The sequence below is a fragment of the Schistocerca americana genome, chromosome 7 (assembly GCF_021461395.2).
Source record: "Schistocerca americana isolate TAMUIC-IGC-003095 chromosome 7, iqSchAmer2.1, whole genome shotgun sequence".
Taxonomy (NCBI): Eukaryota; Metazoa; Arthropoda; class Insecta; order Orthoptera; family Acrididae; genus Schistocerca; species Schistocerca americana.
Window position 1 is genome coordinate 568,327,230 of NC_060125.1, and position 1,153,433 is coordinate 569,480,662.

Here is a 1,153,433-nt window from a genome sequence, read left to right on the forward strand (position 1 = left end):
CAACAGGGGACTGGGGCAGACAACGGCTACCTGACATATTGCCGCCAGCAGTAAACAAGTGACTGCTAGCCGAACTCTTCCGATTTCTACCGATTCAGGAGTAAGGAGCTGATCGGCCCACTTACAGTTAACACACTGAAGAACGACCTCGCCTTCAGTAACAAAGAGACCCGGTGTTGTCCGTGCAAGTATAGTGTGCGTCGTTGACGTCTGAGGTGGAGGCAGAGTTCCCACCCACCCACCCACACACACACACACACACACACACACACACACACACACACACAGTTACTGCAGCTGACACGTGGAGTGGCGCGTCCTTGCCGAACGTCTCTCCGGCCCGTGGCGCTAACCGCCGGCGGATACTGGGCTGCGCGTGGTGAGGTGTTCGTCTGGCGCCGGCGCCTGTTTGGCACGTCTGGTCGGCCGCGGAGGACCAAGGGCGGCGCGGCGGCGGCGGTGGGAATGTGCAGCTGCAGCCGGTCGCGTGCTCCACGCTCCACGGCCCAGGCAGCCTCTCGCTAACTGGTCGCGCCCGGCGGAGAAGAGAGTGACGCGGCCGTCCCCGCACCGGTTCTCCGGCGCCGCACACCTGGCCGATGGAGCAGCCACGCCCGCTCCCGGTGGCGCTCCAGAAGCGCCTACTGCCAAAGAGAGAGAGCAGCTGCGAGCAAAAAAAAAAAAAAAAAAAAAAAAAAAAAAAAAAAAAAAAAAAAAAAAAAAAATGCCGCAGTCGTAACGAAGACATAAATTACTGGCCATTAAAATTGCTACACCACGAAGATGAGGTGCTACAGACGCTAAATTTAACCGACAGGAAGAAGATGCTGTGATAACCAAACGATTAGCTTTTCAGAGCATTCACACAAGGTTGGCGCCGGTGGCGACACCTACAACATGCTGACATGAGGAAAGTTTCCAACAGATTTCTCAAACAGCAGTTGACCGGCGTTGCCTGGTGAAACGTTGTTGTGATGCCTCGTGTAAGGGGGAGGAATGCGTACCATCACGTTTCCGACTTTAATAAGGGTCGGATTGCAGCCTATCTCGATTGCAGTTATCGTATCGCGACATTGCTGCTCGCGTTGGTCGAGATCCAATGATTGTTAGCAGAATATGAAATCGGTCGGTTCAGGAGGGTAATACGGAACGCCGTGCTGGATCCCAACGGCCTCGTATCACTAGCAGTCGACATGACAGGCATCTCATCCGCAGGGCTGTAACGGATCGTGCAGCCGCGTCTCGATCCCTGAGTCAACAGATGGGGACATTTGCAAGACAACAACCATCTCCACGAACAGTTCGACGACGTTTGCAGTAGAATGGACTCTCAGCTCGCAGACCACGGCTGCGATTACCCTCGACGCTGCATCACAGGCAGGAGCGCCTGCGATGGTGTACTCAACGACGAACCTGGGTGCACGAATGGCAAAACGTCATTTTTTCGGATGAATCCAGGTTCTGTTTACAGCATCATGATGGTCGCATCCGTGTTTGGCGACATCGCGGTGAACGCTCATTGGAAGCATGTATTCCTCATCGCCATACTGGCGTATCACCCGGCGTGATAGTATGGGTTGCCATTGCTTACACGTCTCGCTCACCTCTTGTTCGCATTGACGGCACATTGAACAGTGGACGTTACATTTCAATTGTATTACGACCCCTCCGAAACCCTACATTTCAGCAGGATAATGCACGACCGCATGTTGAAGGTCCTGTACGGGCCTTTCTGGATACGGAAAATGTTCGACTGCTGCCCTGGCCAGCACATTCTCCAGATCTCTCACCAATCGAAAACGTCTGGTCAATGGTGGCCGATCAACTGGCTCATCTCAATACGCCAGTCATTACTCTTGATGAACTGTGGTATCGTGTTGAAGCTGCATGGGCAGCTGTACCTGTACACGCCATCCAAGCTCTGTTTGACTCAATACCCAGGCTTATCAAGGCCGTTATTACTGCCAGAGGTGGATGTTCTGGGTACTGATTTCTCAGGATCTATGCACCCAAACTACATGAAAATGTCAGTTCTAGTGTAATATATTTGTCCAATGAAACCAGTTTATCATCTGCATTTCTTCTTGGTGTAGTAATTTTAATGACCATTAGTGTATGTGTTGAGTGATGGTGACGGACGGTCATTGATGAAGATTGTCATGAAATGTACCAGGACCAGTGGAGAACCGAACCTCACATTCGCGAACTCTACCAGCACCAAAGCAACATGAAGGGAGCTGCAGAACCAGAGAAACGCAGGGCAGTCGTAAGACTTGGCTTATGAAGCGATGGGAGAAACTCATTTGGTCGTATGACTCTTGTTTTAAACTGTTTCTTAAGTTCTGGCCGAGTTTACGCCCCAAGAATGAAACATATCGGGGGTTCGGTGATGAGTGGGGTAGCCGCATCGTGGTGGTCCGTGAACCAGATGGTTTCTCTGCAGAGTCACTTCACTCCCAAGGATTATTTGACCTTTTGGAGCTGATCAGGTCCATCCCAAAATACAATGTTTCTTCCCCAGAGGTGATACTGCGTTTCAAGTCGGCAGGCCCATTTTTCACACATATCTCATCGTCGTGGACTGGTTTTGTGAGCACGAGGATGAACTACCGCATCTCCCCTGCCCATTACAGTCACCAGATCTCAACATTATTGAGATTTCGTGATCTACTGTGGAGGGAAGGGTTCATGAGTGCTATTCGGCTCCAACGCCGTTCGCTGAACTGCCACATTTTGCAGGAACGATAGTATAAGATTCTCTTCGAAATATACACGGCCTATCTGGCATTCATTTGGCATATATATGTATCCATTTGGAGACAACTGGAAACTGTTTTGGATGCCAACAATATTCGTAGTATTAGGCATGGGACTGTGTTCTGTTTGTGGTGTTTCCGTGTCTTTGCCCACCACATGTGAGTACACGATCGCTAAGAGATGCGCCTAACGTTGTTGGAAAGTTTCAAATGGATATCACAACATAGTATGCACAAAAGACATGTTCGTCTTGTGGACTTTGGGAAAGATCGAATCATTGGCGCCTATATATACATACGGTGCATGGTGAAGGTATTGCTGCTAGTTAGTCCCCTTTCTGTACCATTCGTAAATGTAGCGAAGGAAGAACGACAATTTTGATCCGTACGAGCCCTTATTTCTTTTATCTTGTCATCGCAGTCCTTAAACTACACTTGTTTCTACTCGTTCAATCGTGTATTTACCGCGGGAATAATGACGGGTTAAGGGGACGGTGTGTACTGGAATGGCGAATATTTATTTATTGCATTCCATTGTAGCCCGGAGTAGGCTAAACCGTTTCAGATGTGGTGTAGGAAGAAGTGCTTCGATTCTTCATAAATGGGGTTGGACGGTCACCCCATATTGTGACCGTGCTGACGTTCCACAAACAGTGAAGCATATAGCAGTGGATTGCCCCCTCTGTGCCTTCCCTGTAAATCTAATGGATTCGAACCTGGTTACTTCCGAAGTGGTGGATTGGATCAATGGCTTAGGTATAAAGATCTAAACTGTATTTTAATGTGTCTGCGGTACTGTATTTTATGCACTATTGTGATCATAGCCTGTTACCTATTATTTAAACATAGGCTTATTTATTCTTACACAAGTTACGCAATGTACACTGGTGTACAAAATTAAAGCAACATACCTCTATGAAAGGGAAGCAGTGGTTGGGAAAGGAGTGAGACAGGGTTGTAGCCTCTCCCCGATGTTATTCAATCTGTATATTGAGCAAGCAGTAAAGGAAACAAAAGAAAAATTCGGAGTAGGTATTAAAATTCATGGAGAAGAAGTAAAAACTTTGAGGTTCGCCGATGACATTGTAGTTCTGTCAGAGACAGCAAAGGACTTGGAAGAGCAGTTGAACGGAATGGACAGTGTCTTGAAAGGATGATATAAGATGAACATCAACAAAAGCCAAACGAGGATAATGGAATGTAGTCGAATTAAATCAGGTGGTGCTGCGGGAATTCGATTAGGAAATGAGAGGCTTAAAGTAGTAAAGGAGTTTTGCTATTTAGGGAGTAAAATAACTGATGATGGTCGATGTAGAGAGGATATAAAATGTAGACTGGCAATGGCAAGGAAATCGTTTCTGAAGAAGAGAAATTTGTTAACATCGAGTATAGATTTAAGTGTCAGGAAGTCGTTTTTGAAAGTATTTGTATGGAGTGCAGCCATGTATGGAAGTGAAACATGGACGATAACCAGTTTGGACAAGAAGAGAATAGAAGCTTTCGAAATGTGGTGCTACAGAAAAATGCTGAAGATAAGGTGGGTAGATCACGTAACTAATGAGGAGGTATTGAATAGGATTGGGGAGAAGAGAAGTTTGTGGCACAACTTGACTATAAGAAGGGATCGGTGGGTAGGACACGTTTTGAGGCATCAAGGGATCACAAATCTAGCATTGGAGGGCAGCGTGGAGGGTAAAAATCGTAGAGGGAGACCAGGAGATGAATACACTAAGCAGATTCAGAAGGATGTAGGTTGCAGTAGGTACTGGGAGATGAAGAAGCTTGCACAGGATAGAGTAGCATGGAGAGCTGCATCAAACCAGTCTCAGAACTGAAGACCACAACAACAACAACAACCTCTATTTCCCCGTCCTGTGTCTAATTCACGATGTTATCATACAAACTGTTAACCAGATGTCAGTACGATGGTGTTTCGCACAGTAGACGGCATTCCGGTCAACGGACAGCCATCGCAATGATGACTTCGGGTCACCTATGAAACGAGTTAGTTTTTGTTAGGCAGCCCCACATCTACAATCGCTGTGTACACAGTCATAGACAGTGCAGTACGTCACAAGAAGATGCCTGACAGTCTCTCTGCGGTGGAAGGCCATAGAAAGAAAGAAAGCAGGGCAGCGGCAAACTGATTTGCCTCGATGGCTTAATGTGAATCGTTCTGTTGTTTGTTGGATGTGGCGACAGTTTATATGGACCGAAACTGTATCCCGAAGACCAGGGCAGGGCCGAAACGTGGCACTTCAGAAGAGAGGATCGTTATTTGGCTGTAAGGGCCTAACAGTACCGCCTTAATACTGCACGGCAACTGACATGTGAGCTCGCAGCATCCACTGGACGTGTTGTATCGAGGCAAACGGTGTGCAGAAGGCTTCGGCAGAGTGTCCTTTATTGTTGGAGTCATGCTTTATGCCTACCTCTAACGCGTCTTCACAGAAGGGAACGTCTAGACTGGAGTCATCAACGTGCCACTTCGACGGTCCAATGTTGTTTTCACAGATGAGGCTCGATTTAGTCTGGAGAGTGATTCTCGATGGATTCGCATGTGGAGGGAACGTGGAACACGGTTCAGGGGCCCAACCATTGTGGAAAGAGACCGAGATCGAGGAGGATCCCTATTGGTGTGGGCAGGAATTATGTTTACCATTCGAACCTCTCTTTATGAAATTGTACAGGTGAATCAAAAAGGTTTAACTGCTGTCAGGTACCACAACGAGATCCTGGGACCTCAACTGCGGTTGCTGGGAGGTGCTGTCGGCACAGACGTCGTACTGATGGACGATAATGCTCGATCTCATGGAGCACGGGTGGTTGATGTTTTCATGGAAACGGAAGATATTGCATGCATGGCGTGGCGTGCTCGCTCTCCCGATTTGAATCCCGTAGAGACTTGTCTGGCATGCACTGGGCAGACGGCTTGCATCATGTCAGCATCCACCGACAACTCTCCAAGACTGCGAGCAGCTCTACGGGTAGAATGGGCGTTATTGCCTCAACATGAGACTGATGACATCATTCACAGCATGCTCCGCCTTTGTCAGGCCTGTGTTGCTGCCATACTGAGCACGTTAACCAGTTGTCGGAATGTGGGTGCAAAACCGTGAAGTTGTAAAAGACGAAGAATATATACACTCCTGGAAATTGAAATAAGAACACCGTGAATTCATTGTCCCAGGAAGGGGAAACTTTATTGACACATTCCTGGGGTCAGTTACATCACATGATCACACTGACAGAACCACAGGCACATAGACACAGGCAACAGAGCATGCACAATGTCGGCACTAGTACAGTGTATATCCACCTTTCGCAGCAATGCAGGCTGCTATTCTCCCATGGAGACGATCGTAGAGATGCTGGATGTAGTCCTGTGGAACGGCTTGCCATGCCATTTCCACCTGGCGCCTCAGTTGGACCAGCGTTCGTGCTGGACGTGCAGACCGCGTGAGACGACGCTTCATCCAGTCCCAAACATGCTCAATGGGGGACAGATCCGAGAGATCTTGCTGGCCAGGGTAGTTGACTTACACCTTCTAGAGCACGTTGGGTGGCACGGGATACATGCGGACGTGCATTGTCCTGTTGGAACAGCAAGTTCCCTTGCCGGTCTAGGAATGGTAGAACGATGGGTTCGATGACGGTTTGGATGTACCGTGCACTATTCAGTGTCCCCTCGACGATCACCAGTGGTGTACGGCCAGTGTAGGAGATCGCTCCCCACACCATGATGCCGGGTGTTGGCCCTGTGTGCCTCGGTCGTATGCAGTCATGATTGTGGCGCTCACCTGCACGGCGCCAAACACGCATACGACCATCATTGGCACCAAGGCAGAAGCGACTCTCATCGCTGAAGACGACACGTCTCCATTCGTCCCTCCATTCACGCCTGTCGCGACACCACTGGAGGCGGGCTGCACGATGTTGGGGCGTGAGCGGAAGACGGCCTAACGGTGTGCGGGACCGTAGCCCAGCTTCATGGAGACGGTTGCGAATGGTCCTCGCCGATACCCCAGGAGCAACAGTGTCCCTAGTTTGCTGGGAAGTGGCGGTGCAGTCCCCTACGGCACTGCTTAGGATCCTACGGTCTTGGCGTGCATCCGTGCGTCGTTGCGGTCCGGTCCCAGGTCGACGGGCACGTGCACCTTCCGCCGACCACTGGCGACAACATCGATGTACTGTGGAGACCTCACGCCCCACGTGTTGAGCAATTCGGCGGTACGTCCACCCGGCCTCCCGCATGCCCACTATACGCCCTCGCTCAAAGTCCGTCAACTGCACATACGGTTCACGTCCACGCTGTCGCGGCATGCTACCAGTGTTAAAGACTGGGATGGAGCTCCGTATGCCACGGCAAACTGGCTGACACTGACGGCGGCGGTGCACAAATGCTGCGCAGATAGCGCCATTCGACGGCCAACACCGCGGTTCCTGGTGTGTCCGCTGTGCCGTGCGTGTGATCATTGCTTGTACAGCCCTCTCGCAGTGTCCGGAGCAAGTATGGTGGGTCTGACACGCCGGTGTCAATGTGTTCTTTTTTCCATTTCCAGGAGTGTATTTTTTGTCTTCCGTTATGCACGTTGCAGTCGTTTGCATTCTGTATTCTTTACATTGTTTCTGCTTTACTATCACGTGTTTATTCTGTTTCATTGCGAAATAAACGCAACCTTGCAAAAGTCTTTTTGTTGCTTTAATTTTGGACACCAGTGTACATTAGTCTTTAATTTTATCCTACACATAGTATCTCCCATCACCGTAACTATTTCTGCTGTTATTATTAATAAGAATAATAACTATCTCTGCTATGAATAAAAACTACACCTCCTAACAAGAGTATATCTATTACTGTCATAATAACTTCAGGTCTTGTCTGTCACACCCCACAGCGCACTCCATCACTCCCCGATACATAGACACGCACTGCCGGCTCCTTGAGCCTTGGAGGGCGTTGTGGTCGCATATGCCTCTTCTATTCCTTGTTGCTTCCCAGGCTGCAGGGAAGGATTTCCCTTTTCCAAGGGAGCTTCGTTGTTGCTGGTAATGAGTGCAACCATACCCCGACCCACGTCACCCCAGTTCTGGTTGCTTGGCTGGCGAGACACGGCCCACAATTGTATTTCCTCTCTGGTGTTGTTACGATGGCTGCGCATACGGTGTTGGCAGTTCTTCTGCTGGAACTGTTGACCTCAGCTGCCTTCGCTGCGTTGCTTTTCGATCTTCGCTCACAACCTCTCCCGCAATAAACTGGGATTGGTTGAAAAGATCACGCGTCACCCAAGCCTTGCTTGAAATAGCATCGGCAGTGTTGTCCAAGCTCTGCCATTCTGTTTCGCAACGCAGTATCTCCTTGCCACCGAGTATTTTATTCTGATTCACTTGCTGCCGATCAGTATCAGCAACATCGGCATACAGTAGACATCCCAAGATGGTATCTTCTGAAGTACCTTCGTCACCACAGGCACACTCGGAGGTCTGTCTTCTGCAGTTCGAGGCGAAGAGGTGGTGTAGGGCCTTTGACCAGTCAAGAAGTGGGTCGGGCCTCTTGTGGAATTCAGGTGCTTCATTCTCAGTCTCTATTTTATATTTGGCAGAAAGCAATAGGTGCGTCTCGCTTTTTCAGTACCGTTCCGTCGTTTCTGATTTTGAATTTGCTGGGAATGGGGCACATGTCAATAATATACCAAGATCCTTCGTGCCATCGTTACTGTTACAGGTGGAGGATCTGATTTTAAATTTGCTGGGGAATGTGGAAAACGCCGATAACATATCAAGATTCTTCACTTATTACTGGTTCTTGAATTTCTGAAAGTAGGCTTTCTCTGGATAACTGGCGTCCAGTTTTGAGCGTCTGCCAACTGAAATTTTTTAAACCTTTTCGTGACGCTCTCCCGTGAGTGAAACAAACCTGTGACCATTTGTGGCGCCCTTCTTTGTGTAAATTTCCCCCTTTGTCCTATTTGGTACAGGTCCCAGATGCTTCGGCAATAATATCAGAGAGTCGAACAACTGATTTGTTAGCAGGCTCCGTTGGAGACAGACTGTTTTTACCCATCTGTCCCCGTAGCTCAGTGGACAGCATGGCTGGCTATGCGGAGGACGCGAGTTTTTTCCCAGTACTTCCAGCGATCTTTCCGTAGTTAGAGCACGGGAACCGGGTGTGCCTTTAGATGACAGCTGAGGAGCTGCTTGAGTGCAGAGTAGCGACTCCAACGTACAGAAAGCGGAGAACGGCCGGGAGAGCGATGTACTGATCCTAGGCCACTCCATACCGCATCCAATGACGTCATTGGCACAAGGTGACACGGCGGTCGGTCGGTCCCGATTGGCCCATCAGTGCCAGAACGCGGTGCTCTGCTTGCTGGTTTTGACATTTTTCCGGCATCCTGCCAATGAACCGGCATTAGCCATCTGCCTTACTTACCATTTCCGCGTGGCTTCCCCCGTCGGAGGTTCGAGTCCTCCCTCGGGTCCTTAGCGTAAATTAGTTTAAGTTAGATTAATTAGTTTGGAAGCTTAGGAACCGAGGACCTCTGCACTTTTGGTCAAATAAGACCCTACCATGAATTTCCAAAAAAATTACTTACGGGTGAACCTATGTAAACAGTCCTGTTCATTCGCTGCACCCAGGCAGCTGAACGAGCCGATTACAGTTCGTCCGCCTCGGTGGCTGTGGGTTCAGCGTCCCGGATTGCTAATCGAAGGGATAGATTGTTAATCGAATGGGTACGGTTTCGAGTCCTGGCCAGATCGGAGATTGGGCGTTGTGTTGTCCTTACGTTCCTATCGTCATCACTGACAAGGAAGTAGCCTCAAACACACTGTCGTTTCGACGTTCCACTATTCAGACGGCTGCATGGGCCTAAACCGAAATCCAATAAATTTAAAAAAAATTTACAATTGTGACTGATGATTTGGGGTCAGGATACTGCCTTCCTGCGTTCTATGAAATGCTCAGTTTTACATATCAGCGCATTTCAAACAAGTTGTCAATCCTTGTGTTACTTTCAAATCGTATCAAGGTCTGCTTAAATATTTTTGCAGTTTTGTCTTTCCAAATAGCACTAGATTAGAGGTAACTGCATCATCTGTAGTTTGCCAGCAACTTTGACAGCAGGACAAGGTTTGATTCACAAGACGCCACAGTTGACAGACTGCATTATAATGCCTTGCTTGGAGACCGGTGGAAGGAAGATGATCTTGAAAGGTATAGGGTGTGCAGTCCAGAAAGTCGCAGGAGCAGAAGTTGCCAGGAAAAAAAACCGTGGTTGTAGGAAGTATGTCTTAGAGAATCTTCTAGGCAGGATATTGGCAGAAGAAGCAACTGCAGGGTTCGAGATACAGGAAATGATACGATCTCTAGGACCCTCACCTACGGAAAGACAGAAAAAAAATCACTTATCAAAGAAAAATCGCGAAACAATCGTATTTTTTCGGAAGTTATTTCATTTAGACGCCCAGTTTCGGCGCCTCATTAATACACTTCTGGAAATGGAAAAAAGAACACATTGACACCGGTGTGTCAGACCCACCATACTTGCTCCGGACACTGCGAGAGGGCTGTACAAGCAATGATCACACGCACGGCACAGCGGACACACCAGGAACCGCGGTGTTGGCCGTCGAATGGCGCTAGCTGCGCAGCATTTGTGCACCGCCGCCGTCAGTGTCAGCCAGTTTGCCGTGGCATACGGAGCTCCATCGCAGTCTTTAACACTGGTAGCATGCCGCGACAGCGTGGACATGAACCGTATGTGCAGTTGACGGACTTTGAGCGAGGGCGTATAGTGGGCATGCGGGAGGCCGGGTGGACGTACCGCCAAATTGCTCAACACGTTGGGCGTGAGGTCTCCACAGTACATCGATGTTGTCGCCAGTGGTCGGCGGAAGGTGCACGTGCCCGTCGACCTGGGACCGGACCGCAGCGACGCACGGATGCACGCCAAGACCGTAGGTTCCTACGCAGTGCCGTAGGGGACCACACCGCCACTTCCCAGCAAATTAGGGACACTGTTGCTCCTGGGGTATCGGCGAGGACCATTCGCAACCGTCTCCATGAAGCTGGGCTACGGTCCCGCACACCGTTAGGCCGTCTTCCGCTCACGCCCCAACATCGTGCAGCCCGCCTCCAGTGGTGTCGCGACAGGCGTGAATGGAGGGACGAATGGAGTCGTGTCGTCTTCAGCGATGAGAGTCGCTTCTGCCTTGGTGCCAATGATGGTCGTATGCGTGTTTGGCGCCGTGCAGGTGAGCGCCACAATCAGGACTGCATACGACCGAGGCACACAGGGCTAACACCCGGCATCATGGTGTGGGGAGCGATCTCCTACACTGGCCGTACACCACTGGTCATCGTCGAGGGGACACTGAATAGTGCACGGTACATCCAAACCGTCATCGAACCCATCGTTCTACCATTCCTAGACCGGCAAGGGAACTTGCTGTTCCAACAGGACAATGCACGTCCGCATGTATCCCGTGCCACCCAACGTGCTCTAGAAGGTGTAAGTCAACTACCCTGGCCAGCAAGATCTCCGGATCTGTCCCCCATTGAGCATGTTTGGGACTGGATGAAGCGTCGTCTCACGCGGTCTGCACGTCCAGCACGAACGCTGGTCCAACTGAGGCGCCAGGTGGAAATGGCATGGCAAGCCGTTCCACAGGACTACATCCAGCATCTCTACGATCGTCTCCATGGGAGAATAGCAGCCTGCATTGCTGCGAAAGGTGGATATACACTGTACTAGTGCCGACATTGTGCATGCTCTGTTGCCTGTGTCTATGTGCCTGTGGTTCTGTCAGTGTGATCATGTGATGTATCTGACCCCAGGAATGTGTCAATAAAGTTTCCCCTTCCTGGGACAATGAATTCACGGTGTTCTTATTTCAATTTCCAGGAGTGTACCATCTTCTGACGCATGTGCACTACTTGTATAGACAGTCAGATATATCGTTACATGCATAACTGGAGCCATCAGTATCTCGTTTCCGCGAACTCGTTTGTGGAGTGTTTACTTCGAGATTGATCAAAACGCAGCCTCAGTTACAGACTGCTGATGTTTTTATTAATGGCGTTAGAATGCAGAGCTTCCACAAATAGGTCTTCGCCGTTTCCCAAATGCTACAACTGACAGCCTTCAAGAGCACCTGCGTCATGGAAATTTCCACATGCGTGGCAGACGGGGCCATCGCTGTGTACCTAACCAACTACCCTCATTTTCGCGTTTGAGCTTTTTCAAGGTAGTCCATTTCCCGGGATCATTACCGCATACAAGACGAGAATGAACCGAAACATGTGCATAAATTTAAACCCCCAAGGTCTCGTCGGCACCCGGCGTTAGCGTCTTTCAAGCTAACGAGAAAAGGTTCACGTCTAAGAGGACGCTAATGCACGGTCGGGAACAGACTTTCATTTGCCAACGCAAATGAGCAGACGTCAGCGCCTGTTGAACAAGCTGTCGAGAAAATTACGGAAGAACGAGAGAGAGCGCCACCATTTACAAACAAGTGAAACGATTTTTTAATTTTATTTTATTTATTTATCCTGATCGCATAAGGTCCTTCAGTTCCCTGATATCGGAGCAGAGGTTTATACATGCAATACTTTTACATCACAGGTACTTAAGAAATGGCAAGTTTAACATATAGTAATGAAACGTTATTATTAGAACTAAAAATAATTTAAACGTTACTAGTGCGAATAACAATACAGACTAAGCACTAATAGAGTTAATGCTTCAAATGGCTCTAAGTACTATGGGACTCAACATCGGAGGTCATCAGTCCCCTAGACTTAGAACTACGTAAACCTAACTAGCCCGTGGTCTAGGGGTGCCGGCATGGTAGCTCAGCGTGTTTGGAGAGAGGGTTACGTACCCTCTGTAATAAAAAAAACTGAGTTAATCGATCATCAACGAATTTAATCGGATGTCTTACGACGTCCGCCCCGAGTAGATACAACGAACAAACGCGGACAAAATGAGAATTAAAAAAAAAAAAAGGGGGTAGCGTCTTTGATTCATAATCAAAACGTCTTCGGTCCCGGGTTCGATCCCCGCCACTGCCTAAATTTTGATAAATAATCAGCATTGGCGGCCGAAGACTTCCGGCATAAGAAGTCAGCCTCATTCTGCCAACGGCCTTATCAAAGAGGACGGAGGAGCGGATAGAGGTTCAGGGCACTCCCTTGTCCTAGGGGCGGGAAATTGCCCCTAAAGGCGGAAGAATCAGCAATGATCAACGACATGAGGATGCAGAAGGCAATGGAAACCACTGCATTGAAGACACGTAACGTGTATCCACAGGACATGTGGCCTGTAATTGAAGAAGTGTCATGATGATCTCTCCATTGGCAAGAGATTCCGGAATAGTCCCCCATTCGGATCTCCGGGAGGGGACTGCCAAGGGGGAGGTTACCATGAGAAAAAGATTGAATTACCAACGAAAGGATAACGTTCTACGAGTCGGGGCGTGGAATGTCAGAAGCTTGAAGGTGGTAGGGAAACTAGAAAATCTGAAAAGGGAAATGCAAAGGCTCAATCTAGATATAGTAGGGGTCTGTGAAGTGAAGTGGAAGGAAGACAAGGATTTCTGGTCAGATGAGTATCGGGTAATATCAACAGCAGCAGAAAATGGTATAACAGGTGTAGGATTCGTTATGAATAGGAAGGTAGGGCAGAGGGTGTGTTACTGTGAACAGTTCAGTGACCGGGTTGTACTAATCAGAATCGACAGCAGACCAACACCGACAACGAAAGTTCCGGTATATATGCCGACGTCGCAAGCTGAAGATGAACAGATAGAGAAAGTGTATGAGGATATTGAAAGGGTAATGCAGTATGTAAAGGCGGACTAAAATCTAATAGTCATGGGCGACTGGAATGCAGTTGTAGGGGAAGGAATAGAAGAAAAGGTTACAGGAGAATATGGGCTTGGGACAAGGAATGAAAGAGGAGAAAGACTAATTGAGTTCTGTAACAAGTTTCAGCTAGTAATAGCGAATACCCTGTTCAAGAATCACAAGAGGAAGAGGTATACTTGGAAAAGGCCGGGAGATACAGGAAGATTTCAATTAGATTACATCATGGTCAGACAGAGATTCCGAAATCAGATACTGGACTGTAAGGCGTACCCAGGAGCAGATATAGACTCAGATCACAATATAGTAGTGATGTAGAGTAGGCTGAAGTTCAAGACATTAGTCAGGAAGAATCAATACGCAAAGACGTGGGATACGGAAGTACTAAGGAATGACGAGATACGTTTGAAGTTCTCTAACGCTATAGATACAACAATAAGGAATAGCGCAGTAGGCAGTACAGTTGAAGAGGAATGGACATCTCTAAAAAGGGCCATCACAGAGGTTGGGAAGGAAAACATATGTACAAAGACGGTAGCTGCGAAGAAACCATGGGTAACAGAAGAAATACTTCACAACTGAAGTATGATGAAAGGAGGAAGTACAAACATGTTCCGGGAAAATCAGGAATACAGAAGTACAAATCGCTGCGGAATGAAATAAATAGGAAGTACAGGGAAGCTGAGACGAAATGGCTGCAGGAAATTGTGAAGACATCGAAAAAGATATGATTGTCGGAAGGACAGACTCAGCATACAGGAAAGTCAAAACAACCTTTGTTGACATTAAAAGCAACGGTAGTAACATTAAGAGCGCTACGGGAATTCCACTGGTAAATGCAGAGGAGAGAGCAGATAGGTGGAAAGAATACATTGAAAGCCTCTATGAGGGTGAAGATTTGTCTGATGTGATAGAAGAAGCAACAGGAGTCGATTTAGAAGAGATAGGGGATCCAGTATTAGAATCGCAATTTAAAAGAGCTTTGGAGGACTTACGGTCAAATAAGGCAGAAGGAATAGATAACATTCCATCAGAATTTCTAAAATCATTGGGGGAGGTGGCAACAAAACGACTATACACGTTGGTGTGTAGAATATATGAGTCTGGCGACATACCATCTGACTTTCGGAAAAGCATCATCCACACAATTCAGAAGACGGCAAGAGCTGACAAGTGCGAGAATCATCGCACAATCAGCTTAACAGCTCATGCATCAAAGTTGCTTACAAGAATAATACACAGAAGAATGGAAAAGAAACTTGAGAATGCGCTAGGTGACGATCAGTTTGGCTTTAGGAAAAGTAAAGGGACGAGAGAGGCAATTCTGACGTTACGGCTAATAATGGAAGCAAGGCTAAAGAAAAATCAAGACACTTTCATAGGATTTGTCGACCTGGAAACAGCGTTCGACAATATAAAGTGGTGCAAGCTGTTCGAGATTCTGAAAAAAGTAGGGGTAAGCTATAGGGAGAGACGGGTCATATACAATATGTACAACAACCAAGAGGGAATAATAAGAGTGGACGATCAAGAACGAAGTGCTCGTATTAAGAAGGGTGTAAGACAAGGCTGTAGCCTTTCGCCCCTACTCTTCAATCTGTACATCGAGGAAGCAATGATGGAAATAAAAGAAAAGTTCAGGAGTGGAATTAAAATACAAGGTGAAAGGATATCAATGATACGATTCGCTGATGACATTGCTATTCTGAGTGAAAGTGAAGAAGAATTAAATGATCTGCTGAACGGAATGAACAGTCTAATGAGTACACAGTATGGTTTGAGAGTAAATCGGAGAAAGACGAAGGTAATGAGAAGTAGTAGAAATGAGAACAGCAAGAAACTTAACATCAGGATTGATGGTCACGAAGTCAATGAAGTTAAGGAATTCTGCTACCTAGGCAGTAAAATAACCAGTGACGGACGGAGCAAGGAGGACATCAAAAGCAGACTCGATATGGTAAAAAAGGCATTTCTGGCCAAGAGAAGTCTACTATTATCAAATATCGGCCTTAATTTGAGGAAGAAATTTCTGAGGATGTACGTCTGGAGTACAACATGGTATGATAGTGAAACATGGACTGTGGGAGAACCGGAACAGAAGAGAATCGAAGCATTTGAGATGTGGTGCTATAGACGAATGTTGAAAATTAGGTGGACTGATAAGGTAAGGAATGAGGAGGTTCTACGCAGAATCGGAGAGGAAAGGAATATGTGGAAAACACTGATAAGGAGAAGGGACCGGATGATGATGATAATAATAACAATAATAATAATTGTAAGTGTAAATGCACCTACCTGCGAGAAATCAGAAGTGAGATGCAAGAGATGAAGATCAAAGAATGTGAAACCCTTAACAGAGGTACGTTCCGAAAGAGGTTTCAGATCCTCATCTCCGGAGAAGATGAAAACAAAACTAGAGAAAAGTGATCAGAAGTACTGAAACAACAGCGCTGTGATCAAATGGAAAAACCGGAAGTTAAATCAGAATTAGTTATTTACGTGGTCCATAGGAGGCCCAGACTGGTTTAAAAAATAGTGATCTTACCGGACACGAAATGTATTTCTAGGTGTACAAAAGTGTTACTTCATAACATAGGGAGCACTAGATGAGACAAATTTTAGTGTACTGCACTAGCTAAGAGCTTAGGGAATCGAGGATGGTCCGTCGACATAAAGGGTGCACAATTATATGAGGAGTGTCCGGTTGGAAAGAAATTCCAACTAACTATATTGAAGTAAGGGGTGCATACATTTTAAAGGCAGACATTTTTTTTCACAAGACTTGTCATTAATTATCTGTTGAAACTGGAGATGTCTTGTTGTCCTCGGATATAGTGAGGCAGATCATTTCCTGTTTTTGTTCCTACTACTGAAAAGGACTTAACATTGGCTGAGTGATGGAATGGGACAGAATGGATTCTGCTCTGATGGAAATGAGTGTTTCTTTTGTGTTGTTCAGAAAACATCCTTAAGATAGGGGAGAGATGTGAGGGAGTATATACGTTGGTACGATTAAGTCGGAAGAGAAGACAGAGTGTGGGGCAGTCTCTGCACTTGTCTGAATGTAGCCAGGACAGCTGTGCGTAAGATGGTGAAATGTAATTTAAGAAGTCGAACGTCACAAACATCTCGTACAGAGCCATTCATCACAAGTTCCGAGCACCGTGATCATTCCTGAGAAAGACCTTGCTGAATAACATAGCAGTAATCGATAATTGGAAATAGAGCCATCTGTATAACTTATCTATTTCAGTCTACTACTAGCAGTAGTAGTGGTTTATTCATCTGTATGTCGCTTTTGCAAGGGTATTGGACATGTCTTGGTATTACAGTTTGAGAACAACACAAGTTTCATAATTCATATACACCGGCACTCGTTCAACAGCCCTAAAAATTAGTTCATAAATGGCCACAGCAGAAAGCCAAGTCAATCTTTTCCGTGAGTCAGAAGCAGTCATTACCGGAAGCACTCAGGGACAGCCTGGTCGTCTAGAGCAGTGCCACCGCCGAGCCTACAGAATTAACATTGACGCTGCTGCAGTAAGTTGCCGAAGAGACTGTACAAATTCGAGGGAGGACGATAGAGTTTCCGAGAAGTATCCGGCAACAGTTGTTATCTAGCGTTTTCTATCTATTGAAGAAGAACAAGCAATGCAGAGTTTGTCTCTAATAGCAACGAGAAGTAATTGATCTTTTCTGCATGTCGGAATATAAAGAGAAAAAAGTGCTTTCTCGTACTTGTCCCTGGCGTGGAAAAGATATCTAATAGCATAAGTCACAATGAATGATAGCTGATATTTTCTCTGAGTCAGAATATAGGAAGGAACGAGCGCTGCCTCATAACTGACTCCTAGTGTGAACAAGGTTGCGTTGCGTAGATCACGAGTAATAGTCAACATTTTCTGCCCCATAATAAACGTAGGAACAAATGCTTCTCACACTTGTCTCCAGTTGTGTTTAAGGTGTCTGATTGTGTACTGTTGGAACGAGTCGCAAGCAAAGTTCCTGGCTCAGATAGAGCAAGGGGGAACTCAGAAACTGTGAGTTACTGGAAATACCTACATACAGTGTGGTCAGAAAATGTCTAAAACCTTTGTACGGATGTTGCAGGGCAGGTTGTACTGAGATATGAATGTCACAAAAAAAAAAAAAAAAAAAAAAAAAAAAAAAAAAAAAAAAAAATCGATACGTTGCTCCGTTTCCGAGTTATTTAGCATTGAAGTAAGCCAATCAGATCGTCGCGCGCGTAAATTCAAGTTTCAGCTAACGAGACAAAGCACTCGTTGGGCAACACCGCCCCTGGCAGGCCGGTTGAATTTGAGCGCGCGACGCCCCGATTGGCTAAATTCTATGCTAAATAACTCAGAAACGGAGCAACGTATCGAATTTCTTTCTTAACATTTATGTCTCACTACAACCTGCCCTGTAACATCCCTACAAGCATTTCACACATTTTCTGACCACCCTGTATAAATTAGCAGGATGTACTCATTTGCGTAGATATACAGCCACTTAAGACTCCGCTTCGAATAGGGTTGAACTAATGAGAAAATAAATCGTTCTTTGATTGAATCCTTAAGTTTTTGGGTTCTTGCCGGCCGCTGTGGCCGAGGGGTTCTAGGCGCTACAGTCTGAAACCGCGCGACCGCTACGGTCGCAGGTTCGAATCCTGCCTCGGGCATGGATGTGTTGTTGTACTCAGGTTAGTCAGGTTTAAGTGGATCGGTTGGTAGGACATGTTCTGAGGCATCAAGGGATCACCAATTTAGTATTGGGGGGGCAGCGTGGAGGGTAAAAATCGTAGAGGGAGACCAAGAGATGAATACACTAAGCAGATTCAGAAGGATGTAGGTTGCAGTAGGTACTTGGAGATGAGGAAGCTTGCACAGGAAAGAGTAGCATGGAGAACTACATCAAACCAGTCTCAGGACTGAAGACAACAACAACAACAAGTCTAGGGGACTGCAGACCTCAGATGTTAAGTCCCATAGTGCCTAGAGCCATATGTTTTGTTTGCGTTGTCTTTCTCTTCCCACAAATTACAACTCTTCTCTCCGTTCCAGACTCACTTGCGCTAAGCATGCGAAGCAACTTTCTCCGTGTCACTTCGTTATAGGTGACTTGCTAGACCTCGCCCGACATTGTTATCAACGTCTTGATTGCGCTGTGTAGGCCACACCTTCGAACAGGCTGGTGATGGGACTTGTGCTGGGAGGCGACGGTACTACACGGTCCAGTCACATTTGTAAGACCACCGCCTATGTTCGGCGTCGACGTCCAGTAACCACTCACAGATGGCAGGTGGCAACAGTGGCAGTGTCAGAGCACATTAAGTGTGTCGGGGGTGGGGAGGGAGGGGTGCTTAAAACAATGCAGTCGATGTCTTAATGTGAAAACTGGGCGATTTATCTGACGTCCAAAAGAGTGTGATCACTGACTTTTGGGAAAACAGAGAAGCATTTCCGAAACGGCAAAGTTTCTAAACCTGACGTGACGCCGTGGTTAAAGCATACAGTGCATGGCTATTCAAAACCAGTGCCGTGGCAACTTTGGTCCACCGCGGGCTATTGATCACAGGGGTAAATGAAGGCTGCAAAGATGTGAGATGTGTTCAGAGGAATAGGCGTGCAACTGTTGAGTAAATGACCGCCCAGATGAACTAAGGGGCTACCAACAGTGTCTATTCATCGACCCGCCGGCCGGAGTGACCGAGCGGTTCTAGGCGCTTCAGCCTGGAGCCGCGCGACCGCTACGGTCGCAGGTTCGAATCCTGCCTCGGGCCTTGATGTGTGTGATGTCCTTAGGTTAGTTAGGTTTAAGTAGTTCTAAGTTCTAGGGGACTGTTGACCTCAGATGTTGAGTCATATAGTGCTCAGAGCCATTTGAACCATTCGACAGTTCAAGGAACGTTGCTACGATGGGCCTCCGAAGCAGGCGCCTTGTTCATGCGCCCATGCTGAATGCTTTCATCGACGACGAAAACTGGAATTTGAACCCGAGTACCGGAACTGGACGTCCACTGAGAGACGACAGGTTGCTTTTCAGATGAATGACATTTTATGCTCAACCCGAAACATGGTCGTTGGCGTGTACGGCGTGAAATATCGGAAGCAAACAGCCTGCAACAACTGTGGGAACGGTGCAGGCTGGAGGGCATTCCCCGGGTTATTTCGTCATCCTTAAAGGTACAGTGGATCAACACAGATTTGTAACTATCCTCTGGTACCTAGTACACCGCTACATGCGGTTTGTTTTTGCTCATCATGAAGGTACCAGTGGTTCAAATGGCTCTGAGCACTATAGGACTTAACATCTTAGGTCATCAGTCCCCTAGAACTATGTAAACCTAACTAACCTAAGGACATCACACACATCCATACCCGAGGCAGGATTCGAACCTACGACCGTAGCAGCCGCGTGGTTCTGGACTGAAGCACCTAGAACCGATCTGTCACAGCGGTCGGCATGAAGGCATCTACCAGTAGGACAATGAAACGTGTCACACAGTTCACAGTGTACGTGCATGGTTCGAAGAGCACCTGTATGAGTTTATGGTACTTCTCTGGCCACGAATTTCACGCGATTTAAACCCAGTGGAGAATCTGTGGGACCAGCTCGATTGGACTGTTTGCACCACGGATTCTCAACTGAGAAACGTAGCACATGATCTGGAGTCGACATGGCTCCACATCCTGTCGGTACCTTCCAGAACATCAGTGACTGTCTTCCTGCACGTGTCGCAGCAATCAGCGCTGCAGAAGGTGATTATTCAGGCTTTCGACAGACGGCCAGTTAATGTGACTGGACGGTATGTTTCGGTGTAGAAATCGAGAGCCCTGTATGAAGGAGGTGGTGTTTTTGTAGAGTATTCCAGAAGTCCAGAGCATGTGGTCCTCCTTCATAAACCTAATTGTGTCCTGTAGCACTGAAGATCAAGATATTCCGAAAGTGCGTTCCCGTTCTCGGGCGTTGGTTTCTGGTTGAGCCGTTTCCAGTTGTCTATGTGAGTGTTGGCGCGGGAGCCATTGAGACATCTCGGGAAACAAGGAAATTCTAAGGAAGCGAAGAAGGGGAGGTATCGCCACTACCTGTGGATCTAGCGCCTCAGCATGGGCGTCCATTTCGGTCGCGAAGTACAGTGATTGGCCCAGTACGATTTCCTGGCGTATAAAGAGTGCAAGCAGCACAGTCCTATTCCAGGATATGTTCAACGACAGCACTGTCGAGTGCGACACGCGCACGGGTGCGTGCCGGAACGCGCGTGACTTGGCCACGCGTGGCTCGTACTGTGGCTCGAAGCGTATGGCCTGCTGGCTAGCCTGCTCCTGACGCGACAGACGGCGCGCGCACGCTGATAAACGGCACCGTACTTATTCTCCGTTTGTGTGCCGCAGCCGTAATGAGATGCCTGCGCGCATAACAGACGAGGTGTCGCAACGAAGCCGGTCGCGGCCGAGCAGACGGGGGTCGCCCAGTGACTAACCGTGCCGCCGTATCTGCCGCATATCAAACGCGGACTGCGGGCGGCCGTTTGTCCGGCGTGGACACTCCCAGCGCACGGCGAGAGACGCGGGTGATCGATGAGAGATAGGAACAGGTTTACAAGCGTGTCAAGGAAACGCGCGGCCCCGGCTGCGTGGCTGTGTGTCTCTCTCTCTCTGTACATCCGCCTTCCACCAGCCTCATTTGTCTGCGTTGTGCGCTCGGTAAAGGCAGCAGCGCCAGCAGGTAGCGAGGTGGGGACCCTCCAGTGTGTGGGAAGTGCTACAGTAGGGAATCTGAGTTGCAATAGACGTCGAGGCCTGATGCATTTTTCTTACAATGATGAGAGTACTTCCGCATACATATCCTGTGAAGAGACTCGTTCCACATGATTCCGGTAAAAGAATCGTTCACATAGTCTACGGAACATGTAACTAACTAGCTGATGGTCTTATCCTCGACACGTATTATGTTCGAGTATAATGACTTTCCTGGAGACTAGAATTCTACACTGTAGGAATCAGCATGGGTTTCGAAAAAGACGGTCGTGTGAAACCCAGCTCGCGCTATTCGTCCAGGAGACTCAGAGGGCCATAGCCACGGGTTCACAGGTAGATGCCGTGTTTCTTGACTTCCGCAAGGCGTTCGATACAGTTCCCCACAGTCGTTTAATGAACAAAGTAAGAGCATGTGGACCATCAGACCAATTGTGTGATTGCACTGAAGAGTTCCTAGATAACAGAACGCAGCATGTCATTCTCAATGGAGATAAGTCTTCCAAAGTAAGAGTGATTTCAGGTGTGCCGCAGGGGAGTGTCATAGGACCGTTGCTATTCACAATATACATAAATGACCTTGTGGATGACATCGGAAGTTCACTGAGGCTTTTTGCAGATGATGCTGTGGTGTATCGAGAGGTTGTAACAATGGAAAATTGTACTGAAATGCAGGAGGATCTGCAGCGAATTGACGCATGGTGCAGGGAATGGCAATTGAATCTCAATGTAGACAAGTGAAATGTGCTGCGAATACATAGAAAGATAGATCCCTTATCATTTAGCTACAATATAGCAGGTCAGCAACTGGAAGCAGTTAATTCCATAAATTATCTGGGAGTGTGCATTAGGAGTGATTTAAAATGGAATGATCATATAAAGTTGATCGTCGGTAAAGCAGATGCCAGACTGAGATTCATTGGAAGAATCCTAAGGAAATACAATCCGAAAACAAAGGAAGTAGGTTACAGTACTCTTGTTCGCCCACTGCTTGAATACTGCTCAGCTGTGTGGGATCCGCACCAGATAGGGTTGATAGAGGAGATAGAGAAGATCCAACGGAGAGCATCGCGCTTCGTTACAGGATCATTTAGTAATCGTGAAAGCGTTACGGAGATGCTAGATAAACTCCAGTGGAAGACTCTGCAGGAGAGACGCTCAGTAGCTCGGTACGGGCTTTTGTTAAAGTTTCTAGAACATACCTTCACCGAAGAGTCAAGCAGTATATTTCTCCCTCCATGAGGATAAAGTCAGAGAGATTAGAGCCCACACAGAAGCATACCGACAATCCCATCCACGAACAATACGAGACTGGAATAGAAGGGAGAACCGATAGAGGTACTCGAGGTACCCTCCGCCACACACCGTCAGGTGGCTTGCGGAGTATGGATGTAGATGTAGAATTTTGGACATGCCATATTGACTATGCTGTTATTGCAGTATGCTATTTCAAAGGCCCGACGTTGTAGTGCCTCGAGAATTTCGACGCAAGTTCTAGAGACCCTCGGCTTTCCACCGTCTCAAACACCCGGTATTTTACGTACGAGCGTGAGAAACGGGAGAGTGTCTACCTCGCGCCGGTTTTCTGTGTGCGCAGGGTGGACGTGTGTCAAGAGAATACGGCAATAGTGACGGTCGATCGGCGTGGGCAAGTGGTTGCCTCGCTCGTAACAGACGTTACATAACCAGTACTAGGAGTAAGCGCGCCTTACTCCGTGACGGTGCTACGTCAGTCATTATTGTGAACAGTTGATTTGTGTAAAAGAAATACTCTTACTTACTTACTTACTGACTTTCTAGAGCTGCGGCTGGTGGACTTGAGAGAACCTTGAGATATTTTTGGAACTGTATTTATTGTAAAAGTAATTAATAGTTTCTGACGAACTGCGAGTCATTGGACTTACGAAATATGATTCATTTATGTGAAAACTGTTACGTGGTGTTCTGTTTGCGAAAGTGAAATATAGTAGGATTGATTTAAAAGTATGTGGAGTGTACGCAATAATTTTAAGAGTAGAGAAAATTTCTCCAAACAATATCATATCTTCGGAGAATAAGTTGGGCAGATCGTCGCAGCCGACTATCCTGAAAAGAAGATCGGCAAAGCACCTCCAAGTAAGTCCAATGACGAAGGGGACGTGTGAGTCATGCACACCAGCACAACATTGCTTCCTCTAGTCGCCGGGAACCACCAGAACGTCTAGTAGTATCCTGTCTGAAGGGAATGGTGCATTACAGATTTGTCACTAACGCGTCACCCGAGTAAATAAATGCCACTTAATGAGGCATCAACGATATAAGACTTCAAGCAGTGCCATGACAGGCGACGCAAAAGACGAAAAATAGGTGTCTTCAGCGTACGCTAGTGGATAAAGACGTTGATTACGGAGTCGAAGCAGGTAGGATCTCGTCCGGCTACGTGCTTTTTATTCGTCTTATCGTTCTAAACACATTCTTGGAGTTTGTTACGAATGTAACAGAAGTATGTTTTGCAGTATTCGATGTCATTTACATTTCCGCCTGATCAGAAAACTAAGGATGAAATAAATATTTGGCTGTTTATTTCAGAATATTTGCCGATTCCCGATTGTGGTGGTACGCAGCAACATAAGGGGACAGCTTAAATTTCTGTAAGTGAAACGAGCAGCAATAAAATTCACATTCTTTCTTGTCATGGCGTCTCCGAAGATGTCGAAGACACAAGTACAACAGATATCGTTAGTGGAATTATACGCCTCTTTGTGAGAGGAGTGCGTGAGGCTCTAACGTCCAGCGTAAGTTTCCCGGTCGTTCCAATGATTTTTGGCGTGAAAACATCAATTCCCCAACAGAACTTTCTCGTGTGACAAAACACGGTGTCACATCTGAATCGCTAATAAGTACGACAGTAGTAACGCGTTAAGTAATGGTTGAGCCCACAACGGATGGGTCGTGACTACATGTGTTCAAATGGCTCTGAGCACTATGCGACTTAATTTCTGAGGTCATCAGTCGCCTAGAACTTACAACTAATTAAACCTAACTAACCTAAGTACATCACACACATCCATGCCCGAGGCAGAATTTGAACCTGCGACCGTAGCGGTCGCTCGGTTCCAGACTGTAGCACCTAGAACCGCACGGCCACTCCCGCCGGCACCATATGTGTTTGTCGTACAGTATTTATTTTATCTGTGACGTCGTTAGTATAGGCGCAGGCGCCTAATATTTTAGAATACACGTTAAGTAGAGTTATAAAATAATGTGGCGTGAAAACGCCTTTAGGTAGGACACTGATTCCGGTCTCACTGCGAAGAGCTTGCGGAGCACTATTAGGATCCAAAGTGAGACAAATTTTAAACCTTTTATTTTTGTGGGGGTTCACAGCTTCAACGTGTTTTGAGAATGAAGACATGGTCCAAGTATGCTGTATTCTTTCTATTATCTTTGTCATTGCTAGCCTTGAATCATTTTCAAATGCGTATCTTAAGCTTCCAGCTTCATTTTGCATTGTAATTTATCGCTAGTACATGTGGACAGGTTAAGACTATTAGCTGATACAATCGAAAAGATCTTTCTGTTTGTGTCGACTAATGGATTTAACCATGTACAATATTGTCTTTTTTCTGTGCGACATACAAAAGTAAGACGTGTTCCTATCCACATGCACCAGCAGAAAATAAAGTTGGAAGCTTAATATACGTGCTTGAAAACGACCCAGGGTTGATAATGGTACAACGTTATGACTAATATCTATGTTAGAGCAGCAACTATGTTCATTAGTAGTTGGAAAGGTAGTTAAATGTTGTAAATGTAATTGTAGCATGAAGGGCGCCAAAAAATCCATTCCTTTCCCTGAACTTGGCTGGCAACCATAGGCGTTCTAACTCTTCTCTACGACCATTGTGGAGTTGCCTCCCCATTGAGCGTCATCGTGCCCGTTTGGGGCACAGCGCGACAGGAATTTTTGTTCTCGTTTACAGGTTGGAACCATTAGGGACTGTTCAAAAATCCATTCCTTTCCCTGAACTTGGCTGGCAACCATAGGCGTTCTAACTCTTCTCTACGACCATTGTGGAGTTGCCTCCCCATTGAGCGTCATCGTGCCCGTTTGGGGCACAGCGCGACAGGAATTTTTGTTCTCGTTTACAGGTTGGAACCATTAGGGACTGTTCAAAACCATTAGACGAAATTTCAACGTGATCTGAAGCAGCGGTAGGCGTTTATCCTTTTCCAACGCTCTTAGTTTGTGTCCTCCTGTGGCTTGATCACGCGAGTGATGCGCCATGGACGCATGCGTGATTAAAACGGCAGGGAGTGTCTCTGGCAACGTTGCGACAATGGACTCTACTGATTATTCTTCATTTTTCGCTTATTCTGAATTTTCCTTCTTCTTTCTCGCAGTTTCTCAGCTCTATTAACTCCAGCTCTATATTTGGCTCTTCCCGTTCCATTTCAATGACTTCTGTTACAATTTCGTAGTTCTCAGTTGACGTTCACTGAAGTTTTATACTGTGGCTGTAAAAGCAACTATTTAATTCTGTATTGCATGACATCCGTGACGTTGAGACATATAACATTTACAAAGTATTCGTTACTCCAGAATAAACTGTACTGTTCTGTAACTTCCTGGCAGATAAAAGGGAGGCTTTGAGGCTGGTTATCAGGTTCCACTCTCCGACACACACTTTTAATTCGCTACGAAGTTTTTAGTCGTTGCCTGTTACTTTCGTTTCTGAATGTCATTGGGAATAGAAGTTTTTTCCTCTCCTGCGTATCATTGCATGACTGAGTATGGTAGACCACACTAATAACATTTTCCTTTACATAAGTGCTCTTAAAATGTCATTTACTTCGTTTACGCTACATGGTTACTGTTCTGCACACTGAGAAAACATTCCAAGTTATTTCTGATATGAACTCATATGAACAGCATGAGTCGTTTGTAGCTGAACGAATCTTTCTATTCAGCTCTCATCACAAGTCAGTCTTACAACAGAGCAGAGCACTTTGTAAGTAACGGAGACAGATGTAATTAGGTGATATCAGAGACATACGGTTCTCGCACTATGTAGTCAAGCTGGTCATTGCTTCCACACGGCCTTTGAATTGACAGGCACAGAATGTGAAACATCTGGGAGTGTGGAAATCGAGACATACAGATACTACCGGCTCGACTCTAGCCGATCACTAAAAGCACGCGTGAAAGAAAACGTGCCGAATGACAAAGAGTGTTCAGTAACCCGTGCCACAACAGTCTTCGCCCGCTGAAAATAGAAAATTTGAGTAAATCGAAAATTACTGAGACGAACGAACTGCATGGGTTGAAGAAGACACTTGAGAAACGAAACGTGTCAGGCAGTACGTAAACGGTAAAACATTTGCTACTCAGTAATGAATACAGTACCTCTAATGTACTGTCCGGTGGAGCACTGAAGTGGAACACACGGTCAGCCATCTAGCTGTAGATTTTCCTTATCTTTTCTTTATACATTAAGAGAAAGCTAGAATGGATGCTCTGATACAACATAACTGCTAAGTTCCTGTCCCATATTTTTCGAATCCGAGTTTCTTCTCCAACTGTAAAATACGTTCACAATTACACTCCGCAAGGTCTAGCCTACTGTACGACGGAGAATACTCCAGATACCGATCGTAAATGGGGCGCGAGATGTTAAGTATGTCGAAGATAAAACAACCTCGCTCCGTTAGCAACACTTTGTGGTCATTCTGCTTTCCGCTCGCTCGATCTTCCGATCACGTGGCGGGCGTGATTGATTGTCACAGCTCTAGTTCTTGCTTGACACTGCTGTGGGTATCTTCTCGTTATTGCCTGAGCTGCTCAGGTAAAGTAGGCCGTATCTGCGAATGAAATTAACTGAGCCGCATATCATTACTCTTTCCTCAAGGGAGTTTTGTGAAATTATTCGTGACCAGTTCACGACATCCGATACTCCTACGGTGTTCAGAAGTTGATAGCAAAATAACGGTCTCTAATTCTAAGCGTAACCGTAAGCCTTCATTTCGAACTACGGAAGTGGGTGTAAGCATTTTGTAGAACTGTCCGAAACAAAATCTGAGTGGTGGTAATTGCAACAGGCAGGTTCAAATGGTTCAAATGACTCTGAGCACTATGGGACAGAACATCTGAGGTCATCAGTCCCCTAGAACTTAGAACTACTTAAACCTAACTAACCTAAGGACATCACACACATCCATGCCCGAGGCAGGATTCGAACCTGCGACCGTAGCGGTCGCTCGATTCCAACACTGAAGTGCCTAGAACCGCTCGGCCACACCGGCCGGCGCAACAGGCAGGTGTTAAAGTAGACAGGTACTAAATCCTTTGTACATTATAGCTGACTGCATTTCATGCGATCAAGCGTTGCTTCCAGCTGATAAAGAGAACTGGATTAAGTGTCACGAGTAATTGCTCAAAAAAGTTGTGGCTGGCGAATTTGATCTGACACTGTATTTTAATTATGACGCTTCGTTTCACCTTTCTGGACATGTGAATAGCGGAGTAATCACGTTCGGACTATCGAAATCACACATCGTCCATGAAATTCATCTTCATAATTAAAACGAAGTTATCTAGCTATTTCACGTAGCTGAGTGGTCAGCGCAAGAGAATGTCAATCCAAAGGGCCCGGGTTCGATTCCCGGCTAGGTCGGAGATTTTCTCCGCTCAGGGACTGGGTGTTGTGTTGTCCTAATCATCATTATTTCATCCCCATCGACACGTAAGTCGCCGCAGTGGCGTCAAATTGAAAGACTTGCACCAGTCGAACGGTCTACCCGACGGGAGGCCCTCGTCACACAACATATATACGTCGTATAATTATGGATCCTATGTTATTTGAACGCAGACGTTTATTTTCGAAATTTCAAGAACGTCTATTTCAGTTAAAGTAACGTGAAACGCTGTAATGCTTTTTCCATCGAAATGGAGCTACGTGCTACGCGTATAGCCAGTCATTGTCTCGCATTCATGAATCCTTTACAGATCAACGCACAATAAGCACAGGTCTGTTCGGTCGCCGGACATATCTGGTTAAGGTACGTCTTTGCAGGGACTTTATTAAGGACAAGTGTCCAAGAAAAATCCCAAAAGCCGTACACCTGCTGAAGGAAAGTATCTGCCGTAGGACGAAACGATCGCCGGCCGGTGTGGCCGAGAAGTTCTAGGCGCTTCAGTCTGGAACCGCGCGACCGCTACGGTAGCAGGTTCGAATCCCGCCTCGGGCATGGATGTGTGTGATGTCCTTAGGTTAGTTAGGTTTAAGTAGTTGTACGTTTTAGGGGACTGATGACCTCAGATGTTAAGTCCCATAGTGCTCAGAGCCATTTGAACCATTAGAATTTTTGATGAAACGATCGGTGTTACAATTTGCGCCTTGCTTGGTCGATTTGGCGGAAGGGATCAAACAGCGAGGTCACCGGTCCCATCGAATTGGAGAGGGATGGGGAAAGAAGTCGGCTTTGCCCTGTCAAAGGAACCATCCCGGCATTTGACTGAAGTGATTTAGGGAAATCACGGAAAACGTAAATCATGATGGCCGGTTTGTACCGTCGTCCTGTCGAATGAGAGTCAAGTGTGCTAACCACTGCGCCACCTCTGTCGCTCACACTTTGCTCGCATAAAACAACTAGTAGGAAAGTCATACGCCACATTAAGTTTTACTGAGAGAACCAAGGAAATGTAATTCATCCATGAAAGAAATGAGTTACAAAACACGTATTCGACCGGCTATTGAGAACCTTCACCGTATGGGAACGACAGAAGAGATAGAGAGGATCGAACGAGAGTGGCGCGTTTCCTCACAGGATCGTTTAATCGGCACGAGATCACTACACAGATGTTCATAAAACACCAATGGCAGACGCTACAAGAGAGGCTTTATGCATCACAGAGACACCGTTCCTCACAAGCGACTTCTAATCAAGCTGCGGGCCTATGGGGTATCGTCTCAGTTGTGCGACTGGATTCGTGATTTCCTGTCAGGAAGGTCGCAGTTCGTAGTAATAGACGGCAAATCATCGAGTAAAACTGAAGTGATGTCAGGTGTTCCCCAGGGAAGCGTCCTGGGACCTCTGCTGTTCCTGATCTATATAAATGACCTGGGTGACAATCTGAGCAGTTCTCTTAGGTTGTTCGCAGATGATGCTGTAATTTACCGTCTAGTAAGGTCATCCAAAGACCACTATCAGTTCAAAAGCGATTTAGAAAAGATTGCTGTATGGTGTGGCAGATGGCAGTTGACGCTAAATAACGAAAAGTGTGAGGTGATGCACATGAGTTCCACAAGAAATCCGTCAATTCAACTAAGTACCTGGGTGTTAAAATTACGAACAACTTCAGTTCACACAGATAATATTGTGGGGAAGGCGAGCCAAAGGTTGCGTTTCATTAGCGGGACACTTAGAAGAAGAAGTCCACTAAAGAGACAGCTTACAATATAGTCGTTCGTCCTCTGTTAGAATATTGCTGCGCGGTGTGGGATCCTTACCAGGTGGGATTGACGGAGGACATCGAAAGGGTGCAAAAAAGCGCAGCTCGCTTTGTATTATCACGTAATAGGGGAGAGAGTGTGGCAGATATGATACGCGAGTTGGGATGGAAGTCATTAAAACAAAGACGTTTTTCGTCGCGGCGTGATCTATTCACGAAATTTCAGTCACCAACTTTCTCTTCCGAATGCGAAAATATTTTGTTGAGCCCAACCTACATAGGTAGGAATGATCATCAAACTAAAATAAGAGAAATCAGAGCTCGAACAGAAAGGTTTAAGTGTTCGTTTTTCCCGCGCGCTGTTCGGGAGTGGAATGGTAGAGAGATAGTATGATTGTGGTTCAATGAACCCTCTGCCAAGCACTTAAATGTGAATTGCAGAGTAATCATGTAGATGTAGATGTAGAGAGTTTTACTGCTGAAATCCCGAACTTCCATTCCAAGAAGAATCGTACACGATGAGGAAATGGGTGCAATTAGATGTGACACGGAGCTATAGCGACTATCATTTATCCACCCGCCTTTCGTCAATTGAACAGGTTCTGAATAAAATAATGTTTTGCTATTACTGAATCCCGCTCTTATTGGCGTGCGGCGGCTTTTAACTTCCAACTGGAGGAACAGTATATATATATATATATATATATATATATATATATATATATATATATATATATATATATATATATATCAAAAGATTTTGCTTCAGTGCATGTCAGACTTGAAAATTCTCCGACATGTATACACGTTACAGTCAAAAATAGGCCTTTTCACTGTGGATATACAGCAACCGTGAAATGATGTAATTTACGTGAAATGTCACCAGTGTTACCATCGTTCACATAAATCGCTACACATCTATTTTCTAACACACTGTGAAGGATGTTAACATTAGTGACATGTCACGTAATTTACATCATTCCACGACGTACAGAGTTTCGCACTCGTCTTATGTTACCTTCGCTTCTACTACAAAAATGCATATTTTTAACAATGACATTTATAAATATTGGAGAATATTAAACGTAAATCTTTTGCATTACCACTGGAAAATGGCCCAAAGGCTGAAACTGCTATTGTGAAATAAATAACTTTTACAGACAACGGCGAATATCTACATCTACATCCACATCTACATGGATGCTCTGAAATCACATTTAAGTGCCTGGCAGAGGTTTCATCGAACCACCTTCATAATTCTCTATTATTCCAATCTCGTATAGCGCGCAGAAAGAATGAACACCTATATCTTTCCGTACGAGCTCTGATTTCCCTTATTTTATCTTGGTGATCGTTCCTCCCTATGTAGGTCGGTGTCAACAAAATATTTTCGCATTCGGAGAAGAAATTTGGTGATTGGAATTTCGTGAGAAGATTCCGTCGCAACGAAAATGGCCTTTCTTTTAATGATGTCCAGCCCAATTCCTGTATAATTCCTGTGACACTCTCTCGATAATATTTCGCGATAATACAAAACGTGCTGCCTTTCTTTGAACTTTTTGGATGTACTCCGTCAGTCCTACCTGGTAAGGATCCCACACCGCGCAGCAGTATTCTAAAAAGAGGACGGACAAGCGTCTTTGGTTAGCCTTCCCCACAACATTTTCTATGTGTTCCTTCCAATTTAAGTTGTTCGTAATTGTAATAACTAGGTATTTAGTTGAATTTACGGCTTTGAGATTAGACTGATTTATCGTGTAACCGAAATTTACCGAGTTCTTTTTAGCACTCATGTGGATGACCTCACACTTTTCGTTATTTAGGGTCAACTGCCACTTTTCGCACCATTCGGATATATTGTCTACATCGTTTTGCAGTTTGTTTTGGTCTTCCGATGACTTTATTAGTCGATAAACGACAGCGTCATCTGCAAGTAACCGAAGACGACTGCTGAGATTGTCTCCAAAATCGTTAATATAGATAAAGAATAGTGAAAGGCCTATAACACTACCTTGGGGAACGCCAGAAATCACTTCTGATTTACTCAATGACTTTCCGTCAGTTACTACGAACTGTGACCTCTCTGACAGGAAGTATTATTTCCTTTAAAAAATGCTGCACGACTGTGAATGCCGACCATGACAAATCAAAAGATCGTTGACGAGACGACACGTAAAACCCCGATCTTCCGTCCTTCATCTGACGTTGTATAGTATTAGGGGTCTAATCAAAATGACAAAAATTGATTCCTATACGAGTACTTCTGAGGTTTTAGATGCATACTTCTGTTAATAATGGTAGCATAACATACGATATGAAATTAACAATTTGCACGCTAGACTATCATGAAAAGAGAGGGCTCCACAGAAATGAATATTATTATGTGACGTGAATCTCAGTGGTTCAATGGTTATGTACGACACGACAAATTGAAAAGATACGAATTCGAACCTCCGTTACTCGTCAGATTTTAAGCTGTCATTTAATACTTCTTCCACCTCTGGAAATGTCTGTTGATGCGTAAAATTACGAACTGCACCGCCAGAGTCCACATCAAAATGTAGGTCCCCCTATAACTGGCTGGGTAAGTCAGTTCATAAGCTCGGGGGAATATAATGCCATAGCTGCTCCAAGCGGACCATGCTTAATAAAATATTGGGGTAGATCACAGCTTTACTCAATACACTGTCTGAGTTCTGAGGCGATGTATAGATTCCAAGTGTCACCTCCAGTACATGCTATTGTTCTACAGCAGCTGAGGTCAGTTCTGTGATAAATGTCATTCTGCACTTGAGCCCTTCTGTTTCTTGGTCCATATGAACAGAAAAAGATATGAGGCTTCTACATAGGACCTGATGTTAACACTTCGCGCCAAGGCGGACTCAAAAGGGTAATCGATTGAAGATATTCTCAAGAGATATGCTTCAGTATCTCCGTCGAGTCCCACTCAAACCTTTAATTTCTCCTTTATTAGTGAGGAACTCCACCTTCTAGCCTACGTTCTTGGGGAATCACACTCGTACATGTTTCTTAAATCAAAAGAAAGGGATAGAATTAAGAGAGACAGCTACATCGTTCGCTAGAGAAGCTACAAGACTCTTACATACAGAGAGCACCGTCACCTAGCAACAATCGCTTGTCGTGTTGGAAAGAACACCCAGTCGTTAGACGCGGCATTCGTGCTGTTTTGGACATTACGATGCCATGAACATTGGGCAGGGAACGGCGCTAAAGTCACACAGCAGCTGATGCAGCAATGTGGACAGAAGAGAAGACGAATGTGATCTAGAAAAGTACTTTTCACAAATACCTATACATACCAAAATACATACGTAACAGGAATAACGAGCTATTATTGATCATTAACTGTTGAGATTGCACGAGATAGTTTTCCAAACGTAAATGTTGCTTTTTACAGTATTATTATCGCCGAAATGTAATCGCCGGATCCTCATACATAAATAACGAGCGATTGTAGTGAAAATATTAACTGTTTAAATATGTGTTAAGCTGATAGGATACCAATATTTATCGTATAAGCGAATTCACACAAATTATTCCTATCAGACTGTTTTTTTTTTTTTAAAAAAAATCTTGCCACAGTACTGGAAACATCTGAAACAATTCTGTTCATTTATTTTATCTGTTTGCAGGCTTGATGCAACTTCCGGATGCTTGGTCCCTGACTCGGCAACTGTATTACGGTACCAGTTACCCGGATATTGCATATTTTCGTTCCCGAAAGGCGGAGTATGCTTCACGATCCTGATGCTAGCCCATTAAACCAGAAGCAAGCGTCAGACATAAAACTTCCCGGCAGGCTAAGCCGTACGACACGGGTCCTTGAGAGACTTTCATCTGAACTTGGTGGCCCTTAAGCTGACGTCATGCTCACGAGCACACAGACGCCATCCTTTCTCTTCAGTGACGACATCAATAAATATGCTTGCCTGCTGCAGAACGTATACGGCAATCAGGTACGAAAGTGCTAAAATTTAACACCTTGATCAAACTCTCTTTACGACACTACGAGTTATCAGTTTTAAGAGGGATGTACGCAAAACTGGTCAAAAATGTTGTTTTCGGCCAGCATTTAGCTCTACGGCAAGTTAGAAATTATGTCTCCAGTTTTCAGAGTTTAATTCGTATTGAATATGATGTAAAAGCCATCTTTTTCAACGAATGTGTAGTGCCACGCTCCCTTTTTCTACACAGTTCCGCACTTACAGTATTTGTCATGTTTTATTATTTCCTGCGGTCAGAGAAGCGTCTGAAGGGTATAGAAGGCGGTGAAGCAATTTACGATGAGTTATCTTTGTATGCCGTTAGCTCTCTTTGCCTGTTGTTACTGTCTCTGATGTGCAAATATAAACACTTATTGTTCTGTTATTACTGCAAGAAGCAAATGTGTCTGCAAACTTTTCTACTGAATTACCGTTTAAAATGCCAAGATATAGCAGTAAGGTTTTTAAGAAAGAGAAAAAAAAGCCGTCATTTACGTTAAAAAACTGTTTCAGCAGGCTACTGAAGGGGACTGATAATATCCGAATTGCTACTTATGTCAGTGAAGGATATTGCCAAAAGGGCACGCCAAAAGAATCGGACTAGAAGAAAAGAAGACCAAATGTATGGTTGTGGCAAACATTAAGGCACTTGTTTATGACTTCAATCCTAATAAAATCGCACCAGTTTGCTTTTGTTCAACAATATGACTTTCATTATCTTAACCGGTTTCCGGCTTACAAGGCCATCTTCAGACATTTACTGAGTATTGTAACAATGGCCTTGTAAGTATTGTAACAATACTCAGTAAATGTCTGAAGAAGGCCTTGTAAGCCGGAAACCGGTTAAGACAATAAACGTAATATTGTAGAACAAAATGAGGCTGGTGCTTTTCACTTACTATAATGTTGTTCTACCAACAATCGACGCAAGACTCTGTAAACATAATTAAAGTGTCTTTCTGCATTTCCCGCAACTTACGTTTTTCAGCGTATAGGAAATGTTTTTCCGCTAAATCATAGCAGATAAAGAGGTGAAATTTGCTACATAGTGTAACACAACTTTCTATGGTACAAAATTTTTCATAGCACGTTACTGTAAGATTTACTTAAAATTTTGTGAAACAAAAATTGCTATGTATCGTACACATAAATTTAAAAATTGATTGTGGGAGTTCTAAGAATAATACTGAAAAACTGGTGCACAGATTTGTTAATCTAATCACTAAGAATAACAACATGCGTAAAGTTTGGTTCAATTATCTCTCGAACAGCAAAAGTTACGTTAGGCTATACCTACCTTTGAATTTTCTCATTCGTCCCCTTTAGGACCGCATACTATTTCGACGTCTGCATTATCTGTGTTCTTCAGGTGTTAGTCTCAATGATCTCCGATGTCCTTGCAGTCTAGACTCCAGTCTTCGGTGAAACTGAGGAAACCTCAAAAATCATTATTGTACGTGTCCTTACTCTCCAAGCCAACGGCTTTGCCGCAGTGGTCACACCGGTTCCTGTCAAATCAACGAAATTAAGCGCTGTCGGGCTGGGCTAGCACTTGGATGGGTGACCATCCGGTCTGCCGAGCGCTGTTGGCAAGCGGGGTGCGCCCAGCCCTTGTGAGGCAAACTGAGGAGCTACTTGACTGATAACTGCTCTGATGATGTTCATCTTTTTCTAGCTCGTGCTGCTTTTTCGTCTTTAGTAACGTCCTCTATAATCTGATTTGCCCTTGCTAGTCTTCATCTTAGCTCAGATTATCTTAAGTCATAGTGCGCGCTGAGGGCCGTTCGGAGACTGACCAAACGGGCTGTTCCGTCTGCGAGCCTTAGCACTGGTATTTGTCCCGCTCGAGCATCTGGCTGTCAGTGACTCCCTGAACCTATTTGTTGTACAGATTCTTCGGTGGAACTGTCTCCACCCAGTTTCTAGAGGGCACTCGTCACCGGTTTTACTACTGCTGGCCGGTGTTCCACTTCGTAGATTCCGATCTTTCAATTGGGCGACCTTTCTGTGCTAGTTTTCGAGCCAATAAATGCAGGTTTCAATAGGTAGCTCCTTATGGATTACCAACAGACTGTTCGACACCCTACTGAAAAAAGTCTCTTTGCCACCACGAACTCTTTAGCTTCGAGGTACAGATAGGAACGGAAAAAAACCCTGTGCAAGTTGAAGATGAATCTATGCCTGCAAAAAAAGACGAAGAGTGTTCTTTTAAATTTCATTATAAATGTATAGAAACTATATAAAAATACTGGCTAACAAACCTGGCATTGCCTGAGTATCTATTTTGGCAGTTTTATATTAGAAATGTACGGTTTATGACCACTGGGCGCAGCAGCTTCGCCTATCTTTAACGCAATTTTGTAGAACTCTCTGTGGCAAAGGCACTTCATAGCTGTATAGAAGACTATTGTTTTCGCCTACAGTGTTTGAACTTCGAAGTTGAAGATGTCAAAAGCGCTGCCAGATGTCACGGATTTCCTTACGTTGACTCGACTGTAGACGTGTCTTAGTAGCAAAACAGTAGATGTATATAAACTTCATGCATATGCGGCGTTTTTCATATATGTCAGTTTTTATAGCGTTATATCTCCTGAACTATGGGTCGTACTATGATACGAGGGCTATTCGTAAAGTAAATTCCGATCGGCCACTAAATGGAAATCACTGTGAGACTCAAAGATGTTATATTTGCAAGAGTAAGTTACACCTTACAGCTACTTCTATACACAGTCTCGCTCCGACTTTAGACATTTGTTGTAGCGTTGTACCAACTTTCCAATACCCTCGTCATAGAAGGCAGCTGCCTGCGCTTTTCCGCCAATTGTATACGCTCGCATACAGCTCGTTTCTGTACCAAAATGTTGTCTTCATAGCCAGCGGTTCATGTGAGCAGAGACGAAACTAAGGACGAGCCAACTACAGGCTGTGTTGTGGGTGATCAAACACGCTGGAGGAGCAACTTCATTGCCCCTGCAGAGTACGGCCGAGCATTGTCGTAAAGAACTAAACACATGACAGTTGTGTTACGCGGGCTGCATATCGGGCGAAATCTCTCATACGGCTCTCATACTTGGCGGGATACACTATTTTCTATGCATCTGTGCTCAAAATTGGAAAGAGCGGCGTGCTGCAATCGACGGGCATTCTATACACACTACCCAACACATTAGTGCAAAACTTTATCGGATTTTCACAGTGTTTTACATTTCGAGACCGATCGGAACTTACTTTCCGAATAGCCCTCGTCTATTTGTGTAGGTGCATTAAGCGGTTTGTGTGGGTACTATCTGAGAAATATGTTGAGAATACAGTTATTAGCAAAGACGTAATAAGTTTAAGCGTCCTGCACGATACGGCGGTTTTTCACGCATCTCAATGTTATGATGTCACATCTCTTGAACTATGACAGCTATTTAGTTCTTAATCTCCACAGCGATTTTTGCCTTACAATGAGGGATATGTGCATCAAGTTTGGTTGAAATCGGTCCAGTAGTATAAGAGTAAATGTGGAAAATATCTACATACCCACGTACATGCAAACATCCATTTTTATAATACGTACGGATGTAGTTGACACATGGACATGATAAATGCAGGTCATAACAGTATACTGACTGTCAAAAACGGAATTCAGCTCTTAATGCTTATTCGCTGTGGACAATGTCGACCATATTATGTATCTTTGATATGAACCCGAATCCTGTAATAAGACGACTGGTTCAAGATACCAGGTATAAGTTATTTTGACGATGGCGTGTCATTTAGGCAGGTTGAACATTTTGTGATATTTCAGCTTACACTTGTGAAGGCCTATAAGGGCTAAATCATTACTGTGTGAAGTAAAGGAGAAGTAACTTACAGTCAAATGGCGGAAATTTCTCCCAAAAAAGAAATATAAGAGCAGTCGTAATGATACACGACAGTCGTCAATGCGTGTCATACATCCCGCTTCTGCCCTCATTAGGTGGTAGAAAACGGATGAATGATGCAGAAGCCGTTCATAGGGGGCAATGCGTGGGACAAACATACATCCGCATCTGTATTCCGGAAGCCACCTTACGGTGTGTGACAGAACTTACTTCAGATACCACTGTCATTTGCTCCCTCCTCCTTTCCCGGTTCCATTCGCTAGTGGTGGACGATTCAGATTTTCTCGTCGTTCTGATTGCTCGAGATATACGTCTAAGAAAGTATTATGTAGACTGAACCTGTTTCGAACGCGCTCTCTCGGATTTCCTATTCACTTAACGACCCCTGTAGAACACGACGATTGCTGCACTTGTAAACGCTATGAATGAGTTTTTTAATACGTGCTTCAAGTGGATTAAAATATTCAGTGGTTTGTGTTTCAATATTTATGACAACTGAAATGCAGTGGTTTGTGTTTCAATATTTATGACAACTGAAATGTTTTAAGTAATTTCTCTAACACATGATTGCTTACGGCCGAAACCGGTAGTACTAATAAAATCCAGTTCAGTGCCATGAGTTTTTTGTAACTAGAATTTGTACAGTTGTCATTGACTCTTCGAATGGTAATGGATCTCTCCATCTATTTATGCGCAAAATTTTGCGTTTGTTTACGTTCAGACGCAGCTCCCAATCCATACACCAATTGATCCTCACACAAATCTACCTGCATTTCGAAACAGTCTTGTTCTGTGGACATCATGATCTTCAGACAGCCTCACGGGCTTACAACATTATCCCTAAGTAATTACTCGCCTCCTTAGGAGAAATCACTGACTCAAGCTTGCACGATAGCACTCGACTCGGAGGTAAGCCTCTTAGAATTCTGGTAGTGGGTGAAATTTTAACTGCCAGTATTTGACCAACATGGGAGGGAGAGGTGCTGGCGTAAAGTTCCTGATGGCCAGTTCTTGCGCCAGTGTCCTGGATTAAATGTCAGTCCTCTCCACAGCATCTCATGAATTGAGGGCATGTGACACCATCGATAGTGGTCCGTCCGTTGGATGGGAACGTTAAACTCTACGGCCCCCTTCGTACTACTCGAGAGAAGTTGGCTGTGTGCTGGCTCCGGATTTTACTCTCTCCCTTCTCTCATCGTCATCATCACACAACGCAAACATAACAATACACAAAACTATACATGGATCCATTACACTCACCACCACTAACTAAATAGACTTAAGACACGCCTCTCATCTACCCTCCTGGAAAGAGGCCAACGCGCGCGGAGGAAAAGCATTCTTTCCGACAGGCAGCTGAACACACGCCGTGACTTATGACGTTTGCATTCTTACCTAAATAATTTCTATGTATTGTAAAAAGCAACGGGCCGTAACACTCTCTTGGGATGCTCCTGAAATTACCCTAATGTTTGTCGACTTCGTTCCACTGAATCCTGTCTGCTAGAAAGCCTCGAATCCAGTTACAAATCTGATCCGATACTCGTCACGGTCCGGATTACGTGGAATTCATTCAAGATTCAGGACACAAAAAAATCACTAGATGTGCAAAGCCAAGTAGGTGCCAATAAGTGACACAAAAGTATGGCGGAATACAGTGTTAGAGAGTAGTTGCTGATCTGTCTTTCGTGTTGTATTGCTGTGGGCAAGACTCAGTATCGCCAAGAGCACCTCCGAAGATGTCCAACGTAGCTCTGGACGAAACGTCAGGAACCGAATACTTTCTTCCTCCACGGAAATACAGCCCGGAAGACTCGTCAGCAACTACAACATCCGTTCGTGATAGTCTTCATTGTTTGAATGCTAGGGAAGTCAAAACTGCTTCAGAGAACGTTATTGTTTGCGTAATGTTGAAAATAGACTTGCCGTTAGTGACTTGTACGTGTGTCGTTGTGATATTGACGAGAAGGCTGACATTCCGTCGACGTCAAGGTCTCTAGCGACTGAGCGCTAGATCGCTTTTGGGAAGTTTATGAAAGGAAAGCGGCCATGTCATTTTCAAAGTATCGATTCAGGCATTTGCTTTCAGCTGTTTAGGGAAACCACTACAGAAGTTAATTCGATGGCCGGACGTAGAACTGAGGTTCTCTCCTCTCCAATGTGAGTCCAGCTGAAAGCTGTCGGTTTTTCATGTAGAAAGGCTACATGACAAGTATATTGTACAAAGGGCACTGACCACGTGTCTTGATTGATGTGTCGCCACTGACGTCTGTGGGTGCTTGCGACAACAGGTACTTACGTGGAGTTTATACCACTGTCCAGAAACCTAAAAAAATAAACGATAAATATACCGGAAATGTAGTGAGGTGGAATCGAAAGAAAGATTATTACCGTTACACATGTTGGGCAAATTAAACCCAGCCTGGAAGATATCTATGCGACTAACGTGGAACTGGTCGTTGCTGATGAACAGGAGAACTGTCCATCACAGAAAATGCTTCAGGCCGTAATTTCGATGTACCAGTCGGTTGATGTTACATATCTACGCATGCCCATCTTCCACAAGCTCTGTTCCGAATACTTCGCTATGTCATTATGTTTGAGTAAGTGAGAGGAGCAGACGCGTTTAGAGACATGTTGAATGGAACACAAAAATGGTGCTCACGATAGTGCAGAACGTTTTCGTTGCCGAATGTTATGCGAAACGCAGTTCGTGGAAAACATGTGCGGAGCTGTTTGCGCAAGAGTTGAAGACTGAAAATATTTCGCAAAATCTCCAACAAAACCTGCAGTCCGATACTTAGCGGTAAAATGGCGCATAACAGTCTGTGTAGCAAACAAAAATTGTAAGTATCCGAGAATATGAAGAGCAGATAAATGAAACCTGAATACCCGCCACAACGGGACGATGGAATGGTTCAATTGAAAAGCAATCACCACACGCGTTAAGGAATTTATTCCACTGAGAGACAAGGTGATAAATTCCTGTTTTGAGAACACAAGAAAATCTCTAGATGTTCAAGGCCAAGTAGGTACCAATAAGTGACACTAAGTATGGCGGAATAGAGTGCTAGGTAATAGTTGCTGATGAGTCTGCCGATCGCTTCCCACGCCCGGGTTCCCGGGTTCGATTCCCGGCGGGGTCAGGGATTTTCTCTGCCTCGTGATGACTGGGTGTTGTGTGCTGTCCTTAGGTTAGTTAGGTTTAAGTAGCTCTAAGTTCTAGGGGACTGATGACCATAGATGTTAAGTCCCATGGTGCTCAGAGCCATTTGAACCACTTTTGAGTCTGCCGAGCTGTACTGCCGTGGCCGAAAAACGCGGTCGGCGGCCGCCGTATCCACAACCGCTCCCACCTTAGCGCTTCCTCCTAGTACTGAAATCTACGTCCACGCATGTATTTCTTCAGATTGCCAAATATGTGAAAATCACACTGTGAAACACCGGCACTGAACGGGGGATGCTGCAGTGTTTCCCAACCAAATCTCTGAAGCGTAGCCTTAGTCCGATTGCAGTGTGTGGAGGCGGTCGTTATGCGTCCAACAGAATGATTCCGTCCTACAGCCCGAATGCAAACGGCAAAGCCAACAGCAGAAACTCCCCTCGTCTCCCCCTAAAAAGAAATCCAAAGCTTTTCGCAAAAGTTCCGGTTAGGTTATGATGACCTTCTTTCACTATAAGGGAGCCTCTGTTCCTCGAGCGTGAACCAAAATCAGTACGCAGCGCTGTGAAGGCACACTTTGCGGAAACTGCGACGCGCCATAAAGTCAAAACGCCCAGGAATGCTATCGGACAGAATCACCTTATTGCAAGGTAACGCCCGTCCCGACACTGCCAATCGGACGAAGCCTCGCTTCAGCGATTTGGTTACAAAACACTGCAGCATCCTCCGTACGTCTCGTATCTTCCACCGGGTGATTTCCTCGTCTTTGGCGGCCTGAAGAAAGGCATACGTGAAGGTCGGTTTCAGTCGGACGAGGAAGTGAAAGATTGAGTGCGATTGTGGGTTGTGGAAACGTCAGCGACAGACTGCTCTCCGCAAAACAAGAACTGATTGTCTCGTCTCCCAGTGGAATAAAGGTCTTTGCGTGTGTGGCAGTTATGTTTTAATGGAATCATTCGATCTTCCTGTTGTGGCGGGTGTTTGGTTTTCATTTGACTGCCCCTTACAGTTCGAATGCAAGAACGTGTTGCTCCAATGAGTGGCTCGGCCAGTTTCCTTGTTCCCATTGGGTGTGTAGTGCGTTTAGTCAAGGACATACCTAATAAATTACGTGTGCCAAGCGGCAACAGATTCGAAGAGAATACTGCGTCAAGCAAACAATGAAATTACGACAAGGGATATTCACACAGCTGTTTTATAGGTTCAGCCTATCTCTGACGAAGCATCTGAAACATGAACCTGTAAATGAAAAAAGCCGAATCTACTTTGTCTAGCCTGCGAGCCAGCCAAAGAGTGCCTTGACCTTTGTGCATTTCCGGGATCTTTCTCATGCTCCCCAAAGAGCTTCGGTTTGAAGATACTTGCCAGAGACATTAGCGCCAGCGTTCGTGTCGAAAATTCTCTTTGATGCTACCGAGTTATCTGCTTCTGTGATCAGGCTATGGAAAGAGACACTATTACAATGCATAAACGTAAACATCTCAAAGTACGACGACCTGCGTTTTCTCACTCCGTCGTACAGACTACGCCGTCTGACCGGGAACGGTGTGACTGGTATAGCCGGCCGGAGTGGCCGTGCGGTTCTGGGCGTTACAGTCTGGAACCGAGTGACCGCTACGGTCGCAGGTTCGAATCCTGCCTCGGGCATGGGTGTGTGTGATGTCGTTAGGTTTAATTAATTCTAAGTTCTAGGCGACTGATGACCTCAGAAATTAAGTCACTCAGAGCCATTTTTTGACTGGTATAATTATTGAAGCAAGGTGCTTATGTTTAAGTTGCTTCGTTTCTACCTGACAAGTCTTTACTAGAGGTCATGGTACTATTTAACTCTCTTTGCTGATATGACAAATGAAGCGAACTGACCCTCTGCAAATTCACTCTGTACGTCAAGGACAGCAGAAAGCATACTACTTAGCAACAGATACGCGCTACACTCGAGAGTTTGGTTGCGTAATCTGGCGCTGCCGTCTGAAGATAAAGACTGGACACCACTGTTCAAGGAGTCAGTTTTATTTGCTTGTCGTAGGAAAGAATAGCTGTATTGTTTTCACGCATTTGCAGATTCGCGACGAGATAAGTATATACTGTAGGCAGTAACAGGTGTTACTTTCACGTGCTCACTTCAAAGAATTGTAAAATCAGTGCGAATAATACACAACGCTTGAAACAACCGTAAGTCAACTCTATATTTTCTGAAGCCCACATGTACTGTAATGTCTTTTATTATACTTGTTGTTGCTATTTCGTAATATTTCCTTTCTTCTTGTCATACTTGGATTAAGGAAGTGACTATAATAGAGCCAAAAAAATCTTTTTCATATTCCACTCAAGAATAAAATAAAACTTTCAGTTTAGCCGAGAAATTAGGTCTGTTCGTAAATGTTAAACCCCCTTACGTTTTAATGGCTTGTTGGCCCCTTTGCAGAATCTTTTTTTCCATGACAACTGTTAAGCCCTTTATCTGAATGCGAAAAGATTTGTCCATCACGCCTATTAATATCGGTCGTCTAATCCAGTAGCAATACACGAAATCCTGGGAAATTGTCGCTCACATTTTATAACGTGTCTGCAGAATTTGTAGGACTCAGTATTAAGTTGTGATGGGAAAAGCCCTATACAGTGAAACGCAGTGAATTCGACACAGCCCGAAGTACTGGCTTGTTCCTGTCTTTTCAACAGCAGATTGTCAGCTAACGTTACTTGTTACTTCCTCCTGGAAGGAAGGAATATTACGGTTTAATGTCTCGTAGAACTTTCCTCCTGATATTCTAGTTTCTGCGTGATTGTAATTTTCAGCGCTGATGCGAAGTGGCGATATATTTGACTGTTAGGACTAATAAGTATTTAGCTAACATTGAAAGAAAAAAACTATCTATAGTTCTTTCAGTGAAAGCTGAATTTCGGACTTTCCTGTCACATTTTTAACGAGGAGCGCAAGTTTATAGATTACCAGCAGTAGCAGGCTGCCCTGTTCCTCACGCGATGGAAATCCTTTGATGAAGTTTCGCTGCTGTGCAGTGTACCAAAAGCCTCTTAAGCGATATCGAGATAGCTGATACGAAGGTCAAAATCAGGACAAATTCTAGTAGGTCTACAGTGTGTGTATCCGTGTATGGGGTTAAATTGCGGGATGGCTGTCGGTTGCATTCTGCGAAATATGATTGTTCGTATAAGGTTCGTCAGTTCGAAGAAACTACCTGCAGATTACAATTCGGATTAACAAGGTAGCTGCTGCTCGTAAATAATAAGAATTCCCATACGATTTGTCTTCTATGTTTTTTCATAGTAAGCGAGCAAACTGTTTCACAATGATGAACCAGCTTTCACAGAAATACAACTTTCTGCTGCTGCTCTAACATGTCTCTGTCTTACAACAGTCCATACATCTCTCTCTCTTACCACCGTCTCCACAAGAGTCACCAATATAACAAAAGAAAATGGTTCAAATGGCTCTGAGCACTACGGGACTTAACATCTGAGGTAATCAGTCCCATAGAACTTAGAACTACTTAAACCTAACTAACCTAAGGACATCACGCACACCCATGCTCGAGGCAGGATTCGAACCTGCGACCGCAGTGGTCACGTGGTTCCAGACGGAAGCGCCTAGAAACGCTCGGTCACAAAGGTCGGCTATAACATAACGTCTCTTTCCTCCAAGCTCGAAGCGGCAGAACAGAATTACTAAAATTGTAAGTAAAGAGTCTATGCATTTACATACCTGTTGACGAAAGTATTTAAATTTACTTTAGTTTTTTCATGTACATAGCACAAAACTTATTAAAAACACTATTGCAAATAATTTATAAAATTAACATATTTCTGTTCTTTTATTAATCCACTAAAATTTTTCACGTTATATCAAATGAAAGCAATAGTTCACAAAGTATATCGCTCGCAAAAAACTGATTTGCACAAAGTTATTATTTTTTTTTTATAAACGAAGTGATCTATACCTACCAGTATAGATGGGTTACTATTATAGAAATGTCGATTTGGATTTAACGTTTCTTCAATGACGAGATCAGTAGAGACTGACCATATATGGACAGGGGAAGCAAATTGGCAGTGAATTTTTCAAAAGAATCATCCCGTCTCTTTCCTTAAGAGACGTACAGACGCCGCTGAAACTCCACATCTGAACTGTAGGCCGTGGTTTTGAACCATCCGCCTGCCGAATGCGCGTATGTTTTCTTATCACAGCGCCATATCGTTCGGCATGCCATGACGAACCAATCAGATGTGTGCAGATTACATATTATCCTACGACTGTTGATACGAGACTCTTAAATACTGTATTTCCCAAATTCATTAAAAATTCGTCCTAGAATTTTGATGTTTCGCTTATAGGTGACAAAGACGACCATCTATTAGTTTGGTGAGCTTTATTGTGGAGGTGATTCAACCGAATCCGCCAAAAGAAACTTGCTTTGTCTACCTTGGGGTTGCTACCTCCTGCATCGCAAGCGCACTTCGATCAGATGTGCTGCAGCGCGACCAGAAAAGAAATATTTAGCGTCACATGGACAGTGTTAAACTTGTACCTAGAGGATGGTCAATATGGGTGGAACGACCAATGTAAAACAAAATCAGTGAATAAACAGAAATTTAAACTTAATTAGTGTATGGGAGAGGGCGAAAATGTGTGAGGTTATGTTATCAACATAGTGGCCATTTTCGGACACGCCATCTTGGATGCAAATGGTAATTTTCGAATGGAAAGGGAGTTATGTGAAATATCACACAGACACAAAATTATACACCAGAAACCATGGCATTTTTCATTTGAGCATAGCTTCATTCACCGTAGTATTTTCTACAAAACAGGGATGTCAGCACATTCCGTCTTCGCACAAGCGCCACTCCGCACAACTGTCAGAAACGCACTGACGAGGAGAACACGGCAAGTGCCAACAGCCGATTCCCCAGAAACTTCGCTCAGAGGAAGAGAAGTCAAAGTAAGGGAACACGTCTCCCGACATATCCGTGGATACCCGACCGTTTCTGATAAGACGACGGTCAAAGTTTTCGAGGTACCTTATCTGTTTTTTACACACCGATATCCTCTAACGAAATGTGGCTCAGTTGTTAGCATCGCGGAATATTAATTTTGCATCCCATGTTGGAAGCCCGATTATTGTTCTCACCTATTTTATTTTATTGCTTTTTTTTACCTACTCATGTATGTAGAGAGTTACTACATAAGTGTTCTTATCAAATTAGGGGATACAAGGGCGTTATACTAATTGTAAAAGTACAACTGGATACCACAATAAGTGTCGCAAATTTACTGTATAATATTATGTGTGTGTGGTATGTTGAGGGTTTACAATTTTTTTTTAAATTGTCATATTTTGTTATTTCATTCTCATATCAACTCTTCCATTAATTCTTATATATATTTTCATGTATTTGTTCTTCTGGAAGATGTGATGCTTTCCCTTGGATGATATCGATCATAGAAATATTCCAAACAGATATTCCGCACACCATGAGAATTGTGCAGTGGTAGATTTGCCACAGTGACATTTCTTCGTATGAATCTCATTGAGAAAGAAACGGCATTAATACTGCAGAAAATTTCGCACGTTGGCAATAATTCTGCGGCAAAGCATGCGCAACGGATCACTTTCCCGAAAACTGACTCAATCAAGATACAAGGCAAATCTAGATACACTTCAGGAAATTAACCGAAAACAATTTCAAATAATATTCTGATTTTTTAAAAAAAATGATCATCTGACATACACCCAGTAGACGAGTAAGGGCAACGTTGTGTCAGTGTACACCGGAAAACAACCATGTAGTAATAATAATAATGAGCGCACGGCATTGGTGGCCGGGAGACCCCTCGCGGGGCGGGTCGGCCGCCGCTACACAAGTTCTTTAACGCCACTACGGCGACTTGCGAATGAATGAGGATAAAATGATGATGAAAGACACACAACACCCAGTCATCTCGCGGCACTGAAAATCCCTGACCCCGCCGGGAATCGAACCCGGGACCTCGTGCGCGGGAAGCGGGAACCCTATCGCAAGACCACTTTTTTTTACCACTTTTTCCATCATTTTTGTTTTTTTTCTCTATCCACTTTTTTATCCATCCTTTTTTCCCAGCAATCCAATTTTTATTAACCACTTTTATTTTATTTTTATTTTTTATTTATTTATTTATTTATTTTTTTGTATTTTTAGGATGGTCAGGGCGTGGTACACGCCCCACTAGCAGTGGGGTCTGTTCACGGCACTGCCAGTGCGCCGAGGCCCAAACCCCTCCCACCCCTTTTTCATGTTCCCTGTTGGGTCATAGCACTAAGTGTGCAGAAATCTTAACACAATATTTCCATTCTCCGATGTAAGAAAGACAAAGAAACCTCTTCTCTGAGTAGAAACTGAACACTGATAAAAAAAACTTAACAATTCTTCTCGAATCACACAAATACTTTGGAAATCGAACACGAGTAAGTTTGAACAAAATGTTTTGAAAAAAAAATTTTTTTTTTCAAGGTAATAGTAAATAATAATAAGAAACCAAGTGACTTTTAATTTTCTTCTTGTTCGTTCTCGTTCAAGGTGTTGTAGTGGTTCCACATATTTAACCAACACCCATTCTTCCAATTATGATCTTCAGCATGTTGCCGTAGTGCTTCTTGTGGTTGCGATACGTGCTGATTTTTGCATATTCACACTTCATTTGAACGCGGAATTCTATCTCGTTGTCCGACCCAGGTGTGTGGACGACACGAGCTGCGGACCGTGTATTAAACTCATACGGACATAGGTAAAATCGAAAATAAAGGTAATAATCAAGGCTCGAACACCGGGTGTAAAGTTAGGCAGCCGCGACGCTAACCACTGCGCCAGCATTGGACATGAGGACATCACACGGCAAAAGACACTTAAAGCACCTGGAACATACCTCGAAAGCTTTGACCGTCGTTTTTTCAGAAACGGTCGAGTGTCTAGGATAAGCTGAGACACGTTCAGAAATGGTTCAAATGTCTCTGATCACTATGGGACTTACTTTCTGCCGGCTGTGGTGGTCTAGCGGTTCTAGGCGCTCAGTCCGGAGCCACGCGACTGCTACGGTCGCAGGTTCAAATCCTGCCTCGGGCATGGATGTGAGTGATATCCTTAGGTTGGTTAGGTTTAAGTAGTTCTAAGTTCTAGGGGACTGATGACCACAGATGTTAAGTCCCATAGTGCTCAGAGCCATTTGATTTGAACTTAATTTCTGAGGTCATCTGTCCCCTAGATCTTGTTGTTGTTGTTGTTGTTGTGGTCTTCAGTCCTGAGACTGGTTTGATGCAGCTCTCCATGCAGTAAAGCTGCATGCCCTCGGGAAAAAATAGGGCTGTACTTTCCCCTTGCTTTCAGCCGGTCGCAGTACCAGAACAGCAAGGCCATTTTGGTTAGTGCTACAAGGCCAGATCAGTCAATCATCCAGACTGTTGCCCCCGCAACTACTGAAAAGGCTGCTGCCCCTCTTCAGGAACCACACGTTTGTCTGTGGGCGCTGATGACCACGCTGTTTAGCGCCCGTAAACCTCAAACACACACACACACACACACACACGTTTGTCTGGCCTCTCAACAGATACCCCTCCGTTGTGGTTGCACCTGCGGTACGGCTATCTGTATCGCTGAGGCACGCAAGCCTCCCCACCAACGACAAGGTCCGTGGTTCATGGGAGGGCCCCTAGATCTTAGAACTACTTAAACCTAACTAACCTAAGTACATCACACACATCCATGTCCGAGGCAGGATTCGAACCTGCTACCGTAGCGGTGTCGCGCTTCCCGACTGAAGCGCCTAGAACCGCTCGGCCATAGCGGCTGAGACACGTGTTTTCTTGATTTGACCCCTCTTACCTTGAGCAAAGTTTCTGGGAAATCGAATTACGGCACTTGCCGTGATCTCCTCGTGAAGTGACTCCACGGGCTGGCCAGCAGGTGTGAGCGAGCCTCCGCCACCAATGTGAGGCCAAGGGCGGCGGTGTGTTTTGTTGCAGTGGGCGTCGGTCGCCTCGTGGTTTTTGCGCTCAGACGCGTGCACCACCGCCGCCGCCACCACCACCACCGGCGCCTTCCCGGCCCCCATCACCACCAGCACCACCACCACCACCACCACCGCCAGCAGCACCAGTGGCGGACCGGTCGCGCCCAGCGTTTGCACGGTAAACCACGCCAGCAGCCTTCTGTTTTCCTAATGCGGCTGCCTAGAGTACCACTTCTGCGTCCGTCACTGAAAAGCTCCAGAATTGTATACAGCCGGACGTTCCTCTACCCCACAACCCCTTTCTATCGCCAATGGCGTACTGTTCCCACCAGTGCTCCAAGTCCATTGAGTGCTCTACGAAGAGAAAGCTTTTGACAATGTTGACTAGAATAATCTCTTTCAAATTCTGAAGGTGGCAGGGGTAAAATTAAAATACAGGGAGCGAAAGGCTATTTACAATTTGTACAGAAACCAGATGGCAGTTATGAGAGTCGAGGGACATGAAAGGGAAGCAGTGGTTGGGAAGGGAATGAGACGAGGTTGGAGCCTCTCCCAGATGCTATTCAATCTGTATATTGAGCAAGCAGTAAAGGAAACAAACGAAAAGTTCGGAGTAGGTATTAAAATCCATGGAGAAGAAATAAAAACTTTGAGGTTTTCCGATGACATTGTTATTCTGTCAGAGACAGCAAAGGACTTGGAAGAGCAGTTAAACGGAATGGACAGTGTCTTGAAAGGAGGGTATAAGATGAACATCAACAAAAGCAAAACGAGGAGAATGGAATGTAGTCGAATTAGATCGGGTGATGCTGAGGGAATTAGATTAGGAAATGAGACACTTAAAGTAGTAAAGGAGTTTTGCTATTTGGGGAGCAAAATAACTGATGATGGTCGAAGTAGAGAGGATATAAAATGTAGACTGGCAATGACAAGGAAAGCGTTTCTGAACAAGAGAAATTTGTTAACATCGAGTATTGATATCTCAGGAAGACGTTTCTGAAAGTATTTGTATGGAGTGTAGCCATGTATGGAGGTGAAACATGGACGATAAATAGTTTAGACAAGAAGAGAATAGAAGCTTTCGGAATGTGGTGCTACAGAAGAATGCTGAAGATTAGATTGGTAGATCACGTAACTAATGAGGAGGTATTGAATAGAATTGGGGAGAAGAGGAGTTTGTGGCACAACTTGACTAGAAGAAGGGATCGGTTGGTAGGACATGTTCACAGGCATCAAGGGATCACAAATTTAGCACCGGAGGGCAGGGTGGAGGGTAAAAATCGTGGAGGGAGACCAAGAGACGAATACACCAGGCAGTTTCAGAAGGATGTAGGCTGCAGTAGGTACTGGGAGATGAAGAAGCTTGCACAGGATAGGGTAGCATGGAGAGCTGCATCAGACCAGTCTCAGGACTGAAGACCACAACAACAACAATAACGAAGAAGAGCAGTGGAGAAGTTACGGAGCTCTACAAATATTAATCCAGTCTTCCGCTATTTCTGAAGAATTACAGTAACGCGGCAGAGTGCGAAAGATACAGTACTTGATTGGTTCAAATGGCTCTGAGCACTATGGGACTTAACTTCTATGGTCATCAGTCCCCTAGAACTTAGAACTACTTAAACCTAACTAACCTAAGGACATCACACAACACCCAGCCATCACGAGGCAGAGAAAATCCCTAACCCCGCCGGGAATCGAACCCGGGAACCCGGGTGTGGGAAGCGAGAACGCTACCGCGCGACCACGAGATGCGGGCAGTACTTGATTCCCGCTATAAAAAGAAATGTGAATTTAGTTATGAGTGAAGGACGGACAGTTTGTATTGACGATGTTTGAGGGCATCGGAGATGAAGCATTAGCTTAGTTTAAGAACGTTTGGGAAAGAGACGGTCTCGACCATTAGAGGAAACAATCGTGGCGTTCGTCTTAACTCACTTAGGGAAACCGAGGGAAACATACTGGGAACGACCGGCATTGCATTTCAACAAAGCTACCATTGAAAGTCCGGGCCGGCTGCTGTGGTCAAGCGGTTCTAGGCGCTTCAGTCCGCATGGATGTGCGTGATGTCCTTAAAGGTTAGTTAGGTTTAAATAGTTCAAAGTTCTAGGGGACTGATTGCCTCAGATGTTAAGTCCCATAGCGCTTAGAGCCATTTGAACCATTTGAACCATTGAAAGTCCAGGAGAAACTTGAGGGCTACCAAGTACTGGATGGCACAGCCTCCCTTTAGGGGTAAGACGTAGACTAAGAGCAGAGAAACGCGCATCAGATGATCATAAATCTTTCGTCTACTTTTCGCGGCGGAAGTCATATCTTTGTTTACGGTGCTCATCAATAACAAATATGTTGTTTATTATATTACTTCACATTTGCCTGGGGCATTGGCATCCTTTACTTACACACTTATTCTGCGGCTACGCGGAAGTGGTTGTTTCGATCATCTATTCGATGATTCTGGAAAAACTTCCAATATCTAAGGTCGAATAAATTAGTCTTTATTGTTGACAACCGGTTTCGACAATTGTAACTAACGTCTTCTGGTCTTAAAAAAGTTACAAAACGTGTTCTATTGTGAGTTGGTACCCCACGCCCTGTTGTCATTATGACGGACAAAATACTGCACATTATATATAGGTCTGTCGACAGTAAAACCATTTACAGTTAAAAATCACCTTGTTCTCATGGCCATGTTCGCGTACGTAGCACACACGGGGGCTTGTTAGTTCTTAAAACGCACATTATTACATCTATTTATGTTTGAGCGAATTGTAACATACATCGTGGTTCCACCCTTAGGCAAAATATGCGGTGCATCTTACTGTATATCGTGCGTTGTAAGAATTAACAAGCCTCTGTAAGCGTGAGTATGCCGATGTACACGAGGCGCTTTTAGTTCTAACTGGTTTTATTGTCGACAAACATACTTATAATGCACAATATTTTATCCACCGTAATGACAACGTGACATGTTGTACTAACTCACAATGGAACTTGTTCTTATAAAAAGCTCTTTTTTAAGAGCGGAAGATGACAGTTCAACTGTCGAAACCGCTTGTCAACAATAAAGATTAAAGTATGCGATCTTGGCCATTTAAAGTTTTTTCCGAGTCAAATACAGATCGCTCCTTCTCAGCAGAAGACAATTCAATAATATCCTAAGATTTGTTTGATGCAGATTCTCTTCTCTGGCCCTTGCCAGCTATCTCCATAACTCTGTATGACACATTAAACTATGGTCTGCGTTGTACACTCATATTATTGTCTGACCTTGCGATTCTCTACTTCCACCATCCGCTCAACTACGGTTTTCAGCACTGAATCGTATCTAATATCTGCTCATCCATTCCAAATCTTCCAACATTATGTTCACTATTACGCAGCTTTCCCCGTAGACTTTCTGCAGGACATCAACATTCCTTACTCCATCAGTCCAACTGCTATTCAACAAGTTTCTGTATCACTGCATTTAACAGGCTTCTGCTCGCTTCATATCTGTGTTCCCACCGTCCACGTTTCGCAGCAATACGGAGCAAAGCTCGAAACCTTGCCTTCGGAGAACCTTTTTCTGACCTCAAGGCTTATAAACGTTTTCGGATGTTACTCGCCAGTTTTCTGAACTGTTTCATGAATCTTCTTTCTTCATCTGTTCTACTTCGAAGATAGCGCAATTTATGCACCAGTTTAACAGCCACTTGATCATGTTTCAAATTTATTCGTGTAACAGGAAACAATCACATCTCGATAAAGTATTAACTTAAGAAGGATCTTACGTGTAAATTTAAGCCGAGTTAAGAATATTAAACCGTCTAAACGTAGGTATCTCAACAGTTTCTTTACCCTTGTTTGTAATGCTAATGGTAACCTTTCTTCCTTTAAGGTTTTTTGTAGCTAATTATATTCTTGCTTTGCTCAATCTCATCCTCTCCTTCCGCTCTATCTTTCTTCTTTCTCTTATTAATATTTTATTAATTTTATTTTGAAATACTTGCTTAGTTTAATGTGGTGGTGGGCTCTAGGGCTGTACAAAACTGAAAATAAGGTAACAATTTTGTTAATTCAGTATGTACTTTATTATTATTACACACTTTTGCCCTTAAGATAGTGTTTGAGCTTGACTGTTGCACAATTAGTCAATTTTTTTCTTCTTTTCTCTTCTTTTCTTCTCCAAGTCTCTTCATTCTTTGACTTTGTTCCTGTTTCATCTGTCCGTATTTTTCCTGTTTTCTTCCTTTCTTTTACTTCAGATTTCGTGTTCATAATATTTTTTGTGAACTTACCTCTTTCATTTATCAATTAGCTATTGATTGCTATTAGTTTTAGATCTTCTTCTATTTCTTGAAACCACCTGTTTTTTTTATTGAGTTACTTGCGACATGAAAAATGCTCTTCGTGAGTCTCCTGTTGTTGTTAGTTCTACGTACATGTCCACTGAATGTTAGTCGGCGTTTTCTGATCGTATCTGTGTCTGTGTGTCCGCGTAATTCTTTTGTCTCTTTATCCATTTATCAACTCTACATACTGCTCCAAAATTGTTTCTGACGATTTTGCGTTCTCTTTCTTCTGTGTCTGTAATAGGGTACCTGAGGCCCCAACTGTGGTCGTTTCTGAAGCGTAGAGTCCTTCTGATAGTACAATTATATTGTAGTGCCTGACGTTTGGTTGTCTTGGTGGTTTCTTTTGTTGTAGTGCATCCATGTGAGTTGGCTCTGAAGTATTTCTGTTCTTTCTATGCTGCCTGCCTTGTTTTATCCTCTTATCTGTATATACTCTCCTAGATACTTACACTTTTTCGCTCTTTTGATCTTTCTGTATTTTGGTGCATGGCTTATGTGTTAACGTTCTTCCAATCCGTGTATTGCGTTATTTCACGTGACTTACGTAGACCTGATTTGGTGGAGACTGCTTCTTGTATCTAATAATAATAATCGTCAAGAGACAAAGGCGTTCATGACATTAGCTGCTAGTGGTCAGTGATCTAAATCAATGGGAAACGTGGAAGAATTGTGCCAGTTCGGGATTCGAACCCGGATCTCCTGCATATCAGACGGATCCACTGACCACTACGCAATCCGAACACAGTGGTAATCGCAACCACACGGAATACCCTAGTACGCCTGCCGTTGGACCTAAATTCTCAAGTTATCCGTACTCTAGTGATGTAGTGCCCCATGCCCGTGGTCTCCATTACTCGCGGCATTTTGCCGATTCCCGTAAGAGGTCGATCTTGGTGTGCATCTGCACTGAAGTGATCAGTTGGTGGTCCTCCCCTTAGTTGTATATGAGGTGTCTCTTCTTTCGGACATGTCCGCAGCCACTATGAGTCAGGACACAATGGAATTAGCTGGTAGTAGGCATTGATTTGTATCAATAGGGAAAGTTGAAAATCTGCTCCGGACTGGGATTCGAAGCCAGGTCCCCTGCTTGCTAGGCAGAGGCGCTGACCACTACGCCATCGAGACATAGTGGTCATCTCAACTGTATGGACTAGCGTAGCACAGCTCCCGTCAGACCAGATTCTCAATAGTGGTCAAGGGGCATTACATTAGTGGCGTGTGGATAAGTTGAGAATTTGTGTCTGACGAGAGGCGTGCTGGGGTAGACTGTTCAGTTTCGATGACCACTGTGTGTGGATGGCGCAGTGATCAGCGGATCTGCTTAGTAAGCAGGGGACCTGGCTTCGAATTCCAGTCCGGAGCAAATTTTCAACTTTCCCCGTTGACTTATATGAATGCCCATTAGCAGCTAACGCTATTAATTTGCTTGTATCCTGATTCATAGAGGCTACGAGGCCAAAATGTGTCTGTTGTTTCAAGAACCGCGTCAAGACTGCTCTCTGCCGGCAGCATTGTATAGCGGTGCGCAGCAAAGAAATGGCATTGTGCTGGTAGGAGGGCTCTCACCATTGGTTGAACGGTTTTTAACCCCCACGGTGAGAGATGAGGAAAGGGGAAGCAGTAACCACAGTTTAAGAAAGCTCGGACGAAAATTAAGACACAACGGCCCCGATTGCCGAACACGACCACTGCGTTAAAAGCACCAAACAGGTTTCCCTAGAACGGGGGAAGCGGTGCCGGGGCGAGACGGCCGGTAGCTCCATGTAGCACGACTCCAACATCCAAATATATTCTCAGAGCTGACGGGCGGAGCATTCCCCATACCGTGTTAGAGAGGCCAGAAGGGAGAACAAAGGCCAGGAAGGAAGGACAGGAAGCGGCACCGCCGGCGGACAGGGTGACACCTCGCACCGGCACCCATTTCGCGAACATACGAGAGGGGGGGAAGGGGGGAGAGGAAAAAGAAAAACACCGAAAATCTCCGCCCGCGGAGATTACGGCGCAGCGACGCGCCGCGCGCGCGGCCATAAAATCGATAATGTAATACAAAATCCCGACGGAGCGGTCGGTGCAGCAGCGAGTGGAGGGTAGAGGGAGAGAGAAAGAGAGAGAGAGAGAAAGAGAGAGGAGGAGAGAGCGCATATTTCAGCGGGCTGGCCATCAATTACGCGCGTGGAAGACGCGTCAGCGGGTGTATATTTAGCGCTGTTTTATCACTGGCCGGCGAGCCGGGTTTTACGGCGCGGACCTGTTTACATACACATTCCGTGCCATAACTCGGCAGGAACGCCGACTCGCCACTTCTCTCCCCGTGCCCCGCGTCTCGCCCCGTCTTTCCTCCTCCTTCCTTTTTGCCGCTCCTCCGCCTTTTCTCTCGCGCCTGGCGACGCACGCGTAACGACCCGCTCGGGCGGCGCCTGCGGAAGAGACCGGTGCGCGGCCGACAGATTTGCGTCTTCGGCGATTTTTCGCACATGTTGCCGCGGACGGACAAAACATTCGTTCCGCCGCCGGCTCGCGCGCGGCTCGCGTTTACTGCTGAGCGCGACTAACTCTGCCCTCGACGCCCGCACACTCTCCAAATGTTTTTCTAAGACGTGACGCGGCCGCGACATTCGGAACGAGTCACCGATTTCATACAATGGGGGCTTTCACGACCGGTTATCTTAGCCGCTGGCGGTTCTTCCAGGCTGTACGGTAGTGGCCCGTGAAACTTTTTTTGTTCCTGAAATTTCGTCCCGAGCTGCGTTCGGCATCTTCAGAAGTGATCCTGATTCCGCTGAGTCCTGCTGACTGACATATTGGATGTCAGAGAGCGACACAAATACCGTGAAAAAGGAAGGTGATTTGCAGAGATAATTCTTGCCAAAGATAATTGTCAAAGGTAAAACTTAACCACCTGACTATCATCTGTCGAAGACAAAACTCATCAACCGATTCTATAGAGCGTCTGTCCATACATCACCAACGAGGCGAACACGGCAAGTGCCATAAGCCGATATCCGACGGTCAAAGTTTTCGAGGTACTTTATGTGCCTTTTAGCGGGTAAATCGTTCAGCAGGAGTGGTGGTGCAGTGGCTTCACACTTTTGTGCCCCGTGTTCGAAACCCGAACATAACTTTTTTTGTTTGTCTTTTATTTACCTATGTCCGTCGTAGGTAACTACACGGATGTCTTCCAAAGCACACGGGAATAACGTTGACCATATTTGTCTATTAGTTGCATATCCGATGGATGATTGTAAACAAAAATGAAAGAATGAGAAAATTATTTTAAATTGTTTCCGGTGAATTTGCTGTAGTCTATCTCGATTCGTAGTCAGCTGCGAACACCCGTTTTGGGAAATGGTCTATTATGCGTGGCTTGCCATCAAATTATTGTTAGCGCGTGAAATCCCCGCGAATGTTAACAACATTACTTTTCCGAGTGAGACGCATACGAAGAAATGTCACTGTGGCAAACCTGTGATCGCGCGATGCCCGGGGCGTTCAAATTTTTGCGTTCTGTTCTGAATGTTCATGTGACTTATATCATCCAAGAGAATGCACTGAATCTTCTTGAAGAATAAGCGTAAGAAAAAATATAGGAGTTAATATAAGAATTGATATAAGACTGGAATATAAGAATAAGAGAGTTTAAACAGCTTCTAACTCCTGAAAGCACCATACACACGTATATTATATAGTAAATGTATGATACTTACTATGAAACCCATTTGTACTATTACTATTAATACAGGGTGGTTATTACTAAAATTTCCCTACTTAACACGTTATAATACGGAAATTAATTACTGTACGAATGCCAAACTTAGTGGCAGTAACGTCGAGAGTATGGGGTGCATGATTTCCATGCGTCACAGCGCTACCGTCCATTTCCAACTATGGCCATCAGGTGCCGTGATCAGTCATCGTGATGCACGGTCTCACACACCTGACCAGTCGCAGTGCACTTGTTGACGTGTCAACATGAGCTTCGATATAAGGAGCTGGGCATTATTGGTGAAGCCCTATTATCAAAACCACAGTAATGTTGCAATTGCACTTAAAAAATGGTTCAAATGGCTCTGAGCACTATGGGACTTAACATCTGAGGTCACCAGTCCCCTAGAACTTAGAACTACTTAAATCTAACTAACCTAAGGACTTCACACACATCCATGCCCGAAGTGGGATTCGAACCTGCGACCGTAGCTGTCTCGCGGTTTCAGACTGTAGATCGTAGAAACGCTCGGTCACACCGGCCGGCGGCTGCACTTCAAGAATATCGGAGGCTGAACGGATTACGGAAGGGTCGTCTTTCTCCACCTGCTGTGCGGAACTTTATGAAGAAGATCGAATCAACAGAAGTCTGCGTCGCTCCGGGAAGAGGCCAATGACCTGTTGGTAAAATCGCTGTTGCTATGCCAGACAACGCTGCGCGCAGTTCCCGATCGTCATGCAGTGCGTGTCTCGTGGCACGACTGTTGAACATCCCGTGATCCACTGTACAGAATATGCTTCGAACCATTCTCAAATGGTATCTGTACAAGATCCATATCGTTGAGTAGACTGCACCACAGGATGCACAACAAAGTGTTGACTTCGCTCTCCACTTTCTCGCAAGGATTGCAGTTGACGAGCTCTGGCACTCGACCATCCTATGGACACGCGGGTGAGGTGAACACACAGAATCGCCGAGTGCGAGGATCTTCACCTCCAGTCACTGTGCGTGAAGTTCCTCTGTACGGTGAACGTGCCATCGTACGGTGTGGCTTCACGTCTACGTTCATCATTGGCCCATTCCTTTTTGAACAGGTTGGCGCTCGAGGACCAAAGACGTGCAGTATGATTGGCCAGCGTTACTGTGAGATGCTTCCCCAGCATGTCATACCCGCCCTACAGGAGAGAAAAGCACTGAACTCAACACTTTTCATGCAAGATGGGGCCCCACCGCACATCGCTCGTGAAGCCGATCGTTTCCAAACTCTTGGGCGAAACGATCACCTGATCTCACGCCCTGTGATTTCTGGTTGTGGGTCTACCTGAAGGACAGGGTTTACCAGAGGAACATCCACACATTCGCTCTTTGAAGCGCAACATATCAAGAGAGGTAGCCAGGACACCTACGGACGTGCTTCATACTGCTGTGCAGAATGCAATCCTGCGCTTTCAGTCTCTTCTGGACACTGATGGGCGCCATATTGAGTCCTTTTTGTAGCAGTAACGGTAACGGTATCTAAAGGTATGATGTACTGTAGCAGCACATTGAAAGTGTTTCAGTTGAACTGATTGTGCACTATTTCTCTTTCCCATGTTCTTGACATTAATGCTACCAAGTTAATAGGGGAACATTCATTGTAACCACCCGACATTACGCCTTTGGATCCTGTAACTTGGTAAGAAACATTCGTGTAGTAGCCTTCTGCGGACAGGGTAGAGCAATGAAATAAATAAATAAAACAAATAAGAACAGTAATTGGGTTTCCAACACAGGGCGCAAAAATGAGAAACCGCGTCTCGTGCTATTGCGCCACCTTTTCGGCTGAGACTATTGCTCGCCAAGAGGCATCTAAATTACATCGAAAACTCAGAAACGTTGGAGTATCTGCGGATAAACCGAGACAGGTGTTCGTTCATTTTGAGTCCTCCTCCACTGAAGTTTCTGGGGCATCGGGTAATGGCAATTGACATATTTCCCTCGTAATCTTCAGAGCTTCTTCTTTTCTGTTAAAATTATGTCTGTGTTTATGTATTTCGATGGGTTATCCATACAGGGTGGTCAGAAACTGTCTGAAAAGATTGTAAGGGTGCTGCAGGGGAGGTTGTGCTGAGAAATAATTCTTAAGAAAAAAAAATTCTGTACGTTGCACCGTTTCCGAGTTCTTTAGCACTGAAGTTAGCCAATCAGGTCGTCGCGCGATCGAGTCCAAGCAGCCTGACAGAGACAGTGTCGCCAAACTTGTTCTTCATTTGGTTTCCTCAAACCGAATAAACGTAGCTTTTGCTTACCAAGGTTCAATTTATCACTTCCGAAAAAGGTATATTTTTACTGGCATTTGAGCAAGAGGTACCTTACGGACTCACAGATGTCTCTGCAGTACCGCATTTTGGCGCATGCAAGTGCTTGACTTTGCTCGCGCAACGACCTGATTGGCTAACTTCAGTGCTAAATAACAACGTATCGAATTTTTTTCTTAACAATTATTTCTCAGCACAACCTCCCCCGAAACACCTTTACATGGTTTTCGGACTGTTTCTGATCACACCATATTGCCACAGATAAAGTTCGTCACTGTAGATTAAATTCTCGTTTTAGAAAACTTCACTTCATGATTAGTCAGGCCTGGTGGTCCAGCGATAAACCCCGTTCCAGGTAACTGAGATGCTCCGGGATTGAATGGCGGTCGGTCTTTGGATTTTTCCCGCTGCGTTTTAACCTAGCCTTCACCTCTCAAAGATGTGAGGAACGACATGTGGCTCGGATTCCACGTTACACTACAAGTCCGCTTTCCCTGGTTTGTTAACCGGGCTAGGTTAGGGACACGCAAGTCGCCGATGTGGTGTCCATAGAAAGACTTGAACCAGGCCACCACATGAAATTACTGCTATTATTATTATTCTTATTATATTATGTCATGATTTCCTGAGCAAAGAGCTTGTTCTGCTACACCTGATTTTATCTATTTTCTCTATTTCGAAAATACATTCGTGTTCCTTCAGACGTGTGTTCACGCTTCTCTTTGCGGTTCCAGCGCAGACCTCACCATACGTACACGGAATTTTATATGCCCTGCACGCTAACAGTGGAGGGCGTCTAGGTTTCCAGGTCCTGCAAACAAACAAAAAAAAAAAAATGTCAAGCACTCAGATCTCCACTTTCACTTCAGATGTTTATCTTTGAAGATTTTCATTGCTTTTTCCATGAAGAGGTTAAGGAAATATGGTAATATTGAGTATCGTTGTCTTATCCAGTTCGTGATTTTAGCTTTACATTTTTCTCCACTAATCTGTTTTCCCACACATAGGGTTTTCCATCTGTTAGCATACAATTCCTCCTTCATCCCTTCATAAATTGGTATCTTTCAAGATCATAAAGAGTTTCTGACCACCACAACATAAAAATTATTGCGAGACCAATTACAGGTATCACAGTCCCCATCGTCTCCATCAAACTCGGTGTTTGCAGAGACGTGACTTGCAACGCTCGTGGAAGAGCATAACGTTTTAGAACTAGTGAGAGAAACGCAGTTTTGGCACATGCTGTTCGCACAAGAGATAAATACTAGATAACAGGTAAAGGTGAGTGAACCACCTCAACAAATACTGCTGTGCATGGCGTGTCTGCTGACCCTTAGCTGATGTTCACAGTTTGGTTTCAAGGTAACAACAGTCTTCGTAATAGCTTTACGGTGTAGGGCTACTGTTATAGACCAGAGTACAAGATCTACCCATACGATGCGAAAACATATACTGAGAATAGGAGTAAGTCGACGGCTCACATTACTGCAAACGTTGCACAATAAATTTCACTACTTCAAAATGAACTCTTGGTTTGATTTGGCTAGAACTAGCCAGTCACAATGGAATAAAGTATAGTTTGTTTCAAGGGTAAACAGACATGCAACTACGTGTTTATCCTTCGCTAAGTACATAACGAACCCAATAAAAATAATGTTGTTCGCTTTAGCTATTATCGTACGGTTTCTGGTACCGATTGTACAAGTAAATGAATAACGACAATGCCTCCGAAACGGGTCGAGTTTGGCTAAATACATACGATAACCTTGTTGGGAGAGAATGAACTCGCAAATTGTGATTATGGTTCCGCATCAGCTGTAGAATATTTCAGAACAAATGAACATTTCTGTCGGACCGGAACTCGAACCCGGATTCTCCGCTTGTCGCGAGCGGCCGCCTTAGTGTGCTGCGAAACGTGAGTAAACAATAAGCCATTCTGAATTAATTAGTAGTGTGAAGGATCGTGTTAGCGTTTCTCGGAGACGGTTTCGTCATAGTAAGAAATTTACGCTACTGGCCATTAAAATTGCTACACCAAGAAGAAATGCAAATGATAAACGGGTATTCATTGGACAAATATATTATACTAGAACTGATGTGTGATTACATTTGCACGCAATTTGGGTGCATAGATCCTGAGAAATCAGTACCCAGGATAACCACCTCTGGCCGTAATAACGGCCTTGAGACGCCTGCGAATGGAGCCAAACTGAGCTTGGATGGGGTGTGCAGGTAAAGCTCCCCATGCAGCTTCAACACGATACCGCAGTTCACGAAGAGTAGTGACTGGCGTATTGTGACGAGCCAGTTGCTCGGCCACCATTGACCAGACGTTTTCAGTTGGTGAGAGATTTGGAGAATGTGCTGGCTAAAGCAGCAGTCGAACATTTCTGTATCCAGAAGGGCCCGTACAGGACCTGCAACATGCGGTCGTGCATTATCCTGCTGAAATGTAGGGTTTCGCAGGGATCGAATGAAGGGTAGAGCCACGGGTCGTAACACATCTGAAATGTAACGTCCACTGTTCAGAATGCCGTCAATGCGAACAAGAGGTGACCGAGACGTGTAACCAATGGCACCCCATACCATCACGCCGGGTGATACGCCAATATGGCGATGGCGAATACACGCTCCCAATGTGCGTTCACCACGATGTCGCGAAACACGGATGCGACCATCATGATGCTGTAAACAGAACCTGGATTCAACCAAAATGGTGACGTTTTGCCATTCGTGCACCCAGGTTCGGCGTTGAGGACACCATCGCAGGCGCTCCTATCTTTGATGCAGCGTCAAGGGTAACCGCAGCCACGGTCTCCGAGCTGATAGTCCATGCTGCTGCAAACGTCGTCGAACTGTTCGTGCAGATTATTGTTGTCTTCCAAACGTACCCATCTGTTGACTCAGAGATCGAGACGTTACAGCCATGCGGATCAGATGCCTGTCATCTCGACTGCTAGTGATACGAGGCTGTTGGGATCCAGCAAGGCGTTCCGTATTATCTTCCTGAACCCATTCCATATTCTACTAACAGTCATTGGATCTCGACCAACGCGAGCAGTAGTGTCGCGATACGATAAACCGCAATCGCGATAGGCTACAATCCGTCCTTTATCAAAGTCGGAAACGTGATGGTACGCATTTCTCCTCCTTACACGAGGCATCACAACAACGTTTCACCAGGCAACGCCAGTCAACTGCTGTTTGTTTATGAGAAATCGGTTGGAAACTTTACTCATGTCAGCACGTTGTAGGTGTCGCCACCGGTGCTAACCCTGTGCGAATGCTCTGAAAAGCTAATCATTTGCATAGCACAGCATCTTCTTCCTGTCGGTTAAATTTCGCGTCTGTAGCACGTCATCTTCGTGGTGTAGCAATTTTAATGGCCAGTAGTCTATTATTGTCATAATAACACTTTGCGAATATTTTTACCTGATATAATCTACAATCATATTAAAGACAGGACTGTGAAAAGTCACGTCCTTACGTGTTATCCATTACTGCTACTTTATAAAGAACAAAAGCCATCACCCAGACGACCGTGACATTCAAGTACCGTTGTTCGTTCGTCATTGTTCTAGAATGTGTACACGCGGTGATGGACTCTCCTCTGGAAAGTTGTTACAGCAATTACGACGTTCGCTAGAGCGACCGGCGGTGCCGCGAGCTTCGGACGCGTTACACAATGTACACACGGCGGCGCAGCCTTAAAACAAACAGCGCCCTCCCCGGATGAAGCAGCTCCTTATGAGAGGGTAGCCGCGGCAATGACAAAGGCAAACACCGCCACAGGTCCTCCTCTGTGTCGCCGCGGCTGTTACGAGGACGCTGTCTTCAGGCGACGCCACCAGGATAAAGAAAAGGCCCCTCGCATGACTTGGAACCGCACCCCCTCTCCCAGGACCTCAGCTGACGAGTCACAGCTCGAGAAGTGCCCATCTCTTGTGACGTGACGACCGTGAACATCGTGGGAATGTACTGTCGTCATACTGGATCATAAGGTACAAACCATTCTCCCAGCCCCTTTAAAAAACAACAACCCTGAAATAGAACTCGCCTCTCACCTCGCCAGGCAGACAGACGGATCAATTCGCTATCAGTCTGGAGGAAGCCAGCATATGCAGTGGGTACTGACTAGACAAAAGTGACCCAGAATCATGTATTACCAAATTTTCTCCACGCTACTAACATGGGTTGCCTTCCACTAGCTCAGATCAACATCTACACTCCTGGAAATTGAAATAAGAACACCGTGAATTCATTGTCCCAGGAAGGGGAAACTTTATTGACACATTCCTGGGGTCAGATACATCACATGATCACACTGACAGTACCACAGCCACATAGACACAGGCAACAGAGCATGCACAATGTCGGCACTAGTACAGTGTATATCCACCTTTCGCAGCAATGCAGGCTGCTATTCTCCCATGGAGACGATCGTAGAGATGCTGGATGTAGTCCTGTGGAACGGCTTGCCATGCCATTTCCACCTGGCGCCTCAGTTGGACCAGCGTTCGTGCTGGACGTGCAGACCGCGTGAGACGACGCTTCATCCAGTCCCAAACATGCTCAATGGGGGACAGATCCGGAGATCTTGCTGGCCAGGATAGTTGACTTACACCTTCTAGAGCACGTTGGGTGGCACGGGATACATGCGGACGTGCATTGTCCTGTTGGAACAGCAAGTTCCCTTGCCGGTCTAGGAATGGTAGAACGATGGGTTCGATGACGGTTTGGATGTACCGTGCACTATTCAGTGTCCCCTCGACGATCCCCAGTGGTGTACGGCCAGTGTAGGAGATCGCTCCCCACACCATGATGCCGGGTGTTGGCCCTGTGTGCCTCGGTCGTATGCAGTCCTGATTGTGGCGCTCACCTGCACGGCGCCAAACACGCATACGACCATCATTGGCACCAAGGCAGAAGCGACTCTCATCGCTGAAGACGACACGTCTCCATTCGTCCCTCCATTCACGCCTGTCGCGACACCACTGGAGGCGGGCTGCACGATGTTGGGGCGTGAGCGGAAGACGGCCTAACGGTGTGCGGGACCGTAGCCCAGCTTCATGGAGGCAGTTGCGAATGGTCCTCGCCGATACCCCAGGAGCAACAGTGTCCCTAATTTGCTGGGAAGTGGCGGTGCGGTCCCCTACGGCACTGCGTAGGATCCTACGGTCTTGGCGTGCATCCGTGCGTCGCTGCGGTCCGGTCCCAGGTCGACGGGCACGTGCACCTTCCGCCGACCACTGGCGACAACATCGATGTACTGTGGAGACCTCACGCCCCACGTGTTGAGCAATTCGGCGGTACGTCCACCCGGCCTCCCGCATGCCCACTATACGCCCTCGCTCGAAGTCCGTCAACTGCACATACGGTTCACATCCACGCTGTCGCGGCATGCTACCAGTGTTAAAGACTGCGATGGAGCTCCGTATGCCACGGCAAACTGGCTGACACTGACGGCGGCGGTGCACAAATGCTGCGCAGCTAGCGCCATTCGACGGCCAACACCGCGGTTCCTGGTGTGTCCGCTGTGCCGTGCGTGTGATCATTGCTTTTACAGCCCTCTCGCAGTGTCCGGAGCAAGTATGGTGGGTCTGACACACCGGTGTCAATGTGTTCTTTTTTCCATTTCCAGGAGTGTATATAAATACTCCACAAGTCACTATACGATGCGTGGCCGAGGGTATCTTATACTGCTACTACCCATTACGTTTCCTGTTCCACTCGCAAGTAACAGCGGGGAGAACACGACTGTTAATGTGCCTCCGTAGGATCCCTAATTTACTTATATTATCTTTGAGGTAATTACGAGAAATGTACTTTGGCAGAAGTAGAATCATTCTGGAGTCATAACAATTCAGTTTTGTTAGTTATTAGAAGTTAGTAACGAACATATACTTCGTTAGATGGGCAACAAATAGGTAAACGTACCAAAGAAGGTGAAACACGTAATGGAGGCACAATATTTACGCTGTGAGAAGAAGTTACGACCAAATAGTTGTATCGAGTGACAAAAGAATAAAAGCCCACCACAAAAAGGAGTGAGTAACATGGTGAACAGTGTAAGGAAGGCGAGAACACAAAGATGTGATTATATGGCAGTGATAAAAGTGGTAGTGCGACCTCCAGACCAGATGTAAGGAAACGTAGATCAGCAAATCGTAAGTAATTACTTTTTTTTTTACAAAAAATCGCGAAGTCAACTGTTTGATAATCTATGACTAACAAAACTGTATCGTTATAGATCCCACTTATGATGCCTTAGATCAGGAGAAGGCGAACCGTGTATGGAATAAATAAAATAACTAGCAGCAGGAAATGACAGTTTGATTTGCAAAACAAGTATTTATATGCTTGCTGCGGAGGATGGGCACACAAACAAACTTGTTATTCTGGAGTCAGCTTCAAATGCCGGTTCCCAAAATTTTCTCAGTAGCTTTTGCTCCCTCCAGGGATGCCCATTGAAGTTCACGAAGCATCCCTGTAATACTGACGCGCTGATAGAACCCACCAGTAGCTCATCCACCGGCTCGCCACTGATTTGCTTCGATGCCGTCCTGTAATCCGACTCGATCGGTAACCCAAACACTCGAGCAGCACTTAAGAATGGGTCTATAAGCTGCCTCTTTTGTAAATTAACCACACTTTACTAGAATTCTCCCAATAACCCGAAGACGACAATTCACCCGCCCTACTACGGCCCTTACGTCGTGGTTCCACTTCATATCACTTTGCAACGTTACACCCAGATATTTAATGACTTCACTGTGTCAAGCGGCACGCTACCAATGCTTTATTCGGACACAGTGGGGTTTGTTTGTCCTACTCTTGTGTATAAATTTACATTTTCTCTACATTTGGAGCAAGCTGCCATTCACCACACCAGCTAGAAATTTATGAAATTGTGAATATGAACAACCATCAACTGTAGCTGTACGACAATGACGTCAATGAAAAATTGTGCCCGGACCGGGAGTCGAACCCGAATTTCCCGCTTATCGCGGCGGATAAATAAGATATTGCAGTGCCTTTATTATTTCGAACTACGATGCAAAGTTCCTTCCGACATGCATGCATGTTACTGAGAATAACGTAGGTACTGCAGTATCGTAACTATAAATTTTGTCTAAGTCATTTTGTATTCTCCTACAGTCACTCAACAATGACATCTTCCCGCACACCACAGCGGCATCAGATAAGAGCTGTCTGTCAGATCATTTATGTGTATAGAGAACAATAGCCGTCCTACCGCACTTCCCTGGGACACTTTTGACGATACCCAGGTCTCTGATGAACACTCGCCGTCTAGGACAATGTACTTGTATCTATTACTTAAGAAGTACTTAAGCCACTGCCATATCTGGGAACCTATTCCGCTTTCTCCTACCTTCGGTAACAGTCTGCAGTAGGGCACCGTGTCAGATGCTTTTCGGAAATCTAGGAAAACGAAACCTGCCTCTTGTCCTTCATCCACAGTTCGCAGGATATCACACAAAAAGAAGGGCAAGCTCAGTTTCGCTAAAACTGTGCTGATTCGTGGACAGAAGCTTTCCCATTTCAAGGAGATTTGTTATAGTGGAAGTGCGCATACATTCAAGAACTCTGCGGCAAACCGATGTTGAGTATATTGGTCTGTAATCAAGCGGGTCTGCTCTTTTGCCCGTATTACATACGGGGGTCCCCTGCAATTTTTTCCAGTTGGTTGGGACTTGGCGATGAATGCGGGCTAAGCAAGGCACCAATGCCGTAGACTACTCTCTATAAAACCGAATTGGGAACCTACGAGCATCTGCCGACTCACTTGTTTTCAACTCTTTCAGCTGCTTGTGTACGCCAGGGATGTCTATTACTATGTCCCCCGTACGGGAGCCTGTGTGACGGTCAGACGATGGATATGTTTCTACGATCCACCAAAGTGAACGATTTTTTAAACGCGAAATTCAAAACTTCGGTTTCGTTTTGCTGTCTTCTATCGCCACAGCAAACTGGTCAGCCGGCTTAGCAATTTTACGTAGGACCAGAGCTTTCTCGGGTTCTAACAAGATCTTTAGCCAAGTTATGACAGTGAACATTGTTGTATACTACGCGCCTTTTTTGAAAGGACCAAACTTCAAATTCAGGAGTAATTTTTGCGTATGCGTGAAATCGCGAAAGCTCGAGAATACTTCGCCCTAAATGAGTTCGTGAACTCGTCCGTAGAACGTACCTTGGTATACTTCGGAAAACTTCGTTTGTAAGCATTTACTCTGCTCAAAACCAAAGGCTCTCTGAATATCTGCGAACGTATATGAACTTAAAATCAAGGGGAACGAGAAATGGAAGAATGAGATCTAAGAAACGGCAACAATCTGATTTCTCTTATTTTATTACGACGGTTTTCTCTCTCTAGGAATTGTGTTTTCACATTCGGAACTGCTTTACGTGGAATAGCGTTATATGTCGCAGATAAGTGGGAATTGTATGAAGTCAGTTTGAAATTTTTCAGGTAACAGAGCAAATGTTTTTCACAGTTCTGCCTCTTGTGATTGTGTTGGTGGTATTGTATGGAACTAGAGGCCTAGAAACGACGGAGAGGCTTCACCCCCGCCGTAGCCCTCAGTGGTACACAACCCCACGACAGGCTACAGCAGTCCACTCACCCCACTGCCTCCTCACACCGAACCCAGGGTTATTGTGCAGTTTGGCCCCCAGGGGACCCCCCCCACCCCAGGAACAACTCTTATCAGACGAGTGTAACCCCAATGTTTGCTTGGTAGAGTAATTATGGTGTACACGTACGTGAAGAAAGTGTTTGGACAGCAGTAGCCGACATAGTGCAACTGAGGAACCAGTCCGCATTCGCCGAGGCAGATAGAAAACCGCCTTAAAAACAATCCTCTGACTGGCCGGCACACCGGACATCGACACTAATCCGCCAGGCAGATTCGTGCCGGAGACCGGTACGCCTTCCTGCTCGGGAAGCAGCGCGTTAGACGGCACTGCTAAACGGGCGGGCTCGCCTGTTGTGATTAGTTTAACCTGTGCAAACTGCCAAAAATCACAGGTGCAAGTTTTTTTCCGAATGCATGTTCGAAGGTTTGTGAAGGTTTACACTATGTGATCAAAAGTATCCGGTCACCTGGCTGAAAATTACTTACTAGTTCGTAGAGCCCTCCACCGGAAACGCTAGAATTGAGTATGGTGTTGGCCTACCCTTAGCCTTGACGACAGCTTCTTCTCTCGCAGGAATACATTTCGTCAGGTGCTGGATGGTTTCTTGGGGAGTGGTAGCCCTCTCTTCATGGAGTGCTGCACTCAGGAGAGGTGTCAATGTCGGTCAGTGAGGCCTGGCACGAAGTCGGCGTTCCAAAACATCCCAAAGGTATTGTATAGGATACAGGATAGGACTCCATGCAGGCCAGTCCATTACAGGGATGTTATTGTCGTGTAAGCACTCCGCCACAGGTCGTGCATTACGAACAGGTGCTCGATCGTGTTGAAAGATGCAATACCGAATTGCTCTTCAACAGTAGGAAGCAAGAAGGTTCTTAAATCATCAATGTAGGCCTTAGTCCAGGCAAAAAAACGAGGGGTGAAAGCCCCCTCCAAAAACACGAAGGGGTGAAAGGCCCCTCCATGGAAAACACGACCACACCGTAATATCACCGCCTCCGAATTGTTCTGTTGGCACTACACACGCTAGCAGATGATGTTCACTGGGCATTCGCCATACCCACACCCTGCCATTGGATCGCCACATTGTGTACCGTGATTTGTCACTCCACACAACGTTTTTCCGTTGTTCAATCGTCGAATGCTTACGCTTCTTACACCAAGCGAGGCCTGGTTTGGCATTTACCGGCGAGATGTGTGGCTAATGAGCAGCCGCTCGACCATGAAATCCAAGTTTTCTCACCTCCTGCCTAACTGTCGTATTACTTGCAGTGGATCCTGATGCATTTTGGAATTCCTGTGCGATGGTCTGGATAAATGTCTGCCTATTACACATTACGACCCTCTTCGACTGTCGGCGGTCTCTGTCAGTCCACAGATGAAGTCGGCCTTTACGATTTTGTGTTGTACGTGTCCCTTCACTTATGCACTTCACTGTCACATCGGAAACAGTGGACCCAGGGATGTTAAGGAGTGTGGGTATCTCGAGTACAGACGTATTACGCAAGTGACACCCGATCACCTGACCACGTTCGAAGTCCATGAGTTCCGCGGAGCGCCCCATTCTGCTCTCTCACGGTGTCGAATAACTACTGAGGTCGCTGATATGCAGTACCTGGCAGTAGGTGGCAGAACAATGCACCTAATATGAAAAAACCTATGTTTTTGGTGGTGTTCGGATACTTTTGATCACATAGTGTATGTTGGTGTATGGAACTATTCGGTAGCATGAGTTTAGTTATTTAATTGTAACTTACGTTTCTTTTGTGGGAACTAACATGTGTCTCAAGGTGTGACTGTCGACTTGCGTCTGTTTAACTGTTTTAATGTCTCATTTCTTTGTTGCAAGGGTTTCAGAGCATTTGGAAGTGGGCTGTTAAGAAGTTACGGGGGATTTTCTGAGAGCAGAAACCTCTTAAGCCAGTCTGGCAGATTCAAGCGGCGTTCACGAAACGTATTTAAACAGTTGAGCACATGTAATAGTTTTACATGTGTATCTAGGTAATTATTTACTATGTTGCACAGTGGATTTGCTTGCATCGCTTAAACGTCTGGAACACTTTAAGGGAGACCACACGAGTGACAGAAGTATTTCAGTTTTTATTTGCAGTTTAGTCGGGACTGCTAAAACATTTATAGTATTACGGTCGGTTTCTGCCAGCTTAGCGAGCCATTATCACACAATTTCTCGTATTCATTACGACTTGCATCAGTGCCAATTCATTTAATATATATTGCCGTGTAGGTCGGGTCCGACCGAAACAAATATTTTATATTACCTCGGCTGAGCTGCAAATAAAGTTGTTCCGAACGTGATCCTCGCTGCCTACCCACCACACATATTGCGTCTGAAACTGCTGGATGCGACAGAAGCGACGTCAGCACGAACGAGGTGTGACCGGTTGTTCAGAGGGCGACCGGTTCCTTTCTCCCGCTGGAAGACGTTTACGGTCCTAAAGGAATGTAAAAGTAATGTCGACTGCACTGGATGACACTCCAGAGTGCCTCAGTTTCTGTTATTGCTCTCGTTATAAAGAGCTTTCGGGCTTTTATGACGCTGTAAACGGGGAAGCGGTTCCAATATCTGTGTTGAGTACATCACAACTCATGCACGATGCAGGCACAAAGAGCTAGGTGTTCGAGAAAAACTACGCAACAGCAGCAATTTGGGGCACACTTTTAATTCAACAAGGGCTTTTCGTTGCACCTTATACAGCGCCGCATTGTAAAAAGTCATTTTTGGAAACAGTTAGCAGGCTTTGACAAAGATATTATACGTTATATCCTTTCTCACATGACTCCTTATCTACGTTGGAGGACGTTTCAAAAACTGTGATGTGTGCATACTGATAAAGGACCTAAACACATCCATATAATAAACAGTTATAGCGCAGCTCCAAATTTTACAAGAACTCATGTTACGCAATTCTAAACAAATAACAATGATTTATTGGCACCAAAGGCCGAGGTGAAGGGCACAGACTACATTTATGAGTAATTCGTAGTTCTCTGGACGAATGAAACGTGAGGTGGCACCAGCACGTGGATAAGTTATGCAGACATCTCAGTTATGCTTCCTTTGCACTTAGAGATTCCCTCACGCTTCTGACCTGCAGGTGAGCAGGACAGTGTATTTTGCACACTATTACTCGATGCTGTCCTGTGGCGAAATCTTCTGGGGAAATACAGCTAAGGTAAAAAAAGTATTTTTTTTCAGAAATATGCGGTAACAATATTACGTAAAATCGGTAATCGCACTTCTCACAGGAACTTCTGGCATTTGTGGTTGGTACCAAGAACAAATTTAGGATAAACTGAGAAAATCACAACAGTCCTACGCAAAGTAAAAGTAATTTTCTTATAGACCTTGCGTCTCACGCTAGGATTCAGGATAGATCATTAGTTTCTGGTTGTAAAGATTTTATTAGACGGCCGAATGTGTCAGCCACAGAACTGGATATGACCAGACATTCAAAAATAAACAAGTTAAGCCAGTCTTTCCATAATCTGTCATATTACTGTGATTCAAGTTTTTCAATTAATTTTTAGCCTCGAGTGCTCCTTTTTCGTTATTCTAAATAATTCTGAAGTTTCATTGGCATCCCTTGGAGTTGCAACATCACGAAACGTGGTACAAAGTAACGTATTCACTCACGTAATCATGCTAGCGCAATCACTCAAGAATTATTACGTGCTACTAAGTATTCCACATTGAAGTTCATGTAACGATAACCCCGTTACAGTTATTCTGCACAGACGGACGACTAGTCTATCAGGAAATAATGATACACACCAACACAAGACTTTTAATTGACGTAGAAGATTTCTGAGTATCGTAACGTGTCATAATACGAAAAAACTGTACTGGAGAAACCAACTTTTCGGCCACAGTTACACTGGCCTTCTTCTGAGTCTAATGATGTTACGTTACGTCATGCTCAGTGACCAGCAGTGAAAAATATGGAAGGTGCTCTACGCAGCTAAGGCACATGAGCAGACCCAGAAGAATGAGACTGTAACCGTGGCCGAAACGTTGGTTTCTCCAGTATAGGTCTTTTTTCTCTGTGTGACGCGTTACGATACACACAAAACCATTATGTCAACTAACTCTGGCCGCTGACGCCCAGGCAATTATACAGAACTTTTCTTTGGAGAGAGTTTAATTAGTGGTTAAGTTCACAAACTGGTCGGTTCCTGGCCGAACATAACCCTGACTTGTTACCACTGCAGGCGTGATACTGTAGCTGCTGTCGGCGTCTGAAATCTTTTCAACGATCATTTATACGCTCACTTAAATTGTAGTGGAGTGGTTTTTTGCTGATCCCTACAACCTTCGTACATCGCTGAGCTCCTTCAGCACGCTCGTTGCGTATTACAACCAGTACCACTCTGTGTATTATTTTCGATAGAAACTGAGTCTTGGACTAATTCACAGCTCTACGCACTTCGGCCGCTACCAGTTCAAAATTTCAGACACACTTGCCCACTAGCGAGACAATCGCAAGTAAGGGCGTTTCCACACAAGCAGAACATATTGTGTTAAATATTCTCATTTTAAACCACTAACGTAGTCTTAGCTTTCAAATGAATTAACATTTCCTTAGACGAGGACATGTTAAATGTTGCCCCTTTATGGGCGATCGTCTGTACATTCCGTTTGTTACTGGATGCGGTATTCTTTTTTCCACTTGTATAATCTTGATCATTTTTGGGTCCTCATAAAATGGATCCGTGTGTAGGAACATTAAACAAGCCAGTGAAACCAAATCTTGTACGAAAACACACTCCCATCTGCCTATACAAAACCTTAACAAGCTCTTCAATATTTTGCTCTTGTCTCCTGTGTGAAGTCAACGACGGTGATTTTTCAGCACAGTTCTTATCAGACATCTTTTTTATATTAATCTGGTCACAAAGTGACTTCGTTACAAGTAAGAAAATTCGCAAATCGGTTGTAATTGGAATGAAAATTGAGTTTTTCAATTTGAACAAAGGTCTTATTGAAGGATAATAATAAAAACTTCTCTATTACTTCTCATTTGCTTGAATTTCGATTCATTCCCTCCATCTCTCTCTCTCTCTCCTATTTAATGTATCTAAAACTGCTTTTTCTCAGTTGAAAGCAGGCGTTGACAGATGTGAAAATTAGCGAACTATCAGTTTAATAAGTCACGGCTGCAAAATACTAACGCGAATTCTGTACAGACGAATGGAAAAACTGGTAGAAGCCGACCTTGGGGAAGATCAGTTTGGATTCCGTAGCAATATGAGAACACGTGAGGCAATACTGACACTACGACTTATCTTAGAAGCTAGATTAAGAAAAGGCAAACCTACGTTTCTAGTATTTGTAGACTTGGAGAAAGCTTGTGACAATGTTGACTGGAATAATCTCTGTCAAATTCTAAAGGTGGCAGGGGTAAAATACAGGGAGCGAAAGGCTATTTACAATTTGTACAGAAACCAGATGACAGTTATAAGAGTCGAGGGACATGAAAGCGAAGCAGTGGTTGGGAAGGGAGTGAGACAGGGTTGTAGCCTCTCCCCGATGTTATTCAATCTGTATATTGAGCAAGCAGTAAAGGAAACAAAAGAAAAATTCGGAGTAGGTATTAAAATCCATGGAGAAGAAATAAAAACTTTCAGGTTCGACGATGACATTGTAATTCTGTCAGAGACAGCAAAGGACTTGGAAGAGCAGTTGAACGGAATGGACAGTGTCTTGAAGGGAGGATATAAAATGAACATGAACAAAAGCAAAACGATGATAGTGGAATGTAGTCGAATTAAGTCGGGCGATGTTGAGGGAATTAGAGTAGGAAATGAGACACTTAAAATAGTAAAGGAGTTTTCGATTTCCTGACATTTAGATCTATACTGGATGTTAACAAATTTCTCTTCTTCAGAAACGCTTTCCTTGCTATTGCCAGTCTACATTTTATATCCTCTGTACTTCGACCATCATCAGTTACTTTGCTCCCCAGAAGATTAGATGGGTAGATCACGTAACTAATGAGGAAGTATTGAATAGGATTGGGGAGAAGAGGAGTTTGTGGCACAACTTGACGAGAAGAAGGGATCGGTTGGTAGGACATTTTCTGAGGCATCAAGGGATCACCAATTTAGTATTGGAGGGCAGCGTGGAGGGTAAAAATCGTAGAGGGAGACCAAGAGATGAATACATTAAACAGATTCAGAAGGATGTAGGCTGCAGTAGGTACTGGGAGATGAAGAAGCTTGCACAGGATAGAGTAGCATGGAGAGCTGCATCAAACCAGTCTCAGGACTGAAGACCACAACAACAACAGTTGAACTGCCTGTTGTAAGTGTCGGTGAAGGGACCAACCGTAGTCTCCATCGTATCCGCATTTCTGCGGTACTAATATCATATTTCAATCAGTTTGATGTCTTGACGAATGCCCTTGCCTTGGAACTCACTGACAAAAACTAAATTTCCAAACAAAAGATCAGTGTGACTATTTTAAATGCAAATTTTGGGCCTCATCCAACAGCGTAACTTCTTTAGCTTTCCCAACATTGTAACTACAACCGAAATATAGTGTGACTCGTTTTAGTTATCTTGGAATTTCGTAAAATGTTTTCTCTCAGTCTTAATTTTTGATTCAAAGTCGGAATTCAACATAATCTTTTGTACCTCAGGTGCAACAATCACGTATTCTTTCAATTTAGCTTCTGATGGATGACGAACCTTCTCGCAAACGTTCCTGAAAGATTCTCCGTGTAAGGCTTCCACAATCTGTTTTATCAGGGCCGTTTTGATGTGTAGCAGCGGTACTAGAATTATTGTCGGATACACGAGAAAGTGTTCGTGGCTAAAGTTCCTCTCTCCTGGCTTCAAAGTTTTTTCTGTAGCCAAGTTTATTCTTAAGACCACTTGCATTTCCCTTGCGTTACTAACGCATACATTAATTGTATTATCAATTGAGATAGCGAATGCAAGATACACAGCATAAATGAAATCGCTAAAAGTAATATATTTTCGTTTTGACTGCTGATAGTAAAAAGTCGCTGGTGATACAACTTCTTTGCTATCATATTTATTAGTTTTCAGCACACTAAAACCTACAATAATAAGCAACACTCATTAAACAAAAATTTTGTCGTTGGCCTGTGTAATCTCCCGAAATCTGTATGCTTAAAGCTGCCCAATAGAAATTACTTTTATTTATTTATTTAATGCCGAAGTGAATGATTATCTGAACGTAAATACTTTGTCATTGAGAACGACACAAGATCTAAAAATAATATTCTGCTTAAAACTGTCACATAATTAGACAACTCGCGATACTAATCAGCCAATAAATAAATTTTAACTAATCTCTATTGGACAATATATACATCCACTGCACAATGTGTACAAGACATTCATTTGGCTTTGATAGAGGAAAGTATGTGATTGTGGAATTTCTGTTTAGTGGAGTTAAAATCTTCCACGTCGTGTTATGAATTGATAACCACTCGGACGAATCCAATGTGGCCAAATTTAATAAAACAATAAAAAACAGAGGCTAACAGAACAAGATTATTTAGCAAAAATGTTGTTTACAAATGATGAATTATAGCGCTGTATTGGCACTGAAGATTCAATTTCAGCTGTAGCTGCACCATGACGATATGTCAGATGTTCTGAATGGCAATTCAATAGGTGAGCAACTTAAATTGAAGCACAGTGCGTATGCCCTGCAGTATTCGCTTGTTGACTTCTCACTATGGTTTTTTTTTTTTTTTTTTTTTTTTTTTTTTTGCCGAAGGTATCTACTTCGAAAAAGTTCTGTCTCTTAAAACAAGAGTAACAAAAACGAATTGCTAAGAGGAATTGCCTCGAGTGTACTCTTGTGCCGTATACCAGGTGACCGCCTCTCGACCTTAGTTAGTTATATGTTCCATGTGTCATTTGAACGGTTCTTTCATTAAACTGATGTGTAACGAACCCTTTTACAGGATGTATACATGATCAGTGTTAACAATAATGAACACATTAATTCTTCTGTCCGGCTCATGTCTCTATAATTAAAAACTATATTTTAAAACAAGGGCTAACAGTTTTTAAATAGAAATTCGTCCAAGGAAAACAAGTTGTCGTCTAGGACTAATGATTAAGGTTAGAGTTAAAGCTTGCTTTGACACCTGTCAGGTATTTTACGGTATTGGACAAATGACCAAAAATTTTGCTGTTGCATATTGAACGCCTTTCTGAACCACAGACAGCTTTAATAATGGGAGTAAAGATCATTGTTTTTCTAGAGTTCTTCTCAGACAGTGATGGCTTATTTGTGACGAATTACTGAACCCCACATATTGTTCTTACTGCTCACTTTTGTGCAATCAATACTTTTCTTTTTCTAATCGGTGGGTTACCTCAGAAAATTATTTCGTAAGATCTTACTGAGTGGAAACATATAGAATATGTCAGGAGATGATTCGTTTGTTCCCAAGAGTAGTAATCGTACGAAGAGCAAACATAGCTTAACTTGTTTGAGACACTCAGTAATATACTTGTTCCACATTAAATTTTCATTAGTGTGGAGACCTAAAAATCTGGAGCATTCTGTCCTACTTACCGACTACAGCTTATGTACTACAGAACTGAATGTACCGTGTTTTCTCAAAACTGAATGGTAGTCCATTTAAGAGATATCACTTGCTAATTCTATATAAAAAATCATTAACAATCTGTTCTGTTGCTCTCCCTCTAATACTATTTATTATAACACTACTATCGTCTGCAAAAATACCAATTCATCTTGAACGTTGACTGGAAGATCATTCGCATATACAGGGTGTCCCAGGAGGAATGGTCAGTGTTCATGGATAAGTCAGGAACGATCATTCGAAGCAAAACTGTCCAGTAAATATGACCTCCAGAAAGCATACCTTAAGAGCTACGAGCGCTTGTTCATTAGAAGGGATGTGTTTCACCGTAGCGAAGATGAAGAAGTGCTCTAGGTATGCATTTTAGAGCCTATGATTACTGGACTTTTTTGCTTAGAATGATCGTTGCTGTCATATACCTGAATAGTGATCGGTCCTCCAGGGATACGCTGTGAAAGAAATAAGAATGGAACTAAAACTGAACACTGTGGGGCTCCCTTTATAGTTTCCCCGCAGATACTGTAATTTTCTTCGTATCCAACGTTGTCTGAAATATTCAGAACAACTTGCTACATTCTGTTTGCTACGTACACACATCAAAAAATGTTTTGCATCACCTCGTTTCCGAGACTTCTGGAACCTGTTCAGAAAATTGGAATGGAGATCAACATAAACATCATTTCCGTCCTTTTTATTGCTCATGAAAACTACACATTGCATGTTGTACCACCATACAGCGAGACCTTCAGAGGTGGTGCTACCTTCAATACCCAGTAGCACGTACTCTTGCGTTGATACATGCCTGTATTCGTCGTGGCATACTATCCACAAGTTCATTAAGGCACTGATGGTCCAGATTGACTCACTCCTCAAAGGCGATTCGGCGTAGATCCGTCAGAGTGGTTAGTGGGTCACGTCGGCCATAAACAGCCCTTTTCAACCTATCCCAGGTATGTTCAATAGGGTTCATGTCTGGAGAACATGCAGGCCACTCTAATCGAGCGAAGTCGTTATCCTGAAGGAAGTCATTCACGTGCACGGTGGGGGCGTGAATTGTCGTCCATGAAGACGAATGCCTCGCCAATATGCTGCCGATATGGTTGTACTATCGGTCGGAGGATGGCATTCACGTACCGTACAGCCGTTAAGGCGCCTTTTATGACCACCAGCGGCGTACTTCAGCCCCACATAATGCTACTCCAAAACATCATGGAAACTGCACCTTGCTGCACTCGCTGGGCAGTGTGCCTAAGGCGTTCAGCCTGACCGGGTTGCCTCCAAACACGTCTCCGGCGATTGTTTGGTTGAAGGTATATGCGACACTCATCGGTGAAGAGAACGTGATGCCAATCGTGAGCAGTCCATTCGGCATGTTGTTGGACCCACCTGTGCCGCCCTGCATGGTGTCGTGCTTGAAAAGATGGACCTCGCCATCGACGTCGCGAGTGAGGTTGCACATCATGCAGCCTATTGCGCACAGTTTGAGTCGTAACACGACGTCCTGTGGCTGCACGAAAAGCTTTATTGAACATGGTGGCGTTGCTATCAGGGTTCCTCCGAGCCATAATCCGTAGGTAGTAGTCATCCACTGCAGTAGCAGCCCTTGGCCACCCTGAGCGAGGCATGTCATCGATAGTTCCTGTCTCTCTGTATCTCCTCCATGTCCGAACAACATCGCTTTGGTTCACCCCGAAACGCCTGGACACTTCCCTTTTTTAGAGTCCTTCCTGGCACAAAGTGACAATGCGGACGCGATCGAACCACGGTACTGACCGTCTAGGCATGTTTGAAGTACAGACAACAGGAGCCGTGTACCTTCTTCGTGGTGGAATGACTGGAACTGATCGGGTGTCGGACCCTTTCCTTCTAATAGGTGCTGCTCATGCATGGTTGTTTACATCTTTGGGCGGAATTAGCGACATCTCTGAACAGTCAAAGGGTCTGTGTCTGTGATACAATATCCACAGTCAACGTCTATCTTCAGGAGTTCTGGGGAACTGGGTGATGCACAACCTTTTTTGATGTTTGTACGATTCAAACCAGTTATATAAAAAGCCATCAGTCCTATAAAAGTTTCTATAAAAAGGGAAACTGGCTCAGTGGGTAACCCGTCGAAACCTGAACACAGATCAAGAATGAAAACGGGATGAAGGTGTGCTGAAATGTGAAAAAAGAAGCAATATTGAAACAGTGAACAATGCAACCTGAAGATGTGTAACACGAGCGAATTGTAAAAATTAAGGTGTCGTGGTTGTCTGGTTACAGTGATGCACTACAAAGCAGGATATCCGTGTTCAAATCTTCCACGTGCCCCACTTTTATTTTTTTTGACAAAATAAGATTTTGCCGTCCGGTCATTGACAAGTCTGTTCTCCTCTGGTAGACTTGACAAATGTCACACTATACTTCGGTTATACAATACGAGTCATGTGGTAAGAATACATTACCGCCGCAAATAAATTTGCTGACTAGTGAGAGGAGGCGAGATACCGCAGAGACCTCTCACAGAAATGAAAACAACAAATAAACGTGTGTGACAACGTTACAATAAAGGAATTCAAGAGTCAAAACTTCCAAAACAGAATGCAATATTCATAAAATATGGGACGTGTGCAGGACACATACGAGGTCTCTACGTTACACCTCGCTGTTGCAAATGGACGTTACACCACGACACAGACACAGATCTGAATACAGCGAACAGACGCGTCAATGACCAGACGTACAGTTGATAATTTTCTGAGAAAAAATATCGCTATTACACCTGCCTAATTTCGTGTAGGCCCGCCGCGAGCACGCGAAAGTGGCGCAACACGACGTGTCATGGACTTGACTAATGTCTGAAGTAGTGCCGGAGGAAACTGACACCGTGAACCCTGCAGTGTTGTCCATAAATCCGTAGAGTACGATGGGGTGGAGATCTCTTCTGGAGAGCACGTTCAAGGCATCCCAGATATGCTCAATAATGTTCATATCTGGGGAGTTTGGGGGCCAGCGGAAGAGTTTAATCACAGAAGAATGTACCTGAAGCCACACTGTAGCAGTTCTGGACGTGTGGGGTGTCGCATTGTCCTGCTAGAATTGCAAAAATCCGTCGGAATGCACAACTGACATTGACGTATGCAGGTGATGAGACAGGATATTAATGTACGTGTCACCTGTCAGAGCCGTATTTAGACGTTTCAGGGGTCCCAAATCACTCCGACTGCGCACGCCACACACCATTACAGAGCCTCCACCAGCTTTAGCAGTCCCCTGCTGACATGGAGGCTCCATGGATTCATGAGGTTGTCTCCACACCCGTACGCAGCCACCCGCTTCGTACAACATGAAATGAGACACGTCCGACTACGCAACATGTTTCCAGTGATCAACAGTCCGAAGTCGGTTTCGGCTGGCTTTCTGTCGTGCAGTCATCAAGGGCACACGAGTGGGCCTCCGGCTCCGAAAGCCCTTATCGATGACGTTTCGTTGAATGGTTCGCACGCTGACACTTGTTGATGGTCCAGCACTGAAATCTGCAGCAGTTTGCGGAGCGGTTGCACTTTTGTCACGTTGAATATTTCTTTTCAGCCGTCGTTGATCTCGTTCTTGTAGGATCGTTTTCCGACCGCAGTGATGTCGGAGATTTGATGTTTCAGCGGATTCCTGATATTCATGGTACACTCGTGAATTGGTCGTACGGGAAAATTCCCATTTCATCGCTACCTCTGAGATGCTGTGTTATATCGCTCGTGAGCCAAGTATAACACCACGTTCAAACTCACTTAAATCTTGATAATCTGACATTGTAACAGTAGTAACCGGTCTAACAACTCCGTCAGACACTTATTGTCTTATATAAGCGTTGCCGACAGCTGTCTTGTATTCTGCCTGTTTACATATCTCTGTATTTGAATATTCATGCGTATATCAGTTTCTTTGGTATTTCAGTTTATGACGCCGTGGCTAACAAAAATTCACTCGATGTTGCACATCTTAAGCTTGGATCGTTCACTGTTTCGATTTTTCTTATTTTTTCACAGTTCAGTACACCTTCCTGTTCCATGATCTGTGTTCAATTGTTGTCGTACTATCGACTGGGCCGTGTTACCACTAAATCTGAGGGAGGTGCGTTGGGGAGTTTCTCTTGAAAGAGTGTTAACGTGCTCTCCAGCAACTGAACGCCGTGCAAATATCACAAAAAATACCAAATAGTCATGCCTTATTATTCAAGGCTATTAATATTTGGTGGGTGAATGTATAAACAACGGCCTGAGTTGATGGGTTTGTCTGACAGTACGCCCAGTGAGGGACATAGTGAAAGGGACACGCCATTGTCGTCGCACTCGGCGGACTGGCAGCTCCAACGGCAATTCATTTCGCCGGTAATTTCTGCGTCGTGTGGTTGTTTCCCCGTTGGTGGCGTCACGCGATGACACAGCTGATGTGACAGTCGCTGGCGGGAGAGAGACGCCGTGCGTTGAGCGGTCAGCCGTTCGCAGCCGCAGGGACCGGCGGGGAACAAGGTATTCCTTGAGCGACTTGGATGTGTGGGGAAAATGTTGCTGTATTTTCACTCACCACCTGTGTTTAGGAGCTGAAGAGCAGACAGTCGGTCACTGGCCACTGAAGTTGGCACCTTCAACTGTTTTCAGATGGCTCATTTCTGACAGTGTATAATCTGATATTTCATTGTCGTACATTTTAGTCTATGTTTTGGTCCGTTTTGCAAACTGTAATGTGGATAAAATACGACACACACACACACAAGAAACTGAACTTGTTGTTCATTTCATTAACAGCTGCACAGCATTCACTGACGATGGCAACAATAATGCCCATAACAACTTAAAACGCCGTTTCTGAACCTAACTTCAGGAGCTGTATCAACTGTAGCGTTTTTAAGTAAATGGAGACAGTGTAAGGTGTCAGGCAAATCCAACACCTTCCATGAAAACCCTGACATGATAAGCAAATCCAGTAGTATGTCACATAGCTCCGAATAAATCGTGACATTAAATTAACCAAAGTAATACGAGTAACGAGTGAGCAAATAGAATACCACAGACTAACACAAGAATGCTTAAATGCATGTCATACCTTCCCACCGTGAAACAGACGCAGTTCCGAGGGGAGAAACGAGAACAGAAGCCGAGAGCAGAACCGTGTTAAGCTAGAAGGCCCTACGATAAGGGACGGACACCCACGTCGCCAGCTAACCGCTAGGACCACACCCCAGCCCATGTTAAAAGCTAGAGCCCTCCAGAAGAACAGTATAGATCTTACGATAACACTAAAAGGACCACACCAGCTGCAAGTTTTAGCGTGAGACTTTTTCGCGTCTCTGTTACATTACAAACTTTAAAAACATTGCCCCACCACGAAAAGTATAACATTTCTCATTGGATAGACAGAATTTTTGTAGGCGGAGCTTAAGGTTAACATTGAGACCCTGATTGGTCAGATTAAAGCACAGCCAGATAGTTTTTTTACACCAACTTCGGCAAATTGTAGTAAGGAGAAGTTAGGGGAGAGTTGCTTCCAAGACGGCGAGGTGAACACGCTCAGAGCGTCGTTGCGCGAAAGTGGTAGGGAGACACGATATAGAACAAACAGACACCACGCAGAATGTTAGAACAGGTGCCAGAAAGGCAGACTGCATCTCCTCCAGTTTATTTAACTTAGTATTAGGAAAGGTTCTAGACAGAAAATCATCCTTTGAATAGGTTTAAATTTAAGTAGTTAATTAAGAGCGTTTGCCGATGAATTTTGCCATTATAAGGGAGGAGGTAGATGAAGCAAGAAGAACAGTTAGACATTTTTTGTAGCCAACAATCAACAGCATGTATACAGGGTGAAAATTGCGAAAACGGACAAACTGCAGGGATGGGTGCCTGGCTGGAAATGGAGGGAAAAAGGTCCTATGTGTGTCCTGCATAACAAACGCTACTATCCCTACCACATGTAACGAGTACAAGTATTATCAGCAGCAGATTTTCCTCTATGAGCAGGACTTCATTAATGGTTTTTGGACCAGACCATCACAATTATAGCATTTCTTTCAGCAGTCCTCTTTACCGACGAAGCAACATTTACCATAATTGGCATTATCAATCTGCATAATCGTCATATGTGAGCTACAGACACGACATATGGTGAGAGGAACTTTCATTCGCCAGCGTCATGTACCATGGCAACGATGCATTTCCGGATACATGTTCATAGAGCCTTTTTCCTCCATTTCCAGTGAGTAATCCGTCTATGCAGTTTGTCAGTTTTACTAACGTTCACCCCGTATATTTAAAAAAAATGCATGACTGTTTAGCTGTATTGAGTTTCATACATTTGTACCGAACAGTTTTGATTCTGAACTACCGCCAAGAGAAACAGAAAAACGAAGGACTTCTACATGTTGTACAACATGCTACAGGTGAATGCCATACTACATTTTAAGTTAGAATACATATCAAACGCTCGCAGTGTGGCTGACGTAATTGAGAGGGACATACTCTGTCTCAGTTGAATGAGCGCCACTGTGAGCGTTTGGTATGTGTCCTACCTTAAACTATAGTGTGGCATCCGCTTGTCGTCGTATGACATATAGAAGTCATATTGTTTTTATATTTTCCGGGACTATAGTTTAGAACCGAAACCGATAGGAATAAATGTATGAAATTCAGTACAGCAGAACTGTTATGCATTTCTTCAAAAAGAGCAATGAAAGTGCTAATAGAGGAAGCACAGGATGTAAGTGTGAGGATAACTGAAACTCAGACAGAGTGCACGATTGTAACAAGAAACAGTGAAGAGGAAACGGAGGGACCAGTGACAATAGAAGATATGGAATTTAAGGAGAATTAGGACCTTCAAATACCTACGAAGCCCTTTTCGTTCCAGCAAGAGCACGAAGAAGGAGTGAGAGTAAAATATTCGAAAAGGAGTCGATTCTCAGTGGACATACTATACAGCAGGAAACTGCCAACGGGAACAACAAATCTCAGTATGAACGAGTACAAGACAATTTTACAACCGGTCCTGAGAAATAAGATGGGAAAAAATTATGACCTTCGGGAAAAAAGATCTTAAAAAAAACCCTTGTGAGTCGATTCTCAGTGGACAACATATACAGCAGGAAACTGCCAACGGGAACAACAAAACTCAGTGTCTACGAGTACAAGACAATTTTACAACCGGTCCTGTGAAATAAGATGGGAAAAAATTATGACCTCCGGGAAAAAATATGTTAAGAAAAATCCTTGTATCTGTGTCAGAACTTTTAAAAGAAGGAAAAACATAGAAATCGACACTCTGTTAAATGAACCAGATGTGATAGATGTAATAAAGAGCAGAAGAACTGTATGACTCGTATGTGTACTGAGAGGAGAAGAAGGGATAGTGAAGGCAATATTAAAAGGGAAGCCGGAAGGTACAAAATCTCTTGGTTGTCCAAAACTGAGGTGGATGTAGAGAGTGGAGGACAATATGGAGACTCTTGGACGCCCCACGGCAGCCTAGTGAAGCAGTGAGGACTTGATTCGTGTGGCTGATTCAGCAGTAGTAGTAGCAGTCGCAGTAGCAATGGTAATAGTAGTTTTTTCGGGGTGTATGGAAACTGTGCTCAGATTGCTCCTCGCATATTTTTATTCTTGAAAAATCCCTATCCTTGTCTTGGCACGCCTTTAAATCTACCGAGGCAGGTGGCGGAGTCATAAGACACTAGACCCGTGTTCGCGGGAACAGCAGTTAAAGTCGCAGGATAGTTCTCCAGATTTAGGTCGTCAGTGGTTTGCCTGGTTCGCTTAAGGCAAATGACGGAACGGTTTCTTTAAAAAGGAGACAACCGATTTTTCTTCCCAAATCAGAGCTTCTGTTACGAATCCAGTGACTTCGTAAAGAAAGTATTTTTCTGTTTAGGCTTTTCTTTTATTCCGAAACAAACTCTTTATTTCATCATTTAGCGAGTAGCTAATTTCTTCCCCTTCTTCGCAATAAAAAGTTTTATGTTCACAGCATTTTACATTCACACATAATGTATGCTGGCACAGTGACGAAAACCACTTAATCGTTGCAGTATTTCGATTCTACATACAGACTTTATACCTATCATAGTAGAGCCTACACATACCATGACTGTGCGAAACTTTTAATTTGGTCCCCATCACGTACGTTTTTCTTCCCCACAACTGCTGTGTGGAACATAACGTGCCCAAATCATGACTAAAAAGTACAAAATTATCCTGATCCCATATAGATTCCTGACCCAGTACATATATTGTTGAAAATGTGTGCTTGTGAATTTTTAATAGTTGTGACAATAGCAGTAACATTTGTAACGAAAAACGTGGGGCACATGCAATATGTAACTGATGCATGAGTAGCTCACCTCCCTGTGTCTATTGCATGCGCCCCACGATTTTCATTATAAATCTTATATGTATTGTCATAGCCATTAATAATTGACAACCACAAATTTTCGAGACTATATGTTAGGGGTTAGAAACCTATATGGGACTAGGAGAAATTATTGTACACTTTTAGTCCGATTTATAAAACGTCTTATTATACAAATTTATTTTTATGTAGTTAATTGTTTTCTACTTTTTAGTTTTGTGTGTGAATTGCTCAATAATTGTAAATATTTTGATGAGATCTTAGCTTTCTACCTGCAGCTTCACCTGTACATAAATATGTGACATATATTGCATACATCTTCTCCTCTTTCCCTCTGTCTGCTCTTGTATCGCTTGGAATGGATTCTGCTAGTACCTGCTCAATACGCCAGCCTTGGAGGAGTTGAGATATCAGGCTTCACCAAACATTTTCAGTCTCATGCCCACCTCTGCCTAACATACCTACAAGAAGGTCAGTTCTCATCCACTTCTGAGATGTGTTTAAAATTTCAATGCTCTAGCTCATTGCGAAGTTAGTTTGGGATCATATGCAAAATTGATACTGAACAGTTAGACAAGAAAGCGACCTAACAAAACCGTGTTATAATCGCTAATAGTGCTACAAGATATATTGCGGCATGTGGTGTACAGTGGCTTTTTGTATCTTTATATCTAGCTGAAATCTCGAAGTAAACTGCTGAAGAACAAGTACATTGCAGGTTGGTGGTTCAGGAAGGCGTAATTCTGACGAGTCAGCAGCGAGTAGGTCGTATGTGGTAGGTGCACCCCCCCCCCTCCCCCCCCCCCCCCTCCACTCACAGCCCGGTAAAGTTTCCGGTGGCTATCGGCGCAGTGGTTAACCAGTGGGATGCCCACAGTCCCCTGTGGTGGTCGGTGGTGGAATTGGAGGGGGAAGAGGGGCATGGAGAATAGGGAGGCAGATCAGGATACGCCAACAGACGGGAAACTGGAGAGAAGCACGAGACGGCTGACTGGACACGCACCGCCGATTTCTCCGCGGTTTTAATCAACTTGCAGACAAACAGCGAACGGCTGAAACAGAGCTGGATGCAGCCGCTCGAGCGCCGAGGCCAGCAAGCGGAACGGAAACGGAAAAAAAAAAGAGCGACTAAGCCGCGCGGGTCTCCGGTCGCGTTATTCACCGTCATACTCCCGCGGCGCCGGCGGCCGCTCCATAATACATGGGGCGTGCGCACGACAGCCAAATCACACTGGCTGCCTTCTTGCGGCCCCGCTGGAAAGAGCACCGCGCCGCACCACAACCCCCCTCTTCATTTCGCCGGCCGGCACTGTTCGCCCCTGCCGCGTAGGCAACCGTGCGCTACCGCTCCCCCGTCGCACTCTAATTAACACGTATAACATTTTCATCGCCGGCGCATACGACCTGGCTCTCCCTCACTTCCTCGCCCACCGCCATCTCTCGCTCTCACACACTCCTCCTCCTTTTTTTAACGAGAGAAAAATAACGAATGCCCTGCGCCCCCGTCTCGGCGAGACCGCTGCGTGGTTTTTAAAACAAACACACGGTCTCCCGTGGCAGCCGCCGTGGAGTAATGCCATCTCTATGGCACCGTACAGGCTTGCCGTCCCCTTCTCTCTTTTCTCCGCCCCCGCGCTCTCTCTTTTTAATTAAAAACCCATTGCCAATTGCAGATCATTAGCAGTTCTTTGCCGGCGGAGTGAGTGACCCTTCAACCGCAAGTCAAAGCGGGCCGAAGTCCCCCCCCCCCCCCAACTCTCTCTCTCGCTTTTCGTCTGTTTCTTTTTTCTCAGTTTTTTTTCATCCTGTGGGGGAGAGAATAAAAAGCAGTCCTGGATTAACCGCAGGCCTGGCCGCACACGGCCGCCTGCAGGAAGTCAGAATTTCCGACTGCCTTCCTGGAATTCAATCTCCCGCGCTAATGTGGCGTGATACTTCAGCGTCGGCGAGCAGAATTCTTACCATAGGCTGTTGTCTCTTGTCGAAGTGTGTGCAAGTTCAAGAAATCTCCTCACTCCTCACTACAAACTACAAAACCTGAATGACCAAACGTTGCGGGAAGGGTTGTCCAGTGTGAAGTGAGTGTGGCAACATCCTAGCAGTATCACAGCCATTACATTCCCATGACTCTTCGTCACACAGCGTATTTGCCTACCATCTCACGACTGGTTAAATTTGACGTAGTGGTAAATAGCAATAGCAGCTGGTCAGATTATAGTACCTAGCACACAATTTAATTTGCACGTTGGAATTTACTTACAACTTGTTTCGGATGTCAAGCATCAATTTTCAAGTTTCAAATAGTGTTGAAGCAACCACTTCATCACAATGACCTCCAATTAACTGCACATACGATCCAGACCTATTCTGATGCGCTAGTGTCCCCACTGAGAAGCAATTGACGATAAAGAACGCCCTGCTGCATCATAAGTAAGTTGGGAGACGTGAAATGTCCAAATTATTCCATCGATTGCACTTAGTACAATGTTTTCATTACTTAGAATGTAATAGCAAAATACGAGTACGATACACAGTGTAATGTCTACAATTGGTATTCTTGGAGGTATGTATCGTCTATGCAACTAAATGAAGGAACGTTTCGCCTCTTTTGTTTGGGAAGCATCATCAGTGGCAAAACGTGTATGGCAAGAAACAAACTGCCTTCATTTAGTTGGATAAACGTTACATACCTCCACGAATTAAGAGCAACTAAAGGTAAAGACGGAAAACAAATAAAAATGACGATACAATTGGAAATTTGGCGATATTTTATAAAGCATAATGGGGTAAAGGGGAGGGGGTGGGGGACTGACGTTGAGCTGATAGATGACGAAGTGGTAACTTCATCACTATTTGAAACTTGAAAATGGGTGTTTTACGCGAAAAATCCAGCGCTAATAAAGTTTACGTTGCAAGTGAGGGACTGCATTGGAATCACATCCATAGCAGAAGCTTAGAAATAAAATTAATAGTATGGAGAATATTCCGATTCTGTCTTTCCGCAATCTTCTTCATACGTAAAATATTGTCAAGAGAAAGGTTGTAGAACGTAATAAAACACATAGGATACATTTAACACATTTTATTGTCAGTTAAAGTTGTTTATGAAAATATGGCATTGTGTTCGATATTGATGAAAACTTAACAATTCCAATATGCAGTTTACTTGCACATGCTGAGAAGTGTTATCGCATTCTTTTTATGAACCGTTAAGTGTAGCGAAAGTCTCGCTGTATCCTGAGTCCACCAAGTGCAATGTCTTGAGGATAAGGCCCCTCAAAATATTTAAAGCGTACAAGGGAAATTTATATCATGATTTCAACACGAAGGTCCATGGAATGAATTATATCAAACATTCAGTAATCATTTTTCATGTAGGGAGTCCTACTGTCAGTGATATCACAGTGGATGTAGGATGATGGTCAGGTGCACATGGAGGGAAAAACGAGAATCGAATTATGTTCCACGAAATAAAGATTTATCAGCTTGTAAGCTCTCTTTTCTTAACTTTACCATCACTTACCAAAACAAAACGGATTTACTGTTATGGATCCTTGAAGCGAGGTGGTTTTCCCAAAAAATATCATCATCAATAGGGAATCTTTACCCAAAGGAAATAATTCATGGATGCACTTTGGAACGAAATGAGCTGTAAGATTCGTAGCATCCAAGCATTTACACTGACTAACAAGAAGCTACAGGAAGAGGGTACACACGATTTTTACACCAATAAAATCATTACAGGTGGAACAAAAGGAGGGGGGGGGGGGGGGGGGGGAGGGGCGGCAGAAACCAAGTTGCTCTGCTGGATAAAATTTCGATAATTTTTGGGAAATCCCAAACTACCAACATCTCCCTGGCCTGCAAGTGTTCATAACGATGAGGAAAGTGCGTTGAAGACAACTGGATGGTACTATTTTGGATGGTCCACCACTTCAAATTCGATTCATCAAAACATAGAAAAATTGATAAAAATTGGCTCTCAAAAATTTGGATGTCGATCCATGTATTCATTCTACCCAACTACGAACACTCTGATTAACTGTTAGAATGAGGATTTCATACGTGATATCGAACTCGTATAGCGCATGCAGACAGCAAAGCAACGAAGCTTAGAAAATCATGACTGGACCCCGGGCCTAAGATCATTTATTCTCTTTGTCATAGAATTTAAATAACGCAGTGATTACCTGTATTGAACGGTGAACTCATTAACGGATCCTAACGGAAAAAGAACTTATTCTAGATGAGCTAGTATAAGCATGTCTTGTGCACCAAGCTTACACAGTCACATTGCTGCCCCTCAACATTTTAGAACTCCACCTTAGCTGGCATGTGAACAGCGCATCATGACAGAGTGGGGGTATTTGCGGCAAAATGTTCAGGAGTTGCCAACCGCCTAACCATTCTGGTGAAAGCTAGTAAAAAGCCAAAAAGATCGTTACATTCTTCCTTCTTAAGTTTACAGGCAAAGTTTGGACAGAGAAAGCAGTGGAAATTTCAGCAGCTTCCCAATTTGGTTTCTGCTCGATGAGTTGCAAGCCCTGGTTAAAAAAAATAATAAAAAATAAAAAAGACACAAGTTGTCACGTTGTCCATGGCCATCTAAGGCTACAAACCAGGTGTGAAAACAAAGTTCAGTAGAAAGTTACCCATCCTCTGCAAAGAAAGGATAAGATGGAACTACCCTGTTTCTCTACTTACAAGTGCACATCTAACTACTCACACACCTACACATTACAGATCTTATTCATGGTGGGTATTATGGTAAGAGGCTGATAGTGGCTGCTGATGTGAAATATAGAAAAATAAAGTCAATAAACTAAGGTTCCCAACACAGTCTTTCTCACAGCACGGCAGAAAGTAATCTCCTAGACTAATTGAAACTGCATCAAGTATTCCAGATGACATTTATATGAGAGGGGAAGAGACAGTACCTTTTCAATAATTCAAATTTCACATTCATGATGATATACAAAGGTTCAGCTGAATAGGTCGCTACAGCCGAATTCATTTCCATTTGTTGATGACCTCTCTATCATGTTGCGGCACGGCAGAAAGTAATCTCCTAGACTAATTGAAACTGCATCAAGTATTCCAGATGACATTTATATGAGAGGGGAAGAGACAGTACCTTTTCAATAATTCAAATTTCACATTCATGATGATATACAAAGGTTCAGCTGAATAGGTCGCTACAGCCGAATTCATTTCCATTTGTTGATGACCTCTCTATCATGTTGCGAAACAATGATAACCTACTAACAGCTGCCCTTGTGGCTAAGAAAACATGTTTTGAATTTAACATGAAAATATCAAATTGTAAAGCTACGGTCTTAGAAAAACTCATTTCCAAAACAGAATTGTTGTAACTACCAAAAAAGAAAAAAAACATGTAAAGCACTTTAATTTTTTTTAGTTATGAAATAGATTATGGGTATTATAACCATGGGCCAAATAAAAGGAACTATGTATGTGAAACAATCGATAAGTACCTAAAACCTAAACACAAAAAGAAACACGCGCAATATTTTGTACGTTGGATGTTATCCTCTAGGTTCCCTCATAGAAGTGAGTCATTGTAATTCAACAAGAAACAACGAAGATATTCCAAACTCAGAAAGGAATTTTCTAAGAACTCGAGACGATATAAAACCTAACAGAATCAGAAATAAAGAAATTTAGGCCCAACTTCGGGTGCACAAGGAAAAAAATAGAAGACAAAAGGACTGAAAAAGCGGAAAAGGAGACTCCATTAAAAGGATTAAGGTGAGAAGTGAAAGAGTATAAGTATATGAAGAAATGATCTTATCCAAACTATATTAATAGGTCCCACAGCGAAGAATACACTATGTGACCAGAAGTATATGGACACCTGGCTGAACTTACAAGTTCGTGGCGCCCTCCATCGGTATTGCTGGAATTCAATATGGTGTTGGCCCACCCTTAGCCTTGAAGACAGCTTCAACTCTCGAAGGCATACGTTCAATCAGGTGCCGGAAGGTTTGTTGGGGAATGGTAGCCCATTCTTCTCGGAGGGCTGCACTGAGGAGTGGTATCGATGTCGGTACGTGAGGCCTCGCAAGAAGTCGGCGTTCCAAAACACCCCAAAGCTATTCTATGAAACGTCCCCTTTGAACAATTATACAAGACTGTCCTTAAACTGACACACAATATTTTGTTAGCGCAACGCAATCTGACTTTCAAAATTCCCTACAAAAGAATGGCCCTGACTAACATTAAACTATACCTTTCACAAATCACTTACCTCACAAAAATCTTCGCTGCTCAAGCTACTGCAATACAGCGAGCGCCACTACTGCCAGCTAAATAAAAGATTCAAACTATGGAAGGCACTAACTACTGATAGGGATGGTTAGCAAATGAAAGATATTAATAGAGAACAAACAATGTATTTACCTTGATATCATCATATATAAATATAGCAGTTCATGACAAATTTCAAATCTCCGCCATCTCTCTCCCCACATCCACCACTGCTGGCGGCTCACCTCCAACTGCGCAACGCTACGCGCTGTTCACAGCCAGCTGCCTAACACTACAATGGCAGACAACAATGTAAACTAGCCACAGACTGCACACAGCACAGCCAGTGATTTTCATACAGAGGTGGCGTTACCAATAAAAAAACCTAAACAGCCTACTTACATCTATAGGATTCAGGCTAGGACTCTGTGCAGGCCAGTCCATTACACGGATGTCGTGTAGCCACTCCGCTACAGACCGTGCATTATGAACATGTGCTCGATCGTGTTGAAAGATGCAGTCGCCATCCCCGCATTGCTCTTCAACAGTGGGAAGCAACAAGGTGCTAGAAACATCATTGTAGGCCTGTGCTGTGGTAGTGCCACGCAAAATAACAAGGAGTGCAAGCCCCCTCCATGAGAAACACGACCACACCATAACACCACCGCCTCCGAATTTTACTGTTGGCACTACACACGCTGGCAGAAGTTCATCGGGCACTCGCCATACCCACACCCTGCCATCGGATCGCCACACTGTATACCGTGAATCGTCACTGCACACAACGTTTTTCCATTGTTCAGTTGTCCAATGTTTACGCTCCTTACACCAACCGAGGCGTCGTTTGGCATTTACCGTCGTGATGTGTGGCTTATGAACAGCAGCTCGGCTATGAAATCCAAGTTTTCTCACCTCCCTGCTAACTGCCATAGTACTTGCAGTGGATCCTGATGCAGTTTGGAATTCCTGTGTGATGGTCTGGATAGATGTCTGACATTACGGCCCTCTTCTACTGTCGGAGGTCTCTGTCAGTCCACAGACGAGGTCGGCCTGTACGGTTTTGTGCTGTACGTGTCCCTTCACTTTTCCACTTCACTATCACATCGGAAACAGTGGACCTAGGGATGTTTAGGAGTGTAGAAATCCCGCGTACGGACGTATGACGTAAGTGACACCCAATCATCTGACCACGTTCGAAGTCCGTGAGTTCCGCTGAGCGCCCCATTCTGCTCTCTCACTACGTCTATTGACTACACAGGCCGCTGATATGGAGTACCTGGCAGTAGGTGACAGCACAATGCATCTAATATGAAAAACGTGTGTTTTTGGCGGTGTCGGGATATCTTGATCACATAGTGTATTACCACCAGTTCCCCCAACAGTCATGTTTCTCTTTCTACGTTACAACTTACAGTCCTGAAAATCTTCAATTCTGAGAAATGTGTTTCTAATTTTCGAATATCTTTTAACCTGAAATTTACGTCTGTTATTTCATTTCGCAGTAGCAGACAACAGGAAGTAATCACTCCTGGCTGACTCCTACACATATTTCACAGAACTTTGAGGTTGCTTAGTCGACCTGCCACTGACACATGGAAGAAGACTGACGCTAATTAGTTTTAAGTTTCTTAATTTGTTGTTAATAATTTTTGTCACTTGAGATACCATTTTCATATATAGACCGTAAGTTATAATTAGATAACTCATATTTCTTAACAATTTTTGTTGCCCTTTGCCTACAAGATAGCATTAGTTGTAGGTGGCCGTTCCCGACAGGTGTCAATGTTACCAGCTATCAGTTTAATAAGTAATGTGTCCAAAACTACAAAGAATCACTGACCGAAGAATCGAAAGACTGGTGTAAGCCGAACTCGAAGGCTACGTAAAGCGAGAAGTAATGGACAAGGGAGTGAGACAGGGTTTTAGCCTACTCCGTCTATTGTTCAAAAAGTACGCAGAGCAAGCAGGACAGGCAGCCGAATGAAATTTAGAAACGGAATGATAATCTAGGGAGAGCAAAAGAATCTTTAACGTTTGCCGATTGCATTGTTATTCAGAGACGGCTAATATCTGAGAATATCAAATGAACAGAATCGATTGATAATGTAAGATGGACATCACAAGAGCAATGTAGCGTAATATGATTATATTCGGTGATGCTGAAGGAATTACGTTAGGAAATGATATGCCTATGTACTAGACGAATTTTACTGTTTGGGCAACAAAACAACTGAGGATGCGCGAAACAAATTGGATATAAAAAATGTAGACTCGTAGTAGCTAAAAAGCATGTCAGAATAGAGAAATATTCATCATCAAACAGCAATAGGAGTCTTATGAAGCCTTTTCTGAATGTATTTATCAAGAGTATAGCTTTATACGGATGTGAATCGAGGCCGATAAGGGGTATAGACAAGAAGGGAATAGAAGCCTTTGAAATATGGTGCTTCAAAACAATGCTGAAGATTAGATGAATATATCTCTGTTGCAAATTGACTAAAAGAAAGAATCGATAAATATAGCCTACCCTGGGGCATCAGCGTCAGTTTGGTATTGGTGGAGAAAGGTTTGGGATAATACTTGTAGGAGAGACCAAAGGTTCAGTTCAGTAAGTAATATCAAGAATATGTAGATTACAACAGAAATGCAGAAACGAACAGGCTTGCAAAGGACGGAGTAGCACTGAGAGCTGCATCAAAACAGTCTTCAGACTGAAGACGACGACAACAGCTCAGTTTGTAACGGTTTTTGAATAGAAGCAGCTCGAGTGGTGAGCAGTTTAGCTTTTACAAAGTCATCTCAGATCAGATAAAGTGTCTGTTCAGTTTTAGGATCCGAAGACTTTTATCGTGCGATCAACGAAGAGGTTCAGAAGAGGGCATAAGATCTTGTTGGACAGCGATGGGAAAAGACATCAGTCATTTCCTTTCGAAAGGACAATCCGAGTCTTGGCCTTAAGAGATTCAGGGATAAGCGCGGAAAATCGATCAGGACAGGATGCAAGTGTCTTCGTCACTATGCCACTTCACTCGATTAGACAATTCAGGCAACAAGTTTGGCTTATTCTGCCCTATTTGTCGTTGCACCAGTATTAAACATGTGGGACAACCGCTTAATGAAGTATTACAGGAGAAAAAGTACGTACTTTTTCCGTTTATATTTATAATCTCACGAGACAGGCAGTTAGGAAACAGTTGTTAGCGTTGACTGACTTACCTTGCACGTGGCCAGGGCCTTAACGATCATATTCCTGCTGGTCAAGCGTCGTCCATCCCTTTCTGTAGAGTGCATTGGTTGTCCTTCCTGAGTTGATTTTCGTCCCGGCTACGCCATCTCGGATGTTGAGTTGCCTCCTAGTACTGGGTTATCGTCTTCCTCTCATTCCAGCTGTTGTCCTAGAGAGTGCTGTTGTAGGTAGTCTTTTCTCGGACATTCCTGCCATGTAGGCAACCTAGCTCAATCCTCTCTTCCTCCGCACTTTGACGATATTATGGCGTTTGTGAAACTCCTGTAGGTCTTCATTTCTTACATTATTCTCCATTTTATGTTATTTCCATCGATTACGGGTGCTAAAAATGTATGTTAATATATTTATTTCGAATGTTAATGTTTTCTATATCTTTCTTTTTATATGAGAGCGGTGTGCTGACCACACGCCCCTCCTGTCCGCATCCTCAACTGAGGATGACACGGCGGTCGGATGGTCTCGATGGGCCACTTGTGGCCTGAAGACGGAGTGCTTTTTCTTTTTACATAATAAAGCTTCACGTCTGTCTGATATTATTGGTTAATTGGCTGACTGATATTGGCCAATTTTTGAAGTTCGTGATAAGCGGTATTTTACTTAAAATAGTGACACAGCTGTAAAGTATTCTGTCAGCTGTTGCTAGACGGGCATATGTTTCTGTAGCCGTTCTGCTGTGTTTATTAAAAACGTTCCCTAAGTGCCTGAAGAAATCAAGTCTTTTGCAAATCATATATGACCGTAAGTGGATCCATTACTTTTTAGCAGATACTGCCTTCTCTTCATTAACACGCAGCCCTCTTTTATTAACCATTTTATTTATAGCCTTCCATCGTTTTGATTAACTCAGTTTTGTAACTAATTATTAATTCTACATCGTCCGCATAGGCATCTCAAATAATGTCCACGGACTGACACTTCAGGGGGAAAAAAATACCGTAGCAGAGTAAGACAGAGAATTCTGGTAGGCGGCAAAGGCTGCGAGCGTGCAAGGGCAACTTTAACGCTCCGTAAATCATGGGCCTTCAGCGCAAACGACTAACAGATCCTCCAGTTCTTCAGTTAGACTGCTTATTTGTTTCACAACGTAGATTTTCTTAAGAACGACGCATTTCGCTCGCAACACATATTTCCACGCACAACTGCATCTGAAATTCTCCAGGCTGACACTGACAAAGAGGCATGGGTCAGGAGATTGTCTCGCGCCTATTTGCCCAGTCAGATTAATGTAGCGCGACTTGAAAGAGGCTCCAGATCTCGGTAATTCGTTTCTAGAGACTATTCCTGAACTCGCGGTCAGTGTTGCCATTCTGTACGGTAACAAACCAGGCCGGCCGAAATGCCAAGTCGCTTATTTGCACTTCACTACTGGAATTTCGTGGACAGCAAGGCGCTCGTGAAAGTTCTATCCACTGGACAGAAAGTTATCATCGAGTGAGAAGACCACAGTGGAATCTAAATTTAACTGCAGCCAATTTATTCATATTGGCCCAGATACTGTAAACAGTCTACTGCAGCCATAGTATATCAATATGTTTCATAATAAATACTGTTGCATTATCTATGTCATTTCATATCTGTTCAGACAGTCCCATGTTTCATCAGTTTAGCGAAAGACTTTCTTTACCTTTGCACACGGGTGGCTGGTAGAACGGTACAACCATAAAGTGGTATGCAACGTACACCAGAATGATCTGAAGTGAACCAAATGCTTGGATATGCAAGAGAGTAGTATTTCAGCGCAAGCGCACTATATAGGGTGGATTAAAGCTATCTACATTATTTTTTATAAGAGTAAAGCGCTGTTTGACTGTGTATTACTATCTTTATATTTTGTATTATCCAGATTTCGGCTTTTATGTCATTATCAAGTACAATGCTAATGGATAATTAAATCACTGGAGACAGAACTCTCGTGGATATGATGGAGTGCGTAGCAGAATATTAAAGTAGTTTGCTGCGCATGTTAGACCTCTATTTAGCCATATTTGTAATTTTCCCTTTAGGAATGGTCGGTTTCCTGAGCGATTAAAGCACTCAGTAGTAAAACCGCTTCATAAAAAGGGAGAAAGGGATAATGTAGACAATTTTAGATCAATATCTACGCCATCAATGTTTGCTGAAGTTTTGAAAAGGCTATGTACGTAAGGATACTTGATCATTTTATATCAACGATTTGCTATCAAATGCACAGTTCGGCCTTAGAAGTCATTTAACAACTGAAAATGATATATTCACTTTTCTCTGTCAGGTACATGATGGGTTGAACAAAAGGTTTCGAACACGAGGCATTTTTTTTATTTAACTAAGGCGTTTGATTGTGTTGATCACAAAATATTTCTCCATAAGTTGGACCATTACGGAATACGGGGAGTAGCTCACAATTGGTTCACCTCTTACTTTAGCAACAGACAGCAAAAGGTCATTATTCACAGTGTTGAGAATGGCTGTGATGTGGGGTCTGAGTGGGGTATGGTCAAGTGGGGGGTGCCCCAGGGATCAGTGTTGGGTCCACTCCTGTTTATTATTTACATAAATGATTTGCCCTCTAGTATTAGGGTAACTCTAAACTGTTTCTGGTTGCTGATGGCACTAGCTTGGTAATAAAGGATGTTGTGTGCAACATTGGCTCGGTTTCAAATAGTGCAGTTCATGACATAAGTTCATGACTTGTAGAAAATAAACTAACGCTAAATCACAGAAAGACTCAGTTTTTACAGTTTCTAACACAAAGTTCTACAAAATCTAACATTTTAATTTCACGGAATGGGCATATGATTAGTGAACCTGAACAGTTCAAATTTCTAGGTATTCAGATAGACAGTGAACTGTCGTGGAAATCCCACGTTCAAGGTCTTGTTCAAACACTTTATGCTGCCATCTTTACGATTCGAACGGTATCTGAAGTGAGTGATTGTTCAACACGAAAATTAGTCTACTTTATTTTCATTCGCTTATTCGTATGGTACTATATTATTGTATTATATTTTATATATTATAAATCCGATGGATTTATATACCTGAAGTATTTATTCCAATGCACGTGTTCGACACCTCAAAACAAACATCTCCAAATCCTTTAAAATTTATTCTGTAATAATGTTGTTACTATGTATATTCATTGTACTTTGTGACAATGTTTTCTCTTCTGCTATACGATCCCTGCACCCAATAGTATCCAGTTGCCGTATTTGTTTACAAAATATGACAGTATATTTTGTGATCTGTTACGACAGTGAAAGGAATCTGTGACCGCTGGAGGTATCCCATTTTCTTATTTTATGTTTGCCGTTAGATAGACTTTCAATTTTTTGTCAAAAGAAACTCAAATCTATGTTCTGATGTAATGTATTGTTTCTCCACTAGACAGTGCCACAAGTTTCTCCAAGAAATTGTAACACAACACACACACAAATGTCATACTAATATATGTAAATCCACCTGATGATGGAGGTTTAAACCTTTGAAACACGTCGTGGAGGTAAATAAACAGTGACTGGTAACACTAAACTTGTTTCACTTAATGACATTTTTATTGCTATGTCTTAAAATTCCGTAGAATGTATTTATGACAGTGACAAATGAATAAAAACTAAAAATAACACTACATTACGAAACTGTAAGTATTGACTTAGGATAGAATGTGTGAGATCCCACTACGAGTGCATTTCAAATGCAAAGACCTCGCTGATACACATGCATCCATTCGTCTTTGCTTGGCTTACTGATTACTAAACCAAGTGGTTGACTGACTGTACGGAAGCATCTCGGGATTAAATTTAAGTCACTGCCTTTAGCCTTTCTGCTATATTATTCATTTCTGATTACTGATCTGTTCTAGTGTAATATAAATCCGTTTATTGTTCTGTGTGTGTGGTTAGTGTATTTAAGTTCTACCTGTATCCGGTTTAACATGACTGTTGTTCGCATAGTGCAGCACAGGTACGATTTCTGCACCTATAACATACATTACATACTATCTAGTGGTACTAATACAGCTATTACAAGTTTAACGTGTCCATTTAGGACACAGACTGGCACGGCTATAGCTATTTGTCTTAATGTCTTCTGTGTACAGGCAGTTAGCCGTCATTCCGACAGCTTTTAATGTGATGTTGAGTGCTCCAGTTTTTCTGCATTGCGTTGCTGATTAATTATCAGTTATTACTGTTGGAATCTGAGTTTTGGCTCCTTTCTGTATCGGATACTTCCTGTGGGTCAGGTTCATCGGTCTGGTTTGCCTATACAGTCTAGTTACTCTTTATTCGTCGGGTCTGACCTTGCCTTATATTCACTAGGCCACATTGCGCGTCCCGGCTAGGTTATTATTTGTTACGCTTTTAATACATGACTTGAGCATATACTAGCCTCGACTATTTTTCTTGAACATGGCGAGGACAATTTATTTTTGCAGATGTTTTGTCATCATGTTTTATCTACAGTTAACGCTCAATCGGAAGATGCCTTGAATTAGGTGAAACGCACGTCATTCATGAATAAATGAACAGTAGTTTCAACGTCGTAAGCAAGACTCTTTTCTTCTTCTCAATTTTATTGAGGCTTTGTGGTCTACTTTGGAGTAAAAGGTGCGTGACAGCCATCCACCTCCATCATCATTACCTGAATTTGTCACTATTTTGCAGGAAGAACGGTAAAGGGTCCCCTTGAAAACCATATAGAACCTGTGTTTACCAATTCTGAGACGACGGGAAGTTTTGAGCGCCAACGGTTTTCCTACACCGTATTAGGCATCCTAATGCTTTATGTTTTCGGTGTTTCATATTTTTCCCCACACCTGTATAAGCTGGAGAGTGCATGACCACCGACAGTATTACTTTGTTCCTTGACACATGTGCACTCGACGAAAGTGCTTCGGGTGAGTGTACCGTGCCTTGGCCGGGATCAGCATGGCGCATTTTCACCGCTTCCAGATTTCGGGGAAAAGGAGTAAACTCTACGGCCTATGACACTGTGTTCCCATATACGCTGCGACGCATTCACTTTCCACTGTTGTACTTGGCGTCTGTTGATTAAGTCTTCCCCCTGATTTCCATTAGTTTGTCTGGTCTGCCGATCTTCAATCAGTACAACTCAGCATGTTGATGTCGATCGGGTATATTCTGAGCACCACACACTGTACTTACACTGATGGGGTGACACACGGTCAGTGCAACTTCTTGATCGCCACGGACTGTCAGTACGGCAGCCTTTATTGCGGCTTCCCTGTTGCAGCAGCGGAAAGAAGGGCGCCGACTGTGGTCCGCCCATCGACAACACGTGACAAAATGGTTCAAATGGTTCCGAGCACTATGGGACTTAACTTCTGAGGTCATCAGTCGCCTAGAACTCAGAACTAATTAAACCTAACTAACCTAAGGACATCACACACATCCATGTCCGAGGCAGGATTCGAACCTGCGACCGTAGCGGTCACGCGGTTCCAGACTGAAGCGCCTTTAACCGCACGGCCACACCGGCCGGCAACACGTGACACAAGAGTGGTACCACATCATCGTATGAGACCGGTCCCATTTCTATGGACATCATCAAGAAGAACATCGTGAAGAAGTAGTTCGTTTGCATATCTGTGATGACGAACTCGCTGAAGTTGTTTGTTCAGTTTCCCAAGGGCAGTACAATACAGTTTAGAGTTCCTCGTTGCACCAAGAGGGAGGACATCAAAACAGTTCACAGTCCAAAAGACCGTCGCCGTGATTTTACAGGCTGAGGTTGCGGCTTTTCTTTTTCTGTGGAGGAAAGGTAGCACGGCACGGGTTCGAAATGATGAACACAAGTTTCATTCCCTGCGACAATGTGAGACAAAAAATTGATACGATCAGCCTCGTAACGCGCAAGCAGTTCCGACAGACGGTCCTTCGTTGATCTTCATGGTCTTCTGTTAGGCGTGACGATCCCAGCGGCCACACACCTCCGAGTATCCCAGCCGGTGGACGAGTGTGTCAGCATTTCGAATAGATGGGTCCAGTTGTGCAGAGGCGTGTTTAATTGGGATCCATCGATCACTTTGAATGAGAGTGTCCGCACGTTCCAACAACGCAAGTGTCACACCTGTGTGAAGCTGGCCGTCACGCGGGCATCGGACTGGTCTGCGTGACGTTGTTGTATGTGTGACATACGCCTCGCACAAGGACTCACCGAGCTTTTGTTCACTATCGTGCTTCCGTAGACATTCTGCAAGCGGTTATGAATATCTGTGATGGTCTGGTTTTCAGTCAAAAGAAAGGCAATGACAACTCTCCGCTTGGGTCGCACCTTTTGCCCAGACACCACTTTGAAGGTTACATATAGCGCCGAAACCGATCGGAACTTCATGAAACTACAGGGTCTGAATCGGGGATATTCTCCGATGTCCCACAACAAATTCCGCATTTTTGCAACTGAAATTGGCTGGGAAAAAATGTCTTTCATTACTCATTATACGCCCGTCGTGTGTACATATTTATGATTATACTATTTTGCTTTACATATTGTACATACTGAAGTTGTAGACATATATGACGCTTTCTTCTTTCTAAGAAGTAATAATAATTAAAATTTCTAGTTACACTTTAATAATTATCAGCTTAAGAATTTTATTGAGGCTTTTATGTAAATGCTCTGCATTCACTTACGTCAAAAACTTCCCAGCTTCAGTTTCGAAAATTCAGAGTAGATATATTTATCAGTCCGCAATTCGGAGAAATTATTAAAGTCAGTCCGGTTCAGTCAACATTAAAAAGCAATACTCTAAAAAGTTACGACTGGTTTCGAGGGAAAATTCAAAGCACAAGATTTCAACGAACTTGCAGATGATGTGTTACACACGTACGAGTATGTGAAACGTAGCACGTCACTAAAATGTAATTTTGGAATCGACTCTTGGATTTCTTCCTAGAAAATCGTAGTGGTGTGTGGATGAGAGCGGTATTGGGTATTTCAGAAATGGAGCGTAGGTGCAAGGGATAACGGAATGCTCCCATGATAAGCAGTAACTGACGGAAAATGAAGAGGGTCGCTCTTTGATAACAATGCCTATGGAACGAAAAAAGAGGTGCATAAGGTATTTGAGATTATTTCTTCTTTTTTCACTGCTTTTCGTAACTTCCTCTAATGTACATACAATAAATATCACCAGTTCGAAACGTAGTCCAAACAATAAAGTTAAACTTATTTTCCGGTTTCCAGGTTCTGTGAGCTACAAACATTAGGAAAACAAATTTTACTCACATTAACGTTTTCAAGATCTGTAGACGAGTATGATCTGATGATTGACACAGTAACTGGCATTTCCACGTAACGTAAATAAATGTAAGGAGTTTCACATAAGAGGTCGAATAGATCCACTACTGTTCGATTTTTATTATTGGCGACACAACACTGAAATCAGTAATAATTGTAAAATATCTAGAAATAATCGTTCAGAGCAACGTAAAGAGGAAGACCACATAACCAACTGTAGGAAAAGCAGATGGTAGGGTGAGATTTATTGGAAGAACCTTGAGGAAATGTAAACCATCGACAACATAATGCCTTAAGAAACCGGTATGACCAATATTCCGGTATTATTCATCACTCTGCGACTTTAACACAGATGCTACAGGAGAGACGTTGGGCATCACAGGGAGGTTTCTTATAGATATTCTAGAAAGATACATTCCAAGAAGAATTGAGTACCATATTAGTGCCACCCACAAGCGTATCGCGATATTACCACGGAGATAAAATGCGAGAAATTCAGAGCTCACAAGTAGGTTTATCGACAAGCATTCTTCGCATACACAATTTTAGAATGGAACACGGCCGGTGACTCACGTGCAAAGATTTCCGACGTGATTAGGGCCGCACGACGGGAACTAACAAACTTTGAACGCGGAATGGTAGCTGGAGCTAGACGCATGGGACGCTCCATTTCGGAAATTGCTAGCGAATTCAAAATTCCGAGACCCACAGTTTCAATAATTTTCTGAGGATAGCAAATTTCAGGCATTACCTCTCACCATGGACAACGCAGTGACGACAGCCTTCATTTAACGACCGAGAGAAGCGACGTTTTCGTAGGAGTGTCAGTGTTAACAGACAAGCACACAACGTGAAATAACCGCAGAAATCAATGTGGCGCGTACGACGGACGTATTCGTTACGATAGTGGGGCGAAATTTCAGATTAATGGACTATGGCAGCAGACGATCGACAAGAGTGGCTTTGCTAACAACACGACATCGTCTCCTGGGCTTGTGACCATGTCGGTTGGACCCCAGACGACTGGAAAACCGCGGCTGTATCAGATGAGTCCCGATTTCAGTTGGTAAGAGCTGATGGTAGGGTTAGAGTGTGGCGCAGACCCGACGAAGCCGCCGGCCGAAGTGGCCGTGCGGTTAAAGGCGCTGCAGTCTGGAACCGCAAGACCGCTACGGTCGCAGGTTCGAATCCTGCCTCGGGCATGGATGTTTGTGATGTCCTTAGGTTAGTTAGGTTTAACTAGTTTTAAGTTCTAGGGGTCTAATGACCTCAGCAGTTGAGTCCCATAGTGCTCAGAGCCATTTGAACCATTTGAACCCACGAAGCCACGGATCCAAGTTGTCAGCAAGACACTGTGCAAGCTGGTGGTGACTCTGTAGCGGTGTGGTCTGTGTACATGGAATGGACTGGATCCTCTGGTCCAACTCAACCGGTCATTGACTGGAAATGGTTAAGTTCGGCTACTTGGAGACCATTTGCTGCCATTCACGGACTTCATGCTCACAAAAAACGACAGAATTTTTATGGATGACAATGCGCCATGTCGCGAAGCGACAATTGTTGACGTTTGGTTTGAAGAACATTCTGGAGACTTCGAGCGAATCCTTTGGCTACCCATTGGATGTATATGGGACATAATCGAGAGGCTAGTTCGTGCACCAAATGCTGCACTGGTAGCACTTTCGCAATTGTGGACGGCTGCAGAGGCAACGTGGCTCAGTACTTCTGCAGGCACTTCCAGAGACTTGTTGAGTCCATGCCACATCGAGCTGCTGGTCTACGCCGGGAAAAAGGAGGTACGACACGATATTAGGAGGTGACACAAGACTTTGTCACCTCATTGTACATTGTAAGGTGTAAATGTATACTGATGATGTTGTTTTGCTCTGTAAGTAAGAAGAAAAAAGGCAGGACTTTTAGTGACCGCTGGAGCAGCTCTGGAGAGCTTGTTGCGTGGGTGGCTTTTTTGACAGAACGAGGCTGCGTCCCACTCGTTCTGAAGCAGAAAGTCAGTGGTGATGATCTGTCGGCGGCCACGAGGCAGTTTGTTGATTCTGCGGGCGCGCGCCACCTCGGTTCGAGCGGAGCGGCTGCTGCGGAACACGACTCGCCGTGCCGCCCCCAGGTCGCCGACCTCACGTGCTCTGCCGCTGCGAAAACAAAACAAAGCCCCGCGGACATTAGTTGCCACTGACAGGGCATCCGGCGTCTCGGCCGGACACGGCGGATTTAAACGACCTGCTGCGACCTGCAGAGCCACAGACCGCACTGGCGAACGCCTCGAACGGACGCTACCAAACGAATATCCCAGTATTTCCATGCCTGTAGGATGCGTTTGGAAAAAAAAGTTGTATTTCCAGAATTAACAGAAACATTATTTATTTATTAGTTGGTACTCATTTTTGACCCGCTACTTATGTACTACAAGAGGTGTTACGCCAATTATTATTATGATATTACAATGAAGTGAACACCCTTAGCTGCTTACAGGCGTTGACATACGTCAACGGGGACAGATGAAAATGTTTGCCCCGACCGGGACCTCCTGTTTATATGGCAGACGCTGTATCCATCTGAGCCACCGAGGACACAGATGATAGTGCGACTGCAGGGATTTATCTCTGCCACGCCTCCCGCGAAACCCACATTCTCAACGTATTGTCCCGCACTACATTCGTAGTGCCCCCGCCCATTATACTCATTACTCGCGGCGCGTTGCCGATTCCCGTAAGAGTTCGGGCACTGTTTGTGCATTCGCACAGAAGAAGAAGATGATGGTCAAGTGGCCGGTGAGCCTTAACTATATATATACTAAGATGGTATCTGTTCTTTCGGACATGTCCGAAAGAACACATACCATCTTAGAATATATATAATTATTATTATATCTGTTATTATTTTAACTTAATACACATGTATTCTGCTCTGCAAAATAGTATCTCCCTATGTTACGTTTATATCTTAGTACCAGCGTCGTTCCGATAGTCATTGTTTTTGAAAGAGAATATGGTACACCAGATGACACAGACAAACACCATGTGAATCCACACCCGTTGCTAGTTCAACGGCGGAAGCGAAGTCAGCGCGGGAACGATGACGCGTGTACAGAGCGTTGAAGAAGAGAGACTAGCTGCAAACCGGCGTGCCGGACATTATTCGAGTATACGTCACGATGTCAGATGGACGTGGCCGCCAATAGAAGCGCGTGTTGGTGTCAGGTATGAATGGACACATGATACTAGTGTGTCGGTCAGTCATGAACGCCTACAGACAGCGTACGGTAAACAGGTCATGTCCCATCAAAAGGTAGGTCGCTGGTGTTGCATGTTCAGAGAAATATTTTCACGTGTTTCCTGCCTTGAAAGCCGCACTGCCGTGATATGACTTCCAAACCAATGCTAAGGGGAAGCAGGCTGTGCGACAGTTCCTTGTATCGCAGGGCAGTGAGTCTTACTAAAATGGTTTCTTCAAAGCCAGCCGCTATGGTCGACCGGTTCTAAGCGCTTCAGTTCGGAACAACGCGGCTGCTACGGTCACAGGTTCGAATCCTGCTTCGTGCATGGATGTTTGTGTAGTCCTTAGGTTAGTTAGGTTTAAGTAGATCTAAGTCTAGGGGACTGATGACCTCAGATGTTAAGTCCCATAGCGCTTAGAGCCATTTGAACCATTTGTTTCTTCAAACTGATTGCAGTCTTCCACAAATGTCTCAATGTTGGTGGCGACTACGTCAGAAAATAGTGCAAACTGTATAGTTTAAACAAAATTTCAGAACAACTGGATCAGTTATTCAAGAGAAAGAAACAGCTTCACAAATTGACCAAGCCAGCAACGCGCTGGTCTACTTCTGGCCATTATGCAACAAAAAATTCGGTTTGGCAGTAATTGATAGAATTGCTTGATCGCTTCCTGAAGGATATCGTGCCAAATTCTGTCCAATTGGTGCCTTAGATCGTCAAAATCTCGAGCTGGTTGAAGAACCCCGCCCATAATTCCCGGAACGGTCTCAGCTGGGGACAGATTCGGTGACCTTGCAAGCCAAGTTAGTGTTTGGCAAGCACGAAGGAACGGTATAAAATGTCACCGTGTGCGGGCGGCCATTATCTTGCTGAAATGTAAGACCAAAATGGTTTGCCATAAAGAGAAACGAAACAGAGCACAGAATATCGTTGACGTGTCGCTGTATCGCTTTGCTGTAGTGATATCGCGGACGACCAGACCTTCACTCCTGGTTGTCGGGAGATTTGGCGGGCGACAGTCAGGTTGGTATCCCAGCTACCCAGACACGTCTTCACTTGTCATCATGGCTCTATTCGAAGCGGGACTCGTCTTTGAAGACAACTCCACTGCAATCAATGAGGTTACATGCCGAAGACATGTCTGGAGAACCCTCTGACAGCGATTGACACCATCGCCTGCCATATGGGTCGACAGCCGGCCGCGGTGGCCGAGCGGTTCTAGGCACTTTAGTCTGGAACCGCGCGACTGCTACGGTCGCAGGTTCGAGTCCTGCCTCGGGCATAGATGTGTGTGATGTCCTTAGGTTAGTTAGGTTTAAGTAGTTCTAAGTTCTCGGGGACTGATGACCTCAGATGTTAAGTCCCATAGTGCTCAAAGCCATTTGAACCATATGGGTCGACAACTAGGAGTGATGGTGTGGGATGCCATTTCTTTTCATAGGAAGACCCCTTTGGTTGTCATCCGTGACAATCTTACAGCGCAGCGGTACGTTCAAGATATTCTACACCCCGTTTTGTTTCCCTTCCTGGAAAACCATCACGGGCTTACATTTCATCGAGATAGTGAGCGCCCGAACATGGCGAGAGTTTGCACCGCTTGTCTTCGTGCTTGCCAAAACCTGCCCTGGCCAGCAAGGTCGCCGGATCAGTCCCCGGTTGAGGACCTTTGGAGCATTATGGTCAGGGTCCCCCAAGCACAGCAGGATTTTGACCATCTAACGGGGCAGTTGAACATAATTTGGGAGAACATCCAAAAACTCTGTCAATCAATGCCAACCTCCGTAACTGCTTGCACAAGGGCCAAAGGTTGACCAACACGCTAGTGATGCGCTCGATTTGTACTTTCTCTTGAATAAGTCAGTTAACATTTGTGAAATTGTAATCATCTGTTTGTCTGCACATCTACATCGCTTCTACCAATCTCCGTCCAGTTCGGATGATTCCTTCATTGTGCGTCGTTTTTCTTCCTTAGAGTGTATGTTACGTTTTTAGTATATTATTACTGAGATAGAAATACACTCTACGCTAAACCTGTGTTGATGTAATTAAATTTTCTATACTCGAATGTTATGAATATGACATTAGTAAAATTCTTTGCCATTTATTTTCTAGTATTATTATAACCAATTACTACATTTCTGTGACAATGTCTCCCTTACGCAAGGCGCATGTAAAGCTGTGCGTGTGTTAACCATTTCGTGGCTGACGAGTTACGTATTTCCCACTAATGTAATCCGCATATTTGATCATTAGGATGTCTATATCTCATACCTGTTTACTGCTAGCATGTAGTGCGATGCTTTTATAAATTGCAAAAATTCTACGGACAGTGAGGTGGAAATGCACAAGGCTATGAGCAATCAGATGTGTTAGAGTGTGTTTATAGTGAGTCCGTTTCACGAAAATCAGATGAAATCACCATCTTCTCCATTTAAAGAATGCCTGAAGCAGCTAATCGCGTGTTCTTACACGCTATAGACGATTCATGTGATTTGTACATAATTTATATGTAGTTGGACGTATATTTCCCAGAAAACTTTACTGATTGTACAAAACTTTGCTGTGTGGTATGGCAAAGCATTCTTCAAATGTTATATTGATAACTTTTGTGCGATATTTCATATTTTTCAGTCAGTCGAAAAAATTTGGTGTCGCACTGATTGGTTAATTTTTCCCGTAATTGTCATCCCTATAAAAACATTCTAGAGTTATAAATTTAGCTCTATAGATCCTAGGTTCACATGAAAACATGGACCTAGTTACGTTCGTGTCCCACTTGACTAATTTTCAAAATCAATCAGCTTAAAAGTTTTTTGATATTGAAAATGTACTATCGCAAAGGAAGACTGTTTTTGACCATTTAATTTTCAAATATATGCTAAATGAATTCGAATTATAAAATAGTTAATACACCTGTCACACTAGTTTCATTCTCTAACCACTGTAGTCAGCCCATGTTGTACTATTGCAGTGAAAAGTGAGGCAAGCAGATGACGTTTTGTACCTCTGGCATACACCCAGGAATTTCCATCCACAGCTTCTCTCCTCGCAGTGCTTCGCTTCGTTGTCAGTTCACCCCAAACTACATCCTCTTGTGGCCAGGTCCCCTCCTCCTGAGGCTTCGGAGAAAGAATCTTCGGATCTAATCCTCAATAGATCACCAAGAGCATCACGGATTGGTGCCCGATATGACCAAGAGAGAGAAGATTACGCGTTAGGTAAAATATGACGCCAATGATGATGGTACAAATATGCGGAATCGTTTTCGAATTTGTCGAGCTGGAGAAACCGTTCGACTGTATCAAATGGTGCAAGATGTTCGAAATTCTGAGGAAAACAGAGATAAACTATAGGCAGGGACGGATAATATCTGACTTGTAGAAGAGTTAAGTGGAAGACCAAGAACGTAGTGCTCGAATTAAAAAGGGCGTAAGAGACTGACGCAGTCTTTCGCTCCTACTGTTCAATCTATACATGGAAGAAGCGATGCTGGAAATAAAAGAAAGGTTCAAGAGTATAATTAAAAATTAAAAGTGATAGGATATCAATGATAAGTTTCGTTGACGACATTGCTATCCTCAATGAAAGTGAAGAAGATTTACAGGATCTGTTGAATGGAATGGTCTAATCAGTAGAGAATATGGATTGAGAGTAAATCGAAGAAAAAGGAAAGTAATGAGTAGTAGCAGACACGAGAATAGCGATAGACTTGACGCCAGGATTGATGGGCACGAATTAGATGAAGTTAAGGAGTTCTTCTACCTAAGCAGCAAAATAACCCGTGTCGCACGCAGCAAGGAGGACATCAAAAGCAGGCCAGACCTGGCAAAGAGGGTATTCCTGGCCAAGGGAATTCTGTTAGTATCAGACACAGGGCTCAATTTGAGGAAGAAAGTTCAGAAATTGTCCCTTTGGAGTATAGCACTAAATGGTAGTGATACATGGATGTGAAGAAATCTGTACGGAAGAGAATCGAAGCATTTGAGATGTGGTGCAACAAACAAATGTTTAAAATTAGGTGGTCTGCTAAGATAAGGAATGAGGAGGTTCTGCGCAGACCCGGAGGGGAAAGGAGTACGTGGAAAACACTGACAAGAAGAAGGGACAGGATTACAGGACATCTGTTACGACGTCAGGGAATAGCTTCGATGGTACTAGAGGGAGGTGGAGAGGGTATAAACTAAAAACTGTAGAGGAAGACAGAGATTGGAACACAGCCAGCAAATAACTGAGGACGCAGGTTGCCATGGGTACCGTGAGATGAAGAGGCTGGCATAGGAGAGCAATTGGTGGTGGGCGCACCAAACCAGTCAGGAAATTGATGAGTAAAAAAAAAATCCGTATAAAGCTTAGAATAAACTGATAGATCCTCGTACACTGAATAATCTGTACTAGTGATTCCGTCGCTCATCAGAAAGTGAAGCAGTTTTTTTTTTTTCCAGCTCGCTCTAACAATAAGGGCACGGCAGTTTGTCGCTGGCTGAATATTACCGCCAGTGCCATAAGACCTACATTGAATGAAAGAAGTTTTCTTTCTCGCGTTAACAAATATCATAGAAATAGCTATGTAAAACTGTCATGGACTTAAAGGTCCCTTTGACAATCACAGTCCTTACTACATATCACCTGTTGTTAAATGGTAGGCCTCTGCCTTCCTGCGGCCCTTGCACTGAGCCAAGCAATCAGTAACAGGAGGAACATTTTGTTTACCATGGGCTCCCAACCACTATGCAGCTAGGCATTTTTTACATTACAGACATCGCTAGAATTGAAAGAACTGATAATTGAAAGACAGAAATCCTAGAACGGTCAAGGGATCCAACCCAGACCTCTGAATCCGTATTCTGCCAGCAAACCAGCTTTTACTTTTTCGAAAATCTCGTAACTACTGTTCACAGTTATGGCTGAGAGGACGTTTAATGACAAATTGTCTACTTTATAGGCTAAAATACCTGAAAAAACTGTAAAATACACAAACTCTCGAAAATTCAGCTCATTATTCTTTTTTCCTCTGCAACACCAGTATTAATGATTGGGACACTGAATCAATAGCTAACGAAAAAAAATGCGTAAGGTCGTTTCCACACCGGCTTTCTTTATGTAGCACAAAATAAATCAGTAACTACAGAGGCATGCTCGGTGCAGGAGTGTATTTTTAGAGACCATAAAACGGTTCCCCTTAACGTGGTGAAAAGTCGGTATACAAGATGAAGCAGAACTCCACCAGAAAACTTTCACAGATTGTTCAATAATAGCTTCTAAACATTTTTGTAAAAGGGACCCATGGCTTCCGGCGACTCGCTACAGAGTAAAAACTGAGTTATGATTTATTCGTTTTGTTACCGCAGTCGCCTTTTTTTCTGTGAAAATGCCTTCATAGCTATGAAAAGTCTGCAACATGCAATGATAAATCTGTACAACACAAAATAATACAACAGAATAATACAACAACCCTCAGGAATATGCAGAAATACTGCGATGTGATTGGCGTCGCTGTGGGTACAGTTCGGTAGAGGGTCACTGTACTGGTCTTCCGTGAACCTGCTGACGACGTGGACATCGGCCAGTTCTTGGTCAGTAGGCCTATTCATACTGCTTTGTCTCAGTGTTAATGTTATTTGCTAATGCTGCCGGAAAAGCAGACCCGAGCAGCGGTGAATGCGTGCGGGGCAAAAAGTGAAGTTACACAGTTCTACGACTAATGTTGCCCATTTAAGAATCGGTGGTAGCGATCGTCAAGCTAATCGTTATAAATATTTCGGCATACAACCACTAATATTGGTAACATAATCCACAGCAACGCGTTTCAGGAGTCAAACTCCCATCATCTGGCTGTATACGTTAGGCGTACACAAAATGCACTTCAGAAGGACTGAAGGTTAAAATACAAAAATAAATAAAATTACTTGGACATGAAATCCAAATCTTACTTTAAAAATGGCAACTCCAGGTTTCGTTATCCGCTTATCCATGTTACCACACATCCTCCAAACCGTTGCTTCCCTAAGGCCGTAAACGCCGGTCAAGTCATCTGCCTCGTAAGCATTTGCACGGCAATGGCAGGTTCCACTGATCCATCAGCCGTTCCATAACACTCCAAAAGTGTTACAAAGGACATGGAAAGACAACATCTTAATGGTTGGCTGTGTCAAATCGATCACATTTGCCGTACTAATGCCAACCTCAAAAAAGATCTAAGGAAACCATTGAAGATGGCATTACCATTCTCACCAGCTTGTATACTAAGTACATCATTGATCTTAACCCGCTGAATTGCTAATTCAAGTTCCTCAACCAGGTCGAGTTCCTTTCCTTCCTTATCCACATATCACACCCCTTAAGTCCTTTTCTATTCCTTTCAGGTATTATATATATATATATGTTTGGTAACTACGGATTTGCAGTAGTTGCCTGTCTAAAAACATCTGCGTGCCCTCTGATCTTGTTGAAAATTTACTGCGTGTTTGTCCTATGTATTTCACTTCACACGATGCACACACTATTTTGAACACGCCTGTCTGTTCAAATTTACTTGTGCTGTTGAAGAGGACTTAGAGGTGATGCATTCGGGAAAGAAAAGAAAGAAACTTGACTCGCTTGAGGAACTAGAAACCTGGTTAAGCTTGATAATGTACTTAAATACACAAATTGGCTGAACTGGTAATGCCTTCCTCAATGTTTTTTTAGATCTTTTTTAAGGTTGGTGATAGTACCATAAATGTGACCGATTTGACACAATTAACCATTAGCACGGTGTCTCTCCATACTCTTTGTAACATCTCTGGGATGTTATGGAACGGCTGGTGGATCAGTATAGTCTCTCAGAGTCGTACTCATGTTTACGAACTAGCGGTGCAGGGAGAGGCAGCTGATGTGACCGCTGTTTACCGCCTTACTGAACCAACGCTTGGGAGGATAAGCGGAACAGGGAATCTGGTGTTGCCATTTTTAAAGTAAGCCTTGGACTACCTGTCAGAATAGTTTTATTTGTTTTTATATTTTGACCTAGAGTGCTTTAGAAGCGCATTTTGTGTAGGATGAACTTAGACAGCCAAGTGATGAGAGCTCGACTCCCGAAATTCATTGTTGCGGATTGTGTTCCTAATACCAGTGGTTGGATGCACAAATAATCACGAAAGTAGCCTTCACTTTCGTCAACGGCAAGTATCGTGAATAAATGGAACAACCTCATTTCCAAACATTACAAACAGCACATACTAGTGACGTTTGCGCTGTTGTGCAGTACAGATGCTCTGCTTATATGGCGGCAAGAAACCAAACGAAATGCAATGACTCTGTAACGAGCGGCCGGATGCTGTGAGTCCTTTACATCAAAATTATGAGAAGGTATTCCAGAGCAGTCTCTGAAAGCTTGTCAGTGGAGTTCTGGTTCACTCTGTATCTGGCACTTTCCGTGAGTCCAGAAACACCGAGACAGGTGAAATACGAATGTCCACAAAACAGCCCTTGAAAGACGATCTGTGTATTCTGCACTCGTATTCGGGAGGATGGCGTTTGAAACTCGCGTCTGGCCATCCTGATTTAGGTTTTCCATGATTCCCCTAAATCGCTTAAGGCAAATGCCGGGATGGTTCCTCTGAAACGGCGGGGCCGACTTCCTTCCCCATTCTTCTCTAATCCGATGAGATCGATGAGTTCGCTGTCTGTTCCCCCCCCCCCCCCCCCCCCCCCCAGCAAGCAATCAACCAACTTCACGAGCTGCAGATGAGTGGCACCATGATAAACGAAATCGCAGTCGTCTGTTTCATATGCCGTCTGAGCAACTGCCTGAAGTAATTTAAAAAAGCAGTGGAGCCTCAGGACGGAATTAGAACCGCATTCCAAATCGGTTTGAGTGCAGTTGTTAACCACTCAGCCACCTCGCCCGGTAAACGTCAAAATTGCAAACACTAATTCAACAGCCCAGTGGTTATATACAAGGTGGGGAGCGTACACTTTTTCTTACCGACCAATAGCAACTGAGTGGTAGTTTTAGCTTAGACTGAGAGCGGTAAAAATACTTGGTTTTACAGCCACTGTGATGATTCAATAAAGACTGTGTACGCTAGATCCAATCACATGCAGAACGGCTGCGGTTGTCGTAAGGTAGTTAGCCGGGCCAGTAGTAATCGTTTGGAAGCTAATGAACTGTTTTTATGCCAAAACGATGTAAAACTCAGGAAGCACTAATTGAGGATCACCTGCCACGGACCGGCAGCGGCAAAATAACTCCCCTGCCAGACGTCAGCAGACCCCGGGACCTCACTGTGTGCCACGAAGCGACTACCGCGCACTGAATTCGGTCTCACGGATGTCGACTCTGGCTACCAACTGCACTCACTCTGAACTTCGAAGAATGCATCGATTCTCTCTTAATCGCTTTTAGGTCACCCGTTTCTCTTCTACTATATCTGCGTACTTGTCGCACCCAAACACCTTCTTGTTGTTGTTGCTGTGGTCTTCAGTCCAGAGACTGGTTTGGTGCAGCTCTCCATGCTACTCTATCCTGTGCAAGCTGCTTCATCTCTCAGTACGTACTGCAGCCTACATCCTTCTGAATATGCTTAGTGTATTCATCTCTTGGTCTCCCTCTACGATTTTTACCCTCCACGCTGCCCTCCAATACTAAATTGCAGATTCCTTGATTCCTCAGAACATGTCCTACCAACCGATTCCTTCTTCTAGTCAAGTTGTGCCACAAACTCATCTTCTCCCGAATTCTATTCAGTACCTCCTCATTAGTTATGTGATCTGCCCATCTAATATTCAGCATTCTTCTGTAGCACCACATTTCAAAAGCTTCTATTCGCTTCTTGTCTAAATTATTTATCGTCCATGTTTCACTTCCATACATGGCTACACTCCATACAAATACTTTCAGAATCGACTTCCTGACACTTAAATCAATTCTCGATGTTAACAAATTTCAAATTTCTCTTCTTCAGAAACGCCTTCCTTGCCATTGCCAGTCTACATTTTATATCCTCTCTACTTCGACCATCATCAGTTATTTTGCTCCCCAAAATGCAAAACTCCTTTACTACTTAAGTGTCTCATTTCCTAATCTAATACCCTCAGCATCACCCGACTTAATTCGACTACATTCGATTATCCTTGATTTGCTTTTGTTGATCTTCATTTTATATCCTCCCTTCAAGACCCTGTCCATTCCGTTCAACTGCTCTTGCAAGTCCTTTGCTGTTTGTGACAGAATTACAATGTCATCGGCGAACCTTAAAGTTTTTATTTCTTCTCCATGGATTTTAGTACCTACTCCGAATTTTTCTTTTATTTCCTTACTAATTATGTAAGTCTGCAGGGTTTCTGGCCGTTGCCACTGAAGGTGAAATCTGCTATGTTGGTAAGGTGCGTCATGTTCCTCTTTAGTCTTTTCTACACGATCGACGTTTCGACTCCTCTGCCGGGATATCTGCAGTGTTCAGCAACCGTAAATATCAAAAGATCCTGAAGTGGTCGAAAGGTCGATCTTGTAGAAGAAACTGAAGAGGAACATCACGAGACCTAACACTCTGGAAGATGTAGAGGGGAATCTGTCTGAGCTAGAACTACGCACCACCTAATCACACCTCCTGCGTGGGCGGGATCAACTTTGTATCTTCATATAGGAACTCCCCATTATCATGGCATATTCCATTTCTACACCAAAAACTAAGTACGGTTTACTCAAACCTTTGTTTCCCAATCGTGGCAGATGTCGTTGTAATCCACAAATATTGACTGTACCTGTTTCTGCAATTAAGAAACGAGGCATTTGATTCTACATTTCATTTGCGATGTGAACGCAAACATTTCTGTTCCAACAGTTGATGCTTATGTCGCAAATTTACTTTAGTGATGGAAATTTGATTGTACAGTAGAGTATGGTTAGCCGTTTCAGTGTCTGGTTCGAAAGTAAGTTTAGCGAGTAGCAACGACGTGGATGTAACAGTTTTCTTTCTGTTGCCTCTCAGCACTACGGTGCTTGATTTCGGTTGAGTTCCCTTCCCCCGCACCACTAGCTTGCTTGATTTCGATGAGTCCCCTTGCCTCTCACCTTTGGTGTGCTTGAGTTCGGTGAGTATCCGTGGTAGGCTCCCCTGTCACTATCACTTCTCGGCTATTTTACCTCATTACAATGGTTGCGGTTCTTATTCCGCCGGTAGCAGCGTAGCGAACAGCGGCATAGTAACGGCGGGTGGATGCAAACACATACCGAAATCAGTCACCCTGATGGCAGGGTTCGTCGGCCTTCACCGACATCACGCATTCCGACTAGAGGTGGGTAGTTCACGAACGAACGGGTGCAAACGGACGGTTCACCAAGATGAACGAAAGGACCGAGGAACGAATTCCAAGGAACGATCGGTTCATGGTTCACTTCGGTCGCAGTGGTCTACTCATAGTTCCCGGAACGAGGAACGATCGGTTCATAGTTCAATTCGGTCACGGCGGTCTACTTATAGTTCCCGGGAACGAGGAACGATCGGTTCATAGTTCACTAGTTCACTTCGGTCGCGGCGGTCACTTCGGCAGTTCTCGTTCCAGCCTCGGTCGCGTGCTCGTCTCAGTCTCGGTCTCCCTCGGCTGCACTCGTCGTTCTTCGCATGACCAGTTCCACTGCCGACTGCTCGTAGTTGGTTCAGTATCCAGTTGTTCGTTTCGTTCACTGCGCTCGCCCATTTTACATGTGTTCCAAACTGTTCTTGCACTTGGGTCTGGTTATTCAGCGTCCACGACCGGTAATCAAAAAGTATTTTATAGTTACGTAAATTACATAAAAATCACGTTGTATGTAGTAGGTACGTCTTTTCAGGTAACAAAAGGGTATATCAGCTCACTTCATTATATTGATGAACCGCAGAAGACATACTTATAACAAGGCAAGTTTTTTTTGTTACTCATATATTTTTTGGTTTCATCGACTTGATTTAGCAACTAACTTTCAATAATATGCTTAATTTTTAGTGTAAGAAAATTCATATAAAACGATTGTCGTGTATCTTTCATATACAAAACATTACATTTAGGAAGACTCTAATTATTTTTAAGTTTGGTAGTTTCCAATTTGCATTATCTGCTAGTTTGGTTTCTTTGGGAAAAAAGAAGTGGGTTGTGGGTCATTTTGGCTCAGTAGCAAAAGCGGTGCCTCTCCATTTGAAAAGACATAGATTGCCATAAAATCGTATTTACTTATTATCTCAAAAAAATTTGTTCAGAAGGAGATTTCAAACCAAAAACTTTATTACTGCGAACTTAATTATTATTGTTATTATTGATGCATAAACTTTAATAATGCAACATAAAAACCTCATTTTTACTAAGTGTGTGACGCAAGTATGATGGGAAAACCACATTTTATTTTATGCTTCCGTAAAGTCTACTTCGCCTACGAACTCAGAGACAACGTGAAGTATATATAGGGTGTAAACGATTATTGTTTACAACGTAGCATATCTATGCAGTGGAAGTCGAAACGAAGAATTTTATACAAGACATTTGTGGTCTATTAAGTTGGGAAACAGCCACCAACAGGTTTACAAGACTACATGTGCTATAGCCCATGCGCGTCGCGTGAGATTTTCATGTTCTATTCTCCAGCTCTCTACACATCGTCATCGATTGTTTCGCCATTATTGCTTGCATTAGCTTGTTACTTCTTCACTGCCTAATTATTACATAATTGTCTGTTTGTTGTATCTGTATCTGTTATGAGTAAAAGCTCTGTACTCCAGGGGGGAGGCAAGTGCCCCCTCTTGGTGCCCTCCATCCTTCAGTCATCTACACTACTACTTTCCAGTTTTTCATAAGAACCATATACTAAGCACAAATGAACAGTGAACGAGTAAAAATGAACAGTTGCCAAAAAAGAACGATCAGCAGTGAACTAGTAGTTCCCAAAGATGAACGAGTTTGCCCATCTCTAATCCCGACGGTTTGGGGGCTCAGGGAACAGAAAACTTCGTCAGAAGCACAAACAGCTTATTTGCCAGAAATGTCAATGTCTAGCCACATTATTTGTACTGTACAATCACATTTGCAATATTAAAGTTAATTTCTGATATAAATATCAACCGTTAGAAGTCAAAGGTTTACGTTTGCATCGTAAATGAAAGGTAGAATCAAATGGGCTGGTTCTTAATTGCAAAAACAGACGCGCCTGATAGTTGTCGTTTAAAGCGGCATCTACTACGAATGGAGAACATTTGTTCCAGTTGACCGTACGTCTTTTCTGGCGTATAATCCGATCATGAAATAAAAACGTGGGGGGGGGGGGGGGGGGATATCCCGTTTGAAAATAGAAAGTTGACCCCGTCCACGCAGGACGGGTGGCTAGGAGGCGGCCAGTTCTACCTCTTTACTAATATTTTCACCGAGAACATTTTTTTTTTCGTTACAATGCGTCGTTTTAGAGACATTTAGTTGTCTCAAGTTAAATCAAAAGTCACTGTATGTAGAAATAGGGGGGGGGGGGGGGAGGAGGAAGGGAGGGAGGAGAGTATTAGCCTGATACTCAAGCATCTTTCATATCACAGATGTACGTAAGGACTCCTGGTCATCCTCCAGCAGTCAGCGCTCGAAGCCTTGGGATCTGACCACCACTGAGGCGGCCGCACCGGCCGCAGAGGCAGTGTGGAAGCCAGGAGTGGTGGTAACTGGAGGCGCGCGCTCCCACGTGTAACGCCGCGTCCACTTCCGCACAGTGTTACAGCTTTCCGCGACTGCGCGCTAACTTTCTGTACACAAAACGCAGCTGGCAATCAACGCCGCACTGCCGTGTCTGGGGGTGGGACCGCAGGCACTGATGACAGCCTCGGCGACGTAACAGCACAGCAGACAGGCCGTGTTTCTGGTGGCAGACGCGGAAGCTCCGTGTTTACTGAGGGCCTGGCAGCGAGTCGTTAAGTCGCTGTACGGCCACTTTCGGTTTCCTCATTGCAGCTTCCAGAATGACCATCTACTTAAACGATTACTTGTAGCACTGCAGACTTTGTAGCAAACATACGGACAAGCCACGTGCATAAAGAGAACCACGGTTACTACTTCCTCGTGAGCGGTCTTATGGTCTCGGTTATATGCAATTGGCATATCCACTACCCTACTTTTAGCCCCCCCCCCCCTGGCTAGCCGCGCGGGCTAACTCGCTGCTCCCCGAGCGGGAAGGCGTACCGGTCCCCAGCACGAATCCGTCAGGCGGATTAGTGTCGAGGTCCGGTGTGCCTGCCAGCCTGTCGATGGTTTTTAAGGAGGTTTTCCATCTGCCTCGGTGAATGCAGGCTGGTTCCCCTCATTCCGCCTTAGTTACACTACGTCGGCGATTGCTGCGCAAACACTGTCTCCACGTACGCGTACACCATAATTACTCTACCACACAAAATTTGGGGTTACACTTTTCTGGTATGAGACGTTCCCGAGGGAGGGAAGGGAAGTGGGGGGGGGGGGGGGGGGGTTCGGGGGACCACCGGGGGCCGAACCGCACAATAACCCTGGGTTCGGTGCCGGGCAGCAGTGGGGTGAGTGGACTGCTGTAGCCTGTTGTGAACCATTGAGGGCTACGGCGGGGACGAAGCCACTCCGTAGTTTCCAGGTCGCCGGTTCAATACACACACCCACACACACCCTACTTATTGTATTTTAGGGGGGTAGGACGTCAAACGGGCTGACTTGGAACAGGAGAGGCACCACAGGACATTTTAATTTCTGCTGCTATACTTTTACAAATACATTCATAAAACTTTGTCAGCACGACCAGGAATCATTCAGGGTTCACACTCATAGCAGTGGAAGTTCAGATACATGACAAAATAATTTTTTTTTGTATGTGAAATTTCATCATTTTTCACTTACTATTGGCTGCATTTGTTGCTATAGGCACACTTTTCTTCATAAGTGAAAGAGATTCTTCGACGAATTTTCCACAGCATGCAAAACATACTTACAGGTGTATGAAACTCTAGAATTTTCCGAATCTATTAAAAAGTGTCATAAATATTGAGATAATTGACTATAAAATTTGAGGTTTTTTTTTAAACATGAAGTTTAAAATGTAACAGCTCAATCATTTTTTCATAAAGTAAATAAATTCTAGAGTTTCATACACCTGTAAGTATGGTTTGTATGCTGTGCAAAATTTATCGCAGAATCTCTTTTATTTATGAAGAAAAGTGTACGTATAGGAACAAATGCAGCCAGTAATAAGTGAAAAATGATGAAATTTCACATGTAAAAAAAAATTATTTTGTTGTCTTTTTGAACTTCCACTGGAATGAGTGTGAATTCTGAATCCTTCCTCGTCATGCTGACCTAGTTTTATGAATTTATTTGTAAAAGTATAGGCAGTGGAAATTACAAAGTCCTGTGGTGTCTCTCCTGCTCCAGACGGACCGTCTGACGTCCTACTCCCCTTAAGAAAGTTGAGCGCAGTTCGGAAAAATGTTATTTATACATTTATTCTCTTGACAATGAAAGTTAGTGTGCTTATTGTCGGAGTTATTTTCAAGCGCACCAGACAAAATATTTGTAACCCCCCTTAAAACACCATTCTGGACGCTTCCGAGCGCTCTAGATGATACCACGCGGAGATGTGAGCCTCCGCCGCTGGGGTACGGTATGGAAGTGAAGTTGTGTGTACACGCCATCGAGTGTACGGAATCAGTACTGCAAGATGGACCGATGTAGAGACGAGGCAGAATGGTCGAAAGGAGATACCTCGTTAGGACGTGCCCATGTCCACGCCGTGTATGAAGTTGCTCTATCTGGTAGTGCGAGGGAGTATATTGTCGTCAACAAGTGATGGCACACCACTCGTCGCCGTGTACACTCTAAGTAACGAGTGGGACGGAAATCGGTACATGTACAGGCAAACAAATGATTACAATTTCACAAAAGAATGGGTAATTTATTCATGAGAAAGAGTTCAAGGATGGATTCGAACCACTATGGGGGGTTGGGTTGTTTGGGGAAAGAGATCAAACAGCGCGGTCATCGGTCTCATTAGATTAGGGAACGATGGGGAAGGAAGTTTGCCTTGTCGTTTCAAAGGTACCATCCCGCCATTTGCCTGAAGCGATTTAGGGAAATCACGGAAAACCTAAATCAGGACGGCCGGACGCGGGATTGAACCGTCGTCCTCCCGAATGCGAGTCCAGTGTGCTAACCGCTGCGCCACCTCGCTCGGCCGAGAAAGAGTTTCACAAATTGAGTCAGTTTATAATGTGTTTGTCTACCTATCGCACTCATGCAAGCAGGTATTCGAGTTGGCATTGATTGGCAGAGTGGTTGGATGTCCTCCTGATGGATATCGTGGCAAATTCTGTCCAGTTGGCTCGATAGGTTATCAAAATCTAGAGCTGGCTGTAGGGCGCTGCCCACAATGCCCGAAACGTTCTCAATTGGCGAGAGATCGGGCAACCTTTCTAGCGAAGGTAGTGTTGGGCAAGCACAAACACAAGCTGTAGAAACTGTCTGCGTGTGTGGGCGAATGTTATGTTGCTGAAACGTAAGTCTCAGTTTGCTTGCCATGAAGGGCAACAAAACGGGGCGTAGAATATCGTCGACGTCCCATTGTGCCGTATGGGTGCCGTAGATAAGAATCAAACGGAAATGACACCCCAGATCACCTTTTCTGGTTCTCTGACTGTAATTTGGAGATATTCAGACTCGTATTCCAACGCTGCCCGGAGCGTCGCCAGACCCGTCTTCGGTTTGGAATATCATTGACTGGAGTAGAATTGTCTTCAGTAATGAGTCCCGCTTCGAAGTGAGCCTTGGTGACGGCCGAAGACGCGTCTGAACCGCAGTGGGATACCAACCTACTGTCGCCCGCCATACGGCTCGACAGCTGGGAGCCATGGTCCGGGGTTCCAATTCATTTCACAGCAGGACCCCTTTGGTTGTCATCCGCGACAACCTTACAGCACAGCGGTACATCGACGACATTCTACGCCCCTTTTGTTGCCCCTCATGGAAAGCAGTCCTAGGCTTACATTTACGCGGCGAGCTTTTCTACCGCTTTGCTTTCTGTTTGTCATACCATACCTTGGCCAAGAAGGTCTCCAGGTCTCTTCTGTGAGTACCTGTGGAGCGTTAAGGGCAGGGTTTTCCAACCAGCTCGAGACGACCTAACGTGGCAATTGGACAGAATTTGTCACTATATCCCTGAAGAGGGCATCCAACCACTCTGTCATTCAGTGCCAAATCGAATAAATGCATGCGTAAGGGCCAGAGGTGGACCAGCGCGTTTCTGACTTGCTCAATTTATGAAGCTGTTTGTTTTGAATAAATGATACAATTTTTCTGGAAATTTAATTATTTGTTTGTGTGCACTTGTACATCACATCTACCGACTTCCTTTCCATTCGGAAATTTCCTTCGTAGTGCGTCGTTGTTTTTGCCTTAGAATTAACACAGCTTAAGATCAGTGATCTTAAAAAGATCCCAACCGAAAGAGAGTGGAGACGAGTGTCACATATTGTCAATAACAATCGGTTTGTAACCCTACAGGTATTGCTGTTGTCATTGAATGCCGGTCCATCTCAACCTGTGTCTGAACTATGTGGGTGGAACTGCTTCGAGTGGACCTTTGTAGTCTGAAACCTTGCAAAAGTACGTACGTCAAACATAAAGCTGCACGTCTTGAGTGGAAGAAAGAACACGGAAACTAGGGAGCAGCTGACTGGAACTTCTAATGTGGCTGGCGAGTAGAGAGTTTCCCCGTTTCAAATGAAGCAAGACATCGAGTGCACCGACGGTCCAGTGAAGTGTTCAGACTATTGTGGTGGGTGTGGTTAAAGCCAGAGCTGATTCTGTTAAATTCTGGGTGTGTTTGTCATACCATGACTTGCACCCAATCATTCAGGATGCCCTGAAGGTTAGCCATGATGTTTATTTCAGCATTCTCGGTCACCAAGAGCTGTCCTTTCTTCTACATTCTTATACGTGCTGTGAACGCTTCCGTCCTCCCAGATGACAACAGCCGTGTTGACAAAGCTGCATACATACGTGTTTTCTTTGACGAGTACTCTGACGTCTTATCGTGTCTCGACTGGGCCGCTAAATCATCCAATATTATTCTGATGGAAAATGTTGGGGAGTATTTCGGACAGCAGGTGAAATGTAGCATTCTACATCACGCAGTGATCTTGTCATCAATACTGTCCTTCAGCTGGATATAGAGTACCTGAAGAAAATTGTGAATTCTTTTGCTCGCCGATCTGAGGCCACTGCTAAAAATAGAGTAATGTCACCAGAGGGCCGAGCTCCTTTTTGCGTGGTGTGCCTGTCATTGATATCAACCCTATCTCTGCACCGGATGTACATTATCTGTCCAAAAGTATCCAGACACCTATTAATCGAATTTAACATGAGGTTTGCCCATTCTTTGCCGTTATTACAGCTTTAACTCTGCTGTGGGCACTTTCAGTTAAAACTCAGAATGTCTGCGGAGGACTGGCAGCTCATTCAAACTCAAGAGCCTAAACTAGAGAAATTTTTTATGTCCATCCTTGGGAGTGGTGGTTTGAGGGATTTCGGCCGTCCATTTATGTAATAACATTGAACACCTACAGCCGTCCTTAGGGTGTTATTTGTTATGTGGCTGACAGTTTCGGTGCTTCAGTACACGACTCCATCAGTGGCCGATATCTAAAACTGGTTTTGGAAGAAACGACATATTGTCTATGGAGTGCGTGATTGACTATTTTGTAAAATTTTGTTTTGTTTATTTACAGACGCAGTTACGTGTTTATGACACAGTCGTAACCCGTTTCGGCCACACAATGACCGTCTTCAGATTCTAAAACAATACAAAAGAAAATTTATATTAAAACCTAAAAAAAAGTGCAATATTTAGTCAGGCTTATTAGTAATATAACTGAATTTATGCGAAATACATATAGTTCATACCTATAGGCGGCATACGCTGAACACAGGTTCATGCATTGTCACTCTAGCTATAAAATGTAAAACACCAGTCTTATATAGATGTAAAATTGTTTTAGATTTTGTTCACCCTCTTTGCGCTAGATGCGTGCGTCCTCCATAAGATAGTCTTAATTTTTCAAAAGCCTAAAATATACAAATTTACTATTAATATTTACATTAAATGTACATAAAATTTAAGATTGCAGAACAGATCGTTAAATAAGTAAAATAACATTTCAGAACAAGGAGAAAACATTGCTATGGATGAAAATAGTAGTAGCACTCGTCGAGTGTATTTCTGACGCCCGATGGCGCTGTATTTCCGGCTATTGCCTGTTTATGCTGTCGTCCATTAGTACGACAGGGACCACACGGGCAGGACGACGGGTGTAGTGCTCTGCTGCAGGTGGATGGCACGCTCCTCCGCCTTAAAGGTTGTTGACATCTGCTGCGGCCCGCACAACACAGTGCAATACTCGACCGCCGGAAGATTCCATCCTCACTTGAAGCACGTATGTAATAAAAACGACTCGCTCAGATGAACAGATCGTCGTAAATGTTGAAATATGCGTCTGTTGCAAATTCATTCTGTTCATTGAGGAGTGTGTCAGGTTCTCTGCGTCTCGTAACATACATCTCCAGTTGTTCTAAAATGTCTAATCGTTTACTTTTTGTAACTTCATGTAGAATTTGAAGCTGTTCGTCGATGTTACCAATATTATGACCGTCCTCTTGCATGTGTAAGCCAAGCGCTGTCCTATTACTGGGATACGTGTGTTCTTTAAACCTTACATCAAAGGACCTGCCTGTCTGTCCGATATAGGTTTTTTCGCATTCATGACATGATATTTTGTAGATCCCCGATTTTCTATATTTATTACTTTTCCGTGGCAAGTTATGACGCAGTAGTCTTTTTAAATTATCAGAAGTTTTAAATGCAATTTTTGTTTTAGAATCTGAAGATGGTCATTGTATGGCCGAAACCGGTTGTGACTGTGTCATAAACGTGTGATTGCGTCTATTAGTAAACAAAAAAAATTACAATCTAAAACTGGTTATCGTAGGCTACCTGTAACAACGATGTCGTGTCTCTACTAGTTGACAGTTTGAGACAAAACATCTTTGTTACAGACAGTCTGCGAAAATCAGTCCATATACTGATGGAATCGTGCATACGACTGCACTGAATGCCCTCGGCACCAGTGAAGATGGTGTACTGAAGCACCGAAACTGGTAGCCATATAATAAAAAGCGACGTAAGAACCGCTGTAGATTGTCCATTTTACTACGTAAACTAGAGAATGTTGTGACGTTGAACACTGGCGTGTGGAGCGAAATCAACTCTCTAACTCATCCCGAAGGTGTTTCACTGCCGCGCGGGATTGGCCGAGCAGTCCGAGGCGCTGCAGTCATGGACTGTGCGGCTGGTCCCGGCGAAGGTTCGAGTCCTCCATCGGGCGTGGGTGTGTGTGATTATTCTTAGGATAATTTAGGTTAAGTAGTGTGTAAGCTTAAGGACTGATGACCTTAGCAGTTAAGTCCCATAATATTTCACACGCTTTTTTTTATGTTCCATTGGGTTCACGTCGAGACTCTAGCTAGGACAGTCTGTTTCAGGAACGTTGTTGCCCACAGACAACTGCCTCACAGATGTCCTCTATGACAGGGCTGATACAATAGATCATCGTCCCCTAACAGTTTCTCTACCGTACGCAGTCCAGAATGACATACAACGCAATCATATCCTCCCGCATTTAGCGTTTTCCTAAACGCACTAAGGGGACCACATCCTAACTACGAAAGACACACCCATGCCGTGTAACCAATCTCCTTCATACTTCAATGTTGGCGTTACACATGACATCAGGTAAAGTTCATCAGGCGTTCGTCCAACCAAATTCGAACAACCCAAACACTTCCATCCGATTTCCAGACGGTACAGCGTAATTTATCACTTCAGATAACTCCTATACTTTCACCCACTGTTCAGTGGCATCCCTGTTTAAACCACCTTGGGAATGGATGACGGTCCCTACCAGACAATACATGGCGTCGGTATACCTGCGGTTCTTCCTTCGAGTTGACGCTCACAATGAGACCGCCAACAGTCGACTTGTTCAGCATTAGAAGGCTTGAAATGACCCTGATAGACTTGTTACTCATGTTGAAACCTTCTCCTCCCGTCTATATCTCTTTTGTTATGCAACCTTCCCTTCCACAATAACCTATGAAACCTTCCCGTAGGATTTCTATCTCTTGCTTAACAATAACAAATGAAATCTTCCCTTTGAAATTAATTCTCTTTCTCAATCTTCAAATACAAATTTAAATGCTGCTTATTAAAAGTGATTTTCTGATTATTTCGACGAAACTTAGAATGTGTCGTCGGCGTGGCCCTCAGTCGTTACCTGCAATAACCCAAAACTGTTCCTTACCTTTTTTACTGTTACTGGATCGCCATGTGACTGCTACATCGAACTGCGACATGAATATACTTAATCTGTTTTACTACACTCTATTAGCTGCTGGTGGGCTGTCATAATAAGTGGCTGTATTTATTACCAAAGCTGACGTTATTCTTTAATAGCAAAGCTGACGTTAATCTTTAATTAATTTGACCGAAGTTACGTAATTCATAGTTAAACTTTTTCTTGACAACAATAAAATTTTGTCAAATTTTACGTTGATGGTTTTTGGGATGGATTATAATCAGTAATGCAATATTGCTGGCAAAAATTAATTATAGTCTCAATGAAATGATTTTACAAACGTTCAAATGGGACTTTCTTTTTACAATAATCTTACAACTAGCATTGAACAAGCATACCTTCAGTAGTCTTGAGTTTCTCAAAAAAATAATTCAATAATATTAGTTCCTCTTATGATAATAGTTAGCTGATGTCTCTGTACATCCGTTTATAATCTCTTGTAAATCATAGCTGGTAGCCGGCAGGCACACCGCTCCTCTCAGCCTCTCGCTTCAGACCTGCTATCGACTCGCTTCACTTCTCGCTTACTACTGACTTCCTACGAACGCTAAAGTGCGGTCTCTCCCGCCAACAATGCTTTCTGGTGCAAACAATCCCTGCTACCGTTACAAAATGTATCAATGCGCGGTCTTTCCCGCTCTTTACTTAAAATGTATCCATACGCGATCTCTTCCGCCCTTTTTAAAATTACATCAATGTGCGGTCTCTCCTGCCAACAATACTTTGGTGCAGCCATTCCCTGCGACCACAGTTATTTCCAGCATGACAAATATTAATTATTCCTACTTAATCCTATTAATAAAATATAAACATCTTCTATAAATTGTGGTCTGACAATATACAGTAGAAATATACACCTCTTACAGTGTGACTGTCAATAACTAGGCCACGTCCGAAGTCACTCAGCTGCCCTGACGGATCCATTCCGCTGATACTGCTCCTCTACTGTTAGCACAATACTTCCCGCCCCCTTTTGTACTGTCAGGTCCGCTTCTCGTTACAGTCAGTGGTGAATTTCGCATTACATAGTCGAGAGGTGGCATGAGCCCCCTCTCATATTTCTATCTTACTCTGATTAATTCGATTTTCCTCTCAAATTGCATGCGGTGAAAAGTTGCTATTCCTTCACACGCGGACTTCCCACGCAACGTCTCTCGTCACCCGGGTGGTCCGGTGACAGGCGAGTTCTGCTGAGCTTGAAAGGGTTAAGCCGACGGGTGTGAGGGAGTCGAGTGGATGCTTTCCAAACGCCGACATTGTCATAAGACCGGGAGCGACACGCCCAGAGGGGCCAGAAGGGGCGGCTGGGTTAGAGATTCCGTTACTTCGCAAAAACTTAGTGAAAACACTTTCTGGCGAGCTACCAGTGAGGCGTGGGAATGACTTGTGTTCCCAGGCAGTCTAGACCGACAAATTCCCGCGTTTTCTGAAAAATCGTAACTGTGATTGGATTGCTCAGGGCATAGCTGCGAGACGTAGCAAAATCGGCGCAGAAATTGGCGCCAAGAATATCCATTGGTGGAATGGTAGTGCTTTGGCAATAAAGTGGAATTTTCCGCCGGTTTTCGAGTTGCTGATTGGAACGTTGAACCACGGCCACTGTCGTGGGGGCGGGAATGTTCTGTGTTCCGTTTGTACGGGTGCTCTTGAGAGAGCCGGCTCTCGCCTTTCGGTCGGAGTAGGTTACAAGACTGACCTCTCGCAGCTTTGGACAGCCTGCCTTCCGTTGGCTGTCTAATATACTTTTTTTTTAATTGTAACTCGTTGACGAAGTTGCTGAAGTTTCGACTTCAACGTAACTTTCCGAGTACAGTTGGCAGTTGAGCGTTCTGCGTACAAGCGGCCTATGTTGTCTGTCTTGAGCAGTTGTGGCTAAAATTGACTGTATCGGAGTTACTATGTGACTTCGCTTGTTAAAATCAATCACTGTACCGTCAGTGATTGTGTGGCGGGCCTTCTTCGTCTCCCTCAGAGGTGCATTTGTATTGCTAGCAAGTCTTTAGTCTGGAACAACCAGACCAGGATAATTTGTTTCGGGCTATACTCGCTACATTATCATCACCACGACGGGACGTCGAAGCAACCAGCCATCGCCTCCGGTACGCCAGATCGTGTTCTTGCAGTTAAGAAGATAGCTTGGTAATGTATGTCTGCAGCACAGGCAGATTAGGGATTTTGCTAGGTGATAGTCAGAGCTCAACAGAGCGCGCCTGTTCGTCTTTTCTAACTTTGTTCTGTCTTGGGTGTTCATTGTCTGAGTTCTCACTACTGTAGCAGCAATTAATATTGGGTTGGCTGTGTGTTTCTCTTAAGATTTGAGATGCAAGGAATCTGCTCCACATACCACTTCGTCATAAATGTCAGAATCTAGTTTATGGACAACTTCATCTTCACAGCATTTATTTGAGTATCCAATTTGATCCAATTTGATGTATTGTAAATGTTTCATGTGTTTTGTTTATTATTTTGAGTTTAGTCATAATAAATCAAATTGTTATTTTGGACGGAACTTGCATTCTGTTAATCGGTAGAGCAACCCTTTCATTTCTCACTACCTTAATGAAACTTTCCTTTATTTAATCAATTTCTATCAAATGAAATTATTGCAGGTGTCAAACTCTTTTCTACTCCACTTGCAGGGTCGATTACAGTCAGTTCGCGTTTCTTCTTAATCCATGTGCAACAGCAAAAGTCGGAGTTAGAATAGGGGGGGGGGGGGGTCTTAGAGCATCATTTACATATGAAGATTCTAGAAGAATTTAGTGGTAAATACACTGCTAGCCCCGGCACCTCGAATAGTAGTCTCGGTATACTTTTGATCAGACAGTGTACAGCTTTCTGCACACTGCACCGAGTGAGACATCAGTGCTGAGAACTACGTGCGACTCGCAGCGGCGCATACTGGGACGGTCGCTACAAAGTCCGCAGCGGAAGCTCTGTCGCAGCGCGGACAGCTAATTACGCTGAGCGCCGCTGCGCTGGCGTGACGGAGCGTGCGTGACACGGCACGAGTGTGACCGCGGAGTCACCGCTGACAGGCCAGCAGGAGCGGCGAGTCGAGCCGACAGCGGCGTGGGTGGCCGTCGGCATATCATGACAAATGGCCGGCGCGCCCGTCATCCCAGTTACAGAGACACCGTGGGACCACTTGCTGCATGAGTCGTCTCAAATTACACGGACGTCTTTGTGGCTCGCTGAGGGAGCCTTCCTCCACTCAGCTCCTACAGACGTTCTCACTTCTGCATGACGTCTCTAAAACTCTACGGATGACCACTTCTGTTCGCTCGAAAGTCGCCTTTTATAGGATGTCTCTACTACACAGGCGTGACAAAACTCATGAGTTAGCGATAAGCACATACACAGATGGCGGTATTATCGCCTACGTAATGTATAAAACGGCAGCGCACTGGCGGAGTTGTCATTTGTACTCAGGTGATTCGTGTTGAATGGTTTCCAACGTGATTGTGGCCCTACGATGGGAGTTAACAGACTTTGAACGCGGAATGGTAGTTGGAGCCAGATGCATGGGTCATCATTAGGGAATTCAGCATTCAGAGATCCATAGTTTCGAGAGTGTGCTGAGAATACCAAATGTCAGACATTACCTCTCATCACGGGGAACGCACTGGCCGACGGCCTTCACTTAACGACCGAGGGCATTGGCGTATGAGCTGATGATGCTGTGGTATATCGAGAGGTTGTAACACTGGAAAATTGTACTGAATTGTAGGAGGATCTGCAACGAACTGACGCATGCTGCAGCGAATGGCAATCGAATCTCAATGTAGACAAGTGTAATCTGCTGCGAGTACATACAAAGAAGGACCCCATATCATTTAGCTACAATATAGCAGGTCAGCAACTGGAAGCAGTTGATTCCATAAATTATCTGGGAGTAAGTATTAGGAGTGATCTAAAATGGAATGATCATATGAAGTTGATCGTCGGTAAAGCAGATGCCAGACTGAGATTCATTGGAAGAATCCTAAGGAAATGCAATCCGAAAACAAAGGAAGTAGGTTACAGCACATTTGTTCGCCCACTGCTTGAATATTGCTCACCAGTGTCGGATCCGTACCAGATAGGGTTGATAGAGGAGATAGCGAAGATCCAACGGAGAGCATCGCGCTTCGTTACAGGATCATTTAGTAATCGTGAAAGCGTTACGGAGATGACAGATAAACTCCAGTGGAAGACTTTGCAGTAGAGACGCTCACTAGCTCGGTACGGGCTTTTGTTGAAGTTTCGAGAACATACCTTCACCGAGGAGTCAAGCAGTATATTGCTCCCTCCTACGTACCGGGTGATCAAAAAGTCAGTATAAATTTGAAAACTTAATAAACCACGGAATAATGTAGATAGAGAAGTAACAATTGACACACATGCTTAGAATGACATGGGGTTTTATTAGAACCAAAAAAACAAAGTTTACCAAATTACGCGTGAAAGATCTCTTGCGCGCGTCGTTCGGTGATGATCGTGTGCTCAGCGGTCACTTTCCTCAAGCTTGGCCTCCCAGGTCCCCAGACCTCAGTCCATGCAATTATTGGCTTTGGGGTTTCCTGAAGTCGCAAGTGTATCGTGATCGACCGACATCTTTAAGGGTGCTGAAACACAATATTCGACGCCAGTGCCTCACCATAACTCCGGACATGCTTTACAGTGCTGTTCACAACATTATTCCTCGACTACAGCTATTGTTGAGGAATGATGGTGGACATATTGAGCATTTCCTGTAAAGAACATCGTCTTCGCTTTGTCTTACTTTGTTATGCTAATTATTGCTATTCTGATCAAATAAAGCCCCATCGGTCGGACATTTTTTGAACATTTTATTTTTTTGGTTCTGATAAAACCCCATGTCATTCCAAGCATGTGTGTCAATTTGTACCTCTCTATCTACATTATTCCGTGATGTATTCAGTTTTCAAATTTATACTGACTTTTTGATCACCCGGTATATCTCGCGAAGAGACCATGAGGATAAAAACAGAGAGATTAGAGCCCACACAGAGGCATACCGACAATGTTTCTTTCCACTAACAATACGAGACTGGAATAGAAGGGGGAACCGATAGAGGTACTCAAAGTACCCTCCGCTACACGCCCTCAGGTGGCTTGCGGAGTATGGACGTAGATGTCAGTGCCAACAGACAACCACCACTGCAGAAAAAATGTGGGACGTACGACGAAGGTATCCGTTAGGACAGTGCGGCGAAATTTGGCCTTCATGGACTGCGTCAGCACACGACCGAAGCGAGTGCCATTGTTAACAGCACTACATAGCCTGCAGTGCCTCTCCTGCATTCGTGACCATATCTGTTGGACCCTAGACGACTGCAAAACCGTGGCCAGTCAGATGAGTCCCGATTTCAGTTGGTACGCGCTGATGATAGGGTTCGATATGGCGCAGATCCCACGAAGCCAAGGACCCAAGTTGTCATCAAGGAACTGTGCAAGTTCGTGGTGGGACCGTAGTAGTCTGGACCGTGTTTACATGGAATGGACTGCATCCTCTGGTCCAACTGTACCGATCATAGACTAAAAGTGAATTTGTTCTGTTACCTGGAGACCATTTGCATCCATTTGCGACAGAATTTGTGTAGATGACAGCGCGCCATATTACTGGGCCACAAATGTTCGCGATTGGTTTGAGGAACATTCTGGACAATTCGAGCGAATGGTTTGGCCATCTAGATCAACCGTCATGAATCCCATGGAACACTTACCGGACATAATCGAGAAGGCAGTTCGTGCACAAAATCCTGCACCGGCAACACTTTCGCAATCGTGAACGGCTACAAATGGAGCAACGCTCGGCATTTCCGCGTGGGACGTCCAGGGACGTGTTGAGTCCATGCTACGTCGAACAGCTGCATTAAGCTGGGCAAAAGGTTGTTCGACTCGATATTAGGAGAGATCCCACGACTTTAAAATGTGTGTGTGAAATCTTATGGGACTTAACTGCTAAGGTCATCAGTCCCTAAGCTTACACACTACATAACCTAAATTATCCTAAGGACAAACAGACACACACCCATGGCCGAGGGAGGACTCGAACCTCCGCCGGGACCAGCCGCTCAGCCCATGACTGCTGCGCCTTAGATCGCTCGGCTAATCCCTCGCGGCGCCCCACGACTTTTGTCACCTCAGTATAAGTCGCCAGGCGCAATTTGTCACTTGTAACGGCAGACACAAGCGATTTCATTTGTGAAATCGTGTAAATGGAGCTAATCCGAACAAAGTCTGATCATCTCAGGTTTCATACGACGTCTAATGTAGTCACAGAGCGCCTGTTTGTGTAACTTTACGACCAATTGTTTATTTTGTAGTGCCGTTCTTTGTGCCACACATGGTACTCCAGCGCAGCATTTACCGACAAATTTTTTAATGACTGTTGCTAACCGTGGCTGATGAGTACTTTCTCCCCACAGCGCCTGCCATAAATGTGACCACCTTCAAGCATCATGGCTGTAACTGGTGTGACAGTTCCCCGACCCTCGCTGAGATACGCGTAATCACTTACTGGGTCATATCAGTTGTTCGTTTGCCTGATCGAAAGGGGACTACACCTCTTAAGAAGTCTGTCATAGTTCGGTCCACTCTCTCCATATACGACAAACAACTTATCACGAATCATCTTGGCGTTTCTTTGTTTCAAAAACAGCAGACGAATGACCGCTTTAACTAACGTCTTCTCGCGGCGTTCCATCGTCATCACCACCACCATCATCATCATCATCATAATTAACCAGTGGAGATTTACTGCTCTACAAAAGCATCCTCTAGACGCATTACAGTCTACAACTACACGCATCTACATGACCCCTGCATGTTTTCTGATGCCACACACCCATCTTCCCCTAGGCAGTCGTCCCGGTATTTTCTTACCTTTTGGAATCCGCTGAAGAACTTCCTTGATCGTTTTCCTGGCTACATGTCCCACCCAACTCCTTTCCATTTCCATCACTGTCATAATTACGTATTTCACTTGACTGTTCCCTGAACTGTTTCTTTGATTTCGTGTCCCCCCTAGGACATTCCAACACGCATTTTCCCACTGCTATCTCAGCAGCTTTTTTCGCATTGTACGGCGCTTATCAATAAATTAAACTACCCGGAAGATATGATCGAACGTCAGTTCAACGTCGTACACATCATCGGCGGGTACGTAAATGATTAGAGGTTCAATTCGCTATAACAGGTAGAACTGTCACCAGAGTGCATTTGTGTTGTTCGCGTTCAATGTTTTATCGGGACTGGTAGGTTACATACGGGCCACGGACAGCGTCGGATGTTGAGTGAACACTTTGAAGCACTCCGAGACGGCGCGTACTAATGTGAGGCAGCGTCTTCAAAACCTGACAGAGTTTCAGAAGGGCCTCATTGCGAGTTTTCATTTGGCTGGCAGTTCACTTCGTCCAATATCCTGATTTGAGGGCTTTCGGATGTGACAGTGGCTTGATGTTGGACTGCATAGGAAAGTGAGGGGAGACACACTCGTCGCCAAGTTCCCTATCACCCACGTCTGGCTGTCAGAGGGTTGATCACTGCTCCGTCTGGAGTGGTAGCGTGAGCAGGAAGCACGGACTGCTGATGAATGGCGTCTCATTGTGTTCCGCGACGCACCACGATTCTGTACTACCGCGGGTGACCATCGTAAGTAAGTGTGGCGGCAACGTGGGAACAGGTCCTGTTTTTACAATACTTTGGAAAGGCACAGCGGTTTTACTTCTGGTGTCACAGTGTGGGTAACCATCTTTTATGACTTCAGGTCATGGCTGGAAGTGATTGAGGGAACTTTGACGGTACAGCGGTACGTCACTGATATCGTACATTCTCGTGTGCTACCTCCCATGAGACACTAAACTGATGCCATTTTTAAGAGGGCGGTGCTCGTCCACACATGGCACGTGTCTCCATGAACTGTCTGCGTGATGTTGAGGAACTCCCATGGCCAGCAAGACCCCAGAGTACGACACCGATGGAACACGTGTGAGAACAGCTCTGACGTCAATTCCATTCCAGTGACAGTGATACCAAGCAGCGGTTACAACGATTACGGGCCAGCTTGCCCCAAGAGAGGATACTCTCTCCTGTGAGGCTCCTACAGCTGTCGCCGCATCCCACATATTTGTCGCTTCGGTTTCCCCCTTCCCATTCTTCTTCTGGTTTTTTTTTTTTTTTTCTCACAGCCTTCTTAATCCCAACCAACTCTCTTTCTTCTCTGATGATCGTATATCAAGTTCTTTATTTGCCATGTGTCATCTGTAATTCACACCGTATGTTCATACCAGGCGAAGCGCCGTCCTTCCATCTGTGATGCTTTCTTGAGTCCGGTGATTTTCATAATCGTTGTATTTCTTACGTGATCTTACCGAGATATTCTACACGATCTTCTGAGATAGTCCATTTCTACAAATGTCAATTTTTTATATGTTTTTTTTTTTCCAGTGAGCTTCCAACGCTCGCATACAAAGGTCGCTATAGGTTCCACAATGCTTATCTTAGATGACCATAAGAGAGCGTTCAACTTCTAGATCGCTGACTTCCAATGGAATATCCGTTACTGTATTTCCCAATTACTGGCTCCATCTTCCGATACGATGCTACCCTAATATTTAAATTTTTTACGCGCCTTGTTGTGCTGGACCTGCACTAAGTTTCCTACACTTTCTCCGCTGCACAGACATTCAGTTTTCTTTTTTAATTTACTTCCAGTCCAACCTTATCATATTCTTTTAACCATTTCCTTACAATAAAGTAGATATCAACTCATTCACTGGCCATCGCTAGCCGATCACATGAGTAGAACAATGCAACAAATATTGATCCCTTGTTGTCTGAATTCCCTTTCCTGCACATTTTCTACTACGCAAGCCTAATGACTTCTGGATGTCTATTTTAAAAAATGCAGAAGATAAGCAGCACCCCTATTTAATACTTCTGTAACTACAAAAGGCTGCGAGAAATTTTATTCTCCACTTTCATTACAAACATTGCAGACTTGTATAGGTTGCACATACTTTACCACATGTTTTCAATCTCACCTCCCTCCTCAAGACCACTTTCTTCAGCGACACTGTGTCATACGCCTTCTCGAGGTCTATGTACAGTAAAAGGTTATTTAGACTCCTTTTCAGTCTCTTTGCCATAAGCTGGCATAAAATAAAAATATTATCATTACGAGATCTTCCCTTCTGGACTCCACTTTGCTCTTCTACGTCCATCAACAAGCCCTTTAGTCTGCCTTTCAGGAACCCATCATGCAACATACCAACAGAGACTGTAACACTGAGTCCTAGGTAACCTTCTTACTACCTTTCTTATAAATGGAACTTAGATGTGCCAAATTCCATTCCTTGTGTACTACTTCTCTCTCTATAATGAATGTATTAAACAGATTCTTTAAATGTACGTAGAACAGATTCGGTCGACATTTCACTAACTCTACTGGTATGTTACAACGTCCAGGAAGTTTTCCATTTTCCATTATTTTCTTAGATCTTCCAACTTCTGCTGTATTTCCCACAAATAGTTCATTTCCTAGATCCTTCTACGTCTTTATACCCGGTTCTCTGTCGCATTAACAGTCTCTTGAAATGATGTTCCCATTTTCTGATGCCAGCAGCTGTTATATTTGTCCCGTATTTCACATTTCTTAACTTCTTCACTGTTTTCCAGACTTCTGCCACTTTTGCATCCCCCATATTTTACCTTCCCACATCTCTTTTCCGACATCTCATTTTTCCTATTGGTAGTTCCTTTTTTGGCATCCCTGTTTATAACCATACACTTTTTTTCTGTCATCCGGGTCTCTCGTTCTCAGGCATCCTTTACATATTTTCTTGTTCACTTTTATGTTTTCCCCAGTGTTCTTCATACACCGATCTGGGCTTTGTTTTCCTTCTTCACCTTTTTGATTCAGCGACACACATGCATTCTCGTGAATACATCTCTGAATTTGTTAATGTTTCTCTTCAGTGTTTCCACCTTCATCAAAACTTTGAAACTTGCTAACTACTCTCAGTTTATAAAGATATTTCCCACTTTCATCCTTGAGACTATTTACATTATATTTAACAACACCCAAAATTTTAATAGCGTTCCTCGTGAAACTCACCTTTGGTTTCGCTATCAGTGACATTAGCTAGGACATACACATCCACTAATGTGCACTCATGTCCAGACCGAAAAAGTCCACAGTCACACTGCTTTCACTTATTTTTTACCACCCCTTAACGCTATTCTTACGATTTTTGTGGGTCACGAATGACACATCTCTCTTGGCTCTCTCATCCTTCCCGATACCTCTGTACAAATGAATATCATCTCCGATCATTTCATTTCCCTTCCCCTTTTTCCCACTTCTGCTAATACCTAACATCCATCTTTAACGTTTCCAACTCCTGGAAAAACTCCATTTCCCTTGTATTCGAACCTGTACGCTGCATGTTGACGTAAACAAAGTTCCTTTCCGTATCCATATTCGTCTCAGCAATATTCCATTTTTCATCCGAGGATTCTGACAGATGTTTTGACCATTGTATCTGTGTATCACGAATGATGGGAAATTGGCCCAACGATTCTACCCCTTCCCTGGAAGACTAGACAATATTTTGGGTTGCCATGGCCTAGACAGGCTGTCTTTCCCGGCTTTTGAGCTGTGGCTGCCAAATTAGATAGGGCAGTACATGATGGAGGAAAGATGAGTCGTTGTGAGATGCACTTAGACTGGTACCTCCGCAGAAGCCTGGACGGAATGGGTGGTCCAGCCAGCACATACGGCGCCGTTAACATAGCCCTCCGCTTCAACAGAACACACAAACTCTCGCGCTTACTTGCACGGACAATGTTTCGGTAAGGTGGTGTCTCCTGAGAGGTTACGACGGCTTTAAAACACCCTTCCTAATCGAATACGTGGATGCATCCAAGCCTGCGGGGGAAGGATGGGGGACGCAGCGTCAACGTCATACTGCTACGTAGACTCATTCTGCTTAGTTCTTCGTAAATTCGACTCGATTTTTTATCAGGCAATTTAATTCCATATTCCGGTGCCATAATTTGAAACCGAATCACTCAGTACAGATTTACTCGTTTGTTTACTTACGTTGCTCACAATCTCTTCGTTTTATTCAACTGGCTCAAATAAAAAGGCTTGTCAAATATTTTATGACTTCACTGCAAACTTGTACCATTTATTTTCCCAGCTAGGGGCTACAAATGGCAGCGAATACTACTCCCCTTCCTCTCTTGGGAAAAAATTATCTTTGCACATGCAACGCACAGTCCGCAGCTCGTGGTCGTGCGGTAGCGTTCTCGCTTCCCGCGCCCGGGTACCCGGGTTCGATTCCCGGCGGGGTCAGGGATTTTCTCTGCCTCGTGATGACTGGGTGTTGTGTGATGTCCTTAGGTTAGTTAGGTTTAAGTAGTTCTAAGTTCTAAGGGACTGATGACCATAGATGTTAAGTCCCATAGTGCTCAAAGCCATTTTGCAACGCACATCTTCTTCCTCCACACAGATACCAGTTTGAAGAAAATCAGAACGTGCCAGCAGTTATTATTGGTTAGCAGCGAGTGTGTAGTCATGAAATCTCAAAACTATTTCGCCATTCGCACCAATTCTCCTTGCAACTGAAAAAGATTGGTGACTCTGGATTTTAAAATCAGACATCAGCGCCGAATCTTCAATTAGCGTTCTTTGTCGTGTTACTAGGCAATGACAAAACATGTTCAGTGTGAATACAGAGAAAGAATTCGTATATAACTGGACATTTTATGCCTGACAGCAAATTAACATGTACAGGTCTCATGCAAACTATACTGCGGCACAATCAGTTAATGACATTATATGCAGTAGGTACTTATTGTAAAGTGGTAGCGTTAGCAGTCTACTTTAGGTGACTAAAGAACTCAGTTTTTCAGTAGCTTTGAATTTTAGTTTTTGGGAAATTCTGCCGAGTTTCGACTTCCCCTCCCCCATACGCAAGATTAGTACGAGGTTCCCCCCCCCCCCCACCCCCTCGCCACCCCCACCTCTTCCTGATCAAATCCTGAATACGCACTTGGTTGCTTATGCATAATTTTTGCTTTGTAACAGATTTTTATGTCTTACTGCTTTGTTTCGTTGTCATTTTGTTACTGGCGTTCTACTGCTTTAGAGGCAGTCAGTACTACGTAACGAGAGAAACTATGATCATTCACACATAATCCATTAACACGTATTACTTCTTCGTCTCATTATAATAGTTTAAACGTAAAGCGTGGCGAAATTTAACTGTCAACCCTAAATACCCAAGTGACTGCTCTAGAAGGCTAAGTTTAAGGGTTTCTGTATGTAAGGGAAGTATCAGACAAGGTGCTAGAGTCAACAGTTCTAGAATATTGTTCCAGCGTTTTGAATCTCTAGGAAGTACGCGAGAAGTGTTTTTACCGCTCAGTAGTCAAAAACCATAAGACAGATAGTTTCCTGATTTTTCTCTTTCACTTACCACTTCCTTCACTTCTGGTCAGAGGATTGCAATGGTGTACCACCTCCAGCAGGAGCACACCTAGTAAAGCAATGTGGTACTGATATCAATCGTCTCGTTGAGAACTGCGTTAACTATAGACATCCAAAGCGCTACTACACTCTTGCTCATAAATTAATGATACTTGCAGAATGTGGTGCCACACAACGTGTCAGTACACAATACTGGCGCTAATAGCGTAGGCACATACGGAACACACACGACACAGATCTGTAAGTCCACAATGTTGGTGATAAGTTGAGAAAACCGTCCCGAAACACATGTGCTACAACACGCCACTGTTTCCTGCGCATGTACCCCAACATCAATATGGGATAAGATCACCATGCAAACGTGCACAGGCCGCTCAACGGGTTGGCACGCGCTGGATCAGGTGGTCGAGCAGCTGCTGGGGTGTATGACCTTCAATTCTTGCACCAGTGCCTGTCAGAGCTCCTGAAGTATCCTAGGGATACGAAGACGTGCAGCGGTACGTCGACCAAGACAATCCCAGACGTAATCGATGGGGTTTAGGTCTGGAGAACAGGTAGGCCACTCCATTTGCCTGATATCTTTTGTTTCAAGGTATTCGTCCGCGATGGCAGCTCGGTGGGGCCGTGGGTTATCAGCCATCAGGAGGCAGGTGGGACCCACTGCACCCCTGAAAAGGCGGACTTGCTGGTGCAAAATGACGTCCCGATACACCTGACCTGTTACAGTTCCTCTGTCAAAGACATGCAGGGATGTACGTGCACCAATCATAATCCCATCCCACACCATCAAACCATGACCTCCATACAAGTCCCTTTCAAGGACAGTTAGGTGTTGGTATTTGGTTCCTGGTTTACGCCAGACGAAAACCCGGCAAGAATCACTGTTCAGACTATACCTGGACTCGTCCGTGGGCATAACCTGGGACCACTGTTCCAATGACCATGTCCTGTGTTCTTGACACCAGGCTTTACGGGCTCTCCTGTGACCAGGGATCAGTGGAATGCACCTTCCAGGTCTCTGGGCGAATAAACCATGTCTGTTCAGTCGTCTGTAGATTGTGTGTCTGGAGACAACTGTTCCAGTGGCTGCGGTAAGGTCCTGGACAAGGCTACCTGCAGCACTCCGTGGCCTTCTGCGAGCACTGATGGTGAGATACCAGTCTTCTTGTGGTGTTGTACACTATGGACGTCCCGTACTGTAGCGCCTGGACACATTTCCTGTCTGCTGGAATCTTTGCCATAGTCTTGAGATCACACTTTGTGGTACAGGGAGGACCCGTGCTACGACCTGCTGTGTTTGACCAGCCTCCAGTCTCCCTAGTATACTACCCCTCGTAACCTCGTCGTTATGTGTTCTTTCCATTTTCAACACACAGTCACCATTAGCACGTCTGAAAACGTCTGCACACTCTTCGCTGCACCGTACTCTGACATGCACCAACATACCTCTGAGTGTGTGGACTGCTGCCAGCGCCACCGTGCGACGACCGCAGGTCAAATGCACTGCATGGTCATACCCCGAGGTGATTTAAACCCGCAAACCACCCACCAGAGCCCTGTTTCAGAATGTCTCAGCAGTATCCTCAATTTATGAGCGTGAGTGTAGTATCGTACTAGGATGGTACAGCCAATACGTAAGTGTAATAGAAATGCTCTGAAACTTATAAGAATCGTAGGAAGAAAGACGCAGTTCTCCAGAAATCCTCTTCGGGAAATTTAACAACTGGTATTCAAGAACGATAGGGCGATCATTTTGCTGTGGCCATCGTATATGATGCAGCCATTGTATATCTTACATAAAATTTCACTTGCTCAGTGCACAAATAGAACAGGACAGAAAACCGATAATTTTGGTATGAAGAGCCCTCTGCTATGGACTGAACAGTGGCTGGGGGAGTACAGTCAGGGTGATTCAACTGGCCCTCCCTACGGGTTTTATGCAACACACGGCGCCTTCAAAATCCACGCACAAGATTCTCATATTCTCTCATTCACTATGCACAAATAATTAGTTCTGCAGGAAAAAATGAAAATGACGTTTTTGCTGTAAATTTAATGCAGTTCAATTATGTAATGGGACGCGTTTTTGCTAAGAGCTGTAGTCCTTGAGTTATTTCAGAAGAACGTACAAAAGTGACCAGTAACATGTTTTTCTTGAGTAATCGTGACCTGCAGTGAAAACGTATCCCAGCACAAAATTTAACTTCATTAAATTTCCTACAAAAAGGTCTTGTTCATACACTACTGGCCATTAAAATTGCTACACCAAGAAGAAATGGTGATGATAAACGGGTATTCATTAAACAAATATATTATACTAGAACTGACATGTGATTACATTTTCACGCAATTTGGTTGCATAGAGCCTGAGAAATCAGTACCCAGAACAACCACATCTGGCCGTAATAACGGCCTTGAAACGCCTGGGCATTGAGTCAAACAGAGCTTGGATGGCGTGTACAGGTACAGCTGCCTATGCAGCTTCAACACGTTACCACAGTTCATCAAGAGTAGTGACTGGCGTATTGTGACGAGCCAGTTGCTCGACCACCAAAGACGTTTTCAGTTGGTGAAAGATCTGGAGAATATGCTGGCCAGGGCAGCAGTCGAACATTGTCTGTATCCAGAAAGGCCCGTACAGGACCTGCAACATGCGGTCGTGCATTATCCTGCTGAAATGTAGGGTTTCGCAGGGATCAAATGAAGGGTAGAGCCACGGGTCACAACACATCTGAAATGTAACGTCCACTGTTCAAAGTGCCGTCAATGCGAAGAAGACGTGAGCGAGAGATGTAACCAATGGCACCCCATACCATCACGCCGGGTGATACGCCAGTATGGCGATGACGAATACATGCTTCCAATGTGCGTTCACCGCGATGTCGCCAAACACGGATGCGACCATCATGATGCTGTAAACAGAACCTGGATTCATCCGAAAAAATGACATTTTGCCATTCGTGCACCCAGGTTCGTCGCCGAGTACACCATCACAGGCGGTCCTGTCTGTGATGCAGCGTCAAGGCTAACCGCAGCCACGGTCTCCAAGCTGATAGTCCATGCTGCTGCAAACGTCGTCGAACTGTTCGTGTAGATGGTTGTTGTCTTGCAAACGTCCTCATCTGTTGACTCAGGGATCGAGACGTGACTGCACAATCAGTTACAGCCATGCGGGTAAGATGCCTGTCATCCCGACTGCTAGTGATACGAGGCCGTTGGGATCCAGAACGGTGTTCCGTATTATCCTCCTGAACCCACCGATTCCATATTCTGCTAAGTCATTGGATATCGACCAAAGCGAGCAGCAATGTCGCGATACGGTAAACCGCAATCGCGATAGGCTACAATCCGACCTTTATCAAAGTCGGAAACGTGATGGTACTCATTCTCCTCCTTACACGAGGCATCACAACAACGTTTCACCAGGCAACGCCGGTCAACTGCTGTTTGTGTGTGAGAAATCGGTTGGAAACTTTCCTCATGTCAGCACGTTGTAGGTGTCACCACCGGCGCCAACCTTTTGTGAATGCTCTGGAAAGCTTATCATTTGCATATCACAGCATCTCCTTCTTGTCGGTTAAATTTCGCGTCAGTAGCTTGTCATCTTCGTGGTGTATCAATTTTAATGGCCAGTAGAGTATATCCAGTGGCACGAATAGTTTTTGTGTAGTGATCCAGAGGATATGAAAATCTCGTGCGTGGTTTTTGAAGGCATTGCGGGTAGTATAATACCCATACGTGAGTGCAGCTGAATCACCCTATAAGTAGACACAGATTTTTCATCAGTGATCTTTCTCACCACTCCTCATGCACTATGATAGTCATAGAGCTAGGTGATCCACCTACAGTATGGCAAAGGTGATAGATGAAAAAAGGAGTTTCCAGGATTCCGTACAGCAGTAAGGATCAGGACGACTCCCAGGCCAAGCCAGCCATGTCGGCCACGCGTCCGGGCAGAGAGAGAGAGAGAGAGAGAGAGAGAGAGAGACGGGCGTCGTTAGGAGGACGCAAAGTGGCGCGTGTTTATTAAACACGGGGGCTCAGCAGTTTACACGCTGCGTGCCGCGCACTTCATTAGTGCGGCCGGAACGCTCCGTGTATTTCTGTTGCGCGCAGAAGTCGCGACTTGACGAAGGTCGCCCCTACACGTGGGCCAAGCCGACGTCTGCTCCGCGTAGGTGTGCGAGAGCCGAGCTCCGCACGGAAGTAGTACCACTCTTGGCACAACGAGAGACTGTCTCTTCGTTGCTCTCTTAAATCAGCGGTTATACCCATTGGCGTTACTGTAGTCCGATTACAATTAGTTGTTAGTGGATGTCTGTCACTTGCTGCTACAGTGTTGCCGTATCAGCTGCGGGATTTCGCTCGTTTACAGGCGAAATTGGCGGTGACTTAATTTACCCACGATATGTTGGCCAAAATACATGCTTAATTCCGGAGATACGCATAAAACATCATCCGAAATCGTGATAAACGCATTCTCTGAAAATTATTTCGAGCATTTAGTTCATGAGCCCACGCGAATAGTAAACGGGTGTGAAAACACACTTGACCTTTTAGCAACAAATAATCCTGAGTTAATAACGAGCATAAAAACCGATTCAGGGATTAGTGAACACAGGGTTGTCGTAGAGAGACTGAATATTGTACCCCCTAAATCCCCCAAAAATAAACGAAAAATACACCTATCCAAAAAGCAGATAAAAATTCACTTGATGCCTTCCTGAGAGACAATCTCCACTCCTTCCAAATTAACAATGTAAGTGCAGACCAGATGTGGCTTCAATTCAAAGAAATAGTATCAGTGGCAGTTGAGAGATTTAAAGCAAATAAATTAACAAACGACGGAGCTGAACCTCCTTGGTACACAAAACGGGTTAGAACACTGTTGCAGAAACAACGAAACAAACATGCCAAATTTAAACAGACGCAAAATCCCCAAGATTGGCGATCCTTTACAGAAGCTCGAAATTTAGGGCGGACTTCAATCCGAGATGCTTATATAAGTTTGCATGACGAAACTTTGTCTCGAAACCTGGCAGAAAATCCAAAGGGATTCTGGTCGTATATGAAGTATGCTAGCGGTAAGACACAATCAATGCCTTCTCTGCGCGATAGCAGTGGAGATACCATCGAAGACATTGCTGCCAACGCAAAGTTATTAAACACATCCTTTCGAAATCCCTTCACCAAAGAAGACGAAGTAAATATTATAGAATTAGAGTGAAGAACAGCTGCCAACGTGAGTAACGCAGAAATAGATACCCTCGGAGTAGTGAAGCAACTTAAATAACTTAACAAAAGCAAGTCTTCCGGTATAGATTTATACCAGTCAGGTTCCTTTCAGAATATCCTGATACAATAGCTCCATAGGTAACAATAATATACAACCATTCGCTCGAAGAAAGATCCGTACCCAAAGACTGCGAAGTTGCACAGGTCACACCAATATTCAAGAAAGGTAGTAGGAATAATCCACTAAATTACAGGCCCATATCATTAACGTCGATATGCAGCAGGATTCTGGAATATGTACTGTGCTCGAACTTTATGAAATACCTCAAAGGAAACCTCTATTGACACACAGTCAACACGGATTTAGAAAACATAGTTATTGCGAAACACAACTAGCTCCTTACTCGCACGAAGTGTTAAGTGTTACTGACAAGGGACTTCAAATTGTTCCGTGTTTCTGGATTTCCGGACGGCATTTGACACTGTACTACACAAGCGGCTTGCGGTGAAATTGCGTGCTTATGGAATATCATCTCAGTTATGTGATTGGATTTGTGATTTCCTGTCAGAGAGGTACACAGTTCGTAGTAACTGACGGAAAATCATCGAGTAAAACAGAAGTGATTTCTGGCGTTCTCCAAGATAGTGTTATAAGGCCTTTGCTGTTCTTTGGCTATATGAACGATTTGGGAGACAATCTGAGCAGCGGTCTTAGGTTGTTTGCAGATGACGCTATCGTTTATCGACTAGTAAAGTCATTAGAAGATCAAAACAAATTGCAAAATGGTTTAGAAAAGATATCTGTATGGTGAGAAAATTGGCAAATGACCCTAAATAATGAAAAGTGTGAGGTTATCCTCATGAGTGCTAAAAGGAATCCGTTAACTTAGGTTACACGATAAATCAGTCAAATCTAAAGGCCGTAAATTCCACTAAATACCTAGAAACTACCATTATGAAGAACTTAAATTGGAAGGAACACATAGAAAATGTTGTGAGGAACCCTAACCAAAGACTGCGTTTTATTGGCAGAACACTTACAGAATGTAACAGACCTACTAAAGAGACTGCCTAAACTACGCTTGTCAGTCCTCTTTCAGAATACCACTGCGCGGTGTGTGGTCTCACCAGATAGGACTGACGGAGTACATCGAAAAAATTCAAAGGAGGGCAGTACGTTCTGTATTATCGCGAAACAGGGAGGGAGTGTCATTGAAATGATACAGGATTTGGGGTGGACATCGTTCAAACAAAGGCGTTTTTCGTTGCGGCGGAATCTTCTCAAGAAATTTCAGTCACCAACTTTCTCCTCCGAATGCGAAAATATTTTGTTTTCACCGACCTAAATAGGCAGAAACGATCACCGTGATGAAATAAGGGAAATCAGGGCTCGCACGGAGAGATATAGATTTTCGTTTTTTCCGCGCGCTATACGGTTGTGAAAACACGCTTGACCGTTAACATAGGTTACACGATAAATTGATCAAATCTAAATGCCGTAAATTCAACTAAATACCTAGGAATTGTGAAGGTGGTTCAATGAAATCGAGAAATTAAGATGCCGACCCAGAAAATAAGCGGAAAAACTGCCAGGAAAACGAAAAGGAAGGTATGCGAGGGGCGTCAGAAGCAAAGGGATACAAGTGACATTCCCCGGAAAAAATTAGGGAAGTGCAGCTAGAGGACGGTAAGGCATGTAAAATTATTGTGGCAAAAGGATAAAAAGTGAAGCCCCGCTGTGTGCTGCTCCCTCATAAACGACAAGAAAGCTGGTTACAAGACATCAAAAAACAGTTGGTACCAAAGAGACACATGTGCTCTTGTGTCTAACAAAACCTGACAGAAAAGGCAAAAGTCCTACGACCGTCATCTTGTCACCTCTGTACAACCAGTCACCAAAGCTCAAGCTTCATAAATATAAAAATCATCTGACTCGCTTCCATTTGTCCTGCCTATCCATCCGTTCGCTTCCAAATGAAGAATGACAGTCTAGAAGAGCAACTAGGAACGACCCGCATCAGGTGATGATAAAGACTTTCTGGAATCAGATTATGAACAGACTGTTTCTTATTTTGTATTATTTAAATACTGTATCAAGAAAGGTATTATATTCATTTAGGATTTACCGATTTTTAATTATTCATTTTTTTTTTCATTAACAGTACAGTGTAACCCACCGCCTTGAAATGTATGGTGGGACGGATGCTTCTAAATCCAACAGCAAACACTTCTCATTGTTACAATCTGATTGGTATACAGCTGTCAATGATTTTTTTAAATAATATAAAGAACATAAGTTATCAGTGAAAGCCGTTCTGGTACCTCTGACAGTGGAATACATGTCCCGATACTGTTGTTACTAAGGTTTTAGGTCAGACAACTTTCAGAGATGGTTGTATGGACTAAAACAAGGAAAAAATGTCCTGTAAACATGGACTCTAAAATGCATACCCGAGGAGCTATGAGTACTTGTTCATCTTTGTTACTGTGAAACGCATCTGCTCTGCGCTGTTGAAAAAGTGCTCGTAGCTCTTAACGTATGCGTTTTAGAGCCCTTGTTTATTGGACATTTTTTCTTGTTTTGAACCACACTACCACCTCCCAAAGGTGCCTACCCTACAATCGTAGCGACAACAGTTCCAGTGCACGTATCCACTGTTAGAGGTATGAGAACGGTTTTCGCTTGTAACTTTCGACTCGTTCGTTTCAGGTGCAGGAACCTTTACCTCAAATTGATTTAGTTACCCTTCTTCATCAACCTAGAATGTCTGTAACATCATCACGGAGTAACCCTATATATACAAAGGTTGGAGAAAAATTGTCTCACGAAATTTTAATCCTGGATAGCTGATGCCAGTAGGAACCAAAATTACTAATGTGATTCTTGAGTTTCTCCCGGCGTATTTGATAATAAAAATATCCACGGGTGTACTGCCGGTCTACAGTGTCCAATGGGCACAATATTTCGGCGATCATACATGTCGCCATCATCAGGTGAACTGACGGACTGAGCTCCTGTGAACGTGCCGGTACGGAGATCCGTACGCTATGGCTGCTCAGGGGGAAGAAACACCGGGTCGGAACTGTGTTTTGTCCTTCGAATAAAACTCGTGCACTGATGGGGAGCGCCAAAGATGACCTCGGTTTGAGGAAGGCCGGAGTGTACCAGATTCCGTGTCAATGTGGCAAGTCGTATATTGGTCAGACAATGCGTACCGTCGAGGATCGAAGCCGTGAACACCAGAGGCACACTCGACTGATGTATCCGAGCAAGTCGGCGGTCGCTGAACATTGTTTGTCGGAAAATCACGCTATGTAATATGAACGCACGAGGATTCTGGTACAGACGTTGAGATACTGGGACAGCGTTGTTAGAGAGGCCATCGAAATTCGCACCAATGACGACCTCATAAACCGTGACTGTGGCTGTAATCTTAGCAAGGCTTGGGAACCAACTATTGGGTTAATCATCAGTAAATCGAGCAAACGTATAGTTGTGACGACCACGGCGGACACAGCCATCACACCGACATCATCTCAGACGCCGTTGCAATCTGTTCCACCGCGCGACCGTGGCGCGGGGCGCGGACGGCGGAGGGAGTGCACCGCGGGCGAAGGGTATTAAAATCGGCCGCCGCCGCGACCGAACCCAGTTCCCCCTGAGCAGCCACAGCGTACGGATCTCCGTACCGGCATGTTCACAGGAGCTTAGTCCGTCAGTTCACCTGATGATGGCGACATGTATGATCGCCGAAATATTGTGCCCGTTGGACACTGTAGACCGGCAATACACCCGTGTATATTTTGATAAATATTACTAATGTTATGTAGATCGACAACGCACCATTTTGAAACTACGGGAACTTGGTGCCATACGCTGCGATTGGCCGTGGGATTGCCCTGTTGCCGTTCGTCGTTTGACGTACAGCGGTATGGTTGTCGGTCACTGCCCCGTCACTGCCCCAACGTGACACGCACATATGTCGAATAGGTCTTAAGGCAATCCCACAGCCAATCGGAGCGCGTGGCGCCAAGCTTGGTTCAAAAAATGGTTCAAATGGCTCTGAGCACTATGGGACTTAACATCTGTGGTCATCAGTCCCCTAGAACTTAGAACTACTTAAACCTAACTAACCTAAGCACATCACACACATCCATTCCCGAGGCAGGATACGAACCTGCGACCGTAGCGGTCACGCGGTTCCAGACTGAAGCGCCTAGAACCGCACGGCCACACCGGCCGGCGGCGCCAAGTTTCCGTAGCTTAAAAATGGTGCGTTGTAGACCTATACAACATTAGTAATTCTCGTTCCTACTGGCATCAGCTATCCAGGGTTACAATTTCGTGACATAATTTTCGTCTACCCTGTATAAATTTACATGCGCCAGCCCCTGTAACTTTGATGCTTTGTAGCGTCGTTGGACGACGTTTCTGGACACGGGTTCCCGTTCAAAACATTATGTACTCACTCCCCTTAACAAGTCCTGAAAGTTTGTAATGGGAATTTCCGAACACCCTGTCTGCCAGGACTGCGTTTCACCTAATCCCTTCTCGTATCATCAATATGCCATACAAATATAACACTACACTAAAAATGAATCCATTACACTCATCTACATTCTAGAGATATACATCTGACACACCTCCCACACATCCGCATGGAAAGGGGGCCAATGGGCGGAGAGGCAGAACACACTTCCCGCTAGACGGTTGAACTAGCCCTCTAAGATTTCCCAGCCAATACTGCCATACGACGTTTACGGTTTTCAAATAAACTGCAAACTGAAAAAAATCTGTAACCTTCCAATCAACAGTAAAGATCGTTTGTTAAATTGTCTTCTTGGTCGTTTTTTGAACTCAGCTGTTTGCAAGGAAGTGAAAGGTACACATGTCAATAATGTTTTTTGTATGGTACTATTCAAAACACGGAACCACTACAAGGTGTCTATTGGTTATGAAAAACTAGTGAAAGTCAACAAGTGGTTGTGAAAGTGATTAAAAAGTAATGAAATTGTGTGAGTGGTCACGAATTTTGTAAGTTAGATGCGGTTCTAGGAGGGAGTAGCAATTTTTGCTACCCCAGAAATGTCATATCGAGCAGTCCATTTAATGAAAAATATTGTATGTCCATCTGCACAAGCCATGTTGCACACCGTCTGCTACTGCGATTGGGAATCTAGATGGTAGACATCCGGTTTCGCAGGAACGGTCGCGGTTTTCACATAAACATCCCGGTTTTTAGTCGAGAAACAAAATTTGTTCTATAATATTTTTCATTTAATTAAATAATAGTGAAAAACAAATTTAAACAAATTTCTTAGCAGTAGATCGTATATATGTATATATATATATTGGCCGCATTTGGTTTAACTCGTATTATGTCTACAGAAAGAGTAAGAGATATATTGAAAAGAAAAGCAGGCATTACCTATCGTCGGCTCTAACTTGTCCACCTTTCCCTCTGTGGCTCTCGGGGCAAGTAAAAACAAAACCACAGGAGGTATGAAGGAGCATCAAGTAATTTAACTATTTGTCCCAACGGGACTACACCCATATGAAAGTTAATTTTCTGAAGGATGTGAGCGATGCGACGCGTGTTAGCAGTGCTTATTGAATTTTGTTTGTCATGTATGCATGCTTGCCCTAACAGTCTGAAAACTTAAATTTTAGTACGAAATGCATAATTTGTATTTCATTATTGAGTAGTGATATTACATAGTTGTAGGATTAACCCATAATGCCTAAGTACCTAGTAAGTGACTAAACATTGCTAAAAATATATCAGGTCTATTATAATAAAAAGTATACATCAGTCATCTTTTATTTCTAAGGAAAATAATTTTATTTATGGGTATTGTATCTATATTTTCCTTTCCTATTCACTAAATGAAGATACGTTCTGCCTGTGGGTTTTCAGCTGCTGTATCGTCTGCGAAGGACGGTGTCAGCTATTTGCACGTAAATATAAATTCGTATGGGTCGGTTTTCGATACACTGCATGTCCCAAAATACCATCCTCTTTGCACCGTACCAGTGTACTCAGAACTCTGGTACACAAAGCACACGTTACTGCTGACAAGAGCAGTCTGGAGGACGAGCTTCTACACCTGGTAACAGTTTTTGAAGTCAACGGGTACTCTCCACAGCAGATACGTAAGGCACTGCAAATGAAATCAACATTGGGCACAAGGAAAACAGAAGAAGACACGGAAAGTTTTAACTCCATGGCTTCCCTACCATACATGGGAAGCCTTTCGTCAAAAATAGGACGGATCATCAGTAAACACAAAGTTAAACTGATTTTTCGCCCTCCACCAAAGACTGCAGCACTCCTCGGTTCCGTTAAAGATGACCTGGTGCTTCGGAAGCCTGGGGTTTATAAGACCCTCTGCGAGTGCGGCCGTTCATACATCGGACAGACGACACGTACAGTTCAGTAGAGATGCACAGAGCACCGCTGGTGCACCCGTCTGTTACAACCTAATGAATCTGAGGTAGCGGAGCACTGCATTGTCACTGGGCACTCTATGGTGAACGATAATGCCGAAATTTTAGCCTCTGGGACTCGGTAGTGAAAGAAGCAATTGGAATTCGGTTGTCGACGAATTTAATTAATAGACATACAGGCTTCAGCTCGGACAAGTCATGGAATCCGGCAATTTCTGTAATCAAATCACAAACACGTCGCGACGGTACGGCTCTTCGTGACGCATCGATCACCGTGTGGATCGACTGCGCAGCCATAGATTTAATTCCATTGCATGTGTAACACCTCTTTGTCGCCTATCAACGTCTCTGGCGCCTTGTATATCTTTGCTAGCGTATGCAGTGGTTCGGTCCTCGAGTTTAAAAGGACGGAGCAAGTTTGGTTCAAATGGCTCTGAGCACTATGGGACTTAACTTCTGAGGTCATCAGTCCCCTAGAACTTAGAACTACTTAAACCTAACTAACCTACGGTCATCACACACATCCATGCCCGAGGCAGGATTCGAACCTGCGACCGTAGCGGTCGCGCGTTTCCAGACTGAAGCGCCTAGAACCATTCGGCCACTCCGGAGTGTTAGTCACCTCGGCCCACTCCGAAGATGGGTGGACGGTATTCAGCCGAAATGTTAGAAGAATAAGCTGAATACATGCGGCTGCACCCCCGAAATTTTATGAAACAATCTTTTCGCCGTGAAAACATGAAGATGCACAGTTGACATAAATTTTGTACTTTCATAGTAGTTACTGTCTTCAGAAAAATTGTAAGTTTTTCACTACATTACTATATTAAAACAATTTGTATTTTAACTGGTGTAACTATAAATACATCCGAAAACAGTCAAGTTGATTGCTTTAACAGGATTTGATGCACAGTATATCGCAAGTCGGGCTTAGTTAAATTAGTCGTTTTGCATACAGTTTATGTAATATGAGAATTATTACATACAGCTTTCATTTCAACCAGCATTCAGTTTCATTACAAAAAGTTTTCGTCGTTCAGTCACTCACATTTTCGAGAGGTCATGAATTTAACCAAAGAGGTAATGGAAAAGTTATGAAAAAGCTTGAGTTTGATTCTCCTAAAATCAGTAGACAACCTGAGCAAACTGTCGGAAGTGATACTGCTTGCAAAAGTAATGGGATTCCTTTTCTAATTTTTTCATTGCCAGTCAATGCAAAGTCTTAACAGACACGTACTGTTTACGCTTTCCTTCCATTTTCACACTTTTCATAGTGAGAGTGGCCTGTCAAACACCCAAAAACTAGAAACAAGCATATCTGCACCAGGGGGAGCACCGTCATAGGAAACTGTTCTTCAGCACAGTCCATGTCATTAGTAGACACAAACTTCCTTCTGACACGCCTGAAGTTGCTCAAACATCTGTTGATGATTCTCCATCCAAAATAAGACGCTACGTTCATCCTACCGAAAAATGATCAAAGTAATGAATTTCTGTTGACACCATGTGTAAACCTACTATCATTAGTAAGAGTTGGTGTGCTACTGGGTAAAATGCTTTTCAGAAGTCAAGCAATACTGCATCTACCCATCTGCTTTGACTCATGGCTTTGTACGTAGCACGTGAGAAAAGGGGTTTCGCATCGGTCGATGTTTGTGGAGAACACGCTGGTTGGCACGAATTAGGTCATTCTGTTCAATCAGGCGTGCTGTATAATTAACTCGATAACTTAAACTTCTGCTTACATTAATGTGTGCTCTGCGTCTGCGACAGAAACAGGAATCCAGTTATTTCGTACAGCGGAAGGCAGTGTTATTTAGAGAGACAGGAACCGATGAAATTAGACTTGATCTGTGTAGTTCCACGAAGGAACGAGCGTCTTGCTCGCTAGAGGCACCGAGGTGGGCCTCGTCTCATCCTTGTGGGACGAGTTTAGGTAGTTGCTCGCTCGGAGCATGCCGTGAAACTTTTACAAGTTCCGCAAAACGTGTTTTAAAAATTCCGCCGGGACTGCAGGCCTCATCAGCATAATGGCGAAGCATGTTGCGCTCCCTCCACCGCCGATTCCCTAATTAATTAAAAACATCGGGCGCCGTATAAATTTGCATGCATTATAAAGCGATGCAGTAGCGCAAATTTATTCCCTTCTTAGGTCGCACACTTCGCGCTGGAAGCACAATGCGAAGTATAGTGCGCAAAGCACGACTTTAATTGGACAAATCCCGGTCCGAATGATGTTTTCTAGACGGGGCATTCTTCAAGATACAGTGAACCACTTACATGTTACCTGTGAAAATATTCAGAGGTAGCACAGTATGTCTAATGAAATCAAATAACAAAAAGGGCGTAATGTTAGGATAGGCGAGTACATCCACTGCCCACACACGCGTAGCAAATCAGAGCGATGCGGTATTAATACAACTGGATGAGCCTCAAAATTTATTTCGTAAATTTCGCGGTCTTTTCCGCATTGCAAAGCAAATGAGAGGTTTCCTTCTTCCAAGCTGTATTTTTAGAAGAGAAACTGGAGTTATCGTTTTGGTTTTTATCTCGGAAAGATTATCCCCTTTCGCAGCAAATATAGAGTTTAAACAACGAGCCAGACGTATTCGCGAGATCTTTTCCTCTTCAGCATTTTTTTTTTTTTTGCAAAATAAACGGAAGTCGCCCGCCGGGCTGTCTACTTGAGCCGCGGAAGGTGAACTCTTCCAAGAACTGGGATTTCAAAATAAATATCGCCAGAGACACATTATTTTTAAAGTTAAGCGTATTTCCTTTCCCGTGCGATAAAGTCAAATATTTAAGTCTCCGCCTCTGTAGAATTAAATCTCTTAGGTAAACGCCCGATTACCGTTTGACCTCAAATAAAACTTATATCGAAAGCAGACAAGCGCAGAGGAGAGATATTATTTCCCGTGAGTTGATGTAATCTGGAGGAATTTCTCTTTGTCGATACAAATCTTCTTGTGGACCTTGAGCTGCTACGCAGTTCTTACAGCATCGGTCTCCGAGCCGTTCATCTCGCCAGTGGACAAGGGTAGTACATTATTGTTTGCAAAATTATTCGCCGTATACATACACTCTAATTTTGTAATTTCAAAATCGATTTCGGAGAAGCTTGTGTAAACAGAGAGTTATATGTCAGCGAAATAGCTCGTTGTGTATGTTTCACCTACCTATACTAAACAATGACTGTATACCAACAACAGTTGGTGATGCAGAGGCTCGAATGGGTTTATTAATTGACCGTGGAATGCGTTGGCAGTCTTTGACTCTCCGAATATAAACATCACACTACATATGCACATGCGGCTCTGTCCCAGCTGATCGTAAAGAACAGACAGGACATATCTAAATTACAGGTACTGTAAAATTAGAATATACAAAGGGGAGACGCATGTAAACGTCGTAAAACGGTAATACGGTCGCCAGACTAATTAGGCAATGAAATGATCGTAGCGGAGTAACACAAAACTAGTATTTAATTTGCACGCAGTATTTGATTTTACGATAAACCTTCGCTATACTGGAAAAAAAGAGACATAGTAATTGAAGCACTGAAAAATCATTCTGTAAGGCACAGACAAGATTCAATTTGGCCATCAAACAGATGTCATTGATGTGGTTGTAGTGGTGCATATCTTCAATTCGGAGACTGGTTTGATGCACCTCTCAACTTTACTCCATACAAGCCCCTTCATCTTAGAATAATTGCAACCTGCATCCGTTTGAATCTGCTTACTGTGTTCATCTGTACAGTTTTTATCACCCACACTTCCCTCCAATACTCCTTGATGTCTCAGAATGTGTCCTATCAGTCGAGCTCTTCCTTTAATCAAGTTGTGCCGCAAATTTCTTTCCTCCCCAGCTCCGTTCAGTGCTATTTCTAAATTGTCGTTAACACTTAATGCATTGTGCAGTATAGTGATACTGTATGCAGCGTGGTAGCAAAGGCGTAGCCGAACGACAACGTAAATTATAGATAGTCAGCGACCCGACCCGGCTTCGGACGGGTAGCACTAAGTATTTACGGCCAGACGACTGGGTTATATAATATGTAGTGAAGCTTATGAATCCTTCTCGTAAATCAGTCTGTGTGTTAGTGAAAACCGTGTGAAAATTCATGTAGTAACTAGTGATATTATCAATCACATACAGACAGAAGAACTCAGGTGGAGACACTAATTTAACAGTATGTATAGCTGCTAATCAAGTTTCGCTGATCTCTGAATTTGTGGCGCTTTTGCGACTAGATACGGAATCCTCTGTAACTGAGTAACTCGTAGCTCCCATCATTGCCACGAGATGTCACTTCAAAGGCCAGTTAAAAAAAAAATACATATACACCGCTGGAGAAAAATTAGTACACTTGGAAAACGATGTCTATTTTGATCCGATGATGGCATATGTCACCGGCGTCTGGGAGATAGTATATGTACTGATAATGATGTCAACGTCGTCCACCTACAGACAGCATAGTGGGATAGTTGCCATAGTGCCAACTGCGTTTACCCTTTAGTAAGGAATGCTCACAGCCAGAAGACGGTGTGGTGCAAACGTTTGAAGCAAGCAGCCACCAGTCCACGGAGACGCACTCGTGCTTCCGACAGCCAACTGAGCGAGTTTGAAAGAGGCCTTCAGAACGTAAGTTGGACTTGGTGTGTCAGTTGTGCAACGGTGTTGGTATCAGTGGTCACGCGAACATTCTCACACCCGCAGTCGAGGTTCTGGACGTCAATGGAGCACTGGCGCCCGCCATTATCGTCGTACTGTGAGGGCAGCCGTGGCAGAGAGTACAGCTACCACAACGGAGGTAAGAGAGCTTGTGAGCCCAGACGTGTCAACAGAAACTGTTGCGAACAGGTTATTAGCAATGGGACTACTGGCACGCACACCTCTATCCTGTATTGCTCTCACGCCACACCTTTAGCCGGCCTCTGTGGCTGAGTGGTTCTAGGCGCTTCAGTCGGGAACCACGCTGCTTCTACTGTTGCAGGTTCGAATCCTGCCTCGGGTATGGCTGTGTCTGATGTCCTTAGGTTAGTTAGGTTTAAGTAGTTCTTAGTTCTAGGGGACTGATGTTAAGTCCCACAGTGGTCAGAGCCATTTGAACCATTTTTAGCCGCACCATCGAGGTGCATGGCTCGACTGGTGTATCAGAGGATTACTTGCAAGACGGAATGGCACGCCGTGGTCTCCAGCAGTGAAAGCAGACTCTGCCTCGACTCAAGTGACGGTCCTTTGCACGTACGAAACAGACCTGGAGAGCACTATCTCGTACTTGTGAAAACTGTACCAGAATCCGTACAATACGCCCTGAGATTAGCCTGAACATACAGACAGAAACCGTGGTGTGGAACTTTAATTTATAATATGTGTAAATCCAGAAGACAGGGCGACTGAAAAAGGAATAAAATACATGACAATTACTGTAGGTAAACTAAGAAAAAAAGAAAAAAAACAAAAAATTATAAAAAGAATTTAAAAAATAAATAAATAAAAAAGTTGTTATATTAACTTAATTATGTTGTTAAATTAACTAAATTATGTCATGTATTGGAAAATTTGACTCGTTCCACATCATTACGAAATATCGTATTCATGATCCATGGAACTAGTATTAATCTAATCTAATCTGATCTAATCTAATTTAATCTAACGAAAACATTACTTATTTTCGTTATAGTTTAAACGCCAGAAGGCTCGTGTTGCAAATATCAGATGTTATTCTTAAGGGATTCTTTTAAAAACCAGTTCGAAAACTGCAAGAGTCTAACTCAGAATTTAATTGTAACTGTGACCAGGGAGAGGTCATCAACCATTACGAATGAAGAAGTTGATTGTAAATAAGACGGTAAATTTTTAAATAAACGTCAGTGTAAGTGTTAGCTGAACATTGACCCACAGAAACACACGCCTAGTTTTGGTACTCACTTTGCACTGATGACGAGAGGCTGCAGTCAGCTCTCTTGGCGGAGAATGTTCTCACACGAGTGACACGGGTGCCAGAATTTTCCTCTAAAGCGTGCGACAGGAGATTAGGCACCGTAATGGGACAGGATCATGAGAGCTGTCTCAGCCGTACCTTCACGAACTTACACCACGCTCCCTGACCACCTGCGTCAAGAATCATTTACGAGGTGCGATCAGTAAGTAGTGCAATACGTTTTTTCTCGGCCAGTAACGGCTGAAAAAAATGCGGAATTTGCTGAGGGATATCTAGAGATATTCCCACTACAGCTCCTATAGTACCATGAACTTCCGGTAGATGGCGGCACTATACGAAATCCTCAAAATGTCGCCTGTAAAGGAGGTGCGTTCGAGGCTGAGAGATGAAATTGAGTTGCTTTTTTTGACGGAAAACCAGAGCATCGCAGATATTCATATGCGCTCGCGGTATGTATACGGAGACATACCAGTGAACAAGAGCACGGTGAGTCGTTGGGCTAGGCGTCGTTATCATTGCAAAAATTTCGTGCAAACGTCTCCGGTCTCTCGCCTGCAGGTCGGCCGCATACAGCTGCGACTCCTGCAATGTTGTAACGTGCAGAGGTCATCGACGGATCACAATCAAACACCTTACAGCACAGTTTGACACCTCCGTTGGCAACGGTGACACACTCGATCACCAGTTGAAACATTCGAAGGCGTGTGCCTGCTCGGATTCTCGCCGCTCACAGAAGACTATAAAGAACAAAGAACGACCATGTGTGGGAAATTTCTTGCTAGCTCAGCGGCTGTTAGCAATTTTTTTTTGTCGAACGTCGTAACAGACGATGAAACATGGGTTCATATCTTAGAATCGCAAACAAAACGGAAATCCATAAAGTGGCGCCATCTCCTGCGGAGAGAAAGTTCAAAGTCGCACACTTAGCCAGTAAGGCTATGGCGTCAGTCTCCTGGGACTCTGAAGGGATTATTCTGTTTGGCCGTCCTCGCTCCTGGTGCAGCGATCGACTACGAAGTGCATTGTGCTAGCCTCCGGATATAGAAGAAACGACTTCAGCGTGTTTGTCGCTAGAAAAATGCCAACGAACTACTCCTTTCCTGTGAGAACGCAAGGCCTCACAGAAATCTGCACACACAAGAGGAGCTCCCAAAACTTCATAGGACTGTTCTTCCACATCCGCCCCACCACCCGGACCAATTGTGTGATTGGATTGAAGCGTTCCTAGATTACAGAACGCAGCGTATCATTATCAATGGAGAGAAGTCTTCCGAAGTAAGAGTGGATTCAGGTGTGCCGCAGGGGAGTGTCGTAGGACCGTTGCTATTCACAATATGTATAAATGACCTTGTGGATAACATCGGAAGTTCAATCAGGCTTTTTTCGGATGATGCTGTAGTATATCGAGAGGTTGTAAGAATGGAAAATTGTACCGAAATGCAGGAGGATCTGCAACGAACTGTCGCATGGTGCACGGAACGACAATTGAATCTCAATGTAGACAAGTGTAATGTGCTGCGAATACATAGAAAGAAAGATCCTTTATCATTTAGCTACAATATAGCAGGTCAGCAACTTGAAGCAGTTAATTCCATAAATTATCTGGGAGTAGGCATTAGGGGTGATTTAAAATGGAACGACCATATAAAATTAATTGATGGTAAAGCAGATGCAAAACTGAGGTACGCTGGAAGAATCCTAAGGAAATGCAGTCCGAAAACAAAGGAAGTAGGTTACAGTGCACTTGTTCGCCCACTGCTTGAATACTGGTCACCGGTGTGGGATCCATACCACATAGGGTTGACAGAAGAGATAGAGAAAATCCAACGGAGAGCAGCGCGCTTCGTTACAGGATCATTTAGTAATCGCGAAAGCGTTAAGGAGATGATAAATATACTCCAGTGGAAGACCCTGTAAGAGAGACGCCCATTAGTTCGGTACGGGATTTTGTTGAAGTTTCGAGAACATACCTTCACCGACGAGTTAAGCAGTATGTTGCTCCCTCCTACGAATATCTCGCGTAGTGACCATGAGGATAAAATCAGAGAGATCAGAGCCCACACAGAGGCATACCGACAATCTTTCTTTCCACGAACAATACGAGACTGGAATAGAAGGGAGAACCGATAGAGGTACTCAAGGTACCCTCCGCCACACACCGTTAGGTGGCTTGCGGAGTATGGATGTAGATGTAGATCCTGCATCTTCCGACTTCCGTCTCTTTCGCATAATGCTGGATGCACTCCTCAGAAGCAGTACGTGGACAGTGATTTTGTTGTCGCCAAAAGAGGGGGTAATATGATGTATTGGAATCCTGAATAAAACCAATCTGCTTCCAGAAAAAAAATGTGTTGCGTTACTTACTAACGCCCCTCATACAGTGAGGGCTAAGATACAAGAATTTAGCCGAGCGGTCTAAGGCGCTGCAGTCGTGGACTTTGCGGCTCGTCCCGGCGGAGGTTCGATTCCTCCCTCGTTCATGAGTGTGTGTGTTTGTCCTTAGGATAATTTAGGTTAAGTATGTGTAAGCTTAGGGACTGATGACCTCAGGAGTTAAGTCCCATAAGATTTCACACACATTGATTGTTTTTTTTTTTTACAAGAATTTCAGAGCACATCGTATAGAGTACGTTCAGTATGGGTCTGTAGCAGACAACTGCTCCGCGTTCCTATGTTGACACAAAGACAACCTCGATGACAACTGAAGAGAGCACGGGATCATCGAGAATGGACCGTGGATGAATTTAAAGTTGTCGTCTGGTCGGATAACTCGCGTTTCTTGCTACATTAGTTCCATGGTCGTGTTCAGATAGGCCCTTATCCAGGCGAACTGCTCCTCGAAACGTGCACCTCACCACGGGGTCAGCGCTGTGCTATGCAGACGTTCACCTGCGCTTCCACAGGACCTGTGGCAGTACTCTAAGGTACTGTGACAGTTGCTGACTACGTGAACATTATTGCCAAACACCTGCGTCCCTTCGTGGTCGACGTTTTCCCCGACAGCATGGCAGTGAACTGACGTTGATGTACTGGCCACCAAATAGCACCCTATGGAACACACCTGGGATGCTATCAGTCACGAGTTCCGCGCCCATAAAAAAAACCGGCCCATAATTTACTGGAACTGCGTGGTCTATGCGCAGATATCTGGCGCGACCATACGTCCGGACACATAACAAGGTATAGTCGAATTCATGCTACGCAGAATCGCTTCTGTATTCCGTTCTAAAGGTGGACAAACATGTTATTAAGTGGGCGGTCCTAACATTTATGCTCACCAATATGTACAGGTGTTAGGAGTATAAGTGCCGATCTTTTTATTGGTGAATGAGAACAGTATATTGAACGACACTGCGTCAGTATTAACTTCATTTTCAGACTAATAACTATAGCTATCATGAGTAGTATGCTTTACTTTGGCTTGTATCTCTAAGTCCATGTGACAAGAGCAAGCCATTAATCCTTATTTTCCCCTGGTCAACAGCTTAGGTGTTGAAGTGTGGATACTTGGAAGCAAAACAGGTAGTCTACACTGACAGTCATAGTCCGATTAGTCGTGCAGTTATGACTGTGCAGAACACATCAGGTAGTAAAAAATGTGATGTGTTTGCAAGAAGACCGTAAGACACAGAGACAATGCAACTAAGGCACTGATGTGGGTAGATGTTAAAGTACCAATAATGATAAAATCTACATATATTCCCCAACACCCAGTATATACTGTATAGGGTGGTTCTGCTGCCCCCTTGGTTCAGTGTTATGCAGCCCACAAAGCTTTCAAAACTGCACACAAGATTATCATATCCTCTCACTTGCTATGCCCAAACTATGAGTCCTACATAAGAAATGAGCAGGACATTTTTGAGGGAAATTTAATGTAGTTAAATTTTGTGCTGTGATACATTTTCGCTGGAGGCAACGACTTTCGAGTTATTCAGGAAATAAGCGTATGAAGCTCACTTTTGCACGTTTATCGTGAATAATTCGAGCCGGCCGCTGTGACCGAGCCGTTCTAGGCGAGTCAGTCCGGAACCGCGCTGCTGCTACGGTCGCAGGTTCGAATCCTGCCTCGGGCATGGGTGTGTGTTAGTTAGGTTTAAGTAGTTCTAAGTCTAGGGGACTGATGACCTCAGATGTTAAGTCACATAGTGGTTAGAGCCATTTGAACCATTCTTGAACAATTCGAAAGCTATTGTCTCTGGCGAAAACGTATCCCGGCATAAAATTTAACTACATCAATTTCCTACAAAAAAGTCTTGTCCTTTCCTCCGTAGGACTAAAAGTTAGGGCACAGCAAGAGAGCGAATGTGAAAATCTTGTGCGTGCCATTTGAAGACATTGTGGGTTGCATAGAACCCAGTGGCAGGGGCAGTTGATCCTATATGTATGTTAGCGGACGAATGCTGGGCTGGCAGAGTGTAGGTGTACTAATAGGGACTAGTTCCAACTGTGGTTGGTGCTTTACGGAAGGTGCAGATGTAAGTCTCTTCCGATTTACGTCTATCTTTAATACTGTTGTGATGTTGAAAGCTTTCCCAGCGTACTGATTGTTCCATAAAAACACGGGAGAACTGTCGGATGCCAGTAACGTCCTGCCACGAAATTCGGCGCAGTAGTAGTACAGTGATACTCACCTGAAGATGGCCAGAAGACTCTGCACCGAAATATCATGGCAGGACGTTACTGACATCCGGCAGTTCTCCCGTGTTTTTATTTTAATACTGTTCATTGATGGGGCGCCACCGCGACAGTAGCAAGTAACGTTGACAAGAAACCACAGGGACATCTTTATTGGATTTCACAACGTTAGCATAGCTAGATGGCAGGACCTCGGGTGATCTGAGTGGGCTGCCAGAGCGACTACGGAGCCATCGTCCGGTGCCGGTGGAGCTGACGTCCAGGCTGGGGGCACGATGCCTCCGGAGCTGCTGACCCTTGCCAGCCGCCGATTGGCATTTAATTAGCCGTCCGTCAGCCGGCAGCGCGGCGCGCCGTGCGGATGATCCGCCCCCACCCCCTCTACCTCCCCCTGCCCCTGCCCCTGCCCCCAGCCGACGGATCGCCCCAGATCGATGTTTTCCAGAGAGCGGCGCTGGCTCTGGACGAGCCACAGGTGACGCCGCGACGCGGAGCTAATGCAACGTCCAGTCTGTACTCTCTCACTCGACGCGCTTAAAATGGATCCCCTTTACTGTTCTTAATTATCTTAGACTATCGCCGTCAAATATGGAACATACATTATTTGAGAAACACTTTCAGAACACCTACTAGTGGAACTTTCGATCGCTTGGAAATGGAAATGAAGTCCCATGCTTATTTACAGAGCGTAGGGGAACGATGCGGGAGACCCGCACCGCCTTACTAGGCAAGGTCCTAATGGAGGTGGTTTGCCGTTGCCTTCCTCCGACCGTAATGGGGATGAATGATGATGATGAAGACGACACAACAACACCCAGTCATCTCGAGGCAGGAAAAATACCGATCACTTAGCATGCTGTTAATCAGTCGAGCCATTGTTCTGCAGGGTATGATGCGGAGAAATTTGTAGGGCAGGCCTTATCTAAAAATTTCTCCGCATCATACCCTGCAGAACAATGGCTCGACTGATAAGTAATGGCGTGTGACGAGGGCCACCCGTCGGGTAGACCGCTCGCCTGGTGCAAGTCTTTCAACTTGACGCCACGTCGGCGACTTGCGCGTCGATGGGGATGAAATGATGATGATTAAGACAACACAACACCCAGTCCCTGAGCGGGGAAAATCTCCGACCCAGCCGGGAATCAAACCCGGGCCCTTAGGATTGACAGTCTGTCACGCTGACCGCTTAGCTACCGGGGGCGGACGCTCGACTGATTAAAAGCATGCTAAGTGGTCGGAAGTTCCAGGTAATCACCGGAAGCAACATAAGTAAGGAGAGGAATCTGAACAATGGATTGCCTCAAGGATGAGTTCTCTCACCATTACTGTTCAACCTATATCTATCTGATCTACCTGACACTTCGTCCAGAAAATACTGCTCTGCCGATGACCTGGCTCTAGCCGTAAAACACTAAGAAATGAAGACAACAGAAGACATTCTAGCCAATGACCTGTCTGCATTAGATAATTACTTCAAAATCTGGAGACTCCAACCCAGTGTGAGTAAAACAGAAGTGTGTTGCTTCCATCTAAATAACCGGTTGGCGAACGTAAAACTGGAAGTAAGTTTCAGAGGCAGAATTCTTCGTCATAATTGGAACCCAAACTATCTTGGTGTCATCCTAGATGGTACACTATGCTTCAAACAACACCTTCTTAACTTAGCTCAAAAGTTGAGGACTCGAAACAACATCCTCCATAAGCTATGCGAAACTACCTGGGGATCTTCAGCAACCACCCTGCGATCTTCAGTTCTGGGCTTGGTATACCCAAGTGCTGAGTATTGTGCACCTGTTTGGACGAACAGTCATCATACAAGGCTTGTTGATACCCAGCTGAATACGACAATGCGCATAATATCTGGCGCAATCAGATCTACTCCAGTTTATTGGCTTCCTGATCTACGCAGAAGTACTGCCCTTTTGAGAGAATTCCACAAGATCTCCAGGAATTCTAACCTACCCGTGCACAGCGACCTGCCACTTTTAAATCGCAGGAGACTCAAAACACGCCATCCAACTCTGTGCGATGCTGCTGACATGGTTGCTAAGGCTGGCTCTGAGCACTATGGGACCCAACATCTATGGTCATCATTCCCCTAGAACTTAGAACTACTTAAACCTAACTAACCTAAGGACAACACATACATCCATGCCCGAGGCAGGATTCGAACCTGCGACCGTAGCGGTCACGCGGTTCCAGACTGAAGCGCCTAGAACCGCACGGCCACATCGGCCGGCGGTTGCTAAGGTTTTCAACCTCTTGAAGAATGGAAAGGTCGGTGGGAAACAGTGACAAATGTGCACCTGCATAACATCTTCTCAGGTGCTAAACTTGCAAGTGGATTCGACCTACCACGCAAGACCTGGACTACTCTCAACAGAATCCGTACCGGCAATGGCCGATGCAGGGATGCTCTCTTTAAGTGGAAGAAGCTTCCTGATCCAGTCTGTGACTGCGGGGCTCCATACCAGACTGTTCACCACATTGTCAGTGAATGCAGAATTCCAGCCTATCACGGCGCCAAAGAGGACTTCCTGCTAGCAACTCCAGATGCAGTGCGCTGGATTGAAGGACTGGCTATTCAGTTGTAAAGACAAACTTAAGTTTCTTGTGTGTTAATATGTACATATGTATATGTAATTTAATTTCATGATATGTGTGTATTAGCTATACGCTAAATAAAGTGGACATTAATTTAGAGCGCTTCCACCTTTCGCCGTTGCGACGGCTTGAATTCTTCTGGGAACACTTTCGGTGAGCAGTTGTCTGAATGTCTATGGATGAATGGCAGCCTACTCATCCTCAAGAGCCGAAACCAGAAAAGGTTGACAATGGGATCTGGAGCGAAGTCGACATTCTGACTCATTACAGAGGTGTTCCATTGGTTTCAGGTCGGGACCCTGGACAGGCTAGTCCATTTCAGAAATGTTATTGTCCAGAAATCGTTGCCTCAAAGATACGGCTTTATGAGAGGTTGCACTATCATGATGAAACAAACGGTCATCATCTCCGGACTGTCCCTCTACTGTACACATACACAGTGGCGTAAAAGGTGTTCATAGCCCTCGTAATGACCGTGTTCTTAAGCACAGTAAAGAGACCACGCCCTAACCAAGAAAAACACCTCCACATTCTGACACCACCTACTCTGTATTTCACTACAATGATAGCAAGTAACTTTCTCCAGGCATTCGCCAAACCCAGACCCTTTCATTGGAATCCTACACGGATTCATCACTCAAAATCACCAGTTTCCGGTCATCCATTATCCAGGCACCCTCTCTAACTACAACTTTCTCTCAGAATTTTTGTAATCCTTGCTAGAACATACGATTACACAACAGTTCCACACTTACAGCAAACTGCATAAATTTTACTTCCAAAGACGTCAGACAGATTTGAACGTTTCAGAACCATCAGTCTGATTAGTCATGAATTCAGAATACTAAGAAGAATTACAGAAGAATAGAAAAACTTAATGAAGCTAAAATCGGGGAAGATCAATTTGGGTTCCGGAGAAATGAAAGATCACGAGAAGCAGTAGACTGACTGACCCTCGGACTTATTTTAGAATATACGTTTAAGAACGGCAAATCTACTTTTATGGAACTCGTTAATTTAAAGAAAGCGTTTGACATTACTGACTGAAACCCATCCGTAGAAATTCTGAAGGTAACGAGGATAAAATGAAGTATGCGCTGAAGGTAACGAGGATAAAATGAAGTAAGCGAAAAGTTATTTACAACTTGTACAAAAACCACATTGCAGTGATGAGAATCGTGGGATATGAAAAGGAAGGAGTAGTGGAGAAAGGGTCAAGACAGAATTGTAGTCAATTTTCCACGTGAGAGAAGGTTGTAGCCTATCCCGATGTTATTCAGTTTTTAAACTGAGCAAGCAGTGACGAGAAAAGAAGGAGAAACTTAAAAATTAAACTTAAGTTCAGAGAAAAGATAAAAAACACTTAAATTTTGCCGATGGGATTGTAACGCAGGAAAGGACGGCAAAGGACATGGAAGATAAAATAAATGTCGTATGACTAGGGCCTCCCGTCAGATAGGCCGTTCGCCGGGTGCAAGTCTTTCGATTTGACGCCACTTCGGCGACTTGCGCGTCGATGGCGATGAAATGATGATGATTAGGACAACACAACACCCAGCCCTGGGCGGAGAAACTCTACGACCCAGCCGGGAATGGATTGACATTCTATAGCGCTGACCACTCAGCTGCCGGGGGCGGACATACGGAAGATTATTTCGACGGACTGAATTTTAACTTGAAAGGAGGATGAAGTTAGATGAATACAGAGTAAGTAAAGTAAATGTAATGATATATATTCAAATCAACTCAGATGCAGGTTAGTAATACCAATGAAGTCCTTTCTAGAAAAGATTTTTTTTTTTTTTTTTTTTTTACATCCAATACAAGTTTGGTAGGAAGGCTTTACGGAACGTATTTGTCTTACTTTGGCCTTGTACTGAAAGGAAAGGTGGAAGATAAATGGTTCAAACAAGAAAAGAATCGAAGCTTCCGAAATGTGTTACAAGAGTATGCTGAAGATTTGATGAGTAGAACGACTCATTAATGAAGAGGTACGAAGTCGAAATGGGGTGAAAGGAAATTTATGCCACAGCTTTTATTCGCGTATACATTTCCGCAGCACTGTTCGTGTGAAATCCAGCTTGCTGTGTCCGTTCATGATATCCTGAAGGTGGGAGATGGCGGTACAAGGTTGATGGCGCATTTTCATGACTTCCAAACAGTTACAGAAGAACTTGAGTGTAACGTTGTCTCTGAACCTCGCTGCAATTTTTTCACGTAGACAAACCGTATGTGACAGAAAATATCCTAGTGGTGACTGGAGATGAAACCCTGAACTCTTAGAGTTGTAGTTTTTGACAGTTACTCCGCTTTTTATTTTTTCCTAAATACTTTTCATTATCAGTGTTCACCCGAAAAGTAGACCAAGCTATTTGCGATGTGATCCATAGTACAACGCAGATTTCATAGTTCATTTTAGGCAAATATCACGCGAGCTGGTAAAGGGACAGAGCGGATTGCTAATGGTAATATTCCAGTTTCGTCCCTTGCCTCACGACCAAATGAAACATCCCAGAACCCCTGATGTTAAAACCATAATTTAACTATTTTCACTTTATTCACGGTATAGCGTGTCCGAGAGTCAAAATTGAAGCTCTAATGCATGTTTGAGTATTTTCATCTACATCTACATACATACTCCGCAATCCACCGTACGGTGCGTGGCGGAGGGTACCTCGTACCACAACTAGCATCTTCTCTCCCTGTTCCACTCCCAAACAGAACGAGGGAAAAATGACTGCCTATATGCCTCTGTACGAGCTCTAATTTTTCTTATCTTATCTTTGCGGTCTTTCCGCGAAATGTAAGTTGGCAGCAGGAAAATTGTACTGCAGTCAGCCTCAAATGTTAGTTCTCTAAATTTCCTCAGCAACGATTCACGAAAAGAACGCCTCCTTTCCTCTAGAGACTCCCACCCGATTTCCTGAATCATTTCCGTAACACTCGCGTGATGATCAAACCTACCAGTAACAAATCTAGCAGCCCGCCTCTGAATTGCTTCTATGCCCTCCCCCAATCCGACCTGATAGGGATCCCAAACGCTCGAGCAGTACTCAAGAATAGGTCGTATTAGTGTTTTATAAGCGGTCTCCTTTACAGATGAACCACATCTTCCCAAAATTCTACCAATGAACCGAAGACGATTATCCGCCTTCCCCACAACTGCCATTACATGCTTGTCCCACTTCATATCGCTCTGCAATGTTACGCCCAAATATTTAATCGACGCGACTGAGTGAAGCGCTACACTACTAATGGAGTATTCAAACATTACAGGATTCTTTTTCCTATTCATCTGCATTAATGGCATTTATCTATATTTAGAGTTAGCTGCAATTCTTTACGCCAATCACAAATCCTATCCAAGTCATCTTGTATCCTCCTACAGTCACTCAGCGACGACACCTTCCTGTATACCACAGCATCATCAGCAAACAGCCGCACATTACTATCCACCCTATCCATAAGATCATTTATGTAGATTGAAAACAACAGCGGACCTACCACACTTCCCTGGGGCACTCCAGCTGATACCATCACCTCCGATGTACACTCACCATCGAGGACAACGTTCCGAGCCACTCGCATATGCTCGTACCTGAGTTAAGAGTCTGCAGTGGGGCACCGAGTCAAACGCTTTCCCGAAGTCAAGGAATATGGCATCCGTCTGTTATCGTTCATCCATGGTTCGCAAGATATCATGTGAAAAAGGGCGAGTTGCGTTTCGCAGGAGATGCTTTCTAAAGCCGTGCTGATGAATGGACAGCAACTTCTCTGTCTCAAGGAAATTCATTATATTCGAACTGAGAAGCTTTTGTCCTCGTTGAAATCAAGTAAAAGCTGTTTTTATTTTGTACTTTTTTTCCTTTTTTGTCTCCAGGCATTGCTTAGTAAAGAAAACGGAGGTCACTTACTGGTAACGACGCAATTCCGATCGCTTGCTAAAGAGATGCACATCAACTTTCCGCTATCATATGCCCTTGCAGCTACCCAGTGAACCAGAAAGCCATACTATATGTAGTTGTAATAACACTCTGGAAATGAAAATACTGGTTTCTAGCGGAGAGTTCGTTACTGAGCAGATTTGTCTTGGCCCCAGACACAAACAACGGCCCACATATTGCCTTTGGGCTAGCAGCAAAAGAGACATGGTTTGTCTTTACACTGAATACTGGTGCGCTAACAGTACTGCTAGTCCTTTTTTATCCCCCTTCCTTAAAAGTAGCACCAATTTTTCGCCAGCCTTGTGGCCCCTCAGCGCACGAACACTGTGACAAACACGTCGGAGCAGTAAATCACAACGCTTAATTAAAACTTCGAGACAAATGTATTTACCGTGGGAGTGGCCGGCCGCGAACGATGACGTCACGGTACGTATTGCAATCGCGGTACAGGGGCCGCTGAGGACGTAAATCACGCCTACGGCTCCTGCGCGAGGCACTCTTTTCACCCGACGCAGCCGCGTAAACACGCGAATGCCAAACGTAACGCGACAGCACTAGGGACGAGGCGGGAAGCAAAGTGCCACGACACGGCGGGACGCGAGACTCGAGCAGTTTAATTATTATTAACGTCAGACTGCGGCGTGGGCGTAGGCTTTGCCGGCTATTACTGCGGCGGCGCCGCAACCCGTCGGCGGTGGCCGTGTAAACTCCCCTCCTCCCCGCGAATTAACAATGCTAATTTGGAGAAGTCTCTCCCTTGGCGCTGTTGACACACAAGATGGCGCGCCGCACGCCATTACCGCTTAATTGGGGCCGCAGTCGTTAAAAGACTGCAGCGGGCCGCGGACACCCTGTCTCCCATGGCTGCTGACGTCACACGCAGCGAGCGGAACTCGCGGTTCGGGATACACTCTCTTTGTTGAGGACAGTCATCGTATTAGACAGGTCGTGCAGCTCCCGTGATTACTCTTCTCAGTAGGGACAGATTACTTCCGATGTTCCACAGGCTTCAGTTCCGAGACCCATTTTTCGATACTTTCCATTCTCTAGGTAGAGCAGACTGTTCTAGTAATGACCCATTAAGAGTCCAGAACGTTTCAGCCAAATACTATAATAGCTGGTAGCGGGACAGAGATAGCCCCAATGAAGAATATACAGTGTGACTTTTATTAAATTGTTCAAATGCCTCTCAGCACCATGGGACTCAACTGCTGTGGTCATTAGTCCCCTAGAACTTAGAACTACTTAAACCTAACGAACCTAAGGACATCACACATACCCATGCCCGAGGCAGGATTCGAACCTGCGACCGTAGCAGCAGCGCGGCTCTGGACTGGAGCGCCTAGAACCGCACGGCCACCGCGGCCGGCGATTTTTATTAACGTTTAAAAAAAAACAAAAGAGACTTAGATGACACCGAGACACGTAATCTAAGACACATAGGTCGCAAATGTCCGGTAACACCCCAAAAATGGATGAGAAATGTTGAAAATGTGACGTCATCAGATGACGTACCACTTCTTACATGCAGCGGTTGGGCTCGGGCGTGAAGGAGTTATAGACCGATGCAATTGCATTCGAGCAAACACTTCTGATTTGAAACACCTTTTGTAAATTGGTCTGTTCTGAAAGTAGAAGTTACAAAGCTTTTGTCCTCGTTGTAATCAAGTAAAAGCTGTTCTTATTTTGCATTTTTTTCCTTTTTTGTCTGAAGGGATTGTTTAGTAAAGAAAACGGAGGTCATTTACTGGTGACGACGCAATTCGGAAACTTATACTCATTAACCTATGACGAAATACGGCAGCGGAGGCCAACAATAAATATTACCTCAATGTTAATACACAACTGTCTAACGCAATGAAGAAAATACTGCCTGCCAGATGCAAGACTCGAACCGTGAACCCCAAACAAGTCGCGCATGAAGGCCCTGATAAACACTGATGTGACTGCTTCACTGGGGTTATGGCGATTAGGCGGTGCGACAGACCAATAGGCTCAAGTGCTTCAAGCGTGGCGAGGTGCCTCATCTGGTGATGTCACATGTTCAATATTTGTCATCCACATTTCTCTACATCTGCGACGCCAAGGGGCTTATACTATACCAATCTTCTCAGCGGCATCCACGTCGCTTCGGAGGTTTTTAAACGTTAGTAAAAATCACCCTCTACATGGCAGAGTGTTTCCAGTTCTGGCGTCTGCCATTCGACTAAGGACATCCTCTCAAAAACCTCTGTCAGAACTATTTTGAGTTTTAATTCCGGGGCAGTATATCCAAGGGATGTGTGTGCAGAGTAATCTTTGATGTCTATCTGAATGCACAGGGATTTTACGATGATTTGGCCATTGCCCTTTTACTCTACTTCTACATCTACATCTTTATCTACATCTATATCTATACTCTGCAAACTATCGTGAGGTGCATGGCAGAGGGTACATCCCAGTGTCCCAGTTACAAGGGTTTCTTCCCGTTTCATTCGCGTATGGAGCGCGGGAAGATGATTGTTTGAATGCCTCTTTGCGTGCAGTAATTATTTTAGTCTTATCCTTACGGTTCCTTTGTGAGCGATACGTAGGTGATCTTAGTATATTGCTAGAGCCATCATTTAACACCGGTTCTTGAAACTTTGTTAACAGATTTTCTCTGTATAGTTTACGTCCATTTTCAAGAGCCTTCCAGTTCAGTTCTTTCAGTATCTGTGTAATACTCTCCCACGGATCAAGCAAACCTGTGATCATTCGTGCTGCCCTTCTCTACATATGTTCAATATCCCGTTTTAGTCCTATTTGGTATGGGTCTCACACACTTAAGCAATATTCTAGAGTCGGTCGCACGAGAGATTTATAATCAATCTCCTTTGTAGACAGACTGCACTTCCCCAGTGTTCTACCAATAAACCGACGCCTACCACCTGCTTTACCCACGACAGAATCTGTGTGGTCATTCCATTTCATATCCCTACAATATGCTACACCCACGTATTTGTATGATTGGCTAATTTCAACAGCGACTCATTGGTGTTATAGTCACAGCATACTACGTTTTTTCGTTTTGTGAAGTGTACAGTTTTACATCTCTGGGCATTTAAAGCAAGTTACTAATTTTTGCACCACTTTGAAATCTTATCCATCTATGACTGAATATTTATGCAACTTCTTTCAGACAGCATTTCATTATAGATAAATGCATCATCTGCCAAAAATTTGAGGTTAATATTTGTATTGTCTGCATGGTCATTAATATACAACATGAACATAAGCGTCCCAACACACTTCCCTGAGGCACACCTAAAGTTTCTTCTACATCTGACTATGACCCTCCATCCGAGATAACAAGCTGCGTCCGCCCTACCAAAAAGTCCTCAAAGTTCGCAGGAGAGCTTCTGTAAAGTTTGGAAGGTAGGAGACGAGATACTGGCAGAAGTAAATCTGTGAGTACCGGGCGTGAGTCGTGCTTCGGTAGCTCAGTTGGTAGAGCACTTGCCCGCGAAAGGCAAAGGTCCCGAGTTCGAGTCTCGATCGGGCACACACTTTTAATCTGCCAGGAAGTTTCATATCAGCGCACACTCCGCTGCAGAGTGAAAATCTCATTCTGGAAACATCCCCCAGGCTGTGGCTAAGCCATGTCTCTGCTATATCCTTTCTTTCAGGAGTGCTAGTTCTGCTTGGTTCGCAGGAGAGCTTCTGTAAAGTTTGGAAGGTAGGAGACGAGATACTGGCAGAAGTAAAGCTGTGAGTACCGGGCGTGAGTCGTGCTTCGGTAGCTCAGTTGGTAGAGCACTTACCCGCGAAAGGCAAAGGTCCCGAGTTCGAGTCTCGGTCGGGCACACAGTTTTAATCTGCCAGGAAGTTTCATATCAGCGCACACTCCGCTGCAGAGTGAAAATCTCATTCTGGAGTCCTCAAACCAGTCACAAATTTCATTTGATACCCCATGTGATCGTACTTTTAACAATAAGCGCAGGTGAGGTACAGAGCCAAATGCTTTTCAGAAATCAAGAAAACTGCACCTATCTGATTGAGTTCTGATAACAGTAAGTCATTTTTATTAATCTGTAATCGCTTATTATGAGGAATTGTAAGGCAAAGCGATGATGAGTTAAACTATTCAACTATTCTCCTGGTTGTGTCTCATACGGACGCATTTAGGTCCTCTATCAGCATATTTATAGCGATAGCAAACATCTCAAAATTTTCAAGAATCTCAAAATTTTCAAAATTTTCAGCATTCCAAGGGGTAAGGATATGATGAAAAATGTCTTAAGACATTCAGATTATTTCCAAAAATGGAAAGATAAATTTTCTACTTCTTGAGGTGCAATGAGTAATTGTTTCACTTTGTATTTGGATGATGGGAAGCAAAGGGTCATATTATCTAGATCGTACAGCTGCACTCATGAATCTATTTCCACTTGGGCACAGATTACTACTGACGTTCCACAAGAGTCAGTTCTGCGACCAATCATTTTCATGCTATACATAAATGAATTTCTGTCTAACACTGATGAAGCAAAATTAGCATCTTCGCTAATGATGGAAGAATCATAATTCAGCTGATCAGAGATACACCAACAGGTGGAACAAAAGTCATATATGCAGAAGTATTAGTGGTTACTTCTAGGAATGAGGTCTGTCACGTAAGTGATTCTTCCGTCGCTTCTTTGTATCACAACTTCACAATTATACATGAAAAGGGAAACTAACAGTTCAAACTTTCTGGGTTTGTATACTGATCAGAACTTGAATTGGACATGACGTATTATATATGCTCTCAATCGTTTGAGGTCAGTAATATTTGCTCTATGTGTAAATGCTGATATATCCGAATGAAACGTCACGAAATTAACTTATATGGAATATTTACATATATTTTTTATTGTATAGAACTATTTTCTGGGGTAATTCTACTCATACACACGAGGTATTCATTGCAAAGAAATTTGTTGTAATGATAATACCTGGTTCCCGTATTTGCACTTCATGGAACAGTTCTTTAAAAATTAGGCACAGAAACAGGAGAATCAAAATACATTTAATCTCTTGTGAAGTTGGTTGTGAAGGAACAGTCACAATTTGAAAATAATAGTGGCGTTCATAAATATATCACCAGGAAGAAATATAGCTGGACTACTCACAGTTTAACTTTACTGTTGTACAGACAGCAGCAAAGTATGCAGACATAACAAAAAAAAAAATGGTCCCTTCTCTCCATTATGAATTAACGGTGCCCGCAGATAATGAAAGTTATGTAAACAAATTGAAATCATTTCCATTCGACAACTCCTTTTACCCCATAATGCATTTCCAAATAGCTAGTGTATATGTGGCTGAGCTGCACTTATCAAATGTAGTTGTAGATTAAGATTTAAAAAAAGAATAGATTCAACTACGTCAATTTTGTTGTTGATTAAAACTTTAAAAAAAAACCAAGAATAGATTCAATTATGTGTAAAAAGTTGTTGCGAATATAAGCCATAGAACAAACAAAGAGCTAAGCTATACTAAAGTAAACGAAATGGTCGTGTTGTTACCTCTTTACACGAACACATTCTGCTGTTTAGGACTGGTCATCATTTTTTTTTCCTTTCTGTGACCTGTATGATCTACGGGGCGGCTCAGCATGTTCTTTATAACTTTACTAGTTCGTTACCGTCGGAGACCGCTTATTTACTTTAGGTGACCTCATTGCCCATTCCTACTCCTACAGCAAGGGTGAAAATTCATCAGAACTGTCAAAAAGCAGGAAACGACACCTAATGGCCTTCGAATAGCACACTAACACCAGTCGTCTTTGGCTAATGTGAATCACAAATTCAAACTGTTTTGTGTATGTGTGCGCGCGATGTGATTTCAAAAATATAGCCCAGTATTAGAGTGTGTATAAATCTCACAGTCATATGCAAACACGTTCCAGATGTGTTATGGGAAGAAACCCCCTCCCGGTCGTCGTAAACAAGCAGTGTGGGTGTGAAGCATCGTTCTGACTGCCCAAGGACAGGAGAGCCTCGCAGGAGCTTTGAATGCCTAAAGCGAACGCTCACCGAGTCCTTCATAATTATTTAGAGTTGTTCTGTAGGTTGCATTGAAACGTAATGATAAGTCATAAGTTGTGCAAATAGAATGTCCACTTTATTATAAAACAAGTCGCCAATCTTCCATCTGAGGATCACGACGATAATAATTAAGGCAACCATCCTTATAAGATCAGACGCTCAATATTTATTGCTAAATATGAGTACTGCCCAATAATATAGAAAGTGTGCGGCCGGTACTGACGTTCTGCGCATTATATTGAAGCAGACTGTAAGCTTTAAAAATATTGGCACTAACTCAGTATAGTGAGCAATATATTGTTCTGTCAAGGCTAGTATTGCGCAATAAACAGCAGTTCCTGCCGAGATCAAAAGAATCTCTATACGCTCCGAAAGAATTTCTGCAAAGGAATGAAAATAGTAAATGACAAATAAGGGAGTGTGTTGGAGGATGTAAAGGCTGTCCATGAATTACCTTCACACATTAAGACTTCAGCGACTTTAGAACTATACTAGATATTAACAAATGTTTCTTTTCCCCTCCAGGTGAGCAACTTTGATACAAAATTGAGCTTAAAAATCTGATCCAACGTAGACGCCACGGTAGAAAGCTCAATGCGTGGGCTGGTTCATACGGACCACGACACCCCGACCTCACACAACAGAAATCTTCCTGTGAATTTCTGTAACGGACCTGATGTACCGAACCAAGGCTAGAGACCTATAGGACTTAAAGTCACGCATTCGCAGTGCTTTTGAACATGTCACCATGAAATCTTGAATCGTACGTGGAGAGAAATGTAATTCCGACTAGGCATTACCCGTGCCTCTAAGGGTGCACAGATTGATGTGAGTGAATGAGGAAACAAAACTTTATGAGTTATCTTATGACATTTTGAAAACCATTTGATAATTTCTAGCATAGTTTAAAAGGTATTAAAGTGTTAACTTGTAATTTACGAACACCCTATATATAAAAGCACGATGTTGTTTATGAGAAATGAAATTCAGAATGAGATTTTCACTCTGCAGCGGAGTGTGCGCTGATATGAAACTTCCTGGCAGATTAAAACTGTGTGCCCGACCGAGACTCGAACTCGGGACCTTTGCCTTTCTCGGGCAAGTTCTCTACCATCTGAGCTACCGAAGCACGACTCACGCCCGGTCCTCACAGCTTTACTTCTGCCAGTAGAGCACTTGCCCACGAAAGGCAAAGGTCCCGAGTTCGAGTCTCGGTCGGGCACACAGTTTTAATCTGCCAGGAAGTTTCAGAAATGAAATTCTTAATTGTTTAGAAAATCTCGTTTCCTACAATAGCAAAAGAAACTTAAGATTATGGTGTCATGACAGTAAGCAGAATTTTTTTAATTTTTAGCGTTTTCTGAATTGGCCAATAAGATAAGGTCAGAAGTTCAGTGAGCATACATGATCTTTATTTCCTGCAACAGTTGTCACACCTCGGACATAATATCATGCGATCTTTTCATCAATAATTAATAAATAACTGTTTTATTTGTATGCTGCAGTAGTTGTAATAGTGAAATACACAGAAAACTACGCAAGTACACGACTTAATCACGCAGTTTACTTGTCTAATGCAATTAGTTGGTGCTGTAATTTACAAGTGTATGCTCCAATGAATGAGCCCCTGGTCTGTTGAAATGTTTACTGGAAGCTTTTCGGACGTTTCGGAGATTCTGCACAATTTCTGCTTGCGTTCTGCAAGATAAGGAACCCAATGGCAATACGTACGTGTTTCACATCCTCGAGCGCCGACATGTTCGTTATTACGAAGGCAGAGCCCAAAGTGACGCATCCTGGGCACAAATATTGCGCAGTAATATTGTGACGTTCTCGGCCGCCCAATTCCGCGCCATGTGTTGGCACAGTTTTATTGTGCAGTAAATACTGAATAGGATGTGAAGGCCCCTTAACTGACATCAGTGTCCGGGGAATGTTAAGCTATATTTCTCTACCATCACTCCAGAAATTTTAGTTGCAACTGAAACTGGAATTGTCAATCAAAACAAAACGCCGCGCTTTATTTCCTTGTAGTTACATAGGGAGATTATAATAAAAGTTCCAGTTTCAAGACGCTGTTAAAAAAGAATCACTGCCCAAAGTGACGTCAAATTTGAACGTAACATTATTAAAGAAAGGGGAAACATGGAAATAACTTCGAAGTGCATGGAGAAAATAATTACGAAATTCGAAAGGACAGATTATTTTTAAGTGTACTGTGGAAGAGGGAGGAAAACAATTGATCCGACGTCACTAGAAAATATGGCCACAGCGCTACAGGAACACTCGAGCGGTAATGAACAAGCGTACAGCGCACGGAGAGTTGCCAAAACTTTGAACATCCCTGTGAACACGATGCATAAAATACTACGAAATGTCATGCATTGCTATCCATAAGAAACTACACATGTCCCAGAGTTGCTCCATACTGATCTGCCATTGAGGCAAACGTTCGCTCTAGAATTCCTCGCTCGCATGAAAATGGACAGTGTATGGCCATAGAACATTTTGTGGACAGACAAATCCCTTTTCCATCTCCAAAGACATGTCAAAAGACAGAATTGCAGAATAAAGGTTACGGAAAAGCCCCTCGCATATCAGTCCGTACCTCTTCATTCTGCAGAGAGAACTGTGTGGCGTGGCTTGAGGGCATCGTTTACGTGAGGGCGTGGTTTTTCGAGGAGATGAGTTCTGTCGGTGCTGTTACCTGCACCCTCACTGGTATATGCTATGAGAGTAAGTTGCCCACCAATGTCATTCCAACACTTCCACAGCGTGGGTGTGTACTTAGGATCATTTTTAAGCAGTGAAGCAGCTGCTGCAGAGGAATTTCGGAAATGCTAGAATAATCAGCCGTCAATTCCTTACAGCCTGGCCGTCCAAATCACCTGTCCTTAATCCGTGTTACTTCTGGCTGTGTGTCTACCTGAAAGACATTGTGTTCAGTGCTCCGATTACAAACGTAGCTGAATTGAAGGCACGCATCGTGCAACACGTTCTGAACGTGACCCTTTGGACACTCCGATCTGTTGTGGAACATGTTGTTCCTCGATGTCAACTAGTGGTAGAATACGGAGGGCAACATATTGAACATGTCTTGTACCAATCTCATGAGAGGTAAAAACCAATTTCATTGGCGCTTTTTATGCGTTTTTTCGTCTCAGACAGTTAAAAACCGGTTTCATTGTTGGTTTTTATGAGTTTTTTTGGCCTCAGGACAATTAAAAATCGATGTAGTTGTTGCTTTATGTTCTACTTATGGCCTCGGGACTCTTAAAATCCGATTTTTTCCATCCAGTGTGGTACGACGTTGCTGTGTGGATGGGCCTACCTAAGTAACAGTGCCACAGCTGTTGAATGCCATACTCCTGCAGTCATGCACATTGCACTGTACGGCTGGTTTGTAGTCCGACTCACAACACAGCTGTCGTATTGCGATTCATCTGTCATTTGTAGGAGGGTACAAGATGACTTGGACAGGATTTGTGATTGGTGTAAAGAATTGCAGCTAACTCTAAATATAGATAAATGTCAATTAATGCAGATGAATAGGAAAAAGAATCCCGTAAGTTTGAATACTCCATTAGTAGTGTAGCGCTTCACACAGTCACGTAGATCAAATATTTGGGCGTAACATTGCAGAGCGATATGAAGTGGAACAAGCACGCAATGGCAGTTGTGGGGAAGGCGGATAGTCGTCTTCGGTTCATTGGTAGAATTTTGGGAAGATGTGGTTCATCTGTAAAGGAGACCGCTTATAAAACACTAATACGACCTATTCTTGAGTACTGCTCGAGCGTTTGGGATCCCTATCAGATCGGATTGGGGGAGGGCATAGAAGCAATTCAGAGGCGGGCTGCTAGATTTGTTACTGGTAGGTTTGATCATCACGCGAGTGTTACGGAAATGATTCAGGAACTCGGGTGGGAGTCTCTAGAGGAAAGGAGGCGTTCTTTTCGTGAATCGCTACTGAGGAATTTTAGAGAACCAGCATTTGAGGCTGACTGCAGTACAATTTTCCTGCCGCCAACTTACATTTCGCGGAAAGACCACAAAGATAAGATAAGAAAGATTAGAGCTCGTACAGAGGAATATAGGCAGTCATTTTTCCCTCGTTCTGTTTGGGAGTGGAACAGGCAGAGAAGATGCTAGTTGTGGTACGAGGTACCCTCCGCCACGCACCGTATGGTGGATTGCGGAGTATGTATGTAGATTTAGATGTAGATTTGTAGCTGAACCCATTTACGGTGTAACGCTTACAGTACGATCTAGCGGAAAATTTTTTTCCTTAACGCTCTCCCCTTCTGAGATAACATTTCGTTCAAACTTGACGTCATCCTGAGCAACGGTTCTTTTTTTACAGCGTTTTAAAACTGAAACTTTCATTATGATGACCCTGTATATTACATCTAGGTTACAGCGCATCTTGCAAAATCATACACAACCTCTGCTCAAATAACTGAGCAGATACACAACCCCGGCAGCTTTGCTGACCTATGAGTAACAGCTGAAATTAACAGTTTTGCAATAAGACCTGAGCACAGACAAGTAAGTGGCTCAAGGTTTTGACAATAACAGCTGTACGCACAAGTCTCTTTCGCCGCCTGCCGCTGCATCACGTTTGCTACTGAAATTGGCCATGTGGATTGCTACCTGCAGTGTCTGCGTGACGTGACGTGGGTGAAACGACTGCCTCTTTCTGGCTATAATCCCAAAGCGCCGACTCTGTAGGTTACCACTAGTTTTCTGAGCGATAGAGCGGTACGTATTCAGTTTCCTCCGACTTTCATTTTACATTATGTCTTCAAAAATTGAAATAACTGTCTTTTACTTCAGTTTAGACGTATTTATGCCGTAAGCACACTAAAGAGAAACGACAAGACCGCTGACTTTTTGCACACCTGTCTGTATCTTAGACACAAGGTTACACTTCAGATGAGTTTCGCTAACAAGAGACGCCGAAATGAAAAGAGCAAATAGGTAACTCAGATTTGTTATGGCCTAAGCTTTAACAGCACTTGAGTGGCCAGTTCTGCTTCTAGGTACATAAGACTTTACACATCATCTAACGATTCTCCATTTGCAGCATATCTGCCATTTTCTTTTCTTGGTGCAAATGAAAATTCATGTCCTGCCTGGATTCCAACAAGTATGTCATGTTCATCGCTGCCACTCGTCTTAACCTTTAGGCTATATGAACATGCTCCCCGTTCTTAGAAGTAATATAGGAACTGTCAGTGACATTGAAAAGTTTTGGCCATGCCTGGATACGTGCTCTTGTAGCCCAATAGCTGACGCGAATGTTCACAGTAAACTGAAGATCCAGGTTCGAGTACGATGAGGAAAAATTTTTTCATTACATCCGGGGCATTCATTACATTGGAGCTGATCATTTTTTGAGTTTGCCACACAGATATCCTTTCATACAACTGCGTTCCATTCAATAGATACTCATCGATTCTTCCTACTCTTTGTCAGTGAAAGTAATGAAGATAAACACAGTGTATGTAAGACATACCACGCGATAAAAATGGTTCAAATGGCTCTGAGCACTATGGGACTTAACATCTGAGGTCATCAGTCCCCTAGAACTTAGAACTACTTAAACCTACTAACCTAGGGCACCATGTATACGAAAAATGACGTATCTTACAGTTGATAAACCAGGACAATAAATATGTTAAGTGGGGTTCCACAGTAATAGGTACTACGTGAAACTCTTAATGTATACACACACTGACAGCTACTGGATGAACTACTTTTGTTGGACAACCAGTTTCGGTTTTCCAGATCCTCTTCAAATACAAAAATATCACCAAAGTGTGCAAAGACTGTAAATTTACGTTAAATGTAGAGAAAAGTAACAGTGTGGACTTCAGGCAAAGTACAACCTTCTATCCTTGACTGCAGTATCAGTGAAACACAATTGAAATGAGACAGTTCTATCACATTTGTAGGGGAAAGGTTTCGTGGGTGCATGAAGCAGAATAATCACATCCGCCCAGTTTTGGTTTGACAGGTGGCAGACTTGGGCTCGTTTTCAATACAGAGGGCCGAGAGTTGACACCTCTGCAAGAGGTCAAGATAGCTGTTGTACACCTGCGAAGCGTCTTCGACGCAGGTGAAACATTATTAAGAGTTCAGTCATTTATTCACAGTGTTTACAAGTCGTCGTCATTCCGCATCAGCCTCGACTGTTGCTCATTGGACTGTATTTTGGATTCTAGCTGACGTTTGTTGGGTCAGCTCAATGTCTGCACGCCCAGGAGAAGATGTCAACAGCGCCGGCACCGGCGCCACTGCTGTTGCCGGCAGACAGGTGCGATCATTGCCCGTCATGAACTGATTCTCCTACTGGCAACTGGATTGTCCTCGGCACCATTCCGAATTCTGTGATGATCCTTGCTGACCCGTCTGCGATGTACCTTGAGTGATTATCATGTGGTCAGTTGATCTCCTCCCTACCCCTGGTACGGTTCAACACCTGGAGCTACCTGAGTGCTGAATATGAACGTGGACCCCAGGAGCTCCTGTTGATGGCTTACACACTAAGGTTCCTCGATGGCAACACTCTGTAATGTGGTGTTGTCAGAAGACAATCTGTTTCTCCGTCAACAGACGGTGGGTGGCAAGCAGCATGAAGTTCATCAGGTGAAGGCCATCAGCTTGAGTACATCTTTGGCTAGCTCATATCCCATGTTGGAGCATGTGGGACGTAGGTTTACGGCAGTATCGTAATACACTACTGGCTGTTATAATTGATACACCACAAATATGACATGCTACAGAAGCGAAATTTAACCGACAGGAAGAAGATGCTCTGATATGCAAATGATTAGCTTTTCAGAGCCTTCACACAAGGCTGGCGACGGTGGCGACACCTACAACGTGCTGACATGAGCAAAGTTTCCAACCGATTTCTCATACACAAACAGCAGTTGACCGGCGTTGCCTGGTGAAACGTTGTGTGATGCCTCGTGTAAGGAGGAGAAATGCGTACCATCACGTTTTAGACTTTGATAAAGGTCGGATTGTAGCCTATCACGATTGCGGTTTATCGTATCGCGACACTGCTGCTCGCGTTGGTCGAGATCCAATGACTGATAGCAGAATATGGAATGGGTTCAGGAGGTTAATACGGAACGCTGTGATGGATCCCAACGGCCTCGTATCGCTAGTAGTGGAGATGACAGGCATCTTATCTGCATGGCTGTAACGTTTCGTGCAGCCACGTCTCGATCCCTGAGTCAACAGATGGGGACGTTTGGAAGACGACAACCATCTGCACGAACAGTTCGACGACGTTTGCAGCAGCATGGACTATCAGCTCGGAGACCACGGCTGCGGTTACCCTTGAAGCTGCATCAGAGTCAGGAGCGCCTGCGATGCTGTCGTCAACGACGAACCTGGGTGCACGAATGGAAAAACGTCATTTTTTCGGATGAATCCAGGTTCTGTTTACAGCATCATGATGGTCGCATCCGTGTTTGGCGACATTGCGGTGATCGCACATTGGAAGCGTGTATTCGTCATCGCCATACTGGCGTATCACCCGGCATGATGGTATGGGGTGGCAGTGGTTACACGCCTTGGTCACCTCTTGTTCACACATTGACGGCATTTTGAACAGTGGACGTTACATTTCAGATGTATTACGACCCGTGGCTCTACCCTTCATTCGATCCATGCGAAACCCTACATTTGAGCAGGATAATGCATGACCGCTTGTTGCAGGTCCTATACGGGCCTTTCTGGATACAGAAAATGTTCGACTGCTGCCCTGGCCAGCACTTTCTCCAGATCTCTCACCAACTGAAAACGTCTGGTCAATGGTGGCCGAGCAACTGGCTCGTCACAATACGCCAGTCACTACTCTTGATGAACTGTGGTACCGTATTGAAGCTGCATGGGCAGCTGTACCTGCACGCGCCATCCAAGCTCTGTTTGACTCAATGCCGAGGCATATCAAGGCCGTTATTACGGCAAGAGGTGGTTGTTTTGGGTACTGATTTCTTAGGATCTATGCACCCAAATTTCTTGAAATTGTAATCATATGTCAGTTCTAGTATAATATATTTGTCCAATGAATACCCGTTTATCATCTGCATTTCTTGTTGTTGTAGCAATTGTAATGACCATTAGTGTATTACTATGTATATCATCTACCCCAATGATTACTCATGATGAAAGTTGGATACCTGGGATATTTAAAGGGAGTTAGTGTGAGACTATGACGTAAGGCTCAGTTCATGTGTTCTTCTTATTCTGCTGTATTCACTTACCGACCAGTAAAAAGCTGTGTCAGTTCTTCGCTATATGCCCTTGTGAAAGGAAAGAGTTTCTTGCAAACATCTCTTACAAGATAATGAATACGTCTGTCCCACTTCCTTAGGTTTTCTGTCAGAATCTCCTTTCTGCCGAGTGCTTATCGTCACTCGCCACTTGTGGCGTTCTGGCTCACTTCCTGCTTCCACCTTTGTCTCTGGCATTACTTTAGTTTGCCTGTGGCAACGTGACTGAGTTTCAATAACATTTTTTGGTTATAGCAATTACTATTCTTTGCCATAACAGCAGAAGACTGGAAAAGTACGGTCAGTCTGCCAATGAGAATATCTACAAGAAACTTGTGCCTCACATTCAGAAATACCGCCAGAGCGTGTGGAGCGCGTATCAAATACGACCACAGGCGATACTGAACATATACTACCGTAAGAGGAGCAGCACGACTGGTCACAGGACGGTCTGAATGAAGAAGATTTAGCTGTCGTATGCGCTGGAATGTGGCTACAAGCCATAACGGATGCAATTGGAATGTCGGCTACTTAACAAACAAACAAAAAAAAAGTCACCAGTCTTCAGACTGAAGAAAACAACAACGATGACGACGACAGCAATCAACATGACTCTACCGATACCCACATGTGACTGAACTCAAAGATGCGGGAAGTTATATTATAACTGAACACGGTGTTTGTTTTATCTTGGGACAATTAAATGTCTCGAAAACAATGCATTGTAGGAGAAAAATATTGTAGCCGTCTGTGCTACAACAGCCACTGCCTTAACCCCAGCCCCCAGCAAGGGCGAGGTTAACTCTTTTCAAATGGGAACCCTCATTTTTATTGCATATTCGGACACCTCGCCAAAATGTACGTACGTATTACTCAAACCATTCTTTTCAATTCGTGGTAGATAGCGCTGTAATCGACAAATATCAAGTGTGTGTTTTTGCAATTAAGAACCTCAGCCTTTGATTCCACATTTCATTTACGATGTAAATATCAACCTTTGTGTTCCAACGGTTGATATTTACTTTAGAAAATGTATTTAGTGTTGTAAATTTGACCGTACACTACGATATTGCTAGCAGTTTCAATGTCTGTTTAGAAACTATGTTTAGCGTGACCCACGAACAACGACATGCCTGTAATAGAACCATAAAGAGCTTTTTATTGATGATTTAATCTCGATGGGTCCTTTTTCCCATAGTGCCTCATCCCCTGTACTATTCGCCCCAATGCTCTGCCAGTTATTATTGGTTGACCCGTTCCCCTCTTCATGGGGATGGATTTTGGATTTTGTGAGAAGGAACGTTGGGGGCGTCTCCAAGTATTCACCTGCGTGACAATGATGAAAGTACTTTTTATTTGGGTTTATTTTTATTAGCTCTCCGTGATTATTTTTTAAATGTATAGATTACAGGCATGCTTTCCTTTCTATGTAGAAGCACCTTAAGATGGCGCATTAACGCAGTGAAACTGGTCATGATTATATCATCAATTAACAGCTGTCTGCTGTTTTACTCACGTTCAGTTTACCATCACTTCCAACGGCTGTATCTTCCCATATTATAAAGCCGTATGTGGGTATAATAATTTTTTGCTCCCATCGGGGTGCTTTGACATTGGTGAGTCCCCTTGCCTCTCATCACAGGAGTGATTGATTTCGATGAGTCCGCCTGTCTCTCACCATTGGAGTGCATGATTTCGGTGAGTATTCATGGCAGGTGCCACCTGACATTCAACCATATTAAAACTGTTGTTCGTATTCTGCCGCGGGAATCACGGCGTTTGGATGGATATACACACCGAAATCAGGCACCGTGATGGCGGGGTCCAAGGACGCCCACCGATATCGAACATTCCGATGATTTCTGAATTCACCACAATCAACCCCGTGGGGAAGAAAAAGACACGTTTTACAAGTAGGTTATTAGCCAAAAATGTCACTGTCTAGACTTATTATTTGTGCTACACATTTACATTTGCACACTGAAGTAACACAAAAATCGACCGATAGAATACAAACGTTTACCTTTATGTCGTAAATTAAACGTGTAATTAATTGCGTCGGTTCTTAATTTAAAAAAAAAACATGCACGCATGATATTTGTCAATTACAGTGCCATCTACCACGAAAGGGAAACAATGGTTTAAGTAAATCACAGGTATTTTCTTGGCGTAGAATCCGAACCCTACCCATGCAGGAGGGAGTGGTTAAGAGGTTGTCAGTTATATCACTCACAGATGTTCCCTTTTATCTTAATCTGTCGTTTTCGAGATATTTAATTGTCTCAAGTTAAAACAAACGCTCTGTATTTCTATTCCATCTCAGCCCGTGCTCAAATCCAATTTTACGCTGGTTTTTTCTCTTTATTTTTTGTTGTTGTGGAAGTATGTGACAGCAATAGTTTTGTGAATCATGAAATACATTGGAATTACTGACAAAGTAAATATGGTAACTATTGTAATCTTATTAAAATAGATTCTATCTTCAGTTATTAATGGTAACAGATAATGGAAAACATATAAATTCTAGTAATTCAAATCCTTTATACGATGGACTGCTCGTCGATGAAATCAGAATACTGACGTGGTGACTAAAAGTAATTCCACTAAAGTGTTCGCCATTCTGCCAACCCTGCGGCGCATATTTTTACCGACGGGTGAAGAATTATATTCGCTCATTGGAGATGTTCCCTATTTCCATCTCACAGCAGAGGAAAATCATAGCAGAAGCTAGGCAATTAAAATACACGCCTTGATCATCATCTCGTTCAAACTTTCGAGATAATGTCTCGATAGGCATTTTGGTTTTCCGCATCGCGAGTTCTTTAGCGACATTAATGAGGTTTCTTTCCGTAATGATATTCACACTAAAAAACGTGACTGTAGCATGTCTGTCTTTCCCCATTGCTCGTAGTGCTCCGAATTTTTATGCTTTGAATTTTTTTAAGAGATTTCGCAATGGGGAAAGTAGCGTTACTCTTGAATTTTGTATAAAGTTAAAAATCAAAGCAAAAATTGAAATAATAGAATTTACATATTTTTCATTTCAATTTACTGTTGATGATATAAGACGGTGTAAGTTTTCTGACCAAAAAATCTCTTTTTATAAGATTTCAAATAATTATTACCTTAGTTGATAATTCCATTGCATTTCACGGTGTCACAAAAGTATTGATGTCGTCTACTGCTGAAACAACTAAATATCTTAAAAAATACAAAGTTGAGTTTGAACAAGAGGTGCAAAAATTCGAAATTGTACTCTTAACCATTATGCTTCCACTCCACATATTCTAGCATTGCACAAAGAGACTGATAAATTTCCGTCGAAACCTTAACTCTCTTTTTTCCGAGATTGTTCAGTGCTTGTGACAAAGCTAAAATAAATGTCCCTTTATTTTTACCCCACGTTCACCCTGTTAAGTTTCTTGTGTGTCGCAGGGCGACCTAGGGACGGTTGAACCTTGTAAAACAAGGAAAGCGGAAGTAAGGTCATCTACCTCAAAGATAGGCTGATGTAGTGTTTCTTTATGATACATATTTATAACTTTTTTCCAAACTTCCACATTTTCATGAGTTTTGTTTTATTAATACACATAAAAATATCTCGCACAAAGTTTGCTAATTTGATGAGGTTTATTTTTCAAATTTTCTTAGAAACCAAAATGTTATAGGCTTGTTCTCGCATAAACAAAATGAGAATGGAAAACACCAAACTGCGTTAAGCAAGGTAATCAAACAAAACTGTTAAATATTTATGAGAAAACTACAGGTCACAACGTTAACATTTAACGCAATGTCCTCTAAGCAAGGTAAACCATTCGCAAATGTTCCGACATTCAATTATGAGACCTGCTTCCACAACTTCAGTAGTAACAGATGTTTCTGCAGGTACATGTGTCGACACAAACTTACCCTTGTTATCAACTGTTTCTTTGCTTTGCAATGGCTGTCGAAATTATCGACATCAGCAGAAAGTTTCCCCTAATCCACTTATTTGCTTTCCTGTATCTGCTAATAGTTTGCAACATGCGTACCTCCAATAGTCGGGGAGCCACCCTCAAACAATGGTCTTAGTGTGTGAAAATCACTTCTCACTGTCATCAGTCAGATGTATTAACACGAACTGTTTGTCGACGGTCAGATTGATACACATTAAAATCTTAATCTGAAAATGTATTTATTTTACAAATAGCACTGAATATTTACTCATCTATTCATTGTTTTTACTGTCCATCGACTGATAGTAATCGCTTGCCATCAGTAATAAATCCTAATACTTACTATTTTTCAGAATTGTAACATTGGCCCATTGCAGACAGTGAAATTTGAGTGAAAGTAGCGTTTCTTGAATCTTGCAAAGGCAACACATTCTAAACAGATTTTTCGTACAACACAACAGGTGTGGTTTCAGTGAACAGCCTGTCGTTAGTAGCTACTATTATTGGACGAACACTTAGGAATACCTATTCCATTCACCACGTCTTACAGGTGTGAAAGTAGTCTTTCAACTACGATAGTAATGAAAACAAAAATGAATTAATGAATGAGCTTGGTACATGTACAGCAATGTGAACATCAATATAAATATAAAAAAGATGGTTGGAAATAAGCAGAACCGATTACTGCATTGATTCATTTTTTAAAAATTAAACTCTATGTGTCCAGAAACGATTGCAAGTCTCAGACATGTATGATGTATTTGTGCAGACTGAAGCGACGAATGAAAATTTGTACCAAGGCCGGGATTCGAACAAGGGTCTCCTGCTCACTTCTTTTTTTTAAATTAGTTTGTCACATAAACTGAAAATAAAAAATTATACTTTTCACTGGGGGGAAAACATTTTTTTTTAATCTTTTTTTTCTCCAATGTCAGGCTTACCACCTTTGCTGACATACATTTTGTTGTACTACCGCATAAATAGTGTCTACAGTGTCCATATGTTGACAAATAGTGGCTAATAAGAAAATTAATTAATTAAGGAAATGAATAAAACTGAAAATGCCCAAATGAAAGACATGAAGACATTGCGGATAGTACAAATACAAGGGAAACATGCTCCTGTAGCAATGAAATGAAATTCGTGTCGGGGGCGACACCTGCTCACGACCCGACGTTCGATAGAGCAAGAGAGCCATCTATCGGCTCGTTCTCCAGACGTTGGTGTAGGACTGGGTCGTCTTCTCGAAATTAACTAAGAGTCTGTAAGTGTGATCGATGTCTATCTCGGCTTCTTCGTCTACCTCATCTCTCAAACGTCACACCTCATCTGGCCGGCGGGTCGGTAAATGTAAGTCGCAAGTAATTAGCGAAGTCTTGCCCATATTTCTTATGCTGTTGCAGCTTCGTGTGTCCATCCAGGAGAAAATGCCAAAAATCAAGTTTGTCCTTTTCCGATTCGTTATACACGTAGCCCATCACCATTCCCCGTACCCATGTCACTGCATTTTTTGTTTTTTGGACCGGAAAATAAGATTCTTGGGGGAAAAAGCGTGTCTGACGAAATTGTGTGAGGGGCGGAGCGTAACAGGAACGCCAATATCTGTTGTGCTAAGTGCCACACTGGAGCCGTCCCACAACATGCTAAACGATGTTCATCAGTGTCCACTGTTGCGCAGCCTAAACATAGTGGAGTGTCTGCCAAATGAATCGCGTGCCGCCGTTGATTCGTTGCGAACTTCCTATTTACCACCACATACCACGTTGAGCGCACCGACGTTGGGAGGTAAACGTTCCGTATAACGCACCATATCTGTCGCCAGTTCTTGTCTGGGTACTTCTTTTCCAGGGTATTCCTGGGGCACCTGCGCAGGAAGAGTTGGTATACATCTCGCGTCGTCGGTAGTCGTATTGTTGGGAAGCAATCTCTGACATAGCTAAGCTTTAAAAAAAAAAAAAAAAAAAAAAAAAAAAAAAAAAAAAAAAAAAAAAAAAAAAAAAAAATTGAAATGTGACAGCTTCGGTGAAATATGGCCCACATTGACTGGGGGCAGCATTGAAGTGGGCGCTAGTACATCGGCCAACGCACCCGAGATATTGCGTAATTGACCGCGCCACTGTCGGAAAATCGTACTGACGAATAACGCCCGTGCCTTTGCATATACGTTCACTAGACCAAGTCCACCCTCTCCAGGTGGTAGCGTAAGCGTTGTGTACTGGATCTTAAACAGGTGTCCCACACTCACGTAGGTTCCGAAAGTTGCTTGTATCCGTGATGCGCCGGCCGTTGTGGCCGAGCGGTTCTAGGCGCTGCAGTCTGGAACCGCGTGACCGCTACGGTCGCAGGTTCGAATCCTGCCTTGGGCGTGGATGTGTGTGATGTCCGTAGGTTAGTTAGGTTTAAGTAGTTCTAAGTCTAGGGGACTGATGACCTAAGATGTTAAGTACCATAGTGCTCAGAGCCATTTGAACCATTTTTATCCGTGATGCCAATGTGCGCGTTAAAGGCAGGACATGCGCTACATGAGTGAGTCTCGGTGCTAGGTATACGTTAACATAAGTCACCCTCTGAATCATATCCAACGCTCTTAATTTCTGTAATAGCACCATTGTCCGCATTAGCTTCAATATGCGTCGGTAGTTATCCGCTGCTGTCCGCTGCACATCCGTGTGGAACGTAATACCTAGACATTTTATGGTCTTAACTAACATGAGCGGGCCTTCCTCCCCCGGTTGTAATCCTCGACCGACATTCATGCAGCGTGATTTCTGTAGATTAATCATGCTTCTTGCCGCCATCCCGTATTGCTGTATCCATGCAAACGCCGTACGTACTTCTTCGCCTGTCCTTGCCACCAGCATCACATCGTCAGCAAAAGCGCGGCAGTGAAAGGTCAGCTGTGGCAACGGCACTCCCTCCAACCGCCTTCGGAGACCATATAGACAGGGTTCCAAAGCCATTGCATACAAAAATATGGAAAGGGGGCAACCTTGACGAACTGACCTTGAAATAACAATGTAGTCAGTGCCCCGCCCTTTCACCGAGACTGTTGATCGCACGCCGTGTAACAGTCGCATGATCACTAGAATGAAGGCCTGTGGGATTCCCAATCTGCCCATAACCGCATGCAAAAAGGTATGATCCACTCTGTCGAACGCATGATCGAAGTCAATAGCGACGAGTGCCCCACGCACTCGGCATGCCGCTGCTAATGCGATGATATCTCGGTAGTCACTGAGCGCCGTATGTACGTTACTCTTACCGCCGAGGCAAGTTTGATCTATGAGGAGTCTATCAGAAATTGAAGACCGCAGGCGAGCCCCAAGGATGCGCGCGAAAATCTTATAGTCGCAGTTCAAGAGAGTGAGTGGTCTATAATCTTCTGGCCTTCTGTCACCGCGTGGTTTGGGTATTGGGATGATGACACCCTCCGTGAATTCGGCAGGTATCTCAGTCTGCGGTAACAGGAGTTCGTTGTACATCTGAATCCAGGTCCGTCCCATGAGGTATGCAAAGGCGCGGTAAAATTCAATTGGGAAGCCGTCCTGTCCTGGGGACTTGTTCGGAGCCCCCCTGGCAATTGCATCTGTCAGCTCGTCCTCTGTTATCACTGTGATGAAAGCCTCTGAATCCAGTGGTGGTCCTCTATCTGGCATTTCCGAGATGACATCATGTAGTGTCTCGTGGTTCACTTGTACAGGTCCATATAACTGGCGGAAATAGTCAGTAAACACACGCGCAATATCACGCTGGTTCACAACTTGCTGACCAGTTTCAGAGATTAGTTCCCTGATCAATGTCCTTCGTCGTCGTTGGTGTTCACGTACTACGTGGTGCACGGAGGGGGTTTCGGCAGCAACTGTGTCCGCCAATCTCGCCCGGACCATTATACCTTCCATTCTTAGTCTCGTCAGCTGTAATAACTTGGCTTTTATCCTGCGCATGGCCGTGTGCCTTTCCGGCGATGGTTGTTGGGTCATCAGCTCCCTCAGGGCTGTAAAATAAAAATCAGCCGTCGTGCGGTTCCACTGCGATTTGTCCTGCCCGTATCGTATCAACGTTCTCCGTAACGTTGGTTTTGCGCATTTGATCCACCACTGGAGAACCGAGGTGTATGCTCGTTGGCGGCGAACGCAGGTCTCCCAGGCCGCCTCTATCGACCGGCGACATGCAGTGTCACGTAAAAGTGCACAATTCATTTTCCAGTGACCCATACTCCGCCATATCTTCTGACGCGTTAGTGAAATCGTACAGACGTACGCCATATGATCCGTAAAAGCCACTGGCCAGATTTCGGCATCCAGTATAGCCGTTTGTAGAGCTCGAGTCACATACACTCTATCAAGTCTACTCGCCGAGTGTCCCGTTACACACGTATAACCCGGTCTGTCGCCATGCTGCAGTTCCCAGGTATCCAAGAGCGCCATTTCGGTAATCAACGCACGCAGTTCCATGCATGGCACATAATTAGGTACTTGGTCCTTTTTGTCGACGACACAATTAAAGTCGCCGCCCACTATATAGTTATCATAGCGTCCAGCGAACAACGGTGCTATCTCTTCGGTGTAAAAGGTCGCCCTTTCTCTTCGTTTTGTGGAGCCAGATGGCGCGTATAAATTGATGAAACGAACGCCGTCGACAGTGATCGCTATGCCACGTGCCGAAGGGAGAGACATGACGTCCTCCAGTCCTATTCCTTCCCTGGTGAGAATCGCCACACCGCATCCACTTTCATCGCGCACTGAATAATGTGCCTCGTAGCCATAGAACACTGGCAGCGATGTGAAACGCACTTCTTGTAGGAGCACAATATCCACGTCCGCAGCGCGTAACATATCTTTCAGCATTTGAATTTTAATCGGTGTCCGAATGCCATTAATGTTTATCGTTAAAATGCGGTACGCCTGGCGTGTGTTCATCAGTTGTAGGGCGGTGTCATCAAGCGTCCATCTGCACCCCCGGCGCTCCTCAACACACTAAGTTGTTCAACATTTCCCGACCCCTCCCGGCCTCTGGCCAGGAATATCCTCAATCGTCGCGTTCGTGTTTTCATTCTGTTCCTGTTGGTCCATTTCTTGCGCCCAGTCCCCCAGAATATTTCCGGAACTGGTCGAAGGATGGGAGGCAACGTTGTCACCGCTCTGATGTTGGACAATTGTCATCTCCACTTCTGCCTTCCGGTCACCAGAAGGAGAGTTCAAGTTATCGTCGCTGTGCAATTCCTGCATCGTGATCTTCGTATCTGTTGAACCCACTAGTCGCAGGTCAATACTGTCGTTGTCGCCCACTGTCCCCTCGGGACTATGGCTATCGTCAGCAGAAGTCAGTCGACGCTTCTTTCTTCTTTTCGGCGAACGCAGTTTCCGTTGCCATGCTTTCGCATCGGCTGTTTGGGTTGCGTATCCTCCGACTTGGGCCTGGCCTATCACGCTCTCGGTGGAAGCACTGGCAGCCACCACGGATGAGCCTGGAGCGGCCGTCAGCTGCATCTCTTGTGTGGTGTCCTGTGTCTGCTGTGGTGGAACCGGTGGTCGGAGTTCCAGTCCGTTGGTGTCCATGTTCTCTATAGGGGGCAGCTGCTGCTGCCCATCGGAAATCTCCCTCACGTCGCCTCTCAGGGCTTCCACAAAGGTCAACGGTAAGACAGTCATCTGTTGTGGTGCCTCAACGTCATCCCGTGGGGTTTGCACTAAACGTCGCTGGAGGCATTCCGAGCGGACGTGACCTTCTTTCCCGCACCCCGAGCAAGTGCGAGGTTGCCCATCATAGATTTTAATCGATCGACAACCTCCTATGTACAAATAAAGAGGGGACGTGCTTTCGCAGTTCTATCCGTATTTGTCGCACCCCATTTAAAACGGGGTACGTGGTAAAACTCGTTCATTTTTCGGCCACATGGGACAGAACTGTACCGTATGGTCGAAAGGCGTCGGTAACAAGTTCAGACGGGACCTCAAACGGAAGTTCGAAGACTCGTATAGTGCGGATCCCCATTCCCACGTGATCGACCGTAACCGCACCAACATTCCCGTCGGTATGACAGAAACGATACCCGTTCGGTGATCGTTGTAGAAGTCTTTCGCAAGCAGCCTCGTCAACAAGCTTGACATAGACGACGCTTGAAACGATCGATAAATTGATTCCCACGATTTCCTGTGAATCGATTTTTACCTCTTCTCTTAAGAAACGTTCAATCTCGTGTGCCTTTGGACATGTATAGTCGTTCGCAAAACTGAACTTCAAAGTCGTTTTTCTGTACGAGTGTGCCATCTCGTTCTAGCCTCACAACCCCGCACACGCGAAGCTGCTCCGGCGTAAACAAACAGGCGCGCGCACCACAGCGCGGCCGGCAGGCAACACGGTCGGCACTGTGTCACTGCCGAAGGCAGACTGCTCACTAGACGGACGCGCTGACCACTACACCACCCTGACGCAGTGGCTTTGCACTACTGCACGTACTACCCTAGCACGCCTCCCTCCTCCATTCACGCCTCAGTTCGTCTCGTATTTCGCCTAATCTGGAGCGTTGTTTTTTGATTTGGTGAGAAACGTAGAAAAAGCGTGAGTTTTAGTTGCTTGAAAATTAACACAGTATTATAAATAATCAATAACTCTAAAGATAGAAGATCTAATTTATTACTGTCTGATACTTCATTAGGTCCCAAACTATTATTAAAACATTGGATCACTTATGTTGCTCGAGTACCGACACCACGAAGCGTCTCAAGTTTTTGTATATATACGTATATATATCCACTAGATGACCCATGCAAGCCGTCATCTGCAGCTTTATGTTTTCTGCATACGTTAGTGCAAGAAGGGTTCCCTTGTCACTGCTGTCGAAAAAGGAAAGTGTGTGTACAAGTGAACCTCCACCAAGCTGTACCGCCATCTCCGTGCGCTTTCCTCCTGGTTCCCGTCTGATAACGTCGCGTGGCCGATTTTAGTTCAGGTCAGGTCTCACAGAGAAACAGGTGACAACTGCAGTGTACTCCAGAGAAGGCTACAACGATATGATACGGACCTGTGTGGAGACGCACCGCAATCCAGCTGAGGCCCGAAGGCTGTATTCACAACGCTTTCCAACGCGACGTCTGTCTTCTACGCATGTCTTTAGACGTAGAGAGATGGGTTTAAGAACCGAGGGAGGTTTCCAGGTACAGTGTGTCTTGGAAAGACCAATCCGCGAAGCACCTGTTGTTGACCGTAACGTTGTAGAGTATTATGGAGGTCTTCGGTGCAAAGGCTTCTGCAGGAACGAAAATGGCATACCTTTAAGTTGCACCTGCACGAAGAGGTATATGGAAACAATCTCCAAAATCGGTTATCGTTCTGCAGAGGTCTCGTAAATAAATTAGCCCTAAATCCGGATTTCATCGGGCACATTTTATGGTAAGATGAATGATATTACGCCAATGGCACCTCGGTCGATATACACAATCGACATTACTGGGCCCCTGCAAATCCTCACTGGTAAAGGCCACGTCACATATGTAACTGTAAAATGTTTGTTTTCAAGCGTTGGTCGTACGTTTAGCAGGGTCTCCTCTCTGTTAGTGTGGAGACTGTTCTGATTAGGCAAATCTTTCGGAGTCTGTGGTACACAGGATTATTCAAGAAAATCTATGTTCTCAGTTTTGCGTGGAAAATGGTTACGGATAAGTAAAAAATATTTACTTATTTCATAAAATTTTATTCGCTAAAACTAAAACTCTCCCTCTCTTCCCATAGCGTGGGGATTGACAGAGAGGAATTAGAGTTTTACAAATATTGACCCAAATAATAATGGGTCAACATTTGTAAATCTCTACTCTCTCTCTCTCTCAAACCCCACCCTATGGGGAGAGTTTTAGTTTTAGCGAATTAAAATTTACGAAGTAAATAGGCATTTTCCACGCGAAACAGAACACGTGGATTTTCTTGAATTACAGCGCCAACTACCGAGAATCAAAACAAATGTTTAAGACAAAATGTACGTAGTTTTTTATGTAGAATCTGATTCTGCAATAAAAATGGGGGTTCCCATTTGAAATTTTAAAGTTGCCTCCCACCCCACCCCCAGGGGGCTGGGGTGGTGGGCTGATTTTAACACCAACATATGTCTCCCTCGAATTTGGATTCTACACATTTTTTCGTGTGAAGCTTATTTTTAGAGTTATTCTGGTTTGTCAACTTAAAATTTACACCCTATATGTATACTACAAGAACACACTGTAACAGAGCTGTATGCTGAATGCTGACATGAGTTACCGTACTTGAGAATAAAAAGCTGGAAAGCACTGTCGTCACAAAGTAATTCCTCAGTCACGAAGTTGTCCAGTTTTACGGTACTGGTATTGACAGGATGTGCAGATGTCGGAGAGGAACGTGGGGGACGAACGCGGATGAGCAGCGAGAGAGCGTCGCCGGCAGATTGGAATACGAGAACTGGAGTGGGAAGCGGGGAGAGGAGTGATCGACAGGAGGACGCGGAAGGGCAGAAAGAGCAGCGGCGGCGCCCGGGCGGGCATTAATCTGGGCCGGCCCTGTGCTGTCACTGCGCCGCCATCCATCTCGCGAGCGGGCGGCCGGGCCGGGTGTTTGCATCTGTCGGGAGGCACGCAATAAATCAGGCCGAGGAGACAGACGCCCCGATGCCTAATGGAGACTGCGGGCCCGCCGCGAGCCGCCCACTCGACCAGAGTGGCCGCCCGCCTCCGTCCGGAATTAAACGCCGGCAAGCCGGACCACTCGCGCCGAGCCCCGGCCGGCTGTGTACGGCGCGCGACGCCTCCGACCGTCACCTTTCCACTCTTTTGTCTTCTGACTAGTTTGATCCCGTCCACCACGAATTCCTCCCCTGTCCCAACCTCTTCATCCCAAAGCGGCACTTTGCGCTAAAATCCTCAGTTACTCGTCAGATATACAGTGTCCACAATGTTCCACCATCATTTAAAACAAATGATCGTAACTTGGAAACCACACTGCCGGAAAAAAAATTAGTACACCCTTTTAGAGGTTTTCCGGGCAACGGCCTTGCCGCAGTGGATACACCGGTTCCCGTGAGATCACCGCGTGTCGCGCGTGGTCGGCACTTGGATGGGTGACCATCCAGGCCGCCATGCGCTGTTGCCATTTTTCGGGGTGCACTCAGCCTCGTTGTGCCAATACAGTGGGAGTTAGTAAATTTCGGTGGCAGGAGGAGCAAGACTTCTGGTCAGGTGACTACAGTGTTATAAACACAAATTCAAATTGTGGTAATGCAGGAGTAGGTTTAATAATGAATAGGAAAATAGGAATGCAGGTAAGCTACTACAAACAGCAAAGTGAAAGCATTATTGCCAAGATAGATACGAAGCCCACGCCTACCACAGTAGTACAAGTTTATATACCAACTAGCTCCACAGATGACGAAGAGATTGAAAGAATGTATGATGAGATAAAAGAAATTTTTCAGGTAGTGTAGGGAGACGAAAATTTAGTAGTCATGGGGGACTGGAATTCGGCAATAGGAAAATGGAGAGAAGGAAACGCAGTAGGCGAATATGGATTGGGGCTAAGAAATGAAAGAGGAAGACGCCTGGTAGAATTTTGCACAGAGCACAACTTAATCATAGCTAACACTTGGTTCAAGAATCATAAAAGAAGGTTGTACACATGGAAGAAGCCTGGAGATACTGACAGGTTTCAGATAGATTATATAATGGCAAGACAGAGATTTAGGAACCAGGTTTTAAATTGTAAGACATTTCCAGGGGCAGATGTGGACTCTGACCACAATCTATTGGTTATGAACTGTAGATTAACACTGAAGAAACTGATAAAAGATGGGAAATTAAGGAGATAAGACCTGGATAAACTGACTAAACCAGAGGTTGTACAGAGTTTCAGGGAGAGCATAAGGGAACAATTGGCAGGAGTGGGGGTAAGAAATACAGTAGAAGAACAATGGGTATCTTTGAGGGACGAAGTAGTGAAGGCAGCAGAGGATCAAGTAGGTAAAAAGACGAGAGGTAGTAGAAATCCTTGGGACACAAACGTCTCAAAAATGAAATCGACAGGAAGTGCAAAATGGCTTAGCAGGGATGGCTAGAGGACAAATGTAAGGATGTAGACGCTTATCCCACTAGGGGCATGAGAGATACTGCCTACAGGAAAATTAAAGGGACGTTTGGAGAAAAGAGAAGCACTTGTATGAATATCAAGAGCTCAGACGGAAACCCAGTTCTAAGCAAAGAAGGGAAAGCAGAAAGGTGGAAGGAGTATATAGAGGGTCTATACAAGGACGATGTACTTGAGGACGATATTATTGAAATGGAAGAGATTGTAGATGAAAATGAAATGGGAGATATGATACTGCGTGAAGAGTTTGAGAGAGCACTGAAAGACCTAAGTCAAAACAAGGCCCCGGGGGTAGACAACATTCCATTAGAACTACTAACAGCCTTGGGAGAGCCAGTACTGACAAAAAACTACCATCTGGTGAGCAAGCTGTATGAGACAGGCGAAATACCCTCAGACTTCAAGAAGAATATAATAATTCCAATCCCAAACAGACCAGGTGTTGACAGATGTGAAAATTACCGAACTGTCAGTTTAATAAGCCACGGCTGCAAAATACTAACACTAATTCTTTACAGACGAATGGAAAAGCTAGTAGAAGCTGACCTCGGGGAAGATCAGTCTGGATTCCGTAGAAATATTGGAACACGTGAGGCAATACTGACCCTACGACTAATCTTAGAAGCTAGATTAAGAAAAGACAAACCAACGTTTCTAGCATTTCTAGACCTAGAGAAAGCTTTTGACAATGTTGACTGGAATACACCCTTTCAAATTCTGAAGGTGGCAGGGGTAAAATACAGGGAGCGAAAGGCTATTTACAATTTGTACAGAAACCAGATGGCAGTTATAAGAGTCGAGGGACATGAAGGGAAAGCAGTGGTTGGGAAGGGAGTGAGACATAGTTTTAGCCTCTCCCCGATGTTGTTCAATCTGTGTATTGAGCAAGCAATGAAGGAAACAAAAGAAAAATTCGGAGTAGGTATTAAAATCCACGGAGAAGAAATAAAAACTTTGAGGTTCGCCGATGATATTGTAATTCTGTCAGAGACAGCAAAGGACTAGGAAGAGCAGTTGAATGGAATGGATAATGTCTTGAAAGGAGGATATAAGATGAACATCAACAAAAGCGAAACGAGGATAATGGAATGTAGTCGAATTAAGTGGGATGATGCTGAGGAAATAGATTAGGAAATGATACACTTAAAGTAGTAAAGGAGTTTTGCTATTTGGGGAGCAAAATAACTGATGATGGTCGAAGTAGAGAAGATATAAAATGTAGACCGGCAATGGCAAGGAAAGAGTTTCTGGAGAAGAGAAATTTGTTACCATCGAGTATAGATTTAAGTGTCAGAAGTCGTTTCTGAAAGTATTTGTATGGAGTGTATCCATGTATGCAAGTGAAACATGGACAATAAATAGTTTGGACAAGAAGAGAACAGAAGCTTTCGAAATGTGGTGCTACAGAAGAATGCTGAAGATTAGATGGGTAGATCACACAACTAGTGAGGTGGTATTGAATAGGATTGGGGAGAAGAGAAGTTTGTGGCAAACTTGACTAGAAGAAGGGATCGATTGGTAGGACATGTTCTGAGGCATCAAGGGATCACCAATTTAGTATTGGAGGGCATCGTGGAGGGTATAAATCGTAGAGGGACACCAAGAGATGAATACACTAAGCAGAATCAGAAGGATGAAGGTTGCATAGGGTACTGGGAGATGAAGAAGCTTGCAGAGGATAGAGTAGCATGGAGAGCTGCATCAAACCAGTCTCAGGCTGGCTCTGAGCACTATGGGACTTAACATCTATGGTCATCAGTCCCCTAGAACTTAGAACTACTTAAACCTAACTAACCTAAGGACATCACACAACACCCAGTCATCACGAGGCAGAGAAAATCCCTGACCCCTCCGGGCCAGTCTGAGGACTGAAGACCACAACAACAACAATACAGTGTCCAAAATGTCCCACTATCATTTAAAAAAAATCGTGACTTCAAAACAACACTACAGGAAAAAAAAATTGTACACCCTTTTAGAGGTTTCCATTTCACTCATGATTTGTTGTTGCGGTAGTGCATATGGAATACATGAAATGATTACATTTACTGCTCAGTAGTACAAGCGGTTTTGAGGTACCAAGTATCGACCAGTGTTTTGAGGTGCCAAGTATCGACCATTGCTTGAACACCCATATTGTTACATGGTTTAGCCTCCAGACTTGTATGAATGCCCTCTATGTGACAGCGCTCACCAGATCTACGTTGTACACGCGTACGACCATGATTTGAGTGCAGTCAGAGTCTTCTTCCATTGCTGAAAACTACAGTGCGCCATTCCAACTTTAAGTGATCCTCTAACGGAACCAGTCGGGCCGTGCATGTTTATGCTGTGGCGTGAGAGGAAGACAGAATAAAGGTGTGTGTGCCAGTAGTCCCACTGGTAGTAACCTGTTGGCAACAGTTTGTGTTGAGAGGTCTGGGTTCACAAACCCTCTTATCTGTTCTTTCGTATCTGTACGATCTGCCACTGCTGCCCTTACATTATGAAGATCCTGGCGAGCATCTGTGCTGTGTGGACGTCCAGAACCTCGTCTACAAGTGTGAATATGTTCACATGACCACTGATACCAGCGTCGTTGCACAACTGACGCAACACTTCCAATCTGTGTGGTGACTCTTCGAAAGGAACATCACGCCACTCGGACGACCACAATTTGAACCCCTGTAAACTTGCTCAGTTTGCTGTAGGAAGCACAAGTGCATCTCTGTGGCATAGTTGCCTGCTTGCTTCACGTGTTCACACCACACTGAGCCTTCTGGCTGTGAGCATTCCCTATTTAACAATCGTTATAGATGGTCCTCTGGAGGCTTTGCCACTAAACTATCTGTTGGTGGACGACGTCGAAATTATTACCAGTACATCTACTATCCCCCAGATGGCATATGCCGTCATCGGATCTTTCCAGACGTACTACTTTTTTCTCAGCAGTGTATTAGATACAGATTATGGTATTTTATTGTAAAACGTTTGATAGCTCTCAAAGTTTCTCTTTTCGTTATGCCAGATTTTCAATGAGTGCTCCACTCGTAGCTCGTAGTACATTATGGCGACTTTCGAGTTCTGCCCATGTATGGGTCGTGTTTTCGAAGAGCACTCTCCCGGGATGTACAGAGACGCTGCTTTAGTTCATCGGCTGACCACAACCTCTTGGATACCGTTTTCTAACTTATTTGGGTACCGCCGTCGACATATTCAGAAACTCATTTCTGGCTACCACCCTCTCGACCATTTCCATAGTGGAGACTCATTATATTTCGAACTGCTAGCAGTCCCCAAATGTCGGGACATTTGACATCACGTGTAGCCTTACGTAGAACAGGTCATGGCGCCAGTAAAAATCAGAACATGTCACGAAAATTGGACTTCTGCCATCAATAGTCTTCCCTTACTGCCGTAACATTGTACATTCCTCTCGAGCGCCGTGAAAGTTACTCCGCGGTGCTTCAACACATTACACAAATAAAATTTTCGAAGGGAAAGTAACTTCCAAGTAAAAGGAAAGGAACAATAGAGTAAGGTTTGATGTAAATAATAAAATACTGTACAGGTTACGTTTTTTCACGCATAGCACGACGATTGTCACGAGTTGGTTCCCATCTTCAGGTCACCCCCTTATATTTAGTATCGTATGTGATTTTTGCTTGCATGCAGTTCTGCTTCTCTTGCCATGCAGTCGTCTTTTCATGGTTTTAGTGCAATAGGAAAATCGAAAGATATAGTTCTTGAATTTTTTTACTTGCTAATGTTACAAAATAGTATTGACTTGTTAAGAACATTCAACAGGCAAGACCGCATAGATATTTCTCTGTTTAAGACAACTGGCATCGGCAGACTTTCCTACCATCTTCATGTCTTATAAAATCTCTTTCTTACGAAACGCGTTCATTTTAAGATGAACCTCACGCCAAGTTGTCATGTGGATAAAAAACAGTACATTATAAAACGCTACTCATAACTAAAAATTTAAAAACATAAAGCACCTTGTGCAAATAACTATGTACATATATATACCACTCACAGATGATTGTTAGGTCACAAAAACATAGTACACAGTAGCACATCTGTTTACATAAGCTTGACATATTCTAAACATTGAAAATCCACCTTCAATGTTTGGAATGGATCGAGATTATGTAAGCAGATGTGCTACTGTGTACTGTGTCTTTATGACGTAAAAATCATGTGTGCAGTGTATATATGGCATAGCCATTCACTCAAGGTGCTTCATGTTTTTGAATTTTTTAGTTATGGCAAACCTTTTATAACGTACTGTTCTTTTATCCATACGACAACTTGGCCTGGTGTCCAACTTAAAATCAACACTATACAACAACAAAAAATTTTAAGATCAGAATATCACAGCAAAGTCCGTCGAAGACAGTTGCCTTAAGTAAGGAAATATTTATGCGCTTTTGGCTTTTCAAGGTTTTTAGGAAGTAAAACAGATCGCAACTTCTGTGTTCTCAAAATGAGAGAATTCAGGCATAGTAATAACTACTTTGTTAAGGTTTAACTGCAGTCGGAAAATGTAGATTTATGGGTTGCTTGTAAGTAAATATCCGAAAATACTATCTATGTATCCCGACTGTTCGATTACAGTAAAACCATGGAAATACTACTACAGGACAAGACAAGGAGAACAACACATACGCTAACATTAGATACAATACTAACTCGCACAGTATTGTAACATGGGATTAAATTTCAGAAACATGTCTTGCTATGCGTTGAAAAACGGTCCTAGTGAAACGTTTTGTTACTTCAACACCTACTGAAACACTTGAAGACGATAGAAAAACTTCATTTTTGAACAATGAAAATAAAATGAGGATATTACACTACTGACCATTAAAATTGCTACACCACGAAGATGACGTGCTACAGACGCGAAATTTAACCGACAAGAAGGAGATGCTGTGATATGCAAATGATTAGCTTTTCAGAGCATTCACACAAGGTTGGCACCGGTGGCGACACCTACAACGTGCTGACACGAGGAAAGTTTCCAACTGATTTCTCATACACAAACAGCAATTGACCGGCGTTGCCTGGTGAAACGTTCATGTGATTCCTCGTGTAATGAGGATAAATGCGTACCATCACGTTTCCGACTTCGATAAAGGTCGGATTGTAGCCTATCGCGATTGCGGTTTATCGTATAGCGACATTACTGCTCGCGTTGGTCGAGGTCCAATGACTGTTAGCAGAATATGGAATCGGTGTGTTCAGGAGGGTAATACGGAACGCCGTGCTGGATCTCAACGGCCTCGTATCACTAGCAGCCGAGATGACAGGCATCTTATCTGCATGGCTGTAACGGATGGTGCAGCCACGTCTCGATCCCTGAGTCAACAGATGGGGACGTCTGCAAGACAACAACCATCTACACGAACAGTTCGACGACGTTTGCAACAGCATGGACTATCAGCTCGGAGACCATGGCAGCGGTTACCTTTGACGCTGCATCACAGACAGGCGTGCCTGCGATGGTGTACTCAACGACGAAAGTGGGTGCACGAATGGCAAAACGTCATTTTTTCGGATGTATGCAGGTTTTGTTTACAACATCATGATGGTCACATCCGTGTTTGGCGACATCGCCGTGAACGCAAATTGGAAGCGTGTATTCGTGATCGCCATACGGGCGTATCACCCGGCGTGATGGTATGTGGTGCCATTGGTTACACATCTCGGTCACCTATTGTTCTCACTGACGGCATTTCAGATGTGTTACGACATGTGGCTCTACCCTTCATTCGATACATGCGAAACCCTACATTTCAGCAGGATAATGCACGAACGCATGTTGCAGGTCCTGTACGGGCCTTTCTGGATACAGAAAAGTTCGACTGCTGCCCTGGCCAGCACATTCTCCAGATCTCTCACCAACTGAAAACGTCTGGTAAATGGTGGCCAAGCAACTGGCTCGTCACAATACGCGTCACTACTCTTGATGAACTGTGGTATCGTGTTGAAGCTACATGGGCAGCTGTACCTGTACACGCCATCGAAGCTCTGTGTGACTCAATGCCCAGGCGTTTCAAGGCCGTTATTACGGCCAGAGGTGGTTGTTCTGGGTACTGATTTCTCAGGTTCTATGCACTCAAATTGTGTGGAAATGTAATCACATGTCAGTTCTAGTATAATATTTTTGTCCAATGAATACCCGTTTTTCATCTGCATTTTTTCTTGGTTTAGCAATTTTAATGGCCAGTAGTGTATCTTCTGCTGAAGACGAGGTCCTGCGTTCGATTCTCCGCCCTGTACACCGTTTTAATCTGCCAGAAACTTTCGAAACAGCACTCAGTCCACTGCAGAGTGGAGAGGAGACTGGATATTTAATGTCTGCACACAGTGTACACGGACGTAGCTACAGCGTTTGATCGATCGTTCACCCTTTCCTGCATCGTGTAAAACACGCGTAAACAAGTTTCGGATTGCAGCCGGCGGGGGGCATGAGCGTTCCATTTGCTTACACGCGCTGCCGCCAGTCTGGCAGCGGGTCGCGAAGGCAGGCGCTCGCCGAGATGTGTTTTTAATGAAGCTGCTCTCCACTCCTCTTGTGACGTGCGGGTCCTCGTGGCAGTGTCTGCCAGCCCAGCACGCGGGTAGACTCCGTCACAGGGCCGACGCGGGAGCTCGGCCAAGGTACACCTCACGTAGCCACGGCAGCATCATTAAGTTGCCTCGTCGCCAGTGACACCGAGCGCGGTGCCTCGATGTAGAAGGGACTACACTCCTCTTCTGAATAAACGTCTACTCACACTCCACGTCATGGAACGGAACAGTACGCCGAAAACACTCCACATGTAATGGGAATGGTGGCTGGCATCAGCAGAGACTGTCAACGCAACGGAACGAAATGGAATGGAGCGGATGGCCAATGTCAAAAAGTCTTGGAAAGGAAGTTTTAGCGCTGTGATTGGTGCACTGAGAGTAGCGTCAACTTCTCACATGGGAAGTTTAGGGCATTTGTGTCTTCTTGATATTGATTTTATTTAAAAATTGAAAAACCCACTATTAATGTTCCTCAACATTTATTTTCTACTTCGTTGTAAGCTAGATTTCAGCTTTTAGACCATCATCAGACAACTCAAGATTGAACGGACAGTACTCACAATATCAGACACATCTGCACCGAAGAGCCAGAGAAACTGCCTGATATCGTGTAGCGCCCTCGAGAGCACGCAGAAGTGCCACAAAACGACGTGCAATGGACTCGACTAATGTCTGAAGTTAGTACTGGAGGGAACTGACACCCTGAATCGTGCAGGGCTGTCCATAAATCCGTAAGAGTACAAGGGCGTGGAGATTTCATCTCAACAGCACGTTGCAAGGCAACCAGATATGTTCAATAATGCTCATATCTGGGGAATCTTGTGGCCAGCGGAAGTGTTTAAACTCAGAAGAGTGTTCCTGGAGCCACTCTGCAGCAGTTTAGGACATGTGGAGTATCGCATTGTCCTGCTGGAATTGCCCAAGTCCGTCGGGATGCATAAGGGACATGAATGGATGCAGGTGATCAGGCAGGATTCTTACGCACGAGTCACATGTCAGAGTCGTATCTAGGCGTATCAGGGATCCCATATCACTCCAACTGCACACGCCTCACACCATTACAGAGCTTCCACAGGTTTAAACAGTCCCCTGCTAACATGCAGGGGCCATGGATTCATGAGGTTGTCTCCAGATCCGTACACGTCCACCCGCTTGATATAATTTGAGAAGAAACTCGTCCGACCAGGTAACACGTTTCGAGTCATCAACAGTCCAATGTCGGTGCTGACGGGCCCAGGCTAAGCGTAAAGCATTGTGTCGTGCAGGCATCAATGGTATACGAGTGGGCCTTCCCCTCCGAAAGACCATGTCGATGATGTTTCGTTGAAGTGTTCTCGCGCTGACACTTTGTTGATGGCCCAGCATTTATATCTGCAGAAATTTGCGGACGGGTTCCACTTCTGACACGTTGAAAGATTCTCTTCAGTCGTCGTTGGTGCCGTTCTTGCAGGACCTCTTTCCGGCATCAGCGATGTCGGAGATTTAATGTTTTACCCGATTCCTGATATTCACGGTGCACTCGTGAAAATCTCCACTTCATCGCTACCTCGAAGATGCTGTGTGCCATCGCTCGTGCGCCGGCTAAAACACCACGCTCAAACTCACTTAAATATTGATAACCTGCGATTGTAGCGGCAGTTACCGATCTAATAACTGGGACAGACACGTGTTGTCTTATAAAGGCGTTGTTGACCTCAACACCGTATTCTGCCCGTTTACATGCATCTGTATTTGAATACGCATGCTTATAGCAGTTTCTTTGGAGCTTCAGTGTATTTGTATAAAGATGGATATTTCGAAAGATATATGACCATTTTACGACTGTATGTATGGAAAACACGTATTCCTATGCTTCAGTTTTATATGTATAAAAACAAATAAACTTTCTCTAATGATGTACTAAATGTTTTAAACTGTGACAGTATAAGTATAAATCCCTCAACTCACAGACTGACTGATGTAATCCTTTGATACTGAACGTGTTGTTACAGATTTTGGTTAACGTGTCTCAACTATAAACCAACTAATAAACTGTCGTTAAGCATATTGATAAGGACCATTGTTGAAGTAGACGCAAAGTAAGTATGAACAAATAATCTGGGTCGTGGTCGGCTGGAATCTATGTCTTTAATTCCTGAGGGTATTTTCGTTCTGTTATTACAACTACAAGAAAATGAGTTTTTTTTCAGACGTGTTTCGCTCTGTTGAGGTAAAGCATCATCAGTGGTCTGTAGTTAAAGATATTTACAATTTGCTTTGACACTGAAGATCTTTGGTTTTGACCTGGTGCAGTGTTCCTCGCTGACCGCACGAGGGCAGTAGTGTGTTAGGGAGAAACTAAAGCAAGAGAAAGTGCACGATCGTCCAGCATTGTGCTCTGAGAGTCACGACAGTAGTGGATCGACACGGCAATGCATGGTCTACCAGTAATCACTTACTGTAGGTCAGTTCTTTGACTGTGCAGTCCTACAAAAGAATTTTCTGGTGAAGAGGTCCCTTAGGGCCTTGGATTCCTTCCTTTAACTTGTATAAGGGTTCTGTGAAATGAGAGGCTTGGAACAGCAATGGTGGTACTGCACCACTGCCATTGCTTCTGTGAGGATTTCTGTCTGAAGCTCCTAACAGCGTTGGCCGATGATTCCTACTCCCGCATTATCGTGATATAACTACTGGTACAGTGTTAGCATCTGCTGATCTGCTCCGTGCGTCTGTGAGCCTTTCGGATTACTTGTTAACTAGAAACGAACTTAAGCTGCGTGAACGGACGCTAAACTCACAGATCCGTAGAAGAACGATTAAATTTTTTTTTGGGGTTTGACAGAGTTCTGCTTGATTATACTTACTAGTTGTGAAGGTTCTAGTTGAAATGTTGTTCGAGATTTCTTATTGTATTAAGTTGCTGTTTTAGAGAGACCTGTTCAATGTGTGTGTGTGTGTGTGTGTGTGTGTGTGTGTGTGTGTGTGTGTGTAATTGAAATTTTAGTGTGTTGTAGTACCTAGAACTTTTCCCGTCATTATTTATCTCTGTGAAGCTGCTGTTCCCTTTACCTGTGACAAAGAGACTGATGTGGCAGCGGCGAGCAGCATCTTGAATTCTGTTCTGTAGAGGCTGATCCTGCCTTCGATTATTTCTTTTCCTTTTTACGCTATTCAAATTAAAGAATTTCCGTGTAGTAAATCATGCATCTAACCTTGTCAGATTTTAAGTCATTTGGAGTTAAGTTTGTTCCTTTCTTGTACTGACTGAAATTAACGTGGAAATTAGGATTTGTTTTGGAGGTTTATAATATGAGCGCTGTTTTTTGAAAATTGCCACTCAGAATTGTTGTAACAAAATTTCTCTTAAAATTAAATCCTCACGCTGCGTCAGGTCATCCTGGACTTCAAATTCAGTGCACATAAATTTGAGTCAGTTAGTTTCAGATAAATAGTATGGATTTGAAGCTGTTTCTCTTTAAGCATTATTTTACTAGCATCGCATCTGATTTAAAAGAAAAAAAGATAACGTTTATGATATACTTTTACGTAATTCGATTTTAGTAGTGCTAAAGTGCAAAATTTCGTTGTAACACGTCTCTGGGTTAAAATAAATGTTTTGTAAAAGACTGTATTCTGGGGAAACACAACACGCTACTTCAAGGCAACCTTAGATTTTGCTTTGCTTACCCTAGATAAATTTCTCATTAACTTTTTACTACATTCAAAGACTAAAAGTAGGTCTATAATAATATGACGCTAAAACAGTACAACAAATGAATACTGCGACAGACTACTGTGTTATAAGGGGAGAATTACTGGTGACTGTTACGAGCAGGCTATCGGGGAAGGGGCAGAATGGAGGAAAGAATCAGTGCATTGTGGGGAATGGAGGCTAGTTGTACTACTTTAATCGAGAATATAGTTTTTATCCATGTAAAATAGAAGCACTACAATTAGTGTTTTTCGTATGTATAGATGTAAAATGGTCACTGTGCAGATAACAATGTCTCTCGTGCTGTGTAGAGTGTCTAATCAGCCTTTAGTTGTCTCATGATGGCGAAGAAAGCTAAAAGCCGCTTCAAAACGAAATATAAAATTGATATTGTGAAACATTAATGCTGGGCATTTAAATTTTTGATACGGCTATGTTCCTGCACGTACCGACGGAAAATTTCACAAACTTTATTGTATTGTTTTATTTGTTTCAGTGGGGCTTTTTAGAGGTTCCATGCAGAAGATTTCTCTTGTCAATTTTTTCCACATATGGTGACAGTATCTGAGGGCGAAAAGTGATTTCGGTTTTAAAACACCTGGATAAGGAAAAAGCCTTCACAGTGCATACATAACAACGAAAATACATGAAATAACTGTCTTTACTATCCTTTTTTTACACTGAAAACATCAGCTCCACTGAAGGGAAAACATGTAGTTGTTTTTGACGTTATTTGCCTTTTAGAAAGAAAACAAAACACAACGAGTAAGTTGATGCGTTTTAAACAATGAATTGCCACAACTCTATCGAAGGAGAAAAATGTCTCAAGTGAATAAACAGCGAGGTTTTGAAGTGTTTGGGCGACACGTTCCTTTTTCCTTAAAAAATTACCGTAATGTTGGAAATTTTACCACAGGACATAAGTCAAGAACAACGGTTACTTTTTTTGTTTTGGCCTTTAATAAACTGTATTATCATATCTAGTTCCTTATTTTGATACAATACTCCGACTTTTTGTATCGTAGATTGTGCCTTATCGCCATGCATTCAGAGTTCGATACTAGGCTAAACGAAGGGACATAGCGCTAAAAATTCCGGCTACAATTTGGCCACATTAAGTTGAGCATTTGCACCGATTGTACCAGTAGCGGAGGCAGTCGGTGCCGCTTGCAAGAGACGAGGAGCGTTCCATTCTGATTTACACTTTATTTTATGTATATGCCACCTACGTCGTAGCTTCGGGAGGCTCACCTCGAACCACTTTTCTTGGAGTCCGTCGTACTCACCGCAGGACAGCTGCTCGCAGTTCCTGGACGCACGTGAACTGGTTACCGCACACATGTTTCTACAGAGGCCCGAATACGTGGTATCCACAAGGGGCAAACTTAGAATGCTGTGGGCGCGGCAGTACCTGGAACCCCATGTCAGCGAGGCAGTCGTGGTTGTCCGACTAGCATGGAGACAAGCGTTGTCGTGTTGCTAGCGCACTCCTTTCGCCCATTTTCCTAGCCATGTCGTTCGAAACGAGCCGCGCAACCTCCGAAGAGTCTCGACAAACGTCGTGCTCTTAATGGTGGTCCAGAAAGTCAATGAGTTTTATTCCACCTTTGTCCCAAGAGGTTGTCTCCATGTGTTTTTGCTCACTGAAGGCGCTGTAGAGAGCTTCCTATGCTGGTGTCTGTCTGTCTTCTTCTACTACAGTGATTGGGATTTGGTGTCCGGCTCACGGTAGTGGAGCCAAGTCTCTTCGGCAGTCATGAGTTTGGCCATGAGGCCTTCTGGATGCTGACTGGGGCGATGAAGGGATCAGTGCGCACGTCCTTGCACTGTTGTGTTTGTGCTGCATTCAGGAATTCGGTGACCTATCTGGTGGACATCTTCCAGAGTTCAATATGCGGTGCAGACTGCTTCTGACCTGTGGGCGCCTCCAGTACCGCGAATGTGGTGCACCTGTTCTCCTGAACATGCTTTCCGACTCTTGAAATGTTGACTGATCACCACAGCCACTTTCCTTTCAGAACAATTTCCTTGCTCCGTCGATGTGCGGTCACCTGTTCAGCCATCCACCCATTTATACATGGCTCCTCCTGACAGAGCGCTATCACCACACACTGCCACCAATCGCCTGTGAGTATTCGCAGAAACCACGTCATCCAGCGCTGTCTTTGATGGTCACACTCCATCTCGTCCGCTGACGTAATGACAGCAGCGGGGAAAACTGTGTTGCACTGTGCAAGGACTACACTTCTACTGATTGTCCTGCCATCTATGGATGGACCAAAGTACAACATACTTGCAGCTGTAATGTTGCGTCACATGGTACATACTGAATGATGGGAAGCAATAAAGTGTAAATAAGTACTGAATCGTCTACTATTCATTTGTCTTGGAACACTGCCAACATTCCCGCGTGTGTCACGTCTCCTTTCGTTTAAGCACAGTACACGAGCAATACGTGTGCCAGCACTGTGACAAGAAGACAGTGGAAACTTTCCCTCGCGGCTCATGTGCCCTCGGCAGTCGTGATGCGGGGGTTAAACACAACCCGTACCGATTCAGACAGCCACTGCGCGAATCGTCGACTTATCGCGGCGAAACAGTAGTGTGATCATACTTGTTTTGATGCTGACCTTGCTTTACGTTCCGAACTGACGTCCAAAATAAATCGAATGACCTTTGGGGATTCTGAATAAGGCTTTCAACGATTTTCCCACCTCACTCCGATTACTGAAATGATTCCTGGAACCAGGCAGGAAAGATATTCCTCTCTCTCTTTCTCTCTATCCTTCATTCTGTTCATCTTACTGAAAGTTGGTGCACCATCCGTAATCACCTTATTCTGTTCATCTAACCTATCTTCCCGCCTTCGTTATCGACCTCTGTGCAAATTACTCGGCTTGTGCTGCTGTACCCCGCGACTATGACCGCCGAAGGTCAAGGCAAGTAACCGCAGTTGTAGTGTTGTCTTTTAGTTCTCTATTAATTCCCAATACTATCGCTACGGGCTGTTTACTACGTGTCAGAAATGTACTACACTTGACGAAGGTGACATTAGCCGTTAAACGGAATGGCACATCCTCTCGAAAAAGACTACCGGCACGGAGTGGGAAAAATGATACAAAAGTTGCCAACGCAGCGCAATTTCAGCGATGTTAAGTAATGTTTACGTGTCAGTCGAGATGAAAGTGTGATGAGTCGGCTGTCTTTTCGCACGACGCAATACTGTTTTTGAAAGAAACTTTCTGTTCGGACTAATAACTGTTATAATACTCTCGTTACCTTCTCAATCCTTCTTGAATGCTTTAAGATAGTATATCATTCCGTAACGTAGTAACAGCTGCATCCATATCATGGTGGATCAGTTGAGAGCTTCCTAGTAATTTTCGCGGAAGTTTCGCCTGTTAGTAGAGACGTGTTTTCTCCGGCAGCCTGGATCGTTTGTGACATATCACAGTACCTATGACGACGCGAGTACTATTACAGTTCCAACTTTAGGCAGGGCAGGGGAGGTGGTGGTGGACTGATATATTTTAATTGTGAGCGATACTTTGACTAAGAGATACTTAAAAATGTTTATCCTCTGTTCCCCGTTCATTGAGACACTTTTATTTAGTGAAAAACCTATACTGTCGTAATTCACTTAATATAAATCAAGCCAATGGGGAAAACAGTATTTGTTTTGTCTCTGTCAATAAGAATTCCACTCACATCTACGCCGGCCAGAGTGGCCGAGCGGTTCCAGGCGCTTTAGTCTGGAACCGCGCGACCGCTACGGTCGCAGGTTCGAATCCTGCCTCGGGCATGGATGTGTGAGACGTCCTTAGGTTAGTTATGTTTAAGTAGTTCTAAGTTCTAGGGGACTGATCACCTCAGATATGAAGTCCCATAGTGCTCAGAGCCACTTTTGAACTCCCCCAGTCTCCGCCTCATTTTATACTGGCAGATGCGCCTCTCGTGCCATCTGGTAGTCGATTCCGCATTACACGGCGGTTTCCGGGTACTTTTGACCTGATAGTGTACTGTCCCTTGTAATTGGTAATTGTAACACGGACTGGAACTGGAGAGATTAGCGCTGGACATATTAATGGCGAATGCGAGACAGCGGTTAGACATCGCGGACGTGTTGTTTGCCGCCGCAGGCTTTACAACAGGAGAAGCTGCGGCGGCGGCCGCACACGCCCGCGACACGCACGGCTACGTGTCCTAATAGACGCCTCGGAAACACCGCGGCAGCAGTCGGCATTCCTACACACCGGCGGCGAGCGCTACGCCCCACTGTTTACGGGCCGCAGATCGGAGAGCCGGTAATAGTCCGGGCCGTCCCTTTTCGCCGTCGCCTTTGCACTTGACAATCTCCCGGGCGCTCCACCCCCGCGAGTAATGACGGTCGTTACCGGTGGCCGCAATCTGCGGGCCCCGCTTGTCCCACCTGCGCCCCCGCCGCCGCCGCCTCCGCCTCCGCCGCCGACGCTCGCCCGGCTAACTCTCTAATTGGCGCTTCACGGCGCTGCCCGCCGCGGTAATTGCGTGCCGGCCGGTGTGTTCTCGGATGGCCTCGGTGCACGCACACGCTAATCGCCGTGCCGCACTGCTCTTCCTCCTCGCCTTTCTCCCTCTCCTCCTCCTCCTCCTCCTGCCTTTTCTTTCCGCCGTCTTTCCCTTCTGCGCGCTGCTGCGACGGCCGCCCCGCCGGCTCGCGGTAAAAGGTTTCAATAACCGAAATTAAAAGCGGGCGAGGCCGGACGCCTCCTGCGCTTCCGTACGGGCGATCGCTTCGGTATTGCTACCTTAGTCCGGGACCGAAATGCGGCACTTTGCGATGACCTAATGTGGGAGGGTCACGTCGCCCTTCCTGAAATTGTCTTTTGCAGGGAATGCAATGAGCCATTGTTCCACTTTCGCAACGGAGTCACGACTGCTGGCTGACGAACAACGTCTGACCGGCGCACTGGCTCGGAAATTAGAGATACCTGAAGGAATTCGTGTCAGTTTCTACGCTGAATACGGCGCGGAATTAACGCAATTCCTAGTGCATATCTGTGGAGAATCGCTTGCGCAGCGAGTAGTCCCGTGTCACTGGAAAAGAGCAGAAATCACCCTTTTTTACGACAAGGATACAAGTTCGGATTGCACAGAATTATCATGCAGGTGCCGCTGACGTTCGTCAGTTGCTGCAGCCCCGAGTATAGTCTACGCCCGATCAACCAGTACGGATTCTGCTAAAATCGTAGCATATTTTATTCACACAAGACAACTTGCAAACAACAGAAGCAGCTGAATAGTTAGATTCTCTTTCCCTGGACGTTCCAAACTCTATCACATCGTCCACTCAAATGGCTGAAATGTCTCTAAGCACTATGAGACTTAACATCTGAGGTCATCAGTCCCCTAGAGTTAGAACTACTTAAACCTAACTAACCTAAGGACTTCGCACACTTCCATGCCCGAATAGGATTCGAACCTGCGACCGCAGCAGCCGCATGGTTCTGGACTGAAGGGCCTACAACCGGTCGACCACAGCGGCCGGCCCATCGTCCACTACTAACCAAGATTCGATCACATGGAGTATCTTCATGTTTACACGGTATCTCTCCTAAGAGATGGCCGGCCGTAGTGGCCAAGCGGTTCCAGGCGCTGCAGTCTGGAACCGCGCGACCCTTACGGTCGCAGGTTCGAATCCTGCCTCGGGCATGGATGTGTGTGATGTCCATAGGTTAGTTATGTTTAAGTAGTTATAAGTTCTAGGGGACTGATGACCACAGCAGTTAAGTCCCATAGTGCTCAGAGCCATTTGAACCATCCTAAGAGATGTGAGGCTCATTTTCTCTGATTTTTCGGCAGATATTTGCAAACTTCTTTTGCAACGTGTGGCTGTAGGCCTTGTCAAGCCAAACACCTGGTCATCAAATCATGCAATTCCCAATGTCGATGGAGATCTCCGGTGCGTTTCCCATAGCAAGCAAAATGATTTTTAAAGTGGAATTTTACATGCCCATTCAATAGAGTGGTTCCACATTATTCTAGGACGATATTAGTTTGATCGATATGTAGTAACATGGACTGCCATACCCTTTTAAATACTCCCTGACGGGTCCGAACAATTCTGCAGGCTTCCACGACACGTCGATGGAGAGCACCGCCCTAGCCCTCGCTGACTGCTACTGTTATACAGTAGCGCTGCTAGGTGGCTGCTGGAGTACTGGCTGTTCTTCACGTTTTACTGTTCCTGTTAACAGATACTGATGCAAAGAATTAGGCATCAGACTACTTTGAGACCACTCTACTGAATGAGTACGTAAAATATCACTTTGAAAATTATCTTGTTTGCAACGAGAAACGAAACACACCTTCCGTCGACGCTGGTCTTCATATGAAAAAGTGATGAGTACTATTTGTCCGGCCTGACTGCACCTGCGCGTTGCAAAAACAAAGCTGCAAATATCTGCCGAAACATCAGAGAAAGTGCGCCTGACGACCCGTAGGACAAACACACGGTATACGTTATGGGCTCGAGGATGATTCTACGAGGTGTTTCTAAAATACTCGAACAAACTTTGGGGTCAGGTTCGTTTCATCAAAAGAAAAACGTTCGTATAAACTCATGTCCGAAAATCCTTCGTTTTCCGAGTTATTAATGAAAGTTTACAATGTAAGTGATTGGAGCTGATCAACATATAAACTCATAATGAATGCTCGAAATGTTTTCCACTTTTTACTTTTAAACAAGAATCCACGCAACGAATCAAGGTCTGTCACACCCCTTTAAATACTCCCTGACGGGTTCGAGCGGTTTTGCAGGTTTCCATGAGAAAGAGTTTCTACGCTGGTCAAAACAATTAGGGGATCCGTTGAGATATCTAGGTTCCGAAGTATTGTCATCGGCAGAATGAACTAAAAGGGTTCGAGGTTTTTCTGTCGGTTCTACGGAGTGGGGACAACAACATTACGGTCACCGAGATAGTGGTAATAACGGTAAGCTGCTGAAGAGGAGGTTGGTGTTGACCTGTGTCTACTCTACCAAACGAACTACACAAGCAATTGTGTTCGGATAGTGTAGCGAGCAGGTAGTGCAAGGCAACAACAACGTGACTTACCCGAAGCTATTTTATGGTGAGCCACAGGACGGTTGGAAGCGGGACAGACACACAGGGAGGTGGCAGCTGCTATTTGAGTGCCGCAAAGTGTAATTTCCAGTACCTGGACGCGATTTCAGACAACAGGAACGGTTAAAAGAAGGCAAGGCCAAGGTCACCCACGAGTAACATGAGCAAGAGATGACCGTTGTCTCCGGTTAACAGCCAGTCGAGACAGGAGGCTGAAGGCAACTCAGCTGAAACGCACCCTCCAGGCACCAACAGAACGCGCAGTATCAACACGAACAGTCCGAAATCACCTTCGGGAATGTGGCCACGACGCACGAAGGCTTATGGTGTGTGTCAAATTAAAACCACGACACCATTTAGCCTGCAGAAACTGGGCGGAAGAACATTAGGATTTGAGTCGTAACGAGTGGTGCCGGGTGCTGTTCACAGATGAGTCAAGATTTTGTGTTCAGCCGGACAATCGTCTTTCCCCCATATAGAGAGAACGTGGAACTCGGAACAATCATGATAATGTGCAGGAAACATCACCATATCATGCTGGTAGACGAATGGTGTGGGCAGGAGTCAGTATTGGCAGATGTACGGACCGCTGTGCCGTTCAGAATGGCGCTTTGACTGCTCAGAGATATAGAGACGAGATCCTTCGACCTTTTGTTGTGCCCTACGCTGGTGCCACAGGAGATGGGTTCCTTCTGGTGGGCGATAATGCTCGTCCCCACAGAGCTGCACTGGTGGACAATGTGATTGAAGCCGATGATATTGAACGAATGGAGTGGCCACCGTATTTAAACCCCTATTTAGCATGTCAGGGAAGCACTTGGCAGACGCACTGCAGCCAGACCAGCACCTCCCACAACGCTTGCAGAGCTGGATATTGCACTCATAGAAGAATGGCCAAATATCCCTCAAGAGCTGATTGATAACCTCATACTGTCCATGCCACGCAGGTGTGCAACTGTACTGGCCGTCCGAGGTGATCACACGCCATGTTAGAGGGCAACGAGAATGTTTTTTTCACTATTATGGTAGCCCCATGGTGCCTCGCTCTACGTAAACGCCATGTAAATCTCACGTAAAGAGTTGAGACAGCAAAATATCGTACTGCATCACACACAGATTACAATTGTAATCGATATCTGAGTAAAATACATTACCATATATCCACTGTGTATACCTCACCTGATCCCCTAATTGTTTTGAGCAGTGTACATCCGGGTTGTCCTTTGCACAGACAAATCATTTTAAGTGCCACCAGCACTGAGGTGGCGTGAACGTGCAGGCCATGGAACCGGTCTGCTCTACCTATCCACCTGTCATGGTCGATACCAGCCAGTGCATCCACAACACTGAAAGTGAAATGTGCTACAGCTCCATCAAGCATAAACATGTTTGTTCTTATCTGCAGGGGCACATCCTCTGGTAGGTCTTGGAGGATATTCTGTAAAAAAGCCCTGTACAGAGAATCAGGAAGACTTCTCGGAGAACGTATGGCCCTACAGACAGTCGGACAATGTATGGCCCTACAGACAGTCACCTGCAATTGCAGTCCAGCCATTAATCTTGAACTGGTGCTGACGTCTAGCCTGTACTGAAGCATGAGAAGCCGGCTGCTGTGGTCGAGCGGTTCTAGGCGCTTCAGTCGGGAACCGATCTGGTGCTACGGTCGCAGGTTCGGATCCTGCCTCGGGAATGGATGTGTGTGATGTCCTTGGATTAGTTAGGCTTAAGTAGTACTAAATCTAGGGGACTGATGACTTCATATGTTAACTCCCATAGTGCTTAGAACCATTTGAAGCGTGAGGACTGCAATCGGTCCATATCTGGCGGTTTTGGAAATTTCTTATTCCATCTCTTACAAACGTTGCCTCGTCTGTAAACAAAACTGAAGAGACAAACAACGGACTGGCAGTTTATGCAACAACCAATCGGCTAATGTTCTCCCGTGGTGGGTGTTTGGGAGGCGTAAGGCTCTGCTCGCGTTGAAGATGATACGGATACATGAATGGCTCGTGAAATATCCTCCATGGTCTACTTGGAGATGTGCCACATGCCAGAGTCAACTGTCTTGCGCTGATACCTTCGATAGCGCGTACGACGTGCTCATCCTGGTGAGGCGTACGAGCAACATGTGGTCTTCCTCGATCAATACGTCTGTGGTGCTATGGATCCTCTCTCGGCAGTGCGACGATACGCAGCACCTGAGCTTCGATGACTGTATTGTCTTCGGTCTGGAAGCGCCGTCTGATACAGAAATGCCTCTTGTCCGCTACAATTCGCGTGGCCGTACATAAAACACGTCTCCTGCTCGCAAACTTTCAGTTAACTCAGTGCCTGTATGGAATGGTGGGGAGGGGGCGGGGCGGGGGGGGGGGGGGGGAATGAGGTGAGAAATGGAGTGGAAACTACCAGGGATGAATTTATTTGCCAGTAGTACGCAGCTACAAAAAAATTTTATTCAAATGGACAAGAGATATTCCTTTTCAAAATTACAAACTCCAAACTGACAAAGAGAAACGTGGAAGGCTTTATAATACAATTAATTTTCCTCAAAAGATCATGAGATAATCTTGTTCAAGTTACTGAGAGAAATTTCAAAATGGTAACCGGAAACACAGAAGGCCTTTTAACATTAAATAAATAGAATTTTTTTGATCAAATGAGCATTAGATAACCTTTTTAAAAGTATTGAAGAAAATTCTAAAACAGGATAACAAAATTCGCAGAAGGCAGTGCGATTTACGTACAATCGCTATTTGGCAAGACTGCGCAGAAGGCGTCTTATTGCATTAGAGAACAATACACTCATACAATTCTTAGTCGAATTGTATCCGCAATAACAAAACAATGTGGCAAAAGCGCCAGCAGATTAAAAGAAAACGCAAGGTCTGACAGCTAGAGGCTCTCGATTAAGTGGAAGGCACTGTTTTTCAATTACAACTGTGAAAAGGATACTATTTTAAAATAAATATACATGCAAGACAATTTCGCTGAAATGCGAGACTACCCGAATTGCGCAGAAGCCAACTTATAGCGTTAACTAATTCTGTTATGAACACAACGAATAAAACAGAAATACCTAAGCTGGCGAAACGCGAAGTTTCAGCGAGCTTACGATTACACTCCTTACAGAATCAAGAGCAAACAGTGAAATTAATTTTATTTGAACTGCAAAGACGTTCAAAATCCAGTCATCATAGATTGCTTCCGCTTACTGGTGACAATTCAGAAATAACAGTGAACTACTTGACTCCAAGCCAATAGCCTTTCACGAGTTTATCGGCTGTTGTAACATCAGATTAATTGCGATTGAATGGCGAAGCAGCCAACCCCTCAAAACAGCAGTAATTGCCGGCCGCGGTGGTCTCGCGGTTCTAGGCGCGCAGTCCGGAACCGTGTGACCGCTACGGTCGCAGGTTCGAATCCTGCCTCTGGCATGGATATGTGTGATGTCCTTAGGTTAGTTAGGTTTAAGTAGTTCTAAGTTCTAAGGGACTGATGACCACAGCTGTTAAGTCCCATAGTGCTCAGAGCCATTTGAACCATTTTTGAACCAGCAGTAATTACGGGCGCGGCAACAGTGACCAGTATCACAATAAACAACGCACAGCGCAAGTCTATAGTGCAGTCTCTCTTCTTTTTTTATCTCCATGCGATGAACTAAACTTTTGTTATACACAAGAGAACGTTCCGATAACAATTCTTTTTTACTCTTTCTCGTAAATTTTGTGGACACCGCAAGCGCTTCTCAGAGGTGCGACGACCTTCGGCACGCAGACGTTGGTGGCCAGATACACACGGCTGTGCTCGCTCCGGAGGAACGCCATGCGTTGCCCGCGTTGTTCAGCCACATGAAACAAAAGTACACACGCTCCTGCTCCAACAACAAACACAATATACATACAGCACACTTCTTTGATCATTAAACAGAAAAAGGGATCATGCATACAGTCGGCTACAATAAGCTGTTGTCTGTAAAATTTTGGGACACAACACGGTTTATTAGCTCTAAGTTTTTTATGTGACGATTCTGTCATGAAATGTGTAGCTTCTGGAATGGAAAAAGTAGCAAGCCCTGGCAAAAAACAAAGCACACTTGTTCATGGGAGTTTATGGTACTGGCTACCACGCAATGTGGATGAAGCGGCCTGCAGCGTAGCAGCCATGCATTTTCGAACATACATAGTTTGGACGAAATATGCGAACACTGCTAGAAATGAATGCTTGAACATCAATACATACGCTAGTCAGGCCTGGAGGCTGTGCTGTTGTTTTCGATTACGAACGGAATTTGTTCAGGGTCCTCAATATGTTGCAAGCGGTAGTCGTGGTTAGAACAGCGTTCCGTGTAGTTCTGAGTGCATTATGTGGTAGTTAAGTGAATTCGAGCGTGTTCAATTTGATGGTGTTCGTATGTTGGGTGCATCCGCGACCAAAGCAATCGAAGCATTTGATGTTTCAAGAGGCATCATATTTAAGATTTATGACTCATTCGCGGAAAGCGGCAAATATGATCAGGTAAGCTACAACGAGTGTGTGTTGAGTCATCGTGACAGGCGGTCATTGAAGGGGACTGTGATGAAAAATAAGAGGACGACAGCTGCAAAAGTCACTGCAGAACTGAATATCGCATTCGCGAACACTGTCAGCGTTAAAACAACACTAAGGGAGTTCAAGGAGCTGGGAATTGCGAAGGGGAGGTGGAATTAAAGAACTACGCATCAATGGCACAAATGTTCGTAACGGGAAAACATGGTGCCGAAGCCATACAACCTGAACAGTGGAGCAATGGAAGAATGCCCCCCGTCTTGCACCGGTGTACCGTAGGTGCCTATAAGAGCGTAGCGTTCCAAAGGATTGGAAAAGGGCACAGGTCATCTCCGATTTCAAGAAGGGACGTCGAACAGATGTGCAGAACTATAGACCTAATGTCTATCAGTTGTAGAATTTTGGAACATGTATTATGTTCGAGTATAATGACTTTTCTGGAGACTAGAAATCTACTCTGTAGGAATCAGCATGGGTTTCGAAAAAGACGATCGTGTGAAACCCAGCTCGCGCTATTCGTCCACGAGACTCAGAGGGCCATAGACACGAGTTCCCAGGTAGATGCCGTGTTTCTTGACTTTCGCAAGGCGTTCGATACAGTTTCCCACAGTCGTTTAATGAACAATGTTAGAGCATATGTGCTATCAGAGCAATTGTGTGATTGGTTTGACGAGTTCGTAGATAACAGAACGCAGCATGTCATTCTCAATGGAGAGAAGTCTTCCAAAGTAAGAGTGATTTCAGGTGTGCCGCAGGGGAGTGTCATAGGACCGTTGCTATTCACAATATACATAAATGACCTTGTGTGTGACATCGGAAGTTCACTGAGGCATTTTGCGGATGAAGCTGTGGTATATCATGAGGTTGTAACAATGAAAAATTGCACTGAAATGCAGGAGCATCTGCAGCGAATTAACGCATGGTGCAGGGAATGGCAGTTGAGTCTCAATGTAGACAAGTGTAATGTGCTGCGAATACATAGAAAGAAAGATCCCATATCATTTAGCTACAATATAGCAAGTCAGCAACTGGAAGCAGTTAATTCCATAAATTATCTGGGAGTAGGCATTAGGAGTGATTTAAAATGGAATGATGATATCAAGTTGATCGTCGGTAAAGCAGATTCCAGACTGAGATTCATTGGAAGAATCCTAAGGAAATGCAATCCGAAAACAAAGGATGTAGGTTACAGTACGCTTGTTCACCCACTGCTTGAATACTGCTCAGCAGTGTGGGATCCGTACCAGATAGGGTTGATAGAAGAGATAGAGAAGATCCAACGGACAGCAGCGCGTTTCGTTACAGGATCATTTAGTAATCGCAAAAGCGTTACGGAGATGATAGATATACTCCAGTGGAAGACTCTGCAGGAGAGACGCTCAGTAGCTCGGTACGGGCTTTTGTTGAAGTTTCTAGAACATACCTTCGCCGAGGAGTCAGGCAGTACATTGCTCCCTCCTGCGTATATCTCGCGAAGAGACCATGAGGATAGAATCAGAGAGATTAGAGCCCACACAGAGGCATACCGACAATCCTTCTTTCCACGAGCAATACGAGACTGGAATAGAAGGGAGAACCGATAGAGGTAGTCAAGGTACACTCCGCCACACACCGTCAGGTGGCTTGCGGAGTATGGATGTAGATGTAGATGTCATTTTGTCAGATCAATCTTGTTTCACATTGTTTCCAGCTTCTGGCAGAGTTTACTTCCCAAGAGTAAAACTTGGCGGGGTTAGGTGATGATCTGAACAGCGATTCTACGGGCCCCATGGTTACTGTAAAAATCGCGTTACTGTCAAGGATTATGTGACTAGTTTCGCGGATCAGGTCTACCACACGGTACAATGCTTGTTCCCCAATGCTGATGCTATGTTCCAGAACGATAGGACCTCTATTCACACATCTCGTGTCGTCGAGGACTAGTTTTGTCAGCACCAGGACCAGTTTTGACATCTTCCCTGTTCACCAGTCACCAGATAACAATGTTGTTCAACCTCTGTGATTTGCTTTGGAATGAAGGGTGCATGATCGCTATTCAACTCCATCATTGTTAACTGAATCTGTCCACGTCTGTAGCGTAGCGAATACGTTACCCACTACCACGCAGCGGGCCAAGGTTAGATTACCGGCAGGGGACTGGGTGTTGTGTGTCCTTCATCATGATTCACTCGCAAGTCGCCGATGTGGCGTCGCCTATGAAGGACTTCTAATACGGCGGCCGAACTCCCCCGCATGAGGCCTCGTGGCCAACAATGCCATACGATCATTTCCATTTTTCTTTCACTTCTTGCCACTATTTTGCAAGAAGAATGGTATAAGATTCCCTCGAAAACTATACAGGATCTGTATTTAGGCATTCTAAGACGAGTGGAAGCTGGTATGATGGCCAATAGGTTTTCTACGCCGTATTAAGCATTGTTTGTTGTGAGATTTTTGTCCACCCTCTTTATGTCTTTGTTTCCTGTTCTCTTTGGTAAGCGTCTGACCTATTTTGTTCCCATTGTTGAAACTCGACCTGTCAGTTGCCTAGAAACGTTCGCTCGATAGAAGTCATGCTAGAAACTATCTGCTTTAACTGCCTTCAGTTATTTGAGTTAATTCGACAAATATTCGAGCGCGCGTAATTCCCGAACCTGTCCGGTGGCTAGATAGCGCCGACTCGCGACACGTATGTGGTCTTTATTCTATGTGTGGCACTGCCTTACTCAGTCTTAAATTTTAGTGATGCTACGTGTCCTCCTGCCACGTCAACAACCGATTGCGGTATTCTAGTCTACGAAAGCGCTGACAATACAGAAGAAATGGACGGAGCTCACGAGGTTATGCAGCGGAAAAATTACTGTTACAACAGGACATCAAGGAGACAGCCATGACTGATCCAAGTGAAGGAAATCACTCCGAAAACGGTAGATCGAAGATGCTGTCGCTTAACGGAGTGTAAAATCAAGGAACTCGTAGGTAAGAGAGGATTCAATAATCGTTTCCAAAAATTCCTTATCCAACAACCAGGACGTAATGGAGACCAGGCGCCTAGTACCGTACAAAACGCTAGTCGTGCTAAAGTATTTTATGTGTACCGGATGATCAAAAAGTCAGTATAAATTTGAAAACTGAATAAATCACGGAATAATGTAGATAGAGAGGTACAAATTGACACACATGTTTGGAATGACATGGGGTTTTATTAGAACAAAAAAATACAAACGTTCAAAAAATGTCCGACAGATGGCGCTTCATCTGGTCAGAACAGCAATAATTAGAATAACAAAGTAAGACAAAGCAAAGATGATGTTCTTTACAGGAAATGCTCAATATGTCCACCATCATTCCTCAACAATAGCTGTAGTCGAGGAATAATGTTGTGACCAGCACTGTAAAGCATGTCCGGAGTTATGGTGTGGCATTGGCGTCGGATGTTGTCTTTCAGCATCCCTAGAGATGTCGTTCGATCACTATACACTTGCGACTTCAGGTAACCCCAAAGCCAATAATAGCACGGACTGAGGTCTGGGGACCTGGGAGGCCACGCATGACGAAAGTGGCGGCTGAGCACACGATCGTCACCAAACGACGTGCGCAAGAGATCTTTCACGCGTCTAGCAAGATGGGGTGGAGCGCCATCCTACATAAACATTGTACGTTCCAGCAGGTGTTTATCAGACAGGCTGGGGATGATGCGATTCTGTAACATACTGGCGTACCGCTCACCCGTCACGGTAGCAGTTTTGCTGTCCAGTGCCATCTGTCGGACATTTTGTGAACTTTGTTTCTTTTTTTTGTGCTAATAAAACCCGATGACATTCCAAGCATGTGTCAATTTTTACCCCTCTATCTACATTATTCCGTGGTTTATTAAGTTTTCAAATTTATACTGACTTTTTGATCACCCTGTACATTTACAGTGTCAGAGGTAAGGTCCATATGGAAGAAAAATAATGTTGTTCTGCTTTGAGTGTGAGTCTGATGATATGGCCAATCTCCTGAAAATGGCTTCGTAGACAAAATTGTACAGCAATGGAAAAAAGGAAGTTTTATTTTGTACAATAACAGGTAGAATGGTAAAATGTGATCAACCTTACTACAGTAGTACACAGAAATTTGTCCAATAACAGGGCCCGAAAATTAAGTTTGAGGGGAATTACACAAAAAGTATTGTATTTCAAAGCATTTATAGGTATCTACACAATATTTTTAACTTAGATTGCTCTGATGCAGAAATAGCAAGTATATTTCACAAGCTTCCGCTAAGTACATGGTTACTGATTTGCTTATTAATGCTACAGTCTTCAGTCAACTATTTGAAATTAAACTCTTCTTATGACAAAATACAATGTTTTCAAGGAGTTATTTACAAGAAAAAATTATGTCATATAGCAAGAATGTTGAGTTTTCACTGCAAATTAAAATTTGAAGCAGAAAAGCGTCAGACCTTCTATACAACAACAAAAACAGTAATACTCCTCAAGTGGGGAAAAGAAACAAACATCATGAAACCCCGGCATATAGGATCACGTTTATGATTTTGTGATACTGCAGATCAGTGCTGGGTATGACGGAGTATTTTGCAGTAGATACAAAGTAGGCACCGCCAGATTTCATGAGAGGGCAAGCGCCCATTCTTCCGTCCCCCCCCCCCCCCCTCTTCCCTCTCGTTCCTTGCGGATCTATGAATCAGACCATTTGTAATGGCCATGGAGCAGGTTGCAATCAATATGTCATGGATAACACTCTTTGAACCTAGGTCCGTAGTTGATAAGCATTTTTAAAAGATTCTGTTCCACCAGTAACAGTCTTTTTGGTTTATTTTATCTACTATCGTACAATTTAATGGGCCAGTTCGGAATTGCTGAGTGTAGAAAGCATCAGAATCTGCCATGGCACGTGTTGCCATGTTGATCTCTTGCAGTATCTCACCCAATGAGCAGTATATGAATGCGACCAGGGTACGTATAGCATCGAAACCGCGTGGTAGATTGTAATTACAAAGGGCTCCAAATAGGCCGCTTCCTGAAGTTTTGGCCGGCCGTTGTGGATGAGCGGTTCTAGGCGCTTCAGTCTGGAACCGCGCGACCGCTACGGTCGCAGGTTCGAATCCTGCCTCGGGCATGGATGTGTGTGATGTCTTTAGGTAAGTTAGGTTTAAGTAGTTCTAAGTTCTAGGGGACTGATGACCTCAGATGTTAAGTCCCATAGTGCTCAGAGCCATTTGAACCTGAAGTTTTGCATACACGAAATAAGGCCACGGAAATGACGCAAAGATTGCTATTCGCACTGGGGTCGGGGGTCTAGAACAGTGGTTTATGACCTTTCTGAGACCATTATCCCTGAGTACAATGATATATTGCTTAGAAACCCTCCAGCCCCCCTCCACCTCCGCCCCCCTCCACTCTCTCTCCACCATTATCAACAGTAGCGCCTAACTGAAATTTAAAATGACAAATAATTTTAGAACACTTTTATTTTTTAAATGACGAAAGGTATATGATATTTAGTATTTGTAAGTGATCCGTTAAACCACTAATTAATCGGTCAGTGAGACAATTGGTACATCTTGTTTCTAGTAACACTTTTTTTTTCTTTTGGAATTATGAGGCAGTTCCCAGTGAATGCTACCTACAAATCCTCAGAAAAGAATGCTAACAACTCACATTGACGATAGTTAGGTGGTACAATAAATGCTTCCTCAACACAACTCTCCCTCGCGAGAACTGCTTCATTCACACCCTTCATCCCCATTCAAAAAAAATTAAAATCTGTACTCTGTATTTACTGCTTATAAACCACTTGGTTGCTGGACTCCTTACTTCTGAACCGGCAGAAACTGGAAGACTCCAGGATACCAATGTTTTGTGTGTGAACACTGCCACTGATAATAATAATAATAATAATGTGTAGGCCCTACAGCAGTACTGTAGCCATTATGCAGGTACTATCGTGTTGTGCTGTCAATTAGTTCGTTTATTGTTGTGTTGTTAGTAATGAAGCAATTTCTGCTCTGTTACGAAAGCTGTTGCGATTCGAAGAATGCATTTTCGTGAGATATTTGAATATATTGTGACGCACATGTCCAACTTTACTATCTTAGGCCCATGGTGCAGAGTATAAAGTAAGTGCAGAGTACAAGTGTGGGTGTGTAGTGGATGGACTGTGCGACGATGTTGATACATTGCTTTCAGAATATGTAACCACCACCACATTGTGTCACACATTATTGCTAGTATTTGAAAAAAAGTAATTATTGGTGACTTATGTAATCGGTATCAAATTTTTTACAAAATAATCGTATTAGTAGTGATCTTTAAAAAGTAATTTAGTTTAGTGTCTGCAACACTATTAAACTCTTATGCTTATACTTTTTCTTTTTTCCTTTAGTACGTACTGTGTATCGCGGTATCCGTTACAGGTATAGCGCCTTCCTACGACACCAGTACCCAATTTATATACTTTCCGATAACGATTTCTGTTTATAATCTGCGACTGAACATCAGAGCTGTAACGCAATATTTCTTTTGCCGCAGCAAGAAAGTTTCGTAAAAAAACCTGTTTTATTTTTGTTTCAAAACGTGGCCAAGATTATGACGCCATACTGTTTATCTCGGGTGACGCGTATTGCGCTGATGCAGTCTCCTGAATCCGATGAATAAAGCTTGCGTATTCACTTCATCTCAATTGATATGTCGGACCTTGTTTGGATTTCCTGTAACAAGGGCGTAACACGCAGCTAAAATTTTAATTATGTTCAGCTAAATCTACTTTAAATAATTTTTCTGTAATAAAATTGGTAGATACTGGCGACAAACCAAAGATTATGTTTATCTCGGTGGCTTTTTGTTGCAGGTCATAAATTCCGTCAGGTCTAACGATTACGCTTCCGTAAAATTCAGACTTAGAGTCTTACTTTAATCCGATAAATTCAGTTAAACATCCAGTAAAATTGACTCTACGGGTTCGTTCATCAATTTATAAATTCATTAATACTTCACGACTGTGTAGCCAGAGAAAAAATTACTGCACTTCTTCATGTTTTATTGCAGTCGTAACATGTACAGTTGACATATCGCAGACGTTAGCAGTTTGACATCAAAGTACAGACCGCTCCATCTAGTTTCATTTTCCAGTTAATTACACTGTTGTAATTAATTCGTAACGAATACCAAAGGGTTGCAACACTAGGCGGTGAGATACTCTTCACGTCGCTGGCCTTTTCTGTAACTACAATAGTGCTCGGCCTGTTGCCCCTTTTGGCAGCGACAATGACCGTGCCTACGTTACATTGCAGCTATTGTCTCTTAGGGCAGCGACAACCACGGAGCCTATGCCATGTTCCAGCATTCGCGTTGTCATCATGCAACATAAGAAATACTTATGTACCAACAATAATAACAAATAACATCGTCTCAAACAAAGTTTGACTTGTTTGCATTATGATTCAGTAACTATGAGTAGTGGCAAAAAAGTTATGAGACTGCCAACAGGACGAGCAACTGGTCACGCTGTGTTTTTCTACTTGTGTACAGCTGTGTTTATCCCTTCCAGATGCTTAGTTCGTGTTTCAGCTGCGTATAACCATCACGTGAACTATTTTAGAGCGCCATCAGTGAAGGTGTGTTTCTGTTGTGTTACGAAAATGGCACAGTGGAATTTAGAGCAAGTTTATACCATCTAGTTTTGTATTAAACTTGGAGAATACGCGAGTGTGACCTCTGAAAAGTTAGACCAGGTCTATGGGGAACATTCCTTATGAAGAGCACAAATTTTTAAATGGTTCAAATGGCTCTAAGCACTATAGGACTTAACATCTGAGGTCATCAATCCCACAGACTTAGAACTACTTAAACCTAATTAACCAAAGGACATCACACACGCCAATGCTCGAGGCAAGATTCGAACCTGCGAGCGTAGCAGCAGCGCGGTTCCGGACTGAAGCGCCTAGAGTCGCTCGGCCACAGCGGCCGGCACACAAATTTTTAGGCTGGCACAAATCATATTTGGAAGGCTGAGAATACATTGGAGATGAACTTCGTTTAGAGAGGCCTTCAGCTTCAAAAAGCGACGAAAACGTCGAACGTGTTCGTGCTCTTGTGAAACCAGACCGACGTTTAACTGCAAGTATGAAAAGTGATCTGTTAACCTTGAGCGTTTTCACCGTACGTCAAATTTTTACCGAAGTTTTGCAGATGCGAGAGGTTTGTGCCTAGTTGACCTTCTTGAGAGGATCGCCAATGGCCACGAATGGTTCAGTCGTGAGATCACAGGTGATGAATCCTAGATTTCCGAATACGATGCCTGAAAGAAAGCGGCGAAGTGAGAGTGGCATACTGAGACATCTCCTCGACCGAAACAATGTCGATGAGCAAATCAAAGTTCGAAACAATGCTGATTTGCTTGTTTGACTGTAAGCGAATCGTACATAAGACATTTGCTCCTCCAAGATCGACAGTTAACCAAGTGTTTTACAAAGATGTGTCTGAAAGGCTAATGAAGAATGTGAATAGAGTGGATGCTGCTTCATGACCACGTCCCATTTCACAAGGCCACTTCCATCACGGAGTGGTTGGCCTCACAAGGCATTCGTATCGTTCCCTGTTCACCTGATCTCAGACCTTGTGACTTTTTACTTTACCCAAAATTGAAAAATGTTTTAAAAGGGCGACATTTCGCAATTCAGGAGAACATTCAAAAGAATGTAAACTATATGTTATAGCCTCAACCAGCTGAAGCCTTTCAGAGCTCCTACCAAGACTGGGAACGACTCCACCGGTGCATGGTTGCCGAATTGAACTATATTGATAGGAACGATATTGTTGTTTGGAAAATAAATAAAATACTTAGTAGACAGTACAATCTCAATACCCTTCTCCCACATCTCGTATACTATCATGTCTCCAAACCTGTACACGTTGGTCGTTGAAATTACTGTTGAGGCTGCGGTTAAATTTAGAATTTAGTTTCGCCGTATCGTTCACTATCGTTTTCAGCGGTAAGCTGAAGTGCTCGATGTAGATAAACCAAAAATCGTCGCTATTGAACAGCGACGATTTTTGGTTTATCTACATCGAGCACTTCAGCTTACCACTGAAAACGAGTTTAATTATGATTTACTGCTTGTTGCGTAGGTAACAAATGTATTCCTCCGGAAAACGGAAGTTCCATCAGCTCAAGCACCGCCCACCCCCCCCCCCCCCCCCCCCCCGCCCTCTGCACCGATGCAAGATGCTTTTCGCCACGCGATCGTTTCAGCCGCGCTCTCTGAAGTCGGCACGACCGGTTCTCCCCTTTGGCCAGTATTCGTTATTTCCGGCAATAACCTCTGCTGTGTCGCTGCCTGCAGCTGGACAGTTCGGCCAGTGCCTCCCCCCGCTGTCGTTGTTTTTCCTCACCCCTAATACGAGGCTTTAATGCGCTGGGGGGATTCACTGTTTCCTCTCCTTCCCGGTGTTTATTTATTTATTCGGGGGTGATGGATCGCCGTCTCCACTCACAGCCGGTCCTCCACGTTTCCGTAACTCTTTTTTTTTTTTTTTAATTTTTGCTGCTCGCCTTTTTTCCGAATTTCCGGGTCACCCCCTGAGCTGATGGCCGAAGAGTGCCTTTTAGCGATAAGCCGAGCCTAATTGCGAGCGAGGCGACAGCAGGGTCCGCGGATTTGCAGAGCGCATCGATTCGCCCGGCGCAAAATCGCCGGCTGTTTGCTGGCGGGAATAAAAAACACGGGGCAGGAGTGCGCGGACAAAAGCCGAGCGCGTCGCCTCTGCCGTCTGCGTTGCAACTGGGGATTCCCCGCGCGGCACCCGATCACAACAGTCGGCGATTAATCCGGAAACAACAGCGACGCGTATCGATAGTCTGTCGCTGGTGAGCTGCGCCTCGCCTCTCGAATATTGTAAAAAAAAAAAGAAAAATGTTACACTGTTTGAGGAGTTAGGCGGGCATTTGTCAAGAGACCGCTTTGGGTCAACTGCTCTGCACAGCTTGCGAAATGCCTCATTTTTGCCCGTTTATTTTTTACCGTGCTCTAGCGCTAACCTGCCAGTCTGCATCGTTGTTTGTCCACTTTCCCGCTTTCTGCCAGTGTTTAGATTTCAGAGTAGGATCTGTACGCTCAAAAGTGTTGTTGTGACAGGCACGGACGTGTTCTACGGTTTCGAAAGTCCTAACTTCTGTAAATCCTATTGCAAGGTCTTCTACTAACGCTCAGTCACAATACTACCTCACATCTGGTATCGAAGGGGAATAATTGATGCCTACACTGACCTCATAACTTAGATGTTCTATTGCGTTGCTGGACGACGATTCTGGAGGGATCTACGTTTCTCCAAGGCCTGTCGGTATCGTTTCCTTGCACCCTGCGTATGAAAGACTTACCACTGCATGTAGGCTGTTCCAACTTCGGATAGTAAACTCATCAATAAAAGCTTAACATCACCTCAGTTCCGAGAGTTCCGGAACATGTACAGAAAATTAGAAGAGAGATCAACATAAATATTATTTCCGTCCCTTTTTACTGCTCTTGAAAACCACATATTGCATGTTGTACCACCATACAGCGATACCTTCAGTGGTGCTGGTCCAGACTGCTGTACACACCACTACCTCTAATACCCGGTAGCACATCCTCTTGCATTGATGCATGCCAGTATTCGTCGTGTTATACTATATACAAGTTCTTCAAGGCACTGTTGGTCCAGTTTGTCCCAGTATCTCGTCCATGTCCGAACAACATCGCTTTGGTCCACTCCGAGACGCCTGGACACTTCCCTTGTTGAGAGCTCTTCCTGGAACAAATTAATAATGCGGACGCGATTGAACCGCGGTATTGACCGTCTAGGCATAGTTGAACTAAAGACAACACGAGCCGTGTACCTCCTTCCTGTTGAACGACTGGAACTGATCGGCTGTCGGACCCCCTCCGTCTAATACGCGCTGCTCATGCATGGTTCTTTACATCTTTGGGCGTGTTTAGTGACATCCCTCACCAGTCAAAGGTACTGTGTCTGTGGTACGACATCCACAGTCAACGTCTATCTTCAGGAGTTGTGGGAATCGAGCGATGCAAAACTTTTCTTGATGTGCGTATAACTACAAATGTCATTGATTCAAGTATATAGCCGAATAATAATAACAATAATAATAATAATAATAATAATAATTTACGAGGATGTAAAGAGCAACTGATAATAGATGTAGAGGTGACATATCAAGCTAAAACTAAACAAAGGTCGCTACACTACGCATACATTGATTACCAAAAAGCTTTTGATAGTGTACCCCACTCATGGTTACTACAGATATTGGAAATATACAAAGTAGATCCTAAATTGATACAGTTCCTAAACATAGTAATGAAAAATTGGAAAACTACACTTAATATCCAAACAAATTCAAATAATATCACATCACAGCCAATACAGATTAAGCGTGGAATATACCAAGGAGACTCATTAAGTCCTTTCTGGTTCTGCCTTGCTCTGAACCCACTATCCAACATGCTAAATAATACGAATTATGGATACAATATTACTGGAATATACCTACACAAAATCACACATTTGCTATACATGGATGATCTAAAACTACTGGCAGCAACAAATCAACAACTCAACCAATTACTAAAGATAACAGAAGTATTCAGCAATGATATAAATATGGCTTTTGGAACAGACAAATGTAAGAAAAATAGCATAGTCAAGGGAAAACACACTAAACAAGAAGATTACATATTGGATAGAGCGACTGCATAGAAGCGATGGAAAAAACAGATGCCTATAAATATCTAGGATACAGACAAAAAATAGGAATAGATAATACAAATATTAAAGAAGAACTAAAAGAAAAATATAGACAAAGACTGACAAAAATACTGAAAACAGAATTGACAGCAACAAACAAGACAAAAGCTATAAATACTTATGCTATACCAATATTGACCTACTCATTTGGAGTAGTGAAATGGACTAACACAGACCTAGAAGCACTCAGTACACTTACACGATCACAATGCCACAAATATAGAATACATCACATACATTCAGCAACTGAAAGATTCACATTAAGCAGAAAGGAAGGAGGAAGGGGATTCGTTGACATAAAAAACCTACATTATGGACAGGTAGACAATTTCAGAAAATTCTTTCTAGAACGAGCAGAAACTAGCAAAATACACAAAGCAATCACTCATATAAATACATCGGCTACACCACTGCAATTTCATAACCACTTCTACAACCCTTTAGATCACATAACATTAACAGATACGAAGAAAGTAAATTGGAAAAAGAAAACACTACATGGCAAGCACTCGTATCATCTAACACAGCCACACATCGATCAAGAAGCATCCAACACATGGCTAAGAAAAGGCAATATATACAGTGAGACGGAAGGATTCATGATTGCAATACAGGATCAAACAATAAACACCAGATATTACAGCAAGCATATTATTAAAGATCCCAATACCACAACGGATAAATGCAGACTTTGCAAACAACAAATAGAAACAGTAGATCACATCACAAGCGGATGTACAATACTAGCAAATACAGAATACCCCAGAAGACATGCCAATGTAGCAAAAATAAAACATCAACAGCTTGCCTTACAACATAAACTTATAAAACAACACGTTCCCACATACAAGTATGCACCACAAAATGTACTGGAGAATGATGAATGCAAATTATACTGGAACAGAAACATTGTAACAGATAAAACAACACCACATAACAAACCTGACATCATACTCACCTATAAAAAGAAGAAATTAACACAACTAATCGAAATATCCATACCCAATACAACAAATATACAAAAGAAAACAGGAGAAAAAATTGAAAAATACATCCAACTGGCTGAGGAAGTCAAGGACATGTGGCATCAGGATAAAGTTGACATTATACCAATTATACTATCAACTACAGGAGTCATACCACACAATATCCACCAGTACATCAATGCAATACAGCTACATCCAAACTTATACATACAACTACAGAAATCCGTAATTATTGATACATGTTCAATTACCCGAAAGTTCCTAAATACGATATAACAAATACCGTACAGTTAAAAGGAAGTCACGCTTGATCAAGGTCCGCATCACTTTCCATTTTTGACCAGACATAACGTCTGAGACAGGAAAGAGAAATAATAATAATAAATGTATTGAAAGGAAACTGTTTCTTAACAGGGACTGATAAACCGACTCTCAGCGGAAATAAAACAAAACACACCCGGTCATTCTCATGATCAAAAGTATTCGGACACCTAATAGTGGACTTCAGTTTGTGGTGTATCCATCCTTCTGTTTTATGACAGCTTGACCTCTTCTGGGGACATTTTCAGTTAAGTTCCTGTATGTCTGTGGAGGAATGGCTGTCATTTCTTCGTCAAGAGCCGAAACCACAGTAGGCAGTGATTTATCTTCATTTTATTTTATTTGCTATAATTTACAGATGACCTGCCACCTAGTTACTAAGACTGTTCGTGTTTTCGCAATATGAAATTGTACATATACGGACTCCTAAGCTTGCTTTGTTTCTTTTTATTGTAACAATGTTTGATAATCTTGCATCTTGTAATATACTTAGGAAAACGGCGATCCATGAACGAGTTATGCGAAGGGTAGGAAAATAAGTAGATCTGATGAAAATGTACGCACAAACAATTCATAGCAGTTTCAGAAAAACTGGATGATTTATTGAAGAGAAAGAGCTTCAGAAATTGAGCAAGTCAATAAAGAGTTGGCCTACTTCTGGCCCTTACGCAAGTAGTAATTCGGCTTGGAGGTCATTGACAGAGTTTTTGGACGTTCTCCTGAAGGATATCGTGCTGAATTCTATCAATCGGCACATTACAGCTTTAAAATATCTAACTGGTGGGAGGGCCCCGTGGCCCCTTACAGTACAGCAGTACTTCAACGATATTCTACTCCTCCTTTTGTTGTCCTCCATGGCAAGCCATTTTGGGCTTACATTTCAGCGAGATAGTGCCCGCCCGCACACGGCGAGAGTTTCTACTGCTTGTCTTTGAGCTTGCCAAACTCTACTTTAGTCAGCAAGATTGCCGGATCTCTCCCGAAAATGTGGGGGGATTATAATGAGCAGGGCAGTCCTACCAGCTCGAGATGTTGACGACCTAAGGAGCCAGTTTGACAGAATTTGGGACGTTATCCCTCAGGATGTTATCCAACAACTCTGTCAATCAATCCCAACCCCAATAACTCTTTGAATAACTGCCGGAGGTGGACCAACGCGTTATTGACTTACTAAACAAGTAAACATCTTTCTCTTGAATAAATCATCAATTTTTTTTTTTTTTGAGATAGTAATCACACCTATCAATTTCCGATCCCCTAGGATAATTTCATCGTGATGTGTCGTTCTTTTCTTCCCTTAGGATGTACTTGTAATCTGTACTGCTGCTACTGTCACCTGCCTCGCTAGTATGGTCTGTGGAATCATGAGTTGTCTCTGCATGTTGCTGCCTGCACTGTCGTCGGTACAAGTTTTCTTAATGCGGTGCTCTAGATGTCCTGTCTGTAAAGTCGATGACAGCGGTCGACAAGGTCTCAACTCTAAGTGATTGCGTTACGAGTGCGTCGTGTGAGTGTGCTATTCATCTTTCCTGCGACCAACAGCCACAGTAGAGAACTGTGTGTTCTCGGGTCCCTCTGTCTCCACAGGCACAATCAGTATCCTGACCGAGATTTACACGCAGCAGATGAATGTGATATGGATCATGGCCTGTCAAGAAATGAAACATGCTGGGATTAATATGTTTCATCCTCCGTCGTTCCGTGATATTGGAGAAGAATGCATAGACCCTACGGATCGTTCCACATTTGTCCCGTTCCCTTTGACATCAGTTCACTCTTCAGGTTTTGAACTCTCTCAAGGTCCGTATTTCTTCCCCTAAAATGTCTCTGACTGTGTCTGATCTGGCCGTTTTCAACCAACATCTTGCCATGCGATACGTAATAGTTACGTGTATCGGTGTATCTCGAGTACCAGACGTAGTGCCTCCACCGACGTCGTGGCGAAAGCCTCCCATAGCCCCATGGGCCTCAGACGCTGGAGCGATGTCGATGTTCTTACCATCCCAAATGTCTTCCGTTGGGTTCAGGTAGGGGTTCTGGATAGGCCAGCCCATTTCAGCAACATTACTGTCCACAAAACGTGGCCTCACAACTCCTGCTTTATGAAAGGGTGCATCGTCATGACGATACTAACAATCACTGTCTCCGATTTGCTACATGCTTGTACCCAGCGCATAGTGCCGTAAAATGTATTCATATCATTCAGCGTTTATCATTTTCGTAAGTGGCGACAAGGTGGACCAGAGTAGGACTGTTGATATTTTCGACAATATGAGGAATCCGATACATCAGTATTTAAAAAAAAATCATTATCGGCCCTCGATACATCGAAAAATAATCAACTTATCTATAAATAGAAGAAAAATATATGGACCTATTGGTCTATAAGAGTATCGGCTGCCGGCAGCGGTGGTCGTGCGGTTCTAGGCGCTTCAGTCCGGAACCGCGGGACTGCTACGGTCGCAGGTTCGAATCCTGCCTCGGGCATGGATGTGTGTGATGTCCTTAGGTTAGTTAGGTTTAAATAGTTCTAAGTTCTAGGGGACTGATGACCTAAGATGTTAAGTCCCATAGTGCTCAGAGCCATTTGAACCATTTTGAGTATCGGCTGCACATTGTAAACATAACGAAGGGTTTAGAGCTGTATATTTATGTGTTGATTTATTACTATTATGTTCCCTTAGAGCACGAACTGAGAGGAAAGCAGTGTACATTCACGCTTGGCGATAACCACTTTGCTAACAATGGTAACTGCATGTAAGCGGCGCAAAAACGGTGTCCGTCGTTCGGTTTCGTCACATAGCGCATCTGTGCGGAACACCTTACGACCACTTCCCTGTTTTTTTTATTCTGACAGTGCTAGCGACCTAGCAGTTGTAGAGCGAAAATTGTGTGATGAAGTTAAACGCAGCAGTTTCTCTCGATAGCGCCGAGTGATGATTACGTCAACACTTCCGCCCAGACGTCTCCGCCCACCGCAAAGACCGCTGTTGTCATTTAGATCTTTGTTATCATTTTCAGCAACTATTTTTGATGAATGCTGATGTGAAGAACTAGCACCCTAGCTGCGATAAAAAACTTTTTATTTTACTTTTTAAATTTATTTATTTATTTTTACCGGAACGGATGTACTATTTCTTTTCATCGGGAATCTTGTTATTCCATTCACACAATCATATCCAAGTGCAACCGGACCTCTTTCTGTCACCTCTACTTTCCTCACACAGTCAAAGAGAAAGACTCGACGTGATGATAGCTCAAAAAGCAGTAAGATTCCTTCACACAGTGAAAGTAAAATTATGTTCTACTGCAATTTCAAACGAATAATTTCAAATATTTACTGAAAATAGCGAAAAAAGTACAGTATAAAATGAATATACCGGCGCTCATAATTGCCATTTCGATATCGATATATCGTAGGAAAAAATATCGCCTATACACATCGAAGAATGTTTGGAAGATCATCGGTATATCGATATTTTATCAACAGCCCTAGAACAGAGCCAAATCGCGAAAACAGTTCCATACCGGAATACCACCTCTTCGGTACTTCAAATGGTTCAAATGGCTCTGAGCACCATGGGACTTAACAGCCATGGTCATCAGTCCCCCTTCGGTACTTCACTGTAGGCACTACACAAGATGGCAGGTAAAATTATTCTGGAATTCGCCGAACCCATACCCTCCGATCGAAGTGCAACAAGTACAGCGCGATTCATCCCACCAAATCGCTCGTTTCCAGTCTCTGTTTTCCAGCTGCGTCAGTCTGTGCACCACCTCAGGCGTCGCTTAGCATTCGTTATACGAATGTGGGGCTTATGGGGAGCAGCTCCACCATAAAACCCCATTCTTTTAACTCACTCCAGTCAGTGAATGAAAATTAGGGGGAAAAATCGTGTACTCACAAATTCTTGTGCAGTCTTACGTGGGAGAGCCATCAACAACACACTAAATATCTTGACAGATGTAGTATGAGCGTGGGGGTGTGGTGGACTTGAAGGGTCACTATTTTATCTGTTTCTCGAATAACTCGAAAACTGCGGCTTCTGGTGAAAATGTTTCCCAGTACTAAACAAAACCACATTACGTTTCCTGGAAAAAAGTTTAATTATTTTTTTCTAGGGCTAATAGCTTTCGCGTTGCAGGGGACAAAAAATCGCATATGATTATGAATAGTATCTTAATAGTGTAAAATTAATGTTTATTGTTAAATGAAGTGGATTAAGAACAAATATTAAATATGTGCACCACATCCAAGTGCAACGTACGCTCGATCTGCTCCTCGTGACCTGTGCCTTTTCGGCCTTTGACCTTCATGCTCCTCACGCTTCCAGTGAGGACACGGTATTCCGGCAGTACATGGAGGTTTCTCGTGTGTTGCAGGCCATCCGCTGCACGGTCGCTAACTGCTCCTGCGAGTGCTTCACGCCCGGCAAGATGAACATCCGTTACTGCGACACCTGTGGACACAGCTGGGTGCCCCACGGTAAGTACCGCACATACCACTGCTCTCACAGCCTCCAAACAGGCAGCCAGCCCTGGGTAAACTCTTCTATATGAGCGCTGGGGGCCGAAACGTAATAACAACTTCGTTTCTGCTCCAGAGCATTATTAATATTTGGATAGTTTCCAGTGCCAAGGCTTAGCTCCTTACGTGTATCGTGATAACAAAAGACATTATGTCAGAAGTGAAACGTTTGACTGTTACTGTCCTCAGACAAGTGATGTACTTTTGTGGCCGTGATTATTTGTTCAAAATAATGTTAAGTGTAAGCAACACTCTGATGACTGCGGGATAACTGAGAACCTTTGTTGAACATTAACGCCAATATCGTTGCAGCGGAAGCATTACGCCTTCCAGATGTCATAAGCAGGATGTTTGTTCTCAGACTGCCCGAATATTGGAAAATTTGTGATTAGCTTGTTGACAAATGCCTAAACATAAAAACAGAAACGTCACAGCACTTGCATTTTATATTCTTTGCAAAAATCACTTGAAACTCCGCTGTAACTGCACAACTTAACCCTTTCTAAAGAAATAGCCTATGTTAGTCATTAAATTTGTGAATCTTAGGGGATATCTTAATTTTGATCTTCTGCTATTGGAGTAGATACTTCGTTACTTGAAACGAAACGCTGACCCTATATTACTGCTCCCTCTTTCGCCAAAATGAAGAACTCTTACGTCCAAACACTTCTCTTGCTATTACGACTGTCGTCTCTGACTTTTTTCTTCTCAGTCTGTGGTCGCAACAAGGCGACAGCACATTAGCTTCAGCGTTATTGACAATGGAGTTCCTGGATAATATTACTCCGAGAAACAAAGCTGTCGCCAATGGACACGAAAATTGACACTTGTATTCACTAAATTTCCTCATAGGGCGGGTTTCGTACTTCCATGGTTGCAAAGCAAAACTCATTTCTGTTACTTTGCAGTAAGATTTCCCCAGCAAGTCAGTCATCAATATTTAGTTTGATCCATTTATTCTGCCACTCGTAACTATGTTACATTTGTGACAAAGTATTCCATCTATAAAGAACGGAAACCAACATCCGACTCACACCAAACTAAATGTGGGGTCCGAATCAGATTACATAAATTCAGTAGACTATGTTCAGTTCTCGCTTAAATTTAAAATTTACACGTCTTCTGAAAACCAATAGGGAACAGGAAGAGGGTGAAACTAAACGTCAATTTCAAATGAAAAATTACCTTTTATTGGAAGAACTAAAACCTATTACTATATAGAATGGAAGAGGAAGAAAAGGCTCTGGAGGAGAAAATCAATAACACCCCCTGAAAGTCGAAATTTTGTCACTCGAACAGGCCTCATGTTCGGACCTAGCTTGTGTTCTCCCTGGCTCTTGAGCCTTCTCTGAGAATATCTTTCACCTACTAGAAGTAGAGAGTGTCCATAAATTATCTTTACAACTTAAAACTTTAATACCGTTAAAACTACACAAGACATTAACAAACGGTTTTCGACATGTGATGAGACAAATCATGAAGTTTTGTCTCCTCATTCATACACATCAATGGGTTCGCCCTTAGTGGCACGAATAATGAATGTCTAGTCAGGATTCCATTTCTCTCCACGTACCATTCAGGATCTGTACGGTGACATCTTCAAATCCATTGCAAATGCGTGCCTTCAAGTCTTGCAGGTCTTTATCCTTGGTTCGGTACACCAGATCCTTTATGAGACGCCACAGGAAGAAGACACGGGATCGTGGCGGCCATCGAACTGCACCATCTCGCCCAATCCTCTTATCCGCAACATTTTCATCCAGAAATTGACAGACATTTAGGGACCAGTGGAGTGGTGCCCCATACTGCTGGAATATGAAATCAGGTTGCAAGTATTCCAACGGTGGCTCAGCAACTCTTGTAACTTGTCTGGGTAAACACCACCGTTGACGGCAGACTCGATGAAAGAGAACCGACCAATGATACAATTGTGCATCAGTCAGTACCAAATACTGACATTGAGACTGTCTCTTTCCACTTCATGTGCAACATGAGGTTGCTGTGAATCCCGTATACGAACGTTATGACTGTTCAGTTGGCGAACAGATGAAACACAGCCTAGTCCGAAAAACAAATCTTTTCCAAAACGTCATTGTTTGCCTCAATTTTGCCTAGAATACCCACTGCAAACTGTTCGCTCTGAGGTTTGTCCGTAGGCTTCAATGTCTGAAGCAGCTGTACATTGTAGGAACATAGCCGTAACTTATTAAGAAAGACATTGTGCAGTGTTGAACGCCTCACTTGCAACTTCTGGCCGCCGTAAGCACCGATTTTGTCGGACTACTTGCAAACTCCTGCCGTACCTTGTGCACGTTGGCGTCTGAAACAGGTGGGCCACCCACCCCATTTTTATAGAGAACACTATTGTTTCCATAAATAACGTATGCCAAGCCCGAATGGTTGCTCGGGACGGAGGTTGCCTTCCATACCGTATTCGAAAAGTTTCGTTGCACTTGAGTATCGGTCATCGTCTGCATGAACGAAATTACACATTGAGCTTTCTCCTGTGGCGTCCACATTTTATCAGGTTTTCAGTTTCATTTTAGCGTCAAAAGGTAAAAGAAAACTTTCAGCTATCTTATCACATGTTGAAAACTACTTGCGGTATTAGTACACTTTTGAAGTCTTTAAAATCTTAAGTTGTAAAGATAGTTTATGAACACCCTGTACTCTATCTTTCCTACTTTGTTACAAATGACAGACGACCAGACATAGGCCTTGTCGCTTTCACTGTATTGTGTATTACATTACAGTATACTAGACAATAATGAAAAATAAAATGTTTCCTTTGTGTGATTTACAACCATGCTGCCTTCTAGCAACCGCTTGAGCGAATTGCGACAGATCTTCAAGCTACGCGCTCATGGAAAAGTTTATATCGCCCAGTCTCTCTGTATTTGGTTTACTTGGAAATATTGGTGATTGTAGCAAGTGTCATATGTATACGTAAGTCTGCAGACTGTCGCGGCCGTTGACACTGAAAGTAAAATCTTCTACGCCCTTATGTCGGATCATGTTCCCCTTCAGCTGCTTCTACACGACCGAAGTTTCGATCCGCCCGCTGGGATTTTCTTCAGGTTTTTCTGTTGCCCTGTCTGTGTTCAGCTAAGTGAGTACACTGTAAGATCGTGAAGATGATCCCAGCAGAGAAGAAACGGAAGCGGAACATAGTGCGACGTAACTACCTAGAAGATTATATCGTACTTATGTCAGGTTCGCCAGGTGATAGCTGCAGTAACGGTAGTGCTGTGTAGCTACCTTTATGTCGCCAGATTATATTATCCAGAAGAACGGTATCCAGGCGGTTACGTTAAAATTAGGAACATATTGGCGGCACTGGCAGATTTTATCTCAAATATATAAAAAATTCTACGATGGATTTTAGAGATGTTTACTCACCAAGAGAGAGTGTACATATTGTATTTTGCTTTAGAAAAATCAACAGATTACAATCTCCGACATAGATTACAGTCAAAACTTATTCATCGAACTTCAGTGTTCGCTCCAGCATACTGACATGTTTGTACTATTTCAGAGTGCACTATCGTCTGCACCAGCATCTATAGTGGTGCTTTATTGATCGCTGTACTATGTTTAGTGTATGATACTAGGTATCATTTCCATTTGTGTCCTACCTGTTGCGTTCACGAGCGATGCGTGAACAAGCTCCTGCACTATTTCAATGTTGAAGTACTTGTGCTTTATGTAACCAAGAGCTCGTGACGCATTATTCGACTAATCTCTGAGTCAAATTACGCTTCCATGACTAATCACACATTGAATTTTCTCTGTAACCCTCGCATGCAGAAGAAACACATGTACTGCACAGGGGCAACTCTTCTCCACTTAGGCGTCCTGGGGTAGTACGAGTTACATACTGATAAATAAGTAGAGCTCCAAAACTGGTAGAAAGAGTATATTATACGACACGTCACACACAAATGAGATTATGTTCACCAAAAGAATTATAACTTTATGATGAATCTAACACCGGAACCGTCGTAAATACGGAGCTTAGCGTTCTTTGAAAGAAATCTATCAAGGAACGAAGGAAGAATGCCTTTACTTGAATGACTATAAGGCTATTCAACCACCTCATCAACTTCGATGTGTTGTAGCGCAAAATCTCCTAAAGTAAGTTAAAAACTATAAAACTTTATTCAGGAGCTTCAACCAAAAATGACATTTACTTCCACTTAGCGTAACGAAAGTGCGACCGTGTTAATGTCCCGCTAAACCGTCTTAACCAGGTAAGTCACGAGCTGTTGCCACTCTTTGTGTGTTGAAAACCTCCTACAGTGCCGCGATATGCTTTTGATTCTACTCTCCCTCTGATAATCTGACTAGTGTTCACAATTAACTGTTAATAAGGCTGGTTGTGGCCTGGATCATCTCCGTTACGCATCACACAGTAACTATACAAATTTACTGCCTCAAAGATATGCCCACAAAATATGTAAACAAAAAAAGGAAAAAGTCAAAAAAATAAAAGACAAATTTACTGAAGTACCCTCACAAACAATATTTAGTGGGCATGTGTATTTGCAACGCTGTTTCACAACGTCGATTCACACACAAAGCGCTAATATCCCAGTGGTAGAAACATAGTAATCTTCATTCGTATCAGCAAAAATACACGTCATTCACATGCTCGCATTCGTACAGAACTGAACACGCATCATAGTAATCAGAATGAATGATGTCAATTACACAATTGCAATATAGTGGCCTAAAACAAGTGTTATATTCGAACTACAAACTGCCAGGTACAACATAGTGTGATTCTGATTAAAAATTTTAGCCATCAAACAAGCGATCAAGTATCTGATAGCTGTTTCATTAGATATGCAATTTAACTATGCGTTCCATAATGGTTCACGCTTTTTACTGTTATCCAGGCCATACGAACAGATGAAAGGCATCGAAAATCAATTCAAACAGAAGCACAAGGTAAATGTTCACTGCACTCGCTATATTCTGAGATCAAGCGTGTATGAAGTTACGAAGTGCCCAATTTAAAAACTGAGCAGACTCTAACAGAACTAAAGCTGTTTACTGACGTACTATCATTGCTTTGTTGTCATAGGAAATGCTTCCGGCGGCTCCAGTTTCGTCAGTAAGCGAATCTTCACTTGCTCAGTCATCTCGGGCGTTGTCCAGTTCTCCTGTTACCATTTTGCACGTACAGATTATTCTCTTGATATTGGTAAGGGAGAGAAAGATATGGACAGAGAGAGAGAGAGAGAGAGAGAGGAAAGAAGGAGATGTTCACACAAAGACAGAGTGAAGAGAGGAAGAGACGAACACAGATAAAGAAGAAAAAAGGAGATGAACAGCGACAGGGAAGGCTTAAAGGAAATGGACAGAGAGAAGGGGGAGGAAAAGATGCGTGGAATCTACGTACGTTACATACGCTTGTGTGGGCAAAGATGCGTGTAATAGGCTAGTGTGTATATTGGGGCTAACCAATATTCGCACCCTCGGACGCCACAGCTCGATGCCTTGTATATTAACAGCACAAAAAGTCTAACAAATGTTTGTCCCGTGCATATTTTCGGTAGAAAATGGAGTGGAAGGAAGGCAATTAGGCAAAACTGCAACCGCAGTGGATACAGTTTTGGGTTCGAAAATTTTAATTCGAGAGCTCAATTCCGGGCCTAGGCGTAACCGTGTTATTAAATAATTTTTATCTGCCCAATTATGGTTTAGTACACTGTTCCTTAAACGATACAAATCCTACAAGTACCTTTTTTTTTAAAAAAAAACATTGAAAGTAACAAGTGTTGGTCATACATGCTGAAACATTCACAATCAGTCCATTTAATGTAAACATAGTCCACATAATTATGAAGCCGTCACCGGCTTGCAGAATGCCTTGTTGATAATCTGGGTCCCATGACTTCGTGGGGTCTGCGCCACATCCGAAACCTACCACCAGTTCTCACAAGGGAACCTCCTCATCGCACCCCACTCAGATTTAGTTATAAGTTGGCACAGTGGATAGGCCTTGAAAAACTGAATACAGATCAATCGAGAAAACAGGAAGAAGTTGTGTAGAGCTATGAAAAAAATAAGCAAAATATACAAACTGAGTAGTCAATGCCGAACATATACAACATCAAGGATAATGAGAGCCTAAGAGCCCCGTGGTACCGTGGCTAGCATGAGCGGCTGCGGAACGAGGGATCCTTCGTTCAAATCCACCCTCGAGCGAAAAGTTCAGTCTGCTTTCGGCTGCGGTGGGGCGAGGACGTCCGCTGCGCCCCGCCGTGCGCGACCGTGAGCGATTGCTTGTGTTTACCTTCTCGCGGCGTGAGTTGTATTTGTTCCAAGTTCAGTGCGACTATGGCACACACATGGCGCCACGATACGATCAAAATTACTTTCCAACCAGATCACGCGAGTCCTCGAACCTATGAAATAGAACAGTTCATACGCGACGACCTACGTTTAGATCCGGCGACTGTCGTCGGAATACATTTTTCTATAACGGCGAGCGTGGTTTATGTGAAAATGAGCAGTGCAGAGGTCTGCGCGACAGTGGTGTCTAAATACTCGAACTCTCTCAGATTGAAACATTCTGACGGGCATATCGGTGCAGTGACGGTAGATCATGCAGGCATGGGCCTAAGGACTGTACGGGTTTTTGAGCTCCCCTTCGAGGTCACTGAGGAAGTTGTCAAGGACGCCTTCCGACCATATGGCAGTGTTATCAGCCACGTTGCAGAAAAGTGGCAAACTTTCTCGACGTATAAGGTCTACAATGGTGTGCGCCAAATTAAACTTGAGCTCAAGAAACATGTGCCGTCCTATTTGAACATCGGTGGCTGTCGTGCAATCATCATGTACGACGGTCAACCGCGTACCTGTTCCGGATGTGGGCAGGAAGGCCATGTTCGATCGAGCTGCTTACAACTTAGAATTACGCAGATACCAGTGGGAGACTCCGTTTCCCCGACGGAGACGACAATCCTGCCCCTCACGTACGCTCAGACGACGATGCGCACCATAGTTGAGGACGAAACGGGCGATCAGACACATCCATCGACGCCAGAAGTACCACGGGAGGAAGAGGAAGGACCTTCGGTGCCAACCCATAGGTCGCCCCCTCCACAGCAACAACAGCAGCAACAGTCCCACGGACTCCAGACGCAACATAACATTCAGAACGCAATGGACGTGGACGCGAACATTGTCCCGACCGCGGCTTTCCTAGCGGAAGGTGATACGACGCTGGATTGCCTCCCACATTCGGATACGGATGTCCACGTTCGAAAGCAACGTTCGCCCCGACGACGCAAGCGACGTCGGCGGACCCCTTCTGACGATTGCCTCCTACACACGGCCGGTCAAGAAGGTGACATCTCATCAGACAGCATGGATGCTGCGCCTGCTGAGGATATAAGTGGTGTAGACGGTTCACTTGCCCATACTACGAGTGCCCAGTTACTTCTTGCACCACAAACGCGGCAGGTCGCGTCGATGGATGGCGATCCGTCTACCTCTACCAAAGACGACGTACGTGAGAGAGATTTAGGTGTCGATCAGCCACACAGCATCGTGTTGCACCCACTGTGGTCGGACGATGTTGAGGAACTTCCTAAAGAGGGCACGGGTGACAGGGGAGGGGGCGGCATTGGGGATGCCACTACTAGCGTGAACTACTCATAATTTGTAACGGGTTTGGTGGGTCCGGCATCTCTTGCGTTTAGCTTTTATTGCCATGGCGTCTACCCTAGGTGAAGAGGCTAGGCAGCACACCTTTCGCCTTGCCACAATCAATATCAACGCGATAAGGGCACCACACAAACTGACAATGCCACAACGCATGTTTGATGCGGCGGACATCGACGTGGCCCTCTTACAGGAAGTATGTGTCGCTAGTTTCCCTGACTTCTACGGATATACCACCCACATCTCCTACGCCTCTTCTACCGATTGTGGCGTGGCTGTTCTGCTACGGGACGGTTTGGTGGCTACGGACGTACTGTACTTACCGAGTGCAAGAGCCGTGGCAGTAACTGTCAACGGTGTACGACGCATCAATGTATATGCCCCTTCAGGAACAGGGAGACGGAGAGATCGGGCCCGCTTTTTTTCGGAAGATATTACGCGTCTATTTATGGGCCGCGTAGACGATATGGTGATCGGAGGAGATTTTAACTGTACATTATCTCCGTCTGATCAGCAGCCACATCACGTCCCGTGTGCGGAATTGGAAATGCTAGTGCGTGACCTCCACCTGATCGACACGTGGCGCCACATCCATGGCCCAGCTCCTGGTTACACCCATTATACAAGTCGGTTAGACAGGATTTACGTCACACGCACCCTTTCGACGGCGACGAGAGGAGCAGGGCTCTGGCCCACTGCATTCACCGACCACACAGCCTATTTTGCACCATTGCCCTCCAACCTGCACGTGTGTGGCGCAGCAGGCCCCCTTGGAAACTGAACGTCGCCCATCTGGACGAGCCGGCATGTAAAGGTGCTATCGAAGAGTCGTGGAACGCGTCCTTACAGCGTCGTGGTCGTTACCGATCGACCCTCAGTTGGTGGATTGAATGTGCGAAACCTGCTCTTAGGCGCACCTTCATGGCTTACGGCCGGGAAGCGGCGGCATGGAGGAGGAACACGGAAAACTTTTATTACACCGTCCTACGGGAATGTCTTGCTATGGAGCCCTCACCTGACAGGCAGATCATAGTCAATCGCGCGAAAGCGCAGCTCGTTTCCTTAGCACGCCATCACTTACAAGGCGCTGTTATACGGTCGCGTGCTCCAGACATGATACAGTCAGAAAGGCCATCTATGCACCACGTGCTCCTAGAACGCAGGAGGCGCCGTAGGGCACTGGTAACCGACATGATAACGGACGACGGACGACACGTGGCAGAACAAGCAGATATAGCAGAAGCCTTCTATGGCATTACGCTCAACTTTATTCAGCAGTGCTCCCTGATATGGCGACGGTAGACACCGTTTCAGCACATGTCCACGGTACAGTTCCACCAGACATGGTACCGACTTTACTGGGAGAAGTGACAGAAGAGGAAGTGCTCGACGCCATTGGTAAAGGTGCTCCCCATAAATCACCAGGAATTGATGGATTACCATTAGAGTTCTATCGAGCATTTAAACAACTGTTGGTACCGTGTTGGGTTGAAATTTGTCAGGAATTGATGTCCCCGGATATACCGTTGCCTGCACCGTTCTTGGAAGGACTGATTGTCCCCATCCATAAGCCGAAGGGACGGAATCATGTCCGCGATTATCGCCCCTTAACGTTACTGAACAGCGACTTCAAGATCTTTTCGAGGCTGCTATCAGAACGTCTTCACGGCACACTATTGCACGTCCTGTCCAGCGATCAGATGTCCTTGGGGGGACCCAACAACATCGGAACTGCGTTATGTCGTTACAGAGATCTCATCTCCCTTTCACGGGTGAGACGTTTGCCGGCAGCCCTGGCGTCTATCGACTTTAGCCAGGCTTTTGACCGTGTGGGCCACACTTTCCTCACGGCCGTTCTACGGCGCGTGGAATACTCCGACCCCTTTATCACAGTGCTCACACGCCTTCTGCATGGGGCTAATTCTCGAGTTCTTGTTAATGGAAGACTGACGGCACCCATGCCGATCCGCCGATCAGTACGACACGGACGTCCATTATCAACTTTGTTATTTGCATTGGCCTTAGAACCCTTGTTGTGTGGTCTCCGAGACAGGCTCACTGGGATACAGTTTGGCGGCTCCATCTATCGCTGAACCGCATATGCGGATGATTTGATGATCGTCATACGAGGAGCTGACGATATGGCCGCGGCGTTGGACTGGATTGCAACCTACGGTACAGCTTCTGGTAGCCAAATCAACGTTGACAAGTCCATCGCCTTGAGCATCGGGATTGGGCTACCGCAGGAACACATTGCCCCCTTACGCTTCAGTGATACTGTACGCTGCTTGGGCTTAGATTTCATGAACGACATGCGACGCGCGACGACGCTCAATTATCGACGCCTTCTTAACCAAATTAGGGCCGGAATTGGAAATCAGCGCTTGCGATCCCTCAACATCGTTCAGCGGGCGTATTATGCCAATGTATACCTTGCGTCCCGCATACCGCATGTCGCCCAAACGCTACCCATTCCGAAACCTTTGGCTCGTAGCATTATGGCAGCGCTGGGGTACTTCGTCACCTCTGGTATGTTACTGAAGATCAGATACGTATCTCTTACCCTCCCCAAGGAAAAAGGTGGTCTCGGCCTAGTTAACGTCCATGATAGGGCCATTGCCCTCTATGTTAGCTCACATTTATGTCTGCTGCGCCGTTATCCTACTAGCCTCACGAGTCTGCTTCTGACGGCGCTACGACCTGCTTCACTAAGAGCGCCGGTGCCACTACAGGACATCCCAGCGCCCCTCTTTTATATAGGACGTTTCTATTTAGAACAAAGTTATTGCAGTGTAGCGCTCACGACACCACAAATGGCCACAACTCGACGCCTATATCATGACATGCTGCAACGTCGCCCCCTAAATGTGGTCGAACTAAAATATCCTGACGTACGGTGGCGCGTGGTGTGGAAGACTGTACACGATACCATGCTTGATTCCGATGTTGTTTCCCAATGGCACGTAGTCGTTAATGGGAAGCTGGTGACGCAAGAACGTCTCTACAGTATCCACATGGCAGAATCTCCCAATTGTGTGGGTTCTAATACTGTAGATTCTGACGAGCACCACCTCAGCTGTGGACAGGCGGAACCGGTTTGGCACCTAGTGCGGCAGATGCTGGCTTATCTCTTGCAAGTTAGGCCGGAGCATATATCTGCACGCACGTTATTGTTTCCGGATGAGACATTTTACCCCAAGACTCGAACCAACTCCGTCACCTGGATACGTGGACATGCGGTCCATTACCTCTGTCGTGGCGGACACAAGAATTTCCTTGACTTCTGGTTCTATTTGCAAGAAAGACATCATGCTATTTCCGGGCATACCAGATATCGACAGTGCTTCGCAAACTACCTATGGAGTGCCTTTCACAGCCCGCCGTGCAGCTGGAATGTTCCAGGCAGTGGCAGATGAGATCAGAACGAACTGCAAACGAGCATATATTGAACAATCTTTATCAGTGGGCGCAGTCGCTGGGAAGCCTAACTACGACGTGGTAGCTTTCTTTTCATGTTATTTATGTTTCATATCTTCGATGGTGTCTTCATTCTCTTTTAGTTTTCCAGGCTTGATTAACTATGACTGTTCGCACATTGATATCTATATACATAAAAAAGATTTAAAAAAGTGGGCAGGAGACCTGCGTTCGAATCCAAATAAATACACAAGAACAAAATGACCAACAAATAAAATAAAATAAAGTATTATACCCTTTCCTTTCTCCTTTTATTTTTTTATAAAATGTTCAGAGGCATATTTAATTTTTGTTCGTTGGCGGAACCTGAAGTGGTGGCGAATGGACGTCCTAGTTAGCTTTAGGATGAAAGTGGCGGTGGCACTAACTTTGTTTTTGTTTTTAGGCTAGATAGGTTTTTGGGGGTAGTATGGGTGATAGGGGCCAACGCCTGAAGTGGAAGAGGTAATTTTCTTTCTTTATTAAAAAAAAAGTTTACTTTCTTTATTTTAGCATAGTTATAATCTGTCCGTTCCGTTCGTTCATTGACGTCTCTGTTCACTGTATTAAGTTTAGTGTCTGTGTTTTGCGACTGCACCGCAAAACCTTGCCATTAGTAGACGAAAGGACGTGCCTCTCCAATGGGAACCGAAAACATTTGATCGCAAGGTCATAGGTCAACCGATTCCTCCACTGGAAAACACGTCTGATATAATCGATACGACACTGGTGACGACATGTGCGTCACATGACAGGAATGTGTTGTCTACCCACATAACTTGTACACTTGGCGAAAGGGTAAAACGTTCTTCTACCTTGCCCGATTTAGGTTTTCTTGTGGATGTGATAATCACTCCCAAAAAAGTGATGAAAACGTAAGAGTTTGTCACATAAACTGCAACAAATTATTGCAACAGTTTCACAGTCGCACAGTTCTCCCTGTGCTCTGTCAAAACATATGTTTTTAACGATTTCAAATTTTTCCGTGTGTAGACCGTCAAATCCTGCATATGTCCAAGCACATCTGAACATGTCCTGGAATTTTGGAGATCGAAGTTCATTATGTGTGAGTGCCTGAACTTTGATAACTGTCTGAAAATAAAAAATTAAACTTTTTACTCGAGGGAAGACTTGAACCAAGGACCTCTCATTCCGTAGCTGCTCACGCTAACCACGGGACCACGGCGCTCCTGAGCTCGTATTATCCTTGATGTTGCCTATGTTGCTCATGGACTACTCAGTTTGTATATTTTGCTTATTTTTTTCATAGATCCACACAAATTCTTCCTGTTTTCTCGATTGATCTGTGTTCAGATTTTCAAGGCCTATCCACTGTGCCAACTTATACCTAAATCTGAGGGGGGGTGCGATGGGGAGGTTCCCTCGTCAGCAACTGAAATGGGGACATACGTCGCCCGGCCACGGTCTTCCAGTCGTCTAGTGTCCAGCTGATGTGGTCACAATGTCGTGCGGTTAACAAAGCTACTCGCGTCGGTCGTCTGCTACCGTGAACGCCAAATTTCGCCGCAGTGTCGTAACGGGTACGTTCGTCGTACGTCCTACATTGATTTGTGGGCTATTTCACGCAGTGTTGCTTGTCTTTTAGCACTGACAACTCTACGCAAACGCCGCCGGTGTCAGAAGTTAAGTGAAGGCCGTTGGCCCCTGCCTTGTCCGTGGTGAGAGTTGCCTGAAATTCGGTATTCTCGGCACACTATTGATGTCGGCCGGCCGCGGTGGTCTAGCGGTTCTAGGCGCGCAGTCCGGAGCCGCGCGACTGCTACGGTCGCAGGTTCGAATCCTACCTCGGGCATGGATGTGTGTGATGACCTTAGGTTAGTTAAGTTCTAGGGGACTGATGACCACAGTAGTTTAGTCCCATAGTGCTCAGAGCCATTTGAACCATTTTGTTGATGTCGGAATATTGAATTCCCTAACGATTTCTGCCTCGTGATGGCTGGGTGTTGTGTGCTGTCCTTAGGTTAGTTAGGTTTAAGTAGTTCTAAGTTCTAGGGGACTGATGACCATAGATGTTAAGTCCCATAGTGCTCAGAGCCAGCCTAACGATTTCCGAAATGGAATGTCCCATGCATCTTGCTCGAACTACCGTTCCACGTTCGAAGTCTGTTAATTCCCGTCGAACCGCCATAACCACGTCTGCAACCGTTCCGCAAGAATCATCTGAGTACCAATGACAGCTTACCCAATCCACTGCCCTTTTATACCTTGAGTACGCGATTCTGTTTGTAGGTGTGTACATCGCGATTCCATGACTTGTCATCCCAGTATATAGCAAAATTTATAGTGAAATATAAAAAATATAAATACGGAAATTTACACTGCATAATTCCACTTATTTTACATAATTACGCAAGCGGTTTGTTAGTCGTTCTGTACGTGGGTCCACACACGAGGAAAACATAGAATTTCGTTGGCCAATGTTGTTTAGCACACCAGCTGGCGCGGGCTAGTAGATCAGCATTACTGGTGTACACTCGTGGTGGGCGGTTGCTGCGGCCGTAGCAGACCTCTTGTCGCCAGCAGGGACGCGGCGCCGCCCAAGCATGGCCGCCTGCCACGCCGTAATCGGATGAGGCCTCATTAACAACACGTCCGACCCAGCGGCGCGGGCTCTGATGCGCCGACAAGCCGATTCCGACCCCGTCAATACTGGCATTCCGAATTCGATATCACACACGGACGCACACACACACACACACACACACACACACACACACACACACACGGGCGCGCACGCTGAATACGCCTGCTGGTCCCTGCGACAGCACAGCATCAACACTGCCCTTTCGCATTGACAAGGACGCCTCAAATGTCCACACTGCCGTCAGTGAGATCGTAACACTTTACAGTTGCCGAAAACTTTGCATTACCACAGGACGATCACGTCGCACTGGCGAAGTGATAAAACTTACGACACGTGTAGACAACTAGATCAGCTTGACAGCTGTAATGCCTGTGTTGAGCTTGCGTCACTTTTCCTTTTCCGGGCTGCCTCTAATTAAACATTGAGTAGCCGCTTGAAGGCGACACCTTCGGAAGTTTACTTTTTTGCAGAACACCACCTGTCGCATTCAGTTTCTCTTATTGGCCGGTTTCGCTCTTTCATTTAAAACGAGCATCATCAGATTCTCTGGAATTTACAGTTTCAAGTACACTGAAATGTAATCAGTGAACTTATGTACCTCATGCTACACTACTGGCCATTAAAACTGCTACATCAAGAAGAAATGCAGATGATAAACGGGCATGCATTGGACAAATAGATTATACTAGAACTGATATGTGATTACATTTCCACGCAATTTGGGTGCATAGATCCTGAGAAATCAGTACCCAGAACAGCCACCTCTGGCCGTAATAACGGCCTTGATAGGCCTGGACACTGAGTCAAACAGAGCTTGGATGGCGTGTACAGGTACAATAGCCCATGCAGCTTCAACACGATACCACAGGTCATCAAGAGTAGTGACTGGCGTATTGTGACGACCCAGTTGCTCGGTCACCATTGAGCAGACGTTTTCAATTGGTGAGAGATCTGGAGAATGTGCCGGCCAGGGTAGTAGTCGAACATTTTCTGTATCCAGAAAGGCCCGTACAGGACCTGCAACATGCCATCGTGCATCATCCTGCTGAAACGTAGGGTTTCGCAGGGATCGAATGAAGGGTAGAGCCACAGGTCGTAACACATCTGAAATGTAACGTCCACTGTTCACAGTGCCTCAATGCGAACGAGAGGTGACCTAGACGTGTAACCAATCCACCCCATACCATCACGCCGGGTGATACGCAAGTATGGCGATGACGAATACACGCTTCCAATGTGCGTTCACCGCTGTGTCGCCAAACACGGATGCGACCATAATGATGCTGTAAAGAGAACCTGGATTTATCCGAAAAAATGACGTTTTGGCATTCGTGCACCCAGGATCGTCGTTGAGTACACCATCGCAGGCGCTCCTCTCTGTGATGCAGCGTCAAGGGTAACCGCAGCCGTAGTCTCCGAGCTGATAGTCCGTGCTGCTGCAAACGTCGTCGAACTGTTTGTGCAGATGGTTGTTGTCTTGCAAACTTCCCCATCAGTTGCCTTAGGGATCGGGACGTGTATGCACGATCCGTTACAGCCGTGCGGATAAGATGCCTATCATCACGACTGCTAGTGATACGAGGCCGTTGGGATCTAGCACGGCTTCCGTATTACCCGCCGGAACCCAACGATTTCATATTATGCTAACGGTCATTGGATCTCGACCAACGCGAGCAGCAATGCCGCGATACGGTAAGCCGCAATCGCGATAGGCTACAATTCGACCTTTATCAAAGTCAGAAACGAGATGGTACGCATTTCTCCTCCTTACACGAGGCATCACAACAACGTTTCACCAGGCAACGCCGGTCAACTGCTGTTTGTGTATGATAAGTCGCAGCACGTTGTAGGTGTCGCCACGGGCGCCAACCTTGTGTGAATGCTCTGAAAAGCTATTCATTTCCGTATCACAGCATCTTCTTCCAGTCGGTTAAATTTCGCGTCTGTAGCAGGTCATCTTCGTGGTGTAGCAAATGTAATGGCCAGTGGTGTATAAATGCAAGAGACTCTAATATTTCTCTTGTTAAATTAAAGAGCGAGACCGGTCAGGGACGCCTCAAACGTCCACACTGCACTAATGTACTTCATACTGTAAATTCCAGAGACTCTGATGAGGCCCTTGTTAAATTAAAGAGCGAAACTGATCAATAACACACAGGTGAGTGCGACATGTGGCTGTCCTGAAAAACTTAATTTCGGTAGTCGCTGCTTTCCTAGGTAACTTCGGCAGTGCGTTACAAACAGTCAAGCAGTGCATCATAATGTCAAAACGCGGAGGTAATGCTTAGTGTTGCCAGATTATGATACACATGTTTTGTGTCACATATGTCACCACTCCAACACTTTTTACGAACTTCGTAAGATATTAATGCTTTCTTAATTTTGTATTCTTTAATATCTGTGTAAATAATTTGCTGATTGTTGTTACGAGATATACTTCCTTCTAGTGTTAAATTCTGAAAAACGTTTTATGTTAAATTACCGGTTCTTGAAGAGGGAACCGTAGAATTGCATTCGACAGGAAAAAGAGGAAGGTAGTCCCCCACTGGCTGAGAGGTGAAAACGCTCGAAACGAAAAGATGGATGTGAGCGAGCACGCCGATAGCAGGACGATACTACTATAGACTGTTGCCAGATATTCTGGTAGGCATAACCGGAGTGGAGAGCGAGGTTAAGTTATCTCCAAGTTATCTTAAAGAAACCTCGCGTGGAATCGTTTTCTGAAGATAGCAACCTGGCATATAGTGGATTCCACTGAATTATTTTTACTTCGCCAAGAGGAAACTTTATAAAGCATATTGTTTGCAGATCACGGTAGCGTAATACTGTACAGCATCGCCGCCGTTGTACCTCATCTCTTCAACACTTCTAGGCAGCGTAAGGGTTTAGAAAGTACGAGATCAATTTTTTTTTCCAAGGTACGATCGGTCGCGAAATTAAAACCACTGTGAAAGTCCGATGAAGCCTGGTGCAAATGTGTTGCGCAGAGTCTTTAATAAGCTGGTCGAACGCGTCACGTGGCACTTGTCAGTTCTGAGCCTACAGTGAACGCGTAAACATTCCTAGAACAACAGAGTCTCCCGCCTAGTGGGGAGTATGCTGATGGGTCCAATGCAGCCGAAATTAATTCGCGGACCAGTGATGTGCACGGTGAAGTTTTTGTGAGCGGCAACAAAGTGTCGCAATGGTGCTGGAACTTTGAAGCAGGATGTACAGAAGTCCATGATGTCAGTGCCAGCGGCCAGGAAAAGATGCGATTCTCAGTCGATAATCTTGTCCAGTGAGTGGATCAAGCGAAAAGAGTCGATTCAAAATTTCTCTCTGAGTTATTCGTTTCCTGAAATTCCAAGGTCAGCTCTTTATGCATTCGTCAGGGAGAGATGTCACTAGCGCAAACTATGTTCGAGATTGGTTGCCAAGGTATTGTCCGACCATCACAAAACACAGCGAATAGGCGCCGTCTTAACGTTTCTCCAGGTCCACCATGATGAAGAAGATTTTTCTTTAACAAAACTGTCACATGAAACGAGACATAGGTCCATTTCGAAAGTGAATAAACAGAAGAGCAATCCGAACAGTGGGTACATTCTCATTCCCCGAGTAAACCAAAGAAGTGCAAGTGACCCTTCTCCATCAGAAAGTGTATGGCTACTGCGTTCAGGGACTGAAAACGAGTTTTGTTTGAGGGATTCATGGAAAGTGGCTCGATCATCGATGCGGCGTCACACAACGTGACTATTCAACGTCTACGACGGGAGACAAGCGAAGCGGAATGTTGGCATCTTTCATGACAATGCGCGGCCGCGAACTGCAGCTTCAACAAAACCGCTGCTGAAACGTTTTCGATGGGAAGTGTTTGATGACCCACCACACAGCCCGATTTGTCATCCTGTGATTTTGGTCTCTCTGTTCACGTATACCGCTGGCTATGAGGACAGCGTTTTCGCACAGACAACAAGCTGCAGATCACCGTAGAGAATTGTTTGGAAGCATAGACGGCTGCTTCTATGACGAGCGTGTTGGAAAGTTGGTACCGCGCTTTTTTTTTTAAGTCAGAGCGTCGAACACAAAGAGAATTAGCTGGAAGGTGCAGCTAAAGTAGCAAATAAAACAGTTTCGATTTTCACTGTGGTTTCCATTGCGCGACCCATCGGACCTTGAACAAAAAATCCTCGGACGATTGCATGAATGGGTGGTTTCATAGCATTTGTTTCATAGAAGTGTGAATTTAAACCTACGTCACGTTACCTACGTTACGATCCTGTTCCTAGTCCATTAATATTTTCGTGTGATCACATAAGCAAAGATAATTACTCGAATAGTTAATAACATTAATTGCTAAAGTATTTAAAGTTCTGAGTGAAATTAGTTTTTTGGCCTGACAGAGAATGCAATCTTCATCTGCTTCACTTGCTTTGAATGTTAAACAACTGCATAAAATACTGATTAAAGTGGCTTGCTTCTGATTGAATAAGTGTTAAAAATTTATTCTATGTCTCATACAGGTTTGGATTTTATAAGGGGTTTAACAAGTGTCTTGCATGCCATAACAGTTTAAGGACAGCCAGTTCCCAATTTTCTAGATCCTGTGTAGACCAGTAATTAAGCTTTCATCAAAGAGTATTGTGTTCATATTCTGTATGTTTGTTCATGGAGAGAGTGATTCTTTTAAGTGTTGTTATTGACCATAACAATTTTAGGATGCCTGTGTGCTAGACACTGTTTTTCTCAGCAGCCAATTGGCTCCTATTAAAGAGCACGATGTTTATCAAACTGGTCGGCTGGTAAACGTTAGCGCGACATGATATGTTGCTTTAATGATATATAACGATAGGCAACTTCCTGATGGAAGTAGCGATTGATGTTGCTAGTATGTTCTAATCAGTTTTCATTTTCATTTTACACTGTGAACGTAAAGGAATCTTAAAGCTTAAATTTGGTTTCTAAAGTTTGAAACTTATTAATAGTTATACTGAAATTATTTGCCCGATTTGGATTGGCGGCAGTTTTCATTCATTTTCCTATTTACTACTACAGCCTGAACAAACTGTTATTCGTTCGTTATCCCTTTTTACGAGTAATGCAAGGCTCTGTGAGGAAACGAAGTTCACAGTTCGATTGTTTTTAACGCCTTAGACACATGGACACACGGTCGCGGTTAATTAATCCTGCAAACAGTAACATTTACTTATTTTGCAATTAGCAACTTAATCCGCAGAGCTATACGTGCTGTTACAATGGCGGAAACTGTGCAATGGTTACATATAGGTAGTGTTACAAGATGTTCCGAGTTTTAGGGGTATCATGCCCGTACCGCATAGACCTTAAGCGGAACGTTAAATGTTCCCACATTTTGGGACTACTAAAATTTCGAAATGTAATGCGTAATCACTTCAAATAGGATAGGAGGTACATGAAAGTTTTGAAATGGGTTTCTTAACGCGTCGAAGGCGGTAACTAAGAACGTAGAAAGTTATATACCACCGCTCGCTCACAGAAAGTTCCGCACCTAAAGACTGGAAAGTTGCTCAAGTCACACCAATATCCAAAACGGGAAATAGGAGTAATCCGCTGAATTACAGGCCCATATCACTAAAGTCGATTTGCAGTAGGGTTCTGCAACATACACTGTGTTCGAACATTATGAATTACCTGGAAGAAAACGTTTTATTAACACATAGTTGGCATGGATTCAGAAAATATCGTTGTTTCGAAACACAACTAGCTCTTTATACTCGAGAAGTAATGAGTGCTATCGACAGGGGATGTCAAATTGATTCCATGTTTTTAGATTCCAGAAGGCTTCTAACCGCACTGCGTGCCTATCGAATATCGCCTCAGTTGTGCGACTGGATTCGTGATTTCCATTCAGAAAGGTCACAGTTCGTAGTGCCGGCCGGTGTGGCCGAGCGGTTTTACGCGCTTCAGTGTGAAACCACGCGACCGCTACGGTCGCAGGTTCGAATCCTGCCTCGGGCATGGATGTGTGTGATATCCTTAGGTTAGTTAGGTTTAAGTAGTTCTAAGTTCTAGGGGACTGATGACCACAGATGTTAAGTCCCATAGTGCTCGGAGCCATTTGAACAGTTCGTAGTAATAGGCGGAAAGTCATCGAGTAAAACAAAAGTAATATCCGACGTTCCCGAAGGCAGTGTTATAGGCCCTCTATTGTTCCTGATCAATATTAATGAGATAGGAGAGAATCTGAGTAGCCCTCTTATATTGTTTGCAGATGATACTGGCATTTACCGTCTGGTAAAGTCATTAGATGACCAAACCGAATTGCAAAATGATTTAGATAAGATATCTGTATGGCGCGAAAAGTGGCAATTGACCCTGAATAAAGAAAAGTGTGAAATTATTCACGTGAATCCTAAAAGAAATCCGCTAAATTTCGATTACGCGATAAGTCACACAAATCTGAAGGTTGTAAATTCAGCTAAATAATTAGGGATTACAATTACAAATACCCTAAATTGGAACGATAACATAGATAATGTTGTGGGTAGAGCCAACCAAAGATTGCGGTTCATTGGCAGCACACACAGAGGGTGCAACAGATCAACTAAAGGGACTGCTTACACCACGCTTGTCGACCCTATTCTGGAGTATTGCTGTGCAGTGTGGGATCAGCATCACATGGGACTGACGGATGACATCGAAAAAGTACAAAGAAGGGCAGCTCGTTTTGTATTATCGCGAAGTAGGGAAGATAGTGCCACAGACATGATACGTGAATTGGAGTGGCTATCATTAAAACAAATGCGTTTATCGTTGCGACGGGATCTTCTCATGATTTCTCAATCACCAATTTTCTTCTCTTATTGCGAAAACGTTCTACTGGCACCGACTTACATAGGGAGAAATGATCATCACGATAAAATAAGAGAAATCAGGCCTCCCATAGAAAAACTTAAGTGCTTGTTTTTCCCGTGCGTCGTTCGAGAGTGGAACAGTAGAGAGACAGCTTGAAAGTAGTTCATTGAACCCTCTGCCAGACACTTTATTGTGGATAGCAGAGTAACCACGTAGATGTAAACGGTGCGTCAGGCAGTCGCGATGGACTAACGGCACGCCTCAACGCATTCCGCCACTGTACGTTTCTAAAACATTCAGTCGCTTGGCTTCGTTGTTGTACTATTCCCGCCACACGGTTGTTTTCTGAAGAGTGTGTCGACGACTGCCCCCTCTCGTCCGCTGGCAGTCTACGATATCTCTTGTCGCACCAGTTAGTAATTCCATCGCATGACAGTGACCGCCCATCGCGCCTGTCCACTTGTTCGTTTCGTGCTTAAGTTTGCAGTCAGAAACGAAGAGCTGAAAGCAGGCGACTTTTAGGTGTGTGCACAACGCCCATTGACGTTCTCTAACCACTCAGTCAGTCGAAATACGGCTGGTAAGCAAATTGTAGGAATTGTATCTATTTCGAAGCACTGTAAATACGAAGAATTTGAATGAAGCTACATGCTACATACGTGTATGTTATAACTACACTAACAGTTTTAACATCATCCCATCTAACGTTTCAAAGTTTCATTAGTACTCTTAAGAAACGCAAAACATGCAGTTCTTATTGTGCATGTGTTTAACACTTTACTGGACATTTTTGTGTTGAGAGATTTTTGAAGACAAGCTCATGAGTCAAACATGTCAGAAAGACTAAAGAAAAACCCGATTTTATTATTTTCAAAAAATTTTCGATGAACATAACAATACTTTGGCCGGCCGCTGTGGCCGAGAGGTTCTAGGCGCTTCAGTCCGGAACCGCGTTGCTGCTACGGTCGCAGGTTCGAAACCTGCCTCGGGCATGGATGTGTGTTATGTCCTTAGGTCAGTTAGGTTTAAGTAGTTCTATGTCTAGATGACCTCAGATGTTAAGTCCCATAGTGCTTGGAGCCATTTGAACCATAACAATACTTTGAATACAATTTTACCGAAGTAACAACCTTGTTCACAATATATATTTAGGTAATGATTGGAAATTCAAACCTATTTTTAATATCCAGACTTTTACGTCCTCATCTGCCCAATGTTTCACACCACCAGGCCATACGTCCCGATTTTTACATTTTGAATTTGGCAACACTTGGCTTTCCGTCGTGTAACTATGAAGAATAGTCACCTAATTTCCTATATCACCCCTAAAAACTTTAGTTATGTAATTGGTTTTCGTTTCTTTATCGGTACATGTCAGTAGTCCCGGTGCACCTTGTAATCCCCGCATCACACTACCGCAGCATGCCGCTTTAGGACCAAAACAAAATAGCGAATCCTATTGACAAAGCGGAGTATCGTGCGGTAACTTCTACATCTGCATCGACATACATACTCTGCAAGCCAGTGTATGGTGCATGGCTAGTCATTTCCTTTTCTGCTCCACTCGCCAACAGAGAGAGGGAAAAACGATTGCCTACATGGCCCCGTATTAGCCGTAATTTCTCTTACCTTATCTTCGTGGTTCTTACGCGAAATAGACGTTGGCAGCAATAGAATCGTTCTGCAGCCAGCTGTTCTCTAAATTTTCTCACTAGTGTTTCGCGAAAAGAACGTCGCCTTTCCTCCAGGAATTCGCATCTGCGTTCGCGAAACACCTCCATAATGCTTGAGCGTTGAAAGAATCTACCGATATCAAATCTAGCAGTCCGCGTCTCAATTGCTTGGTATCTTCCTTTAATCCGACCTGATCAGTATTCCAGATACTCCAACAGTATACAAGAAAGGGTTGGATTAGAGTTCAGTACGTGGCCTCCTTTACACTTTTATAAAATTCTCCGAATCAACACAAGTCGACCATACGCCTTCCCTACTATCGCCCTTATCTGCTTGTTCCATTTCTTATCGCTTACCAACGTTACGCCTGAGTATTTAACCGACATGACTGTGTCAAGCGGCACATCACTAATGCTGTATCCGAACATAACGGGACTGTTTCTGCTACTCATATGTTTTAACTTACATTTTTCTACGTTTAGAACAAGGAGCCATCCACCTCACCAACTAGAAATTCCGTCCAGGTCACCTTGTATCCTCCAACAGTCGTTCAACGAGGACACCGTACTGTCCACCACAGCATCATCAGTAAACAGCCGCAGATTTCTGCTAGCCCTCTCCGTCTGACCATTTAGGTACAAAGAGAATAGACAATTTGTTTAAATGGTGCATCCGTGTCAGATAAATTCAAATGTGTTGAATCGTAATCTTTTAGAGTTAGATCCCCGCAATCAACAAAATTTCAACACACATTCTGCAAGACTATGCTACACAGTGAAATGTGGTGGAAAGGTAGGGGAAATCTGTGTTAGACATTAAAGCACAAAAGGAAACATTCAAATATGATAAATAAACATATTGTGTGAAAACATGCTCTGCCTCGGTTGAAAGTTAGTGGAACGAACGTGAAACTGAACAGAAAAAGAAAAAAAAACAGGTTTTGAGCTTAAGTATCACGAACCTCAATTCAAACGAACAGTTGACACAATACAAGAGCTGTTTGGTTATCACATTGCTCCGTTCTTCAGCGTAAATCGTATGTCAACAGATCATTTATAGGTTGGATTAGTTAAGAATGCAAAGAACAGTATCTAAGTCGGCTGCACAGTGGCACGAGTTCGTAGTAATGCACAGTAGATAAGAATGGAACAGAACATGTAAACAAAATTCTTGCACTAGTTTGTAACACGCAAAATCTGATTCAAAGAGAGTCTGGACGACAGTTTTCTTCAAACATCGGACTTACACACAATTTTATGTTAACGATGTGTAATTTCCAGTACTTTAAAAATACCGACAATCAGGCGCACATAATACTAAACTGAATTATTATTTTGAAATAAAAACGCCAAAAGCTCACTTTCCTCCGAAGGACTGGGCAGTGCAGCAGTGCAGCTGCGGATACAATATCGAACGAGAAGTAAGATACTTTATGTATGATTAGCATCGTGAGAAGTACCGAAACCCAATTATAGATACCTTCAGTTGTCAATAATTACCTTACATAAAAAGATTAAATTAGGTCTTCCACCTGAATCCAGGCTCTCCATCTCTGTTTTTAAAGTCTGTTTACATATATATATATATGAGAGAGAGAGAGAGAGAGAGAGAGAGAGAGAGAGAGAGAGAGAGAGAGAGAGAGGGGGTCGATTTTCACAAGTTTTGAATAGAGTAATCGGAACAAAATTCATGCATTGGTTATATTTTCATTACAATTTTTAAAATTTATTACTTCAAATAACAGTTTACCAACAGCTGAGTAGTTCCCAAAATTAAAGAAATTAAATCTTCTAAGTTCTCCATGTGTCCTACGTTCAGTGATTCAAAATAGTATTGCATCCAGCTGTTTCGCTGATAATCTGTTACGAGACTTTGAAAATAAACGTTCGGAGGGAACTGATATCGCTGTAACTCCCACGTACTTGTTGAGTAGCTTCTGCGTCTGCGGGAATAAAATGCTGAAACTACCAAGTCGAATCCTGGAAACAGGAGCATTCCAATTAAACCAAGTCCGAACGAAACGTTGCGAAGGTTAACGAAGCGTGGCAGCAAATGTTTCCGTACATTCACTCTGTCCCTCGCGAACACGACGCACACCGCTCGAGCAATCGTTGACCTGTTGGTGCCAGCGCGTTCAGTTGTGTACAACGTTGGAACGGAGTCATATAGCCAAAATTTTGGGTAAATAACCAAAATTTAACAAATCGTTACTGCGATCATTCGATACGATATCTGATAACAAGTGATACTTGATCCTGTCCGCTCCCGGTAGCTGAATGGTCAGCGCGACAGACTGTCAATCCTCAGGTCCTGGGTTCGATTCCCGGCTGAGTCGGAGATTTTCTCCGTTCAGGGACTGGGTGTTGTGTTGTCCTAAGCATCATCATTTCATCCCCATCGACGCGCAAGTCGCCGAAGTGGCGTCAAATCGAAAGACTTGCACCAGGCGAGCGGTCTACCCGACGGGAGGCCCTCGTCACACGACATTTCATTTCATACTTGATCCTAGGTTTCAGGAAAAAAGAGTCGAGTAAATGAGCACCAATATCGGTACTGAGAAGTATCGACATTTCTCGATTTCCCTCGCTACGCATGTTATATCGCTTAACCGTCTCCGGAAACGGTAGCGGCTACTTAAAAACATCTGACCAACTGGACGCTGCAGGGGAGTTGCGAGTCGGCGATGTGACCCCGTCGGTGCAGAGTGGAGGGAAGCGACGGGCCGCGCCCTGTGAGACTGATGTACGACGTGACAGGCCTCCATTACTCGGCTGTAACTCACGTGCGAGCCAGCCGATACGGTTGCAGGCAAATTCCCACTGGGGTAGGCAGCGCACACTACATCGTAACTCGCGGGCCCCTGTCATAACCAGCGCAGCCGTAAATCGAAGTGGATACTTTTCCAACACAAAGTAGTGTGACGCGTGCTGCCAAAAGGCGACTTTTTTAATAAGACACTATAGGGAATCTCCTAACGAAATTAAGAACGAATTTCCCAGCGACCGTGTTGCGACCCGTTCTCGTAGTGTTTGCTGCGAAGACTAACAAGCTACTACATGAAACTTCCTGGCAGATTCAAACTGTGTGCCGGACGGAGACTCGAACTCGGGACCTATACCTTTTGCGGGCAAGTGCTCTACCAACTGAGCTACTCAAGCACGACTCACGCTCTGTCCTCACAGCCTTACTTCTACCAGTGCCTCGTCTCCTACTTTCCAAACTTTACAGAAGCTTGGGTATCTCAGATGGTAGAGCACTTGCCCGCGAGAGGTAAAGGTCCCGAGTTCTAGTCTCGGTCCGGCACACAGTTTTAATCTACCAGGAAGATTCATATCAGCGCACACTCCGCTGCGGAGTGAAAATCTCACTGAAGCTACTACATCTTTACATGCATAGGAGAACAAGTAGTGGACTCCCAGGAACATTATGCGTCGTCCTCCACCTTTGGTCGGAAACTCGGAACAGTCAGTCTAGAGAATTACCTCCCCATCCGTAGGCTGCGTACAACGCAAACGGCTTCGTTGGGAGTGGAACCGTGAAAGGGAAGCATGAACTGCTGACGAATGCGTTGCATTGTTTTCAGCGGCGAATCGCGGTTCTGCACCATCCATCGTTGGTCAGTATGGAGGCGACCTGGCGATAAGTCGATTTTCTACATCTATATCCATACTCCGCAAGTCACCTTATGGTGTGTGGCGGAGGCTACGTTGAGTACCTCTATCGGTTCTCCCTTCTATTCCAGTCTCGTATTGTTCGTGGAAAGAAAGATTGTCGGTATGCCTATGTGTGGGCCCTAATCTCTCTGATTTTATCCTCATAGTCGCTTCGCGACGTATACGTAGGAGGCAGCAATATATTGCTTGGCTCCTGGGTGAAGGTATGTTCTCGAAACTTCAACAAAAGCCCGTACTGAGCTACTGAGCGTCTCTCTTGCAGAGTCTTCCGCTGGAGTTTATCTATCATCTCCGTAACGCTTTGGCGATTACTAAATGATCCTGTGACGAAGCGTGCTGCTCTCCGTTGGATCTTCTCCATCTCTTCTACCAACCCTGTCTGGTACGGATCCCACACCAGTGAGTAGTATTAAGCAGTGGGCGAACAAATGTACTGTAACCTACTTCCTTTGTTATCGGACTGCATTTCCTTAGGATTCTTCCGATGAATGTCAGACTGGCATCTGCTTTACCGACGATTAATTTTATATGGTCATTCCATTTTAGATCACTCCTAATGCCTACTCCCAGATAATTTATGGAATTAACTGCTTCCAGTTGCTGACCTACTATATTGTAGCTAAAAGATAAAAGATCTTTCTTTCTATGTATTCGCAGCAGATTACACATGTCTACACTGAGATTCAATTGCCATTCCATGCACCATACGTCAATTCGTTGCAGATCCTCCTGCATTTCAGTATAATTTTCCACTGTTACTACAGCATCGTCCACAAAAAGCCTCAGTGAACTTCCGATGTTATCCACAAGGTCATATATATATATATATATATATATATATATATATATATATATATATATATAATGTATATTGTGAATAGCAACGGTCCTACGACACTCCCCTGCGGCACACCTGAAATCATTTTTATGAATGTTTTGAAGAGGTACATCAGTGTTTCTCCTGAAGTCAATGTGTGGGAAGCCCTCGGGTTGTGATCGAGGGAATTCTGATGACAACGGTACGTTACGGACCTCCTGCCTCCTCCAGGGTTACATCTCATGGAAAATGTGGTGACATTTTCCAAGAGGACAATTCCCGTCCACACAGGGCACGTGTCTATATGAATCGTGTGTGTGACGTTGAGATAGTCCCATGCCCAGCAAGGCCCCCAGATCTGTGTGTGAAACATCATGTGTGGGACTAGCTCGGATAACTAGTTCGCCCCCCGGCGTCATTATCCAGGATACTAAGGAAGCCAATGCCCAGGATTTCAAGGAGAGTCTAAAGCAATTGTGGGCCAGGTAGCCTCAGGATAGGATGCAACAACATTACGAGACCCTTTCCATCCGAATCAGTGCATGCATTCAAGCAATGCCGTATTGTTAAGTGTGCTCATACTGCCAAGTACTCTGCAAATTTGACGTGAGTTTATGATCGCTGAAACAACTTCACATAACCTCTCAACCTGTGGACTTTCATTTCATTCCCTCCTCGTCTTCGGAGTGCTTCCCTTTTTTTTCAGTTTTTGTATATTAATGTCTTTTATATGTTCCGAAAAGAGATGAAAAGTCACTGAGACAAGTCCTTGCACACCAGGTTGTATGTGATATGTTATCTCTAGAATAGTTTACGGAGTAAGGGCATGTGACACTGCCTAATGGTTGTTTTCTCATTGGTTGCGACTTACAAGCTTAGTGCTCACCTTGGAGTCACAGAAGGATCTGTATGCTGGCATCGACGTTTTGACTCTTCCTTCTGCCTTGGCCTGATTAACTTACAAAAATATTACACACATCCATTTACGAATTTCTGAGTGATAGCAATAGGAAACAAACCGAGTTACAGTGGTGACCATTAAAATCGCAGTACGATGAAGGTGGCATCCAACAAAAGGTCAAATTGCCATGAGGTGTAGGCCCTACTAAAGCTTCGATGTGCAAATGATTAGAACTGCACCACGACAGCACAGAGCCCGTAGGAATAACGCCATTTGCTTTCCTCTTCCTAACGTTTATATCATCTACTGATGATGTTTGCTTTTTTCAGGATTTAGCAGACTTTCTTTTGTTATTTGACATTATGCCAGGAAGGCATTCCTGGTGTCATAGTTGTCAAGATAACCTAAGGAATTGAAGTTTACGCCGTCTGTCTGTGAACCATTTCAATTTTGTTCTTGTGAGTCAGCTTATGTTATTTGTAGGTGTCTCGTATTCTCTGAGGCGGAATGCGGGGACTAGCTTAGTATTTGCCTAAACGATCTTGGGAAACAGCCTAACAACGACACTGTGCAAGCCCATAGGGTTTAACCTGCGTCACGGATTCGATCAGGTGGTTATACACAACCACATACATAGAATTCTCCATCTCTTCGCAGTCTGTGCCTAACCGAACTGTCGGCCGCTAAACTGGTGCGTGTGAAGGGCCCGTAAGCACAACACGGAGCAGGTTATTCAGTTAGTTTCATCATCACGCCATTTGTTCTTTTGAACATGCGGCAGACTGCAGTTGTCCGTGAGTAACAAAATCTGCACTCTGTGTACAGAATACTTAGAAACGGTCTGACAAGCTTGTAAGGGTGTTGCAGGGTAGTTTGTGCTGAGAACTAGTCGTTCACACAAAAACTCGATAGTCACACCGTTCGCGAGTTAATTAACATTGAAATTAGACAATCAGGCCATTGCGCGTTCAAATTCAAGCGGCATATATGCAACATACATAGTATTCAGAATATGCACATAAAAGTTGATTTAAATATATTTTAACATTGAAATAAATTAGCGAAAACAATTTGAAAAACATGTCTTCAGTAATACTTTATTTCACGAAGTGTTAAGACTATTTACGAAATATAGACACTTAGAGCTTGTGAATACCCCTGAAGACATGCATGGTGATGTTTGTATACTAAGTTCATATTCAGTGCATTTTGTAAAGTTACGCCTCGTGTTGCATGTGTGCAACATTGGGAAGAAATAGGTGAAGAAGTATAATTTTATGTTAAAGGTGCAACACAGTAAGACAGGCAGTATAGTTATAAACTGTGTATATATCTAGAGGCAGTGCTCACAAGTTACTCGGACTGTATTTATCCAGTATTTGATAATTAGAACACATGGCAGTTATGAACGATCTTTACGCATAGTTTCAAACCTTTTTGAAACTCTCTTCCTGGCTGACGCCCCCCTCCCCCCCACCCCCCATCCCATAGCTGCCTAGTAAGCATGAGACCCTGGTTCAGGTCCTGGCCTTGGCACAAATTTTAATTAATTGCTTCAGCTTCTATCCTTATAGAATAAGTGAAATAATATCATCATTTGTTACATTTTCGCTGTGCACGCTGTAGGACTTAAGTATCAGGCACCATGTTCTAATGTCTTGCTATTTCATTACTAACTCTTAACACACCTTGCAGACAGTGTCCACGTATGCCTTTCAGTGTACGTACGAAATTATAACACTGTGGGTCTCATAGTTCGGGATATTACACGTCATAAACATGCAGGTGACTGAAAAATTAGCTTTCCGTTAAACGTAGATGTTTTATACACAGGTACTCGATTCTTTATAGAATCTGGATGGGTGAGAGGTTATTGGTTTAAAGCTAAACATGCATTCCCGAAGTGGGGCTGGAACCGAAGAAGAAGCGGTGATGATTCGAGTCCACGTTGACCGGCTTCTTGTCTGTCGACATAAATGTTAAGTCAGAAACACCTTCATTCGTATGTATTTCCATTTTTTTCTTACGACTTTCGTCTTTACATTACGCCATCTCCGGACCCCTGTGTAAGACAACAACAATAACAGTTGTGGAGCGGCACGTTACTTTTTACCGCCCTGCCAGTGTCCAGCAATGTTCATTTGTCTAGCTAAAAGCTGTAGTAGAAAATACTAGACCACTAGTGTCTATTGCAGGTCGCAACATACATAGAATTGTCCAGTAAACGGGTTGTGGCTAGCTACTGAAATAAAAGTTTTAACTTGGCAATGTAAATTTTCAGGTGTATTTTTACGACAAAGATCACAGTTAATACTGCCAAGTCCGTACTAAGTGGCCACACTATGTAAAGTTCACACGCACACCACAATCACACACGTAGCCAGTTTATGGTATTTACACCCATTACCGAGGTTAATAGAGTTCACCGGATCGTTTAGTTATGAAAATGCTCGCTCAAATGTTGTGCGCTCTGCTCTACACGTAATACCTGTTCCTGTCTTAGATCGCACAACACGCAATGCAGTTTTAACTAACAGTCAAAAGCAATAATTCTGATATTTCGTCCGAAATTCCACACGACTTGCACTATACCGTTCACTTAAATACACTTTGTACTACTTCGCGAACTCATAATTAGCATTTTTCCGCGATTTTACAGTACTGTCGTCGGAGCTGCTTTCAATGAGATGTTACTAGTTCGAACCCTCAGCCCCGACCCCCCTAGATCACACCAAAGGCTTTGTTCCCAGCATAGATTGGCGCGAGGCTGCATTTTTTTGATTGGCTGATATCACAAACAGCAAATCAGGTTGCAGTATTATCCCACGCTAACCCGCGCTTTACTTCAATGACGAATCATAGTAAAACATTTCTTTCTATGGCAATTGCTAAATAAATAAATTTAGAAAAGTATCAAATATAAAATTACTCCTTCTGAAATTACCGATTAATTTGTGTTCTACTCACGATTTATTAGTACCATAAACTGACTGCACATTTAATTATATTAAATCCCCTGTATAGTTTAACTGGTACTTCGTGAAAAAACAAAACAATTTTCATTTACTTCTGTTCTTCTTCACTCATACAACACTCACACTGCTAATTACTACACATATAAAACAATTATAATTACGCAAATACATTGAATATTAGTCAAACGTAACTTTACATCATTGTTTTGACTACGACTGCTAGCACTGTCGGTCAACTGCTGACCTCTGCCGCCTACTAGTACAACTACGTGCAGCTCTGTAACTCACGTCCATGTCAGTTGGTGACATCTGTCGATCACTCATCTCTATAACGATATCGTCCTAACAAGTGACAGGAGCGATGCGAAGGCGCTACGCCTCACAGTATAAACCATATAAGAGAACGGGCGGTGTAAAATTTAAGAAATCGAAATCAAAATATACGCAATGTTGTATGTCTGTTATGTAGTTTACACTGTTATTATTTTTGTCTTCGCATAGGGGCCTGAAGATGGCGCAGTATAACGCCGAAACTACTGGAAAAAGAATTGGAAGTATAGACGGCTGAAAGTTATACAGGGTGTTACAAAAAGGTACGGCCAAACTTTCAGGAAACATTCCTCACACACAAATAAAGAAAAGATGTTATGTGGACATGTGTCCGGAAACGCTTAAATTCCATGTTAGAGCTCATTTTAGTTGCGTCAGTATGTACTGTACTCCCTCGATTCACCGCCAGTTTGCCCAATTGAAGGAAGGTAATGTTGACTTCGGTGCTTGTGTTGACGTGCGACTCATTGCTCTACAGTACAGGCATTGTTGGTGATGTCTTGATTGGGCCCCACGTTCTTCCACCTACGCTCAATGGAGCACGTTATCATGATTTCATACGGGATACCCTACCTGTGCTGCTAGAACATGTGCCTTTACAAGTACGACACAAGATGTGGTTCATGCACGATGGAGCTCCTGCACATTTCAGTCGAAGTGTTCGTACGCTTCTCAACAACAGATTCGGTGACCGATGGATTGGTAGAGGCGGACCAATTGCATGGCCTCCACGCTCTCCTGACCTCAACCCTCTTGACTTTCATTTATGGGGGAATTTGAAAGCTCTTGTCTACGCTACCCCGGTGCCAAATGTAGAGACTCTTCATGCTCGTATTGTGGACGGCTGTGATACAATACGCCATTCTCCTGGGCTGCATAAACGCATCAGGGATTCCATGCGACGGAGGGTGGATGCACGTATCCTCGCTAACGGAGGACATTTTGAACATTTCCTGTAACAAAGTGTTTGAAGTCACGCTGGTACGTTCTGTTGCTGTGTGTTTCCATTCCATGATTAATGTGATTTGAAGAGAAGTAATAAAATGAGCTCTAACATGGAAAGTAAGCGTTTCCGGACACATGTCCACATAACATATTTTCTGTCTTTGTGTGTGAGGAATGTTTCCTGAAAGTTTGGCCGTACCTTTTTGTAACACCCTGTATTGAACAAGCTGAGGTCCAGCAACCATTCTGCATAAAAATGGGCGTTCCTTTGGTGTCGACATTGTGTTTACGGGAACTCGGGGGTGGAGGAAGACATCGTCCACGTTGCATCTCGAAACATGAATTCCAGCATTCGCCAATAGTGACTTATGGAAATCACAGAAATCGTGAATATCGTTGACTGTATGGAGACACTCTCCAGCTACTTCCGAATCTGAGGCCGGTGTCTTGCCACTACACTACTTTGCTTCCTTTGGTGAGAGAAGGTCGTTCGCTCAGGTGTTGACCCGTGCGCATATACAGGAAACCAGGCGCGAACCTCAGAGGTGTAAACAGACGAGCGCGGTCTCGCGCCCGCAGAGGGGTGCAGATAACTCACTCCGGGGTGACGGCGCTTTTACGTCCGGACTTTACGGCCGCGGCTGACGACCTGGCAGGCCGGCGACAAGGCGGACCGCCGCGCGGTGTAAACAGTTTCTGGGAGGCGGCGGCGGCGGCGCGGCGGTCGTGTTTAGCGCGCGAGTCCCGGAGCGAGCTGTTATTGTCACTCGGGCCCTCCCGCGCCGTCATTTACGCCCCGTCCAAAATACTGTGGAGTAAACGCCGCCCTTGTCCAATTTGCTGTGTTAAGACAGCGCGCCGTCTCCTTTTAGCCCGGCGCGTCCCAGTGCAGCGCGCTCGCCGGCCCGACGTGTAAACAAGGCGAGGCGCCGGCCGCAGCTGACGAGGGCAGAGCGTCGGCTGGCCGAGCGCCAGGGCGCCGCCGCGGCGGCGGAGCGGCTGACGGCTGACCGCCGGCGCTCGCTCGACACCGGCCACAGTGCGCCTTCAGGGCAGATGTAGGGCAAAATTGGAAAAAAACACTGGAATTGTGGCTGCAAATATGTTCCGAAAACGTTTGTTTTGGATTCTGCGCCTGCCACGCCCCCTCTCTCTATCCTATAATCCACACCTTTTCTATGCTAGAAATCTTTTGTGCGTTAATTTTTCGTTCACTCTATCGAAACGAAGAGCAGATAAGTCTAGATCGCTGTGAGAAATAATATCTTTGCTTGTTCCATTGTTTATAACGTAGTTTTTTGAATAGTATGTGTTTTTGAATAGTATGTGCTAGAAACTTATTTCAGTTTTTTGTTTTGTCTGTATCAACCTGTTTTGATCGAAATGGGTAGTAACACTGGCTACATATTTAAAAAAGTGTGGATATGTCTGATTTCACGTGTAAAAGATACAAGAAACTTAAATAACAGTGCTACAGCTGCTGCTCCTAAATGTGAAGAACAATTTTCGGAAAAGTCACTGAGTTCATCGAAGAAAAATATTAGTAAATGAACTGATGATGCTGTGTTCAGTGCCAAAGACGAATTTTCCAGTTGATATGGAAAATATCGAGTGGATATGGACGTCATGGCACATGACGTCGATATGGTTTTATAAATGTTAATCCACGTTTCAGATCCGATGATGGCACCTTCAGAGTGCTGAAACCGGTCATCTAGTAAACGATATTGAAGCGATCGTGGCTTTTCAATTATTTTAAAAAACAGAGAGATCGCCCCACGACACACCATGTGTTCACTGCAAAATATATTATATGTTCCTACCTCCACCTTTCTAGCTGCGGAATTCACCCACGGTCACAATATTGCTGTCTAAATCTGCAAATTGGATCGAACCAATGCCCTTTGGAACAGAGCAGTTTTATTTCGATTAATGTGTGCGTTTTCTCTTACTGAGGAATCATACAGTAGTATTAATGTGGTGACCGTATTCTATACAATGATTCCAGCTAGTCATAGAGGCGCAGTCCGTACCATGAGTAATTAACTGACGTCAGGTATAGAGCGAACAGAGGTACTACCACAGGTAGAAGATATAATAGCTAGAGTTTGTACAGACGCAAGAGACATGAAAACCTTGTTCTCCATATAAGTCAGCAGTCATAAACAGGCAGGCAGAAGTTAAATTTCTTACCCGATGAGAGCGATAGATTAAAAATGAAGTATATAGCGCCGGCTAGAGGGCCTGTACTCTTTCTCACCTGACATGCCCCATATCCGGCATATTTGGACTACTAGTAGTTATGGAACCGTATGTGGCTGTGGAGTCCAAGAGAAGACACACAACAAACTGTACTCTCGTGCCCCAATGACGCGCGAGTCGTTTGATACGTAACGGATATACTCCATCCAGAAAAAATAAACATCTTCATAACAATGTTACATACCATTCATTTCTAACAAAGCACAGTAAATCTAAGTGCAAAAATAGGTGAAAAAACCCCATGTGGTACTGAAGGCCAGTAACACGGAGGCGTCGATCAATACATAATAGCCGACATAATAGCCGATAATGACGATTACATACAGATCAGCAAATAAGACTGGTCCGACCTTCGGCCTGTCCGGTTCACTGAATTGGCGCATAGTATCTGGAGCGATACAGTAGCTCTACGGGGGGAGGGAGGGAGGGAGGAGAAATATGAGATGCTGACACCCCCAATATCAAAAGATACCGTAGGAATCGAATAAAGCAGTAAGTATAAGACTCCGTCCTCATCTTTATAAACTTGAACCTAATTCGATGAGAATAGCATAGACCTACTTACTACGCGAAATTTAATTTCATTTGAATAACTAGGGCTGTAATTTGTTCCAGCTGTAAATTACTCTAAGTTAGGTCACTGATTATATATGTCTAAGTAGTTTCGTAGGCAGTAGACCGTCCAAAACCCCGTGGTAAGGACGTTCCATTGGCGCGCTAAGGGGTGGAATGAACCTAACGATTGTGAGAGTACATTATAATAACTCTGACAGTAGAAGGCACCAGTGTAACGTAAGAGAAGTAGCTACTGTTTCATGAAGGACCCCTCGCAGATCCTAAACGAGGAGTTTCAACGTTCGTCATACATGTAAATAAATTTGGCAAATCCTTAGTGGACTATTAGCCAACAGCAATTAGCGCGGTCACTAGAGCCGTGCAAAGCTCGTGAAGAATTAATAACATAATTATCTCGGGTTTCCAACGGCGTCAAGTGTTAAGTACCCACGAGTTTCGGACGATGCTCCTCGGGCACTGTAAACTTGTAACTGACTGTCGCGTCCTTGCTGCTTCCGTGCATGTGTGGATGTCCTGTAGCCTGTGACGCTACTGGTGCGCAGTCGAGCGCCATACAAGAAGCGACAGCAAGATTTCGAATAAACGATAACGCGAAAATAATACGAAATTAGCGGGTCTTAGCAAAATCACGCAATATCGTTGATTTTTACGAAATGTCGCGAAATTCGACATTTCCCAATGAAAAATTCGCAAATCTGTGGAAGGCAGTTTACTAATAATCGTAACTAATAGTTACTGAATTTTGAAATTGGATTTCGACATCTGTTTCCACAAGGCTAAGGTTTGCTTACAATCTTAACATGTTTGTTCATTTCTTGAGTAATGAACTACAGCTCTACATGTGACGTCAAACTAAATTTTGTTTGTTCAAGAGGGGACTAATTATCAGATAGAAACGTGCCTCCTTAAAAAAAGTTCGTATAACGTTTATTACGTCAAGACTGCTCCGTCATTAAAAATGGTTCAAATGGCTCTGAGCACTATGGGACTTAACATCTGTGGTCATCAGTCCCCTAGAACTTAGAACTACTTAAACCTAACTAACCTAAGGACATCACACACATCCATGCCCGAGGCAGGATTCGAACCTGCGACCGTAGCAGTCGCGCGGTTCCGGACTGAGCGCCTTAACCGCGAGACCACCGCGGCCGGCGCTCCGTCATTACAACATTCACATAAACGGTTTCGGCAACTTATTGTCATCTTCAGTTGTTATAATTAATCTACAAACAGTTTCGTTATAACATATAAACTTAAGCTGTATGCATTTCCGAATATCATGAAGTGGCATAAAATACGTAAACGAAATATGCGTCGCCTCAAGATGAGAGAGACAGTCTGTTGTAAAACACTTCAAATTGCAAGATTAACTGCGTTGCCAGTCTCACAAGTTATGAAGTAAACAGAACCACAGCATAACTGCTCGATGAATAGCGTAACACAATACACATTTTCATCGCGAATCCAATAATTTAAGCAAATAAATTAAAAGCTGTGGCTTTTGTAGAGCTTTCAAAGAGGGTTGCTTGTGAGAATCACAGAATATTCAACCTATAAACTGCCTTAGGTTCTATGTGAGAAACATAGAACATTCAACCTGTAAACTGTGTTTGGATCTATGTTTCTTCCTTCTTTTAAAATTTATTTTGCGATACCAGGAAATGAGAGAGACTGAAGAAATTGAAGGTTGCTGCAGTTATCGATGATTTCGATTATGAGATACGTAGAGAATATTCGCGATGACTGTAGGGACGTCATGACAATACATTGCCAGAAAATTTTACAGTTGTACATTGGAATTACGCTGCTAAAATAAACGGTACCCTCATTTCCCCAGTATTCGTGCAGATTAAGAATTGTACTGCAAGATAAATAAGAATAAGTTTTAAAAATATATATAACTAACGTTAATCATGTTATTATGAAGATGAGATAGGAAACAGCATTGCATGGACCTCAAAATGTGGATCAAAAATTTAACATCGTGAGGTGAAATTACAGAAACTAAGGAACTGAAAGTTCTTAATGCGACAGTTCTTTGGCTCCGAGCTAGGAAACGCCCCAATATTATCCGTAATGAAATTAGGTGCGGAGTCAGAAATACGATGAATAAAAATATGCCCTACCCGCCATTATTAACGACTATAAACGTAGTTTCTTACGCTGAGGGTTAAAACATTCATGCTCCGTTGATGTTCAGCAGTCGGAGAGAGACACTGTTTACGGAACAGAGAATTTCGTTTAATCAAGAGCCAGTTATCTTGCAGTATATAAACAAGATCTAATGGATCTCGAGAGGATTACCCGAAGAACGAAAGGGGGCAGAGACTGGCATAGGCTTGCCTGTGTACCTCGCTCCCTCCGGGCTAAGACAAGGGGAGCGACTTTGTCTTCCGGGGTAAATAAAGGATAAACTTTCTAAATGAGAGAAACCTGGCGTAAGAAATAAACATTTGCATGCCCTCAGTGCAGCTCCTGTATGCAGGTTTGAACGTGTAGCTCGTTTTTTAGTTTTTACTTGATTACCTGGCTATAAAACTAAACAGTCAAACATATCGGGAGTGGAAGCTAGGGAATGGTGGCTAGAGAACCACATTCATTCCAGTCTTATAGCTAGAAGAGTTCATTGTCAACTGGTAAGTTATGCGATTACAGTGTGCAGAATAAACATAGGTAACGTAAACATCTGGTTTGGAAAATCGCTGTTGAAGTCTCATAACAGTAAAACTAATCTAGTGCTATTGTAGCAAATACGAATCACGTGATCACCTTGCAGGAGCAGCCGTGTTTCGTCTACTGTCGACGGATTTCACCAGATACTTCCTTCAAATTCATTTCTGTCGGTACCACAGCCGCTATGAATCTGGAAAACATCGAAACCGTGGTTCAACCGGGGCTGCAAGCTTTTCTAAAAATAATAAAAGAAATATATTTTAGGTGCTTCACGACTAGCCTGTTTCGACCTAGGGCTGTTTTCAAATTATGCCTAAAACGTAACGAATATAAATAGAATCTAAAGAAACACAAATCAACATATAACTTGTTACGTCAGATATATATTATACGTCGAAACAAAATTTTGTTGATAAGCAACTTTGAATACGCTATGGTCATATGTATAAACGAGAAGGTCAACGATAATAGGCCTATAAGACCGATACATGTCCGTAAATGCACTTCTAAGGATCTGTAATGACAATTCATATAATTCACTTTCACTTCCTGATTTATTGTATATTTCTGACATAATAACTTGTACCTTAATTTACTCCTGTATATATTAGCCACGTTTTTAAATAGCATATCACATGAAAATGGTCTCGTATGTCGTGATTTACCAAAAAGGTCTTGATTTTTTACTAACTTTACGTCCTCTCATAGCCATTGTTTTAATTTCTAGTGTTTATTACTTATGTACGCTCTTACTTTTTGTCGTCGTGTACTCGAATCCCGTACGGTTTTGGCCCACATTGCTTTTACCTATGAGAGTCCAGTGACGAACATTTCTTTCTAGCCTGCTTTCGGCACTTTGTTTAGGTGTATGCGTCTCGTAAGTCAGGGCACTTGGAATCACCTCCGTTCTTTTCCTTATTCATTTATATGCTCTCATATCTCTTCCACTTACCGTAAAATATGTATATCTTTTGCCGCGTATATCCTTTCCCTGCGTTTGCAATTGTATCTGGGTTTTTAAATACCTCCTTCTGCATAAGGCAGTTATTTCTGTTTTCTATTTACTCAAACATCTTTGGGCGATTGTGTGTCAACTTCTGAGGATCTGTACATTTGTTTTGATTGTTCTCCTGAAATTACACTAATTTTCAAAGTGTCTTTCTACAGGACAGCTTGCATTTATGGGCTTTTGTTTATTTGTTTGTTTGACAGCTCGTCATCTGCATAGTAGTCAGAGGAATTTGCTTAGAGAGTTATTAATTCTTATACACGTTTCCGAGAGTAATAGTGGAGACATGTGCTTACGTTTTTGGTCCTTTTGGGTAACTTTCTTGTGTTTTGTTGTTTTGACTGTAACGGCATATACTTTGCACACCTTTTACACTTTGTCCTCATCTGGTATCACATGTTTTCATACACTGAACGAGATTTGGAAGTACACTTCTGCCAACATACTCCCAAATTTCGTCCATTCTATGAAAACGCGTGACACAACATACGGGAAAAGTGTAAACAATGTGAAAAGACAGTGTATGTAATTCGATTTCGACAAATCTGCTGTTGCCGAACACAGCCTCAGGAACAAACGTAGGATTACTATCCCATGCACCTACGTATTCGGATTCTGTCATCAAAGATGCCATTAGATGAGATTGTGTAACAGCTAGTTTAACCGAGAAGTGGCTACAGCCTCAGTGGTTCAAGGAAGCGGCTGCTTGGCGTTGAAAGGCAAGAGAGAAATAAGTTGTGTCATCCACCATCTAACGAATTCATCACCATCACCAATATCCTTCAGTCATAGACACCGACACAGTCCGCGGTAGCATTTAGAGTTTTCGTGACCTAGTGACGTCTCCACGACCACAACGAGAAAATTCGAGAAATTAGAGCTAATACAGCGGCTCGCCGACAATCATTCTTCCCACGCGCCACTCTAAGAGTGCAACGCGGCCGGTGGAGGAGGGGGGGGGGATTCATTTAGTGGAACCAGAAGTATCCTCCACCACACATCATCACGTGGCTTGAGGAGTACATAATTGTAACAATAATATTAGTATAATTACCAGTGCAACGGGTAAGTCGGGTATATTAACATACAAGCACAGTGGTAAGTGAGAATCCCAGGATCGGCCCGGATGGATGTACAAACCACGTTGTTGGAGTGGGGTAAACTCATGGAAATTGATGAAGTTTGGAATCGTTTCAGATGTCTACAAAAGATGGGGTTGATAATCACAAAGAATGGCTGTTTATTTAGGTTTGTGAAACACGCCAATGCCGTAGATATTCACATGGCATAACGTAAAGGTACTAAGATACGCACACGATGCACAAAAAAGGTAATTTAGTCTTAACAATGCATCATAATATTTAATTATTGAAAGGTCCTTTAACAGAGACAGCAGAACAAGGAATGAAGGACACAAAGGTGCTGTCATGAGCATGTCTAGCCTCGTGTTCCAGACGGATGTGAAACGTATATGTTAGGTTAAAGACAATATGTATTACTCGCACATAGCCAAGCGTACTAGGCTGCTGCAGGTGATATTAAATGTCATAAACAGTGACAATTAAACCTATTGGTGCGCAAATGGGGAGAACACTGGAAAATTACTAATGTGGTACATTGGTAGCCAAACCGGTTTAAAATCTGTGAATGGGAAACGAAAAAGAATTTTTTACGCATATTTGTTGTCATCCTTCACATAATTTCAATTATTACAAAAAGGATTACAGCATTACTTGATAGGTATAAAACAAGGGTCACGTGACATGCATTGCCCAACAAGACTAGGTCCAACACTCACAAAAACACCACAACCTTCCATGAAATGACCAACTTAGATGGCTGAAGGCGCTAACATTTAATCGGTTCTGCGTGAATTTAATCTGATCATGGTACCACGTGGCCCTCCCATAACAGAAGACAATATAGAACGAGAGATTTCCGTAAACCTCGTGAACAAATACACGTATGAATTAGTTATTAAGTGATCCACGAGAGAGGGAGAACAGTGAAGCATAAAAGCACGTGCTAGCATTTTATAACGGACAAAGACCTCTATACTAAACTGCACTCAGCACATAAAAATGAAAGACATTAAAACGAAATCGCGAAACACTTTCTATTGAGCTGTACAGCTGAAAGAGTCAGTTTAAGGTCCGCTACACAGCGAAAAAAGTGGTCCAACTACAACATTCATATTTCTTTGCGTACTACACGAATATGTAATAAAAAATGGGGGTTCCCGTTAAAAAAAAACGCAGTTGATATTCGTTTGACCTACGGCAGCGCCATATAGCGCGCCAACCATAGCGCCATCTGGTTTACCCCCTCAAGCTAGACAAGTTTCGTTCTTTGTAGTTTTTTCGTTTGACGCTTATTTCGTGAGATATTTGGCCCGGTCACGATCAATGGACCACCCTGTATATACTCACATAAAGAAGCTGTCCAATTAAAGCAAATATAGTAAAGTCAACTTAATAAAAAAATAATAGTGAACCCATGCTTCATCTACGTCCGAAGCTGGTTCACCGTGTACTAAAGAGCAGAGAAACCTGTTAATAATGTGAACACCTACTTCGTCATTAGCTCACCGCTCAGCCAAATATACGACGGTGCTTTCATAAGCTCGGCCACCGGTATTTGAGAGGAAGCATACCGTTCGCATTGGCCCCCGAGAGCACAGTTGGGTTTTTGTCCTAGAGGATCCCCGACAGCAGCTGTCCACTTGAAGTTCTGAGGTCGCCCTGGAACATATATATATGTATACACCTTGCCAACCACGCTGATCCTGCCAAAGCTTTATGAGCGAGTGTATTTATTAAACAGCGGCACACGAGCGCGGCCATTATGAAACCCAGGGCAGAGATGATCCGGTCTTGAAATTAAAGGCTTTTAGCCAGTCAACGCAAATGAGAATCCGTCCCCGGCAACGGGGCTCCTACCTTTAATTGGCCGCCATTTTTCAATTTCCATCTCCCGCAACTATAGATCATAATGAAAGCCACTCTCGGATTTGCGCGGGTTGACCGAGGGGGGAGGAATTAAAGGAGCGTGCAGCGCCGCCCACGGAGCGATGCCAATTACGGAACTCTGCAGGGACGCGGAAGGCCAGCTCGGTTTCAATGCGCTGCTCAACGATGTGAGCACGCGCCGCCTCCGAAACCTGCTGCGATTCTGCGGGACGCTGCCACTACCGAGGCCCTGACGCCGCCCTTCCACTGTCAGACCGTGCACACTGAAATGTTACTGTCAATTTCGTAACACGAGAGTTGTCAGTTCAGAATTTCCGAGCGTATTCACAACAAGCAAGTCACACGAGACGTTACTCTTCTGTCTTAGTAACGAGCCTCTGGAAGAAGCCGGCCGGAGTGGCCGAGCGGTTCTAGGCGCTACAGTCTGGAGCCGAGCGACCGCTACGGTCGCAGGTTCGAATCCTGCCTCGGGCATGGATGTGTGTGATGTCCTTAGGTAAGTTAGGTTTAATTAGTTCTTAGTTCTAGGGAACTGATGACCGTAGAAGTTAAGTCCCATAGTGCTCAGAGCCATTTGAACCATTTGAAACCATTAATGCCACTCCCGAATCTTTAAAGAACAAAACACGTTCAGACGTCTGATTACTTTAAAGATGAGTTGTTGTGTTAAATATTTCAGTTAAACATGGCAAACATGTATGGATGAAGGAGCAAAACCCTAATTATGTTAGTTTGATTGATTTCAAACAGCTCACCTAAACACTATTGACAAAGTTTAGAAAATGCCCAAATTTATGTTTGAAGTTTGTTGGAAACCGCTAGGTGCTCTTATTATCAAACACTGGATGAGTACTAATTTGTACTCCATCAGATACCCTCCATTTAATGTCAATACTTTTGTTATTGCGAGAAATCTTTAACTCAATATTACAGAGGAATGAGATTGACAAATATTAAGATAAAGCAAGTTATTACTAGCCAAGTAAGAGTGCTTCAGTATGCTAGAAGTACGAGATGTCATCAAGAGGTGGAAACACACATTACTGCAGCGATGGTGGCAGTCAATAGAAGGGGAAGGTTATGATGCGGCGAACTAGATAAAGGAATGAGAAAAGGGTTGGCAAATGCTTTGTCTGGAATGTGGCACACTATGGGGCAGAAACATGGATACAGAGGCAAGAGAGGGGAAAAAGATTAGAAGCATTTGAGATGTAGATATGGAGGAGAATGGAGAGGATACGATGGATGGAAACAGTGAGGAACAAAAGAGTGTTGGAAGGATTTGGTGAGAGGAGGAGACTGCTGCAGTTTTTAAAAGAAAGGAAGAACTTGAAACGTCCCCTTAGAAAAAATAATGAATTACCTATTCTGATCAACACTAAACTGACAGCCAATATTTTTAGCGCAATGCAATCTGAGTTTCAATAATCCCTACAAGGAGAATGGCCTTGACTAACATTAACCTGTAACTGTCATGAATCACTTACCTCACAAAAATCTTCGTTACTCGAACTACTGCAATACAGCAAGCGCCACTACTGCCAGCCAAATAAAAGATTCAAACTACTGAAGGCACTAACTACTGATAGGCATAGTTAGCAAATGAAAGATTTTGATAGAGAACAAACAATGTATTTACCTTAATACTGTTCAAAAGTCATAATATATATATATATATCAGTCCATGATATCCAATATTACAAATTTACTCTTTCTGATGGACACACGTCAAGATCGTCCGCTCTCAAAATTCCGCCATCTCTCTCCCCACATCCACCACTGCTGACGGCTCGCCTCCAACTGCGCAACGCTACGCGCTGTTAACAGCCAACTGCCCAACACTACAATAGCATATACTGCGACAATGCAAACCAATCACAGCCTTCACACAGCACAGTCAGTGATTTTCATATAGAGCGCTATGTGGCGTTACCAACATAAAAACCTAAACAGCGTACTTACAAACTGGATGGGACATTCGTTTAGAAGGCCAAGAGGGAGGTTTATGTTCGCAGTGTAATAAATGGATATTAACGTAAGAACAAATAAATGTTTCTGTAGCGTAAATGTACAAAGTGTGAAATCAAAGGAGCTGCATTTTGGCAGTAGCGATGTAGTTGCATAATGCGCATTCTGCTGATCACAGTGAGTAGATCTCCGGCTGCTGTGACGTGGGCGGTTCGAGGCCTGTCAGGCGGACAGACTGCGGAGGTGGCGGCGCCACAGCTGAGGCGCACGCCTACTGCACGTTCCACAAAACGGCGGGTAATTAATGGGACGCGCCGAGCTATCGCGGCCCGCGAAGCGCAATTACGGCGGCCTAAATACGCCGGCGCTCTCGATTACGGCTGTGCCGCGCCTGTCTGCGGAGGGCCCTCCAGGGCGCGGATCGCGGATCGCGGACCGGCGGCCGTTGTTCACCGCCCGCTCACCGGCCGTCGAGGGCCCTCGGAGTCACTCACTGTCGATGACGCGCCGCCGGGTACAGTCAAAGCGCCAGCGGCGCTGTTCGACATAAATGTATCCACTGGCCCAGCACCGTTCCGCGCGGAGGATCATCGGCTCACTCGTTTCCGAGTCGCGAGAGCCCTGAGTGGTCATTCGAACAGAGAGCATCGTTCTACCAGTCAGTCCAGTGTTTGCGTACAAATTACGCAGACAGCTGAAGGACGATAGCGCTGCAACGTGTACGGTAGCAGTCGGGCATAGCTCCGCAGTGTATCTACTCTGTTCAAACTCTTCTTTCCTTTATGGGAATTCGTGTCGTCCTATTTTGGAAGCAGCTGCCTATTTTAAATGGCGTCTTACGTTGTCTATTCAATAATTCGCTTCCCCTCTTCAAGACCTGTTCAAGTAACTCGTCCACTTGCGGGAACTGAGGGTACCCACATGGAAGCGCGCACATGGAAGCACGAAGATAATGCGCAGCGGTCGTTATTGTTCTTATAACTTACATTGTCTTTATGTTGTTGTTGCTGTGGTCTTCAGTCCTGAGACTGGTTTGATGCAGCTCTCCATGCTACTCTATCCTGTGCAAGCTTCTTCATCTCCCAGTACGAACTGCAGTCTACATCCTTCTGAATCTGCTTAGTGTATTCATCTCTTGGTCTCCCTCTACGATTTTTACCCTCCACGCTGCCCTAAATTGGTGATCCCTTGATGCCTCAGAACATGTCCTACCAACCGGTCCCTTCTTCTAGTCAAGTTGTGCCACAAACTCCTCCCCAATTCTGTTCAATACCTCCTCATTAGTTATGTGATCTACCCATCAAATCTTCAGCATTCTTCTGTAGCACCACGTTTCGAAAGCTTCTAGTCTCTTCTTGTCCAAACTATTTATCGTCCATGTTTCACTTCCATACATGGCTACACTCCATACAAATACTTTCACAAACGACTTCCTGACTCTTAAATCTATACTCGATGTTATCAAATTTCTCTTCTTCAGAAAGGCTTTCCTTGGCATTGCCAGTCTACATTTTATATCCTCTCTACTTCGACCATCATCAGTTATTTTGCTCCCCAAATAGCAAAACTCCTTTACTTCTTTAAGCGTCTCATTTCCTAATCTAATTCCCTCAGCATCACCCGATTTAATTCGAATACATTCCATTATCCTCGTTTTGCTTTAGTTCATGTTCATCTTATATCCTCCCTTCAAGACACTGTCCATTCCGATCAACTGCTTTTCCAAGTCCTTTGCTGTCTCTGACAGAATTACAGTGTCATCGGCGAACCTTAAAGTTTTTATTTCACCTCCATGGATTTTAATACCTACTCCGATTTTTTTTGTTTCCTTTACTGCTTGCTCAATATACAGATTGAATAACATTGGAGAGAGGCTACAACCCTGTATCACTCCCTTCCCAACCACTGCTTCCCTTTCATGTCCCTCGACTCTTATAACTGCCATCTGGTTTCTGTACAAATTGTAAATAGCCTTTCGCTCCCTGTATTTTACCCCTACCGCCTTCAGAATTGTCCATAAATGAATGAAATTCCTACCTTCCTTTCGTCGTTCATTGTATTTGCGCAAACTTTCAACTGAAGGCTGTTCGCTGGTAGTCCTGTTTCTTATCCCATCTGACGTTGAACTGTGTCTTCAAGAAAACTATCGCCATCGGGCCAACAAATTCCATTCTCATTCCCTGCATCTGAAAAAACTGTTACCGTGGTTTATTGCCGAGACCTGCAACTGTTCCATCCCAAGACTCCCCAAAGATTACTTCTATACTTCTCCTGCACGTCCGAAAAAATTTTTGACGTAATTTATTCCCGGGACCTGCAACTGTTCCATACCAAGGCTCCCCAAAGATTGTTTCTATACTTCGCCTGTTTGTCAAATTATATTAATCACCAGAATGCTTCAGTAGTTGCTTTACAATTATCACATTAGTATGTCACGATAAACAAAACAATTTAGTTTCTCAGTAACAAACAACGCCGTGTGAATCTTCAACAAAATGTCATATACGTTGAATATCTCGATTATGACAGGTTAATATCTATTACCGTGAATCCGACATATCAGGAAGCTAGTTCAGCAAAACTAACCGCTGGGTAACCAGTCCCAGTCCAGAAAGACGCTTACGATTTTTTCGATGACATAGGCACCTTCCAACGTCGTAGTTCCACTGAAAGAAGAGATGTGTAGCACTTAGCTTCGCTTAGTCACAACCAAATACCTCATTCACAGTAATATCCATTACTGTGAAACCGATAAACGACATGTATGTGTTCAGAATGGTTCAAATGGCTCTGAGGACTTAACTTCTCAGGTCATCAGTCCCCTAGAACTTAGAACTACTTAAACCTAACTAACCTAAGGACATCACACACATCCATGCCCGAGGCAGGATTCGAACCTGCGACCGTGGCGGTCACGCGGTTCCAGACTGAAGCGCCTAGAACCGCTCGGCCACCCCGGCCGGCATGTATGTGTTGATGGTAGTGCTACACTTGAAGAATTTGATACTGACTAAACACCCGAAGTTGTGGTATCACAAAATAAAGATTAAAAGTGTTAAAAATTAATCTGCGCAACTTCTGAATATGCGTATTTTTGTCACCATACGCGCTCCGTTTTTTTGTTTATTTTTTTAAGTTCTTTATGCATGTAGTCTTCAGCTATTCCTGTTTTTGACACTCCTGTTTCTACCTTTATTTAGCTGCGGTTTGCAGCACTTTACATACCGTAACGTGCGGTACGACAAAATATACCACCGCTAGTGTTCGGTTACGTATTCCTGGCTTTTATAGAGAGGTGATCAGCCAGGAATACATAAATAAGCCCTACAACTGTGTTGCTATATTATGCCGTATTGCCCATCGATAAATGAGCAGTGCTGCAAACCATAACGAGATTAGGCCAGAAACAGCAGTGCTAAACGCAGAACTACCTGAAAAATGTGCAAGGTGATAACACTTCCAGATGTAAGCGGAAATCGAAAAAAAAAATGTTACCGTCACAGAAGATGTTTATATGAATAAAACGAAACGCGTATGGTGATACAAATGCGCATATTTAGTAGTTACATTGACGGATTTTAAATAATGAAAGAATACCTATGGCCACACAAATATACGAGTAAAACTGAACACAAATGTTGGTTACTAATTCCGCCATTTCTGACACCATGTCGTAATTTTTAAAACAGTGCTCTGTGCTTCTCCATGCTGTAGCTGCCGTACAATGCCAGCATTCGGAGATGCGGCTCGAGCAAAGCGTGACGTATTTTCGGTATGCCCCGACGCCTCGCGAGTGAAAAGCAACGATTCATACGTGTGCTGGAGGACGTCCCACGCGAGCGGCAGCCGTTGTGTAACACGGGGGAAAGGAGCGACCGCCAGATGCTCATTCGCAACACCGTCACGGGCGGCATTGTGCGCTACAAAACGGGCTAAAAGTTGGGCGAGAAATGCCCGGACAAAATAGTAAGTTGTTCGTCCCTCACGCTTCACTCTTTTTTCCCGACCCGCCCCTTAAAGGACGCCGGTCGGGTGCTAATAGAGACGCAAATGGAAGCGACATATTGACACACGCGAGGAGCTGGGTCGGCAGCCATTAGTGAGCCCCACTTTCCCGGCGCTAAGTGCATTTCATTAGCGAACAAAAACTTGCTCCGCAGCCGCCCCGCCGCCGCCGTCGCCGCCGCTTCTGCCGCCGGCGCCCTCTCGCGGCGTCGTGTTGCAACTGTCTGTCACGTCACCGCGAGATGAACCCGTCTCGCTCCCTTGACCGCCTCCATGCACTGCCCCAGCAACCGGCTTCCTCTGCGGAACAAGTACAGGAGACTGGTATGCCTGCGGTGATCCGTACGTCGTCTGACGCGATGAATGCCTCACTTTGTAATCCTTCTTCTCGCTTCCACAGGAGCTGGAAAGTGGAAGGAAGCCTAGAATTTGACGTCCCGCCGACGATGAGAGCATCGGGGACAGAGCTTAATCTCGGATTCGGGAAGGATCTTTTTGGAGGCGATCAGTCTTCTGACTGAGTGCATGCGGCCCACCATGACAGTCTCTTTTGTGACAACCTCTTCACCTCAGAGAAGTCCGCACCCAGTAGCTGAGTGGTCAGCCGGCACGGTAGCTTAGCGTGTTCGGTCAGGGGGATAGCTGCCCTCTGTAATAAAAAAACTTGAGTTAATGGATCAACAACGAACTGAAACGGGTGTCTTTCGACGTCCGCCCAGAGCAGATACAACGAACGAAAACGAACAAAATGAGATTAAAAAAAAAAGAAGTGGTCAGCGCGTCAGAATGAGAATCCTAAGGGCCCGGGTTCGATTCCCGGCTGAGCAATTCTCCGCTCAGGGACTGGGTGTTGTGTTGCCCTAATCATCATCATTTCATCCCCATTGACGCGCAAGTCGTTAAAGTGGCGTCAAATCGAAAGACTTGCACCCGGCGAAGGGTCTCCCTGACGGGAGGTCCTAGTCACACGACGACATCTCAGAGAAGCACTTGCACTTACCTTCTTCAGTTATTTATCGACTGTATTCCAATCTCTGTCTTTCTCTACAATTCCACCCTCTACAGGGTGAGTCAGGAGGAAATGTACATACCATGAGGTGTGCTGTCGATAAAATATCGATATATCTATATAAAGGTGTTTTTACAAAAGCTATCGATATACATCGGCAATATGTTTTTCAATACCTTCAGACTTCAAGAAGAATATAATAATTCCAATCCCAAAGAAATCAGGTGTTCACAAATGTGAAAATTACCGAACTATTAGTTTAATAAGTCACGGCTGCAAAATACTAACACGAATTCTTTACAGACGAATGGATAAACTGGTAGAAGCTGGCCATGGGGAAGATCAGTTTGGATTCCGTAGAAATGTTCGAACACCTGCGCAATACTGACCCTACGACTTATCTTAGAAGATAGATTAAGGAATGGTAAACCTACGTTTCTAGCATTTGTAGACTTAGAGAAGGCTTTGACAATGTTGACTGGAATACTCTCTTTCAAATTCTGAAGGTGGCAGGTGCAAAATACAGGGAGCGAAAGGCTACTTACAATTTGTACAGAAACCAGATGGCAGTTATAAGAGTCGAGGGACATAAATGGGAAGCAGTTGTTCGGAATGGAGTGAGACAGGGTTGTAGCCTCTCCCCGGTGTTATTGAATCCGTATATTGAGCAAGCAGTAAAGGAAACAAAAGAAATATTCGGAGTATGAATTAAAATCCATGGAGAAGAAATAAAAACTTTGAGGTTCGCCGATGACATTGTAATGATGTCAGCCAGCCGTCGTGGCCTAGCGGTTCTAGGCGCTTCAGTCCGGAACTGCGCTGCTGCTACGATCGCACGTTCGAATCGTGCCTCGGGCATGATTGTGTGTGCTGTCCTTAGGTTAGTTAGGTTTAAGTAGTTCTAAATTCTGGGGGACTGATGACCTCAGATGTTAAGTCCCATAGTGCTTAGATCCATTTTGTAATTATGTCGGAGACAGCAAAGGACTCGGAAGAGAGGTTGAAAGGACGATATAAGATGAACATCAACAAAAGCAAAACTAGGATAATGGAATGTAGTCGAATTAAGTCGGGTGATGCTGAGGGAATTAGATTAGGAAATGAGACACGTAAAGTAGTAAAGGAGTTTTGTTATTTGGGGAGCAAATAACTGATGATGGTCGAAGTACAGAGGATATAAAATGTAGACTCGCAATGGCAAGGAAAGCGTTTCTGAAGAAGAGAAATTTGTTAACTTCGAGTATAGATTTAAGAGTCAGGAAGTCGTTTCTGAAAGTATTTGTATGGAGTGTAGCCATGTATGGGAGTGAAACGTGGACGACAAATAGTTTGGACAAGAAGACAATAGAATTTTTCGAAACGTGGTGCTACAGAAGAATGCTGAAGATTAGATGGGTAGATCACATAACTAATGAGGAGGTATTGAACAGAATTGGGGAGAGGAGGTGTTTGTGGCACAACTTGACTAGAAGAAGGGATCGGTTGGTATTACGTGTTCTGAGGCATCAAGAGATCAGCAATTTAGTATTGGAGGGTAGTGTGGAGGGTAAAAATCGTAGAGGGAGACCAAGAGATAAATACACTAAGCAGATGCAGAAGGATGTAGGTTGCAGTAGGTACTGGGAGATGAAGAGGCTTGCACAGGAGAGAGAAGCATGGAGAGTTACATCAAACCAGTCTCATGACTGAACACCACAACAACAAACAAGGAACAGGTTTTTCACCGATGTATCGACATCAAAACGGCAAAATCGAGTGTCGATATGTATATTTTACATTACATTTTTTTTTTTCAAAATTTCTGTGAGTATTTGAACTTGTTCGTTTGCAATTGTAGTAGGACATAATTTTACTTTCTCTGTGTAAAGTAATCTTACTATTGTTGAGCTTGCATCACGTCCAATCTTTCTCTTTGACTGTGTGAAGCAAGTACATGTGGCACAGAAGAGGAACTCCCATTGCAATGGGGGTTGGCGGTGTGAGTGGAGTAACAAGATTTCCGATGTGAACAAACAGCACTCCAGTTACGTTCAAAAAAAAAAAATTTTATGACTAGTGTGCTATTTCTTTACGTCGGCATCTTGAAAAACAATTGCTGAAAATAATGAAAAAAATCTAAATAAGAAGATCGGTATTTCCGGTGGGCGGAGACGTGTGAGGGGGAAATGCTGACTAAAGCAGCGCTCGGCGCTACCAGAAAAACTGCAGCGTTTAGTTTCACCACGTAGTTTGGACACTACAGCTGCTAGGGCACTGGCGGGGGTTGGCAGAAATGGAAAAAAAAAAACGGGGAAGTCGACAAGAAGTGTTCCGGACAAGTGTGATATGTGACGAAACCGAGCGACGGACTTATTGGTCACCTTCTATGGTGCCACTTACATGCAGTTACCATTGTTAGCAAAGTAGTTATCTCCAAGCATGAATATGCATCTTTTTTCCTTTCAATTCTTGTTCCAAGGGGGACAGGCAGGCTCCTTGCTTGTTGATGTACAGAATACCTAACAATAAATCGGTACTTAAATATACAGCTCTAAAACCGGCAGTATATTTACAGTGTGCAGCCGATATTTTTATAGACAGGTACATCGATATTTTTTCCGTCGATATACCGATATTACTTACCGATATCTCGAGAGCCGATAGTGATAAATTTTAAATTACGATATATGGCATCCCTGATGTTTTTAAAAATATCAACAGTCTTACTTTGAGGGTGACTCGGAACAAAAAACGGACCATTTTAGTGAGCACTTCGCCTGATGCGACCATTCCTGCAAGTATACACCTTGTTTACCTCACGCCTCAGTTGAGTGGTTGCACCAATGTACTACAGTGTTGGTACGTGTACAGTCAAAACAGTACGGGTCAGTATAGTGATAATGCCAAAGATCTTCACACATGCGGTGTACTGTGACATGATCCTTGTCTATGCGTTTTGCAATGGGAATACCAGTTCCGCTGTTCGCGGATACAAACGACGATTTCCAAATCGCAGAGCTCCGGATAGCAAAGTATTTAGCAGGGTGTTTGAAAGATTGCGTGAGTATGGTACGCTTCCTAGGATACATGGTGAATCTGAATGTTGCCTCCAATAAGATCCTAGTGAATTTACAATCTTGAAATGATATAACGCGGATCCCCAACTATCAGCCATAGAAGTATTGCTGCACAGTTTGACATTCAACAATCAAGAGTGATACGAACAGTACGTGGAGTAGGGTCTGCATTCATATCATCGGAAGTGTGTGTGCAACATCTGCACGTAGGAGATGACGAATACGAAACTAACTCTGTCAGTGGATCATTGCTAATGAACGCTTTATTCCACGTATTCTATTCATTGATCAGTCAACATTTACATGCCCTCCCGCCGGAGGTTCGAGCCCTCCCTCGGGCATGGGTGTGTGTGTTGTTCTTACAAGGGAACCTCCCCATCGCACCCCCCTCAGATTTAGTTATAAGTTGGCACAGTGGATAGGCCTTGAAAAACTGAACACAGATCAACCGAGAAAACAGGAAGAAGTTGTGTGGAACTATGAAAAAAATAAGCAAAATATACAAACTGAGTAGTCCATGTACAAGATAGGCAACATCAAGGATTGTGGAGCTCAGGAGCGCCGTGGTCCCGTGGTTAGCGTGAGCAGCTGGGAGAGGAGAGGTCCTTGGTTCAAGTCTTCCCTCGAGCGAAAAGTTTATTTTCCTTATTTTCACAAAGTTATGATCTGTTCGTTCGTTCACTGACGTCTCTGTTCACTGTAATAAGTTTAGTGTCTGTGTTTTGCGAACGCACCGCAAAACCGTGCGATTATTATTGATGTCGTGAGCTATATTTGCTGGATTCGTATTGCCCACGAAATACACCTCACGTATTTAATGCACTCTCGTCCACAGTAGCAAGCAGTCAACTGCCAGCCAGGAAGCCTCGTTAGCAGGAATACTCTCTCTTCCGTGCGCTGTAGTCGAGTGACGTCGTGTGTTTCGATGTTTGTTTAGGTGTTGCGCTCCATACTGCGGCGCAGTTACATCGCATCGGACGGACAGATAATAATTGTCTGAAAATAAATAATTAAACTTTTCACACGAGGGAAGACTTGAACCAAGGACCTCTCCTCTCCCAGCTGCTCACGCTAACCACGGGACCACGGTGCTCCTGAGCTTATACTGTCCTTGATGTTGTCTATCTTGCGCATGGACTACTCAGTTTGTATATTTTGATTATTTTCTTCAGTTCCACACAACTTCTTCCTGTTTTCTCGATTGATCTGTGTTCAGTTTTTCAAGGCCTATCCATTGTGCCAACTTATAACTAAATCTGACGGGGGTGCGATGGGGAGGTTCCCTTGTTAGCCTAAGTTAGTGTTTAAGTAGAATGTAAGTCTATGGCCCGATGACCTCAGCAGTTTGGTCCATTAGGAATTCACACACAACATTTACAAGCAACGGAATCAATAACACGCTCAACTCTCACATACGGACAGATAAATGTCTGCACGCTACTGCGGAAACAAATTTTCAACGTCGGTTCTCAATTAATGTGTGATGCGATATTATTGCGGTTCAGTTGTTTCAGATAACCATCATAATGGAGTACGCTATCTCTATTTCCTTCAAAACGCGTTACAAGATCATTCGGAGGATTTTCCTTTGGCAACACGACGTCGCTTATACTTTCAGTACGGCAGAGCTCCTGCACATTCCGTACGGCCAGTGACACAACACCTCACTGTAAAGTGTCCTCGGCGCTTTACCGGTCACCACTGAGTGATTTCTTGGCCACTGCGGTCATCCGACCTTATTCTATCACATTACTGTTTGTGGGCAGAAAGGATGCAAAGGGGAACTTCTCGCACGTATTGTAAATACGTGTGCTCAAGTAAAGGACCGTGCGAATAAGCTAAGATTAGCACCACAGCACCTGTCTACAAGAGCTGCGAAATGCATTGCAATTGACGGAGAACTTTTAGAACATCTTTTCTGAGGAAATTTACACAATTACACGAAACATTACATCATATTCTTTCATTTATTATCATCTGCATTTGTCCTATTCCCCACTGTTTTGATTAGTTTCCTCGGAAACTATTAAGAAAAGGGACATACGTTCATATGACTTTTTTGTTCAGAACCACCATTACTATGACCCCTGAAGCATGTACCTTGCATCCTGGCTCACACTGAATAGCTCCCTGTAGTATAACGGAAATTATCCCCTAATGTGCCAACACATGTCCTCTCAGTCTGTCCCTTCTTCATGTCAGTGTGCTCCGTATTTTACTTTCCTCTCTGAGTCTGCGGAGAACCACCTCATTTATTATCTTAACAGTCCACCTAATTTTAACATCAGCACCACATCTCAAACGCTTCGATTCTCTTCTTTCTCCCAAAGTCCATGTTTCACTTCTGTACAATGTTGTGCTCCAAACATACGCTCTGATAAATTTCTTTCCCAAATTAAGTCAGGTGTTTGATAGTAGACTGCTTTTGGCCAGGAATGCCCACTTCATCTGTTCCAGCCTGCTTTCTACACTCCTGGAAATTGAAATAAGAACACCGTGAATTCATTGTCCCAGGAAGGGGAAACTTTATTTGCACATTCCTGTGGTCAGATACATCACATGATCACACTGACAGAACCACAGGCACATAGACACAGGCAACAGAGCATGCACAATGTCGGCACTAGTACAGTGTATATCCACCTTTCGCAGCAATGCAGGCTGCTATTCTCCCATGGAGACGATCGTAGAGATGCTGGATGTAGTCCTGTGGAACGGCTTGCCATGCCATTTCCACCTGGCGCCTCAGTTGGACCAGCGTTCGTGCTGGACGTGCAGACCGCGTGAGACGACGCTTCATCCAGTCCCAAACATGCTCAATGGGGAACAGATCCGGAGATCTTGCTGGCCAGGGTAGTTGACTTACACCTTCTAGAGCACGTTGGGTGGCACGGGATACATGCGGACGTGCATTGTCCCGTTGGAACAGCAAGTTCCCTTACCAATCTAGGAATGGTACAACGATGGGTTCGATGACGGTTTGGACGTACCGTGCACTATTCAGTGTCCCCTCGACGATCACCAGTGGTGTACGGCCAGTGTAGGAGATCGCTCCCCACACCATGATGCCGGGTGTTGGCCCTGTGTGTCTCGGTCGTATGCAGTCCTGATTGTGGCGCTCACCTGCACGGCGCCAAACACGCATACGACCATCATTGGTACCAAGGCAGAAGCGACTCTCATCACTGAAGACGACACGTCTCCATTCACGCCTGTCGCGACACCACTGGAGGCGGGCTGCACGATGTTGGGGCGTGAGCGGAAGACGGCCTAACGGTGTGCGGGACCGTAGCTTAGCTTCATGGAGACGGTTGCGAATGGTCCTCGCCGATACCCCAGGAGCAACAGTGTCCCTAATTTGCTGGGAAGTGGCGGTGCGGTCCCCTACGGCACTGCGTAGGATCCTACGGTGTTGGCGTGCATCCGTGCGTCGCTGCGGTCCGGTCACAGGTCGACGGGCACGTGCACCTTCCGCCGACCACTGGCGACAACATCGATGTACTGTGGAGACCTCACGCCCCACGTGTTGAGCAATTCGGCGGTACGTCCACCCGGCCTCCCGCATGCCCACTATACGCCCTCGCTCAAAGTCCGTCAACTGCACATACGGTTCACGTCCACGCTGTCGCGGCATGCTACCAGTGTTAAAGACTGCGATGGAGCTCCGTATGCCACGGCAAACTGGCTGACACTGACGGCGGCGGTGCACAAATGCTGCGCAGCTAGCGCCATTCGACGGCCAACACCGCGGTTCCTGGTGTGTCCGCTGTGCCGTGCGTGTGATCATTGCTTGTACAGCCCTCTCGCAGTGTCCGGAGCAAGTATGGTGGGTCTGACACACCGGTGTCAATGTGTTCTTTTTTCCATTTCCAGGAGTGTATGTCCTCCTTGCCTCGTACCTCTTGTGTTATTTTGCTTCAAATGCAGTAATATTCCTTTACTTCATTTCATGATCAACAGTTTTGGTGTTACGTTTATCGCTAATCTCATCTGAGCTACTCCTCATATCTTTGGTCTTAGGTTTACCCTGATTCTACATTATCTACTCATTACACTGTTCATTATAGTCAGTAGGTCAGATAATATTTCTTCGCTTTCACTGTGGATAGCAATGTCATCAGCGAATATTACCAACGATGCCTTTACACCTTCTTCATTTCCATCATTACGTATTCTACGTACAGGTTGAATAATAGTGCCAAAAGACCTCATGCCTGTCTCGTAGCCATTTTGAACCGAGCTCTAAGTTCTGGGTCGTCCTCTGTTAGCACTCCCTCTTGTGTACATATTATATATTAACCGTTTTCCCCTATAATTTACTTCTATCTCTTTCAGAATTTTTAACACTGAACACCATTGCACAATATCGATTGCTTTTCCTAGATGGGCAAATCTCATGAACGTTTTATGATTCTTCTTAAGGTTTCTCAGCTAACTTGAAACAACGCATCAAGGGTTGTCGTGCAATAGTATGTAGGGTGTGATGTCGTACTCTTCTTTTATCAGGTATCACATTAGTTTAGAATCTGTTCTTTAGCCTACATTACTCGGACTCATTAGGGACACAAAATCTGCCGCAGATCTTTGAACTACTTTAGCCACATTCTTCACTGGTTTGCGTAGAGCACTAGAAAAGCTAACTGATTCAGTCTCCAGCCGAAATCAGTGCATTTACTGTTACGCAACCCCATTGGGCATGATAATCTTAAGTATTCCTAATTGGTGTGAAAGATAACGTCGAAAGGGTGTTTGCTCTTGACAGGGTTGTTTACATGAAGACTGTTACTAGAAAATTGTTGATAAATGCGAGGAGTCATGCAGATATTTGGTACTTGAAGCTTTGATTGACAGATGATCACCAACGCATCACCGTTCGACCGTCGTGATCGATCACAACAGTCAAATACCTCTGACTGTTCATCCGAAACGATAATGCGTGGAACGATCGCAGACGTGTCGTTATGTAGTTAGATGACAGACAGATACGTTGGAAGGAAAGTGCGAAAATGTAACTGTTCTTAAAAAGGTCGATTACAACTCTTCCGCACGAAGTATTACTGAGTATTTATTAGTCTGAGACCGTTACCAACTTGGAGTTTGGAACAGACAGCAGAGATTCAGAGAAGAATTGTATTATTCGTCAGTGAGACATTAATTCTCTGCAAGGCTGTCTGTCATGCTGAGGAAGATCTAACGGGTGTTTTGTATCCGGTTTCCAGATTAGCTTTTTTGTCTTAAGTAGTAAACTGTAATGAGTTGTTAAAAATGATCAGTACTTTGTAATAGATGTCTAACAAAAGTCAGCGATCTCAGTCTTTCTTTTTTCAATTTCTGACGTAAGTTTCCAGCAGCTTCACTAACGCTGCATCTGTAAAAATCTTGAATCTATAATAAATATTCATACGTTCCCGAAAAATATTTCGTCTTTGCCTATCCGTGACACTCGTGGAAATTGTTGTCAGCGGTACAAATTAGCTATCTCTCATAATGTTGATGATACCTTTCTGCTTGTACAGCCGATCTTCTGTCAGATCGCAACCCTTCCCCTGGCTGGGGCCAATTAAGAGCTGATCCTCTTCCAGGGAGACAAAGAAATTCCTCATGGTTGCCTCCCCTTCTCGTCCTCAATAACTTTATAAGACGACTCAAGGGGATCTTGAGACTCACGACACTCTGCATCAAAGCGCAGTTTCATAATTAGCTGCAGAGAATCATTACCCCCTCTGCTCGGCAACATCAGACAGAAATAATTGACAAAGTCAGAACCGTTCCCAAAGGCTTAACGTTATTAAAGACACTCCGCCATCGAGACGACGTGAGTGGCAGTTCAAAATCTCCCCAAAATGTGATGAAGGACAAAACTGCTATTTTCTTAATAGTGACAGAAGTCCTCTCAAAAGCACCTGAATCACCAAATAAGAAATACAGTGCCTGGCTATTTTATTGTAACTAACTGTGACGGTACTTGCTACGTTTGGCAACCGAGACTGTGGAATAATTATTTATTTGTATTTTCTGCTACCAGTCACTTGTATTTGCTTTATGTTTACTTTAACGTAACGCAACGCAACTCGTTCCGGGCATGTTCTGCCCATCTTCAGGCGTTAATGCATACGAAAAATTGTTACTTAAAAATTTATGATCTTAAACTAGATTAACCTACAACATGTTGTTTACTGCTCGCTGCTGGAGTGGCAGTTGTGGTATTTTGAGGGTGGAGGGAGGGCAGAGTTTGGCCAGAATTCGATGTTCAGTGATGTCGTCTCTTGGTGTGGAGCTGTGCTTCGTTGTTTATTGTGATTGACACCACAGCTAGCGTGAGATGGTGATAGTTTTCGACCGTTACTATGTTACGAAAATCATGTTGCACACTGTTCTATGTGACGTCTGTTCACTTACGACTTTTGTGTCTCAAAACTTAGATTTTCGTCCTCGGTACACTGGTGGAACTGTTGCGTGACATTACACTTAATACTAATTATTTTGTCTCTGTTTTTTGACGTATTTCACTGCAAAGAATTTTCTACATGCATGTAAACGGTGGACACTTAATACAATATGGCGGACTTTTCACACGTGGATGAGTTCGATTATCGCATTTTACAGCTATTTTCACGATACTGAAAGTGACTAGTAGCAGAAAATACAAATAATCATTATTCCACTCAGTCCCGTTTCAGAAAAGTAACCAATATGGCAACAATTAATTATGATTCAACCGGCCAAGTTTTCACATTTTTTCGTGCATACAGAAATATCAGATGAAAGTTGCTTAAAACATGTTCTTGACATAAAATTCCACAAAGCATGTCTATATGAAATCATGGTACCTACATATGTCGATATTAAGACAAGCCTCAGCACATCTTGCTAAAACCAGAGATGAGCACTCTAAGGTGTGAAACAAAACAACCTTATAAAAAGAAAGAACACCTCAATCGATTACCTTACTGGACCCATTTGGAATTAATGTTAACGGAACATCCAGCACAGATCCAATTACTCCAAGATATCCTTGGAAACAATAAAAGGCAATTACAAAAATAGCATTCATCCGTGGAAGCTTGACAGTTTGAGAAAGAAAAGCAAGCTGCCTGTAAATACATACATAAATAGGAAATTAACTCCGACAATTTTTCCCAAGAGATGTAAGTACAACTTACCTCCAGTTCAGTCAGACTTAAATGGCACTGCTAAATAAGGTCATAAAGCATACTTCAAATCCAAACAACAATCACAATAATGTGAAAGTCACCTTGTGCTGCCTAAAGATAACTGCTGATATTTCAACACTTAAAAAAATGGCTCTGAGCACTATGGGACTTAACATCTATGGTCATCAGTCCCCTAGAACTTAGAGCTACTTAAACCTAACTAGCCTAAGGACAGCACACAACACCCAGTCATCACGAGGCAGAGAAAATCCCTGACCCCGCCGGGAAACGAACCCGGGAACCCGGGCGCGGGAAGCGAGAGCACTACCGCACGACCACGAGCTGCGGACAGTTCAACACTTAATAACACTTTACAAACAATACTAGGCCCCAAGGCTAGTAAAATTGTACAAAAACATATAGCTACCAAAGCAACAAAAACAAATAATTTTGAAATAAACGTGCTTAAATCCCTCAATAACAATCTGCAAAATATAATGCCCCAACAGTAAAATCTGATAATGTTTCCACAACAAGTATTATGTTTAAGGATAATTATATACGACAAACACTTTAATTTCTTGCAGATTATTACATGTACGAAGTTCAGTTTGACACGATACAAAAGTTCCAGGTTAAAATAAGAAATGCTTGCAACAACAGTAACTTTCTTTCCACTAAGAATGAAATACAAGGTGTTATTGTAATGAGTCCCACAGTCCCTTGACTCAGAGCACAGTATAAAACTCATACGACCAACACACCAGTCAGGCCAATCGTGAACTCAAGTAGTAGCCTAGCCTACAAATTAAGGAGATAACGAAATAAATTGCCTGTTGAAAAATATATATTTGGAAACTCGTATTCCATAAATAACAGTTATCAGCTTATTAATAGAATGAGTAATCTGATAGTACCACCTCAAGCTAAGTTTTTATCCTTAGTGCGACTACTTAACTATATGTTAACGTGCTTGCCCACCATGCAGCGGGCCCGGGTTCGATTCCCGGCCGGGTAGGAGATTTTCTCCACTCAGGGACTGGATGTTGTGTTGTCCTCGTCCTCACTTCATCATCACCGACGCGCAAGCTGCCCTATGTGACGTCACCTGAAACACGACTTGCACCCTGTGGTCGAACTTCCCCGGATGGGGTCTCCCGGCCAATAATGCCACACAATCACTTATTTCATTTTTTATCCTTAGTCGTTGTTAACCGTTACAGCAGAACACCAGTTAATGAAACGGCTGAAAAAATAAGAAAGACCCTATTGAAAAAGAAGACACAGAGCAGAGAAGAAATAATAGAGATTATACACGAATTGAATTTAATAGCCTTACATAAGTACTTCTCTTTCAACAACAAAATTTACAGGCAAGGCTTAGGGCTAGCAATGGGAAGTGACCTAATATCAGAAATATTTATCAAACATGGAGAATAAATTACTGATACAAAAAGGTAGCATCACAAACAAAGTTCAATTCTATAAGAGGTATGTGGATGACATCTTCATTTTGTTTGGTGGTACAGATGATGAAGTAACAGACCTTTTTAATAAAGTCAATAGTCTGCATAAAAGTATCCAATTCACCCTTAAGTTTTACGAAAACATCATGCGTTTTGTTGAGATGAAAATATCAAAACCGAACCAAAAGATGGTCTTCAGTATTTACTGAAAACCTACTGATAGAGACACCACGATACAAAACTCCTTTACACATCCTGCTTCCTACTAAAAAGATGTTTATAGGTCATTGCTATACAGAACCCACAAATTTCCGTTTCAACATACAGATCTCTAACAACAAACAGAAACCATAAACGCGATAGCAGTCCACACCATGGATATGATCCTTCACTTATTAATAGTGTCACACCAGATAAAAATAAACTAAAAAAAAGAACTCCAAAGTACACTCTCAAGTGACAGCATCCCTGCAGTGAATATGTAAAAAATGCCTTACCTTGGAAGAATGTCTGACGAATTAGCAAGCCTATTCAAAAACACAGATGTAAAAATCAGCGTCAGCACTACGTAAGTATGAAGCTTATTCACACTATAAAAACCGATGGCTACAGATTTTGATGCATCTGGCATTGACAAGATTACGTGCAGCTCACGCAACAGATATTATATAGTCCAAACAGGCAGAAACTTCTGAATTCGATTTAAATAATGGATAGACTGTTACAAACTGGATAAAAGTAACAAATCAGCAGTAAAGACACAGGCTACCCTCTGAAAGTCCAAGGCAACCTTGAAATTTTGCACAAAATCGGAAAGAGTAAAAGAATGGATATCCTGGAAGAAATGCAAATTTTCATTCATAATAAAAAATATGGAGACAATATTCTTAATAAGATAACCAAATTCAAAAACTCGCCGGCCGTTGTGGCCGAGCGGTTGTAGGCGCTTCAGTCTGGAACAGCGCGACCGCTACGGTCGCGGGTTCGAATCCTGCCTCGGGAATGGATGTGTGTGATGTCCTTAGGTTAGTTAGGTTTAAGTAGTTCCAAGTTCTAGGTGACTGATGACCTCAGATGTTAAGTCCCATAGTGCTTAGAGCCATCTGAATCATTTTTGAACCATTTTTTTTTTCAAAAACTCAAATTTCTTCAGTATTCTTAAGCCAGTTCCAGTGCAATAAATTTAAGATGTCAGTATGAAACGAACGAGTACCACACTTTCAGTACCACGAATATCACTGTAAAATACGATAATAGATACTCATGCACATATTACAAGGCCACCTTATTGTATTGAGTGTAGATTGTTTACATGTATGTAAAAATTTTTGCGATGAATTAGTCAAAAAACAGCAAAGAAATAACTAGTACTAACTGTAACGTCACACAACAGCTGCACCAGAGTATGAAGGAGGAAAAACGAAGTTTTAAGTTGTCAAACTCGCAAGAAAACAACTGTCGTAGTATAGTAAAAGTATATCACACGATTTTCGCACCCTGACGAAACTATCTGCATCCCACACAGGCTGTGGTGGTTGGTTGGTAGGTTTGGGGTATCATCATCATCATCATCATCATCACCATCATCAGTGTTCTGCCAAAAGGCAGATTTTCAAATGGTAGTTCTCCAAGCTGTCCGGTCCTCTGCCGTCCTCTTCAGGTCTGCATAATTTCTTCTTCCCTTTATGTTGTCTATCATCTTGTATCTCCTCCTTCCTCTCAGTCTTCTTCCACAAACCAATCCCTCCAAAGCATGTGCTAGCACTTCTCAATGAATGTCCCAACCAATTCTTTTTCCTTTCTCTTACAACCTTCAGCAGACATCTTCTCTCACCAACCCTTTCCAATACTCTTTCATTACTCACTCTTTCCGTCCAGCTGATTCTCTACCTTCTCCTTCACATCCACATCTCAAATGATTCTAATCTTTTTTCATCCTCTCGTCTCAGCGTCCATGTTTCTGATCCATATAGTGCCACACTCCAGGAACCAAACTAAGGGTCGTCAGTCCCTTTTTCCTCATGCAAATAAGTCTCAAGGTACAACAAATCCGAAAAGGAGTTGGGGATAGTAAAAGGGCGTGAAACTAACGAGGACCCACACCGAAAGAGACAACAAAAGAAGCGACCCAAAACGGGAAAACGTACACCAAAATGAAAAGTAGAGGAAGGTTTTAAAATCATACAGCAGATGGCCTAAAATGAACATACACAGTTAGCTGCAACAATGTTCATCTTATGGGCGTAATGCAACATGTGGGCAAGCTGCAGTGGTATGGGACTTCGGTGAACTTAACTCTGGATTCCCACCACGCCAAGGCCTTCAACAAAATACGTAGGTGGGCTTCCTCGCAAGGAATGCAATGCGCAACGGCCATTTTCTTATCTCCAATTTCAAAATATCCTACTAGATTCCTAACTCGAAGTGTGGACACATCGTAGGGTTACCTGAAATTTGGCGGCAGGTTAAGTATTAGTTTTCACAGTACCAGCTCCTTTATTACCTTAGCTGCTTATTTGTTCCCCCACATAGTCCCACTGTTTGTTACATTATAATTAACTAATGCCCTGTTGCAAATAAATTGGTAACTCTGGAATATCACAAAATTACTATTGTGCAACAAGATCAGCAACAGGGTGTACTACCTAGAAAAGAAGGATTTAAGTTTTGCTGTTATTCGTGTCCACGTCAGAGCAGCGATTGAATTTCCCTAACCAAACATTATCAACTGGCAGAATTTCCGCACAAGTTACGATGACGCTTTCATACCATAAGCCACAGTAAAAATTCATCAACATATAAGTTAAATAAATTTATTACCACGTACCAACAAAAGCATCTTAGAATTAATAAAACAGATAGCTGCAGAGTGTCTACCCATCTAATCCTAGATACGCATCCATTTGCCAAACTTCCATGGAATTTTTACTGTTCAGCCAGTGTCGTGGATCACCCAGAGCGCGACCTTCCTCTGTCAGATCTCAGACAAGAGTGATGTCCTGCCAAAAGACTTTAGCAGGTTGGCGTCAACATGGCATTTAAATGCACGATTTTTGAGTTTACTCAATTAGCGCTTCTCTGATTCCCCACCAGAAGCCAGAGCACTTCCGCTTCTTGGAAACATTGATTTGTTATGTATTTTCATAAAATATGCATCGCTCAGTGATAAGACTTTTTATTGTTGAAACTTCTGATAACTTCAGCTCACTGACTGCACGAGTAATTCGTAATTCAGAATTCGCTGTTTCACTCGACAGCCTTCTCACCTGTTTTCTCTGTTTACCCAAAATCTCTCTCTACTCAAGGATGGGGGAGGGAGAGTGACACCCGTTCTATAACGACTCCTTCGAGGAGGACTGTGCCTGTCGAGGAACGCAGCTTTATCTGCCCGGACAGACGAACCTCTCCCCCCCCCCCCCCCCCCCCAGCCAAACACGCTGCATAGAAAGGAGACTGAGAAAGGTTCCAATTACCGTAATATTCAACCTGCGGTCCCTATAAAATGGTAGTCAAGGGATTGGACATATGGCAGACGCCACGTAATGACAATAATCAGATGTGCGCTTCCGTCACGGAAACTTCACCAGTGAACTGCGGAATACGCCTCAGAAGCTCCCCAACGTGTTTATGATGCACCAAATCATAGGTTGGTGTGAATCGCATACTTGATACTGCGAGTGATATCGCGATCGCCAACTAACTTGGAGCAAGAGACTAAGGAAGCTCCAGCTTGCCATTATTACAGCCATGATTTACAAATCATAAAAAGTCTAGTAACTTACAAACCAACATAGGCTTCATAGCAAATTAGTGTAATTTTAAAGTTGTCTGCCTTTCTTTTTCAACAGTGAGAGAATTTTTTTGATGGATGTCACTATGACGTGTTCTGGTGACGTGCTATCAGCGGCTGTGTATTCTGTGTTTACTTGCATATATTTGTTTCCATTATCAGACATACCACTTTCACAACACGGTACATGTAAAACAAAATGAAAAAAATGCTTAAACAGTGTAAAGGTAGCAGTAGCACCAAGAAATTAGAAATACTTAAGCAAACAGAAGAGAAAACAAGAGGACTGCAAATTTCCTTCGAACAAACAGTGGTAATGACAAACAAAAGGACCGAACCAGAAATAAATTTTAGGATCGATTAAAGAAAATGAAGAAATGGGGAAAAAAACCCATAAACGCGATAGCAGTCCACACCATAGATATGATCCTTCACTTATTAATACAGTGTCACACCAGATAAAAATAAACTAAAAAAAGAACTCCAAAGTGCACTCTCAAGTGACAGCATCCCTGCAGTGAAATATGTAAAAAATGCCTTACCTTGGAAGAATGTCTGACGAATTAGCTAACGTATTCAAAAACACAGATGTAAAAATCAGCGTCAGCACTACGTAAGTATGAAGCTTATTCACACTATAAAAACCGATGGCTACAGATTTTGATGCATCTGGCATTGACAAGATTACGTGCAGCTCACGCAACAGATACCATATAGTCCAAACAGGCAGAAACTTCTGAATTCGATTTAAATAACGGATAGACTGCTACAAACTGGATAAAAGTAACAAATCAGCAGTAAAGACACAGGCTACCCTCTGAAAGTCCAAGGCAACCTTGAAATTTTGCACAAAATCGGAAAGAGTAAAAGAATGGATATCCTGGAAGAAATGCAAATTTTCATTCATAATAAAAAATATGGAGACAATATTCTTAATAAGATAACCAAATTCAAAAACTCGCCGGCCGTTGTGGGCGAGCGGTTCTAGGCGCTTCAGTCTGGAACCGCGTGACCGCTGCGGTCGCAGGTTCGAATCCTGCCACGGGCATGGATGTGTGTGAAGTCCTTAGGTTAGTTAGGTTTAAGTAGCTCTAAGTTCTAGGCGACTGCTGACCTCAGAAGTTAAGTCCCATAGTGCTCAGAGCCATTTGAACCCAGTTCCGTAGTTAAGTTACAAAGAAGGCATGGGTAGAATACCTGCGAGTACTAACAAGGGTAAATGATAATCTATGAAGAAGAAATATGTATTTTTGTTGTTTCATGCTTCCTGGAGATGGACACCATAGCACTGTATTTTACGAATGCCGTTAAATAAGTAAAGCGCACATTTATCTCTCTGAAAGCAGGTTGGTTATATTTAGAATTTCAATACACTGTACTATTCCCCCTGTCTTTTGGCCTCAAAACACTGTTTTTCCACACAATCTCTGTTCATTACGACGACCTTACGCCACCTTACTGGGATGCCCTTTATGCCTGCGTGGTACCACTCTACTGGTCGACGTCGGACCTAACATTCTGCTCCATCAGTAATCTCCCTATCATCCACGTACTGCTTTCCGCACAGTGCATCCTTCATTGAGCCAAACAGATGGAAGTCGGAAGGTTCAAGATCCGGGCTGTGAGAAGAACAAGACACTGAGGGTTTGTAAGCTCCTCTCTAGCCACACTTATGTGAGGACTCGTGTTGTCATGGAGAAGAACTTCGTTTGCATTTTTGTGGAGACGGACAAGCTGCAGTCGCTTCATCAGTGCCCTGAGGGAACCACAATACGCTTCTGAGTCGATCGTTGCACCATGAGGGAGGACGTCAAACAGAATAATCCCTTCAGAGTCCCAGAAGCCTACCGTCATGACTTTACCGCCTGGGGTTGCGGCTTTGAATTTTTCTTTCAGAGTAGATGTGGCGTGGCGCCACTCCATGGACTGCCGTTTTGTTTCCGGTTCGGAGTGATGAACCCATATTTCACTGTCTGTGACGAAGTTTGACAAAAAAATTTTGCGATCAGCCTCTTAACGCGTAAGCAATTCTGTGCAGATGGTCCGTCGGCCAGCACGCGGGCGACCGAAGAGGCTTGCGTGATGACAAACGCCTCGCCCAACGATTCACCGTGCTTTTGTTTGTTGCCTGGTCTTTGTAAACATTCTGCAAGCAACTATGAATATCTGCGATGATTTAGTTTTCCGAAAAAAAAAAAACCTCAATCGGTGGTTGTAAGACGCCATTATGAAGGCTACATATAGTCCCGCCATCTGTCGGAACTTCACGAAACTCTAGAGGGTAAAGTGGGAATATTCAACGATGGTGCACAACAAATTCTGCACTGTTTCAACCGAAACTGACTGAGGAAAAATAGAATATTCCGTTTCTTGCTGAATGCACCTCGTTCATTACAATAGCAGCAGGCAGAAAAAAAATTGTATTGCTTTTCGCCGTTTAGGCGACTGACGCCTTAGCCTCTCTTTCACTCAGATAGTCTAGGGTAGACTTATGAAACCACCTACAGAGGCCGCCGAGACGTTCGCAAGGCACACTGCGGTGCTACACCATTATTATTCACAACACGTCAAGCGCAGACGCTCTTGTAACCGTCCCGCGTGTCGTCTTTAACATTTTGTAGCGCGTCTCTGACGGACGAATGCGAGGTCGTCGACGAACCAAAAGGACTGGAGCGGCGAGACGAGGAGAGAATATCTGTGAAAAGGTAGCGAACCTCATTATGGGCGTGGAGGCTGGCGCGGTGCCCCGACAAAAATCGTACGCACGGAGTCGACTCGTTGGGTGTGAGAGGATGCAGCGAGATTAGACCATTACGTGCGGGGCAGTGACGGCGCGTCATCGGCAGCGGCAGCTAATGGGATCTGTCTCTGGTTTCAAGCGCGCCCGCCTCATCGCCTATTCACCTGCAGCCGCTGCCGCAGCCATTGTCTCTGGCTCCGCCCCCTCATCAATATGGAACACTTTAAAAAGTCGTGAGTGGCTTTTATTGGTCCCGCCTGGGACAGACGCGTCCAGCGGGACCGCCGGACTCAGCGGCTAGGTGCGAGGTCCCACAGGGATCACTCTTATGTCGTTACATTTCGTGAAGGTGCTCTACAAGGCAGCATCGAACAGATCGCATCACCATTGCCATCATCATACCTAAATCATCGGTGTAATCATTCTCTAAAGTTCATGAACTGTCTCACCATCACCACGTCAGGGCTGTGTACCCTTACACGTAATACACTGAAGCGCCAGTGGTGTAGGCATCCATATTCAAATACAGAGTAAACAGGCAGAAAACCACACTGCTATCGTCAACATCTATATAACACAACAAGTGTCTGGCGCAGTTGTTAGATCGGTTACTGCTGCTACAATGGCAGGGAATCAAAATTTGAGTGAGTTTGAACATGGTGTTATAGTCGAGGCACGAGAGATGGGACACATCATCTTCGAAGTAGCGATGAAGTGGGGAATTTCCGGTACGACCACTTCACTAGTTTACCGTGAATATCAGGAAAAAGGTCCTGCAAGAACGGGACCAACGACAACTGAATAAAATGTTTGAACGTGACAGAAGTGCAACCCTTCCGCAAATTGCTGCAGATTTCAATGGTGATCATCAGCAAGTGTCGGTGTGCAAACCATTCAACGAAACATCATCGATATGATGTGATTCTTCAGTTTCTCCCGGCGTATTTCTTGCTCGAACAGTGCACGGGTGTACTGCCGGCCCATAGCGGACAACGGGCAGAATGTTTCGGCGATCAGACATGTCGCCATCGTCAGGTGTGCTGACGATGGCACATGTCTGATCGCCGAAATACTGTGCCCGTTGGACACTATGGACCGGCAGTACACCCGTGTACTCTTCGAGCATCATCGTAATGGGCTTTCTGAACCGAAGGCCCACTCGTGTACCCTTGATGCATGCACCAAACGAAGCTTTACACCTCGCCTGGGCCCATCAATACCGACACTGAACTTTTGATGATTGGAAACATGTGTATCATTTCAAATTCTATCGAGCGTATGGACGTGTACGGGTATGGAGACAACCTCATGAATCTGTGGACCCTGCTTGTCAGCAGGGGACTGTTTAAGCTGTTGAAGGCTCTGTAATGGTGTTGGGCGCGTGCAGCAGGAGTGATATGGGACCCCTGAAAGGTCTTGATACGACTCTGAAAACTGACACGAACGTAAAAATCCTGTCTGATCACCTGCATCCACTCATGTCCACTGTGCATTCCGACGGACTTGGACAATTCCAGCGGGACAATGCGACACCCCACAAGCCCAGAATTGCTACAGAGTGGCTCTAGAAACATTCAGAAGAGTTTTAACACTTCCGCTGGCCACTCAATTCCCCAGACATAACATTATAGAGCATATCTGGGATGCCTTTCACCGTGCTGTTCAGAAGAGACCTGCACCGTCTCGTACTCTTATGGATTTGTGGAGAGCCCAGCAGGATTGATGGTGTCAGTTACCTCCAGCAATACTTCAGACATTAGTCGAGTCCACGTCACGTCGTGTTGCGGCACTTCTGCTTGCTCGTGGGGACTCTAGACGATATTAGGCAGGTGTGTCAGTTTCTTTGGCTCTTCAGTGTAGTTCTGTGTGATGTTGTTTATATTTTTAATTTTTATTTTTTCATATGGAGTCTGGCTGGTTATCGATAGTTGGTACTTGGCAATAGGTCAACTACAATGAGGTATAAAATGGAAATGTCGTGTGGCTAGGGCCTCCCGTCAGGCAGACCGTTCGCCTGGTGCAGGTCTTTCGATTTGACGCCACTTCGGCGACCTGCGTGTCGATGGGGATGAAATGATGATGATTAGGACAACACAACACCCAGTCCCTGAGCGGAGAAAATTTCCGACCCAGCCGGGAATCGAACCCGGGCCCTTAGGATTGACAGTCTGTCACGCTGACCACTCAGCTACCGGGGCGGACTAACTACAATGAGGTGAAAAAGTCATGGAATACCTCATAACGTCGTTGTGGCTCTCATTGTGCCCAGCACTGCAGTAAAAAGTCGTTGGAATTCCCTGCACAAATACTAAACCATGCTGCCTCTAAAGCCGTCCTTAAGTGGGAAAGTGTTCAATAAATAAATATCGTGTGACTAGGGCCTCCCGTCGGGGAGACCGTTCGGCGGTTGCAAGTCTTTCAATGTGACGCCACTTCGGCGACTTGCGCGTCGATGGAGAAGAAATGATGATGATTAGGACAACACAACACCCATTCCTTGAGCGGAGAAAATCTCCGACCCAGCCGGGAATCGAACCCGGGCCGTGGTGACCATTCAGCTACCGGGGGCGGACGGGAAAGTGTTGCCGGTGGAGGATTTTGCGCAATAACAGACCTCTCGATAACATCCGACAAATGTCCAATGCGATTCATGTTTGGTGACCTGCGTGGCGAAACCATTCTCTCTATTTGTCCAGAATGTTCGTCAGCCCAATCGCAAATAGGTGTGACCCGGTGAGATGACACATTGGGTTCCATAAAAATTCCGTTGCTCTTTGGGAACACAAAGTCCACGAATGGCTGCAAATTGTCTCCAAGTAGCCGAACATAACCGCTTCCAGTCAAAGATCGGGGCAGTTGGACCAGAGGACCCAGTCCATTTTATGTAAACAAAGCCCACACCGTTGTAAAGTCGCCATTAGCTTCAACAGTGACTTGTTGACAACTCGGTTCCATAGCTACGTGTACTCTGTGCCATTCTCGGGCTATGCGATCAGCTCTTACCAACAGAAATCGAATCTGACCGGGATACGGTTTTCCGGTCGTATAGGGTTCAACCGATATTTTCACAAGCCCAGGTAACGCACTGCAGGCGATGTCGTGATGTTAGCAAAGGTACTCGCGTCGATCGTCTGCCGCCGCGGCCCATTAGTGTCAAATTTCGCTTCGCTGTTCAAACGGATACGTTCATTGCACGTCTCACATTGGTTTCGGCGGTTATTTCACGCAGAGTTGCTTGTCTGCTTGCGCTGACGAGTCTACGTAAACGCTGCTGTCCTCGGTCGTTACGTGAAGGCCGTCGATCACTGCATTGTCCGTGGTGAGAGGTAATGCCTGAAATGTGGTTTTCTGGGCACACTCCTGATAGTCTGAATCTCAGAACATGGAATTCCCTAACGATTTCCGAAAGGGAATGTCCCATGCTGCTAGCTCCAACAACCATTCCGCGTTCAAAGTCTTAATTCCCGGCGTGCGGCCATAAACACGGGTGAAGCATCTTCGAATGACTCACCTGACTACAAATGACAGCTTCGCCAGGGCACTGCCCTTTTATGTATTTATTTATTTCATTTATTTATTGATTTATTTATCCGGACAAGATTGCGCCCATCAGACCCTCTCTTACATTTAACCAGGCATTCTGCTTATTTTACCTTCATATTTTACTAGTAGGCGTGTTAAACTACATCTAGTACCAAAAGTGAAATAAACAGTTACAAAGGTATACTTGGAAAAATGCATATACATGCAGTTTTCATTCTTAGATGATAAATACTGCTATAATTAGTCATTATGATGGAGACAGATTTTAGACAGGAGTGCTAGGAGCAGGAGGGTATGAGGGAAACTGAGGGTGAAGGGAGCAGAAGAACATGGAGATGATGAAACACAGTTAAGGAAATATAAAGGAAAAGAAGATTGCGTGGCTAATGGAGGTAGATGAAGAGGAAGAGGAGGAAGGAGCACGACAGGAGACGCTAGCTTTGCTATTTGACAGAGGGGAGGATTGGCCTTGTACATTAATTTTGTGGAAAATGTTATGAGGATGATAGTAGGAAATGCTTCAACTTCTTCTTAAAAGCAGCAGGGGATTGAATTCTGCGCATAGTAAGGAGAAATTTGTTCCAGAGGCGGACAGCGGCAACAGAGAAGGGGTTGGCAAATGTTTTTGTTTTGTGAGTGGGCACAGTTAGGAAACCAAATAACAGTAACCTCGTGTTTTGATTATGATGGCATGAAAGGTGTTTAATCTCTGAAGAAAGGCAGTGGGGTGCTTGCGCAACGAGGAGTCGGTGAAATAGACACACTGTGTTGTAGTCACGCAATTTGTCCGGCCGCAGCCACCCTTGCTGGGAGTATGAAGTACTAACATGATCATATCGGCGAATGTTGCAGGTGTAGCGCACACAGACATTCATGGTTATTTCTAAGAGCATAGAGACAAGCGAACGTCTTCCGGCACGCTGTGACTGTATTCTCTTCCCAGTTCAGATGCTCATCCAAAGTTACACCCAGGTTCTTAACTATTTTCTGATATGGTAATGGAATACCGTCGAGGAGAATAGGATGCGGCCGTTCTCGGTAATCTGAACATATTAATTTCTGACGAACTATTAAGATTACGTGTCTGTGTTGCATCTAGCTTAAGTCCCAGGTTTTTCGCCCATGTCAACACTGAAGACAGATCATCATTCATCTGAGCGATCGCAGTGTTTATATCTTCAGGTCTGGCGCTTAGGCAAAGCTGGAGGTCGTAGGCATACAAATGATATTTACAGGAGGACTGAACCGCCGAAATATCACTGACATATAAGGAAAATAAACTTTGGTCCTTAGACTGATCCTTGTGGCACTCCTGAGGAGTCATGTTTCCAGGAATATCTGTCATTTATACAGACAACACATTGCTGTCTGCCGGCCGCTGGTGGCCGAGCGGTTCTGGCGCTACAGTCTGGAACCGCGCGACCGCTCCGGTCGCAGGTTCGAATCCTGCCAGGGGCATGGATGTGTGTGATGTCCTTAGGTTAGTTAGGTTTAAGTAGTTCTAAGTTCTAGGGGACTTATGAACTCAGCAGTTGAGTCCCATAGTGCTCAGAGCCATTTGAACCATTTGAACCATTGCTGCCTGTCTTTTAAATAGCTTTCAAACTACCTCACTGCGCTATCTGAGAAATTAAGCGGTCGCATTTTTCTGAGCAATATGTCAAAGTTAACACTGTCAAAAGCTTTGCTGAAGTCGAGTAGCGTCAATATTGTTGCCTTTCAGCCGTCGATGGCATATTTTAGGTCATCAGTTAAGTAGAGCAGTGTTTGTGCATTGGTGTTTACGGAAACCGGAGTGAAATTAGTCATATAGGTTGAATTCATGCAGGTGTTCAGTGATTTGATCGTGAACAATATATTCACGTGCTTTGTAAACAGTAGGCAGTATGATAATTAGTCGGTAATCACTAGTCAGTTGCGGGTTTTCGATCTTCGGGATGGGTCGAATTATGCTTCTTTTCCATGTGTAAGTAGGCTGTTTGGGTTCTTATGTTGGTAACACCACGTAGCGCTCTGTGTGAAAATCACTGACTGTGCTGTGTGCAGTCTGTGGCTGGTTGGCATTGTTGAAATATTCGTTACTGTAGTGTTGGGCAGTTGGATGTGAACAGCGCATAGCGTTGCGCAGTTGGAGGTGAGCCGCCAGCAGTGGTGGATGTGGGGAGGCAGATGGCAGAATTTTGAGAGCGAGCGAGCTGGACCTGTTTCCATCAGAGAGAGTAAATTTGTAATATTGGATATCACGAACTGATATATATATATATATATATATATATATATATATATATATATATATATAATGACTTTTGGACATTTTTAAGGTAAATACATTGTTTGTTCTCTATCAAAAATCTTTCATTTTCTAACTATGCCTATCAGTAGTTAGTGCTTTCAGTAGTTAGAATCTTTTATTTACCTGGCGGTATTGGCGCTCGCTGTATTGCAGTAGTTCGAGTAACGAAGATTTTTGTGAGGTAAGTGATTCATGAAAGGTATAGGTTATTGTTAGTCAGGGCCATTCTTTTGTAGGGATTATTGAAAGTCAGATTGCCTTGCGCTAAAAATATTGTGCGTCAATTTAGTGTTGATCAGAATAAGTAAAGAGAGTAATGCCTGAGTACGTTCAGTTTTGCTCAGCTGTTTGAAAATCTAATAACGTAAGAGGTTTATCACCACAATCAATCATAAATTTTTCTAAGAGGAGGTTTCACATGCAGTGGGGTATATTGCGTTCACGAGGGAAAAATTTAATATGTCAGTTAAGACAGGTACTAAGATATAAGCAACATTCTTAATAATGGCTATACTGATACTGCCATTGCCTATCGCATCAGAACTGATTCTCATTATTGCTTTTCTTGCCTTATTTATTGTTACGTGTCATACTGGAAGGTATCGTAGTTAGTCATCCAGTTAGGGGATTCTTGTGGATGCTAATTATCAGCCGTAGGTGTATTCAGAGGTGCAGAAAAGAATTCATTTAATTAGTCAACTGAGACATGAAAAGTAGTTTCCGATTTTGCCTTTCCGACCACCGAGCTACGGAGATTCTTCCACAGAGTCGTGGGCGTCAGATCGCTGCATACAAGGGAGAGAGCGTGCCTGATTTTAGCATTGCAAATGCATTGTTTCACTTTGTTCAATAGCTTTCTATATTCTTCGAAGCGATCGGGTTTCGGATCTGCCTGAAACGCCTGTGGGCAGCATGCCTATTATTCATCATTTGACGTAATTCAGTTGTCAGCCATGGAACAGGAGATTTTCTTATACGGATTGTGCGTACAGATGGATGTTTGTCATAGAGGGCGGTGAGTTTATCACCAAGCTCATTTATTTTGCCATTTATTGTAGGTTCTCTGATTATCTGATGCCATGAGATTTCTGAGCAATCAGCTGTTAGAGCGTCAAGATCAATACGTTTCATATTCCTACAAGTTATGTAGCGCGATTTGATCTTTCGGGACTGCACAGAGTAGGTCAGGAATATTACAGCATTTGCTGAGAGGCCTGGGGTCGAGGTTTGACCAACATCTCTGACTTTTTCAGTATTTTTCGTTGCGATTACGTCTATAAGAGTATGACTGTGCGCCGTATGGTGTGTAGGTTGTAACAACTTGTGTGCGCGATGCTACCGCCATCTGTATATGCACACATCGCTATCCCATGATTTATCATCTCAGTGTAATACCCCGCTGTCGAAAAGATAAGAAAAGTATGCCAGCGACTGGCCATAACGGGCCATAGAGAAGGAATACTAGTGTTGAGACTCTACATGCTTCCTCGGCGATTGTGTGTACTGCTGGGCATTACTCAGGGGGCGGCGAGAGAGGCCCGTGCGCCCCGTGGCGCAGGCAGAGAGGAGGGGGGGGGGGGGGAGGGGTGGAAAAAATGAAAAAGATCCTGAAGAAGGAATGAGGGCTTCAGAATCAACCCGAAGAGATACGTTAAGTTATCATAGTCTCGTGCTCCTACAGGGTGACAATTAATAAACTATATGGAAAGACGAATGGAAAAACTGGTAGAAGTCTACCTCAGGGAAGATCAGTTTGGATTCCGTAGAAATGTTCGAACACGTGAGGCAATACTGACCCTACGACTTACCTTGCAGAATAGATTAAAGGATGGAAAACCTACGTTTCTAGCATTTTTAGAGTTAGAGAAAGCTTTTGACAATGCTGATTCTAATACTCTCTTTCAAATTCTGAAGGTGGCAGGGGTCAAATACACGGAGCGAAGGGCTATTTACAATTTGTACAGAAACCAGATGGCAGTTATAAGGGTCGAGGGACATGAACGGGACGCAGTGGTTGGGAAGGGAGTGAGACAGGGTTGTAGCCTATCCCCGATGTTGTTCAATCTGTATATTGAGCAAGCAATAAATAAAACAAAAGAAAAATTCGGAGTAGGAATTAAACTCCATGGGGAACATATAAAAACTTCAAGGTTTGCCGATGACATTGTAATTCTGTCAGAGACAGCAAATGACTTGGAGAAGCAGTTGAACGGAATGGACAGTGTCTTGAAAGGAGGATATAAGATGAACATCAACAAAAGCAAAACGAGGATAATGGAATGCAATCTATTTAAATCGGGTGAAGCTGCGGGAATTAGATTGGGAAATGAGACGCTTTAAGCAGTAAATGAGTTTTGCTATTTGGGGAACAAAATAACTGATGATGGTCGAAGTAGAGAGGATATAAAATGTAGACTGGCAATGGCAAGGAAAGCCTTTCTGAAGAAGAGAAATTTGTTAACATCGAGTATAGATTTAAGTGTCAGGAAATCGTTTCTGAAAGTATTTGTATGGAGTGTAGCCATGTATGGAAGTGAAACGTGGACGATAAGTAGTTTAGAGAAGAAGAGAATAGAAGCTTTCCAAAAGTGGTGCTACAGAAGCATGGTGAAGATCAAATGGGTAGATCACATAACTAATGAGGAGGTATTGAATAGAATTGGGGAGAAGAGAAATTTGTGGCACAACTTGACTAGAAGAAGGGATCGGTTGGTAAGACATGTGCTGAGTCGTCAGGGGATCACCAATTTAGTATTGGAAGGCAGCGTGGAGGGTAAAAATCGTAGAGGGAGACCAAGAGATGAATACACTAAACATATTCAGAAGTATGTAGGTTTCAGTAGGTACTGGGAGATGAAGGAGCTTGCACAGGATAGATTAGTATGGAGAGCTGCATCAAACAGTCTCTGGACTGAAGACCACAACAACAACAACAACATGGAAAGAAAACGTAAATTAGTTGCAAAGTACGGCGTGCACACACTTTATTCAACATGTAAACGTCACTACAGATATCCGAATTTAGATTATCACATATTCGACGTGTCTGCCTTCATTGATGATGACGAGGGGCAGACGAATAGCGAAATTGTGAATGATTCGCTGAAGTGTCGTAACATCGATGCTGTCGATGACCTACCAAATGGCTGTTTTCAACTCAACAATGGTTTTGGGGCTGTTGTTCAACACCTTGTCTTTAATATAGCCCCACAAAAAGGAATCGCATATGTTCAGACCCGGAGAATATGGCGACCAATCGAGGCCCAAGCCAGCGGCCTCTGGGTACTCCAGAGCCAGAATGCGGTCCTCAATGCTCCTTCAAGACATTGAAACTCTCCTACTTCGATGGGGTCGAGCTCTATCTTGGATGAAGCAAATCTCGTCGAAATTAGAGTCACTCTGTATAATGGTGATGAAATCATCTTCCAAAACCTTCATGTACCGTTCGGTATTCACCATGCCATCAAGAAATATCGCACCGATTATTCCGCGACTGGACATTGCACACACGTTGCGGGTGAAGAGACTTCTCGATCGCGAAATGTGGACTCTCAGTCCCTCAAATACGCCAATTATACTTATTGACGAACCCGTCCAAATGAAAGTGTGCCTCAACAAGGCACGTGCGCATGTGCATACCAATTCCCATCACGCCCCGCGGCCAACAGTGCAGTTTTGAACGTCCTAATGCAAACCGTTCAGAAGTTATGGCGATTTTATTTCATGTAGTTCAATAATTGTCATCCTGTACCTTCCGCGTGCGAGAGAAGCGTTTCCCTCGACTTCAGACGCGCTATCATTGTGTTATTTCTCCAGTGTCATTTCATGTATGTTGCATCATAAAGAAACAACTATCGAACAGCGCTCTATCGCTAAAATTCTTATGCGGCAACTTACCTCTTGGTTCACACCGCTGCTGCCTACTCAGTTCGCTCTAGTTCAACATCGAAGTTCTTGCTTCAGCTTAGCTACAGTATTGTACGATCTGCAACGTAGTCGTGCTGTTTGGCCGAAGGCTTCCGATTTTACCCGATTTATGTCGACTGAGGACTGGAGCGAAACGCGACAGTGGAGGAAGAAATCAGAAGAGATAGACGGGATATGTAATTTGCTAGTTCCTCCAGCCAGCAGTTTTGTTCTGAGTCACGAGATTCTCACTGCATTCAAATAACTTAGGCCTTAGGGGAATGCAGCCGAGTTAACGTCCTAGACAGCCATCGGTATTTCGACAGGAAACACTCCACCCTCAAGGCGTAAAGGAGACGAGAGATCGCAGCAAATTGCAATCGGTTCCAGTAATCCTGGATTTTTGTTAATCTCCCTACAAAATTATAAAATTCGCTAAATCTGTAGAACAAATTACCGAAATGTTGTTTCATAGGTTGTTGGTTCGGGAGGGGAGCGGGGGGGGGGGGGGGGGGAGGGGGGAGGGATAGAGCGCAGCTTTGACAGTTGTACCAGGAGCGCAGGATCATCTCGGTACACCTCTGGTTTACCTGAGCCAGAGTATCCAGACGCCTTCTAAAGTACATTAATATGGGGTCTGGGCAGCCTTCACCTCTATGAAGGTTTGAACTCTGCTGCGGGACACTTTCAGTGCGGTGTGTGAAACGACTATTCAGAAAAGGCACTCCTTTCACCTTCAAGGGCCGAAAGCTGAGAGGGCGGTGAAGTTGGACGCTGCCGTCTGGAACGAAGTCGACATTCTGAGTCAGCCCAAAGGTATTTCATTGAGTAATGAAAGAGCGAACGAGCTGACTGCAACAGGGTGACCCCTACCGACAATCGCATAAACCGCCATCTTTCTGATGGCGCCAAGATAGACGCTCATTTTTGATGTGAAAGTTGAAATCCAGACCAAGCTTGTACTTTCATTCAGAAGATACAGTCACGTGAATTACACTAACGCTTTGGAAACAACCAGTACGATTTTGAGGCTCAAAGTACCATAAATTGTCTACATCCAAGCCTTAAAATAAATGATATAAAACGCAAGATTGTCATCCTCAGCAAGTCAACCAGCGCAACTATGGCAGCTGATAATGCGTCACTACACCCATTCCAACATGAAGACTTCTGTTTCAGATCTGCCACACACAGACCGGTCACACTACCGATAACGAGTTTAGGGAAACAGAAAGATAATTTACGCCTTTTGACAAAAGCTGGTCGCTAACTATTACAAACTGAAGAAAACAGATAAACTATACAGCAGAATAAAATTACACTGTCAAGTCACATTAAAGTAACCACTTCTCAAAAGCACGAATAACCCACCTTCTGCGGTGCGGATACCTGGGAGACGTGCAAGAAGACAGTCGATGACATTCTGGAAGGTATTGAGAGTATGTGAAGCCTCGCCTACCCCAGTGGCGCAGCCATTTGCACTAGGTTTCTCGGTTGAGGATCCGTGGCGCTAACAACCCGATGGAGGTGGTCCCACAATTTCTCGGTTGGTTTTAAATCCGCAGAGTTTGGTAGCTTGGACAGTACAGTAAACTCATCCTGCCTGGTGCTGTTCGGATCACGCACGTGAACTGCGAGCTGTGTGACACGTTGCAGGCCGGCCGATGTGGCCGTGCGGTTCTAGGCGCTGCAGTCTGGAACAGCGAGACCGCGGTCGCAGGTTCGAATCCTGCCTCGGAGATGGATGTGTGTGATGTCCTTAGGTTAGTTAGGTTTAAGTAGTTCTACGTTCTAGGGGACTGATGACCTCAGCTGTTAAGTCCCATAGTGCTCAGAGACATTTGAACCATTTGAACTGTTGCATCGGCGCCGGTTCCGGGCAGCGCCATCCACGATATAATTTAATCATGGCGACACGCAAACAGTTTAAAGTTTATCCGCTTCGGAAATGCTTCCACCCTTGGCCCGAAAGTCAATGATTATGACCTTTGGCACGTCAGATAAAATTTTTCGCTTCCGCAATACAAGTATTTTCCGTGTCCACCCAATATGTTTCCTCCACTGCTAATGCTACCTTCTGCCGTCTGTGAGTGGTTATTGCACATTAACGTCGGATATAGTCGATGGTCATATTAATGTGATTGGACCGTGTAGAAATACCAGAATTCGAGAGGCACGCGGAAGGCAGCGTGGAAGGTGATGTCGTAGTTATTTTGGTTTATGATGTGGTCTTCTGGTTTGATGCAGTTCTCTATGCTAGTCTCTCCTGTGGAAGTTTCTTCACCGTTGCTCTGCTTAACATGCTTACTACACGTGAGCGGTGGTCTACGTCTACAATTTTTATCACCCATACCTCCTTCCATTACCAAACTGACGACTCCTTGAAGCATCAGGATATTCCTATTAAGTGACCCTTCTTAGTTAAATTGTGCCATAAACATCTTTTCCGCCAGTTACATTCAGTTGCTTCTCATTAGCTAACCGATCAACCCATCTAATCTTCATCATTCTTATGTAACACCACGTTTTAAAATCTTGTATCTTTTCTTGTCTGAATTGTTTATTATCTACATTTCACTTTCGAGCAAAAGACCTTTAACACTTATATTCGTCGCTAGCAAATTTCTGTGTTTCAGAAACGATTGTCTAGGAGCTTGAAGCTTTCCGAGATAATGGAAATATTTAATAAGAAAGAAAAAAAACCCTTAGCAACACAAACTACATTTTTCACATCAGACAAATTAGGCATTAGATCCCGGGCTACTTCGAAGTAAAGAGTAACCTACCCTATTCAACAACATGGCCGCGCGGGATTAGTCGAGCGGTCTAAGGCGCTGCAGTCATGGACTGTGCGGCTGGTCCCGGCGGAAGTTCGAGTCCTCCCTCGGGCATGGGTGTGTGTGTTTGTCCTTAGGATAATTTAGGTAAAGTAGTGTGTAAGCTTAGGGACTAGTGACCTTAGCAGTTAAGTCCCATAAGATTTCACACACATTTGAACATTTTGAACAACATGGATGTACAATGTAAAATATGCAAGTTGTATATCTTGGGTATGGTGGATGGAGTTTTACAACACAATATATACAGCAGGCGGCGGATACGAAGGCTGAAAAAACTGAAGCGTGATGACTATCTCAGAAGGCTAATTCCTGGGTGTTGATCAGTACAGAATAGTTTATGATTTCTGCAGATGGTAAGAAACTGTAAACTACTTCATAGACTCGATCTACATCTACATCTACATAATTACCCTGCAATTCACATTTAAGTGCTTGGCAGAGGGTTCATCGAACCACAATCATACTATCTCCCTACCATTCCACTCCCGAACAGCGCGCGGGAAAAACGAACACATAAACCTTTCTGTTCGAGCTCTGTTTTCTCTTATTTTATTTTGATGATCATTCCTACCTATGTAGGTTGGGCTCAACAAAATATTTTCGCATTCGGAAGAGAAAGTTGGTGACTGAAATTTCGTAAATAGATCTCGCCGCGACGAAAAACGTCTTTGCTTTAATGACTTCCATCCCAACTCGCGTATCGTATCTGCCACACTCTCTCCCCTATTACGTGATAATACAAAACGAGCTGCCCTTTTTTGCACGCTTTCGATGTCCTTCGTCAATCCCACCTGGTAACGATCCCACACCGCGCAACAATATTCTAACAGAGGACGAACGAGTGTAGTGTAAGCTGTCTCTCTAGTGGACTTGTTGCATCTTCTAAGTGTCCTGCCAATGAAACGCAACCTTTGGCTCGCCTTCCCCACAATATTATCTATGTGGTCTTTCCAACTGAAGTTGTTCGTAATTTTTACACCCAGGTACTTAGTTGAATTGACAGCTTTGAGAATTGTACTATTTATCGAGTAATCGAATTCCAACGGATTTCTTTTGGAACTCATGTGGATCACCTCACACTTTTTGTTATTTAGCGCCAACTGCCACCTACCACACCATACAGCAATCTTTTCTAAATCGCTTTGCAACTGATACTGGTCTTCGGATGACCTTACTAGACGGTAAATTACAGCATCATCGGCGAACAACCTAAGAGAACTGCTCAGATTGTCACCCAGGTCATTTATATAGATCAGGAACAGCAGAGGTCCCAGGACGCTTACCTGGGGAACACCTGATATCACTTCAGTCTTACTCGATGATTTGCCGTCTATTACTACGAACTGCGTTCTTCCTGACAGGAAATCACGAATCCAGTCGCACAACTGAGACGATACCCCATAGGCCCGCAGCTTGATTAGAAGTCACTTGTGAGGAATGGTGTCAAAAGCTTTCCGGAAATCTAGAAATACGGAATCAACTTGAGATCCCCTGTCGATAGCGGCCATTACTTTGTGCGAATAAAGAGCTAGCTGCGTTGCACAAGAACGATGTTTTCTGAAACCATGCTGATTACGTATCAATAGATCGTTCCCTTCGAGGTGAAATATTGGGTATTAAAAGGATAAAACCTGATTACGTACTGCATAAATAGGGCGAATTCAGCACAGTAACCTTTGTTTCATATTTCAGAGTCTATTGTGGTGATAAAGAGTAAGTTGGCCTTCAGGTTCAGCGACACAGTGAAGGCAGCGCGTGGACGCGCCGGGAGTCGCACCAGCTGAGCTGCGGTCACGTCCCGCGGCAGTCCGGCCCTCACGGAAGCTCATTAAGATGGCCGCCCGGCACAAAGACACGGCGACCCCCCGCTGCCCGCGCCAGATAAATCACCTCCGTGGCTGCCGTAACACCGTAACAGGTTCCAGCTGCAGCGCTGCCGGCCGTGCGTGGACACAGCCAGCCAGCGCTAACGAGTCCCGTGGCGCGATGTCGGCAGACGACGCTCTCTGCAGGGCACTCCGTAATGCTGCTGCAGACGCCTGACCAGCGCCCTAGGAAGCAACTCCATCACTGTACTCGGTCCATCTTCCCCTATGCTGGAGAAAGCCCACGACGGAGGATTTCATTCAGACTATAATTTCTGTATCCGAGCCGTGAAGTTTTCGTAGGTTCTGAGCGAAGGAGCAGAGCTTCAAGATCGTTTGGGTTCGTGACTGCACAAGAATCATTCTTTTTATCTGAGCTTGACGGCTATTTAACGAGGTTTGAGGGCAGTTTGCTGGAGCGGATCCAGAGGGGAATGGGAGTCACTGGGGACATGATTCCCACCCTCAGCCCCCTCTCCCCCCCCCCCCCCCCCCAAAAAAATCAAATCCACGGTACTAATTTCTGATGTCATCATCGTCATCATCATCATCATATTATTATTATTATTATTATTATTATTATTACTATATTAAAACATTACCAAATCTATCTGCTACCTATCTTCTGCTTCTATACATATATAAATTAAAGTGCCTCACTGCGGTTTCTGTGTGTATATTTGGGCTAACTCAGCAACTGCTGTAGAAGCTTTGATACGGTTTTCACTAACAGAATGGTGACAAACAAGGTTTGTGTGAATGATTTATCAATATTTCGCGAACACTGGATAAATTATTATGAATTAAAGTCCCCCGCCACCATGGATGTGATGCCATTGCCATCTGGAGGTGAACAGCAGAATTGGTTGGAATCAGCCATACATATTATAGTGTATAAAATTAATATTTGATCATCAGCTGCTTTTATTCTTAACCCAAATATCAACCGGTTTCAGTCTTGGACCATTTTTCATGGATAAGGGTTAAAATGGTTTAAGCCACCAGATTTCATTAGTCGTTACTTAAATAATGTATACTGCATACCATGAATATCAATGTATGATACAGGATTGTTTAAAAAAATATGTTAAACATATGTGAAATATATCTGATATGTGTGCGTGTGAGCAAAGCCAGGGGTAAAAAGTGCATCCTAAAGCCCTGGAACGACTCAATTAAATTTGGTACGCATACTACCCACAATCTGGAAAGAAATACTGTAGGGGTAAAAACCACCAGCCTCCTATAGGAGTTCGAGTGATAACCTGGAGAGAGACGAGAGGACGAGAAGATGAGGCAGGGAGGGGAAGGAGGAGACACGCACAGATAGGAGGAGGAGGAGATGGACAGAGATAGTGGAGGGGAAAATGGACAGGGAGAGAGGGGGGGGGGGAGAGGAGGAGACAGCAAAGATAGCGGGAGGAAGAGATATGCAGAGAAATTAGGGGGAGGAAATTAACAGACAGAGGTGGACGAGGAAATGTATAGCGAAAGTTAAGAGGAGGAGATGGACAGAGAGAGGGGAGAGGATGAGAAGCACATAAAAAGGAAAGGGGGATGGTGAAAAAAGAGAGGAGGAGGAGAAGGTGGACAGAGAGAGGAGGAGAAGGAGACACAAAAAGAGGGGAGGAGGAATGGAAATAGAGAGGGGAAGAGGAGATGGAAAGATGGGAAAAGACCATATGGATAGAGGTGGAGGGGAAAAGTGACAGAGAAGGGAAGAGCACATGGACTGAGAGAGGGTCAGGAGGAGATGGACAGAGACCCTTTTTTACTCTCTTCTAGCACAGAACATGATATTTTCTTTTTACAGCTAGTGCATCTGAGCTCCTAGATTAGGTGTGAATGTACATACCTACAGTGCTGCTCAGAGTGTAAAACTGGATGTATAATCAGCAAACCATCATGCGTCCTCGTCCACAGAGAAACGTTTGAGAACTGTTATGATTATTATAGTGCACCAAAGGAAGGAGTGGGTCCGCTGTTGCAATGTTTATACTGTGCTTTAATCTGCATGTATGGTGTGTTGACCTGCTCTTTTTTTCATCTTGTCAAGGGCAATACAAGGAAGCGACAGAGAAATAATTGGATCAATGTTTCAGAATTTTTATGCTATACAAACAACGCTGTATACCCCGCCGCAAGGGAAAATAAAGCCATGTAACTGATGAAGTCACGATATTTCCCGTCGCGCTTGATAACGTTAGATCTGTTGGTTAAGTTGACTTACAGAGAATTATTTCAATAAAACCGAGAGAAGTTTAGGCGGTTTACAGGAGGGGGCAACTCCACTTTTCGCACCTCCTCCATCATCTCCCGCCCTTGCGGACACCTCAGCGACGGGCTTTGCTCCCCCCCTCCCAAATCACGCCAATTATGTCCTGCTACTTCACGCCATCATCTCATCTGTCGAAATTTGCTGAACACGTGAGGCCTTGCAGCTAATCAGTTCCTTGATGGCTGATTGACTGATTTTTTCTCCCCTTCATTTGTATCTGCATTTACTCAGGCCTGTCTCCAGGTAACAATGGCTTGTTTGGCCTGGAAGAATCATTCGTAACTTAATTTCAAACTACCGGTAATGATCCGAAAAGCCATGGACCAGCACAATCTCCTGCAAAACATTTATCTTGCATTACAAACTTGCCCCACTGACCCGCAATTATTATACTTGAGGGACAGTACACACCATTCCCCTACGGGCTGTAAACATATGGTGTACCCAACTTTTGAAAAGTCCTTAGAAATGCTCGTCAATGTTAGCACTCATCTCTATGACAATTCTGTCACACAAAAGTTAATGAACTTTAAAAAGAGCGCTCTGGACTGGTACCTGGATCAATAATTCCTGCTTGGGAAAACTGCACCTGCTGTGATGCGTTAAGATCCGAGCGGAGTATTACTTTACACTCACAACCAAAGATATTTCCTTTCTCGGAAACGAATAGGGAAGATGAGTTACTTCGGTAAGTGAAGTATACCTCGGCTGCAAAACAAATACCTATTTATACAGGATAATGCTCACCGCTTTTGCAGAACTTTGTAGACAGTCCCAGTCTCACAGAGTCCCCCAAGATGTCAGCGGAAACTTTCGTGGATGTTATATTGTAAATAAATCCATCAAGAGTTCGTAGCATTATACAGCTCCATGTAGAGTAGTACACAAAAGGAATGTTTATTTCCTCGGTAATTAGTTTGTAAACGTAGTACTGATTGTTCGGAAGACTGAGTGTTGACCCGTTTCAGGGAGCAGTAACGAACACGAGGTATTTGTGAATGGAGAGCAGGGTTCCACCGTAAGACAATTTACTACCTGTTACCCTCTGTCTGCATTTGTGTTCAAGCCATAAAAAAAGGAACAAAAAGAAAATAAACTAGGAACACTGACGTTACCTATAAAAGTGCTATAGTTCGAACAAAACAGCTCTGCAATTGGCAGATTGCAGAGGTACGAAGAAGTTGGCCGAGTGTAGTCAGCCACGCTTGAGGAGACTCACAGGTGCTCGTAAGGAAAAGGCAACACAGTGAGCACCCGTCGCTCGAGAAGGAACTACGTACGATTGGCTGTCGCACGTCCAGTACCACTCTACATGAGAAGACGTGAATTACAAAGTTTTTGTTCAAATTTTCAAATGTGCGTGAAATCTTATGGGACTTAACTGCTAAGGTCACGAGTCCCTAAGCTTACACACTACTTAACCTAAATTATCCTAAGGACAAACACACACACCCATGTCCGAGGGAGGACTCGAACCTCCGCCGGGACCAGCCGCACAGCCCATGACTCCAGCGTCTTAAACCGAAAGTTTTTGTAATCGAAGTGCAACTGGAATGGAAAGTAGTTTTCATGCTCCGGTATGCCGTCGGTGTTTTAATTTGCCAATGTTGTGGCAGCTGGTGAAAAGAAACGCAGAAAGGACCAAACAATGTTACCGCTCCCTCCTGTTCATCAACGCCCCTCCCACAAAGCATAGGTCACCAAATCGCGCGCGAGCAGGTAAAGCGGCGGCTAATTTAGGGTTAAAAACTCGGGTGGAACACGTCGGCGAGGGAACACACAAGGGAGCCGAGCGTGTGCGGTCTGCCGTCCAAGCAAGGCCATTGTTCGCGCGCTGACGTGCGTCCTATCTTTGCGGCAAGTCCTACAGTAAATACGGAGCCTCGGTGGCGAGCGGCGAGGAACGCAAAAATCGCACAAAAGCGCCTTTGTCGGCGCGGGCGTGTGAGCCTTTGTGAGCCGAGGGTCAGGGAGCGCCTGCCCACAACCGGGACACTCTTGGCCGCCAGTCGTGTGTTTGCTTACCCTTCCTCGCTGCGACTGAAAAGCGCTTCCGGCAGCAACGGAGGAGTCCTCAGCTAAAACAGGCAGCTATAGCTGACTGCTGTACGAATACCTCGAGGGACCTTCCTTTTGTTGCTCGCCTTCGTCAGAAGTCATTTCTATTCACGATATTTACATTATGTGGATGTCTGTACCTGTCTATCTATCCCTCTCGATATAATGTTTAGTGTAGTAGTTGACACTGTAGAGTCTTGTACTATGGCAACCAAGGAGAGGATGTTGTTAGGTGACCGATATCCTCTTTCTACACTACTGGCCATTAAAATTGCTACACCACGAAGATGACGTGCTACAGATACGAAATTTACCCGACAGGAAGTAGATGCTGTGATATGCAAATGATTACCTTTTCAGAGCATTCACACAAGGTTGGCGGCAGTGGCGACACCTACAACGTGCTGACACGAGGAAAGTTTCCAAATGATTTCTCATACACATACAGCAGTTGACCGGCGTTGCCTGGTGAAACGTTGTTGTGATGCCTCGTGTAAGGAGGAGAAATGCGTACCATCACGTTTCCGACTTTGACGAAGGTCGGATTGTAGCCTATCGCGATTGAGGTTTATCGTATCACGACATTTCTGCTCGCGTTGGTCGAGATCCAATGACTGTTAGCAGAATATGGAATCGGTGGGTTCAGGAGGGTAATACGGAACGCCGTGCTGGATCCCAACGGCCTCGTATCACTAGCAGTCGAGATGACAGGCATCTTATCCGCATGGGCTCGAACAGATTGTGCAGCCACGTCTAGATCCCAGAGTCAACACATGGGGACTTTTGCGAGACAACAACCATCTGCACGAACAGTTCGACGACGTTTGCAGCAGCATGGACTATCAGCTCGGAGACCATGGCTCCGGTTACCCTTGACGCTGTTTCACAGACAGGAGTGCCTGCGATGATGTACTCAGCGACGAACCTGGATGCACGAATGGCAAAACGTCATTTTTTCGGATGAATCCAGGTTCTGTTTACAGCATCATGATGGTCGCATCCATGTTTGGCGACATCGCGGTGAACGCACATTAGTAGCGTGCATTCGTCATCGCCATTCTGGCATATCACCCGGCGTGATGGTATGGGGTGCCATTCGTTACACGTCTCGGTCACCTCTTGTTCGCATTGACGGCACTTTGAACAGTGGACGTTACATTTCAGATGTGTTACCACCTGTGGCTCTACCCTTCATTCGATCCGTGCGAAACCCTACATTTCAGTAGGATAATGCACGACTGCATGCTGCAGGCCCTGCACCGGCCTTTCTGGACACAGAAAATGTTCGACTGCTGCCCTGGCCAGCACATTCTCCATATCTCTCACCAACTGAAAACGTCTGGTCAGTGGTGGCCGAGCAACTGGCTTGTCACAATACGCCAGTCACTACTCTTGATGAACTGTGATATCGTGTTCAGGCTGCATGGGCAGCTGTACCTGTACACACCATCCAAGCTCTGTTTGACTCAATGCCCAGGCGTATCAAGGCCGTTATTACGACCTGAGGTGGTTGTTCTGGGTACTGATTTCTCAGGATCTATGCACCCAAATTGCGTGAAAATGTAATCACATGTCAGTTCTAGTATAATATATTTGTTCAATGAATTCCCGTTTATCATCTGCATTTCTTCTTGGTGTAGCAATTTTAATGTCGAGTAGTGTACAACACAAACTGCACACCTGTATTAACAGGGTTCCTTATTTACCGTAACAGAAAGCTACTTTTATTTAAACTAGCCCATGTGTTGTAGTAAAGCTCTTCCGTAATGGTCCACTTTAACCTCACTGCTGGTGAAGTATACGACCCGCTATAAACACTACACTCTCGTAGTCGGTGATGTGAACTGACAGACGCCAACTAGAATAGTGACTGACTGTGTACTCCGTTCCACTGCGGCGATCTATATGCTGGCTGTCGAGAGGGTGTTGGTGGGTCGTTGCTTGTGAGTCTGTCTTTGGCCTCCCTCCTGATAGGCATGCGCGATTCAGCGCCTATTATCGATCTTCTTGAAACCTCTTTGCCCACCCGTTTGCTGGCGACAGCTTACACCAGCTCATAATGGTGAGTCATAACAGCATGATTGCTATCCATCATGATATTAAAGCTGCCAGGTAGCGTTGCGACCACGTGATGCGAGAAGGCATTGACGCAGTGTATATGCAACGCAACGCGAATCCAGTGCGGGTGTATATGGACCGACACGTAGTCAAGGGATGAGCGTGGCATTATTGTCTCTCCGACAGGCATGTGGTAAATACGAAAACGTGAACTAGGGGTACGTTATTACCAAATGCATCCCGACAGGACCAACGTGCTCTTACTCTTTTATTGGCTGCCGAAGGGCAAACACCAGCAGACGTTCATCGGATAATGAAGAATGTGTATGGGCGGCATGTCTGTCGAAAACCACCGTTATGAACGGTGCTCTTAATAAGGCACGAACCAGTACAGCGAATGAAACACAGAAGTTAGGCGAACTCAAGTGGGAGACACACGAGCACCCGCCCTACAGTCGTGACCTCTCCCCATGCGATTATCACGCGATAGATTACTTAAAAAAGGCATTGCAGGGACGACGATTACAGTCTACCGACGACACGAAACAAGAAGGAACGGTCTTCTTGACGCAGCGGGACACGCTGTCTTATTAAACATGTATCGTCGACCTGGTGAGTCGGTGGGATGATTTCTTCTGTGTTCACAGCGATTTTGTGTGCTGAGCGTACCGATTGTGGACTGTGCGACCGTCGAACAGTAACTTTCTGACCGCCCCTTGTATGTAAGAGGAGCAGAGACGAATGAAGAGAGACTCTAGCGACGGTACCGGCTCCAGTTGGGGAAATCTCTGTGTCATAAGCGACCTTGACGAAGAGTTCGCAGGCAGGAGGGGGCAGTGCTACTGTATTGGGGACAGTCGCCCAGTTCCCTTGGGACTTGTGCTAGTAATCGAAAACACCGTGACAGATACAGACAACGTAGACAATATTACATACCACTTGCATCCTTTAATGCCTGATGTCTTCATCAACGGCGATGGCAACTTCCAGCAGGACAAATGTCTGTGTCACAAGGCCAGAATCGGTGCTACAGTGGTTTCAGTAGCGCGGCAGACAACTCACGTTGATGTCTTGGACACAAGATTCACTTGATCTGAACTCGACCAAACGCCCACATGTTGCTAGCCCGTAATTTACGGAAATATTGCGTGACCCGTCCGCAGACATCTGGTTTCACATGCCTATAGTAACATATCAAGGAAGGATTTGTAGAATCCATGCCAAGCATAATCAACGCTCTTTGTTTTCCATAGGATCAGCAACATGCTATAACGCAGGTGGTCATAACGTTTTGCCTCATCAGTGTATCTATCGTCTTCGTCTACTTATTTCCCTCTTCTTGTTACAAACAGCATGCCTTGTTCCCTGGAACTCGTATTGTCTATTTTGTTATGATTTTATTTCCTTGTAACTTTGACACAACAGGTCTTTCAATGTTTTTCTTCTTGCCCCCCCCCCCACCCCCCCCCCCCCCCCCCCCACTTCCTCACCCGATGGTTTTCTCTGTCAAACCTTTGTTTTAGAGTGTTGTTGCTGTTGTGATTTTCATTCCGAGCACTGCTTTGATGCGGCTCTCTACGCTAGTTCATTCTGCCCTAGGCTTTTAAGCCCCGCGGAGTGGCCGCGTGGTTTGAGGCCCCATGTCACGGATTCCGTGACCACTCCCGCCGAAGGTTCGAGTCCTCCCGCGGGCATGGATGTGTGTTGTTCGTAGCATAAGTCAGTTAAAGTACTGTGTAAGTCTAGGGACCAATGACCTCTGCAGTTTGGTCCCTTAGGAATTCACACACATTTGAACATTTTTTAAACTTTTCATCTCCACATAAGTTCTGCATCCTACCTCCATTTGAACCTGCTCACTGTGGTCTTCCTCTATAATCTCCAATCCTCCCCCACACACAAACACCTCCCTCCACTTCCAAATTTACGATTCCTTGATGTCTGAAGATTTGTTCATCAACCGATCACTTTACCACTTCTTTTCGTCGAGTTGTCCCCTAAATTTCTTTTCTCACCGAATTCGTCCAGTACTGTTCATTAGCTACTCGATATACCCATGAACCCATCTAATCCTCAGCATTCTCCTGTAGTGCCACATTTTAAAAGCTTCTACTCCGTTCTTGCCTGGCACGCTCATCGTCGATGTATCGCTTTCATACATGGACAAAATATCTGTTAAAAACTTATGTGTCGAAATGAAGTCCTAAAGTCATTGTTTTACCTTTTGGGAAGTTTATACAAATTTTCTTTGTTCGCTGGTGTCTTTCAAAACATTGACTTCATTTCATTTCAGTTTGCTGCCATTGTTGGTGCCAAACCTGGTTGGATAGTGAGTTGAGAGAAAGTAACAGCTAGTTAAAAAAAATTAATAACACACAAATGGCTATAGAACTCAGGTGCGGGGGAGGGGGGGGGGCAACAGGATGCCATCACATTATTTTCTCAGTACAGCCAGAATGGAAAGAATGTGTACGTACAACTGAATAAGTGCAGTTCACGTGTAGGCAAACACGTTTGGCCTTAATTTTTTTTGAAGATTCTTCAGTAGTCTGGAATGAATGCACTCTTACATGCAGCACAGTATTTGCTGGTGGTGTACTACGTGTCTGATTCCTATTTCACTGGTGAAGCTACATGGCACAACAAAATTAAAGTGTCACTATTTTCAGACCACATCATTTTCTTTAGTTGCGCCGCAGAAGTGCGAAATTTCGCTCAAAGGTGCCTACGCCCTTCCTCTGTAATGGTGCAAGGGTGTGGCGCTCTATGACGTCATCTTCGGGCTACAAACAGTCCAGAGGGTTTCCGAGCTCGCCGGTGTGTAGACATCGGTGGATCTGTGGCCTCAGTACAGACACAATTTGAGAACGCCCAACTAAGGTCCGTAGTTGGCACTGAGGGTGTTGGCGAATTGGAAGTCATCCCGAATGCGAGCCGAGTGTGTTAATTACTACGCCACATCGCTCGGTTGACACAAGGATATGGTACCAATACTTTGTTGCTGACTAGCCGGTAAAGACTACATGATGTTTTATTATGAGCTTGTGCTTCTTCTTCTTCTTCTTCTTCTTCTTCTTTTTCTTCTTCTGTCGAATGGGCCAGCTGAGGACCACGAAATTCAACTTTTCAGCCTGGTGGGGGATTTGGACAGTAATCCCGCATTCTCTGGCTACGTTTCTCCTTTCTGTCCTTTGTCCAAAGGGCGCCGGTCTTTTTACGGGGTGATCTGTCCTGAAACCCCTTTTCCTTCAGTATCCTTCTGAGAAGAACATTTTAAAATTACACTAATATGATGTTGAAAAATTTTAGGTACAGGTTTACAACAAATGCTATGCACCGTGTACTACACAATTTCGCAACTCAAAGTAGTCTGCCATTTTAGCTTCCTTTCCTCTAAAGGAGGAAGATTATTGGAAACATAGCACTAACTCGCTTAAATAAGAGTGATAAAGAAATTCAACATGCTACACTGGCCTTCGTCTGAATTAATAAAGATAGCCTGATTTCGTTTCGAACCTGAGCTCTCCTCTCTCTCATATACATACGTACACTGAAGAGCAAAAGAAACTGGTACACCAGGCTAATATTGTGTAGGGCCCCCACGAGCACCCAGAAGTGCCGCAACATGACGTGGCATGGACTCGACTAGTGTCTGAAGTAGTGCTGGAGGGAACTGAAACCATGAATCCTCCTGGGCTGTTCCATAAATCCGTAAGCGTACGAGGGGGTGGAGATCTCTTCTGAACAGCACGTTGCAGTGCGTCCCATATATGCTCAAGATGTTCATGTCTGGGGAGTTTGGTGGCAAGCGGAAGTGTACAAACTCAGAAGGGCGTTCCTGGAACCACTCTGTAGCAATTATGGGTGTCGCATTGTCCTGCTGGAATTGTTCAAGTTCGTCGGAAAGCACAATGTACATGAGTGGATGCAGGTGATCAGACGGGATGCTTACGTACATGTTACCTGCCGGAGTCGTATCTAGACTTATCAGGCTTCCCATAAACTCCAAATGTACATGCCCAACACCATTAATTATAGAGTCTCCAGCAGCTTGAACAGTCCCCTACTGACATGCAGGGTCCATGGATTGTCGGAGATTTGCTGTTGTACGGGATTCCTGATATTCACGGTACACATGTGAAATATTCGTACGGGAAAATACCCACTTCATCGCTACCTCGTAGATGCTGCGTCCCATGGCCTGTGCACCGACTATCGCAACACGTTCAAACTCACTTAAATCTTGATAACCTGGCATTGCAAGCGCAGTAACCGATCTAACGACTTCACCAGACACTTGTTTTACATAGGCGTTGCAGATCGCAACGCCGATTTTGCCTGTATACATATCTGCGTATTTGAATACGCATGCCTATATCAGTTTCTTTGGCGCTTCAGTGTATATGCTCAAAACATTTAACACTGTACTGTAGTCGCGCTACTTTCTGTAGCCGTTGAGTATACGGCTCCTCAAAAGAAAATCTAGTATATTGCTGCCATTACGTGTAAAACGAGGTTTTGAAGAACGATATTTTTTTTTTATCGTTAAACCCGAGCAGTGCAGCAGGAATGCCCGAGTCTGGTAGGGGCGCAGAGGCGGATGGGCGTAACAGTAGGGGAATGTGTGTGTGTGTGTGTGTGTGTGTGTGTGTGTGTGTGTGTGTGTGTGAGAGAGAGACAGAGAGAGAGAGAGAGAGAGAGAGTGCTCGCGCAATAACGCAGGACAACGGGCGCTGCGCGGCGGCGCGTGTGATCAGTCGCGCGGAAAGCCAGCCAGTATGCACATGATTAAATTTCCACATAATTGTTGGCACGCGCCGGGACGCGCCGCGGTCGTTTTGTCAGACGGGCCGGTCCCTGTCCCCCGCCCTCGGCGGCCAAGTATCACTGCCGGCCGGCGCCGCCTCCGGCCCCCCGTTTGTCTACCCGTCAGACTCCCTCGCCTCGTCTCTCCTCGCGTTGGCTGCTGTCCCGACTGCTAAACTTCTGCGCCTCGGGGGCCGGGGATGGCCCCAACTTGGCCGTTCCCGGAATAATTCTGACAGTTGTGGACGCAGTTCCAAAATTAGCGGATATTGGATGCAGGAATCCTGCCGACGCGGAAGAAGCGTCCCTGCCGCTGAGCGACTCGTGGCGCTTCAAACGATAGTTCAGAGCACTGCGATCATTCAGACACAGCGGTGGGTCTGAATCATCAACAATTGGACTACAGAGGGAAGTTTCGCCGTCTCTGCGAGAGAATTATGTCAGTGTCGAACCATGCTTTTAATACTTGATCTGTTCCATGCAGGTTGGGTATATGTTTTCACCGACTAGTCACTAAAAAAATATATATACTAGGTATCTAAAAAAACGGTCCGCCCGTATCTACATCTGTAGACGGTCTCCGGAAGCTCGTTACAGAGTGATTATGTGATTACGATTTATTCGGTTTGTTACCTCCGTCACTTCTGTTCCCGTGAAAATACCTTCACAACAATGGAGAAGCCTGGAATACGCAATGTAAATGTCGTGTGACTACGGCCTCTCGTCGGGTAGACTGTTCGTCGGGTGCTAGTCTTTCGATTTGCGCGTCGATGGGGATGAAATGATGATGATTAGGACAACGTAACACTCAGTCCTTCAGTGGAGAAAATCTCCGACCCAGCCGGGAAGCGAACCAAGGCCCTGAGGATTGACATTCTGTCGCGCTGACCACTCAGCTACCAGGGGCGGACGCAATACGCAATAACCGAAACGTATGAGACACAACACAGAGTAATGCATCAACCCTCAGATGCTAAAGTCAGGTGATGTGGTAGCCGTGCGTCCCTTGTGCCAAAATATTTGAACTACTCCTGGAAGTTTGTCCGTGGAGTTGTGGTTCATCTTCTGTGTGTTATATATTGCTGAAGCCACCTTATGGTCTGTGGAGAGGTGTACTACTGTCACTTTCCTACGTGCCTGTTCCAATATAAGTCCCATAGTGCTTAGAGCCATTTGAACCTGTTACAATAACGAATGGTACGTGGGCAGAACAACTATTGCTACGAATCAGTGTGATCTCGAATCCCCTAATTTTACCTCATGGCCATTTCGCGAGATATACGTAGGACATCACCATGTAGTACAGTTCACTAACAAAATTTAAAAGAGTAAACTACACTGCTACGAGATTATGCGATGAAAAACGGCCGAAATAGCAGTCCGTTGGAAACCACACACAAAAGAAAAAGAGGAAGAGCACGTACAGAATGAAAAATCAGGTTGAGGAGGATGTGAAACGAAGAAATTTGAAACAAAATTTATACAAGGTTCAAATGGCTCTAAGCACTATTGGACTTAACATCTGAGGTCATGTCATTAGAACTACTCAAATCTAACTAACCTAAGAGCATCATACACATCCATGCCCGAGGCAGGATTCGAACCTACGACCGTAGCAGCAGCGCGTTTCCGGACTGAAGAGCCTAGAACTGCTCCGCCACAGCGGCGACTTTATAGAAGGGCCAAGGGGCATATTTACGAGATGTCGGGTAAATGGTCTACGGAACTGAAAACTATTCGCAAAAAAAAACCTACACCTTGATGCCCAACGCCTCTCTTTCAGAGGCTGCCATTGGAGTTCGATGAGAATATGCATGACGTTTTCTTACAAGACAAAGTGATGTTACAGCAGTTTGTTTCAGCGACTTGCAAACACGGGATCGACGAAAGAGTTCACGTGTGAACAGCCGTGTGTTAGTGACCAACGGGCACAGTATTTCGCCAAACGACCACGTTGCCATCATCAGGTGCGCTAACAAAATGACCGCCGAGGCGCCGTCGTCGGTGTTTTATCTACCTCCCCCCCCCCCCTCCCCCTCCCCTCCAGGTGTTCTGATCGCGGTCCTCGCCCAGGTGCGGAGCGCCCAGTATCCGTTCCTTCGGCGGTTCGCGCCCAGGGGCGCGTGCTGGCGGCGTCTTCTTAGTACCTCTGCCTGTTCTCGAAGTCAGTTCGTCGTGGGATGTGTTCTTTCTCCTTTTAATCATATTCAAAACGGGTCCCCGTACCTTACTAAGGTTGTATCCATGTAACCGCCTTCTCTACTGATCAGCGGTTCTCGCACTCGAATATCGATAGATACTGTAATGACACAGTCCCAGTATTTGGACGCCTGTGTCAGAACCTTAGTCTGGTCGTAATTCATTCAGCTTAATTCTGAGAGGCGATGTTCAGCAACAGCCGACTTGTTTGGCTGCTGCAGTCTGGTGTGCTGTCGATGTCCTTGGCAACGACCTTCGATAATATGCACCGTTTGACCGATGTAAGTCATGTCACATATGCAGGAGATCTGGTAGACTCCCGATTTCCGTAGTCCGAGATCGTCCTTGACATTATCAAGCAGTGCCTGTGTCTTAATTGGTGGGTGAAAGACAGTCTTCACTCGATGTTTTTGAAGAATTCGACCTAAATTTTCCGATAAAGTGCCACAGAACGGTTTAAATGCAACGCCCCATCTTCCGCCCACTTGAAAGGGGAGGGGGGGGGGGGGAGATATAAGCCACGGCGGTCAGTTCGTCAGCGCACCTGACGATGGCAACGTGGTCGCTTGCCGAAATATTGTGCCCGTTGGTCACAAACACCCGGCTGTTCACACGTGAACTCTTTCGTCATGAAGTACGCCGGGAGAAATTGAAGAATCAGAAACACAGGAATATCCCCAACAAGAACAAAGAAAAGCATTAGATTCCACACAACTATTACGGCCTATATGGAGAAGCGGAGCATTCCGACGAGTAGAAGATGGCACTTGAAACCAGCGTACAAAAATCTGGACCCATTGGAGGCATAAACCACACTTTTGACTTGTTAGTTCTGCACGAGTCACTACTGTATCTGCCGCAACGTCGTGCCAAGATGATTTGACAAACACAGGCAAAATTGCCCCCCCCTCCCCCCCCCCCCCCATGAACCATGGACCTTGCTGTTGGTGGGGAGTCTTGCTAGCCTCAGTGATACAGATGACCGTACCGTAGGTGCAACCACAACGGAGGGGTATCTGTTGAGGGGCCAGACAAACGAGTGGTTCCTGAAGAGGGGCAGCAGCCTTTTCAGTAGTTGCAGGGGCAACAGTCTGGGTGACTGACTGATCTGGTCTTTTAACACTAACCAAAACGACCTTGCTGTGCTGGTAATGCGAACGGCTGAAAGCAAGGGGAAGCTACAGCCGTAATTTTTCCCGAGGGCATGCAGCTTTACTGTATGGTTAAATGATGATGGCGTTCTCTTGGGTAAAATATTCCGGAGGTAAAATAGTCCCCCATTCGGATCTCCGGGCGAGGACTACTCAAGAGGACCTTGTTATCAGTAGAAAGAAAACTGGCGTTCTACGGATCGGAGCGTGGAATGTCAGATTCCTTAATCGAGCAGGTAGGTTAGAAAATTTAAAAAGGGAAATGGATAGGTTAAAGTTAGATATAGTGGGAATTAGTGAAGTTCGGTGGTAGAAGGAACAAGACTTTTGGTCAGGTGAATACAGAGTTATAAATAAAAAATCAGATACAGGTAATGCAGGAGTAGGTTTAATAATGAATAAAATAAATAGGCGTGCGGGTAAGCTACTACAAACAGCATAGTGAACGTATTATAGTGGCCAAGATAGACACGAAGCCAACGACTACTACAGTAGTACAAGTTTATATGCCAACTAGCTCTTCAGATGATGAAGAAATTGATGAAATGTATGATGAGATAAAAGAAATTATTCAGATACTGAAGGGCGACGAAAATTTAATAGTCATGGGTGACTGGAATTCGAGTGCAGGAAAAGGGAGAGAAGGAAACATAGTAGGTGAATATGGATTGGGGGTAAGAAATGAAAGAGGAAGCCGTCTGGTAGAATATTGCACAGAGCATAACTTAATCAAAGCTAACACTTGGTTCAAGAACCATAAAAGAAGGTTGTATACATGGAAGAATCCCGGAGATACTAAAAGGTATCAGATAGATAATGTAATGGTAAGACAGAGATTTAGGAACCAGATTTTAAATTGTAAGACATTTCCAGGGGCAGATGTGGACTCTGACCACAATCTATTGGTTATGAACTGCAGATTAAAATGGAAGAAACTGCAAAAAGGTGGGAATTTAAGGAGATGGGACCTGGATAAACTGAAAGAACCAGAGGTTGTACAGAGTTTCAGGGAGAGCATAGGGGAACAATTGACAGCAGTGGGGGAAAGAAGTACAGTAGAAGAAGAATGGGTAGCTCTGAGGGATGAAGTAGTGAAGGCAGCAGAGGATCACGTAGGTAAAAAGACGAGGGCTAGTAGAAGTCCTTGGGTAACAGAAGAGATACTGAATTTGAATGATGAAAGGAGAAAATACAAAAATGCAGTAAGTGAAGCAGGCAAAAAGGAATACAAACGTCTCAAAAATGAGATCGACAGGAAGTGCAAAGTGGATTAGCGGGGATGGCTAGAGGACAAATCTGAGGATGTGGGGGCTTATCTCACTAGGGGTAAGATAGATACTGCCTACAGGAAAATTAAAGAGACCTTTGGGGAAAAGAGAACCACTTGTATGAATATCAAGAGCTCAGATGGAAACCCAGTTCTAACCAAAGAAGTGAAAGCAGAAAGCTGGAAGGAGTATATAGAGGGTCTATGCAAGGCCGATGTACTTGAGGACAATATTATAGAAATGGAAGAGAATGTAGATGAAGAGGACTGAAAGACCTGAGCCGAAACAAGGCTCCGGTAGTAGACAACATTCCATTAGAACTACTGATGGCCTTGGGAGAGCCAGTCCTAACAAAACTCTACCATCTGGTGAGCAAGATGTATGAGACAGGCGAAGTACCCTCAGACTTCAAGAGGAATATAATAATTCAAATCCCAAAGAAAGCAGGTGTTGACAGATATGAAAATTACTGAACTATCAGTTTAATAAGCCACGGCTGCAAAACACTAACACGAATTCTTTACAGACGAATGGAAAAACTGATAGAAGCCGACCTCGGGGAAGATCAGTATAGATTCCGTAGAAATGTTGGAACACGTGAGGCAATACTGACCCTACGACTTGTCTTAGAAAATAGATCAAGGAAAGGCAAACCAACGTTTCTAGCATTTGTAGACTTAGAGAAAGCTTTTGACAATGTTGACTGGAATACTCTCTTTCAAATTCTGAAGGTGGCAGGGGTAAAATACAGGGAGCGAAAAGCTATTTACAATTTGTACACAAACCAGATGGCAGTCATGAGAGTCGAGGGGCATGAAAGGGAAGCAGTGGTTGGGAAGGGAGTGAGAAAGGGTTGTAGCCTCTCCCAATGTTATTCAATCTGTATATTGAGCAAGCAGTAAAGGAAACAAAAGAAAAATTCGGAATAGGTATTAAAATCCATGGAGAAGAAATAAAAACTTTGAGGTTCGCCGATGACATTGTAATTCTGTCAGAGACAGCAAAGGACTTGGAAGAGCAGTTGAATGGAATGGACAGTGTCTTGAAAGGAGGATATAAGATGAACATCAACAAAAGCAAAACGAGGATAATGGAATGTAGTCGAATTAAGTTGGACGTTGCTGAGGGAATTAGATTAGGAAATGAGACACTTAAAGTAGTAAAGAAGTTTTGCTATTTGGGGAGCAAAATAACTGATGATGGTCGAAGTAGAGAAGATATAAAATGTAGACTGGCAATGGCAAGGAAAGCGTTTCTGAAGAAGAGAAATCTGTTAACATCGAGTATAGATTTAAGTGTCAGGAAGTCGTTTCTGAAAGTATGAAGTGTAGCCATGTATGGAAGTGAAACATGGACGATAAATAGTTTGGACAGGAAGAGAATAGAAGCTTTCGAAATGTGGTGCTGCAGATGAATGCTGAAGATTAGATGGGTAGATCACATAACTAATGAGGAGGTATTGAATAGAATTGGGGGGAAGAGGAGTTTGTGGCACAACTTGACGAGAAGAAGAGACCGGTTGGTAGGACATGTTCTGAGGCATCAAGGGATCACAAATTTAGCATTGGAGGGCAGCGTGGAGGGTAAAAATCGTAGAGGGAGACCAAGAGATAAGTACACTAAGCAGATTCAGAAGGATGTAGGTTGCAGTAGGTACTGGGCGATGTGGAAACTTGCACAGGATAGGGTAGCATGGAGAGCTGCAACAAACCAGTCTCAGGACTGAAGACCACAACAGCAACAACAACAGGCAAAATTGGGCTCTAGATGTTTATCCAGATGGTCGGCAGTCTATGGTGTCGTGGTCTTTCCGACCGTGGACTCCACGACCCGTGATGGTAACAGCCTTCCGACCAAAAATATTTTACTCGTGGATATGTCGACCACTTTAGTTTTAAGAATTTCCTTTCACTCTGTTTCCATGCTTAGAACAGACTATGCACATAGTATGAGGGACCCTGAAAAAGTAAATTACACATTATTATGGAAGGCCAAGTATCTTTTTTTTCTATTCGACACACAACTTTGAAATGACTGTGGCGCATTTCACTTCTTTCCATCTTATTCCCTGAGACTCTGCCATCAACTGTCGTTCGTTTCCGCTGTTTTGTTACAGAGCGATTGGAGTACAGCTGCTTGAACGTCCTCATCGCTAGAAAATTTGCGATTACTCTAAATCAGTTTCTTGATTGTCTGGGCCGACTTGAACAAACTGCTGGTACTGTTTGACCACGTCTGGATGCGACATTGCATTCGGTCCATATACTGCCAGAATTTTAATTTAGTAGTTTTTCCCCACAAGAATCGTAGTGTCCCACGTTCTTCAACTTCGGAGTACATTGCTAACTGCAGCGTCATTTCACTTCCGCACTGTGATGCACTTTCACTTGTACCGCTGCACGATAGGGTCTCCAGGAAACCCGGAACTGTCTTCTGACAGCCGGCCGAAGTGGCCGTGCGGTTAAAGGCGCTGCAGTCTGGAACCGCAAGACCGCTACGGTCGCAGGTTCGAATCCTGCCTCGGACATGGATGTTTGTGATGTCCTTAGGTTAGTTAGGTTTAACTAGTTCTAAGTTCTAGGGGACTAATGACCTCAGCAGTTGAGTCCCATAGTGCTCAGAGCCATTTTTTTGTCTTCTGACAATCCGCCACATTTGTTTCACAATGGTCTTAGCGTCGGACGACAAGTGCAATATGCTTTTGGAAGTCCCCTTGTACATTGACATGTTTATATGTTTTATTTTTATTTATTTTTACCTTTTTTCTTGATGCAGGAAAGAAGGTTCGCCATAGAAGACATCGATTTTTTGTACCATCTGTGAGATGTATAATGATGGTTACTCGATATCTAAAGATCACCTAAGGTGCTTGAAGATGACGTAATGTAACACTGAAATCGATCGCCAATAAATTGAGGCGTATAAATACAGCTAATGGTTAATAATAAAGGGGACAAATTTCCGGTCACAATCCGCAATCATCATGGATATTTTTTGAATAAAAGCGACTAGCTCGCTAAATAAAATGTGTTTATTTATCACGACGTTTCGTCATCTGCCATTATCAGATATAAAAAAACTTTGAACTTTCTAAACAAGGATCAGTGTCAATTTTAAAATTTTTACCTAACCAGGGAGTCAGATGTTGTCAGAAGCCCAAGGGGTCATCTCTACTAAATAAAGGCTGCGTGATACGGTCATAGTCTGGTGCTACTCTTACATCTTCTCCTGTGATTTCTGAAGATATTTCACAAAGATACGAGAGATGCTTTACCTGTAAATAGATTCACAGGTTGAGGGTCTAACTCCTTGACTCGTTAGAAATATTTGCCCATTGATGAGTCCATAAATGGATTTAAAGCCTACCTTCATCGCTCTAAGGAAACCGGAATGACGTACAAGCTTCCCCCGAGGGGAACAGACATATAGCCAGAATTCTAGCAATGAGAGAGGCACTCTGTATGCATTGTATAATACAATCGATTTCTGATAGTAAGAGGCTCGCGCAGTGCCCTCGAAAAAGTAGAACATCAGTCCTTAAACTTTAAAACAAAGTATTAACCCTTTGATATAAAAAGCACTCCGTCTTCAGGCCACGAGTGGCCTACCGGGACCATCCGACCGCCGTGTCATCCGCCGAGGAAGATGCGGATAGTAGGGGCGTGTGGTCAGCACACCACTCTCCCGGTCGTAAGATGGTATCCTTGACCGAAGCCGCTACTATTCCATCGAGCAGCTCCTCAATTGACCATCACGAGGCTGAGTCCACCCCGAAAAATGGCAACAGCGCATGGCGGCTGAATGGTCACCCATCCAACGGCCGGCCACGCCCAACAGCGCTTAACTTCGGTGATCGCACGGGAACCGTTGTATCCACTGCGGCAAGGCCGTTGTCATTAACCCTTTGATATACAGTAACTAATTTGTCAGTTTATCAAGTTACACCAAAGACTGCAGCTTTTCTGATCGGAAACACCACCGTACGAAACAGGGTGATCGGAAGTGCTACGGTATCTGTGGCACCTATAACAGGGCCGGAAACGGCACCATCGGAGAATTCACGTAGTTCCGTCTACGAAGGCAGATTGCATCAAGAAAAAAAAAGAAAGGGTTTTTGGCATATTGCCGAGAGTGTTTTCTGAATTGTTCCTCTTATGAGAAGGCGTTGACGGTAAAATGGAGTACAAGCCATGTGCAATTGTGTTCCCCTCTTCGCGGATTAAATACGAACGCGGAGCCAAGTGGTGTTCTGTTAACGACTCGCAGCTCATTAAGGATCATTCACAGAAGAGTATCATCGTACGGGAACGTAGTTGCGTTTCCGGTTCCTCAATGTGTTTGTGTAACTGGATCTGGAATTCAATTAATTTAAAACGGAGCGGCTCCACGTGAAAGGTCTTTACGTATTCATGACTCTGCCGAGGCGTCAGCAATACATCGCAGACCTGTGGGCAGAGCGCATACCGGCGGAACTTGTGGTCGCAGCCGGCGGACAGCGGTGACGCTACAATTAGAAGCTCGTGGCGGCGGCCCTAGACTTGCGTGATAGGCCACGCCGCGGGCAGATATACGCGTTGCTCGGCCGGCCACAACTCACACAGTAGGACGGCGGGGGAACCCCCTCCTGGCGCGCGGTACGTATGGCCGCGCAGGGATTTAAATAAAAGCGCCGTTTGTGCGCTTGTAAACAAATGCGCGCACATCAGTATGCTGGCGAGCGAGGAGGCAGGAACCAGTCGTGGTCGGCAGGGATTCTGCGAGGGAGACGCGCCTAGGGGCCTGAGGATCGTGTTATGGACGCGAGGTGGCGTACGAGCAGAGTGGAGTGGCCAGTCTCCACCTTGCGTGCCAATTTATTCACTGTTCCCTCTAAATCACTTAGTGGACCCACAAACCGGACGGTTCATCCTTTTGGAAACTTGCTATATAGTGCAGTATTCACCAAATTACGGGGGACGTTCAATATGCAACACATGTTTTCTCGGTCAATTTCGGGTAAAAATATACGGAATTTGTTGTGAGACTTCGTAGGATATTCCTGCATCACCCTCTATAGTATTATGAACTTCCGATAGATCGCGCGTTATAAGTAGTCGTCAAAATGGCGGCCTTAATGGTGGTGCGTTCCAAGCAGAGAGCTGTCACTGAGGTTTCTTTCTTTTTTTTTGGCGGAAAACTGTTGCAGATATTCTTAGGTGCTAGCATAATGTCTGTGGGGTCCTGGCAGTGAACAAAACCACGGTGGGTCGTTGGGCGAGGAGTCCATCATCATCGCAACAAGGTCTCGCGAACCTGTCCGATCTTCTGCGTGCCGGTCGCACACAGCTGTGACTCCTGCTATGTCGGGACGTGCGGACACACTCATTCGAGGTGGTCGATGAATCACAATCAAACACGTCTCTGCATAGATGGACCCTCTGTTAGTGGTGCCGACACACTCATACACCAGTTAGGATACTCAAAGCCTAACACAAGACCATAAAGAGCAACGAAGGACAATCTGTGCGGAACTGCTTGCGTGTTACAAGGCTAATCGCGAAACTTTTTTTATCGAACATTGTCACAGGTGATGAAATGTGGTCTCATCATTCAGAACCGGAAACGAAACGGCAATTCGTGGAGTGGCGCAGCACACCCTCTCGTCCGAAGAAAAGTTCAAACGCGTACCCTCAGCTAGTGAAGTCACGGCGAAGGTCTTATGCGACTCTGAATAGGTTCTACTGTTCGATGTCCTCCCCCATGGTGCAACGATCAACTTCGAAGTGTACTGTGCTACCATTAGGAAAATCAGGAAGAGACTTCACCGTGTTCGACACTATAAACACGCAAACTTCTCCTCGCCCATTTTCTCCATGGCAACGCAAGACCTCAACCAAGTATGCACATCCGAGATGAGCTCAGAAAACTTCATTGGACTGTTCTTCCTCATCCACCCTACAGCCGGAATCTTCTATTGGTTTGGCTCAATCAAGGATGCATTCCGCGGGAAGCAGTACGTGGATGACTGGAAGGTCATCGATGTAGCAAGACGTTGGCTCCGACGTCGACCAGCGGAGTGGTACCACGTGGGCGTGCAGGTCCTCCCAATAAGGTGGCGTAAGGCCGTCGCACTGAAAGGGGATTATGCTGAAAAATAGGTTTCTGTAGCGAGAAGAGTGGGGAATAACATTATGTATTGGAATCCTGAGTATAACCAACCTGCTTTCAGAAGAAAAAAAAAGTGTCGCATTGCTTATTGAACGGTCCCCGTAGTTTGGCACCCAACAGGGGGATAGCACCATGCGAAACCCTTATTACAAAACTCAGTTGCTGTATGGAGATGGCGTACTTGCATAGGGCAGTGTTGGACTCAAACACAAATAATGTTGAAAACACCATGAGAAACGATCAAAAATCATTTATTAAAATAATATGTACTATAATAATCATCATCATCTTTGATTTCATAACAGGACTGGAGCTGATGTAAACCTTCTGTACATTGGTCTAACATGTCCGCCCCGGTAGCTGAGTGATCAGCGCGACGGAATCCCATGCCAAGGAGCCCGGGTTCGATTCCCGGCAGGGTTGGAGATTTTCTCCACTCAGGGACTGGGTGTTGTGTTGTTCAAATCATCATCATCATTATCTCATCCTCATCGACATGCAAGTCGAAGTGGCGTCAACTCAAAAGACTTACACCAAGCGATCGGTCTACCAGACGGGAGGCCCTAACCATACGACATTTCATTTCATTGGTCTAACATAAATCAGTGAACAATAATTAATCTAATTTTCGTCCAGTGTTGACTGCTGTCGGAGACAGTATCTTAGTCAGCCTCCATTAACAGATAAACATTGTAATGGCTCAAATGGCTCTGAGCAATATGGGACTTAACATCTTCGGTAATCAGTCCCCTAGAACGTAGAACTACTTAAACCTAACTAACCTAAGGACATCACACACATCCATGCCCGAGGCAGGATTCGAACCTGCGACCGTAGCAGCCCCGCGGTTCCGGACTGAAGCGCCTAGAACCGCACGTCCACTGCGGCCGGCCTAAACATTGTAATATTCGGCGATGATTGCGGCAATGTAACGATGGTTCTTGAAAATTGCTGATGACTCGTTGATGACTGGCCGAGTGAATGTTGCAGCCCTTGAGTCTGCAGTTGGTGAAGGATGTTCAACTGGAACTATTTGACAGGCGAAGGACGCAGTACATGGTTTCAGCGCTTCCTGGCGCGGAAGACGTAACTGACGTCGGAAAGATCAGACTATTTGTAAGCCGTGTGGCGGAATCATAATGGTTCTTGTTGTAGGCGCCATTTGTGTGACGAATGATCATAACTATGTGGCGCCATGCTGGAGACTGCCTGGTTCGTGTCACCCTCTGTGCGTTAACACGTCTACCGCATCAGACGGCAGAAACAGCATCTAGCGTAGCGCGTAGATGTGTTACCTTAAATACAAAGCTGTTTAATTAAGCGTACGTATGAACTACTAAAAGAAGCTTCAACAGGCAACTCACCGAACACAAGACCAAATGTTGTTTTGGAAACAGGGATAAATCGACAGTAGCTAATCATTCCCTTGCGCAAGGGAACGACCAAATTCTTATCTCCAATATTATAGTTCTATCAAGGTTTAATCATGACACTGATAGCATGTTGAGAGAGGCCTTAGGAATTCAAAAGCACAAAATAAATTTTAAGAAATAGGGAGGATTGGAATCAGACAAGTTGTGAGCTTCAGTGCTATACATTGTGGTTCCGTGATGATGTTCAAAACTTTCAGGGATGATGGAGGAGGGTAAATGTATCACTTTCAGGTTAGGGACACTGGCCAGGTAACGACCGATTGAAAGTTGTAAGCTAAAATCGCTCTGATATCTCTGACAGTGGGATACATGTACCGGTCCTGTTGTTGCGAACACTCGAATGTAGGCAACTTTTAGAGATGGTAGTATGGACCAAAACAAAGAAAACAGTCTTGTGACCAAGGGGTCTAAAATGCATACTTAAACAGTTATGAGCACTTGTTCATCTTCATGAAACAAGTCTCTTCTACACCAGCTTGTTGGTTTCCATGTTTTTGGAGGATCTAGTATGGACCAAAATAAGGCATCAAAGTCGAGTAAATATGGGCTCTAAGATGTATCTCTTAAGAGCTACTGACAGACACTTTTCCGTAGAAGAGATGTTTTTCACAATATATACCTCTTATGGTACGCATTTTGGACCCCACGTTTACTAGACCTTTCTTCTTGTTTTGGTCCATACCACCACCTTTGAAAGTTGACTAATCTACAGTCTTAGCAAAAACAGAACCGGTACATGTCTTGCAGTGTCAGAGGTTTTCTCGCTTATACCTTCCCAGTCTTTCGCTTCCGGACCAGTGTCCCTCAACTCAAATGGATAAATCACACGTCGCCGCAATTTGACGATCTTGGCGGGTTGATTTCGTCAAGACCACATCGTTTCGTGGATACAATCGGTTTAGAGGGTTCAGCTTGTTTTGAGTTTGTAGCCTCTGATGATTTATTTATTTTATTTACACGTCAAGTTCCGTAGGACCAATTGAGGAGCAAATCTCCAAGGTTATGGAACGTGTCAGTACATGAAATTAAAACATTAAAGTAATAACAGATAGAAATAAAATGTTTATGAACCCGAAAAAAGTCAAGCCGTAAGTTTAAGTAATCGCAGTCAACAATACAACAAGAATCAGCTTCATTTTTCAAGGAACTCCTCGACAGAAAAGTAGGAGCGACCCGGGAGGAAACTCTTCAATTTCGATTTTAAAGCGCGTGGATTACTGCTAAGATTTTTGAATTATTGTGGTGGCTTACTGAAAATTGACGCAGCAGTATGCTAAACACCTTTCTGCACAAGAGTTAAGGAAATGCGATCCAAATGCAGGTTTCATTTCTGCCGCGTATTAACTGAATGAAACCTGCTTATTCTTGGGAATAATCTAATATTGTTAACAAGAAATGTCAATAAGTAATATACTTATTGAGAGGCCAATGTCAAAATACCCAGACTCGTGAACAGGGGTCGACAAGAGGTTCGTGAACTTACACCATTTATTGCCAACACCGACCATTTCTGAGCTAAAAATATCCTTTTAGAATGGGATGAGTTCCCGCAAAATATATTGCCATGCGAAATAAGCGAATCAAAATAAGCAAATGAGACTAACTTTTGTGTCAAACGATTACCAACTTCAGGTACCGTTCGAATGGTAAAAATGGCAGCGTTAAGTCTTTGAAAAAGACCCTGAACGTCGGCTTTGCACGACAGTTTACTATCTCTCTGAACACCTAGAAAATTGAGCTGTTCAGTTTCACTAATCATATGCCCATTGTAACCTCCCCGCAAAGTTAATTTTCAATGAAGAACAGGAAAATGGTGCCACAAATGTAACCTCCCAACAGAATAATGTTTAATAAAAAATGTGAAATGGGACCATGCGTGAACTCCCCACAAAACTGATAAATGAAAATTGACCAAAAACCCACACGATAATGTTAATTAGATAATGAACCATGAACCGTATCTAATATCTCAACAGAAATAATTAAACCTGATAAATTTCATAAGGACAGCAGCGCTGACCTTCGGCCCTGTATTCTGAATAAAAAAGCAAAAATTCTTACCTCAATAAAAACTGCATCTATATCTGCTCTTATCTATCGACACAGCTTCGTGCAATGCTGGTGTATATTTAATTTTGATTCTTGGAGGAAATGCAGAGGAAATTTTCTTTAAATTGAAATGAATGTTTTTCTTTAAAAGAGTTACTTTATAAAAAAATTATTATTGGGGCATTTTTTAACAAATTAATTACAATTAACATACATTATTAAATATGCGCAATGCTGCTTCATTACCTTCTACAACAATACTCATCGTCCACCACAATCCTGACCAGAGTCGCAAGAAGAGCACACAGCCGACGCATGCCGACGTCTGCTACCGTATCCGACTGACTACTACTACAGACAGAGTACAACTGCTCCTGCCGACTCGCTACATGGTACTGACGACTCGCGCGGCTAAGCGCAGACAAGCAACGATAAATAACCCTCTGGTCAGAGATTCTGTCATGCCTCACCATTGTTGGTAATGAATACATACGTGTTTCACCATTCTGTGAAATTAAAACTTAAGGTTTTTTTTAAATTGTTTGTTGGAAACTGTAAGAACTGAGTCTTATTGTGATTTACCATTAGTTTATTTTCTACAGGCCATGAACTTATGCCATAAACTGCACTATTTGAAACCGAGCCACACACAACATCCTTTACTACCAAGCTAGTGTCACCAGTAAACAGAAATATTTTAGAGTTACCTCTAATACTAGAGGGCATATCATTTATATAAGTAACGAACAAGAGTGGCACCAAAACTGTTCCCTGGGGCACCCCCCCACTTGACAGTACCTCACTCAGACCCCACATCACAGCCATTCTCAACACTGTGAATAATGACCTTTTGCTATCTGTTGCCAAAGTAAGAGGCGAACCAATTGTGAGCTACTACCCATATTCCGAAATGGTCCAACTTCTGGAGCTATATTTTGTGATCAACACAATCAAACGCCTTAGTTAAATCAGAAAAATGCCTCGAAACCTCTTGTTTAACCCATCCAGTACCTCACAGAGAAAACAGAATATAGAATTTTCAATTGTTAAACGACTTCTAAAGCCGAACAGTCGATTTGATAGCAAATAGTGTGATATAAAATGATCAGTTATCCTTACATCCACAGCCATTTCAATAACTTTAGCAAATACTGAAGGCATAGAAATAGGTCTAAAACTATCTACATTATCCCTTTCTCCCTTTTTATAAAACGGCTTTACTACAGCGTACTGTAACCGTTCAGGAAACTGACCATTCCTAAAGGAAAAATTACAAATATGGCTAAATACAGGTCTAACATGTGCAGCACAGTAATTTAATGTTCTGCAAGGCACTTCATTATATCCATGCGAGTCCTGAGTCTTCAGTGGTTTAATTATTGACTGGACCTGCCTCTTGTCTGTATCACAGAGGAGTATTCCAGACATCAATCTCGGAAAGGCATTTACCAAAAACGTTATATGATTCCCTGTGGAAACTAAATTTTTATTTAATTCACCAGCAATGCTCAGAAAATGATCGTTAAATACTGTACATATATCTGATTTATCGGTAACAGAAATATTTTTACTACGAACTGACGTTATATCGTCGACCTTGTGCTGCTGCCCAGACACTTCCTTCACAACTGACCATATGGTTTTAACTTTATCCTGTGAATTAGCTATTCTATTTGCATACCACACACTCTCTGCCTTCGTAATAAGATTTTAAGCACCTTACAGGACTGTTTGTAATGGGCTACTTTAGCTTGATTGTGACTACCTCTAACATTTTGATATAATTCTCGCTTTGTTCTACATTATATTCTTATCCCACCAGTCAGCCACCCTGGCTGCCTTTCACTGCTGATGTCTCCAGCTTTAGGAGACGAAACGTTAGCCACAGAAACATGTCTGATGTCAATGTAACAAAAATCAGGAAGAGTCAATTGTTTGTTTGTTTGCAGGCACATGTATGCAGTCTTGATACACTTCCAAATGCTCACGCGCCGCGGTACCGTTTGACGCCAGTTATTCACTTTCACCATCATGAAGTCGTATACTATATGTCAATGAAGTATAGGCCTACATCATGTCGTCATATAGTGGAAAGAGTATGTGACTATCTGTAATGTAATTCATTTATATACTTCCTATATCATTATGTTCGAAGTTCATAAGTGGAATTCTTATATACACTGGTGTCAAAATTAAAGCAGCGAACGGAAATTTTGCAAGTTTTCGTTTATTCTGCCACAAAACAGTATAAACGGGTGATAATAAAGCACAAACCATGTAAAGAATACAACTGCAACATTCATAATGGTAGACAAAAATGTTCTCCGTCTTTTTCAACTTAACGGATTTGCACACACACTCCGACAACTGGTTAATGTGCTCAGTATAGGTTGTGACTATCTCTGTCAGCAGTTCAGATCTGACGATGACGGGGCATGCTGTGAATGATTTCATCCATCTCATGTTGATGCAATAGCACCCATTCTTCCTACAAAGCTGCTAGTAAGTCTTGGAGAGTGTTTGGTGGATGCTGTCGTGATGTAACCTGTCTCCCTAGCGCAACCTAGACATGCTATATGGGATTCAAACTGGGAGATGCGTCAGATCACGCCATGCGTGCGATGTCTTCCTTTTCCAAGAAAACACCAACCATTCGTCCTCCATGAAGTCGAGCATTATCGTTCATCAAAAAGGAATTCTGGGTCCACAGCACCTCGCAACAACCGGACTTGAGGCCACAAGGTCTCGTCACGATGCCTGACAGCTGTTAAACCTTGCCGATTCACCCGTACAATTTCATGAAGAGGTATTCGAGTGGTCAACTTTATCCCTGATCACAGGATTAAGGATCGTCCTCAATATAGTTCTCTTTCCACTATCTTTGGGTCCCAAAAGTGTGTTCCGCGTTCCCTGCTTCCACGAATCCGTCGAAAATCACTCTCCAGACCAAATCGGTACTTATCTGTGAAAAGAATATTGGCGCTCTGTTCGACCGCCCAGGTGGCGTGTTAACGACGTGCTCTTCTGTGAAGGCGCGTCGGAAATACACATGCAGCAGGTCTCCTACAATAAAGGTCACCTTGCCGAAGCCTCCTGCACATCGTTTGCCTCGATAAAACACGTGCGGAGGATGCTGCCAGGTCAGATGGCAGTTGCCGTGCAGTACTAAGGTGGTACCTTCGTGATCTTACAGCCAAATAACGGTCCTCTCTTTTTGATGTCATATTTGGTCAACACTGCCCTGGTCTTCAGAATACAGTTTCGATTTCTGTGAACTGTCGTCACAAAAATGGTTCAAATGGCTCTGAGCACTATGGGACTTAACATCTGAGGTCATCAGTCCCCTAGAACTTAGAACTACTGAAACCTAACTAACCTAAGCACATCACACACATCCATGCCCGAGGCAGGATTCGAACCTGCGACCGTAGCGGTCGCGCGGTTCCAGACTGAAGCGCCTAGAACCGCTCGGCCACAGTGGCTGGCAACTGTCGTCACATCCCAAATGCAACAGAATGATTCACATTAAGCCACCGGTCGACATCAATCCTGCTTCCATTCTTCCTATGGCCCACCACCGCAGAGAGTCTGGTAAGTGCAGAGAGTCTGTGCCATACTGCACCGTCCGTGACTGTGTACACAGCGATTTTTGATGTAGGACTGTCCGGAAAACATTGCCCCATTTGACCGTTGTCCTGATGTCAGTTGATCGGAATGCCATCTTCCGTGCAGAACACGTCCGTGCGGTCATCTATAATATAATTATATCGTGAGTTATACACAGAATGTGGAAATAGTGGTTTGTTGTTTTAATTTTGGACATCAGTGCAGTATACAATGACGAAGCTGTTATTGGATTGATCACACCTGAAGGTGGCAATCAGTTGACGAAGACGTTAATGCAAACATTCTGCTAAGGTTTCTTCACGTAACAAATTATTACGTAAAGATTCTATAATTTCAGTTCTTGTAGTAGCGGTTTACGACCTGAAAGAAAAAATATGAATACTGCTGATCGAAGTGCGATCACACTTTCACCATAGGCTGAAAGAACAGCAGTTAAATTTCCACGGTTACTTGTTGCTCTGAACCACAGAATGCACTTTGCGGAGTGTACATAAGCCAGAGATATAAAGTCGACGACATGGTGGTCAAACGGCCAGGCTGAGGAAGAAGCATTTTCTGCTATGTGGCGAAGAAGACGTTGACATTAAAGATATGGTATTGGACTCCGTCTTCATACGCTACGGCGTTGTTATTACACTGAGCGCCGGTAGGTGGTGGTGGTGGTGGTGGTGGTGGTGGTGGTGGTGGTGGTTGGGGGGGGAGATATATACCTGTAGTCTCACGTAGGTAGTGGTTACTGTTTTTCAATTTTTATAAATCGGGATGGAGGGAATGATAGTGCCTACCGATGTTCTGTACCAAACATCAGAAGCACAATTCCCAATTATAAATTCAGATGTAGAGTCTGGTTGAAACTAGTGGGCACCTCTAATTTAAGGTCCAAAGTGGTGACATAGTCGTGGCACGTGATGCCTGCAGGCAGCAGCCACAGCACGCAATCTGATAAATAACGTCCGGAAGGAGAGAAAATAGTTAGAAAGTCTGTATCTCTTACAAAATAACGTAAAAAATTTGGAATTTCCGCATGATAAGATCTCTATAGCGTCTCTAAAGAGGTCAAGAACTCGTTTTTAATTCTATTTATGAATGGAACTACACTAACCTTTTTAAATTGCTTTCAGTTTACTCTCTCTGTAAAAAGTTTCAATCGTATTACGTGAAAAACTATTGAACTCATAGGAGTACGTGTATTTTTATTCGTTGATTACCATAACATCTCGTTCAGCAAGGGATTTTTGCGAAGTTACGAAGTAAAAACTTCGGGAAACAGCGTTATTTGGATTTTTCTTTTTTCAACAGTTAACGCGTATCATGTATGAAGTTTAAAATCTCTGTCTCCTTCAAATATCACGTAAAAATTATGAAATCCATGTACGCTAATATCTCTGTAGTTGCTGGAAGTGAAACGTAGAAGGTAAATAGTTCTGACAAGAAGAGAATAGAGGCTTTTGCAATATGTCGCTACAGAGCAATGATGAAGATCTGTTGAGTAGATCATAAAACGAGGGAGGAGTAAAGAACAGAACTGGGGCGAAAAGAAATTTGTGGCAGAACTTGACTAAAAGGCGTGACCGGTTGATGGGACACATTGTTAGACATCTAGTAGTCACCAATTTAGTGTTGGATGGCAGTCTGGAGGGTAAAAATTATAGGGGGAGACCAAGGGATTAATACAGTAGGAAAGTTCAAAAGCACGTACGTAGCAGAAGTTATTCAAAGATGGAGAGGCTTGCACAGAATAGAGCAGCGTAGAGAGCTACATAAAATCTTCAGACTGAAGACAAGAACAATTTCTGTGAGTAGTTAATAAATGTTTTAATTTTAATTGGCGCCAGAGATATTTGTAAGGAAAAATAGTCGAAATTTTCGTTTCCTGGGAAGTTTCCTACTTGAGAACTGGCAGGCACTACACTTCCCGCAGCAGAAGTGGTAACTGAGTGGGAGCCAATGATGGTAGTACAGCTGTACTGGTGTGTTGGTAGTAGAATCAGACCAGTGCGCTATCTGTCAAATACCAGCTACTTTAAATCTGTCTATATCTCGGGACTGATTGTTCACATCGCAATGCTTGCAACACCTGGACAACTATCCTACCAAAAATAAACGTCGCGCTGCAGTCATGGACTGTGCGGCAGGTCCCGGCGGAGGTTCGAGTCCTCCCTCGGCCATGGGTGTGTGTGTTTGTCCTTAGGATAATTTAGGTTAAGTAGTGTGTAAGCGTAGGGACTCATGACCTTAACAGTTAAGTCCCATAAGATTTCACACACATTTGAACATTTGAAATAAACTTCCTTATCCTCACTAGTAGGTTTATCTACGTGATAACTGTTGTCGCAGGAATACAGAAGCGATGCATATCGTGTCGTACCTCTCGTAAGTTTGAGAGGGAATGGCAGCAGTGTGTGCACCGCCCGTGTGGGGCGACATTCAACAAGTGCGGTGGGGCGGCAAATGTCAGCTCGCCCCCACAACAGGCGACAAGGGCGGCCGGCCCAGGACGTTAACGGCCCCAGGAGGCGCTCCCTGCGCACTTTTATTCTTCCGGGGCACATTCCGCCGGAAATGTTTTGACACATTTCCCACCCTGGCACGACGAATCCCCTCATCCAACAGCGCGTGTTTCGAAGACAACAAAGGTGTAACCAGGAGGCCGGCCGGGGTGGCCGAGCGGTTCTAGGCGCTACAGTCTGGAACCGCGCGACCGCTACGGTCGCAGGTTCGAATCCTGCCTCGGGCATGGATGTGTGTGATGTCCTTAGGCTATTTAGGCTTAAGTAGTTCTGAGTTCTAGGGGACTGATGACCTCAGAAGTTAAGTCCCGTAGTGCTCAGAGCCATTTGAACCATCTTTGTAACCAGGAGCTGATCATGTTCTTTCCTGTGGATTTTCTAGGAGCTCCGTTAGTAACTACATCTCCACAACCAATAGGGAGATTGATTTTAATTAAACTTACCGGAGTCAGAAGATGAAAACAGCCGCGCTTTAACGCACTGCTGCAAATAAACTGTTTTTTCGAAACCTCGTAAAAATTTCTCTTGTTGCGAGGCAGAAGTTTGATATTGAGCTCAAAGGCGGTTGCAACCTCTTTTGTAGTTGTGCGGAAGCACTGGACCCTACCACATCACCCTCGGGCTCAGCGACGCTTCAAACAGTAAGGTGTCGGAAAAAAGAGGCAAGAGCTTAGAATTTCACGTGAGATATTGGCACCAAATGTCACCAAAGTTCCAACGCCACACTATGGTAAGGTCGTCACACCCCTTCTTACACACATATCACACCTTTCGACGCCTCTGCGTTGAAAGTCAGAACTGCGAATTACGAGGTATTCTTACGGGGCTGGGGACAAGGAAAACTTTTCGGGCACATCGCAGCTCAGTATCGACACAAAATGGCCTCAGGGAGTGGCAGAAACAGCGCCAGTGAAAATGGCCCTTCCACTGGGACGTTGATTCTCACACATTTCTCTGTTTAAAACAAAGAGTTTGCAATGCGATGGGCTATAGGAACACGTTCTTTATAACCTCTGACAGTGCTCATAACCCCACCCCTCAGATGATTCAGCCTCCTCTTAGGATATCGTGGGTGCAACAATATTGAATATGGTCTCACCCCTTTTAAGTGTACTGGACGCACAAATTTTGCTCCGGTGTGTGCGGTGGAACCACTAGAGCACGATCCAAACCAGCAAAGGTTGTTTATGCTTCTCCAACGCTCCTGTTTCGTATCCTCGTCTGGCGCGATTACTTGGTGGCGAAGAGGGGGTGCGACATTGACGCACGAGTGAATAAAACAGCGAATGGTTACTATAAGAGCTGCCACCCCCCACCCCATTTCGGCAACGGCCTTGGCGTGGCTGCGCTCCTTTGTTGAGTACATTAAAAATGTTCCCGTACAGAGACTGCCAGTCATTGATTCCTAGGCGCCAGGGTGACAGGGTTCTGTTTCGATACCCCTTAGATTTCTCATGCAGTCACCAGGTGCTAGTTCAGTGACACGGCGACACTCAGTTCGCGAGTGTCGAAACGGTCGCCTGTCAAACCGGTGCCTAGGAGGAGACAGTGAATGGCTGTGTCTGTACAGGTACATAAGTAAGGTGTTCAAAAAAGTTGCTCGGGCGATAGCTATGGTGAGCTTCTGAGAGCTGTCTTTCTTTCACATGTGTTGTGGGGCGGCGAGTGAGTTTGTTGAATAATCTTTTACTGTATAAATGCTTGCAAGTTGAATCAGTTTCTGGCTTTTAGAATGTTGTTAATGCTGTCTTTCGCCGTTCTCAACACTGGCTCTCTATTTACTTTTTGGAATCCAGAAAGTGATTTAAAAAATAGTTGAGTATATTCTGAAATTCACTGATAAAAAACACAAGTATCCCTACAACCTAACTAACAGAGCAGTTCAGAGTCTAATGCGCTGATGCAACTATAAATGTCCGAATTAAATGTTAAAAAGAATGCTCGCCATAATTTGATGAAAATATTTCATCAAACGCCACGCTAAATATTTGGTAGAATGTCTGTCCCGCGACGGCACGTGAAAATACGACAATACGCAAACTGAAGCTAGATAATGAAAATCATTCCAGAATTAACACGTCACATAAAATGTTTTCATGGTTCCGCGTATCTCTAGTAACTTAATACGGCACCCGAGGCTGTTTGTAGCAGTGACACTGATCCGACGCGGCTCCCGACACAGATGGTGTGTCATTCAGCGTCTGGAGAGAACTGGGGCCTTGCCTTCCTCGCGCAGCGTCCTTATATATAAACCCGCGGTGCGGACGGCGAAGGGAACGCCTGATCTTTTCGGCTCTCTCGACTAGCCGCTGGGCTAGTAACGCACCACTTCAAGTTACATAATAATTTATAGCTTCTTTTGCTGATGGCCGAAGAAGCTCTTTATTTAAACGTGCATTCAGCACGCAGGTAAGTATTGATAATAAAATTTTGACGTGGCTAAGTTAAATATTCTGGGCGAGAGAATTAATTAAATTACACTGTACGCAGTAGATGAGCTCTGAACTGGCCCTTTTGAGATCCGCTATCGCTATAATTTTATAGGTATTCAAAAGAAACTTTTCACATCCTCATAGTCATAGCGGACCTCCAACCTATTTAAATCTAAACATCCTAGCCTTATTTATTAACCTACTTAATCTATCTTGCTTCCTTCAGTTTTGAGACGAAAACCACAAAATCATGAATTTCCACTAAAATCTTAATATGTGAAATCCAAAGTACTGTTTTTATTAAATCATTATGAAAGATGAATCTAAATATAAATTTTGAAGTCTCTAGCTCTTTTCTGTTGCGCCAATGATTTTTTCAGAAAAATGTCCAAATTTCGAAAATGACTTAAGTTATCGAACTGATATTCAACACACATTAATTTAGTATTATTCCTGACATGCTAGAAAAGTTTTAGGTCATTTGTTTGACTTTTAAGGTATTGCGCAACATTTATGACGTCAGAGCTAGTTACAGCAGACTGGCTGGCACACAATGGAAACTGATGTGAATTTACTACAGCGTGGGTAGGCTGCTTCCCTACAGTGTCAACACCTTGTTGTCTGAAGCGTGGATGAGCCCGAGGGTGATGTCACAGAGTGCCGCGCTTTTGAACTACTAAAGGGAATGATTACAGGTGCCTTTGAGTCAAACTTCAAACTTTAGTGCTGCAGTGTACACAATTACGGGATTTCGAAAATGTAACTCTTTAACTGCGTTGTTAAATTGTAGTTTCGCAGCAAAGTGAGCGGTCCGATTGCTTTCTGTCGGACCTCGTGTAACTCCATAGTGTACTTCCGGGTGTAATGTCTGTTTCTGCACAACGCTTCGACGACAGAGCTAGTCGATAAAACAATCCCGCAAAACAACCTTCAAGTATCGCTCGTACGTCATTCCTCTCCAATAGCTCGAAGCTTGCCTCAGAGCTAGCTGACGGGCCTTTAAGGCCTTTAATGGTCAGTGCCATTAAATGCCTTGTCTCAACGAGACAGAGCAAAACAGTTGGTGCCTTCATCCGACAGATGTGTGCACAATCTGATTAGCACGGTCTTAAGATCCACATGCCGCTGTGCGTTAACTGAGGTGCCGTGTTCCAGAAAGTCAGTGAGCAGCGGTTCCTTGCACTTAAAGAAATTGTGGCATCATGACTTTTTTGCCTGTTTCGCTTTGGCAGTTGTCCCTGAGCGTAAACAAATATAGGTCTACTGTACTGAAAAAAAAATGGAGTAGAAACTCACTTCTATGCGATTAAAGTATTTGCTACAAATTACTGGAAACAGTAACTACCGTGAAAGGGTTAGGTGAAATTGTCCAAAGCGACCTAAAGTGAAATGAACACATCAAACAAACTGTAGTAAAAGCAGATGCCAGGCTGAGATTTATTGGAAGAATCTTTATAAGAGACAAAGAAATGGAACGAAGAACGGTGCGTTTGGTTGAGGGATGGTTTAGTCGTCACGACAGCGTTAGGGAGATGTTCAACAAACTCCGGTGCCAGGCGCTACAAGAGAGGTGTTGTGCATCGCGGAGAGACTGCTGTTAAAATTCTGGAGCCGTAAGTTCCAGGAAAAGTCGGGCAACATGTTATTTAACTCCTCATATGCCCTGCGAAATGGCCACAGCGTGTAAGTCGGTCAAATCAGAGCTGATACGAAGGTTAATCGACTATCAGTCTTCCCACGCCCCATTCACGAATCGTGCAGGGGGGGGGGGGGGGAGTAATAGATAGTGGCATCAGAAGTACTGTCCACCACATATCACAAGAACAAGATGTAGATGTAGGTTATCCGTGGTGAAATGAGAGACGACTGATACAAAAAGTCTCAGTACCAAATAGTGGTCGAAACTCGAAACTTTTGGTTTTGCAATTTGTCACTTTGACCGCGGAGCAACAAAATCCACATCAGTGCTGACCGCCAGTTCTTCTGTAGAAATCGCTTGTGATATCGTCGTTACTTTCACACAGCTGTTTACTTAGGCAGAACATTTGACGACTGCCCTTGAGCTAGTTAATTAATTAATTAGTTACCATCCATTGATAATTGGAACGACTTTTTTATCGAAATGATGTTCAATGAGTTTTTTACGGGACATACAGATTAGTTTTAACAGGACTAGTTTTAATACCAATTACCATAATATTTTGCAGACATACTGATACAACTGATCTTCAAACGAAGTTTCTTTTTTGAAGCCAACAGCGCTTAAACGATAATTCGTCCATGGATCAGAAGGGGTTGTCCAGAAGAAAATATTTTAGGGCAGACTTAAAATTGTCTTTGATACCTATAAGGCATATTATGTCGCTGGATAACCGATCAACAATTTTAGTTGATTCATACTGAATCCTTTAAGCCACTGAGAGCTTTAACAGTGGGTAACGAAGTAAATATTTTCTTCTAGTGTTGTAGGTATGGACATCGTTACTCTTCCCAAATTGTGATGGATCATTTACGACCGAGCGAGGTGGCGCAGTGGTTAGCACACTGGACTCGCATTCGGGAGGACGACGGTTCAATCCCGTCTCCGGCCATCCTGATTTAGGTTTTCCGTGATTTCCCTAAATCGCTTCAGGCAAATGCCGGGATGGTTCCTTTGAAAGAGCACGGCCGATTTCCTTCCCCATCCATCCCTCACCCGAGCTTGCGCTCCGTCTCTAATGACCTCGTTGTCGACGGGACGTTAAACACTAATCTCTATCTATCTATCTATCATTTATGACGAATTTCATCACCGAATATACACGAAGGGGGTATCAAAACTCTCGAGATTAACACTGATTACAAGAAAGTACTTTTTACATCTACGTTTACACCCTATAATATTAAAAATAGTCGCCCGCGTTTCTGCCACTGCTAAAATGTTTCCTCGAAGCTTTCTGTTGGAAACTTTCAGGCAACTTTTGGAATTCACGTTCGAACTCTGCATTAGTGGCGAAGCGGCGACCTTCAACGTTTAGTCAGCCATAGTGATCGACATGAAGGACGGGCCATCCACAGCACGCTGACGGAGGTCCTGACAGACTGCTCCTGAGTTAGCAGCTTGAGAGCGTACTTGGAAGCGACACGTCGCATGTTGAAGTCACATCAGCACTGACTGTACTGTTCCGTACGACACACCTACAACGGCAGTTATGGATTGTTCACTGACGACATCCACACAGAAGCTGCACCTGCTGGCACGTTACGGAGGTAGTCTCGGAACTTGACACCCCCTCGTACATAATGTATAGGACTTGTTAAGATGTCTAAATAGTTGAAGAAGTATCTGGACAAAAAGAACCATTATTGTTTCATTATACGATTGCAGAACAATTATTGCAAGTAGACACACCAATAAAATATGTAGGAGTATGAACACGGGGCAATGTACAGAGGAGCGACAACATAAAGCTAGGATGTTTGTGTCACTCTGACACAGTATTTCGGCCACGTAACTCGTTGATCTTGACAAGATCCTCCAATACGGCAGTCTCAGGTAGCACCTGAAGAAGGCGTGGCCGAAATATTGTGCCAGAGTGACACAAACATCCGGAAGGATCTCGGCGGGAAAGCCTGAAGAGTTAGAACATAAAGCTAATTAGCAGCCGGCCGGTGTGGCCGTGCGGTTCTAGTGGCTTCAGTCTGGAGCCGCGTGACCGCTACGGTCGCAGGTTCGAATCCTGCCTCGGGCATGGATGTGTGTGATGTCCTTAGGTTAGTTTGGTTTAAGTAGTTCTGAGTTCTAGGGGACTGTTGACCACAGATGTTAAGTCCCATAATTCTCAGAGCCATTTGAACCATGTGTCATGCTAATTAGCATGTAAGGCAGACGCAAGATTGTGATTCGTTGTAAGATTCTTCAGGAAGTACCACTTAACCACTAAGGAAGTATCTTACAAACCCTTCGTTCTCTCGATTTTTGATGTTATTCGGCAGTATGGGATTCGTACCAGATGGGATTGATAGAGGGATCAGAGATGATCCAAAGAAGAGCAGCACGTTTCGTTACGAACCTCGTGTAGTAAGCGCGAAAACGTGACGAAGATGTTCAGCCAATTGCAGTGGCAGACGCTGCAAGAGGGCCGTTCTGCATTACACTGTACTTCACTGTTGTTAAGTCCCGAGAGTGGACGTTCTTAGAAGAGTCAACCAATACATTGTATCCTCCCACTCACATCTGGGGAAAAGACCATGAAGGATGATTAGTGAATTCCAGATTTCCTGGAAATCAATCATGACTTGTACAGAAAAGAGGGAAAGTGATAGTGGTGTACCAAGCACCTTCCACCACTCACCATAAGGTGGCTTGCAGAGTGTAGATGTACTTGTGGACGCATGATATGATTGTGGATGATATTATTCTCACTGCTCTCTTCAGTACAAGCAATATTTTAGTTCTAAGTGATGCGTTACTCCAGAAAACAGTTCCATAAGACATTACTGAGTGAAAATATAAAAGAAATATGTTAGGGGGCTGATTCGCTTGTTCAAAGGACTAGCAATTATACGAAAAACGAAAGTACCTGAACTTGACAAGTTGAGTAGTTTGATATTACATTCCCTCCAGTTCAAGTTTTCATCTGTGTGTAGACCCAAAAATTTGGAGCTGTCTTCCTTGTTTACTGGCTCACGTTCACGGGCTGTATCAATTGTTGGCATGACTGTTTGTTGCAAAGAACCAAATCTAATGCATTGTCTCGAAATTAAGGGATTAGAAAATTGTAGAGAAATGCAGGAAGATCTGCAGCGGATAGGCACTTGGTGCGGGGAGTGGCAACTGACCCTTAACATAGACAAATGTAATGTATTGTGAATACATAGAAAGAAGGATCCTTTATTGTATGATTATATGATAGCGGAACAAACACTGGTAGCAGTTACTTCTGTAAAATATCTGGGAGTATGCGTGCGAAACCATTTGAAGTGGAATGATCATATAAAATTAATTGTTGGTAAGGCGGGTACCAGGTTGAGATTCATTGGGAGAGTCCTTAGAAAATGTAGTCCATCAACAAAGGAGGTGGCTTACAAAACACTCGTTCGACCTATACTTGAGTATTGCTCATCAGTGTGGGATCCGTACCAGATCGGATTGACGGAGGAGATAGAGAAGATCCAAAGAAGAGCGGCGCGTTTCATCACAGGCTTATTTGGTAAGCGTGATAGCGTTACGGAGATGTTAGGAAACTCAAGTGGCAGACTCTGCAAGAGAGGCGCTCTGAATCGCGGTGTAGCTTGCTCGCCAGGTTTCGACAGTGTGCGTTTCTGGATGAGGTATCGAATATATTGCTCCCCCCTACTTATACCTCCCGAGGAGATCACGAATGTAAAATTAGAGAGATTCGAGCGCGCACGGAGACTTTCAGACAGTCGTTCTTCCCGCGAACCATACGCGACTGGAACAGGAAAGGGAGGTAATGACAGTGGCACGTAAAGTGCCCTCCGCCACACACCGTTGGGTGGCTTGCGGAGTATAAATGTAGATGTAGATGTAGAGAATCCATTGTTAGAGGACTGCTCAGTAATTCTTGAAAAACATTATTAATAACTTTCTCTGTCGCTTTCTCTCCAATGGGTTTTATCACAATACTTCCATCGTCGGCAAAAATTAGCAATTCTGCTTGATGAATGGTTATGTTAAGTCTTTGGCATAGCGTAATAAATAGGAGTGGACCCAAAATTGAACTCTGTGGTACTCTTTTCGTGATATCTTCCCACTGACTAAAATTTTCTCTTCTTCCATCACTGAATTATTCACCACACCTTTTTCACATTCTGCCTCGGGCATGAATGTGTGTATTGTCCTTAGTGTATGTTTCTTTAAGTTAGGGTAAGTAGCGTTAAGCCTAGGGACTGATGACCTCAGCAGTTTGGTCCCTTAGGAACTTACCACCAAAATTTTTTTCACATTCTGTTTGGTAATTACGATACAAATCAGTCATCTACGAAGCCATCAATACCACGATAGTTAAGTTTTTCTGGGAGAGTCGTATAATCAATGCGTTCTAAAGTCGTAGAAAGACCATTAAAAAATACCAACCTTCAGGGGGAACAAGACACAATCCAGCTACCGTCTGCGGCGCTCAGACACCGGGCAACTGTCTGGCAACGACCGAGTGCCGCTATGGAGATGTCAGGAAGACTATAAGAGAGGGAACACTGGATGGCAAGCCGCTGTCAGGGCGTGCCCAGCACACGACCGCGCCATAGCTTCTGCAGTTTACGGTCGGCGCTCTGCGGCTGCAAACCGCTGGCGACGCAGCAGACGGGAAGCGGACCTGCATTCCTCCTCCTTGTTACAGCGACCACCTCATGGCCCGTCTCGAGATACAAGTTCACTACACTCAAACTGTTTCAAAGCAAGAAGCTTTTCCTCCTGAGGGTATGGAGAAGCTATCGGAGTAGTTAAAGCATTGGAGAGGACGGCAGTTCAAAATACACATCATGCCACCCACATTTAAGTTTTCTCGCGTTTCGCTTAATTGCTTAAGGAAAATGCCGTATCCACTAGATTGTCGAACATTTACTGGAAGCGATGACACCCATCAAGCAGCCTACAACAAAGACTACGTAGTAAATGTTCCAGAATGCATTGTGCATTTATGGGCGCTCCTTGCCAGTAACTGAACCCTAACTACATTCAGATGTGCCATGGGATTCTATCGTCCTCTACACTCCAAACGTCACAAACAATATCTTAAACGCACGACAGCAATGGTAATGTTACCGATGAAAGAGCCACTGAATCGTAGTTACTAAACACGAGCTGCGCGGGTCAGCCGCGCGGTCCGGGGCGTCTTGTCACGGTCCGGGCGGCTCCCCCGGGCGGAGGTTCGAGTTCTACCTCGGGCATATGTATGTGTGTGTGTGTGTGTGTGTGTGTGTGTGTGTGTGTGTGTGTGTGTGAAATAATAAACACTTTACTGACATTTGTTCCATTTGCCTCGTTTTCATTTGACTGCCCCTTATACTTCAACGACGCACGTTCCTAGAAGAAGTCAACCAATAAGCGAAGGGCGTTCAGTAAGTAATACAGCATTTTTTTTCGGCCAGTTCCGGTTGAAAAATTCGGAATTTATTGTTGGACATCGTCGAATATTCCCGCTTCAGTCCATACAGTTTCATGAATTTCCGATAGTTGGGAGCGCTATTAAGTGGCCTTCAAAATGGAAGTGTTTTGTTGACATACAGGATGCATCGAAAAGAACCTTCCTATCTGGCACGTCTATATTTCTGAAACTAATAAACATAGACAATAAAATCTGTTTTTTGATGAACGGGAAACTTATTAAGGTTTTTTTTCAGACCTTTTCATAGATGTTCAATATGCCCCCTGAGATGCAGGGCATATGACAATGCGGTATTTAAATTGTTCCCACACTGCGGCGAGCATGTCGTGAGTTACAGCTTCCACAGATGCTGTTTTGCGATGTCTCAGTTTATTCAATGTTGTTGGTAACGGAGGCACATAAACAGAATCTTTTAAAAACCCTTCAGATCCGGTGACGTTGGAGGCCAGTAATGCAAGGCTGGATTAAAATGGTTTAAATGGCTCCGGGCACTATGGGACTTAACTTCTGAGGTCATCAGCCCTCTAGAACTTAGAACTACTTAAACCTAACTAACCTAATGACATCACACACATCCATACCCGAGGCAGGATTCGAACCTGCGACCGTAGCGGTCACGCGGTTCCAAACTGAAGGGCCTAGAACCGCACGGCCACTCCGGCCGGGCAAGGCTGGATTATTTGGTCCAGTGCGACCGATCCATCGTTCAGCAATTCTTTGACTTAAAAATTCCCGCACTTTCACATGTCAGTGTTGTGGTGCCCCATTCCGTAGGTGAATGAATGTCACACGCCAGACGGACATCGGGGGCATGTTGAGCTGTCGAGTTGCACGGCGAACGGATTTCTGCGGGCTCCTTGTGAAACTATGACGAAGGGTTCGACGTCTATGTCGGACAGTCGGGGACGGTCCAGCGATTTGCCTTTACACAAACAACCTCTTTCTCGGAACTGTTCATGCCCTCGTCTAATGCTCTGTGCTGTAGGACGATTCACACTATACCTAGTACGAAAGCGACGCTGATCCGTTGTTATTGACCCGCACTGCGCAAAACGTACAACACAAAACACTTTCTGTTGTTCCCACACTGCTACTACCTAGCGGGAACAATGTAAAACTCGAGAGTTTGCTTTTTCCAGCAGTACGTTGTTCGCGCACATATCTCAAGTAACATAGTAGTTATGATTCCTTCAAATCGGATGATTCTTTTTGATACACCCTGTACGGCAGCAGCGACTAGCACTGGGTGACGCAGTTGCGTTCCGAGCAAAGAACTTTAGGCGCAAAACCAGAGCATCACAGATAACCATAGGCGCGTGGAGGAAGTCTACAGAGACCTGGCAATGAGCCGATGGGCGAGGCGTTATCATCGCAGCAAGATCTCGTAAACCTGTCTGATCTCTCACGTTCCGGCCCACCGCACACAGTTGTGACTATTGCAGTGTTGGAACGTTCGTACACTCTCACTCGAAATGGTAGACGGATCACAGACATTACGCTGCCCAACTGGACGTCTCTGTTGGTGGTGCAGACCCACTCATCCACCAGTTGGGTTCCTGGCCGCCTAACAGAAGACCATAAAGAGCAAAGTAAGACCATCTGTGCGGAGTTACTTGAGTGTTACTAGGTTCAGGTCGTGTGAAGTCATCAGTAGGTCGGTTTTAGGGGAGCGGTGCTGACCGTCAGAGCACCGCGGCTATCAGAGAACACAGCAGCGCAGGTGGAACAAATCAGAGCTGGATCCTGTCCGTGATTATAATGGGAGCTGAAGCAACGCGCCGCGGAAAGAACAGTGGCTCACAAGGAGACGGCACGACCGTGGTGTCTGGGATTTATCCGAAATTTTGTGTAGTGAAAGAGGACCTCACGTGGTTAAAATATTAGGACGCGCAACCCGGAAAATCTCGAGAAAAATCGATCCAAAGTTTCTTAGGTGCCTTATAAGTATAAAATGTTAATACGTTGCCGACCCTCTGTCTGGCCGAGATGTTTAGGGCTCGGACTCTTACGCCAGAGGCCTCGCGTTCGATTCCTCCTCTGGCACCTTTTTTTTTAATTTTGTTTCATTTTCTCTTGTTACTCCACCAATTACTCAGAAAGTTTCCCAAACCTACATTATCTTTAACAAATTAGTTACATTATTGAATAAAAATTATTTTCTTTTTGTCCGACAACACAATTCATGGCGTTGGGTTTTCCATTTTTCATTGTGAAGTATATGATGAGAAACATTGGGTTTTTAATCAGAATAACAAAGTCGATTGGAAAACATTCAATTTTTATACATATAATAATTATAAACAAGAACCGCAGTGGTAACTATCGTAAAAACAAACAAAGAAATAATTTTTGCTACATCTTGCGCAACATATAAAAGCGGATTTTTTTACAATCACAGGGCGTTTGCAATAAATCTGTACAAAAACATACCCCATGAACATTTACGAAAATGTTTTGAGTTTCTGATAATTTTGAGGCAAATCAGGCATATTGAATCATGTCTCGGAATATTGGTGACGATAATTGATGATGAATTATAGAAAGAATTTTTATACAATCTTCCCGGGAATTAATTTAACGATTCTTCTGTAACAGTGCGCTGCAATTTTGCAAGCACCAGAAGAAAAAAAAGTGCCGGAGGAGGAATCGAACCCGAGACCTCTGGCGCAATGGTCCGAGAGCTAACCATGTAGACCAGCCGGCGGCTCAGCCAAGGACTAACATCTTATACTCATAAGGCACCTAAGAAACTTTGGATCGATTTTTCTCGTGATTTTCCGAGTGGTGCGTCCTAGTATTTTAACCACGTGAGGTGTTAGGGGTCCTCTTTCACTACACAAAATTGCGGACAAATCCCTGACCCCAGGGTCGTGCCGTCTCCTTGTCAGAGCTGCGCTGAGGGAATCAGGAATGATTCGTTGACTTACAGTAGCAGCGACTGGCGCTGGGTGGCTCCGACAGCGTGCAGATTATTCTCGAGTTGTTGATAGCGTCGGTGAGGCCTTTCACAACTCCAAGTGACTGTGCAGTGGGGTTCTCCAGGATAGTCGGGCACGTACCCCATGCCGGGTCAGTTTGCTCCTTTTCCCCACTATAACGCACGCACCGTTTGTGTGCGGTGGCTGCCAAACTGTTTTTCATCGAGCTACATACGCTACTCCACCACAATCGTGGCTCCGAGTAGTCTCCGACATCTAAATATTGATTATTTACTTGCTCGTTTACACACCAGTTATCGTACAGATTACCCTTTACTTAGAACGAACTTTTGAATTCTTTTTGAGTACAAGCTGTATTAATTAAATATGTAAAAAAAATTGGAAATTTGTGGTAAGGTCTTATGGGACCACACTGCTGAGGTCATCGGTCCCTAAGCTTACGCACTACTTAATAGAATTTAAACTAACTTACGCTAAGGATAACACACACCCATGCCCGAGGGAGGACTCGAACCTCCGACGGGGGGGAACCACGGATTAAATATGTCATGACCAAAATTTGTATGATATTGTCACTCGAAATCCGGTGCTTGCCTTTCACGGGCAGTTAACTAGCAGTTGCGCTATCCGAGTACGCATCATAGTCCAACGCAGAACTTCTGCTTCTTGCAGACTTCTCCCGATTCCTTCTGCATTCGAATCCTGGCCCAGCACTCAGTTTTAGCTTGCGTTATGTTATCAGTGAAATATACTCTCATCTAAGAGTAGCACAGTTCGAACTCAGTTGCAAACTTGAGGCTATGGATGGGCGAGATTCCCTGCAGTATCCACACCCAATGAAGCACATATTTCACATAATTACGGAGACGCTCTCCCAAGTTAAAAAGAAATATGAAGATTTTTCTTTTTCTTTTTTTAGAGACACAAGCTGCGACATAGTGTCGAATGAAAACAGTGATCCAGGAAGTATATAATTTACAAAGAGATGCTGTCTGTTTTTTCGGACACTCTTGTGGGAATACAGTTAGAAGCGAGCAAGTGTATTAATTGACTGGGCTCGCTACTCTGTAGCGCTCAGCATATGGAGATTTGAGTCGGACGGAGGATCTGCTCGAATAGCCGAAGCGTTTAAGGCGACCGCTCGCGTGAGGCGGGAAATCCTGGTTCGACTTCCTGTCCGGCACGAATTTTCACCTGTTACCGGTGGGTTCGGTCAATGCTGCGCTTCAGCTAAATGTCGGACACTTCCTTCATAGTGTACAATTTGTTTCTTGTATTTCACTCTATGATGTTGATATTTTTTGTCATCAGACTGTAGATTTTGGTCAGCAGCTACCATATTTCGCTCTGTTTAAAATATATCTTGGCTTTATTACAGTAGGATATTTTTTAAACAGATTTGAAGATAGTCACCACTGACCGGTACCGATCGTCTGAGGACAAAAAATCTTTTGTGACCATAGAATGGAGTAAAAGAAACAGATCTTACAAACATCCTATTTGCAACTTCCTGACATTTTAATACTCCCAGGAAGTTTCAAATTGGCGCACACTCGGCTGCAGAATGAAAATTCAGTCTGGATACAATTCCAAGGGGTGTGGCTATTCCTTTGGCTGTTTCTAAGCCATTCCTCCAAAAATCCTTTTTTTTCGGAATGCTAGTTCTGAAGGGTATGTAAAAGAACTTCTGCGGAGTTTAGGAGGTGGGAGAAGAGGTACTGGCGAAAGTAGCGATGCGAGTTGAGGTCGTGAGTCGTCTGTGGGTAGCTTGGATGGCAGAGCAACTGCTCGCGAGAAGCAAACATCTCAGATTCGTGGTTCGCCGTACAGTTTTAATCTGACAGAAAATTATTAATTTACCGTACACTCCGCTGCAGTCTGGAATCTATTTTCACACTGAAAAAGCCTAGTTGTGCACGTCTTGGTTGTAGTTTATTTTGACAAGTTACATCCTTTAAACCAGCTCGTCCATGAAGCGATAGGTTGTACTCAGATTCTTGTCATGCCTCATGTTTCCTTCTACTGGTTTGAAACCCTATAACCAGAGGTTGTGCCACAAGATATGGAAGAGTAACGCTACTGGAAAGAGAGGCACGGGAGAGGGGAGTTTCGGTTGAGGAGGAGGAGACATATTATCCTCGCACAAGAATGTGTATCACAAGAACATGTATATCATTTGGTTGTAGTTTAATAATGTGCTTGCAGGAGATCAACAAAGTTGTTGAATCTATTTATATCCACCCTATTTCGACGGTCCACCATCTTCAGGTGCTATGGGTTTTTATGTGTACTCGCTGTCTGGACTCCAGCCAGACGGTGAACTATTGTTATTGGTGTTGTGCCTCTTTTTGTAGCCTAGTTCGACTTTCTGTGGACGCTACACTCTATGATGTCAATTTAATTTTCAGAACCCGCACTGTCTTAAAAACTTGGCGTCTACACAGCGATACTGGTCTCACTGTTATTTCATCTCATGATTATATTCGACGCAGTGAAATTCGAACACAATGCGACACACATCCAGCTTTCGGAAATCTACGACTTCTTTCACATTACAATGAAGACTATCTGCTGTTGCCGAAAGGAGAGAAATACGCTGGATATCGCGATTCCGCAGGTGACTACCGGTCTTTGTGGACACTGGGCTAAATTAAGACAGGTAGCCAAGTCTCGCCTTCTCAGTTTCTTTCTCTGTCTCAGCCTCCTCCTTAGGCGTTGTTAATTTTGACTGCAGGGGCCGCTCAGTTTATAGATCTGACTCTTTTCTCTTACAGTGTTTGAGCTTTAGGCACCACAGCGTTTAGTACCGCATTTCTTTGTGACGATTGGTGAAGGGCACGAGAAGTGGAGTTCAGGGCGCGAGTTTGTTACTGCTGCTGCTGCGGTCTTCACTCCGAAAACTGACTCTCCACGCTCCTCTATCGTGCACAAGATTCATCATCTCCGGAGAACTACTTCGACCTATATACATTTGAACTTGCTTGGTGTATTCATCCTTTTGTCTCCGCCACCCACTTCCCTTAATTACTACACTGGCGATCCCTAATTACTTCATGATACATCCTATCAAGCAGTCCCTTCTTTTAACCAAATTGTGTCATCCAATTCTTTTTTCCTCAGAGCGATTCAATAGCTCCTCATTTGTTATTCGATGTATACTTAATATTCAGCATTATTCAGTGACACCTCATTTCAGAAGCTTCTACTCTCTTCTTGTCTCAACTGCATATTGTTCACGTTTCACTTTCGTACATAATTGCGTTCCTGACTAATACATTCCATTCGGAAATGACTTCTAGAAATGATTTCTTGCTATAGCCAGTCTTCATTTTGTATCCTCCCTAGCTTGGCCATTGACAATTATTTTGCTGCCCAAACAGTAAATATCGTCTACAACTCTGAGTGTCTCATTTCTTAATCTAATTCCTTCAGCATCGTCTCATTTAATTCGGCTATATTCCATTAGCGTTGTTTCACCTTTGATGATATCCATGTTATAATCTCTTTTCAAGACACTGTCCGTTCCATTCAGCTGATCGTCAAAGTCCACAGCAGTCTGTGTCAGAATTACATTGTGATTGGTAAACCACAAAGTTTTTATTTCTTCTCCATGAACTTTAATTTTCTTTCCCAATCTCTCACTGGTTTTCTTGATTCCTTGCTCAAGATACAGAGTCAATAACATTGGGCATAGGCTACAACACTCTCATTTCTTTCTCAATAACTTTCTTTCATGTCCTTAGACTCTTTTCTTTCATGTCCTTCGACTCTTTTCTTTCATGTCCTTCGACTCTTTTCTTTCATGTCCTTTGACTCTTTATAACTTGTAGCCTAGTCGCTCCTCCCTCTCGTATTTTTAAGTGAATTTGTCTTGTTACCTTTTTCGTCTACACCAAATTAAAATGTATCGGTATATGACGCGAGGAAATAACGACCGTACGAAGTCTTTAGGTCTTTGTGATTCACATCCTTAGCAGACCTAACTTTGTGTTTCTGCAAATTTATAGTCTAAACGTACCATCTACATATGTCAAACGTACCTCACTTATCCACAGGACAACTGCCTGCACGTTACACACCAGCCTGTAAATTCTGAGTACGAGCGTACCACGAAATTAATACTTTGGGAAGAGGACAACCTCGTAAATAAAGCACATACAAATGTGGTAAAATGTAGATACGTTTTCGAGACCCAGTGTCCTCCAGTTTCTTATGTGTACATTCGTTACAGCAGTGCCACAAAGTTCCAGCTGCTTCGATCAGAATTCACGGTGGACTCGTGAAAGTAACTTTTACCTCTAAGCCCGAAACAACCGATATGCAAAACAAGTTACTTGCACCAGAAGGCACAGTAATGATCTATCACCATTTTACTCCTTTGAAACTCTACCTGCCATGTTGGATTTAATGCCACACACAGCCAGAATAGTTTTGGAAATACTGGTACTTTCGCTTTCAAAGCAAAATTACTAATTTTTACCTGTCGCAGCTAAATGGTCAGCAGCGACGACAAATCCGTAACATTTATACAGCACACAGTGGAGCAGTAATGACGCCAACTTAGCTGCAGTGTAGCAGTGGCGTCGCAACTGGCAAAGCCTTTGCGCACTGTCTAACATCGTCTAAGCCCATGAGTATTTTTTTTTAAACAAAGACTTAGAATCAGGAAACAAATGCATTTCCTACACGGCTTGACTACTGACTAAATTATTTGTCTAATATGCTCAAAGACAAAGCTGATTTTGCCATAACTGCGGAGCCGCCTCTCGATCCGTCTGCTCGGTTCAGACCCCCTGCCTCTTTCTCCTCGAACAACAGTGTCGTCCTGTCTGCTGCCCCACCAGGGCGAAAATTACGTCACACTACTACCTTTAAAAACTGTGCATGTCTTTTTTATATTAGAACACCTTCCGACGATATCTCCCAACGAGACCCTTTCAGAATGATATATGCCAGAGTTTTACCTGTTCTCTTAACTATTACAGTCCCTAACGTAATCTGGGTCTCCTATCTCTCTCCCTTTTCATGTTACTGTGGACTCATCCAACCGTTCGGAAAGAAGGGGTTGCCGCTGCTGCGAACTACGTAGTATTTGTGGCTTAGGACACATTTCGTACCCATCCGCCAGCCTTAGAATCTTCAAGAAGAGGTGGCTGCGCCCGCGCGCCGCTGGCTTGCGTTTCTCAGTGAACACCGCCCCGCTCCTTGGCACTGGCGGAGCCCGCTCCCGTGGCTCACACCTGAATTGAGATCGACCAGCTAAATTAAAACGTAAATATCTCGCGATCCGCTTATCGGATAGGGTTGCGGTTTTCACCTACATTATTCTAATAAAATTAAAATTCTCTATATGGCTGGACATACTTCTACTTCCCCAGTTCTTCTATAATTATTTCAATTCACACAATAATGGACGAGGAGTACAATGAGACTGCACTGTGAACAGCCGTACCATTGCCACATCTCAAACTGCAGTCTGGTTTCTGTACAAGTTCTAACATTTCGTTCCCTTTATTCTATCCCTATTATTTTCAGACTTCCGAAATCGGCATTCGAATGTCTGCCTGGCACAAATTTCCGTTCTTACCCAGTATACTGAAAGTTCAACATTTGTGTCCTCTTTGCATTGGGATATTTTATTATTTCTTCCTTCGTATGCCATATGCTAATGTAACCTAACACAATGAATGAGAACTATCTAATCTGTGAAGTCCACTATACTGCAGTGCCCATGTTTTTTCGATGTACATACAAGCATGTTGAAACGTCCCCTTAGAAAAATTTATGAATGACTGTGCTGGAAAACCTCTTACGTTGTTTGCTTTTCAAACAGCTGAGCAAAACTGAACGTACTCAGACATTTCTCTCTTTACTTATTCTGATCATCACTAAACTGACACACAATATTTTTGGCGCAACGCAATCTGACTTTCAAAACTTCCTACAAAAGAATGGCCCTGACTAACAATAACCTATAGCTATCATGAATCACTTACCTCACAAAAATCTTCGTTACTCGAACTACTGCAATACAGCGAGCGCCACTACTGCCAGCTAAATAAAAGATTCAAACTACTGAAGGCACTAACTACTGATAGGCATAGTTAGCAAATGAAAGATTTTGATAGAGAACAAACAATGTATTTACCTTATTAGTGTTCAAAAGTCATAATATATATATATATCGGTTAGTGACATCCAGTCTTACAAATTTATTCTCTCTGTACAGATCATCCGCTCTCAAACATCCGCCATTTCTCTCCCAACATCCGCCACTGCTGGCGGCTCACCTCCAACTGCGCAACGCTACGCCCTGTTAACAGCCAACTGCCCAACACTACGATAGCAGATTCCAACAATGCAAACCGGCCACAGACTGCACACAGCACAGCCAGTGATTTTCATATAGAGCGCTACATGGCGTTACCAACATATAAACCTAAACAGCCTACTTACAATGTCGGAACAACAGGTACTGCTGTGATCGACAGGTGTAAGTAATACACGAAATGTATTGGCAGTTCTGTGTATGACTAGACTCCAGCCGCAGACTGCATTGGTGACACGTAAAATTTGTTTCAGACCAGGGCTTGAACCTAGATTTCCCACTTTATGTGAGTGGCTGCTTTAACCGATTCGGGCATCGAAGCACGCCTCCAGGAGTGGCCCAAACTTCCGTATGTCACGGCGTAGCCACGTCCTGTACTCGCACAATTGTTGTGGTTCACACACAGGGAGAGACCTATGGTTATTGTCGCGACCTTGTGTTGACATCTGACACTACATTGCAGTGCCTGTGTTTTTACTATGAACTCTGCAACGTCCTTCATACATGCATGCATGCAGTGACAATAAAGACAACCTATGCGGAAATCGCAGCAGTTGAGCGAGCGCAGGTCGTAGACACGCAGTGACATACGGAAGTCCATATGAATGCATGGCTTGTTCCTTTGGTCATGTCCGAAAGGACAGACATCACGCATTCATGTAATTTGATTGGCCTAGCTGAGGAATGGTTCCACCTTCTTCAGAGCGATTGCACAAATACGTCCGATGTCCTGTGGGAATCTCAGAGAGCGGATATGGAGGAAATGGACAGGAACCGTGGGCAGGTTGTGCTCGGTGGGAATGTGAGGCGTGTGGGGACAGTCCCTGCAGTTTCGATAGCGTCGTGTTCCGGATAGCGCAGTGGTTAACGCACCTGCCTAGTAAGTAGTAGATCCCGGGTTCGAATCCCTGTCCGGTCCACATTTTCATTCGTCGCCGTTGATTCCGCGTGATTTCCCGATGCAGCTGACAGCAGTGATCCCCTCGCTTTCCTTTCCTTTCTTCCCCTCTCCACCTTCAATTTACATATAGTATGAAAGTTTGGATCAGTCCTGGAGGCGTGCTCGGATGGCCGAGGCGCTTAAGGTAACCACTCACGTAAAGAGGGAAATACGAGTTCAACTCCCGGTCCGGCACAAATTTTCGTTGTCACCAATATATTGTGCATTTGGACTCTAACAACATTCGCAATTGTAAACGTATCTCTTGGTCTTCTATAAAGTTCAGTTTGGACTGCTGTATCTAATAGCTTTGAGTTTCGTTTCTGAGAATTGAATATCACCTACACATTCAGCGGCTACTGTCCGACGATCACTCGTTTACGGTGGCTCACTGCAAAGACGGCAACTGATGATAGGCATCGCTTGGCGCTATCTGTACACCAACGGTTGGCGGCGCAAAGTGGGCGAAATGGAAGTGGTGAACCACAACTGACTAACTGGACCAGTGTAGCTGCCCATCTGCATTTGTCCGCAAGCGGTGGAATAACCTCGCATCTGCGATCTCTTTGGCGAAAGCAGAGAGTAGTTGAAGGTATCAATAACCTCTGCAGAGGCCGACGTAAGTAGCGGTGGACGGAGGGACCATTTGAATGTCTCGTGGCGGAAGTATAAATTGGGCTTCAGTTTACGAGCGCCATCTGTGTGGCGACAGATCGGGAGTGAGTGGCGCCTGGTTTGTAGAGCGCCTGATGTTGGCACCCTATGTAGTAACTGCTGCGTGCTACTGAACAGAACGCGCTCTTGTGAGAGATCCATTAAAATAACGACATATTCATAGCGTTTACTTGATGATCGGACGCCGGCTTTGGACAGAGAACTCACCGAGTGAAATGCGCCATTGTAATGTTGATGCACTAAATTGTTCTGAAAGCGGTGCTGATATTCAAGACAGTAAAAGCGGGTTAAAAGCTGTGAGCTATCTGGGGTAGTTAACCTTGCATTACTGAGCAACTGTTTTTTATCAGGTATCCAGTCTAGCTAACCAAATGCCCAACCAGACTAACATTATTTATAATCTTTTAGTAGTGATCTTACGATAACCGGTGATATATGAATGAAAAGACAATTTAAATAAAAAGAAATAAATCACATTATAATTGGACATTTATTTTAACACTGATCATTGTTCCGTTAAAATTTCAGCATATTAAACTTGATTCATAACTAAACTCGTGCCTTATTTAGGATTGTGAAAATGTGAGTTTGTAATCTTACGGAACACATCAAATATGGAGCCAAGATTGGGAGACTGCATACAACACTGCATTCATAAAATAACACACGAAGAACGTCGAAACATATGCAAGAGGACACTAACCACAACCAACCGATTCAATTTTCACCCAAGGAAGTTACGTTCGTAGCACAATCCTGTCCGTCATGAAATTACCACACACTGGTATACTAAATTCATACTAACTCTCTGTGAAATGTTCCCGAAAAGAATAGCTGAGGGCTACGTTGATGGTTACACTACATGCTTCACGTGGTCAACTTGGTTTAGACAAAAAGTGTAACTCCTCAATAATTTTGATAATTAAAATAAATTACATCGAAACACAAATTACAAAAGTAAAACCTCAAACTGGTTACTATCGTCTTACTATTAACCTGATGGGTCAAACAATTGTATAAGCACGTGGTACTGGTCTCTCAAAGTACACCCCACGTGGGTTGAACATAAAGAAAAGTTGCTATATTGAAAAAATATTGTCAAGACGAGATATTATAATCCCACGCACATTTGCATTTAAGATTGATGATCTTAGTTATAGTTACGTATCATCAACACGTGGTTCCACTTTACTCTCAAAGTAGTGATAAAGCAACTACTAGAAGATATTCTGAACTTCACACTTGAATTACACTGCGTTGCAATTTAAGATCACATATTTTAGATCTAAACCTGAAATAAAGGTGATTAAATTTTCAGTTAGGCTGAACTTAAGAAATCCATTGTCCTACGGATTTAGCAGAGACGTGCTTAGCTGGAGATCTTACCTCTTCAGATGTTCGCCGCAGACCGACTGGCCTGGGCCCCTACCAAGGGTGCTTAACAGATACAAACGGAAGTGACCAGAGAGGCAGCTTCCTATACCAACACGACAAGGGACGGACAGGACCATACTAAGAATAGAAACCTCTCTACTTTTAGAAAGGGTAGATACCTGTTGCAACGTTGGTCCTACTGTTCTCTTGCAGGCAGGCTTGTCTGCTAACATCAAGCATGCAACTAGAAATACATTCCGTATGAGAGTGTGTGACATGAATTACATATAACTGTGTTTTAAAGTGTAGTAGTGTGACAGATCGTTCTTGTTTATGTGTAAAAGTAACACGTTCCACTGCTCAGTCTCCTCCCAGATGGAGTCTGAAACACCACAGTAAATTTAGAAGTGGAATGTATGCCGTAAATGACAACAGTTTTAAGAAATTAACATGAAAGGAATCCAACAGAGACCTTTCATCATGGTTAGGACACTGGACTCGCGTTGTGGGGGATGGCGATTCAAACCCGCGTCCGGCCATCCTGATTTAGGTTTTCCCTGAATCCCTTCAATCATTTTAGGCAAATGCCAGGATGGTTCCTTTGAAGGGACACGGCCGACTTGCTTCCCCAATCCCGACTCCCTTCCCTAATCCGACGGGACCGTTGATGACCTCGGTGTTTGGTCCCCTCCCTCAAATCAACCAACCGACCAACGGAGAACCTATAGGACGGTAACGCCGCACATTAGCGTTTAGGTTGGTTTAGAATGCAGTGGCTGGCGTGCTGACATTTACTACGCCGGACATTTGCCACGATTTTACCTGCTCCGATGGGTTGAGTCCCTTGTCTCCCCCTCCTCCTGCACCTCCTCCTCACTCGCCGCCCGACCCGCAGTGAAGGTACTTACTGAGCCTTTCCGCTGCTTTTCTTAACATTGGACCAGAATCTCTATGGATTTTTCGCCACTTTTCTAGAGAGAGTTTCGTTGTAGAAACTATTAAATGCATCTCGCATTAAAATCTACACCAAATTTCGAGCCACAGTAAAACTTCACCAATCTTGGAGATTTTGCGCTCGTCTAAATTATACGTGCCTTTTTCGGTGCACCTACAGCAGCTTTCTGTCGTGTTTTGTGTACCATGGGGGATCAGTTACGTCTGATATTAATTTATTTTGTATGAATCTCTTGAGTGCTGTTGATACCATTTCTTTGAACTTAAGCCACATGTGGTCTTCACTTACATAGTTTGGAAGGATTGGAGACTGTCTCTTAGAAAGACGTCAACCGATTTTTTAGTGGCTTTTATAAATATATACAGTTCACGTTTAGTTTTGGTGAATTTCTTTGTCACGGAATAGAGCCTCGCTACGACTGTGTGTTCACTAATTCCTGTACCCGTCATGGTCTTCACTTACATAGTTTGGAAGAATTGGAGACTGTCTCTTAGAAAGACGTCAACCGATTTTTTAGTGGCTTTTATAATTATATATAGTTCGCGTTTAGTTTTGGTGAATTTCTTTGTCACGGAATAGAGCCTCGCTACGACTGTATGTTCACTAATTCCTGTACCCGTCATGATGCTCAGGATTATTTGTGGCTAAGAGGTCAAGTGTGTTTTCGTAACCATTTACAATTTGAATGGCCTCGTGAACTAATTGTTCAAAATAATTCTATAAAAAGCATGTAGAACAATTACGCAAGTTTTTTCTATCTATAGTATGGTCTGAAAATGTATTTTTGTCAACTTACGGAAGATAGGTTGAAGTCACTGCCAACTATAATTGTATGAGTAGCGTACCTATTTGCGATGTGACTCGAGTTTTCTTTGAAATGTTCAGCAACTGTTTCATCTGAGACCGGGGGTCGGTAAAAAGTGCCAGTTATTAGTTTATTCCGGTTGTCGAATATAACCTCTGTCCATGCTAAGTCATAGGAACTATCTGCTTCAATGTCGCTTGTGAGCTGGAACACACATTACATAATTTTTCCCTAAGTTGTGCTTCTTATTTCTGTTGTAGTGCAGATCATTACAATTACGGCTTTTCCCTCCAAAACCTAGGATGCTTTCTCTGTGACCCTGTAGATACCAGAGCTAAAAAAAATGGTTCAAATGGCTCTGAGCACTATGGGACTTAACATCTATGGTCATCAGTCCCCTAGAACTTAGAACTACTTAAACCTAACTAACCTAAGGACAGCGCACAACACCCAGCCATCACGAGGCAGAGAAAATCCATGACCCCGCCGGGAATCGAACCCGGGAACCCGGGCGTGGGAAGCGAGAACGCTACCGCACGACCACGAGATGCGGGCCCAGAGCTGAAGTAGAACAACAACATACGGTACAAGCATAGCATTCTGTATTACATCATTACCTTACTTCTAACATTTTAAAATTGTGCGTCGACTTTAGATGACATGTCAATCATAGATGTTCTTATCTCTGTTTATGAACGTACTTTCAGTCATGTTTTGAACATTGTCCCGCTACACTTTATTAACTGATGTTTCGCCGCAAGAGATATCGGATTTTAGAGATTAAATTAATATGGAGTATGTCGCTCTTCTTTTCAAACATTCACATACCCATTTCTTCTTTCCTTATTGTCTTTTGGGCATGCAGTTGTAGCAATTAAGGCACAAATGCTGTGATCAAAAAGAAATTATTAGCGTACATTCACATTGTCTTTACAGCGTTCCTTTCTTGTTGTTTCCATGGCGATGGACTGTTTCTATCGCAATCAGTAAGAGTGAAAGGAAGCTACCGTACAGATGTTGTTGTTGTGGTCTTCAGTCCTGAGACTGGTTTGATGCAGCTCTCCATGCTACCCTATCCTGTGCAAACTTCTTCATCTCCCAGTACTTACTGCAGCCTACATCCTTCTGAATCTGCTTAGTGTATTCATTTCTTGGTCTCCCTCTACGATTTTTATCCTCCACGCTGCCCTCCAGTCCTAAATTTGTGATACCTTGATGCCTCAGAACATGTCCTACTAACCGGTCCCTTCTTCTAGTCAAGTTGTGCCACAAACTCCTCTTCTCCCCGATTCTGTGCAATACTTCATCATCAGTTATGTTATCTACCCATCTAATCTTCAGCATTCTTCTATAGCACCACATTTCGAAAGCTTCTACTCTCTTTTTGTCCAAACTATTTATCGTCCATGTTTCACTTCCATACAAATACTTTCAGAAACGAATTCCTGACGCTTAAATCTATACTCGAAGTTAACAAATTTCTCTTCTTCAGAAACGCCTTCCTTGCCATTGCCAGTCTACATTTTATATCTTCTCTACTTCGACCATCATCAGTTATTTTGCTCCCCGAATAGCAAAACTCCTTTACTACTTTAAGTGCCTCATTTCCTAATCTAATTCCCTCAGCATCACTCGACTTAATTCGACTACATTCCATTATCCTCGTTTTGCTTTTGTTGATGTTCATGTTATATCCTCCTTTCAAGACACTGTCCATTCCGTTCAGTTCCGTTCAACTGCTCTTCCAACCGTAGAGATAGAGGGCACTATATTTATACTTGGCAGAACTAATTACATACTGACATAATCGTCGGAATGGCTTTCATTTCCCAAAAGATATAAATATATCGGTTTCGGAAAAGAAGCTCTGTATTTCGCTAAGATGTCGAAGAAGAAGGTCCCTTACGTACTTGTTGTATCGAGTAAGATGTGGAGACGGCGGTTTGAACGCGGATAGAAGTACGAGGAAGGGCGTCCCTTAGCTGAGGGATCGCTACCTGGCGAAGGGGCAAGTGTGGCAAATGTTCGGCGTGGCAAATGTCCGACATTCGTAGTGGCTACCACATTCATTTGGCCGCCCTCAGACGCCGCGAACTCGCTGAGCAGGACGCTGACTCTACAGCGCCCCCTTCGGCGCGGCCTGGACAGGGTGGGCAGCAGCGCCACATCCGACGCGGCTGGGCGCCGCCTTGCGGAACAAAGACTGCCGGCCGTCGCTACGGGTTATGAAATTTAAAAATTCAGCGCGCCCTTCTCAATTACGGGGACGACGAGGAGCAGGTTTTCCAAACAGTCCGTGGCCAGGCCAGGGCAGGGCAGGGTAAACATGCGTCATCGCGGTCCGCTTAATTAACCGCGTCTGCCGGCCAGCAGCCGTCTGCGGCCCGGCCGAGACACTTGCATATTAAAAACGCGCACACACCGCGCCGCGGCCTTATTACTTGGCTCGGCGGACGCCCTGGTCCCTAGAAAAGCCACGAGGGAACAGGTCCGCTACCGGTTCCAGGGGCCGCGAGCTGCAATTCCAGACTCGAGGTTAGTGCGTCACAACGCTCATATTTCCTGAACCTGGCTTCCTGCGATGGTAAGATGATGATATCCAGCTACTCTTTTTTTTATCCCAGTGAACGTGGTAACTAACGAAAAAATACCATCTTGACCCTTCCTCTGCTACAGACGCGCTGCTTCCATTTCCGTGCTGAGGCGGCTTTTTTTATGGCTGTACTGCTCGCCAAATGCTGGGCGTGTGCTGAGACACGGCGTTCTGTCCGATATGAAATACTTTTCATTCGATTTTTCGAAACAACTATTACGTGTAAAACTTCGACTTTTGCACACTGAAACGTCCCCTTAGAGAAATTTATGAATGACTGTGGTGATAAACCCCTTACATTATTTGCTTTCCAAACAGCTGAGCAAAACTGAACGTACTCAGACATTACTCTCTTTACTTATTCTCATCAACACTAAACTGACACACAATATTTTTAGCACAACGCAGTCTGACTTTTAATAATCCCTACAAAAGAATGGCCCTGACTAACAATAACCTATACCTTTCATGAATCACTTACCTCACAAAAATCTTCGTTACTCAAACTACTGCAATACAGCGAGCGCCAATACTGCCAGCTAAATAAAACATTCTAACTACTGAAGTCACTAACTACTGATAGGCATAGTTAGCAAATGAAAGATTTTTATAAATATCAAGCAATGTATTTACCTTAATAGTCTTCAAAAGTCATATATATATATATATATATATATATATATATATATATATATATAATCAGTTCATGACATCCAGTCTTACAAATTTACTGTCTCTGATGGACACACGTCCAGATCATCCGCTCTCAAAACTCCGCCATCTCCTTACCCACATCCACCACTGCTGGCGGTTCACCTCCAACTGCACAACGCTACGCGCTGTTAACAGTCAACTGCCCAACACTACAATAGCGACTATTTCAACAATGCCCACCAGCCACAGACTGCACACAGCACAGCCAGTGCTTTTCATACACAGCGCTAGGTGACGTTACCAACATAAAAACCTAAACAGCCTACTTACATAGCCCCCATGCTCCCCACAAAAAAAATTTACGAATTTTTTTGGGCAGTGGCCAATACAGATTTGAAAAAAATTTTCATAATTACAATAACAAACATATCAAATGCACACAGTTATTGATACAATGTTGGTCAAAAGCTAAAATCACAGTCCATAAAGACAGTCCTGATCATTCATCACAGTAAAATTGCATTGTTTTTCTCACAGTCTGAGCAGTAAAAGAAAATGCACACGGAAGTAGTGGATTTCCATGCAGTCTTGAAGAAGTAGTGTTGTCCTGCTAACAGAAAGGCAGTCCTGACTCTTGACATGCAGATAGGTAATGGGCCACAACAGAGCAAACCCACAGCAGAGTCAGTCGAAGTTTTGAAGAATATTGGTAGGTAGGTCATCACAGAGCAGACCCACTGTAGTCCTGGTAGAGATTATGGTATTGGTAGCCCACCAGAGGTGCAGACCCGCTGCAGTCCTTGTAGCAATAATGGTACTGGTGGGTCAACAAAGGTGCAGGCCCACTGCAGTCCTTGTAGAAATAATGGTATTGGTGGGTCATCAAAGATGCAGACCCACTGTAGTCCTTGTAGAGACGGCCAGCAGCCATCTTTTGCGACTGTGCAGTTGCACAATCACCATTAAAGAGTCATGCAGACAATATAGCAAGTCCATAAACCACCACTTGTGCACTCACAAACTGTTAATGCCCACCAGCCACAAACTGCACACAGCACAGCCAGTGATTTTCATACAGAGCGCTAGGTGACGTTACCAACATAAAAACCTAAACAACCTACTTACAACACCTTACAGTCTATCTTCACTCGATAAAGAACTGAAATACTTTTCGTTATCCGCCGTACTTACTGCACTGCATCAAATTAAGTAAAACATTGCATGATTTTGCAGAGATGAAAAAGCCTCGCATGAACTTCGCTTATGAGTAATTTTAGCCCATACACTGCACTCAATGAAATGTACATAAGATACCCAAATTTTATTTAAAATCGAGGGCAAAAGGGTTTCGCATTTAGTTGTCGAATTAATGGGTCTTAAATCCGAAGGGCAGACGCGCGCGACACGCCCATTCGCGTCCTTGCGCATCGCATATCATGTGGTGATGATAATCGTCATAATTCGAAGGAATTCCAGATACCGAAACGAGTTTTTCTTTTTTTTTTTTAAATGACAGCAAGAAATGGGGCATATATATATTGTATTATAAATACTCGAAACTTTTTTAATTCACCGAGATATGCAAGAAAGCCACGCGGAGTCGCCGCGCGGATGGAGAAGTCGTATCACGGATTGCGCGGCCTTTCCCGACGGAGGTTCGAGTCCTCCCTCGGACATGGGTGTATGTGTTGTTCTTAGCGTTAGTTAGTCTAAGTAGTGTGTAAGTCTAGGGACCGATGACCTCAGCAGTTTGCTCCCTTAGGAATGCACACACATTTGAACATTTTCATACAGGTAACTCGCCGCAGCAGGTCGGCCACCCAGGACGCGTTCAGACGTCTACAGCACTGCTGGAAAACCCCAGCAGCACACCCACACACGCCTCCAGAGCACCTGGGGAATGGCACAGCATGACGTACATACACTGCCGCAGCAGCAAGGGTTAAGAACCATGTGCAGCATACCATTTATGAGATTGTTCTGAACGATTATTTTCTAAATAAAATATTATCTCTCTTTAGTTTATTTATTTAGTTTTTGAGCGTTGCTTTTAGTCTCGATACCGCCATATAGAAACCAGTAAGGGCCGTATTTTCACATAGCTAAACGGAGTTGAATACAACTGCGATTAAACATTCGCTTTCTAATTCGTAATGCACTTTATGCATAAAATAACACGTGAAATTAAATGTAGCGTTTAAAAACCGGACAAGTGCGAGTAGCACTGACGTTCTTCGGGTTCTGTACGAACTTAATTACTTAAACAGATAATAATAATAATAATAATAATAATAATAATAATGATAATAATAATTCCGTGTGGCTCAATGACCTGGTGTGCTACGCTTTCCACTGGCTGTCACATGAGTGATTTACGCATCCCTGACCTACCCCAGTTATACAACCGGGCAAAGAGGACCCATAGTTTAACATGGAACCCGGACGCTGTGCTATTTGTGGCGACTCTTGACATCACATCCGAGATCCGATTCCGTAACTTCTCGGTGTATAGGCACACTAAACCACCAGGCCTGACATCTGTGTAAGAAATTCGTCTATAGGTTTCCATGAATGAGTTCGCGAGTAGAAAAGTATGTACATGTATGATTTATTTACACCACCAAGGTAAAGTAAATCCTAGTATTTCACATAAATTGCAACTTAAAAACCTCTATCCGTTCCTGGGAAAAGAGGGTCTTTACAGACAGACAACGAATGCCCAAAAATATTTATTTTATGTGATGTAATAACAAATCTGAAATATTTGGATATTTTCATTCACTTTTACTGTGAAACCTTGTTTCTTGCCCTATCTTATGGCTCTCGGTCAACGGGACGCAGCACACTGGTTTTTCCTGGTCGATTTTTTCGAGTATCAAAATGTGTCGCATAAGTGTCCGTGTCTCTGGATTGCATTGACAAATAAGCTGAAATTTTTTACACCGCCAAGGGACTGTAGACTTTAGTACCTGACATAAGTTTCAACTGGAAACCTCTATCTTTTCATGAGAAAAGGGGGTCTTAACAGCTGGACAGGCAGACAGACACACGGACAACAAAGTGATCGTGTTGAGTTCCATTTTTAGCTACTCAAGTGGAGCTCTAAAAATTAATATTTTTTCTTCGTTTTCTATCCGTTTCTAGGTGTCCATACTGATGAGAATTTAAACTAGGAAAGACACATTTTCTCACTCCTACAACAACTTACTTCAGGCACATTTGCACTTCGACTGATTGTAAATCCTGGGAAGAGATAAATCAGTAAATTGACAAATTTTGCGTACTTTCATTCAATGATGTCTTACGGAATATTGTTCTGGAGTAACTCATCTTTAAGAAAGAAAATCTTCATTGTTCAGAAAAGTATTGTGTTAATGGTGTGTGGTACCCACCCACTGCCGTCTTTTAGACATCTGTTTCAAGGGGTTACGAAATCTCAGTATTGCTTCCCAGTAGATTTACTCCTTCACGAAGTTTATTGTAAATGACATACTGCAGTTCAAACGAAACGATAAAGAACGTAATTACAATTCCAGAAGAAAAAATGATATTCATTAAATACGATATAATATTAAAGTGTCTTTAGAAAAAAAAAGTACACAAAGCTGCAATCGAAAGTTTTTATCACTTACTCAATGACGTCTGACCGACAGTAAAGTTAAGTTTGTAAATAAATTGAAAAAGGTTCTCTTTGACAACTCTTTCTATTCCGCTGAAGAATTTGTAATTTTGTAATGTGCAAGATGTGATGGAAACATTTATCCACAACCGAACGAAAAAAAAAGATGATCAACTGTAGCCATATTTACATATGAATGCGCGAGGTGAATGTAAAATGATTCACTACGCATCAGTAAAATTAATCGTACTAATGATTCACGGAACATGAAACTAACTACTTTTACTATTCATCAGACTACGATGACTACCCATAGCGATTGGGGGGAGGGGGGGGATAAAAGGAGAATGACACAGAAGCTTAACTCAGGAACGTCTGAATCAAATTTAATCTAATTTTTTGTATACTTCATTATTTGCACTAAAATTCCGGGGAAGGGGGACTGGGGTAACAGTGTAACATACACCGGCCACATCTAGGGATGGGAGGTGGAAGTGAAGACATATGAAACATAAATATATTCGATAGCGACCGATATTGGTATCCAGTTCATAGTTTTCGGTGTCGCTACAGTTACTGGTAACAGTCACGATGATGTTTCAACCTTACAATGGCTCTGAGCACTATGGGACTCAACTGCTATGGTCATAAGTCCCCTAGAACTTAGAACTACTTAAACCTAACTAACCTAAGGACAGCACACAACACCCAGCCATCACGAGGCAGAGAAAATCCCTGACCCCGCCGGGAATCGAACCCGGAAACCCGGGCGTGGGAAGCGAGAACGCTACCGCACGACCACGAGATGCGGGCTCAACCTTACAGTTGCGGGTAGAGGAGAGGGGTACAAATACAGTGACATATCAGCATCTCTCTGCAACGCCAGTAACAGTTTTTATCGAAACTGGCACACATTACTTGCTATCTGTAAAAATGTACTGTGGCTGTAAGACGGACCTAGCACACCTATAGCTAAAGATTTGTGGTGAGAACGGTTGACATAAAAGCGTAACTCAAGAACGTCTCCAGCGCTACCAAACCAATTTTAGTATGTACCTGACTGATCATTTGTATAAAAATACTGCAACTACCGCCAGAGGAGGGGATTGGGAAGAGAAGGGTGACCTTTAGAAACGTCCGAAAGTGACGTGGTGGTATTTCTTTCCTGCATTTAGTTGAATGTATTGATTTAGAAGTATCAAGCACCATATGCCTCTTATTTCCGTCGTTCACAGCCTCGGCATTCGCGAAACATTCTTCTCTTGTGCCAGTTGTGCCTCATAATGACTCCACACAATTGTACCACACTTTAGAATTGATCGCACTACCTTCTTGTATGCCACATGCTTTACATATGCGTTGCAGCCTCCCAGGACCCTTTCAACTCTTGAGTCCTCCATTTAACTCCGGTAACAGTGATTTCACGTGATGTTCCTGTTTCATATCCCTTTCTGTTCCTAAGTGCTGGTAAGTTGTGACGCGCTCAACACTCATTATCTTTTTGCGTACTGTCGGGTTCATTTTCTTTGTTACGTAAATTTTCTTACATTTATCTACATTTAACGAGAACTGTCTGTAGACAACAACATCGTCAGCGAACAAATATGTGATAGCTTTCGATCTCGCAGAAGTATGTTCAGTTAGGTGCTGGAAGGTTTCTTGGAGAATGGCAGCCCATTCTTCACGGAGTGCTGCACTGAGGAGAGGTATCTATGTCGGTTGGTGAGGCTTAGCAGGAAGTCGGCGTTCCAAAATATCCCAAAGGAGTTCTATAGGATTAAGGTCAAAATTCTGAGCTGGTCAGTCCATTACAGGGATGTTATTTTCGTGTAACCACTCCACCACAGGCCGAGCATTATGAACAGGTGCTCGATCGTGTTGAAAGACGCAATCGCCATCCCTGAATTGCTCTTCAACAGTGGGAAGCTGTTCATCGTCCTTCATTTACGAATGTTATGTAATACTTCATGTTACATCTCGTAACAATGGCCGTCTTTAAGCAGGTGGTCAGCAAAAGCAGTCTCCTTTAAGTGTCCAACTTCTATGATGTTCCTGTAAGTGGGTGAATATTGCTCTGCCGGACTGAACTACATAGAATTTACCACAGTTACAAATGATTTTGTATATTACACCCTTTTACAAAGATGAAATGCTGTGTTTACCATTGGGCAATAAGTGTCTATATGGGACTGTGCACCATTTATTGCTTTCTTGAGGTGGCGGGTCGAGAATGAGTTAAAGAAGAGAGCAATCCTGTTGTTTCTGCTTTTTGTGCATCACGGAGTTCAGCAAGGTAAAAAGACAGCCACTGTTTGATGCTATTTGTCTGATTACTTTTATTCCATTCAGAAATTGTCTTCACTCGTGGGGACGGATATTATGTGATGTATCATTGAATGAAAGGCAGCGTATTTATAGGTCACTGGGCGTTGAGAATTGGCTGGCATTACAATATCTGTGATGGTACGTTTCCTATAAATCTTGAAAGTATGAATATGATGACTGATGTCTACAGTTAGATGTAAATACTTTATTTAGTTACCCCTAAACTCCAATGTGAATTTTGAACTGTTGTATTTAGAATTTAGCTGACTGAGGAATTTTTGAAGTTGTCTCGTAGTACTTGTCAATAAGCACAATGCGTCATCCACATTCCTAAACCAGTATCCAACCTTGGAACAGAGCGGGTTATTTTCGAAAAAACTGTTTTTCAAAGTCCATGAAGATTTCAACAGGGACTGAACTGACAGGGGATCCCAAAGCTAGACCGATCAACTGTTTTATATCCTGCCATTGAAACGGAAATAACATTATGTTACTTGTGACAATATGTTTAATTCCTGGTTTATCTAGTAAGTCTGTGAAAATTTTTAGGCACTCCTGTGCGGGAATACTATTGAATAAGTTGGTGAAATCAAAAATACTGGCCTAGCACTGTGAGAGATTTGGGTGTCTTTCAACTTGTTCAATAAGTCAACTAACTTGAGAACACCATCACTTGGTTTAAATTAGATTTTCATCTTCATCAGGTCATTTAACTCCCTGGCTAATTTGTAACATGGAGCTGAGAATTTAGACACGACAGGATGAATTGGAATACTATCTTTATGGAATTTACTTTACTTTGTAAAATAACAGCTGCTTCACCTACCTTTTTAATCTCACTAGTATATCCTAGGTATTTGTAATGTAGAACCTGTTAAAGACAAGATTATTTTGTTCAAACATTCCTTGAAACATGCCAGCTGTGTTTATTGTTCAGTTTATTTTCTTCTAACAATTACTGTAGTAATTTGTTTCATAGTTAAGTAGTTATTGATCACATATTTTATCTTAGTTAAATAATCTTAATTGCATTTTCACTGAAATGAACCCTCTTTTTCATTCCTAAATATGACGTTAACCATTTTCACCTTTTTAAGTGGAGATACTCTGTACATGCACTAGTTTAAAATCTTTGGTCCTATAAAACAGGGCCCGCATCTCGTGGTCGTGCGGTAGCGTTCTCGCTTCCCACGCCCGGGTTCCCGGGTTCGATTCCCGGCGGGGTCAGGGATTTTCTCTGCCTCGTGATGGCTGGGTGTTGTGTGCTGTCCTTAGGTTAGTTAGGTTTAAGTAGTTGTAAGTTCTAGGGGACTTATGACCAAAGCAGTTGAGTCCCATAGTTCTCAGAGCCTTTATAAAACAGGTGTCTCCAAACCTTTTAGTTCGCGGGCCACATTGACTCCTCCACGAAGTCATAAGGGCCAAGATCTACCTAGTGGGATTAAAGCACCCCAGCACTCCATGATCACCGTAATGTAAGGCTAAAGGAAAAATGAAATCGCAAAAATCTAAGGTTGTGGCAATAGCTAGCACTGAAACGAACTACGATTTTTAATTAATTACATAATTTTGATTGGTGGACGTACGTGACCGAAATTCTGGCGTATTTTATTCTGGCGAATTTCACCGACAAAAAAGTATATCATTGCACATTCTATATGTATTTTACAACGTAATCAAAAGAAAGTGAAACCTCGCTTAAGAAGCATCTTCCATAATGATTGATTACTAAGGCTAGTCGCCGGCCGCGGTGGTCTAGCGGTTCTGGCGCTGCAGTCCGGAACCGCGGGACTGCTACGGTCGCAGGTTCGAATCCTGCCTCGGGCATGGGTGTGTGTGATGTCCTTAGGTTAGTTAGGTTTAAGTAGTTCTAAGTTCTAGGGGACTTATGACCTAAGATGTTGAGTCCCATAGTGCTCAGAGCCATTTGAACTAAGGCTAGTCGCCGAAGTGGCGTCCATTCGAAAGACTTGCACCAGACTCGTGAGTAGAATAAAACGCTAAGAATTTTTTTACTTAAAATTTTTTCGCCAAACTAGTCTGTTAACCGTTAGTTCTGTTTTTTCCACACTATCGCACGGAGAATGGTCTGTCTGTTTATTGTGGATAGCCACAAGTTTAACTACGACCTTCCGCTTTGTAAAGATAGAGCACCGATAATGTCGCGGTGTATTGGTCGCGATCGGCCTCGAAGCTCAATTGTTGGCAGTGTAGGTACCACCTCAAATATTTGGCGGGCCGGATACCGGGGATGTCCGGCCAGCAGGGGTCTCCAGTTTGGAGACCCCTGCTATAAAACATTTCACAACACCACATATTTGTCTTTGTAGCTGATGATGGCGTAACAGCCGAAAACCGTTTTGTGAAATACTTAATGTAGAATATTATGCCACTGTTGCGTGCGTTTCATTCATAATACTTAGTTACACTGAGAATGTCACAGGCCCTGTTGACACTCTTGCGACACAACCCTTCAGATGAAAGTGGCTTCGTGGGTGGAAGAATGAAAAGGAGGCAGAAGTGAGCCACGGCCAACTACGCACAAGGCGTCGACATGCGAACCGAACGAGATCGGCGGCCTCAGTCGCGAGCCCTGTGGGGCGCCCTCCCTGAAGAGACGCCCCAGCATTAGCATCACAATTGATGGCGTCCCGCTCAGTCTCAGAGGCCGGAAGCTCGCGGGGAAATAATCTACCGATGACACAGCAAGGCGGTTGAAAATCCACGAAGCGCGACATCTAGGGAGAGGGGGATCGAAGTGTTTCTCCGTCATGAGCCAGACATCGTCCTACGAGCCACTGAGACTGAACTTCGCGTTACTTGATCTGTTACGTCCGCATATACTCTTGCGACATTTGTTGCCAATTGTTTCTTTTTAATCTACGTTTTGACCAGCTGGGCTCACATAACAGCTTCACTTCCTCTTCGTTAGTAGCTGTTTTCTATTCATCCAGCATTCCTTCATCTTCTCCCTATATTGTCTTTTCCTTTCTCTGTCCATGTTTTTCCTTATCCGTTATTGATTCTTCCTTGAAATCTTTCTGAATTTAGTATTTTATTCCTAAAAATTTTCTTTGTTTTTTCCGGTTCTACAATTTGATTTCTATTTCATTAATTATTTTTGTAATCCATTCTATTGTTGGTTTATTCATGAATACAGCAATATTTTGTTCGCTAGCCTCTTCTCATTCATTCGGTAGAGATTTCGAACAGATTAGCCTAAAATTCTGCATTAATTCTTATAGTATATTTTGGTAATCTAGTTACTCGTCATTCTCCTACCAACTGCACTTTGTACATCGCCAAAGATTTTTCTAATAATACGTCTTCCACGTATTTCTATTTCGTACAGTTTATACATGGTTTCTGGGCTAGTGGCATACACAAACAAATCTTTCTAACGAAAGAACTCGATATTTTATGTAGTTGCGCAAATACACTATTGATAGATACATTCTCCAAGTGCTATTATCACCATTTCAGGGGCAGCACTGAGTAGCACGGCGCATGCCCGACAATGGCAGGGCACACCTATCTCGACATATTGGCGAATTATGCAGTTCAACAGGTGCCTCCCGACGTCATTTTCTGGCAAGAACGTGCACTACCCCTCCCCCCAATCTATCACGAGGATGCTACCACGTATCTACTTGGATGTTCGGTCGGAAGAGGGGGGGGGGGGAGCCATTGTCTGGACCCCTCGGTCTCCCGATCTGACTCCGCTGGATTTCAGTGCATGGGGTTCTATCAAGAGCGTCGTTTACAGAACAAGGGTTCGACATCTTGTAGATTTGAGACATCTGATCTACGCCCCAGTAGACGTCGTGACACCTGTCATGCTTATGAACATGTGGCGAGAAGTGGAATACAGTTTTGATATTTGTCGAGCTACAAGTGTTGCCCACATTGAACTACACCAACATGAATAAAAAATCTTTGAGCTCTTGTTTTCAATGTTGGACAGATTAAGTTAAAAACCTTAATAGGTACTGAAACATAAACAAATGTTGTTGTGTATCTCTAGCTCGGACACATTATAGTTTTCTGTTAAGCAGTCACATGTATATCAATATTTTGCTCTTATCATTGCAATAAAGTGTTTAAGTCTTGTGTTTCTAAAGATGCATTTCGTACTGTAGATATTTTTTGTTAAACTGTATGTGCTCTTTCCACTTTACTCTTACGTCTACTGCATATTTTTCTAGTCCCTTCTACTATATTGTTTCTTCAAGATATTTAACTTCACTAATTTGTTGTATTTTACCTACGCACATGCGTGTTTCTTTCAAGTTTTGGACATTTTTTATGTATTGCAGAAACTATCTGCCAAGGCTACTCTGTTTACCGTAATTCTATTCGATTTCCTTCCTAGACTTTTTGATTCAATTTTGAGTTTGTTTTTAACTCTGTACTCCACCGCCTCACTCGATAGCCTTCCCTTTGTTTCCACTCTTCGGCCATGTCTCGTCAGATCCCAGGGCTTCCTGATCTTTCCTGACTCCATCCTGCCACGTCATGTTTGATCAAGCAAGGATTTTCCTTCCTTGTAACTTATGTTCTAGCACCCATTTTAGCGCACTTTCTTCCATTCTCAGTATACATCCCATCCATTCAGTTCTCCTGCTCCGTATTTCTGGGGTCACAGCTGACGGTGGAGGGCATGGGTTTTCTGTTTACTATTTTTTCCTTCTGAAATTTTCGTTCTCAACCACTGCTCCATTTTTATTGTTATTGTAATGTTTTCGAGGCAATAATTCTACTCTCGATCTCCTTGCCCAATGTCCATGTCTCTCCTCCCTACGCTAAGTCGGAAAGCACAACTGTTTTGTAAATACGAAGTTTCGACATTCTCGTTAACAGATTACCAAAGAACAGTCTATTAAATGCAAATATACATCTCTCTACAGACTTTGTAAGTTCCATTATTTCCTCCTCCATATTATTATTTGAATTAACGCTGCTTCCTGGGTATCTGAGGGATCCAGTCTTCTTTGTTTTAAGACTACATTTCTTAAGTAATAATCGAATGAATACAAACCTTTCGATGACAGCTCGGTGCAGTTGAAGATTTACAGTAAGAGAATTCTAATAGTCTTGAAACACCCCCTTTTGAAAAATTATCGAATTACTGTGCTGATAAACCTCTTACGTCATTTGATTTTGAAACAGCTGAGCAGAACTGAATGCACTCAGACATTTCTCTCTTTACATATTCTGATCAACACTAAACTGACACACAGTATTTTTAGCGCAAGGAAATCTGACTTTCAATAATCTCTGCAAAAGAATGCCCCTGACTAACAATAACCTGTACCTTTCATGAATCACTTACCTCACAAAAATCTTCGTCACTCGAACTACTGCAATACAGCGTGCGCCAATACTGCCACTTAAATGAAGGATTCTAACTACTGAAGGCACTAACTATTGATAGGCATAGTTAGCAAATGAAATATTTTGATAGAGAATAGAGAACAAACAATGTATCTACCTTTATAATGTTCACTCTTTCTGATGGACGCACGTCCAGATCGTCCGCTCTCAAAATTCTGCCATCTCTCCCCCCACATCCACCATTGCTGGCGGCTCACCTCCAACTGCGCAACGCTACGCGCTATTCACATCCAGCTGCCCAACACTACAATAGCGAATATTCCAACAATGCAAACCAGCCACAGACTTCACACAGCACAGTCAGTGATTTTCATATAGAGCGCTACGTGGCGTTACCAACATAAAAACCTAAACAACCTACTTACAGTCTGAGAACTGAGTTAGCTGGTTTGATGCAGCTCTCTATGTTACTCTATCCTGTGCAAGCTTCTTCAACTCCCAGTACCTACTGCAACCTACATCCTTCTGAATCTGCTTAGTGTATTCATCTCTTGGTCTCCCTCTACGATTTTTACCCACCACGCTTCCCTCCAATACTAAATTGGTTATCCCTTGATGCCTGAGAAAATGTTCTACCAATCGATCCCTTCTTCTAGTCAAGTTGTGCCACAAATTCCTCTTCTCCCCAATTCTATTCAGTACCTCCTCATTAGTTATGTGATCTACCCATCTAATTTTCAGCATCCATCTGTAGCACCACATTTCGAAAGCTTCTATTCTCTTTTGTCTAAACTATTTATCGTCCACGTTCCACTTCCATACATGGCTACAATCCATACAAATACTTTCAGAAACGATTTCCTGACAATCCTATACTCCATGTTAACAAATTTCTCTTCTTCAGAAACGCTTTCCTTGCCATTGCCAGTCTACATTTGATATCCTCTCTACTTCGACCATCATCAGTTATTTTGCTCCCCAAATAGCAAAACTCCTTTACTACTTTAAGCGTCTCATTTCCTAATCTAATACCCTCAGCATCACCCGATTTAAATCGACTACATTCCATTACCCTCGTTTTGCTTTTGTTGATGTTCATCTTATATCCTCCTTTCAACACACTGTCCATTCCGTTTAGCAGCTCTTCCAGATCCTTTGCTGTCTCCAACAGAATTACAATGTCATCGGCGAATCTCAAAGTTTTAATTTCTTCTCCATGGATTTTAATTCCTACTCCGAATTTTTCTTTTGTTTTCTTTACTGCTTGCTCAATATACAGATTGCATAACATTGGGGATAGGCTGCAATCCTTTCTCACTCCGTTCCCAACCACTGTTTCCGTTTCATGCCATTCCACTCTTATAACTGCCATCTGGTTTCTGTACAAATTGTAAATGGCCTTTCGCTCCCTGTATTTTACCCCTGCCACCTTCAGAATTTGAAAGAGAGTATTCCAGTTAACATTGTCAAAAGCTTTCTGTAAGTCTACAAATGTTAGAAACGTAGGTTTGCCTTTCCTCAATCTATTTTCTAAGACGAGTCGTAGGTTCAGTATTGCCTCACGTGTTGCAACATTTCTACGGAATTTGAAACGATCTTCCCCGAGGTCGGCTTCTATCAGTTTTTCCATTCGTCTGTAAAGAATTCGTGTTAGTATATTGCAGACCGAGGCTTATTAAACTGATAGTTCGGTAATTTTCACATCTGTCAACACCTGCTTTCTTTGAGATTGGAATTATTATATTCTTCTTGAAGTCTGAGGGTATTTCGCCTGTCTCATACATCTTGCTCACTAGATGGTAGAGTTTTGTTAGGACTGGCTCTCCCAAGGCTATCAGTAGTTCTAATGGAATGTTGTCTACTACCGGGGCCTTGTTTCGACTCAGGTCTTTTAGTGCTCTGTCAAACTCTTCACTCAGTATCATATCTCCCATTTCATCTTCATCTACATCCTCTTCCATTTCCATAATATTGTCCTCAAGAACATCGCCCTTACATAGATCCTCTATATACTCCTTCCACCTTCCTGCTTTCCCTTCTTTGCTTAGAACTGGGTTTGCATCTGAGCTCTTGATATTCATGCAAGTGGTTCTCTTTTCTCCAAAGGTCTCTTTAATTTTCCTGTAGGCAGTATCTATCTTACCCCTAGTGATATACGCCTCTACATCCTTACATTTGTCCTCTAGCTATCCATGCTTAGCCTTTTTGCACTTTCTGTATCTAATTTTTGAGACGTTTGTATTCCTTTTTGCCTGCTTCATTTACTGCATTTTTTTTATTTTCTTCCTTCATTAATTAAATTCAGTATCTCTTTTGCTACCCGTGGATTTCTATTTGCCATCGTCTTTTTACCTACTTGATCCTCTGCTGCCTTCACTATTTTGTCGCTCAAAGCTACCCATTCTTCTTCTACTGTATTTCTTTCCCCCATTCTTGGCAATCGTTCCCTAATGCTTTCCATGAAACTCTCTACAATCTCTGGTTCTGTCAGTTTATCCAGGTCCCATCTGCTTAAATTTCCTCCTTTTTGCAGTTTCTTTAGTTTGAATCTACAGTTCATAACAACTAGATCGTGGTCAGAGTCCACATCTGCCCCTGGAAATGTCTTAGAATTTAAAACCTGGTTCCTCAATCTCTGTCTTACCATTATATAATCTATCTGAAACCTGTCAGTATCTCCAGGCCTAAGAAACAGGAAAATGTAAATTACATGAGGATGCAGTGTCTCGTTGATGTCGATATTAAGACAAAGGTTTTTCCCTTTGCAGGCGAGATCTTATTACGAAATTTCCGATTTTCTACTCTGAATGTGAAAATACTGTGTTGACGCCCACCTACACAGAGAGAAATCAGGGCTCGCTTGGAAAGATTTAAGCGTTCGAGAATGAAACGATATAGAAATAGAATGAAAGTTGTTCAATGGGCCCTCTGGCAAGTACTTAAGTGTGAATTGTAGAGTAGTCGTGTAGATCTAGATGTCATTAGACATGGAACAATTATGCTTAGGTTACACCACGACAAGGCAATAAATCGGCAATGTTATTTTCGAAAGAACCACCCCCGTCAATAGCTTCACTTTGATTTAGAAAAACTACCGAAAACTGGAAATTTGGGGAAGTAACAGTGGCATCCAAAGCAACCGCCGCTACAAACTGTGAGGTGGATTGCGGAGCATATACGTAGATGTAAATGCAGTAGGAAATACAGTTGAAGTCACCACTTTAAAACAAGCGTGGTATTTGCTGGAACCATTTGTTAACGCACCGTTGAGGTTTATCTTTACCAAATCGTGCACGTTTCACCAGTGTTATGCCGTACATATAGCCTCTCTCATTGTAACGGAAATAATTCTGTGGTTTCATTCTATTTCTTTCACTTTCTAGGCTAGAAACGTAAAATTATTTCCCTGGTCGGCTACGCAAATAAAAAATAAAGAAACATTGTCATCGGGATTGGTAAAGGGAGCCAACTCGGACCAACTTCGAGAACGCGTTCCGCTGCTCATTACTGTGGGCGCTGCGCGGTGCGCGGTGCGGCGGGCACAACTTTTGTTTTAGAGACAAGCACACTCAGCTCTTGCTTTTCCCCAACTTTCTTACGAGAATGTTTATTACGCTTTAATAACGCCCTCCTCATACTTTATACCAACTTCAGGCCCTGGTCTCCCCTTCAGTGGTTCCTCAAAGCGGCTGTAATTTTAATTAAGGCCCAACATTTCATATTTCGGTTTTATTATCTAATAGCATGGAATGTCCAAAGTTAAGGAAGTCGATGAAATCGTTAAGCTTCGAGATCTTCGAAATCGCCCTGGAACAAGTTGTTGTTGCGTGTGCACCGCACATCTTATTTCTTCACAGAACAAAGCCTTAATAGTAGACGGAAGTACTGGCACGCGAACTCAGCTATTGTAATTAGTGGTAAAAAATGTATACTTCACACTGGTTTAGTAGTGCCTCTATGAATATGATGGCCAATTATTACTAGTGGCTTCAATTCCTACGACGATGAAGTGTAGGTAACACGGGAAAGGAAGGTGGTAATGGAATTTCTAGAGGTGGTAATTTACTGCTCTTTCGTCTATATCGTCTTATGTTGGGACCCATTTTTCTAATAAATTATCAAATTATTATTTGATAAAAGAAAATCCTAATTCAGCCTCGAGCAAGCCATCTGCCCCTATCTCATCTGGAGATCACTCAGTTGTCTTACGGTGGGTGTCCCAAGTTGCAGCGCCAATATGTGAAAATAGTGCATCCTTCCAGCTGATGACGACGTGTCCTACGAGTGCGGCACAAGATCCGGGCCACTTGCTCACATGCTGTAACAACCTCGCACAACACGAGACTTGATCGACGCAAATAAAAAAAGCCATCGATGTCGCTACAATCTGGAAATGCTGATCGGACTCGTAAATGGATGAAGTAGATTTTAGAAGTTAGCATGTTGATGGCTTCATTCAGCCCTTGACATACAAAGCCTGATTCGTCGAAGTTTTGTACCAAGCTTGGGCCTTATAAAGGCCACAAGCCTGTTTTCTTAGTTTCTCAACGAATTAATGCAGATATTTTCTCAGATTAGGCTCTTGGGACGTGTAAAAATATATTTAAATTAAATAAACATTGATGGCGTGCTGCTTTATCATCAAACGTGATAAACTGAAAGTTATACGCAAGTTGATTCCATGCCATTGCAGCAGTAAGAACTGGACAAGGAATATTTTCGTCTCGTGCCCACATTTTATAAATTGGTTCCATTCGGCAACGAATCTCTCCAGCAATCGGTAGCACGTCAAAAAACGCTCTCAGTTTGATATAATCTGCGGCTGACCAAATTATCATCCCATTTGGAGCAACATTTGCGTTGTAAAGTTGAACAAACATGACAATTCAGAATTGGTAAAAGTGCATATAGTACTCGTATCTACAATTTGGTAATCGAAGAACATGTTACAAACTTCAGGAAGCGTCGGTTGAAGATCACTTGCATGCATAGGCCATGGAGATCCACTGAAAACGTCCTACAGACGGCGAGGAGTTCAAAAATGGCTCTAAGCACTACGGGACTTGGCATCTGAGGGCATCAATTCCCTAGACTTAAAACTACTTAAACCTAACTAACCTAAGGACATCACACACATCCATGCCCGAGGTAGTAGTCGAACCTGCGACCGTAGCAACAGCGCGGTTCTGGACTGAAGCGCCTCGAACCGCTCGGCCACTGGGGCCGGTGGCGAGGAGTCTTTGCGGGCACAGAAATAGTCCATTTTCGTCCTGACTGTGTAATAAACTTATTATCTTTACGAAAATTCCCATCAGAATTTTCGCTGGCTATGTCACTTTCGCCTGGACTCACTTCATCTTCTGATTTTCATGCATCTCGTTATGGAATAAAGTCGTCAGATATGCTCAAGATACCTTTCGAGTCGCTGAGATAACATTCATCGAGCGTCCAAAGAATGGCGTCATATCAGACTTGATTGAAAATCGATATTGCTATCAATAAACCATCAATATTACGGCCAACGGAGACCTTCCTTCTAATTTCACGTATTTGGTCGTTGTGCACACAGCACTCCATGGAGTCGCTAATCATTATCAGACTTCATCGCGGGCCATTTTCATAAATTTAAACCTTTCTCTTTCAGAAAAAAAAAGACAAAAAAGTCTATAGAAATCTGTAACTTAGTGTTACAAGTGGAGTCCTTCCAGGGCCCCACGAGCGTTTTTATTTATTTTTAACAAAGGCTTCATAGAGCTAATTACGTGATATAAACCTTAAACAGATAGATGCAGAACACAGATAATAGCCGGCCGTTGTGGCCGAGCGGTTCTAGGCGCTTCAGTCCGGAACCGCGCGACCGCTACGGTCGCAGGTTCGAATCCTGAATGGGCATGGACCTGAGTGATGCCCTTAGGTTAGTTACGTTTGAGTAGTTCTAAGTTCTAAGGGACTGATGACCTCAGATGGTAAGTCCCATAGTAGTGCTCAGAGCCATTTGAACCTAGTTTCTTTTTTAACACAGATAATACGAAGAATATATTGCTTCTCAAAGTTGCAGCGGTGTTGAAAGGTGGCTACACTGAGCCACAGCGCCAGAGATTGCGCCAAAGAGTATTATTCAGCCGCCTCCACTGGCAATTCTTGTCGAGAAGTCGTGGTGGAGAGTGCTTGTCGAGATGTGGCAGTAGTCAGTGCTTATCGAGATGTGGTAGTAGTGAGTCGGTGTTGAGATGTTGTAGTAGTGAGTGCTTGTTCCATGTTTTATGCAGTTTTGATGGGCTAGACAGCAGATGTTGTTCGAATGGAGATATTGTAATGATCAGAGTGCTTTTCATCAATATATATGAAGGTAAAAAAATTCCCTTTTCTTTTTATTATTTCAATGTCTTAAATAATGCGTCATTACAGGTTCAGTCAACAAAGCATCTGGCTTGTGTTATTGTATTAGAGTGTAATCTGGTTTCCTTACGCAATTATAGTATTTCTATTTTTTTTAATTACTTCAGTATAAATGGTATTTAAAATTTCTTGTCTTATTGAAGAAGAACCGTGCCAGATGTGTACGTTGAATCACACTTCCGTACACAGAATAGTTACACTTATGCTTTGGTTTCGTACGTTTTATAGTTGCTGGGGACTTAATTAATTGTGTTAATGAAAAGTTTCTTTCATTCTTTATTGTTATTCTATGCAGTCAGATTGCGTACTAAAACTAGTCAGGGCCAACCGTTTACGAGACTCGTAATCGGACAGACAACTACTAAAAATAAAAAGTATTTTCATTAATATTTAATTAAGCCCCATGCAGTATCACTAAAAATCACTCTCTGGGGTCCCTAGAGGATGTTAATTTATGACTACGTTTGGGATTATGGTTTTGCGTGTGTGTGTGTGTGTGTGTGTGTGTGTGTGTAATATTTAACTGCTTCGGTCTCAGTGCAGAATGTAAATAACCGAGTCATCCCAACGTCACGTAACTACTTGTGTTAGTTGATGGCTATTCAAGCGCAATACGATACCCCCACTTCATAGATATTTCCTGCTGTGAGTAAACAGGAACACGAGCACCCGCGCGTCGTTGTGGATGCAGCCTCAGTGGCCGGTTGCAGCCGCGACTGGAGACACACACACACACACACACACAGACACACACAGTGGGCCGCTATCGAACCGCCGCGCCGCCGGCGCCCCGTGGCCCAGAGACTGCCGCTCCCGGCTGTCGGAGCAGCAAATGTTAACGTCTGCCGGGGGCGCGCGTCATCAGGGGGAGGCGAGACGAGGCCAGGGGAGGACGTCGCTGTCATTCCCCCTACCCTGGCCCTCCCTGTCTGTCGCCTGCCCTTCCTTTTTTATACTGACGTCCCCTCCACAGCCGCACGAGTTATTTGTTGTAAGGAGCTAAACTGAGCGTTTAAGCGATTCACGAGTCCCTTGCCGACAATAAAGCTTTTTTCGGTGCTGTCTCGCCAACAGAAGGCGGCAGAATAGGGGCGTCACTGTCGCATCAGCACCCGGCAGCGTCTTAATCCAACGTCTTAACTCTGTCCCGTGCACCAACGAACGTCACGGGCTTACCGAACCGACGTAGGAGTGCAAAACAATATTAAAAAATAGACAAACCTGTGTCCCTTTTAGACCACACACAAACACCAACCGATAATCCCCCCGATCCCATTTTTTCAAGCATCGAACTCCTGAAACTTTCTGGCAGATTAAAAATGTGTGCCGGACCGAGACTCGAACTCGGGATCCTTGGCTTTCGCGGGCAAGCGCTCTACCAACTGAGCCACCCAAGCACGACTCATGCCCCGTCCTCACAGCTTTACTTCCGCCAGTACCTCGTCTCCTACCTTCCAAACTTTACAGAAGCTATCCTGCGAACCTTGCAGAACTAGCACTCCTGAAAGAAAGGATATTGCGGAGACATGGCTTACCCACAGCCTGGGAGATGTTTCCAGAATGAGATTTTCATTCTGCAGCGGAGTGTGCGCTGATATGAAACTTCCTGATATTTCGTGCTTGGGTGGCTCAGTTGGTAGAACGCTTGCCCGCGAAAGGTAAAGGTCGCGAGTTCGAGTTTCGTCCGGCACACAGTTTTAATCTGCCAGGAAGTTTCATATCAGCGCACACTCCGCTGCAGAGCGAAAATCTCATTCTGGAATCGAACTCCTATCCACAAAATAGTTTGAAATGTCTGATTACTTCACATACGACTTAATGAGTTAAACATTTAACATCAAGTATGTAACGGAGAAAAAGTTTAGAAAAGATTCGGAATTGCGTTTAAAGTCTGCTGGGCATCGCTAAGTGCTGTCATTATCCAACACTGAATCAATACAGTGCGGGTAATTAGCTCTTCGTTTTAAGCACAAGCTCGTTTTTCAAGCATCTCAGTGTTTACGACTTCATATCTGCTGAACAATGTATCGTACAACGGTATAATTTTATGGCATACGTGGTATATGTGGATCCTGTCTGCAAAATGTATTGCGAATAGAGTAAGTAGTAAAGAAGTAATAAATTGAAACATCGTGCCTGCTGTCGAAGATACAGGAAGCGATAAACTTTTTTTCCTTTCCTTATTGTATGGGCAGTGTCAGAGAGAAAAAGTTTCGTAAATGTTTGATTTTATGTGCATAGTTTGTCTGAAGCCGCTAAGCGCTCTCATTCTGAAGTACTGGACGAAAGTAGGTTGGATCATTTGCGCGCCCTGAGTTAAGCTGCCTCATGACATGTAGCCAGTTTGTCACTGTAATACTCGTCTTACGGTGTTAAATGTTTTACAGTAAGATTTTACCTCTCCATGGGCAGGTTATGACAGTATTTTGAATTTTTAAATTCTGTTCATAATTATACGAAACATGGAAATTCTAATTTACGCTGCCCCGGGAAAGTGTTAAATGGCCCTCCTGTAAATTTGAGCATCCACCGGTTTAACAGTTTGGCAGGCCTATCTCCGCTGTGCTCAGCTTTGAAAAGAATACTGTAGTCGTGAGAAGGGTGGAATAAGGCCGAGTCCCCGTCATTTCGTGATTTTAGAAGAAGTGCTAACAGAAGTAGTTCTTTCTAACATCTGAATGCTTTCGATGCCGTAAACCGAGTATACTTTGACCTATTTTCAGATTCAAATCTGATTATCATGACTGTTTTTTAAGTTCTGTGATATTCGTGATAGTGAATATATGGGCTTTTATGAAAGGACTATATGCTAATTAGTACAATACATATTATAAAATGTAGAGGAAGTAATGGAAAAAAGTGTAGGTGGTCAAAGTTAGAACGGATGTCGGGGTACTTTGACCGGCCTATACTCCGGCCACTTCAAATTTCACAAGGAATTGTATGCAGTTTTAAAAACGCTTACAACTCAACTTTAAAAAAAGTTCCTTTATATTTCTGTAAGATATAATGAAGAAGAGCAAACATGCATGTATTGCATTTCTAGGTTTATGGCATTAACTGATAGTAAAATTCTGAAGGCTGCAGGGACGAATCAGATGAAAGTGATTTCCAACTTACCAAGAAACCAGACTGCGGTTGTAAGGCTCGGAGATAAGTTGAGAAGTGACTGGGACAGGATTATCGCCTATTCCCGATATTATTCATAGTGTACATTGAGAGGGAATTAAAGTCAGGGAGCAAGAAATAATATCTTTATGGTTTGTCAACGACATTTTAATTCCGTCAAAGATGGTAAACGACTAGAAATAAAGGAATGGATAATATCTTGAACAGAAGATATGAAGTGAACATCAACACATCACGAAAAATAATATATGAGTAATGGAGTATAGTAAAATTAAATCAACTCAAGTCAGGAAATGAGGACACTGAAAGTAACAGGTGACTTCAATTGCCTGGGCAGTAAGATAACTAGGCGGCTGAAAAGGAGAAGATATAAAATGCTGACTGGCAACAGCAATAAAACCACTTCTGAGAACAAGAGATATTTTAGTATAGAATGCAAATTTAAGAAGTAGGAATCACATTTCGACCTCTCTAACCGTTGCATAAATTTCTAGTCACCACCCTGCACATATCGCGAACTTGCTACCACGGTACTATCAGAGACGATCTAATACCGAAGCATACCGGAGTGATTTATGTGCCGACAGAGGTGCTCCGAAGAGACTTTGAATGTCTTGGCAATTAACTGATGGCACCGAGTTTGTTAAGATTAACACTTTCTGATGTCTTGGATATTAATCATAGTGAAAACTTGAACTGAAGATGGTTTTGAAACTACAGAAATCTGCTATAATCTTGATGTTAATGGGTCGTATAACGCTCAAGAATATTAAAATTTATTAGACGGAATAGAGATCGTTGTATCTTCTTCGCCTGAGGATGTCAGGTTTTACATCTTTCAGGTATATGTTAATGTCACTTTTTTTTCCATAGTTTTGACCAGTAATAACTCCTGTAACGATGTTGTTGTTGTTTTTGTTATCTTCAGTCCGAAGACACTTTTGATGCAGCTCACCGGGCTATTCTTATTCTGTGCAAGCCTCTTCACCTGCGAATAACTACTGCAACTTGCATCCTTCTAAATGTGCTTACCGTGTTCACCTCTTGGTCTCCTTCTACAGCTTTTAACACCTTCCAGTACCATAATTGTGATCTTTTGATGTCTCAGAATGTGTCCTATCCTAACAGACCCCTTCCTCTAGTCACGTTGGGCCACAAATTTCTTTTCTCACCAATTCTATTCGGGACCTCCTCTTCAGTTACATGGTCTACCCACATAAACTTCAGCTTTTTCTGTACATCACATTTCCAAAGCTTCTACTCTGTCCTTGTCTAAACTCTTTATCGCCCTCGTTTCACTTCTTTACATGACTACACTCCATACAAATGCCTTTAGAAAACACTTCCTAACACTTAAATCTATGCTCGCTGTTAACAAATTTCTCTTCTTTCGAAACGCTTTTCTTGCCATTGCCAGTCTGCGTTTTATATCCTCTCTCCTTCGGCCACCATCAGTAAGTTTGCTGCCCAAATAACAAAACCCATCCACTATTTTACGTTTCTCGCTTCCTAATGTAATTGCCTCAGCATCTCCTGATTTAATTCTACTTCATTCCCCTATCCTTGTTTTCCTTTTGTTGACGTTCATTTTATATCCTCCTTTTAAGACACTGACGATTTCGTTCAACTGCTCTTCAAGTCCAAGACTACAGTGTGAGCAGAAAATCTCAGTGTTTTTATTTCTTCTCCCTCAACTTTAATTCCTATTCTAAATTTTTGTTTTGTTTCCTTTACTGCTTGGTCAATGTACAGATTGAATGACATCGGGGATAGGCAGCAGCCCCGTCTCACTCTCTTCTCAACCATGTTTCTCTTTCTTGCCGCTCGACTCTTATAACTGCCTCTGGTTTCTGTAGAAGTTGTAAACAGATGTTCACTCTGTATTTTGCCCCTGCTACCTTCAGAGCTCAATAGAGAGCATTCCAGTCAGTATTGTCAAAACCTTACTCTAAGGCCGGCCGGAGTGGCCGTGCGGTTCTAGGCGCTACAGTCTGGAACCGCGAGACCGCTGCTGTCGCAGGTTCGAATCCTGCCTCGCGCATGGATGTGTGTGATGTTCTTAGGTTAGTTAGGTTTAAGTAGTTCAAGTTCTAGGGGACTGATGACCTTAGAAGCTGAGTCCCATAGTGCTCAGAGCCATTTTGAACCTTACTCTAAGTCTGCAGATACTATAAACGTAGATTTGTGTTTACTTAACCTATCTTCTAAGATGATTCGTAGGGTCAGAGCTGTATCGCGTGTTCCTACATTTCCCCAGAATCGAAACCGACTTTCCCCGAGGTCGCCCTCTACCAGTTTTTCCATTCTTCGCACCTGTAACAATATGGAATACTTGTTCTTAAACACCGTGTGATAGTAGCAGTCTTAAATAATTGAAAAGAAAATGGCAGTGGCGATCGATAGCCGCTTTGTTTTGCATCATCCGACCGCGTTCTACGATGCTGTGCTATAGGGATTCTAATGTGTACCGGGACTGAAGATATGTACCCCAGAAAGAAAAGTTACGTAATTTTATTTTGCAAATGTGGTACTTAAAACTTCATGACTACCCTTCATTTAACTATATTGATTGGTTCAAATGGCTCTGAGCACTATGGGACTTAACTTCTGAGGTCACCAGTCCCCTAGAACTTAGAACTACTTAAACCTAACTAACCTAAGGACATCACACACATCCACGTCCGAGGCAGGATTCGAACCTTCGACCGTAGTGGTCGCGCGGTTCCTGACTGAAGCGCCTAGAACCGCTCGACCACAGCGTCCGGCTGACCATATTGTACTCGAACTTACCAGTGCAGCACTTGTTTTTGAATGTGCAGAATACTGTAAGCTAAGGTTGCGTTGAGGAAAGGAAGGCGCATTCAGTAAGCTGGTCTTGGAAGTAAGAGCGCGGCCGTTTACCCGAGAGGGGATAATTTTACGGAGAAAGCGTCGTGGTCAGCCACGGTAATTAGTGGACTGCAAAGACGGTCGGAGTCCGACATAATGAAGAAACTTAACATCTGTCACTGACTACTCCGTACAATGGCAAAGGTTCCGAAAGGGGAAGTGAAGGCGATGTAAACAAAAGCTGGGATGGGAACAATGATAGCTGCGCCGAGCTCCGACGAAAATCATACACCGAGCTGGCTCGCTATGCGGGGCGGCTTCAATGCGAGGCGGGACCGTGCGTACGCGGTAATTAGGATACGCAGTCAAGCGCCGGTTGCGGCCCCGAAATTACTGGCACGCCAGCGCGGTGTCGCGCACCTGTCGCAGTAGGTGTCCCCGCCAGCGAGCGGGCGGCGGCGACAGCAGTTGCGCGCCAGCTCGGCTCCAGTTGTTGCGGGAGGCACAGGTGCAGGTAGCTCAGCGGAGCGCCCGAAGCCGTCGGCAGACAAACAGGCGGAGGAGGGGACGGAGGAACGACCCGCTGCTCTAATTACAGCCGCGGCCCGCGAAAACAAATGCGGCCGGCGGAAACGACGAACTCGAAAATTAGCCTACGTGTCAACAGAATGTCCGCCATCTGTTTCCGCCGAGGGGCCCTCCTCGAGAGGGTGGGCCGACAGCGTTTCGTGCGCCGCGCGGACCTCGGGGGCACACAAGGCGAGACCGCAACATCCTGCGACAAAAGCGGAGCTTCCGCGTCTGCCGTAATTGGCGCTTGCGGTGGAAGGCCAGCGAGGACTCGGCAAGTTCGCCACTGTCGTCGGCGCGGCCAGACCGCAGCGGCGCGCGTGGGGACCCGGCCGCAGCTGGGCCGCTCGGTCACGCAGGCGCCGTCCCTGTTGTCGCTCGCGGGGAGGCGACGCGCCGCTGACGGCCGCGGTCGCTCTTCGCCCACCTGGCGACCGACCACTGACGGCTTCTGTTGCCGTCTGTAGCTGTTGTTAGCCGACTAACGAGGCGGAGTGGAACTCCGCCACCCACCTATTTAGGCGTACTGAAACGTTCCTTCGCTTCGTCTCGAACCGGGGTCGGATTTACGCATAGGTCACGTAGGCCCTGGGGTAGGGCGCAAGTAGATCTCAGTGCAGAGAAGACCTTGCAGTTTGGTCCACTTTCACTTCTTTCATACTTACTTGTTCTGAAGGTCACCTCCGGAACATCACTTTGAAAAGGAACTAAAAAAAATGTTGTAATTTAATTTCAAAGATACAAGAAGAAAATCTGTTCGACTGTCATACCAGAGGAATACTCTAAAAAACTTTTTTTTATTATTGAGAGACAAAGGACTAATTTCGAGATTCTTTTATTACTTCTAGTATTAACTACCTTCTGCTCTGACGTGCTAGCGTAAAGACGTACTGAATAGTTTAATGTCCATGTATGTGTTAAATGAAGGTGTTAAATGATGAAACATGTGTTTTATAATTTCTGTCAAGATCAAGCCTAAATCCCATACCAATGGAGTTCAAATTATTCTGTTAATTCGAGAAGGCGAATTTTAGATGGAGGCGACGATCTTTACGACGGCGCTGCTCAACAATAGAGGTACGTGATTGTGCTCACTACTTTCCTTTGGTGGCCGCTAAGATTAATTTCGATGTGTTTTTGCCGAGACATTCAGATCCTGCGATCTTCCTTTTCGTATAAAAATAGGAGTCCGACGGAAAAAGAAATATTCTTAAATTTAAATAACTGCAATTTTTTTACCCAGGCCACGGGGAATGATAAAAAGTACGTGCCTCTACCCTGATTGTACGTTCGCAATCTCCGAGTGTGTTACGACGTAATTATTTTACACAAAAAAATTTAAGATAGATCTTTCTCATCAGATCGCAACCACTCGTACGCGAATGTACGTAGCCTCTGAATGTATCTAGTCAGTCTTGCGCATGGTTCTAAAGCTTTCCTGTTAATATTCTGTGGATTGCATCTCCGCAATTAATTTTTGTTTATGCCGCAAATCGCACTTCACGCGAAGTATTTATTACGTCAGTTTCAGGCTCCATTTAATGTCAAAAAATTCCGAAGTACGGCTGACTAAGCAAACCGCTACAATAATTTCATATCTCTACAACTACAATAACAAAAAAACAATTAAAAAACAAAAAACAATAACAGAGAGGGTACGTTACAACTTTCTCAAATCAGTACGACGTAATTGTAATACACACTGAGGTAGCTAACGTGATGGACTAACGATACGCACATACAGGGTGCGTCAAAAATATGTATACACACTTTGAAGCGTCATAGAAAATTTATTTCACGTTCTACAATGTTAAATTTCTGGAAATGGAAAGCTAAAAGTCTAATTGGAAAAATAAATGTACTTTGAAAATGTGATTAATGTTCAAACTGATGGCCTTCAGCATCAATACATTTCTGAGTACGAGTCACCACTGATTCCATACATCGTATCTAAGTGTACAATGAGATTTATGCGCACACCGCTTGAATCTCATTCAAAAGTGTGTCCAGGTTACGTGGTTTACGTTTGTACACCTCATCTTTTACTGTGCCCCATAAGAAGAAATCCAGCGGCGTGAGGTCTGGAGAGCGTGCAGGAAACTCGATTGGTCCCCTGCGTCCTCTTCACTGGCCTGGCACATTGTGATCCAGGTACGCTCGTACGTCCCAATGATAGTGCAGCGTGACACCATCTTGTTGGAAATAAAACTCATCATTACCGTATAATGTACGAATGGCAGGGAATATGGAGTTAGCAAGCATTCTTAGGTACGTTTCTCCAGTAGCAGTACCTTCAAAGCGGAAAGGCCCAATGAGTCCCCTTGCAGACAAACCACACCACACATTTACACCAGGCAAAGTCACAGCCTTTTCAACTGTAATGTGAGGATTATCTTCAGCCAAGCACACACAATTGTGCCTATTTACAGTTCCATTGAGTTTGAATTGGGCTTCATCCGACCAAATTATGCTACCTGTAAATCCCGGTTCACGTCTCACCATCTCTTGAACCCATTCACAAAATTCTAACATTCAATCTGGATCGTCGTCACTTAGCTGTTGCACCAGCCTTGGAATGTACACAAGTAACTTGCCTTTCTTCAGAATTCGTAGCACACCACTAGCACTTACATTACTCTCACGTGCTGCTTGCCTTGAAGATCTTTGAGGCGAACGCTGAAACAGTTCCAAGACAGCAGTTGTGGAATCATCACTTGTAGCTGTACGAGGTCGCCCTGATCGACCTTTATGCACATCACACACTGTTCCATGAATTTCGAATTTGTCTCGTAGACGTGTAATTGTTAACCTTGAAGGTGGTTCTGTACCATAGTCACTTCTCCACTGTCTTCGAACCGCAGCTACATTCTCAAACTTCCAGTACCACTTAATTATCTGCTTCCGCGCATCAAAGCTCAAACACACGTGCGCCATGTTGCTGTTACTTACTTGCCACTCATGCCACCTGTTGAAGAAACATAACATTACTTTCTCACATATATTTAACCTTGTAGAACGGGAAATAAATTGTCTATGACAATTCAAAGTGTGTGTAATAGTATCGCCTATACAACGTATAAAACGGCAGTGCATTATAGAGCTGTTACTTGTGATCAGGTGATTCATGTGAAAAGTTTTTCGACTTGATTATGGTCGCTGGACGGAAATTAACGGACTCTGGATGCAGGCTGTTGCAGTTGGAGCATTACGTATGGGACATTCCACTTCGGAAATACGTAGTAAATTCAATATTCCGTGATGCACACTGTCAAGAACGAGCCGAGAACACGAAATTTCAGACATTTCGTCTCGTCACAGACAACTCAGTGGCCGACGGCCTCCATTTCACGATTGAGAGCAGTGGCGTTTGCGTACAGTTGCCAGTGCTATCAGACGAACAACACTGCTTGAAATAACCGCAGAAATCAATACGGAACGTAGGATAGTGCGGCGTAATTCGGTGTTAATGTGCCTCGGCAGCGGACGACCTAGGCGAGTGCCTTTGCTAAAAGCATGACGTCACTTGCAGCGCCTCTCCTGAACTCGTGACCATGACGGTTGGAGCCTAGACGACTGGAAAACCGTGGCCGCCTCAGATGAGTCCCCGTTTCAGTTGGTAAGAATTGATGGTAAGGTTAAAATATGGAGCAGACCTCATGAAGCCATAGTCCCAAGTTATCAAGAAGCCACTGTGCCAGCTGGCGGTGCCTCCATAATGATGTGGACTGTGTAACATGGAATGGACTGGGTCCTTTGGTCCCACTGAATCGATCATTGACTAGAAATGACTATATTCGTCCATTTGCAGCCATTGATAGACTTTGTTCCCTAACAATGAAAGAAGTTTTTTAGATGATAATACGCCATGCCACCGGGCCACAATTTTTCGCGATTGGTTTGATGAACGTTCTGGAAAATTCGAACGGATGAAACAATGTACTCTCAGTATTAGAAGGTTTCCGAGCGTTTCTAAGTACAAGGGCCGCGCAGGATGAGCCGAACGGTCTCGGGCGCTGCAGTCTCGGACTGTGCGGCTGGTCTCGGCGGAGGTTCGAGTCCTCCCTCGGGCATGGGTGTGTGTGTGTGTGTTTGTCCTTAGGATAATTTAGGTTAAGTAGTGTGTAAGCTTAGGGACTAATGACCTTAGCAGTTAAGTCCCATAAGATCTCACACACATTGAACATTTTTTTTAAGTGCGAGGGTTACTTGTTTTTCCAGGTCAGATCGGTACCGAATCTGAAACCACAGTGAGAATTTGATGAAGTTTGCGCAGACGTGTTGCGAAGTGTCTCTAGTGTGCCCATCAATCGCGTCACGTCTCACTTGTGGGCTCTGAGTGCACAGTGAGTACGTAAAGATGTCTAGGAGAATAAAGTCTAGCACATATCGTAGCTGTCGTGAGTCACCACAGTGCTGCAATGGTGCAGTAACTTTTGAAGCAGGGCGTACAGACGTCCATGGTGCAAGTGGACAGCGAAGGAAGAGTGTTCAGCTAGTGGATCAGGCGATTCGACAAATTCATCTACTAAGGGAAAAGGAATGCGAAGATGAATGTTGTCATTAGGCATTTTCCTACTTCATAACAATGCTCAGCTGCACACTGCAGCCGCAGCTAAGAGGCTTCGGCGGCATTTCAGTTGGCAGGTATTCGATCCCTCACCATACAGCCCGGACTTAGTCGCCTATGATTTTCAGTTCTCTGGTCACATGAACGGCTAGCTATCAGGACATCAGTTTGGCACAGGCAGTGAGCTGCAGACCTGAATACAGATTTGGCGGAAAGCGCAGTCGGTGACGAAGGTATTGGAAACGACAATACAGGGAAGTAGTTGGCAGGTGTAGCTAAATGTTGAAAATGAATCATTTTTAATTTTCATTGTGGTTTCCAGTTCGCGACCTATCGGACCTTGGAAAAAAACAGCCCTCATACAAGTAATTTGAGGTCCATTATCGAAGTCGCTGCGAGTTAAGCCAGTAGCAATGTAATCTTAAAATTATTAAGACCACTGGTTAGATTTTCACTTTTGACAACTTTGTTTATTTAAATTATATATTTACTATCAAATGGTTATGTTAATTAACCAATATTGAATCATATTTTGAACAAAAAATGTATGTTGTATTTAATTGTAATTGCATGAAAATAAAGTCTTATGCAGAGAATGAAAGCCGGCCGCGGTGGCCGAGCGGTTCTAGGCTCTTCAGTCCGGGACCGCACGACTGCTACGGTCGCAGGTTCGAATCCTGCCTGGGGCATGGATGTGTGTGATGTCCTTTGGTTGGTTAGGTTTATGTAGTTCTAGGTTATAGGGGACCGATGACCTCAGATGTTAAGTATCATAGTGCTCAGTGACATTTGAACCATTTTTAGAGAAAGAAATGCCTTATTTATTAAACATATTCCAATAACTCCTTTAGAGGATGCTATGAATCAGTTTTGGCTTTGCATCTTTGTGTTTCATTTTCTTTGATCCCACACTTCCTTCATCCTTCGAGAGTGTCGTTCAGTTTCTTCCTGGGTACGCTCCCCTCCATTAGGTGGTGTGTTTCATGCCAGAAATGCTATTTTTCGTGTTGATTCCCTAAAATGTATTGTGTTTTTGTATTGCGTCCATCCCAATTCCAGTGTTTTTCATATCTTCGTTAATTTCAGTGAATCATTTTGGAGTGGATTTGTAGCCGTTTAGTAAGCTGAAGATGTGCTTGGTTAGTTTGTTATTATTGTTTCGGTATACGTGTCCATAAAACTGCAATCCTCTTTTCCACATTACATCCGTTAGCTTTTCCATATCCAAACTGAATTCACAGATCTTATATTTGTATTTAGCATTACTATTAATTCTACGTTCCAGTATTTTATTTACAATTCTCCGTTCTACTATTTTCCAGCATTTGAAGATCCCAACACCTGGTTAATTTAAGCTTTTCTCATGCATACAGTGTTTAATTCCTTACCGCTGTTTGATACTGTCTTCGTTTCGTGTTCGAGACCCCTGGCTTGGGTCGACATAGGGGAAATGAAATGTCTTATTTTTAAATGGAAATATATGTACATCTTGGCACTGTGTAGGACCTATTAATGCAAGAAATTCTAGTTTCTCTTTGATGTCCCACCTTTACATATCAAGTCTCTATTTATTGTGAATACACTCATTTTCATGCCATTACTAATTACTAAAAGATGATATTTCTTTTAGAAAATATAATACATGGTTTCTTTATTCGTATTCACATGTGTTAATAAACAGGTTATAGAATTTAAATAAAAGTAAAAAATCATGTTCCTATAAGCGATGATTAACAGAACACTAATACAGATTTTTGAGTTTTATCTAGAGATTTACGTTGTGCTACTTTACGAAATTGATATTAGTGCACGATCCTCGCTGACCTTCAAATGTTATATACATGGCCGACCGGTGTAGCCGACGGTTCTAGGCGCGTCAATCTGGAACCGCGAGACCGCTACGGTCACAGGTTCGAATCCTGCCTTGAACATGGATGTGTGTGTGATGTCCTTAGGTTAGTTAGGTTTAAGTAGTTCTAAGTTCTAGGGGACTGATGACCTCAGCTGTTAAGTCCCACAGTGCTGAGAGCCATTTGAACCATATATATATATATATATATATATATATATATATATATATATATATATATATATATATATATATATATAAATGAAGAAAATTAGTGTGGAGGCGACGTAACATGCCTCTGGCTATCACCTGCTTAAAAGAAATGCAATTTGAGACAGTGCGATGCATGCCTGCAGCTCTGTCGTTAGCCGGCCGGAGTGGACGAGCGGTTCTAGGTGCTACAGTCTGGAACCGCGCGACCGCTACGGTCGCAGGTTCGAATCCTGCCTCGGGCATGGATATGTGTGGTGTCCTTAGGTTAGTTAGGTGTAAGTAGTTCTAAGTTGTATGGGACTGATGACGTCAGAAGTTAAGTCCCATAGCGTTCAGAGCCATTTGAACCATTTCGTTAGCGCAGGTAGAATGCAGTCTTTCTTCGCCGCGGCCCTAGAGGGGGGACTTGGCGGACGGACCATCCACCCTTGAGTTCCCTGGTCGCACCTTCTGTTTAAATTTACGTGCATACTTCGCAAACCGCTGTACAGTATATGATGTAAAGTATATCGTACCAATAATTTAGATTTTATTTCCTATTTCACTGAGCGAGGGAAAACTCTTATCTGTCTCATTATGAACACTAAATCGTGGCCGGCCGCGGTGGTCTCGCGGTTCTAGGCGCTCAGTCCGGAACTGCGCGACTGCTACGGTCGCAGGTTAGAATCCTGCCTCGGGCATGGATGTGTGTGATGTCCTTAGGTTAGTTAGGTTTAATTAGTTCTAAGTTCTAGGGGGACTGATGACCTAGGATGTTAAGTCCCATAGTGCTCAGCCATTTGAACTAAATCGTGACCGTAGTGGTCTAGCGGACAGAGCAGTAAACTCCCGTCCTGGAGGTCCCCTCTTGGATCCTATATAGAGGTGGTGATTTTTCCTCGTTCCAGTCCCTCGAGAACGGCCCCACGTCCACTCAGTCTACCTTTGTCGGAGATAAAAGGCGGCCCGGGCGAAGGGTTCACCATGTCCCCGTTGTAGGGCCGCGACGAAGAAAGGCTGCATTCTACCTGAAGTTAGGGCAATAGCTTGCGCCATAGACTTTATCTTTACCTTTTATGCCGTAATCCTTGTTATCTCATTCTCACGACGCCAACGTGAGATTTATGATGGTCACAGCGTGATGGTCGGATAGTCTTCTTGGAATACAGGTTTTCGCGAGAACTACATGGTGTTTCTTCCACGCATTTCCATTTAATTTCCCAAAGCACTTGTCTTAAACTTGACTATGAGTACTAGCAATGCGTCTTTGAGCCGGCCGGTGTGGCCGAGCGGTTCTAGGCGCTTCAGTCTAGAACCGCGCGACCACTACGGTCGCAGGTTTGAATCCTGCCTCGGGCATGGATGTGTGTGATGTCTTTAGGTTAGTTAGGTTTAAGTAGTTCTAAGTTCTAGGGGATGTCAGATGTTAAGTCCTATAGTGCTCAGAGGCATCTGAACCATTTGAATGCGTCTTTGAATTCGATGTCTGCTGCTATCCCTACTTGTTAAGGACCCGTAATACCGGGTGGTCATAACTAAAGAGCGGCTACTGACTAAGGTCCACTGTGCGTTGTAATTATTGTGGGACACTGAAACGTGGGCTAATCTTTTAATGCAGAACCGATTTACGCTGGAAAAATTAGCCCCATTTTTGGCCACTAGGTGCAAATTTTTTCGCTGTACTCTGTTTTTATGACCGCATGACATCCACGCTGTTATTTGAAAAGACACAATGTGTGTGATCAATCTGGCTTTCGAAAAGAGAAACCGTGCGCTTTTAGTGAAATTGTTTTATGTGAATTCCGTCTGAAAAGTATTAGGAGAGGCCAGATTTCAAAAAATTGTTCAAAAAAAGATGATAATGAATTTTGAAAACACGGGGGAGTTTGGTGTGACACCTGGATGAGGAAGGCGTCCTATGCCGGAGGAAGTTACTGACGAGTTTGCCGCTGCTGTGACTGACCCTGCAGCACGCGACCCGGGCAGTGCTACTGCTCGTGCAGTGTCACGAGAATTTCCAATCCCATAGTCAACATTACGGAAAGTTTTTCGGTTTATTTTACAGTGGTACCCGTGCAAGATTCAGACGGTGCAGCAACTGAAAACTTATGATTGGTAGCAACGTTATAGATTCTGGCACGGATCGAAGTTGAGGACATGTGTCCGGCCAGTATTCTGCGAAGTGACGAGACAGGTTTTACACTACAGGTTGCAATGAATACACAGAATTGCCGAATTCGGGATATTGTTAAACCACATGTTGTGCACAAAGAGCCACTGCACTCGCCATATGTGACTGTGTGGTGTGGATTCACAAGCATCTTTATTCTCGGTCCGTTCTTATCCGAAGAGAATACACACAGAGGGACTGTTAGCAGTACCGTGAAGTCTGCACGTTATGGAGAAGTCCTTGTTCAGCATGTAATTCGCGCTTTGGAAGAGCACAGCTCTGTGGAAACCACTGATTTCTTGCAACACCTCATGCCGCTCGCCCCCTGAAAGATCTGCTTAATGGGACCTACCACGAACGTGTTATATCCATAAGTTTCCCAGAAGCATAGTCTGCAAGATCATTTGGTCTGAATCCATGTAACTATCTGTAAAAGAGTCCGTTTACCAAGGAAAAGTGCAGTCTCTATTTAATCTGAAGGCTCAGATTCAAGCAGAACTGCTGCGAAAAACTGTTGATCACGTCGTTTTTAGGATGCAGGATCTCCTTGACGTCTCCTGTGCTCAGATCGAAAAAACTGTGTAGGCGGTGGTTAATAATAAAATGAGCATTATCTACATCTACATCTACATTTATACTCCGCAATCCACCCAACGGTGTGTGGCGGAGGGCACTTGACGTGCCACCGTCATTACCTCCCTTTCCTGTTCCAGTCGCTTACGGTTCGCGGGAAGAACGACTGTCGCAAAGCCTCCGTACGCGCTTGAATCTCTCTAATTTTACATACGTGATCTCCTCGGGAGGTGTAAGCAGGGGGAAGAAATATATTCGGTATCTCATCCAGAAATGTACCCTCTCGAAACCTGGACAGCAAGCTACACCGCGATGCAGAGCGCCTCTCTTGAAGAGTGTGCCACTTGAGTTTGCTTAACATCTTCGTATCACTATCACGCTTACCAAATAACCCTGTGACGAAACGCGCCGCTCTTCTTTGGATCTTCTCTATCTCCTCTGTCAACCCGACCCGGATCCCACACTCATGAGCAATACTCAAGTATAGGTCGAACGAGTGTTTTGTAAGCCACCTCCTTTGTTGATGGACATGTTCTAAGGACTCTCCCAATGAATCTCAACCTGGCACCCGCCTTAACAATTAATTTTATATGATCATGCCACTTCAAATCATTGCGTACGCATACTCCCAGATATTTTACAGAAGTAACTGCTACCAGTGTTTGTCCCGCTACCATATAATCACACAGTAAAGGATCCTTCTTTCTATGTATTCGCAATACATTACATTTGTCTATGTTAAGGGTCAGTTGCCACTCCCTGCACCAAGTGCCTATCCGCTGCAGATCTTCCTGCATTTCGCTGCAATTTTCTACAGCTGCAACTTCTCTGTATACATTATTCTACTGTTTGACCTTCTCTGCCCACGTCTCGTTCCTGGTCCACTAGATATGGAAACACTCCATACGTCTTTCTTCCACTCACAGCGCCAGATTTGGAACAAATTTTTTACAGCGTAAATAGTTTCCTTACTAACGCATTACAATATGTAGCAAGTTTCGTTATCAGAAGATAAGTATAGCCCACATTGGACCTCTGTGAATAGCTGTAATTTAATTACAGCCAGTCGTTACTAGGACAATACTTTAGAAATCTACGCCCTGACAGCTGTGTAGTTGTGTTTAGCATCGCTTAGTGTATATGTTGACACTGGTTCGGTTGTTAGTTTCCTTCACTGCGCATCTTAGCGACTACTCTTTATTTAAAAGTGGTCTGTCCACTATGATGAGCTGCGGAAAGGAACCAAGTGGTGAACAAAACAGGAAACAAACCACTGGACTAAAGAATGGCAGATATCGTGTAAGCCAAAATATTTGGCGAATATTTTTCTCCGTGTGAAAATGCAGATCTGAAAGGCCTTCCCAGGTAGTAGTGAAATTAACATTCAAGGTGAAATTTTAAAAACATTTTATGATATCGTTAATGGCGATGAAGTGTTTGTATCGCCACTGGTGGCAGCTTCCGTAGTGTCGTAGTAAATCCTACACGAGCGGCTTTCTGATCAAAATGTATTACACACTGGACAGGAACTGTGTCGTCATCTGCTAATTGACATTATTAAACATCTAAATATTGGTACTGTATTAATCATAATTATTTGCCAGGGATTAGGCTGGACCAGGAGTGCAAATGGGTTTATGTGCGTTCACACGCAAAGTATCAGACATTCAAAAAATTCCCGAAGAGAATATTCACCAATCTCTAGACAAAGTTAAGTCGTCAAAACAGGCATGTGCCTCGCAGCGGAAACTCAAACATAATCTGGAACACGATGCACGAGGTCACTCGTGATCGGGTAAGGAACAAGTCCTGTCTCATTTAAATTTAGTGAAATTGTTGTCTTGCCCACTTGTCTAATATGTCTAGGAAACCTGCTTTCTCGGATCGCTAGACAACAACTCAAAGAAATCGTATTAATAAGGTTGTTACGAAAGGAAATGATTTCAATACTTAGCTCTGTGAAGTACAGAAGTGTCGCAAGCAATGGACGACAGACAAATAAGAAGTCTCTTCAGTGTATACAACTCCTAATAGAAGTGAAACAGTACAAGTTCTAAGCCGCTCCTGCAGCGTTCGTAGAACGGGCGATCTTCAACTCGCGGTGCAGTCAGGCGGAGCGACGCGTATGTTCTCTTCGCCTAGAGGCCGCTGCTGTCTCGCTGTCGTCCTAGAGAGGAGCCGGTCAGCCAGCGTCCAATTGCCAGACGTCGTCTCACAGCCCCCTCTGCTCTAACGTTCGTGACCGTCGTGCCGGCGCTTGACTTTACGCCGGAACAGAAATGATAACAAAATTGAAGCTGGCGAGCAACGAATAACTGTACACTTAACGGAGTGTTCCCATCTCGAAAAACCAGAGCGAACTCTAGTCCAAAATCATCCTCCAGTCCACAGAGACTTTGTTGTGACTCGACTCCTCAGCGATCTGTTAATTTCTGTCCTGAAACCAACCTGCTTTGTCTGTGAGTAGAGCTCGTAAGACTTGGAGGAGGCGAACAATAAAAATTCTTCAGTGGTGCAAAGAATCTCCTCCAGTCAGAGGACAGCGGAGACGATGCCTGTTTAGGCGTTCTCAAAGATTTCCATCGGTTCTAGTTCTAAAATTTCAGCGAACGTGTCCTTGGCGCGTGTATCTGAGAAAGCCAATCGCAAGAGAGTCCATTACGAAAACTTGCACAGATATTGCTCCTATGTCCCTCCTTAGTGGCACCTAAAGCCAGCTTTGAAATTTCGAGTGCTGTTTTCAGGTCTCTGCTGCAAAGCTAAGTCATGAAAGTCCACCTGAATGTTTTCAGTTGCACGCGTCTGTAATAACACCTACAGCCATTCAGTCCAGTGATCATCCTTGTTTACGACAAATGGTTACAGGTACGTGGTGAACGGAATGACAAACGTAATGCAAATGTAATTAAAAACCACATTCAATTTCGGTTCCCAGTGCGATTTCCCTTCCTAGTGTGGTGAAAGGAAGGGGCACAGGCAAAGAGACGACACTCTCCAGAGCTTGATGAAACCACTAAACTATAAGACCATAATATTTATATGAAAGGGGGACTGACTGTCCCCTTTCATTGCTTCCCACTTGGGTTAGAAAAATCACGCTGTACCTTTTATTACCGTTAGCATGTTATGATGGGGCCATGGGATTTTTTTATAATAATCGTCTTCTTTTCTGCATCTAATTGTGATTGCAAGACCACAAGAAGGGAACAAACTTTTGTGATCAGCATTAAAATTTCCATACTGACCCTCTATAGAGTGCAAATGCTATCAAAGATGTAAACTTTCTCAAGAGATCGTAGGATTTTGACATTATTTACAAACAAATCTGGGAGTTTCTCGAAGCTGAAGATCTGCCCTCACTCGGGCCACACATGCAATTCACAGTATTCTAAATCGTAGCATTGTGTCACTGCAAGTAAAATTTGTTACAAATATTTATTCTCCCAGAAGTAGGGTCTGGGAACACAGCTATTAAATTCCATTACCCTTTTCAAGCCACTGTTACAAAATAATTAAATTCTTCCACTGCTAAAAATGAAATAATAAAATTAAAATATGCCCATTATCAATAAAAATCTCTCAGGATCGATACCCTCCCCTCATTTTGGGGGACGTGATGACTGAGAAACAATAGCTACTTTTACATTTGCTTTCATTTCGTGGTTTATTATATTACTTTATTACAATGTTGTGCTACATTTCTTAATTTTTAATTCCGCACGCTAAACGGCGAGAGATGACGTGTACGCGTCACTAGCACGGGGAAGTGGGCAGTTCGCCTTGCGCATCTACACATGGCTTCGTATTTACGACGACTGTTTACTGATTTAGGAGGGCAGGGGCAGCATTCAAGTTTTTAACTTGTTCACTGACTACCCCTATTCTATTTTTTGACAGATACTTTTGTCAGAAATATGCGCTGGCTCCACAAGCGGTCGCTCCCTGTGTCGACATTGCCCCGCGATGTTTTCCTTGGCCTCTGGCTCCATGCTTCAGACATCCCGTCACCTGAGGCACGAAACAGCCGTAGCCCTCAGGTGGCAGGCATCTTCTGTCTCCGTCGAATCTGCATCTGGTAATAACTTTACAGTCTGTGGGAAACTCGAGTGCATCTCCAAAGAAAATCGCGTATAAGATAGATGTGCGCGCTCCAGAATTTGAAGCCCTAGCAAGCAGACACGACAATAAACTCTGGGCGAATTCAGAGGCGCACTGGTAGGTCAACAGCAGGTTCGTATAGCCCATAAGTGAGTGTGGCAGAAATGCTGAAGGAAATGAAGTCAAATCCTTGGAATAAAGGTGACGTAATTCTCGCGAAACCCTGCTGAGTAAATTTAGAGATGCTGCACTCCGAGGAGACTGTGCGACCGTAACGCTGCCATAGTCGCATACCTCACTTACGATTGACGTGAGTAAGATGAGAGAGGTTAGGTAGCTCGCAGTGGAACACAGTCTTTTTCCCTTGCTCAGAGTGCGGATTCAACAGGACAGAAAATCAATAATAAAAATTAACTAAACTCCATTCGAACAGGCTTGGGAAGGCCCAACGGTACAGACCTACAGCCGTGTCACTCTCAGCCCATAGGCGTCACTGTATGCGGATATGGAGGGATATGTTGTCAGCACACCACAGTCCTGGCGGTTATCAGCTTTCGTGAACTGAGCCGCTACTTCTTAACGAAACAAGCTCCTCAAATGGCCTCACAAGGGCTGAGTGCACCTCGCTTGCCAACAGCGCTCGGTAGACACGGATGGTCGGGTCACCCATCCAGTAGTTAGCCAAGCCCAAATACGTTTAACGTCGGTGATCTGACAAGAACCGGTGTCACCACTTCGGTAAGACCGTTCGCAGAAAATTAATAATGCTGATAAGAAGCAGTATCTACAGAGTATATGCGCGGACATGAAAAAATAAACCCGGATTTTTGCCAGTTTTCCCGGTTAAAAATACACTTTTTCCATAGTGAAAATTCACTTTTCCCCGAGTGAAAGTACAGTTTTTCCACGTTAAGTGACAATATACTTTCCCTCGACGCTGTGAAACTTATCAGTCCTTCGAATAGTGAAGGTTTTATAAACCGGCATACAAGTTCCCAGCACTTTAGGGAACAAAACGCAGCTAGAAACAACACGTTTTTTAAACATCCGTTAGGCGCAGCAACGTTTTCAGCGCATATTTTCGTATTACGAAAGTATAAACACAAATTCCACCAAATCCAGCACAATAGCTTACGAAGCAATGAAATCTAGATTGCGATACCCTTTTGTCAGCCAATTACAGTTCATGTCACACGATCTTGCCAGCCAATGACAGCAAATATTCAGAGCGATATGACATGTAATGTAGTCAGCCAATAGTAATATCACTGGTAAGTAGCGCGAACACACAAATCACGCAAGTTAATGTTTTAAATGAACATGCATACATGTAGCGACAAGAAAAGCTAATTTTTTACATATAACTCTTATCGTCAAAAGGTTTTTGCTGTTTTTCCGAGGGTGTTTTTAGGCAGAGTCCTAAGAGAACAGCTTATATTGCAGCAGCGGAATATTTCTGACACGCACGATTATAAATTTCACTTCTGGGTACCGAACATTTCTTAGGTTACATGGCTTAATACATGTTCCGTCAACTTTTACGTAAAAAGGCTAGTTACGTGTGAAATTGCTCAAGAACTCACTCTGCTGCTTTTTTTTTTCTTCGAAGGATGGTTACACTTTTGTCAACTTACTGCATAATTTTTAATCTATGAAAGAATTAAACGAAATATGACAAGCCAATCTTCAAACTTTGTCATTTTTAGCGTGTGTTACCGTTTAAGATATGCAACACAAAGGTGCCAATAAAATTTTAAGTAATGTCATAAATGGCTGGTCTTCAGGGCCTGAATTTTTTCCAAGTGTCTGGTACTCAGTGTTAAATTTTGAATGAGACTCTAACGCTCCGTAATTTAAGAAATTCATCGCAAATTCTCGCACGTAACATAATTCATCTTGCTTAAAATATCCACAATATTTTACCACCACCTGTTTGAGATGTTAACAGTTGTGACGTCACCCTCATCGAAACGAGGTGAAACGAGAAAGGCGCATCGAAGTACTGCATAGTCTGACATTTTGCTGTCTGCAGACGCTTGTGTATGCACTGTGTTTTGTTGTTGTAAATGGCGCATTTTCTTTGCAAGTGAAGTTTATTTCGGTGTTATTCTCTCGTTTACGTTTCACTCAAAAATGGTTCAAATGGCTCTGAGCATTATGGAACTTAACTGCTGAGGTCATCAGTCCCCTAGAACTTAGAACTACTTAAACCTAACTAACCTAAGGACATCACACACATCCATGCCCGAGGCAGGATTCGAACCTGCGACCGTAGCGGTCGCGCGGCTCCATACTGTAGCACCTAGAACCGCTCGGCCACTCCGGCCGGCTACGTTTTATTGCTTCAGTATTATTCTGAGTAGCGGGCTAAAGTAAAATTCTTTGTTAGAGTATCGATTCTTATCAGTCAAAATTACAAAACCTAAAACAATGAACAATCCCCGGAATGCTACAAAATTCCAGCGTTTTCCCCGGATTATCTGCCGGATGAAAAATTACCAGGTTTTTCCCGGACTTTTCAGTTGCCCAGGGGCGTATACGCCCTAATCCACCATGCTCTGTACACTGGCTTGTGGAGTACGTACATGTAGATGTTGCAAGATCCCCTCGCTTCTAAACTGATACTGTTATTACTCAGCTTAGCCGCGAGTCCGTAGAGGGTGGTATATGTGACGTACAGTATAACTGGCCAGCATTTCCACCCGGAATTTGCGAGTGTAAGCCGGACCTTCCTTGATCCGCCTTGGTGGGTCGTGTCGTCGGATTTCCTCCTACCTGTGCGCGGTGCAGCTCTAGTAAATGTCGTCCCGTGCATATTCTTCATTGGATTCTTCCGGATGTCAGTTTGTGAGGTTGAGTTCCATGCCTGTTGCACTTGATCGGTCAATACAGGGACAGTTAATGCTTTTTGCGGATGACGCTGGAGTTGTCGTCCGATGATGCCCTACATGCGCTCGAATGGAGATATATTTACTGATCGAGCAGGCCAAGGCAACATGCCAACACTCATAGAACACGTTGCGTTACATCAGTGTTATGTGGGCGAGAGTTATCCTGTTAGAAAACGCCTCCTGGAATGATCTTCATGAATGGCAGCACAACAGGACGCATCACCAGACTGACGTACAGTTTTGCAGTGAGGGTGCGTGGGACAACGGCGAGAGTGCTCCTGCTGCCATGGGAAATCGCGCCTCGGACTACTGTCTCAGGTTTTGGTGCAGTGTGTCTAGCACGCAGACAGGTTGGATGCAGGTCCTCAACTGTCCTCTTCCTAACCAACACTGACACTGAGGCAAACCAGCTTTAATCAGAGAACACGACAATCCTGCCCCCTCCCCCCTAATGACACCTAGCTTGATGCTACTGAACTTGCAAATGATGGTGGTTTGGCGTCGGAGGAGTAGAAGCTACAGCGCGTCTCGCTCGAAGCTGTCCTTCAAGTAACTGAGTTGTAACAGATCGTTGTGTCATTGTGGTGCCAACTGCACCTCGAACTGCTGCTGCAGATGCAGTACGATGGGCTACCGCCATACGCCGAACACGATGGTCTGCCCTCTCGGAAGTGCTACACGACTGCTCGAAGCTCGGTCTCCTTGCACTGTACATCTCCGTCACTACCGCTACTAGCAATTACGTTCAGTGGCTTACATTTCTGCCAAGTGTTTCTGCAGTATCGCAGAAGGCACAACCAGCTTCTCGTGCCCTAGTATACCTTCTAGTTCAGAGTCAGTGAGGTGTTGATATTGGCGTCTTTGTCGCCTTAGCCGCGCGGAATTAGCCGAGCGCTGCAGTCATGGACTGTACGGCTGGTCCCGGCGGAGGTTCGAGTCCCCCCTCGGGCATGGGTGTGTGTGTTTGTCCTTAGGATAATTTAGGTTAAGTAGTGTGTAAGCTTAGGGGCTGACGACGCCGGCCGCGGTGGCCGTGCGGTTCTAGGCACTTCAATCCGGAACCGCGTGACTGCTACGGTCGCAGGTTCGAATCCTCCCTCAGGCATGGATGTGTGTGATGTCCTTAGGTTAGTTAGGTTTAAGTAGTTCTAAGTTCTAGGGGACTGGCGACCTCAGATGTTGAGTCCCATAGTGCTCAGAGCCATTTGAACCATTTTTTGACTGACGACCTTAGCAGTTAAGTCCCATAATATTTCACACATATCTGCACATTTTGTCGCCTTAGAGGCGTTTTTCACTAACATGAACTCACCACGTTCAGTCTCAAAATTAAGTAAGTCTCATGACCGTTACAGTGTGCATTTAAAGCAAGCCTGATTAACATTCTCATAGTGGTGCTACTAACTCCACTCTTATGCACCTGGCGCAAAATTGGAATAGGCCTCATCTTTCAGCTGTAGAAACAAGCTTAGCAACTTTCTTCTATGAAGCACAACTTCTTCTTCCTGTTGCGGTTTTTTTTCCTTTAGTGTATTTGTCATTGCGTTGAATCGTCGATTTGTGGTAAACGCCTTCACGCCTTCGGAGTGGGGAAAGGATTCCACAAGGAATGAGACCAAAGAAGACGCCTTCCCAGTAGGAGTTGAGGAAAGAGCAGGGAGGAAGCCACACTTGTGTCCCCGTCCGCTGTGGAGTCAAATTCTGGATGAAACTCGAGCAGCCCCTGGGGTGAGGGGGCAGCGGGAACCGAAGAGAGCGACGCCGAGGCGGGACACGCCGGGCCCGCCTCGTATTTGTAGTTATAAACAGATTTCCGGCTCCAAATTATGTGTATTTAAGTAACTCAAGATGAAACTGAGCGCAGCAATTAAGCAGAATTTTCTGGCCGGCACGGCGGACGGCGGCCGGGCGCGAGCGTAGCTTTACAATTACGCGAGGCGGGCGTATTTCACGGTTCATTATCCGAGCCGGAGCGAGCCGGCGCCGCCACCGGAGGCTGCCTGCACACGCGTGGAGCGGCCCGGCCCAGCCCGCAGGGGAGCCAGCGCGGGCCAAGGTAAATATTGACTCGGGTTTGCTGCCGCCGCCGAGTCTTCAAATACCTCGCCAGGTAGCGGCGGCGGCCGCGGCGTCCGCGGCTTGACCGCAGGGCCGGCCGGCAGCGCACACAGCACGAGTTGTGCCAAATCGAGCAAATACGGCGGGAGGAAGGCGGCCAGGTAGGAAGGCGCCCAGACGTCCAAACACATCCGCCGGCTCCGGTGCGCCTACCGCAATTTGCATTCACCCCCAGCGGCAATACAGCCGCCGTCTCGCAAGGGGCTTGTGCTGGTGGCAGCGCCGCTCTCCCGTATGTACTAGCCTGTGATCGGCTCATCTCCGGCTCATTTTATGAGTGTATAATGACGCCTGGCGTTTCTCCACTATGTAAACGTCTCTGATTGGCACATCATCTGTGCTTCGGCGAGTGTATAAGGATGAAGTTTTATGCAATCGATAGCTTCACACAAAGCTGAATCGAATATCACCTAACGTAAAGATTGGATAAAGTTGTGCTAAGTAATTCAAACAAACTTTTAACAGTAGAAAATTTTAGCGGCCGGGTATAGGTCCCACAGGGTTCAATTTTGGGTCCACTCCTATTCCCGACGTACGTGAATGACCTCTCATACAGCATTCAACAAAGAAAATTGGTACCTGTTGCACACGATACTTGTCTTATAACAAAACCATAAGACAGAAAGCAACAGAAGAGTTTGTAAATGATGTTTTCCACAGTTATGTGGTTCTCAGAAAGAAACTCTACCTTGATTTTGTAGGGGAAAAGAAGCAGACGGTGTTCAATTCTGTACAAAAATTATAGTCTTACTGATAACTGACGTAGCACATCAGCAGGAGTTAGTAAGTAGGGTAGAATGCTCCGATTCTTTTTATATACTTACTGACGAAAACTTGAACTGAAAGAAGCATACTACAGAGCTTCTCAAAAAAAAAATCATCTACTTTTGATCTTCGTATAATTGCTTATCATGGGAACAAACGAATTAACCTCCTTACATATTTTGCGTATTTCCCGTCAGTAACATCTAATTCATCAATTAGAAAGAAAGTATTTATCGGACAAAACAGGACAGTGAGAATACGCGATGTTCACCCATGGACGACATGCTACCTCTTCAAGGAGCTTGCCATTTTAAGTGCTCAGTCACAATACCTATATTCGCCAACGAAATTCGTCGTAAATAATTCATCAGAATTTGAGAACAGTAAAAACATATGCTGTAACCTGACTCGTTTCACATAATTTAGATAAAAGATTCTTTCAAATAAACTAGAAAACGTGTAACTAATGGGTTATGGTGTCGTTATAGCTGCTCTCCAGTACATACAGATCTCTGATCAGAATATGCACTGATTCTTTGGGTAGTGCGCGGATATGCACACTTGCCTTTGGAAAGTATGACGGCAATTGGTCAGTCCTCTATGCTCCCATATTCTCACTAGTATATATCCACGAGCAGCTCCCAAATTCTATTCTGTGCAATACGCTTCTGGCTACGGAGTTCTCTCTCGATTATACTTCACAGCAATACGCTACAGCGTTGATACACCCGCTATCTCACAAGCCGCTTGAGCTGCTAACACGGCCGCACTATCGTATGCCAACGTGTCTGATCAGTTGATCTTCAGGTTCTTTTCCTTTTGTACAGTGACGTCTGTGTTGCTGAAATGACCTTTCTCCTGATGTAAAGGTCTGTGAGTGGCATATCTGCTGGTACCTTGGCGAGTGTATAACGACTAGTCTGTTGAAGTTACGGCTGCTCTCTAGCAAGTAAACGTCTCTGATTGGGACGTCTTCCAGCTTTTGGGAACTATTCTACCTCATCAAAAGTATATGAACACACCTATGTTACGCGAAATTGAGAACTGCATCACAAGAGGCGGACGCGGCAGTATAAAAGGAGACGGGAGGGATTCTGTTTTCAGTATAGATGCAGTAAAAGCAGAATGGATTGGCGAGAAAAACTCGACCACATCCGGCGTAGAATACTCACTGGAAGTCACCTGAGTAACAGAGACGTTTCAGTACTGCTGAATTTTCCCTGTTGGTAGTCTCATCGTGAAGTGGAAACGCGTAAGAACAATCACAGCTAAACCAGAACCAGGCAGGCCTCACGTGCTGACGGATAGTGACCGCCAAACATTGGTGAGGGTGGTTGTAAAACATCGAATGGAATCAGCGGAACCAATCACTCGTGAGTTCCAATGTCCAGTTAGCGCGAAGAGTGCGCATAGGGAGTTAAAAAAATAGTGGAGTACAGTGGTCGAGCAGCTCCTCGTAAACTGCAAATCTCTTTAGTCAGTGCTAAGCGGGACGGGAGGTGGTGTGAAGAGCGAAGCCACCGGACTGTGGGTGACTGGGAACAACTGATTTGGAGTGATGAGTGACTCTGTACCCTGTGGCAATCCGACGGAATTGATCGGGTTTGGCGAATGACTGGAGCAAGTTACTTGCTATATTTTTTAATGCCAACAGTGACGTACACAAAAGGTGGTGTTACGGAGTGGGATTGTTTTTCGTATTGAGGGTGTTGTCCCCTTATTGAGATTAAGAGAACGCTCAGTGTGGAAACATATGAACATTTTTTTTAACAGCATCTTGTACTACGCACAGGAGAGGGACATTTCGGACGCAGTGATTGTATTAGCATGACAATGCATTTCGTCATATAGCAGAATCTGTAAGGCAATCGTTAGTGGACAGTAACATTTCTCAAATGGACTGGTCCGCCCAGATTCCAGACTTAATCAATTGGAAAACCTTCGGATTGAGTTACAACCCTAACTTCGCTCCGCACGCTAGCGTCCAACATGACAAATGTAGACCTCTCACTGGAAGTCCCCCAGCCGAGATCAAGCAATCGAAAAACCGAAGTGTAAACACAACCAATATTAATGTGCACTACTTGGTGTTCAGATACTTTTGATGGGACAGTGTATGCACCGGCGGCAGCGGTGACCCGCCTCCATTTTCCAGTATGTACACGCCTGTTAGGCTAATTTATTATGGCAACTGTCCAACCTAACTGCAGTCATATTATCACTAATAATTTCTCCACATGGAACTCCAAGGTCCTGATCAGATTAATACACTTCAATTGATACCAGTGGAAAAAAAGCTTCTATCGGAGGACAAAAAAGAATGGTATGTTTCAGTTTATCAAAAGACTGTGACTGAAAAGTGGGGTACCAACTGTCTCCATCCTACCTTCCTCAGCACCTTTAAAAATTTTCCCAAAAGTTTTGGCGTACGAACATAGTCGCGCTCTTTTTAACCTGCAACTCACATCTCACTTCCACAAGCTCCGCTAACTATCTCTCACTCACTAGTGCGTCGCTGTAAGTCGCTCATACCTATCCTCTCCCATTTTCCCATTCTCATTCACTCATTCAGCACAACTCATTGTCATTATCTCTTTGTGTACCTCTGTAACTGTCTCCTGTCGGACAACCACTGACTACTACTACTACTACTACTACTACTACTACTGACTCCTGTCATTGTCACTGTCTCTCTCTTACTGTTACTATCTTATTCATTCCTTCCCACTGATGCGCTCTCGCTCTCTCTCTCTCTCTGTCTCGTTGGCACTGTCATCGACTGTCTCATTATCACTGGCTCCTACCCACTTCCACTTTCTCCTTCTCTTTATTCATCTATAACTGGCACTGTGTCCTTCACTCCTTTCCTAGCACTGTTTTTTCATTATCAATTATGTTCAACTGCCACTGTGTCCCTTCTCTTTCTCTCTCATTCCCATTGCCTCCTTCCCTCTTTCAGTACCACAGTATTTACTACTCCTCCGTTTCTTTCCCGTTGCCACTGACTCCTCGTCTCTCCGCACAAAAAAAAGCAAAGATGTTCGCTTTCCAAAATATACTGGAAAAAATTGTGAAGGTGCCGAGGAAGCTAGAATTAGGAATCTCGTACCCCGCTTTTCAATCAGAGTCTCTTAAACAGGAGGCAGGAGCATATTCTCCCTTTCATGCTCGGATTGCAGCATTTTTGCTCTGGTTACATTGTTGCCACTGCTACAGTATGGCATGTCACTCATGTGAAAAGATCTTCATGGGGGGACTAAATTTTGATAACTTACTTATGTGAAATAGAAATAGTACAGAAATAATTTTACACCTCAGACCGTATCTCACGCAAACAAAAATTTCCATGTGCTTCAGTACAACAACACTGGGTTCCCACAACCGTTCAGATGGTAAAGGAGACACGTTAAAGAATCATTCTCCATGCTACGTCACTTTATAAAATGCTTTTTCGCCTCACACAGGATTTTACGAGGGTGTTTTACTTGCAAGTAGGGTAATTTTGAACCACTCTACGTCTGTATATCAAAAAAATTTTGAAGTTCGTTCGAGCACGGGACCTGAGGAATACATCGTAAAAACTACAGCCATTTGCTGTCCATTGCCGTCTTGTAGCCCACGGCTTGATTTTGGTACCCAAAAACACTGTTTTCTGTGTGTTTCTCGACAACGGATAAAAAATTTTGGGAGCGGGAAGATGTCACATTTACATAAATTTCGAGGCAATATGCAAAATTTGAGCAACTTCTTACTATTATTTACGTTTTACGTGCGTATCGCACGTGTAGAAGTAGGGCAACTTTGAACCTCTGTATCTCAGAAATTGTTAAAGACACCAAGCAAATTCTCGTGATTATTCGAGATAGGGATCTTAGAAAGCTGCGGTAAAAATTTCAGTTACTTGCTGTGCACGGCTGTTTTGGTATCTGCGGCTCAGCTTTGGAACCCAGATACCATGATTTTCGGGTTTTCTCAGGAACCGTCCACAAACTAAACAGTGGCTACATATGCCCCTTAAGGAGCACCTTAGACGACTTCTAATGCCACAAGAAGCAACTGATTTACCCCATCTGTCTAAGTTAGAGGAAGTGTGAAACATGCGAAGTTTCACCCTGTACTGCAGGCTAGTTACAGTAACAAGCTCCTTCTGTTGAGGATACAGATAGTCCCTAGCCCAAGGGATATCCAAAATACCTGACCCTACCTTTCCCTCACCAATAGGAACTGAGTTATTCGCGCAGCAAAAATCCCCATTTTATGCGAGGGCGTTTGGGAACATATACTAAGGCGGCAAAAAAAGTCATAGGATAACGATATTCAAACATACATATGGTCATAGTATCGCATACACAAGGTATAAAAGGGTGGTGGTTTGGCAGACGTGTCATTTGTACTCAGTTGATTCACGTTAAAAGATTTTCGACTCATTATGGCCGCACGGCGGAAATTAACAAACTTTGAACGTGGAATGATAGTTGGAGCTAGTCGAATGGGAGATTCCATTTAAAAAATCGTTAGGAAATCCAATATTCCGAGATCCACAGTGTCAACAGCGTGCCGAGAATACCAAATTTCGCGCATTGTCTGTCACTACAGACAGTGTAGTGGTCGACGGCCTCCACAGCGACGTAGAGTTGTCAGTGATAACAGAGCAGCAACACTGCGAGAAATAAGCCCAGAAATCAGTGTGGGACGTACGACGGACGTATCAGGTAGGACTTTGTGGCGAAATTTGGCATTAGTGGGATAGGGCAGCAGAAGAACAAAGCGAGTGCCTTTGCTAACAGCACAGCATCGCCTGCAGCGTCTCTCCTCTGATCGAACCACAATCATACTATCACTCTACCATTCCACTCCCGAACAGCGCGCGGAAAAACACCTAAACCTTTATCTTCGAGCTCTGATTTCTCTTCTTTCATTTTGATGATCATTCCTACCTATGTAGGTTGGGCTCAACAAAATATTTTCGCATTCGGAAGACAAAGTTGGTGACTGAAATTTCGTAAATAGATCTCGCCCCGACGAAAACCCTCTTTGCTTTAATGACTTCCATCTCAACTCGCGTATCATATCTGCCACACTCTCTCCCCTATTACGTGATAATACAAAACGAGCTGCCCTTTTTTGCACCCTTTCGATGTAGTCCGTCAATCCCACCTGGTAACGATCCCATACCGCGCAACAATATTCTAACAGAGGACGAACAAGTGTAGTGTAAGCTGTCTCTCTAGTGGACTTGTTGCATCTTCTAAGTGTCCTGCCAATAAAACGCAACCTTTGGCTCGCCTTCCCCACAATATTATCTATGTGGTCTTTCCAACTGAAGTTGTTCGTAATTTTAACACCCAGGTACTTGGTTGAATTGACAGCCTTGAGAATTTTACTATTTATCGAGTAATCGAATTCCAACGGATTTCTTTTGGAACTCATGTGGATTACCTCACACTTTTCGTTATTTGGCGTCAACTGCCACCTGCCACACCATACAGCAATCTTTTCTAAATCGCTTTGCAACTAATACTGGTCTTCGGATGACCTTACTAGACGGTAAATTACAGCATCAACTGCGAACAACCTAAGAGAACTGCTCAGATTGTCACCCAGGTCATTTATATAGATCAGGAACAGCAGACGTCCCAGGACGCTTCCCTGGGGAACACCTGATATCACTTCGGTTTTACTCGATGATTTGCCGTCTATTACTACGAACTGCGACCTTCACGACATGAAATCACGAATCCAGTCGCACAACTGAGACGATACCCCATAGACCCGCAGCTTGATTAGATGTCACTTGTGAGGAACGTGTCAAAAGCTTTCCGGAAATCTAGAAATACGGAATCAACTTGAGATCCCCTGTCGATAGCGACCATTACTTCGTGCGAATAAAGAGCCAGCTGCGTTACACAAGAACGATGTTTTCTGAAACCATGCTGATTACGTATCAATAGATCGTTCCCTTCGAGGTGATTCATAATGTCTGAATACAGTATATGCTCCAAAACCCTACTGCAAACCGGCGTCAATGATATAGGTCTGTAGTTCGATGGATTACTCCTACAACCCTTCTGAAACACTGGTGCGACCTGCGCAGTTTTTCAATCTGTAGGTACAGATCTACAGGAGAGCGAGCGGTTGTATATGATTGCTAAGTAGGGAGCTATTGTATGAAGCATAATCTGAAAGGAACCTAATCGGACCTGAAGACTTGCCCGTATCAAGCGATTTGAGTTGCTTCGCAACCCCTAAGGTATCTACTTCTAAGAAACTCATGCTAGCAGCTGTTCGTGTTTCAAATTCTGGAATATTCCATTCGTCTTCCCTGGTGAAGGAATTTCGGGAAACTGCGTTCAGTAACTCCGCTTTAGCGGCACAGTCGTCGGTAACCGTACCATCGGCACTGCGCAGCGAAGGTATTGACTGCGTCTTGCCGCTTGTGTAATTTACATACGACCAGAATTTCTTTATCCAGAGAATTTGACTGCATATATCATCCCCCCCCCCCCCCTTTGGTGATACAACAGCAGCAACCTCACCGTCAAGCGGGCGATACGTATATTTTCTGCTTAATAGGTACGCCTCAGTAGCAGTGTTGTTCTGATAGTTACGTTAAACATGGCCCACGCGTGGTCGGCACCGCACACGTCCGCACATCCGCCGCCAGGCCGCCGCCCGTGGCTCACGTCTGCCGCCGCCCGTGACTCACGTCTGCCGCCGCCTGTTTGCCGGACGTGCGCACGTGGCGACGTGCCGCGGCGCTCGGCGCCTACGTGCTCGAGATGCGGCCGCGATAGGGCGGGCCGGACAGGTGCGATCCGAGTCGGCGGGAAGCGACGGGCCGCGAGGCGCCGACTGTTTTCACGGCCAGCGCTCATTGCTGTTATTTGGGCAGCGGCGGGCGCGTAATGACGCCGACACGGCGACGACAAGGCTTAATTATTTCATTCCGGGCAGGAAGCTATAAAATTATCCGGCGCGCGCCGCCCCTGTCACGCGCCTCTCCCTAAGACCCACCACCGCACCAGCCGGTGGCACCTCCCCGCACCGCTCGTGTGTGTTCGCCGCAGCATTACCTGCTCCCAGAGTTTGTTTACAAGTCCGAGATAAGCAGAGCTATTAGGGACAACTTGCAAGTGCCATTTTGCACCACAGATATAGCGCACTACTTCCACGAGCACGGAAACAATCTGTCCGTCCGTTGGTAAACGTCCGTAGGTCGATTCTGAGCGACATGCACTTGACGTTATGGAATTAAAGCAGCCACGACCCAACAATCACCAGTCTACTGCCCAGACAACAGGGACACTAAAGTCAACACCTTTAGAATGGCTTCATGTACTCTCAAACATCACTCCGCCTAAAATCCGTAGACAGCAGGCAACAATTCAGAAATGGCAAAAAATAAATCATGCAGATAAGGCAAGAGTACTACCGATACACCAAGTACTAGATGACCACTGTCGATATCGCCTTAAATCAAGAGCGCCAATATGGGAAGACAGAACACTTGCCCACGGAAATAACTCTGACTGCTACAAATCCTGGAAAACCAAGTGAAACAATAGTGACATTAACCGACACAATGTAGAGGACCCCAGCCAACAACTCCCAAGAATGCAGCTTCCTCGTAAAATCTGGTGCCAGCTTAACCGCGTGAGAACTGGACACGCGAGAACTAAACACATGCTGTACAAATGAGGCGCGAATGACAACCCAATGTGTGACTATGAAACTGATGAACAAACATTACATCATCTAGTGCAAGATTGCCCACTGCGAAGATTCTGTGGTGACTGGAGAGACTTCGTGGAGGCCAGCCTGCTGCGATTAAAAGCTGTCACATTTGGACATAACTTTTTGACGAATTGTAGCTGTGATTATATTTCAACTTTGCTCAGATTTAATAATGACTTGTTTGTTTTGTTTATATTACTATGTATGTGTGTATACGTATATTTGTATTTATATGTTATGTAAATTTACAATGTCAATACCGCACTTGCACTGGTAAAGCCATACGATAAATAAATAATAATTGCTCCTCTTTTTTACTGTCTTTTTGTTTCATTTATTTAGCGTACTTTGTCAAAAGTAGAAACAAGAATAGGCAATGTAGGCTCTAGTAAAAAATGTGAGTGAAGCAGGATTATATTACGAGTGAAAAAATAAAAGTTTGTGTTGTAATATTTTACTATATTTATTATTATATAAATTGGTTTGAGGTTTTACGCCATCGCTGGATACAAAGAGAAGTCTGTATGCAGACTGAAGCAACGAATGTAAATTTGTACCAAAGCGGGGTTCGAATTTGGCGCTGGTAAAAATTTTCATTCGTCGCTTCAGTCTGATGTATACAGGCATAGATATTTGAGACTTGAAAACGTCTCTGGAACCTTATATGCAGGGTGAATCACAGAAAACTTAGACCACAAGTATTGCGGAAATGGAAAGTGCTACTGATGTGCGGTTTTCACAGAGTGGATTGGTAGTCAGTGGCTCATATTGTTAGACAATAAACAGAGCTTAATAATAATTAGAATAAGTACTTTTCTGCGAACATACACTTTCTAAATCTAACAATGCCTGTTGACATTCACAGACTAAAAGTAGAGTAAATTAGAATGTCAGTGGTGTTTTTTGCAGGATTGTAGTGCGAACGGTTTACGAGATATCGTATTGTGCCAAGTTTCCACACCAACAACAGTTTGTGCCGTTCAACTTGCGTAGTTGATAGGTACGATGTTGTTATGTTTGATTACAGTGTGCTTGTGTGTTCCTTGAGTGCTCTGCGACTTTCTAGCCGGTTACTGTTTTACAGCAATAGGTCGTGAGTGTGACGATGGGTTTTACCAATGCAGAAAAACCAGATATGTTCATGGTATACAGAGAGTGTAGGAAGAAAGCAGTTCGTTCGTGTACGGTGTATGCAGTAAGACACCAACCATGTCGGCAATTATTTATTAACCTCTTCAACCAGTTACATGAGTATGGTAGTGTAGCTTACGTAGCAGAAGGAAACAAATGACGGCAGAAGAGGGAGAAATTAATGTTGTTTCTGCTGTTACAATTTCCGACGTTAGCTCACTCGCAGTCCCACGAGGAAGTGGCCTGAGTGCTAGTCTCTCTACATCGATATGGGTTCCATCCGTGTCATATCTCTCTCCATCAAGAGCTGCATCGAAATGATTATGAGAATCATGTTAGCTTATGTACATGGGCATTAAGACAGGATACTCCAAATGTATCACGTTCATTGAAAAAGTCACATTTACCAATCATGGTCAGGTAAACCGCCGAAACATGCACTATTGGTCTGTTGGCAAACCCCGTTGGCTTCAGGTGGAACGTCAGCGTCCATGGATTGTGAACGTGAGGTTTGAGATAGTGAACCATCGGCTCATAGGACCGTTTTTTATAGACGGAACACTGAACGTGCAGAAGTATCACAGCATCCTAAAAGACTACCTTCCACGCATGCTGGATGACGCTCCTCTGCAGTCTAGGAGGAATCTGTGGTACCAACATGATGGCTGTCCAGCCCATGGTGCACAAAGTACTACAGAATGAGTGAATTTTTTCCAAACCGTTTGATTGGACACAGAAGGCCTTACCTTGGCCGGCCCGTCCCCAATATTTGGCGCCTTTAGACATTTTTCTGTGGCTAAAGGTGTCTACAAGGAGATACCAACTACACCCGATGGTATGCAACGACGCATTTCTCCAGCCTGCAAGGACAGCTCCGCTGAAATGGTAGCACGTGTGCAGAAGTCGTTCCATACCAGGCTTGAAGCGTGTGGTCATTCTGAATAGACGCAGTGATGGCCAATCGACTCTTTACTGGTCAGAATCCGTGTAACTACTTTATACATTTGTGTTGTTCTTTACCGTGTGTTATCACATGTGTCGCACAAATGTCGGTGTGAGAACTTTTCAAAACACGATATGCCGTAAACGACTCCCACTAGAACCATATAACAAACAACAGTGACATTCTGTTTTACCCTACTTCTAGTTTCTTAATATCAATAGGCATGGTTAAATTTAAAATGTGTGTGTTTGTACAAAAAATACACTTTCTAAGTATAAGTTCGGTCTGTTGATTGGCTAACAATAGGAGCTACTGGCTACAAATCCATTCTGTGAAAACGACAAATTAGAATCAGTTTTCCATTTTCTCAGTATTTACGGTGAAAGTTTTAAGTGATTCACCCTGTAGTTTCAATTGTTTTTTATGTACACTACTGACCATAAAAATTGCTACACCAAGAAGAAATGCAGATGATAAACGGGTATTCATTGGACAAACATATTATACTAAAACTGACATGTCATTACATTTTCACGCAATTTGGATGCATAGATCCTGAGAAGTCAGTACCCGCAACAACCACCTCTGGCCGTAATAACGGCCTTGATACGTCTGGACATTGAGTCAAACAGAGCTTGGATAGCGTGTACAGGTACAGCTGCCCATGCAGCTTCAACACGATACCACAGTTCATCAAGAGTAGTTCAAATGGCTCTGAGCACTATGGGACTTAACATCTATGGTCATCAGTCCCCTAGAACTTAGAACTATTTAAACCTAACTAACCTAAGAACATCACACAACACCCAGTCATCACGATGCAGAGAAAATCCCTGACCCCGCCGGGAATCGAACCCGGGAACCCGGGCGTGGGAAGCGAGAGCGCTACCGCACGACCACGAGCTGCGGACATCAAGAGTAGTGACTGGCGTATTGTGACGAGCCAGTTGCTCGGCCACCATTGACTAGACGTTTTCAATTGGTGATGGATCTGGAGAATGTGCTGGCCAGGGCAGCAGTCGAACATTTTCTGTATCCAGAAAGGCCCGCACAGGACCTGCAACATGCGGTCGTGCATTATCCTGCTGAAATGTAGTGTTTCGCGGGGATCGAATGAACGGTAGAGCCACGGGTCGTAACACATCTGAAATGTAGCGTCCACTGTTCAAAGTGCCGTCAATGCGAACAAGAGGTGACCGAGACATGTAACCAATGGCACCCCATACCATCACGCCGGGTGATAAGCCAGTATAGCGATGACGATTACACGCTTCCAATGTGCGCTCACCGCGATGTCGCCAAACACGGATGCGACCATCATGATGCTGTAAACAGAACCTGGGTTCATCCGAAAAAATGACGTTTTGCCATTCGTGCACCCAGGTTCGTCGTTGAGTACACCATCGCAGGCGCTCCTGCCTGTAATGCAGTGTCAAGGATAACCGCAGCCATGGTCTCCGAGCTGATAGTCCATGCTGCTGCAAACGTTGTCCAACTGTTCGTGCAGATGGTCGTTGTCTTGCAAACGTTCCCATCTGTTGACTCCGAGATCGACACTTGGCTGCACGATCCGTTATAGCCATGCGGATAAGATGCCTGTCATGTCGACTTCTAGTGATACGAGGCCGTTGGGATCCAGCACGGCGTTCCGTATTACCCTCCTGAACACACCGATTCCATATTCTGCTAACAGTCATTGGATCTCGACCAACGCGAGCAGCAATGTCACGATACGATAAACCGCAGTCGTGATAGGCTACAATCCGACTTTTATCAAAGTCGGAAACGTTATGTTATGCATTTCTCCTCCTTACATGAGGCATCACAACAACGTTTCACCAGCCAACGCCGCTCAACTGCTGTTTGTGTATGAGAAATCGGCTGGAAACTTTCCTTATGTCAGCACCTTGTCGGTGTCTCCACCGGCGCCAACCTTGTGTGAATGCTCTGGAAAGCTAATCATTTGCATATCACAGCATCTTCCACCTGTCGGTTAAATTTCGCGTCTGTAGCACGTCATCTTCGTGGTGTAGCAATTAATGGCCAGTAGTGTATTAAGGATTTCACCAATACAGGAGTGTAACCATTGCTTGTTGCTGTTTGATTGTTTTTAAATCGGTTTGGAAGTAGTCACCACTGATGTAGATGGATATTGGGCAACGTATCACCAAATGAAAAGCATAATGTTTATCGGTCACTTTGTGTTGAGAACTGACAAGTATCACAGTGTCAATTTTGGTGGGCTTTCGGTAAAACCTTTAAGTGTGAACGCGAACCGTAATACAATGTCTAAATAATTTACGGGGTTACCTTCGAACTTCACTGTGAGTTTATGTTGTATTGAATTTAGCTGTTGGAGGACTCTGAAGTTTTCTTACAGTTCTTTGACGTGCTTAAGGCAGCATACAATCTTGGATGAGAGAGGGTTATTTTCCAAGAAACGTTTTTTTCAAAATCGACCATGAAGGTTTTTGGTAACACTGGGCGGACCCATAGCTAGACCATCCAACTGCTTGTAGTTTCGTTCTTAATGCATAAAAGTTCTACCTACTACTAACGGAAAAGTCAATTAATAAAGCAGACTATTTATCGTTTATACACAATTAAAATAATTAAATAAATTCGTTGCTACGGTCATTTTCTGCAGCAAGTAGATAAATATTTGTTTCATTAATTCAAACGCCTTTTTGTATTCCCGGGCCGTTTCGTCTTTTATATAGAAGGCATCTTTGTTGCTTCTCTTCCTCTTGCATACGGCAGTCTTTTTACGCGTGATACATACAGATTCGGAACAGTTAATTTCATAATTTTTACATGAATAAAATGTTGCGTTCAATTACTCTTGTGTCCTGTCAAAATCTACGTTTGCTCTTATCGTGTAATTGGGCAGAGGACGAACCAACACCACAAACTCTCGTTTAAAAAAAGTGGCAAATTCTTGTAAATGAAATGTAATTACGTCCTGTAATCTCTGCGACCTGATGAAAGGAAACAGGCTTTGGCAGGACACAAGAGTAACTGCAAGTAATCTTTTCTTTATGTAAAAATTATGGTGAGAACTGTTTCTGATCTGTAACTATCAGACATAAAAAACTATATAATGATAGAAAAATCACGTCGGAAGGTGCGTGTAATATAAAAGGCAACACGCACCTGGAAAGTAAATCAATATTACGTGCAAGCAAGAAAGACGTTTGAATTTTTAAATCGAATATGAGTGAAGTTTGTAAATCCTTTAATATGGTGTGAGTAGTTCGTAGCAGTTCCTAAGTAAGGACGCTGCGTACGATGCTATCTGGTTACCGAGTTGTGCTCGTCCGTAAAAATTCCATTACCTGCAGAATCCAATGGACCGAGAACTGCTTTCCAACGCTACGCACCTACACTTTCACCTCTGTGCCTTGTCGCACAACGTATGCACTTGACACTTTGCACACAGCAGGTGCGGCAACATCAGCAGGCATTATTAAAATGGCCAAGCTCGCAATCGGCTCTCAACGTGGTATAAATAAAACACAGTCGAGATAAGACTGGATGTCATACAATTCTCCATTGACAAGACATTAGCGGTTTGCTATCACGAAGCACCGGTGAAGTCCTGAACTAATTATTTACCTAAAGTAGCAACGCCATGAGCTGATACTTCAGATGTAGTAACAAAGTCAATTGAACAAGGTAACTCATGTGCAACATGCCAACAACGTTATAGATTACTACACAGAAACCTATCAGTGGCGAAGACTGGCATATCCGCTACTCACCACGACCCAGTGTTTTCCAGACTCACTCGCCCCTAGAAAAGGCTGGCACCCTGTGTTTGTATCATGCAATCATGGTCAGTAACTTCCTTCGCGCTACTTTAGCGTTTTGTATTATTTTTGTATTAACTGTGGCTTTGAAAAGGTAATAAATCTCTCCGGATAACTTAACGGAAGACTGACCCTCTTTGCCTGTATCTACTGAATATAATAATCATTCTTCGTAATAAACTGGACATACACAATTCAAATGCAGGGCTGTGATTCGTCTATTTCGTTTCCTGCCAGATACTTGCTATTTTGGGCGGGAAAAGACGTTGGACTGATGCCCATCATGCTGGACAGGTGCTGGGAGACGTTACCTGCTTTCATGGCATTCTTCAGCCTCTGGAACTTCACCTCTTAGCCTGCTTTCCGTAAATTTACAAAAGACTATTGTGTCCCCTCACCCACACCCAGTTTCGCGGGCCGCTTCCTACGGGCCTGCTTCAGATCGCCAATTTGGACGTTCTCACTGCCCCCGAAATTAATCAGGCTGTATCCTATTTTCTTCCTCCATTCCATTGCCGGTCGTCTCGTTTTCCGTTCGGATGCGTATCTTGCTACACAGAAACACATTTTCTGACCGCAAAGTACGTGATGTGGTCGTGTGAACAATATGTCTGTCCCAGAATGAGATTTTCACTCAGCAGCGGAGTGTGTGCTGATATGAAACTTCCTGGTACATTAAAACTGTGTGCCGAACCGAGACTCGAACTCGGGACCTTTGCCTTTAGCGGGCAAGTGCTCAACCAACTGAGCTCCCCAAGCACGACTCACACCCCGTCCTCACAGCTTTACTTCCGCCAGTACCTGGTCTCCTACCTTCCAAACTTTGGTCGAGCACTTGCCCGCGAAAGGCAAAGGTCCCGAGTTCGAGTCTCGGTCCGGCACACAGTTTTAATCTGCCAGGAAGTTTCAATATGTTTGTCCTCTCGGGCTCTAGTCAGGTGGGCATGGCGCTGAGTATGGCCTCCCTGTGCTTACCTACTTTAAGCTATTGCGCAAATCGAAGCATTTAGTATTCATGCCAATTTCATACTTCTTTCGCGCCTCCCTCATCGAGTTCGGCGCGAATGGGTAGCAGTGTAGGCGGCCTCTTAAAAGCGAGCACAGTGCACATCCACGCCGTCGCAGTGAACACCTCGGCAGAGGGCAAGCTACCACGGGTGGGCGACGGAGAGGCCGGAAGAGTTTTCCCCGAGTCACGCGGCTAATGGCGCTCGCACTCGGCCTGACGGCGGGTGGGCGCAAGTGTCGCACGCGCTGCGCGCCGCCCACCGACATCTTCTCCCAGCTTACGCCAGCCTCTACCCAGGACTCCTAGCTCTGCCTTTATTTCCTCTTCATGTGATATACTACGCTGTTCTACCTTAAAAATAACCACACTGGGCAATAAAAGCTCGTCACCTCTAGGTCACAATAAGCTAAGACCGCGTACCAACATGATAATGGCCTCAGTTCTGAAAGACAGAGTTTCCTACACCTTATTCAGTTGCGCCATAAACTACTGAGGCCACTCACTGATGGTTATATCCCGCAGAGCTAAAAAAGTTGCAGGGGTGGTGATTCTTACATTTCATCCACTTTTCCCAGTAGAACCAGACAGTTACTGTGTTTTCTGACGTAGGGTCGCTTAGCCACCTAGTCGACGTGCGAGAGGGTGCCTGACTGTTCCTCAAAACAGAAACGTATGCATGCAGCCTCCTGCACATGACTGTTATCGTTTTGGAAGACGGGAATGTGCCCAGCGTGAGGATGTTCAAGTACGAGTAACATTTGGTCATTGAAAATTTTCAGATAAACATCCTCGTTCGCGATCACGGTAACCTGAATGAGTAGCTGACGTTGTGTTAGAGGAGACTGTTGTACCTAGATACACTTTTCAGGCTTTCACCTCTAGCCGTACCTGTAATTGGAATTGGAATGCTAGCATTCGCTTTGTGTGTGGTGCAGTCTACTCCGCAAATTACAAAAATGGAAAGGTAAGTTTTTTCGAAACGTGAAAATCTGTTCCAAGGTAAAACATCGTTATGTACAAGAGGCGTTAGATAAGTAATATACGACATATTTTTTCCTCGGTTAATTTCAGTTTTGTGGGACATCGCGGTGTATTCCCACTACAGCCGCTGGGCTTAGATAACCAAATACTATGCAGCATTTTAAAACGTAAAAAAATTCTATTTTCAACACAAACTTGTGTATTTTTTAATGGACACCATCTATTACTTCATATGCCATCAATAGCATGAAAAAAATCACAAAAATAATGGCATTGGTTGCATCGCAATACGTCACTTACATCTCGAGAAATTGCGTAGCGAAGTTACATCTACATCTATACTCCGCGAGCCACCTTACGGTGTGTGGCGGAGGGTACTTATTGTACCACTATCTGATCCCCCCTTCCCTGTTCCATTCACGAATTGTGCGTGGGAAGAACGACTGCTTGTAAGTCTCCGTATTTGCTCTAATTTCTCGGATCTTTTCGTTGTGATCATTACGCGAGATATATGTGGGCGGTAGTAATATGTTGCCCATCTCTTCCCGGAATGTGCTCTCTCGTAATTTCGATAATAAACCTCTCCGTATTGCGTAACGCCTTTCTTGAAGTGTCCGCCACTGGAGCTTGTTCAGCATCTCCTTTGAAATAAATGGTTCAAATGGCTCTGAGCACTATGGGACTTAACATCTGAGGTCATCGGTCCCCTAGAACTTATAACTACTTAAACCTGACTAACCTAAGGACATCACACACATCCATGCCCGAGGCAGGATTCGAACCTGCGACCGTAACGGTCGCGCGGTTCCAGACTGAAGCGCCTAGAACCGCTTGGCCACACCGGCCGGCTAACCTTTGAAATAAATAAAGCGCACAGCTAGCGCACAACATAAGACACAAGCGTGCACCTCACACTGCCGATAATCGTGATGTGATTGACGTACTACGTCCCTAAAGGGGGATAATTTAGCCCCTTCTTGAGCTGTACCTTACTTGAGCCGGTCCACCCACGTCTTATAATGTGACAAACAATGCGGTATCAGAATGATGGATGTCCTGCGCATAATGTTTATTGTTGAGAAATGACAACGAGAGGTACAATTAGTGGGAACACACTTGGTTTCACGTTTCTGAACCTCTAAAGTTCTGCAATACGTTGCTTGTAAAGGATAGCAACGACGTCACAGTTTCTGACGTAGTGAATCGCATGTAGTACTGTGCTCAGAGCAGGAGTTGCCTTCTCTGGCGCCTGTATACTGCCGGAAACATACTAATATCACCACGGCACGCCCTACCTTCAGTGTACAAGTGTCTCTTAATCTGGTCTGCTGAACAGCTCTTATACTGTAATGCAACTCACATACTTTGCCACATTAAAACCTGTTTTCTTGTGGCTTATTAAAATTGCCGTCATCTAGTCGATATGCCGGCCTTCAGTAATGAAGAAAAACTAGATATTATTTTAATTTATGGCGAATGCCACAGATATGCAACTGCAGTTGTGACACTGTATGCTGAACGCTACCCAGATCGGCGGTGTCCATCACGTCGAACCATTGGCAACATCTGCAAGACACTCACGGAAACAGGAAGCTTGGCTCCCACAAAACGTCGACGTACAACGCCAGCGACTGGCAATGGAAACGAAACTACTGTTCTGGCTGCTGTAGCGCACAATCCTCAGGTGGGTGTCCGAGTCACAGTAGCTTGTGCAGAATCTTGCATCGACATCGGTTCCGTATCTCACTGCACCAAGAACTGTACGGGAATGACTTAATTCCGCAATGCAATCTGTCGTTTTGCACTTCAGCAGTTGCAAGGTAATCCAGTATTCCTAAGCAATACGTTGTTTACGGACGAGGCTTCATTTACAAATCATGGTAATGTGAATCTGCGAAATATGCACTATTGGCCCGCGCAAAATCCCCACTGGATTCACCAAGTCGCTCATGAACGACAGTGAAGTGTCAATGTTTGGTGCGGTATCATTTCTAACTGAATTGTAGGTCCCTATTTTTACAGTGAAACATTGAATGGACAGCGATATGCATCATTTATTCAACTCACACTTGCGCTCCTCAACGAGGATCTAGGATTGGAAGCTCGTCTATCAATGTGGTTCCAAAATAAATGATATCCCGCACGCAATGTAAAAGTTGCCAGAGACGTTCTAGATGCGACATTTCCAAATGGGTGGATGGGGCGTGGAGGTACTGTGCGATGGCCAGCACGGTCCCCCGACTTGACCGTATTAGACTTATTTCTCTGAGGCGCAGCGAGAGACAGTGTATCAAGAATCCCCAACGACAGTAGGGGAATGCAGCATCCTATTACTGCGGCGCGTGAGGCAATATCTGTAGAAACTCTACAATCTGTGCAACACTCTCTCGTTACCCGTCTGTACTGATGCAAACGGAGAGCGCTTCGAACATATGCTAACGTGACACAGTTTCATTGGTCAATATGTGGGTGTATTTTCTATGCTGCATGTAATGCAAAACAATACAGTTTCTGTGGGTGATAGGGCACTAGTAAATGTGTTTAGCAAAGTGAATTCAAGTCTGTTTTCTCTAATTGTAGCTCTAGTTGTCATTTCGCTAGAATAAAAATACATTTACAATTTAAAAAACCTAACTTTGCGTTGGACGTGTTACTTGTATAATTTTGTGGATTGCGCATACCTTCCCATTGTGTGAGCCCCTTACACAGGCAGCGTGAGGTGCACGCTTGAGTCTCAGGACATGCGCTAGTTGTGTGCTTCATTTATTTCAAGCGTCAGCTTCGCTTCGCAATTGCTCGGGATGTAATTGATGTATTGCGATGCAACCAATGTCGTTATTTTTGTGATTTTTCATGCTATTGATTGCATACGAAATAATAGGGGGTGTCTAAGACTACACAAGTTTGTATTGAAAATAGTATTTGTTTACGTTTTAAAATTTCGCATAGTATTTGGTTTCCTAAGCCCCTGCCTTACGTTCATGCTGGTGAAAACTGTTTTTGAATATCGATTGTTGTTCCAGAGATATTTGAGGTGGCAGATTTAGGTGAGACCCTATCACACTTCGATGTGGTACTCCGGATATTACATTTACATCTGTCGATTCCGTTAAGAGCGACGTATTGAGTTCTATCTGCAAGGAAGTCTTGAATCCAATCGCAGGTCTGCTCCGATACCCCGCAAGCTCATTTTTCTTCATTAAACGGTAATGCGGGTCGTTGTCAAATGCTTTACTGAAATCAAGGAACACGGCATCAGCCTAAGCGCCGTTGTCCACTGCGCTGTGGATCTCATGGAGGAACAGAACGAGCTGAGTTTCGCAGGATCTCTGTTTGCGGAATCCATGTTGATTTTCACAGAGGTGCTGTTCAATTTCCAAGAACGACATAATTCTTGAGCATAAAACATGTTCCATCATTCTACAACAGATTGATGTCAGCGATATAGGTCTATAATTGTGTGGATCTGTCTCACGGCCTTTCTTAAAAACGGGAATGACCTGCGCTTTTTTCCAGTCGTTATGTACGTTTCGTTGCTCAAGCGATCTACGAAGGGGAGCAAGTTCTTTCGCATAATCTTTATAGAATCTTATAGGTATCTCATCTGGTCCTGAAGCCTTCCCAATACTAAGCGATTGTAGCTGCTTTTCAATTCCGCAATCGGTTGTCTCAATATCTGCCATATCGATGTTCGCACGATGGTTGAATGGAGGGCCAATGTTAGGATCTTCCGCGGAGAAACAACTTCAGAATACCGAATTCAGTATTTCGGCATTCTCTCTGTTATCTTCCGTTTCGGTGCCGGTGTGGTCACAGAGAGAATGAATACACGATTTTAACCCACTTACTGATTTTACATACAACCAAAATCTCTTGGGGTTTTTACTCGGGTCGTTTGACAACGTCTTACTTTCGAAATCATTGAACGCTTCTCTCTTTGTTCCCCTTACGCTCATTTTCGCTTCGTTCAGCTTTTGTTTGTCAGCTACGTTTTCACTTCTCTTGAATCTGAGATGAAGTGCTCTTTGTTTACGCAGCGCTTTTCTAACACGGCTATTAAACCGTGGTGGACCTTTCCCATCCCTTAAAACCTTGCTCAGAACATACTTGCCTAGGGCATATTCAACGATGCCTTTGAATTTTTTCCGTTTGTTCTCCACATCTTCGTTGTCATCACCGAATATTTGATGCTGACTGCTGAGATATTCTGAAATTTGTATTCTGTCACCCTTGCTGAGCAAATATATCTTCCTACTTTTCTTAACATTCCTCGTAGGACCCGTAGTCATAGATGCTGTCACGGAGTTATAATCAACGATACCTTCCTCTACGTTAACAGGTTCGATTAGCTCAGGTCTGTTTGTTGCCAGGAGGTCTAAGATGTTACCCTCGCGAGAAGGTTCTCTATCTGCTCAAGGTAATTTTCAGACAAGACATCCAGAACAATGCCACACTATTCCCTGTTTCTGGCGACTGTTTTGGTGGCATAACACTCCCAATCTATAACTGGCAAGTTGAAGTAACCCCCTATGACAACGGCATGATCAGGAAAATTACTAATGATATTCTGTAGCCGGCCACGGTGGTCTAGCGGTTCTAGGCGCTCAGTCCGGAACCGCGCGACTGCTACGGTCGCAGGTTCGAATCCTGCCTCGGGCATGGATGTGTGTGATGTCCTTAGGTTAGTTAGGTTTAAGTAGTTCTAAGTTCTAGGGGACTGATGACCACAGATCTTAAGTCCCATAGTGCTCAGAGCCATTTGATATTCTGTAAGCTCTGTCATTGACTTTCTTTTGGCGGAAAATCAGACCACCGCTGACATTCATAGGCGCTTGCAGAATGTGTACGGAAATCTGGCAGTGAATAAAAGCACGGCTAGCTGGAGGAAGAGACGCCTGTCATCATTGTAACAAGGTCGCGCAAACCTGCCCGAAGTCCAGCGAGCCGGCCGGCCGAACACAGCTGTGACTCCAGCAATACACGAACGTGCGGACACTTTCATTCGAGGTGATCGATGGATCACAAACAAAAACGTCGCTGCACACCTGGACGTCTCTGTTGGTTGTGCTGACGCCCACCAGTTGGGATATTCAAAGGTGAGTGACCGCTGGTTTCCTCGCCGCCTAACATAAGCCCCTATGGATAAGCCCCGCATCTAAGCGGGAATGCCTCCACGTTACGAGGCTGACCGTGACAATTTTTTGTCCAACATCGTCACAGGAGAAGAAACGTGGGTTCATCACTTCGAACCGCAAACAAAATGGCAATCCATGGAGTAGCGCCGCATCACTTTTTCTTCCTCATAACCTGCCTTTCATTACTATCGCAACAAATAGCATACTCAGTCACAGACGCGCGGTCTCAGGCGCTGCAGTCATGGACTGTGCGGCTGGCCCGGCGGAGGTTCGAGTCCTCCCTCGGCCAAGGGTGCGTGTGTTTGTCCTTAAGATAATTTAGGTTAAGTAGCGTGGCAGCTTAGGGACTGATGACCTTAGCAGTTAAGTCCCATAAGATTTCACACACATTTGAACATTTTGAACTCAGTCACAGTCTACCGACGGACTGTTCACAGTTATTGCAAAAACTAACAAATAAGTAGCAACTATACGGCAGTAATGCCAGATCTCGCCAAAGAAACTTCTTGTGACCTGCCATACGTCTTCGGAAGCCGTATGCAGATCTCGGGAACTACCTACTCTGAGAACGGTGCTCGTTAGAGAGACTCCCGAGCAGTAGTCGTGTCGTTCCCAGGAGCGTGCGATTCGCAGCTGCTTCCGTTCCGCGTCCCAGAACAACGCCAAGGTCACAACTACGAGCTGTGCGGTTTCTCTCCTGTAGTGAGTTTGGTCAGCCTAGTTGGACAATGATGTTGATTCTTCCTCGGCAGCACCAGCATGATCGCTGCGGCGTGATTGCAAATGTGCGCTACCACTGAGGACTTAAAACTGTTTAATTCCTCTTAAGAAGAAAATAAGTTAACTTACTGGGCCGGCCGGTGTGGCCGGACGGTTCTAGGCGCTTCAGTCTGGAGCCGCGTGAGCGCTACGGTTGCAGGTTCGAATCCCGCCTCGGGCATGGATGTGTGTGATGTCCTTCGGTTAGTTAGGTTTAAGTAGTTCTAAGTTCTAGGGGACTGATGACATCAGATATTAAGTCCCTTAGCGCTCAGAGCCATTTGAACCATTTTTTTTTTAACTTACTGGTCTTTGGAAGCGATTGTATATATCTAGAACCATTTCCATTCTTTAAGGGTTTAAATTTAAGGAGACAGTGCTACATTTTCTTATTTCATACTGTAATATAAAATCTACTAAATAACATACACCTGTCAACTCTAATTACATACCACTGGAAAAATGTGATGTAGCATACTAGCGCCAGATCAGTATTTCCGGTAATTATGTATTCGCATTATCTGTGGTCCAATGTAAAAAGACTGCAGTAAACAGTTGTCTTAAAGAGTGTTTCAACCGAGTTTCTTTCTCCTATCTATCAAACCGTATAGATTTAATTCGTAACTGCTTCCATAGTGGTGGTGGTTTTTGGGGGAAGGAGACCAGACAGCGAGGTCATCGGTCTCATCGGATTAGGGAAGGACGGGGAAGGAAGTCGGCCGTGCCCTTTGAAAGGAACCATCCCGGCATTTACCTGGAGCGATTTAGGGAAATCACGGAAAACCTAAATCAGAATGGCCGGACGCGGGATTGAACCGTCGTCCTCCCGAATGCGAGTCCAGTGTCTAACCACTGCGCCACCTCGCTCGGTCTGCTTCCATACTTTGCGTGTTTGCTATTTTAGTAAATTTCTTTGTTACTAACGCTGAATAATTATCTTATTAAAAAGGAATAAGATAAAGACGTTGAGGCGAGTAAGTAAAAGCTGCAATGCAAAAACGTTTCTGCAATGACCGTCCGTCTGAATAGTTGCGTAGCGTTCACGAAAATCACCGGCGAAAAGATTTTCGCAGGTTTTAAACAGAGCAGTATAAACGTAAAGTCAAGCACTCTTTTTATTTGCGTCACACACTACAGCTTTTAAATACATAGAACTTGAAATACGAAACTGTAGAGCAGATTGTGAGAAAAGCAGCTGAATAGCGCCCTAAAATAAAGAATTAGCTCTTACCCTAACTACTACTTCCTCGGAATAGAAAATTTTTAAAGGTATTTAAAGTTAATTCTTTCAGCTTATCAGTCTCATTACGCCAGATCGCACTGCTGAAATATAATTTCCTATGACATTTTCGTTACTGATAAGATCGGAAACTTTATTACCTCAAAAATGCTTGTTTTATTTATGTCCTTTTACTGTCTGTGTTGTCGTGTATTTAAATTAACTAACATTATCTTGGCAAATAAATATATTTAAATGTACGGCACGCAGGTGTTTAATAGCTTTCTTTGTAACAGATGAATTCAGCCTCGCCTGAAATGCTTTCGACTGAAGCAAACAGATATCATTGCAGAGATGGTGTGTCCTATTTAAAATCAGTGTTATAATTATCATCTGCTCAGTATAAATGTATCAAAACATACCCAAACATAGACTTTTTTGCTGAGAAGAAACCAAAGAAAAGATGTAGATATCGTTTCTTCATGTATACATTGTTAAAAGTTATTACGTCACAAACATAAAACATTGATTGTAGGCACAAGAACAGAATAAAAATATTTTTATAAGGGTTGACATGGTCAAGAATCCGAAAAAGTGATCTTAATTTTCAGTATAAACTTTATTTGTCTAGATCACTAGGTCCTAAAATCGGTATTTAGACGAATATATGTTATAATGAATAAAAATATTATAATATAATTCCAAATCAGTTCTAAAAGATTATAAAGAAAAAGAACAATAATAGTGACATCTCAGATCCAGTAGCGTACACATGTGGAACCTAATAACAACACAGAGTAGCATATTCATGCGGCTCATAATTAAGGAATAAATAAGAAATGTAGGTAATACACTGACTTGCCAAAGAAACGGTATTGGCGCGCGTATTGTTATACAGAGATATGTAAAAAGGTAGAATATGGCGCTGCGGTCGGCAACGCCTATGTAAGTCAACAAGTGTCTCGAGCAGTTGCTAGATCGGTTACTGCTATTACAATGGCAGATCATTTCAAGATTTAACCGAGTTTGAACGTAGTGTCATAGTCGGCGCACGAGCGACGGAACACAGGATCTCCGAGGTAGCAGTGAAGTGGGGGATTTTCCTGTACGCCCATTTCACGAGTGTACCGTTAATATCAGGAATCCGGAAATACATCAGATCTCCGACATTGCTGAGGCCGGGAAAAGATCCTGCAAGAACGGGACCAACGACTACTGAAGACAATCGGTCAACGTGACAGAAGTGGAACCCTTCCGCAAATTGCTCCAGATTTCAATGCTGGACCATCAACAAGTGTCACCGTCGAACCATTCAATGAAACATCATAGACACGAGCTTTACGAGCGGAAGGCCCACTCGTGTACCCTTGATGACTGCTCGACACAAAGGTTTACGCCTCACCTGGGACGGTCAACACCAACATTGGACTGTTGATGACTGGAAACATGTTGCCTGGTCAGACGAGTCTCCTTTCAAATTCTATCGAGTGGATGGACATGTACGGGTATGGAGACAACCTCATGAGTCCACGGACCCTGCATGTCAGCAGGGATCTGTTCAATCTAGTGGAGGCTCTGTAATGGTATGGGGCATTTGCAGTTGTTCCAAGATGGCCGCCGAGTAAGTGACGCCAGAAACCATTTCCAGAAAGTTAAGTGATTTAGACAGGAATATAATTTAGTTTAACGCTGACAACAAATTAAATACGTGCATTAGTGTATCGTTTAGTCTTGCCGTTAAAGGTTTGACTTTTCTTTGCGTATTTTTTCAGAAAACACGAAAAGATCGTAACTTCGCGAAGTCGCGCTTAGGCTTAAATTTTGTAAACGTGTTTGTTTCTTGTTTCAAGGTAATTTAACTAGTTTCTCGGTAACAAATAAGTAAACTACCGTAAATAGCGTATAACTTCATTGTTTTAATACAGATTTCAGAAAAACAGCGTAACTTTATATCAGAAACTTGCCTATATACATTTGTTTATAGGCCTATTCTCGTAACGTTTTTGGAGAATCAAAGTTAAAGTATCTCGTTTAATTGTCCTTTTTTCATTCCATCGAGTGAAATATATAATGAATAGCGTATACCTTCGTTGTTTTAATACAGATCTCAGAAAAACAGCGGAATTTTAAATCAGAAACTTGCTTATATACATTTGTGAATAGGCTTAATTCTTGTAACGTCTTTTTTGATTTTCGGTAATTTAATTGATTTATTCTAGCTAAAAAATTATTTTTGCCATGAGTGAGAAGTGCCTGACTTGCCATAGAATTGTTAGTTCCGGGGTTTGGTGTGATGGATGCAGTAGTTTTTTTCACTGGGGGGACTACAGTGGCGTGGGTGTTGGGAAAGTGGATCAGGCTCATCAGTGGTTATGTAGGATTTGCAGCAGAGATAGGAAGATAGTGGAACAGGAGGGGAAAATTGCTGCCCTTCAGGCTGAGCTAGATCAGGCTAGGGAAGATCTGGACAGGTTAAGGAGGGAGAAGGGCAAAGAGAGGTGGGAAGTGGCAACAGGTAGCAGAAGGAACAGGCCTAGAACTAAGTCTGACAGTTTTGTGGTGAACGTCAAAAATAAGTTTGACCTGTTGCTTCAGTTAGAAACTGATGAGCCTCAAGCAGAGGTAGGTGTAGACAGGACACAACAAATTTTCAATAGGAAATTGAAAAAGAATGTAGGAAAGTCATCGAAAAGGAAGAAAGTTTTGTTGTTAGGCAGTTCTCATGCCAGAGGTGTAGGCCAACTTCTGCAGGAGGAATTAGGACCAGAATACCAGGTCACAAATTTTTTCAAACCAAGTGCTAGTCTGGATCAGGTGACAGAGGATTTAGGTTCACTCTGTAAAGGATTTACCAGGGAAGACACCGTGGTTATTGTGGGAGGGCCAGGGAACAGCATCGACAGAGATCCTGGGTACAGTATAGAGTGTGACCTGGTAAAGATTGCGTCGGCATCGAGACACACCAATGTTGAATTTGTATCTGTCCTGAGACGCCATGACCGGCCTCATTTGAACTCTTCTGTTGGGAGAGTTAATTTGGAGTTGGAACGGCTGCTTGGGTCGGGTGCAGGGGCTCATATTGGTGTGGTTCCTGTTGATTCTCTCAGTAGGTGGGACCATACCAGGCACGGCCTACATCTCAACAGGAAAGGGAAGGGGAAACTGGCTGGGGTAATAGCAGGAAATTTAAGGGGGGGAGGCACTGCCATGAATGGCAAAATACCAGTGGTTACAGGTGTTGGAGCAGCACCTTTTTTAGGATAGGTAAGACAGAAAGCTATCAAGTTCTACGAGACGTCAGGATTGAAACAAATCTTCAGTTTAGGAAAGAAATTAAACAGCACAATTCTAGCACATTGGATCACCAATCACAGCTATCAATTATAAATTTTCACCAATCACCAGAAATTTTATATCCACCAAGTTGTATCTCAGTCCTAGGTAATTGCATTGATGAACTAAAGTCACCCAACCCAATTGACATAATCTGCCTCTCTGAACACCATGTGACCACTGGTATAGGAACTAGGCCTAAGCACAATGAGAAACTCAGACAGGAGAGTACTGCAAATGTTAGAATAAGGAAACGTTCTCATAAAAGTATAATTAAAAATAATGTAAGTATATTTCATCAAAATATTGGGAGTTTAAAGAATAAAGTAGATGAGCTTCTGGTTTGTTTAGAAGATTTAGAAGCTGAGAATGAAATAGATATACTATGCCTGTCTCAGCATCACATTGTTACTGATATGGATAATGTAAATGTAAGTGGTTATAAGCTCTCTGCACATGTAATGAGAGAAAATGTGGAGAAAGGAGGAGTTGCCATATATGTCAAAAGTTATCATTGCGCAAAAAGTATAGAAACAAAAAAGTTTTGTATAGAGAAACATATAGAAGCATGTGCCTGTGAGCTTAAATTAAATAAAGGCACATTTATAATTGTAACTGTATATAGGTCCCCATCAGGAAATTTTCATCTATTTCTGAAAAATTTGGACTCCTTGTTGTGCTATCTGTCAGACAGGGGGAAGCAAATTATTATTTGTGGGGACTTCAATGTAGATTCTCTGAAAGAGGGTAATAGGAAAAATGACCTTGAAGTATTACTCGGTTCTTTCAATTTGACACCCGTTATTGATTTTCCTACTCGGGTGGTAAAGGATAGCAGCTCACTGATAGATAACTTCTTTATAGACCAAAATAAGTTAACCAGATAAATGCTCAGCCTGTTGAGAATGGTCTTTCTGATCATGGTGCACAGCTAGTTACAGTATATGACATAGCTCCATTCAGCAATACTAAACAGTCCTCCAAAGTAGTACGTTCAGTCAACGATTTAACAATTGCAAATTTCAGGGAAAGCCTACAGCAGTTAGACTGGGATGAGGTGTACCGTGAACCTGATGCCAATTTAAAATATAATTTATTTCATGACATTTTTGTAAATGCATTTGAAAACTGCTTCCCCAAGAAAATAGTTAAATATACTCGTAAGAAACCTTGTAACAAACCATGGCTTACTAAGGGTATAAAAATATCTCGTAACCGGAAAAGGGAAATGTATCTGACAGCAAGAAAGAGTAGTGACCCAGAAACTATCAAAAATTATAAAAACTACTGTGTTATATTAAGAAAAGTTATTAAAAAATCCAGGAGTATGTGTATCATGTCTGAAATCAGCAACTCTGATAATAAAATTAAAACAATTTGGAATATTATTAAAAGAGAAACAGGTCAACTAAGAGCAGAGGAAGAAAGTATTACCATCAAATTGAATGAAAACTTTACGAACAAAAAGTCAGAAGTTGAAAATATTTTTAATAATCATTTTCTAATGTTGTGGATATAGTAGGATCCAGGTGTTCATTAGATGATGCTAGGCTGTCAATGAAAGAGGCCATACCTACGCAATTTGATACAATTGAAATCTCACCCACTTCTCCCTCTGAAATTAGGAAAATAATAAACTTTCTTAAAAGCAAAAACTCACATGGAATCGATGGCATTTCCAGCAAAATACTAAAAGCTTGTTCTCAACAGATAAGTAAGATTCTCAGCCGCCTGTGTAATAGCTCTCTGGAACAGGGCATTTTCCCTGATAGACTGAAATATGCTATTGTTATACCTTTGCATAAAAAGGGGGATAGATCTGATGTCAACAATTACCATCCAATCTCCCTTCTAACAGCTTTATCCAAAATTTTTGAGAAAGTAATGTATTCAAGAGTAGCTTCACATATCTGTAAAAATGAAGTACTAACAAAATGTCAGTTTGGTTTCCAGAAAGGTTTTTCAACAGAAAATGCCATATATGCTTTCACCAGTCAAATTTTGAATGATCTGAATAACCGAACACCACCCATTGGGATTTTTTGTGATCTTTCAAAGGCTTTTGATTGTGTAAATCATGAAATTCTGCTAGACAAGCTCAAGTATTGTGGCATGAGTGGGACAGTGCACAAATGGTTTAATTCGTACCTAACTGGAAGAGTGCAGAAAGTTGAAATAAGTAGTTCTCGTAACATGCAAAGATCAGCACATTCCTCAAACTGGGGAACTATCAAGGATGGGGTTCCACAAGGGTCAGTCTTGGGTCCTTTGTTGTTCTTATTATATATTAATGACTTGCCATTCTATATTCATGAAGAGGCAAAGTTAGTTCTCTTCGCTGATGATACAAGTATAGTAATCACACCTGAGAAACAATAATTAACTGATGAAATTGTCAATACTGTCTTTCAGAAAATTACTAAGTGGTTCCTTGTAAACGGACTCTCACTGAATTTTGATAAGAGGAGGAGGAGATTAGTGTTTAACGTCCCGTCGACAACGAGGTCATTAGAGACGGAGCGCAAGCTCGGGTAAGGGAAGGATGAGGAAGGAAATCGGCCGTGCCCTTTCAAAGGAGCCATCCCGGCATTTGCCTGAAGCGATTTTAGGGAAATCACGGAAAACCTAAATCAGGATGGCCGGAGACGGGATTGAACCGTCGTCCTCCCGAATGCGAGTCCAGTGTGCTAACCACTGCGCCACCTCGCTCGGTTTTTGATAAGACACAGTACGTACAGTGAATGGTATGACGCCATTAATAAATATAGACCTTAATCAGAAGCATATAGCTAAGGTAGAATATTCCAAATTTTTAGGTATGTCCATTGATGAGAGATTAAATTGGAAGAAACACATTGATGATCTGCTGAAACGTTTGAGTTCAGCTACTTATGCAATAAGGGTCATTGCAAATTTTGGTGATAAACATCTTAGTAAATTAGCTTACTACACCTATTTTCACTCATTGCTTTCATATGGCATCATATTTTGGGGTAATTCATCACTGAGGAATAAAGTATTTATTGCACAAAAGCGTGTAGTCAGAATAATAGCTGGAGTCCACCCAAGATCATCCTGCAGACATTTATTTAAGGATCTAGGGATATTCACAGTAGCTTCTCAGTATATATACTCTCTTATGAAATTTGTTATTAACAACCAAACCCAATTCAAAAGTAATAGCAGTGTGCATAACTACAATACTGGGAGAAAGGACGATCTTCACTATTCAAGATTAAATCTAACTTTGGCACAGAAAGGGGTGAATTATACTGGCACTAAAGTCTTTGGTCACTTACCAAATAGTATCAAAAGTCTGACAGATAACCAACAAGTATTTAAGAAGAAATTAAAAGAATTTCTGAATGACAACTCCTACTTCATAGAGGAATTTTTAGATATAAATTAAGAAAAAGAAGAAAAAAAACAAAAATATTAAAAAAATAAAAAAATAAAAATAAAGAAAAACAAAAAACACAAAAAAATAAAGTTGTTATATTAACTTAAGTATGTTGTTAAATTAACCTAATTATGTCATGTATTGGAAAATTCGACTCGTTCCACATCATTACGAAATATCGTATTCATGATCCATGGAACTAGTATTAATCTAATCTAATCTAATCTGATATGGGACGCCTGATACGTCTAGGTACGACTGCGCAGGTGACACGTACGTAAGCATCCTATCTGATCACCTGCAGCCACTCACGTCCATTGTGCTTTCCGACGGACTTGGGCAATTCCGGCAGGACAATGCGACACCCCACACGTCTAGAATTGCTACACAGTGGCTCCTGGGACACTTCTGCATTTAAACACTTGCGGTGGCCGCCAAACTCCCCAGACATGAACATTATTGAGCACAGCTGGGATGCCTTGCAGTATGCTGTTCCTCGATTGATGGTGTCAGTTCCCACCAGCACTGCTTCCTAAATTAGTCGAGTCCATGCCACGTCGTGTTGCAGCACTTCTGCGTACTCGCAGAGGTCCTATAAGATCTTTGTCTCATAAGTGTAGTATTACACGATACAAAGTGGCACCTAAGTCATATGACAAGTATGGCAAATATTTTTCTAAGGTAGTTTTATTGCAATCTAGATGCTAGAAACTCGTGTACAGAAGCTGTTTTTCATGGCAAGTCGTCCGGAATATCGGTAAGAAGTGAAATTACTTGAGAAGTCCTCGTATCAGAGGCGTATGGAAAGCACCGGCTGAGAACGGGGACACGCAAGCAGCGACGGCGGGCAGACGAGGCCAGCGGCCCCTGGCGTGCTCCCTCCCTCCCCCCTCCCTCTGGTGCTCTATAGAGGTCGGTGATTTATAGGAACGCGGCGCCCCTAGCGGCGGCAGAGGGCCTGACAAACAGGGCACCGCGCAGCGCCGAGACACGGCCGCCTGGCACGCAGGGCTTTGTGCGCTGCAGACGTCTTGCTCCGGCACCCACAACAGACCGTGCCGTGTAGGAGGGCTCCCCCTGCTACCAGCTCCTGTTCACGTCGTTAATGTACGGGACTCAATGAAACCATCTCCAGTTCGTCGTTGCTGCCCCAGCCACTGCCGCCGAGGCAAGTGTCTCGTGTAGGCAGTTCTTCCCCTGCTTGATCACAGTTCACTCCACTGGTGTTCGATTGCTTGTAGTTAACGGAGACGTGACCTCCATAAGCAAAGTACACGCTATCTCGTCAAAAGTACCCGGACAACACGAACCGCGCAAGGTGGCGCAGTGGGCAGCACCCTAGACTCGAATTCACGAGGACGACGGTTCAAAGCCGCTCCCAGCTGTCCTGATTTAGATTTGCCGTGATTTCCCGACATCACTTCAGGCAAATGCCACGATGGTTCCTTTGGAAGGTCACGGCCGACTTCCTTCCCTTATCCGATGGGATCGATGACCTCGCTGTTTGGTCCCTTCCCCCAAATCAATCAACCAACCAACCAACACCTCCATGTGGTACGGAACTGCCCGATAGATGTCACGAGAAGCGAGCCCATCCATTATAGAAGGAGGCGAGGAGTATTGTGCTGTCAGTGAAGAAGCAACAGCAGCAGAATGGATCGCCCTGGAAAGCTCAGTGACATCGATCGCGAATGTCACCAGAGTAACAAATCCATCAGGAACGTTTCGGCCCCTGTAAAGGAGACCAAATCGACTCTTGGTGAATATGACTGAAGTGGAAACGCGAAGGAAAAAATCACAGATAAAACAAGACCAGGCAAACCTCATATACTGAGAGACAAGGAGCACGGAACATTGCGATTGTTGCTTATAAAAAATCGCAAGAAATAGTTGGCAGGAGTTCGAAAGGGCTACCAGCCCAGTTGGAGCAATAAATGTGCGTAGGAAGTTAAAGAGAGTGGGATATATGGTCGAAGTGTAGAATTTTGTTTCGTGATGCTCCTGTCACTGCGGTACTGCCAGTCTGCCTCGGACAGTTACGCAACACACAACTTCATCTCATCTGTAGAACTCTATGTACCTGGTACGTGTCTTTTACTTGTATATAATTTATGGATATTTTTGAGATGCGCCATGTCATTGCTGTTTCTCTTGTTACATGACTATGTACCACCGTTTCAGAGATATCTGACGATGGGTTATCCCAAAATACGTAATATTAAAAACATTCCTTAACCAGTTGATGACGTTTTACTGAATGACCCACTCAGCATTTGCGCAGTACTGTTCCAGTTGTATAAAATGGTGCCATTCTTCCTTTACGACTTCTTGTCGCATCTCCTAAACACGTTCTCATCTTACAAGAGAACCACATGGCAGTCGATTTTTTGAAATTTTTTGTATTCGTGGTACGTGAAGTAGTGAACTCAGACACTAATACTCCAAAATAGTTCGATACAAATTTCAAAAATTCTAGAGGACCACTCCGCAGTCGAATTTTTGCAATTTTTTGTATTCGCGGTACGTGAAGTAATGAACTCAAACACCAGTACTCCACAATAGTTCGACGCAAATTCCAAAATTCTAGAGAAAATTAACTTTGCAGTTTTCCGATAGTCTTTAATATGCTAAACCAACGTCGATTTTACAAAGAGTACTCTACAGCAATGGCCCCTTACCTAGCTCGCATTTATTGCAAATCTGTCACCTGCCGCCCAAGACAATGACGCATGCGATTTTAAAAAAGAGTAGGTGACTCCTGTTGTAGTGGCGTAGCACACCGGTCGGCAAAGGGGTTGCACGATGATAGATAATAGGCGTTGAATCAAGCTTCCCGAAATATCATGCCTTTTGGACGACGCTACCAGGCTGAACAGCCGAGAAATTTTCAAGAAATTAAATTCTTTTTCTTCCGTATATACTTCAAAATTCATTAAACATTTAATATTCATTGAGCATGCATCTTTGTTTAAAAATTTTTGAGAGCTTAGAAACGAACCTGTGCCTCACACGTAGGTGAGCATTCTACCGCATAGCCTGACGAGAAAAGCTGACCTAGCTTTGGCATATGAAAGACGGTCGGAAAACTTCTAAGACGACAGTTGCATCGAACTGCTTGTGATGATTGATGTTTAGTTCTGAACTCCACTTACCATAAATATAAAAAAAATGCAGAAGTCCTATTGGCATGTAGTCTCCTTATTAGTAGCGCAAACCTGTCTTCCTTCTCTATATAAAGACGCAGCCTGGCCTGGGAGATCGATCTGACGATAATTACGATTTTAGTTTGTGGGGCCCTCAGTGGCGAGGTTATTAGTGCCCGTACAGATTCCCAACCTCTCCACTTTCCAGTCTCGACATTTCCTGAATGATGATGAAACGATGAGGATAGCACAAACATTGAGTCCCCGGGCGGAGAAAATTCCCGACCCCGCCGGGAATCGAACCGAGGACCAAGTGAACCAGGGGGCAGCAACGATAGCCACTAGACCAAGAGCTGGTGGCGAGATTCCGATATGCTGGTGTTTACATCGAAATAGCGGATTTATCAAGTCTTATCTTTCATCTTTAGCACATTTGCCCTATACTTTTGTAAAAAATATCAACGCCAACACTGACGAACGCTATAGCTCAGTACTCGTGTTTCAAAAAGAAAATACGGTTACGGCCCAACTGGAGTGAAAGAAAGGATCGCTTCTTGGGGCACATTTACAGACGTCACGAACAAAAAAATGGCTTTGAGCACTATGGGACTTAACATCTGAGGTTATCAGTCCCTAGAATTTAGAACTATTTAAACGTAACTAACCTAAGGACATCACATACATCCGCGCCCGAGGCAGGATTCGAACCTGCGACCGTAGCGGTAACGCGGTTCCAGACTGACGAGCCTAGAACCGCTCGGCCACACCGGCCGACCGTCACGAACACACTGAAGAGAGAGACCAACGCTCGGCTTCAGTAAGCAGGTTCCAATGACTGTACGTTGGAGTAGTTAGAGATGAAGAGGCTTTTATATAATTGTTTAGTATGCAGAGATACATCAAGTATGTCCTCGGACTGAAAACCACAGAACAGTTAGAACAATAAAAAGGCACTGGATCGAACTAAGAAGAAAAGGATGTTACGCCACAACTTTACTAAGAGAAGGGATCCGTCGACAGGTATTAAAGAACATGTTTAATTAAACTTGAGTAAGTCAAAAATAGCTGTTAAGTGATTATTAACGACCGGTTTCGCTGCGTTGAAGCAGGATCTTCAAGTTGTTAGTAATGCCACAGACAGGGGCACGGAGACGTGGGAAGGAGGGGAATCGTTAATAAACCGTGACTTAACAGCTGTTTGCGGTTTCCTCAAGTTCAATTTACGATGAATTTCAACGGCTGTGGTTGCCCATTTTATGAAGCTGTATGCATTAAACAACAGCTAATTTTGTAGTGGGGGGAGGTATGTGTGTATCTGTAGGGGAAGGGGGCGAGGTAAATTACAGCAGGAATCTGCTAACGATAGATCACTACAGTTATCACGTTGCAGTGGATGTAGGTTGCAGTTGTTACGCACATTAAGATTAGATTAGTACTCGTTCTATAGTTCATGAATACGACACTTCGTAATGATGTGGAACGTGTGAAATGATTGTATGGCACTGCTGGCCGAGAGAACGCTTCTAGTTTTTTCATCTGACTACAGCAAGTCTTTCAGTTCGAGGACAATGCGGTGAATTGTGCGTCTTTGTGACGAATATGACATCAAATGATGAAGACAACATAAAAACCCAGTCCCCCAGCGAAGAAAATTTCTGATCCTGCCGGGAATCTAACCTGTGACTCCGCGGTCAACGCAGAAATGAAGAAGCTTGCACAGGATGGACTAGAGTTGGAAGCTCCATCAGATCAGTAATCGGACGGAGGACTAAAGACGACAATACTTACTCTCGTTTGCAGAGTCTCGGTGAAGTCCTCCGACACAGAGCCGCTGCGCCTACAGTTGAGAACCCGGCGGTGCGGGCTGCGAGGCTAGCGGAACCTCGAGTGTCGTCACGGCGGCCCGCTTGTTACGCTATGTAAATGCGGCCCAGGAAGCCGCAGACGTGATGCTAGCCTCGGCCGCGGGGGTCCCTGCGGGCCGGGCGCTGCGGAGGGAGATGAATGGCAAAAGGGATAATAAGAACGCTCCGGCAGCGGGTCACAATGTTAATGGAAAGAGCCGCAGCCCGGGGCTAGGCGAGCCCGCGGTCCTCTGGCGTACAGCCTCCACTGGGCCAGCCAGCGAGTCTCTGACATAGTCGTAGGAGCGGGGGGGTGATCTCACTTCTGTGACAATAGAAATTCCTCAGAGCACGATTTTTTTGTTTATTATTGTTTAATTCCATCACTCTACGAGCGGCGTTCAATAAGTAACGCTACACATTTTTCTCGGCAATTTTCGGTTGAAAAAAAAAAAAAAAATTCAAATGTTGTGGTCATCGGTGCCTAGACTTACACACTACTTAAACTAACTTATGCTAAGAAAAACATACACACCCATGCCCGAGGGAGGACTCGAACCTCCGGAGCCGGCCGAAGTGGCCGTGCGGTTAAAGGCGCTGCAGTCTGGAACCGCAAGACCGCTACGGTCGCAGGTTCGAATCCTGCCTCGGGCATGGATGTTTGTGATGTCCTTAGGTTAGTTAGGTTTAACTAGTTCTAAGTTCTAGGGGACTAATGACCTCAGCAGTTGAGTCCCATAGTGCTCAGAGCCATTTGAACCATCGAACCTCCGGCGGGAGAGGCCGCGCAATCCGTGACATGACGCCTGAAACCGCGCAGCCATTACGCGCTGCGCCTTGATGAAAACATGCCGAATTTGTTGTGGGGCATTGTTGAATATTCCTGCTTCGGCATCTGTTGTTTCATGAAGTTCCGACATGTGGCGGCGCTGTACGTGGCCTTCAAAATGGCCTCTGTAACAGAGGTGCGTTCCAAGCAGAGATCTGTGATGCAGTTTCTTTTCGCGGAAAACCAGAGCATCGCAGGTATATGGGCGCATGCTGAATGTCTACATAGACCTGGCAGTGGACAAAATTTACATTAGTATGGTCATTAAACGTTACTTCGTCAGTAAAGAGCACACGCTGGAAAAATGTAGGGGCGTCTCTCAGTTGCTGAAGGACAAACCGACAAAATTCCGTGCGATGTTCGAAATCACGGTCGTCGACATTCTGATACAGTGACGGATGACAGGCATGGAAATTCTGTCGGTGCAGGGTGCGAATGACATCCTGGCTGATTCCATATTCCTTGGCAATACGTCTCGTACCACTGCGTGGATTCACCAGAGTCGTAGCAAGAACAGCTTCTTCGCGTTCTCTATGAGTTGCATTCTTCCTTCTTGTCCTCTTTTTGAAGTTCAAGCAGCCTGTCCACACTAGCTTCTTAATAATTCGTGCAACTGCCTGGCGCGTCGGACGATGGCACGTTTTTTACGACATTCATGGATTTTTTTTCGATTTTCTACGAAACTCTTCCTCCGCTGTGCGTTAATTGTGGCTCCGTGTTCCAGAAAGTCAATGAGAAGAAGGCCGTTCAAGACAAAGGTCATCATGACTTTCCTGAACATTGTGTCCCTGTTGTTTGCACTAAGCTACAGAAGTTCCGCTGCGAAGCCCAGGCACTTCCTCCACTCAGTCGCGGTCTCACCCCATGCCATTTCCATGTTTCTGGAGATCTGAAGAACGACATTCGTGGTCGTAGATTTAGTTTGGACGAAGAGGTGACACGCCTGAGTAAGATAATGGCTCCCTAGCCAACCAAAAACATCTTTCCATGACGGCATTGACCGCCTTATCTCACAGTATTAACAGCTATGGTGGCTCTCTCGTTTTCCTTTGACTGACCCTTATATAATCGTAACTGGAATAAAATAATATATACTTTACTCCAGTTAACGATCACATTTTTTTTTAAATATCTCACTGTTAATTTCGGTTCGTAATGACCATCGTCAGATCTGAGAGCACACACATTTTGTTAATCACATCGAGTCGGCGTATGTACAAGGGCGTACTGAGAAGTAATGTCTCTGAATTTCTTACGTGAAAACTCTTAAGGCTTTTTAAGTGAACAAACGTTATTAACATTCCATAGCTTTATTGGAGAATTGTCCACGGATTTATTTCTCAACATAATCGTCTTGACGACTAACACATTTCTTCTTGTGAGAGACCAGTTTGTTGGAACCGTCACTGTAGAATATCTGACATCGCTGACGGAGCCATAATCTCGCCTCTGCCTCCAGCAGACAGTGCGCAATCGCGACTGAGTGGAGGATGATCGGAGACAGTGGATTCAGAGCGTCGTATTGTTGCAGATGGCACAGCGCTAGTGTGTGGTCTATCATCCTCATGCTGAAGGAAAGAGCGCTGCCTGTGTGCCATGTGTGGATGTACTATTCTCGTCAGGATCTCGATTACAGCACGCTGTTTCTCTCCCACCGACACAGTTACGTTACACAGCGCCATGTTACACGCTACAATTCGGATCCCTCTAGCGACAGGGGGCTGCAAATATGCAGTCGTGAAGAATAAAGATGTGAAATGTTAATACCGTTTGTTTCATTTAAAAAGCTCGAAGAGGTGACACACAAAAAATTTGGAGGCATTACTTTTCAGCACACCTAAAAACAGTAGCATCACAATAATGAGCTAAACCAGCGTCATCACGTACACAGAAAATTTCAGTAGGCCTACCACACACACGAAGTGGAAATAGATATGAGTTTCTACATAAGACTCTGCAGTTTCTGCATAGTCAGTAAATGTATTACAACTGTGCTTGTGATGCTTAAATTTTATACGCATAATACGAATTTTGTTTGGCTCATTATTGCGACTATACCATTTTCACATTCGCCGATTCGATGTGGTTAAGAAACTGTGTGTACTCATGTCTGAAGACGGTCCACATCTTTATTCTTCATGACTGTATATTTGCAGCGCCCTGCCGCTTGAGGGCTCCGAATTTTACCGTGGAACATGGCGGTGTGTAACGTAACTGTGTACGAAATTTTTTGTCATCAATAACTGAAATAAAAAAATACAAAAATATCTTTCTGAATAACTGGCAACACTTTGCTGAAACTATGTTGCAAGTCATGACACGAGCATTTCTTGCAGTGGCGTTGGGTGAAGTGGGGTGGGGGGGGGGGGGGGAGGGGGCCATGTGGAAGTTTACTTCGGGCACCACTCGCTAGTTACAATGCCGGGGAGTAGGTATCTGTTATACACTGAAGCGCCAAAGAAACTGTTGTAGGCATGCGTATTCAAATACAGATATATGTAAACAGGCAGAATACGGTGCACTGGTTGACAACGCCTGTACAAGGCAAGTGTCTGGCGTAGTTTTTAGAAAGGGTACTGCTCCTAAAATGGCAGGTTATCAAGATTTAAGTGAGCTTGAACGTGGTGTTATAATCTGCGCACAACCGACGGGACACAGCATCTCCGAGATAACGATGGAATGGAGATTTTCCCATACGACCATTCCACAAGTGTACCGTGAATTCCGGTAAAAAACATCAAATCTCCGACATCGCTGCGGCCGGAAAAAAACCCTGCAAGAACAGGACCAACGACGACTGAAGAGAATCGTCCAACGTGAGAGAAGTGGAACCCTTCTGCAAGTTGCTGCATATTTCAATGCTGGGCCAAAAACAAGTGCCAGCGTGCCAAACATTCAATGAAACATCATCGATAAGGGGTTTCGGAGCCGAAGGCCCGCACGTGTACCCTTGATGACTGCACGGCACAAAGCTTTACGTCTCGCCTGGGCCCGTCAGCCTGGACATTCGACTGCTTATGACTAGGAACATATTGCCTGGTCGGACGAGTCTCGTTTCAAATCGTATCGAGCGCATGGACGTGTACTGCTATGGAGACAACCTCATGAATCTATGGACCTGAGTGTCATCAGTGGACTGTTCAAGCTGGTGGAGATGGTGGAGACTGTGTAATCGTGTGGGGCGTGTGCAGTTGGAGTGATACGGGACCACTGGTGTGTCTAGAAACGACTCTGACAGGTTACATGTACGTAAGCATCATGTCTGATCACCTGCATCCATTCATGTCCGTTGTGCATTCCGACGGACTTGCACAATTCCAGCAGGACAATGCGACACTGCACACGTCCCGAATTCCTACAGAGTGGCTCCAGGAATACTCTTCTGTGCTTATACACTTCGGCTGCCCACCAAACTCCCCAGACATGAACACTATTGAGCATATCTGGGATGCCTTGCAACGTGCTGTTCAGAAGAGATCTCCACCCCGTCGTACTCTTACGGAGCTATGGTTAGCCCTGCAGAATTCATGGGGTCAATACCCTCCAGCACTCCTTCAGACATTATTCGAGCCCATGTCACGTCGTGTTGCAGCACTTCTGCGTGCTCTCGGGGACCTTACATGATATTAGGCAGTTGTACCAGTTTCTTTGGCTGTTCAGTGTTAAATTATTTAGGTTTTTGATAGTTTTGAACTTTATATTGGAAGAAATTTTGCTGCGTTTCCTCGACCCCTCCCATTCCACGAAAATAATTTGTCTTCGTCCTCGCCATATCCGCTCTCTAATTTCCCCATCCCAAGCCAGACTCCCCCATCCTCACCCAATCTCCCCCTCACCTGAGACCCTGTGATAGATGGCCGGTCTCCTACTCCGGCACACACTTGAGCAACATCGACCTGCTGGTTTGCGGGACACCGAACCCTTGTCTTATTTCCACCTGCCACAAAACCTTCTTCAGTACATCAGTCAGTGAGTCTTCATGTGCCTGCGGACTTATCTGACAGCATTTGTCCCCTTCATCCCTGCGTTATCGAATATGGTACCCCCAGGATTTCTACTTATTTCTTTCTCGCGTACGCAGTTGTACTTTTTCCACCCTGTGGTATCATGTACAATAGACATTACGCTTGCGTCAGATCACTTGTTCGTCGTTCTTTCTATCTTCCTGATGTGGCAGCACTGATTGGAAACTTCGGAGTCTGCGACTGCACAGTATGCCTGGGCGAAATAAAGACAACTTTTTCTAATTATATGTTTTACATGCTTTAATATAGTGTAAAACCTGTACAGACGTCCCTCAGTTAGTAACGAACTACAAATTAACGTTATAGTGGATTTATAAGCTTCAAACCTTTGGGTATCACATATGATGCCTTGGGACTCAAGGCCGATGTTGTTTATATCCGTTGAAGTGTGGTTATATTTTTTTGCATTTGATTCTGAGACTTGGCTGCCGAAGATATCATTCAATTTGTCATTACAATTAATCTAGACGAGCCTGACACAGAGATTGATCAATCTGATGATGTCGCTTTGATGCAGTGCATCAGAAGAAGAAACAGTGCCTCTTGGTCAAATTCGAGGACGAATCGACTTCTCGAAACATAAAAACGAGTAACAATAGGTATTAAAATAATTATAGTCTTCCTCGAGGCAGTTTAATTAGAAAATTTTTGTTTAAATATTTCGATTTTTTTTGCTTACTGTTGTTGAAAGTGTTGGTACTAAGTTTTTCCTTCGACTTGTCTTAAAATCTACAGCGAATTTGAACAATATGTGTAATATTTATGTTTTTTTTAATAATAAAGCAGTCCGCAGCTCGTGGTCTTGCGGTAGCGTTCTCGCTTCCCGCGCACGGGGTCCCGGGTTCGATTCCCGGCGGGTCAGAGATTTTTCTCTGCCTCGTGATGACTGGGTGTTGTGTGTTCATCTTCATTGGCTCGCTAGTCGCCGAAGTGGCGTCATCTAAAAAGGACTTGCAATACGGCGGCCGAACGTCCCCGCATGGTGCCTCCCGGCCAACAATTCCATACGAACATTTCATTTCATTTATAATAAAGCAACATGAAACTGCATAGTTGGGTGTATAATTGTCCTGCTTAAGTTCCAAGGTATCATATATGGTACCATCCACAAAAAATTCACTATGGTTTCAAAAAAATTTTTTAGGGTCATTCAATGTTAACTAGCATTAACAGAAATGCAGTTATCACAAATGTAGTTCATTTGCACTTTTAATGTGCGCTCGGGATTGAAGAGGTTATACGGAGAAGCTGAGGAATTCCACAGAGTCCCACTTCCACTCCTCCGTGCTCCGTCAAATCCTGTCCCAGGCAACGACGCAATCGAGTCTGAAGTTGGTGGCCGTGAAAGAAGCAGCACTGCCAATTCTTCGGAGCACTAGTGGGGTGCCTTCCTTCTGCATGAAAAAGGCCCGCGAAGGAATCTGGCAGCACTCGTAGCGGCTTAGGTCCGAGCCGAGCTGAGGCTGGAGTGCCCGGAGAGAGGGATAGAAAGAAAGGAAGAAAGAAAGAAAGAAATGGAGGCAGAGCGAAAGCGAGAAGGAGCCGGACCCTCGGATGCTCCCCAGATATTACCGGCGAGCGGGCCACGAGAACAATGTGTCAGAACAAAGCCCGGCGAGGTTTTTTGTTTGGCCGCTTTTGTTGTTGTCGGGCGGCGTGTAATACCGGCACTTGGCCCGTCTGGGTCCGGCCGCGGGTGACGCCAAGTGCCGTGGAGAATCGTGACGCGGGAACGTCTCTAATGTATTACTTAATAGCTGCGTCCGCAGTTTGGGGCCCGGCCAGATGCGATGATACACGATTCACGCTCGTGACAACGCGCGCCCGTCACGGACACTCGCGTGCACGTGCGCATGCGCGATCGTCCACGGCTCGGTCGGACCGCCGGCATCCGTCGTGCCCGAGCAGCGCTACTGCCCCGGACTGCCGAGGTCGCCAGTCGAAACCTGTGAAGTACAACTTGAAAGTAAGCCGTTACTGTGTATCCATTTTCGCTAATCCTTTGTGATACCACGTCAAATTATTAGTTTACGTAGCAGACATAATGGCTGAACGTAAGAGTTTTACACCCGTAAGTTTGTCGGTGCTGCTACTGTTATTGGTTCAAATGGCTCTGAGCACTATGGGATTTAACATCTGAGGTCATCAGTCCCCTAGAACTTAGAACTACTTAAACCTAACTAACCTAAGGACATCACACACATCCATGCCCGAGGCAGGATTCGGACCTGCGACTGTAGCGTTCGCGCGGTTCCAGACTGAAGCGCCTAGAACCGCTCGGCCACACCGGCCGGCTGCTGTTATTGTTGTGGTCTTCAGTCAGAAGACTGATTTGATGCATTTCTCCATGCTAATCTATCCTGTGGATGCCTCTTCATCTCCACACAACTACCGCATCCTACATCCATTTGTACCTGCTTGCTATATTCCAGCGTTCAGCGTTGGTCTACCTCTGCCCTCAGGATGTGTTCTACCAACACATCCTTTCTCTTAGTCCGACTGTACTATGAATCTCTTTTTTTCCCAATTTGATTCGGCACTTCATTTTTTTATTCGATATAGCCATCTAATTTGCAGCATTCTTTCATAGAAACACACTTCAAAAGTTTCACTTTAACCAATGAATTTATCTAATGACAAAACTCTTCGCTACTAAACAACTTCCTCTAGCTTGCCGCGAGTACCTACCTCAAAAAGCCAATTATAGATTAAACATAAGTGCCAAGAGCTACAATGACCAACATCCCCTCAAAAAAGTCATTTTTGAGGCTCACAACCTGATCCCGAGCTAATTTGTGATGGACGACCAAAAAACAGAGAGGGTGAATTCAACCATGTGGAAATACCGACTTTTTCATAAACGAAAACGGCATACCGAAACACTGAGTAACACTCTACACTGACTAAAAAGCTGATGAAAGACAACTTAATAAAGTTCTGCAAACAAATGGCAATACAACCTAGATCTTATAAAAGTGATACTGTGACAAAAACAACGAAAAATACGAACTGCGGAAATGAGGTTCTTCGGAAGTGCAGCTGACCGTACAGTACCTGATATGATCAGGGACACAACAATCAGACAAGAACTAGAACTTAAAAGCCCAGATGTACAGATGAAGGACTATAGGAATTAACAGACAGATGGTGCCACGAGGATGAATGAAAACAGAAGGCCTAAAATTGTTCAAAATTCAAATGGTTCAAATGGCTCTGAGCACTATGGGACTTAACATCTGTGGTCATCAGTCCCCTAGAACTTAGAACTACTTAAACCTAATTAACCTAAGGACACTACACACATCCATGCCCGAGGCAGGATTCGAACCTGCGACCGTAGCAGTCACGCGGTTCCGGACTGAGCGCCTAGAACCACTAGACCACCGCGGCCGGCCCTAAAATAGTGATTTACAATCGACCAATAGGGAAAAGATTATTAGATAGGTCAAGAAAGAGCTGGAGAAATCAAATAGAAAGTAATCGTTGACAACAGAGACATTGAACAAGAGGATGTAACAAGCGAATTCCTAACACTTGAAGAGATAAGAATAAGACGAAGAATAGAGTCCTAACGTAGGAATACTTTTCAAGGAAATCTGTACAACCACTCATCACCAATCTCAGTTGTTGAAACGAGTGCATTTGGTGTAGAAAAGCGGAGGGAACTTCGAACATTTGTCATGAGTCAAGGATTTGAGATCTCTATAAGCGGCGTCGTTCATGAATACCCCGAACATGAGGAACTTTTCAAGCATTTTATATTGTAAATTACAGCCCGTTGTCTTAATAGTTAAGTGCCACATTACGAATCCAAAGGACTCATTTCGATCCTACACATGCCCTAGAAATTTTATCTTTCACTTGTGACTCGTTTCACTTCTGGCAATGCCGATCTCCATCGCGATTTGAATTCCTCGATAAACTGTTGGTATGTCTATAACTGGCTGGGTAAGTCACTTAAAAGGTCGGAGGAAGGCAACTGCACACCACTTACAGCAGGACCGTACCAGGGATAGAAAACCTTCGATTTTATGCAGCTTTACGTTCAGTTCTTCTGTTCTGTGTTTGCAAGAAAATCTTGACATAATTTCCACTTTGGGAATGCAGGCTTCCTCGGCGAATTTCATTGATGAAATCTTTTCGAATTATCGCCCTAATCCTACAGAAACGTTCGACGAGTTTCCTACTCGTCCTCTTAGGAGAAGGAATCTGCAGTCCAGTGATTATAAAGGAAATAAGTGGGCGGTAACCAGACACTCCGTTTGAAGATGGCGAGTAGGAGGCTGTCGAAACGTTGCTACCAGTAGTCATAACGTGACAAAATTTCATCGATTTGCACCTTATACAAGAGATTGTTTATGTTTCTTTTACCCACATTTGTGCGCCTAGTTTTACATAGCATGTTACTGGTAGTCAACAAGTTTCTTTCAGTGTATATACTGCAGCACATGGAATGACAGCAGGAAAATAGTGCTCTCCTGGTCAAATTAAACAAAGTGCACGTGTAACTTAAAACATCGATGGGTTTAATAAATCGGTAAACAACAGCATCAGAAAGGATGATGGGCTGTATAAACTATGGTGCACTCGAAACTTGGGTGCACTCAGCCTCGTGATGCCAATTGAGGAGCTACTCGACCGAATAGTAGCGGCTCCGGTCAAAGAAAACCATCATCACGACCGGGAGATCCGTGTGCTGACCACACGCCCCTCCTATCCGCATCCTCATCTGAGGATGATACGGCGGTCGGATAGTCCCGATGGGCGACTTGTGGCCGGAAGACGGAGTACTGCTACTCGAAACTTCCAGCACAAAATAGTTGTCAGCATTATGTGAGACTGAAAAATAAACAAAAACACACTGAAGATAATATATGAAATGCTTTCAGCTATGCAACCATTCAACCAGCTCATCTTTGTGCACTGTGTTCAAAAGTATCTTGACACTCCTGTGTAATATGGGACTGACCACTAGATGTCACGAGAGGCGCGGATCCACCAGTGCAAAAGGAGGTGGGGAGTTTTGTTTCGTCGTTTAGGGAAAGCAGCATCAGCAGACTGGGTAAGTCAGGAGAGCTCAGGGACTTCGAACATGGCGTAGTCAGTAGATGACGAGAAACAAATTCATCTAGGACATCCCAACCCTCCTGAGGCTGCCCGAGTCGACCTTTGGTGATGTAACAGTGAACCGAAATGAGAAGGAACAACCACAGTTAAAGCAAGACCACGCAAACCTCATACACCGACGGATAGCATTGCCGAAGACTGTTCAAAAAAATTGCATGGAATCACTGAAAACAATCACTCGTGAGTTCCAAAGGGCTACCAGTTAGCACAGGACTGCGCCTGAAGATTTAATAAGTATTGCGTAGAATAAGCCAAACATTTAAGTTAAAAAAAAATGGCTCAGCGCACTATGGGACTTAAAATCTGAGGTCATCAGTCCCCTAGAACTTAGAACTACTTAAACCTAACTAACCTAAGGACAACACACACATCCATGCCCGAGGCAGCATTCGAACCTCCGACCGTAGCGGTCGCGCGGTTCCAGACTGAAGCGCCTAGAACCACTCAGTCACACCGGCCGGCAAAACATTTACGTCATCGATACTAAGCGACGCTTGGGTTGGTGTACAGATCGATGCTATTGGAAAGTGGGCGAATGAAAATGAGTGGTGAATCACGCTATACCATCTGTGTTTGGTGAATGCCTGAAAAACGTTATCATTCGTAGTGCCAATAGTGAAGTGAGGAAGAAACGGTGACACGGTATGGGCCGAGTTTTTTGTCGTTAGGTTGTTGTCTATCTACCGCTCAGAAGAAAATGCTAAATGTGAAGGGATGTGACCACATTTTACAGTAGGATGTACTGTGTACAGCATAGGAACAGTTCGGAGACGACGACTGTTTTGTATTAGCATAAAAATCCACACTGTCTTGAAACACCATCTGTGAGACAATAGTTTGTGGACAATAGCATTCCTGAAATGGACTGTTGTGGCCGAGCCACGACGTCAAAACCAATGGGACACTTCTGTGGTAAACTAGAACGTCGACTTCGCTCCAGATCCTTAACTCCAATAGGGCTACCACTTCCTTCTCTGATTAAGGTTTCTGCGGAAGAATGGGCTGCCATTCCTCCATAGACATTGAAACACCTTATTTAAAGTGTCCGCAGGAGAGTTCAAGTCGCCATAGAGGCGAAGGGTGGACATATCGTACATAAGCATCTATTAACAGGTGTCCGGATACTTTTAATCATGTAGCGTACACACAAAATTTGACTATAGATTTATTCTATATTTATTTCAGGCGACCATCTAAGATGGCCATTTATTTGAGGGGGTTGTACTACTTGTTAACGAGTCTTCATGGCAAGTGGAATTTTGGAACCATTTATCTGAAAAGCAACTGATTCATGGGATGTCTTTAACAGTCTACACACAGTTTGAAGTCGACATCGGATTTATAATTCAATTTGTAAAATTTAGTTTTTAAAATTAACGCAAAGCTGGGCATAAGAAAAAAAGGACCCACTGAAGATGACACTCACATGGCGAAACATACCGGGTGATCAAAAAGTCAGTATAAATTTGAAAACTGAATAAATCACGGAATAATGTAGATAGAGAGGTAGAAATTGACACACATGCTTGGAATCACATGGGGTTTTATTAGAACCAAAATAATACAACAGTTCAAAAAATGTCTGACAGATGGCCCTTCATCTGATCATAATAGCAATAATTAGCATAACAAAGTAAGTCAAAACAAAGATTAAGTTCCTTACAGGAAATGCTCAATATGTCCACCATCATTCCTCAACAATAGCTGTAGTCGAGGAATGATGTTGTGAACAACACTGTAAAGCATGTCCGCAGTTATGGTGAGGTATTGGCGTCCCAAGTTGTCTTGCAGCATCCCTAGAGATGTCGGTTGATCACGATACACTTGCGACTTCAGGTAACTGCAAAGCTAATAATCGCACGGACTGAGGTCTGGGGACCTGGGAGGCCAAGCATGACGAAAGTGGCGGCTGAGCACACGAACATCACCAAACGACGCGCGCAAGAGATCTGTCGGACATTTTGTGACTTTTTTTGTTCTAATAAAACCCCATGTCATTCCAAGCATGTGTGTCAATTTTTGCCTCTCTATCTACATTATTCCATGGTTTATTAAGTTTTCAAATTTGTACTGACTTTTTGATCACCCGGTATTTGGGTAAAAAATAAGAGTATGGGAAAATGGTTCAAATGGCTCTGAGCACTATGGGACTTAACTTCTGAGGTCATCAGTCCCCTAGAACTTAGAACTACTTAAACCTAACTAACCTAAGGACATCACACACATCCATGCCCGAGGCAGGATTCGAACCTGCGACCGTAGCAGTTGCGCGGTTCCAAACTGTAGCGCCTAGAGCCGCTCGGCCACCCCGGCCGGCTAAGTACGGGAAAAACAGTGAGTCTGGTGGAATTGCAGTTTGTTTTTGCAAACTTCAGTACGCAAACACGGGGAAAGGGCGACAAGAGCTTCTAATCTCAGCAAGAATATTATTTCAGAACCATGTTAAGCACTTCGAATTTGTTAGTCACTTCCTCGCGTGTTTCTCTTGCGTTTAGGAGTGGCTGTCACGTCTTTTAGTACGGGCCACGTGCGATACCGTGGCAGAGAGCAGCTGTCCTGTCGCGCCTTTGGGAGTGGGCGGGTCGCAGCAGCCAATACGGCGGCGCTGCTGTCGCCGGCGGTGTCACCGCAGCTGCCGCCAGCCGGTGACAATTGTCCCCTCCGCCTCCCTCTGTCACCTCATTGGTCGCCCTCGTGGGGCGCCCAGCCAACCACACCACCTCCGTTTCGGATCCTCCCACAGACGGGGACATCCGTTCGGCAACCGAACTCAACTTGCCCCTTAAGCGGAACCGACACAATCAATTACACTACGCAATTCTCGTGTGCTTCAAAATATGTATGGAAAACTTACTCGCAGTAATTAAATGCAGCTAATGACTATTCTTATTGTGCATGCTTCGATGGAGAGTCATCGACAGATGGATTAACTTTGTGAGCCACAGCGGGGAGTTGGGATCTTTACTGTTCGTGTTGCACATTATTGACCTCGCAGAAATATGAACAGTAACCTCAGATTACGCAGTTGTCTATTATGAAGTGCGGTCTGAATAAAAAGGCAGCACAAATATTGCGTCCGATCTGGACAAGATTACAAAGTGCTGCAATATCGTTCCTGTGAAACACAAATATCTCTTTGTTGTAGCGAGTGCTAGCGACAGGGGATGCCAAACTGATTCTATATTTTTAGATTTCCAGAAGGCTTTTGACACCGTTCCTCGTAAGCAGCTTCTAATCGAAATGCTTGGCAATGGAGTCTCGTCTCAGTTGTATGATTGGATCCGTTATTTCCTGTCAGAAAGGCCACAGTCCGTAAGAACTGACGGGAAGTCATCTAGTACAACAGAAATAGTATCTGGAGCTCCCCGAGGAAGCTGTTATAGGACCACTGACCTTCCTGATCTACATCGACGATTTAGGAGACAATCTGAGCAGCCCTCGTAGATTTTTTTAGATGCTGCTGTCATTTACCGTCCTGTGAAGTCATCAGATGATCAAAAACAACTGCAAAAGGATTTAGACTAGATATCTGTATGGTGCGATTAGTACAAGTTGGCTCTAAATAATGGAAAGTTTGAAGTCATCCACATGAGTACTGAAATGAATCCGCTAAAATTCGATTACACGATAAATAACGCAAATCTAAAGGCTATAAATTCAGCTAAATACGTAGGGATTACAGTTACGAATAACTTAAATGGAAATGGTAACACACAAATGTTCTGGGGAAAGCAGACCTAAGACTGTGATTTATTGTCAGAACACTTGGAAAATGCAACAGGTCTACTAAGGAAACTGCTTACACTACGCTTGACAAACTCCCTTCTGGAGTATTGTTGCGTGGTGTCGAACCCGCTTCAGGTAGGACTGACGGAGGACATTGAAAAAGTCCCAAGAAGGGCAGCTAGCTTTTATTATCATGATATAGGGAGAAAGCGCCACGGATATTACACGAGAAATATGTTGGCAATCAGTAAAACAAAGCTGTTTTTCGTTCCGTCAGGGTCTTCTCATGGAATTTCAATCAGCAACTTTCTCATCTGATTGAAAAAATATTTGTTGGCACCAACGTACGTACGGGAAAATGATCAAAATAATAAAATAAGAAAAATTGGAGCTCGCACGGAAAATTTACCTGCTCTTTTTACCGACGCGTTGTTCGAGAGTGAAATGGGGTGGTTCGATGAACCCTCTGCCAGGCACTTAATTATGAATCAGGTAATGATCATGTATATAAAGAGGTAGATTCTGAGATTGGTAACTTGTTTGAAATTTTTAAAATCGTAAAATTGTGCGCTTCGCAAAGGGAAAAAGACGTAGTGTCCTATGACAACAGTATCAGCGAGTCACAGTTAGAATCTGTCAATTCATTACACATAAGTTAGATAGGGTGCAACACTTTGTAGGGACTTGATTTACAGTGATCACATAGGCTCAGCTTTAGGAAAAGCAGGTAGAAGGCTTCGGGTTATTGGCGGAACACTAGGGAAATGCAGTGGGTTTACAAAGGAGATCGCTTAAAAATCACAAGTGTGAATAATCCTAGAATAACGTAGGCCTATTGTTGAAGTATGTGTGAACCGTGCCAAATAGGACTAACGTCGGGTATTTGAACCTGTACAGAGAATAGCGGCACGAATCGTCACAGGTTTGTTTGACGCGTGGAAGAGTATAACAGAGATGCTGAAGAATGTGAAATGACACGTAAACTATCCCGAGAAAGCCTCTTTACAAAGTTCCAAGCACCGGCTTTAGTGGTTTGCAGAATACGGCTGTAGACGTACATTTCGATGTCACAGCATTATCATAGCTTTTACATAAGAACCTTCAGTGCGATGTCAACACGCCAGAAACGTGTATCTGCGGGAGTTATACGGCATTCTTAGTTACATTACGCCAAACTGTGGTGGGATATATATGGAATTACGATATATTATAGAGCCTACAGATTCCTGTAAAAATTTATAACTTATCTGTAAATCACGTCATATAGAAAATGTGTTACATACAAAAGAAATAATCTAAATGAGAGGCTGAATTCGAACGCTGCTGTACTTGTCTTGAAAAGGGCCTATGACTTGAATATAATCTGATTATTCTGACAGCTTTGGTAATGTGGATGAGATAGAGGAACACCTGGACGTCAGAAACGAAGCAGTTTCTGAAGTCACTCTTGGAAATTGGTGGCATTGGCCATGTATAAGGATGCCAAATTTATGGGCCAGAAAGGTTATGTGGAAAAACGCGAATACTACGCAGTTGTTCTCGCTCAACTAGATGAAAGATTGTTGAATGAGAGCTCTAGACTCCGAAGGAAAATTACGATGTAAAGTACTTAGTCGATGCAAAAAAAAAAAAAAAAAAAAAAAAAAAAAATAGGATATCTGAAATACGAGTTGTCGGAACATTGGCTCTACTCAACAGAATTACTATCATTGCCATGCATTGCATCCAAATAAAGTTGCATCTATGAAAAGTTTTGACTCCGATGAAAGTTTATGCTGGGCATGGCTCTGTATTTTGGAGATCTTTCACTACTGCATTTCAGAGACTGAATGCTCTCCCTGAAGAGAGATTCTGAAGATGTAGCCCCCGATCGGACTCTGTAAAGGAAACTTGGCTGTAGAGTAAATTTACTCCCCAAAACTGTGGGAAACAATTGCGGAGCAAATGCAAATACACTATGCAATGCTGCAATTTCACTTGTGTACACAGTTTCTGAACAGCATCAAGACAGATGCGCGAGTGAATTAGACCTTGAGGACCATTACTGGAACGTCGGATGTACTCCCATTCAGTGATTGCTTGTTCTATCCGTGCTGGTCATCCGGATGTTAGAAGAAAACCTGCCATGGTGCAAATTCCTAAAACAGAAGTTCATAACGACTTGCTTTCCGAATCCACCAGCTATAGTCTACGCCTAAAGCAACGTAAGCCACTTTGAGCCGATTTTCAGGTCACACTTTTTTTAGATTTCACTGAGAAGTGGGTAGCATTGGAACAAACATCCACACCTGAAGGCTCACCTGTTCACCTATTTTGAAACCCAACGACGAAGGATGTAGGGTTTGACTTCACCCGTGACCGACCGGTGCGAGGGAGATGTGGCCCCGTCTTCAATAAGTGGAGTACGTGTGACTGTGGAGCTGAGGAATAGACAGTAGCAAATGTCGTGGAGAACTGCCTATCCCCATGCTTTTAAGGAAGACATGAAAGACTGACATGAAGTGGTGCGATCTGCTTGTGAAACTGAAACATTAATCCGTACATATATTTTGTATGTATTTGTGTATATTCTATAACGCAGTACGATAATAATAATAATAATAATAATAATAACATTGGACTGAAAGTAAACTGCCTTGATGTGCAGCTCTTTAAAAAATACAAAAAAACAATCTTCTGGAATGAATAACCAATAAAACTAGTCTTCAAATTTCAGCTGAAAAAAGTCGTGTCAAATATAAAAAATACACCAAATTACGTAGAAAACAAATCAGTAAAGTAGAGTTGGTTAATAAATTTAAATATTTTGGGGAAATTAAACAGCAGAATGGCGTAGGAAAGTTCGCAATAGACGTAAGAGTTAATAAAGCGGATAGAGCATAAACTTATCTGAAAATATATCACAACAAGTGATGCATCTCAAGAAATAATACAGTTAAACACTATACCAATTTGTAACATGAGAATGTGTTATATATGTCAGTGCTTTACAGTGCACTATGTAAACTGGACAGAATAGAGATTCTCGAATGACAGATTGTTAAAAAAATAATAGGTGTGATGTAAACTACAGGTAGTTGGAAAATGAGAAGTAATGGGGAGATCTACCAAAATATAGAGAAAATATCAGAAGTAATGGTTATACGAAGTGCTAACCTCTATCCAAACAAAGATTCCTGTATTTCTGGAGAAAAGAAGTCAACAGCACCATTATTTTAAAAAAAGCCGAAATGACACCAAAGACTTTTTTTAATAACAAAGTACTAAATGTGGAAGGCTTTCAAGGCTGAAGCAATACGAAATAAGAACCAAACGCACAGAAAAAAGAAAGGATAACACGAGGAAAAGACGAAGGAGTAGCCTACTGAAAAAACAGAAAAAACAAAGGAAGAAGAGAAATTGAAATCCTGCCTGGTCGTAGTTGGTTAACACGAAGTTGGGTATGACATGAAATGATCATATGGCACTACTGGGTGGGAGACTCCACTGGGATTGTTCGTCTGCCTAGCGCCAGTCTCAATGTTGCTTGAAACTATATTGAACTCAAAAATGGTTCAAATGGCTCTGAGCACTATGGGACTCAACTTCTGAGGTCATTAGTCCCCTAGAACTTAGAACTAGTTAAACCTAAGTAACCTAAGGACATCACAAACATCCATGCCCGAGGCAGGATTCGAACCTGCGACCGTAGCGGTCTTGCGGTTCCAGACCGCAGCGCCTTTAACCGCACGGCCACTTCGACCGGCCTATATTGAACTGAAAGAGTATTTTGTCAGGAAATAACTGCTGATTTGACCTAAACATGACAGCCGTTGATTGCCACCTGCATGAACTTTCATCTTGTCGTTGTATTTTTATTTGTACGATGGCACTACCACGCGTGGCATCTCCAAACACGGAGTGATGTATCACTCGGACTTTTGACACAAAACTGACGTTCCGCCTCAGACTTTATTGTTGTTCAACCGGATGACAGGCACCAGCCCCGCCAGCGAATAGCGACCAGCGCGGAAGCAAAAGGCGGTTCCTCCCCTCCGGCCAGCACCGAGGCAAATATTTCGGTCGAGTGGCCCGGACAACCCCTTGAGGCCTCGCGGCTCACTAATAACGCGGAAAGGCGCCATCTTTGTTAGCGCGTCATCCGGCCCGATTGGCGCGCCCACTGTCAGCCTCTTTGTTTGGCGACAAAGGGAGAGGCTGAGCTGGCATCCTGTTGACAGGGGGCGCCCACCCAATCTCAAAAAAGTTCATAAGGGAAGGGGACGGAGAGAGTGGTAAAAATGGGGTTAGAGTGCGCTCCGCCGTGAGAATATGGACCCGGGGGGACGCGCGCGGCCACTTAACCCAGTGGCAGGGGGGACCGAGAGAAGAGACGGGATGGGAAGGGAAGCGGCGAGCGGAACAGCTGCCGGCCCATTGTGCTGTCGCGGGCCGGCGACAGCCAATGACGGAAGGGAAAGAGCAGTCCTGTTGTCATTGTGCGCCGTGGGCGGCGACAATGGCCCGGCGACAAGCTTCGCTGCTGGCGCGGCGCACGCGATGCAGAGCGACGAGTAGCGTTCTAACTGTGCGCTGCCTGCCGTGGCGACGCGGGGGAGCGGTCTGCACGCCAAGCACTGTGCGACATCCACTGCCCTACATCCTGGAACTGCGTTCCTGCACGCTTCCGTAATATGGTCCTGAACCATTGTTAACACTGACCACCGGCTGTTTCACCCTTTCTTGTTTTCTTTCTACTTGTACGCTCAGGTGTTTCTACGAATGTAGTCCAGTGTAGCAGTCCCTTAAAGCATTCAAAGAAACAGTCAGCACAGAGATTCTGCGACACGTTTTTTTTCCGTAGTGATCATTTTCAGGAGGTTATTGACAGTAAAAGTAAAAATATATGTATATTCAGAATGTGCAACGAATGAAAATTTGTACCAAAACCCCGGTCTCCCACTCACTAGGAGGTTGCGCTATCCACTACGCCACCCTGGCACAGTGGCTTTGCACGGACTACCCTAGTATGCCTCCCTCCTCAATCCAAATTCCCAATCACGCCTCAGCTCCAGGCATAGGTGCTTTAATCAAATGAAACTGTATGGTTCCAGGGATCTTTTATATATTCAGACTACCGCAACACATGAGCTCAGTATTCGAACCCGGGTCTCCTGCTCACTGGGCAGATTCACTAACCACTACGTCACCCTGCTATTACGCATCACAGATGTTTGAGGCTTGAAAAGGTCTCTGAAACCGTATAGCCATATTTGATTAAATCACGTGTAGCTTATCTGCTTTTCAGGCAGGATACCCCTTTTCTTTCGATACTGAGATGCTATTCCAACACATCGGAGAGCCTCTGCAATGTTATTCGAGTTTAGGGGAAATGCCTTCCGCACTGAGACGTGAGTGGGAATTTGGCCTGAGGAGAGAGGCGTGTTAGAGTAGTCCGTGCAGTTTACACAGACACTGTGCCAGGGTGGCGTGGAGACCCGCCTTCGAATCCCGATCTTGGTACTAATTTTCATTCGTTGCTTCAGCTTGCATATATACATCAAGGATGTTTCAAGACTTGAAATGATCTCTGGAACAATGTAGGTTCACTTGATGAAATTAAGAATATCTAAAGTTATTGTAATGTAATTTTGAGATTGTGCTACTGCCGTTATGAGTTTTTCTACGTGAAACCACTTTAGTAGTATGTACTTCTGGTATAATTTTATTAAACTTTGGGTCCATTTTTACTTGCTATTTAGGACTATAGTTTGTTTAGGCATTATGCATTCATAAAAGTTTCTAACTCTTGGATTGTGTCACGAATAAATGGCCGGCCGCTGGTGGCCGAGCGGTTCTGGCGCTACAGTCTGGAACCGCGCGACCGCTACGGTCGCAGGTTCGAATCCTGCCTCGGGCATGGATGTGTGTGTTGTCCTTAGGTTGGTTAGGTTTAAGTAGTTCTAAGTTCTAGGGGACTTATGACCTCAGCAGTTGAGTCCCATAGTGCTCAGAGCCATTTGAACCATTTTTGAACGAATAAATGCGAAATTGCTTTCAAGCATGTACCATGAAAGGATGGGTGGTTGAAAACCGAATGTCCAATGGTTCCAAGTGAAATCGCAAATTTAAAACAATTGATTGTTTACTTTTCACCAATTTGTTCTTGTATTCGTTGCGTACTATAATAATTAAGTTTAATTTTGTAAAAAATTTTAAAATTATTTTTGAAAGTAAAGCCACCTCCTTAAAATAATTGATTATTTATTTTTTGCCAATTTCCTCTTGTAAATGTTGGTTACCATGATGATAAAGGTCAAGTTTGTGAAAATTTTAATTTTATTTGCTGTTGGGATTCAAAGTGTTAAGGCAGAAAACAACATTACGAAAGGTAAAGGCACTATGGAGGCAGTTCCGACGTTGCTGTTGATAAATGAGACAAGACTTACGAAAAGTCCAAACACGTTCGTAGTTTTTATCCAACTAGAGAAGATTTCAACAATGTGAGATGGTGCAAGATGTCCAAAACTCTCAGAAGAATGGATGTACGCTATAGAGGAAGATGAGTAATACACAAAATGTTTGAGAGCGATAAGAATAGAATACAAAGAACTAAGTGCTTCGATTAAAAACGTTGTATGGCAGGGATGTCATCTACTGCTCAGCCTATACATCCAAGAAGAAATGAGAAAATAAAAGAAAGATTCAGAGACGGAATAAAAATTAAGGGCGAAATAACAAAAATGCTAAAATTTGCTGGTGACGGCGCTATCCCTAGTGAAAACGAGGAAGAATTGTAGGGCACAGTGATAGGAAGGAACAGTCTACTGAGCACAGAATATGGATCAAGAGTAAGCCGAAGAAAGGCGAAAGTATTGAGAAGCATCAGATGAGTGAGAAATTTAACGTTGATTTGAGGACCACGGAGAAGATGAAATGAAAGAATTCTGCAATCTTGAAAGCAAAATAACGTATGGCGACCGTAGCAAGCAGAACATGAAAATCCGACTAGCACACGCAAAGTGGGCATTCCGGGCCAAAAATTGTCCTTAATGTGACGTGGAGATTTCTGAGACTTTACGTTGGCAACACAGCATTGCGTGGGAGTGAATAGTGTACTGTGGGGAAGCCAGAAAAGAAGAGAGTCATAGCGTTTCATATGTGGTGCTACAGGAGGATACTGAAAATTAAGTGTGTGGCCGGGAGGTTATATTCTCCTACAGTGTCTACTCACCTTGCGGTGAACTACCCCTTTTGCAGAACTGATGCCTGATCTCTTAGAAAACAACTGATTTCTCTCGACTGGCTCTGAGCACTATGGGACTTAACATCTGTGGTCATCAGTCCCCCAGAACGTAGGACTACTTAAACCTAACTAACCTAAGGACATCACACACATCCATGCCCGAGGCAGGATTCGAACCTGCGACCGTAGCAGTCGCGCGGTTCCGGACTGCGCGCCTAGAACCGCTAGACCTCTCGACTGGATGACCTGTAATAGAACCAGTGGCACTAACTATCTAAAGGTGGCTTTAAATTTTTTCCTAGTTCTACGTTTACTGAGTTACTGACTGAAAGTAATGTTTTCGAATGAAAACTAAACTATGATCTCACTTCTTTGTTTTAAACAACCGCCAAATCAGTGCTAGACTAAGGTTTTTTCCACCTCAACATTCACATGCGAACCCAGTCATTCGAAATAACTAGGTTATAGTAGTTATCCGATTATATTGCAGGCAAATATACAAACGGATGTTCTGTGTTTCCGAATGCTCGCATTAGTATTTCACAAATCGATCACTCTGAATGTTTATTTGACGCCCACGACTTGTATAATGTATCACACGGATTTTAGGTATTCAAAAGTAACAGCTGACACACAAAAATCGAAATTTTGCACGTTTGTCTTTCTCAACTGTCTGTGGTTACTTTATAACACGCCACGGTCACGTTTAACTCATAGTTCTGCAAAATGATTACGCCTTTTCAGGAATCCTAATACGTGCGTCCTATCATCATGATGACTGAACAAATCCCTTCTGGGCTCTACAAAGCAATTCTCTAGCCCATATACAATAAGAAATGAAGTTCATTGCAGAAGCAGATATGTGGGAAACACTGAGAAGGAAGGTAGGCTCCCTCAAGAGGCAAGATGGGGATGGGATGAATAGGGGTTCTTGTCCCCCAGCCCTCCCTGGAATATGAAGCACAGAACTTTTATTCGTTACAAAATTGTCATACACCATGGATAATCATAAATTCCCTGAAATATAAGTTTTTTTGCGTGACCTATGAAATTTAGTTCTTGTGGCATGACTCGTCTATGAACTTATCAATTCATTCCTATAAGAATGGCGGTTCTAGAATCAATCCTCGTAACGTTGCAAAAATCTATAGGTAACCATGAAAAGAAAATGTACGGTACTCCCTTAACTTTTAAAGTACACTATTGTTGTTGCTTTGGTCTTCAGTCCTGAGACTGGTTCGATGCAGCTTTCCATGCTACTCTATCCTGTGCAAGCTTTTTCATCTCCCAGTACTTACTGAAACTTACATCCTTCTGAATCTGCTTAATGTATTCATCTCTTGGTCTCCCTCTACGATTTTTGCCCTCCACGCTGCCCTCCGATGCTAAATTTGTGATCCCTTGATGCCTCAGAACATGCCCTACCAACCGGTCCCTTCTTCTTGTCAAGTTGTGCCACAAACTTCTCTTCTCCCATATTCTATTCAATACCTCCTCATTAGTTACGTGATCTACCCATCTAATCTTCAGCATTCTTCTGTAGCACCACATTTCGAAAGCTTCTATTCTCTTCCTGTCCAAACTATTTATCGTCCATGTTTCACTTCCATACATGGCTACACTCCATACAAATACTTTCAGAAACGACTTCCTGACACTCAAATCTATACTCGATGGTAACAGATTCCTCTTCTTCAGAAATGCTTTCCTTGCCATTGCCAGTCTACATTTTATATCCTCTACTTCGACCATCGCCAGTTATTTTTCTCCCCAAATAGCAAAACTCTAAGTGTCTCATTTCCTAATCTAATTCCCTCAGCATCACTCGACTTAATTCGACTACATTCCATTATCCTCGTTTTGGTTTTGTTGATGTTCATGTTATACCCTCCTTTCAAGACACTGTCCATTAAGTTCAACTGCTCTTCCAAGTCCTTTGCTGTCTCTGACAGAATTACAATGTCATCGGCGAACCTCAAAGTTTTTATTTCTTCTCCATGGATTTTAATACCTACTCCGAATTTTTCTTTTGTTTCCTTTACTTCTTGCTCAATATACAGATTGAATAGCATCGGAGAGAGGCTACAACCCTGTCTCACTCCCTTCCCAACCACTGCTTCCCTTTCATGCCCCTCAACTCTTGTAACTGCCATTTGGTTTCTATAAAAATTGTAAATAGCCTTTCGCTCCCTATATTTTACCCCTGCCACCTTCAGAATTTGAAAGAGATTATTCCAGTCAACATTGTCAAAAGCTTTCTCTAAGTCTACAAATGCTAGAAAAGTACGTTTGTCTTTCCTTAAAGTTTCTTCTAAGATAAGGCGTAAGGTCAATATTGCCTCACGTGTTCCAACATTTCTACGGAATCCAAACTGATCTTCTCCGAGGTCAACGTCTACCAGTTTTTCCATTCGTCTGTAAGGAATTCGCGTTAGTATTTTGCAGCTGTGACTTATTAAACTGATATTTCGGTAATTTTCGCCTCTGTGAACACCTGCTTTCTTTGGGATTGGAATCATTATATTATTCTTGAAGTCTGACGGTATTTCGCCTGTCTCTTACATCTTGCTCACCAGATGGTAGATTTTTCTCATGACTGGCTCTCCCAAGGCGGTCAGTAGTTCTAATGGAATGTTGTCTATTAAAACGAGGATGACAATAGGCACAACGCTTCAGCCGTGCAGAGAAACAGATCAGAACGCCTTTTCCGTTTCCCTGTGTTGTTTATAGTTCACTAATAACAGACTAGCTAGCAGCTGTACACCTGGACAGCAGGCGCACCTGGACGGAGAGCTACTACGTATACCTGGGTCTGGCTCGTGATTTCTGCCTGGGGCGAGAACAATAGGCCGGGGCAGAAGCGTCAACTGTCTGCCTATCGGCACAACGCGAGGATGGGCCAGTTGTATGGGGAGATCGAGAGCAGGCCATTGATTGAGGGCACGGGGAGGTGGCCAGCAGCTGCGCCGCGGCGCGGCTGTCCTGCCATCTGTTGGACGCTTTACCAACTCGTTGCTACCGGCCAATATGGCAGTAGCTTCTTGCGAAGTTCACGGGCAGGAACTACAGGTCTTTTCGGTTTTCTTGTATGGTTGTTCGCGCAGATTGTTGCTTGCCGAAAGTGAAGGAGTTGTTTTTACATTTAACTTGTAACTAATTTGTCTCAAGCAATGTCGTGATTGTTTCAGTTGAACTTACTGACTTTTCGATTCTTCATAAAGAAGTGTATTTACGGAAGGATATAGCCGATGTCAATATTCATGCACGGGAAAACAAGCGCGAAACCGGCGTTCAGTTTGCGATGTGGGTCTCAGTCTGTTAATGAGTTGGCGTGTTTTCACAATATATTTAATTAGTGATTTGCAATTTTCTACATTTGCTGTTGAAGTATTTTTTTGCGGTCTGTGACGTCACTAGGCAATCTGCATGAGCTAACACTGTGTGTTAAATATAGCTTGTAATTTTCTCAGACAGTTTGATATTTTCGAGACTCTTGATTCTCACGCTGTTTCACTCTACAAAATTTGGCTGAAACATTTGCAAACTGATGTACGTAAAACTGAACATGTTTTTAGCAAATTGTTCTCTAGGCGATGCGATGAGGGAGGTCATGTGCCACAAGAACCCCACCCCCCTTATTCTCCCACTATCCTTGAATCTGCCATCCCGTAAAGCATAATCATCAGGCATCTGGTGTAGATAAACGCACAAATCAGGTAATAATAAAAGTTACGAAACTTAAGGCGTTCACGCACAGTACTGAAAGAAAAGGAAAAGAGTGATGCAACCGAAACTTCTCTTTAACAGAATCACAGTTAATGTGAGATAAACCTACTGTACCTTTAAAGGACCACTTGTCGCTTTGGAACACTATAGCTCTTTCAGACCTGAACTTTTTCTGGAGGAAGGAAGATTTTTCTTTGTGCTGTAACGCTATAAAGAGATTTTTAATGATTTTAGATGCAACATTTACACAAAAATATGTACGTTTCCAAAACAGACTTTTTAAAATTGGCGACTTTCTATGGTATAAAATAATTTTGAAATATTCACTCTTGTAATAAATAAATTGACCATTGAATAATTATGGTTCAAATGGCTCTGAGCACTATGGGACTCAACTGCTGAGGTCATTAGTCCCCTAGAACTGAGAACTAGTTGAACCTAACTAACCTAAGGACATCACACACATCCATGCCCGAGGCAGGAGTCGAACCTGCGACCGTAGCGGTCTCGCGGTTCCAGACTGCAGCGCCAGAACCACGCGGCCACTTCGGCCGGCTTGAATAATTACAATGCAATATAACAGTAATAATACTCATGGAGACAGTGGAATGTAACTAACAGACCACTTCCATGCATTCTGGCGGTCACAAGCTGTTGCTCAGTACTACAGTGACTTGACCGAGTGAGGTGGCGCAGTGGCTAGCACACTGGACTAGCATTCGGGAGGACGATGGTTCAATCCTGCGTCCGGCCATCCTGATTTAGGTTTTCCGTGATTTTCCTACATTGCTCCAGTCAAATGCCGGGGTGATTCCTTCCCCGTCCTTCCCTAATCTGATGAGACCGATGACGTCGCTGTCTGAAAAATTTCATGTACACAACTGTGGCCAGTGGGTCTGAAAGTGTGTCAAACTGGTAGGCCTACCAGGTTGTCTTGCGACTCTTTACCGCTGACGTTAAGCGCTGGTAGCGAAGTGGTTTGTGGGAGCCAGTCGGTTGTATGCGTACGTGGGAGACATGACTGAACGTGTTACTTGTAATGCTGCCAGCTAAATTTTTAATGGTGATTTACCAGTTCAATTTTTCAGTTGTTTATTGTTGTCGTTTGAGTGTGAGTCGTTTTTGTAGTAATAAAATATTAATTTTTATCGGATATTAAGATGGGGAATGGTGGTGGTGTGGCATTTACGTGACTTAGTTAGCTATTGCTAGCTTTTATTTTTCGGTTTGTTACTCTTTCTTTGCGTACCTCGTGCACCAAGAAGTTGTTTGTAACCCGAAAATTGCAATAAGAAAGAAATGTATAAGACGAATCAAAATATGTTTTGTAAGACACTGAATATATTTCGAAGATATGATAAGCGAAACACGACTGGCAACCACACAGCCTTCCATTTGCTCGCAAAGACGAAATTTATACGCTCATAAGTTAGCAATAGGTATTTTTAGCATTGTGGCACAGTATCCTCCCTATTTCCCCAGTAGTCAGTTAGCCTAAGGAAGAAAAGTCATATGCACCATCGATTTGTGATATGTGTAAACTTGATTCCGCGTGTTATTGTTGTTAACAGTAGGTTGTGTGTATCATGTTGACATATACTGAGAAGTCTGAATTAGTTAGGAAAACTGCCAGAAAACCATAATCTGCCTGGGTGGTCTACAAGACTATCTGCCTTTAATCCGGCTTACGGATTTAACTCGGGTATGGCTTGCCTACAGTTCTCGTAAGCTAAAGCAAATAGTCAATTTATAACGCGGCTGTGGGAATTTGTATTTAATTATCCTGCTTAATGAACAGATGTGAGCTTTAGCTTATAGGACTATCCAGCGCCGTGTCTGCAGGTTTACAAAGTTATCTTATTTTTGCATGTTTCGTGAATTTCGAAATCGGTATTTTAAATGGAGAAAAATTGATTCTTGTTATGTTAAACAGAAGGTTGACGAAGGCAAGACTACTGATTGGATTTACAGCCACATTTCATAGCATAGTGGCAAAATATGATCACATGGCAAATAATAATAATAATAATAATACAAATTACTAATAATTACTACAAATATTGGAAATATATAAAGTAGATCCTAAATTGATACAGTTCCTAAACATAGTAATGAAAAACTGGAAAACCACAATATCCAAACAAATTCAAATAATATCACATCACAGCCAATACAGATTAAGCGTGGAATATACCAAGGAGATTCATTAAGTCCTTTCTGGTTCTGCCTTGCTCTGAACCCACTATCCAACATGCTTAATAATACAAATTATGGTTACAATATTACTGGAACATACCCACACAAAATCACACATTTGCTATACATAGATGATCTAAAACTACTGGCAGCAACAAATCAACAACTCAACCAATTACTAAAGATAACAGAAGTATTTAACAATGATATAAATATGGCTTTTGGAACAGACAAATGTAAGAAAAATAGCATAGTCAAGGGAAAACACACTAAACAAGAAGATTACATATTGGATAACCACAGCGACTACATAGAAGCGATGGAAAAAACAGATGCCTATAAATATCTAGGATACAGACAAAAAATAGGAATAGATGATAGAAATATTAAGGAAGAGATAAAAGAAAAATATAGACAAAGACTAACAAAAATACTGAAAACAGAATTGACAGCAAGAAACAAGACAAAAGCTATAAATACCTATGCTATACCAATATTGACCTACTCATTTGGAGTAGTGAAATGGAGCAACACAGACCTAGAAGCACTCAATACACTTACACGATCACAATGCCACAAATATAGAATACATCACATACATTCAGCAACAGAAAGATTCACATTAAGCAGAAAGGAAGGAGGAAGGGGATTTATCGACATAAAAAACCTACATTATGGACAGGTCGACAATTTAAGAAAATTCTTTCTAGAACGAGCAGAAACTAGCAAAATACACAAAGCAATCACCCACATAAATACATCGGCTACACCACTACAATTTCATAACCACCTCTACAACCCTTTAGATCACATAACATCAACAGACACAAAGAAAGTAAATTGGAAAAAGAAAACACTACATGGCAAGCACCCGTATCATCTAACACAGCCACACATCGATCAAGACGCATCCAACACATGGCTAAGAAAAGGCAATATATACAGTGAGACAGAAGGGTTCATGATTGCAGTACAGGATCAAACAATAAACACCAAGTATTACAGCAAGCATATTATTAAAGATCCCAATACCACAACGGATAAATGCAGACTTTGTAAACAACAAATAGAAACAGTAGATCACATCACAAGCGGATGTACAATACTGGCAAATACAGAATACCCCAGAAGACATGACAATGTCGCAAAAATAATACATCAACAGCTTGCCTTACAACATAAACTTTTAAAAACAACACGTTCCTACATACAAGTATACACCACAAAATGTACTGCAGAATGATGAATACAAATTATACTGGAACAGAACCATTATAACAGATAAAACAACGCCACATAACAAACCTGACACCATACTCACCAATAAAAAGAAGAAATTAACACAACTAATCGAAATATCCATACCCAATACAACAAATATACAAAAGAAAACAGGAGGAAAAAATTGAAAAATACATCCAACTGGCTGAGGAAGTCAAGGACATGTGGCATCAGGATAAAGTTGACATCATACCAATTATACTATCAACTACAGGAGTCATACCACACAATATCCACCAGTACATCAATGCAATACAGCTACATCCAAACACATATATACAACTACAGAAATCCGTAATTATTGATACATGTTCAATTACCCGAAAGTTCCTAAATGCAATATAACACATACCGTACAGTTAAAAGGAAGTGACGCTTGATTAAGGTCCGCGTCACTCCATTTTTAACCGGACCTAACGTCTGAGAAAGTGAAGGAAATAATAATAATAATAATAATAATAATAATAATAATAACAGCCCTGACAAATAAAGAAAATTGCTAAGAACTGGCCACATATTTTTCATAACACTTAAATTTTCCGGAACCCGAAAAGAGATTGCCGAAAATACATCCAGAAAATCCGTCACCACCAACTCAAGAAGAGGTTCATTCATACATCAAGAAACTTAAAACCAACAAAGCATCAGGGAAGGAAGGAACTGTAGCTGAAATCTTGAAAAAATTTGGCAAACCAAAAAAATTCCGTATGACTGAAATTACTCCATCCACTACATAAAAAGGCAACAAATCAGATGTATACAACTCTAAGGTGAACCTCCCCCTTACCTGTCACAAATACTATCAGCTTGTCTCTTGAATAGAGCACAAAAGCAATTGGAACCAAAATCATCAGAATATCAAGCAGGATTCAGAGCGAACAGATCATGCCCAGAAAAAAATTTTAACCTAAAAACCGTACTCAATATGCGAGGCTTCCTACAAAAAAGCTCTACGTACATACTAGAGCTCTAGAAGGTACATTTGTGGATTTCAAAAAGGCGTTCGACTCGACAGATAGGCCTAACTATTCCAACGTTCAAAAGAGGACTAGATTCTAAAATACGAACACTGTCACGAAATCTAAAGCAAAATTTATGGGGGAAATCTCAGCGTCCTTTGACACTGAAACAGGTGTGAAGCAAGGTGATGGACACTCCTATTCTCTTCAGAGGCGTCCTAGACAGGATTATCGAAGAATGTGACAAAGAAATGAAGAAACTAGGTTTTGGAAGGCAATCCTACTGGGATTTCCCAAAAACAACCTCTGCATATCATACCTCGCGTTTGCGAAAGACCTGGCGATACTTTTAGAGGGTGAAGTGAAAGAGCTCGAGATATTTAAAGAACGTGAAGGCAAAGTAGGTTTACATCTCCCATTAGAGAAAACTTAATTCATATGTTCAAAGAAGAAAATCAAGTGCCTGGGAAAAAAGGGGGAAAAAAACGTAAAATCAACAGGATCCCACACTTTAAATGCCTCTGAGGATTCATTGAACCGACAGGCTTCGAAAAATTCTCACAGCAAAATCGCCTCCAAAAAGCCAAAGAAGCATCAGAGTTCTAAACCTCTTCAGCAAAAAATCTATATCAAGACAGACAAAAAATTTACACCATCTACGCAAGCGAAACACAGACACATTTTAAGAGCAACATACACCCAAGACGGTGGCAGGCTACAATCAATGAAAAGAAAAGAAAGGTCTACAAACATCTAAAATATTAAGGAAAGGCGAATTAAATTCTGGTATCTCAATAGACTACCAGGAATGCGTTTAACAAGGACAATAGCAGACTGTAACATCACTTCACCTTGGCTGAACGAAATTCAGAAAGACCTCAAAAACGTTAGCATAAGACCACCCGACATTTTAGAAAGACACACCTTCGGACACAAAGTATACAAATGGGAAGCTACATCTGAGCAACTAAAACGAAAATAGTCCATACGAACGTGGTCGGCAGTACATCAAGAAGCCTTCTCGGAAAGAATGTTAAGTAAACTGGAACAAGAAGAGGAACCTAAAGATAAGCTAACTGAGCTATTTGGATAACGTCTTCCGTTCATCAGGAGAAATCGCTATAATAATAATAATAATAATAATAATAATAATAATAATAATGCATTCGTGCACACTTGTATTCAGTCTATTAATACTAATTACGAGTAGTGTTGCTAACGAAATCTACTACATTGCTGCAACACCTGAAAGATTTTCATAAAGCGACTTTGTATTATTTTAAGTGACAAACTTGCTACTGCTTTAGGGTAACAGGTCGTAGAATAAAAGGAAGTGAACTCATCACGTTGTCTTTTAAAGAATTTGTGTCGGAAAGCCGCTGATAAACTAAGCTGGTTCGATCGATTGTTGACGTGGAAAACGCGTCTTTTAATGACATACCTGAGGCAATTTTATGTCTCGTCATACAGGAAAATAAATTCTCTGCCATCCCTAATATATTGCCAACGCAAGTACGACACGCCATGCTTTTCTTCCGGATATCACGTTTTCACATCACTGCATTCCAAGCACACATGCGCCGCCATATTGCCAACCAGCCACAGATTACTACTATTCAACGCTCTTACAATAAATAACGTCTTTGTTTATCCAGTGCTTTTCTGTTGCAGACGTAACAAAAATATTTACATGTTCACTGTATTTTCTAATGTGTTTGTATTGTTTAACTTTATATAAAATAAAAGAAATGCAATTACAATGTGGCTCAGAACGAAAATGAAAACATTAATACAAACAGTTACGGATGCCACCAGCAGATGACACTATCTGTCAGGTCTACAACACGTAGATGCTCATGTTCAAATATCTCAAATAACTCATTAAAATTTTTCTAGATAAAAGGAAGAAAGTATGTCGTTTATTACTATATGGAATGTTAGTGTATTTTAAATGTGTATTGTCGTCTAGGTTTCACTGTCTTTACAACCTTCATTTAACCCTCTCAATGATAATTTTTTCGGCGTGAAAGGCATTAATTTATCTTTTTTTCGTCAATGTCGTCGTCAAAAATGACAATATGCAAAAAAATTCATCTCGACGTTTTGTTTTCAAACGCGGAGAGGGGTGGGACGGTTGTCTCCGCCTGTTAAAACACGGAGGGAGCTCCATAAGCAGAGAATTACAGGGAGTGCTGGATTTCCAAAGACATTCAAAAACGATGCAAATGCCCGTAATAGGAAGACGTAGTGCCGAAGCCATAAAATCTGGACTGTGCAGCAATGGTAGAACGTCATTTGTCCGGGCGTCTTGTTTCACACTGTTTACAACTTCTGCCGGAGTTTCGTGTCGAGATGAGAACACGGCGAGTGTCTGATGACGATTTGCGCAGCTATATCGTTGTGTTCCATGGACCCCAAGGCTATTCGGTGAGGTCACATTACTACCAACAATTACGTAAAAATTTTTGCTGATGAGACCCATCAGTCGTACAGTGGTTGTTCCCCAATGGTAATGCTGTGTTCCAAGGTGAGAGAGCCCTGTCTCACAGAGCTTGCTTTGCCCAGGACTGGTTTGTGAGTAAGAGGATGAATTTTCGCAACTCCTCTGACTGCCACAGTCAACAGATCTCTTTGTTATTCAACCTTTGTGGTCAAGTTAGGAGAGAAGGACACGCCATTGTGTCTACGTGCACTATCGTTACCCGAACGTGCTGCTATTTGATTGGAAGAACGGTATGAGATAGTCTTTGAAACAATACGGGGCCTGCGTTTATCCACTCTGATGCGACTGGAAGTTGTTTTGATTGCCAGATGTTTTCCTACATTGTAATAGGCATGGTTAAGGGTTGTATTTTTCTCGTTACCGTGTAGTTGCCCATCCCTATATGGTTGTGTCTCATATTTCTGGAAGACACAGCTCTCACAAACTTTGGTCTTAAGCGTCCCCTGGCAATGAATTGATTTCTGTTTTGAACTGCACCATGTCACAGTCCCGTCTCTTTTGCTTCTCTTTGTGATATACGAGTAGCCTTCAAAGTGTCCACATAGCTTACCACGGTTAGTATTGACTCGTCTGTAGAAAACTTACAAGCTCACAAATACACATGTCGCAGCGAATGAACACTACGGAAACTTTGCAAAGGGCGACTGTTCAAGTGGTCATCACCGAAGTGACCGAGAACTCTCAGCTTGCCTTGACTTAGTGAGCAGCTAGTTTCCAGAAATACTGAGCTCAAATGTCACAGTTTTTTCTATGGGCGAAAATTTCACTGGGCACAGTTTTTATGCGTCTGGCTACAAAGGATTTTGTGTTGATACAGCCAGCATAACGAGATGCTTTCGAAATGTATGTTTTCTGAAATTATTATTAGCATCACATCATTTTGTACGCGACCAAAAGGAAATGCCGCTGTGATGTACGAGACGACTGAAGTTCCGTGTCAGTGATGGACACCCACCATGTCTCGCACCATACGTGGCCGAGACTCGCGGCCGGATAAGCCCTAATGGCGGGTACCGCTGCGGCCCGGGGCAGTCGCATGACGTCACCAGCTTTCCCAGACGTATTTCAATAGGCGGCGCGTGTGTGTGCGCGCGCCCCTGGAACAATGAGGAGGGGCAGGTGATGAACTCTGGCATCAGAGAGCGGCTGCCCGCCTAATGGGACCCGCTGCCTGCCGGACAGTAATTGGGGGGTGTCCGCCCGCCCCCGCTCCGGCCGATGCCGAGGCCGTTCTTCACGGCTATTGGGTCCGTTTGCTGCCAAGTAGCAGTGTGCAGGCGGCGCCAGCAGCAGTGCGCTCGTCACAGAAGGAGAAACAAACGCGCTAGGAAAATTCACATGACGCAACTCAAAGGCCGGTGAAGTCTTGTCTGCAGCAGCAGAGGCATGGACTCCAAAACAGAACTAAAAGCGGTCGGATGCGCACCGTGCTAAAAGGGCGCGTCAATGAAGGTTGCCGATTTGAAAGTGATATCGGTATCCACGGGACAGCATGGTTGGGCACCATTTCTATACCCAACAGAAGGATCCCCTTAGTGTCAATATATCAAAGGTCAAAGAATGAATATTATAGACTTTCTCCTGATAGGAAGGCTTAGTAATTTGGTTGTTTCTTGAACCGTGAATTTACCTTCAAGACCTTTTCTTCAGAATTTACTTTATTTACAGCGATTCGTCAAGAACATTAACACATTTAATCAGACTATGTGAGCGCGGAAGTAGTTGCCAGTGGGTAACTGATGAAAACAAATCAAGTTTCTTTCAACAAATGGAAATTTTATTCCTAAAAGCACCCCTCCCTTTTTTTTTTTAACAGATTTAAAATTATAATCAGAAAGCATCCTCTAAATATCAAGTTACAATTTATTCAGAGGCAGTATGGGCTTTTGGGCTGAGAACCTTGCCGCTCCCTTTTGACTTGGCCGTAGTCACGACCGCTCACAACAACCTCTGAAAGACTACACTGGTGCAAATCTGCAACACACCGGATTACTTTAAACTAAAAATTTTAACAGCTCACACAAGCACATAAACTATGCACCCCGTAGGAGGGATGTAAATGGTATATAAAGTTGCCACCCTTCCACCGTAAGACCTTTTAAAGTCAAATTGCACAATGTGGGACAAAATTTGTACAGCTGCTACGGGAGAGTTCAGTCTCATATTCAAGGCAGTTTCTGCGAAAACTTTAATAATGACCACTGAAAAAATGCTCCCGTTTTTACCGACCTGCTGAATGTCGTTAACAAAAAAGGTAATTGGCAGCGAGAGTTCCATGTTTCAAGAATGAAGCTCCCACTTTCAGAAGCGTTAGTATGAAAAATTGCGTATACTTCACATGGACGAATACTCACAATCACAAACCTCTGAAGTTCCAATTCGTATACGAAATAAATACAACCCTTTATTTCACCTTAGAGACACGTTTTTCGACTGGCACCAAAAAGAATTGGACGAATGAAGTTTATCACATGTTGGAAATCAGAGTTCGGTAAAAGGCGATTGGTGCACATAAAGGATAGAATCATAAAAGAAATTTCGTGCTGACTTGAATATACGAGGGACTTTCAGTAAGTAATGGAACACATTTTTTTTTTTCTGAAATCAGGTTCGTTGTAGTCTAGATTTCAGTACACCATATTATTCCCCACTCCTTTGATTACAAAATCCTGTCTCTCAACATAATCTCCGTTCAATGCGACGTCCTTACGCCATCTTACGTGGAGGACCTGTACGCCTGCAAAGTTGGAGCCAAAGTCTTGCTGTATCAGTAACCTCCCCATCATCCACCTACCGTTTCCCGCAAAGTGCGCCCAACATGGTACCAAACAAGGGCATTCGGAAGGTGCGAGATCCGGGCTGCAGGGTCGATGAGAAAGAACGGTTCAACGATTTTCTGTGAGCTCCTCTGGTGTGCGCAGACTTGTATGAGGCCATGCGTTGTCGTGGAAAAGATCGTTTCATTTTTGTGGCGACGAATACGCTGAACTGGTTTTTTCAATTTCCTGAAGCGTATCACAGTACACTTCAGAGGTGATCGCTGCACCATGCAGCAGGACATCAAACAGAATAACCCTTTCAGAGTCCCACAAGGCCGTTGCCACAAGTTTACCGACTGACAGTGTGGCTTTATTCGGAGGAGATGTGGTGTGGTGCCACTCGATGGACTGCCATTTTGTTTCCCGGATTGAAGTGATGAGGTCATGTTTCATCGCCTGTGACGATTTGCGACAAAAATTGTCACGGACTACCTCGTAACGTGCAATTAATTCTACGCAGATGGTCCTTCGTTGCTCTTTATGGTTTCCTGTTAGGTGGTGATGAACCTAGCGGGAACACACCTTTGAGTAGCCCAACTGGTGGACGATTCGGACGAGTGAGTCAGCGTTACCAACAGAGCCGTCCAGCTGAGTAGTGATGTGTCTGATTGTGATCCGTCAGTCTCCTCGAATGAGAGCGTCCGCACGTTCCAATGTTGCAAGACTCAATGCTGTGAATGGGCGGCAGTCACGCGAGAGATCAGACAAGTTTGGGCGACCTTGCAGCGGTGCTGAGAGACCCCAGCGACCCACCGTGCTTTGTTTACTGTCAGATCTCCGTGGACATTCTGCAAGCTCCTATGAATCTGTGGTGCTCTGGTTTTGCGCCTAAATAAACTCATTGACAGCTTTCCGGAATGTACCTCCTTTACAGGCGCCATTTCGAAGGCAACGTATAGCGTAAGCACCTATGTAAACTTCATGAAAATCTGCGAGGTGCCGGGGATATCAGTGTGCCTGACACTAAATTCTTCTAGAATCTTCATATGTAAATGATGCTCTAAGGCCCCCCCCCCCCCTATTCTAACTCCGACTTTTGCTGTTGCACATGGATTACGAAGAAACGCGAACCGACTGTAATCGACCCTGCAAGTGGAGTAGAAAAGAGTTTGGCACCTGCAATAATTTAACTTGATAGAAATTAGTTTGATAAAGGAAAGTTTCATTAACGTTGTGAGAAATGAAAAGGTTGCTCCACCGATCAACAGAATGAAAGTTCTGTCCAAAATAACCATTTGATTTATTATGACTAAACTCAAAATAATAAACAAAGCACATGAAACATTTACACTACGTCAAATTGGATATTCAAATAAATGATGTGAAAATGAAGTTGTCCATAAACTAGATTGCGACATTTATGACCAAGTGGTATGTGGAGCCAATTCCTTGCAACTCAAATCTTAATAGAAACACCCAGCCAGCCCAACAATAATTGCTGCTACAGTAGTGAGAACTCAGACAATGAACACCCAAGACAGAACCACGTTAGAAAAGACGGGAACAGACGCGCTCTGCTGAGCTCTGATTGTCACGTAGCAAAATTTTCTCATCTGTCGGTGCTGCGGACATACATTACCAAGCTGTCTTCTTAACTGCAAGGACACGATCTGGCATACTGGAGGCGATGGCTGGTTGTTTCGATGTCCAGTCGTGGTAATGATAATGTCGCGAGTATAGCCCGAAACAAATTATTCTGGTCTGGTTGTTCCAGACTAAAGACTTCCTAGCAACACAAACGCGTCTCTGAGGGAGACAAAGAAGGCTCACTACACTATCACTGACGGTACAGTGATTCATTTTAACAAGAGAAGTCACACCGTAACTCCGATACAGTCAACTTTAGCCAAAACTGTTTAAGACGGACAACATAGGCCGCTTGTACGCAGAACGCTCAATTGCCAACTGTACTCGGAAAGTTACGTTGAAGTCGAAACTTCAGCAACTTCATCATACAGTTAGATTTAAATGAAAGTATATTAGACAGCCAACGGAAGGCAGGCTGTCCAGAGCAGCGAGAGCTCAGTCTTGTAACCTACTCCGACCGAAAGGCGAGAGCCGACTCTCTCAAGAGCACCTGTACAAGCTGAACACAGAACATTCCCGCCCCCACGACAGTGGCCGTGGTTAAACGTTCCAATCAGCAACTCGAAAACCGGTGGAAAATTCCACTCTATTGCCGAAGCACTACTATTCCACCAATGGAGATACTTGGCTCCAATTTCTGCGCCGATTTTGCTACGTCACGGATCTATCCCATGAGCAAGCCAATCACAGTTATGATTTTGCAGGAAACGCGGGAATTTGCCCGCCAAGACTGCCTGGGAAGACAAGTCATTCCCACGCTTCGCTGGTAGCCTGTCAGAAAGTGTTTTCACTAAGTTTCTGCGAAGTAACGGAATTTCTAGCCCCAGCAGCTCCTTCAGGCCCCTGTGAGCGTGTCGCCTCCGCTCTTGTGACAATGTCGGCGTCTGAACAGCATCCACTCGACTCCCTTACACCCGTCTGCATAACCCTTTCGAGATCAGAAGAACCCGCCTGTCACCGGACCACCCGGGTGACGAGAGACGCTGCGTGGGAAGTCCGCGTGTGAAGCCATAGCAACTTTTCACCATATGCAATTACAGAGGAAAATATTCAAATCTGCTGAGTTCTCAGTACTAGCTTTGTAATGACAATACTCGGCCATACTTCCCCAAATCGAATTACTCAGAGAAAGATGTACATATGAGAGGGGGCAAGTCACTGTATGCATCTAAAGGCATGCCACCTCTCAAATCTAGGGCTGAAGCGGCAATATTCCACGACGCCCCATAACAAATTTCAAATTTTTTCAACATAAATTGGCCGAAAAAAAAGTGTTTCGTTACTTATTGAACGCCCCTCGTAGAACATTGTTAAAGACGCAGGTGTTTCGGCTGTGTGTCTCATCCCCTTCTGGTGGGCGGTAGGTGACCGTTTTGGGGCTCCAAAGTGCTAAAAGCTGGCAGTCTGCTGTCACGACTGCTCCCCCTCCTGATGAGGTCATGGTAACCTCTCCAGGGTCGTCATAATGGTGGCAGGCGGGTGGTTTCCTTGTAGCCAACACGCCGCCTGTTGGATTCAATAAGGGTGGGCCAGCCGTATCACCGCCCTGAGTTCCCCAGGTGAAAGGGGATGCGGCCCGGCAGCTGGCAACAGCCCCGCGTCCGTGCCATCTGGCGGTTCATGCGAGGAAACAGTCGCATGCCGCTCTGCCATCGGGTTGTTCAGTACGTCTTGTCACTTGTCATGACTAGTTCAGATCAGCACATAAAAAAACACAGTGTAAACATTCCGAAATTTTAAGCTTCATTTTATTTTCGACGCTTTTCGAAAGTTGTGCTCTATTATCAGTTGACAGTTGCATTGTCTAGCTCAGATGCTTCGCTCTTGGAAGACGAACGATGTCAAAGTATCTGCAGTCATGTGCGTATTCGCTACAGTTTCCCCGAGAGCATTGAAAAAAATGGTTCAAATGGCTCTGAGCACTATGGGACTCAACTGCTGAGGTCATTAGTCCCCTAGAACTTAGAACTAGTTAAACCTAACTAACCTAAGGACATCACAAACATCCATGCCCGAGGCAGGATTCCAACCTGCGACCGTAGCGGTCTTGCGGTTCCAGACTGCAGCGCCTTTAACCGCACGGCCACTTCGGCCGGCTGAGAGCATTGAATTTGAACTTGATTTGAATTTCAACCAAATCGTTAGTTGGTTATTTGAATGTTAGGTGGATCATAACTGCTAACTCTGGCTGAGAAGTGAAGCGAGACAGTTTTACAGCTTCTCGTCGGAAAATACGCTTCATGCTGACCATTTATACATTTCACGAACATATGTCTTCACGGATACAGTGCCTTTAAAGTAACAATGTTCATTGTCATTCTCTTATTTACTTAAACCCACAAAGAAACACACACACACACACACACACACACACACACACACACACACACACACACACGAAATTACTACATATTTAGAAATTCTTCTATGCAGTCGGAGCAGTTAAGCCGCTATGATTTTAGTTCGTGTTTGAGGTTAATTGTACTTCCAGTAAAGTTGAAACTTCCTGGCAGATTAAAACTGTGTGCCGGACCGAGACTCGAACTCGGGACCTTTGCCTTTCGCGGGCAAGTGCTCTACCAACTGAGCTACCCAAGCACGACTCACGCCCCCTCCCCACAGCTTCACTTCTGTCAGTACCTCGTCTCCTACCTTCCAAACTTTGCAGAAGCTCTCCTGCGAACCTTGCAGAACTAGCACTCCTGAAAGAAAGGATATTGCGGAGACAAGGCTTAGACATGCCGCACACTCCGCTGCAGAGTGAAAATCTCATTCTTTCTCGTTAAATTGTTTACGTCACTGAGTAGTGATCAAGGGTTTTTATGAGTAATTACCTCACTCCTTTCTGTGACATATTAAGAATGAGGGACACGTAGCGTAAATAATTTTCTTTTTTCTAGTATTGTATATATCAGTGTTGTTTTCGAAGTGTGATTCATTGTTGCTAACATACTTCGTGAGGGAGGAAATGTACCTGAGGCTGTTGTCAGTACACCTACCTGTTCAAAAAGCTGTCTACAATCGATCCTTTATTACACGCTTCTGTGCAACAAATACTATTTTCTTCAGCGACGAGTTGCCCCTGAATATGATTCCATGAAACGCTAGTGATTTAAAACAGACAAGTAAGTCAATTTTTTTATATTTTCATCTCCAAAGTCTGGAATTCTCAGTAACGTGAAGTTTCAGAAATAAGACGTTTAAGATCTGTGACATGGGTCCTCTAGTTCAGATTGTTATCAATAAAACACCTAATAAATTAAAATATTCTGTTTCATTTATTGATTTACTCTCACGGGTTATTCATAATGCTGCGGACAGTCCTTGTGCGGTACAGAACTGCATGTGCAGTGTTTTACTTACATTCAGTGACGGGCTGTTTGCATATAGCCACTTGCTAATTTTCAAGAAAATAGTATTTATACTTTCATGTGATGTAGTTATTCCATTAGGCTTGATTATAATACTTGGATCGTCAGCAAAGAGATCTGTTTGTGCTTCTTACATAGGTGACAGAATATTATTTATATACAGGGTGAACATCAACAAAACCGACAAACTGCAGGGACGGATTCCTGACTCGAAATGGAGGGAGACTTTGAACTTGTGTATCTTGGAAACAGATAAAGAAACCAAGAAAATTTTCAAAGTTGTTCGAGATCGGGATATTGGGAATAGGCCTGTACTGTAAAAATTTCAGTCATTTGGTGTGCGTAGCTGTATTGTAATTCTGGGCTAGCTTTCGGTGGGCTAGTAACGGCGAAAATATACGATTACTACAAAACCCCTTTTGTGTGTTTTTCCGAGTAACCTCCCATGAACTAATGTTTCCTCCAAAGGTTCCATCGAGCCCACCGTAGACCATATCAAATGCGAGAACCAACCGATTTGCTCCAAGTGTGTAAGCTGGAGTAAGCGTGTGATGGTGGTGGTAAGTTCTTATGTGACCAAACTGCTAAGGTCAGCCGCGCGCGGTTAGCCGAGCGGTCTAGGGCGCTGCAGTCATGGACTGTGCGGTTGGCCCAAGCGGAGGTTCGAGTCCTCTCTCGGGCATGGGTGTATGTGTTTGTCCTTAGGATCATTTAGGTTAAGTAGTGTGTAAGCTTAGGGACTGATGACCTTAGCAGTTAAGTCCCATAAGATTTCACGCACATTTGAACATTTTACTAAGGTCATCGGTTCCTAGACTTATACACTACTTAATCAAACTTAGACCAACTTACGCAAAGGATAGCACACACACCCATGGCAGAGGGAGGACTCGAATCTCCGATGGGGGAACCCACGTGAACCGTGGCAAGGTGCCCAAGACCGCGCGACACTTTGCGCGGCTGTGATATTCATATTTTTACCGTTTACTGTAGGACGGTGACACTTCTGTTGGGTATACAAATGACCCATAGCCCAAGGGCTATCGAAGATACTTGACCCTACCTTTTTATCACCAATAGAACACGAAGTATGAGCACCGGAAAATCCCGTTTCTATGCTCGGAGTTTTGGAACTTTCAGGAAAGCATGCTGTCGCAAGCATACTGATTTCCCACAAATACTGGGAAACACTTGCCATTAAGGAAAACTCAAAAATGGTTCAAATGGCTCTGAGCACTATGGGACTCAACTGCTGAGGTCATTAGTCCCCTAGAACTTAGAACTACTTAAACTTAACTAACCTAAGGACATCACAAACATCCATGCCCGAGGCAGGATTCGAACCTGCGACCGTAGCGGTCTTGCGGTTCCAGACTGCAGCGCCTTTAACCGCACGGCCACTTCGGCCGGCTAAGGAAAACTCACTCGCTACCGCAGGAGCATATTAGGCTCTAACCAAAAGCCTTGTAGAAGTATTATACAGTGACCAGCCCATCATCTCCAGCCTAAATAAAGCCCCCTTCCGCCGAATACCGGATACTGACTCTGGGATCCATAGCAACGAAAGGACAACTGTGGCCAGCAATGGTACATTACAAAACAGGTATTGGAAATCACTCATCGTATTCAGTATGTACACTCCTGGAAATTGAAAAAAGAACACATTGACACCGGTGTGTCAGACCCACCATACTTGCTCCGGACACTGCGAGAGGGCTGTACAAGCAATGATCACACGCACGGCACAGCGGACACACCAGGAACCGCGGTGTTGGCCGTCGAATGGCGCTAGCTGCGCAGCATTTGTGCACCGCCGCCGTCAGTGTCAGCCAGTTTGCCGTGGCATACGGAGCTCCATCGCAGTCTTTAACACTGGTAGCATGCCGCGACAGCGTGGACGTGAACCGTATGTGCAGTTGACGGACTTTGAGCGAGGGCGTATAGTGGGCATGCGGGAGGCCGGGTGGACGTACCGCCGAATTGCTCAACACGTGGGGCGTGAGGTCTCCACAGTACATCGATGTTGTCGCCAGTGGTCGGCGGAAGGTGCACGTGCCCGTCGACCTGGGACCGGACCGCAGCGACGCACGGATGCACGCCAAGACCGTAGGATCCTACGCAGTGCCGTAGGGGACCGCACCGCCACTTCCCAGCAAATTAGGGACACTGTTGCTCCTGGGGTATCGGCGGGGACCATTCGCAACCGTCTCCATGAAGCTGGGCTACGGTGCCGCACACCGTTAGGCCATCTTCCGCTCACGCCCCAACATCGTGCAGCCCGCCTCCAGTGGTGTCGCGACAGGCGTGAATGGAGGGACGAATGGAGACGTGTCGTCTTCAGCGATGAGAGTCGCTTCTGCCTTGGTGCCAATGATGGTCGTATGCGTGTTTGGCGCCGTGCAGGTGAGCGCCACAATCAGGACTGCATACGACCGAGGCACACAGGGCCAACACCCGGCATCATGGTGTGGGGAGCGATCTCCTACACTGGCCGTACACCACTGGTGATCGTCGAGGGGACACTGAATAGTGCACGGTACATCCAAACCGTCATCGAACCCATCGTTCTACCATTCCTAGACCGGCAAGGGAACTTGCTGTTCCAACAGGACAATGCACGTCCGCATGTATCCCGTGCCACCCAACGTGCTCTAGAAGGTGTAAGTGAACTACCCTGGCCAGCAAGATCTCCGGATCTGTCCCCCATTGAGCATGTTTGGGACTGGATGAAGCGTCGTCTCACGCGGTCTGCACGTCCAGCACGAACGCTGGACCAACTGAGGCGCCAGGTGGAAATGGCATGGCAAGCCGTTCCACAGGACTACATCCAGCATCTCTACGATCGTCTCCATGGGAGAATAGCAGCCTGCATTGCTGCGAAAGGTGGATATACACTGTACTAGTGCCGACATTGTGCATGCTCTGTTGCCTGTGTCTATGTGCCTGTGGTTCTGTCAGTGTGATCATGTGATGTATCTGACCCCAGGAATGTGTCAATAAAGTTTCCCCTTCCTGGGACAATGAATTCACGGTGTTCTTATTTCAATTTCCAGGAGTGTAATTTTCTTTTTTCTAGTATTGTATATATCAGTGTTGTTTTCGAAGTGTGATTCATTGTTGCTAACATACTTCGTGAGGGAGGAAATGTACCTGAGGCTGTTGTCAGTACACCCACCTGTTCAAAAAGCTGTCTACAATCGATCCTTTATTACACGCTTCTGTGCAACAAATACTATTTTCTTCAGCGACGAGTTGCCCCTGAATATGATTCCATGAAACGCTAGTGATTTAAAACAGACAAGTAAGTCAATTTTTTTATATTTTCATCTCCAAAGTCTGGAATTCTCAGTAACGTGAAGTTGCAGAAATAAGACGTTTAAGATCTGTGACATGGGACCTCTAGTTCAGATTCTTATCAATAAAACAGCTAATAAATTAAAATATTCTGTTTCATTTATTTATTTACTCTCACGGGTTATTCATAATGGTGCGGACAGTCCTTGTGCGGTACAGAACTGCATGTGCAGTGTTTTACTTACATTCAGTGACGGGCTGTTTGCATAAAGCCACTTGCTAATTTTCAAGAAAATAGTATTTATACTTTCATGTGATGAAGTTATTCCATTAGGCTTGATTATAATACTTGGATCGTCAGCAAAGAGATCTGTTTGTGCTTCTTACATAGGTGACGGAATATTATTTATATAGAGGGTAAACATCAACAAAACCGACAAACTGCAGGGACGGATTCCTGACTCGAAATGGAGGGAGACTTTGAACTTGTGTATCTTGGAAACAGATAAAGACACCAAGATAATTTTCAAAGTTGTTCGAGATCGGGATCTTGGGAATAGGCCTGTACTGTAAAAATTTCAGTCATTTGGTGTGCGTAGCTGTATTGTAATTCTGGGCTAGTTTTCGTTGGGCTAGTAAAGGGCGAAAATATACGATTACTATAAAACCCCTTTTGTGTGGTTTTCCGAGTAACCTCCCATGAACTAATGTTTCCTCTAAAGGTTCCATCGAGCCCACCGTAGACCATATCAAATGCGAGAACCAACCGATTTGCTCCAAGTGTGTAAGCAGGAGTAAGCGTGTAATGATGGTGGAAATGGTAGTGTGGTAAGTTCTTATGTGACCAAACTGCTAAGGTCAGCCGCGCGCGGTTAGCCGAGCGGTCTGGGGCGCTGCAGTCATGGACTGTGCGGTTGGCCCAAGCGGAGGTTCGAGTCCTCTCTCGGGCATGGGTGTATGTGTTTGTCCTTAGGATCATTTAGGTTAAGTAGTGTGTAAGCTTAGGGACTGATGACCTTAGCAGTTAAGTCCCATAAGATTTCACGCACATTTGAACATTTTGCTTAGGTCATCGGTTCCTAGACTTATACACTACTTAATCAAACTTAGACCAACTTACGCAAAGGATAGCACACACACCCATGGCAGAGGGAGGACTCGAATCTCCGATGGGGGAACCCACGTGAACCGTGGCAAGGTACCCAAGACCGCGCGACACTTTGCGCGGCTGTGATATTCATATTTTTACCGTTTACTGTAGGACGGTGACACTTCTGTTGGGTATACAAATGACCCATAGCCCAAGGGCTATCGAAAATACTTGACCCTACCTTTTTATCACCAATAGAACACGAAGTATGAGCACCGGAAAATCCCGTTTCTATGCTCGGAGTTTTGGAACTTTCAGGAAAGCATGCTGTCGCAAGCATACTGATTTCCCACAGATACTGGGAAACACTTGCCATTAAGGAAAACTCAAAAATGGTTCAAATGGCTCTGAGCACTATGGGACTCAACCGCTGAGGTCATTAGTCCCCTAGAACTTAGAACTAGTTAAACCTAACTAACCTAAGGACATCACAAACATCCATGCCCGAGGCAGGATTCGAACCTGCAACCGTAGCGGTCTTGCGGTTCCAGACTGCAGCGCCTTTAACCGCACGGCCACTTCGGCCGGCTAAGGAAAACTCACTCGCTATCGCAGGAGCATATTAGGCTCTAACCAAAAGCCTTGTAGAAGTATTATACAGTGACCAGCCCATCATCTCCAGCCTAAATAAAGCCCCCTTCCGCCGCATACCGGATACTGACTCTGGGATCCATAGCAACGAAAGGACAACTGTGTCCAGCAATGGTACATTACAAAACAGGTATTGCAAATCACTCATCGTATTCAGCATGTATACTGCCCCTCGTTCCCCTAGGTACTTTGAAACGGCTCTAGCATCCAAAGGAGGCACGAGGACGATCCCAAGATGCCGTATGTTTCAGAGTTTGGATTACCGCGAGTCTTTGTTACTCCGTGTTGCAGTTTGCACGAGCTGTAGTGTAGCTACTTCTTGCCATGTGATCAAAGAGTAGTTCACCGCTGACATGACGATCAGTGATTAACGCCACTACTGTGTATATTCGTAATGTAAATTAGTGTGCCGTGTAACGCTATGAAACACGCTCGCCTCTTGTGTGTGTGTGCAGCGCTGGACAAGCTGGGAGGCAGGCAGCAGGCGCCGGCGCTGCCCGTGGAGCCGGTGCAGGCGAACGCGGCCTTCGACATCGCGAGCCTCGTGCTGTACGGCTGCCAGGCGCTGCCCATCAGGCTCAAGATCCTGCTGGACAGGCTCTTCTCCGTGCTGCGCCGCGACGAGGTGCTACACGTGCTCGCCGGCTTCGGCTGGACGCACGAGGACTACGCCAGGGGATACATCCTGCAGGTACGTTGCGCAGAGTACGCCGCACACCGGACACTAAGTATCAGTCACCACCAGCAGACAACCCGCCTCCACAGCCGACGTCGCTAACGCACGCCTGTGCGGTGGCGCTCGACTAGGAGCTAAGCCTGTTCGAATCCTGCTGGCGAATAAAACTTTCACTGCCACTGTGTGACAGCTAGGGCGGAAGAGGTGGTGACATAAAGTTACTGATCACCAGCCTTTGTACTAACGTCTTGGGTTAAATGCTAAACCACTCCGTAGCGTCTCATGAAGTGATTACTTGTATCACTGTTGATATCCGTCCTTCATATGGGGAACGTTTAAGCTCGCCGGTGGTCTTGATGCTGTTGGAGGCGAGTATGCTGAGTGTTTGCACAGAGTTTCGACCTTTCCCGTCCCTCACCCCCACCGTACTACAGAAACATGACACTGCGCTGTACACTGGGATGACAATAGTCACGGGACAGCTATACGCACGTACCACCTACACAAGAAATAAAAGGGCAGTGCACTGGTGCAGCTGTCACTTGTACTAAGACGACTCTTGTGAAATGGTGTCCGACGTGATTAAAGGCGCTCAACAGGAGTTAACAAACTTTGGAGGCGGAATGATAGCTCGAGCTGGACGCATGGGAACATCCCAAAGGTGTTCGGATTCACATGCGGTTCCTCTTCATCGAAATGTCTCGGCTCAAACTCGTCTAGGGGTTGAACCGCACGTGTCTCATTACACGCCCTAAATTAGACACTTGTGACCCTTTGGTTAAATTACCTGGCTGATGGCAAGTTTGCGAGATACAAAGTTAACATGACATATAAATACAGTAATAATAATATCGGGAACTGAATTAACGACCCATATATGATGTAGGCCACACAGTTGCGATTTGGTTAGAATAATGTTTATTCAGAAAGCAAACTAATAACGAAAGTGGTCGTAGAGTTACTGTTACACTCGAGCGTATATCCATCTGACACAATTCGACCAGTCTGAATCCCATCGCGAATTACAAGTTCGATACTCCCCCTCGTTAACTATACGAAAAGTTAGAGTTCACGCCAGACGCGTGCCTGCTCACCACTCAGAGACTAAGTCCCGCGATACCACGCAACGCGAAATTTTTTAAGTCGTTTGAGTTCCTAGCCGCCTAAAGACCGACCGTCCGCTTTCGCGTCTCAATACGAACTGTACCCTTTGGTGTCTCCAGCCAAACTGTCCCTTTTCGCGTCTCCATCCGAACTGTCCCCTTTGGTGTCTCGATTAGAACTGTCCCTCTCTGTCCGTCTCCGGCCGCGTTTTCCCGAGCACCGAATATCCTCGCTCAGTTCCCTTTCCTGAAGCCGTCCATCTGATTGGCTACAGGTTGTTCTACATTGTTTCACATTTTAACATATATTAATAATTAAAGCTTGATTACTTTCACGTTCTAAATAAAGTACAATAATATCCATTCTTAAATTCTTTTACGTAAAACCAATAGAATTCCTTCTAAATTTTGAATGTCACGGCCAGTAGCCTTGAACCAATGTGCTTGCTGATAAAGAAATACAGAACAAAAGTAACTGTTATACACTAAACTTTACAACAAATATCCTATTACCTAGTGATACAATAAGGTGTCATGCTGTCATCGTTCAATGTGTTTTGTGCGGATAATACTGATTACTTAAATTTACTATATCTTTTAAACACATAACGTTACAGAGTTGATATTTACAACATTTGTCATTTTAATGATGCGCTTCTGTATGAAATGTCGATCGTTAAGATCGACTAAAGCGTTCAGATTTTAGCATTCAGGCCTTTGTTACAAAACTTGTTAATTTTTCTTTAAGAATAAAATTTTAACTATTATAGATATGATCAATATTCAAATTTTATTGGTATCACCATGAAAATTTATGAAGGATGGTAGATTAAAACTACTGTGGCTTCATTCCGTGCACTACTACAGAATTAAATAGCTTTCATAAATGTTTCCCCTTATAGCCGCATATTTAACAATGCTACGTTTCCTTGTCCACAAAAGCCCTTCCACTGGGTTTCCCTATGACGTAGGTTCTCGTCTGTCTCACTCGCACACTACAGCGCTTAGGCCTCAACAGACAATAGAGACCTGTGAGTTTCCCCATTTCGTGGTGAATCTGCGCCCTTTGTGGCATCTGGTCCTGGACGACAGGGTTCGTTTCACAATTCCTGTGGGCTGACTCTTTCGGACATATATTTAAATGTTAGCGCAATGCTCGATATTCCGAGATCGGCGTGTCAAGAGTGTGCCGAGAATACCAAATTTCAGGCATTAGCTGTCATCACGGACAACGCAATGGCCGACGAACTACACTTAACGAGCCAGAGCAGCGGCCTTCGCGTAAAGTCGTCAGTGCTAACACACAAACAACACTGCGAGAAATAACCGCAGAAATTAATGTGTGACGTACGACGAACTTATCTAGTAGGACAATGCGACGAAATTCGGTGTTAATGGGTCTTGGTAGAAGATGACCGACGCTAGTGCCTTCGCTACCGGCACGACGTCGCCTGTAGCACCTCTCCTGGGCTCTTGACCATATCCGTAGGACAATACAAAAATAGAAAACTGTGGTCTGGTCAGATAATTTTTGTTGGTAAGAGCTGATAGTGGGCTTCGAGAGTGGCACAGACCCCACGAAGCCATGGACATAAGGCACTGTGCAAGCTGTTGGTGGCTCCGTAGTGGTGTAGACTGTGTTTACAAGGAATGGACTGGGTCCTCTGTTCCAAGTGGACCGATCATTGACTGGAAATGCTTTTGTTCGGCTGCTTGTACATCATTTGCAGCCATCCATGGATTTTATGTTCCCAAACATCGATGTCATGTCACCGGGTCACAACTGTTCGCGATTAGTTTCAATAGTATTTTGGACAATACGAGCGAATGATTCGCCCGCCCAGATCGCCCGAAATAAATCCCACAGAACATGTCCAGGAGAAAATAGTCAGGTCAGTCCGTGCACGGAATCTTACATCGGCAACACTTTCACAGTTACACGGGCAGCATGGCTCAATATTTCTGTAGGGGACTTCCAACGATTTGTTGAGTCCAAGCCACGCCGTGCTGGTGCAGTAGCCGGGCAAAAGTACGTCCGGTACGGTACTAAGGAGGTACTCAATTACTTCTGTAACCTCAGGGTACACGCATCCATCGCAGTTCCACACACTCTACAAGTATAAATACGACACAACTTTCACATATCCGTAAGTAAAGGGGTAAAGTGCGCGGGGGAAGAACATCCTTTCCGACAGTCAACTGAACCCACCTCACGGGCTACCAGCCCACAATGCCATACAATATTTACGGTTACATTTTACCAGAAAACAATGTGTCAATAATGTGCAACAACGCTTGTAGCCCCTATAATAGCCTCAGTTTTCCAAGGAAGGAAGTCCACAAGTTTCTTCTGGTACGCTATAGCTAGCTCAAGCCACTCGTTGGTGTTTCGCTCCCGAAGAGCTACAAAACTGCGAAGAAGCTGATAGCTGCGTATCACTTGCTGCTCCAAATCGTGGCAGACATTTTCTATTGGACTGCGAAGAGTTGACTTTGTGGGCCAGCAGAGGTGCTCGTCAAACCATGAACGTAGGTGTGCAGTCCTGTGATCACAACTGCTGTCATCTTGGAGAACGGAAGATTCTACGCATAATATCGCTAGCAGCTCATTTGCAATTTTTCAAAAAACTCATGGCACTGAAATACATTAACTGGATTTTACTAGTAGTACCGGTTTCGGCCGTGACCTATCATCTGGTATAAAAATCAATTAAAACATTTCGTAGCGATGTTTGTACTTTAGCTTGGAGTACTAATACTCTGTATAATAAAAACACCCATCTTATCTGGTAGCTGCCTTAAACTCAATCATCTGAACCTTTAAAACTGCAACGGGTTCATCGAACAACAAAACACCTTTTGCCCAGAAACCAGTGAGCATGACCTCTTGGACGACAGATAAATCACTCAGTTTCCGCAGTACGACAATGGTCGGACTGTTTTCCGCGTCTGCTGCCTACTGCTGCACATGACGAAAACAGATCGATCCTCGACTGCCGGTGGAGTCCAGGCTGGGCAGCCATGCCTCCACGACTGAGGTGAATGAAGACAGTGAGTAGACCTAAAGGATGGGCATCTTGATTGCTTCTGGTAACGATGTCCTGGCGAGCTGGTGAGTTTGACGTCGTCAAACAGGTGTGCCCATCGGTTGGTGTTGAGGCGTTGACACTTTGATCAGGGCAGAGGATGAGACGACTGGGTGGCTGGGCTGTGTTCGTAGCCTTACACGTAACAGAGGAATTTGAGAGACCCAGAGAAGATTGGCCACAGCAAAGTGTCGTGGCAGATGCAGTGCGAGGTGCAGAGACCTGTTCTGGAGCCGTTGGAGGCGGGCGAAGTGCGGCTCTGCCGTGTTGCCCCAGACCACTGCCGCATACTCTAAGATCGGTCGGATTAGCGTGACATAGGGGGTCATTCCAAGATGCAGCGGGAGAGTTGACCTGTGGATCCAGGAATGGGGAGAGTTGGGCCGGGTCACCCCTGGCTTTCCTGACGATGTCATCCAAGTGTCGCCTCCTTGCCAGTGTCTTGTCCAACGCCACTCCCAGGTATGCCACAGAGGGGTGTCTCAGGGGACGGCAGTCCCTCTGACCGTGGGACGTGATAGGTCTGCTGAGCGTCTGTCTTTGTGTCTTTGGAGCAGGATCTCCATTTCCTTATGCTGTGACTGAGTGCATCCAACACTCCCTGCAGTCTTCGCTGGAGTATGGCTGCTTTCCGCTTACCCCCGACAGGATTCGTATACCCTCCCACGCTAGTGCTGTCACCGACCGTCTGTGAGTGGTTATTCCAAGTTGGCGTCGAACACATGCAATAGTCACGTTATTGACTGGATCGTGTAATAAAGTATTTAATTTACATGGATTTTTATTTTCCGTTTGTGGACTCGCACAAAAATTCATGTAAGCGATGTGTAAAAGTCTTATCTCTATGAATATATTTATTAAAATTCAGAAGATTTTTCAGAAAGCTCGTCTAAGGCTTAGACCACATTTAAATAAAACCAAATAAAATAACTAGCTAGTTTCAGTAAGGTAAGTAGTAACTATCTCCAGATCTAAAAAAATATCGCCTTCAAGAAACCTCTTCACAAAATAAGTATATGAGATAAAAAGTTTGACGAAGGTACAACTCTGGTAAATCGCTGTCTATAAAACTGAACCTACATCACAGTCGATTTCACAGTGCTGCTTGACAATTTTTTTAATACTTTTAAAGCAACTTGCCGTGCATATTCAGAGTGTGGGTAGGATCAGGACTGTATCTACCAGTGGTAATACTCACGCTGTGACATGCGTTGTCATACGTCTGACCTCTGTATCTGCGCAGTGAGTGTACTAATATGTGCAAACTTATCTTACCACTTAGCGCGCAAATGGACAAAACGTCTTAACTGTCTTCTCAAGCCCAGGGTGTCAAACACACATTCTAAATAAATATTACCCTGGCCCTGTAAGGCAGCTAATATCAGTTTGGATCGTAACAAAATCATTAGAAATGCTGCTGTCACGTACCTAGAATGCATTAATTAATAAAAGTGAAAGTTGGGGTCTATTCTCGAAAGACAACACAGCTATTCCCTTTTTTTATTCTATATATAATTTCTCAACTGTTGCTTTCAGGGCTCAAGTGATAAACTTAATCATGTTCAATTTCCTTTAACACTCAGTAAAAGAAAATTAATTCTTGGACATATTGAAATGACACTTATTGAAATCGTTATCTCTACACATGGAAATTTTATATCACAGGAAAGAATCATTATTAAAAATCTTCATCCGCTCATTTAAATGTATGTTGTCATAGCTGGTCAATGCACTGAGTAAGTGGAGAATAAATTTACTTTTTGAACCAATAAAAAATCTCTCATGTACTCAATGTGAGAGTAGGTTAGTATCTTGGCTTTCGATATTCAATGGTCAAAGCGTATGCAAGTTGGAATGAGCAAAATCTAGGCTCAATATTTACTGTGGCCCAATGCGCGATGGTATTTTACCAAGCCGCATATACAACGGCGTTGTCTCTGTGCTGGATCTGAAACGCTAATTCACTGCTCTGGCCTTAACTGAATTCACTCAGTTGCAGCTTTCCTGCCATCCGTACAAAGTTAATCTTTCCCTCGTCGAAATAATGGCTATTACACACTCGCTATGGGTTGGAGCAACGTGCACAATTTCTTTCCCGCAAAATTCCTGCATTAATAATTAACTACCGCTTTGCTATCTGTCGCCATGATACGTGAAGCTTATCGTCCTCACTTCGCAGAAAGCAAAACTCTCAATGCCCTCGATTATTTCGACACACTTATGCGGTCTGCTGCGAGATGAGAGAGAGATATAGAAATTTTAGTTCTCAAAATGCTTTTATATAATGGGGATCTCCCCACCGTGTCGCGTCTGCCTCGCCAAGTATGGCTTCAGCCAATCATTGTCTCGCTAGAGGTGAATACATTTTTATTTTTCTTGACGGATCGCAGCCTAGCCCTGTTAATGACGTGCAGTCACTTACCCTCAGTCCCAGCCTTATTTACATTAAAAGGAAAAATGTATTGTTGTGGCCTTATCCTTTTCTACGCTGAAGCTTGCCGTTCTCTTGCTAAATGGGATTTTTACGATATCATTAACCACTGGCTTGGTTCGTCTCCTAAATGCGTTTCTTTAACTTGTTTGTTCATGCCAGTCCATTTATTGGCAGATATTGTTTTGTTAGTTTTCGGTACATGAGATTAACTGCAATTGCCTTTTGTTGATGTAATATAATTATTATTTCCTGAGGATCTCATACTGTATCGTCCTGTCGTTATGGATCAAGCTCATGTAAGGTCCGTAAAATCCAGATGCCTTACAGCGTTCGTGTTGAAAGCACCAAGTTCAGAGCTCAGAAGTTAAAGTGAGGTGTAAGGTGGGCAGATGATGTCACATTGGCACCAAATTTCATCACAGTTTTGCACAACACCACTGCGGACGTGTACACGATGGAAAGGCTGGCACATCCCTTCCTACCCACATTTCGCTACTTCTTTTGGCACCTCCGTGATGGACGTCAGAATCGTGACTCCCAGCGTTGAAATCGGGCAGTTTTCAGGTGGGTGGCCAAGGAAAACATTGCAGACATACTGAAACTCAAAATCCACACGAAAAGTTATCAGGAGGTGGCACAGTGCGTGTCAATGATACTAACCCCTCCATCGGGGCATTCATTCCAACACATTTCGCGGTCTATAACGACAGGTCGCAGTGCGATGTGCGACAGAACGACGTTATTAACGAAGTTCGACGCTGCTGAAACGCCCTCGATGACTCAGTCCATGTGTAAGGAGAGCGTAGGGCTACAACCACATTGGACTCGATCTGACCCTTTTGGAGTGTAGCGCGACTGCGAAGTTTTGCTCTGTTTTACAAGGTGGTACCACAAGGGACCATTCAAAAACATTCGACGAAATTTGAACGTGATGTGAAGCAATAAAAGGTATTTATCCTTTTTCAGCCATCCTCCATCACGCCCTCCTGCGGCTTGTTCATTGGGGATTGGGGTGGGTTGCAACATGGACATATGCGTGAATAAAACGGCAAAGCGTCTCTCTAAAATCCGTCAATTTTGCAAAACCCTCGGTGCCATCTCTCCAAAACCTGCCAGTTGTGCAACATCCTCGGTGCCACTGGTGGACCTTTGTTGAGTACTTTGAAAATGTAGGTGTGCAAAGACGTCGACAGCTAGTGAGTTGACTGGCGCTCCACTGCAACTGACAGGTAGGCAGTCCCTATGACACACCTTAGATCAGTGGTTCCCAACCTTTCGTAGACTATTACCGCTGAGTGCAATTAGGCACCACGTAGTACCCCCACCCTTCCCCCATTCCCTCACCCAACCTGACGTATGTTGCTCTTCCTCCTCTCCCCCACATTGTCACCTACGTTAGAACCTAAATAAACTGTAAAATGGAAGACTTTTCTTGGAACAAGTTTTTTTTGAAAATGATGAAGATACTTAGTTTGTGTGTGTGTGTGTGTGTGTGTGTGTGTGTGTGTGTGTGTGTGTCAATGAATGACGAAGGAATTCTCAGATAAGAAAGCTTACTACGCACAGTTAGGGTAGATACTAGTTACAAAATATATTTCCCCTGCATTACTCCTCTTCATATGGCACTTCCTTGACTTGGACACTTAACCCCATTTAAAATCAACCGTGTTAAAACGTGTACACTGCAAATATTGTTCATAAATCACTTGGTTGCTGCAGTCCTTACTTCAGAACTGGAAAAAATTGCTATTAATGCTTTATGTCTGACCACTGCCACTAATAGCAATAGTAATAATAACAATGATAAAACTGTGTTCAGCTGTATAGTAGCCCATATGTAGTTACTGCTTTGTCACACTGTCAATTAATTCATTTATCTCTTTCGAAGCGAGTATTGAACCAAAGTGTGGATTACTGCACGTACTATTTACAAATTGGAGGAGAAATTTCCTGAGATATGTAGCATTTGTTACGTATATGTATCACTTTTATCATCAGCGATGAATGGGAGAAGGCACAACATATATGTGTAGTGGGTGGACCATGTGAAGAACCTGTGATCTCCATCGCCTTAATGGTACTAATTGAGAAAAAGCAATTATTGATAACTTATATAATCAGTATTAGAGTCTTACAAAACTGTGAAAATAATTTAGTTTCATGACTGAAACAGAATCGAACCATTACCATTCACCCCTCAGAAAATTTCATTTTACCTCTAAGAGGGTAATTACCTCCAGGTTGGGAGGCACTGCCTTAGATTCTTCTGCATGGCGGCAAGCAGGCGCTAGAGCAGCAACCAGATTTTACTCATAAACTATGTGTTGTAAAGTCATATAATTTTTTAAGGCTCTTAAGTTGTACATGTGTATGCTATATGCAAAATGGGTTCCGAATAGAATTAGTAGTAAAGAAGTAATTGATTAAAACTCCATGCTTGACGCTAAAGATTTGTGGCATGAACAACCATGATGTAGTAAACTATAAATTGTTTTCATTTCATTATTTTATGGGTCCTTAAGTGACGAAAGGTTTAATCTAAGTTCTGAAATTATGTTTAAAGTTTGCTCTCAAATACTTTATCACGATAATGTGAGTAATCTTAGCTCGATTTTAAAAAGAAAAGCTAGTTCCTCTCATATCTCAAATCTTACAGCGTCATATCTCCCGCACCATATCTATTTCAGTGGTATTATTTTGCGAGGAAATTCTTTGTTATATAGGGATGCTGTCTGCAAAATGTGTTGCTAATAGAGTTAGCAATAAAGAAGTAATAAATCAAAAAGTAATGCCTGACGCTGAAGTCTTACTTCATGACCAGCGAAAATATACTTAGGGATAAACATTTATCTTGCTTTACCTTTAGGGACTGGGCACCAGTGAGGAGAAGTTTCGATGAATTATGTGTTAAGTCACCACTATTCTCAGATACTGCATGAATGTAGTCTGGGTAATTTGCGCACCTGCCTCAAGACATACTGAAAAAATATAGCGCTTGGATATCGGCGTGCTATTGCTCATCCACATTCAAGACGAAAGTTTATCTAGCAGAATCAGATCGGGTGTATTTTGAAAACACGTGTTTGATAACGAGAAGCTGGCAACACTATCATATCGTGCAGTACGAGCAGCAGCGGCTGCTTGGTCATCGTGTGCACCCAACATCAAAAGCATACCGACGTATGCACCGTATCTAGGTCTCTAGAAGAGCGTAGCGTTCCAAAGGATTGGAAAAGGGCACAGGTCATCCCCGTTTTCAAGAAGGGACGTCGAGCAGATGTGCAGAACTATAGACCTATATCTCTAACGTCAATCAGTTGTAGAATTTTGGAACACGTATTGTGTTCGAGTATAATGACTTTTCTGGAGACTAGAAATCTACTCTGTAGGAATCAGCATGGGTTTCGAAAAAGACGGTCATGTGAAACCCAACTTGCGCCATTCGTCCACGAGACTCAGAGGGCCATAGATACGGGTTCACAGGTAGATGCCGTGTTTCTTGACTTCCGCAAGGCGTTCGATACAGTTCCCCACAGTCGTTTAATGAACAAAGTAAGAGCATATGGACTATCACACCAATTGTGTGATTGGATTGAAGAGTTCCTAGATAATAGGACGCAGCATGTCATTCTTAATGGAGAGAAGTCTTCCGAAGTAAGAGTGATTTCAGGTGTGCCGCAGGGGAGTGTCATAGGACCGTTGCTATGCACAATATACATAAATGACCCTGTGGATGACATCGGAAGTTCACTGAGGCTTTTTGCGGATGATGCTGTGGTGTATCGAGAGGTTGTAACAATGGAAAATTGTACTGAAATGCAGGAGGATCTGCAGCGAATTGACGCATGGTGCAGGGAATGGCAATTGAATCTCAATGTAGACAAGTGTAATGTGCTGCGAATACACAGAAAGATAGATCCTTTATCATTTAGCTACAAAATAGCAGGTCAGCAACTGGAAGCAGGTAATACCATAAATTATCTGGGAGTACGCATTAGGAGTGATTTAAAATGGAATGATCATATAATGTTGATCGTCGGTAAAGCAGATGCCAGACTGAGATTCATTGGAAGAATCCTAAGGAAATGCAATCCGAAAACAAAGGAAGTAGGTTACAGTACGCTTGTTCGCCCACTGCTTGAATACTGCTCAGCAGTGTGGGATCCGTACCAGGTAGGGTTGATAGAAGATATAGAGAAGATCCAACGGATAGCAGCACGCTTCGTTACAGGATCATTTAGTAATCGCGAAAGCGTTACGGAGATGATAGATAAACTCCAGTGGAAGACTCTGCAGGAGAGACGCTCAGTAGCTCGGTACGGGCTTTTGTCAAAGTTTCGAGAACATACCTTCACCGAAGAGTCAAGCAGTATATTGCTCCCTCCTACGTATATCTCGCGAAGAGACCATGAGGATAAAATCAGAGAGATTAGAGCCCACACAGAGGCATACCGACAATCCTTCCTTCCACGAACAATACGAGAATGGAATAGATGGGAGAACCGATAGAGGTACTCAAGGTACCCTCCGCCACACACCGTCAGGTGGCTTGCGGAGTATGGATGTAGATGTAGACGGTATTTTCAGCCTCCACAATAGGCATTACTGGGAGGAAGACAATCCTCTCTCTATGAAGATAAGCCTTGACGTCAAACGTACAGAACGGAATTATTGTGTATTGCATAACGTGCTATCTAGTGTAGCCTATTTGTTGTGTTTCTTTTGCTTTATTTGTATCACGAACGAAACAGTGTGATAATTTACGTCAGTAAGAAGATCAAGTTATGTCTTGAAGTTTAAAAAACGTAACAGTAGAGAGAAAAAAATACAATAGATACCGCATTGTGGAGGTGTAAGTTGATAAATATTTTGTTATAAATGAAATGTTTGGCGCGAACGTCACTATAACATCGGCGAGGCTGCATTTCACCAGTAATGAAGTGAAATACTGAAAATCAAATGTTTACTGCCGCTGAAAGCTGTTAGATAGGTTATCTGCAACTGGATTCGTGTGACCGTTTTACACATTTAGTAATTTAGATACGTACACTGATAACATTTCTACATATACATCTACATCAACATCTACGGCTACATGGATACTCTGCAAATCACATTTAAGTGCCTGGCAGAGGGTTCATCTAACCACATTCACAATCCTCTATTATTCCAATCTTGTATAAGAATGAACACCTATATCTTTCTGTACGACCTCTGATTTCCCTTATTTTATCTTGGTGATCGTTCCTCCCTATGTAAGTCGGTGTCAACAAAATATTTCCCCATTCGGAGGAGAAAGTTGGTGATTGGAATTTCGTGAGAAGATTCCGTTGCAACGGAAAACGCTTTTGCTTTAATGACGTCCAGCCCAAATCCTGTATCATTTCAGTGACACTCTCTCCCATGTTTCGCGATAATACAAAACGTGCTGCCTTTCTTTGAACTTTTTAGATGTACTCCGTCAGTTCTATCTGGTAAGGATCCCACACCGCGCAGTAGTATTCTAAAAGAGGACGGACAAGGGTAGTGTAGGCAGTCTCCTTAGTAGGTCTGTTACATTTTCTAAGTGTCCTGCCAATAAAACCCAGTCTTTGGTTAGCCTTCCCCACAACATGTTCTATGTGTTCCTGCCAATTTAAGTTGCTCGTAATTGTCATACCTAGGTAATTAGTTGAATTTACAGCTCTTAGATTAGACTGATTTATCGTGTTACCGAAATTAACAAATTCCTTTTAGCACTCATGTGAATGACCTCACACTTTTCGTTATTTAGGGTCAACTGTCACTTTCTGCACCATTCGGATATTTTTTTTTCTAAATCGTTTTGCAGTTTGTTTTGATCTTCTGATACCTTTATTAGTCGATAAACGACAGTGTCATCTGCAAACAACCGAAGACGGCTGCTCAGACTGTCTCCCAAATCGTTTATATAGATAAGGATCAGCAAAGGGCCTGTAACACTACTTTGAGCAACGCCAGAAATCACTTCTGTTTTACTCGATGATTTTCCGCCAATTACTACGAACTGTGACCTCTCTGACAGGAAATCACAAATCCATTCACATAACTGAGACGATATTCCATAAACACGCAATTTCACTAGGAGCACCTTGTGTGGTAAAGTGTTAAAAGCCTTCAGGAAATCCAGAAATTCGAAATCGATCTGAAATCCCTTGTCTAGAGGACTCAACAGTTCATGTGAATGAAGAGCTAGTTGTGTTTCACAGGAACGATGTTTTCTAAACCCATATTGACTGTGTCTCAATAGACCGTTTTCTTCGAGGTAATTCATGATGTTCGAACACAATATATGTTCCAAAATCCTGCTGCATGTCAACGTTAACGATATGGGCCTGTAATTTAGTGGATTACTCCTTCTACCTTTCTTGAATATTGGTGTGACCTGTGCAACTTTCCAATCTTTGGGTACGGATCTTTCGTCGAGCGAAGGGTTGTATATGACTGTTAAGTGTGGAGCTAATGCATCAGCATACTCCGAAAGGAACCTAATTGGTATACAGTCTGCAACAGACGACTTGCTTTTATTAAGTGATTTAAGTTGCTTCACTATCCCGAGGATATGGACTTCTACGTTACTCATGTTGGCAGCTGTTGTCGATTCGAATTCTGGAATATTTACTTCGTCTTCTTATGTGAAGGCATTTCGGAAGGTCGTGTTTAGTACCTCTACTATGTCAACACTGTCTTCGATAGTCTCTCCACTGCTATCGCGCAGAGAAGGCACTGATTGTTTAATGCCGCTAACATACTTCACATGCGACCAGAACCTCTTTGGATTTTCTGCCAGGTTTCGAGACAAAGTTTCGTTGCGGAAACTGTTATAAGCATCTCGCATTGAAATCCGCGCTAAATTTCGAGCTTCTGTAAATGATCGCAAATCTTGGGGATTTTGCGTCTGTTTAAATTTGGCATGTTTGTTTCGTTGTTTCTGCAACAGTGGTCTAACCCGTTTTGTGTACCAAGGAAGATCAGCTCCGTCGTTTGTTAATTTATTTAGTATAAATCTCTCAATTGCTGCCGATACTATTTCTTTGCATTTAAGCCACATCTGGTCTGCACTTATATTATTAATTTGGAATGAGTGAAGATTGTCTCTCAGGAAGGCGTCAAGCGAATTTTTATCTGCTTTTTTGAATAGGTATCTTTTTCCTTATTTTTCGAGGATTTCGTGATTTCAGTATTCAATCTCGCTACGACAACCCTGTGTTCACTAATCCCTGAATCGGTTTTGATGCTGGATATTAATTCAGGATTATTTGTTGCTAAGAGGTTAAGTGTGTTTTCACAACCGTTTACTATTCGCATGGGCTCATGAACTAACTGCTCGAAATAATTTTCAGAGAATGCGTTTAGCACAATTTCGGATGATATTTTATGCGTACCTCCTGAATTAAACATGTATTTTCGCCAACATATAGAGGGCAAATTAAAGTCATCACCAACTATTATCGTATGAGTCGGATACGTGTTTGAAATCAAACTCAAGTTTTCTTTGAACCTTTCAGCAACTGTATCATCTGAATTGGGAGGTCGGTAAAAGGATCCAATTATTATTTTATTCCAGTTGCCCACATGACCTCTGCCCATACTAACTCACAGGAAGTATCTACTTCTATTTCGCGACAAGTTAAACTACTTCTAATATCAAAAAACAGGCCACCGCCAACCGTGTTTAGGCTATCCTTTCGGAACACCGTTAGGTTTTTTGTGAAAATTTCAGCTGAACATATATACGACTTTAGCCAGCTTTCAGTGCCTATAAAGATTTGAGCATCAGTGCTTTCTATTAGCGCGTGGAGGTCTGGTACTTTCCCAACACAATTTACAACTGTTGTACCAATGTTTCCTGTATCTACGTTCTTCCCGTGTTCAGCGTGCACCCTTTGTGACTGAAGCACTTCTTGTGTTTTTCCGAGACCCTCTAACCTAAAAAACCGCCTAGTCAATGCCACACAGCCACTGCTACCCGTGTAGCCGCCTCCTGCGTTTAGTGGACATCTGACCTATTCAGCGGAACGCGATACCCAACCACCCTTTGGTGCAAGTCGAGGAATCAGTAGCCTACACGGTAGCAGAACCGTCTGAGCCTCTGATTCAGATCCTCCACTCGGTTCTGTACCAGAGGTCCGCAATCGGTCCTGTCGATTATGTTGTAAATGGTCAGCTCTGCTTTCATCTTACAAGCAAGACTGGCAGCCTTTACCGCTTCTGTTAGCCGCTTTGAGGTAAATTTTGGGTTGCCTTCACCATATCCGGTTCCTTTACTCAACCGCTTCTAGTTGCGTATGTGTGTCATCTCTATTAGCCTTGTCAGCGGTTCCCAGCCTGAGAGTAATTACCCCCCGAGGGGTAAAATGAAAATTTCTGGCTTTGCGGAGTGGCCTCGAGGTTTGAGGCGCCATGTCACGGATAGTGCGGAGGTTCTAGTCGTCCCTCGGGCATGGGTGTGTGTGTTGTTCTTAGCGTAAGTTAGTTTAAGTAGCGTGTTTCTCTAGGGACCGATGGCCTCAGCAGTTTGGTCCCATAGGAACTCACACACATTTTAACATTTTTGAAAATTTCTGAGGGATGAAAACAGAAGTGTTCAACTGAATTTTGGTCTAGAGACTAAATAATCTGTAAAAACCATTTCTCTTATCGCTGCTTCGTGATACTGTAACACTGATTACATAAGTTTCCAGAAATACGTTTTTTTAATTACTATCATTAACTATGACAGAATGTGGTGGAGATTACAGCTTCTGAAACGTATCTATGAACAAAAGTTTCCTCACATACTCCATCTACTACATACATGCACCCTGCTACGCTTCTACGACAGTAAAACGGAGACATACACATCACATATAGTTGTAGATAGTTCCCGCAACAGACCAGGAATTGCTTCTTTACTCAAAGTGGTTCAAATGGCTCTGAGCACTATGGGACTTAACTTCAGAGGTCATCAGTCCCCTAGAACTTAGAACTACTTAAACCTAACTAACCTAAGGACATCACACACATCCATGCCCGAGGCAGGATTCGAACCTGCGACAGTAGCGGTTGCGCGGTTCCAGACTGTAGCGCCTAGAACCGCTCGGCCACACCGGCCGGCTTCTTCTTTATTCACTTCGTAACAACAAACGAACTAATTAACAGCGCAACACAACAGTAACTACTCCACTACTGGTACTGTAGGGTCTGCATTGTATTACTGTTATTATTATTATTTACGGCAGTCTGAAGAAACTGCAAAAAGGTGGGAATTTAAGGAGATGGGACCTGGATAAACTGAAAGAACCAGAGGTTGTACAGAATTTCAGGGAGAGCATAAGAGAACACTTGACAGGAATGGGGGAGAGAAATACAGTAGAAGAGGAATGGGTAGCATTGAGGGATGAAATAGTGAAGGCAGCGGAGGATCAAATAGGTAAAAAGACGAGGGCTGTTAGAAACCCTTGGGTAACAGAAGAAATATTGAATTTAATTGATGAAAGGAGAAAATATAAAAATGCAGTAAATGAAGCAGGCAAAAAGGAATACATACGTCTCAAAAATGATGTCGACAGGAAGTGCAAGCAGGCTCTCCGTGCGGTTAAAGGCGCTGCAGTCTGGAACCGCAAGACCGCTACGGTCGCGGGTTCGAATCCTGCCTCGGGCATGGATGTTTGTGATGTCCTTAGGTTAGTTAGGTTTAACTAGTTCTAAGTTCTAGGGGACTAATGACCTCAGCAGTTGAGTCCCATAGTGCTCAGAGCCATTTGAACCCATTTGAGCCAGGAAGTGCAAAATGGCTAAGCAGGGATGGCTAGAGGACAAATGTAAGGATGTAGAGGCTTATCTCACTAGAGATAAGATAGATACTGCCTACAGGAAAATTAAAGAGACCTTTGGAGAAAGGAGAACCACTAGCATGAATATCAAGAGCATTGATGGAAACCCAGTTCTAAGCAAAGAAGGGAAGGCAGAAAGGTGGAAGAAGTATATAGAGGGTCTATACAAGGGCGATGTACTTGAGGACAATATTATGGAAATGTAAGAGGATGTAGATGAAGATGACATGGGAGATATGATACTGCGTGAAGAGTTTGACAGAGCACTGAACGACCTGAATCGAAACAAGGCCCCCGCAGTAGACAACATTCCATTAGAACCACTGATAGCTTTGGGAAAGCCGGTATTGAGAAAACTCTATCATCTGGTGAGAAAGATGTACGAGACAGGCGAAATACCCTCAGACTTCAAGAAGAATATAATAATTCCAATCCCAAAGAAAGCAGGTGTTGACAGATGTGAAAATTACCGAACTATCAGTTTAATAAGTCACAGCTGCAAAATATTAACGCAAATTCTATACAGACGAATGGAAAAACTGATAGAAGCCAACCTCGGGGAAGATCAATTTGGATTCCGTAGAAATATTGGAACACGTGAGGCAATACTGACCTTACGACTAATCTTAGAAGAAAGATTAAGGAAAGACAAACCTACGTTTCTAGCATTTGTAGACTTAGAGAAAGCTTTTGACAACGTTGATTGGAATACTCTCTTTCAAATTCTAAAGGTGGCAGGGGTAAAATACAGGGAGCGAAAAGCTATTTACAATTTGTACAGAAAGCAGATGGCAGTTATAAGAGTCGAGGGACATGAAAGTGAAGCAGTGGTTGGGAAGGGAGTGAGACAGGGTTGTAGAATCTCCCCGGTGTTATTCAATCGCTATATTGAGCAAGCAGTGAAGGGAACAAAAGAAAAATTCGGAGTGGGTATTAAAATCCATGGAGAAGAAATACAAACTTTGAGGTTCGCCGATGACATTGTAATTCTGTCAGAGACAGCAAAGGACTTGGAAGAGCAGTTGTACGGATTTGACAGTGTCTTGAAAGGAGGATATAAGATGAACATCGACAAAAGCAAAACGAGGATAATGGAATGTAGTCGAATTAAGTCGGGTGATGCTGAGGCAATTAGATTAGGAAATGAGACACTTAAAGTAGTAAAGGAGTTTTGCTATTTGGGGGAGCAAAATAACTGATGATGGTCGAAGTAGAGAGGATATAAAATGTAGGCTGGCAATGGCAAGGAAAGCATTTCTGAAGAAGAGAAATTTATTAACATCGAGTATAGGTTTAAGTGTCAGTAAGTCGTTTTTGAAAGTATTTGTATGGAGTGTAGCCATGTATGGAAGTGAAACATGGCCGATAAATAGTTTGGACAAGAAGAGGATAGAAGCTTTCGAAATGTGGTGCTACAGAAGAATGCTGAAGATTAAATGCGTAGATCACATAACTAATGAGGAAGTATTGAATAGGATTGGGGGGAAGAGAAGTTTGTGGCACAACTTGACTAGAAAAGGGATCGGTTGGTAGGACATGCTCTGAGGCATCAAGGGATCACCAGTTTAGTATTGGAGGGCATCGTCGAGGCTAAAAATCGTAGAGGGAGACCAAGAGACGAATACACTAAGCAGATTCAGAAGGACGTAGGTTGCAGTAGGTACTGGGAGATGAAGAAGCTTGTACAGGATAGAGTAGCATGGAGAGCTGCATCAAACCAGTCTCAGGACTGAAGACCACAACAACAACAACGGCAGTCATCTGACACAAAGCACTTAACCGTGAAGTTACCCAATTTCTGCCACTTCAGAAGTACAGAGTCAAGCAATCGAGTGATTTTCAAACAAATCTAGTGCAGGTATAATACTTTGGTTGATATTAAATGGGGGTGCAGGGTGTGGGTGAAGCAAGTGTCACTAGGGAGAGAAGTAGTGCACGGCAACCGTGTTTTATAACAAGTGTCTGCCCTCAATATGGATAGTTAGCTGTCTCTTCCGATATGGAGTTGTAGGTAGGACTGAAAATTACTTCATCGTTGTAGAAAAAAAGCGGTATTAGAAATAAGAAGTACGAATTGCCTCATTGACATTAGTTGATGGTTTAAAGAAACAGTTGCAAACCCTAAGTATCATTTATCTTTCATCATCTAGAAATGGAACTGTTCAAAGTAAGATTAATTAGGCGCTTATGCTGATGGCTTATGGTTTTGGTGTGGAGAGCAGGGAGAGGGGAAGAGGGGACTACTAGCTAATATCGTGTTGCGCTAGGGGGTAATGATCTCAGAAGGATTGGGAAACAATGGTCTGGAGACTGGAGACTGCGCCTCTCCAGCCAGCAGGCTGTTGTAGCGACGCCAGGAAACCGACGTCGGCGTCGAGGCGAGCCGGCCCGGGTCGGGACGTCGACCGCGGTGGCCCCACCACACATCTGGCGGGCCGGCAGCCCGCTAATTCGTTTCGCCGTCGCAGTTTGTCTGGCGGTCCCATTAGGCGACGACTGATGGCGCTATAAATCGGCGCCTCTCCGCAGGACGCAAACACACGCAGGCTCGCGCGCCCGGCCTGTATTCCGAGCCAGACGAAAATATCCCTGCGCCGTCACCGGCGCAGGCAGCCGTTGCTCGGAATCGCGGCCGTGGGACTGCTAGGCACCGGCTATACGGCGGTCCTCTGACCTAGGCACGTGAAACAGCGGACAGTTAAAACCGATACCGGATTTTTTGTCCTGAGTAGCCGGTATTTCTCGTTATTTGTTTGGTCTCGGTTTAACAGGTTTTTTTTCATTTTTATTTATACTGAAGTACCAAAGACTGGTGTAGGCATGCGTATTCAAATGCAGAGATACGTAAACAGGCAAAATATGGTGCTGCGGTCGGCAATGCCTACAGGTGTCTCGCGCAGTTCCATGATCGGTTACCGGTAGTACAATGGCACGTTATCAAGATTTAAGTTAGTTTCAATGTGGTGTTATAGTTGAAACTTCCCCTTTTTAACAATTATACATGACTGTCCTTAAACTGACACACAATATTTTGTTAGCGCAACGGAATCTGACTTTCAATAATCCCTACAAAAGAATGGGCCCTGACTAACAGTAAACTATACCTTTCACAAATCACTTACCTCACAAAAATCTTCGCTGCTCAAGCTACTGCAATACAGCGAGTGCCACTACTGCCAGCTAATTAAAAGATTCAAACTACGGAAGGCACTAACTACTGATAGGGATAGTTAGCAAATGAAAGATATTAATAGAGAACAAACAATGTATTTACCTTGATATCATCATATATAAATATAGCAGTTCATGACAAATTTCAAAACTCCGCCATCTCTCTCCCCACATCCATCACTGCTGGCGGCTCACCTCCAACTGCGCAACGCTACGCGCTGTTCACATCCAGCTGCCGCTGCCTAACACTACAATGGCAGACAACAATGCAAACTACCCACAGACTGCACACAGCACAGCCAGTGATTTTTCATACAGAGGTGGCGTTACCAATAAAAAAAAAACCTAAACAGCCTACTTACATAGCCCCCATGCTCCCCACAAAAAATTTTACAAATTGGATTGGGCAGTGGCCAATACAGATTTGAAAAAAAAATATCATAATTACAATAACAAAGAAATCAAATGCACACACTTATTGATACAATGTTGGTCAAAAGCTAAAATTTTCTCACAGTCTATAAAGACAGTCCTGATTCATCACAGTAAAATTACAGTGTTTTTCCTTTTTTTTCAAAGTCTGAACAGTAGAAGAGAATGCACACAGAAGTAGTGGATTTCCATGCAGTCTTGAAGAAGTAGTGTCCTTCCATCAGAAAGACAGTGCTGACTCTTGACATGCTGACAGGTAATGGGCCACAACATAGCAAACCCACAGCAGAGTCATTCGACGTTTTGAAGAACATTGGTAGGTAGGTCATCACAGAGTAGACCCACTGCAGTCCTGGTAGAGATTACGGTATTAGTGGGCCATCAGAGGCGCAGACCCACTGCAGTCCTTGCAGAAATAATGGTACTGGTGAGTCAGCAAAGGTGTAGACCCACTGTAGTCCTAGTAGAAATAATGGTATTGGTGGGCCATCAAAGATGCAGACCCACTGTAGTCCTTGTAGAGATAATGGTATTGGTGGGCCACCAGAGGTGCAGACCCACTGTAGTCCTTGTAGAAATGTCCAGCAGCCATCTGTTGCGATTGTGCAGGTGCACATTCACCATCGAAGAGTCTTGCGGAGAACATAGCAAGTCCATAAACCACCACTTGTGCACTCACAAAGTTTTTGGAATTGTCCTTAGAACCAGCAATGCTGTTATCCAGTCCCTTGCTGAATTAGTAACACACGTGCAAACACTAACAGTCCCAACTTCTCACATATTGTCCATATACTATGACCAACAGAAACGTGTGCAGTGAAATGTAACTCACAAGTTACTTAATTTGATGAACTGGTGTCAAGAACAATTTTATAACATGAGAATACAATTACAAAGATACAGAAAACATCATTGAAACATAATAATACAGATAACATTTGTAGATAATAGGGGCTTTACAAAAGAATAGAAATAAACATATACATCAATGTTACCGGAATTATGACATGAGTACATACATAAAAGATCGGAATAACTTTCGAAACATCAACTTCACACATGAGCATTAACACAAAACAGAATAAATAATGTCTAACATCTTTACAAAGTAAATAACATATTATTAATGCCAATTATATTCGAGGATAACAGTATTCCTCATCATAATGAATGTAGCTTAGTATTAGAAAAATTCTACAATATAAGTCTTATCAGATAAACATATAAATACAGGAAAAACATAAATACCCAAGGGTACACAAACATATAGCGGAATAATACAAGGAAAGGACAGGGTTTGTTTTACTGCAGTATTTTGCAAACAAAACTTTCTTTACTTCTCGGAGATCTCCCTTCGTTCTTCATTATTTCCAAAAGTCCTATCTATACCTGCTTTCTGTACTTTTCTCGTATAGCCTCTCAGTGCATTTCTTCAAATTCATCGCAACTCATTCTCTTATAGGCTACCCCCTCTTAAGCTAACTTAAATCTACTGAGCTCAGATGCTAAACTAAGGGACGAGGCAATGCAGCATCACATAAAACAATTAATATAAACAGCAATGAAAAAAAATGGAAAATCGCAAAGCAAGCTACACTAAATCTAAATTACCCAGCAATTCAACATTACAACTAATATGAGGCAATGCGCAGCAAACAAAAATATAAATCTGGCTTAGCAGAGTAACACAAATTAAAGTACAGTAGCACTATGCCTGGCAAACAGCAGCTTATAACTAAACATGACATAGCTCAAGCAGAAAAAACAATACACTAAAGATAACAATGCAGATAAGGGAAATGTATAATCACATCTTAATGTCTAAGTAATTAAAGTGGTGCACCACAACAACTTATTGTAAAAGAAATATTACCATGTACTGGAAAAGAATATTATGTATGCAGTTACTGTTACTAGTCCCTTCTTATTGTTCTTTCCTTTCCAAGTGCTCCTTTTTTGAAGAATGTGGATCACAAAATTATTATTTAACAGATCTGTTGACAGAAAGTGTTCACATTAGCAAATGGATTTAATTTTATTTTCTGAAACCAATGCTGCAACACAGCTGGAAAACAGATGTCAAATGAAATAAGCAATTACGCAAACCAAAGCATAAAAATATCATTCAATAGTCATGTGGCATTTCGTAAGTCAGTAGCTCTCAACTCTCGTAGAAAGACACTTGTCATAATCAGGTGTGCAGATGTACGAATATTTCCCATCAATTCATAAGCATTTCAGTAATTAGCACAAAGTACGAGTAACCATATGTTTTCAGGTAATGAGCGTGTAATATTTGCGATGCTTTCTACAAAGGAACGTCAATGGAGAGAGATGGCGGAGATTTGTAATTTGTCATGAACTGCTATTTTTATATGTGATGATATCAAGGTAAATACATTGTTTGTTCTCTACTAATATCTTTCATTTGCTAACTATCCCTATCAGTAGTTAGTGCCTTCCGTAGTTTGAATCTTTTATTTAGCTGGCAGTAGTGGCGCTAGCTGTATTGCAGTAGCTTGAGCAGCGAAGATTTTTGTGAGGTAAGTGATTTGTGAAAGGTATAGTTTAATGTTAGTCAGGGCCATTCTTTAGTAGGGAATTTTGAAAGTCAGATTGCGTTGCGCTAAAAACATTGTGTGTCAGTATAAGCACAGTCTTGTATAAATTGTTCAAAGGGGACGTTTCATATGTCGATATGGAACTTCCCCTTTTGAACAATTATACGCGACTGTGCTTAACCTGACACACAATATTTTGTTAGCGCAACGGAATCTGACTTTCAATAATCCCTACAAAAGAATGGGCCCTGACTAACAGTAAACTATACCTTTCACAAATCACTTACCTCACAAAAATCTTCGCTGCTCAAGCTACTGCAATACAGCGAGTGCCACTACTGCCAGCTAAATGAAAGATTCAAACTACGGAAGGCACTAACTACTGATAGGGATAGTTAGCAAATGAAAGATATTAATAGAGAACAAACAATGTATTTACCTTGCTATCATCATCAATAAATATAGCAGTTCATGACAAATTTCAAAACTCCGCCATCTCTCTCCCCACATCCACCACTGCTGGCGGCTCACCTCCAACTGCGCAACGCTACGCGCTGTTCACATCCAGCTGCCGCTGCCCAACACTACAATGGCAGACAACAAGGCAAACTACCCACAGACTGCACACAGCACAGCCAGTGATTTTTCATACAGAGGTGGCGTTACCAATAAAAAAAAACCTAAACAGCCTACTTACATAGTCGGCGCGCTAGCGATGGGACACAGCATCTCCGAGGTAGCGATTAAGTGGGGATTTTCCCGCACGACGATTCCACGAGTGTACCGTGAACATCAGATATCCCGTAAAACAGCAGATCTCCGACATCGCTGCGGTCGGAAAAGGGAATAGGATGAGAGGGACAGAGAAAGGAAGTGGAGGAGATAAATAGGAAGAGCAGAAGGAGGAGGTGAACAAAAAGAGGAGGTGGTGGAGGCGGATAGATAGAGAGCGGAGTGGAGGTCATGGACAGAGACAGGGGGGATGGGCAGAAAGAGGAGGGAGAAGAGGTGGATAAAGAGAGGGGATAATTAGAGAGATGAGGGAGGCGCGGTGCATAGAAAGAGTGGGAAGGAGGAGATGGACAGAGAGTGGAGGGAGGAGGAAATGGAAAAAAAAATGTTCAAAAGTGTGTGAAATCTTATGGGACTTAACTGCTAAAGTCATCAGTCCCTAAGCTTACACACTACTTAACCTAAATTATCCTAAGGACAAACACACACACACACACAAGCCCAAGGGAGGACTCGAACCTCCGCCGGGACCAGCCGCACAGTCCATGACTGCAGCGCCTTAAACCGCTCTGCCAATCCCGCGCGGCTGCGGAAATGGATTAACAGAAGACCAGAATAAGTAAATAACCGAGCAACGCTGGGTTTCGCAGCTAGTTCCCTAATAAAATAAATGTAGTATCACAATTGGTAAAATGTAAATTATCCAAATAATGTAATAGATTCGTCTGTCCATGTTTCGCGTTGTCCCGCCTCCAAAGCCTTGGTTGCCGGCAATGCTAATGTGATGCTCTCGATTCGGACTCGGAAGTATCCGCTTCTTATGCAGATGGTGTAAGTTTCAGTTGGAGTGTGTGGCTGGCAAGAGGACGACCCACATATCTCTTTGAATAAGTATCGTATCGCGCTCGGGGTAGCATTGCTGTCTCGAAAAGCGGGTGTATGACTTAACTACTATCGATAGGAGAAATGTAGGAAGACTGGTATTTGATCAAAGATTGGAGTAAAGTTTGCTAGTTGACCTTACGTAAGCAAATGTAATGCCCATAAATATGCAAAAAATGATGAAAACGATGCTGTTTAGAAAGTCATCACATGAATCTACACTATCTGATCAAAAGTATCCTGCCACACCCACTTAATACGGAACTGAGCTCTAGATGTCTCGAGAGCGGACCCGCCAGAATAAAAAGAGTGCGTTGTTTGTAGAGAAGCAGTAGGAGCAGAATGGGTAGGTCCGTGCAGGGTAGAGGCAAGAAGAACAGAACTTCCGGTCAGGTGAATACAGAGATATCAAAATAAGGTTAATGCAGGAGTGGGTGTAATTATGAATAAGGAAATAGGAATGTAGTGGAGCCACTATGAACAGCACAATGAACATATCGTCGTAAACAAGACAGACACCTACTCAACACCCACCAAAAAAATACAGGTTTATATTCCTACTAGATCCGCATGCGATGAACAGAGTGGAATGAATTAATTACGTCGTTACGGGAGACGAAAATTTAATTGCGGTGGGGATCTAGACTTCGACAAAATTAAAAGGAAGAGAAGGTAAAATAGTGGCAGAAATTGGCGTCGAGTAAACGGAAGAAAGGAGAAGGCGTCTGGTATTTTCACAGAGCGTGAACTAATCATTACCAACATTTGATTTAAGAATCACGAAAGAATACTGTGTATGTAGAAGAGACCTGGGACCACCAAAAAGTATGAAATGGAATATATAATGATTTGACAGATAATTCGAAATCAGATTTTAAACTGCAAACAGTTTCCATTAGCACATGTGAACTCTTGCTATAATTTAATGGAGATGAACTAGATATTAATACTGAATAAATTACAGAAAGGTAGAATATTAAGGAGATGGGGTGTATCTAAGTGACAAATGTAAAACGAACCAGGCAAAATAGGGATGTAGGGGTCAAAAAAAAAAGAGGAAAAATAGTGCGAAATGTCAAAATAGGTATGAGTGGAGAGAGTATGCAAAATTCTATACGTATGGGAAAGATAGATATCGCTTACAGGAAAATTAAGGAGATCTTTGAAGTGAAGAGAGGCAGCTGTATGAATTTAGGAGCTCAGATGGCAGCGCTACTATGAAAAGAGGGAAAGGCTGAACGAAGAAATATATAGAAGGGCTATACAAAGGAAACGAACTCGAAGAAAATTTTATGGAAGGGAGAGAGAAAATAAGTGATAATGAAATGGGAAGTTAACAATGCGAGAAGAGTTTGAAAGACCTTAATCGGAAAACTCCCTATAGTGGAGGACCTTCCCTCAGAATTTCTGAGATCCGTGGGAGAACATACCATGACAAAATTATTCCATTTAGTATGAAAGATATGTGAGACAGGCGAAACGACCTAATGTAATAATTCAAATTCCAAAGAAGCCAGGAAGTGACAAGTGTGAATATTAGTTATCAATTTAGTAAGTAATCGTAGCAAAATACTGGCACGACTAACTATAGTAGAATGGGAAGACCGCTAGAATGCAACCTCGTGGAAGATCAGTTTAGGTTATGGATAAATGTATATACATGTGAGGCAAGCCTGGGGATTACGACTTACCTGAGAAGATGGTTTAGAGAAGAGCAAACTTATGTCTGTAACATTTTTATATTTAGTGAAAGCTTTTGACAGTGTTGTCTCGAATATACTCTCTGAAATTCTGAAGATAGCAGAGAAAAAATACAGGGAGCGAATGATTATATACAACTTGTACAGAAACTATATTGTAGTCATAAGAGTCCAACGGCATGAAAGGGAAGCAGCTGTTGAGAATGGAGTGAGACAGATTTGTAGCCTACACCTGATGTTATTCAATATGTACAATCGGCTAGTTATATAGGAAAGCAAGGATAAATTTTTAAGAGAAAAGAATATTGGCAAGTTCTGTAAGATTTGCAAACCATTCTTGGAAATGAAGGCAACAAAAACAGTGACTGTGATGGTGAAATTAGAGATACTCGTATATAGGCTTTACGGAAGCATACCGAGAGTCTTTCTGTCCATGATGACAGGCTGTGTACTTCGCAAAAGCAAGTGACACACGTGATATTATGATTGCAGCTATCAGCTGTCTAAGTTGAGACTTGCCCGTAGCTTGCGGTAATGACGTTGTAGCTGCCGACAGTCGTGGATGCGATTATTTCTTCGGTCAGCTCCAAGTTCAGACGTGCGATTACTATACCAGACGAAAATGACGTAGCGACGATGGAAATTCATCGCAGGCAGATTAGGCATCGTTGGTGGCAGAATTTTCTGTGAATTCTTCTCTCATGACGATGACTACCGTGAAAGGGTGCCTTTCAAAATTGTAAGTTTATGAAGCTGATATGGCAGTGCACTTTGGAGAAGCTGTTTCTTAAATTTACTGGTTTCACCAGTGAAAATCCCAAGGAACCATTCCGATAGCCAGCCACAGTGGCCGAGCGGTTCTAGGCCCTCAGTCCGGAACCGCGCGACTGCTGCGGTCGCAGGTTCGAATCCTGCCTCGGGCATGGATGTGTGTGATGTCCTTAGGTTAGTTACGTTTAAGTAGTTCTAAGTTCTAGGGGACTGATGACCACAGATGTTAAATCCCATAGTGCTCAGAGCCATTTGAACCATTCCGATCAACAGGTAGGTGTTACCTAGTTTAGGAAGTCCGCTGACCCACGAGAATTACGCCGACATACGACTACGCTCCGATCATGAAGTGTTACACGGCTAGCTGCTTCATCGTGTACATCTACATCTAGGCCCAAGCTACCCACAGGTGTGCAGCTGGAGGTACCTCGTATTACCACTGTCACTTCTTCCCTTTCCTGTCCCAATCACGAATAGTGCTCGGGAACAAGGACTATTGGTAAGCTTTCATGTGGGCCAGAATATCCTCATTTATGCTTTACTTTCTGTTCGAGTGATATACATGTGAGGAAGCAGTATATTGGTTGACACTTGTAGGAATGTAAGCTCACCTAATTTTGACAGTAAATCTCATCACGATGCACAACGCCTCTCTCGTAACGTCCACCAGTGGAATTGGGTGAGCATCTTCTTGACGCTTTCGCTTTTGCAGAATGAACCCGTAACGAAACATGCTGCTCTTCATGAGTCCTGTCTGGTTCGGATCCAAGACTGACGAGCAGTATTCAAGTACCGGTCAAACGAGGGTTTCGTAAGCTCCCTTCTTCGTGAGTGGACTAGAATTCTTGAAGATTCTTCCAGTGATTCTGAATCTGACATCTGTCTCACTTACTGTTAGTTCTATGCAGTACTTCCACTTGTAATGTCTGCTTATAGATACTCTCAGATATTTAATAGCTTGACTGCTTCCAATGACTGCTTGGAAATCGTGTGATCATCCGATAACGGGTCCTTCCTCCTATTCATGCGGTTTACGTTACATTTGTTTATCATGGTGGTCAACATCAAACATTGATTCTCGGCCGTTCTCTATGTATTTCGCGACAATTTTCTAGCGTTGCGACTTCTCTTTGTACTACAGTATCTCCCAAGAACATCCTCATGGAACTTCCGACGATATCCACTGGGTCACATGTGGCGTCTGTCCTAAGGGTCGTCAGGCGCAATTTCTCTGTTTTTTCGACACATATTTGCAATTTCATGTTTAGAATCTGCAGCTGGAGTAAGTCCAAACAGATACTGCTCGTCACACGGTTCATGCGATGCCCAGTGTAAGGGGAAAGCGTCGGTTTTGTCACCTGTTACAACCAAAATTACTTTTAAAGTGTAGTTTTGCGGCCCATTCGATAGAGTGTTCCAAAACTGGTGTAGTGCGATATTCGTTTTATCAGTATCTATTAACAGGGACAGTAAAACAAGAACATTAACCAATACCCCAGCGGCGACTCATGTGCCGACCTGCTCCAAACTGACGGCTGCTGCACGCATCAGCTTTACGCAGACGCTGCTGCAGTAGGGGTTATTCTTCCTGTTTTACCATTACTGTTGATATATAACGATAAAACGAATATCGCACAAAACTAATTTCGGACCACTCTATCGAATGGGCACGTAAAATTCCGCTTTAAAAATCATTTTGTTTATAATAAGAAACAAACCGACGCTTTCTGTCGCCGCATGGAAGACGTGATGATCAGTATTTGTTTCGGCTGACTCCTGGTACACCTTCCAAAAAATAAATTGAAAGTATCTGCCGAAAGACCACACACAATGCGCCTCACGACTGTCAGGAGAACACCTAGTATATTAGTGCATACTAAAGATCCTAAAACACTCTCTTCCGACATGCCCGAATTTAGTATTACGTCTGAATATTTCCTGCGTTAAGAATAACATGCCGTTTGTATTTGCTAGGAACTCTTCAACCTAATCAAAAAGCTGATCTGATATTCTTTATGCGAGTATGTTATTTGGAAATTTGTGGTAAGTTCCTATGGGACCAAACTGCTGAAGTCATCGGTCCCTAGGCTTACACACTACTTAATCTAACTTAGACTACATCTACATCTACATCTACATTGATACTCCGCAAGCCACCCAACGGTGTGTGGCGGAGGGCACTTTACGTGCCACTGTCATTACCTCCCTTTCCTGTTCCAGTCGCGTATGGTTCGCGGGAAGAACGACTGTCTGAAAGCCTCCGTGCGCGCTCTAATCTCTCTAATTTTACATTCGTGATCTCCTCGGGAGGTATAAGTAGGGGGAAGCAATATATTCGATACCTCATCCAGAAACGCACCCTCTCGAAACCTGGACAGCAAGCTACACCGCGATGCAGAGCGCCTCTCTTGCAGAGTCTGCCACTTGAGTTTATTAAACATCTCCGTAACGCTATCACGGTTACCAAATAACCCGGTGACGAAACGCGCCGCTCTTCTTTGGATCTTTTCTATCTCCTCCGTCAACCCGACCTGGTACGGATCCCACACTGATGAGCAATACTCAAGTATAGGTCGAACGAGTGTTTTGTAAGCCACCTCCTTTGTTGATGGACTACATTTTCTAAGCACTCTTCCAATGAATCTCAACCTGGTACCCGCCTTACCAACAATTAATTTTATATGATCATTCCACTTCAAATCGTTCCGTACGCATACTCCCAGATATTTTACAGAAGTAACTGCTACCAGTGTTTGTTCCGCTATCATATAATCATACAATAAAGGATCCTTCTTTCTATGTATTCGCAATACATTACATTTGTCTATGTTAAGGGTCAGTTGCCACTCCCTGCACCAAGTGCCTATCCGCTGCAGATCTTCCTGTATTTCGCTACAATTTTCTAATGCAGCAACTTCTCTGTATACTACAGCATCATCCGCGAAAAGCGCATGGAACTTCCGACACTATCTACTAAGTCATTTATATATATTGTGAAAAGCAATGGTCCCATAACACTCCCCTGTGGCACGCCAGAGGTTACTTTAACGTCTGTAGACGTCTCTCCATTGATAACAACATGCTGTGTTCTGTTTGCTAAAAACTCTTCAATCCAGCCACACAGCTGGTCTGATATTCCGTAGGCTCTTACTTTGTTTATCAGGCGGCAGTGCGGAACTGTATCGAACGCCTTCCGGAAGTCAAGAAAAATAGCATCTACCTGGGAGCCTGTATCTAATATTTTCTGGGTCTCATGAACAAATAAGGCGAGTTGGGTCTCACCCGATCGCTGTTTCCGGAATCCATGTTGATTCCTACATAGTAGATTCTGGGTTTCCAGAAATGACATGATACGCGAGCAAAAAACATGTTCTAAAATTCTACAAGAGATCGACGTAAGAGATATAGGTCTATAGTTTTGCGCATCTGCTCGACGACCCTTCTTGAAGACTGGGACTATCTGTGCTCTTTTCCAATCATTTGGAACCCTCCGTTCCTCTAGAGACTTGCGGTACACGGCTGTTAGAAGGGGGGCAAGTTCTGACGCTAAGGACAACACACACACCCATGCCAGAGGGCGGGCTCGAACCTCCGACGAGGTGAGCCGCGCGAACCGTGGCAAGACGCCCTACACCGCGCGGCTACCCCGCGCGGCGTATTTTATTCATCAGGTGACCGTACCAAGCTGTATCGAAAGTCTTCTGGGAGTCAAGGAACACAGGTGCAATCGAGGCTGCAGTATCATCTGCTATCTGCGTTTCGTGCTGAAAAGTAATGTTGCGAGCTTTTTTTTTTTTTTTTTATTCTGTTCTCAACATTGCTCCGTATTTTGAATTCTGTTCTCAATATCAGTTGAGTTATGACATGCCACGCGCACTACTAGTTCTACTTCCACGCTTCGCTGAGGGGAACTGCAAGCCCTCTGCAACTAGAGGACTGCGAATTTTAGCGTGCAGCTTGGCGTCCTGGTGACGTAACGATGTCGGTGCCTGACGAACACCGTGTTGTAATCGAGTTTCTAACTGCGTAGAGCTTCGTACACACGTGGGGCATCCTCTCCTTCATCACATCAATGCCAGATCACACACGAGGCTGCGACATCTGTCAGCCATCCGATTCCTTAGGCTCACCGACATCGGTCATCTTCCACACTGTCCCGTTTGGTCCCATCCCATTTTAATCTGTTTCAGAAACTTGAAGGACACATTCTAGGAGTTCACCTTGATACTGATGAAGTGGTGCCACCAGAGGTGAGTATGTGGCTCTGTCAAGTCAGACATGGCACAGTGACAACATCAATAAAGTGGTCTCTCGTTAGGTGAATTATGTTAAGAAATAAATGTGTAGACACGAAGAATAAAGGCATAGAATGTTGATAACACTTGTTTTATTTACAAAGCTTTCCAAGTTTTCGTATAAAAAATTCAGAGGCATCAATTTCCAATACGCCCTTGTACAAAGAGAGTTAGGTCTCACACGATCGTTGTTTGTGGAATCCGTGTTGGTTCCTACAGAGGGGAATCCAGAAAGAAGAGCATAAAACTTATTCTAAATTTATACAACATGCTGACCTAAAAATGTAGGCTTATAGATCTGGTTGTGTGTGTCGACGAACCATTTTTTGAAGACGGGAATAAGCTGTGCATTTTTAATCACTACGAACGTTGCAGTGAACATGTAAGTTAGGGTAGATTGATGCTAGAAGAGGAGCAAGTTATTTCGCGTACTCTATGTAGAACCTCACAGGTATCCCGTCCGGTACCGTGCGGCTTTCCTCTGTTGAGCGACTTTAGACGATTTTCCGCCCTAAAGTCACTTATTCCGACACTTGTCATTTTGACGTTCATGTGCCGGTTTAAAGGAAAAATCGCAGTACGATCTGACTGAAAGAGTTTCCGATAAACAAATGTAGTATTTCGTATTTCTCTCAGTCATTCTTGGTTTCAAAAATGGTTCAAATGGCTCTGAGCACTATGAGTCTTAACATCTGAGGTCATCAGTCCCCTAGACTTAGAACTACTTAAACCTAACTAACCTAAGGACAGCACAGACATCCATGCCCGAGGCAGGATTCAAATCTGCGACCGGAGCGGTCGCGCGGTTCCAGACTGAAGCGCCTAGAACCGCTCGGCCATATCGGCCGGCTTTCCTGGTTTCGATGACAATGATGCCACTGAGAGTCTTGACAGCTAGCTTTGATCGATTATCGGTTTTAACATAGATATAAACTTTCCTTTTTCATGGTATTTGTACGAAGCCTTCAAGGCGGAAAGACCACATAAAACTAATGATAGGTTAGGCAGATGTCAGAATCAGATTCGAAGCAACAATACTCAGTACGTGTTGTCCACCCTCGAAGGAGGCAGTTTACGAAACGACGCTGGACCAATACTTCAGCAATCGTCCTCAGTCTACAATCATTTCCAGGTCTGATTCACAAAACAGGGAAGATCCAAAGATGGGCAGCGTGTTTCTTCACAGTTTCGCTTAAAAGCGGAGATGTATCACGGCGATGCCCATCCAGTTTTAGCGGCAGACGGTACAAGGGAGGCTTTGTGCGTTGCGGTGTGGTCTAGTGTTAAAAATTCGGGAGCGTACGTTTCTGGCAGAGGTAAGCGAGATATTGGTTCCTGATACATACATGCCTTGATAAGACCACGAAAATCACGGTAAGACGAGTTGTGGAGTATATATGTAGACGTAGTAGATGTTGATGTTCCAAGACAAGTAGAGAAAAACCCCCTCTGCCAAGTGTTTCGCATAATGACTACGAGGATAAAATTAGAGGAATTAGGTTCAAATGGTTCAAATGGCTCTGAGCACTATGGGACTTAACTACTGTGGTCATCAGTCCCCTAGAACTTAGAACTACTTAAACCTAACTAACCTAAGGACATCACACACATCCATGCCCGAGGCAGGATTCGAACCTGCGACCGTAGCAGTCGCGCGGTTCCGGACTGCGCGCCTAGAACCGCTAGACCACCGCGGCCGGCGAGGAATTAGGTCTTCTACTGTGTTGTTGCGATGCATCATCCGGGAGTGGAACAGAGGTATGGAAAAATTATACTTGCTGAATATGTAGCTCCGTCACATAGCTTACGCTTCTTAACAGAGTATTGGTGCAGTGTAGAAACGAAATAAAGTTCCTCGAGATGGTAATCTAACACGTGAGCTAGGATTTTGCAACAGCGAACTTAGGAGAAAAAAAGAGGTTGGGAAGCTTAACAAGACACACGGATCGGACACTTAAAGAAATAGCCGTTGATCCTTGGTTCTCGGAGAATTTGTGTAGTAGAAGTGATCCTAGTTGAGAAAAAGAAAAAAAAAAAAGAGCCGTTTTCTTTGTTGCTTTGGTGAGGTGTTCTCGGGGCGATTCTCAGCCTGATGCAAATGAGCTGTGAAGGTGCGCACGCTACGTTCGGCCAAGGACACTAGAGGGAAACTATGACTGCGAAAACGGCCGTATCTATAACAACTAGATCCGGATTTGCAGGTGCACATCTGCGGTGCCCGGTTTTACGACCTGATGCGATTTGCATATCGCACGTGAGTCACCCATCCCCTTGACATTTGCGGCCGGCCGGCCATGTCGCTCCGTGATCGCGCCGCAGCGCCGCTTCCTGTCATAAGCCGGCCGCATTTCTCACGCCCGCTTCCGCTCCCACGACCCGCGTACTCGTTCGTTATTCCTTTTACCCTGGGAGGCGTCGCGTACCGGCGGCCCTCTCTGATCCGCAGCCAGAAGGGAGAAAAAAACGAGTCCTTCATTTGAATCTGTAATTGAAATCTAATGGGCGTACCCGAAAATTGGAAATGTGGCCGATGCACCACGGTAGTGAGCGATCCCTAAACAAGGTGTATAAGAGGCTTCTGGATGCTCCAGGTGTTAAAGACCGCAATGTAGGTAAGTGGCGGGCGACAGGAGTTTCTGGTGCAAGTCTTTTCCTTACTTCATGACGTGTTAAGGAAAGAAACTACACTACTGGCCATTAAAATTGCTACACCACGAAGATGACGTGCTACAGACGAGAAATTTAACCGACAGGAAGAAGATGCTGTGATATGCAAATGATTAGTTTTTGAGAGCATTCACACTATGTTGGCGCCGGTGGCGACACCTACAACGTGCTGACATGAGGAAAGTTTCCAACCGATTTCTCATACACAAACAGCAGTTGACCGGCGTTGCCTGGTGACACGTTGTGGTGATGCCTCGTGTAAGGAGGAGAAATGCGTACCATCACGTTACCGACTTTGATAACGGTCACCTATCGCGATTGTGGCTTATCGTATCGCGATATTGCTGCTCGCGTTGGTCGAGATCCAGTGACTGTTAGCAGGATATTGAATCGGTGGGTTCAGGAGGGTAATACGGAAAGCCGTGCTGGATCCAAACGGCCTCGTATCACTAACAGTCGAGATGACAGGAATTTATCCGCATGGCTGTAACTGATCGTGCAGCCACGTCTCGATCCCTGAGTCAACAGATGGGGACGTTTGCAAGACAACAACCATCTGCAGGATCAGTTGGACGACGTTTGCACAGCATGGACTATCAGCTCGGAGACCGGAGCGGTTACCTTTGATGTTGCATCACAGACAGGAGCGCCTGCGATGGTGTTCTCGACGATGAACCTGGTTGCACGAATGGCAAAACGTCATTTTTTTGGATGAATCCAGGTTCTGTTTACAGTAATGATAGTCGCATTCGTGTGTGGCGCCATCGCGGTGAACGTACATTGGAAGCATGTATTCGTCGTCGCCATACTGGTATGGGGTGCCATTGGTTACACGTCTCGGTCATCTCTTGTTCGCATTGAAGGCACTTTGAACAGTAACGTTACAATTCAGATGTGTTACGACCCGTGGTTCAACCCTTCATTCGATCGCTGCGAAACCCTACATTTCAGCACGATAATGCACGATCGCATGTTGCAGGTCCTGTACGGGCGTTTCTGGATACAGAAAATGTTCGACTGCTGCCCTGGCCAGCACATTCTCCAGATCTCTCACCAACTGAAAACCTCTGGTCAATGGTGGCCGAGCGACTGGCTCGTCACAGTTCGCCAGTTACTACTCTTGATGAACTGCATGGGCAGCTGTACCTGTACACGCCATCCAAGCTCTGTTTGACTCAATGCCCAAGCGTATCAAGGCCGTTATTACGGCCAGAGGTGGTTGTTCTGGGAACTGATTTCAGAGGATCTATGCACCCAAATTGCGTGAAAACGTAATCACATGTCAGTTCTGGTATAATACAGGGTGATTCAAAAAGAATACCACAACTTTAAAAATGTGTATTTAATGAAAGAAACATAATATAACCTTCTGTTATACATCATTACAAAGAGTATTTAAAAAGGTTTTTTTTTCACTCAAAAACAAGTTCAGAGATGTTCAATATGGCCCCCTCCAGACACTCGAGCAATATCAACCCGATACTCCAACTCGTTCCACACTCTCTGTAGCATATCAGGCGTAACAGTTTGGATAGCTGCTGTTATTTCTCGTTTCAAATCATCAATGGTGGCTGGGAGAGGTGGCCGAAACACCATATCCTTAACATACCCCCATAAGAAAAAATCGAAGGGGGTAAGATCAAGGCTTCTTGGAGGCCAGTGATGAAGTGCTCTGTCACGGGCTGCCTGGCGGCCGATCCATCGCCTCGGGTAGTTGACGTTCAGGTTTCATAACTAACCTTTTTCGTAGGACTCATACAGTTGATTGTGGAATTTGCAGCTCTCTGCTAGCTCTGCGAGTCGATTTTCCTGGGCTGCGAACAAATGCTTGCTGGATGTGTGCTACATTTTCATCACTCGTTCTCGGCCGTCCAGAACTTTTCCCTTTGCACAAACACCCATTCTCTGTAAACTGTTTATACCAACGTTTAATACACCACCTATCAGGAGGTTTAACACCATTCTTCGTTCGAAATGCACGCTGAACAACTGTCGTCTATTCACTTCTGCCGTACTCAATAACACAAAAAGCTTTCTGTTGAGCGGTCGCCATCTTAGCATCAACTGACGCTGACGCCTAGTCAACAGCGCCTCAAGCGAACAAATGTACAACTATATGAAACTTTATAGCTCCCTTAATTCGGCAACAGATAGTGCTTAGCTCTGCCTTTTGTCGTTGCAGAGTTTTAAATTCCTAAAGTTGTGGTATTCTTTTTGAATCACCCTTTATATTCGACCAATGAATACCCGTTAATCATCTGCATTTCTTCTTGGTGTAGCAATTTTAATGGCCAGTAGTGTAAGTGACCGTTGAAGTTGGGTAGCGATTTAGCGCGATTACAGGTGTATGAGAAGCTAAGAAGGAGTCTCGTATCGTTTTAATTACATAATTAATCCAGGAATTGGCATATATTTACATTTTCCGGTAATACAAGATTATGTATTTTCCGGTAAACCAACATTATGCAAGACATTTAATTTCCACTCTCCATCTTTGACTTTTTGTCAGCAAATTTATTTTAGTATTTCTTCTTCTAATTCATGTCTGAATTCCTTCTATCCATGTAGCCGGTGGTCGTCCTCATTTCTTCCTTCTTGGAAGTTCTCATTCAACTTTCCGTTGTAATAGTCTCTCCTCTGATATCCTTTCCGTATATTCACATGACATAATCTGTTTTCATTCCCCAAAATCAGTAGTGGAACTTGTTACATCCATTTTCTTCCTGATAATTTCGTGTCTGGCCCTTTTCCGTCCCGATGTCCCTGCAGACTCTCTCCAAAAATCCATGACATTTTACATCACTATTTTCTTTATTGAGATTTGAATGTCCGTACTCCTGGTCCACATGTCATAATGATTGTAATACTTACTGAAGATCTTGTCCTTTAGTTGCCATTATAATCTACTGATGCTGTAAATTGACATTTAATGTTACAGTAATGACCTTTCCAGCATTTCTTCTTGAATCAGTTTCCTTGTGTTGTTTACTACGTTGTGCCATTTTTGCTCCTAGATATTTGTATTATTCAGAAAATATAATAGTTCTCATAGCTTCTGCTGGTCTCAAATCTTGATTATTTCCCCGTGTTACCACGTATTTAATTTTATTCGTGTTGACCTGAAGCCCCATTTTTTTTAAAATCTCCATTAATTTTCTGGTGACGTATTCAATGTCTGTTTCATCTAGTGCCAAAATTAAAAAATGGTTCAAATGGCTCTGAGCACTATGAGACTCAACTTCTGAGGTCATTAGTCCCCTAGAACTTAGAGCTAGTTAAATCTAACTAACCTAAGGACATCACACACATCCATGCCCGAGGCAGGATTCGAACCTACGACCGTAGCGGTCTCGTGGTTCCAGACTGCAGCGCCTAGAACCGCACTGCCACTTCGGCCGGCTGTGTGCCAAAATTAGCTGGCCATCAGCAAATTGTAATGAATATGCTCTGATTAGCCAGAACATTATGACCACCGACTTCTATCGATATAAAATATACCAGTCGATAGCAGCGTCACATGACGAGGAATGACTGCTAGTCAGACGCACGTACGGTGCATGTAACATCAGTGAGCGTCCTGTCTGTGTGTCGAAAGGGGAAGGCGCGCGATCTCTCTGAATTTGACCGAGGTCAGATTGTGATGGCAAGCAGGCTCGCCACGAGCACTTCGGAATCTGCTCTACTTGTCGGGTATTCGAGCAGTGCTGTGGCGAGTGTCTTCAATACGTGGCGAAACTAAGGTGAAACCACGTGCAGGCATCTTGGGGTTGGCCGGCCACCCCTGATCACACATGTCGGACGCCGTAGACTGGGCAGACTGCTGACACAGGACAAACGGCGAATTGTGCCGGAACTGACATCAGACTTTAATGCTGGGCAGAGCACAAGTGAGTCTGACCACAAGGTGCACCGAACACGCCTAGCGATGGACCTCCGCAGTCGACGAACCATGCATGTGCCAATGTTAAAACCACGACATCCGCAACTGCGACTAAAGTGGTCTCTTGACCATTGGATGTGGACGTTGACTCAGTGGCAGAGCGTTGCATGGTCTGATGAATCACGATGCTTTCTTCCTCATGCCGATGGGAAGGCGTGATCCGTCGTCTACTAGGGGAATGGCTCCTTGACACATGTACTGCTGGGCCGAGACAAGCTGGCGGTGGCTCCATTATGCTCTGGGAAACATTCACGTCAACATCCATGAGTCTAACGGAGCTCGTGTAAAGCACCATGACGGCCAAGGACTATCATACACCGGTTGCAGACCAATTACACCCCATCATGACGATCATGTTTCTCGACGGCAATGACATTTTTCAACAAGATGATTCGCCATGTCACAAGACTGGGAGTGTGATGGAGTGGTTCGAGGAACACAGTTTCGAGTTCTAACTGATGTGCTGGTCTCCCAGCGCGCCAGATCTCAGCCCTGTTTTACTCGACTGGGATGTGACTGGCCGTGGCGTCAGAGCTCATCGTCCTCCTCCTCCGAATTTACGGGAATTAGATGACTTGTATATGCAGATGTGGTGCCAACTCCCTCCAGCGGTTCTAGGCGCTACAGTCTGGAACCGCGCGACCGCTACGGCCGCAGGTTCGAATCCTGCCTCGGGCACGGATGTGTGTGACGTCCTTAGGTTGGTTAAGTTTAAGTAGTTTCAAGTTCTAGGGGACGTATGACCTCAGCAGTTGAGTTCCATAGTGCTCAGAGCCATTTCAACCCTCCAGCGACCTGCCAAGGCCTCATTGCTTCCATGTCACGACTGGTCGCCTATGTTATCCGTGCCAAAGGTAGACATGCCGGTTGTTAGGTAGGTGGTCGTATTATTCTAGCTGATCAGTGTGCACTGAGGTGGCTGAAGATGTGGGATAGCGGTATGCCCAGCGACGGATGGTGGTGGTATCACGAACACAAGAAATAAAAGTGGAGTGCATTGGCGGATCTGTCATTTGTTCTCAGGTGATCCGTGTGAAAAGATCTACAACGTGATTGTGGCCGCACTATGGGAATTAACAGTCTCTGATCGAGGAATGCTAGTCGGAGCTAAACGTATGGGACATTCAGTTTCGAAAATCGTTAGAGAATTCAGTATTCCGAGATCCACAGTGTCAAGAGTGTGCCGAAAATACCAAATTTCAAACATTACTTATCACCACGGAAAACGCAGTGGCCGACGGCCTTTACCTAACTACCGAGAACAGCGGCGTTTGCTTCGAGCTGTCAGGTCTAACAGACAAGCAACACTGCGTGAAACAACCACAGAAATGCATGTAGGACGTACGACGAACATATCCGTTAAGACAGTGCGGTGACATTTGGTGTTAATGGGCTATGGAAGCGGGCGAGCGACACAAGTGCCTCGGCTAACAGCACGATACCTCTTGCAGCGTGTCTTTTGGGCTTGGTTTGAACCTAGACGATTGAAAAACCGTGACCTGGTCAGATGAGTCCCGATTTCAATTGGTAGGAGCTGATGGCAGGGTTCGAATGTGGTACAGACCCCGCAAAGCTATGGGCTCAATTTGTCAACAAGGCACTGTGCGAGCTAGTTATGGTTCCATTTGGTGTGGGCTGTGTTTACATGGAATGGACTTGGTCCCCTAGTCCAACTGAACAGATCATTGACTGGAAATGCTTACGTTCGGCTACGGGAGAACATTTGCAGCCATTCATGGACTTCACGTTCCCAAACAACGATGGAATTGCTAACAGGTCACAGTTGTTCGTGATTGCTCTGAATAATATTCTGGACAATCCGAGAGAATGATTTGGCCGACCAGATCTCCCTACCTAAAGCCCATACAACATTTATGGGACGTAATCGAGATGTCTGTTCGTTCACAAAATCCTGCACCGGCAACACTTACACAATTGTGGACGGCTTTAAGGCGGAATGAGTCAATGTTTCTGCAGGGGACTTCGAACGACTTGTCGAGTCCGTGCCACGTAGAGTTCCTGCACTACACCGGGCAGAGGTAGCTCAGACACGATGTTAGGAGGTATTCCATGACTATTGTCACGTCACTGTATTGTAATATGCTATCATTTACTGGGATTCCGGGGTTCGTACGTGTTTTCTTCCAATTTTTCAACACTTAATAGAGGGGTAAAAATATCTTGTAAACAGAAAAGGGAAATGTATTTTTCAGTTAGGAGGAGTAATGATCCCATACTTAACAATCGTTTACAACCGTTCGCCCGACGAAAGATCCGTACCCAAAGACTGAAAAGTTGGACAGGTCACACCAACATTCAAGAAAGGTTGTAGGAGTAATCCACTAAATTACTGCCCCTATTATTAACGTCGATATGCAGCTGGATTTTGGAACATATATTGTGTTCGAACATTATGAGTTACCTCGAAGAGAACGGTTTATTGACACAAAGTCAACACAGATTTAAAAAAATTCGTTCTTGTGAAAGATAACTAGCTCTTCAATCATACGAATTGTTGACTTCTATTTACAAGGGAATTCAAATTGATTCTGTATTTCAAGATGTCCAGAAGGCTTTTGACACACTACCACACAAGCGGCTTGAAGTGAAATTGCATGCTTATGGAATATAGTCTCAGTTATGTGACTGGATTCTCGATTTTCTGTCAGGAGGGTCACCTTTCGTAGTAATTGACGGAAAGTCATCGAGTAAAACACATGTGATTTCCGGCGTTCCCCAAGATAGTGTTATAGGCCCTTTGCTGTTTCTTACGTATATAAACGATTTAGGAGACAATCTGAGCAGGCGTCTTAGTTTCTCTGCAGATGACGCTGTCGTTTATTGACTAGTAAAGTCATTACAAGATCAAAACAAATTGCAAAACGTTTTATAAAAGATATCTGTATCGCGTAAAAATTGGCAATTGACCCTAAATAACGAATAAAGTGAGGTCACCCACATGAGCCCTAAAAGGAATCCGTCAAACTTAGGTTACGGGATAAATCAGTCAAATATAAAGGCCGTAAATTGAACTACATACCTACGAATTACAATTACGAAAAATTTAAACTGGAATGAAAACATAGTAAATATTGCGGGGAAGGCTAACCAAAGACTTCGGTTTATTGGCAGGACACTTAGAAAATGTAACAAACCTACTAAGGAGACTGCCTACACTACGCTTGTCCGTCCTCTTTTAGAATACTGCTGCGCGGTGTGGGATCCTTACCAGATAGGACTGACGGAGTACATCGGGAATGTTCAAAGAACGGCAGCACGTTTTGTGTTATCGCGAAATGGGGGAGAGAGTGTCACTAAAACGATACAGTATTTGGGGAGGACGTCATTAAAACAAAGGCGTTTTTCGTGGCGGCAGAATCTTCTCACGAAATTTCAATCACTAGTTGTCTCCTAGGAATTCGAAGATATTTTGTTGTCGCCAACCTACATAGCGAGAAACGATCATCGTAATAAAATAAGAGAAATTAGAGCTCGCATGGAATGACGTAGGTATTCGTTTTTTGCGCGTGCTGTACGAGACTGGAATAATAGAGAATAATTGTGAAGGTGGTTCGATGAACCGTCTGCGGGACACTTAAATGTTATTTGCAGAGTATCCATGTAGATGTAGATGTAGATGTAGATGAGCTTGAGATAAGATTTTTTATCCTAGGTGTAGTAACGGAATTCCTTTGTAATTATTGATGTCTATTTTGTCCCCTAATTTGTGAAATGGTTGAAGTAACGCAACCTCCTAGTTCTCTGGAATTATTTAGTGTCCCAGGTCTTACCTAGTTTTCTTTTGTAACTGCGACGCCTAGATCTCCACTCACCTGAGGCTTTGTTTGCTCTGTTTCAGTCGTTTGATGCATCATTTAATCATACCGATGCTTGGATGTTTTGAATCGATCTCTGATACCAGTATGCCACATTTACTGAGGAAAACTTCCTTCATGTGTGCCAATCCACTTCTGATATCTTCCATGCTCGGTTATCCTGTACTGTCTTATTTTATACACTGAAGAATTTTTCCACTACTTCTGCAAATGTATTGTTCCCAGGTGTGAGGCAAAACAAGCCGTTATTTTCCTTTCTAATACTCTTCATCAACTTCGTCTTTGCTTTTCTTGTCGTTAAGCCAAACTCTGTGTTAAGTATTCTTCCTATAAACTCTGTGTTAAGTATGTTTCCTATAAAAGCGATGAGAGAAAAGTATCGCTTTCTCAATGACAACCAGTTTCGGACCAGACAGTAATATCTGTTGTCAGGGATTGCAGGTCCATCTCAACCAGTTTTCGAGATAGCATTGCGATGGGAACTGTATTCAATGAACATTAGGCGCCGAGAAGTTTGCAAAACGTCATTGGCACTTCGGCACTTATAATGACCAAACAACACATAAATTCGACAGCAGCTGATTGTGAGCGTGTATTGTGCTCAGACGAATCGCCGTTCCGCCTCTTTTCAAGTCATGGAAGGCGTCAAGTGCCCTGATTGTCCAGTGACGCGCTAAACCCGTAGAGTGTGGATAGTGCAGTTCAGGACAGGCACTGTGACATTTGTAGGGGTGTTTTTTTTTCGTATCGTGGCTTGTGCCTCCTCTCACAAACTATTTAGTGATTATATTTCCAGTGACGTATCAAATTTATAGATGCTTGTCATCTTGCATAAAACTGAAAGTAGTCATACCCATCTCGACAAATTATTATGAACCATGTACGGTACTTACATGGTTTCATTTTGGCTTCATTGTCTTCTTCAGGTTATATATGCTTTCTCGAGTTATTCATATACAAAGAACTACCTACAAGGCTTCATTTCGGTGACCCACGTAGGTCCCACGCATAAATAATAAGAGTTCTATTAAGTTTTTATCTCCTTTATTTTTCCATAGTCAGCAAGCAAACAGTTTCATAATAATTAACCAACTTTCACAGAAATACAACTACCTGTGACAGCACAAACATGCCTCTTACAATCGACTACACATGTTTTTCTAATGCTATATTTCTTCCCGCCAAGCACGAGGTGGAAGAATAGACTCTTTACTTACAACTGTAGTATCTCTAATCATTTACATAGCTGGCGATGAACGTATTAACATTTACTTTACACAAGTTTTTACAAAATTTAGTGGAAATGTTATCGTAAATAAGCATAAAATTAACATATCTGTGTTTTTGTTAAATAAGTACAATATTGTTGAATTCATATCAAATTAAAGCAATAGTTCACAAAGTATATTGTTTATATAGAAACCGATTAACATCAAGTTATTATTTTTTATAAATGAAGTAATCGATTCCTAACATGAATTATACGTGAGTACATCGCACTACACGAACTATGACTACTGTATGTACAAGTACCAAACGTTTTCTGCAAAGTTCACTGCGACAAAGTACGGCTCCTTCTCCTTCAGCGCTGCGGCTAGCAGGGCTGAGAGGGGGGGGGGGAGGGGGGGAGGGGTGGAGGGAGATGAATAATGAAGGCTGCAGCCGGAAGTCGCTACAGCTGTACAGTTGCCTTGTCAGATAACAAGCAGTTTACTGACGATATCACTTCTGTTAAGTTAGATTCAGGGTCCACTTTAGGAGTACTATGGCGTTTACACATTTTTCAAAAAAGAAAAAGTGGAGAATGCACTTGTTCAGTGCCAAATTCGAGCTGTCTTACTTTTCGTATCGCTTAAAGGCCAAGAAAAGGACTTAATATCCTATCGCACTATTATGAGCTGGAAAAACACTTACTGGAACGTCCTTATAAAACCAGTGACCAAGACGATATGGTGCACTTGTTTTCTGATGAACGACGATGAATTCTGGCTATACTTAAGGCGGCCATATGGAAATAAAACTGAGCTTAGTGTAAGCAGAATCCTGAGAAAATATTTTAATGTTGACATCACAAATTATTTGAATTCATCAAGTGTCTTAATGCAATGTGACAATCATGTGCCAGACTGATGGTATCAAACAAAACTTAATCCTGTGGAAAAACCAGCTTCAAGTTCATTACATGAAACATTTCCCATAATTTGAGGTAGTTACTTGTGGATCTGACATGATTAAATACGTTTCAGGAACTGAAACATTTCATCATGAGTCCTCAAAGAAATTGCAAGATATTACACAACTGAAGATGGATTTTGATTTATTTGTTAGACTATTTTGGCTTTTCACTGCTAATATACCTCATTACTTCCGACTTGAGGTGACATATGTAGAGTGGAGCATCCACCTCAACGACCTGTTTGTCCCATTCAGGAATTTATGCGACTTACATGAAATGTTATCCTAAGAGCACAGACAAGCTGCTACAGTTATTTCAATATTTATTTCAACAGTATGTGTCAATGTTTTTTCGTCTCCCATGAAGTTGATGAAGTCCCGTCAACGTTTGGGTTTAACAAATTATAATCTGCACAACGCATTCTGTTTCACAATATCACAAGCCATAGTTCCAGAATAATTACATAATCTAAAATCGAAGTATATGTAAGTTTTATAACATCACAGCATAATGTTAAAATACCTGTATTGATGGTTTTTGTATTTCTGCTCTGCATTATATAATGTATTCATTTGATCGAGTAGTAAAAGTAATTTTTTTTGGCAGAGAAACAGAAATTTGAAAATAAACACACGTGATAGAAGCCTGCTTGTAAAAGTGTACTGCATTATTCGCCTCTTAGAAGTAGCTGTACCCTGTTGCAAACACGTCTTCCTAAGTTTCTCGCATGTGTAGCTTTCAGCATATTGACGTCACACTCACAGCTGCTCTGAATAGTGCATAGGTGGAGGGGGGAGGAGGGGGGGGGGGAGCCGGAGCATTCAGCAGACTCGACAGTGCTCGGAGAGTGCAAGTGTGTTTCGGGTGCACAAATGTTGGCCAGGCCTCTTCTGCATCTTCGTGATAAGTATATTGTGGGCGCTCTTCTGAGATAGCAGCTGTGTTTACAGGGCTGTATGCACACTTTCTCAGCTGGTCAACCACTATGGCACACCCTGTCGCAGCTCGATATGTCCAGTAAGTCCCCCGACTTCTATGCTATAAAAATGTTGGGTAAAACACAACAGTAAACATCCGTGAAATTTGGGAGGTCAATGAATGGCTTCTGGTGGACACGGCACACCTAAAGAAACTTCCTCGCCATATGGAGGCCATTTTAAAGGCTAGAAGTCATGTTATGTGGTATTAGTGTTTTTATCCGGGGTATATTTCACATGTGGTACTTGAGTAAAGCTCCGGGCTATCGGCATAGAAGTGGTATTTGCAGGAAGATGTAGTAACATTACTAGATATTGTGGTGGGTAATCCACCTTAATGAGCCAATTGCTGTTGAACAGGAGGGCTGGACCACATAGGCAACATTCACAGTTTATAACAACAACACTTTTATTAACTTTCTTTGCCCAAATAAAATTTTAAAATTCAAAATCTTTACAAGCACGGGCAACAACCCTATTCAAACAACAACATTAGTCTTTAACCGAGCATTAAGAGACTTGCAAGTTAATTAAATTCTTAACCAATAATGGATATCACAATTTTTTTAACACCAAGAAAATACCAACAGATACACACCTTTGTGACAAATTTTCGAAATAGGTGACGTCACATAGGCACGGGCAAATTCAAGTAGCAGAAGGGGGGCCCACTGGACCCAGACCAGAGGCGGCTAGACCCAGAACCCACAGCAAGTGGCCGAGCTGGACAGGGCGCCGCGCACAGTACTCTATAACACACAAATCTTTTATAAAATCCTTTACAGACCCAAATCGGGGCCGCACGACTCGATTCGGGTAATATGGCCGAGTCCAGTTCCCACACTACAAGCCAGGTTCGGTCTTGCAAACGTGCCAAACACACCGCAACCTCTGCGTCGTGCCCCGGCCTGCTCAACCACGCTCGCCTCTGATTCTCTCGCGCCGCGCGGCTTTCCGGCTGTCCTCTTTGTAGCCCCCACGCCCGTCGCTGACGAAAGCCACGTCAAACGGTCGAACCCAAAGATCACACCATGCCGACCCGATAGATCACTCGATACGGGCTGGCACGGCTCAGATATCACACGTTCCTGGTTGCATGCCTGGCGCCTTCGCCATTAGCCGCAGTGTGCACGTCAGCCCCTCGGCGTGCCCTCGTCTCCAGCGCCAGCGTCTGCGCGACGTGCGGCAGGGTGCGACGTGGGCGGCTCGCGCGCGCCGGCAGGACCGCTGCCTGATCGCCCTGACTACAGCCAGGCTAGCGTGGCCGTGGCTCGTTAGCGGCCATTGTCGCTGCTGGCCCTGTTCAATGGGCCGAGGGCGAGCAGCCTACACTAGCTGGCTCCTCTTCACTGCCCTCAAACGAGTTTGTCCGGAACTGGAACAACACTGGCGCCTGCAGCGGTTCTTTTCACCCACTGCTGTTAATCATTGCCACGATTAAGATCCCAGTCTTTTGTTACAAATCCCTTTTTTTCAAACGCAATCTCCGTTCAGTGTGATTGCCGTACTCTACCTTACTGGGAGGGTCTGTATGTCCGCATGGTACCACTCTACTGGTCGACGTTGGAGCCAACGTCCTGCTGCAGCAATAACTTCCCCATTATCCACGTACCGCATCTCGCGGAGTTTATCCATCGTTGGGCCAAACAGATGGAAGTCGGGAGGTGCGAGATCCAGGCTGTAGGGCGGTTGAAGAAGAACTGTTCAGTAGAGTTTTGTGACCTCCTCGAGGTTGCACAGAATTGTGTGAGGCCTTGCGTTGTGACGGACAAGGAGAATTGCGTTTGCATTCTTGTGGTAACGAGCACTCTGAAGTCGTACCTTTCCTGAGGTCAGCACAATATACTTTAGGGATGATTGTTGCATTACGAGAGTAGTTGTTGTTGTGGTCTTCAGTCCTGAGACTGGTTTGATGCAGCTCTCCATGCTACCCTATCCTGTGCAAGCTTCTTCATCTCCCAGTACCTACTGCAGCCTACGTCCTTCTGAATCTGCTTAGTGTACTCATCTCTTGGTCTCCCTCTACGATTTTTACCCTCCGCGCTGCCCTCCAATGCTAAATTTGTGATCCCTTCATGCCTCAGAACATGTCCTACTAACCGGTCACTTCTTTTTGTCAAGTTGTGCCACAAACTCCTCTTCTCCCGAATACTATTCAATACTTCATCATTACTTATGTGATCTACGTATCTAATCTTTAGCATTCTTCTGTAGCACCACATTTCGAAAGCTTCTATTCTCTTCTTGTCGAAACTATTTATCGTCCATGTTTCACTTCTATACATGGCTACACTCCGTACAGATACTTTCAGAAACGACTTCCTGACACTTAAATCTATATTCGATGTTAACAAATTCCTCTTCTTCAGAAACGCTTTCCTTTCCATTGCCAGTCTACATTTTATATCTTCTCTACTTCGACCATCATCAGTTATTTTCCTCCCCGAATAGCAAGACTCCTTTACTACTTTAAGTATCTCCTTTCCTAATCTAATTCCCTCAGCATCATCCGACTTAATTCGACTACATTCCATTATCCTCGTTTTGCTTTTGTTGATGTTCATCTTATATCCTCCTTTCAAGACACTGTCCATTCCGTTCAACTGCTCTTCCAAGTCCTTTGCTGTCTCTGACAGAATTACAATATCATCGGCGAACCTCAAAGTGTTTATTTATTATTTATTTATTATTTTATTTATTATGAGAGAAAACATCAAATAAATAACCACTTCAGAGTCGCAGAAGAACGTCGCCATCATTTTATCGGCTAATGATGAGGCTTTGGTCTTTTGCTTCTTAGGAGAGGTCGTGTAGCGTCACTCTAAGGATTGCCATTATGTTTCCAGTTAGAAGTGATGAACCCATGTTTCATCGCTAGTGACGTTGTCCGACAAAACAATGTCACGATCAGCCTCGAACCACGCAAGGAATTCCGCACAGAAGCCCTTTCGTTGTTCTTTACGGTCGTCTGCTAGGCGGCGAGAAAGCCAGCGGACTCACAGCTTTGAGTACAAGAACTGGAGGGCGAGTGAGTCAGCACCACCGACAGAGACGTCCAGTGGGAAGAGGAGTTTGATTATGATCTGTCGATCACCTCGAATGAGGGTGTCCGCCCGTTCCAACACTGTAGGTTCAAGATAACTCTGAGCACTATGGGAGTTAACTTCTGAGGTCATCAGTCCCCTAGAACTTAGAACTACTTAAACCTAACTAACCTAAGGACATCACACACATCCATGCCCGAGGCAGGATTCGAACCTGTGACCGTAGTGATTGCGCGGTTCCAGACTGTGGCGCCTAGAACCGCTCGGCCACCCCGACCGGCAAAACAACACTGCAGGTGTCACAGATTTGTGCGGCTGGCCGGCATGCGGGAGATCTGGCAGGTTTGCGCGATCTTATTGGGATGATGACATCCTCCTCGTCCAACGACTAGCCGTGGATCTCTTCAGTGCCAGGTCTCCGTAGACATTCTTCAGGCGCCCATGAATGCTTGCGATACTCTAGTTTTCCTCCAAAAGAAATTCGATGACAACTCTCTGCTTGGTACGCATCTCTGTTAGAGACGCCATTTTGAAGGCTACTTACAGCGCCGTCACTTACCGGAACTTTGTCACTTGTAGCACAACAAATTCCGCATTTCTTCTATCGAAAATGGACGCAAAAAGTGTGTTGCACTAGTTATTGAACGCCCCTGTTAAGCATTTGAGACAGTTAAAGTTGCAGTCCTCGTATAAGGTCACTCGGGACTGGTGAATACTGAAGCCAGCGCCGCCTGACGGTCGAGCAGAAGCCTTGGGCGGCGCGGCGCGGAGAGACCGCTGGGCGCGCAGCTCCCCGACATCCGGCGGCGCTTCTTTCCGGGATGAGGGCCAAGCCGCGATTCCCGGACGGAATAAGGAGGGAAAGAAGGGATTTGCCGCGGCCGCGGCGGCCGGAAGCCCGCTGCATAATGGAGCCGCCTACCTCCACCTCCGGCCTGCAACCTACGCCAGTCTAGCCAGCCGCCCAGAGCCACGTCCCCGAACGGATTTTCTTCCCATCTTAGCCGCGGCGTCTGGGGCTGCCCCTCTTCTCTTCCGTGCACCGCTCGAAACGTTCCCGTATTCCACGCCTCGCAGCTACCGTAGCGTCACGCAAAGTCACGCTCATGGCGGTGTGTAGTACACACTATATATGTAAGTGACCTAGTAGATAGTGTCGGAAGTTCTATGCGGCTTTTCGCGGATGATGCTGTAGTATACAGAGAAGTTGCAGCATTAGAAAATTGCAGCGAAATGCTGGAAGATCTGCAGCTGATAGGCACTTGGTGCAGCGAGTGTAAAATGACCCTTAACATGGAAACATAGACAAATGTAATGTATTGCGAATACATAGAAAGAAGGATGCTTTATTGTATGATTATATGATAGCGGAACAAACACTGGTAGCAGTTACTTCTGTAAAATATCTGGGAGTATGCGTACGGAACGATTTGAAGTGGAATGGTCATATAAAACTAATTGTTGGTAAAGCGGGTGCCAGGTTGAGATTCATTGGGAGAGTCCTTAGAAAATGTAGTCCATCAACAAAGGAGGTGGCTTACAAAACACTCGTTCAACCTATACACGAGTATTGGTCATCAGTGTGGGATCCGGGCCAGGTCAGGTTGACGGAGGAGATAGAGAAGATCCAAAGAAGAGCGGCGCGTTTCGTCACAGGGTTATTTGGTAAGCGTGATAGCGTTACGGAGATGTTTAGCAAACTCAGGTGGCAGACTCTGCGAGAGAGGCGCTCTCCATCGCGGTGTAGCTTGCTGTCCAGGTTTCGAGAGGGTGCGTTTCTGGATGAGGTATCGAATATATTGTTTCCCCCTACTTATACCTCCCGAGGAGATCACGAATGTAAAATTAGAGAGATTAGAGCGCGCACGGAGGCTTTCCGGCAGTAATTCTTCCCGCGAACCGTATTCGACTGGAACAGGAAAGGGAGGTAATGCAGTGGCACGTAAAGTGCCCTCCGCCACACACCGTTCGGTGGCTTGCGGAGTATAAATGTAGATGTAGATGAAGACACGAATTTCGCGACGTCGTGCTTAGTGGATTTAATTGGAAAATTTTACTGACAGTCCTGTGTTAATAAAATGTTCCGGACCATTATGCAGTGGCCGAATGGATTTCACCTTAAAACCCAACGTTTCGTCCCCGTCTTCGGAGGAAATTTTCACACCCTGGCTCGCTGCTACTCCAGCAAAACTGCGCTTCTGCGTGCTTCCACACAGTCGTGTGACGACACATGTTTTGAATACGCGATCGGAAGTGGTCATTGTCGACTGGCGTAGTTCGCTGTTGCTATCACCCCATGGCCGGCCGGTGTGGCCGAGCGGTTCTAGGCGCTACAGCCTGGAACCGCATGACCGCTACGGTCGCAGGTTCGAATCCTGCCTCGGGCATGGATGTGTGTGATGTGCTTAGGTTAGTTACGTTTAAGTAGTTCTAAGTTCTAGGGGACTGATGACCTCAGAAGTTAAGTCCCATAGTGTTCAGAGCCATCTGAACCATTTATCACCCCATAGTGGAAGACTGGAACAGAGATTTTTCCACAGAGGAATCCAGATGTCATTCAATTTCTTACCCTCCTCTTTCGTACTGAATTTCCTGGGGTGTTTTATAATTTCTATGGCCTCAGCCTTGTGACTGCCAGTAATAGAGTTCTACCAGAATCGTTGCGATTGGCCCCATGGCTGCAATGGGATGGGGCGAAACGTTGGGTTTTAAGGTGAAATCCATTCGACCACGGAACAATAGCCCGGAACTTTTTATTAACTGTGACATTTCCGGCCTTGAAAGTTAACATTTTACAGTGCTGCATTAATCCACTGATCTTTTACGCTATGAGATCAGTCGAATTAAGGGTCGTCTCGCCAAAACTGCTCACTATTTTAATGCCAATAATCTATTTTCTGTTACTAATACAACTATTTTCGGAAAGATTCCGAGGTCGCACCGCTGGACTGGAATGTGTGTACCGCTAACAGTTCATACACCGACTAGACGCTAGCAACTCGTGTTGATAATCACTAAAACAACAAAACAGGAGTACAAGGAACGAAGAAAGGAAGAAGATAACTGTTTTACATCCTGTTTGCAACGGGAACATTAGAGAGGGAGCACAAGTCGGATTAGGGAAGCAACCGCTCTGACATTTGCCTTAGGCTATTTACGAAAATGACGGAAAACCTGCACTCACGAGACAAAAGTCAGGAAATAGTGGTATGCACAAATACAGACAGTGGTAGTGGCGCGTACACGAGGTATAAAAGAGTACGCGTTGGCGGAGCAGTTGTTTGTATTCAGGTGATGCATGTGAAAAGGTTTCCGATTTGATTATGGCCGTACGACTGGAAGTAGCAGACTTTGAACGCGAAATGGTAGTTGCAGCTAGATACATGGGACACTCCATTTCGAAAATGCTTAGAGGATTAAATATTCGGAGATCTCCAAGAAGCCGAACGTAACCATTTCCAGTCAGTGATCGGTTCAGTCGGATCCGAGAACCCAGTCCTTTCCACCAGCTTGCACAGTCCCTTAGTCACTTGTTGGAAACTTGGGACCATGGCTCAGGGAGGTCGGCACCATACTCTAACCCTACAATGAGCTCTTACCAAATGCTTCATCAAAGCACTGTCGGTCCAGATTGCCCCACGCCCCAAAGGCGATTCGGTGTAGATCCCTCAGAGTGGGCCGGCCGGAGAGGCCGAGCGGTTCTAGGCGCTACAATCTGTCACCGCGCGACCGCTACGATCGCAGGTTCGAATCCTGCCTCGGGCATGGATGTGTGTGATGTCCTTAGGTTAGTTAGGTTTAAGTAGTTCTAAGTTCTAGGGGACTGATGACCTCAGCAGTTAAGTCCCATAGTGCTCAGAGCCATTTGAACCATTTGAACCTCAGATTGGTTGGTGGGTCACGTCGTACATAAACAGCCCGTTTCAATCTATCCCACGCATGTTCGATAGGTTTCATGTCTGGCGAACATGCTGGGCACTCTAGTCGAGTGATGCCGTTATGCTGAAGGAAGTGATTCACAAGATGTTCACGATGGGGGGGCGAACTATCGTCCATGAAGACGAATGCCTCGCCAGTATGCTGCCGATATGGTTCCATTATTGGTCGGAGGATGGCATACACGTATCGTACAGCCGTTACGGAGCCTTCCGTGGCCACCAGCGGCGTATGTCGGCTCCACATAATGCGACCCCAAAAAAGCAGAAAATCTTTGAAATCACTTCTGAGATACCGGTTAGAATACAGTTTGATTTGTTAGCTGAAATAGAAGAGTCAAAACCAGTTTTTGAGAAAAGTAGAGAACACATGACTTGCAGGAACAACTTTGAGTCTAATTCAATAGAAAAGTCAAGCAGAAAGAAGAGAGTCTTGCAAATAGGGAGCAGTCACGGGAGGGGTGTAGACCAAATGCTATAGGCGTAGCTGTGTATTGAACACCAGGTCACAAGCATCGTGAGACCCGGCGCCAAGCTTAGCCCCGTGCAGATACTTTGACGGATGGCGTCAGGTACCCATAGCAGGAAAGGGTCTGGCTGGCAACTTAGAATTCTAGCATTAGAGGTGTCCTGGAGGAAACTGGAGCAGCAGCAGCACACAACCGTGTCGAGTCCGTAGAGGTTTTAGAGTGCCACGAAGGGACCTGCGTTAAAACGGCTGTCAGTCGTGTACACAAGGATCTGAGTGCGTGGCTTTCAACTGAAACGAAGTCTCTTGTGTGTGCTGTGCCTGGTGCTGCAATTTTGAAATGGGGATACGCAAATAATGGCCTGCACGTGAATAGGATGGGGGCGACGGATTATCTCAGCACCTTGCAGAAAATGTAAGGGGGCTACAAGCACGCACGATAAAATCCATGTGATTAGTGTCAGAGTCAGATTACAGACATACAGTTTTGAAAGACATTATAACAGAACAGGAACATAATATGTGTAACACTTTCTAGGAAAGTAAAATTAATTTGTTTCATCAACATATTTCTAGGTTGAAAAACGAGATAGATGAGCTTCTTATATGTCTAGAAGATGTGGAAAATTCTGAAGTGATTGATGTTCTATGTCTCTCTGAACACCATGTAACCACAAGCGTGCAGAAGTTAAATATCAGGCCTTATAGACTAGCATCATTTTTGTGTGGAGTGAATAGGAAAAAGGATGAGTTGCGACATATGTAAAAGTGGAACATAAATCTAAAAGTTTGAAACAAATAGTTTTTGTGCAGCTAAGAACCTAGAAGCTTGTGCTTGTGAGTCATTACTGCAGAATACTTCTCTGGTGATTGTTAGTCTATATAACTACTCTAGGAAACTTTCAGTTATTTATGAGAAATATAGATCCATTATTGAGTTACCTGTCAGCCAAGGAGAAACACTTAGTAGCTAGGGCGCTTAATTCAATTTCGGTAGTCCGTTTTCCAGTTCGTGTGCAACAAAATATTAGGACTCCGACTGATAACCGTTGTATAGTGGTCGGGCTGAAGCAATTAACGTGTATCCCGATGAGAGACATGCATGCTAGAACATAAATGCTGATGCTACCCATGCCTGCAGCACGCGCTGACGTGTTTGACCACGGACGGCACATGCGCAAGGCGTGGTCAGAGCTCAGTTCTCTGCAGTTTTGAGTCCATTATGTTGGAGCTATGTGAATGCGAACGTGGACAAATTATTGGTGCTCGTGTGGTAGATGCTTCTGTGAGCGAGAAACACCGCATATCGGTAATTCCGAAAACATCACCCGTTAAAGCCGTTGGCACACGACACGAGTTAGCTAATGCTGACGTTGCGTTTTACGAGTTTTGTGACGCCACTTCCTAGTGTTTCACGTTGAGGAGCCAGTTTGTCCAGCGAAACAGAAAATAATTTCAGCGATATTTTAGAGCCGTGCCATTTAAATCTAACCAATAGGAAGAAAGAACGCTATCTACGTCACAAGCAGAAAGAAGGACGCCCTACTGCATTTGTCGTTTTCAGTAGAGCCCTTATTCGATGCGTTTTATGTTATATGTTAAACCCTATGAATGTATGCTGTTTCTCAGCAACTAAATTAAACAAAACTCCGTCCGAAGAGGCCTCGGAAGGCCCATCGTTACTGAGCTACTGCCGTCTCATCCGCGGCCTATAAGCGTCACTGGATCAGGATATGGAGGGGCGTGTGGTCAGCACACCGCTCTCCGGGCCGTTCTCAGTTTTCGAGACCGGAGCCGCTAATTCTCAGTCAAGTAGCTCCTCAGTTTGCCTCACAAGGGCTGAGTGCAGCCCGCTTAACAACAGCCCTGGGCACATCGAACGGTCACCCATCAAAGTGCTAGCCAAGCCCGACAGAGCTTAACTTCGGTGATCTGACGGGAACCGGTGTTGTCAGTCCGGCAAGGCCGTTGTCGTATCTAAACAACAGCGCATTGAATGTCTCAAGAACGAATCGTTGTTGGTATGATTTGTTGTAATAAAACGACTGGAAGCTTCATATTGATGGTTAAAGAATTTTCGTATTTAGTTATTTTCGCGTTATAACTCCCTTGTTACGAGAGTAAGCCGTTTTAAGGCAACGACGCATTGAAGATCAATGAAAACCTGTTGTTCTCGTTAGGATTTGTTATAATTAAATATCAACTAACAACATTTTGACGGCGATTAGAGCCTTTAGAACAGTATAACATGAAATACAAGGTCGCTTGTAGTTGTGGCCCAGTTTTAACCTCCCCACAAAATTAAAAAAAAAAAAAATAATAAGAATAATATTCACATTTAGTGTAACCTCAAACAGAAAAAATTCCTAAACTTCTCAACAGCAAAAATTATAATTATGTGGTTCACATTCCGTAACCTGATAATAATACAATGTAGCAAACCTCTCAATTAAATTGTTCCTCACTTATAACTTTTCAATACTTGACTGTGAATTTAACCTGGTAAATTTTGGACGTCAGCAGTGCTGCGTCATGGCCCTGAACGATCATTCTAAATAAAAAAGAGAAAAATTCTTACCTCAATGAAGTCGCCGGATAACGCATATATATCTGCTCTTACAATAAATTTTTCTGGCACAGCCCTGTGCAATGCTGGCCGATAGATTTGTCATTTATGAAAGGAATCAACTGATTTTTCTTTTGCAATAATCGAGATGATCATGGATTGGAGAAATTAGTAAATTCTTTAAATTGAAATGAATCGTTGTTAAAAGTTACTTTTTATGAGAAAGATTATTATTACGAGATTTTTAAAACATTTACATAGGAGTTGAGATAACATTACTACATATGCACGAGGCTGCTTTTTACCTTATACAATAATACTCAGGCTCTGACATCGCTGCACCGCGACCGGCCCAGCCAACACGATACACCAGACCAGACCAGAGCAGACTGCAGACTAGCAACAACTTACTGCTACAGCTACACAGTTCCTACTGCAGTCTACACTGCTCTTTGGTCAGAGATTCTCTTATACCTTGCATATCGCAGGCAGCGCATGAGCAATACATCGAAATTACATCTGCTCGGACCTCTTACACAGTATAGTATAGTTGGTTGAGACGCGACGTTCCGGAACTGGGAATAAGTTAGCGGAGAGTATGCGTTATGCTTCATACAAAGAAAGTTATCATTTTCGCGTTTTCTAAATAATTGTGGGGCTTTCCTATGATAGTAATAGAAATAATTTCTGTAATAATTGACGTTACGTAAATATAAACGAGCTCTCTGTCAGGAATGAGTGACATTTCATTAGGTGATGTCCTTACTGAGTGAACACTCATTTTTCGCTTTCGTCTTATTACATGTTCGCTGATACATAGCCGAACAGAGGAAGGCTCTGCCCAGTTTTTGACATCCGATCAAGAAGACGACATCGACTACTTAGTGCTCATGTGGAACACATGTCTTAAATGGAATTATACTTTTCAACTAGTTCAGGAAAAGAGTTTAGTAAATTTGTGCATCGGTTGTAATTATCCAGGACATTCCAGTGGCTATGAATTGTATAAAGTTGAGTAAATCTTTTTATCGTTCCATGGAAAAAAAGTGAACTGATATTTCATGAGTTATAGTCCCAATCAAGTTCGACCTAGAGCAAAGAACCCACAATTACCCGCAGACGACTGAAGTTTGGTAAGGCCATAACATTATGCATGGCACGGTGTTGTGTTTTTCGTGTTCCATGTTTTTGTCGAACCCCTGTACATCACCCATGTTCCCTTAGCCACGTGACAGGGCCACACGCCTGTCGCCCCGCACTCAGCGAGAGCCTCCCGCGTGATGGCGACTGAGCCACCTGCAGGCCGCGTGCAGAGCGTCAGGCGGGAAACGAACGCCGCTCGCGCGGGTTCTCCGGAACGATGCGGTGCCCCAGCAGTGACGTTGCTTGCAGGAGACGCACGGCGCGACGCTGGAGCGCTGGCACATCTGCAGCGCCGAGGAGGAGCCGCTGGTGCTGCGCCAGTTCCTGCGCTTCGGCGAGACGCGCGCCATCGCGCTGCAGCTGCTGGCCGCCGCCGCAGCCGCCGCCTCGGCGCCGCCGCCGCCGCCGCCCCCGCCGCCCCCGCAGCGCCGGCCCCCGGGCCGCCCCCGCCGGCCCAGCCCGCCGTCGCGGCCGCCGCTGACGCCACCCCACCCCGCCGGCGCGCCGCCGCTGCACAGGTTCAGCTTCCTCAAGCTGCCGCCTCCGCCGCCCCCGCAACTGCATCCGCCCCCACCCGTGGTCTCTAGCAGCAGCTCGAACGGACCGCTGCCGAGGTCGCCGCCGGGGGCCAGCTCCGTGAGCGTCTCACCACTCAACAGGTATTTCCAGAATATTTTCTCCAGACACTGCAACACAGTTTTCATACCGGGTGATCAAGAAGTCAGTATAAATTTGAAAACTGAATAAATCGCGGAATAATGTAGATAGAGAGGTACAAATTGACACACATGCTTGGAATGACATGGGGTTTTATTGGAAACAAAAAAATACAAAAGTTCAAAAAATGTCCGACAGATGGCGCTTCATCTGATCAGAATAGCAATTATTAGCATAACAAAGTAAGACAAAGTAAAGATGATGTTCTTCACAGGAAATGCTCAATATGTCCACCGTCATTCCTCAACAATAGCTGTTGTCGACGAAAAATGTTGTGAAGAGCACTGTAAAGCATGTCCGGTGTTATGGTGAGGCATTGGCGTCGGATGTTGTTCAAATGGCTCTGAGCACTATGGGACTTAACTTCTGAGGTCATCAGTCCCCTAGAACTTAGAACTACTTACACCTAACTAACCTATGGACATCACACACATCCATGCCCGAGGCAGGATTTGAACCTGCGACCGTAGCGGTCGCGCGGTTCCAGACTGTAGCGCCTAGAACCGCTCGGCCACTCCGGCCGGCCGGATGTTGTCTTTCAACATCCCTAGAAATGTCGGTCGATCACGATACACTTGCGACTTCAGGTAACCTTAAAGCCAATAATCGCACGGACTGAGGTCTGGGGACCTGGGAGGCCAAGCATGACGAAAGTGGCGGCTGAGCACACGATCATCACCAAACGACGCGCGCAGGAGATCTTTCACGCTTCTGGCAATGTAGGGTGGAGCGCCATCCTGTATAAACATCGTACGTTCCAGCAGGTGTTAATCAGTCAGGCTGGGGATGATGCGATTCTGTAAAATATCGGCGTACGTCTCACCCGTCACGGTAGCAGTTTTGCTGTCCAGCGCCATCTGTCGGTCATTTTGTGACCTTTGTTTTTTTTTTGTTCTAATAGAACCCCATGTCATTCCAAGCATGTGTGTCAATTTTTACCTCTCTATCTACATTATTCCCTGGTTTATTACGTTTTCGAATTTATACTTTTTGATCACCCGGTATATAAAACAAACAAAAAAATATGACGCCACTCCAAAAATTTATCCGAATGGGACGGAAATCGGTAGATGCGATGTACATATGCATAAAAACAAATGATTACAATTTCAGAAAAACTGGATGATTTATTCAAGAGAAAGAGCTCCAAAAACTGACCAAGTCTATAACGCATTGGTCCACCTCTGGTCCTCATTCAAGTTATTGGGCTTCGCTTTGAATGATAGAGTTGTTGGATGTCCTCCTGAGTGATATCACTGTTATATCGTCAGAATTCCGCAGTCGTTTGAGTGCCGTGCCCATAATGCTCCAAACGTTCTCAGTTCTGGAGAGATTAGGCGACCTTGCTGGCCAAAGTAGGGTTTGGCAAGCACGAAAAGAGGCAGTAGGAACACTCGACGTACGTGGGCTGCCGTTATCTTGCTGAAATGCAATCTCATGATGGCTTGCAATGAAGGGCAACAAAACTGAACGTGTAATATCGGTGACGTTTCACTGTACTTTAGGGGTAGCGCGGATGACGACCAAGGGAGTCCTGCTATGAAATGAAATGGCGGAACGTCACTCATGGCTGTCGGGCCGTATGGCTGCTGACAGACAGGTTGGTATTCCACCGCTGTCCGGGGCGTTTCCAGATGCGTCTTCGCCGGTCATAGGGGCTCAGTTATAAGCGGAACTCATCGCTGAAAACAATGCCGCTCCAGTCGATGAGATTGAAGGTCGAATGTGCCCGACACCATTGCAAATGGACTTGCTAGCGTACGAACGGAAAAATGGCTGGCATCGAAATAAGTGCCCAAGGAATAGAAAAGCAACTGAAATCACTCAACAGAGGAACGTCCACTGGACCTGACGGGATACCAATTCGATTCTACACATAGTACGCGAAAGAACTTGCCCCCCTTCTAACAGCCGTGTACCGCAACTCTCTAGAGGAACGAAAGGTGCCAAATGATTGGAAAAGAGGACAGGTAGTCCCAGTTTTCAAGATGGGTCGTCGAGCAAGTGCGCAAAACTATAGGCCTATATCTCTGACATCGATCTGTTGCAGAATTTTAGAACATGTTTTATGCTCGCGTATCATGTCATTTCTGGAAACTCAGACTCTACTCGGTAGGAACCAACATGGATTCCGGAAACAGCGATCGTGCGAGACCCAACTCGCTTTATTTGTTCATGAGACCCAGAAAATATTAGATACAGGCTCAGGTAGATGCCATTTTCCTTGACTTCCGTAAAGCGTTCGATACAGTTCCGCACTGTCACCTAAATAAAAAAGGAAGAGCCTACGGAATATCAGACCAGCTGTGTGGCTGGATTGAAAAGCTTTTAGCAAACAGAACACAGCACGTTGTTCTCAATGGAGAGGCGTCCACAGACGTTAAAGGAACCTCTGGCGTGCCACAGGGGAGTGTTAAGGGACCATTGCTTTTCACAATATATATAAATGACCTAGTATTTAGTGTCGGACGTTCCATGCGGCTTTTCGCGGATGATGCTGTAGTATACAGAGAAGTTGCAGCATTAGAAAAAAAAATACCGAGCGAAGTGGCGCAGTGGATAGACACTGGACTCGCATTCGGGAGGACGACGGTTCAATCCCGCGTCCGGCCATCCTGATTTAGGTTTTCCGTGATTTCCCTAAATCAGTCCAGGCAAATGCCGGGATGGTTCCTCTGAAAGGGCACGGCCGACTTCCTTCCCCATCCTTCCCTAATCCGATGAGACCGATGACCAAGCGGATAGGCACTTGGTGAAGCGAGTGGCTACTGACCCTTAACATAGACAAATGTAATGTACTGCGAATACATAGAAAGAAGGATCCTTTATTGTATGATTATATGATAGCGGAACAAACACTGGTAGTAGTTACTTCTGTAAAATACACTCCTGGAAATGGAAAAAGAACACATTGACACCGGTGTGTCAGACCCACCATACTTGCTCCGGACACTGCGAGAGGGCTGTACAAGCAATGATCACACGCACGGCACAGCGGACACACCAGGAACCGCGGTGTTGGCCGTCGAATGGCGCTAGCTGCGCAGCATTTGTGCACCGCCGCCGTCAGTGTCAGCTAGTTTACCGTGGCATACGGAGCTCCATCGCAGTCTTTAACACTGGTAGCATGCCGCGACAGCGTGGACGTGAACCGTATGTGCAGTTGACGGACTTTGAGCGAGGGCGTATAGTGGGCATGCGGGAGGCCGGGTGGACGTACCGCCGAATTGCTCAACACGTGGGGCGTGAGGTCTCCACAGTACATCGATGTTGTCGCCAGTGGTCGGCGGAAGGTGCACGTGCCCGTCGACCTGGGACCGGACCGCAGCGACGCACGGATGCACGCCAAGACCGTAGGATCCTACGCAGTGCCGTAGGGGACCGCACCGCCACTTCCCAGCAAATTAGGGACACTGTTGCTCCTGGGGTATCGGCGAGGACCATTCGCAACCGTCTCCATGAAGCTGGGCTACGGTCCCGCACACCGTTAGGCCGTCTTCCGCTCACGCCCCAACGTCGTGCAGCCCGCCTCCAGTGGTGTCGTGACAGGCGTGAATGGAGGGACGAATGGAGACGTGTCGTCTTCAGCGATGAGAGTCGCTTCTGCCTTGGTGCCAATGATGGTCGTATGCGTGTTTGGCGCCGTGCAGGTGAGCGCCACAATCAGGACTGCATAGGACCGAGGCACACAGGGCCAACACCCGGCATCATGGTGTGGGGAGCGATCTCCTACACTGGCCGTACACCACTGGTGATCGTCGAGGGGACACTGAATAGTGCACGGTACATCCAAACCATTATCGAACCCATCGTTCTACCATTCCTAGACCGGCAAGGGAACTTGCTGTTCCAACAGGACAATGCACGTCCGCATGTATCCCGTGCCACCCAACGTGCTCTAGAAGGTGTAAGTCAACTACCCTGGCCAGCAAGATCTCCGGATCTGTCCCCCAATGAGCATGTTTGGGACTGGATGAAGCGTCGTCTCACGCGGTCTGCACGTCCAGCACGAACGCTGGTCCAACTGAGGCGCCAGGTGGAAATGGCATGGCAAGCCGTTCCACAGGACTACATCCAGCATCTCTACGATCGTCTCCATGGGAGAATAGCAGCCTGCATTGCTGCGAAAGGTGGATATACACTGTACTAGTGCCGACATTGTGCATGCTGTGTTGCCTGTGTCTATGTGCCTGTGGTTCTGTCAGTGTGATCATGTGATGTATCTGACCCCAGGAATGTGTCAATAAAGTTTCCCCTTCCTGGGACAATGAATGCACGGTGTTCTTATTTCAATTTCCAGGAGTGTATCTGGGAGTATGAGTACGGAAGTGGAATTATCATATAAAACTAATTATTGGTAAGGCGGGTACCAGGTTGAGATTCATTGGGAGAGTCCTTAGAAAATGTAATCCATCAACAAAGGAGGTGGCTCACGAAATACTCGTTCGACCTCTACTTGAGTATTGCTCATCAGTGTGGGATCCGTACCAGGTCGGGTTAGCAGAGGAGATAGAGAAGATGCAAATAAGAGCGGCGCGTTTCGTCACAGATTTATTTGGTAACCGTGATAGCGTTACGGAGATGTTTAGCAAACTCAAGTGGCAGACTCTGCATCGCGGTGTAGCTTGCTGTCCAGGTTTCGAGAGGGTGCGTTTCTGGGTGAGGTATCGAATATATTGCTTCCCCCTACTTATAACTCCCGAGGAGTCACGAAAGTAAAATTAGAGAGATTCGAGCGCGCATGGAGGCTTTCCGGCAGTCGTTCTTCCCGCGAACCATACTCGACTGGAACAGGAAAGGGAGGTAATGACAGCGACACGTAAAGTGCCCTCCGCCACACACCGTCTGTAGACGCCTCTCCATTGAGAACAACGTGCTGTGTTGTGTTTGCTAAAAGCTTCTCAATCCAGCCACACAGCTGGTCTGATATTCCGTAGGCTCTTCCTTTTTTTTTTAGGCGACACTGCGGATCTGTATCGAACGCTTTACGGAAGTCAAGAAGCTCAGCCCCCTTTTTGTGAGCCATTGTCACTGAAGCAGCAGTTGCACGTCGGATCGATTTAAATGATGAACCTGGAGAATTGAGTGCTCGGTCATCGCGTCCTTCGGTCTCTCTAGGAGGATCACTTCCTTCTTAACGTTGGGTTTAGCCATGGTTCACTCATTCCTGCCAACATCGTCGAATAGTGGCATCGCTTCTACTCTGATGTCGACTGATTCGCCGAATACTCCAACCGACTTCTTTTAGACCAGCTACACGTCCTGTGTCAAATGCTGGCATCCGATTATGTTGTCACGCTCATGTATGCGAGGCATAGTTACTGTCCAACTGAGTACACTGAATGAAATTCCCAAAGACTTTGTGCCCTGGTACCGATATTTCCCCTGTTTACTGTCGTTGCCAGCTGCGCGGTGAAATTGCGCTGCACATCACACATTTATCCAACGGCCGCGAAAGTTTTGCATTTTCCGTCGATACCTGTATGAATACCAGTTTGTTACCAATTTGCGTAGCTTCCACGTTTTTTTTTCTTAGAGTTTATATACAAAATAACGAATGTTTTGAAGTACCTCTTTATTTCCAAATTAATTGCCCATAAAATCAAAACTGGCTCTGATGTTTGGGCATATATTTATTTGCAATGTGTCCAGATCACTAAATAAGAAAAAAATAAATAAAGCAAACATTTTGTGTAAAGTGGAAAATTAGTCTGTTCCCCAATGGGAGGGGAGGGGAGAGGGGGTTCATAGCACTCCTGTGCAGCATTAATGTCTAGAGGGACGTCCTCTTGTTCGGATTTAGGCTTCAAGCCGTCGTGGAATACCATCTATGAGATCACCAAGCAAGCTCTGGTCCAAATTGTCCCACTCTTCAGCGGATTCTGCCTAAGCAGTGCAGTCCAAAAACAGGTCGTTTGAATCGATCCCACACATATTCGGTTGCAACCATGTCCTTGGGACAGGCAGACTACTCGATCCTGGTGATGGTAGCATGCTGAAGAAACGTGTTCAAGGCAACAACACGATAAGCAAGCTGGTTAGCATCCATCCAGATGAAACGTCACCAAAGTGTTTGCGACAGGCTGCAGAATCTCTTGCTCGTACCGTAGAGCAGTGAGATTGCCCTCAGCAACCACATAATACCGCATGTGATGCCACTCCTGAACACCATTCCACTACCACATTTTTGCACATGTGGAACACGGTATTGGAGGCGTTCGATTTTACCTTGTTGCTTCAAAACATGTTGTCTGCGATTATCAAGGGTACAAACAGTTCCGAGTTTCACCCATAAACAACACCGACGCACAACCTGGGGGTCATGATTTCTTCTTCATCTTTAACGTGATGATGCTGTACGTGATGATGCTGACCCTATTACTGGTCACGATTGTCCTACGTGACATGATGGATGCTTACTCTACTATTCCACAGACGTCGCCAGTACGTCTCTACTCGTGCTTTACTTTCAATTGAAATTCTACAATCCGTTCGAGTGCAACATTCTCCCCGTAGGAAGCTATCATGGTAACTTGTATACAGTATTTTCACAAACGACGTCAGGGATGACCTTCCGATCGGGACAAGATCAGTCACACTAGCAGCACACCTGCCCGCCATATCGGGGGACACAAATCTTTTGTTTATGGAAGTACTTAGAGAAACGACATAGTAACACCAGCAGAAGCCGTTGTCAGTAATATTTATTTCCTGACAAGTAATTTCTATCAATCGTCGATCTTCATGTCACGGTTTATAGATCGATGAGACATGTTTATTGTTCCACAGATGAATTAGTAAGGAAATCCTCCAAGATGTAGACATGTCATAAAAAGAGAGGGCTTAATACACGTTTACAAAAGAAATTTAAGAAAATAAAAATATGTGTGTTAATGGTCCGTCCGCAGTACTAAGTGAAACGTTCGTTACGGATGGGAAGTAAGAAAAATAAATCTCAAACATATTTTCAGTAGTAACAAAAATTTGCCAAAACTTATGAAAATTTGCAACACACTAAGTTTCGGATGACAATCTTTAGTCTAATATAGCCACGCAATAACAAATAGAAAATCTGTTTAGGACTCTCATTTACAGTGATCACATTACTGCACTGGAAATGTGTGGAAGTCAGACATTACGTAACATTCGTGGTATTTGATATTATTGATCTACATCGAATGGTTCAAATGGTTCACACGGCTCTGAGCATCTGAGGTCATCAGTCCCCTAGAACTTAGAACTACTTAAACCTAACGAACTTAGGACATCACACATATCCATACCCGAGGCAGGATTCGAACCTGCGACCGTAGCGGTCGGGCGGTTCCACACTGAAGTGCCTAGAACCGCTCATCCACATCGGCCTTCTGCTATAAAAATCGTAATGTAGTAGGAGGAGTCGGCCACCAGTAAATTCTTTAGGCTACCAGAACGTTTAAAGTGAACGGAGTTGGTAATTAAATTTTTTATGTCTTCTGGCAGATTATTGAAATTGTGTCTTCCTGAGTAATGGACGCCTTCCTGGACCACAGTAAGTGTCATCGATTTTTGTGAAGTTTATTCTTACTTCTAGTACTGAGGTGCTGGTTTGAAGCCGGCCGAAGTGGCCGAGCGGTTATAGGCGCTACAGTCTGGAACCGCGCGACCGCTACGGTCGCAGGTTCGAATCCTGCCTCGGGCATGGATGTGTGTGATGTCCTTAGGTTAGTTAGGTTTAACTAGTTCTAAGTTCTAGGGGACTGATGACCTCAGATGTTAAGTCCCATAGTGCTCAGAGCCAATTGAACCAATTGTTGGTTTGAAGAAGGGATACATTGTTTATAACCATTTTCATTAATACACTGCCGCTACATGGAGTTCAAGAAACGGTTTGCAGCGTCTGTCACAATTTCTCGTGTCTGTTACTTGGCATACGTTTCAACACTTAGTAAATACACCTGATGATTCCTGAAAAAGGTGTTATGTTACGAGATAATAAGGTATACACGTTTATACGTTTGTTATAGTTTGACATTAACTTTAAAATGAGAATATGTCTCACGTTAATTGACTTCTTCGACGCTTTGATTATCATCTCATTACGAATAATGGAAGCACCAATAGCGTATCTATTAGTTTGTAAATCTTTACTAAGTAATTTTTGTTTTTATGGCATGTTCTATGTAAGTAATGTCGTGGACCTTGTGGTGTTGTATCTCAGCTGCCCACCACTTCCACCAGCAAAAGGAACCCCACGAAGTCGATGCCAAATTGTAAGGCCTTGGAAGTATCTGACTAGATCATACTCTTAATCGTGAATCCAGCAGTCACTTCGAACATTGATTAATAGAATGTAATCGTAAGGGTGTAGGGGAAGAGGAAGGGCGATAACGCAATCATAAAAATGAGAATGGGACAAATTCGATTTCTTAGTTGCGACATATTCTGTCTGCAGTATTTAAAAAGCAACAGAAAACAAATATTAAGCACTGAAATCACTACGAAAGATTACAAGTTCACTTGTTACAAGTGACAGGTAAAATAGAAGTTACAAAAACGTAATCTATGAATGAGGGACTGTGGATCATGATGGCGTTGTACCTGTCCTGTAGGCCGCAGCATCTCGCCTTGTTGTGCCGACGTTGGCAGTCGGTTGTCCACGAGCTCCTCTGTGATGAACGCGTACGCCAAGTGTTTACTGCCCCAGGACACCAAGCAGAGTGAGGCTGAGTGACCCAGCTGGGTCCTATTTAAAATCTCGCTCCCAGCAAGGAAACAGCAGATCGCTAGAGCGGGCACTATTTTATGTTGCCAACCTATAAATCTGTTCCTACAAAAAGCTACGTCTGTCTTACAAGCGAGTTCTGAGACAGCTCTCCAGATCTGATGAGTATGCCTGATGTCAACTCCCAACAGTCTTTCAGGAATGTAATCCTGCGCTCTTGACGTCCTTATTCAAACCAGGAAGCTTCTCTGGCGGTCACCGCCATCTTGGTGACCACCAGATATTTCAGTTTGAAAGACGTCGCCTTAAAATTGACATGGACCAAAATTGCTCCTATACAGAGGGGATGACGTTAAATAGTTTCTCTCTTTTCTCTCGCCTCGGGGATGTGCAGAAAATCGGGAATAGTAGTATTTGCTTTAATTAATAGCTTAATTTCCTAATAAACTAAATGTAGTACAGTCTTACAATCAGTGGCATAAAAAACATATCTATCTGTCTAAGTTAATGTATAAAATTGTTTGTGGTGGCTGTTTTTTAACTTAAAATGTTTGTGTTTCAATCTTTCATGAACAGATTTTCAAAACGCATTACATAAAGGCGAGGCGGGGGCGTGTAGAAGATACTCGCTCTTCCCATCACAAGTCCTGTGCGTTAACCAGTTTGCTTGACCTGCCATGAAGGGGGTGGGCGGGGGGGGGGGGGGGGAGATGCGGATCTGAGCCAAAATTAGACACTGTGTCCCAGATGAATGTCGTCTTAGAAAAGAAAGTACCTCAGTTCAAAGCTTGTTGGATCACAATATTTAGTCGTCACTAGTTACTGTTCAGCATGGTCCTAAATGGACTGCGACATACTTCTCTGTGCCGTTAACGGATTCCAACGATCCGTATTTAAAGGTTGTATTCCATTGCCTCATTAATTCATTCACCGTTAACAGTCAATACACCGCCTCTATATGATTTCTAGACACCAATAACCTCCAAAACGTCAAAATACGATATCAGTTCAAAGTCGCAAACAATGACACACTTAAATTTTTCCCAAAAACAAATGTAATTAAAAAATGGTTCAAATGGCTCTGAGCACTATTGGACTTAACTTCTGAGGTTATGAGTCCCCTAGAACTTAGAACTACTTAAACCTAACTATTCTACGGACATCACACACATCCATACCCGAAGCATGATTCGGACCTGCGACCGTAACGGTCGCGCGATTCCAGACGTAGCGCCTAGAACCGCTCGCCCACCACGGTCGGCCAAATGTAATTCAATCGCTTCAGTTACATGCCCGCTTCTTCCATAAAATTTCAATTTCTCCTAGTTTATAACTGCACGATACTGTCTACTTCCTACCAGTGACCTGTACACACTCTAAAGTACACAAACAAAAGGAAAACCATTGAGTATACCAGACCCTCATACAGAAAACGACATCGCAAATTATTTGAATGTTCCATACTGGAATCAATATAGTGTGGATCACAATGGATCATTAACGTCAGTAAAAGCCTGGAAACGTAGCTTCTCTACAAAGTGACCACGACCTCAACACCCAGCACAGGTGTCACCAGATGAGCTACAGGCGAACAAATGATTTCAAGTTTCATTACACATTTCCTGTTATCACTAAGGTTATTCTTCTCCAATGTGCAGCTTCGTGCAAGGACTGCTTACATGTTTCCTCTCAACAGGTCCTGGAAAATAAATGTTTCAATGAGAGACTAACTAGCCCTCGCACGAGCCTAGTAAGCGCCAAACATAGACCACTGCACGCTGGAAACTTCTCTGGCGGTACAAGCAGAAAAGAGGACGACCTCCATCACGGCCATGAATGATAAGCATACAAGACAAAAAAAATCATCACCCAGGGGATATCACCCTAAAACCATGTAACATCGTCTTTAGTCTTTATGTCCCCAATTCGGCATGTATGGGAGTCCACAAGTCTCTTCACTTATACACGTGCATCTGAGGCCACTCATCGATGTTGGAGCCAAGAGAGCTACCAATTTGCGGGGATTGTTGATTGCTGCGTTTCACCCATTTTTAATAGTCCGAGACATTTTCTATGGGATTAACATCGGGTAATTTAGTGACCAGTAGCGGAACGATAAAATGCCTGAGAGTTCGTCAAACCAAGGACGTAGTTCTGCAGCCTTGTGCACGCGGCACTAATCATCTTGGAGGACGCGAGTGGCCACAGCCACAGTCATGAAGATCTAGGTGATTGAGGCAACACTTAGCCAGAGAATATTTTGAAATAAACATCCTGGTTCGTGTTTACAGATGCCTGAATGAGTGGGGCCAAGTCATGGTACGAAAAACATCTCGAAAATACCACAGAACCACTTGTACCCTGAACTACACCCTCCACATGCTGCAGGTTAAGCTCCTTATTGCGCCGTCGATGTACTCCAAGCCTTGTATCAACTGGAAAAGGGAAAATTAAGAATCGTTTGACCACACTCCAATCCTACAGTCAGCTGTTATCCAGTTTATTTTTTGTATACTGTCGAGACTTGAGTCAACGGTGAACGATCACATGATCGTCTACTACCGTATCAACAGCATCTAAAATAATCCAAAGCGAACAGCCTCCTAGTTTCATGACGGAGTGACTAACATTTTGGATGCTGAATTTTTGTCAAAAAAAAAAAAAAATTCGAATGTGTGTGAAATATAATGGGACTTAACTGCTAAGGTCATTAGTCCCTAAACTTACACACTACTTAACTGAATTATTCAAAGGACAAACACACACACCCATGCCCGAGGGAGGACTGTAACCTCCGCCGGGACCAGCCGCACAGTCCATGACTGCAGCGCCTTAGACCGCTCGGCTAATCCCGCGCGGCTTTTGTCAAACTGATAAAACCTCTTTGAGTGATGGACCAAGCGGTGGCGTCGTCTTGCCGCATCGTTTCTGTAAGTTTCGTACCCATTATCTTCAGATGAAGCCACTATCAGTTACACAAGCTTGGAGACGACAGTGGAGGAAAAACGAGTAAGGTTGTGAACTCCATCACGTCAGGAAGAACAGTAATCCTAAGTAGATTTCACTGTCGGTCCTTTCAATCTGTTTGTGTTCAGGAAGTGAGCGTATGTAAGACTTCCGCTCGCAGCTCTTTATGAGAACAGGTGGATCGCATGTCCAAAATTCGGCGTGATGTGGAATAATAAAGTCAGATGCAAACATAAAAACTTGTGGTGTGCGTGCACTTCCGCTTAAATGCGGAAGCAAGAGTGTGGATTATCGTGACAACTTAACAGTGCACGTCATAGTTGTAGGTGGAAATTTACAACGTCAGAAGCACGTCGCCAAAGATATGACAGATCATCAGGCGTCTTCTAAAAATGCATCTTGCAGAAAATAACTGTCGTGGTACCGCTGACGATATGGCTGTTTGAAACTGCTACAGGAATGTGCAGGCTACTTTCCAGGAATGAGTACACATATTTTTAAGGGGTCCCATAAATTTATTCCGCAGCTGGAACGCTTACTGCAATACTTTTCGCAGTTGCTGATTCGCCATCACATCCTGTCACACACTTCCAGCTGACTGCAAAATGTTACATCTTCACCTAAATGAATGTTCTGTTCTATCTTACCGTCTGAACGCAGACCATGAACTTCGTGTTGAATGGCAAAGTATTACAGTTAAATATCCTCAGCAGAAAATATGCCTTTGTTCAGGCCACGAACAGTGAAGCCTGGCTCACGACCGCTCTCGGCTACGGGCGCCACCAAACTGCTTGACAAGCTGCAGCGGAGCCAGTGTCCTTCAATTCGGAGGCAATATTTTACGTAATAATAGGATTTAAGCGATACTGCACCAGGCCGATTAGCCTTAAATGTGACGTGTGATACATATCGCGACTGCTAACTTCTAGTGAAGTGCTGAACAGCGTGTTCCTTCCGGCAGACTGCAGAGCATGCAGCCGTTCGACTTCCGGAAGCTGGCGAGTCCTCCGGAGGCGGCGAGCGGCCGCCGCCGCCTGTCAGACGCGGTCAGTCCCCCGGTGCCGGCGTCGATGTCTGCGTCAGCGCCGCCCCCCGGTCTGGTGGGTCTGGGCGCGCTGGCGCTGCACCCCGCGGCCTGCGGCGGCTTGCCAACGCTGCCCCCGCTGCCGCCCCCTCCGCCTCCACCTCTGCCTCCGCCGCCCCCACCGGCGGACACCAAGTCCCCGGCGGCGGCGGACGTGTTGAGCAGCGGGGGCGGCAGCAGCGAGTTCGGCTCGGGCACCGACGACGAGGAGGACAGCGCGCACAGCGCCCTCAACCTCAGCCGCGACGGGCTCTACCGGCGGCCCGGCCCGCCCCCGCTGGCGCCGCCCCCACCGCCCCCGCCTTCACTGCCTCCGGGGCTGCCCCACGGCCTGCCGCCCCTGACGCAGCTGCCCCCGGGGGCGACGCCCAGGAGGGGCGTGCCGGGTCGGCGACACTGGGGCGGCGACCCCCACCTGCCCATCAACCTTGGCACTCAGCTCATCAACCCCGCCACCGGCAAGAAGCGCGTCCAGTGCAACGTCTGCCTCAAGACCTTCTGCGACAAGGGCGCGCTCAAGATCCACTTCTCAGCCGTCCACCTTCGCGAGATGCACAAGTGCACGGTACGTATCCTCTAGGCCACTGCTTGCGACCTCTCGTACAATAAGTCTTTCAGTGTTTTTCTTCATTGTATTTCGTACCTTTGATGCGGTAAAGTTCATATCAGCACCACGAAAGAAGGTTCTCATTTATAACAGTCTCGACATAAGAGTTAATAAAGCTTGACATTTTACACGAAATGACATATCTCCCACTCATGGATGAGCTAGCGGATACAGTGATTGAGGAACCCCACTTGTGCCTAAAGAAGCACTATTAGTTTTTCCATATTCGGAGAATGCTGATTCTATAGCCGTATGTTCAGTTAATTACTATAAGCTGCTCCAGTTATTAATAGAACTTTATTAGATCCACGACCAGCTTCGGCCTTTACATCAGGCTATTTCCAAGTGGAGCGGAAAAGTGTGCTGTAGAGAAGCAATGTCAAATGATGGATTGTGTGGAACAGTTCCTCTTATTCATCGGCTCCATGTCGCCATGAAATGGCTGCCACGTAGGTGACTCTTTAAGCGAAGGAAACCCACAGTGGGTGCCAGGTCGACTGAACAAGGAGGTTGGAACAACACTCATACCCAAAATAGCCACTTGGCTCACTGTCAGACTCTACTAATCTTCAGGAAACGAACGTTCCTCGACAGTGTATCGCTGCGTTGCTAGTCGACGTTCTTCCGCAATCTTCTCAGAAGACTGTCATTAAGTTTTACTGTACCTGCTCTTACTGTCATAAAGAGCCTATGATGAGAATCAGCAAAAACACCCGCTCTTATTTTCCACCTGACTTCCGTGTCTTTGTTCACTTATCCGGAGGCGATGCTGAGTATTTTTACGACTTACTCTGCTGCCTAGCCTCGAGGTCATAGCGATGCACACAAAACGCATCAAAAGCGATAAATGATCGAGACAAGTCGTCAGGAAGACAAACTGTATAACTGCGCGATCAGGCCTCGAGGAACGCACATTGCTGACACGCCCCCTTGTCGTCCCCTGCCAGTGGCGTCATCGGCCACGGTATGGATGAGCATGTGATCAACGCATCTCTCTGCCGGCAGTTGTCATCTTTCTGAACTGTGTAACTGCTACTCAATAGATTTCACGAGGCAAATTGCATCCTATTCCACTACTCTCACCAAAGAAATATGCCTGAGAGTAGAAGGAATAAAACTTTTCGCATGATAGCCAGACACTGACCACTCAGTAACGAATTGAGGCTGCAACAGTTCGGCACAGTTTGTGCTGAGATACATGGGAGCGTAACAGTCATTGGGCAGATACATTTCACAAATCGCGAAGCTCGTGAATGATGTATGTCGCTTATCTATGATTAACCGCAGTTTCTCCACTAGTGGAGGGAAGTGACTGTCTTGAGGCATCGAGACGTCCGTTCTTGGAAGCTTCCAGAATACTTGGAGGTTACGTCTTGTGGCATTTTACCACCTCATTTGTCCACATTGCCACAACTCAGGTCTAACTTAACCAAAGTGCCATACCGTCAAGCTTCGCGTCAATGTACAGTAACAAGCTCAGCACTAACCTGACTGACAGTACTCCTTTTCAAAAATGAGAAACCATTCGGAGAGGGGAAGAAACACATATGCACACGTATCCAGACAATCTCCTCCCCCTCCCTCTGCCGCACCTCTCTCTCTCTCTCTCTCTCTCTCTCTCTCTCTCTCTCACACACACACACACACACACACACACACACACACACACACACACACAAACAGAGAGAGAGAGAGAAAGAGAGAGAGAGAGAGAGATAGGGAGAGAGAGAGAGAGCAATAGGGCGAAGGAAAATGAAAAGCAGGGGAGCGAAAGAGTGGAGGAGCAGAGGGAGGTACATAAAGTGCCATTTCTCTCCAACATGTGTCCAGTATGTTATCCACCTGGGAGACCAGTAGAAAGACTGATAGCTAAAGAGGTAAATATTACACACTGCTCCACACAGCTGGTAACTACAAGAGTAGGTAACTAAATTGGTGTTCAGTATTCTGTATGAGAGCTTGAGGTTCTCGACATCCATTTGATATTCCCAAAAGTAGCGGAGACCCATTCATAAAAGCCGGTAACTGCGGCAGCTACGGCTTCATCCACTGGGTCGTACTCTAGAGGCTAACCACTGTACGTGTCGCCCGCAGGTGGACGGCTGCAACATGATGTTCAGCTCGCGGAGGTCTCGCAACCGGCACAGCGCCAACCCCAACCCCAAGCTGCACTCGCCGCACCTGCGCCGCAAGATCTCGCCGCACGACGGCCGCTCGGCGCACGCTCACGCGCACGGCCACGGCCTGCTCGTGCATCCGCCGCCCCCGCCGCCCCCGCACGCGCCGCCCGGCGCGCTGCCGCTGGGGCCTGTCTTCTCCCCGTTCCCGATGCTCGGGCCCGCCGCGCACCTGCCCAAGCACAGCCTCGACCTCACCATGCACAGGTGCGTACCTCAAAACGTAACACCAAGTCACATTCAACTGGTCGGTCGCTCGTAGCTCACCACCACATACGGCTAGAGCATACTGAACGCAAGGAAAGTACACTATCTGATCAAAATTGTCCGGGCGCCTATTAGAGGACACACCAGGCCGATATGACGATTTCACCTCTGCTGGGAACACTTTCAGTGAAGTGACGGAATGTCTCCGGAGGAATGGCAGCCCATTCTTCCTCAAGAGTCGAAACCTGATAAGGTACTTCCGTTGGACGTTGGGGTGTGGAGTTAAGTGGACGTTTTAAGTTATTCCAAGGTTGTTATTTTGTGTTTACGGTGGGAGACTGGACAGGGCAATCCATATCAGTAATGTCATTGTCCACAAACCAATGCCTCACAGATGCTGCTTTATGACAGAGTGCATCAAGGGATCACCAATTTAGTATTGGAGGGCAGCCTAGAGGGTAAAAATCGTAGAGGGAGACCAAGAGATGAATTCACTAAGCAGATTCAGAAGGATGTAAGTTGCAGTAGGTACTGGGAGATGAAGAAGCTTGCACAGGATAGAGTAGCATGGAGAGCTGCATCAAACCAGTCTCAGGACTGAAGACCACAACTACTACAACAACATTATCATGCTGATACGAACATCGTCTCTGAATTATTCCTTTACTGTACGCAGTACACACTATTCTGAAACGTATTCACATCCTCCCCCGTATGGTACATGTTTTCTTAAGCGCGAAAAGTGGAAGACAGCCTAATCACCAAGAAGACACCCATACCGTTCCCTCCGTACTTCACTGTTGGGACTGCACATTCTAATTATACCACCACTTGCAAAGTAGGTTAGAAATCAGATTAATAATGTTGCTCACGCAGCATATGTTCGCGATATTGTGCAACAACAAAGTTATTGACTGTGGATGGTATCGTCAGAATGGAAATAATGAAGTCACTGTAAAAAAGTCATTAATTTTGGCACTTCTCTTGAATGGATTCACGCGTAGATTTCGTCGAAATTTTTAACGATCAAACAAACGCAGATCAGAACGATGGTATGGTAGAGATAATTTTTGATTTGGTGTTCACGATCCACATTTTTATTAAACTTCTTGTAAATTCACATGTACTTCTTGTTAATTGTCACATCATCAAGAAAACAGTTTGGTATCGATCTTCATATATTTAATTTCCATTTTAACCAAACACAAGACTTGACTGTTCTTTTACAAAGCGAAATAACAACTTAACTTGTGAAAAGTGAAACAAAGACTGCTCTGTGCGCATTCGCGCCAAAAACGGTTACAAGTAAGTCAAAGATTATGACAGTCCCACAGAAATGAATACACACAAGAACCATATCACTGTAATATATCGATACATCGGAGTACCTATACATTAATAAAACCAAATGTGAATATTGTCACAAAAATATGTCTGTTACTTCGCAGAAAAGTAGTACGATAGTGCTGGTATCGGGAACTGGGGTTGGAGTGCCGTGATGGTCACGTAAATAAAGAACCATTACAACATGATGGCAGGTAAAATTCTCCAGGCTTCTTCAAACACAAACCCTTCCATGTCAGGTATCACGTGATTTGTCACTATAAATCACCCGTTTCCAGTCATGCACTGTGCAGTGACGTTGCTCTTTAACGCCACCTCAAAATTCGATTAGTTTTTATTACAAAAATAAATGGCTTGTGAGGAGCTGCTCGAACTGAACTGCTGGACTGCTGCTGGTAGCACTTCGGAACTCACGAGTAATTACTTCCGCTCATTTCATGCGATTTTTTAGAAACCGTTTTTCGCAGCGCTCTTTGATCGCTGTCCGTTTGTACTGGCCTGGTCTCGGTTTAGCCGCGGTTGTCCCTTCGCGTTTCTATTTCCTAATTACCAGCAGTCGTCCTCAGTAGATCGAGAACGGTTAAAATGTCCTTGATGGATCTGTTACTCAGGTGACGTACAATGCCTAGTTCATGTTCCAAGTGACGAGATCTCCTGATAGAACCATTCAGCTGTTAGTGCTTCTCTGCTGACAACGTTACATGCCCCGCCTTCTATTGCGCTGGCGGGCAGCCTCTCGTGACATCTGGTGGTCAAACTCACATTACGTTGGGATGCCTGGATATTTTTGATCAGATAATATACACTACTGGCCATTAAAATTGCTACACCAAGAATAAATGCTGATGACAAACGGGTATTCATTGGACAAATATATTATACTAGAACTGACTTGTGATTACATTTTCACGCAATATGGGTGCATTTTTGATGCGGCCCGCCACGAATTACTTTCCTGTGCTAACCTCTTCATGTCAGAGGAGTAGCACTTGCAACCTACGTCCTCAATTATTTGCTTGACGTATTCCAATCTCTGTCTTCCTCTACAGTTTTTGCCCTCTACAGCTTCCTCTAGTACCATGGAAGTCATTCCCTCATATCTTAGCAGATGTCCTATCATCCTGTCCCTTCTCCTTATCAGTGTTTTCCACGTATTCCTTTCCTCTCCGATTCTGCATAGAACCTCCTCATTCCTTACCTTATCAGTCCACCCAATTTTCAACATTCGTCTATAGCACCACATCTCAATTGCTTCGATTCTCTTCTGTTCCGGTTTTCCCACAGTCCATGTTTCACTACCATACAATGCTGTACTCCAGACGTACATCCTCAGAGATTTCTTCCTCAAGTTAATGCCGGTATTTGATATTAGTAGACTTCTCTTGGCCAGAAATGCCTTTTTTGCCATAGCGAGTCTGCTTTTAATGTCCTCCTTGCTCCGTCCGGCATTGGTTATTTTACTGCCTAGGTAGCAGAATTCCTTAACTTCATTGACTTCGACCATCAATCCTGATGTTAAGTTTCTCGCTGTTCTCATTTCTATTACTTCTCATTACCCTCGTCTTTCTCCGATTTACTCTCAAACCATACTGTGAACTCATTAGACTGTTCATTCCGTTCAGCAGATCATTTAATTCTTCTTCACTTTCACTCAGGATAGCAATGTCATCAGCGAATCGTATCATTGATATCCTTTCAACTTGTATTTTAATTCCACTCCTGAACTTTTCTTTTACTTCCCTCATTGCTTCCTCGATGTACAGATTGAAGAGTAGGGGCGAAAGGCTACAGCCTTGTCTTACACCCTTCTTAATACGAGCACTTCGTTCTTGATCGTCCACTTTTATTATTCCCTCTTGGTTGTTGTACATATTGTATATGACCCGTCTCTCCCTATAGCTTACCCCTACTTTTTTCAGAATCTCGAACAGCTTGCGCCATTTTATATTGTCGAACGCTTTTTCCGGGTCGACAAATCCTATGAAAGTGTTTTGATTTTTCTTTAGCCTTGCTTCCATTATTAGCCGTAACGTCAGAATTGCCTCTCTCGTCCCTTTACTTTTCCTAAAGCCAAACTGATCGTCACCTAGCGCATTCTCAATTTTCTTTTCCATTCTTCTGTATTTTATTCTTGTAAGCAGCTTCGAGGCATGAGCTGTTAAGCTGATTGTGCGATAATTCTCGCACTTGTCAGCTCTTGCCGCCTTCGGAATTGTGTGGATGATGCTTTTCCGAAAGTCAGATGGTATGTCGCCAGACTCATATATTCTACACACCAACGTGAATAGTCGTTTTGTTGCCACTCCCCCCAATGATTTTAGAAATTCTGATGGAATGTTATCTGTCCCTTCTGCCTTATTTGACCGTAAGTCCTCCAAAGCTCTTTTAAATTCCGATTCTAATAGTGGATCCCCTATCTCTTCTAAATCGACTCCTGTTTCTTCGTCTATCACATCAGGCAAATCTTCACCCTCATAGAGGCTTTCAATGTATTCTTTCCACCTATATGCTCCCTCCTCTGCATTTAACAGTGGAATTCCCGTTGCACTCTTAATGTTACCACCGTTGCTTTTAATGTCACCAAAGTTTGTTTTGACTTTCCAGTATGCTGAGTCTGTCCTTCCGACAATCATATCTTTTTCGATGTCTTCACATTTTTCCTGCAGCCATTTCGTCTTAGCTTCCTATTTATTTCATTCCTCAGCGACTTGTATTTCTGTATTCCTGATTTTCCCGTAACATGTTTGTACTTCCTCCTTTCATCAATCTACTGAAGTATTTCTTCTGTTACCCATGATTTCTTCGCAGCTACCTTCTTTGTACCTATGTTTTCCTTCCCAACTTCTGTGATGGCCCTTTTTAGAGATGTCCATTCCTCTTCAACTGTACTGCATACTGCGCTATTCCTTATTGCTGTATCTATAGCGTTAGAGAACTTCAAACGTATCTCGTCATTCCTTAGTACTTCCGTATCCCACTTCTTTGCGTATTGATTCTTCCTGACTAATGTCTTGAACTTCAGCCTACTCTTCATCACTACTATATTGTGATCTGGGTCTATATCTGCTCCTGGGTACACCTTACAGTCCAGTACCTGATTTCGGAATCTCTGTCTGACCATGATGTAATCTAATTGAAATCTTCCCGTATCTCCCGGCCTTTTCCAAGTATACCTCCTCCTCTTGTGATTCTTGAACAGGGTATTAGCTATTACTAGCTGAAACTTGTTACAGAACTCAATTAGTCTTTCTCCTCTTTCTTTCCTTGTCCCAAACCCATATTCTCCTGTAACCTTTTCTTCTACTCCTTTCCCTACAGCTGCATTCCAGTCGCCCATGACTATTAGATTTTCGTCCCCCTTTACATACTGCATTACCCTTTCAACATCCTCATACACTTTCTCTATCTGTTGATATTCAGTTTGCGACGTCGGCATGTATATCTGAACTATCGTTGTCGGTGTTGGTCTGCTGTCGATTCTGATTAGAACAACCTGGTCACTGAACTGTTCACAGTAACACACCCTCTGCCCTACCTTCCTATTCATAGCGAATCCTACACCTGGTATACCATTTTCTGCTGCTGTTGATATTACCCGATACTCATCTGACCAGAAATCCTTGCCTTCCTTCCACTTCACTTCACTGACCCCTACTATATCTAGATTGAGCCTTTGCATTTCCCTTTCCAGATTTTCTAGTTTTCCTACCACGTTCAAGCTTCTGACATTCCACGCCCCAACTCGTAGAACGTTATTCTTTCGTTGATTATTCAAACTTTTTCTCATGGTAACCTCCCCCTTGGCAGTCCCCTCCCGGAGATCCGCATGGGGGACTATTACGGAATCTTTTGCCAATGGAGAGATCATCATGATACTTCTTCAATTACAGGCCACATGTCCTGTGGATACACGTTACGTGTCTTTAATGCAGTGGTTTCCATTGCCTTCTGCATCCTCATGCCGTTGATCATTGCTGATTCTTCCGCCTTTAGGGACAATTTCCCACCCCTAGGACAGGAGAGTGCCCTGAACCTCTATCCGCTCCTCCGCCCTCTTTGACAAGGCCGTTGGCAGAATGAGGCTGACTTCTTATGGCGGATGTCTTCGGCCGCCAATGCTGATTATTTATGAAAATTTAGGCAGTGGCGGGGATCGAACCCGGGACCGAAGACGTTTTGATTATGAATCGAAGACGCTACCCCTAGACCACGGGTACTTGTGCATAGATCCTGAGAAATCAGTACCCAGAACGACCACCTCTGGCCGTGATACGCCTGGGCGTTGAGTCAAACAGAGCTTGGATGGCGTGTACAGGTACAGCTGCCCATGCAGCTTCAACACGATACCACAGTTCATCAAGAGTAGTGACTGGCGTATTGTGACGAGCCAATTTCTCGGCCACCATTGACCAGACGTTTTCATTGCTGAGAGATCGGGAGAATTTACTGGCCAGGGCAGCAGTCGAACATTTTCTGTATCCAGAAAGGCCCGTACAGAACCTGCAACATGCGGTCGTGCATTAGCCTGCTGAAATGTTGGGTTTCGCAGGGATCGAATGAAGGGTAGAGCCACGGGTCGTAACACATCTGAAATGTAACGTCCACTGTTCAAAGTGCAGTCAGTGCGAACAAGGGGTGACCGAGACGTGTAACCAATGGCACCCCATACTATCACGCCAGGTGAAACGCCAGTATGGCGATGACGAATACACGCTTCCAATGTGCGTCACCGCGATGTCGCCAAACACGGATGTGACCATCATGATGCTGTAAGCAGAACCTGGATTCATCCGAAAAAATGACGTCTTGCCATTCGTGCACCCAGGTTCGTCGTTGAGTACAACATCGCAGGCGCTCCTGTCTATGATGCAGCGTCAAGGCTAACCGCAGCCATGGTCTCCGAGCTGATAGTCCATGCTGCTGCAAACGTCGTCGAATTGTTCGTGCAGATGGTTGCTGTCTTTCAAGCGTCCCCATCAGATGACTCAGGGATCGAGACGTGGCTGCACTATCCGTTACAGCCATGCGGATAGGATGCCTGTCATCTCGACTGCTAGTGATACGAGGCCGTTGAGATGCAGCACGGCGTTCCGTATTACCCTCCTGAACCCACCGATTCCATATTCTGTTAATAGTCATTGGATCTCGACCAATGCGAGCATCAATGTCGCTATACGATAAACCGCAATCGCGATAGGCTACAATCCGACCTTAATTGAGTCGGAAAGATGATGGTACGCATTTCTCCTCCTTACAAGAGGCATCACAAGAACGTTTCATCAGGCAGCGCCGGTCAACTGGTGTTTGTGTATGAGAAATCGGTTGGAAACTTTCCTCATGTCAGCACGTTGTAGGTGTCACCACCGGCGCCAACCTTGTGTGAATGCTATGAAAAGCTAATCATTTGCAAATAACAGCATCTCCTTCCTGTCGGTTAAATTTGGCGTCTGTAGCACGTCATCTCTGTGGTGTAGCAATTTTACTGGCTAGTAGTGTATCTATTCCTTGGCCATCAATTACACTGCAGCTGGTTTTCTCAGGTTCACTTTCCCCTCCGATATCCTCCTCATTCACGGGCCACTGTACAGCCACCTTCGTACTTCCTCTGCGATAATTTGTTACACGTATCATCAACATGAAGAACTGATGCGTTATGAATGTACAGTAATCCCGCCATACTGAGTGTCTGAACGTTTAAACAGCGCGTCGGCACCAGCAGTGTGAACTGAGACGTTGATGCCGGAGCTGGGCTCTGTCGCCAGCACGGGCGGGACTATGGTAGTGTGCGTTGGAACCCGCTTACGTATCGAGACTGTGGCGGAAGGGAATGTAGAATAGCGTCAGGTAAAGTGTCGAAATGCCTTTTGTGTTGTAACTTTTGTGGCATTGCGCTTGAATGTTGTGAAGATTCGGAGGAAGTAGTTCCATGGAAGTATGATGTCTCCAGTAATAAGTGAATATTTATGTCGCCTGCAATGTTTATAAACATACTATCACAAACCGCTAGCGAAATATTGGTGACCGCATCACTGAGGAATTAAAGTGACACTGTGCCCCTAGTTTATAAATATGTTAACTGATAATTATTTATAGAATTTACTGTGGTACTTGGTCGCGAAATATACTGAACTCGATCGTCCAACAACGACAGATTGCAGCCTACCTACTATCGAAGTGTGTTTGACCGATATACACTCCTGGAAATTGAAATAAGAACACCGTGAATTCATTGTCCCAGGAAGGGGAAACTTTATTGACACATTCCTGGGGTCAGATACATCACATGATCACACTGACAGAACCACAGGCACATAGACACAGGCAACAGAGCATGCACAATGTCGGCACTAGTACAGTGTATATCCACCTTTCGCAGCAATGCAGGCAGCTATTCTCCCATGGAGACGATCGTAGAGATGCTGGATGTAGTCCTGTGGAACGGCTTGCCATGCCATTTCCACCTGGCGCCTCAGTTGGACCAGCGTTCGTGCTGGACGTGCAGACCGCGTGAGACGACGCTCGATGGGGGACAGATCCGGAGATCTTGCTGGCCAGGGTAGTTGACTTACACCTTTTAGAGCACGTTGGGTGGCATGGGATACATGCGGACGTGCATTGTCCTGTTGGAACAGCAAGTTCCCTTGCCGGTCTAGGAATGGTAGAACGATGGGTTCGATGACGGTTTGGATGTACCGTGCACTATTCAGTGTCCCCTCGACGATCACCAGTGGTGTACGGCCAGTGTAGGAGATCGCTCCCCACACCATGATGCCGGGTGTTGGCCCTGTGTGCCTCGGTAGTATGCAGTCCTGATTGTGGCGCTCACCTGCACGGCGCGAAACACGCATACGACCATCATTGGCACCAAGGCAGAAGCGACTCTCATCGCTGAAGACGACACGTCTCCATTCGTCCCTCCATTCACGCCTGTCGCGACGCCACTGGAGGCGGGCTGCACGATGTTGGGGCGTGAGCGGTCGACGGCCTAACGGTGTGCGGGACCGTAGCCCAGATTCATGGAGACGGTTGCGAATGGTCCACGCCGATACCCCAGGAGCAACAGTGTCCCTAATTTGCTGGGAAGTGGCGGTGCGGCCCCCTACGGCACTGCGTAGGATCCTACGGTCTTGGCGTGCATCCGTGCGTCGCTGCGGTCCGGTCCCAGGTCGACGGGCACGTGCACCTTCCGCCGACCACTGGCGACAACATCGATGTACTGTGGAGACCTCACGCCCCACGTGTTGAGCAATTCGGCGGTACGTCCACCCGGCCTCCCGCATGCCCACTATACGCCCTCGCTCAAAGTCCGTCAACTGCACATACGGTTCACGTCCACGCTGTCGCGGCATGCTACCAGTGTTAAAGACTGCGATGGAGCTCCGTATGCCACGGCAAACTGGCTGACACTGACGGCGGCGGTGCACAAATGCTGCGCAGCTAGCGCCATTCGACGGCCAACACCGCGGTTCCTGGTGTGTCCGCTGTGCCGTGCGTGTGATCATTGCTTGTACAGCCCTCTCGCAGTGTCCGGAGCAAGTATGGTGGGTCTGACACACCGGTGTCAATGTGTTCTTTTTTCCATTTCCAGGAGTGTAAAATGGTGTTGTGTTCTGGGTGGACATACATAGAACTGCACTACACATTTCATTTCGGGAAGTGACTGTACGGGTATAGGCAGCGCTGTAGAATACCTTAACAAAACAATACCGAAACGCAACGAACAGCGCTAACAACCTTACATACCGATTGTTTCCACACGTGTCTTGCTCTCGGATTCACATATCTGGATGATAATTGTATGGTTCACAGCAGGCTACACGAAAGCTATTTTAAACAGATTAATTAATTAACACCCCCCTCTCCCGCCCCCCATGAACCATGGACCTTGGCGTTGGTGGGGAGGCTTGCGTGTCTCAGTGAGACAGATAGCTGTAACGTAGTTGCAACCACGACGGAGGCGTATCTGTTGAGAGGCCAGACAAACGTGTGGTTCCTGAAGAGGTGCAACAGCCTTTTCAGTAGCTACAGGGGCAACAGTCTGGACGATTGACTGATCTGGGGTTGTAACAGTAACCAAAACGGCCTTGCTGTGCTGATACTGTGAACGGCTGAAAGCAAGAGGAAACTACAGACATAATTTTTCCCCAGGGCCTGCATCTTTTCTGAATGGTTAGATGATGATGGCGTCCTCTTGGGTAAAATATTCCGGAAGTAAAATAGCCCCCATTCGGATCTCCGGGCGTGGTTTACTCAGGAGTACGTCGTTATTAGGAGAAGGAAGAAAGGCGTTCTACGGATCGGAGCGTGGAATGTCAGATCCCTTAATGAGGCAGGTAGGTTAGAAAATTTAAAAAGGGAAATGAATAGGTTAATGTTAGATACGGTGGGAATTAGTGAAGTTCGGTGGCAGGAAGAACAAGACTTCTGGTCAGGTGAATACTGGGTTATAAATACAAAATCAAATAGGAATAATGCAGGAGTAGGTTTAATAATGAATAACAAAGTAGGAACACGGGTACCACAATAGTACAAGTTTATATGCCAACTAACTCCTCAGATGATGAAGCGACTGAAGAAATGTATGATGCGACAAAAGAAATTACTCATAAAGTGGAGGCAGACGAAAATTTTAATAGTCATGGGGGACTGGAATTCAATAATAGGAAAAGGAAGAGAAGGAAAAGTAGCAGGTGAATATGAAATGGGGGTAAGGAATGAAAGAGGAAGCCGCCTGGTAGAATCTTGCACAGAGCATAACTTAATCATAGCTAACACTTGGTTTAAGAAACATGAAAGAAGGTTGTATACGTGGAAGAGGCCTGGAGACACTGGAAGGTTTCGGATAGATTATATAATGGTAAGACAGACATTTAGGATACAGGTTTTAAGTTGTAAAATATTTCCAGGGGTAGATGTGGACTCGGACCGTAATTTATTGGTTATGAACTGTAGATTAAAACTGAAGAAACTGCAAAAAGGTGAAAACTTAAGGAGATGGGACCTGGATAAACTGAAAGAACCAGAGGTTGTAGAGAGTTTCAGAGCATTAGGGAGCGATTGACAAGAACGGAGGAAAGAAATACGGTAGAAGAAGCGTGGGTTGCTTTGAGAGATGAAATAGTGAAGGCAGCAGAGGATCAAGTAGGTAAAAAGACGAGGAGCAGTAGAAATCCTTGGGTAACAGAAGATAAATTGAATTTAATAGGAGATCGACAGGAAGTGCAAAACGGTTAAGCATGGATGGCTACGTGGAAAATGTAAGGATGTAGAAGCATATATCACTAGAAGTAAGATAGATGCCACTTACAGGAAAATTAAAGCGGTCTTTGGAGAAAAGAGAACCATTTGTATGAATATCAATAGCTTAAATGGAAAAAGTTCTAAGGGAGCAAGAGAAAGCAGAAAGGTGGAAGGCGTACATAGAGGGTCTGGACAACGGCAATGTACTTTAGGGGAATATTATGGAAATTGTAGAGGACGCAGACATACATGAAATGGGAGATATGATACTGCGTGAAGAATTTGACACAGAACTGAAAGACCTAAGTCTAAACAAGGCCCCGGGAGTAGACAACATTTCTTTAGAAATATTGATAGCCATAGGAGAGCCCACCATGACAAAACTCTTCCATCTGGTGAGAAAGATGTATGAGTCAGGCAAAATACCCTCAGACTTCAAGACGAATATAATAATTTCAACCCCAAAGAAATTAGGTATTGACAGGTGTAAAAACTGGCGAACTTTTAGTTTATTAAGTCACGACTCCGAAATACTAACGAGAATTCCTTACGAACGAATGGGAAAACTGGTGGAAGCAGACCTCAGGGAAGATCAGTTTGGATTCCGTAGAAACTTTGGAACACGCGACGCTATACGGACTTACCTTAGAAGGTAGATTAAGGGAAACCAAACCTACGTTTCTTGCATTTGTAGACTTAGAGAAAGCTTTTGACAATTTCGACTGGAATACTCTCTTTCCAATTCTGAAGATGGCAGGGGTAAAATGCGGGGAGCGAAAGGCTATTTACAATTTGTACAGAAACCAGATGGCAGTTATAAAAGTCGAGGGGCATGAAAGGGAAGCAGTGGTAAGGGAAGGGAGTGAGACAGGGTTGTAGCCTATCCACGATGTTATTCAATCTGTATATTGACCAAGCAGTAAAGGAAAAAAGGAAAATTTGGTGTAGGAATTAAAATCCACGGAGAAGAAACAAAAACTTTGAGGTTCGCCGATATTGTAATTCTGTCAGAGACAGCAAAGGACCTGGAAGAGCAGCTGAACGGAATAAACAGTGTCTTGAAAGGAGGATGTAAGAGGAACATCAACAAAGCAAAACGAGGATACTGGAATGTAGTCGAATTAAATCGGGTTATGCTGAGATTATTAGATTAGGAAATGAGACGCTTAAAGTAGTTAATAAGTTTTGGTATTTGGGGAGTAAAATAACTGATGATGGTCGAAGTAGAGAGGATATAAAATGTAGACTGGCAATGGCAAGCAAAGCGTTTCTGAAGAAGAGAAATTTGTTAACATCGAGTATAGATTTAAGTCGTTTCTGAAAGTATTTGTATGGAGTGCAGCCATGTACGGAAGTGAAACGTGGATGATAAATAGTTTAGACAATAGAACCCTTCGAAATGTTGTGCTACAGAAGAATGCTGAAGATTAGGTGGGTCGATCGCGTAACTAATGAGGAGGTGCAAAACAGAATTGGGGGGAAGAGGAATTTATCACACAACTTGACTGTAAGCAGGGATCTGTTGGTCGGACACGTTCTGAGGCATCAAGGGATCACCAGTTTAGTATTGGAGGGAAGCATGGAGGGTAAAAATCGTAGAGAGAGACCAAGGGATGAGTACACTAAACAGATTCATAAGGATGTAGGTCGCAGTAGTTACTCAGAAATGAAGAAGCCTGCACAGGATAGAGTAGCATGAAGAGCTGCATGAAATAAGTCTCTGGATTGAAAACCACGACAACAACAACAATTAAAGAAAATGTACATTAGAGTGAGGAAAACATTATTATTGTTGCTAATAGGAGTTGTGGACATATATTGGAGCAAAATAAGTTACGAAGAATATTTATGTATACGGAATAAGTGCTCTGTCACCTAATGTTTCTCACAATTTCGCCACAGGTTCGAAGAAAGCAGACGCCACGACTTCGGCAGCAGTACGCTGGGATCGCCTCCTGAAGACACAGGTTTGCGACTCAGCGACCACTTGCCGTTGCCAGACGACCTCTCAGACGACGGCTACGACGATGACGACGACGGAATCGTCGTCGACGGAGGACCAGACGACGACGACGACACGGACGAGAGGGAAAGTACGGACGTAGAGCCGCAGAACTTGACCCAGGGTCACGAGGACTCCCAGCCAGAGGCGGACGGCCTCAGCGGAGACGAGCAGCTGCAGGCGACGGAGGCCAAGCGTCCCAGGCTCGGTGGCGACGTGGAAGCGGACGCCGAGGACGAGCCTTCTGCCAGCAACCAGGGTGAGGCGAGCAACGACGACTCGCTGAGCGCCGTCGAGGCTCACAACGCGAAGGACGCCGGCGAGGGCGCGGCCGGCGCGTCAAAGAACCCGAGGACGCGGAAGAACCGCAACCCGACGCGATTCGCACTGCCCGCGCAAACGGACAGCAACCACGTGTCCTGCGACGAGGACTCGTCTGCAGACTCGCCATTCGCGTCAGCGCCACCTGCGAATGATAACGGCGCTGACGACGAGGAACCAGCAAGGGCGTCGGGGGCAACGCATCGTACAAATGGAGCAGATCCTTCTCCAGAAGCTACTGCCCATACTGAAAGTGACGGAGTTGTTGAGAAGTTACCTGATGACAGAAGTTCGGAGAATGGTCCTGTAGACTGCACTAAGCAAAGCAGTGCGGTAGACTCTGGTGAAGTCTGCGGTAATGGGGAGGTGGAAGGAGGGAATGCGGAAGAAACTGGTAACCGTGAACTTCACTGTCATGCCGAGAAAGAGCGAAGCACTCTCCAGGACTGTGAAAGAAACGCTGGGGAGGAACAGGCTACTAGGAAAGATGATGATAAGGGTGGGCCAGTTGGGTGTATAAAGGCGGAGCGGGGAGAAGAAAGGGAAGAACAAGAGGAAGAGGACTGCCACAGCGGTGAAGGGTCGATGTCGTCGTCTACTGCACTGCAGCGTCTCGAATGCCTTTCGCAAGGCCCGTTTTGTGGGCCGGAGCTCAACTTCTCCGGGTGTCCTTCGAGCCCAGCGAGATCTCAAGGCTCTTCCTCCAACGATTCGCCGGGAGAGGACGCTCACTACTTCTACCCGGAGACTGGCAGCTTCATAGGCCCCATGGACGTCCCCATCGACAAAGACAACCCCCGCCGCTGTACCGCCTGTGGGAAGATCTTCCAGAACCACTTCGGGGTGAAGACGCACTTCCAGAACGTGCACCTGAAGCTAATGCACAAGTGCACTGTGGAAGGGTGCAACGCCGCGTTCCCGTCGAAGCGCAGCAGAGACAGGCACAGTGCCAACCTCAACCTGCACCGCAAGCTGCTGTCGACGTCGGCGGACAGCCCCGGCGGATCGTCGCCATCGGCATCTGCGGCCGCGGCTGCGGCGGCGGCGTCCTTCTTCATGGACAAGTCCTCCCCGCTCGCGGCGTCGCTGGTGGCCAACCCGTCGCTGCACGGCGAGTTCCTGGCGCGCCTGTACGCCGAGTCGCACGCGCTGCCGCTCAACCTGGAGGCGGCGTTCAAGGGACTGCCGCCGCTGGGCCACGGGGGCGGCCCGCCCCCGCAGCAGCTGGTCGAGCATATGCTGCTCAACGGCGACCGCCTCGGGCCACCCCCGCAGCAGCAACAGCAGCAGCAGCAGCAGCAGCCACCGCTGATGTTGCCGCCACTAGGCTTCCCGGGCTTCTCCGGACACCTGCTGGCTGCGGCCGCCGGCGTCAACGGAGACGCCGGCGACGGCGGCGCGGCGGCCGCGTCGATGTCTGCGTCTCCGTCGGCCGGCGGCTGGAGCCTGGAGGACGACCCGCCGGCGGCGGACTGCGACGGCCGCTTCCCGTGCGCCTTCTGCGGGCAGCCCCTGGCGGACGCGTCGGCGCTCAAGGACCACTACGAGTGCCGGCACGCTGTGGAGCTGGCGCGCTGCGCCACCTGCGGCAAGCTCTTCACCTCCGGCGAACGCCTCCGGCAGCACGCGGACGCTGCCCACGACGCCGCCGGGCCTGCGGGGGCGGCGGCGCGGCTGGCGGCCTGCTCGTGACCCCCCAACCCCACCCCCACCCCGACGTCGACCCGCGCCGCCCTCGCGCCGCCCTGGTGGTAGCCGGCGCGCCCTACCTTGTGCAATAGCCGCTCGCTTCCCCTGCTGCAGTACACTACACAGTGGCCACGCTCCGCAGCACACACTGCAGCCGAACGAACTGAACACCGTGCTCTCCGGCCGGTGGCAACTCACGTGTGGAAGACGGTGCAAACAGACTAGAAAGGTCTAATAACCGTTTGTATACGATATAAGATATAATAAAGCAAGTACTTATTATCTATCCTTAACGACATTTTCCATTAATTATAAATCAGAGAAATTACTCGCCACCGTTGTGGCACTCGTTCATATCGAAATACTTAACGAGATTTTAAGATCCGTATGTAGATTATACTATTATTCCACGAATAAAATCTATTTATATCTGTTTTTCTGTCCAAATAACATCCTTTTGTTGAAATACTCCACATCACTCAATCCATTGGAACATTCAGTTTTTCTTCCTCTACACACATACTCCGTGAGCTACCATTATGTTGCGTACCCTGTACCAGTGCTAGTCAGCGACCTGACTTTACGTTTTTGTTATGATGTGCATCTGAAACAGTACATTTGGAAGCAGACCATTTGAACAGGGTAAGTCATCGAAGGCGTTGACTTCGACTAATATAGAACTCTCTCACCAATAGCTGGTACAGTAGTGATTATGTTCTGTATTCCCCGAGATATTTAACCAAATGTTTTTCTTTTTGATTGCAACTGTATAATTTTTTGTCACAATACAGGAGAACCCGTGGAATGACATGCGAAGTTACATATTAAGGCTTTTTGGAGTAAACGAGGCAGCCTGCGTACTAAATAGAAATCCTTTCGATGCTTCGCTTTGAAAGCGACCTGACTTAGCTGTTTCGGTTAAAATTCATTGTAGTTGAGCCGTTAACGACGAATTACACGGTGAACTTCACACTGACTGTAACTGCTATGAAATGGGTGAACGTTGTGATTAGTACAGACACATATTGTTAATAAATTGAACACTAGACCTATAAGATAGGAATGCTTTTTCACATGCTGCACCGATTGGATGTTATTTAAAAACTCTTCGAGATACTCAGGAGGGAAACAGTGCTCAATGAAAGAAACAGAAATTGTGTAGGGTAATCTACGTACTTAAAAATTCGTGTCTGTTTGATAATTTAGTAAAAAATAATTTTGTCTGTACTAGCTGTTTTGAAATTTTTGTTTTGTTTTTTCTCTTTTGGCAGTAGAAAGTACGGTTTTTAAATTAGATGTGCTGTTTTCTTTCTAAAATGAAATAAAATGAATATATTTATACGTTTTCCCCAATCCATATTACAATTGTGCTTGCCAGTGGGTTGCGACACAGCACTAGAGTTAACTTGGCGTAGCTACAGTATTTATTCCAGTGACAGCATGTCAGTTGTGTCTTATAAATGAGGGATGAAATGAAATATGGGGTTCAGGACGGTTTCTGATCGCTGTCAGTTGCGTAGATATAGCGGGGTAACCTACAAACGAGTGGATATCCTCTTAACTACATAAATATTTCAAAGCGCGATATTTGGCAGTGCCTTGTCACAAGATTGTCTTATTTAAAATCCAAATGGAAAGAGCGACTTTTTCCACGAGTTCAGTCTTAAAAGAATTACCCATTAATTCACTATATCACAAAAAGTTATGTTTCATCCCCTAAACGTTGCACAGTATGCCATTGCTAATGACATTTTTTGATAATCAAAAAGTCCACAGTACGTATACAAAAATCTGTCTCAATATTTTTTTATTACTGTCCGACTACAGATCGTATTCAGTCTGAAGTACACCAGTTACTTCGCTTTTGAAAGCCTGCCTAAAACAGCATTCTACATGACAGACACGTGATGCCCAGATATCGAGAAAACGGGCTGGTACGGTAGTTCTGCGGTTGGTTATTCAGTTTATAGATTTTGTAATTTTATAACAATGTTGTTAACAGTACGAAACAGTACAGACGCAGATTGATCGAGAATGTTCCTTGTCACTCAGGGAGCAGCCCACCTTATCATCATCCCGCGGCTTTCCCTTAACGTCCTGTCATCCCATACACGAGGTGCGCATCAGACAACTCTGTGGTGGTACGTCCATCCACGCTGCATCTGTCTTAATGGGCATTTTACATTGCCGTAAACGAATCTCGAGACAGCACTGAGCTGTGAAAAACTGAAGAAGAGACACAAGCACGTTGAACTGTGTTGTGCACAGCGAGTGCCTTGGATCAAAGGATGCGTTTTCAAAAATGGTTCAAATGTCTCTAAGCACGATGGGATTACATCTGAGGTCATCATTACGATCCGGAGAGTAAACGGCAGTGTGTGGAATGGAACCATCCAAATTCGCTGTGCAAGAATAAGTTCAAGACCCAACCTTCCGCAGGAAAACTGATGCTTACGGTTTTTTGGTACGCTCAAGGTCCAGTACTGGATCATTGTGGGGAAAGGGGCGCAACAGTGTACGTTACAGTGAGATGCTTACTGCCAGGCTAAAGCCTGCAGTTCGAAGTAAACGCCGAGGATAGCTGTCAGAAGGTGTCGTGTTGTTGAACGACAATGCCCGTCTGCATACGGCTGCCCTCACACTGCTGAAACGCTATAGAAACTCAAATTTGAAGTACTGGATCATCCTCCATATAGTCCCGATCTTGCCCCTTCTGACTATCACTTGTCTGATCCACTCAAACAGGCATTAAGGGGATTTGCTCAACCGAGAACCTTATTTTATGAGGGAATCAGGAAGCTTGTACAACGATGGACCAAGTGGTTTGAAACGCAAGGACGCTATATCGAACAATGATGTTCTTTTAAGTTTCCTATTTGATTACAAGAAAATTTTATAACTAATTTGCGGATAATAACTGTTCACAAATTCGACTTGGCTCACGCAGTTTTTCACACCAGGCTCAGTGCGTTAAGCAGAACCGAGAAGCAGAAATATTCTTTTCGTGAAAGGAAAACACAGAACACATATTCTTTAACAAAGTATTAGCCTTAATTTTTAATATATGCAGTCCTGATTTTACTGTAAAACATTGTGTTCACTGTTTGAAGCGTTGTAGAAGACGATATACTGTAGACACAATACCATAGTTCCTTCAGTATCTATGTACATAGACATAAACACGTGTTTTACGCGCAATAAACGCTTGAAAACCTTGCTTGGATATCTTTTACGATTATGAAAATTTAAATGGCTAACTTCTACGGTATATGGTACACAAATTGCGTAAAACAGTAGAACTCAATATTGCGCTTCAAAGTTACAAATATTTTTGTACTGTATTTTTTTCTGTACGTCGTCTATTGAATCTGATAATTTCGAGCAGACTACGTGTTGTAGATTTCCAACACATTAAAAATGTGTGCCCGATCGCTTTGCAACGGCAAGCACTCTAAAAATGGTTCAAATGGCTCTGAGCACTATGGGACTTAACTGCTGTGATCATCAGTCCCCTAGATCGTAGAACTACTTAAACCTAACTAACCTAAGACATCACACACATCCATGCCCGAGGAAGGATTCGAACCTGCGACCGTAGCGGTCACGCGATTCTAAACTGTAGCGCCTAGAACCGCTCGGCCACTCCGGCCGGCCAAGCACTCTATTTTAAATAGCGATGTGGCACAAAATCTTAGTCTATTGGGAAGTTTGGTTACTCCTCTACACAGTGATAAATTCATTAGTGTCAACTTTGGTATTATACTATAGTGCTAAACCGCAAGTCACCGAGAACAGAAAACTTCTGCAGTTCCTTAGAAGGACAACACATTTCTCCTGAAACTTCTAATAAATTCTTCTCCGAGCAGAGACTCCTCAATTCATTACTCGTGTGCATTCTTTTTTGACATTTTTTATGATACGTTTTTAACGTATCTAAAAATCTGAAAATAAATATGAAATTGTCATTCCAATCGATACATGCCACATGTAAAAACTATAAGTGTATTAATTAGTTTCTTAACGGGTGGACATGAGGATGCTTTTCTAAATGTGTCCTTGTTATGGACATAAAGGCGAATCAGTAGAGTCTTAAGGAGCAGCATTTATTATGTTCGTGAAACATCATTCAGCAGGGTGATTCAAGAATAAATGTACATGCTTCGTGGATTTAATGTATGCCACAAAATAAGAGTAAAATTTTAAACGTTTTATTTCAGAGCTACGCATTAGAGTTGGAATAAAAAGTGCAACAAAAACAATACAAAATTAATTCTTCTCAGAAAGCAACGACACGAAGGGACCAGAAATTCAACACAACTACGTACTGTAGGTTTATCCCATAACATGTTCAAAACGACATACACGTAGACGAAGACAGTGACGAGCTCGACGTGTTACCATTCTCGGAATGTTGCGGGCTCCGTTCATCTTATTCTGCACAGTTGCACAGCCACTTTTAGTTCGCTGCTGTAGTTGTGCTTCATTCCCAGTTGCAACGCCATACACGAGGTTCTTGTTACGGTCCCTGAGGTAGATACCCAGGGGCTTAATATCCGGATCTGGTGGACCAAGCAGCTGATCCTGCATGGCCTGTTCACTTTTCTGGATAAGTAACACTGAGATAACATCTTGTGTCCCGACTGAAATGTGCGGAACCACCGTCGTGCTTGAACCATAAGCTGGTTCGTGTAGCGGTTGGAACATCGTGAACAGACCATACAGTTCATGTTCCAAAAACTGTCTATACACTCTGTCAGTCAGGCACTGTGGAATAACATGTGGCTCGAGTAACTGATTGTCCGCTATACCACCAAGCTTTCACTGCTAAACGAAGTTGATATCCTCGTACTGTGGATACACGAGGATTCTCGTAGCCCACACGTGCATGTCATGAGCGTACACCATACCCGCACCAGTAAAGAGGCTCCATCCCTGAACACTACCCGACGATCGAACAGTGGATTAGCTGTAGGAGGCTCGAGTAAGCATTGACAGAAATTCTGACGTCTAGATTAGTCTACAGGTGTCAGCTACGGTACCTTTTGCAGTTGAAATGGGTGGAATTGCTGTCCTCATAGCAGGCATCACTTGATTGAGAAACCTCCACAGTGGCATTTATATGGTGGGTTCTTACGGTCGGAGCTTCATCTACAATTTCCAGGATGTCCTGAACAAACACTCCATCCAGTTGACACCAGCCTGTCTATGGTCACCACGATTGCCATGTTCCCTTAAACACCTGTTCACGGCTGTGAAAATCTGATGGTTTAGTACTCTTCTGTATGGAAACATTTCCGTATAACGTCGTCTTGCTGCTCGCGCATTGTCTTCTGTTGCGCCGTGAAGGAGGTGCACATCGGCGTATTCACCTTCTGAGTACGTCCATATTACCACAAAGAACGATTTCTCTCTGTGACCTAACGACGGAATGAATGTACATACAGTACGTTTGAAATGTGTAATCGTAGTGACACACCAAAATCACAATAGTAATATGTTGTAGTTGCTATATATTTTATTACAATCAAAAGCATTATAAAATCACAATCGCAATAATACAGGAGACTGCCTTACAAGGCCAGATCACTTGGACCAGTAACAAGTAAATTTCTTTAACCGGGACAAGACCCATAAAACTTGAAATCTGAATATGATACTCAGGTAAAGCTTTACTTAAACAGTACAAATGTCCATACATTTTCCATCAGAACTCTCACTACTTCCAATCAGCTGAGGAACAGATTAAGGGTAAGAACACAGATATTTTAAGGTTTGGCTAGCCAGCTTTCCTAAACAAACAATATTCAAATGATTAAAACAGTTAAGGAGGCGCGTTATTTTGACCAAACCAATCTTAAAATTTACTTACTCAGTTGATTAATCAACAATGTTCTTAAAATGGTTACAACTAGAACATGACCATATGACAATACTCCTAAAATGAGGTTGCTTCAATATTGCGTGAGAATTAGCGGTAGACGCGAGCAGACCAATGATTCAAATCAATACGAGAGATCCACGAGACATGAAATGACATAGAAGCGTACTCGACTTTGCACTGCAATTGAACTTCAGATGCTCTAATTCTCCGCCGGAAAGATGGAATCACGCAACAGTGACAACATAACCCTAGATGTAAAGGCGAGGACAGGGCCTTAAATATCTCTCGGCCCCGGTGGTGCTCTGTTCCCAGTATGCTCTCGTCGACCGCTACCAGTTATCTGTAACACAACACACATCAACGGCAGAAGATATTCAGAGACATAAACTACACAATCTTATCTAGAGAACAGGTGATCAATACAACTGAATAGAAACAAATTAGCCTCCGTGAGTTACTTGGCCAGTGCCAACCCTTAAACTTTGATTAATAAATTCGTCAAAAATCTTGCCCTAAAGTTAAGATGACAAGAATAATCTCGGCGCACATTTACACGCCAAACTACCAAATGAATCACAAGGTAGGATAGAGGACGTATCTCGGCGTGTCTTGAAACGCCAGAGGCGGACTTACTCACTACGCGTTGCAGTTCTAGCTACGTCTTTAAACACGCGTCATGTCGGTTGGTTGGGCGTAGCCACACTTCTTGAACTGCCATCAAGATAGTTAGTCACGACACCGAGGTACGTGATAAACAACTAAAACAATTCCAAAGGATTTTTAGTACACTGGCATATTCAACTAAGCGGCACACAACCCACCGAAGCTACTCGACGACTCCAATTCTATCGGCCGGCGTAGCTTATAACAGACACAAAGGAGCTTGTCCTTCCGACTTCGAGAAAAACTAAATCGCCATGGGCGGTGGATCTGCACTCACGACTCAACACGCCGTAGCCGCTGACCACGCTCCTTCGTTGTCTGACTCGTCCTCTTCCGTCCTGCCTACGTACACCGTTCCACATGACTCTCGCTCACCGCCGATACCGACACACCTCCCCAGCAGAGCGCACGCGCTGCCGTTAAATCCCGTCGCCAAAGGTGAGTAGAAGACAAACAAGCATCGAAGTCGACTCAAAGATCGATGGAAACTGGCGCCAGAAACGCACCAGCTCAACGTTTAAAATAAGTTGCTACTTTTGACGGTTCAGTAGGGAGCGAGTGGAGGGATGCGCCGTTGCCAGCATGTGCTGTGTCGTCAGTTGGTGACCACAGCATAGCGCCAGTCCCGTTGGGCGCGGAATATGGCACGGTCGCTTGACTGATTGAACAGCAGGCCGGACGATCTGCGATCTTTCTGAAACGTTTAAAAAAAACTATTAGGATGTAAACTCTCATTCTCGCACATTTTATGGTTTAACTCATCAGCTTTGTGATGAATTACCTATCATTCCGTTAATGGTCATAGTCATCACGATGTTTCAATAATAGGTATTCTAATGCAAGAAATTCTTAGTTTGCAGTGAAAACAAGGTGTCACTACGAATTTTTGTTTGATGTGTGTGTGGTTAGATGTTGCTGTGGATTAAAGGTAGGTAATATATTAAATTACTCTTGAAACTTTGAAGGAACCAGATGTCTGTTTCCAATCTCGAGAAAATGGAATGTATGTAAAGCACTCTGTCACGAAATCGTGCGTCAGTGAAAAAGCTAGAATGAAATAGTCATAAATTTTTCGTATCTTATAAATGTTTTGAAATATCGAAACAAGATTTAGGCAAATGACAGCGCGCAAGGACGAGAGTGTTTTTCCATATGATTAATATGCAAAACTTACATGTCTATCGCGATATTAAAGAGACCAGAGATTTTTTTCAATCAAATAATGTAATTATTGAGGGCCATCAGTAGCTGGTGAAACGAGAACTACTGTGGGTTTTGTAACAATAAAGTGATCATGTTACATGTTTCATTTTATACTGAAAATGGTCTGTTTTGTAAACTATTGACCTGACTTGCACTCAGTTGAATTACACCCTATTTCAAGATTCTGTCGCAATTTCAACTGCATTGCAATGTTAGTGACACGAATATTTCTAAACTCTGCTGTGTTCTTTCAAAAGAAGCAGATTTTAACATAGCAACAAGAGAGTTTACAATTCCTCAGAACTCGTCACAGTCCTTCACGAATGGCTCCTCAACTACCTTGCTGGTAAGGCTGACAACTCAAGACCAGTCCTGTCGTGTAACATTTGCAGTGGCTTCTTTTGTCAGCACTTCAACTTCAATGACCGTAAACTTCTTGCTGTTTTTTGCTACATTACTCTTCACCTAGGCCATATACTCTCAGTCGGATTTAAATGAGCATGATACGGAGGATACCGTTAGCCAATTCGTCGACCTGGTAGCGTGGAGTTTCGACTTGTACAACACTACAACTTCCATCAAGTTAGCCTTATACGCGCTGCTTTAAAATTTGTCTCATGGAACATTTCTTTGTACCCGGAGCAAAATATCAGCTTCCCTCCACTCCACTGTTGGAGCTTTATCACAACCGTATGGTACAGGGTTTGTCCATCACTGTTGTCGAATTCAGAGGAATGTTTTGCAGCAGAACAGCCGGAGGGTATGTTCTTGGACGACACTTTTATTGCAAATCTCGTCTTCAGATGTACTGCACTATTGTAATCAATGCAAAGCTAGTACAAAACATTTGTTCACAATACCTGACGGCTACAGAACATTTCAGTGCGAGAAAATACAATTTTACAAAGAGAGCTGACAAACGTTGATGCATCTAACGCGTGTCACTACGTGATACTGTTTACTCATGGTGTGGCAACAGCGGTGTTTTACAAGCCGAACCACTGGCGACGTGGTAGGGGAAGCCGGCTCGCCATTGGTGTTACCTAGGCAACGGCGTCTCGTTCCCCTCCGGCCAGCCAAACATCAAAAGTCGCAACTAATTTTAAACACACTATAGTACGTTTTGTGCCGCTATACAACAGCGCGAAAGAGCACAACGCACGACACCGAAATAAAGTAAACAAAGGCATTTCGTACCAGAATTAAACGAGTAGTGTAGAGGGGTGTAAAAAGCATCAGCCGATATGCAGCAGAACACGACACGCCAAAAGACTGTACTGGCCCATAACGTAATGCCCACCACAAATGACATTGTGCATCACAATTCGAAAATCAAGCAATTTCTAACAAAACTTTATTTAACATTTTGTCTTCTTTTGACGCATACATTAGCTACACCCACGAAGTGTGTACAGTTACTTTTGAATCACCCTGAATAGGCGGCTGTCTCTCTCACTGGATCTTATATCAAACAGCGTGCTGTGTAAAATAATACGTCTGTGAGTTTCATGTAACATTACAAAGATTTGTGTCCTTACAACAAAAACTAAGAGCGGCGATTCACATAGTTTACCATTACTGTACTTTAACTATTTAAGAGTAAGAGTTTTTCACTCGCTTCTATGCTCTATTGTTTATTTGTCCCACTGCTCTCTACCTCGTCCTTCCTTCTTGTTATCAGAATATACCTAATTTGGAAATGTTGCAGCGTTGTTATACTCGAAGTATATCGACAATGAAGCCGATCGTAGTACTTCATTATCTGACTGTCGAAGCCATGTACTGCATTGTATATTAATCGGACAATGTAGCAGAATTGATAGAATGCTGCCACATACAGCGTGGATGCGAACGATGTCAATAAACAGATATTTTCGGTCAGTGGGACTGTCTGGATGTTGGGACATGTGGAGCCTCTCTAGTTGCTCTGCTGAGTTGTATGAGCGCTGTTCCCATCAGGTAACTAATAGAGTTCTGATTCGTAATCAGCATATTTTAATTTGTAAGCAAGTTTCACTTCAGTGTACGTTGCACTAATGGGAGATAATTTGTTTCGCAGCAACTCAAAGAATGACGATGAGTCACTTTTCGTCGTGACATGTCGCTCTTCGTCGTAACATCTCTCGCAGGGGTTATTAGATCAGTGTGGTATGAATGAAATGGTCTGTTATATCTGTCTGGATTGAAGTACTTCGTCGCTCAGTAACGATGAAACTTTTGGACAGAGGTAATGTATCAGATTCTGTCTAACTAATTGAACTGAGGTAATGTATCAGATTCTGTCTCAGATCGACAGTTACGGTTTAAAATAAGAATGTTCGATAGAACTGTGACTGCGCTGTATTTTCAGCTGCTGCAAACTAAAGTTTACGCTGTTGTGAGTGCAATATTTAAAACACGAATAACCAAAATCATTAAGCTTGTAAGAGGAATGCGCTGCCTGCGATATGTAAGCTATAAGAGAATCTGAGGCCAGAGAGCAGTGTTGACCACAGTACAAACTGTGTAGCAGTAGCAGTAAGTTGTTGCTAGCGAGCAGTCGCCTGTCTGCGCTTGTCAGTCCTGTCTGGTGTATCATGTTGGCTGGGCCGGTCGCGGTGCAGCGATGCCGGAGCCTGAGTATTATTGTATAAGGTAAAAAAGCAGCCTCGCGCACACCTAGTAATATTATGTAAACTCACATGTAAATCTTTTAAAAATGTCCTAATAATAATCTTTGTCTAATTTCTAACAAGCATTCATCTCAATTTAAAGAATTTTTTTTTCTTTGTCTAATTTCTAACAAGCATTCATTTCAATTTAAAGAATTTAATTTTTTTTCTTTGTCTAATTTATAACAAGCATTCATTTCAATTTAAAGAATTTAATATATATATATTTTTAATGCATGATCATTCCGATTGTTTCAAGAGAAAAATCATTTGCTTCCTTTCATAAATAACAAATGTATAGGCCAGCATTGCACAGAGCTGTGCCGGAAAAGAGCTATTGTAAGAGCAGATAGTTGCCGACTTTATCGAGGTGAGAATTTTTGCTTTTTATTCAGAATGATCTTACAGGGCCATGACGCAGCACTGCTGTCGTCCAAGTTTTACCAGGTTACTGAATTTATTTTTTATTACGAGGTTTAGGAATTTTTCTGTTTCGAGCTTATATTAAATGAGAAAAGAATTTTGTGGGTACATTAAATGGGAACCAATTTAGTTCAGAGGTTACACAAAAAATAGGATCATATTATTATTACTATTAATTAAGTTTTTTTTGTGAGGTTACAAAAAAAATAGAATCATTAACCAAATAATATTTAAAAATATTTCGTGTGGGGAGGTTACAAGCTGACTCCATCTGACATACTATCTTTAGATTTACAGGTGATCGAGATCAGCAGGGATTCGTTGCTATAAAACTGAAAAACCGAATATAGGTGAAATCCAAGCCCGCCCATACCGTGGGACAAGAGGGCCATGCACCCACATACCGTAGCTCTCAGCGAACGAGGCGAGGGGGCCATGCAGCTCCCTGCCCTCCTAGCTCTCAGGTAAAGGCAAAAACATAGTGCAATGATAGGTTTTTCTTTCAAGAAAAGGATTTAAAAGTCGGTATTTCGCAGGTTTTTAGCAGGGTCGGAACTGGAACTTTTTTATGGCCGTTCGGGCACCTTTGGTAACATCTGTAACAGAAAAACAGTCAGCAACAGGTAATTTTTGTCACAAGTGTCTCACGTTCAGTGGAAGAACAGACGGTGACGCAAGCAGCCCCGCGGAAGAATACTGGAGGAAATGTCGACGTCTAAAATAAACCCTTACGCCCAAACAGTTTAGGATCCCTATACGTAACAGTCAGACTGAGATGAAAGAATGACCGGTGCCTGTTTCTCACGCACCTGTAGTTAACCCCCTGGATATTCCTTCCCCATTCACTGACACTGCCGATAACTACACAGGAATTCATCCCCAAATATAACAACCGTAAGAACGGACACGAAAGTGTCACTCGTAAATAACGACGCCAACGTTTTGGTGAATACTGCCTATTTCTCACCTCACATTAACAAATTCGGATTGCGCTGTTCAGAGTCTGAATTTATTTATTTATTCTTCATATTTACAGCCTATTATCTTAATACTTAAAATAAACCATACAAATAACATTTCCTTGGATAGTAATAAATCATGTATTAATTATTTATTTCTCATATTTAATATTTTTTTAAAAAAGATAAAAAACTATGACTACTTCTACTACTACAAAACTACATTAAAACCCTTAACCAATTACCCAGATACGAGGGTTGGAACTTTAATAGTGGCAACTGTTTATTTACAGCTCGTAAAAAATAGATACATGTTTCAAAGATTTACTGATCTTAAAAGTAATCACCAGCATTGTGTATAACCCGTTGCCAGCGATGTGGAAGTCGTGGGATACTCTTAGCAGTGCCAGTTGTGTTGACAGTGCGAGCGGCGCGGTCTATTGCCCGACGAATTTGTAGCAGTTTTGAAGCGAATGCCGTGAAGTGTTTCCTTCAGTTTAGAAATCGAGTTGAACTCACGAGGGCTTAAGTCAGGGGAGTGGAGTAGGTGGTATAGCACTTAGCAGCCCCATCAGTCAAACAAATCAGTAACAGCTTGCACTGTACGTGCTTGAACATTGTCCTGCAAATTGATGGTCAGGTCCTGCAGAAAGTGCTATCACTTCTGTCTCTAACCTGGTCGTAGGTTGTGTTCCAAAAATGAACAGCATAGAGACAGAAGTGATGACACGTTATGCAGGATCTGACCATCATTTTGCAGGACAATGTTCTAGCACGTACAGTGCAAACTGTTACTGATTTGTTTGACTGATGGGGCTGCTAAGTTCTATACCACCTACTGCACTCCCCTTACTTAAGCCCTCGTAAGTTCAACTCGATTTCTAAACTGAAGGAAACACTTTCCAGCTTTCGCTTCAGAACTGCTACAAATTCGCCGGGCAATCGACTGCTCCACTCGAACTGTCAACACAACTGGCACTGCTAAGAGTATCCAACGACTTCCACATCGCTGGCAACAGTTTATACACAATGTTGATGACTACTTTGAAGGTCAGTAAATGTTTGAAACAGGTATCTATTGTGTACGAGGTGTAAATAAACAGTTGCCACTATTAAAGTTCGAACAATTGTACTAATCTACTACAAGCACAACAGAATTTTTTGTCTGTTTGTTCGTTTGTTTTGGTACATTTAACTTACAGATGGTTGTCTCTGCTACTGTATCCGTCCTCATACTACCCCGGTCAACAGCCATAATCTGCTGGATTCCTTGGGCGTCGGGTAGCTCGTCAGCAGCGTTTCCACAATAGCAAGTAATTCCACCCATCACCGTTACTTCTTAAAGTCTGCACTTCCACGATCATTTGCACCAACACAATGTAGATTCTTGGGACAGTATTTCATTCGGTCGCCGACGTACTAGTTATGTTCTCTCCATCTAGAGAGTATATTGTCTAACCTGGATGGCAGCATGCTGACTCATGGCTGAATACCTCGTGAGGTTTCCCTTGGCCTTTCTGGATACTGCGGCTCCAGTATCGTTGAAGAAGCGCCAGGTCGACTCGCTCCTTAGTGCTGCTTTGGGATCCCATATCCTGACGTCCGTTATCCGCTGCATCTTCATAGAGTGCACATTCCCAAAATATGTGTCCTGGTGTACCCATATTGCGGCAGGCGCAGCTTTCATTCATCTGTCTTCTGATTTTGTATACATAGGTGGCATTATGTCCATGGACAGTTAGGTATTATATCAATCCACTCGATGGTTTAAGAAATCTCATTTTTAATCTCTTTTCTATTTAGGGAGAAATTCATATTTTCTCCTGCCAGTGTCTGAAATGTCCCATTCATTTCGCCACTATTATAATATGCGGGTTTTATTGCCTTTTGCGAATTGGCTTCAGTTCCAGGCACCCTTCGTACTTCCATCGGATTGCCCTTCTCCTAATTTTCAAATCCAGTGGCCATATTCCTAAGATTACTAAAAAGCATTATTCATGGTAGTGCAGTAGCCGCCCTTTAATCTCAGTAGAACGTCTTGTTAAACAATTCCCTCTACTAAGACTGGCTTTACTAGCTGCCGTCTATCCGTCTATGCCTCCAAACACACGCATCACATCCTACGACTGATGCTAATATAGATTAGTGGTATACTCTGATTGTTTTCAAGGGATGCTGAAATAACCTTTTTGCAATAGTTATAATTTTATTCATCGCGTTTGTATCTTTTCGGCCTGCTTCACCACATGATCTTCAAAGTTACGACGTTCGTCCAGAAATAACCCTAGATATGCCGTTACTGCACTTATCCTAATCGTTGCGTCATTTAGTCTTACTTTAGGGTTTCTCATTAGGTTCTCTTTCAGCAGGAGGTATGTTTTCTTTCTGAGGTCCCAGTGACAATTTAACACTTCGACACAGGCCTTCAATTTCGTGAAGGGCCGCATAACATTTGTATTCTATAATTCTTCTGGAGTCACCTCTTACGACCAACAGCATGTTCTCTCCAAATGCCATCAGTCCGTTTATGTTACCGCTGTCATATAACTTTTGTAGTATGGGCTCCAGCGCCACATCCCGAAACTGCGAATCACACATTGACCCCTGCGGACAGCCTTTTGTTGTTTTCTTCTTTATTTTATTTTCCTGGGCACGTTAAAGAAGCACATCGCCCGTGGAAATAATCTCTCAGGCAATCATACTGCGCCTCTGGACGCTCCAAATCGCTAAGGCGACCGTACGTTATCGAAAGCGCCAGCAATATCAATCATCATCGCTAGAGTGTACGTAGAATGAGTATCTGTCGCTACCGAAATCGCCTTATTAATTACTTCTTCAGCTGACTTGCCTCTTCTAAACCCGTACTGGTGAGAATTCATCTCGTGTGGCAATCTGTGATCTTGTAATCTTAAGCATAACAGTTTTTCAAATATCTTGCCGAGAACGTTCAAAAGACATATTTTTCAGTAATATTTGGCTATCATCGGATCCTTATTATTACCACTTCAGCGTTCTTGCACGGTGCAGGGACCCTTATTTGCAAGAGACACTCATTGTAGAGATCGCACAAGTAACTATCTAGTTGTTTATTTAAGGCTTGTATTACTTCGGTAGCGATACCGTTCGATCCTGGAGATTTTATTCTTTTTTAAGTCTTAAAAGTATTTGCATAATTTGTTATTGTGCGAAGGGGTACGGAAGTTTATTGTTTCTGTATTCTTCCCATAACATTTTCCGTAACCTAAGCTGATCATTCGTCTCACTTTCTTCTCCGCCTTCGGGAAATAGTGTTTCCATTAGAAGGACAGCTGACTGATTCCAGCTTTCTGTTATCGTCCCATCAGTCCTTTCGAGCGTGGATAAGACTATTGGTGGTCGTATTTTCTCGCAGACTACTTTATATGGATCGGATCTTAAGTTAGCCTCTACGATTTATTCCCATCGTTCCATTTTCTGCAGCAACGTCGACAGGACTGACTGCGGACCTTTGGTACAGAGTCGAGTGGAGGGTCTGAATCAGAGGCTGAGACGGTTCTGCGACCGTGTGGGCTGCAGATTCCTCGACTTGCGCCATAGGATGGTAGGGTTTCGGGTTTCGCTGGACAGGTCAGGAGTCCACTACACACAGCAGGCGGCTACACGGGCAGAACGGGTTCTGTGGCGTGGACTGGGCGTTTTTTTAGGTTAGATGGTCTCGGGCAAGTACAGAAAGGGCAACAGCATTAAAGGGTGCGGGGCAAAGTCAGGACATGCGGGGACCAAGCAGCAATCGGTATTGTAATTGTAAACTGTCAAAGCTGCATTGGTATAGTACCGGAACTTCAAGCGCTGATAGAAAGCACCGAAGCTGAAATCGTTATAGGTACGGAAAGCTGGCTGAAGCCAGAGATAAAGTCTGCCGAAATTTTTACAAAGGCACAGACGATGTTTAGAAAGGATAGATTGCATGCAACCGGAGGTGGCGTGTTTGTCGCTGTTAGTAGTAGTTTATCCTGTAGTGAAATAGAAGTGGATAGTTCCTGTGAATTATTATGGGTGGAGGTTATACTCAACAACCGAGCTAGGTTAATAATTGCCTCCTTTCACCGACCTCCCGATTCAGCAACATTAGTGACGGAACAACTGAGAGAAAATCTGGAATACATTTCATATAAATTTACTCAGCTTGTTATAGTCTTAGATGGAGACTTCAATTTACCAGATATAGACTGGGACACTCAGATGTTTAGGACGGGTGATAGGGACAGAGCATCGAGTTACATTATACTGAGTGCACTATCCGAAAATTACCTCGAGCAATTAAACAGAGGTGCGACTCGTGGAGATAACATCTCCGACCTACTGATAACAAACAGACCAGAACTTTTCGACTCTGTAAGCGCAGAACTGGGAATCAGTGATCATAAGGCCGTTGCAGCATCTCTGAATATGGAAGTAAATAGGAATATAAAAAAAGGGAGGACGGTTTATCTTGCTAGCAAGAGTAATAGGAGGAAGATTTCAGACTACCTAAGAGATCACAACGAAAATTTCTGTTCCGACTCTGACAATGTTGAGTGTTTAAGGAAAAAGTTCAAAGCTATCGTAAAATGCGTTTTAGACAGGTACGTGCTGAGTAAAACTGTGAGGGACGGGAGAAACCCACCGTGGTTCAACAACAAAGTTAGGAAACTACTGCGAAAGCAAAGAGAGCTTCACTGCAAATTTAAACGCAGCCAAAACCTATCAGACAAACAGAAGCTAAACGATGTCAAAGTCAGCGTAAGGATGGCTATGCGTGAAGCGTTCAGTGAATTCGAAAGTAAAATTCTATGTACCGACTTGACAGAAAATCCTAGGAAGTTCTGGTCTTACGTTAAATCAGTAAGTGGATCGAAATATCATATTCAGACACTCTGGGATGATAATGACATTGAAACAGAGGATGAAACGCGTATAGCTCAAATAATAAACACCTTTTTCCAAACCTGTTTCACAGAGGAAGACCGCACTGCAGTTCCCTCTCTAAATCCTCGCACGAACGAAAAAATGGCTGACATCGAAATAAGTGTCGAAGGAATAGAGAAGCAACTGAAATCACTCAACAGAGGAAAGTCCACTGGACCTGCCGGGATACCAATTCGATTCTACACAGAGTACGAGAAAGAACTTGCCCCCCTTCTAACAGCCGTGTACCGCAAGTCTCTAGAGGAACGAAAGGTTCCAAATGATTGGAAAAGAGCACAGGTAGTTCCAGTTTTCAAGAAGGGTGGTCGAACAGATGCGCAAAACTAAGGGCCTATATCTCTGACATCGATCTGTTGTAGAATCTTATAACACGTTCTTTGCTCTCGTATCATGTCACTTCTAGAAACCCAGAATCTACTCTGTAGGAATCAACATGGATTCCGGAAACAGCGATCGTGTGAAACCCAACTCGCTTTATTTGTTCATGAGACCCAGAAAATATTAGATACAGACTCCCAGGTAGATGCCATTTTCCTTGACTTCTGGAAGGCGTTCGATACAATTCCGCACCGTCGCCTGAAAAAAAGTAAGAGCCTACGGAATATCAGACCGGCTGTGTGGCTGGATTGAAGAGTTTTTAACAAAGAGAACACAGTATGTTGTTCTCAATGGAGAGACGTTTACAGACGTTGAAGTAACCTCTGGCGTGCCACAGGGGAGTGTTATGGGACCATTGCTTTTCAAAATATATATAAATGACCTAGTAGATAGTGTCGGAAGTTCCATGCGGCTTTTCGCGGATGATGCTGTAGTATACAGAGAAGTTGCAGCATTAGAAAATTGCAGCGAAGTGCGGGAAGTTCTGCAGCGAACAGGCATTAGGTGCAGGGAATGGCAACTGACCCTTAACATAGACAAATGTAATGTGTTGCGAATACATAGAAAGAAGAATTTCTTTATTGTATGATTATATGATAGCAGAACAAACTTATGTAGCAGTTACTTCTGTAAAATATCTGGAAGGATGCGTACGGAACGATTTGAAGTGGAATGATCATATAGAATTAATTGTTGGTAAGGCGGGTGCCAAGTTGAGATTCATTGGGAGAGTTCTTAGAAAATGTAGTCCATCAACAAAGCAGGTGGCTTACAAAACACTCGTTCGACCTATACTTGAGTATTGCTCATCAGTGCGGGATCCGTACCAGGTCGGTTTGACGGGGGAGATAGAGAAGATCCAAAGCAGAGCGGCGCGTTTCGTCACAGGGTTATCTGGTAAGCGTGGTAGCGCTACGGAGATGTTTAGCAAACTCATGTGGCAGACTCTGCAAGAGAGGCGTTCTGCATCGTGGTGTAGCTTACGTCCAGGTTTCGAGAGGGTGCGTTTCTGGATGAGGTATCGAATATATTGCTTCCCCCTACTTATACCTCCCGAGGAGATCACGAGTGTAAAATTAGAGAGATTCGGGTGCGCACGGAGGCTTTCCGGCAGTCGTTCTTCCCGCGAACCATACGCGACTGGGACAGGAAAGGGAGGTAAAGACAGTGGCACGTAAAGTGCACTCCGCCACACACCATTGGGTGGCTTGCGGAGTATAAATGTAGATGTAGACTTAGATTTTTGTTTTTCACAGTACTTCCTTAAAACGTTGTTTGACATACCTGTATCTAAGCAACCTTCGGACTCTTTCTTCTTGCTCTGGTAATGCTTCCTGGCTTTTCTTGTTTCGCATCTTAATTTCCACAGCGCTTCAGTTCATGTGCAAGGTAATTCTTTAGAATGATCTCTGCTGACAGATATAGATGCCTCAATTGCTCTTTGTATAGCCACTGTCAATTCTTGTGCCTTTAACATCTACATTATCACCCAGCGATGGACTTCTGGACACTGAAACATTCTTCTTAGTTCTTCCCAGTTAGCGCCTTTGATGTTATAGCTGGTCCTTATGCTCACGCTCTCAGAGTCTGAAATATCCTATAGTTTGGAGTGAAGTAATGCAGGATAATTATAAAGCGCACGAAACATTCCAAAAACAATGGTACAGATAAATGGCCAAAGACAACAAATGACTCACTGTGTAAAGGCAAATTCCATAGTGTTTTTACTATTTCTATAAATGTGTTGTACAGGCCGGGGGTGTGACCTCTACTATGACGGAGGGAACGGCTATGCGAAGATCAGGAAGTAACGCCACTTCTTTCGACGGGACGTGGGCGAGAAATGTGGTGGTGACTGGGAGCGAATGGCGGACCGCTAGTAAGAGATCACTGAGTGAATTAGACTGTACTAGCGTTAGGTACGGAGAGGTGTGATCTCTGCTAGAGGTGAGTCCGGCTATCCCGGAATGACGTAGTGAGCCGTGGGGTTCAACATGCCATCCTCAGCAGGTACGCATGAGCAGAGGTGTGCGTATAAGGTGCGTCACCCGCTGGAGTCAGTAGGGCGACAGTAGCCGGCAAAAACTTCCCCTTTGTATGAATTTAATCCACGAATGAGCGACTTCATCTGACTACAGTTAACGAAATATGAAGCAGTAAGCAAACTTTCAAAGTCCAACGGAATACGTCAATGGGCTTTCGACATAAATTAAAGGAAGAAAAATTGCAACCAAAATCTCCAAGCGTCCTGATAAAACCGATCTGTGTGAATGTGTCTCTTCTTCTGTAGGAAATTCTGGAAACCTCCCCCAGGCTGTGGCTAAGCCATGTCTCCGCAGTATCCTTTCTTTCAGGAGTGCTAGTTCTGCAAGTTTCGCAGGAGAGCTTCTGTAAAGTTTGGAAGGTAGGAGACGAGATACTGGCAGAAGTAAAGCTGTGAGTACCGGGCGTGAGTCGTGCTTCGGTAGCTCAGATGGTAGAGCACTTGCCCGCGAAAGGCAAAGGGCCCGAGTTCGAGTCTCGGTCGGGCACACAGTTTTAATCTGCCAGGAAGTTTCATATCAGCGCACACTCCGCTGCAGAGTGAAAATCTCATTCTGGAAACCAGTCCTTAGGTTAGTTAGGTTTAAGTAGTTCTAAGTTCTAGGGGACTGATGATCACAGATGTTAAGTCCCATAGTGCTCAGAGCCATTTGAACTTTTTTTTCTGTAGGAAAGGTATACACCATGCAGATCCAGCTGCTCTTTGTATATCCTAATGCCTAATGACAAGAAACTGATTCACTGTCTCGATATATTTATTGTTGCAACGGATGTCTTGAAGTTCTCTGCTACTTGCACGTATCATGTTTGGCTGAGCCATTGCAAACAAAAGAAGAAGATGCTATGTCTGCTGACGGTAGTTTACTTTAAGTACCTTTTCTGGGACCAGCTATTAGTATGAACAAACGACAAGTGAGCACGTGTGCTCATGAGCTTGAAAATTCGTACGATAGAAAAGTGACTTCAGGAGGAAAAAAATTCGTGAGATGTTGTGAATTAACTTCAAGTATTATTGAGAATATAGGCACGAAAATTCTTCAACAACAAATATAATAGTCCTCTCGTGAATCACATGGGTTTACATTACCAAACATTCACAAAAGCATAAAAATAACCTCATACGCTTTATAATCCCCGTAATACCATTTAGAGAGTGAGCAAGTAACGCTAAAGACGACATATATCCTCGGATCATTCACTGAAAAATAGTGATCCTCGCATATTCTAACAGAGAGACGACCTGAACTAATACTTAACGTTGCTTATATGGATGCAAATTGCAAAAACACTTGCAGCAGCGCTTGAAAAATCATCTACAATTGTATTACGGCAATGCAATGCAACTGAGCAACGATCTCACCAATACTCGTAGACGCTGCAGATTAGTAATGCCCATCTCAAGTAATTCACAAGACAAAATCATTAACATCACAAATAGTCAGTAGGCAATAAGTTGCCAAACGCGTTCGGTGCAGATGAAGTAAACAGGAAGTGTGCTTTGTCAAGACACACGTTACCAACTGAACTTGAAACTCAGCGCCCAGAGGCCTGATTGGCTAATGAGAAAACCTGATGACATGCTACTCTCTATTCAACGAAAGATGAGATTTCCGTAGCAAAAGAAAACATGTAGTGTAAACCATTTGAGTCATCCGAATAGTGCCAAATTTGTACACTGATAATAATACGAAAGATGTTTATAACATTGGGTAAATAATTCCGTTGCCGTGAAAAGATCTTAAGTCACACTTGTTATTTATTTATTCAGTTATATGTGAGCTCATACCTAATAATTTAAGTAACACACTGCACATTACAAGCTTTCACCGTAATACCATTGCACATTACAAGCTTCGGTTCATTTCTAGAATTTTGGGAAGATGTGGTTCATCTGTAAAGGAGAGCGCTTATAAAACACTAATACGACCTATTCTTGAGTACTGCTCGAGAGTTTGGGATCCCCTTCAGGTCGGATTGAGGGAGGACATAGAAGCAATTCAGAGGCGAGATGCTACATTTGTTACTGGTAGGTTTGATCATCACGCGAGTGCTACGGAAATGCTTCAGGAAGTCGGGTGGGAGTCTCTAGAGGAAAGGAGGCGTTCTTTTCGTGAATCGCTACTGAGGAAATTTAGAGAACCGGCATTTGAGGCTGACTGCAGTACAATTTTACTGCCGCTAACTTACATTTATCGGAAAGACCGCAAAGATAAGATAAGAAAGATTAGGGCTCGTATAGGGGCATATAGGCAGTCATTTTTCCCTCGTTCTGTTTGGGAGTGGAACAGGGAGAGAAGATGATAGTTATGGTACGAGGTACCCTCCGCCACGCACCGTATGGTGGATTGCGGAGTATGTATGTAGATGTAGATGAAGCTCTACCTTAATACCATTTCACACATCAGCCAAATGTGACCCGAAGGATGTGGTGGACTATTACCATATTTCTTAACGGCTCCATATTAACGTATTAAACCGAGAGTTCCACCCACACCTGTTCCGGAGTTGCAACTGCGAGTTTGCATATAGCTACTGGTATGGTCCACTGCCAAACGGTCTGTCGTAATGACACATCGGAAATTGCTTTCGGACAGTAAGAATCCAGAAGTGATCAAATAACGTGTTCAGACGGTACACATCCTCCGAAGAAACACTGCTGACGACAGCACAGTAAACGGTTCATACTACCGACAATTGGAGGAGGAATTGCCGATCCATATGGAGAAAGGTACAACAGGTAGATACAAAACAACAGAGATACTACGTGTCACAAAATTAAAGTTTAATGCACACAACTAGCAAGATGTTCAGATAGAACCAATACTTGTAATTCTTTGATTATGGTGTCCTATGAGCAAACAATGTACTCTGTTCATTCGGAGTCAAGAATACATGAAACTCTGTTCAGATCCTCCTCGCCCTGTCTCTGTCCACCTCCTCCTCCTCCATACTCTTTCTGTCCCTCTCCTCCTTCCCTCTCTTCTTGTCCATTTCATCCTCTCCCCCCCCCCCCCTTTCTTTGTCTACAACCTCCTCTCCCTCTCTGTCTGTCCACCTTCTCGTCGCTCCTTTCTTCGTCCGCCTCAACTTCCCCCTGTCACTATTCACCTCCCCCTCCCCCCTGTGCTTAGCTGTGCTTATCTGCACCTGTAGCCCTTGCAATGCATACAGATACTACCTGAATAACACATCTGCTCCTTTCTCTACCTGCTTTCTCTGTCCATCTCATTTTATTCCCTCTCTGCTGTCCATCAGCTCCTACTGCCCCTTTTCTCTGACTACCTCATCCTTCCCCCTCTATTACTATCCATCTCCTCCCCTTGTCTCTGCTTAGTCGTGGCCATCTGCATATGTTTGACCCTGAAAGGCATGCTGATAATACGTGCACAATCCCTCATGTCAAGCAGGGCAGCCTGCATATCAGGGTTAGAAAAAACCTTTTCTGTTCCTACGGGGAGTTGGGAGATTCCATCCCCAAACAATGTACTCTATTCATTTGGAGTCAAGAATACATGAAACTCTGTTCATATCCTCCTCACCCTGTCTCTGTCCACCTCCTCCTACTCTATACTCTTTCTGTCCCTCTCCTCCTTCCCTCTCTTCTTGTCCAGCTCATCCTCTCCCCCCCCCCCCCCTCTATCTCTCATATCCCTGCTTACCCTTGGATGTGCTGAATAATGATGGCTTAGAATTTTTAATGTCGAAACTCTTAAGGCTTTTTAAGTAAAGCAAACGTCATTAACATTTGACATCTTCAGTCTTCGTGCCAAATATACATTTCTCAAAAGAGTTACCATGGCAATGAACACATTTCTCGCAACAAGAGATTAGTTTGTTGATACTATCACTGTAAAATGTTTGAAATTCTTGATGGGGCCACAATTTTACCTCTGCTTGCACAACTTCATCACCATCAAAGTGAAGCCTTTGAAACAGTTCTTCATGTTTTGGAAACAGATGAAAATCGGGTGGTGCCAGGTCTGGACTGTTTGGAGGATGATCAGTGACATAAGACTCAAGGTGTCAGATTGTTGCTGATGTCAGAGTGCTTGAGTGTGATCTGGCTTGTCATGCTGAACGAGAGGGTGCTCTACATGTGTACTAACTCTTCGAATTTGTACTTTCAATTTTCTGCGGGTCTCTTACACGCAGACAGTTCGTTACACACTGCCAGGTAACATAGTACAATTCTGTGTCCTCTAGCGGCAGGTGGCTACAAATATCTAGACATGATTAATAAGTATGTAGAATTATAATATTTGTGTTATTTAAAAAGCTTTAGGAGTTTTCACATAAAAATTTGGAGGCATTAGTTTTCATCACACCCTCGTAGCCCTGGTCACGAAGTAATACATCAGCAGAACCGAAAAATCGTGTGATAGAATTTTGCCCTTAAGTGCACTATGAAGAAAAGCTCTCACCTTAAATTCCTGGATGTAGCTGGTTAGAAGTGGCCACACTGGCATACCACAAGACCAGGGCGTCTGAAACTTAATAAACAGAACCAGGTTAGTTGCAAATGGGGGCCTCGCAAAGAACTAGTGTACAGCCAGTTCCACGGTCTGTGGCAGGGAGACCGTTGTATGCTCATCCGGATGGCCAAGCGGACTGCAGCCTTAACTGCCCAGTTACCTGGTTGTTCAGCAGTGCTCTGCCCTCAGAGTACACGATACGGATATGTTTTTACTATGTAGCCAAAGAGTGGTTTTCTGAATGACGAGAACATTGCTTAGAGAAACTTGAAACCATGCTAATGACAAACAATTCGCGTAGTGATATCTAACACGATAGGCGTTATTAGCTGACATATTTCACATGCGGTGAACTATACAAGGTGGTCCATTGATCGTGACTATTACAGCGCCATCTATCACAAAGCCAAAAAAGTGGTCCAACTAAAACATTCATATTTCTTTACGTACTACACGAATATGTAATAAAAATGGAGGTTCCTATTTTAAAAAACGCAGTTGGTATCCGCTTGACCTATGGCAGCGCCATCTAGCGGACCAACCATAGCGCCATCTGGTTTCCCCCTTCAAGCTAGATGAGTTTCGTTCTTTGTAGTTTTTTCGTTTGCTGCTTATTTCGTGAGATATTTGGCCCGATCACTATCAATGGAACAGTGGACGTTTTACAGACACGAAAGGGCGCTTGTCATTCACGATATTTAAAATAATACATAGCAAAATATTCGCTAACATTTAAAATCAATGAGTTGCCAGTAGTTTAAAACAAACACCGTACTGTAACACTTATCTGGAGTGACGTCTATTTAGGAGTATTAATAGGGAGAGAGAAAGGTTGCCCCTTTGACGTAGTTTAAGTGATAATGTATTGGATTTTGGGGATAGATGTAGTGCGGGAAGATGGTAGTACAGAAACGCCAAACCTGGTTCCACCAGGGTGTAAACAGGTTGAGGTGGAACTAGAGAGAGTTTTGGAATTTCTGGATGACAGGATAGAGGGCGATGGCAGTGTCAGAGGTGATGGTTATGCATGTCAGCAGTCTAAAGGATATACTTGGAGTGGAGACAGTACAGAGAATTGGGACACACCTGTGGCAGAATAGAAGATACTGGAATTAGTGTTGTGAATAGTGAGAAAAGATATACGGTTCGATAGAAAGAAACCAGTTACGTGGTCATAATTAATTGGAAGGGCCATACGAGGTCATATGCTTTCACTATGTCATCTCCGCCCGAACAGGCCATGAGGGCCCAACGGTACCAAGCTGCCGCCGTGTCGTCCTCAGCCCACAAGCGTCACAGGATGCCGATATGGAGGGGCATGTGGTCACGACACCGCTCCCCCGGCCACATGTCTGTTTACGTGACCGAAGCCGCTACTTCTCAGTCAGGTAGCTCGTCAGTTTGACTCACAAGGGCTGAGTGCACCCCGCTTGCCAACAACGCTCGGCAGACCGGATAGCCACCCATCCAACTGCTAGTCCAGCCCGACAGCGCTTAACTTCGGTGATCTGACGGGAACCGGCGTTACCACTTCGGCAAGGCCGCTGGTAGGTCAAGGGATACAAATTAGATAAGATTAGATTTACTTTCATTCCAACTGATCTGTAGTGAGGAGGTCCTCCAGGATGTAGAACATGTTAGAAAAACAACAATACATGACAAATATTTACAAGTCAAACAAATAAGCTAATGTACCATTCCACAGGTCCCAAGTGGAATGATCGTCATTTTTTAATGAACAGTATGTGAAAGTATCATTTTACAAATACTAATGCACTGAATTTAAAATAAAAAAGTTTTCTATTTATTTATAAGGTAATAAGCGTGTAATACAACTACTATAATACTTATTTACAATGAACACATTATTGCACTGAAATGGTGCAGAAGTTAGATTGTACTTGCACATACACACACACACACACACACACACACACACACACAGACACACACACACATACACACACACACACACACACACACACACACACACACACACACACACACACAAACTTATTTACAATGAATACATTACTGCACTGAAATTGTGCAGAAGATATATATACAGAAATCAGTTGGTTCTACTGAGAAATTCATCAATGTAGTAGAAGGAGTTGGCCATCAATATATCCTTTAGGCTTCTCTTAAAGTGAATTTCATTGGTTGTTAAGCTTTTTATGACTGCTGGCAAGTTATTGAAAATGTGTGTTCCTGAATAATGCACTCCTTTTTGTACAATACTAAGTGACTTTAAATCCTTGTGAAGATTATTCTTATTTGTAGTATTGATTCCATGAATTGAGCTGTTGGTTTGAAAAAGTGATATATTTTCAATGACAAATTTCATTAAAGAATAAATACAGGGTGTTACAAAAAGGTACGGCCAAACTTTCAGGAAACATTCCTCACACACAAAGAAAGAAAATATGTTATATGGACATGTGTCCGGAAACGCTTACTTTCCATGTTAGAGCTCATTTTATTACTTCTCTTCAAATCACATTAATCATGGAATGGAAACACACAGCAACAGAACGTAGCAGCGTGACTTCAAACACTTTGTTACAGGAAATGTTCAAAATATCCTCCGTTAGCGAGGATACATGCATCCACCCTCCGTCGCATGGAATCCCTGATGCGCTGATGCAGCCCTGGAGAATGGCGTATTGTATCACAGCCGTCCACAATACGAGCACGAAGAGTCTCTACATTTGGTACCGGGGTTCCGTAGACAAGAGCTTTCAAATGCCCCCATAAATGAAAGTCAAGAGGGCTGAGGTCAGGAGAGTGTGCAGGCCATGGAATTGGTCCGCCTCTACCAATCCATCGGTCACCGAATCTGTTGTTGAGAAGTGCACGAGCACTTCGACTGAAATGTGCAGGAGCTCCATCGTGCATGAACCACATTTTGTGTCGTACTTGTAAAGGCACATGTTCTAGCAGCACAGGTAGAGTATCCCGTATGAAATCATGGCGGTGAGTCGAGGAAGTACAGTACATACTGATGAAACTAAAATGAGCTCTAACACGGAAATTAAGCGTTTCCGGACACATGTCCACATAACGTCTTTTCTTTATTTGTGTGTGAGGAATGTTTCCTGAAAGTTTGGCCGTACCTTTTTGTAACACCTTGTATATTGGGAAGCAGTAGTTAGCATTCCTAGTTCCCTAAACAGGCTTCTGCGGGATGGAGGAGGAGGAGGAGGAGATTTAGTGTTTAACGTCCCGGCGACAACGAGGTCATTAGAGACGGAGCGCAAGCTCAGGTTAGGGAAGGATGGGGAAGGAAATCGGCCGTGCCCCTTCAAAGGATCCATCCCGGCATTTGCCTGAAGCAATTTAGGAAATCACGGAAAACCTAAATCAGGATGGCCGGAGACGGGATTGAACCGTCGTCCTCCCGAATGCGAGTCCAGTGTGCTAATCACTGCGCCACCTCGCTCGGTATCCTGCGGGATGTTCTTGAGTTCACACCACATATAACTCTTACTGCACGTTTTTGTGCCCAGTATGTCTGACACAATTCGCATTGCAAATAGAGATTTGTTAAGACGCTTCAGCAGTTCTGTAGTGTGCTCCACCCAGTTGAATTTATTATCAAGCTGTAATCCTAAGAATTTAACACTGTCCACTTCTTCTATCTGCTTGTCATCGTATGTTAGGCATATACTCGTGGGACACCCGTTAAAAGTTCTCAACTGAATGTAGTGTGTTTTTTAAAAGTTTAGTGACAAAGAATTGGCTAGAAACCAGTGATTAATGTCCACAAATATTTTATTAACTGATCTTTCTAAGACTACTCTTGATTTGCAATTTATTGCAATGTTTGTATCATCGGCAAACAAAACGAACTTGGCATCTGGTAATGTAACTGATGAAAGGTCATTGATATACACAAGAAAAAGTAAGGGCCCTAAAATGGAACCTTGTGGGACCCCACATGTAATTAGTTCCCAGTTGGATGATGCCTTATAGCTTGATACATGTCCCTTTCCTAATAACACCCTTTGTTTCCTGCCAGAGCTGTAAGATTTCAACCATTTTGCGGTATTAAACTTATGGGATAGGGAATGGTCAGGTACAAGAGTTAGCCGTAGCGACAGAAACTGGGACGGAACCCACACTGGTTTATAGGTAGGGATAGGTGCTGGTTTAGATGGTTGTCGAAGTGTTTAGAGAAATGCAGTTAAGGACCTTTACGCTGGTTACCGCAGACAACATTCCATTAGAACTACTGACGGCCTTGGGAGAGCCAGTCCTGACAAAACTCTACCATCTGGTGAGCAAGATGTATGAGACAGGCGAAATACCCTCAGACTACAAGAAGAATATAATAATTCCAATCCCAAAGAATGCAGGTGTTGACCGATGTGAAAATTACCGACCTATCAGTTTAATAAGTCACAGCTGCAAAATACTAACGCGAATTCTTTACAGGCGAATGGAAAAACTGGTAGAAGCCGACCTCGGGGAAGATCAGTTTGAATTCCGTAGAAATGCTGGAACACGTGAGGCAATACTGACCTTACGACTTATCTTAGAAGAAAGATTAAGGAAAGCCAAACCTACGTTTCTAGCATTTGTAGACTTAGAGAAAGCTTTTGACAATGTCGATTGGAATACTCTCTTTCAAATTCTAAAGGTGGCAGGGGTAAAATACAGGAAGCGAAAGGCTATTTACAATTTGTACAGAAAGCAGATGGCAGTTATAAGAGTCGAGGGGCATGAAAGGGAGGCAGTGGTTGGGAAGGAAGTGAGACAGGGTTGTAGCCTCTCCCCGATGTTATTCAATCTGTATGTTGAGCAAGCAATAAAGAAAACAAAGGAGAAGTCCGGAGTAGGTATTAAAATCCATGGAGAAGAAATAAAAACTTTGAGGTTCGCCGATGACATTGTAATTCTGTCAGAGACAGCAAAGGACTTGGAAGAGCAGTTGAACGGAATGGACAGTGTCTTGAAAGAGGGTATAAGATGAACATCAACAAAAGCAAAACGAGGATAATGGAATGTGGTCAAATTAGGAAATGAGACACTTAAAGTAGTAAAGGAGTTTTGCTATTTGGGTAGCAAAATAACTGATGATGGTCGAAGTAGAGAAGATATAAAATGTAGACTGGCAATGGCAAGGAAAGCGTTTCTGAAGAAGAGAAATTTGTTAACATCGAGTATTGATTTAAGTGTCAGGAAGTCGTTTCTGAAAGTATTTGTATGGAGTGTAGCCATGTATGGAAGTGAAACATGGGCGATAAATAGTTTGGACAAGAAGAGAATAGAAGCTTTCGACATGTGGTGCTACAGAAGAATGCTGAAGATTAGATGGGTAGATCACATAACTAATGAGGAGGTATTGAATAGGATTGGGGAGAACAGGAGTATGTGGCGCCGGCCGCGGTGGTCTCGCGGTTCTAGGCGCGCAGTCCGGAACCGTGCGACTGCTACGGTCGCAGGTTCGAATCCTGCCTCGGGCATGGATGTGTGTGATGTCCTTAGGTTAGTTAGGTTTAAGTAGTTCTAAGTTCTAGGGACTGATGACCACAGCAGTTGAGTCCCATAGTGCTCAGACCCCTTTGAACCCCTTTTGAGTATGTGGCACAACTTGACAAAAAAGAAGGGACCGGTTGGTAGGACATGTTCTGAGGCATCAAGGGATCACAAATTTAGCTTTGGAGGGCAGCGTGGAGGGTAAAAATCGTAGAGGGAGACCAAGAGATGAATACGCTATGCAGATTAAGAAGGATGTGGGTTGTAGTAAGTACTGGGAGATGAAGAAGCTTGCACAGGATAGGGTAGCATTGAGAGCTGCATCATACCAATCTCAGGACTGAAAACCACAACAACAACAACAACCGCAGAAAAGGTAAGCTGGTAAATGGGTAGCTCGAGGTGGGAACACGTTTCGGATCTACCACTTGTGCAGTTGAGCGCCGGCCGAAGCAGTCGGCAGCGCCGCCGGCGCCGTGTCGCGGCGCTAGGCACTGCGGTCGCCGGCGCGCCTCTATTCCTGGAGCGCTATTTGCGCGCGGGCCGATCCCGCCGCTTATCTGACATCTCGCGGCAGGCGGGCGCTGCCGCCTGACTCAGCGCTGCATCTGCATCTACGGCCGCATTACTCATCCCCCACTCTGCCTAGAGTTTATTACGGGGCCCCCGTCGCACTGGTCTGTGCTGCAGTGCCTCCACCTGAGAGTACGACAGCTCGAAGGGCTTGGCACAGTTGTGCTGTCGTAACTCAAGAGAGGACAGACACTTGCATAAGTACCGCGACTGTTTTATTTTCGACAGACGACATATTCGCTAAGGGGAAACACTGATGAACCGAAACCTTATGACCACTGCCCACGGCGAAAGTGACTCGCTGGTGACCTTGCAGGCACGTGACGCAGCAAGAAAAATGTATACCACTGCAACTGGATTTTACGTAGCTCGTGCGATCGAATACCAAATTTGATTTATTGCGTACTATGCCCCAACAGAACAAATAGTCCTGGCACGGAAAAGCCACGTATAACACTACCGTCCGTCTGCTACTGCTATACTGTAACATCAAAGGTGGAGGCAGTTTGTATAATGAAATTATATTTATTCAAGCAGCTATAGTATAAAAAAGCGGAACAGTGTTATCCTCTGAGAGGAATTTTGTTACGTTGACCGTGTTGTACCTAACGGAGGTGGCTTATCGGAAGTGGAAGTCAAAATTACGTAAATATTTAAACAGTAACAAACAATGTTTTACCTATTCACACTGTTCAAAGAATAAAGAAAACGGTCGCCAGCCTAATTAGGCAACAGAATGATTGAAATTCTCGTTCAAGAACTGAAAATAAGTAACTTCAATGGGCAAACACAGCCTACACTTTTGTCACTCGAGAGTGCAATGAACTCTGACACCTGCGTATGTTCACGGTAAGGTTGGATCTCGCAGAGCGGAACAAACTATTTGCATAAATACAACAGATAACCATACACACTATTACTTTCCGGCCTTATTGAAAATGAATGTTCTTTATAGCATTACTATTAATATTCACTGTAATATCATAAATTGGACATAGGTTCAGTATTACTTTTCAAACATTTTCCTATCTGACAAAAAATTGTAAATGTAGTTCACTGCAAAAATATGATCTGGTCATAGGTTAAGTCTCTCTCAGCTAAATACTTTTCTGTGTAGAATGAAAGTTAAATGTATTTCACTAACAAACAATTTGTCACTGAATTTTGAACAAAAAAGTTACTGTTTTCATAGATAGTGATCTTTCTATTAGTTGTTATTAATCATGAGCATAAGGGATAAACTATGAATCCTACTACACTATTAATATGCGCTTTCAATACACAAGAGGAACCAAATATTGTTCATAATTTGACTTGAATAGCAAGAGTAATTAAAACTTTCTATAATTAAGTAACTTTGTGCCTTCGAACTACAGGGTTATTACAAATGATTGAAGCGATTTCACAGCTCTACAATAACTTTATTATTTGAGATATTTTCACAATGCTTTGCACACACGTACAAAAACTCAGAAAGTTTCTTTAGGCATTCACAAATGTTCGATATGTGCCCCTTTAGTGATTCGGCAGACATCAAGCCGATAATCAAGTTCCTCCCACACTCGGCACAGCATGTCCCCATCAATGAGCTCGAAAGCATCGTTGATGCGAGCTCGCAGTTCTGACACGCTTCTTGGTAGAGGAGGTTTAAACACTGAATCTTTCACATAACTCCACAGAAAGAAATCGAATGGGGTTAAGTCGGTAGAGCGTGGAGGCCATGACATGAATTGCTGATCATGATCTCCACCACGACCGATCCATCGGTTTTCCAATCTCCTGTTTAAGAAATGCCGAACATCATGATGGAAGTGCGGTGGAGCACCATCCTGTTGAAAGATGAAGTCGGCGCTGTCGGTTTCCAGTTGTGGCATGAGCCAATTTTCCAGCATGTCCAGATACACGTGTCCTGTAACGTTTTTTTCGCAGAAGAAAAAGGGGCCGTAAACTTTAAACCGTGAGATTGCACAAGACACGTTAACTTTTGGTGAATTGCGAATTTGCTGCACGAATGCGTGAGGATTCTCTACCACCCAGATTCGCACATTGTGTCTGTTCACTTCACCATTAAGAAAAAATGTTGCTTCATCACTGAAAACAAGTTTCGCACTGAACGCATCCTCTTCCATGAGCTGTTGCAACCGCGCCGAAAATTCAAAGCGTTTGACTTTGTCATCGGGTGTCAGGGCTTGTAGCAATTTTAAACGGTAAGGCTTCTGCTTTAGCCTTTTCCGTAAGATTTTCCAAACCGTCGGCTGTGGTACGTTTAGCTCCCTGCTTGCTGCATTCGTCGACTTCCGCGGGCTACGCGTGAAACTTGCCCGCACGCGTTCAACCGTTTCTTCGCTCACTGCAGGACGACCCGTTGATTTCCCCTTACAGAGGCATCCAGAAGCTTTAAACTGCGCATACCATCGCCGAATGGAGTTAGCAGTTGGTGGATCTTTGTTGAACTTCGTCCTGAAGTGTCGTTGCACTGTTATGACTGACTGATGTGAGTGCATTTCAAGTACGACATACGCTTTCTCGGCTCCTGTCGCCATTTTGTCTCACTGCGCTCTCGAGGGCTCTGGTGGCAGAAACCTGAAGTGCGGCTTCAGCCGAACAAAACTTATGAGTTTTTCTATGTATCTGTAGTGTGTCGTGACCATATGTCAATGAATGGAGCTACAGTGAATTTATGAAATCGCTTCAATCATTTGTAATAGCCCTGTACTTTCAATGGAGGGGGGCCTTTAATATTGACCACTGTAGCAGGGCAAACTAAACACACTTTCAATACTCTACAGAAACAAGTACTTAGCAGGCATGAACATATAACTCTCAACAGTTGCAGTTCTGAACTTCTACTGCAGTGAAACATAAATTTGAGATATTTGTAAGATCCTTTCAACAAACAATATTAATTTTAACACACTCTATTGCCATATTAATTTTAATATGCCTTCAATAAAGGACACTCGGTGAACACTTTAGTGTGGTTCAAAATGGTTCAAATGGCTCTGAGCACTATGGTACTCAACTGCTGAGGTCATCAGTCCCATATAACTTAGAACTACTTAAACCTAACTAACCTAAGGACATCACACACATCCATGCCCGAGGCAGGATTCGAACCTGCGATCGTAGCGGTCGCGCGGTTCCAGACTGTAGCGCCTAGAACCGCTCGACCACTCCGGCCTGCGCTGGTTTCCACAAAACCTTTTACCTAAATGTCAGGATGGTTCCTACAGAAACAGCACAGCCGTGCCGTGTACAAGGTTAGAATGGTTCAAATGGCTCTGAGCACTATGGGACTTAACATCTGACGTCATCAGTCCTCTACACTTAAAACTACGTAAACGTGACTAGCCTAAGGACATCACACACATCCATGCCCGAGGCAGGATTCGAACCTGCGATCGTAGCGGTCGCGCGGCTCCAGACTGTAGCTCCTAGAACCGCTCGGCCACTCCGTCCGGCTCTTTAGCGTGGGAGGGACTCTCAGTGGATGTGTGACTGAGGATAAATCACGGTAGGTACAAGAGTTCAGTCAATTTTTTACCTTATATTTGGGTACACTATAACATCCTATGAGCTGATCCTTCACGGTGCATTACTATAGTGTTCCATTACAGTGATTGCGCAATGTGGTGGCGATTGCATATGGTAGGTGGATTTGCAGGTAGAATTGCTGGACTCTGTCATTTCTTGGTGGCGATGATAGATACCAGTTCCACAATAGTTCCAGCTCTTTAGCCATCCATCCGAGGCATTGGAAAGCGGCACGGAAAGCCTCTCTCGCCACCAGCTCAAGACACCACTTTTACATGAGCAGTTGACAGTTCGGTAGCTCGTTCCCGACTGACTCTTGCGTCTACCTTTGCTACAATTTGCGCGCGCTACACGCTTCCATTCGCGAGGGGAGCCACAATACCTTTTACCTACAAAATAACTAAGAATCCTAAGTGAAGGTCAGCAGTTTACATAACAGCAATCAAACATATTAAATAAAACAGAACCTTTGCACATATTGACATTTCTATAAAAAATTATTTAAACAAAATTATTCAACCTCAGAGATAACCAAAGAGGTTATATGAGAAAGACAAAACATCATTTGCTCATATTGTGCATATTACCGAGATTACACTTCATTACAGTATCGAATTAATCGTACACTAATTACAGAAGTTCAACGATGGGATGTTGAACAAAATAGAAAGGTAAATGAATCAACAAAAGGTATGTAGTGTCTAAGCTATGGTGTTACAAGTGTAAAAGCAGAGGAGAGGTGGTTGAGAAATTATTCTAGCGACAATACGGGCCACAGTTTGGGAAATTCACTGACATAAGAGACTTCGGACAAGGCTACAGTGTTACGGCTCAACATCAAGGAACGAGCATCTTGGAAGGAGCCAAGCTGGTCAGCTGTTCACGTGCTCCTATCGTGATCATCTATGGAAAGTGGTTGAACGACGGAGAAACCACGAGTAGGCGACGTGCTGCTGGACACCCAACCCTCGTCTCAGTAAGTAGATGTCGGAGGTTTGCTCTCTCCGCAAAGCGGAACCGCCAGCAATGACGACAGTTTGCAGTGCTGGTGGAGGAACAAATGTGTCACAGCACATCGTTCCGCGCACATTGTTGAATATGGGAATCCGCAGAGGCCTAGTCTCATGTTGACCTAGTGACGCCGTCAGTTACGTTTGCAGTGGGAACCTGATCGTGGCGCCTCAACCGTGAATCTAGGGAAACTCGTCGCCTGGCCATATGAATCAAGTTCCTCATTCTGTCAGGTCGACGGCAGTGTCCGGGTACGCCGTCATCTAGGCGCACTGCTGCTCGAAACACTCCACGAACCCAGGTCGGTGGGGGCTGAATTATGCTGTGAGGGATACTTATGTGGCCTTTATCGGAACCGTAATAATATCGAATGCAACAACACAGCTGTCGGCAACGTTAACATTATAAATGTAATTAAACATTATCAGAGACTTTATTGGTCTGACACAGAACTGATGTTACGTACACAGACTGAAGTAGCCAGTGAAAAATTGTGCCAAGTCCAGGAATTGAACCCAGGTCTCCTGTTTACTAGGCAGGTGCGTTAGCCGCTATGCCACACTGCCACAGTGGCTCGGACAACTGTACGGAATGCCCTGGCAAGCTTCCCTCCTTCATCCAAATTCACAGCAGCTAACGTACCTGCATAGCAAGCAGGAGACCTGAGTTCAATTCCCGGCCTTGGTACGAACAGTCACTCGCCGCTGCAGTCTATATATATAACATCAGTTCTGTATGAGACCAGTAAAGTCTCTGAAACTGTGTCGTTTCCTGGGTTTCACGCTGGGTTACCATTTGCATTCGATGCGGAGGTGCTACTCCAGAACACGGAGAGCCTTGGTTGGTTGGTTGGTTTGGGGAAGGAGACCAGACAGCGTGGTCATCGGTCTCATCGGATTAGGGAAGGATGGGGAAGGAAGTTGGCCGTGCCCTTTCAGAGGAACCATCCCGGCATTTGCCTGGAGTGATTTAGGGAAATCACGGAAAACCTAAATCAGGATGGCCGGACGCGGGATTGAACCGTCGTCCTTCCGAATGCGAGTCCAGTGTGCTACCACTGCGCCACCTCGCTCGGTGGAGAGCCTTGGCAATGCTCTCCGTGTATAAGGGGGAATTTGAAAGTATACATCGGCGGCAATGGGAACTTGGACCGAGAAGGGAAGCGTGCCGGGGTAGTCCGTGCAGTTGTGTGACCTGCTGTGCCAGTGTGGCATAGTGGCTAACTCACACGCCTAGTAAATAGGAGACTCTGTTTTTATACCCCGCCCTTGGTACAAATTTTCATTCACCGCTTCAGTCTGTATACATAACAGCTTTAACATCGTTACGAACCACCTACATTCCTTCACGCTTGATGTCTTCCCGACGGCGGTAGTATCTTCCATGTCGGTGACACAAGGCCAGAATCGTCCTGCAGTGGTTTGAGGAGCATTACAGCGAACTCTCGTTGATGTCTTGGCCCCCAAATTTGCCTGATGTGAATCTTATGCAATTCATCTCCGACGCTATCCGGAGTCACCTCCGCGCCCAATAACCACCAGCCAGTAATTTGTGGGAAGTGCCAAAATAGGTCACCAATTATCCCTGCTCACGCATTCCGACTGCACCGATGCTAATGATTCGCTGTAACCATACTAATGAAGATTCTGCATACTATCCCACAGATGACTGTTATGAACGTTGAAGATCCCACTCAGCGTAAAGGATGCGTGACACAAATCCCAGAATCGAAGTTGCCTGGTGAAGAAACCAGTGGCAAAACTGCTCCCGACGTGGACAGTCTGTCACAAGTAAGCCCATCACATCCTGTAAGTTGTCATGAAGAATGTTCCACATGTCGTCTGGCTTACCGCGTACTCGCGGGCCAACTGCCTGGAACTGATACGGCGGTCGCCTTCTATAGTGTTAATCACATTTTCCTCCAAGTCTGATGCCCGAACATTTCGGGAATTTCCTTCATAACTTCCTGCTTCCTGAAATGACCCTGTCTCAGGCAAATGGTGAAACACTGTTAGAAACATTGAATGCTGTGGTTTTTGTCGGCGGGCACATGTCGCCTGATACAACCTTCCTGCCCGCCGCCACTTGCCTTACCGTAAATAAACACCATGTCGGCAAGCTCTCGATTTGAATACGGAACCATTGCGTACAGCGTTGTATCAGATCTACTAAAAGTGAATCAGCAACAAAAATGCATTGAACACAACACTACCAATTACTATGGCAGGAGAGTGTGCTAGGGCATAACGTGTGAGGAACAGTACCACCCTCAGGAGGAACCTATGCATACTGTAACTGTGACTGCGTGGTACAGCGCATATTAGACCGTAGTCTCTGAAACAATGTATGAATGAATAAATGGTCTCTAGCATGGAAACCATGCACTTCGGGACTTAGATCGTTTTCGTTCCGTATCTTCTCATCGATGAATCCCTGAAGTTTGTACACAGTGGAAAAAAATCGCCCTGCATAATTACACTCCCGTCTTGTCGACATACAGCGAACATGATCGAATCTTTGTAATACAGCTCCAGAGCTCCACAATAGTTTGTCAACATCTGAAATGTTTTCGACCTTATGGCTGGTTATGTGCGTATTCTGTGCTGTGAGTCGTCTCAGTGTTTAATATCCACATGGAACCACGTTCTGTCTATAGTGTTGTCATGGTTTTTTTTTCTTTCTTGTTTGTTTGTTAGAACAACCTTCGAAATAATCTTACACACAACGTTGCCTTAGTGCGGTGACGCCGCCTGACGACCAAGCTTAAAACCAAGTAACGTGGGCTGTAAACCGCATCGGGCCAGTCTTCTTGAGTTATCGTCGACGCATCATCTTTCTTGATGTACCTGTTTTTGCTCCTGTACTCCTTATTGGTAGTGTGGATATTTTGTTTAGCAAGTTTTATATATCTGACAGACCAGTGTGTAACTCTGTTATTATAATTATGGAATGTTCTCAATATGTCGACGAGACTGATGTTTAATTATATTTCTGGGGGTGTCTAATTTTTATTCTTCAGGTAATATGGTCCCTTGTTTATAGCTATTGTACTATCATACAGAACACTATATTAATGTTATTCTATCCGCACATTGTAGGTCTGAGGAGCTAGTTACTGACTAAACTGGTCATGAAGTAAACTATTTCACATCAAGCAATTTTGGCTTCTGATATTACAAATTACAACATTAGATCGCCAGACTGGCTGGGTGAGATTAAGATGTGTGAACACAAAATAAGCAGTCTTGCATATGCGGATGACTTAGTTGTGATGGCAGATTCGATTGAAAGTTTGCAAAGTAACATTTCAGAGCTAGATCAGAAATGTAAGGACTATGGTATGAAGATTAGCATCTCCAAAACGAAAGTAATGTCAGTGGGAAAGAGATATAAACGGATTGAGTGCCAAATAGGAGGAACAAAGTTAGAACAGGTGGACAGTTTCAAGTACTTAGGATGCATATTCTCACAGGATGGCAACATAGTGAAAGAACTGGAAGCGAGGTGCAGCAAAGCTAATGCAGTGAGCGCTCAGCTACGATCCACTCTCTTCTGCAAGAAGGAAGTCAGTACCAAGACTAAGTTATCTGTGCACCGTTCAATCTTTCGACCAACTTTGTTGTATGGGAGCGAAAGCTGGGTGGATTCAGGTTACCTTATCAACATGGTTGAGGTTACGGATATGAAAGTAGCTAGGATGATTGCAGATACTAGTAGATGGAAACAATGGCAGGAGGGTGTCCACAATGAGGAAATCAAAGAAAAACTGGGAGTGAACTCTATAGATGTAGCAGTCAGGGCGAACAGGCTTAGATGGTGGGGTCATGTTACACGCATGGGAGAAGCAAGGTTACCTAAGAGACTCATGGATTCAGCAGTAGAGGGTAGGAGGAGTCGGGGCAGACCAAGGAGAAGGTACCTCGATTCGGTTAAGAATGGTTTTGAAGTAAAAGGCTTAACATCAGAAGAGGCACCAATGTTTGCACGGAATAGGGGATCATGGAGGAATTTTATAAAGGGGACTATGCTCCAGACTGAACGCTGAAAGGCATAATCAGTCTTAAATGATGATGATGATGATGATGATTCTTAAGGGATGCGACAGTGACCCAATGTTGGAATGCGTCAGAAGGTGAGGGGCCGGCATGCCTGTCGTCAAAGTTCCAGTCAGCCACGTTTGACCACTGCAAGGGAGGCTCGGCGTATTATGCACCAGGCACATCGCAATACCTTCCACATCTGCGCCTGCGATCCGACAATACGTAATGGACTCCATGCAATATTCTGTGCCATCCTGCACCACTGATCGGGGACTGGAAGCGGCTGAACTAGTGAATTACCGTCCCGTACTAAGACTGCCATTAACACCACAATACAAACGGCTGAGTTTGGAGTGGTACCATGATCGGTTAGCATGGACTGCTGATGAACGGTGTCGCATTGTCTGCAACGCTGAATCGAAGTTCTCCACTACCTTGGAGGACCACAGTCGGCCATTATTGCTGCCATTCGACGCGCAAGTCGCCGAAGGGGCGTCAAATCGATAGACTTGCACCAGGCGATCGGTCTGCCCGATGGGAGGCCCTCGTCACACGACATTCCATTTTTCATTGCTGCCATCTGGGGAGAGGTGGTCCCATTGTTCCGATGCTCTGGAGACGTACTCCGGTGTCTCTCCTGGCGTCACGATGTGGGCAGCCATTGGGTATGATTTCAGTTCACAGCTGGAGGTGATCGAGTGAGCTCTGACGGCATAGTGGTGCGTCGCGGACACCATGCGTCCGCATATATTCTCTCTTGCGACAGTATCGTGATGCCATTTTACAATAGGACAATGCCGATACACATAAGGCGCTTGTCAATATGAACTGCCTGCGAGATTCTGAGGGACTCCCCTGGCCAGTAAGATCCCCATATCTGTCCCCGAAAGAACACGTGTGGGACCATCTCGAACGCCAACTTCGTTTTAGTGGTAGTGTGCAGGACATGTAGAACAGTTACAACAGTTGTGGGCCAGCTTGATTCATGGGAAGACACGAAGGTCTTATGGCAGCCTTCCCCTTTGAATCAGACCAAGTATCCAGGCCAGAGGGGGAGGAACGTCACACGGATATGTGCGCTCACTCTGCTAAGTTATTGGTGACTTTGACTGATGATTGTAATCACGGAAATAACATTACATACCCTCTCGACCTGTGAAGTTTCATTTCGTTTCCTTCTCCCCCTCTGGATGATTCACTTTTTTTTGTCAGGCAGTATACGAACAACATTGTCCAAACGTTACGTGTAACCTGTGAAGGGAAAGCTATCAAAAAGAGTAAATATGAGTGAGCATTTCATATGATCGTCATTATAGCTTCGAAGGATAGGAACTATATTTTCTGGATAGGAAAGTAATACTTCGTACTTATAATACGAGGTTTGTTCGAAAAGTAAAGCGGATTTTGTAATTTCACGTATTCTATTAGTCCAAGTCGCTCGACTTTTCTTTTGTTGTGTTGGTAAAGACGTCTTAGAACTATCTAGGAATATCTACATATATCGGATATTTAGTCTGCTATCAGCTGTCAAAAAGTTTACATGTGTTTTGGCAGTATCGGAGATTATTTATCAACACTTATAAAAATATATTCTAACATGTACGTGTGTAGGTATGAATCTACCTTCCACATCTCCTTCTAAACCACCAGACTGATTTCAGCCAAACTTGATACACATATCTTTTACTTTCCGGAAGGGGTAAGAACAATGCATCTATCAAACGGGGGGAGTTGGGCAGAAAAAGCAGTGCAGCCCACATAGGGTGAATACCCGTAGTTTATTCAACCAGTATTTGAGAATTAGAGCATTTAGTGACTCTCAACACAATTTTCCCATAATTTCAAACCTTTACGAAACTTCTATCGCTAACAATCCTTGCAAAATGCTGAAAGGAAAAAAAGATTATCGCTTACGACATTTTACCTGTTCATGCAGAAAAACCGCCGCATCAGGCTTACTGTATTAATTTATTACTTCTTTACTACTAATTGTATTCGCGACACGTTTATCAGACACTATTCCAATATCCCACTGAATGTACCTGCAAAATTATATGATTGTACGACACATTGTTTAGACGATATGACGTCATAAACACTATCGTGCGTGAAAAACAGCCGCAACATAGACGGCACTTAAATCTATTACTTCTTGCTACCAGCTGTATTGGTAACATATTTCACAGACAATATTCATATATGCCACTGAATGTACCTACGAATTTATATTATTGTACGACATATAGTTCAGGAGATATGACGTCGTAGGCATTGAGCTGCTTGAAAACGAAAGCTCAGAGCGAAATTCGCTAGAGACATAGGCGAACAATAGTACAAATGGGAGTGAAATACGTTAAATAAACGTGAAATATATACGACAAGTGGTACGTGAGCAAAGCCCCGGATAATAAGCTCATCCTAAACTCCTGGATAGATTTCGAGTAAACTTCCTAGAAATAGTACTTTCTGTATGGAAAGAAATTCTGTGCGGTTAAGAACGAGCCAACTCCTATTGTGGTACAGGTGATAATATGGAGAGAGAAGTGGGAAAAGGAGACGGAAAAAGTGATAAAGAGGAGGACTTGGAGAGAAATGGAAAAGGAGGAGATGGACACAGAAAGGTGAAAGGAGGAGATGGACAGAGAAAGGAAAGAGGACGATGTGGACACAGATAAGGAAGTGAAAGAGATGGTCAGAAAGAGGGTGAGAGGAACAGAGAGAGAGGGAGGAGGAAATAGACAAAGAAACGGAAGAGGAGGAGATGGACAGAGAGAGGGGAAGGTGGAGGTGGACAGAGAGAGGGGGAGGAGAAGGACTTACGGTAGAGGGAGGGAGGGGAGATGGACAGAGATATAAGGACCACACGGACAGAAGGGAGACGGATGGAAAAAGGAAGGAGATGGAGTTAGAGACAAGGGGAGGAAGAGGTAGACAATGGGAGAGTGGAAGAGCACTTGGACGGAGAGAGGAGGAGGAGGGGATGGACAAGGACGGGAGGAGAAGATGGACAGAGGTGGAAGGAGCAGATGAACAGAGAGGGTGGAGTAAATGGAAAGGGGCAGAAGGAGATGGAGATTCGGCCGGCCGGAGTGACCGAGCGGTTCTAGGTGCAACAATCTAGAACAGCGCGATCGCTACGGTCGCAGGTTCGAATGCTGCCTCGGGCATGGGTGTGTGTGATGTCCTTAGGTTACTTAGGTTTAAGTAGTTCTAAGTTCTAGGGGACTGATGACCTCAGCAGTTAAGTCCCACAGTGCTCAGACTCATTTGAACCATTTTTTTGAGATGGAGATTGATTTGTTTATTTGCTGTTACCATTTACAAATGACCTGCCACCCAATTACTAAGATAGCTCGTATTTTCACAATATGAAATAATACGAGGAAGGGTAGGAAAGTAACCCACAATAATTTTTTTCTGCCATGGTATTGCACCTGGAATGTTGAAATTTCACGACGATATTGTTTGACGTTGCTCTACAGAGGTTATTTTGTTTCCTTGTGCAGCTGTAGGGAGAGAAGCTCGAAATACGAAACGAACATGGCTCATATGTTACTTGTGAAGAGCAGCGTAGTGTAGTTCGATATTCTTGGGGCAATGGGCATAAACAGAGTGAACTTCACGGGGACATGCGTGGCGTGTATGAGGATGACTGTATGGACTGTATCAATGTCTCCAGGTGGTGTGCTATCTTCCAAGAGGCCGAGTGGTCCTTAGTGATTCACCAAGCTCCGGGCAAGCGGTAACTGCTTCAACACCGAAGAATGTTGGAGCTATTGAGGTTGGAATTTTAAGCGGCCGGCGTGTGCAACTGCGAACCTTATCGCACCAGTTCAGTATTTGCTGTGGAGCGGTATACGACATTCTTTATGACATGATGTCAAACTTCCTGAAGACAATTTTCGCCCCCATATTGCTGGTACTCTTGATGAGAAAATCGGCAAATTTTTGTGGGAGGTGGTCCAGCATCGACCATACAGTCCGGGCCTTGCACAGTTGGACTTTTAATCTATTTGGTCCCATGAAGAAGTTCCAGGGTGGCCAACGCTCTGCGTCAGACACGGAAGTGAAATCAGCTATCCGAAGAGGGTTATACTGCAACCAATGAGACTTCTACGAACAGGGCATATTGAAACTGGTCCCACGATGGAAGAAATGTGTTGAGAACGTTGGTGACTATGTGGGGAAGTAGGTAAAAGGTGTAAATTGATTCGTGATTTTTTTGTTTTGTTATCTTTTAAACTTATTGGTAATAAAATTATTGAGAGTTTCTTTCCGAACTTCCGTCGTACAGGTGCAGAATGTGGAACTTATTTCATTTCCTATTTCTGACGTCAATTAAAAATATTTGCGGCTTTAATTACGTATAGACTTAAAAGTAAGTAAGAAGTAAAAAAATCTTAAAATTAACGATTTATGAATAGAAGACTGCAATTTAGGAAGACGGAAAGGGGTTTGCATACTATCACTTTATGACATATTATAAATTCGGAAACATTTTCTAAAATAACAAGAAACTTTAACTTAAGAAGTAGGAATAAAAGATAACAGGAAAGCAGATAGATTTGTATAAGAGATCCCACCACGTAGCCACCTCGGGTGTGAGGGCTCGAAAAATCATCGAACCTGCCACATTCAAGACAGCACACAAAATATAGGGTAAATTTTCACTCTGCAACGGAGTGTGCGCTGAAATGAAACTTCCTGGCAGATTAAAACTGTGTGCCGGACAGAGACTCGAACTCGAGACTGCCTCTCATAGACAAGTTCTCTACCAACTTTTCTTTATATATATATATATATATATATATATATATATATATATATATATTTGCTGAGATCACATAGGACGTCCTCCAGGCGAGAAATAATGATGTGTAGTTACCATTAATAACAAACAAAATATAAAGGGAATTAAAGAAATTAAAGAAAACGCCCCCTTGCAGAATAAACAAAATGGCATCCGCGTCCCGCCAACTTGTGGGTAGACGCACTCTGAATGCCAGGTCAATCATGCGTGTTCCAGGCACGTCTTCACGAAGAATATTGCATTTTGCCGGTACAATGGACCGAGTCCTGGTATTACACAGTCACACTGAAATCACCTTCTCATATCTGGGACACCCCAGCTGCAGAGGGGATCGAAGAACGCACTACCCAAAAAGTTTGAATAATACAGATGGTGCACGAGAAAACTAAAGCGATCTTGCAGGAACGTCCAAAAATCAAGAACACACTTATCACTTTCGTCGAAGAAATAAGAGATCGAGAGGCCTTTTATCCAGATCACAGCGTTGGTCTTCGTAGGTGGGAAATACGTCTCATCTGGGAAGAGAAGTGATTTGGTTGTAATGGCATGGGGATCCGCGCGTAGAAGAATGGCAAGTATTTTCTGAATCAGCTGCCACACCTCCGCAGAAGATCCACACATCAGTCGATGTTCGTCCGTATCAAGTGAATGACAATGAAGCCACAGCGGCGAATCTGTCATTTTTAGGGCATGGCACGTATTTTCCATTAACGGCCAGATACCAGGTCGTACGAGCGCTCGCGTTGAGGAGGACATGGTGCACAGAACGCCAAACCACGGGCCATGTGATAGTAGGATATCGGCTTTCCACAACATTCCGACTATGATTTCTGATCATTAGGCGGTAAACATCACGTGCCGTAGGGTTCCTGGTACTAGGCAAGTTGGCATTGACATAACTGTATTCGATGTAAAAGGTCCTGACATGTGAGACAGAGGAAGAAATATCGGCTACTGCAACGGGTGCCACTCGAGAGGGAGGGGCCAGTTCGTCAATCAGGCTTCCCGATAATCTGGTTCGGCGGAAGGTGCACGCTTGGACGTTGGCAAGGCCGATGCCGCCATCTCGAGGAGGAAGTGTCAGAGTGTCGTAGCGGACTTTGAAGATAAGACCCGCGCTTACAAAGTAGCCGAACGCCGCCTGAAGTCTGCGTGCCATTGCCTTTGGCATCGGTAAAACCTGTGCTAAATGAGGTAGTCGCGAGACTAGATGACTGTTAACAAAAGCCGACCGCCGTGGCCACGCGGTTCTAGGCACTGCAGTCCGGAACCGCGCGACTGCTATCGTCGCAGGTTCGAATCCTGCCTTGGTCATGGATGTATGTGATGTCCTTAGGTCAGTTAGGTTTAAGTAGTTCTAAGTTCTAGGGGACTGATGACCTCAGATGTTAAGTCCCATAGTGCTCAGAGCCATTTGAACAATTTTTTTTTTTGTTAAGAAAATCCACCCTTTGTAACATGTCCAATGCTCTCAGGAGGTTGCCACGAACGTTCGTGGGGACAGCTTGAATCAGGCGTTTGTATTTAAATGAGATAGTGCGCTGTATATCATGCATGAAGGTGATCCCCAAACATTGGCGCTTGTCCTCTAATGGAAATGGAGCCATACTCTCTGCTGGAAGACCTCTACCGACGTGCATAGCACTAGATTTCGTCAGGTTCACACGGCTGCCCGCAGCAGTCCTGTACTGGTTGATCCATGACAGTGCCTCTCGCACTTCATCCTCCGAGATAACCAAGAACATCACATCATCTGCATACGCGCGGCAGATGAAAGCATGCCTCCTCATTGTTATCCCTGTTAGCCGGCTCCTCAAACCATGTAACAGTGACTCAAGAGCAATGGCGAAAAGCAGCATCGACAGCGGACATCCTTGACGGACCGACCGCATGACAGTAATAGGGCCCGCCACACGGCCATCGACAGCACTCGCGACGTGGCACCTCGGAGGAGCCGCAAGACGATGTGTATAAACCTGTGGGGGAAGGCCATCTGTCGGAGTACGTTTTCTAGTAAGTCGTGACTCACTCTATCAAAGGCGTAGTCCAAGTCCACTGTCACTAAGCCACCGCAACTGCGACAGGACGTGGTCAGGGCTATGAGGTCGCAGACGCTGAGTGCCGTCTGTATGTTACTGTCACCACCAAAGCACGTTTGATCCAGAGAAATGACTTGAGGGATGACGCGCCGAGGGCGAGCGGCAGGAATCCGGGTAAAAATCTTGAAGTCACAATTCAACATGGTCAACGGCCTATAATGTCCAACTCCCCGAACTCCCGATGGCTTGGGGACCGGGATAAGCAAGCCTTCTACGGATTCGGGTGGGAAAGGATGCCAGGGTTCATCAGGTCTTCATACATCGCAGTCCAGCGTGAGCCCACGATGTCGTGGAATGTGCGGTAAAACTCCAGCGGAAACGCGTCGGGACCTGGGGCTTTATTGGCCGCACCCTTATGAAGACCATCATCCGCGTCATCAGCCGTAATTTTCACTGTGAGAATCTCCACAGCAGCCCCGACAAGAGTACCCGTCAAGGAACGGAGGACATCAGTCGTTACTGCCATGTTCCGGTCCTCTGCTGCATAGAATTGATTTTAGTGATCCACCAAGTCTTTCACGATATCATTCTGGGACGTCTGGCAATTCGAGGGCGTTGACTAGCTTCCTCCGACACCGCTGCTTCTCTCGGATAATATGATGCACGGACGGGGGTTCTCCTAGTACACAAACGTAACATCTAGCGCGTACTATTGTGCCTCCAAGGCGGTGACGCATAAGATAAACTATCTTCGCCTTCAACCATTGAATTTCTACCTACAGAGGGGTCATGGTTTGAGAGTTCCGGAGAGTTGTGAAATATTGTTCCATAGTATGTCGTTGCCACAGCATTTTGCCGCGACTGTAATTCATCATCGAACGACGTAAAGCAGGCTCGGCGCAGTAGAACCAACACCGGAGTGTTGAAGAATATGCTGGAAGGCGTCTCACACAGTTGTTCCACGTCGTCTCTATGACGTGCCTGCATTCCGAATCCTTCAGATGGGCGACATTCAGCTTCCACAGGCCTCGACCGCACCACTTCTTCTGCCTCTGGAGCGAAACAGCGCAAATGTAGGCGATATGGTCGGAGATTGAGGTAAGCCATAACTCAGCGTCAAGTGTGGCAGTTACGATTCCGTGGGAAACGTAGACACGGTCAAGACGACTAGCTGAATGGTTGGTGACGTACATATATCCAGGTCGATCACCATTCACGCGGCCCCAAGTATCGTTGAGGTTCAGTTCATGCAAAAGAAGCTTAAGTTCCTGTCATGTCCTGAAATGGGGATGCTGGTCCTTTTGCGATAACACACAACTGTGGTCGCCGCCAGGTATAATATGGTCGTAGCGGCCTACAAACAAAAGAGCGACCTGTTCTGAATAGAATCGCGACCGTTCCCGTCGCTTGTCTGTGCCCGAGGGAGTGTGAACAATGATGATTCGGACACCGTGGAAAGTTACAGCAAGACCCCTAGCCGATGGTCGGTAAATCACGTCGTCTACCTCAATGCCTTCCTTTAAAAGAATAGCTGTCCCACTGCCACCGTCAGCACACGGCGTGAGGTAAGAAACATAGCCAGAGATATTAGGAAACGTCGCCAGGTGAACTTCCAGCAGAAGGGTAACATTGAGGTCTGACGTCTTCAACATTTCACGGAGTAATTATAGTTAGATAGGGGTGCCAATGGTGTTGACGCTGATGGAGCCAATCCTGTGAGCTTGTCGCGGAATTGCGACTACTGGCGCGCTCGTGGAGGCACGAAGAGCAACAGCGAACAGGAACGTTGTCCCAGCAGGCTGCACATCCCCATCCAGTAACCCTGTCGATTAGTAGTCGTGGGTTGGAGCAGCAGCATTCGCTGCTGTCTCAACGGTGGGTGTTTCGTCGTCTACATCGTCAGAGTGGCTGTAATAGGATACAAGATGACTTGGACAGGATTTGTGATTGGTGTAAAGAATGGCAGCTAAATCTAAATATAGATAAATGTAAATTAATGCAGATGACTAGGAAAAAGAATCCTGTAATGTTTGAATACTCCATTAGTAGTGTAGCGCTTGACACAGTCACGTCGATTCAATATTTGGGGGTAACATTGCAGAGCGATATGAAGTGGGACAAGCATGTAATGGCATTTGTGGGGAAGGCGGATAGCCGTCTTCGGTTCATTGGTAGAATTTAGGGAAGATGTGGCTCATCTGTAAAGGAGACCGCTTATAAAACACTAATACGACCTATTTTTGAGTACTGCTCGAGCGTTTGGGATCCCTATCAGGTCGGATTGAGGGAGGACATAGAAGCAATTCAGAGGCGGGCTGCTAGATTTGTTACCGGTAGGTTTGATCATCACGCGAGTGTTACGGAAATGCTTCAGGAACTCGGGTGGGAGTCTCTAGAGGGAAGGAGGCTTCCTCTTCGTGAATCGCTACTGAGGAAATTTAGAGAACCAGCATTTGAGGCTGACTGCAGTACAATTTTACTGCCACCAACTTACATTTCGCGGAAAGACCACAAAGATAAGATAAGAGAGGTTAGGGCACATAGGCAGTCATTTTTCCCTCGTTCTGTTGGGAGTGGAACAGGGAGAGAAGATGCTAGTTGTGGTACGAGGTACCTCCGTCACGCACCGTATGGTGGATTGCGGAGTATGTATGTAGATGTAGATGTAGACCACGCAAAGGTGTGTGGATGGTGTGCGTCCAGTGGAGTTACTGTGGAGTCCGAAGGCGGTGTCACGTCGGCGGTGAAAGAGTGGTGCTGGCTCAGCTGCTCTTCAACGTCCATAGGTACAGCGCCTGGTGCATGCAAAGATGGTTGTACCTCCGACGGTGGGCAGACGCTGCTTCCACCACCGAATCATCCATCGGGGGAACATCTTGTTAGTTCTGATCCTCATCGTCTTGAGACTGCGTCCTGCAAGTGTCAGACTGGGTGATCCCCCGTTTCCGATGTCTCTTCGGCGGCCGTTGCTTGCGCACCTGATCTTCAGTGTCCGAAGACGCCTGGGGATCCGGATGGTCAGGCACAAAAGCATCGGTAGGCACAACCATGGACTCAAGAGTCATCCCCTGCCCCAGAATTGCTCACCAATTGTTCCAATGGCTCTGAGCACTATGGGACTTTACATCTGAGGTCATCAGTCCCCTAGAACTTAGAGCTACGTAAACCTAACTATACTAAGGACATCACACACAGCCATTCCCGAGGCAGGAATCGAAACTGCGACCGTAGCGGTCGCGCGGTTCCTGACTGAAGCGCCTAGAACCGCTCGGCCCCAACGGCTGGCAATTGCTCTCCACTGCACATGTCAGGAGGAGGAGGCATGGGCGTCGGTCCGTCCGCAACAGCCCGAGGCATTACCAGCGACGTCGATGTGGCAGTAGTAGGAGCCAGTGGTGATCGAGGTCGGGGGTCGTTATGGAGAACTTCGACAAACGTCAGCGGAAGCGTCGTCGGAGTGGTCGTGATCTGCAGGTCCCCAGGCGGTAACTGTGTGATTCTGCATTGCTGACAGCTGGAACGGATGTGTCCTTCTTTGCAACATCCAGAGCCTGCTGTCGGCTGGCCACCATAAATAATAATTGCACGGCAGCCACCAAAATCAGTAGGACGGCACATGTTTGGTTAGCTCTATGCGGATCTGTCGTACTCCATTGAGAACTGGTTATGCAGTGAATTGAACTCACTTTTCAGCTGTATGGCTAATAACCTTTCCATAAGGACGGAATGCAAATACCACTACCATTGAAGGCAACTCGAAAGGGAGTTCGAATACACGTATCGTCCGCAGTCCAAGTCCCGCATGTTCCACAGTTACGTCAGCAATGTGTCCATCAGAGTGACGGAACTTAAGACCACTTCCAGTTGCACTTAGAATTTTATGACATATGTCTTCGTTAACCATATTCACGTATACCACACTGCTCCCTATAGACAGGTGGATGCGAAGAAGATCGTCCAATCAATCTTCATCTCTGATAAACTTTTCGATTTCAACTGCGTTTGATCGGGCATATTCAGGTGTTAAGCTAATCTTCAGTTTTGATTTTCTGTGTGCATAAGCCATTCTCTTCGGAAGGAAATATAGCGCGCTAAGACGGTAGAATCACGTAAACAACTCCTCGAGAGAGCTGCGCGGCGAAGATGTAAACAAGACGTCCGTGCGGCTTGCGTGCCGTAAGGCGACTTACTGAGCTACCCAAGCATAACTCACGCCCAGTCTTCACAGCTTTAATTCCGCCAGTACCTCATCTCCTACCTTTCCCGCAAAAGGCAGAGATTCTGAGTTCGAGTCTCCGTCCGGCGAACTGTTTTAATCTGCCAGGAAGTTACAAAAAATTGTATATTTCCGTAAGAGCGTGCGAAAATGTAACAGGACATAGAGAATACTCGGCTGCACAATTTGAGATGGGGAACCTGGGGTCGGAGAAGTCAGCTTAAAGAGATATGGAAGTAAATTTATCTACCGGTTTTTCTAGCATTACTCTTTTCCAGCTTATTTACAACTTGCATGCGTACAAATTTACACGTACTGTGCTGTTTAATTACGTGTATATTCTTCATTTCCTGCAAAGAAACAAGGAGGAGGAGCCTGATTAGTAGGAAGTCATGATGCAGGTTTTGTTTATTTTACTTGTAGAGACATACAGTACAATGCGATGGAGTAGTACCGGTGTAGTATTTCCTGGTCGCTGGACTGGAAGGCGAGGTTCAAATGGTTCAAATGACTCTGAGCACTGTGGGACTTAAAATCGGTGGTCATCAGTCCCCTAGAACTTATAACTACTTAAACCTAACTAACCTAAGGACAGCACACACATCCATGCCTGAGGCAGGATTCGAACCTGCGACCGTAGCAGCAGCGCGGTTCCGGACTGAAGTGCCTAGAACCGCTCGGCTACAACGGCTGGCGGAAGGCGAGGTCTTATTCCATGGTCTGCGAGGTCACCTGATCTGAATGCTCTTGATTATTTCCTGTGGAAATATCTAAAGTCACTGGTGTATGAGACCACAGTGGAAACGGAGATCGAATTAGTACCAAAAATGTATATGCCTGTGTTGTGATTAGCAACACATCAGGGATACTTGTCAGGTTAAGTCAGAATCTTGTTCGCCGATGTTAGGCTTGCATTGAGGTTTATGGCCGTCAGGTTCAGCAAATTTTGTAAGATTCGGTATAAATGGTACGTTAATTGTGTCAATGATGGTATTTGTAATGAAGGCATTATCTCACTAAGCTGGCTGTTGCAACTCCATCTTCCCTACCTCAAATTGTGCAGTGCAGCATCCTCTATATCCTGCTAATTTTTGGACGCTCTTATGGAAACACCCTGTATATCTGTAATTCCCATTTGATAATTTATGTTTACAGGACATAAATTGTTTTACTCCTATATTACTATATTACATCATCTTCATTACAGTTGTTATTTTACCAAGGGTTAATAACCAGCATATCATTTAAATTACATTTATTACTCAAAACGTTTCTACGTTTATTTAAACGATAGTTGATCCATTCCTGTTTCTTATTTTAGTCTTAACTTACATCTAGCTGTATATATTAATGTCACTGTTTGCATCTGTTTCAGCATCTGTGCCTGTGTTTGTGTTCCGTTCTTGTGTCTGTGTCATTCCAAGTACCCTGTTCTCGTGTTTTTATGATTGCTCTTATTTGTGTATGTTTTTATTCTTGTTTGTATAATTCGTGTAACGTACGTCACCCATTATCGGTTATGTCATTCGGTATGCTCCAGTCGTACAGCTGTTGCAGAATGTGCCCTGTGTTGTCCTACCCAGTTCGGTGTCGTATGTATATGAGTCTGTCACAGTGTAACATGAAACGTTCAGGGGTGGGTACCTGGTTCTCCGCTAGTGCACGTGGGTGTTCGACCGGGACAAAACAGATGGAGGTCCTCTGGATATGGACTAATGAGGAAATGCGGGTTCTGTATGTTTTAGAGTCATTCTTTCCTTAATGTTTGGGTAAAAGGTGTAGACGCGACGCCGCTTTCCTGTCGGATCCCGTTCTCTCAGCCAGGTATCATATCGCCAGCGGTTTAGTTGGGGCCTTCCTGTGATGTCCTGTACTATAATTTCAAATACCTTGTCTCGTTTGCCTTTCTTCGACGGTTACGCTGCTGCTCTTTGACGGATGGTGATGATGTCAGTGACACACACTCCAATCACTACGTGTAGTGCCTCCACCGTTGTTTTGCCGAAAGTCCCCGACATCCAGAGCAGAACTCCCCTTGAGCTGCATCTCACAATGATTTTATGTATTGCAAGCCTCAGCCGATGCGCCTAGGCGCTCGCTGCATAGCATACTACAGATTTATGCAGTGCGATGTTTAGTCTTGCTAATGTGTGGTTATTTCCATTGCTTTGTTGGTTCTAAGTCTGGTATGTTTAGTGAACTTCAGTTTGTCGTCAATGTGTAAACCTACGTAGTCACAATGTGTAAACCTAGCTAATTTTGTCACTCTTTTGCTTTGCAAAGTTATGTTATTTTTCTTGATCCTGGGATTTCTTTTCAGTTCGTCTTTCAGTAATGAGTAGTACACTGTTTTATTAGCTGTAGTTGTAAGTTTATCATTATTACACAATTCACTCACGTCTACGAGGAGTTGCGTACCTTTTTGTTCCGAGTGTATTCGCTTCTATCCCCTTTATCATCCCTGTCTAGATTGTCTACTCTGTCTAGGTTATGTATCAGTAGCTCAGTAGCAATGTCCGAGAATAAGGGTACACATATGGAACCCCGTGGGCATCCCTTGGTGATTTTCTAGAGAACTCTTCGCTGGCCCTTTCGCCATTCTACAACTTTGTCCCTGCAGTAATTGAGGAAACTGTTCTCTAAAGAAGTTGAGGTCTGTTTTTGTTTTAACATTGTGATAACGCAGACTGCCAAAGCTTGCTAAAACAGCCAGATATATTGCCACCACGTATTTATCCTGTGAGCTCTCAGTTATGTGTTAATCCTTATTCACTGCATCGTTGATAGACGTGTGCGGCGGGACCCATACTGATGTGGACTGAGTTCGAGAAGCTGTATGTGCGACTTTAGTCTATCACACAATAGCCTCTCCTGGGTCTTGCCTAGTACATTCAGTAGAGAAATCGGTCTAAATGATTTTGGGTCTGTTGAGACCTCGTCCTCTTTGATAATCACTGCATTGGCCGTTTTCGAACAAGCGGGTATTCTCCTTTTCTGTAAACGGTCATTAAGAAAATCCTTCAGGTAGAAAGGATCTGTGGTCCAGCAGTTTTAATGGTTATTGAGTGGACTCCACCTGACCCGGAGCCGTCCTGTTTCTAAGTTTCGTTATTGCCAGCGCACTCTCCTCACCGGCAGGAGTAGTGATTCCTCCACTTATGCAGTTGATGTCCATTTGTCTACTTGTGTTTATGTGGTAGTGCTGTTTATGTGAAGGGTCATCATGTGGTAGTAACTTGTTTAGCAGGTACCCTGCCGAGAATCTCCAGTCCTGCGTGATTGTATAGTTTTGTCGCTTTGAAATTGACATTATGCTGGTGTTTTTATTCGCTCAGTTTTCATTTTGAAGGGCTTTCCTCATACGTTATTCTGTAAGTTGGTCCTGAAAAAATTGTCGAAATGGTCCTGCCTTGTTTCTTCAAATTCGTGTATCTATCTTCGTTTGGTTCCAAGATATTGTTGCAGCCTGACTTCTTTTTTGTGTTACTTTTCCACGTTGAAGTATCGTCTTTTATCTCGGGGTCTTTCCTTAGTTTTGTTAATAATGTCGACCATCGTTTTTGGAGAGAGAAGGGGACCAGGGGATGGACAGAGAGAGGGGAAAGAACGAGATGGACTGAGAGAAGATTGGAATAAATACATATCCGGCCAACGTCCAAGTAGATACTCAGCTAGTTTCACGTAAAAGGAAGCAGAGAATTTGTATTAATTTTTGCTGTATTAACGGAATAAAGCGATGGAAAGCTTTATAAATATTAAATATTGTTTTTAGTGAGTGTTATATGAGTAACAAAAGCCTTTACAACTGGTACGACGGTTTCGAAGAAGGGGGTGAGAACGTTGACGACGAAGAGCTTCCTGGATGCTCCAACAAGTCAGTCATGGAGAAAGTGAAAGGAACGATTACGAACGATAAGGAAAACACGATCAGAGAAAGCACTGGTGGTATTGGCGTATAAACTACCTCATGCTATCGGATGTGTTGAGTATAATGCGTTGTCAGCAAAATTTATTCCAAAGTTGTTGAATTTAGAACAAAAACAGTGGCGAATGCTAATTGATCAGGAGCAAGAAATTGTTAGAGGAAATCATCAAAGATGCAGAACTACTGAAATCATGTAATAAATGGCGATGAAACATGCGTGTTACGATGATGCGATATGAAGTCGAAACTAACGATCAATTGTCCCAGTGTGCCAATGGAAGCACTCTGGATCGCGAAGATAGAAAAGGACTAGACAAATGCTGTCAGATGCGAAGGTGTGCCACCCTGTTCTTTTGCTGGCTTCTCCTAGACCAGTTTTCTCTTACAAATACCACCTATTCTGTCCTTTTTTAACGTAAATAATAAGAAAACGCTTCTGCCTCGTGTAACTGAGAGATTATTTCTCGTAACTTAGATCTGGCTAATATAAATCAGCTGTATGTCTGCACCTTTTATATGCTTCTTTGTGGCAATTTTGGTCACAAATACACGTAATTATTTCAGATTATCGCTTTGTCTGATACTGCTGACCCGTCTAAATAAAGCAGATGTGGCCTTGCCCCATAAAAACAACGTAACGTAACGTTAATACCATCTCCTGACATCTTCGAAATTTTTGTATCACTCACCCCTCTTCTTCTTTCGAAGTCATTGGATACGTGTTGCCATATTCTGCTAGTACATGACCAGAGGAATTTACTTTGTGACACAATTACACCATGGTCAATAAACGGAATATTCTTTTACGTAATCTGAACTTCTCTTACACTTATATTAGTGAATTAGTTCGATAAGGATGGGTCGCTGACTTCATCTGGACCTGTTAGCTAAGCTACAAAAGACAGAGATCCACCAGTTTTAGTCCACTAGCTACCTGCATCCGGAAACCAAGAGCTGGAATCCTAACCAAATTTTGAACATAACGAACAATCTTCACTGAAATTCAAATTTTTTTCTTTGCAGTATTAAAATGTGAAGATGTGAGAGCCAGACACTAGTAACATCCAGTTACTTTTATTGGAAATGGTTGTTTCTGTATCTACACCTACATATATTCTCCGCAAGCCCCGCATGGTGCATAGCGGTGGCTACCTTGTACCACAACTACTCTTTACATTTCCTGTTTCATTTGCGAAAAGATGAAGGGAAAGATAACTGTCTGTATATGCGTCCAAACGAACCCTAATATCTCTTATCTCATCTTTGTGGTCCTTACTCAAAATTTAAGTTGGAGGCTGTAGAATATTTCTGCAATCAGCTTCAAATGACGGTTCTCTAAATTGTCTCAGAATCGTTCCGCGAAAAGAACGTCGTATTCCCTCCAGAGATTCCATTTGAGTTCACGAACCATCTCAGTAACACTCGCGCGTTGATAGATGCTACTGGTACAAATCTTGCAGACAGCCTCTGAAGTGTATCGATGCCTTCTTTTAAAACTAGACAACTATTTTTTTCTACAAAAACATGTTGCAATCTGCTCTAAGCCCTACACCTGTACAAGCGATTTCCAGTGAAACGACCACCTAAACCTAACCATGAAAAAAAATGTAGACATACTTAACAATTGTAAATTAGTATCTCAACGTACAATGATATTATTTTCCAATATATTCATCACAGCCACTTTAGAACTGATTAAACACAACTTCAGCAAACGTAACAAAATTTCTGACCTTAATATTAGAAAACTAATTGATAAGTTACGATAAGTAAGTCATCACACTATTTTAAATTAAAATGTAGAACAAGCTGGAAGGTGTTCATGTGTTTCTTCCACTGTAAATATATTTTACCTTTACTGTACTGGCACAATGACCACGCAGTACGAGTGGTTGATAAGATCCTTGGCTCTGTGTTTAATGTAATCTTTGGTGCGCTTGGGCGCCTATCAATTATGCAACGCTAGTGCATTCTTATTAGAGGCATAGCAGCGAGCAGCTGAGTTTTACCGAAGGAGATCCGATATTTGTGAATCTGGGAGAAATTATCTGCAATACTTTATTATGGAGGTGGAAAATTGTTTGGAAAGATATTGTGTTGACTGTATGGACGAAGAAGATTTTTGGAGGAATAAATCAAGGTAACCAACTCAAGAGCAGGAAGAAATGTCTGTGTATCAGAGCTATTAACTGCAGAAAATCTTTGTCCCTTATATGACTAATAATATTATTAGTGTTAATATAATCTCTTTGTTTTCATTATATCACAAAAAACGCAATTGGCTTATATGCTTGTAATTTTTGTAATGAGTGAATTTCGTAATTCTTAGTATCTTGTTCTGTTGTACAGTCTTTCTTACAATAATCAAAGTTTAATATTTGAAGAACTCTTTTTTTTTAAAGTAAAACCCACCTCCATCATTCATAGTAGAGTAGAGTAGAGTAGAGTTTTAAGTATTTTGTCGAGTATGCATTGCACCTCATGCCACACTCAGCCACAGACTGTTTCTGACCAGAAAAGAAAAATTTCGTGGTGAGAAGATTATTTTTCCTTAGTTGCGGCATTGCTCATTTGAATTTGCTTTCGAGAACGTCAGTATGCCAGACACAAACAACAAAATTGCTTTCTGAGCAGCAGGTAAGTTACGTTTCATTCAGGGCATACCTCACTTAGCCTTCTTATGAGCAAACAGCACGTAGTCGGAATTTTGAAGTATTATGCTAAGTCATCAGATTGACACTGAACACTGAAGGTCATGTAAACTGTTATTTTTTTCCTAGTTGAGGAGCATTTTATTTTTTGAATAGTTCAAGTCAGACATTGCACTTCATGTTACGTAACTTTCACAAGGTTAGTATAGAGGTTCAGTTGAATAGTTTTCACTGAGTAAACAATTAGTTTCTCTTGGAATTTAATTGGATTCACTTCCATTTTTTCAAAATCAGCATTTCAATAAGATTACAGTTTTGTTTCACGACACTATTCACAAGCGCAATACAGGGCTAACCAATAGTTAGTATTGCTCAGCAGCTGAATACGATATCTTAAGGACACGTTACGTGAGGAGAAAGATTTTGAAACCGAATATTCAGTATTTCATACACTATGTGATGAAAAGTGTCCGGAAACATGGCTGAAAATGACTTAAAAGTTCACGGCGCCCTCCATCCGTACCGCTGGAATTCAATATGGTGTTTTCCACCCTTAGCCTTGATACAAGCTTCCACTCTCGCAGGCATAAGATCAGTCGGTTGCTGGAAGGTTTCTTGCGGAATGGCAGCCCATTCTTCACGGAGTGGTGCACTGAGGAGACGTATCGATGTCGGTCGGTGAGGCCTGGCACGAAGTCGGCGTTCTGTAACATCCCACAGGATTCAGGTCAGGACTCTGTGCAGGGATGTTATTGTCGTGTAACCACTCCGCCACAGGTCGTGCTTTATGAACAGGTGCTCGATCGTGTTGAAAGATGGAATCGCCATCCCCGAACTGCTCTTCAACAGTGGTAAGCAAGAAGGTGCTTAAAACATCAATGTGGGCCTGTGCTGTGATTGTGCCACGTAAAACAACAAGGGGTGAAAGCCCCCTCCATGAAAAATACGACCACACCATAGTACTACCGATTCCGAATTGTACTGTTGGCACCACACACGCTGGCAGATGACGCTCAATAGGCATTCGGCATAATCACACCCTGCCATCGGATCGCCACATTGTGTACCATGAATTGTCACTACACGCAACGTTCTTCCACTGTTCAATCGTCGAACGTTTACGCTCCTTACACTAAGAGAGGTGTCGTTTGGCATTTACCGGCTTATGAGCGGCCGGTCGACCATGAAATTCAAGTTTTCTCACCCCCTGCCTAACTGTCATAGTACTTGCAGTGCATCCTGTTGCAGTTTGGAATACCATTGTGATGGTTTAAATATACGTCTGTCTATTACACATTACGACCCTCTTCAACTGTCGGCGGTCTCTGTCAGTCAACAGACGAGGTCGACCTGTACACTTTTGTGCAGTTCGTATTCATTCACGTTTCCATTTCACTATCACATCGGAAATAGTGGACCTAGGGATGTTTAGGAGTGTGGAAATCTCGCGCATAGGCGTATGACACAAGTGACACCCAATCACCTGATCACGTTCGAAGTCCATGGGTTCCGCCGAGCGCCCCATTCTGCTCTCTCACGATGTCTAATGACTACACTGATGTGGTGTACCTGGCAGCAGGTGGCAGCACAATGCCCCTAATATGAAAAACGTATGTTTTGGGGTGTCCGGATTCTTTTGATCATATAGTGCATATAGATAAATTACGGAGAAAGGTTAAAATACATAAAGTGTAACGGTCTCGTCATAGAAGCAGCTTATGTCACTTGTTAGATGCGCCGCGCCATGAATTTATCTCCTATTCCAACCTTTCCGTTTCAGAGTGGCATTTGCACATAACAACATCAATAAACTGCTGGGCCAACCTCTGTCATCTCCTGTGGTTTTCTTTCTCTACAGCTTTCTTAAGTACAATATTGTAGTGCCTTTGTTGTTGAGAAGCGCAAAGGAATGTTCCTTCCAAAAATGGCTGTGAGCACTATGCGACTTAACTTCTGGGGTCATCAGTCGCCTAGAACTTAGAACTAATTAAACCTAACCAACCTAAGGACATCACACACATGCATGCCCTGTTCCTTCCAACATGCATGCATGTCCGAATGAACAGTCACTGAGGTGGTTATAGCCATTATAAAAGACATGAAATGTATTCGCAGTTCGAATCTGGGCAAGCATCAGCTGTGTAACACAATGATGACAATGAAAATTTGTGCCGCACTGGGAATCGAACAATGACTTCTCTCTTATCACGAGCCGTCACCATACCAATTTTTTTATCTCATTTTGTTCTATATTGTTCCTTGAATTTGTTCGTGGCGGACGTCCCATGTCACCCATTCAAGTTGTTTGTTGATCCGTTCACTCAGTTTTTGTTATTACAGAGGGTAGCTAACCTTCTGACCGAACACGCTGAGCTACCGTGCCGGCACACCAATACGGTGTGCGTGCACGTTTCGATGCCAGACCGAAGGGCCGGCAAGTCGTCAAGATGTGTCAACAACCTGCACTTTTACATCCATTATGTACGAGAGTTGTCCAGAATGTAAGTTCAGATCGGTCGTTAAATGGAAGCCTCAATGAAAATCAGAAACATTTTATTTGCTGGAGTTGTTACACTTTCCAGATACTTCCTACATAGTCGCCGCTCTGATTTAGACATTTGTCGGAGCGTTATACCAAATTTCCAATACCATCGTCATAGAAGGCAGCCGCGTGTTCTTTCCGGTAATTCTCTACACTGGTCTATGGGGTGTAGCCTGCGCCCAAGTGTTGTCTTCGTATCCAGCGTTTCGTGTGAACGGAGATGATACTCAGGACGAGCCAATTAGAGCTGTGTTGTGGGTGGTTGAACACTTCTCAACGAAAAGGCTGCAGGAGCGTCTTCACTGCCCCTGCAGAGTGCGGCTGAGAATTTCCATGAATAAGGAAGTGCGTGGCAGTTGTGTTAGGTGGGCTGCATTCATTAAGGTGAAGTCTCTCAGCACCCCCCCCCCCCCTACTTGGCGGGAGACATCGTTGCTCTAGGCACCTTTACTCGCTCACAGTGCGCTCACAACTGAAGAAAGCGTCTTGATACGATCGAAGGCCATACTAGAGACACTATCCAACACACCTGTGCAAAGCTCCATTGGGTTTTCACTGTGGTGTCCATTTCGCAACAGATCGGAACTTACTTTCTGGACAACCCTGGTATATATTCGAATTTCACTTCATTAACCCTCGATATCTCAAGGTTAACCCCATGCATTTCACTCTTCAGATTTTATAGCTTTCCTACCACATTCAAAATTCTGACTTTCCACACTCCGACTCGTAGAATGTTACCCCTGCTTTGGTTATTCAATCTTTTTCTCTTGGGTACCTTCACCTCTGCAGGCATTTCCCAGATATCTGAATGGGGTACTAACCTGGAATGTTTTGCTAATGGAGAGATAATCATGATTTTTTTTCATTTACAAACAATTTCTGTGAACACACATCATATGTCTTTAATATAGTGGTTTATATTGCCTTCCGCATAAACATGCCTTCATCAGTGTGTAAGAGGTATGCGCTGCCTGCGATATGTAAGCTATAAGAGAATCTGAGGCCAGAGAGCAGTGTTGACCACAGTACAAACTGTGTAGCAGTAGCAGTAAGTTGTTGCTAGCGAGCAGTCGCCTGTCTGCGCTTGTCAGTCCTGTCTGGTGTATCATGTTGGCTGGGCCGGTCGCGGTGCAGCGATGCCGGAGTCTGAGTATTATTGTATAAGGTAAAAAAGGAGCCTCGCGCATATCTAGTAATATTATGAAAACTCACATGTAAATCTTTTAAAAATGTCCTAATAATAATCTTTGTCTAATTTCTAACAAGCATTCATTTCAATTTAAAGAATTTAATTTTTTTTTAATGCATGATCACTCCGATTGTTGCAAAAGAAAAATCATCTGCTACCTTTCATAAATAACAAATGTATAGGCCAGCATTGCACAGAGCTGTGCCGGAAAAGAGCTATTGTAAGAGCAGATAGTTGCCGACTTTATTGAGGTGAGAATTTTTGCTTTTTATTCAGAATGATCTTACAGGGCCATGACGCAGCACTGCTGTCGTCCAAGTTTTACCAGGTTACTGAATTTATTTTTTATTACGAGGTTTAGGAATTTTTCTGTTTCGAGCTTATATTAAATGAGAAAAGAATTTTGTGGGTACATTAAATGGGAACCAATTTTGTTCAGAGATTACACAAAAATTAGAATCATTATCATTATTATTATATTATTTTTTGTGGGGAGGTTACAAGTGTTGATTCTTGAGCGTTTCAGGGGTTGTTTCTTTCACAGGAGGAAGAGGCTGTCTGATCATCAGTGACACGACCTACCCACCAAACTTTGTGCGTTCTACTAGCGCATCACATTTCCAAAGCAGCTTTTCTTTTCTTGTCTGCACACGTCACGTATTCATGTAAGGCTACACTTCAGAAACCTAATTTCACGCAAGACTTTCCAACAGATACATTTGTATTCGATGATAAAAAATTATCTTTTTCAAAGAATCTTTTCTTAAAATGTCAGTATGCTCTTTACTTTTTCTTCTGTTACTGCCAGTTACACTACTTGCCGAAACCTCTTCTACTGCTTGTAAGCACATTTCCTAATCTCATCTGATTTATTTGGACAATATTCCATTTGTCTTGTTTCCATTTTGTTAACGTTCATTGTATGACCTCATTTCAAGGCACTGTCTATTCCTCAAAACTGATCTATGAAATGCTATACCGTGTCCCACGGAATTATAACGTTATCAGACAACCTTGACGCAATTTTTTTTTCTACCTAACATTTATTTCATTTTCTAGTCTTATCCTTGGCTTCCTTTACTGTCTACTTTATATACAGATTGTATAAATACAATAAATCCTTATACGATTCTGGACTACTGTTTCGCTTTCATGTTTTTCGACTATTGCAACTGCAGCGCACTTTCGGTACGAGCTGTAGATATTCTTCAGCTCCTTGTGTTTTGTTCCCGATATTCAAAGGGAGTGTGTTCCTGTCATTAGTCACACTGATCTAAATATACAAGTATTATAAATGTAGGCTTGTTTCTTCAGCCTAAACTTGGACAAAATATTAGTAATTCCCTTAAAAAAGTGCGTTGGAGCGCTGTAAGTGGTGTACAACTTGAACCAAGCGGTAATGATGCGGTCCACAGCTGACGCAAGTGATGGCAGTTATGTGATGCGTATGTGCCAATAACATGTGTGGAGTCAGTGGAGTAATAGGGAGAGACGTGGACAGGGCAGAATGGTAGAAAGAAGCATCGTTTTCGGACGTACTCGTGACCACACAATCAAAACAACCTGACCAGTTTATTGATGTATCGAAGCGGTTTGTCCAATGTTTTACGAGTCCCCGTCGTAAGGAGAGTGGTCGTAAAAGGACCTATAGGGACCGGAGACATTGGTCATGCCATGTCAATAACAATCGGTTTCTCTGCAAAACATTATTTTCATTCCTTATGTATAAATGCATCACTAAGTTTTCATCTGTCTATATATTATAGATCAAGACTCATGTTTTAGAATGATTTCAAAAACATTGTTGCTTTATTAGGTAACAAAACAGGCAAAATAAAAAAATGTGGCGAAGTTGTCCCAGTTTACAGTATGCATGTATGTACATATGCAAGTCTACGATCTCATCCCAAACCCTTGGATAGATTCAGCATAATATGGTACACAAACAACAAACTCCACAACAGGCAGCACTTCAGGGTTTATTACGTCCTAGCTAGAATACGAGCGCAGATATGGGTAGAACCACGCTTCTTTTGTTCAGCCACTGTGGTGCAGCTTTCCCTGCACGACAGGCGTGTGGGAATGGTATCATTCTCCCTTATAGACCTGCCTTACAGGATAACATACACGTGAGGGGTACGAAACAGTTTTTCAGCCCCAGACATGTAATCTGCCCTGCACAACAGACATGTTGTTTTGAAGTGGTATCAGGTTGTTTTATCTATCTGATTTGTATGGCAGCCTATATTTAAGGGGCAAGAGAAGGCTTTCAAGGCACTGATGTGTAGGCTGCACGGCACAATAAGTGTGTTGTGGTAGTAGTATCAGCCCACTTTATTGACCTGCTTTGCTGGGGCTATAAATGCAGATTAGCATGGCTGAGGAGAGGAGACTAGAGATGAATAGTGAGAGAGGGGAGATGATTAGGTGGACAGAGAAAGAGGAGGAGAAGATGGACAGAGAGAGAAGAAGAAGGTGAGATGGACAATGAGAATGTACAGGTGCAAAAGGAAGAGGTGGGATGTATATGGGCAGACAAAAGAGGGAAGAAGATGTGATGAGAGAGAGGGGCAGAGGAAATGGCCAAAGAGAGGGAGAGGAGGAGAAGAAGAGAGAGAGAGAGAATGGGGAGGAGAAGAAGATAAGATAGAGATGGGAGTACGATTAGGAGAACGAGGGGGGAGAGGAGAACTATACGATATGTGTGGTGAATATGTACATGAGCAAAACTGCAGGGAAAAGGCTGGTTTCAAAGTATATCTCTCATAATAGCAAGTGTATACTAAGCACATGTAGGTAATTTTAATCTGCTCATTAATCGCCTTGAAGTTCTATTGGACCATTTGATGTCAAAAAACAGAAAAATAATGGTTGTTAGTGATTTTAATGAAGATGTTCTAAAAAAAATTCTTCCACAAAGAGTTAAGTGCAGTCAGGTACATTATCAGTCAATTTAATTTCTGATGTAAGCTACCCTAGTGGGTAGCTACGAGTAAATGCTCCAGAACCATTGACAATATCTTTATAGAAAGGCACAGTGAACAAAATTATATTACTAAATCAATAGTTAATGCCCTCTCAGACAACGTCATGCAGTTAATTTTGCTAAATGTTAGTACTCTTAAAGCTATAAAATCAACTGAATCTGAACTGAAGAGTGTAATCAGTAAAACCAAAGCTGTCTATGTTACAAAAATCCACAAAGAAAAGAGCCTGAGTGATGTATACAGGGTTTTTGACATGAAAGACAATACAATACTTTTATTAATAAATTCCTTGCCTTCTTTCCACCAAAAACTAACCCAGATTAGACAAAAGTCTAAAAAAGAGCAATGGATTACTGAAGGAATAAAGTTATAGCCCAAGAAAACTGGAAACTGTATCTCAGTCATAAATAGGTCTGATGTTGATACTGCAGCTCATTACAAGACTTCCTGCAAAATATTGAAAACAGTAATATATTGTTAAAGTCACAATTCGGCTTTCTAAAGTGTTCCAATATTGAGAAAGCTGCTTATATATACAGTGAGAGTATACTTAATTCATTAGACAATAAATTACAGGCTGCTGGTGTATTCTGTAATCTGTCGAACTCATGTGACTGTGTGAATCACAATACCGTTTTAAGTAAATTACAATATTACGGTGTAACAGTGAAAGGTCTCTGCTGGATTCCTTTCATGTTAATTTCTTAAATCTGTTGTCATTTAGGGCATAAATTCCTCTTCTAAATTTACTGTGGCGTTTCTGACTATCTGGGAGGAGACTGAGTAGTGGAACGTGTTACTTTTACACATAAACAAGAACGATCAGTCACACTACTACACTTTAAAACACCACAGTTTATATGTAATTCATGTCACACAGTCTCATACGGAACCTACATCCGCTTTCTTTTATATACTGTATATGATAAGATACTGTCATCCCCCTTCGTGAGACCAGTACCACGTGCTTATACAATTGTTTCACCCATTAGGTTAATAGCAAGACGTTAGTAACCAGTTCGAGGCTTTTCTTTTATAAATTGCTTTTCGATCTAATTTATTTTAACTATCAAAATTATTGTGGAGTTACACTCTTTGTGTAAACCAAGTTGACCACGTGAAGCATATGGTGTAATCATCAAAGTAGCCCTCAGCTATTCTTTTTGGGAAGATTTTACAGAAAGTTAGTATGAATTTAGTATACCAGTGTGTGGTAATTTCATGACGGACAGGATTGTGCTACGAACGTAACTTCTTTGGGTGAAAATTGAATCGGTTGGTAGTGGTTAATTTCGTCTTGCATATGTTTCAACGTTCTTCGTGTGTTATTTTATGAATGCAGTGTTGTGTGCAGTCTCCAATCTTGGCTCCATATTTGATGTGCTCTGTAAGATTACAAACTCACGTTTTCACAATCCTAAATAAGACACCAGTTTAGTTATGAATCAAGTTTAATATGCTGAAATTTCAATGATCAATGTCAAAATAAATTTCCAAATATAAACTGATTTATTCCTTTTTATTTAAATTATCTTTATATATATATATATATATATATATATATATATATATATATATATCACCGGTTGTCGTATGACTATTAAAAGATTATAATTATTGTTAGTCTGGTTGGGAATTTGGTAAGCTAGACTGGATACCTGGTGAAACAGTTGCGCAGTAATGCAAGGTTAACTTCCTCAGTTAGCTCACAGCTTTTAACTCGCTTTTATGGTCTTGAACATCAGCATCGCTTTCAGAAGAAATTAAAGTAACAACATTACCACAGGGAATGATCAAAATGGTTCAAATTATATATTGCTATCAAGAAACAAGGGGTTTCATTTGAAAAGACATATGTATTATGCTACCAGGCATCATCCAACTGGTACCAATCACATGTGGTGTACCATATGGTTCAATCTAAAGACCCTCACTTTTTGTTGTTGATATCAATGACTTCTTCATTAGCAAGAATACCAATTCAAGTTTCTGTTATGTGTAGATGATACAAACTTTGCAATAAATAGCTAATCAAGTACAGTCTTAGAATGATAGGTTGAAGAAATTTTCATGGAATTAATATGGGGTATCCAGGAGGAATGGTCAGTATTTGAGGATATGACAGGAACATTACAACGTCTGGTATACATGGGCTCTAAAATGCATACCTTAAGAACTATCAGCACTTCTTCATCTTCGATAATAAGAGAGAAATCTTTTCTACTGCAAGCCCTTTGCTTTACATATTTTGCAGTGAGGTAGTATAGAAGAAAACAAGAAACATTTGTCTTGTAAAAGTGGGCTCTAAAATGCATACCTCAGGAGCTATGAGCACTTGTTTAGAAGACGTGATGTGATTCACAGCGGCGAGGATGAACAAGTGCTCATAGTTTTTAAAGTATGCACTTTAGAGTCCATGTTTACTGAACATTTTTTCTTGTTTTGGTCTATATTACCACCTTTCAGAGTATGGAAAGCAAAGAGCTTGTAGTAGAAGAGATTTGTTTCACAGTAACGAAGACGAAAATGTGTTCACAGCTCTTATCCGTTTTAGACCTCATATTTACTGAAATTTTTTTCCTCGAATAATCATTCCTGTCATATGCTTGATTACTGATCATTCCTTCTAGGACTCCGTGTATGTGGTTCCTAGCCAATTCTTTATCACCAAACTTACAGACAAAACACTACATTCAAATAAGAACTTGCAAGAGACCCCCCCCCCCACTCCCCTTCCACTAAAATGCTTAAAATGTGACGGATAGAGAATGGGAGAAGTTGAATGCGTGAAATTTTTCTGATTACAGCTTGATACTGAATTCAACTGGGAGGCGCGCAGAACGGTGCTGCTGAAGAGGCTAATCAAATTTTTATTTACAATTGGATTTTGTCAGCCACAGGTAATATAAAATTACTTCCATTCTACAATGCAAGTGGTGTCAGTTTTCAAGATAACTTATCAAGTCAAGCTAAAGTATTGCGAGCCCAAAAACGTTTAATACGAATTATTTGCGGTGTGAACTCGAGAACATCCTTCTGAGCCCTGTTTAAGGAACTGGTGGTACTAACTTCTGTTTCCCAATATAATTATTTCTTTGTGAAATTTGTCATTAAAACACATTTCCTTTTTTAAAACAGCAGACCATTTTATGGAATCGGTACTAGAAATAAGAATGGTCTTTTCAAAAATTTAATGTCATTTACCTCATTCCAGAAAGATGTCCATAATTCAGGAACACACATTTTCAACGACCATCCTATAGCTGTAAATAGCTTATCTGTTAATAAAGTTCAGTTCAAGAGGAACCTAAATGACTTATTGGTGGCCAACACCTTCTACTCCATTGCCATATATGTAAGCACAACATAATAACTCCTATTTGTTATGAGTATTATCAAACAATACAAGTAGCGTGTACAGTCTGCCTTTTTCACAAATTTAGTGCAGTAATGTGATCAATGTCGCAAACGTCCTTAGGCGCAAGCAATTAATGCTATCTATTACACTGGAATAGACTTATCTTGTGATGCGGTTCGATGGCGACTGTTGTTTCCGCAGCGACAAGCAAGCCGTTAATCATTAGAATCAGTTGGAAATCGTAATATGTACACATGTTTGGGCACCAGAACATTATGGACAGATATCCCCGTGATTCCAACACAACTCAGATTTGTGTACAACGGAGATCAACTAATAGATAATCAATATCGTCAGAGTGTCTGTAAATATCAATCCGCAACAAAAGTAAACAAGTGATTTTTCTGTTTCAAGACGCATAGCTACAATAGCCTAAGTATTATCAAAGGCTCCGCAGAGCACTAAACACTTACGTATTTTATGACAAGTCCGTTATTAACTTCAAATTAAAATATATTTAATATTTTTTGACTAATTCAGTATCCATGGACGCCATTTCACTTGCGGTCTGTGGAAGGTACCTTAACATATTTTTTCCTTTGTTAACATTTACAATGTATTCTTGTTTTCCGGTGTGTTCTACAAATCATTTGGAATGAAAAGTATATTTATTCGGAACTTAACCGGCAGTGGGTGGAAGGCAGTGTTCACGCCTCTGATAATACCGGTTGAACCGTGGAAATTATTCGGTCTGACCTTAAACTGACCTTCATTTATTAATGATGTGAAGATTCACAAGGAAGGACGCATGCTTCGGATTGAGCGTTAAACTGTAAGATCCCTTTCCCCCGTGGAATTTATTACTGGGCTGGATTAGAGACACGCAAGTAACCGAAGTGGTGTCGAACTGAGAGACTTGCATCAGAGCGTTGAGCTGCTCGAAATTATTGTCGGTATTATTGTTATTCTTGAATCTGAGGGTATTTCGACCGTAGAATTATCTTTCATCTCGTCATGATTGGTAATCCCATGGATCTTAGTAATTCTGAGGGAATATCGTCCACTCCAGTTGAGTTATCTCTGTCGAAGTCGTCGTGCCACATTGCACTGACCTTCTCATTTTCATCCACGTCTTCTGTTCCTTCCATATCATCTTCATTTTTCTTTCATTTACACTGAACCTCTGTGACTGCATTTCACCTTTCGACCTTCACTACATTGCTTAGTACTCACTTGCCGTCTGAGCTGCTGATGTTAGTAAAGCTGGTTTTGTAACCTTCCAAGCTTTCTTTAATTTTCGTGTTAGACTATAATAAATTAATGTACAATTGAAGACAGGTAGATACGTAAGAGTAAAACCTCAATAATAACTGTACAACCTTTAATATGACAAATCCATTCCGAATTATATTATGAAATGTTCTTTTAAAGAATGAATGCAAACTGAGTGAATAGAAGCTATCACAATGTTTGTCTAGCATGACCGGCTAAGCACTGGAAGTAGATAAATGAAGTAAATCAGGAGTAAACAGTTAATGTTTGCCACATTGTACAAAGGTAGCTACAACATATTGGGGGTAGAGTTATATGGGAGGGTACGTTCTGACGCATGACGCAAGTAAAGAATGAACCAACATGAAAACTATCGGATGCCAATCCCACATGTCATGTTTGTCAACTGCTGGCTTGAGTTAACTACCGAAGGCCATAAATATGATTTATGGGGTCTGATGAAGGTAAGTTTCACCACATAAAAGGTAAAGCTGCAGTGGGTACAACCTAGATCTTTTGGTTAGCGATGGAAGAAAAAAGCCGGCAGGAGTAGCCGAGCGGTTCTAGGCGCTTCAGTCTGGAACTGCGCGACCGCTACGGTCGCAGGTTCGAATCCTACCTCGGGCATGGGTGTGTGTGATGTCATTAGGTTAGTTAGGTTTAAGTAGTTCTAAGTGCTAGGGGACTGATGACCACAGCAGTTAAGTCCCATAGAACTCAGCGCCACTTGAACCGTTTGAATTTGGAAGAAAAAAGAAAAATATAATGGAATATTTTGACAATGTACGTGGAGCTCAGAAAGTTTTTGACGTCGGAAGGCATAAATATTTGTAACTTTGAGGAGAATTGTGATAAAATATTTATACACACAAGTAATTACAAATTCTACAAAAATTAGTTTATATTAAGGAAACGGCATCATTAGAGTTCAACTTTTCTGCAGAGACAGCTGTGGAGGAGGTGACAACCTCAAGAGAATAACTAAAGTGGAAGGAAACCTGATATCAGTCTGTAGAATCATAGAGCACACAGCACTCGAACTACTCAATGTAATGTGTTGACCGATAAGCAACAAATATTAGCATCTAAGAACAGACACGAAGCTATGGTTAAAGGAGTAATGGCTTAACAAAAATCGAATACTGATCACATAAACTGGAAGAAGCTAACGGAACGTTCTGCGTAGAAAGGAAGATTACACAAGATGGGTAACGGCAGTAACAGTTCTGAGTCCCAACAGTTTCTGTCAACAACAAAATGAGTTGGAACTGTTGCAGCAATCTCCGAAATATGGACAGTTGGGAAAAGCGTAAGATACATGCCATAGAAAAAGGGTAAAATGGAAGTACATAGAAAGCTGGTGAAATGAAGATACAACGGAACAAACAGACGAGGTGAGAAGTTTATGGAACACTTTAATATGAAAAAATATAGGTTTTTGTGTGACACCTGCTACTGCATCCAGGAAAAACTAGGATCTAGAAGAAGCAGTAGGAGGAAGAAACTTTAATTCGGAACAAAGACTAGAACATGGAAAAAGTTGATGGGAATGCTGGACATATTAGGTACACGTAAATGGAAAATTCGACGGAGATACAGGACGGTATCTGAGGATCGAAAGAGTGATAACATAAATATAAGAGTGGGATGTGATGGTGGATAGTATACATAAATTCGTGTTTGTAGAGTGAAATGTCGCCGCTAATAGGAAGAAATTGTTTCCTGTCGGTGTTAACATCTCATCTGTTACTGAAATATAAAGGCTGTTTAGGAGTACACTTTCACGTATTCTGCCGCCTATTATCTCCGAATCAAGAGGATGTCATCAACCAGCTGTGCTTGTTGCTCGAGAACATACTTTGAACGGTAATTTAAGCTGTCATAGCGTCATCAGTTGGAAACGAGTGTATCGCTCAGTCACGACTGCCGTCCATTAAAGTCGTCGGCCGTATAATTTTCTCTCATTCGGAGTGATCTGTTAATTACGAACCGCTGGAAGGTAATTACCCGATGAGCTAATAGAGAAATGTGCTGGTTGTATTTATAAACTGCATTTATTTACTGAGTGGACGCAAACTTCAGGTTATGAGGCCTTGTGATGCGATTTACCCCTCTCTCTCTCTCTCTCTCTCTCTGTGTGTGTGTGGGTGCGTGTGTGTGTGTGTGTGGGAATGGTAAAATTACAGCAGATGTTGTACGTCAGTAGGCAAACGCGCGGATGTGTTACTCATTAACACTGACTGCTACTTCTCCAGCTGATGTTAAAATTATCGTAAGGAGATTTGCTACTGATTAGCATATTTTTAAATATTAAGGTGCTTTGCAATCCCTACATGTAATCTGCAGTACACGGCGCAACACATTTAAAGAGCCTCTTTTGCGAAACCACATAATTATCCCCCAAAACGACGCAGAAGTTTACAATTTGACTCAAAGATGTCTACAACCTTCCCCTTAATGATGCAAAAGCTTATCGCTCTGTACCCTCGCCCTCGGGTTCGGCGACTCCTCAAGTAGCTAAGTATCGTCACACGCGAGAAAAAGGCCAGAGCTCAGAGGTTCATGTGAGGTGTAATATGGCTTGATGGTGCTACACTGGAACCAAATTTCACCACAGTTCTGCCCAACATCACCGTGGAAGTTTCACACCATAAGAGGCCCGTCACGCCACTTCTTACATTTCATCACTTCTTTTCACACATCCACAATGGAAGTCGGAACAGCACAGTCCAGCTTTGAAATCATGCGGATTTCCTACGAGTGGCCATGGAAAACATTTTAGACGGACCACCACTCAATATCGACCCGTGAAGGCCTCAGGGGATGGCATAAAGTGCGTCGCTGAAACCATACCTTCGCTTGTAGCCTGTTCCCAACACATTTCGCGGTCAAAAACGACAGCCTCCAATTCTATGAGAAACAGGAATACGTTCTTGATAAGCTCTGACACTGATATCACCCCCCCCCCCGGACGATTAAACCCTTCTCTTAGGTCTTTGTGGGCGTGCAAACCCGTTGATCTTGATCGCATCCCTCTGGAATGTAGCGCGACTGCAGTTTTTGCTCTGGTGTACAGAGTGAAACCGCAAGCGATCGCTAAAAACCATTTGACGAAATATGAACGTGACCGAAACCGCATAGGTAAAGGGTGTTTGTGATCTGCTTTATCAGAACTCCTGTTTCGCTCTTTCCTGTGGCGTGATCGCCTGTGGGGAAGAGGTGGGTGCAACATTGACACGTGCGTGAATAAATCTGGATATATCAGTTTAAAGTGAGTTCGATTAAATATTGCACATCCATGGACTATAACGATAACTTAGTTGTCAATTCGCAATGACTCACTTGGTCCTGCATCGGGGTACGAAACTCCAAGTAGGCATGGCGGTTATAGTTGAAACAACTGGTACTCTGTTACATCTTTTTTTTCCCAACGCCAATTTAACCTGAGTGTCAAAACCGGTCAAAATAACTGGTTTCTGGAATACGGTTTTCGGTTTTTTATTCCAACTAGGCTCTTCCTGTAATAAATGTAGAAATCGAACAAAGACTAAAACATTTTTACTCCTTCAGTTTCAAGATACATGGTATCAAACTATTAAATTAAATAGGCCAAGAAAACTTAGTCCATTCAACATTCACAGCTTTTGTGCAAAAGTGGTACAAAAATATCACCATTATCGATTCCAATCTTTTGAAACTCTTCTCAAAAGTCATGTCACAATTCAGGATCGTACCACTGTTTGTGACTCGTCAATAGTCAGTGCAAAAGGGTGAAAACAGACTTTAATTTGTCCATTTTCAGAAGCTAGAAGCAGATAAAGGCATATTACTAGACACAAGCAACACATCTCATACTTTCTATTGCTATTGTAAACTTTAAATGAATAGTCAAGTTTTAAGTTTTTTCCTTGCATGGTGCCGCATGTTTGTTGTGACTCATTCCGTTGATAATATTTTAAAACAAATGGGGCATTCTACTTCACTGATACTTCCAGACAATGGATGGCACCATTCTGTAAGACAATTAATACTACTAATACTCGACGACAACAGCGAGAAGCTGGCATGCACACCAGATTGCAAAAGTCACATACATTGCATGTACACTCGTACCATTCAACAGGACAGTACTGTCTCAGCAATGCTATACCAATTCTTATGCCACATGTTTGTTGCTCCATTCTATCGGTATTTTCATTAAAACAGTATTAATCACTTTTCCGATTTTCTATGATAACTCAATATTTCGGAGGACTGGAAATTTTACCAATAAATATTACTCGTCTTTTTAAAAAGGGTTTATTAGAAATACAAATAAAGGTTACTCTTTTTTAAAAAAGGTTTATTTGAAAACCAAAAACTATAGAACGGCTGCTATGGCTAACTCATATTTTGACTTTTTACCCGGTTATTAGTAAAAAAATGAGAAACACATATATAACCGAGAACAAAGAGTGCCGAAAAATACCGGTTATTCGGAATTAAAATAACTGTATCTGTTTTAAGGTGTCGGTTTTTCCCACCCCCAGCTCGAAGCCGCTGGCTGCGGCTTTGCCGCCGGCTTCTCACGGATCGCGCAGACGTTTCGGCCGGCGTGCGTAGCGACACCATCAGTAGGGGCATCCGGTCCGCTCGCGGCCGCTCCGTCACGTACGGCAGACTCATTACGGCCGGTTGCGAGACAATACGGCACCGCGATAGGTAGCCCCTAATTACAGCAATAGCGAGCAGATGTCACGCCCGGCGTATCGCCGGCGCATCGCACCGCCCCTTCCATTACACCATGCAACGCGCTCAAATTCCACTTTAAAACGGTTTTTAATCGATGGATCTTAAAAGGGCCACGGGTCATTACGTCCTTCCCTGCTCCTCTCCGCTCTTTCTTTCATTCCTCCTCTTTTTATCCTTCTTTTTTCCCCCCTACAAAGCGTTCGTCTCTTTTTCTCTCTTTTGTAACTCGCTGTAAAATTATTACATCTCGGAGGGTTACACTTAACGTGCAAACCTCCTTCTTAGGACGCCGTGCTTTAATCTCGGGTAAGGGCGATTTCTTCTCGGCGTTACGGCCCATTAACTCGACTTTATCCATTGTCCGCCCTGCTCGGAAATCTATACGGCTACATACACAAACAATGCTGCTGTCCCTCGAGATAAAATTCCTCGTTCCTACGACACGGACGTTGGATGTCCGCCATTAGCCAAACCTACGCAAGCGTATAGTGGAAGGAATCTCTACTCCTGTTTCAGCCAACAGTGGTGTCGTCTTACATGTGTGTCCGACTATACTCAAACGAAAATGGATTTACATACTGCTTTTTAAGTCACACCAATGTGGAACCTAGTAGAGGAAGGCTAATTATTGTTTAAATTATAGAAACTGCGCATTAGTAATCCATGCTTCAAAAATTTGCTTGATATTATCAACGAAAGACTTAAAGATTAACCAGCGTTTAGACGACCAATTTCAATTTAGGAAAGGAAAAGGTTCAAATGATTCAAATGGCTCTGAGCACTATGGGACTTAACATCTGAGGTCATCATTCCCCTAGAACTTAGAACTACTTAAACCTAACTAACCTAAGGTCATCACACACATCCATGCCCGAAGCAGGATTCGAACCTGCGACCGTAGTGGTCGCGCTGTTCCAGACTAAAGCGCCTAGAACCGCTATGTCGCTCCTGCCGGCAAAGAAAAAGTAACCAGAAAAATTATGATGGCACCACGAATGACTTAAGAAATAAGAATGGAGGGAAAACGTATGCTGCATTTATTGACCTAGAGAAGGTTTTTAATGGCGTGGTCTGGAGGATACTGTTTGGAAAGCTGAATAAAATTGGAATAGACTGGAGAAATAAAAGATAGATTCTCAGCCTATACAAAAAGCAGGCTACAGAAAGAGACATCGATGGTACTCATAATGAGGCTAGGGAAATAAGAGGTGTCCTATAATGCTGTCCTCTCCACCCACATTTATTTAGTTTGTTCATAGAAACTACAGTAAAAGCAATGAAAAGCAGCAGAAAAGGGAACGAAATCAATGATATACAAATACACTGTATTCGATTTGCTGATGATATAACAGTCCTAGCACATTCTGCAAAGAACCGCGCGACCACTACGGTCGCAGGTTCGAATCCTGCCTCGGGCATGGATGTGTGTGATGTCATTAGGTTGGTTAGGTTTAAGTAGTTCTAAGTTCTAGGGGACTGATGACCTCAGAAGCTAAGTCCCATAGTGCTCAGGAGCCATTTTTGAACATTCTGCAAAGGATATGATCTACGTGCCAAAAATTTTGTCTGATGCTTTGGACAACCACAAACTAAAATAATCACAAACAAGACTAAAATAATAGTGATAGGTAAATAGAAAAGGCAAGTAAGTGCAAAAATTAAGATAGCGAATAAATTGCTAGAGCAAGTAAAGGAATTTTGCTACTTGGGAAGTATAATAACAGACGACAAAAGACTATAACGGCTATTAAAAGAAGAAGTGCAGTGACGAGAGAAGCCTTCTGAAATAACAGTAATTTATTAGTATACAACCACCCTAATAGTAAAACAAGAAAGAAAACCAGCAAGACATTTATTTTGAGCATTTTAAGCTACGAATACAAGAAAGCTAAGAATACAAGAAAAGAAAATAATAGAAGAAATAGATATGTGTATATGAAGTAGAATCACAAGAACATCCTGGGCCGAAAGAAAATGTACTGAATAACTACTAAACGAAATTGAAAAGAAAATGGCATTGATCATGATACAGAGAAGAAAACTAAATTATTTGGCTCCCTATTATATATAACAGCTTCAAAAAAAAATTTAGAAGGAAATCTCCTGGGTGGAAAAGGAAAAATCAAGGTGCAGGCCCAGAACATCCGTATTATGAACGTTATTAGGACAGCAACTCCAACTAGGTGCTACACTTGATGAGGGAGAGAGAAGCACCACGACGTAAGCAAGACGTTATCTTTTGTGTCTGATGATGAGTGGGGAATGATTATTTGAGTCGGTAATGCAAACCCAACTCACGCTTTCCTCGTATGATATTCTGAAAACCATGGATAAGGCTATCAGGTGGATGTAGTATTTTTTGATATCCGAAAAGTATTTGACACCCTACCATTCAAACGTTTGTTAAATTAAATACTAACATAACAGATATCAAATGAAATTTGTGTTGAGAGCTTCTTCTTAGGGAGTGACAGTATTTAATCTCGTATGGAGTGTGGTCGACAGATGTGTAAGTAATTTTAGGCGTACCTTACGGAAGGATGGCTTCAAATGGTTCAAATGGCTCTGAGCGCTATGGGACTTAACTGCTGTGGTCATCAGTCCCCTAGAACTTAGAACTACTTAAACCTAACTAACCTAAGGACATCACACACATCCATGCCCGAGGCAGGATTCGAACCTGCGACGTAGCGGTCGCGCGGTTCCAGACTGTAGCGCCTTTAACCGCTCGGCCACTCCGGCCGGCTACGGAAGGATATTTGGGACCTTTGCTGATCATACTGTACATTAAAGACCAGGCGGCGAAGGTAAGTAATTGATAAACTCAGTTGTTTAACAGACAGTTCACTTATCTAAATTGAAGTAGTATGTGAAGCAAGCTGCACAAACACCAGTAATATATTCACAAGTTTACAAAGTGGTATAGGGATTAGCAACTAGCTGCAAACACGCGGAAGCGTAAGACTTTGCGCTTCACAAACCATAGAATAGTGACACCTCTTGATTAGACTGTCAGTCAGTCAGAATTAGGATCAGTCAACTTATACAAAAAAACTGTGCATAACAGTTAATGGTAATACGAAACGGAACGATCACATAGGCTCCATAGTGTGGAAAGCATGTGGCAAACTTCGGTTCATTGGCAGAATACTCGGAACATACTCTATTAGAAATAACTGTACAGCCCTTCTTACAATAATGCTGAAGGGCGTAGGTCCCTCACCAAATAGGAAAAATATGGGTACTGAACTATACAAAGAAGGCTAGGACGTGTTATGACGTATTTTTGTAAATCTTGGGATAGCGTCACGGAAAAGCTGAAAAACTTTGATTTAGAGGCTAGTGATATACGGTGAAAGCCTACTTACAGTGTTTCACGAACCAATATTAAATGAATCTAGGAACATACTACAACCTCTTACGTATGGCTCCCGTGTTGCTTGCGAAGACAAGAAAAGACATACAGTATTTCCGTACATGCGTCTTCTAATAGGTAATGAGACAGCAACTGTTGTATTTGTTTGTAGCAACAGCTCCATCAGCTGTGTGTATTATTTTTATTTATTTTATTTGTTTGTAGTAGCAACAGCTCCATCAGCTGTGTGTATTATTTTTGTTTAATCGCAGTCAGTGTCGGTGATACAATCCGCCATGTGCAAGCAGCTCTGCGACATAAGGTGACCTCGATTTTAACAGGCGTTTCACCATATCTTTAATAAGAGGGACAGAAATCAGTGGTATCCTCGGAGCTTACGTTTACGGTGAGTCTGGTTGCGGTTTATCGGCACAACTGCTCAGTTGTTGATTATATGCTGCCGGAGATTATATCGATCTCCATGACCGAAGAACACTGGTAATGATGCCGGTTTCGTTAGAGTGCCAATGGCTCAATTAATTTCTGTGTTGCCTCGCAGCATCAACCACCACTAAGAGTGTAGTTGCTGTCTTGGTTTAAGTGGTTACACAAACTGATCTCAATGGCTTCTTTGATGACAGAATCTCAGTAGGTAGATGCATGCGATATTACTTCGATTTCATCATTCATAATCGTATGTTCGTTCACTAGTCTATGTTCCTGTGTCACAGATAACAACATAATCTCTGTAAGCATGTGGAACTTCTGTGACTTTGTGACGACTCCATGGTAAAGTTCGGCCATCTAAAGTATCAAGTAGCCTGCTGAAATCTAAACTCCTGAATATGACCACGAAGGAAGTCGTCGAAAGCTCTGTATTGAAAAATCTGACCCTGCAAGAATAGAGCGAATAAATTATCCAAGAATGTCTCCACGAAAAACTGTCCATTGATGGTGTTGTGTTTACTACTTATAGAACACACTTACTTCAGAGCGCACAGACATAGTTAAACACTCATTCTTAAAACCGTTCCGTACGTATATGGCACTACAAGAAACACTAGTATACTCTGCAACGGAAAGTACCCTCTTCCATGCTCTTCGCTATTGTTGGAAGATTGTGTTTGTAAATGTAGATGAACCCACTGTCTAGAAATTTCGAGAGTGGATTCATATTAAATAGAAGTTAGACTGTGTTTTGATACTTCAGGTGTTTGTTATACATTGTCTCCCATGCAACTGAGTGCAATGCACAGAACGTTCATGCAACCATGTGAAACTATCACAAAAGTCCTTTGCGACGTTGTTCAGTTCGTGTGTCACATTCGCATCTTCTTCGGGCTTGACATACCATCAAAGATCGATACTCCACTTTGCCATTTTGTGGTTCAATCCTACTAATAACATCAACTCCTGTCACCGGCGACAATTTTTTCCCAGGAAAAAACCGTCCGATTTTTTCATTGTCACGACAGACGTTAATGAGTCGTTTTTATTCGGGAATCAAGGCGTGCGGGACGAACTTCCTACGCACTTTCCTCGTTTTCACAACACTGCGGACACGTCTTGAACACCTGATATAGAGTGTTTTGTTCGCTGATCCACTGCGATATGCAGCACAACAACGTTGACACAACACGGCCGCACATCCTCTACTTAACACCGCCTCCTCACAACTGACTGTAGTGATGGGGAGCTCGCGAATGAATCGTTCAAATGAACGCTTCACTCAAGTGAAGTGTGAACTAACCACTCAATTTCACTGAACTGGTACTTCAAACTCTTCATAGATAACACACTCCACACTTTTTTCTAGTTCACTCACTCTCTTCCCCTCTCCCTCATCCCATTACATCGGCGCTACGTCACTCATTCTCCCCTCTACTGCCTGTCGACGAATCGCGCGGCGTTTGTGGGAAACGATACGTTTGCGATGGGTTGTGGATGTGAGGGGCGAGGGGAAGGCAGCGTCAGCTGCTTCCTGCATTGCTGACATCATTACCCGTGACTATTTGTGCAGTTCAGTTATACTTCGCGTCTACCGGTAGCCTACCATTGGCAGCGCTTGCGGACAAATGAATATTACAGATACAAATGAAGAGGCTGGCTGTGTGAGCACGCACAGCCAACATGAAAATAAAAGGTTTGTTAATAACACTTAAAGAGGGATTTTATCTGAAATCTTGCTAATGACTACAGGTGACAGTTTACGTTTTGAATCTGGAGGGTTATTATTCTCAACAAAAATAAAATCTACAGGAAAACTTCTGAATCATTACTTAACGCAGATATATAGACTTTGTGACAGTGGTAAACATACTCATTCTATTTTGGATTAAATTTTAAAAGGAACATAAAATTGGACTGCATTTCGTTGGTAGCCCTAGTTTTCAGTCCATGAATACAACAAATAATATTTAACTTGGCAGATAAAGACTTTTTTGGGCGCTTCATGAGAAAATGTCGAGCAAAATTAAATGTAATACCTTCTTTATATGTGACAGGCTTCTCTGTTTTATCTTTCCTTTGTCCCCTTCGACCATGCTCTATTTAAGTTAGCTCAGACTCTGTAAGAGTGTAAAACGTTGCGTGCACGTTACTGCATAGTTCGGCCATCTGTTGGTAAAATTATGAAGTATTACGAAGCTTTATTGTACGAGCGAGGCGAAGCGAGCGTAGCCGCGGCGAACTGGGCAACTTCGCCAGGCTTCCGTACTTTATGAATGAACTACTTCATTTGAACGCTTCACGGCAAAGAGTGAAATGAATGAAGTAGTTCACGGGAATGAACGAGTTCGACCCATCTCTAACTGACTGGTGGAAAGCACATCTGTCGTTTGCAGCTGTTAGTTCAAACTACCACCGTTGTTACTGCGCTGACGTCGCTTGTACGCCAGGAATGAAATCAATCTCGGAACTTCTTGGACGGAGTGTACGCAACCACCCTGACGTATTTTTGGGAGCTGAATGTAACTCCATCTTCTGTCTGGCCCTCTAGTTTGAGTGGATGTTTCGACAATTGCTGACAGTTGTCCAAGGAGCACGCATGCCCGTAATAATCATTACGAGACCGGTTAAAAGTGCTGCTGTATTTTGCAACACAAAGGTAACTCGATTGAAGCAGACCTGAAGGTGACGTAGTGTATCGTCGAAACAGGTAGCCTAAAAATAAAACCTAAATAACGGCGATTGGTTGTGTTTTATTGGATATTTTTGGGAAGTCTCTGTCCCGACATCAGTATCCTCCTATCCGCATCCTCACCGAAGGATGACACGGCGGTCGGATGGTCCCGATGAGCCACTTGTGGCCTGAAGACGGAGTGCTTTTACTCCAGATGCAGCAGTCTATTCAGTTGATCATAATCATACAGCCATACTTGCACGTCATCGAAAACAGCCAATTTTCAGCAGGCAAGTTCATTACAATTAACAAAAACAGTAATGTAGATCTACGATTAACTCTTGATGCTCAAAGGAAGAAATAATTGAAAAAAATAGAAAAAAACGGTTTTGAAATTCATCAGAACGCTGAATCGTGTAAGCACAGTAGATAAACTCGAAAATGATTGTAATCAGAGAACTAAGTGTGCTGCCACTAACACCAAAGATCTGTACAGAACCAACTTAAATGGAAATAATACGTTTTGAGAATGCAGTGGACAAGAATTCCAAAGTACATCCTGAGTTACAACTTTTCAGCAAATAAGACCTGTTGGCAAGAAAGAGGTCAAGGTGATGATACGAGAAGATGCTGTTCCTGGATAAACGCAGCAACTCAAAATAATATTAACAATCAATTTTGAACCTTTAAAGGACTCCTCTACATTCCTATACACCTTTCTAATTGCAATTTCTGTAAAAAAGCTGTGTACTGCAATGTTATTGTTTGCGAGCGAAATCGTACAACGTGTGTGCAAGTCATGTGCCAGTTAACGATAATAGTGCATAAGTTTTTTGAAAATGCGCCCGGGACAACAACACTTATTCCAATATCTCGGTAGTGACCCTTACACACATCATCAACGGGAGTCTGTGATTGAGTTCCGAGTATCAAAACTTGCTTATTTACACGCTGAACACCTAAAGCTATGCGATAGAAATATCATACCTTCCCCAAAAATAAATTTACGTGGTCGTTACTTCTTAAATCACTCCGACGAAGCTCCTATATACACTGTCAGACAAAGAGTATCCGGACACCACTATGATATGCGGAATTGACACCAAGATGTCACAACGGGAGGACCCGCTAGTATAAAAGGGGGCCGGTAGTACTGTGTTGTCACCAGAGAAGTAGGAACAGCAGAATGTGGCGGTCAGGAGAGCACACTGACTTCGAGCGTGGAATAGTTCTTAGATGCCCCCAGAGTAACAGATGCGTTAGGCGAGTTTCACCCCTTCTAAAGCTGCTCCTGCCGACTGTTGATGACGTGATTTTGAACTGTAAACGTGAAGGAACAATCAGAGCTAAATGAAGACCAGGAAGACCTTGTGTACTGCCGGACATGCATGAAGTCATCGGAAGGAATCACTCGTGAGTTCCTAAGTGCTACCAGCTCTCCAGCTGCGACGATGACTGTGCGTACGGAGTTAAAAATAATGGGATGAAATGGCCGAGCAACACTTTATAAGCCTCTCATTCATGTAGTCAGTGCTAAGCGAAGTTCCAAACAGCGACGCCATTGGCCAGTGGATAAGTGGAAACGAGTGACGAAACACGCTACTGTTACAACCTAATGGAAGGGTTTCGGTTTGGCTAATGGCCGGTGAACGTTACCTGTCATCATGTGTGGTGCCAACAGTGAAGCACGAAGGAGGTGGTGCTATGGCATTGAGGTGTTTCTCGTCGTTAGGGTGTCGTCACCTTATTGTGCTCAGGAAAATTCTAAATCCGGAACAATATGAAGCCAATTTAAAGCACTGTGTACAGTACAGGAATAGTTCGGATACGATAGTTTTTTTTATTATTATTTTTTTTTTATCAGTGTGACAACGCAACCTCCTAAATCAGTGACACTGACAGTTACATTCCACAGACGAACTGGCTTACACGTGTAATATTCCTCCATTTGACTTGTGTGTGTTATTTACTATCTTGATATGTAAAACCAGATGTAATGCTTGCGTGTATTTTGTATTCTCTGAATTGGTTTACAAAACACACTGTCATGCAAAGCCAACTGTAATATTCTTATACTATACTGTTAATAATAAGCAATGTAGCAAACAGAAATACAGTTACCTATCCGGACAGCAAAACCACAAAAACAAGTGTAATAACCGTGTGTGTTAACCTATGGAATAAGCATCAGACTTTAACTCGTTTCTTCAAATAAGCCATTACTTCAGATGTATAGCAAATAACAGTAGTTAGACTACTATTCTGCATCGATAACAATATATGTGGTTGGTGGTACACTATTATTCGCCAGTCTAATTAGATAATGAAGCTGAGTAGGACAGCAGAAAAAATTGCAACTCCCTACTTACGTAACAGACTTCACTTTAGGTTTAGATAAAAGATGGTTCAGCAATACAAGAAAACTTTAGCCGCTCGAAACAAAAAACTACAGTACCCAATTGCTTAAGCAAACAGACTGATTTCATGAAAGCAAAAGTAAATTTGGACCGGGGGGTTTCTACATCAACATATTTGGTACTCAACATTTCATTGATTCACTATAAACTGTTTAACGTTACTATTTATCACCATTAATCATCTACTTAGTATTTTCTTTCATTAAAACGTAATGTGAAAGCAGAAAACAATTTATCTAATGTGGTCTCTGAATCTGGCATAACCTTACGTAATCATTTTAACACAGAAAATAATAGCAATGTTAATTATGAAATTCTCAGTTATTCTTTCCATCAATTACTTCACTGATTAATCACTGATTTGCCAACAATATATTAAAGCTTTCACAGTCTTGGCTGACTACAGGTCACTCGGAATTTTCATGTACCAGGTTAGGATCCTGCTTGGTTTATGAGTGGGATAAATTACTAGATGCTCACAATTGTTAATTAGGATGATGGTTATTATTCTTAAAGCACATTTCAGCTTCCTGGCACGCACTACAATACATAGCTAAAGTGTCGTACCCTGTAAGCTGTTTTCTGCGACGGTGGCGTTGGTGGCAACAACTGCATTAATATCAGAACGGTCAAGAGCAGTTATCCATGTCGGACTTATTTCCTCTTCGTAGCGATGATCCATTTTATAATCAACAGCCCGTTTTCTCCCCATACCAGGCCGTGATAAACTGCAGTTTCCAACCGAGGCAAGATGCAACAATATGGCGCACTCCACACTACGCTGGCGCTGCACGTGCTGCTTTTAAGATCACTGGCCACCGACTGACTTCGTTCGTGCCCGCCAAAAAATGGCTCTGAGTACTATGGGACTTAAATTCTGAGGTCATCAGTCCCCTAGAACTTAGAACTAGTTAAACCTACCTAACCTAAGGACATCACACACATCCATGTCCGAGGTAGGATTCGAACCTGCGACCGTAGCGGTCGCGCAGTTCCAGACTGTAGCGCCTAGAACCGCTCGGCCACCCCGGCCGGCGCGCCCGATAAACCGCGCCAAACGTTTCCGCTCCCACCTTTTCCTACTCTTACACAGCTTTCCGTTCCTGACGGAACTACTCCATCTTTCATACTACACATATCTCATACTATTACATACATAATTACATTATAGCACTTTTTTACATTTAATAATTATAACAAATATATATCTTTACAATACTTAAAAGTAAATATTACACCCTCATTTGCCGAGACGGTAGTTACCATAGCCTTCAGCTACGTCATTTGCTACGACCTAGCAAGGCGCCATTACCAGTTACTATTGATACCGAATCATGTACAGTCAAGATCGACGCTCATCATTAATGGATTAAAGTAAAGTATTCCACCAGCTACGTCCGTTTTTATAAAGTCTAATTTCCTTGCCCTGTTCCAGACCTCACGCCAGCCTGCGTGAGCTAAAACGCGTGCCTTTCGGCTTCCTCTAGTACCCGGTGTTGGCTCTCCTGCCAACCCACAACAGCTACCTTCTTTGTTTACGGTTCCTGAGGAAAACTCGGCTACCATTCCTCCACAGGCCAAATAAAGTGCCCCAAGAGAGTTCAAGCCATCATAAAGGCAAACAGTCGACATGACCCGTATAAATGTCCGTTAATAGATGTGCGGGTGCTTTAGATCAGATAGTCTGTTGTGTCTGAATCCAATGACTGGTCACAGATCACGTAGTCAAGCTACAAGTTTAAAGTTCCAGACTTGAATTATAAGTTGCAGGACTTATTTGGGGCTGTCTCATGAAGTCTCCTAGCAGACATTTCTAATTGGGATTTCCTCTGCCCCGCTCCTAGCCTGCTGGGACATTTGGCTGAAAGAGACCGCGGCTCTATGAAGGGCTGGATCTTAAACAGCCTGCTCTGCTCTTTGTAGAAGAGAATGGCAAGTACAGCACAGAAACGTTCGATACAGTTTCACAGGTTGGAATGTGTCAGACTGACAATGAGGGGTACAGCAGTCCAGCATCTCATTTTTTAATATTTATACCAGCATTCAGAAGGCATCATCGGTTCCATACACACCATCGCTGGCTTGTACACGATTAACGTTGCAACTGTCTGTGACAGGTACAATAGCAGCCAAAGTGCACTGCTGTTGTTTGTGTTTAGTGTTGTCATTAGGCCTGGTAGGGTATATAAAGGGAGTGAACAGCGCCAGATGCTGAATGATCACTATGGACACGGAGATGCCACGTAATCCCGTGAGACAGCGTTATCAGCATCTGACGGAGTAGGAAAGGGGTCTCATTTTGGGTCGATTGTGCATTATACAGATCTGTGGGGCATTCAGATGTGACAGCGGGCCTATGTTGGACCGTATGGCAATGTGAAGGCACGCATACCCCTCGTCAAGATTCCGGCAGATGCAGGTCTGTCCACCACTAGGTGGGATCGCCATATTGTGCACCGAGCACATCGCAACTCCTTCACATCTGCGCCTACACCGCTAGTCGGAGTCTAGCAGCACGGACCACTCATACGTTGGCTGCTGTTAAGAGCACAACAGAAACAGCCACGTTTCGCGGGATGCCGCGATTGGGAAGCACGTGCTACCGGAATATGGTGTCACAGTGTTTTCAGCAAGGAACCGCTACCCCGGATGATCATCACTGGCAAGTATAACGGTAACCAGGCGACAGGTCTCATTCTTCCAATGTTTTGGAGAGAAATAGCTTCGTAGCTCCTGACGTCATGGTGTAGGCGGTCACTAGGTATGACTGCAGTCTCAGGTGAGAGTGCTGTAGTTCCATTTTTCAGCAGGACAATTCTCATTCCTAAAGAGCTCGTTTCTCCATGTTCCGTCTGCGTGAAATCGAGGTACTCTTGTGGTCAGCAAGATCCCCTGTTTTGAGACTGTTAGAATGTGTATGGGACCAACTTGGACGTCACCTCCATCCCAGTGCTAGTACCCATGACATCAAGGTCCAGTTACAACAGCTGTGGATCAGTTTGTTTCAGGAAAGTATAAAACAGCTTTAAGAAACCTTTCCCAATCGAGTCAAAGCGTGCGTCCAGGACAGAAGTGGCCCAACGTCATACTGATAAGCGTCCCTTTTTTGTTTAATTCTTTGCAACTCTGACTCAATTTCGTAATCACTAAAATAAAGTAACACTGTCTCAGTCTGTAGGTGTCATTGGACTTTCTTTGTTTTTTGTCAGACATTGTGTGGTGTCACCGCCAGACACCACACTTGCTAGGTGGTAGCCTTTAAATCGGCCGCGGTCCGTTTCTATACGTCGGACCCGCGTGTCATCACTATCAGTGATTGCAGACCGAGCGCCGCGACAAAGCAGGTCTAGTCTAGAGACACTCCCTAGCACTCGTCCCAGTTGTACAGCCGACTTTGCTAGCGATGGTTCACTGACTACATGCGCTTTCATCTGCAGAGACGACGGTTTAGCATAGCCTTCAGCTATGTCATTTGCTACGACCTAGCAAGGCGCCATATTCAGTTACTACGAATGTATTCTAAACAGATAATATTGTGAATCATGTACCGTCAAGAGCTACGTTCATCATTAATGGATTAAAGTTAAGTATCAAACTAATTACATCCGATTTCTGAATTCTAATTCCTTGTCATGTTCCAGAGCTCACGTCGGTATAGTTCTTCTCTCCTCACGCCAGCCTGCGTGAGCAAAAGGCGTGCATTTCGGCCTCCACTCGTAACGCGGTGTTGGCTCTTCTGCTAACACAAAACATTGTACGTCAAAGACTAATACAAGTTCGAAATTAGAATTAATCTAATACCTTCAGCTGCTAACGGGCGTTGATATGTATCAACGGGGACAGGTGAAAATGTGTGCCCCGACCGGGACTCGAACCCAGTATCTGCTGCTTACGTGGCAGACGCTCTACCAACTCAGCCACCGTGGTCACAGAGGATAACGCGACTGCAGGGACTATCTCGCCCACGCCTCCCGCGAGACCCACATTCTCACCGTGTATGTCCACACACTATATTCGTAGTGTCCCAAGCCAACACACTCATTACTCGTGGAAGACATTCTTACCAAGTCCCGTAAGAGTTCGGAGAATGTGTGTGCATCCGCACAGAAGAAGAAGGTCATGGCCGGTGTTGCCAGAACTATATTCTTATATGAATATGGTGTCTGTTATTTCGGACATGTCCGAGAGAACAGACACCATATCCATATAAATATAGCACAAGTTCTTCTCATACAGCAGAGCTGTCAGACTTACAAGCTACAGGCTTTAGATTATAGGTTGACGGGTTTCTTATGGTGGATTGCTATTGTTCTGTGCACGAAGACTTGGCAGTAGCGTAGGGTCTTTTGTCGCGTTCTTTTTATTTTGTACCAACTTATGTGATTCAGTTAGTTACCTACTTCATGGGTGAATCGCTATGGATCGAAGTTTTCCTTGGATCATGAAAAATTGAATAAAACAGAGCAAGTGAGAGAAGGCAACGCTGGGCGCTGGCTCAAAAAGTATTTCATAATCGGCCATGGCGGGAGAAACGGTGGTCAGTAATTTCAAGTTAGCTGATACGTCACCGCTTCCTGTGCAGATTGCAAGAGCCGGCGTGAGACACGCCTCCTCCGGCACGTCCCGCCGCTGTTTCAACATTCACCGGAATTACCACTCCGACCACAGCAGTGATTTGAGTTCTGCATGCCGATGCGGGAGGAAGCCGTAAAAAACCAGAGGGAAAGATAATGGGCCCGTGTGAGGCGGACTTGGCGCCGTATCTCGCGCGATCGCGGAAATTATCGGTCACAACGCGCCACCTGGCCGGCTCTGCTCGAGGAGTACGGGGTGCGGCAGCAGCTGTGCGGCTGTCCACCTGTTCCGCCAGGGACAGCGGCGCCTGCCGAGGCGCGGTTAGAAACTGTGCTGCACATAACGTGTTTCGCGCAGTTACGAGTGTAGGTGCACGCATACAACACTGCCTAACACCATTGAACCGTCCTGTTATCATTCCGAGCAAGATGTGTAGTCCTGAAATTCACGTTAACAAATAGTACAAAACTGCGTAACACCATTAAAACAGTTCAGTAGGCATTCTGAGTAAGATGTGTGTCCCTAAAATTAACATTAACGGATAATTATGATCTGGTAGGTTTTTTCAGTTGCGAGCTGGTATTTGTCTAGCTAGCGTCTTACTCTCCCGTTGGTTCATACTGGATCGCTCGCTCTACATGAAGTAATGTTGTCGCAGAATCACCATTAAAAGACAGTCCTGGTCGTTAGATTCTGACCAAAGTTTTCTGGAGGTGAGCAAGGTATGGAGTCGAGGAATTAACATTATCAGATAATTCTGATGCTCAGATTCTGACCTGGAAGGTTTCCTTTGGTTATGGGCTGGTATTTGTCTGGAAAGTGACTCCTCCCTGGGTCATTCCTCGACAGCATACCCTAAATTTAGGGTAGGTAAAAGGTAAAATCCCGCATTCTCGTCCCAGACTGGCCAATCGGGCCCGACCGACCACCTGTCATGCTCAGTCAATGACGTCATTGTAGGTGCTATGGAGAGTCATGTGCTCAGCTCACTCATCTGTAGGTCATTGTCGGGATTCTTGGTACTGGAACCCCTACTAATCGGTTTAGCAGCTCCTCAGTTGGCCTCACCAGGTTGAATCAACCCCATAGAAGTCAGTACTCCCAACCAGGAAAAATCCCTAGCAGTAACGGGAATCCAACCTGGGTTCCTCTAGAGGTAGTCAGTGCCCTAGTACGAATCAAGATTTTGTGAGCAGTTTTCCTTGATCAGGAGAATGTCGGAACTAGAAGCTTCCATGAGTAGGATGTATGTGAAAAAATGTCAGACACACACCAGCAATCACACCCACACACACAAACACAAACACACACACACACACACACACACACACACACACACACACACACACATACATACACTACTGGCCATTAAAATTGCTACACCAAGAAGAAATGCAGATGATAAATAGGTATTCATTGGACAGATATATTATACTAGAACTGACATGTGATTACATTTTCACGCAATTTGGATGCATAGATACTGAGAAATCACTACCCAACAACCACCTCTGGCCGTAATAACGTCCTTGGTACGACTGGGCATTGGTCAAACAGAGCTAGGATGGCGTGTACAGGTACAGCTGCCCATGCAGTTTCAACACGATACCACAGTTCCCCAAGAGTAGTGACTGGCGTATTGTGACGAGCCAGTTGCTCGGCCACCATTGACCAGACGTTTTCAATTGGTGAGAAATCTGGAGAATGTGCTGGCCAGGGCAGCAGTCGAACATTTTCTGTATCCAGAAAGGCCCGTACAGGACCTGCAACATGCGGTCGTGCATTATCCTGCGGAAATGTAGGGTTTCGCAGGGATCGAATGAAGGGTGGAGCCACGGGACGTAACACCGCTGAAATGTAACGTCCACTGTTCAAAGTGCCGTCAATGCGAACAAGAGGTGACCGAGACGTGTAACCAATGGCACCCCATACCATCACGCCAGGCGATACGCCAATATACACGCTTTGTAGTGTAACGACGCAAGTTTTGTATAAATGGTTTTCTTTTGATATATGACCATGTGCAGACTTCGTCACCTACGTCAGTTACAACACACTTCAAAATTATTTAAGTTCTTTTTAAATTGTCTCTAAATGGTTCTTGAACGAAATTGTAATTAAAACATCATCATTAGAGTCGTATGCGCAGAATTACGTCACTCAGTCCAATTGGTTTGCGTAAACTTTTTCAATTTAGATGTCGTTTTTTTCTCCTCAGAAATTATATTAATGCACGTTATCTGATGTAATAAATATTAGAACCACATTGAATAAACTTTCGAGAGTCAAACTCACGATGAACATTGTCAAAAATTAATAATCTTGTCAAATATATTATTAATTCATTTACATAATTATTCATAAATAAATTCTCGGAACACGTATTTAAACTTTTGTAGCATCCTACATATAGACGTGAACCTGAGCCTCGATAAGACAGGACTGAACATTTACAACATGATTAACCTTTCTATGACGTCATTGTTGTACAAACATTACAAATTCTCAATTTTTTAATTTTTAGAAGCACGACGCAACAACTCGGTTTCAGGATCTTCTGTTGCTCTTTGGCTGTCGACCCGCGACGTATAGTGGCCAGCAATTTTCTCTCTCGTCCCGGCAGCGAAGATGCTGTCTCCGTTCGTTGCACCGCCCTCTCCGTACATAAAACATAAAAAATAAATACAAAACTGTAGATAATTCACAGCTATTACAAATGTTACAAAAATACATAAACAAAACAGTAAATTAAACTTATATTCACCTGCAAGCTGGGCTGACACTGGTGGATGGGGGACGCTTCAATTTCACGTCCCACTACAGCTTCCAATGTGCGTTCACCGCGATGTCGCCAAACACGGATGCGACCATCACGAACTGTAAACAGAACCTTGATTCATCCGAAAAAATTATGTTTTGTCATTCGTGCACCCAGGTTCGTCGTCGAGTACACTATCGCAGGCACTATTGTCTGTGATGCAGCGTCAAGGGTAACCGCAGCCATGGTCTCCGTGCTGATAGTCCATGCTGCTGCAAACGTCGTCGAACTGTTCGTGCAGATAGTTGTTGTCTTGCAAACGTCCCCATCTGTTGACTCAGGTATCGAGACGTGGCTGCACGATCCGTTACAGCCATGCGGATAAGATTCCTGTCATCTCGACTGCTAGTGATACGAGGCCGTCGGGATCCAGCATGGCGTTCTGTATTATCCTCTTAAACCCACCGATTCCATATTCTCCTAAAAGTCATTGGATCTCGACCAACGCGAGCAGCAATGTCGTGATACGATAAACCGCAATCGCGATAGGCTACAATCCGACCTTTATCAAAGTCGGAAACGCATTCTCTTCCTTACACGAGGCATCGCAACAACGTTTCAGCAGGCAACGCCGGTCAACTGCTGTTTGTGTATGAGAAATCGGTTGGAAACGTTCCTCATGGCAGCACGTTGTAGGTGTCGCCACCGGCGCCAACCTTGTGTGAATGCTCTGAAAAGCTAATCATTTGCATATCACAGCATCTTCTTCGTGTCGGCTAAATTTCGCGTCTGTAGCACGTCATCTTTGTGGTTTAGTAATTTTAATGGCCAGTACTGTACATACATACATTTTTGTTTGTATATGAGGCGATGGGTGTAACTGACTGACAGTAAATCCCCAAGTTCGAGGCAAGGTATTCGTGAGATTTCTCTTGGTTGCTTGGCAAATAGAGGAACTAGCAGTCCATTACCATTTAATACTAATTCGAAACACCTTTGTCCCACCATCATGTAGCCTGGTACTTGGTTAAAAAAACGAAGTTTTATGAAGGACCTTATCTTCAACAGCGTGAACAATTAAAAACAAAATGTGGACGTCGATCGCATTGTCGCCAATCAGGAGAGGGTGTTTGCACATGTAGTACTAGACATTGATTCTACACTGAGGTGACGAAAGTCATGGCATACCTCCTAACATCGTGTCGGACTTTCTTTCGCCCGGCGTAGTGCAGCAACTCGACGTGGGATCGACTCAACAAGTTGTTGGATGTCCCCTGCAAGTACACTACTGGCCATTAAAATTGCTACACCACGCAGATGACGTGCTACAGACGCGAAATTTAACAGACAGGAAGAAGATGCTGTGATACGCAAATAATTAGCTTTTCAGAGCATCAACACAAGGTTGGCGCCGGTAGTGACACCTACAACGTGCTGACATGAGGAAAGTTTCCAACCGATTTCTCATACACAAACAGCAGTTGACCGGCGTTGCCTGGTGACACGTTGTGGTGATGCCTCGTGTAAGGAGGAGAAATGCGTACCATCACGTTACCGACTTTGATAACGGTCACCTATCGCGATTGTGCTTTATCGTATCGTTGGTCGAGATCCAGTGACTGTTAGCAGAATATGGAATCGGTGGGTTCAGGAGGGTAATACGGAAAGCCGTGCTGGATCCCAACGGCCTCGTATCACTAACAGTCGAGATGACAGGCATCTTATACGCATGGCTGTAACGGATCGTGCAACCATGTCTCGATCCCTGAGTCAAAAGATGGGGACGTTTGCAAGACAACAACCATCTGCACGAACAGTTCGACGACGTTTGCAGCAGCATGCACTATCAACTCGGAGACCATGGCTGCAGTTACAATTGACGCTGCATCACATACAGGAGCGCCTGCGATGGTATACTCAACTACGAACCTGGCTGCACGAATGGCAAAATGTCATTTTTTAGGATGAATCCAGGTTCTGTTTACAGCATCATGATGGTCGCATCCGTGTTTGGCGACATCGCGGTGAACGCACATTGGAAGCGTGTATTCGTCATCGCCATACTGGCGTATCACCCGGCGTGATGGTATGGGGTGCCATTGGTTACACGTCTCGGTCACCCCTTGTTCGCACTGACGGCACTTTGAACAGTGGACGTTACATTTCAGATGTGTTACGACCCATCGCTCTACCCTTCATACGATCCGTGCGAAACCCTACATTTCAGCAGGATATCGCACGCGCATGTTGCAGGTCCTGTACGTGCCTTTCTGGATACAGAAAATGTTCGACTGCTGCCCTCGCTAGTACATTCTCCAGATCTCTGACCAATTGAAAACGTCTGGTCAATGGTGGCCGAGCAAATGGCTCTTGACAATACGCCAGTCACTACTCTTGAGGAACTGTGGTATCGTGTTGAAGCTGCATGGGCAGTTGTACCTGTACATGCCATCCAAGCTCTGTTTGACTCAATGCCCAGGTGTATCAAGGCCGTTATTACCGCCAGAGATGATTGTTCTGGGTACTGATTTCTGACGATCTATGCACCCAAATTGCCTGAAAATGCAGTCATGTGTCAGTTCTAGTATAATATATTTGTTCAATGAATACCCGTTTATCATCTGCATTTCTTCTTGGTGTAGCAATTTCAATGGCCAGTAGTGTACTAATTCGAAACACCTTTGCCCCAGTGCCATGTAGCCTGGTATTTGTTCAAAAAAAGCGAAATTTTATAAAGGACCTGATCTTCAACAGCGTGAACAATTAAAAACAAAATGTGGGTGTCGATCGCATTGCCGCCGGTTAGGAGTGGATGTTTTCACATGCAGTGTTAGACATTGATTCTACACCGAGAGGACAAAAGTCATGGAGTATCTCCTAATATCGTGTCGGACTTTCTTTTGCCCGGCGTAGTGTAGTACCTCGACGTGGCATCGACTCAACAAGTTGTTGGAACTCCCCTGCAAGTACAATGAGCCATGCTGTCTTTATGGTCGTCCAAAATTGCGAAACTGTTTCCGGTGCAGCGCTTTGTGCACGAACTGACCTCTCGATTATGTTTCGTAAATGTATTATGGGAATCATTTCGGGCGATCTAGGAGGCCAAATCATTCGCTCGATTTGTCCATAACGTTCTTCAACTACTCGCGGAGAATTACGGCCCGGTGACATGGCGCTTTGTCTTCCATAAAATTCCCACCACTGTGTGAGGGCATGAAGTCCATGAACGGCTGCAAATGGATTCCAAGTAGCCAAACATAATCATTTACAATCAATGGTCGGTTGTGGAGCCACCGCCAGCTTCCACAGTGCCTTGTTGACATCTTGGGTCTGTGGCTTCGTAGGGTCAGCGCTACACTCGAACCCTACCATCAGCTCTTAACAACCGAAATCGCGACTCATCTGACCAGGCCACGGTTTTCCAGTCGTCTAGGGCCAAACCGGTGTCGTAACGAACCCGGACTATTTGGTGCTGTTAGCAAAGGAATTCGCGTCGGTCGTCTGCTGCCGTAGCCTATTAAGGCTAAATTTCGACGCACTGTCCTAGAAGATACGTTCGTCGCAGGTCTCACATTGATTTTCTGCGGTTATTTCACGCGGTGTGGCTTGTCTTGCTAGCACTGACAACTCTGCGCAAACGTCGCTGCTCTCAGTCTTTAATGGCAGGCTTAGGGCAAAATTGCGAAAATATTCGAATTTTTTTAATTAACAATTTATTAGACAGATTCTTTGTGAATAACATCGCAAAGTTTCATAATCTAATTCTGACTAGAAATATGTTTTATAAAAGTTAGTTTGTGCGTCTGCACTTGCACAGCCCCTTTGTCTATATTGTGATTCACAGCTTCTCCACGCTAGGAACTTCTTGTGCGTTAATTTTTCTTTCACACAATCGAAACGAACAACAGATGAGTCTAGAAGGCTGTGAGACAGATTGTCTTTGCTTTTTCCATTGTTCAGAACGAGACTTTTTGATTAGTATGTGCTGAAAAACTTACTTCAGTTTTTAGTTTTGCTCGAAATGGGTCGTAATAGTGGACCCATATTCAAAAAACTTACGGGAAATTTAAATAACAGTGTTACAGATGCTACTCCTAAGTGTGAAGAAAATTTTTTTACAAAGCCATTGAGTTCATTGAAGAAGAAAATCAGTGAAGGAATTAATGATGCTGTGTACAGTGCCAAAGACGTGTTTTCCAGCGGATTTAGGTTGATTGACTTGGAAATACTTGCCCATATGATTAATGTTTCATGTGCATATGGTAAGTGTGATTCAAAGGGCCCTAAACTGTATGATGACAGTGACAGAATTGGCTTTGTAAGTAATATACATATTTTGTGTAAAGTTTGTAAATATGATGATCAGTTCAAGACTTCTGCTCTCCATGGGAAGATGTATGAGGCGAATACAAGATTGTGTTCACCATGAGATGCTTAGGTGTTGGTTGAGAAGGCACAAATTTGTTTTGTGGGTTGATGAACGTGCCTGCACCCGTTACTAGAGTCAGTGATTACAACAGAACACTCCTCAGTGCTCTTGATGTTGAGTGCAAGGAGGACATGAAAGCAGCTGTTGAGGGAGCTGTAGATATTAACAATGAATGGGATGAACGGAACTGTGTACTGAAGGGAGATGGGTGTGTCTCTTGTTAACGAACCTGGATGAAGAGGGGCCATAAATCAGTTTATGGTGAATCATATGTCATTACTGTGGATACAGAAAAAATCCTTTGACTTCTAAGTAATGAGCAAATATTACTCTGTGTATAACAAAAAGAAAAATGATGGGAGTGAAGAAGGAAGGTGGCAACAGGAACACAAGAAAGTGTGCAGCAAGAATTACCAGGGGTCAAGTGGTGGGATGGAACCAACTGAGATGAAACTAATATTCCAAAGAACAGTTGGACAATGTGGTTTTAGGTATGTGAAGTGTCTGGGCAATGGAGAACCCACTGCTTTTAAAGCTGTTTTAGAGAACTATCCCTGAGGCTCACAAATTAAAATTAAGAAATTGCAGTGTGTGGGGCATGTTCGAAAGCGAATGGAAGGTAGACTTCTTAGAGTGAAGAAACAAATGAAAGCTAAGAAATTAGAAGATGGAAATCCACTGGGAGGTTTCGACAGATTGACAAACAAGGAAATTTACATTTTACAAATATATTGCAGAAAAGCTATCAGGGATACATTACATGGTACGAAAACGACGCAGCAATACGTGTGGGCAATACCCTTTCACAAACTTTCCACAGACGATAATCCTCAATATTCCCTTTGTGACGTATTGTGGAACAAATATCTTCAGGCAGAAGTCGGTGGAAAGCTACACACCCACAAACATCGTTCGACACTTGCTGTTTCAGATGTTATAAAACCAACCTTTACGTAGTTATCCAATCCTGAACTGCTTAAAATATGTGTATAAGGGAAAACACAGCATACAAGTGAGAGCTACAATCACCTTTTGTGGATGCGTTGTCAGTAGATATGTAGGTGGAATTAAGTGGCTCCATAAACTACGCTTCCATCCGAGAGCATTCACACTGAAGATACTCAGAAACATCGATGAAGCGCTACTGGTTAAAGTTTAGGCAGCAGAAGAAAAAATGCAAAAGTGGGTTAGGCAAAGGAGGCAGGGGAAGAGATTACTCCAGGAAGACGAGGAAGAGAGTAAGAATTGTGCATGTGGACAGTATTAGTCACTAGGCGAAAATGGTTGTAAATTCCTCGACCTACGCTATGGGGTGGAAGGTTGTAGGACGTCCCTAGATAGATCAGGGGTGCACTACACACAGGAAGCTGCTACATGGGTAGCACAGTACATTTGGATTGCACGTGGTTTTCTTTTTAGATTAGGTTCCTCCTCGAGTGAAACAAACCGTTGTCCTGAAAAATTTCCAGTTCATGACACTGATGTGGGTGTGCCAACTGTAAAAATTGTTAGTTCGTCTAGACAGGTCCTTCCAAAGGATCTAAATATGCTAAACCTCAATAAATTGTCGAAGTGTCTATAGCAAGATCCCCGAGTTAGTCTCCGAAATAAACACTAGCAATGCCAATATTATAGTAGCTACTGAAACCTGGTTGAAACCAGACATGAATAGCAGTGAAATTTTGAACTCGGATTGGACAATGTTTAGGAAGGATAGGACTGATGCTATGGGAGGTGGTGTGGTCATTTCAGTTAAAAGCTGTTTAAACGCAGTTAAGATCGATACTGGGTCGGACTGTGAAATAGTCTGGATGAAGTTGTCAATCAGACAAGGATTGATCATTGTATTTGGATGTTTTTATAGAACACCAGCATCCGCAACAAACGTCGCAGAACATTTCGGGGAAAGTCTTGAATACATAGGAAATAAATATCCAAATTATCCGTTAGTTATAGGTGGAGACTTTCATCTGGCACCCATTGATTGGGAAAATTACACGTTTATCACAGGGGGCAGAAGCAAAGACTCGTGTGAAATTATTCTAGGAGCACTCCCAACATACAGACTTGAGCAATTGGTTAGAAAACCAACTCGAGATGGGAACGTATCAGATATCTTGGCAACAAACAGACTTGATCCTTTTGAGGAAGTTAATCTAGAAGGAGGTATTAGCGACCATAATGTCGTTGTGGCTTCTATGTCAGTGGAAGTTGCAAAGAAACCAAAGAACCAGAGTAGAGTTTTCTTGTTTGGGAAAGCAAATAAAACTGTCATTAATGAATACCTTCATAGTCGGCTCCAAGTATTCGCCGTGGGACACAAAAGAAAAATGGTTCAAATAGCTTTGAGCACTATGAGACTTAACTTCTAAGATCATCAGTTCCCTAAAACTTAGAACCACTTAAACCTAACTAACCTAAGGACATCACACACATCCATGCCCGAGGCAGGATTCGAACCTGCGACCGTAGCGCTCATGCGGTTCCAGACTGTAGCGCCTGGAACCTCTCGGCCACTTCGGCCGGCGCCGGACACAAAGATGTTGAGTATCTTTGGTCGGAATTTAAAGGTATTGTCCACCACGTGCTAGAGAAATATGTGCCTAGCTAAAATTTAGGGGAGGAAAACGATCCACCTTGGTTCCACAAACATATTAGGAAGTTGCTGAGACAGCAGAGACCTCTGCGCAGTCGTTTTAAACGCAGTCACTGCCTCGCTGACAAAAAGAAATTATGCGAAATGGAAGCAGCTGTCAAAAGGTCAATGAGAGATTCTTTTAACGAATTTGAAAGCAATATTTTATCTGCAGATTCTAAAAATAACCCCAAATTATTTTGGTCCTACGTAAAATCTATGAACGCAATAAATAATTCAATACCTTCTCTTGCTGACAGTACGGGTAATGTAACTGACGATGATAAACAGAAGGCCGAAATTCTAAACCTAGCTTTCAAAAACTCGTTTACGGTAGAAGACTGCAGCACCATTCCCCCTTTCAATTATCGAACAAACGCAAGGATGGCAGGCGTAGTGTTTAGTGTATCTGGGATTGTAAAACATTTACGATCCTTAGACGCCAGGAAGGCATCTGGCCCAGACGGTATCCCCGTAAGATTATATGTTGACTATGCTACAAATATAGCACCATTCTTATTCACTATTTGCCAGAGATAATTGGAACAGCGGAAAGTTCCACGGGACTGTAAGAAGGCCCAGGTCACCGCAATCTATAAAAAGATTAGAAAATCGGATGCACATAATTACCGACCAATTTCACTGACATCGATTTGTTGTAGAATCTTGGAACATACTTTGTGTTCAGACATAATGGTTCAAATGGCTCTGAGCACTATGCGACTTAACTTCTGAGGTCATCAGTCGCCTAGAACTTAGAACTAATTAAACCTAACTAACCTAAGGACATCACACACATCGATGCCCGAGGCAGGATTCGAACCTGCGACCGTAGCGGTCGCTCTGCTCCAGGCTGTTGCGCCTAGAACCGCACGGCCACTCCGGCCGGCTCAGACATAATGGCTTTTCTAAATTCTGAGAAGCTCATCTGCAGAAACCAGCACGGTTTTAGGGAACAGGGGTCATGCGAGACACAGCTGCCCTCTTTGTGCATGATATACAACAGGCTCTAGATACCGGCTCCCAGGTTGATGCCATATTTCTCGACTTTCGAAAGGCGTTAGACTCAGCTCCGGACTGTCGCTTCGTCCAAAAAGTGCCCGCTTACGGTCTATCCGATGACATATGCGGTTGGATAGAAAGTTTTCTAACAGGCAGAGAGCAGTGTGTCGTCGTGAATGGGGTGACTGGTGACTTCAACAGAAACATGTGTAACTTCAGGTGTGCCCCAGGGCAGCGTAATAGGTCCCCTACTTTTTACGATTTACATAAACGATCTGGTTGATGGTATTGACAGCGGTATTAGATTGTTTGCCGATGGCGCTGTAGTCTACAGAAAAGTAGTATCACACGAAAGTTGTGAACAAATCAATGAGGATTTGCAGAAAATAAATGCGTGGTGTAATGACTGGCAGTTATCTCTCAATGTTAGTAAGTGTAACCTACTGGGTATAACAAGACGAAAATCCCCATTAATGTACGAGTACAAAATAAATGCCCAGTCGTTGGAAGCGGTAACATCCGTCAAGTATGATCGAAATGATCTCAAATGGAATGATCAGATAGCACAAGTAACAGGCAAGGCGAACTCTATATTGTTGTTTATTGGTAGAATCCTGAGGCACCGCAGTACTTCAATAAATGAAATTGCTTACAATACGTTAGTTCGTCCTGTGAAAAATAGTTCAAATGGCTCTGATCATTATGGGACTTAACACCTGAGGTCATCAGTCCCCTAGAACTACTTAAACCTAAGGATATCATACACATCCATGCCGGAGGCAGGTTTCGAACCTACGAGCGTAGCGGTAGCATGGTTCTAGACTGAAGCGCCTACAACCGCTCGGCCACAGCGGCCGGCCTGTTCATCTGTATGGGACCCGTAACAGTTGGGTCTGATTCAAGAGACTGAGAAGGTGCAAAGAAGAGCGGCAAGATTCGTGGCTGGTAGATTTAGCCATCGCGAGAGCGTTAGAAATCTCATAGAACGTTTGAAGTGGGATGCACTTGCAGATAGACGGCTCGCAAAACGGAAGGGGCTGCTCACTAAATTCCGAAATCCGATCTTCACCGAGGATGTAGAGCATATATAATTACCACCAACTTTCAAATCGCGCAATGATCACCATTTAAAGATAAGGGAAATTAGACTCGTTCTGTGGCGTTCAGACAGCAATGTCTTTGGCTCAAATTGTGCCCTCCGCCACACACCACTTGGTGGCTAGCGGAGTTTGTATGTAGATGTAGATGTGCAGATGTAGAGGTATAGCAATATTGTCACAAATTTAAATAAAAACTTTAAACGCGATTTGCCGTAAACTGACTTTTTTTGTGCTATAATTTACATTTGCTCAGGAACTTCAAAAGTTTAACATCCTGAAATTTGGCATAGTCCTTAGCAATTATTTACTGAATAATCTTGTTTAGCACTTTTACGTTGTCTTTTCTCTGATAGAAGTTCTTCTTTAAAATTTGAGAAAAATAGAGCAGTCCCAGGTAAAGCAAAACTGAAAAATTAATTTCAAAGAAAGTGTGACCTTAAACAAAATTCAGTTCCATACGTCTTATTAGCCTCTTGTGCAGATTAGTTTACGAGAAAATGTACATTATTGAAACAACAGTAATTAAAAATTCATATCGTTTCAAAATATATGTCGAAGCGCATTTTCAAACGAAAATTGCACAGAATGTCAAGATTTATGTTGTAAATAATAGTCTCAAGTGTTACTATTTTAGCTGTAATATTTTTGGAGATGTCCATGTTTCAGTACAAGAATGAATTTTGCCTTACGACTGTCTTTAAGTGAAGGCCGACGGCCACTGCGTTGTCCGTGGTGAGAGGTAGTGCCTGAAATTTCGTATTCTTGGCACATTCTTGACCCTCTGGATCACGGAATATTGAATTCCATAACGATTTATGAAGTGGAATGTCCCATGTGTCTGGGCCCAGTTATCATTCCGCGTCCAAAATCTATTAATTTCCGTCGCGTGGCCACAATCACGTTGGAAACGTTTTCACATGAATCGCTTGGGTGCAAATGACAGCTCCACCTAGTGTGCGGCATACTACTGCTAGCTGTATTTGTGCGGCGGTCCAAGACTTTTGTGGCCACAGAGTGCTCTAACGCAAAAAATGCATCCGAACAGAATCTACATAAAACACAGAACGCTCACTGCACTGCTAGACGGAAAAATGATTCTCAGTCATCCTATACAGCAGCTGTACCGTTGAAGCGAAAACGGTCACTATCCCACAATAAGCTCTGTTCATTTTACGTATTGTACCCCCCGCCCCCGTCCCCCTCCCGCCTTCATTTTCGATGTGATATTCGGAAACTGCTAATTAAATAACTGTGAGTCAGCACCCGCTTTCCTACTTTCCTAGCCATTGTAGCAAACGCACGGCTGTGCAGTGGCGCACGACACGGGGGTAAGCCTGTTCGAATCCTGGTACTGGATGAAGTTTTCACTGACATTTTTTGCCCGACAAAGGAAGGAGAGGTGATGGATAAAGTCCCTGATTACCTGTCTTCGCTTCAGTGTGCAGGATTAAATTCCAAACCTCTCCGCAGTGTGTCATGAAGTCAGCGCATGCGACGCTGTTGATGCTGATCCGTGCGTCCGATGAGTACGTTAAGCTAGGCGGCTCCTGGTGCTGTTCGTGAGGCGTAGGCTATGTGCCGGCATCGGGTTTCACCCCCTCCCTTATATCACATCATCATCATCATCATCCAACACGAACATGCCACCACACGACACACACCATTATAGTCACCAACACTCAACAGATACATTTACAATACACAGCTCTCGCACTTCTCGACAGAAAGGTGCCTCTGGGCGTGGAGGGTAGTAAAAATTTTTTCATTTACGCCACTGAACCTGCCGCCTCGGCGTTTCCCACCCATTTATGCTCTACGACTTTTCTTCAGCGGAATCAATCGGAAACTTAGATCGCAGGGTGCATGGCGAATTTGGAGACGTTCGCAGCAAGTCAGGTATCTTTGCACTACGTTAGATATCTTCAGCCTGGTATCTTCACACTGTTTTCGAACGGATGCGCCAATTGATGGCATGAAGGTTTCAGGGTTATCGACATGCTGCAAGGAGACACTTCCGACACCATTTTCAGGTCTGATCGTCTTCTTATCTCATTAACTTCAATAATACCACTACTTCTGCGTGTTTTGCCACTTCTATAGGCAATTCATTGGTCTTTTTTATTTCAGCCACGGCTGTAGTGGCCTTCGTTTGGGTCATCCAAAGGTTTGTGCTACGAACGAAGGACACCCTGGATTGTTTGTAAAGTACTAGTTTTATGCTTTTCTTTCGGTTATGAAGTTTGCGATTCTTATTATTTATGGAGTGAGTTTGTAACCCATGTGTTCTTTTCTTCACCATAGGTAACAAGTGATTTTCGGCAGTTGATGCTCAAATCAGCATGTGTTTGACTCTACTAATATGAAAAGCAAGGTTCTCTCCGCTTTTTCACCTGCGAATCAATGCGCGAAATTTACTCGTGCTCGGGCAAGTTACCCTGTTGCGTGGACTGTCTAGACTCTAGCATTTTGTTCCCATGCCTTCCCTCTTTATCAAAGCTTCTGTTGTCCGATTTAGTAATCGTGTGTTTGCATAAGCATAGAAGAAAAGTTTGTATTTATGTTTTTAGCAGCTCCTGTCCTCTTCATTTGCAACTTTCCGTCCATGTGATTAACGGCAGTGAAAGTTGGTAACTGCTGGTGGTGCACTATGGTGCACGGTTCAGGGAATGCGCTAATATTATCCACTGCACATATCAGGCAGTGTGCTTCCTCAGCAAGCACGAATAAGTTTATTATTGAACGAGAGTAAAAATTACATATATTCCATTTGCACTAGATTACTCAGCCAGCACGAATAAGTTTCAAGGCGAACTGTAATGATAAAAAGTAATCAGACACTCCCCCTCCTTTCATCACTAAACTAATCTCGGAAAATTCCACGCTTGTGAAGGGAAGCATTGGTGTTCATTAGGAAAGCGATGGGTAAAGATGGTTACCCAGAATACCGTCACAATCACGGGGTATAATCCTGGGTCAGACCATGGTTCTACACGACGCTCCACAGTATCATCGGGTCAGTAACGTGGACGACGATTTCTGTGACCAGATGGCATACTTACGCTGTTGTCTCCCTCTTACACCCTAGCGGTACCAAAATTGTCCTTTCTAGACATTGCGTGGTGTGAACAGTAGTTCAGAATTAGCCCCTCTAGCTTGCACGTATTGCATTACGCAGTTTATAGCACACCGTTTTTGATGGTACAGCTTCCTATAGTTATATTTCATTCCATACGCTACCTGAGATGGTGGTGTGATTTTGTGTCTGTACAAGTCGGGTACGACTGTACGTAACTGCTGTGCTTGAGGTTTGAGAGAGGCTAGAATCGACACGTTCCTTCTACCGATACCAGCAAGGGTGTGCGAAAGTGTAACTCTGCGGAGCCTACGTAAGTATCTCCTGCTGTCTAAAAGACACAAATGTGAATGTCGTACAGTACTGCTGGGACTTTAGCCACCCATTAGAAAGTGTGTTCATCCTCTGCGCTCATCTAACCTTGCAGGTAACGTGAGAGTTACGTCGTATGTATATTTCTGGAGTGTAGGTGCCTGTAATGGATGCGCCTATAGTGTATTGTTATGTTTGTCTTGTACTTTGATGATGAGGCAAGGGAGATAGTGAAACCCGATGCCAGTACATAGTCTATTCTTCGCGAATACCATCAAATGGGGGGCCGAGCTTCATGTCTTCATCCTAGAGACGGTTTACTCTTAACACTGTGACATTGCCGAAATTTCATAAATCATTATGGAGAGGTTTGGATTTTAATCCAGCACACTGGCACGAAGACTGGTGATCAGCAACTCTGCGACTCCATCTCTCCTCCCCATGCCGTCGAAATACTAGCAGTGGAAAGTTCAACCACCAATAAAATTCGAACCGGAGTACCTCCAAGTCTAAAGCCACCACATGGGCGTGCGTTAGGAACATCGGCTACGACGGCGGGTTATCTGTTTTGATACTTCATAACTTACAGGACATACAGTGAACATTTTTGTAGGAAATTGAAATGTACACCCATACAGATAAATACCCAGACGATCTCCTCAATGAACAAACAAAATTTGAACACAAAAAATACCTCTAAAACTTTATTGAGGAGCAGGACAATGAGGTCATTAGAGAAGGAGGACAAGCTCCGAGCAGCGCGGTGTAGCCACCCGCTCTGAGGCGGCCTGCCACGGCTCGTGCGACTCCCCCCCCCCCCCCCCCCCCGTCGGAGGTTCGAGTCCTCTCTCGGGCATGGGTGTGTGTGTTGTCCTTAAAGTAAGTTACTTTAAGTTAGATTAAGTGGTGTGTAAGTCTAGGGACTGATGACCTCAACGGTTTGGTCCCGTAGGAGTTTACCACAAATTTCCAATTTCCAAGCTCCGATTAGGGAAGGGTGGTGAAGAGAATCGACCGTGTCCTTTCAAAGAAAGCATTCCGGCGTTTGCCTCAAGCGAATTTGGGAAATCACGGAAAACCTAAATCAGGATGGCCGGACGCGGGTTTGAACCATCGTCCTCCCGAACGCGAGTCTAGTGTGCTTAACACTTCGCCACCTCGCTCGGTAGCTTTATTGGCATTATAAAAGGAAAGTGATAAATTATCGCAATAAATGCAAAACATCAGAGCACTTATTTATGTAAAAACAACAAAAAGTACTATCTCTGAAAAATTAAACTGAATCACTGACTCCCGTGAAACAGAATTCCCATTGTAAACGTAAGGCATCGCTGGAGCCGAAGCTGTCGAAGAAAAAGAAACACAGCTTTACAAGACTATGAAAATAAGAAGTAAATATACAAATAACATGATGACATCATAACAAAAAGACAAGCACATTTAAGCACATTTATGCTCCCAAAATGCCATAAAAACCACGTCATACCAGCTAAGACGTATGCACAAGGTTCCATATGTAGACAGAGACTAACATAGACATAGGGAACAACATTATACCTTTTATACCATGTTCACAGGTACCCTTGAGAATGGAAAAATGCCGAAACGAGCTTGTCGTGTAACTTGTATAGCTAAGAGTAATAATAAACATAATGCAGGAAAAGCTGTATTTAAAATAAAATACGTCATTTTTTATAACTGTGTTCTGGAAATGTAATGGAACAGGAGAGCTTACTTTCGTTGGGAATGCTCTTACTGACTGAGCTATCGTGGCAAAACCCAAGACCCGCTATATTAATCTCAAGACAAAAATCGTAAGTTACTTGCTAGCTACGAATGTTAAAGCTCTTTCCAAGGTTCTTACGTGGTAGAATACAACAAAACATTTCCATTTACATAACTCTAAGTACGATCCAGGAGCCTAAAGTCAATCAACATCACTTTAATTGCAGTTAACTTTACTTGAGATAGTACACATTTACATTAATCCACTTTCACAGCTTCAATTACGCGAGTAATTCTCTCCTACATTTCTAACTCTGGAGAGACAAGAGAAGCCGTAGGAGTAAAAGATTAGTTTCATTATCACCTCTATATTTACATAAACGTAATCAAAATTTGTGTCACTTGCGATGATTCCATCGAAGCACAAGCGTCATATTCTGTTGCGGAGCAGCAAGATCAGTACGCTCTTTCAACCTGTGAACCAGTTATTTCTAGCAGTTGTGAGGGGACCGGCTGTTTAACATGAAATCACTATTATTGGTAATTTGACATTTAAAGAAATGTATAATGCGTCACTAAACATAATAGCGGATCACGCAGAGTACATTTTAGAGATCAGTCTGACATTTAACACTTGGATTAACAAATTGTGGAACCGGGAATTAACCTAATGGTGCGTTGCGATCACTGTATGTGAATTTATCCATCATTTTTGTTGAAATATATGAAGTGCACAAATATCATTTTTTCGTTCTGCGAATGATTGCATATTCGTTTCCTAATTTTCGGTCGATGTCATCATACAGTTCTACGTTAAGTTCATTATGTGTTTCCTCTGTAGTTACACACAGGAAAAAGTAGTTGCCAGGAAATATCGGTCTTAGCACATACGGCGATAATTACTCTACATCTCACCGTTTTTCCCACCAGAGTTGAGACACTTGCGATGCTGAGGAATCAGCCTGATGTGTGTCTGTGTCACAGAAGCCTGTCACTTGGAATGGATCCAGTGCACATAGTTTCGTGAAATAGGAATGTGTCTAGATGTAAAAAGAGACAGCATCAGCGAGAGCAAGTTCAACACAACAGGAACGATGCTCGAAAATATCATTAAAAATATCCCTTAGAAAACGTGTTCTGCACGTCTGAATGTAAAGAATTCCAAAGAATGGATGGGAGACTGTCCACCATTAGAGGACCAAACCGACGGTTGCACAAACGATCAAGATAGTTATACATATATCCTCAGCGCAATGAAAGTAAAATACTATAATGGATGAAACTAGGAATTGAGGGTAGTGTACAGTGCTTATTATTTATTGCCTGGTTTACATATCACAAAGTCGTTACCATAAAATGGACAATGGTTTTTTAAAAGAAGAGTCTCCGCATTAAATCATTTACGATAGTAGAGTATAGCCTAAAAACATGATAGATGAGCAGCAATTTGATCTCTGTTATCCTTGTATGAGAGTCCGTATCCTGGAACAGTACATCCTCTTACTACGCAAAGGGCATAATCATAACGGGCAAAGAATTGGTCAGCCCTATGGGACATGTCTGCCTCCATAGAGCTTGCTTGGTTGCTAAGCAGAGGTCTCAGGTTCGATTCCCGGTACTGATAGGGACTTTTCCGAGGTTTGAGAACTACAAGGGGATGCAGATAGCCTCGTAAGGCTATCTGATAAGCTATTTGAGTAATAAATAGCTTCTCCAAGGTAAAGAAAGCCAACAACGACCGGGGCAACGGTGTGCTGACCTCACGCCCCTTTATGCACTACTGGCCATTAAAATTGCTACACCAGAAAAAATGCAGATGATAAAGGGGTATTCGTTGGACAAATATATTATACTAGAACTGACATGTGATTACATTCAATTAAGGAGCATAGACCCTGAGAAATTAGTACCCAGAACCACCACCTCTGGCCGTAATAACGGCCTTGATATGCCTGGGCATTAAGTCAAACAGAGCTTGGATGGCGTGAACAGGTAAAGCTGCCCATGCAGCTTCAACACGATACCACAGTTCATCAAGAGTAGTGACTCTCGTATTGTGACGAGCCAGTTGCTCGGCCACCACTGACCAGACGTTTCCAATTGGTGAGTGATATGGAGAATGTGCTGGCCAGGGCAGCAGTCGAACATTTTCTGTATCCAGAAACGCTCGTACAGGACCTGCAGCATGCGGTCGTGCATTATCGTGCTGAAATATAGGATTTAGCAGGGATCGAATGAAGGGTAGAGCCACAGGTCGTAACACATCTGAGCTGTTCAGAGTGCCGTCAATGCGAACTAGAGGTGACCGAGACGTGTAACCAGTAGCACGCCATACCATCACACCGGGTGATATGCCAGTATGGCGATGACGAATACACGCTTCCAATGTGCGTTCACCGCGATGTCGCCAAACGCGGGTGCGACCATCACGATGCTGTAAACAGAACCTGGATTCATCCGAAAAAATGTCGTTTTGCCATTTGTGCACCCAGGTTCGTCGTTGAGTACACCATCGCAGGTGCTCCTGTCTGTGTACATCGTCAAGGCTAATCGCAGCCAAGATCTCCGAGCTGATAGTCCATGCTGCTGCAAGCGTCGTCGAACTGTTCGTGCACATGGTTGTTGTCTTGCAAACGTCCCCATCTGTTGACTCGGGGATCGAGACGTGGCTGCACGATACGTTACAGCCATGCGGATAAGATACCTCTCACCTCGACTGCTAGCGATACGCGGCCTTTGGGATGCAGCACGGCGTTCCGCATTACCCTCCTGAACCCCCGATTCCATATTCCGCTAACAGTCATTGGATCTCGACCAACGCGAGCAGCAATGTCGCGATACGATAAACCGCAATCGCGATAGGCTACAATCCGACCTTTATCAATGGGAAACGTGATGGTACGCATTTCTCCTCCTTACACGAGGCATCACACCAATGTTTCACCAGGCAACGCCGGTCAACTGCTGTTTGTGTATGAGAAATAGGTTGGAAACTTTCCTCATGTCAGTACGTTGTAGGGGTCGCCACCGGTGCCAATCTAGTGTGAATGCTCTGAAAAGCTAATCATTCGTATATCACAACATCTTCTTCCTGTCCGTTAAATTTCGCGTCTGTAGCACGTCATCTTCGTGATGTAGCAATTTTAATGGCCAGTAGTGTATATTCGTTCTCCGGCTAACTGTGTTGAGGAATAAATATGTAGACACGAAGAATAAAGACGTTGAATGTTAGTAAAGTTTGATTTACTATGATAATAATGGAAGCCGAAGAAACGAATTAAAATTTGTGTCACGGCTTATATTCCCGGCTAGTAAGTAAGAGGACCCGGGTTCACCTCCCAGCCATGGCACAATTTTTAATTCATTTCTTCAGCTTCCATCATTATCGTAGGTAAAAGTGAGACCATAATATCTCGAAGAAAATCTAGTTACATTACATCTAAAGTTCATGTTTTTTAAAAAGCTTGAAGAGCTTTCACTCAAACAATTCACAAGCCTTACTTTTCAGCACGTCGCCCTATGTTGATATAGAACCAGTCGATCAACGTCATTCAGGGCACTCCTATGAGCACGGACAAACACGACAGCTGCTTTCTGTCGATCCTGTTACGCTCCCACGTCGATACACCTCACTGCGCTGGCTGCACTCTATCGATTGGCACCCCAATTCACTGACATCGATGGAGGATCACTTAACCACTGGCTACCATCTGCAGCACTCCAAAACGACCAGGGTGCTTTGTTAAGGATGTGATGAGAAATATATCGTCGGGTGAGCTTACGGTGACGGTGTTAGAAGACAACAAAGTCAGAAGAGTGATGGAAACCCAAAAAGACAAACGGCTCAGTTCAAGCTTTCTGACATGTTATCACTGTGTGCAAGACCCACACAAACCCAGAACCTTTCCTTTTTCGTGTCAGTAGGAGGCGGGAGAGCCTCCATGAAGTTTGGAAAGTAGTAGAAATGAAACACAGAGGGTAGATATTGAGTCGTGCTCGGATAACTCAACGGACTATGAAGCGGAATGATGCCAGTTACGAGTAGCGGTTCAACACAGGATTTAAATCTACCAGGACGTTTCAAAATAAAGCTCACTAACCCCAGATCGGAAAAACCACAATAAAACTGTCGCAACTGTTACTAATGCAATGAAGATTAAAGTTATTGCATCAAGTAATTACGTCATCAATTGAATGGTTTCTCAGGTTTTCAGATTTCTGTGGCCGTGTCTACGATATTGTGCATATTTAAAATTAAAGATGAAGTAAAATTCTGATATCTTACGATAACCACTTTTCCAGGAAACGTATTTCCTCCAAAATAAGTCACAATTGAGACAATATCCTGTGACGTACATTTTCGTGTAAATATCAAAATGGTTCAAATGGCTCTGAGCACTATGGGACTTAACTTCTGAGGTCATCAGTCCCCTAGAACTTAGAACTACTTAAACCTAACTAACCTAAAGACATCACACACATCCACGCCCGAGGCAGGATTCGAACCTGCGACCGTAGCGGTCGTGCGGTTCCAGACTGTAGCGCCTAGAATCGCTCGGCCACACCGGCCAGCCTGTAAATATCGCTGGGACCAATAAGGTAAACGTACGGTGTTGCAGCTGTGATATTTGTTGTAAATTAGTTTGAAGTCTAAATATTGTTGACTACTGTAAATACACAGTTAAATATTTTTTATTTATATACAGTATTTATGGATCAATTTACTCCTACCAGACTATGACCATACGGTATTTTCTTATATTTAGGGTTAAATACTTCTGATTTTTTTTCCCCAGTGCCTTCAATATGAAATGTTATTTAAGCTAGCTTGTATTTCGTACGAGTTTTAGCATTTTAAAGAGTAATCGTCTAAAGTGCAGTAGGTACAGCAAAAATAACTGCTGTTTCCTTTTGTTTCTGAAGGTGAGAATAATAGAGGTAAGTATACAGGTAGGTAAATTCAGACTGCCTCCTGAGACAGCGAAGACTCTGAGGGATGAACTGTTAGAGAAATGAAAGTGAAGAACCAGTGGGTTACTGGTGATGGAGAGAGAAGAAAAAGCGTGGGGTAAAAGATGACTGAAAAAAAGAAAACGAAAGGAATATTTATGTCAGAAGAAATGGAGATTTACCTCACCATTGATCAGAGAGTAAGTATGTAAAATGCCAGTTATTTGTAGAAAAAAGGTTAATTTCTTGTTATTTAATTAGCACTTGAAGACTGTACATTTAAAATGTTATCCGAAAAACTAAACGGAAAATCTGTTACCCTAAGAAAGTTAGGTAGGTAGAACATGTCCTAATCATACGTGAGTAGCCAGTTTGCTACTGGAAGAAAAAATGGAGTAAGAGGTCTTACGGAGAACTAAATCTCACAGATAAATCGAGTTGCTTGATGTATCGAGTATATAGAGGTGATAAATAATTTGAAAGTATACTAAAACATTAGCAACAAAGATTAATGTTGTTGTTGAGTACTGTTCGTTTATGTCGAAGTGTTACTTACCTGGTTGAACATAACAAATAGAGAAAAGTTGCAAGAAGCGTAACAGATTTCTCCGGGAGGAATGGCCATTATCTACAAATAGGAAAGGAGCGATCATTCGAAGCAAAAAGTCTAGGAAAGATGGGCTCTAAAATACATACCGTAAGAGCTTTGTAGACTTGTTCATTACAAGAGATTGTTTCGTAGTAACCAAGGTGAGAGAGTTTTCATAGCTCTTAAGTTATGCCCTTTAGAGACCGTGTTTGCTACACATTTTTTTTTCTTGTTTTGGTCCATCCTACCACCTCTTAAATTATGGAAAGCAAATATCTTGCCGGAGGAGAGATTTGTTTTACAGTACCGATGATGAAAAAGTGCCAGCAACTCTTAAGGTACGCATGCTTGAATTTTTTGCTTCGAATGATCGTTTCTATGATATAGCTTAATATTGACCATTCCTCATCAGACTTGCCGTGTATCATCGTTTGGCAGTGAAGCTCTAATAGCAGTTATGTTTGCGGATGTTGTGGAAACATTTGTTGTTTCTAATGCATGAACTTGTTCCGCCACTTTTATGCAATCGTGAGTTTCTTTTTTTATTCAAGCCTAAAAATGAAAAAGAAATATTTTAAGTCATCATCGTTTGGACGAGAATTAGGCGTAAAACGTTTCAAGTATGTTTTGCATTATACGGGGTGAATCAAAAAGAATCATCAGATTTAAAAAAATCAATCATAACTACTATGTTATTTGAGATATGTACGTGAACAACCTACTGTTGGAAAGAGCAAACTCTCGAGTTTTACGTGGTTCCCGCTAGGCAGCAGCAGTGTGCGTTCGCTTCAGTTCTAGTAATAATGGTGTCGGGGCAACAGAAAGATGTTTGTGTTCTACATTTTGAGCAGTGCGGTCAGTAGTAACTGTTCAGCGTGGCTTTCGCATTAGGTATGGTGTGGATCCTCCCACAGCACAAAGTATTAGACGATGGCATGAACAATTCCGAGAAACGGGTTGTTTGTGTAAAGGCAAATCGCCTGGCCGTCCCCGAGTGTCTGACGCAGACGTCGAATTCATCCGCCAGTTTCACAAGGAGTCCGCAGAAATCCGTTCGACAACTCAACATGCCCCCGATGTCAGTATGGCGTGTGTTGCGTCGGCGTTTACACATGAAACCATACAAAATTCAGCTACTGGAAGCTCTTCGTGAAGGTGACGAACAACGGGTGGAGTTCTGCAATTTCATTCTTGGCAAGATGGACGAAACCGTTTTCTTTCACGCTTAGTGTTTAGTGACGAGACAACAATCCATTTAAATGGAAACGTGAATCGTCATAATGAGAAAATGAGGGGGGGGGGGGGGGGGTTACAGAACAACCACATGAAGTTGTACAACGAGATAAGGACTCTTCAAAACTTAATTTGTTCTGAGAACTTTCACGGGAAAAGGTGTATGGTCCATTTTTCTTTGCTGAGAACGCTGTTACAGGAAGCACATATCTCGTCACGCTTGAGGGCTTTTTTTCCAAAAGTTGGAGACTGATTCGAACGACTTCATTTACCAACAGGAATTTTTAAATCAAAGGATCACTGAACGACAGATCGGTCGAACTGGACCAAATGATTCAGCCTTACATTACTGGTCTCCTAGGTCACCGGACCTGATTATGTGTGATTATTTGTTGCGGGGGTTTACAGAAAACTTTTTGATGTACCTCCGTTACCAACGAGTGTGAAGGAACTCAGACATCGCATAACAGCGGCTGTGGAAGCTGTAACTCGATGCAAGCTCGCTGCAGTGTGGGAACAATTTGCCGTGCATTCGAAAGGGGTCTATTGAACATCTATTAAAAAGTGTGAAAAAAAATCTGAGGTGTTTTTTTGTTTTAAAATCTTGTGGGACTTAACTGCTAAGGTCATCAGTCCCTAAGCTTACGCACTACTTACCCTAAATTATACTAAGGACAAACACACACACACACACACACACACACCAATGCGCGAGGGAGGACTCGAACCTCCACCGGGACCAGAAATTTGAGTTTCCCTTTCATCAAAAAACAAAATTCATTGTATATGTTTCTTAGTTTTAGAAAAATAGACATGCGAAACTGGGTGATTCTTTTTGATACACCCTGCATTTGTTGTCTCGGCAACTAACCTCCGAGTGACATCATTTAGTTGGAGATGGCACCCTATATAACACAGTAACAAAAGTCCAACAGAAGAATTATAGGGAATAAAGTGAAAACCATGAGAGTTATAAAACGTTTAAGGGCTGACTCTCGTTTTAATAATTGCAAACTGAGTTATGTTTTCAAAAATGGTTCAAATGACTCTGAGCAATATGGCACTTAACTTCTGAGGTCATCAGTGCCCTAGAACTTAGAACTACTTATACCTAACTAACCTAAGGACATCACTTACATCCATGCCCGAGGCAGGATTCGAACCTGCGACCGTAGTGGTCACGCGGTTCCGGACTGAAGCGCCTAGAACCGCATGGCCACACCGGCCGGCAGTTACGTTTTCATTTTAAAGAAGTAAATGAAGGTACCTAATGTGCCGAATTGTGTTTGGACGTTAAAAAAGACGGTTGTGTACATATTACGCGGACTTGAATTCGCCAAAAAAAAAAAAAAAAAAAAAAAAAAAAAAAAAAAAAAAAAAAAAAAAAAAAAAAAAAACCTCGATAAACTCCAGTCCGGAGTACTGCAAGTAAGATGGTGTGCAACATGACCTTACTCTAAAATGCCGCGCGGGATTTGCAGAGCGGTCGAAGGCGCTGCAGCCATGGACTGTGCGGCTGGTCCCGGAGGAGGCTCGAGTCCTCCCTCGGGCATGGGTGTGTACGTTTGTCCTTAGGATAATTTAGCTTAAGTACTGTAAGCTCAGGGACTGATGACCTTAATAGTCAAATCCCATAACATTTCACACACATTTGAACATTTTTTTTACTCTCAAAATTTCAAGAGTGAGCATTCTAATACAATTTAAGGTACATTTGTTCTGATGAATCTGATACTAATATCAGAGAGCAATCGGCTAATGGAATAGAAGGGACGAGGGGAGATAATTCCAATTCACCATGTACCATTCGTTAGGCACCACACGATGGACTGAAGAGCACGAATGTAGACATAGGTGAATCATGTAATCCTTAACGTTCTAACGCACGTGGAAGTGCCACACAATTACGGCTACACGTCTACGTCGACGAACCCTCCGGCGACCGACAAAATACCGTTCCCGACGTCGAAACGCTGCTGTCGGTGAGATACCGAAAATATCGGCTTCGAGAGCGGCTGTTCCGGTGGCCGAGTGCCGGGGGCAGGCTCGGCCCGCTGATGCCCGGAAGCCGCGATCGACAGGCAGCCGTCAGGTGGTAGCGACAGCTGAAGGTCAGCCGTAATTGGAAGGCACCGCACCGCGCCGCATCGGCGGTAGCCGACCCGAGCAGACCAGAGCTGAGCTGGGCCGCCGCGGGCCAGCACGGCACGTCTGGTCCTCCAGCCAGCCTCGCGTGATCGCCCCGCCACCACCCTGGCTGGACCGGTGGTGCGTGGTCGTCACAGCTGGACCATATGGCGGCGGCGCGCGTCGCCGCCGGCACTGGACGTCCGATCACGGCGCTTGACAGCCGCAGGAAGGTAGCTTCTTGTGAACTAACCGACAGCACTCAACGATGGACGCTACCAATACGGCCGCTGAGAACCGCCAGTAATTGCCTGTCGGCTTCCGTCCCGAGTTCTTCGGCCGACGTTCGGTTGACGATTTTCCTGACGTTTCGTCAGCACTTGCTGGCATTGTCAAAGCTGAGCGAGATCGCGGTCCCAGATTGAACAGTCTTCGTACCAACATAAAATATACTATGAAGGAAGAAAAGGACGAACGGCTACCCTTTCTAGGTGTGCTGGCTACGAGGAATGGCGAGAAAATAGGATACAATGTGTACCAAAAACTTACACAAACTCTCTAATTAAAACCCGAGCCACACACGACGAACATCTTCTATTATTACTCAAAATACATGTCTGCCTAAGAACAGGATTTTCAACCTATGCTTATGAGTTGCCGATTATTGTCATTACTATCGTTCTTCTTACTCAACCTTAGTTTCAGTTGTTGTTGTGGTCGTCAGTCCAGAGACTGTTTGATGAAATTCACCATGGTACTCTATCCTGTCCCACCCTCTTAATCCTCGAGTAACTACTGCAAACTACACTACTGGCCATTAAAATTGCTACACCAAGAAGATGACGTGCTACAGACGCGAAATTTAATCGACACCAAGAAGACGCTGTGATATGCAAATGACTAGCTGCTCAGAGCATTCACACAACGTTGCCGCCGGTGGCGACGCCTACAACGTGCTGACACGAGGAAATTTACCAACCGATTTCTCATACACAGACGGCAGTTGACCGGCGTTGCCATGTGAAACGTTACAGTGATGCCTCGTGTAAGGAGGAGAAATGCGTACCATCACCTTTCCGACTTTGATAAAGGTCGGATTGTAGCCTAACGCGATTGCGGTTTATCGTATCGCGACATTGCTGCTCGCGTTGGTCGAGATCCAATATGGAATCGATAGGTTCAGGAGGGTAATACAGAACGCCGTGTTGGATCCCAACGGCCTCGTATAACTAGTAGTCGAGATGACAGGCATCTTATCGGCATGGCTGTAACGGATCGTCCAGCCACGTCTCGATCCCTGAGTCAACAGATGGGGAAGTTTGCAAGACAACAAGCATCTGCACGAAAAGTTTGACGACGCTTGCAGCAGCATGGACTATCAGCTCGGAGACCATGGCTGCAATTACCCTTGACGCTGCATCACAGACAGGAGCGCCTGTGATGGTGTACTCAACGACGAACCTTGGTGCACCAGTGGCAAAACGTCATTTTTTCTGATAAATCCAGGCTCCGTTTACAGCATCATGATGGTCGCATCCGTGTTTGGCGACATTGCGGTGAACGCACATTGGAAGCGTGTATTCGTCATCGCCATACTGGCGTATCACCCAGCGCGATGGTATGGGGTGCTGTTGGTTACACGTCTCGGTCACCTCTTTTTCGCACTGACGGCACTTTGTACCTTACATTTCAGATGTGCTACGACCCGTGGCTCTACCCTTCATTCTATCCCTACGAAACCCTACATTTCAGCAGGATAATGCGCGACCGCATGTTGCAGGTCCTGTACGGGCCTTTCTGGATACAGAAAATATTCGACTGCTGCCCTGGCCAGCATATTTTCCAGATCTCTTACCAATTGAAAACGTCTGGTCAATGGTGGCCGAGTAACTGGCTCGTCACAATGCGCCAGTCACTAGTCTTGATGAACTGTGGTATCGTGTTGAAGGTGCATGGGCAGCTGTACCTGCACACACCATCCAAGCTCTGTTTGACTCAATGCCCAGGCGTATTAAGGCCGTTATTACGGCTATGGGTGGTTGTTCTGGATACCGATTTCTCAGGATCTATGCGCCCAAATTGCGTGAAAATGTAATCACATGTCAGTTCTAGTATAATATATTTGTCCAATGAATACCCGTTAGTCATCTGCATTTTTTCTTGGTGTAGCAATTTTAATGGCCAGTAGTGTACATTCTTCTGAATCTGCTTACTGTATTCATCTTTTGGTCACCCTCTGCGATTTTTACCCTCCACGCTCCGCGACAATACTAAATTGGCGATCCATTGATGCCTCAGAATGATTCCTACGAACTGATCCCTTCTTCTATTCAAGTTGTGCCTCAAATTTTTCTTCTCCCCATTTCTATTCAGTACCTCCTCATTAGTTACGTGAACTACTTATCTAATCTTCAACATTTTTCTGTAGCACCACATTTCAAAGCTTATATCGTCTTCTTGTCTAAACTGTCTATCGTCCATGTTTCACTTCCATACATGGCTACTCTCCACACAAATACTTTCAGAAAAGACTCCTGACACTTAAACCTATACTCGATGTTAATAAATGTCCTCTTCCTCAGAAACGCACTCCGTGCCATCACCAGTCTACTTTTTGTATCCTCTCTACTTCGACCATGATCAGTTATTTTGCTGTCCAAATACCAAAACCTATATACTGGTTTAAGTGTCTGATTTCCTAATGTAATTCCCGCAGCATCACCTGTTTTAGTACTACTACATTCCATTATCCTCGTTTTGCTTTTGTTCATGTTCAGCTTGCATCCTCCTTTCAAGACACTGTCCATTCCGTTCAGCTACTCTTCAAAGTCCTCTGACAAAATTACAATGTCATCGGCAAACCTCAAGATTTTTATTTCTTCTCCCTGGATTTTCATTCCTGCTCCAAGTTTTTCTTCTGTTTCCTTTACTGTTTGGTCAATATACAGATTGAATAACATCAAGGATAGGCTACAAACCTGGCTCATTCCCTTCTCAGCTACTGCTTCCCTTTCGTTACTCTCGACTCTTATAACTGCCATCTGGTTTCTGTACAAACTGTAAATAAGCTTTCGCTCGCTGCATTTTAGCTATGCCACATCTAGCATTTGAAAGAGAGTGTTCCAGTCGACATTGTCAAAAGCTTTCTCTAAGTCTACAAATGCTATAAAGCAGACTTGTCCTCTCTTAACCTATCTTCTAAATAAGTCGTAGGAACAGTATGTATTCCTTCATGTGTTCCTACATTTGCACGAAATCCCAATTGATCTTCACAGAGGTTGTCTTCTACCAGTTTTCCCTTTTATCTGTAAAGTATTTAGCAACCGTGACTTATTAAACTGATAGCTCGGTAATTTTCACATCTGTCAGCATCTGATTCCTTTGGAATGAGAATTATTATATTCTTCTTGAAATCTGAGGGTATTTCACCTGTCTCATACATGATGCTCATCAGATGCAAGAGTTTTGCCATGACTGGCTATCAGTGGATCTAACGGAAGGTTGTCTACTCCCAGAGTCTTCTTTCGACTTAGGTCTTTCAGTGCTCTGACAAATTCTTCACGCATTATCATATGTCCCATCTCATCTTCAACTATGTCGTCTTCCATTTCCATAATATTGCCCTCAATTACATCGCCCTTGTGCAGACTCTCTATATACTCCGTCCACCTCTCTGCTTTCCCTTCTTTACTTAGTGCTAGTTTGTCATCTGGGCTCTTTATATTCATACAGGTGGTTCTCTTTCCTCCAAAGGTCTCTTTAGCTTTCCTATAGACAGCACTATCTTACCCCTGCTAAAAGATGCTTTTACATCCTTACATTTCTTCTCTAGCCATTCCCGATTGATCCATTTTGCACTTTCTGTCGGTCTTTTTTTGAGATCTTTTTATTCCTTTTCGCCTGCTCCATTTACTGCATTTTCTTATTTTCTCCTTTCATCACTTAAAATCGATATCTCCTGTGTTACCCAAGGATTTCTACTAGCCTTCGTCCGAGCATTGAAGCAAGCCAGTCAGGTCGTCTTGCGTGTATTTAAGCAGCCTGCCTGAGACCGCGTCTCTAAACTGGTTCTTCGCTTGCTTTCCTCAAATTGAACAAATGTAGCTTTTGCTCACTTAGTTTACATTTATTACTTCCGCAAAACGGACATTTTAACTGCAATAAGCATTTGAACAAGTGGTATTTCATGGATCCACAAATGTCTGTACATTACCGAAATTTAGCTCAGGCAGATGCTTGAATCTGCCGACTCAGTGACCTGACTGGCTAACTTCAATGCTAAATGGTGCAACGTATCGAATTCTTTTCGTACAAATTATTTCAGAACACAGCCTCCCCTGCCACACCCTTACAAGCTCTGTTTCTGAAATATATATTATTTTTTTCTAAGTCATCAGTCTTCTGGCTGGTTTGATGCAGTCGTCCACGAAACCTTCTCGTACGTCAACCTCTTCGTCTCAGAGTTGCATTTGCACCCTACGACCTAAATTAATTGCTGGATATATTGTCTCTTCCCCTACAGTTTTTTCCTTCTACAGCTCCCTGTAGTACCATGAAGGTTATTCCTTGCTGTCTTAACAAATGACGTATCATTGTTCCTTCTTTTTGTCAGTATCTTCCACATGCTCGTTTCTTCGCCGATTTTGCGGAGAAGCTCCTCTTTGTTTACCTTATCAGTCCAACTAATTTCCAACATTCTTCTGTAACACCACATTTCAAACACTTCGATTATCTTCTGTTTTGTTATTCCCACTGTAACTGATACAAGATGTGAGAATAACTCAAATTATGAATAAAGTATGGAAACATGATAAAATTAATGGAATGTGTCAACAATATGCATGAAGTGATTGTGGCAGGAAGTTATTAAGCTGTAGGTGATACACACTGAAAAAACAGAATTGCTAATATCTGCCGAAAGATACAAGAAATACGCGCTTGACGGCTCTTAGGAGGAATATCCTGTATGAATTTAGAGGAACAGTAAAAATCAATTGGAAACAATCCAGAAAGATACAGCCCGTAAGGGAAGTTGTATGTTAATAATGAGGGAGCCGGCCGAAGTGGCCGTGCGGTTCTGGGCGCTACAGTCTGGAATCGCGAGACCGCTACGGTCGCAGGTTCGAATCCTGCCTCGGGCATGGATGTGTGTGATGTCCTTAGGTTAGTTAGGTTTAACTAGTTCTAAGTTCTAGGGGACTAATACCTCAGAAGTTGAGTCCCATAGTGCTCAGAGCCATTTGAACCATTTGAACCAATAATGAGGGAGGGCGAGAGAGCCAATTTGAACCGTCAGGTTAGAGATACCTTGCTTGTTAAATAAAGTGTTTTTATTCCGTATTTGAGTTGTTCTGAATAACAGGTTACATACCACTTTCCTACAATAAATGGTCTGACTTACAAGGGACGTCTCCTGCGGTGCGATCGACTTTTTGAAACTATTTATACGGTGATGTAGGTTAACAGTAAGATCCCCTGTATTACACACTGCAGCCATTCACACTGGTGGGCCCTCATTTGCGAGTAACTGACGAAAAAAATTGGAATGTTGTGCCATACTCAGTAGCGATAAAAAAGTTGCGTAGTATGGTATGGTTATGTCTTGTAATGGATGGAAAAACAGCTTCACTTGTAGAGGTTATGGGTTCGAATCTAAAGTGAAATACATTTCATTTTGAAATTCTTAACAAAATGACTTTGATCATCATTTTCATTCAATTAACTGATATAAATGTAATTTTTTAATTCCACTCCTTTGCCACATAATTTTGACAATATCAACTTCTTCATTTGTTCTTAATTTTCTTCCTATCATTCTTTATCTACTTGAAATCTTTGTTCATGGGTTTTAATTGATTTTGTGTAGCTATTAATTTCAATTTAATTTCTTTTGTTTCATCACCCTGTTTTTTTCGTAAGGTTACTGTGTTAATTACATTTTTGTCATTTTGCTTGAATTTCGTTTTACTTATAAACCCGTCTTTCATTTCAATTTTCATCGACGTTGTTTTGTCCCTGGTGCAGTAGGTACTTAGGTTATTTCTGAACTACTGTATGACGATCACCGTATAAAAAAATGGCACATCTGGTAAGAAATATACTTTTTCACACCACTGCACGGATATAAATAGATTATTTCGTCTTCTGTTTTTTAACTGATAGATCGGAATTTTCAAGTAATTGAATATTATAGTACATAAATATAATTAATTTCATATTCACGAAAATTCCGGTTGGAAAAAGAGTGATATAAAGAAGAATGAAGCTAATGAGAAAGTTCATACGATGATTAAACTTATGTGACAAACGAGTAGAAACAAAAAATTACATTTCAACCAATTACCTGAATAAAAATAATGATGGAAGTAATTTTCATAAAGATTGAAAAATGAGGAAAAAATCTATACACTTAACGAGGTTCGAACACAGAGCCTGCTGTAGGTGAAGGTGTTATTCTGTCCATTACACCACGCAACCAGGCAATATAGTTCACCTTTTTTAATACTGTAAAGTTTCACACAAAATTCCGAAACTTTTTTCGTCAATTAGTCGCATGCGGGGGCCCACCATGGCGAATGGCTGCAGTGTGTGATATCTGGGATCTTAACCTACATAACCGTATAGATAGTTTCAAAAGGTAGATCACACAGCTGAGGACCTCTCCTTAGTGTGATTGATGATCTGATTCCGTTTAAATCGGACAAGAACTTCGCGTGTGACGACGACGTACTTACGGTATATTATACCGCAGAGCAGGTACCAGTAACCGTATTCAGATATTACGCATATAGAACTGCAGATGAATTCTGAACCTGAAATCTCGAAATACAATGAGTTCTGTTCATTGGAACCATACTCTCATCATAATCGCAGCACGATCGACCATTCTGAACCGTTCGAACCCTCTCGCATGCTGATGATGCCGACGAGCAATGTTCACGTTTGCTTTGACTTTTCCACTTTATTTGCTATCTCGGTTATTATCTTAGACTGGTGTGGCTGAGCGAGGTGGCGCAGTGGTTAGCATACTGGACTTACATTCGGGAGGATGGAGGTTCAATCCACTTTCGACCATCCAGATTTAAGTTTTCCGAGATTATTTTAAAACACTCCAGGCAAATTTTGGATTGGATCTTCATTCTTAACACAATCCGAGCTGGTGCTCCGTCTCTAATGACATCGCTGTCGCTGGTACGTTAAACCCTAATCTTCCTTCCCTCTCCTTAGAGTAGTGTGACACTGCTCCTCTGCAGCACAAACACAAGGCGTTAGTACGAGCAGGAGTAAGAGTACGAGATCTCCCCGCTATCTGTACAACTTGCTGCTGATAAGCTGTTACACACATTCTCTTAGTTTGGCATTATTTAGGCCATACCTTGTTTGTACTGTTTTCACAAAGGAAATGTACAATTTACAATATTCTTCTTCTTGCATGTATTAGACTTTAAACCTATTCTGTCTTCATAAACTGTTTGCCTGTTTCTACATATGTCTGTCTACATTTCTTCATCACACTAGTTTATAAGCTGCAGCCGATTTTTAAGTTGAGAATTGACCAACTTTGGTAAGTTTTCGTAGCAGACTGTAGTCAACTGGTTTTACTTCCATCTCCTGTCGCTATGTTACGTGTCTTATATGGTTTGCTCTTATTTAACTTCCTGTCCATCTGAAGAACTTCATTTTGTCCTTTGTCTTACACAGAAAGTTCTTTTAGTGGTACCCAGAATTCACCATCATTAAGAAGTACTGAAACAGCCTACGTTTTACAAAATTATACTCATCTTTCCGGAGTGGTCCTATTTTTCACAGCTTATGGGCGGTGTAGCACAAGAATACATATTTAGATATTTTCATATCCTTATATGTATGGTGTCTGTTCTTTTGCGAATGTTCTAAAGAACACAGACCACACGTAATTACATATGATCTGACAGAAATTAATGATAATTCACTGCATACGCGCTCTTTGTCTGATTTTTTTCTGGGAATCAGCATGAGGCTGCGATCAGAATGTGTTAATGTTAGTTTAGAACCTGATGCCGACCTCGAAGTCGTGGCGGAAGAGACAAAATAAATGGCAGTGTACAAGGCGTTTTACAACGAAAAAAAAAAACAATATTTCAAATAACGACACAGGGTCACAGGGAGCGTCTCTTGCGACTTATAGTATAGTTTGTGGAATACGGTCATCCTCCTACAGTACAGGCCATGCAACTTTACACTGGTCCGTGCAGTGGATCAATAGCTCGATGCCGGCATGAAGCCGGTATTTGTTTTCGATATATGGGAGGAGAGAGATGTGGTAAAAATCTTATCGAGTTTTCTATTGGATGAAGTTAGTGGAGCTTTTATAGTTCGTAATTATTGGCTGTGGGATGGTACTGAATAACGATGATAGAATGTTGGGATGACAGACGTGAATGGGCTTTGAGGGATGCAAATCTTTAGTACCTGTTTGTAGTTTGGAGAAGCACCACAATGCAGTAGCAAAATCCACGTCCTTCCTCCAGTTCCTGTACTGTCTTTTGTACTACTTCGTGTTGCAGGCGCAGGCTTCGTTTGGAGCTGATCTTATACATCGTGCACAGTTAGCAGAGCTACATACTCCCGTTTCCATCGAATGGTCAAAACACAGTTCTGTCGCAGTAACTCAGCTGAGCCTGTTTCTACACAAGTTGCAGAAGGTGGAAGATATAGCTTTCTCCGACTTCTACTCAGTTCTGACTTACATTGGAACAACCACATGCGAAAAAGACGCAGAAATGGCAGCAGGCACTACCTAAAATTTTAATGTAGCCGATGGGTTCGAAAAAGGTGACTCGTTTCGAGATATGTGAGTGCCAGAAATATGACTCACTAGTGGCAGTAAACATTAGAGGACTTCTCCATAGGCTCCAACGCAGGTATATGGTTGAATGGAAAGACTTGATTCCTAATCCCAGATAGTATTTCTACCAGAGAATGAAACACTAGAGATCTGAAAAGCCTGTGCACATTTTGTACGACCTCAATCAGCACACCGTCTACTACTGTTTGTGATCCTTCTGAATCAACGTCCGCCTATACCTTGGCCTACAACCCACTGGATATATTACAGAACCTCTGACATGGCGTGGGAACAGAATGTATTACAAATACTGGAGAAATATCTAGCGGCGGTATAAGGGAGTTGCAAATACTGGTTTCATAAGACGTTCCTTAGCCGAATCACTTTCAAAATTCCGTGATTTTATCACGAGGTTGCTTCGTGGCCTACGTGTAACCGCACTGTTGGTCTGATAATATACACTCCAGCGATCACCGTCTGTCTATATTCAGTGTCGTGGTATTTGTCTGGAAAAACCAATTCATTCGAAGGTAACGCCATAAGTCGATTTAGAAAGGCAGTATAGCTTTTAACATGAATACTTGTTTGCACCTGTATAACCAAGACCGATTATGATAGTAATGTGGTCGTGTTTTTTTAACATATAGCGGTTTGTAAGAAGATTACGCATCTCTTTCTAAGACACAGTGGTCGCACTCTCAGGAAAAACTTATGAGACCTGTCCACTCATCGCTGTTTTTCTCTCAGTATTATTTCGTATCGCCAGCAATCAGTTATTGGCAGAGTATTATACTTAGTAGTAGGTGGTGCGTGATAGGTTCGCCTTGAGCACGAGGCTTATAAAGTATGTGTGCGTGTTCCGACATGTGCAAAGGAAATGACTATGTCTAGTAGTAAGGAAGGTATGGGTTTGACGTGGAATACTGTGATAGCTAAGGGGAAAGTATGTCAAGTCATAATAATGATACAGATATTTCTATTTCCAGAGCCACAGTAGTCAGCAGGGTGTATTTCCGATACTTTGCTCATTGTCGAATGTCGTCAAATTGAGACCGCGATCCTAACATTTAATTGCAAGTATAGCGATCAAATACACTCCTGGAAATGGAAAACAGAACACATTGACACCGGTGTGTCAGACCCACCATACTTGCTCCGGACACTGCGAGAGGGCTGTACAAGCAATGATCACACGCACGGCACAGCGGACACACCAGGAACCGCGGTGTTGGCCGTCGAATGGCGCTAGCTGCGCAGCATTTGTGCACCGCCGCCGTCAGTGTCAGCCAGTTTACCGTGGCATACGGAGCTCCATCGCAGTCTTTAACACTGGTAGCATGCCGCGACAGCGTGGACGTGAACCGTATGTGCAGTTGACGGACTTTGAGCGAGGGCGTATAGTGGGCATGCGGGAGGCCGGGTGGACGTACCGCCGAATTGCTCAACACGTGGGGCGTGAGGTCTCCACAGTACATCGATGTTGTCGCCAGTGGTCGGCGGAAGGTGCACGTGCCCGTCGACCTGGGACCGGACCGCAGCGACGCACGGATGCTTGCCAAGACCGTAGGATCCTACGCAGTGCCGTAGGGGACCGCACCGCCACTTCCCAGCAAATTAGGGACACTGTTGCTCCTGGGGTATCGGCGAGGAGCATTCGCAACCGTCTCTATGAAGCTGGGCTACGGTCCCGCACACCGTTAGGCCGTCTTCCGCTCACGCCCCAGCATCGTGCAGCCCACCTCCAGTGGTGTCGCAACAGGCGTGAATGGAGGGACGAATGGAGACGTGTCGTCTTCAGCGATGGGAGTCGCTTCTGCCTTGGTGCCAATGATGGTCGTATGCGTGTTTGGCGCCGTGCAGGTGAGCGCCACAATCAGGACTGCATACGACCGAGGCACACAGGGCCAACACCCGGCATCATGGTGTGGGGAGCGATCTCCTACACTGGCCGTACACCACTGGTGATCGTCGAGGGGACACTGAATAGTACACGGTACATCAAAACCGTCATCGAACCCATCGTTCTACCATTCCTAGACTGGCAAGGGAACTTGCTGTTCCAACAGGACAATGCACGTCCGCATGTATCCCGTGCCACCCAACGTGCTCTAGAAGGTGTAAGTCAACTACCCTGGCCAGCAAGATCTCCGGATCTGTCCCCCATTGAGCATGTTTGGGACTGGATGAAGCGTCGTCTCACGCGGTCTGCACGTCCAGCACGAACGCTGGTCCAACTGAGGCGCCAGGTGGAAATGGCATGGCAAGCCGTTCCACAGGACTACATCCAGTATCTCTACGATCGTCTCCATGGGAGAATAGCAGCCTCCATTGCTGCGAAAGGTGGATATACACTGTACTAGTGCCGACATTGTGCATGCTCTGTTGCCTGTGTCTATGTGCCTGTGGTTCTGTCAGTGTGATCATGTGATGTATCTGACCCCAGGAATGTGTCAATAAAGTTTCCCCTTCCTAGGACAATGAATTCACGGTGTTCTTATTTCAATTTCCAGGAGTGTATGTTTGTGTCTGGATTCCTAGGATAATTCTGTCTTTGGGTGTGTGGCGCGACGGCGTTGGCCTGTGGCGGAAATGATTCATGTTTCCAGCTAACGGTAGGAACTATCCGAATGGAGAGGGATGCAGGAATGTAGCGGCCATAACCGTGTCGTCCTCTAGACGGCCGAATAGCGAACTAACACTTAATATGTGTTGGATGGCTTTCGTGATCGAGTGGAAATTTGAGAAGATTCAATATGGACGTGGACCATTATTTCCTCCCATGTTAATTGTCCAGTTGACTACTTCTGCACATTCCGCGCCTTTATTTAGTTGAGAGGGCATCGACTGTGGTGTGTCTTGAGTGTATCTAACAGGTGAAAGACGTGCGGAAGACACTATTTCAGGTTCTCTAGGCTTTAGAATCGCCTACGTTGACTTTGTAAATTATAGGGATGATTTCGAATCTGTTACATAACCGACATAGGTATTCGTGAGTGGAAATATTAGATCTAAACCGGTCCGTATCAATAAGTCACCGTTTATCGCACATGTAACAAACAAAAGCTTTGCATAACGCTCTAACAGGCTCTTTTGTTTTTTTCGTAACAAACTCAATTTTGCCAGCTGAAACAACAGATTCGTCTTGCAGTGGTTCTCCTCCTGCTCCAAAGTGTTAGACAGGTACGGTGCTTGGCAACAGGAACTTAAAAGTGTAGTTAGACTACAACAGTTTTGCGGTTTCTCCATCCACCTGCTCGGATCTGGGTGGTTGTCGCTATGCATAGAATGTGGTGACACAGACCCTGACTTGGCGATCTGAACATATAAAAGACACCACTGTGTGGTGGCTTGATGGGTGAGTATCGAAAATGCCACAAGGTTTCATGGAAGTGGTGAAATCGAAAAACCGAAAAGACGATAGAACTTTTTAAAATTATAATTACATCTTTTTTTATTTTTTTGCAATGTGAGAATGACACCCAGCTGGTACGAGTGCAGACATATCATAGTTTTTTCATACACTCATAAGTGATAGACGGGTTATGCTGGTGCTTGAACATAAAGGTACCGAGGATTATGTTCCGACTTACGTTTGTGGGAAGTAATCAAACTACTATTCACATAAAAAACAAAAAATATTACATATGTCTATTCGTAATGGAAGGATAGATTGGACATGGTGATTTGTGATATCAACGCACTGAGGAGTATATCCTAACGTAAGTGGTGATAGATTCATTTCGTAAACAGCTGCACAACATAGCAGTGCAAGTGTTCAACTGGACCTCCTATAGCGTACAAACAGGACAGGCGATACAGCTGTAACAATACGTTCCCTCATCGGCACCCCTAAGCGTACCCTCGCATTTTCCTTGTTGTTCTATCGATATTGATGTTGATTACAGTACACCAACCTGCATCGGTGATGTCTTTCCAAGCATTACGTCTGTGGGTGCGGTATTCGTTAGCACATAGTGCCGGACGGCTGTCATTCACGACACTTGTTTTAGAGAATCTTGGCAGGGTGCAGCACCTTCCAGAAGCTCTGATTTGAAGACTTTGTCAGATAATTTCCTATGACTGAGGACCATCGAGACATATAAGTGGCGTGAGTGTAGGCATACCATAATTTTTTTGGGCACTGTACAGATAAAAAGATAACTGCACTGTTTGTGTAATATGTGTGGCTCATGTTGTGGCATGACCAGAGAAAACGAGTGTGCGTCCTATCATGAGGGATGTATAGATTCAGCAGATCGATAACCACGAGGGAATGAGAGATTTTTATGTAGAAAATTATGTACCCCATAGATACGGAGATTTGTTCCAGAACCACATCTGTCGAGAGGAGACATTACCTGTTCATCGATCGATGTCAGACTTCAACAGCAATCGTAACATTTAATTGTAGTTAAACTGGTAAATATGTTCCCAGTTCCCAATAATCTAGTGAGTCTTCTATGTATTTGATGATCTGTAGACAAATTTTGCGGGATTTAACTGTCAGTGGAATGTGGCGATCACTACAATGTAGTCCTGTCACTGAAAGTCTTGTCTGCAGAAAACAATGGCAGACGGTGCTCCCACACTGCACACTGACAGCAGCAGCTGTTTGATGGGTACATTCAGTGACGGATGGGCTGTCTCATTAGAATGGTTCAAATGGTTCAAATGGCTCTGAGCACTATGGGACTTAACAGCTATGGTCATCAGTCCCCTAGAACTTAGAACTACCTAAACCTAACTAACCTAAGACATCACACACATCCATGCCCGAGGCAGGATTCGAACCTGCGACCGTAGCAGTCGCGCGGTTCCGGACTGCGTGCCTAGAACCGCGAGACCACCGTGGCCGGCTCTCATTAGGATCTCTAGGAACAATGCTCCCTGTGCTATTCTGGGAAGCACTGGAAGAGGTTTCTATAGCGCTACCTGTGACGTTAATGTCGATGGGTAGAGAGGTATTGCACCAGCAGTGGTGCCTAGGTGAACACGTATTCGACAGGAATTTCTCAGGTGTCAAGTATGAAAGAGATGCCACCGCCTCATGTTGTGGGACCAGAACGAACGCCTGGTGGCTCAGCAGCTGACAGCCGCATCGTGACTTTGTGTGGTTGCAACAATGCACTTCGAATCCTGGGGGCATGTGCGGGGTCGGCAGTGTCGGCGTCAGGCATCGGGTAGCAGGATGTGTTTTTTTCTAGCGATCTTTTCTTTAACCTATATTCCATCGACTTCACTGACCAATAGGAAGCTGCAAATTAGAAAAAACTACCCCATAGATATGAAGAATATCGACTTAATTAATTTGCATAATTTTTTTATCAACATTGTGTTAGTGGTACAATAGTTAAGGGGAAGATGTGTGTGAGTGGGTGACAGCAGGTTAAGGGCAGAAAGCTAGGTTAATTTGCATAATAATTATGTAAAACGCAGTACAATAGTTTAAGGGGGTAAGTGACAAAGAAGAATGCGCCAGAAATGGCGTTCAAAAGCATGTGAAAGTCTAAAAGTGTACCAGAAAATGGTGGGACGACATAACTAGTTACTTAATTTTGTGTCAAAGGTGGCAGAATAGTTTAAGGAAATGGGGGTGACATGGAAAACCACTTAACAGAACAATAGGTTAAGTGCTGACAAAGGGCCAGACATTAGGTTAAGACACCTGGAGTACTGTGCTGAACATTAGGTTATTCAACATGTTTGCCTCATGTAATTACTTCTTACAAGACCTACACATTTCCAAACAGCAGGGAATGATGACCCCTTCCTCTCCACCAAACAGCCACCAATTTCCATACATTCCATACGCTGCTGTGAACCCCCTAAGTTGTTCAATAAACAATCGCCACATTGTCTAAATTGTTTAAACACTGTTCCATAAACAGCAATCGATTTCTGGACGAATCCTTTAACTAAATAAATAAGCTATATTCAGTACACTGCCATTAATAATTACATAGTATTCTATACATTGTCTTAAGTGTTTAAACGATATTTCACACATTGCAAACATATTCCCTCCAAATGACCCATCAACTGAGTCTTTTTCCTGCCAATTTTCGGAAGGGTGGGTAGGAGGGTAGGGGGTTTACCAGAGGGTAAGAGGTTAATTAATTGATCAATTTAATTAAGTAGTCAATCAAACTGATAAGGGTGAGAGGGGCTATTCCAATGACTCAGACCTGAAAGTGTACCTGTAGCAGTGAGGGGAGAGGTTTCCTGAGGGGTGGGAGGGGGATAACAACGGGAAGGGGAGTAGAAGGGGGTGGGGAACAATAGGTTAAGGACCTGTCAACCAAAAGGAAGGATCCTTTTGGCAGGACAATAGGTTAAATACCTGTTAATCAAAGGAGAACAATAGGTAGAGTACCTGTCAATCAAAGGAGAACAATAGGTTTGCCCCTGAGTGCATACATGCTCATGATGAAGGCAACACACATTGACAAAATGTGCTGGCGTCCTTGTTGCCCTACTAGCCATGAAATCCAAGTTTTCTCACCTCCCACCTAACTGTCAAAGTACTTGAAGTGGATCCTGATGCAGTTTGGAATTCCTGTGTGATGGTCTGTTATAGATGTCTACTATTACAATTACGACCCTCTTCAACTGTCAGCAGTCTGTCAGTCAGCAGACGAGGTTGGCCTGTACACAATTGTGGTGTACATCTTCCTTCACATTTCCGCTCCACTAGCACATCAGGAAACAGTGGACCTAGGGATGTTTAGGCGTGTGGAAATCTCGCATACAGACATATGACGCAAGTGACACCCAATCATCTGACCACATTCGAAGTCCGTCAGTGGACTGCCCCATTCCGCTCTCTCACGATATCTAATGACTACTAAGGTCGCTGATATGGAGTGTCCTGGCAGTAGGTGACAGCACAATGCACACAATATGAAAACGTATGTTTTGGGGGGTGTCTGGACACTTTTGATCACATTGTGTATGTATCCCACTGTGAGAAAAGCTGGTGAGTACCTTAATGGGAAAGTGTTTGCATTTGCCTACCGAACCATGGTTGTACCCACGTTAGCAGGCGTTAGCAACAGAATGATCACGTCTGTCAACATTATAGGGTGATCAGGCTTGATGGAGAGCTATTTTTTCAGAGTGTGCTCATATCACTATGGATTCACAGTGACGTCATGTTCCAGAATGTCAAAGTATAGTGGGCCTTGGAGTTCAAAGAAAAAGGTAAGCTTCACTTTCCTGGATCTCGTGTGTTTGTTGTTTCGGTTACACCCACAGGAGCTTCACTGGGAAGCCCTCACACATCCCCCATACAGCCCTGACCTCTCCCCAACCGCTTTACATATTTTTGGAGCCCTGAAGAAAGACATTCGTGGCCATCTTCTCATTTCCCGACCGCAAAATTGTTTCCATGTCGGCAATGAGCGTGTTTTCCCACAGTGAGACAAATGTATTGAAAGTTATGGCTGTTATTTCTAAAATAATAAACTGCTTACTTGCTTTTTTTGCCAGATGTCTTATTTTCATGTGACTGCCGTTATATTAAATTTCTACGAGAGCTACTCGAAAGTAAGGCCTATTCGGTCGTGAAATGAAAACCACAGAGAAAAACAAAAATGTTTCGTTTGTAACTATTAGTTACACCTTCCAGCTACTTCTCTATTTAATCACCTCCAACACTCTCGTCATACAAGGCAGCACCCTGTGGTTTATGCCAGTTATGTATGCTTATGTGCAGCTTGTTGTCCATGTCAAAACATTGTCTTCGTAGTAAGCGGGTCATATGAGCAGAGATGAAAATCAGAGGGATCCAAGTCTGGGCTGTATGGTGGGTGATCCGATTCTGCCCATCGGAAACGCTGTAGGAGCATCCCCATTGCACCTGTAGCGTGCTGCCGAGAATTGTCATGAAGAAGGAAATACATGACAGTTATGTTGTGTGGGTTGCGTGAAATCAGGCGGACTCTCTCACAGGCACTCACACTAGCAGGGAGACACTTTTCTCTAGGCGTCTTCAGCTGTTGACTGTGTGCTCATAACTGAAAATAACTACGTGAGCCATCGACAGGCGTACTAGAGAGACTATCCCAACACTTCTATGCAAAGCTTCATCGAGTTTTCACAGTGATTTCCATATCGCGACCCATCGGACATTCATACACATCTACACCTATGAGCCAAAATATTATGAGCACCTGTTTAATAGCGTCTTGTTCAAACACAGTACAACAAAGGACACGTTAGTATTGATCCATCCTGGAAACACAGTGATGCTCTGCTCACTGCAATCATAACTGAGGATGTCTTTGAGTCAACACAGGAACACATAGGGATCGTGTGATTTGGAGCTCCATGTTCAACAATGGCCTTTGAACGACGTGCTCAGAAGCACTTGTGGGCGCACCAGCATTGTACTCTGCCGTCATATCTGCCGAAGATCGGTGCCTATCCTGGATTACACAGTGGGGGCCCCATCGATCTCCACATTATGTGATAAGACGTAGTCGTCCAATACCATATGGGCTACTCGTTATTTCACCATCCTTCAGCCCCTTTCGATAGGTGCTCATGACGGTGGTACGCCAACAGATGACCAGCTTTACCATGTCAGACATTCTTGTTTCCATCGGCAGTCCCACAACAATGTGCCCTTACTCAGAGTCGCTTACATTAGTGCATTTCCGCATTTGCGGGCCGTAGCTTCGCTATAATGAGTGCCCATGCATTTGTTTTCCGCTTACATTCTTTCCTTACTACGTTATGTGTCCGCATCACCACCTGGACGCTTCCAACTACACGGTGGGCAGTGGTCATAATTTTTTGGCTGACAGTGTACGTCTACATCAAGGGTAGGATCATTTAGTCCTTTTCGTCTCGAGCCGTAACATCATTAGACTTTTAAAGTTCTCTTCCCTCTTTGTTTACGTTGTTTTATGGCTTTAGTGATTCTTGCATTTGGAATACGGTCTACATGTTTTTTTTTATCTTAACTGATATTGTTTTATTATGTCAGTTATGTTTTGCATATTCAGATCAGTTCATATGTCATCATTTCTCTTTTTATCCATGAAAGTGTGTCCAGCCACGTATCTACGGAAGTTCATTTCACATGCGTCTGTTCTCTTTACATCTCTCTTCCTAAGAGTCCAGTTTTTGCAGCTTTAGAAGAGTGCTGGTATAGCCATGACCTTATACAACTTCAATACAGTGTCTGTGAGGGCTTTCTTCCTCAGTGCTCTGCGTAAAGTTCCACGGAAATAGTTAATAGATCCAAATTATTTTGTATTTCACTGTTCGCCATTTATGTAATACTGCACCATAAATATCAGAATGTTTTAAATTGATCTATGATCTGATGTAAATTTTAATCTTAACTCGCATGGGCTGGTGTCCTAAAAATGCCGGACTTTTTTACTTTGTGATGGAGTCGTTTAGATGGTATTCTCTGGTTATTTTACTTAAATTAAAGACAGCTTCTTGTAAGTCAATTTCAGTCTGACCAATAATTGCTTGGTCGTCAGCAGGAAGTAGTGCACAATGTAACGTAGCAAGTTATTACCAGATAACGTTCCGTACAGTATAGCACACAGCCATGTATCACGGTGGCTGCAGGACTTGCTCTCTGATATGACTCACAGCGCAGCTGGCGCTACCGGCCATGAGAACGGTCTCCAGTACCATCTAGTATTCTAGTAGGAACGTAAATTGATATCTCCTACGAATCTAAATAACCCATGGTAATTATCAGCCGATTTTTTTCAAATTTGGTACACGATCTTAAGATCCTGTAAAAATTTCAGATTTTTATCTCATATAGTTCCGGAGATTGAGAAAATTACTTAAATGTCCAGAAATCGACACTTTCAAAACTCAGTTAGGAACAATAGCAGTTTGTCTTTTATTACCATCTAAAGTCATAGCAGAAGTCTCAATATATAAAATCACTTAACTGGAATTTTTCTTTTCAAAACTTTAATTATGCTGCAATTTCGTAGTGTAAAAACCATTCAAAATTATCTGCTTATTATTTTGTTGTGTATATACATGGGAATGAATGAGGGAGTGTGTGTGGGACATATGTAAAAACTTAATACTATTTTATATAAAAACGATGAAATTGAATCGTGGGAAAATAGTGTTGTAACTACGATGCTAATGACGTATGTTGAAGTGTGCTTGCTTTTGTAAGAGAGCGGCCAGAATAGAAGTCGGAAGTGGAATAAGTTTCTAAATCAATTTTAAGGCTACTTTGTATTTATGTCTATTTTATTAAATTTTATATTATAAATTGGCATTGGAATGACGTAAATGATTTTCTGATCAGTGATTGGCTCAAGTTTTGCCGCGAGAATGATCTAGAAGGATCATTCTGATTGGTCATTCAAACCGTTAGTGAATCAGAATTAAGCTGTTCCCCCGCGTAGAAAGTTAAATAAGCATAGATTGGGGTGGCATCCAGAGAGTCGCTCACAAACCTTCATACGTGTAACATCACGCTAAATGTCGCCGAGTAAATAACTAGTAAAATGAAGAACTGTTGAGTTCATTGCGTTTAGAACTAGTCATAACTAAGGAGGTTTGAGTTACGAACATTTTGAGGAAAGTTTGAGGTTTCTGAGTTCATTTATTAAACAGTTATGAGAGTGTGATACTTCGGCTTAGTGAAAATTCCGTGTGACATATTCCATATTCTTTATGGAATATTTGAGCGAGAACTTCTAACTTTCAAGACCACTGATACGACCGAAGTTCCAGCTCGCTATAATAGTGGGTCAGTAACTGACAGATCAAACATTACGAGTCGGACTGGTAGGTATTCTGGCTGCTTTTCCGTGTGAACTTTTGGTGTATTGACTGTGAACTTTGAATGATAGAGCAGTTAAAATAGTACATTCGGACTTGATAGCAAATTTATGTGCTCCCTTAACAATAAACACCAGTTTACTAAAATTAACTGCATGTACCCACCACCCAAAATTTGTTAAAATGAACTTACAGGAACTGATTCGCAACTTGAGTTACGCGGCCTCTGTGTGGTAAGTATTAGGTCGTGGTTTCATCAGCACTGCTTTACACGGCCTAGTGAGTATCTACTACTGCAGAGTGAAGGGACCTCCTAAGGAAGCCGTACTGAGGTAGGTGGACAATTAATAAGAGAGAGTACGAACGAGCGACGACCACACAACCCCAACCCGCCGCAACTAGTGTCCATATTCTTCTATTTAAAATTTTCTACTGTCTGTGACCATGTTCTGGTTACATCGTCGATATAGATATTAATGGTAGCTGGACGTGAAATGTCTGGAATTTTTGAAAACTTTTTTTTTCACTATCTGAAAGACAATTTTATCCCGTTTCAAAAAATGTTATTTATGTACTTTTCAGTTGTTGATTTGGTCTTAAACGCTCTTTGAACAAATGTCTGTGTTGTGTCTAGACAAGACAGCCTAGACACAATGAGAGGAAGCCGAAAGGCACGCGCTAAGCTGAAGCAGGATGGCGTGAGGTCTGAAACAGGATACGTAATGAATGCTATAAAGAAAAGTACGTAGCTTCTGGAATACTTAACTTTAATCCATCCTTTTGGTACATCTGGAGATTGTGGCGATACAAGTGAGACTCTTTAGATACATGCAATGTTACTAATGGCGCCTTGCTAGGTCGTAGCCATGGACTTAGCTGAAGGCTATTCTAACTATCTGCTCTGCAAATGAGCGAGGCTTCGTCAGTGTGCATCGCTAGCTACGTCGTCCGTACAACTGGGGCGAGTGCTAGTCCGTATCTCGAGACCTGCCTTGTGATGGCGCTCGGTCTGCGATCACACAGTGGCGACACGCGGGTCCGACATGTACTAATGGACCGCGGCCGATTTAAAACTACCACCTAGCAAGTGTGGTGTCTGGCGGTGACACCACAGTCTGCAAACTAGCCACGCTCATGCGACAGGGAAGGAATATCACCATAAACATTTCTTGCCTGCCACAGTCATGGTAACAACAAAGCCAATATACAGGGATCTTGCAGACACAAAATTAGTTAGCAAATGTCTACATGGCCGTGCACAAAACCCTAATGAGAGTTTCAATAGCTGCGTGTGGCAACGAGTACCAACAACAGTGATTGTTGGATGGACAGTACTCAAAATGGGTGTGATGGATGCTGTCATCTGTTTCAATGAGAGTGTAATCAGCAGGACAAAAGTGATGGACCAATTAGGCATCCAGACAGGAAATAATATGATAGCTGCTCTGACTGCCATGGATCGTTAGCGACTAGTTGAAGCTGAAAGGACTGTGGAAGCCACCACTAAAGAGTCCAGAGTAAGGAAAAGGCTCCTGAAGATGTCAACAGAGGATAAAGAAGCAGCTGGACAGCAAGATTATGCTGCTGGAATGTTCTGAAAGAGGCATATGGTGAGTCAAAAACACTGTGAACATTCTTTACTCATTTTCTCGAAACTACATTTTCAGAACATTAAATACATATAACTTCACAATGGTTTTATCCATGTTCACCAAATTTCTTTCAAGTGAGTAATGGGATAGTATCTTTGTATTATGCATAATGAATTGCAAAAATGATCTATTTTTGTTTTTCTGTATACAGGGTGTTACAAAAAGGTACGGCCAAACTTTCAGGAAACATTCCTCACACACAAAGAAAGAAAACATGTTATGTGGACATGTGTCCGGAAACGCTTACTTTCCATGTTAGAGCTCATTTTATTACTTCTCTTCAAATCACATTAATCATGGAATGGAAACACACAGCAACAGAACGTACCAGCGTGACGTCAAACACTTTGTTACAGGAAATGTTCAAAATGTCCTCCGTTAGCGAGGATACATGCATCCACCCTCCGTCGCATGGAATCCCTGATGCGCTGATGCAGCCCTAGAGAATGGCGTATTGTATCACAGCCATCCACAATAAGATCACGAAGAGTCTCTACATTTGGTATCGGGGTTGCGTAGACAAGAGCTTTCAAATGCCCCCATAAATAAAAAGTCAAGAGGGTTGAGGTCAGGAGAGCGTGGAGGCCATGGAATTGGTCCGCCTCTACCAATCCATCGGTCACCGAATCTGTTGTTGAGAAGCGTACAAACACTTCGACTGAACTGTGCAGGAGCTCCACCGTGCATGAACCACATGTTGTGTCGTACTCGTAAAGGCACATGTTCTAAGAGCACAGGTAGAGTAGCCCGTATGAAATCATGGCGGTGAATCGAGGAAGTACAGTACATACTGACGAAACTAAAATGAGCTCTAACATGGAAATTAAGCGTTTCCGGACACGTGTCCACATAACATATTTTCTTTATTTGTGTGTAAGGAATATTTCCTGAACGTTTGGCCGTACCTTTTTGTAACACCCTGTATAATTTTAGTAGTGTTTTTTAGACAAAATAATAATGTGGTATAATAAGGGTTTTTCTATTTCCTCAGATGCACTCCAAACTACGAAACGAGAGGCATAATGTGTTCCTATGAATGTTGACAGCAGCCTGCCACAGTTTGAATGCTATTAGACTCATGTTGGACCAGAAAATGGTACCAGAATGGGAACGTATATTATAGAAACATCTATTAAGAAAAATACTGTAATTCTTAAACTATAACAGATATTTCAATAAATTTACCTCTACAGCTTGAGTTAATGTCATTCATTGTTGGTAAAAAAAACCACAACTTCCTCCTTATTGTAGGTCAAGAGTAATGTGCACTGAGAGCGAGGTATAAAAAAGCAGCCTGTTCACGTCCAGGACCCCGTAAGAGGAATGAGTGAGAGGGGACTCCGTCGTCTAATTCCTTGGTTTGCTTCAGTCATATTATGTCTGCTGCTTGACATTTTTATATGTTCATATATAAACCCTGTACAGCTCTTATGAGATGGAATCCCTCTGCTTCTCAAAATTTCAAACAGTTTGTTTCGATTTACTTTATAGAGCACCTTTTCGTAGTCAATGTAGGCAAAAAAAAAAAAAAATAGAATTAACAACGTTTTCCTGTTAGTTGTGTCAGAAGGTACAGTTTCAGGGATTGGCAATAGTGTTCCAAGGCACCACGGTGTACAGTACTACAGGGAGCTGTAGGGGAAGACAGAGATTATGGTTCAAATGGCTCTGAGCACTATGCGACTTAACTTCTGAGGTCATCAGTCGCCTAGAACTTAGAACTAATTAAACCTAACTAACCTAAGGACATCACACATATTCATGACCGAGGCAGGATTCGAACCTGCGACCGTAGCGGTCACGCGGTTCCAGACTGAAACGCCTAGAACAGCACGGCCTACAAATCGTTGAAGATGTTGTGAGCAAACGCTACTCTTGAGACGAAGAAGCTGTCACAAGAGAGGAGAGCCCCACCTAACCCGTCAGGCCTGTCAGGAGACTGGTGCCAAGCACCCCTGCCCCCCCCCCCCCCCCCCCCCTGCCAGCATGTGTGGCCGTGCGGTTCTAGGCGCTTCAGTCCGGAACCGCGTGACCGCTACGGTCGCAGGTTCGAATCCTGCCTCGGGCATGGATGTGTGTGATGTCCTTAGTTTAGTTAGGTTTAAGTAGTTCCAAGTTCTAGGGGACTGATGACCAAAGATGTTAAGTCCCATAGTGCTCGGAGCCATTTGAACCATTTTTGAACCACCCCACCCCACCCCTGCTACCACAAGAAAACAGTTGACGCAATCGAACGCCTTAGTTAAGTCACAAATTGTTGTAGACACCGCAACTTTTGAGGCGTTGGATCCAGCTCTGAAGGGACAATGCCGCATGACGCAACACGGACGCAGCTCTGACTGGGAGGCCTTCGAGCTCGCTTAAGAGCCTCCCTCACTGAACGACATTGCGGGCTACAGGACCAAAACGAGCACGCTTTGCCTCGCCTCGCTTCGCCTCGCCCAAACAGAGGCACGGATTTCGGCCGGGCGGTAATGGCAAGCGGCAGGTGTGTGGTTAGGCTGGCCACCGCCCAATCAGGCGACGCGACCACGGGGGCGGCGCCGCCCACGGGTCCCGGTAACCACCGGCCGGCGACAGCGGCGCGGCTGCGTCCGCTCCGCTAATCACGGATGCGCGCCGGCCATTTCTAATGATATTCACAATTCCCTACCATTTTCTGTTATTAACCGCCGAACGGGAGCTACCGCTGCGTAACTCGCCCGCGCCGGAGATCAGAAACGGAAAAGGGCACTAAACAATTATACACCTGGCGGCAATCGTATATGGGAACGGCAGGCTGGCGGCGCGGGGGCAGGTGGATCGGAGAGGGGCGTGGCGGTCGTGCGTTTCGAAACGTCTGGACGGCCCGGCAAGTGCCGCCCGGCCGGCGTATTAATTGCACAAATAACACGGTACGGCGCCCGCGCGTAATGACATCGTTGTGCGTTCCCGGCGGCTGTAAGCACAGGGTAGCCGCCGGGAGGCAAAAACCGGGGCCTGCTGGCTGGACGGCTGGACACGCAAACAGCGGCCGGGCCGCCGGCACCAAGGACGCGTCCAGCGCTCCCAGGCGCTACCTGCCGGCCGGGCCGGGTAGCACACCACACGGGCCCGACTCACCGAGACGTCGGGACCTCTTTTTGTGGGTTAATCTGTGAGCGGGCCCACCTCCGTAGCCAAGGCCGCCGTCGCACGCTCTGCCTGTCGGAATCCTGTCGGTTTAACATATTTCCGTGACCGGTATTGGGCTGGCATCGTGAGAAGACCTAGGTGGTATACTTTACCACAGATTTGACCATCACTTTCCTGGTTTAACACTCAGTTACTCGCAGTGTTCCCTAGAGAAAAAAGAAAGAGATGGAGCCCCTCCACGCCCACACCGGCATGATGGCCAACACAAAAGGTCTACTGCCAACTCTGCATAAGGGTTAGTACACACTAAAGTGTCGCAGGATGTGGGTACTGCGATGTTTGCGTACGTCTGGTTGGGGTTAACCATTAATACGCGCTCATCTGAAGATAGATTGGGTCGAAATCGAACGAAGGGTAGCGGTTTGAAGGGCAGAGGAAAAAAAGTGCCAAGGCAAGAGCCAAGGGAAAAAAATCTCTGCGATAGTTAGGTCGGGCGGCAAGAGCAGTAGCGGTTGTCTTGCTGCCTGCGATAGGTCGTGCAAGGATAGGCTTTGTTAGTAGTGGGTATCATGCATGTCGATACCTTGACGTTGTGCGGTTGTGCTGCTCGGCGGCTGGCGCTGGGTGCTGGTACAGAGTCCTCGTTCAGCGTCAGCAACCTGCAACAGTTAGGTTTATTATCGATCTTGTGTCCGATAGGTCATATACCGGAAGAACAGTGTGAGGGAATGTAGGAGGATAGTTTGTGCGTCTGTCGGTCCCTAGAGAGGGGACACGTGACTCTTTATATAGTGAGCAATTCATGCCATTACGGAGACCCTCTTTTCACTACTCGCTGGAACTTTTATCTTGTCCTTTAATTATATTTTCATTTACAATAAAATCGCATGTAGCACATGAACAGGTCAGTAAAAAAAAAAAAAATAGAATCCTCCAAATACTGCTGCTTCTTTGAGTTCCTCGTTCTCCAAGAACGATGACCATCACTGGCTTGATCTGTAGTTTGTCCACGCCTATTCTGAACACGGATTCAGGGATCAGTTCAAATCACTGGCATAAGTCCTTTAGGCAGGATAATCTACGTCCTGGACCACGTCTTCCATGGGTCACTCCTTGGAGTACTAGTTGCAACACGTAGAGCGTGATTCTGTTATGATGTTACAGGGTTTCTGGCATCAAAAGAATGTTCAAATGTGTGTGAAATCTTATGGGACTTAACTGCTAAGGACATCAGTCCCTAAGCTTACACACTACTTAACCTAAATTATCATAATGACCAACACACACACCCATCCCCGAGGGAGGACTCAAACCTCCGTCAGGATTAGCCGCACAGTATATGACTGCAGCTCCCAAGACCGCTCGGCTCATCCCGCGCGGCTTTCCGGCATCAAGAAGAGGAGTAAATGAATCTGTCTGAGGTAAGTGACTGTGAAACAGGCATACTATACTGAATAACTGTCCATAGCTCTTAAGGTACGCATTTTAGAACCCATATTTACTGGATTTTTTCTTGTTTTGATCCGTACTACCATCTACAATGTTACCTGTCTGGCAATCTTAAAAAGAACAGGACCGGTACATGTCCCTGCCAAATGTATCAGAACGATTTTGGCCTATAATTTTCGATCTGGTCGTTTACAGACCAGGTTCCTTATCTCAAATTGATACATTACCTTTCTCCATCGTTTCGTTTGTAGCATCATCACGGAATCTCCTTGTATTAGTTGTTGCTCATTATATGGAAGAAGTATTATTGTTTTATTCTATTGATGATACTAAGAATTTCTCAATATTTGTTTATACAGCATAGCATTGCCAAAATTAGGAGTATATCTGTCAATCGTACCTTTAATATCCTTCTATGCGCCTACGTATAAACACCTTCAATTTGTTACCTAATACTACGGTAAGTGTTCATGACTCAACACCATTATACCGGCTCTCAGAAAAACATTGTGGAACTGTCAGGAATATGCGTATCCAAAGGCAGTTTCCGAAATAAAAGAGGCAGTCAGAAAATCGTGAGGCATATTCTGTCGTTACGGTATACAACGGCGCGCCCCCAGAGTGGAATGACGGGCTATTAGCCCGTTAGGGTCGTCATCGATGGAGTCGTTTTGCAGTGGAACGTAATCCGAGAGCAGTTAGGAGAAAGAGGTGAGAACGTACGTTATGCTTAGCTGGAAGCCAAAGCCAGAGACAGCACCAGACGTTCTGGCCGCTTCTAACAACCAGACGTGATTCCTCCCCCACACTCCTTAGTGCTCACTCAGAATCAGGATGCGCGCTCTTATTGTGCAGTGTATTACATATAAGACCAATCTGCTGAGACAATGATTCTACTTCACACGTATGCCACTACTGAAGGGTGTTTGATTACTGCAAACGAAGATTTAAACAGAAAAAATTTATAATTAACTATAAAGTTTCCCATACCTCATCATAGACTGGCTGGGCGACCACCCACACACCATAGAGTAGGATAACGAACATCTTACAAAGAAGTAATCAAGTGCGTATATCATTGCTAGTTGCAACTTCCTTCATTTTCTGAAAAGAACTTTCGGCCTCTTCAGTTATGCAGTCAATTTCGTAAAAGACGTCCCAGTTATCTTTCATCTGACACACCAAATATTTACATGATGAAACCCTTTCGATCTTCTCAGTGGCGACTGCAAGAGTGAGCCGAATTTCATCGCTGCTTCAAATGACAACCATCCATTTTGTCTTCTTGGAGTTTGAACGTAATCTAATGGAAATTTTCCTTCAGCAGCAATGATTAGATGTTCTCGCAAATCTCCAAGCCTGGTTGCCAGTAAGTCTGTGTTATCAGCATATCTGCTGTTAATGATGATAATTCCATTAACCATCACTCCATGATACTTTCCGTGAAGAGCATCTCGGAAAGTCTTTTCGGAGTAGATGTTGAAAACCGATGGGGAGAGAATGCGGCCCTGGCGAACTCCTTACACAATCCATACTTCTTCAAAGACATGACCATCGACACACACACCAGCACTTTGGTTCTAGTACAGATCTCCAATGAATAGGATGTCACTACTATCCAGCACCAGTTCACTTCAGATGTGGATCAGTTGTCATGTTTAACGATATCAAAACTTTCATATTCAATGAAATTATTATAAACATCGACATAACAATCACGACATCGTTGCATCAATACGAGAACACTGAATACCAACTCCCGAGTCCCGAAACCACTCCTGAATCCAAAACGAGATTCTCTAGTGTTCTCAGTACATTTACGGTATATTCTCCATTGCAAGGAATGACGTGAGGGCATGATCCATCACACATCTGTCTGTAGTCGTTGCAGCACTTTGCACTGGGCGTTTTGGGAAGTGATGCAAACACTGATTTGAACCAGTCGTATGGTATGATTCCGCTTGAACAAACTTGCCACCAAGGAAACAGACTGCTCCTCTTTTGAGCAGCTTTGGCACTTCAGTGTGCATCTCGCTGGGTCCTGGAGTCTTTCTACTCTTTGATATTGTTATGGTATGTTCTACACCTTCTCTTTCGACGTGTGCACCTTCGCTTACTTTCTCCTGTTTTCTTACTGCTTCTTTACTTTCGAAGAATCTTCTGCTATCGATATGTTGTAGGATTTCATCTTCCATCCAAGGCTTTCATTTCTTATTCTCTGTGTCCTTTAGTTTTGCTTCACTCACTCCATTCACTATTGATTTGAGTTGTTTTAGATGACTTCGGCATTATTTATGTCTATTTTTGAATGTAAGTAATCTAATTTTGTACATAGTACCGTTTTAACTTCGTTCCTCTGTACCATATCTTGGAATTTATGGATTGCAGTTGGACTGCTTGACTGCACTAGGTACACATATTGCTGAAGAACTGAACTGGAATAAACATATGACTGAACTGCTCAAACAATTAGTTTCAGCTAATTTTGCTCATCGCATAATTGCTATTTTTGGAAACAAACGATCAACCTAATGTGTTTTGTATATTTACACCTTTATATACTATGGAACGATTTTCTGTAGAAGGAATTTCGTGCTTTCACGACTTTAGGTTGGCATCAAAGAGGTGGGCTGAGAACAGTTGGGGGATAAAAATTATTTTATTTGTAACCTCAATACTGCATTTAACAAAGATGGCATTTCTGCTAGAAGTTTCCACAGTAGTTGAACAACGTTCAGAGATACGTGTTTGCTTTCTGAAAGTGACTAACCGGCTAAAATCTTTTCTCGGATAATTTTACAGTATGGTTAAAGTTGTACGAACTGCAGAAGTTTTTATAAGTGAGCAGAACAGTTCAAAAACTGACGAAACTCAGTCTCCGACGAGCAACGTCGTGGCTGGCCAGTTGAAGTGTCAGCTCCTTCGCTTGAAACCCGCTTTATTGTTTGGAAAATCTGCGTGCAATATACAATGCCTACAGCTCAGACTTGCTGATGAACAAAGTAAAGAATGCACCAGTGAGAGGAAAACGTCACAGATCACAAAGCGAAGACGTGGTCGTGATACTGTTAGACGGCAACGATCGCTGTTACACCTCCCAGCTGACCCAAGAAACGATAGAAAAAGTTGGTTCGTTCAAATGGTTCAAATGGCTCTGAGCACTATGGGACTTAACATCTGAGGTCATCAGTCTCCTAGAACTTAGAACTACTCAAACCTAACTAACGTAAGGACATCACACACATCCATGCCCGAGGCAGGATTCGAACCTGCGACCGTAGCGGTCGCGCGGTTCCAGACTGAAGTGCCTAGAACCGCTCGGCCACAACGGCCGGCAAAAGTTGGTTGGCAGACACTGCCTCACCTCCCTACAGTCCAGATCTGCTTCCTCAGATTTTCATTTGTCTGCTCCACTCAAGGTGGTATTACGTGGAAAAATGTTCAGCAACAACGACGAACTGAAAGATATTGTGGAAAAGTGACTCAAACAACAGGCCAAAGACTTCCATCATGTCTAAAAGACTAGTTCATGGTTGAGGCAAGTTTCTTAATACTGGTGATCATTATGTATAGAACTAGTAAAAGCATCATTTTGTAAAATACAGATTTTTTTTCTACATCACTTTGTCTCTTTAACTATTGAATGTTTCTCATATATATTCACTAATGAAATAATAACCTATGCTGAATTCTAAAATATTGGAGCGTTGATGGTGGGAACACGGGGAATGAAGAGAATCGAATCGTTTGAGATGTGCTGTTATGACACTGTTCTGAAATTTAAGTAGTCTGATAAGAAAAGACGAAAGAAAATAAATACGTGAACAACACTGGCTGCGAGAAGGGACAGAATGATACACAGGTATTAAGATATCAGAGTAAACTTTTATGGTACTCGAGGGAACCTAGAGTTTAAAACATGTAAGGGAAGACAGAGACACGGGTTTATCCTAAGCAATTGACGACGTAGCGTGTAAAAGGTACCCACAGATAAAGAAGATGGTACAGCTTAGGAAGACGTGGCGGGCCATATCAAGGCATCAAGAAACTTTCTTCCCACAATGATCATGGCAATATCAACCCTACACAGTACTCGGAATGAAGGTGTTTGATAGAACTCGGCACACATATTATTCCAACACGACACTTGCCTGATACTCTCTGCCTCCACACAAACTCACGTACGTGCTGTCAATTTTCGACTGCCCGGTTATCGACATGTCTTTCCCTCTCTCCCTCTCGTATAGCAGTTCTGTTTAGTATTGTCACTTGGGCTGTTGATAAAATCCCCTTATATCGATATTTTTCCAAAAAACATCGATATATACGTGCAATATTTTCCCCGATAAATCGGTATTTCTATATCAAAATGGCTATATCGAGTGCCAATATTTATTTTTATATTATATATTTTTTCACAAATTTAAGTTAATATTTGAAGTTCTTTTTTTGAAACAATAATAGAATAAAATTTTACTTTCACTGTGTGAAGGAATGTTAATACTTTTTGGGCTTTCATTACGTCCAATCTTTTTCTTTGATTATGTGAAGCAAGTATATGTGGCACAAAAGAAGTCCGATTGCACAAGGGCAGGAGATTGGTGGTGCGAATGGAATAACAAGATTTCCGATGTGAATAAGTAGCACACCAGCTGCGTTAAAAAACAGTTTTAACACAACTAGTATACTATTTCTGTACTTTGGCATTCTTCAATAACAGTTGCCAAAAATGATGAACAAAAATCAAAGTGACAAGATTCGTCTTTACTGTAGGTGAATTCGTATGAAGGGCAAAGCTGACTTAATCTACGCTCTTCGCTACCAACAGAAACCGCAACATTTAGCTACACCACACAATTTTGACACTACAACTGCTAGGTCGCTGGCGTTGGCAAAAATTATAAAGCAAGGAATTCGACATGAAGTGTTCCGGACAAATCTGATGTGTGACGAAACCGAACGACGGACCCATCGGACATCTTTTCTTGTGCAACTTAGCTGCAGTTACCATTGCTAGCAAAGTGGTTATCGCCAAGCATGACAGTGCATCCTTTTCCTTTCAGTTCTTGCTCTACGTGGGATAGGCAGGCTGTTAGTTTCTTGATTTACAGAATATCTAATAATAAATCAACACTCATGCATACAGCTCTAGAACCGGCAGTATATTTACAATGTGCAGCCGATATTTTTATAGGTAGGTAAGTCGGTATTCAATTTGTCTGGTTTTTTTTTTTTTTTTTTTTTTTGGGTCATCAGTCTACTGATTGGTTTGATGCGGCTCGCCACGAATTCCTTTCCTGTGCTAACCTCTTCATCTCAGAGTAGCACTTGCAACCTACGTCCTCAATTATTTGCTTGACGTACTCCAATCTTTGTCTTCCTCTACAGTTATTGCCCTCTACAGCTCCCTCTAGTACCATGGAAGTCATTCCCTCATGTCTTAGCAGATGTCCTATCATCCTGTACCTTCTTCTTATCAGTGTTCTCCACATATTCCTTTCCTCTCCGATTCTGCGTAGAACCTCCTCATTCCTTACCTTATCAGTCCACCTAATTTTCAACATTCGTCTATAGCGCCACATCTCAAATGCTTCGATTCTCTTCTGTTCCGGTTTTCCCACAGTCCATGTTTCACTACCATACAATGCTGTACTCCAGACGTACATCCTCAGAAATTTCTTCCTCAAATTAAGGCCGGTATTTGATATTAGTAGACTTCTCTTTGCCAGAAATGCCTTTTTTGCCATAGCGAGTCTACGTTTGATGTCCTCCTTGCTCCGTCCGTCATTGGTTATTTTACTGCCTAGGTATCAGAATTCCTTAACTTCATTGACTTCGTGACCATCAATCCTGATGTTAAGTTTCTCGCTGTTCTCATTTCTACTACTTCTCATTACCTTCGTCTTTCTCCGATTTACTCTCAAACCGTACTGTGTACTCATTAGACTGTTCATTCCGTTCAGCAGGTCATTTAATTCTTCTTCACTTTCACTCAGGATAGCAATGTCATCAGCGAATCATATCACTGATATCCTTTCACCTTGTATTTTAATTCCACTCCTGAACCTTTCTTTTATTTCTATCATTGCTTCCTCGATGTACAGATTGAAGAGTAGGGGCGGAAGGCTACAGCCTTATCTTACACCCTTCTTAATACGAGCACTTCGTTCTTGATCATCCACTCTTATTATTCCCTCTTGGTTGTTGTACATATTGTATATGACCCGTCTCTCCCTATAGCTTACCCCTACTTTTTTCAGAATCTCGAACAGCTTACACCATTTTATATTGTCGAACGCTTTTTTCAGGTCGACAAATCCTATGAAAGTATCTTGATTTTTCTTGAGCCTTGCTTCCATTATTAGCCGTAACGTCAGAATTGCCTCTCTCGTCCCTTTACTTTTCCTAAAGCCAAACTGATCGTCACCTAGCGCATTCTCAATTTTCTTTTCCATTCTTCTGTATATTATTCTTGTAAGCAGCTTCGATGCATGAGCTGTTAAGCTGATTGTGCGATAATTCTCGCACTTGTCAGCTCTTGCCGTCTTCGGAATTGTGTGGATGATGCTTTTCCGAAAGTCAGATGGTATATCGCCGGACTCATATATTCTACACACCAACGTGAATAGTCGTTTTGTTGCCACTTTCCCCAATGATTTTAGAAATTCTGATGGAATGTTATCTATCCCTTCTGCCTTATTTGACCGTAAGTCCTCCAAAGCTCTTTTAAATTCCGATTCTAATACTGGATCCCCTATCTCTTCTAAATCGACTCCTGTTTCTTCTTCTATTAGATCAGACAAATCTTCACCCTCATAAAGGCTTTCAATGTATTCTTTCCACCTATCTGCTCTCTCCTCTGCATTTAACAGTGGAATTCCCGTTGCACTCTTAATGTTACCACCGTTGCTTTTAATGTCACCAATGGTTGTTTTGACTTTCCTGTATGCTCTGTCCTTCCGACAATGATATCTTTTTCGATGTCTTCACATTTTTCCTGCAGCCATTTCGTCTTAGCTTCCCTGCACTTCCTATTTATTTCATTCCTCAGCGACTTGTATTTCTGTGTACCTGATTTTCCCGGAACATGCTTGTACTTCCTCCTTTCATCAATCAACTGAAGTATTTCTTCTGTTACCCATGGTGTCTTCGCAGCTACCTTCTTTGTACCTATGTTTTCCTTCCCAACTTCTGTGATGGCCCATTTTAGATATGTCCATTCGTCTTCAACTGTACTGCCTACTGCGCTATTCCTTACTGCTGTATCTATAGCGTTAGAGAACTTCAAACGTATCTCGTCATTCCTTAGTACTTCCGTATCCCACTTCTTTGCACATTGATTCTTCCTGACTAATGTCTTGAACTTCAGCCTACTCTTCATCACTACTATATTGTGATCTGAGTCTATATCTGCTCCTGGGTACGCCTTACAATCCAGTATCTCATTTCGGATTCTCTGTCTGACCATGATGTAATCTAATTGAAATCTTCCCGTATCTCCCGGCCTTTTCCAAGTATACCTCCTCCTCTTGTGATTCTTGAACAGGGTATTCGCTATTACTAGCTGAAACTCGTTACAGAACTCAATTAGTCTTTCTCCTCTTTCATTCCTAGTCCCAAGCCCATATTCTCCTGTAACCTTTTCTTCTACTCCTTCCCCTACAACTGCATTCCAGTCGCCCATGATTATTAGATTTTCGTCCCCCTTTACATACTGCATTAGCCTTTCAATATCCCCATACACTTTCTCTATCTGTTCATCTTCAGCTTGCGACGTCGGCATGTATACCTGAACTATCGTTGTCGATGTTGGTCTGCTGTCGATTCTGATTAGGACAACCCGGTCACTGAACTGTTCACAGTAACACACCCTCTGCCCTACCTTCCTATTCATAACGAATCCTACACCTGTTATACCATTTTCTGCTGCTGTTGATATTACCCGACACTCATTTGACCAGAAATCCTTGTCTTCCTTCCACTTCACTTCACTGACCCCTACTATATCTAGATTGAGCATTTGCATTTCCCTTTTCAGATTATAACGATATAAAGACATATCGGCATATCGATGTATCGATACATTTATTAGATATGTCAAAAGCAGCCAATTACAATCTGTTAGATATCGATTTATCGGATTCCTGATATTATTAAAATTATCAACAGTTCTAACTGTCAGTACCAAAATCTGCATGAAATTACAACACTGTACACTTAGAAATAAAAATGTTAGTAGTAAATACGTAGCATAACGTAAAAACAGTGCCCTACCTTCGGATAGGAACAGGCTGACAAATAACACATCCCAGAATGAGATAGCATTCTCTTTATTATACGAACAACAGCAATACAAGAGAACTCCCGTACAAAAGGCATCCGTCGAACCATCCAAAGCACACTCTGAGTTCCAAAGATCACTTGTGTGAGACCTCAGTCGATAGCCACAGAACCATCCCGCCACCCGCTACCTTCCCCCTCCCCCCTCCTCCCCCCCCCCACCATTATTGTGAAGCCCAGGGATGGTGTCTGCAGCGATCCGACGATGCTGAAACTGTAACACTGTGTGGCAGCAGAGACAAAGTGAAGTCCGAGTCGTTGCAGACGTCGGGTCGAAGTTGTGTTCGTACCGGCTGGAACATGCGTACTTGGGAGTAATTATTGTGTCATCAAGTAATCGAGAAAAGGTGATAGTCGTGAATATGTACTGGAGGTCACTGAGTCCGGCCGCAGCTGTATGAGTCAGTTGTCGGAGCGGAGGCCGCAGGGTCAGCCTGCGAGGTGGATGTGTTGGATTCCTCAGAACAAGTGTTGGGTTGATGCGATGTTCTGGCTGCAGTGATAATGAGGTAGACATCTGGTGATAGCCATAACGTAATAGCGACCGAATCAACGTCATTCGGCACGTTACAGGTGCATATGAAGTGACAGGCGATGAATCCATCTTTGGCGTGCTGTTCTGGGTTTTGTCCCCCGACGACCAGAAAATAGACAACTATTTCCTGACCTCAGATCGTAGGGCAAGAAGTTCTGGACATCAGGGCGTACCTCAAAATCGGTGAGAAAGTCAGTGTGTACTGTCACGCCACTTATCTGAGTGGTGGGGAATGTGAATGGCCAGTACGAAGGAAGAAGCATATCGTCGGCGGTCGAGTCCTCATGTAAGGCCAGAGCAGGCTTGAGACGGTTTACAGTCACTGTGGTAAGCTTGCCGTTCAGTAATATCTTGAAAATTTGTACCCCTCGTTTAAGGAGTTTCTGTGGCGCTGTGAACGTGAACTGCAAAACCGACTAGACTGGGTCATCATGAAGCATAAAGAAGTCACAATCAGCCAGTATTTTCTGTACGAAAATTTTTGGCACACTGTGCGGGTTTGGAGGGTGGTGATGGAGCCGAACTATATGGCGTTATGCGCACGTGATGTGACGGGCGGATCCATGGCTGCGACAGGTGGTTGCTTAAGCACGAAATCAGTTGTTAAGGAGAGTGTTTCACCATACCGGACCTCTGCCAGAGAACCCTAAGCCCAGAGCACACACCTAACAGTACGGAAGGCAGGATTCTGGAGCATTGGCTCTCAGTGGCACATGAATGCCACTATTCGACGAGGTCGTCGCTATGTGGGTGGTGGGCAGATGCCCGACATTAATGGGTACCGCAGTGAGGGCTAATTCGAATTGCCGAACTTGATCGATAGTTACAGACGCTGGGCATTCAAACCGAGAAACACACGGGTGAATGAAATCTTTGGCTGTTGATTCTGCTGTGTTGTCCCTGAGAGGAACGGCCCTTAGCTACCACGTTACATGGTGGACAACCGAAAGAATATAACAGTCACTGGATTCGGAGAGAGGTCTTACTAGATCGAGATGCACATATTCGAAACGTCCTTTTGGAATGTCGAACCGACCAAGAGGCTGCCGCATATGACGCCCCGCTTTACCCCGTTGACAGGCACGCAAATGCCTGTCCACTCTTCGTAATATTTCTTAACGTTCGGCCTCACAAAGCTGTCTGTGACGAGGCTTGTTGTTACGTAGAGGTTTGGACGTGACAAGTTGTGCAACTGTCTATGATGATCTTCTGAAGTGATCGAAGGACGAGGGGCGAGTTCGATTTTGTGACACAAGATCTGTCTATTCATGTCCAGTTTTGCCAGATGTTCAAGTTTGAGGTGAGTAGTTGGGTCGTGAAGAAAGTCTTGTACTTGCTGGTCCTGCGGTCGTTTCAGTAGTTGTGTCCGTACTGAGTCAAAAGTCCACACACTAATGCACTAGACATATAAAAAGAAATAGCAAGATATAAATAACAAGGGTGTGTGCATGAGCAAAAACAAAAATTAATCTGTAGCTTGCAGAGATCCTATCCCATTCTCGTCGGCAGCTGTTATATCGTAGTTCCGATACAACTACAGGAGATCTTACTCGTCGCCACCCCCAACTATTTATAGTGCGCTGAGGGAAACACTATGAGAGGAGAACGAGGAGAACACTGAAACTTATAATGATTAGTGACAAGAACACACACATTTATTGGCGAATACTCTTCTTTGCACAAATGGGCTCAGGCAGCAGACCCTGAAGTGCAACTACTATTCCAGAAGCTAAGGCTTTCTGTAGTAAATAGTTCTTGGCGCACTAGAATCTAGACTCGATAGAAGCAGACGATGCGGCGCAAAGTACACAGATAGAAGGGGGTCTTCTCGGTATATACATGCAAGCAGGTCAAGAGGAACTTTTTATCTGAAACCGGTATTGCCTCGGCGTATCACAAAACGCCCAAAGGACTAAGAGGAAGGACTGGACCTTATTAAAGTCAATAAACAGAAATACCAGTTGTCATAAACTTCAAGTGAGGACATATATACATCAAGCCCATTACTTGGCCTTCAATGCCCAAGCAAATGTAACAACCCTACAAATGGGAAAGACAATACCTTAAAAAAGGTAACTTTGCACATGAACTGTGAATAAGTGTATTTTGTATTAAGAAATAGTTAAGAAATAACATTTATATCAATAAACTCACAGCCAGAGAACATTTATATGTAAATCCCATCAGTTTGCTTTAGTTACTAGCGAATGTATAACAACTTGGCAAATGAGATAGGTAATACCTTTTTATAGAAAATAGAAAACACTTCACGCCCAAAGGGCTATCGTAAGTACACTTCCAGAAAGTTTTAAAACCTTTCCCAGATATATTCTTTTGGTGGATTACATACCGTCAGTTCCAATGAACTACGACTTTTCTGATAGGAAATAACAAATCCAGTCGAACAACTGAGATGACACCACACACACGCAATTTGAAGCCGCTTATGGGGAACTGTCAAACGTTTTCTGGAAATCTAAAAATATGGAATCAAACTGAGATCACCTGTCGTTCATTATTTCGTACCAAAAAGATACTTTCTGAATTCTTGCGCAAAAATAACTGTTTTTTTCTGTATGTTTCCTAATCTATCTGATTTCGGCGTGACAATTGTTGACCGGTATACAGAAATTTGCGAGAAAAGTTTAAGACACTGAGGGAAGTTTTTCTGAGCAATTGCATAGCATCAAATCTAGTTCCTCGTTATAAAGTAATTTGAAGTTATTGTGGTAGAGAGATTACTGTGTAGGGCTCCTCAATGCATGGATTTTGAAATTAGAAATTAATGAACAAATCGTTATTGTCTGACAGGTGTAACGCAATGTGCGTATGTACAGTATCCAGCCCTAACGGAACAAGTTAGAGCAGTAATGCAATAATGTCCCGAAGAAGCGATTCACATTTGTCATGATTTTGCTCCACATCTGATAATGTTCAGATCTGTTACAGAAACTTTCAAGATAATCTAGACAGACTGTGTAACACGACAGGCCATCTCACAATCTCAATATCCAATAAGACGACAGCCCTTGTGCGCATAATAACCAATACCCACATGAATTTCTTAGAGTAACATTTTCTCTTTGTGGTAGAATTTCACAGTTTATACGCCGGATGTCCTTCTTAAGAGACTCATAAAGGTCATTCCCCTTGCTATTTCAAGGGATATTTATAATTTAGTTCTGCGATATGTTGATGGAGTCAGCCCAAAAAAGTGCTCCTCATCACATGATACATGGGACGCTATGTAGCAAAGGAAGCGACCTCTTTCTTTCTAATTAAGAATTTCTTTTATAAATTGGATTTTTATGTGCCCATTCGATAGGTGGATCCGGTAGTTTTCTTCGTCTTTTTAATTCTAAAGCACAGGAAAATACAGCAGTTATTACCGTATTCATCATCGTGAGACACTAAAGGCAACGCCTTGTTGATGTAGCCATTTTTCTGTGTCCGTCGCCGTCTGTATCATCTGGTTGTAGTAACATTTCGTACAGTATGGATGTTAGGGGCTTGCCTCTATTTGTACCAAGGATTTATCTCTCCAAGATTTTTCTTGTGAAGCTGTTGTATCGAATTAGACCTCCAGTTATTATAGTTCCTCTTCTCTGCAACGTGTTAACCAAGCTTAGTATTTGTTCATTAGTCTTTCCTCCAGTCCAGGATGATTTTTTGTCTCTCCTCGATATCCAGTTTCTCATGTTCTTCTTCCTACAGCGTCCACACATCACACCCATGGCATAATATGTTCCAAATAAATGTGTTGGTGAATTTATTTCTTATTACTGTGTTAAGATGACTGTTTGTTTATAATTTACTCTTTTTCTATGATTGTGTAGTTACTGCAATCCATCTTTTAATGTCCATTATATTCTGTAATCATCCGTTATTGTAACTCCAAAGTAGTACAATTCATTTTTAATTCGAATACATGTTTCGATCACTCTGGAACATCATATGATCTAAGTAGTCGCCACGCGTGGTCGTCGCGCTGTCCGAAGCGTCTTGTCACGGTCCACGCGACACTTTCCGTCTGAGGTTCGAGTCCTCCCTCGGGCATGGGTGTGTGTGTTGTCCATAGAGTTAGTTAGTTTAATTTAGATTAAGTTGTATGTAAGCTTAGGGATCGATGACCTCAGCAGTTTGGTCCCATAAGATCTTGCCACAAATTTCCAAAAATTTCTAAGTAGTTGCGTCAGCAAGTCGTTTTGTCTACTCACAACCACATGCCAGAGTAGTCTGATATGTGGTTCTGAGTAGATAACTACTTCGATCTGAAGATGACCCAGAGTGAACGAAAATGTACTCTAATTAAAAATATGCAACTGAGGCGGAACAATAAATGAGAATCATCGTATGTATCTAAAGAGCAGCTAAATCTCTGAAGACAACTATGTCGACTTTAACAGTAGAATTCATTTACTTACATCAGCGTTTCATTTCCTACCTCAGTGTTTGGCCTTGCTTATCTGTACGACGTATCTACCACCCTTATTTTAGAATTATTTGTATTTACTTTCAGTTTCCAGTAATCCAAGACGTCAGACCAAATTTCTAACATATGCTTTCTGATAAAAATATAAAGAAGTATGCCGGACGGAGTGGCCGAGCGGTTATAGTCGCTACAGTCCGGAGCTGCGCGTCCATAGTGCTCAGAGCCATAAAGGCGTTCCTATGCAATGCGGAATTGACCACTAGGTGTCTAGAGAGGTGGACCCGCCAGCATACAAGGAGGTGGGGAGGCCTGCGTTGTCAGCAGAGAAGGAGCAACAGCAGGGTGGGTCGATCGGGAGGGATCCGTCTCTTGGAATCTGGACCAGTCACCCGATGACATCTGAGTAACACATCCATTACGAAGATTTTAACACTCTTAAGGCCGCCCCATTCGACTACTGGTGATGTACATTACTGGCCACTAAAATTGCTACACCACGAAGATGACGTGCTACAGACGCGAAATTTAATCAACAGGAAGAATATGCTGTGATATGCAAATGATTAGCTTTTCAGAGAATTCACACATGGTTGGCGCCGGTGGCGACACCTACAACGTGCTGACATGAGGAAAGTTTCCAAAAGATTTCTCATACACAAACAGCAGTTGATCGGCGTTGCCTGGTGAAATGTTGTTGTGATGCCTCGTGTAAGGAGGAGAAATGCGTACCATCACGTTTCCATCTTTGATAAAGGTCGGATTGTAGCCTTTCGCGAGTCCGGTTTATCGTATCGCGACATTGCTGCTTCCGTTGGTCGAAATCCAATGACTGTTAGCAGAATATGGAATCGGTAGGTTCAGGAGGGTAATACGGAACGACGTACTGGATCTCAACGGCCTCGTATCACTAGCAGTCGACAGGACAGGCATCTTATCTGCATGGCTGTAACGGATCGTGCAGCCACTTCCCGATCCCTGAGTCAACAGATGGGGATGTTTGCAAGACAACAACCATCTGCACGAACAGTTCGACGACGTTTGCAGCAGCATGGACTATCAGCTCGGAGACCGTGGCTGCGGTTACCTTTGACGCTGCATCACAGACAGGAGATCCTGCGATGGTGTACTTAACAACGCACCTGGGTGCACGAATGGCAAAACGCCACTTTTTCGGATGAATCCAGATTCTGTTTACAGCATCATAATGGTAACATCCGTGTTTGGCGACATCGCGGTGAACGCACATCGGAAGCGTGTATTCGTCATCGCCATACTGGCGTACCACCCGGCGTGATGGTATGGGGTTGCCATTGGTTACACGTCTCGGTCACCTCTTGCTCGCATTGACGGCACTTTGAACAGTGGACGTTACATTTTAGATGTGTTACGAACCGTGGCTCTACCCTTCATTCGATCCCTGCAAAACCCTACCTTTCAGCAGGATAATGCACGACCACATGTTGCAGGTCCTGTACGGGCCTTTCTGGATACAGAAGATGTGCGACTGTTGGCCTCGCCAACACATTCTCCAGATCTCTCACCAATTGAAAACGTCTGGTCATTGGTGGCCGAGCAACTGGCTCGTCACAATACGCCAGTCACTACTCTTGATGAACTGTGGTATCGTGTTGAAGCTGCATGGGTAGCCGTACCTGTACACGCCATCCAAGCTCTGTTTGGCTCAATGCCCAGGCGTATCAAGGCCCTTATTACGTCCAGAGGTGGTTGTTCTGGGTACTGATTTCTCAGGATCTATGCACCCAAATTGCGTGAAAACGTAATCACATGTCAGTTCTAGTATAATATATTTGTCCAATGAATACCCGTTTATCATCTGCATTTCTTCTTGGTGTAGCAATTTTAATGGCCAGCAGTGTATTTATGAAGTGGATATGTAAAGAAACAAACACAGTTAAAGGAAGACGATGCAGACCACATGTACTGACAGATACGGACTATCGAGCATTGAAGAGGGTGGCAGTGGTTTGTGGGAAATAACATTCCTGACATGGACTGGCCTATTCAGAGATCCGATCTAAATACAGTGTAACAGTTCTGTGGATGAGTTACAAAGTCGACTTCGCTCCAGATTCCAGCGTCCAGCTAGAACAATGACGGCACGTAGGGAGTTAAAAAGAATGGGGTGGTACATTTTCTCATGGGTCACACATTTCTGTAGTCAGTGCTAAGCTGGGCTTAAATGGTGTGAAGGGTGACGTCAGTGGGCAATGCATGACAGGAAGCGAGTGATCTGAGAACTGATGAACCACGGTATAACCTGTGGGAATCCGACGCAAGGGTGTGAGATTGACAGATGTCTGGAGAACGTTAGCTGTCCTCTTGTATAGTGCCGACACTGAAGTTTGCAGGAGCTGGTGCTACGGCGTGGGAGCGTTTTTCGTGGTCAGAGTGCCGTCCCCACAATGCGATTAAGGAACCGTTAAATGCGGAAGGATGTGGATACATTTCACAGCATCGTGAACTGCGTACAGTAGAGGAACACCATGGAGACTATGGTAGTTCGTATTAGCAGAACAATGCACGCTGTTAAAGTAGAATTTTTGGAGCAGTCGTTTGTGGTCACTAACATTCTTAAAAAGGACTGGCTTACTCGAAGTCCCGAGTTGAACAAAATAGTATATTTTTGGAGTGAGTTAGAACGTAAGAGTTCGCACCAGACCCTAACGTCCAACATCTCTACCACCTCTCGTATCGGTTTGTGAAATGCCGTGTGTGAGCCTGCTAAATCCGAGTCGATCTGGACGTATTAAGGGGCAAATCCATCCTTGAAGTTCAAATGATTAATGAAGTTATGCAACGGAATTAAACACAATTTGATAATAAAGTGGTCCAGGCACTGAATGCCAATTACTGAGATTTCCATAATTCTTTATTCCGATTAACTTTATCAGAGGGGAACTAAATTTGTGGCAAACGCAAATGCCAGTTTTATTACAAGTTATTGTGTGTGCTCCTATTAATAGGAAAAATCACAAAAGTTAATTACCAAAATCAAGAACATTTAACTGATCCGTAAAACCGCTTGCGAGAGAGAAAACACTAAGAGTGCGGGAAGGTTATCTAATGAGGGCATGTACGACAATGGTAAACCACTTCCTAAAATATTCATAACGTAATGGACCCGTGTGAATATAATGATCGTGTGATCGAGAGAAAGATGAAGAACTACACGTGCACTATGCCTGTCATTGTGAGCCTTCGTGAGTTTACTTGAGTTTAGCAAAACCCTAACTTTATTGCGGCCTAATCTGCCGAAGCTGTTGTGCAATGTTACCACAACTGGGGGCAGACGTCATGACTGCAAACGTAGGTGGAGGTCACAGGAATTTAAACTGTTACCAGTACAATTGCAGATGTCGTCTTTCCCTCTATCTGTCTCTAAGTCCAAGAATACACTACGTATAAAACAAAGTGCGCACCGCACTGCCTATGTCTCAAGTCGAGCTTACAGAATTAGAAAGAGAAGTTAACTGAACACCGTGTCATCGGCGTCTTCTCTATGCCGGATTTCGTGCTAAAAATTTCTTCCGCCAGTAACAAGATTTCTCTACCTTTCGCCAATAGTATTTTTATTAGTTTGCAGCTTCGCTCCCACTACTGACTGTTTGGATCACAGCTTCCTGTCCGGTGTCTGTCAGTCCGCTCTGTTGTATGAATTCTGGGCTCTGGTCCCTCGTCATGGACGCTTGTCTTTTCGAACGTTTCCCGTGGAAAATAATACAAAACGGTAGTTTGGTTTTCAAGAGTTGTCAGAACACTTCTTTAAACCTGTGGATGACGAAACTGCTCCCATCCCACAGTCGTGGCGTCAGAGAGTAGCTTTTGTCCCTGGTGGACATTCCGTCGGAATGTTTTATTTGCTTTCAGACCGGGAGGAAAGATAGGTATCTGGTGAAATGGATGGCTCTCCTCCCGTCTTTCGCGAATCCACGGAACACACAACAAAGCTCAAAAGACAGACCGAACAATAAAGATTGTCGTTTCTTCGCTGCTATAATTCGCTACGGTGCAATTTTAATGGGGCGAGTGGCGAGTCTACTAGTATTGTCTTACAGCTAGTGGAAGCTGGCCCAAGCCGCATAGTGACGCCACACTGGCATGCACTTACTGGACACCTACCTCCTGTCTGATGACGCCTCTGTCTCGCCCTCAAGCTGTACGCTCTACTCACGGTGCATCTGTGTGCGGCTGATCTATCGGTCTGCTGTTCATACTCTCACCACTCCCCAAAAATTGCGTTTCACAAACGGAATACAACATCTACGTAAGCCCATATTAATCCACGAAATTTCGGTACTGTAGCTGGGTTACGTCGACTTCTCGCCACCATATATCGGCTGGCAATCATTCAGCCATCTTCAGGTGAGTGTTCCCCACTGGAGATTTCTAGTTTATATTTCTAATTTTATACCAAAAAACTGTCGCGGAGACGCATGCGCAAATACGGCCGCTAGATGAGCGACGTCTTTCGAGTTTCGTTCCCTTTTCGAATATCGCTCCCTCGATGGCGCAGAGGTTCATGTTTAATTGTGATAATACACGCGCGCTCTCTGGCTGAATGCGTGCTGGCGGGGTTAAAATTCACACGTGGAAACAAAATTCATCGTCGTTAGAACTGCAATTAGTCATAAAATTTTTTCTTTTTGAAGAAATTACAGAAATCACCTGGTCCGACGTCTTATCCAGCTGAAAGTCGCTATCATGATTAATAAGATCTTCCGCGAAACGTATGCACAACGTTTCCTTAATAACTGAGTCCCAGAAGGATCTCGTCGAAACCAAGATTACTGTGGTATAGTAATCCATGGAGTGTCCTGCGGAGATATAATGCTCGGCTATGGCTGACTTACAGGGCTGTGAAAGGTGAGTGTGGCGATCATGTTCAATGCATCTTTCACGCAATGTGCGCGTTGTCTGACAAAAGTATGCTTTGCCATTCTGGCAATGTATTCTGTAGATTCCAGTCCTCCACAATACCAGATCGTTCTTTTCCGAACCGAGATGAGCACAAGTCTTTTCAGGTGAGCAGAGGATTAAGTGGTTCAAATGGCTCTGAGCACTATGGGACTTAACATCTTAGGTCATCAGTCCCCTAGAACTTAGAACTACTTAAACCTAACTATCCTAAGGACATCATACACATTCATGCCCGAGGCAGGATTCGAACCTGCGACCGTAGCGGTCTCGCAGTTCCAGACTGAAGCGCCTAGAACCTGGCCGGCGCGGAGGATTACTTCGACATAATGTTTCCTTAAGATTCTGCCTAATTTCGACTAGGTATTGCCGACATACGGCACGAGCCTCTTGGCTTGAACAGCTTGTTGTCCTCTAGACCCTGTGGACGGTCACGTTTCTTCTATGCTGATCTGATGTTGAGAATGTCCATTATCTTTGAACACAGACTGTAGGTGTTCCAGGTCCTTTGAAAGGCTATCTCCATCAGACACATGGGCCCGCTGCACCATCGTTCGAAGGACGCCCATGGTGTATGGTGGCAGCTAGATGCCTGCAGATACAGGTATGAATGTCTGGGCTTATGGCAAACTGAATGCCCCAACATTCCGTCCACTTTCCTACTGATCAAGACGTCCAGAAACGGCAGACAATTGCTCTTTTCCATTTCCATAGTAAATTTGATATTCTCGTGGATAGAACTGAGATGCTGCAAAAAGCGCGACAGTTCTTCTTCGCCGTAGGGCCACACTACAGAGTATCATCTACACACATCGAGAAACTCGACAGAGGTCTCCCATTTAGCTGGTACTTTCCCGCATCCGTCTCCGTGCCAATTTCTGGTATAAAGTTAGCTACGTGGACTAGCAATGTCCAGTGTAAAACATTCACCCGAAGATGGCTGAATGGTTGCCAGGTGATATATCGTGGCGAAAAGTCGACGTAATCCAGCTGCAATCCCGAAATGCCATGGAATACTCTTTAAGCGGGGAAAATTTCAAGAATCACATAAACCCACATCGTTAATTAGAGAAGAAGGTTATCTGAGCGTACAATCCCTGCTATTATTCTGTTAGTGCATCAGGGAAAGATTCGCTCGGTCTGAAAATGATTTGTCAAATAACTAGCTAGATTTACATATTAAAATAAATGAGGGGTGGAAGACAGAGAAGGTCTGACGCTTATCAGGCTGTTGAGAAAGAATTGGTTGCCATTCCTCCACAGAAATTTAGTTACGACTTTGAATGTGTACCCAGCAGAGTTCACACCTAGCTATTTTTCCTGATGTAGTCGATAGAGATCCATAAATGTCTTTTATCAGGTCTTCCTTTGCCGACTTGTCAGGTTGTGTGTGTCAGTTCGCCTCAAGTTGCGTTCATGATAAGATAGCAGCATTGCTGACATTACCATCGTCGCGCAAACATACGACATACGTAGCCACGAGATGGCACCATATGTAGGGGCCACGGGTGGCCAATGAACCCAGGCGACAGGCGTCATTTATGCCGACCTGAACCGCAATTTACAGCACGGCGCACCTTCTGCGTTCTGTCGCTGCTGCCACAGCCGTCTCGGAGGCAACATCCGCCGACCAACCCGCTATTTCTCTAAAGGACTGCTTCACCCGCGCGGCGTTGGAGCTTCCAAGACAAATGGTTCCACCATCTGTGCACTTTCGGACCTTTCAGGAAGATCAGCCCCATGGCTAAACAACGAAGCATCCTGTATTGGCAGTTTAAGCAGTGGGCAGTACCTGAAACCTGTTTCTAAGACGTAAGGGGACTGATTTGCGGCCAGATTCCCAACTGTGATCATTCCACCTTCATGGGATGGGGAAGGTTAAAAAATCGAGTACATGGGTATCGCATGCTCTAAGCCAAAATCACAAAAATGAACATGTCCGCTTGCTCTTCATCAATTGTCTAATGAGCAACATCGACGATTCCTATCCTGTATCGTTACTGGTGACGATAAATGGTGTCTGTACGCAAGCTTAAGGCTGCCATCCTTTATTGTGAAAAAGAAAGGAATGGTTGAGCGCAAACAGAGTAGCAACTCCCCGTACGAAATCCAGCGCATCCGCAAAGGATAACGTTATGCAGCTGGTGAAACACAGATAGTGGTGTGGTATACCACCATAACGTCCACCCGCATTGTGCTAGATTCTTAAAAAACACGGTACAGTATTTGGCCTGGGAAGTCATTCCGCACCCACCTTATTTATCTGATAATGCGCTCTCAGATTTCCGCCTTTTCCGCTCTCTACTGAACAACCTTCGATGAACTTTCCTTCCGGATGAAAATGCGCTCCGAACAAGGCTCGACGAGTTCTTCTCCTCGAAACCAAACGATTTATACAGCTGCAAAATCGAAATGTTACACTCAGCGCTGGTAGACTGTTGTAAATAGTGAAGGAGAATATATTGTTGAGGACTAAAGCTCTGTTGTGTGTATCTGTTGTGAGTATTAAATTTATGGAAAAACGCTACGAACTTATGCAACAACCCTATACGTAGCAAGAAATGACCGTCGTAACTAACTAACAGATAAGAGCTCACATGTAAAGATTTTACTTTTCCCACGTGCTATTTGAGAGTGGAGCGGCTCAATGAATCCTCTGGAAGCACTTGCGTACTGCAGAATATTCGTGTGGATATAGATGAAACACGATTCTCAGACACGTGGTACACTCGACTTCCCTCGTTTCGGTTAAGTCATGGACTGTGCGGCTGGTCTCGGCGGAGATTCGAATCCTCCCTCGGGTATGGGTGTGTGTGTTTGTCCTTAGGATAATTTAGGTTAAGTAGTATGTAAGCTTAGGGACTGACGACCTTAGCAGTTAAGTCCCATAAGATTTCACACACATTTGAACAGTTGTTTTCGCTTGGGTTAAATGATGACTGCGGCGTTGGGGAGGGCTTCCGGTCACAGACGTTTAAATTAATTAACAGAATCATGAGAATAACAGACTCCGTATGGTAGGAAATAGAAAGAGAGAGAGAGATAATGAAGTTACCTGCCTGCTAACAGAACCGAAAGCGGATTCTGAGCAGGACGTGGACACCTGGAGGAAGCTTTTCCACGGCCTTTGTTCAAAAGCAGCAATCGCAGAGTGATATTTGCGCGGTCGACCGAACGGCATAAAGACAGTGCTGGACCGAAACGCGGGACTCGCTAATCTACGATAGCCGGAGATTGAGCTGGAGCAAGCGAAGCGGTAATTAACGCAGGAGAGCGAGCGAACGAGCAATCACACGGGAAGGCCGCGGAGCCAGAACGCGCTCCCACGGAGCCGGCAGGTAACAAACAAAAGAGGCGCGGCAGGTGCCGGCCCGGCCGGGCACGCCCCCGCCGGCGTCAGTGGGGAACGCATCCTGCCGCTATCAGATGGGCAGGCCGGCCGGCCGCGCTGCAACGTATTAATTGCGGCGAAAATCATGTGTGCGCCGGGATGACTAAACGGCTCATAAACCAGACCCGAGCAGCTCGTGTTCGGACACGGAACGGCTTTATTACGGCAATCATCTTTCACTCGCTCACGGGTGCAAAACCAATACTACAATCAATTATCTGTTCGGCCCGCAAACAAACTCCTAACAAGGCTGGGAAATTACCTTCTAGTGCCGAAACATTTATATTCTTCTCTGGTGTTTACCGAGGTGTAGTCTTCGATTATTCACGGAACTGTCTCCCCCATGTGAATCTCTATTAATCACACAAGTTGCGTGGCTCACAGGTGAAGAATATAGTCAGCGGATCTCCGATTTTGACCGCCATTTGCACGATTATAGAGCATAGTAACATGTAAACGATGGTGCTATAGTACAAAGCGCTTTTCAAGGGCTTTCGAGAAACTGAGGTTCAATGTTTTATGAGTCCACTGAACACTATGCGAGAGCGGCAACCGTCTAGCAGTGACATTAGCGCAACCGTCTAAGGCGCCACACTCGGTGTGTGCCCGTTACTGAGCTCGAATGTGGTCATTTTTTTCCCCTAATTTTCCATCTTTCACGTATTGTCCCATGGAAAAGAACAATAATCATAATAATGGTAACAGTGATAGGGATATGTGTGATATTGGCAAATCATCGACGCCGAGTTTCATTTCATCATCGACGTCTACACATCGACGGCCGATAATAGTCCATCACAAAACGTCGAAGATTGTAACATTAAAGACAATATATAAACACAAGACTGCACGAATTAACCGTTAATTCGCGAGGTGACTTTTCTGTATCGTATACTATGAGGTGGGGTCTCTGGGACCCCTATGTTTAAACCGAGATTTATGGCAAAAATCATTTGAAAATTTTAACTTATGCTATATAACATTTATTTTTATAAATTTTAAGTGTTGTTTAAATGCTTCTAATTTATTTTATAGCAGTGAACAAAGCCTGCTGCATTTTACTATTTATCACACAAAGGCACATAATTATGTATGGTTCTTAAAGTAGTACACATAAATGACTGTTAGAGTACTGAATTTTACATTCTAAACAATTATACAATATCTGTAGCAAATAAATTTCCAAAAAAAAACTAAATTCCAGGGTTTTAATTTGCGCTTAAAAATTCCAACCGACAGGTACAAAAAGAAATACTGTCAAATTGATATTCATTGCTGGGAACTACATTTTTCTTATCACCACTCAGAACACATTTGATTTTAACAGTATTTCATTGAATGATACTATTGTTCAATAGCAGTACTCGATAATGTAAAATCGTCGTCTTTTTCGTTTATTTCTTGATCTATATTACTGACACCTTCCCCCGTAGACCGACTAACAATATCTTCAAACTCGGGAAAGTTAAAAATGACACATTCGTGCCAACACATTTTGAGCTATACGGTACCGTAATGAAGGAAAGAGGTACGTAGTTCACAAGGCGCGGTCTAGGAGAGTCTAGCACGTATCAGTAACACGTGTCAATAATAAACACAGAAGACGATAACGCAACCAATAACAAAACATGGTAGGCTTGCAAATTAAAGGAGGGTACGGGGAGTATAGAAGCATTCCACCAGAACTGGCCTCGGAGAGCGAGTTTGAAAATTTTCGCGCGGTCTGAGAGACCACATGTCGTGAGTTAAGGGTTACGGAGGAGATACATAACATAATTATTAACAACTCGGTGAAACTGAATGAAAGTGTGGAGCATATTGCCAGAGATCTCCCAGCCACGCACAGAAAGCTGGAGGCCACAAGGTGTGACGTGAGAGTGACTACAGCGCTAAATAGGGATGGATCCGCAACACGAGGCAGTTGAAGGAACGGGAAATGTCACTGTAGTGAAGTTCTTCTTTATGACATAGCCTGCAGACAAAATGTGCCTGACTTCACTCGGGGAAGAACCGCAGGGAAACTGGATAAAGGACGAAGTGTGACGAGTATGGCCCGGGAGTTTGTTATTGGTCACAGCACTATTTCACGTGCGTGTGGAGCGTTCCGAACCAAAGGATATGGTCGCCCACGGTCAACTACAGCAGCAGATGACGGCTACATTGTGCAGTGAGCACACACGTCAAACAGCGGCTGCAATTGCAAACACATTTAACACGACTGCAAGGTACGTTATCTCGAGCTCCATAGAGGCACTCCGACTGAATCTGGGTGGTCTCTTTGCCCATCGAGCATTTCACTGAGTTCTGTTGACACCCGTTCATCAGCGGCATCGTTTCCTATTGTGCCAAAAGCATAGTGAGTGACTGGACCAAGCAACGAGGTGTGAGGTCGTGTGGGAACACATAATGAACCAAAGAATACTGTCGAACATGACCGTTTTGGTGGTGCAAGTCTTATGGTGTTGGGAGGCATAATGTTGCATGGGCGTATTCATCTACAAATCTTTGAACACTGCACACTCACTTATCAACGTTATTGTCATACAGTACTCCTCCCATATATGTTTCTTTTCAGTGGTGCATTCGACCATGATCTCATTTTTATGGATGGTAAGGAACAACCGATTCGAACACCGTAGATGGAGAAGCTCCTGCAGCAAGAAGATAATCGGCGAATGGGTTGGCCTCCCAGTTGCTTCGACTTAAATCGCATCGAGCACGTGTGGGATGCAGCACTTCCATGTGCACCGACCACCATCCATCGGCTGTCAGCTGCACTGTTAGAGAAAAGAAACGCCCTGCCACAGGAACACCTTTCCCCCCCCCCCCCCCCCCCCTTGTGGTTAGCATTGGAGCACGGTGTAGAGCTTGCATTGGCTCCCGTGGTCATCACATATACTGTGAAGCACCATGTCCCGCCTTTTGTAATGTCCATGGGATCACAAATCACGGTGACAGTGTAATTATTGTCTTTGAATATACAGGGTGTTACAAAAAGGTACGGCCAAACTTTCAGGAAACATTCCTCACACACAAAGAAAGAAAATATGCTATGTGGACATGTGCCCCCAAACGCTTACTTTCCATGTTAGAGCTCATTTTATTACTTCTCTTCAAATCACATTACTCATGGAATGGAAACACACAGCAACAGAACGTACCAGCGTGACTTCAAACACTTTGTTACAGGAAATGTTCAAAATGTCCTCCGATAGCGAGGATACATGCATCCACCCTCCGTCGCATGGAATCCCTGATGCGCTGATGCAGCCCTGGAGAATGGCATATTGTATCACAGCCGTCCACAATACGAGCACGAAGAGTCTCTACATTTGGTACCGGTGTTGCGTAGACAAGAGCTTTCAAATGCCCCCATAAATGAAAGTCAAGAGGGTTGAGGTCAGGAGAGCGTGGAGGCCATGGAATTGGTCCGCCCCTACCAATCCATCGGTCACCGAATCTGTTGTTGAGAAGCGTACGAACACTTCGACTGAAATGTGCAGGAGCTGCATCGTGCATGAACCACATGTTGTGTCGTACTTGTAAAGGCACATGCTCTAGCAGCACAGGTAGAGTATCCCGTATGAAATCATGACGGTGAATCGAGGAAGTACAGTACATACTGACGAAAATGAAATTAGCTCTAACATGGAAACTAAGCGTTTCCGGACACATGTCCACATAACAACTTTTCTTTATTTGTGTTTGAGGAATGTTTCCTGAAAGTTTGGCCGTACCTTTTTGTAACACCCTGTATAATTTTATACTGTAGTAATGCTTTTTGTGTTTGATCCAAGTTTCATCAAAATATTTTACTTGGCAGTGACAAATAGAGCGAAAATTACTTTCGCCCTTGACTTTCGTAAACCAGTTTGTTGGTTAATTAGTAAATACGCAATAATTGACATTACATATCTCACAACATTTGGCTACAGGTTGTAATGGTTCTGTATTAAATATTGGTAGTTACAATAATGATCTCCATACAAACAGCTTCTTGTTGTTCTATCCACTTTTAACGTAACACGGAATTCACCTGAATTTTTGTAATGTCTTTTCTATCATCGTAAATGAAAAAAAGTGAAAAATTAAGTATAAACAACTCGCTGGCGTTGGTCTTCTGCGCAGTGACGGGTCATTTCGTAATCAAGTTTAATGTCTGTACAGAACCCGTGAAAATGGATGAGTGCTAAAAGGTTTTATTTATGGCAATTATGTTTCAAAGTAACTGACAGAGCACAAACATCTGAAAAACTCTTAATTGTGGACATTGTTAGTTTCCTTTATATAAGTACTTATTTTGATGTGGACCAAACTCAATCTTACGGAACACAAACGGAAAATCTACTTGCGTAATTCAACCAATTTCGGCCTTCCCTTACAGTTTCACACTGTGCGGTATTTAGTATCGTGGAGGTTATTCCCTGATGTCTCGACAAATATCGTACCATCCTGTCCCTTCTTTCTGTCAATGACTTCCATATGTTCCCTTCTCTGCCGATTCTGCGGAGAACCTACTCATTCCTTATCTTATCAGCCCACAACATTTTAAATATCATTCTGTACAACATATCCAAAACGCATCTGTTTTCTTCTCTGGCTGTCCCAAAGCCCCTTATTCACTACCATACATTACTGTGTTCCAAATGTACGTTCACAGAAATTTGTTCCTCACATTAAGGCGATGTCAGTTGCTCCCCGACGTCCCTTGGCCAGGAATGCTCTCTTTGTCTGTAATAATCTGCCTTTCGTGACCTCCTTGCTTCACCCGTCATGTGCTATTTTGCTTCCAAGTGTACAGAACTCCTTAGCTTCTTCCACTTCGTAGCCCCAATTTTGATGTTACCTTTATCGCTAATATCATTTCTTAGACACATCGTTACTACCGTCTTTCTTCTGTTGACTCTCAGTCCATGTTCTATTATGGACGGTCTAATGGGCAAAGATTGTGAAACAAGAGAAAGCAACATTTACTGCAATTGAAAAACTTTCCTATCGACACGGGCACACTACTTGACACCACAAAAGCAGAAACTGAATGAACAACGAAAAGCGTCAGTCCAAGCTTAGTTACAACAACAGCCAATGCTTCTGCTTCATTTCGTTCAAAAATATTACTACAACCCTCTTTCGCTTGCCCACGTTGGTCAGTGTCCCATTTGCGGGGAAAGGGAATTGGTTGTCTTCTTTCCTGCCTGCTGTGTTCAGAAAATTTTGATACCAGAAGTGGTCAAGTTCTTAATCAACAGTTCATAAACACTCAAGATACGGTTAGTGTTTCTGAAGTAGTCGTTAGTGGGACCTTGAATGCCGTCTGAAGAATAATCACAGGAGTCTCTGGAGTAAGATTCGGAAAAGCAATAACGAGACTCGGAAGCAATACTGGTGGATTTCAATTCTGACGCCATTTTATCCGGTTGCGTTGACTCCACTCCTCGCTTAAGAAGCGCAGCGTAGTAGCGCGGTATCTGGGACGACTGTGTTTTAGTCAATGGACTACTGAATTTGCAAGTAACTGCTTTTGTCCCCTAGCTCATTTAATTAACTTCAGTTACGTCCATTTGTTTACATAGGGGCTATCAGTCTACAACGAACTTGTAAACTTGTAACATTTTCCTACAAATAGGAACTGTTTTGTTGCGGTGTGCGGTCGGTGTCTAGACCACACCTGATGGGACTAAACCACTTGAACATGTATATTTCCACCATAGAACACTTTTCTAAAAATGTGGTGGCGTTTACGAAGATATTGGTCCCCATTTGGAACAGCAGCATCCCTATTAAATGTCCACTTTCCAGGCACATCACAGCCAGTAGAACAAACAATACAGGAACGTAATTTTGTTAAATTAATCTCACAAAAATTACACTCATTACCTCAAGAAATGGCTACAATAGGCATAATCGTGCAGCCAATAAACCACTGAGATTATCAGTTATTGTGTGTGATTAAGTACGTCACACCATCTCTGTACGGAGACGCAGACATTGTCCCTTCTGTATTGTATACAGTAAAATAAAATTTTCAAATACGCGATTAACATACAAGTTTTATTCAGAACAGACGAAGAACAGTGATTTCCCAACTTCACAAAACAAACTTTCAAATAATTTCAACGTATGAGAAACTTCATGATACATATTTTAACATATTAAATTTTTAGATGTGATTTAATATTTTAGTTCTGCGTCTGCTCCATACTCTGCAAACCATTGTGGAGTTTACGATTATGGCAGAGGGTACGTCAAATTCTACCAGTTATTACTGATTTCTCCCGTTCCACTAACGTATGGAGAGTAGGAAGAATAACTACACACATTAAAGGAAGTTTTGCATCACCCCGTTTCCCAGATCTCCTGAAGATAGACGTTGACTATGGATATTGTATCACAGACACAGTCCGTTTGACTGTTCAGAGGTGTCACTAAACCCTCTCAAAGATCTAAACAACTATGCATGAGCAACGCCCACTAGACGGAGGGGGTCAAACAGCTGATCAGTTCCAGTCATTCCACCATGGAGGACGTACACGGCTCGTGTTGTCTGTAATTCAACCATGGCTAGACGGTCAATATCGCGGTTCGATCGTGTCCGCACTGTTACTTTGTGCCAGGAAGGGCTCTCAATGAGGGATGTTGTAAGTAGGCTGTTTATGTTTTCTTATTGGAAACGTTACGTAGCGCTCTGTGTGAGAATCACGGGCTGTGCTGTGTGCAGTCTGTGGCTAGTTTGCATTGTTGTCTGCCATTGTAGTGTTGGGCAGCGGCAGCTGGATGTGAACAGCGCGTAGCGTTGCGCAGTTGGAGGTGAGCCGCCAGCAGTGGTGGATGTGGGGAGAGAGATGGCGGAGTTTTGTAATTTGTCATGAACTGCTATATATATTATGACTATTAAGGTAAATACATTGTTTGTTCTCTATTAATATCTTTCATTTGCTAACTATCCCTATCAGTAGTTAGTGCCTTCCATAGTTTGAATCTTTTATTTAGCTGGCACTAGTGGCGCTCGCTGTATTGCAGTAGTTTGAGTAACCAAGATTTTTGTGAGGTAAGCGATTTGTGAAATGCATAGCACCACCCGTATGACAACCGTTGGCGAAGTAGTAATAACTACAGGGAAAGATCACCTCTCCGCGGTAGTGACTATCACAGAGACAATCAGAGAAACAGACAATTTGAGAACCAAAATAATTATTATCAAGGGAGACAGAATAACTTTAGACGCAACGGTCCAGCGCGCAGTTACGATTCAGGGAGAAATTCTCCACCACTTAACCTACAAGAAAGAAACTACAGAAACTACCGACATGACGACAGACGATATGATCGTAACGACAGACCTGAATTGCATCAGAACTGGCGGGATTCAAACAGAGCAGGGCCCTCTCGGCAACGTGAATTTGTAGAAGTTAGGTCTCCTAATCCCAATAACAACGCGCGCCAACAAAGAGACAGACAATGACTCGCGCCGCAGGCACCCACGTGCGCCGGCTGGCTCAGAGAAAAATAACACAGACGCTAACCTGGAGAAAAGATTTAGCATTCCTTACCGACGTATAATACATGACAATTGCTTTTCAGTTGAAAGTCTGCGTACTAGGAAGAGTAAAGGTTTACACCACATTTCAAATGTAAAACCGTTTATTGAAAGATAATCTGCTTTTTAACTTTGTCTTTGCCATATAACTTTTCACTTTACATTACTAGTATGCTTTGAATCTGTTAACATGCAACAATGTTTGAAGTTAAATATCCAGTCAAGAACCAAGAGAACTTATTTAAACAGAAATTCCGAATGCATTATTATAGTGAACAGACGTCACAGTGTTATTGTGTGTGTACATTCTTGCTTGTTAGTTGCACGTTTACGTAACGACTATAAGGCTTACATACTTAGAACATTTACCAGTACTGCTAATGAGATTTTAATGCAACATTTTGGTTTACTTGCAAATACATTATGGATTCAAGGTGCTTTCTGAGAGATACCAGGTGACACAGTGGTTAGTTTATTTGACAGCTACACGACTATATCACGACGCTACTAATGTGTGACACAATTTACCTTGTTGCTTTTGCGCTGTATCTGTTTTATATCTGCACAGTTTTTCTGAATTCTTCTGGAAAGTAAAACATGTTTTAGTAGTAACTTTTGTGGTATAGCAACAATGAGACAGCCTTTTTCGTGGCACAACAATACGTTACTGTACAGTACTTTCTTCATCACGCCAATAAACATAATAACTACGATATCTATTCGCAAAGCGTTTCACTTTCGTTTATGATGATGTAAGTACATTGACTTCAGCAGAACTTTGCTTACAGAGGACGATAACTACGACACTTCCACAGAATTATCTTATAGCAAGATGCACATTCAGCGCTACAGGACACGCATTTGAGTGATCAATTTTGTACTTAAACCATTTATTTTTCAAGATTTTTGAATTACAAAGAAAGTTTTCCGTGATACATTTCATTCCATTACTGTAATCTGTAACACTTGAGGATATAATTACATTAATCCTCAGGGGGGTACATGCCTACTTTGTGTACCATGTGTTTGGCAAGCACAAGGAGCCCTAACTAATATGGCATTTGCCTATACAACTTTACACATCGGTACCATATTTCTCTAACACAGAATTACACAGCTATCTGATCATTTTACTGAGAGATAAACATTTTTTTTACTACATCAGTGACACATGTTTACGCAATTACACAGTTGGGTAACTTCACACTTATGAAACTGTATTTTGTCTGTACTTTGTAAACTGTTCATATTTTTTCGGAATCATTGTGATACTATGAGAGCTTTGAATGATGTATTTGGTATGGGATCATGATTTTAAGGTACGTTTGAGGTAGATGACACTATTGAAATGAGCAGAGAATTTTCTTTAGGTTTTGAAATTATTGCATAAAGCTACGACGTTTTTGAGATTTGACTGAGGTGTTTTGATGTTATTTTTACGACGACGAATATGTATATGTGTAAAAAGGTAAGGAATAATGAGTAGTGGTTAGGGACTCTGACTTGTGAAAAAGGATGTTGGAAACCAAGAATCGTACTTTAAGAGTTATGAAATGTGTGTAAATGCTTGAATGTACCACAGTGCCGACGACAATTTTTTGGACACTGTTATATTTACAGGATTTTGTTTCTACACGTAAATTTTCGACCTGTGAAATTTTTATATGAGACGGTCACTGTAGCGGAAACTGGTGTCGTAAATATTTCGGTAAGAAAGTTAAGTGACCACCTGCACCTAATGCGTCGTGGGCACCCAGCTGGGCGACAGTCGCCTTGAAAAAAGCCATTAGCTTGTGCCTTCCAGAGGCACAGGTGGGAAAAAAAAGGGTGGCCATTATCCTCGCTGTTGACATACCTTTGTAGAAAGCACCGCAAATACGACACGTTCATTACTTGGAAAGATACTTACATTTGCACACCTGATTATGACAAGCGTCTTTCTCGAGAATTGAGAGAATTTTTTACTACCTTATGAAATGCCATATGGCTAATGAATGATGTTTCATGCCTTCCTTTGTACATATTTGCTCATTTTCTTTCCTATCTAGTTTCTAGCTGCACTGCAGCATTGCTTATTATAAAATTTAATAGATGTACTAATATCACTATTTTCTATCTACAGACCTAGTAAATAATACGTTTCTGATAATCTTTCTTGGAAAAGAGAGCACAAATAGACATTTCCCTTCACAGGAATTGCATAAATACTATTTTTAATGACTTGGTAATTTCTTTTCTAGAATAAATTGTGATGCATCACTCTAGTGTTAAGATGTGACATAGGTATTAAACATGGTCATTTTCAGTGTAATATTTTTTCTGCTTGAGCTTTGTCATGTTTAGATATAAGCTGCTGTTTGCCAGGCATAGTGCTACTGAATTTTAATTTGTGTTACTCTGCTAAGCCAGATTTATTTTTCTTGTTTGCTGCACGTTGCCTTATATTAGTTGTAATATTACAATTGCTTTGTCAGTTTGAATTTTTTGTCATTGATGTTTGTGTTACTTGTTTTGTGCTGCTGCATTGCCTCGTCCCTTAGTTTAGCATCTGAGCTCAGTAGATTTAAGTTAGCTTAAGAGGGGGTAGACTATATAAGAGAATGAGTTGTGATGAATTGGAAGAAACGCATTGAGAAGATATAAGAAACAGATTTGGTAAAAATGAGTATTGTGCACTGAGAAATAATTATTTTGAAAGAAATATGAATAGAATACGGAAAGCAGGTATAGATAGGACTTTTTGGGAATAATGATGAATAAAGGGAGATCTCCAAGAAGTAAATAAAGTTTTGTTTGCAAAATACTGCAGTAAAACAAACCCTGTCCTTTGCTTTTGTATTATTATGCTATGTGTTTGTGTACCCTTGTGTATTTGTTTTCTTCCTGTCTCTGTGTACTGTTTCATAGAATTTTTTTTCTCTTCTAATACTAAGCTACATTCACTATGATGAGGAATACTGTTATCCTCAAATATAACTGGCATTAATAATATCTTATTTACTTTGTAAAGATGTTAGACATTGTTAATTCTGTTTTGTTTTCATGCTCATGTGTGAAGTTGGTGTTTCAAAAGTTATTCTGATCTTTTATGTATGTACTCATGTCATAATTCCTGTAACATTGATGTATCAGTTATTTCGATTTTTTTGTAAAGCCTGTACTACAAATGTTATCTGTATTGTTATGTTCTTTAATGATGTATTTTGTACCTTTGTTATTGTTTTCTTATGTTATAAAATTGTAACTGAAACCAGGTCATCAAATTAAGTAACTTGTAAGTTCCATTTCACTGCACACGTTTCTGTTGGTCATAGTATATGGACAACATGTGAGAAGTAGTAACTGATAGTGTTTGCATGTGTGTTAATAATTCAGCAAGGGACTGGATAACAGTATTGCTGGTTCTAAGGACAATTCCAAAAACTTTGTGAGTGCACAAGTGGTGGTTATGGACTTGCTATATTCTCCGCAAGAATCTTCGATGGTGATTGGGCACCTGCACAGTCGCAACGGATGGCTGCTAGCCATCTCTACAAGGACTACAGTGGGTCTGCATCTTTGATGGCCCACCAATACCATTATTTCTACAAGGACTACAGTGGGTCTGCACCTCTGGTGGCCCACCAATACCATACTCTCTACCAGGACTACAGTGGGTCTGCTCTGTGATGACCTACCTACCAATATTCTTCAAAACGTCGAATGACTCTGCTGTGGGATTCCTCTGTTGTGGCCCATGACCTGTCTGCATGTCGAGGGTCAGAACTGTCTTTCCGTTGGAAGGACAACACTACTTCTTCAAGACTGCATGGAAATCCACTACTTCCGTGTGCATTTCTTTTACTGCTCAGACTTTGAGCAAAACACTGCTATTTTACTGTAATAAGCGATCAGGACTGTCTTTATGGACTGTGAGAAAATTTTAGCTTTTGACCAACATTGTATCAATAAGTGTGTGCATTTGATATCTTGGTTATTGTAATTATGAAAATTTTTATCAAATCATTATTGGCCACTGCCCAAAACAATTTGTAAAATATTTTGTGGGGAGCATGGGGGCTATGTAAGTAGGCTGTTTATGTTTTCTTATTGGAAACGCTATGTAGCGCTCTGTGTGAGAATCACTGGCTGTGCTGTGTGCAGTCTGTGGCTAGTTTGCATTGTTGTCTGCCATTGTAGTGTTGGGCAGCGGCAGCTGGATGTGAACAGCGCGTAGCGTTGCACAGTTGGAGGTGAGCCGCCAGCAGTGGTGGATGTGGGGAGAGAGATGGCGGAGTTTTGTAATTTGTCATGAACTGCTATATATATTATGACTATTAAGGTAAATACATTGTTTGTTCTCTATTAATATCTTTCATTTGTTAACTATCCCTATCAGTAGTTAGTGCCTTCCGTAGTTTGGCATCACGTTCTCTTCACTGATGAGTGTCGCTTATGCCTTCAGCCAGACAATCGTCGGAAACTTCTTTGGAGGCAATCCGGTCAGGCTGAATGCCTCAGGCACACTGTCCAGCGAGTGCAGCAAGATGGAGTTTGCCTGCTTTTTTGAGTGGCATTATGTGGAGCCGACGTACGCCGCTGGTTGTCATGGAAGGCGCCGTAACGGCTGTACGATACGTGAATGCCATCCTCCGACCGATAGTGCAACCATATCGGGAGCATATTGGCGAGGCATTCGTCTTCATGGACGACAATTCGGGGCCCCATCGTGCACTTCTTGTGAAAGACTTCATCAGGATATAGACGCCGCTCGACTAGAGTAACCAGCATGTTCTCCAGACATGAACCCTATCGAACATGCCTGGGATAGATTGAAAACGGCTGTTTATGGACGACGCGACCCACCAACCATTGTGAGGGATGTACGCCGAATCGCCGTTGCGGAGTGGGAAAATCTGGACCAACAGTGCCTTGATGAACTTGTGGTTAGTACGCCACGACGAATACAGCCAGGCATCAATTCAAGGGGACGTGTTACTGGGTATTAAAGGTACCGGTGTGTGCCAGCCGCGGTGGCCAAGCGGCGCTTCAATCCGGAACCGCGCGACCACTACGGTCGCAGGTTCGAATCCTGCCTCGGGCATGGATGTGTGTGATGTCCTTAGGTTAGTTTTTAAGTAGTTCTAAGTTCTAGGGGGCTGATGACCTCAGATGTTAAGTCCCATAGTGCTCAGAGCCAACCGGTTTGTACAACAATCTGGACAACACATCTGAAGGTCTCACTGTATGGTGGTACAGCATGCAATGGGAACGGGAACCCTCGTTGAGTCGGTGTAGTAGAGCGAGTACATACCGCTTGGAGAGACGCGGAGCAGGTGGTTCGTTAGCTACAGACAAAGAGGTTGTATCGCGCTTTGGCTTACACGCAAAAGCAGTGTACCGGTCAGTCATAGTACTTAGTGTTAGATGCTGTTCCCTGCCAACTGTCTGAGGAATTTCTGATGCAAAGAGTGGTGGAAAACACAGGTTATATCTTGGAAAGCACTCGCCTTTGAAAACGGTTTGGTCGATCCACACCACCACTCACCCAGCCGGATTAAGTGGTGACTGTCCCCGTTGCCCGGAACGCCCAAACCGACGCTGGCGTTCTCAATGAATACTATCAGTGGCAGAAGGAAGCGGCCCGGAAATGATGACGTTCCTACGCCGCCCGTGGAGGCAGCTGCCGATAAATATGAAGTATACGCCTTGGAGTGGTGACGTCACTGGAGACGCGTGGTGCTGGTGACCACGCGGGGTGCCACCGGCTGAGCTGGTCAGGTGGCTCGGCCGACTCGCGTGTGCGGCCGGCCGTGATAAGGAGGCGTCTGTCGCCCGCGGCCGTTCGTTTCCGCTCGTCTAAATGCAGATAAGAGGCACCGCTGCCGGCAGCCTTAATTGCCTTTGCCGCCTGTTGGTACTCGCATTTACATGTTTATTGGGTGCGCCGAGCCTCGCTACGCCGTTCAGGAGACACCGCGACCTCAGCCAGCCGGCGCATCCGTCCCGCCGAGTCGCTGCCACAGGTTACCCTGCCAAAACGCCGTCTACCTGTCAGCCACACATTCACATCGGCGCCATCCCGGCACCAACGGTTAAATTATCTCCGTGCAGTTGACGGTGCTAGCAAGTGTACCAATGGACATGAAATAAAGTATCCATCGCCTTGCTGTCGTGTACTTTCATCTTTTCATCCCGATACAGATATTTTTACGCTCTATACTTTTCTAGTGATTGTTTGATCAAAAACATCCGGACAGATCTTAGCGGACATTAATTTCGAGAGCGTTCACCCTTCGCCTTGAGCTCTGCTGGCGACACTTCCAATTAGGTGCCTGAATATCTGTGGAGGAATGGGAGCCGGTTTTCTTCAAGAAACGAAACGGGAGGTGGTAGTGTTGGGACCAGCACGCCCGGGTGAGGCCCCTGCTGCGTTCAGGATGGTCGTGGTAGATTCTCGGATGAGTCGGTAGGCGCAGTAACCAAAGAATCAATTGTGGGACTGTTTATTCCCTCCCGCGGCTTCTCCCGCCTTCCCAGGAGGCGTTGTGGAGTTGTCGGACGTCGTGATATTGCTGCTGCCCTGCCAGGCACTGCATATCGCCGTGTTGATGGTTGTCGAGATGACGGACGCTACTACCGATCAGTTGACTGCCGAGCCTGACCCGCCCTGAATAAGCCAGTGGTGGATCGGGGGCTGCGATGTTAGTGCAGCTCATGCCCCAGCAATGGTCGTCCTGGTCTCAAAGATGGCTCCTGACAGCTCAGTCATCCACACTCTGTGAAGGAGATGGACCAGAGAACTGGAATACCCTTCCTCAAACTGTTACCTAGCAGTAATCAGAGAAGCGAGTGCGAACAAAGTGAACGCCATCGATCCTTGTGATCGAGTCCCTACCGGCCTATCGGCTGGCGTATATATTACGGTTGGGGAAGGGTTTTTTTAGGCGTAATGACCGAACCGTCCTCCTTTGTTCCTAGCTGTCAGCATTCTCTTCCATTCCTACATTTGCTTAACGATTGGTTTGGTACGTTAGCCCTCTTGGCAAATCCACAGTAAATGAAGTTGTGAAGCGAATCGTGCTTCCTGAATAATGTTACGGAGGTGCACCGAGGCTCTGTCATACTCTTCCAGCTGAATCACTCGCAGTCACACACTGCTTTGTTGAGCTTGCTGCTTCCGCCGGAATGCTCGCTGCACGCCATTCCTGTTGACATACTGGCCCCATTGCGTACGCAATACTCGTTCAGCGAACTTGGAAGTTTTCTATCTTTCCAAATTGCACCGTTCTGCTGTGCAACAGTAGTCACGTTGCATTCTAGAGTCTGGAGCAAGGTCGACGTTCTAACTCATACCAATGGCGTTCCATTAGGTTCAGTTTTGGACTTGGACAGAAATGTTACTGTTGCCTCACAGATGCTGATTTTTGTCAGGGTGGCTTCTGATTCTGATAAAGTAAGTGTCCCCGAACTGTTCCTCTACTATATTCAGTACACAATGCTGACAAATGTGTTCAAATCCTGGCGCATTTAGCGTTTTCTGAAGGACGATAAGGGGACCATACCATAACCATTAAACCTCTTCCGTACTTCAATCCCGGTACTATACATCATGGCAGGTATATTCTCCGGGCATTATCCAAACCCAAAACCTTCCATTGAATTGCCGTAGGATACAACGTGATTCGTCACACCAAATCACTCGTTTACAGTCATTCACTATCCAGTGGCGCCGCTATTTATACCATCTCAAGCGTCCCTTGGTATCGTCTACAGAAATCCGTAGCTTATGAGGAGCAGCTCGGCCACTGCCGCCGTTCTCTCTAACTCCCTGCGCACAGTCATCACGCCAGCTGTACTAGTAGTAGCGCTTTGCAACTCGCGAATGATTACTTCCGCTGATTTCATGCCATCGTCTGCAAAGCTTGACGGTTCCCCTTCGTCAGTACATCAAGTCTGCCTGGTCGTGATCTAGCTGTCGTTGTCCTTTCTCGTTTCCACTTTACACTCACATCGCCAACAGTGGACCTGGGCAGCTTTAGAAGGGCTGAAAAGTCCCTGACGTGTTTTGTCATTCTGCTGTTACTGCTGTTACTGCTTTTTACGGGCAGTACTGCCCGCCTCTTTCAATCCTTCCGGGTCTGCCTCAAGTGACATCCGACAGACAGTCCACTCCTTATTACATAGGGGTCTCCGGATACTTTTGAGCAGATAGTTTACTTATAACAGAAGTCTCTGATACTGAATGGCCCTAGTGATGATGTATTAGACTCTTGTTATTCACCCAAAATGTTGGCTCCATGGCTCAGTTCCAACACTTCGACCACTGAACACGGAAGCACACTAGGGCAGTGATTGAAGGAACGGTGTGTGTGCAAACTAAAGACTGAATGTACGAAAACATCTGCGAAGCTTCGCCAGCCTTGTCAACGTTTCGTTCGCAGTTCGTTCACTTGGAACTCCCTTGTTTTCACTATTCGGCATATTTATTTGTTTTGGTGTTGTTGCGTAAAACAGTTTAAGAGGAAGAATTGCTGAATCTGAATTTCACCCACCAAAACTGAAACTTGGAAATCGCTCGATAAAATGAATAATAATTAAGTGAGGTGCAAAACCTGTTTGAAAAATTTGAAGTCTTCAGAAAACATTTCAAACATGGGAAAGTAGTTAAAACATCCCACCACGACACAAAGGTAAAGTTATTTACTTAAAATGATAATAAGAGAAAAGGCCATTACATGGGTGCTAGTATGAACAGTTGACGACATGGATGGAAGACCACAAAACAAAAACAAAAAATTTGAGGTAAATGAGTTTCGAAAATTACGGTATTAAAAAGCTGTCATACGAAATCATGTATTAGCAATGCGATTATGCCATGTTAAACTTGACGAAGTCACCTCAAACAATTTGATCACTTTGGGAGTTATGGGCTGCTTTTCAGGGTTTGAATTACGCCCTTCTACCAAAAACTCTCATATTTTGTTCAATCAAAAAATAGATCATTCGGAAAAATTTCTATATTCTCCTAAAGCATCGCCCTGATCTAAAGGAATATTTTTGTGTAGACAGTACATCCGAAGGACAGGTCAACACTGAAAAATTTTAGTTCCCTAATTTTCAGTGCTGTGTTCAGGAGTATTTTTAAATTTCATTCCTCACACATTTAAATAATATTCGAATTTCCAAATTCTTAAATTATTAATGCACCTGAATAGAAAGTTGTGTGCTAATTGCTTCAATAAACAAAAAATCAACGCAACAGTTCCAGTTTTTTTAGTTTTCAGAGTTGCGTCTGAGACTTTAATTGTTCAGCCATCTGAATAACAGACAAATGACAGTCAACGAGTACCTGCAAAGACCAGTGACTTCAGTGTTCTCCGACTGTTTGTTTTCAGTCACACAGTACTTTGTTCCAAGTGACGTAAGATGTTACCAGCGAAACGACTCGATAAAATATTGCCTTAGACAGACTGTACGGAAGAAGGAAAGAAAGTTAACGTAAGACTTAATTTATTTGCTTTTGATTACTAGTCAACTGTGTTTCTCATAATCTGTCCTTTAACTTAATTTTCAAGTCCCAAGTTCTAATAAAAATGTGGTCTGTAATAAAAAAATTGCATGACTGAACTCTTGTCTCATTCCACGAAAAACCTCTAAAAATTTCCCTCTTATAGTTAGATTTTAAAAACGGAGATCGAGAAATTGGAGCAGATACAGAGTATCTAACCTTTTTAATCGAAGGTAAGTATCGATAGCTCAAGGTATCGCGACTTTTCTTTCTATACCTGGCTGTATACTTTCCTTACAATACCACTTATGAATAAAGTTTTATGGCTTTTCGCTTGATACCCTGCCCCTAAGGGAGAGACACTCGTTGGGCGTCGTCTTGTTGACATTGCGAATTGCCCTGGAATGACTCAGTAGGTCGCGTTGCAAGTGTAAGTAGATGAGTATGGAGTGGAACAGAGTTATATTGAGTAACAGTGAGGATTTGAATGTACTGATTATGTGCGATAGGTAAAAAGTGGAAATGAGAGGGAAACGTAAATACCACTCACGGAAAGGACATTAGGCCTGCCCTGACAGGCCGACTTACGCCTACAAGGTAGTACGAGGAACGATCTATGTTGGTGAGGCACAGCCAGTTGATAAATCGTTCTTTTTACTCACATACGTCCTCAGTAAGCCTGAGAATGCTGAGTAGATCCCGTTCCAGGCATCCCTATCTCAGGAAAAATTCTGAAGATATACCGGAAATCGAATCCCGGTCTTTCCGCTACGAAGACAATAATGCTAACCTAATGAGGAGAAGAATATTAACTACGTACTTCGGAGGAAAAGATGTGAATAAGAATTTTTTTTAATTGACTCGAGTGCTGTAGATCAATAATCGCCGGCCGCGGTGGTCTAGCGGTTCTAGGCGCTCAGTCCGGAGCCGCGCGACTGCTACGGTCGCAGGTTCGAATCCTGCCTCGGGCATGGATGTGTGTGATGTTCTTAGGTTAGTTAGGTTTAAGTGGTTCTAAGATCTAGGGGACTGATGACCATAGATGTTAAGTCCCATAGTGCTCAGAGCCATTTGAACCATTTTTTTTTTTTTTGATCAATAATCGCGCTTGCGTAATAAGGAACAGTAATAGTGCTGTACGACGTTTGATTAAGGCGTTAGTAATTTTCATGGGGAATATTGCACAATGAAAGCAGTACTGTAAAATAGTGAGGGGCTTTACTGCGGACTGAAATTTAATATGATTGAAGCTTATGTCTGAATTCAGTAACTATAATTGCAATGCTTCTCCTTAATAATTAAATATGAAACGAGCCATTCTATTTTTCGAATGCATGGTTTCGCGGTGATGTGTACTGATAAAATTCTATCGAGTTTCTAGTCGCGCCAGTGGTTTAAAATCCACGTCGACGACACGTTCGTTGCCAAATGTCATGGCCGCGAAAAGCTGGGAGAACTGTTTGACCACATCAGCGGTATCCACGACAACATTAAGTTCACGATGCAGGTAGATACATGTAGTGTTTGACGTCCTCATCCACTCAGCCACAGTGTTTTCCGGAAACCCACCCACATGTGCCAGTATCTGCACCGTAATAGCCATCACCATCCGTCGCAGAAACGTTCCGTTCTGTGGACTTCAGTGCATCTTGCAGAAGATTTCACAGACGCTGAAAAGTTGAAGAAATTGAGCCACTTACGGAAAGTATTTGAGGATAACGGCTACAACAACTGCTAGACTTCGCAAGAAATTTTCCGAAAATACGCAACCAGAAGGGCCCCGAGGAAGGCTCGAAGAAGTCTGCGATTTTGCCGTTCTGTGGGTCAATAGCAGGAAAGATTATCCGGCTTCTAAAAAGCCATAGTATCGATTCATTCCTTAGAGCTCCAACAAAAATTCGACAACTCATGAGGCCTGTGAGAGACGGTGTGGGCCACAGGAGTATATAAAATTCCGTGTGCGTGTGGACAGTTTTATGCCAGACAGACTGCACGTACCAGTTCACTGCTATACTCACTGACGATGGTCATCCAGCGTAGTGGCCGGCCTGGGTGGCCCAGCGGTTCTAGGCGCTACAGTCTGGAACCGCGCGACCGCTACGGTCACAGGTTCGAATCCTGCCTCGGGCATGGATGTGTGTGATGTCCTTTGGTTAGTTAGGTTTAATTAGTTCTAAGTTCTAGGGGACTGATAACCTTAGATGTTCAGTCCCATAGTGCTCAGAGCCATTTGAACCATTTGAAACAGCGTAGTGCAGAAGCGTGATTGTTCGCTGAGCACAACGCGATGCCATTCATCAACAACCCGCGCTTCACAGTCAGGACATCACTCCAACAGCAACCTATGCATGAACCAGTAATCCCTAAAGCGCCTTCGGTAACCTGAGAAATCAGTGGTAGCTGGGCCTGCTGTAGAAAACGGACATCGTGTTGCATACGCCGAGACGTCTGTTACTGCACAGATTAACTGTTTCCGGGATAGCGTACTAAACAAGCAGTAAAAAAAGTCATGAAAATACCCACAATAAAGGCGGTAGCCTGTAGGTAAACACCGTTTGGAACCCGGCCATTGAATGCCTGAAGCGGGAGCGGCGAGCGCGTAACGAACATATTGCCTTATATGGCGCTGGAGTGAGCACCAGTGACGTCACAGAAGACAATGCGGTTATATTATGACGGTGGTAGCTACCAAATGACAGTCGCCACTTTACAATGGCCAAGGAGCACTCGGTTGAGAGCTCGTGGGTTTTAAACCACTTGACGTGGTAAGAAGCTCGAGAGAATTTTATCAGGTTATTCTGTTAACTGTTAAAATAAACTGTGAGATTCGTAGTAAACCTCGCGTGAGTGATCTTAACCTTCCCTGGTTTACTTGCATGTGAATTCTTCATTACCTAACTAAATAATTTTTGATTGCCGCCAATGACGGTCAAAAACAGGTGAATTCGGTGGAAGTTTACAGATATCTACCGTCGTTTGAACCTGCTGATGCATGTCATCCCCAACGTTATATATTATAGTCGTTAACCAACTGACTGAGGGGAAGTCAACCCGAAAGTGCCTCTTTCATGTCCTGGTCGTGAGAAGATGCATTGGCCTAGATGTTTCTTCGATATTGTATCGACCGAGGGTACCCAAAACTATTCGGAGTGATCTATCTGTGGGACAAAGACTTCAGGGCTGCCACCTTTCCGTTGCTGGTAATAGCAGATTTAGAAGACGAAAACACTGAAATATTAACTAACTTTTCCCATTTTCATTCAACAATGCCTTATGACGCCATGTTCTGGAAATGTTGTTATAGCGGACAAAAGAGTTTGTTACAGACAAGCGTGTAGCAACAGCTATTTGAACCTTTGGGTAGAGTGCCAGCAGCCTGACATGCATTCATCTCACTTACGAAATTTGTTGTCAACAATCAATCAGAGAGTGAAAACAACAGTAAAATTCATTACTATAACACTGGAAACAGTCATAATTTACAGTGTCCCATTCAATCTTAGTGTGGCATGGAAAGGAGTGAGATATTTAGCCATAAAAATCTTTGACCATCTGCCCACTGATGTGAAGGATTAAAGATATGACACAATTAACTTCAAACACAAACTGAAATCGTATCTGCTAGGCAACTATTTCTACTCCGTACGATTTGTGGATGCGTAGTACAGTGGTTTGAGTGTGTGCGTGTGTGTGTGTGTGTGTGTGTGTGTGTGTGTGTGTCTGTTTAGAGAAAGAGAGAGAGAGAGAGAGAGAGAGAGAGAGAGAGAGATAGACGTAGAAAGTATAATTGTATTCTCGTAAATAATATAAAGCGTTGAAAAAAGCATAAAATAGGAAATCATATAAATGATCTACATCTACGTGATTACTCTGCTATTCACAATAAAGTGCATGGCAGAGGGTTCAATGAACCACCTTCAAGCTGTCTCAACCGTTCCCCTCTCTAACGGAGCGCGGGAAAAACGAGCACTTACATTTTTCTGTGCGAGCCCTGATTTCTCGGATTTTATCGCGATGTTCACATCTCCCTGTATAGGTGGGTGCCAACAGAATGTTTTCGCAATCTGGTGATTGAAATTTCATGAGAAGATCCTGTCGCAACGAAGAACGCCTTTGTTTTAATGATTGCCACTCCAATTTACGTATCATGTCCGTGGCACTGGCTCAAAAGGTTCAAATGGCTCTGGGCACTATGGGACTTAACATCTGAGGTCGTCAGTCCCCTAGAACTTAGAACTACTTAAACCTAACTAACCTAAGAACATCACACACATCCAGGCCTGAGGCGGGATTCGAATCTGCGACCGTAGCGGTCACGCGGTTCCAGACTCAAGCGCCTAGAACCGCACGGCCACACCGGCCGGATTCCGTGGCACTATCTCCTCTATTTCGCGATAATACAAAACGAGCTGCCCTTCTTGGTACTTTTTCGATGTCATCCGTCAGTTCCACCTGATGCGGATCCCACACGTCACAGCAGCACTCCAGAATAGGGCGGACAAGCATAGTGTATGCAGTCTCTTTAGTAGACCTGTTGGACCTTCTAAGTGTTCCACCAAAGAATCGCAGTCTTTGGTTTGCTCTTCCCACAACATTATCTATGTGATCGTTCCAATTTAGATTACTTGTAATTTTAATCCCGAAGTATTTAGTTGAATTTACAGCCTTCAGATTTGTGTGACTTACCGCGTAATCCAAATTTAATGGATTTCTTTTAGTACTCATGTGAATAACTTCGCGCTTTTATTTATTGCCGGCCGCGGTGGTCTCGCGGTTCTAGGCGCGCAGTCCGGAGCCGCGCGACTGCTACGGTCGCAGGTTCGAATCCTGCCTCGGGCATGGATGTGTGTGATGTCCTTAGGTTAGTTAGTTTTAAGTAGTTCAAAATTCTAGGGGACTGATGACCACAGCTGTTAGGTCCCATAGTGCTCAGAGCCATTTGAACCATTTTTTTTATTTATTCAGGGTCAATTGCCACTTTTTGCACCATACAGATATCTTATCTAAATCATTTTGCAATTCGTTTTGGTCATGTGATGACCTTACAAGACGGTAAACGACAGCATCGTCTGCAAACAATCTAAGAGGGCTACTCAGGTTGTCTCCTATGTCGTTCATATAGATCAGGAACAATATAGAACCTATAACACTTCCTTCTGTTTTACTCGATGACTTTCCGCCTGGTACTACGACCTGTGACCTTTCTACTAGGAAATCACGAATTCAGGAGATATTCTATAGGAACTCAGTTTGGTTAGAAGATGCTTGCGAGGAACGGTGTCGAAAGCCTTCTGGAAATCTAGAAATATGGAATCAATTTGACATCCCCTGCCGATAGGACTCATTACTTCATGAGTATAAGGAGCTAGTTGTGTTTCACAAGAACGATTTTTTCTGAGTCCGTGCTATCTGTCAATAAATGATCTGTCGATTAAATGTTTTTTATTCCAGTCTCTGATCACAGTATCAATTCTTTAGACGATGATCGGTTTCAGTCCGTAATGACCATCCTCAGATCTTTTTTACACCATGTCCTAAAGTGATAAGGCCATAATGGCATCGTCAAAACACATAAATATGATGATTATACTTATATGTTTTGACTGGAGTCGGCAGGACTCCACATTTCTGTCGGTTGCTTCTGGAACATCCTCGGCCCTCTTCTGCACGTCTCGCAGCTATCCGTGCTGCAGAAGGTGGTTATTTAGGAATTCGACAGGTGGTCAAGTTACTGTGGCTGGACACTGCAGAACGAAGTCTAATTCAACATAAAGAGAACGTTGTAAGAAACGTTCGACGAATTCTAAAACTGTTAGCTGACAAACTGACGAAAACGCCGTAAGAAATTTTGATCTTGCTTCAAGAGAGTCAGCGTGTCAGAAGCAATGATCCAGCCTCTTATCAAAGACACTTGGACCAAAACAAAGGACACGTGGCCTGTACCTTAACTACGGCGCTATATCGCTCAGTACTATCCAATGACGTCGTCTGGCTGGGATGACGAGGAAAAAACCTAAATTTCAGTGGCTCATGATTTGGGATCTGGGATGGACTGATCTATTCGCTTATCTGTCTTCGGAGAGCAGGAGGCCACTGTTCGGTATCTATTGTAGCCGCTCACCTTATTTAGTTCAATATAAATGCATTTAACAGCTTAACGTCAGTAGAATTTTCCGTCGGTACCTAGTAAAACATCGCAACAGTACTAAATAGGAAACACTTTCCTGATTATCTGCAAAACATTTTTTTGTTTTGGCCACGAATTAGCTTTTGGTTTCTTAGGCCATCATCAAGCGACAAATGAATGTCTGATAAAATGACGTGCAGCTTACGCAGGTAGTAATTACGCAGAAGATACAAAAATGGCGACGTATAGAGTGTTTACAAAGGGAAGTACGAGAATTGTACTTTTATGTCATATAAAAATAGTTACAATTCACTAAATATGATAAATGCATTTTTATGTGGATAACGGTGAATTTAACAAGAGATGAAAAATAAAGCTGAATTATAATTATAATGCAATATTTGTACAAACAAAAATTAATTCAACGAAGGGGAAAACGGAATTTCATTTTGGTCATTTTGTATTAAGCTGGCATTCTGTGTCATACGTTTGTTAAATTACAGACTTTCCAGTACGTCATATTTCTGCTTTTCTGAAAGAATGTAAAGCTTCACAGTCTACATCATATGAGTTTATGTTGATGCGTTAGGCAGACCTGTGGCAATTGGGTCATCTCAATATCCCAGAAGTAGTAGATTAAGAAAGAAACTTACAATCTTTGCCAAACATCTTTTTACAGGAAGCCACACCATACAATGTAGAGTGTGAAGTTTTACCAGAAAAATGACCCTAGTAGAAAGGCTGAAAATCAAGAAAAATAAGAAAAAGAAGGCCAGCTTAGTATTAACTGACCAAATTCAATTCCCTTTTTCCCATTCGTTAAATTATGCTTTAGTTATAGAAATATTAGAATCCAATTGTAAAATCAGCTGTCTTTGTAATCTGTCCTTAAATGTAACGGTACCCCCATCAAAAAACTTTATTTTTCTCTTTTAGCTAAACGTATTTCCGCGTGACATAAAAATACTCGTATAATACTTTTCTGTATAAAATGTCCGCATGTCATCATTTCCGCATCTTTCGTATGTTATGTGCAAACAATATCTGTATAAGCTGCAGGTCGTATTAAGTGTGTTTGCGACATTCAGTTGTCACCTGACGGTCTGTATTACTAAATATTTAACCCGATTCATGGTTCACGGTTCATGGTGCACAATACTTCTTGCTTGTTACTTACCTAACGGCTTCCAGGAACAACAAAATACAAATTTCAATACTTCAGAAAATTATTGATCGAATTTTAAAAAGTTAAAATGCTACCATTATCTATTCATTAAGCCGTACGATGTTAGGTTAAATGTTCAACGCAGTAAGACATATGATATAGTTAGAGAACGTGTACGTGTCATGAGGTTGCATAACTCATTACACGCCAATTAGGCAGACTATATTTATCTAGCATTTGAGAATGACAGTACCCAGCGACTTCCATCAAACTTTCTAGATAATTTTAAACCCTTATGACACTTTTTCTCGCCAACAGCCCCTGCAAAATGATGATAGGACATACGTTTATCACTCAGTACGTTTTTCTTGTCATGCAGTAAAACCTCAGTATCGGTCACAACGTTTTAATTTATCCCTTGTATACTGCTAATTCTATCGGCGACACATCTTTCGGACAGTACCATTGTGTGTCATATACGTAGCTCAGGAGACATGAAGTCAAAACACTGAGCTACACTCCTGGAAATGGAAAAAAGAACACATTGACACCGGTGTGTCAGACCCACCATACTTGCTCCGGACACAGCGAGAGGGCTGTACAAGCAATGATCACACGCACGGCACAGAGGACACACCAGGAACCGCGGTGTTGGCCGTCGAATGGCGCTAGCTGCGCAGCATTTGTGCACCGCCGCCGTCAGTGTCAGCCAGTTTGCCGTGGCATACGGAGCTCCATCGCAGTCTTTAACACTGGTAGCATGCCGCGACAGCGTGGACGTGAACCGTATGTGCAGTTGACGGACTTTGAGCGAGGGCGTATAGTGGGCATGCGGGAGGCCGGGTGGACGTACCGCCGAATTGCTCAACACGTGGGGCGTGAGGTCTCCACAGTACATCGATGTTGTCGCCAGTGGTCGGCGGAAGGTGCACGTGCCCGTCGACCTGGGACCGGACCGCAGCGACGCACGGATGCACGCCAAGACCGTAGGATCCTACGCAGTGCCGTAGGGGACCGCACCGCCACTTCCCAGCAAATTAGGGACACTGTTCCTCCTGGGGTATCGGCGAGGACCATTCGCAACCGTCTCCATGAAGCTGGGCTACGGTCCCGCACACCGTTAGGCCGTCTTCCGCTCACGCCCCAACATCGTGCAGCCCGCCTCCAGTGGTGTCGCGACAGGCGTGAATGGAGGGACGAATGGAGACGTGTCGTCTTCAGCGATGAGAGTCGCTTCTGCCTTGGTGCCAATGATGGTCGTATGCGTGTTTGGCGCCGTGCAGGTAAGCGCCACAATCAGGACTGCATACGACCGAGGCACACAGGGCCAACACCCGGCATCATGGTGTGGGGAGCGATCTCCTACACTGGCCGTACACCACTGGTGATCGTCGAGGGGACACTGAATAGTGCACGGTACATCCAAACCGTCATCGAACCCATCGTTCTACCATTCCTAGACCGGCAAGGGAACTTGCTGTTCCAACAGGACAATGCACGTCCGCATGTATCCCGTGCCACCCAACGTGCTCTAGAAGGTGTAAGTCAACTACCCTGGCCAGCAAGATCTCCGGATCTGTCCCCCATTGAGCATGTTTGGGACTGGATGAAGCGTCGTCTCACGCGGTCTGCACGTCCAGCACGAACGCTGGTCCAACTGAGGCGCCAGGTGGAAATGGCATGGCAAGCCGTTCCACAGGACTACATCCAGCATCTCTACGATCGTCTCCATGGGAGAATAGCAGCCTGCATTGCTGCGAAAGGTGGATATACACTGTACTAGTGCCGACATTGTGCATGCTCTGTTGCCTGTGTCTATGTGCCTGTGGTTCTGTCAGTGTGATCATGTGATGTATCTGACCCCAGGAATGTGTCAATAAAGTTTCCCCTTCCTGGGACAATGAATTCACGGTGTTCTTGTTTCAATTTCCAGGAGTGTATATGAAAAACTATCTTTTGCTTAAAACGGAGCGCAAATCGGCCGTACTACACTCATTCAGTATTTGATAATGAGAGCACTTATCAACTTCAAACATAGTTTCAAATTTTTTCTACACTTTTTCTCGCTTCAATGCTTAATGTCAAGATTTTAACATATTAACTCATTTCTAAGTAATCAGACGCTTGAAGTTGTAAATACAATGGAGTTGGATGCTTTAAAGAGTCGATATTTACTAACAGTCAAAGGCACCGAAAGCCGCTCCGTGTCCACATTAATACAATTTTGCAGAATAGAAGGGAATGTTTTCTATTTAATATTTAGAGGTTTATTTACCGGCAGAGTCGCAATATATTTCACAGCAATAACCAGTTTTAGCCGATATCGACAAATTATCAGCAGGCCAGTGGACTTCCGATTGTTGCAGAACTAATAAACACTAATGCCCCATAACACTGGATTTCAGTAGAAGACGAAGTTTTCGTTTTTACGTAAATATCCAATAAAAGTTTAACGGAAACAGAAACGCAGTTCGGCTGCTAAGCTAAGGGAACGAGCGGGATCCGGCCTACCTTTGTGATGTACGCGCTGCGACCTGTGTTTCTCGTGAGCCTCAAAGCACTGGCCGTCGTCAGCAGAAGAGAATCCATAAATGTCTGGTCTGCTGCAGACAATGAAAGCAGTGACTTTTCTTTTAATGCGTCTGAATTGGAATCTAAAGCGATAGAATTAAAGGTTATTTTTAGTGCATACGGGTCTACAAAAGGAAAACTGGCTTGTAAAATATTTCATGTTTCTTAAAAATATCCTTGTACAGAGACAGGCAGTAACTGATTACTAGACGCCGGCATGACAAGCATACTTTTCGACACTCCTTAGACTTCGCACGTGGCTAGCAGGCATTGTAGTTCAGCGATCTAGCGGGAGTCAGCTCAGGGGTATCGAAATGGTTGCCTGACATGCGGGTCCTTGTAATCAGTGACTGTCAGCCTCTGTACGGGCACATGTATGAAGTGCTTAACTAAAGTGAGCGGTTGGCACCGAGGATGTTGGCGAACTAGAGGGTATCAGAGGGACCCTCTGCTGCTTTATTCACCCACGCTTCAATGTCACGTCATAGAAGGGCGCGAAACGGAAGGGCTAAAGAGTATAAAAACTCGTTGCTGCTTCGGACTATGTTCACATTTCGTCTAATGGTTCTGGGTGGTTCCTAGTGGTTCCCCTCCGTATACCACGAAATGTCCCCTTAGAAAAATTATACATGACTGTGCTTAAACTGACACACAATATTTTTTAGCGCAACGCACCCTGACTTTTAATAATCCCTACAAAAGAATGGCCCTGACTAACAATAACCTATACCTTTCACAAATCTCTTATCTCACAAAAATCTTCGTTACTCGAACTACTGCAATACAGCGAGCGCCACTACTGCTAGCTAAGTAAAAGATTCAAACTACTGAAGGCACTAACTACTGATAGGCATAGTTAGCAAATGAAAGATTTTGATAGAGAACAAACAAAAGATCCAAAGAAGAGCGGCGCGTTTCGTCGCAGGGTTATTTGGTAAGTGTGATAGCGTTATGGAGATGTTTAGCAAACTCAAGTGGGAGACTCGGCAAGAGAGGGGCTCTGCATGTAAAATTAGAGGAGGCTTTCCGGCAGTGGTTCTTCGCGCACACAATACGCGACTGGAACAGGAAAGGGAGGTAATGACAGTGGCACGTAAAGTGCCCTCCGCCAGACACCGATGGGTGGCTTTCGGAGTATAAATGTAGATGTAGATGAATCATACTTTTCTAAAATTCGCCAAATAAACCGAAGTCGATCATCCGCCTTTCCTACTACCATCTTTAAATGCTCGTTCCATTTCATCTCGCTCTGCAACATGAAACCTAGATATTCAATCGACGTGGCTGTGTCAAGCGGCACACTTCTAATGCTGCTTTCGAAAATCATGAGATTGTCTTTTTCAGAAGAAGTATAAAATCTCCAGAATGAGATTTTCACTCTGCAGCGGAGTGTGCGCTGATATGAAGCTTCCTGGCAGATTAAAACTGTGTGCCCGACCGAGACTCGAACTCGGGACCTTTGCCTTTCGCGGGCAAGTGCTCTACCATCTGAGCTACCGAAGCACGACTCACGCCCGGTACCCACAGCTTTACTTCTGCCAGTATCTCGTCTCCTACCTTCCAAACTTTACAGAAGCTCTCCTGCGAACCTTGCAGAACTAGCACTCCTGAAAGAAAGGATATAGCGGAGACATGGCTTAGCCACAGCCTGGGGGATGTTTCCAGAATGAGATTTTCACTCTGCAGCGGAGTGTGCGCTGATATGAAACTTCCTGGCAGATTAAAACTGTGTGCCCGACCGAGACTCGAACTCGGGACCTTTGCCTTTCGCGGGCAAGTGCTCTACCATCTGAGCTACCGAAGCACGACTCACGCCCGGTACCCACAGCTTTACTTCTGCCAGTATCTCGTCTCCTACCTTCCAAACTTTACAGAAGCTCTCCTGCGAACCTTGCAGAACTAGCACTCCTGAAAGAAAGGATATAGCGGAGTCATGGCTTAGCCACAGCCTGGGGGATGTTTCCAGAATGAGATTTTCACTCTGCAGCGGAGTGTGCGCTGTTATGAAACTTCCTGGCAGATTAAAACTGTGTGCCCGACCGAGACTCGAACTCGGGACCTTTGCCTTTCGCGGGCAAGTGCTCTACCATCTGAGCTACCGAAGCACGACTCACGCCCGGTACCCACAGCTTTACTTCTGCCAGTATCTCGTCTCCTACCTTCCAAACTTTACAGAAGCTCTCCTGCGAACCTTGCAGAACTAGCACTCCTGAAAGAAAGGATATAGCGGAGACATGGCTTAGCCACAGCCTGGGGGATGTTTCCAGAATGAGATTTTCACTCTGCAGCGGAGTGTGCGCTGTTATGAAACTTCCTGGCAGATTAAAACTGTGTGCCCGACCGAGACTCGAACTCGGGACCTTTGCCTTTCGCGGGCAAGTGCTCTACCATCTGAGCTACCGAAGAACGACTTCTGTAAAGTTTGGAAGGTAGGAGACGAGATACTGGCAGAAGTAAAGCTGTGGGTACCGGGCGTGAGTCGTGCTTCGGTAGCTCAGATGGTAGAGCACTTGCCCGCGAAAGGTAAAGGTCCCGAGTTCGAGTCTCGGTCGGGCACACAGTTTTAATCTGCCAGGAAGTTTCAAGTATAAAATCTCTTTAAGTCATCTTGTATCCTAAAAAGTGACTTCACGGTCACACGTTCCGTACATCACAGCACCATAAGCAAACAGCAGCAGATTGCTGCTCACACGGTAGGTCCGGTGATTCATGCACACAGAGAGTAAGAGCGGCCCTATCACAGTTCCCTGTGGCACTCCTGACTAGATCCTTGTCTCTGATTAACAGTCACCGTCGAGGGCAAAATATTGCGTTCTGTCACTTAAGAAGCCTTCGAGCCACTGACATGTCTGTCAGCCTAGTCCGTACCCTCGTACGTTCGTGAATAGTCAGCAGTGGGCCATCGTTCAAACGCTTTCCGGAATTCTGTTGTTGTTGTGGTCTTCAGTCCTGAGACTGGTTACATGCAGCCCTATATGCTACTCTATCCTATGCAAGCTTCTTCATCTCCCAGTACCTACTGCAACCTACATCCTTCTGAGTCTGCTTGGTGTATTCATCTCTTGGTCTCCCTCTACTATTTTTACCCTCCACGCTGCCCTCCTATACTAAATTGGTGATCCCTTGATACCTCAGAACATGTCCTACCAACCGATCCCTTCTTCTAGTCAAGTTGTGCCACAAACTTCTCCCCTATCCTATTCAATACCTCCTCATAAGTAATGTAATCTACCCATCTAATCTTCAGCATTCTTCTGTAGCACCATATTTCGAAAGCTTCTATTCTCTTCTTGTCTAAACTATTTACCCTCCATGTTTCAATTCCATACATGGCTACACTCCATACAAATACTTTCAGAAACGACTTCCTGACATTTAAATCTATACTGGATGTAAACAAGTTTTTCTTCTTCAGAAACGCTTTCCTTGCCATTGACAGTCTGCATTTTATATCCAGTCTACTTCGACTATCATCAGTTATTTTGCTCCCCAAATAGCAAAACGCCTTTACTACTTTAAGTGTCTCATTTCCTAATCTAATTCCCTCAGCATTACCCGACTTAATTCGACTACATTCCATTATCCTCGTTTTGCTTTTGTTGATGTTCATCTTATATCCTCCTTTCAAGACACTATCCATTCCGTTCAACTACTCTTCCAAGTCTTTTGCTGTCTCGGACAAAATTTCAACGTCATCGGCGAACCTCAAAGTTTTTATTTCTTCTCCATTGATTTTAATTCCTACTCCGAATTTTTCTTTTGATTCCTTTACTGCTTGCTCAATATACAGATTGAATAACATCGGGGAGAGGCTACAGCCCTGTCTCACTCCCTTCCCAACCACTGCTTCCATTTCATGCCCCTCGACTCTTATAACTGCTATCTGTTTCCTGCACAAATTGTAAATAGCATTTCGCTCCCCGTATTTTACCCCTGCCACCTTCAGACTTTGAAAGAGAGTATTCCAGTCAACATTGTCAAAAGCTTTCTCTGAGTCTACAAATGCTAGAAAGTTAGGTTTGCCTTTCCTTAATCTATTTTCTAAAATAAGCCGTAGGATCAGTATTGTCTCACGTGTTCCAACATTTCTACGGAATCCAAACTGATGTTCCCCGAGGTCGGCTACTACCAGTTTTTCCATTCGTCTGTAAAGAATTCGCGTTAGTATTTTGCAGCCGTGACTTATTAAACTTATAGTTCGGTAATTTTCACATCTGTCAACACCTGACCTGCTTTCTTTGCGACTGGAATTATTATATTCGTCTTGAAGTCTGAGGGTATTTCGCCTGTCCCATACATCTTGCTCACCAGATGGTAGAATTTTGTCAGGACTGGCTCTCCCAAGGCTGTCACTAGCTCTAATGAAATGTTGTCTACTCCCGGGACTTTGTTTCGACTCAGGTCTTTCAGTGCTCTGTCTAGCTCTTCACGCAGTATCATATCTCCCATTTCATCTTCATCTACATTCTCTTCCATTTCCATAATAATGTCCTCAAGTACTTCGCCCTTGTATAGACCCTCTATATACCCTTTCCACCTTTCTGCGTTCCCTTATTTGCTTAGAACTGGGTTTCCATCTGAGCTCTTGATATTCATACAAGTGGTTCTCTTTTCTCCAAAGGTCTCTTTAATTTTCCTGTAGGCAGTATCTATCTAACTCCTAGTGAGATAAGCCTCTAAATCCTTACATTTGTTCTCTTTCCATCCCTGCTTAGCCATTTTGTACTTCCTGTCGATCTCATTTTTGAGGCGTTTCTATTCCTTTTTGGCTGCTTCATTTACTGAATTTTTATATTTTCTCCTTTCATCAATTAGATTGAATAATTTCTGCTGTTGCCCGGAATTCTAGGAATATGGAATCTGAAGTTGGGTGACACTGCCTTAAACAGGTAATCTGGTTACAGTAAAAAGTGGTCGACGAAGTGAAGAAAAAGTAATCTTTCTACAAATAAGGGTCGTCGATCACTACTTCCGACACGTATGTGCAATTCTGACAGAAACGATGCCGTCTGCTTCCCCTGTGCATGGCAGCATCGGCGCCTGGGACCCTGCATTGGGCAGGAAGGCTGTAAAAGTCCTGCGCGGATAAACCGCAGGACTCCGTGCCAAGGAGCGTTCCATCGTCTCCATTACGGACTCGCAAGTGCGTCTAAATATCTCTTAACGGTGGCGAAATGCGATTTAATCGCACCGCGCGGAACGCCCTTCGTGTCTCGGATAGCTCCTCCAGGGCGGTGATTACACCTTGCAGCGGGACATTTGTAAGCCTACCGGACGGGGCCACGCCGGTGGTGTCGGCGCAAGATGACGATCATGATGCAGGAATCGTTCTCGACGGCGAGCGTTATCGTCCGAGATAAGTGTCATCCACCGTCGACAGTAGAGCTGTCTGCCTAGCAGACACTGCCTGAACTGTGTATCACGAAATCACTGAAAGTTAACTGCCCCACGTCACGCAGCCAGGAGATCCCTATAATTTGCGGTGTGAGATTAGCCCTTCAGAGTCCAAAGAGTGCCCAGCCTGTCACTTTGTTATCGCTTTCATGCTCCTCAGAAAACGAGACACACACGTACTTAAGTAGACCACATGTTCCCGCTTCATTTCACAAGCTGTGCCGTAGCACCGGTGCATCTGTACGAATTAGCATTCAGATTCCAACGAAGGTTACTCTCAGAAGGTTTTTGTGTAAAAAGACCCTTAGGTCAATGTAGATGATTTCACACGGTTTGTTATTATATTTACTGTTACATGAAACATCTAGAAAACAACAAATGGAAAGTGTCTTCCAGTGTTAACAGGAAATTGGTTAGATTCTGGAAGAGTGTCCAGAGGGTAATAGTCTAGTGCCGTTGTTTTCCTTAACTTATGTCAGTGATCGGACTCTAAAAATGATAAATGACACAGTGTATTTTATGCGAATGAAAACAGGGTGCGTTCTAGGCTGTATGTTAATGTCCATTTCCAGGCACATGTGCTCAGCCGAAATTAGCTAATCGCACAAATTAACAATAATATTATCTTGTAACTCTTCTATTTGGTCCGTGTTTGCATAGAAAAACAGTAATACCAGAAATTGAGTCCGCCTTGATGCATATATAATAAGAAATAAATAAATAAACGAATAACAAGGTGTTTTGCATCAAGGCGGACTCAATTTCTGATATTACGCACAAATTAAATAAAGAAAATTAATACACACCCTGCAACGGGTCGTATGATCATTTATAAATTATTTAGAGGCTGGGGATCCATACTGAAAATAAATTTTAGTTAATTTTCTGTTTCTGCATGACACAGGTGCCTATAATTATAAATATCTCCTGCTTCAAAACACTCGAATTCTTCGAAGTAGAGCAGTATATCCGTAAGCGTCACTCTAATCGTCTTCTGGCAAACGTCGCGTAATTTCGACCGGATTGTCCGTCTGGAAATCCTAGTACATTATAGTAACGCAATCACTTTGTCGGTCAGATTAGTGGATAATATTATTTAACACTCATGGCTTAACGTGCAAGAAATCTGAACTCCTGTACTTCATTTCCCTGTTCATGCTCATTACCGTCTGTAAAATTATGTAACAACGTAAAGTTAGTTAAAAAAATAAATTGTTGTGTACTAGGCTTAAAAATACGGAGTAAAGAATTTCCAGTCGATTGATGCATTCAGCATAAAAATCGGACTATGGCTTGATTTCTTTGTAACTTTTGAAGGTAGCGACACAGCAGAATTCATGGAACAGCAATGTACACTTCTAGAATGAGATTTTCACTCTGCAGTGGAGTGTGCGCTGATATGAAATTTCCTTGCAGATTAAAACTGTGTGCTGGACCGAGACTCGAACTTGGGACCCTGCTTTCGCGGGCAACTGTTCTAGCAACTGAGCTACCCAAGCACGACTCACGAGCCCTCTTCAAAGCTTCAATCCTGCCAGTACCTCGTCTCCTACTTTCTGCGAATTTTGCAGAACTAGAGCTCCTGAAAGATAGGGCCCGAGTTAGAGTCTCGGTGTTGTACACAGCTTTAATCTGCCAGGAAGTTTCATATCAGCGCACACTCCACTGCAGAGTGAAAATCTCGTTCTGGAAACAACCCCCAGGCTTTGGCTAAGCCATGTCTTCGGAGCATTCTTTCTTCCAGGAGTGTTAGTTCTGCGAGGTTCGCAGAAGAGCTTCTGTGAAGTTTGGAAGGTAGGAGACGAGGTACTGGCAGAACTGAAGCTGTGAGGACGGGGCTTGAGTCATGCTTGTGTAGCTCAGTTGGCGGAGCACTTGCCTGCGAAAAGCACAGCTTCCGAGTTCGAATCTCGGTGCGGCACATAGTTTTAATCTGCAAGATACACTTGTCTGCTGTTGTTCCAGATGGTATGAGGAGAAACAGCCAGACGTACTATACCTGGATCACATGGAGGCTACACCATGGCAGCCGGCTGCGGTGACCGAGCGGTTCTAGACGCTTCAGTCCGGAACCGCGCGACTGCTACGGTCGCAGGTTCGATTCCTGCCTCGGGTATGGATGTGTGTGATGTCCTTAGGTTAGTTAGGTTTAAGTAGTTCTAAGTTCTATGTGACTAATGACATCAGACATGTTAAGTCCCATAGTGCTCAGAGCCATTTGAACCATTTTTTTATGCCATGGCGTCTCGAATCTACCTGTACGCATACAGATATACTTCAGATGAAAAGAAAAATTATGATAATTTGAATGGTTGGGAACCTCTTCGGTACAGACGAATGGACTCGTCCAGGTACCTGAAGTGGGAGATGACGCAAAATAGAGCGTCAGCAACAGGACTGTTCAGAAAATTCTGCAGAACTATTCAAATTTCTTACAGAGAGCTCTAGAAGTGTAGAATATTTACCATTATAGTGTGGGCTATAAAATTCTCGTATTAGTGGGACCGAGTGAGGAAAAGCGTTCGTCACGAGCTTTACTAATGTGCAAATAAGTAATGTGACTAGGTTACATAAGAAAACTGACATATTTAATGTCACATACGTGAAACAATTGACATACATGAGTAACTGTCCCTTGTTCAAGGGAGATGGTGCCAAGGTTTGAACCATGTTTGGGCATGTGGCTGGTAACGGTCGAACCTCAAAGGCGTATTAAGCTGAAATGGTAGTTTAACTGGTACTGCCAAGTGAAGTATGTAAAATCGCGTAGGAAGTGAATGTGAACGGTAAGGGAAGGTTTGATTTTTTTATGGTGACAGTGTATACAGCATTAGGCGTGATTAGATAATGATGAACAAAGCTTACATTGCGCCACTGCGTCATTTTTCGCGGTTTTGATGGTAAGAACGACTATGCTAGCTTGCTGCGCGATATTCTCAGCACTGTTTAGAGAAATGCTAATGGCTTTATGGTCGCGAGTGATTGTGTAAACGTGACAGGAGTGGTGAACCCTATCTTCAAGGGGACCAAAGAGTATTTCAGCTTCAACACGTTTGATAAGTAAGGTTCCACGCGACAGAGTATTTTAACAGCCTTCGTTAAATGTCTGTGATTCATGCTGTCCTGTGGGCACAGCGAAATCATACGCTGAGGTGACAGAAACCGTGGGATAGCGATATGCACTGCGTGGGATAACCGCAGAAATCAATGGGGGACGTACAACGAATTATCCGTTAGGATAGTGGCGCTCATGGGCTTTGGCAGCAGATAACAGACGCTAGTGGCTCTGCTAACACCACGACATCACTTGCCGCACCTGTTCGTGAACATATCGGTTGGACCATAAACGACTGGAAAACTGTGTCCTGGTCAGTTAAGTTCTGATCTCGGTTAGTAGGAGCTGATGGCAGGGTTCGAGTGTGGTGCAACCGCCTTCCCCCCCCCCCCCACCCCCCCTCCCCGAAGACATCGACGTAAGTTATCAACAAGGCACTGTGCAAGCTGGTGGTGATTCCATTATAGTGCGGGCTGTGTTTACATGGAATGGAATGGGTCATCTGGTCAAATTGAACAGGCCATTGACTGAAAATGGTTATGTTCGGATACTTGCAGATCATTTACAGCCGTTCATGGACTTAATGCTCCCAAACAACGATGGAATTTTTATGGTACCAGTAGCGCTTTCGCAATTATGGACGATTATAGAGGCAACATGGCTCAATATTTCTGCAGGGGACTTCCAACGAATTGTCGAGTCCATGTCACGTCGAGTAGTTGCACCAAGCCGGTAAAGAAGAGGTGTGACGTGGTATGAGGAGATACTCTTGACCTGTCACCTCAGCATAGAGAGTGCAGTGGGAAGAAGATTAATGCGAATCAGTGGCTACCGTAAAAGTTCATTGATTTCTCGTGTCACGCACATACTGATTACATCGAAGTTGGTATACTTAACTGGAAGAGGCAGAGCCTCACCAATATAGTATTTTTTTACCGGACGAGTTTATTATTTACCTTCTTTTATCTTCTGGCCAATCAACTGTTTGCCTGGCCTATTATTTAATTCAGAGTGTACGAATGTGGCACCAAAAGGTAGTCCTGCAGATGAATTGTGAAAGCTATACTGCAACTGAGCTCAGAGACTCGTCAACAAAACAGTTCGGTCTGAGTCAGAGAGTGACAGCAAGTTGTTCTAGCTTTGAGATGGACCACGAGAGAGTGCCGTTTAATATAGAGACCTTCTTATAACTTCAGAAAACATCTCCAAAATTCGTACATAGGTGGAAGGTTACGGGTTAGAACAGTAGAAAATAGGGGGCAAATGACAGAAAGGATCACTCCCGGTCATACTACAGGTTTGATAACCGAAAGAACAGTATTTAAAAGTTTTTCACTATTGCTGGAGCTACATCCTGGGGAGGAAAGGGCTATAGGGCTTGTGATCGGCATTTACAGTGAGGCAATGGAAATGTTTATTTTGCAGACACAAAATACATTCCGTAACAGAAGCTTTTTTCTCTGTTGTGCACCTGTTCTCAGTACAAAGCAGGCACACAGGTAAATGTGGCAACGATCTGAATTAATTACTGGATCCAATGGGTTCCTTGCATCAAACGCTCCACTTCTGAAATGTTGACGAGAAAGTTCGGACTTACCGCAACAGTGGTCGCTGTGCAGCGAGTCCGTGGTGCGAGTCATGTGAAGTTGTCATCCAAGTTTCGAGAAATATAAACTAAAAATTCTAAACAGATATCCTGTAGTACTAAAGTTCTCCATACAAAACTTAAATAGTTCTGCAAAATTTCACAAAGAAAACAACGTTACCCGGGAAAATTTTGATCTTGTGGAAACATTATTTTCCAGCTTGCCAACTGGCAAAAAAGAAAAAAAAAAAAAAAAAAAAATTCTGAATAGTTCCGAAAGAGTCCCAAGGAAATTTAATGCCATTTTTGTGCAGACAACTGCTAAATGAGGAACCCAATTTTAATACATAAAATGTACAAAATCGCCATAATTCTGCAGAACTATTCAAATTTCTTACAGAGAGCTCTAGTAGAATATTTACCAATAACTCTGAAAGAAATGTATATTTTTCGATGTCGGGTGCAAACTCCACATGATTTATTTTATGTCCTAAATCTGGGTCCCATAAACTATTATTTGCACAAAAGAATGTCATTTGGGTTTTCTGTAGAACTCTTGGGAAACTATTCAGAGTTGTGCTCTTAATTTTTTCGCAAATCAGAAAATAATTTTTTGCAATATAAAATTTAACCGAGTTGTGTTTACTTCATGAAATCCTGCGAAACTCATCAGATTTGGTACAGGGAAATCTACAAGTATGGAAAATCCATAAGGAACTCTGAAACAAGAAATGTATGTAATTCAAAAGTTGGGCGACAGCTTCACACGACTCGCTATACCATAGGTTTTTCTGTTGACTGAATAGAAATCTCGTTTTTGTGTATCTGCTTCACATTTTTAAATCACCAACTTTTTACTCAACAGATTAAAAGATAATCAGCGGGCTTATTATTTGTTCACTGCCTTGTAATACATTGCACCAGCCACAATGAGGCCACACTGTTAATGCTATTCTCAAACACGGTATGAGTTTCCAGAATGAGATTTTCACTCTGCAGCGGAGTGTGCGCTGATTTGAAACTTCCTGGCAGATTAAAACTGTGTGCCCGACCGAGACTCGAACTCGGGACCTTTGCCTTTCGCGGGCACGTGCTCTACCAACTGAGGTAAAGCACTTGCCCGCGAAAGGCAAAGGTCCCGAGTTCGAGTCTCGGTCGGGCACACAGTTTTAATCTGCCAGGAAGTTTCACGGTATGAGTTGGTTAACGTTCGTTAGTAGTTGGAGATCTACTGTCAAAAATGGTCAAATGGCTCTAAACACTGTGGGACTTAACTAACCTATGGACATCACACACATCCATGCCAAAGGCAGGATTCGAACCTGCGACCGTAGCAGCAGCGCTGTTCCGAACTGAAGCGCCTAACACCGCTAGATCAGAGCAGCCGACTGCCTACTGTCAAACGATTGGCAGCTGCTGCGAACCAGTGTGTTGGAAGAGATCCCGAGAGTCGTGTACCTGTGACCCCTGTACCAGAGGTACCTTAAGTATTATCCCCTCCTGTTGATCCCGCCTCCTCTGCAGAAAGTACAGGATCTATAATTACCCGTCCACTTGATTGCTAGTGGTACAGGGTGGACGGGGACTCAGGGTGTACCGATTCCCCTAACCAACAAGTCTGATGTGCTGTCTCTCACTGAAACTGAGACAGTGGGTCTCACTGCACCCTTTTTTGGAAAACCTGTTTTGCCTGTTGTGAGGAGGTAGACACAAAAGGCTGGGAGTCTATGAATCGTCGGCACTTCCAACGAACGGCGAAAGATAGTACCTCTTGGGGAAATGGCAGCAAGGAACAGGAAAGGACACCAGGTGCACTCAGTGTGTATGCCTGGGTGCCTCATTCAGCATATTGAAGAGGCTATTCCGGCAGCTATTGAGGGAACAGGGTGCAGCCAACTGCAGATTGTGGCGCACATTGTAACACATGATGCATGTCGTCTGTGCTCCAAGGTAATTCTTGGGTCATTCCAGCGACTGGTGGAGAAGCTGGGAAGACCAGCCTTCGCGTGGAGCTTCAATAAAGCTCACAATTTGCAGCATTGACCCTAGAACTGATCGTGGCCCTTTGATTCTGAATCGATGGAAGGAATAGGTCAGAGACTTAAAAGGTTCTGTGACAGGCTAAGCTGCGACTTCCTGGACTTGCGCCATAGGGTTGAGTACTGTAGGTTCCCTCTAAATAGGTCAGATGTGCACTACACATCAGAGGCTGGTACTCGATTAGCTGCCAGTATGTGGGATGCTCACAAGCGTCTTTTTGATTAGGCGACTCTCCATCTAATCCAGATAACGATAGCTCTAGAGAACCCAGAAATATCAGCATAAGATCGATAGAAATTACGGCAAGAAAGGAAGAATGAATTGATTGTTGGTGTTAGTAACGATCATCCTCCTTTACCTCCTCTGCATTACTGCAGATGACGTGTCACTGAGCACATTTGTTCTGTGCATGCAGTACACGTGAGGCGCCTAGTTGTTTCCACTGCACTGTGTGGAATACGAAGGTTCTGTTATACTTCACTAACCTGCTGTCTTCTGGTTGATATCCCCAGCGCAGAAAACAGCACGCAGGTCATAGGTTCAGTATCTTGAGGCTGAAACTGACTTTTAGCAGTAGCATTATGCAGGCGGTCTTTCTCACGGGAATGGTACCGAATCTAACATCTGTCACAGGTACCTCACACCACATTTCGTCATCAATATATTTCTTGCATCTCCACTGCTCTGGTAACAGCTTCTTGGTGCCTAATATGATGGCTGACTAAGCCAGAAATATTACAAAATGCCTCCCACAGGTGAGAGTATTAAAATGCTAATGGAAAACTGTCGAAGCATTCGCAACGAAGTGGCAGAGATTGAATCGCTCACGAAAAGCAGTAAAGTTGACATAATACTAGGTACAGAGCGCTGGTTGAAACCTAACATTGATAGAAGTGAGATTTTTGGAAAAATTTAAAATTTGTATCGAAAGGATAGACAAATAGGAATGGAGGTGGTGTATTTGTCGCAATAGATAAGAAACTCAAAGTCACTGAGGTAGAAATTGAAGCTGCATTTGAGCAAGACTTAGCATCAGGGATGGGTATAAAATTATAATTGTGTCCTTCTATCGCCCACCAGACTCATCTCCTGTTCTCACTGAAAACTTTAGAGGAAACTTCAGTTCACTTGCACGTAAGTTCCCCAGCCGTACTGTAATCATCGATGGTGACATTAATAATTCAATAATTAATTGAGAAAAATGCAGTTTTGTTAGTGATGTGCGTAATAAGACTTCCTGTGAAACTTTACCAAATTCCTTCTCTGAAAACTACCTAGAACACATAGTTAGGAGAACCACTCATGACGGAAATATATTGATTGAATCTAATGGCAACAAATATACCTGACATCTTTCAGGTTGTGTACATCGAAGCTGGTATCAGGGAGCAAGACAAGGACGTGGCAACAACGATTACCACAGTGTAAAGGACAACTAAACAAGCAGAAAGATATGTATGTTCAATAAACTAGATAAAAAATCAGTAGTGTCATACCTCAACGAGGAACTCGAAACTTTCAGCAGAGGGCAGGAGCATCTACAGGAACCCTGGCTCAGGTTTAAAATAATAGTTGACCATGCACTGGACAGATAAATACCTAGTAGAACAATTCGTATGGGAGGGAAACTCCATGGTATACAGTCACTGTAAAGAAACCTCTAAAGTAACATAGATTACAGCATAATAGGTGTAAAATCAAGCATAGGGCTGTAGGTGGCGAGATGTTGAATGAAACGCGTTGTGCCGTCAAGAGGGCAATGTGTCATGCCTTCAATTTGTACCACAGCAGAATATTGTCAAGTGATCTTTACCAGAACCCAAAGAGATTTTGGTTGTATATAAAGGCTATTAGTGGCATCAAAGTTAGTGTCCAGTCCCTAGCGAATGAGAAAACAATTGAAACTGATGGTAGCAAAGCAAAAGCTGAAATCTTTAATTCCGTTTTCAAATGTTCCTTTACAAAGGAAAACCCAGGAGAACTGCACCAATTTAATCCTCGTACCATTGAAAAGATGAATTAAATAAAAAGTAGTGTCAGTGGTTTTGAGATACAGCTGAAATCGTTAAAACTGAAAAACATTTCCATCCCCCGATGGAATGCATCCCAGATTCTATACTAAATTTGCAGCTGAGTTAGCCCCTCTTCTAACTGTAATCTATGGTAGATTCCTCGAACAAAAAACCGTACCCAGTTCTTGGAGAAAGTCACAGGTCACATGCGTCTACAAGAAGGGCAGTAGAAGTGATCCACGTAACTACCGTCCAATATCCTTTTAGAATCTTAGAACACATTCTGAGCTCCCACGTAATATAGTATCTTTAACAGAATGACCTCTTCAATGTCAACCACCGAGGATTTCGAAAACATCCGCATTGAAACCCACCTCGCACTTTTCTCACATGACGTACTGAAAACTTTGGATCAAGGCAACCAGGTAGATGCGTTATTTCTTGATTCCGAAAAGCATTTGACTCAGTACCATACCTACGCTTATTGTCGAAAGTACAATCATACGGTGTATGAAGTGAAATTTATGTCTCGATTGAGGACCATTTGCTAGGAAGGACACAGAATGTTATCTTGGATGGAGAGCCATCGTCAGATGTATAAGTAACTTCGAGTGTGCTCCAGGGTAGTGTGTTGGGACCATTTCATTCATTTTGTATACCTTGAATACAATATTAATAGTAAAATCAGGCTTTTCGCAGCTAATGCACTTATTTATAACGAAATAGTATCTGAAAGAAAATGGATAAATTTTCAGTCAGATATGGATAAGACTTTAAAGTGGTGCAGAGATTGGCAACTTGCTCTAAATGTTCAGAAATATAAAAATGGCCATAATATCGGTGCGTATGTGTTGTAATCGGCCGAGGCGTAACAGGGGATATTCAACGTGTACAGGAAGGGCAGCACGAATGCTCACAGGTTTGTTTAATACGTGGGAGAGTGTCAGAGACACTGAAGGAACTGAACTAGAAGACTCTTGAAGATAGACGTAAACATCTCCCGAGAAAGTCTACTAACAAAGTTTCAGAAACCGACTTTAAATGATGATCTAGTAATATACTACAACCCGCAATGTATCACTCAAATAGGGACCAAGAGGATGAGATGAGAATAACTGCTGAAAGCACAAAGGTTTCACAGGAGTCTTCCCGTGATCCAAACGAGAATGGAACGGGAGACACACCGTGAATGGAACGATAGAAACCCCTAATAACTGGAACAATGGGACTACCCTCTGTCATGCACCTCACGGTGGTTTATAGAGTACAAATGTAGATGCACGCGGAGAGGTCGTCCCACTGTCCGTGTGGGATATTTGTCTTGCGGCAAACAAGTTCATTTCGTGCTTCAAAGTAAATAGTGTGGCCGAATAGTTGTGCACTGCTCATGGAACAATGAGTCTGTTCTCTCGGGCACTAGTCACGTGGGACCGTTGACATTCTGCATGGCGCTGACTGTGCCCATTTTCAGTCCTTCCATTCCACATTCGCATTATCAAGCAGCAGAATAACGAAACAATATACTCCAATTCGATAGACCACAGTTCTGCCACTGTAAAATTTGTACATTGTCTGGTCATGTTTCTGACATGAGGCGCTACATTATCTTATCACAAACAGGCTATATCCAAGGGTAATTTCTTAATGAGATACACAATGTGTAATCTTTTCGTATATATGGATTGTAGATTTCGTTGCAAGTCCTTGAGTGATTGCGCTGGAATGTTGAATATTTGCATATCCAAGCAAACTGTACACTTCAAGACATGTTCAAATAACTTACGGGTTTGCTGCCGGGTGACGTCGTCGAACACCGCCGATATTTCGACAGGAGCACACCCTGCCATTCTCAAGGCACAAATGCAAGGAAGAAGAAATGTGCAAGCAAATTTAATACCTCGGTTCACAGAGGAGAAACAAGGAAGACACCACACACAGAACAAGTGTCAACACAACCAAAGGTAGCCAACATTAGAAATATCGATAGTTACTATTAATCAACAGGTGAGGTAGCACTAATTCTGTCCCTCTGTTTTTTGATGAAAGACAGTGCCGGATGCCAAGCAGCATTTAAACAAAATCCACCATCTCTGTTAATAAGGTTGCTTGATAGTCTGATTTCAGCAGCTTCCTTAATAACACTATCCCAATAGCTGGACGTGCAAGCCAGAATCTCCGTGTTGTTGTATTCCATAGGATGACCGGTGCCTTGAGAATGGCAGGGTGTGCTCCTGGCGAAATATCGGCGGTGTTCGACGACGTCACCCGGCAGCAAACCCGTAAGTTATTTGAACATTCGATACGCCGGTAAAAGTTAATGCACACTTCAAGACAGTTTGATATTAACTGCAGGCAATCTTCAAGTTATTGCATGTTTTATGGCCAGCAGTGTATACAGGACAAATGTATCATATGAGAAGCTGTATTCTGACGTTGGAAATCGTTCTTACCATTGCTTGATATTTAATGCTAAGTTTTTCATAAGACTGGCGTAATATACATTTCTCCTGTAATTGCGACTTTATAGCTGCCTGACCACGACAACACTTTTGGCCTTGTCGGTGTGTCTCTGCTCTGTAAATCCTCTATTTCTCCGTTTACGCCGGCCGGAGTGGCAGAGCGGTTCTAGGCGCTACAGTCTGGCTATAGACGGCAAATCATCGAGTAAAACTGAAGTGATATCAGGTGTTCCCCAGGGAAGCGTCCTGGGACCTCTGCTGTTCCTGATCTATATAAATGACCTGGGTGACAATCTGAGCATTTCTCTTAGGTTGTTCGCATATGATGCTGTAATTTACCGTCTAGTAAGGTCATCCGAAGACCATGGTCAGTTGCAAAGCGATTTAGAAAAGATTGCTGTATGGTGTGGCAGGTGGCAGTTGACGCTAGATAACGAAAAGTGCGAGGTGATCCACACGAGATCCAAAAGAAATCCGTTGGAATTCGATTACTCGCTAAATAGTATAATTCTCAAGGCTGTCAATTCAACTAAGTACCTGGGGGTTAAAATTACGAACAACTTCAGTTGGAAAGACCACATAGATTATATTGTGGGGAAGGCGAGCCAAAGGTTTCGTTGCATTGGCAGGACACTTAGAAGATGCAACAAGTCCACTAAAGAGACAGCTTACACTACACTCGTTGGTCCTCTGTTAGAATATTGCTGCACGGTGTGGGATCCTTACCAGGTGGGATTGACGGAGGACATCGAAAGGGTGCAAAAAAGGGCAGCTCGTTTTGTATTATCACATAATAGGGGAGAGAGTGTGGCAGATATGATACGTGAGTTGGGATGGAAGTCATTAAAGCGAAAACATTTTTCGTTGCGGCGAGATCTATTTACGAAATTTCAGTCACCAACTTTCTCTGCCGAATGCGAAAATATTTTATTGAGCCCAACCTACATAGGTAGGAATGATCATCAAAATAAAATAAGAGAAATCAGAGCTCGAACAGGAAGGTTTAGGTGTTCGTTTTTCCCGCGCGCTGTTCGGGAGTGGAATGGTAGAGAGATAGTATGATTGTGGTTCGATGAATCTTCTGCCAAGCACTTAAATGTGAATTGCTGAGTAATCATGTAGATGTAGATGTAGATGTAGACCGCTGCGGTCGCATGTTCAAATCCTGCCTCGGGCATGGATGTGTGTAATGTCCTTAGGTTAGTTAGGTTTAAGTAATTCTAAGGTGTAGGGGACTGATGACCTCAGAAGTTAAGTCCCATAGTGCTCAGAGCCATTTGAACCATTTTTTTCTCCGTTTACGAGAGGCATGAGACGAGATGTACTACATGGGCTATCAGATGCGGCGGCTGTTTGGCCACTGCGCTAACAGAGGCGTTGTTGTAACCACAGCTGGGGGTGTGGCTGAATATCTGGGTCTGGCAACATACAAGGCTGGGAAAGGGGGTTGGTGAGGAGGAGGAGGTGGAGGGGGGGGGGGTCGGAATGTTGTAGCAGCCCGTGGGGTCATCCAGGAAGCTACTCGCGAGGAACGGCCTCCTAATTAAGTTGCGGAACGGACGAGCGGTTGCCGTGTTCGCAATTTATCGGCCGGTCAAGGTACACAACAGGCGATCGCCGATCAGAATCTAATGCATAACAATTCGAGTGAAAACCTAACCCCTGCGATCGCGAGTGGTTATTAATTTCGTAATTATGGAAGGAAGAGCGGCCGCGGGAGCTGGCCGCCGGCTCGCAGCTGACTTAATTGCGCGGTTATAATTGCGGTTTTATCTAAATACCATCTAAACGCCGGGCGGTCACTCGGCGGCTGGTGCGCGAAAGGGCACCGCCGGCGTTTCGCGAGGGCCTAATTACGCCTGGGAACTAGTTAGCGGGGCCGCGGGGTCGCTCACTTCTGGCAGATAAATCACTCAACTTTTCGGCAGTTCACGGACTTTCGCCCACTTACCCACAGTTTGGGTAAAATAGGTGCGACCGCGTGTTTGCTCCCGTTTCCGCTCAGTCTCCGATAATTGGAACAAATTTTGGGGGAAAAATTATTCGGCCCTTTGTCTCCTCGACACATGTAGCACTATTTTATTTTTAAACTGAGGGCAGCTGTGCTGATCCTAATCGTAACTTGCCACCCTCGTTGTAAACAACTGTCGTTTCTTATGTGCGCGTTTAAAACAGTTCTCTTAGTAACACTTTGTGTCGTGTAAACTACGATAAAACGGAAACCAACGTCGTATCAGTGTGCAGATATTTATTGATTCACTTAATAGGCTTCAGATAAACTCACCGATATCATTCTTCCATGTTTTCTGAAGACATCTCTGCTTCTTCCACGCCGGCCGGAATGGCTGTGCGGTTCTAGGCGCTGCAGTCTGGAGCCGAGCGACCGCTACGGTCGCAGGTTCAAATCCTGCCTCGGGCATGGATGTGTGTGATGTCCTTAGGTTAGTTAAGTCGCATAGTGCTCAGAGCCATTTGAACCATTTTTTGCTTCTTCCACGAGGTTATTTATTTACTGGAGTCCAAAGAACACTAAAATACAATATAATAAAAACTACGATAAAATATTAGTTACAGGGAACTTCACACTTTGTAAGTTCCATGTTTAGGATCCGGAATGATACGCTTATTTGCTGCAATCAATCTTCCATGTCACAGGATTCACTCAATTTACTTCAAACCAAGTATTCGGTGTTCTGCCTTGCCCCACATTCACAACATTCATCATCATCACTTCTTCAAATGAGCGTTGCACCTTGTCACTCTTGTTCTCAACCTCTTGCATTGGACAAGGTAGTCTGGCCGTAGCGTCTCTTTTACTGGCCATAGTCTTCCAGGAGGCTTATCTACAGCTCAGTTGAGCACGGTCCTGTTGAACTTTGAATTGGCGCAGTTGTAAGTATGAAGCTATTTCTGGATTTCAGTCGTGAGGCATGGTGGTGAGTTCTGAACAGTGAATGCCTTGGATATATTATTTGTTTAGTCTCTTCATTCTCTGCTGCTACCTATCTTCTTATATCTGGAGGCATTAATATAATGAGTGGAAATATCTTGTTGGCTGGTGTTGGTCTTCGGCACCGTGCGACTGTGCAGCCTGTGTTGACTGGCATGTGCAGAGTTCCTCCCGACTGATGGGCCGTACTCCGCAGCAGAGAGAAACACACAGCAAGTTCGGATGTGCGGAAAACGCTTAGCTGCGCTCCCTGTCTGATGTTTGTCAGCTTACGGATAAGATAGTTCATGGTGCATACCTTCTGTGTCGTGTCTACACATTGTTTATCGGTTAAGGCTCGATTCAACTTTAAACATACGTATTGAGAGCGGGCACGGCGATTTCAATTGCGTCCTTTATGGGTGATATGTTAAACTTTCTTCTTGCCTCCTTATTACGTAGGTGGAGCGCACACACTTGAGTTTTATCCGAGTTGGGTTTCACGTGTTTGTCGTCAAAGTAGATGGAAAGCTCTTCGAGAGCAGCTGAACTTGGATTCTACTTCTTCCTTCTTCAAATGTCCCTCCTTCCGCAGCAACAGCTGTGTCTACGTAGACGAAGGAACGGATTCCTGTGCTCAGTCGCTGATCATTGATATATACGTTATATAATAATGAAATAGAATCCTGCACAGTTCCCTTGGGGAAAGCCCCTCTTCTGTATTCTCCACCGACTCATTTTGTCATTTAGAGCGGCAAAACAGTCTGTTCTGCAGCAGACACTGAATAAACTGCGTCACTCCTTAGTTGTTGTATGCGGCTTCTTTGATAGTAAGATCGATACAGGCGACTCCTGTATTCTGATTTGTTTCATACCCTTCCTCGATCTGTTAGGTAAAGTTAAGTATCTGACTAGTACATCCTTCCCATGGACTACAGCCGGCCGGGGTGTCCGAGCGGTTCTAGGCGCTGCTGTCTGGAAACGCGCAACCGCTACGGTCGCAGGTTCGAATCCTGCCTTGGGCATGGATGTGTGTGATGTCCTTAGGTTAATTAGGTTTAAGTAGTTCTAACAAGGGAACCTCCCCATCGCACCCCTCTCAGATTTAGTTATAAGTTGACACAGTGGATAGGCCTTGAAAAACTGAACACAGATCAATCGAGAAAACAGGAAGAAGTTGTGTGTTACTATGAAAAAAATTAGCAAAATATACAAACTAAGTAGTCCACGCGCAAGATAGGCAACATCAAGGATAGTGTGAGCTCAGGAGCGGCCTGGTCCCGTGATTAGCGTGAGCAGCTACCGAACAAGATATCCCTGGTTTAAGTCTTCCCTCGAGCGAAAAGTTCAATTTTTTATTTTCAGACAATTATCAAAGTTCAGGCACTCATACATAATCAACTTCCCTCTCCATAATTCCAGGACATGTTCAGATTTGCTTGAATATATGCAGTATTTGATGGTATACACACGGAAAAATTTGAAAACGTGAAAAACATATGTTTCTACGGAGCACAGGTAAAACTGTGTGATTGTGAAGCTGTTGCATTCATTTGTTGCAGTTTATGTGACAAACTCTTATGTTTTCATCACCTTTTTGGGAGTGATTATCACATCCACAAGAAAACCTAAATCGGGAAAGGTAGAAGAATCTTTTTACCCATTCGCCAAGTGTACAAGTTAGGTGAGTCGACAACATATCCTTGTCATGCGACGCACATGCCGTCACCAGTGTCGTATAGAATATATCAGACGTGTTTTCCTGTGGAGGAATCGGTTGACCTATGACCTAGCGTTCAAATGTTTTCGGTTCCCATTGAAGAGGCACGTCCTTTCGTCTACTAATCGCACGGTTTTGCGGTGCGGTCGCAAAACACAGACACTAAACTTATTACAGTGAACAGAGACGTCAATGAACGAACGGACAGATCATAACTTTGCGAAAATAAAGAAAGTAAACTTTTCACTCGAGCGAAGTCTTGAACCATGGATCTCTCGTTCCGCAGCTGCTCACGCTAACCACGGGACCACGCCACTCCTGAGCTCACACTATCCTTGATGTTGCCTATCTTGCGCATTGACTACTCAGTTTGTATATTTTGCTAATTTTTTTCATAGTTCCACACAACTTCTTCCTGTTTTCTCGATTAATCTGTGTTCAGTTTTTCAAGGCCTATCCACTGTGCCAACTTATAACTAAATCTGAGGGGGTGCGATGGGGAGGTTCCCGTGTAAGCTCTAGTGGACTGATGACCTCGGAAGTTAAGTCCCATAGTGCTCAGTGACATTTGAACCATTTGAAACATGGATTACATTCTTAATGCTCGTGGGGAGGTTTGTGTATCGCTGTGCTCCACTAAGCTACGCTAGCAGCAGCATTGCTCCTGGTAGGATCACCCATGCCCGACTGGTCAGTTGGTGCTCTGATGGACACTCGCCAGTGGAACGGATTTCGGAATAAAGACACTTCAACTGTCACAATTTTATAAATACACCGTCGAAGCATTCATAATAAAGTTCGCGTTCGCAAATTTATTGTCCTTCTTGCGCTCAAACTATTCTTGGAACTGAGAGCTGGCTGAAATTCGAAGTGGAAAGCTCTGAGATATTTAGCGAGTCGTCGAACGTACATCGGAAAGACAGATTAGAACTCTTAGCAGGGGAAGTGTTCATTGTAGTTGATAAAAAGTTTGTCTCTATTGAGGTAGAAGTTGAGTGTGACAGCGAAGTCATCTGGTCGCGTGTAACAGGTGTAGGTGAAACCATGTTAATTGTTGGATGTTTTTACCGGCCACCCAACTCTGCTGGGACGGTTCTAGAATCATTCAAAGAAAGTGTACGGACAACAGGGCGTAAATACCCAGATCATGCAATACCAGTTGGCGGAGACTTTAACCTGACGAGTACAGACTGGGATGACTGTGGATTCATTGTGGGGGGGGGGGGGGGGGGGGGGGGGGGTACAGACAGACAGCCATGCGAAATACATTTGAACAAGTTTTCTGAAAATAGTCATGAGCAACTATCTCGGCAGCCCACACGCAATGGAAATATCTTATACTTTGCAGCTACAAATGGGTTGGATATTATGGACAATGTCAGTACAGAAACTGGGATTAGCGATAATTATGCCATTATAGCAACTGTGATTACTAAAGTTAATAAATCAGACAATGAGGCTAGGAGAGCGTTTCTGCTATATAGAGCAGATGCGCAATTATTAACATCTCTCTTAGACAGCCAATTGGCATCACTTAGTTCCAGCAAGATGGATGTAGAGAAATTATGGACAAAGTTTAAGCAGATTGTAAATCGTGGTCTGAAGAGTTACATGCCAATAAGTAGATAAACGATGAAAAGTTCCCTCCATGATTTAATAATGAAATTCTGCGTTTGTTGAGGAAGCAGAGGCTGTTCCACTCTAGGTTCAAAAGGGAACAGAACGTTACCAGAGATTAGTGCGTCTGTGAAATTATCTATGCGCGAAGCATACAATACTACCGTCACACCTTAGCAAAAGATCTGGCGGAAAACCCGAGAAAGTTCTGGTCGTATGTCAAATCACTAAGCGGATCTAAGGCTTTCATTCGATCCTTATAGATCAGTATGTTGTGACAACTGAAGATAGCAAAACAAAAGCCGTAGTTTTAAAGTTCATGAAATCGTTCACACAGGAAGAGAATCGAACAACCATACATTAGGCCATCGCACAGACTCTCGTATGGACGACATAGTAATTAGCATCCATGGAGAAGAGAAACAACTGAAAGATTTGAAAACAAGTAAATTACCAGGTCCGCATGGAATTTCGGTTCGAATTTTCAAAGAATGTTCTACGGCATCTCTACGTGAATCTTTTACGTGAATCTCTCGCCCAGCCCATAGTCCCAGGCGGTTAGAAAAAAGAGCTGGTGACTCCAGTATATGAGAAGGGTAAAAGAACAGACCCGAAATATTATAGACCAACATCCCTAACATATTCTCACTTCGAATATAATAAACTTTCTTGAGACGTGTTCACAATCAGCATGGTTTTAGAAAGCATCGGTCGTGTGAAACTCAGTTTGTACTATTCTCACGTGATATACTGCTACCAATGGATGAAAGGCAGCAGGCAGATTCCATATTTCTAGATATCCGGAAAGCATTTCACACGGTATCCCATTGTATGCTGTTTAACGACGTTCGAGCATGTGGATAAGTTCACAGATACGTGATTGGCTGGAAGACTTTTTAAATAATAGAACCCAGTATGTTGTCCTCGACGTCGAGTGTTTATCGGAGATGAGGGTATCATTAGGAGTGCCCCAGGGAAGTGTGATAGGACTATTGTTGTACGTATGTATATATAAATTATTTGTTAGACAGGGTGGGCATAAACTTGCGTTTATTTACTGATTATGCTGTAGTGTACGGAAAGGTGTCGAAGTTCAGTGACTGCAGGGAGATACGAGACGACTTACACAAAATTTCCAGTTGGTCTGATGAATGACAGCTAGCCCTAAATGTGGATGAGTAGGAATATCAAGCCTGTAATGTTCGGATACAGTACTACTAGTGTCCTGCTTGACACAGCCAAGTCGTTTAAATGTCTGGGAGTAACAATGGAAAGGGATATGAGGTGGAACGAGCATGTGAGAACTGGGGTAGGGAAGGCGGGGGGTGGTCGACTTTGGTTTATTGGGAGGATTTTAGGAAAGATTGGTTCACCTGTAAAGGAGACCGCATATACAGGGTGTTACAAAAAGGTATGGCCAAACTTTCAGGAAACATTCCTCACACACAAATAAAGAAAAGATGTTATGTGGACATGTGTCCGGAAACGCTTAATTTCCATGGTAGAGGTCATTTCAGTTTCGTCAGTATGTACTGTAGTTCCTCGATTCACCGCCAGTTGGCCCAATTGAAGGAAGGTAATGTTGACTTCAGTGCTTGCGTTGACATGCGACTCATTGCTCTACAGTACTAGCATCATGCACATCAGTACGTAGCATCAACAGGTTAGTGTTCATCACGAACGTGGTTTTGCAGTCAGTGCAATGTTTACAAATGCGGAGTTGGCAGATGCAAAAATGGTTCAAATGGCTCTGAGCACTATGGGACTTAACATCTATGGTCATCAGTCCCCTAGCACTTAGAACTACTTAAACGTAACTAACCTAAGGACAGCACACTACACCCAGTCATCACGAGGCAGAGAAAATCTCTGACCCCGCCGGGAATCGAACCCGGGAAACCGGGCGTGGGAAGCGAGAACGCTACCGCACGACCACGAGCTGCGGACAACTGGCAGATGCCCATTTTATGTATGGATTAGCACGGGGCAATAGCCGTGGCGCGGTACGTTTGTATCGAGACAGATTTCCAGAACGAAGGTATCCCGACAGGAAGACGTTCGAAGCAGTTGATCGGCATCTTAGGGAGCACGGAGCATTCCAGCCTATGACTCGCGACTTGGGAAGATCTAGAACGACGAGGACACCTGTAATGGACGAGGCAATTCTTCGTGCCGTTGACGATAACCCTAATGTCAGCGTCAGAGAAGTTGCTGCTGTACAAGGTAACGTTGACCACGTCACTGTATCGAGAGTGCTACGGGAGAACCAGTTGTTTCCGTACCATGTACCGCGTGTGCAGGCACTATCAGCAGCTGATTGGCCTCCACGGGTACACTTCTGCGAATGGTTCATCCAACAATGTGTCAATCCTCATTTCAGTGCAAATGTTCTCTTTACGGATGAGGCTTCATTCCAATGTGATCAAATTGTAAATTTTCACAATCAACATGTGTGGGCTGACGAGAATCCGCACGCAATTGTGCAATCACGTCTCCAACTACGCTCAATGGAGCACGTTATCATGATTTCATACCGGATACTCTACCTGTGCTGCTAGAACATGTGCCTTTACAAGTACGACACAACATGTTCATGCTCGATGGAGCTCCTGCACATTTCAGCCGAAGTGTTCGTACGCTTCTCAACAACAGATTCGGTGACCGATGGATTTGTAGAGGCGGACCAATTCCATTGCCTCCACGCTCTCCTGACCTCAACCCTCTTGACTTTCATTTATGGGGGCATTTGAAAGCTCTTGTCTACGCAACCCCGATACCAAATGTAAAGACTCTTCGTGCTCGTATTGTGGGCGGCTGTGATACAATACGCCATTCTCCAGGGCTGCATCAGCGCATCAGGGATTCCATGCGACGGAGGGTGGATGCATGTATCCTCGCTAACGGAGGACATTTTGAACATTTCCTGTAACAAAGTGTTTGAAGTCACGCTGGTACGCTCTGCTGCTGTGTGTTTCCATTCCATGATTAATGTGATTTGAAGAGAAGTAACAAAATGAGCTCTAGCATGGAAAGTAAGCGTTTGGGGGCACATGTCCACATTACATATTTTCTTTCTTTGTGTGTGAGGAATGTTTCCTGAAAGTTTGGCAGTACCTTTTTGTAACACCCTGTATTATAGGGCGCTGGTGAGACCTGTTCTTGAGTACCTCTCGAGTCTTTGGGAGCAGGTCGGACTGAAGAAAGACGTCTAAGCAATTCAGAGGAGGTCTCCTAGATTTGTTACCGGTAGGTCCGGACAACACGTTAGTATTACGGAGATTTAAAACTTCTTCTAATTTGTGTTACTTCTTTAGCTCCGTTAAAGGTTTAAGAACTTTGATACGTTAACATGAATGCCGAGTTAGAGACTCTGTATCAGGTTGCCTAATGGTTATGAAGCACGCCTGCAGAAATGTTAGAGATGAACTGCTTTGCAACAATCATCTTTTGTTTTTTTTTAATTTGTAGCTGATGCCCTGGGATTTTGTAAAGTTGAAACACAGTAGTCCAAACCTCTCTGTCGTTAGCTAAATTTTCTTTTATCAGTATCAGTGAGTAAATTCATCAAATTCGCTCTTAGATTATAACGGATGGCTTACGTTTATCTTCCAGCATTGGCAGGCAGTGGAAGAAACGTAGGTAGGACTGTCACTCGATATGGATGATATGTCAACAGAATACAACGGACCTGGACTTAAACCTCGCTGAAAATATGCCTACCAAACATTCTCGCGCAGTCTGGAATCGCGCGACCGCTACGATCGCAGTTTCGAATCCTGCCTCGGGCATGGATGTGTGTGATGTCCACAGGTTAGTTAGGTTTAATTAGTTCTAAGTTCTAGGGGACTGATGACCTCAGAAGTTAAGTCCCATAGTGCTCAGAGCCATTTGAACCATTTATTCTCGTGCACGTACAGAACATTTCCTCCCGTACATTTTCTTAGGATTGGTTCAGAAATTCCGTATCTTTTTGCTGAAAAATTTATATTCGCTTTATTTCTCCACAAATTTAGCACTCAGGTCAATTATTGGTTGCTTTCTCGAGGTTGCCCCTACGTTTTTGTTTTTCATCTTTTTCCCATTCCACCAATTAGTATAGAATTGTTTAGATACTTGAAACTTCATTTATGACGCTACAAGAAGTCAACAAAATGTCAAAAATTAAAGAAACGTTCACCACAAAGATCAGTAACTGACTATGTGATAAAACGGCAGAAAACGTGGGTCCGAATGTGGATCAGACCATTATTTACTGGTTTCAACAATCAACATTTCCTTTAGATAGAAAGTAGAAATAGCCGAAATGTTGGCAAGTGAGAAGTCGTCGGAGGTCTGGTATAGTCCGTTACATTTGCAGAAGCATTCAAGACGCTTCCTCTATCAACTTAGACTGGCAGCCTAGGCGTCAGATGTGAAGGATGATATTTTAGAGGACATGTCAGATGACCCAAAAGCCTTTCCGCGATTACCAACGTTCGTGAGTCACATTATTACGCACATACAAATACTTTTTAGCTTGAATTGCATGCGACATTTTTAAGTTTTTGTGTGCATACATACTTACTGTAACTTGTTTGTTGCAGGGCTCAGTGACGTAACGACTGCGGAATCAGACATCATTTGCGAACAACATGTACTCAAACCAGGAGAAAGGCCATTATGTCCTTTGGTATCAAGATACACAGCAGCTAAAAACAGTCGAGAGGAAATTAGTGATGGGATACCATAGACAGCCACCAGATGTTAAGAGCATCAATATGTGGTATGGAAAATTGAAGGAAACAGAGTACGCTTGTGATCTTGCTAGAACAGGCAGGCGTGGACACAGTGCACACACAGTTCAGACACACTCCGATTGTGTATGTACACAAAAACGTGAATGTGTTAGTTGGATTTCAAAATGATAGATTTGTATCTATTTGTCATATTTTCTGCCATCCGTGTGTTTGTAATTAGGGAAAGATTTCTGGGACATCCAATATATTAATGGGTTAAAGCAATGATACATGAGGCGCCCTTTGAAGCCCTGAAGTAGAAAAAAATAGGAAGGAGAGATGAAGTATCCATGCTGGAATAAAGCACAAAGGGCCCTTATTAAAGCTGAAAACGAGGCGAGGCAGAAACTCAGAAACGTCGTAGAAGGAAAATTTTGTAGTACTGAAGCAAGCAGAGCAAAGAAGGTACTGAAGATGATGAGAATTCAAAACAAAGATAGAGCTGGGATTAATGTAATATACATGGAGGATTGGTTAAGGTGTTACCAAGTCTTCCTCATGAAGAGATGAAAGGAAATCATACAAGGAATTTTACATTTGACGGAAGACGACGAACATTCATGTAAACGGTGTTGTGGCGTAACAAGACAGCTACGCCACACTGAAGTAGCCGAAAGGCACGCGTAATCTCACTTAGGCTAGATAGAGGTCTGAAACAGGATACGTAATGAATGGTAGCAAGAAAAGTACGTAGCTGCTATAATACTTAACTTTTAATCCTTGTTGTATACAACGTTCTTGATGAGACATTTCATACGATAACTATCAAACTATGTAAGGCTAATGGCGCCTTGCTAGGTCGTAGCCATTGACTTAGCTGAAGGCTATTCTGTTTCTCGGCAAATGAGAGAAAGGCTTCGTCAGTGTAGTCGCTAGCAAAGTCGTCGTACAACTGGGGCGAGTGCTAGTCCGTATCTCGAGACCTGCCTTGTGGTGGCGCTCGGTCTGCGATCACACAGTGGCGACACGCGGGTCCGACATGTACTAAATGGACCGCGGCCGATTTAAGCTACCACCTAGCAAGTGTGGTGTCTGGCGGTGACACCACAAACGGCAGATAACTTTGTAAGGAATTTCTAAAGTTATGAAGCATATGAAAAATAGTAAATCGCTAGATCTGGACAGAATAAACAGAGTTAACCGTTTCACTGCTGAGTAGGCCATTACAGTGTGCACGTCCGTGTGCGGTTGGGACGATCCTTACCGCAGTGCCCGTCGTGCCGGACACGATACAGCCCAGTCAGTGAAGATAAAAAAATGTCGACTGAGTGAATAAATTCGTGTAGTCGTAAATTTTTGTACAGTAGTAGGTGGAAGTGTCAGGAACAACATACCTGCCGGTCGGTGTGGCCGAGCGGTTCTAGACGCTTCAGTCTGGAACCGCGCGACGGCTACGGTCGCAGGCTCGAACTGCCTCGGGCATGGATGTGTGTGATGTCCTTAGGTTAGTTAGGTTTAAGTAGTTCTAAGTTCTAGGCGACTGATGACCTCAGATGTTAAGTCACGTAGTGCTCAGAGCCATTTGAACAACATACTAAACATACTGCTCAGTGGGAATGAGATTTTCACTCCGCAGCGGGGTGTGCGCTGATATGAAACTTCCTGGCAGATTAAAACTGTGTGCCGGACCGAGACTCGAACTCGGGACCTTTGCCTTTCGCGGACGAGTGCTCTACCAACTGAGCTACCCAAGCACGACTCACGCACCGTCCTCACAGCTTTACTTCTGCCAGTACCTCGTCTCCTACCTTCCAAACTTTACAGAAGCTCACCTTCCAAACTTTACAGAAGCTCTCCTGCGAAACTTGCAGAACTAGCACTCCTGAAAGAAAGGCAAAGGCCCCGAGTTCGAGTCTCGACCCGGCACACAGTTTTAATCTGCCAGGAAATTTCATACTACTCAGTGGGTTGGGGACACTTTAAGGTTTTTCTTGAATATCTCGAAACAGGAGGTACCTAACAAAAATGTTTCCAAAGCAGAAAATTAAACTACATTGCACTTCCTACAAGAGAAGTTCCTGTTTCTTTTTTCTCTTGGACTAATACACCGGTGTCCAAAATTAAAGCGACAAACCGCTATTTCCCCTTCCTGTGTCTAATTCAACCACGCCAGCAATGACGTTAGGGCAACCATCAAGCGGGGTAGTATATGTCGGCCAGTCCCAAATCCACAATCGCTGTGTGCAGTCACCGATGGTGCAGTATGGCACAGAAAAGACGCTTACCAGACCTGCAGTCGAGAGGCGTCGGAAGAACAGAAACAGTACAGTCACAAACTAATGTGGCCCGATAGCTTGAAGTGAATCGGTCTGTTGTTTCTCGGGTGTGGCGACAGTTTATAAGAGACCGAAACTGTATCACAAAGACCAGTCCGGGGCCGACCACGTGTGACATCACAGAGAGAAACCATTATTTGACAGTAAGGGTACAACGGTACCGTGTAAGTACTGCAGGGTAACTGGCATATGACTTCGCAGCATCCGCAGGACGTGTTGTATCGAGGCAAACGCTCTGCAGAAGGCCTCGGCAGAGAGGCCTTTACTGTCGGAGACTTGCTGTATGTGTCGTTTGACACGCGTTCACAGAAGGAAACAGCTGTAGCGGATTCGTCAACATTTCACCTGGACGGTTGAACGGTGATGTAATATTCTTCTCAAGGATTAGGTCTCAAGAGTGTTTCTCGACATTTTCGCATCTGGAGGGAACGTGGAATACGATTTCTGGGCTAAAAAATTGTGGAGACTGACATCGAGGAGGGTCCCTAAAAATGTGCGCAGGAATTATGCTGACCACTCGAACAGCTCGTCATGAAATTGTGCTGGTGAATCGGCAACGTTTTTAACTGCTGTCAGATATCGTGACGAGATCTTGGGGCCATGATGTAGCTGCAAGGTGTTATGAGCCTTGACTTTGTATGGATGGACAATAATGCGCGACCTCGGAGCACAGGTGGTTGATGTTTTCTTGCAAACTGAAGATACTGCACGCGTGGCGTGGCCTGCACGCTCTTCCGATATGAATGCCATAGGTCATGTCTAGCATGCACTGTGCAGACGGGTTGCATCCCTTCTGCATCCACCAAGCACTGCCAGAGAATTGCAAGCAGCTGTGCAGGAAGAATAACCGTTATCGTCTCAACATGAGATTGATGACACCATTCACTGCATGTCCCGTCGTTGTCATGCTTGTGTTGCTGGCAGAGGTGGCCACACCCCATACTGAGTACATTAATCAGTTGTTGGAATGTGTGTGCAAATCCGTTAAGTTGGAGAAAACGAAGTACATTTTGGTCTACCGTTACATGTGTTGTTGTTGTTTACGTTCTGTATTCCTTACATTGTCTCCACTTTACCGCTACTTGTCAAAACTGTTTTATGACAAAACAAACGCAACCTTGCAAAAATTCCATTTGTTGCTTTAATTTTGGACACCAGTGTAGTTCTCCCGGGGCTGAAAAAATTGCAGATTATTAAAAATAATGCTGGACAGCATGAAATGGATGTTTGTTGGTAAATGTGGTTCAAGAAAAAATATTAAATGTGTTTACCATAAGGAAGTGCAGTAGAACAGTACTAATTGCAAGGGATAAATTGTGTTTTGTGCCTGTGACAGGGCTGAAAGATGGCGGTGCAGGATGCGTGAGAGAATTGGATTGCTGGATTGCAGTCACGCACTTGCCTCCTTCATAGGCCTGCGAAATGAAGAGTGATCAGGCAGTTCCTCATTCTCTCTACGCTGTTAGGTCACAGAAAGTAGCTACAGCATCCGATGCTTTAACAGATGACATTAACAACCACTGGCCAAGAAGTGCGCAGACATGCCTGGGGGCGTTTATTTTCCACAAAGTCACAAAGTGAGTTAACATAAAAAAATGGTTCAAATGGCTCTGAGCACTATGGGACTTAACTTCTGAGGTCATCAGTCCCCTAGAACTTATAACGAGTTAAACCTAACTAACCTAAGGACATCACATACATCCATGCCCGAGACAGGATTCGAACCTGCCACCGTAGCGGTCGCGCGGTTCCAGACTGCAGCGCCTAGAACCGCTGGGCCACTCCGGCCGGCGAGTTAACATATGCTTTCCTTGTGTTAGTATTATTAACAACTCATATCTGCATTCCATGTGGTGTTAACACACTCCCTCCAAAGAGAGAGCGTTAACACTACATGGAATGCAGACATGAGATGCTAGTAATACGAACTCAAGAAAAACACATTGACAGATTCTACGTAAACCTCTGCACACGTAGAAATTACTGGGGCGTAAGTGTGATGCTATGATTAGTACAATTGTTAAAAACCATAATTTATTTATTTATTTAATATGACCGGTTTGACTGACAGTGCTGTTATCTTCAGGTCTTTAACATCTTTTCGTTGTAAAAGATGTTCTATTTAGGCTGAATCTCAAGCACAAACAGTCAAGTCGATAAAACTTAGCGCATTACAAACCTTTGTCGCCGCTAAAATATTTAAAAACATAAAGCACCTTTACCAAAATGCCATGTCAATAAACATACTGCTCACAGATGTTTGTTACATCACATAAACACGGCAAACAATAGCAGATCTGTTTAGACATACTGGATACACAGTAACCTGTGCTAATCCATTTTAAATGGCGCCGATTCTCTTCAACGCGATGCAATGCATCTTCTTCAAATTCGAGGTTGCGGCGTTACCGCAGAGCAACACAGTCCTGCCTCGTAGCGGTGAAGGTATCTGTTTATCGGACCAGCTGCATAACTTGGCCAAAAAATTTGTGCGATGGCGTGCTAAACTGCGGAAAACATTGGTGATACAGCCGACTAGCAGCCCGTCCGTTACCTCGAGCATCTCCGTATACAAAGGGCATGTCTGTGTATTCCGAAAACGTTTACCAAACCGTGTTCGTGTATCGGACAGGCGCAGACATTGAATGTGTCTCGCGGTAAGGCAGACGTTAAGTGACTTCAGGTGACCATCTGACGTTATATACGTCATCACGTTTATTCAATTTCATACCAGCACAAGCAACTGAGACTTTTCAGAGACTCAACAGAAGTGATTGGCGACTCCATGGCGTGTTGTGTGGAACACGACCAAATAGTTGATAGAATTGCAAGGAAAATCAGCATTGACCGTATTTTGTTGTTTTATTGCCAGTAAAATCGATTTTCGATCACTTAGTGACCATCCTCAGTGCTGTAATATACAATTAAAGTTGGTAGGCACTGGTATCAAGCTATAACCACAAGCTTAGAGCGATCACGTAAAGTTTATGTGATCGCTCTAAGCTTGTGGTTATAGCTTGATACCAGTGCCTACCAACTTTAATGGTATATTACAACACTGAGGATGGTCACTAACTGACCGAAAATCGATTTTGCTGACAGTAAAACAACAAAATACGGCCAATGCTGATTTTCCTTCCAATTCTATCAACAAAAATGGACACGTTACACATCTTAAGTGAAACGGTCGTAGAATGGAAACGGTACGTTTCTGGCCATGCGGTCCTATTGAAAATATTAGCTAATCACTCCCCTCTGCATGTCCCACAAGTGCGCTTAACGGGAATTTCTGATCACCCTGTAAAATGGAGAGGTGACAGTATGTCGCACGATGTGTTCGAGCATCCAAGTGTGCACGTAAATGTGTGCGGGTACAACTGTGCAGGTACACCCTAACACGCGAGGCCGCACGTGTTAGAGGCAATTAAGGAACAGACTCCAGAGATTCCAGAAAGGAGGAGGGACAGAGACAATCGGCGGGCACAGCTCGGGACGACGCGCCCCCGACAGGTACGGCCCGGCTGACAGCCGAGTTTTTAACGGAATTCGGTTTAATTATCCGTGCGAGGCCGGCAGGGCGCGCGCTTCCAAATTACAGGTTGCGGTCTGGCTGTGGCCGTGGTGCCCTGGGCAGCGCGCCCGCTCTCCATTAGGAGCTGTCGGGCCGGGACGGACACAGGAGGGCACGCCGCCGCCGCCGCCGCCGCCGCCCACGCCCCCCCGCGACCGCCATCGATCGTCCCGATATTAGCGCCGCCGACCTTTTTCCCGCCCCCAGTGGCGGCCTCATCTTACCTTGCCTCGGCCCGCATCGCATCGTCCCGCCAGTGGCTCGTAGTGGCGTGGCGAATCCCGCCGTGGCACAGGCAAGGCGGACAGCCGCGTCGTGACACTGGCAGAGGCCGGCCCCTAGCACAGTGTGCGGTAGGTAACTCCACGCCTCAGCCATTTAACTGCTACGGACGTACCAGGTAGTTATACACTACTGGCCATTAAAATTGCTACATCAAGAAGAAATGCAGATGATAAACGGGTATTCATTGCACCAATATACAAGAATTGACGTGTGATTGCATTTTCACGCAATTTGGGTGCATATATGATGAGAAATCAGTACCCGGAACAACCACCCCTGGCCGTAATACCGGCCTTTATACGCCTGGACATTGAGTCAAACAGAGCTTGGATGGCGTGTACAGGTACAGCTGCCCATGAAGCTTCAACACGATACCACAGCTCATCAAGAGTAGTAACTGGCGTATTGAGAAGAGCCAGTTGCTCGGTCACCGTTGAACAGACATTTTCAATTGGTGAGAGATCTGGAGAATGTGCTGGCCAGGGCAGCAGTCGAACATTTTCTGTATCCAGAAAGGCCCATACAGGACCTGCAACATTCGGTCGTGCATTATCCTGCTGAAATGCAGGGTTTCGTAGGGATCGAATGAAGGGTAGAGCCACGGGTCGTAACACATCTATAATGTAACGTCCACTGTTCAAAGTGCCGTCAATGCGAACGAGAGGTGACCGAGACGTGTAACCAATGGCACTCCATACCATCACGGCGGGTGATACGCCAGTATGTCGATGACGAATACACGCTTCCAATGTGCGTTCACCGCGATGTCGATGGGTGCAACGGAGAAATATGACGAGAATGCACAGAACTTCAGTACGCTAAAGCATTATGACATTAAGGACGAGTTTAACTTCTTTGCAAATAAATATGCATCTGTAATTATTAACAAGATTGTAACATATGTTTATAGGATTAATGTAAGAGTAGAAAGACAAACACTTGATGACAGAGCTAATAAAAAATATTTGAGGATCAAGGTGCACTGGAAAAAGTACGACTTGCGTGTAGTAATAAGTTAGGTCCCTTTAGTTTAAGACCGGAACGTTCTTCAGGCGTTCCTTGGCGAAAGTACAGTAGAAGGAATTGTTTTAAATTTGTTACGTATTCAAAGCCAGAGACCAGTGCAGATATAACTAAAGTAAAATCGTGGAACGATTTGGAGAATCAATGCAATTGTAAGAACAAACTGTTTCAAGGTGTCAATCCATTTTATATTGGTTTAGAAATAGCTGGAGACGAACCAGGGAAAAACGATGTTGTAGAAAGTGAAGTAAAGTATGTAACGTTTGTAGTTAGGAACAGAGTGTATATGACTTTCTGTAAACGTAAAGGTACGGTTACATTCTAAATAATGATTATTCTTTACAGCATATGTCTGCGTTGGAATTTTGTTATGGAAACTGGGACCATATCCGGAACTACACGGACGACCTGCGCCTGGCCTTCGTTGTTCCTACTACTCAGCAACGAATCGACGATTTATCTTTAACATTTTATGGAAATAAGATTAATTATTCTGCTGCTGTAATTGTATTAGAGGAGTTGTGGTACTACAATCCTAATTTGCAGCAACTGATTGACAGTTTTCGAGATGCCTCTAGGGAGTTTGTATTTATGCCTAATGGTGTGAGGTGCGCACATCGCTACTACGATTTTAGGCAGGGTAGATACAGACCATTGTGGTATAATTATTAGAACCTCAATAATACTCCACGTCGTCGATGAGTACACCATCGCAGGCGCTCCTGTATGTGATGCAGCGTCAAGGGTAACCGCAGACATGGTCTCCGAGCTGATAGTCCAATGCTGCTGCAAACGTCGTCGAACTGCTCGTGCAGATGGTTGTTGTCTAGCAAACGTCCCCATCTGTTGACTCAGGGATCGAGACGTGGCTGCACCATCCGTTACAGCCATGTGGATAAGATGCCTGTCATCTCTACTGCTAGTGATACGAGGACGTTGGGATCCAGCACGTCGTTCCGTATTACCCTCCTGAACCCACCGATTCCGTATTCCGCTGACAGCCATTGGGTCTCGACAAACGAGAGCAGCAATGTCGCGATACGACAATCCGACCTTTATCAAAGACGGAAACGTGATGGTACTCATTTCTCCTCCTTACACGAGGCATCACAACAACGTTTCACCAGGCAACGCCGGTCAACTGCTGTTTGTGTATGAAAAATCGGTTGGAAACTTTCCTCGTGTCAGCACGTTGTAGGTGTCGCCACCGGCGCCAACCTTGTGTGAATGCTCTGAAAAGCTAATCATTTGCATATCACAGCAACTTCTTCCTGTTGGTTAAGTTTCGCGTCTATAGCACGTCACCTTCGTGGTGTAGCAATTTTAATGGCCAGTAGTGTAACTGAACAGAAGCTACTTGCAAATTTCCAGTCGGATCTGTAATTATGGTATGGCAGTGAAACGTGACGTATTCTAATGCGCTAGTGGGGAACCAATTTACACTGGAAAAAATACACTGGTGTCCAAAATCAAAGCAACAGACCTGTATTTCCCCGTCCTGTGCATAATTCACTATATAATCATACAAACTGTCAACAGATGCCCGTACGATTGTGTTCTGAACGGAAGATGGCATTCCGGCCAACGGGCAACGTCGTCAGCGGTGGCGTCAGAGCACCTCTCGAACGGAGCAGCGTTTGCCTCGTAGTCCCACATCCACCGGCGCAACGTACACAGCGACAGACGGCGCCGTGTGGCACAGACAAGACACCTACCAGACTGTCTGCGGTGGGGGCCGTAGGAAGATTGGTAGCAGGACAGTCGCAAACTGATGTGGCCCGAGGGCTTAATGTAAATCGCTCTGTTTCTCAGACGTGGCGTCACTTTATAGAGAACGAAACTATCCCAAAGACCAGGGTAGGGTCGACCACGTGAGACGTCAGAAATAGAGGACGGTTTATGGCTGTAAGGGCACGACGGTACCGCCTTAGTACTGCACGGCAAGTGGTATCTGACCTCGCAGCATCCACTGGACGTGTTGTGTCGATAAAACGGTGTACAGAAGGCTTCGGCGAATATTGTTTGCTGTCATAGACCTACTGTATGTGTACCTCTGACGCGTCTTCACTGAAGAGCGCAACCGTCAACCTGCCATCTGGACGGTCGTACATTGGCCCTATGTTCTCCCCACAGAGTAGTCCCGATTTTGCCTGCAGATTGATTCCCTTCGGATTCGCGTTTGGAGTGAACATCGTGCAAACACACCGATGTGGAGGAGGATCAATAATGATGTGGACAAGGATTACGTTGACCAGTGGAACACTTCTTCGTGAAATTGTATGGGTGAATCGGCAAGGTGTAGCTGGTGTCAGCTGTGGTGACGAGATCTTGGGACCTCATGTGCGGTTGTTGCGAGGAGCTGTGGGGCCAGATATGGTACTGATCGACGATAATGCTCGACCCCGTAGAGCATAGGTGGTTGATGTTTCCTTGGAAACGGAAGATATTGCAAGCATGGTTTGACCTACTCGCTCTCCCGATTTGAATCCCATAGAGCATGTCCTGGATGCACTAGGGAGACACATTGCAACACCTCAGCATTCCCCAACCACTCTCCAAGATTTTCGAGCAGCTCTGCAGGATAAATGAACGTTAGTGGCTGAACGTGAGACTGATGACGTAGTTTACAGCATGCCCCGTCGTTGTCAGGCCTATATTGCTGCCAAAGGTGGTCACACCCCATATTGGCACATTAATCAGTTGTCAGAATGTGTGTGCAAATCTGAGAAGTTGGAGAAAACGAAGAACGTGATTGTCTACCTCTATGCATGTTGCAGTTGTTTACGTTCTGTGTTCTTTACATTGTTTCTTCTTTCATATCACCAGTTTATACTGTTTAGTGCCGAAATAAACGCAACCTTGCTAAATTTACGTTTGTTGCTTTAATTGCGGACACGAGTGTGCTTCTAGTTTTGGCCACCAGGAACAAATCTCGTGCTGTATATGCAAGAAAGACGTACAGAAATGACTTGATATACGAAATGTTTCGTCGTGCGACGATGGAAGTGTCACCGCAGCAGAAGGAAAACAGGTTTCTGCTTCTGGCCCAGGAAACAGGAACGCGTAATCCGCTGCCACAACTGTGCTGCCAACACCCGTAAGAGGGGAACAGTAATCTCCCCAAATAAGGCTACAAACGTGAAAGTCTAGGATGTAGGCAATATTAACATATACCGAAACAAGTTACAAGCTTATCAGTTCTTAAAATTACTTGAAAAATAACAAATTGAACTATCAATGCCTGAAAACCCAATTACTAGGGCACTCTCATGTATAAAAAGGGCCTTGTCTTCGACACAGCCTATGTGGCATTTTCAGTTTCATCAACTCAGATTATAACAGAGAACTCTCGTACACTTTTAGGGAATGTGGCCTCGAACAACAAATTATTATGTTACACTGACCGATGACCAACCACACAATCACTTGGAGGCTCGTTAATATGACAGGTCTAATACCACATTAACAGAGACATAGCCTTACGACAACAAGTACCAATAGAAAACAACACTCCACTCAAGTGTGAAGGAGTCATGACTTACAGGATTCAAAGCAGGTGTGTTATTGCCTCCAGTCCGTACAGGTGATCTTCCAGGTGCCGTAAAATTTAAACTTGCAGACTTTGCCCGGAACTTGCCGACCAGGTTGCACGGGGCGTCTGCTGCTCTTCCCGTAACTAGGCGCTCTCAATCTTTAATCGAGCCGGCAAACCTTACCTCCGACCGATTTAACCACTCCCGGCTTCTCGAGGCCCGTATAGGACAAATGGTTCAAATGGCTCTGAGCACTATGGGACTTAACATCTGTGGTCATCAGTCCCCTAGAACTTAGAACTACTTAAACGTAACTAACCTAAGGACATCACACACATCCATGCCCGAGGCAGGATTCGAACCTGCGACCGTAGCGGTCGGGTGGTTCCAGACTGAAGCGCCTAAAACCGCTTGGCCACCACGGCCGGCCGTATCGGACACCAGGAGTCCTAAAAAACCAGCAACTTGCCAGCCACGTGCCCTCAAGCTAACTGCCGGTACCACGGCCGGCCCAGCCCAACAACTCACTCCTCGACCAAAGATCCTAGCCCTTGCATATGACCAGGATCGATATCGGCTGTGTAACTAGTTAGTGGTGGCAGTCGAGTGGCATTACCGCCAAAATTAAAGCTGCCACGTCTCAACATGGAAATGCGATGGACCTTGTTACAACCAGAATATCGGAAACGACACACATAGGAATAGCACAGACCTGACCGCAGCTCAGAAACGTCTGCCGGCACTCTAGTTAGGCAGCCTATGGGCTCCTATTTCGGAGCCTAGAGAGAGCCTAAATAGAGTGACAGTTACGTTTTGTTCTGGTCCGCATGGCCTGGTCTTAAGGTTCCGAAGTTGGGTTCCCCTGAGTGATTGCAACACGTCGAAATGGGGGGGGGGGGGACAGACTGGTGTCCCTCCGCCAGCCCTCCGCCAGCCGTCGTGGCTGTACACCATATTGTGAATTAGTAGGAATATTCAAATCAAGGTTCGCAAAATTACTCGGCCACCACGAGACAACAGTCCCTTGGATACGCAAGTCTACGGTGATGATATCTGCCTGCGGGGGCAAATTTGTTTGATGTGGTTTAACGGACTATTAATTTCATAAGGTTTCCGAATATTAATGAGATCGACGTTTGTGATGTATCACATGCTTAGTAAATTAGCGTACTGTCTGAGTCGACTGACAAAAAGATAAAATGTATATTGTTACGACACTCCCTCTTTGTCAAAAAGACAGGGTAGCAGTCGATCCTACAGCATTCCCTGTGGTAGGCTAAAGAGAAGTCTCTGCTCTACAAAAGCAGTCCACGGTAAGGCGACTGCTTTTCTGTTGGATCGCACCTTTAGACCATAGCACCGTGCGGGATTAGCCGAGTCCTACGAGTCCTACGAGTTGAAGCGCTAGACTTCGACACCTCTTTTTGCAGACCAAACACACAGAAGTCGCGGGGCGACACGTTCTGGTTTTAAGACAAATGCTCAAGCTGCTCCCATTTAAACTTGGTCATTACATTCTGTGTGACCTTGGAGACGTCTTGAGGCGCGTTATCGGGGAGCAGAATCACGCCCTCCGTGAGCAGCCCAGTCCTTTCGCTCTCGATGGACGTACGTAGGCTATGGGGTGTCTCACAGCACACGTCACTGTTAATGGTTTTTCTGTGATCGAGGAATTCAATGAGGATCGGGCCTCGGACGTCGAAAATGAATGTGAGCATCACCTCGCCTTCTGAGGGCGTGTCTTCGAATTCTTTAGGTGGGATGACGACGCATTCGTACAACCACGTGTTGTCCCGCAGCGACTAATGGAAATTTCAAATATGTAAATGTCAACGAGTCTGGTTATTAAGACATTTCGTACCTTTTCATTTGAACACTCCTTACAGTAGTGCAATCAGTCTAATTTCTCGGCACTTTCCAATGCTAACACTATGATTATCGTTTATCCATTTGGCTATATGAAAGGGAAACTAACAGTTTCAAACATTAATGTAAGATCATAGATTTGCACGGTCAGTATCAATTTGAATAAAAGCATTTTATGTGCTAGGCAGCGTCATTATGAACAATAAAACAACTAAAATCCCAACGTTTCGACCCTCTTTGCAGTGGTCCTCCTCTTTAGTGATGACACAGAGGTGACTATCAAGGTCCCTGGGCAAAGATGATCGAGGTGTATTTGTCTCATATATATAATTGTTGGTATGTTTCTTGGCGGAATGCACAACAGTGTTTTCTTGGACTTTACCGTCAATGAATCCGCTTTAAATGTTTTTGTCATGAGATCAACTGAAATCTTTTGAACTTAATTTAATGAGAGTGAATTTAATGAGTTGGGTTGTGTGGGGGAAGAGACCAAACAGCTAGATCATCGGTCTCATTGGATTTCGGAAGAACTGGGAAGGAATTCGGCCGTGCCCTTTCAAAGGAACCATCCCGGCATTTGCCTGGAGTGATTTAGGGAAATCCCGTAAAACCTAAATCAGGATGGCCGGACGCGAGATTGAACCGTCGTTCTCCCGAATGCGAGTCCAGTGTGCTTTTAATGAGTTCTGCAGGAAAAGCAGTATTCAAAGACTTTCTCTTTTACAAGCAACAGACCTACAGTTATTTTGCGAATTCATGACTTCGCTGCATTAATAATAATATAATTCGCCTGTGCCACTGGAACAGAAGACAAACCATCGGTCTGGCAGGAAGCATTTTGTTTTCTGATGATTCCTCCACGAATGTATGAAATGTTTTACATTTCCTGACAACTGCTAAGGGACAGCGGCAGTGTTGGACAGGCATAATCGCAGGCAATGACGGATGACATAAGTAACACAGTACGTAAGTAACACAGGTGCAGTGGTATATTTATAAGGAAAAATGGTGCAGATTTCACCACGTGGGAAAGCAGGATAACAGACATAAGTAACGATCGTGTTTGACACATGTCAGATTCCCAAAATAAGGGTCGATCTCGGATTCTTAGTAAGGAATATGCCGCCCTCGGGTGCCAATGCACATTTTGCTCCTGTTATTCATGCTGGCTACGTAACTGTCCTGGGGGACACTGTCTCACACTTCAGTCAAGTGGGTTTTCGGAGAGGCGGCCGCTGTGACCGAGCGGTTCTAGGCGCTTCAGTCCGGAATCGCGCTGCTGCTAGTCGCAGATTCGAATTCTGTCTCGGGCATGGATGTGTGTGATGTCCTTAGGTTAGTTAGGTTTAAGTAGTTCTAACAAGAGGAGGCCACGACGTTTGGAAGGCGGACTTACTGCAAACTTCGTACACTCGTAGTACTCCATTAGGACAACAAAATGTGTAACCAGTAGCGCGTACTTCTCAAGAGTTTTTGAGAAAATCGCAAGATAATTTCGGTCGTCAAATAGATACCTGTGCGTGACCATTTATTCCAGGGAGGGCCGGCAGCCGAGTGGTTAGCGTTCAAGCCCCATAATCGTTGGGTCGCAGGACCGATTCCCGCCCGTCAGTTTTTTTTTATTTCTAACACAGTCATTTTCTTTGTTATTTATATTAAAATTGATGTAATGGGAAAAATACGTGTAATCGGATGAGCTTTTATTAAATTTAAAACTTTATTTGGCAGTCTACAAATTTTTGTTACCACAAATAATATAATGTTCATAACTACCGACTAGCAAACGACCAAATGTATAAAGTGATACTGAAAATGTATGCTTGTCCGTGCCTTCTAAACTGTTCGTATTTAATCGAAACAGAACGAGAAATTGCTTCTGACGCTATTAAAATACACTCGATACTGCATGACCAATGATCAGTGCCCATATTTAAGGAAATGCTGCGTTATGAATGGTTTGCTTCCAAATTATCGGCTGAAATAGAGGTTTTTGAAAATGTTAACGCGGTTTGTTTTTTCCACGGAAAACCTCAAAAGACCTTGCGTGTGCGGAAACATAGCATTTATTGAATGCTGCTGGGGCCGTTTAACTTTGTTTTTTATGCTTTTACGAAAAATACCATCCCGCAACTTGTAATGTCAAAAGTGACAATTAAAGCTGTCTGTGCCGATCAAAACTTGCAGGTAACAAGTCGTTTCGGGCTCCTTCCAGGTATAAGGCATTTCTCAAATCACGGACAAGCATACATTTTCAGTATCACTTATGCGTTTGGCCGTTCAATAGTCGGTAGTTATGAATATTATATTATTTGTGATAATAAAAATTTGTAGACTGCCAAATAACGTTGTAAATTTAATAAAAGTTCATCCGATTACACGTATTTTTCCCATTACATCAATTGTGATATAAATAGTAAAGAAAATGACTGTGTTAGAAAAAAAAACTGACGGGCGGGACTCGGTCCAGAGACCCAATAATGTTGCGATTTTCTCAATAACTCTTGAGAAGTACGCGCTACTGCTTGCACATTTTGTTGTCCTCGTGGAATACTACGAGTGTACGAAGTTTGCGGTAAATCCGCGTACCAAACGTCGTGGCCTCCCCTTGTAAGTCTAGGGGACTGATGACCTCAGGTGTTAAGTCCAATAGTGCTTAGAGACATTTGAACCATTTGAACGAATCGGGGAGCTGGCGTTCTTTGAGAACCGCGTTTGCCAAGAACATGCCATACATCCTCTATGGATTTTACGTCCGCGGAATATGCAAACCGTTCCATGCGTTCCATATCTTCACTGTTCAGAGTTTCCGACATCTCAGCGGTCCTGTATCGGCGGGCACTGACATCCGTAAACAGAAATTCTGGACACACCGAATCCATAAACAGGCGGACACGATCCAGAATAATCTCCCTGCGGTACGTCGTACAATGATGTTCAGCGGTGTTCGGCCATTGTGCATAGTGTCCGCCCACATAACATAACGACTAGGCCATACCGATGAAGTTCATCAACGTTCTGTCATGTGTAGCGTGTTGCCCTCTCTCCCTCCACACTAACTCGTGGTGAGAACCACTTCCCACCATGAAGTGGAATTCACATCACTCTGGACCTCTGTTGCTGACCCCAGCCAGCGTGGTCCCTACAGCGGCGAACTCTTTTTCGACTATGGTATCGTTGAAGTGCGATGCATTTGACGGGATTCGGAGCATACAATCCAGCCTGGTTTATTCGCCCCTAAATGTTTCAGGCAGAGACACGTGTGCCGGTAGCGGCTGCAAGGTCTGCAGCGATCTGCCTAGGAGCGAGACTTGTGTTTCTTTTCGCCGCTAGGGCTACATATTGATCCTCATACGGTGTGGTGGTCCTTCTACGATCCCAGCTTTGCACTTCTACCTTCATCGTCCTTTTTTAATGGCGAGATTACACTTGTGGTCAAATCCTTAGTGTGGTCACATAAGTGAACTCTGCCGGGCCTCGATGATGTCTTGCAGACAAGTTGTCCTACCCTCAGGAACGTCGCACCAGTCGGTTCCATAATAACCTTCGTCAGACACCTCACTGAATGAATTGTCGGATGCATACAGAGTGTTCGTGTACAGGCCTTGCTGCAGCTAACACGTCCCGTCCTCCATATTTCCTGTTACTTTCACTGGTCGGGTATTCTTTTGCAATTTTCGGTTGTTCTGTAGCAGCTGGCAGTTGTTCCTTACCAGGTGTCAGTCGTTACTTAGCAATTGCCTAGCAGTGTGTTATTCCTAAGCGCAAAAGGATCATTAAGATGTTCAACCAATTCCAGAGGCAGATGCTATTAAAGAAGCATTCTGCATAACGGTGTTGTTAGCTCTTAAAATTCCTAGAGCGTTCGAAGCAAGTGACGGTGGTACAGAAAGTACCCTTCGCCACACACTGTCAGCCAGATCGCGGAGTGTAGTCGTACATCAAGAGGTACTAAACTTGAATCACTTTAGTAGAGCTAGAAAGAAAATACAAGTAAATAGATAACATAGAAGCGGACAGAATTTCAAGCAGTTTTATGCAGTAGCCAAAAGTGTGTCTGAACCAACTTTTACCTAGCGTATATGTAGATACGACTAGGAATACGTCGAGTTGTCGCAGTCGATCTCTGATTTGTGAAGAGACCAGTTGGTTCATTATAGTTACATCACAGTACGTAGAGCCTACATCAATGACTGACATCAAATCACACGTAAGCAAAAACCTGTTTGAATAAAGCAGTATTCTCGCCCTGTTGACAGAACGTATTGCAATTTGCTCTCATTAAATCTAGGTCGAAAGATTTCAGTCGATCTTATGACAGAAACAGGTAACTGGATTCTTTGAGGCCAACGGCTAGCATTTCACTGTTGGGCATTCCACCAAGAAACACATCAAATTTATGACCAGATAACACCTGTTTCATGCTTGCCCACAGACCATGCTAGTCACCTATGAATAGTTCCGAGTTTACTACATGCACCACCTAAGCGAGTACACTGAAACGAGCGCATGTCACGTACTAAGTCAAGCTTCAGCCTACCACCAACTCCTCTCCATATCTCTCCACGACACCGTTGCAGTGTTTTGCTAACACAGGCATCCGATTCGGGTTACGGGCTGACATCTTTAGCATCTTTGGTTTGTGAAATGTTCATCGTAACTGGAAGTATCCTAACATAATACTAAAAGTGAAATTTCTGTTTCCTCGAGTGCAGATCAAGAAGGACTGAAAGGGAATACCGACGAACAACAAAACGTGCACCGGCTAGTGCCAAAATACGTGGAAGTACCTGCCATCAGGCAGCCAGGGACAAACGTAAGAAGAAATCTTCACATAAAGAGACAAAGAGGACTTTTACTAAAATGTGGCTGGCAACCGGAATGTGGTATATGCCGTGCAAAGAGGATGAAACGTACCAGAATACAAGGACCAGTCAGACGACTGCTGCTAGAACGCAATGTCTTTGTAGCTACGGACATCATTCGTAGACATACAGCGATTGCTGAAAACACTGGCAATATTTATTTGGCTTCTATATTACTTCATCGTTGTCGCATATGGGCGTACAGCCTTGTCTGCGGTCTTGGTTCTGGCTGAAAGGAGCAGTTTAGTGGTTAACTGAAGAAGCTAACGAACGTGGTATCGTGAGAGAACTACCACTGTTGTTACGACACGTATTTTACCTCTAATAGATATCGATGAATGTTTTATTTCCACCATGTTAATGGCGTGTCACGCACCCATGTGGTATCGGTAGGTCCAATATTCCAAGCTGAGGCATAACCTGGAAACAGACATTGTGTTCTGTGTAGTGACCTTCAATAAGAAGAATGGTCTGATGCAGCTCTCCTTTTAGTCTGTCCTGTGCAAGCTTGTTAATTTCTGCATAACTACTCTATATCTGCTCGACCGTTTACTATTGTCCTTTCTGCGGTTTTTAACTCCCTCCGAATTAACTTTCACTTGGCGTTTATGTTCCCTGTCAACCTGTCCCTATTTGTACTATAAATTTCTTTTTCCCCGTTGCCATGTAGCAACATTTCATTCTTAGTCCTACGCACCTATCATAATCTTCATTGTTCTCCTTTGGCATCACATTTCAAAAGCGAAAGGTTCTATTCTTTCTTGTCTGTACTGTTTGTCATTGACGTATCACTTCCAAGACAAACATTTTCAGAAAGGACATTCTAGCACTTCAATCAACGCTCGATGTTGACAAATTTTTATATCTCACAAAAGTTTTGAGCCCCGCACGGCTCATGTTCATGTCAATTATTGTTTGTCATCTTCTATTACGGTACTGCCACCTCGTTTACTTATTCCATTTACTGGCGTCACTAACTTCCTGCCTTACTTGCCCGTCAGCGGCAGCAGTAGCGCGTATAGATAAGTGCACTGTCGTACCATCTCTGGAGCGACTGATAGTATTTCCGGGGTCGTCGTGTGTCTGGCAGTCAGTTGGAGACGGACCAGCAGTGCAGTCGGGACGCAGCAGCAGTGAAGTCGGGGGACGGAGCGCCGGTGAGGCGCCGACAGCCAGTGCTCGCCGACCGCTGGCGACACACATGAACTGTCCGACGGAGGGAGATTGGAGCGGGAGCACCGTTGGTTGGTCGTTCGGTTGGTCGTCTCATCGGCCGACGTATCTTTGGTCCTTTGACCGTTACCGGGCCTGGGCAGTTGGTCGGTTGACGTGGAGCAGCGAAGAAGTCTCCGTGACTCGTGTCTAGCCGGGGCCTGGCGGCGTCCACGCGCGGTCGGAGTGTGAGGGGGTGTTCCCATTGCTGCGAGGTCCGTGGCTCACCGGTCCCGGTCACGAAAGTTGAGTCTTTACTGAATCTACCAGCCAGTCCGTCTGTTCACATTGTGTCGTTTAACTTTCGTTGTGGGCTGATGGGACATTCCCGCAAGCAACACCGTGTGTTTTCCAGTTGCCGAAATTCTAGCCGCCCTCCTGCGGAGTTTAACTTGATTATTTTTGAATTGAAGTACACCAGGGGTATCTTCTGCCTTGTTGCCGTTAACGTTCCGGTTATCTGTCCTGGCCGTTGACGTAAATTCAGGCAGTGTATTTTCCTCGTCGTGTTGTGGCTATCCAGCACGGCGTTTAGTTTGACAGCTGAATGTGTAATTCGTTGTGGTCGCCGATACCCTCAGCGTTTTTCCATTGAACTCCCTGTTGTGTGGTGGTCGGGCGGAGCGGATGTTGTCCTGTCGCTTGGTCCGTTGACTTTCTGGTTGCCGTCGGATTGAGAGTTGTTGAGCCGACTGCCTGTCTCACCTAAGCGAGCGTTAGCGATTGAATTCCACGCCGACCCTTGGAAACCTGTGAGCGCCGTTTGATGTGCTGCCTTTTCTCATTTGTCCTTGTTGTTTGTTTATGCATGGTTTATAGCCGATTTCAAATTAAAGTTGTTTTGTCCTTAAGGCGTGAGTTTGTTTGGCCCTTCAGTCTAATTTAGAGAAATGTCTTAAGATACGGCCTTCTGCCTTTTAAATTCAAATTCCTGTTTTTGAGTCTTAAGTTATTGGCCTTCAGCCGATTTTAAATTAAAGTTGTTTTGCTCTTGAGGCGTGAGGTTGAATGGCAAATTTAGCCGGGAACTAAGTTCTAAAATTAGTGTTTGGCTTGCTCTGTTTTTAATGTTTTCTTTTCTCTCGTAATGTTTGTTATATGAGTAAAGTAGTATGTTCGAGTGCACTTTGACAGTCACTCATTTTGGCCCCTTTCCACAAATTAAACTATCTGTCCTGTCCTGCGGGTATAGCAGGGGGCCTCAAGTTTCTCATGCTATTGTCAGGCTGTAGTTTATGTCATCTTTAGTTTACCATCATCAGCTATTTTGGTACCCGAACCGAAAAAAAAGGTCTGCTGTTACAGTGTCGTAATTTCTTCGACATCAAGCAAGTGGACTAGACTCCATTATCAACTGACAGGGTAGAGGCATGTATTTGTGGGGAATGGAGCGCGCTGGTAGTATACTGAAAGCCAAAAGAACCATAAACATTTTATTGACACTCAGTAGCCCAACGCACAAGAACAGCCACGCCGTGCTCTACTAGCATAGTTGATAATCATAATTTAAATTACTATTTCATAGACATACTTTCAGAACTACCAAAAATTAAATAAAAAGGCATTATGTAAGCAATTTTAAAATGTCCTTCTCGAAGTATATACACAATACGTGACTTCTCTGAACACTAAAATTCAACTTAAGCTCAAGGCCTACAAAATTTTCAACAGATACAAACGTGAAAACTTTCTGTGTCAATGAAAGACATTAATTTTTAAAACACTTTATCTGTAATGTCCGTCACCAATACGTCTATTCAAAAATTTTAAGCTTATAATATTACAAAAACCGTTGAACTTATAGACCACAATGTCAGGAAAATTAGTTAAATCAGACATCTTTAATTAAAAATTTGATTCAGTTTGAAAGTTGTTCCACAGTGAGCAAATTTACAACTATATACGTAGCTTTTTATATTCTCGTTTTACATGTGCCACAAATTTTATCGTATTTCGCCAAGGAGAAACAAATAATTACTTTAACACATACCAACCGCTTTTACCAACCAACTTTCAAAAAGTGTTTATGCCATATCTGTCTGACCTCAACACCGTCAGATACAGGCAGATCATCTACCTCAAAGTGTCATCAGCTTGAAAACAGTAGAAATGAACATACTACTTCCCCCGTACCACCTTTTTTCAACAGTATTTCGGCCAACGGTGTTCTCAGTATTCCATTACACATCCAATAGAACACGTTCGTAAATAGTTCTGCTGCGCTCTTCAGCATGACCACTTCATTTGACGGGACTTCAATCCGGAACCCTCAGTTCTAATGGTGACAAACTCATCTCCTTCTACAATGGCGACCCCCAATCCATGTACCTTCAGTGACACACCTTGGATCCGCTGTCGACTGCCGCACACAGTTCGAACACCGTGTCGTCTTTCACGCCTCGCTTGCAGCGACCAGTGGCCACTCTCCAGCCAAACCTGAATGTCTTCTCTCTCCGTTCGAGTCGTTATTCCAGCGATTATCTCCCGCACACCACATTGGATGTCTTTGGGAACACTACCCAAGAACATAAATGGTTCATCGGTGTTTCACATTTGTTGATATTCATCTTATAATATCTATTCAACACAGTATCCAACCTGTTCAACACATCTTACAAAGGCTTTCCCATTTACTACAGACTCAAAACGTCTTAGTCAAACGATAACTGTCAGAAACTGATACGACTTCATTGTCAGGAGTAACATCCCGAGTCTTTCTGACGTGATGATGGATGGGAGAACATTATATACATGAAAGAGATAAAAAATGCAAATAGAACTTAAATTGGAATCATCTTACAGGACGCGTTACGGGGAAGGCGAACCAAGGACTGTCTACACTACGCTTGTCCGTCTTCTTCTGGGGTATTGCTGCGCTGTGTGGGTTCCCAAATAGTTGAGGCTGACGAAGACCAGGGAATTCAAAGAAGGGCAGGTAGTTTTGAACTATCGCGAAGTAGAGGAGGGTGGGTCACGGATATGATAAGTGAGTTTGTGTGGAAGTTATTAAAACTAACGCTTTTTTCCTTTGCGGAGATATCTTTTCGCGAAATTACAGTCACCAGCTTTCTGCTTCGAATTCCAAAAAAATTTGTAAATTCCGACATATGTAATGATAAATTACCATCGTAGAGCATTCAGAGCTCACATGTGGTTTCTCATTTTTCTCATCTGCTATTGGAGAGCTGATCGGAAGAGAAAATAATAGTGTGAAAATAGTCCTGAGTTCACTATACCTGGCCGAGCGGTTCTAAGCGCTACAGTCTGGAACCGCGAGACCGCTAAGGTCGCAAGTTCGAATCCTGCCTTGGGCATGGATGTGTGTGATGTCCTAATGTTAATTAGGTATAAGTAGTTCTAAGTTGTAGGGGACTGATGACCTCAGAAGTTAAGTCCCATAGTGCTCAGAGCCATTTTTGACACTCTACCAAATACGTCAGCGTGAATTGCAGATCGTAGATGCGGTTAAAGATGATTGTTTTCACACTGAGAAACTCTATTATGACGTACAAGAGACACAAAAGATGAACCCTACCCCTCCTTCTGCGACTGATCCTCCTAGCATAAAAAGAGTAACGTCAGAGGTTGGAAGCCACTGCGGGGGAATCCCCATATGCATTGTGACGTGCTCCCTCCACTGTGCACAGTTATTTTCTTCTGGCCGCCTTCCCCGCCCTTCCTTCACGAACTGGGGTCGACCGGAGACCGGACGCTGGCGTCAGCTCTCGCTGCCCCTGGCAGGTCGGCCGCCCGCAAAGCCGGCCCGGGAGCGCTGGAGCGGCGTGCTTCGCCGTGGCAGGTCGGCTCATCTGCATGGCCGCGGCCGGGGTGGAGCGGACTTCACGCACCGCCACCCCGCGACACGCAGCCGCACGCAACACGCCGGCTTTGCGTCCCCTGGGCGCTCCTGTCACTGGCTCGGGCTCTCGGATGAGGGCTTCTGCAGTACAGACTACAGACACCGACTCTCGCGACCACAATACATAATGTCACTCTCACCAGTTCCACAAACGAAATTCCAGAGAGTTCAGTTTAAGGTGCACTCTTATTCCTTAATGCATGCGACTTCAACCTGTCATACATGAAACAGAGTCAGCACCTTTCGCAGACGAGTTCAGTGTTACAATTAATCATTTTGGAGATAAAGTAACACAAGAACTGCTAACAATGTTTCCCAAATATTATTAAGCTATTTAAAATGTGTTATACATTTATTCTGAAGAATTACTGCACACTCAGTTCTGTATAACAGACACATTAACGCCAAAAACAACTGATGTTGGTCATGACATAGCAAACATCTTCTGCGTCCTCAAAGCTTGAGAGTGTCCTAACATCACCTTCAGTGATTCAATCAATTTAGTTCCACAGCGCTCAGTTTTAGGTCTACTTCTGCTTCTTCTGTGTGTGGTCTTTCACGTAACAGCCATCAAGTAGAGGTCTTAGCACGGAACGCGGCTACCAGTGACTTTAGAACCCTACAATGACGAGCAGTTAGTGTTGGCTTTTGTTAACAAGAACAGAAGAGCGTCTGACAGTAGAAACCATCCTTAGCCTATTTCTACAAATAAGATTAAAACTGTGTGCCCGACCGAGACTCGAACTCGGGACCTTTGCCTTTCGCGGGCAAGTGCTCTACCATCTGAGCTACCGAAGCACGACTCACGCCCGGTACTCACAGCTTTACTTCTGCCAGTATCTCGTCTCCTACCTTCCAAACTTTACAGAAGCTCTCCTGCGAACCTTGCAGAACTAGCACTCCTGAAAGAAAGGATACTGCGGAGACATGGCTTAGCCACAGCCTGGGGGATGTTTCCAGAATGAGATTTTCACTCTGCATATCAGCGTACACTCCGCTGCAGAGTGAAAGTATCATTCTGGTGATCTACTTATGATTATTGCCTTGAGGATACATGTAATATATTTTTGTGACCTTTTTGATGACTGATGGCTTTGAATAATTTTCAGGTCAGGTGTATCATATTTTGATTAAATATTATTCATCACCTTTTGGGAACAAAAATTATTACGCTTTTATTATTACAGATTATTACGGTTTTATTTTTGTTTTCTGCACTTATCAGAAATGTGACTTGATTGGGAAAACTTATTCCAAATACGGATTCGAATCCCTAAATCAACAAGGCCACCTAGAAATCAGATGTAGAAACGAAGTTTCAATTTCTTGACCATTGTTAACACATAACATTACTCCTACAAAAGCTGCCATTATTTAGTCACTTCGATATATGCAGTAATTTGTATTTTATTATCACATGTACATTTAAAAAGTATATGCTGTTCTAATAAATGATAAATAATTTTTATTAGTAAAAGCAAACCACGTCATTAGTTTCTTAGGCAACATACTACGTTAACATTTTTTGTATAATATTTAACAGTTCAACATTTTAATAAACGAGCACAAAATAATTGTTCTTGTATATAGGATAATAATGGAACTCAGTACATCTTGAGATATCCCTTTTGTATTATTTGGATTGCAATTGTAGAGGCTCTTAATCAGAAACTTTGCTTAAACCATCTTATATTTAATCGCTTTTCTCTTCCATTTATCTTTTTCCTCAACACTATTTGAGGATCAGATTGTATCTCTCCCCCTTCTCAGATCCTCTTACAAGCATTCCATCTTAACTTTTGATTTATTTAGCAAACTCTCTATGAGTACGACACATCGCGCCTTCGAAGATGCCGCGTTGTCGCTGTTCGAAAGTCGTATTGTCTCTCTTTGCGACCTCGTGGACCACGCAGTTGGACGAAAGAGCAACATGTGATTGCGGTGGGAGAAATGGGCCGTATCACAACACGACTTCAGAAAGGGGAACTCGAGTTCTGCTCTTATGTGATCGTATATTAAAGTGCAAATGAAGACCTTGCCCCTTACGGACCGCGCAGTTTTCATGGTTGTTTGCTACTGGCCATCTTCGGCATTTTAGTTATAAGAAAGATTATATAAATCACCAAATAGGAATGTTCTTCATGTTCTTTCTCTTCACCAAATAGCAATGTTCTTCATGTTCTTTTTCTTCACTTCATGCATAGGACAAAAAATGGTTCTGAGCACTATGGGACTTATCATCTGAGGTCATCACTCCCCTAGAACTTAGAACTACTTAAACCTAACTAACCTAAGGACATCACAGACATCCATGCCCGAGGCAGGATTCGAACCTGCGACCGTAGCGGTCGCGCGGTTCCAGGCTGAAGCGCCTAGAACCACTCGGCCACACGTGCCGGCCTGCAGAGGACAAATTCCCTGTTACGGTGCTCCATCTCTTGTATGATCTTCCAGTATATCTTGTTCCACTGCATTTGTAATTGAGAGCCTACACTGGGAGTCTACATGCTCCTTCCACTTTCTCCTATTTTCCTTTATTTTTTTCGTTTTTTTTATATGTGTTCCTAAATCTTCACTTACATCCTCATTTGTATTATGAGCTTCTTTTGTGCAGCCTTCCATACCTCATTTCCTTAGCCTGCTTTCTATTTGCTTAGTGTCTTGTTCTCGCCATCGCTTACTTCCATAAGTAAGTTGGAGCTACTATGATTTTATGAAGTTTCAGGTGGGTTTCTTCCCTGGCTTAATTTTGCAAGCTTTTCACTATCGTTCCATATAATCGAAGTGAAACAATCTGTATATTGAGCAAGCAGTAAAGGAAACAAAAGAAAAATTCGGAGTAGGCATTAAAATCCATGGTGAAGAAATAAAAACTTTAAGGTTCGCCGATGACATTGTAATTCTGTCAGACACAGCAAAGGACTTGGAAGAGCTGTTGAACGGAATGGACAGTGTCTTGAAGGGAGGATATAAGATGAACATCAACAAAAGCAAAAACGTGGATAAGGGAATGTAGTCGAATTAAATCGGGCGATGCTGAGAGAATTAGATTAGGGAATGAGACATTTAAAGTAGTAAATGAGTTTTGCTATTTGGGGAGCAAAGTAACTGATGATGGTCGAAGTAGAGAGGATATAAAATGTAGACTGGCAATGGCAAGGAAACCTTTTCTGAAGAAGAGAAATTTGTTAACACCGAGTATAGATTTAAATGTCAGGAAGTCTTTTCTGAAAGTATTTGTATGGAGTGTAGCCATGTATGGAAGTGAAACATGGAGAATAAATAGTTTGGACGAGAGGAGAATAGAAACCTTTGAAATGTGGTGCTACAGAAGAATGCTGAAGATTAGATGGGTAGATCACGCAACTAATGAGGAAGTATTGAATAGGATTGGGGAGAAGAGGAGTTTGTGGCACAACTTGACAAGAAGAAGGGATCGGTTGGTAGTACATGTTCTGAGGCATCAAGGGATCACCAATTTAGTATTGGAGGGCAGCGTGGAGGGTAAAAATCGTAGAGGGAGACCAAGAGATGAATACACTAAACAGATTCAGAAGGATGTAGGCTGCAGTACGTACTGGGAGATGAAGAAGCTTAAACAGGATACAGTAGCATGGAGAGCTGCATCAAACCAGTCTCAGGACTGAAGACCACAACAACAACAACAGGGTTTCATGGCAGGAATGGTTAATGTTTAATGGTAAGACAGGAACCATCGTTCAAAGCGAAAACCCCAGTAAACATGGGCTCTAAAATGGGTACTTGAACGGCTATGAGCACTTTTTCATATTCGATGCTGAGAAACAAGTCTCTCCTACAGCAAACTCTTTGCTTTTCATATTGTAAGAGGTGGTAGTAGGACTACGGATCAAAGCAATAAAAAATGTATATAGTAATCAATGGGTCTAAAGTGCATACCTTAAAAGCTATGAGCACTGATCCATTTTTGCCACTGTGAAATACATAATTATCTTCTACGGACCAAGTGCTCATAGTTGTAAAGGTATGTAGTTTGGAGCTCTTGTTTACAATACAATTTTATCCTATTTTGTTCTGCACTACCTCCTCCCAAAATATTGAAAGAAAGAGCTTTCAGTTGAAGGGATGTGTTTCACGGTACCGAAGATGAAGAAGTGCTCGTAGCTCTTAAGATATACATTTTCATTTTGGAAGCCTTGTTTATTGGACTTTCTTGTTTCGAATAATAGTTCCTGTCATACACCCTCAATATTAATCATTCCTCCTGGGACATCCTGTGTAATTAGAAATACAAATGTTTATTTGTTCAAAATCTTAAATCTCCTAAAGTCATTCACCGACTGGATTGAAATTTGACATAATGTTGCATTCGAAAACTCACGTGTTTTTATACACCTCCTGGAGCGACATCATATAACACGTAAATGCATATGTAATATAGAAAGGGGAAACATTTAGCTAAAATTTCGAAAAGTTCTTGATCAATTTACTTCAAATTTATTAAGGACTCTCTAATAAACATTTGTATGAGCATAGGTTACATAATTTTTCGAACAACAGTGGACAACTTTTCTGTTAAAGACGACTATGAGAAGAAAAATGCTGTACTTTCCTCTGGTATGAATATGTGCAGTTTTGTCTTCTTTCTCTTGATCAGTTCTAACTGCAATAGTAGGAAATTTCAACTATTAGAAAAATTGTTTTCCTCATACATATTCTTTCTGATTATATATATACAAAAAAAGTTGGTTACGCAACAGTGTGTTGTTCTGATTTCTCTGTCGCAGTCGGTTTTCACAGAAAACAGGATAGTCGTATTTATGGCATATCAATTTACGATTGGGTTACTACAGAGGGACCTGTATTTGGAATAACAATAAACAAGGCTCAAGATTAGAGAGAAGAGTAGATAGAAAGTGGGGCGGGGCATAGAGAAAGCGAAGGAGGTGATTTATAGAATGAGATGGAGAGAGAGAGAGAGAGAGAGAGAGAGAGGTGAGGAGGAGGAGGGGATGGTGAGAGAGGGGGAGGATTTGGCGGACAAAGATAGGGTGAGAGAAGATGGAGGGGCATGAGATTATAGACAGAGTGAGGGGAGGAAAATGAGATAGATAAAGAGAGAGGGGAAGAGATGGACAGAGAGAGGGATGGGAAGGAAATTATGACATATTTCGAATCCCCATACATATTTAGCAACTGCGAAGCATCGAAGGGTATATGGTTAAAAGTGTTTAACTCGCTCCAAAATTTTATTATTCAAGCCTATTTCAGATCTTATAGGTTGTATGGCCTGAAAAGCCATCACTTTCGTTTTCTCTACAGACAGTGGTAGGTTGAATCTGAGACAATCAGCTGTAACTTGCAGACCCCCATCTGAAAATCACCTTCATTCTCTGAAATCAGCGTAAGGTCATCTGCATATAGAACTATATTTAGTCTAATGTCACAGTCTACGTATGCACACTCCTTTTTTATTTCATTTGTTCCATTTGCTGATAACTTCATGAACGTATAGCAGTGAAAAGTTGTGGAGAAATACATCATCCTCGTCATACCCCCTTTTTTGTGTCCATTGGCTTTCTGACTATGTTTCATATACATAACTATTATGGTGTTTATGTGTAGACACTTAATAGCGTTTACGTGATGAGATGGAAAACCTTGAGCCATTACACTAAACTAATTCGCTTGTTTCTGTTTCTTGCCCAAGTCGGATTGCTGTTATCCGTCCTGCTTCTGCTTCCGAGGCTAGATTTAGTGCCGCAGATACGTTTATTGTGTCTCTGAGTGGCGTAGTGGTCCATGTCTGAGCTTTACTAGCCACTGCCCGTAAATCACCAAGCTAGGGTACAGTATTTCCTCTGTACTCGACATTGTGCGCACAGATGTAGATGCTAGCCAAGAACTGCTTCATTTGGCATCAAACGGCAACTCTGCATTGTTGCAAGTGCCAATCGTCGTCAGAACAATGTTCTGTGGAGCTGGCAGTCTATTATGTCTGAGCTCAGTGACGTCGTCTGTGGGCAGATTGTTGGCGCTCTTATGGTGGGTGCTTCAATAATCAAGATACCAGAAATGTTTAGTGTTCCAAAAGGCACCGTACCGAAAATTTATACCGCATATGGGAGGACAACATCATCCGCTAAGTCTCAACGCGGACGAAAGTTTATGTTGAGTGATGGTGGCAGACGGTCACTGAAAAATATTGGAACGAAAAACAAGAAGACGACAACTGCAAAGATCACTGAATTACTGAACTGTGCGCTAGCGAACCCTGTCAGCACCAAAACAACACAAAGGGAGCTACCTAAAGAGGTAAGCGCAAGGCGAGCTGGAATTCGAAAGCGAGGCATCAGTGAAGGAACTGCCTGTAACAGGGAAACGTAGCGCACGGCCCATACAACATCTACCACGGAGCAATGGAAGAGACTCATTCGGTCGGCTGAGTCTTGTTGTCCACTGTTTCCAGCTTCTAGACGAGTTTAAATCCCAGGAAATAAGCATGACGAGGTTTGGTGGTAATATGGACAGTCATATCGTGATATTCCACAAGTACCATGGTTATTTTGCAGTGTCGTATTGCCGCCAAGGGTTATGTGAGCAGTTTGGCTCATCACGTCCACCTCATGGTAGCATGTTTGTTCCCCAGGGATGATGCCGTGTTAGACGAGAACAGAGCCCCTGTTAACACAGCTCGCATGCTCGAAGAGCTGGTTTTGTGACCAGGAGGACGAATTGTCGCCTCTTCCCGTGGCCACCACAATCGACAGATCTCAATAGTGTTGAGCTCTTGTCGTCTAGTGTGAGTGATCGCTATCCACTTCCTCCAACTTGCCACTATTTTGCAGGAAGTATGGTTCAAAATTTCCTTGGAAACCACACAAGATCTGCATTTATCCAGTCCAAGACGACTCAAAGTTGTTTTGAATTCCAATGGTTATAATGCACTTGTTAGGCATAGTGATGTGTTACATTTCTGGTGTTTCCATATTTTTGTCCCCCGAGGCCCCTTAGTGCTCTTCCCATGGAGTAATGAGCGAAGATGTTTATTAACATTTTACTGCGATTCACTGTACTTTGACATTGAATAGTGCGACATCCCGCGGTGTGTGAGACTGTGAAACCTATCAGAGTAATGGACCTAACCAGATTCCGTCACACTCCTCTGACTGCTCGTTAACTGTAAATTACGCAACGGAATCGCTATCTTGAGATGCCCTAAAATAGAATGATAAGTTGGGAAATTGCAATAATCCTACTATGTAACTATCCTTTCAATGAACAGAATAAATCAATCAACTGAATACGCAAGCGGAGGGATGGCTACCGTATCCTGGCTGCACATTAAATCACTAATCCAACTAGCCTACAACCCAATAATTAATTTAGAAACTCCAGTGGTCGATAGAAAATCGCAACAAACGATATTAATGCATGAATCGCGTTTAGCGGAGCTGTGGCAGCGGCACCCTTCCTGTCTAAACATGAACCCCCATCTAGTGAGCCGTACTGCAGTATACTCTCACCAATCTGCTGTGGCGGTATGTCGGAGGACCGTGGTCGTAGTGGAGAACCAGAATATCTCTGGTCAATACTGTGACACATCCAAGCGCCACGACGTCTCGAACCAGCGACCTGCCTCCATTCACCATCAAACCAAGAGTGTCCCTCTTGCTTCTGCCAGCTCCCTACTCGGCAGTTTCCACCAATCTGGGCGCAAACGCTGATCAGGAAACTAGTTACTCTTTTCCACCAATAGCATGTCAATGCCACATTTAAGAAATCTCCACCCCGGGAATGTCGTCAGTCATGAGTAATTAAAGCACATATTCCTCGCTAGTTTGTCCTAGAAATTCCCACTTGACATCAGCCGGCGATGGGCGAATCACAGCGTTGTTTAACACTTCCGAACTCCTCGAAGACAAACCACCGTGACGTGCCCTCTGCGAGGCCCCTGTTCTCACCGTGGTTTGCCCCTACATTCCAAGACTTTTCCACCATATGTTGTGGTGTCACAACAAGCACTTGAAACTGTTACCCTTTACCAGAAGCGAGTCGTGCCACAGGTCGCTAACTCCGACGTAATGAAAAGGACCGGTAGTTTCCGCGAGATTTTGTCGGGGGTCACTCGACACGCACAAGCCACCACAAAGCCGCCTTCCGAGCGATGGGTGCGCTCTCCGTTTCTCAGGTATTCACAGACCGGAACTACACTAAAGAGCCAAAGAAACTGATACACCTGCCTAATATCGTGTAGGGCCGCCGCGAGCACACAGAAGTGCCGCAAGGCGACGTGGAATGGACTCGACTAATGTCTGAAGTATTGCTGGAGGGAAATGACACCATAAACACACCAAATCCATAAGAGTATGAGGGGATGGTGATCTCTTCTGAACAGCACGTTGCAAGGCATCCCAGAAATGCTCAATAATGTTCATATCTGAGGAGTTTGATGGCCAGCGGAAGTGTTTAAGCTCAGAACAGTGTTCCTGGAGTCACTCTGTAGCAATTCCGGACGTGTGGGTTGTCGCATTGTCCTGCTGGAATTTCCCAAGTCCGTCGGAAATCAGAATGGGCATGAATAGATGCAGGTGATCAGATAGGATGCTGACGTATGTTTCAAATGTCAGAATAGTATGTAAACGTATCGGAGGTCCCTTATCACACCAACTGCACACGCCCCACACCATTACAGAGCCTCGACCAGCTTGAACAGTCCGCTGCCAAAATTTAGGGTCCATGGATTCATGACGTTGGCTCCATAACCGTACACGTCCATGCGCTCGATACAATTTGAGACGAAACTCGTCCGACCAGGCAGCATGTTTCCAGTTATCAACAGTCTAATGTCGGTGTTGATGGACACAGGCGAGGAATAAGGCTTTGTGTCGTGAAGTCATCAAGGGTACACAAGTGTGCCCTCGCCTCCGGAAGCCCATATCGATGATGTGTCGTTGACACTTTTTGATGCCTCAGTATTGAACTCTGTAGCAATTTGCGGAAGGGTTGCGCTTACGTCACATTCAACGATTTTCTTCAGTCATTGTTGGTCCCGTTGTTGAAGGATCTCTTTCCGGCCGCAGCGATGTCAGAGATTGTGCCCCATCACTCGTGCGCCAACTATAACACCACTTTGAAGCTCACTTAAATGTTGATAACCTGCAGCAGTAACCGGTCTAACAACTGCGCCAGAAACTTGTCTTATATAGGTGTCGCTGACCGCATCGTCGTATTGTGCCTGTTTACATATCTCCGTATTTGAGTACACATGCCTATATAAAATTCTTTGGCGCTTCAGTGTATTAGACCTTTTACCGGCGACCACTGAAATTTTGTAAAATACATTTCCATGTAATAAATTCACGTATTGAGACTTTAAGTATATTGAACTTAAGTCTCCGGCCTATTGTCAGTCATGACAATGGGTATATATATATATTGGCCACGACATGTTGGTAGATGTTTGTTGCAGTGTCTGTGTGTTTATGGGTTGCATTTTTTCATATGACCTGTCAAGCCAATGACAGCACGGCATCTCTTGCCGCAATTGTCACAAGTGTATCTGGCTGCCGAGGCAGGAGCAGTGGTAGCATTGGAAGCTTTTTCTCCTTTAATCCTTAGTTTTAGATAGCACTGCTTCGTTGGTCACTCGGTCCTTCCACGTTACTCCGAGGATGGATCTCAGGCACCGCATTTGTAAAGCATTAAGGCGACGTTCTTGTTTGGCATAGGTAGTCCATGTTTCCGATGCATAAAAAAGGATGCTGAGGACGGAAGTTTGGTATACAAGAATTTTGGTGGTCAAAGAGAGTTTGCTGTTTTTCCAAACACGTGTAGAGAGTTTGCCAAAAGTTTTCGCAGCTCTTCCAATGCGAGCATTTTCTTGTCAACAGCTGGCATTGAAAATGATTGCAAACAGTGTCTGACCCATCGGACATTTGTGACAATCTCTGTGCTTCGTGAGGGCTGCGTAAACACGTGAGCCAGTATCGCCACTGTGCCCCCGCGGTGCTCGATGCCTACCGCTCTGCTACTGGCGTTGTCAGAGCGCAGCGCACGGGACGGTGCGGTGCGATGCGATGGGTTGCGTTGCGCCGCGCTGCCAAAGACAACCCGAACCGCCCGCCGTTTCGCTTCATTACGCAATTTTCGCGGCGCAGCTTTCCGGATTCGCCCTTTTCGGCGTCGCTCGGCCTTTTTCCGCAATCGGCGATCAGTTTTTCAGCGTATCGGCCGGCCGGCCGGCCGCCCCGTCCGTTCCGCATGATTAACCGCCGACGTTTCGCCCGCGAGCGCTGCTAGGACTGTGTTGATTTGTTTAAGCCGCGTCCGGGCGGCATGAAAGGTTAACGGAAATCGACAGATCGGGCCGCGGTCCGTGTCATTCGCCTCTTTTTATTTTTTATTTTCCTCCCCCTTTTTTTCCCAACAGGAGGATGAAAAATTAACGCGCGCTGCAGAACTGCGGCGATCAAACGCGTAGCCGCAGAGCAAACACGGAAGCGCCAGCCCGGCTCGTTGACGAGCCAGAACTGGTTTACAGATGGCTGCTCAAACGACGAATCGGCGCTCCGCATCCGGACGTCACGGGCAGCAACTGGACGTCCTCTTTCAGTTATCGCATGTCGAATCCACTGCTGCTGCAGCTCGCTATTTTTGACTGCTGCTTTTCTTTTTTTTCTTTTTTTATTGGGCCGTCTCTCTAGACCCGATGTCACAAGGATTCGAGCTGTCTGTGCACACGTCTCTACTACGGAAATGCCATTCCAGGGTCAGTTTGCAGTGTGTAACGCCGGAAATGCATATCCTCTTATTTCCATCTATTGTACTATACATTTTTTTCCTCATTTTTTTACCTGAAGATATGACATTCCTGTGTCTTTATATATTGTAATTGTTTTACAATTTGTATGTATATATTTATGCATTTATGTCGACGTATAATTTGTTTGTTTTGTAAATATTATTTGTATTTTTACGCTGGGTCTTGCCTAGGGAAAACTATGCTATCAAACGATTACATAGAGAGCTCGTGCGGAGAACAGATTCTAAAATTTACAATTTGTAAAATTTGTACAGAAACCAAATCGCAGTTATAAGAGTCGAGTGGCATGAAAGGGAAGCAGTGGTTGGGAAGGGAGTAAGACAGGGTTGTAGCCTCTCCCCGATGTTATTCAATCTGTATATTGAGCAAGCAATGAAGGAAACAAAAGAAAAATTCGGAGTATGTATCAAAATCCATGGAGAAGAAATAAAAACTTTGAGGTTCGCCGATGACATTGTAATTCTGTCAGAGACAGCAAAGGACTTGGAAGAGCAGTTGAACGGAATGGACAGCCTCTTGAAAGGAGGATATAAGATGAACATCAACAAAAGCAAAACTAGGATAATGGAATGTAGTCGAATTAAGTCGAGTGATGCTGAGGGAATTAGATTAGGAAATGAGACACTTAAAGTAGTAAAGGAGTTTTGCTATTTGGGGAGCAAAATAACTGATGATGGTCGAAGTAGAGAGGATATCAAATGTAGATTGGCAATGGCAAGGAAAGCGTTTCGGAAGAAGATAAATTTGTTAACATCGAGATAGGTTTAAGTGTCAGGAAGTCGTTTCTGAAAGTATTTTTATGGACTGTAGCCACGTATGGAAGTGAAACATGGACAATAAATAGTTTGGACAAGAAGAGAATAGAAGCTTTCGAAATGTGGTGCTACAGAAGAATGCTCAAGATTAGATGGGTAGATCACATAACTAATGAGGAGGTACTGAATAGGATTGGGGAGAAGAGAAGTTTGTGGCATAACTTGACTCGATTGGTAGGACATGTTCTGAGGCATCAAGGGATCACCAATTTAGCATTGGAGGGCAGCGTGGAGGGTAAAAATCGTAGAGGGAGACCAAGAGATGAATACACCAAGCAGATTCAGAAGGATGTAGGTTGCAGTAGGTACTGGGAGATGAAGAAGCTTGCACAGGATAGAGTAGCATGGAGAGCTGCATCAAACCAGTCTCAGGACTGAAGACCACAACAACAACAACAACAACAACATTTGCATTTTTACGCTGGGTCTTGTCTAGGGAAAACTATGCTATCGAACGATTACATCGAGAGCTCGTGCTGAGAACCAAAGTGTTTAGGATGTTTGGTAGCGCTGGCTCTGCCGCGTGGAACGCGCGCAGAGGGAGTCTGGCTGGAGTAGGGCGATGGAGGAGGTGTGTGTATGACACTCCCGCGAGTTGCCGCGCTTTCAGGGTTTGGCAGCATGTAATTGCGCTCGACTTGCTATGATAGTTTCTGGCACGGTGTCGCGGACAGGAAACATTAGCTGGCGTACATCAAGAGCCCGTTTCGCCTGGTGACCGTGTCGTGAAGAAGGCGCGCCAACATCCAGCTTCTGCAACAGCGACGGCCGACAATAAGTGATTGTCGCCACCTCCTCGATCGACGACTTCAAACCTTCAGTCAACAAACAAGGAAGACAGCAAGCACGTGAAGTTTTAGAACTGTATGGCAGACCTCAGCTTTTCAAACTGTTCCATTTGCATCAGTAAAATACAACAACTTAGCATGAACCTTTGTTTCTCATTGTCCCAATTGCATTACCAAGCAGGGTCCCTTCCTTTTCCGAAATGAACCCGTGTGTCGTTGATATTCAAACGCCAGCATTAAAGTAATATCATTCCATTTCACTGCTTTATTTTCAAAGTTCAGTTGAAGTATTCATAGCTGGCTACTATATTTAGGTTACACAAGCACAAATTAAGAGTGCGAGTTTTGTTACCATATTTTAGCTTACCTGTGACTGTATCTCAGCTTGGTACGTACTAAATTTTACTACTGTTAATTGTTCAAAAATCATTTAATTCAATTTCAAAGTTAAATCTTTTATATCTAAATTGCGTAGATTCAAGTAGCTTTTGAGACGATTGTTGAGGTAGCCCAAGACTAACCTTATTTTATTTTATTTCGTAGTGCTTCAGAGGCAAAGTTCACTATTAATTTCAGTCACTAAATTAAATTTAAATTTTCCGGTTTTATTAATTCTTGCGCTAAATTAAGTCAGAATGTAGCGAAATTTATTACTTCTGACAAACATTCAGTTTTCAGTTGCCACGCTTTTAGTGCTAGTTATATGTGCATTAACCTTTCTTTTTCAGTTATTATAGTAGTTGTCCATAGGACTGGCGACCGTAATTTTCCCCAAATCTCCAATATCTAATTAAAGCCAGTTAATTGTTAACGTAACGATCGCACATTTACTTTCTTTATTAACTTTACCCTTTTTCAAAATTAATTTCCACCAACTTCATTTGAATTTTTCCTTTCATTTAGATGTAACCCTTTCCTCCCTTTTTACCGACAGGTTAACTTCGGTGACGATTGCTTTCCCAAATTTCCCTTAGGTACACGCGGTTTAATTTTTCATTGTCATTAAGGTAGATAAGTGAAGAGGAGGTTACAAGTGTACCATCTCCAACCCTACCACAGCAGGCAGGGGAGTAAATGTCTGAAATATCGTCTGCCATAACATGTACACGGGGACTCAAAGTGACGCTACGTGTGCCGCGCGGAGTAGCCGCTCGGTCTCGGACGCCTTGCCACGGTTCGTGCAACTCCCCGTCGGAGGATCGAGTCCTCCCTCGGGCATGGGTGTGTGTGTTGTCCTTAGCGTATGTTAGTTTAAGGTACATTAAGTAGTGCGTAAGGTTAGGGCTGATGACCTGAGCAGTTTGGTCCCATTAAGACCTTACCAAAATTTTCCAAATTTCCGATGCTACGTGTGATTTACATATGGAAGTCCAGAGCGTCCATTCCCCTCACTTCTCCAAACTGAATTGTAGCCAAATTGTATACCTCGCGTCTCGTAGATGTTGCCCCATTCGGTTTCTTCTTCGTCGGTCGCGACCTCTAGCGCTTCTGAAATAAACAGTGCTAAAGTGAATGTGTCTAAATGCCATACATAATGAGAATCGCATTTTCCAAGAATGCAGATAAAGTAGAAGCCGAAAACGTTCCTCCGTCACTCTGTTTTCCGTAACCCCCCACATCTATAAAAATAAATCGACAACGGTACTCCACCATAGCTTGTAAAACTATTGAAAAAAACTTTTTGTAGTTAAAAAACGTAGTTCCACTCGATCATGGAATCCTCTTGCTATTTCTTCAAAATTTTTCGTATCAGGAACGGGTAGATGTCGCTCACACAAATTCCTCCGTATCGCATCCACAACTGCCGAGACACACTTACCTCCAATATAACCACTCATTCGAAATGTTGGACCTAAAGAGCGAAAAGACATCATTGTTGCTAAGTACCTGAAAAAGTGAAATGATTATGGCATATTACTCTAATGATGTGGGTAGCCTTTGTTAGTGATATTTTAGGAACCTTAAACATACATAAACAATGACAGAACATTTGTTCCAAGAACTCAGTACACCTTCTGTGCTGATTTTGTAAGGTTTACGTTTTCTTCTTGAGGTGAACAGGCTAGGATAACGTGGAAGAACTTGCGAGACACTTTTAGGAAAAAATAGAAAATACAACAAGACTCCAAGAGCGCTCAGGAAGCTACTGCGTCTTATAAATGGTCCTATTTAAAAAGCATGATGTTTTTGAAAGACATTATAACACCTGCGCGCAGCTCAGGAAATTTTTCCAGCCACAGAGAAAGAGAATGAGCTTTCTCCACGTGACCTAAGTATCGCCACAGCAAGTGAGAAAAGTACAAATGATGGTGAACCGTGCCTCTCTTCAGAAGATCAAGAGGTGTCTTCTTCTACATCGTCTTATGTGAAAGGAGACAGAAACAGAAAAAACGTCATGTAAAAAGAAATATGATTGCGATTCACAGGCACTGGACATTGAGAAAGGAAATATCTATATCTTGGAGCAACATGTTTCTCGGAAACAAAAATATCAGGATGAATGACGACTATTCCTTCTTCATGAGTTTACTGCCATCAGTCAAACAACTGGATCAACTGGAGAAAATGAGACTGCATATGAAAATCCTGGGGGACGTCACCGAGGCCTTAGAAGCTCACAACTTCAGAAATGATGAGAGATCGTCAAGTTTTATATAGACACACACTGGCTGTCCTTTATCATCGTTACAACCGTCACCTTACCCATCCCTAGGTGCATCTAATTGTGCCCAAGATTGACTTCCTTTGTAAGCGTAATTCAGATGTGTAGTCCTGCCCAACAACCTAATCGCAATTCAATTTAATGGGCTATCGCTAATGTATTGTTAATATGTTTTATGTATAACATAGACGTTTATCTTCCAAAATTTTGCTCATCACATTCAACGCTGATATTTGTAAGTCTTGAACTAAACAATTGTTTCATTACAATTTTCAGATGATACAGTTGCTTTGCTAATAATATCTAAGATTACTTTGAAGGAACATTACAAATATATGAATTTATTAATAAATAAACTTTATTGTAACTAGTGCCAGAACTGCTTTATAATATTCTAACATTATTTGACCAGTTATGCCACTCACAATAACAAAAAGGCTATCATCTCTTTTTAACGTTGACGTACCTGATTGTCATAGTAAGATTTTCTCCTGGAGTGATACATTCCCTGAAGCTGAAAAGACCACTTATTTCGTCTCTTACGCCTTCAAGTACATAGTCAAACGTTTCCATAGACATCCGGTAGTAGTTTTTGAACTTCTCTGGAAAATTTGGCCGTGACTGGCAAGCTGTAAAAAATTACCATGCGGATCTGTCTTCATTAAAACGATGCACCCAAGTTCTTTTCCTCCGTCTTTTAAGGTGAACGTTCTTGTCTAGCAGCTGCCAACACAAAGAATCACTAATTGAATCACTTATGATAGCTTCTCAATAACTGCAACTGCTGACCTACAGCGTGTAACTGAATCTAGTGCGGAAGCTTGTTAATGACGACAATACACTGGGTTGACGCTCAATGTAATCTCTTCCCGTCCCACGTGCGTCAGCTCCGCGTTGTCGGATCGGCTCTGACCCAGTGGAGGCATTTACGTCGGACGACGCCGGGGCGCGTTTATCGCTCTTCACCAGACCGGATCGCAACGGACGTCTTCCGGATGCAATATAGGTGCAGTCTGAAGAATCAGTGTCGTCTTCACCCGGAGTTGCCCTTCACACACTGGAGCGCGTGTTTCCACCTCGAAATCCGATCTCAGACTGCCCTGGCTTAACACAACAACGAACAAGTACGTCATCCGAGACAGTTTTTCAAGAAATTGTCCCGTCTGTAAGTGAGATCAGATTTTGTACCCAGATTCATGTCGGCACGAAGACGCTAAAAGCAATGGAAACCACTGCATTAAAGACACATAATGTGTATTCTCAGGACATGTGGCCTGTAACTGAAAAGTGTCATTATCATCTTTCCATTGACAAAAAATTCCGGACTAGGGTCTCTGGGAAGGGATTGCCAATAGTGATCACGGGAAAAAGATTGAATAGCCAGCGAAAGGGTAACATTCTACAAGGCGGGGCAGGAAATCTAAAAAAATTCTGAAAAGGGAAATGCAGAGGATCAGTCTAAGTGTAGTGGGGGATCAGTGAAGTGAAATGGAAAGGAGACAAGGATTTCTAGTGTGACAAGTATAGGGTAATATCAACAACAGCAGAAAATGTTATAACGGGAGTAGGATTCTTTATGAATAGGAAAGTAGGGCACAGCATAGGTTATTGTGAACAGTTCAGTGACAGGGTAGTTCTCGACAGAATCGACAGCAAAGCAACACCGACAACAACAGTTCAGGTGTACATGCCGACGTAGCTAGTAGAGGATGAAGAGACACAGAAAGTACAGCCGTGGACAAAACGAGCGAGACCCCTCGCCTTTTCGTTATGCTGATCCGCACAGCTTTAAAGTCTGCTACACAGCATAACAGGCAAGGAGACGAAGTGCTACCAACATACTATGCACAGGCGTGAAATTGAAAAACCATCCGAACTATGTTAGACTGTTTTCAATCTTGTGTAAGACTATATTGATGCTGATAGTGTGTTAAACACAATACGTAAATATAAGATATAAACGAAAGAAGAAACGCTAATTAGTATGAACTGTACTAATAAAAATGAATTTCAGGTTATCGAGATAACATAACTGTTTTAGTAATACAAAGTACCCCAGATCGTTACGAATTAGCAAAATAATATGCGCATTCGGCCGCGAAACGGTCTGTGTCAACGTTCAGACCAGTCATACTGGATTACCGTTGCTGACCTACCATGAAAGTGTGCAAATTGAGCAATACATGAAGATTCATAACGAAATTCAGTTAAAAATCATTCAGTGCCACACTTAAGTCAATTCATATTGTCATCCACAGGGCGTCGGTACAGAATAAAGGTGGCAATAAAACGTATTGGGGGCTAGATAATTTCTTAAAATTGCTTTACTGATAGTCTATCTGCCTCCATCGAGATTAGAACCGAAAACAAGCCAGGCCTCCCTTGCAGTAGCTTACACCTTTCACTACGCTAGCAGACAACCTAGGCAAACAGCTCTCTATTATTACCCCAGACATGAATAAGTTGGCAATTTCGCAATGAAAATGGCAAAATGATCTGCAGTTTCTGTTGAATAGAGCTTTCTGGACTCAAAACCATGACTTTTCTACCTTTATGTCACCACTTATGTGACAATCATTCGGGATGTTTATCGAAGTAACAAAATACTTTTATTGGCGGGTAAATTTAGTAAGATAATTCTGCACCACCCCAGGAAATAAACGGCTACAAAGCTGCCAAACGTGTTATACAGGGTTCCGAATTCTCCATTAGACTCGTCACAGCCAGAAAACGTTTATTAGCCGAAGTGTTTCTTAAGCTAGATAGCAGTGGGAATGCTCGCACTTCTAAAAGGCGGTGGCATTACTATTGGGATCTGAATTACCACGTGTATAGGCAAATGGATTTTATTTGCATTTCTGTAAACGTGATTTGGATCGAAAGCGTATCTACGAGTAATATGCTGATGAATCGACTGCAACTAGCACATTTCGAATAAAGAGTAGGGGTAATTATTTATGCGGCTCTCATAATCAGTAACTGTCGTAACTATTTTCGTCACCTAAATCGGTAAAAATGGAACCCTACTAGTCACACTTTCTTGACTGTCTATCTGTCTACCCAACCCTTAAAACCTGTTTACCTCGAGTACGGGTAGACATAATAGGCGGAAATGTATCACACTTCCTGCTGTATATGGTCCCTTGGTGGTGTAAAAAAGTGAGCTTCTATGTCAACGCAATCTAAAGATACGGCTGCTTATGTAAAGAAAATTTACGCAAAACGACAAAAAATGCCTCTAAGAACTATGCGGCCAAACTGCTTAGGTCATCAGTCCACTAGACCTAGAACTTCTTAAACCTACCTAACCTAAGAACATCACACATAACCATGTTCGTGGTAGGATTCCAACCTGCGACTGAAGCAGCCGCGCGGTTCGTCACTGAAGCGTCTAGAACGCCGGCACGGCAGCTCAGCGTGTCCGGTCAGAGAGGTGGTTGGCCTCTGTAATAAAAAAACTGAGTGGAAGCATCAACAAACGAACGAACTTTAACGGATGTCTTGTGACCCGCGACCACCAAACACAACGAACAAGATGAACAAAACAGTAGTTAAGAATTTATTGTTATTGGTCCACGCATCACTCTTTATTTCAGTATCAATTTAACGCACCTAGATGTTTGTCTATGGCTGAAAATAATGAAGAAAAAATAAGTAAACAGCAAACAACTTCGATGTTTAAATCAAATGTAACTCACATGTCGCAATTACAACATAATTTCGTTGTTACATCTACATGACTACGTCTACAGGATTTTCTTGCAATCCAGAATTACATGTCTGGGTCGGCCGGAGTGGCCGAGCGGTTCTAGGCGCTACAGTCTGGAACCGCGTGACCTTTACGGTCGCAGGTTCGAATCCTGCCTCGGGCATGGATGTATGTGATGTCCTTAGGTTAGTTAGGTTTAAGTAGTTCTAAGTTCTAGGGGACTGCTGACCTCAGAAGTTAAGTCCCATAGTGCTCAGAGCCATTTGAACCATTTACGTGCCTGGCAGAGGGTTCATCGAACCAACTTCGGACTATTTCTCTACCGTCCCACTCTTAGACTATCAGTAAAGCAATTTTAAGAAATTCTCGCGCCCCCAATATGTTTCATTGCTACCTTTGTTCTGTACCGGCGCCCTGTGGATGTCAATACGAAACTCTCGTAGAATTTCATACTTGTTACCGTCTACTTTTTCCTCTTCTCTCGCCGGCCGGGGTGGCCGAGCGGTTCTACGCGCTACAGTCTGGAACCGCGCGACCGCTACGGTCGCAGGTTCGAATCCTGCCTCGGGCATGGGTGTGTGTGATGTCCGTAGGTTAGTTAGGTTTAAGTAGTTCTAAGTTCTAGGGGACTGATGACCTCAGAAGTTAAGTCCCATAGTGCTCAGAGCCATTTAAACCATTTGAACCTCTTCTCTCAATAACTGAATTGACTTAAGTGTAGCACTGAATGATTTTTAACTGAATTTCGTTATGAATCTTCACGCATTGCTAAATTTGCACTCTTTCAAGGCCGTTTCGCGGCCGAATGCGCATATTATTTTGCTAATTCGTAACGATCTGGGGTACTTTGTATTACTAAAACAGTTATGTTACCTCGATAAACTGAAATTCATTTTTATTCAAAAATGGTTCAAATGGCTCTGAGCACTATGCGACTTAACATCTGTGGTCATCAGTCCCCTAGAACTTAGAACTACTTAAACCTAACTTACCTAAGCACATCACACACATCAATGCCCGAGGCAGGGAAGCTAAGGAGAAATGGGTACATGAAAAATGCGAAGAAGTCGAAAAAGAAATTATTGTCGAAAAGACTGACTCAGCATACAGAAAAGTTAAAACAACCTTTGGTGAAATTAAAAGCAAAAGTGGTGACATTAAGGACCCAACGGGAAATCCACTGTTAAATGCACAGGAGAGATCGGATAGACGGAAAGAGTACACTGAAAGCCTCTATGAAGGGGAGAACTTGCCTCTATGAGGGGGAAGACTCGTCCGAAGACGTGATGGAAAAGGAAACATGTGTCGATACAGAATAGTAAGGGATCCAGTATTAGAATCAGAATCTAAAAGATCTGTGGATGACTGAAGATCAAATAAGGCGAAAGGATAGTTGTTATTCCATCAGAATTTTTAAAATCGTTAGGGGGAGCGTAGCAAAAAGACACCTATTCAAGTTGGTATATACTGCGAATTCCCAAGATAGCAAGAGTCGACTAGTTTTAGATTTATCGCTCAATCAGCTGAACAGCTCATACATCCAAGATGCTGACAAGAATAATACACAGAAGAATGGAAAACTGTGGGTGAATTATATGAGGATCAGTTTGGTTTTAGCAAAGGTAAAGGCGCCAAAGATGTAATTCAGATGTTGTGTTTGATAATGGAAGCAAGACGTTCGAAATTCTGAGAAAAGTAGGGACAAACTACAGAGAATGGCGGTTAGTATAGAATACATAATAAGTCTAAGAGGGAATAATAATACTGGAAGACCAGGAACGAAGTGCTCGGATTAAAAAGGGTGTAAGACAGGGATGTAGTCTTTCGCCGCTACTGTTCGATCTATGCATCGAAGAAGCAATGATGGAAATAAAAGATCTGAAGAGGGGTTTAAAATTCAGTGTGAATGGATTCGCTAAGGTCATTGTTAGACTCAATGAAAATTAAGAAGAATTACATGAGCCGTTGAATGGAACGGACAGCCTAATAATTCAGAGTAAATTGAAGAAATACGAAACTAATGAGAAGTAGCAGAAATGAGAACAGCGAGAAACTTAACATCAGGTTACGGAATAGACGAAGTCAAGGAATTCTACTATCTAGGAGCGAAAAAACTCAGGCTGGACGGAGCTAGGGGGACATTAAAGGCGGACTAATACTGGCAAAAGGGGAATTCCAGGAGAAGAGAATTCTGCTAGTACCAAACATAGGCCTTAATTTGAGGAAGCAGTTGCTGGGGATTTACATTTGGTGGCTGTGGGAATACAGGAACAGAAATGAATCGAAGCATTTGAGACATGGTACTACAGAAGAATATGAAACTTGGGTGGACTGATAAAGTGAGGAATGAGGAGATTCTCCGCATAGTCAGCGAGGAAGGGAATACATGGTAAACACTGACAAGAAGAAGGGACATTATGGCAGTAAATTTCTTTATACAGGGTGATTACAATCAAAGTTAAACTTTCAAACCGCTGTAGAAATAACACCACTGGTTAGAATGGCGTCAAATTGCAGCGGCATATTATCGGAGAAGAGGGAAAACGTACGGCAGAAGGAAAATAAATAGTTACGAAGTAGCAATAGATGGCGCTTTAAGCATCATAATTTAATAGTGGTCGACTACAAATGACAAATGAATCATACAACAATGCCTAAGGCGTACGTTGACGTTAAAACAAACTGTACTACTCAGTGTGCATGGGTGTACAGGTGTGATACTGACAGTTACGTACGCCCAATCACCACGGCAAGGTCATATCACAATGGGTGGGAAAAATCGGTTTTCAGTTATCCTGAGACCAAAAACAGCATAAAAAGCATCAATCAAAATCTAACCGGATTATTAATTTCCGTGTGACTGGAGCAAAAAACTTTCAATATGCTATCCACAGCTTTCTGCAACAAGTTGGAATCGAGAAACAGCATGTTACACAATTGATCGAAGTGTTTCCGAGGTCACGTACAGAATGTGTTAGCAATGCGTGCCTGCAATGCAGCAAAGTTTGCAGTCGGAGCACTGACCACTTCTTTCAGATAGCCCCACGGCCAGAAGTCACACAGATTAAGATTGGGTGATCGGGATGCCCAGGCTGTAGGGAAATGGTGGATGATAATTTTAGCATTTCGGAATTAGTGCTTCAGTAGCTGCTTAACTAGGTTTGTAATGTGCGGAGGTGCGCCATCTTGCATAAAAATGATCCCATCCACACATCCACACAGCCACGCTGTTGGAGAGCTGGAAAGACCTGGTTGTGCAAAAGACACTCAGAGCACTAACAACCAGCTCTGGCGTAGGAGTAGCGTTACAGTTTGAAATTACGTGTTAGGCAAAGGTTCTGGGTTCGAGTCCGGGCCGTTTTTATATTTTATAAAAATGCCATCACGGTAGCTCAACGTGTTCGGTCAGAGGGGCGAATGTCCTATGTTATAAAAAAAACTGAATGACGGAATCAACGATCAACTTGAACAGATGTCAAGTCGGGTCCGCCCTGACAAAACGGAACGAAAAATGCTGAACAAAATTATAAAAAAAGATGGTAGAGCACTTTCCCGCGGAAGGCAAAGGTCCCCAGTTCGAATCTCGATCTGGCACACAGTTTTCATCTGCCAGGAAGTTTCATATCAGCGCACACTCCACTGCAGAGTGAAAATCGCATTCTGGAACGTCATAAGCTGTTTCCGAACTTTTGCACTGTTTATGTTGTTATGAGGCATGACGTTGAGATTTTTGCAGCCTTTTTAAGTACACTACTGGCCATTAAAATCGCTACACCAAGAGGAAATTCAGATGAAATGAAATGTCGTGTGACGAGGGCCTCCCGTCGGGTAGACCGTTCGCCTGTTGCAAGTCTTTCGATTTGACGCCACTTCGGCGACTTGCTCGTCGATGGGGATGAAATGATGATGATTAGAACAACACAACACCCAGTCCCTGAGCGGAGAAAATCTCCGACACAGCCGGGAATCGAACCCGGGCCCTTTGGATTGACAGTCTGTCGCGCTGACCACTCAGCTACCGGGGGCGGACGAAAAGCAGATGATAAACACGTATTCATTGGACAAATATATTATACTAGAACTGACATGTGATTACATTTTCACGCAGTTTGAGTGCATAGATCCTGAGAAATCAGTACCCAGATCAACCACCTCGTGCCGTAATAACGGCCTTGATACGCCTGGACGTTGAGACAAACAGAGCTTGGATGGCGTGTACAGGTACATCTGCCCATGCGGCTTCAACACGATACCACAGTTCATCAAGAGTAGTGACTGGCGCATCGTGACGAGCCAGTTGCTCGGCCACCATTGACCATACGTTTTCAGTTGGTGATATATCTGGAGAATATGTTGGCTAGGGCAGCAGTCGAACATTTTCTGTATCCAGAAAGTCCCGTACAGGACCTGCAACATGCGGTCGTGCATTATCCTGCTGAAATGTAGGGTTTCGCAGGGATCGAATGAAGGGTAGAGCCACGGGTCGTACCACATCTGAAATGTAACGTCCACTGTTCAAAGTCCCGTCAATGCGAACAAGAGGTGACCGAGATGTGTAACCAATGGCACCCCATACCGTCACGCTGGGTGATACGCCAGTATGGCAATGACGAATACACACTTCCAATGTGCGTTCACCGTGATGTCGCCACACATGGATGCGACCATCATGATGCTGTAAACAGAACCTGGATTCATCCGAAAAAATGACATTTTGCCATTCGTGCTCCCAGTTTCGTCGTTGAGTACACCATCGCAGGCGCTCCTGTATGTGATGCAGCGTCTAGGGTAACCGCAGCCATGGTCCCGTAACTGATAGTCCATGCTGCTGGAAACGCCGTCGAACTGTTCGCGCAGATGGTTGTTGTCTTGCAAACATCCCCATCTGTTGACTCAGGGATCGAGACGTGGCTGCACGATCCGTTACAGCCATGCGGATAAGATGCCTGTCATCTCAAGTGTTAGTGATAGGAGGCTGTTGGGATCCAGCACGGCGTTCCGTATTACCCTCCTGAGCCCACCGATTCCATATTCTGCTAACACTCATTGGATCTCGACCAACGCGAACAGCAATGTCGCGATACGATAAACCGCAAACGCAATAGGCTACAATCTGACCTTTATCGAAGTCGGGAACGTGATGGTACGCATTTCTCCTCCTTACACGAGGCACCACAACGACGTTTCACCAGGCAACGCTGGTCAACTGCTGTTTGAGAAATCGGTTGGAAACTTTCCTCATGTCAGCACGTTGTAGGTGTCGCCACCAGCGCCAACCTTGTGTGAATGCTCTGAGAAGCTAATCATTTGCATATCACAGCATCTTCTTCTTGTCGGTTAAATTTCGCGTCTGTAGCACGTCACCTCCGCGGTGTAGCAATTCTAATGGCCAGTAGTGTACATGGCTGCCTAGAGGCGGAAGGTGTTTCATATCTGACAACGGCAGGGAGTGTGGCGTGCTGATCACATGCCCTTCCACATCCGCATCCAGCGACACATGTCGTTTGAGGATGACACGGCGGTCGGTCGGCGCCGTAGGGTTTCCGAGACCTGTTCGGACGAAGTTCAGAGTATATTTTTGTTATCATATTTCTGCTGTAGCAGGAAACGTGAAATTTAATGCAGAAGGTTTTCAAGGTGGTTTCCTTCTCCAGCAATGAATGTGCAGAGTCCTGAACTGAAGTCGTGACGACTTTCTGAGGAACATATTTTTCGGCTGCACGAGTCTCTCTGGAAATTGCAAGAACATCTTTGAAGACTCTATGCTGTAGATAACCCAAAAAAAAAAAAATAATCACTCGGGTTGGGATCATCAGTATAAAGGCGCCATTCCACACTATGTCCAATGAATGCTGAGGTATCCGGGGTGACAATCCGATTTCTGAATGTCGCTTGAAGAAAATGTAGGACGTCTTCAGTGTAGTGTGGACGTGCTCTGTCCTTAGTTTCAGAGCATTCGGTGCCGTCGTGCATCCACTTTCCACAATTTGTGTATATTTGTCTGCCGTCACTGTTTCCTCAATAAAAATGTGCCCAGTAATGGATTGTGCACGCCAAACAGTGACTATTGCGGATGTAGTGGAGCACCAACATGAACGTGTGGGTTCACAGTACCGCTCTTCCATTCTGAAATATAAATGCAGACATCAGTGAGAGCGGTGTAGAATTTTCAGAGCCATAAAACGACAATATTGCAAGGAGAATCATTTGCAGCACGCGATTACACCACGGTAGACAAAGTTACTGATCATACTTTGCGTCACCCCTATTTTTTCCCGGTTGTTGTTGTTGTGGTGTTCAGTCCAGACACTGGTTTGATTCAGCTCTCCATGCTACTCTATCCTGTGCAAGCTGCTACATCTCCCAGTACCTAGCGCAACCTACATCCTTCTGAATCTAAATCTCTTGGTCTCCCTCCACGATTTTTACCATCCGCGCTGGCCTCCAATACTAAATTGGTGATCCCTTGATGCCTCAGAATATGCCCTACCAACCGATCCCTTCTTCTAGTCAAGTTGTGCCACAAATTTCTCTTCTTTCCAAATCTATTCAATACCTACTCATTAGTTATGTATGTGATCTACCCATCTCATCTTCAGCATTCCTCTGTAGCACTACATTTCGAAAGCTTCTATTCTCTTCTTGCCTACACTATTTATCGTACACGTTTCACATCCATACATGGCTACACTCCATACAAATACTTGCAGAAACGACTTCCTGACGCTTAAGTCTATACTCGATGGTAACACATTTCTCTTCTTCAGAAACGCTTTCCTTGCCATTGCCAGTCTACATTTTATATCCTCTGTACTTCGACCATCATCAGTTATTTTGCTCCCCAAATAGCAAAACTCCTTTACTACTTCAAGTGTGTAATTTTCTAATCTAATTCCCTCAGCATCACCCGACTTAATTAACTGCCATCTGGTTTCTGTACAAGTTGTAAATAGCCATCCGCTCCCTGTATTTTACCCCTGCCAGCTTCAGAATTTGAAAGAGAATATTCCAGTCAACATTGTCAAAAGCTTTCTCTAAGTCGACAAATGCTAGAAACGTACGTTTGCCTTTCCTTAATCTATTTTCTAAGATAAGTTCTCCCTGTACTAATAAAAATCAATATAATTATTAAGTAGATTCACGTTGCGAGCACCTGGTTCACCTGATCATACATCGAATTATTTCCGCCGGCCATGCTGGCGTGCGCGCTTTAGTTACTTGTCTACCTCGTATGCTGCCCTCGCCAGCGCGACAGCGCGACCTCACTCGCTAATGTTTATTTTGAGAGCGCGTCTATGCAATGGCGCACCGGCGGCGCGTCGCCCTCGCGCAGTATCTGTCCCGCATCGCGCACCCGCCACTAAATCACGCCGCGCCGGCTTTTGTCACGTAGTAATTACGGCGGCGGCCGTATCGCGGCGCTGATCGGGCCTCCTCCGCGCCTCAGCCGTGTCAGGAGGTTAAGGCGGCCGGCCGCGATGCGATACACATCCACATGCGAGGCCGGCCCGACTCTGCCCGGCCCCAGGTGCAGTAATTAACTTCGTTACCCCGCAACGTACGACTCCGTCTCGCCGGCAAGGCGAAACAAAAACGACCTCACCGCCGGCCGGCCGTCCACTTTACACCGGTTTCCTGCCGCCCGCTGCGGTAACGTCCAGCGCCGGCGGCGTCTGGCGGCCGACAACACGTCCCGCCGAGGCCGCACTGCACTCTCGCTGTTTGCTCAGGCATCCGCCGCGCTCGAGAAACAGCCACTTGTTCGCGTCCGATCTAGTGCAAATTCTCTTGACCGAGCTATCTCGGATGTAGGAAGAAGACATTTTCCTAAGAACACTGGACAAAATGTCGTCTCTCGCAAACATCACGTTAATACTGTGTCACACCGCCGAGTGCCTTGTTAACGTCTTGAGTTCTGCAAAGAAACGGGTCAAAGTACGTGCCAAGCAAGATCGTAAGAGATGGAAAAGAGCCACCGTGGTACAACAACAGAGTTAGAAAACTGCTGCAGAAGCAAAGGGAACTTCACAGCAAACATAAATACAGCCGGAGCCTTGCAGACAAACAAAAATTACGCGAAGCGAAATGTAGTGTGAGGAGGGTTATGCGAGAGGCGTTCAATGAATTCGAAAGTAAAGTTCTATGTACTGACTTGGCAGAAAATCATAAGAAATTTTGGCCTAATGACAAAGCGGTAGGTGGATCAAAACAAAATGTCCAGACACTGTGTGACCAAAATGGTACTGAAACAGAGGATGACAGACTAAAGGCCGAAATACTAAATGTCTTTTTCCAAAGCTGTTTCACAGAGTAAGACTGCACTGTAGTTCCTTCTCTAGATTGTCGCACAGATGACAAAATGGTAGTTATCGAAATAGACGACAGAGGGATAGAAAAACAATTAAAATCGCTCAAAATAGAAAAGGCCGCTGGACCTGATGGGATACCAGTTCGATTTTACGCAGATTACGCGAAGGAATTTGCCCCCCTTCTTGTAATGGTGTACCGTAGGTCTCTAGAAGAGCGTATGGTCCCAAAGGATGGGAAAAGGGCACAGTTCATCCCCGTTTTCAAGAAGGGACGTCGAGCAGATGTGCAGAACTATAGACCTATATCTCTAACATCGATCAGTTGTAGAATTTCGGAACACGTATTATGTTCGAGTATAATGTCTTTTCTGGAGACTAGAAATCTACTCTGTAGGAATCAGCATGGGTTTCGAAAAGGACGATCGTGTGAAACCCAGGTCGCACTATTCGTCCACGAGACTCTGAGGGCCATAGACACGGGTTCTCAGGTAGATGGCGTGTTTCTTGACTTCCGCAAGGCGTTCGATACTGTTCCCCACAGTCGTTTAATGAACAAAGTAAGAGCACATGGACTATCAGACCAACTGTGTGATTGGATTGAAGAGATCCTAGATAACAGAACGCAGCATGTCATTCTCAATGGAGAGAAGTCTTCCGAAGTAAGAGTCATTTCAGGTGTGCCGCAGGGGAGTGTCGTAGGACCGTTTCTATTAACGATATACGTAAATGACCTTGTGGATAACATCGGAAGTTCACTCAGGCTTTTTGCGGATGGTGCTGTAGTATATCGAGAAGTTGTAACAATGAAAAATTGTACTGAAATGCAAGAGGATCTGCAGCGAATTGACGCATGGTGCAGGGAATGGCAATTGAATCACAATGTAGATAAGTGTGATGTGCTGCGAGTATATAGAAAGATCCTTTATCATTTAGCTACAATACAGCAGGTCAGCAACTGGAAGCAGTTAATTCCATAAATTATCTGGGAGTAAGCATTAGGATTGATTTAAAATGGAATGATCGTATAAAATTAATCGTCGGTATAGCAGATGCCAGACTGAGATTCATTGGAAGAATCCTAAGGAAATGCAATCCGAAAACAAAGGAAGTAGATTACAGTTCACTTGTTCGCCCACTGCTTGAATACTGCTCACCGGTGTGGGATCCGTACCAGATAGGGTTGACAGAAGAGGTAGAGAAGATCCACCAGCTCGCTTCGTTACAGGATCATTTAGTGATCGCGAAAGCTTTACGGAGATGATAGATAAACTCCAGTGGAAAACTCTGCAAGAGAGACGCTCAGTAGCTCGGTACGGGCTGTTGTTGAAGTTTCGAGAACATACCTTCACCGAGGAGTCAAGCAGTATATTGCTTCCTCCTACGTATATCTCGCGAAGAGACCATGAGGATAAAATCTGAGAGATTAGAGCCCACACAGAGGCATACCGACAATCATTCTTTCCACGAACAATAAGAGACTGCAATAGAAGGGAGAATTGATACAGGTACTCAAAGTACCCTCGACCACACACCGTCAGGTGGTTTGCGGAGTATGGATGTAGATGTAGATGTAGAAAGAGGTCCTTCTTGTATGCCATCTACAATTGAAGCCACTAATTCATGATAAAGTCCCCCCAACCTCCCAACCCAGCCTTATGTCCCCTTGAGGTACAAAACTGCTATGTCTCACTCAAATTATCTAAATATTCGCAGACATTTTCTTACAACGATTAGAATCGAGTGATGTAGCGGGCGATTCAGCAAGGGATTCAGTGCTTGTCTGTGTGTGTAGGTGTGGGGGAAGGAGTAATCGTCCTAACAGGATCATATGCATGCAGTTCTGTGAACATGATTCCTGTCATATAAGAATGAAGGAAGCAAGGTTAGGATTTAACGTCCTGCCAATATCAAGGTCGTAAGAGAGGGAGAGGAAGTTCGGATTGTTTCAAGGATAGGGAAGGAATTCGGCCCGGCCCTTTCGAAGGAAGCATCCTGACATTTGCCTCGAGCGATTTAGGGAAATCATCGAAAACCTAGATCTGGATGGCCGGACATGGAGCTGAACCGGCGTCCATCTGAATACGAGTCCATTGTGCTAACCACTGCGCCACTTCACTCACTTTCATCCTGGAAGACGGCAGTATTTATTTTATTTTAGTTATTTTAGTTAAAGACCCTTTGCTTGATATTTTAAAAGTGATCGTACATGTTACAGTTTTCATTTGTCGTGATTTTTGTAGGTTAAGAACAACACACATATCCATGCCCGAGGGAGGACTCGAATCTCCCAGAGAGGGACCCGTGCGAACAGTGGCAAATCGCCTTGTTTTCCTTTTATTTGGCGCAGAATAATACTTTTTTAAAATAACAATTATTTGAGGTTGAAATATAAAATTTTGGTGAGATGAATGTAAAAGATGATAGGACAGATGAGGGATTTGTCTGTGTCATCACCGGTTAGTGCCGTCAGCTCTTGACCGCGAGTCACAATAAATTAGTTTATAGTTAGTGGTAGAGAAATGGGACTGCAGATCCTGTACGTTAATATTAGGTATTCATCCATGTACGACATTGTGTGCTTTCTTGGCTAGGTTGCCAGCATCTACATTTACTCCAGTATTCGCTATCCTTAACTAGTATTTGACTGAAGTTTACATTATTTCAGTGCATTTTGGGAAGTGAATAATAATTCAACGTGTCATATTTAATGTTCCATCTCATAACTAACTAATAAGACGGGAGTGTCCTTAGATAACTTACCGTTTAAATGTTTAAGAAAAGGGTAACACATGCTCACAGAGAATTTTAAAGTAAACAACCTTTTTATTGTTAAATGAATGTGTCGTTCCTACTCGTGGTACAAAATTCACACCCAAAACAGAGTAGTACCACCTCTGTCCTGAAGTACGTCCCTTACAGCTTCCGGGTACAGTGGAAAATTTGCATCATTTGAAAAGACACAAAATCGCCACTCGTCGGAGCACAGCATGCTTCTCCGGTTTCATCTACATCTACATGATTACTCTCCAATTCACATTTAAGTGCTTGGCAGAGGGTTCATCGAATCACAATCATACTATCTCTCTACCATTCCACTCCCGAACAGCGCGCGGAAAAAATGAACACCTAAACCTTTCTGTTCGAGCTCTGATTCCTCTTATTTTATTTTGATGATCATTCCTACCTATGTAGGTTGGACTCAACAAAATATTTTCGCATTCGGAAGAGAAAGTTGGTAACTGAAATTTCGTAAATAGATCTCGCCGCGACAAAAAACGTCTTTGCTTTAATGACTTCCATCCCAACTTGCGTATCATATCTGCCACACTCTCTCCCCTATTACGTGATAATACAAAACGAGCTGCCCTTTTTTGCACCCTTTCGATGTCCTCTGTCAATCCCATCTGGTAAGGATCCCACACTGTGCAGCAATATTCTAACAGAATGTAGTGACGAACGAGTGTAGTGTAAGCTGTCTCTTTAGTGGACTTGTTGCATCTTCTAAGTGACCTGCTAATGAAACGCAACCTTTGCCTCGCCTTCCCCACAATATTATCTATGTGGTCTTTCCAACTGAAGTTGTTCGTAATTTTAACACCCAAATGTATAGTTGAATTGACAGCCTTGAGAATTGTACTATTTATCGAGTAATCGAATTCCAACGGATTTCTTTTGGAACTCATTTGGATCACCTCACACTTTTCGTTATTTAGCGTCAACTGGCACCTGCCACACCGTACAGCAATCTTTTCTAAATCGCTTTGCAACTGATACTGGTCTTCGGATGACCTTACTAGACGGTAAATTACAGCATCATCTGCGAACAACCTAAGAGAACTGCTCAGATTGTCACTCAGATCACTTACGTAGATCAGAAACAGCAGAGGTCCCAGGACGCTTCCCTGGGGAACACCTGATATCACTTCAGTTTTACTCGATGATTTGCCGTCTATTACTACGAACTGCGACCTTCCTGACAGGAAATCACGAATCTAGTCGCACAACTGAAACGATACCCCATAGGCCCGCAGCTTGATTAGAAGTCGCTTGTGATGGACTGTGTCAAAAGCTTTCCGGAAATCTAGAAATACGGAATCAACTTGAGATCCCCTGTCGATAGCGGCCATTACTTCGTGCGAATAAAGAGCTAGCTGCGTTGCACAAGAACGATGTTTTCTGAAACCATGCTGATGACGTATCAATAGATCGTTCCCTTCGAGGTGATTCATAATGTTTGAATACAGTATATGATCCAAAACCCTACTGCAAACCGACGTCAATGATATAGGTCTGTAGTTCGATGGATTACTCCTACTACCCTTCTTAAATACCTCTGCGACCTGCGCAATTTTCCAATCTGTAGGTACAGATCTATCAGTGAGCGAGCGGTTGTATACGATTGCTAAGTAGGGAGCTATTGTATCAGCGTAATCTGAAAGGAACCTAATCGGTATACAATCTGGACCTGAAGACTTGCCCGTATCAAGCGATTTGAGTTGCTTCGCAACCCATAAGGTATCTACTTCTAAGAAACTCATGCCAGCAGCTGTTCGTGTTTCAAATTCTGGAATATTCTATTCGTCTTCCCTGGTGAAGGAATTTCGGAAAACTGTGTTCAATAACTCCACTTCAGCGGCACAGTCGTCGGTAACAGTACCATCGGCACTGCGCAGCGAAGGTATTTACTGCGTCTTGCCGCATGTGTACTATACATACGACCAGAATTTCTTCGGATTTTCTACCAAATTTCGAGACAATGTTTCGTTGTGGAACCTATTAAAGGCATCTCGCATTGAAGTCCGTGCCAAATTTCGCGCGTCTGTAAATTTTAGCCAATCTTCGGTATTTCGCGTTCTTCTGAACTTTGCATGATATTTCCGTTGCCTCTGCAACAGCGTTCGGACCTGTTTTGTGTACCATGGGGGATCAGTTCCATCTCTTACCAGTTTATTAGGTATGAATCTCTCAATTACTGTTGCTACTATATCTTTGAATTTGAGCCACATCTCGTCTACATTTGCATAGTCAGTTCGGAAGGAATGGAGATTGTCTCTTAGGAAGGCTTCTAGTGACACTTTATCCGCTTTTTTAAATAAAATTATTTTGCGTTTGTTTCTGGTGGATTTAGAAGAAACGGTATTGAGCCTAGCTACAACGACCTTGTGATCACTAATCCCTGTATCAGTCATGATGCTCTCTATTAGCTCTGGATTGTTTGTGGCCAAGAGGTCAAGTGTGTTTTCGCGACCATTTACAATTCGCGTGGGTTCGTGGACTAACTGCTCGAAATAATTTTCGGAGAAAGCATTTAGGACAATCTCGGAAGATGTTTTCTGCCTACCACCAGTTTTGAACAAGTATTTTTGCCAACATATCGAGGGAAGGTTGAAATCCCCACCGACTATAACCGTATGAGTGGGGTATTTATTTGTTACGAGACTCAAATTTTCTCTGAACTGTTCAGGAACTATATCATCGGATTCTGGGGGTCGGTAGAGGGTGCCAACTATTAACTTAGTTCGGCTTTAAGTATAACCTCCACCCATACCAATTCGCACGGAGTATTTACTTCGACTTCACTACAAGATAAACCACTACTGACAGTCACAAACACTCCACCACCAATTCTGCCTAATCTATCTTTCCTGAACACCGTCTGAGAATTCGTAAAAATTTCTGCAGAACTTATTTCAGGCTTTAGCCAGCGTTCTGTACCTATAACGTTTTCAGCTTCTGTGTTTTCCATGTTGATTAGTCCACTGATAGACGAGTAGCTATATCTGCTGCTGTGAGCAATGGTGTTTGCGCAGCGTTCGTTGCTGGTAGTACACTTCGCAATGTTCACTCGGAAACTGGGTCATAATCACCTGTATTCACTGACAGCAGCATTTCCTGTAGCGTTTGAAACCGATTGCCAACTGAAAGGGCGGGCTCTCGTCTCCGATTCCAATCGGCTGGGATCTTTCTATGACTGCTGTTCACTAGAATGCTACACCATTCTTTGTAGATACGTGAGACAGTCAGCTCTGATACACGAACAAATAGGTCAACGTCATATCCCGATACCACATCTCCTTTCTGCATTATTTAAGATCTCCACGACGACGCATCTTACTGTGCAGATTACATACGTCTCACGGGCACGTATACAGAATGTGTTAAAAAAAACAAAAACAAAACAAGAACACCGACAACGCTGACTATGTTGTGGGGGAAATCGCACTAATCGGTTCTAGAGAAGGAACCCACGTCCAGTCTCCTGACTGAATTGATACGGCCAGCCACGAATTCCTTTCCTGTGCCAACTTCTTCATCTAGGGTATCACTTGCAACCTACGTCCTAAATTATATGTTGGATGCATTCCAATCTCTCTCTTCCTTTACAGTTCTTACTCTCCACAGCCTTCTATAGTATCATGGAAAGTATTCCCTGATGTCCTAACAAATGGTCTGTTATCCTGTCTCTTCTTCTTGCCTGTGCTTTCCATATACTCCTTTCCTTGCCGATTCTCCGGAGAACTTGCTGATTCCTTACCTTATCAGTCCACCTAATTTTCAACATGCTTCTAGTCTCTTCGGTTTTCTTACAGTCCACGTTTCACTTCCATGTGCTCCAAGCATATATTTTCAGAAATTTCTTCCCCAAATTTAGGCCAATGTTTTATACCTGTGGACTTCCTTTGCCTAGGAATGACCTTTCCGCCAATGCCAGATTGCCTTTTATGTCCTCCATTCAGAGTCCACCATGGGTTACTTTGCTATCTAGGTAGTAGAATTCCTTAAATTCGTCTGCTTTGTAATCAGCAATCCTGGTGTTAATTTTCTCTCGCTTTCTCATTTCTGCTAGTTCTCTTTACTTTCGTCTTTCTTCGATTTACTCTCAACCCATCTTTTGCGTACACTAACAAGACCATTCTATTCAACAGATCCTGAAATTCCTCTCCACTTTCATTGGGATACCAGTGTTATCAGGGACTCTTGTCACTGATATCTGTGCCGTCACAATGCGTCACGCAGTCACCTCACTTTAAAACTCGCGCCATTGCGCGGCGTACATGTTTGAGCAGCTCGGTGGCGGCGCTGCGACGTGTGCGTCGCGACACAGGCGCCACCGAGCGAGCCTTCGCAGAACAACTAGCTGTGCGAGGAGTGTGATTTTAGATAGCGAGGGAATATCGACCACGGTTATACCACCATGGATATATGTGGATTTAACTGCATGTCGTGGCTGCCGTGCTGAAGGCAACAACAAGGAAGATAGTGTTGGCCGGCGATACGGCGACAATGGGTGCAGTTTGCTTCGGGGCTATCTGGCTGACTGTTACCGAAACGGAATTACTTGAGTCAATGTGTTACTAGACAGGATTGTTCTCTTGTGTTGGCCTGCAGATATCATTAACTGGTGTACGTTGCTGTCTGTAGCAAGTGGTTTATCTTATCCCGAAACTGAAGTAAATAGTTCCTGTGAGATAGTATGGGTAGAGGTCATTCTGGGCAACAGATAAGCTCACATTACTAAACCAGCACTTGCCATTTAACTGTTCTTCATATCCGTCAATTCTACATTCTTCAGGTTTTTCAAATGTGCGTTCCTTTAACCACTAGATTTGATGTTATTTGATTGTTCGTTTTGTTCTATGCAGTCAACCCGCTCCTTATTGAAATGTCACCTTGCGGCTGAAGACTATTTGGATTGTATTTTTTATAAAAATTCTCTTATAGATTTGACATAGAATTTGCTCATTGCGTACTGGTTTTGTTTGTGACTTTTAGCATGTATGTCTATCTATATCCGAATCCCGCTCCAGCTACTACCGGGTCTGGGTGTTGACGAGTCCTCTCCATTTGGCTCGGTTCTCCCACCACTTTTCTTCCTCCACTTGGTGCCATTTCACACCTCTCCTTTCTACAGATATTCGTTAGAATATTGCTGCACAGTGTGGGATCCTTACCAGGTGGGATTGACGGAGGACATCGAAAGGGTGCAAAAAAGGGCAGCTCGTTTTGTATTATCACGTAATAGGGGAGAGAGTGTGGCAGATATGATACGCGAGTTGGGATGGAAGTCATTAAAACAAAGACGTTTTTTGTCGCGGCGAGATCTATTTACGAAATTTCAGTCACCAACTTTCTCTTCTGAATGCGAAGATATTTTGTTGAGTCCAACCTACATAGGTAGGAATGATCATCAAAATAAAATAAGAGAAATCAGAGCTCTAACAGAAAGGTTTAGGTGTTCGTTTTTCCCGCGCGCTGTTCGGGAGTGGAATGGTAGAGATAGTATGATTGTGGTTCGATGAACCCTCTGCCAAGCACTTAAATATGAATTGCAGAGTAATCATGTAGATGTAGATGTAGATGTAGATGTAGATGTAGATGTAGATAGCCGTATGTTGATTAGCAAGAGACCAGTTGAGGACCTGTAGCCAACCAGTCTGTGTGGTAGACTCGCCGGACATAGACGTGAGATTATGGTCCGGCGTGCGATTTCATATCATATCAGGAGCACTCTCGTGGTTATCGCGAGCACTCTGACTCCAAATTTTTACGTCAGTCTGGTGATTCAGCGTGTTGTGCTGCTATTCATTAACAATATTCCAAGAGGTATTTTCCAACTGGATAACGTTCACCCGCGTACCACTGTTGTAACCCAACACGCTCTACGGAGTGTCGACACATTGCCCTGACCTGCTCGATCACCATATCTGTCTCCAGCGGTGCACATATAGGACATCACCAGACGAGAACTCCAGCGTCATCCACATTCGGTTATTAAAGTTCCAGAATTTCACATTTGCAATGGCTTACCTCGCTCTTACGCTTGTGATCTTGCGATGTTACTCACTTAAATATGTTGCCTAGACAAATGTATTCCCTAAATTTGTTACTCTATATTAATCAGTTTTTTTCCGTCGGTGTAGCTTCATGGAAGCTCTAGAGGCAAGTTACTCTCCAGGCTTGTGCATCGGTTGTGACTCTACAGGATTTACATCAACGAAGAGAATACTGCAGCAGCCAGTAGCTTCTTTGGAGTCCTTCCCCATCCCAGCGCTGCGCAACGCACGCAACCTCTGGCGCACGTGAACCTGTCGGAGGAAACGCGGGTCACTCTGCCGCGATGGTCCGCACTTAGCGTCACTCCTAACCGACTGGCCGTCAACCCGCCGCCGAGCCTCGTCCGAACCGCAGGGGAGGGTGGATCATACGTCCCGAGTCCACACGCGATCCTTAAAGTGCCTCGTAAAATGGGCGCATCCTCCACGCTACCATTACAGTCAAAAGTCTTTGTAAGGAGACGAGTCAGATGTAGATTACCACGTGCTACAGAGGCCGCTTTGGCATTCAGTACCGACTGAAATTACCCTGCTGCGGTGGTACGTAGAGACAGGAGTGGACGCCATCCCAATCCATATGTGGGCGGATTCAACAGCTCCTTTTATCACGTCTGCTTTAAAGCTTTTAATGATGTAGGCTGCCTGTAGCCATGGAATTACCAAGTTCTGTAATACTTACTTAATACAGGAATTAAGTAATTAGTGAAAAACTGTTTTCTACCAAAAGACTTGGGTATCTTACTTTTTTACACGTTCAATGATGAATCAAATCATTAAGAGCACCTGGTTGCGCAATACAACATCTGTTCTGTACGGATGTGATAAGCGTTGAAACGCACTTCTTGCACCGTACAACCTCCCTCCCCCTCCACAAGTTACAAAAATCACAAGTTTTGAAAACTTGGGATAAAACTTACAATGAGAAATCGTTTTTTACGAAATACTGTTCTGAAATTAAAGTTTTTGTCCGCTGTCTCGGACCAACTCCCTTCCCTACCCAGAAACGCGCCATACAGCCAGAATTTCCTCCTAGGCCGACTTCGATCACAGGTGATTACTGGACAAGTAGTAAATCGATAGCAAACTCGAGCCAGTAGCGCCAGACAAGACCCAAGCGAAGTAAAATATGGCGCCACGGCTCAACCTCCCGCCCTTAAACGTAAACCAACCGGGGACGCAGCAAGCGGGCGGAATCAGCTGGCACGCTTGACTTGACTGTCGTGCACGTTAAAGGTGCTACCGGTGGTCGGATGTTTGACAAGCAGACTGACCGGCCACAAAACTCTCACAATCAGGCGTGGTCCTAGGAAACGTGGTACGATCTTCCCCAGACCCTTCTGGAGTACTCCCTGCCACATTCCTGACGTAGGTTAGATCACCCATCTTCTCCTGGAAGGCGCGCCTATTTCCGTTATACCGCTGCGCTTGACTGCAATAGGTCATTGTAATGTTAGTACTAATTGAGTTTTGTTACAACCGGACTCATTTAGGGTCATTTTCATTACTACAGATAATTCATTTATTTCATTGACAGTACAGAGTAACCCACCACCTTGAAATGTAAGGTTGGCCAGATGCTTCTGAATGTAACACCAAAGATTTCTCATTGTTACAGTCTTATTGGTACACAGTTGTTAACGCTTTTTTAAATAATATACAGAAAATAATATATAAAGATTTCTCAGAGATTACAGTGAATTGAATCCTTAAGAATTATTATAATGCTTTCATGTAATTTGTTACTGCCTAGTTGATGAAAATATGATTTATGTAATGCAAATATCAAAGAAAAATTTAAAAAAGAGAAAATTTAATACAATAAGTGCGGTGAAAATAATTTCCAGTATGTAGAGGGAAGTATGTATTTGGATGTGTATTTGGGTGTGTGATATAGCATTTCGGTTGATAATGGCCTATTTCTACCTATTTTACATGAGAAGGTCTCGGTACAACCTCGAGCTATTCCCATCTGAAATGGTTTGTGCTAATGTATGTTTACAGAGATTATGCAGATTAAATACTGACTGAGCACTTCGTAGATGGAATAGATGAATTTTAGCTTTGCATGAGAAATACACTTACGTTTGAAATTTGTTAGTAGAAATAAAATATAGTTCATTGCTACTTGATTGCATTATTTCTTAAATCACTTAATACATTACTGATATATAAAATTCATTGATTGTAGCTTTTAATAGAGAAGAGAATATACTTCTGTCTGCACACAATATATACTGCTTATGTGCTGCATACTTTAAACACTATGCAGTATGTCATTGGGGAGGAGGAGCCTCGGAATAATAGTTCTTCGAGTCTTCTCCTACCAAGCGACATTACCTTATTACTACAGTCTTAGTATGTGGCGCCGGTGTTTTTTTGTTTTATGATTGTTGTGTTGTTTGTGACTGTGTTGTGGCACGCAGTGTCATGCGTTGTTGGTTTTGGTCCCTTACATGTTGATCCCTTCTGTGTCATGTCCACTTAGTGTTCCTTCCTTGGTTTCGGAATCTGTGGTCCCGTTTGTGTCCTACCATGTGGTTTGTTGTGTTGTTTGTGCTTGTCTACGCCTCTTTCCATATGGGTTTTGGTGCTTGTATTTTTCGTGCAGAATGTTCGATACAATTTCCACTACACTATTTATTTTGTTCCGGTGATCGGGATTACGTATTATTCTGGCGATGTCATTTTCGTTTTGTATAATTCTCACTTGTGCTGGCGTGTGACATGCTCTGGTGTCCCAGTTTCTCCGCATACGCGTACTTGATCATTAGTTAGTCCCTTGCGATTTAAGTGTACAGGATACGGCTCGTGGCAAGTCAGGAAATGGACCATCCCACGGGTTGGGTCGACATGTTTCAGTTGTAGTCTTTCGCCTACATCAGGAAAGAAAGATTGTACTGACATTAAACTTCGAAAAGACTCACTATATGCAATTCAGAACCTGTTAGAGGTTTCCACCCAGCATATTCATATAGTATGAAGAAGAGAAGATGGAAGAGGTTGACAGTCTTAAATTCCTGGGATTGCAACTTGATAATAAATTCAGTTGGGAGGAGCACACCACAGAACTGCAGAAACGCCTTAACAAGTCTGTATTTGCAATTCGAGTGTTAGCTGACGTAGGCAACTTAAAAATGAAAAAGCTCGCATACTTTGCCTACTTTCATTCCATAATGTCATATGGTATAATATTTTGGGGAAACTCTTCAACTCAAACAAATGTTTCCGAGTCCAAAAGCGTGTAATAGGTATTACTTGTGGAGTAAATTCACGGACGTCCTGTAGAAACCTCATCAAAGAACTGGGAATACTAACTACTGCCTCTCAGTATATTTACTCCTTAATGAAATTTGTCCTACATAATATATATCTTTTTTCCAACAAACAGCTCAGTTCATACATACAATACCAGGAACAAAAATGATCTGCACAAGGACTTAAAAGCACTTACTTTAGTTCAAAAAGAGGTCCACTACTCAGGAACACTCATCTTCAATAATTTGCCAGCAAACATAGAAAAATTAGTTACAAATAAAGATCAGTTTAAAAGGCGCCTGAAAGACTTACTAGTGGCCAACTCCTTGAACTCCAGTGACGAATTTTTTAATAGAAACAAATGATATTTTGTATATATTCATACTATTAGTATTGTTACTTCAGCTTAAAAAAAATTGACATGTTCCACATCCATGAGGATCTCCTCAGCACGGATCTATGGAACGAAAAAATTATCTAATCTAATCTAATCTTCACACAACACGTGTCAACCTTCAGTTGCCACGCTTTTAGTGCTAATTGTATGTACATCAACCTTTCTTTTTCAGTTATTATAGTAGTTGTCCATAGTACTGGCGACCGTAATTTTCCCCAAATCTCAAATATCTAATTAACGCCAGTTAATTGTTAACTTAACGACCGCACGTTTACTTTCTTTAATAACTTCACCTTTTTTTCGACATTAATTTCCACCAATTTAATTTTCATTTTTCCTTTCATTTAGATGTAACCCTTTCCCCCCTCTTTACCCACAAATTAACTTCGGTGACGATTGCTTTTCCCAAATTTCCATTAGGTACACGCGGTTTAATTTTTCACTGTCATTATGGTCGATAAGTGAGGGGGAGGTTACAGGTCGACATATTTCAGTTGTGCTTCGCCTACATCAGGATAGAAAGAGTGTACTCGGCGACCCTTGTCGGATGCGTCCCATTCTCTCTGCCAAGTCTGAAGCTGCCATTGTTTCATTTGTGTTTTGTTCATAATGTTGGTTCCCGTAATTGCGGTGACTTTATCGACCCTGTCCCTCTTAAGCCAGTAAAGTGCAGCTCAGTAACGTATTGTTATGTGCATAGATCAGGTCCCCATCATAACGCATCTGTTATTACAGACAAACAAGACAGTCGAGACGAAGGGAAAGGAGACAGAGGAGTAGGAGCATGTCGAGGAGAGTGGAGAAAGAGAGAGTACACAAGAAAGGCCAAGAGAGGGCAAGGAAAGCACTGAAGGCTGCTGTGTGGCGTCGGAGCGCAGAGGTAGGGCAGCCGCGGTGCGAGGAGGCGTGAAGCCGTGGGCAGGGCTGGGTGCTGCGCAGGTCTGCGCCGCGGTACGGCTCTCATTAGCCGCGTCTGCCAGCCACCAGCCGGCGGCGAACGGGCCGTTCTTTTTGGCGCGCCTTTACGAGCGCCCGTCCACCCGGCTCTGGGGCAATTTTTGTCTCCAAGCGGCACGCCTCCCCGGGTTTTATTACACGTACGTCGCCGCGTCGCTGCGCATCCTTTTGCTTCATTTTATCCTTTTCCCGCGTCGCTCGGCGCCGCTTCTGGGAATTACTCCCACGGATTAGGCTCGCTTTTGTCATACCGAGCCCGCCTTCCCCAGGGCGGGACGGTTAATTTACGGTCTTAAAAAGCAGAGCGACTCACTCGTAAAGTCACATGAAATACTGAACGATAAAAATTTTTTACAAAGAGTATGAAATTGTAATACATTGAAAGGGTTGCGAAGACTGCCGTCTCAGCTCTGCGCTGCGGCAGCTGCGCACAAGAAACGCTTGTAAACGTGGGGCGCCCGCCGCTTCAGAGGGAAAGACGCCTGTTTCTGCATGCGCGGCTTTGCTGTCGGTCTCCTCATTCGCCACTATCGAAGCACGGAATCCTGTGTTACGTAGACAGGCATCTTAGCTTCAGGGCTGCAGAGACAGACATAATATAGAGGGATGTTACTCTGGCAGTTTCTAAGTAGAGATCGCTACTGCAAGCAAGATCTATGCTCTGTGCCCATCGAAGAATGAACACTATGAAAAAATATTTACATGTCATGCAGGTTGTGCCGTGGCCACCATAACAAACAAAGTGTCATAGTTTACAGTGACGAATAGATTATCTTCCACAATATATCCATCTACACCTGCATTTGTTTCCATATTCTGCAGACTACTGTGAAGGGCATAGCAGAGAGTTATTCCCAATGAGTTCATTTCCGTTCCATTCATGCATGGAGCACTGGAGGATGTTCAAATGCTTCTGTACATACAGTAATTAATGTAAACTTGTCCTCATGATCCCTTGGGGAGCGACAAGTACGGGGCTATAATATACTCCTAGAACCATCGATTAAGGCCGATTATTGAAATTTTCTAAGTGGTCTTTCTCTGGACAGTTTGTGCCGGTCTTCAAATGTCTGCCATTTCACTTTCTTCAGCATCTCTGTGACACTCTTCATCGTCAAAAAACCTGTGAGCAATCGTGCTGTCTTTCTTCGTGTACGTTCAATATCCTTGTAAATTCTATACGGACGTCTATGAGGGAAATTCTAAAAGCAAATGTAATGTTTTTAAAAGAAAATTTTTGTCAGGAGAGATCGTTCTAGGTAAGACCAGTCCTTTACCTAATACCGCTCAATGTCTATGCACTTTGCTCCAAGTTGTGCCTACCTTCCTAACTCAGTTCTGGAGGAAGCTTTATGGGAGGTGATCATGAATCTTGCAACACTTCCAGAACTTCGTCATCTGGAGAAAGCTTGGATTGGCCCAGGTGCTCCGCCATTGGACAAAAAGGTGGAAACCTCTCGGTGTAATCAGATCAAACTGTGTGGTTCTAGAGACAATTTAAAGCCTCACAAAATGTGTGAAGCGTATGTGCAGACAGAAGCGATGACTGATAATTTTTACCAAGGTCGGGATTCGAACCCTGGTCTGCTTCTTTTGGTATAAGGTCAGAATTGTACGGTAGGTGTTTCATGAGCTCAAAATAAAGATTCTGGAAGATATGGATTGTTTTTTCTGTTTTGAAAACTTCTTTGTCTTCTTCTATTTACTTCTGGTTTCAGATTGCCCATTAGCTCATAGTACCATTTACTGCTCGCTGTTTGACTGTTAGGTGTGTAGTGAATCATCAGTGAACATTTCATATCGCGAAACACTGCCATCATCAACGTACTAAAGAAGCTGGGCTTTGGAACTTTTTCGCTGTAGTCGAAGATGGACGTTTCCACACTATGCTCTTCCACTTATGGCTCAAACGGCTCTGAGCACTGTGGGACTTACGCCTCGGGCATGGGTGTGTGTAATGTCCTTAGGTTAGTTAGGTTTAAGTAGTTCTAAGTTCTAGGGGACTGATGACCTCAGAAGTTAAGTCCCATAGTGCTCAGAGCCATTTGAACCATTTTGAATTATGGGACTTAACATCTGAGGTCATCAGTCCCCTAGACTTAGACTACTTAAACCTAACTAACCTAGGGACATCACACATATTCATGCCCGAGGCAGGATTCGAACCTGCGATCGTAGTGGTCGCGCGGTTCCAGATTGTAGCCCCTTGAACCGCTCGGCTACCCGTGCCGGCGATGAACGAATTGCCATAGTTTTCTGTAGGAAGCTTTTTCTTGACCTCTGTCTTAGCTGTTGAGGGTCATGTCCGAACAAAGGATGTCTAGGGTCGATTTCCTGTTTTTTCTTCTCCACTTCTGTTGGAACTTGCCTCCGAATGCGTGGCGGTGCTATACCCATAATTTGTTACAGCTTATTGACAGGAGTTGGTCGTAAGCAGCATGTAACAGTGCGTCTTGTCTCGTTCAGGGCTGTATCTACATGTTTAGCATCTGCAGTTTTGCCAGACGGGTGCTGCGTATTATGCGGCGGAGAAACATAGTGCCAACGCAGATGTTCTAAGCACTTTTGGCTGGGCACCCCAGGTGGTTCCTGTAAGTTTGCGGATGATGTTATTCCGCGCTTTTACTTTGAGGCTCGTTTCTTCACAGTGGGCTTTGAATGTGAGGGAACGGTCCGTCTTCACCCCATGGTATTCAGGAGTTTCGCAGTGAAGTAGTTGTTCTCCTCTCCAAGTGATGTCCAGTTTCCTTTTGGCTTTGGAATGCATGACTTGGGTCTTTCCAGGGTTCGGTTTCAGTTGGTTTTCATCGTATAACTTGGCCAAATTTTCAAGAGCTGTTGTCAGTTTCACCTCTACTTCCGCAAAGGTCGCAACTTGCACAGCGAGTACTGTATCATAAGCGTATATGAATGCCTTAGTTGATGAGTTAATTGGCTGGTCATTTGTGTAGATATTATATAACAGCGGAGACAGCACACTTCCCTGAGGGAGACATTTTTGTACATTCTCCATCGACTCTTCTTGTCTTGGAGAGAGACGAAGTATCTCCTGTTTTGCAGCATGTACTGAAGGATCTGAGTTAGTCGGTAAGCCTTTGTAGCTAAGTATACTTTTCTAAGCAGCTTTTTGTGGTTAACAGTATCATAAGCCGCCGTGAGATCGATGAAAGCCACACCTTTTATTTCGCCTCTCCCGTACCCATCCTCAATATGCTGAGTCAAATTAAGGATCTGTCCACAGCAAGACCTTCCCGGTCGGAAGCCGGACTGCTCTTTTATGAGTATTTTATCAATATACTCCGATATTCGATTTAGGATCAGCCTTTCCAATACCTTGTACAAATGACAAAGGAGTGAAACCGGACGGAAACTTTTTGGGTCTGCTGGTTCTTTCCGAGGCTTTAAAAGTGCTATTACCTTTGCTTTACGCCAGATCTTGGGGATATGCAATTTTGAAATGAAGGTGTTCAAAATGTTTCATATCCACTGTTTTGTGGCAGGACCAAACTATTTGATTTGTTCCGTCCGTAGTTCGTCTAGGCCAGCAGCTTTATTACTCTTTATAGTTGTGAAAACTGTTTCCAGTTCTTTTAAGGTAAAAGGGGTGTTGAGATACAGCTTTTCATCTGCCTGCCTGATGAATTTAGATTTTTCTGATCTTCCTTTAGTCTTGCCATTGAGAAGTAATTGATGAACAATTTGGTCAGGGGTTACCTTTGAGAGGTCAGGGGGAGTAATGATTGGGTCATTGTTGAGGGTCTTCAATAATTTCCACGCTTTTCGCTTATTCTGTTTCATATCTAGGTTTGGTACCAAGTCACACAATTTTCTGCTTCTGGAAACTGATATGGAATTTACTAGGTCCTCACATGTTTTTATTGTTTCATCAGAGAGTGGATCCATTTCAAATAGTTGTTCATATCTCTCCAGCAGAGATTTGGAGTCTTCATCGAGTCCTGGGATATAGTTCGTTCTGCATCCTCTCGGGATATATTCACGTGAGGTGGCTTGGACTATCTATCTACATCCGAATCCCGCTCCAGCTACTGTCGGGTCTGGGTGCTGATGAGTCCTCTCCATTTGGCTCGGTCCTCCCACCACTTTTCTTCCTCCACTTGGTGCCATTTCACACCTCTCCTTTCTACAGATATTCTCACTCCCATTTTCCACCGTGTTCTTGGGCGCCACCTAGGTCTTTTCCCATCCATCTTTAGTTCTTCCATAATTTTGGGGAGTCTCTGCCCATGCATCCTCTTAACATGCCCATACCATCTTAATCTCTTTCTTTCAATTTCTTCTCTCATACTTTCTTGTTTGAGGTCCTTTCTAATCTCTACATTCCTTACTCTGTCCATTCTTGTTTTTCCCTTAACTGCTTTAAGAAATTTTATTTCCCCTGCTTGCAGTCTGCTCCACTCCCTTTCTGTCATTGTCCATGTTTCTCCACCATAGGTGACAATAGGGATGTAATAATTCTTATACAAAAGGAGTTTTGCTCTTTCTGAAACTTCATTATTCCAAATCAGGTGTTTTATTGTTTGGTAGAAATTGCCTCCCTTCTGTAACCTCCTATTAATTTCGTTAGTTATTCTTCCATCCATAGATATTTCACTCCCTAAATAAGTGAAACTTTCTACCACTTTGAGGGGTTCTCCATTCAAGGTAGTATTTCCGTTGATCCCTTTCTCTCTTCCAAATACCATTACTTCAGTCTTATCTTTATTTATTTTTAATCCATGCCTTTTCATTATTTCCTTCCACGCATCAAGCTGTAACTTTACATCTACCTCTTTATCACCCCATATTACTATATCATCTGCAAAAATCATCTTTTTCCCTTTTTCTTTTACTATATCTTTAACTGCTCTGTTCATTCCCTTCATCACAACATTAAAAAGTACAGGAGATAGAATACTTTCTTGCTTAAGTCCTTGTCTTATTTCGAAGTATTCAGAGTTCCCCAATGGTGTTCTAATTCTACAATTGTGTCCTCTGTACATTGTCTTTATAACATTAATGTATCCATCTTCTATATCTATCTCCGTCATTTCTTCGCAGAGTCTTTCCCTGTCAACTGAGTCATATGCCTTTTCTATGTCTATAAAAACCATTATCACCCTTATGTTATACTCCCAACTTTCTTCCATCAATTGACGGATAGAAAATATCAGGTCGATCGTGCTTCTTCCTTTCCTAAGCCCATGCTGTTCTTCACTCAGCTCCATTTCTATCTTTTCCCTTATTCGATTTAGTAAAATTCTTTCAAAAATCTTGGCTGTATGACTCATAAGGGTTATTCCTCTGTAGTTTTTATAAAGTCTTTTATTGCCTTTCTTGAAGATGGGAACAATGTCTCATGTTCTCCAGTAGTACTATTTCTCCACATGCTTGATAGTACTCTATACAGCCACTGCATTCCCACTGGACCTGCTGCTCTTATCATGTCCACTGATACTTCATCAGGTCCTGGCGCTTTCCCCGCATTCATCGTCTTCACAGCTTTTTCCATTTCTTCCTGTGTAATTTGTCCTAATTCTGCTTCCCAACTTCTCTCAATTTCTCCATTACTTGTTGTTTCCTCATGTACCTGCTCCTCAGCGTTTAACAGCTTCTTAAAATGTTCTTTCCAGAGATCTTTTATATTCTCTGGATCTTCAATAATGGTACCGTCCTCTGTTTCCATCCTTACTGGTACTTCAGAAGCCTTCCTTTTATTTTTCATCATTTTATAGAACACTTTCTTATTGCTCTTCACATCTTCAAGTTTTTTTGTAAACCCTTTCAATGCCTTTTTCTTTGCTGTTTCCTGTATTTCTTTGCACTTCTTCTTTTATGGTCTTCGTCATTTTTAGTTTTCCACCACTTTCTCCATGCTCCATTTTTTCTTCTAACTGCTTGGATTGTGGTATCATCCCACCAACTTGTCTATCTTATTTTTTCCTTTCCAGATGTTCTGCCACATACTTTTTGTGCTGCTTCGACTAAAATGTCTTTGAATAAACTCCATTCTTTTTCTACATCGCAGAAAACTTCTTTTGGAAATTTTTGTGTGATTAATTCTCTGTACTTCTCAGCACATTCAATCTCCTTCGGTTTCCAATCCTGTATCCTCATCACTTTCTTCTGTTTTCTATTTTTCACACACTGATTCATTTTCCATTGTCCCACCAGTAATCTACGATCTCCATCTGCACTCACACTTGGAATTACCTTCACATTTGTTACTTTCACTCCCCATTCCCTATCTACTAGAATATAATCAATTACACTCTTGGTTCTTCCATCCCAACTGTATCTGGTGATAACGTGACGTTCTCTCTTCATAAACCAGCTGTTTGCTATTTTCATTCCATTCTTCTGGCACAAATCCAGCAGTCTTTCCCCTTCTTCATTTCTGCCTCCATATCCAAAACATCCCAATACTTGCTCAAATCCCTTTCTGTCTTTGCCTAGCTGTGCATTAAAATGTGCCATCACTGTATTAGCACTCTCTATATGGTTTTCTAACACATTTTCAAAGTCCAGCTTCTCTTCTTCGCTACATCTCACTTGAGGTGCATAAATCTGGATTACTTTTAGTGTTTCTTTTTGGAATCTCAGGTTTAAGATTCGATCCTGTCTGATATATATCTCACATTTTCAATACAGCTTTGTACATTCTTATTCACCATCACTGCCACACCATCTCTTCCGGACCTGTTATTCCCACTCCAGTACAGTTTTCCTCCTCGTCTCAAATTCTTCTCACCTTTTCCCTTCCACTTTGCTTCACTTAATCCCAATATATCTAACATCCTCTCTGTTAGTACGTCTGTCATTTCTTCCATTTTTCCATTGAGGGTTAATATTAAGGGTGCCAATATTTAGGTTATTTTTTAGTCCAGTTGGTTTCATCTTCTTGTACTGATGAATATCATCAGGTCTCCCATCATTTGCACCAGTACTTGAAGAAGCAGTGGGGTCAAATCCTGAGTGGTTCATTCCGAGGCTCGTCTGTGTTTTGAAAGCAATATATGAAGACTTTCCTACTGGCTTGCTAGACCTAACGCAAGAAAGGATTTTCTGTTGGTGTTGTCTCCCTTAGCCTTTGGAGTTTCTCCTCCACCACAAGGCAGTGGTTCCCTTCTCATTTAATCCCCAGAAAGGAGGGTTGCTTCATCTGCCAACTACGGCATTCCGAAGTCTTTCTTCTCCGCCGTCGCTGCCATTAAGGTCTTCACCCGTAACCCCGGGCATGGGTTCCGTGTTATACCCCTGGCTGAACTCAGCCATCCTAGCACTCCGGCCTACTGAAGTGTAGGATGCCCACCCCTGCGACTGTTTTGACAAAATCATCATACCTCTCTGATGATACGTCGAGATTTAGAACTTCCATATCAAGTTCTTGTGCGAAATTCTCCCACTTTACTTTCTCGAAGTTAAATTGTCTTTTGAGCAGGACGCGCTCTCGTTTCACAGCTGCTTCAACAGAACAAACAATAGGTCGATGTTGTGTGCGTGGGATTACGTCTATAACGTACTTCTTTACTTGTTGGGCAATATGTTCACTGGCGGAGATGTTATCTAGGTTACAGCCTCTATGCCATCTGCCACCACTGAAGATGGTGGTAGCTTCGAGTCATGGACTAACATCAGTCCCATTCTTACACTCCAATCTTCCAGATTGTGAGCGTGGGGTTGCTATTCGGTCTTTCTGCGCAACGGATTAATCTGAGATGTACCCTTTACCCTGTGGCTCCTGCAAGATGCAATTTCCACCCCCACACTACTACAGAAGTCAGACAGACGCTCCTAACGTTCTAAAGAGAAATGCCTAAAAAACTTTCAGCAATAAATATCTTCTGGAGTTGTCCGCTGTAAGGAAATGACACAAAAATTCACAAAATCTCTTACGTAACTAGTAGGATACTTGGGTACTGGAGTAGTGCTAGTTAGTGTAAGAAAAATATGAAAGTGACGAAAATTATTATTTATTTTGCAAAAATTCTGAGAAATCATAATGACACTTTTAGTTATGAACTGAACACGTTATTTCCTGATTCTTTTCGGAATGTGAAGTTACCTCTCAAGGATAGGATTCGCTAATGAAATTTCTATACAAAGTTTAAGATTGTTATTGACTTGGCAGAATGGCTGAGAGGCGCACCTACTCAACTTGAATAATTATCTGTTAGAATGTTGCTAGGTTCAAAAAAGGGTTCAAATGGCTCTGAGCACTATGGGATTTAACATATATGGTCATCAGTCCCCTAGAACTTAGAACTACTTAAACCTAACTAACCTAAGGACAGCACACAACACCCAGTCATCACGAGGCAGAGAAAATCCCTGACCCCGCCGGGAATCGAACCCGGGAACCCGGGCGTGGGAAGCGAAAACGCTACCGCACGACCACGAGCTGCGGACTGCTGCTACGTACAGTCGAGGCTGTCGCGTTGGAATTGCAGTGAAGTGTACTGTTGTGGAGGAAATATGGGCCTCGCAAGAGCTGTAGTGCACAATACCGTAAGCTGCGATGACTGCTGTCTGCGCCACTCGCTGCTGACAAATAAGATAACTCTCGTTCTATCTGGATTGACCTTCGCCAATCAAACTCTCCCTACTCCTTGATGAAGTCAAGGACTCCTATTCGCCCCTAGTCTAACTATTGGCGTGGTACAGCGGTCAGATAACCAGTCCACCGCCATGCCACTCAAAAATTCGCTCGCAGGCGTGTAACTATAACTCTGTCCGTTCACTCCGCACAATAAGTATGGTAGCCAACACAGTGAACAACGCTTAATCACAAGGACTAAATATAGAGTCGCACTCCGATTCGCTCTCGACAGAGGTGCTCTCCCAGTGAAGTACTCAGGGGAGACTTGTTCCTCGCTATTTGAGTACACATACGAGCGCCCACGCTCTCGTTACATGTTCTCGCTCCAAGAGCGACAACGGAACTGGCCCTCTCCACACCAGACGTGAAGGGGTATATCTTTCGGTCTCTTCCATTACTCCTTCAGCTCAAGGAGTCAGAAATATCGTCTGCCAATCAGCATTGCTCTTCTAAAACGGGAGAATGAATGACGTTTCGTTTAAGGCGACCAACCTGGAAACTTGTAGCATTGGCGTTTGGCGTTTGCTGTCTCCTTGTGAAAATCTCTGAAACTGCGTGCTATATTGTAAAGAATGTGTAGGCTGGGCGCTCCCACAGAATGTAGCAGAATTTGCTTTTAAGCCGAACATGGGGTCTTTGCCCCTTTCACTCTGGCACACGCTGTCTGCTCCATGGGCGGTCACCGGCCGACGTAGATAGGTTGGAACCGGCCTCCTGGCGTGCGGTTGCTCTCCCGAACTAAAAGCTTTTGTGACCGTCGTGTCGTGAATGTGTGTACGTACACCAGCCTCGAGTATTTCAATCTCGGAGCGCATCTGCGATTTACTAGTTATTTGCATATCGTTTACATGAATTCATATAACATTGACTTTATCTTATCGAGTTTGGGTTCGAATGAAGCGTCTTGATGTGCGGAATATGATTCTGAGGGCGGAATATGTAAACAATGAAGGTCAGGAGACCACGACGTCTTACAAGATCTTCTCCATTTATTTCAGTTTCCTTGTAGTCCCATGACGTACTGTGGCAGTTAAAGTCGCCGATTACTAATTTTGTTGGTTGAGAGAGGAAGTTAGGTGGTTCCTTGAAGCAGAATTTAGCGTTAGGTGGTTTACATATGAATGTCACTGCACATGACTGGATTTCCACTGTCAGTATCTCTTTGTCGTTATCTGACGTGGAACCTACTGAGATGATGTTTATATTAGGTTTAGCAAACACTGCACTACCATATGTCATATTTGGTCTTTCAGTGATAAGTTTCATTCCACTTACTTTTGGTCTTCGGTATTCTGGGTCTCTATGGGTCTCTTGAATTAATAGAAAATCATGGGCTGTTTGTTTGCAGATGTTAGATAGTAAAACTTCTTTATCAGATGAAATACGTTCTATATCAATGGATATTATTCTAAGGGCTAGCTTTGATAAAAGCCTTTGTTCTTTTTGATCCTGGTGGTGGAAGGATTCACTGCTAGGATTCTTCCTAACGCCCAGGGTACGCCCGATCGTGCTAAAACCCATCCTCTCTTTGTCAATAATGACCCTTGCACGATCTTCGTGGTGGCTCCTTCCTTGTACCCCATTAGTAGAAGATAAACAGCTTCTTATAACCTACAACGGAAGTGCCAGGTCGTCCGCACAGTGCGGGGATCAATTAATTGACTTGTGGTTCAAAAATGGCTCTGAGCACTATGCGACTTAACTTCTGAGGTCATCAGTCGCCTAGAACTTAGATCTAATTAAACCTAACTAACCTAAGGACATCACACACATCCATGCCCACTATGCGACTTAACTTCTGAGGTCATCAGTCGCCTAGAACTTAGATCTAATTAAACCTAACTAACCTAAGGACATCACACACATCCATGCCCGTGGCAGGATTCGAACCTGCGACCGTTGCGGTCGCTAGGCTCCAGACTGTAGCGCCTAGAACCGCACGGCCACTCCGGCCGGCAATTGACTTGTGGTTTGGCAAACTATTCATCGGAGAAACTGGAAGTAAGTTCACTGACAAAAGAACATGTCAAAGAATAGGAATGATGTACACGTTTAAGAAATACGTAAAATCAGAGGTAGTGGAGCACCAAGAAAAATGGGACTAGCTTGCAGATCTTAAGAACATACACGCAACAGCAAGAGAAAGAAACATTTATAAGAGGTGAAATCCGTGAAGTAGTCGAATTACCAAAGACTGAGTAAAATTTCAATAGATGCAACGGCTAAAAGCTGCAGCTTCGTGGATATTCACCATCACGGAAGCAAATACGCAACAATGCCGAACGAAGAAAATCAACAGTTTCTAGGGAGCAACCGAGGATTCCCCCACTCTTCCAGCATCTGCTTTCAGTATTTATCCAATGACGAGGGTCCACCAACAGAAGGGTGAAGATTTTTACCCTGTAAGGCCACTTCTCCAAAAAAGATTTTTGTAAGTTGCGAGTTAATATCCCACAGATGTTCGGGCTGACATGCGGTTCCTCTTCGTCGAAATGTCTTGGCTCAGACTCGTCTAGGGATTGAACCGCACGTGTCGCATTACACGCCCTAAATTAGACACTTGAGACCCTTTGGTTAAATTGTCTGGATGATGGCAAGTTTGTGAAATACAAGGGTAATATAGCGTATAATAACAGTAATAATGCCGGCCGGTGTGGCCGTGCGGTTTAGACGCTTCAGTCTGGAACCGCGTGACCGCTACGGTCGCAGGTTCGAATCCTGCCTCGGGCATGGATGTGTGTGATGTCCTTAGGTTAGTTAGGTTTAATTAGTTCTAAGTTCTAGGCGACTGATGACCTCAAAAGTTAAGTCGCATAGTGCTCAGAACCATTTGAACCATTTTTTGAACAGTAATAATAACATCGAGAACTAAATTAACGACCCATAAGTGATGTAGACAACACGGTTGCGAATTGGTTAGAATAATGACGATTCAGAAAGCAAACTAGTAGCGAAAGTGGTCATGTTCAGAATTACTATTACACTCAAGCGCCTATCTATTTGACACACTTCGATCATTCACAAGCTCATCGCGAATTACAAGTCCAATACTCCACCTCGTGGACTACGCAAAAAGTTAAGAGTTCACACCAGACGCGCGGTTGCTCACCGCTGAGAGACTAAGTTCGGTGATACCACACAACGCAAAATTTTCTAAGTCGTTTCACTTCCTAGCCACCTAAAGATCAACCGTCCGCTTTCGGGTCTGCATCCTAACCGTCCCTTTAGGTGTCTCCAGACGAAATGTATTCTGTGTCTAGACCAGAACTGTCCTCTTTGGCGTCTCGACCAGAACTTCCCTTCCCCGGCCGCGTTTTCCCGCGCGCCGAACATCTTTGCTCAACTGACTAGGGCAGTTCCTTCCCTGAGGCCGTCCATCATATTGGCTACAGCTCCTTCTACATTATTTTACATTTTAACGCTTTTAAATAATCAAAGCTTGCCCGCAATCACGTTCTACTTAAAGTAAAAATAATATCCACTACCTAATAACCGTTAAATTTTTTTATATAAAACCAAGCAAATTCGTTCTTAGCTTTGAATGCCACTGCCAGTAGCCTTGCACCAATGTGCTTTCTGATAAATAAATGAAGAACAAAAGTAACTACTGTGTACTAAACTTTACAACAAATATTCTGTTACCTAGTGATTCAACAAGCATCATGCTGTCATCCTTCAATGTTTTTTGTTTGGTGGAAATGATGATGTGAGGCTCAAATGAAAATACTGATAATTTAAATTTACTATATCTTTTAAACAAATAAAGTTACAGAGTTGATATTCACAATGTTTGTCATTTTAATGATGCGCTTCTATATGAAATGTCGATCGTTAAGATCGACCTTAGCATTCAGATTTTAGCATTCAGGTCTTTGTTACAAAGCTTGTTAATTTCACTTTAACAGTAAATCCTAAACTATTATAAATATGGTCAATATTCAAGTTTTATTGGGATCACCATGAAAATTTATGGAGGATGGCAGATTAAAATTACTGGGGCTTGATTACCTGCATTACTACAGAATTAAATAGTTTCCATAAATATTTCCCTTTATGGCCGATCTTAGGTCCGCCATATTTAACATTGTTACGTCTCCCTGGCCACAAACGGCTACTCTGGAGTTTCCCTATGACGTAGGTTCTTGTCTGTCTCACTCGCACACAACGGCGCTTAGTCCTCAATAGGCAATAGACGCTTGTGAATTTCCTAATCTCGTGGTGAATCTGCGTCCTTTGTGGCACGCGGTGCAGGACGATAGGGTTCGTTTCACAATTCCTGTAGGCTGACTCTTTCGACCATATCTTTAAAAGAGGCCGCAGTGCTCGTTAACTTACAAAGTGAACGCGGCACGGTCTTGCGACAATGTTCATCTATCCATTGACAGTACTAGTAACCTGAAGAAACGGCGATCGCCGAAGAAGTTTGAAAAGAAATGTGACGCTACATAACGACACTACGCTATTCATCTATCCATTTACAGTACTAGAATCCTGAAGGGACGTCGATCATCGAATAAGTTAGAAAAGAAATATGACACTGCCTGACGATTCAGATTTTATCATCAATGACTAGCCGTGAAAGCCTGCAAACTTAAACAAATCATTTGTTCAGCTGTTACTATTAGATTTGTAAGTGGACGTCTCTTTGTTGCAAAGATATACAAACTCACTATTGGAATGCACTCACAAAATTTTTATTCACTAAGACAACTAACATCATACAGCAGATGCACTCTGTGAAAAATGTCCGCGCTCTAGTCACATCAGTCATTTCTTCCTTGGTGCATATGGCGAATGGAGCACTCAACAATAAATTACAGTGAAATAGTTTCCAATAGAGATATTCAGTGTGCCATCACAACTAACGCATAAGGACAACACTGAGGCTAAGGCATGTCATTGTTGAGTCAGTGCAATCAACAAGTGGGCAAAAAAGTGGTTCACTTACTGCTTTTACCGTCGGACATACATGCTCTGCAAACTACAGTGGATGAGGGATGGTACTTTTTATCGTACATATGTTAGGCTTCCTTCCCATTCCATTCTTCTATAACGCACGGTGCAAATGGTTGATTATAAGTGCTATGGTGTCTTTGCAGTACTTGTGGGAGCTACATGTAGTGCGATGTAGATTATTCCTAGACTCCTCAATACTGGTCCTTCAAACTTTGAAATTGACCCTTCGGGTATGTTAGGTGACTCTCTTCAATTCTCAGATAAGTCAGATGCTTCAGTATTTCAGTGACGCTCACTCCTGAATCAAAAAAACCTGCGATCAGACTCACCACTCGGACAGCCCTTACTTGTATACATACAACATCCATAAAACTGCGCAAGTTTTGTCTTCTGGTGATACTTTGACTGTAAACCGTTCAGCCATCTCAGAGGAGAGACTGAATGGTACAGCGCTACCTTCCATCTAACACACCGGTAGGGCGAACCAATTGTGCGCGTGTACATGGAAAATCATGGTGGAAGAATTGCCACGAGAACGGTAGAGATATACAATATCTGCTCAACATCATATGGGAACCATTATGTAATACGGAACTGCTCACTAAATATCATTAGAAGCGGATTCGTCAATATAAAAGGTGGAAGGGAGTACTTGGTAGTCATCAGGGAAACAGTAATTCAAAAAATGGTTCAAATGGCTCTGAGCACTATGGGACTTAACATCTATGGTCATCAGCCCCCTGGAACTTAGAACTACTTAAATCTAACTAACCTAAGGACATCACACAACACCCAGTCATCACGAGGCAGAGAAAATTCCTGACCTCGCCGGGAATCGAACCCGGGAAAACAGTAATTGAAACAATGGTCGGTCAGGGCATCAGTGACTCAACGTGGACTGGTCATTGGATATAACCTGAGTAACAACTTCATCAGGGACATATAGATCGATCTAGAGTTGCCCATATTGGGTGTTGGCGATATGATTATGAAGTGGGAAAGCGAAGGAACAGTCATATTTAAACGAAGAACACGCAGGTCTCACGTACAGACGGTCAAGGAGCGGAGTTTGATTGTAAAACATCGCTTGAAATCGGTGGAAGGAACACCTCTTGAAATCCAAAGTACTAGTAGCAGTCAAACTGGCACAGTAGCTTTGCATAAGAAGTCAAAAGAAAAGGAGTACAATTTTTTAAGCATTGCTAAGCAACGCTTGAGGTGGTACAAAAATGCCACTGGACAATGCAAGACGGGAAACGAGAGATTTGGAGTGATGACTCACGTTATACCCTATGGCAATACAGTAATAGAGTTTGGATTTGGTGAATTGTGGAAAACGTCCCATCCCAACACGTGTAGCGCCAACAGTGAAGTATCCAGGAGTCCTTGTTACGGTATTGGGGTGTTTTTCGTGTTGACGGTGTCTACCCATATTGTGGTTAAGAAAACGCTAAATGCAGAAGGATATGATCATATTTTACAGCTTCGTGTACTCTTTACAGTAGGGAAGAGTTCGGAGACGATGGTTATATCAGCATGGCAGTGCATTCTGTCATAAAGGAGTATCCACACTGAGGCGCCAAAGAAACTGCTGTAGGTACGCATATTCAAATATAGAGATATGTAGACAGGCAGTATCCGGCGCTGCGGTCGGCAACGCCCATATAAGACAACACGTGTCTGCCGCAGTTGTTAGATCGGTTACTGCTGCCACAGCGGCAGGTTCTCGAGATTTAAGTGAGGTTGAACGTGATGTTACAGTCGGCGCACGAGCGATAGGACACAGCATCTCCGAGATAGAGAAGAAGTGGGGACTTTCCCATGAGACCATTTCACGAATGTGCCTTGAATATCAGGGATCTGGTAAAACATCAAATCCTTGATATCATTGGGGCCGGTAAAGATCCTTCAAGAACGAGACCAAAGACGACTGAAGAGAATCGTTCAATGCGACAGAAGTGCAACCCTTCCGAAAATACACTCCTGGAAATTGAAATAAGAACACCGTGAATTCATTGTCCCAGGAAGGGGAAACTTTATTGACACATTCCTGGGGTCAGATACATCACATGATCACACTGACAGAACCACAGGCACATAGACACAGGCAACAGAGCATGCACAATGTCGGCACTAGTACAGTGTATATCCACCTTTCGCAGCAATGCAGGCTGCTATTCTCCCATGGAGACGATCGTAGAGATGCTGGATGTAGTCCTGTGGAACGGCTTGCCATGCCATTTCCACCTGGCGCCTCAGGTGGACCAGCGTTCGTGCTGGACGTGCAGACCGCGTGAGACGACGCTTCATCCAGTCCCAAACATGCTCAATGGGGGACAGATCCGGAGATCTTGCTGGCCAGGGTAGTTGAGTTACACCTTCTAGAGCACGTTGGGTGGCACTGGATACATGCGGACGTGCATTGTCCTGTTGGAACAGCAAGTTCCCTGGCCGGTCTAGGAATGGTAGAACGATGGGTTCGATGACGGTTTGGATGTACCGTGCACTATTCAGCGTCCTCTCGACGATCACCAGTGGTGTACGGCCAGTGTAGGAGATCGCTCCCCACACCATGATGCCGGGTGTTGGCCCTGTGTGCCTCGGTCGTATGCAGTCCTGATTGAGGCGCTCACCTGCACGGCGCCAAACACGCATACGACCATCATTGGCACCAAGGCAGAAGCGACTCTCATCGCTGAAGACGACACGTCTCCATTCGTCCCTCCATTCACGCCTGTCGCGACACCACTGGAGGCGGGCTGCACGATGTTGGGGCGTGAGCGGAAGACGGCGTAACGGTGTGCGGGACCGTAGCCCAGCTTCATGGAGACGGTTGCGAATGGTCCTCGCCGATACCCCAGGAGCAACAGTGTCCCTAATTTGCTGGGAAGTGGCGGTGCGGTCCCCTACGGCACTGCGTAGGATCCTACGGTCTTGGCGTGCATCCGTGCGTCGCTGCGGTCCGGTCCCAGGTCGACGGGCACGTGCACCTTCCGCCGACCACTGGCGACAACATCGATGTACTGTGGAGACCTCACGCCCCACGTGTTGAGCAATTCGGCGGTACGTCCACCCAGCCTCCCGCATGCCCACTATACGCCCTCGCTCAAAGTCCGTCAACTGCACATACGGTTCACGTCCACGCTGTCGCGGCATGCTACCAGTGTTAAAGACTGCGATGGAGCTCCGTATGCCACGGCAAACTGGCTGACACTGACGGCGGCGGTGCACAAATGCTGCCCAGCTGGCGCCATTCGACGGCCAACACCGCGGTTCCTGGTGTGTCCGCTGTGCCGTGCGTGTGATCATTGCTTGTACAGCCCTCTCGCAGTGTCCGGAGCAAGTATGGTGGGTCTGACACACCGGTGTCAATGTGTTCTTTTTTCCATTTCCAGGAGTGTAGCTGCAGATTTAAATGCTAGGCCACCAACAAGCGTCAACGTCCGAACCATTCAACGGAACATCATCGATTTGGGCTTTCGGAGCCGAAGTCGCATTCGTGTTCCCTCGATGACTGCACGACACAAAGCTTTACGCCTTGCCTGGGCCCGTCAACACCGACATTGGACTGTTGATGACTGGAAACATGTTGGTGGTCTGACGAGTCTCGTTTCAAATTGTATCGAGTGGGTAGACATGTACGGGTATGGAGCCAACCTCATGAAGCCATGGACCCTGCATGTCAGCAGGGGACTGTTCAAATTGGTGGAGGCTCTTTAATGGTGTGGGACATCTGCAGTTTGAGTGATAAGGAACCCTTGATACGTGTAGATAGGACTCTGAGATGCGACAGGTCTGAACATCTGCATCCATTCATGTCCATTGTGCATTCCTACGGACTGGGGCAATTCCAGCAGGAAAGTGCGATACCCCACACGCCCAGAATTGCTACAGAGTGGCTCCAGTAACACTCTTCGGGTTTTAAACTCCCCAGACATGAACATTATTCAGCATATCTGGGATGCCTTGTAACGTTCTCTTCAGAATAGATCTCCACCTCCTTGTGCTCTTACGGATTTATGGAGAGTCTTGCAGGACTGATAGTGTCAATTCCCTCCAGCACTACTTCAGACATTAGTCGAGTCGGTGCCACTCGTGATGAGGCACTTCTGCGTGCTCATGGGGCGCTACAAGTCATCAGGCAGGTATATCAGTTTCTTCGGCTCTTCAGTGTATAAAGTAATGGTTTGTGGACATTAACATTTCTGAAATGGACTGGCCTGCCCAGAGTTCGACCCCAAACCAATGCAAAACCTTTGGGAAGGATAACAATGTCGACTTTGATTCAGACCTCAGCGTCCAACTTCACTACCGTCTCTGGTTTCGGCTCTTGAGGAAGACTGACCTGGTGTTCCTCCAAAGACATTGAGATACCTCTTTGTATGCGTCCCCAGCATTCAAGCTGTCATAAATGAGAATAGAAACACCGTACATTAATGTCCATCGATATGTGTCCGAATACTTTCGATCACAGAGCGTATGTTACTGTAGCAAAAATTCTGGTCGATAGGGAAACAGTACCTCCGTCTGGAGACCCAACTGTTGCTAGTGCTGGATTTCATATTCAAGGAGGCCACAGTATGAACTACGTCGACGTATTTCTCATCAGTCCGGGATAGATTTCCAGGTATACCAATTGGAAACGTTTGGCGGGTGACTTAAATAATCGCAGAAGTTTCTCAGATTGAGTAATAGTGATTGTATGACCGTAACTGATTTACTGTTATTTAATCAAAGGTTAACACCAAAAGTGATCGATTATTTAAGCGTAACGGATTGATAATGAGTTACGAGAACATATACACAAGCACGTCTGATAATCATTAGCGCCAGAATTTAGTTTTTCCTTAATTAATTTATTTACTTTTTTAGTTAATGTGTATCCACAAGGCATAAATTACACAACATAATTGTTTTTACAAAAGCTATTGCCACCTTTAGTGAGATAATTGATGTTTCCTTATGGCAACGCTGGGTGCTTTCACTACCTATATTTGTGTGGGTTACTACATCTTCAAAATAAATAGGTTATTGACAGATCTTATTGCACATGAAATTTTTATGTAAGTTTATTATGAACTCTTCGTCATCCAATTGATATTTTACAGCGCAATACAACTGATAACAAAACATGGCCAAAATAATAAAATATTTCAACTCAACATTAGTGTACATGAAACGGAAAAAAAATCTATACACAGTCCCACATTAGACTTCGAACACATTGTTCTCACAATAGATTCCCAATCCATCTGAGCACACCTCTCCTTCTTTCCTTCTGTATGTCGGACGAGGTGGTTAGTTTTATTAAATTTAATTGAATCAGACATACTATTATCAGAGGATGCTCTTGATGCAGAAGGTCTTCCTGCTCCTTTGGGTAAAGCGTGGTATCTCTGCAAGTACACTGTTGCTACTTCTATCCGGAATTCCTGGTGAGAAATATTTTGGTTTCTTCTTTTCTTATACAAAATCCAACTGCTTTGTATGGCGAAATCTACACTCCATGTAAATATAAACCAGTACCATTTCTTGCTTCTCATTCCAATACGGTAGCATGCTAGACCCTTATCCATCTGATCAGTAGCTCCCATGTATGTATTATATTTGGCTACCAACTTTGGCGTGAGAGTCATTATGTTTCGCTTTTTTAGTTGTGCAAATCTGTTGACTTGGCCAACTTCTTGAGCACCACATGAAAAAGAAATCATAGCTAAGCTGTTCAGCCACCGAATTTACAATAATTCTTCTCTATTGCTGTCTCAAAGTCCACGATATTTCTTGGAAAATGATTTCTTTGTTTATTTTCTAATGGGCATGCTTTTGTAATTCTGTTTTCTTTTATGGTACCGATGGTAGAGTATCCACAGTACTTTAGAAATGAAAGCAGACATGCGCCTGTAAATAGGCTCTCCAGGTAGAATGATTTGTCCTGCCCACTCGTCTAATACAGGTTTTTTTTTCTTTATTGTTATTTTAACATCTGAACGATCAGGTAGGCTGGCAGTGGCATGCTACGCCGCTCTTCAGCCGTAGTGTTGACAAAAATAGAACAACAATGGAGAATTAAAATGAACATAGTGACGGGCAAAAAACAGTGGTCACAGATACACAAAAAACACGGATCCGTTCACACTCGACGATAACAATACTGAAAACACGTTGGCACAGTGCACACAACACTGATGAATCCGACGGCACAAGCGAACGTAGAAGCGTGACGGCGGACACTAAAAACACAAAACGACGTCACACACACGAGACGCTGATGGCGATGATCTCCGCCGCGCGAAAGTCCACGTAGCGTGTGCAAGTCTGGGGACCTGCCAAGAGGGGAAGAAGGGTGAGGGGGGGTGGAGAGAGGGGAGTGGGGAGAACAGAGATGCCAATGGCTGAGGAGATGGGAGGAGGAGTAGAGGGAATGGGGAGGGGAGGCCCAGGGGAGGAGTGGGGAGAAGGGGAGGAGGGACGGAGGGTGCCCAAAGGAACAGACACAGGAAGAGGGAGGGAGGATCAAAGTTGGTAGGATGGGTAGATGGAGGGGAGGAGGACATCATCAGGGAGGGGGAGCTGGCGGAAGCCACCTTGGGAGAGGGTAAGGAGGGTGGAGAGATGGAGACGGGGTGGGACGTGGGAATACAGGTGCGGCAGCGGGCGGGGGTCGGAGAGGACGAGTGAGACAAGCGGATGAGAAGGATCGAGTTTGCAGGAGGTGTACAGGATCCGTATCCTTTCAAGGAAAAGGAGAAGGTGGGGGAAGAGGATGAGATCAGACAGGATCCGCGTGGAGGAGGGGAGACGGATGCGATAGGCGAGGCGGAGAGCATGGCGTTCAAGGATTTGTAGGGATTTATAAAAGGTAGGGGGGTCGGAGATCCAGGCCAGATGGGTGTAACAAAGGATAGGGTGGATGAGGGATTTATAGGTGTGGAGGATGGTGGAGGGGTCCAGACCCCACATACGGCCGGAAAGGAGCTTGAGGAGACGGAGTCGGGAGCGTGCCTTGGCTTGGATTGTCTGGAGATGGGGTGTCCAGGAGAGGCGACGGTCGAGGTTGACGCCAAGGTACTTAAGAGTGGGAGTGAGGGCGATAGGACGGCCATAGATGGTGAGATAGAAATCAAGGAGGCGAAAGGAAGGGGTGGTTTTGCCTACAACGATCGCCTGGGTTTTGGAGGGATTGACCTTGAGCAACCACTGGTTGCACCAAGTGGTGAACCGGTCAAGATGGGATTGGAGAAGGTGTTGGGAGCGCTGCAGGGTGGGGGCAAGGGCAAGGACGGCGGTGTCATCGGCAAACTGGAGGAGGTGGACGGGGGGTGACGGCGGCGGCATGTCCGCCGTGTACAAAAGGTACAGAAGGGGGGAGAGGACGGAGCCTTGGGGCACACCGGCGGAGGGTAAAAAGGTGTAGGAATCCGTGCTATGGATGGTGACGTAGGAAGGACGGTGGGAGAGAAAGGAACCGATCAGACGGACGTAGTGAATGGGAAGGGCGAAGGTTTGGAGCTTGAAGAGGAGACCGGAATGCCATACGCGGTCATAAGCACGTTCGAGGTCCAGGGAGAGGAAGATTGTGGAGCGACAGGAATTAAGCTGTTCGGAAAGGAGATGAGTGAGGTGAAGGAGAAGGTTGTCGGAAGAGAAGGACGGCCGAAAGCCACACTGGGTAATGGGAAGGAGGCGGTGCTGGCGGAGATGCTGGTCTAATACAGGGTGCCTAGGAAGCTGTTTTCTCGAATAGCTAGACAACAATTCAAGAAAATCTTATTAATGGAGTTTATTACAGTAAGTTAAATAGACAATACTTTGCGTATTTACAAAGATGGGTCGCAAGCAAATCGCCACATGCAAATAATCAGTGTACTTCGATGTATACAACTTCCACGCAAGCAAATAATACAGTCCACAAGTAACTGCTACAGCGATTGTGTCACGGCTCGTCTTCCAGTGCTGCCGCGGCTATGCGGAGCGGAGCTTTTATTCTCTTCGTGTAGATGGCGCTCCTGTCGTGGTGTCCTCCTAGTCTGCGTACTCACTAATGCCGTCGTGCCGGCGCTTGATGTTACGCCGGAGCACAGAAGCTGTAGCAAACTTCTCTCTTCGCTTCAGGAATTTCATCAAAAAAACAAATAAGGGACTTGTCGCCTTGCCCAAAATCTGTTCATAGACTGCATTTCTTTTAGGTCTTTTTCCCTGATGCAGTTCATAATTTAGCTAATATCCATCTTTGGTGTTGAGGCAGCACGCCTTATAATCGAATCTAATAGCCTTACCACGGATGAATTGTTTGCATTCGTGGCGGACGATGTTCTCCACCATACACTCATCATATGACAGATTTTCCTCACGCGTGACATTCTCGTCTACATCCATACCCCGCAAGCGACCTGACGGTGTGTGGCGGAGGGTAACTTGAGTACCTCTATCGGTTCTCCCTTCTATTCCTGTCTCGTATTGTTCGTGGAAAGGAAGATTGTCAGTATGCCTCTGTGTGAGCTCTAATCTCTCTGATTTTATCCTCATGGTCTCTTCGCGGCATATACGTAGGAGGGAGCAATATACTGCTTGACTCCTTGGTGAAGGTATGTTATCGAGACTTCAACAAAAGCCCGTACCGAGCTACTGAGCGTCTCTCTTGCAGAGTTTTCCACTGGAGTCTATCTATCATCTCCGTAACGCTTTCGTGATTAAATGATCCTGTAACAAATCACTCTGCTCTCTTTTGGATCTTCTCTATCTCTTCTATCAACCCTATCTGGTACGGGTCCCACACCGGTGAGCAGTATTCAAACAGTGGGCGAACAAGTGTACTGTAAACTACTTCCTTTGTTTTCGGAATGCATTTCCTTAGGATTCTTCCAGTGAATCTCAGTGTTTTATCTGCTTTACCGACGATTAATTTTATATGGTCATTCCATTTTAAATCACTCTTAATGCTTACTCCCAGATAATTTATGGAATTAACTGCTTCCAGTCGCTGACCTGCTGTATTGTAGCTAAATGATAAAGGATCTTTCTTTCCGTGTATTCGCAGCACATTACATTTGTCTACATTGAGATTCAATTGCCATTCTCTGTACCATGCTTCAATTCGTTGCAGATCCGCCAGCATTTCAGTACAATTTTCCATTGTTACAACCTCTCGATATACTACTGTATCATCCGCTAAAAGCCTCAGTGAACTTCCCATGTTATGCACAAGATCATTTATGTATAATGTGAATAGCAACGGTCTTACGACACTCCCCTGCGGCACACCTGAAATCACTCTTACTTCGGAAGACTTCTCTCCATTGAGAATGAAAAGCTGCGTTCTGTTATCTAGGAACTCTTCAATCCAATCACACAATTGGTCTGATAGTCCATATGCTCTTACTTTGTTCATTAAACGACTGTGGGGAACCGTATCAAACGCATTGCGGAAGTCAAGAAACCCTGTCTATGGCCCTCTGAGTCTCGTGGACGAATAGCGCGAGCTCGGTTTCACACAATGCAGTTCTTCTTCAAAATTTCCATAAATGGACAAATTTATCATGCCTTGCAATTTTGATCGATTTTACTGTTATCTGCACAGTGCAGAAACCTACATATTTGTAGAAATCTGTCTCTTCTCACAGACCGAGACAAAGGCAAGTTTTTCATGTCGTCTTTTGAGTCTCAATAGTTGTTTTTAGAAGGTAGCTTATTGTAGTCACTAACATGTAAAGTGGAGATGAAACACCGTATCTCGTCTGCAGTGATTTTTGGGTCCTGTCAATTGAGAAATCATGTATAACGCTTCGTTTCTTTCACCAAACGCACAATAGGTTCCTGGCAAGTAAAACGTTCAAATGTATCAATGATCGACATATCTTCATACCTCGAGTAGCCAGGCCTTGGACGTGTAGAGAGATGTCAAAGTCAGCTCCTTTCTCCCACCGTCCCAAACATGTATATCAGAAGATCACAATATTTTCCGATAATAAGGTAGATCTTACTTCGGATACAGCCGGCGCTGATACACTTGGACGTAGTCCAGCTGCTTCAAGTACAGTTGGATCTTGCGCAACATTTATTGACTGTGCCAGCAAGCCATGGTCCTCATAGTCAACGCCGTTCCTTTCTTTATTTGGCAATCTTATTTCAGCATTATCTCGTCACTGACAAGAGGACAGGTTGTCTTCTAATCCGTATCAATGCGGAATGGAACATAAGGTAATAAAGTATCAGTAAGCAGACAAGTCAAAAGAAACCAGTGATGGGCTTACGAGCCGTTCCGGCTTTCGGCCTATCGATTCTCCTGCAGACATCGTACCCCTTCGGTGCTTGTGACGCGGTCGCTAGGGACCGCACAGCGAGAGAGGTGATCGACCAAGCGAACGCGCGGAGTGAGGGGCAGTGTGGGTAACACCGTGTGGCTGGTAGTGAACACGAGATGCAACCTTGGCGGCAAATACTGTCGCTACGAAAATTTCCATTTGGGTCGGTGCCGGGTGTAATGGGCGCGTTTTGGGGTGGACTGCGTGGCGAAGAAGTTTGCTGGTCGTTATCCGATTACACGAGGGTTGGAACTTAAGTAGTGGCAAATGTTTATTTACAACTTATACAAAATAGATAAATGTTTCAAAGTTTTACTGTCCTCAGAGTAGTCACCAGAAGTGTGTATAACCAGTTGTCAGTGATGTGGAACTAGTAGGATAGCTTTATCAGCGACAGTTGTGTTGATAGTTCGAGAGGAGCGGTCTATTTCCCGAATCTCTGTAACAGTTCTGAAACGACTGTCAAAAAGTGCTTCCTTCATCTTAGGAATCAAATTGATATCACAAGAACTTAAGTCCTGGGACTGTGGTGGATTGCAGGCCGTGTTTCAAAAATGAACAGCTTAGAGAAAAAAGGGGTGACATTTCCTGCAGAAACCGCCCATAATTTTGCAGGACTATGCCAGGTCTCGTGTGACACCAACTTGCGACTGATTTGGTCGATCGATGGCGCTTGATTCCTGAGATGAAGGAACCTTTTAATGGCGTTCGACTCAGAACTGTTACAGAGATTCGTCAGGCAGTAGACCGCTCCACTCGATGTATCAACACATCTGGTGCTGCTAACTGTGTCCTACGACTTGCACATTTCTGGCAAGGGGCTATGCACAATGCTGGTGACTACTCTCAAGGACAGGAAAACTTTGAAACGCGTGTCTGCTTTGTGCAAGTTGTAAATAAATATTTGCCACTATTAAAGTTCCAACCATCGTCTGTTGCTGCGGGTCCTTTCCGATGCTGTTGGGCACGGATTTCAACTGACGTAATAAGCCGATATCATTGTATTTACGTCATTGGGTGGAGTCATGTTTTCTGCCCGTCGGTATTCTGGTTTACCATTTAAACCTTGGGGCTTAGTGTGTATTACTTTAGTCTTAGTGTTTAGTCTGTTTCAGAAAGCATTGTGTATCATTGAACAGACCGATGCATCAACGTATGGTCATTCCACCGGAGTCCTTAATGTTTGGGTCCATCAAGGACGTGTAATTATTGTAAGGCTAACTTTTTATGCCTTTCCTTGAGGTAATCTGACGTTAGTGTGATTTGAACTGCTTGTTAAAGATACCTGGTCTTTGAATGTGATTTAGTTACTGCAAGGAGGCAGTGACTGTCTATTTAACTTGCTTTAGCACTAATTTGATATTTTTAAATCTAGTATTGTTCTACGTGCACTGCCTTGGGTTCATTACGATAGCATAATTTATTTAAGGAGTTTAAGCTGTAGCGTGTTCGTTATACCATTGGGACGCTCGTTTTATTGGCTCATAATTTCTTACGATTTGTTGTATCCCTGAGCCTGGGTTCTCGGCTTTACTTACGCCTTCGGGACCTTGTGCGTCTTTCTTATTTAGTAGACTCTAACGTTCCGTTTATGTTCCAGGTACACCCAGTAACAGTTGCCTGTTTGAAGTTAATACTCTTTGAGGAAGTATGTGTGAGACAAAGTTGGTCTGAGACTTGTCTACCTGGCACTGTTGGTCGGGTCGACAACTGATGGTTGAACGAGACAACTGACCATTGTCCACGCTGCCTGTTGTGTACGACGTTCCGCTCCGTACCTGGTGGGCGTTTTGAGCCCAGGTATATTTGTAAGATAAGTGTATTCTATTGGTCCGAGGTTCACAAACTTAAAAAGGAATTTCTGTATGTGTAATTATTGCCCGTCCTTTCCAGGCGTTAGGTAAGCTGTGTTTCAGATGAAAGACTTGCATGTTTAAAGTTACTTATCCTATTTATTCAGCTACGAATGCATTTGCCAAGTGTGTCGCTTATTGTCTGTAAGCCAATTTTGTCACTGTTCAGTTTGTCTTCAGTCTAGTCTTCGAGATGCTTAACATCGAAAGCATTTTATTGTAATCGTTTTACTATAGTCCCATGAAATTTACATTAACCTAAATTGGCTTCTGTCGTTTGATCTGTAACGATTGATCCCTATCATTCTACTGTTAATCAGGGTACAATAATGAAGTGAAAGTTGCCTTAGCGCAGATCGGATACTGCCGTCTCATGTGTAACTAGTAATCACTATAACAAGGTGTTCAAAGAGTTGGTATTTAATCCTAGTTCGTTGCTTTTACTGATTGTATTTGTATCAGAATTATTGTCTTAAGTGCTAAGTTGAGCTTGTTTAGATATCTGGTAACCACTCGTTTACCAATTTCTTTTATTGCAATTGTAATTTGAATTAATTGTTTACATGAATAAAACATTGTGTGCAATAAAAGCTGAACGAAGTTTTCGCTCCACCCAAGGTGCCCTTTAGGAGCATTTTTTGAGGCGCCGATATATACCCTTTACAGCTTAATTACCCACCAACATATTTGTTTACTGAATCTCCATCTCTATCTACATTCGGATCTGACAGCTCAGCAAACACATCACGTTCAACGTCATCATTATAAAGAATCTCCATCGCCTCAGCACGGCTTCTAAAGCAAAAAAGCGAATACTCGTCATTTTTCTGAGTAAAAGCGCCTAGCTTTCCATACGGCAACACAGAAGCTCAAACGGCCGAAATTAAAGTAATTTATTACACAACAAGCAATAACTTTCAAAGAATATGTATTTGAGCATATAAAACATAACCATACTAAAAACAAAATCCCATTTCATATATTATTGCGTAAGACTTACTTACTCGAAATTTTACTCCATTTCTCTTCCTCACTTAGTAAAAGGCAAATTCCAACATAGCATACGTCGCAAGTTTTAAATATCTTGCTAAAACTGTTGCTTTTTAGTGATCTGCACAGTCTTACGAAACGGAAGCAAATGCTGCCAACACTCTCGCTTCGTCGGACTGATGTCATGGAGACAACGATTTTAAGCGGCCGCTGCCGCCGGAGGTTCGAGTCCTCCCTCGGGCATGGGTTTGGGTGTATGTGTATGTGTGTGTGTGTGTGTGTGTGTGTGTGTGTGTGTGTGTGTGTGTGTGTTGTCATTAGCGTAAGTTAGTTTAAGTTAGTTTAAATAGTAGCCTAGGGACCGACGACCTCAGCAGTTTGGTCCAATAGGAATTCATACACATTTGAACACTTGAACGATTTTAAAACAGTAAACACGCGTTTTCACATAGCAACGCACATCGGTACTGTGTTAATAAGCAATTACAAGAGCAATGGACTGATAAGGTATATCGCATCTGAGTGACTTTTTAATGGCAACCCAAATACAGGATAACGTCTCTGACTGCATAAGAAAACCACACCATCTGTTCTGCTGTTGTGTTTCTAACTTTAAGAATTCTGGCAGTCCTTTGAATCTAGCGGAGAATTGGCCAATATTTCGTCGTAACGAATTCGTAAACTTACGAAATACGCCGCCGAGAAGCGACTACACTAACAACATGCGAATTTACACGAAGGACACTGGCAAGAAACTAGAAATAATGTTTTTGCTCCCTACCTAACGAATCTTTATATGTAAGGAACAGACTTTAATAAAACATTCTATAGAAGAGGATTACTGTAACGAATGAAAGCTGGTTGTCTCGTGTGCTTTGAAGAAGACAGGATATTAATTATCAATTTCATGAATGATTTTCTGGAGCGCAGCTCGGATAATTAAGCTGAGAGGACATCCGCAATGACAAAAATAATTCAACACTAATTATTGCTCTCTTACGTAAATTCAGCGTAGTAAACAGCCCGTATCACTCAAGTAGTCCAGCAACGGCGCAAAGATCTGACGCAGGCAGCGTCTCCGAAACAAGTGTGTCCACCCGTGTCGCTCCGGCAGTGTGTCTGCCAGAGGCCCTCTGTTCACGAGTATCCCGTAAGTCCTTCACCTGTGAGCCTAAGAACAACCACCAAACTACTGGTCACAGACTCTGCTCAGTCCAACGCACGTCTGTCTTAGTGACCCACAGTTAACACGACGCATTTGACGAAAACCAGAGAATACGCGAAAAATGAAAAATTGTTTACGTTGTATGGAGAAAAATCTCTCCTTGTCGATTCATTCCAGATATACATCCAACTTGTATTAAAATAGACAGAACACTAATGAATACAACGCCAACCGTTAGTGCGGGCGAAAAGTTAGGAAAACCACTAAACTAACGTCGTTCGAAGATCCCTGAACAAAATCCGACAAGCGAAACATCAACAAGTGGCCACAAATGCCTCATCAATTGTGTACCAATTAATCAGTTACTGAAGATAAACGAAAACAAAGGAGAATCACGAAAACGAGTAGTGAGTTCCACTTGTTTCACAAGAGTAGTGGGGGGAACCGAGGAACTGGAAGAAGCAGGGGCGATGGCAAAAAGTGTGAGGGGGGGGGGGGGGGAGGGGGAGGGAGGAGGAGGGGGTGGAAACGAGGGTGATTCAGACAAACGAGAATAGAGCGTGGCTTACGAAGACAGCAATTAGGGCCGAGTCATCCGTCACGGAACATGTTAAGTTCGCGTGCACCTAAAGATAGTACCCAGTAACGCCTACCACCTGAACGGTAGACGGCGTCCTGAAGCACACAAACAGCGAGTCCTCAGTTTGAGCACCTGTCATGTGCCACTCCACCCGCCTTTTACCAGTCTTATTCTCTGGCGATGTCAACAAAGCGTTTATTTTGTGGCGCTCCAACTCTCTAGCCATCATGCATTTAATCTCAGTTTTACACGCTGGAAGTCCTCTCCAGAAATATTGAGCCATGCTGCCTCTACAGTCGTCAATAATTGCGAAATTGCTGCCGGTGCACGACATTCGGCACGAACTGAACATTCGATTATGTCCCATAAATGTTCAATGGGATTCATGTCGGGCGATCCGGGTGGCCGAAACATCTCTCGAACTGTCCAAAATGTTCTTCAAACCAGTCTCGAACAAATGTGGCCCGGTGATATGGTGCGCTACCACCCATAAAAATTTCACCGTTGTTTGGAAACATGAAGTCCATGAAGGACTGCAAATGGTCTCCAAGTATCCGAAAATCTACATCTACGTTCCACTCGAGAAAGGGCGCGCGGGAAAAACGAGCACTTCAATTTTTCTGTGCGAGCCCTGATTTCTCCTATTTTATAATGATGATCATTTCTCCCTATGTAGGTAGGTGCCAACAGAATATTTTCGCAATCGGACGAGAAAACTAGTGATTGACATTTTATGAGAATATCCCGTCCAATAAGCTGCTTTATCCTGTTGGATTTTAAATCGAATATAAATGACGAGGAATAGCACTCGTCTCTAGTCCCTGTCGGTTTGCATGTTTTTACGGCCAGTGTCCTAGAGTCATGTCTCATGGATAAATGGAGTAGCACACAATTTCTTATGCACGCGTTGACAGTCCGCGCTGATACACGAACAAATCACGTAACCTCTTCGTGGTGCGTTCGTGGCACGTTCTAAACATGATACATGCTTTCTACTGTTTTGCACGACACCACCTCACCCCATTTTACTATGATGATTCGACACAATTCGATTCAATTGACTGACACAAACATACAACTCCAATGCCTTAGTTTAAATCAGCGGTAGAGAGACAGATGGTCGCCTTATGCAGTCCAGAAGCGACCACTATCTCTGACATTTTAAATCTAGTGTCAAAGCCGTATCATTCACATGTAGTTCTCTATCCAACTCTTGGTTTAAGCTCCATTGAGGGGTGTAAGGTTCTTAAGTTATGTTTGGTGTTCAAGGACATTTATGTGAGCTTTATATTTTCGTTCCATGTATCGTATTTCATACGCGTATACTGGATTTTTCGAACAGATATTTTCCGTAGTCGACATGTTGTGCCACAGAGGTTCTGAGTACAAGCGCTGTGATCTTTGGTTGTCAGTAGCACTGTCGCTGCAGTGAGCACTCTAAGAGCAGCTGGTGAGCGAGTCGAGTGTTGGCTCTTACTGAGCAGTCTGGAAATGCTTGAAGGTCACAGAGGTGAAGAGACAGCTGATGAATTTTGGTATATGATTTGGTGAAGATCAATTCGACTGGTGAAGACTGTGAGGTGAAGTTGTCGCTGTACTGCTTGCTTGCCCACAATTGCGATGTTTTTGAAAAACGGATCTTCTTAGTGGAATTTTATCTTTGAAGGTTCAGATTAGTTAGTACATTGTTTATACGAGAGTAAGTAAAGTTATCAGTGCGTATGACTTGCACTCACAGGTTATAGAGTTACCACTTTTTTTTTACCAATTTAAGTGGCAGAGCAATATTTGTTATAAAAAATAATTTTTCTGAAGACGATTGTAATAGTTATACTATGAATTTCAGTTTTTGCAATATAGTTTTTTAAAGGTCACTTTTTCTTTAAACATCTGGAAGCTCAAATTCCGCCAACGTCTCCTCACGAAAGAATATTGTACTTTCTGATTATTTTCGTCGCCGTATTGCACTCTGCGGAACACAGTGATTAAAACTGAGACATTATCACGTTAGACTAGTTGTACACACTTGCACCGCACTTCACAGGGCTTTTTCTTTCTTATTTAGCTTGCTTGCTGTTGCGCTGTATATTTTATGTTCATCACATCGCACAGTTCCAAGTTCCCGTTGCCACAGGTAAGCTAGAATTTTTTTTGGTACCAGTTACAGTACATTCAGTACATAATGTCATTCAAAGATAGGTGTTGCTTTTCGAAATTTATTATCAGGTCGATTTAAGCTTCACTTTAGTTCAGATTTGCCGGTCGCGGTGGCCAAGCGGTTCTAGGCTCTTCAGTCCGGAACCGCGCAACTGCTATGGTCGCAGGTTCGAATCCTGCCTCGGGCATGGATGTGTGTGATGTCCTTAGCTTAGTTAGGTTTAAGTAGTTCTAACTTCTAGGGGACTGATGACCTCAGATGTTAAGTCCCATAGTGCTCAGAGCCATTTGAACCATGTGAAGTTCAGATTTAATTTCTTATGTGGACAGTTTTATATTCCAATGCAGCGTTATACACTCCTGGAAATTGAAATAAGAACACCGTGAATTCATTGTCCCAGGAAGGGGAAACTTTATTGACACATTCCTGGGGTCAGATACATCACATGATCACACTGACAGAACCACAGGCACATAGACATAGGCAACAGAGCATGCACAATGTCGGCACTAGTACAGTGTATATCCACCTTTCGCAGCAATGCAGGCTGCTATTCTCCCATGGAGACGATCGTAGAGATGCTGGATGTAGTCCTGTGGAACGACTTGCCATGCCATTTCCACCTGGCGCCTCAGTTGGACCAGCGTTCGTGCTGGACGTGCAGACCGCGTGAGACGACGCTTCATCCAGTCCCAAACACGCTCAATGGGGGACAGATCCGGAGATCTTGCTGGCCAGGGTAGTTGACTTACACCTTCTAGAGCACGTTGGGTGGCACGGGATACATGCGGACGTGCATTGTCCTGTTGGAACAGCAAGTTCCCTTGCCGGTCTAGGAATGGTAGAACGATGGGTTCGATGACGGTTTGGATGTACCGTGCACTATTCAGTGTCCCCTCGACGATCACCAGTGGTGTACGGCCAGTGTAGGAGATCGCTCCCCACACCATGATGCCGGGTGTTGGCCCTGTGTGCCTCGGTCGTATGTAATCCTGATTGTGGCGCTCACCTGCACAGCGCCAAACACGCATACGACCATCATTGGCACCAAGGCAGAAGCGACTCTCATCGCTGAAGACGACACGTCTCCATTCGTCCCTCCATTCACGCCTGTCGCGACACCGCTGGAGGCGGGCTGCACGATGTTGGGGCGTGAGCGGAAGACGGCCTAACGGTGTGCGGGACCGTAGCCCAGCTTCATGGAGACGGTTGCGAATGGTCCTCGCCGATACCCCAGGAGCAACAGTGTCCCTAATTTGCTGGGAAGTGGCGGTGCGGTCCCCTACGGCACTGCGTAGGATCCTACGGTCTTGGCGTGCATCCGTGCGTCGCTGCGGTCCGGTCCCAGGTCGACGGGCACGTGCACCTTCCGCCGACCACTGGCGACGACATCGATGTACTGTGGAGACCTCACGCCCCACGTGTTGAGCAATTCGGCGGTACGTCCACCTGGCCTCCCGCATGCCCACTATACGCCCTCGCTCAAAGTCCGTCAACTGCACATACGGTTCACGTCCACGCTGTCGCGGCATGCTACCAGTGTTAAAGACTGCGATGGAGCTCCGTATGCCACGGCAAACTGGCTGACACTGACGGCGACGGTGCACAAATGCTGCGCAGCTAGCGCCATTCGACGGCCAACACCGCGGTTCCTGGTGTGTCCGCTGTGCCGTGCGTGTGATCATTGCTTGTATAGCCCTCTCGCAGTGTCCGGAGCAAGTATGGTGGGTCTGACACACCGGTGTCAATGTGTTCTTTTTTCCATTTCCAGGAGTGTATTTGTGTGTGCGTTACTCATGTTTGGAATTTTGTTTAGTCGGATTACGTACCTAAATTCACAGGGAATTTCTTAAATATTTTTGTGATTTGTTCTTTGAAAAATTGATTAATAATTTTATGTAGCATTTTCAATGTATTAACTTCGTGGTTTGAATTGTATGTCACGCATTGTGACGCCACGCACTGTAGCCCTTCACTGTACTGCATAACAGATATTCACAGAACAGCTTGTTTAATATACAGTTACGTTTCCTAATCATTTTGCTACAGTTGGTTAAAAATGCAGCTATACAGTTGCAGACAGTTTTCGTAACTCATTTTGTCAGATAGTATTTCCGTAATTACACCACTTGCATTTTTCAGCATTTACAACAAAGGTACACGATTTATAAAGAATAGCAGTTCAGTTTACCCCAGCTGAAAACTGAAAAGTTACAAGTGTTACGATCTGGCAGTCAGCCATTGCATCACTATCCACATCTCTTGCAATGTGCCGGTGACCTGCCTTACGACACACGCTTATCGTGCCCTGTGCTTGTGCGCACTGGTGGCTGAACTCGGAGGCGAGCGGATAATGTTTCTCGATTGATGCAGATATAATGCGCGATGATTTTTCGCTTGAGTTCCCGAAAGTAATGATGAGGGAAAGGATGACTAATTTGGCTTGTTCCAGATGGGTTCATGGAAAACAACTAAGAATCTCTTTCTATGGACAAGCGTTCTGGGCCGCTGGCAAGGAAATCTCTGGGAGAAAACATGTAAACTGCTTAAAGTTGAAGTCACCCCATTCAGGACGACATACTGCTCCCTGTCTGTTAGAATCTGACGATGATAGCATGCCCCCTTTCTATTATCGAACAAACGAAAGGATGGCTGACATTGTGTTTAGTGTATCTGGGATTGTAAAACAGTTAAGATCCTTAGACGCCAGAAAGGCATCTGGCCCAGAAGGTATCCCCGTAAGATTTTATGTTGACTATGCTACAAATATAGCACCATTCTTATCCGTCATCTGTCAGAGATCACTGGAACGGCGGAAAGTTCCACGGGATTGGTAGAAGGCCCAGGTCATAGCAATCTATAAAAAGGGTAGTAAACCGGATGCACACAACTTCCGGCCAATTTCACTGACATCGATTTGTTGTAGAATCATGGAACATATTTTGTGTTCAGACATAATGACCTTACTAGACTCTGAGAAGCTCATTTGCAGAAACCAGATCGGTTTTAGGAAACAGCGGTCATGCGAGACACAGCTAGCCCTCTTTGTGCACGATACACAACAGGCTCTAGATACCTGCTCCCAGGTTGATGCCATATTTCTCGACTTTCGAAACGCCTTCGACTCAGTTCCGCACTGTCGCTTGCTACAAAAAGTGCGCGCTTACGGTCTATCCAGTGACATATGCGGTTGGATAGGAAGTTTTCTAACAGACAGGGAGCAGTATGTCGTCCTGAACGGAGTAACTTCCACAGAAACAAGAGTAACTTCAGGTGTGTTCCAGGGCAGCGTAACAGGCCCTCTGCTTTTTACGATTTACATAAACGTTCTGGTTGATGATATTGACAGCGGCCTTAGACTGTTTGCCGATGATGCTGTAGTCTACAGGAAAGGAGTATCACACGAAAGTTGTGAACAAATCAATGAGGATTTGCAGAAAATAAATCCGTGGTGTAATGACTGACAGTTCACTGCGTATAACAAGGCGAAAATCCCCATTAATGTATGACTACAAATAAAATGATCAGTCTTTGGAAGCGGTAACATCCGTCAAGTACCTGGGTGTGACTATTCGAAATGATCTCAAATAGAAAGATCAGATTACACAAGTAACGGGTAAGGTGAACTCTAGATTGCGGTTTGTTGGTAGACTCCTGAAGCGATGCAGTCCTTCAACAAAGGGAATAGCTTACAATACGTTAGTTCGTCCAGTCTTAGAGTATTGTTCGTCTGTATGAGACCATTACTCGTTGGGTCTGATTCAATAGATTGAGAAGGTCTAAAGTAGAGCGGCAAGACTCGTGACTGGTACATTTAGCCATCGCGAGAGCGTTACAAATCTCATAGGAAGTTTGAAGTGGGACACACTTGTAGATAGACGACGCGCTAAACAGAAGGGGCTTCTCACTAAATTCTGAAATCCAATCTTCACCGAGGATGTAGAGCATATATTATTACTACCAACTTTCAAATCGCGTAATGATCATCATTAAAAGATAAGGGAAATAAGAGCTCGTACTGAGGCGTTCAGACAGTCGTTTTTCCCTCGGGTGATCCGCGAGTGGAACAGTGGAGGGGGGGGGGGGATATGACTTTGGCGCGAATTGTGCTCTCCGCCACACAGCGCTTGGTGGCTAGCGGAGTATATATGTAGATGTAGATGTACCAGGTAACTCTGGGACAGGCTTGGAAGGAAACAGTTGAGAAGTAGCGACACTGGTATACGTTTGGTGTAAAGAAAAATAAATTAAAATAGGAAAACACGCATGTCGTTCAAATTACATAGTATGTGAATTTTAGAGCCTCTGTGATAATACTATTGTCGGACAGATTTAAATACGAGTATCGTTAAAGAGGATGTTAAGAATAGTGTCTTCAAAGTTCAACAGAAAAGAGGAACATACACTATAGTCCCAGAAGATAGTTACTGAGCTCTCCGTTTGCACGCATATCGATTCATTCACTTGCGGAACCTCTGGGTTTCTTTATCTATCATTTCTGACGTCTCGCTAGGTGGCTACACTGTAGCGCCTCGGGCGGGATTTAAAAACTTGCGAGCCTGGCGTATCCGCTAGCCGCATTTGGAAGGCCGCTGTGTACTTTGGAGACCATGAGAGTCGCCACTTCCCTCTGCCTTAAGAGGTAGCGGGCCGTACTTCGGAGGCTTTGTTGGTATACTTGCACATATACATCGTCCTCAAATCTCTCAGGCCCATCGCTGCAGTATATGAGGAGCATCATTTCTTCCGTGTGATGGAGTGTCCGCTGTGATCCGTAAAATCTCCTGTGCTTTTGCTACTGAGTTTAGTTTAATGTTCTTACCTGAGCTGACCTGGCTTATACTGCTGACCGTTAGTTTGGCCGTTGCCCTTAACGTGTATCAGCAGACCATTAATAAGAATGTGTTCATGTTAAATATGGATTCAACTGTTAGATGGCTTGCATATTACCTAGTTCTGTTTTGTGAGTAACTGATCTGGAGATATTTAGTTTTATTTGTACTACATGCAAGTATTTTCTAGGTTTAGATATCTTTAATATTTTTCATTGACAGTTAACTTTAAGTACTTTGTGTTCCTCAATCAGGATGGAAAGGTGTCTGTGCACGTTGAAAGTTATTATGTTATGTAAATTTAACTTTGTTAACCTTAAGTACTTGTGTGTCAAACGGGCTCGGTTGTCTACCCTGATTTTCTCGTTATGTAGGAGCCCCAAGTGCTATTAGTCATCTGTTTCTTACGTAAATGTAATGTATGTACTATGTGTGTTTCAGAATACGTACTGAATCGAGTAATCGTTCGAGGCGTGGGGTAAGCTCCTGCCGGTTACAGTGCTTTGGCTGGTCCAAAGTTGTAGCCCTTTTCTTTGCTTTGAATTTGTCTCTGGTTGCTCTTGTTAATAATTGCATACGATCTCTGATTTTCCTATGCTCTCTTCCTTACTTTATAGGCAATGTTGAAGTCATGTATTGTGCTGCCTTGAAAGCTTTTTTTAAAAGTATTATTCGTATTGTGATTATTGTGATATTGATTTCCAGGTATCCAAAATAATTGGCAAATCCACTGAGTGCCTCTGGGGACGATCTTCTAATGTTTATAAAGTTCAAAAACCCTCCTTTGTTGTAAATTAAAAAGAGTGTCCTACGAAGTATGCCAAGGACATTAATCTGTAGCTTTGCTAACATACTGTGTTGTATTGTGGTACTCCCTTGAGCTTCATTGTTCGTATTAATCTTAAATTTGGCCTCTGTGACAAACTAATATTGCTCGTCATTTATGTTTAAACCGGTCTCAGTAGCAAATAAATATATATGTTCAAAATTATTATCTTTTCAATGCTTAGCACCATACCACTCCCAGGGCAAATGTCACTACCATTTACCACAGAGGAGAGAGTGACTAGCTCGAAAGGGTACACTGAAGTTCTTTCTAACGGGCAGGACTTACCCAACGGCGTGACAGAAGAAGTTGAAGGTAGGGGAGACATACCGGATAGAGTGAAAATTTTCATCTCTTGAGATCAAATAAGGCAGAAGGGACAGATAACATTCCATGGAATTTCTAAAATCGTTGGGGGAAGTGGCATCCAAATCACTATTCAAATTGGTGTGTAGAATATATGAGACTGGCGATGTACCATCAGACTACCGAAAGAATATCCTCCACTCTATTCAGGAGACAGGAAGAGCTGATAAGTACGAGAGCTGTCGCACAGTCAGCTCAACAGCTCATGCATCCAAACTGCTGACAAGAATAATATATAGAAGAATAGAAAAGGAAATTCAAGATCTGTCAGACGACGATTAGCTTGGCTTTAGGAAGGGTAAAGGCACCAGAGAGGCGGTTCTGAACTTTGCCTTTGATAATGGAAGCGAGACTGAATAAAACTCAAGAAACGCTCATAGGATTTGTGGATCCAGAAAAACCGTTCGTTAACGTAAAATGGTGTAAAATATTCGAAATTCAGAGAAGAATAGGACAAGTTATAGTGAAAGACAAGTAATGTACAATGTGTACAAGAGCTAAGAACACTGGATGACCAAGAATGAAGTGCTCGGATTAATTAGGGTGTAAGACACTGATGCCGCTTTAAGTTCCTAGTGTTCAATCCATACATCGAAAAAGCAATGACGGAAATAAAAGAATGTTTGGAGGGTATGATTAAAATTCAGGATGGAAGGATATCAGTGATAAGATTTGCTAACGATATTCCTATCCTCGCTGAAAGTGAAGGACAATTACAGAAGCTGGTGAATCAAATGAACGGCCTAATCAGAACGTAGTATGGATTGAGAGTAATTCTGAAGAAAGACCGAAGTAACGAGAAGCAGCAGAAATGGGAGTTGAGAGAAACTTACGATGAAAACTGATGGTTACGAAGCAGACGAAGTTAAGGCATTCATCTAGCTTGGAAGCAAAGTAAGCCATGACTGACGGAGCAGTGAAGACATAAAAAGGAGACTAGCATAGGCAAAGAGGGCATTACTGGCGAAGAGAAGTCAACTAGAATGAAGCACAGGCCTTAATCTGAGGAAGAAATTTCAGAAAAAGTGCTTTTGGAGCACAGCATTGTGTGGTATTGCATACTGGATAGCGGGAAAACAGAAACAGAAAAGAAATGAAGCATCTGAGTTATTGTGCTACAGAACAGTGTTGAAAATTAGGTGGACTCGTCGGATGAAGAATTTGAGGGTTCTCCGGGGAACCAGTAAAGAAAAGAATATATGAAAAACATTGACAATAAGAAAATACAGGATGATAGGACATCCGTTAAGACATCAGTGAATACTTGCATGGTACTAGAGGGAGCTGTTGAGGGTAAAAGCTATAGGAGAGGACAGATACGAAATACACCCACCAAATTATTCAAGACGTTGTGTGCAAGTGCTACTCCGAGATGAAGAGGCTGGTGCAGGAGAGGAATTCGTAGCGCAAACTTCATGTGTTAATAGTTAGGAGCCGCGCGGGATTAGCCGAGCGGTCACAGGCGCTGCAGTCATGGACTGTGCGGCTGGTCCCGGTGGAGGTTCGAGTCCTCCCTCGGTCATGGGTGTGTGTGTTTGTCTTTAGGATAATTTAGGTTAAGTAGTGTGTAAGCTTAGGGACTGATGACCTTAGCAGTTCAGTCCCATAAGATTTCACACACATTTGAAAATTTTTGAAGGAACATGAGTGGCCCCATCACTGATCCCTGGGGCAGCCCCCACTTGACAGCACCCCACTCAGACAGTTAAGTCCCATAAGATTTCACACACATTTTTAATAGTTAGAAACACCCCCCCCCCCCCTCAAATGGTTTTACGGTATGGAATGGAAGTCGGTGCCTGATGAAGAAGTGGAGACGGAAAGTGGCAGTAGTCTTGTGTTTTCGTATTCAACAGCATGGTCAGCAGCGCTTTTGCTGGATATTAAAATATAAAAATGGTTCAAATGGCTCTGAGTACTATGGGACTTAACATCTGAGGTCATCAGTCCCCTAGAACTTAGAACTACTTAAACCTAACTAAGCTAAGGACATCACACACATCCATGCCCGAGGCAGGATTCGAACCTGCGACCGTAGCGGTCGCGATTTAAATATATATCTGGAAGTTTGAACCATATCTTCTCTCCCAAGGGAAATTACTACCACGATCCCAAAGCAGTTGTCTTCACAATGTCTGGCTATGTCGACACACGCGAGTGTTTCATCCTGTTAAATCAGCTAATTATTCACGTTGGCATACATTAAAGTTCGCCGATCGTCTGCAATTACGGTACGTCTTTATGTCACACTAAACTGCGATGAATATTCAGAACATCGTTTCCACTGTATTTAGTTAATTAGCGTCTGCACTGACAGTGACGTTATCTTAGCTTAAGAAATTTTACTGATCCTGACTTGAGATGCTACTTAAAGGAACAAGAATAAGTTGATTAAAATGGTAACATTACCTGTTATTAGTGGATGCCTGACCATCAGCTCAGAGCTCACTGACTTTAATTAGGAGATCCGACACATTACAAAATTTTATACTGCATGCTACACATCTACCGTTGTCTTGTAGGATAGAGGACAAATGAGGCCTAATTCCTATGTCAGCATTCTGGCTAAGCTCATGTCTGCATTCTGCACATGAAACACCTATAATTAAAGTACGTTGTACCCAAAGAAGTGTCGAAATAACGGGGGAATGTATGTTTCAAGCTATGAACGAGATCAAGATTGGACAGTGAGCAGCCATGAAATGCTTCTTACACAAGTGAGGCGCTGAACTGCTTCATGAGCGTTGGGCGGGTGTAACTGGATGAAGATTGGTGCGGTAATCCGCCGTAAGGATGTATGAGGAAATAGAGGACTGAGCAGCAGAATTTTCGATAACAGGCTGAAGATGGGAGCGCTCTATCTTAAAGACGTTTCTAGGTCGCGGATAGCGTTCGTATGTGTGGCTAATAATTTGATTACATTTTGCATACTCACTACGGAATTTGATTAATTTAAAGGAAATGAATTTCATTTCTTTGTTATCTTTTCTGTTCATGTATACCTTTAAAATAATTGGACTATCCTTTTAGTGCTTTTTTATATTTGTCCTGATCTTGCCTCAGTTCTAATCTGTCTGCAATTCACCAACCCAGAAAACGAGCCATGTAGTCTATCTTTGAGACTCAAGTAGTCACATGGCATAAAAATTATTGCAAGTTGATAGATCATGTTTCGGTGTGAGGGGGGGGGGGGAGTTATATGTTAAATGAATGCAAAGATCGTTAATATAGGACGCATGAAGTATGGAATAACTTAGTCAGCAGTAAGACAGTTTACATATGTGGCCGGCCGATGTGGCCGAGTGGTTCTAGGCGCTTCAGCCTGAAACCGCGAGACCGCTACTGTCGCAGGTTCGAATCCTGCCTCGGGCATGGATGTGTGTGATGTCCTTAGGTTAGTTAGGTTTAAGTAGTTCTAAGTTCTAGGAGACTGATGACCTCTATGTTAAGTCCCATAGGGCTCAGAGACATTTGAACCATTTTTACACATGTGGTGAAGCGTGTGGTTGAAGTGTAAAGAAAACATAGTATTCGAGAAAGGATACCGAGAGTAGCGGTTGGGGGGAGAAGCGGGGGGAGTGCAAGGGGAAGGTAGCTAAAGAGAGAGACACAGAACAGACGAGCGTATGAACACTGATGGTCTTCAGAATTCCGGTAGCAGGAAGGGTAGCAAGTAACGAAATTTCAATTATCGTGCTTACAGAAAATGTTCAAATGTGTGTGAAATATCATGGAACTTGACTGCTAAGGTCATCAGTCCCTGAGCTTACACACTGCTTAACCTAAATTACCCTAAGGACAAACATACACACCCATGCCCGATGGAGGACTCGAACCTCCGCCGGGATCAGCCGCACAGTCCATGACTGCAGCGCCTAAGACCGCTCGGCTAATCACGCGCGGTGTGCATATAGATTATAATAAGAAAAATACGGGGGGCGTTCAGCAAGTAATGCAACTTATTTTTTTTCTGAAAACACGTTGGTCATTCAGAACTCAAACACACCATATTATTCCTCACTCTTTCGGCTACAATGTCCTGTTTGTCAATATAATGACCCTCCAATGTCACTGCCTGAATGCCCGCATGATACCACTCCAGTGATCGACGTAGGAGTCAACGTCTCGCTGCATCAATAACCACCACACCATCCACGTCCTGCCGCCCGTGAAGTGCATTCTTCATTGGGACAAACAGATGGAAATCGGAAGGTGCAAGATACGGGGAATATGCTGAATGAAGAAGAACAGTCAAAACAAGTTTTGTGAGCTGCTCTCGGGTGCGCAGATTTGTGTGAGGCCTTGTGTTGTCATGGAGAAGGAGAAGTTCGTTTGCATCCGTCGGTCACCTCGAATGAGACTGTCCGCACGTACCAGTACTGCAGGAATCACATGGGCCGGCCGTCACGCGGTAGATCGGATAGATTTGGGAGACCTTGTTCCGATAATGACAGACACCTCGTCCAACGACTCATCGTGCTTTTTTTCACTGGAAGCACCTACGAGTATCTGCGAAGCTCTGGTTTTCCGCCAGAAGAAACTCAATGACGTCTCACTGCTTGGCACGCGCCTCCGTTATAGACGCCATGGAACACGCCTATCTCACCGCTGACTACTAGTGTTACACACATACGGTGCTGTCAACAAGTGTGGGCCTGAAGATGATGTTGTAACAACATCGGAACTAGTTGCGAATGAAACCAACACCCTTATACAGCTGGAGGAATTTCGTCATTTTTTAACATGTATTTCATTTCATCCTCCACCCCAATAAAACAAAAAAAAACCAAACATGCACACAAAAAACTGGTCTCGTTTCCCACCAGATGGCATTTCAAGCAACAGTCATCATCAACGTTACAGGTTTCTTTGTGCTGGTAACACAAAAGGTAAATGTGTACATCAAAGCAGGGCTGTGTGAAGTCTTCCGAACACAGGCAGCAGCCAGGAACTGCCCGCCCTGTTTGGTGCTGTGGCCCTTCAGTGCCCTGCCACTGCCAGCTGCCAGCTGCCACCTCTCGTCGAACGCCTGCAGTTGGCGGCGCCTCTGCCTTTGCCGGTGGCCGCCGCCTGCCCGCCAGCCCTTATCGAGATGCGGGCCGACAGCCGCGCAGGCGCGAACACGAGATGGTGCCGATACGGCCTGTTAGCGGCGCGGCGCTTCCCCGGAATTATGATAACGCAAATTAATAAGCAGCCTGTTACTCTGCCGACCGCCGGCCGGTCCTCGTTAAAGCGTGGCAGGTGTCAAACAGGTGCACCGTCAGGACGTAATGCCTTCTACGTCTACTGCACCTCTTCCATTAACGTGCCTATGACTGTAAGCATTTTATACAATTTTTTTCCTTATTTTCATATTTTCTGTTTTTAAATACGTAATACATCAGTTATGTGTTTCGTTCTTAATACAGTCATGTTTACGAGAATGGTACACTATGATGCGCTTATGAACAAATTTTGAGGAGGGTAAGTGGATTATCGTACAAAAAAGTAGTGCCGGCCATATTGTTATGACCTGACGAAACTACAATCCATAATCTGGTGGAATTACATTTTCCTGGATGCATATGATTCTCAACTTAATATTCGATAAGGGTAGAAACTGAAGCAATGAATTAAAATTTCTGCCATGCCCAGGACTTGAACCTGGCTCTTCTGCTTACTGACAATTTAAGAAGAGGAAAATGGCTGAAACTCTTAACTACCTACACCATCTGTTAGGGAGGGCATTGGACGAAGGGAGTGTGTGAAGCTGTCGCAGCCATTGTGCTATGGTGATGGGGTTGTGGTTAGCGCATCTGCCTGCTAATCAAAGAGATTATTTGATATCCCAGCTATATCACAAATTTTAATTTATTGCTTGAGCTTCTATACTCATCGAGGAGACTACACTCGTTCAATCTAACAAATTCAAATCGCTCAAATGGCTCTGAGCACTATGGGACTTAACATCTGACGTCATCGGTCCCCTAGAACATAGAACTACTTAAACCTAACTAACCTAAAGACATCACACACATCCAACCCCGAGGCAGGATTCGAACCTGCGACCGTAGCGGTCGCGCTGTTCTAGACTGAAGCGCCTAGAACCGCTCGGCCACATCTTATCTAACAGTGGGTTTGTCGATTGCTCTGAGAGATGGCTGCTTGGAACTACAACATATGAAACATCAGTTCACTTTATTGCACGAATGATAAAAAGATGTACTTAATTTTATACAGTCCGTTGCCACAGGAGTGAGCCAAATATTTACAACTGTCTTTGAATAGTAATGCATCACTTGAGGCATTCGCTTACAAACTCTCCTTTTGAAGTACAACATTCGCAAAAGTACATTTCCTGATAAGTCTTGAATAGCTTTGATGCCCTAACTAGACGATGTTGACTGCTTCATCTAACGTCATCAACTTGGGGAGAGTGAGTCTATACTCGGCTCTAAATCAACCTCCGACGTGCGATGGTGCTGCAGTCCTGAGCGTAGGGTGTCTTCTAATGTATGTGGTGTCGATGCACATTGCCGACTTCGGTGTGGCACCATGATCTTTCGACGACACCACACATACCTTCTGAGAAAACGAAGTTAAAAGGAAGGCATTAGTGTTATTTACTGTCCCTTGTAGGAGAACATGTCTTTGATATGTTTTTCACATTGCTTCTGAGTAAAAACTTATTTGGCACCATGCAAAGCCTACCAGTGGAATCTATACTAAAACGTAAACTAAAAGTGTCATTACAACTTATTGCCAGGAATGTTTGGAAAGAGATGTTGTAAACTTTTACTGTTTATATTGATACATTTCACACTTAAAGCCTGTTTAAACCGTTTGCAGGAGACATTAAAAGCGTCTAATATTGCATTAAGAACACAGCTCGGCCTTTACACACCATGTGGGAAAATCTGTAGCATACCCCGAATACCGTATGTAGCAGCCACTAATTCATTCCACAAATCACCTCTTGAGTTATGCCATTGGCAGAACACAAGCCGTTTCATGTTGCCCCACATCCGGAAGTCACATGGTACGATATCTGCAGAGCCAGAGAAATTGGTATACCTGCCTAATATCGCATAGGGCCCCCATGAGTATGCAGAAGTGCCGCAACACGACGTGGAAAGCAACGAACTAACGTCTGAGGTAGTGCTGCAAGGAACTGAGACCATGAATCCTGCAGGGCTGTCCATAAATCCATAAGAGTACAAGGATGTGGAGATCTCTTCTGAACAGCACGTTGGAGTTATGCTCAATAATGTTCATGTCTGGGGAGCTTGGTGGCCAGTGGAAGAGTTTAAACTCAGAAGAGTGTTCAAATGGCTTCAAGTGGCTCTGAGCACTATGGGACTTAACATCGTAGGTCATCAGTCAGAAGAGTGTTGTTGTAGCCACTCTGTAGTAGGACATGAATGGATGCAGGGGGTCAGACAGGATGCTTACACACGTGTCACCTCTCAGAGCTGTCCCTAGAAGTATCAGGGGTTCCATATCACTCCAACTTCCCACGGCCCACACCACTGCACAGCCTCCACCGCCTGCCGCCGTTGGATAAGCAGCAGCCAGCAGCAACTCGTACTCTGAGCTCACTTATTTGTTTCATAGTTTAATTTTAATTTCTTTGCGTGTTTTTGGGTACCTGCACAGTTTAATTCTTAAATTTCGGTCGTATTACAGTTATCTGAGAGTTGTAGCATCGCGCTTTAGTACCCGTATAGTGTAAATTCGCGTAGCCATCAGTCATCTATTTGTTTTGAACGGCTTGTGAGATACAAGAGAGGAAAAAAATGATAGGAATGGATAGGGACCTCGCCTGTTGTGTACGGATTCAGGGGAATTGGCCACCGTTCGTAAGCAGCTGGAAGCTGTGTTAGCCGTGGTCGACAGGCTCCAGGCTGTTGCCCTGGGCCGCGGTGACATTGGGACACCCGAGGCGAGCGCTTTGCCGCCTCTGAAACCTGTAGCATCGCCTGGTATCTCTAATGCCACTGCGCTATCGGATTCAGACGTCCCTTCCCGTCGACACTTGCCTGACGGTGATTGCCGAACCGTGGCGGGGTCGCGAATCCCTGCGCGGAAGGCGAAAGTTGGTGCTGGCCGCAAGGCTGTACCCTTACACCTCCGTAACACGTTTGAGATGCTGCCCACTGCTGAAAGTACTTCTGAGCCAGCAAGGGCGGCCTCGCCTGTTTCGGCAGTGGCCGGTCTTCCTGAGAGGTCCGGACAAGCGCAGAGGGTGGGATTATTTCTCATTGGGAGCTCCAATGTTAGGCGGGTGATGGAGCCCCTTAATGATATGGCAGCTAAAGACGGTAAGAAAGCCAATGTGCACTCCGCGTTCATACCGGCGGGAGTCATCCTAGACGTGGAAAGAGTCCTTCCAGATGCCATGAAGGGTACAGGGTGCAGCCAACTGCAGGTGGTGGCTCATGTCGGCACTAATGATGTGTATCGCTATGGACCGCAAGAGGTTCTCTCTGGTTTCCGGCGGCTATCTGAGTTGGTGAAGACCGCCAGTCTTGCTAGCGAGATGAGGGCAGAGCTCAACATCTGCAGCATCGTCGACAGGAGCGATTGCGGACCTTTCGTACAGAGCTGAGTCGAGGGTCTGAATTAGAGGCTCAGACTGTTCTGCGACCGTGTAGGCTGCAGATTCCTTGACCTGCGCCACAGGGTGGTGGGGTTTCGGGTTCCGCTAAATAGGTCAGGTGTCCACTGCGCACAGGAGCAGGCTACTCAGGTAGCAGGGGCTGAGGGCGTGTACTGGGCGGATTTTTAGGTTAGATAGTCTTGGGAAAGATCAAAAAGGGTTCCAATCTCAAAGGGTACAGGGCAAAGAAACGACAAGAATCGACCAAGCAACAGTCGGTGTTGTAGTTGTAAATTGTCGTAGCTGTGTGGGAAAAAATCCAGAGCTTCAAGCGCTGATAGAAAGCACTCAAGCAGAAATAGTTATAGGAACAGAAAGCTGGCTAAAGCCGGAGATAAATTCTGCCGAAATTTCTACAGAGGCGCAAACCGTGTTCAGAAAGGATAGATTAAATAATGTAGGTGGTGGTGTGTTTGTGTCTGTTGGTAGTAGTTTATCTTGTAGTGAAGTTGAAATGTATAGTTCCTGCGAATTACTATGGGTAGAGGTTATACTCAACAGCCGTACCAAAATAATAATTGGCTCCTTCTACCGACCCCCCGACTCAGATGATATAATATCTGAACGCTTCAAAGAAAACTTGAATCTCATTACAAATAAGTACCCCACTCATACAGTTATAATTGGTGGAGACTTCAATCTACCCTCGATTTGTTGGTGAAAATACATGTTCAAAGCCAGTGGTAGACAGAAAACGTCTTCCGAAATTGTAATAAATGCTTTCTCTGAGAATTACTTTGAACAATTAGTTCATGAGCCCAAACGAATTTAAAATGGTTGCGAAAGCACACGTGACCTTTTAGCCACAAATAATCTTGATCTAATAGAGAGCGTCAAGACGGATACAAGGATTAGTGAACACAAGGTCATTGTGTTCACTCAAAACTATATCAACCAAAACCACTGAAAGTAAACGCAAAATATATCTCTTTAAAACAGCAGATAAAAGTTCGCTTGATGCCTTCCTAAGAGAGTCTCCATTCAGAAATTGGTTCAAATGGCTCTGAGCACTATGGGACCTAACATCTGAGGTCATCAGTCCCCTAGAACGTAGAACTACTTAAATCTACCTAACCTAAGGACATCAGACACATCCATGTCCGAGGCAGGATTCGAACCTGAGACCGTAGCGGTAGCGTGGTTCCAGACTGAAGCGCCTAGAACCGCTCGGCCACTCCGGCCGACAGTCTCTATTCCTTCCAAGCTAATTATGGAAGTGTAGCTCAGATATGGCTCAAATTCAAAGAAACAGTATCGACAGGAATAGATAGATTCATACCACATAAGTTAATAAGAGACGGGTTTGATCCACCATGGTACACAAAACACATCAGAACACTGTTGCAGAAGCAACGAAAAAAGCATGCCAAATTCAGAAGAACGCAAAATCCCCAGGACTGCTAAGTTTCACGGAAGCTCGAAATTTAGTGCGGACATCAATGCGAGATACTTTTAGTAGTTTCCACAATGAAATATTGGCTCAAAATATGGTAGAAAACCCAAAGAGGTTCTTGTCGTATGGTGTTATATTCTTTAAAACTGAGGGCCAACCATTCTCTTTCATGAAAATGCTGATTATATTCAAGTATGCTAATGGGACATAGTTAAACATTAAAAAAATGAATTTAAGTAGGCAGATGGCAAAACAAGAGGGGAATTAAAATTATCCCAGGTTGCTTCGTCACATACTTTTCTGCATCGACAATCACCTTATCATCCACGTAATGCTTGTCGAAGAGTGCATCCTTCATTGGGCCAGACAGATGGAAGTCCAAAGGTGTAAGATCCGGGTTGTAGGCTGTATGAAGAACAACGGTCCAACGAAATTTTGTGAGGTCCTTTCGGGTTCGCAGACTTGCGTCGAGCGTTGCGTCGCCATGGACAAGGAGAGGTTAGTTTGCAGTTTTGTGATGACGAAGGCAATGAATTTTCTGAACATAGCGCAATAAACTTTATAGTTGATCGTTGCACCGTGATGGAGGACATTAAACAGAACAACCCCTTCATATTGCCAGAAGACCGTCCCTATGACGTTACCAGCTGAGGGTGTGGCGTCGAACTTTTTCTTCGTAGGAGAGATGATGTGGCGCCACTTCATGGATTGCAGTTTCCTTTCCGGTTCGAAGTGATGAGTGCAGTCTTCATCGCCTGTGACGATGTTCGACAAAAAAATTATCACGATCAGCCTCGTCCCGCGCAAGCAATTCCGCTCAGATGGTCCTTCGTTTCTCTTTATGGCCTTCTGTTAGACAGCGAGGAATCCAGCAGACACATACCTTTGAGTACTCCAACTAGTCAACCAGTGAGTCAAAACTGTTAACAGAGACGTTCAGTTGTGCAGCAAGCTGTTTGATTGTGATCCGTCGATCACTTCGAATGAGAGTGTCCGCACGTTTCAACATCTCAAGACTCATAGCTGTATGCGGCCGGCCGGCACGCAGTAGGTCGGACAGGTCTGCGTGACCTTCTTGCAATGATGACAGACGCCTCGACGAGTGACTCACCGTGCTTTTGTTCAATGCCAAGACTTCTTAGACATTCTACAAGTGCCTACAACTATCTGCGATGATCTGGTTTTCCACCAAAAGGAACTCAATGACAGCTCTCTGCTTGGAACGTACCTCCGCACCTCCGACACCATCTTGAAAGCTACGTATAGCGGTGCCTTCTATCGGAGCTTCCTGAAACTATAGGGGCTGAAGCAGGAGTACTCCACGATGTCCCACAATTCCACATTTTTTTACCGAATTGGCTGAGAAAAAAAGTGTTGCATTACTTACTGAACGCCCCTCATAGATAAACAACAGCATTAGCGCATGAAAAGATACGTACGGTGAAAAAAAAATACTTCGCGCCATTAAATGGTTCTCGATCCACATAAGTCATGGGATAGCGATATGTACATATACAGATGGCGATAGTATCGCGTACACAAGGTATAAAAGGGAAATACATTGGGGGAGCCGTCTTTTCTACTCAAGTGATTCATGTGAAAAAGTTTTCAATGTGATTATTACCGCACGACTGGAATTAACAGATTTTGAATGCGGAATGTTAGTTGGGAAATCGTTAGGGAATTCAGTATTCCGAGATCCAAAGCGTCAAGAGCCCATCGAGAATACCAAACTTCAAACGTTATATCTTAGAAAGGACCACGCAGTGGCTGATGACCTTCACTGAGAGCAGCGACCTTTGCATAGGGTTGTCAGTGCTAACAGATAAGCAATACTGGGGGAAGTAACCGCAGAAATAAATGTGGGACGCACGACGAACGTATCCGTTAGGACAGGGCGGCGTTAATGGATAGCTTACGACCGGCATGAGTGCCTTTGCGAACAGCACGACATTGCCTGCAGCACCCGTCCTAGGTGTGACCAGATGGGATAATACCTAGACACATGGAAAACCTTGGCCTTGGAACAGGAGTCCCGATTTCAGTTGGTGCGAAATGGGGGTGGGGTTAGAGTGCGACGCAGATCCCACCAAGTCATGGATCCAAGTTGTCAACAAGGCACTGTGCAAGATGGTGGTGTCTGCATAATGGAGTGGGCTGTGTTCGTCTGAAATAGACTGGATCCTCTGGTTCAGTTGAATCGATCATTGTTTGGGAATGGTTACTTTCTTGGGCTCGGAGACCAATTGGAGCCATTTGCAGACTTCATGTTGGCAAAAAACGATGTCACGTCACCGGGCCACAGCTGTTCGCGACTAGTTTGAAGAACATTCAAGACAATTCGAGTGAATGATTTGGCCATCAAGATCGCTCAACTTGAAACGCCATCGAGCTTTTATGGGAAACAATCGGAAGATCAGTTCGTGATGAAAATCCTGCACCAGCAACACTTCCGCAATTATGGACGACTAGCTAGGCAGCATGGCTCATTAATTCTGCAGGGGACTTCCAACGACTTGTTGAGTCCGTGCAGCATCCCATGGAAGATACAGTTAATGCACTACTCCGAACAAAAGACGGTTCGACACAATCTATGGTATTTATGGTGATACAATAGCTCCATACTTAACAATAATACACAACGGTTCGCTCCACGAAAGATCTGTACACAAAGGCTGGAAAGTTGTACAGGTCACACCAATATTCGAGAATGATAATAGGAGTAAGACACTAAATTATAGGCCCATATCATTAAAGTCGATGTGCAGCAGGATTTAGTAACATATTGTAAGGTGTCAGGCAAATCCAACACCTTCCATGAAAACCCTGACATAATAAGCAAATCCAGTAGTATGTCACATAGCTCCGAATAAATTGTGACATTAAATTAACCAAAGTAATACGAGTAACGAGTGAGCAAATGGAATACCACAGATTAACACAAGAATGCCTAAATGCATGTCATACCTTCCCACCGTGAGACAGACACAGTTCCGAGGGGAGAAACGAGAACAGAAGCCGAGAGCAGAACCGTGTTAAGCTAGAAGGCCCTACGATAAGGGACGGACCCCCACGTCGCCAGCTAACCGCTAGGACCACACCCCAGCCGCAAGTTTTAGCGTGAGACTTTTTCGCGTCTCTGTTACGTCAGGACCACACCCCAGCCCATGTTAAAATATAGAGCCCTCCACAAGAACAGTATAGATCTTACGATAACACTAAAAGGACCACAACAGCTGCAAGTTTTAGCGTGAGACTTTTTCGCGTCTCTGTTACGTTGCAAACTTTAAAAACATTGCCCCACTACGAAAAGTATAACGTTTCTCATTGGATAGACAGAATTTTTGTAGGCGGAGCTTAAGGTTAACATTGAGACCCTGATTGGTCAGATGAAAACACAGCGAGATAGTTTTTTTAAACCAACTTCGGTAAATTGTAGTAAGGAGAAGTTAGGAGAGAGTTGCTTCCGAGACGGCGAGGTGAGCGGAGCTGTTCTGCCCGCCGACCCCTGACGAACACCGACAAGGTAATGAACGCACGCGATGCCGCATAAAAGCGCATAAAGCTTCACTCAGAACTGCAGAAGTCTCATCTGTTACACCCCCTTTTTGCGTATTACTAGTGTCGATCGTCAATTAAAGCTCATGGTGTTCACATTTGCCACTTGAAGTAAAAATCTGAAACGCGATGATTTTTCTGTTATATAGTTACTGAGAAGCCACATCAGCCACTGTAATTTACGACAAGTTAGATAAGAAATTAAAGATAATTGAGGGTCACTGTAGACCATTTTGATAGTTTTCTCTTTTGTGAAACTTAATTTAAACCTAGATTATAGATCTGATATGGCATAGGTCATCCTTCGATCCATTGTAGAACTTGGAAACCCATTCAGGGAATATTCGTTCACATTTTTGTTGAACGCAGTTGGTTTTTACCGTCCTGTATTAAAACATTTCCTTTTATCAATAGTGCAATTTATAAACGATGTTTAGTGAGTAGAATAAGATTTCCAATGGTAAACTTAACTGCTTTTTCGACGTTATTTTACCAGCCAACTAAAAATAGGAAAGCCTTGAACCCCTTCCACTAAAGTTAGTTAGTATTAAGATTCTTTTGCAGGGAGTGCAGTGGAGCTGACGCTGAAATCATTAAGTATTTGGTTATATCATCGCTAGCCTCACTGAACTCTTCTGAACTCTACATGTCATGTGTGGTCTGGCGTCTCCTTACCAGCAACAGGTCCCAGGTTCAAACTAGTCAATTCCCTAAAAAACACGCTCAGAGCGTCGTTGCGCGAAAGTGGTAGGGAGACACGATATAGAACAAACAGACACCACGCAGAATGTTAGAATATATTGTATTCGAACATTATGAGTTACCTCGAAGAAAACGGTCTATTGACACACAGTCACATGGATTTAGAAAACATCGTTCTTGTGGAACACAACTAGCTCCTTAGTCAGAGGAAGTGTTGGTTGCTACTGACAAGGGATTTCAAGGTGATTCCGTATTTGTAGATTTCCGGAAGGCTTTTGACACTGCACCACACAAGCGGCTTGTAGTGAAATTGCGTGCTTATGGAATATCGTCTCAGTTGTGCGACTGGATTTGTGATTTCATGTCAGAGAGGTCACAGTTCGTAGTAATTGAGGGAAAGTCATCGAGTAAAATAGTGGTGATTTCTGGCGGGTCCGAAGGATTTCTGACGTGTCACAATGTAGTGTTAGAGACCCTCTGATGTTCCTTATCTACATGAACGATTTAGAAGACAATGAGCATCCGTCTTAGGTTGTTTGCGGATGACGCTGTCATGAATCATCTAATGATGTTATCGGAAGAGCAAGCGTGAGACCTCCAAGTGAGCAGTCACTTATTTGGCCTTCCAATGCATCTTCATGTGCCTTGATCACTGCCGGTGCTCCCTGGGCAACTAATTGGTCCTTTCCAATTAGGCTAACTCTCGCAGAAGGCGATTTAAAGATAATCCCATCAGCAATTACGAAATTAACAACAATATGAAACCCTATACAAACGGCACTGTTAAGAGCCAACCTGGAAACGTGCTCAGAATATGTCAGCTGAATGTTGGGGGACTGTCCAGAAATAAAGGAGACATACTATGTAAAATTTTGAGAGAGAATAGGGCGGACGTCTTAGCGCTGCAAGAGACTCATACTGAAGACTACAACGCTCTGTGGAAGCTAGTGCGCATCCCAGGCTATAAATTAGTGTCGCGAATTAACCACCCTCAATATGGAGTTGCCAGCTTTGTCCGCAACAACTTAAAGGATGCCTCAGTTATTCTCGAGGAGAAATCAGACAAAGAAAACGCGATGGTATCGGTGATTCATATCGGAAATATAAAAACAGCAAATATCTACAAACCACCGAATAGCACTTGGCGCAAACAACTCCCAGTACTAGAACATCCTGCAGTATATGTAGGCGACTTTAACAGCCATGGTTATGAGTGGGACTATGCCGAAGAGGATGAAAATGGTAGAAGTCTGGCAGAACGGGTGGAAGCAAACAACTTAAAGCTCCATTACGATGAAAAGGGAAAAGGCACATTCAGGTCTGGAAGATGGGGTACAGAGAGCACACTGGACCTCTGCCAGCCAACTATGAAACCTTCGGAGAGTAGTAGCGGAACTATCATCAGAAAGGTCCTGCATGACTTTCCCAGAAGCCAACATCGCCCCAATCTCATCTCCTACGGGATACGCATTTCTCCAGTACGATCTGCTCCTGTACCCCGCTGGAACTTTCAAAAAGCAGATTGGGTTAAATTTTCTAAATAGCTGGACGAGTCAATAACACTGGTCCCTACATTTCCAAAATCATACTCAAAGTTTTTAAAGATCGTAATATCTACTGCCAAAAAGAGCATACCCAGAGGATGCCGGAAAGAATACATTCCTGGCTGGAATGAAGAGACCAACTGTTTAACCAATACAAGGAAAGTGGAGACCAAGAAACAGCTACGAACCTTATGAATTCCTTGAATGAACACAGGAGAGAAAAATGGCATAAAGAAACAAGAGACCTCGATTTCACACACTCCAGTAGAAAAGCATGGACGCTGATTCACAAACTTGGAGAAGACCCATCCCACAACAAAGAAAACAACGGTCTCATGCGACTCAATCGTCAGTCACTTAGTGAGAGTTTCCAAGGTCCCAACAGATAAAACAAATCTTCGGCAAGTAAAGACAGAGCTTACGGAAGTCAAAAAATCTCTGCAACATAACCCGGAATTCTCTTCTCCATTTACAATCACTGAACTGGAGACAGCCCTTAAGCATACGAAATGTAGAAAAGCTCCAGGTGCAGATGGGCTTTACCCTGAATTTTTGGTGCACAGTGGACCGGTAACGTGATATTGGTTAGTTTGCCTTTTTAACGAAATTCTTCGTACAGTGACATTACCCAAAAACTTTAAAAAAGCAAAAATTATCGTTATCAAAATGCCAGGGAAAGAGGGAACAGCTGCAGAACACTTCCACCCAATGTCTCTACTTAGCCGTGCTTACAAGCTATTGGAAAGAATGATTCTAAACAGAATCCAAGATCAAATTAATGCTATGATACCACCTGAACAAGCTGGATTCAGACCTTATAGAAGCTACTGTGAACAAGTACTCTCCTTGACTACTCACATAGAATCTGGACACCAAAAGAAACTTAAAACTGGAGTAGTATTCATTGACCTGTCAGCAGCTTGTGACACAGTGTGGTGCAAGGGCCTGTTTTTGAAATTTTTAGAGCAATACCTTGCAAAACTCTAGGCAACCTCCTAAGTAACATGTTAAACAATAGGCGGTTTAAAGTACATCAAGGAGAAGAGAAAAGCAGATGGCATGTACTCAATGACGGATTACCTCAGGACTCTGTTCTTGCTCCAGTGTCATTCAACCTCTACACAGCTGACCTGCCGAAAATTTCGATATGCAGATGAGCTGGCAATTTCATATCAGAGTGAAGACCTTTCTGAATGTGAAGAACACCCAACGAACTGCCTTACTAAACTTTATGAGTATTTTGAGACATGGCGGCTGAGACCAAATGTTTCAAAATCCGAGATATGCCTGTTCCACCTCTCTAATCGCCTTTCGTCAGCAACGATCAGTCCACAGTTCGGCCCTGTTGGCACAGTCAGACACTACGAAAGCCCAAAATACCTGGTAGTCACTCTGGACAGAACTTTAACATACAAAAAACACCTTTTCAACTTGGCCAAGAAGATACAAATATGAGTGAACCTTTTGAGAAAGCTGGCAGGCAGTACATGAGGAGCAACTACATCCGTCCTCCGAGGAGCATCCCTTGCTCTGGTATACTATGCAGCAGAATACTGTGCACCAGTTTGGCTCCGAAGCACCCACTAAGTGAAAGTAGACGTCGAAATGTACTCAGTTATGAGAGTAATTAGTGGTACAGTCCGGTCTACACCTACTTGTTGGCTACCAATGCTTTCAAATATCTGTCCACCATACCTCCGTCGAAAGGTACTCTTTACAAACTCTCTTAGCAAGTTTCTGAAAAAAACTCGATCTCTCTTCCTGACGATTTGCTATCACTCCTCAGGAAACGCCTCAAATTTAGAAGACTAACATATGAAATGGGAGACCAAAAGCTATCCACAGGATTCGACCAGGACGCAGAGTGGAAACGTGAGTGGCAAGCTACAAGAACCCGAAACCACGAACTTGTGGACACTCCAACAGTTCCAGTTCCAGGCTTCCACCAACCAAGGGAGTTGTGGGTGCAGTTAAACAGATATCAGACTGAAGAGGGTAGGTGTAAATACAACATGCACAAGTGGGGCTTTTCAAGTGACAGTCTGTGTGACTGTGGTGACACCCAAACAATGAGCCACATTGTGAATGAATGTCCAATCAGACGCTTCCGTGGTGGCATTGAGAAGCTCCATCAAGCATCCCAAGAGGCACTTCGCTTTAACGAGTCCATCAACATCCGAGTGTAGTCTGAGCCGTCTTAAAACTTGTGTACTGTATATAATTTCACATGTTCATTTTTATATATATTTCTTTGTTTTGCTAAATGTGTATTGCTGTAACTGATGGAAACGATAATAATAATCGGAAGACCAAAACGAGTTACAAAAGATTTAGGGAAGACATCTGTATGACACAAAAATTGGCAATTGACCCTAAATAACGACAAGTGTGAAGTCATCCACATGTGTGCTGAAAGGAATCCGTTAAACGTCGGTTACACGATAAATCAGTCAAACCTAAAGGCCGTAAAATCAACTAAATGCCTAGGAATTACAATTACGAAAAACTGAAATTGGAAGGAACACACAGAAAATTTGTGGGGGAGGCTAACCAAAGACGGCGTTTTATTGCCAGCACACTTAGAAAATTTAACGGATGTACTAAGGAGACTGCCTACACTACGCTTTATAACACTACAACAGCATTTACGTAGCTTGTACAATCAAATACCAAGTTTGGCTTATTTCATACTATGCCCCAACAGAACAAGTTAGTCTTGTCACGGAAAAGCCTCGTATAACACTACTGTCCGCTGCTGCTATACCATAACCTTAAAGTTGGAGGCAGTTGGTACAATGAAATTATTTTTATTCAAGCTATTATGGTATAAAGCAACAGAGCAGTGTTACCCTCTGAGAGGAATTTCGTTATGTTGACCGTGTTGTACCTAACGGAGATGGCTTATCGGAAGTGAAAGTCAAAATTACGTAAATACTTAAACAATAACAACCAATGTTTTAGCTATTTACACTGTTCAAAGAATAAACAAAACGGTCGCCAACCTAATTAGGCAAGGGAATGAGTAACATTTTTATTTAGGAACTGAAAATAAGTAACTTCAATGGACAACCACAGCCTATAATTTTGTCACTCGAGAGTGCAATGAACTCTGAATAGAGTATGTTCACGTTAAGTTTGGAGCTAACAGATCAGAACAAACTATTTGCATGAATATAACAGATAATAAAACACACTATTATCTTGATGACTTAGTCAAACTGAATGATCTCAATAACGTTACTCCTAATATTCACTGCAGAATCGTAAATTGGACATAGGTCCAGTATTACTTTTCAAACAAATTCCTGTCTCACAAAAAATTGTAAATTTATTCACTGCAAATTTCGTTACGGTGCATAGATTAAGTCTTTCACTACTAAACAACTTTCTACTTAGAATGACAATTAAATGGAATTCACTAACAGGTTACATCTCACTGTCTTTTGAATAAAGAAATTATTGTTTTCATAAATAGTGGTCTTCTTATTAATCGTTATGTAGCATGAGAACAATAGACAAACTGTTGGTCCTGTTACGCCATTAATATGAACTTTAAATACACAAGCGGAGCCCAATATTATATAGAATTTCACTTGAATAGCAAAAGTAATTGAAACTTGCTATAATTAAGTAAGTTTGTGAATTTTTAACTACTTTCAAGCAGGGGCCCTTAATTTTGACCACTGTAACAGAGCAAATTAAACACACTTTCAATACACTAAAGAAACAAGCCCTTAGCAAGCATGAACATATAACTGTCAACAGTTGCACTTCTGAAGTTTTACTACAATGGAACACCAAATTTGAGATATTTGTAAGATTCTTTCAACAAACAATATTAATTTTAGCACACTCTAATGCCATATTAATTTTAATATGCCTTCAATAAAGAACACTCGGTAAACACTTTAGCGTGGGAGGGACCTTAAGTGGATATGTGACTGAGGATAAATCACCGTAGGTACAAGAGTTCAGTCAAATTTTACCTTATATTTGGGTACACTATAACATCCAACGAGCTGATCCTTCACTGTACATTACTGTAGTGTTCCATTACAGTGACTGCGCAATGTGGTGGCGATTGCGTGTTGGTAGGTGGATTTACAGGTAGAGTTGCTGGACTCTGTCATTTCTTGGTACCGATGATAGATACCAATTCCAGAATAGTTACAGCTCTTTATCCATTCATCCGAGGCTCTGGAAAGTGTCAGAAAAAGCCTCTCTCTGAACCAACACAATACACAACTTTTACATGAGCAGTTGATAGTTTGGTAGCTCGTCCCCGAATGACTCTTTGTTCCACCTTTTTATCCATGCTAACCACATTTTGCGCGCGCTACACAGTTCCGTTCCCGAGGAGAACCACAACAACCTTTACATATGAAATAACTAAGAATCCTAAGTGAAGGCCAGCAGTTTACATAACAGAAACCAAACATATTAAATAAAACAGAACATTTGCACATATTAACATTTCTACAAAAAATTATTCACCCAAATTCAAAATGTAGACAGTAAGTTTTGTCTCCCTCCAAACGAGACAAAGAATTTAAATGATAGATACACTACATTGCTTAGAATCAAACCATGACATCAGAGTTTTTACAAAGGAAAGAGCGAACACTTTCGTGCTGTTAATGCAATCAAACAATATTTACAATATCTTAATGATAGAAGGTAGAACAGACAAAGCAGAAAAATTTATGTCAGTAGAGCTACGGAGCTCTGGTGTTACAGCTTGTCTGTCCTCTTTTAGAATACTGCTGCGCCGTGTGGGGTCCTTACCACATAGGATTGACGGAGTACATCGAGAAAGTTCAAAGAAGGACAGCATGTTTTGTATAATCGCGAAATAGGGGAGAGAGTGTCACTTAAATGGTACAGGAAGCTTCTCACGAAATTTCGGTCATCAACGTTCTCCTCATAACACGAAAATATTTTGTTGACGCCGACCTACATTGGGATACACCATCACCACAATAAAATAAGCGAAATTAGAGCTCACACGGAAAGATATACACTACTGCCCATTAAGATTGCTACACCAAGAAGAAATGCAGATGATAAACGGTTATTCATTGGACAAATATATTATACTATAACTGACATGTGATAACATTGTCACACAATTTGGGTGCATAGGTCCTGAGAAATCAGTACCCGGAACAACCACCTCTGGCCGCAATAACGTCCTTGATACGCCAGGGCATTGAGTCAAACACAGCTTGGATGGCGTGTACAGGTACAGCTGCCCATGCAGCTTCAATACGATACAACAGTTCACCAAGAGTAGTGACTGGCGTATTGTGACGAGCCAGTTGCTAAGCCACCATTCACCAGACATTTTCAGTTAGTGAGAGATCTGTAGAATGTGCTGGCCAGGACAACAGTCAAACATTTTCTGTATCCAGAAAGGCCTGTATAGGACCTGCAACATGCGGTCGTGTATTATCCTGCTGAAATGTAGGGTTTCGCAGGGATCGAATGAAGGGTAGAGCCACGGGTCGTAACACATCTGAAGTGTAACGTCTATTGTTCAAAGTGCAGTCAATGCGAACTAGAGGTGACCGAGACGTGTAACCAATGGCACCCCATACCATCACGCCGGGTGATACGCCAGTATGGCGATGACGAATTCACGCTTCCTATGTGCATACACCGCGATGTCACCAAACACGGATGCGACCATCATGATGCTGTAAACACAACCTGGATTCATCCGAAAAAAGGACGTTTTGCCATTCGTGCACCCAGGTTCGTCCTTGAGTACACCATCGCAGGCGCTCCTGTCTGTGATGCAGCGTCAAGGGTACCCGCAGCCATGGTCTCCGAGCTGATAGTCCATGCTGCTGCAAACGTCGTCGAACTGTTCGTGCAGATGGTTGTTGTCTTGCAAACGTCCCCATCTGTTGACTCAGGGATCGAGACGTTCCTGCACGATCCGTTACAGCCATGCGGATAAGATGCCTGTCATCTCGACTGCTAGTGATACGAGGCCGTTGGGATCCAGCACGGCGTTCCGTATTACCCTCCTGAACCCATCGATTGCATATTCTGCTAAAAGTCATTGGATCTCGACCAACGCGAGCTGCAATGTCACGATACGATAAACCGCAATCACGATAGGCTACAATCCGACCTCTATCAAAGTCGGAAACGTGATGGTACGCATTTCTCCTCCTTACGCGAGGCATCACAACAACGTTTCACCAGGCAACGCCGGTGAACTGCTGTTTGTGTACGAGAAATCGGTTGGAAACTTTCCTCATGTCAGCACGTTGTAGGTGCCGCCACCGGCGCCAACCTTGTGCGAATGCTCTGAAAAGCTAATCATTTGCATATCACAGCATCTTCTTCCTGTCGGTTAAATTTCGCGTCTGCAGCACGTCATCTTTGTGGTGTAGCAATTTTAATGGCCAGTAGTGTAGGTGTTCGCTTTTTCCGCGCACTGTTCGAGAGTGGCGTAATAGAGAATTAGTGTGGAGGTGGTCCGGTGAACCCTCTGCCAGGCACTTAAATGCGGTTTGCAGAGTATCCGCGTAGATGTGGACGTGGGAGATACGCCATCTCTCACGGCAGAGGTACGTCACCGCAGTGTGGACGGTCTGGCGGGTGCAGGCGCCGGTGCTGGTCCGCTCACGACCTGCCGTTTCATCCCGCCCTGGCTCGCACAGCCGGGAGCCCGCCAGTGGCCTGGAGGCGCCCCCGTGTCCTCATGAATGTTGATTGGCTGTGCGGCGCGGCGGTCCACAAAAACCGCGGCGTCTCCGCGCGGCCCGGCGTCCCTGCTCGTCGTGTTGTGGCCCGGCCTGTGCCCGGGGCGCCCGCCGGCCGCCGCTCCATTATTTATGTAAAGGTTTTTGGCGACGCGCGCTCCTCTCCTCTCCTCTCCTCTGGGCTCTCCGCTTTTACGGCCGCGTGATGAGTCTTCCGAGAAGCGGCCGCCGCGGGCCACGCGCTCCCACACGCCGCGCTGTCGTGGCCGGGTGCCGGGCTGGGGACGCTGGAGCGGCTGGCGAGCGCTGCTCGGAACGTCCGTTCCACCGGCACCGAGCCTCAGACACACGATTACACCGCGCTGTTCTTCCCTGCCTACTCTTCGAATGTGGGGTGTCTAGGAAACCTTCACTACTGGCCATTAAAATTTCTACACCACGTAGGTGACGTGCTACAGACGCGAAATTTAACCGACAGGAAGAAGATGATGTGATATGCAAATGATTAGCTTTTCAGAACATTCGCACAAGGTTGGCGCCGGTGGCGGCACCTACAACGTGCTGACATGAGGAAAGTTTCCAACCGATTTCTCATACACAAACAGCAGTTCACCGGCGTTGCCTGGTGAAACGTTGTTGTGGTGCCTCGTGTGAGGAGGAGAAATGCGTACCATCACGTTTCCGACTTTGATAAAGGTCGGATTGCAACCTATCGCTATTGCGGTTTATCGTATCGCGACGTTGCTGCTCGGTTTGGTCGATATCAATGACTGTTATCAGAATATGGAATCGGTGGCTTCAGGAGGACAGTACGGAACGCCGTGCTGGATCCCAACGGCCTCGTATCACTAGCAGTCGAGATGACAGGCATCTTATCCGCATGACTGTAACGGATCGTGCAGCCACATCTCGATCCCTGCATCAAGAGATGGTGACGTTTGCAAGACAACAACCATCTGTGCGAACAATTCGACGACGTTTGTTGCAGCATGGACTGTCAGCTCGGAGACCATAGCTGCGGTTACCGTTGACGCTGCATCACAGACAGGAGCGTCTGCGATGGTGTACTCAACGACGAACCTGGGTGCACGAATGGCAAAACGTCATTGTTTCGGTTGAATCCAGGTTCTGTTTACAGCATCATGATGGTCGTATCCGTGTTTGGCGACATCGCGGTGAACGCACATTGGAAGCGTGTATTCGTCATCGCCGTACTGGCGTATCACACGGCGTGATGGTATGGGGAGCCATTGGTTACACGTCCCGGTCACCTCTTGTTCGCAATGACGGCATTTTGAACAGTGGACGTTACATTTCAGATGTGTTACGACCCGTGACTCTACCCTTCATTCGATCCCTGCGAAACCCTACATTTCAGCAGGATAATGCACGACCGCATGTTGCAGGGCCTGTACGGGCCTTTCTGGGTACAGACAATGTTCGACTGCTGCCCTGGTCAGCACATTCTCCAGATCACTCGCTAATTGAAAACGTCTGGTCAATGGTGGCCGAGCAACTGGCACGTCTCAATACGCCAGTTACTACTCTTGATGAACTGTAGTATCGTGATGAAGCTGCAAGGGCAACTGTACCTGTACACGCCTTCCAAGCTCTGTTTGACTCAATGCCCAGGCGTATCAAGGCCGTTATTACGGCCAGAGGTGGTTGTCCTGGGTACTGATTTCTCAGGATCTATGCACCCAAATTGCTTGAAAATGTAATCACCTGTCAGTTCTAGTATAATATATTTGTCCAATGAATACCCATTTATTATCTGCATTTCTTCTTGGTCTAGCAATTTTAATGGCCAGTACTTTCTCGGATCGCTAGACAACAATTCAAGCAAATCGTATTAATGAGTTTTTGTTACAGAAAATAAAGAACAATACTTAACTCTGAGAAATACGGTTATGTCGCAGGCAAAGGGTGACAGACAAAATAAGAAATCTCTTGAGTGTATACAAGTCCTGAAACAAGTTAAGAACTACAGTGGATGCTTCTATGGTCGCTGGTCTCGACGATTCTATAGAATTCGTAGAAGTTGGCCGCGGCCAGGCGGAGCGCCGCTTACCTCTCTTTGTGTAGAGGGTGCTGCCGGCGCGTTGTCATCCTGGAGAGGCGTCGGTCAGCGTCCAGTTGGCTGACGTCGTCTCACATCCCGTTCTGCTCCAACGTTCCCACCTGGCGTGCCGCCACTTGACTTTACACCGGAACACACGCCCCTTGAATCTCACCAAAAGCGATTTCGCTTATTGGATATATAAATGTCCAAAACATCTCTGGCTCGTTTCACAGGTAGACAGTGCATTTAGATACAGCATTGTGATGAACAAGTTTGCTATTTTGGGAAAGAAAGAACGGATTTCAGTTCTTTACTACAGACAAACGGCGAAAGACAGAAACACATTGCACATGTCAATGGACTGAGGGATGTTCCAAGTTTAACGTTCACACAGCACTATACCATACACTCAACATGAACATCATATGTTGCTCGAGTAACATCGAAACGGTAGTCCATTTTATTCCACACACTAATCAGTAGGACGATGTTTCTCGGATCGAAAGTTTCAACAATTCGATTTACCAGCTCTTGAAGAGTAAAAATATTAAACAACAGTCTCGATTCTACAGTCATTTATTAAAAAAAAACATGACCGGTTTCGGCCTCTAGTAGTAAATATAAAAATTAAAGGTACTGATTCACATAGGGAAGTCAGAAAACATTAACAAGAATGTACGTTAAAATGATGTTTCGTTACCCACCCGACTCACGATGATTATGTTTGGAACAGCTGCGCTGACCCCTCGTCGCAAAACTGCTGCTGATGCCTCAGCAGCCGCCGGTTAAACAGGGTGAAAGAAGGCGCGCGTGAGCCGGAAGCGTCATTGTCAGCCAACGGAGAGCAATTACATGTCGTGTCTTAAGATTTGAATGTAAATACATTTAACTGTAGGCGACTAAAAAAATTCAATACCTATAGATATAGTTCACGTTTTATAATACATTAAATAATAAGTATACTTGATAGGTTAAACTGTAACCCACAACGACGTCTGGAGGCAATGTAGTCCGTTTAAAACTACCTGACAGTTGACATCTGCTACTTAACGCTACACCACTGTCCCATCGGCAGCCGGATACCGCTCGGTTATATGTGACACACAAACACGGCAAGTCACTTCTCAAATACGTGTAACACAAAGCATTGTCGAAAGTGGCCGCTGCGAGATATGTCTGAAATGCGAGATGCTCTGTCGACAGCTGATGAAAGCTGATTTTAAATGACCAGTGACCTAACAGAGGTAGGAGACGCGTTCTGTAACACTGAATTTAGACTCATGTCCTAAGCTAACCGCGACCCCGTGGTGTGTAATGTACTCGAGAAAGCGGTGGTCAGTAATCTGCGGCAGAGATGAAATCACGATCACTTAGTTCTCGGCGTTTAAAGCTAACCTCTACAAGAAAATTCAAGACAGGAAAAGTTCAGATTCAGCGCTAAAGGCAAACTGTAATTTCTTTGCTATCATTAGTTACCTGAAAGTATCCTCTCACTGGCTACGTGAGCTGCTGCGTTAGAAACCGATGAACAGTCCTCGTTACCACTTGGTTGCCGATTGCAGACCACGCAGGTAGATTCCAGATGAAAAAAGAAAGATAGGTACAAAAATAAGAGCAAATAAAAAAGTCAATACGATGATGAAAATGACGCATCAATGAATTGTAAATAAAAAATACATTTAAACCAATTAATTGAATAAAAATGATAATCATATTCCTTTGATCAGCTTCAGAAATAAAAAAAAATCATGACATTTGACGACCTTTAGCATGCCAGGTTATTACGCCAACTGTTGCCGTAACAGTGCAACACTGAGACAAGTTGTTATATTTCTGACTGTTATCACCCAGTCACAATGATAATTGCTTTCACGCAATGCCATGCGAAGCTTATCCAACGTAACATAATTTGTGATTATGCTAACCGCACATGTGACGCTGAATCGCGTCCTGTGCGGATCTATCCAGTAGTGTTTAGTTTGTGTTGTGTATGAACCGTGTATATTTCATTAGCGTCGTTATGTGTGTGTGTGTGTGTGTGTGTGTGTGTGTGTGTGTGTGTGTCTTGTTTGTGATGTCGTTATGATCTGTGATGAAATACGAAATGAAAGTACCAGACCCATGATTCGGAATTCAGACACATCAAGAAAGAATGCGGGACGAGGAATTGGAAGTGAACAGACCAACCGTTATGGCAGTCTAGCACTGACGAACTGTTCGGGCGTGATGCTGAGCGCTCTGATTGGAGGACACCGACAGCAACGCGTGAAGTGTCAACTATAAAATAATTTTTGTTAGACTATAGTTAGCATTACGAAGAGGCTGTTTCCATAACAACTGTTATTATGTCATTAATTATATATTCGTAATTCAATAAGGTATAAAAAGTACCTATGTACGATGGTTGCTCAGAAAGTAATGCACCGCATTTTTTCTTCAATTCCTTATTGATCATAATGAGAAATATACACACGAAAGAACGGTGTTTTATGTACACACCCTAGTTTTTCACGTACCATCCCGTTCTACGGCCTTCCTCCAGCGCTAAACAAAGGCGTGTATGTCCTGTCGGTATCAATCCTTGTCCTGGTGGCGGAGCCAGTGCTTCACTGTGTGAATCATCTTCTCATCGTCATTAAAATGTCGCGTGACATCCTTTGACACCCGAAACAAGTGGAAGTCCGACAGGCTAGGTCAAGTGTGTCAGGTGTGACAGCCGTGGATGGCCTCCCCGACCGCTGCAAATCGAGGAGCTCCGCCGAACCGCCTTCTGATGACGTCACCCTCCGTACCCAGCAACTAATTATACTTCTGTCGACAGTAGATGCTATGTAGACTTTGCACATGCGTTTGTGATTATTCCCCACAGTTTCTTTCTCTTCAGTGAGGAATTCAATGACGGCACGTTGCTTATAATGTACATCACCTAGAGACGCCATTGTGAAACTGTTTTGCAGTTACACTGTCTGTCGGAAGTGATGGAAACTTGGCGCGCTCACTCATCAGACTTCAAATAAAACAATGTAACGTTTCTCATTGTTAGTATTGTTTTCGGATGAGAAAAAAATGGTGCATTACTTTCTGGGGATCCCTCGCAACTATTAAATACACTAGTAATCCGACCAAATGACATTTTTCCATTAATCCATACTTGTAGTTTTACCGCTTGAGCACTACGTTTTCCTGTTAATGGCCTTTGCATCACTGAAATTGGAAATCCAGATAACCCTGCGATTCCTAGCGTATACGGCGCCCATCCCGTTGTTTTGGTGGTGACAGGGTTCATGAATGTGACGTTCATTTCTGCAGTGACTGTTGCAGGTGTTTTTCCCTTGACCGACTGTCACCATCAGTCAACACCAAATTTGGTCCGAGTTGTGACACAGCACACGATGTTTCTCCACTTCCCCTGTATACGGTGTAAATCTTCGATATGGTGCCTCTTGAATCACCAGAGACTTGGACTACCTGGGTCGTGGTAGCACCCATCATGCGAATACCAACTGTTTTCCTACATTCGCATTCACTTAGCGCCGATATAATGCAGTCACAACTACACAGAACATAATTCTTACCACGACAGACACTTGCAGCATAACTAGGAACTTGCACAGGTGCCGTAGTTGTCAAACACAACAGCGCAACCTGCAGGCATGGCTAGGATCTCTACTCATGGTCAAGCATGCATTTCTCACGACGTTTCTATATTTTGGCCCAACCTCTGAATACAGCAGTTGTTGATACTGATTTTCCTGATCTGTCCATTCTTCTTAACGAATCCCTAAAGTTTAAACGTATTATCACTCATTTCAAAATATGTCCGTTTTGGGCCAGTGACCGAATTTTACTTGCCTACAAATAATTACAACTACTAAACGAAAATCTGTTCCAACTTTTCTTTCGAATACACTGTATTAAATAATGTTGAAGACGAAACCAACTGTTTAGGATACATTAGTAGCATGATCACGGCCGTAAGTCCTATAAAACTTCATTACTAACTTGCTATTATAATACTGCAGTAAAGGAATGTTATAATTTAACACTCCCCCCCCCCCCCCCCCCCCCCCCCGACATAATCCATGGCGATGTAAATGAGTGTATGTGGGGAATCGTTGCACGGAATCATCGCAGTACCAGGTGTCAAAGTGGACACCTGACAAAGTATCAGAAATAAACAATGGTGTCTGGACGTGTGCAACACCAGACCGTGCGTGAAGACGTCTGAGTTGTTGCAGTATCACCGCAGACTGTTCAATATGTCTACAACAAGTGGTGTATCACTCATAAACATGTTACGCATCGTAAAAACAATACTAGTAAAAAAAGGCTAAAGAAGAGGGTTTCAAACCAGTCAGTTAATGAAGGACCACCGAATGAAATTCGTATGGTGTAAAAGAAAAGAACTGTTTCTATGAACAATGAGCAGGAAAGCCTTGAACGTTTAAGGTATGATTCAATATGAACCTTCTAACTCCAAAATGAAACTGTAAACGCAGTCTGTTATGAATAACAGAAAGTCACTCACACACACACTTACATAATGCACTCAAAACTAAAACTGGGCTTTGGATCGCTACCATATGAACGCTGAGCAGTAAGTAGTAATGCATCAAGAAACTGATCAAGCATTAAATGTTTGCTTTCTGCTAACTGCTTTCAGCAGTGCTCGTGGAGGTGTCCCCTCAAACATGAAGTCATTTATTCTCAGCACGAAAGATACACACATCAAAAAGAGTTTGCGTCACCCCAGTTCCCAGAACTCCTGAACATAGATGTTGACTGTGGATATTATATCACAGACACAGCCCCTTTTACTGTACAGAGATGTCACCAAACCCTCCCAAAGATATAAACAACCATGCATTATCAGCGCCTATTAGACGGAGGGGGACGACAGCCGATCAGTTCCAGTCATTCCACCAGGAAGGAGGTACACGGCTCGCGTTGTCTGTAGTCCACCCATGCCTAGACGGTCAATAGCGCAGTTCGATCGCGTCCGCATTGTTACTTTGTGCCAGGAAGGGCTCTCAACAAGGGAGGTGTCCAGGCGTCTCGGAGTGAAGCAAAGCGATGTTGTTCGGACATGGAGGAGATACAGAGAGACAGGAACTGTGGATGACATGCCTCGCTCAGGCCTCCTAAGAGCTACTACTGCAGTGGATGAGCGATACCTAAGGATTATGGCTCGGGGGTACCCTAACAGCAACGCCACCATGGTGAATAATGCTTTTCGTGCAGCCACAGGACGTCGTATTACGATTCAAACCGTGAGGAATATTCTGTATGCTGCGCAACTTCACTCCCGTCGTCCATGGCGAGGTCCATCTTTTCAACCACGACACCATGCAGCACGGTACAGATGGGCCCAACAACACACCTAATGGACCGCTCAGGACTGGCATCATGTTCTCTTCAGTGATGAGTGTCGCATATGCCTACAACCAGACAATCTTCGGAGACGTGTTTGGAGGTAACACGGTCAGGCCGAACGCCTTAGACACACTATCCAGCAAGAGCTGTTTATGGACAACGTGACCTGCCGAACATTCTGATGGATCTACGCCGAATGGCGGTTGAGGATTGAGACAATCTGGACCAACAGTGCCTTGATGAACTTGTGGACAGCACTCGTATGTCACGACTAATACAGGCATATATCAATGCAAGAGGACATGCTACTGAGTATTATAGGGACCGGTGTGTATAGCTGTCTGGATCAACACCTCTGAAGGTCTCGCTGTGTCGTGGAACAACATGCAATGTGTGGTTTTCATGAGCAATAAAAAGGGGGAAAAGTGTATGTTGATCTCTCTTCCAGTTTTCTGTACAGGTTCCGGAAATATCGGAAATGCAAAACTTATTTAGATGTGTGTAAAATGAACCATCAGAAGTCAATAAATAACTTATGAATACCATTTCCACCAGAAATCTCTGCTGGATCATTCCGCAGAACATTGAGGAAACAGCGATCGCAAAAGCTGCAATCACTGTTCTACTTCTCTGCATCTGAAACCAAATTTCGTGGTAACAGACAATATTTAGTTCTAACATTTTGCAGTCGCAAAATCAATTCAGTGAGTGGCCTCCGAAGTTTAAGTAAGGCCCGGCCAGACAGCGGTCCGGCCGCGCTCCTGCCTAGCGTTCTGACTGCAGCAGCGAGTGTGGCTGAGGGGTAGCGAGGGAGAGGAAAGTGAAAGCTGTGGGCGGACGCCGTAGAGCAAAGCAGGCACCCCGTCACAAGCAAAGTAATTCACTGTCAATACCGCTTTCGTTGAATCGCATTTAAGTTCTCCATTAGGAATAGTAAGGCGTCTACACACTTGTCTAAAAATGGGAAAGCGGGAGACCCACACTGGTTAGTGCTGTTTGGGAATCACTTCACTTTTCGTAATGTTTAAAGGCCACACAATTATGAGCACATAAAGCAGTTGTTGGAAGGTAATTACAACAGCAGCTTCAAAAACGATATGACACACTTGTCTTCTGATGAACAACTGTGAACACAGGCTGCACTGAAGTAGCCCGTTAAGGAAAGATGGTTCAAATGGCTCTGAGCACTATGGGACTTAACTTCTGAGGTCATCGGTCCTCTAGAACTTAGAGCCACTTAAAGCTAACTAACCTAAGGACATCACACACATCCATGCCCGAGGCAGGATTGGAACTTGCGACCGTAGCGGTCGCGCGGTGTCAGACTATAGCACCTAGAACCGCTCGACCACAACGGCCGGCAGGGGAAGAACAGAGCTAAGCGCAAGTACAGCGACGAAAAACTCTTTTATGCTTGACATCACCAATTATTTGAATTTACTAAGCTTATTAGTGACCAGGGAGAATCATCTGGTAACAGACTTGCTTGGCAAGACTTACGATACCAAACAAAAAGTAATGCTACGGGAAAAACAGCTTCAGCTTCATGATGTGGAACATTTCCCATAATTCAAAGCAGTCATGTGTGGAACAGACGTGACTACGTTCAGTACTTGAAGCATTTCATCGTAAGTTCCAAAAGAGACTCAAAGATATTGCACAAACGAAGACGGATTCCGATTTATTTGCCAGACTGTTTGCCTTTTGGCTCCAAATGTGCCTCATCATTTCCAGCTCGAGCTGTTGGCGTCCAGTGTGGCACCCGGCCCAACGATCTGTTCGTCCAACCCAGAAACTTATATGGCCGATACATAACGGTACCGGTACCCCACAAGCAATATTCTCGATTGAACAGACGGCCACCAAAACTAGTTCAATGTTTGGTTCATGTATTATAATTAAAAACATGTAATTTAAAGAAAGAATGAAGGAAATTTGATTGGTAATTGTCGTTTCGCTTGCGATGAAAAGAGAATATTAGTATAATTGCATTATTATGAAACGTTCTGCGGGTACGAATTTGTGCTAGTGTTCATTCACTTTACCTTGTGCCGGTTCTTTTTCTGTGTCCATCTCTTCTGAAAGTTTCTCCTTCTGTTAATTTTAGCCGGCCGGTGTGGCCGAGCGGTTCTAGGCGCTACAGTCTGGAACCACGCGACCGCTACGGTCGCAGGTTCGAATCCTGCCTCGGGCTAGGATGTGTGTGGTGTCCTTAGATTAGTTAGGTTTAAGTAGTTCTAAGTTCTAGGGCACTGATGACCTCAGAAGTTAAGTCCCATAGTGCTCAGAGCCATTTGAACCATTTTTGTTAATTTTACGAAAATATGACCGTGGACTTTTTTTCCTCCATTTCAATTGTAGACGCCGGCAGCCGACTTCAGGGAACACCAGTGCCCCTCAAGATGACATAAAATGTGAAGGAATGCTTCTGAACTTGGTTCTCTTCCACTTTAATAAAAATACTTAATACTGTTATTAAGTCTTCTCTTACTCAGAAACACATATGATACAAAGCACTCGTAGCCCGTCATACTCCGTGCAGTACAGCTTAACAAAATCATGTACAAAAAAATGAATGATGTTTTATGGTCATTTGTCTGCTCTTTACTGCGCATTCATAGCTAATGTCTTTGCCGACGCTTATAGTCGGTCTCTGATTCTGTCGTTATCGCTGTTTAATTTTTTAATAAATTTTAACTTTATCATAACCGGGGGTCATTCACCGAGTACCTACACATTCATCACATGCAGGCGACCGTTTTCTTCTCTTGTGAAATTTATGAAACTCCCCACAATGGTTGGCTTTAACAGATTTTAACCTGCTTTATTCCATATATTCAGCTGTATCATCAACGAACATTCCACAGGTTACACAAATTCTAAAATCGGAATGAGTATGAATTGATAAACACCATATTTTAATTTTAAATTCTTTGAGTAGTTCTGGTCACTGTATTAGCTCTCTCTAATGTACTTATGTAACCAAGTAACAAAAGTTATTGATGTGTCAGGAAAATAAAAACGTTGAAAACAAACACAGATGTAAAATTTCTGCCTATGAAAGTTGTTGTTGTTGTGGTCTTCAGTCCTGAGACTGGTTTGATGCAGCTCTCCATGCTACTCTATCCTGTTCAAGCTTCTTCATCTTCCAGTACCTACTGCAACCTACAACCTTCTGAATCTGCTTAATGTATTCATCTCTTGGTCTCCCTTTACGATTTTTACCCTCCACGCTGCCCTCCAATGCTAAACTTGTGATCCCTTGATGTCTCAGAACGTGCCCTACCAACCGGTCCCATCTTCTTGTCAAGTTGTGCCACAAACTCCCCTTCTCCCCTGTTGTTGTTGTTGTGGCCTTCAGTCTTGAGACTGGTTTGATGCAGCTCTCCATGCTAATCTATCCTGTGGAAGCTCCTTCATCTCCCAGTACCTACTGCAACCTACATCCTTCTGAATCTGCTTAGTGTATTCATCTCTTGGTCTCCCTCTACGATTTTTACCCTCCACGCTGCCCTCCAATGCTAAATTTGTGATCCCTTGATGCCTCAGGACATGTCCTACCAACCGATCTCTTCTTCTAGTCAAGTTGTGCCACAAACTTCTCTTCTCCCCAATCCTATTCAATACCTCCTCATTAGTTACGTGATCTACTCACCTAATCTTCAACATTCTTCTGTAGCACCACATTTCGAAAGATTCTATTCTCTTCTTGTCCAAACTATTTATTGTCCATGTTTCACTTCCATACATGGCTACACTCCATACAAATACTTTCAGAAACGACTTACTGACACTTAAATCTATACTCGATGTTAACAAATTTCTCTTCTTCAGAAACGCTTTCCTTGCCATTGCCAATCTACGTTTTATATCCTCTCTACTTCGACCATCATCAGTTATTTTGCTCCCCAAATAGCAAAATTCCTATACTACTTTAAGTGTCTCATTTCCTAATCTAATACCCTCAGCATCACCCGACTTAATTCGACTACATTCCATTATCCTCGTTTTGCTTTTGTTGATGTTCATCTTATATCCTCCTTTCAAGATACTGTCCATTCCGTTCAACTGCTCTTCCAAGCCCTTTGCTGTCTCTGACAGAATTACAATGTCATCGGCGAACCTCAAAGTTTTTATTTCTTCTCCCTGGACTTTAATACCTACTCCGAATTTTTCTACATTCCATTATCCTCGTTTTGCTTTTGTTGATGTTCATCTTATATCCTCCTTTCAAGACACTGTCCATTCCGTTCAACTGCTCTTCCAAGCCCTTTGCTGTCTCTGACAGAATTACAATGTCATCGGCGAACCTCAAAGTTTTTATTTCTTCTCCCTGGACTTTAATACCTACTCCGAATTTTTCTTTTGTTTCCTTTACTGCTTGCTCAATATACAGATTGAATAACATCGGGGAGAGGCTACAACCCTGTCTCACTCCCTGGCCAACCACTGCTTCCCTTTCATGCCTGCCGGCCGCGGTGGTCTAGCGGTTCTAGGCGCTCAGTCCGGAACCGCGCGACTGCTACGGTCGCAAGTTCAAATCCTGCCCAGGGCATGGATGTGTGTGATGTCCTTAGATTAGTTAGGTTTAAGTAGTTCTAAGTTCTAGGGGACTGATGACCACAGATGGTAAGTCCCATAGTGCTCAGAGCCATTTGAACCATTTGAACCTTTCATGCCCCTCGACTCTTATAACTGCCATCTGGTTTCTGTACAAATTGTAAATAGCCTTTCGCTCCCTGTATTTTACCCCTGCCACCTTTAGAATTTGAAAGAGAGTATTCCAGTCAACATTGTCAAAAGCTTTCTCTAAGTCTACAAATGCTAGAAAAGTAGGTTTGCCTTTCCTTAATCTTTCTTCTAAGATAAGGCGTAAGGTCAGTATTGCCTCACGTGTTCCAACATTTCTACGGAATCCAAACTGATCTCCCCCGAGGTCGACTTCTATCAGTTTTTCCATTAGGAAAGTATGCTGCAATATTTGCCTCTCAGAAGCAGGTGCACTGCACTGGGTTGCAGACATGTCTTTCTCAATTTTCTGCGTGTTCAGCCTTCGGTAAACACCAGACTCACTCTTTCCTGCTTGGAATAGCGCAGTGGTGGGGGAAGCTGGAGCGCCGACCGGACACGACTGCTCTCGCGGAGTGCGAGGGTGCTCTAGCAGGGCAAATCTTGGTCAGGACTGCTTAAGAATATTCACGGACCGTGATTAAAAGCAATAAGTTGGAGTAAATATGATGGCGCAGCAACATGCCACTGTGACACGGACAAGCAACAGAGAAATAGCTTGGTTTGAGGGGAAATCATGCAGAACAAAGTTTATTATTAAGTAAATACGTTATTACCGAAATAATATAACTGATTGACAAGCCCATGTGGGCAATATAAAAACACGTGAATTATACATTAAGTGGCTGGAAAACGAAGTTCTCAGTATACAAACGTCTATGAGACAGTAGCTTTTTTATAATTCAGGAGACAGGGATAACTTTCTATTTATAGCACGACGAACTGAAAAGATAAAACTTGTCACTATAATCAGCTTCCACTGACTCTAAGCTGAGCAGCCTAAGCGTTCCCATTTCTCTACGCGCAGACCTAAACGCGGAGTAATTGCGAATTAAATGTGATGAACTTGAGCAAGCAGTTCCGAAGTAACCTTACCAATTCATCTGCACTTCACCACGTAAAGTAGCTGAAGTAATCTCACCCAATTTTCTGATCATTGTAGACTTTCCAAGCCTTCTGAAATTGGGACGAGAAAAACCAGTCCAAAGCAGAACTCTCATCAGTACCAGGCGAGAACATACTAATATACAGAAGTACAACGACGGAAACACGTTCAAGCGAAGAACAACTCATGGTTTCCAAATTGCAAAAGTCTCCCATTATCTAGTAGAAGAACCAGCCTACCTAAGGTGCGAAAGTGTTTCAGAAGACATGGAAAAATTTTGCTCGAGGAGCTTATTTCGATCAGTGGAACCTGTGTATAGTGGAGACACGCAAAATGTTGCGAAGATAACTGCCGCGATCTAATAAAGGCAAAATGTGGTAGGTGGAATTGAAATTGCGGAAACAACAGGCAACTTTCAACCTCAACCAGTTTCCGAACGAACATGGTTACGCGAAGTGCATGCAACAGACATTTGGATTCAGGTACCTCGTTAAAAAGATTTCTCACAGTGACATGTAAGGCTGTATGTCGTCAGTTGGCGAAACAATACAAAAATTGGACAGTAGCTGAGTAGAGACGTGTAGTGTTGCGCGAAGAGTCGCGGTGTAGGGCGTAATTCAGGTTGGAGTCGGTTCTGTGATGTCTGGAGGATGTTTTTCGTACCATGACTTAGGCCCACGCATTCATCTTACTGTAAATATGAACCAGGATGTTTGTATCAACATTACTGAAGATCGAGTTTCTTCAACGTTTCACTGTTGGTATGCTCTGGACATTCTCATCTTCGTTCTTCCTTAACGAACAATCGAGCACTCTGTCACATTCTGACTGACCCCCAAATCACCTGTTCTTCACTCGACAGGAACTGTCCAGAAGTAAATGGAATACCGCAGTCTGACAGTTCTGTTGCACAGTAGAGTAGTAAGTGAGTGCAGGAAAAAATATTTGTTAGAAACTGACTATGCAATAATGCCATAACCGACAGTCAATACTGGAGGCCTCAAGTACAAACAAGCTGGGAGCTCGTTTAATTAGACGATGCGAGGAGTAAGCCAAGAACTACTGATACAGCACTTTGGCAACAGTGCGGAGCAGGCAAAACGATCTACTGTAATGCGGTTAAAGGCAGTAACTTCACCTAGAGATATCGTCAGAATGGCTTTCGGGATTCAAACTCGCATTAAGGAACCCCCAGAAATCCCACACACTAGAGCAGCCGAGAGCGCTGACAGACTCAGAAAACGAGAGCACACGTGGTCGCCAGCAGGGGTAGGGCGGGGGAATCACATCATCGTCTACCATAAAACTGTCGCCCTCCTGAACCTTATTCTCATCGTGAGGCCATTTTATGAGCATCATGGATACCGATGGAAGACCAGTTCTATTAAATTACAAGTTGCTTTTGTGAATTCAGCTGTCTACAAGCTGCTGCTAACTTGGGAGTCCACTGAAGCAAGTTCACAGTCGCCTGGCCGAGCAACGGACATCTGGTCCGCAAGCCCCAGTGCTGCCAGTCACAATGGTGACTGACTGAGGATAGGTGCCACGCCCATTTTCCGATGTGTCCATTTGCAAGCTGTTCGACTTGGGTGCTGCACGTCTGTGCAGCATTAGGGGGGCTGTACAAGTACTGCATTACCGGCTGTATCCTGGGACCGCCAGTCGGGCTGTCGTTCATGTCGCTGTTGACTCTTGTGTCTTCACGCCATCTTGACAACCGACAACAGGGGCGTACAGCATTCTGGGAACGAGCCTGAGTGCAGCTTCACACATCGAGAGCGCTGAGGCTCCGACAGAAGTCCACAGCCTTGCTGGGTTGTGGGGACGCACGGCCGCCACATCCTCCTACGGGCCGCGGCACTGGCCACAGCCAACGCCAAGACCTTTGCTCAGGAAGTTCCTCGCCGGACAGTGACGTTCCATCTCGCGCTTTCAAGCAACGCGGACTCAGCGCAGTCGCTGCTAGGCAGCGTCAGGAAGAAGATGGAGTGATTGTAAGACCCTCGCCAATAAATGATTGTTAACTGAAAGATGTTTCATTAGCACCGCAGTGCTTCACAGAATTACTCACTGACGCTCTCTGCTCAGCCTGTTGATAACAATGTACCGGCTAGGTTCGCAACAGTTCAACGTGATGTAGGCATCAGTATGTGGCTTTAGACAGATACGGTTTGCCTGAAGATTCTCGTGGACTCACTTCATCACCGAATTGTCATCGTCAGGGAGTACCAGCGTGATTTCTCCTGCCACTGATCATTTTTTGGTTGAGTGTGACAAATTAGATGGTGTGGTACTTGAAATGAATTCAGGTAATAGCTGTCAGGAGATTACTCGTAGGTATAGAGAGAAAAAGTTGTACGGGAAGGCGGACACTGGAATATATCTTGATTGAGAATATCGGATTTACGTGGTACTTTGGCATGACAAGATTAGCACAGATTAGTACAACAGAGGAAGTTGTGGTGAACCAGTGAACCACAAAAAAAAGAAGTTAGAAGATTGCGGACCAAGCAGACGTCCCACCCAGCCAACCTGCCTCCCCACCCCGTCTCAAAAAAAAAAAGAAAAAAAAAGTCTGAATGACCAGTTATTACCCATTTTTCATTCCTTTTATTGCCTTTTCGCGTAATTTACGACACATAGCTGTGGCCCGATTATTTCGCAACACTGTAGGAGGAGGGTCAAACTTCTCTCCGGGAAACAGAGCGATACTCGGCCGCTGGGTCCAAAGCGACGCCGCCTTCGAGGGTGACCGTCGATGGCGCTAATTAAAGAAAATGGAAGGACGGCAGGGCAGCAGCCACAGCCACGGCGAGGCCGGTGCAATATTGGGAGGGGTTGGGGGGAGGCGGGTAGGAGGCTGCCGCCATTAATCCTGCTTTAATTACTGCCCTGCGCCCTCAGGTCAGCCTCCTGCCCTCTGCTGCCACGATGACCTGCTCCTCAGGTGATTATCAGGGTGGCACCACTGAAGCTCTCGGAGACAACCCGGCTGCTAGCCTATCGGCACTGGCTTCTCTTCTGTGTGTGTTTAACATCCAAGTAGCTCCATTCTTAGCAGTCATATGTAACTGCTCGTTCGACGATGCATCCGCACCTAAAGACTAGAAGTTTGATCAGATGACAAGAAAATGAAAGAAAGGTTATAGAAGTAATACGCAAAATTATAGACCCATATCATAGATTTCAATAAACCTTTCTCCCAAGATTCGTAGGAGCCCTATTGCATCTCTGGTGCCCGTATTCCGTCTAAAGCCAAACTGCTCCTCGCTGAGATTCTCCTCTATTACTTTCTCAAGTCTTTTATTAATTATTCTTAAGATCACTTTGGCTGCATGTAAAATGAGGCTGATTGTCGTGTGCTCGCTGTATTTCTTGGTTCCTTGTTTTTTCGGTAATGGAATCATTACTGTCGTCAAAAAGTCCTCAGGCCATTCACCACTGTCATATATTTTATTACACAACCTCAATTGTTTATTGAAAAAGGAAGAGACCTATATACGTGCTTCATCGATTTAGAAAGGGCATTTGACAATGTGGTTTGGGACAAGCTGGCGACTATTATGAGGGAAAAGAGAGTGGACTGGAAAACCAGAAGACTTATAAACTCATTGTACCTTAATCAAAAAGTTTCAGTTAAAGTGAGAGGAGAAAGTACAAACTGGATCAGACTAGGGAAAGGAGTAAGACAAGGACGCTGTTTATCACCTACTCTTTTCAACCCGTACTTGGAAAATATGATTGACCAATGCTCATTAGATGACAAAGGAGTAGAAATTGGAGGAAGAAGAGTAGGGTGCTTGAGATTTGCTGATGACATGGTCCTTCTAGCCACAGGGGAAAAAGAATTACAGGATTTGGCGGACACCATTGCAACTAACGGAAAAAAATATGGAATGAAAATTAACACAAATAAAACAAAAGTATTGGCAATAGGAGGAAATAAGGAAATAAAAATTTTGCTGAATGGAGAAACACTAGAACAGGTGCAAAATTTTAAGTATCTTGGAAGCAGGATAGACACCGACTGGAAGTGCACCACAGAAAATAAAACAAGGATAGCAATGGCAAAAGAGGCGTTTTATAAGAAAAGGAGAATCTTCTGCAGCGGTCTGGACAGAGAACTCAGAAAGAGACTCATAAAATGTCTTGTATGGAGTGTTCTTCTATATGGCGCTGAAACATGGACTATGAGGAAAAAAGACAAAGAAAGGCTGAAGGCTTTTGAGATCTGGACATGGCGGAAGATGGAAAGAATAAGTTGGATGGACAGAGTAAAAAATGAAGAGGTACTGAGAAGAGTGGGAGAGAAGAGACAGTTACTAGATGTAATAAAGAGAAGAAAAAGAAATTGGATTGGGCATATATTAAGAAAGAATGACGGACTGATAAAAACAGTTTTAGAAGGTTATGTAGAAGGGAAAAGGAAGCGAGGAAGGAAGAGATTCCAGATACTGGATGACATGATGGACGGTACAACATACAGCAGCCTTAATAAGGAAGCAATGGATCACAGAAAATGGAGAGGCAAAGGACCTGCTAATATAGCAGATAACTGATGATGATGATGATCATAGATTTCAATTTGCAGTAGGATTTTGGAACGTATCAGGTGTCCGAACATCACGCAGTGTCTCTAAGATAACGATCGACTGACACATCCCCAGCAGGGATTCAGAAAATGTAGTTCTTTATTCCACGTGGTGATGAGTGCTGTGGACTACTCATACTGGTTCCATATCTGTAGATTTCCAGAAGACTTTGTACTCTGTTCCTCGCAAAGGCTCTTAATCAAACCGCGTGCCTAGGGATCTCGGTACTGCGACTGGATTCGTTATATTCTGCCCGAATAGTTATAGTTCTAATAATTGACCGAATATCATTGAGTGAAAGAAAAGTAGTGCCTTGGTTTCTCCTATGAAATTCATTGCGGCTCTGCTGTTTTTTAATCCATGTAAGTGATTTAAAAGATAATCTGAGCAGCTCTCTTTGACTGTCTGCAGATGATGATGTCGTTTACCATCTAATACAGTCTTTAGAAGCTCAAAACGAATTACAAAACGATTCACTCAAAATACGTGACTGTACGGGGTGAAAAGTAGGAACTGACCTTAAACTATAAACGGAAGATCCTCCACACCAATACTAAAATAATATGTTAAATTTCGTTTGTACAAGAATTTAAAGTTGGTCAGTTAAACTAAATAGCTAGGTAATAGAGTTACAAATAAATTAAAACCACCACACAGAAAATGTAGTGTGGGGTCGAACCAAAGACTTCACTTTGTTGGCATAACTCTTAGAAGACGCAGCAGGTCTATGCAGCAAATGTACTAAAGAGAAGGCTTACATTACGCTTGTCCATCCTCTTCTGTAGTGTTCATGGGCGGTTTGGGATCCTCATTACACAGAACTGACGGTCGAAATTGAAAATGCTCAAAAAAGTACAGCTCGTTTTGTGCTGTTGCGAAATAGGAGAGAATATAACGAACATGACAGAAGTGTTTGACTGAAATTCATTAAGACAAAGTCATTTTTAGTAGCGGCGAGATATTGTCGCGAAATTTCAGTCAACATCCGTCTGCGAAAATATTTCGTTATCTGTCACCTACATAGAGAGAAATTACCATCGCTATAGAATAAGAGAAATCAGAGCTCGCATGGAGAGATATCTATCTCATTTTTCCCAAGTCTTGTTCGAGATTGGAACGGTCCATTTATAATCTGAAAGTTGTACTATGACCTCTCTGCCAAACACTTAAGTGTGAATTGTAGAATAGGGCAGACGTGGATGTAGGTGTAAATTGGTTAGGAGAAAGTAGTCTGCTACCTGAGAAGTAAAATATCGCCTGATGGACGTAGTTTGGAGGATATAAGAAACAAACTATAGTAAGCCAAGAGGGCTTTGTTTCTAAAAGAAGGCCATTACTATCAAACATCAGCCTCGAAACTTTCGCTGTGAGAAGTACACTTGCTTTGTGCACCTCACTCCAGTCAAGACACTGCTGTTCCTGCTATTTCTGTCCTTTCCCTAGCACTGTAAATTTTCCACAAACTGGAAGGGTCATCAGATTTCTTCGTCATCGTGAAGGCGATCGCGGGACACGTGACGAATGATTTTCTCAGCGCTGAGGTGAAAGGTCAGAACCGACAATAGTCACAGTATCGTTATCCGAAGACGAAGAAAAATTAAAATCATCCTCGCCATCGTAAGAAACTTGTCTACTTCCACAACTGATAATCTCTGTTTGCACATCTTCAAACGGCATCGTGGCACCCTGTATAGTGCAACCTTGCCAAAACAAGAGAAAGACAACCAATAAAGCTTCTTATGGCATAGTATTAACATAGTAAGTAGTACGACCAACAACTCCTTGAAGCGCTGTACGTCGTGGTTCAAAATGGTTCTGAGCACTATGGGACTTAACATCTATGGTCATCAGTCCCCTAGAACTTAAAACTACTTAAACCTAACTAACCTAAGGACATCACACAACACCCAGTCATCACGAGGCAGAGAAAATCCCTGACCCCGCCGGGAATCGAACCCGGGAACCCGGACGCGGGAAGCGAGAACGCTACCGCACGATCACGAGCTGCGGACCGTACGTCGTGGTGTTGCGTTAAAACGTCTAAACATGTAGATCCGACACTATCACTCTAGGCCTCTATTGACCGCTGCCTCGTATGCAGGATGATTTTGGTAAATGAGGAAAACTGGAGGTAGCGATCCCTGCGATTATAAGGAGCAAAAAATGTCAGAGATATAGCGATAAATGCGTTCCAAGTTATACTGAAAATTAAGAAGAGTGATGCGGTGAGAAATGAAAAATTTCGGTGCTGAAATCTGCAAAAACGGAATATGTGGAAGACACTGACTAGAACCAGCAGCAGGATTATAGGAGTTGAGTTTAGACGTCAGGTAAGAACTTTCAAGGTACTAGAGCTATGTGAGGTGAAACTGTAGAAGGAACAGAGACAAGATTATATGCAACAATAAGGAACAGAGACAAGAATATATGCAACAATTAGCTGTTGGGTACATGTGCTACTCTGTAATGCGGAAGTTGGGCAAGGAGACGAAGTTGTATTGTGACGGACCCCATCAAACCAGTCGGAAGACTGCTGAGAAAGGAAAGTAAATTGGAAGAGGAGCTTTCGTTAGGCTGTAAATAAAATAGTGCCGTAGTCAAAGTTTATATGAAACTAGCTGATTACCCGGTGTTTCCTGGGTGTGTATTTATTCCAATCGTCTGTTAGCCCCCCTCCTCCCCCCTTTCTCCGCCCATCTCCTCCTCACCCCTCTCTCTGCCTATCTTCTCCTTCCCCCTTCTCTCTCGAAGTTATCATCCCTACCCCAATAGTAGGATGGAGGTTCTTACTCCCACCACAGCTTTTCTTTCCAGATCGTTACTAATATGTGTTCCACAATGGATTGAAATCTGTAGAGGTGTTTAGGATGAGCTTCTTACCTACTATTTTGCCTGCATAAGCGCATATTAAATATATTTGCGATATACTTAGCATATTTAACAGGTATTTGTACATATATCTCACCTGTTAGCGTATTTCGCCTTCAGTTTCATTTTCGCGCAACTCGACGTTTATTACGTTGTATCACCTGAACTATGTGTCGTGAAATGATATAGTTTCGTAGGTACAGCAGGTAGTATTTGTGGCTACTGTCTACGATATGTTTTGTGAATAGATCTGGTGGTTATGAAGTAATACATTAAACCGTCATGCATGCTGCGACAGTTTTTCACGCATCTCAGTACGTGACGTAGTACCTCCTGAACTAACTGTCGTACAATAACATATTTTTATAGATGCATTCAGTCACGTATGTTTATACTATGTGAAATTTCTATGTGAATAGAGTTAGTTGTAAAGCAGGAATTTTACTGCAGTAACAGCGAAAATATAGTAAGCGATAAACCTTTTTGCTTTCGTCAATTTGTGGAGGGTGTTAGCGAGAGACAGTTTCGTATAGGTTTGAAATTTTATTAAAGACACTACAGCCTCATTCTCAAATACTGGACGAATGAAGTTCGTGTATTTGTTCATTTTCGACTACACTGCTTTTTCAACCCCACTCCTTCTATAAGCATGTGCGTCTTACTCCCACAGCGACTTTCTCTAGACAGTAAGTGGTATGTGTGCCAAGTTTGGTTGAAATTGATCCAGTGGTTTAGGAGGAGATGTGTAACAAACATAAATAAAAAAATACATACATGGATACATACTTTACAAAGTGTGTGGATATCCTAAACCTACGCCAACGGCCTTGCCGATGTGGTGACACCGACTGACATCAGATCACTGAAGTTAAGCACACTCGAGCTTGTACCAATTGGTGACCCTCCGGTCTGCCGAGAGCTGTAAGCAAGTAGGCTGCACTCAGCCTTGTGAGGAAAACTGAGGAGCTATTTGTTTGTGATGTAGCGGCTCCGGTCATGACAACTAACACCGACAGGGAGAGCGACGTGCTGACAGCACGTCACTCCACATCCGTACCCAGTGACATCTGTGGGCTGAGGATGACACAGCGAGCGGTCAGCACCGTTGGGTCCTTCGAGACTTGTTCGGACCCACATTATTTTTTATTATAAATCTACTCCTTTATACTACTCTGCGAAATAACCATTCAGATTTAAGCATTTATTGTATCCCTAACAGGCTGACAAATTCTCACGGAGTAAAAAATTCTGCCGCCTGAAATTGAGTAAGCAGGAATTGGAAATTCTATGCTGGAATCAAAGTTTTGGAAGGTAAGCCGCAGTTATACGTGCGTGGAAAGGTGGTAATCTCTTGGAGCCAGGTCTGACTGACCCTCAAAAACGTCCCATCTGATACAACAACAGTCGTTCAAAAACATGACACTGGCCGTCGAGAGACCGCGGGGCTCGTTTGACTGTTTCTTCTCAGTTAGCTTAATATCTCACTGTAGACTTCTGAACTGATTGTCCTTTCAAGTTTCGCGTCTACAGAAACGGCAGCTATAAGTTTTCCGGGTAACAGACTTTGACGGGAGTTTATTGGTTTTTTTTTTTTTTGTTGGGCGAGGCGGTAAGACACACGTCACTGACTTCTGTTTTGTCTTCGCGTTCGTATGGGAAACCCAAGTTTCGTCCTTAGTCAGTGTTCTGTTCAGCAGGCGGCTACTCCTTCTGGAGCGTAAAAATAATCAAAGTCCACAGAAACAGCCATCCATTGAGTTTTGTGGTTATCAGATAGGTATTTTAAAACCAAACGAATACATAAATTGCGCTATCTTAAGTGTTTCGTCTCCTGTTGTCCGGCAGTTAACGAAACGTTTATTTTTCACAATTTCTTCTGTCTGTCTTCAGTACCAGTCGTTTATGACTACAGTACAGTGACCATTTCCGCTGCTATCCTGAAAATTCATCCTTCCACTCTCAAATAAACGACAGCATTCCCATACGTCACTTTCATTCATCTAGCAATCCATTATGTAATACTGTTTTCGGTGACAAAAAATCTCAAATCTGCTGACGTTCACTGCAAAATCTATGCTACGTAAGAGCCACATGGACCAATGCTGACTACTCTTCAAAGCTCGATAACGAAGGCTGGAATTTGCACGTCACTAGCACGACGGATCGTCCACTGTGTGGCGACAGGTGACCTTTCCAGATGAATCACGTCTTGTGCTCCATTGGACAGATGACCGTTAGTGTGTACGGTTCTGCAACAATCGTCGGAAGGCCCCAGGCTGGAGGAGGGAGCGTTATGGCCTGCGGCATGTTTTCATGGCATTCCCTGGGTGATCTCGTAATTCTGTATGGCACTATGGATCAACGTAAGTAGATGTCTATCCTTGGGGACACTGCCAATCCCTACAAGTTGTTAGTTTTTCCTAAGCACGATGGCATCTACCAGCAGGGCAATACGATCTGTCACACAGCTCGCAGTGTACATGCGTGGATCAAAGAGCGCCAGGATGAGTTTACCGTACTCTCCTGATCGCCAAACTCCCTGGATCTAAGCTCAACTAAGAATCCGTGGGCCCACCTCGATCGGGCTGTTTACGCCGTGGGTACCGAGCGGAGACCTGTAGGTACCTTCCAGAATCACACTGATTGTCTTCCTTACATCCGCTCTGTAAAAGGTGGTTATTCGGCTTTTTGAAGGATAGTCCGATTGATGTCACTGATTCGTGTATTTCAGTATCCGTTGGCTCAGCTGTCACTGGTCCGTGAATATGAACATGCATTGGCTGAGATGGTTGTCTGCAATTTTCACCTGCGCTAGAGATCAGACACATGGAATCAGTCGTTGTGCAGCTACCATCGCTAACGTAGCGGCGCTATGCACAACAGGTGCACAGCAAAAAGCTAAACTTACTGGGCCCCATAACACGAATGAAGGGACTGAAGACAACTCCTTATAAGAGATGTCCTTCAGCTCACAATGGACTCATACATGCAGAGGACTACCTTGTGGTCTGAATTTCCTTTTGGTAGTACTAAACCAAGAATTAGTGAGATAGATGACTGGACTGCGACAAATAGTGGTCTTGGTCTGAAGCTGTATCGTTGTTACAATTTGGTTTCTTGCAAAATGAGATATTTGTAAAGATGTGTTCAAAAATAACATGTGAAAGAATCATGGGGCATACAAAAGGAAAGTAAGTTTTGAGAATTTGTTGGGAGAAATGATTAAAGTGACTATCAACTGCGGGTTTTGATTCACACACTATTCGCGTTTACAATCTACCCTTTGACATTTTTGACAAGCAGATCCAACTGGCACGGATAAAATATGGTAAAGTGTTGAAAGTTCTACAGGAGCAGTGGAAAACGAACCCTCACTTCAACGTTCCTAACAAAGTTAGACTCGTACCAAGCAATCTTTCGAAAGATGTTCCATCATGTAAATATTATGTCACTTAGGATGGGCAGCCGCGAACATGGCCGGTCAGACGGGTCAACTGGGTGTACAATGTGATCAGATACGTGTAACTAATCGTTTATAGCGAATCACCATTGTGGTGTCACCGCCAGACACCACACTTGCTAGGTGGTAACCTTTAAATCGGCCGCGGTCCGTTAGTATACGTCGGACACGCGTGTCGCCACTGTCAGTGATTGCAGACCGAGCGCCGCCACACGGCAGGTCTATAGAGACATCCTAGCACTCACCCAGTTGTACAGCCGACTTTGCTAGTGATGGTTCACTGACAATCACGCTCTCATTAGCCGAGACGATAGTTAGCATAGCCTTCAGCTACGTCATTTGCTACGATCTAGCAAGGCGCCATTGTCAATTCCTGTTTATCTTGTGATGCATGTACCGTCAGACCGATGTTCACCAATTATGGATTAAAGTTAAGTATTCCTGAAGCTACGTACTTTTCTTGATAGTATAATTACTTTACCTGTTCCAGACCTCACGCCAGCCTGCGTGAGCTTAACGCGTGCCTTTCGGCTACCCGTCACTAGTGACTTGGCTGTCTTGCCAAGTCACAACAACCATATCAGGTCCTCAGCGGAATATTACTACGACATCTCATGCGACAGCTGTGTCTAACGGGAACAGCCAGTTAATGGACACATCCGTTGAAGCTCTCACAAATCCGAGAAAACTTACTGTTCATACCCAACAAAAAATGGATTAGAGATCCCAGCCCTGTCAGAATCACAAACGCGACTCCCCATCTATCAGAAAGGCTGTGTTTACGTTGTGATATGGAGCACGATCTGTCATTAAGACAATCATCTCAGCCAAAGCATACTGATATACATGGGCCAGTGACATCTCAGCCAACGCATATTGAAATACATGGGGCAGTGACATCTCAGCCAACGCATATTGAAATACATGGGGCAGTGACATCTCAGACAACGCATATTGAAATATGTGGGCTAGTGACATCAATGTGACCTCCCCGCGAAACCCCGTATAACCACTTTTCACGGTGCGGATGTGAAGAAGAAAGCCAGTGTGACTCTGGAAGGTACCTATACGGATGTGGAGCTATGCCGACTCCAGTGTCATGGCGCAAACAGCCCGATCGAGGTGGTCCCACAGATCCTCGATGGCGTTTTAATCCGGGGAGTCAAGTGGCCAGGAGGGTATGATAAACACATCCTGGTGTTATTCGAATCACACACGTGCACTGCGAACTGTGTGATAAGTTGCATTGTACTGTTGGCAGATACTATCGTGCCCGGGAGAGACAGACTGCTTGTGGAGGTGAGCATGGTCCCCTAGGATAGATACACTATGTAATCAAAACTATCCGGTCACCTGGCTGAAAACGACTTACTAGTTGGTGGCGCCCTCCATCGGAAACGCTAGAATTCAGTATGGTATTGGCCCACCCATAGCGTTGATGACAACTTCTTCTCTCGCAGGCATCAGGTGCTGGAAGGTTTCTTGGGGAGTAGTAGCCCATTCTTCAAGGAGTGCTGCACTGAGGAAAGGTATCGATGTCGGTCGGGGACGCCTGACACCAGGTCGGCGTTCCAAAACATCCCAAGGGCGTTCTATAAGATTCATGTCTGGACTCTGTGCAGGCCAGTCCATTACAGGGATGTAATTGTCGTGTAACCACTCTGCCATAGGATGTGCGTTATGAACAGGTGCTCGATCGTGTTGAAAGATGCAGTCGCCATCCCCGAATTGCTCTTCAATGGTGGGAAGCAGGAGGGTGCTTAAAACAGCAATGTAGGCCCCTACTGCGATAGTGCCGCGCAAAACAACATGGGTTCCAGCCTTCTCCATGAAAAACACGACCACACCATAACACCACCGCCTCCGAATTTCACTGTTGCCACTACACACGCTGGCAGATGACGTTCATCGGTCATTCGCTATACCCACACCCTGCCATCGGATCGCCACATTATGTACCGCGATTTGTCACTCCACGCAACGTTTTTTCACTGTTCAACCGTACTGTGTTTACGCTCCTTTCACCAAGCGAGGCGTCTTTTGGCATTTACTGGCGTGTTGTGCGACTTATGAGCAGCCGCTTTACCATGAAATCTAAGTTCTCTCACCTCCCGCCTAACTGTCATTGTACTTGCAGTGAATCCTGATGCAGTCGGAATTCCTGTGTGATGGTCGGGGGTAGATGTCTGTCTATTACACATTACGACCCTCTTCAACCGTCGGCGGTCTCTGTCAGTCAACAGACGAGGTCGGCCTGTACGCTTTTGTGCTGTACGTGTCCCTTCACATTTTCACTTCACTATCACATTGGAAACAGTGGACCTAGGGATGTTCAGGAGTGTGGAAATCCCGCGTACAGGCGTATGACACAAGTAACACTCAATCACCTGACCACGTTCGAAGTCCGTGAGTTCCGCGGAGCGCCCCATTCTGCTCTCGATGTCTAATGACTGCCGAGGTCGCTGATATGGAGTATCTGGCAGTGGGTGGCAGCACAACGCACGTAATATGAAAAACGTATGTTTTTGAGAGTGTCCGGATACTTTTGATCACATAGTGAACCTACTTATGTTGATCCATTGTGCCCTAAGAATGGCGAGATCATCCAGGAAATGTGACGGAATCATTCCACAGACTAAAACGCTGCCTTCTTTGGGCTGAAACCTTCGACGATTGTTGCAGGATATTTGGTTTGTCTGTCGGATCACAAAGGCCACCTCTAGTCATTCAATGGACGTCCAGCTGCGGTGTTGCCTTGCAAATTCCAGCTTTCGTCGCCAATGAACAACAGTCGTCATGGATGCGTGAACCAGGCGCCTCTTGCGCAGATCCATACGCAGCTAAGGACGCCGAACGGCCGTTGAGGAGACACTTGGTAGCCTCTTGGTTCATCTGTCCCGTAGTTGCTCAACAGTTGCGCGTGTATTCGCTTGTACACATCTCCGCAGCCGTCCTTCACCCGTGGTACACATTCGTTGTCACGGCCCCGGGTTTGGATAGCGCCATTTTTCTATGCACGGTATACTTTGACCATGGCAGCACAAGTACGGTTTACAATCTTCGCCGTTTTGGAAAGTTTTCCACCTTTGTCCCGAAAGCCAACGGCCATGCCCTTTTTGTCGTCTGATAAACCGCTCCGTTTCCACATTACAACGACTGCACTGTTTTCCGCGTCCCGTCGACACGCTTTATATACCCTCCACTGCTGGTGCTGCCACCTGCCATCTGTGAGTGGTTATTGCAGGCTGACGTCGAACATAGGCAGTGGTCACACTAATGTGACTGTGTAGGACTCTCACGGGCGTAGCAGTGTATGGCTGCAGAATATCATAGAGGTATATACTCACGATATCAGTGCAGGCTGAGTAGACCCCAATGATCTATTAATGATGCGACGCATTATAGAAGAATGTGGACAGCACGACAGAGCGATTCTAAACGAGGACAAAGCCGCCATCTTACAAGTAGGGCGCGGAAACCCACCACCTCATACGGACTGGCTTCCGAGTGTAACACAAACGGCTAGGAACGTACGTTCTGGTAGATCTAGATCTTCCGATTACGTATCAAACGAATTGGCAGATTAGAATGCGCTTAATGTGGTGTTTACATACATTAATACCGCTATATGTGTCCTATCCTAGTTACAAAAATAGCATCCGTCTATCCTGCAGCACATCAAAAATCAAGGCAGATCTTGTCAGCCGGAGATTACAGCAACATATACCACAGTCGGAGAAACTTGCCTACGAAGCGTGTGGATTTATTTTCGCATCATTTTCGTAAAGGACAGAAGTATCGTATACTTTAAGAAAGAACAAGTTTCATCACAAAAACTTTGATGTTTCACTATACACCTGCAGACATTTCGCCCCCAGCAGAAGCGTTTAACTCAAAGCCCCCTTTTTACATGTCAGGTAACACTACATAGATGCCAGCTATAATGGTGACGACAACTGACGCCTCCTCTCAGCAGTATTATACAGTAGAGTCTTTAGAACAGTTCCCACACATCCAAAACAAATCGTGCATCCTAGAACGAACTATATACCCCCCCCCCCCCCCCAAGTCAGATCGCAAAGGTATCATGTTGTCATCAACAAAATGGTGACACAAGAGAAACTATTTCGAGTAGGAATATTAGGAATATCTCTTGATCCGTCGTACATGGCTCGCTTTGTCTCTTACTTCCTGTTGACTTTAACGCCAGATTATTTAATTCAGAAATACGACCTATCAAAAAACGAGTTACAACAGAACACTGTGAGTTAACAAGTATTTCACTCTCACTTAAGTATATGGCAGTCTTCAAGAATTGTGAAACGAACCCTGTCGTCCAGGATTGGGTGCCACAAAAGGGCGCAGATTCACCACAAGATGGGGAAACTTACAGACGTCTATTGTCTATTGAGGCCTGAGCGCTGTAGTGTGTGAGTGAGACAGACGAGAACCGAAGTCATAGGGAAACCCAGCAGAAGCCGTTTGTGGCCAAGGGGATGTAGCAGTGTTCAATATGGTGGACCTAACATCGGCCATAAAGAGAAACATATATGATAACATGAACCATGGACCTTGCCGTTGGTGGGGAGGCTTGCGTGCCTCAACGATACAGGTAGCCGTACCGTAGGTGCAACCACAACGGAGGGGTATCTGTTGAGAGGCCAGACAAACGTGTGGTTCCTGAAGAGGGGCAGCAGCCTTTTCAGTAGTTGCAGGGGCAATCGACTGATCTGGCCTTGTAACACTAACCAAAACGGCCTTGCTGTTGTGGTACTGCGAACGGCTGAAAGCAAGGGGAAACTACAGCCGTAATTTTTCCCGAGGGCATGCAGCTTTACTGTATAGTTAAATGATGATGGCATCATCTTGGGTAAAAATTCCGGAGGTAAAATAGTCCCCCATTCGGATCTCCGGGCGGGGACTACTCAGGAGGACGTCGTTATCAGGAAAAAGAAAACTGGCATTCTACGGATCGGAGCGTGGAATGTCGGATCCCTTAATCGGGCAGGTAGGTTAGAAAATTTAAAAAGGGAAATGGATAGGTTGAAGTTAGATATAGTGGGAATTAGTGAAGTTCGGTGGCAGGAGGAACAAGACTTTTGGTCAGGTGAATACAGGGTTATAAATACAAAATCAAATAGGGGTAATGCAGGAGTAGGTTTAATAATGAATGAAAAACTAGGAGTGCAGGTAAGCTACTACAAACAGCATAATGAACGTATTATAGTGGCCAAGACAGACAAGATGCCCATGTCTACTACAGTAGTACAAGTTTATATGCCAACTAGCTCTGCAGATGACGACGAAATTGAAGAAATGTTTGATGAGATAAAAGAAATTATTCAGGTAGTGAAGGGAGACGAAAATTTAATAGTCATGAGTGACTGGAATTCGACAGTAGTAAAAGGGAGAGAAGGAAACATAGTAGGTGAATATGGATTGGGGCTAAGAAATGAAAGAGGAAGCCGTCTGGTAGAATTTTGCACAGAGCAGAACTTAATCATAGCTAACACTTGGTTCAAGAATCATAAAAGAAGGTTGTATACATGGAAGAATCCTGGAGATACTAAAAGGTATCAGATAGATTATATAATAGTAAGACAGAGATTTAGGAACCAAGTTTTAAATTGTAGGACATTTCCAGGGGCAGATGTGGACTCTGACCACAATCTATTGGTTATGAACTGTAGATTAAAACTGAAGAGATTGCAAAAAGGTGGGAATTTAAGGAGATGGGACCTGGATAAACTGAAAGAACCAGAGGTTGTACAGAGTTTCATGGAGAGCATAAGGGAACAATTGACAGGAATGGGGAAAGAAATATAGTAGAAGACGAATGGGGAGCTTTGAGGGATGAAGTAGTGAAGGCAGCAGAGGATCAAGTAGGTAAAAAGACGAGGGCTAGTAGAAATCCTTGGGTAACAGAAGAAATATTGAATTTAATTGATGAAAGGAGAAAATATAAAAATGCAGTAAATGAAGCAGGCAAAAAGGAATACAAACGCCTCAAAAATGAGATCGACAGGAAGTGCAAAATGACTAAGCAGGCATGGCTAGACGACAAATGTAAGGATGTAGAGGCTTATCTGACTAGGGGTAAGATAGATACAGCCTACAGGAAGATTAAAGAGATCTTTGGAGAAAAGAGAGCACTTGTATGAATATCAAGAGCTCAGATGGAAAGCCAGTTCTAAGCAAAGAGGGAAAAGCAGAAAGGTGGAAGGAGTATATAGAGGGTCTATACAAGGGCGGTGTACTTGAAGACAATATTATGGAAATGGAAGAGGATGAAGATGAAGATGAAATGGGAGATACCATACAGCGTGAAGAGTTTGACAGAGCACTGAAAGAGCTGAGTCGAAACAAGGCCCCGGAGTAGACAACATTCCATTAGAACTACTGACGGCCTTGGGAGAGCCAGTCCTGACAAAACTCTACCATCTCGTTAGCAAGATGTACGAGACAGGCGAAATACCCTCAGACTTCAAGACGAATATAATAATTCCAGTCGCAAAGAAAGCAGGTCAGGTGTTGACAGATGTGAAAATTACTGAACTATAAGTTTAATAAGTCACGGCTGCAAAATACGAACGCGAATTCTTTACAGACGAATGGAAAAACTGGTAGAAGCCGACCTCGGGGAAGATCAGTTTGGATTCCGTAGAAATGTTGGAACACATGAGGCAATACTGACCTTACGACTTATCTTAGAAGGAAGATTAAGGAAAGGCAAACCTACGTTTCTAGCATTTGTAGACTTAGAGAAAGCTTTTGACGATGTTGACTGGAATACTCTCTTTCAAATTCTAAAGGTGGCAGGGGTAAAGTACTGGGAGCGAAAGGCTATTTACAATTTGTACAGAAAGCAGATGGCAGTTATAAGAGTCGAAGGGCATGAAAGGGAAGCATTGGTTGGGAAGGGAGTGAGACAGGGTTGTAGCCTCTCCCCGATGTTATTCAATCTGTATACTGATCAAGCAGTAAAGGAAACAAAAGAAAAATTTGGGGTAGGTATTAAAATCCAGGGAGAAGAAATAAAAACTTTGAGGTTCGCCGATGACATTGTAATTCCGTCAGAGACAGCAAAGGACTTGAAAGAGCAGTTGAACGGAATGGACTGTGTCTTGAAAGGACGATGTAAGATGACCATCAACAAAAGCAAAACGAGGATAATGGAATGTAGTCGAATTAAGTCGGGTGATGCTGAGGGAATTAGATTAGAAAATGAGACACTTAAAGTAGTAAAGGAGTTTTGCTATTTGGAGAGCAAAATAACTGATGATGGTCGAAGTAGAGAGGATATAAAAGTAGACTTGCAATGGCAAGGAAAGCGTTTCTGAAGAAGAGAAATTTGTTAACATCGAGTATTGATTTAAGTGTCAGGAAGTCGTTTCTGAAAGTATTTGTATGGAGTGTAGCCATGTATGGAAGTGAAACATGGACGATAACTAGTTTGGACAAGAAGAGAATAGAAGCTTTTGAAATGTGTTGCTACAGAAGAATGCTGAAGATAAGGTGGGTAGATCACGTAACTAATGAGGAGGTATTGAATAGGATTGGGGAGAAGAGAAGTTTGTGGCACAACTTGACTAGAAGAAGGGATCGGTTGGTAGCACATGTTTTGAGGCATCAAGGGATCAGCAATTTAGTATTGGAGGGCAGCGTGGAGGGTAAAAATCGTAGAGGGAGACCAAGAGATGAATACACTAAGCAGATTCAGAAGGATGTAGGTTTCAGTAGGTACTGGGAGATGAAGGAGCTTGCACAGGATAAATTAGCATGGAGAGCTGCATCAAACCAGTCTCAGGACTGAAGACCACAACAACAACAACAACAATTTAATTCTGTAGTAATGCCGGGAATGAAGGCACAGTAATTTTAGCCTACCACCCTTCATAAATTTTCATGGTGATCCCAATAAAACTTGATTATTGATCATATCTATAATAGTTAAAGATTTACTGTTAAAGTGACATTCCCAAGTTTTGTAACAAATATATAAATGCTAAAATCTGAACGCTTTAGTCGATCTTAACGATCGATATTTCATATAGAAGCGTATCATTAAAATGACAAATGTTGTCAATATCAACTCTGTAACTTCCTTGGTTTAAAAGATATAGTAAATTTAAATTATCAGTATTTTCAGTTAATCATCAGATCATCATTTCCTCCACACAAAAACACATTGAACGATGACAGCCTAACACCTTATTGAATCATTGAGTAACAGAATATTTGTTGTAAAGTTTAGTGCATAATACTTAGTTTTGTTCTTTATTTATTTATCAGAAAGTACATTGGTGCAACACTACTGGCCGTAACTTTCAAAGTTAAGAAGGAAGTTGTATTGGTTTTATGTAAAAGAATTTAACGTTTATTATGTAATGGATATTGTTATTACTCTATTTCGAACCTGAAAGTGGTCAAGCTTTGATTATTTAAATATGTTAAAATGTAAAATAACGTAGAATAAGCTGTAGCCAATCAGATGGACGGCTTCAGGAAAGGGAACTACCCCAGTCAATTGAGGAAGGATATTAGGCGCGCGGGAAACGTGGTTGGGGACGGGCAGAGGGACAGTGCTGGTGCAGACGCCAAAGAGGACAGTTTGGCTGGAGACACCAAAGGGTACAGTTCGGATTGAGACGCGGAAGTGGGGAGTCGGTCTTTAGGCAGCTAGGAAGTGAAACGACTTAGAAGATTTCGCGTTGTGTGGTATCGCGGGACTTTGCCTCTGAGCGGTGAGCAGCCGCGCGCCTGGTGTGAAGTCTAACTTTTCGTGCAAATATAGAGGTGCAGTACTGGACTTGTGTTTCGCATTGTGATTGTGAATGACCGAACCGTGTCAAATGGATATGCGCTTGACTGTGATAGTAATTCTAATTACGACCAATTTCGCTATAAGTTTCCTTACTGAATAAACATTATTCTAACCAAATCGCAAATGTGTGGCCTACATCATTCATGGGTCTTTAATTTACTTCCCGATATTATTATTATTGTTGTTATATGTCACATTAAGTTTGTTTCATATAATTTCGCAAACTTGCCATCAGCCAAACAATTTAACCGAAGGGTCATTGGTTCAAATGGCTCTCAGCACTGTGGGACTTAATTTCTAAGGTCATCAGTCCCCTAGAACTTAGAACTACTTAAACCTAACTAACCCAAAGACATCACAAACATCCATGCCCGAGGCAGGATTCGAACCTGCGACCGTAGCGGTCGCGCGGTTCCAAACTGTAGCGCCTAGAACCGCTCGGCCACCCCGGCCGGCTAACCAAAGAGTCACAAGTGTCTAGTATAGGGCGTGTAATGCGACAAGTGCGGTTAAACCGCTAGACGAGTTTGAGCCAAGACATTTCGGCGAAGAGGAACCGCATATGAGTCCGAACATCTATGGGATGTTAGCTCGCAACACGAAAAAAAATCTATAGTTTTGAAAGTCTCTCTCAACCAAGTAGACTCCAGTTTTGTACAAAGGTTTTTTTCTTGTTCTTGTGGAGAGACTTATTGTTTTCTCTAAATAAAAGTTCCTGTTTCTCCAAGAGGAGTGACTATTGTTGTTTTAGGCGAAATTTCTCTCTTGTTTTATCTTTCAGAGTAATTTCTCATAATGTTTTTGCTTCCCATGATGACGCTTATTAGTTTCCCAAGAGGACATTTCTTTACTTTTTTCTTGTGAAGATGTTATTTTATTCATTTACATGAAGAAATTCTTTGTAAGTTTTCGTGAAGAAGGTCCTCTTCTACCACAACGAGTTACTTAAGATGTCTAAAAGACAGCAATGGCAGCCTAAGACTTCCGGCATCATAAGTCACCTCCATTGTCCCAAGGGCCTAGTGAAGGAGGAAGGAGGAGCGGATAGATGTTCAGAGCACTGTGTTACCCTTGTGGTGGAAATCTGCCCTGTAAGGCAGATGAATCAGCAATAATCAGTGGCATGAGAATGGAGAAGGAAATGGTACAGACTGCATGAAAGGTACATATTGTGAATTGACATTATATGTGGCCTGCAGTTGATAACGTGTCACGTTCTCTCCAGTGACACCGGGATAGTCCCCCATTTCGTTCTCCGGGAGGGGACTGCCAAGGGAGAGGTGGCAAGGGCGGTGCACCTCTTGTGAGGCAAACTGAGAAGCTGCTAGATTGAGAAGTAGCGGCTCCGGTCTCGTAAAGTGACGTACGGCCGGGATGGCGGTGTGCTGACCACATGCTCCTCCATATCTGCATCCAGTGACGCCTTTGGGCTGAGGATGAAATGGCGGCAGGTCGGTACCGTTGGGCCTTCATGGCCTGTTCGGGCGGAGTTTAGTTTAATTTTTAGTATTCCTTATCAATAGGAAAGGAGAGTAACAAGTGAGTTGCTATGATGTTCGGTGATAGGGTTTGTTTCATTGAAATCGTCAGCAAATATATGGCAACAACAGTTCAGGTATACATGACGACATTGCAAGCAGAAGATGAAGAAATAGAGAAATTATATGAAGATATTGAACGGGTATTTCAGTGCTTGTGTGGAGATGAAAATCTAATAACCATGGGGTATTTGAATGCGATTGTAGGGGAAGTTGTAGAAGAAAAGGTTACGGGAGAATATGGACTTGGCAGTAGGAATGAGAGAAGAAAAAGACTAACAGAATTCTGCAATAAACTTTGAATATTAGTATCGAATACTCTGCTCAAGAGTCACAAGAGAAGAATGTACACTTAGAAGAGTTCCGGAGGTACGGAAAGATACCAGCAGGATTACATCATGTCAGACAAAGATTCCGAAATCACTTATTGGATTTTAAGGCGCACCCTAGAGCAGGTTGCCTCAGACTGCCATTTTGTAACGATGAAAAGCTGATGGAGTTTAAGAGAATCGGCGGGAAGAATTAGAGTGAGGGTATAGGATAGTGAAGTACCGAAGAAAGATGAACCCTGTTTGAAATTGCTAAGGATGTGGATACTGCGATAAGGAATACCAGAATAGGCAGTTCAGTAGGGAAGGAATGGACAAGACTAAAAAGGACAATCATAGACGCTGGTTATACAACCGTAGATACAAAGAAGAAAACTGCGAAGAAACCTTGAATAGCAGACGAAATCCTTAAGGCCGATTCCCTTACACTTCATCAACTGATCGACGAAAGTAGGAATTAAAAAATGTTCAGAGGAAGGCAGCACTACAGAAATATAAATTATTTAGGAATAAAATAAACAGGAAGAGCAGAACAGCCAAAGCGAATGGATGCATGGGAAATGTGAAGAAACAGAAAAGGAAATTATCGTCGGAAAGACTGATCAGCAGACAGAAAAATGAAAACAATCTTCGATGAAATTAAAAGCAAGAGCGGCAACATTTAGAATGAGATGGGAACGGCACTTTAAAACCCAGTGGAGGGAGCAGTTAGATGTAAAAAGGACATTGAAGGCCTCTGTGACGGCCAGGGATTCTCTGGTGTGTTTGGAGAAGGAATGGGAATTAATAGGACTGAGATAGGTGATCCAGTACTAAAGTAAAAATTTATAATAGCTCTGGAAGACCTAAGATCAAATATGGCAAAAAGGGGACGTGGCAATCAAACCACTACTCAAGTCGGTGTGAGAATATATCAATCTGGCGACACACCACCAGAATATCGGAAAAATATCACCCACACAATCCCGAATATGGAATGAGCTGATAAGTGGGAGAACTATCGCACAATCAGTTTAATAGCTCATACATCCTAACTGCTGACAAGAATAACATGCCGAAGAATGGATAAGGAAACGGAGGAATATAATATAACGATCGGTTTAGTTTTAGGAAAGGTAAAGGCACCAGATAGGCAGTTCTGACGTCGCGGTTCATAATGGAAGCAGGACTGAAGAAAGATCAAAACACTCTCGAAAGATCTGTATAACTAGAAAAAAACGTTGAGCAATAAGAAATGGTTCAAAACATTAGAAAGCCTGATAAAGCCAGGAGAGAGCTACAGAGATAGACGGGTAATAAAGAATACGTGCAAGAACCAAGAGGGAACAATAAGAATGAAAGATAGAGAGCGAAGCGATCGGATTGATAAAGCTGTAACACATGGATGCACCCTTTCGCCAATATTGTTCAGAAGCTATGACGGACGTAAAAGAAATCTTCTAGTGTGGAATTAAAATTGGGGGGGAGGGGGGGAAAGGACATCAGTGACAAGATTCGCTGATGTCATTGCTATCCTCCGCGGAAGTGAAGAAAATTACAGGATCTGTTGAATGGAATCAACATTCTAATGTGCTACGAGAGGCACCAGAAATGTGCCTAGCGAGAAACTTAACATCAAATCTGATGATCACGATGAAGACGAAGTTAAAGAATTCTGCTACCTTGGAAACAAAATAACACCGACGGACGGAGCAAGGAGGACATACAAAGCATACTATCTCGTGCAAGACGGGCATTCCTGGCCAATAGAAATCTACTGATATCGAACGTAGGTCTTAATTTGAGAAAGAAACTGTATCAAAATGTGTGTTTGGAGCATAGCGTTGTGTGGTGTGTGGTGAGAAAACCGCAACAGAACAAAATAGAAGCATTTGATAAGTGGTGCTACAGAAGAAAGTTGAAAGTCAGTTGGACATTACATTTGTTTGCATGACCATTTCCGCAGCATCTGTTAATATCAGTTACTGTAAGCACGGAAGATGATTTATAAATAAAGCGAAAGGCGTTTGATGTAATTCTCTTTAATTAAATGCAATAAGCTCAAGACGGATCACTGGACAAGATCAGTAATGAAGAGGTTCTCCACAGAGTCGGCGAAAAAAGGAACGTGAGGCAAACACCGACCAGAAGAAGGAACTGGGTGACGGGACACCGAGGAGTAACTTTCATTGTACTAGAGGGAGCTGTAGAGGGTAAAAACTGTAGAGAAAGCTGCTGGAATACACGCAATAAACAACAGAGGTTGAAGGGCAAGGACCAACAAAATACAATTACTCTGTAGCGAGCCGCCAGAGACAGTAGGTTTCTCACACAAAAATATTTAAAACTTATCTCTGAACAATCTCTGAAAGGTTGTCGGTATAGTTCCGGTTCACCTTGTATGTGCCACACCGGAACTCGTTCCTTTCTGCATTCCGAGGTGCCTTGTATACGATAGTGTAAGGATATGTCCTACAATCTAACAGACAATATCATCAAACACTCAGTGACACCAGAAACTGCGTGTACACCATGTTGGATTCATCCCTAAAACTTTGAACGTTTCTAGCGCCCTAATTAAAGTTTACCGAAATTTGTTTGAAACTGATTTGTACACAGTTGGTTCAAATGCATCAGCTACGTGATAGAAAAAATAGCATTCTGTTTAATAAATTTATAGCTTTGCTGTAATTCTCTGCAAAATAACTAAATAAACTATGCTCATATACGAAAGGACTTTAGAATGTATGTTGCACCAATCGTCCGACGCTACTGCTAGTGGGCAACAAGTGTGGCGCATTGTCGGAAGACAGTATATGTTCTGGATTTGCTGTAAACATAGATCTGCTTTGGTATGAGTAGCAGACGGCTCAAAGTTCGCGACTGAAATGATGTGCCACCGTAAATGTACTTCAAAGTGTAAGTCCGAGGGAGAGTGCTATTCTTGAGAGAAAAAGGTATAAACACACACCGATTCACCGAGAATTTCTGTCCATTTATGGGCCAAATGCCATATCGCTTCCAGCCGTAGTAACATGGTGCCAACAATATGAGCAAAGCCACACAGACGAGGATAATGCTGATGGACAAGGAAGAACATGGACATCGATCAGAGACAACACAGGTAGTGATCCATTACAACTACAACTCACGCCCCGTCCTCACAGCTTTAATTCCGCCAGTACCTCATCTCCTACCTTCCAAAGCTGTGAGAACGGGGTGTGAGTCGTGCTTGGGTAGCTCAGTCGGTATGCACTTGGCCGCGAAAGGCAAAGGTCCCGAGTTCGAGTCTCGGTCCGGCACACAGTTTTAATCTGCCAGGAAGTTTCATATCAGCGCACACTCCGCTGTAGAGTGAAAATTTCATTCTAGTTCTAACAGTTGTTTCTAGACAGATGGTGACTATGTTGAAAAATAGCGTCATGTGTCTGTGTCAGTTTGAAGCGTAGTGCAGCATTCAACAAAAGCTAACCGGCGTGTCATAAGATGTGTAACTAACATTTTGACGTCCGTTCACATATTTTATAATAAGCTTGCAGCAGGAGGTTATCTGTAGTCGAGGCATACAATCACAGCCGCGACTTTTCAGTGAGCGTACAATGCCTTTATTTTTACAGCGCTATACCAGCTCCAGCGTCAAATACAATGATTAATGGCCGACTAATTCGTGATGCCAAGCACCTCGTCTTTTTTTTTTTTTTGCAGGGGACCCAAACAATCGTGTGATATATTAAGGAGATTCTTAAAACGCGAATCGTGGGAGGAATTACGATCGCTCGAAGCATTCCTACTCAGCAGACAGTATATGCTAATTTCGTGGATAGCGAACCGCGTCTCCGTCTAACAGCTCGTTGTCAACGGAACGCTAATTACTCTTTCGTAAACTTTCCCACGGGCCGCCGTAGGCCGGCCGCGATTAATGAAGTCGCCGGCCGGTCATTTACGAGCCGTGAAGACAGACCCTCTTAATTCGCCACGCGCTGTGCTCGCCTCCATAAAAATTAAAACAGATACCATCGTCGGCGCCATATTTCGTCGGCGCGCCGCGGTCCGCAGACGCGGCAGAGGGCGCCGTGAGGTACCGCGGCTCTCGGCTCACGTACCGATAGCCGCGGGCACCGCACTCTTAATAACATAAATTGCCGGCTCGCTGTGGGCAGGTGTGATAATGAGACAAATTTATTATTTCATTATTTATTTGTTGTGACGTTTATACATTTCGAAGACACATGGCCGAAGAAACGCCAGCTAGCACAATGAGCACATATATAATCGGCTCGTTATTTCAAGAAAGCACTGTTGGGCGCAACCTGAGCGCAGAAGACCACTGACCAGACACTCGGCTGCCTTCTCCCTCCCCCGCGTATGTCCTCTCTCTCTCTCTCTCTCTCTCTCTCTCTCTCTCTCTCTCTTCCTCTACGGCACGACTTACGCGTCCCGGCGTTCTCACAATAAATATGTAACCCTCAGCGGCCACGGACGCCACTAATTGTGTGAAACTTCCAAATTGGCTCGTCTTCCTTTATTGAGAGATCCAGGGCTCGGGGAAAATTACTCCTGTCGTTTGTTATTCAGAGCCCATAAATAAGAGGGTGCGTTATTCATCCGCGGGTTTTGTAAAGAGAGGTGTCCGGTTGCTGGTACAAGATGGATGTCCCAGTGAGGGGGTAGGCGCGTAGGCCGGAGTAATCCAGTGTCTTCCAGGAGTCCAGCCGATGTCTAGAGAACAATGTTGCCGCACCCCCTCCCCCTCGTAGGTTCTAAGCTATTTTCCACGCAGAGTGACTCACCATACCAATGTCGGGCAGTGATCTGCAACAACATTCAACATGCCAAACCCCACCCAAAAGTCAAGGGCTTATGCACTTAATTGTTAAGAATCCAATAATTTTGTATGTGGGATAAACAGGCAGAAGCTCTGCCATTAGACTTCGAAAAGACTTTAACATCGGCGATAATTGTAGATTTTCTTTTGGGTGCCATCTTCGGATGACCAGACACAAATTCAATGACGTTTAAAACCCCTTAGAAATTCCTTATAGAAACGGGAAAGGGAGACAGCTTGAGTATTTAGAAGAGAACGAAATTTACAGTGCACCTAGAAACTAGACAGAACTTACCTTGAACGAACAGACTGACCGCAAAAATAGGAAACTCCTCGACTTTTCGCGAAACATCTTATAAGATAGCGTTTTTAGATGCACTTTTTAGATAATGTTGGTCTTGGTAAGTATTCTAGGTCATACTATATTTCATAGATATATTGACATCAGTTCATCATTTGCATGGATCGCACTCATGTGTATTGACCTTCTACCTTTAATTTACATGTAAGAGTCTTGGAGCTGTTACTCTCATTTTTCGAAGGTGTTGTTTACAGAAGTGATTTCTGGCGTTCCCCAAGGTAGTGTTATAGGATCTCTGCTGTTTCTTATCTATATAAACGATTTAGGAGGCAATCTGAGGAGATGTCTTAGGTTGTTTGCAGCTGAAGATGACGTTATCGTCTAGTAATGTCATCAGAAGATCAAAACAAATTACAAAACGATTTATGAAAGAAATCTGTATGGTGCGAAAATTGGCAATAGACTCTAAATAATGAAAAGTGCGAAATCCTTCACATGAGAGCCAAAAGGAATCTGTTAAACTTCGGTTACACAATAAACCAGTCAAATACAAAGGCCGTACAGACAACTAAATACCTCGGAATTACAATTAAGAACAACTTAAATTGAAAGGAACACATACAAAAGGTTATGGATAAGGCGAACCAAAGACTGCGTTTTATTAGCAGAAAAGATCCACTAATGAAACTGCTTGTCCGTCCTCTTTTAGAGCAATAGTGCGTAGTACGAAAGCCTTACCTGACAGGATTAACGGAAAACATCGAGAAAGCTCAAAGGAGAGCCGCACATTTCGTATTATCGAGAAATATGGGAGATAGTGTCACGGCATGATACAGGATTTGGGATGGACATCATTAAAACAAAAGCGTTTATCGCTGCGGTGGGACCTTCTCACGAAATTTCAGTCACCAACTTTCTCATCCGCGTGCGAAGATATTTTGTTGACGCCCACCTACATAGGGAGAAATGATCATCATATTAAAATAAGGGAAATCAGAGCTCGCACAGAAAGATATAGGTGTTAGTTTTTTACGCGTGCCATTCGAGATTGGAATAATAGAGAATTGTTTTGAAGATGGTTCGATGAACCCTCTGCCAAGCACTTGTGATTTGCAGATAGAATATCCAGATGTAAATGCACTGTTACTTTGCAGGTCACTTCATTTCTGCCATATGACGTCTCAACTGTGATTAGGATAACTTCTACTTATGTACACTCTAAAACAAAACAAAAAAGAGAAAAAGAAATAAAAACGACGCACCATGAAGGAATTATCTGATTGGGACAGAAATCGGTAGATCTGATGTGCATGTACAGACAAACACGTGATTACAATTTTAGGAAAAACCGAATGATTTATTCAAGAGGAAGAGCTTCACAATTTGAGCAAGCCAGTAACGCGTTGGTCCACCTCCTGCCTCTACGCAAGCTCTTATTCGGTTTGACATAGACCGACAGAGTTAATGGATGTCCGTTTGGCGTGTTAGATCGTCAAAATTTCGAGCGTTTTGGATAGCCATACTCATAATACTCCTAACGTCCTCAATTGGGAAGAGATCCGATCCCTTATTGGACAAGGAAGGTTTGGTAAGCACAAACACAAGAAGTAGGAATTCTCTCCCTGTGCGAGAGAGCGTTATCTTGCTGAAATGTAAGCGCAAAATGGCTTGCCATGAAGGACAACAAAACAGGGCGTAGAGTATCGTTGACGTAACGCTGTGCTGTAAGAGTGCCGCGGATGATCCTACCATGAAAAGAAATGGCACCCCATACCATCACTCCTGGTAGTCGTCCGAGCGAGGTGGTGCAGTGGTTAACAACGGTTAAAAGACGCGTCCGGCTACCATGATCTAGGTTTTCTGTTATTTCCCTAAACTGCTTCAAGCAAATACCCGGATGGGTCCTTTGAAAGGGCACAGCCGAGTTCTTCCCAATCCTTTCGCCGACCGCTGTGGCCGAGCGGTTGTAGGCGCTTCAGCCCGGAACCGCACTGCTGCTACGGTTGCAGATTCGAATCCTGCCTCCGGCATGGATGTGTGTGATGTCCTTAGGTTAGTTAGGTTTAAGTAGTTCTAAGTCTAGGGGACTGATGACCTCAGATGTTAAGTCCCGCAGTGCTTAGAGCCATTTGAACCATTGGAACCAATGCTTTCCCGTTCCGATGTGACCAATGACCTCGCTGTTTGGTCCCTCAGCTCAAATCAAACAACCAACCTGGTCGTTGGGCTGTACGGCGGGTGACAGTCAGGCTGGTGGTATACTACCACTCTCCAGGGTGTCCCCAGACAGGCCTTCGATCTGGAATCTCATTGACTGGACTAGAAATGTCTTCCGTGATGAGTCCCACTTTGAACTGAGCCCCGGTGACCAGCCGAAGATGAGTCTGGAGATGTGAGGACAGTGGTGGCACACAATCTCCTAGGCTGTGGGTACGAAATTTCTCCGCAATATTCTTTTCTCTAGGAGTGCTAGTGCCGTAAGGTACGTAGGAGAACTTCCGCGAAGTTACAAACGTATAGAGTGTTTCAAAAAGACTTTTGGGTTTAGTGTTATTTTGTAGGGAAATGCATCAAGTTTTTTACCTTAAACTAAGAATGTTGCATGTGGCTTCCGTTGGTTATCCTACATACATCCCATCGGATATCTCCATAAAAAAAAAATCGGAAGGTGTGAGGTCTGGGGAACGTGGGGGGGGACCATGCAATTCTCGCATCAAGGCCAATCCACTGACATGGAACGCGGTCGCTGTGAACATCCCGACCGTCAGACAGATAGCACGGTGGTGCACATTCTGCATGAAGTAAACATTTCGTTATTGGTCATTATCATCGATCTGTGGTTTCAAAAATTGTCGTAAAATATCCAGGTACGCTATCCCGTTGATGGGAACATTTTCCTGAAGAAGATCCCAGCAGGGAGATGGAACTTAGAGCAGTGAAGAAGAGGAATATAACGCGGCCCAGCGACTCGTAATATACAGATGAATTCAGACATTGGCTGCAAGTGGGCATTGATTTAATTCAATGGGGAAAGCTGAAAAGTTGCGCCGGACCGGTATTCCAACTGCTTAGAAGACCGATGCGCTGACCACTGCGTAATTTGGATACAGTGGTTATCGCAACTGCACGGACTACCCTAACACTCCTCCCGTCACACCGAAATCCTCAACTTATCCACAAACTATAATGTAATGACCGTTGCCCATTATCCTCATTCCTCGTGGCATTTCGTCGATTCCCGTAGGAGTTCGCGCCTTCTGTGCATCCGCACTGAAGACATCATTGGCCTCCCGACGTCAATTACATATATGTGCTGCCTGTTTTTTCGGATGTCCTAAAGAACAGAAACCATTTTGATCTTGCAGCCACTATGAACTAAAACATAAAGGAATTACAGGCATGTCCGAAAGTACGAACACCACATGTGTATAATTAAGGTCAGAACACCTATGTGCCGGCCGCGGTGGTCTAGCGGTTCTAGGCGCTCAGTCCGGAACCGCGGGACTGCTACGGTCGCAGGTTCGAATCCTGCCTCGGGCATGGATGTATGTGATGTCCTTAGGTTATTAAGGTTTAATTAGTTCTAAGTTCTAGGGGACTGATGACCAAAGATGTTAAGTCCCAAAGTGCTCAGAGCCATTTGAACCATTTGAACACCTATGCAGGTGCACACCAGGGTCGAGCTCTTGCGGGAATCAGCGAAATGCCGTGAGTAGTGAGCACGATGTGTAAGGAACGCTACTTTAGTAGTGTGTGGATAAACTGAGAATTTAGGATGACCACTGTGTGCGTATGGCGCAGTGGTCGGTGGATCCGCCTAGTAAGGAGATGTGGGTTGAATCCCAATCTGGCACAAATTTTCAGTTTTCTCCAGTGTCTGTTATTCCTTTATGTCTTGGTTCATAGTGGATGCTGAATTAAAATAACGGCTAGCGTGGAATTTTGGAGGCAATTGTTGCGTTTTTCTGAGCGTGTAAGCGCACTTTAGCTGGCTGGTGGTTGTGTCCAATAAACGAAGCGGACCTAGCGAGGTTTAACTAAAGCCTAAACATCCATTCCTTTCCGTGAAAATATAAGTGTGGTGGTCTTTTGCGATTTTTTGCTATTGATTTTAAGCCGTACGTTGTCTTCTGTCCTTGTAGTTACCATCGGTGGAAGTTCTTAGGATCCAGCCGGAGGCGTGTATGGTCAGTCTGCGACCGTCCGCTGTCGTTAGTCAAAGGTAACCAAGTCGCGCTGTAAGAGGTCCATGATTAAGGAATTTGTTGTTAGCGCGCTCGAGCAGGCTGCGTCATGGCCCTGAAAGATCATTCTGAATAAATTGAAAAATCTAACCTCAATGAAGTCGCCGGATAACGCATATATATCTGCTCCTATAAGAAATTTTTCTGGCACAGCTCAGTGCAATGCTGGCAGATAGATTTGTCGTGTATAAAAAGAAACAACTGATTTTTCTTTTCAATAATCGGGATGACCAAGGATTGGAGAAATTAGTAGATTCTTTAAATTAAAAATAATGATTGTCAAAAGTTACTTTTTATGAGAAAGATTATTATTAAGAGATTTTTTTAAAACATTTACATGGGACTTGATATAACAGTACTACACATGCGCGAGGCTGCTTTTACCTTTACTACAACGCTCAGGCTCCGCCATCGCTCCACCACGACCGGCCCAGCCAACACGATACACCAGACCGCAAGCTACTACTACTACACAGTTCCTACTGCATACAACACTGCTCTTTGGTCTGAGATTCTCTTATAGCTTACGTATCGCAGGCAGCGCGTGAACAATCCATCGAAATTACATCTGCTCGATTGCGCTAACAATAAATTCCTTAATCATGGACCTCTTACAGCGTCTCTAGGCAACGCTTTCGTCGGGGTCTTGGTAGGCGGCAGCGGAGTCGAGCTATGAGCCTACAAAATACCGTACACAGGTCGGCTCATGGTCTCCCAACCTCCAGCGGATGAAAGTGTCAGTGAGTCTTGTTGGACTGCGACTGTGGAGTCGATGACGCGTGATCGGCACAGTGTTACCTTGGACGGAAGCTCGGTGACATATTTATGGTATAAGTTTCAAGCGTCGCCTGAAAGTAAAGAAGAGTTCCAAGTTACTCCTGAGTCTAAGCCGAGCATTGCTGTGAAAGTGTTACACCGGGTGCTCCAGCTACACTACCGGCCATTAAAATTGCTACACCACGAAGATGACATGCTACAGACGCGAAATTTAACCGACAGGAAGAACATGCTGTGATATGCAAATAATTAGCTTTCAGAGTATTCACACAAGGCTGGCGCCCGTGGCGACACCTACAACGTGCTGGCATGAGGAAAGTTTCCAACCGATTTTTCATACGCAAACAGCAGTTGACCGGCGTTGCCTGGTGAAACGTTGTTGTGATGCCTCGTGTCAGGAGGAGAAATGCGTACCATCACGTTTCCGACTTTGATAGAGATCGGATTGCAGCCTATCGCGATTTCGGTTCATCGTGTCGCGACATTGCTGCTCGCGTTGGTCGAGATCTAATGACTGGTAGCAGAATATGGAATCTGTGGGTTCAGGAGGGTAATACGGAACGCCGCGCTAGATCCCAACGGCCTCGTATCACTAGCAGTCGAGATGACAGGCATCTTATCCGCATGGCTGTAACGGATCGTGCAGCCACGTCTCCATCCGTGAGTCAACATATGGGGACGTTTTCAAGACAACAACCATCTGCACGAACAGTTCGACGACGTTTGCAGCAGCATGGACTATCAGCTCGGACACCATTGCTCCGGTTACCGTTGACGCTGCATCACAGACAGGAGCGCCTGCGATGGTGTACTCAACAACGAACCTGGGTGCACGAATCGCAAAACGTCATTTTTCCGTATGAATCCACGTACTGTTTACAGCATCATGATGGTCGCATCCGTGTTTGGCGACATCGCGGTGAACGCACATTGGAAGCGTGTATTCGTCATCGCCATACTGGCGTATCACCCGGCGTGATGGAATGGGGTGCCATTAGTTACTCGTCTCGGTCACCTCTTGTTGCATTGAAAGCACTTTGAACAGTGGACGTTACATTTCAGATGTGTTACGACTCGTGGCTGTACCCTTCATTCGATCCCTACGAAACCCCACGTTTGAGCAGGATAATGCACGACCGCATGTTGCAGGTCCTGTACGGGCCTTTCTGGACACAGAAAATGTTCGACTACTGCCCTGGCCAGCACATTCTCCAAATCTCTCACCGATTGAAAACCTCTGGTCACAATACGCCAGTCACTACCTTTGATGAACTGTGGTATCGTGTTGAAGCTGAATGGGCAGCTGTACCTGTACGCGCCATCCAGCAATGCCCAGGCGTATCAAGGCCGTTACTACAGCCAGAGGTGGTTGTTCTGCGTACTGATTTCTCAGAATCTATGCACCTAAATTGCTAGAAAATGTTATCACATGTCAGTTCTAGTACAATATATTTGTCCAACTAATACCCGTTTATCATCGGCATTTCTTCTTGGTGTAGCAATTTTAATGGCCCGTAGTGTAGTTTCCCGTCGAGATTACGATCCGTTTATGCACTGTTGAATGTGCGGTCGGGATTATCTAAAGTACGATAGGTGCAACAAGTGCAGCATGTGCCATTTGCTAAGTGGGCTGGAATCCGCCGTATTCTTGTAGATTTTCGTTGCATGAAAATAAGTATGAACGAAAGCCAGTGAACAGTGAGCCTTACAGTTTAGTACACAGACGCTATTAATGTACGCTAGTGATTAAGTTTGTTTAATACCTTGATAGAACCTGGGAGCGTTGGGAGTATACTGCGAGCGCTACGCTATGTTGTCAGACAGTTCATAAATCTCTTCAGTATTTACAGTTTTGAACATGGCTGTTATTCAGCAATCCTATGCTAGTTTCAACATAGGATTATACAGCCAACCAGTTGCGAATACTGGTAGGCACATTGATCAAGGTCTCGACACCTACTAGCTGTGTCTTTACAAGAATGAAACTCTGCTAAATCGTAAAATTTCATTGCTAAAAAGCAATGGTCCGAATCACGGAGCAGCTACGCTCAAATCAAAAGTAAAATAAAACGTTCTAGCCTTTGCCACGTGTGCTCAGCTAGGAACATCATCAGACTCAGACTGCTTCAAATTCTGACCATTGCTTCTTAGCTATGTAATTTTACGATTTAGAAAAACTTCATTCTGATGAACACACCCCTAGTAGGTGCCGAAACCTAGGTGAATGTACCTACCAATTATGTGCAACCGGTTGGCTGTACACTCCTATGTTGAAGTCTCCACTACATAATTTTGGTCGAGGTCCATTAAGCATTCTAATTACTCATTTTGGGTGTCATTGGTTCACTATTATATTTTCAGTTGTTTTTAAAAAGAAATATATTTTACAGCTTGGTTCGTGGTTAAAATTAGCAATCTTTTCCTTTTTTTTTCTTTTTCATGCAATTTATTTTTCGCCAGCCTGTGATTCATTTCACAAGATTCTTTTGAAAATACGTTTTGGAAATTATTCTGGCCAAGTACTGGTTAAACCCTGTGTAATTTCACATCCTCTAAAAACATTCTGTTAGTAATATCTACAGTGATTAGTCTAAAAATGAAGTAATTAATGAATTAATGCTGTTCAGTACACCGTCCCCAATCATAAATTGAAACGTCTGCACTTATAATCCTAACACGCTGTATATTCACAAATTTAGATTTTCTAAAGTAAAATGCTAGCATTCCTGATTCCACTGAAGAATATCATAGATCCCTAGTATTCATTCATCCGTTTTCATAGTTGTTGCTGTAGGTACTATCTGTTGATCACACACACTATGATTCCACAGCTATATATTCAGAGAACAAATCGTTTAACATTGTTCAACAGTTCACTTTATTTTACGAAATGCAGAGCTCCACTTCGTAAATACACTATTGCGACGCCTACATTTTTTAAATTATTAATTGTAAGTACAAAATTAGTGACGATTGATAAATGACGTTCCGACACTGAAACTCGAAATGTCGAAGTCCTGGTCTGTTATAGGACCATATCCTGTCATTTATAGCTTCTTTGAGTTCTGCAAAAATTTTTATCTGTAACGAACACCAAGCTACATCGTTCTTCTAGGTCTTCGTCAGAACTGTTGGTCCCCCTTTTTTTCATCGAATGAGGAGATCAGTACCATAGATCACCTTTTACCTGGCCAAAAGGTCAGCACACAGGTTCGAGAAAGACAACAGCTCACCACGTCAGATGAAACCACGCCTATCAACCAGTAAATTTACTTCCAGGGACGATCTTTGCTTTTCTAGCTCACATTGTGAAATATGCAGGGCGTCTCAAACCCTTTGGGTAATATTAAAACAAGTGATAGCGGATCCACAACCGATTATATTGGGATATGAAACCAATGTTTTTTTGTTGTTTTTTTTTTTTTTTTTTGTCATCAGTCTACGGACTGGTTTGATGCGACCCGCCACGAATTCCTTTCCTGTGCTAACCTCTTCATCTCAGAGTAGCACTTGCAACCTACGTCCTCAATTATTTGCTTGACGTATTCCAATCTCTGTCTTCCTCTACAGTTTTTGCCCTCTACAGCTCCCTCTAGTACCATGGAAGTCATTCCCTCATGTCTTAGCAGATGTCCTATCATCCTGTCCCTTCTCCTTATCAGTGTTTTCCACATATTCCTTGCCTCTCCGATTCTGCGTAGAACCTCCTCATTCCTTACCTTATCAGTGCACCTAATTTTCAACATTCGTCTATAGCACCACATCTCAAATGCTTCGATTCTCTTCTGTTCTGGTTTTCCCACAGTCCATGTTTCACTACCATACAATGATGTACTCCAGACGTACATCCTCAGAAATTTCTTCCTCAAATTAAGGCCGGTATTTGATATTAGTAGACTTCTCTTGGCCAGAAATGCCTTTTTTTCCATAGCGAGTCTGCTTTTGATGTCCTCCTTGCTCCGTCCGTCATTGGTTATTTTACTGCCTAGATAGCAGAATTCCTTAACTTCATCTACTTCGTGACCATCAATCCTGATGTTAAGTTTCTCGCTGTTCTCATTTCTACTATTTCTCATTACCTTCGTCTTTCTCCGATTTACTCTCAAACCATACTGTGTACTCATTAGACAGTTCATTCCGTTCAGCAGATCATTTAATTCTTCTTCACTTTCACTCAGGATAGCAATGTCATCAGCCAATCGTATCATTGATATCCTTTCACCTTGTATTTTAATTCCACTCCTGAATCTTTCCTTTATTTCCATCATTGCTTCCTCGATGTAGAGATTGAAGAGTAGGGGCGAGCACTTCGTTCTTGATCGTCCACTCTTATTATTCCCTCTTGGTTGTTGTACATATTGTATATGACCCGTCTCTCCCTATAGCTTACCCCTACTTTTTTCAGAATCTCGAACAGCTTGCACCATTTTATATTGTCGAACACTTTTTCCAGGTCGACAGATCCTATGAAAGTGTCTCGATTTTTCTTTAGCCTTGCTTCCATTATAAGCCGTACTGTCAGAATTGCCTCTCTCGTCCCTTTACTTTTCCTAAAGCCAAACTGATCGTCACCTAGCGCATTCTCAATTTTCTTTTCCATTCTTCTGTATATTATTCTTGTAAGCAACTTCGATGCATGAGTTGTTAAGCTGATTGTGCGATAATTCTCGCACTTGTCAGCTCTTGCCGTCTTCCGAATTGTGTGGATGATGCTTTTCCGAAAGTCAGATGGTATGTCGCCAGACTCATATATTCTACACACCAATGTGAATAGTCGTTTTGTTGCCACTTCCCCCAATGATTTTAGAAATTCTGATGGAATGTTATCTATGCCTTCTGCCTTATTTGACCGAAAGTCCTCCAAAGTTATTTTAAATTCCGATTCTAATACTGGATCCCCTATCTCTTCTAAATCGACTCCTGTTTCTTCTTCTATCACATCAGACAAATCTTCACCCTCATAGAGGCTTTCAATGTATTCTTGCCACCTATCTGCTCTCTCCTCGGCATTTAACAGTGGAATTCCCGTTGCACTCATAATGTTACCACCGTTGCTTTTAATGTCACCAAAGGTTGTTTTGACTTTCCTGTATGCTGAGTCTGTCCTTCCGACAATCATATCTTTTTCGATGTCTTCACATTTTTCCTGCAGCCATTTCGTCTTAGCTTCCCTGCACTTCCTATTTATTTCATTCCTCAGCGACTTGTATTTCCGTATTCCTGATTTTTCCGGAACATGTTTGTACTTCCTCCTTTCATCAATCAACTGAAGTATTTCTTCTGTTACCCATGGTTTCTTCGCAGCTACCTTCTTTGTACCTATGTTTTCCTTCCCAGCCAATGGTATGAAATGCATATTTATTGTGTTATGGATCTACAGAGCGTACACTGCATTACAACAACACAGTCATAGTAATTGTTCAATGCGACGATCACCAGTCTCAGTTCATGAATGACAACGGTGCATGGAGTTCAGACTTTCTAGGGGGGTTTCGTACACCAACTTCTTGTCGTAGCGATCCAACAATCGCACTGGCCTTGCCACAGGACCTTCCAATCCAACGATGGGGCTACGGTTCAGGCGCTCGCGGACATTAACATCGAAGTGGGCTGATGCACCGTCGTGTTGTACCACGTTCTTTGGCAAACCACAAGGGGCATAGTCTGTAAGAACTGTGGCAGCACATCTCACAAGAACAACAGGTAACGTGGACCAGTCGAACTGGGAGACAGCAAATAGGGACTTAATGTGAGATTTAACCACTTGGCAGCAAGTTGCAGACATCCAGCAGTTCTCCCGAAATAAAGGACTTTGGTGATGTTGGACAGCGTTCCCTCATACGTTGACAGCGAATCGTTGCTGGTGATCTCCGATGTGACTGGCGTGGTGCACTGTTATCACTTCAGACACGGGTGAATGCAGAAGAGTGCCAGTTGCATAAGAGCTTGGGAACAGGTTCACAAGTTTCTCAAAAATTTAATCAACTGACATGATCTGTTAACATGGCTGCAAGAAATGCTCCCACCGACAGCAAGAATAGTACTAGCAGTAATCATTATTAGGCTTAAAGACAGTTGGTTTTCACATGGATATGGCGGTGGAAAGTCCAGTGTTATCAGCATATTATATCCTAACACTGCATCAGTGTATTTGAGTTCTTCCTGGATTGCTGCCATCTATGCTATTACTTTTTTTACTGTCGGTGGGAGCTTGAATAATCTAGTCCGCGGGTTTCTTGTAGTCATGTTAACACATCCTGTCGGTTGATTAAATTTTTGAAAAACTTGTGCACCTGTTTCCCAGCTCTTACACAACTGGCATGCTTCTGCATTCAGCAGAAGCCACAGGTGTGGAGTGGAGGGTTCATGATGTATTTCAATAGCGCACATTTTAACAGGCAATTCAGGCCATAGCTGTTAAAATTAACCGTAGTGAGTGGGATGTAGATGGGGAGTTCAGTTTGAGTATATTTATTTACTTATTGCATAATTAGCATGACCAGATTGGGGCCTTAACTCACTCTCTTACCTCTGACCAGGAGCAACACATACCAAAGATATTATAAAACTATACCAATAGTTATTTGTTACCGATTTCATAATGTAACATCTCACATTTTCTGGTACCGCGAGATTACACATCAAATTTGATTTTCATCCTCCGTAAATTTTCTTCATTATTTCTTCTTCTAACAGAGGTCTGAATTCCTTGAATCCACGTGGTTGGCGGTCTCCTTCCTTTATTTCTTCCTGGTGGCTCCCATTCCATAATTTTCTGTGATAAAGTCTCTTTTCATATCCTTTTTGTACGTCGATACCATAACAGTTGTTTTTCTTCTATACAATTTGAAATTGAATTTGTGATGTCTGTTTTCTACCTGATTACTTCATATCGATATTTGTATTCTTCAGTGTGTTTAATAGTTCCCCTCCCTTCTTCCAGTGTCAAATCTTGATATGTGTCTCCTATTACCATATATTTTGTTTTATTCCGGCTGACCTAAATTCTCCATTTTTATAACCCTCTATTAATTTCCTTGTAATGTACTCTGTCTTCTTTACTTTGTGCCAAAATTAGTTGGTCTACAGTAAATTGTAATGAATATATCGTAATATCATTTACAGGGATCCTCATGTTTTTAAATTTTCGTTTACAGTATTTCAATGCTAATAATGTATATATTTTGTAAAGTGTTGGGGACAGAATGCATCCTTGACGTAATTCTTTAGTAACATTAAAGCTAGGTGAGAGATAATTTTGTACTTTTATTCTCGTTATAGAGTTTTCGTAGAGGTTTCTAATTGCTTTAATTATGATGGAACTTATATTAAACGCTTTTAAAGCTTTCCACAAGCTACAAATGGGTATATTATTATACGCTTTTTCTATGTCTACAAATACAAAACGAAGGCGTTCATTTCTAACTCTTTTCTTTAGACTTATTTGTTGGTAGCATGATCTCTAGTTGGTCTCGCTGCTTTTAAAGCAGCCTGTTTCTTGGCCTCTATTTCCTCAAGTTCTGTTTTCAAAAAAGTGTTTGATAATCCTTCCATAAAGTCTGCTAAATACATTAGTTACAGTTATTCCTCTGTAGCTCTCGCACTCACGTTTTCTTCCGTTCTTGCTGATATATATCCTACTTCCCAGTCTCTGGTATGGTCTCGCCGTTTAAGCGTTTTTCAACAAGGTTTTTCAAAAGTTCATGTTGTTGTGGCGTAACAAGCTTGCTACGCCACACTGGGAAGGGAGCCGAAAGAAAGGCACGCGTACACACACGCCGACTGGCGTCAATTCTGGAACAGGATACGTTATGACTGCTATAAAGAAAATACGTAGCTTTGGAATATACTTAACTTTTAATCTTTGTTGGTTTACAACGTTCTTCTTGAGACATTTATACGATAACTCTTAAACTAGGTAAGGCTAATGGCGCCTTGCTAGGTCGTAGCCATGGACTTAGCAGAAGGCTATTCTAACTGTCTCTCGGCAAATGAGAGGAAAGCTTCGTCCGTATTGTCGCTAGCAATGTCGTCGTACAACTGGGGCGAGTGCTCGTCCGTATCTCCAGACCTGCCTTGTGGTGGCGCTAGGTCTGCGATCACACAGTGGCGACACGCGGGTCCGACATGTACTAAATGGACCGCGGCCGATTTAAGCTACCACCTAGCAAGTGTGGTGTCTGGCGGTGACACCACACATGTAATTTATATGTACTATATTTGACCAGTTCGGTTGGTACTTTTCCAGTTGTAATAGCGCTTCCTTTTTTTAAAGTTTCAGTTGATTTTTCCTACTACTTCTATGTCCAGTGAAATGCGGCCATTACTTTCGGTTTCTTCTATATCGTTATTAACTGTATCCAGAAATCCTCGTCTGTTATCAGTGAATAATTCTTTGAAGTATTTTTCCCAATTCTGGATACTAACGTAGTTAATTTGTTGAGTTTCTTTACAGTCTTTTCCCAATGTTTTCAATATCTTCCATGCATCTGAGCCTCTCTTACTTCCAATTAGATCATCCATTTTATTACAGGTATTTTCCCAAATCATATTTTTTGCTTCTATCATCGTTTTACTACTTTTTGCATTTTGTGCTGTTAATTCTATCGTATCCTCTTGGATACTTTGTATCTTGAGCCATTTTAAATATTTTTCTATCTCTATTTGTACCTCTTTCTCTATTTCTGCAGGAAAGTACTATAAAGATTTTTTCCTCATACTTAATATTTTGCTCAGGGCATGTAAAGCATTAACGATATATTTATATTGTAAATCTATACTGTCAAATTCTGTTTCAGTTAACTTTTCATCTAACCTTTTTTTGAACAGATACAACGTACATTCATTTTCTCAGATATGTAAATTATATGTTCGGATTTTTTTTTTCAGTTTTTAAATCTTCCTCCTCATTAATAATTTCTTCTTTACATCTTATACCTACATATCGAAACACAATTTTACAGTTAACCAGATGATTGTTACTCATTTGTATGCTCTGACGTCTCGTGGTTTTAAAACTGTTTTTTGCCGAATTATTATGTAGTCAATTATTTATTTGAAGTGAAGTGTTTCCAGATGCCATGTATATTCATGAATTTTTTTTGGGATAGAAACCATTCAAAATTTTTAGTGATTTTTGTTCACATATATTAATTAATCTCAGCCCATTATCATTTACTATACATTCTTCATGTGGCCCTACTGATTTCTTTCCTACTTTTCACCCTGTTCGACTATTGAAATCACCAGGAATTATTATTTCTCCCGTATTTCCTATCCCTTCTACTAAGTCATTTAATTTATTGAAGGATGTTTCTTTGGTAGGATCCAGTTCATCCTCACTTACTGCATAGACTCCTATCATAGCAGTTTTGTGTCCATACAGATTTATGTTTACTTTAATCACATTTTCATCAATGGGTTCCCAACTTGTGATACGTTTCTGTAATTTTTTTCTATATGAATATTACCGCTCCTCGCTTTGCCCTCGGATGTTTTTGCACCCATCCATATACTTATATATAAATAGGATACTTTATTTTCTGTGGCGTTCCCCTTTTTTTTTTTTTTTTTTTTTTTTTTTTGTTTCCGAGAGCAAAATAATGTTGTGTTTTCTATTTCTCTAATTATTCCCCATTCTTTATTTATTAGTCCTCTAATGTTCCGTGTTCCAATTTTCATAGTCCGTTTCCGTAGCTTTATCCGTTTACCATGTAATCTATCTGGCTGTATGATCTTCATCTATATCTACATCTACATACATACCCCGCAATCCACTATACAGGGCGTGGCGGAGGGTTCCTCGTACCATAACTGACATCTTCTCTCCCTGCTCCACTCCCAAACAGAACGAGGGAAAAATGACTGCCTATATGCCTCTGTAGGAGCCCTAATCTTTCTTATCTTATCTTTGTGGTCTTTCCGCGAAATGAAAGTCGGCGGCAGTAAAATTGTACTGCAGTCAGCCTCAAATGCTGGTTCTCTAAATTTCCCCAGTAGCGATTCAAGAAAAGAACGCCTCCTTTCCTCTAGAGACTCCCACCCGAGTTCCTGAAGCATTTCCGTAACACTCGAGTGAGTCTTGCAAAGTTTTTTTTCAATGAATGGGCAGTTTACAAATAATAAGAGTTGATAGTATAACAATAATAATGATAATAATAACAGCAAAGTGCATTCAGCATGATACAGAAAAGCTTAGCACATTTGAAGCCATGTTTAGCACTATCAGAAGTGAAATGGATAGCGCAAGAGGTTGAGAGTGACAGTGGCTGTTATGAAAGAACGGGGTATAAACAGAGTACTCCGCCGACAAGGGGTAAGGAAAAGTTGTGGAGGAAGGTGATTGATGAGGACGAACAGCTAGGACTGTTGGAGAGAAAGCTATCCCTACAGATGGTGGACCATTAGCTGTCATTTGAAGTTTGGAAGGAATATAATTTCTCTGATATTTTGCGGAAGATTGTTCCAAAGTTAGGTTCATGATAAATCAAATGATTTCGAAAATATGGAAATGCCATGAGATGCTACAGAGATAATTTTACTTTTCTGAGTACAAGTGTTTCTGTTGTGCTGTTCAGATAGTAGAATAAAATTTGAAGACAAGTACGAGGTAGTGCAATGACTGAGAAAACGATAGAGCAGACATACATAGTGTGACAGTCTATACGTTTATCGGCACGTATACGTGATAATTGATCGTGGGTTGGTGTGGTGTGGTCGAAAAAGCGCACGTCACATATGTATCATACACAAGCATTCACCTCCAGTTCCAGCGCGCATGACATTTCCTATGAGGATGGCATCACCATAATCAGTTATTGAGAGCATTATTTTCTCTAAGAACTTCTTTTTAAGCTAGAAAGGAACTATTTTTTATATATATCTGTAGTGAGTGAAGTGACGACACCTTTTTTGGGGCGGTGGGTGGAGTAATAGAATAAATGTTTTGTATTTATGCTGTTTGCTATTCTCAACACTGGCTCTCTAACTACAATATTGGCAACCAGAAAGTGATTAGCAAAACGTGAAGCCTGTAATTAGAATTCCTAGTGCCCACTTCATCTGAGAAATACATTTATAGCTACAGCTTATAGCTCTGAGGAATTAGGAGATTGTCTGGGATTCATAATCAAAAACCATTCTCTCTAAAATGTTCACTATATTCTGAAAGTCACAGACCAAAAAGAATCCACACAATCCAACTACCAGAGCAGTTCAGAGTCTAATGCGCTGATGCCACTATAACTGTTCAAATTAAATGTTTAAGTGAATGCTCGCCATAATTTGATGATAATGTTCATCAAACGCCACGCTAATAATGGTACAATGTCTGTCCTGCGGCGGCACGTGAAAATACGACATACGCAAACTAAAGATAGATCATTAACGTCATCCCAAAATTAACACTTCACTCGAAAACGATTTAATGGTTACGCGTATCCCGAGTAACTTATTACTGCATCCGAGGCTGTTTATATCAACGATACCGACGCGACGCAACTCCCGGCACAGGTGGTGCGCTAATCAGTGTCTGGAGAGAACTGGGGACTTCCTTCTCTCACGCAGCGTTCTTACATATAAAGCCGCGGTTCGGACAGCTAAGGGAACGCCTGATCAAATCTGCTCTCCCGACTAGCCGCTGGGCTAGTAATGCATCACTTTAAGCTATTGAAAAAATCATTGCTTTCTTTGCTGATGGCCGATGAAGCTTTCACTTTAATTGTGCAATCAGCACACAAGTAAGTAATCATAATAAAAGTCTGACGTGGCTAAGTCAAATATTTTGGGCGAGAGAATTAATTTAATTACACTACGCATAGTAGACGAACTCTGAACTTGCCCTTTGGAGATACGCTATAGCTATAGTTTTATAATTATTCAGTTGAAACTTCTCACATCTTTATGATTATAGCGGATCTCCCTTCTACTTAAATTTAAACATCCTAGCTTTATTTATTCGCCTACTTAATCTATCTTGCTTCCTTAATTTTTAAGATAAAATCCAGAAAATCATGAATTTCAACTAAAATTTTAATTTGTGAGATCCAGAATACTGTTTCTACTAAATTATTATGCAAAAGGAATCTAAATATAAATTTTTAAGTTTCTAGATCCATTCTGTTGCGCCAATGATCTTTACAGAAAAACGTCCAAATTTCGAAAATGGTTAAAGTTATTGAACTGATATCCAACACATATTGATTTTGTATTACTCCTGACATGCTAGAAACGTTTCAGGTTATTTACTTCATTTTAAAGTATTGCGCAATATTTATGACGTCAGAGCTAGTTACAGCGGACTAGGCTGGCACGCAATGGAAAGACTGATGTGAATTTTTTTAGGCGTGAGTATGCTGCTTCCCTACACTTTTTACAGACCGCAGTTGTGTGCTCAGTCCCGTTTAAATAACAGTGAACAATTATTCGTAAGTTCTTTGAAAAGGTTGTTTCTGTACCATTTAGGATTAATGGTGGAAGAGATTCTCTGAACTGATGAGTATAAGTCTTCTGTGAACGACTAAGACTGCTTACCTTTTAGATGGGTTAAATTTAAAGCGTTTGTTCTTTTCCGACACTAAAAGGCTAAGTAAATCGGCACTTACATTCTGGATGGCTGTGCACAGATTTGTTGGACTTGCTCTGAGATATAAGTGAACGTCGTCAGTGTGTTGTTCACATTTGCAGTGGGGGAAAGCAGTTAACACATCGTTAAGCAGAAAATCTTGTATGTTGTATAGCTGTAGAATCGAACCATGATGAATAAGACCGCTTCAGCACTACGATAAATCTTTATTTCTGATTCGTCTAGTTTCGCGGCGTTAGAGCCACATCTTCAGGGATACATCTGTGTCTAAAGAAGAGTAAAAACGAATAAAGATCCTGTGTCGGTTAATATGTAGTTGCGCTGTTCATGAATCTATATAGGAAAACTTACGTACTCACATTTATAATTTATTCCAAACGGTAAGCAGTAGATGACCCAACATTCCTTGTCCAATTATGATAAAACTGTTTAACCGTCAAGAGATCGGTAGTCTAATTTAAAATACAGCAGGATGCTGGTAACATCATCGCGTTACAAGAGAACTAGAATAAGAATAAAGTGGTAAATCAGGTGGACGGTAAAGACAAAACAAATGATATATGTAGGTGATAAAAGCTACGTTCACACTGGCATGGTAAAATAAACCTTAAAGCAGATCTTGTGTAATTCTACGATAAGATTAGATAAAAAGTTTCTTACTAAATAGTCTGCCATCTAATTATAAAGATTGGAGAAAGGAAAACATAAAGTCAGACATAGACATACCAAAGGAAAACGGTGTCGTGACAACATGAGATCCGCAGTGATCACCTAGTCGGAGTGACCTGAACCGCCGCCGGCGCCCATTATAAAATGGGTTCATGCACGTAAAAACGTGTGACGTGAAGCGACGTAGGAATAGAATCGTAAACAGTGATGAAGAAAGTTGGGCAGGATCTTTACAAGTTCCTTCACATGTGAAACGTTCAAGAACCTAAAAATACAACTATTACCTCATTTTATTTTAAAACCAGGGGGCAACCATGCATAGAGGAATGGAACTATAAAATAAAAGGTATTGTGTAGGACTTTATCAATAAACTTCTTTATGAATCGTAAACACATAAATAGTTATGTATGAATCTTGCAATACTTAACATTTCTAGAGGTCAAGCACGGAATAGCGGAGTACAGAAACATGATTTCAGAGACGACTGGTAAATAAATGCATGTGACAATGGTTTAAATTAGACAATATATCTATGTACTAGGTTATTCTATACAAGCAGTCGTAGTTTACTAAGATGCTGCGATGATGCAGCTAGAGTTGCCCAGTGAGGTTATGCGTTGGGAGATGCTTTTTTATCTTAACATCTCAATCTCTTCGAGAATGCTGAGATTACGTCCTTTTTTTCTCGATGAAGAATTTTTAAGTTGTTTTGCGAACTTGTAATGGTACGCACCTCCTCAGGGTGATGGTTACTGAATGCTGACATGGAGTTAGCTAGATTAAGGTGTCCTTTAAATCTCGTGCAGAAGTTTCTGTCTGTTTGTCCAATGGCCGTTGTCGCACCTAATGCGATATATCGCAGTAGTATTGTATTTTCTGCTGGTAGAATGTTCTTTGTACCTATGTTTCATCCCGACGTTCTATGGTACAGAAACGGCTGGTTGCATGTTATTCTCTTGTAACTGTAACCCAACATTCTTCGAAATCTTTCCCAAGTGCGGGATGCAGTGATAAGAAACGCTGTGCTGCATGCGAGATTCCGCGTTAACCAATGTGACTATGCTGCTCTTTTTTTGTGGGTTAGATCTATTTAACTTTTTAAATATTCCTTTATTAATGTTGTCAACGAAGTTTGTGTCATAACCATTAGCGAAAGCAATGTCTGAATCAGCTTATATTCTTTCTCCCTAGCTTCCTTGGAAGTGGGCACGTTGTTCATTCTGTATAGTAATATCCTAAATGCGGCCATTTCATATGAAAGAGGATGGTTAGATGTACAATGAAAACAAAGTCTGTGGTAGTGGGCTTCTTATAGGTTTCCTATAAATGTCATGACGACTAGTGAATCGTTCTAGAGTAAGATCGAGAAAAGGTGAAGCTCCATGGACACTTTGTTGCCTATTAAATTTGATGTTGTTGTGTAAAATGCTTATTTTTCCTACAAAATTACAACAGTCTTCCCTCGCGCTCTTTCACAGCAACAACATAACGAATGCCGTACAAGCACCTTATTTCGGAGAAAGTGAGGTCACAGAAACGAGAGAATAAGAGGCAACCAACCTTTTTTATACCACAGAACGTCGTGATGAATTATAGGCACAAAGAACACTCTACCAGTAGAAAATACAATATTACTGGGATATACTGCATTACGTGTGACAACTGTCCTATGATATACATTGGTCAAAAGGCAGAAGCTTCTGCACCTTAATCTGGCTGACTCCAAGTAAGCTCTACGTAACCATCTGCGAGAGGAGGGGCGTCTTCCAACACATTCCCTCAATGGGCAACTAGAGTTGCCCCAGCGTAACATCTTAGCAAAAATCGACTGTTTAGATAGAAGAACCTAGTACATAGGTCTAATCTCTAATTCAAACCTTTTTACACCAACTGTTTGACAGTCGTCTCTGCAATCACATATCTGTGCTCTGCTGTTCCGTGCTTGCGCTCTAGAATTGTTAAGCATTGTGGCATTCATACATTACTATTTATGTGTTTGCGACTCATGAAGAAATTTATTAATAAATTCCTATACAATTTCTTTTATTTTATAGTTGTATTCCTTAAGCATGGTTCACCCAGTTGTAACACCATAGCTCTAACGCTCTACTGATTTATTTTGCCTTTTTGTTCGATTCAATGTTACATCGTTGAGTTTCTGTAAATGTTGTTGGATTCAATCGATACCACGAGAGTGGTTATTCTTTTCTGTGTAAAAAACTTTGATGTCATGGTTTGATTCTATGCAATGTAGTGTATCTATTATTTAAATTATTTTTCTCATTTGGAGGGAACAAAAGTTAATGTATATAATTGTAATTTTGTTTAAATAATTTTTTGTGGAAATACCAATAAGTGAAAATGTTCTGTTTTAATTAACATGTTTGGTTGTTGTTATGTAATTGCTGATCCTCACTTAGGGTTCTTAGTTATTTTGTATGTAAAGGTGTTGTGGTTCCCCTCGGGAACGGAAGCATGCAGCGCGAGCAAATTGTGGTTGGCCCAGGTAGAAAAGGTGGAATTGACAGTCAGTCGGGGACGAGCTACCAAACTGTCAACTGCTCATGTAAAAGTTACTTACTGTGCTGTTGCCGAGAGAGGGTTATCGTGCCTCTTTCCAATGTCTCGGATGTACAGATAAAGAGCTGGAACTATTCTGGAATTGGTATCTATTATCGCCACCATGAAATGACAGGGTCCAGCATTTCCGCCTGCTAATCCACCAACCGACATGCACTCGCCACCACGTTGTGCAATCACTGAAAACGGAACCAAGGAATTGTAAATGTTTAATGTGAAGGATCAGCTCATTGGATGTTTTAGTGTGCGCAAATATAAGGTAACTTATACTCGAACCTTTATACCTACCTTGACTTTTTTTTCCCTAGTCACACAACCACTTAGGGTCCTTCCCATGTCGAAAATGCTTACCGAGTGTCCATATTGTGAAAATAGGAAAGCCCGCTGTTTTACTAATGAATGCCACTTGAACATAGTAAAAAGAAAGTTTAAGTTTAGGTAGCGGAACTGAGTAATATAGTGAATGACGCTTGTTGAAAATAATCTTTCTATTAAAACTGTTTATTAATATTATGTTGCCAGCTTCTAAAGTGAATGTTCTCAAAACTGTGGCTTATAGAGTTTTTCAAATTAAATGATCAAAGTGCAGTCTGTTGAAAATCAGTCAAAGGTGAGCTATTGTCTTATAACCACGTCAAGTTGTGTTCTACTGCAGTAAAAGTTGAGAACTATTACTGTTGAAAGTTTCATGTTCATGCTTGATAAGAGCTTGTTTCTCTAGTGTATAGAAAATGTGTTTAATTTGCTCTGCTACTGTGGTCAAGATTAAGGGGCCCCCTACGTTGAAAGTAGTTCAAATACACAAAGTTACTTAATTATAGAAAGTTTCAATTACTCTTGCTATTCAAGTGAAATTCTGTACAAGACTGTGTGTAACAGGATCAACAGTTTGTCTATTGTGTTCATGCTAGATAACGATTACTAGAAATACCACTATCTATGAAAAGAACACTTTCTTTATTCAAAATACAGTGAGAAGTAATCTGTTAGTGAATTCCATTTAATTTTTATTCTAAGTAGAAAAGTGTTTAGTATTGAGAGACTTAATCTATGCACAATAACTAATTTTGTTGTGAACCATATCCATATTTCATGTCAGATAGGAATATGTTTGAAAAGTAATATTAAACCTATGCCCAATTTACGATTCTGCACTAACATTATTTAGACCATTCAGTTTGACTAAGTCCTCAATGTAATAGTGTGTTTCGTTATCTGTTATATTTATGCAAATAGTTTGTTCTGATCTGTTAGCTCCATCCTTAACGTGAACATACTGTATGCAGGTGCCAGAGTTCATTGCACTAGCGTGTGGCAAAGTATAGGTTGTGTTTGTCCGGTAAAATTACTCGTATCTATTTTCTTCAACAAGAATGTCAATCATTCTCATGCCTAACTAGGCTGGCGATCGTTTTTTTATTCTTTGAACTGTGTAGATGGGTAAAATATTATTTAGAACTGTTTAAATGTTTACATAATTCTGACTTTCACTTCCGATAAGCCACGTCCGTTAGGTACGACACGGTCAACATAACAAAATTCCTCTCAGAGGGTAACACTACTCTGTTGCTTTATACCATAATTGCTTTAACAAAATAATTTCATTACACGAACTACTGCCTCCAGCTTTTAGGTTATAGTATAGCAATAGCACACGGTAGTGTTAAAACAGTGCACAAGCTTTGGAGAAGATAATCGCGTTCTTGACTGTGGACAGACTCACTCACTGCTCCTGTACACCGTAACACCGCAGCTGCAACCGAGGCCGGTGCGATGCCTTCGTCCTGCTGCACTGATTGAGGCCACCACCCCCATCCCGGCCCAGTGCCTTACCGCGACTTGTCTGCTACACGTACCACGGCTACAGGTGGAGGCCCTGCTTATTACTGGCACGTCACCTGCTCTGCTGTCCGCAGCTACAAGCGCAACTAACTTCTGCATCCTCGTTTGCCGCCCCCAGCTCACAACCAAACCCGCAGCTGTCAGGCATTCAGATCAGTACCAAACGTTGTTTATACATGGAGTATCAACTAAAGCTCTGATAAAATTTGTGCTATATGCTGTCGTCCAGGAGAACGTGGGTAAAAGTAAGTAATAAGTAGCACTTGCTCTGCATTCTGGAGGAACATACAGAAGAACCCCCAGCTACCCGTACTCAGCGATATATTAATGGCAGAACATCAGCGTCTGAAGTCAAGAAAACCACCTTGGTGAACTGCACAACATCTTGAAGCCTCCGACTTTAACACCAACGAAGTATGGAGAAGTCAGTGGGAAGAATCGTCAGTGTTCAAGGGTCATCTGGTTGAGAAGCCTTCCATGTGAGTTCCAGGTTTCACACTCCCCAGGCGCCAGTGGAGAACCATCAACCGCATCCAAACAGGACCAGGGAACTGCTCATATCTAAAGCACAAATGGGGCTGGGCAACATCTCCAGATTGTGACTGTGGAGAAACAATGAATCACGTTGTTGGTGAATGCCTGAAACTAGCCTTCGGGGGATCAATAAATGACATCCACCATGCATCACCTGAAGGGCTCAACTGGATCAACAGATTGGACTTAAAAATCCAAGAACTTGTGTAATGTGTACATAATTCAGCATAATACTTTGCTTGTCATTTCTTACACTGTATCCTCTTAAAATTACGTATTTGATCCAAGGTCTGTATCATCATACGATAAATAAAATAAATAAGTAGCACTTGACCTACGGAACACAGGACGTGTAGAACTCTTTCATGGGACAGTAGATTTCTGACGAGTAAAAGGACTGTTCGAAGTTTATAGCAATGATCTATTGGCAGTCCATTCGCACTTCGTTTATTTGAAAGTAGCGAAACCTATTAAGTACATATATACACTCCCGGAAATGGAAAAAAGAACACATTGACACCGGTGTGTCAGACCCACCATACTTGCTCCGGACACTGCGAGAGGGCTGTACAAGCAATGATCACACGCACGGCACAGCGGACACACCAGGAACCGCGGTCTTGGCCGTCGAATGGCGCTAGCTGCGCAGCATTTGTGCACCGCCGCCGTCAGTGTCAGCCAGTTTGCCGTGGCATACGGAGCTCCATCGCAGTCTTTAACACTGGTAGCATGCCGCGACAGCGTGGACGTGAACCGTATGTGCAGTTGACGGACTTTGAGCGAGGGCGTATAGTGGGCATGCAGGAGGCCGGGTGGACGTGCTGCCGAATTGCTCAACACATGGGGCGTGAGGTCTCCACAGTACATCGATGTTGTCGCCAGTGGTCGGCGGAAGGTGCACGTGCCCGTCGACCTGGGACCGGACCGCAGCGACGCACGGATGCACGCCAAGACCGTAGGATCCTACGCAGTGCCGTAGGGGACCGCACCGCCACTTCCCAGCAAATTAGGGACACTGTTGCTCCTGGGGTATCGGCGAGGACCATTCGCAACCGTCTCCATGAAGCTGGGCTACGGTCCCGCACACCGTTAGGCCGTCTTCCGCTCACGCCCCAACATCGTGCAGCCCGCCTCCAGTGGTGTCGCGACAGGCGTGAATGGAGGGACGAATGGAGACGTGTCGTCTTCAGCGATGAGAGTCGCTTCTGCCTTGGTGCCAATGGTGGTCGTATGCGTGTTTGGCGCCGTGCAGGTGAGCGCCACAATCAGGACTGCATACGACCGAGGCACACAGGGCCAACACCCGGCATCATGGTGTGGGGAGCGATCTCCGGCCGTACACCACTGGTGATCGTCGAGGGGACACTGAATAGTGCACGGTACATCCAAACCGTCATCGAACCCATCGTTCTACCATTCCTAGACCGGCAAGGAAACTTGCTGTTCCAACAGGACAATGCACGTCCGCATGTATCCCGTGCCACCCAACGTGCTCTAGAAGGTGTAAGTCAACTACCCTGGCCAGCAAGATCTCCGGATCTGTCCCCCATTGAGCATGTTTGGGACTGGATGAAGCGTCGTCTCACGCGGTCTGCACGTCCAGCACGAACGCTGGTCCAACTGAGGCGCCAGGTGGAAATGGCATGGCAAGCCGTTCCACAGGACTACATCCAGCATCTCTACGATCGTCTCCATGGGAGAATAGCAGCCTGCATTGCTGCGAAAGGTGGATATACACTGTACTAGTGCCAACATTGTGCATGCTCTGTTGCCTGTGTCTATGTGCCTGTGGTTCTGTCAGTGTGATCATGTGATGGATCTGACCCCAGGAATGTGTCAATAAAGTTTCCCCTTCCTGGGACAATGAATTCACGGTGTTCCTATTTCAATTTCCAGGAGTGTAGTTTCAGAGAATAAACAATCCGCAACCCGGTAGGTTAGCCGAGAGCGCTAATACTCGGGTAGGCGCGCCAGTCCCAGATCGAATGTGCCCGGCGAACTAACGACGTGGGCCTGGATGAGATTTTTATGCGGTTTTCCACATCCCATTAGGTGAATACCGGGCTGGTCCCCACATCCCGTCTCAATTACACGACCCGCAGACATTTGAAACATGTTTGCACTCTTTCATGGTTCACACTAGACACCGACAGCTGGGGTACACTGATTCTGTCTCTGGGGGTATGGGGTAGCGGCAGGAAGGGCATCCAGCCACCCCTTTAAATTAACCATGCCAAATCCGATTGTGCTAATGCTGGCACTGCGAAAACAGCAGGACAAGGCACAAGTAAATCAAGAAGAATAAATAATCGGAACAGAAGAACAATGGAACAATTGCATCACATGAGTGGAAGTGTTAATGACAACAATAGTAACAACAATATAAACAATATATGTAATAGTAATAATAATAATAATAATGAAAAACATAAAAGTAATAATAATGAATACATAATTTTCAGGATTCAATAAATTAGTCACCGCACATGCACAATGTCATTGATTCAGGAAGAAATGTCTCACAATAATGGTTGTACACAAAGAAACGTTTGTAGAAATTACTTTCGTACACGTAGCACATTTGATAAATCACATATTTGCGCATCTAACCTGCAGATTACAGGTAATACTTCCACACGTCTGATGCAATAATTTCTTTATTCTTCTGTTCCGACTGTTTATGTATATTCTATGAAACTACAAATGTACTCTAAAGGTTCGCTACTTTCAAATAAACGAAGCGATTACGGACTGTCAATAGAACATTGTTGTAAATTCCAATCGGTCCTCTTACATGTCAGGAACATGTTGTCTCATTTCAGTTTCACCAGTACCGCCATATAAAAAGTGGTATCACCAGGGTTCGAACCCGGGACCCTTGGTGCAACAAACTAACGCTCTATTTATTTCCCCCCTCCCCTACCCCCTCCCCCTTTTGAAGTTCTAAGCAACAGACTCTCCGTAGGTCAGGTGTTACTTATTACTTACCGTTTACGCAGGTTCTCCAGGAGGACAGCGCATAACATAAACTAGAGCGGAATTTTTGCTATCGGTATACAACGCTTTGTACCGATATGACTGTCTGACATCTCGCACTGATTGCCGGCGATGCCGCAGCCTTCACGCAACTCGCTTCCGGGAGGTGTCACCACACTTACAGCGTGACGGGTCGCTCCTTCCTTCCGTTCCACGCCGTCCCAAGTCGTCTCGGAACGACACTACCTGTCACACAGCCGGATCCTCTGGCCAAGCAGTCGTGGGAGAGCAGAGCTGACGCGGCTGGACAGGCGGGGCAGGAAGAAAAGATGCTCCGCGAATTTCAAATTCACGGCTTACCTTAGCGCGCTTAGGCGAGATAGCTAAGGCGCAATTTTACCGTGTCAGTGAACTTAGATGTAGCGAGGTCGATTCCTGGTGGTGTAAGATATATACACAGTCAGTACTTGCCTGTCAGTGGTAGAAAAAGTTCCTCGTCATCAGTATTTTAAATTTAAAACTTTTATTCACTTTCCTTTGAAGTAGTAGTTTCTGAAAATTTTGGTGACTCGTCCGGTAAGATAGTCGTGAAGTATAGTTCTTGGCATAGCTGCAGAGGAGGTAAGATAAGTACAGGCACTGAGTTTCTGCCTCTCTCTTCTCTTTTATTACTACCAATAACACAAATATGACTCTACCTATGCTCCACAATCCACACTAAGCTTCGCAGAAGATACGCCACGGGTCAAAAAAGTTCCGAAACTGATTTTATTCCTGACATGTAAGCGACTTTGGCGCAGGAAATACGTTGGCAAATCGAACTAACAACGTTACGCAGTCAGTTATGAACAGGGATAGTTAACATGTGGTTGTAGTGTGCCATCGTCGTTGGGTCGCAAAATGCGATTCACAAAATGCGATGGAGCAACATTCTAAACCGAATATTAAAGACATTCTGGAGAATGTTTTAAAGAAGAGAATAATGTGTGCAAAGTCCGTTTCTCACACCTTGATCCCCGAACAAAAATAACGACATCTAGGTGCCTGCCACGATCTGATTGAAATGGAAAACGGGAACAATTCATTTAGGGAAAAAACATCACGGTTGACTAGACGTTGTGTTATTAATACGAAGTTATCGCAAAATCGCAAAGTGCAGAAATTCACGTGAAGGACAACGCTTTGATGACTTAACCGACGTTCAAACCAATGTGACACGCGAATTGAACGACGTCCTAAAGAAGAACTTTTCTGACAGATTCATATGGTTGCATAAACGTTCTCTGCTGGCCGGTGTGGCCGAGCGGTTCTAGGCGCTTCAGTCTGGAACCGCGCGGCCGCTACGGTCGCAGGTTCGAATCCTGCCTCGGGCATCGATGTGTGTGGTGTGTCCTTAGGTTAGTTAGGTTTAAATAGTACTAAGTTCTAGGGGACTCATGACCTCAGATGTTAAGTCCCCTAGTGCTCAGAGCCATTTGAAACATAAACGTTCTGTGCGCTGCACTCAAGTAGTGGGAGATCATATACAACGCCTGAAGCATTAAAACCACCATCTTAATTTTTCCCTGGTTTCTAACAATCAATGGGTGGGTGCCCAACTGTAGTGGCTGATCTACTTCAGGATATTCCGCTCCACAGTGCCATGAGACATTTACGCTTTTCCTCGCTGTTGTTAATATTCACACATAGCAGCCTGCTTGCGTTAACGAGAGGTACCGCAGCCTCTAGTTGTATCAGAGCAACCGTATATGCTCGGCTGTCGTTCGAGCTGTGCAGCTCAGTCACTTCTCACGAGTTTTCAGACCGTGCGTCTTCAGAGATGTCCCTTTCACTCCAGTGGACGTGCTCGTTCTCAGGCTCGTACATACGAGGCGTATGTGGCACTATAATAGCAGTAACTGTAAAAAATTCTTATCTGTTTGGCTCTCGGCAAAGACCTGTTTTAACTTTTTCAAGAGGTGCCATTTATTTACTCGTGTGGTTATAATCACATTGCAGTTTACGCTACACTTAAAACGTTGCACAAGATGTTTGTTATCCTTACAAATCATCAGTTGGGGGAAGAATACATTCCAATAATTTTCAGCGCACGTACGCGACTGCTCTTTAGATCATACGGCGACTGTGCAGTTGTAAACAACGTTCCACTTGTTGATTATCAACAGTTACACGACCGTCCGCCGTGGGTCCCGCTACCAGATTATCCGCTAACTTCTCCACCTTCATGTCTGTCGCAGAACAGATCTTCCACGGAAATTTTATTTTACTATATATATATATATATATATATATATATATATATATATATATAATTTTTTTTACTATATATATATATATATATATATATATAGTAAAATAAAATTTCCGTGGTTGCAAGCAGCTACACACTAACTTACGCGCCATTCAGATACCATACTGTTCCTCTATGCAGACATTAGGATATGCGCAGTATACTCCAAACTTATGAAGGATACTTGTAGGATACGATAAGTGTTCCACTAGACCCTAAAAACACTGTTGTTAAGTGACGTAGAATCCGAATGTGATTTGTTTTTGCCCTTGTCTAAACAGCTAAGCAGCTGAGATTTCTTGTACGTTCAATGTTCTTAAATTGACTGTTCTGTACCAGATCTCATTTAATAACGTGAAAGAAGACGTAAATGAGAAAATAGTGCCTCAATTTGTGTCTGATATACTGAGTTATTGGACAACGACTGTGCTCTTATTAACTGAGAGCCTAAATCCTTGACATCACCACAGGAAACGAAGTTTTTGAACAGTCTTAGCTGCAGTCGCCGTATGTTTTGCATCTCATACGACACCCATCACAGCGTAGCCACCTTTTCGCCCATACATATGGGATGGTTTTAACGAAGGCTGCATTTATCAGTCTTCCCTGAACTCTACATTGCTATTAACTGTGGGGTGTAAACCTGATGAATAACCAAAGGATTATGTACATTTAATCCAGGTGGAAGGTTAAAACTTATTTCTTATTAATGGGCGTAGGACGTCAAACAGGCCGACTTGGCCCAGGAGAGGCACCACAGGACATTTTAATTTGCACTGTCAATACTTTTACAAGTAAATTCATAAAACTTTGTCAGCATGACCAGGAAGGATTCAGGATTCACACTCGTAGCAGTGAAAGTTCAAAAACATAACAAAATAATTTTTTTTACATGTGCAATTTCATCATTTTTCATTTGTTGCTGTAGGTACACTTTTTTTCATAAGTAAGAGAGACTGTTCGATGAATTTTTCACAGCATACAAACCATACTTACAGGTGTCTGAAACTCTAGAATGTATTTAATTTATAAAAAAAATGAATGAGTTGTTACGTTTAAAACTTTATGTTTAGAAAAAAATCAAATTTTGTAGTTAATTGTCTCAATTTTTACGACAGTTTTTAATAGATTTGGAAAATTTTATAGTTTCATACACCTGTAAGTATGGTTTGTATGCTGTGCAAAATTCATCCAAGAATCGCTCTTACTTGTGAAGAAAAATGTACCTATAGCAAGAAATGCAGCCAACAATAAGTGAAAAAATGATGAAATTTCATATCTAAAAAAATTTTTTTGTTATGTTTGTGCACTTCCACTGCTATGAGTGTGAATCCTGAATCCTTCCTGGTCCTGCTGACAAAGTTTTATGAATTTATTTGTAAAAGTATAGACAGTAGAAAATAAAATGTCCTGTGGTGCCTCTCCTGCTCCAAGTCGGCCCGTTTGACGTCCTACCCCCCTTAAAATCTGGCCTAATTTAGAAGAGACATTTAATCTCAGATGACCGCTTAGGATTGTGAAAAATAGTAATGCATGCTGCCACGTGTCATTGACTTCGATGCTTGTCTTGCATCGAAACCACGAAGCAAAAAATTAGTGTAACTTCCATCTCAATCTTAACCACCATGCGTGCTATATCACCCGTCTGTGATGCTTTTCAAATTTTGTCAAGATCCTAATATTAAATTGCACGGTGACAAAATGCACTTCTCAGAGACATTCACTATGAATAAAATTGGATTAGGAGTTCATCTAAAATCTACATCTCCCGGGGAACATTTAAAAGTTGTGCGAGAACATGATGTGGGAAAACATTTCAAAGGCAACTCTGATTGAGACAACGAATATATTACAATGATTGATAACCCATGTGGGATACAGGGGATACAAGTTAGATTAACAATAAAGTTTATGTATTCTCTCATTTGTAGACTTAAACGAAGTTACAAGGGAGCAGCAGCTAACTGGTAAAGGTCCCACACTGATAAGCAGTGCTAAAGAATCGGACGAACGAGTATATTGAAAGCTAACTTTCGTGAGTGAATTACAGTTCCTTAAGATTTTCCGAATTAATGTTAGCCTGGTATGTGTTTTTCCTACAATTTGTTCTTATGGTCATGAGATGGCGGTTCTGGATGAGTACTTTAGGTATTTTACGGTAGTTGCAGTTCGTAGTGATTTGTCGCTGATAGTGCAAGAGTACTGTAGTGCACTTCTTGGTCTGTTAATGTGCAGTACGTAATATTTATTTAAATTCAGGGTTAACAGCCAATTTCTACAGCAATCATCGATCCTCAGTTGGTGTGTGTGCTCTAGTCTCCTCGCGTTACTGCCTTCCCATAGACAATTTCATCATCTGTGAGCAGCTTCATGGAACTCCCGGCGGTATGCACTACACCATTTACGACCCTATCACATTGCCTTGCTGAGTAACCAAAATTAGCATTATATTTACCGATTTTATTCTGTTAAGAGCGTCGTCTTCAATGCCGTCTGTCATGAAGTAATGAAACTTATCACAGATGATATTCCGACTCTCGGTAGGGTTGTATTTTGTTCAGGAACCGACCGTGCGGATCTGAATCAAACGCCTCCTTGAAGTAACCGGAACACAGCGTCAACCTGATTATCTACGATGCTCTAGATCTGTCGGACGAACGGAACGAGATGAGATGCGCGTGTTCTCTGTTCGCAGAATCCGTGTTCATTTTTAGAGAGCAGTTTTGCTTTATTACTATATCTTCGTCGTTTACCAGCCATGGCTGGACAGACTGCGTCACAAATACAATGTTTATCAAGTAACATTTATACAACACCATATACAAAATTTTTATTACAAATAAAAGAAAATATTTATGCAGTCCACAAAAACGCATAGAAAGTAGAGAAAATGAAATATAACTAAACAGGAAAGCAAAACTTCATAGCAGCAAATGAAAATACCATAAAGCAAAATGTTTACAAAGCCATGTAAATCACACACATAAAGTTTCGTTTTGGCAAAATATATACTTTAAGTAAAACCCAAAATTAAATGTGCAGTTAGCTGAGAACATAAAAAGAAGATTAAATTTAGGCAAAATTATATATAAAAAATATCAATATTTATTATTTGGTCCATTCACGAGAACCACTGTTGAAAAACTCTTCCAGGGAACATAGTGGATGTTGTTTCAAGGCCTGAGCAACTTTTTTCCGAAATAATTCAGGTGACAGGGATTTTACTTTTGGAGGCAGTTGATTGTACATTTTTAGGGCGACTGTTGGAAAGCTGTCTTGTGTACTTGATAGGCGACACCTTGGCACTTCAATGTTCCTCTTACAGCGAGTGGGGAAGTCACAACACGTCTGATATCCGTACTCCTACTGTCAGTGGTTACGAGTTTTTGTAATTTTTCGTTATTCCTCTACGGTAGAATATATTGTATAAAGGAAAACGCTAATATTTTGCATCACGCCACCTCGACTATTTCGCGTGACGATCCCTGTCAGGATTTCGTTTGAGACTCACAGCAGCAGATCGCTGTCTCTGTCAGGAGAGTAATAATGCAAAAGAGGGCAGTGCAGCTTGAATTGATAAAAATGAACTTGTGAGTTAAAAAGCACATCAATCAAGGTATGTTCCGTTATACACTGATGGGAAAAAAAGGTAATACCAAAAAATAATTTACGTAGCGTAATGAAATTTCAGCACTATATTTATCCAGGTAACGTCTTTAAGTCATTGACATTGCAAGATCACTGATTAATGTTAGCGAGGGCTAGGCCATCGCAAATGGGAGTACTGGTACATTAATAGCCGGTGTATCCTCCAGAATGTTGAATGCAGGCATGCAAACGTCCATGTGTTGTATAGGTCCTGGATGTCAGTTTGTGGGATGCAGTTCCATGCCCGTTGCTCTTTGTCGACCAATACGAAAATGGTTCAAATGGCTCTGAGCACTATGGGACTCAACTGCTGAGGCCATTAGTCCCCTAGAACTTAGAACTAGTTAAACCTAACTAACCTAAGGACATCACACACATCCATGCCCGAGGCAGGATTCGAACCTGCGACCGTAGCGGTCTCGCGTTTCCAGACTGCAGCGCCAGAACCGCGCGGCCACTTCGGTCGGCCGACCAATACGGGGACGGTTAATGCTGTTTATGGATCACGCTTGAGTTGTTGTCCTTTGATGTCTAATACGTGCTCGATTGGAGACAGATCTGGTCACCGAGCAGGCCAAGGTAGCACGTCGACACTCAGTAGAGCTCGTCTGGTTACAGCAGCGGTATGTGTACGAGCGTTATCCTGTTGGAAAACACCCCTGGAATGCTGTTCATGAATGTCAGCACAAAAGGTCGGATGACCAGGTTGACGTACAGATTTTCAGTCAGCTTGTACGGGATAACCACCAGAGTACTCCTGCTGTCATACGAAATCGCACCCCAAACTGTAACTCCAGGTGTAGGGGCAGTGTGTCTAGTACGCAAACTGGTCGATTCCAGGCTCTCAACTGGCCTCTTTCTAACCAACACATGGCCATCACTGCAACCCATCAGAAAACACAACAGACCCTTACCCTGCCCTCCAATGAGCTGTCGTTTGACACCACTGAAGTCGCAGACGGCAGTGGTTTGGGGTCAGAAGACTGCACGCTACAGGGCGTCTGGATCGGAGCTGTCCTTGAAGTAACCAATTTGTAATATATCTTTGTGTCACTGTAATACCAGCTGCTGCTCGAATTGCTGCTGCAGATGCAGCACGATGCAGCAGAGCCATACGTCGAACACGATGCTCATCCCTCTCTGTAGTGCCACGTTCGGAGCCATGTCTTCTTGCGACCGTACATTCTCGTGACCACCTCTGCCAGCAGTCGTGTACAGAGGCTACATTCCTTCCAAGTTTCTCTGCAGTATCGCAGAAGAAGGAACATCCAGCTTCTCGTAGCCCTATTACACGACCTCGTTAGCACACAGTGAAGTGTTGGCAACGGCTTCCTTGTCGCCTTAAATTCATTCTTGACTAATATTAACTCACAATGTCCAGTCTCAAAGGGAGCTAACGCTCACGATAGTTGAAATGTGTATGTGAACCAATCCTGACCTGCATCCTGTTAGTGGCACTACTAGCACCACTCTTACGTGACTCTACCGAGTTTCGTTTGTGTCGCACAACTCCTAGCAGTCGCTATGCATGAAACGAACAGCATACTCGTATCTCAAGAGTCGGGGGGTATGAAAGGGAAGCAGTGGTTGCGAAGGGAGTGAGACAAGGTTGTAGCCTATCCCCGATGTTATTCAATCTGTATATTGAGCAAGCAGTAAAGGAAACAAAAGAAAAATTCGGAGTAGGAATTGAAGTCCATGCAGAAGAAATTAAAACTTTGAGGTTCGCCGATGACATTGTAACTCTGTCAGAGAGCAGCTGAACGGAATGGACAGTGTCTTGAAAGTAGGATATAAGATGAACATCAGCAAAAGCAAAACGAGGATAGTGGAATGTAGCCGAATTAAGTCGGGTGGTGATGAGGGAATTAGATTAGGAAATGAGACACTTAAAGTAGTAAAGGAGTTTTCTATTTGGGGAGCAAAATAACTGATGATGGTCGAAGTAGAGACGATATAAAATGTAGACTGGCAATGGCAAGGAAAGCGTTTCTGAAGAAGAGAAATTTGTTAACATCGGGTATTGATTTAAGTGCCAGGGAGTCGTTTCTGAAAGTATTTGTATGGAGTGTAGCCATGTATGGAAGTGAAACATGGACGATAAATAGTTTGGACAAAAAAAGAATAGAAGCTTTCGAAATGAAGAATGCTGAAGGTTAGATGGGTAGATCACATAACTAATGAGGAGGTATTGAATATAATTGGGGAGAAGAGGAGTTTGTGGCACAGCTTGACTACAAGAAGGGACCGGTTGGTAGGACATATTCTGAGGCATCAAGGGATCACCAATTTAGTATTGGAGGGCAGAGCGGAGGGTAAAAATCGTAGAGGGAGACCAAGAGATGAATACACTAAGCAGATTCAGAAGGATATAGGTTCCAGTAGGTACAGCAGTGGTTGTTTTTAGCAAACAGAACACAGCATGTTGTTCTCAATGGAGAGACGTCTACAGACGTTAAAGTAACGTCTGGCGTACCACAGGGGAGTGTTATGGGACCATTACTTTTCACAATATATATAAATGACCCAGTAGATAGTGTCGGAAGTTCCATGCGGCTTTTCGCGGATGATGCTGTAGTATACAGACAAGTTGCAGCATTAAAAAAATGCAGCGAAATGCAGGAAGATCTGCAGCGGATAGGCACTTGGTGCAGGGAGTGGCAACTGACCCTTAACATAGACAAGTGTAACTTATTGCGAATACATAGAAAGAAGGATCCTTTATTGTATGATTATATGATAGCGGAACAAACACTGGTAGCAGTTACTTCTGTAAAATATCTGTGAGTATGCGTGCGGAACGATTTGAAGTGGAATGATCACATAAAATTAATTGTTGGTAAGGCGGGTACCAGGTTGAGATTCATTGGGAGAGTCCTTAGAAAATGTAGTCCGTCATCAAGGGAGGTGGCTTACAAAACACTCGTTCAACTATACTTGAGTATTGCTCATCTTACTTGGTAAGCGTGATAGCGTTACGGAGATGTTTAGCAAACTCAAGTGACAGACTCTGCAAGAGAAGCGCTCTGCATCGCGGTGTAGCTTGCTGTCCAGGTTTCGAGAGGGTGCGTTTCTGGATGAGGTATCGAATATATTGCTTCCCCCTACTTATACCTCCCGAGGAGATCACGAATGTAAAATTAGAGAGATTCGAGCGCGCACGGAGGCTTTCGGGCAGTCGTTCTTCCCGCGAACCATACGCGACTGGAACCGGAAAGGGAGGTAATGACAGTGGCATGTAAAGTGCCTTCTGCAACACACCGTTGGGTGGCTTGCTGAGTATAAATGTAGATGTAGATGTAGATGTACTGGGAGATGAAGAAGCTAGCACAGGATAGGGCAGTATGGAGAGCTGCATCAAACCAGTCTCTGGACAGAAGACCACAACAACAACAACTCGTATCTGAAAAGAAGCCAGTGATAGGGACAAAGAATCGTCGGTGTGAGGCATTTCTCCGTAGGTAGACGGTGGCGCAGTGCCCAGTAAGTGTCGTGCTAGGAGCGAGGAGTGCCTGCGACCGCTCCGTCTCGCTGCAGCGGCCGACGTTCGAGCCTCGCGGGCAGCGCCTGGCGGCCAGGTGCGGCGGTGCTGACGTCACCCGCCTGTTACAATATATCTCGTCCCGGCGCGGCCAAGCGGGGCGCAGCTAATTTCAACAAACACGAGAGCTCGCGGCCGGGTAATTTCTCAGTCCGGCCGGCCCCCACACTCCACGCTCCCGTCGCCTGCCTCGCCGAGGCACCCCTCCGCCTCCCTCTCCGCCGCACTTAGCAGCTGCGGTCGCCCCACGTGTCGGCTGCAGCTCTCGCTGCTGAGGTCGGCCGTCTTACACCAGAGGACTTCCAGATCTCATCCGAGGAAGGTACTACTAAAATCGAGCTAGGACCTCTACTACTACCCTTGTTAATGTGCATCAGTGAACTGACACTAAATCTGTGGGATGACTGAACGTATTTGTTATGTGCTTATGATACGAGTTTCGTATAAGATATCCTATGTCTACTGCCTTTGTTAATGTGCATCAGTGAACTGCCGCTAAACTGTAAAATGATTTGCAACCGCGCGGTTATTTGTGTTCCGTCCTACAAAAGTGTTCACTTACCTTCTGGTGGATTTCTTCTTCTACAATCCGGTCCACACACCTTCCCTGTTAAAGACGAATTATGTTCCTCTGCTGCAAAAGCTGTTATACGAATCCAGCGGGTGCAACAAATATTTTTCGGTATCTGGTTAGCTGAGCCATTAATTGAAAGGTCGATTAAACGTCGATGACACGCTCGTCAACTGGCCCCATGTTGGGGCAAGCTCCTGGATTTCCTTACACACCTAAACTCCATACATCCAAACATCAAATTCAATATGGAGACCGAAGCAGAAGGAAGATTACCATTCCTGGACGTCGTGGTCAAGAGAAGAGCTGATGGTACCCTGAGCCACGGTGTGTACAGGAAGAAAACCCACACTGACCTGTACCTGCATGCAAGAGCTGCCACCACCCTTCTCAGAGGAATGGAGCACTAAAGACACTAGTACACAGGGCGCGCAGCATCTCAGACGCAGAGAATCTGCCCCAGGAATTGGAACACCTCAAAACAGTGTTCCGAAAAATCGGGTACTCTTAATGGCAGATTAGACGCGCTCTCCGTCCCACCACCACAGCACAACCTGAGGAGACGAATGAAGTCACGGAAGAAGAGGTAGCCACTGCCTTTATTCCGTACAATGGCGCACTATCGGGGAAAATCGGCCGTATATTAAAGAAACGCCGAGTTAAAACCGTCTTTTGCCCTCCCAATAAAACACGGGCATTACTGGGAAGTGTGAAACATGACCTCGGTTTGAGGAAGGCCGGCATATACCAAATTCCTTGTGAGTGTGCGAAGACTTATATCGGACAAACAGTACGCACCATCGGAAATCGTTGCCGAGAACATCAAAAGCACACTCGACTGAAATATCCAAATAAGTCGGCAGTAGCAGAGCGCTGTTTGTCCGAGAAATACGAGATGGAGTATGAGCGTACCAAGATCCTGGCTCAGACCTCTAAATATTGGGACAGCGTTATAAGGGAGGATATCGAAATTCACACCAGCAGATTGCGGCTACAATCTCAGCAAGGCTTAGGACCCGGCAGTGAATGTAATTAAGAAGACTCTCAGCAAGAAGTACGAACTGGCGACCAGGGCGGACGTAGCAAGCACATCGACGCCACGACAGATTCCGACGCCCACGTCTTCGCGACCGCCTGCGCGCGGGCGCGGACGGCGAAGAGAGCGGGCCGCGGGGGGAGGGGATTTAAATCGGCCGCCCGCCCTCAGGAGCTCAGTTCGTCAGCGAACCTGACGATGGCGACATGTCTGATCGCCGAAATATTGTGCCCGTTGGACTCTATGAACCGGCAGTATACCCGTCGACTGTTCGAGCAATTGAAAGGTAGTTTGCGAGTAAAAACTTCAATATAGACGGTTATTCTAAATGATGAACACATTTTCGAAACGTCGTATTTATTCAAGTGCAAATCCAAAATGGACAAGCTTTATACCAATGAAACGACGAAGTTTCAAATTTTTTCATCATTTTTGATATCAGTTTAATAAATTTAATCATTTGTAATTAATTAGTTTTTATTAATTATTTAATAATGAGAAATGTGGTAAGTATTATAAATTTTCAATGTGGCCACCGTTGGCTGCATGGTAAACACGGGCACGGTTGCCAAACTCGTGCCACAAACTCGAAAGCATATCTGCTGTTTCTGAGTGCACGGCAGCAGTGATCCTGTTCCACAGATCGTCCAGTTTGGTTGGCAGAGGCGGGACGTAAACAGCTTCCTCCACAGAACCCCATAAGAAATAGTTGCAGGGTGGGATATCAGGAAATCTCGGTGGTCAGAAGTGCAGAGCCAGGTCCTCAAGTCCCCTGCGACCGATCCAGCGCTGAGGAAGGGAGTCATTCAAAAAGCCTCGAACATCACGGTATCAATGGGGCGGAGCTCCATCCTGTTGCAAAATGCAGTCCTGGGAGTCTTCCATAACTTGAAGGAACTGCCACTGTTCCGACATGTCCAGGTACGTGATTCCCGTTACAGCTCTTTCCACAAAGAAAAATGGTCCATAACCTTTGTACGGGATACGGCACAGAACACGTTGGTCTTCGGTGAGTCTCTTTTGTGTTGCAATGGTGAATGTGGATTTCCCAAACTCCATATGCGAACATTGTGTCTGTTGACTTTTCCACTAAAGTGGAATGTCGCTTCTTCGCTGAAAATTACATTCTGTGCAGATGCGTCATCCTTCATCTTTGCTGGCACATGACCACAAAATGCGAGACACTTCTCTTTTTCATTGGGGTTGAGAACCTGAATAAGTCTTTATCGGTAGGGCTTGTACAGCAAATGCCGTCTCGGAACTTTCCATACATTTGGTTAAGGTATTCAAAGTTCTAGAGTGGCTCTATTAGTATACCTACTGGGACAAAACTTTCTTGAATCCGTCTGACATCATCCTCTGACATACGCGGTCGGCCTGTGTATATTCCTTTGCACACACTCCCAGTCTGTATATATCGCTTAAACCAACGGTTAATGCTTTTGGGAGTTGGTGGTTGAATGCCGAATTTGGTACGAAATGTCCGCTGCACAACAATTTGCGACTCACTTTTCGCAAACTCTAGAACGTAAGAAACCGTGTGCTCCCAGTCGCCAACTCATCCACAGCTGACAGTGAAACGGCATGACAGCGCTCCTGCAGAGAGAACTCTACAGGACGCTTACGAAACGACCACAGCCCACCCGCCGCCGCCCGTTAAAAACTTTGGAACTTCTTCTTTTCATTGGTATAAAGCTCGTTCATTTTGGTTTTCTACTTGAATACATACGAATCTCGGAAAATGGGTTCATCATTTACAACAATCCTGTTTTGTGACTTATTTGATACAAAAAATCGCCTAGCCCACGCCAATCTTAAGTTACAATTTCGTCATTCACACGCCATCACACTCACTTGTAACAGCCAGCTTATGGAAATTAACAAAACCCATTACCAAAAGGAATAACAAGCGGACTGTCTGTGAAAGAATGTTTGGACAAATATTACACAGTTTGAGCACCACGAATGTTCAGTCTGCGGTCACGTCTTGTATAGCACGCCATGCGGAATATGGTTATTCAAAAGTCACAATTTACATATTAAAATCTGAATTTCACTTGTTTGTCTTTTTCATAAGTTCGCGTTCAATTTGCAGCACTTCACGGCCAAATTTCCGTAAAATTTTCACGTCTATTCAAAGGTCCTTATATCCACATTAGAAATTGATTACGGCTGAGCTCCGAACTGAATTTATCCTTCACAAAACAATTATCACAGCTCTCAAAATACCTTGCGAACGTGCCGTCCTCTGATTCGCACATACACATTGTAACCAATCCAATGTTAGTATCAAACCATGCCTTTTACTTTTAATCAATCATAACTTAATAGATTTTATACACAATTTATCAAAAGAACAAATTCATAAAATCTACAAATATCAAAATATCTCTCTCTTCAGATTAAAAATTATCATAAAATGTAGCTCATTTTCTCAGTTTTATAAACTGGCTAGTGGCACTTTACAATTTCCCCAGAGTATGATTCCGTCTCTCACAAGGGGAAGACCTCATACGCGGCCAACCGATTAGGCTCAAATTTGGCAGGTCGCTTGTGTACAACCAAAAACGAAGGAATCTAAGATATTTTGCGTCAACGCCCCCGCGTTTTTGAGAAAATCGCCCCTAAAAGTTATGACGAGCAATCGACTCAAAATTGGCGGGATCGATAGGTAATTGTAAGTAGAGCATTTTTCATCATTAGGTATGGGGTCCGAAAACGCATACGTTTCCAGAAATCGAGGTAAGAATCTTTTACAACTGCCACTCCTATCAATCTGGAACGTCGAGAAACAGAACTGCCTGCTTCCGGTAGTACATTGATAATGCATCTGTCTTGCAACACTTTTACAAACCAAAACACAGCGTCGGTAACTTCCCGCTTGCCATCGTCTGTGACAGGCTCCCAACTATATATTACAGCGCTAGTCGAAGGGTGTACATCCTCCATCATTCAGATTATGCACCTGAAAGATATGACACAACAAACAATAACTAGGTGCTACGTCATAAACAGACGAGCTAATTACTACAAACTACATACAGTACTCGTCATTTGTTACTTACGGAAGAACACTGTATTCATTCACAAAACGTATTTCATTCGGCGCATTAACGATGGAAAAATCACTACATGTATCCGCGAGGTTCACGGCAGCCTAATGACGGAAAACAACTCTTTCCGACTGACTTCCATAAGGCTCCTGCTGGACACCTTCACTATTCCAGGTTCACAACTATGATATGACGAAGAGGCAACCGGGACAACATAACTCTCCCCGCGTGGATTCTGTCCCGTGCCTCGCTGTAAACAAGCGTCGCGCCGTTGGCTATCTGTGATCCCTCGTGAGGAATTCGCAGCATTCTTACTCGGAGTTGTTTTCATGTGACAAGGTTTAAAAGTTTAATACTTTAGTAACTCACGGCGTTTGGGAAATTAGTTTGCCTACCTTATTATTATCATTCCTTATTGATTTACTTACCTTATTAACCCTCCTATCCCTATCAATTGAGATACGGAAAAAAACAAACGAAAAGAATAACATCAGCTCGGTTTCTTCGAGATTCGAACCCGGGTTCTCCGGTTCCCAGCCAGTTACCTTTATTTTAATTTTTTTTTCTTTTTTTTTATTTATTTTTTTTTTTTTGCGCCAGAACCGCTTTTTTTTTTTCAAAGCCAAACTCAAATTTCTTTTTCCTTTAAGAACAAATTGTGAGGAATAAATAAGGAATTTTTTTTTCAAAAAGAAAACAAAGACTCCAATTCTACTGGTTTCTCCGTCCAGTAAACAAAAATGAGTCTCCTTCGTTTTGTTGGCGAAGAAGCAATCTTTTGGAACAAAAAAAAGTTTCTCAAAGTCAAAATCAAATTTCTTTTTCCTTTCAGAACAAATTATGAGGAATAAAGAAGGAAAAGCTTTTTAAGTCGTCGTGCGACTTGAAGTCCAGTTCTTACAGGAGCTCCTGAAGTGTATCCGCCTACAGCACGCCAGCTCGTCCAAACGTGTTTTCTCATGGCGTAGGCGTGGGTTCTGGGTAGCAGATCTATTCAGTTCGGTTCGGTTTATACAGTTTTCAGCTTCTCAGGGCTTGGACGTTCCAGCTACTAGGTGGGTCATCGAAAGTGCTCCGTAAGAAATTGGAAAAATATTGTTTATAGCGTGGGTTGCGTATCAGGACGGAGTGTCGTTCGTTGAGATAAGTCCAATATCCTAGCGTAGACTTGTCGCCAGAAGTAAAAAGATAGCGGATCGTGTGGCCACAGATCCAATTCACAGAGTTAGTTTTGGCGGAGGGGTAGAAAGTCTTATCGGGATACAAAAGCATGTGGACGTCGATCTGAGCCGGTGTCTGGCGAGTAAGAAACGCCAAAATTCGCCGCGCAAGAGTCCAGATGTCTAGCGCTGTGCCACAGTGGAACCGGTGGACATCCGTGTCATCCACTCCACAGTGGGTGCAGAGGGATGAATCGGCGAGATGGATGCGGTGCCGACGATCTCGGTTAACTTGTTTGCCATTCACGGTGATGTACCACGCTGATTGAACGTCTGATTCGAGAAAACGCGCATGGATCGCCTTCCATATGTTGCGCCACACGGACTGTGGATACTTACGTTCGATGGGGTTGGACGGGCGGCACTGTTGGAACAATTCGGAGACTGTTTTCGTGAGGTACAAATGTGTAAGTGGTAAGGACCGGTAGATATAACTGAACTCCAGGAAAAATCGTTGGATGTAATAAAAGGGGGTTGGAATGGTCGATACCAGTACTGGGGCGGACAAGGAGGCCGGTGCAAAGTTGTGAAGCAGGAGGCTAGTAAGGCTCTGCGGGCAACGACGCCAAAGTTTTAGTTGGGAGCTGACGTGTAGTGCCTTGACACAAGTCGGCACGTAGATGAGTCCCACCCCGCCACGATCTCGTGGCAGTGCAAGGGATTCATACTGCAACTTGAATAACATCCCCGAGCTGACGAAGGAGCCGAAAGCCATCAACAGTCGTCGCGCCAGGAGATTTGGGACTGGTAGTACTTGAGCCACGTGTGGTATACGGGAAGCATGATACATGTTCACGTATTGCGCGCGTTGGATAACGTCGAGAGCTCGTAGCCGGTGATCTGCGAGATTTGCTCTGATTGTCTGTAGCAAGCGTCTACCATTGATAGTCGCTGAGCGGCGCAGGTCTGCTGTGAAATCAAATCCAAGACACCGTATGGTGGCGGCGACACTAAGGGGGGCAGCGCATCTCTCCGGCAAGCCCTCACCAATGAGCAGGACCTTGGATTTTGACACGTTGAGGCAGCTCCCCGTCGCTTCTCCGTAAGTCGCCACCCATGTCAGTGCTGCTCGTACTTCATCTTCACTGCGCAGATATAGTACTACGTCGTCTGCGTAGGCTGTACAACAAAAACGGTGGCCTTGCACAGCCATGCCTTCCAAACGTTGGCGCATGCCCTGGAGCAGGGGTTCCAAGGCGAAAGCATACAAAATCGTGGAAAGAGGGCATCCTTGTCGTACAGATCGTGCGATGACCAGGGACGGTGTAAGACGACCATTGTACATGATTTTAGAGGTTGCACTACTCAACAGGCGCATAACCACTGTGACAATACCACCAGGAAAACCCTTATGCTGAAGAACTGTCCGTAAATAGAAGTGGTCAACACGGTCGAAAGCCTGGCTAACGTCCAGTGAAGCCAAGGCGCCAGGGAGACGCTGATGATGCGCTAATGCTATCATGTCTCTGTAACGGCAAAGGGCCGTACGGATGTTGTTGTCGCCTCCTAGGGAAGTCTGGTCGCAGGATGTGACGTAACGTGCGACCTTCTTGAGTCGCGATGCCAGTAGCCGTGTGAATATTTTCATGTCGCTGTTGAGCAAAGTAATTGGTCGATAGTCCTGGGCCCTCGATAACCCACGCGGTTTATGTACGGGGATAATAATTCCTTCTAGAAAGGCGTTCGGGACCACTGTCATCGGAGACATCAGCTCTTGTGCAATTGCCGTCCACGTGGAAGCCAACAAATAGTGAAAACTTTTATAAAATTCGATGGGTATACCGTCAGGTCCAGGAGATCGGAACCAGCCTTGATAGCGTCTACCACTTCATCTGTGGTTACGTCGTCTTGGAAGTCATGCACTGCATCCTCCGGAAGAGTGTTCGTAGTAAGCTGAGCGACTTCTGTGACCAGTGCTGCAGAATGCGGTACGGCTGCGTAGAGCCCGGCAAAATGAGCATGGAGAGCACGACCGATGCTTTGTTGGGTGTCGTGCCGGCGCCCTTCCACATCAGTGAGGACTTGGATCAGAGCTCGTCGTCGTCGTTGTCTTTCCTGAAGGAGGTGGTACATCGACGGACGTTCTTGAGGGATTCGATTAGAAGCTCGAGAACGGACTACAGTGCCTTCCAAGTTACGCCGCATGATCAAGGAGATCTGCGCCTTCGTGCGATGGACCATCGACTGCCGGGCTGGCGAGAAAGGCATCGTCGTACAGTCACGTAGAATGGTGTAGTAGAAGTGCAGGGTATTAGTTTGCCACGCCTTTAATTCCTTCCCATAACTCATCAGAGTCCTCGGCAGGGAGTCCGTCGCGTAGCAGGATGGCGACGCTGCTACCGGTATCGGATGCAGGGGAAACATGGGCGTTGTATCCGGTGGGAACTAGGAAGTCAGCCACAAACACCTCTTGTAAGAGTGCTATATCCACATCCGCAGAGTAAATAGTGTCTCTGAACATGGCCAGTTTATGGGGGGCACGAATGGTGGCAAGATTCATCGTGGCGATACGATATTGCTGTGTACGGCCACCCTCAGTATTTGCAGAACGTGCGGTAGATGTAGCCGGCAGGTGGAGACCCGCCGGTGGTCCCGCCGTGGTGATAATTACTGGCGGGGCGCCAGCCCCAGTGTCGCCGAGGTGGACTCCTGTGCAGACACGCTGGCAGTCTGTTCCACTTCTTCTTCAACGTCATCGGCCCAGGAAGCTGACGACGTGGACATGTGACAGTCACGTACTTCCGGAACGGGTGTTGTGGATTCCGCAACATGAGTGGCAGGGGGACCGCCGTCATCATTTGTTGACAACGGCGAGGACACGTCCCTGGCTGGGAGAGGGGGCGTCAGAGGAGGGGCGCCTGTTGCTGCCACATCGCGTGACTGGACGCAATGTGGGAGATCACCGTCAGACATCAGGTCGACATCTCGTGGGGCCGTCTGAGAAAGGGCGTCATCGGAAGGCGTTCGTCGTCGTTTCCTGTGTTTGCGAGGCGGCCGCTGTTTTCTGATGTGGCCTTCTGAATCAGAATGTGGTCGCCCGTCGTCTGACGCCGAACCCGTCTGGACAAAGGCAGACGTCGGCACGACACCGAGGTCGACGTCCATGGTTCCAACAGGATCATCGGTTTCGGTCTGCAAACCGGACGGCCCTGAAGCGAGCACTGGAGGCGACGCCGTGCTTGTGTCCTCGGCGCGTTGTGCTGCGGCGAGTGGCGTTGACGATGCTGCTGGCGCAATCGAGATTGGTACGACGGGGTCCTGTGCAACCTTGGCGTAGGTGATGGGTAAGGACGTGACCGTCGAAGCCTGGGTCTCGTCACGTAACGGCGTCTGTATTAAACGGCGGTGTAAGCATTCGGAACGTACATGTCCCTCCTGGCCACATCCTGCGCACGTTCGTTGCTGTCCATCATACATGACGATGGCCCTCACACCGCCAATCAGCAGGTACGATGGGACATGTTTCGTCAGCTCAATTTTTATTTGCCGGACGCCATTTAATACGGGGTAGGTCGCAAATGTTTGCCACTTCTCCGCGACGTGACCCAAGACGGTGCCATATGGTTGGAAAGCGGCAATAACCACGTCCTGAGGCACCTCGAACGGGAGCTCAAACACCCGCAATGTCCGGAGACCGAATCCATCATGGGCGACCGTCACAGCATCCATATGTCCATCAGAGTGTTTAAATTTCAGTTCGGTGGCATGACGGTGAATTATGTCATTGCAAATTTCTTCCGTCGACATCTTGATGTAGACAACACTTCCAGTGATGGAAAAATGTATGCCGATTACGTCCTGGGGGTTCAAACGTAGATCCTCACGTAGGAACTGTTCGACTTCGAAAGCTCTGGGTCGTGGATGTTCGGCGTGAAACGTTACTTTGATCGTTGCACGGCGGTACGAGTGCGCCATGGTGTACGTTAGTACTGGACTCTATAGACACAAACACCGCGACGCGGAAGTAAACACCGCCGAGAGCGGAGCGTCGGACAGCGCGCGGAGCAGCTCCGCACGCTAGCACGGCTGAGAACCGACTGGTTACCTTGGCCGTTGCTCTATCGATGATGGCGGCGAGATGTGTTTACCATGTGGGTACAAAAGCGACAGTTGTAAAAGTTTCTTACCTCGATTTCTGGAAAAGTTTGCCTTTGCGGACCCCATACCTGATGATGAAAAATGCTCAATTTACAATTATCTATCGATCCCTCCAATTTTGAGCCGATTGCTCGTCATAACCCTTAGGGGTGTTTTTCTCAAAAATGCGGGGGTGTTGACCCAAAATATCTTAAGAGTCCTTCGTTTTAGGTTGTACACAAGCGATTTGCCAAATTTGAGCCGAATCGGTTGGCCGTGTCTGAGGCCTTCCCCTTGTCAGTACGCATTTCTCGCACTAACGTATACTCAGTTAAAGGACATAACAATATTCATCACACCATCATTCACACTAATAATCAAACAAATTAGTAATAATTAATGAAAGTCGCAATAATCGCAATAAAGACAGTTTCGTTTCCCAAATTCACAGTTTTAACTACTTGATGATTTCTTAGTCTGTAAGATGTTGACAGCTTTTGACCACAGCCGTAACTACTTGCAGCTAGCTGTTGGGTCCGAACGCATCTGTCACGCGAAACACGCCTCAGATTGAACATATTTGTTATGGGCTTCTGATACGACTTTCACATAAGATATGCAGCTTGTAAATAATTACTTATTTGTTTTTGGTGTCAGGTTGAGAACATCTAATCTCTCTTCCTCCAAAACTCTGAAGCTTGGCCTTGTGATTGCACAAAAACAGATCTTTCACAACGCAAAAAAACTCCATCCGTGGACACGTGAGCAAATTTTCAATCGTTTGTGTTTCCCCACATTCACACTGGTCATCTTCAAAGTAGCCCCACTGAACCATGTTCACTTTTAATTTTGCGGCTCCTATTCTTAATCAATGCTCTCCATTTACTACACTGTAGTTGCTGCCATTGTGTGATTTTCTGATTTTCTCATTGGAGTGCACGTTTCTATTTTGCAGAGAATCCTATCATAAAGATAGGCGTCGCGCCTAAGGTCGACCATTTGGTTGTAATGTCCGTTGGATAAAGCTCTTCCTGACATAAGATGAGTTGGAAAGGCGAGGTACCTGGAAGAAACACTCACGAATGGTTGTTATAGATAGAACACAACCGGGTGTATCCTGGAAACCTTCAGCTGGTGTCTTCGGCTAATCCATCTGCTACCTGGAAACACACAAAAAATGGCAAATGTAAATAATTTAGCAAATAGGACGATGAGTAACATTAGATCGGGGTTTACATGGAACAGGTTGTCAAAATTCGATCTCGTGCTATAACAATATAATCAAATCACCACTGGCGCCAGCCAGTTTAAATTATCTGTACTCAAGGCAAATGAAAATATTTCTTACAAATATCTTCTTCGTGATTTAATGCAGAAACTGAGAACTTCTAGGCTGTGCAGCTGGAAGAGTATAATGGATGGCAGGCGATAGGGAAGCCTTACGTCCGTAACCTACCTTAAACTTCAGGGCGGGCTGCTCCTTCCTCCACAACATTGTCGTTCGTAGAAAAGCTGAGATTTGCCTAAAAGGCACTTTCATTTCTATCCACTATATTTTATTTGTAGTAGACTGCGATATTTATCTATGCCATACTTTACACGAGTGTGCTATAATCGATACAGGCACTGTAGCATTGATGATGTCTTATGTCTTTGGCGAGTCAGTTTGCTTTCGACGAACGGAAATCGTTCGTGGGTAGTAGCCCATGTAGTTCTGCTTGTCTGAAAGAGAATACGCTTTTCCATCCAACACTGGCGGAAAAAATTCTCAACACAGAGGAGGAGTTGTGGGACACAAACGAAAGTTGGTGGACGCGTGTCTACATCTGAGAGATGACGTCTTTTCTAGTTTCGCTCAGACGCGTAAGAGTGGCGCTAGTAACGCCAGTATGAGTATGCATATCAGATTTGCTTTAAATATGCGCTGAAACGATCGTGAGCGTTATTTACCTTTGAGAATGGACGTAGTGAGTTGCTGTTAAGTTAAGAATGACTTTAAGACAACGAAGAAGCCATTATCAACAGCTCACTGAGTTTGAACGTGGTCGTGTAATAGGAATAAGAGCCGCACGGGATTAGCCGAGCGGTCTAAGGCGCTGCAGTCATGGACTGTACGGCTAGTCCCGGCGGAGGTTCGAGTCCTCCCTTGGGCATGGTTGTGTGTGTGTGTGTTCGTCCTTAGGATAAATTAGTGTCTAAGCTTAGGGACTGATGACCTTCGCAGTTAAGTCCCATAAGATTTCACACAGATCTGAACTTTTTTTTTATATAGGAGTAAGAGAAGCACAGATCTGAACTTTTTTTTTATATAGGAGTAAGAGAAGCTAGATGTTTCGTGCGCTGCACTGCAGAAATATGTGGCAGGAATCTATCAACTGTGCATGATTGCTGGCAGTGGTAGTCACAGGAAGATTAGGTCACAAGAAGACCGGCATCTCAACAATCACGTGGAATAACCGAGAAGGATGACCGTCGTGTTCGGCGAATTGCTGTGACGGATCGTACTGCGTTTGCACCAGCAAATTGAGCAGCAGTTGGCACCACAGTGACACAAACAACTGTTACAAGTCGATCCCTTCAAGGACAGATCCGAGATAGACGCCCTGTTGACTGCATTCCGATGACATCAAACGACAGCCGTTTGCGACTACACTAGTGTCAAACGAGAGCTCATTGGGGAGCATAGTGGATGTCTATTTTGTTTTCTGATGACAGCCAGTTCCGCCTAGGTGTCAGTGGTGGGCGTGTGTTGAATAGAAGAACGCCATTTCAGGGTCTGCAGCCAACCTGTTCTGCGTGTTAGACACACTTGACATACACCTGGAGTTGTGGTCCGGGGTTCGATTTCGTGTGACAGCAGGAGCACTCTCGTGGATATCCGACGCAAGCTGACTGCAAATTTGTAGGTCATTCTGTTAATTCGATCTGTTGTGCTGCCATTCATGAACAGCGTTCCTTGGAGTGTTTTGCCGCAGAACAACGCTCTCCTACACCCCGCTGTTACAACCCAATATGTTCTGCAGAGTGTCGGAATGTTGCCTAGCCGTGCTCGATGACCACATCGGTTCCAAGCGAGCACACGTGGGACATCATCGGTCGACAACTACAGTGTCATCCACGACAGTATTAACCGTCCCGACACAACGCATGCATGTTTATTTGCTTACGTTCCACGTTCTGGCATTTGCACCGGTTTTTAATGCACCAGCATTTCACATTTCCAATGACTTTTGTCGCGCTTACATTAACCTGTGAACTTGCAACGTTAATCTTTAAATATACACTCCTGGAAATGGAAAAAAGAACACATTGACACCGGTGTGTCAGACCCACCATACTTGCTCCGGACACTGCGAGAGGGCTGTACAAGCAATGATCACACGCACGGCACAGCGGACACACCAGGAACCGCGGTGTTGGCCGTCGAATGGCGCTAGCTGCGCAGCATTTGTGCACCGCCGCCGTCAGTGTCAGCCAGTTTGCCGTGGCATACGGAGCTCCATCGCAGTCTTTAACACTGGTAGCATGCCGCGACAGCGTGGACGTGAACCGTATGTGCAGTTGACGGACTTTGAGCGAGGGCGTATAGTGGGCATGCGGGAGGCCGGGTGGACGTACCGCCGAATTGCCCAACACGTGGGGCGTGAGGTCTCCACAGTACATCGATGTTGTCGCCAGTGGTCGGCGGAAGGTGCACGTGCCCGTCGACCTGGGACCAGACCGCAGCGACGCACGGATGCACGCCAAGACCGTAGGATCCTACGCAGTGCCGTAGGGGACCGCACCGCCACTTCCCAGCAAATTAGGGACACTGTTGCTCCTGGGGTATCGGCGAGGACCATTCGCAACCGTCTCCATGAAGCTGGGCTACGGTCCCGCACACCGTTTGGCCGTCTTCCGCTCACGCCCCAACATCGTGCAGCCCGCCTCCAGTGGTGTCGCGACAGGCGTGAATGGAGGGACGAATGGAGACGTGTCGTCTTCAGCGATGAGAGTCGCTTCTGCCTTGGTGCCAATGATGGTCGTATGCGTGTCTGGCGCCGTGCAGGTGAGCGCCGCAATCAGGACTGCATACGACTGAGGCACACAGGGCCAACACCCGGCATCATGGTGTGGGGAGCGATCTCCTACACTGGCCGTACACCACTGGTGATCGTCGAGGGGACACTGAATAGTGCACGGTACATCCAAACCGTCATCGAACCCATCGTTCTACCATTCCTAGACCGGCAAGGGAACTTGCTGTTCCAACAGGACAGTGCACGTCCGCATGTATCCCGTGCCACCCAACGTGCTGTAGAAGGTGTAAGTCAACTACCCTGGCCAGCAAGATCTCCGGATCTGTCCCCCATTGAGCATGTTTGGCACTGGATGAAGCGTCGTCTCACGCGGTCTGCACGTCCAGCACGAACGCTGGTCCAACTGAGGCGCCAGGTGGAAATGGCATGGCAAGCCGTTCCACAGGACTACATCCAGCATATCTACGATCGTCTCCATGGGAGAATAGCAGCCTGCATTGCTGCGAAAGGTGGATATACACTGTACTAGTGCCGACATTGTGCATGCTCTGTTGCCTGTGTCTATGTGCCTGTGGTTCTGTCAGTGTGATCATGTGATGTATCTGACCCCAGGAATGTGTCAATAAAGTTTCCCCTTTCTGGGTCAATGAATTCACGGTGTTCTTATTTCAGTTTCCAGGAGTGTATTACGTAGACAAATGTATTCCTGAAATTTCATTATCCTGATTTTCTCTTGGCATTGGGATCTTGGTTTCCTTCAGTGTAGTTAAAGTTCTAGATCTCTTCTCATTCAAGTCTGTGTGCTTGTCCGTAGAGCTGGGTTTGAAGAGAAGACATCTTTTATCTGTTGGAAGTCCACGCTGACATGCAGATTCTGCAATGAGGAGTCGGATGAGACCATTTCAGTATATCTGTCTTGGTTAAGCTCAGTCATCGTGGCGAGATTAGATTGGTATCACTATGTTACGATCACTCTGCACTACCTAGTCAAATGATAGCTCACGGACTGCTAGTACTTAATTGAATGGAATCTGATTATAGCATCGTAAATTATTTTTTCATTTTTTCATACTGAAAATTCAAAGATGTTACCTACTCCCGAAGTATAAAGTAGTTTTTACTCGCTCAAGAAGTGAGAGATGAGAAAACGATGTTTCTTAACGTGTCATCAATCTGAATTTTGTATTTTCTGGTTTGGGTATCTTTGCAGGTCTGCAAAGCTAATTTCTTGCACTCAGTGACAATATAATGGCTTATCAACTTACTTCTTTCGACTTCTTTTGGCATATACCCTACCATCCTTTGCATTAAGTCACCAGAGCGTGTCACGTTGCATTGTTGCTAGCTCTTAGAAACCTGTGGCGTCGCTTTACGATGTATAGCCACACAAAGTTAGTTGAAAATCAATTTTCTTAACTCTGCTCTTATAAGAAGCAGTTGATAAACGACTTTTGTATGCTATTAATTTCCAGGTGCTGATACAGGTATGTCTACAGGTTCTGTTTTGCTGATTGCTACTTGTCAAACATAGTGATAGGTAATCTCGGTCACTTTACAATGTTATGTAAGAATGAGAGTCCCTACGTAGATGCTCGCTCAGATGATTTAATTATATTTGTACATCCTCTTGACGATTGCAGAAGGAGGAGACATGGTTACAGCATCGCTTGAGGCCTTTTCAATAGACGGAAATGCATAGAAAACAGTGATTATAATCTACAGCTATTGAAGTACAATATGAAATAGTTTAATCGCCTTAGAATCAAATTAAGTACTTTAAATAATTCAGTTTTCACAAAGTGGCAAAACGGCAAAGCAGCTTTGATCTCAAAAATGATGGATAAAAAACTGTTTTATCAAGGAACCAAATGCAATTTGTTGTGAAACATGATTGGAACTACACTCCCCAGAAATAAAAGTCGAACTCCTGGACAGAGTTCGCGAGCCCAGAGGGAGCACCGTTGATACGTAATCCAATACGTAATCCACTGCTCATTTGGACCTGAATTTGTAAATTCTCCTTCACAGCGCATGCACCCTGTGTCTTCATCGTTGTGGAAAGGAGCTCTTCCAGGATTGTGTTTCCTGCTCTTCGCAGTCTTCTTTTACTGCACTTCTTTTCTTCTGCTTCTTTCCGTTTCTCGCTCTTTCTTACTTTCCTTTTTTTTTCTTTCTTTCTTGTGAGGACGTAGCATAAGTTTCACGGCGGAATCATTCATACGGCCACTTCTTCCCTCTACACAAAGTGGCTGAAATCCATTGCCGAGATGGCCAGTTTGCCCGCATTGACGCCATTACGCAAAAGCTGTGTGTGCTGTGATAGCATGACCGAACTTCCAATAACTAAAGCCGGTTTATGAAGTTCAGATATGACACTTCCAACATAATTCGATTAAAAAGATGTAAGTGACATTCCATGTCGCAAGAATAAATACAAAACGTGACCACTCAGCATAACTCACGGAGTTGCACAGAAGACAGGTTAAGCTTCACGGGGTGACTGGGGCCTGCAGGAAGAACAGTTGAGGCATTTTCTGCACGATGCCGATACCTCACATCTCCTGGGACCCCGGTAATCACGTTTCCTGCCATAGGCACTTTCTCCGGTTCTCCCCCACACATTGCGATGTACAAGTATTAGATGGCCCCTTTTTTCTTTCCGATGCTCCTAGTTTGCGTGTGTGTGTGTGTGTGTGTGTGTGTGTGTGTGTGAGAGAGAGAGAGAGAGACTATTTCTATTCAACTTCAGGAGTTAGAGAGTGTTTACGAACTGTTTCTCTGGGACACTAAAATTATATGTTTTGTACATCATGAAGCTGTCAGGTCTTGATTATGACAGCCTAATGAAGTAGTGTTTGCTTTTTGTATCACACACATGGGTTTCACAACGTAGTACATAAATTCCGCGTAGAGGGATTGGGTGTTACTAAATCAGCTTAAGTGGCACTCTGTTGTAAAAATTGGTCTTTTAAAGGGCTGCATTGTTCACATGCTATTTTCGTACGTAAATCGGTATAGGTCTCACAGCCAATAGCTGCAAGTCTATCCATCTGTTTTCCCTGGGCGTTACCACATTCTTCCCATTGTGATAATCACTTATCCCTGCTGGTACCAAAAAATGGCTCAAATGGCTCTGAGCACTATGCGACTTAACAGTAGCCTAGAGCATAGAACTAATTAAACCTAACTAACCTAAGGACATAACACATCCATGCCCGAGGCAGGATTCGAACCTGCGAGCGTAGCGGTCGCTCGGCTCCAGACTGCAGCGCTTAAAAACCATATGGCCACTCCGGCCGGCTCTGCTGGTACCTTCGAGTCAGTATGACCCACAGAGGTGTTTGTTCTCCCATAACGTTTCGTATTGAAATCTGCAATTTTGTGAATTCGTTTTTCAGTTCGTTCTACATAACTTAAGGTTCAAATAACAAAAAAAAATACAGGTTTTCTTCCCATCCTTGTAGTTTAATTGTTATACTAGTGTCTCTTGTGTCTATATGAACGGGGTGTTTCAAGATTCACAACATCTACAAACGTAGGCAGTAAAATTTTATTCTGAAGTGTGTGAAGTACACGAATAACTGTGGTTTTGTTAGTTATTACCGCCTCCGCCTGCCCCCAGAGTCAAAAACATTATCACCTAAGGATTTTCTTTGAACACTTTCATTTTTAAAATAGTTAAAGATAAATGACATTTCATCTTAGGTATTTTATTAAACCACTAACTAATGAGTCAACGAGACAACTAACTGGTACTACTTAACGTCGAAGCAATTTTCATTCCATCACGAGTGCTACCTGTAACACGTTCTTAGAAAAGAAAGTTGACTGTCCACATTGAGGGTAGATTCCTGTCACAAAACATGCCTCTTCGCCACCTCTCATCTGCCTAGCGGCATTTGTTTTACCCTCACCCTGCACCCATATTTAAAATCAATGATGTTAAAATGTGTGCACCATACTTCGGCCTGCTGAGTGTAAATCACTTGACTGTTGGACTCCTTACTTCTTAATTGAAACAAATTACCTCTCCCGTTAAGATTTACAATAAAAATAATGAAGGTAATAATAATAACAATAATAATGGGTAAACCCTAAAGCAGAGTAGTTACCATCGCGAACTATTTCCACTTTGTTACTGTTATGTAGTGATGTCAATTCCTTTTTTCAGTTCGTTCTACATAACTTAAGGCTCAAAGTGACTAATGATGCAATTTATAGTCTGTTACGGGAACTACCTACAACTTACAAAAGGCATTTTGATGAGATATTTAACCATATGTGATGTATCTCACTGCATTATCTGTAACAGACGCATGATGCAATCCGTGAAGTGAGTGAACTATGTGAGAAAGACGTTCATGCATTCGTTTCATAAGCTGTAACTTCAACCACATTACGTCACGCTTTGAAACAATGTAATTATTGGTAACTTACGCAGTTAGCGTTTCGGTCTGATGGAACAGCAATAACAGTAACGATCTTTTAAAAATTTAGTTTCGTAATTGAAAGATCATTAAATCTATTGTTTTTATCATTCATAAAATTCCATTTTATCCGTCAGACAGTGTCGGCTTATCAGTTTTCCATTCTAAACTGAACGGTTCGTTTCATTTCATCCATTCTTCTGTCTACCGTCTTGCGGAGCTTCTGTTTGTGGTGCAAGCAGGCACATACTAGAAAATCAGGAGTGTGGACAGTGCCAAGCCGCCAAGCGACCAAAAAAATGAAACTGTCGAGGAGTAAGGCAAAGGCACCAAATTTCCTCTTCGTGCCTAATTTTGCCCCGCCCCCCCCCCCCCCCCCCCTTGAGAGGTCCTCTTTTCTGCCGGTAGGGGGCAATCGGTGATAATTTTCGTTAGTTGTGCTCGTGGCCACCATTTAGATGTGAAAGTTTCATGCGCCCAGTCCTCTGCGTGGCCGTTTGAGAAAATTCATTCTAATTTGTCAAAACGTGAGTTGTCGAAATCCTATTTGTCAGTGCTCTTTTCGAATTATTATAATGTGTTTATCTACTTGTATTTCACATATGTTTAGGGTTAGCTATAAAGTGGATGTTCTGAGCGTTTTGCTGTGTTTGATTTACTTCACGTAGTGTAGGAAGCCGCCATATTGGCAAGTAGAATGTTCCTATTTTCATCACCCCATTGTTCATAAGTTCGTCGAGGGGACGAAGTTTAGATCGCACTTTTTCATTTTGTTTCATATGCCGCCTAGGAGTAATTGGGACAGAGAGGCGATGAAATCGGCTATAACTGCGTTGAGAGACAAGGAAATGGGTTATAAAGCTGCGAGTAAGACATTTAGCGCGCCTAGGGCAACTCTCAAGGACTGTATAAAGAAAGGAGGAGGTAAAACTGTTGAAGAGTTAATTGAAAAAGCTATTGGTAGAAAGTCAGTTTTTTTTCACACAAGTTAGTGCCTTATTGTAAGGACTTGGAGAAAAATTTCTATGGCCTTACTCTGAATGATCTTAGGCGAATGGCCTTTCAGCTTGGTATACGCAATAATTCTGCTCACCCATTTTCAGTCGGGCAAAAAACAGCTGGACGTAAGTGGTTGCGTCTGTTTCTTCAGAGACATCCCGACACGAACACCGCAGTCCTCGTCACTAGCTAGCGTACAAGGTTTCAATTAAGGAAGTGTTAAGCTCGTTTCTCTATTTTAAAGCCCGAGTTGGTGAAGATACAGTTTAATCTCCTTAAAGCGTTCAGCGTAGATGAAATCGGCATCACAGTGGTACAACACAAAGTAAGAAAGATTGTTGCTATGGAAGAAGTCTGTGCACAAACTGTCGTCTGCAATGAGAGGTGCATTAGTGACGGTTGTTTTGAGGATGTCGGCACCAGGTACATTTGTGCCTCCTCTTATGATTTTTCCCAGGAAGCAGATGAAGAACGAACTCATGGATGGAGCTCCACTTGGGTCAGTAGGAGCAGCCAATGAGTCTGGGTGGATCACAAGTGATCTTTTTGAAAAATAGTTTCGACGTTTCATTTCAATTGTAAATCCATCAGAGGAAGACGGTGCTGTGTTAATATTGGACGGACACTATTCACATTATCGCAATGTGAATGTTACTAACATTGCTTGTGATGATGGTGTTGACATAGCCTGCTTGCTTCCACACTCCACTTCGAAACTGAAGCCTCTCGATGTGTCGTTCATGTTTCGTTTTAAAACATTTTATGGTCAGGCAATAGAAAATTGGCTGTCTAACCATCCTGTCAGGATTGTTGGTAACCTGTAGGCTACACAGCTATTCAGTGAAGCCTGTGAAAAGGTAGCGGCTGTAAAAACTGCCGTGAATGGTTTTAAGAAAACTGGGATTCTGCCTTACGGCCCGAACGTGTTTGGCCCAGAAGACTTTTCGGCGATTGCTGACGCCTCCTCAGCTCCTGACCCAAATGCAAGAAATCAACCCTCAACAATAGAGCCGGCGTTTCCAGCCGCTCAGTTTTCAAACAGCACACAGATGCCACAGTTAACAGCAGTCAACCCAAGAGATATCGAGGGGTGCCTCTTATCCGTTCATCTTCATCTAAGCGACGAGGCAGTGCTTCTCCTATCACGGGCTCGCCTTACAAGATGAAACTACATCACTCTCAAGAGAAAACCAGTCGTAATGTGAGAAAACGGTTAGATCTAATACCGAAGGTACTGTCAGGAAAGGTAAAGAAACTGTTAAAAAAGAAAATAAAACTGGAAATATCCAGTGACTCTGATGATGACTGTCATGTCCCATACCAAGATTCGAGGATAATGAAGATGATGCGGAGTGCCTATTTGCCTGAAACGTTTTTATCAAGACAATCATGGAGAAAAATTGGTGTGTTGCAGTCAATGTTCCGTGTGGCAACACGAAATGTGATCAGGAGCGAAGAACAAAAAAAAATTATTTGCGTCTCTTGTTTGGAGGATAAAAAATAATCTTACAGTGGCTAATCAATATTTTTTGTACCGAAAATGAACGTTAGTAACCTGTATCTAATATAAATAAATATGTAACATGTCCGTATTATTATTACCTTGCTTTTAAACTGTTAATTCCTCTTTTACAAGAGATATTAGTAGGGGACGAAAACAGGACCACTTTTTCAAGTTTGATAAAAGTAATTTCTTTTTGAAGTTTTTTCCTGTACAGATAAAAAATCGTTTTTGATGTAATTTGAGCTCAATACCATGTGTAGGCTTAGTTTGGTGGTGTTATATATTTTTTTTTGGAATAATTGATTTAAAGATACGGTATTCATAAGCGAATAACAGACTGGGGACGAAATTTGGCGCTATTACCTTAAGCATTTTTACGGGAGCCAGTGGAAGATTGAAGGAAAGGAGTCATCGATCTGTTCAAGTTTGTTAAAAGAGTTAGCTACAAGTTTTAGCCCCAAGAAATTAAGAGGAAGGAAGAGTGCGACTTATTTCTTACGGACTGATGTTTGTCATTGATGTGTTTGTTCACTGATGTTTTACTTGAAATTTCGGTGGTGAATGTGAGAGACAATCATCCAGCTTCTTCGTGGTGTCTCCCCGGTAACCAGAAGTGGTTGACTAGTGCTCTGTCCGCAGTGCACATGTCCCCAACTTATCCGTGTCCGCAGTTCACATATCGCCACTTTACCCCCGTCTGCAGTCCACATAATTAAGAGAGGGCTGAGCACAGTTCACAAGTTGTGGGGGGATACTTACTGCTGGGTTGGGAGCCACTGTTTAATAGGACTCTATGAAGTTACATAACAATGCAGGGTGCTTACTAGATTCAAATTATCAGCATATTATTACTACCAGCAACGTTTCATCAGCTGTTAGGTGTGGACAAGTTCATGCATACCATTGCACGATAGGGTAACTTGGGCAGTTTAAAGCATTAGCCGTAGAGGGCACGCTACCTACTATCTATGCACCGTCGTGGCTACACTCGGCCTATACGTCGCATCAAGCAGCAACATTCGTGTGTCATACGCAGCTAATCTTCAAATGGGACAACACTTTCGCAAGCTTCCGCCACTCAGGTTAATTTAAATCAGACTGCAGTACTACTGGATTTACAAATTACTTGCAGGGGTTTCATTTCGAGCAAGTGGGGATCTTACAGCCGCAGCAGCCACTGGGCGTAGGTTGGAGAGCCCAGAGGTGCGTGATGGCGGCCCGAGATGGCAGGGACCACTTCGCAAACCAAATCAGCCGGCAGCCGCTCGGCGCGAGGAGAGAATGAAATGTAAAAGGCGGTCCCGACCTCCCTGCCGGGAGCGGCGTCTGCCCATGTAAATGTCCCGCCATTCCGCCGGCTCTTTAACCGATAGCAGCCGCAGCAGCCGCCTCCGCCTCCGCCCCCGCCTCCGCCCCCGCGGTGGCCGTTATTTTTATGGCAGGCCGTCCGCACCCTCTGCAAACAGTTTTCCGCGCCGCATGCAAAAGACCCGGCCGCCTGCGCGCCGTTCCGATACCGGCGGGCCCGCGCTCCCAGGAATTGATGTGCCGGAGCGGGCGGAGGTGATCTTGACAAAAGCCGCGCCATTACCGAATTAAAAGCGAGGAAAACACTCGGCGCAGTCTGCGCGTTCGCCATGGCGCCGGCGCGACTTTGCCAGCCGCTACTTGTCGTGGCAACTTGCTGCGTTCACAAGAAAGTGGAACGCCATCCACGTCCGCACTTGCATGGTCACCATCAGCACAGGTTCCACTGTAGCGCTGTAAATGTCTTGTGTTGTCCTGATATCACGCACGGTCCCCCCCGTTCACCCCGCGAGTCGAAGGCTTGCTATGCAAGTTGCTTTGGCTTACAGATCGAGTCAAGTACGTTACTGTTGGCTACTAATCAAGTTAGTAGTGACCACGCGAATCCGACGTCGCCAATTACGTCTGTTTTGTATCAAATGAGGTATAAAAATAAGGATTAAATTAAATTTTCCCACAGACACTTGAATCTCATATTTATCTACGATAATCGTGGATGCTCAAGAAATGAGTTAAAACTTGTGGCACAGCGGGGACTCGAATTGGGGTCTCTTTGCCTACAATACAGGAATGCTAGCCATTACGCTTCCACAGCACGATAGCTAACATTCCTGCACAGAATACACAGGTCTGATACCCTCCCGACACAAACTTGAATTCAAAGCTTCAGCTTATTTTCCACTTCTTTGATCGTCACTGTTCCCGAGACTCTCCGGCATTGGAATAGCTCCCCAGTGTTGCACATAATCGGGAAACACTGTACCTCAGGTGTAGGTGATCCACAGATCTTATTATTAATTTTTTTTTGGAGATTTTGAGTTTCATCTTTTATCTACAGTAATAGTAAAACCTAAAGAAATGAATTAAAATTCGTGTCATGGCTGGCACTCGACTTCTGGCCTCCCTGTGTACTAGGCAGGAATTCTAGCCATTACTCCATCACAGCACTACAGGCAACATTGCTGCGCTGAAGTTCAGTAACAGAAGACTGCGAAGAGCAGGAAAAACAGTCCTGGAAGAGCTCCTTTCCACAGCGATGAAGACGCAGAATGCATGCGCTGTGAAGGAGAATTTACAAATTCAAAGTCCAAAAGAGCAGTGGATTACGTATCGACGGTGCTCCCTCTGGGCTCGCGGACTCTGTACAGGAGTTGAGGAACACAATTTTACTTTTATTTCTGGGGAGTTTCCTGCCATTGTAGCAGCAGTAACCGATCTAACAACGGTGCCAGACACTTGCTGTCTTATGTAGCCGTTGCCGACCGCAGCCCCGTATTTTGGCTGTTTACATATCTTGGAACAGCGCAAAGTTCCACGGGACTGGAAGAACGCCCAGGTCATAGCAATCTATAAAAAGGGTAGAAAATCGGATGCACATAATTACCGGCCATTTTGACTGACATCATGGAATATACTTTGTATTCATACATAATGACCTTTCTAGACTCTGAGAAGCTCATCTGCAGAAACCTGCACGTTTTTAGTAACAGTGGTTATGCGAGACACAGCTGCCCCTCTTTGTGCATGACGTACAATAGGCTCTAGATACCGGCTCCTAGGTTGATGCCATATTTCTCGACTTTCGAAAGGCGTTCGGTTTAGTTCCGCACTGTCGCTTGCCCCAAAAAGTGCGCGCTTACGGTCTATCCGCTGACATATGCTGTTGCATAGAAAGTTTTCTAACAGGAAGAGAGCAGTGTGTTGTCATGAATGAGGTGACTTCAACAGACACAAGGGTAACTTCAGGTGCGCCCCAGGGCAACGTAATAGGTCCGCTACTTTTTATGATTTACATAAACGATCTGGTTGATGGTATTGACAACGGCATTAGACTGTTTGCTGATGATGCTGTAGTCTACAGGAAAGTAGTATCACACGAAAGTTGTGAACAAATGAATGAGGATTTGCAGAAATAAATGCGTGGTGTAATGACTGGCAGTTATCTCTCAGTATTAGTAAGTGTAATCTACTGCGTATAACAAGGCGAAAATCCCCATTAATGTACAACTACAAAATAAATGCCCTGTCTTTGGAAGCGGTAACATCCGTCGAGTATCTGGGTGTGACTATTCGAAATGATCTCAAATGGAACGATCAGATTACACAAGTAACGGGCAAGGCGAAATCTAGATTGCGGTTTATTGGTAGAATCCTGAAGCGATGCAGTCCTTCAACAAAGGAAATTGCTTAGAATACGTTAGTTCGTCCATTCTCAGAATATTCTCCGTCTGTATGGGACCCTTACCAGTTGGGTCTCATTCAAGAGATTGAGAAGGTCCAAAGATGAGCAGCAAGATTCGTGACTGGTAAATTCAGCCATCGCGAGAGCGTTACAAATCTCATAGAAAGTTTGAAGTGCGATACACTTGCAAATAGATGACTCGCTAAACGGAAGGGACTGCTCACTAAACTCCGAAATCCGATCTTCGCCGAGGATGTAGAGCAAATATTATTACCACCAACTTTCAAATCACACAATGATCACCATTCGAAGATAAGGGAAATTAGTGCTCGTACTGAGGCGTTCAGACAGTCGTTTTCCCTCGTGCGATCCGCGAGTGGAACACAGGGGGGAAATATGACTTTGGCGCGAATTGTGCCCTCCGCCACACACCGATGGTGGCTAGCGGAGTATACAGGGTGTTACAAAAAGGTACGGCCAAACTTTCAGAAAATATTCCTCACACTCAAATAAAGAAAAGATGTTATGTGGACATGTGTCCGGAAACGCTTAATTTCCATGCTAGAGCTCATTTTAGTTTCGTCAGTATGTTCTTCCACCTTCGCTCAATGGAGCACGTTATCATGATTTCATAGGGGTTACTCTACCTGTGCTGCTAGAACATGTGCCTTTACAAGTACGACACAACATGTAGTTCATGCTCGATGGAGCTCCTGCACATTTCAACCGAAGTGTTCGTACGCTTCTCAACAACAGATTCGGTGACCGATGGATTGGTAGAGGCTGACCAATTCCATGGCCTCCACGCTCTCCTGACCTCAACCCTCTTGACTTTCATTCCTGTGCAAGCTTCTTCATCTCCCAGTACCTACTGCAACCTACATCCTTCTGAATCTGCTTAGTGTATTCATCTCTTGGTCTCCCTCTACGATTTTTACCGTCCATGCTGCCCTCCAATGCTAAATTTGTGATCCCTTGATGCCTCAAAACATGTCCTACCAACCGATCCCTTCTTCTAGTCAAGTTGTGCCACAAACTTCTCTTCTCCCCAATCCTATTCAATACCTCCTCATTAGTTACGTGATCTACCCACCTTATCTTCAGCATTCTTCTGTAGCACCACATTTCAAAAGCTTCTATTCTCTTCTTGTCCAAACTAGTTATCGTCCATGTTTCACTTCCATACATGGCTACACTCCATACAAATACTTTCAGAAACGACTTCCTGACACTTAAATCTATACTCGATGTTAACAAATTTCTCTTCTTCAGAAACGCTTTCCTTGCCATTGCCAGTCTACATTTTATATCATCTCTACTTCGACCATCATCAGTTATTTTGCTCTCCAAATAGCAAAACTCCTTTACTACTTTAAGTGTCTCATTTCCTAATCTAATTACCTCAGCATCACCCGACTTAATTCGACTACATTCCATTATCCTCGTTTTGCTTTTGTTGATGTTCATCTTATATCCTACTTTCAAGACACTGTCCATTCCGTTCAACTGCTCTTCCAAGTCCTTTGCTGTCTCTGACAGAATTACAATGTCATCGGCGAACCTCAAAGTTTTTACTTCTTCTCCATGAATTTTAATACCTAGTCCGAATTGTTCTTTTGTTTCATTTACTGCTTGCTCAATATACAGATTGAATAACATCGGGGAGAGGCTACAACCCTGTCTCACTCCTTTCCCAACCACTGCTTCCCTTTCATGCTCCTCGACTCTTATAACTGCCATCTGATTCCTGTACAAATTCTAAATAGCCTTTCGCTCCCTGTCTTTTATACCTGCCACCTTCAGAATTTGAAAGAGTGTATTCCAGTTAACATTGTCAAAAGCTTTCTCTAAGTCTACAAATGCTAGAAACGTAGGTTTGCCTTTTCTTAATCTTTCTTCTAAGATAAGTCGTAAGGTTAGTATTGCCTCACGTGTTCCAACATTTCTACGGAATCCAAACTGATCTTCCCCGAGGTCCGCTTCTACCAGTTTTTCCATTCGTCTGTAAAGAATTCGCGTTAGTATTTTGCAGCTGTGATTTATTAAACTGATAGTTCGGTAATTTTCACATTGTCAACACCTGCTCTCTTTGGGATTGGAATTATTATATTCTTCTTGAAGTCTGAGGGTATTTCGCCTGTCTCATACATCTTGCTCACCAGATGGTAGAGTTTTGTCAGGACTGGCTCTCCCAAGGCCATCAGTAGTTCTAATGGAATGTTGTCTACTCCCGGGGCCTTGTTTCGACTCAGGTCTTTCAGTGCTCTGTCAAACTCTTCACGCAGTATCTTATCTCAGTGTATATTCTGCATATCTTAAATATATCAGTGCTTAACTCATCTACTTGTGGACGTATTCTTTGCTTTTCTAAAGACGCACGTACCTCTTCCAGGTTAAGGAGGAGATATCCCAGTATGCTACGCTGCAGTGCCCGAACTTGTGCACCGTGTTGTGTTGACTGTTTGCCCCGTATGACAGCTGAGGAGCCCCAGAGCTCGCAGAGCGCAACTTGCTCCTCTCCCTTTGGCCGGCGCGGCGCCCGTCTCCCTCGGACCTCTCATCCTTTGCAGCCGCGACGGGTGTTTGCCGAGGGCGCGGATTAGCTGCGGTGCGGCCCACAACACAGCGAGAAACTTGGGGCGCGCCGCCCGGCCGTTCCCGTGTTCCGCAAGGAGTGGCCGCACCGCGCAGGTGCGCGCCCGCCAAAGTTTGTGCGTGAGCGCGGTTAAACACTCTACCGCCTTTCGCCTTCCTTATCGCCCAGTATTTCTCTCTCCCTCACTCGCTCCCTCACTTTTTTGTTTTCGTTCCTCCGCTAATATTAAAAGAGAGCCGCCCATCCGCGGAGGAAATTACGACGCTCTCTGGTTACCTCTGCTCCGGGCCACGTGCAATATCTCTGAGCCCGGCGTCTTCTTTTTCCTGCGATCCCCTTACCCGCCAGCGCTACGACCGCTTTCTAGAATGGTATCGCTCTGGATAATCGACCCAGGCAACTTGGCTTCTATCGCGATATCTCAATTGCTGCCACTACAGTTCTGCACTGTATTAATTTCAAAACTTGAAGACCCGGGAGGTTTATCGGTTACGTAGACCCTGTGTCTCGTAATAAAGAGGGAATATCAGAAGAGCGTATCACAGCTGCCCCACACCCTTCGCAGTTCTTCGCTGTTAAAGAGAGCAAAGTCCTCTCGCCACATACATTACCGATGATTTTAATCCGAGCGGTAAATGCGTTGAATTTACAGCGGCGACCTCTTTTAAACCACGTCTATCGCGAAATGCTAAAAATTCCTAAGCGTGTTAGTGTATCTTCCCGTGTATTGTAGTACGTGCTTATGCTCCGAGAACCTGCCTTACCAAGATTTCAGTACTGCAATCCAGATAATAATGCAGTAACTGCCATCGCCATTTTCAACTTCATTAGCTACTTCCATGCCTTTAATATTGTACACTCTTCTGAGACTGCTGTACAAAATGTTATATTGAGCCAAGCGATGTTTTAAGAGGGAAATGTGGCGCAACGTCGTTCACTGTTTATGTTAATTAATTTACACTGTGTAATTGGAATATGTTTGTCTTAGACGCCATATAGCTGCAAAGATTTGCAAATGGTTAACGTACGACTTGTGGCTTAACATACACCTAATAGCCGGCATCACCAACTTTGCCACGGATAGCAGCAGCAACGCGTAATGCCATGGAAGCAATGACGCCTTTCTAGGACGGTGGAGGGAGTTGGCACCATACCTGCACATGCAAGCCACCCAATTCCCGTAAATTCTGGGGAGGGGAGCGACGAGTTCTGACGCCACGTTTCACCACATCCCAGATGTGTACGATCGGTTCAAATGTGGCGAGTATGAGTGCTAGCAGAACAACTGGAACTCGCCACTGTGTTCCTGTGACGTGGCGCATTGTCTTGTTGAAAACTGCCACTGCCGTCTGGAAACATGATCGACATGAATGGGTCTGCGTGCTCTGCAACCAGTGTACGATACATCTTGGCCGTCATGGTTCCTTGCACGAGCTCCACTGATCCCATGGATGCCCACGTGAATGTTGCCCAGAGCTTAATGGAGCAGCCGCCAGCTTGTCTCCGTCCTGCAGAACAGGTGTAAAGCAGCTGTTCCCTTGGAAGACGATGGATTCGCGCCCTCCCATCGGCATAATGAAAAAGATATGGGGATTGATTACACCACATAACGCTCTAACGCTTCACCAACGTCAATTGCCAATGATCACATGGTTCAAATGGCTCTGAGCACTATGAGACTTAACATCTGAGGTCATTAGTCCCCTACAACTTAGAACTACTTGAACCTAACTAACCTAAGGACATCACACACATCCATGCCCGAGGCAGGATTCGAATCTACGACCATAGCGGTCGCGCGGTGAAAGACTGAAGTGCCTAGAACCGCTCGGCCACACAGGTCGGCTGCCAATGATCAAGGGCCCATTTAAGTCGTAGTTGCTGATGTAGTGGTATTACCATTCGCACATGCACTGCTCGTCGGCTGTAGAGGCTCGCCATTAAGAGTATTCGGTGCAGTGTGTGTGTTCAGAAACACTTGTACTCTGACCACCATTACAGTCTGATGTTAGTCCCGCCACAGTTTGCTCCCTGGCTATTTTACCAGTCTACCCAACTTACGACGTCCGACATCTGTAATGAAGGGTATCTGCCCAACCCCACGATTTATGGACGTAGTTTCACCTTTGTCTCTTGAAGACACTCACAACAACACTCTTCGAGCACCCGACAAGTCGTGCAGTTTCCCAAATGCTCTTGCCGAGCCTCCAGGCCTCCACAATCTGCCCTCGGACTGACTCAGATAGATCCATTCTACAGATGGGCAGCACGCTCACTGATACTGCATACAACGTTTGTGTGTCTGAGTAGCTGTCATTCCTCTCCAGGTGACGTGGTATTGCCTGAGGTGGTTAGTGTTTAACGTCCCGTCTACAACGAGGTCATTAGAGACGGAGCGCAAGCTCGGGTTAGGGAAGGATTGGGAAGGAAATCGGCCGCGCCCTTTCAAAGGAACCATCCCGGCATTTGCCTGAAACAATTTAGGGAAATCACGGAAAATCTAAATCAGGATGGCCGGAGACGGGATTCAACCGTCGTCCTCCCGAATGCGAGTCCAGTGTGCTAACCACTGCGCCACCTCGCTCGGTATGGTATTGCCTGAACGAGTTTATATCGATAATAGATCGAAGGTCATTGTGTTCTGGCCGGTTAGTGTATGTCCTTTATTTATTTGGATTACATTTTGTATTACCGCTATTGAATCAAAAAAGATACTATTCCCTATTCTTAAATCTATGGCCATTATCAACGCTGATATCCCGTGACGCAAAGGAACACCTCAATGACGAAGTTGATCTTTATTTTTGATGATTCTTATGCAGAGATGAACAACACTGATGATATCTTTAATTCATGGTATGACAGCCATGAAATACGGTTACAGCTGTGCCATGGGCTACATTGCGGATTTAACTGGTGCTGACCTGGCTACCACTGCTGGCACTACTTTACACTGCTGTAAGTTGTCGTTAAGTACAATGAGTTTGTCCTCATTCGTTGTTCTTAAGGTTTTCAATATTTACGTGGGGATTCAGTTCGGTAAAGTGGCGCCGGCATGGCGTGCGCTCTGTTGTAGGAGGCCGCGTATGATGTTCTTGACTAGTGTTACAGTACGCATTGCGACAGCCATGGAGTAATAATGATACGTCAAATGTTGACAGTATACTCGGTACGACTCTTATTGGTGGAAACTGTAATATTGTGACAAGAAATGAATGCTGAACTGTAGGCATATTTTGGCTGCAGGATCATTTGAGAATGACTATAGAGTCCAAAATGCAGCTGTCTCTAAGAGGAAGTGAAAGATCAAGCAAATGGGTAATATATTATCATTTAGACACATCTATGTGCCTTCGACTACCGAAAATAGGAATATTATCATTTGAATGTCTTCTTTCAACTTTTCGTTTCAGACTCCTACAGTAGTGCTTTGCATACATGCGTGGTGTTAATCATTATCAATCATATACTTGTCCTCGTCATAGGTTTTATCGCTACCAAGATACTGCAACTGGTTCATTTGTTCCCGTTTTCCTCTTCACAGAGTTTCATATACGTTGTTGTGGTCTTCAGTCCAGAGGCTGGTTTGATGCAGCTCTCTATGCTACTCTATCCTGTGCAAGCTTCTTCATCTCCCAGTACCTACTACAACCTACATCCTTCTGAATCTGCTTAGTGTATTTATCTCTTGGTCTCCCTCTACGATTTTTACCCTCCACGCTGCCCTCCACTACTAAATTGGTGATCCCTTGATGCCTCAGAACGTGTCCTACCAACCGATCCCTTCTTCTAGTCAAGTTGTGCCACAAACTTCTCTTCTCCCCAATTCTATTTAGTAGCTCCTCATTAGTTATGTGATCTACCCGTCTTATCTTCAGCATTCTACAGTAGCACCACATTTCTAAAGCTTCTATTCCCTTCTTGTCCAAACTATTTATCGTCCATGTTTCACTTCCATACATGGCTACACTCCATACAAATTCTTTCAGAAACGACTTCCTGACACTTAAATCTATACTTGACGTTAACAAATTTCTCTTCTTCCGAAATACTTTCCTTGCCATTGCCAGTCTGCATTTTATATCCACATTATATATCGACCATCATTAATTATTTTCCCCCCAAAAAGCAAAAGTCATCTACTGCTTTAAGTGTGTCATTTCCTAATCTAATTCCCTCAGCATCACCCGACTTAATTCGAATACATTCCATTATTCTCGTTTTGCTTTTGTTGATGTTCATCTTATATCCTCCTTTCAACACAGTTTCCTTGCCGTTGAACTTCTCTTCCAGATCCTTTGCTGTCTCTGATAGAGTTACAATGTCATCGGCGAACCTCTGAGTTATTCAACTGTGACTTATTAAACTGATACTTCGGTAATTTTCACATCTGTCAACACATCAACACCTGTTTTCTTTGGGGTTGGAAGTCTGAGGGTATTTCGCCTGTCTCATACATCTTGATCACCAGATGGTAGAGTTTTGTCAGGGCTGGCTCTCCCAAGGCTGTCAGTGGTTCTAATGGAATGTTGTCTACTCCCGGGGCCTTGTTTCGACGCATGTCTTTCAGTGCTCTATCAAACTCTTCACACAGTATCATATCTCCCACTTCATCTTCATCTGCATCCTATTCCAATTCCACAATATTGTCCTCAAGTACATAGCCCTTGTATAGACTCCTTTCACCTTTCTGCTTTCCCTTCTTTGCTTACAAGGGAACCTCCCCATCGCACCCCCCTCAGATTTAGTTACAAGTTGGCACAGTGGATAGGCCTTGAAAAACGGAACACAGATCAATCGAGAAAACAGGAAGAAGTGTTGTGGAACTATGAAAAAAATAAGCAAAATATGCAAACTGAGTAGTCCATGTGCAAGATAGGCAACATCAAGGACAACGTGAGCGAAGGAGCGCCGTGGTCCCGTGGTTAGCGAGAGCGGCTGCGGAACGAGAGGTCCTTGGTTCAAGTCTTCCCTCGACTGAAAATATTACTTTCTTTATTTTCGCAGAGTTATGATCTGTCCGTTCGTTCATTGACGTCTCTATTCACTGTAATAAGTTTAGTGTCTGTGTTTTGCGACCGCACCGCAAAACCGTGCGATTAGTAGACGAGAGGACGTGTTTCTCCAATGGGAGCCGAAAACATTTGATCGCAAGGCCATAGGTCAACCGATTCCTCCACAGGAAAAGACGTCTGATATATTCTATACGACACTGGTGACGGCATGTGCGTCACATGACAGGAATATGTTGTTGACCCACCTAACTTGTACACTTGGCGAATGGGTAAAAAGATTCTTCTACCTTGCCTGATTTTGGTTTTCTTGTGGATGTGATAATCACTCCAAAAAAGTGATGAAAACATAACGGACGGACACATAATAATTTTCTGAAAATAAAAAATTAAACTTTTCAGTCGATGGAAGACTTGAACCAAGGACTTCTCGTTCCGCAACCACTCAGGCTAACCACGGGACCACGGCGCTCCTGAGCTAACACCGTCCTTGATGTTGCACATCTTTCGCATGGACTCCTCAGTTTGTAAATTTTGCTTATTTTTTTCATAGCTCCACACAACTTCTTCCTGTTTTCTCGATTGATCTGTGTTCCGTTTTTCAAGGCCCATCCACTGTGCCAACTTATAACTAAGTCTGAGAGGGGTGCGATGGGGAGGTTCCCTTGTTAGAACTGGGTTTCCGTCTGAGCTCTTGATGTTCATACAAGTGGTGCTCTTTTCTCCAAAGGTCTCTTTAATTTTCCTGTAGGCACTATATATCTTACACCTAGTGAGATATGCCTCTACATTCTTACATTTGTCCTCTAGCCATCCCTGCTTAGCCATTTTGCACTTCCTGTCGATCTCACTTCTGATACGTTTGTTTTCATTTTTGCCTGATTCATTTACTGCATTTTTATATTTTCTCCTTTCATCAATTAAATTCAATACCTCTTCTGTCAGCCAAGGATTTCTACTAGCCCTCGTCTTTTTACCTACTTGATCCTCTGCTGCATTCACTATTTCATTTTTCGAAGCTACCCATTCTTCTTCTACTGCGTATCTTTCCCCCATCCCTGTCAATCGTTCTCTAATGCTCTCCCTGAAACTCTCGAAAACCTCTGGTTCTGTGAATTTATGCAGGCCCCATCTACTGAAATTTCCACCCTTTTGCAGTTTCTTCAGTTTTAATCTATAGTTCATAACCAATCGATTGTTGTCAGAGTCCACATCTGCTCCTGGAAATGTCTTACAATTTAAAACATGGATCCTAAATCTCTGTCTTACCGTTATATAATCTGTCTGAAACCTTCCACTATCTCCAGGCCTCTTCCATGTATACAAACTTCTTTCACGATTCTTGAACCAAGTGTTAGCTATGATTAAGGCATGCTCTGTGCAGAATTTTACGATGCGGCATCCTCTTCCATTTCTTACCCCCATCCCATATTCACCTACTACGTTTCCTTCTCTTCCTTTCCCTACTGTCGAATTCCAGTCACCCATGACTATTAGATTTTTGTCTCCCTTCACTATCTGAATAATTTCTTTTATCTCATCATACATTTCATCAATCTCTTCGTCATCTGCGGAAATAGTTGGCATATAAACTTTTACTGCTGTGGTAGGAGTGGGCTTCGTGTCTCTCTTGGCCACAATAATGTGTTCACTATGCTGTTTGTAGTATCTTACCCACACTCCTATTTTAATACATTTTAAGCGCACTCTTGCATTATCCCCATTTGATTTTGTAATTATAACACTGTATTTTGACCTGACCAGAAGCCATGTTCCTCTTGCCATCGACCTTCGCCAATTCCCACTATATCTAACTTTAACGTATCTATTTCCCTTTTTAAATTTTCTAACCTACCTGCCCGATTAAGGGATCTGACATTCCGCGCTCCGATCCGCGGAACGCCAGTTTTCTTTCTCCTGATAACGACGTCCTCCTGAGTAGTACCCGCCCGGAGATCCGAATGGGGGACTATTTTAGCTCTGGAATATTTTACCCAAGGGGACACCATCATCATTTAACCGTAAAGTAAAGCTGCATGCCCTCAGGAAAAACTACGGCTGTAGTTTCCACTTGCTTTCAGCCATTCGCTGTAGCAGCACATCAAGGCCGTTTTGGTTAGTGTTACAAGGCCAGATCAGTCAATCATCCAGACTGTTGCCCCTGCAGCTACTGAAAAGGCTGCTGCCCCTCTTCAGGAGGGCCTCTCAACAGATACCCCTCCGTTGTGGTTTCACCTACGGTACGGCCATCTGTATCGCTGATGCATGCAAGCCTCCCCACCAACGGTAAAGTCCATGGTTCATGGGGGGGGGGGGGGGTTCGAATATACAACACTCAGTTCTTATGAACTACAGCCAGAGGATTGTGGGTGGTGATCTGGTGTCCGACAGCGCTCAGGTGCATACCATTGAGTTCATATCAGATAGAACTGGCGCGCAATACATCAACGTGGGTTCGATGTCATGTTCCCCAAACCACTGTTCCATGACTGCGCCCTTCTGACACAGACAGTTATCCTGCTGGTAGATGCCATCGCCATCGGGGAACACATCAAGAGTGAAGGGAAGCAGGCTATCCGCAATAATGTTCATACAGTCCACAGCTGTCATGGTATCTCCGATTACTATTGCAGGCCCCACGGATGCACAGGTGAATGTCCCCCATAGCATAACCCCCGCCACTGGCCGGCGTCTGTAGCAAGGTGCATGTTTCAGGCAGCCATGACGTCGTATATGAAACGACCATCGAACTGGCGTGACAAGAAACATAATTCATCCGTACATGCGACACATCTCCACTGATCCCATATCCAATCTTGATCAATCCGTGCTCACCACAATTGTATCTGACGATGTCATTGAGTCAAAGTGGGAACACCTAGAGGTCGTCTGCTGTGGAGCCCATGTTAATCAATGTGCGCTGAACCATGAACTCCGGAATAATGGGTCTGCGCCAGCTTTGTATTCTGCCGTCAGACTGCCACAGAGTCAGACTGCCTACAGAGTGAGCAAGCGTCTGCCGCCCACGTTCTCCAATGAGGCGTGAACTTCCAACACCTTGTCACCCCGTCGCGATCACACAGCCCTTCCACCACTTTCCATAGTACTCGAACGGCCTATCAGCTTCGCAGTTGCCGAGATGTTCGAAACCAAATGCCGTGCCACGACAATCGGCCCCTTGTCAAAGTCACTGACGCCAGCTGGTTTCCCCACTTGCAGCCAGTATTGGCTGTAGAATGATACGTCATGCATCTCTGCACCACTTAAATACATACTTTACCATGTCACGTGCCCGTAACGCCACCATACGGCTTCCAGTCTCTCGTTGGTCAGTGGTCCTGTCGTTTGCTTCATTCATGTATATCATGTGTACAAGATCGATGATGATGATGAGGTCCCATACTTCCTGACAGAGGGCAAGGGACGATGTGAGAGACCCGCACCGCTATACTAGGCAAGGTCCTAGCAGAGGTGGTTTGCCATTGCCTTCCTACGACCCTGATGGAGATGAATGATGATGATGAAGACGACACAGCAACACCCAGTCATCTCGAGGCAGGTGAAAAATCCCTGACCCCGCCGGGAATCGAACCTGGGACCCCGTGCTCGGGAAGCGAGAACGCTACCGCGAGACCACGAGCTGCGGACGTGTACAAGATCAAAAAGTCGAAATGTTGTTCCAACAGGGAACAGAAAACGAGACACAAAACCTAGTATATCGTGAATTGAAAGTCGCCCCTGGTGATCGCACCGGCGCAGTTGCCACTGAGTGACGCACTCCGAGACGGTGACAGAGGGTGCTGCCTGGCCGTTGAAATATTGGCCGCTGCCCCGTCTGACCCCCTGTGCCGGATCAGCCGACCGCAGGCACGCGCCACCCGTCTCCCCCTTTTCGCTTTTTTATTCCGTGCCCGCACTCCCAGGCCGGATCTGCGGCTTTCCATCTCATCTGCTGCGCCCCCTCCCTTTCTTTATCAATTTGTCACCGACCACCAACGGCGCCCGCGTTCGCCCCAGGACCGGCAAATGCTGTCGCCACTCTGGGGTCAGGAGAACCGTGTCGCGGCAGTAAAACACATCTCGACAAGTGGCCAGCAACTGGTGACCGACCGCTCGGGGGCTCCTAAAGAAGGGAGCGCTAATGGACTCCACCGTGACTGAGCACTGCTCGCTGCTCTGGCTCTCTGGCTACAGGGCGACCAGTGTCCTCCTCCCTCCGCCAGTCTTGTGGACGACATTACGACCACCATCAGTGATAAATTCACGTATTTTACCTACAGCGAGAAAAATACCAGGTGTACCGGTATGAAATGAGCGTTAAGATACAAATGTGTCGATGGGGAACATTTGTTGCGAACGAGCCTCAATTTTTGTTTTGTTTGGTTGGTATGACATCTGTCAAAGATATTTAGTATACATCAAGTCATGGAACAAAGAAACATCACATGTTTTCATCGTGTTAACAATGTCGAATTTTATACCAGAAAGTGATGATTTACGGATAGTATTAATTTTTTGTTTTCATTTGAAAAAAAGTGCCGCAGAGTCGCATCAAATATGGTTCAAATGGCTCTGAGCACTATGCGACTTAACTTCTGAGGTCATCAGTCGTCTAGAACTTAGAAGTAATTAAACCTAACTAACCTAAGGACATCACACACATCCATGCCCGAGGCATGATTCGAACCTGCGACCGTAGCGGTCGCTCGGTTCCAGATCGTAGCGCTTAGAACCGCACGGCCACTCCGGCCGGAAGAGTCGCATCGAATGCTTGTCGAGGCATATGGTGATCATGCTCTATCAGAAGCAACATGCAAAAGATGGTTTCAACGGTTCATAAATAATGATTTTGATGTAAGAAATGAAGAACGTGGAATACCACCAAAAAGTTCGAAGACGCCGAATTGCAAGCAATATTGGATGAAGATGATCCTATGAGTCAGAAGCAAATGGCAGCAATGCTAAATGCACAACAAACAATTTCTGACCGTTTGAAAACTATGGGAAAGATCCAAAAGTGTGGTAAATGGGTGCCACATGATTTGATTGAAAGAATGATGGAAAACCGAAAAACCATTTGTCAAAATTTGCTTCAAAGACATGAAAGAAAATCAATTTTGCATCGAATTGTTACTGGCGATGAAAAATGGATTTATTTTAAGAATCCTAAACGGGAGAAATCATGGGTTAAATCACGGACAACCATCAACATCGACTGCAAAGCAAGATCGATTCGGCAAGAAGACAATGCTCTGTGTTTGATTTGATCAGAAAGGTGTGGTGTATCACGAGCTCCTAAAACCCGGCGAAAATGTGAATACAGACAACAAATGATCAATTTGAACTATGCATTGACCGAAAAAAGACCAGAATGGGCCAGAAGACATGACAAAGTAATTTTTTTACACGACAATGCACCTGCACACAAAGCAAAACTGGTTCAGGATACAATCAAAACACTTGGCTGGGAGCTGCTACCCCACCCGCCGTATTCACCAGACTTGGCCCCTTCCGACTACCATTTGTTTTCATCAATGGGATACGCAGTGGCTGAGGAACACTTCGATTCCTACGAAGACGTCGAAAATTGGGTGTCTGATTGGTTTGCTTCAAAAGACGAACATTTCTACTGGCGTGGTGTCCACAAATTGACAGAAAGGTGCTCAAAATGTATAGAAAGCAATAGTCAGTACTTTGAATAAAATGTTTTTACTCTTCAATTCAAAACTAGTGTTTCATTTTCACAAAAAAAAAAACGCTCATATCATACCGGTACACCTGGTAGTGCACTGACGTAAGTGTAGTGAACACGATCGAAACCTACCAAACTGATACTCCAGTATTTCCGTGCTTGTTGGATATGTTGATTAAAATTTTATCATTATGCAAGCTTATTTTTCAGTACAGAAACAAGCCATTAAAAGACGCCCTTTGTTTGTTGACTTTAGAGAACGTTTAAATATTGGTATTTGATTCTTTCAGGGGACGATCTTTCGCGCTATGACAGGGACTTTTTGTAGGCGCGAGCATCCTGCAGAACAAATACAACGCCTAAAATTTTCTGCCATCCACTTTATGCCAAGGGGTCTAAAATCTCAGAGATATTAAGTGAATTTAGCCCTAGTTTCTACCAAAGCGAAAATTTAACTGCTGGATTTCAGATCAGCTGATCATGGACTCGACTTTATTGCTTCCTAGCAATTTTTTTCTACCGGGTGCATGAGGTTAATGATCACAAGAGGGAGGATGGCGTGCTGGCAAGCACACTGGCAAATAGTTTCACGTGGTAACTAATGAATAAAACACATTTATTTACTGAATGGATCATACTCCTGAATTTAAACATGGAACAAATGGTTCAAATGGCTCTGAGCACTATGGGACTCAACTGCTGAGGTCATTAGTCCCCTAGAACTTAGAACTAGTTAAACCTAACTAACCTAAGGACATCACAAACATCCATGCCCGAGGCAGGATTCGAACCTGCGACCGTAGCGGTCTTGCGGTTCCAGACTGCAGCGCCTTTAACCGCACGGCCACTTCGGCCGGCAAACATGGAACACTTATAAAGATTCTGACACTATAGTTCTGTAAGGACAAACAGTATTTGTGGTATCACAGACCGACAGCAACCTCACCGGCATTTCACAGTTGGGAATGGAATCGTTACACATGCCAGTCTCTCTCGCAGTCTTCCACAGTCTTCAGTCATAGTCAGTCTTTGACAGTTCACTCGTGAATTAGTAACGTAGCGGGAGCCTTACACTGTACGTTGCTCTTTAGTTTGCTTAAAGTAACAGCCGGACTTTATTAGTGTTTGTTCTTTTGTAAAAATTTTCTTAACGCTTGGAGAGAGCTATAAGCTACTGTGTTTACGTGTTCACTAATCTTTTCTGCTTTTTTTCGTCTTCCCTACGACGACAGCTGCTTCACCATTCTGTAGTCTACCAATCCTTATTGTCCGTTGAATAGTACCGTAACCTGGACGCACATACGCTCACAGAATTATCAGAGTCAACATTCACCATTCTTCAGCTAAAGTTGAATCTTCAAAACTAACTTTTGCCTTTCATCGGAAAGGAAACGCGTATACAATCAGGATCACGATGCATGAGGTGACTCTTTACTGAGTAAACAACGAGTTCTGCCCCAACTGAATTTAGTGAAATAATAGGAAAATTAACACCTACTAGGAACCCATAACGCTTCTAATGAATGACTTCAAAGTTACAGGTGGTTGCAAACTCGAAAAGCTTGAACTAGCTCCCGTCCAAAATCGATGTATAAATGCCGACAGAAGCAGCAAAACCTCTAAAACCAACCTACCTTGCCTCCGATTGCAGAGAACTAAAAACTTGGAGGGAGTGCAGTCGAGAAACCACAACACGAACTCTTCAGTGCTGACACCTCCCACAGCCAGAGAACAAGAGAGATGACGCCTATGTATGCGTTCTCAAAATTTACCATCAGTTCAAATGTCTAAAATCTGAACAAACGATTTCCTTGAGTGTGGATCTGAAAGAGTCAATGGCAAGAAGACCCGTTATGAAAACTTGCACAGGTAACGTTCCGATACTCTGCTTGAGTTTCGCCTCAAGACAGTTCTGAAATTTCTGCTTCTGTTTCCAGTCCATTGCCACAAAGCGAAGCCACGAAAGCGCACCTCTATTTATTCACTTGCATTCATTTGTAGCTACAATCATAGTCATTCAATCCAACCAGCATCCATGTTTAGGACAGGTCGTCATAGGTATCGGGTTGATATATAAATTTCTAGCGTTTTCCCATAAATTTAATAAACACAACAGTTACACATAACAGAGTCTTTAGTCATCAATAATATATTCTCCTTCACTGTTTACAACAGTCTTCCAACCTTGGGCTAACTTTACTATACCGCGACTGTAGAAATCAAGTGATTCTGAGACGAATGATTCACCGAACCATGTTCGGAGCGCATTTTCTTTCGGAAAGGAAGTTCCTTGAAGCTTTTTCGATAGAGTAAAAAACTGAGAGCGCAATATCAGATGAATAAGATGGTTACGGGAAGTCTTCCCAACCCAACTCCTGTACAGCGTTTTTTGTCAGTCTAGCAGAATGCGGGCTGGCATTATCGTGAAGTTACATCACTTCACGCAGCCTTCCTGGTGGTTGTTCTTAGATTACGTTTGGCAGACGTATCAGTTGTTGACAACAAATGGCAGCACTGATGATGGTTACACCTCGGGGAAGCAATTTGTAGTACACCACACCGTCGCTGTTCCACCAGATGTATAACACTACGCTTTGTGGGTGCTCGCAGGTCTTTGCATGGAGAGTTGGTGCTTCGTTTCGGTTCAACTAGTCCATCCTTTTCCTTATGTTAGCATAAACATACCATTTCTCGTCTCCAGTAACGATATATGATAGGCATGGTCAGTTTTTCTCACTAGTTAATTGCTGACGAGCGAGCAGTCATGGACATATGGGCACCTGCTGATTTTTGTGACATTGACATGTGATGTACACACGATTCTTGAACCTTCCCCAATAAAAGCAAATGTCTTACGATGGTGGAATGATTACAATTCATCACATTTACCAGTTCTCTACTTCGCTGAAGTGGTTCATTGTGGATTAATGCCTTTAAGGGATCTTCATCAAACTCCGAACGTCTTTCTAAACTTGGAGGGTCACTAATGTCAAAATGACACTCCTTAAAACGAGTAAAGCATTTTCTTGCGTGATCTCTCCACAAACGGCGCATATGTTTCTGGCTGCCTCCGCTAATTTCACCCCTCTGTCGAACTCAAACAGAAGAATACGTCGGGCATATTCCGATTTCTCCACTTGACACTCTGTATTCTAGCGTTCACAGTTACACTCACTATCTCCAAATGACAATATGTAAACTCAAATAGCAACCGTGAACTACAAATAAAAAGTGAAAATCGTTAAATAAACCAATAGCAAACGGAATAATATGGTTCTAAACAAATACGCTAACAACTTATGCACCAATCTACAATCTACTGTGCTGGATGACACATGTAATAAAAAATAAACTAACACATATTCAGTTTCTGTTTCCAGCGCGATTTTCCTCTTTGGCGTGAAGATGTGAGGGAGTGCACGCAGACAGAAGCCACTCTGCGGAACTCGATAAATTCACAAAATTATAAAAGGAGATTCTATGAAACGTGGACCGGCTATCGCCTGTTACCATTACTACAGACGAAGATTGGCGTGCTTCAAGATGGTTATGCGACGTGTCTAACGCTACTGCGGAGGTTGCAACACAGCACGTCCGGACGAAGTGAGTGTACAGCGTATGCCGATATTTTGGAAAAGTCGTGTTATTGGCATGAAGGACATGGGAGCATCACAGCGACAGATCGTACAGAGAGTTGGATCTAGTGCAATGACTCCAGAACGAGTCACGGCGAGATGGACGGAGAACAACGGTATAGCAAGCAAAGTAGGTACGTGCCTTTCGAGAAGAGCTGCACCGCATGAAGTTCAGAGTGTTATTCGACAAGCTCTGACGAACAGACGGATGACAACAGCGGAAATGCGGGAAGAGGTTTCAAATAGAGTGTCGCCACGAATCGTCAGGAACAGATTGCAAGAAGTTTGGGTAGAGACCTCAAGTTTCCATGCGCCGTTTACCGTTGAGGTAGGCCACAGGAAACACGTATATGCCTGCTGACATTCAGTGCCATTCTCTGGTTAGTAAGATCTGACGCTATGAACTGATCGAGAAACGCGATCTTATACAGGCTGTCTCAAACATTTTGGGTCAAATTGAAACAGGTAATACTGGGTCCACAACCGTTAGATAAGGAACCAGTGATCGGAAATTCGTATTTATTGTGTTACGGACATACCCAGCAAACACAGCATAGCAAAATGACCTTCAACGTAATTTTCAAAGCGACGACCGCCAGTCTCGGTACATGTGTTGCCACAGGTATACAGTTCTGCCCCACTCTCACAAAGGTCCCGGGTATCTGTTAGTGGAACAGGCAGCGGGTGATACACATCGTACACCCGTGACTGCCAAACAGACATACCACACACATCTTAGCTCACAGCGCGCGTGTCACGTGACTACCGCATGCATCGCATCGGCGCGTCAACCGGTGCTGCGAGCACACAACTATCCTTAGTGTCAGTTGTCCATTGCTTCAGACGGCTTGTGATGTGTCCCTGACGTGGTGTATTACTGTGTGTAGTGCATGACGCGTAGCCGTAGAAGGTAAGTTACTCGTCCCAAGAGTTGGAACAACTTTATCTCCATGGATACCAATCAACAAGAGATGGGATCGTTCATGCCGCACAGAGCCGGCCAAGGTTCCCGCCAGAGACATATTCTCACTTCAGACTTTATGGAGATTGCGTTGGATCGTGTGGCCGACCACGCAGAGGTAAGCACCCGTACACTTGCCCTTGGAACGCACGCTTCTAGTAATACAGTGTGGAGAGTACTGTGAAACGTGTATTACACCCTGTCATAAAGAACGTGTGCAAACACTGGGCCCAGCGGACTTCGAGGCACGCGTTCACTTCTATCAAAGTGTAGTGTAATGCCGAAATTCCTACTGTTTGTATTGTTTATCGATGAGGCCTCGTTCACCTACAATGGCATTTTCAACACCTGGAGTGAAGACAATCCCCACGCCACCGACAGCAACGATTCGCGTATGGGCGGGCATTGTCCAACATCGCCTAGTAGGACTTTGTTTGCTGCCTACACGTTTGACTGGTACCCGTTACCTGTCGTTCCTGCAAGATGTGCTGCCACAGTTCTTGAAAACTGTGCCGCTTCTTGCCCGCAAAACGATGTGGTTTAAACACTACGGTGCATCAGTCCATTTCGATGTTAATATCCGTGAGCACCTGAACAACACATACCCCCAGCGTTGGATTTGAAGGGGAGGTCCTGTCCTACGGCCAGCGCGATCGCATGATCAGACACTTCTAGACTTTTTCCTCTGTGGTTACGTCAAGAAGATGGTGGATGATACCCCCCCCCCCTCCCCCTCCTGTATATTCCTGAAATTAAAAAATAATTATATGAAGTCTTTAAATATTGTTGATAGAAAAAATAACAGGTTATCTATTAAATGATTTGGGTTGCTAAACAAGCATGTTCAGATCACTCATGTTACGGACACTGTGTCTACGTTACGGACATCATTCCATATTACGTCTCGGTACATGCTCGTCAATGAGCCAAGTTCCAGTACACTCTTGGGTATACCAATGTTGTTACAGAGTGCGATCGTGAGCCATGCTTGTTAGGAAGTGTACCTGAGAACGAAGTTTCCTCATCTTCGCTAAGAGATATAGCTTGTTAATAACAGCAATGTGAAATGGCGTGAATGGTTATAAGCAAGCTTTACCAACTTTGCATACATCTGTATTTTATATTGTTGATACTGACGAGCTACATTTCGTAGCGAAAATGTATAAACTGCCAGGTACTCTTCTTAACGAACATGGTTCAGGATTGCAATCTGTAACATCGTTGGTATAACTAACAGCTTCTTCCGAGTCCTACCGACATTTAATTATTCAGAGCTGGGGAGGCCAAAGATCAAGAAGAAACTTTCTACCAGTACCGAAAGCCCACCTGGTTCTTTGCCAACTGATTTCAGTTCCGTGTTGCAGACAAGGTAAATGCTAAAAAAAAAAAAAAAAAAAAAAAAAAAAAAAAAAAAAAAAAAAAAAAAAAAAAAAAACAAGGCGATTACGATGCATTCAGGGGTACAGTGCTATACTGTACTCATATTTCGTAATCCAGTTCAAGGTAACGTCAAGAAATTAAGTTATCTAGCACTGCCAGAGAATATCATTAAAGTGAAATGATCTTATCCTTATATCTGGCCATTACAGTGGCATACTAAATGAACCTTACCAACACAGCTACACGTACCAGTGGCGCACCTGGAGTAAAATCGTAGGAGCTTAAACAATGTATGCACTAATTGAGAGGGTAAATTGGTAAATTATGATTGCAAAGGGCAATAGGACGTCAATAGCATATCCTTTGCCTGCGAACTTCGGAAACTAACAACGGAATTCTTACATGCTCAGTTACTGAACACGAGGAGTATGTCCAGCTTTATGACGGTTTGAACTCTGCTGGGGACGCTTTCAATGAGGTTTGTGAACATCTGTGGAGGAATGGCAGCCTTAAGAGGCCGAACCACAGAAGGTATCGACGTTGGACGCCGGTGTCTCGAGCGAAGTGGACGTTATAGCCCATACCAAAGCTTTTCGATTGGGTTAGGGTCGGCACTCTGGTTACGTTAATTCATATTCATGGACGTTATTGTCAAACCATTGTCTCAAAGATGCTGCTGTATAACAGGATACATTGTCATGCTGATATTGCACAAGCATCTTCTCCCAACTACTTCTCCTCTGTACACAGTACACACCGCTGTGCGCAATAAGGGTCCACACCCAAATTACAAAAAACACACCCACGATGTAACACCAACTGCTTCGTTCTTCAGTGTCGATACTATACGTGGTAGCGTTCTCCAGACATTAGCCAACCCGAAACCCTTCCATCGTATTTCCACATGGTGTACCGTGGTTCAACGAAATCACTCGTTTCAGCCATCCGCTGACCAATAGCACATTTACATGTGCCCGCCGCAGTTTGTAACTACTTTACGTTTTTTTTTCATGTAGTTCAGTAATTGTCCCCCTAAATATACACACATACATAATATATAATTATATCTGTATTATAATATTTGTGGGTGAGGATGTATTTTAAAAAATGAACATTACACTAAAACTAGAGAAATCTAGCTTTTGCATACACAGACTTATATTCAGTAGTTCTTCCCAATCTTCATTCCTAAACGCAGAACAGAAAGAGAACCGTGAGGGATTCGGTATGTGTCACCTGTGAAGGAGTGTGATGTGGCTTGTGAAATACACTTTGTCGTAAAAGTAAATAAATGCCGGATTCCGTAGCTGGAAGAATCTTGAACAAAAATTTTCTGGGATGAGGCTACATGCTGGTGTAATGTAATCCAACTGTCCTGATCCCAGTGAGGATGTACTATCTTCATGAACAGGAGCACCTTATGCGGTCACATACCCAGGAGCAATCCATCCACATTGACATACATGAGCCACACAGCTAGTAGATGACCCGCGACTAGATTGGTATCTGACACGGAGAAACGTAGGATTTTATGTATTCATCATAGTACAAGGCAAATAAATAAAAATATAATAATTATTAAATGTTATAACACCACTCAGCACAATGTTTCTCACCGTTTTGTACCTGGAACGTAAAATCTGAAAAATATGACCAGCAACAGCCCCACGTGTAGGTGCTACAATGCGCTAGTGGCAGGTAATGGGCTGTGTAGGCCACCAATAACTGCCAAGTCCTTTCTGAAGAAAACTGAAGCCAACTCGACTAGACGTTCTTCAAATCATTATCTATGTCATTCCAGCAATTTTATCTTTTTCACATCTGTTAGTATTACTTGGCTGGCACCTTTTTGTTTGATTAAGGATTTACATTACCCGAACACCATTTTCTCTGAAAAATGTGACTGAATTTTATAGTTTTTAACGGTACATTCTATTTCGCAACAGTATTTGCTGGTTTAGAAGACGATTTTTTTTTCTCTAACATTCGATTTCACATCAGTGTCAGTTATGACTCGAAGGAAAGAACGGTTATACTAAATAATAAGAAACGATAAAAGTAATCATCTGTGGTAACTTTTAAAAAAATGAAGCTGTAGAGTGCTTTGAAATACTGTGCCTGTATTGCATGTTTCAACAGTCCAAGATAAACGATACGATTACATCGCACTTCAAGGAGTTAACGAGAAAAACTTTGGAGAGAGCAAACCTTGGACACATATTTCCTGGTAAAAGAAGGTCGGCAACTCGTGTTCAGCGAAGCATTGTAATTACCGGGCCGTGCTTGACACCTAAAGCAAGTTACACACCTGTGACTGAAACAGGAAATTTAGATTTATTGAATGCAATTTTTATTGTTATGAATTTCTGAATTCTAAGAGATATTTGTTACACCTCTCTCCCTATGCCATCGTATAGCTGCATTGGCACCCGCTAGTTCAATGCTTCACACTAGGTCGTGACATAACAATACGAAAATGATACAGCACATAACCGTTATATATGCATCCTAAAGCACTTGAAAAGAAGAGTTTCTTTCACGTACAGCTGTTTTCTTCATGACCCACCTTCTGCATGTTTATGGTAAGTCGTTGTTTGTCTTGCAGCACTTTAGCCGTTGTGATGTGTCGCGGTGTCTGAGATGATACGTACAGATCATGGCAGCTACCACCTCCAGTCACACCGTTACCAGTATCCACCACGTGGATGCAGGCTTTTGTATTTCTTTCCTTTTTGTTTTCGCTATCTTTTTCTATAATTTTTTTCTTGGTTTGTTTTTCTTTTGTTTTAATTTTTCTTTATGAAATTAACGAAATTGTGGATAATGGAAATATAAACCATAACCATAAGATTAAAAACAGAAGATGGGAAAGATCATAGTGAAAGAATGTCCGTTCACCAAGTGCGTATGACGGTGTCTTGGAATTGTCCATCAAGCCGCTGACCGCCAAACACAGCTCTTCGTATAAATCTAACGTCTACTCTAGATTTCCTATTAACTAAACCTTAATCTCTAGCAGTTGTCTTTACAATATGTTGTCAGTATGTTCTTTTTCTACTTGGATACAGAGTTGTTGGAATTATATTATTTTTTAGCTGTCGTGTTTTGTGTTTAGGGTATTTCTGCGTATTCGTTTCGGCAGTGTCGGGATCGGTATCATCACCCCGTGGATTGCTTCCCGTCTTTGCATATAGACTCTTAAGTCTGGCTCGGACACACTCTCTATAGGTCGCTTCCGATGTATCGTCAGTGAGCGTGTTGTAGTGTTCCCTTATCCTCGGGGCTCTGCCGCGAAAAATATAAAATAGATAATCTGATTGATATCTTGAATTTTGGTGGTTTCAGTTACGGATAAGGCGGACTTATTACTGATTGAGATCGTGCTGTAATTTGACCGTGCATGGCAGACCGGGTCGGCAACACTACAAAAAGCGACTGTACGGAAATAGCATCAGAAAACTAATTGAAACTTACCTTATAATCTTGTTAGAAGCGCAGTACTAATTACAATATAGTCTTCATGGCTGTCCTCCTAATTTCTGGGGGACTGATGACCTTCGCTGTTTAGTCCCCCTTAAACATCCCAACAACCACCAACCACCATCCTAATTTCTCTTGTAGGACGACCCGTCTTTCACTTTTCTCCGTCTGTTGAAAACTTCTTCGAGTTGTCACTGTCATGATCAATTTACAAATTTGGCGATAACCACCTCGTTTACGTTCTTGCTAATAACAGCAGCATACTACGAGTTCGAAAACAACACAATATGAATTCAGTGTGCAATTTATAAGATAAAATTTTGGAACTTGCAGTTAGGATTAAAGTGAAGGAACTAGGTGCACTCAAACCTGATGTAAACATAAATCAAGAAGAAAAACGGTGTAAATCCAGACAAGGTCAAGGCTATACACGCAATTTTAACAGAGCAATGTACTCGTAATTTTAATTTCCACCCAAAAGCACATTCAACACATCGCCGAAAAATACACGTCTATCGTATGAAGACAAGAGAGAGAGTGTAATCAATTAGTTGTTGAAAACAAAAACCTACGCAAAAGCAAAAAGACGAACAAAATTATTTCTAAAAATCGATCGCTGGCGCAGCGCTCTTCTGCGTGCGCGATCGTAAATTATATCTTTGTATTGGCGGAGGCGCGGAAGTCAAAGTTCCATTACAGTGTTGAACAATGTCCATTGGTCTTCGTCTTTGAGAATTGCGTGTATGGTATCTTAAATACCGTTGCTGCTTAAGTGTAATGTGTGTCTGATGTTGGTGTATCGTTCGCAGAAAAAGACGATGATTTTCGAATCTGAACCTCGTGCCAGTCCCATACTACACTCCTGGAAATTGAAATAAGAACACCGTGAATTCATTGTCCCAGGAAGGGGAAACTTTATTTACACATTCCTGGGGTCAGATACATCACATGATCACACTGACAGAACCACAGGCACATAGACACAGGCAACAGAGCATGCACAATGTCGGCACTAGTACAGTGTATATCCACCTTTAGCAGCAATGCAGGCTGCTATTCTCCCATGGAGACGATCGTAGAGATGCTGGATGCAGTCCTGTGGAACGGCTTGCCATGCCATTTCCACCTGGCGCCTCAGTTGGACCAGCGTTCGTGCTGGACGTGCAGACCGCGTGAGACGACGCTTCATCCAGTCCCAAACATGCTCAATGGGGGACAGATCCGGAGATCTTGCTGGCCAGGGTAGTTGACTTACACCTTCTAGAGCACGCTGGGTGGCACGGGATACATGCGGACGTGCATTGTCCTGTTGGAATAGCAAGTTCCCTTGCCGGTCTAGGAATGGTAGAACGATGGGTTCGATGACGGTTTGGATGTACCGTGCACTATTCAGTGTCCCCTCGACGATCAACAGTGGTGTACGGCCATTGTAGGAGATCGCTCCCCACACCATGATGCCGGGTGTTGGCCCTGTCTGCCTCGGTCGTATGCAGTCCTGATTGTGGCGCTCACCTGCACGGCACCGAACACGCATACGACCATCATTGGCACCAAGGCAGAAGCGACTCTCATCGCTGAAGACGACACGTCTCCATTCGTCCCTCCATTCACGCCTGTCGCGACACCACTGGAGGCGGGCTGCACGATGTTGGGGCGTGAGCGGAAGACGGCCTAACGGTGTGCGGGACCGTAGCCCAGCTTCATGGAGACGGTTGCGAATGGTCCTCGCCGATACCCCAGGAGCAACAGTGTCCCTAATTTGCTGGGAAGTGGCGGTGCGGTCCCCTACGGCAATGCGTAGGATCCTACGGTCTTGGCGTGCATCCGTGCGTCGCTGCGGTCCGGTCCCAGGTCGACGGGCACGTGCACCTTCCGCCGACCACTGGCGACAACATCGATGTACTGTGGAGACCTCACGCCCCACGTGTTGAGCAATTCGGCGGTACGTCCACCCGGCCTCACGCATGCCCACTATACGCCCTCGCTCAAAGTCCCTCAACTGCACATACGGTTCGCGTCCACGGTGTCGCGGCATGCTACCAGTGTTAAAGACTGCGATGGAGCTCCGTATGCCACGGCAAACTGGCTGACACTGACGGCGGCGGTGCACAATTGCTGCGCAGCTAGCGCCATTCGACGGCCAACACCGCGGTTCCTGGTGTGTCCGCTGTGCCGTGCGTGTGATCATTGCTTGTACAGCCCTCTCGCAGTGTCCGGAGCAAGTATGGTGGGTCTGACACACCGGTGTCAATGCGTTCTTTTTTCCATTTCCAGGAGTGTATTATCCCTTTTGTCTCTCTCTCTTTCCCTCGTTCTCGCTCTCTTTCTTTCTTTCCCACCCTGCCTCCCTCCCCCCCTCCCCCCCCTCTCTCTCTCTCTCTTCTATTAATTTTTTTTAACTTTTTCCGGTTATTGTTAGTAGTGTGAAGTATATTACGTGCGGTCGAGAAACACGTGTCTTCTTCTGATGTGGCCCAGGTAAGCTAAAAGGTTGGGCAGCCCTTTCTTAGAGTGTATAATGGTAAGATACATGTAGAGTGTTGCCTCTGCACTGCGTGTTCCCAGCCTTCATTTTTTGAACATGAGGATGACAGCGCTAAGCAGAAGGCAAGCACCACGCCGGCATCAGATACGAACAAAGACAGATAGACAGACAGACAGCCAGACACGGAACAATCGGCTTCTGGAACACGGTTCCGTCCGCTCCTCCAGCCGTCGATAATTAATACTGGAGGCCGCGTATGAAAGGCGGCGCGGCGGCAGGTTTCGACGGTCCGCGGGCGGTCCTCGGGGGGCGTGGCCGGCGGCGTGTAAATCAATCAGCACTGACGAGGCGGTGCGCCGCGGGGCTCGTTGATTGCGACGGCCGCTAACGCAATACCAGAGCGTGGCCCGAGGCGGTATCGGCAAAAGGGTTGAGACGAGACCGGGGCTCCTTGCCGCTGCGCCCACGGCGGCTAAATGAAGCTTGCGGCGCTGTTATGCCGCTCCGCTGCAGACGCTACAAGCCGCCTTCCGCCCCGCTGCCGGCTACCGCTGCAGATTGATCCGTGTTGTTGGCAGCAGGGAGTGCTTACTACACGATGCGATGTACTGTCACAGAACTCGAAAGCACACCAGGCAAGAAGTAAATCACCAACATTTTATTAGCTATTCATATCAAACGCGTCAAGCTTGAACACACAAGATACCCACATACACAGTGAGGTGGCAAAACCGTGACTAGCGAATTGCACGCATACAAATGGCGGTAGCATCGCGTACGCGAAGTATAAAATGGCAGCGTATCGGCGAAGCTGTCATTTGTACTACGGCTACTCATGTGAAAAAGTTTCCATCGTAATTATGGCTGCCCGATGGGAATTAACAGAGTTTGAACGGAGACTTGCAGTTGGAGTTAGATGCATGGGACATTCACTTCGGAAATCGTTAGAGAATTCACTATTACGAGATCCAAAGGGTCTAGAGTTTGTCAAGAATATCAAATTTCAGGCATTACATCTCACCAACGACAACGCGGTGGCCGACGGCATTCACTTAACGAATGAGAGAAGCCAAGTTTGCGTATGATTGTCGGTGCTGACAGACAAGCAACACTGCGTGAAATGGCTGCAGAAATCAATGTTCGTCGTACGATGAAAGTATTCGTTAGGACAGTGCGGCGAAGTCAATGAGCTATGGCAGCGGCCGACCGACGTGAGAGCCGCTGCTAAAATGTAAATGTCGTTGTGAGTAGGGCCTCCCGTCGGGTAGACCGGTCGCCTGGTGCAAGTCTTTCGAGTTGACGCCACTTCGGCGACCTGCGCGTCGATGGGGATGAAATGATAAGGATTAGGACAAAACAACACCCAGTCCCTAAGCGAAGAAAATCTCCGACTCAGCCGGGAATCGAACCCGGGCCACTAGAATTGACATTCTTTCGCGCTGACCAATTTTTTTTTTTTTTCGTTGTGTTTGGTTGTTGTGGACGTCACATGACATCCGGTCAAGTTCGTTTGTTGATCTTTCCGCTCTTTTTTTTTTTTTTTTTTTTTTTATGAGGCCAACCGACCGAACACGCTGAGCTACCGTGCCGGCTATCACTCAGCTACCGGGGGCGGACAGTGCCTTTGCTAACAGCACGAAATCGCCCGCAGCGTCTCTCCCTGTCTCGTGACGACATCGGTTGGACACTAGACGACGGGAAAACCGTGATTGGGCCACATGAGCAGCCATTCATGTACTTCATGTTCCCAAACAACGATGTGTGTCACTGGGCCACAATTGTTCGCGATTGTTTTGAAGAACATTTTGGATATTTCGAGCGAATGATTTGCCCGCCCACATCACCCGACATAAGGCCCATCGAACATTTATGGGACATAATCGAGAGGTCAGTTCGTGCATAAAATCTTGCACCGGCAACACTACCGCAATTATGGACGGCTATAGAAGCAGCAAGACTGAACATTTCTGCAGGGGACTTTCAGTGACTTGTTGAGTCCGTGCCACCGTTGCAAAACACCGGTTAAAGGGAGGTCCGACTCGATATTAAGAGGTAGCTCATGACAGTTTGAAACGTCACAGGTTTACGCTTCATTTAACTGACTAATTAATTTCTACATCTTTAATAATTCATTTTACGCCGAGAGCGTCCTTTCAATGTTTCGTCTACCTAATTAACCTCTAGCTTCAAGAATGCTTCCGTGTATATTTTTTCTTCTGTTGGTGTCACACCTCCTCTCTCATCCTATGATCCCATGAGGAATGTGGATGGATAAACGCAATTATGTATGGAATATATGATAACCTGGGTTAGTCAAAGATGGTAGCAGAAGGGTAGTTTAGCACCAACGTGAGCAAATTCGGCAGAGAGTTCGTGATTCGAAAGTGGGGATGAGCAGGACAGAGTTTGTGAGGTTGGTTCTCACTGAGGTCCTATCCCCACCACCAGTTTTTTTGAACGGTTGGTGGTTGGTCCAGGAACGCGCCATGTTAGGACCCTCTGGAGCCGCCGATTGAACGAGACGGACTCAGGGGTGCGGCGCTCGTCATTGATGTAGGTTTTTTGGGGGTAACATTGATTATGAAGCATGTTCGGGTGAGAATTAATACCGGGAAACGTTCAGCGATATAGTATTTGTAGAAATTTTTCAGATTAACGTGTTTCAACTAGCGGACTTAGGCGCGAGATGATTGAGGGCATGAACCAACGGTTCTTGTTCTTAGGTCAATAGCGGATAGGTTCATTAATGTTTCATCCGTTGCATAGTTTCGTCCTGGATATAAGAAATATAAAATTTTCATGATTCAACGGTTTATTTTACTCGTTTCATTTGTTGTCGAACTTGGCCACGTGTTGCCAGCATTCAGAACGGTAGTCGCTGGATTTGCCATCCGTTAATCATAGTATCAATAATGTGTAGTCATGAAGCCTGTGCTGGTTTGCTCACGTTGCACTGCGGTTGCATAACACGCGGTTTCAACATTAACTTATCCGCATGGTACCGCAAGTGTAGTAACACAAGTAATGTTTGAGAGAGTGAAAGGTAATATCCTTCCCTACTCCGCGCGTTAAATAGGTGTGACAATAACTAAATGGTGTTAAGAGGCCACCATTCAGTAACATTCATTTTTTACCCATTTTGATCATCAGTTGACGTAATTGGCGACGAACTGTTGTCTATGTTTTCGGTATGACGAGGTGGAAGAGAAAGTGAGTGCTTCATGTAGGTTTTGTCACTGACAGTGGTAAGTTTTCTTAAACATTATAGATTTCATGTATGTTTTGTCACAAGGAGTAATAGTTTCCTTAAATGTTTTGTCACAGAGAGTAATAGTTTTCATAAATGTTTTGTCACAGAGAGTAATAGTTTTCTTAAATATTATCGAAATAAATCAGAATGATGACAGAAATTCCCTCTTAGCGTTATTTAGTATCCTTCATGCATACCACTGAAATAATGACTATATTCTATGAATTTTCAATCCAGGCATATCCATTGTATGCATTATGTACTTCATGCGACTAACTGCATTCATAGTATCAGAAAAAGAAAGTCTTACCGCCCACTGTATATTGAGCAAGCAGTAGAGAAAACAAAAGAAAAGTTCGGAGTAGGTATTAAAATCCATGGAGAAGAAATAAAAACTTTGAGGTTCGCGGATGACATTGTAATTCTGTCAGAGACAGCTAAGGACTTGGAAGAGCAGTTGAACGGAATGGACAGTGTCTTGAAAGGAGGGTATAAGATGAACATCAACAAAAGCAAAACGAGGATAATGTAGTCTAGTGATGCTGAGGGAATTAGATTAGGAAATGAGACACTTAAAGTAGTAAAGGAGTTTTGCTATTTAGGGAGTAAAATAACTGATGGTGGTCGAAGTAGAGAGGATATAAAATGTAGACTGGCAATGGCAAGGAAAGCGTTTCTGAAGAAGAGAAATGTGTTAGCATCGAGTATAGATTTAAGTGTCAGGAAGTCGTTTCTGAAAGTATTTGTATGGAGTGTAGCTATGTACGGAAGTGAAACATAGACGATAAATAGTTTAGACAAGAAGAGAATAGAAGCTTTCGAAATGTGGTGCTACAGAAGAATGCTGAAGATTAGATGGGTAGATCACGTAACTAATGAGGAGGTGTTGAATAGAATTGGGGAGAAGAGAAGTTTGTGGCACAACTTGACTAGAAAAAGGGATCGGTTGGTAGAACATGTTCTGAGGCATCAAGGGATCACCACTTTAGTACTGGAGAGCAGCGTGGAGGGCAAAAATCATAGAGGGAGACCAAGAGATGGATACACTAAGCAGATTAAGAAGGATGTAGGCTGCAGTAGGTACTAGGAGATGAAGAAGCTTGCACAAGATAAAGTAGCATGGAGAGCTGCATCAAACCAGTCTCAGGACTGAAGAGCACAACAACAACAACCGCCCCTAATGTGCACGTATTGTTCCATGGCCATTCACCGATGTTGTGTTATCCATTGCTTCATTCTTAAATTAGAATACTATCTTTTCTAGCGGGTCTGATTACCCATATCTCAGTTTATCGGGCCTAATTGAAAGAAATACACACATAGCGGTAGAAATGGGAACCATGGAGCACTGTGTCAGCTTATATTAAAGGGAGATACTTCTTACATGAAAATTAATCAGCATAACAAACAAGGGGTAGACTTTCAAGTTGTCACCTCAGTGTACATACGCTGTCCAGCCGCAATTATTTGTTCCTTCTGTGTCCGACGTCAGCGTGGAATTACCACTCAACGACGGCAAGTGGCAACACTAGCAGTGGAGGGTTTATAAAACGAGTCTGGGGAAGTCCTGTAGTCATTGTCCAAATGCGGAAACGGGGCCATTTATCTGATGTCCTAAAGAGCATGATCACTGGCTTTCGGGCCAAGAATGGATGCGTTTTCGTAACAGTTAAGTTTGTAAACTGTTCACTTGCCGCCGTGGCTCGAGTGTACAGTGCATGGCAAAATGGCGCTATCCAAAACCTGCGGCGAGGTGACGGTGGAGCACCGTGGGCCTTAGACGTCAGGTGTGAGCAATGGTTCCAGAAATGTGTACTGAAGAACAGACCTCTACAGTTGAGCAGCTGGCCGTCCAGACGAACCAAGAGGCTACCAACAGCGTCTCCTCAACGACCGTCCAGTGAACATTGCTGTGCACGGGCCTCTGCACAGCAGCTGCCTGGTTCATTCACCCATGCTGACTGCTCTTCACTGGCGACAAAAGCTGGAATTTACACGCCGTTATAACAAGTGTACGTCCACTCAGCGGCGACAGGTGGCCTTTTCAGGTGAATTAAGTTTTATGCTCCATTCGACAGAAAACCGTTGGCTTATATAGAGTGAAACGTTGAAAGGAGACACCCTGGAATAACCGTCATAAGGGTCCAGCCCCGAGGAGGGAACGATTTTATGGCATCCTCTGGATGATATCGTCATTCTGGAAGGCAGAATCGATCAACACAACCATGCAGCTATAATTCGCGACCGTGTCCACCTCTAAGATTAGATTACATTAGATTAGATTAATACTAGTTCCATGGATCATGAATACGATATTTCGTAATGATGTGGAACGAGTCAAATTTTCCCATACATGACATAATTAAGTTAATTTAACAACATAATTAAGTTAATATAACAACTTTTTTTTAATTTTTATGATTTATTTGTTTGGTTTTTTTCTTATTTCTTATTTATATCTAAAAATTCCTCTATGGAGTAGAAGAAGTTGTCATTCAGAAATTCTTTTAATTTCTTCTTAAATACTTGTTGGTTATCTGTCAGACTTTTGATACTATTTGGTAAGTGACCGAAGACTTTAGTAGCAGTATAATTCACCCCTTTCTGTGCCCAAGATAGATTTAATCTTGAATAGTGAAGATCATCCTTTCACCTAGTATTGTAGTTATGCACACTGCTATTACTTTTGAATTGGGTTTGGTTGTTAATAACAAATTTCATAAGAGAGTATATATACTGAGAAGCTACTGTGAATATTCCTAGATCCTTAAATAAATGTCTGCAGGATGATCTTGGGTGGACTCCAGCTATTATTCTGATTACACGCTTTTGTGCAATAAATACTTCATTCCTCAGTGATGAATTACCCCAAAATATAATGCCATATGCAAGTAATGAGTGAAAATAGGCGTAGTAAGCTAATTTACTAAGATGTTTATCACAAAAATTTGCAATGACTCTTATTGCATAAGTAGCTGAACTCTAACGTTTGAGCAGATCATCAATGTGTTTCTTCCAATTTAATCTCTTATCAATGGACACACTTAAATATTTTAAATATTCTACCTTAGCTATATGCTTCTGATTAAGGTCTATATTTATTAATGGCGTCATACCATTTACTGTACAGAACTGTATGTACTGTGTCTTATCAAAATTCAGTGAGAGTCCGTTTACAAGGAACAACTTAGTAATTTTCTGAAAGACATTATTGACAATTTCATCAGTTAATTCTTGTTTGTCAGGTGTGATTACTATACTTGTATCATCAGCAAAGAGAACTAACTTTGCCTCTTCATGAATATAGAATGACAAGTCATTAATATATATTAAGAACAATAAAGGACCCAAGACCGACCCTTGTGGAACCCCATTCATGATGGTTCCCCAGTTTGAGGAATGTGCTGATCTTTGCATATTATGAGAACTGCTTATTTCAACTTTCTGCATTCTTCCAGTTAGGTACGAATTAAACCATTTGTGCACTGTCCCACTCATGCCACAATACTTGAGTTTGTCTAGCAGTTTTTGTTTTCTCGGCACAATGGCATCTACCAGCAGGACAATGTAGTGTATCATACAGCTTACAGTGTACGTGCGTGGTTCGAAGAGCACCAGGATGTGTCTACCGCACTCCCCCCGTCACCAAACTCCTTGGACTCAAACCCAATCGAGAATATGTGGCATCATCTCGCTGGGGCTTTTGGCACCATGGATCCTCACGTGAGAAACCTATCGCATTTGCCCAAGGCACTGGAGTCGACATGGTGCCACATCCATGTCGATATATTCCAGATCCTCATTTACTAACCTACTATGACTCGCAGAGATCTGCGCTGGTCCGCAGCTCGTGGTCATGCGGTAGCGTTCTCGCTTCCAGCGCCCGGGTTCCCGGGTTCGATTCCCGGCGGGGTCAGGGATTTTCTCTGCATCGTGATGGCTGGGTGTCGTGTGATGTCCTTAGGTTAGTTAGGTTTAAGTAGTTCTAGGTTCTAGGGGACTGATGACCACAGATGTTAAGTCCCATAGTGTTCAGAGCCATTTGATCCGCGCTGCAGAAGTTGGTTATTTAAGCTTTTGGCAGGTGGTCACATCAATGTGACTGGACAGTTTAGTAGCACTTATAAACAAATTGCTAATTTAAAATTGGAAGACATCTGTACATCTTGTAGGAAACACTCATCATTGGAAAAGCTTTTGACTGCCAGTCACAGTTACTTAAAAAAACATAAAGGATTATTGAAACGTAAGAAACAAGGACACAAACGAGAATCTAAGAAAATTTAGTGCAGTATTTGGCAATTACTACAGCTTCAGAGCTTGCAGGCTTCAGATCATCAGTGGTACATCTTGCAGAGTACGGTCTACGTTGGTTTAAGTGTGCCTTAGACTGCTGAACTCCACAGTCAGAAAGAGTTGATGATGTTGAATAACCTCATTTCAGCAAACTGACTTTTAACCTTACAACCCCTGTTCTGAACAAGTTCATAGTTTTCCACAACGTCCATTCTTCAGTGAAACCAGCAGCTACATTTTTCTTGATGTCATTCAGTGGTGATCAGATATCGTATTTTATGTTTATTTATTTATTGAGTCATCAGTTTGGTGACTAGTTTGATTCGGTTCGCTACGAATTCCTCTCCTCTCTCCCCTGCCAACATCTTCATCTTAGAGTGCCATCAATTATTTGCTGGACGTAGTCCAGCCTCTTTCTTCCTCTACAGTTTTTCCCCTCTATATGTTCCTGCAGTGCCATGGAAGTTATTCCTGAATGTCTTCTCCTTTCTTCTTGTCAGTGTTTTTTACACATTCCTTTCCTCACCGATTCTGCGCAGAACCTCTTCATTCTTGCTTTATCTTTGCATAATTTTCAATATTCTTCTGTAACACCACAGATCGAGTGCTTCGGTTCCACCTTCTATTACCACACAAGACTGGCTCCAAATTTCTTCATTACGTTAAGGCCTATGTTTAATACTAGTAGACTTCTCTTGGCCAGGTATGCCCTTTCCGCCAGTGCGACTCCGTTTTTTATGTCCTCCATGCTACATCCATCATGCGTAATTTTGCTGCTTGGTTAACAGAATCCCTTAATTTCGCCTACTGCGTGATACACCAGTGCACATCATCGAAGATCGTTGCCGAGAGCATCAGAGGCACACTCGACTTGGGTACCAAAACAAGTCGGCGGTCGCAGAGCACTGTTTGTCCGAAATTCACGAAATGGACTACCAACATACCAGGGTCTTGGCACAGACATCTAAATACTGGGACAGAGTCGTTAGAGAGACTGTCGAAATTCGTACCAGGGACGGGCTCATCAACCGAGATAGCGGCTACAACCTCAGCAGGGCATGGGAGCGAGCATTGAGTCTAGTTAAAAAGACGCTCAGCTAACGAAACGAAAGGGCGGCTAGGGCGGACGAGGCAATTACACCGATGCCACCTCAGACGCCCTCGACAGCGTCTCAGCAACCGCTGACGGCCGGCTCGGACCGCAGAGAGAACGCCTCGCGGGGAAAGGGGATTCAATACGGCGCCCGCTCTCAGGGGCTCAGTTGGTCAGCGCGCACCTGACGATGGCGACATGTCTGATCGCCGAAATATTGTGCCCGTTGGACACTATGGACCGGCAGTACACCCGTGGACTGTTCGAGTGTGGGAGGGTATGATTACATGATATAGCCCTATTTCTTCAGGTTCACTTTGTATCCTGATACACCCGATCTTAATCTATTACAGGCTTTCTAGATCGTGTATTGAAGTTCGAAGTCGGCTGTAGGTTCTTCCCTGGAGCTATTCCCTGGTCTCCCTGGTTCCGAGTTTCGCCACAGTTCTTCTCGTCGTGCTTTAGGCCGTAAAACGGTTAGATCAGTTCTTTGTAGAAAACTCTTCCTTGATTAAAGTGTTTTAGGTTGGGGTAGTGCCCAAACATTGGGTGCATGGGATCTGTTTCTTGTTTGTGTTTCTCAATTTCTACAGCTGTTCTCCTTCTGATGTCTGGAGGGGCTATGCCCATAAATTGCTACAGCTGGTTTGTGGTAGTTGGGCGGAGGAAGCCTGTTATGATGCGTCGCGTCTCATTCAGAGTTATATTTTTATATTTTGTATGGGGGGACTTTTGCCATACAGGTGCCGAGTACTTCGCAGTGGAGAAGCATAACGCTAGAGCTAACGTACGGAGAACTGTGGGTTGTGCTCCCCATCTACTATTTGTAATCTTGCGGATGGTGTTGTTCCTGACATTCACTTTCATCTTTGACTCCAAACAGTAATCCTTGAAGGTGAGAGCGCGGTCGAGTTTTACATCAAGATATTTTGGTGTGTCGCAATGAGAGAGACCCTGTCTCCTCCAAGTTATGTTTTCTTCTGGCCTCTCTATTGGGCAAGTGAAAGCAGCAGACCTGGGTTTTTGCTGGGTTTGGCTTGAGTTGTTATCGTCATAGTCGTCAGTATATTCTCAAGCACTGTTGTCAGTTTTCTTTCCACCTCTTCAAATGTTTTGCCCTGAGCAGCAATGACTGTATCATCTGCGTAGACGAAGGAGCGAGCATCTGTACTAGTCGGATGGTCATTGGTGTAGATGTTCTACATCAGTTGGGCGAGGACGGAGCGTAACAAAGTAGCGTGTGTTTTGCAGTTGTCACTGGATGAATTGCGCCAGTTGGTAATCCTTCGTGGTGTTATATTTTTTTCATATTAACTTATTATGGTTAACGGTTCCATACGTGGCTCTCAGTTAAAAAAAATGGTTCAAATGGCTCTAAGCACTACGGGACTTAACATCTGTGGTCATCAGTCCCCTAGAACTTAGAACTACTTAAACCTAACTAACCTAAGGACATCACACACATCCACGCCCGAGGCAGGATTCGAACATGCGACCATAGCGGTCACGCGGTTCCAGACTGTAGAGCCTAGAACCGCACAGCCACACCGGCCGGCAAGCTCTCAGACTGTATCTGAATATTTGACTATGCCATCTCCCTCGCATTTCGTGTCCACTTACTTGGATCTGCTTTGGATCGCGCCGCCGTCACGACCACGTCCATGGTCCAGGCAATGAGAGTATGCACCTAAAACTGATTACGCCAGAAGCACAATACAGTTTATTTAAATGAAATTTCATTATTTTGTGGGTTATACAAGGTGTCCATAAATAAAATTAAAGCAATAACAGCCCTCGGTCGCAAAAAAGAAGTCTTTTGACTGGGTTTAGGCACTACTATGAGTGCCTTCATCAGAAGTACAACACTCAAACTGGCATGTGACGTATAAAATAAATATCAAGTGACAAAGCTTTAGTCACAAACTTTTTAAATAGAATATATAGAAGGCAAGCCTTTATGGGCTACTCACACATGTCAGTCTGGTGCTACCGTAGCTCGACATTTGTGAGCAGCCCATAGTGGGTTGCCTTCTATATATTCTATTTCAAAAATTTTGTGACTAAGGCTTTGTCGCTTGATATTTATTTTATACGTCACATGCCAGTTTGAGTGTTTTACTTCTGATGAAGACACTCATAGTAGTGTCGAAAACTAGGTCAAAAGACTTCTTTTTCGCGACCGAGGGTTGTCATTGCTTTAATTTTACTTCGTAAGCGGTCGCTGACCACGCAGCGATGTTCAAAACTTTAATGTCCAGAAATGTTGTAACAAACTTCGAGAGGCTGTAGAGGGTGCCTTGAAGAACAAATCTAGAATAGGAACCAGCGTCTGGAAATAGAGCTTCGAAGTTTTAGCCGCCGGCACCTGCCACTAACCATCCGTTTGGCAGCAAAAGTTACTTTGTACGCTGACGGTCTGGGGAGGACTGTACAGACACCTCGCGTACTTTCATGAACTGGGCTTGTTTTCAGTATGAAAAGTGTCATCACAGAGATGGCGACGAAGTCTGAGCACCACAGACTATTAGCGTGGCGACCGTTGTTCTCGTTTCTGTTGACGAGGCAGCAGTTCGCTTCCAATGGCCAGGCCAACGACAACACCGTCCAGAGGAGTGGCACCTCGTCGTCTTTCCAGAAGTGTAAAGGGTCACTTCAGTGGACAGCATTACAATGGACGTATCCGTGTGTGGGAGGTCCGAGTAGAAGGATCCTAGCAAACGCATTCGTCTTTGTCACACAGGACTAGCACCAGAGGTGATACCGTAGGCTGCCATTAGGTGATATAGCGGTACTATCATTTTGAGAATCTAACCGAACTTATATATCGTTGCACTAAATGAATCTGTGTTTGATCTTCACTCATCTTCTGTTTTAAAAAAACGTAAGGAACGAAATCTCTTACTCGTTGTCCTTTCGTCTCGCGATTGTCTTCATGTAAGGATGTATTTCCTTCTTGCCTGTAATTTTTGTTTTGATAATTTTACTGTCTAGTCATCTTGAGGTCGAGGCTCTTCTGGCCGTGCTTGCTTGCAAATATAGTTGTTTCTCGAGGGGGACCCTCATCAGAAAAACACAGTTTTAGACGAAACAGCAGTGTCTTCGGACATGCACGCATAAAGAAACATTGCATCGCACTTCTTAATAACACAAGACCTGTTATTTCGTATCTATTCTCCAGTACCTCTCCCTGGACTCTCAATAAACATATCCTCCCCGTACGGGAATATACGTAACTTACGAGTCCAGATTGTGACATAATGACGACGACATATTGAAGTTTGGGTCTGGTCGTGATTCGTGCACGACAGCCGAAGTGGTTTGGCGGCATGGTAGCTCTGCGCGATCAGTCAGAGGACTGACTGGTCTCCGTAATAAAAAAACTGAGTGGAGGGATCAACAACGAACTTCAACGTATGTCATGTCACGTCCACTACGACCAAATACAAAAAAAAAAAAAAAATCCGATTAAGGCGACCGCTCTCGTAAAGCGTGTTCGAGTCACGGCCCAGCGCGAAATTTAACTGTCTTCGTTCCAATACACAACCGATGGTGGTTCATATTCACAATAGCGAATTCATTTCCTGTACACAGTTTTACCTTTCCTTCTATTTGGAATTCAACAGAATCTGTTTTCCACATAATTTAATATCTAAATATACACATGTCAGTGTAAACAATATGTCACTTGTAGCTTAACACGCCAAGCAGAAAGCCGAAATTGACTGGCTGAAACAACAAAAAGATGCCCACATAGAAAGAAGCGTTAACTTATTATTGAACTATGCAAATTTCATTTGGAACTAGGAAATCAAATTCTAAATCTTAGAAATATTTATTGACATCACGAATAAATTTAGATTTAACTATATAACATTCGCCGTCGTGAAATTTCAAGGTAAATTAATTTTCCGTATAAAGTTCTACATGGTTGCAGATTACAAAATCCGAAAGAAAATAAATGCTTTAAAAACATAAAAACCTAGGAAAACCAAAGCATATGGTAACAAGACATAGGACAAAGCTGCGTAGTGGTATCATAACCTAAGTTGTACTGCTGTAATATCTTTCCCCACGTTTATAAAATGCTATCTCACGCGGTGTACAACTGCAATAAACAGTCGTGCGAGCAATCAAAAACAAATGAGCGAACCGCTGGCTGTCGTAACCGAGAAATAATTACCAGTTAAATTCGTTTGATGTTTTTGCAACAGTCTGTCGCTCATTTGTAAGCGGTTTGAGAGAATAATATAAGGGTAACGAAATTGTTTTGTATCATTTACATTTTTTGAGTTCTCTGCCATCCATTTGAGCATAATCAACTTTGAGGTTATAACTATAATTCTGGTTTGAAATCGTAGAGATCTCACTGCTAAGTTGTGCCGTTGAAAATTCGTTTATAGTACCGGTACGACTAAGGCGTAACTAAAAATAGTTCGTTTAATAGGACGAAGAGAGAGTACAATAAGTGGTAATAGGGGGATACGGTCGAAACTTTACTGAAACATAAGTATTGAACCATATAGACGCTATAATATACCAAAGCCTAAATTGCTTCGTCATTTTAAGGGCTTAAATAAAACATAAAAATTTGGAGGACCTAAAAGTATGAGGGGAGAAACGGAAAATGAATTAGCATAGCATGTAATTAACTTAGAGTCTATTTTCTTCAGACCGACTGTTGCTGAATTAGGAAAACTTGTCTACCAACTTGCTTAGACATATCATCTACCGCATCGTTTCAATAAAGAAATGGTATTATAGCTTTAACCAAGATCATCCTGCTTTTTGCGAGTTCCCGAAGCATTATCGATGACACGAAGGAAGGGGTATAATAAAGAGCGCGTTAATGATAAACAAGAGGAAATTCTAGATGAATATTAGTTTACTGCTGACCAAATATATAACTTGAATGAAACCTCATTATCCACAGTTCACAATCCGTCTACGGTAATTACCAGAAAAGGTAAACGCCGAGTGGGCGCAACCACAAGAGGAGAAAGGAGTCTTACGACGACATGTGTATGTGCAATGAATGCAAAAGGCCAATTCACACATCCGATGTTAATATTTAAACGCAGTAGAATGACTAATGTCTTTAATAGGGGAACTCCACCAAACAAAATATTCTGATGTTCGACCAATGGATAGATGACATTAGAATTGTCGGTCCGATGGCAAGTATTTCATAAAACGAAAAAAAGTAGAGAAAAGGGACCGAAAACTAAGAGGCAGTTCAGCTGGCACGTGATTATAGCATAATCGTGCTGTCATTTCCTGCTCACACCACTTATCGGCTACAGCCATTGGACAGGTCGTTGTTTAAAACATTGAAAAGACAGCTTCAGTGGGGTGGAATCTTCGTGGCTACGTTCAAATTCTTGCACTGAACTAACATTACAGAACTCCTAGGTTTGCTTAAACATATCGCTAAACGGCTTTAAGGCAACAGGCTTATGGCCAGATGATGGAAATGTCGTCAAAGAAGCGGACTTTGTAGTTGGTACTGTACACATTGTTGATCAATCAAACCAAGAATCGGCTGCAGGAACTGAAGCAGCAACGCGATGATTTGGAGGGCCGCCTAACATTGCAACACATCTCAATTAACAGTCTGAACCTTCTACAGTGACTCAATAATATGGACACGAAAACAATATTGCAACAATTGCCGAAATTATCAGTCAACAAACAAAGTCTTACTGGAACAAATTATCCTATCCACTGCATAACAACAGTTATCAAGAAAAATACGAAACGACCTAACCCACCAATGGAATTAACATCAAGTCCTTACAGAAAGAAAACAGAAACAAAATGAAATTCGAATAAAAAGAATAAATGTGTACAAAAAGCTACAAAAAAGAGACAGACAGCACAAAAACTAAAATAAAAAAAAAGAAGGATAGAGTGAACTAGTTATGTCAACTGTTCGAGAAGAAGACATGATTCAGTGTATGAAACGTGTAGACTGGGCATGTGAACTTTTTCTGTGATACCTATGTTTAGACCAACAGATCTTCAATATGCCTATTTCAGCGGTTTAATTTGTTAAGAATTTATATTTCGATATCTATGTGTACTTTCATTACATGTAACTGTAGGAGCAACGTTACGTTTATAGTTTGCAATTTGTTATTGTAAAGTTTCGTCACATTATTCCGTAGATTTACTATGTCCGCGGTTTAATTTGTTAAGAATTTATATTTCGATTTCTATGTGTACTTTCATTACATGTAACTGCAGGAGCAACGTTACGTTTATAGTTTGCAATTTGTTATTGTAAAGTTTCGTCACATTATTCCGTAGATTTACTATGTCGTCGCAGACATCGTATCCTAAGTACGACTTAGGCTATTGAGGATACGAATTAGGAAACCAGGAGCCTTAATCGTACCGAAGGTGCGGACATGAAAAAGGTTAAAAACTCATTTATCGAAAAGATTTTATGTGGAATAATGTTGATAACCTTGTAACCCCGGAAATGCATATACTGCTATTTCCATCTATCGTACTATAAATTTTTTTCCTTTTTTTGTTAGCTGAAGATATGACAGTTCCGTGTCTTTATATATTGTAATTGTTTTACTATATACATACACACATACATATGTCGATGTATAATTGGTTTGTTTTGTAAATATTATTTGTATTTTTACGCTGGGACTGGCCTAGGGAAAACTATGCTATCGAACGATTACATCGATAGGTCGTGTGGAGAACCAAAGTGTTTTGGATCTTTGGTAGTGTTAACTCTGCTGCTGGAGTAGGGCGGTGGAGCAGATGTGTTGTGTGACGCTCCCGCGAGTTGCCGGGATTTCGGGGTTTGGCAGCATGTAATTGTGCTCGACTCGCTATGATTGTTTCTGACACGATGTCACGGACGGGAAGCATTAGCTGGCGCACATCAAGAGCCCGTTTCGCCTGGTGACCGTGTCCTTAAGAAGGCGCGACAACATCCAGCTTCTGCAACAGCGATGGCCGACAATGAGTGACTGTCGCCACCTCCTCGATCGACAACTTCAAACCTTCAATCAACCAACAAGGAAGACTGGAAGCACGTAAAGTTTTAGAACTGTATGACAGACCTCAGCTTTTCAAACTGTTCAGTTTGCCTCACAAAATTACAGCAACGTAGCATGAACCTTTGTTGCTCATTGTCCCAATTGCATTACCAAGCAGGTTCCCTTCCTTTTACGGAATGAACCCGAGTGTCGTTGAAATTCAAAAGCCAGCATTAAAGTAATATCATTCCATTTCACTGCTTTAATTTCAAAGTTCAGTTAAAGTATTCATAGCTGGCTACAATATTTAGATTACACAAGCACAAAATAAGAGTGCGACTGCTGTTACCATATTTTAGCTTACCTGTGACTGCAGCTCAGCTTGGTACGTACTAAATTTTATTATTATTAATTGTTCAGAATCATTTAATTCAAGTTCAAAGTTAAATCTTTTATTTCTAAATTGTGTAGATCCAAGTAGCTTTTGAATTATTGTTGAGGTAGCCCAAGACTAACCTTATTTTATTGAATTTTGTAGTGCTTCAGAAACAAAGTTTACTATTAATTTCGGTCACTAAATTAACTTTCAATTTTCTGGTTTATTAATTCTTTTGCTAAATTAAGTAAGAGTGTAGTGAAATTTATTACTTCTGACAAACATTCAGTTTTCACACAACAAGTGTTAACCTTCAGTTGCCACGCTTTTAGTGCTAATTATATGTGTATTAATCTTTCTTTTTCAGTTATTATAGTAGTTGTCCATAGGACTGGCGACTTTAATTTTCCCCAAATCTCAGATATCTAATTAACGCCAATTATTTGTTAACATAATGACCGCACATTTACTTTCTTTATTAATTTTATCCTTTTCTCAAAATTAATTTCCTCCAATTTCATTTGCATTTTTCCTTTCATTTAGATGTAACCCTTTCCTCCCTCTGTACCGACGAATTAACTTCGGTGACGATTGCTTTTCCCAAATTTCCATTAGGTGCACGTGGTTTAATTTTTCACTGTCATTAAGGTCGATAAGTGAGGGGGAGGTTACACGTGGCGACCTGGTGACAGGACAATCTCGGATTTGAGGTTGTTCTGGACACGAATTTTGCATTGTGCAAATCTCGTAACAAAGTACTGGTTACGAACAGGTCGTTACGTCAGCGAGAATAAGTAGTGGGAGGAATCCTAATTAGATGTGAGATTTGGCATTTATATTGAAAATTATTAAAATGAGTGAAGGCAACAATTACCAAAATTTGGTAGACTTGGATACGGAACAATCGGTCGAACAGTGGGAAACGCGCACCATGGAACCAATTGTTCAGGGACAGGCGGTTAGCATGAAAACGTGACCGCCGAAACGCAACAAAGAGCAGAAATGGAATTCCAAACTTTAGAAAATGTTTCGGAATCGGAAGTGAAAATCAAATCTGAACCCCTTGATGACGAATACGGGGGGACAATTAAAGAGGCACCCGCTACGGCAGTAAAACCGCTGGTTTCCGGGAATTTAACTGATTTATTGAATATTTGATCAACGAAATCAAGGCTCAGTCTAGCTAGATAGAAACTCAATTGGCAGAAATTAAAGCTCAATCTGCCAAGCAAGAAGCTCAGCCTGAAAAAATTTACACGAAACTAGACAATCAGAACAAAGCTATTAATGTTGTTAACAACAATGTTGGAGTTGTTAACACAAAAGTTGATAAAATCAAAGAAGATATTGTTGTGATTAATACCGAAATCGGTAATCTTAAACAGGAAATGATAGGCGTTCAGGCGGAAATTGCGAGCATAAATACTCGTTTTGATTCCGAAATTAGCAGAATCGAGAAAAGTGTAGGAGAAGCAGTTGCTCCGATCATCGAGAATAAGGTGACGGAACAAATTCAATTAGTGAAAAAAGAGGATCAACAGAAGGTGGAAACTTTAAAGACTTTAGTATCCGAAGTAGATACTAAAGTGAGGAAGCAGGCTAATACCTGCGAAGAGAAAAAGAGAGAAGTGGAAACGCTTGCGACAACCACTCGCCAAGTAATTACGAGAGTGTCGGAATTAGAAAAGAAACTTGACGGAAAACAGAGCTATGTGCCAATCTGTGCACATAGTTCGGAATTGTTGACGAAAGAGGAGCGGTTCAAAAATGGCTCTGAGCACTATGCGACTTAACTTCTGAGGTCATCAGTCGCCTAGAACTTAGAACTAATTAAACCTAACTAACCTAAGGACATCACACACATCCATGGCCGAGGCAAGATTCAAACCTGCGACCGTAGCGGTCGCTCGGTTCCAGACTGTAGCGCCCAGAACCGCACGGCCACTCCGGCCGGCAGGAGCGGCTCGACCCCTTGAAAAAAGCCGGTATACACGCGACGGATTTCATTAAAAATTGTGAAAGAGTTTTACCCAGATCATGGACTAATGAGAGAAAAATTAATGCGATTATTGACGTGTTGGCTGGTGATGCCAAGCGTTGGGGTTTAAACCACGAACCTTATATTTGACGAATTTATAAATACTGGTCAGAGCAAAAACAACAAAGTGTCTGGCGCGAATTTGTCGTATCGAGGCCTTTCGATGCGAATTCGCGTGGCTCGATGAAAGAGTTTTGTGAGGGCTGGATCCACAAGTTGGAATATTTGCGTGATCGCCGCACGGAATCCAAAATAGTCTGGGAACTCTACAAGAAGCTTCCAGATGATACAAAACGCTACGTAGGAAGCCATTACAGGACAATCAATGATTTCCTGGAAAGAGCTGAGGACGAGGACAATTGGCGCAATAATCGCGACAATGGTAGAGGCCGCGGTAACAGCAACGGGTACCACAACAACAATAACCATGGAAATAGTGCATACCGCAACCATCGCAACAATAACACTACTGGTTCGGACCGTAATGACAATCGGTACAATGCAAATAATAACAGGAATGACGCAACAACCACAACAACAATAACCATGGAAATAGTGCATACCGCAACCATCGCAACAATAACACTACTGGTTCGGACCGTAATGACAATCGGTACAATGCAAATAATAACAGGAATGACGGAAACCAGTATTATACTAACGTGATACGGGCTTCACAGAATAGTAATAACGCCAATTAATTGTTAACGTAACGACCGCACATTTACTTTCTTTATTAATTTTACCCTTTTCTCAAAATTAATTTCCACCAATTTCATATGCATTTTTCCTTTCATTTAGATGTAACCCTTTCCTGTCTCTTTACCGACAAATTAACTTCGGTGACGATTGCTTTTCCCAAATTTCCATTAGGTGCACGCAGTTTAATTTTTACTGTCATTAAGGTCGATAAGGGAGGGGGAAGTTACAACCTAAGAAATAAACATTCATTGTACGCAAAACAAATTGTGATATTTAATTTACCCTGCAAATACAGTAATTCTCCCTTAAGAGTTACGACTTGAGCAACTATACCCTATAAGTAGAACTTTTGTCTATTCTTCAAATTGTCTTAAAAGCTCAAATTCATATGTTTACAAGCAGAGAAGAGCATACTTACTTTTTAATATGAAGAAAATAAAAGCCCACTGATGATGCTGAAGCTTAAGTGAAACATGACTGGGAAATGAAAGAGGAGATAAAGGTGTGTTCTGTTCAAGGAGGACCTCCTCCAAACACAAAATGGTATCTAAGTTTATTTACGTTTTTATTCAGAACCAGTTGATATTTATTTACCAGTGACATACAGAGCCTTTTTTCTGCCTATTTAACTACATTCAAAAGCGACTGATTCGGTGACGTGTCGAACCTACGCCATGACACACACAGTTGCAATCCAAATTTCTTTTTACAGAGTTCGATTACTGTTTCTGTGTAATGCAAATCATTCGTTACGTTATACTTCGTAATATTACGGCCCTCCGTCATCACGCTTTACCGCTTTCCGATGTTGGCCCGGGTTGTGATTCTAAAAGAAATCAAAAAATAGCAGGCAAAGAGCCGTCTTCGGCCGAGTAGGAGTTTTAATTCCAGTTGACATTAAAATTCTGGTCATCTGCATTTTTTAATGTGCTCCTGCTGTGATAAGTGTGATGTGTCGCAGTTCCAAACAATTATTTTTCGGAGGATTAAACTTCAATCATTTTCCTTCATATTCATTTTTTAGAGATATACGTTACAGTATGCAACACGATCACGTCTGATTCTCGTAGACGGTAACTTAGCCAGCAGCCTTTACATTTCTGACATGATGTTACCGGTGGCTGTGCTCCATCTTCGTGTTCTCTGTGGAGCTGTCTTTCAACAAGATAACGCAAGACCGTCTGTTGCTCGCAGTATCCTGATCTACCTCGGTACAGACGGTTTTCATTGGCTGCCCTTGCCAGCTCGTTCGTCAGATCTCTCAGCCACTGAAAAATCTTGGTATGGGTCCGAGAGAGACTGGAACGCCGCAGTTGGCCAGACACTGCGATTGATGAACTCCTCAATTTAGTTGTAGCAACAACGTACCCCTATCTCTGTCCAAACTCAGTTTCACATAATGCTTAGTAGTGTTAGAGCTGCTGTTGATGTCCGAGGAAGCACCTCTATGTACTAAACTTTGCAACATATGCACCTCCAAATGACCTATAAATTTACAAATGTAATTACACTTTCTTTATATTATTGAGTGTATGCATATTACGGTAAATGTTGTTATTTCTTACCTCTTTTGATGATGCAGTTACAAAGGCTAGCAATCCAACTGTAACACAGACACATATCTGATTATTTCTCCCTGTGGTGTAACTTTCGAACTTTGAGCCGGTTACCCCTCACGTCGGAGGAAAAATACAGCGACCACGATCTTATCAAGAGAGTAATGAGGTAAATGGGCACATTCAACATTGACTGCAAGGATTGAGTGAATATCTGGAATACGAGGGACTTTCAATAAGCAGTGTAACACTTTTATCTGAAAACAAGTTGGTTTTACTCAGGATTCCAATATACCATATTATTCCTTATTTATCTGTCTACAAACAACTTTTTTGAACTTAATTTCCATTCAGTGCGATAGCCTTTTTCTTTGAGTCATCAGTCTTCTGGCTGGTTTGATGCGGCCTGCAACAAATTCCTCTCCTGTGACAACATCTTCATCTCAGAATAACACTTGCAACTTATGTCCTCAATTATTTGCTGGATATATTCCAATATCTGTCCTTTCATTGGTTATTCAATATTTTTCTCGTGGCCACGTCCCTCTTGGCAGTCCCGTCCCAGAGATCCGAATGGGGAATATTCTGGAATCTTTTGCCAATGGAGAGATCATCATGACCCATTTTTCAACTACAAGCTACTTGTCCTGTGGATACATGTTATCTGTCTCTAATGCAGTGGCTTCCATTGCCTTCTGCAATATCATGCCGTTGACCATTGCTGATTCTTCCACCTTTAGGGGCATTTTATCACCCCAAGATCAAGAGAATGGCCTGGACCTCGGACCGCTCTTTCGCCCATTTGGTAAGGCACTTGGCAGAAAGAGGTTGACTTCTTATGCCGTAAAGTCTTCGACCGCGAATGCTGACTATTAATCAAAATTTCCGCTGTGGTGGGTTTCGAACCCAGGACTGAGGACATGTTGATTAGTAATCGAAGATGCTACCCCTTTTTTATCTCAATTTGCTAGTTATTATTAGTTGCATTCGTTCGGGGCTGATGCCCCATGACACCCGTTCGAGTTAATCGTTCATCCATTCACTTAGGTTTTTTATTTTATTTTTTAAAAATTTCATTACAGAGGACAGTTAAAGCTCTGGCCGAACACGCTGAATTACCGTGACGGCAAACCCATAGACCATGAGTACAATGACCTTACATTACCGTACTGAAGGATCTGTATGCACGCATGGTTCCACTGTATTGGTCAACTTCGCAGCCAACCTCTTGGTGTTTCAACAACTTCCGCATTATCCCGCCGAATGCATCCCTCATTGCGCCAAACAGATGGAAGTCTGAAGGAGCGAGATCCGGGCAGTCCAATGAAGTTTTGTGAGTTCTCTCCGGTGCGCAGATTTGTGCAAAACCTTGCGTTGTCATGCAGAAGGAGGAGTTCATTTGAATTTTTGTGGCGACACGCTGAAGTCGTTTCTTTGATTTCCTATGGGTACCCAAATACACTTCAGAGTAGATCGATTCATCTTGAGAAAGGACATCATACACGATAACCCGCTTAGAATCCCAAAAGACCGACACCAAAAGCGTGCGGCTTTGAATTTTTTCTTGGGAGGAGAGGTGGTATGGAGCCACTCCGTGGATTGTCGTTTTGTATTCGAAGTGATGAACCCATGTTTCATTGCCTGTACGATGTTCGACAAAAGATTGTCACGAACAGCCTCATAACACGCAAGCAATTCCACACAGAATGTCTTTTGTTGCTCTTTATGGTCTTATGTTAGGCGTCAAGGAACCCGTAGCCACACAGCTTTGAGTATCCCAACTGGCAGACGAGTGTGTCAGCACTGTCAACAGAGAGTCCAGCCGATCAGCGAGGTTGTTTGTTTGTAATCCATCGATCACCACGAATGGAAGTCTCCGCACGTTCCAGCATTGCAGAAGTCACAGCTGTGTGCGTCCGGGCAGCACGCGGGAGATCAGACAGGTTTGGTTCCAATGCCTCTGAGCACTATGGGACTTAACATCTGAGGTTATCAGCCCCCTAGAACTTAGAACTACTTAAACGTAACTAACCTAAGGACATCACACACATCCATGCCCGAAGCAGGATTCGAACCTGCGACCGTAGCGGTCGCGTGATTCTACACTGAAGCGCCTAGAACCGTTCGGCCACACCGGCCGTAGGACAGGTTTGCGCGACGTTGTTGAGGTGATGATAGACGCTTCGCTCAACAACTCGGTCGGCTGGTGTGGCCGTGCGGTTCTAGGCGCTTCAGTCTGGAACAGCGTGACCACTACGGTCGCAGTCTGGAACCACGTGATCGCTACGGTCGCAGGTTCGAATCCTGCCTCGGGCATGGATGTGTGTGATGTCCTTAGGTTACTTAGGTTTAAATAGTTCTAAGTTCTAGGGGACTGCTGATCACAGATGTTAAGTCCCATAGTGCTCAGAGCCATTTTGAACCAACGACTCGTCGAGCTTTTGTTGACTAACATTCTGCAATCGCCTACGAACATCTGCGATGCCCTTGTTTTCTGTCGAAAGAAGCTCAATGAAAGCTATCCGCTTGGAACGCTTCTCCGTTATAGAAACCTGTTTGAAGGCTGAGTACAGGGTCGCCATCGTTTGGAGCTTAATGAAACCATAGGGGCTGAAGTGGAAATTTTCCACCATGTCCCACACGAAATTCGGCATTTTTCCAACCGAAACTGTGTTCATTACTTATTGACTGCCCCTCCTGACAGTGCCTTTGGATCACACACGCAGCGTTATTACGACTGGCTTTCAGCTTTATAAAACAATGGAGTCGACTGGATACTCGTTTATTTGCCGCATTTATGAACGTTGTCTTCCAGGGAGAGAGAGAGGATCCTTTCGAGCACATGGCGCCTGCAGACGGAGCGACGACGCGAGAAAGCAGCCGTGCCCGAGAGCTTCCCACGGTAATGACCGGCGCACGTCTCGACTCGGGCCTGTATCATCGCACCCGCCGATAGGGCGGAGTAGCGAGCGGCCGGCTCTCGGGCGGATCCTTGCCATTGTTCGCACACGGAAAACATGCCGGCACACACACACACACACACACATACACGCCACACAAAAAGGCGGTCCCCGCCCACGCACTGCACAATGGCAGGTCCCTATTGCTGCCGATCTGATTCCGCAAGCGGCCGGACGGCGGCGAGGAGGCGCCGCGGGGGAGAAATTCAGCGTCGGAGGATGGTCTGCAGTCGGCGCGCACGCCGCCGCGCCCCCGGGGGTCGGCCGCTCCTTATTAAATTATTCTGTCTGTATAACTGCGGTCGGCCGCTCGCTCGCAACCCCTTCGACTTCCAGATGCAGTGTTTGGTTTGTCCGGGGACGCACGGATGGACCGACAGGCGGCGCCGCGTCGTGGGGAGCAGGAATTACTGGCGGGCGTGTTTTGTTTCGTCGTATTGTTGCTAGCCGGGAAGGCCGTTCGGGACGGAATAGGAGAGAAGCGGAGACAGAGAGAGTCAGAGAGGGGAGACGAGGAGGAGGAGGAGGAGGAGAGAAAGCCCCGGGGCAGTCGCCGCGGCTCACGTTCTCTCGCCGCGTTCCGCCTGTCCGTTTCGTCAAACAAACCGCAGATAAAACAAATAACGCGGCGCGCACCAGTATATGGGCGGTCACGCGGTGGACGCACTACAGACCTTGTGGACAGGGGGGGGGGGGGGGTAGAGGGTGGAGAGGGGGCAGGGGAGGATAGTTTGAGGCGTCCGCCCGGCGAAGATAAGAAAGAGTCCGGACGGGGGCGTTTCTACCCGCCCAGGGCATCCTCGACAAACGCCGCGCGTACCGCGCCGACCTATCTTCGTAATTAAACATCCTGAAATATCCTCGCAGTATCGGGCGCTAGCGGTTGCGCTTTCTTAATAACAGGACAGGCCGCGGAGAGGAAGAGAGGCAGGAAGGAAGGGAAGGGGCAGGAAAACAAAAATCGCAAATCGCAGCGGCCATCGGGCTGTGTGCCGGACTGCCGTCGTCCGCGGAGGATGTTTCGATAAAAAGTCTCGCCGGAGCCCGCGGCGAGCGCGCGCTACACGACAAGCGACGGACGGGGAGAGGGAAAGCTGGCTCAAGATGGCGTCCGCCTCCTAAGTATGATTGATGGGCTGCTTCTGCGGCACTGCTATTGCATTTTCGCGGGCTGTTTACTTGCTCCGAAACGGATGCCGGAATAAATAAAGGGTTTCGCTTGCCTTATCGTTATCTCGTGATATTTTCCAAGAAGCAAAAAAACAGATTGCTTGTAATTTTCATCTCCTTAATGATTACTTCTCCATAATAACAGGACATTCAAGTTACGAACACAGAATGAAAAGCAATTCAAATCAAATAAGCTTAAATGGTTCAAACGGCTCTGAGCACTAAGGGACTTAACATCTGAGGTCATCAGTCCCATAGAACATCGAACTACTTAAACCTAACTAACCTAAGGGCATCACACACATCCATGCCCGAGGCAGGATTCGAACCTGCGACCGTAGCGGTCGCGCGGTTCCAGACTGAAGCGCCTAGAACCGCTCGGCCACTCCGGCCGGCAAATAAGCTTATAGGAACGTTGCATATTGTGAGGGATAGTCATGACCTCAGAGTTCAAACCATTTATGGTAGCACATGAGAATGTTGAGTAACTACATGGGATAGTATATTCAAACCGTTTCCCAGCGTTCCCCCCAACATTTAAAATGCGAGGCGCATAAAGGACACACCGAGCGAGGTGGCGCAGTGGTTAGACACTGGACTCGCATTCGGGAGGACGACGGTTCAATCCCGCGTCCGGCCATCCTGATTTAGGTTTCCCGTGATTTCCCTAAACCGCTCCAGGCAAATGCCGGGATGGTTCCTCTGAAAGGGCACGGCCGACTTCCTTCCCCATCCTTCCCTAATCCGATGAGACCGATGACCACGCTGTCTGGTCTCCTTCCCCAAACCAACCAACCAACCATAAAGGACAGACAACCAGAAAAATTTACTGTTGTGGAACACAGCCTTACGAAGCACCACAATAGCTTGGCTGAGCAAGCATCGATTCTAGGCCACTTCTGAGAGGTCAACTGTGAGATTCACTGTGATGTGAGAATGATCCGCGTCGGTTGAACTGCCCAATAGTGAGATAGTGTTCCATCAGATCATATGCTTTGATGAGAACTGTAGCCCAATGAATAACTGATATGACAGGGGTGACCCTAACAAACATGAGACCTGGGTGCCGCACCTCATGCAAGGTAACAAAAAGGGGAATCATCTGTGAAATGAAACACTAATCCAAACTACGCTCTATTTATTATGAAGTCTTTTACTGACACATACCCAAATGAGTCTTATTCATTGGAGTTGCTCGAACTTGAAAAATCCAGAGAACATGAATACTAATAATTACTAACTTGCAATTGTTCTGGAATGATCTGTCAGATATCGGACAGGTTAGGTAAATGAGACAAAACTGGAATCTTACAATGAGATATGGAAGGACAAAGCCGTGGTTGAGACCTAGTGATTGGCTGGTTGTGCCGCATAAATAAACATGCGACAACGCAAATAACATCACCGATCGAGTCAGGAATGAACACTCAGTCACTTGAGAACGGTATAAGATTGGCAGAACATATTGGACTCAAAGAACGTGCCTACACGCACTCCGTAAGTCTCATACCCTGCTCGGCTAAGCTGCAATATTTCACTATATTCTGCATACGGGAATGTAGAAAGTTGCGACCGCCATGCTCAGCTGCTGTCTGCAGTACATTAGCTGCTGCTTCAAGTAATATCACTTCTATATATACAGCTTCTCAGCCTCTTAGTACGAAGTGCCTCCCTCAAGATCTCGAGGCGAAATGTGCTTTTCAGAATCCTGTGTCCAAGTATTCCGAATCCTCAGCCGTACTGTTCTCTTAACCAAAACAGACTTCTCTGTCCTCTCCCCAAGTCACAGCAATTCATGTGTGTCAATGAAAATAGCTCTGCAGAACGCTGGACAATGTTATCGTTATTGACATGATAACTAAATCTCCACCTAATAAAAATTTTACTGTTAACGAATCGTCTGTCTGCTGCGCACTTATTTCTGAGTTGCACTTTACCAATTCAGTTAGGCATATGTTTTCACTTCAGCCAATACGCTTCTCTCCACTTCCGTATTTCGTGAAAACTGTCTACAGACTTCCACTCTCTGCTGCTTTTTAAGACTAATCAAAGCGATGCGCTCAACTTCTTAGAAAGGAGGGCGTTCGCCCCGCATTAAGCGGATCCAGAATGTTCACCCCTCGCTTTTAGAAAGACAGGAAATAATTCCGGCAGACAATGAAGCTGTGTAGTATCTCACGGGATACAGAAATCTGTATCTGTGACTGACTCTTCCGTGCATAGCTCTCTAAGTAGACGACCCCTAGAGAAAAATAATGTTCTATTCAAATGTGTTGTGACCAGATGGCACAGCTTGTAAGAACAAAGATTCCGCACAAGCGCAGGCTCTTATCACACCACATTAAACGATTCCCAGCACAGTGGTCTGGACCTCGTTTTCCCGAGGCCGCATTATGAGAAAAGCTGCTACAACAGGATTGCCAGGCAGCGAGATTATGTCACGAACAGGGTTAGTAGTAAGGACGTAACAAATAAAAATGTCATGCATGATGCGGCAGTTTTTCACTTATCTCAGTGTTTGTAACGTCATATATCCTGAACGACAGGTGGTAAAATGGCATAATTTTGCGGGTAAATTCAGTGGAATATGTGAATACTTTATGCAAAATGTGTAGTGAGTACTTCAAACAGTAAAATAGTAGTAAATTAAAATGTGAAGATTGATGCAGCAGTTTTACTGCATGAACAGGGAAAATGTAGTAAGCAATAATTTTTTTTTCTCTTGTCATTTTGTGGGGGTCGTCAGTGAAAAAATATTTCGTAAAGGTTTAAATTATGTGACAAAGTTTGTTGTAAGTCTCTAACTGCTCTCATTCTCAAATACTGGATGACTAAAATATGGGTATTCTCGCATCGTTGGCTACATTGCTTTTTCACTGCGACAGCCACCCCTTTGACAAGTGGGTTTTTGTTGGCCTCAGAGTCATTCATCAAGTGATATGTGTGCCAAGTGTTGTTGAAATCAGTCTAGTAGCTTAGGAGGAGGTGTGGAAAATACATACATACTAAAATATTTACGTACATACTTATATATCTACATACACCCATTTTCATAATTTGTATGAACTTCACAAGGTAACAAATAAGTAGGCCTCTCGGTATATGCAAATCACCTTTACTGTAAGAAAATGTATACGTGCAATACACTGCCCTGATAAATATATACACACATATCTAAAAAAATGTGTGTGAGTATGTATGTATACATGTATGTCCATACGTTCAATATCTCCTCCTAAACCACTTGACCAATTTCAACCAGACTTGGTACATTGCTACACATAGCACTCACTGCTTGGAGAGAATAGCTGTGGTGATAAGAACCAACTACCTTAGAAAGTGGGGGGGGGGGGGGGGGGGGGGGTGAAAAAGTAGTGCAACTTACGACGCGCTAATTGGCAGAATTTGTTCAGGCAGTATTTGCTAATGAGAGTACTTAGGGACTTGCAACAAACATTACATATTATTTCAAACCTTTGCGAAACTTTTTCTCGATAACAACCTCCACAAAATGGCGAAAGGAGAATGTTTAGTTCTGTTCACGGGCATGACGTTTCAATTTATTCCTGCTTTAGTACTGACTGTATTCACGACACACTTTGCAGAAATTATTCACATATAACACTGAACGTACCTGCAAAATTGTATGACTATACGACACATAGTTGAGGAGATGCGACGTCATAAACACTGAGATGGGTGGAAAACTGCCACATCATCCATGACGTTCAAATTTATTACTTCTCTGAAACTTACTCTATTCACAACACATTTCGCGTATAGAATCCACATATGCCGCTGAATTTATTCAATAGATTATATCACTGTACGACACATAGTTCGGGATATGTGGTACCGTAAACACTGAGATATGTGAAAATCTGCCCTATAATGAATGACATCTAAATTTATTACTTCTGTGTTACTCTATTCATAACATGTTTCACATACAGTATCCACGCATTTTTCAGAAGATATGACGTACTGAGCTGCATGAAATCGAAATTGCAGAAAGAAATTGTCTATAGATACAGATGAAATATGTGCTCAAAAATGTGTGAAGTATGTAGAATATATGCAAAATGTTTGTGACTCGTGTGTACTTTGGCAAAGCTGCGCCTGAAAAGCTCATCCCAAACCCATGGGTCGATTTCTACCAAATGTGGTAAACATATTAGTGTCTGGAAAGAAATATTGTAGGGGTAAGAGCGAGCAACCTTTTATTTGGGTGGGGGGGGGGGGGGGGTGGAGGTGTGATAATGTGTATAGAGAACGGAGAGGAGGAGATGAACAGATAGAGATAGGAAAGGATGATATGGACACAGAGATGAGGGAGGAGGAGATGAGATGGACATGGGGAGGGGGAATTTGGCAGAGAAAGGGATGAGAAGGCGATGGACAGAGAGAGTGGAAGAGCAGATGGACAGAGGAGAGAAAGAGGTGGAGATGGATAGTGAGAGGAGGAAGGAGGATATGGAGTGGTAGAAGTGGGAGAAGCACACAGAGGAGGGGGAGGATGAGTTTGAAAGAGGGAGGGGAGAAGGTGATGGACAGAGAATGGGAGGAGGAGATAAGGGGTCAGGAGGAAAGAGATGGGCAGGAGGAGACGGACTCAGAGGGGAGGGGGGGGGGTTGAGGATATGGTGAGATGGGGAAGGAGCAGGCTGGCAGTGGAGGCAGGAGCAGGTGAACAGAATGAGTGGGGAGATGCAGATGGACAAGGGAGTAGCAAATGGACTGAAGGGGAGTAGCAAATGGACAGAGAGAGGGGGAGGAGGAGATTAACTGTGAGGTGGGGGTGGTGGAGGAGGTGGACAGAGAGAGAGGGAGAAGTACAGAGAGGATGATGGAGGAGATGACCAAAGAAAGGGAAAAGGAGGAGGTGGGCTAATAGAATTGGAATAAATATATACTCAGGCAATAGTGAGTACTCAGCTAGTACACAAATAAAAATAAACGTTGCTTTACCTCTCATCTTCGCCAGTAAGTCTCTAGGGGTTCTCCTTCAATTACTCCCTAGTCACATCTAAGTCTTTAAACTTATTTCCATATTGATGTTTAGAACTAGTTTCCAATTCCTCAATACTTTTAGGCATATCTACATGGACGTCACAAAGCTCATTAAGTATGGATTCCTTCCCACATTTTTACAAAGACTGCATTTTGTATCTGTTCCAACACACTTCTTGAAAACTCGAATGAAGGAGCACTTTTCCAATCATTAGGAACTGTTTGCTCCTCTAGCATCTAACAGTTGACTGCCTCTATAAGAGGAGCAAGTTCTTTTCCATATCCTATGTAGAACAGACTATAGGTACCTAATCAAGTCCAGTAGCCTTTCATCGGTCAATCAGTTTTAGTCGATTATCTGTCCTGCTATTGTTTAGATATCTCTCATTTTGAAGTTCGTAGAACGACTGAAGGGAGGAAACTCATTTCGATCTTCTTCAATGAATCAGTAAAAAAGACAAAGAAAAAAAGAACAGTTGTTTCGACCTTGGTTATTTTCCGGTATCGAATCGTTCAAGGGTTTATCTGGACAGGTTAGTTTCTCTGATGCTTATTATTTTAGATTGAGATCCACTAGTTTGCCAGCTGTATATGTCTCTTACTAAAGAAAAAGTGTTTAACGCGGCGATGACAACGATATCATCACAGACGGAGAGAAAGCTCGGATTAGAGGAGGATAGAAAAGGAAATCGGTCATGTTCTTCAGAGGAACCACCCATGAAGCTGCTTGGAGTGATTTTGAGAAGTCACGGGAAACGTAAATCTGGACGGCCGGACACTAATTTGAACCATCGTCGTCCCGAACGCGAGTACATTTTACTGACCACAGCGCCCCTCCTTTAACGAGTTTTTATGTAACCCCCGACCACCAGGAACTACGCAGAGTGTCCACAGTTCTAATTTGATGCACTTTCGGTGTTATAATCTGCCTATGTGTGAGTTTCGACCCACGCTACGGAACGGAGACAGCCGTTATGAAAACCGGCGCGGGTGCGACGACCGTTCTCACGTCCCCCGAGACCCGCCGCCGTCGCAGCCGAAACTTGGGCGGCAGCGAGCGCAGACAAGGGCCGAGCAGAGGAGACAAGAGGAGACGAGACAAGACAAGACAAGCGGCCTCGTCCCCGCACAAAGGGTGGCGGGCGGCCTCTCCTCGCGGGACGGGGCGCGCATTCAGCGCTGCCGGTGGGATTGTGTCGGCTTTGTGCACCGGCCGAGCCAATCGCGCGGAATCACTATTTGCCCGCCGAACAATATGCGCAGAAATATGGACGAAACTCGAGAGGCTCTTTTTGATGTCGCCGACCCCCCCCCCCCCCCCCCCCCCCCGAGGGAAGAGCAAGCGGACGTGCACTAGCTTCGGCGCGCACCCACTCGAAAAGTAGAATCACACGTCTGCTAAGGAAAGAATACGCGGAGAAATAATGCAGAGGGTTTGTTAGTTAGTTACATGTGGCGTATTATTATTATTACTGCATTCACGATAAACTTTATGATGTGGAGAGCTTCAACAGAATAGACGTAGAACGGTAACACACATTACACAAGGGAGTTTAAAAAGTAACGCAACACATCTTTTTTTTCTGAAAACATATTGGTTTTATTCAGAATTCCAGTACGTAATGTTATTCCCCAATCTTTTGGCTACAAAACCCTATTTTTTGACGTATCTCTGTTAATGTGACGGCCTTACGCCACGTTACTAGGAGAGTCTGTATGCTGTCATGGTCGACGCTGACTCTACTGACCTCCCCGTCATCCATGTACTGCTTCCCGCGGATTACATCCTGCATTGAGCCACACGCAGAGAAAAATATGTGTAGCATTACTTACTGAACGTCCCTGTTACATACGCCTAGCCGTAAGTGGCGTGAACAGGGTCACATATGAGTGAGCATTGTGGAGGACACGGAGACGCCGCGTATTTGTGTGAGACAGCGTTATGAGCAACTGACAGAGTTTGAAATTGGCATCATTATGGGTCTCCATTTGGCCGGATGGTAGTGTCGTATGGTATCGACCTTTCCGAGGCATTCAAATAATGGTCCGATGTTGAACTGCTTCGGAACGAGAGGGCAGACATACCCGCCGTCAAGATTCCGGTCTCTGACGGCCGTCCACAACAAGAGCGGCGGACTGAAGTATTTTGCACTAAGCACATAGTAACCTTTCAAATGTTCCCTCCTGTACAAGAACAAGTAATTGAAAAAGAGCTCTGCATTTAGACAACTAGGGCCCGCCATCCAACAAATTTTGTGCGGGTCTTAGTGCTCCACTCAGTCGACTTATCCAGTAACCACAGCCCCCCCCCCCCCCCCCACGATGCACAACTGCACTACGCAGCTGAAGCCTCGGTCACTGCTAATGGAATCCCCGCAATGTTCTGTGCGATCCCGCATCGTTGTAAGGACGCTAGCAACCGCCGGACTAGAGAATTCCTGAAAATTCTGGCAGATTAAAACTGTGTGCCAGACCGAGACTCGAACTCGGGACCTTTGCCTTTCGCGGGCAAGTGCTCTACCAGCTGAGCTACCCAAGCACGACTCACGCCCCGTCCTCACAGCTTTACTTCTGCTAGAGTATCTCGTCTCCTACCTTCCAAACGTTACAGAAGCTCTCCTGCGAACCTTGCAGAACTAGCACTCCTGGAAGAGAGGATATAGCGGAGGCATGGCTTAGTCACAGCCTTGGGGATGTTTCCAGAATGAGATTTTCACTCTGCAGCGTAGTGTGTGCTGATATGCTCACATCCGGCACACTCCGCTGCAGAGTGAAAATCTCATTCTAGAGAATTCCTGTCCGACGCGTTGACTGCTGAGTGGGGGAGTAGTCTTCTTCAAATGCATGAAAAATTAGTTATTTTCGTGTTGGTTTCAGGTAAAATAAAAAGTAATGCCAAGTCTGATTATTTATTCCTCACACTTCCGTCTTTAACAAATCATTTTTGTGTCCCTGTAACCGCTGCACCAAGTGGAAATACCCCTTGCAACCAGGATTTTGGACATCGGCGGGAATTTTCAAAGTCTTCGTATTGGACTCTAACAATATAATTTTGTACAAGCCACATTCAATAAATTTTCTATTAGAATACACAGGTTAACTGAAAAATATTAAATTCTAACGAAACAGCGGCGTTTTCAACAAAATGTCAATTTTTTTTCACCCAAAATATAGACACAAACGTTCACTAAAAATAGACATTTAACGATATCGCAACGGCTGTGTATGCTCACTCAGAATTCAACTTTGAATGACGGCATCAAATTTCGATGAAAATAGTATGTACCGTCCTAAAGTTATACAGGGTGTTACAAAAAGGTACGGCCCAACTTTCAGGAAACATTCCTCACACACAAATAAAGAAAAGATGTTATTTGGACATGTGTCGGGAAACGCTTGATTTCCATGTTAGAGCTCATTTTAGTTTCGATTCACCGCCAGTTGGCCCAATTGAAGGAAGGTAATGTTGACTTCGGTGCTTGTGTTGACATGCGACTCATTGCTCTACAGTACTAGCATCAAGCACATCAGTACGTAGCATCAACAGGTTAGTATTCATCACGAACGTGGTTTTGCAGTCAGTGCAATGTTTACAAATGCGGAGTTGGCAGATGCCCATTTGATGTATGGATTAGCACGGGGCAATAGCCGTGGCGCGGTACGTTTGTATCGAGACAGATTTCCAGAAGGAAGGTGTCCCGACAGGAAGAAGTCCCAAGCAATTGATCGGCGTCTTAGGGAGCACGGAACATTCCAGCCTATGACTCGCGACTGGGGAAGACCTAGAACGACGAGGACACCTGCAATGGACGAGGCAATTCTTCGTGCAGTTGACGATAACCCTAATGTCAGCGTCAGAGAAGTTGCTGCTGTACAAGGTAACGTTGACCACGTCACTGTACGGAGAGTGCTACGGGAGAACCAGTTGTTTCCGTACCATGTACAGCGTGTGCAGGCACTATCAGCAGCTGATTGGCCTCCACGGGTACACATCTGCGAATGGTTCATCCAACAATGTGTCAATCCTCATTTCAGTGCAAATATTCTCTTTACGGATGAGGCTTTATTCCAACGTGATCAAATTCTAAATTTTCACAATCAACATGTGTGGTCTGACGAGAAACCGCACGCAATTGTGCAATCACGTCATCAACACAGGTTTTCTGTGAACGTTTGGGCAGGCATTGTTGGTGATGTCTTGATTGGGCCCCATGTTCTTCCACCTTCGCTCAATGGAGCACGTTATCATGATTTCATACGGGATACTCTACCTGTGCTGCTAGAACATGTGCCTTTACAAGTACGACACAACATGTGGTTCATGCACGATGGAGCTCCTGCACATTTCAGTCGAAGTGTTCTCAACAACAGATTCGGTGACCGATGGATTGGTAGAGGCGGACCAATTCCATGGCCTCCACGCTCTCCTGACCTCAACCCTCTTGACTTTCATTTATGGGGGCATTTGAAAGCTCTTGTCTACGCAACCACGGTAACAAATGTAGAGACTCTTCGTGCTCGTATTGTGGACGGCTGTGATACAATACGCCATTCTCCAGGGCTGCATCAGCGCATCAGGGACTCCATGCGACGGATGGTGGATGCATGTATCCTCGCTAACGGAGAACATTTTGAACATTTCCTGTAGCAAAGTGTTTGAAGTCACGCTGATACGTTCTGTTACTGTGTGTTTCCATTCCATGATTAATGTGATTTGAAGAGAAGTAATAAAATGAGCTCTAACATGGAAAGTAAGCGTTTCCGGACACATGTCCACATAACATATTTTCTTTCTTTGTGTGTGAGGAATGTTTCCTGAAAGTTTGGCCGTACCTTTTTGTAACACCCTGTATTTCCTGCCAATTTGAAAAGTACGGTTCTGAGAGAGAAGTGTTTTAAGATTACGCGTTAATTTTTTGTAGTTAATTTAAACATACCTCCAGACAGCGATCCCTGGATCATAGAACAGTCTTTCCAGATCCAAACGTAGGTCCTCCTCCATCTTCTTCGTGGCCGTGGCGCTCCTCCTCCCCTCTGATGCAGCCTCTGTCATCGTCTGCTCCGCTGGCTCCATACGCTTACCGTCCGCTTCTGAGCAGAAGCTGCAACAGGCTGCTCCCATCTCACGTTCGGCCACTTTACTGATTTCCATTATGCCTGTTAAGCCACTGTTGATATCACATGTCGCCACATTGACCGCGATGACTATTTTTTCACGCACTTAACTCGATAACGAAGTTCCTGGCGAGACTGGCATGAACACTACAATAAGATGGACATCCCATAGAATATTTTAAGCGAAAACATCAATTTTTTTTAATTTTAAAAGAGGGCCACCCCTTTAACACCACAAAACACACAGCCGCGTTTCGAATGGTACAGTTACCGGGGAAACACGGAATGTCGTCGTAATATGTTCAACAATGAATCACTGTTCTGCACAGACCAGTACGATCTTCGAAGATTACGGCGGCTGCCTGAGAACAATTCCCACTCTTAATGGACCCTCACACGCTCAGTTTTTACTGTGTAATACACTACTGGCCATTAAAATTACTACACCAAATTTAAATGCAGATTATAAGCGGGTATTCATTGGACAAATATATTATACTAGAACTGACATGTGATTACATTTTCACGCAATTTGGGTGCATAGATCCTGAGAAATCAGTACCCAGAACAACCACCTCTGGCCATAATAACCGCCTGGATACGCCTGGGCGTTGAGTCAAACAGAGCTTGGATGGGTGTACAGGGACGGCTGCCCATGCAGCTTCAACACGATACCACAGTTCATCAAGAGTAGTGACTTGCGTATTGTGACGAGCCAGTTGCTCGGCCACCATTGACCAGACGTTTTCAATTGGTGAGAGATCTGGAGAATGTGCTGGCCAGGGCAGCAGCCGAACATTTTCTGTATCCAGAAAGGCCCGTACGGGACCTGCAGCATGCGGTCGTGTATTATCCTGCTGAAATGTAGGGTTTCGTAGAGATCGAATGAAGGGTACAGTTACGTTTCGTAACACATCTGTTCAAAGTGCCGTCAATGCGAACAAGAGGTTGGCCGAGACGTGTAACCAATGGCACCCCATACCATCATGCCGGGTGATATGCCAGTATAGCCACGACGAATACACGCTTCCAATGTGTGTTCACCGCGATGTCGCCAAACATGGATGCTGTAAACAGACCCTGGATTTGTCCCAAAAAATGACGTTTTGCCATTCGTGCAGCCAGGTTCGTCGTTGAGTACACCATCGCAGGCGCTCCTGTCTGTGATGCAGCGTCAAGGGTAACCGCAGCCATGGTCTCCGAGCTGAAAGTCCATGATGCTGCAAACGTCGTCGAACTGTTCGTGCAGATGGTTGGTGTCTTGCAAACGTCCTATCTGTTGACTCAGGAGTCGAGACGTGGCTGCACGATCCGTTACAGCCAAGCGGATAAGATGCCTGTTGTCTCGACTGCTAGTGAAACGAGGCCGTTTTGATGCAGCACGGCGTTCCGTATTACCCTCCTGAACCCACCGATTCCATATTCTGCTAACAATCATTGGATCTCGAATAACGAGAGCAGCAATGTCGCGATACGATAAACTGCAATCGCAATAGGCTGCAATTCGTCCTTTATCAAAGTCGGAAACGTGATGATACGCAATTTGTCCTCCTTACACGAGGCATCACAACAACGTTTCACCAGGCAACGCCGGGCAACTGCTGTTTGTGTATGAGAAATCGGTTGTAAACTTCCCTCATATCAGCACGTTGTAAGTGTCGCCACCGGCGCCAACTTTGTGTGAATGATCTGAAAAGCTAATCACTTGCATATCACAGCATGTTCTTCCTGTCGGTAAAATTTCGCGTCTGTATCACGTCATCTTCGTGGTGTAGTAATTTTAATAGCCAGAAGTGTACTTAGTATAGTAAAGATGAATATGAAAAAGCAAAGATAAATATATTTTTTTCAATTATCATATATATGTTGATAGAAAGTATATTGAAAATGACTTACACTGAATTCTTTTGTTACATTTCCAATGGAAGGGCTTCAGGACTTCCCGACCATGACCAACGTTTCGGCCGCAAGGGGTATCTGCACTTGGTGCAGGGGTTACAGGGACCTTCTGATGTGGACTCAAAAATGATTTCTTAAAGACAAAACTGTAAGGGATGGAACTATGTCATCAAATTTGGCGTTACTTTGTACTGCACATTGAACCACAGTTCAGGCCGAGACCGAGAGAAATTCAATCAGCTACGAACAAATTTCCGCAAAGAACTGAAGAAAGTAAATGGGAAATGATCAGGGATTGTGCTGAAGAATATATACAGGGTGAATCACCGAAAACCTGCACCGCAGTTATTGTGGAAATGGGAAGTGTTATTGATGTGCGGTTTTCACAGAATGGATTGATGGTCAGGGGCTCATATTGTTAACCAATCAACAGAGTGTAGTAATACTCGGAAAGCGTATTTTTGTGCACGCATACACTTTCTTAAAACGGAACAATGCCTGTTGACACTGATAAACTAAAAGTAAGATAAATTAGGTGGTTCAAATGGCTCTGAGGACTGTGGGACTTAACTGCCGTGGTCATCAGTCCCCTAGAACTTAGAACTACTTAAACCTAACCAACCTAAGGACATCACACACACATCCATGCCCGAGGCAGGATTCGAATCTGCGACCGTAGCGGTCGCGCGGTTCCAGACTGAAGCGCCTAGAACCCCTCGGCCACACCGGCAGGCAAGGTAAATTAGAATGCCAGTGGTGTTTGTTGCAGGATTCCAGTGCGAGTCGTTTACCAGGTATCGTATTTTGAAAAAGTTCGATACCGACGTATGTACAGTATCTGTGGTAGCACACGCTAAAGAGTAACACATGTGCACACACTAGTTATGTGGATTCCGACCAATAACGAGACAGCTGATCATCACAGGTTGTCAGAATGAGATTTTCACTCTGCAGCGGAAAGTGCGCTGATAGGAAACTTCTTGGCAGATTAAAACTGTGTGCCCGACCGAGACTCGAACTCGGGACCTTTGCCTTTCGCGGGCAAGTGCTCTACCAACTGAGCTACCCAAGCACGACTCACGCCCCGTACCCACAGCTTTACTTCTGCCAGTACCTCGTCTCCTACCTTCCAAACTTTACAGAAGCTCTCCTGCGAACTTTGCAGAACTAGCACTCCTGAAAGAAAGGATATTGCGGACACATGGCTCAGCCACAGCCTGGGGAATGTTTCCAGAATGAGATTTTCACTCTGCAGCAGAGTGTGCGCTGATATGAAACTTCCTGGCAGATTAAAACTGTGTGCCGGACCGAGACTTGAACTCGAGACCTTTGCCTTTCGCGGGCAAGTGCTCTACCAACTGAGCTACCCAAGCACGACTCACGCCCCACACTCACAGCTTTACTTCTGCCAGTACCTCGTCTCCTACCTTCCAAACTTTACAGAAGCTCTCCTGCGAACCTTGCAGAACTAGCACTCCTGAAAGAAAGGACATTGCGGAGACATGGCTTAGCCACAGCCTGGGGAATGTTTCCAGAATGAGATTTTCACTCTGCAGCGGAGTGTACGCTGATATGAAACTTCCTGGCAGATTAAAACCGTGTGCCGGACCGAGACTCGAACTCGGGGCCTTTGCCTTTCGCCGGCAAGTTCTTTACCAACTGAGCCACTCAAGTTTTATTTCCTTTACAACACTAACAACTAGGCTTATGTCCACGAACCGAAAGTTCCGGCGCTGGCGAGCATTTAAGTCGCCTGCAACGGCAATGTCCAAGTTTAGCGTACCACCCGCGGTGAGTCCCTGAGCAGTCGTCTTCCCAGTAGATCAGATTATATTGCAGGAGACCATTTCACGTTTTACAGATCGATAGCCTAGCGGGCCAGTGCTGCAAGGTGTACCTATTTCACGAAAGAAGTCTGTTTTCAAGCTTGGACGTCCTTCCTAGAAGCAAGTAGTGTGAGTTGGCGACCACCCCGTGGAAGAGTGAGCAACCGCGACGCCCAGGCCCTCGCTAAGACAGTCCAGACTTTACAACGAGACTCCTTACTGATTAAAAGTAATAATTTAGTAGAGGGGCAGAGACGGGCGCTGGCTCCCAGGAGTTCAAAATGTGGAGCCAGCGGGTTTGTTTTGAATTCGAAAGCACGGTGGAGACGTCAAGGAGACCTGTTAAGAGTCGCTCCATGGGTAAGCTTGGAAAATTGTTGATTTATTTACGACGTTGTCAATGTGCAGAGGTCCCTAAAAATTATCTTTATGGCGCTCCGCAAGGCGCACAGACAGAGAACGGGGAGTTGGTATGGAGAACGAAAGATACTGGGATTTCTCTTCCTACTAACGAACGCATGAATTCTCTTCCGGCCACCGAACCAGGGACTTGTTTTATGGTCGTCGACAAGAACGCTTCTTCACCATGAAGTAATGACGCCTAGCCTCCTCTCCTCGAGACACAATCAGCAGCTTAGCAGTATATCTTGACTTCTACTCCACTACATGCACAATCTGGTAAGATGACGCGAGTTCAGGTAAACGACTGGGGAAACTCGGAAATTACTGATAGGCTCGATGATAGAACTGAGCAATAGCTTTGGAACTTGCTTTGGAGAGGTCGAGGGCACATTCAGCTCGTTCCTTGATATATAGGCATGCATCAGATAACCAACCTTTCGGGATAATCATGCAGTCACTGGACGGATACCAGGAGTTTCTAATTGTACAGATGCTTTATGAGGCGACAATCCAACACAGCCTATAACAACATGTTTGTATTTTTCTATTTTTTTGTTTTAGTACAGCTAGAGCGACTATAATAGTCTGTCTATTAAATATGCTATGTGTTACAAAAAAAGACTCATGTATGTGAAAGACAAGTTCATAATGTTTAATAAGTCTAACAAATAAGTTATCTTTGTGAAGCAATATCCGTCTTTTGTCACTTCGTTATTTTTCCTCCTCCTGGCCTTGATATGATAAGACGTATATACCAGTGTAAGTTCACATAACTGAGAATAATTATTGATTTCCATTGAAGCATTGACTCATGTTTTATTATTTCATACCACTAATCTCATCAATACGCTACTCACAGGTTTCCAAGTGGAAGTGTGAGCGAGTCTTGTTCTAAGAACAGAAATAACTGGCTTGGGCCATATCTGTTTAGCTATCAGTGCGGCCATTTCGCCGAGATAACTAGTAATTATAATAACTGTAACACCCCACCCGTCACTTATCTGGTTTTGGCGTGTGTTCGCCCCAGGTAATTGACTAACAGATCAACAGAGAGTGTAAAACTGTCGCAATATCGGATAACGCAAAAAAAAAGTAATAAGGCCCTGTGACTCCTGATAGAACTGCGGTGCCAGTGTTGACATTAATTGATTCAGAATTGATCACTTTTAATTAAAAAGGGGTGCACATTGATGTTATATGCAGCTATTGAACACCAGATGCAAATGTTGAACATAAAATTAATTAAGAAAGCGACTTGGGATTTCAACTACTTGATTGAAAACAGATGCAGTCGACTAGCACAAATTTATTTTAACTCCCGACCTTCAATCATCACATTACAAGACTCTCCTATCAGGCAGTGGTAATAAATTGCGTTTGCGTGGAGTAAAGAGCGATAACTCAAAAGTAATTCCTATCGACTGACCCAGGCGTAATGCGAAGTGCGAGAAGAATTCTACAATACACCGCCCATGAAACCCTCATGGAAACTTTGCCGACGTGATCCAACAAATTAATCAGTGGCCGGAGAGGGTGCAATATCACCGAATTCAGCGTGGCGGGGAGGTGTCGTTGTGATGACATCGGCCGGCCTCGTGGTGCTGCAAGGCTGCGCTCGTCTATTCACTTCTAGCTATCTTGCTCAGTACATAGCTGAACCAAAACTTTTTATCTCCAAGTTCAGTCGTTCCATTTGCTAAGTCCTAAACTGCAGAGATGTTCACTCTCTCTCAGCCAAGCTCAGTAAAGAACGCTACGTCCGCACTCTAGGCAAGCTGGGAACGGAAGACCCACTACAGGGACTTCTCCCAGTCCGCTCTTCGCCTCGGTTTCCCCTCCAGCAATATCACTTACGCCAATTGCAGCGCAACTCGCGTTAATTATACGTCGCTTCCTAGTGCCGACCAATGCCTGCTCTGGGAAGTGAACAAATTCCCACAAAATTTCCTTCCTCTCAACTTCTGCTATTTAGCTTCTCCCAGGTCACCCATCATGGTTAGCGTCTGCACAAAACACCAATTTTTCCGGAATTCTGACTCCCAGGAGACTACTTCAAATTCCTCGGTCCTACGTTCCCATTGGAGGCCGGCGTATTTCATGCTGTCGCTCTTCACCTGATTTACTTCAGACTCTGCGGACTGTGAATTCAGTGGGAAGTTGCTATAGTCACGAATACGCATATTTTGGCCTCCGTTGACCGCTCCACCGTAGCTTTGCGCGGCTTTCTCGCATGTTTCACTGAAAACGGGACGAGGGGCATTTATCAACAGACGTACAAGTTCTCCGTCTGCTTCCCGGTACACCAGCATGGGGTCAACCACCCACTCACTGTCACTCATCTTAAGGCAGCTGGAGACCACGCCCCATTACCGCTTTCTCAGAGCTTGAGCCGCCCTAAGCTGCTTATTGTCGCTTCCCTTCGCAGCTGCCGGCCGAAGTGGCCGTGTGGTTAAAGGCGCTGCAGTCTGGAACCGCGAGACCGCTACGGTCGCAGGTTCGAATCCTGCCTCGGGCATGGATGTTTGTGATGTCCTTAGGTTAGTTAGGTTTAACTAGTTCTAAGTTCTAGGGGACTAATGACCTCAGCAGTTGAGTCCCATAGTGCTCAGAGCCATTTGAACCATTTGAACCCTTCGCCGCTCCCCAGCCGGCCACGGTCAACTCGAATACTTCCCTGGGATAAATCGACACGATTCCACAAAGTTTTCATGTCGCGTGGATTACTTTAAAACCATCACCCGACATTAATTATTCCAATATGTCCACACTATACCCTCTACAAGATGCATTGTGCCTTGTCAATCATTTTTGTTCAGCCCTACTGTTCGATCAACGTGAGTTAGGTGATCTTTAATGACTTCATGTAAAGGGCATAGTTCTTGCCATCTTACATAATTACTTAGAGTCTGCTTGTCATTAAATTCTCGGAATTCGATTGCTAACTGCGAATAAAATTTGCGAACTTCAGATATTTCAGATATACTTAAGATATATCGGGAAAATACGAAGCCATGTCAGTTATTATATTATTCAGTTTTGGATCTCTAAAACTTGTGTCTATAGACTTTCCTCAATATCACTCGCCGGTTGCAAAAAGAGAGCGTTAAAAACCCTCTTACTCTGGTTTCTCCCAAGACTTTAGAATTACTGATGGTCAATAATTATTTAACACCTGTACTTGCGTCTTCTGGTCTTCAGTCAGGTCACATAACTAAATTCATGTCTACCACGTGTAATAAATTGATTTTATTTGGGAGATTGTTTCATTTAATAATCAGATGACCTACTTGGCACTAATTAAATGTTTTACTAGACAATAAATCCAAGTCTCCTGTCTCATAAGCGCCATTTTTTATTAAATAAATTAATCTGTTGCGAGAAATACATTTAATTTAAATGATTTTATGAAGTCTAGTCATGTCTCAGACGATTGATATCGAGTAAAAGATTTAAACTTTCATACTGCTCTCCTGTCCGCAGTCTTTATAAATTGACACAGCATATGTTTCGGGCATAGCAAGTAATGAATCACGATGACACTCAGAGACTATTTGGCTACCTATCATAGCGAACACAAAAGTGTGTTCGTGTAATTTCGGCTCACATAAAAATGAGATATTGGTGATGGCCTTTAGAACCATTTAGTATCCATTATGTGATGAAGACCTACACACATTTTGTTCTCACGTGTTGGAGAGGTGGTTCATGGCGGGTCACTTCCATTTCCTTCAGTGTATTTGTGAATCATGACGAGGGGACAGCAAAGTACTTTGTTGAAAGCTAGAGTCATAAACCAATTCACACAGTCTGCCAGTTACACTTAACATGAGCTAATGCAAGGGTACTGGTGCTTACATGTCCTTTTTAGGCTTTTTCGCTAGACTGCAAAATGATTCCTCAATCATTGGGGTTTATGTGGACGTAGTTAACTATAAAATTTTATGTCAAATTCCACCCTTCTGTGCCAAAGTCTTATCACATTTCTTTCACAATCCATGTGAACCATTGTGCATTTTGTTATCAATTGTCTTTTGCACTGAAATTTAGTAAATGTTTCTTTCGTAATAAACCTTGACATTCTTATCGTAGTTCAGTGAAACTCCTTTCTCATTATACCTATCCGAATTATGGGATCCTTATTTCATGTTTAACTCGGCCACATACATTTGAATTACTTTCCATGGTGCGCCTTGTATCTTAATATTTCTCAATATATTACGGGGAGCGGTTTTTTCACTGTAAAGATGATTCAAATGGCTCTGAGCACTATGGGACTTAACATTTGAGGTCATCAGTCCCCTAGAACTTAGAACTACTTAAACCTAACTAACCTAAGGAGATCACACACATCCATGCCTGAGGCAGGATTCGAACCTGCGACCGTAGCGGCCGCACGGTTCCAGACTGAAGCGCCTAGAACCGCTCCGCCACACCGGCCGGCACACTGTAAAGATCGCTGGGTTCATACTTTGTTAGCATCCTAGACGAGTACTATATGGCCAATTGCAGTCTCACACTGGGCGACTTCTCTGGTTTAGCGGTAATTTTGTTAACGAGCCACTGTACAGACATATGATTGAAATTCAGAGAAAAAGATTAGATATCTGAATATCATCAGTGTCATATACATTGTAAGGAAAGAAAAAGACTCACCACGAAGGAATTATCCGAGTGGGACAGAAATCGTTAGATATGATGTCCATGTATAAGCAAACAAGTGATTACAATTTCAGAAAAAAACTGGATGATATATTCATGAGACAGAGCTTCACAAACTGACGAAGACAAAAACACGTTGGTCCATCTGTGGTCGACATGCAAGCGGTTTGAAGGTGATTCATGTTGTTGTTGTTGTGGTCTTCAGTCCTGAGACTGGTTTGATGCAGCTCTTCATGCCACTCTATCCTGTGCAAGCTCCTTCATCTCCCAGTACGTACTGCAGCCTTCATCCTTCTGAATCTGCTTAGTGTATTCATCTCTTGGTCTCCCTCTACGATTTTTACCCTCTACGCTGCCCTCCAATGCTAAACTGGTGATCCCTTGATGCCTCAGAACATGTCCTACCAACCGATCCCTTCTTCTAGTCAAGTTGTGCCACAAACTCCTCTTCTCCCCAGTCCTGTTCAATACCTCCTCATTAGTTATGTGATCTACCCATCTAATCTTCAGCAATCTTCAGTAGCACCACATTTCAAAAGCTTCTATTCTCTTCATGTCCAAACTATTTATCGTCCATCGTTCCACACATGGTTACACTCCATACAAATACTTTCAGAAACGACTTCCTGACACTTAAGTCTATACTCGATGTTAACAAATTTCTCTTCATCAGAAACGCTTTCCTTTCCATTGCCAGTCTACATTTTATATCCTCTCTACTTCGACCATCATCAGTTATTTTGCTCCCTAAATAGCAAAACTCCTTTAGTACTTTAAGTGTCTCATTTCCTCATCTCAATCCCTCAGCATCACCCGACTTAATTCGACTACATTCCATTATCCTCGTTTTGCTTTCTTTGATGTTCATCTTATATCCTTCATAAAGTTATTGAATGTCCTCCTGAGGGATAGGGTGCAAAATTATGTCCAAATCGCGCGTTAAATCGTTCTAATCCTGAGCTGGTTGGAGAACCCTCCCAATAATGCTCCAAACGTTGGTGAGAGATCCGGTGTTCCTTCTGGCCGAAGTAGGGTTTGCCAAGCACAAAGACAAGCAGCAGAACGTCTCCCCAAATGCGGGCGGACATTACCTTACTGAAATATAAGCGCGGAAAGGTTTGCCATGAAGGGCAACGAAGCGGGGCTTCAATTATTATCCATGTTCCATATAACATAGGCGTCCTGATACGAAAACAAATGGCACCCTATACCATCACTCACAGTTTTGGCGATGGGTTGGGCAGCAGTCAGGTTGGGGTTCTACTGTTGTCCAGGGCGTCCCCAGACACGTCTCCACTGGTCACCGGGGCTCAGTTCGATGTGGGAATCAACACTAAAGGCATTCCTTCTCCAGTCAGTGAGATTCAAGGCCGAATGTGCCCGACACCGCTACAAACTGGCTTGTTGTTGTACACAGGTCAATGGTAGTCGGATCAAGGCCCACCGTGAGCTCAGCCCTCTTTCTGTGAGCCACCTATTAGCGGACCTTGAGGTCACTGAAGCACCAGTTGAACTTCGAACCGATAGAAATGATGAGTCCGTGGCTCTGAGTGACCCTTTGACGATCGATCGGCTTTCACGTTCGTTCCTCTCTCTCGGCTGACCGCTTTCTTCTTGATATTGTGTTCGGCTTTGGTTCACACATTACTGCTTCACACATTGCTGCCAAGATCGTCGAATATTTTCATAACTCCTATTCAGATTGTCTGGTTTCGCAGTTGAAGATAGCAAAACGAAAGCCGCAGTTTTAAATTTCACGTTAAAGAAATCGTTCACACAGGAGAATCGTACAAACGTAGCGTCATTTGACCTTCCGACAGGCTCCCGTATGGACGACGTAGTAATAAGCATCCGTGGCGTAGAGAAACAAATGAAAGATTTGAAAGCAAATAAATCACTTGGTCCGGACAGAAGCCCATTTCGATTTTGCAAAGAGTTATCGCTATCGCTTGCGCCTTTGTCCCGCATTTTGCGCGAGTTGGCATGGTTAAATCGGATTTGGTATGTTAATGTGATGGGGTGGCCGGATGCCCTTCCTGCCGCCAGCCCGTACCCCCGGAAAAGTGCGGATGTGTTGCAAATGGCTGTGAATCGTGTAACTGAGGCGGGACGTGGGGACCAGCCCGGTATTCACCTAGGAGGATGTGGAGAACCGCCTAAAAACCACATCCAGGCTGGCCGACACACCGGCCCTCGTCGTTAATCCGGCGGGCGGATTCTATCCGGGGCCGGTGCGCCTACCCGAGTCCAGGAAGCAGCGCATTAGCGTTCTCGGCTAACCTTCCGGGTCTTCGATTTTACAAAGACTACTCTACAACATTTACCCCTTACCTAGCTTGCATTTATCATGAATCTCTCTCCCAATAAATATTCCCAAGCGACTGAAAAAGAGCAAAGGTGACCTCAATATAAAAGAAGGGTAAAAGAACGGACCTGCAAAATTACTGCCCAATATACCTAACGTCTGTCTGCTGCAGAATCCTTAAACACATTCTCAGTTTGAATATAATAAACTTTCTTCAGACTGAAAACTTCATGTCCACGAACCAGCATGGTTTTAGAAACTCAGATTTCCGTTTTCTCACATGATACACTGTGAACTATGGATGAAGGGCAAAAGGCGTAGTCTATATTTCTAGATTTCCACAAAGAATCTGACGCGGTGCCCCATTGCAGGCTGTTAACGAAGGTAAGGACATATGAAACAAGTGCGCAGATATGTGAGTGGATCTAAGACTTCTTAAGTAATCTAACCCGATATGTTGTCCTCGATGGCGAGTGTTCATCAGAGACAAGGGTATCGTCAGGAGTGCAGGACTGTCATAGGACCGCTGTTGTCCTCTATATACGTAAATAAGTTGGCAGACACGGTGGGCAGCAATCTGCGCTTGTTTGCTGATTACTAGTGTCCTGCTTGACACAGCCACGTCGCTTAAATATCTGGACGTAACGTTGCAAAGGAATATGAGATGAAACGAGCATGTGAGAACCTTGGTAGGGAAGGCGAATGGTTGATATCGTTCTATTGGGAGAATTTTAGGAGAGAATGGTTCACCTGTAAAGGAGGCTGCTTATAGAACGCTGGTGCGCCCTGTTCTTGAATACTGCTGGAGCGTTTGGGATCCGTAGCAGGTCAGATTGAATGAAAGCATTGAAGCAATTCAGAGGCGGGCTGGTAGATTTGTTACTTGTAGGTTTGAACAACACTTAAGTGCAACGGAGACGCTTCAGGAACCCAAATAGGAATCCCTGGGGGGAAGGAGACGTTCTTTTCGAGAAACACTATTGAGTAAATTTGGAGAACCGGCATTTGAAGCTGATCGCCAAACTATTCTAATGCCGCCAACATACATTGCGCGTAAGGACCACGAAGATACGACACGAGAATTTAGTGCTCACACAGAAGCATATAGACTGTCCTTTTTTCCTCGCCGGCCGGAGTGGCCGTGCGGTTCTAGGCGCTACGGTCTGGAGCCGAGCGATCGCCACTGTCGCAGGTTAGAATCCTGCCTCGGGCATGGATGTGTGTGATGCCCTTAGGTTAGTTAGGTTTAATTAGTTCTAAGTTCTAGGCGACTGATGACCTCAGAAGTTAAGTTGCAAAGTGCTCAGAGCCATTTGAACCATTTTTCCCTCGCTCTATTTGCGAACAGAACAGCAAGGGGAATGACTAGTAGTGATGCAGGGTACCCTCCGCCACTCACTGTACAGTGGCTTGCGGAGTATCTATGAAACGCAACCGACTTTTTTGAGCCCAATTACCAGGTCGTCTGTCAAATGCTGGGCCCCCTGCGTGTATTGTAGGTGCGTGTAACGGAAGGTAGGAGATGAGATACTGATGGAAGCACAGCTGTGAGGACGGGCTGTGATTGGTGCTTGGACATCTCACCAGGCAGAGCACTTGCCCGCGAAAGGCAAAGGTCCCTAGTTCGAGTCTCGGTCTTTCACGCAGTTTTAATCTGCCAGTAAGTTTCATCTGCGCATATTGTTCACGCGCTTGTCTGTAGGGCATAATTACTGTCCAACTGAGTACACGGAATGAAATTCTCAAAGACTTTGAACCCTGACGCTGACATGTCCCTGTTTACTATCTTTGCTAGCTACGCGCTGACACTGTACTGCAGCATCATGCATTCATCCATCGGCCACCAACGGTTGCAGTTTTGCATTTTCCGCAGATACCTGTATAAGTTTGTGACCAATCTTAATGGTTCAAATGGCTCTGAGCACTATGGGACTCAACTGTTGAGGTCATTAGTCCCCTAGAACTTAGAACTAGTTAAACCTAACTAACCTAAGGACATCACATACATCCATGCCCGCGGCAGGATTCGAACCTGCGACCGTAGTGGTCTCGTGGGTCCAGACTGCAGCGCCGAGAACCGCACGGCTACTTCGGCCAGCCTGTGACCAATCTGCATAACTCCTTCGTATTATAGTGCGTCGTCTGTTTTATGGCGTTGAGAGGTGGCATGAGCCACCTCTCATATTTCTATCTTACTCTGAGTAATTCGATTTTCCTCTATAATTGCATGCGGTTAAAAGTCGCTATTCCTTCACACTCGGACTTCCCACACAGCGTCTGTCGTTAACCGGGTGGTCCGGTGACAAGCGGGTTCTGCTGAACTTAGAAGGGTTAAGCCGACAGGTGTGAGGGAGTCGAGTGGATGCTTTCCAGACGCCAACATTGTCATAAGAGCGGGAGCGACATGCCCACAGGGGTCTGACGGAGCGGCTGGGCTAGAGATTCCGTTACTTCGCAGAAACTTCCTGAAAATACTTTCTGGCGGGCTACCAGCGAGGCGTGGGAATGACTTGTGTTCCCAGGCAGTCTTGGCGGGCAAATTCCCGCGTTTTCTGCAAAATCATAACTGTGATTGGCTGGCTCAGGGGATAGCTCTGTGACGTAGCAGAATCGGCGCAGAAATTGGCGACAAGTATCTACATTGGTGGAATAGTAGTGCGTCGGCAATAGAGGGGAATTTTCCGCTGGTTTTCGAGTTGCTGACTGGAACGTTTAACCATGGTCACTGTCGTGGGGGCGGGAATGTTCTGTGTTCGGCTTGTACGTGTGCTCTTGAGGGAGTCGCCTCTCGCCTTACGGCAGGAGTAGGTTACAAGACTGAGCTCTCGCTGCTCTGGACAGCATGCCTTCCGTTGGCTGTCTAATATACTTTTATTTAATTCTAACTGTTTGACGAAGTTCCTGAAGTTTCGACTTCAACGTAACTTTGTGAGTACAGTTGGAAATTGAGCGTTCTGCGTACAAGCGGCCTATGTTGTCTGTCTTGAGCAGTTTTGGCTAAAGTTGACTGTATCGGAGCTACTGTGCGACTTCGCTTGTTAAAATCAATCACTGTACCGTCAGTGATTGTGTGGCGGGCCTTCTTCGTCTCCCTCAGAGGCGCATTTGTATTGCTAGGAAGTCTTTAGTCTGGAACAAAAAGACCAGGATAATTTGTTTCGGGCTATACTCACGACATTATCACCACGACAGGGCGTCGAAGCAACCAGCCATCGCCTCCAGTACGCCAGATTGTGTTCTTCCAGTTAAGAATACAGCTTGATAATGTATGTCTGCAGCACTGGCAGATTAGGGAATTTTGCTAGGTGATAATCAGAGCTCAGCAGAGCACCCCTGTTCATCTTTTCTAACTTCGTTCTGTCTTGGATGTTCATTGTCTGAGTTCTCACTACTGCAGCAGCAATTAATGTTGGGTCGGCTGGGTGTTTCTCTTAAGATTTGAGTTGGAAGGAATTGGCTCCACATACAAATTCGTCATAAATGTCACAGTCTATTTTATGGACAACTTCACCTTTACAGCATTTATTTGAGTATCCAATTTGATCCAATTTGATGTATTGTAAATGTTTCATGCGTTTTGTTTGTTATTTTGAGTTTAGTCATAATAAATCAAATTCCTATTTTGGACAGAACTTTCATTTTGTTAATCGGTAGAGCAACCCTTTCACTTCTCACTACTTGTATGAAACTTTCATGTATTTACTTAATTTCTATCAAATTAAATTATTGCAGGTGCCAAACTCTTTTTCTACTCCACTTGCAGGGTCGATTACAGTCAGTTCGCGTCTCTTCTTAATCCATGTGCAACAGCAAAAGTCAGAGTTAGAAAAGGGGGGGCTTAGAGCATCATTTACATATGAAGATTCTAGAAGAATTTAGTGTTAAGTACACTGCTAGCCCCCGCACCTCGCAGGGTAAAACTTAGACGATTTAAGCATTGCATGCCTTGAAAGTTCTCAGGACGCAAAAATGTTTTCCGTTTCATATTTAATTGGGTTTTCGGATAACATAGCGTGGCGATGATGGTAGCTGTGTGGTGCCGCGCCTCACAGTCAGCCTGACTGCGCTGCCGATGTGGCGCGAGCTACGTTTTCTGTGTAAGCTTCCGCCGCGTGTTCCATCACCCACCTTAAACATTAATTCTATACTAAAAACCCATTACCAGCTGAATATCTAATGCGTTCTGCATCACAGATTGTTTAAGAAGTGGGCGACAACTTGCAGTGTCATGCCAGTAGTTGTAGCTCGCGCCGACCTGGCACTGCAGTCGGGCAACAGTACACCTGCCCATCTGCTGTACCCACAAACGTTCCTCGTGTGGCAGTCTGTCTGTTAGTGAAAACTATACCAAAATCTCTGCAGTAGTCTTCCAGCTCAACCTCCACACACAGACTGAAGGCACAGCAAGGGATATTAATTTATAATATTTATGGACGATTCCAAGGAGTTCTGCCATGCACCACTAGATGCCATTGGCCCCTTTTCACGGGGACAGGGGAATTTCATTCGACACAGTTCAGCGAATTACCATGAAATATCAACTACACCATAATGAAAACTGCTCCTATCATTGCACAAAAAAGGCGAATATGTCCTGGGCAGATTTAGGGATGTAAAAGAAACGAACTAGCTGTTCGACTAGCCTGACAGCTTAAAAGACATTTAAATCAAAATATCTTCACATAATCGCGCTTTTTCACTTGTTAGTACTAGCAGCCGATAACATTTTAATTCCGTCAGAGACAGCAAAGGGCTTGGGAGAGCAGTTGAACGGAATGGACAGTGCCCTTAAACAAGGATATAGGATGAACATCAATGGAAAGTAATCGAATTAAATCAGGTGATGCTGACGGAATCAGATTAGGAAATGAGACACTTAAGGTAGTAGATGAGTTTTGCTCTTTTGGAAGCAAACTAACTGATGATGGTCGGAGTAGGGAGGATATAAAATGTAAACTGTGAATCGCAAGAAAAGCGTTTCTGGAAAAGAGAAATTTGTTAATATCGAGTGCAGATTTAAGTATCAGGAAGTCCTTTCTAAAAGTACCGGGTGATCAAAAAGTCAGTATAAATTTGAAAACTGAATAAATCACGGAAGATTGTAGATAGAGAGGTACAAATTGACACACATGCTTGGAATGACATGGGGTTTTATTAGAACCAAAAAAATACAAAAGTTCAAAAAATGTCCGACAGATGGCACTTCATCTGACCAGAATAGCAATTATTAGCATAACAAAGTAAGACAAAGCAAAGATGATGTTCTTTACAGGAAATGCTCAATATGTCCACCATCATTCCTCAACAATAGCTGTAGTCGAGGAATAATGTTGTGAACAACACTGTAAAGCATGTCCGCAGTTATGGTGAGGCATTGGCGTCGGATGTTGTCTTTCAGCATCCCTAGAGATGTCGGTCGATCACGATACACTTGCGACTTCAGGTAACCCCAAAGCCAATAATCGCACGGACTCAGGTCTGGGGACCTGGGAGGCCAAGCATGACGAAAGTGGCCGCTGAGCACACGATCATCACCAAACGACGCGCGCAAGAGATCTTTCACGCGTCTAGTAATAGCTTTTTTTTGTTCTAATAAAACCCCATGTCATTCCAAGCATGTGTGTCAATTTTTACCTCTCTGTCTACATTATTCCGTTATTTATTAAGTTTTCAAATGTATACTGACTTTTTGATTACCCGGTATTTGTATCGAGTGTAGCCGTGTAAGGAGTGAAACACGGACGACAAACAGATTAGACAAGAAGAGAATAGAAGCTTCTGAAAAGTGGTGCTACGGAAGAATACTGAAGATTATATGGGTAGATCACGTAAATAATGAGGAGGTACAGAGCAGAATTGGGTAGAAGAGACATTTGTGGCACAACCTAACTAGAAGAAGGGATCGGTTGGTATGACAAATTCTGAGGCTTCAAGGGATCACCAATGTAGTACTTGAGGGGAGCATGGAGGGGAAAAATCGTAGAGGGAGACCAAGAGATGAATACATTAAGCAGATTCAGAAGAATATATGTTGCAGTAGTTACCTGGAGGTGAAGAGGCTTGCACAGGATAGAGTAGCATGGAGAGCTGCATCAAACCAGTCTTTGGAGTGAAGACCACAACACACAACAACACAATATTTGTACCAATGTCATGTAATATAACGCATCGTATCAAGTAAGGTAGCATGATACATGATGTCATGTCGTATAACATGACACATGCCATCATGTGATTCAGTATGACGCCATCATGTGATCCAGTATGGCATTTGTCATGTAGTTCAGTATGACACAACGCATCATTAAAGTTTAGGATGCATGCAACCCCAGTTCGAGATACTTCTTATTACAGATACACCGCCACTCTCGGATACTTAGTGTTACAGATGCATCCTAGTCTCTAGAAGTACGTAAATTTGGTGTCTATTTTTTCTTATACCCCTGTCTGCTCATGTAACAGGGCATTGGTCCAAGATAACTGACTGCGCTGGTGAAGTGGGATGAACTTGTAAAAAAATGTGAACATGTCAAGATGTCTTTTTGATTAAAATGTCTATGAAGTTGTCAGATGAGTCTAACAACCAGTTGCGTTCTTTTGCATCCCAAACTCTGCCCAGGACATATTCGCCATTTTCTGTGCTACGAGAGGAGCGTTTTCCACTCTGCTTCCCAACTTTTACTCGACCGTAATTCTCACATTAGTCCACCATAGTTTGGCAAACGATGTATATTTTAGTTTCTTCGGGTGACGACTGATCCCGTATTGGTTTCTTTATTGTCTTTATAACCACAAAACAACAGGACGATAGTTAATGACATATATTTGTCTTCTTTCTTGCAAAATTTGAAAAGATTTGCACAAGCCTGAAACACAAAACTGGCGCGCGCACAAAAGACTCACGAAAACATGTTTGTTGCACGTATAATCCAAATGAAGATCGATTCTCGAAATCGAGTTTTCCGTTTTACCACAAGAATGCATTACATATTTTTTTTTTATTCTTTTTTTTTTTTTTTTTTTGCTTTGAAACGTTTCCGCGCATTCAATTTACGCATGAACAATTATTACGTACTTATGTCGAAAACAATGTATAAAGATAATTGATAAAAAATAATTTTGACTTCATCCGTTTTTCGGCCGTCGTGCAAAGTTTGAACTGATTCGTACAAGTTTAAAGTATAGATGTATCGAGCTTCAAAAATTTCTCATATAAACGTCCTCTTTTTTTCTGTGCAAACGAAACAAGATTTTTTTCAAACAGTTAAAACTTATCTCAGACGAAGGTGCGTCACACCTGTGGACCAAATGTGAACTATCAGTCTCGTTTCAGTCCTGAGTTATATAAGGGTGGTTGTATTTGCTTGTAAAGCCATAACGGTGCACGTACAAATTTTGCCATTAACTGAACAGTTATTTAAGTCTCATTTAAATCTTTTGCAAAATGAATTAATCGATTCGGGCAATTTGACTCTATGTCAGTTCTGGTTCGTCGTTGAAACCTTGATTAATATACTGCAACATACCTACAGTTAGACAAGTGTTCGAATGGCTACACAAATGTCCGCTAGTCCACGATAAATCAAAAACTTTTCACCCCATATTCCTAGCCAAATAGGAATCTAGCACCAAGATACCACCGCCACCCCTCCCACCCACCGTCAAACCACGATTCTGCTCGCGGCCGTTTCGGACATATTTGTTACAGTGCTTCCACGTTGTAACGAAGCATGAACATTACCCGTGAACGATTGTATCTAACAGTGAAAACTGCATCAAAATCGCTACAATAGTTCCTGAGATTATATGGAACATACAGACAGAAACTCTACACAGTTCCCCACAGTCGTTTAATGAACAAAGTAAGAGCATACGGACTATCAGACCAATTGTGTGATTGGTTTGAAGAGTTCCTATATAACAGAACGCAGCATGTCATTCTCAATGGAGAGAATTCTTCCGAAGTAAGAGTGATTTCAGGTGTGCCGCAGGGGAGTGTCGTAAAACCGTTGCTATTCACAATATGCATAAATGACCTTGTGGATAACATCGGAAGTTCACTGAGGCTTTTTGCGGATGATGCTGTGGTATATCGAGAGGTTGTAACAATGAAAAATTGTGCTGAAATGCAGGAGGATCTGCAGTGAATTGACGCATGGTGCAATGGCAATTGAATCTCAATGTAGACAAGTGTAATGTGCTGCGAATACATAAAAAGAAAGATCGTTTATCATTTAGCTACAATGTAGCAGGTCAGCAACTGGAAGCAGTTAATTCCATAAATTATCTGGGAGTAGACATTAGGAGTGATTTAAAATGGAATGATCATATAAAGTTGATCGTCGGTAAAGCAGATGCCAGACTGAGATTCATTGGAAGAATCCTAAGGAAATGCAATCCGAAAACAAAGGAAGTAGGTTACAGTACACTTGTTGGCCCACTGCTTGAATACTGCTCAGCAGTGTGGGATCCGTACCAGACAGGGTTGATAGAAGAGATAGAGAAGATCCAACGGAGACCAGTGCGCTTCGTTACAGGATCATTAGTATTCACGAAAGCGTTTCGGAGATGATAGATAACCTCCAGTGGAAGACTCTGCAGGAGAGACGCTCAGTAGCTCGGTACGCGCTTTAGTTGAAGTTTCGAGAACATAAATTCACCGAGGAGTCAAGCAGTATGTTGCTCCCTCCTACATATATCTCGCGAAGACACCATGAGGATAAAATCAGAGAGATTAGAGCCCACACAGAAGCATACCGACAGTCTTTCTTTCCACGAAGAATACGAGAATGGAGTGGAAGGGAGAACCGATAGAGGTACTCAAAGTACCCTCCGCCACACACCGTCAGGTGGCTTGCGGAGAATGGATGTAGATGTAGATGTAGGACTTCCTATATGCACAGATAGATGCTACAGAGTCTAATGAGTACGGAATATGGATTGAAAGTAAATCGAAGGAAGACGATAGTAACGAAAAGTAGCAGAAATGATTACAGCGAGAATCTTAATATGAGGGCTGATGGCCACGAAGTAGATAAAGGTAAGGAATTCTTCTAACTAGGCAGCAAAATAACCAATGACGAACAGAGCAAGGAGGACATCAGAAGCAGACTAGCACTGGCAAAAAGGATATTCCTGGCGAAGATAAGTGTACTAGTACCAAACATAGGTCTCATTTGAGGAAGAAATTTCTGAGAACGTACGTCTGGAGTACAGCACTCTATAGTAATGAAACCAGAACAGAAGACAGTCGAAGCATTCGAGATGTGTTGCTATAGGCGAATGTTGCAAATTAGGTGTACTGATAAGGTAAGGGATGAGGAGGTTCTGCGCAGAATTGGAGGGAAAAACGAACATGTGGAAAACTCTGACAAGGAGAAGCGACATGATATGAGGCGTGATTTTTAAGTAAGTACCGTTTTGAAATTAAAAAAAGACGTGCGAAGATATCTCAATAATTTTATTTTTACATGAAAGCCTATACCTTAATCTACACACTGACACTATTACAGTCTAATTTATCCTTGTTTACGTCGTTATGGAGTGTTTAAGATGCCTCCGATAAACGCGAGTCCCGCCGACTGTGAAGTACGGGCTGTTATAAGATTTCTTAGTGCTAGAGGCCTAAAAGCGATCGAGATTCATCGTGAGATCTGTGCAGTTTCCGGAGAAAATATTATGAGTGATGCAATGGTAAGGAAGTGGGTGAGAGAATTTAAAGATGGCCGCACAAATGTACATGATGAACAACGGGGTGGGCGTCCTTCGGTCGTTAATGAAAGTATGGTGCAGGAAGTGGACAATAAGGTGAGAGGAAACAAACGCTTTACTGTTTCCTCCTTGCGAGATGACTTTCCAAATGTTTCTCGTAGTGCTTTATATGGCATTGTGACTGAGCGCTTGAATTACAGAAAATTTTGTGCACGTTGGGTACCGAAAATGTTGACGGATGTGCACAAAACCAAACGCTTAGACAGTGCATTGACTTTCTTTGAGCGGTACCACAACGACGGTGATGATTTCTTAAGCCAAATTGTTACGAGCGATGAAACATGGGTGGTCTACGTCACACCAGAATGCAACAGTCCACAGCAGTTGAGCAAGGGCATCGTGGAATGAATTCCAATGTAGTAGAGGGAGCTGCAGAAGGCAAAAACTGCAGAGAAAGACAGAGATTGGAATACTATAACACTTCCGTCTGCTACAGCTGTACCATAACCTTAAAGTTGGAGGCAGGTTGTGAAATAAAACTATTTTGTTAAAGCAACTGTGACATAACGCGACAGAGCAGTGTTACCCTCTGAGAGGAATTTTGTTATATTGACCGTGTTGTACCTAACGGGGGTGGCTTATCGGAATTGAAAGTCAGAATTACGTAAATAGAATAAGGAAAACGGTCGCCAGCCTAATTAGGCAAGAGAAAGATTAACGTTTTTGTTTAAGAAAGTAGGTATGAGTAACTTTAACGGACAAACACAACCTATATTTTGCCACACGCGAGTGTAATGAACTCTGACACCTGCATATGTTGACGGTTAAGATTGGAAGCTAACAGAGCAGGACAGACTATTTTCATAAATATAACAGATAACGAAACATAACTATTAATATTCACTGCAGAATCATTAATTGGACATAGGTTTAGTATTATTGTTCAAACATCTTCCTAGCCGACATAAAATTATAAATGTAGTTCACTGCAAAATTATAAACTGGTCACAGGTTAAATATCTCTCAACTAAATACTATTCTATTTAGAATGAAAGTTAAATGGAATTCACTAACAGGTTACTTCTCACTGTCTTTTGAATAAAGAAATTATTGTTTTCACAATTAGTGGTAAAGGACAACCTGTGGATCTTATTACACTATTAATATGCACTTTCAAAACCCAAAAGAAACAAGTGCTTAGCAAGCATCCAACTTTGCACAACTGCAATTCACGACTTTTACTGTAGTGAGACACAATGTTGACAAATTTACAAGAATCTGCCTCACCTTTTAAAATTTACTACAGGCAGCACTATGATCATTAACTAAGCAAAACTTTATAAGCCTCAGTTTTAAGAACTTTAATTTTTAAAAGAAACAGCAAATTGTCTTTATTACCACAATCTTCTACTTTCAAGTAAATGATTAAATAGGTGACTGAAACTCCAAAAAAACTTTAAATTAGACTGTTTCCATCACTGGGAGGCTTTCCCAAGACTACATTTACTATCTCCCACAATTTCACTAAATCCACAGTAAATCTGAATACTCTCTTTTTACCAAAGATGAAACAACATTATTTGATTAAATATTTGGCTATGAGGCTTTCATTTTTTCCACAAACTAGGACACTTGGTAATCATAGTTCAAATGGAGAGGAACCTGAGAGGTGTTGTGATAGGGAAAAAATCAAGGTAGGTACATGAATTCAGTTATAAGTTACCTTATATTAGTGCACACTAAAACACCCAATGAGCTGATCCTTCACTGTACATTACTATAGTGCTCCATTATAATGATTGCGCAATGTGGTGGCAGCTTCATATTGGTAGGTGGATTTGCAGACACAATTGCTGAACTCTGTCCCTTCTTGGTGGCGATGATAGATACCAATTCCAGAATAGTTCCAGCTATTTATCCATCCATCCGAGGCATTGGTAAGCGGTAGGAAAAGCCTCTATCGGAACCAGCACAATATACAACTTTTACATGGGCAGTGCACAGTTTGGTAGCTCGTCCCCGACTGACTCTTGTTCCACCTTTTCTACCTAGGCAAACATCAATTTGCGCGCGCTACTAAGTTCCGTTCCCGAGGGGAACCACACTATCTTTTACATACAGGATAGCTAACAACCCTAAGTGAGGATCATCAGTTTACATAACAGTAACCAAACACATTAAATAAAACACAACATTAGCACAGATTAACATTTCTACAAAAAATTATTCACACAGAAATTACAATTATATTGGAACGTGCCCTTAGAAAACTTAATGAACTGCTATGCTGATAAACCTCTTACATTATTTGATTTTCAAACAGCTGAGCAGAACTGAACGTACTCAGACATTTCTCTCTTTAATTATTCTGATCAACACTAAACTGACACACAATATTTTTTTAGCGCAACGCAATCTTACTTTTAATAATCCTGACAAAAGAATGGCCTTGACTAACAATAATCTATACCTTTCATCAATCGCTTACCTCACAAAAATCTTCGTTACTCGAACTACTGCAATACAGCGAGCGCCACTACTGCCAGCTAAATAAAAGATTCAAACTACTGAAGGCACTAATTACTGATAGGCATAGTTAGCAAAAGAAAGATTTTGATAGAGAACAAACAATGCATTTACCTTAATAGTGTTCAAAAGTCATAATATATATAGCAGTTCATGATATCCAATATTACAAATTTACTCTCTCTGGCGCACACACGTCCAGATCGTCCGCTCTCAAAATTCCGCCATCTCTATCCCCACATCCATCACTGCTGGCGGTTCACCTCCAACTGCGCAACGCTACGCGCTTTTAACAGCCAACTGCCCAACACTACAACAGCGAATATTACAACAATGCCAACCAGCCACAGACTGCACACAGCACAGCCAGTGATTTTGATACAGAGCGCTATGTGGCGGTGGCGTTACCAGTATAAGAATCTAAACAGCCTACTTACAATATACACCAAGTTTTATTCCCTCCAAATGGGACAAAGAAATTAAATGACAGATATACTGCATTGCATAGAAACAGTCCACGACATCAAAGTTTTAACAAAGAAAGGAGTATACAGTTTAATGGTATAGATTCAAACACATTGTGGCGAGCCGCATCAAACCAGTCGGAAGACTGATGACTCAAAGAAGAAAAGATGTCGAATAATGGACCAGAGGGAAATCCCATTGCTTCCAGGATCAAAAACGATGTGCTACGGACTGGGCATCCCTTCTGGGTGACCTGCGAGTCGGGTGACTTTTTAGGGAAGGTGGCGGGACGAGGACGGAGTGGACCAGAGCGTCCCGGCGGGTAATGGCCCGTCATTAGGGCAGCGTTATCAGTTTTGGCACGCGGCAAGTCACGCTCGGCGCGTGTCATTAAGGCAGCGCCGCGCGCCCCCGCCGGATCCGTATCGCCGCATTCCTGCGCGTCCGCCCACCGCGTCCAGCGCCGGCCCGCTCGCCCACGCCACGCCACGCCGTGCCACGCCGCGCGGCACGGCCTTAATTGCGGGGTATCTGGCCGGCGTGCCAAGTCGGCGGGCCGCCTGCGCTGACGACCCGCTTTTCTGGGCGTTCTGGGCCGCTCAGAGGCGAAGCCGATGCAGATAGCGGGCGCGCGGCCTGCCGGCGACCGGGACTGGCTGCTGAGGTGTCCGACCTTCAGCATGCAGGCCCGACACTCACGGTTTCTCTCGCGAGGCCCAGTCGTGTGGGATAAACAGGTCACAAACTGGGGTGTTGATCTACCCATGTCGTGCAGCAAAATCAGCATACTGCAACATAAACTGAGGTGACAATAGTCAAGGGATAGCGATAAGCACTTATTCAGATAGCGCTAGCATCACGTATACGAGGTACACTACTGGCCATTAAAATTGCTACACCAAGAAGAAATGCAGATGACAGACGGGTATTCATTGGACAAATATACTAGAACTGACATGTGATTACATTTTCACGCGATTTGGGTGCACAGATCGTGAGAAATCAGTACCGAGAACAACCACCTCTGCCCGAAATAACGGCCTGGATACGCCTGGGCATTGAGTCAGAGTTTGGATGGCGTGTACAGGTACAGCTGCTCATGCAGCTTCAACACGATAAAACAGTTCATCAAGAGTAGTGACTGGCGTATTGTGACGAGCCAGTTGCTCGGCCACCATTGCCGAGACGTTTTCAGTTGGTGAGAGATCTGGAGAATGTGTTGGCCAGGGCAGCAGTCGAACATTTTCTGAATCCAGAAAGGCCCGTACGGGACCTGAGACATACGGTCGTGCATTATCCTGCTGAAATACAGGGTTTCACCGGGATCGAATGAAGGGTAGAGTCACGGGTCATAACACATCTGAAATGTAACGTCCACTGTTCAAAGTGCCGTCAATGCCAACAAGAGGTGACCGAGACGTGTAACCAATGGCACCCCTTACCATCACGCCGGGTGATACGCCAGTATGGCGATGACGAATACACGCTTCCGTTGTGCGTTCACCGCCATGTCGCCAAACACGGATGCGACCATCATGGTGCTGTAAACAGAACCTGGATTCATCCGAAAAAATGACGTTTTGTCACTCGTGCACCCAGGTCCGTCGTTGAGTACACCATCGCAGGCGCTCCTGTCTGTGATGCAGCGTCAAGGGTAACCGCAGCCACGGTCTCCGAGCTGATAGTCCACGCTGCTGCAAACTTCGTCGAACTATTCGTGGAGTTGGTTGTTGTCTTGCAAACGTCCCCCTCTGTGGACTCGGAGATCGAGACGTGGCTGCACGATCCGTTACAGCCATGCGGATATGATGCCTGTCATCTCGACTGCTAGTGATACGAGGCTGTTGGGATCCAGAACGGCGTTCCGTATTACCCTCCTGAACCCACCGATTCCATATTCTGCTAACAGTCATTGGATCTCGACCAACACGAGCAGCAATGCCGCGATACCATAAACCGCAATCGCGATAGGCTACAATCCGACCTTTATCAAAGTGGGAAACGCGATGGTACGCATTTCTCCTCCTTACACGAGGCATCACAACAACGTATCACCAGGCAACACCGGTCAACTGCTGTTTGTGTATGAGAAATTGGTTGGAAACTCTCCTCATGTCAGCACGTTGTAGGTGTCGCCACCGGCGCCAACCTTGTGTGAATGCTCTTAAAAGCTAATCATGTGCATATCACAGCATCTTCTTCCTGTCGGTTGAATTTCGCGTCTGTAGCACGTCATCTTCGTGGTGTAGCAATTTTAATGGCTAGTAGTGTAGTTGGTAAGAGCTGATGCTAGGGTTCGATAGTGACGCAGACCCCTCGAAGTCATGGGCCCAAGCTGTCAATAAGGCGCTGCACAAGCTGGTGCTGCCTCCATATTGGTGTCGAGTGTGTTTCAATGTAATTGACTGGTTCCTCTGGTCCTACTAAACCGATCATTGACTGGAAATGGTAATGTTCGGCTATCTGGAGACCATTAGCAGCCGTTCAAGGACTCCAGGACTCCATATTCCCAAACAACGATGAAATTTTTATCGCTGACAATGCGGCATATCTCCAAGCCACAGTTGTTCGCGACTGGTTTGAAGAACATTCTGGACAATTCGAGGGCATTGTTTGGTCACACAGATCGCCTGACGTGAATCCCGATGAACATTTATGGAACACGATCAAGAGGACACTTCGTGCACAAAATCCTGCAACCAGGCAACTCTTTCGCCATTATGGTCGGTTGTAAAGACACCATGGCCCAATATTTCTGCACGGAACATCCAAGGACTTGTTGAGTTCACGCCACATCTAGTTGTAGCACTATGCGGGGGAAAGGACGTCCGACACCGTGTTCCGGGATATCCCATAACTTTCGACGTCCCAGTGCATCGTTTCCGACCGTGCCAATGCGCTCTTCCTATAGGTATTTGTAAGGTTACTAGCTTATGTTTGATATTGTATGTAAGTGACGTGAGCTCTGTTTTTATTCGATGTGGCTTACTTCGTATTTGAACACTGGATACTTTTCACCCAGAAGTCTTCAATACTCGGTATCTTACGAAACAGAGGTTCTGAGTGAAAGCAGAGTGATCTTTGGTTGTCAGTAGCATTGTCGTTGCCAGCGTACCATTCACAGAGAAATACGTAAGTGAAAGAATCGATTGTTGATAACACTGCTGAGCTGTGTGGAAGGAACTGGAAGAACTCAAAGAAGCAAACGCAAAGGCTGTTGACTGTTGGAAATGATTTTCTAAGGACTGATTTCAGAAATGTGAAAAAATTCAGGTAACGTTGTCACTGCGGTGGTTCCGCGTGTCTAATTTGTCATGAATTAGAGAAATGCGAATTTTTAGCACAATTTTTCTTTATTGATTCGGGCCAGTTAGTTTGATTGCCGAAACATGAGTAAACAAAGTACTCTGCTCACATAACTTGGACTCAGAGTTATAACTTCACCACTCCTCTAATGTTTCCGTGTTGTATTATATGACAGAGTAATATTTTTAAATTTAAATTAATTTTGTAAATTTAAATTAATTTCAATTAATTTTGTAAAGATTGTTGTAATTATTGTGCAATACGTTTCATAATTCAATTTACAGTTTTTTAATTCTAGCCTCTTTTACACCATTCAGTAAATTCAGTTTCTGCCACCAACACCTCACGAAAGCTTAACACTGTATTTGTGCGTTGCCGCACTGCACTTAGTCAAACATAGTTGCTCAAAACATATAGCATGATGTGTGTAGAATAGCTTCGTTTCCTTACATTCCACTTGATCAGGGCTTCCTTTGTTTAGCTGGTTTGATGCTGTGCTGCATTTGAAATTTCTCGACTTCCGAGCAGTACTGAGTTTCTGTTGCCACCGGGTATAGTCATGAAAATTGTTAGGATCAATTTTACGTCAGAATCAGGGCGTAATAATGTTGTTGATAATTCTTCCGGGTTATATGGCCGTGGTCCATGGAATTCTTCTATTCCTAACGTTTCGTCCTATACTAAATTGGACATCTTCAGAGGTATGGCTGGTCCTGCTCAGTCCTGCCGACTGGAGTCGGCAGGACTGAGCAGGACCAGCCATACCTCTGAAGATGTCCAACGTAGTATAGGACGAAACGTTAGGAATAGAAGAATTCCATGGACCACGGCCATATAACCCGGAAGAATTATCAACAACAGTACCATCCGGTCGTGAAAGCCTTCATTGTATGATTAGGGCGTAATAATATTATCCTCTGTTAAGCATTGCATTTCAAAGTTATCTTCAGGGCCGTTTTAAGGTCAGTTCAGATCTCAATTCTCATTCAGACATTCTTACTCTCTCAGTGCACTGTTACATTCGGAGGTGTTCCGTTCAGTATTTGGAATTGTGTTTAGTCACTTTGCGTACGTAAATTAAAACGGCATTTTGACGGGAGCATTTTGGCATTTACTGCTTCAAATTTCGGTTCGTAATTTAATGTAGAATTTTTACTGCGTAAGTTTTTGTGTGTTGCAACTGCAAGACAATTACTCCGACAGCACATATTGTATCACTTTCCACTACAGAGCGCAATACACATCATCACAGGACAGCTTGTTTAGGGAGCTGCTTTACGTTTTCCAATTATGTTTGGAAAAATTTAATTTCTATCTGCTTATGCAGTTTCAAATGGGTTTGGTGATACTTTTTATCAGATAGTGTTTAAGTAGGCACATCACTTCCATTGTTCAGGTTAAAAAATAAGAACCCAGTTCTTATACACAAAAAAATAAATAAAATAAACAAAACAGCTACATATTGTCAACGCCAAATTGGGTAGCCAATGGAAGGAAAGTGGTGGACCAGTCTTTCCCTAATCCTTCTAAATCTAATGTGGTGGAGACCTAAGCCGGATGTGTCAAAAAATGAGTTTCAGAGAATGGCTGATGCACCACGTCAGTGGTAAATACCTCACAGTGGAAAATAAGCTTAAAAAAAGGCTGTGAAGAAGCGGCATTTTACAGTGTATGTTAGGGTAGATGGGAATGGTCAACGATATTGCCTACATGCGGCGGCTACTAAGTCTGATTGGCTGAAATGCAGGGATGTTGATTTGGGAGCTCGTGAAATCGAGAGGCGTTCAGCAGCCCCCACGGGGTTCGGTTGCCTAGCGGTGCGCCTTCTGGGCGCAGCTTGTGGTTGAAGATAGCTATTATTTCGGAAGTTAGGAGTCAACGATCCTTCGCGAACATCTGCGTGACTTTTACGGTACGGAAATCCTTCAAACCATTCGAAATAGCGTTCCCACGTGACGGCATGTAGTACATGGTTTTCTCTGCTGATGTTAGGTTAGTGAGTGTAGACTTGTTCGGCCGCGCGGGATTAGCCGAGCGGTCTATGGCGCTGCAGTCATGGACTGTGCGCCTGGTCCCGGCGGAGGTTCGAGTCCTCCCTCGGGCATGGGTGTGTGTGTTTGTCCTTAGGATGATTTAGGTTAAGGGGCTCCGGAAAGGCTCAAAATCGTGAAAAGTTCAATTTTTACTTTTTTGCGTTTTCTGAATCTGCAGACTATTACCTTTTAATAGATATATAATTTATTCAATTCCGAAGACTACAACTATTTTTAATTTTTTTTTTTTGAAATGTGTTCTACATGGGCGTGACCCACTGTGGCGCTGTTAAACTGCTGTCAAATGGTGTTATTATTAACGTCCGTGTTCATCAGGTACATTTTAGTGATGTGAGATAAAGTATGTGTTGTGGCTAACCTGTGATGGTTCAATATATATCGCTGGTGTGATTGTCGATTGTTTCATGTTTATTTACTCTGTCATTATCTCGAAAATATTCGTAATTAATTCTGTTTCTTGAGTCTCTGTTTTGTTGAAGTATAATAATGAGTAAAAGTAAAGTTATTAGAAATCCTCTGAAGGCTTTTAAGAAAAGGAGAAATATTGGAAAGCCAAAGGTATGTGTTATTACTGTAAACAATAAAGACGATAACCAAGTGAGTGAACCTAACCTCTCAAGTACACCTGCCCATAGCAGTCAAAGTGGGAAAGAAAATACTTCACAGAAGAAGCTTGGTTCAATGAGTGAAAACTATGAATGTTTTATGGGCGAATCGGATGTGAATGAAATATTTGATATGTCGGTTGTCGAAGGAATTTTTTCAAACTGTGTAAGATGTATTCATTGTAGTGAAGTTGGTCTGGAACTCTCCATAATAAAGCACGTAGGACTTGCTAGTGAAATACAACTGAAATGTGATAAGTGTTCATACATGACCACCTTTTGGAACAGTGTTGCAGTAACTGCAACTGAAGAAAATGGTAGCAAAATCTACGAACACAACAACGAGCGATGCATGCTTTAGACAAGGAACGCCTTTGGGCTGCAGACAGGGCTGTAGAGAGTCTAGAAATACAAGCAAGAGTAAACAGGAGGAGGAACAAGAGGAAGCTGGAGGAGGAGTTTGCAGAGGATGAAGGTAATCCATCCCATGGACCTGGAGTGCACTAAAAAGTTAATCCAATCTTTGTCGCTCGATTCCCAAAACTTTTATTTTCTCATACTAATTACATGTTTTCTAAGGATCTTCCAAACATATTTGTTTCAAACTTTCAGTAAATGCTACACAGTACCTTCTGCATAATTTAACACAGCCTTTTTCCAAAAAACTGTATATTTTTGAATATATAAATAAAAAATTGCAAAAAAATGTTGTGAACTTTCATTACAATTGAAAAAAAATCATCTTTAATAACTGAACTAAAATTTTGTAAAATCCCTGTGTTAAGTTGTAGCCCATATTTCAATAAATAATCTGTAAAAAGTTCAACTTCCTACCTCAAATACTTTGTGAGGAAAGATGTAATTTATAAGCGTTATTTTAACATTGCAAGTATAGGGCGTTCCGGAGCCCCTTAAGTAGCGTGTAAGCATATGATTTCTCACACATTTGAACATTTTCTTTGATCGGTAGCAGAGCGAGGAGCCATTAGCGATCTGCAGACGGTGTTGCATAAAAGTGACGAGTCGACCAGAGTTAAATGACGCAAATAAATTTAATTAGCTCCCGTGTAAGTTTAGTTTGGTATTCATTGTGGTTATTTTCGCTATTGACTTTGAACTGTATTCCTTTGCTGTTGTCTAGGAGATTCTCGGTAGAAGTTGCTGGGAACCAGTTGGTGATGGTGTATGAACTAAGGTCTGTGTACATACATTATCTGATCAAAGAATATGGATGCCTGCTAATGGACGTTAGTATGATGTGTGCACACTCTTCGCTTTTATGATAACTGGAACTCTTGCTGGGGACAGTTTCAATGAGGTGTCTGAACATGTGTGGAGGAATGGCAGCCCACTCCCCTCAAGAGCCAAAATCAAGGAAGGAAATGATGGACGCTGCAGCCTGGTGCGAAGTCGACGTACTACTCATCCCATTGGGTTCAGTTCGGTGCTCTGGGCAGGGCAGTACATTTTAGGAATGTTACTTCTCACAGAATATTTCCTGCCACGTCTTTGTTTTATGACAGAGCGCTTTTTCATGCTAAAACAATCAATAAGGGCTCCGAACTACTCCTGTACTGTACGCAATACACGGAACTGTAAAGTGCGCTCACATCCTTCCGCATTTGCCATTTTCTTCAACACAATAACGGGGCCGCACTCTGACCACGAAAAGCGCTCCATGCCGTAACATAAACTCCTCCATACTTTACTTTCGGCACTACACATGATGGCACGGAACATTCTCCAGCCATTCGCCAAACCCAAATCCATCCATCGGATTGCCACAGGGTATAGCGCCAGTCATCACACTAAATTACTTCTCGTTTCCAGTGATTCAGTGTCCAGTGCCATTGCTCTTTGCCCCACTCCAAGCATCGCCTAGGACTAACCTCAGAAATCTGCGGCTTGTGTGGATCCTCTCGACCATTGTATCCCGTTCTTTTTAACTCTTTATGCACAGTTATTGTACTAGGCGGACTGCTGGTAGCATTTTGGAACTCACAAGTAGTTACTTCCTCCTACTTCATGCGATTTCTTACAACCAGCTTCCACAGCGTTCGACAGCCGTGTCCATCAGTATATGAGGTCTGCCTGGTGTTGTTTGTTCCTTCGCGCTTCCACTTTACTGTTACATCATCAACAGTCGACGCGGGCAGCATTAGAAGGGTTGACATGTCCCTGTTGCACTGTTACTCAGGTGACATTCAGTGAGTTGCCCATCTTCGAATTGTGTGAGCTCTACTGACCTACGCATTCTGGTGTTACTGCTTCTGTTCTGACGGCACAATACGCCCCGCTTCGTTTTGTAGCCTACTGGCGAGTCCATCTTTCGCAATATCTAGTGGTCAATTCCTTATTACATACATGTGTCCATATAGTTTTGATTAGACAGTGTACCTTCTCCTGGTAATTTTACAGACGTGCTTTTATTCCCTAGCGTCTGCCCCCTTTGATACTCTGCTCTAACTGGACATACAGTCAACCCCGTTCCCACCACCCATAAGTTCTTTAACATGCCACAGATGGCCATGATTTTAATAATTTCGTACGACTTTTTTCTCCGAAACTTAATCGAGAACTTTGGAAACTGATTTTCTTCTTCTTCTTCAGACTAGGCCAGTCCACTTGCTGTGGCCTCGGTTCCATTTTTTAAATGACCACGCAACGCCTCTCTTTCCTTTGAGTACGTGTTGTAAAGAAATTCTTCCAAACCATATGTGGCATACAACAAACCAGTGCTTAACATTATTGGTTAAAAACAGTCTTGGTTGCAATTTTAGTTTTTTATTATATGGGCGGTCTCTTTATCTGAAATTTCGGTCCTGTGTTTTTAATGATCTCCTTCTGGTGGTATATGATATATAAAATCTGTTTATGTACTCCATCTGTGTGTTGTATTATACACCTTGTTATCTCATTTTAAATTTGCCGCCTTCATTTATGTTTTACTTCGCCAAAATTTTAGGATAAGTTGTTGCACAGGTGTTGCCCCTAGTAATTCCATCTTATCAATGTTTTATGTGCATTACATTTATAAAGTTTTAGTGGGTATGTATATCCAGTTCACGATCTCTCATTCTTATCACTGCTGCGTGTCAGCGTCACCTCTTGAGGTGACTCTGTATTAGGGTTCAGTACTAGCACACGACGCTGTGGTGCATTAGGCTTACTACCTGAGCCCCCATCTTATTGTGTTACTCGCTCCTGTGAACGGGAACGCGCTATGCAGGTCTTGGAGTCACTCGCGTCTAATTATTTTACTATTTTATATTTCTAGTTTTTACTGAGTTTAACGAAGGCGATGTTGGCCTGATATATTCGACGATGCCCTTTGGCTACACTGACTAAAGGATTCTTCTAAGAAATACCAAATTAAGGTGTTTGTTCTTTCAGTAATTGATCTGTTTGAAAATGCTTTTATGTTATCCAAGTATGCACAACGCGATCGCGATTCTTAAATAGATGTATTTGTTCTCTGTTTTCTGTGCAGATAACCTGAAGATGCCTAAATAAGGCGAAACGCGTCGTTCAAAAATAAAAAACTAAAATGGCAACCAAGGCTGCTATAACCAATAGTGTTGTAAAGACCATGTTTGAAATCCTATTTCTTCCAAAATCGTTCATGATGTTCCCTCCAGTTTTGTTTTCGTTTTTCTATTTTGTGATTAACTGCAAAAATATTCATTCGTAGTCTACAGTTTTTATTGGAATTCCTGCCCAACTTAGTGCAACCTTTGAATTACACCCTTGTTTTCTGTATTATTTGTCACGCAGTAAATATTATATCATTACGTGACCATCATCTTATCTAACAGCTATGTTCTTCCATAAGCAACAACCTGTAATAATCCTTAATCTGGAACTTGAAATACCCGCCGGCCGCAGTAGCCGAGTGGTTCTAGGCGCTTCAGTCTGGAACCGCGTGACCGCTACGTTTGCAGTTTCGAATCCTGCCTCGGGCATGGATGTGTGTGATGTCCTTAGGTTAGTTAAGTTGTTCTAAGTTCTAAGGGGCTGATGACCTCAGATGTTAAGTCCCATAGTGCTCAGAGCCATTTGAACCAACCATTTGAAATTTCCATGCAGGTTGTAAATGTGGCCGGCTGTGAGTCGAAACACCTAGCTTTCACCGAGCGAGGTGGCGCAGTGGTTAGACACTGGACTCGCATTCGGGAGGACGACGGTTCAATCCCGAGTCCGGCCATCCTGATTTAGGTTTTCCGTGATTTCCCTAAATCACTCCAGGCAAATGCCGGGATGGTTCCTCTAAAAGGGCACGGCCGACTTCCTTCCCCATCCTTCCCTAATCCGATGAGACCGATGACCACGCTGTCTGGTCTCCTTCCCCAAACCAACCAACCAACCAACCTAGCTTTCCCTCTCGCAGGCAAGTGCTCTGCCGACTGAGCTGTCGAAGCACAGCTCTCAACCCGCCCTAACAGCTGTACTTCCCCCCCCCCCCCCCCCCAAGAACCTCATCTCATACCTCCCAAACTTCACGGAAGTTCTAGTTCTATTGCGTACCTTGCCGTGCTCGCACTCCTGTAAAGAAGGATACTGCGGAGACTTGTGTTATCTACAGCCTGGTGGATTGTTTCCTGAATGATTTTTCACTCCGCACCAGAGTGTGCACTGCTTTGAAACTTCCCCGTCGATTAAAACTTGCCTGTGAGTGGCAAAAGTACGATGTTCGAGTCCCGGTCTGGCACGTAATTTTAATGTTAGGAAGTTTCAAAGCAGTGCACACTCCGTTGCAGAGTGAAAATTCATTCTTTAGTCTTTAATCAGTTATTTCACGCTTTCGTTGCTGCAGATGAGCTCTTTGTATTCCGTGCAGAGGCTCTTTTTCTTGTGGTTGTACCGCTCACCATATGCTGATGCCTGTACTGAGAGACGGGTTCCGACCAATATGAAATACTTAATATCTGTTTTTTCGAAAACTATTACGTCAAAAAAATGGTTCAAATGGCTCTGAGCACTATGCGACTTAACTTCTGATGTCATCAGTCGCCTAGAACTTAGAACTAATTAAACCTAACTAAACTAAGGACATCACACACATCCATGCCCGAGGCAGGATTCGAACCTGCGACCGTAGCGGTCACGCAGTTCCAGACTGAAGCGCCTAGAACCGCACGGCCACACTGGCCGGCACTATTACGTCAGAAAATTTGATTTTCGCACTTCTTAGCTTCATAAAGAACAGAACTTCTTTTCGCTATATGTCATAGTCACTGTGTTGCATCGAAGTAATTAACACACTGCACAAAAATTTAAAGATTTTGCGGAGGTAAAAACGCAATGCGTAGACTTTGCGTATGGTTGATTTTAGCTCATGTACTGCACTGAATGAAATGTAGAGAGGATATAGAAATTTTATTTAAAATTGAGAGCAGAATGATATCTCACTTCGTTGTCGAGTTATTGGGTTTTATGCCTGAAGGAGGTCGCGCTCGAAGTGCCATTTCACGACCTCGATCATCGAAAACCGTGTGGTCATAACAATCGTCTTATCTCATATCGATTCAAGATATCAGAACGTGGTTTACTGCAAGTGACAGCACACAACGAGGCACATATGTTGTATGACACTCGAAACTGATGTATTCACCCAGACATGGAAGTAACAGCAAGGAGAATTCGGTGGATCAGGACACATTCAGACGTCCATAGCACTTGAAAAAAATCCAAACAGTGCGCGTATACACGTCCACAGCACCTAGCCGGCCAGTGTGGCCGAGCGGTTCTAGGCGCTTCAGTCTGGAACAGCGCGACCACTACGGTCGCAGGTTCGAATCCTGCCTCGGGCACGGATGTGTGTGATGTTCTTAGGTTAGTTAGGTTTAAGTAGTTCTAAGTTCTGGGGGACTGATGACCTCAGATGTTAAGTCCCATAGTGCTCATAGCCATTTGAACCACAGCACCTAGGCAACGCCGTAGCATGATGTGTGTACACACGCGTAACAGAGAAAGCGTTAATATTCCTATACGTAGAATGAAATTTTCACTCTGCAGCGGAGTGTGCGGTGATATGAAACTTCCTGGCTGATTAAACTGTGTGCCGGGCTGAGACTCAAACTCGGGACCTTCGCCTTTTGCGGACAAGTGCTCTACCAACTGAGCTATCCAAGCACGACTCACGCCCCGTCCCCACAGCCTTAATTCCGCCGTTACCTCGTCTCCTACCTTCCAAACTTCGCAGAAGCTCTCCTGCACACCTTGCAGAACTAGACTCCTGGAAGAAAGAATATAACGGAGACATGGCTTAGCCACAGCCTAGGGGATGATTCCAGAATGAAATTTTCACTCTGTGGCGGAGTGTGCGCTTATATGAAACTTCCTCTTAGATTAAAACTGTGTGCCGGACCGAGACTCGAACTCGGGACCGAGTTTTAATCTACCTGGAAGTTTCATACCTATACGTATTTTGTAGCACTGTTTAACATATTGACACCTTATACATCTACATCTACATCCATACCCCGCAAGCCACCTGACGGTGTGTGGCGGAGGGTACCTTGAGTACCTCTATCGGTTCTCCCTTCTACTCCAGTCTCGTATTGTCCGTGGAAAGAAGGATTGTCGGTATGCCTCTGTGTGGGCTCTAATCTCTCTGATTTTATCCTCATGGTCTCTTCGCGAGATATACGTAGGAGGGAGCAATATACTGCTTGACTCCTCGGTGAAGGTATGTTCTCGAAACTTCAACAAAAGCCCGTACCGAACTACTGGGCGTCTCTCTTACAGGGTCTTCCACTGGAGTGTATCTATCATCTCCGTAACGCTTTCGCGATTACTAAATGATCCTGTAACGAAGCGCGCTGCCCTCCGTTGGATCTTCTCTATCTCTTCTATCAATCCTCTCTGGTACGGATCCCACACTGCTGAGCAGTATTCAAGCAGTGAGCGAACAAGCGTACTGTAACCTACTTCCTTTGTTTTCGGATTGCATTTCCTTAGGATTCTTCCAATGAATCTCAGTCAGGCATCTGCTTTACCGACGATCAACTTTATATGATCATTCCATTTTAGATCACTCCTAATGCGTACTCCCAGATAATTTATGGAATTAACTGCTTCCAGTTGCTGCCCTGCTATATTGTAGCTAAATGATAAGGGATCTTTCTTTCTATGTATTCGCTGCACATTACACCAGCCTTCCGTTTGTTAGCAAATTGATATATGTAAAAATGCAAAAACTTTTAGTAACCTTAGCTGGGTGGAGGGTGGAGGGGGGGGGGGGCGGGGGAAGGGCAGTGGGGGGGGGGGGCGGGGAGGGAGATCATGAAGCCCGTAATACATATCTCTGTCCCTCCGCACCCCATTGGATCTGCACCAGTTCGTCAGGCACCGTGCAGACATAACTTAAGACCTCCTTCCCCCCTACCCCACTTCCAAAGAAAGGGACGACTCGGTGATAAGTATTGGGAGCAGGTTGTTTGCGCCGGTTCGGAGCAGTTTGTGTGGCAGGGCCGCTGAGCGCTCTCGCTGTCTGCCGGCCTCTCGCTGTTCCCACGGCCAGCTCGGCGCGCGTCGTCCGCTTGTCACGCTCAGGCGGCCCGGGCCCCGCCCACCGGCTCTGCGCCTGGGTCCGGGGCTGATAACCCGGCCGGCATCTACCTGTGCGTCCGCCGCGCCGCGCCGCGCCGCGCCGCGCCACGACGCAATAAAACAACCTGCCGCCGAGCCGGCCTGCCCACCACGGCGCACCGCCCACTCTCTGCCCGCCTGACGCTCGTTGGCTTCGCTATTTCCCGCCAGCCTCCAGAGTCGTAAGCACGCACCACTCGATAAAACTCGCTCCTTCCCTCTAAATTACGAGCCCTCCTAACCGCACCATCGTGCAACACATAAATTAACTTACCATTAATAACAGGACACCCTCTCTTGGGAGGGAAGTCCGTTGGTCTAATGTGTCACTGAAGGTCGTTGCGAGCCTTGTCGTGCACTCATTCTAATGGCCACATTAGTTGATGTTGGGCGCATCCATATGTATTACAAAAGTTGATATGTGTACGTTCCACATCTCCTCCCTGGCCACTCGATCGATTTCGGCCAACTGTGGTACAAATATCACTTACTAACTGGAAAGACCCATTGCAGCAGGGGGTAAGGGGGGGGGGGAGGGCTAAGAACCACTTATCTCTCAATGGGGTGGTGGCGAAGGAGAAAATCAGGGGTAGTTCAGGACACAGTAGCATCCATGCTATGTTCATCGAGCATTTGGTCCAATATATCGTTGAAAATTGTTGCGAGCCTTGTAGTACATTCATTCTGATGATGAGATTAGTTGATGTTGGCCAAGTCCAAACGTATTACAAAAGTGGATGTATGCATGTTCCTCGTCTCCTCCTAAGCCACTCGACCCATTTCGGCCAACTATGGTACTAATATCACCAAAAAAAGTTCAAATGTGCGTGAAATCTTATGGGACTTAACTGCTAAGGTCATCAGTCCCTAAGCTTACACACTACTTAGCCTAAATTATCCTAAGGACAAACACAGACACACACACCCATGCCCGAGGGAGGACTCGAACCTCCGCTGGGACCAGCTGCACAGTCCATAACTGTACAAACATCACCCTCTGACCGGAAAGAACCACTCTAACGGTGGATGAGGGTGGGGGGGTGGGGGGGGGGGGTGGGGGGGGGGTGGGGGGGTAAGAACCACTTACCTCTTAATGCAGTGGAGGTGAAAGTGAAAATCAAACGTACTTCAGGACACCAGGACGCGCTAATAGCAATGCTATATTCATCGAGCATTGACAATGAGCCGGTCAGAATGGCCGAGCGGTTCTAGGCGCTACAGTATTGAACCGCGCAACCGCTACGGTCGCAAGTTCCAATCCTGCTTCGAGCATGGATGTGTGTGATGTCTTTAGGTTCGTTAGGTTTAAGTAGTTCTAAGTTCTGGGGGACTGATGACCTCAGAAGTTAAGTCCCATAGTGCTAAGAGACATTTGAATCATTTTTTTTTTTTTTTTTTTGACAATGAGAGCACTTCTTGACTTGTAATCAATTTTACTCATAATTTCAAACCTTTAAGAGACATTTTCTCGCTGACACATCCACATCACTTTCTCCTCTCCCACAATACGACGAAAGGAATAGAGGTTATCACCTACTACATTTTCACTGCTGCTGCAGTAAAAATGCCGCATCGGCAAAATTTGGAAATTTGTGGTAAGATCTTATGGGACCAAACTGCTGAGGTCATCGGTCCCTAATCTTACACACTACTTACTCAAACTAACTTACGCTAAGGACAACACACACAGCCATGCCCGAAGGAGGACTCGAACCTCCGACGGGCGGAGCCGCGCGAAGCGTGTCAGGACGGTTCAGATGGCTCCGAACACTATGGGACTTAACTTATGAGGTCACCAGTCCCCTAGAACTTAGAACTACTCAAACCTAACCAACCTAAGGACATCACACACATCCATGCCCGAGGCAGGATTCGATCCTGCGACCGTAGCGGTTGCGCGGTTCCAGACTGTAGCGCCTAGAACTGCTCGGCCACCCCGGTCAGCCGTGACAGGACATCTCAGATCGCGCGTCTACCCCGTGCGGCGATGCATCAGGGCATGACCTTTTAATTTACTACTAAACCTATTTGCAACACAATTTGCAGACAGTATTTAGTTATATCACACAATGTGCTTGCAAAAATTTAACAATGTAGGACACATACTTCAGGATGTACGACGTGCCGCGCGGAATGGGCCCGGGGTTTGATCCACCATGTCACGGATTGCGAGGCCCCTCCCGCTGGAGGTTCGTGTCCTCTCTCGGGCATGGGTGTGACTGTTGTTCTTCGCATAAGTCAGTTTTAGTAGTGCGTTAGTCTAGGGACCGGTGACCTCAGCACTTTCGTCTCTTAGGAATTCTCACGCATTTGAACATATACGACGTGATAAACATTGAGCCTATCCCTCGCCAGAGAGATAGGCGAAATATGTGTTAAAATATCCTTGAAATATATTGAATATATGTGACTTGCGTAGGTGGGCAAAGCCATGGTAAAAAGTTCCTCGTAAACCTCTGGATCAATTTCAACCAGACTTGGTGTGTATATGAATAAGTAGCCTTCTACTGCGGGGGGGATGGTACAACGTGATGAGATGAGAGAAGATGGAGGAGGACAGATATGGAAAGAAAAGGGGAACGAGGAGATGGACGCAGATATACTATGTGACTGTGTGATCAAAAGTATCCGAACACCCCCAAAAACGTACGTTTTTCAAATTAGGTACATTGTGCTGCCACCTACTGCCAGGTACTCCATATGAGCGACCTCAGTAGTCATTAGACATCGTGAGAGGGCAGAATGGGGCTGTCCGCGGAGCTCACGGACTTTGAACGTGGTCAGGTGAATGGGTGTCACTTGTGTCATACGTCTGTACGCGAGATTTCCACACTCCTATACTTCCCTAGGTCCACTGTTTCCGATGTGATAGTGAAATGGAAACGTGAAGGGACACGTACAGCACAAGAGCGTGCAGGCAGACCTCGTCCGTAGACAGAGACCGCCGACAGTTGAACAGGGTCGCAATGTGTAATAGGTAGATATCTATGCAGACCACCACACAGGCTTTCCAAACTGCATCAGGATCCACTGCAAGTACTATGATAGTTAGACGGGAGGTGAGAAAACTTGGATTTCATGGTCGAGCGGCTGCTCATAAGCCACACACAACGCCAGTAAATGCCAAACGACACTTCGCTTGGTGTAAGAAGCGTAAACATTGGATGATTGAACACTGGAGAAATGTTGTGTGGAGTGACGAATCACGGTACACAATGTGGCGATCCGATGATAAGGCGCGGGTATGGCGAATGCACGGCGAATGTCATCTGCCAGTGTGTGTCGTGCCAACACTAAAATTTGGAAGTGCTGGTGTTGTGGCATGGTCGTGTTTTTCATGGAGGGGGCTTGCACTTCTTGTTGTTTTGCGTGGCCCTATCGCAGCACGGGCGTACATTGATGTTTTAAGCACCTTCTTGCTTCCCACTGTTGAAGAGCAATTCGGGGATGGCAATTGCATCTTTGAACACGATCGAGCACCTGATCTATAGAACCTATAGAACACTTTTGGGATGTTTTGGAACACCGACTTCGTGCCAGGCCTCAGCGACCGACATCGATATACCTCTCCTCAGTGCAGCACTCCGTGAAGAGTGGGCTGCCATTCCAGCACCTGATTAATCGTACGCATGCGAGAATGGAAGCTGTCATCAAGGCTAAGGGTGGGCCAGCACCATATTCAATTGCCGCATTACTGATGGAGGGCGCCACGAACATTTAAGTCATTTTCAGCCAGGTGTCCGGACACTGTTGCTCACATAGTATATGAGGAGCAGGAGCTGGAGATGAGAAGTGGAAAATTCACGGAAGGGTAAATGGACAGAGTTGGGGACAGGAAGAGATTTCCATCTGTATATACACGTAAACACATCAAAATAGCCCACTACACACACACACACAAACGCCAAAAGGAGCAATTCAGAACCAAACCTGAGAGACCACGTCACGTCTAATGACGCTATACTTAATTCAATTTTTGAAGGCATATCCAATATTAAGCAAGGTAATGACGAAAAATTCACACAATTAATGACAGACAATGCAGCTTTCAGAAACGAGATAAAATCAGACCTCGCCACACTGACTCAAAAGGTAGATGAAATTAATACACGTCTTTCCAAATAGGTCGACGATCTTACGGGAGAATTTGAAAATTTAGAGTTACGACAAAGCGACAATGCCAATCACATCCATGAATTGACAAAAACCTGTGAAACTATTAATTGCAAATTAGAATCAAACACGCACGCATGTGACGAAATTAATTTATATGTGAATACAATAGAAACAAACGTAGCTGACATTCGCAAACAGATTCACACAACAATACAGAAAGAGGCTGAACCCCATTTCTCTCGCGTTAATTCACAATTTAAAGAATGGACAGCACACAAAGACCAAATTTTTGAAGAATGTATACAAAACAAATTGCCACATATTGTGCACGATTCTGTAGTGGAATACATGAACAATAGACAAGTAATCGATGACGATATGCAAACAAAGACAACTCAATGCCAAGCACAACATAATAGTACACCCACTACACATTTTAACACACACAGAAGAAAATCTCTATTCGGAAATGAACACATGTACACACACGAATTTCAACACTCAAATACACAATACACTGACACGCATAGCAACAGATACCCATCACCTGAAATAGAATACAATTATCATTTTGATGAAGAACCATGAACACACAGGGAAGAATTCAATGATTACCCGGAAAGAAACAGACGAACACGTAACAAAGAGGATGAAAGTTTATTCAAGCACCGTCTATTCCAACCTTTTATACCAGTCAAAAACACTGTGCCCCCTATCATATTCTTAAAAGCTTTTAGGAACGCATTCCCACGTTCGTGGAGTGACCACAAACGCATTGCACACGTTGTGGATTACATTCAAGGAGACGCCACTGTCTGGGCTTACCATGAAAGCGACATATGTGTAACATACGAGCAGGTCCAACGCGCCTTCTTGAATAAGTCACCCACTGTGCAGGAACGTATCCGCAAACAAGTCACTGAACCCGAACACTTCAATCCTAAAAACGGCGATCTGCGCCGATACTTCGAGAAGTACCTAAACATTATACACTTCCTTAATGAACCAGTGAAACCAAAGATGTGATCCGATCACTGAAAGCAAGACTTCCTTTTAATATTAAAGAGAAGTTACTGTACATACCGGACGACGATCCTGAATATTTTTTGGAAAAGTTAGATGCTGTTGATTTACTGTATGAAGAACAAGAACCAAGACGCAACTCACACAGCAGCAATCAACATATCTACATTGCTACATTACCAAACACGCAGCAAAATTCACAACATACAGTAAACATGCAAAACAATCACCAAAACTCACAGCTGCACACAAACAACAACTGTAACTATAGACAGGGAGATAACCCGTACAAAAATCGAAGAAACGACAATTTTAATTCAAGAAGGAATAACGGAAACAACAACGGACACAAAGCCAAACAGAAACACTGGCAAAGAAACAACAACATAGATTACACAAGAAATGGAACCCTTACACTGCACTTTAACCGGAACAACAACCAGTATTATGAGAGACAGTGGCAAACACAGCAACCGCCACCACAAAATCATATTCAGATGCCACAAGGGAATTTTGCACAAACAAGCAACACAAACCAACAAATGACATCAGCCAACCGAAAACAGACAGGCGATTGGCAAAGACAATATACTAATGTTAATATTATTGAGGTAGCTAATGAAACTACAACTACACTTACCAATGAGCAGACAAACCAGGTAAACTAGAACCAGTCATTACTGAGCCCCGGGTTGTGACTGAGGAACATTTGGGGGGCAACTTCAATTTAGAAACTGTGTTTGAATACACACTTGCTAATGAAACTGTGAAACAAGAAAAATTAACATTTACACAACAAGAGTTGCCTACACTATTCTTAAGGTATAATGAAAGTGGAAACTTAGCTGATGATTTGATAAACGACAACACACAATGTCACAATGTAAAGAAAAGATTTGTAGTGTCTTCCACCTCAGGCATTGTAGGAGGTATACCTTCTAACATAATTATTGATACAGGAGCTGCTGTCAGTGTGATTTCTCACAATTTTTATTCTATGATGAAGGAAACTTCTAAGATACCAGAGTTCCCAGTTCAAAACTGTTTAATATTAACTGCTTTAGGTAATAAGTCAAGTAGGGTTAATAAGCAGATATTTGTGACTGTTAATATGGGAAATGGAATCGTACAATGGCCTTTCCTAGTTGTCCAAAACCTTGCTGCCAATTGTATATTGGGCATTGATTTTCTTTGCGAGAAGGACTGCACAATAGACTTCTCCTAAGGCATTTGTTATTTTAAGTATGAAGGCAGAGACATAGTTTTGAACTTGGACACTCGACTAGTAGACCATAACAAGCACTGTTCTGGCTACAAGATACAGATTATACATGAGACTGACGTAGATTCCACACAACAACATGCATCACACAGTGAGGTAGTGAATGATGTACTTACACAAATTAATTCTAAGTTATCAGAATGTGATGCTATTAATGAAGAGGAGAGATCCCAGCTTAAACATATTTTACTTAAGAATAAGGATGTCTTCACTAGTAAGCCAGGTAGGATCAACACATATATGTATACGATTGAAGTCAAGCCTCACCAAATATATTACCATAAGTCATACAATGTACCTCTAGCTCTCCGACCTGCGGTTTGGGAAGAACTAAAGAAAATGATTACATGGAATATAATAGAACCATCAACATCTCCATATTGTAGCCCTTTGCATGTAATGAAAAGACACAATGGAAGTGTCAGGTTAGTATTAGATGCAAGAACTATCAACCAAATTATCTTTCCTGTGAGGACACAACCAGAGAATCTTGATGAACAACTTCAGAAATTCTTGGATGCAAAATATTTCTCTACAATAGACCTTAAAAATTCGTTTTGGCAGGTGCCAATAAGCAAAGAATCTAGAAAATATGCAGCCTTTATGTTTGGCAGTAGAACTTATCAATTTTGTGTATTACCATTTGGCCTAAATGTAGGCTCAGGAGTATTCATTACTGCAGTAAACTCTGTACTCGGTGGTGATTTACTAGAAACTGTTACACACTATGTAGATGACATACTGATTGCCACAAAAATATGGAAGGAACACACTGATACCCTGAACACTTTACTATGCAGATTCACACAAGCTGGTATCACTGCCAATCCTTGTAAATCTAAATTTGCTTGTTCTGAGATCAAATACCTAGGACACATCATCAACACACAAGGCATTAAACCTGACCCTTCAAAATTAGATGCTATCAGACATTTCCCCAGTCCAACTACAAAGGAACAATTAAAATCATTTTTCTGTCTATGCTCATTTTTCAGACGATTCATACCTAAACAGTTACTCAGTAGCAGATACTTATTAAACTTATTAAAGAAGAACCAGATATGGATTTGGAACCAAGACTGTGAAAATGACATTACTAAAATCAAAGAAGCCTTAGTAAATTCTAACATGCTGGAACATCCAGACATCAATTTGAACTTTTGTATCGCTTGTGATGCATCAAACATTAGTTTGGGATGTTGTTTATTTCAGCTTGTTAAAACAGAAACTTCAGAACATATTAAGATCATTGGTTTTGCCAGTAGGACTTTAACGGAATGTGAAAGATCTTACTCCACCACAGAATTGGAAACATTATCTATTGTATGGGCATTTAGAAAGTTTAATTACACTCCTGGAAATGGAAAAAAGAACACATTGACACCGGTGTGTCAGACCCACCATACTTGCTCCGGACACTGCGAGAGGGCTGTACAAGCAATGATCACACGCACGGCACAGCGGACACACCAGGACCCGCGGTGTTGGCCGTCGAATGGCGCTAGCTGCGCAGCATTTGTGCACCGCCGCCGTCAGTGTCAGCCAGTTTTCCGCGGCATACGGAGCTCCATCGCAGTCTTTAACACTGGTAGCATGCCGCGACAGCGTGGACGTGAACTGTATGTGCAGTTAACGGACTTTGAGCGAGGGCGTATAGTGGGCATGCGGGTGGCCGGGTGGACGTACCGCCGAATTGCTCAACACGTGGGGCGTGAGGTCTCCACAGTACATTGATGTTGTCGCCAGTGGTCGGCGGAAGGTGCACGTGCCCGTCGACCTGGGACTGGACTGCAGCGACGCACGGATGCACGCCAAGACCGTAGGATCCTACGCAGTGCCGTAGGGGACCGCACCGCCACTTCCCAGCAAATTAGGGACACTGTTGCTCCTGGGGTATCGGCGAGGACCATTCGCAACCGTCTCCATGAAGCTAGGCTATGGTCCCGCACACCGTTAGGCCGTCTTCCGCTCACGCCCCAACATCGTGCAGCCCGCCTCCAGTGGTGTCGCGACAGGCGTGAATGGAGGGACGAATGGAGACGTGTCGTCTTCAGCGATGAGAGTCGCTTCTGCCTTGGTGCCAATGATGGTTGTATGCGTGTTTGGCGCCGTGCAGGTGAGCGCCACAATCAGGACTGCATACGACCGAGGCACACAGGGCCAACACCCGGCATCATGGTGTGGGGAGCGATCTCCTACACTGGCCGTACACCACTGGTGATCGTCGAGGGGACACTGAATAGTGCACGGTACATCCAAACCGTCATCGAACCCATAGTTCTACCATTCCTAGACCGGCAAGGGAACTTGATGTTCCAACAGGACAATGCACGTCCGCATGTATCCCGTGCCACCCAACGTGCTCTAGAAGGTGTAAGTCAACTACCCTGGCCAGCAAGATCTCCGGATCTGTCCCCCATTGAGCATGTTTGGGACTGGATGAAGCGTCGTCTCACGCAGTCCGCACGTCCAGCACGAACGCTGGTCCAACTGAGGCGCCAGGTGGAAATGGCATGGCAAGCCGTTCCACAGGACTACATCCAGCATCTCTACGATCGTCTCCATGGGAGAATAGCAGCCTGCATTGCTGCGAAAGGTGGATATACACTGTACTAGTGCCGACATGGTGCAAGCTCTGTTGCCTGTGTCTATGTGCCTGTGGTTCTGTCAGTGTGATCATGTGATGTATCTGACCCCAGGAATGTGTCAATAAAGTTTCCCCTTCCTGGGACAATGAATTCACGGTGTTCTTATTTTAATTTCCAGGAGTGTATTATCTGTATGGAAGATACACCATTATATACACTGACCATCAAGCACTTACATTCCTTCTGTCATGTAAACTCATTCATCCTAGACTTACACGATGGGCACTTGCATTACAGAATTGCTCTTTTGAAATCTAGTACATCAAGGGAACAGACAACATAATAGTTGACACACTTTCAAGACTACCAAAGGATTACACCATAAGAATACAGACTTTGAGAACACACACGATTACAGAATACTACTCATGCAAGACAAACAGTTTACACAACACTACAAAGACCTATGCGAGAACATGGCAACACTACAAGATTCAGATCCACACTGGTACAAAATAAAACAAGTCATAGTACAACAACACAACAACACTTTACAAGAGAGATACATGTTACACAACAACATATGTTTCTACAAAAGACACACAAATGCTACTAACTGGTGCGTTTGCATACCAAAAGATTCTGTGCACAATCTCATTGCACACACTCACACAGTTTGGAGACACTATGGAACAAAGAAATGTCTAAACAAGTTGCATACATATTGCTATTTTCCAAACATGAGAAGAAAAATACATAATGTTATCAGCAAATGTCTCATACGTCAAAAATCAAACCCACAAAATCAATCCACCAAAACAGATTTGCACTCTATCTTACCCACTGGACCTAGAGAGATACTTTGTACAGATGTTAGCGGACCTCATCCAACTAGCATCGGTGGTTGTAAATACATTCTAGCAGTTTATGACATATTTTCTAAGCACATCAAACTTTTTGCCATTAAGTCACCCACAGCAAACACCATCATCAGAAGATTCACAAATGATTACGCCACATATTATGCAGGATTCACCTGGAGAAAATTTATTAAGGACAATAGCATTAAGACCATCTTTATTTCAAAGTTTCATGCATCAGCCAATCCTTGTGAGAGAAATTTTAGAGAATTAAACAGATTCATGAGAACTTAACCTCAACACAGCACACAAACTGGATACATTACCTAGCACTTTTTGAGGAAATACACAACAATTTAAATATGTACAACACACCATATACTCCCAGAGAAATCATGTTTGACACAAAGGAAACCAATGAATGGAGCAACCCACTACCAAAATTTTCTGACACCGCACCTTCACACGAGGAAAATGTAAGGGAAGTACTCATTGCAATTACTGAACAAGCTGACACTAGAAATAAGAACTATGGAGCTAATCTTAAAAGAAGGCAAAACTATACAATTGGCATGCAAGTTTTACTTAAGACCCACTACAAACCGTCATTACCTCTAAAACGTAATGTCAAGTGGCGTCTATTATATGAAGGTCCTTACACAATCATTGATATACCACACCCTGGAGCATATTTTCTACAAAACCCCAAGAATAAAAGAATTTTAGGTTTGTACCCTCACAAAGATTTGAAAACTTTTAGCCCTTAGAAGAGTATGCAGATACAACAACAAGGTAAGTCACATCTGGTACTTCAAGCTGGAAGAAGAAGAAGATATATGCTGTAATCTTATCTACATTTTACAGCACAAGCAATAACAGCAGCAGCAAGAAGATAAGACACAGAAAGAACTAACAATTTTCATGCAAAGCACAGCTACTGATTATATTTATTAATACCCTGCAGACAAGCTGACTGACTAAATGACCAGAGACAATTTCTGCCCTGAACCTGATATATTGATTGGTATGATAGACACTTGATTTGCTATTCACACTCACACCACAATCCACATGAACACAACATACACAGAAAACACTCTACCAGAAATGACAAATGAGATTAATTGAGCAAGGCTATATACTTTATTTTATTTGTCAATGATACTTTGTGCATGTGCTAATTTGGAATTGATTGTGGATGTGAAGTGTCGTATCTTATTGTAATCTTCACTTTTCAGGACAGATCTTCTCCAAGATGTTTTCTAACCTACTATGAAAGTTTATGTTGCAGCAAACATTTAATGAGGAAGAACACTTATTGTGTAGTACTGATGTAAAGGAAAATATACTTAAAAGGAAAACTTTATTAAAAAAAAAACACTGAACCTATAAGTCTTTTTTATGTCTGACCCATATGTATTTGCAAATATCTAGTTTAATGAAACTCAAAAATGTAAAATTTGTATATGTATTACCAAACAATGTAATGTAACTGTATAGGTATATGTTTCACAGAAATTTTTTTATATCTATGTAAATATGTAACAGAAAACGGTACTCAATGTGATGTTTTGTGCTCTCTGTTGTGAACGAACATTTTGTTTTGCAACGAACAATGTATGAACGAGTTGTGTGCAAATTTTAAAAAAACGATTCACTGCACTCGTGATGGGACACTATAGGTGACATGAGTCGCAAAACCACCGCAAAACTCTGTGGCTGGCGGGAGTCTTTAAGGAACCATTTGCACTTGAGCACAGACGATACTTAATTTATTTAACTTAGATTATATGTATCGATTTTTTAAGACGAGAGAAAGCAAAATAAAGGAATTAACACCGCTCTTTTGTCACAGCCAGTAGGCATCAGCTCACTCTTATGTCATTCGTTGTCCTAGAAGGATGTAATATTTTGTGTGGCTCCACAGTTAGCCATATTGATACTTATTTGCAGAAAGAGGCCCATAATTAATAAGTCGCTCTCATTTGTGAATTATCTGCCATTATTTATCTAGAATTCTATGTAGGTGTCATTTATATCGAATGTATATGGTGAAATGAATATATGTTTTATTTAACCATATGGTTTTCTCTGTTTTAGTAGTATTAGTCACTCCATTGTCATGATTGAAGCAGAGGTCAGGTATCATACTTTGTCTACAAAAAATATATAATGAGCCCTGGCTACGTTCCGTACATATTCGGACGTGCGAAGCTCGATAAATTCACGACGTAAATATTAATCTCTCAATTACTTATCCAAACAAACAAAAAGTATTATTATTACAAATTATTATTATTATATTATTATTTTATTTTTATTTGTTAAAAGTCACAGTTAGCAGTTAATCTTTAGCAGTGATGGAGGTTAGAGATCAGAAGTATTAGCGTGAGTGGACAGTCTGTATGTGTGTCCATCATGGAGATTTAATATTGGTTGGACATGCATTGTAAAATGTGGGTAATAGAATTATTGACGATTATATAATTTTTGGAACTGAATGTCACATGATTTCGGTAAAATCTGCTAAATACATTGTTTGCTCTGCAACAAAATCTTTCCTTTGCTAACCACACGCCTATTAGTAGTTAGAGCCTACAGTAGTTAGAATCTTTTTATTTAGCTGGCTGTATACTAGTTGTATTTGCTGTACTTTTTGTTTTGAAGATTTTCTGTGAAATAAGTGACTTATGAAATGTATGGGTTATTGTTAGGACTTCTTCTAATTCAGCACCATTCTTTTGTGTTAATTAGTAGTCAGATTGCGTTATCCTTGTATATTGTGGGACACAAATGAACAGAATAAGTTTGAGCTATATTTATGAGGGGAAAATTCTGTAGGTCAGTTTTCAAACGATAAAGACAAGCAAAGTGACAGTATGCAGGTTTCACTCAGCAGTTTTTGAAGGTTCAGTTGCATTATGCAATTTAAGTAATAACTTAGAAGTTTACCTTCTCACTTATTTCAATATAAGTAAAAATTTTTATTTAGAACTTTCACCTGGCGACCCTGCCAGGATACTTCACTGGAATCTTCTGATTTTCTTGTAGTTTGAATAATTAGTGCATGATTAGAAATTAGTTATTGTCTACTGCTAGTGTGTAATGTATATAGAGAATTTCCTTTGTAGTTGTAGTTTCTTATTGTTGTACTGTATTGTAATGAGCAAAGCAGTTGTGGCATGTATGTGGATTTGCACCCAGTATATTGCAGTCGATTTTACAACAAATTAAATATTGATTATTTTCAGTGCTATTTTAGTGTGTCTTTCTATTATTGCTTTTCAAATTGTGTTTTGTGTATTAAGGTGTGAAATACTGTGATACTCATGGTGTGTGAGAAAGGTAATACTAGGCTGTGAAGTAAATTGAGAAATGACAATGAAGATGAGTGTAGCATGTTAGCATCACCTAGTAATGAAGTGACAAATATTCAAGACAATAATTTGATAATTGTAGACAGGGACAGTGGCAGGTAGTAAACAGTGGCGTAGAAAGTGAAACAATCAGTGAACAGAGAAATATTGTCGATTGGTCTGTGGGTAACAGTTCGCCTCAGGAATGCAAAATAACTGAACCAAATCTTGCAAATACCGTAGATTCAGGTTTTGCATCATCACACTTTTCTCACTTAAGTCAAGACTCATTCCCTGCTTTTCAAAAGACGAATACTGTCGCACTGACGAAAAGCACAGAAGAACATGTATCTGTCACTAATGCATAGCTATTGCAATTAATTCAAAATCATGAACAAACACAGCAACAAATGAAACTTTGCATACCAAATCAGAAACAAACTCAGCAACAGTTTTAAAAGTTAGACACAATGGAACAAAATCATCAAAAGTTGGACGTAACTGAGCAATCACTTGAACAAACACATGAAGATTTAACCGCTGCGTTACTTAAAATCGAACTTAAACGTCAAAAATTTGTAAATATGTATAAACACAAATTTGTGAGCATTTTCAGCCTATTTCTTTGCGACATGAAAACAAATTACAGAATCATGAAGCAGCCATAAAAGATCTGCAGATCATTGTTCACGAAAATCACGACATTTTGCAGGCTAAATTTGACTCAGTTGCATCTACCGATACGGTCATGAAACTTGTAAAAGATCAGGAAAGCTTAAAGGACACAGTAGATACTGTAAAATTTCGTTCAGAAAAACACATGGAAGAAATTAGCTCATTATCGGAAAAAGTAGCCGAACTTACGGATCAGTTAACAAATTTATCTACAAAAGTAAGGGATGATTTTAATGATACAAGACCGGTAGCCCTTACTGACAGAGGAATACAAGGAAATTGGGAAATTTAAACAAATTCAGAATCAAACTAATATGCAACACGAAAGTGAAATGCGGGAAGTGCAAGATCAGTTGGCACAAGTAATACAAGAATTGCATGTTTCAGAGGACACTCGCACTCCAATACGGAAGAGGGACTTAGAAATACTGAAAAGCCACAAAATATTAACATAGGGCAATTCGGAGGTTTTGAAAGAAATTGGCAAGGTGCAATGAACCTTGAGATGGAACTTCCGACACGACGTAAGAACGACCGATTTGCGTCTCGCCGACATGATGACTTTGACTATAAGCTCTTCCTCACAACGTGCAAATTTAAAACATTCAAGAATTCCAGTAATGACATACATCCAAAAGCTTGGCTTCATCAATTTTCTCGTTGTTTTCCTCCTAATTGGTCATTAGAACATAGATTATAATTTATGTGTGGCTATCTAGGAAATGAACCAGTTGTCAGATGCGGTCAGTTATACGTGACTGTCACGGTGAAGGAGATTTTTATCCTGCCTTACTTTCTGCATATTGGTCTCAGGCTACTTAAGATCGAGTAAAAGACAATATCATAATGATGAAACATTTCGAACAGTCTGAATTTTCCAGACCTTTAAAATATTTTGAAGATATGTTGCACAAGAATCAGTATTTGTCAAATCTGCACAGCCCCTCGAAACTCATCCACATTTGTTTAATTAAATTGCCTGTACATTTAAGACATATTATTTTGGCAGGACGTTGCAAAGATGACATTGAAGCTTTTCAGGGACTTCTCCACAATCACATGATGCGAAAACCCGAAGACAACAATTACAGGTCATATCCGTCACAATTCCGTGACACAACAAGGCTACTCTTATAACGCAAATCGTGATCAAAATAGACACCACCTTTATGACAACCGTTGGTAGAATAATTATAGTTACAGTGAAAGACCAGACTAATTATTATCAAGGCAGACAAAATAACTTCAGACGCAACGGTCCATCTCACAATTACGATTCTGGGAGAAATTCTCCGCCACTTAACCGACAAGAAAGAAATTACAGAAATTACCAACAAAACGACAGATGCTGCAGTCATGACGACAGACCTGAATTTAATCGGAACTGGCGTGATTCAAATAGGGCAGGGCCCTCTTGTCAAGTTGAAATTGTAGAAGTAGACCTCAAAACTCCAGTAACGATGCGCGACAACAAAAAGATAATAGACAATGACTGATACTGCAGGCAGCCATAAAACGTACTTATGAAGTTGACGATGTAGCTGCCCTGACTATCAATTACGTGAAAATGGAAGACATTAGGGATATCTTACTCCAGGAACATCACATGAAACAGAACAACATTGCATATCCTGTAATTCACATCACAGCAAATGACATAAAATTTACAGCAGTGCTTGACTCTGGCAGTCCTATTTCAGTAATTAGTGAAAAAGCTATCAGTAAATACAACAAGTTGAACGCTTGCTCCACACTTACTTTATGCAAGATTAAGTTACAACGCGCAATTTTTGAAAAAGTGTAGCTGTACACCAACAAACTAGCTTACAAATCTTTTGTCAAAGCCACAGATTTATTATGAATTTTCTTATTGTTCCGTTATTGTCGGCAGAGATTGTAGTGGGTGTAGACTTTTTGAATGAGTATAAGGCAATTATAAACTTTCACAACGCTAAAATAAGTTTAGAGAAAGAAGGTAAGAGAATAGCTTTAAAATTTGAAGATTGGTTTTCAAACCATGACCAGGAAATTAATCAGCTTTACCTTTTGTTAGATAACAGTTTGGAAATTTCGACAGAATTTGCACTGAAGATCTCTTTGCAAATACTGACTGAGATGATACTGATGACATATTAGATACTAAGGTCTTAATTCAGAAAAAAGTTCAAACAATTGAGTGCTGTAATGACACTGATAGGCAGGAAATTTTTGACATTTTACAAGCGCATTCCACGGTTTGTGCACACAAAACAGGAACAATTAAAGGATTTCAATACCAATTTCGTGTTCGTGAGCATACTAAATTTTGCCTTAGGCCATACGTAATTCCGGCCCATTATAGGGACCGTGTTAGAACGGAAATACAATCTATGCCTGACGAGGGTATTATTGAACTTGCAGCAAGCTCATACAATAATCCATTACATGTTGTTGAGAAGAAAAACGGATCGATCAGGCTTGTCTTAGATTCGAGAGAAATAAACACTACAATCATTCCTAAAACAGACAGGCCGCAAACGTTGGAAGAACTTCTTCGAAATTTCAATGGCGTAAAAGTGTTGTCTTCATTGATCTCAGATCCAGCTTTTATCAGATCTAACTTCATCCAGGATATAGAAAACATACAGCTTTTCTTTGTTTCGGCGTTTGTTATCAATATCGGAACCTTCCTTTTGGTTTGAACATTTCTTCGGCAGCATTCATTCGTGGGATAAATTCCATATTACCTAAGTTCTTAAAACGACACATCACCTCGTATGTGGACAATATTTTAATAGGAGAAGTCTCTTGTGAACAACATAGTCGTATCCTCAACAGTTACGTATTTTTGCAGAATCTGGAATTACAGTTAACTTGGAAAAATGTGAATTCGGTAGGACGAAGGTGAAGTTTTTGGGCCACATTATTTCTTCTGAGAGCATCGTGGGAGATCCTGAAAAGTTGGAAGCAAATACAGCCATTTATGTTTCAACAAAAAAAAAAAAAAAAAAAAAAAAAAGTTCGCAGTTTTGTAAGTCTCGTAAATATCTGCCGTTGTTTACTGAATATGCAAATTCTAGTAACACCAAAACTTTGTTCTCTCAATAGCAAAATCACTATTTGGAACTGGGACAGACAGGCACAGTTGGAATTTGATTCTTTGAAAGAAACGCTACTTACCTTGCCAATCTAAGCACCCCCAGATCTGTCACAAGATTTCTACCTTAGCACGGATTCTTCTGAAGTTGGTCTTGGTGCCCATTTATTTCAAGTAACCATAGACAATGACATTACTGTCCAGAAAAACACATTGTAGCGCATACTTTATGCTACTTACTGAAATACTTATGAAGTGATGAGAAATATTCTTGCATCTACACACCTGATTATGACAAGTGTCTCTCTACGAGAGTTATGAGAATTTTTACTGACTTATGAAATGCCACATAGCTATTGAATGATGTTTTTATGCTTTACAAGTACTTTGTACATAGATGGTTATTTTATTTGACATCTAGTTTCTTTCAACAGATCCATTAAATAATAAAAAAAGAGCACTTGGAAAGGTAAGAACAATAAGAAGGCGAAGGACTAGTAACAGGAATTGCACACATAATTTTCTTTTCAAGGACTTGGTAATCTATTTGGTAGACTAAGTTGTTGTGGTGCATCACTCTAGTGTTGAGATGTGACATAGACATTAAGATATCAATAGACATTTCCCTTATCTGCTTTGCTGTCTTTACTGTAATATTTTTTCTGCTTGTGCTTCCTCGTGTTTGGGTATAAGTTATTCTATTTGCTGCTGCTATTTGTCAGGCATTGTCCTACTGATTTTTAGGCTGTATTACTGTGTTGAGACTTTTACCAATGTTTTATTTTTCTTATTTGATGCACATTGCCTTATATTATGTTTCATTTTCTTTGCTAATTTAGATGTGCTGCTGCTTGCTTCGCCAATTTGCATTTTTGTCATTGTTATTTGTGTTAATTGTTTTGTGCTGCTGCATTACCTCATTCGCTAGTTTACATATCTGAGCTTAGTAGACTGAAGTTAGTTTGAGAGGGGTACGCTATATAAGAAAATGAGTTATGATGAGTTGGGAAGAAATGCATTGAAAAGCTATAAGAAGAAGGTTTGGCCAAAGAGTATTGTGCAATGAGAAACAATTATTTTGAAAAACGAAATGAACAGATAAGTAGGGCATAGTGACAATAGGTTTAGGTAGGATTTTCTTGGAAACAAATGATGATGTAAGAAATATATGAAAGTATAAACACAAATAGACAGGACCTTTTTTGTGGGAACAAATGCTGAAATAAGAAGAAATATCTGTGGGAATTAGATGTAGTTTTGGTTGGAAAGGAAGTACCACAAATACTGCAGTACCAAATGTTACACTGAAAACAGACCCTGTCCTTTCCTTTTGTGTTATTCCGGCCATATTTATGTGTACCCTTGTGTACATATGTTCTTCCTGTCTCTGTGTTTACCTGATACGATAAAATTGGTGGATTTTTTTTTCTTCTAATAATATGCTGCATTCACTGTGATGAGGAATACTGTTACCCTCAAATCTAATCTGTTTATGTAGCATATTCTTTATTTTGGAAAGATGTTCAGACATTATTTATTCTGTTATGTTTTATTTTAATGATTCTTTACTTTGGAAAATGTTCAGACATTATTTATTCCGTTATGTTTTACTTTAAGGCTCATGTGGTAAGTTAATGTTTCTATGGATATTTTCACTTTTCATTTGTTTACTTATGTCATGATTCCTGTAATACTCGTATATACGCTTATTTTTGTTCTTTTTGTAATGCCTGTGTTACTACAAATGTTATTTGTATTATCATGTTCTTGACTGTAATGATGTTTTCTGTACCTTTGTAATTGTATTGTTATCCTGTAAAATTGTAATTGTGTACACACAAGTTCTTCACGTTATGTAAATAATAGGGATTCATTTCACTTCACACATTTGTCTGTTGGTCATACTATATGTGTAAAATCTCAGAGGTTATGCCACTGTGTTCGTACTTCTTGATAATTCGGCAAGGGACCGTTTAACTATATTGCTGGTCCTAAGGATATTACAAAAAATTAGTGAGTACACAAGTGGTGGTTCATGGACATGCTATATTATCCTCAATACTCTTCAATTGCGATTGTGCACCCACACAGTGCAACGGATGGCTGCTGGCCATTTCTACAAGGACTACTGTGGGTCTGCTCTATGGTGATCTACCAACTCTACCAATATTCTTCAGGACTTCGACTGACTCTGCTGTGGGTCCGCTCTGTTGTGGTCCATTACCAATCTTTCTGTCTTCATGCCAAGAGTAAGCATGGTGTTTCCATCGGGAGGACAACACTACTTACATGTGCATTTTCTTTTACTGCTCAGACTTTGAGCATAAAACTGCCATAGACTTTTTGGTCTTAGTGAATGATTAGGACTGGCTTTAGGGACTGAGAGGATAATTTTTGCTTCATTGACCAACAGTATATTACTAATTGTGTGCATCTGATCTATTTGATATTGATAAAATAAATTTTTTTTAACAAATTAGCTTTGGCCATTACCCAAAACACTTTGTAAAAAATTTTCAGGGGGGCAGAGGGGCTATGTAAGTAGCTTGTTTATGTGCTTGTTTGTTGGCAGCGCTGTGCAGCGCGATAGACTGCATTAATGTCACTGACAGCGCTGTGGGCCTTCTGTAAGGCACTCTGTGCTCGCTGTTAGAAGTTTATAGTTAGCAGTGATGGAGGTTATAGGTCAGAAGTGTTAGTGCGAGTGGACAGTCCGGACGCGTGTCCGTCATTGAGATATAATATTGGTTGGACATGCATTGTAAAATGTGGGTAATAGAATTATTGACGATTATATAATTTTTGGAACTGGATGCTACATGATTAAGGTAAAATTTGCTAAATACATTGTTTGCAAAAAAATCTATCCTTTACTAACCACATGCCTATTATTAGAGTCTACAGTAGTTAGAATCTCTTTATTTAGCTGGCTGTGTAGTTGCTGTATTTGCTGTAGTTCGTGTCATGAAGATTTTCCGTGCGATAAGTGACTTATTAAATGTATGGGTTATTGTTAAGATTTCTTCTCATTCAGCGCCATTTTTTGTATCAAATAATAATCAGATTATGATATCCTAGTGTTGTAGCCAAGTACACTGCTATTACTTTTGATTTCGTTCGGATTGTTAATATCAAATTTCATAAGTGAATGTGTATATTGTGACGCTACTGTGAAGATCCCTAGCTCTTTAAATACGTGACTGCAGGATGATCTTGGATGAGCTGCAGCAATTATTCTGATTTCACGCTTTTCTACAATGAACACTCTTTTACTCAATGGTGAGTTACCCCAGAATATGATGCCATACGAAAGCAGAGAATGAAAATAGGTGTGGTAAGATTATTTACTGAGATCCATATCGCCAAAATTTACAATGACCCTAATAGCATAAGTAGCTGATGTCAAACGCTTCAGCAGATCCTCAGTGTGTTTTTTCCAGTTCAGCCTCTCATCAATGCATACACCTAGAAATTTTGAATATTCTACCTTAGCTACCGATTTATGATCTAAGTCTATATTTATTAAAGGTGTCATTCCATTTACTATGTGCAATTGTATATACTGTGTTTTGTCAAAGTTTAATGAGAGCCCATTTGCAGAGAACCACTCAATGATTTTCTGAAAAACATCGTTCACAATTTCACCAGTTAATTCCTGTCTGCTGGGTGTGATAGCTATACTTGTATCTTCGGCAAGAAGTACCAGATTTGTATCTTCGTGAATATACACTCCTGGAAATGGAAAAAAGAACACATTGACACCGGTGTGTCAGACCCACCATACTTGCTCCGGACACTGCGAGAAGGCTGTACAAGCAATGATCACACGCACGGCACAGCGGACACACCAGGAACGGCGGTGTTGGCCGTCGAATGGCGCTAGCTGCGCAGCATTTGTGCACCGCCGCCGTCAGTGTCAGCCAGTTTGCCGTGGCATACGGAGCTCCATCGCAGTCTTTAACACTGGTAGCATGCCGCGACAGCGTGGACGTGAACCGTATGTGCAGTTGACGGACTTTGAGCGAGGGCGTATAGTGGGCATGCGGGAGGCCGGGTGGACGTACCGCCGAATTGCTCAACACGTGGGGCGTGAGGTCTCCACAGTACATCGATGTTGTCGCCAGTGGTCGGCGGAAGGTGCACGTGCCCGTCGACCTGGGACCGGACCACAGCGACGCACGGATGCACGCCAAGACCGTAGGATCCTACGCAGTGCCGTAGGGGACCGCACCGCCACTTCCCAGCAAATTAGGGACACTGTTGCTCCTGGGGTATCGGCGAGGACCATTCGCAACCGTCTCCATGAAGCTGGGCTACGGTCCCGCACACCGTTAGGCCGTCTTCCGCTCACGCCCCAACATCGTGCAGCCCGCCTCCAGTGGTGTCGCGACAGGCGTGAATGGAGGGACGAATGGAGATGTGTCGTCTTCAGCGATGAGAGTCGCTTCTGCCTTGGTGCCAATGATGGTCGTATGCGTGTTTGGCGCCGTGCAAGTGAGCGCCACAATCAGGACTGCATACGACCGAGGCACACAGGGCCAACACCCGGCATCATGGTGTGGGGAGCGATCTCCTACACTGGCCGTACACCACTGGTGATCGTCGAGGGGACACTGAATAGTGCACGGTACATCCAAACCGTCATCGAACCCATCGTTCTACCATTCCTAGACCGGCAAGGGAACTTGCTGTTCCAACAGGACAATGCACGTCCGCATGTATCCCGTGCCACCCAACGTGCTCTAGAAGGTGTAAGTCAACTACCCTGGCCAGCAAGATCTCCGGATCTGTCCCCCATTGAGCATGTTTGGGACTGGATGAAGCGTCGTCTCACGCGGTCTGCACGTCCAGCACGAACGCTGGTCCAACTGAGGCGCCAGGTGGAAATGGCATGGCAAGCCGTTCCACAGGACTACATCCAGCATCTCTACGATCGTCTCCATGGGAGAATAGCAGCCTGCATTGCTGCGAAAGGTGGATATACACTGTACTAGTGCCGACATTGTGCATGCTCTGTTGCCTGTGTCTATGTGCCTGTGGTTCTGTCAGTGAGATCATGTGATGTATCTGACCCCAGGAATGTGTCAATAAAGTTTCCCCTTCCTGGGACAATGAATTCACGGTGTTCTTATTTCAATTTCCAGGAGTGTAGAATGGCAAGTCATTAATATATATTAAGAACAGCAGAGAACCCAAGACAGAACCTTGCGGCACCTCATTCTTGATTGTTCCCCAGTTTGAGAAATTACCAATTTTTTGCATATTATGTGAACTGCTATTTCAACTTTCTGCACTCTTCCAGTTAGGTATGATTTAAACCATTTGAGCACTATCCCATTCATACCACAATACTTGAGCTTATCTGGAAGTATTCCATGATTTACACAATCCAAAACTTTTGATAGATCACAAAAAATCCCAACGAGTGACTTCCGGATACTCAGAGCATTTAATATTTCATTAGTGAAAGTATATATAGCATTTTCCGTTGAAAAGCCCTTCTGGAAACCAAACTGACCTTTTGTTAAAACTTTATTTTTACAAAGGTGTGAGGCTACTCTACAATACATTTCTTTTTCAAGAATTTTGGATAAGGCAGTCAGAAGAGAGATTGGGCGGTAGTCGTTGACATGAGACGTATCCCCTTTTCTATGCAGTGGTTTAACAATGGCATACTTCAGTCTATCTGAGAAAATACCCTGATTCAGAGAGCTATTACATATGTGGCTAAGAATCCCACTTATTTCTTGAGAACAAGCTTTTATTATCCTGCTGGATATGCCATCAATTCCATGTGTGCTTTTATTCTTGAGAGAGTTTATTATCTTCCTAATTTCAGAAGGAGAGGTGCATGGAATTTCAGTTGTATCACATGGTGTGGGTAAGGCCTCTTCCATTAACTGCCTTGCTTCTTCTAACGAACATTTAGATCCTACTTTCTCTACGACGTTTAAAAAATGATTATTCGAAATGTTTTCGACTTCTGGCTTGTTGTTTATTAAGTTTTCAGTTGCTCCAATGGTGATGCCGTCATACTGTGCTCTTGGTTGCCCTGTCTCCCTTGCAATAATATTCCAAATTGTTTTGATTTTGTTATCAGAGGTATTAATCTCAGACATGATGCACATGTTTCTAGACTTTTTAATAACCTTTCTTAATGTAGCGCAGTAGTTTTTATAATATTTGGCTGTTTCTGGGTCATTGAATTGGATTTCTTCCCATCCTCGGCAGCTATGCCACTAATGGGCCTCATAACTTGCCTAACATTGGAGCTCCCAATACCAATAATCCCACGACGTGTGACTGCTCGGACCTTGCAGGGTGAGAGTTTTCCTCTGATACACCACAAGCGACTACATCTGACTGGGGGACATTGTCATCCTGTTTGTCAGACTAACTGGGGAGACCTTACGTTAGGCCCTCAGGCAGTCTTTCGCAGCCCGCCGCCCCCAAGGTGGTCACCCACTCGACCACGGGTGAGGCGTCAACCTCAATGCGACCAGTAACTGGGCTGGCCATCGGTGCAGACCGATCATGGCCAGTCCACAACAGTGATGCCAGTTCACTGCAGCCTCAGGCTGTGTAACCGACGCCAACACAGCCTGGAGCTAAGACCGAAGTTTCATCCCTCTTAGCTCGCATCCGCAGACAGCAATCATAGTCCCTGTCCATACTACAGACGGTGCAAAACTACAAGTACTCTACACAGATAATCAAACGACTATCGACATGCACTGTGAAACTATACTGTAGACTCTGACATAAACGCAAGAACTGTGTCTAGTAAATTAAATTAAAAAGTCGATATTCAAAAACTGAACACACAGGTGAGACTAAACAATTCACTCCAGCTTAGGAATTCGAAAATTGTCACAAATTCGGTTACTTTCCAACACAAACGGAAACGCGAGGCCTGTGTCTAGTAAGTATTGCATTGTTGTTATTGTGGTCTTCAGCCCTGCATCTACATGTACATCATTGGGGCTAAGAAATGAAAGAGGAAGCCGTCTGGTAGAATTTTGCACAGAGTATAACTTAATCATAGCTAACACTTGGTTCAAGAATCATGAAAGAAGGTTTTATACATGGAAGAACCCTGGAGATACTACAAGATTTCAGATATATTATATAATGGTAAGACAGAGATTTAGGAAAAAGGTTTTAAACTGTAAGACATTTCCAGGGGTAGATGTGGACTCTGACCACAATCTTTTGGTCATGAACTGTAGATTAAAACTGAAGAAACTGCAAAAAGGTGGGAATTTAAGGAAATGGGACCTGGATAAACTGAAAGAACCAGAGGTTGTGCAGAGTTTCAGGGGGGGTATAAGGGAACAATTGACAGGAGTGGGGGAAAGAAATACAGTAGAAGAAGAATGGGTAGCTTTGAGGGATGAAATAGTGAAGGCAGCAGAGGATCAAGTAGGTAAAAAGACGAGAGCTAGTAGAAATCCATGGGTAACGGAAGAGACACTGAAATTAAATAATGAAAGGAGAAAATACAAAAATGCAGTAAATGAAGCAGGCAAAAAGGCATACAAACGTCTCAAAAATGAGATCGACAGGATGTGCAAAATGGCTAAGCAGGGATGGCTAGAGGACAAATGTAAGGATGTAGAGGCTTATCTCACTGGGGGTAAGATAGACACTGCGTACAGGAAAATTAAAGAGATCTTTGGAGAAAAGAGAACCACTTCCATGAATATCAAGAGCTCAGATGGAAACCCAGTTCTAAGCAAAGAAGGGAAAGCAGAAAGGTGGAAGGAGTATATAGGGGGTCTATACAGGGGCGATGTTCTTGAGGACAGTATTATGGAAATGGAAGAGGATGTAGATGAAGATGAAATGGGAGATAAGATACTGCGTGAGGAGTTCGACAGAGCACTGAAAGACCTGAGTCGAAACAAGGCACCGGCAGTAGACAGCATTCCATTAGAACTACTGATAGCCTTGGGAGAGCCAGTTCTGACAAAACTCTACCATTTGGTGAGCAAGATGTATGAGACAGGCGAAATTCTCTCAGACTTCAAGAAGAATATAATAATTCCAATCCCAAAGAAAGCAGGTATTGGCAGATGTGAAAATTACCGAACTATCAGTTTAATAAGTAAAAGCTGCAGAATACTAACGCAAATTCTTTACAGACGAATGGAAAAACTGGTAGAAGCCGACCTCGGGTAAGATCAGTTTGGATTACGTAGAAATGTTGGAACACGTGAGGCAATACTGACCTTACGACTTATCTTAGAAGAAAAATTAAGGAAAGGCAAACCTACCTTTTTAGCGTTTTCAGACTTAGAGAAAGCTTTTGACAATGTTGACTGGAATACTGTCTTTCAAATTCTGAAGGTGGCAGGGGTAAAATATAGGGCGCGAAAGGCTATTTACAATTTTTACAGAAACCAGATGGCAATTATAAGAGTCGAGGGACATGAAAAGGAATCAATGGTTGGGAAGGGAGTGAGACAGGGCTGTAGCCTCTCCCCGATGTTACTCAATCTGTATGTTGAGCAAGCAGTAAAGGAAACAAAAGAAAAATTCGGAGTTGGTATTGTAATCCATGGAGAAGAAACAAAAACTTCAAGGTTCGCCGATGACATTGTAATTCTGTCAGAGACAGCAAAGGACTTGGAAGAGCAGTTGAACGGAGGATATAAGATGAACATCAACAAAAGCAAAACGTGGATAATGGAATGTAATCGAATTAAGTCGGGTGATGCTGAGGGAATTAGATTAGGAAATGAGACACTTAAAGTAGTAAAGGAGTTTTGTTATTTGGGGAGCAAAACAACTGATGATGGTCGAAGTAGAGAGGATATAAAATGTAGGCAATGGCAAGGAAAGCGTTTCTGAAGAAGAGAAATTTGTTTATATCGAGTATTGATTTAAGTGTCAGGAAGTCATTTCTGAAAGTATTAGTATGGAGTGTAGCCATGTATGGAAGTGAAACATGGACGATAAATAGTTTAGACAAGAAGAGAATAGAAGCTTTCGAAATGTGGTGCTACAGAAGATTGCTGAAGATTAGATGGGTAGATCACATAACTAATGAAGAGGTATTGAATAGAATTGGGGAGAAGAGTAGTTTGTGGCACAACTTGACTAGAAGAAGGGATCGGTTGCTAGGAATGTTCTGATGCATCAAGGGATCACGAAGTTAGTACTGGAGGGCAGCGTGGAGGGTAAAAATCGTAGAGGGAGACCAAGAGATGAATACACTAAGCAGATTCAGAAGGATGTAGGCTGCAATAGGTACTGGGAGATGAAGAAGCTTTCACAGGATAGAGTAGCATGGAGAGCTGCATCAAACCAGTCTCAGGACTGAAGACCACAACAAGATGTAGGGGGAAGTAATACGTTGACCGACTCTTCCCAGGAAGTGCTCTCTTGAAATTTCAATAGTAAATCTCTCCGTGATGACCAATTCCTCTCTTGTAACGTCTGAAACGGCGTTTGTTGAGCACCTCCGTAACGCTTTCGTGCCGACTAAACGCGCTGCTCTTCTTTGAGTCGTCTCTATCCCTTCTATGAGTCTTATGATTGGTTCGATGCAGCTCTCCATCTCACTCTATCCTGTGTAAGCCATTTCATCTCCAAGTAGCTACTGCAATCTATATTCTTCAGAATCTGCTTACTGTATTCATCTTTTGGTGTCCATCTACGACCTTTACCCCCCTACGCTTTCCTTAAATGCTAAACTGGTGATCCCTTCATGTCCCAGAATGTTTCCTGTCAACCGATCCCTTCTTCTAGTCAGGTTGTGCCACAAATTTCTTTTCTTGCCAATTCTTTTCAGTACCTCTTCATTAGATCTACCCATCTAATTTACAGCATTATTCTGTAGCACCACATTACAAAAGCTTCTATTCTCTTCTTGTCTAAATTGTTATCGTTCTTATCTCACTTTTATACATGGCTATACTCCATACAAATACTTTCAGAAAAGACTTTCTGACACTTGACATTAGCAAATTTCTGCTCTTCAGAAGTGCTTTTCTTGCCATTTCCAATCTACTTTTTATGTCCTCTCTACTTTAACCATCATCAGTTATTTTGCTACCCAAATTTCAAACCTTGTCTACTACTTTAAATGTCTCATTTCCTGTTCTAATTCCATCAGCAACATCTAACTAAATTCGACTGTATTCCATTATGCTTGCTTTTATTGATATTTCGTCTTATATCCTCCTTTCCAGATCGTGACCATTCCGTCGAAGCCGCGCGGGATTAGCCGAGCGGCCTGGGGCGCTGCATTCATGGACTGTGCGGCAGGTCCCGGTGGAGGTTCGAGTCCTCCCTCGGACATGGGTGTGTGTGTTTGTCCTTAGGATACTTTAGGTTAAGTAGTGTGTAAGCTTAGGGACTGATGACCTTAGCAGTTAAGTCCCATAAGATTTCACACACATTTTTTTGAACATTCCGTTGAACTGTTCTTCCAAGTGCTTTGCTGTCTCTGACCGAATTACAGTATCATAGGCAAACCACGAAGTTTTTATTCCTTCTCCCTTGACTTTAACTTCTACTTTAATTTTTCTGTTGTTTACTTTACTGCTTGCTCAATGTGCAGATTGAATAACATCGGGGATAGATTGCAACCCTGTCTCACTTCTTTCTCAACCACTGCTTCCCTTTCATGTTGCTCGACACTTGTATCTGCCGTCTGGTTACTAAAAAGGTTGTAAATACCCTTTCGGCCCCCTGTATTTTACCCCTGCTACCCCCGAATTTTAGGAGAATATTCCAGTCAACGTTATCGCAAGCTTTCTCTGAGTCTACAAATGCTATAAACATATGTTTGCTTTTCCTTAACCACGTGTAAACCTGTAGGGTCAGTACTGCCTCGATTGTTCCTACATTTTTCTGGAATCAAAACTAATCTCCCCCGAGGTCAGATTATGCAAATTTTTCGATTCATCTGTAAAGAATTCGTGTTACTACTTTCCAACCGTGACTTGTGAAACTGATAATGCGGTAATTTGCACAATTGTCAACACTTGATTTCTTTGAAACTGAATCTATATACTCTTCTTGAATCCTGGGGGTATTTCGCCTGTCTCATACATCTTGCATAACAGATGCAAGAGTTTTGTCAGGGTTGGCTCTTTTAAGGCTAGCAGTAGTTCTAACGGAATGTGTCTGCTCCCAGGACGTTTTCTCGTCTTAGGTGTTTCAGTGCTCTGTCTGATTCCTACCGCTGTATTATATCTCCCATCTGATCTAATTTCTCTTCCATTTCTGCCTACAGAGGTTCTCTTTTTTCAAAGGGCTCTTTAGTTTTCTTGTAGGCGGCGTCTATCTCTGATGAGAGTGTATCGATTGTTGCTAATTTCAAGCGCATAGTGGGGCTGATTTTTGACCTATACAAATAACTGTAACGTTTACAGCTGCCGAATTGTGATAAATATTTTGTTAAATGGAATTATGTACTTTCTTCACCACTGGAGAGAGCCTTCGGAGGGGACATCAAAACGACCTAACATGTGCGGAACTTCATAAAATAGTAACAAGGTAACAGTCCCGCTGTTGCTTAGTAAGGATAGAAAGGGAGGAAGATAAGGAAGGGAGAGTATGGCTTTAACTTCCTTTTGAAAAGGGGGTATTAGAGACGCTGCAGAAGCCTGGATTGGGGAAGCATGAAGAAGGAACTGGGACGTGACCTTACAAAGGAAGCTTCCTTGCATTTGCCTTTGGTGATGTAGGTAAGTCATGGAAGACGTGAATCTGATCGGCCGAGGGGAAATTTCAACCCGTTGTCATGTAAGACGTGAAACTGATCGGCCGAGGGGAAATTTCAACCCGTTCTGCCGAAGTCATGACCAATGTGCCAACGACTGCCCCACCTTGTCATCATTGAGAGAAGACATCTCATAAGTTACCAAAGTTACGCAAACACGTAAGTCAGGTAAGATTTGTGTCTGTATTATTATGTGTGTCATAACGAGTACTCAGAAGCTTGACTTTGAGCTTCGGAACATGTTATAAATTCGTTCTGGATAATCATAACAGAGTTCTAAGGGCCTCTTCTCCCACTGCGCTGTTATCTTCTCACTATTTGATCAAATTCGGCACACGTTTTGTCGACTTGAAGACTCTTTACGACGGCACAGAAAAAGGTGTACAGTTTATTTAAAAATAAACGAAATCGGTATAGTAAAAGGATAAATTCTTTTTAAGTCATCAGTGTTCTTATTGATTTGATGTGGCCCGCCACAAATTCCTCTCCTGTGGCAACGTCTTTATCACAGATGGCACATGCAGTTGAACCCTTGCGATTAAAGCGTCGAACCGATTGAATGAGTTTGGTTTACCAGTATATAACGCGAATAAAGAGCATCACAGATCATACAAAGACAATTCGATCAGACCAACCGGCTGCATTCACCTGATTCACGAAGAGAATGTTTCCCATGTCTGATACTAATACAGCAATAAATTATTAATAAATATTCATATTAAATAAAGTTTAGTTTTATTTTGCATCATAATTAATACTGCACCAGAACAACCGGCTACAACCACTATACTCGTAATCGAAATGCTTCCGAAATAAAATATTATCAACATTAAATAAAATATAAATGAATTTAAAACATAATTAAAACAACAGCTTAAGAAAACAAGCCAGTGCGAGGCAGCTTCAGAAATACATCGAGTCTAAAAGATCAGAAGTTTACCAAAAATGCTGTATAAACTGAAAACCTGCCTTTTGGAAGACCATGAGTGTCTGCCATTTGAAAGCTGGCATAAATATGCACCTTGGTACACAAACCTCAGTCCACAACCGCACATACAAGAAATACCACAGAAACTAACCTGATCAGTTCAGTTCTAGAAACAGAAAACTACCAGGTCTTGTTCTATCAGTAACATAAGCGACTCATGGTGCACACGACCACATAACAGCATTGTTAATCATACCACATAAAAGCGTCTACCAAACCGATTGCCCAATTGATAACACACAATTGGTACAAAATTTGTATCGTATACAGTAAACATAATGCATGCGTACCCGACAAGCCGAGCGGTCTAACACTCTGCTTCCCGAGCAGGAAGGCGTGCCGGTCCCTGGCACGAATCCGCCCGGCGGATTTGTGTCGAGGTCCTGTGTGCCAGCCAGCCTGTGGATGGTTTTTAAGGCGGTTTTCCATCTGCCTCGGTGAATGCGGGATGGTACCCCTTATTCCATATTCCACCTCAGTTACATCATGTCGGCGATTCCCGTGCAAACAGTGTCTCCGTGTATGCGTACACCATCATTACTCTAACAGGCAAATATTTGGGTTCAAATGGTTCAAATGGCTCTGAGCACTATGGGACTTAACTTCTGAGGTCGTCAGTCCCCTATAACTTAGAACTACTTAAACCTAACTAACCTAAGGACATCACACACATCCATGCCCGAGGCAGGATTCGAACCTGCGACCGTAGCGGTCGCGCTGTTCCAGACTGTAGCGCCTAGAACCACCCGGCCACTCCGGCCGGCAAACATTAGGTGTTACAGGGTTTAGACTCATCTGGTATGAGACATAAGACCTTTCCGGGGCGAGGGAGGAGGGGGGCGGGGGTCCACTGTGGGCCAAACCGCAAAATAACCCTGGGTTCGGTGTGGGGCGGCGGTGGGATGGGTGGGCGGCTGTGACCTGTTGTGGGGTGTGGATCACCTTAGGCTAGTCGGAACGAAGCCTCTCTGTAGTTTCTCGGTCCACAGTTCAATATACAATACACAGACATAATACACTGTGGGCAGCCATCTCGCATCATTAGTTGTTAACACACTCCAGTGACGCACTGTCTGTGGGAGTTGTTACATAATGCCCATCTTGGGGTCTTGGCGTACACCACATTAAATTACCTGTTAAGAATATAATAGCACTTGGAACAGCTAGCATACACACATCATGAATACAGTATAACTCTGTGTATCTGACATCCGAGGGACAATGATACACAGCAACCAATATTTATAAGCAACAGGTTCGATCACCTCAAGTCTGCTCAGTTTAGTAGGCCCACAATAACAGCCATGCGTGCTGGTGGCCCCACACAAACATGCTCGCTCCCGACTTGCAGCCAAATTTCTATCAGTTGGCGACCAGCAGCATCAACGCTCTGCTTACAGATCTGTCAGCCCTCTGCGTGAGTAGGTGAATTCTTCCTCCGCCAGGGAGCCAACGCCAAACCACAGAAATTAGTGTCAGTCTAAGAAACACATGCAAAATAGTGCCATACTTCATACATAGGTTAGCTTTTTTACCGTACATAGTGAATTATTATGGACAGGAATATACTTTGACCTGTGCCTGTCTGCTTTTTATGTGCTCCTTGCTTCGGGCGTCATGTGTTTTTGCTTCCAGGGCTGCAGAATTCCTTCATTTGTTCTATTGTCCGCCCCGAAAGCTGAATGATCAGCGAGACGGACTGCCGTCGTAAGGCACCCGTGTTCGATTCCCTGCTGGGTCGGGGATTTTCTCCGCTCAGGGACTGGGTGTTGTGCTGTCTTCATCATCGTTTCATCCCCAGCCGGCTCGCAGGTCGCCCAATGCGGCGTCGAATGTAGTAAGACCTGCACCACGGCGGCCGGTCCTGCCCTGAAAGGGGCCTCCCAGCCAATGACGCCAGACGCTCATTTCCATTTGTTCTATTTCGTTATCTCCAATCTTGGTGGTAATGAGTTAACATTTATGGAGATTAATTTTCAAATGTTGTTGTTGTTGTGCTCTCCAGCCCTAAGACTGGTTTGACGCTACTCTATACAGTGCAAGCCTCTTCATCTCCGAGTAATTACTGCAAACTACATCCTACTGAATCTGCTTACTGTATTCATCTCGGTCCCCCTCTACGATTTTCCCCCTCCCCTCCCCCCATACACCCCTCCCCCCTCCACCGCGCTTCCCTTCAGCATTAAAATAATGATCGCTTGATGTCTCAGAATGTTTCCTGCCATCCGATACCTTCTTCTAGTCAGGTCCCCAATCCTATTAAGTACCTCCTCATTAGTATAGTGACCTACTCATCTAATTTTCAGCATTCTTCTACAGCACAAATATCAAAGGCTTCTTTTGTCTTTTTGTCTAAAATGTTTATCGTCCCTGTTCCACTTTCATAAATGGCTACAGAAAAAGCTTCCTGACACTTAAATCTACACTCGATGTTAAAAAATTTCTCTTCTTCAGAAGCGTCTTTCTTTCCAATACCAGTCTACATTTTATATCTTGTCTACTTCGACCATCATCAGTTATTTTGCCACCCATATATCAAAACTCATCTACTACTTTAGTTGTCTCGTTTCTTAATCTAATTCCCTCATCATCACCTGATTTAATTCGACTCCGTTAAATTATTCTTAGTTTTGTTTTGTTGATGTTCGTCTTATATCCTCCTTTCACGACCCAATTTATTCCGTTCAGCTGCTCTTCCTAGTACTTTCCTGTCTCTGACAGGATTACAATGCTATCAGCAAACCTAAACGTTTTTATTCCTTCTCCCTGAACTTTAATTCCCACTCAAAATTTTTCTTTTGATTCCTTTAGTGCTTGTCTCACGCCCTTCTCAACCACTGCTTCCTTTTCATGTCCGACGACTCTCATAACTAGTTATTATACATGTTGTAAATGGCTTTTCATTCCCTTTATTTTACTACTGCTACCGTCAGAATGTCAAAGAGAGTATTCCAGTCAACATTTTCAAAAGCATTCTCTAAGTCTAAAAATGCTAGAAACGTAGGTTTTCCTTTCCTTAACTTACCTTCTACGAGAAATCGTAGCATCAGTATTGCCTCGCATGCTGCTTCAGTTCTCCGGAATCCAAACTGGTATTCCCGACGTCGGCTTCTACTATTTTTCCATTCGTCTGTGAAGAATTCGTGTTAGTATTTTATAACCATGACTTATTAAAGTAATAGTTCGCAAACATTCACAACTTTCAGCACCTGCTTTCTTTGGAATTGGAATTATTATATTCTTTTTGAAATCTGAGGGTATTTCGCCTGCTTCACGAGACAGAAGAGTTTTGTTACGACTGGCTCTCCCAAGGCTATCAGAAGTTCTAACAGAATGTCGTTAACTCTGGGGCGTTGTTTCGACTTAGGTCTTTCAGTGCTCTGTCAAATTATTTTCGCAGTTTCATATCTCCCATCTCATATTTTTCTAATTTCTCATCCATTTCTGGAATACTGTCCTCAAGTACTTCTGCCTTGCATAGACCCCCTATATACTCCTTCAAAATTTAAGATTTCCTTTCTTTGCTTAAGACTGGTTTTCCATCTGAGCTCTTGGTATTCCTTTTCTCCAAAAGCCTCATTAATTTTGTGTAGGCTTTAACTATCTTTCCCCTAGTGATATATGATTCCCTATCCTTACATTTGTCCCCTAGCCGTTCCTGCTTAGCCATTTTGTTCTTATTGCCCATCCCAATTTTTAAACATTTGTGTTCCCTTTCACCTGCTTCAGATACTGCATTTTTATATTATGTGCTTTGATCAACTAAATTCAGTATCTCTTTAGTTACCCAAGGATTTCTTCTAGTCCTCGTCTTTTTACCTATTCGATCCTCTGCTGCCGTAACTATCTCATCTCTCGAAGGTACGCATTTGCTCCCTCTAAAACTCTTAACAGACTGTAGTTCTCTCAGTTTACCCAAGTCTCATCTTCTTAATTTCCTATCTTCTTGCAATTTCTTCAGTTTCAGTCTACAGTTCATAACCAATAAATGGTGGTCTGAGCCCACATCTACCCCTGGAAATGTCTTGCAGTTTAAAATCTGGTTCCGAAATCCCGGCTTTACCACTATATAATCAATCTAAAAACTTCCGCTGTCTCCAGGTGTGTTCTGACCATACAGCCTTCTTTCTAGATTCTTAAACCAAGTGTCAGCGGTTATTAAATTATGCACTGCGCAAAATTCTACCAGGCGGCTTCGTGTTTCATTTCTTTCCCCCAGTCCATATTCACTTACTACTTTTCCTTCTCTACCTTTTCCTATTATCGAATTTCAGTCCCCATCACTACTAAATTTTTGTATCTCTTAACTATCTAAATAATTTGTTTCATCTCATCATACATTCCTTCAATGTCTTCATCATCTGCGGAGATAGTTGACTTATAAACCTTTACTAATGTGGTGGGTGTGGACTGCGTGTATATCTTGGCTACAATGAAGTGTTCATTATGCTGTTTAGTAGCTTATCCGCATTCCTATTTTCTTGTTCGGTATTAAACCTACACCTGCATTACTCCCACTTGATTTTGAATTTATAAACCTGTATTCACCTGGCCAGAAATCCTCTTCCTCCTACTACGGAGCTTCATTAATTCTCACTATATCTACCTTTAACTAATCCATTGTTCTTTCTAAATTTTCTACCATACTTGTGCGATTAAGGGATCTGATAGTCTACCCTCCGTACCGTAGAACGCTCGTTTTATTTCTGCTGATAACACCATATCTCCCATCTCATCTTCGTCTAATTTCTCTTTCATTTCTATAATACTGCCTTCACGTAAGCTATATAAAGTCTTAGACATAAAAACTGGCCGCCGGCCGGCTGCCACAGAGACTAAGTCCGAGTCGTTCACTTACGGTGGCCAATAAAACTGGCCGCCCCTGACAACTCTAAGTCCGGCCATCTGCACAATCTGGCAACACTGTAAGCTGTAAGATGGGGAAGTGTTAGGAGGAAGTGTTGTCTACTTCCGAATTTATATGGGTGGAGTGAGCCCGTGGTCTTGCGGTAACCGTCGTGCATTCTAAACTTAGAGTCGCATGTTCGTGTACAACTGTTTTTTTTTTTCCCACATTTCGGTCTCAAGTTATGAGTCTGATTGAACATCGAAGACAATTCACTTACCATTCTACCCACCCGCAATAACAACTATTCCAGAAACAATTCCGCAGGACGGCTTGTGGCTGCGTCGCGATCATAACAGCTTACGCTCGAGCGTTTCCTCGCGCTGCAGCGGCTACCGGCCAGACGCCACCCGCCGCCTGAAATCCGGCGCTGCCCATGTGAAGGCGGCGCCACGCTGTCAGTGTGTGTATCAATGCCATTTTCGAATTTGAAGTTCTAGTTATCATCTTGCAGTTAAGCATTGGATTTTGCGTACTTGAAAATCGTGAACTACAGTTAAGCATTGTAAAATTGAGTCGCAAGTGGAAACAGGTGTAACATCTGCAACACAACATTTACTTTGTTGTAACAGAGGGGTGAATGTAGAGGAGGCAGCTAGAAAGATTTGAACTGTGTGTGGAGTGAGTGCTTTTGGCAAAAATACGCGAGAAAAAGATATTCTTGTTTCAACAAAGATCGTTCTGGCATGAATGATTTTCCACATTAAGGAAGTCTCGGCTACTGATATATGTGACAGATTACCATTTTACCATCATGCGACATTTGCATTCAACAGGCGAAGTTCAGAAGTCTGGTGTAGGAGTACTGCATGCTCTAATTCGAAACAACAAAAATTAACGGAGTGACTATCATTGAACGTCATCAGGTCGCTCATTGAGCATTCCTATGCAGTACTGTTACTGGTGACGAGTTATGATGCCTTTATCGTTAACTTCCTAAGAAGAAATGAAAGGCTGAGCCCCACCAAAAGACGTATACTAGAGTAAAGTGTAGTGTGAACTCAATATTTTACATTTGATAGCTCCATAAGTGTGTTTTGGACTACGAATTCTGCCCCAAGGGGTGTGTGCAACACAGCTGGAATTTGTTGTCAACAACTGAGACACCTTTCGGTCGCAGGGTAAGAAAGTCGAGCAACAAAACTACATCACCTGTGCTACTGCATGATAACTCACTCTGTTGATTTGAGAAACAAAATTATACAGGAGTTTGATAGGAAAGTCGTGTCTCAGACACTTGTATTGATAGGGAAGTCCTCTCTCAAGCACTTATCCCTCTCGTCATATATTCGTAAAATATTACTTTTCCCGCTCTTGATCGATCAACCGTCAAGGCAATTCATTTCTAGACGAAAATAGTCTTAAAACTACTATGGTTTAATGACATCGTTAAAACAAGTAGGTTTCTACGGGCATTGAATTTGTAAACAACTGTTGCATTGTCAGATTGTTGTAGATATCGTGAAAGAAAATTCAGCTTTTGATTAATTTCTCTTTGATGATTACTGTTGGGTTTAGTAAACTAATGAAAAATGCAAATAAAATATTCACTTTGCTAATATAAATTTAATTCAGCTTACTACAGAAACATCACGACGTCAGTCTATCTTAATAAAGCATCAAGTTCAAAAATGGTTCAAAGGTCTCTAAGCACTATGGGACTTAACTTCTGAGGTCATCAGTCCCCTAGAACTTAGAACTAGTTAAATCTAACTAACCTAAAGACATCACACACATCCATGCCCGAGGCATATTCGAACCTGCCTCCGTAGTGGTCTCGCGGTTCCAGACTGTAGCGAAGCATTAAGTGTCTGTAAGACGATTGATCCTATTTTAACATGAATTAGTAGGATATTACCGACTTTTGACTTCGAAAAGATCTGTATTTACTTCATTTCCTGTATCATTCGCAAGTATTATGAAAATGTGACATTCCATAGATAAAATTATGTATTCACAACAACAAAAAATATGTCGGCAGAAAACAAAAGTGGCATTATGAAATTGGCAATACCAAAAGGTTTTCGCTCTGACAGTAAGGGGTACTGGAAGTACCAAGACAAATTTTGCTCGAGCGCTGTCGTACGATTCCCTTATTGTGTTTGTATCTGCCTGCTTGTAGTTCTACTAGAAAAGAATAAAACATCTGTCTTTCAGCGAGTCTAGAAAGGCGAACGAAAGCAGCTTGCACCTTTTAGCCAAGCATGTTACCTGAGAAATGGTATTTTCCTAAAGTGGGAAGACATCCTTTTGTGGTTGAATTGTTGGCAAATGTCAGTCAGACGTGTGCCGTTGGTCTAAGCGTTTCGGTGTGTTGCATTTATACCAATGATTTTTCTACAGGTTTTTTTCTCTCCCAAAGAGAGAGTTGAAGTCTCCCTTTAGTATCTTCACGTCATCTTGGTGACCTTTGCTTATAGTATTTTCGAATGTGTTCCAGAATTTTTCGACATTTTT

At 43.8% G+C, this 1,153,433-nt stretch overlaps 1 protein-coding gene across 1 annotated transcript; it reads left to right on the forward strand.

Annotated features, from left to right (window-relative positions):
• The first annotated feature begins 33,698 nt into the window (after positions 1 to 33,698).
• LOC124623095 (zinc finger protein basonuclin-2-like) lies at positions 33,699 to 583,587 on the forward strand. Its single transcript, XM_047148885.1, has 10 exons — positions 33,699 to 33,788; positions 48,860 to 49,024; positions 234,296 to 234,398; positions 496,552 to 496,787; positions 552,775 to 552,888; positions 553,054 to 553,184; positions 565,875 to 566,090; positions 566,163 to 566,562; positions 568,699 to 568,988; positions 581,475 to 583,587. Exons 1-10 carry the CDS (start codon positions 33,699 to 33,701, stop codon positions 583,585 to 583,587), a joined length of 3,858 nt encoding a protein of 1,285 aa, XP_047004841.1.
• The last annotated feature ends 569,846 nt before the right edge of the window (positions 583,588 to 1,153,433 follow it).

Bases quoted from the DNA above. Each gene is read 5' to 3' on its own strand.
- LOC124623095 (XM_047148885.1), top strand. From the start codon at position 33,699: ATGCTCACGAGCACACAGACGCCATCCTTTCTCTTCAGTGACGACATC. The intron at 49,025-234,295 runs GTAAACCACGCC...CGTGTGTTGCAG, and splicing joins TCGCGCCCAGCGTTTGCACG to GCCATCCGCTGCACGGTCGC. The intron at 552,889-553,053 runs CTGGCCGCCGCC...AGGTTCAGCTTC, and splicing joins GCGCCATCGCGCTGCAGCTG to CTCAAGCTGCCGCCTCCGCC.